We start from the raw sequence: 1153433 nt of genomic DNA, 5'->3' as shown, positions 1-1153433 counted from the left end.
GCAGGACTGAGATTAGCAGATGCAAATTATTATATATAGGATGGATACACAACAAGGTCCTACTGAATAACACAGGAAAGTATATCCAATCTCCTGTGATAAACCATAATAGAAAAGAATATGAAAAAAGAATACATATATATACATATATACAAACACGTGTATAAACGAATCACTTTGCTGTACAGCAGAAATTAACACAACATTGTAAATCAACTATACTTCAATAAAATTTTTTTTAAGTTATCCTATACCTAATGACTGCAAGCCAACAAGCCAACAAACCAACCAATTTGGTGTGGAAGATTGGAAATTGCGCAGATATGTCACTTTAAGATCCAAGTGGATCTCAAAGGTCCTCTCTGACCCTGGACCACTCTCCTTTCTAAGCTCAGTTTCCTTAGGTGTAATCTGAGAAGAATAATCCTTATGTCACAGGGCTTTTTAGAGGATTGAATCCCATATGAAGCAGCAAAGCACACCAGAATCATTCAATAAATGTTCCTTTTCATCCTTCATCTGGAGGCCTCGTGAGCCTAATGAGGGTGCAGAAAGGATGCTTACTTAACAATCTGGAGTGAAGCAGTTCTGGGGAGCGGATGTGCATCCTTGATTTCATCATGTGCCAGAGGATGGAAATGAACAGCCTGGCGGATTGCACCCCAGCCCTCGCAGCTGCCTCTCTACTGAAGGATTTACGTTCTGCGTGATTAGGCCTGAAATGGACAGGAAGCTTTATTGTGCCCGGCTGGCAGGGCGTGGAGGAGCAAATTGATAAAGACACCTGGGTCAGTGGCAAGCAGGGTGTTTCCTAATTTATAGAAACACGTCGAGTTCTATTACTCAGCCCCTTCCTTTCCTCTCCCATCTCACCACCCTTCCTACCAGACCCTTCTCTGCCCCTCCTTGACAAATGGTGACTTATTTACGGGCAGGGATAGGATTTACTGATAAAGATGAGGCATTGGCCAGACCCACAGCAAGTAAATTCCTAGAGAAGCAACATCTGGTCATTTGACTTCATACAGCAAACCTTTGCTGGACTCTCTCTGCCAGGTGCTGGGACATCAGTCATGTGGGAACACATAGGTCAGATCTTGTCTCAGCTTCTTGGGCAGGTAATCTCTGAGTCTTGTTACCTCCTTGGAATAAAATGAAGATAATGCTGGCTCCTGCCCCATAGATAGTAAACGGTCAGTGGAAAGTAGCATGAATTATCAAGGTTGTCCACCCACATTTCCAGACTCCAAACCCTGGCATCTTACATTACTCAGCCATAAAAGGAATGAAATTGAGTCATATGCAGAGATGTGGATGGACCCAGAGTCTGTCACATAGACTGAAGTAAGTCAGAAAGAGAAAAACAAATATTGTATATCAATACATATATGTGGTATCTAGAAAAATGGTACAGATGAACCTATTTGTGAGGCAGGAATAGAGACACAGACATAGAGAATGAACTTTTGGCAGTAGGGAGGAGAAGTTGGGATGAACTTGGAGAGTAGTACTGATATACGTACACTACCATGTGTAAATTACATCGCTAGTGGGAAGCTGCTGTATAGCACAGGGAGCTCAGCTCAGTGCTCTGTGACGACCTAGAGGGTGGGAAGAGGCTCAAGACAGAGGGGATATACGTATACATATGACTCACTCACTGTGTTGTACAGCAGAAACTAACACAACATTGTAAAGCAATTATGCTCCAACAGGACTTCCCTGGTGGTCCAGTGGGTAAGAATCTGCCTGATTGTTCAGGGGACACATGTTCAATTCTGGTCTGGGAGGATCCTATATGCCATGGGGCAACTAAGACCATGCACCACAACTACTGAGCCTGCGCTCTAGAGGAGAAGCCACCACAATGGGAAGCCCACATACCGCAACTAGAGAGTAGCCCCCATTCGCTACAACTAAAGAAAGCCTTGAAGAATTGAAGATCCAGTGAAGCCAAAGGTAAAGAAAAATTTTTAAATACATTTCAGCAAAAAAGAAAGAAAAGAAACCTTTCCCCGTTGACCATACATAGGCTCTAGATGTCAGATTTGCAGAGAGTATCCTTTCCCTCTCAGATCAACTATACTTAGTTCATTTCTTCTTTGGAATTTTGCTACAGGGAAGGATGAGGACATGCGAGTCAAGAGCCGGGCATGAAAGTTTACTGAGAAACTCCTTTGGCCCAGGCAAGATGGCAATCATTCCAGACAATTCCATTAAGCAGCCTTCTAGTGGGTCCCCTGCCTTCGGTCTCTCCCTGTCTCTCATCCTCCATTAGAGCCAATATATATTCCTCAAACACAATTCTGATCTTACTGGGGCCTAAAATCTTCAAGAGCTTCTTATGAGCTGCCATGTGAAGGTCATTGTCCTTGGTCTGGCAGACCAGAATTTTCATGCTATGGTTCCCGTTGGACATCTAGCCACTATTCACTACCACCTCAATAGTCCACCTGGATTGTTTACATTCCAAGTAATCAACTTTCACATCATCCATGCTTTTGTGATTGCAGACTTTTATTGATATTGCATTCAGTGTACATATTAATTTGGGAAGGACTGGCATCTGTAAGCCATTGATTGACTCTTCCCATCCAGGACCATAATACAGCTCCATTGATTATGGCTATCCTTCATGGTTTTCAGTAAGTTTTACAACCACCTTCTTATAAATCCAGATATTTCCAGTTAATCCCAAAGAGTTTTATCTTTTTTGTCTTTGCTGCTCTTATGAGTGGGGTCATTTTTTACCTTAAATTTCCTAATTACATGTTTCTGATCAATAGGAATACTGTTTTTTTCATGTTTAACTTGTATCCAGTTACCTTATTGAGTTCTTTTATTAGCATCAACCCCTTTTAGCTGAATCTCTTGAATTTTCCATTAAAAAATTCTAGCAGTATCCTCTATAAATTATGACTTTTTTTAAACAGAATGGTAAAACTTATCATAAGGATATTGAAAGTGTGTTAGTCTCTCAATCATATTCAACTCTTTTGTGACACCAGGGACTGTAGCCCTGCCAGGCTCCTCTGTCTGTGGGATTTTCCAGGCTAGAATATTGGAGCAGGCAGCCATTCCTTCTCCAGGGAATCTTCCTGACCCAGGGATCAAACCCAGGTCTCCCGCACTGCAGGCAGATTCTTTATCATTTGAGCCACCATATTGAAGCAACTCACAAAGCCCAAAGGCTCAGCAACAAGCAGAATCAGATTCTCAAATACCATGAGAATTCTGTCTCTCCATCTGCCCCATTGAACCTAAATCAGCAGTCCAATGTCCACTTATTTTTGTATGCATTAAATTTTGTATGCATTAAAGTGTACAGTTCTTTCCTTGTTTGTTTACTTCAGTTAGTTTATACATTAATTCAAAAGCTCTTCATGTTATAAAAATCTTATATATAATACTTAACTAAGGATTACTTTTGAAAGACATGTTTTTCAAGAGTCTGAAAATTCAAACAATATAAAATGAATCTGTTTTTTCACTCAACACTTTGAGACAGATAAATGTTGATACATGTTAACTGCAGTCTTTTCTTTTTAAAAATAACATACAGGAAAATTAGATCATTTTTGGTGTATTGTTCTGAGTTTCAACACATATATGGATTTGCATTGTTGTTGTTTAGTTGCTATGTCATGTCTGACTCTTTTGCAACCCTATGGACTGTAGCCTGCCAGGCTCCCCTCTCCATGGGATTTCCCAAGCAAGAATATTGGAGTGGGTTGCCATTTTCTTCACCAAGGATCTTCCTGACCCAGGGATTGAATCCACATCTCCTGCATTAGCAGGTGGATTCTTTACCACTGAACCACCTGGGAAGCCCATATAGATTTATAAAACCACCACCAAAATCAGGACACAGGATAATTTCAAGCAATTTATTTGTGCTGCCCCTTTTCTAGTCAATGCTTCCTTCTATCCCCAAATCTGGGCAAACCCTGATCTATTCTTCATCACTACAATTCTGCCTTCTTCAAAATGTCATATAAATTGATTCATACAAATCATGACATTTTGGATCATCCTTTCCTATATTTGTATCTGTGTGTGTCTTTATTTTTTCTTGTCTTACTGCTTTGGTTAGGATGCCATTGGATTCTGTTGGTTTGTTTGCACCTCCCCAACTAGACTTTAGGATTCTAGAGAGTGGGAATGGTGTCTCCTTCAGCACCTAGGCCAGTTCTGAGCCAATGTAGGCGTTCACTCCATATTTGTGGAATACATAAAGGCATTGGTAAGGAATGGGCTTCCTGTGGGCCACCACGCAAGTTTCTCAAAATACCAAAATCTTTTTCCAAGAAAGGGGCATCTTCTAGTGCCTAACTAGCTCATAGGCCTGGGAAGAAGTCCCCAACCCCATTTTCATTAATTAACTTGTCAAGACACAAAAGGAAAATCCCGCCTATTACATGCTCACTGTGCCACATGGAACTGTCAGCCTCTAATTAGAATTAATTAGCTAATGCGCATTTCAAATTTGGAAGACAAGAAGCTCTGCTTGTGTACTCATTTGGTGTTAATTATCATGGAAACCTGTTTCAACTCAGTGACATACTCAAAGCACTGAGACACTTCTTCCCACAGGCCCCAGGAGGTAACCAGTGTGATGCTGGCTGCCAATCAACAGAGCTCTCTTGTTATGTCAAGATCTTGGGGAGAAGTGAACTCACAGCTCGCCAGGAGTTTTATTAATGCTTCCCTCTCAAGAGGACTTTAGTGGAGAATTCAGGATATTCTGGCAATCTCAGACCAAGAGTTCCAAGTTCAACAGACAAATGGAAATAAAATTAGGTAGAGTTAGATCTGGATCCAGATGCCCACATTAAGTGACGCAGCAGGAAGGGTACCCCAAACCACTGTCCATTGGAGGGACTCCATCCAAAAGATATATCCTCCCTCCTAGACCATGGTGGCTCAGATGGTAAAGAATCCGCCTACAATGCAGGAGACCTGGGTTCAATTCCTGGGTTGGAAAGATTCCCTGGAGAAAGGCATGGCAACCCACTCCAGTATTCTTGCCTGGAGAATTCCCATGGAGAGAGGAGTGTCCAGAGGAGATCAGATGGACTGGCGGGCACAGTCCATATGGTCGCAAAGAGTCAGACATGTCTGAGAAACTAAGCACAGCGCACAACAGACCATGTGGGAGGACTGTTTTTTGTACTTGCCCCAAAAATGAATGTAACAACCTTCTTGTCTTGAGAGGAGATTTATTTCATTTCACACAGAAGGATGCACTGTGAGAGCATATGTAATAGGGATTCATCTCCTAACACCAATGCTTATTTGGTGCTGATGACCCATAATGTGTGGGTCTCTCTCCCTTGCTTTATAGCCATTGACATATCTGGATCCATCTATTTATCCAGGCCATGGTCAGAGTAGGGATCAGAGTTCACATTGGTGCCAGCTGAGCATCCTGCAGATCTAATTTCCACAGCAATGGCAAGTGCTGCTTTATCATTCCTGTAAAATGCCCCTGCCTATTGATCGTTGGTTAGTCAGAGCTGGTCATGGCAAATATGATGAGGAGAGATCAATGATTGAGTGGTGGAAACTATTTCAGTATCAAGGATTTACTTCTACCCTAACCTCAGCACCATGGGAAAAAAAAAAAAAATAAGACATTGAAAAGGTAAATAGAATTTTAAAAATAATCTTTAAAGATCAGGTTCTCTATTTGCCAACAGTTTAATAAAAGTGAGCTCCACAATAAGAAAGATGGAGGGGAGGGCTTATTTTTCCACTGTTTCGCAGTGAACTTTTTTCTTCCCTTGGGCGGGGTCCTTCCTAATCTGGATTGATTCAAATTGTAGCTAAAGCCACAGGTAAGGGCCTCGGGGGAATATGAAAGCATACACATTAATGTACATAAAAATCACCTGGATTTGGTGTTAAAATGCAAATCTTGATTCAGTAGTCCTTGAGTGGAATCTGAGGCTCCTTGTTTCTAAAGAGCTCCCAGCTGATGGCAATGCTCTACAACCACATTTGAGTGGCAACGTGTTTTAGTTTCTTCTTGTTGCTGTAACAAATTGCCACCAACCTACTGACTTACAACAACACAAATTTATTCTCCTAAAGTTATGGAGGTCAGAAGTCTGAAGATGGTCTTATGGGGCTAGAATCAAGCTGCTGGTCAGACCGTTTCTTCTGAAGTTTCCAGGAGACTTTTCAGCTTCTAGAAGCTTCCCACACCCTTGACTCACAGCCCCCCTCCCACAATGGCAGCACACCAACTTTTGCTTCCAATATCACATTGCCTTCTCTGAATCTGATCCCCTTGCCTCCCTCTTAAAGAGACCCTTATGTTTACACTGGGCTTCCCTGGTAGCTCAGATGGTAAAAATCTGCCTGCAGTGCAGGAGACCCAGGTTCAATTCCTGGGTCAGGAAAATCCCCTGAAGAACGAAACAGCAACTCACTCCAGTACTCTTGCCTGGAAAATCCATGATGGAGGAAGCTGGCAGGCTACAGTCCATGGGGTCGCAAAGAGTCAGACACAACTGAGTGACTTCACTTTCTTTCTTATGTTTACACTGGGCTTCCTGGGTGGCACTAGTAAAGAATTTGCCTGCCAATACAGGAGATGCAAGAGACTTTGGTTTGATCCCTGGGTTGGGAAGATCCCCTGGGTGTGGAAGATCCCCTGGATTAGGAAATGGCAACCCACTCCAGTATTCTCACTTGGAAAATCCCATGGGCAGAGGAACTTGGTGGGGTACAGTAAATGTGGCCTCAAAGAATTGGACACAACTGATTATATTGGCCCCATATGGATAATTCAAGATAACTTTCACATCTCAAGATCATTATTCTGTCCACCACACAAAGGATTAAATAAGCAGAAGAAAATAGCAAAGGATATGAGTTGTAATCCAGGCAGATAGACAGTTAGTATCTGGAGGTGGATTGGGTTGACAAATGACTAGAGGCTGCAAAGAGGCAATATTTGTAGGTCCTATTATATGGGTACAAGGGTGGGCAAGCCATGGTGGCCATAAGGGAGTCTGAGAGGAGGTACTGGGCTCCTGGGCTGAAATGAAGGCAGGATTTCGGAGACTGCAAGAGAGCTCAGATAGGAGCCTGGTAGGGACTGACTCTAGAAGCGATGGGAGACTAAACTTGCCTGCTCCAAGTCTCATTTGACTAAGGACAGAGAATCAAAAAGTTCTGGCTTCTCTCCCTTACGACCTCAACTCCCAGTGGGACCTGCATTTCTGGCCCCAATTATGACCAGAAAAGAAGAACTGGCAGGCAAAGTGTTAGTGACAGAAGCCTTGAGGGAAAGTGACCATATCATCTCAGAGTTCCTAATGGCCAAGAAAAGGTCGAACCCTTAAAACTTAACCCTTGAAACTTAAAGGAGCTTTCAGAACATCCAGATAAAGATTGGCATAGGCTGTGACAGAGAAGATTGGCAGGTCTCAAAGCCCTAGTTCTGACCATTTGTGACCCCACGGAGACAGGCAGAGTATACGCATAAGGATCTTCCCAGGGGGCTTGGGTTTTTAAAGGTCAAGGAAAGATGGGAACTTGGCATATCCCCAAGGGATGCTTGGTATGAGGATGACACAGACGCTAAAAATGGATGGGGACGCTAAAGCCCCAAAGAGCGGGAGCTGCAAAAATCATTCAAGGACTTCCTTGGTGGCGCAGTGGATAAGAATCCACCTGCCAATGCAAGGCACATAGGTTTGATCCCTGGTCCAGGAAGGTTCCAAATGCTGTGGAGCAATTAAGCCCGAGAGCCACAGCTACCAAGCCCACGTGCTACAACTACTAAAGCCCTCGTGCCTAAAGCCTGTGCTCTGCAACAAGTCTGAGTACTACAACAAAGAGTATCCCCTGCTCACCATAACTAGAGGAAGCCCGTGTACAGCAATGAAGACCCAGTGCAACCAAAATCAATAAATTAATTTTTTAAAGTCTTATTTAAAAAAAAAGTCATTCAAAACAAGATAAGCATTCATGGTTCAGTTTAGAAGAGCAAAACTCTCTCCTGTTTCAGCCTTGTCCAGCCACTGCCTCTACCCATTTCAGGCCCTTATCATTGCTCTCTTAGATTATTGGAACTGTCTCCTTTCTGATTTCCTGTCTCTAGTTGTTACACACACCCTCCAATACCAGCTGCTATAGTTAAATTCCCCAAAATACACCACATATGTTCAACACCCTCCTCCTACTCAAGAACATTCAGTGACTCCCTAGTATCTAGAAAATAAGACTCAAACTTGGACCATGCCCTTTGAGGCTCCGTGTAATCCTGAAACCAGGTCCCCCTAAGACCAAGTTCCTCTGCTGAATTTACGATTAACCTCTCCATCCAAAACTTTATTCCCTTTCTTGTCCTGTCCCTGTCATCTACAGGATGGAGAAGTACCAAAGACAAGGGGGAGATGAAACCAAGCAGGACCCTGCGGGGCCCTCCCAGGTACAAGAGTCTCTCCAAGTCCCCTGATTCTTGTTTGTAGAAAAAGGCTTTAGTCTCCTAGATCTTCCTTGAGTTCCAAAGAGCAGACTCACTAAGCAGTCGCTAATTAGGGAAGGGAGGGACTGCAGAAACAAAGGAAACGCAGTTAGGGGAGAAACTACTGGTATCTTAAACAACAGTTCAATCATAAAACAAACCTAGCTCCTCCTCAAGGAATATAGATAACAACCTGGTGCATATCTTTGCGTTGTTCTGCACAGACTAAGACCCTCACTCAGGTGGAGGTTGGAGACTACATGCTGACCATCAGCACGTTGGAACCAGAAGGTTGATGGTTAAGATTTCTGCCATGCCCTGTACAAGGATATTACGTGGAAGATATCAAGTCTCAGCTCCGGGAAGTCATCCTGGCCACAGATGTCTCTAATCACGCCTTGGATTCTAAAACCTTGCGATATTTTGAATGCTGATGTGAATTCTCAGTTCTATAGTTCACGCATCCCCAAATTCAAATGTGAAATGTTATTTAATTGACAGAGAAAAATCCTTTCAAGAGGACCATGAAAATGCAGAAATCACGTGGGGGCAGGTGTCCTGAAGCAATTAGCTAAGAACAAAGACAAACCATTATGTAAACACACAACCACTTAGTTTCATGCAGACTGTGGTCAGGATACTGAAAACTAGGGAAGGGAATCCAAAAAAAAATTTTTTCTGCCTCTTCTCCCAGTTCATTCTCATTCTCTTTGAAAATCAGGCTTCCATATGGTTAATATGAGGTCTCTGTAGCATTAGGGATCTGCAGGCTTAGCTCATTAATACTCATTAATAAGAAAGGCTCATAATAATAACCCCTCACATCTGTGCAGCCCTTTATGGTTTTAAAGTGATGCCATATGCATTATCTCATTTAATCGCCTTCAATCTGTGGGATGCAGAGACCGGCTAGAGGAGTTCATCAATTGAGAAGAAGGATACCCCCACTCAGGGACCAGAGGGGAAGTTGAGAAGACCAAGGGGGGCCTGAGATGTAATGAGGAGATGAGATGGGTAAATCAGTTTAGTGTAAAGCTCTGAATTACAGGAAACTCTTTAAAAGGAAACACTGCCAATGCTACTTGCAAGCAAATAAAGCAATGGATTTAACAGGGCTGCCTAGAACGGGTCTGGCTTTACTGGGCAGATAAAAGAGTTAATTAATATTTAGTGTAACTGAATGTGGCCCATCAAAGACTAGACTTGGCTTCTTTTGCAGCAATGTGTGTGAAAAACCATGCATTCACTGACTGAATAAGGATCGTTCTTGCCTGTGGCCTTTGTTTTCTCCATAAACCAAAAGTGATGTTCCTGCTTATGCAACGTGGACACTCACACTTACACACCTGTGATACAATGTAATAAGGAGGGTCAAAGTATGAGCTCTGGAGTCACAATGACTTCTGCTCCATTACCTTGAAATCCTTCCTATTTGCAAGTTACATCAGCTCTCTAAATTTGAGTTTCCTCCTCTGTCAAAAACAATAGTTGTACAACAGAAACTAACACAACTTTGTAAAGCAATTATCCTCCAATTAAAAAAAAAATCCTATGATAAACCATAATGAAAAAGAATATTTTTAAAGAATGTATATATTAACACATGTATAACCAAATAACTTGGCCGTACAATAGGAATTAAGAACATTGTAAATCAACTATACTTCAATAAAAATAAATAAGAAAAAAGAACAAAACTTCTTATTTCATAAAGTGGCTGTTAAAAATCAAGTCAGATCATCAAAACAATGATAATAATGGTTTCTTGTCTCCTCCACTAGTCTTTGAGGCTCCAAAAGTGCAGAGCCCACAGTGGATCTCTGCATTCATCTGGGAGTCCAGTGTAGGACAACACTCTTAGCATTGCTGCCAGGCTTAGATGGTCAATCCAAGTTCCAGGATTAAAGAGTGTCCTGCATATAGTAAGTACATGATCATTGTCGCATCTTATCACTATGTATTGTGCTTAGTAACTCAGTTGTGTCCAACTCTTTGCGACCCCATGGACTGTAGCCCACCAGGCTCCTCTATTCATTGGGATTCTCCAGGCAAGAATACTGGAGTGAATTGCCATTCCCTTCTCCAGGGGATCTTCTCAACCCAGATCTCCCCCACTGCAGGCAGATTGTTTACTGTCTGAGCCACCAGGGACTATTTTTCTTATTGTTATAGTCTATTAATTAATACGTGTTACCTTGAATTTTGTCTGGAACTCTTAAGAGAGTCTCCTTTATGACTATTTGGGGAGCCCAAGGTTCAGGGAGGTCCTCCTACAGTAGCTCATGTAGTAGATAATGACTGGTCTGGAGAAAGGGTTCTCCAGTTGCTTCTGCCTCCCCACAGTGGAACTCCAAGCAGCTCACTTTGGCTTTCTCCAGGTCTCAAACCCACCAGCGTTCAGACTAGAATTACATCATCAGCTCTCCTGGGTCTCCATCTTGTCAACTGCAAATCTTGGAACTTTTCAGCCTCCAAAATCATGTGAGCCAATTCCTGCTAATAAATCTATATGTCCTCTTGGTTCTACTTCTCTGGAGAACTCTAATCTACTGAGGCATTGCCTGGAGCTATAAGTAGAGTGGAATAATCATCCCATTAATGGTGCCCATTCTGATTACTGGCTGCAGATATCACTGTTAATCAATGCCTCCTGAGAGGCAGCCTGCTGGCCCAGGCTCAGGACTGGAATCCTCTGCAAGGGAGGTCCTGGCTGAGTCCATGCAGCAGGAAGTTCTCTGAGCCAGAAGTTTTCACAGTATGGCCCCCAGATCAGTAGTATCAGCATCACCTGGGAACTTAGGGGTGCAAATGCTCAGACTTCACCTGAGATCCTCTGAATCCGAAACCCTGGAGGTGGAGCCTAGAAATCTGTGTTTTAACCAGCCCTCTGGGTAATTCTGATGCACATTCTAGTTTGAGAACCACAGCTCTATAAAGCTTGGTGATAGGGAGAAGGGGTCTACCCATGGAACTGAGGCAGCTGGAGCAAGGAAATTTAGGAGTCTGCGTTCAGATTCTGATCCTACTACTCACTATTCTTGAGACTTTGAACAGACCTTTGTAAGCCTCTGTCTTCTCATCTTCAAACAGACAAGACAATGAATGTCTTTTCAGATACCCGCAGGTCCTCAGGATTTATAATACCTCCTCGGGTGGAGAACATGCACAAAGCAATAACCTGGACCTTACACAGAGTTCCAGCTCTCAAAATTTTACTTTCCTTTCCCCCCTGGCCAATGAATTTTCTTCATGTTTCCCTGAAAATACCCAATTCTTTCTCATCTTTGCAGTTGCTCAAACTGTTCACTTTATGTTTGTGATTCCAAAACTTTAATATGGCATATGAATTTCCTGGATATCATATTAAAAGGTAGAGTCTGACCCCTTAGGTCTGTGGTAGGACCTGAGATCTTGCCTTTCCCACAAGCTTCCAAGTGTCGCCAATGTTTCCAGTCCATAGGCCAGACTTTGAGTTAGTAAGGGTCCAGACAACACAGCCAGCTCCCAAGTTCCACCTGATAGAGTTCTACTCACCTTCCACTGCCCAGTTCTAGTGCTATAACTTCCACAAAGACACTGAGAATAGATTAGCTATGGGTTGGAGAGCAGAGAAGCTGAAGGCCAAAAGAGCCCCTGGGGAGAGGAAAAGTCAATAATCCTGGCATGAAGTGGTCACTGCTCCATCTGGGGAAGATGGCAGGAGGAAGGATTTGGGGGGGAAGATGGCAGGAGGAAGCATTTGGGGGGAAGACATGACCGAGAACTTGGAACAAAGGTCTTGGGCTTGTTGTCAAAGAATTATCAGGAATTCTTACAGTGAACAAGCCTGAGCATATGATACTTGTTGAGTCAGAGAATAAAGGAAGAGGAGCAGCTTCCTTCCTTCCCTAAGGAAGCATGTCATCAATATCAGCGTGGACACACAGAGTCTGCAGTGCCTGTAGATCATTCAACTGCAAATGACCAGTTAGGCACTCAGATACTTGGGCCTGGAGCTCAGCAGAGAGGTCTACACTAAATGCTGAAATGTGGATGTCACTTTTGGGCAGAAGTAGTCATTAATGTATCAACAACCTCAGATATGCAGATGATACCACTTTAATGGCAGAAAGTGAAGGCAATTGATGGTGCTGGAGAAGACTCTGGAGAATCCCTTGGATGCAAGGAGATCAAACCAGTCAATCCTAAAGGAAATCAATATTCCATTTCCTAAAAATTTCCTTCCTGAATATTCATTGCAAGAACAAGCTAAAGCTGACATTTAATACTTTGGCTACCTGAGGCAAAGAGTTGACTCATTGGAAAAGACCCTGATTCTGGGAAAGATTGAATGCAAAATGGTGGCAGAGGATGATATGATTAGATAGCATCACTAACTAAAAGAGCATGAGTTTGAGCCAACTCTAGGAGATAGTGAAGGACAGGGAAGCTTGGTGTGCTGCAGTCCACAGGGTCACAAACAGTCGGACACAACTTAGCAACTGAACATTGACAACAATTAATAGCTGAGATTGTCCAGTGGTGGATGGAGAAGGCAGCAGAGCTACACAGGCAGTGGGGTGCATGCACCCACCCATCCATGCCCTTCCTATCTTAACCCCCACAACAGACCATTCTTTATGCCATATATCCTTAACTCAGGGGCTTGGAGGGGCTGGAGATCTCAAGAGGGGCTTAGATATCTCCTTGGTGGAAAAAAGTATGTGCAAATACTATGTTACCAGAGCTATTCCAGGTGTTTGCTCAAAATCCATCAACCTCCACTGTCAGCAGGAATGTGCTTGCTCAAACCCCTATTCCCTACTTTTACCAGGAGTGAACAGAAATCTTTAAGTTAAAGGGTCCAGAGATAAGAAAGGAAGCTACACACACACAAAGAATTAACAACCCAATAGAACCCGTTGGGACCAAGATAACAATGAATTTGACCTACAACAGACCCTGAGTCTCATATTATATGCAGATTTTACTATATTAACATGTTAAATGACACACCTACCAGTGGTGGGACTGGAGATTAAGAACCAAAAAAGGGTAAAAAGAGGGTGGTACCCCACTCCCTCAAAACAGCCCTGCCTGTTCCCTGGTAGTTGAGTGCACACACTTCCTGATCAATAGCCTCACTCCTCCTCCCGTTGTCTTTACTCTTTCAAAATTAAATCCCTCTTGCAGGGTTGGGGAGAAGTTGATTTGTGAATTTATTTCTCACGTCTCCATTCTTTGGCCACTGAATAAAGTCTGTGCAGGGTGGACCTCATCTTTGATTTCCTTATTCATCTACTCAACCTGGAAGGGAAAGAGAACCCTCCCCTGCAGAGGCAGAAAGCCTTGGCCAAGATAGGGCTCCATCAAGGTCCATATGTCTTAATTCAGTAACAGAAGCAGTTAAATCTGAGTTGAACACTCAACTCTGCCACCCACTAGCTGTAAGACTTCAAGCATGTTGATTCAACTCTCAGAGTCTCCATTTTGTTATTTAAATCAGAGCAATCATATTGTTGACTGAAAAAAAAGATGTACAACCTTAAAATTAGTAGGAATTATGTTTTGGGACTTCCCTGGTGGTTAAGACTCTGTGGTTCCAATGCAGGGGCAAAGGTTCAATTCCTGGTCAGGGAACTAAGATCCCCCATGCCACAAAGCATAGCCAAAAAAAAAAAAAATTTTTTTTAAGAATTGTTTTATTTGGCGGACAAAACTGAGGGCTTAATCCTGGGACACAGCATCTCAGATAACTCCGAGGGACTGCTCTGAAGAGGCAAGGGAGGAGCCAGGATCTGCAGGAGTTTTTGCAAAACAAAAACAAAAAACAAGCGGTGAGAACATCAAAAGATTACTGTTAATTAAAGAAAACCAGATATCTCAAGTTAAGGAATTTAGTGCTTTTCTATGTTTGGGAAGATGCAAGAGCCTGGGCTCACTGAAATCATTCCTTTGTTATGCATCTCAGCAATCTGGGGCCAGAATCTTGTGCTTTCTCATCCTGAGACTCCTCAGGGGGTGACTCATCAGGGAGTGGCTGCAGCAGCTGCTGGTAGATGGTGTGCATCCTGTTTCCATCCCAAGTTCCCTCAGGGAGGCTGTAATGTGATGCCTTGATGGCCACAGCACCCTTTGTTGACTGCTAAGGCAGTCAGTGTTTTTCGTTCCTGATATCTACCCAGCAGGATAGCTGGGGACTCGTTACAACTAATGTATGTTTATGATGTGCTTCCTGGCACCCAGTGGGTGTTCAGGAAACATGAGCTCTCCTCTCCCTTCCCTCCCCATGGGCGTCCCATGAATTAAATGACTCTTAGTGGTGACCATCTTGAGTAGTGGTGCTTTCAAATCTGCCTTTTCCAACCTCTACTCCATGGGGCTCAGGATGTTTGACTGACCTGAAGCCAGGGTTTCTATCACCATCTTTCTATGTCTCACCAAGAGGCAGAGTCCCATGCACTTCTCTTCTGGAGCAACCCCATCTCTATGCCTAAACCTTAAAACTAGAGCTGCTCACATTCCCAAATGCTATATCCCATCTTAAATATTTGTTGAAGAAATGCATTTACACATGCAAAATCCGATCCAAGCTCTGAGATGTCAAGCAACTTGCCCAAGAGCCCAATGCTGCCTTAAATCCAAGGTCACACAGTTGAGTGTAAAATATATGCAATTTTCACATTTCAATGGTATCTGAACTTGGCTTCAGTTCAGTAAGACTTATGATTTATTTTTATTTTTAATTCTCCTTCTCTCCAGCCAAAGTTTGGGGTCTGCAAATGGAGCCGAGTAGCTTCTGCATTTGCCAAGGTCATTCTCTATCTGTCCCAAGAGGACAGCTCTGCCCTGTGTGTCACTGCATGTCCTGCTGCCCCGGTGATGTTGTTGTGGACACGTTTTCCCCGGGGCATAATGGACTTTCGGGGTCAATGCTATTGTTCCTGGCTTTACACTGCTTCTTCTTAATGTGCTTATTGCCTCAAAAGGAGAATGTTGTAGTCAAAAGTGGTTGATATTGCATTAGGCTCTTGAGAAGAAGAAAGCAATTCACAGTGACAAGAAAAAGAAAACAGATGATGGGGAACAAGTGGAGCAGCTCCATCCCTCATGTTTTCAACTGGGCTTCCTAGGAGGGGGGCAAACAGCATGGTCCTTATCTCCTCCCCATCCCTCTGGTGGTCCTCATCCACTCTGGAGCTGAGCTGGGCCTCCACATGCCCATCAGACTCCATTATCACAAGCTAGCATCTTCCTAAAATCTACCAGGCTCTCTGGATTTTAGAAACAATTGCATGCCCTTGGCAGCGGGTCTCCATTTCCTAAAACCTTTCATTAAACAAGAAGGCAAAGCATCCCATTCAGGGCTCAGGATTCAAGCTTAACAGCACCCAGCCCAAACTGCAGTTCATAACATGGAGGGAGGGATGGAATGTTTGCTTATTAATAATGCACTGGCTATTAATAGAATTGCCAGGCCACCACAAGGCCAGTGTGCTCACTGGGCTCCTGGGCTCTCTACCATACACAGCTTTTTACCCTGAAACTTACACAGAAGAATTTGCAAAGGCCTAAGCAATCTTTCCCAAAATATTGAGAAGCAAGCAGTCTACAGAATCCCCACTCAGCTTTGCACAGAACTTGTAATGACATAGATGTGTGGTTATTTGAGTAAGTCTGTCTTCCCCATAAGGCTGTGAACTGCATGAAGAGAGGGCTGATGCCTGTTTTGTTCAGATTTGTTTCACAGTAGGGGAGAGGGGGCTTCAACATTTTGAACTTTGCAATGAATGAAAAATGCACACAGAAAGAGTGGAACCTCTTTTTAACCTCTTTATTCTACTACTTGGCCACAAGGCACGCTGGGAGCCAATTGGGAGGAAGCTGGAAGACTGAGTCTCATTTCAATCTGTCATAATAATCTGGCTTCAAGAGAGTCGGTAGGCAGAATCATAGGATTTTCAGGGGGTTGTAAACCATCTCTCCCTATGGATTCCATCGATGGTCCCAGAGCTGGAAGATTTATTTCACATCAGCAGTGGATGGGATCGGGTGGTTCAATGCTCAGAGAGGAGGGCATGTGCACACTCAGGCTCTCTTGGGTTATCAGTGTCCATCACTGGACATACAACCTCTCTTTGCCTGAATGAGTGAACCGCATATATTTCCCAGGACCAGCAATGAGGGCTCTCCACCCATATGAACCCAACCAAAGTCTCATCTGACTCTCAGCTAGAGCCAGCCAGTGCTTGACTCATCACATCCATCAGTACCAGGGGCTATTTCCAGAGAGCAGCCTGTGTGACCACGGAGCAGAATTAAAATCAGAGAGGAGTTCTAAGGAGAAGGAAGCTTTGGCCCATGTTTTTGGGAGCTCTGCTCACTGGCCTTTGCCCTAAACAACATTAGAGTGGACTTCTAACTACCAGCACCTGAGGTTCTTAGCCTGGGGGCCTTTGTCCTCTAACAAAGCCCACTTTTGCCCATCTAAGTGGCAGGCCAGGAGATGCTAGGAAATTACCACATCCTCACCCTACTCCCCCACTGCATCCTCTGAAGTTATTGTTGTTGTTCAGTTGCTAAGTCACATGTCCAGTTCTTTGCAATCCCATGGACTGCAGGCTCCTCTGTCCTTCACTATCTCCCCAAGTTTGCTCAGATTTATGTCCACTGAATCCGTGATGCTACCTAACCATCTCATCCTCTGCCACCCCTTCTCCTTTAGCCTTCAATCTTTCCCAGCATCAGGGTGTTTTCCAATGAGTCAGCTCTTCACATTAGGTAGCCAAAGTATTCGAGCTTCAACTTCAGCCTCAGCCCTCCTAATGAATATTAAGTAGACTTCAACAAACTCTTCATAGGGGTTAGTGTGTAAATACCCCAGTTCTCTCACCCCTCAGGTGGGATAACACTGAGGTGTGTTCAACACTGGCTCCTAAGAAATTCCCAATGGATGAAGCTCCAGTCACCATAGGTTTGATTACACACTTGCAATTGGTTTTATGGGATCAATTCTCAAATAAACTATCCATACTTGCACCTGAATCTTAGCCTTAGACTCTTCTTCTGGGGAACCTAAACTAATACAGGATTTATGTATAAAAGCAGATGGTGAACTGGGGAAAGACCAAGTGGTGTTTGGTGGAGGTGGAACAGAATACAGGTGTGAATGGGGCAACCCTAAAGGGCCTTTTGTACCAGGCTGAAGAGTCTGCTTTCATCTGAAGGACTATCACCACCTGTTTCTGAAAAACAGTGCATACATCAGTGTGAGGATGGCTCTTGAGACCAGAAGGGACCCAACACCATGGAGTCCCATGCCATCCAATATTTGAATCCCTTCCACAGCATCCCCACATCTACTCAAATAATTCCAGCAGATTGACAGCTCAGTCTCTACCTGGCTGTTCCTATTAGCCAGGTCTGAATCTGACTACTATCAATAAACTTCTAGAAAGTTCTAGAAATATCCCTTTTGTTTCTTCGAAAAACCTAATTGTTGTCCCATAAGCAAGTCCTTCAACAAACAGACTATGTCTCCAAACTTCCTCTTCTCCTCTCCAGGCTCAGTCCAGTTCATTCCACCATTTTCCGTGTGGCAAGGTCACTTCTCCCTGCTCCATCCCCAGCCCTGTCTTCTTCATATACTCTGGACTCCCACCTTCGGGAATGATATTCCAGCTGTGATCCAACCATCCAGGGCAAAGGAGGTGTCCAGCATCTGCTCCCTTCCTAATCCATAGGGAACTGTTGACTAAAACCACGTCCAGTCCCTCATTCATTCCATTTGTTCAATATACCTTTAATACATACTTACCAGTGCTAGGCACTGTTCTAGATGCTAGGTATGCTGCTGCTGCTGCTGCTGCTAAGTTGCTTCAGTCGTGTCCGACTCTGTGCAACCCCATAGATGGCAGCCCACCAGGCTCCCCCGTCCCTGGGATTCTCCAGGCAAGAGTACTGGAGTGGATGGCCATTGCCTTCTCCGAGATGCTAGGTATAGATCCATGGATTTTTTTTTTTTTTCAATTTCTGCCAGCATGGAGCTTATATTCTAGAGCAGGAGTCAGCAAACTACTCTAAAACAGGTCTGCTGCTTGTTCTTTTAAATACAATTTTATGGGAACAGAGCTAGGCCCGTTTGTTTATTTACAAATGGTCTGTATTCACACTAGAACAGCAAAGTTGAATAGTTGTGACTGAGACTGCATGGCCCACAATGCTGGAAATGTATACCATCTGTCACTTTACAGAAAACGTCTCCTGACCCCCATTCTAGAGCATCCACTCGAATGCTCGATACTAAAGATACAGCAATGAAGAGACAAGGTCCTTCCCTGCTCTCTGAGCTTATGTTCTAGAAGCTCAGCTATGTATCAGGCAATGTTTGGGATTCTGCAATGAGTAGTCAAAGATTCTTTCCACTCTAAATAGAAAAGATACAGGCACCCCAATGTTCATAGTAGCACTGTTTACAATTACCAAGACTTGGAAGTAACCTATATGTCCATCAACAGGTGACTGGATAAAGAAGACGTGATATATATACACAATGGAATATTTCTCAGCCATAAAAAAGAATGAAATGTTGCCATTTGTGGCAACATGGATGGACCTAGGGATTATCATACTAAGTGACATAAGCCTGACAGGGAAAGACAAATACCACTTAACATGTGGAATCTAAAAAATAATACAAATGAACTTATTTACAAAACAGAAATACACACACAGACATAGAAAGCAAACTGGTTATCAAAGGAAAAAGGGTGGGGCAGGGATAAATTAGAACTATCAGATCAACAGATACATACTACTATATCAGTTCAGTTCAGTTCAGTTGCTCAGTCGTGTCCGACTCTTTGCGACCCCATGAACCGCAGCACACCAGGCCTCCCTGTCCATCACCAACTCCCGGAGTTTACCCAAACTCATGTCCATTGAGTCAGTGATGCCATCCAACCATCTCATCCTCTGTCATCCCCTTCTCCTCCTGCCTTCAATCTTTCCCAGAATCAGGGTCTTTTCAAATGAGTCAGCTCTTCGCATCAAAGTATTGGAGTTTCAGCTTCAATATCAGTCCTTCCAATGAACACTCAGGACTGATCTCCTTTAGGATGGACAGGTTGGATCTCCTTACAGTCCAAGGGACTCTCAAGAGTCTTCTCCAACACCACAGTTCAAAAGCATCAGTTCTTCGGCTCTCAGCTTTCTTTATGGTCCAACTCTCACATCTATACATGACTACTGGAAAAACCATAGCCTTGACTAGACGGACCTTTGTTGGCAAAGTAATGTCTCTGCTTTTTAATATGTTGTCTAGGTTGTATATAAAAAATATATAAAGAACAAAGATTTACTGTATAGCATGGGGAACTATATTCAATATCTTATAATAACTTTTAATGAAAAAATTGGAAAAATACAGGTATACGAATAACCAAATCACTCTGCTGTATACCTGAGGCTAACACAATATTGTAAATCAGCTATACTTCAACAACAACAAAAATTTTTAAGCTAGGTAGTCCTTTAATAGTCCTTTAAAAAGGACTATTTCTATACATTTGAATCAGTTCTATTGAGATGGATGAAACTGGAGCCCATTATACAGAGTGAAGTAAGCCAGAAAGAAAAACACCAATACAGTATACTAATGCATATATATGGAATTTGAAAGATGGTAACGATACCCCTATATGCGAGACAGAATAAGAGACACAGATGCATAGAACAGTCTTATGGACTCTGAGGGAGAAGGTGAGGGTGGGACGTTCTGAGAGAATAGCATTGAAACATGTATATTATCATATGTGAAACAGAACACCATTCCATGTTCGATGCATGAGACAAATGCTCAGGGCTGGGGCAATGGGATGACCCAGAGGGATGGGATGGGGAGGGAGGTGGGAGGGGGGTTCAGGATGGGGAACACAAGTAAACCCATGGCTGATTCATGTCAATGTATGGCAAAAACCACTACAATATTGTAAAGTAATTAGCCCCCAACTAAAATAAATAAATTTATTAAAAAAAAAAAGGACTATTTCTTCATTGAATATTCTAGACATCCCGTTATATGCCCAATTCTGTGCATGGTTCTGGTGCAGAGGTGAACAGATGGGATGAAATCCTTACCCCATGGACCTCCTAGTCCAGTTGGGGATAAGGCAACAAACAATCAAAAACACAGCTTTGGATGATAATATCAGTTAAAGCTTTGCATGGGGCCTCCTTTGTGGTCCAGTGGTTGGGACTCCATGTTTCCAATGCAGGGGGCCCAGGTTCAATCCCTGGTCAGGGAACTAAGATCTCACATGCTGAGAGGCCAAAAAACAAAATTTGTTAATAAGATAATAAAAATAAATAAAACTTAAAAAAATAAAAGTTCTGTGTGAACGTAAAGTAAGCAGGAGCTGGAACTTCCCTGCACGGACTGCCATCCTGTGTTCCCCAGTCTTCTCCTGTGCACTTACTCTGGATACAAAGAGGGGCCCCGAGGGCTTCCCCGGTGGTGCTAGTAAACAACCTGCCTACCCGTGCAGGAGACCTAAGAGATGTGGGTTTGATCTCTGGATTGGGAAGACCCCCTGGAGACGGGCTCAGCAACCCACTCCTGTATTCATACTGGGAAATCCTATGGACGTAGGGGTCTAGCAGGCTACAGTCCATAGGGTCACAAGGAGTCAGAAACAGCTGAAGTGACTTGGCACATACGCGCATTGAAGTGTAATGTGGACATTCCACTCCAGCCAGTGGGGCTGGGCCTTTGGCCCCAGGCTGTTGAAGTGTGAAGGGACACAGATCCAGTACTGTCGGTATCACTAACCACTCAGACATGGCCCCCAGTGGACAAACCTGACCCCCAGACCCGAAGGAGGCAGTTCCCACAGATGCACAGCATTCTCTGTGTATCTTTTTGTCTCCTCCTTTGAGAAGGAGGACGGCTCGATGGGCATGTGAGTCTAACACTTTAAAGCAATCTTTACCGCTTCGTTTAACTAAAGTATTTTTACACTCAAGTTCCCCTGCTCAAGCATTCCTTCTAATTACCACTTCCTTTGTACAGTATGTTGTGTAGAGCTCACAGGAGTAAGCTCGTGGGGAACAAGCGCCCCTGGGGTGGCCAGGAAAATAAGGTCTGGCGCTTAGGGGGCTCGGTGAAGCAGCAGCTCTTACATCTTCCTGGCAGCGGGAGAAATGACCTAGAAACCGCATCACCAGACCAGATGCAGCGCCATAGGACCTGGCTCTGAGATGACTTCGAAAGCTCAGGAAGAACCATCAATTTTTGCAGGGGGTGTGGAAGCTCTATCCGGAAACCTGGAATGTACTAGAAAGTTTCAGTTACTCTGTGGTTTGAGGCGCATTCAGTGCTCTACCACGACCTGATTTCTTCATGCATGTATTGAGTTCACTCCACAAATATGCAGTGAAGAACTTCCCTGGTGGTCTAGTGATTAATACTCCACACTCCCTCTGCAGGGGTCGTGGGTTCCATCCCCAAGCATGGCTTCGATACCTGGTCAGGGAACTATGATCTTACATGCTGTGCAGTGCAGCCAAAACACAAAAAGGAGGGGGGAATGCAGGGAATGCCTAGTACAGGAATTGGAGGAATTAATACATGTCAGGTAGTTATAAACATGCCTGGAACATAATGTATATTGAATCAATACTTTGCTGTTATGATTATTATGATATCCAGGCATTGGTCTTCATTTATTTATTTGTTCATCCATTCAGTCCCCCATCAAACACTGGCTGAGGGGCAATGGTGTCCCAAGCTGCTGGAGATACAGAGAACAAGGTGAGGATGAACACAGCTTGTCAAGAAAGAAAGCAGGGCAGGGGAGATGGAGAGGTAAAGGGTTGCTGGCTTGCATTCTTGGAAGGATGGTGTCACTGTTCACAGAGACAGGAACACAAGGGAGGCATGGTCTTGCTTTGGGAGGGGAGGATCATGAGCTGGGTTGGTGGCATGAGTAAGGTTACCTGGGATCTCCCAGTACAGACATTCATTAAGCCGTTGGGACATGAGACTGAGGCTTGGAGAGAAGCCTGGAGAGCAAGCCAGGTCAGTGCCAGGCTATGGTGTGGAGTTGCCTGAAGGTCTCTGCCCACAGACCTGGCCTAATGCTCAGAGATTTCTCAGAGATCAGAGAGATGCTGGTGGATCCTGGGGGTGTCAGCACAGGCTAGTTTTCAGAATGTTTTATCTCATTGAAAACTAATGGCAGTGACTAGCCTTGAGCCTCAGCCCAAGAAGCAGAAGGGACCCATCTGATGGGCCACATTTTATTTATATAGAAATGAACAGACTATGTGTGTGCAGTCACTCAGTCATGTCAGACTCTGTGACCCTATGGACTGTAGCCTGCCAGGCTCCTCTGTCCATGGAATTCTCCAGGCAAGAATACTGGAGTGGGTTGCTATTTCCTCCTCCAGGGGATCTTCCTGACCCAGGGATCGAACCCATGTCTCTTGCGTCTCGTGCATTGGCAGGCAGGTTCTTGGCCACTAGCACCATCTGGGAAATATTGAATACACTATAGGTAGAGAGAGAGAGAGAGAAATAGAGGTAGACATCACAGTAGGCTTGGCCATCACTGACCCTTGACCGATGTTTGCTAGGAGACTGAATGGATGAATCAATAAATAAATGAAATCCTGTGCCTGAGTATAATAATAACCACCAAAGCACTAACTGAATACGTACTATGTTCCAGCGACTGTTCTAACTTGACATACATTGACATTTTTTCTTTCTTTCTCTCTCTCTCTCTGCCCCCCACCTCACCCTGGCTCTGTTTCAAGTGCGTTACAAATCTGAACTCATATCCTCACTATGATCAGCTAATCTTTTTCCATCTTGCAGATGGGGAAACTGAGACACAGAGAAGTGGCTTCAGTTTCTCGAGGTCTCGCAGTTACTAAGCGACAGAGCTGGAATCAAACGCGGGCAGTCTGGCTCTAGGGTCCCTGCTCTCAAGTGCTTCCTGGCACCAGCCTAAAAATGCTCCCGACGGACCCCATCCCTCAAGCCAGCTGGGCTCACTGGAGGGGTGCAGTCCTCTGCTGCTCATGAGCCCCTCTCCATGGACAGAAACCGGTCCCCACGCCCAGCCTCTGCTCCCCTCCTCTCTGCTCAGGGCCCTGGGCTCTGCAGCAGCGCTGGAGTCTTGGCGGCAGGATGCTGGCTCCGTGTCTCTCCACAGACCGCCTCCTCCTGCTTTATTAGCCGTCTTTTAAAATAGACTTTTCTATTTCAAACACCTCCACTTACCACTTGCTGCTCGTCTTCCAGCGCATCCAGCCTGCCTCTCTGTCATCATAATATGCTGCTCAGAATATCACAGACAGGCTGACTTTTTGTGAAATAGCAGCCTCCTGAGAGAGAGTTTTCTTTCCCTCTTTTAATTGTGCCATTTTCTAGCTGGCCTTTTTCTTTTTAAAAGGTGAGCCTCAGACTTCTGATTGTTCAACCGCTAATTTCAACGTTTTGATCACACCCATTGGATGCAGGCGGGAAGAGCCCTTAGAGGATCAGGCAGTTCCGTCCTCTTACTGTACAAAGGAAAAAAACGTGTCTCAGAGAGGGCACTTGGCTCATCTGAGATCACACAGCGAGGTAGTGGCCGACCTGAGTGAAACGTGAGAGTTAACAGTGTGGGGGCTTTAATAAAAGGAGTAGTCATAACTCATTTCCATCACAACATTTAAATTTACAAAGAACAAAATTTATAATCTCTGGACCCTCTGTCCTCTAGTGGCTGGAGAGTTTGGTCATCCCATCTAAGGAGAGAGCAGCCTTTTCTCCCAAAGCCAGCTGTCTACTCTACCCACACTTGGAATTCCAAGTGCCCACATCCAGTAAAAATCAGGATGATTCTTGTTGACATCTGAGATTCATCGAAAGACAACAAACAGCTATTTGAGAGCCTTGAGTCAATTCTAGAGTCACCCTAGGGCTAACTCTGCAGCCCAGACTCTTCTGTGACCCCAGACACTTCCTCTCCCCTCTCTTACTGATAACATTTTCTCTTAGGGTGGCTGCAGAGGACAGGGCTTCCCCCACGAAACAGTGAGAAGTCCCCCAGCAGATACTCAGCAGTGGTCAGTGTCAACCATGGAAAACCCATAGAAAAGATTTCATTCCACCCTCCCACTTTACAGATTGAGAAGTTGAGGCCCAGAGAAGGAAAGTGACTTCCCCAAGATCACACCTCCTTGAAACAAGTAACAGGGTTCCCGAACCAGCTGTCTCCTGTCCCCTACAGTCTAGATACCAATGTCAGCTACTTGCTAAAGCTGCCTTGAGTGTCATTTGCCTTACTATCTTGTTAAGGAGAAATTATTCCATGGGGAATAGTAACAAAATAGTGAGGCAATAGTGACTCGTACCTCCAAAGTCCACCTCCATGGTCCTAAATCTTGGCTATAGTCAGAATCTGCTGTGGATTCAGATTCCCAGCCCAGGAATGGATAAAAGTCCCAGGAAGCGGGGCCCCAACCTCTATGGTTTTCTAAAGCTGGAGGTGATTTTAACGGGGCTTCCCTGGTGACTCAGTGGTAAAGAACCCGCCTGCCAATGCAGGACACACAGGTTTGATCCCTGGATCAGGAAGATCCCCTGGAGAAGGAAATAACAACCCACTCCAGGATTCTTGCCTGGGAAATCCCACGGACAGAGAAGTCTGGCAGGCTACAGTCCACGGGGTCGAAAAAGAGTTGGGACACGACCTAATGTCTAAACAATGACAAGGTGACTTTAATGGGCAGCCAAAGATGGGCAAGACTCATCCACCTGATGACCAAGGATCCTATCAGCATCTTTGAATCATTGTGATTGAAACAGAATGTAACTAATTATATTTTTGAGTTTTAAACACTTAATTTGAATACAATTAAAACATGAAGCTGACAGACTGTGACAGATGCTGATCAGAGGAGCGCTTTCTGAGTCACACCTCAACTGCAGGGCAAGCTCAGAACGTCTCTACCCATCCCTGTTTGCAAAAAAGAACACGTCAGACCACATACCCATCAAGTAGTCATGTGCATCGCTATTGAAAACTGTAAATGCTCAGGTGCATAAAGGACCATTTTCTGTTCATATTGCAAATTAAGGAAAATAAGTTGTCATTGATGAAAGTCATAGGTAAAAATCCATCTTAGCCTTCTCATGTGGGCTTTCCCTTTGTTACCACTAGTTCTCCTCCTAAAACCAGACCTGTCCTCAGATCAAGTGGGAAGTCTGAGTCCCAAGTCAGAGCCTTTGTGAAAGACAGTTTTCCTACAAAAAGTAGAAGGAAATGCATAAAATAAAACAGGTGTCCCGAGAGGGCAAAGAATAACCGTACTCTGAACCTCACCCCCCTTCATTCAGGCGTTTACTCTGGATGCTTGGCTGGGTGGGGAGAAGGCGGTCAGGAATCAGAGAACATCCTCGAAAGTGACAGTTCCACAGAAAATGCAGTGCTGATGAAAGAAGAGATGGGGTGGGGGACATTTCATCCTCAAACTGAAGGAGGATAAAAATAATCAAGGGTTTTTTCATGTGTTTTAAGAAATATAAGATAGAAAATGTTCCGAGTTCCTCTGAAATGAAAAGGGACACCTGTTCTGCTGCGGTAAGAAACCACCAGAGGTTCAGAGATAGATGTTGCAGGCATAGTGTTATGCTTGTATCGTTCACATTCCTCACCTGCTCCTGATTCCATCAGGAGCACAACCACGTTCATGAGTAGCTATAATTATCCCCATTTTGAGAATGAGGGAAGTGATGTTCTGAGTGACCAAGACCCTCCCAATATCCCATGAGCTGGGGATCGGCAAAATTTTAATCCACTCCACTCCAAACTTCAAGTGGGGAGAAGAGTCTTTCCACTGTGGGGACAGAGCTCTGCTGGAGACAGTAAAAGGCTGAGAGGGAGGTGGCAGATGGGAAGCTTCCTTTATTCATTTTAGTGGAATCCACCAACATCTGACCATTGGACCAGGATATTACACTCGAACTTTCTCTAGCTGGGAATATCAGAAATACTGGACTGTAGCATTTCTGGCTGATAAAAGAGAGCTGTAAATTTAAGAAAAAAAAAAAAGGCCATGAGCTGGAAGGAGACTCATCTGCAAAGTTCTTGAGTTTCTGCTAAATGCCCACGTAGGGATGCACCAGTGACTCTGGCCAGACATAAGATGGTGGAATGGGCAAGCATATGGTACCTCTGAATAGAGACTCAAAGACTCCGGCCATAAATCAAAAGGAAACTGGAGGCTGAGAATAGAAAGTTAAAGGCAGCAATTACAAAGAGCAGCTCAAACCTCTGTGAACTTGGAGGAGTCAAATAGCAAAGGATGGATCCCTAGCCTCCCTCCACAGCTGCGGGTGAGGAATATTGATTGAACACAGGCAGCAACCATGGAGTTCAGCCAACACTCCACCTAGAAATTTTTTAGTTTTTTACACCCTAGAGCCAAACAGTCCTTCCCAGAGCAGTGAGACAAAGCATTCCGGGCATTTCACAGAGACATCTTTGCACACAGTATTAGCAGAGTCCATTTGCATAGAAGTTGCTGCATTTGCATGAATCACTACAGGAGCAAATGGGAACAGAATGAGCTAAAAACAAACAAAAAAAGTTGGCAAAGTCTTTGCAGAGACTAAACTGTAAGGATTGTTATCACATAGGTAGGCAGATCGCTGCAATCGGTGTATCCGTGGTCTTGCTGTCAGGAAGGAGATTGTCTGTCAATATCCCCACCAGACAAGCAAGGTGGGCAGAGGTGGTCCAGGCCTGAAACTGAACAAGATAGAGTCCAGGGGTCCAGATGGAGAGCAGGTTCCAGACCCAAGCTGGGTCTCCGACTGGAGCAGTTTCTGAGTCAAAGAATGGGCCTCCTGGTCAATGTCTTCTAGTTTCCTGCAACCATGGACCAGGACATGCTAGGAGAAGGCAAAGGGGCAAGGAGTAAACAGTGACTAGGCTGACATGCTATAAATGGGTCATTGCCTTCTTTCATTCAGCAAACACTTATTGATCACCTACCCTGTGTCAGCTACTATTTCAGGCAATGGGTATACAACCCTGAAAGAACAAATCAGGTTGCTGCCTTCATGAGTTCATGGAGCTCATATTCTAGTGATGGAAGATGGATACAAGCAAATAAACTAATAAATATATTATGTCAGGTAAAGACAAGTACTATGCTAAATAAAGTGTGTTATGGAGAAAGAGTGATGAGGAAGGGGAGTAAACATACTGCAGCCCCACCATTCCCTTCTCCTCCCTGACTCCATCTCACCTGCAGGGAAGGCTATCCCAACACATGGGCTGCATTCTAAGGCACTGACCTCAGGGTCACACTTTCTAGTACAGGAGTCACCTCACTTTTAAAGAAGTGGTGTTTTTTTTTCTCCTTTCTCTCTTCTACCAGAACAGCCGGGATAGCAAAAGCAAACCAGAGCCCATTCATGCAGAGCAGACCCAGCTGGTCCACTCTTCTCTCTTTCCTTCACATGTCTTGAGCAGCCAGGTTCTCTGCTAGGTGGGACCTGCTCCAACAGAACCTGTCTAACCATCTCCTGGTCTCTTCTTCTGATTTCCTATAGGCAACCCTGGTGCAGAGAGACTAGAGGCTCAGATTTGGACCTGGACCAAGGTTAAGACTAAGGAGCAACTGGCAGCAGTCATAGCCTATTTCAATCCGACTCAACTAGTTGAGGGCAAATGGGTGCTCCACTAGGTCCAGACCAGCTCACAGCGATTCCCTGCTCTTGGTTTGTGAGCCCAAGCCTAGTCAACAATAACAGGGCAACTTCCCATCACTCACAGGTGTATCTGTAAGCTATTGCCACCTTACAAACAACCACAAATCTTGGTAATGTACAAGCATAAGCATTTTTTTGCTAATGCATCTGTGGATTGTCTGGGCCTTTGGCTGATCTTGACCTGGCTCAGCTGGGCTAGGACTTGCATAAAAGGCAACTGCAGGGTGAGGGTTAGAATCAGGTCTGTCCTACACCGCCTCCAGTGTCTCTCATCTTCCTTGGACCAGCTGGTGAACCAGGGTGGGTTCTTTTCATGATGATGGCAGATGCACAAGAGAGCAAGCAAAAACACCACAGGGTCCTTATGTAGGACCAGCCCATGTTGGGCCTATCTTGTTTCTAACAAGATACTGAGTTTTTTTTGAGAGACAACAGAACAAAACCACAAGTCATGACATCAAATAATCTCCAGAGGGACTTCCCTGGTAGTTCAGTGGCTATGACTCCATGGTTCTAATGCAGGGGATTCTAGTTGGATCCCTGGTCAGGGTAACAGATCCCATATGCCGCAACTAAAGATTCCACATGTCACAACAAAGATCGAAGATCTCAAGTGCAACAACCAAGACCTGGTGCATCCAAAGTAAATAAATTTTAAAAATATCCCCAGAACCAAAATTTCTCCCCCATCTGGAACCAAAGAACCTGGACATGGTCCAAACCTGAATACCAGAGCCCATTCAGAATCACTGTCCAGGAAGGTCTGGTGCTGAAATCCCTTTACCACATCTTACCATAAATGACTGCATTCCAAAGCCCTCCAACAAAAACCTGCCCCACTGCACACTAACTCTCTTCCCTTAACTCATAAAAGCTTGACCAAACTACAGATCAGGTAGACAGGTTTGAGCTGCACCTCTTGTCTCCTTGCCAGTCGACTTCACACTAAAGCCTTTTCTTTCTCAAAATCTGGTGCCATAGTATTGGGTTCTGTGCACACTGGGCAGTGAGCCCTTGTTCAGTAACCCTGACAGCACAATATGAAGTGGTCCATGTCTGCCTGTACTGCCTTGGGCTAAAACAAGTCATCCAACTGAGCCTCAACCCAGAGGGCAGGGACCTGCATCTGCCTTTAGGGGAGCAACTGCACAACTGCTTGGCAAAGAACATGGCAACAGGAAGGGGGAAAGAATTAGGGCCAGAAACTCCTCATACACACACTCTGTGTGGGAATGTTCTAGCGGCAGACTTGGTCTAGGGAGAAAGGACGTTACCTGAGGAACCATTTCAAATTTGAGGTCCCCTTTGACTGAAATTTGCCAATATGGGAGCAGTTGACTCCTTATTAATGATGATAAAAAAAAAAAAAAGAAGAAGAAAGGAAAAAAGCCAACATTCACTGGATACTAACTCTCTGCTAGGTATCATTTTAGATGCTTTAACATGAATAAATCCATTTTAATCATAAAAACCTTTGAGGTGGGTTCAATGATTATCTTTATTTTGCAGATGAATCAGCAGAGGCACAAGGTGAGAAGGAAACTTGTTCAAAGTCACAGCAACTGAGCCAGATTGGGACCCAGGCAGTCAGGAGCTGGAACACACCCTCTCAAGCTCATGTAATATTGCCTTCGCCAGAGAAAGCACGGCCTGAGTGTGCATGTCCCTAGTCTGTCCTGCACCCATCCATAGTCTCAGTGGATGCTCAAGCATGGAAGAGGCTTTAGATGTGGGGAGGTCAGGTGGAAGCTTAGGGATGGGACCCAGTATGATTAGAGAAGCTGTTGGCTTTTGGGGTGGCATGCAGGAGCCCAGGCCGAGGCAGTTAAGCTTGGACCAAGGTATCAAGGGGAAGGAGGAATGAAATGGAATTCAAGCTTCTCAGGGATTCAGGAAGGGATAACGTGGGCAAGAGAAAGGCCAGATGGGCTCCGGTGCCTAGAAAGAGACTGAAGAAAGACTTGATTTTGAGACTTTATACAAAACTCATCTCCGCATCTCTTGTCTCCCTAAACTGGTCGGACCTGGGGCTCCCCATCAAAGCCATACTAAGAGTGAGGGCAGAGGGGCAGGACCGGAGCTGAGGCAGAAGATCCCAGAGATGTCCTGGGGATCATATCTCAGGCAGCCCAGGATTTGAGCCGTGATGGAGCAAGACGGGGGAATGAGGATTCCCCTCAGGCACATTTCTGGTTTATATTCAACTTGTCACTCACTTCAGTCACTCCTCTTATTTTCTGTTATGATAAACACCAATAACAGCTTACTCAAGGAGCAATTTCTGAGAGACAAGCATTTTCAGACACGGAGATTACATTTGACACTCACAACCATCTCACATGGGAAGCAGCACATTTTAAAAATAAGGACACGGGGGTTCAGAGAGGGTAAATGTCATGTACAGGATCACAGCTAATTAGAGGACGGAGAATCAGCACCATCACCTGTTAGCCCTGCAGCATCCTCACATCTTTCCTTGTAAGGAGGGGGAGTGAAAATGAAGTCAGGTTTGATCTCTTGAGAGAAGGCTGTACTTTGCCTGTATCAATCATTCACACTTCAGTATGATGTATTTCCAGTCTGGTCCTGAGAGTAAAAGAACAGGACAGGCTCATTGGAAAGTTGCAACAAAGGCTCCACCAAGGGGTAGCATGGAAGGAGTGCAGCAAACATCAAGAAACAATGTCACCCAGTCTCAGTGGCTCCTTCCTGGGGTGCTCAGTTGCTGCAACCAAGCTGACAGAGGCTCAGGACGAGGCAGAAACTGTCTAATGAAGACAGTCAACAAAGAGTAATAATTATGGAGACAATCTGGGTGCAGGGTGCTGTGCTGAGTACCTGGGAGGCTGGAGTAAAGAAGGTAAGGGTGCTTGCCTTCCAGAATGGGGAGAGGCAACAAATAAGCCCATGAATAAGAACATGAAGCAGGACCGTGTATAAAGATGGCGCACCATGATGGGATGGAGGGCTTTGAGAGTGGCCAGGCAGGATTACTATTTTGGATCTGGGAGTCAGGAAGGCCTCTCCAAGAAGGCAACACTGGGGTAAAACTTAAACAAAGGGAAGGTACCAGGCTGGCCAAGATCTGGTTGATTTCAAGGACAAGGTCAGGATCCAATGTAAAAATAAAAGTTTAAATGACAACAGCAATAATAATAGTGGAATAGTAGCTAACTAATGCCACTAAATAGTGACATTGCTAACCCTCATGGAGCATGGATTATGTGATAGACAGGGCTTTAAGTAATCTCCATATGTTACATCAGGTCCTACTTACCACAATGCTGTGTGGTAAGTATTATTACAGTCCCCATTTGACAGATGAGAAAAATGAGGCAGCAAGCGGTTAAGTGACTTAACCAAAAAGAGATAAGAACCAGAAGGAGAGAAACTTGCTGAGTGGTCAGATCTCTATGGTCCCAGCACTGAATCCCAAGAGTTAAGACGGCGCCAGGGGTGTTTGGTGGCCTTTTTTAGGCTATGCGCAGGACCCCAACTTCCATCACCAAGCTCAAGGCCGAAAGTCTAACGAGCTGCAGCACTGAAGTGATCACATCCTCAGATGAGCGGGTGCAGCACTCAGTCCCTGCCCACCCACCCCCACTCAGATCCCCCACTCAGATCCCCCACTCGGAAAGCGTTTGCAGCAGAGGACTGAGTGGGAGGCCAGCTGCACACCGCCCACTGTTCCTCTCGTTCCCACTATAAATAACATAGTTAAGAAAAAGAAACCCACACACAGGGACACTTTTATCGCTACACCCACTTTTGGGTCTTCTCGCTCCATACAAGTGATGTGATGATCTGAATTCAAAAGTCAGGCATGGTGAACTGCAGTGGGTCAGGAAATCAAGCAGTTGGGGTCAAGAGATCCAGGTGGAAGGGCTCACCTCACCAAATCCAGGAAGGGGTGCTGGCTCTATTAAAAGACTTCATGCTCCTCTGCCTGCAAGACCTGATCTCAGCTAAAAAAAAGTCCTTCTCCAAGTCAGAGGCCACCTCCTCTGCTCCCCTGTCCTCTCGGTCTCTCTTTGTTGTTGTTCTGATAATGAATAGAGCATGTGTCACATTATAGTATCATAGGAGTTGGATAGATTTGGGGGCAGGAAAAGGAAGAAAGGGGAGGGGGGGATAGATCCAGGATGAAGGAGAGAAAAAAAACATTGCCAAGCTTGCTCCCAAAGAACTCATGGCCGATGGTACAAATGGGCACATAAACATGTGATGACAACCCATTTTAGCACACGATTTAGAAAAGATCTGACCAAAATGTGGTGGCAGCATGAGTTGGCAACAACATCTGCAGAAAAGTCCTTTGATCTGAGTAGGATTTTTCCAGTAGAAACAGGCAGGGAAGGGAATTGCAGGCAGAGGGAAGAAATGTGCACAAGCAAGATACATTAAGGAGCCCATCAGGGCTTCCCTGGTGGCTCAGTGGTAAAGAACCCGCCTGCCAAATCAGGGGGCACAGGTTCGAGCCCTGCCCTGGGTTGGGAAGATCCCACCCACCATGGAGCAACCAAGCCCATGAGCCACAACTACTGAGCCTGTGCTTTAGAGCCTGGGAACTGCAGCTACTGAAGCCCATGCACCCTGGAGCCCGTGCTCTGCAGCAAGAGAAGCCACAGCAATGAGAAGCCCATGCACTGCAACTAGAGAGGAGGCCCTGCTCGCCACAACTAGAGAAAAGCCTGAGCAGCAACGGAGACCCGGAACAGACAAAAATAAATAAATAAAATTATATAGAAAAAAGCCCATCATATGCCTGGAGATAAGAGTGGGACGCCCATAATGCTGTAGATATGGCCACACTGCATTCTTCTTCCAAAATTGACATCTTAGAGCAACTGATGTCACCCCACACCCACCCAGACACCCGGCCCAGCCGTTTCTGCCTTAGAACATCCCACACCCACCCAGACACCCGGCCCAGCCCTTTCTGCCTTAGAAAATTCTTAACTTTGTTGCTGACTCTGGTCTCCAGTGCCACTATGAGTGCTGAGGGTCACCCATCCATGGCCTCTTTGTCAGGCCCTTCTTAGGACAACAGTCTAGTCTCCTTACCCCCAACTTGTCCATTCTCAACAACCCCATTTCCAATCCAGTTTTGGAGCAGTTTTAGAGTCTACCTAGATAACAGTGATAATCCACGCAAGCAGGATGATGTCACTTGCCTCAGCTAGAGCCCAGAGAGCCCACCAAAAGATGAGCTAGAAAGGAAGCTGACCTACAAAGACCGGAGAAGCAAGGAGCAGTACTATATCACGGTTAATGATCCATCCAACAATATAGTAGACCTCAGACTCTGAGCCTCACCGCTCTGGGTGCCAGGCATAAGAGAGTACACAAAGAAGACAGAGTGCTTGCAGTCCCCACCCTTGTGGAGCATGGAGACGATAGCCAATAACCCAATAGCTACACAAATAAATGCAAAAGCACAAATTGTGATAAATAGTATTAAGAATATTTAAAAGGAGTTCTGTATGCCTATAATGGTGGTGAAGGCAGTCAAGGAAGACTTCCAAGCGCAGGACATCTGAGATGAGATTTGAAGAGATGGTTAACTAGAAAAGGGTGGGAGAGAAGGAGCAGTTCACCTACTAGCTAAAAAAGTTGTTACTGTTGTTTAGTCTCTAAATTATGTCTGACTTTTGCAACCCCAGGGACTATAGCCTAACAGGCTCCTCTGTCCATGGGATTTCCGAGACAAGAATACTGGAATGGGTGGCCATTTCCTTCTCTTAGCTAAGAAAGTTAGCACAGGAGTAATATTATCTGTATTTCAATCATATCCCCATTAATGGCTAATCTGGGGCAAATTATTTCGCCCTTGCATGTCTTGTTTGCCTTGTCTGTAAAATGAAGACAGTAATTGTATTTACCTTGGAGATTCATTATAAAGATTTAATAAGACAAAGCATTTATAGCAGATAGTACAGAACAGAGTAAGGACATAGTTATTGGTGAGACTACCACTAATAGTCACTGTAGTTGTAGTGATGATAGTTTAAATGATGCTGTTAGATTGATGGTGATGGTGACGGTGTTGACAATGGTCATTATGAGAATGATGATGGTGATCATGATGGTGATGGCATTGGTGAGGATAATGATGAATTCTGCACACAGAGCAATAGGAACAACATATGCAAATACCCTCAGACTGAAGGAGGCATGAGGATAGGCGGTGCTAAGGAGAGGAGACAGTTACATCTCTTAAGGCAGATACAGGCAGACTCTGCAAATGCCAATTTATAGGCTCTAGACCCCAAGCTTCCACAAAATGTAATCAAAGACCTTTAAAAGTGCTCAGATTCAGTTGAAGTTTCTTGAGCTCCCTGCCTTGAAAGGTCTTGCCTTTATGCCAACAGTACCACCAGGGAAGTCAGAGTTATCTGAGTCCCTACTATTCACTGGACAATTACTCATGTGTTACTGTTTGATCCTCATGACATTTACTAGGTGGCTGGCACCATGCCGAGCACTGAGAATATGTTGAGAAGCAGGATACAGATATGATGTTCATTTTACATTAAGGAGAATAAACAAGGCATAGAAAATTTAATTAATTATCCAGGTCACATAGCTAATAAATGATAAATGCTGTGTTTCAACCCAGGCTCAAATGTCTCCTAGTTTAAACCCTTTCTTCTCTTTGCCTTTCAGTGCTTTGTCAGAGCACATGTACACTTATAGAGGCAGAGGTGCAGGAGGTGCCCAGCTGACAAAGGCATTCTCTCATGCTTCATCCCTGCTGGGGGCAACTCCCCTGATGCCAGCACAGTTCACAGTAAGTCCCACGATCCACAATTTGTTAAGTCACTATTTATAAGGGATGACAAGAGGGAAAAGGGGTGCCTATGTTCACTGAGCCCCTAGAAGACGGTAGGTGCTTTATATTCATTATTTCATGGAGGCTGATCCTATTCCTTACTCAAATATTACTGCCTCCTACCTGTAAGACAAAGGAATTAAGACTCAGAGTGGTTGCAAAACTTATCTGAGTTCACACAACAGAGGGCGTTATTTTAAATTCAGTTCAGTTCAGTCACTCAGCCGTGTCCGACTCTTTGCGACCCCATGGACTGCAGCATGCCAGGCTTCCCTGTCCATCACCAACTCCCAGAGTTTGCTCAAACTTATGTCCATCAAGTCGGTGATGCCATCCAACCATCTTATCCTCTGTCATCCCCTTCTCCTGCCTTCAATCTTTCTCCACATCAGGGCCTTTTTCAATGAGTAATTCTTTGCATCAGATAGCTGAAGTATTTAAGCTTCAGCTTCAGCATCAGCCCTTCCAATGAATATTCAGGACTTTAGGATTGACTGGTTGGATCTCCTTGCAGTCCAAGGGACTTTCAAGAGTCTTCTCCAACACCACAGTTCAAAAGTATCAATTCTTCGGCGCTCAGCTTTCTTTATGGTCCAACTCTCACATCCATACATGACTACTGGAAAAACCATAGCTTTGACTAGACAGACCTTTGTCGGTAAAATAATATCTCTGCTTTTTAATATGCTGTCTAGGTTGGTCATAGCTTTTCTTCCAAGGAGCAAATGTCTTTTAATTTCATGGCTACAGTCACCATCTGCAGTGATTTTGGAGCCCAAGAAAATAAAACTTTAAATTCAGGACTCACTGATTCCAAAGTCCCGTCTCTTTAGCCATTTTCCTCCCAATTGTTCTTTCGTGGTGCAACACACACACACACACACACACACACAGCCAAACACAGCCATGGACACAAATAGATCTTACCCCAATTCTGAACGCATCAGAATGTGTATAAATTCACAGTGCTTTTAAAGAAGCCCTACTTATGCAGTCAGAGGAGGAAGAATGAAAGAGGTTGCTTCCTGCTTTCCTTATGTGTTTAAGCTGCTGCACAGTGTTTGTGTATTTCCAAGCACCTGGCCACCTCCTCTGTGCTCGGGGAAGGATAATGGATGGTCCAGCTAAGGTTTCAAGGTTGAAGCTTTAGACACTGGAAAACAGGATTTCAGTGGCTATTTATCTCACCTATACTGTCCTTGGCTTCTCCGGGAACTGAAATTACCACAGACGCCCAGGCAGGAGCTGAGCAGGGATGCTGGATATACATTTGGGTTTGTGAGTGACATATTCATGTATGTTACTTTCCAGAGATGATGGTTAAAAGTGAGTTACAGTGCAGACTCTGTTCCTTCTTAGCTACGCCCTGAATGATTCATTTGATCTTTTTATGCTTTGTCTTACAAGGAATGGGAAATAACAGCATTACAAGAAAATGGGAATAACAGCATCATCACCAATCTTGTCTTAGTCAGCTATAGCTGCGATGATGCAGGGTAACAAAATATCTCCAAATCTCAGAGGTTTACCTTGACAAGTATTTATTTCTCACTCATAGCCCTGTGGGTCACCTGGGGCAGCTCTACTTCAGACTGAAGGTTGAGTTCAGGTCTTTTTGGTTTTAGGACAGAAGGAAGCAGGTATCTGGGGCATGATTTCCCCATGATCAGTCACAAAAGTGCAAGAGGACTAGGCAAATCACATGAGCACACTTCATATTTTTGCTTGGTTGTGGAGTATGTCACATTCACTCACATCCCAACAGCCAAAATCAATCACAAGGCCAGGTCTAAAGTTAGTCTGAGCCATGGAAAGAGAGGGGAGGGGTTCCATCCATTTTTATACACCATCAGTGTATAAAAATTTATTCCAAAACTTAGCAGCCCAAGTGAAGAGAAAGTCACTCAGTCGTGTCCGACTTTTTGTGACCCCATGGACTATACAGTCCATGGAATTCTCCAGGCCAGAATACTGGAGTGGGTAGCCTTTCCCTTCTCCAGGGGATCATCCCAACCCAGGGATCAAACCCAGGTCTTCTGCACTGCAGGCGGACTCTTTACCAGTTGAGCCACAAGGGAAGCCCTAGCAGCCCAAACTAGCCACTTTGTTTCACTCGAGACTTCATTGGTCAGGAGTGTGGGGAGGGCTTAGCCGGACTCTCTCCAGAGGTTGTAGTCAGGTGGCAGCTGAGGCTGGACTCATCTGAAGGCTCAGCTGGGCTGGACATCCAGGAGGGCTCCTTCACATGGCTGGCACTTAATGCTGGTAGTCAGCTGGGCTGGACCAAAGTGCCCATGTGCAGCACCCCCAGCACGGACATCTCAGGGTGGTTGGATTCCTCCCCTGATACCTGGCTTCCCCCAGCTACATGTTCCAAGAGACAAGGCAGAAGTTGCATGGTTTTCTGTGACTTAGCCTCTAAAGTTATGCAGCATCAATTCTACTGCACTGTACTGGTTACAAATCAATCACAAAGAACAGCCCAGGTTCATGGACAGCGGGCACAGATTCCATCCCCCACTGGGAAGAGTGTCAAAGAATTTGCAGGCATGGTTTTAAACCAACACCAGAGGCAAAAGAGGAAGAAAAATGAAAAAGTAACATTATCCACATATTCCCCACCACAAAAGTTGTGATAACAAGTGTAAAGTGTTTAGCACGGTGTGTGGCACAGATCAAGTACTTAATAAATAAATGGTAACCACACAAATCACACAGTCCCTGGGCCGACATTCGGGATGATAGCCTACCTTGCTTGTTAGCACGGTTGACCTAACTGGACTACCCTGATGAGGCCAATAGGCTAAAAGACAGTGATGGGGCTACCGTTTGCAGCTCATCTGCAATGTGCCAAGTACTATGCTAGGCAGTTTCCATCCAAGATCTTATTTAATCTCCACAAGAAGCTTGTGAGGTTGTGTCATTGCTGTTACCCATTTAGTCTGAGAACTCTCACATCCTCCCATAATCTTTTAAAAAATGTTATAAGTGTGCCATTGTAGGTATATTTGGAAGAGCAGTCAAGCATCCCTTGTCTCTACCCTCTCCCCTCCCAGTTTAATGGTCCACACAACCAGAAAGCCCGTGCGGTTAGTTCATTCCTCTATCTACAGCACTAATCCTACTGGATGTCACTGAGAGGCCCTTAGAGACAAGGACAGTGTCTGATCTATTTCTGGACCCTGTGCCCAGGGCAGGACCACCCCCAGAAGAACATGGACATCTCCCATTTTTCCTCCAGGTCCACTCACCATCCTTCCTCTTCCTGTATGGACCACATTCAACAGGCTCCCTCGACCTCTGGTCAGGCTTGACCATCGGGGAGTCCTGACAGGGATCAGAGAAAGGAAGGACCATGAAGTCAGGGTATTGATTCCCCCAGCTCCCTCTCTGCAAGGTTGTCTGGGTCTGGCCCTGTCTCTCAAGCCAAGGGATTCTGATCCCCAGCTTTCTCTCCATGACTCCCTCCATCCACCTCCAGTATCTGATCCTTCCTCCTGCCCTCTCCCTTTGTACCTGGAGAAAGGAACACTATTACTGGCTCCAGATACTACCCTGAAAAAAAAGAAAGTGAAAGTGTTAGTCACTCAGTCGTGTCCAACTCCTTGTGACCCTGTGGACTGTAGCCCACCAGGCTCCTCTATCCATGGAATTCTCCAGGCAAGAATACTGCAGTGGGTTGCCATTCCCTTCTCCAGGGGATCTTCCTGACCCAGGGATTGAACCTGTGTCTCCTGCATGTGGATTCTTTCCTGTCCGAGCCACCAGGAAAGCCCAATATTTTCCTACCCCTTATGATTTCCCTGCCCTTGGCCCACACATCTATAAACAGCCCTTTTATTAATCCTGCTTGGAGTTAACCTAGCTGAAGTACACTGTCTGCTTCCCACTGACCCTGGCTGATACAGACGTGCTTGGGGGACAGTTACCAGGCACACATTTTGGCTGTCAGGCCTGTGACCACTGACTCTCCTGGATGCACAGGCCAGGCCAGAGGACCCAGGATGCCATGGAGTTCTGCCTGTCCTGGGATGATGAAACAGCAGGATCACCTTCCACCTGGAGCTGTCAAGCCTCTAGCCAGGGCTTCATTTAGGGACAGAGCTGTCTCTCAACTGACATCTCAGTGACAGAGAGGATTTCAGTTAGAGCCATCAGGGGCCTCAAATTCCTGATACATCTCAGGGATGAAGGTGAGGCACGCAGGTCCTGCCAGGCCCTGAGGCTTACCAGCCTGGCTCCCACCCTCTCCTCCTTCTATAAAGGCTGGACAAGTACAGTGAGCCCTCTCCAGGCCCACAGCCAGTGGAATGCCTCCAGTGCCTCACTAGAGGAAAACTCCCAGCGATCCTTTGGCAGGGAGTATTACCAGCATCGCATCTATCATCACTTAGAGTCACCTCCAAACTCCCAGAGCCTCCTGTTTTACATCCCAAAGCACCTGGACCCTCCTCCCTAGCTCGTATCATACTTGTAATTAATCAGTCATTCGTATTGGGTTGGTACAAAAGTAATTGCAGTTTCTGACCATGAATTTGTAATCATTATAACGAAGCTCAAACACATCTTTATTAATCAAAATAGGAACCGTTACAATCAACACATTTTTTCCAACGAGACGTAAGTCCGTTTATTCCTGTAGCGTAAAAATCTGTGCTTCAGGATTCAACAGACTCTTAGAAAGCATTTTCTGCCTCCTGCTGGTTGTGGAAGCGTTTTCCCTGCAAAAAGCTGTCAAGATGCTTGAAGAAGTGGTAGTCAGTTGGAGAGAGGTCAGGTGAATATGGTGATGGGGCAAAACTTCATAGCCCAATTTGTTCAACTTTTAAAGCATTGGTTGTCCAACATGTGTTCAGCTGTTGTTGTGGAGAAGAATTGTGCCCTTTCTGTTGACCAATACTGGCTGCAGGTGTTGCAGTTTTTGGTGCATCTTATCAATGTGCTGAACAGTACGAAAAGGCAAAAAGATAGGACACAGAAAGATGAACTCCCCAGGTCAGTAGGTGCCCAACATGCTACTGGAGATCAGTGGAGAACTAATTCCAGAAAGAATGAAGAAACGGAGCCAAAGCAAAAACAACACCCAGTTGTGGATGTGACTGGTGATGGAAGCAAAGTCCAATGCTGTAAAGGGCAACATTGCATAGGAACCTGGAATGTCCCTGAATCAAGGCAAATTGGAAGTGGTCAAACAGGAGACGGCAAGAGTGAACGTGGACATTTTAGGAATCAGCGAACTAAAATGCACCGGAATGGGTGAATTTAACTTGAAAGTGAAAGTGAAGTCACTAAGTCATGTCCAACTCTTTGCGACCCCATGGACTTGTAGCCCACCAAGGTCCTCCATCCATGGAATTTTCTAGGCAAGAGTACTGGAGTGAGTTATTATTTCCTTTACCAGGGGATCTTCCCAACCCGGGGATCGAACCCGGGTCTCCCACATTGCAGGCAGACACTTTACCGTCTGAGTCACCAGGGAATTTAACTTAGATGACCATTATATCTACTACTGTGGGCAAGAATCCCTTAGAAGAAATGGAGTAGCCATCATAGTCAACAAAAGAGTCGGAAATGCAGAACTTGGATGCAGTCTCAAAAATGACAGAATGATCTCTGTTCATTTCCAAGGCAAAGCATTCAATATCACAGTAATCCAAGCCTATGCCCCAACCAATAATGCTGAAGATGCTGAAGTTGAATGGTTTTATGAAGACCTACAAGACTTTCTAGAACTAACACCAAAAATATATGTCCTTTTCATTATAGGGGACTGGAATGCAAAAGTAGGAAGTCAAGAAACACCTGGAGTAACAGGCAAATTTGGCCTTGGAGTACAGAATGAAGCAGAGCAAAGGCTAATAGAGTTTTGCCAAGAGAACGCACTGGTCATAGAAAACAGCCTCTTCCAACAACACAAGAGAAGACTCCACACATGGACATCACCAGATGGTCAACACTGAAATCAGATTAATTATATTCTTCGCAGCGAAAGATGGAAAGTTCTATACAGTCAGCAAAAACAAGACTGGGAGTTGACTGTGGCTCAGATCATGAACTCCTCATTGCAAAATTCAGACTTAAATTGAAGAAAGTAGGGAAAACTACTACACCATTCAGGTATGACCTAAATCAAATCCCTTATGATTATACAGTAGAAGGGAGAAATAGATTTAAGGGGCTAGATCTGAGAGACAGAGTGCCTGATGAACTATGGATGGAGGTTCGTGACATTGTACAGGAGACAGGGAGCAAGACCATCCCCAAGAAAAAGAAATGCAAAAAAGCAAAATGGCTGTCTGAGGAGGCCTTACAAATAGCTGTGAAAAGAAGAGAAGAGAAAAGCAAAAGAGAAAAGGAAAGATATACCCATTTGAACGCAGAGTTCCAAAGAATAGCAAGGAGAGATAAGAAAGCCTTCCTCAGTGATCAATGCAAAGAAATAGAGGAAAATAATAGAATGGGAAAGACTAGAGATCTCTTCAAGAGAATTAGAGACACCAAAGGAACATTTCATGCAAAGATGGGCTCAATAAAGGACAGAAATGGTAGGAACCTAACAGAAGCAGAAGATATTAAGAAAAGGTGGCAAGAATACACAGAAGAACTGTACAAAAAAGATCTTCATGACCCAGATAATCACGATGGTGTGATCACTCACCTAGAGCCAGACATCCTGGAATGTGAAGTCAAGTGAGCCTTAGGAAGCATCACTACGAACAAAGCTAGTGGAGGTGATGGAATGCCAGTTGAGCTATTTCAAATCCTAAAAGATGATGCTGTGAAAGTGCTGCACTCAATATGCCAGCAAATTTGGAAAACTCAGCAGTGGCCACAGGACTGGAAAAGGTCAGTTTTCATTCTAATCCCAAAGAAAGGCAATGCCAAAGAATGCTCAAACTACCGCACAATTGCACTCATCTCACACGCTAGTAAAGTAACGCTTAAAATTCTCCAAGCCAGGCTTCAACAATAGGTGAACCATGAACTTCCAGATGTTCAAGCTGGTTTGAGAAAGGCAGAGGAACCAGAGATCAAATTGCCAATATGTGTTGGATCATTGAAAAAGCAAGAGAGTTCCAGTAAAACATCTGTTTCTGCTTTATTCTGCTTTGACTGTGTGGATCACAACAAACTGTGGGAAGTTCTTCAAGAGATGGGAATACCAGACCACCTCACCTGCCTCTTAAGAAATCTGTATGCAGGTCAAGAAGCAACATTTAGAACTGGACATGGAACAACAGACTGGTTCCAAATAGGAAAAGAAGTACGTCAAGGCTGTATATTGTCACCCTGCTTATTTAACTTATATGCAGAGTACATCATGAGAAACGCTGAGCTGGATGAAGCACAAGCTGGAATCAAGATTGCCGGGAGAAATATCAATAATCTCAGATATGCAGATGACACCTCCCTCATGGCAGAAAGTGAAGAGGAACTGAAGAGCCTCTTGATGAAAGTGAGAGAAGAGAGTGAAAAAGTTGGCTTAAAGCTCAACATTCAGAAAACTAAGATCATGGCATCTGGTCCCATTACTTCATGGCAAATAGATTGGGAAACAGTAAGAGACTTTACTTTCTTGGGCTCCAAAATCACTGCAGATGGTGACTACAGCCATGAAATTAAAAGACATTTGCTCCTTGGAACAAAAGCTATGACCAACCTAGTTCAGTTCAGTTCAGTTGAGTCACTCAGTCATGTCCAACTCTTTGCGACCCCATGAATCGCAGCACGCCAGGCCTCCCTATCCATCACCAACTCCCAGAGTTTACCCAAACCCATGTCCATCAAGTCAGTGATGCCATTCAACCATCTCATCCTCTGTTGTCCCCTTCTCCTCTTGCCCCCAATCCTTCCCAGCATTAGGGTCTTTTCCAATGAGTCAACACTTCACATGAGGTGGCCAAAGTATTGGAGTTTCAGCTTCAACATCAGTCCTTCCAATGAACACCCAGGACTGATCTCTTTTAGGACGGATTGATTGGATCTCCTTGCAGTCCAAGGGACTCTCAAGAGTCTTCTCCAACACCACAGCTCAAAAGCATCAATTCTTGGGCACTCAGCCAACCTAGACAGCATGTTAAAAAGCAGAGACATTACTTTGCCACCAAAGTCTGTCTAGTTAAAGCTACAGTTTTTCCAGTAGTCATGTATGGATGTGAGAGTTGGACTATAAAGAAAGCTGAGCACCGAAGAATTGATGCTTTTGAACTGTGGTGTTGGAGAAGACTCTTGAGAGTCCCTTGGACTGCAAGGAGATCCAACCAGTCAATCCTAAAGGAAATCAGCCCTGAATATTCATTGGAAGGACTGATGTTGAAGCTGAAACTCCAATACTTTGGCCACCTGATGTGAAGAACTGATTCACTGGAAAAGACTCTGATGCTGGGAAGGATTGAAGGCAGGAGGAGAAGGGGATGACAGAGGATGAGATGGTTGGATGGCATCACCAACTCAATGGACATGAGTTTGAGTAAACTTTGGGAGCTGGTGATGGACAGGGAGGCTTGGCACGCTGCAGTCCATGGGGTCACAAAGAGTCAGACACAACTGTGCGACTGAACTGAACTGAACTGAACGGATCAATTTGCTGAGCATGCTTCTCAGATGTAATGGTTTCACCAGAATTTAGAAAGCTGTAGTGGATCAGACCAGCGGCAGAGCATCAAATAGTGACCATGACCTTTTTGGTGCAAGTTTGATATTGGGAAGTGCTTTGGGGCTTCTTCTCAGTCCAACCACTGAGCTGGTCATCGGTGGTTATCACATAAGATCCACTTTTTGTCACACACCACAATCGAGAAATGATTTATCATTGTTGCGTGGAATAAGAGAAGATGACACTTGAAAACAATGATTTTTTTTTTTTCAGTCAGCTCATGAGGCACCCGCTTATAGAGCTTCACCTTCCAATTTGCTTCAAATGCCGAATGACTGTAGTTCGGTCGACGACGTTGAGTTCTTCAGCAACTTCTTATGTAATTGTAAGAGGATCAGGTTTGATGATTGCTCTCAGTTTGTCACTGTCAACTTCCCATGGCTGGCCACTGCACTCCTTATCTTCAAGGCTCTTATTTCCTTTGCAAAACTTCTTGAACCATCACTGCACTGTCCATTCGTTAGTAGTTCCTGCGCCAAATGTGGTGTTGATGTTGTGAGTTGTCTCCGCTGCTTTATGATCCATCTTGAACTTGAATAAGTAAATCATTTGGGCTTGCTTTTTGTCTAACGTCATTTCCCTAGTCTTAAATAAATATAAAATAACCAGCAAGTAGTAAGTCATTAGCAAAAAAGAACATAAAGCTAGAAACGTGCATTAAAATGATGTATAACATAAGCACATTTATTTAAGAATGTATTCTAATATCAAACAGCAAATTTCAACAACACAAAACTGCAATTACTTTTGTACGAACCTAATATAATCATCTACATTCTATTCTCCGTCACAAAAGTCCTGTTAAAAATAAAGTGAGATTATGAAGTCACATCATGTCATTCTTCAGTTCAATCCCTGGGCTGGTTTTCCTTTTCACTAAGTAACCGCTGGTCTTCACAGTGGCCCACAAGGCCCTGTTTGATCAGGATACCATCCCATCATCCTTCCCCATCCCTCTGCTGCAGCCACCGTGGCCTCCCTTTGGTACCTCCAATACACCAAAAATACCCCTGCCTCAGGGCCTTCACATGTGCTCTGGTTCCTTTGCCTAGAATAGAGCTGTCCAGATAGCTTAAGGGTTTCCTCCAACCCCAGCTCCTCTTTAACTCCCTTAAAAGATTTGGGACTTCCCGGGTGGTCCAGTGGCTAAGACTCCATGCTCCCAATGCAGGGAGCCCAGGTTCAGTCCCTGGTCAGAGAACTGGATCCCACATGCTGCAATATAGATAGAAGATCCCGAGTGCCACAACTAAGACCCAGTGCAGCCAAATAAATTTAATAAATTTATTTATCAAAATTTATTTAATAAATAAATATTTTTTTAAAGATTCCCTATGGCCAGGGCATATACAAAAATGCAGGATACATGAGCATAATTTTTTTTTCCAAAGTAAATATATAGTGACTTGATATCAGGAAACAGCAGGCTGAAGTCAAGACCATTGTGAGAACTAGTTTTCTGCTGCCAGGTCACCTCAAGTGTGCTGCCCAATTTTCTGGTTCTTTCCTGGGTCATGTGACCAGTGTTCTAGAACTGAGGAGTTCAAGGTTAGAATCAGTTCCAGTGTATGAGGGTCCTTTTTATGCCAGATCACAAACCACACACTGCATTTTCTTTTTAAAAATAATTTATTGGGGTAAAATGCACATAATATAATAATTTTGTTTTTTATTTATTTTTGGCAGAGCCACTTGGCATGTGTGATCTTGGTTCCTTGGCCAGGGATGCATTCTTGTCCCCTGAAGTGGAAGCGAGGAATCTTAACCACTGGACCACCAGGGAAGTCCTAACCATTTTGGACTAACCAAGTGGAAAATTCAGTGGCATTTAGAACATTCACTACGTTGTGCAGCTATCACCTCTGTCTCGTTCCAGAGCATTTCCCTCACTCCAGAGTAAAACCTCATACTCACTAAACAGTTTCTCCTCATTCTCCTCTCTCCCCATTCTTATATTTAGGTCATTGACCCATTTGGAGTTAATTTCTTTATATGGTATGCATTTGTGGTCCAGCTTCATTCTTCTGCATGTGAATAACAGCTGTCTCAGCACCATTTGTTAAAGATGGTGATTTTCTTCATTGATGGACCTCAGTACCCTTGTAAAAAAAAAAAAAAAAAAAAAAAACTGGCCATAGATGTATGGTCTTACTTCTGAACTCTCAATTGTATTCCATTGATCCTTTTGTCTGTCCTTATATCAGTATGGGGCTTCCCTGGTGGCTCAGTGGTAAAAAATCTGCCTGCCAGTGCAGGACACGCGGTTTCAATCCCTGGGTCAGAAAGATCTCCTGGAGGCAAAAATGGCAACCCACTCCAGTATTCTTGCCTGGGAGATCCCACGGACAGAGGAGCCTGGGGCCCTATAGTCCATGGGGTCACAAAAGAGTTTGACACGACTTAGCAACTAAATGACAACAAAAAATACCAGTATCACACTGTTTTGATTACTTTATCTTTGTAATAAGTTTTGAAATCAGAAAGTCTGAGTCTTCCAGCTCTTTTTTCAAGAGTGTTTTGGCTTTTGGGGGTGCCTTGCAATTCCATATGAATGTGAGAGGTGGCTTTTCCAGTTCTGAAAAAAAAAAAAAAAACGGCCATTAGAAAAGGCCATTTGATAGAGTTTGCAATGAATCTATAGATTGTGTGAAGTTTTCCAATCCATGAACACAGAAAGAACGTCCTTCCATTTATTTAGATCTTCTTTTATTTCTTTCAGCAATATTTTGTATTCAATGCAGAAGTGTTTCACCTCCTTTGTTAAATTTATTGCTAGGATTTTATTCTTTTGGATGCTACTGTAAATGGAATTGTTTTCCTAATTTCCTTTTTGGATTTACATAAGCATTCTTTTTAAAAAAATTATTGTTATTTATTTATTTGGCTGCAGCAGATCTTAGCTGTGGCACATGGGATCTTTGATCTTCATTGTGGCATGCACTCTTAGTTGCAGCATGTTGAATCTAGTGACCTGACCAGGGATCAAACTCAGACCCCTGCATTGGGAGCACAGAGTCTTAACCACTGGACCACCAGGGAAGTCCCTACATGAGCATTCTTAAATAGTGTCAGTTCAGTTCAGTCGCTCAGTCGTGTCCGACTCTTTGCGACCCCATGAACTTCAGCACGCCAGGCCTCTCTGTCCATCACCAACTCCCGGAGTCTACCCAAACCCATGTTCATCGAGTCGGTGATGCCATCCAACCATCTCATCCTCTGTCGTCCCCTTCTCCTCCCGCCCTCAATCCTACCCAGCATTAGGGTCTTTTCCAATGAGTCAACACTTCGCATGAGGTGGCCAAAGTATTGGAGTTTCAGCTTCAACATCAGACCTTCCAATGAACACCCAGGATTGATCTCTTTTAGGATGGATTGATTGGATCTCCTTGCAGTCCAAAGGACTCTCAAGAGTCTTCTCCAACGCCACAGTTCAAAAGCATCAATTCTTCGGCGCTCAGCTTTCTTCACCGTCCAACTCTCACATCCATACATGACCACTGGAAAAACCATAGCCTTGACTAGACGGACTTTTGTTGGCAAAGTAATGTCTCTGCTTTTAAATATGCTATCTAGGTTGGCCATAACCTTCCTTCCAAGAAGTAAGTGTCTTTTAATTTCATGGCTGCAGTCACCATCAGCAGTGATTCTGGAGCCCAAAAAAATAAAGTCTGACACTGTTTGCACTGTTTCCCCATCTATTTCCCATGGAGTGATGGGACCAGATGCCATGATCTTAGTTTTCTGAACGTTGAGCTTTAAGCCAACTTTTTCACTCTCCTCCTTCACCTTCATCAAGAGGCTCTTTAGTTCTTCTTCACTCTCTGCCATAAGGGTGGTGTCATCCGCATATCTGAGGTTATTGATATTTCTCCCGGCAATTTTGATTCCAGCTTGTGTTTCTTCCAGCCCAGCGTTTCTCATGATGTACTCTGCATATAAGTTAAATAAGCAGGGTGACAATATACAACCTTGACGTACTCCTTTTCCTATTTGGAACCAGTCTGTTGTTCCATGTCCAGTTCTAACTGTTGCTTCCTGACCTGCATACAGGTTTCTCAAGAGACAGGTCAGATGGTCTGGTATTCCCATCTCTTTCAGAATTTTCCACAGTTTATTGTGATCCACACAGTCAAAGGCTTTGGCATAGTCAATAAAGCAGAAATAGATGTTTTTCTGGAACTCTCTTGCTTTTTCGATGATCCAGCGGATATTGGCAATTTGATCTCCTAAATAGTGTAGGTAGAAGATAATCTGACACAACCTTTTTGAAGTCTAGTTTGGTAATGTACCTAAAATACATGTATGACCCTTACGACTCAAACTTTCTAAATTCAGGAATTTATTCTAAAAAGATAACAAGAGATGAAGATATTTGTACAAAAATGTTCATTCACTTTGATTGTTTTGATTATTGAATTTGGAAACAACCTAAATGTCTATCAGCAAGAGACTGGTTAAATAATGATACATTCATACAACAGAATACTATTATAGCCATTTATAGAATGATGATGTAGAATTGTTTTATTAAAACAGAAATATGTTCATAGTATGTTACTGAGTTATTTTTAGTTTATAAAACAGCAAGTGCATCTCACAGAGATAAAATTATGTATTTATATCAATACATATGCCTCCGAAGATCTGATAAGATATCTGGCCAAATGTTAATGGTGTTTATCTTTGGGTGGTTATATTTGAGAATTTCTTTAAAAGACATTTTTAAAACTTGAAAGGAAAGCCATGTTGTGATTTTGAATGAAAGGACTCAATATGGTAAAGATTTATTTATTTTCAAATCTATAAATTCCATGCACTCTAAATCAGAATAATGATGGTGTTTTTTAAAGGTATTTGAGAAATAACTACTGTTTATACAGAAGAACAGATACAGGGTAACAGTCAGGAAGATTATCTAGAGGAAAAAAATAAGAGAAGTTTAGACCTACCATATTCTAAACATAGTGTTGAACTACAATGTGGTACTGACCCTAGAATATGTTCATTTTGTTAGTAACATGGGGTTGGCTGTTGATCAGCATCTGTAAAGTGAATGAACAAATAACACTAGTTATGACTATCAATGGCAAAAACATAATATTTATTATATAGTATTGAGGTGGGTGTAAAAAGATACTAAGCATTGTTGATGGATATATAAATAGGTAAAACCCTTTTGGTCAGGCAAATTGGTTACACATTTGCATGTCAGTTACAGTACATCTGAATGCAATACTTTGTCCAGCAACAAGAGATCAGTTAATTACAGTACAGCCATACAATGAAATACTATGATGCCATTAAAAATCATCATGTGGTGACCTAGATGGATGGGATGGCAGGAGGGGTGGAAGGGAGGTCCAAGAGGACGGGGATATATGTATACATACGGCTGACTCACTTCACTCTACAGCAGAAACTAACACAACATTGTAAAGCAACTATACCCCAATAAAAAATAATAAGAGTAATAATAATCTTCATATAGATGGATTAACAAAAAAATGATCATGTAGATGTACATTTCTTGATATGGAAAGAAGCTAACAATATACTGTTAAGTGATTTCTTTAAAAAAAAAATGCAGAATTGTAACTTTCTACTTAACAAACATTTACAAAGGGCTCCCTGATACTCTGCCACTGATGGGAACTGGAGGTGCAAGCTAGTCCGTCCAGGTCCCTATGTTTGTGAGGCTTACTGTCTAGCAGTAGGGGAAAGATACTAAAAAGCCCTGGGTATCCTGGCAGGAGAATGCAGGCTGCTGAGGGATGCCTGATATGGGACATAGAGGCATCCTGAGGAAGGACGGATGCGGAAGATGTGTCCAGGCACAATGGGTGCGGAGACACGGGGGTAGAAGGGAGAGTCGGTGAGGCTGGGCAGTGTTCTCAGAGAAGGCGGGAGAAGAAAGGATGCAGAGGCGGGTCGGAAAGGCACACTGGGCAGAGAAGATTAAGGGTTCTGCCTCCTTTGACCAGGGCACATCCTCAGCCCCACGACAGGGTCCATCTGCTAGAAAGATCCCTGGCGTGGGGGGAGTGCCTTCTGCCTCCAGACCCCTCCCCTGCCAGGCTGCTTAATGGAACCCCAGTGTTCCTAGAGAGAAGGTCCTCTACTGGCAGCCGTGCTCCCCCAGGGGACAGAGCAGCCCAGAGAGTCTCTAGAATGAATTAAGGCACACTACAGGGGCCCTCCATCCCTCCTGCAGGGACAGTGCAACTGTGAGCCAGAGAAGGGCTCTCCATGGAGACTGAGCCCAAGTCACAGTGTTAAACAGGGAGTTCAGGAGCCCCAGATCTAGAAGAGAGACCCGGACGCCCACCCTCCAAGCCCTTTAGAGAGCCAAGTTCTCACTCTTAGGCTTATAAATGGAGCCAGGAGGGTGAGCGACAGGTCCAGAGCAAGAAGGCAGCCCAGGGACAGCCCCAGCCCCTTTGGGTGCCTGGCAACCAGAAGCCCCAGGAAACAAAGAGATTCTGTCCAGGTCTGAGTGAAGCTGAATTTTATGTGCATATTTATTGCCCTCCTGGCAATTTCCAAATGCACTGTCAGTAGGAAACAGTTTTCCGGACACTAAGACAAATCAAAAGCCTGTTCAAAAGCGCATTATGCAGGTACATAACATAACCATATACATTAGTTTCTTATGGTTTTATATTCAAATCAACAAAAATTTATTGAGCACGGGCTCCATGCAAGACACCATATCAAGTGCCATGGGAGCACGCGGCAGATGATACACCATCCCTATCTGTCCCCAGTCCTCAGCTGCTCGTGTTCTGGGTGGGGGTGGGGAGTGACTCACACACTGCATGACTTTAATAGAAGAACCGCTGTGCTAAGTGCTATAAGAGAGGTACAGACAGCAAGGTAAGAAAATAGTAGGAAGTGATTACTTCTGGCTGGGGGAATCAGGGATGTCTGACTATAGATATAATTTTTCCTGAGTACCACCTCTAGTCTCTTGTTTCACCCTCCAAGTGACCATATGGGATAAGAATTATTATTGTCCCCATTTTACAGATGAGAAAACTGAAGCTCAGAGCAGCTCTGTAGATTGCCCAGCATCACACAGGTAGTTGAGGCAGTTTGACTCCATCACTTGGGCCCTATGGATGATACAAGTGGTATGTGTATCATCAAAAATGAGATGCTTTTTCAAAATATACAAGCCCACGCTCCATGACAAATCTATTCAATCAGTCTCTGGGGGAAAGTCCTAGCAATGTATGTTTTGAGAAAGCTCTCTGGGCGAATTTGCTATACGTTTTGATTTATGCACACTATGATAGCTTGAGTAGGATTTCAACAGATGGGGTTACGGAGGGAAAAATCATTACAAGTAGATGAAACTGGGCAATTAAAAGTGCAGAGCAAGGGAAAGGTAGGCCTTCTCTGGGAAAGAGTTAGTGGCCCCAATCAGAAGAGGAACAGAGGAACAAAGGAACAGAGAGGCGGGTGGACCAATGTGCTTGGGACGCCTGCCATACCACCAGTGCCCTTCCTGACTGCTCCAACCCCACTCAGGGCACCAATGGATGAAAGAATCCAGTCTCTATTCAGACAGAGAGGGAGGCCTGTCAGACTTTATTGAGTACCTACTAATTGCCAAGCGCTACACTGAGCTCTTTGCATACATTATCTCATTGATTCTTCCTGACAGTTCTGAAAGTGGTTATCATTACCTGCATTGTTTAAAAGGTTCACGAGGTCCAGAGAGTAATTTACCCAAGGTCACATTGACGATAAGTGACCTAGCTAGGATTCAACATCACATCTTTCTGACTTCAATGCTTGTGCTCTTAACTCTGGGCTTCCCAAGTGGTGTTAGTGGTAAAGAACTTGCCTGCCAATGCAGGAAACATAAGAGATGCAGGTTTGATTTCTGTGTCACGGAGATCTCCTGGAGGAGGTAATGGCTACCCACTCCAGCACTCTTGCCTGGAGAATCCCATGGACAGAGGAACCTGGCAGGCTAGAGTCCATAGGGTCACAAAGAGTCAGACACGACTGAAGCGACTTAGCATGCAGGCACTCACGGTCTTAACTCTGGGATTCAGTGCTTCTGATAGGCTGTCAAAAGGGACCTCAGATGAGAGGAAGGTGAGGCTGGGTCATATGATAAGCAAGAGAACAATGGAAACTGTTCCAGGGGAAAGACTTAAGGTGGCTGTGTAGCCTGGTGGTTTAGTCACTGAGTCATGTCCAACTCTTTGTGACACCATGGACTGTAGCCCGCCATCATCCTCTGTTCTTGGGATTCTCCAGGCAAGAATACTGGAGTGGGTTGCCATTTCCTTCTCCAGGGCATCTTTCTGACCCAGGGATTGAACCCCGGTCTCCTGCACTGCAGGCAGATTCTTACTGACTGAGCCACCAGGGAAAAGCAGAGCCTGAGAGAAGGGTTTGGGTGCAAGTAGTATTTGGGAGGTGATCTCAGGAAGCACCAGGAGGGAGCGGAGAAGAGAAGAAATGGAAGCTGATAAAGGGAATAGGTTACTCTTGTGGGCAATAGGAGCTCAGTCCCACTGGGGACCCTCCAGATCCTTGCAAAGACTTCGAGTCCCACCAGTCAGACCAGCCCTACTGCATGGTGAACATGTCTCAGCTTGGCATCCTCAAACATCAAGGACTGTCTCCCTCGGACTGAAAGCAGACCCTTCCAGGACATTCTCATGTAAACCTGGCCCCAGAGAGAAAACTCCTATACTGGTTTTTAATGCCAGGGTCATAGTTCAGTATCCTAGCCTCAGTTAATGTGAGTCTTCACGAGGGAGGGCCCTGCTCCTCACACTGGAGCAAACAGGCTCCAACTCTGTATGACTCACGTGCAGACTCCAGATCAAGTTTATTCTGAGTGGCCTCACCAGATACCATCACCAGCCTTCCCCAGGTAACACCCCAAATTTGAACAATTCTAACAATGCTGGCTTCCCCCTTCCCATTTAGCTTTCTACAGTAAGCTGTATGAGGAGGCTTCATTCAAGGATAAGGTGGGGACTTCCCTGGTGGTCCCCTCCTTCCCTTGTGGCTCAGCTGGTAAAGAATCTGCCAGCAATGTGGGAGACCTGGGTTCCATCCCTGGGTTGGGAAGATCCCCTGGAGAAGGGAAAGGCTACCCACTCCAGCATTCTGGCCTGGAGAATTCCATGGACTGTATAGTCCATGGAGTCACAAAGAGTCGGACATGACTGAGCGACTTTCACTTCCCTGATGGTCCAGTGGCTAAGACTCTGCACTCCCAATGCAGGGGGCCCAGGTTTGATCCCTGATCAGGGAACTAGATCCCACATGTGCAACTAAAGATCCCACATGATGCAAGGAAGATCGAAGATCCCGAGTGTCTCAATTAAGACCCAGCACAGGCAAATAAATAATTTTTTTTTTTTTAAAGATTAAGGGGGCTGGGAATCCAGGCTCTTGTTTTCAGTAACAGTCATAAGCCTCAGGACTTCCCTCATGGTCCAGTGGCTGAAATTCTGCCTTGCAATGCAGGAGACATGGGTTCAATCCCTGGTCAAAGAACTAAGAATCCACATGCTGTAGGGCAACTAGGCCCGTGTCACAGCTAGAGAGTCCACAAGCTGCAACTAGAACCTGAGGCAACCAAACAAATAAATAAAAATAAAATAAATATTAAAAAAAAATCATAAGCCTCAGCCATTCATTCTTTGCCGAACATTCTCCTCCCAACCGTATGTGTGTTTGTGTATGTGTCCATCTGAATGTTTATACACGTGTGTATCTGTATGTGAGTGAATTTGTGTAAATGAATGTTTGTGTAAACATGAGCATGGAAACAGCAAATGTGAGCTCTGTACTCTTGCACCAGGCACTGCCACTTACTGGCTCTGTGATCTTGGGCAAGTCAACGATGACCCACCCAAGGCACAGCTTCCTCAGTTGTAAAATAATTTTTACAGCTGACTTCACAGGATTATTTGAGGGTTAAAACGAAGTAATGCTTATAAGGCAGTTTAGTGTAAGCCTGAGTGAGTATTTAGTCAAGGCTAGCACTTGACATTTGAAGTTACTATTCCAGGTAATTCTTGTGTATGTGTGAGAACCGTGGCCCCTTTAGGATTCTGCTGATATTGATCTGTTTATGATTTCTGCTCTATATCATGGTGTGATCACCCATGGGAACAGCCAAGGCAAAGTCGAGCAAAAGACCACAAGCCAGCATGATGTAATCAGAAGGGAGGTTTGCCAGACACCAGTAGAAAGACAACTCGAGAGGACCCAAAAGCCTGATGGTGGACGGTGGGATGACCAAGCCAGAGAGAAGAGTGTCCCTGGATTCAGCACACAGGACAAAATGAGTCAGAATGGGATGCCAAATCTGCTTTTTGCACAACATCCCCAGAGAGACCGGAAAGCCTCGGGCCAGCAGGGTTTATGGGCACAAAATCCCAACCTGTATCTCATGTGAACACAGATGGATGCTTTTCACCAGATTGCCCTTTGAAAGCAACAGGCCTCCCACCCACCCCAGTCCAAGCAAAGCTAGGAAGAGAGACTTCAGAAAGATCTTTCTCCCTCTTACCACATCGTGGGGCTCCAGATTCAACTGTTTATCTCTAGTCTCAGAGCTGAAGATGATTATTCTGATAAACTGGAATGAATCTCACAGCAGAAGGGGAGTGCGCAATAGCCCTGCTGATTTATCACCCTTTTCAACCCAGTTGGGTTCCTAGAGAATAAATCTTGCTTGCCTCTGGCTAGGTACCCGCAATCACGCCATGGACCATGACTTTCATATCCCATTAACTCTGAATTACTCAGTCTGGGGCTGAGCTGAGAGGTAATTTAAAATGGCAGAAGGGGAAAAATGTTCTGATTTAGATCTGATAGAGACTGGATTAAGTCCTCCCATTTTTCAGGGCTTAAATGTGAGCTTTGTGGAGGGAGTGTCTTTGAGTTGGACTGGATTCCTGGGAAGGACCTGAGCCACAGATTAAATAAAATGACTCAAGCCAAACACATGTTCCAAAGGTCTGGAGGCTGCAAACCGGAATTTCTCGGGGGAATCAGTCCATTAAAAAATCACCATTCCCCAGAGTGGAAATTATTACAACCCTTTAGGGTAGCAGTTGGGCAGTTCTTATCAAAATGAAAAAGGCTTATACCCTCTGACCCAGACATTTCTCTACAGAAACATTTCGATGTGTTCACGGGGATGTGTACAAGGATGTTCGCTGTGGCCTTATTTGTATCACTGAAAATCAGAGACAAACAAAATGGCCCATCAACAGTGGAATGCCTCAAGAAGAGATGACACACAATTCTATAAGAGAATAACCATCCATTAAAGAGAATGAGGTAGAAGGAAGTCTATGCTATACAATAGAGTATTAATAAAAAAAAAAAAAAAAAGGTGCAGAATAGTTTTCTATCGAGTATGCTCTCGGTTTTTTGTTGTTGTTGTTTTCAGTGGAGATTAAATTAAAATCACTGTTTGCTCTTTTCAACCCATCCTCAGTGTCTTGGTATGTAAGGCATTCCTCTTTATCAGTAATTACACAGTCTCTGCAGTTTAAGCCAGTTTCTGTATTCCCTAAATAAATTTCACATCCAGCCAGGCTTGGTATTTTTGTCTCTCTGATCGGGCCTTCTTGCTAGGACCACTTCTGGTGCCCAACTAACATTCCTAGACAAAGACCACTGGGTCAGGGGAGAAGAAGAGAAGGCTTTTCTCAGCAGGAGCCTGTCTGGTTCCCACCTTTAGAGTGGACGTAGAGAGCTACGCTCTCTTGGCACTGAATCACCTACAATTGCAGGCATGAGCTCTCTGGCTTCCCAGCACCTGTGGACATAAGATGCGTGTGTGGGAGGCCTGCTGAGTATGTAGGCAGCAACAGGCATGGAACTTACTCTTTAAGAGCAGAAAGCCCTTATCCTGAAATTCAAGGCCTCTGGTCAGCTAATCTTACATAAGTCAGGACAGAATAAGATTTGCCACAGTATCAGATAACCCCACCCCCAAATCTCAGTGGCTTAATATAAAGATTTATTTGTTCCTCTCAAAAAGTCTGGTCCTAGCTAGGTGGCCCTCTTCCAGATGGTGACTCCGGGATGCAGGCTGCTATATTCTGACTTCGCCATCTTGGCTGGTGGTCTCCATTGCTGCTGAAATAGGAGAAGGGAGAACGGTGGGAGGCATATGTTTCTTCACTGGCCTTAAACCAGAAGTCACTCCCACTAGTCCCTGGGTCAGAACTGTCACATGGCACCTACCTAAGCCCAAGGGAGCCTGGAAACCAGAGCCTTCTGTGTCCCAGGAAAAAGAAACCATGCTCCATCACCTTCTCTCCTCTCTAGGTCCTACCATCCACTTCCCACTGTGTCTCTCGCACACACTCTTTCACCTGAGATGCCCTGCCTCCTCCACTCTGATATCCCCACCAGGGACAGGAGACCAGACTCCAGGCTCCAGAAAGATGGGATACAACACACATACCTAATTTCCTGCCTTTGTGCTTTTGCTAGTGCTACTTATTCATTCAACAAACATTTATTGTGCGTTGAGAACATCCTCACAGTCCTGAGGAAACTGTAATGAGAAGGATAGATTTTTAGTTCAGGGGCCCATCCCTACCACCTCTGCCTTCTAAGCCCTAGTGGGCTCTGCTCAGCTGCTAACCTGCCTCTCCTTACCTCTAGCAGGTGAGGAGGGCTCACTGAGATGACACAATGGAAAAGTCATAACCCATGCCTGGCACCAAGGCAAAGACTCAACAAATGTGAGCTGTCAGTCATGGCAGCCACCTTATTTCAACAGGATCACATAGAGTGGTTCTTCATTCCAGAATCTATTCTTACCTTTTTGCCACACCTGTCCCCAAAGCCTGTCCTCAAAATCCTCTTTCTCACTCGAAGGTGAGGACCTTGTCTGTGTCTGTAAATACAGCATAAGAAAACCAAAAGATTTAACAGACTGAAACACTTCCTGAAGTTCTTGAAATTTTTCTCTTTTGGGCCTTGAGAGAAAATTCGTCTCTTCTAGTATGGGAAGACCTGAGGCTCTTTGAGAGAGCTCAGGGACTTTATATATCATATCTGTTGACACAACAAACCAAGAATGAAGAATGAGGATCGTAAGACCTTCTGGACTCACTTCCTGCCCGTGTCTACTCAGGTGTCACCCCCCCAGAGAGACCTTTTCAGACCACCCTGCATAAAAACATCATCGCCATCATTCTGTAGTTCTTAACCCTGCCTTCGTTTTCCTCGAGCCATTTATCACAGCAATAAACAATAAGCTTGTTCAAGACTTCAGAACTCATACCAGCCAGGGAACTGACTCAAATTTTGTACTAGGTCCCTGGAGGACAGATAAGGTGTGGTGTTATCCTTTGCACCATCCCCAGCATCTAGTTCAGGGTCTGAAAAAGCATACACATTCCCTAAATATGCATGATGAGTGAAGGAATTTTACTAAACAGGGTGCCAGGGAGATCGTTAAGAAGGATGCTTCTGCACCTCAACTGTTTTAATCGTGTTATACTTCAGGATTTCTCTATGTGCTTGTTTATAAATAAAATTAGATTCATCCAAAATTGAGTTATTCTTCATGGTCGGTTAGTTATTATAGGAATTTAAAAGTGCTTATTTGAATAACAGCCAGGTCATTTGGAATCAGTCTCTTCTAAAAGTTGGACCCATTACACATAAATACCCATGCTGGGCTCCAGGCACAAAAAGCAGAAATATGGTTCATTTCTTAGAACATTTTGATGAAAGGATTCCATCCCCCATCCCCTAAATATAGCCTTTCTCTAAAAAAATATTCAGTACATAGCATGAGATTGCATTTGTGTCCCAACATGGATTTCTGTTAACATGCCTCATGCTGCTTTTAAAAATCAGATAAATTGGTTAAATCCTTTTAAAAAAATTAGGCAAGCAAAGATGCCTAATCATTAGTTCTAGAAACCCATCACATACATAATAGAAGCATAGTAATTATTTTTAAAGCCATTCTTTTTTTTTGTTTTTCATAATGCTTGTCATTTCTGGGTATTAACTCAAACAGCCAGAGCTTGGAAACTCTTTAGGAGATGCTCTTAATATCAAAGATAATATTACTCATCACAAAATTTGCTGGGGGTTTTTTATCTTCCATTCCATTCTATTGTCAGTTACATATAGAATGACTGTATGATTTACTGTCCAAAGAAGACACTTTAAGAGTGAAAAAGGTTCTATTAATATGAAAAATGATGCCGGCACAACAAAATGGGCATTCAGTCAACCTAGCTTTATATGTGATGAGCTTCCCTTATGAGCAAGGTACTGAATCAGACTCTGTAGTGTAACTGGGCTCAAGTCCTGTGACTGAAGCATGGCGAGAAAAGTTGGGGCTGGATCAGGAATCAGTAGACTTTTTCTTAAAGGGCCAGATAATACTTAAGCTCTGCATACCAACAGGCCAAACTGAAGCTATATTTTGGTAGTTACAGAATCATTTAAAATGTGATCATTTAAAAATGTAAAAACTGGGACTTCCCTGGTGGTCCAGTGGCTAAGACTCCATGCTCCCAATGCAGGGGTCTGGGTTCAATCCAGGGTCAAGAAACTAGATCCCACATCAAGTAACTAAGAGTCCACAAGCCATAACGAAGATTGATGATTCCATGTGCCACAACTAATACCCAGCACAGCCAATAAATAAAAATATTTTTAAAATCTTAAAAATGCATAAATAAAAACAAAAATGTAAAAACTATTCCTAGCGGTCAACTGGATTTGGCCTGTGAGCCGATGTTGGCACTTCTCTGAGCTGGAGCATCACTGATATTAAACACTGGGCTAATAAGTTTGAATGTAATTCTGCGGCCAGTAGCTTCCAGGAGCAGTTTTGTTTTAGGAATAGAAACAGATCTGCAAATCAAAGTTTACACAGAAGTCCAATATATATGCAAAACAAAGAAAAATGAGAACTTGCTATAGTTGAAACAGGGTTGAGATGCAGCCAACAACCTCGCTCACCCCCAGAGAGTCCCCGAGGGGGCTGCTGATTATGATTTGAAAACCACAGCCACAGTCAGTGGGGTGGAGGCCATTAATGATGTCCAGGGAGAAGGGTGAAGTGGTCACAGATGGGTTTTACAACAATCACTCTGGACTGGACGCTGGGTGATTGGAAGGCCAAATGCCCAGGGCAGACAGAAAGGAAACCAGAGACCTGGGAAAGCATGGGCTAGGGATGTTTTTGAAGCAGACATCAGGGATGTGGGTCTTGAAGGAGACTCAGGCATCCCTTCAAAAGGCTTTTATAGGATCTGTGCTTGAACATTCTGATCCTGTTGTTAAGTGGGATTTTTAACTTTTATAACATATAACATGACCCTCACCAACTGCTGGTGTGGCTGTAAACTAGCAGAGCCATTTTGGAAAACAGCATGGAAAAAGGTAAGCACAGAGTTACCACGTGACCCAGCAATTCCATTCCTAGGTGCTTGTGTGTGTACATATATAAATATATATGCACATGCACACACAAAAAATTATACATGAATGTTCAAGGAAACATTATTTATAATAGCCCTAAAGTGGACCCAACCCAAGTGTCTAACAACTAATGAATAAATAAACTGTGGTATATCCACACAGTGGATTATTATTTAGCAACAGAAAGGAATAAACTTCTGATACATGCTATAATGGGCTTCTCAGGAGGTGCTAGTGGTAAAGAATCCACCTGCCAGTGCAAGAGATGCAAGAGACTCAGGATTGATCCCTGGAAGGGGAAGATCACCTGGAGTGGGAAATGGCAACCCACTCCAGTATTCTTGCCTGGGAAATCTCATGGGCAGAGGAGCCTGGTGGCTATAGTCCATGGGGCTGCAAAGAATCAGACATGACTGATGACTGAGCACATGCTATAATATGGGTAAAGCCTGAAAATATTACACTAAATAAAAGAAGTCAAAAGACCATATTTTGTAAGATGCCATTCATATGAAATGTTCAGAGGAGATTAGTGGTTGTCTAGGGCTAGAGGTGGGCAGGGGGAGAGTGGTAAAGGGAATGAAGAATGACTGACAAAGTCTGCAGGTTTCTTTTCAGGGTGGTGAAAACATTTTAAAATTGATTGTGGTAATGGTTCCATAATTTTAAAATCATACTGAAAAACACTGAGTTGTACACTTTCAATATGTGAATTGTACATTTTCAATAGGTAAATTGTGTGTTATGTGACTTAGTTCTCAATAAGGCTGTTATTAAAAATATAGTCATGTATGGATGTGAGAGCTGAACCATAAAGAAGGCTGAGTGCCAAAGAATTGATGCTTTGGAACTGTGGTGCTAGAGAAGACTCTTGAGAGTCCCTTGGACTGCAAAGAGATCAAACCAGTCAATCCTAAAGGAAATCAACCCTGATTATTCATTGGAAGGACTGGTGCTGAAGCTGAAGCTCCAGTACTTTGGCCATCTGACGTGAAGAGCCAACTTGGGAAAGACCCTGATGCTGGGAAAGACTGAAGGCAAGAGGAGAAGGGGGAGACAGAGGATGAGATGATTGGATGGCATCAGCAACTCAATGGACACGAGCTTGAGCAAACTCCAGGAGACAGTGAAGGACAGGAAAGCCTGGCATGCTTCAGTCCATGGGGTTGCAAAGAATCGGGCTCAACTGAGCGACTGAACAAAACAACAAAAATAAAACACAAAATTCTAATATCAATAAACAAAATGACAATCACTGCCCTCCTGGAGTTTCCATTCTAGTGAGGAGGGAGGACAATGAACTGGCAACGTTATAATCAGAATATACGGTATTTTGTTGTTCAGGGTGATCAGTGCAAGAAACAAAGCAGAGTAGGAGATAAGACACCTGGGGTGATGGGGAGAGCCACAGTTTTAGAGACAGTAGTCAAGGCAGATATTACTGAGAAGGTGACGGGGTGACACTAGGGTGAAGGCTTGAAGAAGCTGGCCCCAAGGACATCTGGGTAAGAGCGTCCCAGGTTGAGAGCACACCCAGTGCAGAGACCTGGAGGCATGAGTGTGGGGGGTGTTACAGCTTCAGTCAAATCGCAGCAACAGGAGAGAGGAGGGCACAAGGGCAGAGGGAGAGTGATGAGGCCAGAGAGGAAATTAGGGTCCCTGAAGGCTTCCTGTAAGGCCAAGTAAGTGTGGAGCCTTGGGGTGGCTCAGATCAGATGCGAAGCTTCAAAGAGAAGAGGAGTAAGGGGATGGGATAAATTAGGGCTAGCTTCTCCTCCTCTTAATGGCTCACCCAGCTGGAAACCACTGTCCCCTGAGCAGTGGAACCAGGTAGCCCAAGCCCATCCAGGCAAAGGAGGGGTGTATATAGTGGGGATGTGCAGAGCTCCGACCCCGAAAAGCAAAAATGAGAAGTCGGAAAGCAGCAGGCTGACGGGAAACTGCAATTTCACCATCTAATAACCCAGCATGTTTGTGATTCTCAGGTTCCAATTTTTGTATCGTCACGGTCAATTACAGGTCACAAATGATTTCCAAAGTGGGCTGCCCAGGGAAGTGGTTGTGTAAATCCATTTTCCACAGCCTTCCCACTCCCGGACTGTTTAGAACATTCAGAACCAAAAAGAATGAGAAGGGACCCCCCGCCTCCACCCAAGCTGGGGGTGGGGGTGGGGAGTGAAATGAAACCAGCCTGGGACTCCAGATGGTGTTTCCATCCCAGTTTTGCTACGTATCCTCTGTGTGACCTTGGCCCAGTCACCTCACCTCTCTGAGTGCTGTCCTTATTTACAGAGATGCTGTGAGGCACCCCATTAAATAAGGGACAGTGGGAAATACCAGACGCCAAAGCCCACTATGTGCCTGTCCTGAGCAAGGACTTTCATCCCTTTTAACAGCTCTGTTGAGATATAAGTTATATACTATAAAATGCGTTCATTCTAAGCATACAATTTAAAGACTTCTGGTGAATTTAGAGTTGTGCAACCATCACCACGGTCCAATTTTTAAATATTTCCATCACCCCAAAAAAGATACTTCGGAGCTATCTTTTGAGGTTCAAGTTTCATACATAATGCCATTAATGCCATATAAAAGCAAAAGAGAAAAATAGCGACTTATTAGGTTGAATAACATGAAATTGCCATTTGTATAGGTTAAAGTGTTCAAATATTGGCAGTTTCACACTGTTTAAACTTTTTAAGAAAAGAACATTTACAAACACAGTACTATAAAATTACAGTTTGCATATTAACTCATATCCTGGATGTGATTGCCTATGAATTGCCTATGATATGAATGTCTACATTAAATTAAAAACAAAAGTATGTATGTTGGACTCTGTGGGTGATTGAAGGGACGTGGGATTTTTCAAGGGAGAAATTTTTACTCAACTCCCTTTTCACCTTAGGTACCGTCTTTAGAAACAAAACTTCATGAGAATTGCTCACTTTTGAACCAGCTCAATCTAGGATCTGCAGTTCATGGTTGAGAAAAATGAACTTAGAAAGCTTAGATCACCTAGTCTTGAACTGCCAGCTGCACTATACTGTTTTAAGAAATGTGAGTAAAACTTGATTAGTGATTTTTTTCTATGCACAATAATTATGAAAATCATATGCATCCATCTATTTGAGAAAATAGGAAGATTCTGAACTTCCTATATGTTGCTTCTAATTCAAATCATTGCCAAGTAACCCCTCCAGGCCTCAGTTTTCTCAACTGTAAAATGCACATAATAATGCTGGTCTCACAGATTTGTGAGCCTCCATGTGAAAACTCACAGCAAAGTGCTTCTAAGTCATAAAGCAACACAATGATGCCTTCCAGGGAGCATTTCTGGCCTTGTCTAGGAAACTGGCTGATTAAATCAGCCAGCTTGTATTGAAAAATCAACATGGTTATTAGCAAGAACTATTTATTGAAAAAATGAAGCACTTCTATAGACTGTCTACAGTGATATTTAAGGAGACCTATGTCACAGTATTCTCAAAAACCGGGACATAGCACAGCTCTGCACAGAGTAAGCCCCCCATATACATCTGTTGAATGAGCACTTATTACATAAGTGGCCATATAAGGGAAATTATCAGCATTTTCACAGATGGGAAACTGAGGCCCAAGAGAAGTGGAAAAACAGCTTTGCTGATGTTAAAGCCATTTTCAACAAACCTCTGCCCTATTTATGTGAATTAAAAAGAATAAGGTAGGAGACTTCCCTGGTGGTCCAGTGGTTAAGATCTCATCTTACAGTACAGAGGGTGCAAGATGGATCTCTGGTCAGGAAACTAAGATCCCATGTGACTTGTGGCCAAGGAAGCCAAAACATAAAGCGGAAACAATATTGTGACAAATTCAATATAAGACTTTAAAAATGGTCCACATCAAAAAGAAAGAGAAGGAGGGAGAATAGAAGAAGGATAGATAGGGAGTGAATAAAGGAAAAGAAGAAGGAACAAGCTACCAGAATCCTAGTGATTCATTTCTATTCGAATTAAGTTGCCAAAAAAAAAAAAAATGCCATTTAAGTGGATACATATGTGTGGTACCAGTTGTCAAGAAGTAAGCATTATATATTTTTTTGTTTCTTCATCTGCCATGGCAACCAGAAAACTTACAACTAGACTTATTGCTCAAAGAACAGTCAGCTCCAGAGTCTAGATGCACTGCCTCCTTCCCGGAGAAGCTGGTTTCTGATTTACAGGTCTCTCTGCTCCATGGAAATGCTCAGTCCCTGCCCTAAAGCCGAAGTAGCCTGGAGGAGTCTTCACACATGGCAGTAATGGTCTGTTCTCTTGTATTTCATTAGCATTGTACTGATCACGGGAGTCAAGTCTACTATAATTAGGCATCATAAGGATAACGATTTCATTCAAGCTCCTTTAATGGGCTCGTTCGCTTACAAGGAAAGGTGTTATACAGCATAGTCAGACACTTTATCACCTTGTGATAATTGGAGCGGCTGAATTACAGTAAGGGAGCAACTGAAGGTAATTTCCTATTTGGCCAAAGCCGGCTGGCCTCCCCCTGGCCTCCAATTATCATATTTCTTCTTAAAATCAGGTCTCCTTTCCACTCAGAAGCTGCTGTGAGTTCCAAGCTATTACAGGGGGCTCTAAGCTTGCAGGGTGCTGTGAAGTTCTAATTTTCTCATTACCCAACCTTAGGTGTCAGCTATTTACCGGTGAGCAAGCCCTGTTCTTTAGTTCAGGTGATAAATAGGCAGGAACAGCTTATCGAGCAGAGAGGCAAATAAACATTGGAAAATGATCAGGCCCTAAGAATCTTCTATCAGATAGCGTTATAGGTCATAGAAAAGCCGGAGCAAACCATGGAATGAAATGTGGAGAAGGTAAATCAAATGTACCCTCTTTCACTCAGAATCGAAACAGTAGCCATAGGAAATATCTTCTGCTGTACAGAGAGTCTCAGATATTTTTTTCGATGGTGCCATCAAACTCAACAAAATAAGTTGATATCAGGGACTTCCCCAGTGGTCCAGTGGTTAAAAACCCACCTTGCAATGCAGGTTGCTGTTGTTTACTCGCTAAGTCATGTCCGACTCTTGCAATGCAAGGGACACAGGTTCAATCCCTGGTTGGAGAACTAGGATTCCACAAGCAACAGAGCAACTAAGCCTACAAGCCACAACTAAGACCCAATACAGCCAAATAAATATTAAAAAAAATAAGTTGGTATTTTTATGGAACCCAATAAAGGGTTCCATTTATTGAGCAGGTATGCTACAGTGTGGGAAGGTTTTCAGATATATTGAGAAGAGTTTATACTGTGCACATTCACTCATTTAATGAGATTATAATGACCAGTGTGCCATAAGCACATGGTTAGCTACCAGCTTCTACTCATTCATTTGAATGACTCATGTGCCTACTTTGAACCAAGCACCATGACAAACATCAAAGGTGCAATTGTGAGTGAAATAGACACAATCATTGCATTGAAGTTGTTTCCTTTTAGGGACTAAATGTGTCTGTGTGTGTGTGTGTGTGTGTGTGTGTGTGTGTGTGTATGTTAGTCACTCAGTCGTGTCTGACTCTCTGCAACCCCATAGGCTATAACCTGCCAGGCTCCTCGTCCATGGGATTCTCCAGGCAAGAATACTGGAGTGGGTTGCCATTTCCTTCTCCAGAGGATCTTCCTGACCCAGGGATCGAACCCATGTCTCCTGCATTAAAGACAGATTTTTTTACCATCTAAGCTATAGGGAAGTCCCAAATCTGTGTATTCCCCCAAAAATGCATATGTTGAAACCTAATTCTCAATGTGACAGTACTTGGAGGTGGAGTCTTTGGGAGGTGATAAGGTCATGAAGGTGCAGCTTTCGTGAATGGGATTGGAGCTCTTATAAAGACACCAGAGCTCTCTCACACCTTAAGTCATATGAAGACACAACAAGAAAATAGCTGTCTATGACCTAGTAGTGGACTTAGAGTCAAAGGCCCATATGGTCAAAGCTATGGTTTTTCCAGTAGTCATGTACAGATGTGAGAGTTGGACCATAAAAATGGCTGAGTGCCAAAGAATTGATGCTTTGGAACTGTGGTGCTAGAGAAGGCTCTTGAGAATCCCTTGGTCAGCATGGAGATCAAACCAGTCAATCCTAGAGGAAATCAACCCTAAATATTCATTGGAAGGACTGATGCTGAAGCTGAAGCTCCAATACTCTGGCCACCTGATGGAAAGAGCCAACTCATTGGAAAAGACCCTGATACTGAGAAAGATTAAAGCCAAAAGGAGAAGAGGGCAGCAGAGGATGAGATGGTTAGATAGCATTACCAACTCAATGAACATGAATTAGAGCAAACTGTGGGGGATAGGGAAGAACAGGGAGGCCTGGCATGCTATAGTCCATGGCATCACAGATAGTTGGACATGACTTAGCAACTGAACAACAACAATGTGAAAAGCAGGAGAAACCTCTTACTCCTTGCTGAATTATTTTCAAAGAACAGGTGGGCAGAGGTTCAGCAGAGAACAAGAGGAGGAAGAAGTTAGACTTGCAACTTAAAATGCTAATATGTGCGTGTTAAATCGCTTCAATCATATCTGACTTTTTGTGACCCTGTGGAATGTAGCCCACCAGGCCCCTTTGTCCACGGGATTCTCTAGGCAAGGATACTGGAGTGGGTTGCCATTTCCTTCTCCAGGAGATCTTCCCAACCCAGGGATCAAACCCGCATCTCTTAGGTCTCCTGAATTGGCAGGCAGGTTCTTTACCCCTAGCACCCCCTGGGAACCCAAAATGCTAAGACAGGGGACCTAGATTTTTCTGTTAGAAAGGAGAAAAGAGGGGGAGAGGGCAGGGAGAAATGAACCTTCATTGATTGACTCTCATCTGGCAGGCACTGTGGTGAATATTTTATATACAGATGATCTCATCTGATAATCAAACTCTCTGAAATTAATTTAATTTAAGCTTCTCTGCTCAATCACCGTCATGTCATCAAACTTTTCCATTTTGAATGCAGGGGCAGAGATACTCAAGAAATTGCCCCAGGGACTTCCCTGGAGGTCCAGTGGCTAAGGCTCCGAGTTCCCAATGCAGGGCGCTTGGTTTTGATCCGGGATCAGGGAACTAGACCCTGCAGGCCACAACGAAGACTGAAGACCCCGCATGCTGCAACTAATACTCAGCACAACCAAATTAATAAACATATATTTAAAAAAAGAAAATAAATTGCCCAAGCTGAGTTCAGGATATCAAGCATTGCCTTCCCTTCCTCACCTTTTTCTAAGACATTCTATCCTTGCTCACATCCTTGTTACCCCATAGATACCTCCACCCCACACCTCTCCAGCCAGAGTTGGTCCAGGGAATCCAATCCTACAGAGAGGACGAGGTGATCAGCTTCATCTGATTAAGAGATGGTAGAAATTCAAAACCCAAGTCTGGACCATGCAAGTCAAAGTCTAAGGTGTGAAGAAGAGAACAGAATTAAGCAACAGAAAGCCCATGTGCAATACAGGATGAATAAACAAGGTCCTACTGCATAGCACAGGGGACTATATTCAATATCCAGTGATAAACCATAATGGAAAAGAACATGAAAAAAGAATTTATATGTATAATTGTCACTTCGCTGTATAGCAGAAATTAAATACATTAAACACAAATTTAAAATTAAACACAAATCAACTATACTTTAATAAAAAATTTTTTTAAAGTTAAAAAAAAACCCTGAGATGCAGGAGAAGGAGCACAGGACACAGAGTTACTGTGACAAAAGACAGTGGAAGCTCGTCAGACGCGTAAGCAGCACACTCAATTTTTTTAATTGTTAATGTGGTAAATTTTGTGCATATCTTACCACTATTAAAAATAAACAAGGATTTTTTTTTAATTTTTAAAGAGTAGGAATATTTATCTATTCATTCACTGATGGATCCCAAGTGCCTAAAACAGTGTCCAGAATTAACAGGTAATACTTATAACAAAGCATTATGTATAATTCTATGCTGATAGACTTGAAATCTTAATAAATTTATTTTGGTAATTTATATTTTCCTAAATATTTGTGAAGTTAGCAAATATTAGCAAACTGTTAAATCGTGTAAGAGATTAAAAAAAAATAAAAGAAAGAGCACCTATATTCATGATTAGAGATATCAGAAGTTCAATTCAAACTCACCTTGGTACAAAGGGATTTACTAGGAGAATAATGGTGCAACCATTTAACCATAGGAATAAGAGACACTCCTAGAGCTGTCAGCAGTAGGCAGAACCAGACAATATTTTCACAATCATTCTCACTGTTTTTCTCAGTGGTGGATTCATCCTGTCTCTCATATGCCAAGGATCCAGTTCAGCTGCAATTCCTGATTCCTCATCCCAAGGCTCCCAGAGGCAAAAAAGGACTCCTCCTAGTCTTCCACTTCCAAATTCAAAAGCCTGGGGAAAACTCAATCAGCTCTTTCCGGGGGAGCAGACTCCCACAGAACTTCCATAGCCAATGCAAGTCCACCAATGTACACTGGAGTCTTTCTGGAAAGGGGAAAGCTATTATACCATTAGAATGCATTATCTCCATGTAAGGAGCAAAGTCCAAGCAGTTTTACAGGCTGGTTCTTTTAAATTTTCAAATAGCAAGTAAATATCATAATAAATAAACTCTTCAAGGGTGCAGAAAAATAAAGTAAAAGACTATCTTCTGGATTTTTACAAGTTAACAGAGCTGTATACCAAAAATAGAAGAAAAAATGAAAACTTTTGGTAAATTTCACATATTACTATAGTTGCAAAACAACTAATGAATATTATCAAATATATTTTAAATTTAAAAATACAGAAAAATGTGAGAGCTATTTCTATTCAGGAACACAATACAGTGCTTATTATTATTTAACATTACCCTCAAAGTATTAGGAATGCAAGGAAGAAAAGAAAAGGAGAGAGAGATTGGGAAAGAGAGAAGGGGGAGAAAGAACAAAAAAGAATATTGAAAATTACACACAAATTTATAATTATTGAAACTGATGAAATACTATTTAGAAAACCCAAGAGAATCAACTTTAAATTATCAAAACCAATAAAAGTCCATTAAATTTGGTGGTTAAAAATAAATATAAAAAACAAGTAGCTTCTTACATATATGCAACCTTTAAGAAAAAAAGAAAGGAAGAAATCTCATTCACAATTGCAACAAAAATATGAAATACACAAGAAAAATTTTAATTAGGAACAAGTAAGACTTTCCATGGAGAAAACATCAAAATACCATATACAAAAATAAATTAAATGGATTAAAGATTCAAATGTTAAGACCTGAAACCATAAAACTCTTAGACAAAAACATAAGCAGTACACTCTCTGACATTGGTCTTAGAAATATTTTTTTGGATCTGTCTCCTCAGGCAAGAGCAACAAAGCAAAAATAAACAAATGGGACCTAACCAAACTAAAAAGATTTTGCACAGCAAAGGAAACCATCAACAAAACAAACAGGCAACCTACTGAATGAGAGAAGATATTTCAAATGGTATGTCCAATAAGGGATTAATGTTTAAAATACTTTAAGAACTCATAAAATTCAATATCAAAAAATCCAATTAAAAAGTGAGCAGAGGAATGAATACGCATTTTTTTCAAAGATGTACGGGTGGCCAACAGGCACATGAAAATATGCCAACATCACTAATTATCAGGCAAATGCAAATCCAAACCACAATGAGATACTACCTCATATCTGTCAGAATGGCTATTATCAAGAAGACAACAAACAGGCCTTGATGAAGATGTGGAGAAAAGGGAAACCTTACACACTGTTGGCATAAACATAAATTGGTGCAGCCACTATGGAAAACAGTTTGAAGACGCCTCAAGAAATTAAGACCAGAACTACCATATGGTCCAGCAATATTTATGTGAAGAAAACAAAAACACTAATTTGAAAAGCTATGTGTAGCCCAATGTTCAACGGAATATTATTCAGCCATAAAGAAGAATGAAATCTCTCCATTTTCAACAACGTGGTCGAACCTGGAGTTCTAAGTGAACTCTATGCTAGGGGAAATGTCAGACATAGAAAGACAAATGCTATATGTTTTCATTTACATGTGAAATCTAAAAAACAAGTGAACAAATATAACAAAACAGAAATAGATTCACAAATACAGAGAGCAAACTAGTGGTTGCCAGCGGGGGTTGGGAAAGAATGAGTGAAACAGGCAAAGGGGACCAAGAGGTAAAAAACGACTAGTTATAAAGTCACAGGGATGTAATGTACATCACAGGGAATATAATCAATATAATTGTAGTAACTTTCTATAATGCATAATATATAAAAATATCAAATCACTGTTGTACGTCCAAAACTAATATAATGTTGTCAGTCAACTATATTTCAATTAATTAATTAAAAACAATCTATTTCCCAAGAAAAGGAAAAATTATTTAAATTCATTCCTGCTCATAATGTTTCCAAACCCGCACATAATCAGTATAAGTAAGGTGCTTTGTAAAAAATAAATGGAGGTACACCAACTGAAAACAAAAAGTTCATATACTTTTACCTGAAAGTTGATCCAAAGAAAATAATAAAGGATAATAAAGGCTGTGTATGAAGATTTATGAAAACATTATAGATGATGACAATGATGTGATGATAGTGAAGATAATAAGAACTTGGGATGAGATGAGGTGCAACTTTTGTTTCAAACACAAGGAATTTCTTTCACTTCTTATATCCACATAATCTGTGACTCCAAATGACCAGATAGAAAATGAAAAATCCTGGCCAATTAACAGAGGCTCCCAAAATGTCCAAAACTAACATGATTTCAAGTTCTGTTTGCATAATAAAATCAATAGTTGACAAATTCATCCTCCTTTGAAAGTGAAAGTCACTCAGTTGTGTCCGACTCTTTGTGACCCCAATGGCTATACAGTCCGTGGAATACTCCAGGCCAGAAAACTGGAGTGGGTAGCCTTTCCCTTCTCCAGGGGATCTTCCCAACCCAGGGATTGAACCCAGGTCTCCCGCACTGCAGGCAGATTCTTTACCAGCTGAGCCACAAGGGAAGCCATCCTCCTTTAACATCTTGGAAATCTCTCTTAAAATTTAGCATCACAGAGAATTGAGAATTTGAATCAGTTCCTTGGAGAGGATAAGAATGATCTAGTGACTTCTTTCTCATGTGCATCCTTCTATCAAACCCTGTGTCTTGCTCTTTTACAGCTGAGAAATAAATAAATAAATAAACAAATAAACAATCCATCAACAACCAACCATCAGTGGGACCTTCTTGACAAGCTGGAGCCAAGTCCTCAGCTTTTAGTTCTGGTTTGATGTAAGCTGTAGCATTCACCTGTTTACCCAGCATTTACCTGGGTTGTTTTTCATTGAGAAAAAGATTTGAGATTAATAGCCTTGAGTGGGGCTTCCCAGGTGGTACCAGTGGTAAAGTGCCTGCCTGCCAATGCAGGGGACATAAGAGACACTGGTTCCATCACAGGGTTGGGAAGATCCCCTGGAGGAGGACATGGCAACCCACTCCAGTATTCTTGCCTGAAGAGTCCCATGGACAGAGGAGCCTGGTGGGCTACAGCCCATAAGGTTGCAAAGAGTCAAACACGACTGAAGCAACTTACACATGCACACACAACAGCCTTGAGTACCTGGGCCAATACACAGCAAAGAAAACTTGCTTATTCAAAGTGGCAAATGAAGCTTCTGAAACAGAATGAAAGTTTACCAACCGTAAAATAAAACGTGATTGGTTTAGCCAGACCAATGCACAGTGGAAATCTATGTGTTGAATATCATATCATGCGAAGGCTTTGTTCTTCTTCTAGGGAAGGTAAGAATTAGAACTTACCTTCTGAGAATGCTTTATGGGAGAAAACCTGTCCTGGAAAAAAAAAATTCTACCTTCTTCTGGGGTCCTTCCACCACGGCTCCTGTCCAGGAGCTTGGACTGACATTTCTGGGGTGGTCTTTGTGAAACCAAGTCCAGCACTGTGTAGGGGCTGCCTCTGGGTGTTTATCAGAATTTACTCCGCAGCAAAAACTGTGTGAGACTGTATGAGCAACCAGAACTATATGGGACTGTAAAATTAAACCCTCTCTGGCCGCTTCCAAAGATGGAGAGAAAAAAGTTTTAAGCAGCCCTTGATGGGTGCCATACTGGAGTCATTTTGAATTTTTCCCAAGAATACTTGGAGGGGAATGGCCAGTCAGAAGGAAGAGAGATTTGGTTACGGAGAGCAAGATTCATCTTTGAACACCTGCCAATCCTGCCCGATAGGCAGAGACACCCCTCCATAGTATCACCAGGTCACAACAGCACCAGCCAAGTAAGACATGTCCTGCACCAAACACCTTCTACTCTCCCCCGATCCCAGTCCAGAAGGAGCCAGAGGTGGCTACTGGTGAGGGGTTGGGAAGGAGGGAAGGAAGAAGCCAACCATGGACCATGTCCTTGTCTGTTTCATTCAGGTTTCTAGCCTGAAATGGAATAAGGTGGGAGAAAAAAGAAGCTTACACTTCTCTTTCCACTTCCTGGAACTAGGGAGGATGCTGTATGTGACTGAGTATCAGCTCAGCAGATTCTCTCACCTGGGATTCTGAACCTTGAAGGAGTGACGCAAAGATGCAGATACAGTGGAGAAAATATTCACAGTAACAGGGGTCTCATCAAGAGCCCAAAGCAGCAGGTACCAGCAACCATGTCTGAACTGAAACATAACTATGCTTCCTGCTACCCAGTTGCCTGACTGGTTCTCAGTCTCCCAAATTCTTTCTATCCCACAAATAATTCCCTTTCTGCTTAAATTAGCTTCCTATTGCTTGCCAACGAAACCACCTCCCTTACTGACCCAACTGGACTCTTTTTACTACTTATTTATTCCTCTCTCCCAGGTCCCACTCTCTTCCCAAAGAAGGAGAACAACTTGGGACTGTTAAGTCAGGCTTCCAGCAGGAAGCAGTAAACACTCAAAGCAGGGTAATTCCAGGAGGGTTTAATAAAGGGACCATTTACACAGATGGTGCTGGGTGGGGCAGGAGTGCCCACCTGACAGGTTTGGGTATGAGCAGATTGCAGGAAAACTACAAAGGATAGTGTTGTACCCAGCATGAGTCTGGGTGTTACCCTCCCTAGGCTCGAAACAATAAGGAGAGTGAACAGATGCCAGAACTTGAAGAAGGGCCACCTTGAGAGTGCAGCCAGCCTGTGGCTATTCCTCAGAAGAAATAAATACTCTGACCACACTCTCCTCCTTCCCTTCTTCCAATCTCTTGCCAAGAGGTCCTGGTTGACAAAGTTGATCTGGCTGACACCAAAAGGCACAGGAACCTGCTGATATGACCCATGAGGATCAGCCTTCTGGAAAAAGAACAGGAAGGTAGGAGGATGAAGAGGAGCTCTGAGGGGTGGGGAGGCATTTGGAAGGCAAAGGCACAAACACCAAATGTAAGAAGTGCTGCAGCTGATCCTTACATACTTACCTAACCTTATGTATTTACTCACATAACTTACTAACTTGGATTTCATCATGCCAGTCCTCTCCCAGGCAGCTCCAGGTTAAAAGTCTATCAGACCAAGAACATACTCCTAAGGCCTTGGGGCACTCTGCTTCAGCTCCCTTCATCTGACCCAGGACTGCTTTATAAACCACCTGTTTCATGACTTCTGTCTTCTCCAACCATCATGTGTCTATTACTCCTATGACAGCGTGAAGACTCTTGCACTGAGAAGCCAAGACTTTTTCATTCAAGGTCAAATCTAGATGCTAACTGTTTCTTCCCAAAAGCCAGGGGCCATAAAACTACAGTGGAACTCTGAGGCAGTCAAGAGTCATAAGCTTCAGATTACAGGACACTCAGAGCCAAGAGAGCCATCTGAACTGTATGCCATTGCTGTAAGCTATTGTCCACAGGTCATTTTCTGAGACTGTTAGAGGAACACAAGATCACTTTAAAACATAACTCAGTAAAAGGTCTGGGGTTTCCCTGGTGTCTCAGTGGTAAAGAATCTGCCTGCCAACACAGGAGACACAGGCTCGATCCCTGGTCCAGGAGGATCCCGCATGCCACAGAGCAACTGAGTCGTGCAACACAACTATTGAGCCTACGCTCTAGAGCCGGGGAACCGCAACTATTGAGCCCATATGCTGCAACTACTGAAGCCTGTGAGCCTAGAACATGTGCTCCACAACAAGAGAAGCCCAAGCAAGAGAAGCCTGCAACAACGGGACGCCCAAGCACCACAATAAATAGCCCCTGCTTGCCGAAACTAGAGAAAGGCTGCCACAGCAATGAAGACCCAGCACAGTCCAAAATAAATAAATAAATAAGAAAAAGTCTGTACTGAAAATATGAACACTGTAAGCAGTTGCAGATGGAGAGATGGAATTCTTTGAAACAACCGATGGACAAAAGATGTTGATATAAGAAACAAAGCTTATAATAGAGACCATCATATGCTACAGAGAGAGACCAGTGAAGAACACCAATCTATCCATTTACTCACTTCTTCAATTTTCCACATTTATTTATTTATTCAAAGATTCATTTATTCAATTCCCCACAATTATTTATCAAGCATTTTCTATGTTCTAGACACCGAGCTAGGTTTATAAAACAAGACCAGAAAAACTTTGACAGAATGTTTGCAGTTAGCTATATCTAACTGAGCTTTCACCATGTCCCAAGGGAAGAGGGACTGGAAAACAACAACCATAATAGCAAGGAGATCAAACCAGTCAATCCTAAAGGAACTCAACCCTGAATATTCATTGGAAGGACTGATGCTGACGCTGAAACTCCAATACTTTGGCCACCTGATGGGGAGAGCCAACTCACTGGAAAAGACCCTGATGCTGGGAAAGATTGAGGGCAAAAGGGCAAGGAGAAGCAGCCGGCAGAGGATGAGACAGTTAGATAGCATCAATGAGTCAAAGGACATGAATTTGAACAAACTCTGGGAGACAGTGGAGGACAGAGGAACTTACCATGCTGTAGTCCATGGGGTCACAAAGAGCTGGACACAACTTAGCGACTGAACAACCACAACAACACAGTGCCAGGTGTTATACTAATAATTTTCTGTTAACACCTATCTGCAGCCATAACAGGTACCATTCTCATCCCCACTGTACAGATAAGTCACACAAATTCAGTAATTTGCAACAAGTCACATAGAAATGAGGCAGAAAAATAATACCAGACCAGGATCACAGGGTAAAGAATGTCATCAGATATATAACACTTTACGTAATAAGAGATATGATAGCTCAGTTGGTAAAGAATCTGCCTGCAATGTGGGAGACCAGGGTTTGATTCCTGGATCGGGAAGATCCCCTGGAGAAGAGATAGGCTATCCACTCCAGTATTCTTGGGCTTCCCTGGTGGCTCAGCTGGTAAAGAATCTTCCTGTAATGCAGGAGACCTGGGTGCGATCCCTGGGTTGGGAAGATCCCCTGGAGAAGGGAAAAGCTACCCACTCCGGTATTGTGGCCTGGAGAATTCCATAGACTGTATAGTCCATGGGGTCGCAAAGAGTCCAACACAACTGAGCAACTTCCACTTTCATACTTTCACTTTCATGGGGTCTTTTGGGGACATGACTTGAGAAGAGAATACATGCCATCCAGGGACACTTTTTCAAGGGGTTCAATTAAAGGATCAGTCTAATTAATTCCCCTGTCTGCTATGATTTTCTCCGGTCCTCTGCCATGAGACAGAGCACTGACAGTGTTTTGTCGGAGAATACTGATGGTGTAGGGGAGCAAAATTTGCCACTCTAAAATATCTGCCTGGCAGGTGGATTATTTTGATCTGTAAACAATCAAGACCCAAAAGACTCAGGAAGAAATTTTACCTTTCCCCTAACTGCCTAAAAGAATGTAGTTAGAGGACCTGTTCAGGAATGGAGCCATCACCAGAGATAACTGTAGTAAGAACCAGGTGTACAGACAGGGAAGAACCTGGCCAAATCTGTTTGTCAAAATTCTTCTCTGCATTCCATTGTCTCTGCAGGACCCAGCAAACATTTGTTTACCACACATTTGCTTTTCCATCTTCATATGAATTCCTCCCCTTTGAAGTCCCAAACCACTACCCTCAAGCATCCTCTTTTTGTCTTTAGCTGAAGATGGTATTTAAGGCAAGTGTGGCCACCAAAATGGCCAAAACACTTGCCTTAAATACCATCTTCAGCTAAAGACAAAAAGAGGATGCTTGAGGGTAGTGGTTTTCTGGGTCTCTCCCATGTTATCAAACTTTGCTTGATTTTCTCCTGTTACTCTGTCTCATGTCAATTTAATTCTTCGACCAGCCAGAAGAACATAGATAGCTAGAGAAAAAATTTCTTCCTCTCGACAGCGCTTAGACATTTAAATCGGTTAATGCATCCTTTTCAATCGCCTGATCTCTCAGTAACACCGAGTTCTGCCAAAGTTAAGTACAGATTCAGGGACAGTGCAGGAAGAAGAGCGTATTTGAGGTATTTATAGTTTGTTGAGATAAAATGACTGATTATCTAATTTTTTTTAACCTAAAAAAAAAACAATCAAGGGAGTGCCATAAGGGCTCTCCAACTGCCTGAGTCTGCATCGTAGCTCCCAGCCATGCAACTTTGAGACAGGTCCCTGTCCAGGGGTGTACAGTGCTCTGTAACACACCCATTCACTTCTGCTCCTAATAGTTGAGTTGTTTATTTTGCATTGATTCTGAGCCAGCATATACCGGTTATACTTGTTGCTATAATTACAGACTTTATTACATATGTGAATATATCTATGAAAACTGAGTTTGAATACTTTGTATAAGAAAAATAACTTTTTAAAAAATTCTATAGAATTAGGAGTTTGAGAAAAATACAATTCTAAAAGAATTCTGCCCTAAGATTGCTTCACTCCCTAAGCTTTCCCATTCCAAAGAAAGCCAAACCAAATATCATAAAAGTTATGGAAACTTAAAGTCAGAAAGAAGAAAGACTGGCACTCAAGGAAAAGACAATGACTCCCACATCAATAGACTGATGAATGTACATAGATTTACATGTTTAAGTTAAAATTAAAGGTTTAGAGTATGTGTATTTTTTATAGTTTCCTGTCTTAGTTGACTTTTTCAATTATCTGGTTAGACAATCCTTCTGTGCTGTGCTTAGTAATTCAGTCGTGTCTGACTCTGTGCAACCCCAGGGACTGTAGCCTGCCAGGCTCCTCTGTCCATGGGGATTCTCCAGGCAAAAATACTGGAGTGGGTTGCCATGCCCTTTTCTAGGGAGAATCATTCTAAGTAAGGGGATTTCTCATGTATTTACCTCAAAGGAATATGGTGAAAATTAAATGATAAAATCCAGGGGGCAATTCAGGGACACAGAAAGCCCTCTTTAGAGCATATTAACAGTGAGGCCCAAAGATAGACACTAAAAGATAAAAATGGTAGAGACCTAGTAGATGCTGAAGAGATCAAGAAGAGATGGGAAGAATACATGGAAGAACTATGTAAAAAAGGTTTAATGAACAAGGTTACTACGATGGTGTGGTCAGTCATCCAGAGCAGACATTCTGGAGTGCAAAGTTGAGTGGGCCTTAAGAAGCACTGCTGTTAATAAAGCTGGTGGATGGGATGAAATTCCAGCAGAACTATTCAGATCCCTAAAGGGTGATGCCGTCAAGGTTTTGCATTCATTATGTCAGCAACTCTGGAAGACTCAGCAGTAGCCACAGGACTGGAAAAGGTTGATCCTCATCCCATTCCCCAAGAAGGGTAGTACTAAAGAATGTGCTAACCATCGGACAATCTCACTCATCTCCCATGTTAGTAAAGTTATGTTAATGCATGCTAGGCGTCAGCATCATGCAAACCAAGAACTTCCAGATGTCCAAGCTGAGTTTAGAAAAGGAAGAGGAACTAGAGATCAAATTGCCAACATTCGCTGGATTATAGAAAAAGCAAGAGAATTTCAGAAAAACACGTATCTCTGTTTCATCGACTATGCTAAAAGCCCTTGACTGTGTGGATCATGACAAACTGTGGAAAGCTCTTAGAGAGAAGGGAATACCAGACCATTTTACCTGTCTCCAGAGAAACCTGTATGTGGATCAAGAAGCAACAATTAGAACCCTGTATGGAACAACTGATTGGTTCAAGATCGAGAAAGGAGTATGAGAAGGCTACCTGCTGTCACTCTGTTTGTTTAACCTACACACTGAGCACGTCATAAGAAATGCTGGGCTGGATGAGTTACAAGCTGGAGTCAAGATAGGTAGGAGAAACATCAACAATCTCAGATATGTAGATGTATCTTGGTCCACTTTAATGGCAGAAAGCGAAGAGGAATTAAAGAGCATCAGATGAGGGTGAAGAAGGAAAGTGAAAATGCTGGCTTAAGACTAAATATTAAAAAAATTAATATCATGGCATCTGGCCTATTTACTGCATGGCAAATAGAAGGGGAAAAGTGGAAGGAGTGAGAGATTTCCTCTTCTTGAGCTCCAAAAATCACTGTGGATGGTGACTGCAGCCATGACATCAGAAGACAATTGCTTACCTGACAGTGTGTTGAAAAGCAGAGACGTTATTCTGCTGACAAAGGTCTGTATAGTCAAGGCTATGGTCTTCGCAGTGGTCACACATGATTGTGAGAGCTTGACCGTAAAGGGGGCAGAATGCCAAAGAATTGATGCTTTCGAACTGTGATGCTGAAGAAGACTCCTGAAAGTCCCTTGGACAGCAAGGAGATCAAACCAGTCAATCTTTAAGGGAGATCAACCCTGAATATTCACTGAATGCTGAAGCTGAAGCTTCAGTATTTTTGTCATCTGATGTGAACAGACAACTCATTGGAGAATCCCCTAATGCTGGGAAAGATCAAGGCCAGAAGAAGAGGGCGTCAGTGGATTAGGTGGCTGGACAGCATCACCAATGCAATGAACAGGAACTTGGACAAACTCCGGGAGATGGTGAGGGACAGGGAGGCCTGGCGTGCTGCAGTCCATGGGGTCGCAAAGAGTCGGACATGACTGGGCAACTGAACAACAACAACAAGAGTGAGGCAAATGATAGCAGCTCCGAAGGCATGACCACAGTAAGCACACAACATATGTTGGTTGTTAAAATGAGTAGGAATATGAATGTCAATCAGTGAACTTAGAACACATCCAAGGATTTCCCTGGTGGCCCAGTGGCTAAGACTTCAAGCTCCCAGTGCAGGGGACCAGGTTTGATTCCTAGTCAGGGAACTAGATCCCGGAAGCAGCAACTAAGAGTTAGCATGCTGCAACTAAGACCCCATACAGCCAAACAAATAAATGAATAATTTTTTCTAATTTATTTATTTTTAATTGGAATATAATTGCTTTACAATATTGTGCTGGTTTCTGCCAAACATCAACATGAGAAAACACTCTTACACCACATGTAAAAATAAACTCAAGATGATTTAAAGACTTAAATATAAAACATGACACCATAAAACTTTTAGAATAAAACATAGGCAAAATATTCTCTGACCAATCACACCAATGCTTTCTTAGGTCAGTCTCCCATAGCAATAGAAATAAAAGCAAAACATAAACAAATGGGACCTAAAAAAATTTACAAGTTGTTGCACAGCAAAGGAAACCATAAACAAAACGAAAAGATAACCTTATGAATGGGAGAAAATATTTGCAAACGAAGCAACCGACAAGGGTTTAAATTCCAAAACATGCAAACAGCTCAAGCAATTCAACAACAAAAAGACAACCCAAAATCAGTAAGAATAATGGGTTTCCCAGGTAGTGGAGTGGTAAAGAATCCACCCTGAGGGTTTCTCATGCAAGATGTCTGGGTTGGAGTGCTAAAATTTGCATTTTTAAAAATTTATTTTATTGAAGTACATTTGATTTACAATGTGTTAATTTCTGTTGTACAGCAAAGTGATTCAGTTATATACACACATGTATATAATACAATATAATATATAATGCATATATATATCTACACACGTATACTTTCTTTTTCGTCAGAATTTTCATTTTCCAACAAATACTCAGGTGATGCTAATACTGTTGGCCCAGAGACCACACTTTGAGAATTAATGTCTCAGATGATCTCTAAGTGTTCTCACGAGCTGAAGCAGAGACTGAAAATGGGACTCGACCAGTTCAAGCCAACCGAAGCCCTGTCACTGTGTTACTGAAACAGGAGACCAGGCAAGTTCTTGACTTTCCTAATTACCAGAGGCCATATGTGGAATCAGAAAGGTAAGGTGACAAATCTCAGTCATGACTGTCCCTGTGCCCCTCACTTCACCCCTGAACTATAATTTCCCCTTCAGTCAAATGCAGGTTCTCTTTCCTGCTTTCTTTTCACATGTTCCCCTTTCCTTTCTTATCATCATGAAGCCCACCAGAAAATCTTCTGACGGGGGTGGACTGGAACTTCAGCTCTCCTCCTAGTGCCATGACAAGCTCCAAGATGCAAACATCACTTAACGTGACAAGCAAACCATAACCGCTGTGCGAAAACACAGTTCGTCAGGTAAGGAGATAATGTGCACAGAACATGCTGAGCAAATAACAGCTCTTTGTGAATCAGCATTAGCATAATTACTGAACATCAGTAATTGCAGAAATTATGTTCACTAGGATCATTTATAATTCTAAGAGGCTTCTTCCCCAAAGTTCTCCCAGCAGGGAGGTGAAGATGGCTCACCCGTTAGTGACAGACACTCAAAAAAAGGCACTTGCTATGTCCCAAAAGCATCTCAAGCATCAACTTTGGATGGAATGCCATCACCAGCCAATTCTGCTTGAACCTTCCTGCCTCCACACCTTGCTTTCTGCTGTGTTTTCCCTCCAGAATCTCATTGCCTCTTAGTTCAACGTGTCTAAAGTCGTTTGGTCAGCAGGACATGGCTATAAAGTCAAATGGAGAAGGAAGTGTTCAGACTATAGCCTATGAAAGTGCCGTGGAAGTTGGATCACCTGTCCAGGTGGGACCTTTTTCAGATCAAATTCAACCTGGAACCTCCACATCCTATCCCCATAGGCACCTGCCCTTCCCTTGAATATACACAGGAACTGATCAGTTCCTAGTTGGCCCAAGATGGCAGAAGATTCGATTTCCATAGACTTTGAGCCTTACTATATGCTCATTGTAATATGAGTGAGTGGGTGAGTGAAAGTCACTCAGTCATGTCCGACTCTTTGTGACCTCATGGACTATACAGTCCATGGAATTCTCCAGGCCAGAATACTGGAGTGGGTAGCCTTTCCCTGCTCCAGGGGATCTTCCCAACCCAGGGATCGAACCCAGGTCTCCTGCATTGCAGGTGAATTCTTTATGAGCTGAGCCACAAAGGAAGCCCAAGAATGCAGGAGTGGGTAGCTTATCCCTTTCTCCAGGGGATCTTCCCAACCCAGGAATCGAACTGGGGTCTCTTGCATTGCAGGCAGATTCTTTACCAACTGAGTTATCAGGGAAGCCCTCACTGTAATATATTAGCATGTTAAGTGACACACCCACCAGCACCATTACAATTGATGGTTGCCGTGACAACAACCAGAAAAGCCCATACAAGGACTGAAAAGGAGAGTTGCTTCAGGTCCAAACCACACTCCTGTCCTCAGATAATTCATGAATATTCCTCCCTCTCTTTCCAATCCCCACCCCCCTTTTACCTCAACCCTCCTATGTATTTGGTGTCTCTGCCCAAATTGGGTTGAGAATTGATTTGTGAACTAGGCTCCCGCTTCTCTATTCTGTGGCCATTGAATAAACCTTGTGCTCACCCAGGCTCAGCATCAGTTTCATTATTGGCTGCATGAATCAGGTCGGAAAAAGAAACTTCCTGGCTGAAACAAGGGGTCTCGACCCAGGGCTAGGACCCCAGCCCAGTCCAATTGATCAATTTGGCAACAATACAAGCCCTCCTATGGCTGCAAAGGGGGAAGGAGGCAAGCTGGTCTTGAAGGGCACCTTGCAGAGTGTAATAGTGGAGCAGAGGACCTTCTGAAAGTTCCTGGATGTGTGTCAAAGATGGAGCTGTACTAGCTGAGTGGAGAGACAGTCTACAAAGAGTGATTTTTCGAGCCCATTAGCACAGACACAAGAAGTCACTTCTATTAGTCCCCCTAGGCCTCGGCATTAGGACATAGATACTGAAACGCAGAAAGCATGAGACACCTGGTAGAGGCTTCCAAGTCTCTTAAAGGAAAGGAGGAGGCTGTAGTCAAGGCAAGCCAGTGTGTCTTGGCAGTCTGTTACTAAGTTCCCCCAATTCACATTAGGAAGCAAATAGCTGCACATCATTCCCTGAGGCAGGAAACCTGGGTATCATCCTTCTGGCTTCTCCTTCCCCTGCATCACCTCCCACCAGTGCTTAAGCAATAAGCACATTTCTGCTTGTTTTGTATGCTGCTATATCCCTAGAGCCAAGAACACTTGAATTAGTGAACTGAATGACTAAATCAGCAAGTCCTGACAGCTCTACCTCCACAAAGACCTCGCCATCTGTCCACTTTTCTTCATTGCCAGCGCTAACACCTTGGCCCTGGTTGTCATTTCTCACCTCGCAACTGGATGAGCCCCTGCCTGGTGGTATCCCCGCCCCAACTCTTGTCCTATGTCAGCCATGTTCCCTACAGAAGCCAGGTAGTTACTGCCCACCCCACCCCACCCCACCCCGCCATCAGATGACACAGCTTAACTTAATCATCTAGATTCTTCCCAACATATAGAAAATCATTCCAGAAATCCCTGTGACTACATCAAGGCCTCTACTAAGCTTCTACTTGTGTTGCCGATAACTTAGGCCAGTGTGTGCCAGGCAGTCTTCTTTGGACTTGACCCAGCAAAACCCAGTTGAGTCCCACCCATTCTGTAAGACCCTTTATGACAATCTCTGCCCCAAATCTCTCTGTCGACACTGAACCTCTCTCTGCCCTACACATTTAGCATTTACCACTCAATGTCACGAAATGACCTTTTCATTTTCAGGACTATCAGAAAATCACAAACCCATGCACTGAATTGCTAGTCTCAACTAGAAACATATAACAAGCTTGCTTGTCAATCTCTGTGATGCTCATCCCCATTTTACAGGCTTAAGTGACTTCTAGGGAAACTGCTCAGAATCATGGAGCTAATGAGTGGCTGAAACTCAAACCCAGGACTTCAGACTCTAGGCTCTATCATCTTTCCATGGATCGTCTTTCCCATTTGCCTTGTGTATAATCTTATCTCCACCAACAAGCTGTATTTAAACTCCTCAGTGCCTAGCAAAGTGGCATAGAAACAATAAAAAGTGATTAATATTCATCATAAGCTTACAATATTCTCCACATTTTATAAGTGGTTTACACAGGTTATCATTTAATTCTCACAACCATGTGTGTGACGTATATCCAATTATCCTCAGGTGTAAGGTGAGATTTCTGAGCTTCAGGGAACTTAAATAATTTTCCCAATGTCACACAACTATTAAAGCAGTCTGGTTGCTGACTCTACCCATTTAGCCACTGTGCTATGCCACTTCCCTTTCTAATCGGCCCCCAGAGAATATCTGAGGGTTGATTTGTGGCTTGACACCCCAGACTGTCAGCCGAGAAAAGAGTCTTGGTGAAATCAAACATTTACACCATCCAGAAAATATCTGTCTTGGAGTGACAGTTGGCCGTTGATAAGGTTTGACATTTTCAAATCAATTTCTATCGATTTCTTTCTCCTGAAAAAAGGACACGAGTTTGATGGATAAAGCCAGCACTCTGTGTGCCTGGGAACGGCGGGGAAAGTGAGCCATGAGCTGCTCTGTGGAGGATGCTGGGGAAGGCAGGAGCAGCTGCTTGCTGTCTGCAAGAAAACCCTCTCTTGGCAGAGTCCAGCTCCGAGGCGTCCCAACACAGCATCGAATAAATAACGCAAACTCCATCACGTGATGTTTTCTGCTGACAACCTGGTGGGTGTGGGGGTGGGGGGACAGAAGCAATGGTATGTGCTGGGGCACAGCCATGAGGTAATGAATATTTATGTGGTCAACACACAAAATTTCATTTTAACAAATACTATTTTGAGGGATTTAACACATTAATCTTAGCCCTTTCCACATCCCCGGTTAATGCCTGCAAGAGATGAATGGATGGTGTTTTCTGTACGTTCTGATGAGTGAGGAAACCTCTAAAACAGATGTGTGCATCAGCATTTGTTCCTTTGGTACACATATGGCTTTGTGCTTTGGTGTTGTCAACACGTGTGCCCAGCATCGTGCTGTCGTTATTTAGTGCCGAATCCTCAGGGCCACACTGCGTGTCATGTGTCTGCTCTGGGTGACAGCCAGGACCTGAGACGGGGGTGGGCCCCTGGACATGGTAGAGCTCAGCAGTGTGTGGGGGGACATGTAATGAAGAGCTTGGCTCCAGACCTGCTGCGGATGGAGAAATTGACACCCCCTGGCCAGTTGGCTGGAGCGGGAGGCAGGCTCCTCCCTTCTTCGGCCACAGTCTTCTCTCACCTTTCCCGCCGCACTGACCCTAGGGACAGCTGCTCCCATTAGCTTCTTCCTTGACTTGGGCTCTTGACACAGGTCTCAGATTTCAGCTACCAAAGTGTTTTAACCTGTCTGATCACAATTTGTCCTCCCAATAAGTAACTGTAATTTTGTCTCTGTTTTGTAACTGTGGAAATGAAGTTCAGAGAGGTTAAGGGGTTTAAGCACAAACCCATGGAGAAGCAGTTCCAGCAGGGACTCCCTGTGATCTTGTAGGCAGTCAGGAGCCATGGAAGGGATGAGAGTGAGGGAGCACTCTGATGGGGTGGGGGTGTGTATGAGGAGATCAATATGGCAGACTGCTAGATGGAAGGACGGAGGGGTTCTAGACTGGGCCTGAGCACACCAGGTAAAAAGGCACTTGCAACGGTCCAATTTGGGAGGTCGAGTAACAGAGACGAGACCACTGGGCACACTAGTGACAACTCGGGGTCTGACTGAGCCCTTCAGACAGGGTTCAGCAGGAAGGTCCCGTTCACTCTGTTATACACCAGTCCCCTTTCCAGGCTCAGTTTCTCCACGTCCCTGAGTTATTCCTGTTCCTCTCCATGTAGTGAGTCTGCCAGGTTTCTCCTGCCACACATTCTATCACTCCAGCAAAGCATTAGCAAAAGCCATCCATCCATCTGCTGACTCCACAGAAACCGGTGAGCACCAGATCCAGGGACAGAGGAGGAGGAGGGAGGGAGGGGACACTCTCCTGATTACAATATCTTATACTCAAGTGTCTGCCACCATCCATCAAATCTGCTAACACGGCAAAAACTCAGGAACTGCACTGTGGAGAGAGGAGAGGAGGCTCATGTCTCCCTAACGACCTCCTGAAGCTCCCCCAGAGGCCTGGCATTTGAGGGGAGGTAGGCTTGCAGGGGCTGGAGGAGGCAGATTTAGGGTCTGGATTTCCAGGGTGCAGGGAGGGAATATGGGTAGAAAGGGAGACAGGAAGCCCATACACCCAGGAAGGATTCCAGCATCACTTTATTTTAATAAACACTCAAAGATATAATATATTAAGGAGACGATTTAGAACCAATCACACACAGGCGGGCGGCTCCAGTGAACTGCTCTCCTCACTCCAAGCAGGGGTAAGGCTTTGTCCTGTATGCCCTCCTTGGTCCTAGGAATCTGCTTCTCTCTCCTGCCCTCCCCCTCCAACCTTCCTTCCCTCTTTCCTTTTCTCCTCCCTCCTCCCCCACAGCACCCCTGATATCTCATTCCTCATATTTGTTTTCTGTAATGCCAGGAATTCCATATGATTTGTCTGAGTATCATCAGCACCTCACACAGGGTATACCAACTGCGCAAATGCTAAGAAATTCTTGTCGATGATGCCAACAAAGGCACACATCCCAAATTTCTTTCCCAGAGACTGGGCTTTCAGCCAGCTGAAACCAGCCACTTAGCTACGGGAAGGGAGATACCAGCATGCCCTTGCTGTGACCACCCATTATATAGATGTACACATACATAGACTAAACATGCCACATAGATATAACACACTATGCATACCATATCCCATACACATATGCTAAACACTGTTTACACATACCACACATGTATACACACAATGTATACCCCACACCTGTATACACACATGCATATGCATGCCATGTGCACACACATGCCTTGTGCACACACAACCCACACGTATGTACACACCATGCATATATACCACGTGTTTATATACCCTGTGTACACATGACACATCTCTGTGACACATATGTGTACACATCATATACACACACAGATTTACATGTCTTGTACACTACACACACGCAGACTTACACACACATGCACACACAGAGCATTCAGTGGGACTATAATTCCTTTTTTTAAGGTTTTTTTTAAAACTATTTATTTGGCTGCATCAGGTCTTAGTTGTGGCACATAGGATCTTATGGGATCTTTCATTGCAGTCCATGGACTCTCTAGTTGCAGCATCTGGACTCTCTAGTTGTTACACACAGGCTCCAGAGCACGGAAACTCAGCATTCAGCACATAGTCACCCTACAGCATGTGGGATCTTAGTTCCCTGACCAATGATTGAACTGGCATCCCTTGCATTGCAAGGCAGATTCTTAACCACTGGACCACCAGGGAAGTCTCTGCAGAGGGCAGTTCTGATCCAGCCCAACCAGAGGTGATTGTTTCCTTGGAAGGCCTCCAGAAGCATAATTTCTGTGGCTGTTTTTAAAATAAAACTCAAGACTTTATCCCTCTTAATTAAGGTATAATTGGCAAATAAAACTGTACTATATTTAAAGTATACAGTGTGAAGATGTGATATACATATACATACACATTGTATACATTGTGAAATGATATACACAGTCAAGTTAATTAACACATCCATCACGCAGTTGCTCTTTTTTTGGTGAGATAGTTGAGATCTACTCTTTTAGCAAATTGCAAGAACACAACCCAATATTATTAATGATAGTTACGATGCTGTACTGTAGATCCTCAGAATTTACTCCTCTTATAATCAAAAGTTTATACACTGGCCAACATCTCCTCATTTCCTGTTATCCAGCCCTGGCAACCACCATTTCACTTTCTGTTTCTATGACTTTTGCTTTTCTTTTAGATTCTACATGTATGTGATACCATGTATTAAATAGTATTTGTCTTTCTCTGTCTAGCTTATTTCACTTAGTGTGATACCTCCTGGTTCATCCATATGGTTGCCAATAGAAGGATTCCCTTATTTTTTGTGGCTGAATAATATTCTGTTGTATATAGAGACTCCATTTTCTTTATCCATTCATTCACCAACAAACATATTAGGGTGTTTCTATACCTTGGCTCGGAGAAGGCAATGGCACCCCACTCCAGTACTCTTGCCTGGAAAATCCCATGGACGGAGGAGCCTGGTAGGCTACAGTCCATGGGGTCGCTACGAGTCGGACGACTGAGCGACTTCACTTTCACTTTTCCCTTTCATGCACTGGAGAAGGAAATGGCAACCCACTCCAGTATTCTTGCCTGGAGAATCCCAGGGACGGCGGAGCCTGGTGGGCTGCCGTCTATGGGGTCGCACAGAGTCGGACACGACTGAAGCGACTTAGCAGCAGCAGCAGCATACCTTGGCTATTATGAATAATGCTGCAATGAACATGAGGGGTGCAGATATCTCTCCAAGATAGTGATTTCATTTCCTCTGGATATACACCCAGCCATGGAATTGCTGGATCATATGATAGTTCTTTTTTCAATTTGTTGAGGAACCTCCATACTATTTTCCACAGTGGCTTGCGCCAGTTTACATTACCACCAACAGTGCACAACTGTTTTCTTCACATCCTCACCAACTCTTGTTATCTCTTATCTTTTTGGTAACAGGCATCTTAACAAGTATGATATGATCTCTCATTGTGGTTTTCATTTGCATTTCCCTAATTATTAGTGATATTGAACATCTTTTCAAATACCTGTTTGTCATTTGTATGTCTTCTTTGGAAAATGTGTGTTTAGGTCCTATGCCCAAAATTCAGTTATTTGGTTTTTCACTGTTGAGTTGTAAAAGTTCCTTGTGTAGTTCAAACATTAATCTCTTTTCAAATATATGGTTTACAAATATTTACTTCCGTTCTGTAGGTTGCCTTTTCATTTGGTTGATTTTTTTTTTTTTTTGGTTGTTCAGAAACTTTTTTAGTTTGATGTAGCCTCACTTGCTTATTTTTTATTTTGTTGCTTTTGCTTTTGGTGTCAGATCTGAAAGATCACTGCCACAACCAATGTCAGAGAGCTTTTCCTACATGCTTACTTCTAGGAGATTTACAGTTTCAAGTCTCATGTTCATGTCTTCTGGGGGGGAGGGGCACGCCATGCAGCATATGGGATCCTTCCCTGATCAGGGATCGAACCCATGCCTTCTACATTGGGAGTGCAAAGTCTTAATCACTGGGGAAGTCCCATGTTTAAGTCTTTAACCCATTTTGAGTTGTTTTTTTTATGATGTAAGAGTCCAATTTCATTCTTTGCATATGCACCTAGTTTTCCCAGCACCATTTACTGAAGAGACTATTCCTTTCCCCATTGTGTGTTCTTAGAACTTTTGTCAAAAATTAGTTGCCCCATGTATGTTGGTATATTTCTAGGTTCTCTGTTTTGTTGTTTGATCTATGTGCCTGTTTTTATTCTAATATCATACTGAAAAATTCAATACTTATATAACTGTGGAACTTTTTAACCCCCAGATAAAAGGAAGGCCATATTGGGTCCCAGGGAAGCAGTGAGTCTGGGTCTGGCCCACTCTGATATCTTAAATGTGGTGGTGGGCCGTAGCCATAAATGGAAGGTATTCTGGGGAGGGGCACTGGGCTGGCCATTACAAGAGGACATGATCCTCTTCTCACCAGGGCTGGGGCTGAACTGCCCAAGGACCCACCAAGAAGCCCATAGGAATGACAGTTTCCACTGTGCTGTAGCCAGAATGATGTACTCTGGGAGCACAGGGGTAGACCAAGCCCATGGACATGAGCAAGCCAAGGTCTCAATGACAAGCAGCAGAGATATAAAACCCAGGATCTGGGACCAGAGGCAGGATCCAGGTCCTCACCCCAGAGGCAGACCAGAACCCCAGCATTTCTGGAAGAAACAAAGGCAGGGAAGATGGGGTGGACAGAAACTGGGGTTCGTTCTCCCACACCAGCGAGGTTATAGACAGCAGATAGACTTAAAGGATTGGGGTGGAGAATAGGAAAAGGAACTGTTAAAAGTAGAGGCAGGACTTCCCTGGTAGTCCAGTGGTTAAGAATCCACCTGCCAATGCATGGGACACAGGTTCAATCCCTGATCTGGAAAGATTCCACATGTCGAGAGGCAACTAAGGCCATGTGCCACAACTGCTGGAGCCCAAGAGCCCTAAAACCTGCACTCCAAACGAGAGAAGCCACCGCAATGAGAAGCCCATGCACTGCAGCTAGAGTGGAGCTCCTGCTTACCACAGCTAGAGAAAGCCCGCACACAGCAACAAAGACCCAGCACAGCAAAAAAATAAAATAAATAATAATAATTTTTTTAAAAGTAGAGGCAGAAAGCAGTTTTTACAGTGGTCATTTGTGTATAAAATATGTATTGAGTTGCTATATGCCAGGCGATAATGATAAAGTGGCAATAAACAAGTTCTTGCTGTTATAGATTGACCAAATTATTATACTTAAAAATTGAAAGAAGGGCTCTAAGAGAGTTTATTTCTGCCAAGTGGCCTCTCCAGCAAGAGTTAATTTCTGAACCCGAAGTCCTCTGACTTTAACTTTCAGCTGCACCATATCCACACCCTCACACTTCCTTCTCAAATGCACCCCTTCTCAGACTCACTCGTTTTCCCATCAGCATATCAATCCAGCTCTTAGAATAAGCCGGGTTGTCACTTTGCTATTCCCTAATCGGTTTTCATTGCAGCAATTGAAATCAATGCTTGCAATACAGCCGATTTCCGAGTTCTACAATCTGTTTTCCTCAGAGTGTGGGTAATCACCATCACACTCAGCTTATAGGAGCTGGCAGAGCCCACACCAAGTAGATAACACTCTCTCAAAAAGAAAAAAACACCCCCTTGTCCCCGCCCAGGGCGGGTCTGTTTCAACAAGCCCCTATGGAGCATTACTATAGGAAAGTAGATTCAGCCTCTGCTCCCTTCCCCCGCCCAGGGACTCAGTCCAGTGGGAAAGGCTGACCCTGCTGGGTTATCCAAACAGTATTGAAGGATGCAACCTAAAGTGGGTGGAGGGTAGGGGGCAAGCCAGAGCAGCTTCCTGGAGAAGGGGCTGGGCTAACTGAATCTCGAAATAAGGGCAGGAGGAAGTGAACTCATGAAGATACGAGAGGGGAGGCACCACAGACCATGAGAGACAGCGAGGTCACCGTGAGCCAGATGACACACCGATCGGGGCTGCTGGAGCCCAGGTCAAGTGCGGCAGGAGATGAGGTTGTAAGGGACTACGGCCAGCTTCTGGAGGACCTTGTCAGCCAGGTTAAAGATCCTGAGTTGATTCAGGAGATGATGGGAAGTCACAGAGGAAGTTTTGCAGGGAAGGAGGCCGTTACAGGACTGTTGCAATGGTTCCAGGAGAACTGAGGGAAGAGATTATTTAATGTAGGACACACTGAATCAGGGGACATGACAACATCTTATTACCTTTATAAAAAGCACTTAGCAGTGCCAGCCAATGTACCACCTGACTCATAAAACAGAGCTTTCTCTATCCCCATATCAATGTAACACTTTCAGTTCAGTTCAGTCGCTCAGTCGTGTCCGACTCTCTGCGACCCCATGAATTGCAGCACGCCAGGCCTCTCTGTCCATCACCAACTCCCGGAGTCTACCCAAACCCATGTTCATCAAGTCGGTGATGCCATCCAACCATCTCATCCTCTGTCGTCCCCTTCTCCTCCCGCCCCCAATCCTACCCAGCATTAGGGTCTTTTCCAATGAGTCAACCCTTCGCATGAGGTGGCCAAAGTATTGGAGCTTCAGCTTCAACATCAGACCTTCCAATGAACACCCAGGATTGATCTCTTTTAGGATGGATTGATTGGATCGCCTTGCAGTCCAAGAAACTCTCAAGAGTCTTCTCCAACACCACAGTTCAAAAGCATCAATTCTGCGGCGCTCAGCTTTCTTCACCGTCCAACTCTCACATCCATACATGACCACTGGAAAAACCATAGTCTTGACTAGACGGACTTTTGTTGGCAAAGTAATGTCTCTGCTTTTAAATATGCTATCTAGGTTGGCCATAACCTTCCTTCCAAGGAGTAAGCGTCTTTTAATTTCATGGCTGCAGTCACCATCAGCAGTGATTCTGGAGCCCAAAAAAGTAAAGTCTGACACTGTTTGCACTGTTTCCCCATCTATTTCCCACGGAGTGATGGGACCAGATGCCATGATCTTAGTTTTCTGAACGTTGAGCTTTAAGCCAACTTTTTCACTCTCCTCCTTCACCTTCATCAAGAGGCTCTTTAGTTCTTCTTCACTTTCTGCCATAAGGGTGGTGTCATCCACATATCTGAGGTTATTGATATTTCTCCCGGCAATCTTGATTCCAGCTTGTGTTTCTTCCAGCCCAGCGTTTCTCATGATGTACTCTGCATATAAGTTAAATAAGCAGGGTGACAATATACAGCCGTGACGTACTCCTTTTCCTATTTGGAACCAGTCTGTTGTTCCATGTCCAGTTCTAACTATTGCTTCCTGACCTGCATACAGGTTTCTCAAGAGGCAGGTCAGATGGTCTGGTATTCCCATCTCTTTCAGAATTTTCCACAGTTTATTGTGATCCACACAGTCAAAGGCTTTGGCATAGTCAATAAAGCAGAAATAGATGTTTTTCTGGAACTCTCTTGCTTTTTCGATGATCCAGCGGATATTGGCAATTTGATCTCTGGTTCCTCTGCCTTTTCTGAAACCAGCTTGAATATCTGGAAGTTCACGGTTCACGTATTGCTGAAGCCAGGCTTGGAGAATTTTGAGCATTACTTTACTAGCATGTGAGATGAGTGCAATTGTGCGGTAGTTTGAGCATTCTTTGGCATTGCCTTTCTTTGGGATTGGAACGAAGACTGACCTCTTCCAGTCCTGTGGCCACTGCTGAGTTTTCCAAATTTGCTGGCATATCGAGTGCAGCACTTTCATGTACTAAGATGTAACACTTAGGAAATTCATTAAAGAGAGAATCATCAAAGATTGAATCTCAAGCATCATAGCAAAGAACACACCTTTCATGCAGAGCCTTCAGTCTCTTGTTAAACCCCATTACAATGATTATTGGCATGTAATCCACTCATATGTACACATTTTGCCAACCCAGCTAGAGTTTATGCAAAAAAGAGGTGCAGGAAAGAACCTAAGAACTAGAGTCACTGACCTGCATTCTGCTATGTCCCTGTTACTGACCAGCCACAGAGGTTTGCGGAAGTTGCTCAGCCTTAAACTCCAATTTGGTGTGACACCTCATGTTGGTTTGCTTGAAGTTTTCCAAGGTCTGGCACTGAAAGTCCTGTGTCACAGGAAATCCCTCGACCTGGGCAAACAACCAGGATACTTGGCCATCCTACTGCAGTTTCCTTTTTTGTATGTAAGTGCAAACACCTGCCTGCAGAGATGCTATGAGGACTGGAGGAGGCTTTGTAGTCTTCTACAATATCAGAAACACAGTAAGTGGTCCAAAAACACCAGTTCCCTGTTGTGTCTTCTTTCTGTCACTCAGGTATCTTCCCCCAGGTTGCAAATAAAAACATCGTGTCCCATTTGGTTGGAGAAGACAATTCTGCTTACCAAGCACTTTCACAGAGGTGATTTCATTTTCTATTCTTACAACCAACCTGCCTGTAAGATTGGGTAGAAATTTTGTGCCCACTTGGTAGATGGAGAAATGGAAAGTCAGAGAAGTTAAATGGCTCGGTGGGAAACATCCTTTTCCACAGCTTCTCAAGTTTCTCCCCAGGCCTTAAGGAAGGAAATTGTCATCTATGGCTCTTCACTCCCTCAGGAGATACAACGGCTGATGGCATCGATCGGGCTGTGACTTTTACTGGGCCGTGTCTTACTAACGGGTGATGTGCCATATGCCCTCCCTCTGCCAAGCTGTTCACTCTCAGTTTGATGAAAACAAACTCAGTCACTTTGCTGAGTGACTAGGAAACAGGAAACCCAGCTAAGTCTAGTGCCCAGGCCAACCTTTTCCAACTCCACTCCTCCCAGAGGTCTTTGACTGGGGAATCTAGGCACTTGCTCTGACATCTTTAAAGCTGGGGCTTTGTTTCTCATCAAGCTATTGATCCTTTGCCAGAAGACCCAAAGGCGGGGCGGGGGGGGGGGAAGAGAGGGAGGAAGTGGTTGCATTCATTTTTTATAAAAACAAAAATTTATTTTCATTGAGTATTTGTTATTTTACATTCGTGCTAAGTCACTTCAGTCTTGCCCAGCTCTTTGCAACCCTATGAACTATAGCCCACCAGGCTCCTCTGTCCGTGGGATTCTCCAGGCAAGAATACTGGAGTGGGTTGCCATGCCCTCCTCCAGGGGATCTTCCCTACCCAGGGATCGAATCAATGTCTCTTATGTCTCCTGCATTGGCAGGCGGGTTCTTTACCACTACTGCCACCTGTGAAGCCCATTTTACATGCAAAGCATATTAAAAGTGAATCTATATCACATTGACTACCCTAGTGGGAGCCTATGCAATGGGAATTATGAAAGCTGTCTACACAATATTAATGTGATCAATAAATTTTCCAGGGACTTCCCTGGTGGTCCAGTGGCAAAGACTCTGTGCTCCCAAAGCAGAGGGACTGGGTTTGATCTCTGGTAGGGGAACTAGATCTCACATGCTGCAACTGAGAATTCGCATGCTGCAACAAAGATTGAAGATTCCACATGCCAAAACTAAGACTCATAACAGACAAATAAGTAAATAAATACACATTTTTTAAAATAAATAAATAAGTTATCCAGATGTTTCTCTACAAATATTTTGGATTACCTGAATGAGCTGATTTTTTCAACAAAACGGTATATTTTAGCTTTCATGTGGTTTTTATGGTAATAGCACACATCTGATACTTAAATTTAGAAGAAAAGCATAATGATAAAAACCCTAGATAGCATTGTCAAAGCTTTCATCAAGAGACTTTCAAGAACAAGTTCATCCTAAAAAAAAAAAAAAAAAAAAGAGGTAATATAGTAATACATCTATAGTAATACATTTATTAGGTATGCAGAGGAAGAAACAAAACACTACCACAAAGGCATGTATTAAATGCTCATCAAGCCACTGTCCTACAACTAGATCCCGAAGTATTAGTTGCTCAGTTGGTCCGACTCTTGTGACCCCATGGAATGTAGCCCACTAGGCTCCTCTGTCCATAGAATTCTTTCAGCAAGAATATTGGAGTGGGTAGCCATTCTCTTCTCCAGGGGATCTTCCCAACCCAGGGATCGAACCCAGGTCTCCTGCATTGTAAGCAGATTCTTTACCATCTGAGCCACCAGGGAAGCCCACAACCATTAACAACAGATGCAATGACTCAGCTACTAAACAGGACATGAACCCCATGGCAGTTGCTCCTCTGTACTCCATGTAGCAGCACTCTGGAAACCACGCTTCCTACAAACTCTATCAATTCCTGTTAACACTCTCCCCACAGAAAAGCTGCTTTGAAAAAAAGGCTGTTTTAGGCAAAACGATCAGCCTTTTGCTGTCGTTCATTAAGGGCTTAGTACCTCTGTATCGATTTCCTTGTCACTGCCTCTGAACACTAATTCTTGCAGCAGAAAAACAAGGCTTTGTCTGTGACATTTCCTGTCCACGTGGCGGGTAACAACCATCCCCGGGATGCTGATTTCCCCAGCGATGCTGCAAACCACAGGATGCCTGCAACTTGTCCTTCGTCTGCTCCAAAGAGTGATTTCTACAGCTGTAGGAGGTCACTTCAAGTGTGAGCTGCAGCTCCACCGCCATCCTGGGTCAGCTGTGCCTCCACATGCCTGCCTTTGGAAATCCAAGGACCACCCCCTTTTCCTCACACTGACTTGCAGCAACAGGCTTTAAGAAGGTACTGTCTGTGTTTATATCATGTTTCTTGCATCCAGGTTTCTCTTAAATGTTAATTCCCAGGGATTAGAAAGGTCCTTAACAATGTTCTCTTGTAAGTACTCTCTGATAGTTTATGTCCTCTACAACATCCCCACCATGTGGCCATTCTGGCTTTGTTTGAACACCTCTGAGGACAGAAAACTCACCCCCTTCCATAGGAAAGTCACAGCCCCACAGGAAAGCTCTGAGACTTCATTGCAGGATACAAATGAACTTACAAAACAGAAAGACTCACAGACTTAGAAAACGAACTCATGGTTGCCGAGGGAGAAGGGACAGTTACGGACTTTGGCAAGGTCATGTACACACTGTGATATTTAAAATAGATAACCAACAAAAACCTATCGTATAACACATGGAACTCTGCTCAATGTTATGTGGTAGCCTGGATGGGAGTCAGTTTTAGGGGAGAATGGATACATGTATATGTATGGCTGAGTCCCTTCCCCGTTCACCTGAAACTATCACAACATTGTTAATTGGCTATACTCTAATATAAAATGTTTTTGGTGTTAAAAATAATAATAATTTTTTTTTTTAAATCTGCCTTCCTGACCTGAAACATCAGTCTTTCAATTAGACTTTCAGCATCTCCCAGTCCCTAGAAATGATAGAGATCTCTTTATCCACAGCTGAATGTCACATTATCTGGCACATAGTAAATGTTAAATTAATTAACAAATTAAGTCTGCAGTCATTGAGGATCAAAGCAAGGCCATGCCTTATGGTGGAATAAATGCAGCACATTCAGATAGGATCAAGTCCTGTTGATATAGAATTTGGCAAGAAAGCAGCTTACTTGATTGTGTGTACTCTAAGTTATAGACTCTTGACTCTGTATAAAGAATGTGGGGACTTCTCTGGCAGTCCAGTGGCTAAGACTCCCTGCGGCCGCTGCAGGGGTTTGAGTTCAATCCCTGGTCAGGGAACTAAAAATCCCACATACTACGTTGTGCCATTAAAAAAAAAAAGAATGGTTCACCTTGTCCAGGTGGTACTGGAGGGACCATTTGACTTTATAAGGACAATGGATGGATTTGTTGCGTATCTAGGTAGATGATGATATAAGGGCTACCTGGGGTTAGCACTGCTGAGAAGCAGGGCTCTCTTGTGGTCAACATAGACTCTAGGGCCTCAACAGCTGAATGACAATGAGTAACTCACTGTGTTTCAGCTTCCTTACATGTCAAGTGGGATAAGAATAATATTTCTACCTCCTAGTGTTCTGTGAGGATTGAGTTAATCGGAGAAAGGTGCTTGAATAAACATCAGCTGTTATTCACAGCATGTGCTGCTCCAAAGACACCTGTGAAGAATAGAGAGTGGCTTTTCCTTCCAGATACCTGCTCTTCATCACTGAAGGCCTGGATCAGACCCAGAAGACTTGTGCAGGTGAAAAAAACACCTTCATGGTGGAACCCTCTGGAGTCATCTTTGGGATTTAACCCAAACAGTTTGGTCTGATTTCCTACTATCAGGGAGGCATTATGCTGTACATATTTGTATATATCTGTGACCATTTTCTTATCATATTTATTCAGGAGGAAAGCCTGGCTGTGCCCATTTTACAGGCCAATAAGTTGAGGCTCAGAGAGGTTAAGTAACATCCAAAGGATACAGCACAGCTAATCAGAGGCAGAGCCAGGATCCAGACTTAGAGTTACCTTGTCCAGAGCCTGTATTCTCTCCATTATTCTGTGCTTTAAAAAAAAATAGGGCAAGTCCTTTAAACTGTGAAGGCATAAATCTTATTTGGAAGAGATGCTCCTTTCTCATGCTACTAAAGAGGCTCTTGGGGAGTGCAGCTCGCAGTGTATACCTTCTTCTCCCTCTGCAGTTAGAAATCATGGAAGTGATGCTGAAACCAATGTCTCATGAGACAGAGTAAATCAAGTGGTTACTCAGTGGCCCCTGGCAGCCTGCCAGGATGCCCTGTCCTGGTTCCAGGACCACAACCACATGAATGGCATTCTGGAATGGAGCTTGGGGTCTCACATTCACTAACTTGAGTTCCTCCCCTACTCAGCAGCCATATTTAGAGCCCTACATTTTGTGTTTATTTGAAACAGAAGCCAGAGTCTCTAGGCTCCTCATGGAAAAGCTTGGACTCTTCTTGCTCCGACCAGTTCTCCCCTTTATCAGTCCAGAACCCACCTCTGGGCTCACCATTTCCCTGGACTGCAACCACTCTCAACATAAGTCAGGACTCCCTCTACCCTAATATATGGGTTTAAATCAAAATTCATTGCTCATCACTCCACCACCACCACCACCCATTCTTGCCTCATCAACAAGACCAGCAATACAACACAGATGGGAGAAGACAGTGGCAGGAAAACCAGCTGAGGGCCTGTGAACTGTCCAGGTGAAAGATTACAGTGAACCAGAAAGGCGGCAGCAGAGCTGAAGAGGAAGAAACAGCCACAATATTATGGCTGTGAGAATGGAACGCCATGACCAACAGCATGAAGGTCACAGTCCCTGTTGGGACATTGTTGCAAGCTGCTTCTAAGATGCACAGAAGGATCCTAGGTGCCTAGTGTACATGCATTTGGAATTCATGTGATCTCCGAACTTGAATGCAGTTTGGACCTATTGACTCATTTCTAAAAAATATACTGTACACCCAAAACTTACACAACATTGTAAATCAACTGTACTCCAATAAAAAAGTTTTTAAAATAAAAGTAAATAAATATTAATAAATAAATAGCAAAAGTGATGGAATGTCACTTCCAAGATTAGGTTATAAAGATTTCTTCCTCTTCCATCTTCCTTGCTTTCACTCACTACTCCGATGGGAGCAGGTGCCATAGTATTTGCTGCTCTAATGGAGAGATCTACATGGCAAGGATGGTCTCCAGCTAACATCCAGCAAGGAACTGAATGCCATCAACAACCATGGGAGTGAAACTGGAAGTGAATTTTCCTCCAGTGAAGAATAACAGCTGACTCTGACAGAGTGTTGTGGAAGACCCTGAGCTCGAGGACCCAGCTCAGCTGCTCTTGGACATCTCTCCCACGGAAAATGAGCTAAGTGTTCAGTGTTTTGAGCCGCTAAGTTTCAGAGTGAACTATTACACAGCCATAGATAATCAATACAGACAGAAATGAACAAGGTATGATTTTTCAACACACAAGGAGATGGGAGTGATCAATTATACATCCAGAGCGAAGGAGAGCAGAGTTCATGTCTTATCATGAGAAATTATGTCAATGTTGATGCCATTTACTGAGTCTGAAAACCCAAATAATGAAATAAGTTTTGAAGACAGGAAACCAGGTCAAGCTTTGGCCATGTTAAGTTTGAAATGCCTAGGAGACATGCAAATAGATGAGTCCAGAAAGTAGTTAGATTAATGACATTGGAGCTCAGAAGAAAAATTTAGGCAGGAGATCACAGTTTGAGAGTCATCAACCTCTTCCCTCTGAAGTCATTTGGAAAACTTTATTTCCTCACCCCATAACAGTTGCTGAAATATTTTAAAGGAGTTCTTACGTCTCCACGGGTCTGGCTTAAGCATGTCCACTTTCCTCTACTTTTTCTCAGATAATTTGGCTCTAAGCACCCAGCCTGCCTCTGATCTTCTTAGATATGCTCTGCTTACAATTGAACGACTATAAGTTAGGCAATTTTTAATTTCTTGTAAATTTCCTTACATTTTGGTAAAATAGGGTAATTTTGAGATATAAATAGTCCATGGAAAGAATACAACTATGTGCTAGGCACAAGATAAATACTCAATAATTGTTAGTTATCTCGCATATTTATATCATCTAGAATAGTGTTGTCCATATTGTGTAAGTAACATGTCATGTTTTTCTAGTAGCTGCATTTTAAAAAGTATAAGAGACTGAATCAACTGACTTTAATAATATATTTTATGTAACCCAATATATCTAAAATATTATCATTTCAACATATCACCAATATAAAAAATTGTTAACAAGATACCTTTACATCCATTTTCATTCTAAGTCTTTGTAACCCAGTGTGTAATGTTTAAAGAACGTCTCAATTTGGATACTAAATTTTCATCAAAAAGACTTGATCTGTGTTTTGAGTTCATAAAATGTATAGTTTAAAAAATACACACACCTGAATTGTTCCAAACATAGTTAAAAGTTTTCTGATAACTGAATTAAGTATCCATCTCCTGGAGAAGAAAATGGCAACCCACTCCAGTATTCTTGCCTGGAAAATCCCACGGACGGAGGAACCTGGTAAGCTACAGTCCATGGGGTCGCAAAGAGTCGGACACGACTGAGCGACTTCACTTTCACTTTGAAATTTAAATTAATTGGAATTAAAATTCATTTTCTTATTTTGCACACTTCAATAGCAATTTGTCATTAGCGGTTATCATATTGAACAGCGTAGATCTAGAACTTTAAGAGTTCATTGGCTTTCTTATCACTCCTGTTCGTTTGTGTCTTCAGAGAAGTAGATGCTAAAATGGTATCAAACACACAAGACATTTACTGGAGAAACATCCATAAAGGAAATTGGGCAAGGTGATGGAGGAGCCTGGGAGAGCTGCCCTGACCTTCCATGAAGGACAGAGGGAAGGAAAGAAGGCTGGATAAGTAGGAGGTGTGTGTTGAGTCACATTCGACTCTTACGACCCCATAGACTACAGCCTGCCAGGCTCCTCTGTCCATGAGATTCTCCAGGCAAGAAGTGGGTTGCCATTTCCTTCTCCAGGGGTAAGAAGAGAATTAAACTATGAAAAGTGAAAGTGTTAGTCACTCAGTCGTGTCCGACTCTTTGTGACCCCAAGAACCTAGCCTGCCAGGTTCCTCTGTCCATGAAATTCTCCAGGCAAAAGAACTGGAGTGGGTAGCCATTCCCTTCTCCAGGGATATTCCCGACCCAGGGATCGAACCCAGGTCTCCTGCATTGTGGGTAGATTCTTTACTGTCTGAGCCACCAGGGAAACTATAAGTACAGTTCAAAAGATTTTTGGCAAATCTGATGGGGAATTGATTTAGTTTTCCGTGCTGCTATTAACGCCACAAACTTAACACCTTAAAACAGCACAATTATTATGTTACAATTCTTTGGGTCCTAAGGCTGACATAAGTCTCACAGGGGTAAAGTCAAGGTGTCAACAGTGTTGTCTTCCTCTCTGCAGAGGAGAGTCTGGAGAATCTGTTTCTTTTCCTTGCCCAAATACTAGACACCACCTGCATTCCTTGGCTTGAGGTCTCTTCCTTCATCTTCAAAGTCAGCAGCGGAAGGTCATCTCATCTCTCTGATAACTTCTTCCACCTTTGCATCTCTCTGTTTGACCACAACTGGGAAAATTCTCCACTTCTAAGGAGCCATGGAACTCAACTGGACTCATCTGGATAGTCCCCCACTATGCCCCCATTTCAAGATCAGCTGATTAGCAACCATAATGTCAACTGTACTCTTAATTCCTTTTTCCCATGTGAGGTGACATATTCACAGGCTCCAGAGATTAGGATGTGGAGATCTTTGGGAGGTCATTATTCCACCTGCCACAGGAGTCCTTGAGCCAAACGTGCTCATTAGAGGAGTCCCACTTCTTTCAGGAATGGGCCTGCTTTGGGCCTGTTTTAAACCCCTGTGGGGCCTAGTCATCAACTGGCAGCAGCCCACAGGGAGGACAGGGTTGGCATATACACAGTGATGGACACAGATGGGGCAGGTGGAGCCTCTGGTTAGTCGCATTCCCTGAAGCTGGAGGTCTAAAAGATACATTCTCACGGCCACCACACTCCTCTACTTTTTTAAATTAGCAAAATAATAATGATGACCCCTTCCTTTTGTAGCTCCCTCAGAAAGCTTACAAAAATTAAAAAGAAAATTCTTAGAAAACTGGTAGAAGGGAGTAAGAAAATTTTATTAAAAACAGCTGGCAGAGAAGATTTGGAAACCCTGCCCAACCCTGAAATGACTGAGATGATGCCTCATTAAATCTGAGCAGCTGGTACAAGGCAACCTTTAACACAGGTGACCCACCCGCCCAAATACAGGAACTATGAATTTTCAAAGATCAATAAACCACATCAACGGCTGGCCATTGGACTTGGAAAAATGGAGGTCATTGGTGACCCTCACAAGAGTTGCATTGGTGGTGGAGTGATGGAAATGAAAGTGTGATTAAGATCAACTCTAAGAGAAGGAAAAAGGAGAGGAAGTGGGGAACACAAGGATATGCTTCAATCACAGGCATCCCTTACAGCCACAAATAGGTCCGCCAATGTAACTCTGGTGGGCAGAGGTCACTGACACCTCCACTGTGGGGGCAGATCCTAGGACAGAGGGGTAGCTTCTCATTAGCAGACACAGAGAGGATTTTCATAGTCAGCAAGAAGCCAAAGAGGAAAATGACATGAGTACCAGGCATAACTTTATGCCTGCCATGGCAGAGAGACCCACGGCAGAGACACAGAACCCATGCGACCATTCTTAGGAAGGGTCGTAGTATTTCATACAGACCAGGAGGGTAGGGTTTGAGCCAGGACTGAGCCAGAGACATGTCAGCTCTCAGTATACCAACTTCCCATGGCTGTGACCCAAGGAAAGGTTTATATGGGAGAATGTAGACAATTTAATTTAATCAGAAAAAAAAATCAGTATCATGATATATGTAGCATGATTGTTTTGTTGGACACTAAGGAAATTCAACAAATGTAAAACAATTTCAGTATTAAAGCAGGTGACTCATGGGTGAGGTCTTATTTTCTCTATTTTGTGACTTGTAGTAAAGTACTTAGACTGCTTTTTAAATACAAAAAAAAAAAAAAGATTTAAGGGTATAATAATCTAAGCCTTTCTCCTAGAGTTTTTATGAAGATTATAATAATGACTAACTTTGAATAGCTCACAGAGTGATTTTCATACATGTAACCTCATTTCATCTTCACAACCAACATGCCATTTTGCAAAAGCCTTTATTATTGCACTTAGCAAAGTGTGTTGCAATGATTTGTTTCTATATCTTTTTCCAGCTCTAGACTGAAGTACCCCCAAAAGTAAGAATCATGTCTTTTAATCCTTCTCCTTGACAAGTAATACAAACCGTGGCACATGACAGGCGATCCAAAAGTATTTGAGGATGAGTGGGTAATTGTTGGATGGATGGATGGGAGGATGGATGGATAGATAATGGCTGGATGGATGAATGGTTGGCAAGATGGATGAATGGATGGATGGCTCAATGGACAGGCATCAAGGGATCAATAGATTACCACCGTAGACATAAGCACTTAAATGTCCCAGAATAGGTAGCCTTTTGTTAGAGACTGAGCCAACCACCACTCCCTTCCCACAAACTAAATATTTTTAAAACCTCATGGCTAGTTAACCCTCCATATAGCTCAAACCTCTGGTGATCTTGCCTCTTCGCTGTTTTCTCTCATTTGTATTATTCCCCTGCTGTTCCATATTTCCTCTCCCCTGCCCTAGTCTCTGATTGCTCTTTTACCCAAATCTTTCCACCCAGTAAGTCAAAGCCCTCTAAACCACAAAATAATGTCTTTACATTCTCAAACCCTCGTGTTTTATTCCAAAGTAAACCTAATTCCCACCTGTGGACCCACTATCCCTTCTCTAGCTCGCCATTTTTCCCCATCTCTAGGACATCTCTGGGTTAGGTGTTCTATATGCAGTCATAGTATCATGGATTGGATTTGCAGGTATATTTATTATGCACAATACATTTAAGTTAGGTCTATATCAAGTCAACCACAAGTGGACGGGTTACATATATGCCAAATAATCGATCCTTCAACTTCTACATCACTTTCCAACTTGATTATAATTAGCAGCATCTAAATGCAACCTGGTAAAGAAGGATGGGGAATTTGTCCTTTAATACAGAAATTTTAAATTGTTAAACAAGGTTTCCTCCAGGGAGAAAAGTGGAATTGGGAGGGCTAGTGTTAGAAAACAATTTTTTTTTCTTGTGTATATTTTTATATATTGCTTAGTACTTACACAAGGAATATGAAGGAACTGAAAAGCTCCCTATAAAGGAAAAAGAATGAAGATGCAGGAGTTTCATTCAGTGTGACTGGAGAAAGCAAAGGAAGAAATGAATTTTCCTGGGAGGTGTGCTCAGAGCTGCAGGGCCTCACCCCCAGGCCCTTATTCTTGAAAAAGCTAATCCAGGCATGAAGCAAAGAATGGGGACATCTGTGGTCCCTTCACAAAGCTAAACAGCTGGCATAAGAGCTAAGGGAAAATTGTTATTTTTATTAGTGCTGTATTTGCCTACTGTTTACATCCACACTCTTGTATTAGGAACTAATTCAAACTTGGAAATTATATTCATTTCCTTTGAAACAGTATGCTAAATTAAAAGCTAAATTGGGTCTAAAATCTGTTCTATCTTTAAAAAAAAGTCACAGACAAATTTCAGAAAAACTGGCCAGGATTAAAATAGGAAATGACCAAGCTGGTAATTAATTTTTCCTCCAAATTTGATAATTACTGAATTCTTATGTGGATGTAAGTTCCAGTTGAATTATCAGCCCTGTCTGGACAGAATGAGAATGATTTTAAAAAATAGCCTATAAGTCAAGTTGGGTAAATGATGGCATACAGTGTTGGTATATTTTGGAATGGGGAAAAAGTGAGTGATATATTTGAGTGTCATTAAGTCTGTCATGGATGAAAGATGAGGTCACTAAATCTGACAGTGTGCTCATGATTTGGGAACCAAATCGCCACAGAATGTAAAATTAAGAGAGAGAGGCATGGCATACTTAATCCATGTGCAGGATCTGATCAGTGTCACCCAGAACGCAAAGGCATTTGCTAGCAATGACTATGTTTAAAAATCCTCAATATTGTATATAGTAGGATCATCTTTAGTTTGAAAAGATTATGGAGAAATTGGGAGAACATAGTTTTAGTGAGACCACCTGACATTATAAAGAATTTGACTTTAATCTGAGTGAATTTGATTTCCTAAAGCAGAGTATTTGTTCGTTTGTTGATCCCCCATGGATGTGGGGTATAGAGAGATAGATAAACAAGTATTTAGCATTCCTGACTAGACTAAGCCTTTGTGCATTATTCAGGATGCAGCTGCTTGGAGGGAAAATCACATACACCATCTTTCCAAACAAAAAGCAGGAACATGTGATCTTCTATCAGATACACTCAGAGACCCAGCCCTTTGTACTATGTTAACAATAAGCCTATCTAAGAGATGTTTATACTGGACTCATCTAAAGGACCAAGTTGGGCAGCAGATATCCCAGAATTAAAAGAATAGGGACTTCCCTGGTGGTCCAATGGCTATGATTCTGTGCTCCCAATGCAAGGGGCCCGGGTTCGATCCCTGGTCAGGGGACTAGATTCAACATGCCACAGTTAAAGATCAAAGATACTACATTCCCCAACTAAGACCTGGTGCAGTCAAATAAATACATATTTTTTTAAAGCCAGGAATAATGACATGAAAGTTGGTTGATGTGTTTAAAACAAGGATTATTTGGGGGCAGGACATGGGAATCATTTTTCCCAGCAGCCATATTTCCAAAAGGCCTTAAACATAGACTTTTGCTTTATCCTCCATTGACTGGTTATATATCCAGTTGCAGAACAAAAAGACTAACGTTTATCACACAGCTTTCATCTTTGGTCTCCATGAGTTAATCCAGTAATTAGGTTGTGAAAACGTAACTATATTTTACTCTTTACATGGTAAAGTGTCAATTTGTTTAATATAATCTTCGTTTAAAAGATACAGAGATGATTGCAAGAAACACTGGTAGTAGAGTGGAGAGATGAGGCAGAGAAAGGAAGAAGGACAGAAAAGGGTGTGCGATCAGAAGTGGTTACCACCATGTGCAAATGCATCTCAACACTACTGGGAGCTCTGGCATACTGTGTAGATTAATGCACTTTGGTTACCCATTCAAGGAGCCAAGGAGCTGAGAAATTCATAGGTAATTCACACAACAGTTCCCTTTAGAAACTGGCTGCTAAGCTTCTCCGGGAAGTTTCCAGCTGCCATGCTTGTGAGAACAGTCTCTGGCAGCATGGAAGAGCCCGAGAAAAAGAAATACAGGTCCTGGTAATAAAAAAAAGGTAGGACAACAGGCACAGAATTGGTGAGAGCCAAAGAGATATGGGTGGAACCCAAGGAGTGTCTGCTGAAGCCCTTTAGGGAGACCCTTCAGTGTTTCCCCTTTGGAAGCATGCCAGTCATGAGCAGGTAAACAAGAGTCCTTCAAGAAACGGGGCCGTGGAAGATGCAGGTTAGCAGCTGCTTTAACAGCCATGGGAGGAAGCACTGGGCATCTATCTATCGTCCCCAGGTTAAGCACCAGCAATGCATCAGCAGGCATCAACATACAGGACTCTGATGCAGTGATACCTGTGCTCTCTGGACATCATCAGAGGTGGCATACATCCCAACCAGCCGAGACAGGAACGAAGAAACATGACGAATACCTCATGGCATCCAAAAGGGCCATAAAGAAGGACTAGTGAAGTGAGCTACCCCCTGAAGACTTTTGATACTATCCTATGAAAAAGTGAGGGTGGAGATATTTCCCTATTTGTGACAGCTTAGAGTGACCCAACTTTTAGCCATGAGTGACAGAAATTCAACATTGAAGGTGCACTGGGCTCCCAGAAATCCTTTCCCTTTCTCCACTGAAGGTTGTACCAATAATTTAAGATGACACAGATCAATTACCAAACTATAAAATGTCAGTTAACATCTTTGGAAACTGAATACAAAATGAACCAACTAACATTCCCTTGTTATAACCCTATTGTGTATAAAAAATTAGGTTTATATGCTTAATGAATGTATGAAAATATAATTACCAAGTTATTGCTCTTGTAAAAGTGATTAACAATCATATCATTGACTTTTCCACTGTGCTCTTGAGTTATTAAACTGGAATATTTCTGCCCTTTTAAGAAGAGGAGGAGATACAGAATGCATCTCTCTCACATGCACGCGCCAAGGAAAGGCCACAGGAGCACACAGAGAGAAGGCAGCCATGTACGAACTGGTAAGAGAGCCCTCAGCAGGAACCAAATCAGCCAGCACCTTGACCTTAGACTTCCCAGCTTCCAGAACTGGGAGAAATAAATATCTGTTGTTTAAGCCACCTGTGGTATTTCGTTTTAGTAACCTAAGTGAATCAAGACACTCCCCTACTAGACTCTAAAAATGGTTGGGAATTGGGCATTACCATTATTCACTATTTCTACTACCTAAGGCAGAATCTGGCCAATAGTAGGTGTTTGTAAATGGATGAGGGATGTGCTTTTGTGGTTGTTTTGGTCTTTATTTTAGGACAGAACATAGCACTGAGTGTTCATATTCAGAAAAAAACAGATGAGTTCAAACCTTGGACCTAACATTTATTAATTAAACAACCATGATCAAGTCACTTGGCCTCTCTGAATATCAATTTTTTTACTATAAAATGGTGGTTATCTTAGCTTGAGCTCCTCAGAGTTGGACCCTGAGATAAGGACTTGGACATGGGTGATTTGCTGCGGTGGGTAAGTAGGTGGAGAAAGTGAGACAGGGAAGGGAAAAAAGCCAGTGAAGCATGTGCTAAATAGCAAATGCTGGAGAGGGTGTGGAGAAACAGGAACTCTCCTACACTATAGGAATGTAAATTACTGCAACCACTATGGAGAACAGTATGGAAGCACCTCAGAAAACTAAAAGTAGAGTTGCCAGCAGTTCCACTCCTGAGCATAAACCTAGACAAAATTATAATTCAAAGAGATGCATGCACCCCTATGTTCACAGAAGCATTATTCACAATAGCCAAGTCATGAAAATAAACTAAATGTCCATCGACAGATGAATGGACAAAGATGTGGTACATATATACAATGGAATACTACTCAGCCATAAAAAGGGTGAAATATTAATACCATTTGCCACAACATGAAGGGATCTAGAGATTATTGTACTAAGTCAAACGAAGACAAATACTGTATGATATCACTTACACGTGGAGTCTAAAATACGACACAAATGAACTTATCTATGAAACAGACTCACAGACACAGAGAACAGGTTTATGGCTGCCTAAGCCGAAGGGGTACAGGGGAGGGATGGATTGGGAGTCTGGGCTCAGCAGATGCAAACTATTATATATAGAATGGATCAACAGCAAAGTCCTACTGTATAGCACAGGAAATTATATTCAATATCCTGTGATAAATCATAATGGAAAAGAACATGAAAAAGGATGTATACAGATGTATAACTGAGTCACTTTGCTATACAGAGAAATTTACTGTACAGCAGAAATTAACATAATATTGTAAATTAATGATACATGAGCAAAATAAATTTTTTTCTAAAAAAGCATGTGTTAATGAGCAGGTTACTGCTATGAACCACTAAAGCTCAATCCCATGGCAGAGACAAGGGGGCTCTGAGAAATTGTGTTAGACATGGCTCAGGATCTTCACACAGGTAAGAGAAGATGCAGCAGATTTTGACTTCATTCTCTTACTGTTTGAAGGCTATATCCAAAATCTTTACTTCTATTAGGTTGCTGCAAACTTTGCTATTTGACACTGACATACATTCTTGAATAAATGTGGTTATGTTATACATCAATTTTAATGCACATTTCTTGCTTTATGATTTTTGCTAATGAATTATTACTTGCTGTTTATTTTATATTTATTTTAGACTATGGAAATGATGTTAGACATAAGCAAATTTGAGTGATTTTCTTATTTGAGTTCAAAATGGGTCATAAAGCAACAGAGACAACTCACAATATCAACATTCATTTGGCCCAGGAACTGCTAATGAACAGACAGTGCAGTGGTGGCTCAAGAAGTTTTGCAAAGAAGAGAAGAGCCTTGAAGATGAGGAGCACAGTGGCCAGCCATCAGAAGCTAATAATGACCAAGTCAGAGCATCATCAAAGCTGATCCTCTTACAACTACATGAGAAGTTGCCCAAGAACTCAATGGTTCCCATTTTGATTAATAAAGATGTGTTTGAGCCTAGTTATAATGATTTGAAATTCAGAGTCCAAAACCACTGTTACTTCTGCACCAATCTAATATTTCCAGGTTCTATCTTTGTGCAGTAGAGCAAGTTTCCATGGTGCCAGTTAAAGCCCTCAGGCACCTGAGGTAAAGAGCTGTTATACTGATGGAAATCCCAGCTGCAAGTGAATTTGGGTGGGCCGGGGAGAGTGAGAGTGTGCATCTGCCACAAGAGTAAAACTTACACCCTAGCTGTAGGTGCTTTCTGTAACCTCACAGAGCAGTTGGGACTATTAAATGAGAAAATGTATATATAGGGCTACAGTTCATGGGATCGCAGAGTCAGACATGACTGAGCGCGCACGCGCACACACACACACACACACACACACACACACACGCAAAACTAAGAGTATATGATCAGTCCAGTAGGCAACTAGATCTTGATCCTACAGGGGAATTCTGAGTCAGTATAGAACCCCCACCTCAGGATTATTTCCCCAGAAGGACTAAGGATCCTGAGTATTTAATATACCAATTCCCATCACGCACTAGTTGAGGGTTGCTTCCAACAGACGTTAAACCTCCGGCTCTTCTGCCCTGCTGAGTTTTACCCAGAGATGGGCTCTGGCAGGGAAGCCACAGGTAGTTGGAAGGTGGTTCACAGAGGAGGATCAATTAAAATTGCTTAAGTAAACTCGCGTCAAACAAAGCCACGAGAAGAGATTCACTCCATCACGTAAGTTCCTGAGGCCTCGGACTGTGTCTGTCTGCATCATGGATCCACAGTTCCTAGCACATTCCCTAATGCATAATAGTCACTCGATAAATACTTTGGGGTGGATGGATGGATGGATGACGTTTGCACTGTCTTTTTAATTGAAGTATAGTTGATTTACGATGTTGAGTTAGCTTCAGGTGTAAAACAGCGATTCAGTTATACATACATATATCTGTTCTCTTTCATATTCTTTTCCCTTATACCTTATTACAAATATTGAATATAATTCCCTGTGCTATACAGTAGGTCCTTGTTGGTTATCTATTTTATATATAGTAGTGTGTATCTGTTAATCCTCAATTCTTAATTTCTCTTTCCCCCCTCTTTCCCCTTTGGTATTCATACATTTGTTTTCTATGTCTGTGGGTCTATTTCTGTTTGTTAAGTTTATTTGTATCTCTTTTTTTAAGATTCCAAGTATAAGAATATCATGTGGAATTTGTCTTTGTCTATTGACTTACCTCACTTAGTATGATAATCTCTAGATCCTAAGACTCATACAGAGTCTTAAAGTGTAAGTAGGAACTCACTGAGCTCTCCAAGATAAAAGAACAGTATAATCAAAAGTACTGCTGCTGCTGCTAAGTCGCTTCAGTCGTGTCCAACTCTGTGTAACCCCATAGACGGCAGGCCACCAGGCTCCGCCATCCCTAGGATTCTCCAGGCAAGAACACTGGAGTGGGTTGCCATTTCCTTCTCCAGTGCATGAAAGGGAAAAGTGAAAGTGAAGTCGCCCAGTCGTGTTCGACTCTTAGCAACCCCATGGACTGTAGCCTACCAGGCTCCTCCGTCCATGGGAATTTCCAGGCAAGAGTACTGGAGTGGGGTGCCATTGCTTTCTCCAATCAAATGTACAGAGTTATACAAAAACATCTCCTCCTTGAGGAAGCTCTAAGGGCAATCCATTTATTTAAAACATACAGCTGCTTAGTTGATGTTTCATTCTAGGGATGTATGATCTGCCTTCTGGTAACATCCACTCTCTCATCCTAATGTTGCCCTTTAAACCAACAAAAAGATTTTGAACTTTTTCATTTCACAATCCTTCCAATATTTGATGACATGTCTTCTTTCCCCAAACGTATACATCCCTGGTTTCTTGTCAATGCCCCGGACTGAAGAGTTTCATCCAGGTATTAGTTGACCACATGACGTTAGAGTAGAGGTCCTCGGGTCAAGGCTGTAGGATACAGTGCTGTGTACGAACTTTGCTGTCTTTCAGATCTGGGTTCACATTTTAACACTACCAGCTGTGTGATTTGGGGTAAGTAACTTAGCTTCCCTAAGCCACACCCTCCATCTACAGAATGAAAGTCATCATGCTTATCTCACTGGAAGCTACAGTGGGCATTTAATAAAGTTCATTCTCTTCCTTTGAACTTCCTGACTTTCCCCCACCATGCTGCTGCTAAGTCACATGGCTCTGCTCCATGTCCCCACCCCAGACATGTGAGGTTTCAGTCTAGAACAAGAATGAGCAATTTCACCTTTTTCTCAAGTGCACACAGCACTGTTTGCAATAGCCAGGACATGGAAGCAACCTAGATGTCCATCAGCAGATGAATGGATAAGGAAGCTGTGGTACATACATACAATGAAATATTACTCAGCCATTAAAAAGAATACATTTGAATCAGTTCTACTGAGATGGATGAAACTGGAACCCATTATACAGAGTGAAGTAAGCCAGAAAGAAAAACAACAATACAGTATACTAATGCATATATATGGAATTTGAAAGATGGTAACGATAACCCTATATGCAAGACAGAATAAGAGACACAGATGCATAGAACAGTCTTATGGACTCTGAGGGAGAAGGTGAGGGTGGGACGTTCTGGGAGAATAGCATTGAAACATGTATATTATCATATGTGAAACAGAACACCATTCCAGGTTCAATGCATGAGACAAATGCTCAGGGCTGGGGCAATGGGATGACCCAGAGGGATGGGATGGGGAGGGAGGTGGGAGGGGGGTTCAGGATGGGGAACACAAGTAAACCCATGGCTGATTCATGTCAATGTATGGCAAAAACCACTACAATATTGTAAAGTAATTAGCCCCCAACTAAAATAAATAAATTTCTTAAAATAAATAAATAAATAATTAAAAAAAAAAAAAAAAAGAATGAGGCCAAAAGAAATATCCAGGTCATCCAGGCCACTGCACAGAGAAGGTAGCCCAGAGGGCTACCTCTGGGCCTCCCTCTCTCCCCTTTCAGCAGCTTAGAGTTAAACAGGCATCCCTGCTCCTACAAAGCAGGAATAAGACTGCTCACTTGTTCACTTGCTGAGCAAAGGGACTGATTACCCAAGAAAGGGAAGTGTCGCCCACAGAAATCAATACATATGAGGCTTTGAAAAGAGCTGGCTGGCTGCACAGGATTAGGTATTGATCCCACTTGTTTTCCCAGTTACTGCTCTGCTCCCCACCTGCGGAGGACACTTCTAATCTCTTCCTAACACCAAACAAGACAAGGAAGCTCAGCCCAGGACAGAGTCGGTGTGTGACGAATGCAGGACATGAAGGAATTGCCAGTACTATATCCAGAAAACCATGAACGCAGGGAACAGAGATCCCCACCCCACTCCTAACACTGTGAAAACTCAGGATTGAGTGGAGGATTCAAACAGAACTGACTGCCCTGGTGTGAAGCCCAGCCTCATGGAACTCTGAGACACCCAGAAAAAAAATTAGGAAGAGGGGACAAGGCTTTTACGTCACTCTCTATTGGTCCTCTATGAAAGAAAATCAGCACCAGGACTTCCCTGGTGGTCCAGTGGTTAAGAATCCACCTTCCAATGCAGGGGGCAGGGATTCGATCCCTGGTCTGGGAACTAAGATCCCACATGCCATGAGGCAAATAAGCCCATGTGCTCCAATGAGGATCCCACATGCCACAACTAAGACAAGATGTAGCCAAATAAATAAATACATATTAAAAAACTAATAATTTATTTAAAAAAAAAGAAAATTAGCACATAAAAATAAGACTAGATTAAAACCTATACAGATATAGTAAGGAAATAACAAAAGAACATTGTTTTGCTTGCCAAATCAGAAAAGTTTTTTTGAATATATTATTGAGTGATAGCAAGTGTTCAAAGAAAAGGAAGCAGTGAATAGATTTTCCAGAGGATAATTTGACAATTCATTTCAAAAGCTGTAAAAGTAATCACATCTTTGGACCAATAATCCCACTTCTAGGAACTGATCTGAAAATGTAATTAAGAATGTGTGCGGCAGTCCAGAGGTTAGGACTCCACGCTCTCACTGCCAAGGACCTGGGGTTCGATCCCTGGTTGGGGAACTAAAATCCATTAAGCTGCACAGCATGGCACAAAAAATAAAAATAAAAATAAAAGATGAGTGTGTATGGCTTTTGTTTCAAGTTAAAAGGAACATGCCCTTTCTTGAGATACAGAGTCAGGGCAAAAGGAAGACTGGTTGTGAAGCCCAGCCTGGTAGGGGCACTACCATGACCAGCTCCAGGATGCTGGGTCATGGAAGGTGCAGACCTGCCACAGAGGAAAACCATACCAAGGTCATGAGATCTTTGGCTACTCAATAAGCATGAGGCCATCCCTGTGTTAGGAATGTGGAGAAGACCCCATGCTTGCCCAAGAGATGGTCACTTTATTAAAGCACCCATCCTAACCTCCAGGTGTTCTGAGTGCCATCTTTGAGTTAGGCCACACCATCAGAGAATGGAAGGACCCTGCTGCTTCAGCCCTCAAAGAACTGCTTCTAAGGAACTTCTCTTGGGCATCCAGCTACTTTCCTATCCTATAGGACTTAAGAAAAAGCCCATGAAACCCAGTATTAACTTTGATCAGATGATTGGGCTGGGAGCCTTATCTGCGATGTGACTCTCCTGAGTGGCTGGTTTGTGTTTTCTCTGTGGTCCCCGTGGTTCATGTCACTGACAGCTAAGAGCCACAATAAGTAGCTGAGACTCTTGTAGAACAGTGTGTGCCCAGATACAGGCATCGCCAGACTCCCTTCTCACCTGTCTTTCACCCCAGAGCTGAGCTGACAGCCTGGATCATGGGGGTCATTTCAATGGCCCTGGAGCCAGGGAAAGTTATGAGGAATCACATGGGTCTAAGCTTATAAATTCAGCCTTGCTCACCTGATGAGTTAATCACCAAGCAAAGCAGCCATGGGCTTCCAGACATGGAGGAAATGGAGGAGGGAAGAGAAATATGCCATTGTTAAGCCCCTCAACAGAACGGACAAGTGGACACAAGAGGGGAAGGGGACGGGGGGATGAATTGGGAGAGTAGGACTGACATAGGTACACTACCATGTGTAAAGCACATAGCGGGTGGGAAGCTGCTGTATCACAGGGAGCTCAGCCCAGTGCTCTGTGATGACCGAGAGGGCTGGGATGGGGGTGCTGGGAGGGAGGTTCTAGAGGGAAGGGATATATGAATACATATAGCAGACTCTCTGTGTTGTACAGCAGAAAATAACACAACAATGTAAAATAACTATTGGTTGTTAAGTCGCTTCAGCCGTATCCAACTCTTTGCAACCCCACAGACTGTAGCCTGCCAGGCTCCTCTGTCCATAGAATTCTCCAGGCAAGAATACTGGAGTGGGTTGCCACTCTCTTCTCCAGAGGATCTTCCTGACCCAGGGATTGAACCCGCGTCTCTTACATCTCTTGCATTAGTAGGAGGGTTTTTTACCACTAGTGCCAAATAAATAAATAAAACAAAAGCCCCTCAACATATTAGGAATGATGTATATGGTATTTATCCTCAGGGTGAAATCTATAACTGGTCCTCATACATGGAGGGTAAGAGAGAGCACCCCAGATTGGCAGGTGCCAAAGAAACTTACACACAAGCCTTGTCTTGGGCACCACAAGATGGCAGATCTCCCCACCTGCTCATCAGAATCTTTTTTTAAAAAAACACCAAAAAACATTTTTGCATTGGGGTATAGCCAATTAATAATGTTGTGATAGTTTCAGGTGAACAGTGAAGGGAGTCAACCCCTACATCTACATGCATCCATTCTCCTCCAAACCCTCCTCCCATCCAGGCTGGCACATAACAGAATCTTAAAGCTTATGAAGAGGTCTTAACAGGGTTTAGTCATACACAGCCATCCAGATGATCTAAACACACACTTTTTCCTCTCAAGGCTGTGTTCTCACAACAACACTCACTGTGTGGGAACAGTGGGTAGAACGTACATCCCAAGCACAGAAGGTGGAGCCTCCAGTTGCCCTGGTCCCACTCAAGGGTCAGCCTGCAGGCACGTCCTCTCAATGACCTCTTCCAACACTGATGGGTGTTGAGATAAGTACCCCAGCTCCTTGTTCCTTGGGAGATGGGGGAGTAACAGTGAGACAAGTTCTGCATTGCCTCCCAGAGACCCCCAGCAGGGCTGAGCCCCAGCTACCCACAGTGTTGACTTTCTCCACGCTGCACCCTTTACTGCCTTCTTCCCTGACCCTGTCTCACCTGCCTCTCCCGCTACTGATGCTCCTGGAATTACCTCCTAAACACACTCCTTGCCCTTGAATCCTCTCAGGGTCTGATCCTGAGAGGCCCCCTCAAAACAGACGAGAGCCAGAGACATTGAGATAATTATAAATCTTGGTTAGATTTTAAAATGCTATAGATGCAAATAATAATCATTGCATTCCTTCCAGGTGAGACAGGCCTGGGACCTGAGACCCTATGCTGCAGTGCTTGCACCTGGACACACCTCACCTGGAGCTACAAAATACAGAGTAACTACCCGGGACTAAAAACAGCTGTGTGCATGTGCAGTTGGGGCAAATTCTAGACCAAAAGACACAAAGACCAAAAAACCCAGCTGCAGTTTCTGAAGTAGCGAGAGCAAAAAAAACTGAGTGTCTGGAGAAAAAGCAGGGTACTGCGCATGCCCCCTGCACACAACACTGTCTAAGCCATCCTTCCAGCACACTCCTACCCTCACCCCATATAAGGAATGAGCTCACCAACTAGGGGAGCAAGCAAGGGAACCTGTTACTTGTCTTTGCTCCCTCCCGCAGCCAGTGCAGGAGCCCTACCTAATAAAGCCTTGCCTGAATTTCCTGTCTGGGCTCTAGTCAATGTCTATTGACTGGGGAAGGCCAAGAACCCTACCTAGTTGGTATCCCAGGGATGAAGTTCTATGTTAGCCCCAGAAAGGGCACAGGGTACGAAAGAGGGCAGGAGGAGGAACCAAGCTGCAGAAATGAATGAGATACGGTCCCCACCTCGGACAGAGCTGACAATTTAGTTGGGGGCCGGGGAGCTGACTTATAACGACCCAGGAAAACAGAGAAGAAAAAGCAGGAAATGGAAGATGCATCAAGCCAGCTTTAAGTCTCCAGATTAGACCCTTATGTTTACAATAGAAACAGGACCCACTACCAACCACCGTTCCCTTAAGTGGAGATCCACCAAGCCTCCTGGGTCTGGGGCAGCAAAGATTATAAAATGTTTTCACAAGCCATTATTACTTTTCACCTTCAAAAGAGACTTCTAGGTAGATGGGAATTGTATTTTCATCATTCATGTCAGGTCCAAATGTGTACATGTCAGAGCAGAAGTCTTGCTTCTATTCTAGCTCACGAGTCACAAGCTGCTCTGTGTTGCTCTAGACTGACATGAGGACAGAAGTCAGTCAGGACCCCATTCTGCTAAGAGTTTTCTCAGCTAAGCTGAACTGCTGATTTCTGTTGAAGGAATACCCAGCCACCACCCTGCCCCCGGTCAGCTGTGAAGCCTGAGAAGGGGGACATCTCCAGAAGGAAGGCTTCCTGGGGGCTCAATTTGGAGCCAAGCTGAGAATGGAGACTCAGTCTCCATCTCAGAAAGTGAGATGCTCCCAGCTCTTCTCCTAACTTCACCTACCAAGCTCGTGTTTTCTACCTCCCGACCTCCTGCACCCACCTTCCCAGTCTGGCCAGGCCTCTCCACTCCCAGGGGACACTTCCTGCTGCCCCCTTGCCAACCCCCACCCTATTCTCCACCTCCCACCCCAGGGAACCAGAGAGATAGCAGAATTCTGGTTTCCATAGCAACGCTGCCAGGTTCACAAGGCCTGTGTTTGCACTCAGCTCGGTGTAACTGTCAGCGGCCAAGGTAACTTCAAGTCAGTCTTCGAGGTTAATTTGTCTGCAGCTTTCTCTGCATGGAAGCCCCCCGTTGGGAAGAAAGGTGAGTCATCAGCTCAAACCACCCCATTAAGCCAGGATCAAATCCAGTGGTCCCACGCATACCTGAGGAGGCCCACTAACTGGTCCATTATCTAATAATCAGCCCACAATCTCCGAGTAGCTCGTGGGCAGCATTGGAGGGTGCATGGAACTCCCAGCCTTAGCTAGCATGTGTTGATACTGCAGTAAGGGCTGGGGCTCCCCAAGTCCTCTCTCTCGGCCCTGCCCCCAAGTTAAAGGCTGGTGGACAGAAGGGGGAGACACAGGTACCAGCTCCAAGGAGGGACCTGGGGAGCTAGACCTGCATGGTTGGCTAGTTATCAGGAAACACTGGTCCTTGTGTCCAACTCCCAGTTCAGAGGGGATTTTGACAACCTCCTTAGTACCCATCAGAGCCAAGTCTTGACAGGCAAGAGCAGTCTTCCCAACAGGAGGACCCTGTCCTCCCCAAGCCCTCAAACACTTGCTCCACGGTCTGCACTATAATGAGGGCCTCTTCGCTGCCAGAGGCTCGATCATAAGAGACCTGATCTCTAGCGCTGGCTGTTCACGGGGCTCCAGAGACAATGGCTGCTCATGCTCTGCAGCTAAAGTCTGGGATGGCTGTAGGTGCAATGCTCAGAAAAGAAGGTGGCCTGGTGCAGATTCCTGCCTGTGTTCAGGTGGGTGTGTGCTCGTGGATGGACAGGTCAGTTACTGGCCGCCAGGGTTAGGGGAGGGCTTTCAGCGTAATTTTTAACCCACTGCAATTGGACAACATATTAAAACATTTACTTTGTGGACGGCACATTCCAATATCTTTACTAGAACAAGCGAAATGACAAAGGAGCAAGAGAGCAACTGTCAGCATCGAATTAAGTTGAGCACTCTCTACATATTATATTATCAAATACCTACCACCGCCCTATGACGGAGACTGTTTCTCACAGATAAGGAAATGAGGTTCAGAAGAGTGAAGTGACTCACCCAGGGTCACACAGCCAGGAAGCAGTGCTGCTGAAATTTGAACCGAGAACTCTGCCACTCCAAATCCCATCTTGCTGATACTGTTCCACGTCTTCTAAAACTGGAAGAGACAGTTAAAAGGCAATTTTAAATGCAGCAGAATGCGCACCACCATCTATCATGGGGGATTTGTTGGATTGAGGAGTCTCTCCCATTAAAGGAGACAGGGATAGGGAAAGGTGGGAAGTTTTCAGTGAAAAGCGAACCAGCGTCACCTGAAAACATCAGTGTCACCAAGGTGAAATTTCTCTAATCAGAATAAGGCTGTGGAGGACTTCCCTGGTGGTCAAGTGGATAAGAATCTGCCTGCCAATGGAGGGGACATTGGTTCCATCCCCTGGTCCAGGAAGATTCCACATATCGCAGGGCAACTAAACTGTGCACCACAACCATGGAACCCACGCCCTAGACCCCATGCCTCACAAGAAGAAAAGCCACTGCAATGAGAAGCCCACACACCGCAACTAGGGAGTAGTCCCCACTCTTCGCAACTAGAGAAAACCCACCCACAGCAATGAAGATCCAGTGCAACCAAAAAGAGAAAATAAAATTAATTAATTAGAAAAAAAAGAATAAGATGGCAGACTGGAAAGTCCAGGCTGAGGAATGAGAGTAGTAGGCTGAGAATTCAAGCTTCCTAATTTCTGCTGATTCACAACCTCGGGAGCTTCCCAGGTGAAATCTGAAACCAGCCGTCATACACGGAGAACCGGCTGAAGGAGGCAGACAGTCCAGGTTAACAGGTGGCAAGTTTTAAGCAAGTAATTCAGGAGGGTTGTCTTGGGCACCTTAAGATGAATAGACCTCCACACCTACCCATCAGTCTCTTAAATGTTTAGAAGCTTAGCGGGGTTCAGCCATGGACACAGTCCAGAGGCTCTCAACACCTTATCCTCTCTGGCTGAGTCCTTGAAAATGGTTCCCACTCTGGGGATGGAGGGCAGAACTTAGATCCCAAAAAAACAGACGGGGGAGGGGGGACGCCTCTGACTGCCCTGGTCCAGCTCGCAGGTCAATCAGAGATCATGTCCTCTCCTTGACCTCCTCCATCTGTCCACACTGTTATGTGAACGAAAAATAAACACCTGGCAGTACCATCGAGGGAGTCTGCGGAGTCAGAGTTGGTGCTCACTTAGTCTGTCTGGGCATTGAGAAATTGGAGTCCAGGCTCACCATGCCTGTTGGGATGGTGGAGGCTGTGGGGAGTGGGGTTTGTCCAGCAAAGCCACAATGAAATAAGGGACACGGCCCATGAGGTTGACATGTGTAGCAATCGAAGCAGAGGAGCTGGTCTGTGTAATCAGGAGATTGGTTGCACCCAGGACAGTTGGGAAAAATAAGTAACCAGACTTATTGGTTGCACCCAAGGCAAGCCAGGTTTCTCATCATCAGAGGAAGAACATGCAAATATGGAAAGGAGAGAGGCTAGAAGCTGGATTGAAATTGGAGACATCAACGTGAACTCACAATGTTTAATATCTACAAATGAATGTATGACAAGCGTTTAATCATGAAGAAACTTCAGACTAAGGAGATAATCTGAGAAACATTCTATAAAGTATCCGGCTAGTGCTCCTTAAAAATGTCAAAGATATGAAAGACATGAAAAAACTGAGAGACTGTTCCAGACTGGAGTGGACTAAAGAGATATGACAACTGAATATAAGGTAGGATCCTGGACCAGGAACACAAAGGTGCTTACAAAGGATGTTTATTGATGCAACTGGCAAGATTTGAATGAATCTGCGGATTGCATAGTATTACTGTATCAATGTTAATGTCATTGTTTTTCTATTTTTACTTGGATAATATAAAGGACTCTTTGGGGAAAATACACACTGAAATATTTAGAAGTAATTAGCCATGCTATCTGTAACTTACTCTCAAATGGTTCATAAAAGAGACACACACCGAAAGAGTAAATATGATAAAATAGTAACAACCGAAGAATTGGATTAAGAATATAAAGAAGTCCTTTGCTCAATTCTTGCAACTTTTCTATAGACTTTAAATTGTATATTAAAAAACTTAAAGCATTCTATTTTGTTCCATTACTACAGTCTGTGTGTGTGAGTTGCTCAATCGTGTCCAACTCTTTGCAACCCCATGGACCACAGCCACCAGGCTCCTCTGTCCATGGAATTCTCCAGGCAAGAATACTGGAGTGGGTAGCCATTCCCTTCTCCAGGGGATCTTCCCAACCCAGGGATAGAACCCAGTCTCCCAGATTCTTTACCATCTGAGCCACCAGGGAAGCTCCTTCTACAGCCTAGCCAACACTAACTAATATAGTATGTTCAACTATTTTTCCCTAGTAGGAGTTAGACTCTATCATTATAATAAATATGTATTGAGAGCCCTCTGTGTACCAAGCACTGTGCCAGGGAGATAGGACTAAAGAAGACAGGCATGGCCCCTGCCCACATGGAGCTTCCAGTGAAATATGGTAGATATTAAACAGATTATGTCATTTTTTATCACAATTATGGTTAAGTGTTGGGGGAGGTTTTACAATAGGGTAATCTAGTCTCATCTAGCGGGTGTCAGGGATGTTTTCTCCAAAGTAAATAGTGTTTAACAGTTAAAGGAAGCTACCCCAAGGAAAATCTATCAGCTGCAGTTGAAATAGATGTGCTAGGGCCTCCCTGGTGATCCAACAGTTAAGACTTCATCTTCCAATGCAGGAGATGCAGGTTCATTTCTCTGGTCGAGAAGCTAAGATCCCACATGCCACACAGCCAAAAAAATAAAAAACAGAGGGAATACTGTAACAAATCCAATAAAGACTTTAAAAATAGTCCACATCGAGTAAGAGTGCTTAAGTGTTGAATATTCTATCATGATATTTGCAAGGTCCTCGACCTCCCCTAATGAAACTATTATTATGAAAATGTTGAGAAAATGTCAGTGTGTACTGAGTCCACCCAAAGATTGCCACTGATATTTGAATAATTTTAGATTCCCTGATTCTATCCTTGTCATATTATGATGTATTATTTATACCGTAACCGGAGGATTCTTTTGAAAACACTGATAAGATGATACCCCTCTCAGCTTCAAAACTGCCAACGATTTTACATCTGTATCTGTTATCTATTGTCTCAATAATACTGTATAGCAAATAACCACAAAACCCCAGTGGAATATAATCACAAACATGAGCGGTTCTGCTGATTGGATTGGGCTCAGCTGATCTTGGTTAAGTTCATGCAATAAACCAAGGGGTGAGCTGCACATTGTTTGATCTCTCAACTGGATAATTGGATTGCCCCAGCCACTGTTCCACAGTTCTAGTCTCCAGCAGGCTGGCCAAGGCAAAGGAGCTAGGGTGAGGAAGCCCAATCGTGCAGTGTTTCTCAACCCTCCACTTGAATTGTTTGCTAATATCCCATTGGTGAAAGCAAGTGACACAGCCAAGCCCAGAATCACATGTTAAGTTACATAACAACAGTCATGCATATAAGGAGGAGTGAAGAACTGGAGTCACAGCATCTCACAAAGAATAAAATCCAGATGCCTCACCATAGCCTACATGACCTGGCCCTCCCGACCTCAAATGTCATCCTGTTTTCTTGATTGCTAGTTTTCAGTGTTTAGTATAGACTCTGGAACATAATAAGTGCTCAATAAATGTTTCTTCAGTGAATGAATGAATGAAAGTTGTGGTCTCCTCTTGGCAGGTGCTGATTAATTGGGCATGAATTTGTCTCTAAAAAAATTCAACATGGTTGTTTACTTTTTCATTTCAGTGTGTATCATAGAGATATCATTACAAATTGGGCTTTATTTCAGGTACGAATTTGATATTTACCCCATAAATTTCTGGAAGTGTGATAGCATGGTGGTGCCTCCTTTCAGTAAATACTCTGGGATTAGAGAAGAGGCCTCAGGCTGCAGACAAATCAGAAAAAGAGATTTCCCCAAATCATTGTTATTGCAATACCTCTGACAGAAGGGCTGATTTAGGCGCTTGTTATCTCCTGAGATGTTCTGAGCCTATGGTATGAATTTAGGGAGCCTTGTGCAGTTATACGGTTTTGGTAAATCCTATACTCCAACTTGTTTTTTCTGGGAGCATGTTAAAGAGTTACTATGGACTCTAAAGGCCAGACTGTCATTTCCACATCAGCGTTTGTTCACTCTGTGTCCCCAGCACATAGCTCAGGGGGCTAGAAACAAGTCTTTGTGGAGTGAATGGATGATCCAGGTAAAACGAAGTAAGATAATGAGAATGAAGAGAATATTAAGAGTGACAGGGACTTCCCTGGTGGCCCAGTGGCTAAGACTCTGCACTCCCAATGTGTGTGTGTTGGGGTGGGGGTGGGGGGCTGCGGGGGGTGTGTGCTGCGTTTAATCCCTGGTCAGGGAACTAGATCCCTCATGCCACAACAAAAATCAAAGATCCTGAGTGCCGCAAACAAGACCTGGCATAGCCAAAAAATAATTTTTTATAATGATGGAAGAGTAGAACTGACTTGATTTGGGATAGAGAGGTGGACAACAAAGTCAGTGAGGACCTCCGGGTCTTTGGAATCTAGAGGCCCAGGAGCCGAACTTGCAGAGTTCTCTAGGAGTCGGGAACAATGTAGCCAATTCTCTTCAACGTCCCAGCCGTAATCCCCAAGTCCCCTTAGTCTTTCTATGCACACCAGCCTCACTTCCAGCAGTGACACCTACAACTTTGCCAGTGGCCTGCCTTCAGGCTTTTTGCCGTGGTAAGCATCTACCTAGTGCTTGAGAGTTAACATCCTCCGATGGGTATGGGGGTACAACTATCCCAGCTCCCTCACCTTTTGAGATAAATCTGATGTATGTATTTTTTGAGGTCTCTCAAAGGTTTCCCCGCGGAGTTAACCTCCAGTGGCCTAGTGTGGTGGTAGTGGTGTTCGTCGCTCAGTCGTGTCCAACTCTTTATGACCCCAGAGTAGCTGGAATAATAACCCATTTCTATGTACTGCCTTTCCTTCCTTAGATTAATTCCCCACCTACTTGTACTCCTGGCAACTCCCAATAAAGTGCTTGCACCTGAATCCACAGCTTAGTGTCCACTCTGGGGGAAACCCACGCTAAGACAGATAGTTTGTGAGTAAAGCAATCGTAGTATGAGGGCTAAGCTCCAGGAAAACATCTTGCAACCCACACGGGAGAACTGGAAGGACCCCCTTTTGCACCCCCGCCTCCCTAATCCAGTGTTTCCCTTTCCCACTCATCCTCGGGCTCATCTCTGAGGATCCCAAAGCGCCTGGAATGAGAAGTTTTCGCTATTTATTTCGCAGGATGCAGAATCCATTTTTGTTTTATCTCTTTCCAGACAGTTGATTTGTTTTAATGGACCGCTCTTCCGCCTGTGCATAATTCTTCTCTAAATTAAATTCTCTTCTCAGCCCCACGTAATACACACTGGGCTGTTAGCTCATTACTTTTACATCCTCCCTTGTTCTGTTTATGTGAAGGTTTAATTAACTATGAATTGCTGTGTAGGCAACAGGAAAAAGCCCACTCCCCAGGTGGCTGTGTGGGACGCAACTCCACGAGGAAAGAGAAGCAATAGAGTCTGTGGGAAGTCTCTAGAAGTGAGGAGAGAGCGTGAAGATTTTCGTCCTCTCTCTACCACTTTCAGTGAGTCATTATTCACTAAAAATGTATTAAGTTGCTGTTGTGTGCTGGGCATCATTCTAGGTGTGAGAGTGGTGAATCAGAGAGACACGGGCCCTGCCCTCACAGCGTTTACAGTCTGCCAGGGAGACCAGACAGAGTGTCTTAAGTTATGTATTGAACAAATCGCTTCCAACAACAATAAACATTTATTATATATCACGTTTTCAATTCCAGTAGCTCAAATGTGATCACATGTGGGTCAGATACTTAGGAGCAGCTTGACTGGGAGGTTCTGGCTGAAGGTCTCTTGTGAGATGATTGTCTGCAGTTAAAGTCATCTCGGCTGCAGTCATCCAAAGGCTTCACTGGGTTGATGGATCACCTCCAAGATGTGTCATTCACGTGGCTGGCAAGTTTGTCCTGGTTTTTGGCAGGAGGTCCCAGTTACTCTTCATATGGGTCTCTCCCTGGGATGCTTGAGCGTCCCCATGGAAAGGGCTGCTGGATTCCTAAAGCAGGGCAGAACTCTACCCTTTATGATGTGACCTTGAAAGTCATGTCATCATTTCTTCTAGACTCTATCAGTCACATCAGCATGATTCAAAGTGGGAGGAGACTGTACAACGACATGAATACTAGGAGGTGAGGATCATGGGGTGCCACATTGGAGACTGTCTAACACAATAAGTACACAAAGACCGCAAAAAATTGCACACTGTGATCAGTGATGTTAAGAAAATAGAGTAATGTTGATGGCGACTGACAAAGGACAGCAGGCTACACAAGGAAGGTAGTCAAGAGAGGCACCTCTTTCTAGCTGTGTAAACCAGCAAAATTTCCTTAGCCTTTTTTAACCCTCAGCATACTCATTTATGAAAGAGGAACAATAATCATTCTTAGCTCACAGAGTGATGTGAGGCTCAAACGGACCGAAGCATGAACGTTCAATTGTTATTTTAGTTTCTGCACTTAAGTCGTTACATCTCTGCTTCCAAAGGACCAATAACCTTAACTGGGAGAGGTGGGTGGTCCCTTTGCTGCCAGCTTCTGCAAGGGAAGTCTTAAAAACATTTGGGCAGAGACCAGAGCTCCTAGGACCCAGCTGAGCTACACAGCCAGCAAAAGAGAAACTTGATTGTTCTCTGGCTTCCAGCTAAGAAAACGCATTTGGCTGAAACATATTTGTCAAGCTCTCGTGTCCTGGGATAAGGCATAGAGCCCAGCAGGTTTGGTTCATCCCTCCAGAGAAGGACACCTCTTTCACAGAATTTCAGCTCAGTCGGTGCTGGATGGAATAAACAAACTCTAGAATTCACAATTCTGGATGAAAAAGACAGGCACAGCTGGATTTTGTCATTTTTCCACCCCCTGTCCCGGGCAGGAAATGAGAGTCAGGATCCATTCCCGGAGCTCCTTCGGCTCGGCTTTATTTTGCCAGCTGCTGTACTGCTCAAGCTTCCCTCTCCTCATTAGCCAAAGGAGGTACTTTGGCCATCAGCAAAGATAAAATTATGATGATGTTTAATACACAGTGCTCGAGATGGTGTAAGAAATGGACAGTGTTCTCCACGATGGAAGGGAGTGAAAATTGGTTTGACCCCTCCTGCAGGCAAACTGACAACCACAGCAGTAATTTAGAATAAGCCTTTTTAAAAAGTGTACCTTTTGAATCAAACAGTATGTGTCTGTACCTACTATATATTGGAACGCATTTTTTCTTTTTTTTAATTTATTTTTAATTGGAGGACACTTGTTTTATAATGTTGTGCTCTTTTCTCCATACAACAACATGAATCAGCCCTAAGAAAACACATAGCCCCTCCCTCTTGAACCTCCCTCCCACCCTAGCCCCTATCCCATCCCTCTAGGTTGTCACAGAGCACCAGTTTGAGCTCCCTGGGTTACACAGCAACTTCCCACTAGCTATCTGTTTTACATATGGTAAGGATACGTTTCAGTGCCACGTGGGTTAACTTAATATATGTCCTACAAACAGATTGTTCCTCCCTTTCTCCCCCTCTATGCCAGACAGTAAGGTCTCATCAGTTATGTATTTTATAGATAGTAGTATATAGGTTTTTAGCATTTCACAGAGTGGTATCCAGGCAAGAATACTGGAGTGGGTAGCCATTTCCTTCTCCAGGGGATATTCCTGACCCAGGGATCAAACCCAGGTCTCCTGCATTGCAGCCGGATTCTTTACCGTCTGAGCCACTAGGGAAGCCAAAGTGAAAGTGTTAGCTGCTCATGTCCGACTCTTTGTGATCCTACGGACCGTGGCCAGCCAGGCGCCTATGTTCATGGAATGTTTCAGGTAAGAATACTGGAGTGGGCTGCCATTGCCTTCTCCAGGGGATCTTCCTGAACCCGAGGTTGAACCTGGGTCTCCTACATTGCAGGCAGATTCTTTACCATCTGAGCCACCATGGAAGTATAGGTGCCAATCCCCAATCTCCCAATTTATCCCCACCCCATTCCCCTGTTGGTGTCCATAAGTTTGTTCTCCACATCAGTGTCTCTATTTCCACTTTGAAGGTAGGTTCACCTGTACTATCTTTCCTAGATTCTATATATGTGTGTTAATATATGAGGTACTAGAAGAGTCAAATTCATAGAGTCAGAAAGTACAGTGGTAGATGCCAGGGGCCAGGGGATGGGGGGAGGGGCAAGGGGGACTTAGTGTTTAGAGGGTACAGACTTTCAATTTAGGAAGGTGAAAACTTCAGGAGATGGATAATGCTGAGACTTGCACAACAGTGTGAATGTACTTAGTGCCACTGAAATGTACAGTCAAATATAGTTAAAATAGTATGTTTTATGTGACTTTTATCACAATCAAAAAAAATTTTTTTTTAAAGCATACCCTTTGAAGGAGCAATTCCACATATGGAATTTATCCTACTGAAATAATTAAGGCTATGTACCAAGTCCTAGGGTTTCCCAGGTGGCACTAGTGGTAAAGAACTTGCCTGCTCATTCAGGAGACATAAGACATGTGGGTTAAATCCCTGGGTTGGGAAGATCCCCTGCAGGAGGGAATGGCGACCCACTCCAGTATTCTTGCCTGGAGAATCCCATGGACAGAGGAGCCTGGAGGGCTACTGTTCATAGGGTCACAAAGAGACACACACGACTAAGTGACTTAGCACACACACCAGGTCCTAAAGTATTTACATGTAAATATTTCTATAATATTACATTTTTAAAAGAACTTTGCATGATAATATGTATAATATGATCCTATATTTTTGGAAAAAGATACAGACTTGATCAACACAAGGGATAAAAGTTCATATTTTAATCTTGCATCAGACAATAGAGACTTTTTTCAGCTCATATCAAAAATTTACAAAAATTGATCATATAGTAAGACTGTTAAAGTGAGAGGGTAACAGGTAGGAAGGCCAGAGGTCCCCAAGCAGCAGGAGGAAATAAACCTCAAGTGGCAGACTTCCCCCCCACCCCACCCCCCGGTTCTGCCTGTTTTTTTTTCCCTTTCTCAAACCTTGGACTGATAATGGCTCAACAAACCAGTATTCACTTCAATTGTTTTATGGCCAGGGATGACACACCTCTTGCCATCTTATCTCAAAAATGCATATTGTGGGAGAGGGGCCTGGTAAAACTCCCTCAGCCTTGAGGTGTCTCTCTTATCTGATAAGCGGCTCACTAACAGACATAATCTTGTTGAGAAACCTGTATGCAGGTCAAGAAGCAACAGTTAGAACTGGAGATGGAACAACAGACTGGTTCCAAATTGGGAAAGGAATAGTCAAGGCTGTATATTGTCACCCTGCTTGTTTAACTTATATGCAGACTACATCATGAGAAATGGTGGGCTGGAAGAAGCACAAGCTGGAATCAAGATTGCTGGGAGAAATATCAGTAACCTCAGAGATGCAGGTGACACCACCCTTATGGCAGAAAGTGAAGAGGAACTAAAGAGCCTCTTGTTGAAAGTGAAAAGAGAGCGAAAAAGTTGGCTTAAAACTCTGCCATATGACCCAGCAATCCCACTGCTGGGCATATACACCAAGGAAACCAGAATTGAAAGAGACGCGTGTACCCCAATGTTCATTGCAGCACTGTTTACAATAGCCAGGACATGGAAGCAACCTAGATGTCCATCAGCAGACGAATGGATAAGGAAGCTGTGGTACATATACACAATGGAATATCACTCAGCCATTAAAAAAAATACATTTGAATCGGTTCTACTGAGGTGGATGAAACTGGAGCCCATTATACAGAGTGAAGTAAGCCAGAAAGAAAAACAACAATACAGTATACTAATGCATATATATGGAATTTGAAAGATGGTAACGATAACCCTATATGCGAGACAGAATAAGAGACACAGATGCATGGAACAATTTTATGGACTCTGAGGGAGAAGGTGAGGGTGGGACGTTCTGGGAGAATAGCATTGAAACATGTATATTATCATATGTGAAACAGAACACCATTCCATGTTCGATGCATGTGACAAGGGCTCAGGGCCGGGGCAATGGGATGATCCAGAAGGATGGGATGGGGAGGGAGGTGGGTGGGGGGTCCAGGAAGGGGAACACAAGTAAACCCATGGCTGATTCATGTCAATGTATGGCAAAAACTATTACAATATTGTAAAGTAATTAGCCCCCAACTAAAATAAATAAATTTGTTAAAAAAAAAAAAAAAAAACTCAACATTCAGAAAATTAAGATCATGGCATCCGGTCCCATCACTTCAGTTCAGTTGCTCAGTCGTGCCCGACTCTTTGTGACCCCATGAATCGCAGCACGCCAGGCCTCCCTGTCCATCACCAACTGCCGGAGTTTACCCAAACTCATGTCCATCGAGTCGGTGATGCCATCCAGCCATCTCATCCTCTGTCATCCCCTTCTCCTGCCCCCAATCCTTCCCAGCATTAGGGTCTTCTCCAATGAGTCAACTCTTTGCATGAGGTGGCCAAAGTATTGGAGTTTCAGCTTCAACATCAGTCCTTCCAATGAACACCCAGGACTGATCTCCTTTAGGATGGATTGGTTGGATCTCCTTCTAGTTCAAGGCACTCTCAACTGTTTTCTCCAACACTACAGTTCAAAAGCATCAATTGTTCTGCACTCAGCTTTCTTCACCATCCAACTCTCACATCCATACATGACTACTGGAAAAACAATAGCCTTGACTAGATGGACCTTTGTTGGCAAAGTAATGTTTCTGCTTTTTAATATGCTGTCTAAGTTGGTCAGAACTTTCCTTCCAAGGAGTAAGCGTCTTTTAATTTCATGGCTGCAATCACCATCTGCAGTGATTCTGGAGCCCAAAAAAATAAAGTCTGACACTGTTTCCCCATCTATTTCCCATGAAGTGATGAGACCGGATGCCATGATCTTAGTTTTCTGAATGTTGAGCTTTAAGCCACCTTTTTCACTCTCTTCTCTCACTTTCATCAAGCGGCTCTTTAGTTCTTCTTCACTTTCTGCCATAAGGGTGGCGTCATCTGCATATCTGAGGTTATTGATATTTCTCCCAGCAATCTTGATTCCAGCTTGTGCTTCTTCCAGCCCAGCATTTCTCATGATGTACTCTGCATATAAGTTAAACAAGCAGGGTGACAATATACAGCCTTGACATACTCCTTTTCCTATTTGGAACCAGTCTGTTGTCCCATGTCCAGTTCTAACTGTTGCTTCCTGATCTGCATACAGGTTTCTCAAGAGGCAGGTCAGGTGGTCTGGTATTCCCATCTCTTTCAGAATTTTCCTCAGTTTATTGTGATCCACACAGTCAAAGGCTTTGGCATAGTCAATAAAGCAGAAATAGATGTTTTTCTGAACTCTCTTGCTTTTTCGATGATCCAACAGATATTGGCAATTTGATCTCTGGTTCCTCTGCCTTTTCTAAAACCAGCTTGAAGATCTGGAAGTTCACAGTTCACGTATTGCTGAAGCCTGGCTTGGAGAATTTTGAGCATTACTTTACTAGTGTGTGAGATGAGTGCAATTGTGCGGTAGTTGGAGCATTCTTTGGCATTGCCTTTCTTTGGGATTGGAATGAAAACTGACCTTTTCCAGTCCTGTGGCCACTGCTGAGTTTTCCAAATTTGCTGGCATATTGAGTGCAGCACTTTCACAGCATCATCTTTCAGGATTTGAAATAGCTCAACTGGCATTCCATCACCTCCACTAGCTTTGTTCGTAGTGATGCTTTCTAAGGCCCACTTGACTTCACATTCCAGGATGTCTGGCTCTAGGTGAGTGATCACACCATCGTGATTATCTGGGTCATGAAGATCTTTTTTGTACAGTTCTTCTGTGTATTCTTGCCACCTCTTCTTAATATCTTCTGCTTCTGTTAGGTCCATACCATTTCTGTCCTTTATCAAGCCCATCTTTGCATGAAATGTTCCCTTGGTATCTCTAATTTTCTTGAAGAGATGTCTAGTCTTTCCCATTCTGTTGTTTTCCTCTATTTCTTTGCATTGATCACTGAGGAAGGCTTTCTTATCTCTCCCTGCTATTCTTTGGAACTGCTCATTCAAATGGGAATATCTTTCCTTTTCTCCTTTGCTTTTTGCTTCTCTTCTTTTCACAGCTATTTGTAAAGCCTCCTCAGACAGCCATTTTGCTTTTTTGCATTTCTTTTCCATGGGGATGGTCTTGATCCCTGTCTCCTGTACAATGTCACAAACCTCCATCCATAGTTCATTAGGCACTCTTATCTATCAGATCTAGTCCCTTAAATCTATTTCTCATTTCCACTGTATAATCATAAAGGATTTGATTTAGGTCATACCTGAATGGTATAGTAGTTTTCCCTACTTTCTTCAATTTAAGTCTGAATTTTGCAATAAGGAGTTCATGATCTGAGCCACAGTCAGCTCCCGGTCTTGTTGTTGCTGACTGTATAGAGCTTCTCCATCTTTGGCTGCAAAGAATATAATCAATTTGATTTTGGTGTTAACCATCTGGTGATGTCCACGTGTAGAGTCTTCTCTTGTGTTGTTGGAAGAGGGTGTTTGCTATGACCAGTGCATTCTCTTGGCAAAACTCTATTATCCTTTGCCCTGCTTCATTCTGTACTCCAAGGCCAAATTTGCCTGTTACGCCAGGTGTTTCTTGACTTCCTATTTTTGCATTCCAGTCCCCTATAATGAAAAGGACATCTTTTTTGGGTGTTAGTTCTAAAAGGTCTTGAAGGTCTTGATAGAACCATTCAACTTCAGCTTCTTCAGCATTACTGGTTGGGGCATAGGCTTGGATTACCGTGATATTGAATGGTCTGCCTTGGAAATGAACAGAGATCATTCTGTCATTTTTGAGATTGCATCCAAGTACTGCATTTCAGACTCTTTTGTTGACCATGATGGCTACTCCATTTCTTCTAAGGGATTCTTGCCCACAGTAGTAGATATAATGGTCATCTGAGTTAAATTCACCCATTCCAGTCCATCTTAGTTTGCTGATTCCTAGAATGTTGACATTCACTCTTGCCAGCTCCTGTTTGACCACTTCCAATTTGCCTTGATTCATGGACCTAACATTCCAGGTTCCTATGCAATATTGCTCTTAACAGCAGACTGGCTAGTTTTCTGTGATTCCGATCCCATCACTTCATGACAAATAGATTGGAAAACAATGGAAACAGTGACAAACTTTATTTTGGGGGACTCCAAAATCAATGCAGATGGTGACTGCAGCCATGAAATTAAAAAACGCTTACTCCTTGAAAGAAAAGTTATGACCAACTTAGACAGCATATTAAAAAGCAGAGATATTACTTTGACAACAAAGGTCCATCTAGTCAAAGCTATGGTTTTTCCAGTAGTCATGTATGGAGGTGAGTTGGACTATAAAGAAAGCTGAGTGCCAAAGAATTGATGCTTTTGAACTGTGGTGTCGGAGAAGACTCTTGAGAGTCCCTTGGACTGCAAGGAGATCCAACCAGTCCATCCTAAAGGAAATCAGTCCTGAATATTCATTGGAAGGACTGATGCTGAAGCTTTGGCCACCTAAATACTTTGGCCACCTGATGCGAAGAACTGACTCATTGGAAAAGACCCTGATCCTGGGAAAGATTGAAGGCAGGAGGAGAAGGGGATGACAGAGGATGAGATGGTTGGATGGCATCACCACCTCAATTGACGTGAGTTTGAGCAAACTCTGGGAGATGGTGATGAACAGGGAGGCCTGGCCTGCTGCAGTCCATGGGGTCACAAAGAGTTGAACACGACTGAGTGACTGTACTGAATTGAACTGAACAGACTTAAAACACCTTGCTAAAAACTAGCAAGGAGGCATTCTTTCTGTCCCCTTCTAGTGTCTATGTCAGAAGCTTTCCCTATCTCAATTATACTTTAGTAAAACTTTGCTACATAAAAATCTCCAAGCAGTCAAGCCTCGTCTCTGACCCCGGCTCTAAATCCTCTCCTCCGGAGGTCACGAATCCTGGTGTAACACATGGCTCGCAGCAGCAACCTTTCAAAAGACAGTTAATAAATTTCAAAGACTTGGTATCATTAGTTCATATTCTATGATAGCAATGGAATTAAATTTTAAATCACCAAACTGCCTACTAAAAAGGAAAATATTGTTTTGTGAAGTAAGAAACACTCTTTAAGTGGGATATAGAGGAAATCACAAGAGAATTACAAAATATTTACAACTGAGAAACAATGAAAATACTACATACCAATCTCATAGTGTGCTACAAGCTAAAACAGGACATCAAAGAAAATGTGTAGGCTTCATAAATTATCAAAGAAATAAATGTGGCTTAGACTGGGAACTCTAGCTCAGTGACCATCGTCCCTCTTTCTTGTAATAATAAGACCTCTGGTTTTTAGGTAGGCACATGGCTGCTCAGAATGAAGACCACGTTTCCCAGCCTTTCTCATAGTCTGAATGGCCAGTGTTGACATTCTGGCCAGTGGACTGTAAACCAAAGTAATATGTACAGTTTTCTGATCGTGTTCTCAAAGGGATTTCTTGACACTTTTCACCTTCCTGCTGGTGGAAATGTAAACATGGTGGTGGTAGGTTGGCTGTGATATAGTAAGTAATTTTTCTGGTCTTTGTCCCAGGTTCCTGGCATGAAGTTTCAAAAACCCTGGAGATTTCCTAAGTGGTGAGAGCATCTCTATTATGCTAATGAAATGACTGAGGATGGGACCCTAGAGCACATCAGGATAGGGGCTGGTCACTAGAAAGACCAAGCACACGATTAGAAGGCTGAGACTTGCAAGTGCCCAACCTCTGGAGAGGGGGCAGTGGGCTGGATATTGAATTTTATCAAGTGGTTCAATGATTCAATCAATCATGTCCATTTAATAAAAACTCTGGACACCAAAGCTCAGAGGAGCTTCCAGACTGGTACACACACTGATGTGCTGGGAGGGTGATGCACTCTGACTCCATGGGCATGGCCATGGAAGCTCTGTATCAGGATGCTCCTAGATCCCTTCCTATGTGTATCCTTTTGAATCCATAAATATCATACTTTCAGGGAGTGCTATGGATCATTCTAACAAGTTATCACCCCTGTGCGGAGTTGTGGGAACTTCCAAGACTAGTAGCCAATTGGTCAGAAGTTTGGGTAGCCTGGACCCTCTTGCAGCTGCTGTCTAAAAGAAGGGCAGTCTTGTGAAAGGATAAGCCCTTAACTTATGGGATTTGATGCTAACTCCGGATGGTTTGCATCAGAATTGTAATCACAATACTTCTAATTGGGGTGGATACAGAGTAGTGAACAACTGTACACGTTTTCCCAGCATGGAGGGGTTTCCTAGGACATAGGACTTCCAGTGCTAAAACCAAAAAAGTCCAGACAAACCATTATTCTATGCTGTGGCTCTTCTAAAGGAATAGGAGGGCTTCCCTGGTAGTCCAGTGGTTAAGAGCCTGTCTTCCAAGACAGAAGACACAGCTTCACTCCCTGGTCTGAGAAGATCCCACACGCCGCAGAGCAACCGAGTCGGTGTGCCACAACTACCGAAGCCTGTTTGCCCTAGGGCCGATGCCCCACAAGAGAAGCCACTGCAGAGACAAGCCCATGCACAACAACTAGAGGGTAGCCCCTGCTCACCGAAACTAGAGAAAGCCTGTGAACAGCAACAGAGACCCAGTGCAGCCAAAATAATAATAAATAAATTTTTAAAATAAAAAATAAAGGCCTAAGGACAAGGGCAACACCTTGAAGACTGCTATAGCAAAAAGACAAAAGATCCTGAGTCCCTAAGGATTTCATGGAGCAGAACCTCCTCCTCCTTTTAGACCTGGACTGGCTACTTCTAGCACTTTATGTGAGAAATAAATATTTGTCCTGTTAAAGCCACTATTTCCACAGACTTGCCTAATTTTGGTACCTTAAAGCAGAGTGCTGAACATAACAAATACCCAAGTGGCTACTGCTTAGGTGATAGCAGTGTTGACTCAGATACTGCATGTTGGAAAGTTAGTAATCCTTGTTACATAGAGACTAAATATTTGGCAAAACAGCCTTGCACTGCTTCAGAAGATAGAGCACAGATTCAGTGAGGCTGTAGTGCTAGAGGAATACATATATAATATATATAGTATGTTGGTCTGAATTATCACTTCTTGTGTCTTTCAACAAAATCCTAGAGAAGAGATATAAATCCAAAATAAAGCTAGCCGACTGGCATTGAAGCATACTCTGCCTATGGTTTACAGTCTGAGTTGACCAGGAGCTTATTTGCTTGGGGTTTTTCAGGGTTGAAAATTGCTTCCATACTGCCAAAATACAGCTATTAGGAGTGATAGCTCTGTAGTGTCAGACATAGCAGATAAAACCATGGCCCTCAAATTTATTCAACACCTTCTTTTAAAAGATGTTTTTGCCAGAAAATTGGAGCCACCTCAAAGAAATTATGAGATGAATGAAGTCTTTGTTTTTAAGTGTAACTAGTTAGCTGTCACTAAGTTGAAGAGTAATGAGCAAAGCCCAGAAGTAAATTCAAAACAGGGTTAAAAGTTTATTTCTTTATTGTTTTTTTTTTATAAATTTATTTATTTTAGTTGGGGCTAATTACTTTACAATATTGTAGTGGTTTTTGCCATACATTGACATGAATCAGCCATGGGTTTACATGTGTTCCCCATCCTGAACCCCCCTCCCACATCCCTCCCCATAAAAGTTTATTTCTAAGAGAAAGAGCTGGCTGTGGGTGTTTGACAAAGAATTGACTTGACATGTACCAACAAGAAGTGGGTTCCAAAGCTTTCTTATCCACAAGGAGAACCTGTTCTGAATGGCCCACCTCACAAGTGTCCAGGGAGGATCATGGGCAAGAAAGAACATCCAAAATGGTAATGCCAGAAGACATGAAAGATGATGAATTAAACAGTTCCTCCAAGACAGGGAATCCTTCTGGATGGGCAATGGAGTTTGATCAATTGTTAGAGAGCATTTGCTGTTCTGTGCTTCACCTTCCCCTATGTCCAATGGGACTTTTTATTATTGTTCTTCTGATCCTCCTTCATCACTGTATATTGACTATGTGAGAGGCAGATAATTTATCTTTTTAAACTTTTTATTTATTTATTTGGCCTCACCAGGTCTTAGTTGTTGCAGGCAGGATCTTCAATCTTCACTGCATCCTGCAGGATCTTTAGTTGTGGCATGCGAGATCAGTTCCCTAACCAAGGATTGAACCAAGCCCCCTGCATTGGGAGAATGGAGTCTTAGCCACTGAACCGCCAGAGAAGTCCCTGTCTTGTACTTTTTAAGTCACTGCACCATGAAGAGCCACACATGGACCTAATGGAGGAGACCAAAATCCAGAGATCCTAGATTTTGAGTTGGGTTCAATAACTGCAGGGGACCTTGGAGCTGTGTCCTTTGGTGTAGGGGTGGTTGGGAAGATGAGTACATATGGATGCTTGGGCAACAAAAGGGATGGACTGTGGCCAGGACTGCTAGTTGTTCTCAGTATCCATTGTCGTTTCTTCCAATAGTAACAGATCCCTTAATTTTTAGCTGGACATAGGGTTTCTCCGAATAAAAGCCAAATTTACCAGCATCTCTTGTGTGGCCATAAGAAGAATTCTTGCCAACGAGATATAAGCAGACAGGATGCATATAACTTCTAGGTCATATCTTCATGGGAGGGAATCCGTTTTTCCCCTCCTTTACGCTTGCTGGAACAGTCATAGAGATAAATTATCTTGCAATACCTTGGCAAGAACAAAACCCTACAAACAAGGAAACAGAAGGATCCTGAGTCCTTAAGGCTTTTGTGAAGCACAGTGCCTATGCCAGCCCCAGATCTCCTACCTCCTAAATTTTCATGTGTGAGAAAAATAAACGTTTGCCTTACTTAAGCTGTATTTTGGGTCTCTGCTATATGCAGTCAACTCTCTAATGCTAACTAGCGTAAGAAATATTGAGAATAAATGAATTATGCATTCACTTTCAAACCTAGAAATAAAACTCAAAAAAGTAGAAATAAGCAAGTGAAAATAAGAGCAGGATTAATGAAATGGGAAAAAATAGTTTTGACAAGAAGTTTCTGAAAAACCTTGACAAGAAGTTTTAACAAAGAACAAGCAAGTTCTCTGACAATAATAATTACGGAGATAAACTTTTTACAAAACTGATCACAAAAAAAGAAAAATGGTACAAATAATATTCTTATTAGATCATGATTCATATATAAGAAAAGTTTAATGATAATAGATTCTTACAAATCACTTTAGGTTGACATAAAATTGATACAAGGAGAATTTTTCTGTAAAAGTATAGAATACAAAAATTGACAGAGAAGAAAACAGAAAATCTGACGTCAATAATTATTTTTTAATTGAGTCATTTTTCAAAATTCTTCTCCCCCTCAAAAATATACTAGGCCCAGACAGTTTTCTTAAATATTTATTTGGCTTCCTTGGGTCTTGCAGCATGCTGGATCTTCATTGTGGTGCACACGCTCAGTAGTTGGGGCAGGGGCTCAGGTTTAGTTGCCCCATGGCATGTGGGATCTTAGTTCCCTGACTACGGATCGAACCTACATCCCCTGTGTGGCAAGACAGATTTTTAATCACTGGATCACCAGGGAAGTCCTCCAGACAGTTTTATAATCAAATTTTACCACACGTTCAAGGAACAGACTATTTCTGTATTATATAAATTCTTTCAGAGAAAAGAAAGGTACTGGACCATTTTATGAGACTATATTAACCTTGATTCTAAAACCAGATATGGATAATTAATTAGCTCTACTGCAGTGAAAACTCCAAAATCTCCATGGCTTACATACACAAAGATTATTTCTCATTCATATTACATGTGGACTACAGGTCAGCTGAGGTCACAGCCCAGGCTGCATCTGTGTTCCATCTGTTCTTGCATTCAGGGATCCAGGCTAAAGGAGCAATCCCTTTGTGGAACATGCTCATTTGTGGGGCAGAGAAAAAGTCACGGAGCTAGTAAAGAATTGTAATGCCTCTTAAAATCTCTTAGTTTAAGTTGGAGACTGACAGTCACTTCCACACACAGGTTCAAGACCAAACTTGACAAAAGGGAATGTAGCATTAAATCATTGTTAACAATGATGCAATCCTCCACAGATAGTATAAGAAAAAAGTTACAGACCAATTTCACTTATAAATATTAATATGAATAAAACAAAATAGTCCATTGAATTCAACTTTCTAAATATCATAATATCTGATCAAATACAATTTAGGTCAGGAATTTATACAAGAATGGGTAAAAGTTAGAAAATTTAACAATGTGATGCATCACATTGGCATTCTGAGAGATAAAATCATATATTATCTCCATACTTGCAGAAAACTATCCAATAAAATTCAACAGGCATTCCTACAATTTTTGCAAATGAAATATAGGTTTTTTAACCTAAATGTAATAAAAGCTATAATAAACATTTTTATTCATGGCTAAATTTCAAGGGAATTTCCATTGAAATTAGAAATAACACACAAAGGTCTGTTATTTCCCTTCCTGTTTTTTTGCCATTCCTAGTCAATTTCATAGGCAAAAGAAGAAGAAATATTTGCTATAAGGATTGGAAAAATAAAAGGTAAAAATGTCACTATCTGCCTATAATTTGATTGCCACCCTAAAAAATCTCAGAGAATCTAAAAATTACTAGAACAAATGAGATATTTTAGTTCAGTTGGTTTACTAAAGTCTGAATTTTTTTAAATTCCATCAGTAATTTTTATATACCAAATATAGCCTAACTAGAAAACGTATAAAGAATTTTTTTTAAAAGAGTATTCACATAGTCAAAAATCAAGGTACCTGGGAATAAATCTAACCCAAAAAAGTGTGAGATCTTATGAAAAAAATTACAAAGCATATTGAAACATTTTGGAGAGGTCTGAACAAACGGCAAGCTATACTATGGATGAAAAGGGAGACATATCATGAGGATGCCAATTCTCTATAAACTAATTTGTAAACTCCATGAGATTCTAATCAAAATCCAAATGGGGTTTTTCATGGAACTTGTGCTGATTCCAAATTTTCACATAAGAGCAAAAAATCTAAGAATAGCCAAGGCAATTCTGAAAAAAGAACAAGAAAAGATGTGGTTAAAAGATAGAAAAGAGGACTTCCCTGGTGGTACTGTGGATAATACTCTGCCTGCCAAATGTAGGGGACATGTGTTCTCTCCCTGGTCCAGAAAGATTCCACAGGCCTTGGAGCAACCAAGCTCAAGCACCGCAACTACTGAGCCTGAGTGCCGCAACTACTGAAGACTGTGCACCTAGAGCCTGTGCTCTGCAACAAGAGAAACCACAGCGAGAAGCCAGTGCACCGCAACAGAGTCACCCCAGCTCCCCACAACTAGAGGAAGACTACGCACGGCAATGAAGACCCAGAACAACCAACTAAATTAAGCGATTAATTAAAAATGGAACCATATAGCATATACTCTCTTTAAAAAAAAAATAGGAAAGATATGGCTAAACTGTAGTAACTGAAGCATATGGTATTGGTGCAGGAGTAAAACCGTGTTCCCCTAGAACAGAATAGAGAAGATAAAGGCAGATTCATCTATGTAGATGAATGAAGTATATGAGAGCATTACACATCTATACCACCTTTCAACTGTTTGGGAACAATTTGTCTTCTGTATGAAAAAAAAAATTGTACTTTTGTTTCAGGCCACACATAATTTTTAAAATTGTGGGAGGATTAAGATCTAAACATGAAAAATAAGTTTTAGAAGAAAACGTACACTTTCTTTCTGACCTCATAACTGGAAAGAATTTCTTAAGAGATGAAATAATCATAAAGGAAAGATTGACAAATTAAAATGAAAACCTTCTCTCTGAAAAAAAAAGGTACTATAAACAAAGTGAGAAGACTAAACCAAGTGATTTAAGCTGTTTGAGATATACAGCATCAACTCACAAATTAATTCCCAGAGTATGTAAAGGACATCTACAAATCAATAAGAAAATACAGAGTCTTCAAATACGGTGATCCTGAAATCAAAAGTTACAATACTAGGTGACCAAAATTGCAGGTGCTAATTTTTGACCAAGCTATTTCTTACCGCGGCACCTTCAGACTCCAGCACAATGAAGCTCAATTTGCTAGAAGCGATAAATGCCTGCATCAATCAGAAGCAGGCAAAAGTTTGCGATAAGATTTGAAATGGAGTAATTTGGTGTTGCTGGAGGACAGGGTGAGATAGAAAAAGCAGATATGAGAAATGAGAAAGCGGAGAGGAAAGCATGGCTCAAATAAACAAACAAGTAAACTCAGACTCCAGGGAAAGATGAGAGTGGACTTATTGACAGAGAGGCACATGAGGATCAATAAGTTCATCAGAGACATCTCTGCCCAAATCTGGGATGGGAAGATTGGTTTAGTAGTAGTGCCATAAAGAGAAATTCCAGAGTTTGAGTCAATAGTGAGGTCAACAAGAACCAACCGTGGGACGTGGGACTATTAATAGACTAAGGCAACCTTGAGCTACACATCAGAAACAGGTGTTCACAGGAAAGGAGGTGAGGGCTACTCTCTTCCCTTAACTAATCAGACAGACACTTGGAAATGGTGATTCATTCTAGGCCTCCCACTATGGGAAAGGCACCTAGGAAAATTGACTTTCCCATCAACAAAAGGTTGAAAGTCATTCCCATTGAGTGAGTATGTATTTTAAACCTACTGTTAGCTCATCCAAGTACTGGGTACTGGGTTTACAGTGATGGTCAAGACATGCATAGTTTCCACCTTTAGAGACTGGGCCGTGGCAGAAAGGGGCCAATGGAGAAAGTTCAACAATGCTTCATTGGAATGTGTACCATTTTATGGTGGCACTATATAAGGCACAAGGGGCTTCACAGGCAGTGCAGTGGTAAAGAATCCACCTGCCAATGCAGGAGACCCAAGAAATGGGTTCGATCCATCGGTCAGGAGGATCCCCTAGAGTAGGAAATGGAAACCCTCTCCAGTACTCTTGCCTGGAAAATCCCATGGACAGAGGAGCCTGGCATGCTATAGTCCATAAGGTCACCAAGAGTTGGACACAACTGAGCAACCAAGCACACTCATATAAGGCACAAAGGGAGCGAGGAGAGGCATTGCATCAGTCAACTTAGATTAACTTTTGCTGTCGTAACAAGCAATCCCTAGGCTTCAACAGTTTGTAACCATAAATGTTGAATTCTCAGTCTAATGATATCCACTGTGAGTCGATTGTGGCTCTCTTCTTTCCTGCTCTTCATTCTAGGATCCAGAATGGAGAACCAGGCTCTATGTCAATCTCATATCAGAGAGGAGAGCACAATGGCAGAAACACTTGTTCTTAAAGCTTCTGATCAGAAATTTTATACTTTTTTCTATCACAGTCTAGTGGACAAAGTATTAGTTACAAGGACAGCCCTTGTGCCAGTTTGGTGGAAATAAAATCCTCTTGCAAGGATGGGTCCAATGGGGAAGAGTTGGAATGGAAGAGTGAGCAAATATTTTGAAAAAATAAAATCTATCAGTAGAAAAATATAGTTGATTTATAATGTTGTGTTAAGTTTCTGCTGTACAGGAAAGAAAGTCAGTTATACATATATCTACTCTTTCTTACATTCTTTTCCCATATAGATCATTACAGAGTATTGAATAGAGTTCCCTGTGTCATACAGTAGGTTCTTATTAGTTATCTATTCTATATATAGTAGTGTGTATATTGGAGAAGGAAATGGCAACCCACTCCAGTATTGTTGCCTGGAGAATCCCACGGACAGGGGAGCCTGGTGGGCTGCTATCCACGGGGTTGCACAGAGTCAGACATGACTGTAGTGACTTAGCAGCAGCAGCAGCAGTGTGTATATATTAATCCCAATCTCCCAATTTATCCCTCCCCTTCCCTTTTCCCCCCAGTAAACATAAGTTTGTTTTCCACATCTGTGATTCTATTTCTGTTCTGTAAGTTTATTTGTGTCGTTTAATATATACTCATATTTTGTTGTTTTACAGTTGTTTAGTCACTAAGTTGTGTCTGATTCTTTCGTGACCCCATTGAATATAGCCCACCAGGCTCTTTTGTTCATGGGAAATCTAGGCAAGAATACTGGAGTGGGTTGCCATTTCCTTCTCCAGGGGATCTTCCTGACCCAGGGATCAAACCCATGTCTCTTGCATTGGCAGGCAGACTCTTTTTACCACTGAGCCACAAGGGAAGCCCATATATTCTTATATATAGTATAAGAAAAAAATGAATGCATATGTCCAGAAAAAAACACTAATGTTCATGTCAGAAATATTCATAGTAGACAAAATGGAAAATAACTGAAATGCCCACCAAGAACAGAATGGATCAAAAAATTATGGCATAGTCATACAATGGGGTAACACACAGGAAGGAGAGAGTGAGCTGCTGCCCCATGCCACAGCATAGATGAGTATAAAGAGCCAGATGCAAAAAGTGAACACAGTGTGATTCCATTTACATGAAGTTGAAAAGGAGGCAACACTGATCTATGGCGATAGAGGTCTGAATAGCAGTTACTTTTGAAAAAGTAAAGGAAATATGAGGGAGTCTTAGGAATGTGGCAGCTGTTTTATATCTTGACTTGAGCTTCTGTACACTGAAAATGGGTTCACTTAAGTGTACATAAGTTATCTTAATTACTAAAAAAGAGAAAAAAAAAGGACTTCCCTGGCAGTCCAGTAGCTTAGACTCTGAGCTCCCAGCGCAGGGAGCCTGGGTTTGATCCCTGGTCCAGGAACTGGATTCCACGTGCCACAACTAAGAGTTTACATGCTGCAACTACAAAAGATCCCGCATGCCTCAGCAAATACTGAAGATCCCACATCCAGCAATGAAAACCTAGCACCGCCAAATAAATAAATATATATTTTTTTATAAAAAAGAAGAAGAAGAAAAGAAAAAAATCTGTACCATAGACCCCTAACCTGAAAAGATGGGACCTCTCAGGGAAGGCTTGATAGAGGAAGTTACTTATAAACTCAGACCTGGGACTTCCCTGGTGGTCCAGTGGTTAAGACCACCACTGCAGGGGGCACAGGTTTGATCCCTGGTCAGGGAACGAAGATCTCATATGCTGCATGGCACAACCAAAATAAATGAACAAATAAACAAACTCAGACCAAAAGATGAGCAGAAGTTATCAGGTGGCTCAGAGGAACTTGCTGCAGGCAGAGGGACACATCTATGTGAGTCCTGGAGCATTGGAAAAGTCGTGGCACAATCAAGATGTAAAACACTTTTGAAAAAGGCCAGCAAGTCAGCTGCCAAGGGAAGTGCTGAGAGCCTTGATTGGAAAGGGCCAGATGTTGCAAAACTTGAGGGGAATATTAAGGATTTTGGTCTTTGAGTGAAGAGCATGGGGCATCCATCCACTGAATGGTTTTCAATAGGGAAATAGCACAGTGGTGTTTTTATTTTCGAATGAATCTCTGCCTACGGTAAAAATGGAGCTGAAAAGGCAAAATGGAAGCCAGCTAGGAGACTGCTGCATTTGTTTAAGCAGAAAAGGGGGGCGTCTGAAATAGAATAACTGACAGTAATGGCCACATGGGATTTTTGTCCTATTTTTCTGTGCTGACTGACTATGGAGGTGAAAAGAAGGAGCCAGAGTCACGAGATATTTAGAAGGAAGAATGAACAGTACTACCAGATGTCATTTGGTAAAGAGCAAACAGCTAAAAAAGCAAAAAAACAGAGTTTGTCCTTTCTGCAAGAGAATATGAAAAGTGCTGGCCCAGTAGGAAGGGTTACTGTGTGGAAGAAGCAGAAATACTTGGGCAAAACCAGAGTCAATGAGCAAAGTCACAAGGAATGGCTTCCTCGTGTCTGTGCTGTCCAGTCAGGCTGCAGATCACCATCAGATGAAGTGCCAGGAGGTGCGAAGTGAGGCTGGATGAATCCCTTGCAGGGATTCTATAGAGAAGGGCCAATTGAGGGTCAGACCAGCTGACATCCAAGGTCTTATAATGCAAAAAGTCTTGTGAAAAATGGGCAGTTTATTTGTCTCCTCTTCTCCTTAAAGGCTAAGTCTTTAAGTCTGATCAAAATGGACATGAGTTTGAGAAAACTCTGGGAGACAGTGAAGGACAGGGAAGCCTGGCGTGCTGCAGTTCACGGGGTCACAAAGAATCAGACATGACTTAGCGACTGAACAACAACTGAGGATATTTGGATATGGGGTCTCTGCCCAAAATACACCCATCATGCCAACCTTCCTTAATTCCTATATTTCCATGAAGTTTCCAGAGTATATTTCAATTACCTTTTTCCATCTTCATCAGCTCCCACGGGCCTCATGGAGGTGATCTCGTAAACCATACTGGATCAGGGATCATGTCTGACATTTTTTTTTCCAAGAACCCATCCCATGGCCAGGTGCTACTGAGTGGATGAGTAGTAGACCTACCCATGACTTTTTAAGTTGCCTAGTATTCCATTGTTTAGGTGTATCAACATGGAACCATCTACCCCAGAGATTCTGAAATCAAACAGGCTGGCCGGGGGGAGTAGCACAGAAAATCACAAGAAGCTACTACATTTATCATGTCTATTATTTTGGGGGCAGAGGTGTCAACTGAAAAGGACCATCGTGTGTATTTCGAATAACTCCTAGAAATCACACTAGTGAACAAAAACTCAGGACCTAAAAAAAAAGTGAAGTAGGACTCAGCTCTTGGTTAAAAATGCAGGTTTTTAATATTGAACACCTCGGAGGGCAACGCCAGTCTCAGCTCCTCTGACTGACAGCTCCTAATGACAGCAATAAACCAAGGTGCCCCCGTTGGCCAAGCAGATGTTCTGAGTTGACAAGGGGCCCAAACGCTGCCCTAGTTGCTATAGCATCTGTGTTTTCTAATTGCTGAATCCTGTTTAAGGGCCTGAGCTATAACATATATGTGCTTTATCACCAAAGAAATGGAGGTACATACAACAGGAACAGGTAGCCTCATAAAATCAGAAAAAGGACACGCTCAACATTCAAAGGAAGGTAGGTGGGAGTTCTGACTGCTTCACTAAAATACTTCAAAGCCAGTTCAGAATGAACTGGAGTGGAGGGAGGTGGTGAGAAAAAAAAAAAAAGAGAGAGAAAGAGATGTAGTAACTAAAATTAATTACTCTTGTTACTATGGCAGCAACCCAGAAGAAGCAACATTAGACATACATTCAAGGTGAATCCTAAACAGGGCCATGGGCTTGCTTTCCTTCCCTAAGTAGCTGGAAGCAGTTATTTAACAGGATTAAATCCCACTGATAACCCACTGAACTCCAAAGACAGTCTTCTTTGATTGGTTCAAGACTGTAATAGTACAAGTGCTGTTTGAATCCTAACATCTCTTACCCACGTTGACGCTGACCATTCTTTTAAGATGGCCAATTAGGTGGTGTCTTGGTTGGGGTCCCCCAGAAGCTGGCCCTCCGATAAGGATTCCAGAGCAAGTAGTTTAGGTAAAGCCCAGTAAGAAATGAAACTGGAATTCCCTGGTGGTCTAGTGGTTGAGAGTCTGCCTGCCAGTGTTGGGGGTTTGATCCCTGGTCTAGGAAGATTTCACATGATGCCAGGCAACTAAGCCTGTACACCATACTCAAGGAGCCCACATGTCTAGAGACCTTGCTCTGCAACAAGAGAAGCAACCTCTGCAATAAGTCCATACACTGCAACTAGAGAAAGCCTGCACACATCAGTGAAGATCCGGCACAGCCAAAAATAAAATAAATAAGTTTTTTAAGTTAAAAATATTTAGGAAAAAAGAGAAAGTAATAGAACCACGGAAGAGGAATGACCCCGTAATAAGGAGATGTGGAAGGGGGCTAAAGTTGGAGACACTGTATCTCCACAGAATGGGTGGGAATCAAGACCTTCATCACTTCTCTCCCACCTTCACCATGATGTCCTCTCACTGGCCAGACCCAAGCAGAAGCCAGAAGATGAGGGATCTCAGGTAGTGCAATCCACAGGTTCCATAGCCTAACATGACACAGAACAGAAAGGTAAGGTGCAGATTGAATTGGGGAAGGGTGCACGGTGATCGAAACGGAATAATCATTGCATCCAAGCTGACTGATGGGGCCGGGACAGTCTAGCCAAATTTTAGCCAGTTTCCCTCAAAAGCCAATAGATCCCTCCCCCTTTTAAAATTATTCACTTCTTTATTTGACTGTGCTGGGACTCTGTTGCTGTACATGGGCTTTCTCTAGTTGTGGAGAGCAGGGGCTACTCTCCAACTGTAACTGCACGGGCTTCTCACTGCAGTGGCTTCTCTTGCTGTGGAGCACGGGCTCTAGACACATGGGCTTCAGTATGTGTGGCTCCCAGGCTCCAGACCACGGGCTCAATAATTATGGCACACGGGCTTAGCTGCTCCAAGGCATGAGGGATCTTCCCAGACTGGGGATCGAACCTGTGTCCCCTGCATTGGCAGGCGGATTCCTAACCACTGGACCACCGGGGAAGTCCCAGTAGATTCCCTTTTAAAGTTTGTAAAGGAAGATGTGCTAAGAAGGAAACATTTCTGAAACCTGGCCAAGACTGAGAGTCCTAACAAGCTAGAGGACAGAATTCTTGAAGCTGACCTCTTAGCCACCACTGCGAAGCAGAGAGAGATTTAATTACAAGCCATTCGTTCTTCCTGAGCTGCTGCCCAGCTTCAAGCGGTGCTTTGGTCTCCAGCTGCCTCCCTGAGTCACGGAATACTTTCCTCCCACAGAGAAACAAAGCACAGCTTCCTGGTACCTGGAGGCCTCCTGTGACTCACCCTCCTGGCCCCTTTTGAAGGGAGAAAAAGAAATATCCATGAGCCACTCGAAATTGTACACATCACCCTTTAAGAGTCCCCAGATGCACTGATCGCTTTCTCACTGCCCTGACCTTCTGATTTCACCCCAAGAGGCATCATTAAAATAGGACCCTTTCCACACATGCTTACAAAATCAGCACCAGTTTGGCCCAGAAAAGTCTTGGTCTCTCTGGTCCACAACCCTGACAGCACACAGCCTCCCAGGGTATAGAAAGGGGCTGGTGGAACAGATGGCCAAGAGGCACATGAAAAGATGCTCGACATCACTGATTAACTGTTAGAGAAATGCACATCAAATCTACAGTGAGACATCACCTCGCACCAGTCAGAATGGCCTTCATCAAAAAATCTACAAACAAATGCTGGAGAGAGTGCAGAGAAAAGGGAAACCTCCTACACTGTTGGTAAAAAGGTAAATTGATACAGCCACTGTGGAGAACAATATGGAGTTTTCTCAACTGAAAATAGAATTATCACGTGATCAGGCAATCCCACTCCTGGGCATATATCTATAGTAAATCACGATTTGAAAGAATACATGCACCCCAATGTTCATTACAGCACTATTTACAAGAGCCAGGACACAGAAGCAGCCTAACTGTCCATCAGTGGAGGAATGGATAAAGATGTGGTACATATATGCAATGGAATATTACTCAGCCATAAAAATAATGAAATAATGCCATTCACAGCAACATAGATGGACCTAGAGATTGTCATACTGAGTGTAATAAATGAGACATGGACAAATATCATACTGTCTTGTTTACATGTAGAATCTAAAAAATGGTACAAATGAACCTACAAAATAAAAGTTGAGTCGTAGATGTAGAAAACAACCATGTGGTTACAGTGGGGAGGGAGGGCTAAACTGGGAGATTGGGATTAACATATACACACTACTATACATAAAATAGATAATAAGAACCTGCTGAATAGCACAGAGAACTCTACTCAATACTCTACAATGAACTATATGGGAAAAGAATCTAAAATAGTGGATCTATGTGTATGTATAATTCACTTTGCTGCACAGCAGAAACTAACATAACAACGTAAATCAATGATACGCCAGTAAAAAAAAAAAATTAATTTAAAACAGGAAAGCTGCTGGCAGAAGTGATATTGGGCTGCTGTGACTGTCACCACTGTGGACATTTAAAAGCACCCTCCCCAGGTGCCTCTCATGAGTAACTGTTCTGCTCTGCCGAGGGCCCGATCAAAAGGAACTGGAGGAGGTGATTTCCGGGATCATTGTTTCTCATTGGTTCTGAGTTACCAGGAAAACACAGAAAAATCACACTAATCAAGGGAAGGGAACTTTGGACTGCAATGTGGCAGGAGTCACAGCAAAGCAGGCCCCAAGGTAAAGGCTCCCCAAACCCCCAGCAAATGAAGTGGAACAGTATATAACCCAACACCCTACTACTGTCCCTTTAGATGGGTTTTCAATCTCAGGTTTAAAAGATGTGATTTATTAAAGTTTTAAAACTTTAACCTCATAGATGAATTTCTCAGCCAACACTGATAAATTTCTCTCATCCGTCATCATGCTGTAACACAACATGGCTCTTGCAAAGCACTTATGCTTCCAAGTTTGTCCAAAAATAGGTGGAAAGGAATGAAAGGGAAATCCTTAGAATTTTGTTTATCTTGAAAAAGACTAGAGGACTTCCCAGGTGGTGCCGGTGGTAAAGAACTTCCCACCCAATGTAAGAAAAAGACCAGAAACACACATACACACACATTTAATATCCTCTAAGGCCAGGCTCCTCCTATGAGGGGTGAGTAGAGAGAAATTCTAACAGAATTATAGAAATATGCTATCTTTCTCTGCTTGTTTCCCTCAGAAGAACTCTTTTATTCTTCAAAACCCTATTTCAGTTCAGTTCAGTAGCTCAGTCGAGTCCATCACTTTGCGAATTCATGGACTGCAGCACGCCAGGATTTCCTATCCATCACCAACTCCCGGAATTTACTCAAACTCATGTCCATCGAGTCAGTGATGCCATCCAACCATCTCATCCTCTATCATCCCCTTCTCCTCCTGCCTTCAATCTTTCCAAGCATCAGAATCTTTTCCAATCAATCTACTCTTCGCATCAGGTGGCCAAAGTACTGGAGTTTCAGCTTCGGCATCAGTCCTTCCAATGAATATTCAGGACTGATTTCCTTTAGGATTGACTGGTTGGATCTCCTTGCAGTCCAAGGGACTCTCAAGAGTCTTCTCCAACACCACAGTTCAAAAGCATCGATTCTTCAGCGCTCAGCCTTCTTCATGGTTCAACTCTCACATCTGTACATGATTACTGGAAAAACCATAGCTTTGACCATACGGGCCTTTGTTGGTAAAGTGATGTCTCTGCTTTTTAATATGCTATCTAGGTTTGTCATAGCTTTCCTTCCAAGGAGCAAGCGTCTTTTAATTTCATGGCTGCAGTCACCATCTGCAGTGATTTTGGAGCCCAAGAAAATCAAGTCTGTCACTGTTTCCATTGTTTCCCCAACTATTTGCCATGAAGTGATGAGACTGGATGCCATGATCTTAGTTTTTTTAATGTTGAGTTATAAGCCAGCTTTTTTACTCTCCTCTCCCACCTGCCTTAAGAGGCTCTTCAGTTCCTCTTTGCTTTCTGCCATAAGGGTGGTATCACCTGCATATCTGAGGTTATTGACATGTCAATGAGTTGTGTAGCTCAGATTCTCAGGAACAAGGCAAACAAGCCATTATCAGAGCTCAAACATAAGGTCAAGACCAGCTCAGCCATGAGAGGAAGTGGAGCTAAAACCTGCAAGGGAGACTGAAGCCGCGTCTCTCCTCTCTCATTCTCGTTGGTCTCAGGGAGACCTTGTTGAAGGATTGCACTGAGACTAGGCCCACAGCTGGAGTCAAGTGAACAGTAGTGGGCGCACGAAGTGTCAGAAACCAAGGGGGAACTGAAAGCTGACTCACACCTTTATGGTCTAGGGTACATACTCCTAACTGGCTTTAAAATGTGGCACTCTCTCCCCAGCAGTAATTTCCCCTAACTCTGTTGTACTTCAGTTCAGTTCAGTCGCTCAGTCGTGTCCGACTCTTTGCGACCCCATGAACCGCAGCAACCCAGGCCTCCCTCTCCATCACCAACTCCTGGAGTCCTGTGGGACATTTGGACAGCACTCTGGTCACAGGCAGAGAAGGCAATGGCACCCCACTCCAGTACTCTTGCCTGGAAAATCCCATGGACAGAAGAGCCTGGTAGGCTACAGTCCATGGGGTCGCTAAGAGTCGGACACAACTGAGCGACTTCACTTTTATTTTTCCGTTTCATGCACCGGAGAAGGAAATGGCAACCCACTCCAGTATTCTTGCCTGGAGAATCCTAGGGAAGGCAGAGCCTGGTGGGCTGCCGTCTATGGGGTCGCACAGAGTCGGACACGATTGAAGCGACTTAGCAGCAGCTGGTCACAGGACAATTCTTTGGTAGGTAAAACTGCCCTACCCACAGGGAGATGTCTAGTGTCCCTGACCCCACCCAATCAGTGCCAGTAGCAATCCCCTTTAGTTCAGTTCAGATCAGTCACTCAGTCGTGTCCACCTCTTTGCGGCCTCATGGAATGAAACACACCAGGCCTCCCTGTCCATCACCAGCTCCCAAAGTTTACTCAAACTCATGTCCATTGAGTTAGTGATGCCATCCAGCCATCTCATCCTCTGTCTTCCCCTTCTCCTCCTGCCTTCAATCTTTCCCAGCATCAGAGTCTTTTCAAATGAGTCAGTTCTTCACATCAGGTGGTCAAAGTATTAGAGTTTCAGCTTCAACATTAGTCCTTCCAATGAACACCCAGGACTGATCTCCTTTAGGATGGACTGGTTGGATCTCCTTGCAGTCCAAGGGACTCTCAAGAGTCTCCTCCAACACCACAGTTCAAAAGCATCAATTCTTTGGTGCTCAACTTTCTTTATAGTCCAACTCTCACATCCATACACAACTACTGGAAAATCCATAGCCTTGACTAGACGGACCTTTGCTAGCAAAGTAATGTCTCTGCTTTTAATATGCTGTCTAGGTTGGTCAGAACTTACCTTCCAAAGAGTAGGCGTCTTTTAATTTCATGGCTGCAGTGATTTTGGAGCCCAGAAAAATAAAGTCAGCCACTGTTTCCACTGTTTCCCCATCAATTTGCCATGAAGTGACGGGACTGGATGCCATGATCTTAGTTTTCTGAATGTTGAGCTTTAAGCCAACTTTTTCACTCTCCTCTTTCACTTTCATCAAGAAGCTCTTTAGTTCTTTTTCACTTTCTGCCATAAGGGTGGTGTCATCTGCATATCTGAGGTGATTGATATTTCTCCCGGCAATCTTGATTCCAGATTGTGCTTCTTCCAGCCTAGCATTTCTCATGATGTACTCTGCGTATAAGTTAAATCAGCAGGGTGACAATATAGTCTTGACGTACTCCTTTTCCTATTTGGAACCAGTCTGTTGTTCCATGTTCAGTTCTAACTGTTGCTTCCTGACCTGCATACAGGTTTCTCAAGAGACAGGTCAGGTGGTCTGGTATTGCCATCTCTTTCAGAATTTTTCACAGTTTATTGTGATCCACACAGTCAAAGGCTTTGGCATAGTCAATAAAGCAGAAATAGATGTTTTTCTGGAACTCTCTTGCTTTTTTGATGATCCAACAGATATTGGCAATTTGATCTCTGGTTCCTCTGCCTTTTCTAAAATCAGCTTGAACATCTGGAAGTTCACGGTTCACATATTGCTGAAGCCTGGTTTGGAGAATTTTAAGCATTACTTTACTAGCATGTGAGATGAGTGCAATTGTGCAGTAGTTTGGGCATTCTTTGGCATTGCCTTTCTTTGGGATTGGAAGGAAAACTGACCTTTTCCAGTCCTGTGGCCACTGCTGAGTTTTCCAAATTTGCTGGCATATTGAGTGCAGCACTTTCACAGCATCATCTTTCAGGATTTGAAATAGCTCAACTGCAATTCCATCACCTCCACTAGCTTTTTTGGAGTGATGCTTTCTAAGGCCCACTTGACTTCACATTCCAGGATGTCTGGCTCTACGTGAGTGATCACATCATCGTGATTATCTCGGTCATGAAGATCTTTTTTGTACAGTTCTTCTGTGTATTCTTGCCACCTCTTTTCAATATCTTCTGCTTCTGTTAGGTCCATACCATTTCTGTCCTTTATTGAGCCCATCTTTGCATGAAATGTTCCCTTGGTATCTCTAATTTGCCTCTGCATTATAGCTGTGAGAACTTGAGATCAAGTTTACGCATGAATTGATGATAGTTAATTTTGAGTCATGACCTAGATATGGTGACTTTGACAGTCCAGATAGAAAATCAGAAAGGCATTAAGCATTGGGATGGAGCATTAGACACTAAAAGAAAATGCCTTTGAATATGCTTATCATCTTTAATAGAGCAAAACATATCTACATGCAGTCCGTTGAAATCATTGGAAAAGACAGTATAGAAAATTTCAAGAGAGCTACAGTCAGTGGGAGTTAAATGATATAGTACCTATTTTTGCTGTTTTACTAATTCAAGATGGGAAAAAAAAAGTCATTGACATCTTTATTCAGGACTCTGTTATTGTCTTAATTTTGTAGGGGTAAAATTGTATTAATAGGGGTTTTCATAAGTTTGTAACTACCCTGGTCATTGGATTCTATTTTTCCCACATATTTATCTCTTTTTGTTTTTTGAATATTTATTTGGCTGCACTTAGTTGCAGCACGAGGAATCTTCGCTCTTCGTTGCAGAATCTGTAGCTGTGGCACGTGGGATCTTTTCAGTTGCAGCATGTGAGAACTTTAGTTACGGCTTGCGAACTCTTAGTTGTAGTACGTGGGATCTAGCTCCCTGATCAGGAATCAAACCCAGGGCCCCTGCATTGGGAGCATGGAGTCTCAGCCACTGGGCCACCAGGGAAGCTCCTCCCACATATTTCTCAGTTGTACAGTCTCCTATGATGAAGGTGTTTGGAACTATGATTTTTTGCAGTTGGAGACAAACTAGTTAAACCTTTCTTCATGAATGGAACCATCATCAAACCAATCATCCACATCATCAACCAGGGTCCTCCTAGGAATTGTCCTGTAATTCTGTCCCTCTCTCATCCCCAGGGTCAATCAGAACTAAAGGTTTACCTCCTTGACATCTGTTGACTCTGTCCCCGTGCTGCCATTTGCACCCCAAAGGTGTTAGTTTATCGCCCCCTTAGATCTTTTCTCCAGGTCCCAGCTGATCTCCTGCCCCCAAAGCAGATTTCTCAAAAGGGAAACCTGACCGTCACTCTCGCGCTTAAACCCATCAGGGCTCCCTTTTGCCCGCAAAAGCCTATTTTTGTGTCCCACGTAACTGGCCCCTGCTTGTTCCTTCCACTGCATCTCCCACCGCTCCCACACACACTCTAAATCTCCACTTAATGGAAATTCTTATAGCTGTATTTCCTTTAAGTACCTACTGCTCCCTCTTTCTAAGCCCCATTACCCTCTCCACATGTCCTAGGTGTGGTCTCCTTAAAGATCTAACTCATACTAAAATAAATAAATTTATTAAAAAAAAAAAGACCTAACTGATTAGCATCTAGATGCACCACTTCTGGAGAAGGCAACAGCAACCCACTCCATACTCTTGCCTGGAAAATCCCATGGACGGAGGAGCCTGGTAGGCTGCAGTCTATGGGGTCACTGGGAGTCGGACACGACTGAGCGACTTCACTTTCACTTTTTACTTTCATGCATTGGAGAAGGAAATGGCAACCCACTCCAGTGTTCTTGCTTGGAGAATCCCAGGGACGGGGGAGCCGGGTAGGCTGCCATCTGTGGGGTCGCACAGAGTTGTACACGACTGAAGCGACTTAGCAGCAGCAGCAGCACCACTTCTAGAACTCAGTCAGCTGTGTGGCTTTGGGACAGTCACTTAGCCTCACTGGTCCACTTGTCTCCCATTAGTAAATGAATATAAGACCTATTTCATGGGATTGTCATGAATAACTGAAGCCTCATTAGGCACTCAACATCTCACTAAGTTCTCCCTGAACCTGAGTTTCCATTGGACCCTGAGACAATCAGGATTGGAGAAAGGAAGGAGCTAGTTGGGCCTGCTTCCTTATTACACGGTTGAGGGGTAAAACTAGATAACTCCAAGGAGATAACTCATTTTCCGTCATAATATCCATGATTCCAAGTCCTTTGGTCTCCCTTTATCAGAAACTGTTAGTTAAGCCCCCAATATCCTTTTTCTCCTTTTTCTGTAGTAATGGAAACCCTGGACTCTCAGTTGGGCATTTGGCCAATCAAAGTAACTATTACATTTCCTAACCTCCCTTGTAGCTAGATGTGGTCCTACGGATGGTTAAGTTCTGGCCAATAGGATGTGAGCTGAAGTGATGCATGCAACTGCCAGTTCCTGCCCACAGAAGAAAGAAAGAGGCAGTCTCTGCTTTCTGCACCCCCCCCACCCCCACCCCTGACCTGTTTCCAAAGCAGATATACTGGTGGTGATCATGGTGGGCCACATCTGACAATATGGAGAAAGGCAATAGCCTAGGAATGGAAGAGCAACAAGTATAGAACAAGCCCAATCCTCGAGCACTAGCGAAGGACAAAGCAGCCACACCATCCTGGGCTTTTATATGAGATAGAAACAAACTTCTCATTTATTAAGCCACACTCATTTTGAGCTTCTCCAAGAGCAGCTACCTTCTATCTCAACTCACATAATTTCTAATACATTCCCATTTGGCTTTTGTGTCCATAGCCCCACCTGTGCAGGGAACAAAAAGGGAGGGCCCTTCCTGCCCAGCTCACCTCTCCCAAACCATGGCAGGTCAGAACCACGTGAGGTCAGCCCTGGCTTTCCATCAGTAAAGCTAAAAATGCTTACAATGTCTGCAAAATGATATGCCAAAGACTTCTATTATTACTGTCTCACTATGTCAAAGTTGAAAGGCATGTAAGATTTCTCCAGAGAGGCCATTCATAATGCACTGCAGAATTGTGTAGGTGTTTTATGAAATGTGTTTTATTCAAGCCAGGATATACAACACTAACATTATTGGAAAAAAATTGAGGGTCTGGTTGTCTCCTTCTAATATAGTCTTTTAACAAAAGAGTAGCATTGTATATGTATTCAATTAAATTTAAATTTTTATTTTGCCTGCTATTCATCTTGGGTGTTCAATGAAGAAGAAATATTCTCTTATTATTCTTATATTAGTTTCTGACAGTTCAATTTCTCTGACTGCTATGCCATAAACAACCTCCACTGAAAAAGCATAGAGGTAATTGCTTTGATCAAAATTTCATGCCAAATCTTTTAGATTCCATGTAGATCACAGCCTCTGAACAAAGATGCATGGTACCAGAGCCCATGCAGCCAGGCTCGAGCAAAGTTTCTCCATACAGATCATGGTGCACATTGGGAATTACCTGGGAGCTTTAAAATCTACTGTTTCCCAGATCCCACTCCAGACCTTCTAATGTAACTGATTGGGAATGCTGGGCAGCAGGATATCGGAGCAGAGCCTGGGGTGGGAGCCATGACTGAACAGGGTGTAGTAAGCAGAATGGGTGCATGACTAGACAGAAAATCCCGCATTCCCACTGTTGACTCTGCTGCATAGTTGTTTTGATTTCAGTTTGCGTTTTTTCTTTTTTTACGGTTTTACTGAGATATCCACTTGGCACAAACTCACTCACTCAAAGTACAGGACGTGGGAGGGAGGCTCAAGAGGGAGGGGACATATGTATACCTACGGCTGATTCATGTTGATACATGAAACGTGCAGAAACCAACACAGTAATGTAAAGCAACTATCCTCCAATTAAAAATAAATAAAATATAATTTTTATATATAGCTCAATGGCTTTTATTATATTCATGGAATCCTGCAACCATCACCACAATCAATTTCAGAACATTGCAGTGTCTAAAAACACCCTCCATTCCATTAGCTTTCACCCTCTTCACTCTCCCATCACTCCTCAAGCTCTAGGCATTTACTAATCTACTTTCTGTGTCAATGCATTTGCCTGTTCTGGGCACTTTCTATAAATGGAATCATACAATACGTGGTCCTTGGTGGTTGGCTTCTTTCACTTTTCTCACATAATGTTTGCAAGTTTCATCTATGTCATAGCATGAATCTGTAGCTTATTCCTTTTATTGCTCAATAATGTTCCTTTATATGGATATACCACAGCTTGTTTAGCCATTCATCTGTTGATGTATATTTCGATTGTTTCCCTCTTTTTGGCTACCATGAATAACCCTACTATGAGTGCTTGTGTACAAGTGTTTGTGTGGACGCTTGTTTTAATTTCCTGGGGTATATACCTAGGACTGGAATTGCTGGCAATGGATATGAACTTGGGAAAACTCCAGGAGGCGGTGGGGGACACGGAGGACTGGCATGCTGCAGTGTATGGGGTCACGAAGAGTCAGACACGACTTGGCAACTGAACAACAGCAACATGGTAACTCAATGTGTAACCACTGTAGGAAATGCCAGACTGTTTTCCATTTCTGACACTCTCAGTACTCCCCATCTGTAAAATGGAGTTACAAAAGCAGTGGTGCAGGGTTCCCATGAAGATTAAATGAAACATAGAAAGTATATTTTTAAGGTTTTTTTTATGTGGACCATTTTTTTTAAGTCTTTATTTAATTTGATACAATATTGCTCCTGTTTTTATGTTTTGGCTTTTTGTCCATGAAGCTTGTGAGAGCTTCCTGATCAAACCCCCAACCCAGCAGTAGAAGGCCAAGTCTTAACCACTGGACTGCCAGGGGAGTCTCAAACCGTGAACAGTATTTAGAAATATGCCCAAGCATTGCGGGCATGGACCAGATCACTCATGAAAGTCCAGTAGCTATAATCAGGTGGGAAGTTTAAAAAAAAAAAAAAAAGCCAAGACCAGAGGAAGGAAATGCTATTTGAGTCATTTATTTCTATCTAGTGGAGGAGAATTTTTCAAGGTTTACCATTCAAACAATTACTGTCTTCTCACTTAAGAACAATCTTTGGCTAGTTACTTAATTTTTTAATATGTATTTGTTTATTTAGCTGCATCGGATCTTAGCTGAAGCATGCAGGAGCTTTCCTGTGGACTTCTCTAGTTGCGGCTGAGGGTTTCTTTTTATTTGCGGCACGTGGGCTCAGTAGTCATAGCCTGTAGACTTAGTTGTCCCCCAACATGTGGGATTTTAGTTTCTCAACCAAGGATCAACCCTGCATGCCCTATATTGGAAGGCTGATTCTTAACCGCTGGACCACCAGGGAAGTCCCTAGTTACTTAATTTTTGAGTCTTGGGTTTGGTTTTGTTTTTTCAAGTCTGTAAAAGGAGTGTGATAAGGTGTACTTTACATAGTGGGAGGTAAAGCTTAAGTGAGAGCACATAAACTAAGCATCTGGTACTTGACACAAAACAGGTAACCATCAAATGTCTATCCTTTTCTTAAGCCTTAGAAAAGGAAAGGCTCAATCATAACAGCTTGATCGAGTCATGAATGACAAAGCAAACTGAAGACAATTTCTCCAGACTCTAAAGTCATATGAAGGGGAAAACTGTCACAGGCTGTTGGGATTCCTGCCTTCATTATCCATTCAAAGACTAAACTCCGAGATTAGTGGCACAAGGATGGGTCCCAAAGAGGGAATCCTTTATGTTTACATGCCCTGGGATCCATGAGGGAAGAGAGAGCTCAGATGGTAATCTAGGTCTACTGACCCTATGCCCCACTCCATAAGACTGGTCACAGCTCCTTGTGGCAAGGAGGTGTTTAGTGTAGGTATAGACATCAGTCTTATTTATTTTTGACTGCACTATGTGGCATGTAGGAAGTTAGTTTCCCAATCAGGGATGGAACCTGTGCTCCTTGCATTGGAAGCATGGAGTCTTAATCACTGGACTGCCAGGGAAGTCCAAGGAGGTGCTTAGCATTACAGGTAGATCTCCTTAGTGAGGCCCAAGGGACAGACGTATCTGGCTTAGAGATTGTCCAGTAACCTTTTACACCAGAACTTCTCAAACTTTAAAGGGCATCCAGATCACCCAGGGAGCTTGTTACAGTGCACATTCTGACTCAGTAGGCAGAATTCAAGATTCTGCTTTTTAAACAAGCTTTCTGAGGATGCCTACGTCACTGGTTAAAAACCAATTTTTCAGGAACAAGATATTAAACTCTCCTTGCTTTTTTCATTCTGCTCAAACAAGACTTAGCTGTGGAAGTGTTAGGAAGGGAAAAGATTGGAACAAATCTTAAAGAGAAGCAGGAAGCTGGCCAGAGTTCTGGTATCCGCTCTGGGCCCAATAATAGTGGAAGGCATACCCCTCCCTTCATATCCCAAACCATGCCATGGAATCTTAAATATTTGATTGAAAATTTTTAATATACTAGGATGTATCAATGTCAATATCTTTGTTTTGATACATACTAGAGTTTTACAAGATGTTACTGTATCTCTCTGTATTAATTTTTACATGTGAATGTGAATCTATATCTCAAAATTAAAAGTTTAATTTTAAAAGCCTATCAAGAAAGTGAATGACTCTAATGAGATGGTAACCAATATTTTGGTAACTCATAGCTTCCAATTCTGTGCTTTCAACACAATTGAAAAAGAACTCAGTTGAGTTGTTGGTTAACAGATCATTACAAGTAGTTTTTGACAATTAAAATAAAAAAAAAAAAAGAAGAAAAAAGTGAATCAGAGTTGTACTTAAGGAAAAATCAACTTTAGGTGTGATAGCAGAAAGAAAGGAATAGATTTGGGTTTCAATATTTACTTTTAAAAATGTCAATCTTATTTTACAATCAGACAATCTTATTTACAAACACAAAACTCTAATGTATAATCATAGCAAATACATTTGTTCTTAAACTGTATAACATGGTCACTTAAAGAAAAAGCTGACAAGAGGGAAAGTCAGAAAAAAAAAGACTAAAGGGAATGTAGAAGGAGGTAACATAAGAGAGACCCATAGTAATGGGATAGAAAAAATGAGCAAGAGAGACTTTGAGTTCTCTGTGGTGAGGCCTCACTGCCCTTTGAATCTGATTTATAGAAATAAAATGATAGATTTGGAGACTGTTAACACTGGAAGGTCTCTTAGACAGTGGTAAATGTTTAACCATCTGCTTTGGAGGAGATGGATGGAAAGTCTTGATTCATAGCATTGGCCAATTTCCGTGGTGTAAATACCACCATCACCATCACCCCCCAGAGCCAAATTCAGGCCATAACATCACTGAATACAGATTGAAAAGACACACTCCACTCTCATGATCAGTATGAACCAGTCCCAGGACACTGATGCCCTTAGACATCATTTTCTGATACAACTAAAGCCAAAAAGGAAATGTGCCTTGTCCACATTTGCCGAGTCTACAAGAGGTACAGCTGAAATTATAATCCTGGAAATTAAAAGTTCTAGTCTTCAGGCTAATGCTTCTCCAACATATTCTCCTCCTTCATTTTTATAATAACCTTGATTTGAAAAAGACACATAGTCACACTTTCAGTCTCCCTTGCAGCAAGGGGGTGGCCATGTAGACTCTGAAGCAATAAACTGGAAACAAATCTGTATTTTTCTAATAAAAAGAACATAACTAGCTTGTGTACAGCTTTAGCTCTTCCCCATCTTTTGGGCATCCTGCCACCCAGAAGATAAAAATCTTGTCACAAAGATGGTAGACCAACAAGTTAGATGGCAGTTAGATTCCTGGCAACCTCTGTACCAGCTCTGGACTTCTCGTTCTGTGAAAGAAATGAACCCCAGCTTGGTTAAAGCTCTGTAGTCAGGTTTCTGTTAGTTGCAACCAACTGCAATCCCAGCTGCTCTACAGCCTCCCTGTGGTCAGAGGGACAAAAGATTAGAAACATCTTCTGAGTTTTATGGCTAAAGTAAAGATTTGCTTCTGTGTGGAATTCTGTAGTTTTGTATATGTATAAGAAAGTGATTTACATTTTAACAATTTGGAATCTTAGAAGCATCAGTTCCTTTGATAGTCAGCAGCTGTGTGATTGCCTTATATTCATTCATTCCTAGAGAGACTGGACCTACTATATTTACTTGATATCCGTGTTTCCGTATCTTTTGAAAAAAACAATAAAATAATCAGATTCCAGTTTGAAAGGTCCATTTAACTATGCTACATACATCTCAAAAATCCAGAAACTAATTCTACTACAGTTTCGAAATTTCTACAACCCAAACTGATTCCATTACAATACAACCAGAAATTAGGGCCTGTTCTGAGTAAGACTGACCAGATATTTCAGTCAGGGTTCTAGACAAGGCGAATCTTCCAGGTTACTTCCTCAAAGCCCCTGAGATCTGGGAGCTGAAGTTTGAAATACTCATCATCACCAACTATCATCCCATGGTCTGAATGAGAAATGATACCAAATTCAGTTTCCAAAGGCCCCACAATCTTTTTTTTTTTTTAATTTTAAAGAAATAAACTTTCTTAACAGGGAAGCCTAAAGTAATAAGGATATTCTATAACAAAGTTTTTTAAAAAAGAAACACATATTTAAAGCAAGCATTTTAAGTTGGGCATTTAGTTCTGCTCTTGCTTTTTGGGATATAAAACTGTATGTTTAAAATCTCACAATCTTTCTAAAGTGCAACAAATATCCAAGGTTTTGTCTACCCACTGCCCTCAGCAAGTCTGTTTCTAGGAAGTTATCATGGATGAGTACAAGAACCTAGCAGCACAGTTCACAAGACGGAAAAACCAGAAAGCAACCTAGATGCCCAACAGTAGGGGATTAATTAAATTACAGTATGCCCATATAATGGGAATCATTAAAAATGGTCTTGTAGAAAACTACTTAACATGGAAAATGTTCATAGTAAGTAAAACAGCAAAAACATATGAACCCCTCATATAAATGTTTACAAACAGACACGCACAAAAATGGTTTAGGTCATTGTTATCTTCTTTGTGTTTATGTTTTAAATAAATATATATATGACTTTTAGAAGATGGGTTTTGTTTTTTTTTTTAAACTGCTGCTGTTGTTGCCACCTCTTGTTACCAAGTAAATTATCCTTAATGGCCTTTCTTATCTCATCAGAAAGACTGGCAGGAAGACAGCTCATCAAATGTGAGGATGGCAAGTCACTGAAAGGAGCAGCAAACACACAGGATGGCAGAGAATGATGACCAGAACAGACCAAACCAAATGTAACAGATCAAAGGACACACTCCTGCCTGGGAGACTGTCAAAGCCTATCCACACAGGCTCAGCTTCAAAGCTTCATGAATGAGTGATAATCTCCCTCCAAAACCAGGCTGCATTTAGAAAATTTACATTAACTTCATTTTAAGAAGGACACGGGGAATTCCCTGGCAGTCCAGTGGCTGAAGCTCTGCACTTCACTTCCACTCCAGGGAGGCATGTATTTGAGCCCTGGTCAACTCCAGTACTCTTGCCTAGAAAATCCCATGGACGGAGGAGCATGGTAGGCTACAGTCCATGGGGTCACAAAGAGTCGGACACAACTGAGCAACTTCACTTTCACTTTCAAGCAACTAAGATCCCACATGCCACACAATGCAGCCGAAAAAAAGAAAAGAAAAAAGAAAGAAAGATGTGAACAAACTGGAATATGTCCAAATGAAAAAACAGCAGGACCCAGAGACAGCTGGAAAACTCGTATTGAAGAGACAGCAGAAGGAATGATGGCTGTTTAACCCAGAGAGCAGACGACAAATGAGGGATGAAACAGGGCACTCGGGAGTCCCCCTCAAACATCTGAAGGACTGTCATTCAAAAGACACTTTATCTAGAATGCAGAGCTAGATAATGCTTTCACGGGTGAAAGTTTCAGGAAGACCAATTTTAGTGGAAAATAAGATGGAATTGTTTTAAATTAAAACTACTCAACAATGGGATGGGCTGTCTTATAATGTGGTGAGTTTTCCATCACTGATAACATTCGAGCCAAGCATGGGCAACTATTAAAGTATTTTGTAATGGAATTTCTTCATTCTATGAAAATGCAGACTAGATTAGAAAAATCTCCATGTTTCTTCCCAGCTCAAAAAATGTAGAAATTCTTAAGTAGGCAGTCCCCTGGGGAATGGCAGCAAGTCTCTACTCACCAGTTCATGCTTCAGATTCTGTAATTAGAGATGCATTCCTTTGGCTTTATCTTGACATTAAAATGTCATATGAGATTAAAAACTATAAATTGTTATCAGTTATGATCACCTCCACGTGAATGAGTCTATGTGGTCCTTTCATAATATGGTCCTGAGCTATGAAAGCATTCGTATTTGGGAACCACTGGGAAGAAGAGAAAAAAAGATGCTCCAAGGACCAAGTTCACAGTCTTGTATATCAACAAACTGACTTGAGTCTTGAAACTCTGTTTTAATTTTCACCCCATGGTCCAGTGCATGTTCTGGTTACTCTCACTGTTTCTTTGATCCAAGGGTGGTTAATGAGCGCCAGGCCAGGCCCTCTCCAACAACAGGCGAATTGGATAGCGCCTACTCCACAATCGCCAACCAGCTGTGCCGCTGAAATTAACTTGCTCAGCTGGCCCTCCAAATAAAGCCATTTAAAGAGTGCAATGTACCATAGAAAGCAATTTGTTTCCTTAAGATTTAGTACCCCACGTGAAGACTGATTTTGATTTGAAAGACAGAAGCTTCTGCAAGGTGAATAATTTTAAGTTTAACATATTCCTCTTCTCAAGGAGCCAAATGCATTAAAATTAGGTGCAAAGTGCTTCTAATTTGTCAATCACTCCTTGGATAATTCTGTTCCTACATTACCAGGGAAATTGCCCAAGAGACCTGGCTTTTGGCTCCTTTCATCACCACTATGCTTTCAGCTTGATCATGGCTGCAGTATGCAAATATGACTCTACAGCTGGGGACTGAAAAGTGGGGAATGCAGGATAAAGACAGCCCCAAACCTACATTAAATTTGTCAGGAGGTCAGAGGTGCAACAGGCCCCTAAGTTCTTTGACACATCAGGTTGTAGGACAGGGCACTCAATGAAACAGCTGACCTGGAAGGCACTCCGCCTCCTTCCAGGATCTGGCACACGCTTGTTCATTTTGTCCATTGGTGAGCACCCACCATTGAGAGCTTGCTCTTCTGTGCTTGCCCCTTGGCACACAGGTGACCAAGGACAGACTGGACCTTGAGGGGCTCAAACATCAGAGAAAAAAGAAAACCACAACTGCCCCAGGGAACATTGTGTTATGTTGTGCTGTAGGTAAGCACAGGATACTCTAAGATAACTAAGGAGGGTACCTCTTCCAGCTTGAGGGGGTCACAAAAGACCTCTAAGGGAAGGGAATAATGTTCCTGAAGAATGAGAAGTGAGCCAGATTGTCCAGCTGGCATAGAATCCTTCCAGAAGGAAGAATGGGTATAAAGAGCATGTAGACTACTATATATATAATTGATAACCAATAAGGACCTACTTTAAAGCACAGGGGACCATACTCAATATTTTGTAATAACCTATAAAAGAGAATCTGAAGAAGGACAGATAGATTTTGTTCATTGTTCAGTCACTAAGTCGTGTCTGACTCTTCAACCCCATGGACTGCAGCAGATCAGGCTTCCCTGTCCTTCACTATCTCCTGCAGTTTGCTCAAACTCATGTCCATTGAGTCAGTGATGTTATCCAACCATCTCATCCTCTGTTGCTCCCTTCTCCTCCAACCCTCAATCCTTCCCAGCATCAGGGTAGAAATATCTGTATCACTGAATAGCTATGTTGTACACCTGAAACTAACATGATATTGTAAATCAACTATGCGTGCCATGCCATACTAAGTCGCTTCAGTTATGTGTCCGACTCTTTGTGACCCTATAGACTGTAGCCCACCAGGCTCCTCTGTCCATGGGATTCTCCAGGCAAGAATACTAGAGTGGGCTGCCGTGCCCTCCTCCAGGGGATCTTCCTGACCCAGGGATTGAACCCACGTCTCTAAAGTCTGCTGCACTGGCAGATGGGTTCTTTACCACTAGCACCACCTGGGGAGCCCAAATCAACTATACTTCAATTTTAAAAAAGTATGTGGAATTACACCCAGCATTCTGGGGGCAATTCTGGTATTCTAGACCTTGTGCTAAGCACCTTGTTGGTAGTATGCATTGGGTTCTATTACAAGGTAGGGGCTATCACTACTCATATAGATGAGGAAACTGAGGCATTGAAAGGCTACATAATATGCACATGGTAACCCAGCTTCTAAGTGAAAAAGTCAGGCTTCAAATTCAGTAAGTCCAATACACAGTCTGTGTAAACGTATTGTTTTCCAAAAGACATGAATTGTAGGGGGAAACTCATAGCTGGAGAGGAGGGAAGTGGTTCCAGGTAGAAGTCAGAGCACAGGCAGACGTATAGATCAGGTGGTTCTTGGAGTCAGTGAAATCACATATGAATGTCTCCCAGCACAGGACCCAACACACAGTAAGTACTCAGTACATTTTAGTGGTGCTGTGGAGGGGAAGTGCTTGTGGCCGACTGCAGAGAGACAGAACCAGACAATTCTGCAACTCAGGAGGGTCTCATACAAGGTCTGGACATCACTCAGAAGGCAGCGAGGATTCATTCTGGAGGAGGAAAAGACACGCTTAAGGTTTGGGCACAGAAAGGTAACCACGTGAAAGGTAGATCTGCAAGAGAGAGAGAACAGAGTCAGAACGATCTTGTGCCGCAGGGGAGAGACACTAGAACTGGCAGCCATAGAGCAGAGAGGGAGGGAGATGGTTTTCAAAGGATATTGAGGAGGGATCGCAGACTTAGCAAGAGATGGCAAACGGCAAGGAGGTGACAAATTCCTGCCTGGGGGAGTAGGTGAATGGTAGAGCCACTCCCAGGAAAGGAAGTGCAAAGAAAGGAATACGGATTCTTTGGGGATGTAAGACTGAAGTGTCTGTGAGGTGTGCAGGTGGGAATCCCCTACAGATCTTTGGAAACATAATAGAATCAAACCTGACCGACTGCAGGGAATACAATGAAAGTGCCCATCCTTACGTGGCTCTGATGGCCATTCAAGGAGACCCAGACTCCTGCCCACAGAGCAGGAAAGGAAGCCTCCAACACAACCTTGTCGCCTTCACTGCTTTAGTCTGGATGGCTGTCCCCGACCCACTCTGCATGCAGCGTTGCAATCCGCTTTCAATCTTGACAAATTCTGGTCACTTGATCTGGGACCCCACGTCTCAGCCACAGGCTTTGCTTCCTCTCTTTCTAACCTTCAGATTCTCTCTCTGGTCTCCCCACCTCAGGACCCACCTGAAAAAGCCCCATAGCCTTCCCACCCAGCACCAACCTCCAACAATCAGTGCATCCAGGAGTCTTAACCTGGTATTTCCACAGAAGCACAAACAGGAATGGAGTAACATGGAGTAGAGTGGGGCATGAGGCCATCAGAGTTTTACCTGGAGGTAGTAAGCCCCCAGATAGCCCACCCATGTCCATAGTGTGTCTAGGGCACATCTTCCATGAAGCCAGTCTCTTCAGCCTCTTGGGATAATCTTGGCCCAAGCTTGAGCATCATTCTTGCTCGACCTAGATTTCAGAATTGTAATGCTTTTTGGAGGGAAGAGGTGCAGAGGGAGAAAGTGAACTGACCTTTGCTGATGGCCTCATCTGCTGCCTGTGCTGGGAATCAAGTGAGCTGCAGCTGCCAGAGTGACCCTTGCTATTCCACTCTCATGCCCACCTTCCATCCTGCCCACATCCCAGGATCCACAGTGTCTCACACCAGACCTGGCATGTGGCACTAAGGCCACTGTACTGGCTATAACTGTACTGAGGATTCACTGTCCCAAGCACCATCTAGGTGCTCTATTCAGCACCACAGTGTCATGGCCAAGCCAGTGGTGGCAACTGATTGCTTCCTATGAGGGGACATAGACAATATTCCTTCCTCTCTAAGAGTTGTCCATGTCTCTTGCATACCCGCTTTGTTAGCTCTGAAAGGGAAAGTTTAGTTTAGTTGGAGCAAAGAGAAGAAATGGGGAAAGGTGGGTTAGGTATGAGTCAGAGGTCCTCTGGAAAGAAGGATCACACAGAAGATAAATGAGATGCTCCCACTGAAGAGGTCGTGAGACTGTATACGGTCAGTGCATCTTTGTGACCCAAACAACCAAGCGCACCACAGAGATGGGAAGAGGATCACTCCCCCCATTTCCTAAATACAACCCTGTACTTGGATGTTTCAGGGAGGAGAGGGGAGGAGAGACGAGCGGAAGAGAGGGGAGAGGTCCTGCTGTACTTGCTCCAGTGGACCAGGACAAGGTTCCAGCCCCAACATCCACATTGGCCAGGTCTAATCTGTGGACATGTCACAGTCCTAGGAGGATTCCACAAGGACCTCCTTCCTGCAATGGACAAGAGGTGACTATTTATGTGCCCACAGGTTGAAGAACCTAGAGATGTGGTTACAGATACAGCCAACATCCAATGAAGGAAGGAATGCATGAATTCCGTTTTACGCTTGATATTCAGACTTTGGAGCTATTGAAGCAGGTTCCTCTCAAGAGGTAGTGAGTACTCCAGTCTTGGAAGCATCCAAGCAGAGAGAGGCTGAGCTGATGCAGAGACGTCAAGTCATAGATGAGCTGTTTCAACTCTAGGAATATGTCCTCCTGCAACTGGTCCAAAGTGGAGAGGCTATAAAATGGCAAAGCTGGGACTGGAACCCAGGTCTACTTCAACCAGGCCCAGATCCCTGGTATCTTGGTGACAGGGAACAGATTACTGCTAGAAGACAGGCATTCAGTGACAGCCCTTACCCACACACCCACCCACCCAAGGAAGGAACAGCTATGCACAGCTAGCACCCTACAGCCCCTAAGGCTCACTCCTCACCCTATAACACTGACGACCACTCCATGTTGAACGTCTGACTCATCAGTGTTAACTTTAGAGAAGCCCTCTGCTGCTTTTGTTCCAGAAATACTGCAAATTATTGCAGGTTGGTGAAGGAATGGAAACTGGTCAAAGTGAACTGGTTAATAAGCTGCTCTTTACTCTCGTTCTGTGTGAAAAGAAAAAGCAATTAAAACAAGGAACCTGGACCCACCAGCCCAGAGACTGCGGGGCTAGCCCACAGATGAGTCCAGCTTATGCTCTGGTAGACGCAATTGCACGTGGACACATTTGTTTCAGGAATAAAGCGCCTGCCATCACCCACCAACAGCCCAGCTCCCATCCCACCCCATAAGCAAGACTGAGAAGGCTGTGCGCCCACATGGAGCTCTTGTCCATGAGTCATTAGTGTGACTGCTGAGTCACACTAACTGCTGAGTCATTTTTTAATTTCTATAGTAATGGGCTGTCACTGGGGTCATCTTTCCAGCTATCAGTTCCGGTGGTGTTTTTGCAAGAAGAGATTTGATCATTCCTGGCAATAAAGTCAGTGCTCCAAGCAAGGCAAGAAATGACAAACAGGCACATTTGTAGCAAAGACGCCCGGGGGGATTCACTGGCAAAGATGATGCTCGGGCACATCCCCTGATAAACATCTCATCTCCCTTTAACCACCCAGGAAATAGCACCTTTAAAATCAGGAAGGCCCATTAGAGGAGAAGTTAGAGGGGACAGGAGAGGGGCTGCCTCAGTGCTCAGCTGTGTTCCAGCTGATGCCTGTGACAGAGACAGCTCTGCCGTGTCATAGAGGGATGTTTATAATCATCTAGATAGGCTCCTGCAATGGTGTGGGAGGGGGACTAGGGTGGGGACATCCAGAAGCAGAGACGATGGAAAGTGGAGATGGTGGGAAGTTTGAGTTGGGTTAGGGAGTCCTCAGCAAAGAGGCCAAAGGTGGTCTGCGCAAGTTGCTGAGAAGCCCACCTCTGGGGCTGGAACTGGCAGTCAGCCTCTCAAACAGGAAAAATATTCATGGTCAAAAAGGAGCAAATAGTGGGACTTCCCTGGTGGTCCAGTGGCTCAGAATCCTCCTTGCAATGCAGGAAACATGAGTTCAATCCCTAGATGGGGAACTAAGATCCCACATGCCACAGGGGAGGGGAACTAAGCTACCGAGCCCTGTGCTCCAGAACCCTCAAGCCACAGCTAGAGAGTCCAGGCACTGCAAGGAAAGATCTCACGTGATGCAATTAGATCCGAGACGCAACTAAGACACAGACAAATAAATAAATTGAAAAAAAAACTTGAAAAAAAAAGGAATGAACAGAGCAAGGGCCTCAGAATATGCTATGAAGCTACTTTCCCACATTTACTGCTGAATTCAATTTCTCTCTCAGGGCTTTAGAGAATTACAATAAGTGTCAGTTACGGGGGAAAGAAAAAAAAGGAGCAAACAGGATATCCATGCCAGTGGCTGGAGGCACAGAATCCAAGGCCCTCCCCCAGGAAGGGGCACTAGCAGGGCTGCACTCAGATCCAGCAAGGAACTAGGATGCATCAGGGAAACTGAGGCAGATAACCCGTGATAGAGATGAGGGAAGACTGCAGCTCAGGAGATGACAGCAGAGTCTGGCATTACAGTAAGTAGTTAACAGTGTTGCTCAAGTCAGAATCTGTCATGTATTATATACTTTGTTACGAAGACATAGATAAGGGGCACAAGTCTTAGGGGCCAGTGAATTTTTATCTCTGTGTACATCCATGTAGCCATCACTCTGATCAAGACATATACATTTCTTGGGAGTTCCCTGGATGTCCAGTGGTTAGGGCTCTGGGCTTTCACTGCCATGTCCTGCGTTCAGTCCCTTGATCGGGGAACTAAGATCCCACAAGCCACGCTGCACAGCCAAAAAAAAAAAAGATATATACATTTCCAGATATAGTAGGCTGCCCCAGAAAGTTCCTCACGCCCATTCCCAATCACAAAGGAACCACCACACTGACTTCTATACCATAGATTAATTTTCCCTCCTTGGGTTTGAACTTCATTTAAACGGCATCACACATTATCTGCTTGTTGGTACTTGCTTTTTTCATTCGACATAATACCTGATGTTCATCCAACTCACTACATGTAATGGTAGTCACTCTTTGTCTTTACTGTGTGATATTCCAACCCACGAATACTTTACAGTCTATATATCCATTCTACGTTGCTAGACGTTTGGGCTGTTTTCCAGTTTCTGGCTATCGTAAATCATGCTGCTTTGAACACACTCACATTTGTCTTTGCCACTGGTCTATGGTGGACATATGTACTTTCTCTCAGGTGTGTAGCCAGGGCTTGAATTGTTGGCTCAAGGGGTAACATGTTTAGATTTAGCAGATACAGTTTTGCTGTTGTACTTTGCCTCTTTATAACCATGTCTATACAACAGGATCATGTCTTCTGTTCTCTGTTCTCAGTGAATTGACCCTTTAATCATTCTATAATGTTCCTCTCTATCTCAGGTAATTTTCTTTATTCTAAAGTCTACTTTATCCTATATTAACAAAACATTTCTCAATCTGCCCCCCCCCGCAAAATGTAATTCTAATGGGCGACAGTTATTAAGAAAAGGCACTCTCACACATCGTGGTGGACTTGTATGATGACAAGGCTTTTTAGATGACAATTTTGTGTACTATCTACTGAAAAATGTACCATACATGCCCATTGACCCAGTGATTTTAATTACAGGAATCTATTCCTAAAAAAAAAAAAAATAATTACACACGTGCAAAAAAAACAAGCTGAATGTGCAAGGACGCTGATTGCAGGCATTGTTCATAATGGTGAAAAAATAGAAACAACCTAAACTGCCATCAATAAGGAAACAGCTCAATTGACTATGTTGTATCATATTATGGAAAAGCAAAGCAGTGAGTATAAGAATGAGGCCAATCTCTGTACATGACCATGAACAGACAGTCCAGGACCATTTGAGAGGAAAGCAAAAGTTGAAGAATGATAAGCATGGTACATTTTTAAGCTATAAAACTGTATTACACTTTCAATATCGTGTGTGTTTGTTTGTGTGTGTGTGTATGATAGTGTCTACTATAGAAAAGTCTTGAAAAATAAATAGCAAAGTAGGGGCAGGAACCCCTGGGGTAAGGGTCCTGAGATTAGGATGGAAGATCAAAGAGAACTTTAGTCTAATCTATACTGTTTTGGATGGTTGGATGGCATCACTGATGCAATGAACATGAACTTGGGCAAATTCTGGGAGATCGTGAGGAACATAGAAGCCTGGCATGCTACAGTCCATTAACGCACAAAGAGTAGGACTTGACTTGGTGACTGAACAACAGCAATACTGTTTTATTTTTACAAGGAGTGAGTTGATAAGAATTAGTGCTATAATTAAAAATTAATAAATAGTATTACTGTCAATTTCTCAGTAGACAAATACCCCACAGTCACATAAGCTCTTAATATTATGAGAAACTGGATGACCCTCTACAGGAATTCTCTGTATTATCTTTGCAACTTTTCCATAAATTGAAAATTATGCCAAAATGAAAAGTTTATTTAGAAAAACTCATGAAGATAATTGACTGAAATACAAAAAAGAGAGAGAGAAAGCATAAATAAATTACAAGGTATTTGTATTATAGATTACTACATAGTCATAAAATATAAATCAATAAAATTATATTCTGCCATGGAATGATCCCCAAGACATATAATCAAGAGAAAAAAAGGTCAGACCTCAGAACAAGGCATATGATACAATCTCAGTTATGTGCAAAATTCAACAGAATCTGTGAACATGCCTGGCATACAAATGAGTAGAAAAAGGCACGAGAGTCCATATTCTAAGCCACGGGTCGGTAAACTGCAGTAAGGGCCAGATAGCAAATATCTTCTGCTTTGCAGGCCATCCTGTCTTTGTCACAGCTATTCAGCTCTGCTGCTGTAGCATGAAAGCAGCCATAGACAATATGTAGCTGAGAGAATATGGCCTCAGTTCCCTCAATTTCCAATAAAATTTTATTCATATAAACAATCTGTAGAATAGATTTGGCCTGTGGGCCAAAGTTTTACCAACCCTTGTCCTAAACTGTTAGCAGAGTAAGGAGTGATTTTGTTAGTACTGGGGCTTCCCTGGTAGCTCACCTGGTAAAGAATTCTCCAGAAATGTAGGAGACCTCGGTTCAATTTCTGGGTCAGGAAGATTCCCTGGATTTTTAGGCCACCCACTCCAATATTCTTGCCTGGAGAATCCTCATGGACAGAGGAGCCTGGCAGGCTACATCCATGGGGTCACAAAGAGTCAGACACCACTGAGCAACTAAGCACAGCACAGCACCAAATAGTTTACAAGAAAAGTATTAATGTCTTATTTGTAGAAAAGATAATATTAATAAACAGAGTGTCCTGGTCCAGTGCCCAGCATAAACACATCTTCAATCAATTTTGCATCCTATTCCCTTCTCTACTCATCACCATCCTGCAGCTGAAATCCCAGGATGCCTGCGTGGTTAAGCTGCCAAGTTGTCATGATTACTTGATCCATGCAACCCAGGGTGCCTTTCAGTTTTGAGATTATGAACCAGATCCCCAGGGAGGAAACAAGAAAACAGCAGGTGCCACAGCTCGACGCTAAAATGACCTCTGGCTTCCTCACCTGCTCCCCTGGACAGAAGGCCCAGATAGGTACAGGAATCTTCCAGAAATCTCTGGGCCCTCTCAGGGAGAACGGCTGAGGAGTGAGCTAATTGGCAACCAGGCTGAGTGACAGTTATATTCGGGAGTGATTTGCAAATCGCATCCTCCTGGAGCTTATTAAGGGACTCATTAACAGTACAACAGTACATTACTTTCTGAAATTCTGATCTAAGCAGAAAATTAAAATTATTTGCTAAATGACCTAATAAAATTCAATAAAATGTGCTGAGCAAATGAGAACTGCAATAGATCATCCTGCAGAATTTGGCTAAAAAATAATCTCTCTTTCCTGTCATGGAGAGGCAGTGCCATGCTCTTTGTGCAGCCCTGGATGGACCTGGTGCACAAGTCAGAGCCCCAGTGACCCACCTGCAGAATGACTCACAGGCCAAGGGGACTGACCTGGGGGCCAACAAGGGGCTGAGGACACAGGAACCATATTCTAGGCTGAAAGCCCAGCACCACTCTTCCACCCCCTTAAACCCAGCAGGTTCAGGCCTCGCCCATCATCTGTTGCTTCAACTACTTCAGCCACCATCTAACTTTTTTTTTTTTTTTTATAAATTTATTTATTTTAGTTGGGGGCTAATTACTTTACAATATTGTAATAGTTTTTGCCATACATTGACATGAATCAGCCATGGGTTTACATGTGTTCCCCTTCCTGGGCCCCCCACCCACCTCCCTCCCCATCCCATCCCTCTGGGTCATCCCATTGCCCCGGCCCTGAGCCCTTGTCTCATGCATCGAACATGGAATGGTGTTCTGTTTCACATATGATAATATACATGTTTCAATGCTATTCTCCCAGAACGTCCCACCCTCACCTTCTCCCTCAGAGTCCATAAAATTGTTCCATGTATCTGTGTCTCTTATTCTGTCTCGCATATAGGGTTATCGTTACCATTTTTCAAATTCCATATATATGCATTAGTATACTGTATTGTTGTTTTTCTTTCTGGCTTACTTCACTCTGTATAATGGGCTCCAGTTTCATCCATCTCAGTAGAACCGATTCAAATGTATTTTTTTTAATGGCTGAGTAATATTCCATTATGTATATGTACCACAGCTTCCTTATCCATTCGTCTGCTGATGGACATCTAGGTTGCTTCCATGTCCTGGCTATTGTAAACAGTGCTGCGATGAACATTGGGGTACACGTGTCTCTTTCAATTCTGGTTTCCTCGGTGTATATGCCCAGCAGTGGGATTGCTGGGTCATATGGCAGTTCTATTCCCAGTTTTTTAAGGAATCTCCACACTGTTCTCCATAGTGGCTGTACTAGTTTGCATTCCCACCAACAGTGTAAGAGGGTTCCCTTTTCTCCACACCCTCTCCAGCATTTACTGCTTGTAGACTTTTGGATAGCAGCCATTCTGACTGGTGTGAAATGATACCTCATTGTGGTTTTGATTTGCATTTCTCTAATAATGAGTGATGTTGAGCATCTTTTCATGTGTTTGTTAGCCATCTGTATGTCTTCTTTGGAGAAATGTCTGTTTAGTTCTTTGGCCCATTTTTTGAGTGGGTCGTTTATTTTTCTGGAATACAGCTGCAGAAGTTGCTTGTATATTTTTGAGATTAATTGTTTGTCTGTTGCTTCATTTGCTATTATTTTCTCCCATTCTGAAGGCTGTCTTTTCACCTTGCTTATAGTTTCCTTTGTTGTGCAAAAGCTTTTAATTTTAATTAGGTCCCATTTGTTTATTTTTGCTTTTATTTCCAATATTCTGGGAGGTGGGTCATGGAGGATCCTGCTGTGATTTATGTCGGAGAGTGTTTTGCCTATGTTTTCCTCTAGGAGTTTTATAGTTTCTGGTCTTACGTTTAGATCTTTAATCCATTTTGAGTTTATTTTAGCCACCATCTAACTTATCTTGACTGACCACTCCAGCAAGGTCTCCACAATCCTTCAAAGAGCCAGTGTTAAAATGTCCATTTATTCCATCGTATATATGTACCACATCTTCTGCAGCAGAAACCAACACAACATTGTAAAGCAATTTCCCTTCGATTAAAAAAATCTCTTTAACAAGTGGTGCTGGGAAAACTGGTCAACCACTTGTAAAAGAAAGAAACTAGAACACTTCCTAACACCATACACAAAAATAAACTCAAAATGGATTAAAGATCTAAACGTAAGACCAGAAACTATAAAACTCCTAGAGGAAAACATAGGCAAAACACTCTCCGACATAAATCACAGCAGGATCCTCCATGACCCACCTCCCAGAATATTGGAAATAAAAGCAAAAATAAACAAATGGGACCTAGTTAAAATTAAAAGCTTTTGCACAACAAAGGAAACTATAAGCAAGGTGAAAAGACAGCCTTCAGAATGGGAGAAAATAATAGCAAACGAAGCAACAGACAAACAAACAATCTCAAAAATATACAAGCAACTCCTGCAGCTGAATTCCAGAAAAATAAACAACCCAATCAAAAAATGGGCCAAAGAACTAAACAGACATTTCTCCAAAGAAGACATACAAATGGCTAACAAACACATGAAAAGATGCTCAACATCATTCATTATTAGAGTAATGCAAATCAAAACCACAATGAGGTATCATTTCACACCAGTCAGAATGGCTGCTATCCAAAAGTCTACAAGCAATAAATGCTGGAGAGGGTGTGGAGAAAAGGGAACCCTCTTACACTGTTGGTGGGAATGCAAACTAGTACAGCCACTATGGAGAACAGTGTGGAGATTCCTTAAAAAACTGGGAATAGAACTGCCATATGACCCAGCAATCCCACTGCTGGGCATACACACCGAAGAAACCAGAATTGAAAGAGACGCGTGTACCCCAATGTTCATCACAGCACTGTTTACAATAGCCAGGACATGGAAGCAACCTAGATGTCCATCAGCAGACGAATGGATAAGGAAGCTGTGGTACATATACATAATGGAATATTACTCAGCCATTAAAAAAAATACATTTGAATCGGTTCTACTGAGGTGGATGAAACTGGAGCCCATTATACAGAGTGAAGTAAGCCAGAAAGAAAAACAACAATACAGTATACTAATGCATATATATGGAATTTGAAAGATGGTAACAATAACCCTATATGCGAGACAGAATAAGAGACACAGACGCATAGAACAATTTTATGGACTCTGAGGGAGAAGGTGAGGGTGGGACGTTCTGGGAGAATAGCATTGAAACATGTATATTATCATATGTGAAACAGAACACCATTCCATGTTCGATGCATGAGACAAAGGCTCAGGACCGGGGCAATGGGATGACCCAGAGGGATGGGATGGGGAGGGGTGGGTGGGGGGTCCAGGAAGGGGAACACATGTAAACCCATGGCTGATTCATGTCAATGTAAGGCAAAAACTATTACAATATTGTAAAGTAATTAGCCCCCAACTAAAATAAATAAATTTATTAAAAAATAAAAAAATAAAAATAAATAAATTTAGAAAAGTGTCCATTTAGTTCCCCCATGTGAAGGGCCGATCTTCTACCTTGCTTGCTCATTCTCTAAGTTAGCTGTTCAGCTGGTCGGAAGAGCCGCCTCTCCTGAGAGCCCGAGGGGGTCATTTTCATCAGTCTCCACTGAGCCTTCTGTTTCCTGAACATCTGTCTGGAGACTTGGCTGCCCTGCTCAACTGTGAGGAACTGGTTGCGGGTGGCGGAGGGGGCGGACAGGATCTCATAACTTGCGTGGAGCCCGGAAGGAAGTTTAGTGCTTAGAAAACACTTGCATGCAAAAGAATCTTATCAACTTGAGCCTGCAGAGAAAGCCTCTCAAAATCACTCCAATTCACAGACAGACTTGGTTCTACCTGCTCTCAGAGAGACAAAGATATTCAAAACAGCAAGCCCCCTCTTTCCTCCAACAGAAGGGCAGTAGTTCAGCTACAAGCACTGCATACAAATGATCAAGCTAACAATGTGTTTTTAGCACAAGCTAACAGTTCACTTAGCTCAAAAAATGTGGGTACAAAGGTGTTACCAAGCAGTACAGGCAGGATTTTCAGCAGCTGGCAGAGGCTCAAATGTTCGGCAGCCACCTCTTCTAGGTGAGTGAAGTGTAGGCGATATACTTATCAATGAAAGACACATCTGCACTGATTCAGCCTCAGTTCAGTTCAGTTCAGTTCAGTTGCTCAGTCGGGTCTGAATCTTTTCGACCCCATGAACCGCAGCACACCAGGCCTCCCTGTCCATCACCAACTCCCGGAGTCCACCCAAACCCATGTCCATTGAGTTGGTGATGCCATCCAACCATCTCATCCTCTGTCGTCCCCTTCTCCTCCTGCCCTCAATCTTTCCCAGCATCAGGGTCTTTTCCAATGACTCAGTTCTTTGCATCAGGCAGCCAAAGTATTGGAGTTTCAGCTTCAACATCAGTCCTACCAATGAACACCTAGGACTGGTCTCCTTTAGGATGGACTGGTTACATCTCCTTGCAGTCCAAGGGACTCTCAAGAGTCTTCTCCAACACCATAGTTCAAAAGCATCAATTCTTCGGTGCTCAGCTTTCTTTATAGTCTAACTCTCACATCCATACATGACTACTGGGAAAACCATAGCCTTGACTAGATGGACCTTTATTGGCAAAGTAATGTCTCTGCTTTTTAATATGCTATCTAGGTTGGTCATAACTTTCCTTCCAAGGAGTAAGCGTCTTTTAATTTCATGGCTGCAATCACCATCTGCAGTGATTTTGGAGCCCAGAAAAATAAAGTCAGCTACTGTTTCCACTGTTTCCCCATCTATTTCCCATGAAGTGATGGGACCAGATGCCATGATCTTAGTTTTCTGAATGTTGAGCTTTAAGCCAACTTTTTCACTCACCTCTTTCACTTTGAGAACCAAAATCATATCTAAGTGGAAATATCTAGAGATGTTAATCCTTTCATCTCTTTTAAAAACTAATGGTTCTCCTGAAGAACATATCTGGGTCATGAACCCCAAAATCTTTGAATCAGTACCAGCCCCAAACTCAAACGTAGTACCCTAAGAAATGACACCAGGGAAGCCGTGGGGACCTAACACCAGTCTGAGAACTGAGGAAGAAGCTTTCAAAGCCACCCACCTGAACTTCCCATTAATGCCAAGAGCTCCCTGACGACATCCTTAATAGGCTGTGGGAGCTGAGGCTCACTAGCCTCCAAAAAGTAACTCAAGGTTTGGCATTGGATCTTGAATATCCTAGAAGGTCACATCTTTAAGATATTTAAGGAGATACCTTAAATATCACTTGACTCAGTGGTTATAGATCCAGAGATCCCTGAGCAACTGTCCAACAAAGAAGAAAAAAGAAAGATATTTGCCAACAATATGGCTAAGCAGTGAAAATGTTAGTCTCAGTTGTGTCCAACTCTTTGCAACCCCCTGGACTGCAGCCCATGAGGCTCCTCTGTCCATGGAATTCTCCAGGAAAGAATACTGGAGTGAGTAGCCATTCCCTTCTCCAGGGGATCTTCCCAAACCAGGGATCGAACCCAGGTCTCCTGAATTGCGGGCAGATTCTTTACTGTCTGAGCCACTAGGGAAGCCAAGGCTAAGCAGGCTGTTATTTAATGACACATTATATATCTAGGGGAAACGTCTCTCTAAATAGGATGTCTACCAAAGAAAAAGGAAAGTTGAAGGAGACCCATTGCATTGAAAAGATGATCAGCAATGATCTAGTTTAACTTGTCTTCTTTTAGCAATGAGGATAGTGAGTTTCAGATAGAGTAGGTGACTTGCCTGATGTTCACAGCTACACAGAGTAGCAAGTAGCAAGAAATCAGGTCTCTATCTCCTAGCCTGGTGAGCCCCCAGGACAGCAGTTCTCAAAATATTGTCCTCAGGCCCACAGCATCAGCATTCCCTAGGAACCTGTCAGAAACAGATTTGGGGACTCATCCCAGACTTGCTGAATCAGAAATTCTGGGGTGGGGAGAGAGAGGCTCAGGAAGGAGGGGATTTATATACACAACTATGGCTGATTCTTGATGTTTAACAACAGAAACCAATACAACATTGTAAAGCAATGATCCTCCAATCAAAAAAAATTTTTAAGAAATTCTGGGGATGTGACCCAACAATTTGTGTTTTTATCAAGTCCTCCAGGCAATTCTAATGCGCCGAAGAGTTTGAGAACCACTGTCATAAGGAAATGATACTTTCATCCCTTGTTGTTTTTTCTCAGTTTAGCTTGAAGGGAATGCCTTATCTCAGTGTTAGATGGAGAGATCATAGACCATAGCCAGAAGCCATCTTGGAAGCTTAGTCCAAACTGCCTCCTGCACACAAGTCCCCTCTATTGCATTCCTGATAGATGGCTATCCTTCTTTGGCCAGATGCCCCCCAGGATTAGAAACTCATCAACCCTTTAAAAATGCCCTTGGGGGCCTTCCCTGATAGTCCAGTGGCTCACACTCCTGGGGAACTAGATCCCACATGCCACAACTAAAGATCCCTCATGCTGAAACTAAGATCCAGCATAGCCAAATAAATATTTTAATTTTTTTAAAATAAATAAATGGATAAAAAAGATGTGGTACATATATACAATGGAATGTTACTCAGCCACAAAAAAGAGCAAAATTGAGTCAGTTGTAGTGATATAGATGAACTTAGAGCCTGTCACAGAGTGAAGTCAGAAAGAGAAAAATAAGAATCAGATATTGATACGTATATATAGAATCTAGAAAAATGGTACTTATGAACTTATTTGCAGGGCAGGAATAGAGGCACAGACATAAACAACAGACTTATGGACACAGTGGGGGAAGTAGAGGGTGGGATGAGTTGAGAGAGAAGCATTGACACTGCCATGTGTAAACTAGGTAACCAGGGGGAAGCTGCAGTGTAGCACAGGGAGCTCAGCTCCGTGCTCTGTGATGACCTGGAGGGGTGGGATGGGGGTTGGGAATGGGAGGGAGGCTCAAGAAGGAGGGGACATATGTATACATATATGGCTGATTCATGTTATTGTACGGCAGAAATAAACACATTGCAAAGAAATTATATTCCAGTTTTAATTTTTTTAAGTAATAAATAATGCCCTTGGAATTCCCTGGTGATCCAGTGGTCAGGACTCCACGCTTCCAGAGTAGAGCCTTAATTGTTCAGGGAACTCAGATCCCACATGCCACATGGTGTGGCCATAAAAAAATAAAAATAAAAACACTCTTATCTTAGCATAAGGCTCTTGGGTAGAAGTTTCTTCCATATGGAAAAGATCTTTCAAAGATCTGCTCCCATAACCTCTACCCGCCACCTACGTCAGAACTGCACCCTCTGGGAGGCCACACCAGCCCCGCTTTCACTGAAGCCTCCAAGATGATTGTTCCATGGCTTCCCAGCCCCATGGAAGAGTGAGCGGTCACTGGTACAGGTTGTTGAGTCCATGCCCAAATAATTTCCATCTCTTTTGGGGTGGGAGAGGGTCTTAAAGGAAAGAGAGCAAGTAGAAGGAAAAAGAGAGGGAGGAAAGGAAGAAAGAAAAAGGGAAGAAGGGGATTTCTGGGCTGGTCCAGCGGTTAAGAATCCACCTGCCAATGCAGGGAACACAAGTTACCTCCCTGGTCCAGGAAGATCCCATGTGCTGGTGGTCCACAACAAGAGAAGCCACCACAATGAGAAGCCCACACGCTGCCAGGAAGGGTAGCCCACACTCGCGGCAACTAGAGAAAGTCTGCACTCGGCCGTATTAAATAGGGCTTCCCTGGTGGTCCAGTGGTTAAGAATCTGCCTTGCTCTGCAAAGGACACTGGTTGGACCCCCGGTCCAGGAAGATCCCACAGGCCAAGAAGCAACTAAGCCCCTGCACAACTTTACTGAGCCTGCACGCTAGAGCCTGAGCTCTGCAACAAGAGAAGCCACCTCAGTGAAAAGCCCACCCACCTCAACCAAGGATAGCCCCTCCTTGCTCGTGCATAGCAGCCAAGATCCAGCACAGCCAACATATTAAATAAATCAATCTTTTAAAAATAAATAACGAAGAAGCTATATTTTTTTTAAAAAAGGAAGGAAGGCAGGAGGTAAAGGAAGATGGAAATGCTTTTCAAATACTTCATATTTGGCATTTAATCCACAAAACAATACTGTGAGATAGGTATTAATATTATTCTCCATCACTTTACAGACTAAGGACACAAACGTTTCACAAGGTAAAGCAAATTGACAGAGGTCATCCTCCACGCTGCCTACCCTCTCAGGAGTGCACCAGCAGTTGCTTCCCATTTAGCAGCCTCCTCATTTAACCGCCCACTGAAGGAGAACACCAGGTAATGGGTCTGTTCACCAAACACCTGGGAAGGATCCTCATTGGTCACATGCCTAGGTCACATGCTTAGATTAGGTCACATGCTCAGCTTAGGTCACATGCTCATGCCTGAACCAGTCACTATGGCCAGGTGAGTGTAACGCATTGATAGACAAGGCCAGGATCATGTGCCCTTGCCTGCTCCAGGGGGATGGAGCCACCTCAGTTAAATGAGGGAAGAGGCGTGCTGCTAGCAGTGGGGGAGGGAAGGAAGAGTGGAGAAACAGAAAAAGATAAAAGATTTCCACTACCCTTGGGAACAGAAGGGAGTCCTGTAATGACACTGAATGTCTCCTTCTTCTGCCTGGTGAAGCTCATTGTGTTCAAAAAGTCCTATGTATGTATAAGCATTCTGCTGCTGCTGCTAAGTCGCTTCAGTTGTGTCCGACTCTGTGAGACCCCATAGACAGCAGCCCACCAGGCTCTGCCATCCCTGGGATTCTCCAGGCAAGAACACTGGAGTGGGCTGCCATTTCCTTCTCCAGTGCATGAAAGGGAAAAGTGAAAGAAGTCCATCAGTTGTGTCTGACTCTTAGCGACCCCATGGACTGTAGCCTACCAGGCTCCTCTGTCCATGGGATTTTCCAGGCAAGAGTACTGGAGTGGGGTGCCATTGCCTTCTCCATATAAGCATTCTACCCTGCATTATTAAAGTATAATAATAAAGGTTAAAAAGGCCCCAGAGGGACTTACGTGGTGGTCCAGTGGCTAAAACTCTGCACTCCCAATGCAGGGGGCCCGAGTTGGAACTTTGATCCCTGGTCAGGGAACGAGATCCCATATGCCACAACTAAGGGTTTACATGCTACAGCTAAGGGTTCTCATGCCTCAACTAAGACCCAATGCAACCAAATAAATACATATTCAAAGAAAAAAAAAAAAAGAATGAGCCAGAAAAGGAAGGCCTTGAGCAGTGGGACATTCTAACCAGCACAAATGTACAGTCAGCACCCACAACCCTGACTGCTTGTTCCCTTCATGTAGGTGAGTTGGGGCATACCTCTGCCAGGAGGAAGGTCAGTCTTTATGGCTGTTTCCCATTTATTCTTCCCATCCACATAATCACTCTTTTAAACTCACTTTTTTTTTTAATATCTCAAATATTTCCAAGATGCTTCCTTGGTCAAAGTTCATTCACTTGTTTCCAGGGTGCTCAACACTGAATTGCGGGCAGATGGCCCGCAGCCCAGTCAGTATTTCACAGGGGGGCGGGTGTCTGTCATGCATGTTTCCAGCTTGAATGCGCAGCCTAGAATATATATTACAGAAACTGCCAGTCCCAACCCAACACCAATTACTCCTATCTAGTTACCACATATTTCAAAAGTAATTCATGACTTAGAACATTTAAAACCACACAGTTCTTAGTATTATGAACACATTTTTACTAACTTTCAATGATGATCATGTTTAATCTAATCTTAAAACTCCCTCTGCACTTAAATAGGAAACAACATTATAATTCTGGATTCATTCTGAGATGTAAAAAAAAAAATTCTTGGCATGTTTTTGCTCTGGGTCTCATTTCAGAGCTTCATAACAGATTGACAACTAAAGCTCTATAGGAGACTGTTATTTAATATTTCCTTTCACTAAAATCAGAAACTTTTTAACTCCTACTTAAAATGTAGACAAGAGAAGGCACTGAATTCCTTATGACTCCCTTTTATCTCCTTTACCATAACTTTTCTTGCACAAATGCAGAGAAGAAACTAAGGAGAATGTATCATATTCATTTGTTCAACAGATTTTTTTTTCTTTTTGGAGTGGCCACTCTGTACCAGGCACATTGCTGGATTCTGAGTGAATGATAATGAGTGAAACAAATTTCCTCTGCCCTCGTGACATCTATGATATAGTACAGGAGTCAGCAAACAATAGCCTATAGCCCAAGTCTGGCCCACCACCTGATTCTGTACAGCCTGCAAGCTAAGAGTGCTATTCAAACTTTTAAATCATTGAAAACATTAAAAGAAGAATATTTCATAACACATCAAAATTATATGAAATTCAAATTTCAGTGTCTATAAAAGTTTTATTGGAACACAGCCATACCTGTTCATTTACATATTGCCTTGGCTGCTTTCACACAGTGGCAGAGTTGAAGAATTACAACAGAGATTATATGGATGGCAGACACTAAAATATCTACTGCCTGGCCCTTTGTGGAAAACATTTGCTGACCCCTGGTCTAGTGGCAAGTGGGAGAAGACATGAGAGAACCATGGCTACCTCCTCACTGTGGAATGAAATTAGTCTCCCAGCTAACAAGTGGAAATGCCATCCACGCTATTTTTGCAGTGACAGATCCAATAACATTCACTTTTCAGTCAAGGATTTATTGACTGCTACCTTTCAGCTTTAACCTTACTTTACCATTTGATTTTTTTTTTTTTTTTGGTATTGATTTGTATGAGTTATTTATATAACTTGGATATTATTTATTCCCTTATCAGATATATATTTTTGCAACTATTTTCTCCCATTTTGCAACGTCGCCTTTTCCTTTTGTTGATCATTCCTTTGGCTGTGCAGAAGCTTTCCAGTTTGATGTAGCGACCCTCATTAATTTTTGCTTTTGTTTCTGTACTTTTGGTGTCATCCAAAAAAAAATCGTTACCAAGACCAATGTCAGGGAGCTTTTCTCCTGTGTTTTCTTCTAGGAGTTTTACAGTTCCAAGTTTTATGCTTAAGTCTTTAATTTATTTTGAATTACTTTTTGCCTGACTTTACCATTTGAAAGCCACTCCCTTCTTGCCTATTTGTTAATCAGCCAGTGAATGCCTCCCTTTCCTCCTCCATTCACACATATCCTCTTTGTCCTTCCAGACCTAACTAAGGGCCACCTATTTCTGGAAACATTTGATCAGGATAGAGTTCCAAAGAATAGCAAGGAGAGATAAGAAAGCCTTCCTCAGCGATCAATGCAAAGAAATAGAGGAAAACAACAGAATGGGAAAGACTAGAGATCTCTTCAAGAAAATTAGAGATACCAAGGGAACATTTCATGCAAAGATGGGCTCAATAAAGGACAGAAATGGTAGGGACCTAACACAAGCAGAAGATATTAAGAAGAGGTGGCAAGAATACACAGAAGAACTGGACAAAAAAGATCTTCACGACCCAGATAATCACTATGGTGTGATCACTCTCCTAGAGCCAGACATCCTGGAATGTGAAGTCAGTGGGCCTTAGAAAGCATCACTACGAACAAAGCTAGTGGAAGTGACAGAATTGCAGTTGAGCTATTTCAAATCCTGAAAGATGATGCTGTGAAAGTGCTGCACTCAATATGCCAGCAAATTTGGAAAACTCAGCAGTGGCCACAGGACTGGAAAAGGTCAGTTTTCATTCCAATCCCAAAGAAAGGCAATGCCAAAGAATGCTCAAACTACCACACAATTGCACTCATCTCACATGCTAGTAAAGTAATGCTCATAATTCTCCAAGCCAGGCTTCAGCAATACATGAACCGTGAACTTCCAAATGTTCAAGCTGGTTTTAGAAAAGGCAGAGGAACCAGAGATCAAATTGCCAACATCTGCTGGATCATCAAAAAAGCAAGAGAGTTCCAGAAAAACATCTATTTCTGCTTTATTGACTATTCCAAAGCCTTTGACTGTGTGGATCACAAGAAACTGAGGAAAATTCTGAAAGAGATGGGAATACCAGACCATCTGACCTGCCTCTTGAGAAACCTGTATGCAGGTCAGGAAGCAACAGTTAGAACTGGACATGGAACAACAGACTGGTTCCAAATAGGAAAAGAAGTACGTCATTGTACATTGTCACCTTGCTTATTTAATTTATATGCAGAGTACATCATGAGAAACACTAGGCTGGAAAAAGCACAAGCTGGAATCAAGATTGCCAGGAGAAATATCAGTAACCTCAGATATGCAGATGACACCACCCTTATGGCAGAAAGTGAAGAGGAACTAAAAAGCCTCTTGATGAAAGTGAAAGAGGAGAGTGAAAAAGTTGGCTTAAAGCTCAACGTTCAGAAAACTAAGATCATGGCATCTGGTCCCATCACTTCACGGGAAATAGATGGGGAAACGGTGGAAACAGTGTCAGACTTGATTTTTGGGGGCTCCAAAATCACTGCAGATGGTGATTGCAGCCATGAAATTAAAAGACGCTTACTCCTTGGAAGGAAAGTTATGACCAACCTAGACAGAATATTAAAAAGCAGAGACATTACTTTGTCACCAAAGGTCCATTTAGTCAAGGCTATGGTTTTTCCAGTAGTCATGTATGGATGTGAGAGGTGGACTATAAAGAAAACTGAGCGCCAAAGAATTGATGCTTTTGAACTGTGGTGTTGGAGAAGACTCTTGAGAGTCCCTTGGACTGCAAGGAGATCCAACCAGTCCATCCTAAAGGAGATCAGCCCTGGGTGCTCATTGGAAGGACTGATGTTGAAGCTGAAACTCCAATACTTTGGCCACCTCATCCGAAGAGTTGACTCATTGGAAAAGACCCTGATGCTGGGAAGGATTGGGGGCAGGAGGAGAAGGGGACGACAGAGGATAAGATGGCTAGATTGCATCACTGACTCGATGGACATGGGTTTGGGTAAACTCCGGGAGTTGGTGATGGACAGGGAGGCCTGGCGTGCTGCGATTCATGGGATCGCAAAGAGCTGGACGTGACTGAGCGACTGAAGTGAACTGAACTTAGGAACCTGGGCACAGTTTGAGAACCACCAGCATAGTGCAGCTATACCAGGCCAGCACTGCAGGTTGAGCTCTGTGGACACGGCACCTCGGCAAGGCCACTATCGTGTCGGCTCAATCCACAGCCCTGTAGGATGAGAAATGTAACAGAGACTGGATTCTGGAGGATTCAACCATATATGTGGAAATCACAGAGGCCAGATGCTATTTTATTAATTTCCACTGGGAAATGCAACTGCCAAAGAAAAGAATACCTTTAGGTTGACTGGCCCATATTTCTCTTCTCTGTTGGAAAGATTTTACATGAAAACTGGGCCCCACTGTGCATACAATAGACAAAGTGGCTTTAATGTATTTTCTCACTTCTTCATGATAACTCTACCACGTGTTGGCTATAGGGTCCATGTTGAAGAAAGAGAATAATAAAACCTACTTGGGAAGGCTGATGACAGATTAGATGAAAGAATGCATGATAGGTGCTTAACTCAGCAGTGCACACAGCAAAGTTCTTGATAAATACTCACTGTGGTTCTAATGGATTCCACTATTTTGAGAAGGACTTTTTATATTTGTATAAACAAGAGCAACTTGGGTCTTCCCTGATGATCCAGTGGCTAAGACTCCATGCTGTCAATGAAGGGGGCCCATGTTCTATCTCTGGTCAGGAAACTAGATCCAACATACTGCAACTAAGAAAGAGTTCACAGGCCTCAACTAGAGATCCTGCATGATATAACAAAGATCAAAGATTCCACTTGCTGCAACTAAGACCTGGTACAGCCAAATAAATTTTTAAAAAATTTTTTTTAAAGAGCAGTTTCCAATTTTGCCCTATAATAGCACATATCAGACTGCTCCTATGTGCCCCTCAAGGCTAGTCTCCACCTTCTGCCACCTCCTTCTGTGATTTCTATGGTGCCTTTGTCCTTTGGCTACTGGTTGGTTGTGGCCAGTGGGGAGCACTCGCAGGAAGTGGGAGGGAGGGGTATCAGTGAGGAAAGAGCATTTCTTTTCCCAGGTCCCTCCATGCAGAGGACTTCCCTGGTGGCTCAGATGGTAAAGCGTCTGTCTACAATGCGGGAGACCTGGGTTCGATCCCTGGGTCGGAATCCTCTGGAGAAGGAAATGGCAACCCACTCCAGTACTCTTGCCTGGAAAATCCCATGGACCAAGGACCAGGGTAGGCTACAGTCCATGGGGTTGCAAAGAGCAGGACGTGACTGAGCGACTTCACTTTCACTTTTCACTTCCATGTAGAGAGCTGAAACTGATCATGTCCTTTGTCAAGCATGCCTCTCCCGACAACCCTCTCTGTCTGCAGCTGTGATAACCAGTCCCTCCCTCCTTCCTCTCAATTTCCCCATCCCCCTCTCTCTCTCTCTCTTTTTTTTTTTTTTTGGCCATACTGCACAGCTTGTGAGATATTCGTTCCCAGACTAGGAATTGACCCACGCCCACAGCAGTGAAAGCACAGAGTCCTAACAACTGGACCGCCAGGGAATGATCCTCCTCTCCCTTTATAACCCCAGAACACTGCCTATTCCTTCTGATTTCTCTATACTTTGCCCACACCTCTGGAATGAACTCTTTTCTTACATTCTCTTCAGATTAACCAGTTAGAATGTGCCATTGGCTTCCCACTAAGACTTGATCAATTAACACAGAATTTCCCAAAATTTTTGTTGCCAACAGAATCCTTAGTGTGTCTGTAATTTTTTCATGGGAGTACTAGGCTAATAGAAATACCTAACAATTATTTAATTGTTAGGGCCAAACTTAATAAGATTTTATGTCCTAAATTAGTAACTAATTTTTTATTGTACATAAATTGATAGAAAAAAATACATTTTTTTATACTTCATACTCAAGTAACTTTACATAGTAACAGAACATGTGTACCTGTTGAGCACAACTTCTGCTCAACTTCTCAAATTTTTGAATCTGACTGGAAGCCACAGTCCTCACTGCTCGCTACACACCATATTTGATTTTTAATCACAGCATCTGAAAACCCAGCTTTGCAAAGATACGATGTCACGAAAAGGAATGTAGCACGAACTAACATTGAAACTGTGGATCTCCTTGAGTTGGTCATTAGCGTGATGTCCAGAGGATGTCAAGTTTCCCTCAAAACATTTAAAATATCCCAAGGTACGCCCTCTCTTGAGTTTGTTGTGGTGCTCTGTAGCACCCTGGCACACAGCTGAGGTACCATGGACATAGCATCATTCTCACTCTTCTGGATTATAGCTTGCCTTTTGAGTAGGAAAGAAAGAGGAATAGTTGTGGCCAGTTTTTCAGGAACTGAATCTGGGAATCTATCTCAGCAAGAAAAAAAAAAAGGAAGGGGTTGCAAATAGCTGGATTAGAGCCGTGAGTATAAAGGAGCAACCCTATGATCCCCTCCATTGAATCTGGCTTTGCATAATCCTCCTGCATCTGACCTTGGCTCTGATCCAGGGAGTAACCCTCCCCTACATCTGAGACCAGTAAGGTCCTCTCCCCTATCTGCAGAGAAACCTGAAATGGCTGCGCCTTCCTCTGCATCTTGTGTCCCAGTAAGAAAAACCAAGCAACGATTTGGCTCTCATATTCACTGTTCTGAACTTTTTCTCTTGGTCTCTTATCTCCTCTGCTCAACGTCAATGTCTATTACCTCTTTGCAGCCAACATGGTCAGAGATGAAAGATTCTGTCACTGTTTTCCCTACGTAACAAATCACAGAGCTGCTTCATCCCGTTCTCTGATTGCCTCTGTTTCAAGACTCATTGTTTCTAACTAGCAGAGGCACACATACGAATTTCCTCTTTATGTCTTTTCTCTTTCATTCCCTGCAAACACTCAGCCATTTACTCATTTTTATCAACACAAACATCGGTAACACTTTGGAATAATCGGCTCCGCTATGATAGCTCATTTATTATTCATTGCAATAACCTTCAACTCACTCCGCATCAATAAAGAGGAAAGAGAACCAGCTCAGCCCTCCCACAAGTGGGCGGGGTGTTTGTGCTCAGGGAAGCCTTCTATCCACGCTTGGGGCATGATGCCTGGACCCTACCTTGGTGCAGCCCCAGGTGCTTCTGGAAAGCCAAATGCAATCAGTCAGGTGATTTGAGGCTCACAACAAACCTCTCCTTAGATTCCCTGATGTTTCCTCTAACATGAGGCTGGAAAGAGAGAGGGGTTTTATGTCAAACAGCCTGAATATGAACCCCAGCTGTACATTAGTGGGCTACTATGACCAAATGACCTGAACTTTCTGAGTTTTAGTTTCTTTATCTGCAAAAGGCAACTATTGCTAACTACCTCAAGCCTTGTTAATGATTAAATGAACTATGTGAACTGCACAATGCTGGCACATAGTAGGTGTATCACTACCATTCAAACCATGAGTCTACCCACACACTGCTTCCAGCTGTCAGTCTTCCTGGGGATGGATAGATAGCGGCCAAGCAGTTATGCACATGGACTTTCAAGTCAGATATCGGGTTTACTGGGACATGTTCTCACTTCCTGGGTCAGTGACCTTGTACAAGTTACTTTAACCTCTCTAAACCTCTATGAAAGGAGATTGAGAATAACCCTCCTGTGTAAAGTTTGTTATGAAGATTAAATCTCTTAGTGCCAAGCAGTAACACATTGCCTGATCACACTACACTCATAGCAAATGCTCAATGAGCTGTCTTTACAAACACTTAATATTTGCCAAAACTCGAGGCCACACCAGTCTGGTTGTAAAAGTGGGTCACAGTCTCACTACCTGGGGTATTTCTCTTTCTTTGACTGTATGCACTACCAAAGGATATTTAAGCTCTCAAAATCTCCTCTGTATTGGGGGTGTCCCTGAGAATTATATACAGTCATCACAGCTACCTCCTGCTTTAGCTGTGTCTCTAGCTGCTGAGCAGGGTCTGCTATAGAGATGTCCAAGCCTGGCAAAGCCACTGACACTGACCTCTGCCCTTGGCTTAGAAAGCCACACTGCAGCAGAGCCAGGGGTATGGACGCTGCTTTACAAGGCTAAAGTCACCAGCATAGCACTTTCCTCACATAGCACAGGGGCCACCAGTGCCGTGACCACCCAGCCACATGCAAATGCACAGGCTCCTGAGAGACCCAGCGGAGGCCGCCAGCATCTCCCAGGGTTTCGGTGAGGCTGCCCCTTTAGGGGAGCTCGCCCATGCTGTTTACTCCTCCACCGCTACCTCTGTTGGGTTCTGCTAACTCCCTAATGTACCTCACCCCCAACAACAACAACCACAAAATGGGTATCTGTATGAGCAGGACAGACTGCCAGGGTGAGGCAGTGGAGAATGCAGAGGGGAAGGACTTGAGGCCAGGACTAGCTGGATCACCACAGAAGGACAGGTGTTGAGTCCCTCTGCCATACCCCCTGGCCACTCTGGCCAGCCTTGTGGGCGAGGCAGCAGACACCCCGCACAGTGCCAGGCCACCGCCATGATAAGAGAGTCCAAACTTAGCCGGTGTTTAAAAAAAAACAACAACACAGAAGGACTTCCCTGACAGTCCAGTAGTTAAGACTTCACCCTCCAATGCAGGGAGTATAGGTTCAATCCCTGGTCAGGGAGCTAAGATTCCATATGCCTCAAAGCCAGAAAACCAAAACATAAAACAGAAGCAATACAGTAACAAATGCAGTAAAGACAAAAACAAAAAAACCTCTTAAAAGTAAGAAAAAAATAAAGAACTGCACCTTCTTGAGTCCTATTAGGAGATGTGAAGGAAGGGGTATATACTTGTTAACTATTGTTGCAACAACAGGCAGCAGCTCAAAACAACAAAAACATACTATGTTACAATCACTGTGGGGCAGGAGACAGGATGTGGCATAGCGGGTCTCTTCAGGTCCTCTCACAAGGTTGCGATGAAAATGCCTCCCCCGGTCGTCACCTCACCTGAAGGCTCCAGTGCAGGAGGAACCATTTCCACGCTCCCTCACCTGCCCACTGGCTGGAGGCCTCCCTCAGCTCCTTGAACGTGGGTCTCTCCTTGGGACAGGACGTGGTAGCTGGCTTCCCTCGGAGCAAGCAAGAGAAAGCAAGCGCCCAAAAGTCACAGCCCTTAAAAAAAAAAAAAAAAACACGTATCGCTTACTGGGATTTCTTCCTTTATCCTTCACACCTGTAATAGGTGGTAATACTGCACAGAGTTATGCATGAGAAATAAACAAGGTAACCTAAGTGAAAAGTTTAGTACATCATAGATGCTCAGCAACAGTTACCTCACTCTTTTTATTTTATTTTTATTTTTTGACCACTCCACACGGCATGTGGGATCTTAGTTCCCCGGCCAGGGATCAAACCCATTCTCCCGTGAATTGGAACTTGGAGTCCTAACCACTGGACCGCCAGGGAAGTCCCTGGCACAGTGGTTTTATATCATGATCTCAGAAGTGACAGGCCATCTCTTTTGCTACGTGCTGTTTGGTATATGACGTGAGTCAGTAGGTTATAGGTCTGGCCCACACTCAGCAGACGGGAGGGAACCACGCAAGGGCATGAACACCTGGAGGCAGAGATCCTCTGGCACCATCTTAAAGGCTGCCTCCCATAAGGATGGGTCTTCCCTGGTGGCTCAGTCGGTAAAGAGACTGCCTACAATGCAGGAGACCTGGCTTCAATCCCTGAGTCAGGAAGATCCCCCGGAGAAGGAAATGGCAACTCACTTCAGTGTTCTTGCCCGGAGAACACCATGGACAGAGGAGCTTGGCTCCTCTGTCCAAGAGTTGGACTCGACTGAGTGACTATCAGTTTCACTTTCACTTCCCATAAGGATGGTCTACAAAGAGACCAGAGCATTAGAGCCAATAAGTGGCCCTTTCTCTTGGTGGCCCCAGGAAATAAAAGTAAAATTAACACAGACAGGACACCCAAAGGGAGTTATTTTTGTGGAGAGCAGGAGTGACCTCTAAGACCTCTCGAAGTCCCAATAACATAGTCCCTGATCAGCCAGGACTCTGGCCTCAGACAAACCTGGGTTCAATACCAGCCCTGTACTCCCTAGTTACGAGCTCTCCAGCATCTTAACCTCTTTTCCTCCTTTGAGGAGCTTTAATTTCCTCCTAAAAAAAAAAAAAAACAAGACTCGAGGGACTTCCCTGGTGGTCTACTGGTTAAGAGTTCATTCCCCTTCCAATGCAGGGGACTCAGGTTCGATCCCTGGGCAGGAAACTAAGATCCTACATGTCACAGGGCAACTAAGCTCAAGCACTGCAATGAAGATCCCACGTGCCGCAACTAAGGCCTGACACAGACAAAAATAAAATAAAGAAATATTTTTGAAATGCTCAAGAAATGGGACTCGGAATAAAGTCTGCCTCACTGGATTGCTGTTAAGACAAAATAGACAATGGTCATGAAGAGATGGGCACAGCACCCTGCACAGAGAAAAATAAGTTGCTGTTGTTGTTCAGTCACTGAGTCATGTCCGACTCTTTGCAACCCCGTGGACTGCAATATGCCAGGGTCCCCTGTCCTTCACTATCTCCCAGAATTTGTTCAGATTCATGTCCAAGAAAATATGTGCTGCTGCTAAGTCACTTCAGTCGTGTCCAACTCTGTGCAATCCCATGGACAGCAGCCCACCAGGCTCCGCCGTCCCTAGGATTCTCCAGGCAAGAATACTGGAGTGGGTTGCCATTTCCTTCTCCAGTGCATGAAAGGGGAAAGTGAAAGTGAAGTCGCTCAGTCGTGTCCGACTCTTAGCGACCCCACAGACTGTAGCCTACCAGGCTTGTCCGTCCATGGGATTTTCCAGGCAAGAGTACTGGAGTGGGGTGCCATTGCCTTCTCCGCCAAGAAAATATGTAGTGAATAATAATTACTAACCAGCAGCACAAGCAAGAAATGGCTCATTTTGCCTCCCAGATACCCTCCATCATGAGAGGGCACCTAGTAGGGTTGGGGTATTGCAGCCACTGGAAAAATCTCTCCTCAACCAAAACTTAAATCCCATGGCCCCTTGGCTCCTAAATGAGCATCTTGAGAGGCTAACTGATATGGGTTCCCCACCTGCCCTCAGAGAAATAAAGGATCGGGATCTGGGCTGCCGTAATAAAGTACCACAGACTGGGTGGCTTCAACTATAGAAATTTATTTTCGACTATTTTTGGACATTAGAACTCTGAGACCAAGGTGTTGGCATGTTTGATCTCTTCTGAGGTCTCACTCCTTGCCTTGCAGGTGTGTCTTCACCTGTTCTTCCCTCTGGGCATATCTGTGTCCTGATCTCCTCTTATAAAGACAACAGCCTTTGCATTAGGACCCACCCTTGTGAACCACATTTTAACACAATCACCTCTTAAAAGGCCCTCATCTCCACACATAACCACATTCAGAAGTACTAGCAATCAAGACTTCAACATATGAATTTGGAATGGTGGGGACACGGTTCAACGGGCAAAGCATTTCAAGGTGTGAAGCCCCTGGAGATCCGAGCCTGGCTGCAGAATCCCGTGCAAGGTTGGCCTGCCTGACTGTGGCATGAACGCAGAACTTGTTCACCTGCCATGAGAATCTCACCTCCACCCTGCCACCGGGGAGACCCTGGCTGTCAATGGTCCCGTGTGGGGTTCCCTCCCTTACACGGTCCACACTCTCTTCAGGAACAGCGGGAGACAGAGCCTCACAGGAGGACGCGAGAAAAACTGTCATCCCTGCCTGGTGTGACACTGGTTGACTTTCCTCTACCGGGCCCACCCAGGGGCAGAGAGCGCCCTAGGGACAGTGGGTTTCAGACAGAGGTGGCTTGAATAAAAAGGGTGTCTCAGGGGGTGCAGGGCCAGGCCTCCTGGCCACCACCATCTCTGTGTGTGTGTGTGGAGTCGGGGGTGGTCAGGGAGTGGCCTTGCTGTGCCCAGAGGGAGAGGTAGGACCGGCAGGCCCCGCAGAACCAGACCTCTTAGGCCATGATGGTGCTCTCGTCGGTGGGGGGTGAGAAATTGGACCTGATTGCTGCAGTGATTATAATTATGCTGACCTTTGGACAGAGAACTGGGAGAGGGTTTTATAATGAAGCACTGATGAGGCTGAACAAGGAGTGAAGAGCTTGGAGAGAGCCTTGAAGAGGGTGGGCAGGCCTCTGTGCATGTGTGTGTGGGGGGGGGATGGAGTTAACAGGCCTGCTTCTTGCCCAAGGACATTTCTCCTGCAGAGCCAGCCCTTCCAAGAACAGAGACAGGAGCTCACTGAGACTAGCCTAGAACTGCCCGGCACTCCCCGACAAGGAGCAACACACCCAGCCCGGTTAGGTGTGCTGGGACTGTTAGCCGCACGCCAGGGCCCCAGGCCAGCCACTCTCCAGAGGAAGAAGAAAAACACTGTCGTCATACTTACTGAGTTGTTGTTCAAGTCGCTAAGTCGTGTCCAACTCTTTTTGACCCTATGGACTGTAGCACACCAGGCTTCCCTGTCCTTCAGGTGGCCAAAGTATTGGAGCTTCAGCTTCATCATCAGTCCCTCCAATGAATATTCAGGATTGATTTCCTTTAGGATGGACTGGTTTGATCTCCTTGCAGTCCAAGGGACTCTCAAAAGTCTTCTCCAGCACCATGGTTCAAAAGTATCAATTCTTCGGCACTCAGCCTTCTTTATAGTCCAACTCTCACATCTGTACACAACTACTGGAAAAACTGTACTTACCAAGTAGCACTGTTCTTGTGCTTTAACACATTCCAGCTTGGTTGGAGCCTCATAACAACCTATGATGTAGGGACAAGCCCTTTTTACAGGTAGGAAGATGAAGCACAGAAAGGTTTAATTATTTGCTCAAAGGTATATTACTAAGAAGAGGCAGTGCTGGGATTTGAACCCAGGTGGCATGGCTTGGAGGTTTGAAGTTTCCACCATCTTAGCCAGCAACCCAGGGCCTCATGTGTCAGACTGATCAGCTCAAATTCTGCCCTGTGTGACTGAGCAGGGAGAAGATATCATCACTGGATTCAACTTATTTAACAAACAGTCATTCAGTCAGCACTGTGTGTCAGGCAGCATCCTGAGCGTTAACTCATTTAATCACGGCAATGACCCTATGAGGTAGGTGCATCTAGCAGACGAGGAAATGGGGCACAGAGTGGGTAAGTGGCTTGTTCAAGTTGTCACCGTTATTAAGTAAGATACAGGACTTTTCTAGTAGTCATGTATGAATGTGAGAGTTGAACCATAAAGAAGGCTGAGTGCTGAAGAATTGATGCCTCTGAACTGTGGTGCTGGAGAAGACTCTTGAGAGTCCCTTGGACAGCAAGGAGATCAACCAGTCCATCCTAAAGGAAATAAACCCTGAATATTCATTGGAAGGACTGGTGCTGAAGCTCCAATACTTTGGCCACCTGATTCGAAGAGCCAACTCACTGGAAAAGACCCCGATTCTGGGAAAGATTGAGGGCAGGAGAAGGGGCGACAGAGGATGACACGGTTGGATGGCATCATCAACACACTGGACATGAGTCTGAGCAAACTCTAGGAGATAGTGAAGGACAGGGAAGCCTGGCGTGCTGCAGTTCATGGGGTTGCAAAGAATCAGACACAACTTAGCGATTAAACAACAGTAACAACAACAGGATTTCAACCCAGACAGCCTGTCTCTAGAGTCCCCATTCTTTACCACTACACTTCACTATTTCTCTACCCACTCCTATATTAGAGATGGTGCTTTGGCCAATGTATGGATGAACAGGAAGACAGAAACTGAGGGGGTTGACAGAAGAAATACAGGAGGAGACTGGTGAAGAAGCAGTTTCTGTTGTCCTGGAGCAAGATATAAGGGACCTGAACTAGGCAGAAACATCAGTGCAAGAACTCTAGGTGCATCAACCTCATAGACAAGAAGAGGCCCCAGGGTGATGCTCAGAGCACAGGGGAGACTGGGAGCCAGTCTTCGGAGGATGGAGCTTGGGTGAGGTTGGGGGAGGATGGTGAATGGTGCATGAAGGAGTGTCGTCTCAGCAAAGGGGATGTCAGATGGGCACAGCAAGGGCTTCAAAGCAAAGGGGCATTTTGGTTCGAAAGGAAGAGCCTGGTTTGCAAGTGACAGTGGGAAACCAGGATACCACTGATGCTGCCTCCTGCGGCCATGAAACGTATGGTCTGTGGGGAAAAGAGCCCACTGTCCCCCATCCTACCCCCCGTAGCCCACTTAAGCAGGGAGCAGGAGTTGCTGTGCCCTGGGGAAAAGCCAGGGTCATGAAGGTCAGGAGACAACAGAGCAGCCTGCAAAGCAAAGAGGGTTTTGCTGTGGAAACGGAAAGAGGAGGAGCTAGTAACGGGTCATCAGGCTCCATAGGGGGGTGCAGGGGAAATGCAAACGCCCTTTAGCCACCCCCAGACTCAACCAGACAACAAACGTGCTGACCCAGTGCCAGGCAGGACTGTAGGCACAGGTGACAAAAAGTAGAAGGGTCTTAAATCTTCTCTAGTCAACACTGCTCACCGTAGAGATGGGGTCTTTAGCTCACCTCTGCTGGCCAAGGGATGCCGATCACAAACACAAAACTCTGCCCAAAGGCTTTTTTCTGGCTGCAGAAGAGTCAATGCTCCCAGAAAGAGCCCTCTACCAATGATGGCCTGGAAGTTGGGAATAAATACCCCAGCTGCCTCATCCCTTCGAGGGAGATAAACAGATGTGTCTCCCCCAGTGTTTTTCAGCAGAATTGTTCCCCAGTTGCTCTGAGGATAACCCACTTGATATTACACACTTTATTAAATTCCTACCTTTTCCTGGTTTACGTTCCCAATTCTTATTAGGGCTTCCAGGGATCACCTCCCAAATAAACTATCTGCACTCACATCTTTGTCTCTGGGTCTGCTTCAAGGTGTAACTAAGGTGGGGATGCTAGGGCCCAGAGAGGGGAAGAGATTTGCCCTGGGTCACACAGCTTCTCAGTGTAGAGCCATGACCCAAACTTAGGGGTGGGGGTGGGTGGGGGTGCTGCACTGGGCCTTTGTTGCTGTGCGCAGGCTTTTCTCTAGTTGTGGCGAGCGGGAGCCACTCTTTAGTTGTGGCGCACAGCCTTCTCATTGCAGTGGCTTCTCTTGTTGCAGAGGACAGGCTCGAGGCACCTGGACTTCAGTAGCTGTGGCGCATGGGCTTAGTTGCTCTGTGGCATGTGGGATCTCCCCAGACCAGGGATTAAACCCATGTCCCCTGCATTGGCAGGTGGATTCTTAGCACCTGGACCACCAGGGAAGTCCAAAGCCAGAGATTACACGCACAAAACATAGAATCACAGAGGTCTGGGTTCAATCACTGTGTAGATTATATTACCGTCCTTTCTCTACCGTGCCTGTAAGAGAATCAAATCTCTCTCCCCATTGTCACTAACTGCAGTAGTTCTCTGTAGGAGAAGTAAAATTCCCTGTCCCACTGAAAGAAGGCTTGACCATGGACCTCTCTGGCCAATAAAATCTGAGCAGAAGTGACATATGCCAATGCTGAACAGAAACCTTAACAGCCGTGGAGGGTTACACCAGCCTTCTTGCTTTTTTCTTCTTCTGCCATGGTAATAACGTGTCTCAGACAGGACTACTCCTTCAGTCTGGATCCTGGAATAAAGCTAGAGTAGGGCAGCTGGTCTATGAGTGGCATGAGATAGGAGTGAATAAGAAAACCTTAATTATTTTAAACCAGAGATTTCAGGCTCATTTGTTACCGCAACGTAACAAAAGCTGACAAATACATTCACTGCATATTGGCTACATTAACTCAAAACAAGTAACAAAATCTCCGTGAGCCTTAGTTTCTTCCTCTATTAAAAATAAGACTAATAATGACTTCCCTGGTGGTCCAGTGGTTAAGACTCTGCACTCCCGATGCAGAGGGCCCAGGTATGATCCCCAGTCAGGGAACTAGATCCCATGTATGCTGCCACTAAAACCCAGAGCAGCCCAATAAATAAATAAACAAATAAGATTAATAATAACAGTATCTACTTAATGGGATTTTTGTGGGAATTACATGAGATAATCTATGAAAAGACTAAAAGTATGGTGTCTGGCACAGAGCAAGCACCCAACAAATGTTAGCTATTAGTATTATCATTATCATTATTTTTTTTTTTCTCTCTACCCCACAGAGAGACTTCCTCAAAAAGCAAGTTCTCCAGAGAAAATATATTGTTCCTGCAGAGCGCATCCCGGCTTGTTTGTAAGAGGTATTTACTTTTCCCTCCAAGGCCCTGCTCAGAGTGTTGCCCCCACCACAATGCAGAAAGAAGTGCCAAGTGAAGTGCCCACGTCCCAGCAGGCCTGCACACAGGAAACCCATAGCACTTAATGAATCCCCACAGAGAGGTCCAGATTAGCCATGGTTTACTACTCCAAAATGGCAGGGAGTCATTTATCCATGAGCTATGGCCTCTCCCTGCTGCCTGTGCATTACAACTTATTTATAAGGCAATTTGCACAGTGTCACACCAGCTGGCCATTATGCTGCTGTCTGCTACCCACTAGGAGGGTTGCTGAACCCAGAGACAAAAGGGTCCTCCCCCTGCCTCTGCTTCGCTAGTGACAAAGAGCCAGTGGTTCTCCCCCAGTGTGGCACGTTTGCTCTTCGGGGAAGAGAACTCCTCCTCCATCGCCAGCCCAGCAACTCAGAACACACCTGGGGGTGGGTGATGAAAGGCCAGGCTAGAAAAGGCTGCTAGGAAAGCAGCAGAGAAGTTGGGTTGCCGAGAACTTATTTTAATAAGCACGATGGAAAGAGGGTTTGCAGCTGCCATGGCACAGACACCTCTTTGACTACTGTCATGGGAAAACGACATCATCTTGTGATGGGTTTTGCACATGGCTTGGCACATAGAAAACCCTCAACAAATGTTACTTGTTGTTGTCATGGTTACAACCTGCTTCCCAGCTGGTTCCCATCACCTTGGGCATCAGGCTCTATGGTACACTGGTCATTTGCTGCTACTGCAATTTCAGCTTGTGGATGAAGAAGCTTTTGATTCTAGGTACATGGGCATCATCAACTGTACAGAAGTTCCTCCTAACAGACAGGTTAGGATCTAAGAGACAGCTTCAGAGTCCCCGTGTTTATACCAAAGGGACACCACATCCACAATGCTGTCTGTGGCTGACAAACTGTTAGCTTTGAAGTTTAACCTCATTATCTTTGAAGTTCTTGAGTAGAATGGCTTCTGTGTTCCAATGGCTACTGCAAATTCTGTCTCTAATTTCGCCATGGCTCCATGCAGTGGGACTCCACACTCCCTGTCACCAGAAGGGGCTTTATAGAGCTCCATATTTTAATCAGAAAAAGGAATCTGTTTGAACTGAATGTGGCCTGACTCCAGCGTCTTTTTTTCCGTGGCTACTTCTTGTCTGCCATTCTCAAAACATCCCACCGCCACAAGGACTGGCCTCCTAGGGCTTCATTTATGAATTATTTCATTCTACATCACGCAGCTATAGGTCATAACCTTGGGTCACTACTTCATGTCCCTTTTCCCCCATAATGTCTTCATGTCTGAATGTCTCCCATTCAGTTTCAGTAGAATAAATATACTAGTTATTAACAAGAATAGCTAAAATCGATTGAATGTTTGCCTAGTGCCAAGTATGCTAAAAGTATCTTGCATGCCTCTCTTTTTAATACATATGTATTTATTATTGGCGGCACTGGGTCTTCATTGCTGTGCATGGGCACTTGCTGGTGGTGGTGAGTGGGGGGCTCCTCTCCAGTTGCGGTGCTCTGGCTCCTCGTGGCAGTGGTTTCTCTTGCTGTGGAGCACAGGCTCTAGAGCTCAGGCTCAGCAGTTGTGACATGCGGGCTTAGTTGCTCCACGGCATGTAGGATCTTCTCAGACTAGGAACTGAACTGGTGTCCCCTGCATTGGCAGGTGAATTCTTAACCACTGGCCCACAAGGAAAGTCCCGCCTCTCTTTTAATCTTCATGATCACCTAGTAGGGTCTGTACCATCATATTTCTTATCCAACTGGTAAGACTAGAGTAGTTAAGTAACTTGCCCAAGATCACACAGCAAATAGAAAGAATCTCAAATCTGAGGCCAAATCCTGGTAGTCTGATTTCAGAGTGGGAGCTTGTAGCAGATTTTGTAGGTGCCCCACCCATATTTCCTTGAACCTCACCATTTTAGGACACATCAGTCAACTTCTGTCTTTGGCTTCCACCAGCAAAGCAAACTAAAGAATGCTGGATACCCCTAGGGACAAGTGGGTGCTGTGATGCAGTGTGTATGATGTCATGTCCAATTCTTTGCCACCCCGTGGACTGTAGTGTAGCCCAACAGGCTCCTCTGTCCATGGGATTTTTCAGGCAAGAATACTGGAGCAGGTTGCCATTTCCTACTCCAGGAGATCTTCCTGATCCAGGGATGGAACCCAAATCTCTTGCATCACCTTCATTAGCAGGTGGATTCTTTACCACTAGCGCCACCTGGTGGGAGCTGGTGTTTATGTAGCTTGGCTCCCTCTTCCTATTGAAGAGCAGGACTCGCTCGGCATGTGTTTGTGTCCTGGCTCCCAGGGTTCCCCAGTGGAATTAATTTTCATTTGCCCACAGTGATTATCGGCTTCAAAATGCATCCTGTATAGTCTTCCTGCCCTTTTGTGACTCAACAATTTCCAGTGTTTCCTACCAGTGTCTCCTGGAATCCCATCCCAAACGGAGCACTTGCTTTTCAGTCTGTGTCTCAGTAAGCTTCCAGGGAAACCCAAACTAAGCCAGTGATTTTCTCCCAAATCAACTCCATCCATTCATTTCCCTTTTCATAGAACTGAAATTCTTTCCTCATGGAAGCTATAAGATTCCTAAGCAGTTTTCAGGAATTCTGTCATTCCATCCCTACTTGTCCACATAGTGAAGGGGCAGCTGGTGGGTACAGGTGGTTTTATCTGCCCCGTGCGGGCAGAGTGACCACTCCACATCTTGCATGACTCAAATCACCTGTGCCACAGTTAGAAAGATTTTCAAACATGCTGTCTGGCTCCTGTATGGCCGAATCTCATTCAAGTGAACCCAAGCTACAAGTGATTCCCATAATTATGACTCCCAAGTGTTCACTTTTCTGAAGCAGCTGATCTTTTACGAATGCGCATCAACAAGAAGATGACAGGTGTGCGGACAATCCCAGTCACTAGATCACGCAGGGGAGACTGAAGAGGATAGAACAGAGCCTGATTCATCTGTGGGATTTCCAAGGAGAAGAAGCTGAGAGGAAGCAGTCTTTGCCACCTCCAGAAGAAACCAGTCCCAAACACCACAAGTCTTCCCAGAAGGAGACAAGCTCTGTTCTCAGCAGGAAAACACTACCCTTCATAACCCTTCCCACCTTCTGCCTGTCCCAAACCCAACAGCTTCTACCATCACAGGCAGCCAAGCCCTGAGTAAGTTACTTTCCTTTTCGGAGCCTCAATTTTCTCATGCAAGAAGTGAGAGTAACACTACCTACCTCATTCATTCAACAACTACTGAATGTCTACCACGAGCCAGACATTTGTAAGGACCAAAAAGAGATTATGTACATACACACAAACTTAGCACATAGGAAGCACTCAGGCTCAGTAGGTGTGGTTCATAGGTTTAGCTGCCCAACAGCATGAGGGATCTAAGTTCCCTGACCAAGGACAGAATACGCGTCCCTTGAACTGGAAGGTGAATTCTTAACTACTACTAGACCACTGGGGAAGTCCTTATGTCCATTCTACAGGTGAGTAAGCCAAGGCTAAGGGAGGGTCCATGAACTTGTCTAGAGTTGCATGGCCAGAATTTGTACCCAGATCTTCTGATGTTAAGGCCAGGTATTTTTCTAACCCTCAATGTCTTGGGGTCCCTGAACTATAAAAAGAACACTCCTTAATGAAGTAGGGTGTATACCAGAAGTCAGAAAACGGCTTCTGTAATGGTCCAGGTAGCAAATACTTCAGGCTTTGGAGCCATTCAGTCTCTATTGTACCTACTCAGCTCTGTCACTGTAGCACATGAGCAGTCATAGCATAACACAAGCAGATGAGCATAACTGTGTTCTAATAAAACTTTATTCACAAAAACTGGCAGTGGGCAGGAAATCACCTGCAGCTTGTCAACCTCTGGTGTGGACGAAAAAGACTAAGCTTTGGAGCCAGACAATCCAAGGTTCAAATCCCAGTTCAGAAAACACTGACACATTCTTGGGCTATCTGAACATCCTCAGCTTTGCTTAGTCGGGCTTTCTAGCCATCAGTCAAAGGGGAATCGTGATATTTAGTTTGCAGGGCTCGGTGCTCATCCTCTCCCACTCATTCTCTTCCCCTCTGGGCTTGCGCTGAGGAGTCAGTCACTTAAATATCCAAGGAGAGAAAAGGAACAGAGACCCAGCTTTATAAGGACTTCCCTGGTGGCTCCGTGGTAAAGAATCTGCTTGCCAAGCAAGAGACACGAGTTTGATCCCCAGGTTGGAAAGATCCCCTGGAGAAGGAAATGACAACCCACTCCAGTATTCTTGCCTGGGAAATCTCATGGGCAGAGGAGCCTGGTGGGCTATAGTCCATGGGGTTGCAAAAGATTCGGACGTGACTTAGCAACTAAACAACAACAACCCGGCTTTACTAATGGCCGAGCACGTGCACAATGGATGAAAGCAAGGTATCAAGGAAAGCACAGGCAAGCCCCGAGGTCTGAGTGAGGCCTCCTATTTCTCACCTCTAAATCTAAATCTTGGGACGGGCATGCTCTCCTACAGAAAGAAAGCCATGTGGCAAGGTTGTCAGAGCAGACCCGGAGCCCAGGGACCACACCGAGATGTGAACCAAGATGGCCTTCTCAGTGGCAGAAGGAGCAGAGATCTGGCTCGCAAATAGGCAGTGACATCACTCACTGGCAAGATGTGGATCCAGGCACATTAAGCTCTGGTCAACCAGGTTTCCAACCATAGAAAGGGTGCAGAGGAGTCTGAAAGCACCCTCACGGGCCAGGGGAGCAGTGTAGGGCATTCCCTCCTTGGGGCATGGTTATGAGGACCTGCCGTGGCACCTGGCACAGAGAAGGCACCTTGGGTGAGTCCCCTGAAAATGGAGCCTGAGACAGGGATCCAGATGCACGATGCATTGAAGAAAAGCTCTCAGGAGAAACCAGCAAGAGAGGGAGGGAAGGTGCAGGGCCCAGGAAGGATGTGATAAAGTCTAGCCTTAGCTTTGACCTGAACCATGGGGACCTCAGGAGCATAAATTACACTGCAGTGTTGACATTGCTTGGGACGCGGGGCTGACCCTTTGTAAACCTGGGACCTTTTACGGACAGAAGTTCTCACCAAATAAGCACTTTCTCTTCTTCCTCCCCACCTTCCTGTAACAGATTCCCCAGGGAATGATGACAGAATGACCTTTCTCATAAACTGAAGATTTCTCAAATATGGTTTTATCTTCACCCATGTATCACTGGTTGCCAGTCCAATGAGGGTCTGAAGAAGGGAGATCAAAGTCTAGGCTTTCAGGAGTTCCCTGATGGTCTAGTAGTTAGGATTCTAGGCTTTCACTGACCTGTCCTGGGTTCAGTCCCTGATTGGGGAACTGAGATCTTGAAAGCCATGGGCGTAGTCAAAAACAAAATAAGTCTAGGCTTTCACAGGTAGAAACTGGTCTCATCTGACCCTTACCCCAAACCCCATCCCCCTCCTTATAGAGCATCTAGTGAAACATTTCATCAACCTGAGGAAGGGTTGTCAGGTTCACCAGGAGCTAGAAAAGATGTGTTTTGCAACCAGGGGGGAGAAAAGGAAAGAAACAAGAAAACAAAGATTCTGCCTTGTGCTTGAGAAATATGAGTATTTGCGTACATTTTAATTGAAATTGGCTCAGTCGCCATATGCACACAGTTAAAAGAGTCTGGTCTAGACACCAAGACTAAACAAAAGCCTCCTTCAAAACATGATACATTATGCAGGCTCCCAACACAGTAATTTAAGTATGATGATTAAATAATCATTTCTGGGTGGTTTTATATTCCAGTCAATTCCACAAATATTCATCAAGCCCCCGCCATGTGCCCAGCACCGTGCAAGAGTCTAGAATACAAAGATGAATAAGAGGTCACAGGCTGCTGGGGGAAACTGATGTGTAAAAAGCACATAGAATACAACATGGCTGCTATTGCAGAGGCAGGCTCACAGAGAAGGAGCTGCTGTCTCTGCCAGAGCATTTCACCTCCTTGGGGGCTCCCGATGGGGCCCTGGGCCTATAAGGAGAAGCGGCTCACAGGACAAGAAAGGTGCTCCAACAGCAGGAGGCCAGAAGGTGCACGGCCTAGAAGAGTGAGTAATCTGACATGGCTGAAGCCTCACCCAAGTGGCAAGTGGGGAAGGAAATGATTATTATCACCAGCCAGACCCCAGCTTGAACATCACCTCCAAGAGGCCTTGCCTGACCATTCCTACTAAAAATACTGTCATTTCCTATGGCCTCACCCTGTTTTGCTTTTTTTCTGTGACATTTGACATTCTCTAAAGTTAAACTTCAATTACTGGGTTTTTGTTTGCCTTCTCCCCAGCCAGAACATAAATCCCTTATAAGAGCCAGGCCTTTGTCTGTCTTATTCATCATCGTGTCTCCAACTCTTATAACAGAGCCGAGCAGGTGCTCAAGAAATAAAGTTTTAAAATGACCACACGGGGACTTTTTGGTGGTCCACTGGATAAGGCTTCAGCTTCCAATGCAGGGGTTGCCGGTTCAATCCCTGGTTGGGGAGCTAAGAAGATTCCACATGCCTCATGGCCAAAAAACCAGAATGCAAGATGGAAGTAATATTGTAACAGGTTCAATAACGACTTTAAATGATCCATATCAACAAAAAAATCTTAAATAAATAAACAGATGAATAAATCAACAGATAGGGGATTTGCAACCTGAGTTTGTGGAACCCTTCAAACCAGTAGACTCACTTTATCTATGTTAGTTACAGTGACACTAGCTGCTATAACAATAAACTCCACATTTGTCACTACCTTTACCCAACAGAAAAGTGTTCCCGGTTGCAAGTGGCCTTCTCCTACTTGCTGATCAGGGACCCAGGTGCCTTGTGCCCCTGCCATCTCCCAGGGACTTGAAGTCCTTTGTTTCAGGCCAGTGGAAGCAGAGAGCACCTCTGCTCAGAAGTGACATACATCGCTATCAGTTATATCCTTTGGGAAGAACGAGTCCTCGGGCCCCACTTGGGCGCCAGGGCAGCTGGGCTGAGGATGCTCTGGCTGGACAGACCTCTCTCAGTGGCCGTGCCACACTGGGGTGGGGTGGGGTCGGAGAATGAGCTGGTGGTGGACACATAGTGGCGTCGGCCTCAACAGCCCTGGGCTCAGAAAGGCAAAGTCATTTATCCAGGAGCAAGCCACTCAAAAATGATGTGACTGTCCCTCAGTTTAAGTAGCCAAATCCCTCCCCTTCCCTCCCTTGCTTTCACTTATGCTAATTTTCCAAACACTGAGATCAAAAGGTGACATTTCTTGACTTCGTCCTAAGATGCTAAAGAAACTTCCTATCAGAATCCTGTAGCTCCTGTAAGCAAAGATGCATGTCCTGTTCCTGGGCCAAATACAGGTCAAGTTTTTGAGCTAAAGGGCTAAGAAACCAATGTGCTAGAATTTTGCCAAGAATGGAAAGACGAAGCCGACAGGTACAGAGGATAGGATGCCAGAGGAGAAGAGGGGTTTGCTTCCATCCATCGCAATCCTCTAATAATAATAACAACAACGACAACTGACATTGATTTAGCATTTTCTGTAGGCCAGGCACCGAGCCAAGTGATTTATAATCATTCTTTCATTTAATCTTCGGAAAACCTAATATGATAGCTATTGTCATTCCCTTTTTTTTTTTTGCAGATAAAGAAACAAAGGCCCAGGGACTTCCCTTGTAGTCCCGTAGTTACGAATCCTCGCTTTCACTGCAGGAGGCGCAAGTTCGATCCCTGGTTAGGGAACTAGGATCCCACATGTGACATGGTGTGGTCAAAAAAAAAGAAAGAAATCGAAGCTCAGAGAGGCTAAGCAACTAGCCAAGGCTGACCCAGCCAGTCAAGATAAGAGGTGGGATTTGAGGAGTTTTGGGCCAGAGCCTAAACTCCAGCATCTCCAGTGGCCTCTGCAGTTAGCCGGGCTAGTGGCCAAGGCTGGAAGGTAGACCATGGGAGAGGTGTGGTCCAGCAACGGTCATCATCTTCAGTGATGGCCTAGTATCTTGTCTCCAGAAGGCATCTGATGTAGGTGGAACTCTGCTGGCACTGAGGAGTCAGGGTAGCTTCTTTGTTCTACCCAGAGAATGAGGCATCTTTAAGCCTAGGATGCCTTCTGAATCATAGCAGGGTTTGCTCTGCTTGCTCTAACATTCCTGCTTTGCCTCTTTCACAGGAGCATTTTTTCTTTGCCTTGCTTGCCACAAACTCCGCTGTACTTCTAAACCAAACAGTGTGACGTACATTCAAATTACAGTCCTCACTTATGATTATTTGGTCCTCTTAAGTAACCAATCATCGTGACTTTGAATGGGTTTAATTATCAGGATACTTCAGCACATAAATAACCATGCATCTACTGTTAGCCAGGCTGACAGCTCTAATTGAATCCAGCAGTCTGGGTAGGAACAACTGGAATCAGGTCCTGACACTTTACACTGCATTGTCAGGATGATTGGAAGGGTTCACCTGGTAGAACTGCTAATCGCCAAGCCTGGACCCTTTCTGGGAAGACTTGAGTTGCTTCTCTTTAAAAGGCAATTTGACTAAAAGCAAAAAGAGATGGATACTCCTTTTTTTTAATCTTCAAAGAGATTTTCAAGTACTTTCAGACATATCATCTCAATCCACTCAATGACTGTAGGAGTATCATCCTCTTACTCGGTGCTTGAAGCATGATCAATATTACTGAATAAACGGTGATTCATAGATGAGGAAACTGAGGCTCAGAAGCTAGTCCAAGGTGACACAGTCAGTCTGGGGCAAAACTTGGCTCTTAATCTCAGATGTGCCTACTCAATTATCAATCTGGGACCAATGAGGCAGCCAGCATCACTACCCCAGTTCATCCTCTCAGACCTACATGCACCCAGGTCCTTCCGGCTCCATCTTCCACCCTGGGAGCAGGGCAAACCTGAGGGCCGCCCAGGAACAGACTGCAGCAGCAATGGGTGATCAGAGGTCAGACACAGGTCCTAGCACATCCCAGAGCATCTTCTGACTTTTCTCTTTGACCAAGACTCAAACAGGGGCTCTGTATCAATCGAGAGGGGCAGGATGGGGCAGGAGATGGGACGGAGGTTCAAGAGGGAGGGGATATATGTATCCCTATGGCTGATTCATGTTGAGGTTTGACAGGAGACAACAAAATTCTGTAAAGCAATTATCCTTCAATAAAAAATAAATTAAAAAAAAAAAAAAGCCTCGTCCCTCTAGGCTCAGAGGGTTTAGAGTTTCTCCAGATATCTGCCACCTTCCACACCATCTAACCCAGAGGTTTTGTTGTTCTTTGTAGTTTTTTTGTTTGTTTGTTTGTTTGTTTTTTGCCGCGCAGGGTCTTCATTACTGCGAGAGGGCTTTCTTTAGTTGTGCCAAGTGAGGGCTACTCTCTAGTTGCAGCATGCAGCCTTCTCACTGCAGTGGCTTCTTCTGTTGCGGAGCACAGGCTCCAGAGTGTATGGGCTCAGTAGCTGCGGCTCATGGATCAGCTGCCCTGTAACATGTGGGATCTTAGTTCCCAGATCAGGGATCGAACTTGTGTCCCTTGCCCTGGCAGGTGGATTCCCAACCACTGGGTCACCAGGGAATTCCCACAACCCAGAGTTTCTTGACCTTTATTGTCCAGGGATTGCTTTGGGAATCTGTTGAAATCTATGAATTGCTTCTCAGAATATTTTCAAATGTTTTTATCAATATGCTTTTAAAATGTGATGTGGGGATATACTAATGCTTTAAACAGAAGATTTATCAGAGGATCCAATAACTTTCATAACTTCAAAGTAGTGATGAACACAAATGATGTTTGAGATCTCTGCAATAACTACAATGTGAAATAAAATAAAAAATATCTGATTTTCATCAGTAACAAAGTCACGGGTACTGCTAATACTAATATAGTTTGTTGCCTACATTTAATAATTGAAGGAAGTAGTAAATTTCAATTAGATGTTCATGAAAACAGAAATATAATTTTTCCCATCTAAGTGCACAGACTCCCAGAATTCTAAGACCCTTCAATGGACCCCACATTAAGAATCCCTGCTCTGGGGCTTCCCTGGTGGCCCAGTGGCTGAGACTCAAGACTCCCAATGCAGGGGGCCTGGGTTCCATCCTTAGTCAGGGACTCTAGATCCCACATACCATAACTAAAGATTCCACAAGCTGCAGCTAAAGACCCCGCATGCTTCAACTAAGACCCAATGCAGCCAAATAAATAATAATTAAAAGCAAGCAAACAAATAAAAGAAAGAAGCCCTGCTCTAGTCCCAGATTGAATCATCTTCTTGGAAAAGGAAGGAAAGAAGAGCTTTCTAAGTCAGCCCCCTTGACCCAGGCTGGTCCGTACCTGCCTCCATCCACATGGGCTCGTTGAGACTCATCATTTCAATATCACTTGTCCACCTCGGCTATTTCCTGGAGCCATGACTTTCTACCTGCCATTAGATTTATTCTTTCTTTTATCATGTCCCTACTTACTAACTTTTCATTTGTACAAAACCACACCCCACAGTTCTTTCCAGCCTCCAACTCACATCACCCCTCTTTATGGCATCTTCGATTGTATAAAGTACATATCACACTTTACACAATCATAATACCCACTGGCAAGAGGACACCAGACCCCACTCATCTACAACAAGCACCTCGAGTCCCACACTGGCCTCTACTGCATGATACCTGTCACTCCCCGACCTGGGGAGAGCCCGTTACTGCCTTGGAATTACCCTGTCATATGCCTGTAATATGCTATGAAGGGGCTTCCTCGGTGGCTCAGCGGTAAAGAGTCTGCCTGCAGTGCAGGAGACATGGGTTTGATTCCTGGGTTGGGAAGATCCCCTGGAAGAGGGCACGGTAACCCACTCCAGTATTTTTGCCTTGGAGAATCCTACAGACAGAGGAGCCCAGGAGGCTACAGTCCATAGTGTCACACAGAGTTGGACACGACTGAAGCGACTTAGCACACACACATGCATGCACCCAAGCAGAGAGCTAGGGTGGTGTGGTCTTCTGGTGCACATCAATGTATGTATGGCGTGGGTCCTCGGGTAGCAGGATGTAAGAAGGAGGACCCAGAAATGGGCTGAAGCTGCTACTATCTATCATATGACCAAGATGCAGGGAAAGATGAAGGAAAACAGCCCTGCTAGATCTCTCCCAACTGACTAGTCCTCCAGGGGAAAAAATAAACTGGATGCCTATCTCACTGCAAACACCAAAATAGAATCCAGACACATCAAAATGTAAACATAAAAAGGATGTGCAGGAGAATACCATAAGGACATTTAGGTAAATAGTTTTATAGTTCCAGAATGACGAGGGCAATTTTTTAAACATGAAGTCAAGAATAGAAACCAAACAGGAAAGACTGACAGATTGTACTACATAAAAATATAAACCTTCTGTCTGACCAATAAATAAACTGGGAAAAATATTTTCAACATATGTTACAGACAAAAGGTTACCGTTACTCATAGAGACAGAGAACTTTACCAAAAAAAGTAAGCAAAAAAAATGAACATCATCACCTAAAGAAAAATGAGTTAGCATATGACCTAGAAATGCCATTCATGAGTATATTTCCAAAAGAAATGAAAACATATGTCCATACAAAAACTTGTACATGAATGCTCATAGCAGGATTATTTATCATAGCCAAAAAGTGGAAACAACCCAAATGTCCATAAATAAAATGTGATCTATGCATGCAATGGATATTGTTCAACAACAAAATGAAATGAAGTATTGTTTCCTCATGGCAACAACATAGATGAACCTTAAAAACATCCTAAGCAAAAAAGCCAATCACAAAAGACCACATCTTATATCATGCCATTTACATGAAATACCCAGAATAAGCAAATCAATAGAGACAGAAAGTAGATTAGTGATTGCATGAGCTTTAGAGGACTGGGGAAAATGGAGAGTGACTGCTAATTGCAGTGTAGGATTTCTTTATGAGATGAGAAATATATTCTAAAATTGATTGTGGTGATGGTTACACAATTCTCTGAATATACTAAAACTCATCAAGTTGTATTTTTTAAATGGGTGGACAGTAGAGTATGTGAATTACATCTCTATAAAGCTGCTCATATAAATATATATAATGACTTTATTGAACCTGTGACAATATTGCTTCTGTTTTATGTTTTGATTTTTTGGCCAGGAGGCATATGGGCTCTTATCTCCCTGACCAGGGATCAAACCTATATCCCCTGTATTAGAAGGTGAAGTCTTAACCACTGGACTGCCAGGGAAGTCCCGAAGCTATTGTATTTTTTAAAAATCAGTGTTCTTGATAATAGGATCAAATTTTGATTCCAAGTAAAAAGATATTAAACTGGAAGAATGGAGCCACTTATAGTGAACGTTTTATTCCATAATGAAAATACAGACATCTTGAAATATTAAGTACCCAATAGCATGTCATCAAAATATATAATACAAAAACTGTTGTAAATATAAGAACTTAAAAAAAGAAGACTCAGTTCTTATCCACTGACAGATCAAAGGCACTAAGGATAAGCCGCTCTATACTCAATCAAACTGATACGATAGAACCAGTAGATAAATTTCAAACTCAACACCCTCAAAAAAGGCATATTCTTTTTAAGGTCCCATGGAGTACTTAGAAAAGTTAACTCTAAAGAAAACCTTAGTAAATTCACCAAGATGGAAAGAGTACATAGCATGTTTTTCAAATATAAGACATAAAACTGAATGATAAAAACATAGCACAAAAGTTGACACAAACAAAAAACAAAATTAAGAAAGAAACCCAACTCTCTGAGAAATGAACTGCCTCTTGAAAAAGTTGTTTCAAACAGAAATCAAAACTGAAATTACATGTGACTGTATCCTCTACCAATTCAAATTACTCCTTTCAAGTGTTTTGCAAACCATACTTTTGCAAAGAAGCATAACCAGATAGATGCTAAATTTCTTCCCCACTGTATGTTGTTGGCTTCAATTGGTGTTAAAACTAACGTATGTTCTTTTATTTATCCTTGTACATCTGATTGTGCTTTTTTAATTACTTTCTTACTTAAGTCCAGTTATTTTTAAACCACCATGAAACTTAGTTTTATAAATATTTATTTATCTCAAAGTTTATTTTCATTCTTTCTGTTTAGTAATTCTAGCAATGCAATGACTTGTCCACTGATGGTAGCTTTGGTTGCTTCCCATAAGAAACATTTAAAACTTTTTTCCTGATTATAAAAGTAATATTTTTACAAATAAAAAAGTATGGCTTAGATGAGAAAGTACTCTGCTTTGTATAATTTCATCACCTACCACAACACCCACTCCCCTAACTAATGTTACAATCTGAGTATTCCTTCAAATTTGTTCTAGACTACTAGTAAGAAAATACATGTATATAATAATAATCTCTCTTTAACTGAAATGGAATCACACTTGACATAAAATTATTTTTACTTAACAATATAAATGGCAATTTTCCATATTAGCACATACAAGCTTCTCTCAGTGATGATGTATGGATGAAATAATATGTATTTAATAGGTCTGCTGTTGACTGATGTTTTGGTTGCTTCCAATTTTTGGATGTTAAAATTCTGCTGCAATAAACATTCTTACTCATACATCTTTGCACAATTATACAGGTATTGCTACTACAAGATACATAGCTTTCTCATTATAATTTCACAGATACCAAGCAAGGTTGCCTAGAACCACAAACAATGTTGTCTAGGACCACAAAACCCATTTTAAAATAACACGATAAAAGAAACAAGTGACAGCCTAAAATGGTGTCAGATTAAGTGGCAATAAGAAGACCCCCTCTTTCAAATTCCATATATATGCATTAGTATACTGTATTGGTGTTTTTCTTTCTGGCTTACTTTACTCTGTATAATGGGCTCCAGTTTCATCCATCTCAATAGAATTGATTCAAATGTATTCTTTTTAATGGCTGAGTAATATTCCATTGTGTATATGTACCACAGCTTCCATACCCATTCGTCTGCTGATGGACATCTAGGTTGCTTCCATGTCCTGGCTATTGTAAACAGTGCTGCGATGAACATTGGGGTACACGTGTCTCTTTCAATTCTGGTTTCCTCGGTGTGTATGCCCAGCAGGTTCAATGCATGAGACAAATGCTCAGGGCTGGGGCGGTGGGATGGCCCAGAGGGATGGGATGGGGAGGGAGGTGGGAGGGGGGCTCAGGATGGGGAACACATGTAAACCCATGGCTGATTCATGTCAATGTACGGCAAAAAACACTACAATATTATAAAGTAATTAGCCCCCAACTAAAATAAATGAATTTATTAAAAAAAAAAAAAGACCCCCTCAAGAGAGCTACAAATGGAGACCTGAACAAAGGAAAAAGTAGGCAGATTCCAGTTTCATAAATGCGTGAAACCAAAGTGGTGTGTTTCAAAACGCTGGGGGCACCACGGACTGACTTCTCCCTATTGACTCTTGGCAGTCGGAGCAGGTAACAATTCACAAGCATGCTGCTTTGACCGTTCTACCAGTCGATGTGGCTGCACAGAAGTAACCATGCACTGGAGAGGCAAATTCTAAGATCAAAACAAGCATGGGAGACTTCTGCTGGGATGTGGTCCCCCCTGCTCACTGTTGCCAAGGGAGACCGAGCCCACCTGGAATGGAGAGCAGAGAAATCCTCACAAGAGGGGACAACAGGAATGAATTCACTTGAAAACAGAAAACACTGAGCTATTTTTTTTAAAAAGCTCCCAGAGCTCAAATTTCTCCCCAAAATATTAATAATGAAATAGATAAACCAGTATACAATATGGAGAAGGAAATGGCAACCCACTCCAGTACTCTTGCCTGGAAAATCCCATGGACAGAGTAGCCTGATGGGCTACAGTCCATGGAGTCACAAAGGGTTGGACAAGAGTATACTATCAGACTGAGAGAAGTCTACACTGGCTTGGAAGAAGGAATACTCGTGGGGTGCAAAGCAAGGTGTGATGAGAGAGAATACGGGTAAAGGAAGGCGGATGCTAGATCGCGGAGAGTCCTGGGCTTCACTAACAAATGTGGACTCTCCCCAGGGAGGAGGTTGGGACTAATTTGCATCTTTCTAAACAGAGGGGTAGTTTGATTATTTTTTTACTCTAAGAGCAATTGCTACAGCATTAGGGTGGAGGGAGGGAAATTTGAGGCAGAAAGAACAGAGACATGAGCCATGTTCCAAATGAGAAGTAAGGAGGACTGACCCAGCAACAGCAGTAGAAGTAAAGAACCTGGTTCTCAGTGAAAGAAACAGAGAGAGGGGAAGTACAAGATCACATCCAGTTTTATGGTTGGGTAAATGATTTATCTATAAAATGAGGATAAAAAAATCAAATCAGGTTAGTGTCCAGATTATATAGATTGGGTTTGCTTTAAAGTTAACCAGTGGGACGTCCCTGGAGGTCCAGTGGTTAAGAATCCGCCTTGCAATGCAGGGGACCTGGGTTCGATCCCTGGTCGGTGAAATAAGCTCCTACATGCAGAAGGGGAACTAAGCCTGAGTGCTGTAGCCTGAGAGCCCGTGAGCCACAATGAAAGATTCCTCATGCCACAACTGAGACCCGACACAGCTAAATAAATAAATTTTTTTTTTAATAAAGTTAACCTACACCTCACCTTTGTTTCAGAAAAGATTTAATGCCATTTAAATCAATGTCACAGTTGTGGAAACACTGTAAAAGGCCCTCACAAATGTGAACTCTGACTACTGATTGCTAGTATTGACACCTTCGTGAATATCTGGCTGTTTGGTGACCAAATTTGCAGTGCTGTGCAGGGCAGGCAGAGAGGTTAACACAACTCAGCAGGTGATGACAAGTGTGACCTTGTGGCTCGGAAGAAAGGCCAAGCGAGGTTTAGGAAACAAGTCTGGGGAGCCGTGAGCTCGGTGTCTCTGGAATCCAGGCACGCACCATGATCTAGACACTATGCCAGACCTATCGTACCTGTTTAGCTCATTTAATCCTGGGAGCAAACTTGCCAGAAAATTGTTATTTTTTTTTAAAAGAAGAGTCTTTAAAGATGAGAAACTGTGAGGCTTTCAGAGGTTAATTAGCCTCCTCAGTGGGAATCCGAGGGACTCACGCTGACTTCCCTGTCCTCTTCCGACAGTGTATGACACTCTGCATAGGCAAGGGCAGAGCTGTGGTTCTGCAGAAACACGACCCCAGCAGCTCTGCAGCCCACGCAGGGGTGGAGGGCTGCCTGGTGGGGGAGGGCCTGACTAGCAGGCAGTGCTTCTGGGGTAAGAGCAAGCCCCGTCTCCTCTCTTGGTGGTTATTCATTCTCTTTCTTCCAGCAACAAGTGGCCCCTGGATGCCTGTCTTCCCCTGGCAGGAGTGCTGGCCACTCTCATGCTCTCCTCGGGGGTCACCCCTGGCATCATCTCTCAGTGATGCTGACCCCACTGTCCCTCCCAGGGGCCTCGCTTGGCTGCAGATGAGAGCTCAGGTCTGAGGTTGCAGGGGGACCTCTCTCTGCTGAGGCTACGGCCCTCTCACTAGGCCTGCAAAACAAGGGGTTGTTGTTGTTCAGTCGCTACATTGTGTCCGACTCATTGTGACCCCAGGGACTGCAGCACACCAGGCTTCCCTGTCCTTCACTATCTCTCAGAGTTTGCGCAAACTCATGTTCATTGAGTCAATGATGTCATCCAACCCATCTCATCCTCTGTCACCCCCTTCTCCTCCTGCCCTCAATCTTTCCCAACACCAGGGTCTTTTCCAGTGAGTCAGCTCTTCACATCAGGTGGCCAAAGTATCCGAGATCAGCTTAGCATCAGTCCTTCCAAAACAAGGAGACTGCATTGTTAATCCCTTGCAAGTGGTTTAAGAAGGACTTTGGGGTTGGCATGACTAACCCTTCCAACAACATCTCAAAGGGAAACAGATGCCGTGTTGAACTAATAAAACATTTGACAAAGTTCCTTAGCGTCACTTTTTAAAAAAATTTCATTTGTTTGTTTATTTTTTGCTGTGCTGGGTCTTCACTGCTCCGCGGGCTTTTCTCTAGTTCCAGCAAGCAGGGGCTGCTCTCTAGCTTCCCACTGCGGTGGCTTCCCTTGTTTTGGAGCACAGGCTCTAGGACACGCAGGCTTCAATGATTGCAGTGCAAGGGCTCAGTAGTTGCACTTTCCAGGTTCTAGAGCACAGGCTCAGTAGTTGTAGCACATGTGCTTTGGTGCTCCACCGCATGTGGGATCTTCCAGGACCAGGGATTGAACCCATGTCTCCTGCACTGGCAGGTGGATTCGTAACCACTGAACCACCAGGGAATCCCCTCTAGTGTCACTTTTTAACTAGTCACTTACTCTCACCCTTTGACAACCAGCCACCTCTCTGGTTCCCAATTCTGCTTAATTCTAAAATTGACGTTTCTGGCTGCCCTGGGAGTGGTCCTGTTGGCGAAATACTGCTAGGGCCCCTCCACCCCTGATCACCCCTGAGCTACTCTCGGAGGTCAGTCATGGCTTGGTTCTACGCCAGGACCCCTCATACTAACCTGGCCCACCGTTGATTCTCCTTCTACAGCCAGACAACCAGGGTTTTTGTTATGCAATCATTTCTAGGTTGTAAAGTTCTTTCAACTTCGCTCAAAATTCTCCAAGCCAGGCTTCAGCAATACATGAACCGTGAACTTCCAGATGTTCAAGCTGGTTTTAGAAAAGGCAGAGGAACCAGAGATCAAATTGCCAACATCCGCTGGATCATCAAAAAAGCAAGAGAGTCCCAGAAAAACATCTACTTCTGCTTTGTTGACTATGGCAAAGCTTTTGACTGTGTGGATCACAATAAACTGTGGAAAATTCTTCAAGAGATGGGAATACCAGACCACCCGACCTGCCTCTTGAGAAACCTGTATGCAGGTCAGGAAGCAACAGTTAGAACTGGACATGGAACAACAGACTGGTTCCAAATAGGAAAAGGAGCACGTCAGGGGTGTATTATTGTCAGCCTGCTTATTTAACATATATGAAGAGTACATCATGAGAAACGCTGGGCTGGAAGAAGCACAGGCTGGAATCAAGATTGCCAGGAGAAATATCAATAACCTCAGATATGCAGATGACACCACCCTTATGGCAGAAAGTGAAAAAGAACTAAAGAGCCTCTTGATGAAAGTGAAAGAGGAGAGTGAAAAAGTTGGCTTGAAGCTCAATGTTCAGAAAACTAAGATCATGGCATCCAGTCCCATTACTTCATGGCAAATAGATGGGGAAACAATGGAAACAGTGTCAGACTTGATTTTCTTGGGCTCTAAAATCACCGCAGATGGTGACTGCAGCCATGAAATTTAAAGACGCTTCTCCTTGGAAGGAAAGTTATGGCCAACCTAGATAGCATATTAAAAAGCAGAGACATTACTTTACCAACAAAGGTCCATCTAGTCAAGGCTATGGTGTTTCCAGTAGTCATGTATGGATGTGAGAGTTGGACGGTGAAGAAAGCTGAGCGCCGAAGAATTGATGCTTTTGAACTGTGGTGTTGGAGAAGACTCTTGAGAGTCCCTTGGACTGCAAGGAGATCCAACCAGTCCATCCTAAAGGAGATCAGCCCTGGGTGCTCATTGGAAGGACTGATGTTGAAGCTGAAACTCCAATACTTTGGCCACCTCATGCGAAGAGTTGACTCATTGGAAAAGACCCTGATGCTGGGAAGGATTGGGGGCAGGAGGAGAAGGGGACGACAGAGGATGAGATGGCTGGATGGCATCACCGACTCGATGGACATGAGTTTGGGTAAACGCCGGGAGTTGGTGATGGACAGGGAGGCCTGGCGTGCTGCGATTCATGAGGTCGCAAAGAGTCGGACCCGACTGAGTGACTGAACTGAACTGAAAGTTCTTTCAACAGTCATTACAGCAGCCGCGACTTGCCTGGGCTGGAAAGCGGCAGCAGCGCCATCTGGTGGTTCTTCGGAGAACATCACAGGGTTGTTTCAGCTCCTTCATCCATTTGGGTGTGTACCGCATACACTGAGAATTCACAACTTCCGATATCTTAATAAGGCCCTCTGTCCTGCTATTTAACAATCTAGTCCACTGCTCACCCCTTATAAAGATCAAAAGACAAAATCCATCTCCAAATTCAGTGTGGATCCAATGACCTTTGTGTTTTCAGAAAGCTCAGAGCTTTCCACAGTAAATCTGCCTTTGCTGAGCTAACTGGGATGCAATACCCAGGGGCAAACTACAGGAAGACTACACTTCTCAAGTCTTCATTCCCTCCCTATGGAGGCACTCCTTTCTCCGTCCTAAAAGGAAACATGGTAATTGTCTGCCATGCTGCATATAGTCCAGTTAGGATGTCAGGCATAAATTAAAAGATTCCTGAAATAATAATGCCCCAGAGAAAGTGCTATGAAGGAGGACATGGTGCCTGAACCAGTGTGATGGGCCAGCAAGTGTGATGTAGTCCAAGGACTTATATAAGGCTTCCCCTGCGTTGCTTAACCAAACCTAAAAGTCCAAATTGTCTTCCAGGAAACTCAGAGAGGACAAGAACTTTCAGTGCATTTCATCTACAAGCCTGAGGGAGATGACAGCTGGGAACAATGGGATTTGTTCTTTGTTTTTGTTTGGGGGGGCTACTTTTTTGTTTGTTTGAGTTAGCCACAGTGTGTGGCACATGTATCGAACCCAGGTCCCCTGCATTGGAAGCAGCCAGTCTTAACCAGGCAGTCTTGACCACTGGATCACCAGGGAAGTCTTAAGAACAATGGGATTTGAATTGGTCACCAATTTGGAGGGTGTTTCGTCTGGTTCCCTCTCACAACCCCACCACCATCAGAAACACACACATGCACACATACATGCACACGCACAATTGATTTGTCATTTCTTTGTGCTGAAGAATTAAATTATGTGCAGATGAGAACTGCAGTCAGATAGAGTCCTGCTCAGCTGGGGAAGAGCTGAAAGACTCTATAAAAGGAAACCTTATCTCCAAGGCTAGACAAGGCGAGTCTGTAGAACAGCAGCTGCGACTGCCCCTGAGCCATGAGTCTCCAGCGTGAGTCTCCCAAGGAAGGGAAAATGGGGTTATGGCTCAGTATAGTTGGGGACCTCATAGGTATATAACTTCAGGGACCTTCAAACTTAGCTCCTTCCATTATCTGACTGATAGTGGAATGCATGTGAGTCTTAGACAGATGTGGGTTCTAACGCTTTGGCTTCAGCATGATTTCAAAAATTAAGTTCTCCAAGGCATTTCATCATTTGAAAAATGAAATGAAGAATCTCTATGCTGCAAGGAGGCCCTCACTCTGTTCTGGTCCCCAAGGCTAGGCTCTCTCCCCTGAAAGTCCCTGCTTCTCTTGCCCTGCATGATAGGGAATTGTTTCACCAAATATTACAGTTCTTTTTTTTCTGGAAAGAATAAACCCTCAGAATTCAAGATTTTTAATTTGTATGAGTGTCATAAAAAGCAGATTTTTAAAACATGTTTTCCATACTGATATAAATAAATCATTGAATAAACTAGGGGAAAGATACAGCATTCCCTTGCAGAAGAATATCATTTAATAAATGTAGAAGGAATGATGGAAATAGAAAATCACCAGCAGGCAAACTCCAAGGTAATAATTGTCACAAGTTAAATACTGCTGAAAGTACAAAGAGAAAGAAGATATTTGCATAAATTCAAAGTATCTCCCCTAAGATATTTATTAAATACAAACAGGAAAATAGTAACTTCATGGTGAAGAAACCTAGCAAAGACACTGGTTTGAAAGACGTTTCAACATCTGTGATATGATGTCCTGAGAAGGTCACATATGACCTTCGGGTATGCATACTAAGTCACTTCAGTCGTGTCCAATTCTGGGACCCTGTGGACTGTAGCCCACCAGGCTCCTCGGTCCATGGCATTCTCCAGGCAAGAATACTAGAGTGAGTTTCCATGCCCTACTCCAAGGTATCTTCCCAACCCAGAAATCAAACCTGCATCTCTTATATCTCCTGCATTGGAAGGCAGGTTCTTTACTAGTTCTTCCCACTTGGGAAGCCCCTGACCTCTGTGACCTCTTTGATATCTTGCCAAAAATGCATAAACTCAACTGAATCACGAGAAAACACCAGACAAACCCAAACTGAGAGTCATTTACAGAAGAATTGGCCAGTACTGTTCAAAAGCAATCAAGGTTATGAGGACTCCTCCCCCCCCCAAAAAAAAACCCCCGAGAAGCTCTCATAGATTAGAGAAAATTCAGAAAACACTACAACTAGATGCACTGTAGAGTCCTGGATCGGATCCTGCACACAAAAAAGGACATTAGTGGAAAAACTGATGAAATTTGAATAAGGTCTATAGCGTCGTTAATAATATTGTATTGATTGCTCAACACTGCTAATTATTAGAGAAATGCAAATCAAAACTACAATGAGGAATCACCTCACGCCAGTCAGAATGGTCCCCACTGAAAAGTCAATAAATAATAAATGCTAGAGAGAGTGTGGAGAAAGGAAACCCTCCTACACCGTTAGTGGGAACGTAAATTGGTATAGCCGATATGAAGAACAATATGCAGATTCCTTTAAAAACTAAACATAGAGTTACCATACAACCCAGCAATCCCACTTCTGGGAACATATCCCAAAAAGATGAAAACTCTAATTCAAAAAGATACACGTACCCCAATGTTCACAGCAGCATTATTTACAATAGCCAAGACACGGAATCAACCCAAGTGTCCATTCACAGATGAATGGATAAAGAAAATGTGATATATCTGTAAAATGGAATATTACTCCACCATGAAAAAATGAAATATTGCCATGTGCAGCAACATGGAGGAACCTAGAGATGATCATACTAAGTGAAGTAAGTCAAAGAAAGACAAATATGATATCACTTATATGTGGAATCTAAAAAACAATACAAATGAATCTATACACAAAACAGAGACAGACTCCCAGACATAGAAAATAAACTTATGTTTACCAAAGGGGAAAGTGGGGAGGAAGAAATAAATTAGGAGTATGGGATTAACAGATGAAAACTGCTACATAAAATAGATAAGCAGCAAGGATTTACTGTATAGCACAGGGAACTATTTTCAACATCTTGTAATAATGGAAACTAATCTGAAAAAAAATATATATATACATGTATGTATATAATATATGCATATTTACAACATTGTAAATCAACTATACTCCAATATAAAATACAAATCTAAAAAAACAAAGATGATATAATATATAAAACAAATACAGATATCTATATGTTTTATGTACAATACATAAATGGAATTCTAATATATATATATACATATATACACACACATATATATATATATATACACATATATACACACTACATATATGGTCTTATGACACACTACAGCCATTCAACAATATATCCTGGCTTATATGTTTGTCTATTTCATGACTCCATTATAATAATTAAACACGTACTTAACGAACCTCAGATTTGTCTCCAATTTTTCCCTATTATAAATGATACTGCTACAAACCCTTGTGCATGTCTTGTATGTGTTTCAGTGCGTGTGAATATATATAGAATATAGATAATTATATACAAATACTATATATTATATATCATTATGTATTGTATATATAAATAATAGAGTCTCAGAATGAGGATAGTTGATTCAAGATGTAAGAAAAGTTTAAACTTTGATCATATTTCCACTTACAGTGAATGGAAGTGACAGTTTTTCCCATACACTGACAAATAATAATGATCAGTATTTTTCCAGTTTTTCGACAGAATGGGCAAAAGATGAATGACTGAATGTGTAGCCTATCTGAATGTCACTCCACGGCCTCTGCCCATACTGCGAGGGAGCCGTGGGCTCCTGAGTGAAGTCCCATCTCTCCGCTTGATGGCCAAGTTACAGCCTCTGTGGTGGCCCGTCTCCGGGAAAAGCCCCAGTGATCCCTGTCCTCTGAGTACACGTGTGTTCCCCTCCCTCACTGTGTCAGGGCGGGTCTGTGTGCCCAATAGAAGGCAGAAGTGATGGTTTATGGGGCTTCCCAGGTGGCTCAGTGGGTAAAGAATCGGCCTGCAATGCAAGAGATGCAGGCAGATACGCGTTCAGTCCCCGGTTGGGAAGATCCCAGAGGAGGGCATCGCAACCCACTCCAGTATTCTTGCCTGGAGCATCCCATGGACAGAGGAGCCTGGCGGGCTACGGTCCAAGGGGTCACAAAGAGTCAGACATGACTGAAGCAACTGAGCACGCACCCATGATGGTATACGATTTCTGAGGCTAGTTCATAAAAAGGCATGTGGCTTCCCCTTATTCTCCCTTGGGTCACAGCCCTAGTGGAAACTAACTGACCCTCAGGTCCCCTGTGGAGGAGGCCTCATCAGTATTGCACAGTGAAAAACTGAGGCCTCCTGCCAACAGCCATGTGAGAACGCCATCCTGAAAGCAGTTTACCCAGCCACAGTTACCTGTTCAGATGATCACAGCCTAGGCGGACATCCTGATAGCAACCTCATGAAAAACCCTAAATTGGAACTATGCAACTAAGCCACCACCCCCAGATTCCAGGGCTCAGAAACCACATGGGATAATAAATGGTTGTTATTTTAAGCCTCTAAGTTCTGGGGGAATTCGTTACGCAGCTATAGATAACATACATTCTCCCGGCCTCACTTTCCTCATCTGTAAGCTAGGAATTGCTCATCATAACAACGCCCACTTCACAGAGAGAAAGTAGCTGATATCACCTGCCACCTGCCTGGCCCACGAGTACTAGTGTCTATTCACCTCCCTCATTGGGAGGCTCTTGTCACAGGCTGTCAGGCCTGACTGAACAGGGAGGAATGTTTTGAGTTGCAATGCCTTTGACCTTTTTATTTAAAATCCATGTCAAATCAGCTTCTAATTCATTTCCAGACACATTATTCTGAGAATGAAGCAGGGAGTGAACTTTTTTGCAATGTAGTCCCTGCCCTTTTATTTGATGAAATTACAAAAGCAAATGGTCCAGTTGCTCTGGTCTTCGGAGAGCTGCCAAACTCCTCTCTGAGTGATCAGGGAGGAAGCTGCTGGGGACCCCGGCCAGGGAAGAGCTGGGGTGAAGGGCTGAGGAGGGAAGAGCCTGGCCGTAGTGTAGATGCCAGTACAGGGTATACATCTTAATTCCCAAGCAATGTGGACACACATACAAAAGATGACTTGCTCGTCCTTTTTCATCTGACGGTGTTCCCAGCGAACAGACTGAGCCCATTGGTAGTGGAAGTGGGCAGAGGGAAGCCAGGAGTCATGAAAACCCCAAGGATGCTGGTCTCCAAGCATTCAGCCCGTGGACTGATAGGGGCATAAGAACAACTGAGTGCTCCTCTCCCTTCAAGCAGCCCACACTGCCAAGCTAGGCCAGCTGGGGCCTCACTGGAGCAACCTTGGAAGCCCAAGCGCCTTCTGTTTCCCGCCACAGGTCAAGTTCTGCCTAGGCTGTAACTTCCAATGAATATTCAGGACTGATTTCCTTTAGGATTGACTGGTTGGATCTCCTTGCAGTCCAAGGGACTCTCATGAGTCTTCTCCAACACCACAGTTCAAAAGTATAATTCTTCCACTCTCAGCTTTCTTTATAGTTCAACTCTCACATCCATACATGACTACTGTAAAAACCGTAGCTTTCACTAGATGGACCTTTGTCAACAAAGTAATGTCTCTGCTTTTTAATATATTGTGTACATTGGTCATAGCTTTTCTTCTAAGGAGCAAGCATCTTTCAATTTCATGGCTGCAGTCACCATCTGCAGTGATTTTGGAACCCAAGAAAATAAAGTTTCTCACCGTTTCCATTGTTTCCCCATCTATTTGCCATGAAGTAATGGGACCAAAAGCCATGATCTTAGTTTTTTGAATGTTGAGTTTTAAGCCAGCTTTTTCACTCTCCTCTTTCACTTTCATCAAGAGGCTCTTCAGTTCCTCTTCACCTTCTGCCATAAGGGTGGTGTCATCTGCGTATCTGAGGTTATTGATATTTCTCCCAGCAATCTTGATTCCACCGTGTGCTTCATCCAGCCCTACATTTCGCATGATATACTCTGCATGTAAGTTAAATAAGCAGGGTGACAATATACAGCCTTGACGTACTCCTTTCCCAATTTGGAACCAGTCTGTTGTTACATATCCGGTTCTAACTGTTGCTTCTTGACCTGCATACAGATTTCTCAGGAGGCAGGTCAGGTGGTCGGTCTGGTATTCCCATCTCTTGAAGAATTTTCCACAGTTTGTTGTGACCTACACACTCCAAGGCTTTGGTGTAATCAATAAAGCAGAAGTAGATGTTTTTCTGGAATTCTCTTGTTTTTTCTATGATCTGAAGCTGAAACTCCAATACTTTGGCCACCTGATGTGAAGAACTGACTCATTGGAAAAGACCCTGATGCTGGGAAAGATTGGAGGCAGGAGGAGAAGGGGACGACAGAAGATGAGATGGTTGGATGGCATCAGCGACTCGAGGGACATGAGTCTGAGCAAGCTCCAGGAGTTGGTGATGGACAGGGAGGCCTGGCGTGCTGCAGTCCATGAGGTCGCAAAGAGTCGGACAGGACGGAGGGACTGAACTGAACAGAACGGAGGCTGTAAATAGCGTTGCTCTCCACTCTGCCATCTGGTGGCCATAGTCAGCAATTGCAGCTTTCCCACAGCCACCTTCAAAGCCACGGGGATATCACTCTAGCTCTCCAGCCATGTCAGCAACTGTTTTCCCTCCTCCAAAAGAAGGCAAGGGCTCTTTCTGCTTAGTCTTGCATGCCAAAGAACTTAGGTGTATTTCCAGGGGAAGAGTCAGAATTTTTTAAACTGACACCATTCTGAGTCTTACCCAAAATAATTCCTCAGCCCAGCAGACACCCAGAGTCTAGGTTGGAGGCTTTGTCTTGCCTCCAGCCAAGCTCCGTCCTCTCCCAGGACATGTTTCCTGGAAAGTGCAGTGGCCTCTGTCCCTGTCTTTGTCCAGAGCCATTAATCCCAACAATCTCTCCATCTCTCCCTTAAAAGAATTGTGAGCTCTATCCACCCACCCCAGATGCCAAAGGCCGGAGACCACCTCTCTGAGACCATCCAATTTCTCAAGAAAAGACTACCATGGGACTTCCCTGGTGGTCCAGTGGTTACAATTTCATCTTCCAATGCAGGAGGTGTGGGTTCGATCCCCACCATCTTTAACCAGAAATACCTTCACATTTTATCATTTAGAATGCTTTCAGCTGCAGGTAACAGAAAAACTAACTCAGCTTGGACTATTTGATAAGGAAAGATATAATATAATCCTGTGTAAAAGGAAGGTAAGACTGAGGTAGGAGATAGACGGGCTCCTGGTTAGACATTTACAATCAACCCGTCTTCTTTTTGCATTTCTTAAGAGATAGGTGGGCTACAGTTGAGGAATTTACAACCAGCCCCCCATTTGCATTTATATTTGGAAGTAACAACAAAATCAGGGTAAACAGCCAGTCTTTGTCTCTTGTTAACACCTCAAGGGAATAATCATAGCAAGGACAAAGAGAAGGAAAAAACACTGAGTAAAAGATGAGGGAGACGCTACGCATGTGCAGAAAGGCCCTTGGAGCTAAAAGTCAAAGGATAATTCCAGCCCATAATGAGTCTTGCTCCTCCCAGAAGCCTTCACTTTGAGGTCCATCTTGGCTAAGGTGTGTGTGTGCACCACTGGCTCCTGTGGTCCAGTGGTTAGGACTCCCAGTCTGGGAACTAAGACCTTGCTTCCTGCTTGTGTCCAAAATCAAGATGGGCTCCAGAGTGAGCTTGATTTACAATAGTACTGCAGCTCCAGCCTCCCGAATCCCCTGGGGCTGCTGCTCTCATGGGAGAGAGGGGGAGGGGAGAGGGGGAGGGGGTTGTAGCGATTCCTAACTATACACCCACACCATGTATCCAAAGGATGACACCCAGTCATTCAATAGTGCCAAAGCCTCAAAGCAGCCAAAGTGGGGACTGCCCTGGTGGTCCAGTGGTTAAGACTCTGCTTTCCCAATGCAGGGGGCCCCGGTTCAACCCCTGGTCAGGGAACTAGATTCCACAAAACTCAACTAAGAGTTCAGATGCCTCAACTAAAGATCCGGAATGCTGCAACTAAGAACATCCCACATGTGGCAATGAAGATGGCGTGTGCCGAAACTAAGACCCAGCACAGCAAAAGGAAGGAAGGAAGAAAAGAAAGAAAAAGAACAAAAGAAAGAAATAATTAGCGAAAGTGGCAGCCAGCTCTACGAGGAAAATCTTAGCTCTGAAGGGGACAGGGTCAGCCTCACAAGCTAAGGCAGAGTGGGACGTATGTTTCCCAGGCCCCTGGAGAATGTCATTTAATGAGCTGCTCTCCTCAGATGAGGGCCATTTGGGAAGAAGCAGGATCCCAAAAGACCTCCATCCACTCGAGCAGATACAAGTAAGTGTTGGTGAGACAAGTCAACTACCAGACAGCCAGCTGATGGGAAAGAGTAACAGGACCTGGAGAGTAAGGCAGGATCCTTGGCCTCAATGACCCACATAACAGATCAGTCAGGTGCCCGGACAAGACCTTGCGGTGGGTAGATCCTACCACACTGAATACCACTGTCCTCCTCATTTAATAGAAGATGAAACTGAAACTCAGAGTAACTGGCTTGCCCGAGATCATAGAGCTGGAAACTTCATTTGCTGAGAGTAGCCCTGGAAATGGCTCATCCACATCTGAAAAAAAAGGAGGAAGGGGAGGGAGGAGGGGAGAAGAGGGCCACTGGAATTTAAGATGGAAAGAAACATTCTTATTTAGGGAATGTGTTGGCTTTAAGGTCGGGGGTCTGGGAGTCTGGGTCTCACAGAATCCCATATGTGGGGGACTTCCCAGGTGGTCCAGTGGCCAAGACTCTGCACTCCCAATGCAGGAGGCCCAGGTTCGATCCCTGGTCAGGGAACTAGATCCCACATGCCCCGACTAAGAGTTTGAATGCTGCAACTAAGATCTGGCACAGCCTAATAAGTAGCTAAATATTTTTTTAATGGAATACAATGTGTGGGGCACACTAGTTTCACAAGCCTGTTATTCCACTATAACTTGCAGCGCCCTAACTAAAGTTACTCACTAGGTCTTAGCTGCAGTTTTTGTGTCATGTTTGCTTCTTAAATCTGATTAACAGAACATTTCTCTTATCCCTTTTTTAATATATGGTGTCACTTGACCTAATTTATGTGTAGAAGCACTACACATTGGTTTCCAAACCCTACACGTTTGGTGAAGGAAATGGCTCCACTATTCTTGCCTGGGAAATCCCATGGGCAGAGGAGCCTGGTGGGCTATAGTCCACGGGGTGGAAAAGAGTCGGACAGGACTGAGCAACTTTCACTTCACACCCTACACGTAAGATACACACAATGTGTGCAAAAGACTCTCCCTTCAGGCTTGTAATGCCCTTTGTGTGGAAGATCAACGAGGGAAATCTTTATATTCTGCATAAAAACAAAATTGAATTTATATACTAAACTCATTTGCTGAAAAACTTAACTTGCTTTCAAGTAAAAAATGCATTTCTGACATGCAAAAAAAAAAAAGTATCCAGTGTGTGACCATGAGTGATGGCTGTTGCCTTCTGAGACTCAGTTCTTTCCCTGAAATTCAAGGAGACAAACATACCTCAGTGCACGCAAACAGTAAGTGCTGGAATCAGGACCCAACTCCACAATATCTGACCAACTACAGAAGATCTGACTCCTGAATCCTCTGGTCTGGGGAGGAGGTGGGGGATGGGGAACCCCAGGTGGAAGTGGGGTATGTAGCCAGCACAGAGGCTAGAAGTCATGTCCTGAAGAAAAGCTGGGTGAGATCAAGCCAAGCTCCAGGAGACTGGCTATAGTTAAGGGTGGGAACTAGGTGTGGAGTCAAAATGTGAATGTAGGGGCCTGAGAGCACCTAAAACCGAGGACCAGAGGTTCAGGCAAAGGGTTGCAGCCTGGAGGAACCTGGAGGCGATGTGAATTGAGAGCAGCTATTTACACAGCCCCAGCACACAGGCTGGCCAAGGGGAGCAGCCCACTCTACCCTACACAGGACACAGGACCCCTCAGCAAACCCAGCCAGTTCCATGCACCAAGGCTATGGGACCCTAGTCATGCTGGAAAGTGAGGAAACTCCCCTTGGGCTCCAAGACCTGGGAAGCACGCCTTCCTACCTTCATTCATTCCTTGGTCCGGCTGTTTTTAGGTCAGCCAGTACAGAAGCCTTTTGTTGGATGTGGAGGCATCAGAATGGTCCTCAAGAGTTCAGATGCCACGCTCCAAGGAAGGCAAAGAGGAAAGAATCACGGGGCCTGCAGCGGGTGTGGCGATGCCCAGCTGTGGCTCTGCATTCACTATTGTCCTGGGAACAACCCGGCAGGTGCAGGTTTGCAATGTGACATGAAACAGCGAGCGCCGTGCTCGCCCTGCTGGGGCTTTTGGAACCACATAATATGTTTGATTGAAAGACTCTTTCAGAAGCTTAATGTTTTTAACATTAAAGAATTAAATCAATAATGTCCCCATTTCAGCTTCTCTGTGATTATGTCCTTTGTGTCCTGTTTGCTATTTAGTCACAAGCTTTAGCTTTCTAAAAATCACAATCTATGTCATTTGTCAAAGAAAATCAAGAGAAGAGGGAAAGGGGACAAGAAAGGAATTACCCTCAGATGAATCCCTACTACGCGCCAGGCACTGTTCCAGTGGTATTATATCCATTGACTTAGGTCAGCCTCCTCGAAACCCCTAAAACAACATGCGGCTATAATCCTCATTTGATAAATTAGCAATCTGAAGCTCAGAGAGGAAAAGAGACTTCTCCAGTCTCTCCAAAGAGCAGAGCCTGGATTGGAACTTTCTGGTGTGTTGGATTCCAAACACATCCTCCTCCACGGTGTTCTTTACTAATTTCCTCCACTCAGCGCTCCCATCCAGCAATAGAACCACTTGGTGCCAAGGACCTTCCTCTGGCATGAGGCTCCCCTGTCTTCAGGCCTAGTTCACGGAGCTAATGTGAAAGATCTTCCTGTCTACCTGGCTGGGCCCCTCAGGTGATGCTGTGCTGTGCTGAGTTGCTCATAGAGCAACTCGGACACGCTCATAGAGTTGTGTCCGACTCTATGCGACCCCATGGACTGCAGCCCACCAGGTTCCTCTGTCCACGGGGATTCTCCAGGCAAGAATGCTGGAGTGGGTTGCAATGCCCTCCTCAAGGGCATCTTCCTGGCCCAGGAAACAAACTGGGGTCTCCCGCACTGCAGGCAGATTCTTTACCAGCGGAGCTACCAAGGAAGCCCCCAGGAGGTGATGTCAGATATCCTGAATAGTCCCTGGGATGGGAAGGGGAAGCCAGATTGCCTGTCTACAGAGGGTCAGGGAATTCACTTGAGAGGCAGAATTTTAAAGTTCAGGGTCCTCGATTTGGGACCAAGAGTGGGGTGAGTATGACAGGGTTTAAATCCTAGAAAGAAACAAGTGTGTCCTAGGACTGAGTGGCTAGTCATGCACTTGGAGGAAGCAGTCTCGGTTTCTAGGGGAAACTCTGCTTCTCTCTAGCTGGGAGACTTTGAGGAAGCTACTTTTCTGAGCCAGAATTTCATCAGTGAAATGAGACCAGTGCTACCTTCCATGAGAGCTGGAATGATTAAATCATAGGCTGCACAAGAGAGTTTCTGAGGGGGGTTCCTACACCGTGTGCACAGAAGGGCCACAGTTGCCATGCTCTATGCTGAGGCCACTGGTAGGCGTGAGCATGCACAGGAACAAAATGGTCAGGGTCCTGGGAGAGGTTTTCCTGTGTCCTGCTCGACAACGTATGCTTGACTCATGGTTCAGTTGTGTGGCCATGGATACTCAAACTTAAGATACAATAACAGGCACTTCCCTGGTGGTCCAGTGACTAAGATTCCCCACTCCCAAAGCAGGTGGCCCAGGTTCAATCCCTGGTTGGGGAACTAGACCCCACATGCCACAGCTAAGAGTTCAAGTGCCACCACTAAGACCTGGCACAGTCAGATAAAGTTTTTTTAAAAACTTGTAAAGATATAATAACAACTTAGATCAATTAACACAGAGTCGGACATGACTGAAGCGACTTAGCAGCAGCAGCAACAGCAGATCAATTAAATCAGCGTTCCTGAGGGTAGGATCCAGGCATAAGTAATTTTTTAAAGCTCCCCAGGTAATTGCCACATGCGTCCAAGGTTAAGCTGCCCCCTGAACACCCTCCCCCAGGATGCCTACCTGAAAGAAGCAGGCTCCTGAGCACACCCAGCTGAGCCCAGCCAGGCTCAGCGATGCACTCGTCTGCACTGATTGGGAAACCTAATTGCCTTAAGGTTCTGTGCAAAGCCAGCCGGGGCTTAATCATTCCACTCACATCAAAATATTTATTCCAAATAGTCATTACCACCTGGAAGGGGCTTGCAGGTAGCGAGGGCAGAGTGGGTAGGGGAGGCAGTGGGATTTGGCATGCTGTAAGGGAAGTGGGCCTGCTTGCAGGGGTTGCTTTCCCATCACCCACCGCTCAGCTATGTCTTGAGTTAAGTGTTTGCGCTTTAATGCTCCAAGGCCTGAGTCATCCGATTCTGCACAGCGCAGGTGCTGGGGCTTAGGAACATACGGTAGATGATTTGCATAAAGTGAGCGATTTGCATGGAGTGGAAAATTTGCATGCAGTAAATAGCTAAGGGGAGGATGAAATGATGCCTCAGAAATGGCCTAAAATAATGTGTTAATTTGTAGCCCCAGTGTGATCCGAATGCTTCTCAGAAAAGTGAACATCTACCTATAATGAGAGAGAGAGAGTTACCTAGTTCCTGGCAATCATGTCTTACCTCCAGAGAGTCTGATGGGACTAAGAATGAGGGGACAGGGGACATGTGAGACTTTGGGTGTCCCAGGGGCCAGGCATCTGACCCTTCCTTACCACCACCTGCTCTCGGCTCATTATTATCAACTGCATTTCGTTCAAGCCCAGATTCGACTCCAAAAAGGAGTTCCTCCACCTGACTGTGAGCTCACAGAGGGCAGAAGATGTATCCGACTCAGTGTCACACCCCAGCATCCAGTACAGGGCACAGCACTGCACCAGCTGGGAATGTTTGCAGCTGCAGTAATAGAAATCTCAACTAACAACAGCTTAAACCATAAGAACATTTGTTGTTGGAACTTCCCCAGTGGTTAAGAATCCACCTTGCAATGCAGGGGACATGGATTCAATCCCTAATTTGGGAACTAAGATCTCACACGCCGTGGAGCAACTTAAGCCCACATTGCAACTACTGAGCGCCTGTGCTCTGGAGCCCTTGGGCCACACTAGAGAGCCAAAGCACTGCAGCAAAAGATACAGCATGGTACAACGAAGATCTCACGTACGGCAGCTAAGACCCAACACAGCCAAATAAATAAGTACTTTTTTTAAAGAAAAGAACATTCGTTGTACTTAAGAATTTCACAAGTAGATTGAGGGAGAGACAACTCAACAGTCGTGACAAGAACCTAAGCTCTTGGAATCCTCCCATCTGCCATCCTCCAGCCTTTTGTCCTGTCACTCAGATTTGAGGACTGATTTGTTACAGCAGCATAACCTAGCCTATTGTGATTAGTATAGCTGTAGATGCAGATTCTCATAGGATCTTGAGCAAAGAAACTGGAACCCTTTCTAATATCAATAAGTCTAAAGTCCTAGAAGATTCAGGTTTTGATATGCTTTGCAGTCTCCACAGTGCTCAGCAGAGTTCATTTTAATTCTATTTCCACCAGTAATTGTGCAAATTTTAGCCTCCCTGTATTTCTGTTTCCCTATATACTGGAAATTATAACAGTGCCTGCTTCACAGGATTGCTGTGAGGACTAAAGAGATAAGACCTAGCAACTTTATTTTTATTTTGGAAAAGGAAATGGCAACCCACTCCAGTATTCTTGCCTGGAAAATCCTATGGACGGAGGAGCCTGGCAGGCTACAGTCCATGGGGTCGCAAAGAGTCGGACACGACTGAAGTGACTCAACTTTCACTTCAACTTTATTTTTAGGAAATTATTCTACAGATAAACTCATACCTGTATGCACAGGAATACATAGGAAGTTTTTCACTGCCTTGTTTTCTGTAAGAAGAAAGGACTGTGAACAACCTAAATACCTCTTCAAAGGAAAATGGTTAATAAGTTATGACACATCCACAAAATGGAATACCGTGAAGCTTTAAAAATAAATAAAATAGATCTCCTTGGTCTAAAATGAAAAAAACTGCTGAGATATAGTGTTACATGTAAAAATCAAGGAGCCATACAAAATACATGAAATGCAATCGTTTGTTCTTATCTAAAGGACATGCCCATATATAGTGGTTCATGAATTTTAAACATTCCGAACTGACACCCAAGAAACAATATTTGCTTCTTAAGGAGGGAAACTGTGAGCCTGGAGTGGGAGGGGGACTTATATATAACTTCATATTACACTATTAACATTTTAATTTTACATTCATGATTTTAATAAGTGATCATGTAAAGTGCTTAGAACTCTGTGCCAGTGAGTATTAAATATTGTTGTTGTAGATGATGTTATTGTAATGGATGCATATTTATTTCTTTTGGCTAACACGGCATCTGAGGGCCTCCTGCCTCTAGCTTCCTGGAAAGGTCTGGCTCCTATCTCCTTGCCTTCCTCCCTTTTCTCCAAGAAGGATGAGAAACAGGAAACTATGGAGACTAAATGCCTATTTTCAGTCTTCTCTGGAAGGAACAATTCCACCTGGACACGTGTGCATGCCAACACAGTCCCAGCTGCCTCTCAGATAAGATACGAGGTTCAGCTAGAGGTGCTGAGAATGCGGCAAGATTACTCCAGCAGATGGAATCCTGCTGCTGCACCCCAGGAGATGGTTCCCGAAGAAATGCTTGTCCTTGAACCGTAGCCATGACTCCAGAGTTTGCAGTTGAAGGTGACTTTCATTGCTGCTGCTCTACGTTCTGCCACCTGGGACTGGCAAAAGTGGGGAAACTGGCTGAGAATATCTCCTCCCCAGTGTGGCCACCCTGCCAGCCTGGCAGGATCCAGAGGGGAGGCTGTCAGTATGGTAGGCTGAATAATGTTTGCCCAAATATGTCCATATCCTAATCTCTGGAACCTATGCATGTTAACTTATAGGGCAAGTGGGACTTTTCATGTTTAATTAAAGGAAGACTCGAGATGGGGAGATTATGCTGGGTTATCTGGGTGGGTATGATGTAATCACAAGAGTCCTTATAAGAGGGACATAGGAGGCTCAGAGTCAGAGGAGAAAGCCACGTGAGAATGGAAGCAGAGATTTAAATGCTATGCCACTGGCTTTGATAATGAAGGAGCCCTGAGTCAAGGAATGGAACTCTAGAAGTTGAAAAAAGTGAGGACATGCATTCTCCCCAGAGCCTCCTAATAAAATATAATCCTGGTAACAACTTGGTTTCAGCCCAGTGAAATCCAGTTCAGATTTCTTACCTCCACAACGATCAGGTAATAAATATGTGTTGTTTAAAGCCCCGAAGTTATGGAAATTGGTTACAGCAGCCATAGGAAACTAATAGTCATTATCAACTCTTCTCATTATCTCTCTGTTCAGCTCTCTTCACTGGCCCCTTTCAACTGCCTTCCCAGGCAAACCTACCCCACATCACTCCAAGATGGCTACTGCAGCTCCAGACCTTACAGCCTCTCAGCTTCAATCCCACGGAAAATTGACTAATTGACACCACCTGCCACTCTCTGGCTCTACTGAGATGTGAGAGGAAGGATTTCTCTCAAACTGTAAGGATCCTTGACTTTGTGGTGGGAAGACCAGCACATGTCTCTATACCATGGCAGTAAAGTAATGGTAAGGAGCATGGATTCAGAAGCCAGACTGCCTGTTATTGCTGCAAGACCCTGAAAGGTTATTTTACCTCCCTGTGCTACACTTTAAAATAGGGGTAATGATAACACTCAGCTCTAGCGTTGTTCCTAGGTTTAAACAAATTAATAAACATAAAGCACAAAACCAACACAACACTGTAAAGCAATTATCCTCCAATTTAAAAAAAATTTTTTAAAACATAAAGCACTTAGAACATGACCTGTGGCATAGAAGGAGCTATAAAAGGATTTTATTGTGATCTTCCCAGAGGTGTTCTGAAGAAGAGGAACTAGATGCTGAATGTCCAAAAATTGATGTCTATCTACCATGGGGGCAGAGATTCTAGGCAAGACAACGTGTATTTGTCTATTTCCAAAGCTCACTTTCCAAGACTCAAAGCTTGGTACTAACAGTGCAATGAAGAGTTAGAGCTCCTGGCCCAGCATGGCTGCAAATAACATGAGGAGAAGCAGGTACATAGAAGAAGGAGGAGGAAGTAGTAAGGAAGACTGATTTTGGAGAGAGTCTCTCAATTAGAGCCTTCACTGCACATTCATACTGCTGATGTTGACTGGGTGTTGGATGCAGAACATGGAGTCATACACTGGCCCTGCTTGAAGGAGCAGAGAGTGATGGAAGACAGACCCAGAAATATAAAGTGATGATACACTGCAAACATAAGTGTATTTACAAAGGTTTGAGACACCACAGAAGAGGGGCTGGCTCGCTGACCACTTTATCCTGAAAGGCTTTGGAGAGCAGGAGCTATGTGTGCTGGGTATTAAAGGATGGGGTGGGGTGGGAGGGCTTAGGTTGCTTAATTGGATGAAAAAAAAAATTTAAAAAGGATACCTGAGCAATCTTTGGACAGAGAAGGTGAAGAGGGTATCGCAGCCAGAGAGAACAGCTTGTATTAATACAGAGGCATGGAGGTGTGAGCATTGTTACCATGAGAGATAGGATACTTAGATCCTGGTCTGACATTAGAAAATCCCTAGCCAAGGGCTACACTAAGTCAGCATGCTGAACAAATAACATAACAGTTTCCTTCCCCAGCCCCAAGGTTGTGCAGTATCTGACCTCTGATTCTCTGATCCACTCTAAGACCCTTCTCCCTCTCGTTGGCCTTCTGTCCTCAGGTTCTCCAAGTTCAGTACTGCCTGGTAACTATCTCTGCCTGGAACAGCAACCCCCATACCCAACATCTTCTCATGACTGGCTCCTTCTTGTCATTTATATGTTCGAGTGTCATCTCCTCAGAGAAGCCTTCCTTGATCACCCAACTAAAACAGTAACCCTCTATCATAAGCAGCCTATGTGGGAGGTTGGGAGCAAACCCAGACAGGCTTCACATGGGCCAACTCCCCCCACTTTCCCATGTTTTGTAAATTTCCACTTCCCTGACTCTACTGAGCTCCACTCACCCCCACCCTGTCCCCTCATTCTCCCCTTAAAATGCCCAGTCACCTGTGTAAACACCCCAACAAATCAGACTTGGGTTCAGTACATGCTAGATCCTTTCTATGTTACTGATTAAAATCTGTCCTTACCTCCTTTAACCAGTGCCCAGATTTGTTTATCTTTGACACCAGGCACCAAGCTAAAACATTCCCATTAAAGCATCTCATTTGATTCTCATTGAAACCTATGAGATGAGGTCTCTATTCACAGATAGGGAAACTGAGAGTCAGGGAAGTCATCTGCTGAAGACCACAGAGCAGGTGTGCAGCATAGTCCCACCCACTGCATACTTCCTACCATGGCCCAGTTGCAGAGAAGAAAGAAATCATTTGAATCAGAAAACGACATCCTAATCCCAAAGGTGACACGACTGCTGGTTCCAAGCAGAAGTTGGAACTGTCCACAGGTGCGTGAGTTGCTGGCCCATTATCCATCAGCCGTAGGAGACAGCACTGGCCACCAGGACCGAGGTTTGCAGGGAGCCAGGCTCTGGACTTCAGCAGTCACATCCCATTTTTCTGAGATCATCACAGAAGCTCTGCTCCTCTGCTTCTCAAGTCATCAATTCTGACCCTGGCATCCAGCCACTAATGTGATTTTATGGCACCTTAGGGCTTTGTGTGAAACCAAGTTCAGGCAGCGGGATGAAGGGCTTCTACCCTCTTGCTGTTACCTAGAGGAAATTTGCTTTGCCTCTTTTCTGTGAGATTAGAAATACATTCCAAAACTCCTGTGAAATCTACTGGGCCAAGAGCGGGCATGAACAAACGTTGGTGAGTCTGGTCTCTGCTCTAAATAGAATCACAGCCCTTTGGATGATCTGTTTAAAAACAGTGTTGAGAATGGAGCTCTGTCCTTGAAATCCAGAGGCTCTGGTTTGAGTCTTGAATATATCATGTGATCCCTCTGGGTCTCAGTTTCCATGACTTGAAAATGGTAGCAGCATCTCCAGCAGTACCTGCCCTGATTGCCCCATGGAAATGATACTGAGCCTGGCCCTGTGAGGCTCCTGGGCACAAAAGCCTTCCTGTGCCCCTCATTTCTTGGTTACAGGAAACAAGCTTCATTCAGCCTCCAGGACGCTCAGTTCCAAGAGGCAGGTTCAAACAGAAGCTCTTTAGGGAAGGGTTATGGAGACAAGGGTAGGAACAGTCCAGAGAAACAATAATGCAGCCTTGGGGCAAGGTCTTGGTTTCCCATCAAGGAATATGCATAACCATATCTTTGAGCTGTTTTGCAGACCCAGCTAGGTGGAAGAAATTAACGGTATACAAGCACATAGATTCCGGATCACTTGGAACCAGAAGGTTGATGATGCTGACTTCCACTTACCTCACCAGAAGAATGTCCACAAGCTGATCACGCCCTCTTTGAACCATTACTACAAAATTTCTCACTACCAGCTGTCTGAGCAAGGTCAAGAGTGTCTGTCCTTAACAACTCAGTAGCCCTTTCACAGGCCAAACTGAATCTAATTGTTGAAGATCAGATTGCTCTCTCTCCAAGAAATGGCAATGTGTTGTACTGAAAGCTCCAGTTTCTGAATAGTTTAATTTCTATGCATTTTAGCTTTGGAGAATAAATCCAAGTTTGGGAGATTCATTTTTTTAATGCAAATTGACTCTGACTTGCAAAGGACTGAGACAGAGTTCTGGGGTGGGGCCTCTCATCTTAATGACCACATTTGCATATCAATGGCCTCTCACTTCATTTACTGCCTTGGCCACCCCCTGAGCTTAGATGGCTCAAGACATAATGGAAAGATGGGAGAAATGTTAGTCCCTTTTCCTCTTCAAAAAGTTTAAATATAGGAACCACTTTGAAATAAAAATTTCCCTATGGACTTTTGAAGTCAGACTGAGCAGATAAAATAGATAATATTTTATCAAACCTGCCAAGACTGGAGGAGAGTGTGGAATGAATCCTTTTACATTTGCATGGGCATGCAGACTCTTTGGAATTCTCATTGGGCTCCATAGAGGCCAGTCATGCATCCCCAGATATTTATTGAGAGCTTAGTGCCAGGGTAGAGGAGCAGAATGTGTCTCCCCAAAATATGTCTCCTTGGTATATTAACTATTTCAAGCTGGTTATTTTCTATGAAATAGCAGATATAGGAGAAACTCTGAAAACTAAGTAGGAGTGCCCTGTGCTGTGTTCAGTCATGTCCAACTCTTTGCAACCCCATGGGCTGTATGTAGCCTCTGTCCATGGGGATTCTCCAGGCAAGAATACTGCAGTGGGTTGCCATGCCCTCCTCCAGGGGATCTTCCTGACCCAGGAATCGAACTAGGATCTCCTGCATTACATGCAGATTCTTTACCAGCTGACCTACCAGGGAAGGCCCGTGTGTGTGTCTCTGTGTTAAGTCGCTTCAATCATGTCCGACTCTGCAACCCTATGGACTGTCTCTTGCCAGGCTTCCCTGCCCATGGGATTCTCCAGGCAAGAATACTGCAGTGGGTTGCCATTTCCTCCTCCAAGAGATCTTCCCAACCCAGGGATCGAACCTGCGTCTCTTATATCTCCTGCATTGGCAGGGAGGCTCTTTACCACTAGTGCCACCTGGGAAGTCCCAGGGAAGACCCGTGTTTCTCTCTAAATAAATCCATTTCTTACCTATCACTTTGTCTCTCACTGAATTCTTTCTGTGATGAGACATCAAGAATCAGAGCTTAGGTCCTGAAACCTAGTGCATGATCTCAGTTAAAAAAAAACAATGGGTTTTGACCAGGTTCAAGTCTCAGCCGCATGGGTTCAAGCCACAGAGTTACGTGGTTTCAAAGACAGGTTACAGTCCAGAGAGGTCTCTGTGGTCTCAAACTTTGTTCCTTTGTTAGTGCTGTCCCCACACCATCCTTAGCACCTGTGCAACAAAGAAATTTGGTGCCTTAGAAGTTTCTGGATCTTGTGAGGGCAGCATCATTTGTACTCTCTTGTGGGGCTCCCCTTTCACCCACAGCTAAGTTATAAAAAGGCTTATGGGCTTGAGTTGCTTTCAAGATGCTACTCATCAATGACCACATTTTGAATCCTTGAATTGAAAAAACTTCGAAATTGTTAAGTTTTTAGAGAGCTCTCATCATAAATAGCTGTTTAACTGGTGCCTATGAAAAGACTAGACTAAAAGGTGGATTGCTGCTGTTGTTTAGTCACTAAGTCATGTCTGACTCTTTTCCACCCCATGGACTCCTTCTTCTGTCCATGGGATTTCCCAGGCAAGAATACTAAAGTGGGTTGCCATTTCCTTCTCTAGGGAATCTTCCTGACCCAGGGATTGAATCCACGTCTCCTGCATTGGCAGGTGGATTCTTTACTGCTGAGCCACCAGGGAAGCCTATTTCAACAGTAAGGCATGCTTTTAAAAGGTGAATACAAAGAGATATTGTTGCTTTCGAATTGTGGTGCTGGAGAAGATTCTTGAGAGTCCCTTGGACAGCAAGAATATCAAACCAGTCAACCCAGAAGGAAATCAACCCTGACTATTCATTGGAAGGACTGATGATGAAACTGAAGCTCCAATACTTTGGCCACCTTATGCAAAGAGCCAACTCATTGGAAAAGACCCTTATGCTAGGAAAGGTTGAGGGTAGGAGGAGAAGGGGACAACAGAGGATGAGATGGTTGGATAGCATCAACGACTCAGTGGACGCGAGTGTGAGCAAACTCTCAGGGAAGGACAGGGAAGCCTGGCATGCTGCAGTCCTTGGGGTTGCAAAGAGCCGGACATGACTTAGCAACTGAACAACAACAACAACAACAAAGAGATAAAACAGCTAACGTTAAAAACTCCCTTAATTTTTAAAAAAAGTTTGGGAAGACTTAGTGAAATTTTGGTCTCATCTTCCCCTCATGGGTCTTACAGATGCTAATAAAAACATTATGCTGAGACTTCCCTGGTGATCCAGTGGCTAAGAATCCATGCTCCCCATGCAGGGGGCCCTGCTCCAATCCCTGGTCCGGGAACTAGATCCCACATGCTACAACTAAAGATCCTGCATGCCTGATGCAATGAAGAGTTTGAATGCCACAACAAATGATCAAAGATCCCAAGCCACAACTAAGACCCAGCATAGGCAAATAAATAAATCTTTTTTAAAATAAAGATAAATGTTCCATTGTGCTGTGTTTAGTTGCTCGGTCATGTCCTACTCTTTGTGATCCTGTGGACTGTAGCCCACCAGGCTCCTCTGTCCATGGGGATTCTCCAGGCAAGAATGTTGGCATAGGTTGCCATGCCCTCCTCCAGGGGATCTTCTCAACCCAGGGATAGAACCCAGGTCTCCTGCATTGCAGGCAGATTGTTTACCACTGCACCACCTGGGAAATATTCCACATGTTGTAACTAAAAGATCCCACATGCTGCAACAAAAACAATAAAAAAAAAACCCCACATGCCACAATTAAAGATCCTACATGCAGCAACTAAGACCCAGCACAGCTCAATAAATTAATTAATAAATATTTACAGAGAAAAAAACATTTTGTTAATTAACAGGAGAATGGGAAGAAGCAAAGGGAAAGTCAAGGGACTCTTCCTAATAAGGTGGAAACTTTTAAAGGGATATTAAGAAATGAGGTAAATAAAGAAAATATCGAAAGAGGAAGAACAAAGAAGAATGAGAAAGAAAAGAGTCACAACTCATCCCAGCAGGCTGGAAATCTTTAGATTTCTATTAAGAAATGGAATGAAATAGGGTTTTCCCTGGCGATCCAGTGGTTAAGACTCTGTGCTTCCAATGCAGGGGACTTGGGTTCAATCCCTGATCGGGGAACTGAGATCCTGAATGCTGTGTGGTGTGGCTAAAAAATAAAATAAGACATATTTACAATATATTACCCATTAAAAAAGAATTTTTAAAGAAATGGAATGAGTAAAATAGGCATTAATGGGGTTAGATAAAGGTCATTTTTTTTCCCTTCTCTTTTTTGCTTCTTTTTAAACAAAGGTCTTAATACAGCATTACCTAAGGTTGGGTGGCCCAAACAAACTCCCAGTTGGTCCCCCAATATTAAAGGACCCCAAACAAGCCCCTCTATTTGCTCCAGTTTGGAGAAATTTTAAAAGCCAAGAGGTAAAATTTACAATGAGAAACTTTACCAGCAATTGCTGAAAGGCAAAAGTTAGGCTGGTTAACCAAGTTAAAGATTGACAAAAGGGTCTCCTGGGAGTATCCCATGGACCAAGGTGCCTGGTGGTCTACAGTCCATAGGGTCGCAAAGAGTCAGACATGACTGAAGCAACTTAGCACGCATGCACGCACACACATAGGAACAGGTATGGCAAGACAAGAAAAACTTAAAAATTCTTCTCTGCCCTTTGGCCTCCCTTCTCCCCTCATTTGTGTTGTGTATCCACATTACGCATTGACCAAAATTCCATCATCAGGAATACCTGCTCAACCATAAACAGCATCATTCTCCCAGCATCAATAAGACATCTCTTTAAAAGATAACATTTCTTTGGAACTTTGTGAGGGTTGACATAACCCACCATAATGGTTCTTAAATCTGGATTATGCAAACTGTCAATACATCATTTAATGGACAGCCCTCTGTCTCAAAAAACCTACACAAACTGTATCTTGACTTCTAATGGGTAGAAAAGTTCTCAGAGCTTTCTAAGATGCTCTTCAGTTAGTCAGTTCAGTCGCTCAGTTGTGTCTGACTCTGCAACCCCATGGACTGCAGCACGACAGGCTTCCTTGTCCATCACCAACTCCTGGAGCTTACTCAAACTCATGTCCATCAAGGCCGTGATGCCATCCAACCATCTCATCCTCTGTTGTCCCCTTCTCCTCCTGCCTTCAATCTTTCCCAGATCAGGATCTTTTCAAATGAGTCAGTTCTTCACATCAGGTGGCCAAAATATTGCAGTTTCAGCTTCAGCATCAGTCCTCCAATGAATATACAGGACTGATTTCCTTTAGGATTGACTGGCTGGATCTCCTTGCAGTCCAAGGGACTTTAAAGAGTCTTCTTCAACACCACAGTTCAAAAGCATCAATTCTTTGGTGCTTTCTTTATAGTCCAACTCTCATATTCATACATGACTAGTGGAAAAACCATAGCTTTGACTAGATGGACCTCTGTTGGTAAAGTAATATTTCTGCTTTTTAATATGCTATCTAGGTTGGTTGTAGCTTTTCTTCCAAGGAGTAAGTGTCTTTTAATTTCATGGCTGCACTCACCATCTGCAGTGATTTTGGAGCCCCCAACAATAAAGTCTGACACTGTTTCCACTGTTTCTCCATCTATTTGCCATGAAGTGATGGGACCGGATGCCATGATCTTAGTTTTCTGAATGTTGAGTTTTAAGTCAGCTTTTTCACTCTCCTCTTTCACTTTCATCAAGAGGCTCTTTAGTTCTTCTTCACTTTCTGTGGTGTCATCTGCATATCTGCGGTTATTGATATTTCTCCCGGCAATCTTGATTCCACCTTGTGCTTCATCCAGCCCAGCGTTTCTCATGATATACTCTGCATATAAGTTACATAAGCAGGGTGACAATACACAGCCTTTATGTACTCCTTTCCTGAGCTGGAACCAGTCTGTTGTTTCATGTCTAGTTCTAACTGTTGTTTCTTGACCTGCATACAGATTTCTCAGGAGGCAAGTCAGGTGGTCTGGTATTCCCATCTCTTACAGAATTTTCCACAGTTCATTGTGATCCACACAGTCAAAGGCTTTGCCATAGCCAATAAAGCAAAAGCAGATGTTTTTCTGGAACTCTCTTGCTTTTTCGATGATCCAGTGGATGTTGGCAATTTGATCTCTGGTTCCTAGTTCTAATCCTCAAATTTGGCTCAAATAAAATTCAAATGCTGAAGCTGAAATTCCAATGCTTTGGCTACCTGATGAGAAGAAATGACTCATTGGAAAAGACCCTGATGCTAGGAAAGACTGAAGGCAGGAGAAGAAGGGGACAACAGAGGATGAGATGGTTGGATGGCATCACCAACTTGATGGACATGAGTCTGAGTAAGCTCCAGGAGTTGGTGATGGATGGGGAAGCCTGGCCATCAGGCCAGGGTGTTGCAGTCCATGTGACCATGTGCCACAGTCCATGGGGTCACAAAGAGTCAGACATGACTGAGCGACTGAACTGAACTGAAAATTTTCCAATCCTTTCTTAGATCCATTGATTAATTCTTTGTTGATAATAAAATGGCCAGAGGAATGGAAAGACGTTTCTGGGATTCGTTGATTCAGGAATCCCATGAGCTGTGGTACCAAAACCCACTGCGGAACCCTGACTCAAGCTACAACTAGATTGAGAAACATAGAAGTGCAAGAGTTGATAGGATTATAAAGGCTGGAATGTTTGAACATATGTTACATGAACAGGTTCTACAATATTGCCTGTGTTTTATAGAAATGGATGTTATTTCTTCCCAGTAACTCTTCCCCTATCCAGTACTGTAAGATGGAGACTTGTTGATGGAGTCCTAATGGAGGCTATGGTTAGACATTAAGATTTGATGGAACTGAGCTAAAAGTACAGTAGGAAAATTGGTGTATCTGAATGGTGGTTATGTCTCTTGATTCTATTGTAGAGATGAACATTATGTCTCACTGGTGAATGGTCCCCTGCCTGGTATTGCAAACCATGGCATATACATCTGCCCCTCAGAAATGTTAATTGAACATACTAAAGGGAGTCAGGAGAGTTGCCTGAGCCCACACAGTGTGCAAAAGAAGCTGGGGATTGATATTCCGGGGTTGACAGGAGTAATAGTGGAGCTTTTTAACCCTAAGGTGAATTGATTTGGGGTTGAATTATGTGCCCCGAAAGAGGACCCTTGTTAAACACCTTTGTGTTCAACTTTTTGAAGGCACGATGCATTGAACCCTGAAGTTCTAGAACAGAGAAATCTTTGAATTTCCATTTCAGTTGGAAATCTTCTCTCTGTATAAAGAAGCAAACTGAAGAAAATGTAGTTGGATGGGCAGATCAGCCTTTTGCTATCATTTAGACAGCAGTTCAGTTATTTAAGGAATCGAAAACAACTATCTTTGTCTTACAAATCTTTATGAAATCACAGACACTTTAATTAAGACTATTTATCAAAGACAAATACAGTTACCCTTGAACAACACAGGGATTAGAGGACTGAGGCCCCCACACAGTCAAAAATCAGCATGTAGGGGACTTCCTTGGCACTCCAGTGGCTAAGATTCTGCCCTTCCACTGTGGGGGTCTTGGGTTCAATCCTTGGTCAAGGAACTAAAGATCCTGCATCCCATGTGGCACAGCCAAAAAAAAAAAATCCACATGTAACTTCTGACTCCCCTCCAAAACTTAACTACTTTAGCCCACTGTTGACCAGAAGCCTTACTGATAACATAAATAGTCAATCAACACATATTTTGTATATGTTATTGTAAGAATACAATAAAGCAAGCTAGAGAAAAGAAAATATTATTAAGAAAATCATAAGGGGGGCTTCCTTAGTGACCCAGTGGTTGAGAGTCTGCCTGCCAATGCAAGGGACATGGGTTCAATCCCTGGTCTGGGAAGATCTCACATACCTCGGGGCAATTAAGCCCATGTGCCACAACTACTGACCCCATGTTCTACAGTCTGAGAGCTTCTGAAGCCTGCTTACCCTAGAGCCCATGCTCCTCAACAAGAGAAGCCACCACAATGAAGAGCTGCCCCTGCTCGCTGCAACTAGAGAAAGCCCGAGCACAGCAATGAAGAGCCAGCACATCCAAAAATAAACAAATACATCTTTTTAAAAAAAATTTTTGAAGAAAATTACAAGGAAGAGAAAATACAGCTATCAATACTGTACGTTTATGTTTATAAGATGAATTGTCACTACTTGCATCAATATTGCCTTATATGATACAAAACACCATAATGTTATATGTATTACTAACACTAACCATTAAAAAAAATGAAAAGATAATATGAAAAGCAATTCACATTTATTTACAGGTATAACGATTCACACATTGATAATGATGAAGCAGCAATGTGATTGGTTTACAGCAGCTTGGTGTATGACTGCTTCAGAGTAGCTTAGCCTATACATTAATAAGTGAATCATTATAAAAATTTTATGGCATACAATATTACAGTCATATTCATAATACAGCATGGGAACCATTATTACATTTTTTTTTAAGAAACCACTTACCTGTGATGATAGGTTGATATGTAGTTTCTCCAATTATGAGACAGAGAGAGAGAGAGAGATACTGTATGGTAATGTAATTCTTTGAAAGCAAAAGTTGGTAGTTTATTCATAAGTCATGTCTGACTCTTTTCAATCCCATGGACTGTAACCTGCCGAGCTCCTCTGTCCATGGGATTTCTTAGGCAAGAATACTGGAGTGGAATGCCACTTCCTTCTCCAGGGGATCTTCCCCACCCAGGAATTGAACCCAGGTCTCCTACATTGCAGGCAAATTCTTTACTGACTGCGCCACCAGGGAAGCCTGGAAAGCAAAGTTGTAAAACAGTAAACAAAGAACTAAACACATCATTAACTTTATATTAAATATAATTCACTTATGCCTATGTAAGAACAAGCTGTCCTCTTCAATACAGGTTTTGCACATGATGTTCTACATGATGAACACACATGTGCTAAGTCGCTTTAGCTGAGTCTGACTCTTTGCAACACTATGGATTGTAGCCCGCCAGGCTCCTCTGTCCATGGGACTCTCCGGGAAAGAATACTACTAGAGTGGGCTGCCGTGCCCTCCTCCAGGGGATACTCAGGTGTTGATGAAAATGATGATAATACAAAAGAGTCTCATACAGTTCTCAATATACAATTATTAAATTTTCACACAAAGATATACACATACACAACAGTGAAGTTTATCAACTGGGCAGCACAATGATTGTTTACTATTCATTAAGTGGAAGTGTATCATCATGAAGATCTTCATCCTGGCCGTCTTCACGTTGAGTAGGCTGACAAAGAGGACTTGGTCTTACTGTCTCAGGGGAGACACAGGAGGAGGAAGTGGAGGATGTGGAAGGGGAGGCAGGAGAAGCAGGCAGTCTGGGTGTAACGAATGCATCTACAGGGTACCAGTCCATCTTCCACCGTGTGCTTTCACTTCAGGGCCCATATCACAGAATGGTCCACGTTGTAAAAGAAGTCAAAAGCAGTCCTGAACCGTTGGAACACTTCTGCCTGATTGCCTAATACCAATTTGTTTTCTGGCACTGATTCTTTTTTTTTTATTCTTTTTTTGTTTGACTGATTGATTTGCCTGCGTTGGGTCTTAGTTGCAGCACCTGGGACTTTTGTTGCATCATGAGGGATCTTTCGTTGAAGCAATCGAACTCTCTAGTTGCAATGTGCAAGCTTAGTTGCTCCATGGCATGTGGGATCCTAGTTCCCCAACCAGGGATCGAACCCACATCCCCTGCATTGCAAGGCAGATTCTTAACCACTGGGCCACCAGGGTAGCCCCCTGGCACTGCTTCTTCAGCTTCTTCCTCATTGTATGGCACTAGTACAGAAGCATTCATCTCCATCAAGTTGTCTTCTATTAACTCCTCTGGTGTGGTGTCCATTGTTATTGTTTAGTCACTAAGTCATGTCCCACTCTTTATGACCCCATGGACTGTAGCCTGCCAGGCTCCTCTGTCCATTGGATTTCCCAGGCAAGAATACCGAAGTGGGTAGCCCTTTCCTTCTCCAGAGGATCTATTAGCTTTTGAATTCATATCTTGAAAAGCTCAGTCCCTACCTTTTAGGCCATATCCACAATCTCATTCATGTTTTCCTTGATTGGCTCTATCACAGATCCTCTGAAGTCATGCACAACATCTGAACTCAGCTTTCTTCAGCAAGATTTTATTATTCCCGGTTAGATGGCTTTCCTGGCTTTTTCTAAAATAATGATGGCATCTTCGATGGTATAATCCTTCCAGACTTTCATCATGTTCTATTGGGACTCTCATCCACAGCACTGATGACCCTTTCCATAGAGTATTGTGTGTACTGAGCCTGAAGGGGCCTTGTGATCCCCTGATCAAGAGGCTGAATAAGAAGCCTTGTGTTTGTGAGCAAATAAACTACTTCGACACCATACACACTGAATTCATCTATGTTTCATTCATGGGGTTCTGGATGACCAGGACATTGTCCTATATCAAAAGAACTTTAAAAAGACAGTTTCTTACTGGCAAGGTACTTCCTCACTTTAGGGACAAAGAAATTCAGAAAAACGATTCTTGTTAACCAGGCCTTCTTATTGTATGACTAAAAGACTGGAACCTGGTGTTTATCGTTCCCCTTCAAGGCCCAGGAGTTAGCAGTTTTATAGTTGAGAGCAGTCCTGATCATAAACTCAACAGCCTTTGTACGAACCAGCAGAGTCAGCCTATCCCTTCTTGCCTTAAATCCTGTACTCACTTCTCCCTTACTAACAAATGTCCTTTTTGTCCCCAGGCATTTTCCCCAGAATTAGGCACTTTTACCTGTGATAAAAACCTGCTCAGTGGACTTGTGGACACCGTGGAGTAAGAACAGAGTGGGACAAAGTGAGAGAGTAGTGTTGACATATATACACTGCTGCTGCTTAGTCACTTCAGTCGTGTCCAACTCTGTGCAGCCCTATGGACTGTAGCCTGCCAGGCTCCTCTGTCCATGGAATTCTCCAGGCAAGAATACTGGAGTGGGTTGCCATGCCTTCCTGCAGGGGATCTTCCCAACCCAGGTCTCCTGCCTTGCAGGCAGATTGTTTACCACTAAGCCCATATATACACTACCAGGTGTAAAATAGATAGCTGTGTGAAGCTGCTGTATAACATGGGGAGCCCAGCCTGGTGCTCTGTGATGACCTAGAGGGGTGGGATTGGAGGGGGAGGGAAGGAAGGTTCAAGAGGGAAGGGATATATATATATTTATATATATTCAAACCAGTCAATCCTAAAGGAAATCAACCCTGAATATTCATTGGAAGGACTGGTGCTGAAGCTGAAGCTCCAATACTTTGGCCACCTGATGCAAAGAGCTGACTCATTGGAAAAGACCCTGATGCTGGGAAAGTTTGAAGGCAAGAAGAGAAGGGAATGACAGAGAATGAGATGGTTGGATGGTATCACTGACTCAACGGACATGAATTTGAGCAAACTCAGGGAGATAGAGAAGGACAGGGAAGCCTGGCGTGCTGCAGTTCATGGGTCGCAAAGAGGCACGACTTAGCAACTGAACAACAACAACAAAGGCTGATTCACATTGTTGTACAGCTGAAACCAACACAATATTGTAAATCAATTATCCTCCAACTAAAAAAAAAAAAAAAAAACTGTTCGGCAGACAGTCTTTCTCCTCAAAGATTTTCTTAATGGCTTCAGGAACTCATCTGCTGTCTCTAGTTGTCTTGCCATTTTTTTAAAGCCAAACCTCTTTCTAAAATTATCAAACCATCCTTTGCTGGCATTGAATTCTCCAGGTTTAGATCCCTCACCTTCTTTTTTGCTCTAAGTTGTCATACAATGACTTTCCTTTCTCTTGAATCATTAAAATATATAGGCATTCCTTTCCTATAGCAATCCTGCATCCATGTAAAAGCTGCATTTTTGATGCCAGATGGAAAGGTATTTTGCAAAAAGTGCAAGGTTTTTGTCTCTCATGGAGTAGCTGTAGTGATAGGTTCACCAATTTCTCTTGCTGTTTTTACAATGGTCCTTACACTGGATTTGTTTATCTTGAGATGGCAGGCAACTATAGCTGCAGACCTCAATCTATCATACATAACAAAAATTCAACTTTTTCTTGTAATGTCATGATTTTTCTCTGCATCTTGAAAGCACTTTTAGCATCACTAGTGGCACTTCCTATGGGTCCCATGGTGTTATTCAAGGTTTATGGTATTACACTAAACACGATGAAAAATATGTGAGAACCATGAGAAACCACTTTTTACTGGGATCTGCCACTTACTGGAGAAACAAACTGCTCACGTGGAGATGATTAGCATCACACAGTGTTTTAAGCAGATATACACAATACTTACGCTCACTGCAACATCAACAGGAGGTGACTACAAAATTATTATGACAGTAAACAGTACGTACTAGAGTTACTTTTATGCAGTTATGATTTAATACTGCATCTTTTAAAAATTATTTATCTGTTTATTTTTGGTTGTGCTGGGTCTTCATTGTTGCACAGGGGCTTTCTCTAGTTGCAGTGCACAGGCTTCTCATTGAAGGGGCTTCTCTTGTTTCAGAGCACAATCTCCAGGGTATGAGGACTTCAGTAGTTAGGGCAAGGTCTTCAGTAGTTGTGGCTCACTGGCTCTAGAACACAGGCTCAACAGTTGTGGCACACAGGCTTAGCTGGAAGCCACAGCATTGGAATCTTCCTGGACCAGGCACCGAACCCATGTCCCCTACACTGGCAGGCAGATTCTTAACCGATGGACCACCAGGGAAGTTCGAATATTGCATCTTTATCTTTGTTTACATTTCTCGTGACTGTGAATGACACCATGCACAACCTGTAAGTGCTTGTGTGCATAAGTTTTGATAAATTCTAGACTTGAGCATATTTATGATAGTAAATAATAAAATAGCATGTACATATATCTTAAGCATTGATAACATACCTAACTTTTTCCTAGGTCTTTTTAATACTTCTAGACAATGCAGTTCATCTGCGAGTTTGCTCAAACTGCCATAAATCTACAAAATATTTTCTAATAAACTTGTTGAAAAAAATCCACATACAAGTGGACAAAGTTCCAACCTATGTTGCTCAAGGGTCAATCTCACAAATCTTAAACGTCTTTTCAAAAATAACAAAAAGCCTTGACCCTCTGAGCAGATAAACTTAATTTATTTCAGTTATTTATAAATTAAAAGCTAGTTATAAACTAGAGTTTTATATTGTACCTAATTCATGACTAGTTTTTAAATAAAAACTATGAGATCTCTGTCTGTATCTACATGTATTGATGTCGATGTATGTACATTGTAGATAGAGTATTTTTCTACCTATGGATGCTATTCTCAAAATTAATTTATAAAAATGAGCTCTATTTAATTGGTTTTAAAACAAACAAGTGCTTATGAAAATTCTCAAAAATATAGTAGAAACTAATTCAAATATTTTTCAAGTTCACATGATTTAGAATTAATCTTCAGTAAACAGAAGCAAAATTCAACTTATTTGTTTACTTAAAATAGACATGTCTATAGAGTTATCAGCATTAAAAATAAAACTTTAATTCTACTTGGCTGTACTAAACTTCAAATAGGTTTATATTACTGCTGTTATAAAACTTATCAGCAAGAAAAATAGCCTGGATGGCTAACTTTAGTCTCATGAAGGTTTCATGGGTAATTTAAACATAATTGTTGAGGACAAATGATTTAAATGATGTAAATGGGATAAAAGTTTATAGGTGAACTCTATAGCAATAATTACAGTACATGGACTTGAAAAGAGCTTCTTCAAATCTTTTTGGTAACTTGAAAGTGTAGAGTTTTGCTAAGTTAAGGTCAGTAATAGGAATCCATTGGATGTCTAGATCATTTCTAAATCATTTCACACCAGTCAGAATGGCTGCTATCCAAAAGTCTACAAGCAATAAATGCTGGAGAGGGTGTGGAGAAAAGGGAACCCTCTTACACTGTTGGTGGGAATGCAAACTAGTACAGCCACTATGGAGAACAGTGTGGAGATTCCTTAAAAAACTGGGAATAGAACTGCCATATGACCCAGCAATCCCACTGCTGGGCATATACACCGAGGAAACCAGAATTGAAAGAGACACGTGTACCCCAATGTTCATCGCAGCACTGTTTACAATAGCCAGGACATGGAAGCAACCTAGATGTCCATCAGCAGACGAATGGATAAGGAAGCTGTGGTACATATACACAATGGAATATTACTCAGCCATTAAAAAAAATACATTTGAATCGGTTCTACTGAGATGGATGAAACTGGAGCCCATTATACAGAGTGAAGTAAGCCAGAAAGAAAAACACCAATACAGTATACTAATGCATATATATGGAATTTGAAAGATGGTAATGATAACCCTATATGCGAGACAGAATAAGAGACACAGATGCATGGAACAATTTTATGGACTCTGAGGGAGAAGGTGAGGGTGGGACGTTCTGGGAGAATAGCATTGAAACATGTATATTATCATATGTGAAACAGAACACCATTCCATGTTCGATGCATGAGACAAGGGCTCAGGGCCGGGGCAATGGGATGACCCAGAGGGATGAGATGGGGAGGGAGGTGGGTGAGGGGTCCAGGAAGGGGAACACATGTAAACCCATGGCTGATTCATGTCAATGTATGGCAAAAACTAATACAATATTGTAAAGTAATTAGCCCCCAACTAAAATAAATAAATTTATAAAAAAAAAAAAAACAACACCAAGACATTAATTACTAAAAAAGTCTAAGTTTGCCTATTCTAGTCTTATTACAGAAGGATGCTGGATTTATCAGTAAACATTACTTGTACCACATTGGAAAAAAATTGTGCTATGAGGAAATGTATTTTTCTAGAAATTATGAAGTGTATCTATAAGTTTGCCAATCAAAAAGTACTGATAGAGGGCTTCCCCAGTGGCTCAGTGGTAAACAATCTGCCTGCCAATGCAGGAGACACCGGTTCAATCCCTGGTCCAGGAAGAGCAGAGCAACTAAGCCCCTGAGCCACAACTATTGAGCCTGTGCTCTAGAACCCAGGAGCTGCAACTACTGAGCAAGTGCCTCAACTCCTGAAGCCTGCACACCCTAGACCCGTGCTCTGCAACAAAAGAAGCCACTGCAGTGAGAAGCCCATGCACCAACTAGAGAGTAGCCCCTGCTCGCTGCAACTGGAGAAAAGTCTGTGCAGCAACAAAGACCCAGGAGAGCCAAAAATAGTTTTTTTTATTATTATTATTTAAAAAGCACTGGCAGAACAAATAGCTCACAACTTCTTAGTTTTCACTAGAAATTAAGGTTTCTGAGGGTTAAGAATTCTAATTAATCAGTTCAGTTCCGTAGCTTAGTCGTGTACGACTCTTTGTGACCCCATGGACTGCAGCGCACCAGGCTTCCTTGTCCATCACCAACTCCTGGAGTGTGCGCAAACTCAAATTCATAATTAATCAAATTCTAATTAATACATGTAATTAAAACAACTAAAATTAATAAAGAAAACATCTTCATAGACAAGGAAAATTTTTAAATATATATTAAAAATGGAAACACATTTTGTTAGGGAAAAAGAAAGTAATTTTGTCCTAAAAAGGGGCTCTACAAAATGAAAAGCATAGGACAAAATCTGAATGCAAAAGAGGGAGTTATAGAAGGTTTATGGAAAGGAATCCTGAGAAGAGTATTGTGCCTGATCAAGACAGGGTAAGATTAGAACGAACTTAATAGAGTAGATGAATTTTAATATCAAAAGTAAGCTCTTGAAATTAGCACAACAGTTCAGTTCAGTTCAGTTCAGTTCAGTCGTTCAGTCGTGTCCGACTCTTTGCAATCCCATGGACCACAGCACCCCAGGCCTCCCTGTCCATCACCAACTCCCAGAGTTTACCCAAACTCATGTCCATCGAGTCAGTGATGCCATCCAACCATCTCATCCTCTGTCGTCCCCTTCTCCTCCTGCCCTCAATCTTTCCCAGCATCAGGGTCTTTTCAAATGAGTCAGCTCTTCGCATCACATGGCCAAAGTATTGGAGTTTCAGCTTCAACATCAGTCCTTCCAATGAATAGTCAGGACTGATCTCCTCTTGGATGGACTGGATGGATCTCCTTGCAGTCCAAGGGACTCTCAAGAGTCTTCTCCAACACCACAGTTCAAAAGCATCAATTCTTCGGCTCTCAGCTTTCTTTATAGTCCAACTCTCACATCCATACATGACTACTGGAAACACCATAGCCTTGACTAGACAGACCTTTGTTGGCAAAGTAATGTCTCTGCTTTTTAATATGCTGTCTAGGTGGGTCATAACTTTTCTTCCAAGAATTAAGCATCTTTTTAATTTCATGGCTGCAGTCACCATCTGCAGTCATTTTGGAGCCCAAAAAAAAAAAGTCACCACTGTTTCCACTGTTTACCCATCTATTTGCCATGAAGTGACAGGACCGGATGCCATGATCTTAGTTTTCTGAATGTTGAGTTTTAAGCCAACTTTTTTACTCTCCTCTTTCACTTTCATCAAGAGGCTCTTTAGTTCTTCTTCATTTTCTGCCATAAGAGTGGTGTCATCTGCATATCTGAGGTTACTGATATTTCTCCCAGCAATCTTGATTCCAGCTTGTGCTTCATCCAGCCCAGCGTTTCTCATGATGTACTCTGCATATAAGTTAAATAAGCAGGGTGACGATATACAGCCTTGATGCACTCCTTTCCTGATTTGGAACCAGTCTGTTGTTCCATGTCCAGTTCTAACTGTTGCTTCCTGACCTGCATACAGGTTTCTCAAGAGGCAGGTCAGGTGTCTGGTATTTCCATCTCTTGAAGAATTTTCCACAGTTTGTTGTGATCCACACAGTCAAAAGCCTTGGCATAGTCAATAAAGCAGAAATAGATGTTTTTCTGGAACTCTCTTGCATTTTCGATGATCCAGCAGATGTTGGCAATTTGATCTCTGGTTCCTCTGCCTTTTCTAAAACCAGCTTGAACATCTGGAAGTTCACGGTTCACGTATTGCTGAAGCCTGGCTTGGAGAATTTTGAGCATTACTTTACTAGTGTGTGAGATGAGTGCAATTGTGTGGTAGTTTGAGCATTCTTTGGCATTGCCTTTCTTTGGGATTGGAATGAAAACTGACCTTTTCCAGTCCTGTGGCCACTGCTGAGTTTTCCAGATTTGCTGGCATATTGAGTGCAGCACTTTCACAGCATCATCTTTCAGGATTTGAAATAGCTCAAGTGGAATTCCATCACCTCCACTAGCTTTGTTCGTAGTGATGCTTTCTAATGCCCACTTGACTTCACATTCCAGGATGTCTGGCTCTAGGTGAGTGATCACACCATCGTGATTACCTGGGTCATGAAGATCTTTTGTGTACAGTTCTTCTGTGTATTCTTGCCACCTCTTCTTAATATCTTCTGCTTCTGTTAGGTCCATACCATTTCTGTCCTTTATTGAGCCTATCTTTGCATGAAATGTTCCCTTGGTATCTCTAATTTTCTTGAAGAGATCTCTAGTCTTTCCCATTCTGTTGTTTTCCTCTATTTCTTTGCATTGATCGCTGAGGAAGGCTTTCTTATCTCTCCTTGCTATTCTTTGAAACTCTGCATTCAAATGGGAGTATCTTTCCTTTTCTCCTTCGCTTTTCGCTTCTCTTCTCTTCCCAGCTATTTGTAAGGCCTCCTCAGACAGCCATTTTGCCTTTTTGCATTTCTTTTCCATGGGGATGGTCTTGATCCCTGTCTCCTGTACAATGTCACAAACCTCTGTCCATAGTTCATCAGGCACTCTATCTATCAGATCTAGTCCCTTAAATCTATTTGTCACTTCCACTGTATAATCATAAGTGATTTGATTTAGGTCATACCTGAACGGTCTAATGGACATTGTAAAGTGATTCTACTCCAATTAAAAAATAAATTTTAAAAAATAAAAACTTTGCTAACAAGACAAAGTTTTCATGGACTATGGATCTGCTTTTGATAACATACTGTAAAAGTTTCTTTAAGTAATCTGTTGTAATCTTCTATATTTGCCTTTGAAATGTTTTATTGTCACTTTGGTTAAATGGATAGCTAAGTATTACTTCAGAGTGACCTATGATCCTACTTGAGCAAGTGTTTAAAAACCTTTTAATATCTTTGACAAACTTCCCAAATCAAATTATAAATGAAATCCTTTTGACCTCTAGCTAACTTGGAGATTATTCAGAGGGTCCTTGAAATATCTCAAAGAGAAAAATTAAACTAATTAGGCTTATTTAACATGATAAGTTATATGGGAAGCATTGTTAAATAAGTGTTGATAAATCTTCTTAGGTTATTGAATAGAAGAATGTTATTAAAATTTGTTCTAAAAATTATATGAAATTACTAAAACCTGATGTCTCGGTATAATGTTATCAGTTATAATTCTAGTTATTATCCTAAAATGTTATGCATCACAGAAATAACCAAGTTCCCCTGTCAACTGCATTATAATGAATCCAATCTTTAACCATGACAATTTGTCTTGTCATTTTTAGACAATTATTGTTTTACTCAGATGCTTTTACAAAAACGCTTCATATTCAAGAAGATTCATAGAAAGAACTTTTTGACAAATACATGTTTCTGATAACTTTCACCTCATACCACTGAACTGGGTAAGAAATTATAGAACTTTAATGTAAAATCTGATGGCTTCATAACACTGCTAACAAAAGATCAAGATCAACGAGAACAAATTACATGGGACTGAATGAACTGATGAATATGATTATAATTTTTATGACTTTGTGTGAAATATTACTGGCTTTTTTATCTTTGTTTTTCAGTTATAAGGCAACCTTTTCTCTTATGCTAACTATTACTTACAGCAATTTGGTAAATTATGCCTTTGTAAGCAGAATTGAAACATTTATCTTTTTTCTCCCTACCTAATCCCTCCAGAATTCAGAAACTCTTAGTGAATGAAAAGAAAACTCTTACTTTTATTTTTATGGCAATATAGTGACTTACATAAGTTCACTAAGAATTATGGGATGGCATTTAAGCCAAGGGCTTTGGTCACTTTGGTGAGTTACTCTGTTTTCCTCAGTCTCCTCCACGCATGCTCAGGGGCTCAGTCAGGTCCGACTCTTTGCTACCCCACGGACTGCAGCCCACCAGGCTCCACTCCCACGTATACATGTTATTAAAATTCACTGGATTCTCTCCTGTCTCATGCCAATGTAATTTTTAGACCAGCCAGAAGAAGCCAGAGTGGTAGGAACATTTCTTCCTCCCCTACACCAGGCACTGTGCTACATGTATTACCAACAAGAAAACAGATACGATCATTGTCCTTCAGAGCTTGGTAATCTAAGAAATAAATCTTAAGGAAACATTGAACAACTGCAGAAACATAATATGTAGTGAGAGATACGAGGATCAAATCGAGTGCTCTAAGATTGTCGGGGCTTCCCTGGTGGCTCAGACAGTAAAGAATCTGCCTGCAATGCTGGAGACCCGGGTTCAATTCCTGGGTTGGGAAGACCCCCTGGAGAAGGGAATGGCAACCTACAGCTGTATTCTTGCCTGGAGAATTCCATGAACAGAGGAGACTGTCAAGCTACAGTCCGTGGGGTCGCAAAGAGTCGGACACGACTGAGCGACTAACACGTATGACACACACAAGACTGTGTAATGGGGTGGGGTGGAGGCTTCCCTGAGGGAAGGGACTAAGGAGCAAAGATGTAAAGGAGAAACAGACATACGGAAAACACATGTCCGTGCGTCTTAGGGAGCAGGAGAAGATGGGAGTTGTTTGAAGTTTAAGGCATTGAAAGGGGAGCAGTGCAGCTGCAGAGCTGAGAGAAAGGGGAAGAATGGTGCACAAAAATGAGGCGGATTGAGGCCAGGGGCCTTTGTAAAGATTTTGGCCTTTTTTGAAAGAGCAATGAATATCCATTAAAAGATTCCGAGTGGGAGAATGGTATGATCAAATTTACATATTTAAAAAATATTTTGTCTGCTCCTATAATGGACCAGGACCCCGTCCTTGGACAGGCCTCCCCTCGTATCTTCTTCTTTAGCTCCTCTCTCAAGTACCTAGATATAGTATTTGATGCACATTTCCTGAGTTGTTTTGCAGATGTGAAAGCCCCCCACCAAATGGAAGAACTACTTGATGACCGTGAGCACATAACACTGGGCCTCCTGGAGCCTAAGGACTGACCATGTTAACCCACATGGCACTATGCTGCTGCCTCACCATGAGCCAAAGGGAACTGTGCACAAGCTGATCATGGTACCTTTCCACCCTCCCCTGCCATCTGCACTTTAAAAATGCTTTGCCAAAACCCAACGTTTCTGTTTGTTTGGCCTCACTGTGTGTCGGTCACACAAACTTGCCTTAACACTTCATGGAGAGCAGATTCAAAAGGGAGCTTGTGTGGAAGTCTAAAGGCCAGCTGTGAGGCTACAGTGGACTAAGCTGGTGGTGGAGAACATGGAGAAAACAGGTGGGTTTGACAGCTACTTAGGAGGTCAAAGCAACAGGAGGTGATGGGCTGGCTACAGGAGGAGGGGAAAGAAAAGCCAGTATGAAGGATAATGTCCAAGTTCCTGGCTCATGTAACTGAATGGGTGGTGGCACCATTCATGGAGACAAGGGACACCAGAGGAGGACCACACTTGGGGAGGGGGCTGGTGCGGAGATTCACAAGGTCAGTGTTGAACATGTTGAATATGTGGGACTCCAGAGATACCTTTGAGATGAAATAAAGACTGTCTGGGGAAGGAGTCTGGACTGGATGGAGATGGACAAGGGAGAGCCCTCTAAGCCTTGACTTGGGCTCGGATGAGATGATGTCAGGAGAATGAGAAGACAAGAGAATCTTTGGGCGACTCCAACAATCCTGTTCTGTAAAACTGTCTCCATCATGCCCTTGGGCCACTGGCCCAGGAGGCTCTTCCGTGTGCTGTGTGTAGCATATTCGTACCTCACTGCTGGTGCACTTTTCCCCTTTTCCAATCCAAACCTACCATCAAAACACCATCTCCAAAGTTGGCATTCTTGCCAAGGATGTCTGACCTGAATGTAATCACGAAGAAATAATCAGACAAATCCAGATACAAGACACGACAAGTAGCCTGGCCTCTTCAAAATTGTCAGTGTCGTGAAAGACCAAAAAAAACAATCAGATAAAATAAATCAAGGGGATAGTTCTAGAATTTAGATTAAAGATGATGAGAAAAACATGACAATCAAATGCAATGCATGCCCCTTTATTAGATCACAAGTCAAAAGGTAAAAAAATTATAAAGGATATTTTGGGCAAGTTAAGAAGGAAGAAATTTTCCTCTACTTTTCTAGGTTCTTCTGGTTGGCCTAAGAATTAAATTGACATGAGACAGATTAACAGGAGAAAATCAAACCAAGTTTAATAACATGTAGACATAGGAGAGACCCAGGGAAACAGAGTAATTCACCAAAATGGCCAAAGCCCTCACCTTAAAAACCATCTTCAGCTAAAGACAAAAGAGGATACTGGGGGTGTGGTTTGGAACTTCAAAGGAGTGGAAGATAACTCACTTGGAGATATAAAAGTTAGCATCTCAGGGCTCTGCAGAGATGAAGGGACACAGAATGGACTCTGATCTCTAAGCCCTGCCCAGTTTCCCACCACCACGTCATAAACCATATTCTTTGCAAGTATCTCTGGTGATAGCTCTAGTGAGGAAGAGAACTTTTATCTAAATTCTCTGGGCTGCTAAGAGGGAGATAAAAAGAAAAATCTCCTGAGTCTTATATTTCTTAAAAATGACTATCCTAGGGACTTCCCTGGCTGTCCAGTGGTTAAGACTCCAAGCTGCCAATGCAGGGGACATAAGTTTGAACCCTGGTCGGGCAACTAAGATCCCACATGTTGCATGGCCAAAAAATAAACAAACAACTAGCCTGAATTAATTCTTACACCAAAGAGACACACTTTGGGATGGCAAAACTTGCTCCCTTATAGGGACAACAGGGGAAACTTAAATATGGTGTGTTAGAGAAAATGTATTGTATCAATGCTACACACCTTGGGTGTGATCATGATATTGGGGTCATGTAGGAGAATGCCCTGGTTCTCAGGAAGTATACACTGAAGTGTTTTAGGATACTATGTTGGCAACTTTCAACTAGTTCAAGAAAGAAAATTTAATATATAGAAAGACAGAAATAAACCAAATACTGAAATATGTTAACAAATTGAAGACTAGAAGTAAACGGTACGTGAATATTGTATTCCTCTTGGGAATTTTTTAAGTTTTAAATTTCTTAAATAGGGAAACTGCAATGACTTCTGAGACCAGCTACCCAGACTTGGGTCAAACTTCACAAGTTAAAGGTCCAGCCCTCCAGAAGACTGCCTTCACTTCAGACACCAGCTACAAGTTTGGGCATACTCAGGCCACTCTCATGTCTGATCAGCTGGCTGCAAATCACGACCCCCTCAGAATCAGTCATTCACCAGAACAACCGACAGAATCAGGAAAGTACTATACTTTTGTGATCAGCCTTTATATATTTATTTATTTATTTGGCTGCTCTGGGTCTTCACCGCAGCACACAGGGTCTTTGATCTTCGCTATGGTATGCAGTATATTTAGCTGCGGCACGTGGGATCTAGTCCCCCGACCAGGAATGGAAACCGGGCCCCCTGCTTTGAGAGCACAGAGTCTTAGCCACTGGACCACCAGGGAAGTCTCTGATTAGTTTTATATAGCAAAACAATAAGCGGAACTAGCCAAATAGTACAAGGTCTGGGAGTGTCCTAAATGCAGAATTTTCATTGTTCTCTGCCTCTGGAGTCAGGACGTGCTACCCTCTCATAATTGTAAAAAAACACAGAGTATGGCCAACCAGGAAAATTCACAATTCAAAATTCTTGGCGTCAAGAGTTTTATTGGAGTTTCATTACATGACCATGATCAACTGAATCCTTGGCAATACCCCTCTCCCTTCCCAAGAGCTCAAGCCGATAGCACACAGCTCAAAGCTCCAACCCTATAAACACACCATTGGTCTTTCTGATATGGCGTTTCTCCATCCTGAGTCATCTCATTATATAAACTCTCCTTGGCCCACCATGATAACAAAGACATTCTTGTCACTCAGGAAATTCCAAGGATTTAGAAGTTATCCCTAGGAATGAAGGACGAGGGCCAGCCAACTTCTTTATTACACAGAAATAAAACAAAATATACTTCACAGCAAAAATTAAAGAAAAAAAAAAAGACGACATCAAAGCACAAGTAGTAGACAGACAACCTAAACAGACATTTCTCCATAGAAGACCTACAGATGACCAAGAAGCACATGAAAAAATGCTCAATATCTCTGCTTATTAGAGAAATGAAAATCAAAACCACAATGAGGTATCACCTCACTCTGATCAGAATGGCCATCATCAAGAGTCTCCAAATAATAAATGCTGGAAAGGGCATGGAGAAAAGGGAACCCTCCTGCGCTATTGGTGGAAATGTAAATAAATTGGTATAGCCACTGGAGAACAGTAGAGTGGTTCCTTAAAAAACTAAAAACGGAGTCATCATATGATCCTGCAACTCTACTCCTGGGCATACAGCCAGAGAAAACTAAACTATAATTTGAAAACATACATGCACCCCAATGTTCACTGCAACACTATTTACAATAGCCAAGATGTGGAAACAACCTACATGTCTGTCAACAGATGAATGGATAAAGAAGATGTGGTACATATATACAGTGGAATAATACTCAGCCATGAAAAGGAATGAAATAATACCATTTGCAGCAACATGGATGAACCTAGAGATTATCATGCTAAGTGAAATAAGTCACACAGAGACCAATTCATATAATGGGGTCATGTAGGAGAATTCCCCACAAGATTCTCATATGGAATCTTGAAAAAAAATGAATTTATTTACAAAACAGAAATAGACCTGCAAACATGGAAAACAAACTTCTGGTTACCAAAGGGGAATGGGGAGTTGGGGAAGGGATAAATTAGGAGATTGGGGTTAACATATACACACTACTATTATATAAAATAGATAACCAACAAGGACCTACTATATAGCACAAGGAACTATACCTAGTATTTTGTAATAACCTATAAGGGAAAAGAGTCTGAAATAGAATGTGTGTGTGTCTGTATACACATATATATACATGTTGTTGTAGTTTAGTCACTACGTTGTGTCTGACTATGTGAGGCCCCGTGGGTTGTATGTAGCCTCTCAGGCTCCTCTGTCCATGGGATTTCCCGGGCAAGAATATTGGAGTGGGTTGCCATTTCTCTCTCCCGGGGATCTTTCCAACCCAGGGATTGAACCCATGTCTTCTTCATTGTAGGCAGATTTTTTACCATTTTACCACCCCATATACATATATATATATATATACACATATTTATGTATATATATATGCACATATATGTATATATACATATATATATACATATGAATCAGTGTGCTGCACACCTGAACACAAGACAACATTGTGAATCAACTATACTTACTTATGTTGAACACACATACACACAGAGTGGACCTAGAGCATTTGAACCAAAAAATACCAGATTCCAGCAACTGTCTTAGGTTCATGCAGCCTCCAACAGCACAGTCTGTCTGCATCTTGTTTAAAGAGGCCACTTAGATGTCACAACAGTTCTTAATTTAAAGGCATCAGGATAAGTCATTTCACTTTTCCGTGCAGGGTGAGCTGCAAACAGTATATGTGTAGTTGTGTAGGAGTAAAGGAATAGAAGAAAATCATTTACATTTGTTGTCCAATACTTCTGAATTCAGTTTCATATGCCAAGTTCTTATGGTAAGCACAGCCTATACTACTTCAGCCAAATCAGAACACTGTAACTCTCCAACTCAATCAGGAAGTCAGAATTTCAAGAGCAATGTGAAAAATCACTGTATAATTGTAAATTAGAACTGTAATCAACACTGTGGCCCCTGGGCCGTCTTCATCACTAGGCTGTGAACCAAAAGGCCTCAGGGTGAATGGATCTGCAGGAGGCGAGCTGCCAGCCACAGGACAAAGGGAACGGACTCATTCACAGAGAATAGAAGGAAGCGATGTTTGTGGAAAAGGAGGCTTGTTATCCAGCAGTAAAGGTTCTAGAAGCATTAGTATTCTCTAACTAGTTTGTTTTAAAATATGGAAATGAGGAAATTCCCTGGCAGTCCAGAAGTTAGGACTCCATGCTCTCACCGCCGAGGGCCTGAGTTCGATCCGTGGTTGTGGAACTAAGACTCTGAAAGTCACACAGTTAAAATAAAAAAAACAAAGTTGGAAACATCTCTTTGATTCCAGTGCCTAAATATGAAAGTGATACATGCCCATAGTTGTTATTTTTTAAAGTTCAGTCATCAAAAGGATATAACAGGAATTGCATTCAAAACATTTTACAATTGCAAGAAGAGTGCAGACCCATCAGAACAGATTCCAGCCACTGTACAGAGTAGGACCCACTGAAGAGCAGGCTAGATGTACAAAAGAAGAGTCTGGATATCCAGCACCCCAGAACCCCACATGCATTCCCCACAGGAAACCCCTGTCCATTTCTTAGGACTTGTCCCAGAAATGTTTTGTGCCTCTATGAGCATATCTGTGTGCCTTGTTGTTGATGTTCAAGTCGCTAAGTTGTGTCCAACTCTTTGTGACCCAATGGACTGCAGCACACCAGGGTTCCCTGTCCTTCACTATGTCCCAGAGTTTGCTCAAATTCATGTCCATTGAGTCAAGAGTCATTCAATGGATGAGAAAGCTGACTGGGATGGTGGCCATGGTTAGAGGTGAATCCAACTCTTGCATTTCATTGGGAAGAAAATCAAAACTGCAAAGGAAAAAGCCAGCTCCAAAGTCAGACAGGTCAGTGGCAGAAGGAGGAATGGCCCCGACTCCTCTGAAAGGCTCTGGGTATCAGTGGAGCAATAAACTTGACATGAGGCCTTAGCATCTGAGCTAAGAGAATGGATGGGAAACATACCCTGAGGAGTGACTGTCTCTGATACCTGTATAACGTGAGACAGTGAAGGGTGTCTCAGAGTCCCGCTGGGGCCTGATTGACAGGAAACCCAGGTCCTGTTTTTATGAGTGTTGCTAGGCCTCTTAGGAACACCAGAGAAGACAACTTTGGAGCATGCTGCTTGGGCCTGATTGAAGTCGTCTCATGGAGGGATGAAGGAAGACATTCAGGATTCCCTAAGAAGGCAGATCATTCACCTGTGATGATGGGTTCTGGTCAGGGGAAGGAAAGGAACAGTGAAAAGGAATTCGAGGCAAATGAAAGATTCAAAGGGCAGAGAACAAAGCTGTGTAAGACAAGGATACAAGGAGAGTTTCAGCAAAGGCTAGAGGAAGTGATCACAGATTTAGAAAAAGCAAAAGAGCCATGGAGTCTTGGAAGCCAAGAGAGCCAAGTTGCTGGAAGGAATAAGGAGACAGCTAGGACAACTGCTGCAGGGGTTCAAGGCAGGTGAAGACTTAAAATAACTGGTGAAGGGTGTTACGGTTCACAGGGGGCTCATAGCATATAGTTAAAATATGGCCCATTGTGGCGACATGACAAACGAGGGATGAAGTCACAGTGGCCACATTGCCATAGTGGGCATCCTGTTTTTTTTTTCCTTAAGGCAATATCCTGTTTTTCCCCTGCTGGTGCCAATTTCTCAAGACTACGTGACCACCTGACCATGAGACCCCTTCGACTATGTGACCACAAGACCCCGGCTGCGGGTTAAAGATAAACTAAGGCCCCCTCCCTTTAGGGCACAATTTCCCACCGATAAGAGTATAAGAAGGGTTGGCTGTAAAGGGAGGGCACTGGTTTTTCTCTAAAGCCAGCCACTTTCTTTCTTTCTTCCTCTAATAAATCTTTTCTCTGCCTGAATGCCCAGATCGCTCTCTTTTTCTCCACGCTCACCTTACAGAGGGGACTTCCCTGGTGGGTCAGTGGCTAAGACTCTACATTTCCAATGCAGAGGAGCTGGGTTCGATCCCAGGTCAGAGAACTAGATCCTGTGTGTGTGTGTGTGTGTGTGTGCACACGTGCGCACATGTGCTCAGTCACTCAGTTGTGTCTGACTTTTTGTGACCCCATGGCCTGTAGCCACCAGGCTCCTGTGTTCATGGAATTCTCCAGGCAAGAATACTGGAGTGGGTTGCCATTCCCTCCTCCAGGGGATCTTCCTGACCCAGGGATCAAACCCGTGTTTCCTACATTGCAGGCGGACTCTTTATTGTCTGAGCCACAGGGAAGCCCTAGATCCTATATGCTGCAACAAAAATCGAAGATTATGTATGCTGCAACTAAGACCTGGTGCAGTCAAATAAATAAATCAAAATAACTGTTGGATGTGACAGTCTAGAAGCCACTGGTGACCTACCTGAGAGTCACTTCAGTAAAGCAGTGACAGCAGAATCCAGATTGCAGTGATTCCAAGAGGGAATGGGAAGTGAGAAAATAGAGCCATTGAGTGTAGATGTGTCGACGGCTGGCAGACTGGTTGGAAAGGGGAAGGTGGGGAAGTGGCCTCTGAAGGAACCTAGGAGCAGGGCTCAGAGGACCTTCGCTCCACTTCTGCCTCTGCACAGGCAGTTCACTCATGCTCAAGGCCAGAAGAGAGAGAAAGCGGGAGTCCAGCTTCCCATACCAGCCTCAGCAGAATCACGGTTCCCTAGGGATTTGTATAAATTATCCATAGTGACAGAACTCTGTGCTCATCCTGTTTGCAAGACCTATGCATGAAGTATGATAATAACAACAGTCACCATTTACCGAGAGCTTATTTATGCAGAGCTAAGAGCTTTACATAAATTACCTTGTTTAATCCTCACAGCAACTCTGTGAGGTAGGCCTTATTATGTTCTCCAGTTTGAAAATGATGAAACCTGAGACGCACAGAGCTTCATCAACCTGTTACAGGGCATCCAGCCAGTAAATAGCAGCGTCGGGATTCGAACCCAGGTCTGCCCTCTCCTGGCAGTGCTCCAAACCGTGAAGCCGGGGTCCCTCATGCTGGACTCCGTGAATCACAGGCATCAGTGTGACCTGGGAGCATTTGAAACATGCAAATCCCCAGGTTCCACAGAAAATCTATTGACTCCAAATCTATGAAAGTGGAGCCTAGAATCTGTGCTTCTATCCAGCTCCCCTCACGACTCTCATGCTCACATAAGTGTTCTTTAAAAAAAAATAAAAATATTTATTTATTTATTTTTGGTTGCACTGGGTTTTCATTGCTGCACTTAGGCTTTCTGTAGTTGCAGCGAGCGGGGGCAGCTCTCTTGTTTTGGAACACAGACTCTAGGGTGCGTGGGCTTCAGTAGTTGTGGCACACAGGCTTAGTTGCCTCGAAGCATGTGGAATCTTCCCAGACCAGGGATCCAACCTGTGTCTTCTGCATTGACTGGCTGATTCTTTGACCTCTGGACCACCAAGGAAGTCCAGGAATCTTATGTGAAGAACTTCATCTTCTTCCTGGTCGAGGTGCCTATCATTGGTCATCACCCACATTGAGATTTATGATCTTCCTCAAGGATAAAGGCACACTGGACTGCTTGTTTGAGATAAAACAACTTCTCAGGCCTTAACATGAGCCTACTGAGTGAGGATTTCCAGGGAAGAGGACTGTGGCCATCTGTGTATTTAGCAAGTTTCCCAAGCAATTTGTTTGTTATTTGCAGCTGAAAGTATTGTAAGCACCATCCTGGACTCTAATTTAGGTTCTAACACTTACTTAATCATGCTACGATTCCTCTTCCTTGACTGTAAAGTGAGCAGAAGTAGGCCCACCTGGTAGAGTTGTAGTGACGATGAGAAACTGTACCAATTAAGATTTGATTTACCTGTTTATAACACAAAGTAATAATGGCTTATACAAAATGGGTTTATTTTCCTCTCAGGTTGAAGTTGGAGCTAAGAAATCCAGAACTGGTATGAAGTCTCTAATCATTAGGGACACAGACTCTTGCGTCTGTCTTTTAGTATGCCGTGTCATCATTATCATATTGCCTCCTGGCACAAAATGGCTGCTAAGGCTACAGTCATTTTGTCTATAGTCCCTGCAAGAAGGAAGGGAAAAAGGGATGCACCTGCTAGTCAAGTCAGATCCCCTTAAAAAGCATTTCTGGCAGGTCTTCATAACATTCCTGTTTATGCTGCATGACCAGGAGTCTTGCAACATAGTCACAGAGCCACACCTAGGTGCAAGGAAAACCAGGAACTAAAATCCTTTCATTCAGAATCAGGTCTTTGCCACCCCCAAATAAATCAGGCTTCTGCTACACGAAAAGAAAGAAGATTAACAAAAACTGGCTGCCACAAAAAATGTTCTTTCTGTTGCAGGGAGCTGAGGACACGAGCTCCCGTGCTTTGAAATCCATTGGCCATGCCAATGGCCAGGGGCTGCCTCAACCCATGGCTGAGTTCAATGGCGTACAAAGTCAGAACCAGTCCTGAGACAAGGGACTTCTTTATTGGCTAACTTTGGCTCAAGGAGGCCCTACAGCTTTGCCAAACCTTTGTTAGACTGAATCTTCCTGAAACTGCAGGGCAGTCTGGGACACTTGCCCCACCTTCTCTTCTTCCCTTGGGGTCTGATGGCCCTTCTGGCCTTCTCTAGCTCCCACCCAGGCGCTTCCCCCAGTAAAACCATTGCACAGCTAACTCCAGCTTGGTGTCTGCTTCTGATGGACCTGGACTAACAAAATTAGCAAGGCAATTCTCAGGCTGTCGCATAGATTTAAATAATGCATGTAGCAGCTGCATAACTCAGGGATGAGCATGTAGTAGGCACTCAGTAAATAATGGCTGTGTGGTGATAACGCTGGTGTAGGTGGAGGAGGGGGAAGAAGTCGGGGAGGAGGAAGAGGAGCACTACGGGAGCTAATTATGGAGAAAGGAGTGTTTACAAATTGGTGGGACAAGAATCTGAAGCAAATCACTCTGTTTCAATCTTCTCCACCTCCAGAAAGTTTCTATTATAGTACAACCTGGTTAAAATCAGCACCAAACAGACTTCCCTGGTGGCTCAGTGGTTAAGGATCCGTCTTACAATGTGGGGACACAGGTTCAATCCCTGGTCCGGGAAGATCCCACATGCCATGGGGCAACTAAGCCGGTGCATCACAACTACTGACCCCACGAACTCTAGAGCCCGTCTTCCACAAAAAGAGAAGCCACCACAACAAAAAGCCTGTGCACCACAACTGGAGAGTAGCCCTGGCTCACCGAAACTAGAGAAAGACCTTGAGCGGCAACAAAGACCCAGCACAGCCAAAAAAAAAAAAGATCAGCACCAAAGTCAGTATGAAAGGGACAAAATAGATCCTAGATAGTGGTCATCTTAGGGGGACTGAACTGTTTTTACTGAGCATTGGCCAATTTGAGACATTTTCCTACCAAAAAAAAAGGGTGGGGGGAGAAATAGGGCAGGCCCTAAGACAAAATTGCACAAAATAAACCCAATGCCCTGAGCAACTCTGGTTCTCATGGAGAAACTGTGACCAGAAATTACTTCGTGTAATGACCTAAGAGGGCTTCCCAGGTGGCGATAGTGGTAAAGAACCCGCTTGCCAATGCAGTAGTTAAGAGACAAGGGTTCAATCCCTGGGCTGGAGAGACCCCTTGGAAGAGGGCATGGCAACCCACTTCAGTATTTTTATACCGGGGGAATCTTATGGACAGAGGAGCCTGGCAGGCTACAGTCTATAAGGTCGCAAAGAGTCAGACACAACTGAAGCAACTTAACACAGCACACCACTAGGACCTAGGAACTCTATTCCCGTGAGAATGTTTTCAGCATAAAAGTTAAAGCACATGCAAGTCTCTACAAAAATAATAAAGAATTCCAAGGTGATAAGATAGTGAGGAGGGACTTCCCCGGAGGTCCAGCGGTTAAGAATCTGCCTGCCAATTCCCAGGAGAGAGATTCCATATGCCACGGAGCAACTATGGCTGTGCGCCACTACTACTGAGCCTGAGTTCTAGAGCCCTGGAGCTACAACAAGAGAAGCAACAATGAGAAGCCTGTGCACAACTAGAGAGCAGCCCTCGAACAGCAATGAAGACCCTGCACAACCAAAAATAAAATTAATTAATTAAAAAGAAGTGGAAAAAAAAAAAATAAAAGACAGGGAAAGCACAATGAAGGGGAAAGGTGGAGGTAACCTGTACAGGACACAAAAGTTCCAGGGACCTTAATCAACATTGTATACTTGGCATATGATAGAACCTCAGTTAATGATGGTTGCCCAGATAACTGAATGGCTCACCCAAGGTTATAGTTCATCATTCATTCATACATCGAAGAAAGATGTGTAGAAAGCCTACTATGTGCCAGGCCCTGTGCTAGGCCCTGAGGGTGCCACAGTGAACAGGACAGTTGAGGGCCTTATCTTTACCATCCTCTTGCAGAGAAATCTCCTTTGTAGACATTTTATGCGAGTTCTTCTACCTCTGTCTTTCCACAAACACAGCTTGAATTGGTGCCCATGTCTATCAGATTTAAAGCCTATTCATTTCTCCTAAAATATTTTCTTTGTCTCTGAAACCAAGTTGAACCACCCATGTAAAAGGATCCATGATGCCACCCTGGGTGTCCATTAAACAACTCTGTATTAGTTATCTACTGCTGTGTAACCTGTTACCCTCCCCCTCCGAAATTAGCAGCTTAAAATAACATTCATTTTCTCACAGAGCTAAGGACTGGCTTAGCTTGCTGGTCTGACTCTCCTCAAACTCCACCCAAATCCCAGTGGGGGAGAGGGAATGCGTGCAAATTCCACAGTTTGAAAATACAAAGGCACACAGAAATAAATTCACTCTGTCCTGGAAACCCAGTGTTTGAACCCCAGAGAACTAATTGCCTGTCCTCAAATCCTACTTCAGCATCACACCATAGGACCGCAAAGAAGGACATCACAGAAGTGCAGGGGGTCCACTGACCAAAACCACCTGCCCTGGCTCGGCACCACTGTAACTTGCATGAGTTATAATACGTTACAACAGGAGGTCCTCGTAAGGAATGCGGAACAAGCTACCACCAACCAGAAGAATCTGGGAAAGGGCAAAAGGAGAGAGGAGATGGCACTTCTTATGTTCTACCAACTTCCCAGAATCCTTCTCACTGGAATCCATCTTGGCTGAGCGATATGAGCACCATCAGGAAGGACCATGAGTCAGATGATTGGCCAGAGACAACCCAAAACTAACCCCGTCACCATAAAACCTGAAACTTTGAGTCACGTGGTAGAGCAGTTCTGGGCTCCCTTACCCTGTTGCTCTCCAGCCGGGAGTCTCTTCCCAATAAAGTCTCTTGCTTTGTCATTACGTGCATCTCCTTGGACAATTCATTTCCGAGTGTCAGACAAGAGCCCACTCTTGGGACCTGGAAGCGGGTTCCCTTTCCTGCAACAGAAGCAGCTCCAATTAAGTCGTAAGTGTTTGTTCCACTGTTAATCAGTGTCTTCTATACTTTAGTCAGTCAGTGTCTTCTCTTCCATAACTACTTTATTCTTCTCATGTAAAATTCGGGATTTTATTACCACTCATGTTTCCCTCTTTACTTTGGCTATGGGGAAGCTCAGAGTCAACTGCATAAACCTCAGCTGGCATCCACCTCCTTGAGCTGATGTCACCCTGAAGTTATCGCTTCTACTTATTCTATATACCCTCCAATTTTCATTTTATTCTTTTATGTATTTTGTGCTTTTATAATTTCTCTCAAAGCTTTTGTGAATTGGAGCATAAATACATAAAATGAAAAGTTCGTGTCTCTAAAGGCTGATTCCTTGCACACATGCGCCATCTAGTGGCGAGAGTGATAACTGCCAGACTAGAAACCTCCCTGTTTTTTCAGGGAAGTGCGAAGGGCTGGCAGGCAGGATGGGACAAGATGGAGACTAGAACCACTCTCTGTGCTTTGTCAGGGAAGTGAGACTGCTGGGGATTAAAGAGACTCCAGGCAGGGTACAGGAGCAGGTGCTTCACTGGCTGGTATCCGACACGATTTACTTGCATATGAAGAAGCCAAAAAACTGCGAAGATCTAGCAAATGAGGAAGGCACTGGAAGTGGAAGGGTTAAGTGAAAGGTGTTAGAAAAACTAAACCATGAAAAAAATACCTGATTCAGAGAGAATATCACTTGGAAGGTACTTAATGTGAGTTGACCGCAAATGTGACCAGCCATTTTTTAAGCATTCACATTAACCATAGGAAGAAGCTTAGAGTCTATAATGTTTTTGTTTTACTCAGGAGCAAACTGGGGCCCAGAGACACTGAACACCACCTTGTCCAAAGTCACACAGCTTTTCACTCACAGGTCCAGGATGACTCCAAGACCAGTCCTCTTTCTCCAGAATGACACCACTGCCCTTAATCATATGTAGCAGATGCTCATTTGGGCTTTTATTTTGCACACAGGGTCTCAAAATAGAAAATCAGATTCTCACCCCAAATTGCTGGATCCAGCATGTTTCCAAGGAATTATTACTCACTGGTTTTGCAGTTGCCCCTTGACACACCCACAAAGGGTCAGGATGGAAGAGGTGGTTTATAAAACACTGGTGTCACTAACCTTCACTGGATGGCAAAGGCCATTAGTCCACGATGATAGGGAGGGATCCTAGAAGCCAATCGCAGTAGCTGAGAGAGCTCCAGCCTGGCGAAGAGAAGATAAGTTCATCCATCCACAGTGTTGACCAGCATCTGCTCTGAGCAGGATGCTGAAGTGGCAAGATCGCAAGGCACTGGCCATCTCCGAATGCTGTATACATTCCACCTGTCTGTACCCTTTATGCGTTTCTGCACATGGCTCAAGCTGCCCACTAAGGAATAGCATAGTTACAGCTAAGGATCTGGAGAGCCCCATGAAGACTTAGCTCAAGGGTCTGTAGTCTGAGGCTGAACCGTTTTTGAAATAGCCTAGAGTCAAGGCCCACCAGGGAAAACTGGAACTACTGTCTGAGTAGAATTTGAGACATGATTTTATCAGACAGGGCTTATAGAGAAGAATTTAATCATCGCAGAGAGTTCTACTAGACAGTACCAGCCCTTTCCTGGATTTTCTTCATCTTGCCAGTTCTTCCGGGCCCTTCAGATACTGACATAAGCAGAGAGTGATATGAGTCACTGGTTTCTGGAAGGCGCAGAACCCCACTGGCTGTGCCGTACCTGATATTGCAAAGGTACAAATGACTCACCTGAGACAGACGGCACTTAAGAGGTCAGCTCCTTAAACTTTGCAGAAGTCTATACCAGTAAAAGGTGCCAGAATAGGGGCATGAAGGGAGTATTAGGGGACCCTTTTTTTTTTAATGTGAACCACTTTTTAAGTCTTTATTGAATTTGTTACAATAGTGCTTCTGCTTTATATTTGGGGGGTTTTTTTGTTTGGGTTTTTTTCTTTTTGGGGGGTGGGGGGTTGGGGTGGGGAATTGCTTGTTTGGTTTTGGCCGTGAGGCATCTCAGCTCCCCAGACCAGGGATTGAACCCACACCCCCTACATTAGAAGATGACGTCTTAACCACTGGACCATCAGGGAAGTCCCCCTGCCTCAACTATTAAGGTCAGAGAGATGTAGGTTCCATTCCTCTCACGTTTGAGACAAGAATCAGAATTAGTTCCAACCGTACTGAGTTCTGACTGCACTACAGAACGAACTCAGCTGTGTAGTCTGGTCAAGTCAACAACCTTTATCCACCACACCCTCAGTTCGCCTCTCCACTAAGATGAGAACAGTACCCCTGCAAGCTGGGCAGCAGGAACATTCTCCAAGGCAGAAACAAGAAGGCTCGGGGAGGGTCGTGGTCACCCAGAACAGGGGCAGCTATCCGCTGAGGAAGCCCCGCGGGCGCCCCCTGAGGGCGAAAACCCAGTGCTCGCGGCAAGTCCCAACATAAAATAGATCCCCCTCACGCCGGACGCCATGACTCTTTGCACCACTTAAAAGTGTCCGATGAGAAGCAAGAGCTGGGGCAATAATGTAGGGCCGTTATCATGTTTCTTTTGAAATAGCGCCCCCAACTTCTCAGATCTCTCAAAAGATTTGCTTAATAGAAACCTAAGCGTGGAAAACTCGCAGGACGACACTGTAGAAGGGACATTCCCGCTGAGGGATAACCCGGAGGTAGAAGCTTTGATGCTCGGGCGCAGCGCCGCCTGGAGGTGGGGCGGGGCCAGTGTGGAAGGCCCACCCGGTCCCTCCGCTTCCCTCCGGAGTTTCCACCGCACCCGCGACTCCCAAAGGCCGGGGAGGCTCGATCTCCCGCCACTTGAACGTGGAGGGGCTCGACTTCAAGTTACTACACTCCCCAGGGGCCTCTGTGCAAAGAGGGCGGCCGGGAGGCGGCTCGTTGCCCCCGCCTCCACAGTGCGGGATGTTTTCATCCCTGGAGGGCTCGCCCTCCCGGGGCCGCGCCTGCCGGGGTCCCCCAAGGACAGAGAGCGAGCTCAGTACCTCCCCCACCACCACCCCCACGTAGAAATAAAGCAGAAAGAAATGAGCGTCGCAAGACCCTCTGGGAAACGTAGTTTGCAAAATATTTCTGGGAAACAGTCGGAGGGAGGCCGCGAGGCTTTGGCAGCCAGTTAGCGCCGGGCTTGGGGCTTGTCACGTGGCCCGCGTGGTCAGCTGCTCTGGGGTCTGGGTTTGGATGCCGGAGGGGGCGTCTCGAGCTGTGGGCAGAGCTGCTGCGGCCGTCTGCACTTCGGGACTGGCGTCCTCAGCACTCCCCGAGTCGCCCCTGCTGACCAGTGACAGCGCTGACGGCTTATTTGCATATATTCGAATTTGGCTCTAGGAGACCTTGCAGTGTTCATCTCCTACCTTGGCCTCTGCAGCTGCCAAACTGAGACACTGGAGTTGCTGCTTCAAAGCTTTCCTAAATAAATCATTCATCAGTGATTGGATGATGAATCAGTTACCGCCTCATCTTTTCTACGCGCTGGTCTCATCCGGCCACTTTTGTCTTCACCCATGACCTTGTCTCCTCGGAAACTTAAGTCCCAGGACCTGTCTGTTTCTCATTATCGGGCCCCCTCCCATTTAATTTCTTTCCCTACCCAGCCTAGATGCTGCCCAGCGGTTGCGTGTTTCTGTAACAACCCCAGACCGTCAGTTACTATAATCGCCCGGTTCGGGTTTGCTAGGTGCTCCTGGAGTGGGGAAAAGATGCATCACAAACTTCGCAGGTTGGTGCGGCTGGAATCAAGATCTCAGACGTCATCTAAGGCCTAAACCTAGTGCATTGGGACCGCGGGGGGAGGCCAGAAAAAACAGAGGCCGATAATTTGCTGCTGAAACCTCTGGTGGGAGTACAAGGTTTTAGAACGGCTAGCTTTGTTGCATCCACCTCGTGTTTGTCCTACTCAGTTCAGTTCAGTTCAGTTGCTCAGTCGTGTCCGACTCTCTGCAACCCCATGAATCGCAGCACGCCAGTCCTCTCTGTCCATCACCAACTCCCGGAGTCTACCCAAACCCATGTCCATCGAGTCAGTGATGCCATCCAACCATCTCCTCCTCTGTCGTCCCCTTCTCCTCCCGCCCCCAATCCTTCCCAGCATTAGGGTCTTTTCCAGTGAGTCAACTCTTCGCATGAGGTGGCCAAAGTATTGGAATTTCGGCTTCATCATCAGTCCTTCCAATGAACACCCAGGACTGATCCCCTTTAGGATGGACTGGTTGGATCTCCTTGCAGTCCAAGGGACTCTCAAGAGTCTTCTCCAACACCACAGTTCAAAAGCAGCAATTCTTCAGTGCTCAGCTTTCTTCACCGTCCAACTCTCACATCCATACATGACCACTGGAAAAACCATAGCCTTCACTAGACGGACCTTTGTTGGCAAAGTAATGTCTCTGCTTTTAAATATATTATCTAGGTTGGTCATAACCTTCCTTCCAAGGAGTAAGCATCTTTGAATTTCATGGCTGCAATCACCATCTGCAGTGATTTTGAGCCCCCAAAAATAAAGTCTGACACTGTTTCCATTGTTTCCCCATCTATTTCCCATGAAGTGATGGGACCAGATGCCATGATTTTAGTTATCTGAACATTGAGCTTTAAGCCAACTTTTTCATTCTCCTTTTTCACGTTCATCAAGAGGCTCTTTAGTTCTTTTTCACTTTCTGCCATAAGGGTGGTGTCATCTGCATATCTGAGGTTATTGATATTTCTCCCGGCAATCTTGATTCCAGCTTGTGTTTCTTCCAGCCCAGCGTTTCTCATGATGTACTCTGCATATAAGTTAAATAAGCAGGGTGACAATATACAGCCTTGACGTACTCCTTTTCCTATTTGGAACCAGTCTGTTGTTCCGTGTCCAGTTCTAACTGTTGCTTCCTGACCTGCATACAGGTTTCTCAAGAGACATGTCAGGTGGTCTGGTATTCCCATCTCTTGAAGAATTTTCCACAGTTTATTGTGATCCACACAGTCAAAGTCTTTAGCATAGTCAATAAAGCAGAAATAGATGTTTTTCTGGAACTCTTGCTTTTTCGATGATCCAGTGGATGTTGGGAATTTGATCTCTGGTTCCTCTGCCTTTTCTAAAACCAGCTTGAACATCTGGAAGTTCACGGTTCACATATTGCTGAAGGCTGGCTTGGAGAATTTTGAGCATTATTTTACTAGTGTGTGAGATGAGTGCAATTGTGCGGTAGTTTGAGCATTCTTTGGCATTGCCTTTCTTTGGTATTGGAACGAAAACTGACCTTTTCCAGTCCTGTGGCCACTGCTGAGTTTTCCAGATTTGCTGGCATGTTGAGTGCAGTACTTTCACAGCATCATCTTTCAGGATTTGAAATAGCTCAACTGGAATTCCATCACCTCCACTAGCTTTGTTCGTAGTGATGCTTTCTAAGGCCCCCTTGACTTCACATTCCAGGATGTCTGGCTCTAGGTGAGTAATCACACCATCGTGATTATCTGGGACGTGAAGATCTTTTGTGTACAGTTCTTCTGTGTATTCTTGCCACCTCTTCTTAATATCTTCTGCTTCTGTTAGGTCCCTACAATTTCTGTCCTTTATCGAGCCTATCTTTGCATGAAATGTTCCCTTGGTATCTCTAATTTTCTGGAAGAGATCTCTAGTCTTTCCCATTCTATTTTTTTCCTCTATTTCTTTGCATTGATCGCTGAGGAAGGCTTTCTTATTTCTCCCTGCTATTCTTTGGAACTCTGCATTCAGATGGGAATATCTTTCCTTTTCTCCTTTGCTTTTTGCTTCTCTTCTTTTCCCAGCTATTTGTAAGGCCTCCTCAGACAGCCATTTTGGTTTTTTGCATTTCTTTTCCATGGGGATGGTCTTGATTCCTGTCTCCTGTACAATGTCACGAACCTCTGTCCATAGTTCATCAGGCACTCTGTCTATCAGATCTAGTCCCTTAAATCTATTTGTCACTTCCACTGTGTAATCATAAGGGATTTGATTTAGGTCATACCTGAATGGTCTAGTGGTTTTCCCTACTTTCTTCAATTTAAGTCTGAATTTGGCAATAAGCAGTTCATGATCTGAGCCACAGTCTGCTCCCGGTCTTGTTTTTGCCGACTGTATAGAGCTTCTCCATCTTTGGCTGCAAAGAATATAATCAATCTGATTTCGGTGTTGACTGTCTGATGATGTCCATGTGTAGAGTCTTCTCTTGTGTTGTTGGAATAGGGTGTTTGCTATGACCAGTGCGTTCTCTTAGCAAAACTCTATTAGCCTTTGCCCTTTCTGTATTCCAAGGCCAAATTTGCCTGTTACACCAGGTGTTTCCTGACTTCCTACTTTTGCATTCCAGTCCCCTATAATGAAAAGGACATCTTTTTTGGGTGTTAGTTCTAAAAGGTCTTGTAGGTCTTCATAGAACCATTCAACTTCAGCTTCTTCAGGATTACTGGTTGGAGCATAGACTTGGATTACCGTGATATTGAATGGTTTGCCTTGGAAACAAACAGAGATCATTCTGTCATTTTTGAGATTGCCTCCAAGTACTGCATTTTGGACTCTTTCGTTGACCATGATGGCTACTCCATTTCTTCTAAGGGATTCCTGCCCACAGTAGTAGATATAATGGTCATCTGAGTTAAATTCATGCATTCCAGTCCATCTTAGTTCGCTGATTCCTAGAATGTCTACGTTCACTCTTGCCATCTCCTGTTTGACCACTTCTAATTTGCCTTGATTCATGGACCTAACATTCCAGGTTCCTATGCAATATTGCTCTTTACAGCATCGGACTTTGCTTCTATCACCAATCACATCCACAGCTGGGTATTGTTTTTGCTTTGGCTCCATCCCATCATTCTTTCTGGAGTTGTTTCTCCACTGATCTCCAGTAGCATATTGGGCACCTACCGACCTGGGGAGTTCATCTTTCAGTGTCCTATCTTTTTGCCTTTTCATACTGTTCATGGGGTCCTATTACAACCTGAGAATGAAGTGTAGGGCAACGCAACATATTAGTGATGAGAATATTCTAGAATAGTGCATTGGTGAAAAAGTAGAAGATACTAAAAGTCTCCAGCAAATGTTAAGTAACGTAAGGAATGAAATGAGAAATGGCAGGAAAGCATGGCCAAGATGCTAAGTTGGTATAAATCAGAAATTTTAAATGAACCCAGAGAGCAAGACAAAGTTCTTTAGAAACTGTGATGATGGAAAAAGATTGCATGTTTCTGATGGGAAAGCAGGCGTTGGCCCTGTTTTTGCCAGTCTTCCAGAAAGATTAAAAGATTATACCCAAAAATATTCCCTTGAGAAGTGGCAGGTGTAAGAGGATCCTCAAAATCAGTAATTAGGCTTCAAAAATACAAATTTTAAAAAGGAGGATTTTTTTCCTGAGGGGAAGGGAGCTCCAAAGCAGGTATGTTTGGACTTATTAGAGGCCCCTATCATGTTGTTTCTTAGAGGCAGAATCCCAAGTAGCCTGGGTCCCTGCTGTCACAAAGGCCATTAAGCAGGCTTTGAAGCCCCAGGTGAAGACCACACACAGCCTGAAACTTCTCAGGAAGTGTGCTACCAAAGCCCTGGAGAGGCGATTTGGTTTGGTTTTGTTCTCTTACAACGATTATATTTTATTAATTTGCATCTTTCCATTCCTCTATAGCATATGGTCCATCTGTTATATAAAAAATCTGTGAAATACTTTAAACCCTATCTAGTGTTTTCACATACTACACGATAATTTGATTAAGAACAGCAGCAAACTTGTCGGTTAACTGGAAAGGATATTGCTTTGAAAGCAACACAATGTCTTACACATCTATATATCAACCTTGCCACCTGATTCTAAATTTAAAGACTTGCTGTTTACCAACAGGATATTACAAGTATGTTTACATGTGTCTCTGGGGGAAATGCCTGCAGAAAATAACCACATTTTTATATGCAAGACAAATATCCGGAACCAAACAAAACAATTCTAGAATCCCAGGCTGGACATTAATATTTTACGAGTAAAGCATAAGCTCGCCAATGAACAAGGAAACCCACACACTGTAGAGTAAGAAATCACATAGGTATCAATTTTCTTAAAGGTAAAGCAGTGCAGCTCAGACTATCCGTTCAGGAGCAGGTTGATTGGTTGGTTGGTTGGTTGTTTTCAATTCATTATACACCAATACTTTTGTAAGTAAGAGTTTATTTCTAGAAAAAAATGAAATTAAAATGAATTATAAAATACAAAACACTAGTCCTATTTTTTAAATGGTTAGCATTAGCACACATAAAATCACCTTCAAATTGCTATAAAAGTCTCCAAACACTCAGACTCAATTCTATACTTCACTCATGGAATACCAGATAATCAACCCACCTTGTCCAAGGACTATATTTTTATATAGCACTGAGATAAAGCATCTAAAATGGAGCTCTTTCAAAAGTAAATCACTCCCTGGCTCAAAATCTCATTGTTTTTATAGTACTGACTTTTATTGTCAATATATGAATATACCACAATTTATTTACCCACTGTCCTGTTGACAGACATTTGGATTGTTTCCTGCTTTTTATTAGTACAAAACAATGTTGCAATGAACATTCTTGTAAATGTTTCCTCATGCAAAAGTCCAAGAACCTAGGGTATGTACTCATGCCATTCTATGTGATTCATTTACCCATGAGCGAAATTGCTGTGTTGAAGAATGTATGCGTTTTCACTTTTAGATATTGCCTGCTTGGTCTCCAAAGTGCCTGTACCAATTTACACTTAACTTCAGCAGCGTGGAAGAGTTCTCAATTCTCCATTTGATCACAAACATTCAAAATTGTCAGACTTTTTAATTTTCCCAAACTGCTGGATATGAAATGGTACTTCATTATGGTCTAGTTTGCATTTCCCTAGTTGATAATGAGATTGAACATCTTCTCATACATTAATTAGCCATTTTGGCTTCTTATTCTGTGATTTGCCTCTTTATCTTTTGCTCATTTTTCTATTGAGTGCATTTAATTTTTGATTTATAAGTGATTTATATCAATATAGTCTAGATTTGGTCAATGATGCATGTTACAAATATTGCTTCCCAGTTTGCAATTTGTCCTTTCATTTTTTAGTGATGTCTTTTGATATTTGGGCATTTTTAATTTTCATGATGTTGACTTATCAGCTTTTTTCTTTATGGATCATGCTTTTTGTCATTTATTAAATCTTTGCTCTAAACAGAGATCGTAAGACATGCTCTCATATTTTCCTCTAAAAGTTTCCTTCCTGCATTCTTGAATTCCTCTTGGATTTTTGTATTTGGTCCAAGAAAGAGTTTCAGTTTTATTTTATTATATTCTGCCTATATGAATAACGAATTACTCATCATCAGTTTTGGAAAAATCTGTCCTTTCTCCACTGATCTGCAACGCCACTTTGTCGAAGATATCAGACGTTCAGCTACGGCTGTGTCTCTAGGCTTTGTACTGTTCCAGTGGTGTAGCTGTCTAACCCTGTTCAATGTTAACAATGCCTTGACTACCATACTTTATAACAAGTTTTGTTGTGAGCTAGGATGAGTCCCCCATCCTCTTCTTCTTTCTCATGCGTGTCTTACATGTTCTTGTACATTAACATTTTCATTTTAGAATCAGCTTGTTGAGCTGCCAAAGAACCATGTCAGGATTTTTATCATAATTGTGATAAAATTGGGGAACTGACATCTTTATGACACTTAAGTTTTTCTGTATGTGTTCATAATGTTCTTCTCTTTATTTAGGTCATCTTTAAGATTTTTCGTTTTTAAAATAATTCTTCATAAAGATTAAACATCTTTTGTTAGATTTATTGAAAAGTACCTTACTGCTTCTTAATGCCATAAATAACATCTTTTAAAAAATCGTATTTTCTAACTCACTGTGTCTGAACTATAGGAAAACAATTGAATCACTTTGCCAAACTCTCATATTGTTTCTAATAATCTGTTTGTAAATTATCTTGTCTTTTTCTATGTAGACAATCAGTATTCTTGCCTGGAGAATTCCATGGACAGAGCCTGGCTGGCTACAGTCTATGGGGTAGCAAAGAGTCGGACACAACTGAGTGACTAACACACACACACAGTTAGACAATCATAACCTTTCTCTTCATTTAAGTCATCTTTCTTTTTAAAAACTCTTCATAAAGGCTTTAAACAACTTTGGTTAGATTTATTGAAAAGTACCTTACCATTTCTTGATGCCATAAATAACATCTTTTTTAAAATTATATTTTCCACCTCTGTGTATCTGAACTGTAGGAAAACAGTTGAATCATTTTGCCAAGCTCATGTTATTTCTAATAATCTGCTTGTAAAATTGTCTTGTCTTTTTCTATGTAGACAGTCATATAACCTGTGAAAGATTGCGTGGGAATGATGTGCAGCAGACTGAATATCCACATCCCAGTCCCCTAAACCTGTGAATGTGTTACCTGACATGACAAAAGGGGCTTTGTAGATGTGATAAAATTAAGGGTCTTGAGATGGAGAGGTTTCTCTGGATTATCCAGGATGGGCCCAATGTAATCACAAGGGTCCTTTTAAGAAGCAGATGGAAGTGTCATACACAGTGAAGGCTATGTGATGACAGAGGCAGAGGGAGATGGTGTGATGATGGAAACAAAGGTTGGAGTGATATGCTTTGTTGATGGCAGAAGGGGCCACAAGCCAAGGAATGTGGATCTCTTTAGAAGCTGGAAAAGGCAAAAACACAAATCCTTCCCTAGAGCCTTTTCAGTTCAGTTCAGTTCAGTCACTCAGTTGTGTCCCATGGAAAAAAAATAAAACCCAGCATCAGGGTCTTTTCCAGTGAGTCAGTTCTTCGCATCAGGTAGCCAAAGTATTGGAGTTTCAGCTTCAGCATCAGTCCTTCCAATGAATATTTAGGACTGATTTCCTTTAGGATAGACTGGTTTGATCTCCTTGCAGTCCAAGGGACTCTCAAGAGTCTTCTCCAAGACCACAGTTCAAAAGCATCAATTCTTCAGCGCTCAGCTTTCTTTATAGGCCAACTCTCACATCCATAAATGACTACTGGAAAAACCATAACCTTGACTAGACGGACCTTTGTTGGCAATTTTTAATATGCTGTCTAGGTTTGTCATAGCTTTTCTTCCCAGGAGCAAGCATCTTTAAATTTCATGGCTGCAGTCACCATCTGCAGTGATTTTGGAGCCCAAGAAAATGAAGTCTCTCACTGTTTCCATTGTTTCCCCATCTATTTGCCATAAAGTAATGGGACCAGATGCCATGATCCTTGTTTTCTGAATGTTGAGCTTTAAGCCAACTTTTTCACTCTCCTCTTTCACTTTCATCAAGAGTTCTTCTTCACTTTCTGCCATAAGGGTGGTGTCATCTGCATATCTGAGGTTATTGATATTTCTCCCAGCAATCTAGATTCCAGCTTGTGCTTCATCCAGCCTGGCATTTTGCATGATGTACTCTACATGTAAGTTAAATAAGCAGGAAGACAATACAGAGCCTTGACGTACTCCTTTCCCAGTTTGGAACCAGTCCTTTGCTTCATATCCAGTTCTAATTGTTGCTTCTTGCCTGCATACAGATTTCTCAGGAGGAAGGTCAGGTGGTCTGGTATTCCCATCTCTTGAAGAATTTTCCACAGTTTGTTGTGATCCACACTGTCAAAGGCTTTGGCATAGTCAATAAAGCAGAAATAGATGTTTTTCTGGAACTCTCTTGCTTTTTCTATAATCCAACAGATGTTGGCAAGTTGATCTCTGGTTCCTCTGCCTTTTCTAAATCCAGCTTGAATATCTGGAAGTTCTCGGTTCACATACTGTTGAAGCCTTGCTTGGAATATTTTGAGCATTACTTTGCCAGTGTGTGAGATGAGTGCAACTGTGCAGTAGTTTGAGCATTCTTTGGCATTGCCTTTCTTTGGGATTGGAATGAAAACTGACCTTTTCCAGTCCTGTGGTCACTGCTGAGTTTTCCAAGTTTGCTGGCATGTTGAGTGCAGTACTTTAACAGCATCATCTTTTAGGATTTGATTAGGATTAGAGCCTCTAGAACACCTTAATCCTTTGTCTTAATTCTTCTCTCAAATTTGAGAGTTTGGCTCCAGAATTCTAGACTGGAAAGTTGTTCCCTCAGAACAAGGTTTTTCCCTGGGATATAAATGATATAAATCTTTATATCATTTCTTTCAACTATCTTACTGTACTGACCAGACTGTCCAAATATGATGTTTAATAGAAAGATTTTAGAGGATATGCTTGTTATCTTCCTGATTTTTTTTAAAAATTACATGCTGATTTTTTCAATTGAAATGTATTTGACATATAGCATTGTGTAAGTTTAAGACGTACACCATGTTGATTTGATGATCTGTCACTTTCCTGATTTTCAAGGGAATGTGTCTAATACTTCACCACTTAAGTATTCTATAGGCTATAAATTATCGGTAGAAAGTTTTCATCAAGTTAAGACATGTTTTCCTTCTCTTAGGGGGGAGCTTCCCTGGTAGCTCAGCTGGCAAAGAACTTGCCTGCAATACAGGAGACCCTGCAATACAGGATACAGTTCAACTCCTGGGTCGGGAAGATCCCCTGGGGAAGGGAATGGCTACTGAATGACTTTCACTAGTTGGTTAAGATTATTTTGAGCATAAATGGGTGCTGAATTTTATAAAAAAATCTTTTCTGTGCCTATCAAAATAATCATGTAGATTTTTCTCCTTTAAGCTATTATTGTGATGATTTATAATGATATTTTTTACAAGTTGGACAAGCTTTGCATTAATGAGATAAAAACCAGCTTGCTTCTCCTGCTTTCACTTTGCTAAATACTAATGAAACTTTCATCTATGTTCACGATCAACTGGCTGTAAATTCCTGTGTTCCTCTGTCCTAGTCTGGTTCGGGTTCAGGGTTTGACAGCCTCACAAAATGAGTTGGGAAGTGTTCTCTCCCGTGCTATTTTGGTTGATTCTTTTCGAAAATAAGCATTTACTTACAACTACTGAAGGTACAGATTTGACCCTCTTAAATTCCACACACTGTCACCCACGACATACTTTCACTGCCTGCATTCTTCTTATGCAGTTATGCTGTAATTCTTGGTTCCATCAATATTCAGCATGTTCAGGGTTATATAAATTTTATATACTCATGAGCTACATTGTATATTATATTTACCTATCCTTTCCTGTACAGCCTTTGGTTTTCCCTGGGGTAAATAAATGGAAACTTGGTTGGTTGGTTGGTTGATTGGCTGGTTTGAGCTTAGTTTTCTGCGTGCCAATCAGTAATTCTTCTTGAAACTGTTACACAGAACTCTAAATCTCATCTCCATTCACTTAACTATTAGGCAATGGTTAGTTTTATGTTTTTCATGGAGAAATCTCTCCTGGAGCTTTCTTGTTCTCCCGCTCCATACTGGATTGTGCAGTGCCTGCTTCCTGCTGTTTGAGGGAATTTGCTTCAACTAGCATCATTTTTATTCCTTTTGTCTCTTTTATGTTTTGGAATCCCTGTATCCTGGTTTCCATGGTTCCCTCTTTCTTGATTTACTGGCTCATTTTTGGTGGAGCACAATTCTCTCATTTTGAGAAGGGATGCAGAGAAGATAAATTTTTTGAGGCCTGGCTTGTTTGAGTTTGTCTTAATTCTACTCTCTCATTTGCTACTTTATTGGGCCTTAAATTCTAGATAGGAATCTTGTTCCTTTAGAATCTAGAAGGTTTCTTGTCCTCTAATTTCAGTCTTGCCAATGAAAGGACCAACAACTTTCTGATTCTCAGTTTTTGAATATGAGTTGTTTCTCCTCTCTTATTGCTTTTATGATATTCTCTTTATCACTGATGTTCTGAAGTTTCATGAAGATGTACTTTGGTATAGGGTTTGTCTTTTTTTTCCCCTCATTGCCCTGGACACTAATCTCATATCCCTAGTTTAGGGAAATTTTCTTATAGTGTTTGTGTGTGTGACAGAGAGACAGACAGACAGAGAAAGAGAAAGAGAGAGATTTTATATATACATATATATGTATATATATATGAATATAAGTAATACAAGTTATGAAGTATCATAGTAAAGTAAACACCCATGAACCCACCACCCAATTTAGGAAATAGGATATTGTCAATACCTAGAACTTCCCTATACACTCTTTTCTGATCCCATAACCTGCCTTCTGGGGCCATGCCACATGCACTCACTGTCCATCAACCACATAACCACCCTCATAACTTTTCTCCTAATTCCCTTGCTTCTCTTTATGGTTTTACTATTCATTATTCATTGTTCAGTCGCTCATTCGTGTCTGGCTCTTTGCAACCCCACAGACCACAGCACACCAGGCTTCCCTGTCCTTCACCATCATTACTATTCATTATGTGTAGCTAAACTATACTTTGTTTACTTTTGCTTGCTTCTGAACACCATTGAAATGGCATCACAGGGACTTCCCTGATGGTCCAGTGGTAAAGAATCTGCCTTCCAGTGCAGGGGATGTGGGTTTGATCCCTGATCAGGAAACTATGCCCGTCAAAGCAACTAGAGAAAGCCCACATGCCACAACAAGGATGCAGCGCGGGCAAAAGTAAGAAATAAATGTCATCACACACAGAAATGGCATTCTTCTGTGGCTTGAATCTCATTCCACATTGTTCCTAGGAGTCATCTATGCATGTAGCTAGAGTTTATTAACGCTGCATTATAGTGTAGCATTCTGTTGTATGGAGATACTAAAATTTATTTATCTATTCTTCCAGGGACAGGCATTAAGTCCTAATGCGGTCATTTCTTTCCTCATTTCTTTCCCTTATTTCCTCTCTTCTTTGAAACTTAACATCAGTCAATTGTCGAATCTTCTTGGCTGAGCCTTGAATTTTCTTACCTCTTCTCTCTTGTTTGCTGTTTCTTTGTAGTTTTCTTCCACTCTGAGAATGTCTCAAATTATGCTCTAAATCTATTGATGTTTTTTATTTCTGCTATCATGTTTTGAATTTCTCAAAGCTCTTATTCTCTGGATGTGCCTTTTCACAGTTCACTGTTCTATTTTCATAATTTTCATAGAGACAAACAGGGAAGGGGAATTTCCCCCTTTCACCTCTTGAGTTCTTTTGGCTGCTCTAATAGTTAAACTGATATAAGACAGATTAACAGGAGAAAAAAAATTAATTCTTGAGAACAGAGGTCTCATAGAAATAGGACCGCCCCAACAAGGGACCAAAGCAAATTGTGAAAACTTCAGAAATTAGAGGGGCTTGTGCTTTTGAAGGTAACAGGCTAAAGAACAAGTAACAAAGTGTGTTTATAGCTTTCTTAGCCTTGAATACCCTAATTCTGGTGATAAGGATGCTTTCTTTCCTTCTTGTACAGAAAGGGTACTTTCACATGGAAAATTTATTTCCTGTGTTCACAAGGAAAGAGGGAGTCAGAGTGGATTATATATATCTATATATAATTTTTTTACCAGCTGTTTCTCAAGAAACCTCAATTCAAAATAATAAATATGCCATGAAGGCATATTTTGGGGCAGCATGCCCTGGGCCCCAACAGAAACAAGGTTTAGGATGTTCTTGCAATTTTCTTTTGCTTGCTGCATTCCCTGTTTCCCCCTAGGATACTTGGTTGGGTAATTGATGGATTTATAGCTCTATATTTTGTGTTGGAAACTCCCCTTTCAGGACTTGCCTGGCAGTCCAGTGGCTAAGATTCTGCACTCTCAATGCAGGGGGCCTGGGTTCAAATCCCTGGTCAGGGAATTAGCTCCTGCATGCTGTAACTAAGACCTAGTGCAGCCAAATATATATACAAACATAAAGAATATATATATATACATACATATATATATATACACATACATACATATATATATACATACATACATACATATATATATATATATATATATATATATATATATACACTCTCCTCTCATGTCAAGGGATGCTTAGCTGTAGGCTCTGACATAACAGTAAAGGCACCAAAATGCTAATTTTGAGTCCTAGGTGCATGGGTGGGGCTTGTCTACAGGAGGGATTCACAGTAGGGTGATCAGGTGGGGATGCAGCTGTTTCATGGAGGGAAATACCAAATACTAGCAGGTCATTTCTCTTGGCCTAGTCAGTTTCCCTAGAGAGGAATCTTCCAATCTTCCTCCCAGAGGGTATAAGCTGGTCTACCATCGTTCTGGCTGCCGGGCCAGAAACACGAGCGAGGCATTTGCCACTTCCAGGTAGACGTTCACTTAATGCCCATTTTCAGTACAGTCCCCTGTTCTCAGCTGTGCTTGGTGTCTCTAAATCCAGAGCCTCTTGGTTTGACCTCCCCACCATCTTCCACTGTGTGGGAGTGGAGGTCTTGGGGGGCTCTCACCGCCCCTCAAACAGAGGCACAGCCAAGAACATCTCCTATTTTCAGTCCCACTCCTCATCTCCATCTTCAGGCATACTCCAGTTGGGGTCCTGCAACCAAGATCCACCTGCTGCTGCTTATTCTGCCGACCTCCCTTCTCAGTTTAAATCTCAGCCTTCTCAACTCTTCTAAATCAGTTACCACTAACTTTTTACAGATTCCAAAATTTTCTTGGCATCTGTCCTCTGTTCCTGCCTCCTCTCCAGTTCTCTTTGTCCTTGTGGATGTTTGCATTTTCTGTTGTAACGTCTCTATCATTTTGAGACTTTGGGGACAAGGTGGAAATAAATGCACGTGTTTGCAGTATCACCACCCCCATGACACAGAGGTGCTGGAGCGTGGAAGGTACCCGAGGGGAGGAGCAGAGGAAACTGCAGGAAGTCTGCAGGGCCTTGCCTGGATGTCTGCAGCAGGCTGGGGTTTCAGAGCCTCCCTGAGGCTGGCCGGATGCCTAACATGGTATCCAGTTCTGTGATGAGAAGAGAGGAGTTCTCTGCGTGTGTGTTCAGACCAGTGATGCTTGTGGAAAGAGCAACAGAGGAAGGTACTGTTAATGAAGAGAGAGACTCAGGGTCTGCTGGAACAAGCAAAAGTCTATGAGAAAATCATCGATGGCCAAGATCCAGCTGCATCTCACTCACCCCACACCACCCCTCCCCCCGTTAGGAGAGTTAATCCCAGGGGAGGCAACATTGGAACATTGGATGTTCTTGAGAAATCATTCAGAGTTGCAGAGGTCACCAGTTGCCTCTCAGACTTGGGGGTCGGTGGGGGGAGGTTGTTGTGGCTGATTCCAAACCCCGAGGGTGACTTCATGAAGTGGGGAAAACAGAAAATTTCTCATCCTCTGTCGGAGGGCCATCACCACATGCCAGGACTTGGATAACAGCAATACCAAGTATCTTGCTTGCATTCTTGGGAAGATAGCCACAAACAGGAGAGCTGTGCCTCAAACACAAGGCTAGCTTTCCCTTGACATCTAGCAAAACAAAGTCAGGTGGGGCGTATCTGGAAGAGAACGGAGCCCTAGCCACCTGTGCAGCCAGGGCTCCGTGGCTAGGTGGGAACTTTATTCCCTCATCTAGAAGGGGAGCTGAGTAGTTCCATGTGTGGGTTCTGAGGGGCTGATCCCAGACTTGGGGATCTGTACCAACTCTTCCCAGACTTGGTGTGAATGCTCATCCTTCCTTTATGACGATGAGCACCCTGAAGTCCTCCTGAGAAGCTACCATGTACCTGAGAGGGGCCAGAAAATGGGAAAAGGAAGTATGCTCCAGGGTATTTTCAACACCACTAAGCAAGTCTCCAACTCTCAGCAGACACTGACTGGGTGTCCTACAGCTGAATTCTCACACTGTCTACCTAGACATAGCAACAGATCTCATAGACTAAGAGCTCAGTCCCTCAAGACTGCCTCCAATTCAGATGTAAGTTCAGGTTGTGACATCTGCTTCTGACCAACCAGCTGTAGAACAGCTCTCAAAGCTCAGGGAAACATTACTTACACTTACCACTTTTCTTTATTAAAAAGAACTTCATAGGGACCTCCCTGATGGTCCAGTGGTTAGGACTCCTTTCTTCCAATACAGAGGGCGCAGGTTCCATCCCTGGTCAGGGAACTAATATCCCACGTGCCTCGAGGGACGACCAGAAATAAATAAATAAAAATAAAAAGGATATAACACAGGATACAGATGAGCAGACCAATGAAGGGTTCCATGGGATGAAGTCAAGACGAGTTCTGAGTTCAAGAGCTTCTATTCCCATGGGTCTAGGGCACACTGCCCTCCTGACAAGTGGAATGTTCACCAGCTCATCAAATCTTTTCTGAGAGTTTTTATGAAACTTATTCTGCAGCCCCCAATCCCTTCCCTTAAATTGGGGGATGGAGATAGAAGTTCCAATCCTATAAATCACCTGGCCTTTCTTTTTTTCAATATTTATTCATTTGGCTACGTTGGGTCTTAGTTATGTCATGCAGGGTCTTCTTTGTGGTGGGGACTTCGCTCTAGTTGCAGTGCGCCAGCTTAGTTGCTCAGCAACATGTGGGATCCTAGTCCCCCGATGAGGGGTCAAGCCTGCATCTCAACCACTGGACCACCAGGGCAGTCCCCACCTGGTCTTTCTAGTGACCAGCCCCCTCCTGAGGCTGTGCAGGGGCCCCCTCTCTAAGTCATCTCATTAAAGGAAACTCAGATGTAAATAGAAAGGGCTTGTGTAAAACAAAAGATACTCCCATCACTCAGCAAAGTATAGGGGTTTTAGGAGCTCAGCACCAGGAACCAGGGATGGAAACCAAATACGTTTCCCATCATATCACACATGCTGACATCACATCCTCAGTGACAGCTGCTTCTGCTTTCTAAGGGGTGGCATGGCTCCTACCAGAGAGGACATTATCCTCCATGAGGCAGCCTTTCCCTCGCAGCGATGGGGAAGGGCGGAGAAGGGAAGGCTCAGAGCAGATACTGTTGGTGCTGTGCCCAGAGCCCCCAGGACCCCTGGACTGCTTGTATGCACATCAGGTCTCCTTGAGACATCGTTCTCAGCAGCCTGCCCCTGCATCTCTTGATAGAGAGCCTAGGAACACACGTCCCTCTAGGGTGTGTGTATTAGTTGCTCAGTTGTGTCTGACACTTTATAATCCCATGGACTCTAGCCCACCAGCCTCCTCTGTCCACAGACTTCTCCAGGCAAGAATACTGGAGTGAGTAGCCATTTCTTTCTCCAGGGGATCTTCCTAACTCAGGCATTGAACTGGGGTCTGCTGCACTGCAGGCAGATTCTTTACTGTCTGAACCACCAGGGAAACCCATGTCCCCCTAGGACCGATGCCAAATCTGGCCTCTGTACCCTGACACGTACTTAAATCTCAGAGCCACAGTTTTAGGTGAAGTAGGAAAGAACAACTTTATTGCTTTGCCAGGCAAAGGGGGCTAATGCCCTCATACTTGTGTGTCCCAACAGGGTGTGGGGCAGGCATGAGGAGTTTTATAGTCAAGGGGTGGGGTTGCTGATGAGGATTAGGGTGTGTGCAGGGCCTACATTCCTTCAATCTAGAGTCCCTTTCCAGTGTCAGGAGGTCTCAAAATCTGTAGTTCTCAAGGTTATTGATCTGTAACCCTCTCTCTGGAACGTCCTTCATTTGGTAACGGTTTTAGTTTGGCAGAAGAGTTCAAATATATTATGTCTATCCCTTAAGAGGGGACCGGGACCCTGCCCCAAGACCGCACTATTGTTTCATTTTTAAAATTGTATTTATTTATTTTTGGCCGTGCTTGATCTCATTGCTGCATGCGGGCTTTCTCTAGTTGAGCTGGGGCTACTCTTCACTGCAGCGCAGCTCTAGAGCGTTCTGGGTCAGTACTTGAGATGCGTAGGTTGCCCCACAAAATGTGGGCTCTTCCAGGACCAGGGATCAAACCCGTGTCCCCGGCATTGTCTGGAGGATTCTTAACCACCAGACCACCAGGGCAGTCCTGCACTATTGTTTCTTGACTGCTCCTCCCTTGTCTCTGCATCCCCTCCTTTCCCTGATTAACAATGGTTTGAACCTGAACTTTGGAACTCAGCAAAGGAGACACGGAAAGGCTTTTGTGCCCAGGAACCCCGCAGGGTCCTGATGAGTTTCAGGACTGGCCCTTAACAAATGACTGAAAACAGGGAGTATTGCCCTCCAGCTCTCTTGCTCCTTTGTGGGGGCAATTTTAAGGTGTCTCCATTGTTGCCATGAGAGACTGCACCAGAGCTGCCCATCTTAGGACACTGCTGGCTCCCATGTGTTTCCTTGGCCTTCTTTCTTTCCAACTCTCACTTTCCTACTCACCACCCACCAACCAGTTTTGTTTTGTTTTTTCTGGGACCACTTCTTAAATAAATAATTTTTACATGAATCCTCTTCTTCTCGTCTCTGTTTCTGGGAACTCAATCTAAGACACCCTCATCTTTCAGAGTCCTTGCTTGTTCTTTGCTACTACAAACTGGAAAGAGCTACTACAGCCTTTTGTTTATAAAGCACAGTAAGGATGCTGCAGGCATGAAAGCTGGACCCTGAGATGAGGAAAGGATGGAGACTTAAATTGTTTCTTCAGATCAAAGGGAGAAGAAGTGGGCTTCTGAAGGGAACCTGGAGGGGGCTAAGAAGAGGCAGAAGGTGGAAGTTTGAGGCAGAGAAGGTGTTGAGCAGTAAGAAACGTCTCTATTGCACAAAACCTTCAATAAGGACTGATACTCACACAGACACTGTGTAGGCATGGGGTGTTTGGGGTAAGGCTGCTTGGAATGCGATGCTTCAGTGCGGACCAGAAGGTCAGGATGAGAAGGCAAGACAGTCCTGAAAATGAGCTCGTTCAGTGGAAGCAGGAATTCTGAGCCAGAGAAGACTAGAGAAAACATAATCCGCCACACAGGCACCACACACACACACACACACACACACACACACACACACACACACACACACACACACACACACACACACCAGTCTACCAAGAGGTGGAGGGAAATAAGATTCTCCTAAGATCTGAGTTATACGTGAAAGGACAAACTTGAAATAAACGAAGGATAAGTTCTAAAATCATCCCTAAATATACAAAGGCAGCTAGAGCATTGCAACAGCATCTCCCAATTAAAATCAATAAGTTGACCCCCACAACAAACAGGAGCTCATGGAAGGTGGAGGAGGCAATGCCATCCAAACCCACATTGAGGGTCTTACCACACGGCACCCCCACCCCTTATGACCTGAGCTCCTTCCCTACAACCCCAACCCAAGACAGAGCCAGGCAGCCCGCCTCCTCCTCCCTCTGCCCTGTGTGCCCAGGGGCTCAGCTGCTGGCTGGCAGCACTGCCTCTCCCCTGCCTCCCTCTCCTCCACCCTGCTGCCAGCTTCCCTCCCTTTGTGCCAAAGTCTCAGTTGTGGGTGTTCTAGAGTGAACGAGATCTACTGTGGTCAAGGAACTGGAGACCCGCCTTTCAATCCACTCCCATTTCTGACTCTTAAACCCCTTTAAAGTCTTTATTCCACAAACATTTATTCACCACATGCCACTCACCAGGAACTGCTATCTTTATTCTGTCTCCACCCCTGTTTCTTTCTCTTTTTCTCTCTCTCTCGGACTCCATCTCTGCCTCTTTTTCCTTCCCCCTCTTTCTCTCTCCACTTTTCTCTCTTTCCCTTTCTCTCCCTCCTCCCTGTTCTGGTCTGTTTGAATTAAACTGGCCTGTATCTATGAAGACAGATAATATAGCAAATTTGACAGTGCCCACAGTAAAGAATCTGCCTGCAATGTGGGAGACCCAGGTTCAATCCCTGGGTCAGGAAGATCCCCTGGAGATGGGAATGACAATCCACTCCAGTACTCTTGCCTGGAGAATTCCTTGGACAGAGGAGCCTGGCGGGTTGCATTCCATGGGGTCACAAAGAGTCGGACACGACTGAGCGACTAACACTTTCACTTTCACAGTTAACTGACAAATCACAAAGCAGTTTTTGCTAGCAAGTCTTTTATTTTCTATTAGAAATAACCATGTACTGGGTGTGATTTTAGATTTTATCTGTATCTCTGAGTAATTCCTTCAAAAGTGCTCTCTAGAGTATTTTCAAGTCAAAGGGATAGTCATTTTTAAGATTTGTGATATAATTGGAAAATTGCTTTTTCAGCACTATTGCACATGTAACCGGACTTCCTTAACCTCATACCAACCTCAGATTTAAGATAAGATCACACATGTTTCTCCAGGGTCTCTGAAGACTCTCATATTCTGGAATATCTCTGTAGATTGGTTGGTTTGTAAAGGACATGCTTAATCTCCTTTCCACACACATAGATATTTGTTTGTTGGTTTGTTCAACACACATTTATATCAAGTATGTGCCAAGTGCTAGTAATGACCTTGAACTAGACTTCGGTGGTTTAAAGCTTTTCCAAAATTATAGGTGACTCCTTCCTTCAGACTAGACTTAATTCTGGCATTTGGTATTTTAAAAATCAGCAATGGGAATTTTCTCACAATATGAGACAGAGAGTGATCCAAGATCATTTGACCACCCATTATTTCCCTACCCAAACTCTCACTCACACTGCCTTCAGACTCTGTTCGCTGAGACTTCCTTTTTCAAACAGCTTTGGATGTCCTATATTTTAATCACTGCTTGCTAAAGACTGAATGTGTCCCTCCCCAGATTCATTTGTTGAAACCCAATCCCCAGTACGATGGTATGAGGAGGTGGGGGTTTTTAGGGGGTGACTATGTCAGGAAGGTGGAGCCCTTATCAATGTGATTAGTGCCCTTATGAAAGAGACCCCAGGGTATTCCCCAGTGATCCAGTGATGAGGACTCCACACTCCCTCTGCAGAGGGCCTGGGTTCAATCCCTGGTCAGGGAACTAAGGTCCTGCAATCTGTGCAGCATGGCCAAAATAAATAAATAATGAGTGAATAACTAAATAAATATAAAAGAGACCCCAGAGAGCTCCCTCAACCCTTCTTCCCTGTGAGGACACTATGAAAAGAAGATCATCTATGAACCTGGAAACAGGCCCTCACTGAACACCAAATCTGCCAAGTGCCTTATCTTGGACTTCCCAGCCTTCAGGACTGTGAGAAATAAATTTACATTGTTTGTAAGCCACGTCCTTTATGGCAATTTCTTTTGGCAGCCTGAACAGAGTAAGGCACTGCTTCAAAGAAGGGAGGTAGGGCTTCCCTGGTGACTTGGTGGTAAAGAATCCACCTGCCGAGACAGGAGACATGAATTCAATCCCTAATCCAGGCAGATACCACAGGCCTTGGAGAAACTAAGCCTGGGCACCACAACTATTGAGCCATTGCTCTAGAGTCCGGGAGCCATTAACTACTGAGCTCTAGTGCCTCAGCTACAGAAGCCCTCATGCCCTACAGGGCTCCCCAACAAAAGAAGCCACTGCAATGGGAAGACAAGCACCGCAACTAGACAGTAGCCCCCGATAGCTGCAGCTAGAGAAAAGCCCTCACAGCAACGAAGACCCGGCACAGCCAAAAATAATAAATAAATACATTTTTTTAAAGAAGAAGAAGGAAGGTGTTTCAACCCCTTTTATTTCCTCTCTTAGGGCAGAATGCATGGGCCATGAATTCATAGGATTATTCTTTTCTTTTATGCAAAGCAGGTCTAATGGTTGGCCTCTCTCTGTTATCCAGTGGGTACATGAGAATAACAAACATTGCATGTTCAACTTGTTGCAGTATATGCTTACAGATTCACAGATCTTGGTACAGCTTTCTCACTAAACACAATTTTTAGCTATTAGGTGAGTGTCAAGGGGTGTTTTCAGGTCCCCAAATGCAAGTTTGACTGAAGGTCTCCCAGAACATTTGGATGCATTTAGAAGCTTACCAATACACTTACCATGCATTTAGAAGAGTAGCAGTACATGTTAAGCAGATAATCACAATGTGTGTGTGTATCTTCAATTGCTCAGTCGTGTCTGACTCTTTTATGACCCCCTGGACTGTAGCCCATCAGTTTCTCTGTCCATGGAATTTTCCAGGCAAGAATACTGGAGTGGGTCGCCATTTCCTGCTCCAAGGGGATCTTCCAGACCCAGGGGTCAAACCTGAGTCTCTCGCGTCTCCTGCCTTGGCAGGCAGATTCTTTACCACTGCACCATCTGGAAAGCTCCAATAATCACAATACAGCATAATAAAGGCTTTTCCAGAGTTGTACTATAGGGGACATAGGATTTGAGGGCATACTTAGAGGATAAGTCCAAAATACAACAAGCAAGGGCAAAGACCTTATTAACTGTGTAGCAGTCAACCACTGCTGCAACACAAACACTGTAATAATCTCAGGGTCAAACAACAATACATAGAACATTTGTAAATTTCTCATGCAGATGACTGGAAGTTTGCTGGGCATTGATCTTGATCTAGTCTGGGTTTACATGGGCTTCACTCCAAGCTATGGATTTGATTTGTCTTTTCCATGCATTTTGGCCCTTCTTCACTAGTGGCTACCTGGTTATCATGGCAAGATAGAGGCATTCAAGAGACTAAGCTGAACATGGAAGCACATTTTAAGCCTCTGCTCACACCACTAATATCCCACTGGACAAAATAGATCATATGGCAAAGCTGAGAATCAAAGTGCAAGGAAATACATTCCTTCCATGGTGATGTGGTGAGAAGCAATGAATATTTGCTGAATAATCATCCACCACAAGTGGGATGTTATAGAACCAAAGGATGTTTTCCTAGGGAAAAGTAGCAGGAAAAAGTGTTCCAAAGAGAGCAACATCAGGAAAGGCAGGAAGACACAAGGATGTGTGAGACAGTAGGGAAATTGTGGGTGTTTTGACAAACAGAAGCCCAAGACACTTGAGTGAGATGTTGAGTATGTGTAGGAAGCTGAGTTAGGAGAGGAAGACAGGAGCCAATATTTCAAAGTTGGAGAAAACCCAAAAGATCTGGATAGATTGGGGCGAAGTATTGAGGCCAACCCTCCATTTTGGATTTTCAGGGCCTCCTGCCCTGCCTCCTGAACTCTCTTTTTCCTGGGTCCGGGGAAACCTTCCATCAGTCTTCTGTGCTCTCTAAGCAACAAAATTACCTTCTCTTCACCATCCAAGTGAAGAACTGCACTAATTCTTTTCTTGATCACCTCCCATGTTCAGCATGGCATCCAGTGAACGTCTATTGTGTATACTCCAGAATGTGTAAACAACTGGGAATTCTTCTTTAAAAAAATTTTTTTTTCTGATAAGGCATATTTATTGAGAGAATGGCACAAAATGGTGAACAGGAAAGATACACAGCCTGTCGGCAGAAATATCCACCCTTCACGTTTTGACCAATGGCCTTCCAGAGTATATGCAAAGCAATTACATATATACCATCATATGTTCTGCTATTGTTAACCAGTTTCTTTATTTAAATTTTTTTTAGTATTTATTTAAATGGCTGTGCCAGGTCTTAGTTGCAGTACACAGAATCTTCGATCTTTGTTGCTGCATGCGAAATCTTTAGTTACAGCATGCGGGATCTTTAGTTGTGGCATTCCAACTCTTAGCTGCAGCATATGGGATCTAGTTCCCAGACCAAGAATTGAACCCAGATCCCCTGCATTGGTAGTGCAGAATCTTAGGCACTGGACCACCAAGGAAGTCCCTACTGAGCTTTCTTATATCAACTCAAAACATAACCTATCACAACCTTTTTAATGGCTGCAGTGTATTTTATTGTATGACTATATCATCATTTATCCAATCTCTTTAATTTTTACTGCTAGAAATGATACTCTGAACAATATCCTTTTAAATATTTATCTACCTACTGGTCTAGTTATTTGTCTAAGCATAAAATGCCAGAAGTGGAATAGTTTGTTCAAATACATACTGACTTAAACTTTTCATACATATTGCCAAGTTGCCTGCCAGAATGGTTGTATCAATATGCATTTCTATCGGTGATGTCTGAAAGTGGCCTTTCCCCACACACTTGATGTCATTGGGTATTATACACATTGCTAGTGTGAACAGTTTTATCTAATTTTTATTATAATGAAACAGTGGCTTTTTTGTGACTTTGTGAATTTTTTAAAATTAATTCATTCATTTAATTTGACTCCTCCAGGTCTTAGTTGCAGCATGTGGGATCTAGTTCCCAGGGATTGGACTCAGGCCCCTGCATTGGGAGCATGGAGTCTTAGCCTCTGATCCACCCTGAAAGTCCCTGAAAAAAAATACATTTTGAACTGAAATTCTCCTATCAGGGCTGTCAACAAATGTTAAAGTAGACACAGATATTTCAGGAGGATGAATTATTAAAGATAGAAACAGAAATTAATAAATTAGAAAGCAAAAAATGTAGACAATAAATAAAATAAAGAGCTGGTTCTTTAAAAAAGGAGGAGGTTAAATAGAAGAGGAAAATTTTAAAGTATCAAGCAAGGGAAAAAAATAAGAGGTAAAACACAATGCCAAGTATAAGGAATAGGGTCTTTATCTCCACATATAAAGAACTAAAAATTATTAGAAAATTCTATGTTAATATACCTAAAAACTCATCTGAAATGATTTTCCTTGAAAATGTTAAGTTCTTGAAATTGATTCTAGAGAAGCAAAAACCATTGCTAAAATGGAAAAAGTTGTAAATAATCTACACCCACCAGCAACAGCATCCTAGATGGTTTTATGAATGAGTTCTAGGAAGTCTTATTTTGAAATATAATTTCTATGTTATTTTAACTACATCCTTAAACTAGCATAGGAAAATATGTAATTTATAATACAAAAGTGAAGTGTGTTTTATAATACAAAAGTCTAATGAGGCATTTATAGACTTGAAAGTCTTAAATAAAATATTTGTAAGTTATACCCAGCAGTATATTAAAAGAATTGTGCACCAGGATCATGTAGTATTTATTCCAGGAAGAATGATTTGTTCAGCATTAAGTAATGTGTGTTGAATCAAGAATTCTGTAATACATCAGATGGTGAAAGGAAAAGAGCATATGATCATCTCAATATATGCCAGAAATGCATTAATTAAAATGTGATATCTATTTCAGAGAATGATGAAAATGACAGTAATGACAACAATGATGGTAAATACCTTAGTAAGAAAGAAAAGGAGGGTCAAGGATACTGTTTTAAAATCAGAAGCCACAGCAGCAATCTTAATAGTAAAACATTAAACATATTTCCATTAAATGAGATGCTCACTATTATTGCTACTAGTCAAAATGTTTTTGAAGTCTCAGAACAATGCCATTACTTAAGAAAAAGAAATCAGTTCAGTTCAGTCTCTCAGTGGTGTCCAACTCTTTGTGACCCCATGCACTGCAGCATGCCAGGCTTCCCTGTCCATCACCAACTCCCAGAGCTTTCTCAAACTCATGTCCACCAAGCTGGTGATGCCATCCAACCATCTCATCCTCTGTCATCTCCTTCTCCTCCTGCCTTCAATCTTTCCCAGCATCAGGGTCTTTTCAAATGAGTCAGTTCTTCTCATCAGGTGGCTAAAGTATTGCAGTTTCAGCTTCAGCATCAGTCCTTCCCATGAATATTCAGGACTAATTTCCTTTAGGATTGACTGGTTGGATCTCCTTGCAGTTCAAGAGACTCTCAAGAGTATTCTCCAACACCACAGTTCAAAAGCATCAATTCTTCAGGGCTCAGCCTTCTTTATAGTCCAATTCTCACATCCATACATGACTACTGGAAAAACCATAGCCTTGACTAGATGGACTTTTGTTAGCAAAGTAGTATCTCTGCTTTTTAATATGCTGTCTAGGTTGGTCATAGCTTTTCTCCCAAGGAGCAAGCATCTTTTAATTTCATGAAAAAAATTTTTTTAATAAATTTAAAAAAATTTTTTAAGAAATTAATTTAAAGAAATTTAATTTTAAAAAAGAAATAAAGAAATCAATATTAAAATAATAGTAAATTACCTTTATATCCAGACTATATTCTTTTCTTTCTAGAAAATCCATGAAAACCAACTGAAAATATTATTGAAACTAATAAGAGAAGTCAATAAAGTGCTTCAGTATAAGAAACACACACAAAAAAGAAATACATGGAGAAATTTATGACTTTCTTCTATACTACCAATAACCAGTGAATAAATGGAATGAAAAAAATCCATTAATAATTGCAATAATAACTGTAGAGTACCTGTACATAGGACTATGACCAAAAGTATATGGTTTATGTGAGAAAAATGACAAAATATTTCTGAAGAAAAAAAACTAAAAAGGTTTGAAATACCATATTTCATTATAAAAAGATACTAGCTTTCACTGAATTACTTTATGAGGATCCAGTGACCATTCTTTGAGGTTTTGAGTGTGAAGATCTTCTCAAAAACTATTTATTCTTCCCTCCCAGAGCCAGTTCAAATTGTGCTAAAAGCTGTTAATTGTGCTTATCCCTTTCCTCTACTGACTGTTTCTTTTAAGAGATCTTGATGCCTTTATGTCTGCCGGGATGGGAGAATGAGTTTTCTGAAAACACTCTGGTCTATAGATCTGTGTCTGAAGAGAGAACCAAGAAGATTTCGACAGGTTTTGGGAAAGAGTTCTTGGAAGAATCCACAATCGAAGCCGTTCAAGGCTATGATTCAGCAATAGATGACGCTGACAGTGATGTGGCAAGACTATTTCCCTTCTCATCAAAGCTTGGCACCTCCTGAGGCCAAGATAGAGCAGGTGGTGAAACAGATTCTGAATATATTTTGAAGATATAGTTGATAGGATTTGCTGACAAATTGAACATAAGGTGAGAGAAAAAGAGACGGATCCAAGATGACTCCAAGGTTTTTGGCCTGAGCCATTGGAACCATGGAGTTGCTGTTTCCTAACATGACAGAAAGGATGAGCAAGATTCGAAGAGTTATGAAATCTGATTTTGGACATGTTATATCTGACATGCTACTGGATAACTAAAAGAGGATATCAAGCAGGTAGTTAGATATGTAAGCCAAGACTTCTTGGGAGAATCCAGGGTCAGAAATATAAATTTGGGGTTGTTTAGAGCCATGAGAGGGATGCCCAGGTGTCTCAGTTGTCAAGAATCCACCTACCATTGCAGGAGATTCGGGTTCAATCCCTGGGTCAGGAAGATCTCCAGGAGTAGGAAATGGCACCAACTCCAGTACTCTTGCCTTGCCTGGTTAATCCCATGGAGAGAGGAGCCTGGCGGGCTACAGTCCGTGGGATCACAAAAGAACTGGACACAACTTAGTGACTGAACAACAACAGAGCCATGAGGGTGGATGAGGTCACCAGAAAGTAAATGGAGATAAAGAAGAGGATCCAGGACTGAGTCTGGAAAAACCCAACATTTAGACTAGGGAGAGGAGGAAGAAGCAACAGAGAAGACTAAGAACAGTTATTGAAGTAGAAGGAAAACTATTAATAGAAGAATGCAACGTCATGGAAGGTAAGCACAGGAAGTGTTTCCAGGAGCAGAGAACCGTCGGCTGTGCCAAACACTGCAGGTCGGTTGTATGAGTCCCAGAGGAACCAGCTGCTGTGACAGAGATATTTCTCATATCTCCGTGGTATAGGCAATATGTTTATTTCTTGCTCATGTATAGTATTTTCAGCAGCAGAGGGGAAGAACAAAAGGAAAAGAGAAGCAGTTCTCCACTCCACGATGATAATCAGGGTCTCATGCTGATGGAGTCTGAGTCGTCCTCAACGTGTGGTTTTCAAGGTCGGTTAGGGTGTGATGTCAGCCAGTAAATGGGGGTGGGAGATGAGGCTGGCACACGGGAAGTGAATTGGTAAGAGTCTGGTAGGAACAGAGGGCACATTCCAGTTGGGTAACTGGAGAAAAGTGTAACAAAGAGACTATGTATAAAGATGTGAGCAGGTGCAGGAATACTTTTATGGGATTCCTGTAACTCTGTATGGTTGATCGTGGGAGCTATTACCACCCCATGTCTGATGAGAGAGGAGAAAGTAATGGTCAGAGAAAGAACTATGTGGGGAGAGATGCTGGACTGAAGCTTTGGTAGAGGAAAACAGCCAACCCAACCCCACAGGAGGGAACCAGGGGAACAAATTCCCTGACCTGATTCTCATCCTGCCCTCCAGTCTCCTCCAGCTTTCTTCCATTGACTCAACCCAACCAGAAACCAGAAGGCTCATTGATAAAGTCCCTAGTGGTTATGCTCCCGAGGTACACAACAGCATGGAGGACGGTGAGGAGGTGGATCTGGAGGAGTAAATATCCCACACAAGATCTTTCAATAAGTCAGGTTTGAAAGTCACAGAACTTCCTTCCACTCACCTTCCATCGGCTGGAACCCAGTCATATGGCCCCATATAACCACCAAGAAATTTAGGAAGTATGGTCCAGCTGGTGCCTAGGAGGAAGAAAGAGAGGTGTGGTGACCAGATAACCTGTCTCCAACTCATGGTCAAGCAAGATGATAACCATCCATTGACCATCGGATTTAACAACATGGAGGCCGTTGGTGATTACTGTAGTCCAGTTTTGGTAGAGTGGTGGGTGTGAAAGCCTAAGTAGAGTGGATTCAAGAGAGAGTTGGAGGAGAAAGTACAGCAGTTATTAGCAACAACAACAACTTCTTTCAACAAGTTCTGCTATACAGGGAAGCAAAGCAATAAGATGATAGCTGGAAGCATTGTGGGATCAAGAGAGTTTTGCTGTATTTTTTTTTGCCATGCCAAGAAGCTGGCAGGATCTCAGTTCCCTGACCAGGGATTGAATCTGGGCCTCGGCAATGACAGTGCCAGATCCTAACACTAGTTGTTGTTGTTTGTTGTTGTTTGTCGCTAAGTCCTTTCTGACTCTTTTGCGACCCCACAGACTGTAGCCCACTAGGCTACATGGGATGGGATTTCCATGGGATTTCCCGGGCAAGGAAACTGGAGTGGATTTCCATTTCCTTCTTCAGGGGATCTTCCTGACCCGGAAATCAAACTCACATCTCCTGCATTGCAGGCGAGTTCTTTACCGCTGAGCCACTGGGGAAGCCCCCTGACCATTAGACTGCCAGGGAACTCCCTTGCTTTGTTTTTTACAATGAAGAACTAAAAGTTTATTTTTATGCTGATAGGAGTTTTCCAGTAGAGAAAGAAAAAATATGTTGCAGGAAGCAGGCGGTAAATGGCTGTAGGGATGTCCTTGAGTAAAAAAGCAAGGATGGGGGCTAGTGATAAGGCAAAAGTTGGCCTTGGAAAGAACATAAGCAGTTCATCTCTAGTGACAGTGATATATGGACAAAGTCCAGGTGGGGAGTAAAAGTGTGCTTGTTGAAATTCTTTTTCCAATCATTTGTATGGTCTCAACAAAATGAAAAGCAAAATTAGGGCACATCCCTGGTGGTCCAGTGGCTAAGACTTCGCTCCCAATGCAGGGCGTCCAGGTTCCATCCCTGGTTAGGGAACTAGATCCCACGTGCCACAACTGAAGATTCTACATGCCACAGTGAAGGTCAAAGACCCGGGTCTGCCAAGTAAACAAATAAATTAAAATTTTTTAAAAGAAGTAAAATTATTAAAGTCCGATGAGAGTGAGTCTGGAGGACAAACTATCAGGGGCTTGAGCAGAAAAGACACAGGATGACATAGTCACCTAAGAGGATGGGAGTAATTATCCCAGGAGTTAATCATCCCAGTGGACATGATCCAACTGTCTCTAAGATATTCAGCTCTGAGTCCATGCCCCGGTGAAGGCGTCTGGCCCACTCTGTCTGTAGACCTCTGCTTGCCCTAATGCAGTGTAAGAACTAGATGATAAGAACAGCACATTTCGAGCACTTACAAGTTCCAAGCTCTGTTCTAATCACTGCAGATCTGTTTAGTCATCATAAGTACATAACATGGGTACTACTGTTATCAATCCCATCTTAGAAGGGCACAAAGTAAGTAATACAAAAAGTGAAGTAAAGTGAAAGTGTTTAACGCTCAGTCGTGCCCGACTCTTTGCAACCCCGTGGACTGTAGCCTGCCAGGCTCCTCTGTCCGTGGGATTTCCCAGGCAAGAAATTGGAGTGGGTAGCCATTCCCTTCTCCAGGGGATCTTCCCGACCAACAGATGCCCAAATTGAATTCAATCTCAGGCCGTCTTCCTTCAGGTCCCTTGCTATTGACTTCTACGTGTAGATCTATACATACTGGCAGTGTCAGAGACTGATCAACACCAGAGGAGGCTGGGCTTGAGAGAAGTAAATAAAATTTTACAATTTTAAAAAAAATTAATCTGGCTGCGTTGACTCTTAGTTGCAACATATATGATCTAGTTCCCCAACCAGGGATGGAACCTGGGACCCCTGCATGGGGGGCATGGAATCGTAACCATTGGACCACCAGGGAAATCCCAAGAGGAGTAAATGAAACTTTAAAAGGTCAAGGGGCTGGTGCTTGTAGGTGGGGATGAGATGCTCTGCGTAGGAGGGAGTTTCTGGGGACTTGCTGTGAGAGATGATTGACCAGGTGGTGACTCAGACAGCCTAGCACCAAAAAGAAGAGCCAATATCAGGAGGACAGGAACGAGCTGACTAGATTCAAAGAGACCCACCCATCTTCCTCAACTTGTGCCGGTTCTGCATCTATTACCCTTGACAGGGAGGCCTGGCATGCTGCAGTCCATGGGGTTGCAAAGAGTTGGACACGACTTAGCGACTGAACAACGACAACAACATTCCATGGTTTCCATGTGTATTTCACTGGCTGAGATTCTGTTCTGTTTCCAGGGTAGGGAGTCATGGTGCTGTGGTGGTAACCGTAATGACGATACTGTGGTAAAAACAGCTCCCAGTCAATGAACACTTCATCAACAACGATGAACTTTGTGAAGAACTTTATCAATGAAAGATTCATCAATCCAGGGAAAAGGGGATATGCGTATGCATACTGCTGACTCACTTTGCTGTACAGCAGAAACATAACATTGCAAAGCAACTATACTTCAATAAAAATAAATAAATTCATCCATGAGTGAAGAGACTTCCCGGATAGCTCAGTGGTGAAGAATCCACCTGCCAATGCAGGAGACTGGGTTTGAACCCTGGATTGGCAAGATCCCTTGGAGGAGGAAATGGCAACCCACTCCAGAATTCTTGCCTGTAAAATCCCATGGACAGAGGAGCCTGGCAGGCTACAGTCCACGGGGTCACAAAGAGTTGGACACAACTTACTGACGAAACAACAACAAGTAAATGAAGAACAAAGAATTTTTCTTACATTTTATCATTCGATGCTTATAATACCACTGTGAGGTACACACCACTCTTCCCATTTTCAGATGAGGAAAGTGAGCCTCAGAGAGGTTGTATCACTTGTCCAACATCACACAGGTAGAGAGTGGCAGAGCTGTGACTTCAACCCCAGCCTGTTAGAGTCAGAAACCTACACTTGCTGCATGGTACCATCTGCCTCTCTATTTGGGGGATGAAAAACCAGGAGCCCTACAGGGCCTCAGTGGGGCAGGGCCCCTGTGTGAAAAGGACTCCCTTTAATGAAGGCAATTGAGAAACAAGCCTCCTCTTTATTTGCCTGTAACAGGGGCTCGGCAAAGCTAATTATCTTCCTGTGAACCGGTTAACTATTCAATTTTCTCCATTTGGATAATTCATTATCAGAGTCAAATGCAGGATCCAGCTAATTTTAGAAAGATGCAGCTGTAGGGTCAGCTGGGGAACAAGCCCAGCTGAGAAAGAAGGAAAAGCAGCCAACCAGCCTCCGCTTTGAAGGGAGAGGGGAGACCTGAGGGGCCCCACGGCTGGCTGGGGGAGAGCACAGGCTGCGGTGAGTGGGCTGGGATTCCCCCAGCACCAGAAAGCGGGGAAGTCAGAGAGGGTCTGGAGCCCCAGGACCGCAAAGCTGCAATCAAAGCTGCCAGCACCTACTCAAGTAGACATGGGGCACTTCAACCACTAGCTGCTGTAACTGTCTCCTCCCTCCGTTTTAAGGATCTGCGGGAATCAGTCATCCCTTCATTCTTACGGTTTCACTGGGAGTCAGCTCATAAAGGTGTCAGGCCACAGGAAGAGAGAGACCTTAGGTCCTGCCTCTGACTATCAACCAGGGTCAACACTGCTAACATTTATCAAAAGTCCGTCCTGTCTCATACCGAGGAGGTTACGTGCTGTCATTTCCTGTACTATAGATGGGAACGCTGAGGCGCGGAGAGGTAATGTCACTTGCTCAAAAATCTAAGAACTATGGCAGAAGTTGGGATTTGAGCTTAACTCCCAACTTCATGCTCTCATTGTCCTTTTTTTTTTTACATACTATTTATCATTTTTTCCCCGGATTCTTTCCCCTTATAGGTTATTACAAAGTATTGAGTATGGTTCCCTGTGCTTTATAAGTAGGTCCTTGTTGGTTATCTATTTTATATGTAACTGTGTGTACATGTTAACCTCAAATTCCTAATTTCTCTCTCCCTGCCTTTCCCCTTTGGTAACCATAAGTTTGGGTTTCTCAGGTGGCTCAGTGTTAAAGGTTCTCCTGCTAATGAAGGAGATACAGGAGACAAGGGTTTGATCCCTGAGTTAGGAAGATTCCCTGGAGAAGGAAATGGCAACCCACTCCATTATTCTTGCTTGTAAAATCCCATTGACAGAGGAGCCTGGAGGGCCATGGTCCATGGGATTTCAAAGAATCAGACATGCCTGAGTGCCTGAGCACAGCACAACAACTATAAATTTATTTTCCATGTCCGTGGGCATATTTCTGTTTTGTATTAGTATATAAGTTCATTTGTACCTTTTTTTTTTTTTAGATTCTACATATAAGCGGTATCATGATATTTGTCATTGTCTGTCTGGCTTACTTTACTTAGTATGTTAACCTCTCTATGTCCACCCATGTTGCTGCAATGGCATTATTCCATTCTTTTTTATGGCTGAGTAGTATTCCATTTTGTATATGTACCACATCTTCTTTATCCATTTATCTGTTGATGGACATTTAGGTGGCTTCCAGTCTTGGCTGTTGTAAATAGTGCTACTGTGAACATAAGGGTGTATGTATATTTTTGAATTATGGTTTTGTGCAGATATATGCCTAGGAGTAGGATTGCTGCATCATATGGAATTTGGAAAACTCGTCAGTGGCCACAGGACTGGAAAAGGTCAGTTTTCATTCCAATCCCAAAGAAAGGCAATGCCAAAGAATGTTCAAAGTGAAGTGAAGTGTAGTGAAAGTTGCTCACTCATGTCTGACTCTGTGACCCCATGGACTATACAGTCCATGGAATTCTCTAGGCCAGAATACTGGAGTGGGTAGCGTTTCCCTTCTCCAGGGGATCTTCCCAACCCAGGGATCGAACTGAGGTCTCCCTCATTGTAGGCAGATTCTTTACCAGCTGAACTACAGGGAAGCAATGTTCAAACATTTGAAAGAATGTTCAAACTACTGCACAATTGCACTCATCTCACACGCTAGCAAAGTAATGCTCAAAACTCTCCAAGCAAGGCTTCAACAGTACATGAACAGAGAACTTCCAGATGTTCAAGCTGGATTTAGAAAAGGCAGAGGAGCCAGAGATCAAATTGCCAATATCTGCTGGATCATAGAAAAAGCAAGAGAGTTCCAGAAAAACATCTACTTCTGCTTTATTGACTATACCAAAGCCTTTGACAGTGTGGATAACAACAGACTGTGGAAAATTCTTCAAGAGATGGGAATACCAGGCCACCTTACCTTTCCCCTGAGAAACCTGTATGTGGGTCAAGAAGCAACAATAAGAACCAGACATGAAACAATGGACTAGTTCCAAACTGGGAAAAGAGTACATCAAGGCTGTATACTGTCACCCTATTTATTTTACTTACATGCAGAGTATATCATACAAAATGCTGGGCTAGATGAAGCACAAGCTGGAATCAAGATTACAGGGAGAAATATCAATAACCTCAGATATGCAGATGACACCACCCTTATAGCAGAAAGCAAAGAGGAACTGAAGAGCCTCTTGATGAAAGTGAAAGAGGAGAGTAAAAAAATTGGCTTAAAACTCAGCATTCAAAAAACAAAGATCATGGCATTCGGTCCCATCACTTCTTGGCAAATAAATGGGGAAACAATGGAAACAGTGACAGACTTTATTTTCTTGGGCTCCAAAATCACTGCAGATGGTGACTGCAGCCAGGAAATTAAAAGACACTTGCTCCTTGAAAGAAAAACTATGACCAGCCTAGACAGCATATTAAAAAGCAGAGACATTACTTTGCCAACAAAAGTCTGTCTAGTCAAGGCTATGGTTTTTCCAGTAGTCATGTATGGATATGAGAGTTGGACTATAAAGAAAGCTGAGTGCTGAAGAATTGATGCTTTTGAACTGTGGTGTTGGAGAAGACTCCTGAGAGTCCCTTGGACTGCAAGGAGATCAAACCATTCAATTCTAAAGGAAATCAGTCCTGAGTATTCATTGGAAGGACTGATGCTGAAGCTGCAACGGCAATACTTTGGCCACCTGATGAGGAGAACTGACTCATTGGAAAAGACCCTGATGCTGGGAAAGATTGAAGGCGGGAGGAGAAGGGGACAACAGAGGATCGGATGGATGGATGGCATCACCGACTCAATGGACATGAGTTTGAGCAAGCTTGAGGAGTTGGCAATGGACAGGGAAGCCTGGCATGCTGCAGTCCATGGGATAACAAAGAGTCAGATATGACTGAGCGATTGAACTGAACTGACTGATGGTAGTTCTATTGTAGTTTTTTTTTGAGGAACCTCCATACTATTTTCTATTCTGGCTGAAGCAATTTACATACCCATGTATAGTGTAGAAGATTAACCTTCTCTCCACATCCTCTCCTCTCCAGCATTTGTTATTTGTAGACTGTTTGATGATGGCCATTGTGACCAGTGTGAGGTGATACCTCATTGTAGTTTTGATCCACATTTCTCTAACAATTAGCACTTAAAGCCACATGCTATGCATGCAATTTCTAGAAGCAGCAGGATAAAGAAAGGGAGTGTTGGGACTTCCCTGGTGATCCAGTGGTTAAGAATCCGCCTTGAAAGGCAGGGCACTCAGATTCAATCCCTGGTCAGGAAAATAAGATCCCTCATGCCTCAGAGCAACTAAGCTCATGTGCTGCAATTACTGAGCCTGTGCACTCTGGAGGCCACATGCCACAACCAGAGTCTCTGTGCCACAATTGCTGGAGCCCACATACTCTGGAGTCCACGTGCTGCAAATAGAGAGTCTGAGCATTGTAACGAAAGATCCCACATGCCGCAACTAAGACCCAATGCAGCCAAATAAATAAATATATAGTTTTTTTTTAAGGAAAAAAAAAAAGAATGGGGGTGTTTGGGCAGTAAGGTTTGGAGGAGCACTTGGTTCAGTAAATAAAGTCAACTGATCAAGGATATTCAAACTCTCAGCAAGCTCCTCAGGGGAAAGGGGCACATTCCTTCTGTCTGCAAAAAGCAAAGAGTCTAGAATTTTTGCCAGTATCTATTCCCATCTGCTTGGGGATCATCAAGAGAAATCAGAAAAAAACCTGGCCAGTCTGTCTCCTGGGCCAGTTGCTGGGAGGTAGGGTTGGGGTGGGAGTATACTGATGATAGTTTTACTGAGCACTTACTCTATGCCAGCAAGTATGATAATAACTTTTTGCAAGGTTTAACTCATTTAATCCTCACAATGCTCCCTGAAGCTGCCATTCATATCATTGGTGTTATAGATAGAAAAACTGAAACACCAAACATAGTTCCTCGCCCTTGGGAGAGGAAGCTGAATTCAAAATCTGAGCAGTTTTACTCCACAGCCTCCCTCCAGCCAACTGGGCCCTGGCAGAGGGTCAGAGGGCTTCCCTGGTGGCTCAGATGGTAAAAAATCCTTCTGCAATGCAGGAGTCCTGGGTTTGATCCCTGAGTCAGGAAGATCCCCTGGAGAAGGAAATGACAATCCACTCCATTATTCTTGCCTGGAGGATTCCATGAACAGAGAAGCCTGGCAGGCTACAGGGCACGGGGTTGCAGAGAGTTGGACACGACTGAGCAACTAACACTAGAGGGTCAGAAAGAGAGCAGGTGGGAAGACCATCCAAACCACGGAGAGCTTCCTGAGGCCCTGTGCTTGAATAGCCAGGTTCCTGATGCTGGTTCTTTGTGGCTCCTGAACACCACCAATGTCCTTCCTTTGTGAAGAGCTCTGATTTCTTGCAGAGGGAAATTCTCCTTGGGGTGATGCTGAGGGCCCAGATGCTCTGACTTGATTCAACTTCTGAAAAGTCCTGCAGAGTTGAGTCCTGAGCCAGACACATTTGTCCTCGGGGTTCTGGAGACCCATCCTATGAGATGTCAGAGTTTTTTCCAGGGTGAGCAGACAGAGAATTGCTCCCCACATCAGCCCAACAGTCATTTCCCCTGTCAAGCCCTGCTCTTTCCACATCTGCCACTACTTCCCATATCCCATTACTATGGGAAAGCCAAGCCCCTCTGTCTCAGCTTCTCCATTTTTACCTCTGTCATTTCTGCAAAAGCCCAGGGCCAAAACTGGATCTGTCCAAATTAGGTCTTCCACCTTTTGCCAGCCCTGATGGGAGTTTCCAAGTTCAAAGCCAAGCTCCTGGGCCCAAGCTGTCGGCCCAGAGCCCCAGCAGGTGCAGCCTAGTTGCTAAGCAACATCTTTGGAGCTCTGTGTTTTCCTGTCACATGATTATTGTTGCTAAGGAAACAAGTCCTCTGGCATCCCGGGACACAGCAAGGCTTAGGCAGCGGTGTGTTACCTGAGGTCTAACAAAAACCTTCCTGTCCCTGGTTCGTGATGAGTTGTGAGTCCCTAAACTGCTCTAGGGGACTATCAGATTGATCCTGTCTTTTACTCAGGCATTGACTTTTCAGAGGGAGTACCTAAACTGGAGTCTTGGGCACTCATAGCATCCAGTTCTTTGGGGCGGTCAGTAGCAAGAATGGCTTTCAAGAGATGTAGTAATATGCCAGGGTTCAGAAGATGATCTTGCAGTCCCAGTTCCGCACTTCTATCAATAGATTCTGCTGTAGGGGCAGAATGAAAATGATTTGGATTGGAGAGTGGGAAAACTGAGGAGAGGCTATGGACAAGAGGGTTATAGAGGGGTCTCAGTAATACAATGGCAAGGGAGCCAGACAGGGGTCTGCTCCCAGTACCACCCCCGACACCTACAGCTCAAACAGCAGGAAGACAGATGCCACATTGAGGATGTCACAGTCTCCCTGAGGGCTTGCTCCCTGGATTCTCCAGTCCAGACTTCCTGGGGTTCCCTAGGCAAGACTGGCCCAGAAATGAGGTAGAAATGAGGAAATCTCTCTAAAAGACAAAATGATATAGAGATGGACAATAAGAAAGGAAATATGAGGGACTTCCCTGGTAGTCCAGTGAAGAAAGCTTTACACTTCTGATGCAGGGGGCACCAGTTCGAGCCTTGGCCGGGGAACTAAGATTCCAACATGCTGCGAGGCATGGCCATGAAAATAAGTAAATAAACATTAAAAATAAATAAATATAATTCATCCATTAAAAAATTTTTTTTCTTAAAAAAGTGAAAGAAAAAAAAAGAAATATGAGAGAACTGGGGTATCAATGAGTTGCAACAATTGAATAACATATAGAAATTAGAAAAGTAAAAAACAGAGAATAGATGGGAGGAGATTATTCAATCAATAGTAGAAAAATATTGAAAATATTGAAATATCCCAGAAAATATGAGTTTTCAGATACAAAGATTCTAAGGAATAGATCCAAACCAAACACTGCAAATATTTCTATCTCCAAGTCACATCTTTGAGGAATATCAGATCACTGGTGACAGAAGATCTTAAAAGCTTCTAGAGAATTAAAACAATTTTCATAAAAAATATCAAAATCATAATGGCACCAGACTTCACGAGTAGAAGATGGAATATCACAGAGTCATATCTTCTAAATGTCCAAGGAAAACGAGTTCACCCTTCCCATGATAGCTGCTTTGATTTCCAAGACTTCTTTTTTCAAAAAATATTTATTTATTTGGCTTTGTCAGATCTCATTTGAGGCATATGGGATCTTTGAGTTGCAGCATATGGGATCAAATTCCCCGATCAAGGATCGAATTCAGCCTCCCTGCTTTGGAACACAAAATCTTAGCCACTGGATCACCAGGGAAGTCCCAAGACTTCTTTCTTTATGTGATTGATAGCCCCCTCTTTTTTTTTTTTTTTAAAGAGAAAGGGAGATCTCCTCTTCTCCAACTTTTTAAAAACAGCTTTATTTATTTATGCCTGTGCTGGGTCCTTTGTTGCTGTGCAGGCTTTTCTCTAGTTGCAGGGAGTGGGGGCTCTTCTCTAGTTGCAGTGTGTGGGCTTCAAGCAGTGGCCTCTCGCTGCAGACCACAGTCTAGAGCACAGGCTCAGCAGTTGTGATGCACCGGCTTTAGTTGCTCTGAAGCACATGGGGTCTTCCTGCATCAGGGATCAAACCCGCATCTCCTGCGTTGGCAGGCAGGTTCTTTGCCACTGAGCCGCCAGGGGAGACTTGATCCCCCTTTTATAATACTCTGTTCGTTTTTCATGGATGCACTGTCTAATCTTATCTCCTGTCTATTGTCTTGAATTCCTTCAAATTGAACCTCTTTGGGTCTCTACCTTTCACACTGGAGTTTTCCTCAAATGTTTGGGGATGTTTAGTGGGTTGTTTGGATGACTGGATTAAGCTTAGAAGTTTAGGTTACCTGATCATATATAAGAGGAAAGCACCAAAAAACGAATCAGCATCTCTTTGCACTTGGCGGGGACATGTGATTTGAGGACTGCATGGTGAGGTGATCCCCCAGGATCCATTTGTTAGATCCTTCTTAGCCTGGGCAGATTCCCCAGAGAGACCAGTTGGCCGCACTCCTGCCTAGAGGATATGATCTGGCATTCTAGCAACTTTGAGAGAAGAAATGTGTGGGAGTTTTAACATTCAGTCTTCAGTTTCTGTACTCAGAAAATAGTGTTTTCAGCAGGGGACACCCCTGGCCTCAATTGTACCTGGCACCCCCAAATCTAGAAGCCCAATTTTACCTCTTCCAGAAAATAATCTGCTGGGGAAGAGAACTGGGAATTTAAGACTTTAATCTTCCTGGTTTTGTTTCTTTTTTTTTTTTAATATTTATTTATTTGGCTGTGCTGGATCTCTGTTGAGGCATGTGGGATCTCGATCTTCATTGTAGCATGCAGGATCTTTTTTGTTAATGGTTGAGACATTAGAGATCTAGTTGCCTGACCAAGAATCAAACCTGCTCCCCCTGCATTGGGAGCTCGGAGTCTTAACCACTGGACTGTGGGGAAGTCCTTTAATCAATCTTCAAGTTTTAGCCCCATCGAGCGGTGCTACCAATCCCTGAGCTTTTTTTTTTTTTGCTGTGGGGGGAGGGGCAAGGGAGGCTCTACTGTAAAAGCAGGTTGCATTTCTTGGCTTTTCCCGTGGCCAGTTTAGGATCAGGTTTCTGGGTCTCCTAAATGAGCCCCCATTCATTCATGTGCTTTCCAGCTTCTAAAATTTTATTCCTGCTTGGGGAGATTCGTCTTTGAAGATGTAAACCTTTTTAAAACCCCTGCAGTATTATATGAGTAGGATTCCGGGGAAGAAGGTTTGTTATCAGTTGCGCTAGTTCAGTCTGCCATCTTGCACCCAAAGTCTTGAATAACAATCAGAAGTAAAACGAGCATCACCTGGATTCAAATGTTGGCTTTAGCATCCTCGCCGTAGTGTATATTGGCTACTTAACCATAGGCAAGTTTCAGAAACTCTGTCTCAGTTGTCTCTTCTGTAAAATGGGGATGATAATGGTACTGAGACAGGCCTGGGACCTGGGACCCTTTACTGCAGCGTTGCAAAACTCGCACCTGGACAAATATCTCCCTGAGCTACAAAATACAAACTGTAAGGGACTAAGGGATTACGTGCATGGCTGCAGTTGGGGCAAATTATGAGCAAAAAAGATACAAAATGATCAAAAAGCCCAACTGCCACTCCTGAAGACCCAAGAGCCAAAAGAGAGTGCCAGCAGCAAAAGCACACACACCCCTACCCTCACCTCAGATAAGGAACTGAAGGAGTGAGCAAGGGAACCTGTCACTTGTTTTTGCTAAAGCCTTGCCTAAATTTTTTGTCTGACCTCTGGTCATTGTCTATGGATTGGAGAAGGCCAAGAACCCTGGCTGGTAACGGTACATACTTCCTTTGAATGTTGTGAGCTCTTAGACCAGTGCCTAGCACACAGTCAACCATTCTATCAGAGATGATGAGAGGATGGTGGTGGTGATGACACAGTTTACCACGTGGCAGCCCCTGTGGCAAAGTGGGTGAGTCTGGGGAAACCGAGATGAACATTTCATTTCACTTTTTCCAGTCCCAAACTGGTATGACTAGTTTTCCCACTCTAATCTATACCATGTAAATACAGTATGTGCCCTAGGTAAACTGTAAGCAGGTGGAAGTTCTCCTTGTGCAAATATGACTGGTGACTGGTAATAATGTAAACAGAGTATTCAAATGAACTGGAGGCTAGCGTTGCAGGCAGTTGTTTTCAAATAGGGTTGAATCTCTTCTCTCTTGTGTTTAAGTACAATGGCCACAGGCATCATTTCCCAAATGACTTACACATTTATTTCTGAGAGAGCATCCAAGTCTTGTTGTCTGGTTACTTGTTTCGCAGCGCAAATGACATCATCTGGACAAGGGAAACAGCATATGCTTGGGGGCAGTGTCCCCCTCTTACCCCAGTGGCTTAAGCAAAGTCTCCTCCCCCTTTCAAGAGCTTTCTTCATGTTTTCCTTTCTTCTGGTCGGCTTGGCTTTCATCTTTCAAGCTCTGCTCTCTTTATCCTGCTGAGCAGGCAGCAAATCTGCAGGTTCTGTGATCCTGCTGCTCAGCTTTAAAAAAAAAGAAGGAAAACAAAACCAAAACCAAAAAAAAAAAAAAAGCCACTCTGTTGCAATTTGTGAACTTCCCCTCCTGGAAGGCGTAAGCCATCAGGTTTTACGAAAGCCACTTTCCCAAGGTCTTGAAATTGATGAGGAAAAGATGGAAGAGGGAAAGAAAGAAAGAGACAGAGGGAAAGAGGCATGGAGAGAGGGAGAGAAAGGAGAGAGGTAGGCGGGAAAGCAAGAAGAGGGGAGAGAGACAGGGAGGGTATCCCCCACCCCCAGCTCCCAGGCTGAACCCTGCTTTTAGAAACAAGGCTTCTTTTATCATGAATGCCAGGCAAGTTTTTTCCACTGAAGATTTACTACCAAGCTGAAGATGACTAGACATATTTTTTTAAAAGATAGCAACTGGGCTAGTCTTGGAAGATGCAGCTATTCATGTTATCAGCGTCATCGTGCCCTGTTGGGAGTGTTCTTCAACCAGTAACCTGTATTTGGATGGCTCTTCCTCCTAACTTCAAACACAAAACCTCCACTTCCAGGCAAGAATCTCAGACCAGATCATTCAGGGGCCCAGGGGTGTCTCACATATGTTCACAAGTCTGGGCGGTTACCCCGAGACATCTGCAGATGTATTCTTTGGTTCCAGCCACCCTCCAGTGGGGACACCTACATCTCTGGGCAATGCTTTCTTCCTCCAGACATTGCCGCACGCCGAGATACACGGGGAGAGCAAGGAGTTCTGTCCTTGGGACCAACAGAAGACCAGCAGCTGGGCTGTGACTGGGGACAGAGCTGTACAAAGTCTTCAGGTTAGCACCTCTTTTAGTTTTCCCATTTACAGTCTGTTTTCAGTTCAGTCTCTCTCTCCCTCCCAAGTCCAACTTAAGATTCAGATGTGATACCTATGGGACACAAATCTAAGTGGAACCCCCTTCTCTGAGCTCAGTATTGCCTGGGATGAAGGCCTCACTCACTAGGTCTTGTTCTCTGGCTCCCTCTTTGTTTAGGGTGAATTTTCTCCCACAAGACCCCTGATAGCCCAATGCCAAAAGACATCTGGTTGGCAAGCTCATCAGTTCTACAGAGACATAACCAGACAGATTACACCCCATATGTGGACACAGCTTAAACTACGTTGGCGAGCCTGCTACCCTCTTGACCCTTGTAAATCTTTCCCAGACTCTTTCATGAGCCTCTGCCTTCGCTCAATGGTTCTACCTTAAAGAGTGAAGATATGATTCTTCCATTAATCCTTTTCAGAGCTTGGCTTCCAGGAACATGGATTTGACATGCTGAATAATTCTGTCTTAATGAGTTCTCAGCACAAACAAAAACTGTTCTCACATACCCCAGGAACAAAGTAAGTAAGACTATTGCTGCCCTATGCTTTGAACTTTGATCTGGGAATCTATCCCCCAACCCCTCAATCTCACTCACCGCCCCCCGCCCCCTCCACTGCCGAATTGATTGGTTTGAGGATTCCCTAGTCAGGCCCCAAGTTACATGGACACAGGCAGCTGTCTTGACCTCAAAGTTGGAAGCAAGTCCATATGGATCATCTGATCCCTGAGACAGTGTCTCCAGCCGCAGTCAGGTCTTCCTCAGATTGGCCTTCATTTTGGTTCTTGGTCAGCTTCTTGAAGGTTACCCATGTGGTGCTAGTGGTAAAGAACCTGCAGGTTTGATCCCTGGCTCAGGAAGATCCCCTGGAGGAGGGCATGGCAACCCACTCCAGTATTCTTGCCTGGAGAATCCCATGAACACAGGGGCCTGGCAGGCTAAAGCTCATAGGGCCACAAAGAGTCAGACACGACTGAAGCGACTTAGCAGACTCACGCAGTTTCTTGACAGGAGAGGAGAACATTCCAGTTTACTTTTGTGACCACTTCTTCCTGTCTTACTCTTTATTTTTACTGTGGAGCCATGATGCAAACAATACAGCTCTCCACTCGCTCTCTCTCTTTTTTGGGGGGCTGGGGGGAGCCTCACTGTGAGGCATCTAGGATCTTAGTTACCCAACCAGGGGTCAAACCTGTTCCCTCTGCAGTGGAAGATTGGAGTCTTAACCACTAGACCACCAGGGAAGTCCCTTGACCTCCTCTCTTTGGTGGGGAAGGGAAATTCCCTGCCTACATTGCACTTGGCCTTGGGATCCTGCTCTCCCTGGACCATCATAAGCCCTTGTTATTTAGTCACTCAGTTGTGTCCAACTCTTTGAGACCCCATGGACTGTAGCCTGCCAGGCTCCTCTGTCCACTGAATTTTCCAGGAAAGAATTCTAGAGTGGGTTGCCCTTTCCTTCTCCAGGGGATCTTCCTAAACCAGGGATCAAACCCACATTTCCTGCATTGGCAGGCAGATTCTTTACCACTGAGCCACCAGGGAAGCCCAATCATAAGCGTTTGCCTGATGCTAAATGGACGCTTTCCCTTCCCACCTGGAATTTGAATCTGGAGCAGAATGTTGTTGTTTAGTTGCTAAGTTGTGTCTGACTCTTTGTGACTCCATGGACTGCAGAACGCCAGGCTTCCCTATTCTTCACTATCTCCCTGAGTTTGCTCAAACTCGTCCATTGAGTTGGTGATGCCATCCAATCATCTCATCCTCTATTTTTCCCTTCTCTTCCCGCCCTCAATCTTTCCCAGTATCAGGGTCTTTTCCAATGAGTCAGCTCTTCGCATCAGGTGGACAAAGTATTGGAGCTTCACTTTTAGTATCAGTCCTTCCAATGACTATTCAGGGTTGATTTCCTTTAGGATTAACTGGTTTGATCTCCTTGAAGTCCAAGGAACACTCAGGAGTCTTCTCCAGCCCCACAATTTGAAAGCATCAGTTCTTTGGCACTCAGTCTTCTTTATGGTCCAGCTCTCATATCTGTACGTGACTACTGGAAAAATCACAACTTTCACTATACAGACCTTTGTCAGCCAAGTGATGTATCTGCTTGGAACAGAATGATTCAAGGACACAAGTGATTTCTATGTAGTAGAGCTACTCCAACCAAACTTCCTAAAGAGACTGCTAATTCTGGCTCCCTAGATCCTGGAGCTAACCTTATTCCTGATTTTCTAAAAGCTGACTATTCAGCTTTCCTTACAATCCTGTGACTTTTCCTATAGTCTACAAGTATGTCTCTTTTACCCCTAAATTAGCCCAAGTCCATATCTGTTGCTTGCCACTAAGAGCCTTACCTGATTTCACAAGGGTGGTCTATTCTCCAACACCCTCTGTCACCTGGGTTCATTTTAGAACCAGGAAAGTTCAGGCTCGTCACTCGCCATATGCCCACAATTCCCAGGCAAACTACAGCTTCAGATTCTTTGTTATTATCTTTTAGAAAGTGGCCATCTTCAGTTTAAAAAACAAAGTTTTCATCTATAATCCCTCTCCGCTGATATTATACATATCGCACAGGGCTTAACCAGGAAAAGAGGACCACTTTAAGTACCTAAGGGAGAGGGAATTTGGGGCTTCCCTGGTGGTCCAGTGGTTAAGAATCCCGCCTGCCAATGCAGGGGACCCAGGTCTGATCTCTGGTCCCACGTGCCTTGAGGCAAACTGAACCTGTGTGCCACTACTAAACCCGTGTGCCCTCGAGCCCGTGCTCTGCAACGAGAGAAGCCGCTGCAATGAGAAGCCTGCGCACCGCAACTAGAGCAAGCCCGGGCATAGTGACCCAGCATGATCAAAAATAAATAAACAAAATTTTATAAAATAAAGGAGAGGAAACTCAAGGCAGAGATTTGGTTATGTAAGTGATGGAGGCACTGATAAGCTAACCTGAGGACGGTGAAGCAACTCAGAGCTTAACAATGACAGGGAGCCACTGCTACACCTAGGAGGGAGGGACAAGGACGACAGCCGCTCCTGAGGACGCCTCTCACGACAGAGCTGGGGGAAAAACACCCTGGGTATTCCTTTCCTCCTGTTTGCCAGTCTTCTGCCAGTGCCTCCCAACTGTCACCCAGCTGACAGATAGCCTGGGAAAGGAAATCCGGGGTCAGACCAGCTGTGACAGAGCAAAGCAAGGGGGAGACAGTGATGGGATCTGAGAGCAAGCCGACCTTGGACAGCACACGCTTCATTATTTCAGTGACTTTTTTGAGAGTATGATTTAATTTCCGAATGAAATGAATGTAGCATTTAAATAGTACTTAATAAGTGTTTGTCAAGGTTCAAACTGCATGCCTTATTTTCATTCCTTCTTAAGTACAGATCTTATCACACCAATAAAAGTAGAAAAGTGTTCTCTACTGGCAGCAGCTCTGTCTCTTGATCACCGGCTCAACGTAATTCACAAACCCATTCCTTTCTTTCCTGTTCTCTTTGACTCACACACTTATAGGGTCAAGGGATGCAGGAGCAAACCCACCACCACCACCAAGAGCAGTTTCTGGTGAGGCATCCTTACACCTCTAGACCCCAGAGAAGCCAACGAACAGGGCAGTTACTATTTGGCAGCTTAGTAACACAAATTACTCAGTAACTCCCCCACCCTCCTGCCTTCTCCTGGCTGATTTCCCCGGCTGCCAACTACAAGGCAGGGCTGGCCTCACATCAGAGGACAAGAAATGGGAGTGACCCACAGCCCGATGACAAAACAGGGCTCGCTTTCCTTACATCAGGAGTTGTTAAAATGTGTATGAGTAAACATTTGGTTGAGCGATTTATTTTGTTTAACAATTTTTAACTCTAAGAGCAACACAAGCATGTGATCCGAGCCCTCAGTTTTATCAGTCTGTGTTGTATTACACTGAGGCTCCAGCATTCTGTCCGAGCTTACATAACTCTGAGAAAGAAGTCGTGCTGCAGTGTTTGGGCTCAGTCTCCCAACAAAAGCCGGCTGCCTGTCCTCTCTGCAGCTGTAAGAGGATGGTAAGCCTGGGAATGACAGAGGGAAGAGAAGGCATCAGGATCAAGCACCAGAGTAAGCCCTCAGTATTTATTTAAGCATACATAAATGTTTAATGGCGGAGTCAAGGGCAGAGACAATGCTGGGGTCTGAGATGTAGAACTTCCCAGGGTCTCTGTCCTGGGCTCACGTGTCGCAGCTGGAACAAACCCTAGCCCTGCCCTCCAAACCAATTGCTACATCTCCACCGGTAGTCTATCTGGCTGTAGGTGTGCTTTCCCAGGGACCTCTGTTGTAATGAACTTCCCAAGGGAAGTCACCACCTGGAAGTCCCATAGACACCTAAAACAATGTGCTGACCCATGAAGTTGTTCATCTCTACCCTAGTCTTTCATATCTTAGGGAATGGTACCCCCGCCATTCCTGTATCTAAGTTAGAAGCAAGGATATCATCCTGGATAACTTGTCCCCCCTACCAGCATTATTACACCGCTCCCAGCATCTAATGTACTCTATCTCCCAAACATTGCCTGAATCTGACTACTTCTCTCCATCACTATAGCTCAGAATACCTGTTATTTCATATTTCTACTCCATGTCACCTTTTCATTGATGATCTGGATACCTTTTCCACAACATAGTTATTCATTCATTCATTGCACAATTGTTTATTGAGCACCTACTGCGTGTTAGGTGTTAGTGATATGTGCGTGCGTGCTCAGTCGCTCAGTTGTGTCCGACTCTTTGCAATCCCATGGGCTGTAGCCCTCCAGACTCCTCTGTCCTTGAGATTTTCCGGGCAAGAATACTAGAGTGGGTTGCCATTTCCTTCTCCAGGGGATCTTCCCGACCCAAGGATCAAACCCATGTCTCCTGCGTCTCCTGAATTGGCAGGTGGATTCTCTACCACTGAACCACTTGGGAAGCCTTTGGTGATACAGTGGTAAGCAAAACAGAGTCCTTGTCCTTATGAAACTAACATCCTTATAGGAATCAGCTGCCTTTCCTAAAGCACGAATATCATCACATCTGCCCCCGCAACTTCAAATATATCAATGGTGTCCCATTGCCATCAGCATAAAATCCAAATTCTCTACTATGCTCTTCTTATATAACTCATCTCATTCCCCCCAACCCCTTTGCTTATCTTCCCAGTCATATGGAATGAATTTCAATGACTTAAATACACCAAGCCTAGGGACCTCACAGGTAGTCCAGTGGTTAAGACTTCACCTTCCAAATGCAGGGCTTCCCTGATAGCTCAATTGGTAAAGAATCTGCCTGCAATGCAGGAACCCTGGTTCGATTTCTGGGTCGGGAAGATCCTCTGGAGAAGGGATAGGATACCCACTCCAGTATTCTTGGGCTTCCCTTGTAACTCAGCTGGTAAAGAATCCACCTGCAATGCAGGAGATCTGGATCCCTTCCAATGCAGGAGGTTCAGGTTCGATCCCTGATCAGGGAGCTTGGCCAAAAAACCAAAGCATAGAACAGAGGCAATATTGTAACAAATTCAATAAAGATTTTAAAAATGGTCTGCATCAAAAAGAATCTTTAAAAAGATCACACCAAGTCTTTACATATCTTGGAAGATCTCTCCCTGCTTCTCTTTGCCTTGCTAACAGCTACTCACTGCTCAGGCCTCAGATTAGAGCTCTCTTGGTTAGAATTGCCAACTATGTTGTTATGTTGGCGATAATGAAATTTGGAGAAGGTGAAGGATTCTTCGAGACCTGACGCTCATCCTGTTCCAACCACTTCTGCTCATTCCTTCTCCCCAAGTCTTTGAAAGAAATATGCATCCAGAGAACAAGGCCAGGTAAATGTACAATTTTGTGTTCATTTTTCTGAGGTTCTGGCCTCTTGTGCTGGATTGACCCATGTGGAGGGTTTCTTTGATCTGAGCTAGAGAGAGACCTAACTGACCTCAGAGGAGTGCATTCACCTTTGGAGCACCTGAGCACCCATTGTAAGAAGTCAGAGCCTAGCACATTGGAGGTATTTGTCTAGTGGCAGCAGCTCTGGCAGAAATGACTTAACCAAACTGTCTCTGGAGTAGGATCCTAGCTTGCTTTTCTGAGGCCAGTTTTCAAGCCCTTTTTGTCAGTTCTATGAACTACTTCCAATAAATCACTTTCTCTCTTTAGGATCACCATGTCAACAGAAATAATCTATAAACAAATTGATGTGGAAAAGCTTTAGTTGAGTCAAACTGGAGACTAGAGCCCGGGAGACTCAGACTCAAGAAGGGCTTCAATTGTGTTCCTCCACACTCCACAATGAAAGCGGCTTATACAGGCAAAACCTGCAAAGTCACGTACAGTTGTCAGTCAAGAATTTAGGATGGGAGGGACTTCCCTGATGGTCCAGTGGTTAAGAATCTACCCACCAATGCAAGGGACACAGGTTCGATTCCTTGTCCAGGAAGATCCCATGTGCCATGGGGTAGCTAGGCTGGTGCTGAGCCCATGCTCCACAACGAGAGAAACCACCAAAATGAGAAGCCTGCAGACCACAACAAAGAGTAGCCCCCGCCCGCTGCAACTGGAGAGAGCTCGCACACAGCAGTGAAGATCCAGCACAGCCCAAAACAAACAAACAAATTAAAAAAAATTTTTTTAAGAATTAGGATTAGAACTGGCAAGAAGTAAGGATGCTTGTTAAACAAGGATTGGATGGGAGCCAAAATGATTACATAGTTAAGAGGGGGGAAGACTTGGAGACCTGAATTTGGAGCTGGAGGCTGCTAGTACATTGTTTTGAGAATGGGTGGTGGTGTCCTTGAGCTTGATACAGGTCAGAAACCTCAGGTTCTCAGTGATGCAGGAATGTGTCTGAGATCACATCTGCAATGGCCACCCAGCTCCATTTTGGATGCCTGAACCATGGCCATTTTTATTTTTAAATGCCTTCCTTAATTGTTAAAGCAGATGTACAGTGCATATTTGACAAGCCATAAGACTGGCTGTTCAAGTCAGCGTAAAGTTCAAGCCAAATCATGTATAAGCCAGAATGACTTCCCCCTACCTCATATGGGAAAATGTCTTCCATCAACTGGATGTGGTTTCTATTGTTGCAAACCAGAAACCCTGAATGGTTTCATATCCTTTCTATCTTATCCCCACCATGGAGCCAATGCCCACTCCCCACCCCAATGGTACAAAATGGCAACCCTAGGGATGAATATACTGAGCAGGATAATTGCCCAGCAGGTCTTGACTTACCCACCCACCCCAGGCTTTCATTGATGGGTTGGAAACACAGATCTTAAATGGAAACAAATCCAGGCCATTTATCTTCTCAGCCACCTTGCAGGATCAGAGGTAGTATTTCAAAAAAGAGCTAATTATAAAGGAGGGAGATTCACCCTTGGCCCTGTGGCCCAGTTAGTATCCTGGCCTGTGGCCCATGCACGTTGGCATGCCTCCTATTTGGAGGCAAAGCCAGGGAGAGAGAGAGGAGCTGGACCTCTCCCTGGAGTCCAGTAGCTGTGGATGAACAGAAAATGTTTGTTGTCTTTCCAGATATTCCGTGGTTCCGTGATAAATGGGCACCATTGCTACCTGCCTTTGTTACTTCACCATGCTCGTGATCTATTGCCTTTCTGTCTCCAGCTCCATCTCTTGGCTTCTCCCTCTGGTGCGTATTGATTTCTCTTACCCCTACTATTTGCTCTCACTGTGTCTTTGCTTCTCTCCAGGCTCCTTCTGTCTACACCACAGCCTCTTCTGCCTAGAAACTTTGCTGCCTCATGGCTTCTGCAGCCCATGCTGCTACTTAAGTTGATCCCTCAGATCCAAACTTCCCCAATGAGAGTGTGATTATATCTGTGGTCCCTATTCATCCAGAGAGTCCTGCACAAGTCCTACGGCTTATGGCCACATCGCTCATAAAGTCTAAAGAAATGTCAAACACATGGAGTTAATGGATTTCATTCTGATCCAGTATTTCAGACTCAACATGTACAAACATAAGCCTGTCATCTTCACTCCCAGATCTGTTCTTCCTCCTGTGCTCCTGAACATAGTGAATGTTCTTCTGTAGAGATCTGGTCGTCAGAATGAAGTCCTCGCCTACACCTTACCTCTCCAGCACCATATCTCTTTGCTCCCTCTGTCCCACAGCCATCGGAACTTCTCATGTGCTGTGCTGTGAAGTTGCTCAGTCATGTCCAACTCTTTGAGACCCCATGGCCTGTAGCCTACAAGGCTCCTCCATCCACGGGATTTTCCAGGCAATAGTACTGGAGTGGGTTGCCATTTCGTTCTCCAAGGGATCTTCCCTACCCAGGGATCGAACCTAGATCTCCCTCATTGTAGGCAGACGCTTTACCATCTGAGACACCAGGGAAGTCCTTTAGTCATTCAGTTGTGTCCAACTCTTTGAGACCCCATGGCCTGTAACTCACCAGGCTCCTCTGTCCATGGGATTCTCCGGGCAAGAATACTGGAGGGGGTTAGCCATGCCCTTCTCCAGGAGATCTTCCCAACCCAGGAATCGAACCGGTGTCTCCTGCATTGCAGGTGGGTTCTTTACCAGTTGAGCTACCTGGGAAGCCTGAACTTTTCATATGTAATTTTTACTATGAAATCAGCTCTTGCCACCCTCTAACCAATGCTTTCCTTTTAACCACACTCCACACAAGGGGTTTGTTTGCGTTTCTCCATCTCAACTTGTATTTCCCTTTCTCTACACAAGAGCCCAGTCCGGAGTGTTCAAACATCTCCATCTGCTGAACCACAAACCCTTCAGGGCAAGAATGATGATTTAGTGACCTTTGGAGCTGATCCAGAGGGGATGCCAGCTGCTAAAGGCTAACTTGGCAGTGACCCTCAAAGATTCTTCCCTTAGAGTTCAGTATAACTGACCACCACCCCCATCCCCTGGTTCAACAGCTCGTCTTGAAGAGGTGTGGAAAAACGAGGGTCCTGGAGATAGCCGAGTGGGATTGCACAGTCCTTCCCTTGTGCCGGAGATGACTCAGGTGTGAACGGGTTTGCAGGCTCAGTCCCGAGAGCACCTCTCTCCGTAGAGGGGCAACAGCCAAGAGGACGCAGTTACAATCTAGGTGGTCCTTTGCTTGACCTGCCTGAGGCCGTGGGGCTGCCTGGCTGCTCTAAGCACCTCTCTGTGGAACGAGCCAATTTTTCTTGCTCTGTTGATTTCACTTGTGATGTTGCAGGACTTCTGGCTCAGGAGTGACTCAGCTGATTTGCCTTCTGACATGCTTCAAGTGGAGTAGGAGGAGGGAAGAATGGTAGGGGATCAAGTTGCAACCAAAGTTTGAGTCTTATGATCATGAAGAGGCCTGGTCTCACACCCATAAGACCGTGGAGAAGGCCAAAAGGGTTAGGGTCTGGTCCCGAATTTAACCCCAGGGAGGATGGCAGGGCCTGGGGGATCTCTGCCGGCTCAGGAAGGATTTAAAGGGCTGCAGGATTCATGGGAGAGCCCGGACTCTAGGACTCTCCCAACGAGCCGCCAGACTTAGTGGTGGGAGTCCAGCTGATAGGTGATACCAAACAATAGGTATATCAGGGTTGAGACAGAAAACAGTCTTCCTGAAAGTTGGAGAAGGAAGTAAATTATTTAAAGAAACAAATCATAGTGAGATCTATTATCAGGTACAGAAACAGTGGGACGTCCCTGGCCGTTCAGTGGTCAAGACTCTGCGCTTCAAATGCAGGGGGCCCAGGTTTCATCCCTGGTCAGAGAACTAAGATTTCATATGCCGGGCAGCATGGCCAAAATCAAAAAAAACCTCTCCTCTGAAAACAGAAGCCAGCCTCGTGAGTCTAGGCACAGACTGGGTGGGGAGGACAGACCTCAGAAGAACCATCCTCTATTTATCACTCTGTGCTGGGCGCTGGGGGCGCAGAGATGAGTGATGCCCTGGGGGGAATCCCTGTTTGAGTTTAGTGGTGAACACAGACACAGTAAAACTTGGTCAGGGCTAGGACAGAGGTAGCACCAGGGCTGTAGAGCACAGAAGATGAGGCTCTGACTCTGACTTTTTGGAAAGAGGGACTAGAGGTCCTTCTTCTTGGGGGGACTTGGGGGTCCCTTATAGTGGAAGGGAAGGTCTGAGGGTCCTTTACAGTAGAGGCAAGTTGGTAATTAAAGGATATAAGAGCAATTACTAGGCGGAAAAGTGAAGCTTGGGTACTGGCATAGAGGTATGTTACAGCAAAGCATGCTTGGGGCCCTGCCAATACTGAGATGAGGCTGATGCGCTGGGTGCCTATGAAAATTAGCAGCAAAAAAAAAAAAAAAAAAGAAAATTAGCAGCAAATGCTGCAGATGTAGATGGAGAAAGAGGAAAGGGATGTACTCCTGGTTATGATTTTGGTAGTCTTACCTACTAATAAGGGCTTCCCAGGTGGCCCAGCAGTAATGAATCTGCCTGCCAATGCAGGACACACAGGTTCGATCCCTGGGTCGGGAAGATCCCCAGGAGAAGGAAATGGCTACCCACTCCAATATTCTTGCCTGGGAAATCCCATGGACAGAGGAGCCTGGTGGGCTACAGTCCATGGGGTCACAAAAGAGTTGGACAGGACCTAGTGACTGAACAACAACAAAAAGTAGACCTGCTAATAAATACGGATTTTCATGCCACAACCCTAACATCTGACACAATCAAATTACAACTCTTCCTCTAAAGGAGGGAAGATGAATGTTAGCGTTCTCCTCTTTAGTCTGAGTTCCTTTTTTCCTCTAAATGTAGGAGTCTGACTTGGCCTGGCCTCAAGGCAAAAGGGAAACTGAGGCAAGAAGGGAAGGGGGGGTGGAAATTGCAACTCGGTGTGCACTCAGGTGCTCACACCTCACAATGTGCTGCAACAAGGATGCTCTGTTAGCCTGCCCACTACATCTTCCCGGGTGGTATTGGTTCAGGAATGAGCTGGGTCTGCCCCTGCCCCTGGGTCCCTGGGTGTTGTAGCAGGGTAGAGATTGGGTGATGGTCAGAAATGCTGGGAGCCTCCCAGGAAGGCACTTGCATGACTGAGAAGGAAGGGCATAGCTTTCAGTTTGGGATTCAGGTAGTCTTTGCTAGCTGTGTGTCCTTGAGCAAGTTACCCAGCCTCTCTGAGCCACCAGCTGTGAAATGGAGATTACAGCACCTGTTTCCTAGGATTGTTTTGAGGATAAATGAGATAATTTTATGTGAAAGAATCTGGCACACAATGGATGTTTGGTTAAAGGAGATTCTCTTCTGCTTTTTCCTCATGATTTTATTCAATGTGTATAAAGGGTTAATTCCTAAATATATATATATAAAGAGTTTTTTAAATCAATAAGAGAAAGAACACCTCAATAGAAAAATAGGCAAAAGTTAGAAGCAGTTAGTAGAAGAATACATTTTAGTGGCTATTAATCATATATAAATATAATATCAGATACATAAAATATAAATCTATATATACATATGTACTTCATAACCAAAAGGCAGCAGAGGATGAGATGTTTAGATAGCTCACCAACTCAATGGATATGAATTTGAGCAAACTCTGGGAGATAGTGAAGAACAGGAAAGCCTGGCATACTGCAGTCCATGGGGCTGCACAGAGTTGGGCAAAAACTTAGCAACTGAACAGCAACAACAAAAAGGCAAGTTACAACAATAATCAAAATCAACTTGACGAAATTTAAAAAACATTTACTCATAAGCATAGTGTGTTTCCTCTCCCAATTCATAAATGATTCGTAGTCTTTTTCTGTGTACTACCTATCCATACCTTTTGCCCATTTTAGTGATGCAATGTTGCTCTTTTCCTTATTGATTCATAAGAACACTTTATATGGGTAAGATTTTAGCATTTCTCTTCTCCAGGGGATCTTCCCAATACAGGTAACCATATGTGTTAGCCATATGTGTTATAATTCTTTTTCCAGTTTATCATTTGTCTTTTGACTTCATTTCTGGTATTTTCATTGTGCTGCTGCTGCTGCTAAGGCGTTTCAATTCAGTTCAGTCGCTCAGTTGTGTCCGACTCTTTGTGGCCCCATGAATTGCAGCACGCCAGGCCTCTCTGTCCATCACCAACTCCCGGAGTCTACCCAAACCCATGTCCATCGAGTTGGTGATGCCATCCAACCATCTCATCCTCTGTCATCCCCTTCTCCTCCTGCCGCCAATCCTACCCAGCATTAGGGTCTTTTCTAATGAGTCAACCCTTCGCATGGGGTGGCCAAAGTATTGGAGTTTCAGCTTCAACATCAGTCCTTCCAATGAACACCCAGGATTGATCTCCTTTAGGATGGACTGATTGGATCTCCTTGCAGTCCAAGGGACTCTCAAGAGTCTTCTCCAACACCACAGTTCAAAAGCATCAATTCTTCGGCGCTCAGCTTTCTTCACCGTCCAACTCTCACATCCATACATGACCACTGGAAAAACCATAGCCTTGACTAGACGAACTTTTGTTGGCAAAGTAATGTCTCTGCTTTTAAATATGCTATCTAGGTTGGCCATAACCTTCCTTCCAAGGAGTCGTTTCAGTCGTGTGCAACTCTGTGCGACTCCATAGACGTCTGGCAGCCCACCAGGCTCCCCCGTCCCTGGGATTCTCCAGGCAAGAACACTGGAGTGGGTTGCCATTTCCTTCTCCAATGCATGAAAGTGAAAAGTGAAAGTGAAGTCGCTCAGTCGTGTCCGACTCTTAGCGACCCCATGGACTGCAGCCTACCAGGCTCCTCCATCCATGAGATTTTCCAGGCAAGAGTACTGGAGTGGGTTGCCATTGTCTTCTCCATTTTCGTTGTACAGAAGTTTAAAATTTTTTTATGCAGTCCAAGTCACCAGTGAATGTTTACCCTTTGGGCTTCACAAGAGGATGAAGTTTCACAGTACACAGCAGAGGAAAGGTTCTCCTTAATGTGAGATTGCTGGCTTGGGGTAGCATGGGTTGAGATTATTTGTATAGCTCTTCCTAGTCTCTCTCCTAGTCTCTGACTATAAATGTTTCTTATGATGTAATCTTCTTATGAAGACTTGGCTTCCCATGTAAGTGTGAACCCGGGGCTAGTCCCCTCAAAAGCTGTGTTTTTCATTGAAAATTAATTTGACTATGATCTGGTTTATACATTGGTCTAAAGAGTTTGGTTACTGCGAGTCTGCCCTAGAGGTGAAGCTGTTCTCCACACTGACAAATCAGGTTCTTGAGCTGTACATCTGAGAATCAGAGTCCGAGTTGAGTTAATTCATCCAGACCTTTTTGAGAAAGGTCAGTCTTACCACGTTTTCTTGGAGATAATCCCCAACATTTCCAGTGGTATGCAAATACCTTTCTTAATAGTAGGTACCTTTCTTAATAGTAGAAGGCAAATCTGCCAGAAACCTGCTCATAACTAATAATAAATAATAATCACACTTACCCCCTTATTAAGCACTTTTTAGCTGCCTGGCACTGTTCTTGGCACATTTAATGGACTAGTTAATAGCCAGAACATTTCTATCATGTCAACAATATTAGTTTCTAATTTACAGATGAAGAAAATGGGACCTAGAGAAATGTAGTAACTTGACCAAAGCTACTAAGTCAAAAAGTGGTGCTGTCCGTATTTGAACCCTGGACCATCTGCTTTCCTTTGTGCTTATGTTGGCTGTAGTTGATTACGACCCTGTCTTGAATTCTCCCTTTAGCTTGAAAGTGAAAAGTGAAAGTCCTCAGTTGTATTGTCCGACTGTTTGTGACCTCATGGACTATATGGTCCATGAAATTCTCCAGGCCAGAATACTGGAGTGGGTAGCCTTTCCCTTCTCCAGATCCAACCCAGGGATCAAACCCAGGTCTACTGCATGGCAGGCAGATTCTTTACCAGCTGAGCCACAAGGGAAGCCCAAGAAAACTAGGGTGGGTAGCCTATCCTTTCTCCAGGGGGTCTTCCCGACCCAGGAATCGAACCAGGATCTCCTGCATTGCAGGCAGATTCCTTACCAACTGAGCTATCAGGGAAACAGCTTAGGGATCTTTACTATAATCTATGGTCTATATTTACTATAATCTTTACTATATTCCAAACATAAATTGATAACCCCTCCCCCACTAATTTCATACTTTCTTTCTGAATTTTCAACTCTCCAGCACTAAATCACATATGTGTGATTTAGGGACTATCAGCAAAATTATTCTTTTCTAAAAATATATTTATTTATTTGTTTATTTATTTATTTGGCTGCGCTGGGTCTTAGTTGCGGCATGCGGGATCTTTAGTTGTGGCACGTGGGATCTAGTTCCCTGACCAGGGATCAAACCCAGACCACCCTGCATTGGGAGTATGGAATCTTAGCCACTGGACCACTAGGAAGAGGGGAGTGCGTCTGTACTCAGTAGTGCCCAACTCTTTGTGACCCCATGGACTGTAGTCTGCCAAGTTCCTTGGCCCGCAGATTTTTTTCTAGGCAAGAATACTGGAGTGGGTTGCCATTTCCTACTTCAGGGGATCTTCCCCACCTGGGAATCGAACCCCCATCTCCTACATCTCCTGCATTGGCAGGTATACTCTTTTACCACTGAGCCACCTGAGAAGAACCACCAGGGAAGTCCCTGCCAAATCCTTCTTCCCAGAAAACGTGGACTTCCATTCTTCCACTAGCTTTGTGGCTGCTGTGTCAAATTTAAAATACAGAGTTTCTTGTGCATTGCCTCTGAGCCAGAAGACGCATCAAAAGGCTGACACATTCCATATGAGATCTTAGGCCTCAAGGAAAGTGTCTGTCCCTTACTGTTTTCCCAAGTACTGCTTTAGCTCTTTATTTTCTGAATGTGAATATAGACCTTTATTTACCAGCTTCAGATGGTTTTTCGTAATGCTCAAACAACTAAAATTGACCAGTCTATAATTGAATTGAGTTATTTGGAGGATATAAAAATACTTTGCAATTTTGTTTTATGTAGTGCTATTTTTATGAAGTCTAAAAAACATTTTGTAGACAGAAAAGTGGAAAATAGAAAAGGAGAGCACATTGTGCTGCGGGAAGAAACAAGAGAGAAAAAGCTGGGGAAAAAGAAGGGAAATTAATAATTGATCATCACTTACAGTTGCCAGTCATTGTGCTAGATGCTCCATTTATATCATCTTATTTAACCTCCACAACCACCCCAGAACACAGATTCATTGCATCCATTTTGTGGATTTGGAAATAGGCTCAGAAAAGTTAAGTAACTTGTCCAGTTCATGCAGCATGGGGATTCAAGCGCCCTGGACACAGAAAGGAAGTAAAGATGACAAAATTCAAACTGATGCCTAGCAGATACCTGAAAAGATCAAAGTGCAACTAACTAGAGGTGAAGTAAAGGATGAACAGAGGTTCTTCTAGTCACTAGAAGAGGTATGGCTTCTGCCTCTGCCAGCCTGAAGCAGGACAGGGGTAGATGGCTGGAACTGCTGCCGATGGAGGTTGAGATGGAAGATGGCTAGAGGGCCTCAGCAAGTCAGAGAGGTTGCTGTTTCCAGGAAAACTGAGTGAGGAGGACCTGAGTTAAGGCAAAGATGTGTTAGACCTGGCACAGAGAAAGGGGCCCTATTCCTCTCTAGGACAGAAGACTTGAACTCAGCGTGTGGCTCCTCCCTTTTGGAGGAACATTCTTTGTCGAAATCTTCCATCAGCAAAGCCAGACGTGGGATTTCCCTGTGGTCTAGTGGTTAAGAATCTGCCTTCCAACACAGGGGGCTTGAGTTCATCCCTGGTCAGGGAACTAAAATCCTACATGCCACGAGGCAGCTAAGCCCACGCCACAACTACTGAGCTCACTCACACTCTAGAGACTCTGCTCCACAATTAAGAGAAGCCTGCACGCCACAAGTAGAGAAGCCTCCGAATGTCGCAACCAGAGAAAGCCCATGAATTGCAATGAAGACCCAATATAGCCAAAAAATTAAAAAAAAAAAAAGGAAAGCCAGACTTTGCCACTATGTTATCAGTAATGCTTCAGCAAACCAACAAGATTTTCTCTGGTCATATGAGTAAGAATGATGCAAGAAGGTTTCAGACCATTCAAAAAGGTACTTACAAAAAAAGCCCCACATTTTCTATGTGCCAGGCATGACTTAAGAGGTGGAGATAAAATGATAAGTTCAAATACCATTTGATCCTTGCCCTTTGGAACTGCAGTTTAGTGGAGGAGACAGATACTAATCACATGATCATACAAATAAATGTAAAATTAAAATTTTAAAAGTACTCCAAAGGAAAGATATACAATACTATAAGAGTTTATAATCAGTAAGTCATCCTTGAGAAAGTGATGCTTGTGCTGTGATGCAGGGAAGAGTAGGAGTTAATTACCTGAAGGAAGAATATGTGTGCTTGTGCTAAGTCACTTCAGTCATGTCCAACTCTACAACTTTATGGACCGTAGCCCACCAGGCTCCTCTGTCCATGGGGATTCTCCAGGCAAGAATACTGAAGTGGGTTGCCACGCCCTCCTCCAGGACTCAAAACCACATCTCTTACATCTCCTGTATTGATAGGCAGGTTCTTTACCACTGCCCTACCTGGGAAGCCCCAAAGGAAGAATATTAAGAATATTACATCCCAAATGGAGAAACCATCAAGTGCAAAAGTCTCTTGTTTTAAATGATTCATTCTGAAGAATGGAGGGTTAGTGCAAGATCAGGACTTTGTACACTTTTTACAGGCTATCTAGATTGCTCCTCTTCCAACTGGAAACTTCCCTAATGGCCACAAAGTCCATGTTTCAGGTCAATGATAGTACTTCTGTTTTTAAGCATAAGATGCTTTCAATTTATGCATGCATCACACACACAAGTCCTCACCCATCCAATCAGATCTCCAACCAAGTATCTCTTCATTTATTACCCATTCATATATCTATTAAATCACCCAACATACCGATCATCAGTCCATGCATCATCTACCCATTCACCAGACAACCATCCGTCTATCCAAGTATCTACACACCCACCCACATTTTATCTTGCCTTTTATTTGTATATCCACTATCTGTTCACCCACCCACCCACCTATTCTCCATTCATTTTCCCATATGTCCATCAATTCATTTATCCATTCATGTAGCTATATATTTATTTATCTCTCTGTAACATAATAAATATGTTTGATCTCTACCCCTGATTCCTGACACAGAGCTTCTAAATCCCTTAGAATTTCCTGGGTGATTGAAAAATCTTTTGTTCTCATAGGCAATCCTGAATAGCTTTGAAATGGGGCTTCTTACCAGGAAGATCAAGCCATGATTAGAAGCTTGGAACTTTCAGCCCGACCCTCCATCCTCTGGGGAGTAGAGAAGGACTGGAGATTGAGTAATCAATCATGCCTGTGTGCTAAGTAGCTTCATTCATGTCCAACTCTTTGTAATCCTGCAGACTGTAGCCTGCCAGGCTCCTCTGTCCATGAGATTGTCAGGCAAGAATACTGGAGTGGGTTGCCATGCCCTCGTCCAGGGAATCTTCCCGACTCAAGGATAAAATCCATGTCTTCTGCATCTGACTGTGTGGATCACAATAAACTGTGGACAATTCTGAAAGAGATGGGAATACCAGACCATCTGACCTGTCTCTTGAGAAACCTGTATGCAGGTCAGGAAGCAACAGTTAGAACTGGACATGGAACAACAGACTGGTTCCAAATAGGAAAAGGAGTACGTCAAGGCTGTATACTGTCACCCTGCTTATTTAACTTATATGCAGAGTACATCATGAGAAACGCTGGGCTGGAAGAAACACAAGCTGGAATCAAGATTGCTGGGAGAAATATCAATAACCTCAGATATGCGGATGACATCACCCTTATGGCAGAAAGTGAAGAAGAACTAAAGAGCCTCTTGATGAAAGTGAAAGAAGAGAGTGAAAAACTTGGCTTAAAGCTCAACGTTCAGAAAACTAAGATCACGGCATCTTGTCCTATCACTTCATGGGAAATAGATGGGGAAACAGTGGAAATAGTGTCAGACTTTATTTTTTTGGGCTCCAAAATCACTGCTGATGGTGATTGCAGCCATGAAATTAAAAGACGCTTACTCCTTGGAAGGAAGGTTATGGCCAACCTAGATAGCATATTTAAAAGCAGAGACATTACTTTGCCAACAAAAGTTCGTCTAGTCAAGGCTATGGTTTTTCCAGTGGTCATGTATGGATGTGAGAGTTGGACGGTGAAGAAAGCTGAGCGCTGAAGAATTGATGCTTTTGAACTGTGGTGTTGGAGAAGACGCTTGAGAGTCCCTTGGACTGCAAGGAGATCCAATCAATCCATCCTAAAAGAGATCAATCCTGGGTGTTCATTGGAAGGACTGATGTTGAAGCTGAAACTCCAATACTTTGGCCACCTCATGCGAAGAGTTGACTCATTGGAAAAGACCCTAATTCTGGGTAGGATTGGCGGCAGGAGGAGAAGGGGACGACAGAGGATGAGATGGTTGGATGGCATCACCAACTCAATGAACATGGGTTTGGGTAGACTCCGGGAGTTGGTGATGGACAGAGAGGCCTGGCGTGCTGCAATTCATGGGGTCGCAAAGAGTCGGACACGACTGAGCGACTGAACTGAACTGAACTTCTGCATCTCCTGCATTGGCAGGCAGATTCTTTACCACTGAGCCACGTGGGAAGCCCATGCCTACAGTGATGAAATTTTCATAAAAATCCATAAGGTATGGGGTTCAGAGAGATTCCAAGTTGGTGAATGTCTGTGTTCTGGGAGGGTGGCACACCCAAAACTTCACCTAGACAGAAAATCCTGTGCTTAGGACCCTTCCAAACCTTTCCCTATATACCTCTTCATTTGGTTGTTCATTTTATCCTTTACAATATCCTTATAATAAACTGGTAAACAGAACGAAAGCATTTCCCTGAGTTCTGTGATCCATTATAGCCAATTATCAAACCTGAGGAGAGAGTCTTGGGAAACCATGATTTATAGCCAAGTTGGGTAAAAGTGTGAGTAACCTGGTTCCCCTCTATTCATGATTAGCATTAAAGGTGAGGGGAGTAGTCTTGTGGGGATGAGTCTTTAACCTGTGGGGGATCCAAGCAGTTAGTGTCAGAACTGATTAATGTGAGGGGAAAATCCACATGCTTGATGTCAGAAGTGTTGTGAACGGAGAGACAAGTTTCCTTTCATCCTCTTCTCCAACAAACCAACCAACCATTTATTCGTGTATGTATTCACTGATGGTTCAGATTATAGAGAATCTGCTTGCAATGCAAGAGACTTGGGTTTGATCCCTGGGTTGGGAAGATCCCTTGGAGAAGGGAATGGCTATCCACTCCAGTAGTCTTGCCTGGAGAATTCCATGGACAGGAGAGCCTGGTGGGCTACAGTCCATGGAGTTGCAAAGAGTCAGACATGACTGAGCACCTAACACTATGCATTCACCCATCCTTCCATCTATTCATTCATCCACCCATCTATTTGTATACTCATCCATTTTTATTGGTGCTGTGACAAACTGCCACATAGTTAGTGACTTAAAACAACACAGAAGGATTTCCCTGGTGGTCCAGTGGCTAAGACTCAGTGCTCCCAATGCAGGGTGCCCTAGGTTCAATCCCTGGTCAGGGAACTAAATCTAATATGCCACAATGAAGATTCCACATGCCACGACTAAGATCTGATGCAGCCAAATAAATAAATATTTTAAAACAATAATATCAACACAGATTGATTGTTTTATAGTTTTAGAGTTCAACAGTCCAAAATGGGCCTTAAGGGGTTAAAATCAAAATGTGGGTTGGAACTTCCCTGGAAGTCCAGTGGTTAAGACTCTGTGCTTCCAATGCAGTGGGCACAGGTTCCACTCTGGTCGGGGCATTAAGATCCCACATGTTTCACGGTCCAGCCAAAGAAAAATGTGGGTAAAATAGCAGTACTTCTGGAGGCCCTAGGGAAGAATGTGTTTCCTTGCCTTTTCCAGCTCCTAGAGCCTACCCGCATTCCTGGTCTTGTGTCTCCTTCCTTAAACTTTAAAACCAGAAGCCTACCATCTTGAAATCTGCAACTCTATCCCTTCTGCCTTCTTCTATGGGTACTTGTGATTACATTGGGCCCACCCAGATAACCCAGGATAATCTCTCCATCTCAAGGTCAGTTGATTAGTAAGCTTAATTTCCCTTTGCCATGTAATCTAACATATTCACAAATTTCAGGAATGTTAAAATATCTTTGGGAGCCATCACTTTGCCTACCACATAATCTGTTCACTTATGCATTCATTCATGCATGTGTTTGCTAGCCCATCTTTGTGTTCATCCACCAATCCATCAGTTTGGTTACCCATTCAATCATCTAGTATCTATGCACCCACATGCCTATCTGTCTATCTATTCATCCATCCATTGTACATTTATTTATCCATTTATCCAACTAAATCACTCACTTGCCCACCACCCATTCATCTGTCATATCAGTCATCCATCCTAATTTCATTATATCCATTTATCCATTCAATCATCCATTCCTCCACCAATCATTCATGCATCATTTTTTTCATTTTATCATGCCTTGCTTTATTGTGCTTCACAGATATTTCATTTTTTCACGCATCATTTTAACTATCCAACCACCCATCTAATCATTCATGAACTACCCCTATCTACCTTGTCTTTTCAAATTAATTAAACACTACCCTTCCAAGACCACATACACTCTCTCTCTCAAACACACACACACACACACACCACTATTTGAACCTACTTACCAAAACAGACCATCCTACCTGAATCTTTGCCATTTGCTTTCAACCACTCATTTTTTTCTGATCCTAATTCCCAATGACTTGGAGCCCCAGCTCCTAGTCCTGACTCAGTTTTGCTTGTCCTTTGTGCTTGCTCGACGTCAATGGGTCTTTCAGGAATTTTACTTTGTTTACAGAGCCCTGCCTGTGTTGACTCTGATCTGCCCTTGTCCTTGTTACACCCAGGAGTAAAGAAAATAAGTGATCTTGCAATACGTGAACATTTGTGCAGGGAAGGTGTTGGATCAAAGCTGTGTCTCAGTGTTTTCTCTGCTGCACTCCCCTGTGACCCCGATGAGGAGGTTTGGATGGAACCTATACTTCTCACCATCTAGGTTGATTTTTTTCCCCTAGGGAAGTAAGACAAATAGTATTGAAAATATTTATGGTGTAATGGTTATAAAAGTGTTTTGAAAAAAAAAAGGCCATTTAAAAATTTCAAGAATTGCTATTATATAAGGAAAAACTAAATAAATCCGGCTAACTTTATGTTTTAATATTTATTTTTAAAATAATTTTTGACAAGTACACACTACTCTATTTATTTATTTATATTTAATTTACTTAATTAATTTATGGCTCTCCTGGGTCTTCATTGCTGCATGCATATTTTCTCTAGTTGCAGAAAGCTGGGGCTACTCTCTAGTTTCTGTGTGTGGGCTTCTCATTAAAGTGTCTTCTCTTGTTGCAGAACACAGACTATAGGCACACAGGCTTCAGTAGTTGCAGCAAGGCTCAGTAGTTGTGACTTGCTGGGTCTAGGGCACATGGGCTTCAGTAGTTGTGGCACAGGGGCTCAATAGTTACAGTTCACGTGCTCTAGAACATGGGTTCAATAGTTGTGGTGCATGGGTTTAGTTGCTCCGAGGCAGGTGGGATCTTCCTGGACCAGGGATCGAACACGTGTCCCCTGCACTGGCAGGCCATTCTTATCCACTGCGCCATCAGGAAAGTCCTGGCTAACTTTATTTTTAATGTTTTGCTTTCCCCCCAGACTTTTGCCCCATAAATACTAGTAACAAGTTGAGAAAGCTTATGCTACTGAAGCAAAAGCATTAATAGCAGTGATAACTGTAAATCATCATTCCTTTACCAACACCATCATGATTTATAGTTGTCAGAACTGGTAATGGTCTTGCACCTCAAGTGAAACCATAGATGAAGTACCCCAGTGCTCAGCTAAAATGCCACCCCTGCTCTACTGTTCAGGACAGCACATCAGAATACAAATGAATATGAATGACATTATTATAAGAATATATGCTCCCATTTATTTATTTTTTAAAAGGTAAATCATTTAGACTGTGTTCCTTTATATATGAGCAGTGACAGATTACTTGCCATATACTGCATAACTGGCCATGTCAAGACATGACACTGAGAACCATGGCTAAATGAATGCTAGATTCATGCATAGTTTTAAGTTCAATAGTCCATCATGGGTACATGTTTAAACTGGAATGAAATTATTTGGGCAAGACTTGGTAGCCCTTTGGAAAAGTTATGACCAACCTAGACAGCATATTGAAAAGCAGACACATTACTTTGTCAACAAAGGTCCATCTAGTCAAAGATATGGTTTTTCCAGTGGTCATGTATGGATGTGAGAGTTGGACTATAAAGAAATCTGAGTGCCGAAGAATTGATGCTTTTGAACTGTGGTGTCGGAGAAGACACTTGAGAGTCCCTTGGACTGCAAGGAGATCCAACCAGTCCATCCTAAAGGAGATCAGTCCTGAATATTCATTGGAAGGACTGATGCTGAAGCTGAAACTCCAATACTTTGGCCACCTGATGCGAAGAGCTGACTCATTTGAAAAGACCCTGATGCTAGGAAAGATTGAGGGCGGGAGGATGAGGGGATGACAGAGGATGAGATGGTTGGATGGCATCACCGACTCAATGGACATGGGTTTGGGTGGACTCCGGCAGTTGGTGATGGACAGGGAGGCCTGGCGTGCTGCGGTTCATGGGGTCACAAAGAGTCGGACACGACTGAACTGAACTGGTAGCCCAGCTCTTCTCATGCAAATGTTATTTACTTATTGGGTAAGCAGAAGGCAGAAGACCAGGTACTTCTTCGTGGAACTCAACAGTAGCTCTTAAAAGGGCAATTGTTTACACTTCTTCAAAACTGTTCAAGAAAAATTTAATGAAAAATGTGCTGCTATCCAAGAGTGTTTCAGAAATGCATGAAGAGAGGCAGTGTCCTGCCAATTCTCTATGACCAATGGGCAGTCTGGTCTGGGAAGATGTCACACCCCAGCAGTTGGAAGAGTGTATGGCCCTAACTCAAAAGACTTTTGAGGCACTGATATTTCAACAACGTGAGGACACTGGTTTATAAATATGGGCTCTGATCATTGCTAAGACACATGCAAATTATATATAATGGGTTTATACTTGATGTCTTGTTTAGAAAATGCTACACCTGGAATCTTCAACAATGATTCTTGGTTTTATGCCAAAGCTCTTTCAGATGCCGCATCTCATTTGACCATGATGACACCTTGAGAGATTGCCTAGACAGGGCATTATCCCCATTTTACAGATGAAATGACTACCTCATTGTGATCACTGTCAAAGTCAATGTCTGGAGTTGGCAAACAGGTTTCACACTGCAAATCCTTCCTACTTTCGTGCTTGTCAAGTCACTTCAGTCATGTTCGACTCTTTGCAACCCTGAGGACTGTAGCCTGCCAGGCTCCTCTGTCTATGGGATTCTCCAGGCAAGAATACTGGAGTGGGTTGCCACGTCCTTCTCCAGGGGATCTTCCTGATCCAGGGATTAAACCCTTGACTCTTATTCTCCTGCATTGGCAAGTGAGTTCTTTACCACTAGCACCACCTGGGAAGCCCATCCTTCTTCCTACTTCGCCCTACCAAGTAGCAGGGACAGTATAAGGGTTCGAATCCTTGCATGTAGGGATCTTTGAAGGACATCTTGGAGGATGTCTACCATGCAACATGGAAACTAATTAATTTTAAAAAACTGTAGTGCTTTATTCCCAGGGTGAAAACAGTAATTTGTTTATTGTCAGTTTGCAAATAGTCCTCTCTCTAAATTAGTCAATAATGCTTATGGTAGAATTTCTTACATAAGGGAAAGGATTCTGAATCAACTTGAGGCTTGGTAAAAAGCTTCAGCTTGAGCATGTTTTTATGGCTAAAATGGTCTAACTGTCTCTGCAGGAAAGTACACTGCTGAGCGAGAATGAAGGATTTATGGAACTATTTCAGGGTAGGGTGACCAGTGTTTTCAAAAATCCTGCCCAAGAACATTTGAGGTGTGACTTTCCATAAATCATGGTTACTGAAAGTGAGCACAGTCATTTATATGTATAAACTCAGATTAAAAAAAATAGTAGCAGTGTCATACCTGGGTGAAAGAGCTCTACAGAGCTTTAAGAGTTAAATCAGCCCAATTAATACATGAGGGATGGAGGCCATATATCAGCAGAAGTCACTCGAAAAGACAGAGAGTCCCTTAGGCCAAAAGCAAGAAGGACAGAGACTGACTTGGGTCCAGTCAATAGAATTAATATGTTTCAAAAAAAAAACAAGTCAACAGAACGGGGAAGGTCTATACAGAACTTAGGAAAATGGGGGTCAGAGGAAGGGATGTAATTAATAATTAGTTGAGCAGTTACCATGTGCTGAGTAGTTTGTATGAATAATTTAATTCATGCATACATGTGTGCTCAGTCGCTTCAGTTGTGTGGGACTCTCTGTGACCCCATGGACTGTACCCCACTAGGCTCCTCTGCCCATGGGATTTTCCAGGCAAGTATACTGGAGTGGGTTGCCATGCCCTCCTCCAGGGAATCTTCCCAACCCAGGGATCAAACCCATGTCTCCTGTATTGGCAGGCGGATTCTTCACCACTGAGCCATTGGGGAAGCCCAGTTTAATTTACACAACCTATTATTTATACAACAACCCTATAATCGAAATCAAAAAACTCGAAGCAACTTTCCTAAGGTCACCAGTGGTAGAGCTAGAATTAGAATCAGATCTTTTGGTCTCCAAATCCTGTGGACTTAACTATTCTTACCCAGTTTTGTCCTGGGGAAAGTGCTTTTGCCAGGCCAGGACACTGCCACTGGCTATACATTTTTTTTTAATATTTACTTTTATTTATTTACTTGGCTGCACCGGGTCTTAGTTGCGGCATGTGAAACTGTTAGTTGCAGCATGTGGGATCTAGTTCTCCAACCAGAGATGGAATCTGAGCCCCCTGCGTGGGGAGTGTGGAGTCTTAGCCACTGGACCACCGGGGAAGTTCCTATATGTGTATGTGATGTATGCTTAGTCGCTCAGTTGTTGACTCTTTATAGTCTTTTAATTCTTCTTTGGGCATTACCTCCACACACCATGGGTCACTGGCATTTTCTCAGTGGCAGATCATAGGCACATGATTTTGAGCTATAAGGAAGAACAGAGCTGATGCTGCCCACTCTCCTCCCTTAATAGATGATATCTGTGAGTTTATTTTTGCAAACTGCCACAAACCCCTCTCCACCAGCTCTGGGGAATAAGAGCCATGATTTAGCAGGGGAATTCCATTTTTGGCAATTGGTGAGAGTGACTCTAAAGAGATGCTGTTGATTTTCTTAGGTGGTTTGTTTTATTCGTCATGGTCTAATCAGAAAACAAAACATTCTGAGAGGTTAACACACAAGGACTTCATCAGAGGACAAAGAGGTCTGGGACCAGCATTGCTTATAAATTGGCTTAGAATTTTTGCAAGGGCAGCACTATTGGAAATAAGTGTATGGCCTCATAAGATATTACTTTGAAGGACAAAATTCACTGGGAGTGATCACCCTGGTACACTTTGTGTGTTAGTAGCTCAGTTGTGTCCGACTCGTCATCACCCCATGGACTGTAGTCCGCTAGGCTCCTCTGTCCACGGGATTCTCCAGGCAAGAATACTGGAGTGGGTTGCCATGCCCTCCTCCAGGGGATCTTCCAGATCCAGGGGTCAAATCTTGGTCTCCTGCATTGCAGGCATATTCTTAACCATCTAAACTACCAGGGAAGCCCAGTAGTATACTTTAGATCTCAGCTAATGGGCAGCTTTACTGACCTCCTTAGTCAAGGCATATCCTTCCAGCACGGGCTCTCATGGCACCATGTGCCCCTACTTTATGGCACTTACTACTGCTGCTATGTTTTACATTTGTTTGCACAATTAGTTGACTAACAACTGTCTGCAAGCTCCACAAAGGCTGAGTTTTTGCTGCATTTTTAAAAATTAATTTTATTATTTATTTATGTTTGGCTGTGCTAGGTCTTTGTTGCGGTCTTCGGGTTTTCTCCAGCTATGGCAAGAGGGGGCTTCTCTTCATTGGGGTGCATGGGCTTCTCATTGGCTTCTCCTGTTGTGGAGCACCGGCCCTAGCACATACGGGCCCAGTAGTTGAAGTGCTAGGTCTTTGTCGCTTTGCATGGGCTTTCTTTAGTTGCAGTGAGCAGGGGCTACTCTTCGTTGGGGTGCATAGGCTTCTCACTGCAGTGGCTTCTCCTGTTGCAGCTTGTGAGTTCTAGAGCATGGACTCAGTCATTGTGATACAGAGGCTTAGTTGCTCTGAGGCATGTGAGATCCTCCCGGACTAGGAATCAAACCTGTGTCCCCTGCACTGGCAGGACGATTCTGAAACACTGGACCTTCAGGGAAGTCCCTGTGCTGCATTTTATTCACCAGTGTATCCCCAGCACCTATGTACAGTGCTTGTCAGTTGCAGACAATCAGTGAATGTCCTTTCAATGTATGTGTTCAATTGTAAGCATCGATCTCCTTAGATATCTATCCAAGATAAATGAAAACATATGTCCACACAAAGATGTGTAGGTAATGTTCATAGCAGTGTTATTCATAATAGCTCCAAAATGGAAACCATCCAGCTATCTATTAGCTCGTGAGTGGGTAAGTAAAAGACGGCATATCCATACAAAGGAAGACTCTGCAGCAATAAAAAGGAGGAAACTGACAATATATTCTACAACATGGATGAACCACAAAGATACTGTGTTAAGGGAAATCAGCCAGGCACAAATGACAGCATAGTGCACTATTCCATAAATATGAAATTCTAGAAAAGGCGTGACTGTAGAGACGAAAGCAGATCCATGGTTGCCGGGGCCTGGGAGTGGGAGTGGGGAGTGACTGCAAACAGGAAGAAGGGAACTCCTGGGGGTGATGGAAATGTTCTAAAACTGGATTGTGGTAAAGGTTGCACAACTGTATACATTTACTAAAAATCATTAAACTGTACACCTACAGTAGGTGAGTTATATGGTATGAGAATTATCCTAAATAAAGCTGTTAAAAATATTTAAAAACAGTCTCCTTATTTAGTCATTTTATCCTAACTTACGTTCTGGGAAAATTATTTCTGTGGGACATTGTGCCAGAGACTGCTAATTGAGTCAACTGTTTAATGACAGAACCTCAATTTTTTATTAAATTATAGTTGATTTACAATATTGTGTTTGTTTCAGGTGTACAGAAAAGTGATTCAGTCATATATATGTATGCATATATACATACTTTTCAGATTCTTTCCCATTATAGGTTATTACAATATGTTGAATATAGTTCCATGTACTATATGGCAGGTCCTTGTTGTTTATCTATTTTACATATAGTAGTGTGTATCTGTTAGTTTCATACTGCTAATGTATCCCTTTCCCCCTCCCCCTTTCCTCTTTGGTTTGTTTTCTATGTCTGTGAGTCTATTTCTGTTTTGTAAATAAGTTCTCTTGTGCTATGTTTTAGATTCCACATAAGTGATACTATATGATGTTTGTCTTTCTCTGTCTTACTTCACTTAGTATGATAAGCTCTAGGTCCATCAATGTTGTTACAAATGACAATAATTTGTTCTTTTTTTTTATTGCTGAGTAATAGTCTATTATATATATAGTGTACATCTTTTTTATCCATTTGTCTGTTGATGAACATTTAAGGACCTCAATTTTTAACATGACATATGGCCATGTGAATTAAAAAAAAAATACCATATTTCCCAGCCTCTTCTGCAGCTTCATGTTGCCATGTGACTGAGTTCTGGCCAATGAGATGTAAGCATAAGTGATGTGCAGTGTTTCCAGGAAGGCTGTTTAAGGGCCATGACTCAGCTTTAATTTTTTCCAATTTGTCTTTCCTTTTTCCATCCCCCAAAATATACGGACTGGTGTTCCAGCAGCTATGGACCATGAAGTTGCCTGAGGAATGAAAGCTAAGATGGTGGAGCAAAAATACTGAATCCTGGGTTGCTGATGATACCATAGAGCTCCAGGCCTCTCTTGATATGGCTGCTTCCTAGATTTCTTATAAGAAATACAAAAATAAACTTCAATATTTAAAAAAACAAACAAACATTTATTTATTTGGGTGCCCTGGGTCTTAGTTGCAGCATGCGGATTCTTGGTTGAGGCATGTGGGATCTAGTTCCCTGCTGCTGCTGCTGCTGCTAAATCGCTTCAGTCGTGTCCGACTCTGTGCGACCCCATAGATGGCAGCCCACCAGGCTCCGCCGTCCCTGAGATTCTCCAGGCAAGAACACTGGAGTGGGTTGCCATTTCCTTCTCCAATGTATGAAAGTGAAAAGGGAAAGTGAAGTTGCTCAGTCGTTTCTGACTCTTAGCGACCCCATGGTCTGCAGCCTACCAGGCTCCTCCATCTATGGGATTTTCCAGGCAAGAGTACTGGAGTGGGGTGCCATTGCCTTCTCTAGTTCCCTGACCAGGGATCAAACCCATGCCCCCTGCATTGGGAATATGGAGTCTTAGTCCCTGGACTGGCAGGGAAGTCCGCTCCACTGGATAGTTTTGCACCTGGCCAGTAGATGAGGATCACATAGGAAGTTTTAGAGGATGCTTATAAATGAGATATACTTTTATTACTTCTATCCTGATTCTATTAGAGCTCAGTCACAAGGACCTATCTGATTACTAAGAAATGTAGTTTTGCTGTGAGCCTAGGAGGAAAATGAACCTGGCTGGGGAAAGCAGCCATTTCACAAATATACAAGCAAGAACAATAGAGAAGCTCACCATCCAGAAGACTTCCCTGAAGATCCAGTGGTTAAGAATCTGCCTGCCAATGCAGGGGACATGGGTTCGATCCTTGGTTTGGGAAGATTTCACATGCCGCAGGGGAACTAAGCCCACAGGCCACAACTACTGAGCCTACGAGCTGCAACTACCGAAGCTCTTGCACCTAAAGCCTGTGTCCTGCAACAAGAGAAGCCACCACATTGAGAAGCCCTCGTGCTGCAACTAGAGAGTAGTCTGCGTGCAGCAATGAAGACCCGGCACAGCCAAAAATAAATAAACAAAATTTTTAAAAAAGAAGCTCACAGTCTAAAAACAGAGAAGTGAACGGAGGCGGAAAGACAAGAGAGAACGTGGTCAGGCAGGATGCAGCTCATGTTCGTGGAGCTGCTGTCACAATGTTCTAGAACTGTCGGAAGCCCTTATTTGGCTCCCCTTCAGAGCTCCTAAGGATTGCTTTCTTTGTAAACAAGGATGTACTATATGGTACAGAAAGTCATGCATCACTGGTGTCACCCCGGCATCAGAACTCCAGGGCCTCTTAGTGGCAACCACGTCTGTCCCTGCCAGCTGCTGTAGCATCCAGCTCTGCAAGGGCTACACCTGACTCCACGTAACTGCACCCCAATAATTCTTTGCCCTATGGCCCTGCTGCACACACCTTGATACCGAGTTTCGGGGCCACCCCAGAACCCCACTTGACACCTAAGCACTAACAACTGGAGTAAATAAGAAATCATTCAAGATGAACTGGTAGATAAGTTTCCTTCCATTCCACCTCCCACAGGCTGTACTGAGTCTCATTTTATATGGCCTCTGAGAGGACGGTCCCTTGAGTGGGAGCCAGCAGCAGCACTTAGAGGAGGAGATGGATAATTATCCTGGCACTGGCCCTTCCCTTTCCCTGCCTTCCTCCTTTTGCCTCTCATTCCTGCCCTACAGAGTCAGGCTCCACATTCTGGAAAACCCAAGCTAAGACGTCCCCATGGGTGGATACAGCCAGAAGACACTTAGCTGTCTGGGTTTCCTCGCCAGCCTCTGGTTACTGTGGAAGTGTTTTAAGGGTCTGATTCCACTCACCTCGCTCAGTTCCACAGACCAGATTCTTCTGCTGCCTCTCCTGAGTACACCGACCAGATCTTTTGTTCGCTTGTACCTGTACCATTCATTTGTGAATCAATCATGCACTCCTATTGATTTCTTGTTTAGTGATATAACATTCGTGTCTTTGCGTGTGTTTAATTTCTTACGTGCTGCTGACTCTTCTCGAATTTAAGAAGAGGAATTACTGACACATCTACCTCCCCCCTCCCTCTCCCTCCCACACCTCCCAATACTGTCTGTGCTTCTCTGCTTAGGCAGATACACTCTCTTCCCTTTACCTTGAGTCCCATTCCTCCCCCACCTCCTTTATGCTGTCATCTTTCGTGGGCAAGAGATCTGAGTGTGTGAAAGGAGGGCTGTTTGACTCCCACGTTGGACTCACCAATTCTGCCTCTGATACAATTCTGCTCCCAGCCCCTTTCCAGAAGTTAAAAATTCATAGACCCAAGTCCCATGAGCAGTTTTAAACCCTTGATCCTGGAGTCAGACTGCAGAGGCTGTGGCTACCAGCTGCCTGGTCCTGCTTCAGCCCCTGAAGCAGCTGGTTCAGGGGAGCAAGTCCACTGTCCAGCTGGGCAGGATTGGAGCTCTTCAGGATCCATGTATCAACCTTCCCCTTGTCCTTAGCTAGACTATAAGCTCCCTGAGGACACAGGTATCATCTGCCCTGTTTAATGCTGTCTTTTGTGTCTAGAGCAATACCTGGAACATAGCTGGTGCTTAATAAATAGTTAAGGAAGGAAGAAAGAGGAGGGAGGAGGGAAGAACCATGATACATTGTGGCCGGTCTTGAGTCAAAAGAGAGAAATGTGCACAGGTGAGGTCGACAAGTGGCAGGGGGGCTGCTATCTGTATTTTCAAACTGATGAAATCTCTGGGTCTGCCAAGAAGTTGAAGAATTGGTCCTCAAAAGAGAGTTGGGGCCACAGGCTGAACACCATAGGAATGTGGGGGTTTCAAAGACACTAAAAATATCCTCTCTCTAGGGGTGCAGTAAGACTCTTCTAATTCATTACAGCTACCTCTGACAAAGTCAACCGTGTTCATCTTGAATGTATCAGACAAACGGCTCTTGGAATCATTGAGACTCAGATCATTCCTACTTTAAATAAGGTGAAATAAACCTCTACAGTGAGAATCCAACCTTATTTATTTATTTTTTTTGTGGATGCTAAGGAAACACCTATGACGGAGGCAAACGGGGTAAAGTGGTGAGGTGACTTGCATCTGGGAGGCGGCAGTAACTGGATGGCATACAGAGTAATCAGACTGACAGGGCCAACTCTCCATTCTTCTCTGCCTCCATCTATTTTCTTCATAGCATTTATCCCTACTTCTCCCCTTGTATTTACTTACTGTCTTTCTCCTTAGCATGTCCATCCCACCAGAGCAAGGCTGTTGTCTTACTGACTCCTGTATCTCCTGTCTTAGATCAATGCCTGGCATTTAGCGGGCATTCAAAAACTAACTACTAACGAATGAATGGAAGAATATCAAACAATTAGTTGAATCCCTGCCATATGCTGGGCCCTGTCCTTGAGGATGCTACAAGGATAGTGAGGGAGACAGGGCTGAACATAAACCTACCATAGCTCGACCCCTGATTTTTGAGAGGTATATATCTAAGGCGTAGCAATACTCCCCCGAAGCGGAAACCTCCCGGGGTGTGCGGGGCGGGGGTGGGGGCAAGGGGGTGGTCCTTGGGAAGAAGCCCGTGTGCCAGGAGTGCCAGGGAGCCAGGGGGACTGGCAGGGATGCAGCTGGAGACAGAGCTCCAGGCTCCTTTAACTCTTCGCCTGGCTCCTCGGCATCTTTTCCTGACCTACGGAACCTCGGCCCCAGAGGAATCTCTCTGTCGCGCGGGACCCCAGTCACATCTTCTCCCGGCCCCGGAGACGCCAGCCCCGGGTGTTCCAGTTATCCAGCCCAATACCTAAGAGACCTCCACCGGCGGGAGGAACCCCCCTCCCCGCCCCGCCGGAGCGCGCTCCAGGTCCCCGCCCCCTGCCTGCCGTCTGCGGCGGGCAGGACCCCGCCCCGCCCTCTCGGCCCGCAGGACCCCGGCCCCGCCCCGCCCCCGTAGCCCCGCCGCTCCGTCCCGGGGGGCGGGGCCGCGCGCCGCGGCGTCTCCGAGGCGGGGGGCGCGAGGCAGGGGGCGGGGCGGCCCCCGGCGCCGGCCAATCAGCGCCGCTATCACATCCATGCAAATACGAGCACAATGGAGCGAGCCCATCACTCGCCCCTGCAAGCAAGCTTGAAATGGGCTTCTGCTTGAGCGGCAGCCGGGCTGGCCAATGACTCTGTATTTTGGGCCGACGAAGCCCAATGGCATGGCAGGGAAGGCGGGCCCGAGCCGGGTTAGGGTGTCCTTGCAGGGTGTCTGAGCTAAACTTCACCAAATAATAGCTGTTTGTATTTTGGCTGCTGCAGGAGCCATTTTAGGTAAGTTCTTCTCTTAAACTTTTTATTTTCCTCCCCGGCCTCGGCGGACCGGCCTTTTCCGCGGGCCCCCGGCCCCGCCCCGCCGGCCCGGCTGGGGTGCCCCTATGAATGAAGCCAGGATGAGGGGCTGCGGCGGCGCCGCCGAGGCCCGGCCGGGGTCCGAGCTGGGGCCGGCGGCGGGCGGCCTGGCGGAGGGCAGGCGGCGGCCTGAGGCCTGAGGCGAGGGGCCGGCCTCCGCCTGCGCTCCGCTCCGGGCTCGTGCTCAGGCCGCGCTCCGGCCGGGTGGCCGTCCTTGGGAGTGCGCCGCTGCGGGCCGCGCGGAGGGGCGGGGGTCCGGGCAGCCCCCCGGCCGCGGGCCAGGCGGGCGGAGGCGGGGCGTGCGAAGGGCTCCCCCATTCCCCCCGCCTCCTCGGAACCCGGCCGAGGAGGGACCCCGGTCGTGCCGCGGCGGGGCAGGGGTGACCGCTACTCCCCCCCGCCGCCCCCGCGGAGAAGTTGCTCTATTGGCGTCCTGCGTCTGTTTGCAGGGGTGGAGGAGGGTGGGCTGGTGCCAGGCTGCTGCTCCGGGAGGGGGCGGGGGCCCCCGGCGCGTCCCCGGAGCGCGCACCCCCTCCGCCCCCTTCTTACGCACTAGCGCGCACTCGCCCCGAGAATTGGAACCCTGGAGGTGTCCTGCAACCCCGCAGCCAAGTTTTGTGCATTATTAGATTGCATGTTGGAGCGTAAAGGAAAAAAAAAAAAAGGAATCGCTCCCTTTCAGGGTATTTCTTTCCTTGGCTGTTGAGAAGTAACGGAGTCTGTTGCTCCCAAATTTCCAGGGACGTGCCTGTCAGATGTGCAGAGGGTTGGCAGCTACTTGGTTTTTAAAAAGACGCTATTAGGAAATCCCCTCACTAGTGAGATAATTGAAATTTGAGTTTGTTTGCAGCTTCAGTTTTATTTGATCCGATTAAAAATGCATAAGCAGACACTTATATTTGTGTACGGAAAGTGTTCCTAGTTCCAGTTATGACTGCTGTGACTGTGGTTTCGGTAGTGTGTGATCTAATAAGGCACTGTAATTCGATTTTGAACCTGTAGGCCCGTATTCTCCAAATGAGGGTTTATGGACCATTAGTAGTCTGGCCAAGGTTTCTAGTGAATCCTTAACATCTTCAGGCATCTTTGGAGCTGTGTATGCGCCTCATTTCCCACCCCCTCTACACTGCTCCTTTCTGGTGTGGCAGATCCATAACAGAGAAGATACCCATTTAAACATTTTTACAGTTTTTAGAGTGTCTGCAGTATTGCCTGAAATTCGATTGTTGTTTCTCAAATGGCTTATAGGAATACCATCCCAGTAGGCTCCAAATTTAGATGTACTTTGAGGGGATACTCTTGGGACCCTTAGAAAAGTCCAGACAGAGACTACCGCTGTGTTCCTGAGACTGATCACGAGCTGTCTTTCTTACTGGGGATTTGTCCCTATCAGCTGCATAGCACAGGAGAATCTGCTGGTATTCCAAATGGGAAGATCAGGCTGGCAACCTCAGGGAGATAGTTTTTCTAAACTTTGTGGCTCTCTGGGGATAGAGAGAAGGTTTGAGATCCATGTGTGATAAAAATGATTAGGCGTGAATCATCAAGTGGAAGGATGTATGCCAACCAGAACAGGTGGTTTCATATAAGCCATGCATGACTGTAACTAAAGGCCTGGGAAAATGTGGAGTGGTGAAATGATTAATTTTGGACTTCTTTCTGTCCCAGGGCAGAATTCCTAGATGAATTATGATGAATTATTTAAGCTTTTTTTCTTGATTAATAGACTATTAAAAACTAATCTTTACAACTCCCCCTCGCCCTTTTTTTCTTTGGTAGCTTTGAAATCTCCCTTACCAGATTAGGACACTGTTCTCGGCTATCGTCTGGCCTTGGGCAAAGTAAACCTAGATCTGTTGTGAAATTAGCTGTGTCTCATTGTGCTACCACAGTCTGCTTGGAGTCACATTTTTTTTTTTTTTTTAATGTTAATTTATCTTTGGCTGCCCACTGGGTCTTCATTGCTGTGTGTGGGCTCTCTCCAGTTGCAGCCAGTGGAGGCTCCTCTCTAGTTGCGTTTGGTGGGCTTCCCATTGCAGTGGCTTCTGCTGCATTTGTGGCGTGGGGGCCCCTCGGCATGTGGGATCTTCCCAGACCAGGGATCGAACCCCTGTCCCCTGCACTGGCAGGCAGATTCTCAACCCCTGGACCACTAGGGAAGTCTGAGTCACATCTTTCATACAGCAATTATTTTTTTGCTTTTTATATTTAGTTGTTATCGCACTGTAAAGTCTTGGAATAGGATCACCTTTCCCACAACTTTTTAATGTTCTATGGCTTTCCCATTATTTTTATAATTTATTATCAGTATAGTCGGAAGTTCTTTGAACTCATCAGAGTTATTTCAGACAAATCAAGTGAAACATTGAATGGCCAGTTGAAAGTGAAGTGAGAGGCCATAAGTAACAAGTAACATTACTGCATTTCTGGAAGATCCTTTGGCAGTTTGTTTTTTGTATTTATTGCTTTACTTATAACTATTACAAGTACCAAAGAAAATCTGAAGCAGAATCTTATCTCTTTAGAAACCACTGTCTCATTTGTAAGTTGTTTTGCCATTATATTATAGAAAACCTATCAGGAACAGCAGGCCCTGGGGCTACTGTGTCTTGGAGCTCTCTAATTTAGAGAAGTTGCCAAGAAGTTTTCAAGTTTTCTTGGATATATGACTTTGCCCCAAGCAGAGTTTGTGGTTATGTCTTCCCGTGTTAAGCCATGAGGGAACAGGCTTGCAACTGTTGGTGCCTTATGTTTTTCAGCTTTCACGGAAGACTTGGTGATAACCACACGGAGTCACACATGGATTCATGTTCTGAATGCTTTTGAACAGGTTTTAGGATTTGAGGATTCTACCTGCATAAATATCTATGGTACTATGACACAATGACAGTATCTAAACCAATTGAGAAGCCTGTGTTCTCACCCTCTTCTCTCATCCTTCCTGGTATAGCAAGGTTTGAAATTTGTTTTTTAAATTGAAGTATAGTTGATTTACAGTGATGTGTTAGATTCAGGTGTACAAGCAAAGTGACTCAGTTTTATATGTATATATATATACACACACGTATACTTTTACAGATTCAGTTATACATACATATATATACTTTTTCCAGATTCTTTACTATTATAGGTTGTTATGAGATATTCAACATAGTTCCATGTGCTATATACAGTAGGTCCTTGTTGTTTTATTTATATATAGTAATGTGTATTTGTTAATCCCAAACTCCTAGTTTATCCCTCCCCCCACCATTGTTTTATTTTTAGTAAATATTTAGTAGTTCTCTTTATACTCCCATCCCTCACAGAAACTTTAGTCAAATTTAGGTGAAAAGCTACAGTGGATCCCATGCAACAGCCTGCATTTCCCCTACCAGGTTATTACTATACGGAAAACTCTGAAATACCTAAAAAACATCTAGAGCTTAGATATCTTGTTTCCTAGAGAAAAGTTTTGTTTGCCATAGACTAGGGCACCCTTGTGAGGGAAGCAAAAAGAACTAGCAGTGAATGAATGAATACCTGGTCTGGGTCGGGCACTTAGCCAGGGGCTGGGACTACAAGAGATGAGGGAAAAAAACAAAACAAAACTCTGTTTCCTTAGCCAATCCAGGAGCTCCATGGACTGCAGCTCAGAGAAATGAAGTAACTTGTTCAAGGCCATGAAGCTGGTTCAGGTTAGAGCCAGAATTTGAACCTACATCATCTCCATCCAAAGCACACATATCCTTTTTTACCACCAGTACTCTCTAAAAAGATTTCTTAAAAAGCTGGAGTGTGCTGTCATGCTTTCGTGGTATGGTGCTAGATTAACTAGCACACTTTGCCTGAGTTTTGTACACCCATCCCTTTTCACTTCTCCATTTCAAGAATTTGTCACTGAAAAGGCAAGTTGGAATACAGTGAGGGCTGTTCCCCCACCCCACCCCCCATAGTGCAAAAGAGGTCTTTTTAGGGCACTTAGGAGTTCAGGGTTAGCCCAGTACAGTAATAACCGTGAAGTGCAGAAGGGGAATGCAGCTGATTTTTCCTTGCCAAAATGTTCTTCTCTTCCGTTCATTTCATGGAGGCCTTTGATACCCTTGTGAGAAATTCTGTTAACTTCCATAAAAGTCCTGAAGGTAGTAAACTGGAGTTGTTTTAAAGTATCTACCCCTTTTCCAACTTCTGAACCAAATTATTTGCATAAAATCTGGAGAAAAACGTTTAGTTTTGCTTGTGGTACCTGCATTAGTTGGTTTTTCTAGTTTGTAATAGTGACTTTTCAATAGACTTCCATGGTGCTTTTTATCCACTGACAATTTCAGAAGAACTTAACAACTGAATAGTGTTTGAAAATTTCAGGAAAACTGGGAAGTAGAATTTTAAGTTAACTTCAGGACATGAATCCAGACATTTACTAAGTGACAGATGCATGTTTGAATTTTGTAAAAGAGTAAAGGGAGATTTCTATTTTTATACTTTTCTACTCCTTTATTAAAGATTCTTCTAGGGAGTTTTTTGTTGATCTAATTTTATGGATCAAATATATTATTGATAAAATTTTAATATATGTTTTGGATTTTCTTGTACACTGTGTGACCAAAGCATTTTATTTGTGGAATATCTACATTTTTAAATTCTAAGATTGTCTTTTCATAACAGGTCAGGCTTCAGGTTAAATGAAGGTCTAGCTTCCCAAGTGGCGCAGTGGTAAAGAATGAATCTGCCTGCCATTGTGGGATATGCAAGAGACAAGGTTCAGTCCCTGGGTCGGGAAGATCCTCTGGAGTAGAAATGGCAACCCACTCCTATATTCTTTCCTGGAGAATTCCATGGACAGAGGAGCATGGTGGGCTACAGTCTTTGGGGTGCCAAGAGTTGGACATGACTGAGCGACTGAGCAGCTACTGTAACATTGACCTTTGGGTCCTACCTATTTAGGTTGCTGCTTTGTATCCTTGGATTCATGGACATCAAGGGAGTGTTTAGCTCATCTGTAGACTCCCCAAAATAGTATTTGAAATATTGCTTGTGTGTGCATTTTTATGGGAAGCAAATCCGTTGCTTTTTATGATTCTCAAAGAGATCTGTGACTCCCCCCTTCCCTTCTCCTCTCCCTCATCTCTTCCCACCCAGGTGCAAAAATAATATTAAGGATCATTGCTTTAGGTCATTACAAAGGAGTTGTTTTGTCTGAGCAAAATCTTTTGCCTAAAGGCTGACGTCTTTGGGTATTTTTTTGTGCAGTCTCAGTTTCGATCAGTTGACCTGGGTTTGGGGACGCCCTTCTGCATCCCTGAGGATGACTTCTAGGCAAGGGTTACCCCCAGAATTCTTCCCTATCTTATAATTGGGAAGTTGTTCCATGCCTTTGCCCGTTGTCTGTGCAGCCTGATACAGTGAAGGTTGCAGCAGGTGACAAGACAGTCTCGAGAGTCCAGGGTCTCTTGGTCTTAGCCATCTGCCTCTGCAGATGGAACTGGAGGGGCTGGCTGTGGCAAAAGCTCCTGATATTTTCTTGCTTTGAATTTTACTCCTTACTCATTCTGTTAGTGCTTCATTCAATATGTTAGGAGGAAAAGGATTTTCTTTCTGACACTATAAGCAGAACAATTAGAATCTCCTCTCATTTTTGTATTCCCCAGACTTTTTAATGAGATATACCTTGTAACTTTTCTGTTAATATTGTTAGTTTTAAGTGGAATTTTTCCTAAAATAAGAACTAGTTGAGCATGTAACCTTATTTTGTACAGAACATCATATATGTCAAGTTCTATTGGACCAGATATTATTATAGGAAAAAGGGTCATGTATTAAAGTTCTCAGAGCCTTATTTTGCAATTTATTTAAGTAATAATCAAACAGATTGGTAAAACAAAATGATTGAGCAGTCAGAAAATTCTCAGAGTAGTCTCTAGGAACTAGCCAAACTTGAAGTTATCCTGGAGATTTTCTCTTAGAAGTCCATTTGTTGGGCCAGACTGTAAGTTGAGTAGAAGGAAAATCTGTTTGGTTTGATATATGGAATGAGGAAAACACCTAAGCTTTAGGTAGTTGGTGAGGGGCATTGAGTCCCATGCAGGGATTCTGTTTGATATGTTCCTTTCCTAAGAGTACAGGGGTGAAGAGATACACCTGGGCTAGTCACTTTGGGTTCAGGGAAACCATCAGTATTCTTAAGAAGTCCTTTGAAGGATTGTGTCTGGTAAGGAAGGTCCCAAATCATCGATTTTATTTAGTGAAGAAATTTTATGGAATTTAATGCAGAGACTTTAGTAATGTTCATTGTGTATCTTGGCTGACAGACTTTTGCAGTGTTAGCACTCTAAATTCAACCTTGGGTTAGCATGAAAAAGTCAAGCCATCATCTTTGTTTACCATGTGACCGTGTGACCATTTTGGATCACATTATACATGAAGATCGCCAGTCAGGTCATTTTTTTGAGCAGACCCCATATATTACCGTTTTAAGGAGCTGGTGGAGGGTGGTTTCTGCTTCATGGAAATAACATTTATGCCTCAAGTTGTAAAAATACATTGAAGAAATAAATGGTAGAGGATCTGAAAGAGATCATTAATGACCAGCTCCAGAAAGATAATCATAAAAACGTAAAATAAGCCTTCTAGATCGGGGCTACTCAAACTTAGTCTGGATCCTTGCAAGTCTGTGGACTGTTTGTTACCTGTCTACGATGAGGTAAGTTCAAAACTTGCAAGAATTGACTGCTTTTAAACTTTTTTTTGGCTTCCCTGGTGGCTCAGCGGTAAAGAATCTGCCTACAATGCAGGAGACTTGGGTTTGATTCCTGGGTTGGGAAGATCCCCTGGAGAGGGAAATGGCAACCCACTCCAGTATTCTTGGGAAATCCCATGCACCCCTGGCAGGCTACAGACCATGGGGTCACGTAAGAGTCAGACATGACTTAGCGACTAAACAGCAACAATATTTTTAAGAAAAATGATTTGTCTATTGAATCTGATAATAGAAAATGTAAGTTTATGGTATAGTCCTTGTTTAAAATATTTTGTCCTGGTAATTAGCTTTTCTAGCATTTTATCAAAGTGTTGGTTAAAGGTGGATTAAGAAGAAACACAAACTAATCCTTTATTATAGAGTACTGTACTACTTGAGGTGATGGGCAGCATCAGCATCCTGCTGGGGCATTGTTAGAAATGTAGGTTTTTGGCCCCATCCCTGGTGGCGCAGACTGTAAAGCATCTCCCCTGCAATGCAGGTTTGATCTCTGGGTTGGAAAAATCCCCTGGGGAAGCAAATGGCTACCCACTCCAGTATTCTTGGGGCTTCCCTGGTGGCTCAGATGGTAAAGAATCGGCCTGCAATGCAGGAGACCTGGGTTTGATCCTCGGTTTTGAAGATCCCCTGGAAAAGGAAATGGCATCCCACTCCAGTATTCTTGCCTGGAGAATCCCATGGACAGAGGAGCCTGGAGGGCTACAGTCCATGGGGTCACAGAGAGTCGAATTTGACTGAGTGACCAACACCTTCACTTTCAGACTCCTGAGATAAACTCCTGGGTTAGGGACCCAGTAACCTGTGTTATAATGTGTTACAACATGCTGTCTTAATGATTTTGTGTACCTTTAAATTTGAGAAACGTCCTAGGTCAGCACTGTCCAGTAGAACTTTGTGCTGTGATGGGAATGTCCTGTGTCTGTGTAGGACCTACTAGTCACATGTGCCTTTTGAAGCTCCTAAAAGGTGGCTGGTATGATTGAGGAACAGAATTAAAATTTTTATTTAAAATCTTAGTTAGCTTGAGTTTAAATAGCCTCATATGGCTGGTGGCCCTGGCATTTGCCAGCACAGCTCTAGACCCTTTAACAACCCCCCCCCCCAATTTTTGGGGGGAAATAGTGGATTTTTTTTTCCTCTCTTTGTTTAGAGAGGAAAATACAATATGGGACAAGACTGTTCTTTAGCCTAAAATGAGAATAAAGAAGTCATATAATAAAGTTTGACACTATTTTTTCCATTTATATTTACCTATTTATTTTTATCTAAAAGTTGATTTGCTGTTAAGAAAATAGTAGGATCAGAAAATAAATTTAGATCTGTGTCTTGTAAGGTTTTGTAAACAGCAAGGTAGGTTTTCATGCAAGGCCTTATAACCTTTCATGTCTTTCAGAATGACTGCTGAAGCTTTTTTCTTCTTACAGAGATTTATTACAGGCAGCTTTTAAGTGCAATGCTTAATTCTCAATATGAAAAGCTGGTATTGAGGGTTCTCATAACTTTAGACTAATTAATGGAGATTTTTCCTATGTAAAGTATTTATGGTTTACCAGCTTTCTCAGAGGATGGTTTTTCAGTTTTTAAAGGTATAATCTTTGTTTTTAATAATATTCACCAAACCTCCCTTGAAGGATTGAGCCTTATCTTCTGTCCTCTTCCAATATATTTAAAAGTTGATTTGTTAAAGGAAAGGATTTCTTTTACTCATTCAGGGTTTGTGTATGCTTCCCTGCCTCCAGCCCCATCTACTTATACTTCGAATTTTAAATTCCTTAAAATCAAGCATTGAGGCAAAATATGTTTATTGGTTAACATCCATTGTAGAATCGTAAAGTATTTTGTGATTGACAAGGTGGAAGGAAACATGGCTATAGAAGTAAGTGAAGGGACTTCCCTGGTGGTCAAGTGGCTAAGACTCTGTGCTCCCAGTGCAGGGGGCCCGGGTTCGATCCCTGGTCAAGGAACTAGATCCCACATGCTGCAACTAAAGATCCTGCATGCTGCAGCAAAAATCCACAATCCCCAGTTCTATAGCTAAGACCAGGGGCAGCCAAATAAGTAAGTATTTTAAAAAAAAGTAAATGAAGATTCTCAGGTAGAATTATAGCTTTTTAAAATGTTGTCTAGACATAATAAAATGGATCTTCCTAGGGATATTGTAATTTTCTTAAATTAATTTGCCAGGTTTTAAGTTTTCAAGCAGGAGATTGTTATTCATTCAGTGGTGACTCTTGAAGCATGAGAGACAATAGGAGTGTTCCATACACTTTTTACACTCATAGATATTAGACTCAGAAGACTTCTTAAAGATTGTAGGTAGAGCTGCAGGCAGAGCAAAGTTGCTGATGCAGCAGTGGCCCTTGCTTTGTTTATGGCATGAACTAATGTGTTTTTTCATGAGTTTTCCTTAAAAAGCAGCACTGTTTTCCCTTTAATTCTGTTGTAGGAGACAGTCTTATTCTCTCAAAGTGACTTGAGATTTATGGTAGGTTGTCAGGGCAGGGGCTTCTGTTGAGCTGAGACACAAGTTATCACTGATTGGGAGAGCTTAACATTTTGTAACTTGCAGCTTTGAGCTCTTTTGTTGGACTTTCTCCAAAGGATTTCAAGTTCTTGATCCCTAGGCACATATTTGGATTACTGCTTTGGGGTCTTAAGGAATTGGAAAACCCAAACTGTTGGAATTGAGATCTGGTAGCTGACAGATCCCTAGCCTTGAAGTTTCAGAGGTTCATTGCTTCAGATTTGTCTCCATCACCATCACTGATTTGCAGAGCTATGACTGGAATGTTGCATGAGATGTTACTAAAAACACTGATTTCATAAGCTGTGCTGAAACACCAGACTCCTCATTTACACATGATAGTCATACTGTGTCCATCCTCATCTGCTCTTCCTTCGACATTTCTTGCTCGCAGGGCTCTCCGTGGGTGCTCTTGACTTTTCTTCCATTGTTCACTCTTGAACTAAGCATTGTTCCTACCATCATAGCTGTGATTATGGCAGTTATTTCTAGTTTAAAGTTTAAGTGTTATCAAGTCTTACATAATTCAGCATCTTCACTGGATTCTTCTAAACCAAAGCTTCTTTCTGGTTTCTCAGGATTGCAGAAGAGTAGAGTTGAAAGGGACTTCAAGGCCATCTAGTGAGTATTGTTGTCTTGTGGATGATGAAGGGGCTTCCCAGGTGGCACTAGTGGTAAGGAATCCACCTGCCGATGCAGGAGACCCAAGAGATGCAGGTTCGATCTCCAGGTAGGGAAGATCCCCCGGAGGAGGAGATGGCAACTTGCTCCAGCATTCTTGCTTGGAAAATCCCATGGACAGAGGAGCCTGGCAGACTACAGTCCACAGGGCCGCAAAGAGTTGGGCACAACTCCAGCGACTGAACACGCACATGGATGATGGAACAGAGTCCTAGTTGTGTCCTAGTCAAAAAATTTGTTAGGTCATAGCACTGGGTTACAGTCAAGTTAGGATTAGAATTCAGTTCTCATATCACTAAATAGGACTCTGGCCCTAACTCTGACGGTTAGGGTCCTAAAAATGCGCATAGGAGGATTTCCCTTAAGAACTTGTGGAGAAAGATGGGGAAGGAGTGCTCGGAGATTAGAAGTGAATTTATGAAAGGCTGCATAATTTTTCTTATGTTCTCTAAAATAAAATAAAGATATTATCAATGAAATTTCACATGTCCTAAAGGAGTCAGAATGACTGGTACTATTTTGGTAACTCTTGTTTACTATGTCTTGTTTACTAGAAACATCCTGGCATGTTCTTCCCTGATATCATGGTAAAAGGCTTGTCGTGCTATTTTGGTAACTCGTGTTTACTATTCTTTGCTTACTAGAAACTTTTTGGCATGTCCTTCCATTATATCCTGGTGAGATGCTTGTAAATTCACCTTTGCTTTATTGCAAATAACGTGTTTGAGAGGTGGTTCTCACATCTGCATATTCCTTCAGCTTTATGCCTTAGGGTTCTTAGAGTAAGTTTTTCCCGGAGCCCTCAATAATCATGATAATAGTAACAGCAGCTACTCGGTCATTGGCGGCTTACTGAACACCTGGTATGGTGCGAGTTTCCTTCTTGGTTTGCTGGTAGTTAGGGCTGTTCTCCTGTTTCTTTTGGGTACATGGTAGAATTGCACTCCATCACCTTGAAGTTGAGCATGGTCCTGTGACTTGCTTTGGATACTGAAATTTGACTGGAAGTCATGTGAGACACTCCTAGGCAGATACTTTTTTTTTTCCCCAAAAGAAATCTGCAGCGGTTACACAGTATAAGCCAGTTAGCCCATACTTTAGACCACTGCATTTTTAAACAGGAATTTTAACTGCAGCATGACCAAGCTCATCCCGAAGACTATACATGGACTTGTCCTTCATCCTCCTGGCTAAGGGCTGATATTAGCCCATGTTACAGTTGAGACAGCGGAGGTAAAGGAGTTAACTTGTCAGTAATTTCTGAACTAGTCACCTAGGCAGTTTGACCCCGACATTCTTTTTATTTATTTATTTTATTATTATTATTATTTTTTTGGCTGTGCTGGGTCTTGGTTGCTGCGCAGGTTTTTCTCTCTTTGCGGTGAGTGGGGGCTGCTCTCTGGTTGCAGAGCACTGGCTTCTCATTGCGGTGGCATCTTTTCTCGCCGAGCACAGCACGTGCGAGCTTCAGTAGTTGCACGTGGGCTCCGTACTTGAGGCTCTGAGGCTTTGGAGCACAGGCTCAATAAATGGGCTTAGTTGCTCTGTGGCATGGGGGATCTTCCCCGATCAGGGATTGAACCCCTGTCTCCTGCATTGGCTGGCGGATTCTTTACCACTGAGCCACCAGGGAAGCCCCCTTTAGTTTTTTTAATGTTTGCTTATTTATTTTTGGCTGTGCTGGGTCTTCGTTGCTATGTGTGGGCTTTCTCTAGTTGTGGCGGCGAGTGGGGACTACTCTCTGGTTGAGGTGCTCAGGCTTCTCATGATGGTTTCTCTTGTTGCTGAGCATGGGCCCTAGGGTGCTCAGGTGTAGCTGCCCTTCCTGGAGCAGGGATCAAACCTGTGTCCACTGGCAGGCAGATTCTTAACCGCCTGGCCACCAGGGAGGTCCTGAGCCCGACATTCTTGAGCAGTTACGGTTTGCTGCCATTCTGCGTGCTGTGCCATCTCAGTACCGAATGTGTCTAGAATATGGGCTCTGCCTGTGATAACTTCATGTCAAAACTTCTGCTTACCTCTCTGTTTCATCCCTTCTTACAGGTAGATGCTCCTACTGTCTTAGGTCCAAGGCTGACTATCTCCAGCCAGCATTTATCCCTCCCAGGGTTGTGCTGCACACCCACCATTCCTTCTCTGTCATCTGTTCTCTGCTCTTATTGCCTTCTGAAATTGCATCTTTCAACGTGATGAGAATAGCTCCTTGCCGTAAATATCTTTGCATTTCTAATATTTTTGAAGCAAATTTCTCAGAAGGCCACATTTAGCTTACAAATAGGAGACTGCCCGATAGTGATGATTAAAGTGCATGGCCTCTGCAGCCAGCCATTGGATTTGAATCCTCTCTCTGTTACTCACTCTCCGTGCCTCAGTTTCCTCATCTGTAAGGAGATAATACCTGTCTCTCATGGCTCTTTCGAGGGTTAAATGAGTTAATTTATGTAATGCCTTGGAACAATACCTGGCACACTGTAAGCATGATTTAAGCATTAGATATTATAATTTTATGAAGAGTCAGGTATCTGAGGGCTAAGATGGAGATAAGTCACTACTGATTTTAATCTTTCTGAGGTTAATATTAAGATATCAAAGATTTAATACCACCTTTAATTTTTCCTTTTGTTCAGTAGGAATTACTGAGCAACTTTATAAGGCAGGATGCTCTGGGAAGGAAATGACCTAGAGCTTGCCCCTAAAGAATTTACAGTATAGAGGGGAGATAAGATATATGTATACATGTACAACAGATACCTGTACACAGATAATTGTGCTATTATGAAGCTAGCTCACAAAAAGTGTCCAAGACAGGAAAGATAAAGGGCTTTGGAAGTTCAGCAAAGGGAGGGATGGGGAGTCAGAGAAGGCTTTGAGTCAGACTGGGCATTTATTTGGGTAGGAAAGATGCAGTATTTGGATATGTGGAGACTGGGTTAGGAAGGGAGCCAATCTCTGCATGAAAGGAAAGATCAGATCCGAGGCCATAATAAATGTATTCATTCATCTATTCAGCAAATATGTGTTGAACCTTGACTTTGTGCTCAGCGCTGATATAAGCCCTGGGGCTGCAGTGGTAAATAGAATCAAGTTCCTGCTCTCATGGAGCTTACGTTCTAATCTTATTTGAATATTCAGAACCATGATGTATCAGGAGGCTGTAAGGACTAAGAAGAAAAATAAGGCAGGATAAGGAGACAGAATAGATTTACATAACTAAGAAAAGCATGATTAATTTCTAAAGGTTGGGTTTTTTGGGGGGGTGGGGGTATCTCTTGAGGATACCCTGTGTGTTAGTTGCTCAGTTGTCTCCCATTTTTTGTGACCCCATGGACTGTGTAGCCCACCAGGCTCCTTTGTCCCTGGAACTCTCCAGGCAAGAATACTGGAGTGGGTAGCCATTACCTTCTCCAGTGTATCTTCCCAACCCAGGGATCAAACCCAGGTTTCCTGCCTTGCAGGCAAATTCTTTACTGTCTGAGCCACCAGGGAAGCCCCAAGAATACTGGAGTGGGTTGCACTTCCTTCTTCAGGGGTTCTTCCCAACTCAGGGATAGAACCTGGGTCTCATGCCTTGCAGGCAGATTCTTGGTTACTGTCTGAGCCACCAGGGAAGCCCAGGACAGAGCTAAATGGCTTTTCCTATGCCATGGACTGTATCTGCTGTTTTCTGTGCTCCTAGTTCTCTGTCCCTTGCTCTTGACAAATATCTAGATATTTTCCTTTCTGTGAGAAAGTGTCTTCATGGGGCCTTCCCCCTCTGTATCTGCTAGAAGCACTCTCTTTCCCCACTTCAGTTCTGGAGTCAGAGTTTGCCTATGTAACTGACTTGTCTTTTCTCATACTGTTTCTCCTTTATTCCACAAGTATGTGGTGCCTAAATACTTAGTAAACAGTTATTGAACTTTCATTTTGTTTCAGCCATTACTGGGCTTTAGGAACTTGAAGATAAATGCACTTGGCCTCTGCCCTTGAGGAATGCACAGTCTTACTAGAGATAGAAATAAAAACTGCTGCTACCAACATCGTGGTATATGTCAAATTAGAGCCGTGTCCAGTTTGTTAGAACTCCCCATGTACCCAGGGAAGTTGGTGAAGGCTTTTGAAAGGAAGGAACTTTTAAATTGGTTCCTGAAAATTGATTTGGAGTGAATGATCAGACTGAGACTGGTGTCTGATTTGAAGAAGCCTTTTATGCATAGGAAGTGTCCTGTGAGGGAACAGCCGGAGTCTGGTGGAAAGCTGTGGAGCTGGGTGGGAGGTCGGGTTGGAGGAGTAGTAGGTTTGAGACATTGAAAGGCTTTGGAGATTGCAGTAAGGAGTTTAGATTTGTATTGGTAGTGAGGAGCCATCAGAGACCCAAATGCAGGAGAGTAAATTGTATTCCATCCTTGGTAGAAGCGGTTGGTTTAAAACAGTGGCACTCAAATTTGACTGTGTCTTAGAATCGCCTGGAAAGCTTTAAAAGAGCCAGTGCCCAGTCTGCACACTGGAAAAGCAGATTTCCCTGGAAGAGAAACCCAGGCATTGGAATTTTGATCACTTCTCAGGTGATTCCAGTGTGCATTCAAGTTAAGCACCAGTGATTGGGAGAGGCTTGACCAACAGGTTAATGAATGAGTGAGGCCATTGCAATGGCCTCGCTAGGAGATAAGTCTCTGAATTGAGGCATTGGGAGCAGGGATCAGGGAAGACAGAGTCAGCCATTATTATTGTTCTTCAGTTTGCTGCATGTTTGTCTTCTCCAATAGAGTTGTGGCCCCATGAGTGCAAAGTACAGTTGCTGTACTTTGAATTCCTCATAGAGGGGAATTCAAATAAATATTTGCCATGATTAAAGCCAGTTTTCTTTTGTTCAGGTACTCAAAGTTGAGTTCTTAGGGCATTTTTATTTCAATTGCTTTTCTCCTTTTTGTTATTAAACAAATTCCTTTAGGAATGAGAATGGATGGGAGATGAAACTTTTTGGTCAGTTTTACTTCCTCGTAATTCTGATGAAAGATTCAGGAAGTTAAAACCCAGTGATTAAAACAATGTCTGCATATGGACTTGATTTATCTGTACTGTCTCTCATTAGCCCAGATAATTAAATTTGCCTTTAACTCTTGGTATTTGTATAAAACCAACTAGTATTAATATACCCTTTAAAATAAAGACTCTACATAGAGTACCTAGATTCTTAAAGTATTCCTAAGGTTTACCTTCCCCAACAGCACATGAAAGGTAAACCTCAAAAATAATACCCAGATTCTGTTAATCTGTGTAGTGACTCAGGACTTGATTGCTGTGATATAGAAACAGATATGGTTTGTGCATGTGAAATAATTCCTCTTTGCCAAATAAATTTATCTGTGTGTGTGGATAGTATTTTAAAGTGTTGCGAAGCATTTTCATGGGAACCTTTCATTCTCTGTTCTAATGGAGGGGAATTGGAACATAAGGAAATTAAGAACTTTTAAAATATTTGACAGCATTTATACCCCTTGGCACTTTGTATTTCGAAAAATAGCAAACCTGCAGAAAGTTAAGAGAATTGTACCTTAACACCCATCTCCCCTCTACCTGGATTCACCAATGATTAATGCTTTGCCAAATTCGCTTTATATCTTTCTCCCTGTCTGTATGTGTGAAGTGTGAGAGGTGAGTCGCTCAGTTGTGTCTGATTCTTTGCAACCCCATGGACTATAGCCCACCAGGCTCCTCTGTCCATGGGATTCTCCAGGCAAGAATACTGGAGTGGGTTGCCATTCCCTTCTTCAGGGGATGTTCCCAACCTAGGGAATTGAACCTGGGTCTCCTGCATTGCAGGCAGATTCTTCACCGTCTGAGCCACCAGGGAAGCTATATGTCTAGTTGTTTCTAAAGCCATCCCCTTTGAGAGTTTCTTGCAGACATGGTGACACTTCACTCCTAGAGAAAGGGTGTATAACTATAATACAGTCGTTTCACTTGGGATACTTGACATAAAACCAATATGTAGTCCATATGTAAATTTTACCATTTCCTTGTTCTCTGGCTTTTTTACTTTTCCTGATCTAGTATTCTGTCAAGGATCATGCATTGTATTAAGTGTGTCCTTACCTTTCAGTGTGGATGAGTGTGATCTGGTAGTCACAGGGTTTCTGAAATGTGAATGAATACCCCCTTTAAAGGACGTCATGGCCCTGTTTCCCATCCTTCTTACCTGTTTACCGCCGTCCATGGCCCCCGTCACTGGCTTGGGATGGACCTTCTTAGACCGATGGCAACATCCTAAAGTAGAACCTAGCACTCAGGGCCGACCTGCTTGTGCACATCGTCCTGATGCTTGGAGAGGCTTTGTCCCGTGCAGAGAGTTGCTGTCCATTTTAGGATTAGAGCCATTCAGGTTGCTCAGGTGCCTAAGAGAATGTGGCAGCACAGGGAACTATATTCAGTATCTTGTAATAACTTATGATGGAAAGAACCTGAAAAAGAATATATATATTTACACACACATACATAACTGAGTTACTTTGCTGTATACTTGAAGCTAACACAAAATTCTAACTTTACTACACTTTAAAAAATGGTAAAAGAAATTGAATGTGGTAGTGTTAATGAGACTTTGGGAAGAGCTTTGCATAGTTATCTCTAAATCACATGAAACATTAAGAGTTAGGAGTTGTCTTCTGAGGACATTTCTTGAGGACCGCTGGTTATGATGACCTTGTCTTTGTATAGTTCATATTAATTAATAGTTTTAATTTTTTAAGAAAACGATTAAGGACCTCCCTACCCCCACCCCCACTTTAAATATTCTAGTGGTCGTGGCCTTTTGCCCCCTTGCCCTTCTTGCTTTACACTCCTTCCTGGGCAGACTTCCTTCTTGTTTTAGCTCTTGATGACCCTGAAATCTTTTTGTTTCCATCCCCATTCTCTTCTGAGCTCCAGACCCTCATTTCCAACCACATAACTCCTTGCAGCTTCACCTGCATGTTCCACATGCAAAACTGAAGTTGCTATCTTTCTGTGTAAACCTGAGCATTGATTTGAATATTGGGTGGGTGGGGGTGAGAGTGACATGGTATTTGACCAGGGGACTAAGAACACTAGGCTCAGGTCCCTAACCAGCTCCTGCCCTCCCTAACACCCCTCCCTTCCCTTAGCCCTGTCCCCGCACTGCACCCCTCACCCCCCACCCCGCCCCAACACACACACTTAGTGGGAAAGAGGCAACCAAAGGCAGGGCTTTGCTCACAACATCTTTTCTAGCTGAATGTGGAGTCTTGGAAGTTAGACTTTATGAAATGGTTCTCAATCTTTTTTTTTTTTTTTTCATTATCACTCCCCTAAGGAGCCTTTCTTTGGCAGGTGTTTTTTTTTTTTTTTTTTGTATTATCCTCCCATCCATGAAGATTTAATACCACGAATATGTAGTGTATCTGTTTATGTACTGTGCCTGCTTAATAACAAGTAAGGTATTTTAACCCCCAAGAACCAGTTTTTGCCCCCTTGGGAAGGTACTGCCCCCTTGAGAATGCATGCTTTAAGCTGGAGGCAGTCTGTAAAGTCTAGAAACAGCACAAGCCAAAGTGTCTGTTTGCCATCTCTCCTACCCACAGAGAATTTACCTTAGGCTCACAGCTGATGGCTGCAACCAGAGTTTGGTCATCTTTTGTGACCGTGGCTCACAGTAATAACACTATACTGTGCCCAGTGTACACGCAAATATGTTATTCAGATGTTTTAATACTCAATCTTTATTCTTCCTGCTTCTCATGTACTTTTATTTTTAGTCTGTATTCTTTTAAAAATAGTTTTATTGAGGTAGTTTGCATACTGTAAAATTCACCTGTCTTCTGTATATTTTTTATTTTAAAAGAAATGCAGGTGGTGACCCACTGGTTGGCAACATCCTGACAGCCAGCCCGAAGAGCAGTGCCACGGCCTCGCTGGTCTAGAGGCCACCCATAGTCCACCAAAGGAGAGAGGGAAGGAGTGGCAGGGTCCTAACCCTGAACCCCTGGTTCTCACTGTAGTCACGGGACTTTATGTTAATAACCTTGGCCTTGAACAAACTGGTCGTTTTACTCCTTGGTAGGGGATGAATGCTGGAGAGCTCATGGGTGGCTCAAACAGTAAAGAATTTCCCGCAACGCGGGAGACCAGTGTTCAGTCCCTGGGTTGGGAAGATCTCCTGAAGAAGGAATGGCTACCCACTCCAGTATTCTTGCCTGGAGAATTCCATGGACAGAGGAGCCTGGCGGGCTATGGTCCATGGGATCACAGAGAGTCAAACTCGACTGAACGACTAACACTTTCACAGGGGATGAATGCTGGAGAGCTCCTGGCAGGGGCGGTGAGCATTTCAAACCCACAGGTGAAAACTGCTTTGGTGGCAGCCGAAGGGTTTGCCTCGCCAGGAAGGTGAAACGGGCATCTTCATTCTGTGATTCGTGGTGCCTGCACACATACCCCTCCCCCCACCAAAAGGAAGTGGAATGGGGACCTGGAGAGGGGAAGATTGGGCTTATCCATAAGAATATTGGAGAGAGCGACTGTAGCAATCTGTATATTTGATTAATTTGCTGTCATTAATCTCTTAAAAGGGGATAAAGCACTGAGGAAATGAAATAAGAAACTACTGAGTTTTCATTAGGAGAACAGAAGAGGTCTAAAAAATGAGGTCTGTTGGGGTGCATGCGTGGTCAGAGGGAGGCCATGCCTGTAGCCAGAAGGAATCGTCTGTGCAGACAGGGAAATGAGTGATCGAAAGGTCCAGAGAGTAGATTTTGCCCCTGCTTACCTTTCTGTTTTTTCATCGTGCTGTGCAGCATATGGGGATCTTAGTTTCCCCACCAAGGATCGAACCCAAGCATCCTGCTTTGGAAGGCTGGAGTCTTAACCTCTGGACCAGCAAGGAAGTCCCTGCCCCTGCTTGCTTTTGTCCCCAGAGCCAGGCAGGGCAGGAATATGATAGGAGCAAAGAAAACTGGCTAAGAAAAAAGGGCTTTCCCGATAGCTCAGCTGGTAGACAATCCACCTGCAATGCAATGCAGGAGAACCCTGGTTCGATCCCTGGGTCGGGAAGATCCCCTGGAGAAGGGATAGGCTACTGACCTCAATATTCTTGGGCTTCCCTTGTGGCTCAACTGGTAAAGAATCCACCTGCAGTGGAGGAGACCTGGATTGGATCCCTGGGTTGGGAACATCCCCTGGAGAAGGGAACAGCTACCCACTCCAGTATTCTGGCCTGGAGAATTCCATGGACTGCATAGTCCATGGGGTCGCAAAGAGTCGGGCATGACTCAGCAACTTTCACTTTCAAAGAAAACTGAGACATCCCATCCCAGAGCAGCAGAATAATTAGAGCAGATATTCATGGAATGCTTAACTGTATGCTGGGAGCTAAACATTGTGTATTCTCACTTTATATTTTATATTTTTCATTTTATATTTAATCTTTTAAAACTATGAGGTTGTAGATTATGTTAGTGCCTGCCTCCCCAACTCCCCATATTATGATGAGGAAAACTGAGGTATAAGAAGGTAAAGAAACTTGTTCAGAGTCACACAGTTATTTGTTCTTACATGTAATGTAGGACACTGGAGACCCAGCCTTGACCAGGTGAGCCTGCTGCCTCTGGGACCACATCTGCTGCGCCAGCCTTCCGAGGAGTACCACTTACCTGGCAGACCCCGTGATCATCATTTAAGTCACTTAGTCTCCAGGTTGCTACTCTGAAGCTCACTGTTAGAGGCTGGTGACCACAACACTAAAAATAACACTGTCCTAGAGAATATTTATAGTTTTTTCACTCCCTCTTCTTGAGTACAGACTGTGCCTTATCTGGGAAATACCACTTATTTTAGGGCTCTTGAGTTGGGCATTTAAATGGTAGGGCTTGTTAAGTGGTAGTCATATTTCAAATTAGTTCTGCAGACATTTGCATGCTTCCTAAGTTCCGTGTGACGTATCTGGTGCCAGGGTAACAAATGTTACCACAGGTCTAGTAGGGGAAATAGACACGAGCAATATTTAAACTGCAGTGAAACAAAATAAGTAGAACAGTAAAAGGAACATTAAGGCATATGGGAGGTTAGGAAGAACTTCCCAGAGGAGTTAACATTTGAGTTGGGTTTTGATGGTTGAATAGAAGTTAGCCTGGTAGGTAAATAGTTGGAGAATAATTAAGTGAAAATTGCCAGAGAGATGAACAGAGGCTTCCTTCTGATATTATTGCCAGTGTGTTTATAGATTCTTAATGATATAGTAGAAAGAGCTTCCAGTTGTAAAATCTCCCCCTTTTCCCCTAGTGTCCTGAAATGCCATTTGGATCCTATGCCTCAGGAGTAGGGCAACTGGATGCCCGGGGATATTGCTGTGGGCCAGTTACAGGAGGGAAAAAATTGCTACCCATGTAACACCCACAGGCACACTGCAACTCCGGCAGTTTCCTACTTGTGTGAGGAGATGGGGGTATTCCTTGTAGCCTAGCTCCAAGCTAAGACTTTTTTTTGGCCGCAGTATGTGGCATGTGGGATCTTAGTTTCCTGACCAGGGATTGAACCCACACTCCCTGTGTTGGAAGCGTGGAGTCTTAACCACTGGACAACCAGGAAGTCCAGAGATTGGGTTTTTGAAGTATAATGTGCATTCGGTGAAGTGTGCAGATATCAAGGGTACTGCTTACTGGGTTTTTACATGTGTATATTCCTTTGTAGGGCTTCCCCTGTGGCTCTCTGGGTAAAGAATCCACCAGCAATGCAGGAGCCGCAGGAGACACAGGTTTGATCCCAGAAAGATCCCCTGGAGAAGGGCATGGCAACCCATTCCAGTATTCTTGCCTGCGAAATCCCATGGACAGAGAAGCCTGGTGGGCTGCAGTACATAGGGTTGCAAAGAGTCGGACATGACTGAAGCAACTGAGCACACACACACGCATACAGAATGTCTTGTTTTGTATCTGGTTTCTCTTACTCAGCTTTATGATTGTGAGATTCATATAGATTGCTGGAGAGCACTGATAACCCATCATACTGTCAGGAAGCGATCCAGAATAATCATATGTGACTTATGCCATTGAGAATAGGTATCAATTTATTGGTGGCATTTGTTTATGCGGAATTCATTTGCAAGTGCCACATACCAGGTGCTTTGAGCAGGCCTGGCGAGCACGGATGAGTAAGTTCCTTATATCAAGGAGCTTTCTGTCTAGCGAAGGAGATATACACACACACATAATTACACATAATACACATAATTAAAATGAAGATTTGGTCAACTTTTATAGTTTTTGCAATGACTTTTGAAAGACTTTATGGTTTTTGAAAGACTTTCTATTAGAGGTGAAATGTCTTCTCATTGTCAAAGGATTAGAATTCTTCCAGGTGGGCAAGTTCAAGTGTGGAGATGGGAAGCATCATGGTATCTTTGGAAACTTGCGTTAGTAATGCTTTTAGATTGATTAAGATGTGTAAGAAGGCCAAAAATACTACTTTGGGAAGAAATTTTGAGGAAATCCTTAGTGTGCAAGTTTGGCTTCTTAGTTGGAGCTTGGGGTGGGAGATGACCACTCTAGTGACCAGTTGTAAATGCATCATTATAGAGAAGGCAGAGAACGGAAGTCAAATTTGGTAACTGCTGTAGCCAAAGGAAAACTCCCCTCAGTGCTTTTCTGTGGTTGTTGTGGAAGATTTTTTTGAGGTTAGATAAAACTACGGAGATGCTTATTATGAATATGGTATTTTTTTTTTTAATAATTGAGAGATGACTTGAGATGTCCTGTAAGCCATCAAAAATTTCCTAAGGGTGGATTTTGATGTAGCATCTCTCCCTTAATCATGCGATTTTGTAGCAGAACGTGTTCCCTCTTCTCTCAGTTTGTTGGAGCTACCATAACAAAATACCACCAGCTTGGTAGCTTACCCAGAGATGTATTTTCTCATAATTCTGGAGGCTTGAAGTCCAAGGTCAGGGTGGCAGGCTTGATTTCTCTTTGACTTGCAGTGCTCCTTCTCACCCTATCCTCACCTAGTCTTCTGTGTTCTGTTTCCTGATCTCCTCTTAAAAGCACACCTGCCATATTGGATTAGGGCCCACTCCAGAGACCCCTATTTTGACTTCTTTACCTCTGTAAAGACTTGCTGTCCACATACAGTCACATTCTTAAGTACTGGGGATCAGGGCTTCAACCTGCAAGTTTTGGGGTGTGGGAGGACACAGTTCAGCTCATTTACACCCGTGTTTCAGAACCTGCCCTGACATTGTTGGGCTGTGTGAGGGCTGTCACCTGGGAAACGCAGGGGTCAGACCCCTCCAAGAGGAGCAGGGAGCTGTGAGGTAGGCCGGAGTCTGCTCTGACCCCTCTAGGGGCTGGGCTTGGTCTTAAAGCACCACCTCTGACTTCCTCATGACTTGTCTGTGCGCACACAAACCTGCGAGTCTTGGATGATGTGTCTAAAACTTCAGACCAGTATTCTATCAATTAATAGAGATTGAAAATGGGGACTAGGAGGAAAAGAATCCAAACTGCAGAGGCCAGGTGACTGTCATGAGAAAAGTGATGTCATAACTTTCATAACTCTTGATAATCTGTTCCAGTGTTGAGCAAACCATATCCCTCTCCTGCCGTTTCACCCTTTTCATTAGCTGAAGTTAAACAGCCTTGGCATTCTCCTTATCAGAACATTTGAACACCAAAGAGCTGTTCCTAAGTCAGATCACCTTAACCTTCCTCCTGCTTGTGGGCAGACAGTTTTCTGTAGAAAGATTTTTACTTTGAATTTTCTGTTGTGATGGCCACTGAGAGGGGATTTTTCTTTTAAGGAAGTGCTTTTAGATAGTCATCTCTTAAACTTGTTTTAATGGAGACAGAGAGAAGTCTTGTTGGGATGAATTTTGCAGGGGCTGCTTTTGTTTCTGTCCACGTTGGCATTCTGTGGTGCATATGAGGCTTATTATAGGTACCTGGGAGCTGGAAATTGGTTTTCAGTGAAATAGTGTGTATTATTATGGTGTGTGTCCCAGAGTTGCTATGCTAAGACCCATTTTCAGAATTAGAACTTTGAAGCTTCTAGGCCATGAAGAACTCATGCAGAGTTGAATGAGATATGTTAGCTCACATCATATTGTGTGTGTGTGCTCAGCCGTGTCTGACTCTTTGCGACCCCATGGGCTGTAGCCCTCTGTCCGAGGGATTTCCCAGGCAAGAATACTGGAGTGAGTTGCCATTTCCTCCTCCAGGGGATCTTTCTGACCCAGGGATCAAACCCACTTCTCCTGCATTGGCAGGCAGATTCTTTACCGCTGAGGCACCTGGGAAGCCATCACATCATATTAAACCCCGCCTAATGTGAAGCAGGGGATTTGGGAAAGGCACGGCATGCCCAGGCGTGTTCATGTTGCATCCCTGTTACTGCCAACATGATTCTGTTGTCTTTTCTATTCTTTCACTTAGCTGTGGGCTGATTGACCATGGGTTTAATTTTTGCCAGTATGGTGTGGGTCACAGCATTTAAAAATCTTTGAACAGCATTCAAAGGTATTGTGCATTGTGACTCTAATTTCTGCTTATATTAATATACTCCTGTTCTCTTTGACTTGCTTGGCTGTTTACTGATGAATGAGGTTTGGTTGTTTTTTTTTTTAACAGGTATTACTGAGTTTACTGTTAATTCTTTTACAGGGAGTAAATTCATTGTTTAAAATGGGTCATAGTTCCATGCCATATGACCCAGCAATCCCACTGCTGGGCATACACAGATGAAACCAGAATTGAAAGAGACATGTGTACCCCAGTGTTCATCGCAGCACTGTTTATAATAGCCAGGACATGGAAGCAGCCTAGATGCCCATCAGCAGACGAATAGATAAGGAAGCTGTTGTACATATACACAATGGAATATTACTCAGCCATTAAAAAGAATACATTCAAATCAGTTCTAATGAGGTGGATGAAACTGGAGCCTATTATACAGAGTGAAGTAAGCCAGAAAGAAAAACACCAATACAGTATACTAACACATATATATGGAATTTAGTAAATCAGTAAGATAACCCTGTATGCAAGACAGCAAAAGAGACACAGATATATAGAACAGTATTATGGACTCTATGGGAGAGGGCGAGGGCAGGATGATATGGGACAATGGCATTGAAGCATGTAAATTATCATATGTGAAACGAATCGCCAGTCCAGGTTCGATGCATGATACAGGGTGCTCAGGGCTGGTGCACTGGGATGACCTGGAGGGATGGGATGGGGAGGGAGGTGGGAGGGGGGTTCTGGAAGGGGAACACATGTACACCCATGGTGGATTCATGTCAGTGTACGGCAAAACCAATACAATATTGTAAAGTTAAAAAACAGATAAATAAACTAATTTAAAAAAAAAAAAAAGGTAAAAAAATAAATAAATAAAAATAAGATGGGTCATAGTTCCAAAGTATACCCAGAATTTTACTTACTTTTTGAAGAAACAAAACTCTTTCAAATCTGTTGAAAACAAAATTCAGCTGAAGGAATTTTAAAGATCTTATTAACTTTATTAGATGATTCATGAATTGGGCAGCGTCCCATCCAGCAAACAGAAGGGAACTCTAAAGAGCTGTGTCAGATGAAAGATTTATATGCAGAAGTGAATGGGATGAAGAAGTTACTTGCAAAGTGTGGATTATTTGTGGCAAGGTCACCTTCCTTTAGGGGACTACAGAAGTCTGTCAAGCAGATTACCTCACTAGTGCTGACCAGGTAACTCCAGATTGACTGGTTTAAGATTCCCCTCCTGGGAGAAGTTGAAACTGTAAATTGGGTATTAAGTTGCTGTTTGGTGACCTGGGCTTAGCACAAGTGACTCCATTTTGGTTTGGTTGTGTCTTTAAAAAAAAAAAACAAAAACCTTTCTCTGTTTAGTCAACAGTATTTCTTGTACCTTCAACAAATCAAATGTTTTAATTTTCTACATTTGTCTATTTTGTTTCCTGCCATTTTGTTCTTCTATACTCTTAGATTTGACTCTACTGACTTTTTTTTTTGGTCTGTGATTTTTTTTTTTTTTCTCTTTTACAAAGTAGGTAGATAATACTATTCTTGAAAAGTATTTTTTAGCCACAGAGGTGCTAACAATAATCATTTGCTCTGGCTTTTGGGAGCCTGTGACTGTCGAACCCAGAGCAGACTGATTTGAGATTCAGAGTAGCTTGGTAGAGTGGTGTGTTTTATCGGAACCTTCCATCTATAGAAATCCTTGAGCATTTGCTACCATATTTTCTAGATACGTCTCCTGACTTTTAAAGTCCCCTCACCCTTTTAAAATTAGAAATATTTCAACAAAATAATTCAGATGCTATCTTACCTGTTAAGAGAAGGAGAAGGAGATAGGGTCCATAGGTAACATTGCATTGGGAGTGGATGCTCCCAGTGTTTTTTATCTCTGAGTCTTTGACCCCAATTCTTCAGGTCTTTGTAGCAGTATTTTACATTCATTCTCTTGCCATAACCTCGTGGTGGATGAGATTATGTCCCTATCCCTTGATTTGGGGCTTGTCTGTATGACTTGCTTTAGGTCAGCAGGATGTTAGTAAACATGATGGAAGTAGAAGTCCGCACTGTGCTTGTGCTGCTGGGCTTGTGTCCTTCTGTGCCTTTTCATCACCGTGAGAAGACCCCTGAGTAGCTGCAGCCTCTTCAGCTTGGGCCTCAGAGTGAGACCATAGAGCAGAGCCCCCGCAGCTTATCTGTAACTTGAAGCAGAGCCAACACCGCTCAGACACCTGAGGGAAAAGTAAATGCTTATGCCAGTGAGATTTTGTGGTTCGTTGTACGCATTATTGTAGCAATAGATGACTAATACGGTCATCCTGCTGCTTCCAGGCCAGGCAGGCTTCCTTGGGTGGTCTCTCTTCCTACCTGGCCATTTACAGGATTCTCAGTTGGCCCACTCCACACTCGACCCTTTTCTTTCCACCCAGTGTTTTCCTCATTCCTCCTTACTGTTCTCCTCTACCTTATCGCTTCTACTTACTTGTATGTTACATTCTCTCCTAACTTTTCCACGTCCAAAGCCCTCTATGACTCCTCTAGTGTCTCTTAAACTCATGACTTCTCAGCTCCCACTCCTGTTGCCTATGCCTTGTTTGGTACCTTCCATTTCAGATTTCTGAGAGACAGTCAACTTCGCCCAGCAGGTTTTCTCCCACCCCAGAAATGTCATGTCCTCAATTGTTGGCCTATTTGGTCATTGACTAGTGCTAGGTCAGGGGCCCACCTCTGGTCCAGTTAAATGTGTCAGGGATGTGTCGGGAAGGGGACATGTCTTGAAATACATGAGTGCCTAATACTGCCTTGTTTAATAGAGGCTGTGAATGTTTGGAAATCACACTGACAAGACAGGTCTTCTGCACAGGGTTGTACGTCACCTGGGGGTTTTAGTGAGTACTCAAGCTTTTCAGTTTCTGGACTCATCACTTCCCCAGAGGGGAAGCTTTTAATTGGCTTTTGCAAGTTTAAAATGTTCTGGGGCTGCATTCCGGTTTTAAGTTTCCTAGTTCTAAGATAACCAACCTTACAGCATGAGTTCTCAGGATGAACCTCTTTCAAGGAAAAATGTGAGAGAAGAGACCATCTACTGGAAGGAATGCTACTCGGCAAAACCTTCCAAAGAGTTGAGAGGTAAATAAGTTGGCCTGTTTTAAAGTTCTAGGCTATTTAGGCGGTTCCATAGCTTTTCTGTATAGGGGAAGAGATTGATCAAATTAAAGCTGGTTTATAGCATTTAAAAGGTTGTGCTTTTAATTTTGATTTATCTCTTATGTTTTGGGATACTCTTGTAAATGATACTTTAAAAATGTTATTTTACAGTTGTTCCTTGCTAGTATATAGAAATACAGTTGGCTTTTGTATATCAATCTTATATCCTATGAACTTAGCAAACCAATTTACTGATTTTAGAAATGTTATTGTAGATTCTTTGGGATTTACTATATTAATAGTTACGTTGAGTGCAAGTAAAGACAGTTGTATTTCTTCCTGTTTAATCTGTATGCTTTCTGTTTCTTTTTCTTGTCTTATTGCACTGGCTAGGACCCCAGTATGATGTTGAAGTGATATGATGATAACATTAGACACTCTTGCCTTGTTCTTGAGTTTAGGGAAAATTTATGCAGTCCCATTAATGGTAGGTTTTTCGTCAATGCTTTTTATCAGATTGAGGAAGTTTGCTTATATTTCTAGTTTCTGGAGAGTTTTTATCACAAATGAATGTTGGATTTTGTTAGATACTTATATCTGCTGAGATGATCATGTGGGTTTTTTCTTTAGTCTGTTGATACAGTGAATTACATTAATTGATTTTTGATGTTGAATGCCTCTTGCATACCCAGGATAAATCCCACTTGGTCTTGATGTATAACACTTTTTATATATTGCCATATTCAATATGATAGTATTCTGTTAAGGATTTTAGTGTCTTTGTTTTGATCTTTGTCTTAAATGTGTGGCTTCTTATATTGCTGTTGCAGGACTTGTTGGCTTAATGCTGGCCAACATTAGATGGAAGTGTCCCCTCTTCTGTTTTCTGAAAGAGTATATATAATATATTGATATACAGGCGATATTGCAGATTCAGTTCCAGACCACTGTAATAAAGCGAATATTGTAATAAAGTGAGTTGCATGAATTTTTTGGTTTCCTAGTGCATATAAAAATTATGTTTATACTATAGTCTGTTAAGTATGCAACCACTAGCATTATGTCTAAAAAGCAATTTATATAACTTAATTAAAAATTAGTTTTATTGCTAAAACGTGCTGACCATCATCTGATAAAACAGGGTTGCTACAAACGTTCAATTTGTAAAAAATGTAGTGTCTGTAAAGCACATAAAATGAAGTACAGTAACTATTTGGTGAGATTCTCCCCTGAAGCTACCTGGGCCTGCAGTTTTCTTTGTTGAAAGGTTATTATCTACAAATTGACCATCTTTAATAGTTGAAGGGCTGTTCAGGTTCTTTTGTGTCTTCTTTCGTGAGCTTGTCTAGTTTGTATCTTTTGAGGAACTCATCCATTCATCTAAGCTGTCCAAATTTAAAGGGACATTCTACCTTCACATAATATGCTATTTCACATCTCACGTGCAGTGTAAGATGCTAACAGTACAGTATGCTTCTAGTTTCTCCCTCCCATGCTCTGTGGTTATTGGTGTCACACATTTTCCTTTTAGATATTTTATAAATTCCCCAATATACTGTTACTATTTTTGCTTTAGATTGTTCTTTTGGAATAATTAAAAATTTGTGGGAAAAGATTTTTTATACTTACATTTTGATAATTTCTGGAACTATTAATTTCTGGAACTATTTTGTGTGGATCCTCATTTTTTGTCTGGTTATCATATGCCTTTTACTTGAAGGACTTCTTTACCTTTTCTTGTAGGGCAGGTGTGCTGATATTGAATTACCTCATCTTTTGTTTGTCTGAAAAGCCATTATTTTGCCTCCATTTTTGAAAGATATTTTTGCTGACTAGAATTCTGGGTCATGAAGTCTTTTTTTTCTGTCTGTCTTCCCCTTTTCAGTGGTTAAGAGGTGCCACACCATTATCTTCTGGATTGCAAGTAGTCTGCTGATTTTTTTTTCCCCCTCAGAAGATAATGTCTTTTTCTTCCAGCCATATTTCAGATTTTCTCTCTAACTTTGATTTTTAGCAGTTAAACTGTGAAGTGTCCAGGTATGTGTTCTTTGTTGTATTTATTTGTTTGTTTACTTGTTTATATTCATTCTGTAGGATTTTCTCAGCTTCTTAGATCTATGGTTTGATGACTTTATTTTTGGAAAATCTCAAGCCATTTTTCTTTCAAATGTTATTTCTGCCTGTTCCCCCCGCTCCAGGTACATGCCTGTGGTATCATTTGATCAGATCTGGCAGCTCTTGCATGTTCTGTCTATATTGTGTCTTCCCTACCCCTCTCTCCCTTTTGTGTTTCAGTTTAGGTGATCTGTCTTCAAATTCGTTGATTCCTTCCTTGGTTTTATTGAGTGTTTGGTGGGCTCGTCAAAGCAACTTTTTCATCTCTGATACCATTACAAAAAAAACATTTCTCTGGCTCTTTCTTACATATTCTAGCTTTCTGTTGAAATTTGCCATCTATTCATGCCTATGGTCTACTAAATTGTTTAACATGTTAAGCATTGTTTTTTTTATGGTTTTAAAAATTTATTTGTTATCTATTTATTTACTGGCTGCTCCGGGTTTTATTGCTGCACACGGGCTTTCTCTAGTTGTGGCGAGCAGGGGCTGCTCTTGAGCTGCCGTGCGAGGGCTTCTCATTGCAGTGGCTTCTCTTGTGTGGAGCGTGGGCTCTAGAGTGAGTGGACTTCAGTAGTTTGGTGCATGGGCTTAGTTGCCCCTTGGCATGTGGAATCTCCCCACTCTGGGGATTGAACCCGTGTTCCCTGCATTGGCAGGTGAATTCTTAACCACTGTACCACATTATAACGGTCTTAAGCACTGTTATTTTAAATTCCCTATCTGGGTCATCTCCCAGTCTGATTGATTCTCTTAAAGCTTTGTCTCCATTTCATACCCACTTTGCTTTTTTGTACACCTTGTAATTTTTGATCAACTGCTAGACTTTGTTATATAAACATAGAGACTGAGTTGGACATTAAATATTGATATTGAGATATTAGGGGTAGGTTTTTGGGGGGAGGAAAAATGTCACATTTGTGTATACAGAATATTCAGGACCTGTTATAGGACTGGGAACATAATTTTCTTTGTTCAGTTGTAAAATTTTACAGTTCTCTAACTTGCTTTTCTTTTTATAGCATTCCTAAGAGTCACCTTATCAGAACTTAACCCTTGTAGTTGCTTTTTCCTTTCTTTCTGCTCCCCCTGGACCTAAAACTCTCCGTTAGTTCTGTTGGCATGCACTCCAAATACATTTGCTAGAAGATTTGTCTTCTCTTGCTGGACTAAAGTAGGTAGTGTCTTATTCATATATTTGGATCTCTATGATCTTTATATATATATATACATATAAAACCTTTTAGCTGCATTTTGAAAGTGAAGTCTCTCAGTCATGTCCGACTCTTTGTGACCGCATGGACTGTAGCCTACCAAGCTTCTCTGTTCATGGGATTTTCCAGGCAAGAGTACTGGAGTGGGTTGCCATTTCCTTCTCCAGGGGATCTTCCCAACCCGGGGATCGAGCCCAGGTCTCACGCATTGCAGGCAGACGCTTTACCCTCTGAGCCACCAGGGAAATACACACATACACACACACACTCCAGTATTCTTGCCTGGAGAATCCCCATGCACAGAGGAGTCTGGTGGGCTATATGTAATCAATGGGATCGCAAAGAGTTGGATACGACTGAGTGACTAAGCACAGCACATACATGTATGTACACACACACACACACACACACACACGCACACACACACACACACACACACGCAGATGGGCACACTGTGTTAAGCTGAATTGAGATTATGAAATAATTTTTATTCCTTAGCCAAAAATCCACACTGCTGCTCCCACTTGTGCCCACCACCAGTTAGTGGGAATATTGTCTCAGATTTTCCACAGTCAACCGTGATGTATCTAAAACAATGCACTGAGCTGAAAAGTGAGGTCTAGTAGCATGGTTGAATTTATGAAAAGGTAGCTCTTTCTTTATATTTTCTTTACTAGTTTTATGTGTGTATTTTGCCTCCCTACCTTGGCAGTATGATTTTGAGAGGAAATAACTGTCTTCTGCTTCCCCTCCAGTGTCTTGTTAGTAAGCAGCAGAATGTTGAGCACACAGTAGATGCTCCACAAATTATTAAAAATTTCTGAGACTTAATGATACTAATGAGTTTTGAAATGAGTTGCCAGTAGCTTTTCTTTTTCTGTTTATCCCAGAAGACTTTGAGTAATGGCGAGGATGATATTACTCCATTCCTTACTGGCTCTGTTTTCTTTGGCAAGTGGCTTAACATCCTGTGTTTTGGTTTCTTTATCTATACAATGGGAATAATAACAGTACCTAACTCATAAGATTATTATGATGACTCAGAAAAATAATGTAATAAATGTTGCTTGCTGCATTCTAGCTCCTCAGTTATTATCAACAGTGCATGTGAGAAGGGCAAGTTTTAACAGTAAGGTTTTAGATGCTAAGGTCTTTCAGTAGGAAGGCGTTTACTATCTGAAAACCATCCATCTGAGGATGGATAAATATAACTACTTCTATATTAAATAAGGAAGTAACCTTTACTCAGAAGATTAACAACAGAACGGGAACAGAGCTAATTAATTTCTACCTTGTTGGCAGTAATGCAATGTTGGATGTTTGCTCTATTCCCGGGGGCATAGTGATCAATACAGAAATAGATTTCCCCGATCAGCCTTCCCTAGGACCGAAGGTACTTCATCTTACAGATCATTGTTAGTTACAGTTGACCCTTGAACAACATGGCTTTCAACAGCACAGGTCTACTTACATGCGGTATGGTTTTTTTTTTTTTGGCTGAATATGTGCTACAGTAGTACGATCCATGGGTGCAGAACCTTGGATATGGAAGGTCAACTGTAAAGTTATACATAATTTTCGACTGCACATGGAACAGCAACACCCCTCACCCCCACATTGTTCAAAGGTAAACTGCATGTTTGAAAACTATATTCATCCTACCTTTCGGCATAGGCATCATTTATTGTTATTTTTACAGTGTCTTCCTTTTTACCACTGTTATTGACCAAATCATGTTCAATAGAGAAATAAAGCCCAGAGAGAATTGTGGAAAGGGGCAATAGCCTGATGAGAGTTATTAAAAATTTTTGGCAGACAGCTGTTAGGAAAATATTGTGAAAACTGGTCAGGTGCAATTTTCTAGATTCACTGTTTTATTTACCTAACAAGAAGGGGGATGGAACACACGGTTACAGATGAAAGAGAATTCTCCTTTGCATAGCCTTGGTGCTTGCATTACTGAACCCTGTATTAAATTAGTGGTTTTGATATTTGAACAGTACTCTCTCCTCTCAACGCGGTACACTACCATTATATGTGGAATAATGATAATTATTCGTATACTTTTCTAAGTTTTGGAAGGAAATAGGTGATATATTTGACCTGCAAATCTGTGGCATAATCAAGTTTTAACTGCTGTGATACCACATATAAGGTGATAATAGCATAGCACGAACTATGTTAGGAGCAGTGGGAATGGATGAGGGATTGAAATGCGGGAAGTTTATTTAACTTTTTTTTTTTTAACACCAGCAGGATTTTTTATTACACTAAATAGTATTTCTTCAGCTTGTACAAAAATATTTATTTTATATGAATGTTGGAAAAAACTGAAAAGTGCAGATAAACTGCTGAAGACTTAGAAATAGAGACATGCCATTAAAAAATGCATATTTTGGTAGTCCGTTTCCTCAGATAACTTTTCTCAGGGTAAAAAGGCGTGAAGAGTTCAGCTTGGTATCAGGACACCCTGTCTGCACCTTGGTAACAGTACATGGCCTGATGGAAAACACACCTCCAGAGGAATGTTGTAGAGAGAATTTCTGCTGACAAAAGAAAAGCTGCCCGGAGTCTCTCACATACAATCTTCAGAGGCCACTACCATCAGCTTTTTTCATGTTTGTTTTACATAAAGGCTTTCTGCAGTTTTTCATGCCTTGTGGATAGTGGCCAAACTTAGGTTTGGTTGTGAATTCCTGTCCCTTCATTCCCTTAACCTTAAAAAACAAGTTTTTATTTCGGGACATTTCAAACATACACATAACTAGAGAGAATAGTACAGCAAATCCTCATGCCATTTTTGTTTTATGTGTCTCTTCTCACTTTCTTTGCAACCTAGAGTATTTTGAAGAAAGTCCTGACAGCCTGTCCTTTCACCTGTAAATATTGTAGTGTGTGTATCTGTTGGATAGAAAAGTGCATTATCAGACACGTTAACACATTCCCTACAACCCAGTTCCTTAATTTACCTGATTCTGAATCTCTTCCCTTGATTTTTCTCAAAAATGGCTTTTTTACAATTAACTCTTTGAATCAAGTCCAAATAAGGTCCACTTAGTACATTTGATTGGTGCATATCTTTAATTTCTTTTAATCTAAAATAAATCTCTGTTGTTGTTGTTGTTGTTACTGCTACACCATTTTTTTGTGGAAGAAACTAGGTTGATCCCCTTCCCCACGTTATGGAGTTTGCTGACTGTATCTTTGTATCATATAACATGTTACTCTTTTTCCATATTACCTGTAAGCTGGTAGTTAGATTTGGAGGCTTAACAATTTTGGTAGTCATTCAGATTTTTTTTTTATTATTCATAGGTAGTATATCGTACTTCCTGTTCACATTTGGAAAGATGTTTGATTTTCCTACTGTGTATTCCTACAATGTTTGATTGTCCTGTGTATACTCAGAGTACTTGATGGGGTCATGTTGGCATAGCCCTTTGTTGTCAAGTTGTGTTCCCCAATTTGGCCAATAGAAATCCATGGGGTGACTTCAGACATCCTGCAGATTGCCAGTTCTATCCACCTTTCATCTAATGGTCCTAATTTAACCCTAACTGATGATTGTTGCCTGAATCATTTATTTCACTATTTTTAACACTTTAAGAAGACTGAGAGACTTGTAGAAAATGAAAAATTTTTATTAAGAACTTAAAAAATAAACAGTAAAATGAGGTGTCTGAAAAATTTGTTTATGCAAAGTACTTTTTTTGGTCTGATTATGTTTAGTGAAAGAAGTGCTGTGTAGAAAGGAATGTTTAAAAGTTGTATGTTTAGGAATTCCCTGGCTGCCCAATGGTTAGGACTCATTGCTTCCACTGAACGGTTGCTTGTTTTGTCTTAGTCTGTTAAGTTAATCTGTATGGATCAGAAAATGACTAGATTCTCAAGAATCTGAACATTGTTGTAACAGTGTGATGTTTTAAACAGTTGGGTATCACTGATAGGGGTGAGTTAATACAGAACTATGAGGAAGCATCCTCAGGTCATTCTTTCCTTTGTATTAAGTTTCTCTTGAAGGAAAAAATGAATTTATTGTTACCCTTCTGTATTTTAAAAAATCCAGCTTTCTTATTCACCTGGAGAGCAGAGAACTTGGTAAAACAGCAGATATGTTAGTGTTTTTGCAGGATTCTTTTCCCATAGTTTGTTTTTTTCTCTCTCTCTCCCTTTCTGTCTTGGTGTGTGATTTTTATATATACTGGGTCATAGAGAATTTTAAGACATAGGATCCTTGGGAAAGGGTTTTTCAACATCTGAGGTCAAACACCCTCATTTTAAAGTTGAAGAAGCGGAGTCGACTCCTTTGTTTCATTGGTGACTTCCCTGCGCGTCTGCTCTCGTTTGTGGCTGGGTGAGGTGGCTAGGTCCTCAGAGATGCGATAAACCGTAAAATGAGAGGGAGAAGCATGAGAAATGTTGAATCTGGTGAAATGTAAATTCAACAGTTCTTGGCGAGAACGGAGTTAATAAAGACAGGCCACGCGTGAGTTGCCCTCGTGTGACTGGCTGAGTAGTTCCAGTCTGGCACCAGACTCCACGGTGGGAGGTTGGCCTCTCGCAGGCGGCCTCTGAAGGGGGCCTCTGCCTTGGCACTGGTCCCTTGAGTGGGTGATGGCAGGCGGAGCCGTGGGGGTGGTCTCGCTCGGTGTGTGTGATGTGAGCAGCACCAACTGTGCTCTAGAGGAGAACTTTAGGTTTCTTTCAACAAAGTTAGTGATGTTTGTACAGATTTTTTTTTTTTTTTTTTTTTACTGACCATCTTATAAACTCTTTCTTGGTTCTTATAGTTTTGAAGTTGCTTCTTCAGGGCTTACAAGAACAGTGACATCATATATAAATAATAATTTTGTATCTTTCTTCCTAGGGGCTTCCCTGGTGACTCCGTGGTAGTAAAGGATCTGCCTGCCCATGCAGGAGATGTGGGTTCAATCCCTGGGTCGAGAAGATCCCCTGGAGAAGGAAATGGCAAGCCACTCCAGTATTCTTGTCTGGGAAATCCCATGCACGGAGGAGTGTGGCTGGGTACCATCCATGGGGTCAGTCAGGCACGACTTACCTACTCAACAACAATCTTTCTTCCTAGTTTGTACATCTCATAATTTTTCCATATATTCTCTAGAATGTCCAGTGCAATACTTGATGGATGGTGTCGTCGTCTTTTTCCAGACTTAGTAAGGGTGCCTTTAGCATTTCGTCATGAGAGTTGATTTCGTTTCGGATAGATGTTTATGAGGGTCAGTACTGCTCTAACTAGATAAAGTATCTAAATTCAGCTTTTGATTTTGCAAATTAAGGAAGAAGCAACATAGAAAGTTCAGGAGCAAGCTGAAAATATGTGGAGTATTAAATTATAACATTAAAGTGAAAGTCGCTCAGTCGTGTCTGAGTCTTTGCGACCCCGTGGACTGTACAGTCCATGAAATTCTCCAGGCCAGAATGCTGGAGGGGGTAGCCATTCCCTTCTGCAGGGTATCTTTCCAATCCAGGGGTCGAACCCAGGTCTCCTGCTTTGTAGGCTGATTCTTCACCAGCTGAGCCACCAGGAAAGCCCATATAATGTTAAATTCATGGGAATATTTATCCTAGAAAAGAAAAAAACTATGGGATAATTTCATTATCCTCAAGTGTAGGTAGGACCTGTGCTGGTAGATTAAAGCTTCCAGATGATGTTTGAGTATGGGAGAATAGCCTAATGCTCCGGGGATGCTGTCAGGGCAGAGTACCACCAGATGTCCCTACATACCTTTCACTGGGCAAAGGCGCTACTACACTCTTGAACCCAAAAGACAAGCTTCCTTCCTCCTGCAGTGCCCCTCGAGCGCCCTCTACTGACCAAGCGTAACATCACACTTTCTGTAAAGGGAAAATTCTTCGAGTCCAGTGCATTATCACAGAGCAGGTACTGAAGGGTGAATTTGGAGTTGAGAGGCAATAAACTGATAACTGACACTGAAGCCAGACCCAAGAATACATAGTCTGTAATTCCACTTTTATAAGATACGGAAACAAGCAAAACTAATCTGTACTGTTGGAAGTCAGGCTAGTGGTTACCCTTGGAAAAAGGTAGTAGTGACCAAAAAGGAGCGTGGAGGGGGCTTTTTTTTTTTTTTTTAAATGTTTATTTGGCTGCTCCATGTATTAGTTGCAATATGCAGAATCTAGTTCTGTGACCAGAGAGTGAACCCAGGTCCTCTGCACTGGGAGCATGGAGTCTTAGCTGCTGGATCACCGGGAAAGTCACTGGCTGAGGCTCCTGTAAGTGCTAGGAGGGTTCTGTTTCTGCTAGCCGATGCTGGTTGCATGTGTGTTCTGCGTGTGAAGTGTGTTCCGTAAGTGAAGAGCTATACTTTTTTTAATGTATATTATACTTCAGTAAAAGTTAAGGGGTGGTACAGTCTGATTTCATAAAAATAAGATCCAGTCTCGAATGGGAGAAATACAAAATAATCCAGGGTATCTCAGCCTTTTTTTATTTTTGAAAGCCTGTTTGAGGGCTGTTTAACTTAATGTCAAACAACAGTATCTAATTCATTCATCAAAAAATATTAACTGCCAGACCACTTTTTTTTTTTTCTTTTTAAATTTGGGACCAAAGTGTTAATACTGAAGTCTTCTGTAGAGCAGTATACTTCTCATGTTGTTGACCTTCTTCTTACCAAGTCTTAGAACAACAGCTTCTGAGTTTTTTTCTTAATGGCTTTTCAGATACCTCTTTGTTCTTAGTCGAAATATCACTGCTCTCCTCTGTTAGCATTATCTTTGTTTTTATCTTTGTCATCACATTCCTTTCTTTCAGAGCAGGTAAATCACCAGATCCCTTTTGGCCTGACTAAGAAATTTGGGGGCCCCCAGTGCAACTCATGTAAAGGTTAGTGGGCGTGGGAATTATAGATCTTTGATTCAGGAATTTGTGGTTCAGGAGAGGCTCATTGTGTGGCTTTGCTACAAACAGAAGCAGGTCAGTGCTACGGTTTGTTTAGGAGTAGATAATTTTGGGTGCAAAATCCTAAGGAATTCACCAAGTTGGAAGTTGGCCTTGGATCTGAGAGATGAATATGGAATCTCAAGGGGGGTCATATTTCCCAGAAAGCATAGGTTGCTAGGAAAGTCTGACCTTATACTGTGGATAGGATTTAGGGTGAATTTTAAAGAAGAGTTGGCTGTGTAAAGCCCAGTTGTTACTAAATCAAAGTGAATAACAATAATAGGTTTTGTGTACAGAGCTTGGTATCTGCACATTTGGTTATGGTTGTGTTCATGCTTTGAATTGCTGGTGGCAACACTTTGGCCAGGCAGAGAGTTACCACAAACATACAACCCAGCAGGCTGAAAACCAAGAATGATTGCCTTGCAAAAATAGTTTCCTTGTATTTTTTAACCCTTAAGTCATTTGAGGGAAGAGGGAAGAAAATAGTGTGGGTGGTGAAACTAGCCAGTGAGCCTTTCATTTATAAATTCAACCCGGAAAATCAAGCGTTTCCTGACTTTTATTTATTTCATTTTCTTACTGGCCTGATCTTATACTTTGTTGTTGTTTAGCCGCTAGGTCATGTCTGACTCTTTTGCAGCGCCATTGACTGTAGCCCACCAGGCTCCTCTGTCCATGGGATTTCCCAGACAAGAATACTGGAGTGGGTTGCCATTTCCTTCTCTAGGGGATCGTCCTGATCAGGGATTGAACTCGCATCTACTGCATTGGCAGGCAGATTCTCTACCATTGCTTATACTACAGGGATTGTATGGGTACCGACTATGTCACAGGCCCTGTCCTAGGCATCGGGGACTGATGCAGTCGCTCAGCCCTTTGCAGAGTTACTGTTTTGTATTCTTCTGTTTGAAGGTGGCCTTTAGTATACTTGGCTGTGACATGCAACTTTGTCACCAACTCCTTTAGGATCTATGGAGCCTTTAAAAACTGTTACTTGGATTTCATCTCCAGGCTAATGAGAATTTCCCGACTTGTATTTATTTCATTTTCTTACTGGCCTGAGCTTATACTTTGTTGTTTTTTAGCCCCTAGGTCATGTCTGACTCTTTTGTGACCCCATGGACTGTAGCCCGCCAGGCTCCTCTGTCCATGGGATCTCCCAGGCAGGAATACTGGAGTGGGTTGCCATTTCCTTCTCCAGGGGATCCTCCTGATCAGGGGTCGAACTCGCATCTCCTGCATGGGCAGGCAGATTCTCTACCGCTGCTTATATTGTGCCGCCAACAAAGGGGCTTCATTTGCAAATATAGCGTCTTAGGGAAAGGGTGCGGGTGATGGAAGGTATGATTCTCATTCTGCACTCGTACTCCAGAGCGGCAGTTTGGAAATTTGCGGTCCTCCAAAACTGCTCGTCTGCATCTAGAACAGTCTTGAGTCACATCCCTACGTCTGGTTCTCAGTTCTCATGCTGATGATGGATGGGAGCATTGGAATGGGTGGTATAAATACATGGTAGGAATAGCGGGAGATTATGGGTATTAAGGAGATAAATTTGTATTTCAAAATGGTTGTCTTTTGATCTGCGAATGGATGCTATTTATCAGGTAAACTAACAGGCCCCTCTCTGTGGTTCTCTCAACTCATCCTGGGCATGAATTCTGTCATCTCCCAGACCAGTCCTTCTTAAATAGTACCTCGTGCCAATCTGAAAACTTGCTGAGTTTTACTTCTGGTTAAGCGATTATCTAGGTATTAGAAGTCAGTACTTGTAACTCTATGTTGTTTGCTCATATATTAATTTAAAGTAGGTTATGAAATCTATACCAGCGATTAGGCAGATTAGATGGATCACACATAACATTAGACAATGTTAACAGCTTTTCGTCAGTTGGCTTACATTTGCCTCGGGTGGTCTCTTGAGTATTCTGCTTATTGCTTGCAGTTTCTGCGTCGTCGCACAACCAGATTTGGATCACCAGGGCGTTTTACTGGCAGGAGATTCTGGTTGCCAGCCACCCGCCTCACGCTTCAGCCAGTGCTTGTCAGAGCTTGCTTTTGCAAGGAGAGCTCTCTCCCTCGTCAGTCACATCAGGCAGTGCCTTGTTACATGTATTCCCCCACAGCCTGGTTCTGCATTTATCACAATACTTTTCTTCTTTTTAGATTTCAGGGAAGGGGGACTTGAGGGTGGGAGAGGATTAAGAACAATTTAATCTTCTAAAATTCCATAGCTTTAAAAAAAACAAAATCCTCCTCAGATTCTGTTAAAGAAAAAATTTTAGCCCCTTAAGAAAGGGCAAGAGGTACCAGAGTTGAGCAGCTTTTAGGAGGTGAAACGACTGTGGAATCCATCAGGGCGCAGCATCCTCCTGGGTTTGCAGCGGGTGATTTAATGTACGATGTGGAAGTTCAGTTTCAGGGTTTCACCTTAAAACTGGAACAGAAGGAAATCTGTGTGAGATTCAGAATCCATTTTTTGTCTTGTTTTTAAACAATAGAAGAAAAAAGTCCACATGGAAAAATCTTGGGTTTTTATTTTATTTGAACACAGCAGAGTTGTAGAAGTCGGGGAAAGAGCCTGTCTTTTTAGTACAAAGAATCCCACAAATTTATTTGATGTCTTCAGATTGTAGACTGGTTTGCACTTGGACTGGCTCTTCTGTTTCCTGTAGAATGAAGAGTGCTGAGCCTGGATGGCCATAAGTACATGATTTTTCTTGTATTATTTACCCCAAAGGAAGAGCTCTGCTGAGTGTTGTCTGTGTTATGATTTTGTTAATGTATGTTTACTGTGTTTCCTGCTGTCTTGGATAGCCATCAGATAGAGTTTGTTCCTTACTGTAAATTGCTCCAAAACAGTTTTGTTGAACAATTTCAGGATTCAAATGGGAGGTTTTAGGAAAGTAGATAAAGAATTTAAACAATCACTTGGCAGTTACATCCCTAAAGATTTTTTATCTCTGTTTATCTTATGAATTATTTGTATGAGTTGTTTTTTTTTTCCTTATGTATAATATAATATTATCTGAAGGGTCCATCTTACGTTAAATGTGCTTAAAAGGTCTTTTTGAATGATAGTTTTATCAAGCTGTTTTAATTGCTTCCTCTTCACCCCAAGGATGGATCAAAACCATTTACTATAGCCTGCTTTCTTTCTTTCTATTTTTCCTCTTGAATGTAGTGATTTATCTATAGGATATCTTTCTATTCTCTGTCCGCTCTCCAGTAGAACATCTCCAGTCCTAACCTCCTGGTGGCTCAGACGGTAAAGAGTCTGCTTGCAATGTTAGGAGACTGAGGTTCCATCCCTGGGTCGGGAACATCCCCTGAAGAAGGAAATGGCAACCCACTCCAGTATTCTTGCATGAAAAGTCTCATGGACGGAGGAGCCTGGCAGGCTACATACAGTCCATGGGGCTGCAAAGAGTCGGACACAGTGATTTCACTTTCCTCACTTTCCTTTCTTTTCGGGGAGGGCATGGCCTTCCTGCATTTCCAATCTCAGGTTTGCATGCCTCAGTTTCCCTTAGTCACTCCTTCAGCCCTTCTAACAACTGACAACAATCCTCACCTCTCCTGCTATTTTCATACAAGGCAGTTTGGTGTAGTGCTCAGATGTCTGAATTGGAACCTGGGAAATCGAATCCTCGTACTTTTGCATAATTGTGTCCTTTGGGCACTTAGGCTACTCTGACCCTTAAGTTTCATTATCTTAAGATAAAAGGATTGCATTGGCAGACCTTAAAGTTCTCTCCCTTCACTTTGCATATCTTTACTGTTTCTTCAAATTTAGCCTGTCCAAAAGAGAACTCATTCATCTCCTCTCCAAAAGATAGTTTTTGTCCCTATTCTATTAATGAGAGACTAAGACCTAGGGAGACTGAATGAATTGTACAACTTATGTTGCTGCTACTGCTGCTAAGTCGCTTCAGTCGTGTCCGACTCTGTGCGACCCCATAGACCGCAGCCCACCAGGCTCCCCCGTCCCTGGGATTCTCCAGGCAAGAACACTGGAGTGGGTTGCCAAACACTGGAGTGGGTTGCCATTTCCTTCTCCAGTGCGTGAAAGTGAAGTCTCTCAGTCGTGTCTGACTTGTAGCGACCCCATGGACTGCAGCCTACCAGGCTTCTCCGTCTGTGGGATTTTCCAGGCAAGAGGACTGGAGTGGGCTGCCATTGCCTTCTCCAACTCATATTGCAGTTGTGTCCAGAACCTAGATATCTTCGCTCTAAAAGTGAAAGTAGTCGCTCAGTCGTGTCCAACTCTTTGCAACCCCATGGACTCTAGCCTGCCAGGCTCCTCTGTCCATGGAATTCTCTAGGCAATAATACTGGCGTGGATTGCCATGCCCTTCTCCAGGGGAATCTTCCTGACCCAGGGATCGAACCTAGGTCTCCCACATTGCAGGCAGATTCTCTACCATTCGAGCTTCAAGGGAAGCTCCTACAGGTATGACTCTTCCTCCACAAACGGCATTAAAGTGCCACGAGTCAAAAAGATCTTACATTACTAGTGAAGTCTCTTGAGACCGAATATGGAAAGTCATCTGTAAAAACCCCGTCTTCTCACATAAGGTTATAGCTTGAATCTTTAGAACTCTAAACTCTAAATGGGCTTGGCTGTTAGGAGATTGGTTTCTTCGGTCCTGTGTTCACAGATGAGATCATTCCTCATCTGGGTCCGTTGACATTATAGTGTAGCGTCTAATGACAGAAAGGAAGGGCAGTCAGGTTTTACTTTACAACGTGTTATTTAATAACCCTGGTAATGCCTGGCCACTTGCTTCTACTGCTACCCTTAATAGTGATTCTTATCAAGCAAATTGATTTTTATCACTAGATTAGGAGTTGACATGATTGAAGAGATGAACTGGGATTTGGAGTTGATTTTTCTCCTTTTGTATTACAAAAATATGTCTCATTCATCATGAAGATCAGAGTGTTTGGCTTTGTAATCTCAGAGGTCCCATTCAGTTCTGATTTGGTGAATGCAGCTTTGTTGAAATGTTGCTAGTCACTTCTAGAGAGCTTCCTTAGTTTGCACCTTTATACCATCTAGAAGGCTTGTTTATACCTTTATACACCTTTATACCATTAGGGCTTCCCAGTGCTTACACTTTTATACCGTTGGGGCTTCCCAGGTGGCTCTAGTGGTAAAGAACCCACCTGCCAATGCTAAGAGGCATGGGTTTGATCCCTGGAGGAGGGCATGACAAACCACTCCAGTATTCCTGCCTGGAGAATCCCAGACAGAGAAGCCTGGTGCACTGCAGTCCACAGGGTCCGCAGAGTTGGACGTGACTGAAGTGGCTTAGCACACTTGGCACATACCATCTAGATGGGCTTCCCTAGTGGCTCAGCGGTGAAGAATCTGCCTGCAGCGTAGGAGACTGGGGTTCGATCCCTGGGTTGGGGAAGATCCCCTGGAGAAGGAAATGGCAACCCACTCTAGTATTCTTACCTGGGAAATCCCACAGACAGAGGAGCCTGGTGGGCTACAGTCCACGGGGTCGCAAAAGAGTCGGACATGACTTAGTGACTAAACAACAGCAACCATCTGTTAGATACAACAGATTATAATAAGGAATTATGGCAGTGGTAGATGTTGGTTGAAGTCAATAGTAATGAGTTTAAAGCCTTGTTATTTTGTAGTTGACCAACAGGAAGCCTCTCAAAATGGACATTTCTAATACTCTTTATTCAATAACAAGAATTTTCTAGAAGATTATTGCTCTTACTGCTGATTATGCCTTCTCTCACAGACAAAGATTAAAGTCAGTGCTCTTCATTTGCTTTTTGGCTTGCATCACCCACATGGAAGGTAACAAAGCTTTTAGTATAATGCATTGAGTGTTTAAAACAAGTTTTGAGGGGCAAAGCATCTTAAGTTAATATTGGAGGCGGTAATTGTACTTTCAAGCCAGCAAAACAAAGAGCTACCTCAGTTTGGAAGTTGTGACAGTGCTAAGTAAGGCCTTCTCCCTAGTATTGTGGACAGATGTTTCAAGCTAGGCATCTGCATTTTTGGAGAGAAGGTTTTTTTAGTCTCTGCCTGGTTTATTTCCCTTACATAGGTATGATCCTTCTTTTTTGACCCACCATTGATAAAGCCTGTGTAATAGTCACTTATTCACTCATTCACAAAATACTGTACTAGGAAAGTCATAAACTATATACAGAAGGTAACAGAAATAAATCTAATTTGTAAATTTTGTATGTTCCCCCAAAAAAGATCTAATTTACAGATTCTCTATGTTAAAAAAAAAAAACCAACTTTTAGGTATCAAAAAAATCTCTATATATATGAATCAAAATCCTAATTTTTTTTGTGTGTGTGCTGTGCCATCTTTGATGGAGAAAAAAACTCATTCAGAGCCTTGAAAATATAGAAAATACTTTAAGTTGGTACAGAAGCATTTTCTCACTCCAGGTTGAGTTTTCTGGTTGTGTGGAAGTCTTCTACTAAATCATAGGGTCTCTTTGAAAGGAAAGTGCCACTGTTTGTCATTTGAATGGCCTTCCATTGTGGGTTACCAAAAAAAAAAGAATTATTGAATGGTAAACTTGTTAGCTATTAAAAATAAGAAGAAGAAGAAGAAGAAAGGTGGGGAAAGCTCCCAGAAAGCAGATCACAAAGAGACAAAAAAATTTTTTAATGAGAAAATTAGAGGTATAGCCCAGAAGGTCTATCATTCAAATACAATAATAGGAGTTCTATTACAAGAAAACAATAGGGAGGAAATTATGAGGAAGTAATACAAGAGTATTTCTCAGAACTGAGACAGGAGTTTCTAGCATGTGAAAGAATTTACCAGGTTCCCAACCTCATGGATAAAAATAGCCCCAGGGTACATCATTATGAAAAGATGCTCCCTTGGGCTAAAAGCTTTCTGTGAAGGAACAGAGGTTCCAGATAAGGGATTAGCCATCTCAGTGGTTCAGATTCCTTAACAGGCGTTGGAAGGAACAGGACTGTGGTGAAATGTTCTTGAAATTCTGAGAAGAATTCCATCTCCAACTTGTGATTTGCTGCCCTCCAAGCCATCAAGGTGGACTGCGAGCATAGTCAGACACGAAGATCTCAGAACTTATATTTCCTAGTGAGTCAGTGGACATTGTGTTTCACTAGAATGAGAGTAAACCCTCAGAGAGAAGAAAGAAACTTGGGCGTCCACGCTTAAGAGCGACACAGAGAAGGGAGGATGGAGGGGGGAGGCCCCAGTAGGGTGAGGTGGCGTTGAAGCCGACTGAAGAGAGCTCTGAGACGTCAGATAGAGCGGTACGGGGGGAAGAGATGAACCTAGGTTGAGAGGAATCCTACTTTTAAAGTTTTAGGGGAGCATTTTTAGGTAAGTTAGTGACTCACAGAAAACAAAGCACATTTTTAAATGTAAAGGTACTTGCTGTCTTTAGGGGGAAAAATTACACACAAAAAGAAAACTTTAGCACAGTATAGTTCATATCTTAGCTGTGAAATGAATATTGATTTAATAATAGCTATACCGGGAAGATACGGTTCATCTTCTGTAGCAGAGGGGCTACGTGCTTTTGTTGTTTCTTTAAAATACAGACAAACCCATACGTTTGCATGTTGTCTGTGGCTGTTTTCAGTGACTGCTACAGTGGCAAAATTGAATAGTTGCAACAGAGACTATGTAGTCTGCAAAGCCTAAAATATTTATTATCTGGTATTTATAAAAATATTTGCCAACTCTTGTTTTATAGGAAGAAACTGATAGAATATTTAAAATCAGAAAAAGGTCTGATAGCAGTACTAGTATGTTTTTTAGAAATCTTATTTGTTTGTTTGTTGACACTGAAGTATAGTTGGTGGACAATATTGTGTCAGTTTCAGGTGTGTGCTTCAAAATCAGGGAGCATGATACTTTCATCTTCTTTCTCAGGATAGCTTTGGATATTTGGGGTCTTCTTTGGTTCCACACAAATTTTAGGATTATTTGTTCTATTTAGCTCTGTGAAAAATGCCATTGGTATTTTGATAGGGATTGCATTGAATCTGTAGGTTGCTTTGGGTAGTATGATCATTTTAACAGTGTTAATTCTTCCAACCTGTGAGCACAGTGTATCTTTCCATCTATTTGTGTTGTTTTCAGTTTCTTTTATCAGTGTCTCATAGCCTCAAACTACAGGTCTTTCAGCTTCTTTGTTCAGCTTATTCCTCGGTATTTTACTCTTTTTGATGGGGGTTGCAAATGTTTTCTTAATTTCTTTTTCTGAGAGATCATTATTAGTGTATAGAAATGCTACACATTTCTATTACTAATTTTATATCCTGCAACTTCACTGAATTCATTTACTAGTTCTGATGGGTTTTTGTTGGAGTCGATAGTGTCTTCTCGATAAAGCATCATGTCATCTTCAGATGGAGAAGGCAATGACACCTCACTCCAGTACTCTTGCCTGGAAAATCCCACGGACAGAGGAGCCTGGTAGGCTGCAGACCATGGGGTCGCTAAGAGTCGGAAACGACTGAGCAACTTCACTTTCCCTTTTCACTTTCATACATTGGTGAAGGAAATGGCAACCCCCTCCAGTGTGCTTACCTGGAGAATCCCAGGGACGGGGGAGCCTGGTGGGCTGCCGTCTATGGGGTCGCACAGAGTCGGACACGACTGAAGCGATTTAGCAGCATCTTCAGATAGCGATGGTTTTACTTTCCAGTTTGGATGCCTTTTATTTCTTTTTCTAGTCTGATTGCCCTGGCTAAGACTTCCAATACTATATTGAATAAAAGTGGTGGGAGTGGGCATTCTTGTCTTGTTCATGATCTAAGAGGAAATGCTTTCAGCTTTTCGCTGTTGAGTATGGTATTAACTGTGGATTTGTCATTGCGCTCAGTTGATCAGTCTTGTCTGGCTCTTTGTGACCCTTTGAACTGCAGCCTGCCAGATTCCTCTCTCCATGGGATTTTTTCAGGTAAGAATACTGGAGTGGATTGCCATTTACTCTTCCTCCAAGGGATCTTCCCAACTCAGGGACTGAACCTGCATCTCCTGTGTCTCCTGCAATGCAGTCGGATTCTTTACCACTGAGCCATTGAGGAAGCCCCATGGGTTGTCATATATGACCTTTATTATGTTGAGGTATGTTCCCTCTGGGTCCACTTTGTTGAGAGTTTTTTTTATCATGAATGGATGTTGAATTTCATCGAAAGCTTTCTCTGCCTCTATTGAGATTACCCTAATGATTTTTATCCTTAATTTTGTAATCACTGTTTTTAAGAAATATTTTGAAATGTAGCAGAAGGAAGAGCTGTAGATCAAAAGATTACCTCTGGGAAGAGTGAGTCAGGAATGGGGAAGAGTAGAGTCAGAATATTTTTTGTTTTAAGCTGCATATTATTGAATTCTTAAGCTAAGTGAAAAAGTATGAATGATGAATGCTAAGAAATTTGGTTGGATGTGAAAGAACAGTAAACAGGAAAGGAAAAAGAAAGGCCACCAGTTATGATAAAGAAGGTAGGAGCTCAAAGCCTTTTCTGTAAACATCGCTTTCCCATTTATTCACTCCCTTACTCCACAGGTAATCCTTTATGAGCCCAGATGTCAGGCACTGAGCCTGGTGCTGCAGGACACAGTCCCTTCCTGGAGGGCTCAGAGGCATAGAGCTGATGGCACGCAGATACGGGGAAAAGATGATATACCATGGTAATATAGCTGCTATGGCTTAGCACTCCTCAGAGGTGCTTTCAGGGCTTAGGGAAGTCAGGTAAAACATCCCGGAGAACATGACACACAGCGTTGAATTTTGAAGCATAAGAGAATGAAGTGGAAGGAGGCATAGCCTGAACTTCAAGTGTTCAGAACAGTTGGCTGAATGGTGGAAGGTAATGTCAGAGCAGCAGACACGGACTAGAGGCTGGATCCCTTACGCAGGGCTCTGTGCTGTGAAGAGTGTTTTCTTTTCTGAAGACACTGCAGAGATAATGATCTGATTTGGCAGATACTTTAGGAAAACACACGCTTAGTGCAATGAGGGTAATGGTATGAGGGTGGAAGGCACTCGAGAAGAGAGACACTTAGGAGGCTGAATCAGGTGAAAAACAACCCCCACCCAAAGTGGACTGGGGAGGATCCTCGGGATTCAGGAATGAGGAAGGAGTTAAGGGAAGGGGAAGGAGTTGAGGACAGCTGGACTCTCGGCTGGGTGGCAGGCTGTGGGACTCTGACCTCCAGTGGGGGACACAGGAGCGGGTGTGTGTGGGTGTGTGTGTGTGATGGCAGCATTGAGTTTGATTTTGGAAGAGTTGTGGGATTTGAGGGGTATCAGTGGAATCCCGGATTGGAACTGGCCAGGATATGGATGGATAACTTAGAAGTCAGGAGGACTTGGATTTGGGAAATGGCACCCCACTCCAGTATTCTTGCCTGGAGAATCCCATGAACAGAGAAGCCTGGTGGTCTGTAGGCCATGAGGTTGCAGAGTCCGACGCGGCTGGGTGACTGAGCCCACACACCTGTTGTAGAGGTGAAGTCTGGGGGTTGAGTGGGGAACTCAGAGCCCGTGTGGAATTCATTAACACATCATCTACTCTGTCCTGTTTTAGAGTGATGTGATTAACATTGCCACGTGAAGTTTAGAACTTAAGAGTATTTAGCCATGGAGACACTGACATTTAAGAGTTGGGCCTTATAATGAGAGGAGCCTATGGAGGAAGCTAAGCTTTGGAAGCCTGCAGTCAGAGGGAAAGCTGGAGGGAATGGCCTCCAGGAAACCAGTGAGATGGGGATTTTAAGAGGAGAAAATGGTCTGTAGCTACAGTGCTGCAAGAAACTCAGGATAAGGCCTTGGACTTGTTAACTAGGGAGTCATTGCAAAGAGGATCTTTAGGGAAGTAATAGGGAAGGAAGTGATGATTCAGGTGTGGGATTTGTTAGTACGGTTACTGTTCTGAGATAGAGTTGAGCCTGTTTGTCTGCGGAGGGAAGGAAGTGATTCTTCATGGAACACGTGTTTGTTGAGTCCCCGTTAGGAGCCCATTGCTTTTTCAGACTCAGGAAGTACAGCATGAACAAAACAGAGCTTACACTCGCGTGTGCACATCTCACAGGTAATAAGTTTGTAATCAACTAGACATAATACGGCGTCAGGCAGTAACAAGTGCCAGGAAAAAAAGCTAAATTAGGGTGAGAGAAGAGAGAGTGGGGACAGGGGTTGGGGGGAGTAGGGGGTGAAGGAAGACTTTGGTGGCAGGTGACATCTGAGGAGAAACTGGAACGAGACGAGGAGAGACTAGCTGCAAAGTGATCCAGAGCCTGAGGTGGCTGAGAAGCAGGAGAGGATGGACCCCAGTGCTGATGGAAGGTTAGTTGTCCTCTGGAGAGGGGGGCCACTTTCCTTCCCCTGCCCTGGAGGGAAGCCCAGGACAGGTGACACCCAAGGCTGCCAGAAAGCTTGTGTACGTCCTGTGTCCTGAGACTCTCTGAGGTTGGCGCTGTCGGCCTTTTCGTAGGTGAGGAGACAAAGGCTGACAGCACGGAGGAGCTTGGAGATGGCGCTGGGGCAGAATTGTCGAACTGGAGAGAGAAAAAGTCATACATTTCAGAACGTTCTTAATGAACCTGCACCCATTTTTCTTAATATAAGCTTCGCTGTGAGTGTCAAGAAGGAATGGGAATATTTATATTGTTTACTTTTATATTATTAACAGCTAACCTTCTTGTGAAGGTAATTAAATACTGCTTTCATACATGAGCAGTGAAATGCATTGAGGAGTTCTTCCAGTTTTCACGTCATTCAGAAGTTACACACTTTTTAATTTTTATTGTGTTTTGGCTGCACTGCAAGGCATGTGGAATCTAGGCCCCTAGCCAGAGAATGAACCCCTGCCCTTCAACAATGGAAGCGCGAAGTCTCAACCAGTGGGCCACCAGGGAAGCCCCGGTTATACACTTTTTTTTAAATATACTTTTTTAATACACTCTCTTGACAGGTTTCCTGGTTTGTCCACACAGGAGTTTCAGAATATATTTGTATTATGCTTCTAATTAAATTGTGGGACTCTGAAATTACTGTTTTAATTTGCACTTTATTGAACCTAAAGGATCTATCTAATCACAACTTTTGGGTGATGTCAGCACAGGAGCAGAGGCTGTGAAACCATTTCCAGGGTTGTGCAGAAGTACCTGCTTTAGCGTATATCGGTTCGCTATTTCTGCTGCATAAAATTTAGCCTCACAAAAAGATTAGGTAGTTTTGTGTCTTTTAAACACGTGCCATCAAAGAGGTAAAAAGGTAGAGATAACTTCAGAGAGAATGCCTTGTAAACTACTAGATGGTATTTGGAGAAATAAAAGTCAATACACACTTATTGAACACCAAATTGATGCTGTTGATAACAGCTGCTATCTTGTGAAGTACCCACATGCTGGTGTGTGGCAGCCCATCCAGGTACTAGAAATGATTTCACAATCACAACGCAAGGTTGGCCAAAGATCTACTTTCAGTGAACGAGAGCAATTCTTCTTTCCTTGGTGTGTGGGATCTTAGTTCCCTGACCAGGGATCCCAGGGATCCAGCCTGCACCCCTGCATTGGAAGGTGAAGTCTTAACCCCTGGACCACCAGGGAGGTCCCTGCAGCAGTTACTCTCACAGCAGCATCACTGGGACGCACTTGGATTTCACACACATTGTCTCTCTCAGAGAACGGAGTGGGTTTATCTGCATGGTGTGAAAATCTCTGAGGGTGCAGATGGCAGTATCTCACATGTGAACACCTGGTGAGGGATGGTGGTGAGATTTGGTTTAGGATCTTTCACCCAGCTTTTCCTCCAAGCCTTCTCTCTGCTGAGTGACCACATTTAAACCTTACTTGGGTCAGCCCCCCACCTTCCCAGCTTTTCTAGCGTGTGCTCACCGGCCACCTCTAACCTTCCCAGGCCATGTGATGACCGGGACCCGGGGAACAGTGACCCTCTGCAGTGGCTGAGCTCTGCTGTGACAGCGTTTCCACACTGTCTCCCGCCTCATCCCTGAGCTTCCTCTCAGCTTGATTTCCTACTGGCTGATTGCCCCGGGGTGGGTTCCTGAAAGCGGAACTGACACAGTCCATAGATCTAGGTGGTGCGTTGCCTGAGTGCTTTCAGAAAGCTGGAGACAATGAACGTGCCAACAGTGATGATCAGTTGGACCTGTTTTCCCCATATTGCAGGCAGTGTTGGGGCCCTGTTTGTTTGCATGCTGGTTTGTGGACCTTAATCAGAAACTGTATTTTTTGATGTCTCTACTGCATTATACTTGATTTTTTTTTTTGGGAGGGGGGGTATATTAAAAGGTGGCACTAGATTTTTTCTGCATTTTGTAAGCAATTGATTTCATTTTGTTGGGTAGAATTTTATTTGAGTTATGTGTGTGGTTATTGATAATATCCCTTTTTATTAGCCAGAGTTTACTCCCCAAACTTCCTTCTTCATTTCAGAATTTGTGGCAATTTGTGATGGTTGAGAATGTTGGTTTTCTGGGGTCTGATAACTCAAAATTGAAAGATAAAGGAGATGGACTTTTGTGCCAACATAGTTGACCTAGAGTCGACTCCGCTGTATTGAAGTCCAGAGGGTAAGATTCTCTGAACTGCTCTGATTTCAGAGCCCTTACCTTGCCATTTCTCAGGAATTTATGGTTTTCTTGAGGTAAGTTCATTGTTTCATAAAATGTTAGTCCTCACACTGATCCTTGAAAGCACTATTTACTGACTTGGTTTTCCCTTGTCCTGGCTTGGCCAGTTCTTCTCTGCTGCCCTGTCTTTCCCCCTTGGTCTAGGGCCTGCCTGTGCCCACTTTGCCACTTGTCGCTTCCATGGATGCTGTGCTCTTTGCAAGCAGCAGTATCCTGGTAACAAGTTATGCTCCTTTGAATAGAAAATGCTTCTAACTCTTGGAGGAAAAGAAAACCCTAAATTGACAGACTTTAAACTGTAATTGTGGTTCCCATGGATGATTGAAATCCCAAGTCCTTCATTTTTCTTAGTTGCATCAAACACACCATGAGCCCACTTAGGTGAGACTGCCTTGGTTTAGTCTACAACTTCTCTTTTGATGCCTGCGCATACCGCATTCACTTGCATGTGAGAAATAAGTATAACATAAGGATAATCGTGCATCTCTGGGATGGGTTCCTAGCTACGTGGGATGTCCAGGAAATCAAGGTAAACAATGAATATGAAGTGATGTCTACATCCAGACTAGAACCGGAAGCCGAGATGTATATATTATGATCTTTCCGTTGTTTGTCTATGGGGGAGGTGAGAGTGGGTGATTCAGGCAGCCCTACATCCTGGGTGTCCTAGAACAGAGTTCCTTCTGTCCCCTGGATGCCCCAGAGCACTTCAAGGCTTCTCAAGCCACTTGCTGGGCTCTTGTTGCCGTGCTGCTCAAAAGCCATTTATGAGAAGTTCAGTGTCATCATGGGCTTTATGATTGGAGCCTGGGAATGGGACTTAAGTCCTGGGTATAAGAAAATCATTAGGAAAAAATGGAATATTGAAGTAGACTTTATTTTGTCAGTTTAAAATGCACATGGTTTGAAACATCAAGTAATGTAGGACAGCATATGATGAAATGCAAGAGTGGCCTGTTCTGTCTCATACCAGCTTCTCTCTCCTTCAGAAGAACCACTTTAACTCTTTCAGCTTTTTCTTTTTAAAAAATATTTGTTTATTTATTTAGCTGCACTGGTTGTTAATTGTGGAGTCTAGTTCCCTGACTAGGAATTGAACCCGGGCCCCCTGCACTGGAAGCATGGAGTCTTAGCCTTTGGACCACCAGAGAAGTCCTTTAACTCTCTTTTTTATTGTGCATATTTCTATTTCCTGATACATCAGTTATAGATATTATTTACTAATTTTCTTCCCCCCCTAAAATGAGGGCTTTGCTTATTAGTTCTAGCCCCTCTCCACCCCTCCACACCCCCCCCCCCGATATACTCATGGCATCATTTTCGGTTCCTCTTTTAGTTCCCTTTGTGATTTAATGTGCCAGCATCCAGCATCTTTTATAACTTGTTTCATCTATGAAGACAGTATCTTTTTGACTCTACTGCATCTAGAGCAAAAAATGAGGGCTCAGGATAGGAGTAGGTAGGCTTAGGCCAGTGCACAGGGCTCTCAGGGGTGTCAGGCTAGAAGATTGCTAATCGTAAATGTTCTGGGGAAGTAATCCTCCATTCTCTGTTTTCCTCACGGGCCACAGCTAATGTTGAGATAATCTGAAATGTTTTATCGTGGATTTTAACATAATTTTCGCCTTTTTTATGTTTTACAGAAATAAAATAATTGCCTTTAATAGATGATAATGAAAATACAGAAGAAAGAGAAGCAGGTAAGAGATCACCTATCTTTTGAGTGAGTGAATCCAGCGCACACAGTGCTTTTTTTTTTTTTAAACAAGAGGAGTTGCTGGCAGTTCTGGCTTCTCTCTCAGCCTCTGGTGGTTACCCTGATTTCTGTGTTTTCCATTCTTCACGTGGTAACTGAGAACTCTGTCCTGAAGGACTTAATATATAGATTTGTACTGTGCTCAGGTCAGCTCCATATAGGAATAAATGTAATGAAGACTGTAAATCAGAATATGACTCAAAATTAGCTATGTGAAACATCTAGAGAGATGTTTCCTCTCCCCGCCCCCGCCGGGAACAGCTTACCAAGTTTTTATAAAGAGAGAAGTGCTTACTTTTTTATGGTTTACATATTTATTATTTTCGATGTTCAGTTAAACTAAAAGCATTGTCTCACAGACCTCCTATTTATCAGGATCTGAAGAAGTTTTCTTCTGCAGAAAATAGTGAACTTCTCAACTGTTCAGTTTCCTGAAGGGGGGGAGTTGATAAAACATTTGGCCCGTGTGACCCATCCTGCTAAGATCTTTTTCCTCAGTTGGTATTATAGTTCTGTGTTCCAGGTGCTTCCCTATTCAGAGCAACCCAGAGACCTAAGCCAGTGAGGCCCAGGGAGGTGAGAGGAGGGGACCGTCCTCGAACTCCTGGAATTGGGCTGGTTTTCCTTGTACAGAATTGATGACAACCTGGTAACAGGGAGGTCTGAGTCTCTGCTCTTCAGCTGGAACCCATGCACGGAGGTTGGGTGGGACCAGCCACTTTGCTCTCTGCTTCTGTGGAGCACTCAGTAGGTTGAATACAGGGTGGTCTAGGGATACGGTTCCAAGGACTACCCTCTGTTCTGTCTCCAGCAGATAGGTCCTTGTGAAACCAAACTAAAACAGCCTGTTCTAGGAAATAATTGACTCATCTGCTGCCTGAAGGCTGTCTGCACTCCCGATTTCTTCCTGTCCTGACTCTTTCGAGTCAAAAGTTAGCAGACAAAGACTGCAGAGCATGCAGTTCCATCTGCCAGAATTTTCTGCTATGGATATACTTAGACAAGTATGCCAAACTGGGTATACAGGCTTCGTGGCTTCTTTGTTTATAAGAGCAAAAATGGAAAAGAACTTACGTGTCCATCAAAAAGGGGACTACGGGAAGGCTTCATTTTACTGTGCTTCACAGGAACTACCTTTTTTTTTTCTTTTTACAAATGGAAGGTTTATGGCACCCCTGCCTTGAACAAGTCTAACAGAGCCATTTTTCTGATAGCATTTGCTCACTTCATGTCTCGGTGTCACGTTTTGGTAATTCTCTCAATATTTCAGACCTTTTCATTGTTACTATATTTGTTATGGTGATCTGAGATCCATAATCTTCGGTGTTACTATTGTAATTGTTTTGGGGTGCCAGGAACTGCACCCATGTGAGACAGCAAACTTCATGGACAAATGTGTGTGTTCTCACTGCTCCACTGACTGGCTGTTCCTCCACCGATCACCTTCTCCTCTGGCTTCTGAGCCCAAGAAACAACCATTCCTCGAGACACAGCAATATGGAAATTAGGCCACTTAATAACCCTACAACGGCCTCTAGGTCCGAGTGAAAGGAAGGGTTGCTTGGCTTTCATTTTCAATCAAAAGCTAAAGGTGATTAAGTTTAGTTGAAGAAGGCACATGGGAAGTAGAGACAGGCTAAAATCGAGGCCTCTTGTGCCTAACAGTTAGCCAAGTTGCGAATGTAAAGGAAAAGTTCTTGAAGGAAATTCAAGGTCCCACTCCAGTGAACACATCAATGATGAGAGCACACAGCAGGCTTATAGATGATGTGGAGGAAGTTTTAGTGGTCTGGGTGGAAGGTCAAGCAAATCACAACATTCCCCTGAGTCAGAGCCTCATCCACAGCAAGGCCCTAACTCTCTTCAATTCTGTTAAGGCTGAGAGAGGTGAGCCAAGTGCCCAAGAAAAGTTTAAAGCTAGCAGAGGTTGGCTCATGAGGTTTCAGGAGAGAAGCCATCTCCATAACATAAAAATGCAAGGTGAAGCAGCAAGTGCCGATGTAGAAGCTACAGCAAGTTATGCAGAAGATCTAGCTCATGTAATCGTGAAGGTGACTACGCTAAACAATAGGTTCTCAATTTAGACAAAACAGCCTTCATTGAAAGAAGATGCCATTTAGGACTTTCATAGCTAGAGAGGAGAAGTCAGTGCCTGTCTTCAAAGCTTCAAAAGACAGGCTGACTCTCTTGTTAGGGGCTAGTGCAGCTGGTTACTTGAAGTTGAAGCCAGTGCTCATGTGCCATCCTGAAACTACTAGGGCCCTTAAAAACTGAGCTAAATGTACCCTGCCTATAGTCTCTAAATGGAAATTACATAGCCTGGATGATAGCACATGTGTTTACAGCATAGCTTACTGTTGAGTCCTACTGCTCAGAAAAAAAATGACTGCTCATTGACAATGCCCATGATCACTCAAGAGCTCTGATGGAGTTGTACACCGAGATTAGTAGTGTTTTCATGTCTGCTAACACAGCATCTGTTCTGCAGCCTTTGGATCAAGGAGTAATTTGACTTTCAAATCTTACTATTTAGGACATGTATTTTATAAGGCTGTAGCTGCCATTGATAGTGATTCCTCTGATGGATCTGGACAAAGCAAATTGAAAGCCTTCTGGAAAGGATTCACCATTCCATATGCCGTGACGAACATTTGTGATTCACAGGAAGAGGTCAAAATGTCAACATTAACAGGGATTTAGGAGAGTTGATTCAAAACCCTCAAGGGTGACTTTGAGGAGTTCAAGACTTTAGTGGAGGAAATAACTGTAACTGTGGTGAGAACTAGAAGTGGAGCCTGAAGATGGGACTGAATTGCTGCAATCTCATGATAAAACCTGAACAAATGGATGAGCAAAGAAAGTGGTTTCTTGAGATGGAAACTGCTCCTGGTGAAGAAGGTTTGACGATTGTTGAAATGGCAAGAAAGGATTTAGAATATTACACAAACTTAGTTGATGAAACAGCAGCAGGGCTTGAGAGGATTGATTCCAGTTTTAAAAGTTGTACAGTGGGTACAACTGTACACTGTCAAGATAGCACTGCATGCTACAGAAAACTGTGAAAGGAAGACTCCATCAATGTGGTAAACTTGATTGTTGTTTTATGTTAATAAATTGCCACAGCCACCCCAGCCTTCAGCAGCCAGCACCCTGTTCAATCAGTAGCTATCAACATCAAGGCAAGACCCTTTATCAGCAAAAAGCATATGACTTGCTGAAGGCTCAGATGATGGTTAGCATTTTTTTTTTAACAATAAAGTGTTTTTAAATTAAGGTATGTAGATTGTTCTTTTTTAGAAATTATGCTATTGCACATTATTTTTAATAGACTTCAGTATAATGTAAACATAACTTGTATATGCACTAGGAAACCAAAAACTCTGTGTGATTCACTTCACTATGATACTTGTTTTATGTGGTGGTCTGGAACTGATCCTGCAGTATCTATGAGATAGGTCTCTGTTTACATCATAGTCAGTGCCAATGGAATATTATGCTGCTGTTCAAAAGAATATATTACTTGAAGAGAACCCCAAACCCTCAAACTATTGTCATTTATGATACATGGGCAGATTTATAAATCTTTAAACAATCTGCATATTTAATTTTTTAAACACTATTTAAGGTAAGCTTTCATTTCAGTAAAAAATAGTTCAGTTCAGTCACTCAGTCTTTGCAACCCTGTGGACTGCAGCACGCCAGGTTTCCCTGCCCATCACCAACTCCCGGAGCTTGCTCAGCCTCATGTCCGTCAAGTTGGTGATGCCATCCAACTATCTCATCCTCTGTCGTCCCCTTCTCCTCCTGCCTTCAATCTTTCCCAGCGTCAGGGTCTTTTCCAGTGAGTCAGTTCTTCACATCAGGTGGCCAAAATAAACCAAAAAAAAGCGTTCTTTATCAAAATTATTCCAGCATGAACTTAGTTTTCTTTCTTTTCAAAGTCATATTAAGACCTTTGATATGTCAGCTAGCAATTATGTAGCCTCAGTGAGATGGGTTTTCATTTAGATCTCATAGTCAATGTTGATGGATAGTGCAGGGTTCTTACTTAAAAGTTAGGAGGGATGGAGAACCAAGTTGATTAAGTGGAGCAGTTGCTCCTGCTTCTCTTCCAGGTACTAGTGATAGGCCATACAGATGCCTGAACTGCAAGATGCTGCCAAGCGTGAAAATAAAAAAAACCTTCCCGCCAAAGCGATCCACAGGCTCTCAAACCGATCTTTGGACATACCTTAGCATATTTTTATTTTTGTTACTGCCCTAATTCATTTTGTGCTCTGAAACATATACTTGAGAGGTCCGAGCAAAGTGACCGTACAGGAACACTGACTCCGTGAGGTGTGATAGGTGAAACTAATATGATGGAGCCTGAAAAATGAAAGATTTAGAAGGATCTTGTGGAGAAGAGGTTAACTCTCTATCTGTCTCATCTGTGGATGAGTATGGACACATGTGGAGAGTTACAGGTGGGCAGGGTATAGGTCCAGCTGAAGAAGACAGTCCTGAGAAGTTGAGCGGCTCAGCTGTGGCCTGTGCCTTGTGGGCAGTAAGCTCCCCACCCCTGGAGAGGCTGGAGAGCTGTTTGCTTGGGTGTCAGAGGCCAGGAGATGGGAACCAGGGCTAGATGGCCTCCGAGGTCCATCCTCACTAGAATCCTAGGGTTTGCCGTGTATGGTATTTATCTGTTGGTAGCAAAATAAAAGAATTTTAAGCAAGTACAATTTTTAATTAAAATATATAATTATATATGACATAGTGGTTCTTTCAGTTCATGTTACTGATGTCACTCAGTATGTCACTAGCTGCGACAGACACAAAGCAACTTTTAAAAACAGAAATAAGCCGCTGAGTTTTAAATTCTATGAATAAAGTGACGCTGAGTCTTATTTACATGTAGGAAACACTGGAATAAAGACTACCACGTTTCAACAGTGGATAGCATGCCTCGTCTCCTTTCCTGCCCAAAGGAGTCTGGGAAGCTCTGGTGACGAGGCCTTGGGCCAGCATCAAAGTGGTGACAAAGATCTAGGATCTGTGACATTTGACAAGTGCCGATATGACTGCACAGAATTGCCTTCCTCTATTTAACTGGGATTCACTCTTGGGAAAACTAGCCCAAAGCTGGTATTCTGAGCGTTATGAAAAGAAACAGAAGTAACAGCAGTGAACATCTTTCCACTGTTGACACAGTTTATAGTCTTCTCATTAACTCACTGTGTGGTTTCTTAGTTGGCTCATCCTTTTACCACTGATACGGTTTTGGAGAAATTTTGCAAGTTTGGAGAAACTATATAACACTCAGTGACCAAGGATCAAAAGTTCTCATTTGGGGAGGGAAAGGGAAATACAGTACCCAGTGCTAACAAGATACTTCCTTAGGATAGTGGTTGTAGGTCTTCTGGTAGCTGCCAAGTGCATATTAGATTTTCTTTAACCCTTACCTTGGGGTCCTTCTGGGTACTGTTGAAAAGTCCGAGGTCACTTATTTAATCTTCAACCTTCTGCTAGATTGATTGATTCTTCATGTATTCTCCCATTCTGTTCTGGGAAACAAATGGATTTGTAAAGAGATGTATAGAAGAGGAAAGAGTTAACTGTTTTCTGGGGAATGGTTAGGGAGATACAGTGATGCTGGGGAGTGGATGATGGAGATAAAGTAGAGGTGCTTAGAGATTCTTGTTAATTCTGATTCTAAGTTTGGTGTATCCATAGCATGAGACAGCATCGTGAAGGAGTCAAGAGCAGTGGCTCTTAAAACCAAGCATCAAACCTGGTCTCAAACTGCAGCTCTGCTGCTCACTAGCTGTGTGACTTTGGGCGAGTTATTTAACCTCTCTGAGCTTCTCTAGAAAATGAAGTTGTAGTTGCAACCATAATATACTTCCTCTTAGAGCTGTTTTGAGACATAATGTGTTTAAGAATACTCAGTCCTTAGTAAAGTGAGATATTACTATGATTATTGCTGGCATCTATTTTATCCTTCAGATATAAAAACAGTGCTGAATACTCAGAGTACCTATGACTAAGATATATGAAAAGCACCATTCCCTGTCCACACATAGTATTCCTGACTCTAGGCCCTGGTCTTTCTGGACTTTGGTATGTGGCAGTGCTGTTGGCCAGGGTTCACTGAAGTTCTGGGCTCAGAGGCCCTGGTAGCCCAAGCCTACAGTGAAATTCCAGGTGGGCCAGGAAGGAAGAGAAAGGAAATTAGTCTTATTTTTCTGTATTTGTTGACCTACTTGGTTTAGAAGATGCCACAAAAACATTCTAGAAGAGGCCTTCCCTAGCCTCGGATGAAGCAAACATCATTCCACTTTGACAGATTTAGAGAATTGAATCACTTTGAGCTTTTGGTTTGTCCATAAAGGCCGTAGTTGTTTGGAAATAAAACTCGTAGTTTTCAGAAACAACACTTGTTAACAAACAGGCACTTAGCAAATATTATTTTCCCTCTCTCCCTCTTTTCCTGTTGGCACCTAAATTTGATAATCTGCCTGCCCCCTACCCCATTTTTGTTACTGCCTGGAATTGACAAGGTTTAAGGTTGATTTTGCCTAAAGATATATTTAGAGAAGTCGACTTTATAAGATTCCTGGAACATTGTAAGATAAAAACCCAGCACCACCCTGTACCCTGTTTTAAATGCAAAAATGTGGAAATAGAGGCGGGGATCAGGAATGGCAGGTTCAAGGGCCTTGGAGTTGGAGGGGTTTTGTAGAAATGACATCACCAGATGTGTTGATCACTCTTCAGTTCTTAACTTACCTGCTCCTCAGCAGCATTTGACACCTGTGATCATTTTGTCCTAAAATGCGCTCATCCTCAGGTGTCTGTGAAGCCGCACTTTCTTGCCCTTTTCCCTCCTACATCACTGACCTGAAGCTCCTTCTCACCCGGTGTGAACCTTCTTTCCTCTCTGGGAACTGAAGCATTAGTGTTCCTCAGGTTAGGTCCTGTTCCCTCTTCTCTCTTTACCCATTCTTCCTGGGCAGTCCAGTGTACTCTTCTGGACATTTCCCTTGGAAAGTATATCCGAGAGCCTCCTGGACACCTCTACCTGCATCTGCCTTACATACCTAAGGTTTCTGCTTTAGATCCCTGAAACTGAACTCTTCCCCTGGTGCTAACCAGCTGTGACTGGGGGAGGAGCTACACAGTATTGAAATAGCTGCTTTACCGCCCAGAGCACAGGACCTTTAGGTACAGAAGGATCGAATATGCTGAATGCAGGGGGAAAACTCAAGGAACACAGAGGGGACACACACACTCTCTCTCTCTTACTCTCGCTCCTCAGATGAATATGCTGAACGCAGGGAAAAAACTCAACACAGAGGGGACACACACACACACACACACACACTCACTCACTCTCTCTCTCTCTCTCTCTCTCAGAATTATCTTATATTTTTGCCTTCTCTTTTCTTCTGAAAGAGTATTTCTCATAGTTACCTGACTGTGAAATACAGTAAAGACAGAAAACCCCACATAACCTTGGCTTTTTACACTGCAGTTGCACTGCGACGCTCATTCATTTAGCACAAAGATTTGTGCTGAGATAGCAAGACTCATCTGAGGAGGGAGAGTGTCAGTGTGTGTGTGTGTCCGTCCCCTCTGTGTTGAGTTTTTTCCCTGCATTCAGCATATTCATCTGAGGAGTGAGAGTATGAGAGAGAGAGAGAGAGAGTGTGTGTGTGTGTGTGTGTGTGTGTGTGTGTTTGTGTGTGTGTGCTCACTGCTCACCGCCGGGTTGAAGCTGGAGGAAGCGCTTCTGGGCGAAGGGTGTGCGGGAGCCTGCCCAGCCCCAGTGCAGAGTGCACTGTGCCCTGTGCCCAGTCAGATGTCATCGTTAGCTGGCACCTCTTGTAGTCTGCCTTCGATTCCTGAAGCCTGATGACTTGGAGGGGCATGAATTGTCTGGCAGTTTTTGCTGTTTATCATTCAAGTCTTTACGATTTTTCTGCTGAACATCCATGTGAAAAGTTTGTCTGTGACAAATACCATGAAAGTATTATTCTAATTATTGAAAATCTAGATGTCTATTTATTTAAAAAGAAAAAAAAAAACCCACCAAGTTTGCACAGCCTCAAATGACTGTTAACATTTTGTTTATTTTCTTATGTTCTTTCTTCTGTACACAGGTATTGTCATTTTTGCTTTTATGTACAATTTTGTAGACTTTTTTCTTTTTCTCAAATTGAAAATATTTCATTTCACCCAATAACAACATGACTGAGTTTTACTATAAGCCACAAAAATGTTGGGGAACACCACAAAGTCACTGTCTTATAAAGTTTACCTTCTAATCATGGGAAACAGTTAAAGACAAGTAGGTAATAACTTTGAGAAACTTTTAGGAAAAAGAAGTGAAACTTGCCCACAATCTTATCTCCCAGACATAATGATGGTGTGTGTCCTAAAATTTATTTTAAAAAGCTAGTGTTGATGTTGCATTTTTAAAAAATGAGATTATATATATATATTTTTTATTTTCCCACATGTTGTGGACACTTAAAATGTCAGCTAGAACTTTGTTTAATAATGGCTGTGTAGTATTATTCTATGTGGATGTGCTATTAATTTAAGCATTTTCCTAAAGATTGATAAATAAGGTATTTATATTCTATTTATTTATTTGGCCATGCTGCGTGGTTTGTGAGGTCTTGGTTCCCCTACCAGGGACTGAACCCGAGCAGTCCAGCAGTGAAAGTGCTGCGTTCCTAACCACTGGACTACCAGGGAATTCCCTGTGTTTACTTTTAAATAGGATATTTATTTTTACTCTACTAAAAATCAATTCTGTATCAGATGTTCTTACGTATAAACTTTGGAGTTTCTAAATGTTTCCCTTAGTTTATGTTCTCAAAGAGAAATTGCTCACTTAAAAACATATCCATGATTAAAATTTTAGTATTTCTGCTACTCTCCCCTGCAAAAAGGCTTTCAGTAGTTAACACTGGGGACCTCCTTGGTGGTCCAGTGTTTAAGACTCCATGCTTCCACTGTAGGGAGCATGGGTTCAATCCCTGGTCGGGAAACTAAGATCCCACATGCTGTGTGTTGCAGCCAAAAAAAAAAAAAAAAGCTGATACTCCAGTTTGCAACATAAGAGAGGACTGTTGTCAGTATATTCTTATATTGAATTTTTTAAAAATGAGATATAATTAACATTCTATAAATTCTATATTTAAAAAATGCAGTTCCGTGGTTTTAGTAAGTTCACAGGATTGTGTAAAGATCACCACTATCTGATTCCAGAACATTTTCATCACCCCCAAAAGAACCTTATGCCTATTGCAGACACTACTTTTTTCTTTCCTCAACCCCTGACAACCCCATATACCTTCCTTTATGTTTCTATGGATTTGCCTATGTTGGGCGTTTGATGTAAGTGGAATTAGACAATATATGGTCTTCTGTGCCTGGCTTCTTTCACTTAGCACAGTTTTTTCAGGGTCTCTCCATTTTGTAGCATGGATGATTTTCTTAGAGTCTGTTTTGACTTTCAAGGACTTGAGTGATTCTTAAGGGGAACAACCTAGGTTTGTCCTTGGACCTCTGTCTGGGAACCTATTTTTCTAGATTCAGATCTTTTAAGTGTCTTTTCCAAGAATATTGTAGATTGATAATTTTGAGTCCAAGAAATATGTTTTATTACTATCAGTGTGGTTTAGGAGTTAACATTGATGTGTTTTATCCATCTCTGTCAGCTTCATCCTGGTGTCCCTAGATGCATGATTCTGGTTAAACTGTCAGTGTAATATGAAATGTTACTGTTCTGTGGTCGGTCATCTGCTGTCTGTCCCTTTTAAGGCCAGTTTCAAAAGGGGTAATTTAGTGCCCTTCTTGGTGGAAGCTGAAACAGAGACTTCATTTATACTCTTTTGCCTCCCTACTCCCCCCTCCCCGCCCCCCGCTGACCTTGAGATACATGGAAGAAATATTTTTTGTCTTATATTTTTTAATCCTCAGCAGATATCTTTTCCAGGCTCCCAACAAGGTCTCTTGAAAATTAAAAAAAAAAACATTCCTGAGGGATTATTGACTTGGAAGATTATAATTTTATATTTTTGCTTACTAATTCCTGCCTTTTGGGATAATTCCCCCTTTTAAACACTGGTTGATTGTGCTCATGTCTTGGGTTTCCCTTCTCCCTGCAGGATGTCCCAGCTGTGCCACTTCCTAGGGATATATCTTGACAAACTGCCTTTTCTCTCTAAACCTCTGGACTTCCCTGGTGGCTCGGCGGTAAAGAATTAGTAAGAATTCGCCTGCCAGTGCAGGAGACACGGGTTCGATTCCTGGGTTGGGAAGATCCCCTGGAGGAGGAAATGGCAACCCACTCCAGTATTCTTGCCTGCGAAATCCCATGCACAGAGGAGCCTGGAGGGCCATAGTCCACAGGGTGACAAAAGAGTCGGACACAGACTTAGCAACTAAACAACAACTCTAAATCTCAAGACAGATTATTTTATCTGTAAAGTGAGAGGTGGACAAGACAACTCTCTAGGATTCCCGGGAATGGGATTGCTAGGACATCAGGTAAGTATGTGTTTAGTTTTATAAAGAGCCTGATCTTCTCCCAAAGCGATTGAGTACACCACCACATTTAGGGTTTCTGACCAAGTGTAGTTAATGCTTGTCTGGTGGCCTGCTTCCCTGGGGTGTCGTCAAATGCTCCACAAAACCAACATTGGCTTTTGGCTGGAGGGTTCCAGTCCGGGCTCCTCTGGCCATTAGTTGTATGGCCTTGGACACATTACTTAGCATCAATTAGTAATCTTCCCTTTCCCCTTATACAAAATAGACATCGTTGTGCTAATAAGCCTGCAGGGTTGTTGAAAAAGATTGGAGATGTCATGAAACATGTTTTGCATAGTTCTGAGTATCTCCATTTGATGTGTGTTCAGTAGCTCTGGCTGCTGTTACTCTTACTGCCTAATGATTGAATACCTAGGTACCACCACACCTGCCTGAGCTACCTGCTCAGCTTTCTGGAGAGCCCCCAAAAGAGGGACCTTAACATGAGGTATGAACTGAGGAGAGGCTCTCACTTTGAGCTCCAGAGAACTGCCTTAGTAGAATTAGGTCTTCAGTGTGTGGTCTTTTAAAGCCTCTTTGAATAAACACCTGTATGTCTCTTCCTTTTTCAGTGTCTCCTCCCTTGCATGCTAAGCAAAAAGGGAGGGCCCTGAGGGCCAAGTGTCCCGGGCACAGAATTTAGTAACATCCCAGAGATGGTAAGGTGCTCACAGGAGCCCAGCCTTAACTGGGTACCCGTTACCATACCGTTGAGTTTCTTGCTGTCTTTTCTTTCTTGCTCTTTCTCCCTTTTCTTTTCTTTCTTCCTCCCTCCCTACTTTTTTTTGTCTTTTTATTATGGTGGAAAACACATAAGATTTACCATCTAAATCACTTTCTTATATTTGATTGATTTAAATTTCTTTTAAGTTTACTTAGCTCTTCTTTTTCCTAAACCATCTTAAGTACTGATTCAGCAGTGAGGTAGTCACACTGAATTGTCCCCCCACCCTCACCCCCGCAAGTAGTGAGTCCTGCCAGAATGACCAGTTCCCTCTGGATTTAGGCTTGTTTATGACGCTGAACTGTGTTTATGATAAAAATCCAGAGGAATCCTCCTTTGCTTTCATCATCTTCTCCTGGGATTCTCAGTGTTATGTTTGGGAATATCGGGCTATGAAAGGGAACTGGGCAGAACGAAAGGGAAATAAGCAGCTGGGCTTTGCACCCCATCACTCCCAGGGTGGGCCAGGAAGTCTGAGCAGAGATGGGGTGACCAGAAGGCCAGAGGGAAACCACACCACCTGGCAAGTGTCTGTGCCCTTCAGCACAGGCCAGGCCTCCTGTTAAGAGAGCAGGCGACTCACAAATGGGGCTGATGCTAAGCCATCATCCAAAGGTGATTGTAACCATCCTCCTTAGAAAGTCTGCTTGTCTCTTCCAGGTGCTCCGTAAGTTATATCATTTCCTGAAACTAGCACCCATGTTATTGTCAGATTACTGGCAACCTTAGCTTGGTTATGAAATGACAGATGTTCTCTGTGACACCACACCTGAAAATATGAGACATAACTTCTGCTTCCAAAGGGATGTTTCCTTAAAAGCGGTGTTAGGTGTTAGGAGGCTGCACGTTTATTTGGCAGTGCTCCAAATCAGCTTTGAAATGTCCTTTTTAGGGCTGCCTTCAGCACCTGCGACACTTATTTTCTAAAGGCATCTGTTACAGTAAAGCATGCTCCTGTACAGTTACTGGGTTTTTTATAAGTGGCCAAGGTTATCTTTGGCGGGCTTCCCTGGTGGCTCAGCTAGTAAAGAATCCGCCTGCAATGTGGGAGACCTGGGTTCTGTTCCTGGGTCTGGAAGATCCCCTAGAGAAGGGGATGGGCTACCCACTCCAGTATTCTTGGGCTTCCCTTGTGGCTCAGCTGGTAAAGAATCCGCCTGCAATGCTGGAGGCGTGGATTTGATCCCTGGGTTGGGAAGATTGTCTGGAGAAAGGAAAGGTTACCCACTCCAGTATTCTGGCCTGGAGAATTCCATGGACTGTATAGTCCATGGGGTCACAAAGAGTCGGACATGACTGCGACTTTCACTTTCAAAGGTTATCTGGTGCTGAGTCTGGTGACAAAGTTAGATGATCATACAAAACACTATTTTTAGTTAAAAAGAAAAGGTGCAGTTTTGAGTGACCAGATGTTCTTGTTCAAAAATCAAACCAGCTGAATGTTGATGCTGCTTGATGATATGTGAGAGCGAAGATTGGGGGAAATAAATAAATCTCACACATTGAGCTAGACCCTACATCCTTATCACCCTGCTGACATCAGCTTTACCCAGGAGCACACTTGAGCAGTAACTTTGTATATCAGCATGATAAACGCCACTCTGGGTCAGCATGCCCAGGATTCGTGTCTGCTAGTGGCCTCTATGGCTTCCCTGGTGGCTCAGATGGTAAAGAATCTGCCTGCAATGCGGGAGACCTGGGTTTGATCCCTGGGTTGGGAAGATCCCCTTTAGGAGGACATGACAACCCACTCCAGTATTCTGGCCTGGAGAATCCCCATGGATAGAGGAGCCTGGCAGGTTACAGTCCACGGGGTCACGGAGAGTCGGACACGACTGAGCAACTAAGCACAGTGGCTTCTACAGGCATTTTGTAGGAGACCATTGCTATTGCCGGTTCTAGACATGTAGCTGAAAAAAGTGTTGCAGGTTTCTGCACAGAACATGGAAAGCCTTCAGATCTTTGCATACAGATTTCCTACATAATATGCTAACAACAACTTAGTCCACCAGGACCCTGCTCCACACAGGCAGGGGCAAATATTTTCAATAAAGCGTCCTGTTTGCCGCTCAATGCCCGTGGCCAAGCAGAGGGACTGCCACGTTTTAGGCACTCGGGAGACGCCAAACAGATCCATGCATTCACAGTTGACATCACTGTTTGTGTGAAGCTTGCAGTGGAAGAATAACACACTTGTCTCTCTCTCTCTTGCAGTTGTCAAGTCTAAAAGTTCCGAATCACTCCCCAATGTCTGATGCCTCTGTCAATTTTGACTACACATCCCCCTCCCCGTTTGACCACAGCACTGACCAGGAGGAGAAAATCGAAGATGTCACCAGTCACTGTCCACCCCAGAAGGACCTGTACGCCGTTGAAGAGGAGGCCGGGCCCCTTTTCCCCAGGAAAATGGCGTCCCATAACGGAATGGAGGACAGTGGCGGAGGAGGCACGGGCGTGAAGAAGAAACGCAAGAAAAAGGATCCAGGAGAGCACGAAGGGGCAGCAAAGGGAAGCAAGGACAGGGAGCCCAAGCCAAAGAGGAAGCGCGAGCCCAGAGAGCTGAAGGAGCCCAGGAAGGCCAAGGAGCCCAGGAAGGCCAAGGAGCCCAGGGAGCCCAAGCAGAAGGACGGCGCCAAGAAGGCACGGAAGCCCCGCGAGGCCTCGGGCACCAAGGAGGCCAAAGAGAAGAGGGGCGGCCCCGACTCTGTGGCCAGGACGAAGTCCAGGAAGGCCAGGTGCGTCCCCTTCTTCCCGCCCCCAGCCCTGGGCTCTGTGTCCATAGCTCGGCTGGTCTTGGCCTGGCTCCAGCCCCTGGACATAGCTTCCCCACTTTGAGCCAAAGTAAGCCACCTCCTCACCTCCTGAGGAGAGAAAGATAGCCTTAATTAATACCATGCCTGCCATTTCTTGCCATTCCCTTTGGATTAAGAAGAATTAAAATTTGTGAGCACATGCAGGGTGTCGGGGAAGGGACGTCACAGGAGTGTAGGGGGTGGGTGGTGATTTGGGGAGCAGCAGCCATGTAGGCAGCAGAGGGGCAGCTGTCGGGGATGAGGGGTGCACAGTCCCGGGGTCAGTGCTGGGGGTCTGGGAGAGCCAGGGGTGTGTGCAGAGTTCCAGACAGAGAAGGACTCCCTAGGCTGCAAGCTGTCTAGTGCTGGCACGTCCCTGGTCTGTGTCTTTCATTTGGCATCTCATGCGGTGCCTGACGTGTCAGCAGGTGCTCAGGAAATGGTGAGTTAGGGAGGCCAGAGGAGACAGACCACAGTGACCCCTGTAGAGACCCATCTAGAGAAAAGAGGGCGTGGGGACACATTGGCTGTAGGAGGTTACTGCGAGGGCCCTCGCTAGAGATCCTCTCAGGATCCAAACATACTCTATTCAGGGAGCTAAATATTTGTCATCGCTGTACAAAAGTGGGCTTCCCAGGTGGCTCACTGGGTAAAGAACCCTCCTGCAGTGCAGGAGACATGACTTTGATTCCTGGGTTGGGAAGATCCCCTGGAGGAGGGCATGGCAACCCATTCCAGTATTCTTGCCTGGAGAATCCCATGGGCAGAGGAGCCTGGTGGGCCGCAGTCCCTGGGGTCGCAAAGAGTCGGACATGATTGAGGGACTGAGCACACAGGCATACAAATGTGAAATCTTTTGTTCTGTCTCTTTCTAAATTCTTGGTGGAAGATACTTAAACTTTCTGAAGTCATACAAAACTCCTCTGTATTTAAGGGGAATTTTAAGTTCTAAGTGCCGAGGCAGAGTAGAGACCAGGAGCACCCATTAAAGGTGCAGAAATTGATTCAGTTGCTAACAGGGTGTAAACTAATGGGGGCATCAGTCTTGTACAGGGTCAGGCATAGCAGAGGTCAGTTTTAAAGAGAAAAAGCATTTTAGAATGCCTTGTACCACAACTCAGAATTTATTTTATGGTTCGGTTCATTTTCAGAAGGACAGTCTGTTGGGACCAGATGGGTAATTGTCTAATCCAAGTTAAAGCTGCCTTATAATAGTCACTCCCTTCTGCCTGGCAGGGGATTTTACCTTTTGTTTATCACAGAGGCTTGGGTGGGATCCCAGGAATGTAGTTCACAGCAAATGGACATAAACTAACCTCCCCAGAAGGTCAAGAGAAGTCAGTAAAATCAGGAGTCTGACTAATGAGCAACTTGTGTGTGTGCGCAGTTATGTCTGACTCTTTGCAAGCTCGTGGACTGTGGCCCACCAGGCTCCTCTGTCCATGGGATTTCCCAGGCAACAATACTAGAGTGGGTTGCCAATTCCTCCTCCAAGGAATCTTCCCAATCCTGGGATCAAACCTGAGTCTCCTGCATCTCCTGCATTGGCAGGCGGATTTTTTTTTACTGCTGAGCCACCTCAGAAGCCCATTGAACCACTTTCTCAGTGAACCTAGTGCACACAGGCTCATCTCTGATGTGGGTGGGGTGGCTTGTGTGAGGGTTGTCCGAGTTGAGTTTCTATCTCCCACCAGTAACTTCCACATTATTTTGGAGAAACTGAAGTGGTTCTGCAGGGTAGGTGCTTGTGAAAAGGGAGACTCAGACATGAGCTAGTGGTGTGACTGAGTTTGGTTATTACAGGAAACAACAAAGAATCCTCCAGGGTGATGTTTTTAGAATTAAGGCCATCAGGGGAGGGTCTGAGAGGTCTAATAAGGAGTTTGGTTTATGTCTAGAAGGTAATAGAAAGAGGTATCTGGGCTCACTTTAGTCACTGGTCTCTGGTGCTTGTAATTTTATCAACTTCTTCTTAGAGGAATTCATGTTTACTTTTTGTGAGACAAGGCGACAAGTACATAGACATTGTCATAGATTCCATTTGGGGCAATGAGGGGGAGGCATTTCACAAAGCAAGTTGTGTGCTAAGTTGTGTCCGACTCTTTGGGACTCTTTGATCTATAAGTCTGCCAGGCTCTTCTGTCTATGGAATTTCCCAAGCCAGAATACTGGAGTGGGTTGCCATTTCCTCCTCCAGGGAATCTTCCCGACCCAGGGATCAAAGCTGCATCTCCTATATTGCAGAAAGATTCTTTACCACTGAGCCATCAGGGAAGACAAAGCAAGGTTGGGTGTCAGGTGTATGCATTGCATTGTTAAGGGAATTGATTTTTATCTAATGAGGCTGTATAAAATATACGTGAGTTGGATAAGTGCTTCTGAGTCTGCTAACTTAGAAGACAGCAGACGCTCTGGAGGTTTAGAAATCCAGGAGACACCCTCTGAGAAGATGCTGACGAGTTGGGCTGGTTATCCCTTTAGAAATGTGCACAAGATCCATGAGGCTTTCCACCTGCCTTGGTGTGGGAGCAGTGGAAGATTGACCAGTGGATATCACGGAATTCCTCCATGTAGCCCAGGTCCGGTTCTGGACCGTTGAGCCTTTCTGTCGTTTTTATATTTATAAAGCTGCTTCGGCTCCTTTAACTTACGACGCCACTAGTCATCAGAGGCAGCTCTAGTTCTGAAAGGACATTAATTGATAAAAAAAAAAATGTTGATAATTAAGTCATATGTTTTGTGTTCTTTGATTTACTCTCTGGCAGATTGGCTTAAGTACATGTTTTGATTTGAGCCTTTATTGATTAGCCCCTGGATCACACTCCGCGGTTACAGATGATTCAAGGGACGCTTGGATTGTTGGAGGAGCTTCACAGCTGATATAAGGGCTTCCGATCTTTTCTTCCTTCAGTCCATCTTGCCAGCTGCCGCCTGGCTCATCTTTCTGAAGCCCCACTGTTACCTCATTTTTTGTGTTTGTAGTTGGCGGTGGTGGTCAGTCAAATCCCCTCTTCCCTCTCTCCATTCCAGATCAGCTGGGAACCCGTCCACAGAGATGGAGATGGAGTGAGCAGCTCTATTACTGATGGGCCGACTTGAAACACTTGCAATGGCTTGCGGCCAGAATCGGGCTTCCTGTTACGCCCTCGGTCGAGTTCACCCACCAGCACTGCAGGCGCGGCCTTGCAGAGGGAGGACTCTGGGCCGTGGTGCTTTATTCCTCCTCTCAGTCTCTCCAGTCCCTTAGGTCCCCTCAGAGAAGGTCAGGCAAGTGAGTGGAATATAAGAAGGGATAAAGTGTCTCCAGTATTGCTCCCTCCTTGGGAACAGGGAAGCCTGAAGACATGAGGACAGGGAAGTGGGGTTCCCTCTAACAATTATACCTATTCAGACACTTCTGATTGTTCCCTCTGCTTCCAGCATAAAATCCAGGCTCCTTTTTCTGTTCCCTACACCCTTTGGGGTCTGACCTCTCCTTGCTGCCTGGTCTCTGACAGCAGACCTTTTCCAGCTAGATTGACCTCATTAGGCCTTTATGAAATTTTTTAAAAATGTTATTTATTTTTTACTGTGCTGGATCTTGATTGCTCTGTGCGCTGGCTTTCTCTAATTTTGGTGAGTGGGGGCTACTCTCTGTTGCGGTTTGGGGTTTCTCATCGCAGTGGCTTTAGTAGCTGCAACACGCCAGCTCGGTAGTTGTACATGGGCTTTGTTACTCTGAGGCATTTGTAGTTTTCTCAGACCAGGGATGAAACCTATGTCCCCTGCAGTGGCAGGTGGATTCTTAACCACTGGACCACCAAGGAAGTCCTCATCAGGCCTTAAATGAGGGACTTGATTCCTTCCCCCTCTGGATCACTCTTCAACATTATGCCCTTGGTCCTGCTCTCAATATCATCCCTCTCAGTATACCCTCTCAGTATCCCAAAGTCCTTCCCATTCTTCAGCTCTGAGCTTACATCCCCCCCAGTTCCTGCACAGAGCTCTCACACCCGGTGCTAGCGCATCCCATCCCACAGTTCTCCGGGCCTCACTGGCATCACAAATCAAGACTTTTGGACCTTGAATAAAAGACATCTAGTGCAGCCCTGCCGCGCTGCCACCAGGGAAACAGAGACCCGCAGAGAAGTGACTTGTTTGCAAGGATGTGTCATAAACTCGGACGTCCTGACTCCCAGTCCTGTACACTAACCTCTGCCGTAGGCTGTCTCTTTGTCGTAACCCAGAATTTTCATGTATGTATTTTCTCCTCAACAGAAGTGAAGTGCCCAAGGTCAGGACCACCATGCTTTGTGTCCTGTGTCCCCGAGGTTGTCAGTTCAGTTCGGTCACTCAGTCATGTCCGACTCTCTGCAACCCCATGGACCGCAGCACGCCAGGCCTCCCTGTCCATCACCAACTCCTGGAGTCTACTCAAACTCATGTCCATTGAGTCAGTGATGACATCCAACCATCTCATCCTCTGTCATCCCCTTGTCCTCCTGCCTTCAATCTTTCCCAGCATCAGTGTCATTTCCCATGAGTCGGTTCTTCACGTCAGGTGGCCAAGGTATTGGAATTTCAGCTTCAGCATCAGTCCTTCCAATTAATATTCAGGACTGATTTCCTTTAGGGTGGTCTGGTTGGATCTCCTTGCTGTCCAAGGGATTCTCAAGAGTCTTCTCCAACACCACAGTTCAAAAGCATCAATTCTTCAGCTCTCAGCTTTCTTTATAGTCCAACTCTCGCATCCATACATGACCACTGGAAAAAGTGTAGCTTTGACTAGACGGATCTTTGTTGGCAAAGTAATGTCTCTGCTTTTTAATATGCTGTCTAGGTTGGTCATAACTTTTCTTCCAAGGGATAAGCATCTTTTAATTTCATGGCTGCAGTCACCATCTGCAGTGATTTTGGAGCCCCAAAAAATAAAGTCTGTCACTGTTTCCCCATCTATTTGCCATGAAGTGATGGGACCAGATGTCATGATCTTAGTTTTTGAATGTTGAGTTTTAAGCCAACTTTTTCACTTTCCTCTTTCACTTTCATCAAGAGGCTCTTCAGTTCTTCGCATTCTGCCATAAGGGTGGTGTCATCTGCAAATCTGAGGTTATTGATATTTCTCCCGGCAGTCTAGATTCCAGCTTGTGCTTCTTCCAGCCCAGCGTTTCTCATGATGTACTCTGCATATAAGTTAAATAAGCAGGGTGACAAAATATAGCCTTGACGTACAGCCAAGGTTGTCAGCAGAGAGGTTTATCAGGTTGTTGGACACCTAGAAGGGGGTGTGTGTGTGTTTGTGTAGTTTATATATTATTTTAAAGTATTACATATATATATATAATTGTTTTCTTAGAACAAATGGTTAGAGCTCTTCTCCCAAAAACAGGAGCCATATAAGTTACTGTACAGTCACTCCCATTTGTTAAATAACAGTAGGTAGTTATAGTTAAATATTTTAATCCCATAAATGTTATTATTTTAGGAATGAAAACTTCAAGGTAACTTGTCCAAGACGCCAAACTAATGAGCAGCACTGTCAGGATCTGACACCAGGCTCCCTTGACCACAAAACCCACTTTGTTCTCTGCAGCCTTGCGCCTCTTTTTGCCTTGCTAGGGAAGATTGCAATGGATGATAGTGGGGAGATCCCAGTGTCAGAGTAACTGGTTTTTATTTGTAGGAGACAGCCCCTCTTCTACAGAATTTTAGTTTGCACACTTGATAGAATCCTCTCAGGGACAAAGATGGCCCCAACCTTTTCCTGTGCTACTTCTCTTTGCATTTGAGACAGCAACTAATTGAACACAGTTCCTCTCCTTAACAGATGATAGAGTCTAGCGAATTTTCCTTTTCAAGGATAATAATTAATAGTGATGAATATTCACTTATTGCTTAGGGGATAAAAACAACTCAGGTAGCAGGAGCCTTTAAAAAAACAAAAACTACCCTCTCTTCCTTTACCTACAAGCTACCTTGGAGCTTGAGCCTAGTTCACTCCTTTATTATATAAAACTTAAGCAGGAAAGCTCCTCCAGGAAGCTGATTTATGTTCTCTGTCATTTCCCTGACTCTGAAATTTAAATTTCACCAGTACAGTTTGCTTTTTTTAAATTATAGTACCTTTCCTAAGGAGAATGGGGCCACTGGCATGAGAAGACACACAGAGATACAGATACTCTTATAAACATACACAGACCTGTGCATACGTGGACACCCATGGCCTGCACAGCTGCAGTGAGGGACTCAGAGGTAGGCAGGTTTGCAGGGTCAGGTAATATTGATAAGGGCTTTGGGAAAATGCTTTGAGATTAGAAAAGCACCAGGCCAGCTTATTAGGCAGGTCAGATTTTCACCAGTTGAGAAAGAAATTTCTCACTGGGCAACATCACGTGATGTAATGGATACTGTCCTCAATGGTTTTTTGCATCAAACACTTCTGCGTGCCTATGAATTTTGTATTTCTTTCTTGAAAATGGCCTTTAGTAAAAGTCAGCTTCGTGGCATTAAAGTGCGGCTTGGTAAGCAGGAAAGACGAGCAGTTCCAGTGTGTACGAAGCCGTTGGGCCCTACTCACTATCCAGGGGAAATCTGAGGGGTAGGTTTATGGCCCTTTGAGTTGCCTTCGCAAACCGGGAGCCAAGCACTTTGACAGACAGGGAGGTTGCATTTGTAAGCCAGGGTCTTGCGTGTTGGTGTCCATGTTGCTGGTTGAGGGCAGAGCATATACGTTTTGGAATTTCTACACATGTCAGAGCTGGGATTGGTTTATATTCTCTCTCAAAAGTCAAGAAATGAATCTGTGTGCTAGCGTAAGTGAAGGGCAGTGTGATATCTGCTAGGAGTGAAAAAGCCAAAAGGATGAAAAGAAATGAATACTCTGACTAGCCCCAATTTCTGTACTCAGCTTTTTACCCCCATTTGTTTGGACTTGCCAACCCACAGCAGATTTTTATCCCAAATCCAATAAGTTTGCTAACATCCTGGGAGAAAGGTTTTACGTTTTCTGATTTTTCTCTTTGATACTTGCTTCAAAAAAGGTAAGCCCCAAACCTTCTGATTATGTAACTGTGTGAGTTGTGAGTCAGCTAAGAACTATGATGCAGGACGGGTAAAAACATTCAACCAGGTCAGCTCTGCCTCACTGCTTGAAAGTCAGTCACCTGTCTTTGTTTACAGAGTGCAGATCTTTATTGAGGCTGAAATTAGGTTCAAGAGAGTCCATTGACAGGATTCTTTTGTTGGGAGACTTGTTTTTACATTCTGGTCAGTTATTAGGAGAAAGAAGACAAATATAAAGACATAAATGAGTTCTGAGTAGAGACCCTCTGCTTAGAACCTACTAGGCTTTCTGTTAAGTAGGGAAGAAAACTAAATGATAATGTCAGAGACCCACCTCTGAAGCTCTGGACTTAAGTCTCTGTTCCTATCTTTGTAAGAGCTCCTGGAGTGCTTATTCTGTAATTCTTAGGACTTTCTTTATATATATAATTTTTTAAATTAATTAATTAGGCTGCACTGGGTCTTAGTTTTGCACATGGGCTTTCTCTAGTTGTGACAAGCAGGGACTACTCTCCAGCTGCAGTGCACGGGCTTCTCACTGCGGTGGCTTCTCTTGTTGCAGAGCATGGGCTCCAGGGTGTGTGGGCTCACTAGTTGTAGCACATGGGCTCAGATGTTGTGGGGCATGGGCTTAGTGGCTCCACAGCACGTGACATGTTAGTTCCTGGACCAGGGATCGAACCCATGTCCCCTGCGTTAACAGGTGGGTTCTTAACCACTGGACCACCAGAGAAGTCCCCTCAGGGCTTTCTGAATTAGGGTCTGGGGTATAGGAAGCCTTTACTCGGTGCATAAGGAAACAGTTCCTACATAGTAATGTAGATGAATACCTGTTCCTTTATTGATCCAGTGTGTATGTATTACCTCCTGTGTGCCTTGTTTCGTTAGTGAGCACTTCTGTCGGGAATGGGACAGTGGAGGAAGGAAGATGCTTCAGAGGTATCTCTGAGCCTTGCCATCGAGGGACTTTCACAAGTTGGAGAAACAGCCTTGCAGATGTTCCCAGAACAGGCAAAAATATAAACAAATAGAAGAACCTAATATACAGAATAGCCAAAAGGATTTAGAGAATTGAGAGTATTTCAGGGAGTTCCCTGGTGGCATGGTGGTTAGAATTCTGTGCTTTCACTTCTGTGGCCTGGGTTCAGTCCCCAGTCAGGGAACTGAGATCCCACAAGCCAAAAAAAAAAATGTTTCAGTTCTGGTCTAGGGAGTCCCTTGAAAGAGTACTGCGTTATTAAAGCAATTGAGCCAGTTATTAAAGGAATTAATAGATGAGAAAAGACTTAAAGCAGCGTGATGTTTAAATAAGCGTTCTTTGGGGGATTTCCAGTTTTAAAATGGTAGACTGAGCATGCTGTTATTTTCCCTTCTTCACCAGATTTTCACTTAATGAAATGACAGGAAGAACATAAGGGAATAAATTCTTCAAAGATGGGAGGTGTCACAAAGTTCTGGATGTGGGGGGCCCCTGGTCGCATATTGATGGGTGAATGCCATGGAGGATGTCCCCACTCAGAGCACATGCAGGAGGCGTGTCTGCAGCAGAGGTGGAAGTACTTCCCCCTCACCGTGGCCCCGGCAGCCCTGGAGAGGGACCGGGGCTGGAGGTGGCAGGTTGGGGACTGTCTGCAGAGCAGCTGTGTGATCTGTCAGCTCCAGGCTGAAGTCAGACAGTTATTCTAAAGATGCTGAGCAGCTTGCTCTGGAAGAGGGTCTAGGCTCCAGCTGGGGAGACTGACATCCACAAGAAGGGGGCACAGGAGCCCAGGCTTCTCTGCCTTTCCCTGCCCAAGCCCCTAAAAGGGGGAGAGAGGGGCAGCCCCTGTGTATGCAAAGTCCCAGGTCAGGCCTCCCATTCAGGGGGGAGGCTTGCTGGAGAAAGTGACTTAACTCAGCAGCAGGGAGCCTCACCAGCCCGTGTTACCAGCCTCCTTCACGCTAAATATTTATCGGCCCTCAGAGATCCCCGGACCGTAAGGAGAAGCAGCAGGAAAAAGAGGAATGACCAGGACAGCTGTCCTCAGAAAAAAATAGTTCAAGGCAAAGGTCATAAAGATTTTAAATTAGTGTCCTCAGATCCAAGATGATCAATTTCATGTCTACAAAACAAGAAATGTGTAATCAGGAAAAAGGAATAGTCAGAAAACAAAAAGAACGAATGAAAATTTAAAACATGGCTGCCCACACTCATTCATCAAAAATTTTGAGCAGAGAAAGGAATAGGGGAGATATGTAAGATCTAAGTTGATCAACTTTAGGATGTGGGTAGCGGTTGCTTAATGTTGATGAATAAAGAACTAGAGGCGGGAATGTATTTGGAGTGAGTGAGGTATCCATCAAGAGCAGATCTCTCTGGCAAGTGGGATTTGGTGCAAGTAGAGATGGCTTATATGTTTCATTTGAAGCCCTTCTATGTTTTAAAAAAATTTTTTTTTCATTTGCTGTGATCACTTCTAGTAAGTTTGTTAAAACTCTGCCTTGTCATCTTATAAGTATGTAATTTTTTTAAAAAAAATATTTATTTGGCAGCATCGGGTCTTAGTTGTGGCACGTGGGGCTCTTCAAGGTGGCGCTCATTTACCCTCTACTTGTGGTGTTCAGGTTCCAGGGCGCTTGGACTCTGTTAGTTTGCGGCACTCAGGCTTAGCTGCTCCACAGCATGTGGGATCCTAGTTCTTGGACCAGGGATTGAACTCAGGTCCCCTTCATTGAAAGGCAGATTCTTAACCACTGAACCACCAGGGAAGTACCTGTAATGTTTTTGTTTCATTTTTTTTTTTTTTAGCTAGGATATCACAAACTTGCATAATCTTTTTTTTTTGATGATGCTAATGATGTGATTGGAGGTTCCAAGAACAGGGAGATACGGTTCACATCATGTCTGCAGATGACTCCATCCACACCAAAACCATTAGTTTTGGGGGTGTGTTTTTCTTTGAACCAATATCTTGAAAAATCCGTGCTTAAGTCAGCTCTGCATGTATAGATGGAACGAATACGGGTAGCAAGTAAAAGTTGGATTAAGTGTGCAAATCTGCTCCCTGGAGTAACGTCCAGGATATCACTACTGTCCTTCCTGGAAGAGGCTCCAAGCCTGTGGTGAGGCCTGAATTAGAAGCTTTTCTGGAAAGTCGTTCCCCGAGTGGGGCAGTGGCTCCCAGGCTGGGCTCCCAGGTGCGTGCACGTTTGTGGAAGCAATGATTGGCCTCATGTGCTGTTTTCAGTCGTCCTGAATTTGGGGATTATGGCAGCTCACTGTGGAAGTAACTGACTGTTACCTGCTGAGACTTTGATGAGCATTATGCCAAATTCAATGTTAAAATGAGGAGATGAGTCATTTTGAAATAATGCAGTTTGTTCGGTAGATACAAATTTTTCAATACCTGGACTCCATGGGGAAAAGTTAATAAAAGACTCATAGCCATGAATCTCGGACAGTGTTCTGACACGCACCCAGACTTTTCTCCTAGTACTCAGACCCAGCATTCAGTTTCTGACTCTCAATTCAGGCAAAGAAAGGTGAAGGTAGGGAACTGGAGATGAAGCTGGGAGGAGAGTTTGAGGAAGTCTGTCTTGTGATTAATACTATAATTTTCTATGTGGAAGGCAAAAAAAGGTACTTATTTTTCTTTTCTTTTTTAAAACTTTTTATTTTGTATTGCAGGGTAGCTGATTAACAATGTTGTGATAGTTTCAGATGAATATCAAATATATGTATGCATTCTCCCCAGACTCATGTCCCATCCAGGCTGCCACAGAACACTGAACAGACTTACACTTTGGTTATCCATTTTAAATACAGCAGTGTGCACATGTCCTTTCCAGACTCCCTAAACTATCCCTTACCCTCAAAAAAGCATGCCTGTTTTTCTAATGCAAACTGCGGAGAGTCAAGATGTATAAAATCTTGGCTGATGAGATTGTGTAGTAGACAGGGTGTGAGAGCGTTTGAGGGCTGAGGGCTGCTAATGAACTGCTGTTGGTCATACCTGATCCTTGTTCTGCATGGATGGTACAGTTTATATGTTGGAAGTTTCTTGCATGTCATAAATACATGATAGATGCTTTCTTTAAAGTGGATATATGGAAATCTCCTCCCCCGAAATGCCCCGGAAGCGCGGCGCGGCCGAGACGAGCGCCGCGATGTGAGGGGAGGTGGTCGGCGGCTCCCTCCTCAGGAAGGGCATGTTTGGAGGGGCGGCTCTGGTGCCCCCGCACCGCCATAAAAGGGGCGGCCGCACTTCCTGACGGGAGACCCGCGCTCGACGCCGCCCGCTCTGGAGCCCGCGCTGGAGCCGATGACACGGCGCACGTGGCGGCCCCGAGGCGCTGGGTTGGCTGTTTACTCGCCAGCGTATCCGCGGCACTGCCGCCATAATGGGTTGCGCCCCTAGCATCCACATTTCCGAGAGCCGGGGGGTGTACCCCGGCGGCAAGGAGGCCGAGGACGTGCCGGGTGCCGCCGCTCCCGCCTGGCGGGCCGAGCCTCCCACCCGGCCAGCAGATGGCCGCCTCGACCCGGGCCCCTGGCTCCAGCCTCGCGCAGTCCGAGCCTCGCGGCTGCAGCGGCAGCAAATTTAATTTTAAAAGAGAAGTCACTTTGAGTAGTGTTCCAGAGTGAGTGAGTGCACCTTCTATGATGTGGAAAAGATCCAATTGCCATTAGCTGTTCTGGAGTGCTGAACACAATGGAGAGAAACCGCAACAAGAAGACATTCTCTGTCGCCGGCAGAAACTCCGTCAGCGTCCTTGGCTGGGACTCCCAAGCTCGAGTTGGGACAGACGGACGCTGATGCCCCGGCAGCAGGCTGGCGCAGTGAGTGGACGAAGCCTCACTCTACGGCAGTGGCATCAGGTGGTAGTTAGGGACTGTGACCGCGTCCCTGGGTGCTCTCGCAGGCTCTGTGCGTCGGGGGGCTGATCGGCTAATACGGAGAGGAGCTCTGGCCGCCCTCAGAAATCCCCAGTGACCACGGGGGCACCGCGCTATTAGGGAGGCGGGCACAGGCATTGCAGCTTCATGTTTCAGTATTTACAGTTTTCGTCAAGTTGCTGCAGTAACTCCGGCAGGTGTACAAAGGCTGCAAGAAAGACGGAAGTGTGATAAGATTGCACCTTCCCGGGGTGCACATGGAGGCTTTCTAAGGAGAGGGACGGACAGGAGGGGACAGTGCTCCGTGCTCGGCAGACATGGCACGGCCCGCGGCCTGGATAAGCTGAAACCCCACCTGTGCTCAGTGCCCGCGGTGCCTCTGTCATCAGCTGACAGCTCCAGCGGATGCAGCGAAGGGGGCTCGCCGGTTTTATCACCATTAATCAGCACCCTGGGGCCTGGGCTGCCTGATCCCGGCCCTGACCGGCTCTCCTGAGCGTCCCATCCCCCTTCCTTGATCGCGTCCTCGTGCACCTGCAGCACGTGGTGCGAGCAGCGAGCTAGTGAAGAAAACTTGGGCCAGGAGTGGCCACGTCTGGTCTCAGCCCAGAAGCAGTGAGCAGAGCCTGCGATCCGGCCCGAGGCCCCAGTGCCTTCCGTCACCTCAGTCCTCCGTCCCCCGCCTCTCAGCACCGAGACACGGGCTCATCTCCTGATGGGATCCGGACTGGATGTGGGTCCGCCTCCCGGCAGGGGCCCTTCCCTAAAAGCCCTCTACGAGGAGGGTCGTGCCCCCGTCAGAGACCAGCCTGCCCTCAGGTCGGCTACTGGGGGAGGCAGGCGGAGAAGCTGGGGGAGCGGACAGCGGAAGAGCTCCCTCAGAAGGAATTGTGCGGGCAGAATATTCGATATAAGACATGCAGCAGTCATGACTGCCCTCTGGATGCAGAAGACTTCTGAGCCCAGCAGTGTTCAGCCTACAGTGATGTTCAGTTCCAGGGATGTTATTATGAATGGCTTCCACAGTACAACGACCCTTCCACCCCCTGCACGCTCAGGTGTCAGGCACAGGGACAAAACTTGGTCCTGGATGGGACTCAGTGCACCGCTGACTCCTTGGACATGTGTATCATTGGCATCTGCCAGGAACCAGTGAGGTAGGAGATAGATGGGTTCCAGGTTGGAAATTCACAGCCAGCCTCCTCTCTACATTTCCTGAGGCAACAGATAGGTGGATTCCAGTTGAGAAATTGACAACCAGTCCCCTGTTTGCTCTCAGAAATTGAAGTAACAACAGAAACAAATCATGTATGGATGTGAGAGTTGGACGGAGAAGAAAGCTGAGCGCAGAGGAATTGATGCTTTTGAACTGTGGTGTTGGAGAAGACTCGTGAGAGTCCCTTGGACTGGAAGAAGATCCAACCAGTCCATCCTAAAAGAGATCAGTTCTGGGTGTTCATTGGAAGGACTGATGTTGAAGCTGAAACTCCAATACTTTGGCCACCTCATGAGAAGAGTTGACTCATTGGAAAAGACCCTGATGCTGGGAAGGATTGAGGGCAGGAGGAGAAAGGGACAGCAGAGGATGAGATGGCTGGGTGGCATCACCGACTTGATGGACATGGGTTCGGATAGACTCCGGGAGTTGGTGATAGACAGGGAGGGCTGGCCGCTGCGATTCATGGGGTCGCAAAGAGTCGGACACGACTGAGCGACTGAACTGAACTGATTGTTATTTTATTTTGGAGTAGAATTGATTTCTAATTTTGTGTTTGTTTTAGGTATATGGGAGCTTGATTTCACTTATACATAGATGTTTGTCAGTTCTTTTTGGAGTTTCCCATATGGATGATTAAAATGTGTTCCGTAGACTACCCAGTACTATTCAATGGATTTATTTTGATCAACTGTTTGATATATGAGCATATATTACTAGCAAAGTCTTAATTTATTTCTCAACCCTAAGTTTGGTTTTTTTGGTAATCATAATCATAAGTTTGTGAGTCTGTTTCTATTATGTAATATTTAACATTAGCATTCATTTGAAAAATATACCTGTCAATGATACCCTGTGGGGAAAAAAAAACAAAAAAAATAATAAAAAGATAAAGTGGATATATGGATATATGTTATAAACTCAAGTTGAGTTTTATTACTAAAAGTAGGCACATTGAGCCTCTAAAATCTTGTCTGCCATTTTTTTTTTCCTGTAATTTGTTCTAACTCTTGAGAGCTGGAAAAGTGAGGATTATAAAAATTAGATTGCTTTGATGTGGCCTCAAGCGTCATTCAACGGTGAGAGCATTAGGCCTTTGTATTAGGAGAACTGCACTGGCTGCAAGTGACATAAACCCAACTTGAATTAACTTAAGAAAAAGAGTAACAAGTGGGTTCACTGGTTTAGGGAGTCAGAACCCAGGGCTCAGTCAAGAGCTCCACAGAAGTCTTTGTCCTCCACCCTTCCTGAGCCTCTCTGGGTGTTGGCTCCATCCTTGACGACTGCTTTCCTTCTCCAGGTTGAACTGTGTCTGCCCATATCTCTGGGCTCATAGCTTAACGGACCTAGGAGGAAAGAGATGATTCATTTTCCTGCCCACTCCTGCCAGAAATTAGTCCTTTTTTTAAGGGAAGGAGTCCCACCTTTGCCCTTGCTAGGTCACGTGTCTAGCCCTGGACCAATCCCTGTGGTAGAAGGAATAGGACCCCATAGCCCAGCCTGACTTTCTGCTTACTCTTGTGGTTTGGGGGGTCAATATTGCTTATCAGCAAAAAAGTGCTGGGCACTCAGTGTCCACTTCAGCCGTGGTATAGGTATATATCAGAATAGTTTGTGTGTGTGTGTGTATAACTTATATGCTTTTTCTTCAACCATTGTGAGAATGAGTTGCAAATATCATGCCTTTTTATCCCTAAATGCTCCAGTGTATCTTTTTTAAGAGTAATACCATTTTCATAACCATTTGTTTAGTTACTGCTTTTGTTTCTCTACAGTCTGTGGAGAGACACGCTTAAGATCATGCAAATATCCTGTGTCTCTTCAAGTTGTTCTCCTCCAGATTGAGCATTCCTTGATGGTTCTGGATTATACTTATCTTGACTACAGTGGTTACAAAATGATTTTCCAACTCAGCCACTGCTTCTACATTTACTGTTTGGATTGTATAATAAGCAGGAGCTTTCCTTTCCCCCTCATTTATTCATTATTTGTCTGTCTATCATTGGTACAGATTCTTACCATTTTCAATGGCTTGTAATTCAGTACTGACCTTAATTACTTTCGTGCTCACATAGCCTCAGTTTTGACCAACAAGAGTTCTTCCAGCCAACTCCTGTGCCCTTGTGACATGCTGCCTTCGCTTCTTTCGGCACTCCCTTTACTTTACGACACAACAAGATGTTTCAGGCTGATCTTATAACTTCCTTCTCTTGGAACCAGCCATTTTTGTGAGGAACTTTGGAATTCAAAACCAAAATCTGAGAGCTGTGTGTGCAGATTGCGCTTGGAGCATCTTTGCTTGTTGGCTTTCTCAGTTGTCAAAGCTAGGGGGAAATACACAAGATAAACACGTGTACATATATGTACATGCACATGGATACACATCTACGTGCACACACAATATACTCATAATGCACGTGTACACGTTTATATGCATGTGTTCATACAGATACTTATCTTAGAAAGCATGTGTCACACTGAGGCCTCCAGTTAAGATTCATCCCACAGTCTCTTCCTTGCCTTACAACATTTCATATTTACGTCTTCCTGGGTGAGAACCACAGCTCCTAACATCGGCACATTTACTAATTTGTTTAATCCTATTACCACAGCTAAAATGGCTTCAGAACTTTTCCCTTGTATGCCCATCAAAGAGAGTTCACCTTTTGTTTGCTGTTTTCCTCACTTCTCCCCAAAACTGAAAGTATATAGTCAGATACTGTGTTTATAAATTAATGAGATTTTTTTTCCATCTGTTGAGTGTGTTTATGTTTTTCATTTGAAAAACACCTAGATTTATTTATTTCAACTTGTTTTCATCTTTCATTAAAAATTTTTTTTTGTATATGTAACATGCTTCCAAAAGTCAAATCTGTATAAAAAGATACTTACCCCTTGTTTATTTGGTTTATCCTCTTTGTATCTCTTTTTGTAAAATAAAATAGATATATGCAAGGTTTCTTATTTTCTCTTTATTCTTTCATAAAAGGAGCATGTTAGTATACTCTTGCACTTTGCTTTTTTCACTTAACAATATATCTTAGAAATCATTCCATGGTAGTTTATAGAATTCTTTCTTAATTGTTTTTACAGCTGCATAGTACTCCTTTCTATGTATCCTCATTTATTCATCACTTATGTTTGGACATTTAGGTTGTTTTTTGTTATTTTGAAATTATCAAACAATGTTGAATAACCACATGCATATGTGTTTCCATATTGATGGAGGTGTATCTTTAGAATATATTACTATAAATGGAATTGTTAGATCAAAGGGTATATACATACATAATTTTGTTACATATTATTTGACTAATATGTTCGAAGAACCTAGAACTCCAAGGAGACAACAGTACATTCATGGTCCAAATCCATCTGTAACAAAGTGGGGGTTAAAATGTCTTCATTTGGTAAAACTCTCAAGTGTAAGTTTTTCAAAACTCATTCTGAAGATGGGGAAAACACATTTCACCTAGTCTTCCTGGAGGATGAATTCAGGTGATATTTTCTTGATATCCTATTTGAAAGTCCCATTTATAAGCTCACAAGGAATCTTTGCTTCCTGATCCTTGTCTTTATCGAAGAGCTCCAGCAAAAAGTTTTGAAAATCAAAATTGATTCTTTTGTCAAAGGTAACATTGAGAAAATCACTATGAAAATTGCTCAGGTAGAGTGTCTTCTTATTTATCCCCAAATAGGTAAGCAGGTATCACTAGACTTATTCCTCTTTTACTTATGTATATTTAAGAAGGTGTTCCCTCCGCCCCCACCCCACACCCAGCCTCTGGCTAGGAAACCTGTGGTGCCCCAGGCTTGACTTTGGAGGGGCCTCACTACAGCTCCTCCTTGTCATCATTTAATGTGTTTCTGAAAACATGGAAGGCAAATATACATGTCTTATAGAAGGTTTAGTATTTTGAGAAGGTTCTATTCCTTAATTCTGTCTTAAGCTTAGTTTAGTTTTGAGCAGGATATTTTCACAATGAAGCACATGTTCTAACCCATTTATATATGAATATTTAAAATGGAGATTAAACATACATGGATAAAGTTTTCCAAAGTGAAGCTATATTTCATAGAAAGAAAATTGATTTCAAATGTTGAAAGGATTTAAGATTTTACAGAAGATTAAATGGGATTCCAAGCATGTGATTATTATGGTGACTATATTATATCTATATTACTGTCTCTAAATATGTTTCCAAAAAACGAAGCACACACCTTCTTCTGTTGAGAGAATCAACTATGGAGTTGTGATTTGTTGTTGTTTTTTTTTGGTATATCTGAGTTATTGGAGTGTTTTGTAACCAATTCTTTTGGTGATTATTTTGAAATTCCAAGAAGATTAAGAGAAATTTGAAGTTTTTGCATTTGTTGAAAAGGAGACTGGGGATTTAAAAAGAAAAAAGGAGACAGGAAACATGATATGATGTAAACAGCGAGGGGATTGTGAGTCAGCTGAGCTGAGCACCGGCTTCTGCTCGGCTGGTGGCTTTGGGGCCTTTGTGCTTTTTAACCTGTTTGTACATCTGGAACATGAGGCTCACCTGCCCTGGCCCCCTCGCAGAATCACAGTTGCTACAGTTAAACGAGACGGGAAACACTGAAGTGCTTTGTAGAATATAAAGTGCTATGTAATTTTCTTAGTGAGAAGCCATGTAACATGAGATAAGTATTCCAGTGAAAATTTAGCATCTTTTAAAACTCTTTTCACCGGAGTCTTCTGTCCTGAAACTGGTAAGAAGTGGTCTTTCTCCCCCGACCCCCACCCCTACCCCCCGAGTTTCATTTCTCAGTTTGGATCAAAATAATCTCATAAAGAAATTTGCTGATAGGTAGGCAAGCCAGTCTTCAGCCTACGGAATCAAGGGTAAGACTAGGTTTTTGCCCACCTGATGAGTGATCCACATGAGAAAAGGTGAAGGTTGTTGGGAGAAGCAGGCTGAGCCCACAGTCCATGCCCGGTCTGTCCCACCAAGGGTTCATCCCACTGGATCTTCTGTCTCTCTGCCCCTGTCTTCCCCCACACCTCGCAGTGACTCACCTGGTGGGAAGTACCAGTAACTGTGGCTCTTTCCTCATCTTCCACCTTCTGCCAAGACTTATCGACACTACTTCTGCCAAGGCTGACTGGTTCTGCTTCTGTCGGATCTTTCACATCATTTATACCCTTGCGTTTTCACTGATCACATCTCGCTTGAGTCTTCTTTCTCCCTTGCCCGGTCTTAACATTGTGCCCTTTTCATGCAGAATGAGTCTAAGCTCTCCAGCCTCACGTACCCCTGGGTTCTTTGCAGCTGCATCAGCTTAGTGCTTCTTCTCACTTGCCCTGTCATCCAGCCACACAGACTGTCTTTTATTAAAAGAGTCTTTAACACTCTTCCATTCCCCAAGAATGTCATGGTGGTTACGCGTGTGCCTGGTTTAAATACTTTCTCTTCCGTTTACTAGCGTGTTACCCTGGAAATCTTAACCTCACTGTTTTTCTTGATAAAATAAGGATAATAATACTGTCTGCCTTAAATGGCTGTTTTGAGGAGTAAAAGAGATAATCCGTGTAAAAGTTTAGAGAACTGTGCCTGCATGTAGTAGGTGTTATATACAAATTAGCTGTAATTATTATTATTATTGTCTTCTATCAAAATTCTGTGTGTATCTTGGCTCAAGTGTGTTTTTGCCAAATCTCCCCAGTTGTATCCATCCATTAGTGCATCCATCTATCCAATGAATATTTTATCAAATACTTGGTATCCTTTAGGCATAAGACTACTACTCACTGTGAGGAATACAGAACTTAAGCGCATACTCTCCTCTAGGAACTTAGTGTCTGATGGGAGAGCACAGAGAAGTGTAAATTGTTCATCCATTCAGCACATGTTGATCAAGTCAATGCAGAGGATCCAAGGTCCTATTTAGTTCTGAGCCTGGTATCACATGTAATGACTAACTCTGGTAAAAGATCAAAGTGTGAATGCCTTAAGCAAAGCAGAGTTGAGGTGCTTGAAAGAAAGTGAAAGTTGCTCAGTCGTGTCCGACTCCTTGGGACCCCATGGACTATACAGTCCATGGACTCCTCCTGGCCAGAATGCTAGAGTGGGTAGCCTTTCCCTTCTCCAGGGGATCTTCCCAACCCAGGGACTGAACCCAGATCTCCTGCATTGCAGGTGGATTCTTTACCAGCTGAGCCACAGGGGAAGCCGTTGTGGTGCTTGGGAGTGTAGAAAAGAGATTTTATCAGCCAGGAGGGGCCAAAAAGGTTTATTAGAGATGTTGTCATCTTAGCAGGGCCTTGCAGAGTGAATTTTGCCCATCTCCACCTCTCTCAAGGAGCATCTATCTCCTGCCGTGAGTGATGGCTCTGGGTGGTCGGAATTTTATTCCTGTGATCTCCTCAAGGGCTGTGGCAGTGTTTTGTTCAGTTTTGAACTCCTAGCACTCATTCTGAGTCTTACATAGATGATTCTCAATAGAGGATGGTGATGGCTTAGGGAGATGTTCCCATGTAACTTAAAGGGAGCTTGAAAGTGGGTGATTCTCAATATCTGTGAAGCAATTCAACTGTCTAGAGAAGATGTTTATTTGAAAGTGGGGTTTTTTTGGAGGGTAGGGAGATGTTTGTATCGTTTTACTTTGTATCACATTAATCATATCTATAGTAATCGTGATAGGGGTGTAAAAAAAAGTGAATTTTACATCAACCCATGTAGATGTTTCTTCCCTTTTTTCTGCAAATTTCTGGCAGGAAACTCTTGTCACTTTCCCATTAAAGCCTCTCCTGGCCCCAGAATTCCAGGATGTACCCTCGTAACTTTAATCACATGAGAAATCTTAGTTTTAAGAACTGCCCAACAGTTTTAATTCTGAATTTCTCCTTGTAGCAAGGAGCAAGGACCAACCCCAGTGGAAAAAAAGAAGAAAGGAAAAAGGAAAAGTGAAACCACAGTGGAGAGTTTAGAGCTGGATCAGGGCCTGCCGAGTGCATCCCTGCGGAGCCCTGAGGACCCCACCGAGTCTGCAGACAGCCAGGTACCGCTGTGCCGGGAGCCTGGGCGGGCGCTGCGGCTGCGGGGCGGGGTCTCGCTGACACTGATCCTGGTGTTCCTCTCTCCCTGTCTCCAGCCCGCTCCCCTCACACCCACACCTGGGCTGGGCTTTCCCTGTGTCAGTGGGCGACCACAAGACTCTTTCTCTAGCATCCTGGTCCTTAGACTAACAATCTCCCAGCTGTTTAGCGGTGTTGGCTTCCTTCCAGGGGAGTCACATGGTATCAGGCTGCAGTGAGAGGGAACGTGGAGAGGGGAAGTGTGATCCAAACTAGGTGAGGCTTTGAGGGCCTCTCTCGCCGTTTAGGTGATGCACTGATGGCTTGGGGTGCTAATAAGCCAGTCTGCATGAGGACACGTTCATCATCCCAGATGCTGGGAAAGTCAGGGATGGATTCCTTTTGCCAAGATGGGAAGGAAAATTTGGCAAAACATGGAAACAAGGAGTGGCCCACCTAAATGAGATTTCTGAAGACACCAAAATGGGCGCAAGACATTGGTAGGAATTTTGTCTCCTGAGTTGAGGCAGCCTCTCTTGGACTTGAATTCTTATCCTTCAAAGTGCTGTTTCCTCTGACAACTGCAGCAGTTTATCTGGGCTCTGCTTCCACAAGGGGGCCATTCAGGATAAGAGCAACTTACTGTACCTTAAGTCCTGTGATCTTCATTGTAGGAAGCTGTCAGCTCCTAACATCACAGTGATGGATAAGTCGTGGTGTCTAGGGTGTCAGATCTGAGACCCCCTTTCACTGCCTGTATGCTTGGGTTAGTGGCTCCTGCGTGTCCTGACTGGCAGAGGAGCGAGTACATCGGGTCCATGAGAGTCGGCAGGTAGTTCAGTGTTTCTAGGATGGTGATCTGCACGTGGGATTGAGGGAGAGCTTTTCATGTGGAATTCCTCCTGTAAAATTGAATGTCACTGAGGTGACACAGTAAAGAAATGAACACAGAGAGAGGCCCGGGAGGTGTCTTTTAGTCGATAAGGGCTGGGGGTGGGGTGGGGTAGGGGTGAGGTTTGGCTTTTCATTTTGTTTTGTAAGGTTTAAGTGTTGAAGACTCAGCTGGCGAGTGAATGGTTCCCGGAAGTGTTTCTGCTGCTTGGACGTGATGGGTAGAGATGAACCATGTGTTTTTCTGCTTGAGGAAAGACACTGGGTTGCTTTGCTGTAGAATGTTATCTCTCTTAAAGGTCATAAGCTATTTAATTATAGTCAAGTCCTTACATGGTGAGTCACAAATCTCATTTTGTCACACTCAAGACGTCAGCTTGAATTTCAAAGGGTGGTGTTAGGAGAGTCTCAAAGTAAGTCTGAATAAAATTGGTATTATTTAGTTGTTTGGAAGTACATGGTAAATCTGGTGAACTTGGAAAATTGAAAATACACAAACAAACAAAAAAACCTGTTAAATCATCGTCATAAACCTGGAGCTTCAGGCTATGCTTGGAAGAGACCTCAGAGATGATGAAGTTACTTCCCATCCCTGTTTCAAACATATCTCCCTAGATCCTGAGACTACACCTTCTACTCTGTGGATCCGGGGGATGTGGCTCCTTCTTCTCAGCTGGGTCCCGTTTTGAGTGAATTTAGTTCTGAACAGAGTTGTGTTTAGGGCAGATCTTTCTTGGAAAGTTGGAGAGGGCTGCTTTGAGTGTGAGCGAGTGTAGTATAGGTGAGGGTGTCCTCGTGTACGCTTTTCCCTCCAACTCACTGAGCATCTCTGGCGGGTGTGTTTGTCCTGCAGAAACGACGCTCAGGACGGCAAGTAAAGCGCAGAAAATATAACGAGGACTTGGACTTCAAGGTGGTGGACGATGACGGGGAAACCATCGCCGTGCTTGGGGCCGGCCGGACATCCGCCCTTTCAGCTTCTACCCTGGCCTGGCAGGCGGAGGTAAGGCCTTTAGACTGGGCTGCTGGCCTCAGCTGGACAGTCACTTCAACTGCCTGATGGACTGCGGTTGTACTGTGGCTCTTTTTCAAACCATAAGTTCGATCACTTTAACTGTTGGTTCTGTCCTTCAGGTGGCTTCCTGCTGAACTAAAAGTTCGGACTCTTGTCTGTGCCTAGCAGATCCCTCTGTCATCACACTCTCCCGAATTCACTTGAGTTCATTTTTCAGATACACGACTTTGCGCCATCTCTCTCATTACTCTCCAGCTAAAAGACTTGCTTCTTTTAAAGCCATGTATCAGCCATTCTTTCGCACCTATTGCCCTTTGCCTGTGTGGTCCCTTTTGGTTGGAATGCTCTTTGCCACATGCTTCACATGACTCTTATTTAAAGTAGACCCTTGCCCCTCATCCTAATGATTCTTTTTTTTTTTTCCCGATTAATTATTATTTATCTGGCTGCACTGGGTCTTTAGTTATGGCACACGGGATGTTTAGTTGAGGCCCGTGGGAGCTAGTTCTCTGACCAGGAATCGAACCTGGGCCTTCTGCATTGGAAGCACAGAGTCTTAACCACTAGACCACCAGGGAAATCCTCTAATGATTCTTTATTTCACTCCTGTTTGTTTCTTTCATAGCACTTAATTACAATTTATAATGGTGTTCTGATTTCTGATTTCATTTTATTTGTCTCTCCCATTAGAATGTAGAAGTGTGATATGGAGTAAATAGCCACTCAATGAACAGAATCACGTAAAGCAATCATTACAGTTGGGACTGGGGTTACAAATGTGTATGGAGAGTCCACGGCAGGGCCAGGTCCTAGGACACAAGGATGAGTATCATGGCTTGGTCCCTGCCTCCAGGGAGTTTTATCTGGGAGAAGGAGCGTATGGCTACACTGGTACTGTGAGTTAAGTGCGGTCTTGGATGTGCTGGATACGGCGACTGAAGGAGGAGTGGGCAGGAGAGGGAGGTCAGGGTTTTAGGAGAGGCGTTTCCAACGTGACCCACAGCCCCATAGCCTGCTGGTACCAGAGGTGGTGATACGACAGTTTAATGAGCTTGGTCAGACGTTGGGGTCTGATTTGAGGAGTAATGGGAGATGATCCCAGGGTGGTAGGGAGAGCCACATTATGCAAGGCCTTGGCTCTCAGCTAAAGTATTCCGCCTTCCTCCCGTAGATTGTACAAGGGGCCTGGGGCAGTGATGATTTCAGGCACAGAAGCAGGATGCCCATCTGTGCAGTTTAGGAATTTCCACTGGCAGCAGTGTCAGGGAAGATGAGGACAGCATTTAGTCCTGGTACCCCCATATGCTACCAAGGAAGAGGGGGTGGGGATACATGTTGAAAAGGAGGAGGTCTGAGCCAAGGAGCTTGCAGAGAAGAAAGCAGAAGCAAAAGAAGCAGCAGGCTGTGCACGTGGGATGCGCCTGACGGCCAGCAGCACATTCTGGGACACAGGCTGTCTGTCGTTATGGAGTCCCTGTTGCTGACTTGGCAGGATTCACGTTCTGCCTGTGCAGCAACAGCACAAATACCTGTCCTTCCTCCTGGATGTCAGTGTGGCTCCTGGAGCTGAGGATGCTTTTATCTGTGCCATCCACCTTGACTCCCGCATCAAGCACTTTCACGTAATTTCTCACAGCCTTTTGTTCTGTGTCTGCATAGAGAGTAGCTAGGAGCAGGGGCCCTTGTGCCTATGTTAACAATCAGGAAACAAGCACAGAACAGTCCAGGTCATAGCATTACATAGCAGCAGTGGATCAGTGATGAGCATGTAAGAGCTGATTTCGTGTCTCTCTCTCTGGATCAGGGTTATCCAGCTAATAGGAATAATAATTTGATGTAGTGTATTGCAGTACTTTTCAAGCAAATAGTTAAAAGTAGTCCTTGCAACACTTCTTTGACATGATAGGATCATATTGCTTTACAGTGGGTTTCCTGGGACTTCCCTGTGGTCCAGTAGCTAAGACTTCACGCTCCCAATGCAGGTGGTGCAGGTTCGATCCCTGGTCAGGGAACTAAATCCCACATGTTGCAACTAGAAAGCCCACATTTTACAATGAAAATCGAAGATCCCATATGCTGCAACTAAGACCCAGTGTGGCCAAATAAATATTTACAGTGGGTTTCCCTTCCTTGGTGATTTTATGGTTGATTTGGTAGTTAAAACACTATAAGGGATTTTATTTATTCCTAGTAGCCATTTAGCCCAAGTCATTAACTGTATTTCAATTGTTGTTCTGACTTCTACCCTGGTACCTAAAGGGCAGTGTTAGCTGATCAGACAGAAATAACCTGAGAAGTTTTTATCTTTGCAAGGCTCTTTTTATTCTCCTGAAGGGTGCATCCAAGAGAAAGTTTATATGTGGTGAAACATAAGCTAGAATATGAATCTGCATTAATTACACCTCAAAAATTGTGACTAAATTTAAAAAGAAAGAGGCCGGCCCAAAATGTGGTTTTGTTGTTGATGTTCAGAAAAGGTAGCCATGTGGCTCTGGCCTCCACGCCACAGGACAGACCAGACCACCTGCCAGGGACTGAGTGACTGACCTGAGTCAGTGCTCCATGGAGCCCTCTATTCATGTCTGTTTTACAGAGTGGACTCTCTGGGGAAGTCTGAACAAAGATTTCCCAGACTAACACAAAGCCCAAAAGTCATGGATCTCATGTAGGATTCCAGGCAATCCTCAGAGTGTCCAGAGGCACAGAAAACCAGTAGAAGATGAGACTTTTCTTCCATCCTTCTCCCAAGGCCCTTTGGAAGGGTGTCCACCTTCTTGCAGGCTTTAACTTGGGGCAGAGAAGGGTGTGCAGTCAGCACCAAAACGGCCCCGCTGCTCCCTCCCTGCTTTCTTTGCAGTGTCTTATCGGCATGCTCAGCCCACTTGTGTGGCTCCTGGCCCCTGGCCCAGCCCCAAATCGCAACCTCAGCAGTGCTTACCTAGTGGTGAGTTGCTGCAAACCTCTTTATGCATGATTCATTCTAGCTCAGGCCTGGCAGATCAGCAGAGACCCTACTTCGGAGTCTAAGGGACAGTCCCCTGGCTGGGGTGTGGGATTAGGGTGGAAATATGTTCCCATCCTCACTGTGACTCCCTGCTTTCTTATTCTTTGTCAAACTGATGGCAGTGCCTGGAATAGAGACAAACTTGCTCGGTTATGGCCCATTTACAATGTATAGATTCTTACAAGGCGGTCTCAGTTTTTGCCTCCTGCAATTGGTGTGGTTTGTGTGATTTTTGCCTCTGAGACAGAAGGACTTGAATTTGAACGAGGCATCACCTCCTAGTGCCTGCCTGTGCCCACTGTTGCATCTTTGCAGGCAGTACCCTCTGCTTTGTCTGGTCTTTGCCTGCGCCTGGCAGGTGAGCGCAGTGGTTCCCTCACCCGGGAAGCTCCCTGCTTCCCCTCAAGCTGGAGGTAAGTGCCCATCCTCTGTCTCCCATGGCACTCTAGTATGGCTAACTTTGTCACTGTCCTTTAAACACCTGCCAGTTTTTGTTTTCCTTTGTCAAAGCCATGAACCTTCTTAGGGTAGGGCTTGTAATCTTTTTCTTTCTTTCTTTTTCTAACTTATCTCTCCAGCATGAAAGGGCTTCAATAAAGTAAAATGTACCTTAAGCCCCAGGAACTATTTAGAGAAAAGTATGGCACATCCCTCCTCTGTTTTGTGGTGTATTCATTATGCCCAGTGTCCCCGGAACCCACACAGCACTTGTTCACAGCCCGTGACTGCACTCATGGGTCAGCGCCCCTGCAGTATTGCTCTGAATATCACTCCTGATTGTTCGCGCCATCACACTGTAAACTTTTGCAAAAACAAGTGTCACTTTTTAGTTGATCATAATTTTCATTTAACATAGGTAGTACTTGACATTGGGTAGTAAGTAACATAAAGACGTGCATTCAGTTGTACTTATCATGTATTTATATGTGCAAGTAATGAATAAATATGCTTAAAACATTATAGAAACAGGTACGATTCTTAACTCCTAGATTAGAAAGATGGGAATGAGATGTTTTTCTTTGTTTCTCAGGCTCTTGTTCCCTCCACTTGTTTGTGCTGGCCTGTTTTCCTGCTGGCATTTGCCTTCCTCTCACTCCAGCCCTGACCGCCGTGGGCAGGCCCCGGGGCAGAGTGACTGCAGCTCTGCACCAGCCTGGGTGATTCAGGACTTAGGCTGCCGTCCCACTCGGCCCGGGAGGATGGTTTTCATTCTTTCCATTTCTTCGTCGGCCACACCACCGTTGCCCACCCTGGGTCTTTCCTCCGAGTGTCTCCTGTCTTTGTTTCCTCTTGGCTGCTACTTGCCACCAGTCCTGCTGAGGCTTTTAGTGGTCAAACAACTGCAGTTTGCACCTTTGTCATTCCCTGCCCCAGTCCTCTGTCCTTCCGCTCCATTGCTAGGCTCATTTTCCCATAAACCAGGGCAGTTTTTGGCTTTCCTCAGTGTCCCGCTCAAGAATCTAAGGTGATTTTTGCTTCTTAACTCCTGTTTTAGATCAAACTTCCTGCCTGATTTTCTTCTTTCTATGAAAACTGTTCCTTGGCATCCCAAGTAGGCACCCTGCTTCCCTGCACTGGCCCTTTCATCCCGTGGATGTGTTTCAGCTTCCCTTCGTGTTTGCAGTCCTCTTAGGAGCCAGCATCCTTTAGGACCCAACTGAAAACACACTACTTGAAATTCAGGCTGTTCATGCTTTCTGCTCTCTTGCTGACTTAGGGTTACTGTTACACTGATTAGGATTTACCCCTGGCACATTTCTAAGAAAAATATGTTTTATTTTGCTTCCACTGAGAGCTAAGCCCCTGAGACTGGGCACCTTGTTTGATGTGACTTTGGACGTTCCATGGCACTTGGTAAATACTTAGTGTTTTGAAAAGTGAGTTGTTTCACTAGAGGCTCTCCTTATTCTAGCTGAATAGAGTGAATCAGGTGATTGGTTGAGGTTGGAAGTGATGTGAGTTGAAATTTTTTTCCCTAAGGGAAAAAATTAACTTCATGAGTTTCTGACATGAAATTGAATGAATTAAAATGGTCTTCTTTGAAGGATAATTTGAGAAAATTCCAAGAAGTTGAGAACAGATGGCTGTTATGGAAGTGTGTTCAGCAAGCAGATTTAGTTTATATCTGTGTGTATCTGTATACACTGAGTGTTTATACACACATGATCATGCTTATGCACGGTCTCTGTTTAGGAAAAAGAAATCCTGATTTTCCAGTCTTCTTCCTACTTTGATGTGTATTTTTGGTAACACTAGCCTCTTTTTTCCCTTTTATTAGGATACAGTAAAAAAAAAAATCTGTTGTCAGATTTTGATGATAACTACTGATTTTTATTTAAAATTCCAGTGTTATCCTCTATTGTTTAGTGCCAAAAAGCAAACTGAAGTTTTATTTCAAATTCCTTAATTTTTACTTAAAATTTTTCTATAACAAAGAATGCTTTAAGCCCTCCATCCTTTTAACCCTCAGAGTAAAGTTCTGAGCCTTCTTTATCCACATGTTAATGTTTCTGTGGCTTGTGTCATGGTTAAAAACTGAAGAGAAATTAACATCTTGCCATCAAAAGCCATCTTTTTCTGCTCTTCATGGTAGGTGAAAATAAGAGACTATTTGAAGGGACTTCCCTGGTGGTCCAGTGGTTAAGAATCCACCTGCCAATGCAGAGGACATGGATTTGATCCCTGGTCCAGGAATTAAAATCCCGCATGCCATCAGGCAACCAAGCCCGTGGGCCACAATTTCTGAGCCCACTCACTCTAGAGCGCATGCTCTGCAACAAGAGAAGCCACTGCAATGAGAAGCCCTCACATCACAACCAGAAAGTAGCCCCTGGTCACTACAGCTAGAAAAAGCCCATGCACTGCAACTAAGACCCAGTGCAGCCCCCCACCAGATATATAATCAAATAAATAAAATTCTTTTAAAGAGAGAGAGCCTATTTGAAGTCACCTGCTGGTGAGGAGAGACCGTGGTTCTTTCAGCATGGGTGCACTCGTGTGAAGGCTTGCTTGCTAGTCTGGTTCAAACAGACTTGGAAGTAGGTAGGAAAGGTAGTTGGCAGTGATGAAAGTCTAAGGCTAACAGACCTCTAGCTTGCTTCCAAAGCCTCTTCTAATTGGGCCAGCTGCTCTGGCTCTGTGTGCCCGTAGCACTTGCTCTGTACTGCTGTTCCCATGTTGTGCTGTAAAATCTTTTAACATTATTTATTCAGAAATATTTATTGAGCGCCTACTACTATTGGGTACCAAGGACTGTTCTGAGCGCTGGAGATAACATCAGGGAACAAAAGAGCCGGAAGTCCCTGCCCTTGTGGAGGAGCCTATAGCAAAGTAAGAGGAGCCTGTGGCATGCACACAGCCCATCTCCTCCTCCAGATGTTTGCCAGGTTTTCAGCCTACATGGGATGTCAGGCCAAAGGGCTAATAAGCTCAGAACTTCCAAAGGGTAGAAATAACTCGGGAGAGGCTGGTTATCAACCTGGAAATAGTAAAATTGTGTAGTGTGTCCATGGTGGTAAGTGCTATGGAAAAAAAACATCAGAACCAGGAGTGTTATGAAATTCAAAAATGAAGGTTGCAGTTTTAGATAGAGTGATCAATGTTGGCCTCACAAAGGTAATATATGATCCAAGAACTGAAGGAAGTAAAAGAGTGAAGGAGTCATGTGGGGAGAAGAACATTTCCAGCAGACGGAATAGCACAGTCCTGAGGGTGGGAATGTGCCTGGTGTGTATGAGGGACAGACAAGGAGACCTGAAAGGTGACAGAGGAGATGAGAGGCTGGGTATGCATTCCGTGGGTTTCTGAAGACCTCTGGGAGACTTTCAGTTTTATTCCCAAGTTGAAAGAAAAGCAGTTTAAGCAAAAGGATGACTTAAATGAAGGGGCCATTCTGATAGTTGTGTTGAGAACAGACCAGTAGGACAGGAGGGGAAACAAAGTGACTACTTAACAGATGATTGGGAATAATCTGGGTGAGAGATGAAAGTGGTTTAGACCAGGGTAGAAGCAGTGGAGTTGGTGAGAAATGGCTGGGTTCTGAATGTACTTTGAAGGTAAACTCAACAGGATTTCTTGGCTGATGAGGTAGGGTGTGTGGAGCAAAAAGAGAGGAGTTGGGAATTACAGAATTTTGAGATTGAACATCCAGAGGGATAGAGTTCTTTTTAATTCAGTTGTAAGAAAACTGTAGTTTGAAGGGGTAGGGTTGGGGGCTTGACTAAGAGACTAGGAGTTTGGCTTGTGGACATCTGAAGTGTGAAATATTTCTAAGATAGTCATGTGGAGATGACAAGTAACAATTAGATAAAGGAGTTTGTAATTATGGGGTTCTAAGCTGGATTAAATAAATATGGCAGTCCGGACAGCATGCATGCCTGTGTGTTAAGTTGCTTCCGTCGTGTCTGACTCTTTGCGACCATATGGACTGGAGTCTGTCAAGCTCTTCTGTCCATGGGATTCTCTAGGCAAGAACACTGGAGGAGGTTGCCATGCTTTCCTCCAGGAGATCTTCCTGACCCAGGGATCCAACCTGCATCTCTTGCATCTCCTACATTGACAGGCAGATTGTTTATCATTGGCACCACCTGGGAAGCCCAGGATAAATAAATATGGCAGGAAAACACATATAGCCAGTATTTAAAACCATGAGACCAGATGGGATCACCTAAAGAATGAATATAAATAGGAAAGAAAGCCCCAAAACTAGGCCCTAGGAAACTGCAGAAATAAGAGTTAGTGTTGGAGGATTCTATTTTCAGGTAAGAAATAGTTGGGCATGGCAGGCCAACACTTGCTGCAAGGGGGAGGAAAAAGGTAACTTAACAAAGAACATATTTTTAAAGACATCAGATAGCTGTGGAAGCAGCAAGAATGAGATGCACTAAAATTCCAGACAGAGATTAGCTATTCCTAGATGAGCTGACCATTGCTGACTATTTTCTTCTCTGGAAGCATTCTGTAGTTCTGGGCAGGGGCTGAGCACCAGGCTGGGCCCAAACAGAGACCTACTCTGGGTTGATGAGAAACCATCTGACCCTGCTGGTGATTGATTATGCATGGCTGATGAAATGACTGGAAACTAGAGAAATCCCCAAAGCAAAGAGCCTTCCCCAGGAGACGTTTGCTGAATTCTGGGGTAGTGCAAGAAGTTGGTGGCTGAACCAGAAGGCAGATTGAAATCTCACAGTCTTGCGTTACTTAGGAGATAAAATCTCACTGAAAGGATGGGTCTACTGCAAAACAAAACTAACTGTCCCTTAAGAGAGATTGTTAACCTGCTTGGGATTGGAAAACTCAGGGCCGAGGAGTAAAAAGACCTGCCGAGCTTACAGTCAAGTGACCTTGGGCATTTGTTCTCAAGGAATAGATAAAACCAGAGATGGACTGAGTCTTAACAGAACAGTAACCCGGTCCTGACCCAGCAGAGCCTGATTGGACTGGACCAGTGGACCCATTCCATGTCCCTGTTCATCGAGGAGAAACTAGGAAGCATGTGGAGCTGCTGTGATTCTTCTGTTCACAATATTCACCATGCAATAAAAAATTATTAGACTTCGAAAAGACTGGGAAATTGACTAAAAGTCAAAAATATTAATGGAAGCAAACCCCAAATGATCCAGATAATGGAGTTAGCAGAAAAAAACGTTTAAATTACTATGATTAATGAGTTAAAGAAAATAGAGGAAAAGATGGACAAAATAAGTTTTAAAGAATTCCAACAGAGAATTGAAGCTATAAAGAGAATCATATCAACACTGTAAAACTGAAAATTTGTAAAATTCAAAGCACAATAGGTAAGTTTAAAAGCAGGTTAGGTATAATAGAAGATAAGGTTAGTGACTTTGAAGACAGATCAGTAGAAAATTTCTAAACGGACACACAGAAAAATGAATGGAAAGAACAGAGCAAAGCATAAATGCATAGAGACCATTGGGATGCAGTGAAAAGGTCTGATGCTCTGATTAGCATCCTAGACGTGGAAAAGGAAAGGTCAGTCACTTAGTCATGTCCAACTCTTTGCAACCCCATGGACTGTAGCCTGCCAGTCTCCTCTGTCCAAGGGATTCTCCAGAATACTGGAGCAGGTTCCCATTTCCTCCTCCCCAAGATCTTCTCGACCCTGGGATCAAACCCGGGTCAGTGGAGAGCCAAAAAGTCCCCCAAACTGATGGAAGATATCAATCAGTAGATTCAATGTTAGGTAACCCCCAAGCAGGAAAAACGCACAAAAGAAAACCATGCCCAGGCATATCTTAAACTGTATAAACCAGATACTAAAAGAATATCTTATAAATCACTAGATAAAAACTGACAGCTAATATTATATTAAATGGTACCGTATTGAATGCTTTCCCTCTGAATCAGCAAGTAAGAAAAAGATTCCACTATTCTCATTTATATTCAGAAATACACTGGAGGTCCTGGCTGTTGTGCTAAGGAAAAGGAAGAAATACAGGCATGCTGTGTTTTATTGTTCTTTGCTGTATTGCACTTTACAGATACTGCTTTTTTTTTTTTATTTAAAGTTTGAAAGTTTGTGGTAACCTTGGATCAAACAAATGTATTGGCACCATTTACAATATACTAATATTACAATATATCTTTTATAATATACTTATTTTATAAACTAGCAACATCAAATCAGGAACGGAAAATTGTAAAATGCCACTGATGATAGTATCAAGGTATTAGATACCCTAAAGTAACTCTGAAAAGATATATAAGCCCTCTGTATGAAAAACATGGCTGAAACAAATTAAAGAAGTAAAGAAGTAAACAAATTAAAGAAGTAAATGGAGTGATATATGACATACATGTATTCAAAATTAAGCTATCTGTAATTCAGTCCCTGACTGAAAAAGCCAACTTTTTCACTCTCCTTTTTCACTTTCATCAAGAGGCTCTTCAGTTCTTTTTCACTTTCTGCCATAAGGGTGGTGTCATTGAAAGCAACCCAAATGTTCCTTAACAATAGCATGGATAATAAGTGGTGGGTAAATAAATAATTTATACAATAAAATACTTCACAGTGATACAGGAGAATGAACCACTTGCTATATGATTCCATTTTCATGAAACTTAATAATAGGCAAAACTAATCAATGGTGGTAGAAATCTGAAGAGTGGTTATGTCTAGAGGGGGCATGAGGATCTTCCAGAATGTTGAAAATTTAATATAACTTTATCTCGGTGGGACTTAACTGTATATGTGTGTGTACATGTAAAACGTCGATAATTGTATGCTTGAGATCTCTGCGTGCTGTATGTGTGCCATACCTCAGTCACTTACAGCATTATGTGGGCATGCCTGGCCGTTCCTTGATGAAGACTGTAGCTCATTTATTTCTATAAGACTCAAAAGACATGCAGTAAATAACGGGGGGGAAATTTAGGAAGGAAATGAAGTTGTAAGGAAGGAAGTTGGGTCATTAATCTAGTTTCCTTTAACCCAGCCCCTGTTCCTTTGCTTGCTGTCCACTTGTCATAATCTGAGCTCTGTTTGTTGGCTGCAAGATTGGGGTCGTGATTTTACTGCTCCGTAAAGGACATCTAGTTTGGGCCCTTCACTGGTAGCCATCTGGACAAGAGAAGTTAAGTCCAGGTATATGGAAAAAGAGGGAGGGTTTAATTACATGATATAGATCAAGAATAACCCTTTATCTTTCCTTTGTATTCCATCTGTCTTCCCTGTTATTTAGCATTCAACCAGTATTCATTGATCGCCCACTGTTGTCTGGCTTTCTCAAGGTATCTAGCTACACCAGTAAGTAAAACAAATAAGGATCCCTGCCATTACAGGCTAGTGTCGTGATGGGGGAAGACGGGCAACCCTCTGTGAACTGCCGCCGCCTCCTTTTCTTGTGCATAAGAATCAAGCAGAGCAAATATACTTAGAGGAAATCAAAAGCTGAGTCTGTATCCAGCCCCAGTTCACTGATCTTCCGGTTGAGCAGTGGGAAAAGACTCGTCGTTTTGGATTAACTTCACAATGCCACGTGTCCAGGGGGATATAATGAATATGCGTAGCCTTTGGGAGCATCTGTCAGCGCCTGCTGATTTCCATACTTCTCTTCCACCATCTGCCCTGCTCGTCGTTTTTTAGTATCAATTTTCTGGAAAAAGCTTGATTTAAGTTCTTAGAAAATATGTTTTCTGTGACGGTATGACTTTGGGATAGTTGAGCCCTAGAATGGGTAGACTGAAGGCAATGATATGCAGCGCAAACCATCCTCTTGGAAAGTTCTGAGAAGGAACCCAACTAGTTATTCTGAGGGTTAGGGTTGTGGTGAGTGTTCTTTTCATACACTGTTCTAAGTCTCATATTGTGATAAATGTTGGATCTGGAAAGGTTAGTGCAGATGAAACTACTGAAATAAAACTGCTAAACTAAAATCCTAGGAAGAATGTTTAACAGGAGTATTCTGACCCAGTGCATCCTTTTGTAAGTTTATTGGTTTTTTAATTTTATTTTTATTTTTTAATTTCTGTTGTTTAATTTTATTTATCTTTAGTTTTAGCATGTGAAGTCTTATCTGCAGCCTGTGGGATCTAGATGCCAGTGTAAAAAAAAAAAGTGAAAGTCACTCAGTCATGTCCAACTCTTTGCGATCCCATGGACTGTAGCCCACGCGGCTCTTCTATCCATGGAATTCTTCAGGCCAGAATACTGGAGTTGGTACCATTCCCATCTCCAGGGGATCTTCCTGACTCAGGGATTGAGCCTGGGTCTCTCACATTGCAGGCATATTCTTTACCATCTGAGCCACCAGGGAAGCCCCAGTTCCCAGACCAGGGATCAAACCTGAGTCCCTGCTTCGGGAGTACAGACTCTTAGCCATTGGACTACCAGAGAAGTCCCAAGTTTGTTGTTTTTTAAATGCAGATTTTTTTTTTAATCAAGTACTCCTCTGTAGAAAAAGATTTCATGGAGATTAGAAAATGTTGATGTGTATCTAGGGTAGAAAAGAAGGTATTAAATTGTTTCCAGTTGGGATTTGTAGTCAAAAGATGATCAGTAAAACAGAAAGCCATTTCCAGGTACAGAGGGGAACAGTGGTACCATTTAGTAGAGAATAGTTATGCCTTGCATTTGCCTAACGCTTACTGTCCAAAAAATGTTTTCACATCCCATCTTATCCTCCCAGTAACCTAGTGAGATATATATTTTTAATTCTTATTTTAATAGATTTGAAACTAAGAGGTGTTAATTGACTTGCCCAAAGTCAACAACTGGAAGGTGTTAGAATTGGGGCCCTCTGCTTCTGAAGCCCCCAGACTCTTTTATATTATGCCTTTCTGAAAACTTGATGCAGTAACATGTAAGCAGTTTGGACAGAGAAGGGAGGTGCCAGGACCAATTTTAGTGATGCTAAAGGCAGATCTGAAGTCAAGAATCTGCAAAGCAGAGTAACTTCCCTGCTCATGTGGGAGGGGAAGGGGGGAGGGTTGTGCGCAGAGGTTAGACTGTGTACCATCTTTGGCTCACTCTGACTGACACGATGGAGGCCTCTGTACTCAAAGGTGAACCTTTGGACCAAGTAGTATCTATTGTAGCATTTCTTGTAGAACTGTTTCATGGCTTCTGTGGTGCCAGTAATACACTCTCTCTCTCTCTCACCTCCATCTTCAGGAGCCTCCAGAAGATGACGCAAACATCATTGAGAAGATCCTGGCATCTAAGACTGTCCAGGAGGTTGGTGGCTGATGTTTCTGGCTTGTATGTCTCTAACGCACATGACACCCTCTGTTAAAAGATGTCTCTGGAGGGTCCTTCTCAGCTGGACCGAGAACTAGGCAGGAGCACTGTTGGGCTAGTTGACACTTAGGTTTACCTCCGTAGAAGATTTTAGGACATGAAATTCTTAAATATTTGAGTATGACCCAAATTGATGTTTTTCTTCCCTATGATCCTAGCAATAGGTATTGACCTCTTATGTTGGCATAGCTCACTGAAAGTGATCAAGGAGCCAAGAAGAAGAGATGGGAAAAGACTCCCAGTGAAAACACCTTTTCCTTTCTATGTCTTCAGGGCTGTCATAGGGAACTTCTAGAGAAAATCCCTGGTGTGAAATAGCATGAGAACATAGTGTCAGTGAGAGCATGGTTTCATTTTTACCTTGAGTATTTATGAAAGAAGACTTCCTCGCTTTGAGAGTGAACCCCTCTGGAGGGTGTGGGGAACAAACGGGGAGCGGGGGGTAGGACAGGTTGGCAGGGACACTGGAAATGCATGTTCTCACTTTCGCAGCAGCTCTCAGAGCCCTGGGCCAGTTTGACTCTTTCAGCTGAGTGCTCTCCCAGCCGAGATCTTAGAGTGACACCAGGAGGATTTTTTTTCCTTACGTTGTAGCTTAGCTGTATGTTCAGCCTTTAGAAAGTCTGCTCCAGAGCTGCCCCAAAAAAACGACCTGGGAAAATGCAAATGTCCTCAAGAAATATGTTCTAAACCAAGAAGGAGCACTTGATTTACCTTTTTCATTTGGTATGTAAGAGTGATCCACAGGGAGGTTGATAACTGCTTGCTTTGGGTTACAGGTCCACCCGGGAGAACCCCCATTCGACCTGGAGCTGTTCTATGTCAAGTATAGAAATTTGTACGTCTGTTTAATGTATTCTTTGTATTTGGATTTTATATGAATAAAACGTCTGTCCTTCATCCCATCATTATCTTCTATATTTTCCAAGAATGGCCCCTAAGGCATGACTCACAGACCTCAATTGGCTCAAGTTCACCTTAGGGGGCAGTGCTCAACTTTGTGTATAGAATCACTTGGAGAACTTGTTTTAAAACTACTGAACCCCTTGCTGCCCTCAAGGCCAGTTGACTCCAAGGCCATAGTTCCCAAGGGTTGATGCGTTTTAGAAACTCTCTATGCAGTTCCTGTTTGCACACAATGTGGAGAATCGCAGTCCTGTGGCCTATACTTTTCTGCTCTCTTGCATTTTCCTTTTTTCCTCTGCTGTGTGCCCACTTCCATTGATGTGCATGAGTGCCAGCCTCCCTATACCTGCCCCGCCTCCGCTGTGAGCCAGTTTCTCTAGAAGCCACAGAGTGACCAGTTGCTTGGAATTGCTGCCTTGTCCTATGTTCTGTTTTTGTCCTAAAGGGCAAGGCCCTTCTAAGTCCAGTCTCCAGCAGTTCCACAGCAAGCCACTCTGCTGCTGCTATGTTAGATGGTCACCCTGGTTACTGAAACTTTAAAGTCTGATTATTTGCCAGTTCTACACTCGTCTCACAATCTGTGTGTCTTTGGATAGTTCCTACTTACACTGTAAATGGGCCACAATGGAAGAACTCGAAAAGGACCCTCGCATCGCACAGAAGATCAAGCGATTTAGGAATAAACAAGCCCAGATGAAGCACATTTTTACTGAGGTGAAGCGTTACTTATTAATTTGATCACTACTTTTCCTGCAGTATTAGATCCCAGGTTTAAGTTTCTTTAAGTTGAAGTCCCGTGCAGATCTATTACTCAGGCGTGCCCTGATTTGAGACACGAGTTGTCCAGATTTAAATCAAAGAAAATGGAATAAGGCTCAAACCTTACAACTGATAACTCCTAAGAATCTGCATCTTGGTTACGTTCTATGGCAAAAGGAATGTGTGCACAGTTTTTTCATTTCCTTCCTCCCCCTCCCCCAAAGGGCAATTCCAAGAAGACTTAATGTTTGGGTGTAAAATAGAAACAAAGCCAGAATGTTAGAAAATAAGTAAATAAATATATCAACTTGGGGATTTCTAAGTGTAGTACCTACAGTCAGAGGAAGGATTGATGGATATCAGAGCATCTTTAGTGTCTATAAATTGGAAAATACCACAAATCTTAAAGTAAATACATATGTACATATATGTATTTCCTAATTGTGTACATGCATACCTACATACGACTGGGCTTCCCTGGTGGCTCAGACAGTAAAGAATCTGCCTGCAATGCAGGAAACTGGGTTTGATCCCTGGGTCAGGAAGATCCCCTAGAGAAGGGAATGGCAACACACTCCAGTATTCTTGCCTGGGAAATCCCATGAACAAAGAAGCCCGATGGGCTACAGGAGTCCATGGGGTCGCAAAGAGTCAGATGTGACTAACACTTTCACTTTGGACTTCCCAGGTGGCACTAGTAGTAAAGAACTCCTCTGCCAGTGCGGGAGGCACTGGTTCACTGGTTAGAGATGCGGGTTCAATCCCTGGGTTGGGAAGATCCCCTGGAGGAGGGCATAGCAACCCACTCCAGTACTCTTGCCTGGAGAATTCCATGGACAGAGGGGCCTGGCAGGCTACAGTCCATAGGGTCACGAAGAGTCGAACATGACTGAAGCAACTTCACATGCGTCTACATACAAGGCATGCATTCTTATCCAGTATGGAAACCTTATTTATATTTGCATGGACATGGACATGATACACACTCATATACATATGACAAATAGCTGTAATGATAAAAAATGCTCTTATAATTCAAAAAGGAAAATACATAGAGACATAGACATAAAAAACAGATATATATGGATACAGGGAGGTGGGATGGATTGGGAGACAGACTGACATACATACGCTGCTGTATATTAAGTAGGTAGCTAATGAGGTCCTGTGGTATAGCACAGGGTACTCTACTCTGCTCTATGGTGACCTAACTGAGAAGGAAATCCAAAAAAGAGGGGATTTATGTATATGTGTAGCTGGTTCACTTTGCTGTACAGTAGAAACTAAAAATTGTAAAGCAACCATATTCCAATAAAAATTAAGAAAAAAGAAAAATACAAAATCCTAAATAGAAAAAAATGGACAGATTATTGGGGAATTCAGGAAAGAGGGGGAAATTATTTACTAATCATACAAAAAAAGTAATTTCACTAGCAGCCAAAGAAATACAGATTAAGATGAGAATCTTCTAGTTTTCACTTACCAAATTCTAGAAGGTTTTAGAAATAAGTATTATCCATTGCTGGTGAAGGTGTATGGAAGGGACCCTCTTTGTCGTCACAGCATGGGAGCATAACTTAGGATGCCCTCTCAGGAGAGCAGGTTGACAACAGATGTCAAATGCCTCAATATTTGCATAGCCCTTGTCCCAGCAGTTCTAATTCCATCATTTATTTTAAGGAAACGATCAGATCTTGGAGCAAAGACTTAGCTATGATAAACAGTTTATGTTGGTGGAAAATTGAAAACAAGCATAACGTTAGGTAATAAATACTGTTAAATTATGATACATTCCACGGAGTGTAGTACTGTGCAACTAGTAAAAGTGATAGTGGAGGACGGTTATTAATGTCAATAGGAAGGGGCTTAATGTTGTAAACTATCGTTAATTGAAAATGTTAGGCTCCTACAGCGTACGCGAGTTCTGTTTTGGGGGTGGTGGTTGTTCAGTCACTCAGTTGTGTCCAACTCTTTGGGAACCCATGGACTGCAGCACGCCAGGCCTCTCTTGTCCTTCACCATCTCTTGGAGCTTGCTCAGACTCATGTCCATCGAATCAGTGATGCCATCCATCTCATCCTCTGTCATCCCCTTCTCCTCCTGCCTTCAATCTTTCCCAGCATTGGGGGTGGGAGTGGGGGGTGGGTGTGCAGGGGAAAAGAATCACCATAATAATGCATAGAAAATGTCTGATTTATGTGAAAACACTGACCTAATTTTCTCTATTCAGTAGGATCGTGGTGATTTCTATTCTCTTTAACATGTAATTTTTCAATTTTATACAGATAACTTACGAAGAAAAAACAATATAAATTATTTTTTAAATGTAGTCACAAATACGCAACCTTAAGAGTACACTCAGATGCCATCAAATTATAGCAAACTGCCACACATAACTTACCAGTTCATTGTTCACATGGTGCTCCTTTTCTCGCAGATGCCAAAAACCTATTTTAGGACGGTGTCAGTAAGTGTTCTTTTTGTCCCAATATGGAGTCCTTTCTCTTTAGCCTCAACGTTTGGCCCCAGGCCTCTCCAGGCTCGTTGTAAAGCCTGTGAGAACTGTTTTTTATGGCATCATTCCTCTGATAGAGAATCAGGGAAAGGAAGGGCTAGAATTAGAAAAGCCATCCTGAAGCCCTGTTGGACGCTCTCCCTGGGTTCCCAGAACATCACATTCACACCTCTATTTTAGCGAGGATTTGCAGCATAGCGACTTGTTTACATGTCTGGGTCTGCCATTCTGAGCCCTGCGAGACAGGCAGGGCCTCGCCTTCCTTGTGTTTCTCTCCAGGACACCAGGCGCAGGCTCTGTGCTCAGACACCACTTGGCTGTGCCCGGGCCGGTGAGGAGGGTTGCCTGACACCACTCCTGTTTAGACCCTGTAGCACTTCCTGCCTCGGAATAAAGTCCAGACTCCTCAGTGCAGTCTACGAAGCCCCATGAATCTAGTTTCTGATTTATGCCCAAGGGAGTGGTTTGTTTTTTTTTTTTTTCCCTTGGTTGGGTATTGAGAGAGAAAACTGTGTTAGGATGTGTAGAAATACCGTAGTGGGAGTCCCTGGTGAGATCCTGGTGAAAACAGACAGTTACGGGAGGAGATTGGAGGCCACTATGAGAGGGAGGAAAATTGGGAAGTAGTTGCTGTAACGCTGTCTTCGGTCTTGACCTGGTCGACAGTTTTACTCATAACTTGGCATAAATGATATTCTGGTAAATAATAACCTCGTTCTGAATAGAGCTTCTTCATACACATTACTTCCAGCCGCTTTATGAGGTAGCCAGGGGCGCGTGTGAAGGCGAGTCAGGCTAGCAGGCTGCGTTTCTCACGCCCCACAGGCCGGAGGCCTGTTAGCCCCTGACTCCAGCACTGCGAGAATGAATGACAGAATCCAAGTTCAGGTTCACCTGGACAGGCAGGGATGAATTAAATCATGCAAATGGCAATAAGTAAATGTAATGTCTCACATTAGTATTTTAAAGATCTTTACAACTTTGGAGTGGGGAAGATGACCAGATAGCAGCTCAAGGGACAAAGTTAACTGTGAACCAAGAGCTGGTGGCTCAGTGGGAAACAGTCCGCCTGCCAATGCAGGAAACCGCGAATTCGATCCCTGGGTTGGGAGGATCCCTTGGAGAAGGAAATGGCACCCCACTCCAGTATTCTTGCCTGGGAAATCCCATGGTCAGAGAAGCCTGGTGGGCTACAGTCCATGGGGTCACAAAAGAGTCGGACGTGACTGAGCTACTGAACAACAACAGCAAGAGTAGGGTGGGGCTTAAAAAGTGCCAGTAATCCTAGATGGCACCCTGCTTGCCATGCTCTATTCTTTCCTGAGTATTATGCTGATGTGGGTACCGGGATTCAGTGAGAGACTTTGTGAAGCCTGAGGGCAACTGGGGGAGGACTGTTAACAGTGGGCATGTCTAAGTGATCAAGAGCAAAGGTGGACGGGATGCCCAGTGCTGGCGCCACCTAGCACCCACACCCACAGGTGCCCACGCACTGCTGAATGTCCTTGGGCCAACTGAATAGCTCCTCTGTACTCAGCATCCTTTGTTTTGTCAATCAGAACTCCTTGTAGCATCACCCTCATGATACCCAGGAGGATTAAATGACACAGTGTTGGTGAAAGTGCTTAGCGTGGTGCCTGGCCCACAGTCACTGCCCCACAAAGGTAGGCTCTCTGCATCACCAAGGGATCTGGAAGCATGGCATCCGAAGAACATTGAACACCTGGGGTTGGGAGGTATTCAGATAGAGAGAAGAGAATCACTTGGTTACCGCTGCTGTAGAGAAAGCAGTTCACTCCAGTGAGTCACAATTCCAGGAGGAAAATTAGGCAGTAATTTGATAGTGATAATGATAAAGGTTGTGATGCTACTACTGAACAGGCAGAGGTAAAGCTGTCTTGGCAGTGGGTCCGGTCTCAGAGGGCAATAAATTCCTGAACACAGGAATAATTGAATCCGAGGGTGGATTTGCCAGGGTTGCTGTAAGAAGTGTTCCTGTGTAGATTGGAAGATGAAACTATACAGCTCCTAAAGTGCCTTCCAGCATAAGGGGCAGTGAGAACACCCCTGCAGTTCAGGAGGAGGGCTTCTGGGCAAGAAAGACCTGGGTAAGCATTCTGGTCCACGCGGCTTTGTGACCCTGGCCACGGGACGTATTTAACCTCTCTGAGTCAGTTCTCTCATCTTTAAAGTATTTACAGCACTTATTACTCCACAAAGTAGTTTAGAGGCTTACATAAAAGCGCTGGACACGCCTTAAATATTTCTAAACCTTGCCTATTACTGTTGTTATAAGTATACTTTTAGGGGGGAAGCATGGTCTATTTAACAGTCCTAAGAGTACAGCTCGATGCACTTTTACAAAATAAACACTCCTATGTAACCACCACCTAGATCAAGGAATAGAACATTATCAGTATCCCCGGAAGCTCCCCTCATGCATCCATCCAGTGTTAACCATTATTGGTGTGAAGAAGAAAAAGAAACTAACTTTCCAGATTTCCGTGGGTTATCTCTGGAGATCCTCTTTGTGCTAATTTTTGCTCAGTACTTAATAACCTGGAGGAGGGCACGACAACCCATTCCAATGTTCTTGCCTGGAGAATTCCATGGACAGAGGAACCTGGCAGGCTATAGTCCAAAGAGTCAGACACGACTGAGTGACTTAGCATGCACACGCTGAAATGACCAGAAGGAAATCCTTACCCTGGCCGTGGTGCAACCTGGAAGGGGTGGGTGTGCCTTTAAATGTAGTCCTGAAGAGCAGAATTTGGGGACAGTGAGAAGAGCTGGTGAGTTGACTTATTTAAGCAAACCTCCTTTTTTTTGTTGTTTTTTAATTTATTGGAATGTAGTTGCTTTACAGTGTTCTGTTAGTAAGACAGCCTCTTCAATAAGTAGTGCTTGGGAAACTGGGCAGCTTTATATAAAAGAATGAAATTAGATTACCTTCTAATACCATACACAAAAATAAATTCAAAATAGATTAAAGACCTCAAAGTAAGGCCAGAAACTACAACACTCTTAGAGGACAACTTAGAATAGTCTTTGACATAAATTGCACCTAGATCCTCTTTGACCCACCTCCTAGAGTCATGGAAATAAAAATAAGCAAATGGGACCTAATTAAACTCAAGCAGACCTTTTCATTCTGCATTCCCCGATAGAGCCCAGAGTGGGGGGGGGGTCACATAAAACACTGGATGCTGGGTTGGCAGGAAGGGAGTCACTTCTTAGCTCTTCTTTCCTGTTTGCCTTAGCCTGACGAAGACTTGTTCAACCCAGACTATGTGGAGGTCGATCGCATCTTAGAGGTGGCCCACACCAAGGATGCAGAAACGGGAGAGGTGGGTTTTTCTCAGTTTTAACTCTTCGAAAGTGTCTTCCTTGCTTGTCTCGTGTTCTGCTTGTTTTGTCAACACATGGCCTCTGTTTTAATGGCCTTTGTGTGCTGTATCATCGGGAGGTTTTCCTAGGTCATCAGTATAGGATCAATTCCTCTAACGTAGTAGAAAGAGCCTAAGCGCCTCTCCCGTGTGCCACCAGGAAGTGACGCATTACCTGGTGAAGTGGTGCTCACTGCCTTACGAAGAGAGCACGTGGGAACTGGAGGAGGACGTGGATCCTGCCAAAGTTAAAGAATTCGAATCTCTGCAAGTGCTCCCCGAAATCAAGCACGTGGTAATGTACACATGTCACTATCTGGCGCCTCTTGTAGCGCGATGACCTGGGGCGCCCCCAGGCGGTTCTCCCGAGTGGTTTCTGTGTCACCTTACTGTTGGTCGCACCCAGTGAAACTGGGGTTCAGAGTATGTTTCTCCCCACATCGCACTTTGCTAGCACTGGGTCAGCTTTAGGTCTGGGCTCTGGTTTGATGGATGTGACATTTAAGAAGCTTGGTTATGAGCTTAGTTTTCTCGGTGTATGGCTGTCACGTGGGGTCAGTAAGATAGAACATGTAAGAAATACCTGGCTTGGGAAAGAAGCTCCATAAGTTGTTGGTATCTTTCTTGTTTCCTATTTCTTATCTCTTGCTCCATCAGTGATCTCTCTTCTTTGATTTTATCCTTTGCTTTTACTCAGAATATTCTTAAAGGGAAGAACTGTCCTTTATCAAAAGATTCCTAGGACTTAGCAGAGAAAACATAAGTTTTCCATATGTGTTGAATTGGTTAGTTTTTCTGCTTCTGGTTTATTACCACTAAGCTGCAGAAATGTCCTGGGGTACCTGGTAATTAAAAGGAGGCAGAATTGGGATAGAGCTCAGTTAAGGTGTACTGACTTGAGAAGAGAATCAGAGTTGCTAATGAATATGGCTAAAGACTGGAATGATCAATTTCTGTTTTTTTCCTAAGTCACTTTTTTTTTTCTGGCCACACTGTATGGTGTGCAAGATCTTAGTTCCCCAACCAGGGATCAAATCTGTGCCCCTTGCAGTAGGGGTGCATAGTCGTAACTACTGGGCCTCCAGGAAATCCTGCCCCCCCAAAAAAAAATCACATTTTTATATGAAAAACTGTTCCAGTTCCTTATTATTGTTTTTATATCACTTGTCTTGATGACTAAGACATTCTATCCCTAAAAGTTTTTTGGTTAAAAATTGGTTGCTTATAGGTAAAATAACAGACTTTTGGGAGAGCAAGACATGAGTGTCAGTAACGACTGTGCAAAGAGAGTAGCAGTCATTTAATAGTCAAGACCCACCTCAGAGACTCCAAATATCAATTCTCTTTTGAATTTAATAATAGCCACTGAAGGTTATAGAGCCCTGGGGTAGGTGCTTGCCTGTCATCTGTGATACCACGGAGGAGCCAGCCAAACTAGGCATCGGAAACTTCTAGCTGATTTCATGTCTCATCCTTAGATGGCTGAAATTTCTGGGCAGTAGGTGACGTAAAGCTAAAACCTGGAGAAAGCAGGAAAACCCAGAGGAGGGACTGGTTTAGTGAGTGAGGCCTCTGTATCTGGAGTGCGACCAAGGCAGCAAAGTAGAAACCTGCAGTGAAAGTCTATTCTACAGTATCTGTGATGCTAAAAGTGAGCCCCTTCGGTCGCTAGAGATGAGGAATACTCCAGAAAGTTTCCCCATACTGTCAGATAGAGTGCCATTAAAATGAGTTACATGAACTTCAGGGAGCCAGGCTGAATGATTCCTAGGGGTTAAGAATGTAGTTTCTTTAAGGGAACAGAACAAGAGAGTTCATATGAGAAGATCTTGGCTTAAAAGCTTTCTCTTTAAAATTAATTTTTTGACATAATAGATTATTTTCCCTTATATTTGTAAAAGCACCTTGTACCTGTGTGCTGATAGTAATATTCAACAGAGTTCTATTTCAAGGAGCTTAGTCTAACTACAGCTATCAAATTTTGTAGGTTAAGTTGTGGTATGTAAGTTTCTGAAAGTTTCCACACTTTCAGTAGTCTGGACAGATTGAACCATTAAACTTACCTCCAAATATCAATGATACAATATGATTGGGGATATTTTATTAAATCTCACATGCAAATGGCTTAGTTTTAGATAATAACATATTTTAGGAGTAAACTTTCTGTAATACCCCAAAGTAAAACTCTCCAAGACTAAAATTACTGTGAGAAAAGCTGCAGTCTCAAAATTCTCTATGTAACTACAGGCATAGCTAAGAATTTTTTTTTTTAAGACCTTAAAAGTGTCAGTCTAGGGGCTCAATTTGTCTAGCAGCAAATAATCAAGTCTGCGTCTAAATAATATAAAACCTAAATAAACAAAAATTTTAGATGGTTAGATTTAATACCTAAAAATTAAAAATTTCTCCAGATTAGAAATTCCAATAGAATTTTAAGGGAATTTGACATTGATTCTATAGTTGCACAGAATACTGAATTAAAAAATAGCCAAGACACTTTTGAAAAATAATTCCCCATCAGATGTAGAGCCATAGTAATTCAAAAGTGTGATTTTACTGCAGTAAGAGACAGTTTAGTGAAACAGAATGAAGACTCTGGATATAGCTCCCTGGATATATTAGAACTTAATATATGATTAAAAATAGCATTTCATATAAACAGAGATCAATTACATTTAGAAATTGGTGTTTCATATTGAAAAGTAAAGCAGTAAGATTGCTCTTACATTTATGGCGAATTTAAGGAATTTATAGTTTCAATTATACAGGCTTTTAGCTTTAGAAACCATCAACAAAATATTTGACCCACTGTACTTTTGCTAAGCTGATACCACAGGGATAAATAACAAAAATTGTATCTATAGAAAACTAAAAATTTGGTACTGGCTTGTAGGGAAATTAAAATGTAAGTGGGAGTGATTCTAAGGGTTTCAGTAAAGCAGTATAACACCAAGATTTTAGGTGAATCTGATTCTCTTCTTCATTAATTGCTTACAAATTTTATGGAGGTGTTCTTAGTATAATCTGCTAAAATCTAGAAAATACAGGGCCTGCACATCAGGCAGAAGATAGCAGCTGCAGTTTGCAGGTAGCTCTAGGACGGCGTTGTGAGATTCACCACCTTCCCCATCGCCCCGCTGCGTCCCTCTCCATACCGTGCTCCTGAAACATCACTCTGTGTGTCCTGTGTTCTCTGCCCTCCCTCCCCTAGGAGCGACCCGCTTCAGACTCCTGGCAGAAACTTGAGAAGTCGCGAGAGTATAAGAACAGTAACCAGCTCCGGGAGTACCAGCTGGAGGGGATGAACTGGCTTCTTTTTAACTGGTATAACAGGTGTGGAACCAGAACCAGTCCTGTCTTCAGGGCTGATCTTTCTACCAAATGTTTGTGCCAGGAGGGAGATGGTGGGCTTAGCCTGCATAGAGGGGCAAGAGCAGAGTGGTGGAGGAGTGCAGTGGAGCCATCAGTGGGTGATCTCTGTACATCAGGCGTGCCAGGGCTTCTGTTTTTCATGTCAGATTTGGTTTGGTTTCTTCGACCAGAGAGGAATGATCTTTAGACCTCCTCAACGTTGTGCTTTTTTTCCTTTGTCAGTCTAACCAAAAGTTTGGGCTCAACCTAAATGAAACAAAACCCCAAAGATCCTTTAAAACTGTGTTTTTATCTCCCAAATCTTTAGCACAAATTGGCTCTAAAGGAGAATGAATCTGGATTCTAGTCCCATCTGTTTGTGAGCCATGGATGGCCTCGACTTGTTGTTTTCAACTCTGTGCTTTAGTCTCTTATCAGAATCTAGGTGAATCAGATGACGTCTGAGAAAGATGGGTTAAGATTTTATTAACATTCTAGGGTGCTCCCCAGCATTGATTTTAAAGACCACATGGAGTGGAACGCATACCAAGCTGCACTCTGTAGACCTGTGTTCCAGCCTTGTCTCTGTCACTCACAGTGGGACTCAGGGCATAGCTCACTGAACCACAGCAGGTCTGGGGTCGCCCACCTGTGCAGTGATGAGCAGGACTGGACAGGGGCCGCACCTTCAGAGATGACCCTGTGTGCAGTCCGTGATTCTGGGTCACCGCAAGAGACCGGTGTTTTCACTCTGACACAGAAGTTAGGATAGGGGTTAAAAGTCTGTCCTTTGATAACACAATAGACAATGAGATAGACAATGAGAATCAGGTAGCTTCTGTTTCTATTTTTGCCTTAGTGTCCATGAAGTTTGTCAGGTAGAGAAACTGGTGTAGGTTTGAGGCATTTTATAATTTTTCCTTGCCACACTAGTATTTTAATTTTTAGTATCTTTAGTTTCCATTTGAATGGACGCGTCTCATGTATTTTCTCACAAGTTGCAATAGTTCCTTTCTGGAAGTAGGCAGGGTGTAAATAACAATAATGGAAACTTGCCTCAGTTACATCTCTGGAAATGCTGATAAAACCTCTGCCGATGACCTTACAGGTCAAAGTATGCTTGTATGTAGTATGCTTGTATGCAAGGTATGTAGTATCTTTTTAGTTGTAACCAACCTCCGCCTCTTTCCGATGTTGACGATGAATGGTCTGTTCCTTACTCTGCAGAAAAAACTGCATTTTGGCCGATGAGATGGGCCTAGGGAAAACCATCCAGTCCATCACGTTCCTTTCAGAAATATTCCTCAGAGGCATCCACGGCCCTTTCCTCATCATCGCCCCACTCTCCACCATCACCAACTGGGAGCGGGAGTTCCGAACGTGGACAGAGATGAATGCCATCGTGTACCACGGCAGCCAGATCAGCAGGCAGATGATCCAGCAGTACGAGATGGTGTACAGAGATGCACAGGTGAGCCCTCCGCCCATGGCAGAGATCCAGGGATAGCTCGCCATTGTGGTTCACAACAGCCTCTCTACCCCTTGTCTTCCAGGGTTCAATGCCCTGCACGAAATTACTGTTGACTTACTCTGTAGAGTCACATACTTATTGAGGCAGACGTCTCACCCCTCCCTGGTAGCTTCACCTGTGATAAAACACAGAACTGTAAGGCACACTTTCCACTCTGACATACACCAGAGGCTCTTTTTAGGACACCGAAAGCTTAGCTTCTTGGTTGGCTTACGAAGTTGCTTTACATGCAGAAAAGTTTTATCTGAATTGTGATGTGCTCAGTAAAGAAAGTGAGCAGAGGGATTAGTGAACAAAGGTAAAATCCTTGGCCAGTGAGTTTGGAGCGAGAGGAGGGTAACGGATTTGAGGTTAAAGGATAAAGAGAAAACAAATAGTTAAAAGCACAACAGGATTTTGTAAGAAGTTTTTGTTAAGTATTGGAGAAGGAAATGGCAACCCACTCCAGTATCCTTGCCTGGAAAATCTCCTGGACAGAGGAGCCTGATGGGCTGCAGTCTGTGGGGTCGCAAAGAGTCGGGCACAACTGAGCAACTGACACTTAACTTACTTTTTGTCAAGTATAAGCACTTTGCTCAGTATCCTTGTAGGCTTGTCCTGAGTGTTGGTTTTTATAAAGAAGGTAAAAATTAAATGAATTCAGTCACAGGAGAGGCAGGGCTCATACCACAGTTTTCACAGGCAGCAGGAGACACCCAGGAGAAATTAAAGATGTATTCTAATGTGACGCAACTCTGCTTTTTAAATGTGATGGTAGCACTAAGACAAACGAAAAGACAAAAGTGTGTCCTGCCTGGTAGCACTTGTCCCAGGTAAATCAGGATCATGACATTGAATCTGTTCTAGAACCCAAGTTATAAAGTTAAATTAATTCTACCTGAAAACTAGCAAAAAGGGTTTCCTTCGGGCATTCAAGCTCTGTGTGGTTTAGACCAACTGCTGGCTAGAAACATGTGGATCAACCCCCATCAGCTTTCCTTATCATGGCAAGTAATGAACAAAAAGCTCCCTCGCTTGGCCTTCCATACTCTATCTCACTTTTGTGGGGGTACATGCTGTCTTGCTTTTGTTTCTTTGAATTAACGGGGTCTCTCTCTTGTCTAAACAGCTGGTTTGATTCTCCTATTCTTTCTCTTCTCCGAGAGGAAGACTGTGCTTATTGGCCTCTCACCTAGGTCCGATGATCTATCTTGCCACCTTCTCCAATCCATCTTGTAACCCAGTAGCTGCATTCTCCAGCCATGTGTAAAGCTCTGCCTTTGCTTGTGTCATCCTCAGGGAAACCCCCTGTCAGGCATCTTCAAGTTCCATGTTGTCATTACAACATTTGAGATGATCCTGGCAGACTGCCCAGAGCTGAAGAAGATTCGCTGGAGCTGTGTGATCATCGATGAAGCCCACAGGTTGAAGAACAGGAACTGCAAGCTTCTGGAGGGCCTGAAGCTCATGGCCCTGGTGAGAGTTGGCGAGCTCTTTCTGTAAACACAGGCCCCTCCTGTTTGTGGTGGAGGAAGCGCTCTTTAGCCATCTGCATGCAGCTTGCTTGTGCACAGTCTGTTTACCCTAGATTTTCTTCTTGCCCTTTGTAGCTCTGATGGTGCAGGAATCAAATTTTTTGTTGTTGTTATGAACTGGGTCAGCAATTTGACCTTTGCCACAGATTGACTCCCAGAGGGACCCAGGGGCATCTTAAATACCATGGCATTTGTGACCTGGAAATGTAAGTTGTTTTGGCTTGTTTCCAGGTGCCTGAATGATCTGGTACCAAAGATCATAACCTTGAACATTACTGCCTTGGTGCAGTGCCCAGTCTGTGGCTAGCAGGCCCTCCAGAATGTGAATGAGTGAATGGGTGCTTTAACTAACATGGAATTGCTGCTGGACTCAGGGATGTGAAAGGAAGGTTGATCTGTTTATTGTTGTCACTCGATGTTGTCATAAAAGCAAAAACAAAATTGCCCCCAAATTGAGCCCAGGAGGCCGTGGCATCCCTTTGCCACCCAAACCTGCTGTCTTGGTGACTCAGACCTGTTCCCCGTGCTGTGAATCTGTGCAGGAGCATAAGGTGCTGCTCACGGGGACGCCCTTGCAGAACTCTGTGGAGGAGCTCTTCAGTCTGCTCAACTTCCTGGAGCCATCACAGTTCCCTTCGGAGACTGCTTTCTTAGAGGAGTTTGGAGATCTGAAGACAGAGGAGCAGGTAAATAGGGGCCTGAAGGATTGGAGGAGACAAGGTGATCGCTACCTTCACCATCAAGGGAAAAACAAAGTCACCGTGGGGACAGGAGTTAGCCAGTTCTCACATCCCTGGTAAACGAGCATCGCCTCCTTTATTTAATTTATGTGGAGGAGGATCAACTGATCATTAGCAGTTTCTATCCAAACAATAAATGAATCAGCATCCAAAATACCTAATCTCCAGCCTCTTGCTTTCACTAATCTCATGTATAAATAACTTCAGTGATTTTGTTCATCGTCTGCCCTCAGGGCCATGCTTCCCTCCTCCTCTGCTTCCTTCATCCTTCGCCCTTCATCCTCCACCACCTGCAACATGTTTCCAGGCTCATTTTCTTGAGTACAACCAAATACACAGATAGTGAGGAACAGAAGGCAGGCGTACATTAGAGTAGTTGGTAAGTCCAGTTTTGTCCAAATCAACTCAATTTCCTGTTTTCAAAGATGTCCTGAGTCTAGCTTATTGGACTCCAAGCTGTTTCGAAACAAACCAACATTAATAAATATCTATCTACAGTGGGTAGGAATCTCGACTGGACGTTACAGAAATAAGGCAGACAGGTGTAAGACAAGAGGAACAATGAACAGAGCTGAGGACTTTAAAGGTGAGAAAGGTCACATATGTTTAGGACTTAGGAACAACTGCATGAAGAGAGTACAGTTTGAGAATAAACTTTAAAGGGTGGGTAAGTTTTCATTAGGCAGAGAGAGAGGTGATAATGACTACTTTGCATGGAAAAAAAAAGCAATCAGCAGCAGCCATGGAATTTATTCAGTGGTAGGGGATCATCTGGCTGAGCTGGGGATGAACTGTGGAGTATGAAAGCTGGAGGAGTTTAGCATTATATAGTGGGAACATCTTGAAAGACAGGTTGAAGGATTTGATGGGCATTAGAGAAGCAACGCAAGGCTTTGATCGCAGGAACGACGCAATTAGTTCTGCTAAATTAATCTAGCAATGGTGCGAGAGTGGGTTGGGGCAGAGAATTTGGGAACGGAGAAGGTTTGGGAATTTCACTAACAGATGTCTAGAGTACATGCTGTGGTTCCAATCTGTTTGTTTCTACTTCCACAACGAGTCAGACTTTGAGAGCAGTGAGTAATCAAACTTCATTCCCCTTCTCAACGTTTGCAGTATCTATTGATCTTTGCAAAGCCAACTCCAGCCCTCTCTCCGTTTTTGGACCATTAGAAATGCTTCCTCTTCTCCCATTGCACTTATTCTGTGGTATGCATTTTCTCTTCTTCCTAGACAATGACCTCCTTGAGGACAAGGCCCACATCTCCTCCCAAGTTGTGTTTGTTGTATTGACCAGCACAGTGTCTGGCATATAGTATACTCTAAATGATTCAAGGTACGAACCAAGTGAAGGGCGAACGCTGAACCCAGCATGTGGCAGACTTGGCATTTGTCCCTGTCTTTTAACAAGTCCCTAGCTGTGTCTTTCCTCTTTGGATTCTTACGTAGTAATTCCTTATCCCTGTGGGGGATTACGTACCTAAGTTCCGTGGTTGCTAAAATAAAGCATTCATTAAATGGATTAGATTGAAGATTGGGGTTTGTTAGGAAAGAGCCACAAAAATGGCCCTAAATGTCTATATATTTTAAATCCCAGTAAATAGAAGTTTTAGAAAGCATCTGGTTACAAAGTAAAGCCCACTCCTTGTTGTTTAAAACCTGCTCCAGTAACTCCTTTAGGTCAGACTCTCTAGAAATCACTTTATTTCAGCAGGAAGCATTGGCACAACCCACAGCTTATTTGTGCAGAATCTACTACTGTTTTGAAATTTTTGAACAGCTCTTTATCTTTATCTTTAACTTAATCTTTTGTACTTTCCTCTTACTTTCCCACCAGCATTAATCTTACTGGTATCAGGTTTTGGCTCAGGGTTAACGCAGGCACCTTGACTTTGAATCTCGTCTTTGCCCTCTTCTTGGGAGAGTGAGCAAGTCATCTTGCCAGTGCAGTCAAGTGCATAGAGATCTGCTGTCCAGGCCCAGTCTATTAGGGCAAGAACACACAAATCATAGCAAAGAAGAGTATCAGGCTCAAAGTGCCCGAGATGACAGCTTGCCTGATGGAGTGGAAGGTGTCACCTTACCACATTCCCTGTATATGTCACTACCCCCAAACTCGTTGGCTGCTTTTGTTTAGATATGAGAGGATATCTCATATCTATTTAGATATTTCCAGATTGCCTCTGCTTTTTTTTTAATTGAGATATAAATGACATACAACACTATATTAGTTTCGGATGTGTTTTGTAACAATTCAATATATGTAGTGTAGTAAAGTGATCACAGCAATAAATCTAGTTCACATGCCTCCCCATACATGTGTAAATTTTATTCTAGTGATGAGAAGTCTTAAGATTTACTCCTAGCAACTTTCAAATATACAATATGGTATTACTAACTGTAGTCACCTTGCTGTCTGTTACGTCCCCGGGACTTACTCATTTTATAGCTGGCAGTGTGTACCTTTTGACCACCTTCATCCATTTTACCCACCCCAGATTCCCTCTGCTTCTTACTCTGTTCTTTGAGCATATACATCTTCCTCTTGTAATATATCACTTGTGCCTCCTAACATGGCTGAAAATATTCCTCAGGCAATTGCTCCATACAAGTGCATGTCAGAGAGAGAGGTTTGTTTTCTCCATGCTGGAGAAGAGGTCCTATCTTTTGTATCTTTCTCCCTTTATATCTTATAAGGTTCCCACATGAGTTCTCAGTAATTGCTTGCAAATCAAAACCAGATCCCTTTTTTCCTTTCAGTCCTCCTGTAAGCGCCTCCTGTTCAGGCATCGGGCTTGACCTTACATTTAGTCAGCTGCCGCAGTTCTGTGATGAGATGCTCAAGAGACTGTAGCGAAGGTTGGAATTACCCCAGTAACCATTACTGAATGGGGACCTGGGCAGGTAAACAGGTCTTGTTTCCCTGGCCAGGTGAAGAAACTGCAGTCTATCCTCAAACCGATGATGCTTCGGCGGCTGAAAGATGACGTGGAAAAGAACCTCGCTCCCAAGCAAGAGACGATCATCGAAGTAGAGCTGACCAATATCCAGAAAAAGTACTACCGTGCCATCCTGGAGAAGAACTTCTCCTTCCTGACCAAGGGTGCCAACCAGCACAACATGCCCAATCTCATCAACACCATGATGGAGCTGAGGAAGTGCTGCAACCACCCCTACCTGATCAACGGTGAGCTGGGGGCACGGGGAGGCCTTCCCGTCTTACGTGTCAAGCCCCCATGGGCTACTCGGGTGTGGGTTCTGACCTTTTTACCAAGTATTAAACTGAGGTTCAAATTGGTCAGTGGATCTGCGTCAGTGATCTGGCCAGTGAGTACACAGAGCGCCGTTTTGAACCAGTTCCCTGCCCATCAGAAGACAGCTCATGAGTCTGCCTGCTGTCCTCTGTGGACCTGCAGTCTGGCCCACACCTCCCACTTGGGAGCAGGGAGATGTCTTACTTCGTTGAAAAAGCGATCATGGCGCAGTGAGATTAAAACTCTCTGCAGATAAATTAACAATTAACTGTACTGGATAGAGAACATGTTGGAAGCTTTTTTTTCTTAAATAAAACTTTTTGATGAAATTTTAAATCCAAACGTGGCTTGCCAATCGCTAGTGTTTATGTCCAAGAGGTATGTCTTTTTGTCCGCTTTTAAAATTTTTCTTTGTTTATTTAGGCTGTGCTGAGTCTTTCTTGCAGCACACAGACTTTCTCTAGTTGGGGTACTCAGGGGCTTCTCTTATTGTGGGGCATGGGCTCAGTAGTTGCAGCACTGGGCCTGTCTAGTTGTGTTGTGCGAGCTTAGTTGCCCAACAACATGTAGGGTCAGGGATCAAACCCACGTCCCCTGCACTGGAATGTGGATTCTCAACCACTGGACCACCAGGGAAGTTCCTTTTTGTCAACTTTCTGTGAAGGTTAATTTACTTGCCTGAGTCAGCTTGGTATTTCAGATCCTTTCTCTACCTGGTCAGACTCCCAGGAGAGCAAGTCACCTGTGTTTTCTGCAGGACAGTCGTGTCCCAACCGTAGAGCCCTCGGTTGAGGGCGTGGACCAGGGACACACACACCGCACTGCCTTACCAGGCTGTTGGTTTGGGACCTAAGAGTTCATTCCATTTCTTCTAGGCTCTGTCAAACAGAAAGTTGCTTTTGCCCATATAGATTGTTCAAAGAATACTTTTGTTGCATCCTTTTTCAGGGGCAGAGGAGAAAATTCTGGAAGACTTCCGGAAAACCCACAGCCCCGATGCCCCGGACTTTCAGCTGCAGGCCATGATCCAGGCCGCAGGGAAGTTGGTGCTGATTGATAAACTGCTCCCTAAGCTGATCGCTGGCGGCCACAAAGTGCTCATCTTCTCACAGATGGTGCGATGTCTCGACATCCTGGAAGATTATCTCATCCAGAGAAGGTGAGCCTGGTGTCAAAGCTGGGCATCAGGTGCTGCAGGCAGTTCCTTTTCTTTGATGCCTTTTTGATTCATTCAGAAGTTATGTTTTAACAACAAAAAAGCATTAGAAAATAGAGAAAAGGAATCTTCTCTTAAAAGATCGGCTGAAATTCCGAGTTGAATCTTATGACCATGTTTAAGTGTCTTGAGAGTGAATTTCCTATGATAGGAGCCCTTGCTTTGCTGAAAAAATAAATTTTGCATATTTATTTATATTTTCTTAAGAAACAGTTCAAATAGCATTACAGAAGGTTAAGAAAATAATGTATTTACTCCCCCCCAGTCCCCCTCCTGCTCCATGATGAGAAAAAATAAACCCTGGAAAGCATCACTATATCAAGGTGCTAAAAGAGCACAAGCTGACAGTTGAACCTGGGGATGCTTTTATGTTTTTTCTCAGCAAACCCTCTAAGGTTTTATGATACACTAGCTATGGCATCCAGGTTTATTTTCTTGTTTGTATTCCTGTAATTCCTTGAACCTAAGTTCCATTACTCATGCAGGTGAAAAGCCTAGGGTATCATGTGGATTGCTTGGGCTCTGTGAGGGTACTACATTTGTTACATTACACCATACCAGTCCATTTCCAGTCATTGGGATCCACCAACGATCTGAAGATGGCAAATGGATTTTTAAAATTTATTCTTAATGTTAAAAGACTTCTCAAGATCTTAGAAACTATTAGCCAAGGCATTGGTAGGTTTAGGGTACCTCTTTGTTTTTATATAGTCATCATGGCAAATCCCTGGAGAAGGCAATGGCACCCCACTCCAGTACTCTTGCCTGGAAAATCCCATGGACGGAGGAGCCTGATAGGCTACAGTCCATGGGGTCGCACAGAGTCGGACACGACTGAAGCGACTTAGCAACAGCAGCAGCATGGCAAATCCCAATTGTATTACATGTTCTGATCTTTGAAGATTCTGTTTCTCCTTATAACATAGGAGAATATATAGGAAAAGTATTAAAGGAAACGACCAACTTAACTATGGGTTATGCTCACATTTAACATTACATAAATAATTCTCTGAAATCAGATTAGGCACTAAAACAATTTTTCAGACTCCTGTATTGGAGATCTTTAGGTAACGAATTCTTGAGACTTGCATTTTTTTTTTCCTTTGAGGAATGTATCAAAACTAGAAAGCAGTTTTGTATTTAATAATTCACTCTAGATGAATTGCCAGAATACTTGCTTCTTATATAGTTATCTTTTCAAAATATATACAGCTACTAGTTTGAAGATTTTTTAAAGAGATTCCCCCTAAATGAGTAACAGTGTAATTAACAGACTTTTGCCAAGTACAGATGTCTTTATTTAGCTCCTTTATCACTTATTGCCCATTTTGTTTTATTTACTTATTTTTTATTAATTATTTATTTTAGTTGGGGGCTAATTACTTTACAATATTGTAGTGGTTTTTGCCATACATTGACATGAATCAGCCATGGGTTTATACCTAAGTATTATAGTTGCTCTTAAAAATAGGGACACTTCTTAATACCACCACCAGCTCAAAACTCCATTCATACTTGGGCATTTATCTTCTTAGTCTTTTTTCTTTGTGCCTACATATGCTTAGTTTTGTGGTTGATTTGCTTGAATTGGGATCATATGCTACATTCTGCTTTGTAACTCACCTTTTTATTTGATATATTATGGAGTTTTTTGCTTTATTTTTCTACAACATAGTTCTGATGATTTGAATGATATTCTGTTAAATAGGTTGTTTCTAATTTTTCAACATTTTTAGGAACTCTGAATATCATTTTGCGGTCACTGTGAATGTTGCCAGTTATTTCCTTGGGATAAATTCTGATGTACATTTTTAAAAGCATTTCATACATATTTCCAAAACACCCTCTAGAAAGACACTTTTATCTCCCTTTATATAGTGTATGAGAATGCTCTTTTTTCCCTCATACTCTGATCAATCCTGTTTTTGCCTTTTAGTCTCTGCTACTTCAATAAGCCAAAATTATGGCCTCTTGTTTTAATTTGTACATATTATTATGAACAAAAGTGAATATGCTTTATGTTTATCAGCTGTTTATATTTCTTTTCTGTGCATTGCTTACTCATGCTCTCCCATTTTCTGTTACTCTTTGCCTTTTTGTTTGTTAATTAATTTATAAGAATTGCTTGTTAAGAATATGGTGCAAATGCTTCCCCAGTGTTGCTTTTGACTTTTTCTTCATGGCTGTGGTGTTTTGTTTATTTATTTTATTCTTAGAAGTTTTAAATTGTATAATAAATCTCCCAGTCTTAAAACAGCTTTAAATAAACTTCAGTGCTTATTTGTGCTTAAATTAACGTGCTTACAAAGACTTCCCCCACCTCTCAACTGTATCATATAAATAGTCTGAACTTTTTTTCTTTTCATTTTTTTATTGTTTTTTTCTTTTCACTCTTTTATGGCTTTTTCATCCCAACTCTGTACCCAGCAGGGACTTCTGGCCTTAATACCACCATTACTTTTCTCTTCTTAATTTAGTTTTTTGTTTTCATCAAAGTTACACATGCACATAATTTGACAAGGCAAATTATTGTTTTAGACCTATGAAAATAGCATTTCCTGATACCACTATATACCCCCAGCTTCCCCCCACCTGAAGCTTTTAAACTCCTTATGTGCTTTCTTTTGGTATTTATAGCTGTGGCTTTAAAGAATGTTAGTAGTTTTAATTTTTTCTTTTCAGTTTTAAATATTATCTATTCTCATTATGGAAGATGACTATTTCCTTTCTTTCACTGCCCCTCATAATTGCCACCTCTGTGCCTCCTGTCCTCCCATCTTCCCAACCTGCCATGCAGTACTTTGGGTTGAATTAATATTTAGAGTTTGTTGCGACTTATGTTAATAATGCATTACAGCTCAGCCATGTAGTATGCTGTTTACTGTTTCTTTCTTGCATGATTTTTATTTTTCCTGAAGCTATAAATTATTTTTTTTTATTCAGTGTGAAATTTTAAATATACACATTATAATTCAGCTCCAAAATTTACTGTGGCCATCTGAATCTCCCTTTGTTACGTGCAGCCACATCAGCTTCATGTCTGAGCCATCTCTCCCAAGACCTTTGGTCTCTTCCTCTCCACCCAGTTACCCCTCCTGCCTGGTACTCAGTCACCATCTGTGATCTCCCTTCCTTCAGCACGCTGACAGCTTTCTTTTCCTTTCCTCTTGAATCTAATCTTGCTGGTGGATCCTGTGTACCTCTTCTGAGAGCTTCTGCAAAGGGGTGAATGATATGTGGGTTTTGAGACTTTGTCAGAATGTTTACTCCCACAGTTGAGCAATCGTTTGGCTGAGTTTGAGACAGCAGATTAGAAATAATTTTCCCACCAAGTTTTGAAGGTGTTGTTAGTCCATTGTCTTCTAGTTTCCAGGATTGGCTAGAAGTTCAAAGCCTTTCCAATTCCTGGTCTGTGTATGTGACATGATTTTTCTGTTCAGAAGCTTTGATCTGTCCTCTGTCCCAGTACCGTGACATTTGACAGTGAACTGGGTTTTTTATGGCATCTGTTGAATTGGATGCGTAGGTCTTTCCCATGGCAAATTATACTTTGTCAGTTCTAGGGGGTGTTTTCTTGTATTTTATCTTTCATTATTTCTTTCTGGCTTGCTTTCAATTTGTGGAACTTTTGTTATTCACATGTCAGACCTTCTGGACTGATCACCTAATTTTCTGTTTTCTCTACTTTTCCACCCATTTTATTTTGCTGTACCTCTGGTTTTGTTGTTCAGTCACTCAGGCATATCTGACTTTTTGTGACCCCATGGACTGCAGCACACCAGGCTTCCCTGTCCTTCACCATCTCCCTCTGGTAGAATACCTTTAATTTCTGAGCTTTCTTCTGTAATTTTTCAGTTTTTATAGCACTCAGCTGGTTATTGCATAGGCTCAGTGTCTTGTCTTTCTGAGATTAATGATGATAGATTTTTATTTTTTCATTCTTCCTATAGTGTCTGTTTCCTCAAGTCAAATTTTTTTCTTTTAGTTTGTTGATTTCTCTGTCCTTCATACTAGAATTCTGGGTGGGCTTTTTTTCCCTCCCTCTTTTCAGTGCTTTGAAGTACTATTCCACTGTGTTCTCACCCCCATGGTTTCTGATGAGAAGTTTTGCAGTCATTTAAGTAGCTGTTCCCCTGTATATAATGTGTTTTTTTACTCTACTAAGATTTTCTTTTTAATTTTCAGTTTGTGGCAGCTTAACTATAGTGTGTGGATTTCATCCTGTGCAGGGTTCACTGACCTCCTTAAATCCATAAACAGATCTTTCACAAAATTTAGGAAACTTTTGGTCAGTATTTCTTTGATTTCTCTTTTTTTTTCCCTTTTGCCCTACTTTTATGTTTCTCTGTGAGATTCCAATTACCTGTATATTTGACCTTTTAAGTCCCTAGGCTCTGTTTTTGTTTTTTCTTTTTTCTTTTTCTAGTCCTTTTTCTGTCTCTCTCCTTTTGTTTTGAATTGTCTGTCTTCAAGTTCACTGACTCTTTTCGTCAGTCTTTTCCATCGTGCTTATTATGCCATTGCTTTCGTTACATTAGAGATTGTATTTTAGTTCTGAGATTTCTGTTTGTTCTTAGTGTGATGTTTTGTTTCTCTGCTCTCATTTCCTATCTTTCCACTCATCATGTACACGTCTTTACTTCACTGAACATGATTGTAAGAGCTGCTTTGAAGTTCTTGTCTGAGCATCAGAACATCTCAGGTTTGACATCTGTCATCTGTTCCTTTGAGAATGGGTCGCATTTCCCCTAGACATTGTGAACAGTTTTGTTATGGAGATACAGGGTTGTTTTACATTGCTGTGAGGTGTTGATGGTTTCTGTTTGGAGGCAGTTAAGTAGGTGAGTCTCAGAGTGCAAAGGCTGTTGGCATCTGGCAGGTCTAGTCTCAGCTCAGACTGCTTTCAGTTTGCCCCAAGCGTGTGTGCATCAGAGGTCAGCCAGAGCCTTAGGCAGAGTTTATACCCAGAGTTTGGGGTTCACCATATTTGTCCTTTCTAGAGTTCCCCTCTCACCCTCTGATGGTCCTAGCTGCCCCAGACTGCTTTCCTTGGTGCCTCTGGCCAGAAAGACAGTGGCTTCTCATCAAGATTTGTAGCTGTCCTGCACCTTTGCCATAACTCCTGCTTCCCCCCCATGGCCAAAACCACAGATTCCTGTTGTTTCCCCAAATCTGCTTGCTTTTCTTAACTCTCAGGTAGGATTTTCCATTCACTTGTTTTGTTTCTGTATTTTGCCAGGGTCTTGTGGTTGTTTACTGGAGGGTTAGTGTGTTAGGACCTTGCCCCTCCACACCAGAAGCAAAGCCTTCATATTTCAGGTCAGAGGCTTTCCTCAGATGTCTGGTTTGGCTGCCAGATGGTAGGCACCATCCAGAGATTAGAAGCTCTGGACACGTGGGCCAGCGTGTTGGCTACCTTACTCTCCATCTGTGAACACTGTCCATCTAGCTGGACCGTTTCATCGAGGAGTCTCCAGTATCAGTGCTCTGGGATGCTTTTCTTCCTCTCTCCTGCCCAAAGCGTGGGAACTTAATTGGACTTGGAGCTGACTTGTGGGGAAGGGATGGAGAGAGGTAGGGAAGTCTCAGTATCTCTTTCTTTCTTTCTTCCCTTTTTTAGTATAACACCTCTGCCTTTTACTGTGTGGTGTTTCCTAGGTAGAGAAAACTACAGGTCTTTTTTCACTCTCAAGGCTGAGGTGGGTGATCTGTAGGCTAATAGATAACTTCAGCAAAGATTCAACTAGTTAGTTCCCTTATGTTTAGACTCTTTGTATCCCCACTTTCAGGGGTACCTTGTGCCACCAATGCCTGATCCCTTTGGATACTCTACCATGTTGAATTAGGTTATTTCTCACCTGGGATTCTGCTTTCTTTGAATCAGGTATCACTTGATTTATTTTCCAACTTCCAGAATTTTATTATAGCTTCTTGTGTTCTGTTTGTAGGTTTATTTGGGGGAGAATATTATTATGCATTAAAAAAAAAATCCTTTTACTTATCATTTTAAACATTTGAGGAGATAAAAGAGTTAAATGTGTATGTTAATTCATAATCTTTAATTGGATTTCTTTGGTTTATTTTATTTTTTTACACTTCAGTCTTCAGTTCTTCTCCAGTTTTGGTAAATGACATTAATGGGAGGGTCTAATTTAATTTATTTCCAAATATGTCTGATTTTCTGTTTATTAAGTAGTTCATCTTTTCCCCATTTATATAAGACACTATCCATAAAATGTACTGAGATATTATATATATTGGGTGTAATATATAACCTTTCTATTCAATATTTCTATTGCTTTGCAATATTATTTGCAATATTAATATTTGCAAATTAATATTTTCAATATTATTGCAGGTGAACTTCAGACTTATTCTTTTTTATTGTATTTACTACTCCAGTCCTCAGTGCCAAAAAAAGATTATACATTTACATATCTGTATTTATCTAAGTATAGCTATATCCATTTGTTGAGATTTTGATCAGCTCTTGCACATGTTGTAGGACTGACATCTTTGCATCCTTGAAGAACATGATATTCACTGCAGTCACTCAGGTCTTTTGTATACACCGTTGATTCGGTAAATATTTATAAGGTACCAGCCTTGTGCTGGGACCTCTGTAGGTGTTAGGGACTTGGAGACCAAACCAACATGACCCCTAGTGTCATGTTGCCATATTTCTTAGTTAGATTAGTTGTAAGAATTTTATATGTTTACAGCAATCGTGAATGGTTGTGTGTGTCGTCCCCCCCACCCCCAGTCTTTATTTTTTCCAGCTGGCTTATTGCTGGGAGACAAGATTGTTCATTTCCCTTCAGGCCTTCTGAGGTCAGCATTTCCCATTGTGCCAAAAACGAGTCTTTTCCCCCCTCCCTCCCAAGCACACAGAGGTTTTCCAGAGTGCCACCTGCTTCTCGTTGATGTTTGACAGCGACTCAGAATTACTGTTTGATGAACCACATCAACTCCTAGGGATTTCATTCAGAATGCAGTTGACACAGAGGGTTAACTGCTATACCGGTGTTTGGTGTGGAAAATTTGTGATGTGTATAATTCCTCATTCAGATTTACTAGCCCTCAAGATTTTCTTTGTTCCTGAGCCTCGTTGCCACGCCAGCTGTCAGTTTGGTTTTGTTCTCGTTTAATTCTGTGCCATACTTGTACAGGGGTGCGGGCAAGAGCCAAAGGATCTGGCTCAGAAGTCAGGGGAGTGAGGAACGATTTAATTGAACTCTCAAATCACTGGATTTTTACTGCAGTTTTGTGTTCTTTGAGCACACTCCCTCAAAACCGAATAAGTGATAGAAATGGGAAGTAATGTTCCACTCATCCTGGACAATTTCTAAAACTATGTTCTATCATCTCTGGCCAAAACCCTATCTAATTTTATGGGAATGTTTCCCCTAGGTGATTGCCGAGCCATATCATCACTATTTGTTGGTTTCTCCGCCTCCTTAATATGATGCTCGTTCCCTGCCTCACTCAGATCCTCGGGCATCTGGCTCCTCTCTGATGCTTTAGGGGTGTCTTGTCAAAGAACATCGAGTCCTCTGTGCCTGCAGCACTGATTGTTCACATGTGTGACGGTAGGGCGCTGGCAGCCGTTGTTTAATTGAATCTCAATCCTGTCTTCTGACTCTGAATGCTGTGCTTCTTCCACTGCCCAGTGCATCACATATGCAGCCAAACGTAGGAGTAACTCAGTGCAGGTCTTCAGGGCATCGGTTCATCAGAGTCAGTTTGATGTCTGTAGCTTCTATTCTCACCTTCTACTAGAATTAACTGGTTTCCAGTCGCTTCTTTGTCTTTAATTTTCTCTTCTAAGTTTTTAGGGAAATCTTTCTGCTGCACTGACATGTAGGGTACATTATGAAGGCCATATAGCAAACTGACTAAGAGGGTGGGCTCTGAGTTAGATGGATCTCACTTACCAGCTAGGTGACTGAGCAAGTTATTTTGTTTGTGAGGGTCATTTTGTCTTTTGGGGTTTTTTTGTTTGTTTGTTTGTTTTTGATGTTTTCTCAAATGTAAAATGGAAACTACCTCATGGGATTATTATAAGAAGTGAATATAAAGATGCATAGAATGCATGTATCACAGCTCCTGGCACCGAGCTTGACACTTCAGAGCTTGCTGTGAATATTGTTGCTGTGGCTGTTGTAAATAACAATGATAATATATCTAATTGCTTCATAGTTTTGTAGAATTCAACTTATGACCCTTAGCTTTTCGTGTAAAACAGAATCTCCTTAGTCTACCTTCATGACAGTCCTGTACTGTGTTTTATTTATTTATTTGCTTCTATCGCCTCATGTATTCTTAAATTAATTGCATTAAAAAAGAAGAAGAAAGGAAAAATCTGCACCTGTAATTCCAGATAGGGTTGCACTAAGCTTTGTGAAAGGAAGGCAGTTTTTTTGGACTTGCTCTTTGCCTTGTACATTTCCCTTCTGAGCCTGAGTTGGTCTGGTTTCTCTCCCTGTATTTCCTTGGGTGATTTCTCACGTGGATTTTCTTCTTCCCTGGTGGCTCAGATGGTAAAGATTCTGCCTCTAATGCAGGAGACCCAGGTCCCATCCCTGGGTTGGGAAGATCCCCTGGAGAAGGAAATGGCTACCCACTCCAGTATTCTTACCTGGAGAATCCTGTGGACGGAGGGGCCTGGCAGGCTATAGTCCATGGGGTTGCAGAGTCAGATATGACTGGGTGACTGACACTTTCACTTTCAAAGACGGCAGGATTATATCGCCAAATTTAGTTATCTAGAGCCACCCCCACCCAGAGCTGTCTACCCCTAGAGGATCTATCCTTAGTCTCTTACCAGTCATTTATCTCAATTTTTAGCAATCCAGTTTCCCTGATTCTGAGCTACTGAGATTTTCATCAGGATTCATGTTCTTGGCTATGGTGGAGTCTAGGGTAACTTGATTCTTTTCTCACTTGGTTCCTATTACTTATACTTTACCAACCAGTTCTTACTTGTTGGTCAAAATTGGGCCCAGGGTAGCATCCTCATATTAATTTGTCCATTGTCAAGGGGTAAATAAGAAAAGATAAGACTCAGCAGCTACCCAGATTGGCACTGTTTTAATTCTGTGCTAATTACATGGTCTCCATCCTAAAGGTACCTTCTGTGTTTTTTGAAGGTGGTACTAGGCTCCCAAAGCAATTACTCTCTTACCTTCTCCTACACAATGCTGTCCACCTTTATTTCTTAACTTTCCACACAGGTATGTGCCTTCTTAATAACTTTCAGTTTTACTTCTTCACTTTGTTTTCCTCTAAAAATTCTTCTGGCTTCTTTCCAACCTGACTCAGCTCAGAAATCTTTCTTGCGATTTCTCCCTATGTGCTTGGCAACATACTGCCCAGAAGACCTTGGTTTCAGCTATAAACTTGGGGGCATCGCTTTCTGCTTCTAGAGCCTCAAGGAACTGTTAGGATAGAAATGACCAACCGAGGCATAGCAAGACAGCCTGTCCATACTGTCTTCTTCCCATTCTCAGTCCATCCAAAAGGAGGTTGAGCCTGATCCGAACTCTGATTCCATGGTACATGCTCAGCTAAAAGATGGTTGAGGCTTTTATTTTTCTTTCCCAGTCTCATTAGATTCAGTGCAAGAAAACTGGGAAACACTGAGAGTAAATTTGCCCAGGCGGTGGGGATTGATATTTTGTTTACAGCTCCTCTAGTGCTCCGTAGTCTGTGGCTGGTTTTTTGTTTTGGTTTAGTTTCTGTTTGTTTTGAGAGGGGGGACATTTTGCAGCGCAGCTTCAGGTGTCTGCCCTGCTGCATTCAGAGCGGGGGGGATTCCTTCTAGACTGCTGACACTGGGTCCATATGTAGAAGTGAGGGGTGTAAGGCCGTTAGTCACCAGCTTCCTGCGTTGTTGCCTGTTCTCCACTGAAGTCATGATTAACGCCTGGGCTTTCGTTCGTTTGGGTCCCCTCAGATACACCTATGAGCGAATTGATGGGCGAGTACGGGGAAACCTGCGCCAGGCAGCCATCGACCGGTTCTGTAAGCCAGACTCAGACCGCTTTGTCTTTCTTCTGTGCACCCGAGCGGGAGGCCTGGGGATCAATCTCACAGCTGCCGATACCTGCATCATATTTGATTCAGACTGGAACCCACAAAATGACTTGCAGGTAACCATAGGATGATTGCTGTTTGCCTTAGCTGTCCCTGAATCTAAGAACCTGACGACAGGGCCTGGCTTGGCTACAGAGAGAGTCTGCCATGCTCCATGCTACTGCTGCAGCATTGGCCGGATGGCAGGCTCAGGGCCTCGGTCAGGGGCACAACTAAGGAAGAAGTAAATGTCGAGCCTTCCCACTAACCAGAGTGGTTTTTTTCTTTTACAATAAATCAAACGGTATTTCACAGTGGTAGCCTCCGAAATGTAGATTAGAACTACTCTTCATTGTTATTGTCAGACATAAAGAAAGATACTAAGCTTGAGTGATTTTCTAATTCTTGACATATGGGTTGATTCTGGCATTTTCACTCACTTCGGTTGTGAGGTAGTTGTATGTCGTTTACAGTACATGAAGATGACCCAGAGGTGTGAGAAGGTTCCCTGGTGTGGCTGGGGTGACTGAGGCATCCTCATTAGTTCCTTTGCTCCCCACTTAATGTAGCACATTAGAGTCAGTGTGTGCCAGTTAAGTATGAGTCCCCTACTACATATGAACGAGTTCATTTCCAAGAGCGCGTTTGTAAGTCCGATTTGTTTGTAAGTCCAACAAAGTTGCCACAGGTACCCAACTAACACATTCGGCTATATAGTACTGTGGTGCGATAGGTTTATAATAAGTTTTCACACAAATAATAGCTAATAAAGACAAGCAAGCGCAAAAAATAGAAGAAATATTTTTAATCTTATAGTGCAGTGCCTTGAAAAGTACAGTCATGCAGTATAACAACTGGCTTACAGGGGTTGGCATCAAGTGACCAGGCAAGAAGAATTACTGACTGGAGGAAGCAGAGGAGGTGGGAGATGGTAGAGCTGAAGGGTCGTCAACAATAGGAGATGGAGGGCAAGCTGCAGTTTCACTCACGCCTGATGTCGATGGCACAGGTTCTGGTTCCTTGCTGGAACCAGATGCATGTTCGCATCTTTGAAAGTTCACCACCTGAAGGTTCACCTGTAGGGGACTTACCTGAATTTGCAGATTAAGTTTGTTAGTTTTAACCAAACTGAATAATGTTTGGTTTTAAAAAATGACTGGCTTTAAAAGATTATTGCAAGGATTGGAGTTAATGCATTTTAAAAGCAAACGTAAACAAACAAGAAAATGACAGAGCTGATCCTTCTGGTTCAGAATTCCTTATCAACCCCATTTGAAAGTAAAAAAAAAAAAAAAATGAGATTTTAATCAGATTGCACAATAAGTCAGTCTAAAAGATTCTGACTTGTCCAGAAGACCATTTTAGATCCCAGAGTTACTTCCATTACCATTAATGACATGCTTCATACCATGTGTGTATTGGCTCCTGGGATATCTGCTGATACTCAGAGTGTGAGTGTGTGCGGAGAGCAGTGGGACCTCAGAGCCTTTTTCATGATACTGATAAGAGTGACTGATAGGAGAAGTTTGAAGGCTGCTGTTTCACAAAACTGAGGAGGTGCCTTAGGGGGTACTGCTAGGGAAGGGATGCAGGGATAGGGAGCTAAGGTGATGGGTGTTTGGCTTCTTCCCTACCCACCACGTCATACAGAGTCACTCTGCTCTGTCTTTTTCATTTAACGAATTTCCAGATAACATTTTATTGGACGGAAACAGTCTCCTAGTTAAAATAGCAGTGCTCTGAATTATTATGTTGGTGACAACTGGATAAAACTCAGGGGAAAAAAATCATTGTAAAACAAATTTTGTGGCACTATGTTCAGCATCCAACTTAAAAAATCAGTGGCTATGACCAGCTCACCATGAGGCCTTTCTGCTGGTGATGGGATATTTGGGTCCAGGATGAGTTCCTGAACTTTCCTGGCAGGTCCATTGATTACAACTTTGTGCTTCCAACGCAGGGGGTGCAGGTTCCATCCCTGGTTGGAAAACAAAGATCCCACAAGCCACGAGGCCACCAAAAAGAAAAAAAAGATGCGTTGCTAGATATAATGAATAACCAATTTTTAAAGTAGTTAACATACTCAACACCAAGGTGCTAATAATCAGTAGGAAGTAGTATTTGACAAGGCCAGCAGCAGGAACCTAATAGGGGGCGGGAGACTACTGCCTGTGGGCTAGCTGCCTGTTTTTAAAAATAGTTTTATTGGAATATAACCACACCCATTTGTGTCTGTATTATCTCTGGTTGCTTTCATGTTACAGTGGCAGAGTTGAGTATTGCAACAGGGCCCTTGTAGCCCAAAGCATCTGAAATATTCACTCTTATAGAAGATGTTTGCCAACCCTGAAGCAGATGGTTCCTTAAGTCGTAAGTTCTCAACAGCTGTAAAGTTCTGTGCTCCTTCACAGCGCTCACCTGACGATGAGGCTCAGTACCTGGGCCAGTGATGGGTGGCCATTTGAAGGCTCTGTTACCTGGGTGTGCCTGAAGGACTTTCAGGAGGAAAATTAAAAGCATAGGGCTGGCATTTAGAGGTGAGTCACAGCCAGAGGCATCTAGACATTGGTGGTGCAGTGCCAAAAAATGGAATGAGCGAGAGTGAGAATGTCTAGGCCTGAAGGAGGTGGGTCAGTCACCTCTGAGGTGATGGATTTGTCTGGTCAGATGGGGTGGGCAGGGCTCTCAGGGAGAAGGGTCTAGGGAGAAGGGAGCAGCTTTGGAATGGCTGTTGTTAGTGTCCGCTGCTGGGGGAGTTGCAAGAGATGAGTCAGGGAATTAGTGGGGATGTCCAGACTGAAGTTGGATTGTGTGAGGGTTTTGTATGCTGAGTCAGCTTCTGAACTTCCTCTAACACTCACCTTAGTGGAGAAACAAAGACCGTGAGCGCTCGGGTGATTCAGGCAGGCGCTTGTCCAAGAACATGCAGAAGATCATGAGTGACTGTGTCAATGAACAGCCCCAGGTCCACGTCAGAGTTAAAATTCCTCAACTTGTGGTCTCCCAGACTGGCTGCCTTTGGGATTATTTTTATTTACAGTTTGGTAACCAAAGGGGAGCTCTCCTTTATTTTTGAGACATCTGACCAGACTGGGTAGAAATGAAAGAATTGGGATGCATAGAGTAATTTTAGGGCAGGGAACTGGGTCTGTGGTTATTGGTGGGCTGTTCTGAGTTGCCCCCCAGAGATGGAGCAGGGTGTTTTCAGTTTGCCTGGCGTGGGGAGGGGAGTACGGGGGCTGAGACAACCCCCCCCAAAAAACAATGCGCACTCAGCACAGTCTCCCTGGTGTTTACCCGTCACCCACATGCTGGGAATGTGATGTAGAAGACAGAGTCTGGAGACTGGGGTGCCGAGACCAGCGTGTGTTTCGCAGGACTGCAGCTAGATCAGCTGAGAACATCGGTGAAATGCATTCCTGTCCCTGACAGAGCAGAAAACTCAACCTGACCGTTCCCTGGTACTGTCCTTGCTAGCCAGTTAGGTCACATCAACACACACAGTCGTTCACACATATGCCCATATTCTGATATTTTCTGTATGTGAGTGAAAGCTTTCAGTCATCTTTAGTTCTTCATGGTTACTGAAGAGCCACAATTCCTACCCTGATTGAAGATGATCGTATTCTTCTTGGAAAATGGGTGTGGCATAGAACATTCCTTTACGAGTGGACTGAAGCATGTTCTATCCGATAAAAATGTCAAGACCACGAAAAGAGAGTCCCACTATGAACATGGTCTTACCTTCTGTGCTAGTGAAATTTTAGCATAGCTCCAGAGGTCAAGTTCAAATGGTGAACTTGAGTGTTCACTGTGGTCTCAAACATCCTGGACAGATCTGGTGCGGTCCGTGCTTGTCCGGAGTTGGGGCAGCGTGGGGAGGCAGGGACTGTGCTAGGACACTGCTTCTCAACTGATCCTAGGCAGACCCCCTATAGGCCCCGACAAGGAAGCCGACCAGGTTAGAAGGGGCTAGGCTTAGCTGAAGTCAGCCCAAGTCCCCGAGGCAGGGCTGCAGACAATCCAGCGTCCAGGGCCGTGAAACAGAGCATCACTGTCTGAAAACTCAGCCCAAGTCAGAAAGCAATGTTGCCTTTTCTGGTGCTTTTTCATTAACGATCATTGAAAGTTCATTCATTCAGCCTTCTGATCTTTTTGCTGGGGCTTTCTGTGCTTTGGGGATTGAACTAGAGGCTTAGGACTTGCTGGAGAAATATATATGTTTTAAAAAGCCAGTGCCACTCCGGCTCTGAGGGCACGTGCCACCCTCACAGATGCCGCATGGTAACAGTGGTAAGGTGGCCTGGGTCCCGTCCTTCCTGTGGATAAGGCCCCAAAAGGGGGAATTCAGGAAGCCTGGGTGCAGGCATCCTGGCCGAGAGCACAACCATGGGTGATGTGGCCTGTGCAGAGGGTTTGGAAGGGAGGAGGGAACCCAGCCAGAGGAGCGGGGACCTGACAGTCTGCTCTGAGAGGGGAGAGGGGCTCGTCCCTGTGGCCGTTGCCTCTGCTGGCACCGCCTCTTGATACTGATAGTGTGCATGCCCATGACTCAGAGGACTAAACTCCATCGAGTTTACTTTTCTTTGCTAGAAGAAAGGAAGACTTTGTGACTGCTCTGTTATGTGGTCCAGGCGCTCAGTGACTGTTTGTTGAATGCTGGAATGGCCAGGCATGTTTAAATTGCCAAAGACACAGCAGTGAGCGAGACGCGTGGTGTGTGCTCTCATGGAGCCTTCGTCGTAGTGGAGAAGGCAGACAGTAAACAAGGAAAAATAAGTCATATAGTCCCAGACAGCAATACACAGAAACAACACAGGATAAGAGGACAAGAATGATGGGGGTTGGGTGCCCTGATTTAGAGGGTAGCCTAGAAAGGCTGCTTCAAGAAGGTGACATCTTAGGGGAGATCCGAATGGTGGGAGTGGGAATCTTAGGATACAAAGTCAATAGGAAGAATGTTCCAGACAGAGGGGACAAGATGTGTGGCCACTGAGAGTGGGAGGCGCGCCGGTGGCACATCTGACACAGGTGGGCCAGGTGCTCACAGTTGAGCGTGAGTCCCCGATAAAGTGAGTCAAGCTCCTTTGAGGTCTCTCCTGCCTCTCTCTTCAGTGTCTCTCCATCTCACTCCCTGCTCCTCTTGTCTGCTGCCCCAAAGCTCCCTTTTCTCAGGCTGTTCGCTCGCCTCTCCTTCCTTCCTGTCCTCAGCCAGCTCATGCCTGACCTAGGGACACGTTTAGGAGCGCTCCACACCAGGCCAGGCCCTGGGGAAGCAGAAGTGCGCAGGGCTTTGGAACCACACAGTGGAAACAGCGTGGTGAGCAGATACCTGCACTCTTCCCCAGAGATGTTTCCATTGTCAGAGGGAACATGCCTTTCCCCCAGGAATAAGTCTCGAGCTGGAAATTTCAGATTCCAAAGTAGACCTGCAGAGGAAATGGCTGAAGGGAGACAGCTTCCTGGAGCCCTGGTTCATACTGCACTGAGAGCCCCTGAGTCCTCCTCGGAAGAGTAGGTGGCCCAGAGACACAAGACTACAGAGTGCCAGGAGAAACGTCAAACTGCTGGGTTTGAGATGTAACACTTGTGTGTAGAACATGAACTGGCAGAGTATCCCAGCATGCTCACAGTGCTTGAGTTAGAGGGCACTCTGGGAGATTCTTTTAACCTCTCTGATGATGTAAATTTTCTTTAAGGTACAAGTAGTATTTTAAAGTATTTTTTTTAAAACGTGCCTTTAAAATGTCATAGAGTTAATCATTTGAAGAAGTGGTATAAGGGTCAAGAGAGGAATGAACAGCATGCCTGGTTCTTCATACCAACCTTGGAATTTTCATGTGATTATAGAGACGTGATATAGGTTCTGGACTGGGACCTAACTACCATGAATTGAGGGCTGGAATCAGTTGGAAATCTGAGGCTCCCTCTGTCTTCCCATCACAGTCATTGGGATCTGTACCCGTTTAAAATTTTTCTGAACATGACTACTTGTATCTTGTATGTTTTTCGGAGGCTCTTATATTATAAAGTAGAGAACAACCTACGAGCTCTCAAATCATGCGGAGAGCACTGGAGCTCTGATTTCCCCCGGATGGAGGTTGTGGGGTGAAGGCGTAGCACCACTACCTGGGACAGGGGGCCTGACTCCAGCAGAGGTTCTGTGTTTATACCTTTGCTAATGTGTTTTGTTTGGACTTCATCTCAGTGGCTGCCTTAGTTCTGAATGTTTCTCTCTCTACCACGTTTTGTGTGTGTGTGAGTTCTGATAAGGAAAAGGAGTATATGAGATTGGATTGTGAAATAACGATGTCTTAAATGGGACAGAACTCACCCTGTTACCTTCAGTAAGTCATCTTGGTAGAGCCTCTGTCTCCTGGTACCATCGAGCTACTTGTGACATCGCCCCCTGCCCGCCCCGCCCCCTCGTGCTCCCAGCAGAGGTGTGTTTTTCTCAATTGGCAAGAAGTCCAGAGATAGATATCCCAGGACTAGTCGTGGCTTCATGCTGACTGGAGAGTCCCAGGTTCCTCTGTCTTGCTGCTCCACCAGCCTCCATGAATGTGGTTTACATACTCTTGGTTCCAGGATGGACACTTCAAATCCCAGGTAGGGAAAATAAGGAAGGAAGGTGTGATGCTTTTTTCAGGAGAGCAGAACTTCCAGCTAGTCCGGGTTGACTGCTGTTACATGTCCTTGTCCAGAACCATATGACCTGGCCGACTCTGGGAGGCTGGAAATGGTCTCAGCCAAAGACGTGGCTGCCCTTGTGTAAGAGTCAGGATGCTGGTAGCAAGGACCAACGGGGATGTCGATTCTAAGCAGGTCATAAATTGGTGATGTCTGTAGCTCTGTTTAGACCTTTGCTCAGAACATTTCTGAAACCCCTCCCTTGTAATTTTCCTTCTACACCAGATGAGCCAAAAAAATAAGAAAATCAATGCCAGTACTTAATGACCACATATTGGTATTGTTGTTTAGTTGCTAAGTCATGTCTGACTCTTTGCAACCCCACGGACTGTAGCCCGCCAGGCTCCTCTGTCCATGGAATTCTCTAGGCAAGACACTGGAGGGGGTTTCCATTTCCTCCTCCAAAAGATATTCCCAACCCAGGGATTGAACCTGCATCTCCTGCATTGGCAGGAACCACTTACTACTGCTTTATAGCCCCCATAAAAGCATATGACTTACCTTGATCATGTCCTTTATTTACCAGAGCTGGCCATCAGATTCCCTCCTAATAATAAAGATTTACTGCCACTAAAGATAGTAAAAGAAGGTGTGACAACTAATTGTAATAGCCAAAAACTAAACAACTTAGTTGTCCATCCGTAGGAGACTTATTGACTAAGATAATATATTCAGCTCTAATAAAAGAATGAGAAGTATCTCTACACACTGCTTTGGAGTCATCTCCTGAAGATATTGTTGGCTGAGAAAAAAGTAAGGTGGAAAAAGTATGTATAGTATGCCAGCCTTTATCTAAAAAGGCTGGATGTCTGTCTATCTGTCATGCCTCCCCTGCCATGGAAAGGTAAACAGAAACCTTCATTTTAAATGGTTACCTATTGGGGGAGGGGTTAAGGGTGAGGGAACAGAGAAGTGATGGATAGAAACTAGTTTTTCTGAAAATGCCTTTTTGTATATTCAACTTTGGAACCATCCTAAATATAGCATTATAAAACAAAATCTCTTAAAAACTTTTTATTCTGAAATCATTTAAAATAAAAAGTGCAAGATAGTGCAGCGTTCTAAGATCCTTTGCCCGGCTTCCCTTAATGTTATCATTTTGTATAACCATACACGTTTCCCAGGTGGGTCAGTGGTAAAGAATCCGCTTGCCAAGCAGGAGATGCAGGTTTGATCCCAGGGTTGGGAAGATCCCCTGGAGAAGGAAATGGCAGCCCACTCCAGCATTCTTACCCGGGAAATCCCATGGACAGAGGAGCCTGGCAGTCTACAATCATGGGGTTGCAAAAAGTCAGACTCGACTGAGTGACTAAGCACGCAGCATGCATAACCGTAGTGTAATTATTAAAACCAGGAAATTAGCATCGGTACAGTACTCTGATCTATAGACCCTATTCAGATTCCTTCATTTTTCTGCAAATGTTCCTTTTTCTGGTCTGGGATCCAGTTCAAGATCTCACGTTTCCTTTAGAAGTTACAACTCCTTAACCGCCTGTAATCTGTGACAGCTCCTGTCTTGCTTCATCTTTCATGACCTTGACATTTTTGAAGGCTACTGACCAGCTGTTTTGTAGAATTGTTTCTCACTTTGGGTTTGCCTGATGTTTCTCTCATAATCAGATTTGAGGTTATGCATTTTTGGCAAGAATGTCATAGAAGTGATATTATGTCCTTCTCAGGAGGTACATGATGTCAATATGTCTTGCTACTTATGATTGTTAAGCTTGGTTACTTGGTTGAGGTGGTGTCTGCCAGGTTTCTCCACAGTAAAGTTACTATTTTTACCTTGAAACATAGTCAGTTTCTTAGGAGGAAATATTTTGAGATGCTATAAATATTCTGTTTTCTTATCATACTTTTGCCTATTAATTTTAGCATCCACCAGTGGTTCTTGCCTTCAGTAATTAATACCATGGTGTGTTTGGGTAATGTTAATTTTCTATTTTAGTCATTACTCCTTCCGTCAGAATTGGACTCTTACTATAAAAAACAGCTGTTGTTTGTCCCTCACTTACTCTTTTATATCGGTATGGATTCCTGAATATTTATTTTATCTTACAGGTTAGAATCCATTACTCTCATTATTTATTTTGCTATTTGGGTTTGGTCTTTTGGGAGGCCCTTCAGATTGGCTCCTATCCTTTAGACATGGTCCCGTCAGCTTGTGGGGCTTCCCTTGTAGCTCAGTTGGTAAAGAATCTACCTGCAATGTAGGAGACTCGGGTTCGATCCCTGGGTCTGAAACATCCGCTGGAGAAGGAAATGGCAACCCACTCTAGTATTCTTGCCTGGAGAATCCCGTGGACAGAGGAGCCTGGTGGGCTACAGTCCACGGGGTTGCAAGAGTCAGACACAACTGAGTGACTAAACCACCATGACCAGCACCGTCAGTTTGTGAGTACTTCCCTACTTCTTGGCATCACGAGATGCTCAGGTTCAGGTTATGTTTTTCCTGCCACATCCACAGAACTGCCTTTCTCAAAGGCTCCCTGGTTCCTGTTTAGTTGAGAACGGCTTGTAGAAATCAAGGTCTGGCTTCTAAGTGTGCCCACTGCTACTGGACGGAGGAGGCTGGTAGGCTACAGTCCGTGGGGTCGCAAAGAGTCAGACACGACTGAGCAACTTCACTTCACTCACTGCATACTTTATCACTGGAGAAGGAAATGGCAACCCAATCCAGTATTCTTGCCTGGAGAATCCCATGGATAGAGGAACCTGGCGAGCCATGGTCTGTGGGGTCGCAGAGAGTCGGACATGACTGAAGTGACTGAGCACGCACTGCTACTGTTGTGTTACTGCTTCTAGACTCCCCGGGCAGACAGCTAGGAAACACAGGTGTGCATGCCGACACAAGCATGTGTACCACACACCTGTTTTCCTTCTGTATCTGTTCATCTGTCGTGAGATTTCTGATTCCAGTCCCACCACCACAGGATTCCTCGTAGCCTTCTGCACTCTTCCATATTTGTAACTCCTTTCTCAGGCTGTGAGAAGCCTGGTCTCATTATCATAATACGATGCATTTACTCATTTGTTCAGTCTTAGTATATGCATAGATCAAGTAGTTTCAGAATTACTAACCCATATTCTATGAAAGCTTCTCCAGTGGCTCAGCAGTAGAGTCCGCCTGCAATGCAGGAGATGCCCTGGAGACACAGGTTCGATCCCTGAATCAGGAAGATCCCCTGCAGAAGGAGATGACAACCCACTCCAGTATCCTACCCTGGGAAAATCCCATGGACAGAGGAGCCGGGAGGACTACAGTCCATGCACGAGGTCACAAAAGAGACACGACTTAGCGACTAAACAACAGCAGTGTCAGACTAAAGTGTTCTGGTTTGTTTTAATTATTTCTTATTAGAATATAGTTGCTTCACAGTGTTGTGTTAGTTTCTCCTGTACACAGAGTAGATCAGCTGTACATACACACATGTCCCCTCTTTTTTGGATTTCCTTCCCATTGGACCAAAGTGTTTTTTAGGTCATTAGTCTTAAAGTATGTTATCAAAATACCATTTTCCAAAGTTACTTGGTTTAATTTTTTTCTTTCCCACATGGTTAAATTAATGTAGAGACACTATCCTTATTTTTTGATCCTGAGAACTCAACTGTGGTTGTATAAGAGAATGTCCTTACACTTAAGAAATGCACACTAAAGTACCCAGGACAGCTTACTCTCAAATGCTTCAGACAAAAAATGGCCTGTGTGTGTGCACACGTGTGTTTATGTCTTTGTGTGTACTCAGAGAGACAGGAGAGAGTTAGGGCAGAAATGATACGGTAAGTGAGGCAAAATGGTGAATCTGGATAAAGGGCATATTGGAGTTGTAAACTGAAATTATATCACAATGAAGGTATTGAAAAATTAAATACAAACACTGGAAGTAATCTCCCTCTTGGGGTTATGCTGTCCACGTCATATACAGCTAGATTCAACTGTTTGATTTTGCTTTTGATATTTAAGGTTTCATTTCTCCCCACATTAATCCATGAGGTCACAAAGAGTCAGACACAACTTAATGACTAAACAGCAGCAACTCCGACCCACCGTCCATATTCAGATTTTATCATTTCTTTCAACATCATTTCTAGCTATTAGGTTGGCCAAAAAGTTTGTTCAGGGTTTTTTTTGTTTGTTTGTTTTGTTTTTTGCACAATTGCATGAGCATTTTGGCCAACTCAGCGTTCCTCCCCCAGGATCCAAACCAGGATCACCCATTACAGTTAGTTCTCTTACCTCTTTAGTCTCTTTTAGTGGATCAATTGCTTGATATTTCTTGTTCTCCCAGCACATTGATGTCTTTGACGAGTGCAGGCTGTATGTTTTTTTAGATGGTCCCTTATTCTGTGTTTGCATTTCCTCAGGACTGGGCTCGGGTTCAGTGACACCTCTCAGTGATAGGTCGTTCTCAGGGTGTTGCGTCTACAGAAACACGACATTCATTCGTTGATAATAAGCACTATGAGCTCAGTTAGTGGCATCTGCTGGATTTCTCCACTATGAAGTTGCTCATTTCCCTCTGAAATTAATAAGGAATTTTGGAGAGACGCTTTGAGAGTATGTAAATATACTGTTCCTCATCCAGGTTTCACCCAATGGCTTTAGTTTCCATTGATCCTTTTTGCCTGGATCAGTCATCACTGTGATGGTTGCAAAGTGGTGATTTTCTAACAATCATTCTACATTTGTTAATGACTTTCTACTCCATGGAAGAGTCTTCCCTTTTCTCCCATTAGCTTATTTATATCAGTATGTACTCATGAATTCTTCTTCTGTTCAGTGGGTTATATTCCATCATTGTATTTATTTTGATGTTGAGTTAATTCTAGACCCAGCCAGTGGAAGCCTCTTCAAGTTTCAGGTATTATTTTGATGTGTCTCCATCATCCTTTGAGTTCCTCCTCACATTCTAGCATAGTGATCTATTTCAGACTGACTACCCTGGCCCTAGAATTACTCACTTCTCTGGCAGGCCTTGTTCTTCTTATGGAGAATGGTATTTAGAAACCAAGATCTGAGAGTTAGTTATGTTCTTTGCTACTAGCATGCCATTGCATCTAGGCCCTCTCAGTGGACAGAGCCAGAATACACACACACAGAGGTAATCCAGATATGCATATATACATACGATGCCTTCATACGTGTATTTGTGTATATACATGCATATGTCTACCTAAACATAAAAACATAAATACACATTCATGTCTGTTTCTATATCTGTATATGTGTGGTTGTATACACACACGTGCACACCTAACCATGACAATACTGATAACCTCCAAATCCAGTCTGACACCACAGAGTTTTTTTCTAGTTTTTCTTCTTTCCATATTTGTAACTTCCTTTTTCAACAGTGAAAAGCCTGATTGCTCTTACCCTCAGTATATTCACTAATTCGCTCAATGCTAGATTACACAAAAAGTATTCTAGAATTGCCGATCCTAACACTGTTAAAAAGAAACCTATTTGCAAGTGTGTGTATAAAACACTGCAGTTTGACTGTACATACTTAATGAGATATAGCCTAGGGTGGGAGGGCAATACATTGTTTTCAATAATTACGTTTTTTGGGGAAGGGATCATAATGATACTGTTTTTCTGTTATTTTATATATTGTGGGATGAATCAAATGGGTAATGATACTGGCATGGTTGACAACTGAGCTTTTAAAGTGGTTAAAAAGAGATACAGATGTGTGGTTATGGAAGTTAAAATCCCATAGTCCCAAATTGGAATTAAAAGTTATCAGTATGATTTCATGATGTGTTTGGTCTTATATGTGCACATGATCATACACACTGCACACACACAAACACTTGTACTTTTGCACACTGAGTAGACCCAGGACCAATGGCCAAACTAGTGGCAGCGAGCATCCAGAGTGTTGTCTTACTGCCACTAAGCAGTGAAAGAGACTCTTGGACTCCTTGAAAAGATGGCTGAATCTGGGTTTAGGCAAGAAATATGCAGTGGGAGCATGGAACCTGTTATCATCCCAGAAAGCAAGGGAGCTGTCAGAGACTGGTCTTTGACGTAGCATATGAAAATAAGTATAGACATATCCATATCTTTTTCTTTACACACAGCATACCCCAACTGTGTGAGTTTATACTGATACCTCCAAATACAACACCAGAATTTTTTCTAGTCTTCCTCAGAAAGCCAGGAGCCAACGAAGAGGTTCCCACAGGCGATATTTGAACAGCATTAAGAATAATAACAGCAGTAAGTGCAGTAAAAAAAAAAAAAGTACATGTATTATTTAAATGAATATTTTCATTGTATTACTTAAAAAACTAATTACAAAGATCTTTGTTAGTCACTTCTGGAGGGTGTTCATTTGTAAACTGATTAACTATAAAGAGAAAGAGCCAGACATTTAGCTTGTCTCTCCTTTATGAGCTGTACATCAGGGTCACCAAAAAATCAGAGAGGGGAATTGTAACCCCTAATGATATAGTGAGTCTAGGCAGTGATCATCAGCTTCAAAAGAAAGACAAACCAGACATCATATACCTTTTGATGGAAATTTATACACCACCTGTGAAATACAGTTGCCAAAGGTAACTTCTTAACCTCATCAAGTCTCAGGGTATAACTCCAGTTTAGAGGAAGTAAAGGTAACAGAGAAATCTATTCAATAATGCAGCCAAAGTACAGGCGGCAGAATACAGACTGTGAGAAACTACAGGAGAGATGTTTGGTCTCTTCAGCAAAGAAGTTGCATTTTAAAAAAGGAGGGAACACAGGATTAAGAGACTTGAAATATATCAACCAATTATAATACATGGACTTCATTTGGATCTTGATCCAAACAAGTGAACTTAAAAAAATATATATGAGATAAGCAGGGAAATAGGAACACTGGCTAGATAGTACTCAGTAATGATTTTCTGAAGTATAGCCATGGTAACATATCTTACAAGAGTCCTTATATTTAGAGATACGTATTGGAATATGTGAAGATGAAACGATATCCATAATAATCTTAGAGGATCGAGGCATAGCAGAGATGTGAAATAAGAATGACCACAAGAGGTCCTTATACTTTTCTCTGCTTTTGTCTATGTATGAAAATTTCTATGGTAAAACGAAAAAAACGTAACAAGCGGGGCTGCTGGCTCTGAATGGGACATTTCCCCAGAGAGCAGGGCAGCCTCCTGGGACCACGTGCCTGCATGCGGACCACAGGCTGGGGAGGGAGGAAGCCAGGTCCCTCTCAGCACTGTATCCCAGCACACGGGGGTCACCCCATAAATAACGGGAGGTGAAAGGAGCGCTCTGGAAGGGACGGCTGGCACCGGGGTGAGTTCTGCTCCAGAATCAGTCCCATGACTCCCACCTCTGAGAGCCAGCCACTCACACCCCATGGAACATAAGCATCATTTCCCCATCCCTTGGGCTGCCACCATCCTGTCTGGTGACCTGACGCGTGTGCTCCTCCTTCCTCCCCAGGCTCAGGCCCGGTGTCACCGGATAGGCCAGAGTAAAGCCGTGAAGGTGTATCGCCTCATCACGCGAAACTCCTATGAGCGGGAAATGTTTGACAAGGCCAGCCTGAAGCTGGGCCTGGACAAGGCCGTCCTTCAGGACATCAACCGGAAAGGCAGCACGAATGGGGTGAGTATGCCGGGATTGCTCTTAGGCCTGGAGAGGGGGTTTCACGCAGCCCAGATCCCCCCCAACCCTCACCTGCCAGAAGCCTTCGCTCCTACGGCTGTTTTAAGCTTCCCTTTCACTACATTGAGTCAGGTCACACATCTTTGGGGGCTTTTCGGGTGGCATAGTGGTAAAGAATCCACCTGCCAGTGCAGAACATGCAAGAGACACGAGTTCAATCCCTGGGTCGGGAATATCCCCTGGAGAAGGAAATGGCAACCCACTCCAGTATTCTTGCTTGGAGAGTTCCATGGACAGAGGAGCCTGGCGGGCTACAGTCGATGGGGTCACAAAGAGTTGGACATGACTGAGCACGAGCCCCCACTCACACGCATCTTTGATGGTTAATCCCCTGGAATAGAGGGTTACTGAGGGTGCGTCTCTGCATCTTATAGATGGATAAGGGAATCCATAGGAGTAGTTAGGTGGTAGGATTGCCCAACATTCGGTAACATTTCAGTAAATAAACTTTTTCTTTAATTTATATTTTTATTTATTTTTAATTGAAGGATGATTGCTTTACAATGCTGTGTTGGTTTCTGCTGTGTAACAACACGAATCAACTATATGTATACATATATGCCCTCCCCATTGAGCCTCCCTCCCACCCACTTCATGAATAGACTTTTAACATTGCCCTTTGGAAATGAGTAGATCTTAACCCTCTCGGCTCTATAAATTATCTACTGTCACCATGCTTTATCTGATACTGCAAACTTGGAGCTCCCTGAAGGTGAGCTATTCCATACCCAGCACCCCTAAGAGTGCTTGGCATATTAAAAACGTTCAGTGCATCATGGTCATGAAGAAATGAATGAATAAATTATCAATCAGCTTGAAACATGGCAGTGAATAGAATCTTTTTTCCCACTTCTGGAGGGGATAGAAATTATTGCTAAGATTCTTGAATTGCAGTAAAGTCCAGGCAAACAAAGCAGAATATCTCTCCTTAATCTCTGGCCCTCTAAATGAGCTGTCCTTTCGTCCAGATGTTCTGTATCCTCTCAGCTATGCATATGCTGCTAAGTGTAATACTTCATGGTACAGTGCTGGGAGTCATGGAATTCCCTCCTGTGACTGATATAAAGAGAACCAGATTCTTAATTAGAACCAGGAAAGGATGTTTTGAACTCCCATTTCCTGTTTTCAGCAAGCAATTGAGCAGATCACACTTGGCATGGGATCCTCTCTTTAGTTAAGAAATGACATCATTTCCAATACTATTGTTTTTATTTAATAATGAATAAATCATTATTCTTTAGCTCAGTTTGGTCCATCTGGAGGTTTTTAAAGATACAGACTCAAACTAAAACATAAAATAAACCTTAAACATATTCTCTCCGGTGGTGCATAGTTTTAACAGTTTGTGACATTTGATAATAACCAACATCCTGAGGAATGTTAGGGCCGTTGGGTCCTGGGCTGGGTTTTATTCCAGGGCTCCCTGTAGAGGATTGTCTGCCCGCCCTCCCCATCATTCTCCTGCATGTCTTTATCTGGGTTTTCATTTTCTAAAGTTCGTTGTACATGTCTTTATTCTTCTGACATGCGCGATGAGTGGAGGAACTGGGTGCTGAGTCCTGAAGGTTAGAGTTGAGGCTGTTTTCCTCCTGTGCATTTCCCTCTTTGTGAGTCGCCTTTGGTGACCCATCCAGGTACAGCAGCTCTCAAAGATGGAGGTAGAGGACTTGCTCCGGAAAGGTGCCTACGGTGCCTTGATGGATGAAGAGGACGAAGGCTCCAAGTTCTGTGAAGAAGACATAGACCAGATCCTGCAGAGGAGGACACATACCATCACCATCCAGTCTGAGGGGAAAGGATCCACTTTCGCCAAGGTATAGGGCCTTCTCTGCAGTGCCCACATGGGGTGGGGGGGGTGGGGGGCGGCAGTGACAAGGAAAGTCTTTATTCTTTGACCCTCATCGCCGGGCTCCTACTTCTCTAAATGCAAATTGTTGAGATTTTCTGGCTATATGCCTATTCTGTGTGCCACTCTGAAGATGCAGGTTCTTAGAAGAGTTTTGAATGATGGGTCAGAAGCTATAAAAGAACTCACCCCTTTAAATCCTTAGCTGATATTCAGTGGGCAGGGAAGATGCTTGGGTTTGCGTAAGACACTCATTATGCACAGAGATTGCTCCAGAATCCTCGATTGGTCATCTCAGTTCCCTTGTAGGGTACTCCTTGGTCAATGTCAGAGAGTTGAAATTCCAGTGAACACTCCATTCCTCAAACTCAAGCAAATATTCTGTTCATTTCATTGAGATTTGAGAGAGTGTTTATCCAAGATTCCCAGCTTCTAGCCTAGCTGCCTCTTTCCTCTGCCCTTCAGGTCACTGGGTTTAGAATTCAGCTTAACCAAACCACTTACAGATCTCTCTGGGGTTCCCTCCCCACAGGCTCTGTGAGCCTTGTGACCTGTCTGTAAATCACTGGTTTGGTGACTTACAGGGGGAGGGCTTTTCCAGAGACGTTTTTCACTTTAGAGGCATAACTCATCTCTGCAGACCTCATACTACCCAGCCAGGGCCTGTCCTAGCATGGATACTTGGGACCTGGTGAACTGAAAGAGAAACCACGTCAATGGAAGTTGTAAGAATCAACCCTTTCACGGGCAGCTGAACATATGTTGCCATTGTCTCCCACGGGCTTGTCCTCCTGCTTCTGAGTTTACGTTATAAAAAAAAATGATCCTGTAGGTTGAAATTGTAATTTCCTCGCCCAGTATTTGAAATAAAATTTAAAAAGAATAGCTTTGAGATTTTCACTTAACATTTTGGCAGCTCTGTTAGAGGTTTTGATTTTGTACACAGATGGAGCATATACTTGTGTCTCTGGTGCATTGGAGATCACAAGGGTGTTTTATTGATTGTGTTCAAGTATGGTTTATTGGCTCTTTTTTCTTCACAGGCTAGCTTTGTGGCTTCAGGAAACAGAACGGATATTTCCTTAGATGACCCAAACTTTTGGCAGAAGTGGGCTAAAATAGCTGAACTGGACACTGAAGCAAAGAGTGAGAAGGTACAGCATTGAAAATGTTTTATTTCATTGAACGTTTCACAGATATCTCATAGGGCCATAAACTCCTACAAGCTCAAACCATGATTCACTCCTGAGCCTTAGTTCTTAAATGAGATGCTACATGTAATCTACTTAAAACATTCTTGCCACATAGACAGAGCTTGAGAAACGTTAACTGTATTTAAAATGACCTTATGGGTACAGTTTTAATAAAAATTCACTTAGAACTGGAACTAACCAAACAGATCAAGATCAGCCCCCTGACCCAAGCCAATATCCTGTCCTTGGCATGTGACTATTTTCCTCTATTTCAGCACTTCCTATGCAAGGAATTTTACCTCTGACAAACATTAGTGGAAAAAAGCATGATGTGGAAAAGTTTATTAGGTTCCCCTCCATTCTTTCAGTATCTTGAATTTTTCTATTTCTGAACATGAGGAAGAGAATGGCCTTGGAATAAAACCAGGGTTTGAATACTGGCTCTGCCATTGACTCGCTGTGTGTCTTTGGGCAAGGTACTTGACCTCACTGAAAAAGTGAAAAAAAAAAAGAGACATGTGAACAAAGGAGGTGGTGGCGCCCAGTTTGCAGAATTGGAGGTAACACTGCGAAGACAGCTGCCCCTAGCCCGTTGTGAGGCCCCCAGAAGTGTTAGCTGCCCTACCCTCCATCTCTGACCCCATCACCTCCCTTGGGATTGAGCACACGTCACTGTCTGCCCATCTCCTTGGATGAGTGTTGAACTCTGGTGGGCTCACAGGCCCAGCAGACAGTCCCTGCTTACACTCTGCTGATTGAGTAACCAGCATCCAGCCTTGCCAGTTCTTCTGTAGGATTGCCAGAGGTTACTTAGTCCGGCCTCTTCTCCTAACAGGATTCTGCTGTCCCCTTAGTAACCTCTTTCTAGTGTTGTCCAGTGCCACAGTCAGGAAGTGATTCTGTGTGCAGGACAGTGGGCAAGAGGAGGAAGAAAAGGCCTTGCCCTGAGACAGTCAGAAGCAGTTGGAGCATCCAGGTGGGAGGGAAGATGGTTGCAGCAGGGAGGACATCCAGGCCTCCTAGATGAGCATGCAGGAGCTTAGCCGAGCTTTGGGAGGAGGCGTAGGCGGAGGGGGTGAGAAGCATGAAGTGATGGAAACCAGAGAAGTGGTCATGGTTGTGGCCAAGGGAGCCACCGAATGGGTGCGTTTCTTCCATGAAAGACAAAAGGTTAGTGGCGCCAGTGGAAGGCACAAAATGAGGCAGCACTAATATGTGTTCCTCTTCAGAAAGTTGCCTAGCAGATGGAATTCTGCGACTCTTATCTCCAGAGCTGCCTCCACGTGCTGGCAGAACAGCCAGGGTGTCCCACTCCCGTGGTTCTTGGCAAAAGCTGGCAGCCACTCCAGCGCTGGGGGGCCTCGCCCTTGTTAGAAAGACTGCAGGGCCAGCGGATGGTGGCGGCCAGCCCCGGAGGGAGGCGGGGGGGGGGGGACAGGCCAGCTTCAGCAAGGCCCAGAGTGTCCCCTCTGCTTGCCGTGGACCCAGCAGGTGTGCTGGAAAGGGCCTTTCCTGCTGGCGGACGAGACAGGGGTGTGGTTCTCTCCTTCGCGTGTCCTGAGGGGCGGCAGCAGGGTCCGCCATGATGGCGGAGGGAGCCCAAGGGCGTTCTCCCCAGCAGTCCCCTCTGCCCCCAGGAGAGCCTGGTGCTCGACCGCCCGCGCGTGCGGAAGCAGACCAAACACTACAACTCTTTCGAGGAGGACGAGCTCATGGAGTTTTCGGAGCTGGACAGCGACTCTGACGAGAGGCCCACAAGGTCCCGGCGCCTCAATGACAAAACCAGGCGCTACCTCCGGGCCGAGTGCTTCCGGGTGGAGAAGAACCTGCTCATCTTCGGGTGAGTGTTGGCTTCGCCTCTTCGGCCTCGTCGTTTTCCCCTCTTCTGTTCAGCCGAGATGTGTCCAGCGTGTCTCTCCCCTCCCCTCTGGGGCCTGGGCGGAGGGAGGGTCTGAAGAGAGAACTGAGCTTTCTGCCCGAGGGCCCCTCAGTCAGTACGCTCTGCTGCCATTTTACAGACGTGCCATGATTCTCTCTTGTGTTTGTCACAGCAGATCTCTGGGACTCATTTGCTGCCTGGTACTGATTTCCGGCCTCCCCCCCCCCCCAAGGACGTACAGGAATCAGTGCAGCAGATGTTAGCGTTGCCACATGATGCCTGCCGGGCTCTGGCGCTGGTAGAAGCAGAGGGTTTAGCTTCTGGGAGCTCCCCATCACTTTCCAACACTGCAGCTGGACTCGGTCTTAATTCCAAATTTATTCCTCACTCCAGATACTGTCATCCCTCCCTTCCTAACATTCTAGCGGCCGTACAAAGCTCTCTGTGTCCAGTGTCCAGGTCCCCTCAGTGGCATTTGGTAGGCTGCAGTGTGCAGGCCTCTGAGGTTTTTCAGGAGACAAAGCCCTCAGGGAGGTTAATAGGCCCACCAGGGGTCAAGACACGCTCTTGGCTCCTGTGTGTCGCGCTGTGTCGAGGGCACGGCTGGCCCTTCCTCCCTCTAACGCCCTTCTGGGGGTCCACTCCAGCTGGGGCCGGTGGAAGGACATCCTGACACATGGGCGGTTCAAGTGGCATCTGAACGAGAAGGACATGGAGATGATCTGCCGGGCCCTGCTGGTGTACTGCGTCAAGCACTACAAAGGGGACGAGAAGATCAAGAGCTTCATCTGGGAGCTGATCACACCCACCAAAGACGGGCAGGCCCAAACGCTCCAGAACCACTCAGGTGCGGGGCGGCGGGGTGTCCTTCCCTCCCTCTTCCCGTGCTGGTCCATGTCGCTGTGCTTCGAGGACTTCTCTCTCTTCTCAGGTGCATTTCAGAAAGCCACCGTTGGGAAAGGATGCTGGGTTTTGTTCATTCCCATTCTCCTTCCCACTCTTCTATGTTCCCTGGGATGTGTGAAGTGTGGCTGGGCCCTCTTGAAGTTCCCCGCTCCTGCCCGCTGCCCTCGGGGTCACAGCATCTCCTCCTGTGACCTGAGGACTCGCGAGGCATGCTCTGCCCCAGTTCCACCTCTGTCTGTGTGTTTCCTGGGACTGCTCCTTCCCTGTGCTGAGCCGCAGCTCACTCACCTTCTCATCTTCAGGTTCAGTGTTCCTTTTCCCCAGCTGGGTGGTGGGGTCCCCAAGGACACAGGTTCGGCTGCACCTTTCTTGATCCTACAGGGCACTTGGTAGATTCTTCCTAACTGACTAAATGGACCAGGGGTCACTGAGTAGGGGACTGGGTGATCCCTGCCTGGGGGCTGAGGAGCGGGTTCCTTCATCCAGGGTCACCACGTCCAGCCGCCCTGCCGCCCTAGCCCAGCTCTGTCTCAACAACCACATTGAAAGCACCCTGGCTTACCTCTCTGCCTTTCTGTCTCAGGCTTGTCCGCTCCAGTCCCTAGAGGGAGGAAGGGGAAGAAGACGAAGAACCAGCTGCTGCTCCCCGAGTTAAAGAACGCAGACTGGCTGGCCACCTGCAACCCCGAGGTGGTCTTACATGACGACGGCTACAAGAAGCACCTCAAACAGCACTGCAACAAGTGAGTGCCCCACACCCCTGGTGGGAGGCCACTGGGTGCCTCTGGACCACTGTGCAAGATCAGAAAGGCAGGTGGTTCTATGCTAGAAGCTGGGCCAGGGTTCATTCACGCTGAAGCCTCTCTTTTTTTCTTGTGTTTGAAAAAAATATTTATCTGTTTAGCTGCACCAGGATCTTTGATCTTCAGTGTGGACACGTGGGATACTTAGTTGCTTAGCTGTGGCATGTGGGATCGAGTTTCCCAACCAGGGATCAACGTCAGGCCACAGGAATCTTAGCCACTGAACCACCGGGAAAGTCCCCTCTCTACCTCTTGTAACAATCTCCTCCTCCAGAACCTGGCCTCTCTTACCAACGGAGTTCATACAGAATCTTCTGACCTGACCCTCAAGATCCACTGAAGACACTGGTGATTTCACTGCTTTCCCTCCCTCCATCCCCAAGGGCATGTTAGCAAGAACTGAGACTGGCCTTGGCGGCCACCATGCTCAGCTGCCCCCTCGCCATGCCAAGTTCTTCTTCTTCTCATTTGCTTTGACATCCATGATCTCCTGGTGTTTGATGGACACACATCTGAGATAGTATTCTTTATATCCCAAGGCTAACAGCTGGGGTGGGGCAGGCAGATGTAAAGGAAACAAGTGGTAGAAAATGAAACCGTCCTTGTGAAGTTTAGTTTTGGGGAGTGAGGGCACCAGCCGCAAACAGTGATAGGTTTGCCACGTGGATACACAGAAGGGAGGCTGACAGGGACGAGGACTCCTTGATGGATGGGAGACCCGGTGCGGCAGGCTCCTGAGGAGTCCGTTGTCAGTATTAATATTAAGCAGCCATGTTTCTTGAACAAGTCAGGCATGATTGAAAAAATGGTATTTGGGGAGAAAAATAATGTGGTAACAGTTTGCAAGATGGAGTAGGTGCTTACCTGAAGCTGAATGGCCAACTCAGAGTTTTGTCATCATAAATGTTGATCGTGATGACCTAGATTAAGATGCTGACTGTAGAACTGGGGAGAAAGTGTCAACTATGAGAGGTGTGACTAAAGAAGAAACCATCATGTGTGACGAGGGACATGAAAAGCTGGTAACTCCACTGTTGTGAGCCTTGTGGGCTGGGAGAACAGTGGCGCTTGTCTCCATAACAGAATTGTTACATTCATTAAATGATGAAGAGCAAAGCAAAGGACCGACTCCAGTTTTGCCTTATTAAGTTACAGCAGCAACACTTGGCTGCCCCCGTCCCCAGCTGCAGATGGGGGTCTGGAGTGTTGGAAACAGGATGAGCTGGAGAGGTTGACATACAACTTCCCCCATACCTGCACGGGTCATCACAGATGCTGAGCAGAACTAATTGAAACCTCTGAGAAATTCTCAACATTTCTACCACCAGCCCCAACTATCTCCTGAGTGCAAGCCTTACCCCAGGAATCAAAGAATAAGACAATAAAGCAGTTCTCTGGGTTTGAAGAAGCTGAATGCTGTTTATTCTTCTGAATCTGGTGGAGACCACTGTCCTCTTGGTTCTGGCTCAGTGAGACCTGGAGACTTGGAGCTGATGGGGCCTTCAGTGCCCCGCCATGCAGCCTGGGAGTTTACCACTGAATTACCAGATGATTCTAACTCATTGTGTTCTGTGTATTGAATCTACAACCTGCCTCCTTGAATTGTCCACCCTTTGCTCTTGGATTCTGGTTCTCTCCTGAGGTCCTGGTCTCTGCAGAAGAGACCAGGCAGGATTGGTTCAGCATAGCTGGCCTGTGAGCTTCTAGAATTATGGGCTCTTTCACTAGTAAATTTACTGCCACCCCTATATCAGATGAGCCTCCTGTGTGGCTCAGCAGTAAAGAATCCTCCTGTCAATTCAGGAAACCCAGGTTCAGTTCCTGGATCAGGAAGATGCCCTGGAGAAGGAAATGGCAACTCACTCCCGTACTCTTGCCTGGGAAATCTCATGGATAGAGAAGCCTGGCGGGCTATAGTCCATGGGGTCGTAAGAGTTGGACATGACTTGGTGCCTAAACTACCACACCATCAATATCAGATGAGGGTCAAGACAGGCTCTAGAGTCAGGACTGCCTGGATTTGAATCCTGGCCCCATTACTTACCTGCAGATGAATTATTTTAAAAATAAGGACAGTAGTTCCTTGTTGTTTAGTTGCTAAGTCATGTCCGAGTCTTTGCAACCCCATAAACTGCAGCACGCCAGGCCTCCCTGTCCTTCAGTAACTACTGGAGTTTGCTCAAACTCATGATCATTGAGTCGATGATGCCATCCAACCATCTCAACCTCTGCCACCCCTTTCTCCTCCTGCCTTCAATCTTTCCCAGCATCAGGGTCTTTTCCAGTGAGTCAGCTCTTCACATCAGGTGGCCACAGTATTGGAGCTTCAGCTTCAACATCAGTCCTTTAGTGAATATTCATGGTTGATTTCCTTTATAATAGTTCCTACCTCCTAGCACTGTTTTGAGGATCAAGTGAGCTAAGACATGCTGGCACATAGTGGGTACTCAGACTACTGTTTGCTGTTGTTAGTAGCATGATAGTACTGAGAGTACATGAAGTTGTTATCAAAAGAACTTCAAAAAGCTAAAAAACAGCTGCTTCAGATCTAAGCTCAAAAAGTCAAGACAGTGATGATGTGTTCAGGGGTGGATAAAGTGACCGGAAGGGAACACCAGGGGGGCTTTGTGGGGAGATGTTCTATTTCCTGATCTGGATCCTGGAGACACACATGTGCGGTCAGTATGTGAAGATTCATCAAGCTGTGCATTTGTGCAAAGCACACTTTCTGGAAATAGATTTCATATTGAGAGAACAGTCATTTTTAGAAAAAGAGAAGAAAGAAAAGGCAATACCGCCACCCAAATTATTACTAGGTTTTGTTTGGCTAAAGTTAAGGGTGTTACAGGCTTCCCAGGTGGCACAGTGATAAAGAATCCACCTGCCAATACAGGAGACACAAGAAACATGCAGGAGACACAAGAGACATGAGTTTGATCCCTGGGTGGGGAAGATCCCCTGGAGGAGGAAATGGCAACCCACTCCAGTATTCTTGCCTGGAGAATCCCATGGACAGAGGAGCCTGGCGGGCTACAGTTCATGGGGTCGCAAAGAGTTGGACACAACTGAAGCGACTGAGCATGCAGCAGGCACATGTACAAGTGAAACTATTTGAAAACATCATCATTCAACATACCCTACTTGTCACTTAACTAGGAACTGGTAACAAGCCTCTTGGAAGGCCGCTCTGCCCTAGAGGTCACGTGGCCACATGGACGGGGTGAGTCGTCTTAAGGGCCAGGGGAGATGCTGTTTTTCTGCTCCCCCAGTGGCACCCCACTCCAGTACTCTTGCCTGGAAAATCCCATGGATGGAGGAGCCTGGTAGGCTACAGTCCATGGGGTCGCTAAGAGTCAGACACGACTGAGCGACTTCACTTTCACTTTTCCCTTTCATGCACTGGAGAAGGAAATGGCAACCCACTCCAGTATTCTTGCCTGGAGAATCCCAGGGATGGCAGAGCCTGGTGGGCTGCCGTCTATGGGGTCGCACAGAGTCGGACATGACTGAAGCGACTTAGCAGCAGCAGCAGCAACCCCCATGGTTCACAGGGTGACCTTAACAGATAACTGGCAAGATAATGTTTTCGTGTGTGAAATGGAGATGACCACAGAAATATCTGCTGGTAACGTTCTCTTTTCCTAGTACTCTCACAGCCCTCATGACCTGGGAGCACCCAGAATTTCGCTGGATCACCCAGGGAATGGCAGTACACAGGCAGCTGATGGGTTCTGACGTGTTTCTTCACTGTGTCCACCTTTCCTAGGGTACTTCTGCGAGTCCGGATGCTATACTACCTGAAAGCTGAAATACTGGGAGAAGCAGCCGATAAAGCATTTGAAGGAACTCCAGCCAGGTAAAATAGGTCATCCTTAACGCCCAGTGTGAAAGAATTGCTGTCAAGTACCTATTAATGGAAACAGACAAACCTGCCTATGTTTCACGAGCCCCGTGTTCACCCCCTCCCAGGACCAGTCCCTGGTAAAGCAGGATGGTAGAGTGAGGATGATTCAGCCAGGTCATCTGTGAGTGAAATAAAGGAAAAAGTGGTTGTTTAAAACATAGCTCGTGGGCCTCTCTCATCTTCTGAGATGACCCACGCTCTGTCTGTGGAGAATCTCCCTGAAAAAAACCTTCTTTCTCTTAAAAAACAAAACAAAAATAACATGGCTCTTGGTGAGGTTCTTAGTTGTTTTCTTCCCTCCCTCCGGTAGTGTTGTAAAATTGCTTTTAAAGCATCATTTCTCTGCCTTAACTAATCATCACTCATGGATGGATATGAGTGACGTTTACGTTTAACGTAGCGGGTGTAGACTGAAAGCTTTACCCACTTTTGGCCTGAGTCCTCTTCCACCTTTGAGTGGTTCTCCTTTATTTGCTAGTTAATAATACTTAGTCGTGTTACTGATGCTTTGTCACCCGTGCCTTAGTTTTGTAAGCTAGCGTTTCCAAAGCTATAGAATCCTGGAGTATCCCAAGATTTGGGGGAAGAGACTGCTGAGCCCCCGGCTATCACTTGATTGGGCTGTCAGATAGTCACAGTGTGTGAGTGGAATACCAGTCGCCTCCTTCGCCATCCCTTCCCCCAGACCTGCAGTTTGCTCTGGCCCCATACAGTGCTAGTTGTCCCCAGGGGACCGCAAGTGTTGGTGTTTGAACTTTGCTTTGAGATTCCACAGGGCCGTGGTTCCTTCCCTCTCTTTCTTCCCTTTGGGCAGTGCTCATGGCCTTAGTGGTCACAGGAGCATGAAAGAAGGAGAGAGGTAAAGGGCAGTGACAGTCCTACCCTTGAGCATTTTGTAATCAGGAGCAGTCAGCATGTTGACTGTTATCACTGGCTATGAATTTCATAGTTACCGTGGGCATTTATAGTGAGAATAGCGCAGTTCTGGTAAAAAGGTCCAACTTGTGAGTCATGTAAAGGCAGCAGAATTCAACCTGATTATTTATATCCAGTGTTACCTGGCAGAAGTAATTTACCTGAGTTTACTTATTCCCATGTCCCCTGCTTCCCTAGACCTGCAGATGGAGGGAAGTGAGTAGAACATGACGAGACTAAGTCCACTGCCAACCTTCTTCCCCCTTTCCTTTGCTTTCCACAGTCTTAGTTCTCACTGGTCCTATTCAGGTTAAATACCTTACGGTGGAGAAATTGCCATGCGGAATGAAACACTGCACACCCCAAAAGAGTTGTTCAGCCCATGGCATCAACGCAGGCAGAGCAGTAGGCCCTGCAGTGAAGCCAGGTGGAGAGAGGTGGGGTCAGGGACCCCCACCCCTGCAAGGAGAGCTGGGCCTGGCAAGGGGCAGGCAGCCCTGCGTCCCAAGAAGAACCTGGTGGAAGAACCAGCTGGAGATGTTGCAGAGGCGGCGTTCCCGGCACCTGGGAGGTGGGAGAGAGGAGCCATCCAGGTGGATGTTCTCCCTCAAACCCCAAAGCCTTCCAAGAGTGAGGACGGTGTTCAAACAAATGAAGCCAGTTAGCTAAGGGTCCGTGTGAGCTCTCAGAACATGCACAGAAACTCAGAGAGGGACCGATCCCTGCAGGTCTGCTCCCTGGGGTGAGCCACGTTCATCCCTTCAGCCAGAAGTTTGACCCAGCAGACTGTTCGCAGACCCTGGCCAGGAAGTTCCTCCTGTTGTGGCCCCTGTCCCCTGAAAGGCTCTCTTCCTACCCTGTGTGCAGCAGTGCAGACTAGCTCGTTCAGAAATAGTGCTCACGATCTCTACGTGTCAGACCAGGATGCTTGGGCACTTTTCAGCCATTGATCATATGTGAATTCAAACACTTGGCAGGTGTTCTGCCTTTACCTAACAGACATATTGATGGCTTTTGCTGTGGTTGTCAACTGAAGGTGCACATTAGAATCGCCTGACACATGTAGAGCCCCCGGCCCCACCCCAACCCGACTGGCAACACATTCTCCACGAGGTGCTTTCAGATTCTGCATTATTCAGTCTGAGTGGAGCCTGGACATCAAATACACCTGCTGAAGTCACTCCCCATGTTAACCGAATGCAGGGCCCTGGTTAGGACACCTGGGCCCCCTGCTGTCTGAATCCTCCCAGTTTTGTTCCTTCAGCCTCTAAGCGTTCACCTAGGGATGTGGCTTAGCCCCGGGGCTCCAGCCAGGAGCTCCTGTGTTGTGTTCTGTCCATGTGGAAGGCACTGAGTCCATGCCCTTCCTTCCACAGGGAGCTGGACGTGCCCCTGCCCGACATTGACTACGTGGAGATCCCGGTGGACTGGTGGGACGCTGAGGCCGACAAGTCCCTCCTGATTGGAGTGTTCAAACACGGTGTGTATTTCAGCGCATGTTTTCTCTTTCCTGAAAAATCCCACAGGCCTGCTGCATGTCTCTCTTAGAAAGTAGAGCCTCCCCTCTGTCCTCTGAGGAATTTGCCCAGATGAGTGTGTGAGTCATGCAAATACAGCGAATGTGAGTATCACTGAGGCCCCTCGACAGGGTGGCATGTCTTCCTCACTAGTGTGTCTGCATGTCAGGGGCTGCCCCGCTCTCGTTCACTCTCCAGACCCAGCATCCGGCCAAGAGTCTGTCACATGGCAAGCCCCAGGATTTCTGGAGTGAAGCAATAAACAAATGGGGAAAATGTTAGGTTTTACCATTTCACTTGTATCCAGAATTCTAAGGTCATTTCAGCTGATCTACTTAATTCCTAGTACATATCTTCTGCCCTATTTGGTATAAAAATTTAAGAATAGAAGATAGCATAGAAATCCTTTTTTTTTTTTTCTTAATATAGTAATCTAGAGACCAAAGGGAACTGAGAGACGTTTTTTTAATAGCTTGGCAAAACTGACATCTCTGGCCCTGTTCTAAGTACCTGCCCTTGCTTTCAGCCGACTGTTAAAATGAATAAAGCAAGTCCTGGAAAATATTCCCTGTAATGTACCTGATACACACCTTCCCTGCTGGGTGAACTAGCCGGTATTTTGAGCTGGAGAGCAGGGCTTAAAAGTGGGCAGAGGTATATGTCCCTGGCCTTCACTGCCAGCTCTGCCACTTATAAATGTGTGACCTTGGGCAAGTCAGAAACTTCTCTGACCTATTTCCTCACCTGGACACTGGGGAGAGAACAAGACAGCCCACCTGGAGGGTTATAGGAAGATTAACTAAGACAGGGCATGTGGGCGGCCTGAGCAGTGCTTCGCACATGACAGGTGCTGGGTGCCATCCACCGTCACTGACTCCTCTGCCTTTGGAAGGTTCACTTTTTTTCTCACACATGCCCTATCAGTAGAATTCTTCAACACTTGCAGGCCAACCTACAGTATTTACATAACAACGATGCATATACCTATTTTAATGAGGAATCCCTTCAAAACATAGATTCTGGTATTTGCAGACTTTGGGAGGCCTGGTGTTGTTAGTGTCAGGATTGTCAGCCATACTTTCCTGGTGAGTGATACCTCCCGTCATTGTGTAATGACCCTCTGTATCCCATATTGTGCTTTTGGCTTCAAAGACTTCGTATGTGATGAGCTTAGCAGACACACTGTGAAGATGGGGAAGACCTAGCCTCTGTACCCAGTGCTGGGGGACTGGTGTTAAGCAACACGTGGTGCTGACTGGCTCACTCACGGATGTGACCAGACCCGTGTAGTTGGACAGGGGTGTTGGAATCAAACCTAGGCTGGGCTGGACAGAGGCCTGTGGTTGGCTCCATGGACCCATCCTCTTTGGTGTCTTGCAGAGTCCAAATCAGATTCCACTCCTGGTGGGGTGCCATCCAGCAGACAGTCCACGGGCCTCAGCTTAGACCTGTCCTCACCTGGGTAACATACCTCATCACCCCATGTAACAGCCCTCTCCGCAGAATAATCCAGCCCACACAATGTGTCTTACCAGGTGACAAACTCTCAGATACCCAGCAGCCGGTGGACATGTGACATTTTCAAAGAGCCATGCTGTCTGGTGTTTATTTTTCAAGGCTCCGTCAGGAGCTCTCTCTGCCTCACCTCCATGCCATGGAGACACAAGTATGAGCCGTCAGGCTGCAGCCATTTTCTTTGTTAAGAAACATGCAGCTGTTCATTGTCCGAGGTTTCGTGGCTCTTTTAGTCCACTCCAGACATAGTTTGTTACGACCCTGTTTAGATGAGAAGACTAAAGCCCCGGTTCCATCTCTGAGCCGACCACCATGGAAGAATTGGCTGCATCTTTGTTGGGGCTTCCGGTGTCAGCAAGAAGGACTCTGCAGCAAATCTGTTCTGAACGATGCTCTTGACAGCTCTTGATCGCAGGAAGATATGGCCACTGCCCCTCTAGGGCAGCCTGGACTTAGAAATAGTCATCAAGCTGTGGGGTTTAGTATCCTTGTTCACATTCTTACAGAGGAACTTTTAGACAAGTGGACAGGGGCAGGCAGCCTGTTGCTCTGCTGTTTATGTCTTTATGTTGCTATCACACAGCTCCCACTACTCTTCAGTAGTCAGGGTTTTCTAGGGAACTGGATCAGTCACTCTCACCCACCTCCAGCTCCAAAGCTGATTGAGAAAGAGAAGTGGAGAACCTGTCCAAATTTCATACATACGCACGACAGGAAGTCTGCAGAGGAGGAACCCACCCGGGTAGTAGGCGCCTCTTTTCCTGGGGAGCAGCAGGTGGAGATGGTGGCAGGCGCATCTTCAAGACAGTAGGAGAGTCAAGGACATCCCTGTCTTGATGTGAGCTGAGGCAGAACATGGGGAGAGGGTGAGAGTGGTTCTTCCTACAGTGACTGTTGGAAGAGGATCTGAGCCAAACTGACACATCCAGGCAGTTACTATGTTGAGTTTATACAGTGTCAGGCGCTGTGCAAGGAACTGAATGCATAATGATAAGCCAAAGCCAATACAAATTCTGTCTGTCCCTGGAAAGCCCTCAATCTCATGAGAGAAACTTTAAGTAATCACACTATCGCCCTGAGGAATGAATGAATAAAGAAGAACATAGGGGACCCGTTTCTCCCACCATATGCCTTGGGCTGGCAGCACCTGTCATGGAGAAGGCAGAAGAGATGCTTTGGATTAAAAGATGAAGTACCTAAAGCCCCTTAGAGAAAAAGTACCAGGTGCTGCCTCCATGCGAAGGCTAGACCAGCATCAGCAGTGATAGCAGAACAGAAACCAGTCTAGAAGGGAAATACCCAGCAGAGTAAAATCCAGTGTGTTTGATCAAGCCAGTTCTCATTTTCGGCACAGCATCTACCCTCACCTGAGATGGGCTTTCTGTACCTACTACAGAGCTAGAAATGGACTTCATTAGGAGCAGCAAGAAAAAGATTTTGAGGATCATAGAGGATTTCCCCCCAAATAGTTTGATGTGACAACAGCTATGACCAAATATCCGGTCTCATTATAGGATTACATTAGAGTCAATAAAATAGCATTCTCAAGCATGGTGTTACCAAATTAAAAGTGACATTGTTGCATTGTTTTGCCTTTCTTCTGGGGTCTCTTTTTCTGGGTCAAAACTCCTCCATCTGTTTTTGACTCAGGATAGAGTGAGAGGTCGTTCCAAAGCCCTGGTCAGTGGGTTAGGATTTTATACTGAGCCTGGACACAGAGGCAATGAGTCTGTTTTAATCCAGTCAACAATCCCAATCAGCCTCTTTATGTTTCATCCTTTACATCATCACTTTGCTCAGTTTCCTTTTCTAACACATGGGATAAATTTGGACCATAAGAAAATTATGACCCATTCAAGGCTTGCCAGGTGGTGTTAGTGGTAAAGAACCTGCCTGCCAATGCAGGTTAGACATAAGAGGTGAGGGTTTGATCCCTGGGTTGAGAAGATCTCCTGGCGCCTCGAGGGCATGGCAACTCATTCCAGTATTCTTGCCAGGAGAATCCCGTGGACAGCAGAGCCTGGCGGACTGCAGTCCGTGGGGTTGCACAGTCAGACATGACTGGAGCGACTTAACAAGCGTGCATGCAGGCAGGAGATGACAAGATAACAGAGTGTCCAGAGTTGGAGACGGGGGTAGGGGTTGCAGTGAGGGGAAGAAATTGTGAAACCAGCTTGCCTGATCCTCATGCTGTCCAAAAGAAACAACAAGTGGGAATGGAATCTGTATCTTGTGTGTCTTCAAGGACACACAGTACACCTCGGCTTTCATTTTTTGGTCAAGCACAAAGGAATCTGTTTAAGCTCAAGGATCTTCCCCCAACCGGAAGTCTTACAGGATCCAATTATTCTTAAATAAGTATTTTTGGTTGGCTTGTTTTGCTTTTTTACTTAACAAGGGAAACAAAATGCATGTCTAGGGCGCAAGGCAGATTTAATGAGTTCCGACATGATCCCCGTCATGACCTTGTTTCTCGCCACCCCCAATCAGGTTACGAGAGGTACAACGCCATGCGAGCCGACCCAGCACTTTGCTTCTTGGAGAAGGTGGGCATGCCAGACGAGAAGTCGCTGTCTGCAGAGCAGGGTGTCACAGACGGGGCCTCAGACATCCCTGAAAGGTGAGAAGCTGCACAGACCAAGCACAGTGTGACTTGTCGCGCCACGCATCTCTGACCACAGGCACCCAGCACTCTCATAGTCTCTTCCTCACAGCCTGGCCTCTCCCTTCAGCCTGAACCGCCTTCCAGAATCGCTTCAGTTACATCCTACAATGCCTCAGGCCTTTCTCTTGAACTCTGAACCCTTTGATCAGAATACCCATTTCCGGGGTACTCTTTCTGCCCCCTTCTGATGCCTATGTCAGAAGCTTTCTCTATCCCTTTTATACTTTAATAAACTCTAAAAAAAAAAAAAAAAAAGAATACCCATTTCCATCCTTCCTGGGTTCCCCAAGCTGCCCACCATCCTGCCCTGTTCCTTAACCAGCCTTGTCTGGTCAGAGGATTCTCAAAGAGGAGTTCAGACCTCTCTTAACCTCTCATACTTGGCGGAAAGTTAAGAAGAGGCACAGCAAGTTCAGGCTTCCTGACCTTGAAATGCCTGAGATGAAATTCCGGCGTTTTCTAAGGATTGCACGGTCCATGAATAGCCACTGCTTGACGGCCATGGCATTTAGGTCCTGTCCATGGGTTGTGTGTAAAAAAGTATGGAGGCGTCCCCTTTGTCTGAGTTTTATTTACTTTTGGCATAACCCCAAATGTATGAATTCATAGGAAAACTAAATAGCCAAAGCTGTGGTTTTCATATGTGTGTGTATGTGTGTGAGTATTTGAAAGACATAGCATAGAATCTTTTGGTTTGCATTTGGTGAGCTTTTGGCCTGATCTTCTCCCCCAAAGTTGTATTTCCTAGGGTCACGGGCAAGGCTGGACTCAAGGGTACACAATGCCAGCCCCCCTAACTATCTGCTAAGGCTGAGGAAAGGATGAAATGCATTTTTCCATCCATGCTTAGCCCCTGACAAACACTCTAGCTAGCTATCATAACATTCTCTGTCCCCAAAGGTAATAAGGATCCATCCAGAGAAATGTTAACAAATGCTCAGAGGACCAGTGGTATTAATGTTGGTTCATGGGCTTGAGAGAAACACCACCTGGGGCAGGTGCCTGAATGTGGCTGAAAGCTGGTTTCTCTGTGGGGAGGCTGCTTTTTCTCGGGTCAGGCAGTGAAAGTAGGAGACTAGGACCTGAGCGACGAAGAGAAGAACATTTGAGACAGGAATCCTTCAAAGTTGATTTTTCCAGGGATCATGAAAAACAAATAGGCATCCGCAGTAGTTAAGTTCACGAGAGAAGACATCAGGCAGTGGATTTAGAGGCGAGCTGCCGATGGTCCATCGGGCAGTGTCCTTCCCTGGAAATGACCACTGCCAAACATGAGCAGTTCTGCACTGAGACTCACCCTACCATGGGAGCTGGGGTCAGCCCATGAGGACTCTTGGTTTGTACGGCTGTCAGTGTCTAGAGTCTGTGCTTTTATCAAAGCTACATATTCAGCTAATTCTTGATGGGCAGTAATTACCTTTTCAAAGATGACATCATTGTGGAAGAGCAGGCCTCTGAACTTAACCTGAGTAGATCATGAGGCTCCTGGTGAAGTTCCACTTAAGTGGAGGTCACTGCTCGTAGAAGTTATGACACTGGAAAAATCAAGATTCTGAGGCCTGTGGAGAAAAGAGTCTACTAGTACTCTCTTTGGTCAGTGATTTAGGGGGAGTTGTGCCAGCATCCTGGTTGCAGAATAGCTCCTAGGTGGTGTGTGATGCTTTTTACTCTTTTTGTTTATTTATTTATTTATTTTTTAGAGGCAACACGGATAAAGAAGATAATACAGAAGAGAAAGTAGATGGCCTTCAGAAACAAATGGTGAGTCAAATGTGAGAAATCCCCGTCATGGTGTATTGGTCTTTGGTTGCATTGCTGCAGTTGCATTGCATTTTCCCCAACATTTTATTGTAAAAATTGTCAACTCACAGACTGCTTTGCAGCCTTACTCTAATGAAACTTCTGCTTTTGAGATAATGGTAGATTTTAGATGGAATCAGAAGATACAATGCAGGGTGATCCCATGTACCTTCTATCCAGTTTCCCACCACGGGGATAATCTTTTCCAGCATCAGGGTGTTTTCCAGTGAGTCAGCTCTTTGCATAAGGTAGCCAGAGTACTGGAGCTTCAGCTTCAATGTCAGTCCTTCCAGTGAATTTCCCTCTCAGGGTTACTTTGGCTATGCTCCATAATTTTTACCATTTACTGTAAGTGGTAAAATTTGTTGTGTTGTGTTTTCATTTTCATTCAGTACAATGTATTTTAAAAATTTTTCCCCAGAGACTTTTCCTTGGGCCCATAGATGATCGATCAGATGTGTGTTATTTAATTTCTAAGCATTTGGAGATTTTTCTGTAATCTTTCTGTTGTTTGTTTCTAGTTTGACTCCAACTATAATTTTGGATTTATGTATTTCTCCTTTCAGTCTTCTATCAGTTTTTGTCTCACGTGTTTTGCAACTCTGTTGGCTGGTGCATGCGCATTTAGGATGTCTTCTTGGTGGGTTGACTCTGCTGTCAATATAGAATGCCCCTCCTTGTCTGATAGTTGTTTTGGGGGGGGTGCTCTGAGGTATACTATATCTAATATTATGATAGCTACTGCTGGTTTCCTTTGACTGATGTTTACATGATAGTCACTTTTTCCATCCTTTAACTTTTAACCTGGCTATTTGAAGTGAGTTTCCTGTAGGCAGTATTTAGTTGGGTTATATATTTTAATGCACCCTGTCTTATAGTTGATATATTCAGCCATTTACATGTCATGTTATTATTGATGCGTTAAGGCTTAAGTCTGACATTTTATTGTTTTCTCGGTGTTTTGATTCTCTAGTTTCTTTTTCCTGCTTTCCTCTGGTTTACTGGAAATTTTTTTCTGATCCTTTTGACTTATCTATATTAGGTTTTTAAGCTTCTTAGTGGTTACTCTGTATGCATTACTGCATATACATAATATATCACAGTCCACTGGTATCATTTTACCAGTTTAGGTGAAGTATAGAATCCTTACTGGAATTTATCCTTACTTCTAGTTTTTTCTCTTTATAATGGTCTTAAATATTTCTCCTACATACACTGAGAATAATGATAATGTAATTTTTGCTGCAACTATGAAATATAATTGAGAAAATTCAAAAGGATAAGGAACGTTTACTGTTTTTACCCATACATTTACTTACTGTGTTCTTTCTTCTTCCTGATGTTCCAAGATTTCTTCTTTCTGTTGGGAGAAATTCCTTGAGCCATTCTTTTAGGATAGGTCTGCTGGTGATGGTTCTCTTAGTTTTCCTTCATCTGGGGATATCTTGATATCCTCTTCATTCCTGAAGGATATTTTCACTGGATATAGGATTCTGGGTGGACAGTTTTCTTTCAGCTCTTGAAAATGTTGTGCCACCTCCTTCTGGCTTCCATGGTTTGTGATGAGAAATCTTCTGTCACGTGAGTTGTTTTTCAATTAGGTGAGGTCTCTTTTCTCTTTTGCTGCTTTCAAGGCTTTTCTCCTTATCTTTAGTTCTCAGCAGTTTAACTCTTGAATTTTGTTTATGTGGATTCTTTGAGTTTATCCTATTTGGTGTTTTTTCAGCTTCTCAAATCTGTCGATTTGCCAAATCCGTGTCCTTTGCCAAATTTGGGAAGTTTTCGGTCATTATTTCTTGGAACCCTTTCTCCTTCCTTCTGGAACTCTGATGACATGCATGTCAAGTCTTTTGTTACAGTTCCTCTGGTCCCTGAGGCCCTGTTTTAATTGTTTTTAATCTGTTCCTCTCTGGTGGTCACACTGGGTACTTTATATTTTTCCCTCTTTGAGCTTGCTGATTCTTTCCTCTTTCTCCTCCCTTCTATGGTTGAGCCTATCCATTGTGTTTTTGTTCGGTTTGGTTTCATCATTGTATTTTTCAAATTTAAAATTTCCCTTTGGTTCTTCTTTGGGGCTTTGTTTCTTTGCTGACATCTTCTGGAGTGTGTTCAGAATTCCTCATTGATGACTGCTTTAAAATCTTATGTCAGATAATTCTTAAGATGTCTGTCATTTCGGCATTAGCATCTGTTGGCTGTCTTTCTTCATTCAGTTTGAGATCTTCCTGGTTCTTGGTATGATAAGTGATTTTTTACTGAAACCTGGACATTTGGGGTATTATAATATGAGACTTGGGATCTTATTTAAAACTTCTGTTGTGACTGACTGCCTCTGACATCTGTATCACAGAGGAAGGGGGCGGGGCAGGGGGAGGAGGGGGCTAGTGTACAGCATGTACCACCTTTTGACTGCCTGGCTGTAGTAGAGGTTAATGTTCCTAGTCAGCCCCCAAAGATACCTGAGGGCAGAATGGAAGTTCAGCTCTCCATGTGGTCTTTGCTGATACCATGGGTGGTTGGGCATCTCATTGCCAGCTGTCAGGGATGAAAATCCAAGCTCCCTACTTGACTTTTTGACACCACCCAGCAGGGGAACCAGGTGCCCTGGTACAGCCTGGCGAAGGCAAAAGTCTGGAGTCCCCACCAGCCTTTGCTGGCGTGGATGTGGTAAGCCGCTGTCTGCTCTTGTGTTGTTGGGCTGGAGTGTAGCACGTCTCGTCTTAACACTGTGTCTGTTCCTAGCCTGCCCTTTTCCTTGTCCTGGGCTAGAGAAAGCAGGCTTTTTTTGTCTGCACCCTTTTGTCATTTCCAGCTAGCCAGCTTCTTTACCTCCAAATCTAAGGCATATAAGGCAAAAAAGAAAACCCAAGGAACTCACCACTGTGTCATTCTATGGGTCCCAAAGTCCCTAGTTGGTCTACCTTCTCTTCACCTTTCAGTGTTTTCTTAGGTGTGTTTTACATATAGTGTCCAGGAGCTTTAGTTGTACTTATAGTAAGGAATAGGGAAATAATGCATCTTCCCAGAAGCAGAAATCTGTATTGCATGTTACAAATGAGCTTCAGGACTTTGCATAAGCAGACCGAAACTTTAATGGAGCCCTGGCACTATTCGACCATGTTTTCTCTGGCTTTGAGTGGAGAAAATAAATCTGATAGGATTTCATGCATTTCTAGATACCACAGGTTACTGTAGCATTGTCCTCATAATCTTTCCTCTTCTCCTGATCACCAACCGAAAATTTTCGGTTCTCTTCTTTTAGTTCTAGTTGAAAGAATGGGTATCTACTTTGGTTTCCATCAGCTCTGATTCTTATAACAGTAACAAAGACATCACTTTCCCAAAGTAAAAAAAAAAAAAAATTAATTTTTGAAGATATGTTTCCATATCTCCTCAAGATTTAAGCAGTGGATTGAAGCATATCACCCTCAAGCTTCAGACGGTGGACCTGGCAGGAGGAAGCTGGCTTTGATCTTGACAATTAAAATCTGAGCTCTGCCATTCAGTTCCCTAGCTTATACTGTTATTTCTTTTGTTTGGAAGGTGGGATGTATTTTCCCACGGTGGTGTTTAGTCACTACGTCATGTCCGCCTATTCTGAGACCCCATAGACTGTAGCCCACCAGGCTAGATGTTATGGCTTTCTTTTTTCCTGATCAAGTGTTCTTTTCGTAGTCAAAAGAGTTGTTGTTGTTGCTCAGTCATGTCCAACTCTTTGTGACCCCATGGACTGCAGCACTCCAGGTTTCCCTGTTTTTCACTGTCTCCTCAAGTTTGCTCAAACTCATGTCCATTGATTCAGTGATGCCATCCAACCATCTCATCCTCTGTCACCCCCTTCTCCTCCTGCCCTCAATCTTTCCCAGCATCAGGGTCTTTTTCCAGTGAGTCAGCTCTTCACATCAGGTGGCCAAAGTGTTGGAGCATCAGCTTCAGCAACAGTCCTTCCAGTGAATATTCAGGGTTGATTTTTATTCTAGCTGCAGGTATGCGCCCCTTCTCCCAGCAGCAGCCAGTGTGAAGAGGCAGACCAGCTGCATGCCAGGCCCAGCTCTGAAGGCCACTCATAGTAAAGTTCATGTGCCTAACTCCTGGGTCTTGTCCTCACTCTGCAGTGCTTCCTACAGCAGGTGCTCTCTGTAAAAGGAGGATATGTTATGTGCCAAGTGAGCTAGGAAAAAACTTCTGCAGGGAAACTTAATGCCTAACGTGGTCAGATCCTACTGTAAGAAAAGTTCAGTGAGGAGCTGAACAATGACTCTATTCTTAGGAGTTGAGAGTTTGAGGGGGTCTCTGAACTCAAATAGTGATGTTTGACTGTAGCTGGAGTACTTCCAGGCTTACCAAGCACATTTCCCTTTCAGTTGGGTGTTACTCTTATCCCCATTCTAGACGGGGGGAAGATCAAATAGTTTTAATGAGCTGCAAGAAAAGTCATACTAGCCAAGAGCAATGTCTCTCTGCTCACGTCTTTTTCTAAATCCTGCAGTCTTTCCGTTGTAAAATCCTTGAATTTTCTGTTAATGACATTTGATGTGTATCTACTTTCTACATGAAATTTTTGAAGGTTGTAGGATGCTTGATTTTTCCACAAATGAAAACTGCTGTGGGATCTTTTTAACTGCCTTTCTGCATCGTGTTACCTCTACACAGAGAGCTCCTATGTTCTCTTCCTCGTAAACTCTTGTGTCCTTCAATCTAAAGCTCAAAAGTTACCTGTCAGATGTCTTCCTCCTGCCTGATTTGGGTCTGGCAGAGTTGGTGACTCTTTCTGATTTTCCCACTGTGTTTAGGAGCACTTATCACACTGCCTGTTGTTTTTGTTTAGTCGCTAAGTCATGTCCAACTCTGCAATCCCATGGACCATAGCCCGCCAGGCTCCTGATAGGATTTCCCAGGCAAGAATACTAGAGTGGGTTGCCCTGTGCTTCTCCAGCGGATCTTCCTGACCCAGGGATCGAACCCACGTCTCCTGCATTGACAGGCAGATTCTTTACTGCTGAGCTACCAGGGAAGAAGCCCTATCACACTGCATGGCCAGTATTTATGTCTCTCATAACTGCCAGAACATGAGCTCTAGAGGGATAAGGACTCCATCTTTTGCACTGTTGGAATGCCTGAACCGAGCACAGTTCCTGACAAACAAATGTAGGAAGGCCGCTTGTGGCCTCTGCATTGGCCCTGGGTTTTGTGAGTGCTTGGAGGAAGTTCCCTGGGCCTGCAGGTCTGTGCTCCCACCACCCCCACCCACACCCCCATCCAGACCAAAGAGGGGAGGCAGCCAGGCCTGGAGGAGCAGCCACAAGCGTGGGGATGTACTCTTCTTGAATCAGGCAGCAGCCCTGCACCCGTGTGGAGAAGTGCACATGTGGAGCTGAGATAGTGTTAAGAGACTGACACTGCATTTGACTTAGCCAGGTGTGTCTCCACCCGCCTGAAGCCGTACTGCCCAGTGGTTAGAGCTCCTCATCTGGGGTCAGGCCTTCCAGGTTTGAATTCCATCTTCACCACTTAGTAACTATTTATGGTATTCAATAAGATTATCAAACTCCCATTCTGCAATTTCTGTCTGTCTAAAAAGGGTCATTTTGAATGAATAAATGAAAAACACATATGAAGTACTGAGTATGATATCTTACCCACTTGTTTACCTAGGTCTCCATAGACTTCTGTTGTTATTGCTGTTGTTTTCCACTGTGTCATGAAGCCATCCTTCGAGGACACATTTTAGTTGAATGAAAGACATGCTGGATGGTCCTCTAGCAGTTGGGTCCATGTGTGGGTCGCTTCTCAGTCCCAGCTGCCATGTGTCAGGCATTTGCCTTGTGCCAGCATTTATTTAGTTAAACAGTTCACATCATCAGCTTACCTGTGCCCCACAATCACCCTATAAAGTGCTATCATCTCTATTTTGCAAACAAAGAAATGAGCTTGACCACAACCACCCTATAAAGTACTATTGCCTCCATTTTGCAGACAAAGCTTGAGTGAGCTTGAAACAGCTTGCCCAAGGTCAGAGACTGATAGACAATTAGACTCCAAACACAGGCGGGCTCAGGATGGAGAAACTGCAGGTTAGAACCAATCCATTGCCTGCGCTTTGACGGTCTTATGGGGACCCTGTACTCTGCAGTGATGGATTCACACTTCTTCCGAGATGAATATTTCTTTCAGGTTGATTCATAGAGGCAGAAACCAGGAAATGTTCAGCCGCAGACCTAAGAGGCAGGACTTCCTGTGTGCTTTCCGTGATCCCACTAATAAACTGGTGATGTTGAAGGTTATAGCGTCTTTTGCACTTTGGCTGCTGCTCATCCAGATCTTCTCCTTTCTGTCATTGCCAGAGAGGGAACCTCCCATCATGAGAGGGCAGGAGACAGAGAGACATTTACCGATCCCAGAAGCTTTCTTGAATTGAGAGAGTTTGCCTGAGGCCAACAGAAAGCATTAGGGAGACTGGAAAGGAAGCCTGTGAGTCGTGTGTGTCTGCCACCTGCCGCCTGGAGCTACCCCTCTGGATTCGGGATGTGGTGGGGCTCACACCAGCCACCTGTATGGCATAGTAAGGAGCACGCGACTCCCACATTTCATAGGCTAGAACATTTTTCAGTCTAGAAGTGTCTATAATTACAGCTTTCAGCATTCAAAGGGTCTTCATAGATACTGTGAGGATACTCAAAAATGTTCTGTGTGGCAGCAAAGGATGTAAGGCATGGCTGGTTGGGTTTTGCTTATAACTCCCTAAACAGTGGGAAAGACTGTGATGGTACGTTTAAGTGATACTTCAGAATGGTGCAGTCAATCAGCCTGAGGCTTCCTCCCTTCACTGATGCCATATGACCAAAGGAGAGAGATTAAACTAGTGTTGTCCAGCTCTAAAGATGTTTCACTCTCTGAGTCACATTTTCAGCCGGGACTCTCTGTTTTGGACAGCTCAGTGGTTGCAGTGTAGGCCCTGCACAGACTCCTGTGCTCAAAACCCAGCTCTGCCCCTTGGTATCCACGTGACCTTGGCAATTTACAGAACTTCCTAGAACTTGTTTTTTGCATCTGTAAAATGAAGATACTAATAGTTTCTACCTGGGGAAGCAGTTCTGATGACTAAAGGAGAGAATCCATGTAAAGGGTTTTGCACAGTGACACATAATTCTCGGTAACGTCAGCAATTATCACTATTCCAGCAAGAAAATGAACCCCTGCTCCTCTGCCTTCTCAAGGTTTTCTCTTTCAGGTCCTTCCATGGTATTAAGGGCCCAGGAGAGTGGTTTGGATTTTAAGTATCACCGGTCGTTGGTATCTGTCCATCCCTCCTGACCCGAGGTTATGGCTCTCCTGGGCTGTGGGTCCCAGTTTTCTGTAAAGGACCAGACAGTAAATATCTTAGGCCTGGGGGCCAGCAGAGTCTTCTGTCACATCTTCTCCTTTGCCTCTTTCTTCTCCTCCTCCTCCCCCTCCCTTCCTCCTCCTCCAGTGTAAACCCCATTCTTAGCTTAAGGGCCACACAAAAACCATCGACAGGCTATGGATTGCTAAACCTTCTTCTGGTCTGGCCCTGTGCTCCCTCATGGCTGCAGTCATGAATCCTGGGGTGATTCTCACCTGTCAGTCAGGTCTTAAGATGCTCGTCAGAAGCACAGTACATTAGGTAGGGAAAATGGGTGAACTGTGTGAAGGAGATTAAGGCGTGCAAACTTCCATTTATAAAATAAATAAGTCACGAGGGTGTGAATAGGGGGAACGTACCGCATGGGGAACATAGTCAGGAATATTGGAATAGCTGTGTGTGGTGACAGAGACACTCACGGTTGGGATCATTTCGTAACGTATGAAGATATCAAATCACTGTGTTGTACAGCTGAAACTAATATACTCTTAAGTCCACTTTACTTCAGTAAGAAAATAAATAAATTTTCATGTTAAAAACGGAGTCTAGTTGAAGACTAGTGCTATATCTTTGCCCTTCCCCAAACTCCCCACGTGCCTTGTGTGTGAGGAGCCTTTGAAGTTCATTTCCTGAGACCAAGCAAGCCTTTGAAGAGGAATCCATTAGAGCCAGCTTGACATATACTCTGACTTGGATAAGCTCCGTGCCTGTGATATCACTTCAGCTTCTGAGCCTCAGATCGCAATTTTAATTTTAAATTCCTGAAGTTTTGCGCCATCAGGTCTCCCGTCTGGAGCAGTCATGTTTTAGGAAAATAGTGTCGATTGCTGTAAAGTACATGCAGCATAATGAACATGAGCCTGACACTTTCCCACAGCAAAAATCCAACGACGCAGGCACATGCTTTATGAAATGACAGTATTAGATTGCAAGCGATGACGGTAAAGCAAATATTTAAGTTCACAATTAAAATAGTGCGTGTAAAATGTAGTTGCCAGGGCGAGCATGCCAGTTCATCATTCTTCAAGCTCATTCTCTCTACAGGCAGAATCATTCCACACGATTCCAGGGGGAAAACAATGCTTTTTTAAATAAACTGCTTTCTGGCTCTTTGAAGACTGTGCATAAGTTAAGCTTTATTCATCAGGGACCATCTTGATCTTTGAGATGTTCCTGGGCAGGAGATGTTGCCTGTGCATCTTTACTCCTTCTATACAGGGACTGGGTGTCTGAGCCGCAGTTTTGCTGATGACTCGACTTCATTTATCCCTAGGAGAGTTCCAGTGACGGAGGTGATGGCCCTTTTGCTGAAAAGAAAGATGACACCCGGGCAGGTGAGACTGTGTCCTTCTGAAGGCAAAAAGAAGGTCTCCAGTTGTAGTTATCCTGGAGTTCATGTGTAATTTTTTTTTAAGTGCAGTTTTTTTAAGGAGGCTGTTTTTAAAAGCCAATAAAGTTGACCTTCACCAAACTGCTGGAGTCACACATGGAGCTTTAACGTGGCTCTGGCCAGCTTCCTCTTCCTGGCAGTGAAATGAAAGTCAGGATGGATTCTGAGGATGAAAAGGAATCATAGTTTTTCATTGATTTTCTTTTTTTTCTCTTTTGAGAATAGTTAGAAGTATTTGGTTTGTCCTTTTGATTATTTTTCTGAATCCAGACTTAATGGAGGCTTTGGTGTTTAGAAAGCCCAGCCACACAAAAACCTGTAGTTCTAAATAGAGACGGCCTCAGTGGGTCCACCTACTCCGATGCCTTACAGCGAGGCCCTCGAGTCCATTCTACCCCCACAGACAGGCCCACTTGTATCTGAGAGAGAACAGAGCCCACCACACCCAAAACTGTTTCTGAAGCACCATTGCAGCCCTTCCAGCTGTACCTAGCTCCCAAGCTGTTAGATATCGGCTATTTCCATTAAGTTACAGAGTCCGCTTTAGTTTTCTTTAAATGAAGGGAAAAAACAGCCACCACCAAAAAACCCAGTTGCCATAGTCTTAGTTCTGTCTATAAATACTAATATCCTCACTGATGTTTGAAGCCCAGGATGGCTCCGACCCAGACAGATCGCCCTGGCCGGTTTCATCCGCACTCACTGCTCGTCTCCGACGCCTGGTCACCATTTACCAGCGCTGTAACCGCAAGGAGCTCTGCCGGCCTGAAGTCCTGGGACTAGGAAACCAGGGCTACTGGGTCCAGGAAGAGATGTTCCGGAGGTCCTCAGAGATGGAGCTCATCAACAAGGAAGCCCAAAAGAGGTAAAAGCTAGCAGTCAAGAAAGAGGGCATGCAGAGCTACCCACTGGGTAAAGGTGACCAGGGAAACACTGATAGCTGGAGGGCAGGTGTGTCTGATGTTCTCATGTGGAGTCAGGCTGTCTCTAGAGTCTGTTGAATCCAACCTCAGTGGTGGTGTCATGCTGGCCCAGGAGTCCAGTGAGTTCTAGGACATCCTCTCGTCACAATTCCTAGACTTGCGTGAATAGGACCCCAGTCTCTGGGGATGTGATTTAAACATATCCATCAGGTCATATTCTTTTAGCAGAAAAATGAATAGCATGCGTTGAAGTGGTCTTATTGTAGCCAACAGTCCTTATCAAGCCTTTGAGAGCAATGACTACCATAAAATGCCAGCCCAGAAGGAAGGAAGGAGGTACTTGCCCATCTGAGAATTAAGCTAAAAATGGCAGCCGAAGGTCAGCACAGACTGAGGATGATGCCTCGAGAACTAATCAGTGAAGCTCATGTTCTTTGAGTCAGTTCAGTCCAGTCACTCAGTTGTGTCTAACTCTTTGTGACCCCATGGACTGCAGCACACCAGGCTTCCCTGTCTATCACCCACTCTTGGAGCTTGCTCAAACTCACGTCCATCGAGTCAGTGATGCCATCCAACCATCTCATCCTCTGTTGTCCAATTCTTCTCCTGCCTTCAATCTTTCCCAGCATCAGAGTCTTTACTAACGAGTTGGCTCTTCGCATCATGTGGACAATATATTGGAGTTTTAGCTTCAGCATAAGTCCTTCCAGTGAATATTCAGGACTGATTTCCTTTAGGATGGAGTCTTTATATCTCCATCCTTTTACTGTAACATCCAGTGAATTGAAATACCACATGGTGAGTTCAATTACTTCTCTATACTCCTGCCTTTATGAAATTTGGTAATTCAAGGAGAAGAGTTCTCTCATCTGGCTCCAAAGAGCCCTGTCCTCCCTTATTCTCACTCCTCCACTGACCCCTCACCCCACTCCTAGCTGAGTCCCTCTGAGGGCAGCAAATACGGTGCCCAAGAGCTCCTGGTAAGGACTGTGGTAGGATATAATAATCCATTTCCCTTAAGTCATTATTTTAGTCCTGCAGGGTATAAAATCTAGAGAGCCTTTGTGTCCTAGAAAAGATCACCCATCTACTTAAATTAAGACCAGGAAGAAAGCCTGTGTGAGATGAAAGTCAGGGAGGTGTGTGACCAAGGGAGACCCCGCCTCGCTCCAGACCAGCTTCTACATCTGTAAAATGAAGGAAGTGAATTTAATGGTCCAAAAGATTCCTCCAGGATTATATGATTATAATAGAATCCTCATATAATCCTCCAGGATTCTATGAGTCTCTGTTGTCATGGGCAAAATATTTAAGCCTTTAGAGTATTTTTATATTAAGATCTTCATCTCCCACAAGAGGAAATAAACTGGGCAATTTCTAAAACTGTTAAGTCAAAAGATATCAAGCACGCACATATGATTTGCAGGCGGTGGTAGGCTGGTGGGCTGATTTTATTACAAGTGACTTCTCCCAACTTAAATAAAAATAAACAATAAAATAGACACACTCTGCCTGCTCTGTGAACCTCACAGACTCTCCAACTAGGCACTCAGCAAGTAGTTGTTTTAAGCTTTTTTCGATAACAAAAAAAAGCGACAAGGGAAAACCGCTCCTTCTCCTTTCTGATTTTGTCTCTAGGTGGACGAGGAGGGAGCAAGCCGACTTCTACAGAACAGTGTCTTCCTTTGGTGTCGTTTACGATCAAGAGAAGAAAACCTTTGACTGGACACAGTTTCGCATCATTTCCCGTCTGGATAAGAAGTCGGACGAGAGCCTGGAGCACTATTTTTATAGCTTCGTGTCCATGTGCCGCAGTGTCTGTCGTCTGCCGGCCTGGAAGGACAGTGGTGAGGACGCGCTTGTCACTCTATCCCCAGGGGGACAAAGAGGGTAAAAGCTTATCTTCAAGGTATAGAGTTGCTTTAGTTATAGCTATAGATACGGAGACTACGTGAGAATTTAGATAAAGACAAGTGGGTTTTCCCAAACCCACAAACTTCTAATTGAGCCCACCCTCATATAATAAAATCTTTCTCCCAAAATGATGTAACTCCACTAAAAGTTAAAATCCAGATTAAAATGCCACAGAAATGTTTTCTTTTTTCAGCCTTATAGAGATTTATCCTGCTGTGAGCTCTGCACTTTGCTTAGACTAAATCTTAAATGTTTTCTCATGTGTTGACTTGTAGCCACGGAAAATATGGGACTGTCATTTAAACTTCCTCTGCTCCAGTAGAGGCCCCTTCTGAGAAATTTCTTCCTGGTGGGAATATGCGCCAGCTTTTCCCCTGGCTTCTCTTCAGTCTCGTCGTAATGGATTCACTCACTCTGGACCATAGTACTACATTCTAGAAAAGCGGAAACAAATGTCGAGCCTACTCAGCGTGGTTCTGGGCTGACGGCAGCATGTTCAGACACCCCACCTCTTGCCCCCCGGGTGGCACGGTCGGGCAGTTTTCAGTAAAAGCAGGGAGCTGCATAGACTGGATCTCAGAGTCACAGTGACAAGACCTAGATTGGCATTCTGGCTCGGACACCTTGGGCAGGTCGGCCTGTCTGAGCCTCTTTCCTCATCCTCACACAAGGATGATGGTGGTGTAGCATCGAGGTTTTATGAGACCTAAACAGCACCCATAAAGTATCTAGTGAGAGGGCACTTAGTACACGCTTACCAATCAGGAAGAGATATTTCTAGAACTGGAGTGTTCATGCTCCCCTTTTACCTTCAGTGGGTCTGTCCAGGTTTCATAAAATCTTTCCCTCCTGCTTTACCTTTGCATCTTTGAGGGGCCACTAAGGCCCCGCCTCGCTGAAGGCCAGGTGGTCAAACTGTAAGATCAAGGATGCAGGGGCTCAGGTGGGCAGGAGTATCCGAGGACATCCCCTTAAGTGACGGGCCCTGTGTTTTCCCTTGCAGGCCCCCCGGATCCCAGCATCTATGTGGAACCCATCACTGAAGAGCGGGCCGCGAGAACGCTGTACCGCATCGAGCTGTTGCGGAAGGTCCGGGAGCAGGTGCTCACGTGTCCTCAGCTGCATGAGCGCCTGCAGCTGTGCAGGCCCAGCCTCTACCTGCCCGTCTGGTGGGAGTGCGGGAAGCACGACCGCGACCTGCTGATCGGCACTGCCAAGCATGGCCTGAACCGCACCGACTACTACGTCATGACCGACCCCCAGCTGTCCTTCCTGGACGCCTACAGGAATTACGCCCAGCACAAAAGAGCCGACCCCCAGGCCCCAGAGAGTCTCTGTTGCCTCTACCAGACCAACTCCAAACTGTATGAGTCTCTGGCCTACACCCACATGAGCCGGACTTCCGAGTCCCTTGAAAACAAACCCGAGAACCTCGTGAAAATCGAAGGTAGAGACGATCACCTTGGTCCGCCCAGGGGTAGCTTATCTGACATGACCTGTGAAAGCTTCATCTCTAAAACTCAGGATGTCCTTTCCCTCACCCATGACCAGAATCTGCTGCCTGGGTCCTTGGAGAGCATGATATACGGGAAAAAGGCGCTAAGCCAGGAGCCAGGCCCTTTTCAGGGCAGCCCGGGTGCCGGTACTGAGTCCAGGCAAGACGCCACGGCCATCTCCGCAGGCAGAGACAGAAACTGCCAGTCCCGGGGCCACGAGGCAAAAACAGCCTCAGACCCTTCTTTTATGGAAACTTTAGAAGCAGGAGTAGCTCAGATGAACATTAAAAATGAGAAACACCTGTTGATGTCTCTTTCAAAGGAAGGGGAACTCAGCTGCAACGAGGCAGGGCTGAGACCTGAAAGCATTGGGCAGCTGGACTCCAACTGCTTCGCCTCCCCTTCCTTGGACCCAGGGAATGAGAGCGGGTTCATCGACATGTGCAACCTGAGTGTCTGCGACTCCAGAAGAAACGTGTCATCGGACCAGCAGCTAATCGACTTACTAGAAAGCAAAAGCTTAGAAAGCAGATTGGTTTTGGGTCCAAACCACAGCGATGAGGAGGAGGACGAGGACGAAAACGAGGAGGAAAGCCTTGAGCTGGCCGCAGGCAGGCGGGAAAGGCCCGTGGCATCGCCTCTCAGCGAGCCCACCACCCGCATGGCAGGGGAGCAGAGCCTGGCCAGCTTTCTCACGGAGGAAGCCAAGAAAGGGAGCACAGAGGCCAGAAGCCAGCCTCCTGGACCACAGGGCCCTTTCCTTCCTGCAGCCTGTCAGTGTCACTGCAAGCACGTGGGGAGGTGGGCACGCGGCCTCGAGAAGGACGAGTTTGAAGTAGAGAAGCCCCAGGCTTACCCCCCAGACCCCTTCACAAGCAAAGCCAATAATATCACAATGAGGGGCGAGCCCACTGCTGTCCCACCCAAGCTGTTCCAAGTGAAGCAGGAGCTTTTGAAGGAACCTTGGAAAGAGAGCACAGAAGGGAACCAAGGTCTCCCTCCGTATCCTGAAGGGAGTGAGCTCAAGCCAGAAGACATGGATTATGAGAGTAAAGAGGAGTATGATAAAGACGGGAACTGCCAGAGTCAAGGTACCGTGTGTGGGACCTTGTGTCTTGGATGAGCCAGTTCTCCCAGAACAGGGAAGGCGAGTGCATGGGGGCTGGTGAGAGTTCTACAGCTTCTAAAACGGACCCCTTACACCCACCGTGTGTTCAAAAGCGAAGGCTACAGGGCTTATTCTGAAAATGAGGCAGAGTAGCTTACGTCTGATCATTCCAGAAAGCTAAGCATGCCTGTAGCACCTTGGGTACATCACCTGCGTGGTCTGGGCAGGGGCTGTGTGCCGGTATACATGAGATGCCATATAGGATGTCAAGGGGAAAGAATTTGTTCTTCCACCAGGTAGGGTGCTGAAACTGGGTGATGGAGAACAACCAGGGAACGCCAGGAACCTGCAGTTTAACAGAGATGCAGGTCATTTTTAAGGAACTCCACAAAAATAACTGTGATCTTTAGTAAGGTTGGGCTTCCCCAGTAGCTCAGCTGATAAAGAATCTGCCTGCAATGCAGGAGACCCCGGTTGGATTCCTGGGTCAGGAAAATCCCCTGGAGAAGGGATAGGCTACCCATTCCAGTATTCTTGGGCTTCCCTGGTGGCTCAGCTCAGTAAAGAATCTGCCTGCAATGTGGGAGACCTGGGTTCCATCCCTGGGTTGGGAAGATCTCCTGGAGAAGGGAAAGGCAACCCACTCCAGTATTCTGGCCTGGAGAATTCCATGGACTGTATAGTCCATGGGGTCGCAAAGAGTCAGACACAACTGAGCAACTTTCACTTAACTTTTTAGTAAGGTTGGGCTTCCCTGGTGGCTCAGACAGGAAAGAATCTGCCCGCAGTGCAGGAGACCTGAGTTCAATCCCCAGGTCAGGAAGATCCCCTGGAGAAGGGAAAGGCAACCCACTCCAGTATTCTTACCTGCAGAATTCCATGGACAGAGGAGTCTGGCAGGCTACACAGCCCATTGGGTCCCAAGAGTCAGACGCAACTGAGTAACTAACACTTAGTAAGGTTAACAAAGATCCTGCCATTTATTTCCTTAATTGTCAAAACCCTGTGTTGTAATGTCAATGCGTTGGATTGAGATTCCTTTGAGTAACTCAACAGAAATAAGAATAACCAAATTAGGCAACTTCCCTGGTGGTCCAGTGGCCAAGACTCCATGCTCTAGATGCAGGGGGCTCTGGTTCAATCCCTGGTGAGGGAACTAGATCGCACATGCTGCAACTAAAGATCTCGTGTATCACAGCTAAGACCCAATGCAGCCAAATAAATAAATAGTTTTTTAAGTAAAAAAAAAAAAATAACCAATTACATGCAACTCAACAAAAATGCAAATAGGTTTGATCTTTTTAAATAGGGAAATCTTAGGTTAGGAAAGGATTTGAAAATGTTAAGAATCTAGGTGACCTGAGATTTGCATATGCTTTAGGAGGCTATGAATACAGTGATTAGAGATCTTGAGCAACAACAAACGGTTTTTAACTTTTTCACTGTTGTGTTTATGTCTTCAAACCCAAGAGGGCATATTAGGGTGAACAAAAAATAGTTCTTATTTATACTTGTCAGAAAAAAAAAAAACAAAGAACACCCTGTTGGTGGCTGATCTGGTACCAGGGCCCATGTATTACACAGGGATTCAGGCAGGCCAGCCCCTCCCACACAGGACAGTGACTCCTTCCAAAGCTGAGGTTCCGCAGGCCACACAGCCAGAGGCGCGCAGTGGGCGAGCAAAGCTTCATCTGTATTTTACAAGCGCCCCACCCCCACCCCCCCATCGCATGCGTTAACATCCTCCACCCCTCCCAACCACCAGGTCCATGGAGAAATTGTCCTCCACAAAACTGGTCCCCAGTGCCAAAAATGTTGGGGGCTGCTGCTCTAAAGTGGGAAAGAGAGAGGAACCCTACTCTGCCCCCTGGGTTGTCCCACTTCCTTTTTATTTCTGAGCTCCCACCTTCGGCTTCTGCCTTGGGATTGCTGACTCTCTCCGGAAGGGTTCTGAACCCAAATTAAAGTGCATCCACCAGCCAGACTGAGGCCAGAGATGCTGGACTGAAAGGAGCGGCATCACCCCTGTAGCCTCAGCTGCCCCAGGAGGAGCCAGCCCCAACCTGCCCACTCTCCTTGCCCCAGGCCACAAAGGGTCCCTGCCACATGCGGGGTTATATGTACATCTTGTTCTTTGAACTCTGTCGTGGCGGAAATCACCACCCATTCAGTCCTGGGATCCAGCAAGGACGGGTTAGAGGTGCTCGGTCCTCTACTGGCTGTGGGGCCGGGCTGTGCTGGGCTAGGAGGCAGCAGTGAACTTGATAAGCTCTAGTGAGCGTCTCACACGCTCAGCGGTGGGGAGTCCCTTGCACCGGTGCTTTTAAAGGGGCTTTGGCAGACCCCAGAAGCGCTCCTCCATACCTGGGGTGTGGGCTCGGGGCCGAGAGGGCCCTCCCTGTCTCTAAGGCTGGAACTCTCTGCGGCCAAAGGAGCAATCACCGGCCAAGCTGCGGGACCAGCTACTTCTCTCCTGACTCCTCACAGGGTGTTGTGCTCTTTTCTCAAAATTTAAATTCACCTTCTCTGTTTAAAACCTTGCAGGGGTGTGCCCCATTGGATCTAGAATACTTTGAATTTTTTGTCCCAGCCCAGCCCATAGAGCTCAGCATGATGGTGATGGTCCTGCCTACCCTTCCCCCACCTCATCTCTGTATATACTTGCTCCCCACACACACCTTGTCCCTCAGAAAGTCAAGCACACCCTTCCCCCGCTCCCCGCCCCCCCGCCGTGCCTCTTCCTGGGTGGTCTCTCCTCTCAGAGGCCCCCTCTACCAGCCTTCCCTTCTAGCAGCAGATTTTTTCCTTCTTCTTTGCTATCAGGGCACCTTGTTTCTTTCCCTTTATGGCCCTCACCCTGGTTTATAATTGAAACTGTTCGTTTATTATTAGTGTGTTTTTCCCGGCTGCCTTTCCCTCTCGAGCTTTAAGAGCCTAGAAGGCCAGAGGCGCCACACTGTCCTGTTTTTATCCTTGAATCCCCTGGCCTGGCGAGGCTCTGCTCCTGGGGAGGGGTCCCTGCGGCCCCCTGGGGGACTTGATGCGCAGTCAGCAGTGAGACCTGCACGTTGCAGAGGGTGGACGCTCCCTGTCATCTCACTGCGGAAAAGGCCCACAGCTGCTCCTACACTCAGTTCGTCCTGTCAGCACTGTGAAGCGGATGATGGTTGAAGATCCATTTCACAACTGATAATAAACATTCACCACTGAAGACTGAAAGAATGAGTCACATTTCCATTTCTTTCTGTCAGTGATGTTGAATGTCCTAGGTGTCTTTGCATCATTTTTTAGCGTGAATCAAGTCTGTTTACCTTTGTAAGTTTCAGGACTTTCCCTCCTTCATCATTAGTCTCAGCCTCTTGCCGTGTTCTGTTTCCCACACTGTCCCTGCCGCTAAATCGAAGCACAGTGTTCATGTCGCTCTTACCCCCAGCACCAAATGGGGAAGGCTTTGTGGTCATCCAGTGTGGTGGTTTGGTTACCGACGCAGACTCTTATCAGATGATTTACTTGGGTAGCCTTGGAGCAGGATGTGGCTTTATGGCTTAACTGATAGAACAATTCTGGAAATAGAAGACAAGGTAATTAATCAGTTTAAAATAAGCACACAATAGGCCAGTGTTTTAAGAAGACAGGGACTTCCCTGGCAGCCCAGTGGTTAAGACTCCACCCTTCCAATTCAGGGGGGTGGGCGTGGGTCCGATCCCTGGTTGGGAAACTCCGGTCCCCTGTCCAGTGCTGCCAAAAAAACAAAAAAAAAACCCTCAGATGTCCTCATCTTTCAGATCACTCCAGTCTTCCAACTGCCTGTCTCATTTTTTTTTAAAACCTCTTTTCCCAGATTATCCAGGGAAGTACTCTGAGGAGGAGAGCAAGAGCTCGACCTCGGGCATCGCAGGAGACCTCGGGGACGACCTGCAAGAGGCGAGGGCTCCCACCATTGCTCAGCTGCTCCAGGAGAAAACGCTGTATTCATTCTCCGAGTGGCCAAAGGTACCTCCCGGAGGTTGCATACCCCACCCAGAGCATCCTCAGCCTTTGAATTCTTTACATTAAACCTTTTAGAATCTTTCTGAGTCACCAACTCAGACAAATGTTTAATATCTTTAGAAGATATTAGTTACATGACTTTAAAGGTATCACGACCGTAATTAGACCATAAAACTAAAGTGTTCAGCGCATCTTCGTATTTACAGTACATTGTCCAGACTACACCGTTTCTTTTAAGACTCGAAAAGTGAGTCCCTTTGTGTGCGCCCTCTTCTAATCAACTCCTTCTGGTTAGAAGACGTGCCGCTTGATTTCAAGGGACTTTGTAAACTTGGATAACCTAGTGCTTCCTCCTCAGAGCTTGTGTGCTTTTTTATAGGATCGCGTGATAATCAACCGCCTAGATAACATCTGTCACGTGGTGTTAAAGGGGAAGTGGCCCTCCAGCCAGCAGTACGAGCCCTCTGGCGCACTGCCCACCCCCGTGTTAACCGGCAGCGCTGGTCCCCGAAGCGGCCTCTCAGAGCCAGAGGCATCAGAGCACAGCTTCAGCAATGGTGCAGCGCTGGTGGCCCAGATGCAGAAGGTGAGGCCCTAAGAAGACTGTTGACCTTGAAACAAAGGAGGGAGGACACTTTGCACTTGTTAATCGAGTGATTCATTCGAGTCTTGGAGCAGGGAAGTGCGTGATGAAAGTGGGTTTGCAGTTCAGTGGGAGTGGTGTGCTGGTTTGTGGGCGATGGGGGCAGAGAGGGGGCATACCCCTGGGGTGGGGAGGCAGATGGGCACTTGAGGACAAGGTAAGTTCTCAACCAGCTTAGAGGCAGGAGTGGATCCAAAGAAATGGAGGGAGTTAGCAGGCATGGCTTGATGACAGATGACTGTATGAGGAAAGGGAGGGGTGAATACTTGAGGACTGGGAACGGTAGCAGCCAGTAGAAATAAAGGAAGTCAGACACTTCCCTGGTGGTCCAGCAGTTAAGAATCTGCCTTGTAAACCAGAGGATTCAGGTTTGATCCCTCACCGGGGCATTAAGATCCCACATACTGTGGAGCAACTAAGCCCACGTGCCACGGCTGGAGAGCCCTTGCGCCACAAAAAAAGATCCTGAGAGCCACAGCTAAGACCCGACGCAGCCAAATAAATACATAAGTTTTTTAAATATTTTTTAAAAAGAAATGGGGGAAGTCAACAGAGGAATGAGTTTTTGAGGTTTGTAAATGCAAATGAAAACTAAAGGGCTCAAGTTTAAGGTAGGTAGTTAGCACACTAGCTCTTAGCTGCACATTGGACTCCACTGGGGACCTGGAGAAGCTCCAGGTTCTGGTTGGATTGGTCCAGGGTGTAAACTTGGTATTGGCTTTTTTTTTTTTAACTTCCCAGTTGATTCTGATGTACAGCTGAGGTAGAGATCACCTAAACTATGATGTTGGCAATTGCAAGTGTAGTTCATGGACTGGGAGCTTCCGCAACACCTGGGAACTTGTTAGAAATGCAGAACCCCAGGCCCACTGAAGCAGAATCTGCATTTTAACAAGCTATCCAGGTAGGTAGGTACTGAAGTTTGAGAAGGCTTGAGTTAAAAGAAGTTCCAAGAAGGTGATTACTAGTCCCAAGGAAATTGGGACCGAGACAGAGCCAGCATTGAGCCACAGAGGTGGCGTTCAAACCTCTCTTGCCACATCTGTGTGTTTGCAGGAGAGCTTCTTGGCTCCAGTTTTCACGAAGGATGAACAGAAGCACAGGCGTCCTTACGAGTTCGAGGTAGAGAGGGATGCGAAGACCCGGAGCCTGGAGCAATTCTCAGCCACCCATGGGCACCCCCCCATTGTCCTCAATGGCTGGCATGGAGAGTCAGCCATAGACCTCTCCTGCCCATCGGAGGGGTCCCCGGGGGCCACATCGCCTTTCCCAGTGAGCGCCAGCACCCCCAAGATTGGGGCTATTGGTTCACTGCAAGGAGCCCTTGGCATGGACTTGTCGGGGATCCTGCAAGCTGGCCTGATCCACCCAGTGACTGGACAGATTGTCAACGGAAGCCTCAGGAGAGATGACGCTGCCTCCAGGAGGCGGAGAGGAAGGCGGAAACATGTCGACGGAGGGGTGGACCTCATCTTCCTGAAGGAGCAGACCCTGCAGGCAGGCATCTTGGTGGGTATATGAGGCCATGAAGTACAAATTTGACCTCTGTACACTGAGCAGCAGGCCCTTCTTCCTGAGACACAACAATTTTTGATTTATGGATCTTTGTTGGGGAAGAAAATGGCAACCCACTCCAGTATTCTTGCCTGGAGAATCCCAGGAACAGAGGAGCCTGGTAGGCTGCCATCTATGGGGTCACACAGAGTCGGACACGACTGAAGCGACTTAGCAGCAGCAGCAGCAGTCCCTATTTCAGTTGTCCGGCTTGAAACAACTCTTGTCATCAGTTGTCCTCAGTCTTTTCTAGAAATAGATATTAGTCCATCGAGGGCCCTTAACCTGCCTGCATCCTGGAGACACAAGCCGGGAGGTCTCTCCATGTCACAGAGAAACAGCCCAGCCTCCAGGGCCTCAGAGCCCCTGGGGATCAAACGAGTGAAGCAGGAGTAGGGCTGGGTCTGCAGCAGCGGGCTTTCCAGGAGCAGGGACTTGGTGGTCAGGATGTCCTGAACATCAGTCCTGGCTCAGCTGCTGCTTGACCTGCTGGGCAACCTGGGGCTCATTATCGAGCCCTGCTCTACTTCTCTGAAAACTGGGGGCCGCAGCTTCTACCGCCAAGGGTCACTGCGAGGCTTTGCTGAGGTCACACTAAGGTGTTCTCAGCTCAGAAATCCTTGTCAGAAACAGAAAAGGGCAGACCCTGCACACGTGCCCAAGAGACCCCCCTCTGACTTTGCTTACTGTATCAGAGACCACTGACCTCTCTCTTTGTATTTTGATTTTTCCCATTTATTGAATTTCAGGCTCGGAAACAGGAACCAACATTACTTGCTTTCTTACTACATTAAAAGAAATGATAGTGACGAGTATTGAGTGCCTCTGGCAGGCACTGCATTGAGGGTTTTACATGATTGCCCTGTATGATGTTCACAACAACACTGGGAAGGTGTGGTTACTGTTCCCATTTTGGAAATGAGCAAACTGAGACTTACAAGCATTAAATGATTTGCCCAAGATTATCCAGGTAGTAAATGGCAAACCAGGAAACCAAACCAGCGACTTGGTCCTCTGCAGCCAGGGCGCTCCGCTGTATTGTTCAGTAGATGTCTCCCTCTTTGATTTTCTGTATAATTTGGGAGGCTGAAACGACAGGTTCTTTCCCTTCCCAGTTCCTCAACGTCTTTAAGAAGGTTGTCTTCGTTTTTCAGCGGCGCAAAGCCGTAGTTTTCCTGTCATGATCACAGAATTCCAATGGAATAAGTGAAGTGTTTTTTTCTTGGCTTCAGAGTATTTTGAAGATCTTACCATGCAGATATTTGTTATTAGTAGACCCCATGCAGGCACTGGGGACACAGGGGCGAGTGTATATGCAGAGGGAGAACCAGGTGAGTCGATTGCAGGGTGGCACTCTGTTACGGGAAAACATGTGGCAGGGGCCATGGGGGAGCAAAGTGCAGTGGCCAGTGTCTCCAGGACAGGGCATGCTGCTGACAAAGACAGCAGGAGGGAGCCTGAGCCGGTAGGATGGCACAGAGGTCACCGCGGAGACAAGGGGGGAGGAGAGCAGTTGGGTGGAGGGGTCTCCCCCCACGTCAGGAACTCGTGGCGGGGGTCGGCGGTCAGGCACGGGCAGTCCTGATGGAAAGAGTCCTTCAAGAAACCAGTTTTCATTCTGTCATGGTGAAGGGCACATACCTGTCTTCCCCCCCATCCAGGAAGTCCACGAAGACCCAGGACAGGCCCCCTTGAGCACCCCACACCCTCCCGAAGGGCCAGTGCCCACCACTTCGACCCCGGAGCCGACCCCGGCCGCTGGCAGCCCAGCGGAGAAGGCCATTCCCAGCAAGAGCCTGTTGGACTGGCTGCGGCAGCAGGCCGACTGCTCCCTTGAGGTCCCAGGCTTCGGCGCGGTGAGTGCGCGTCCCCTCTGACGCGGAGATGCAGAGGGGGCCCAGGGGACTGAGGAGCCCAAGGGAAGTCTGTGTCCCCTCTGACACAGAGACGCGGAGGGGGCCAGGGGACCCCAAGGGAAGTGTGTGTCCCCTCTGACACGGAGATGCGGAGGGGACCAGGGGACTGGGGAGCCCAAGGAAAGTCTGTGTCCTCCTCTGACGCGGAGGGGACCAGGGGACTGGGGAGCCCAAGGGAAGTCTGTGTCCCCTCTGACGCGGAGACGCGGAGGGGACCAGGGGGACCGGGGAGCCCAAGGATCTGTGTCCTCCTCTGACGCGGAGGGGACCAGGGGACTGGGGAGCCCAAGGGAAGTCTGTCTTCCAAGAACTTCATTGGAAAATCGGGGCGGGGGAGTTTAAACTCTGGTTACATCTTCTGGTAACAGAAATCCCAGCCCTCGTCAGAACTCCAGGCCAGCAAGTCGACTTGCACGACCTCTTACCAGGACAGCGAGCCTGCGCTCAGCCCTCCCTTCCCCACGAGTCACCACATTCAGGAGCTCACCCAGCCTTCTTTAGGTTGCGTAAGCGCTGCCCCTCACAGAAATGCTCCCGTGCATTGTTCTCAAGTCACCACTCTCCACTCTGAGGTGACGGGTTAGTTTCAGTCCCTGCCTGGGGGCTGCTCATCGAGTCCCCTTACTCCTCTGCCCTCGGTCCTTCAGAGCAGGGGTCCAGAGGAGAGGGTGCCCCAGCACCGATGCCCCACCACCACCCCCTCTGTCCTGGCTACGTCTCATTAGTAAGGGGAGGCTCTCAAAAGCTCACAGAGGAGGAGGATACATTCACAGACACACACCCTCCAGAGACACACGGCCGCCAGGCTGGGAGCGGCGAAGAGAGAACCTGAGAAAATGATCCGGGGAGGCAAGGGCAGGGGTGAAGCAGTGCCCTGGGAACCTGGAGGGCCTGCGGGCCCCCCACAGGAGGCCCACCTTGCAGCTTACTGCAGGAACACTGTGGCTTTGAGGAGAGCGCCTCAGTGGGGGCCCAGCGGCTGTTCCCTGCAGCCCTGACCCGACAGGTCCTGTGCAGAAGGCCGTGAGTGAGGAAACAGCACAACCATCTGAGCGGCACCACCCGCATCAGGAGACCTTGTGGCCAGAGCGTTTTGTAACGTTGGTTTCCATTTACCTCCTAGAATTTTTCAGACAAACCAAAGCAGAGGAGGCCACGCTGTAAGGAACCTGGAACGTTAGACGTCACCTCCCTGAGCGGGGAAGAGAGGGTTCCTGCTGTCTCCAAGGAGCCAGGCCTGAGGGTAAGGAACAGGATGTCCTGGTGGAGCCCAGCCTCACAGACCCAGAGAGGACGCTCCAATTGGGAAGGGGCAGCGGCCTTAGCAGGAGGACCAGGGTCCGCCCAGGGGCTTGATGAGCAGGGACAGGTGGTATTGGGGTGTTCTCACCAGCTGTGTGTCCTCCATGGTCATTTGTTTTCAACCTTTCCCTCCAAAACTTTGGGGTTGAGTTTTGTACTAAAATGAGTCCCAAGGCTCGATTCCCCCCGTTTTGGAGAGTTCAGAGAAAATACCTTTTAAGTCTTATCAGAAGTCTGTTATCCAGTGTTTTCACAGAACTTCTTTATTGGAAATTTTCATTTTCCAGCTTTAAGTTTTTCTGGCTACCATTTAAGACACCCCCTCCTCGTCCGTCCTCGCTGGCAATGAGAAACAGCTGACTCCATGCACTGCCCTTTTCCTATTATAGAATCATGAGCCTGGAAGAGACTTCAAAGACATCTGCAGATACTTGCAGTAGAACGAATCCCAGTTAATTATAGTTTACAGATGGGTACAAATTTGGGCTAGAAGACTCGCAACCTCTAGGGGGCGGTAGCATTTCAACCTGAAAGCGTGTTAAGCTTGGGCGGACGATACTCAAACGTGCTTCTAACCTCCTCAAAGTGAGTTCTGCCCGAATAGGGTGCTTCTGAGGGTCTGCTGAGCTCACGGGCGCTCCTGAATGCCTGCCTTTGGTGCTCGGTCATCTGTAGCTCTCCTCCTCCGAGGGATTTCCACGATACCATTTGTGAGCTTAGTTCCCAGAGACCACCCACCCTTGTCATTTCCTCCTCGTTAATGTTGTTAGGAAGCTCGTTTCTGATTTGGTGGCCCGGAGGGTCACTCCACTAGCAGATCGACAAACATGACTGCCTGCTGGACAGGCCAATCCCCCGCCCCTTCTCTCTCTGTTTCTCCAGACCCCGCCCTCAGCCTCCCCAAGCTCTCCTTTTGTCATGAGAGACCACCCTCAGCCCTGGCTTGGTGGGGTCTCCGAGCTCTTGGTTGAGAGACGTGGCCCCCTCCTTGGCCTCCTCACTTCTTTCTTCACGTCTCAGTTTCTCGGACGTTCTTTGGAAGTTAACGTTCATCACGGCCCGGCCGACACCGATCTCCTGCCAGAACACTCATTTCCGAGCTGTCCTCACAAGCCAGCCCGCCAGAGATGCGCTTTCCCTCCTTGGTTAAGTAAACACCAGCCCCGCCTCTGGGTCCCCTGCCTGCAGTAAGGCCCAGGCTGGAGGCGGGGTCCGCCTGGCCCCCGGGGCTGCTCCGCGGACCCCAGTGGGGCCAGAGCCTCTGGGTGTGTGGCACTCCTTTTCTGTGCCTTAGAGACCTTCCTGTTTCTTTTAGATACATCACATCCCACAAGGAGCTTCTCCCTGCCTTCAGCCCCTCCTGCCTTGTGTGTGCTGGGGCTCGGCGCCACACAGGCGGACTCAGCTTTAAGAGTGCCTGCCCAGCACATAGCAGTCGCTCATTATTACATGTGTATACGCACATACACATGCTAGTTTTTTGCTGAGCCATTTGACAGTAAATTGCAGAGACTACGTGCTTACTGAGTGTGCTGAGTGGCTTCATTTGAGTCTGACTCTTTGCTACCCCATGGACCATAGCCCCCCAAGCTCCCTTGTCCATGGGATTTCCCAGGCAAGAATACTGGAGTGGGTTGCCATTTCCTCCTCCAGGGGATCTTCCCGACACAGGGATCAAGCCCTCATCTCCTGAGTCTCCTACATTGCAAGAGAATTCTTTACCCACTGAGCCACCTGGGAAGCCCTGCGGAGACAACATGTCACCCCTAAATAAACACTTAACGTGTGTCTCCTGGGAATGTTTTCCTGTGTATCTGTCACCACTACCTCACATGTCAGTAACATCTCGTAGCTCGCCCATATTCAGATTTCCCCAGCTCTCCCAGAAGTCTTTCCAAGCTAGTTTTTGTTTTTTGTTTTTAGAATTTAAACCAGGATCCACCTGCTGCATCTGGGGGTAAGGTTTCTTACCGCTCAGGGCATGTTAGCTGAATCAACTCACCTTCCTGGGAGGAGCAAGGCAGTTTTGGCCACCACCTCCTCCTTTGCCTTTACCCAGGACTTGAGTGTTAGAGCCAGGACACACAGGCTGTGGGGTAAACACTGCCTTGTGTTGGTTTAGAGAGATGTCTTGGGGGCACATCATCGGGAGGAGCAGACCCATCGCCTGGCATCTGCCCCTCAGAGTTTCTCCTCGCCTCGCCCTCCCCCCAGCCTCCCCTGGAAGAGGAAGCAGGCTTGTTCCCAGGGTATAATTACCAGGAGGGAGAGCTGCCAAAGCCCGGCGGCCAAGCCGTGTGTGGTCCCCACGCTGCTGGGAGGGGCACGTGCCCCGGGTGGGCAGCCACGGGCCAGCCGGGGGCGGGGTGACGTGCCCTCCCGCAGGAAGAGGTGGATCTGCCTTCCTCTGCCAGCCTACCGTGAGCTCTGCAGGGTGGGGGATGAAGCCTTGTTCTCACCCTAGGGCCAGGGCCTTTCTGCTGCTCCTCCCCCGTCTAAAGGGCGCAGGCGGCCAGCCTGGCCTCCTGGGCAAGTTCCCCGTCCTGAGAGACCCCAGCGTGGTCCGCCCCAGTGGTTCCCAGCGAGGGCGGGGACATCCTGATGCCTGAGGAGTGTGACTTGAACTTGGGGGCTGGGCCAACAGGGCCCACAGGTCCTGCAGGGTGCAGGCTGCCCCAAGTCACCTCTCCAGTGCCCGATGGCCTCAAAGCATGTTACCGGGACACCTGCTGTGTAGATAGGTAGCAGATTGTTCAAAAGAAGCTGTAGGCCTTACTCAGCAAGCTCGGGGTTTCTTTTCTTCCTGACAGACTTGTGAGACAGCACAGGCCCTCCCACTGGAGAGTGATGGGGAGAGCGAGGGTGGGAGCGTTTGAGGACACAAAGGGAGGAGATACACCTGGGACCTTTTTCCTGGCTCTCGGCTGTGGCTGGGTAACAGCGAGGAGGGCTTGGGACGCCTCGTGGCCAAGCGCTGGTCCCCGTGGGCCAAGCCCTGGGCTGAAAGGAGGAGCCTGAGGCCATGGGCTCCAGAGTGAGGTGATCTGTGCTAGTGGGCTCCAGAGAGAGCAGTGAGAAACACTTCTTTCAGCCCGGCCCCGGCCCTCACGTCCGACCCTCTCGCTTTACAAATGGAAACCAGGCAGAACTGCTCCCCCAGGCCTCGTTCCCACTGCCGGCTCGCAGCGTGCAGGGGGCTGGTCCCGCTCGGGAAGCAGACAGGTGGGCCAGGGCCGCGGAGTCTGGGCCCTCTGTCCCTCCCCAGCTGCGCTCCAGGGCACATACCGCCCCTCCTCAGTTGGTGAGGAAGAAAGGGGACTGAACTGACTGGTTCCAGAGGTTTCTCCCTCGTCTGCTTTCCTAAGACAAGGCTGGCTGAGAGGTTTTCTCCTCACACAGAGGTGACCGTCATGAGCTCTTTGCCCATGACGACTTGTTTTTTTTATGATATTCTTAGGGAAATTGAAGGACAAATATAAAACCTCAGGAAAAACATTATTTCCGGGGACCTGGGAACATTCGAGTACACATTTTTCACACGTGTGTGAATCTCTGAACTTGTGAAATGGCTATGATGATAGCGCCGACTCGTAGGGTGGGTGTGATAAGCTGAGAGCGGCACACGGAGCCAGGGGTGCACAGCCTGACACGGGGCAGTAGCCCTGCTTGGCTCCTCTGTCATCGCCGTCCCCTTTGTCAGCCCCTCCGACAGCCAGTTTCCCAATCCTGAGGTCCCTCCTCTCTACCACTCCTCCTTTCGGTGGAACTGCCACACATGTGTGCTCGCTGAGAGCTTGACTGGTGTTGCCCACCGGCCTTTCCCCGTGGCCACCCGTTGAGCAGAGACCTCTGGCATCTTCTAAGGATTCGACTTGGGTACCCTTGTCCTTTCTCACCCACAGCCAGGGGGGCCTGCAGGTCAGGACAGACCTTCAGGTCTTCCTGCTCCCAAACCGCATCCTCCGGCTCGGTTCTGTGGCTTCAGTTAAAACCCTTCCTGTGTCAGGAGGGAGGTGAACGTGGGAGTCTGGCCGAGGGGGTCACAGCCACGGGTCTTGACCACTGGCCTCGGTGCACTCACACTAAGATCAGATGAAGCCTGGAAGTCAAGCACGGCCCTGCGCAGGGACGACGTGCAAACTCGTGAAGTCCTTTCTTGTTGGTTTTATATTTTACATGTGAAACTGCTATCATGTCGGTTATACCTCAGTAAAAACACCCTGGGCTAAGACCTGAGGTCGCTGGCTGGCCCCAGCCCCCAGGACTGCAACAGCCTTTCCGCAGGCCCCTGGGCGTGAGCGCGTTCGAAGCTGCTCCGTGCTTTCAGGCTGCCTGCCTCAAACGGGAGGTCCCTGGGGTGCAGAGCTGTGTAGCTCCTGATGGGCGGGCGGGCAGAAAAGACCACTGCGGAGCCCGGAGCCGCTCCCTACCGCCCCCCCCACCATCCATCACCTGAAGCATCTCGTGTCTCTTTGTCCTTTTTCAGGGGTTTCTCCCAGAAAACAAGTTCAATCACACCCTGCCCGAGCCCGTTCTCCGAGACGCGGGCCCCCGCCGCAGGGGCAGGCGGCCACGGAGCGAGCTGCTGAAGACCCCGGCCCTCGTGGCAGACGCCCCCTCCGGGATGGGGCCGCTGTTCATGAACGGCCTGATCGCCGGGATGGACCTGGTCGGGCTGCAGAACATGAGAAACGTGCCGGGCGTCCCCCTCGCGGGGCTGGTGGGGTTCCCGGCCGGCTTCGCCGCGATGCCCCCGGGCGAGGAGGTTAAGAGCTCGCTGAGCATGTTGCCCATGGTGCTGCCGGGCATGACCGCCGTGCCCCAGATGTTCGGGGTCGGGGGGCTCCTCAGTGCCCCCATGGCCACCACCTGCGCCTCGGCCATGCCAGCGCCCCTGTCAAGCACAACTAAGGGCGGCGCGTCGGCGGCCGAAAAGACTGTGGAAGACCAGCCCGGCAGCCATGACGTCAAAACGGACCCATCAGCCGAAGACAAGCCCGGCCCTAGTCCCTTTTCCTCCGACCAGCCCGAGCCCGCAATAACTACGAGCAGCCCCGTGGCGTTTAACCCGTTCCTCATCCCAGGCGTTTCCCCCGGACTCATCTACCCTTCCATGTTCCTCTCCCCCGGCATGGGCATGGCGCTGCCGGCCATGCAGCAGGCCAGACACTCCGAAGTAGCAGGTCTGGAGAGCCAGAAGCGGAAGCGGAAGAAAACCAAGGGGGACGCCCCGAACCCCAACCCAGAGCCTGTTCCCGGGCCGGAGAGGGAGCCGGGCAGCGAGCACAGCTGCCCAGAAGCCAGGGCCCCCGCACCCCCCGATAGAGAACACGCGGCACAGGCCCGGGAAGGGGGCCCCCAGGACTCTCACGGTGACACCAATTAGAACTTTTTCATCAAAGAAATTGATTGTGACTTGTAAGTTTCTTATCCCATAAAAGTTTGTTACTTCCCCTCACTTCACCGTCATAAGAACCTGTGTTTCCATGAGTACTATTACCTCCCTGATTTCCTGTCTGAGAACTATGGTAACAGATGTTAATAGTCAGTCACAGGGTCTTGCCACGTCATCAGCTCCTTGTCGTTGACCTAGTATAGGAGGTGCAGAACCCCTCACTCCGTTATCCAGTCGTCCATTCCAGCGATCGTAGTTAGTGCAGACGTGGGGACACGCCCTGCCCCCTTCTCTTCCAAGTTTCCCACTTATTCGAAGAGGAAAAAAAAAAAGGCAGAAGAAAGCCAGCTAGGGACTGACCAGTGCAGGGCCGAGGCAGAGAGCAGCTCTCTTTTTTTTTTTTTTTCCGTGAGCTGTGCCGAATGGGAAGAAGGGTAACAGGGAACCAAAAAAAAAAAAGCACAGAGAAAGGAAATGCTGGTGCGTATTTTTTAGTTAAAATATTTCCCACTTTTATCACGATTACTAAATGAGTAGGTTAGGCAGAAGTATCTAACTAATGGTTGAAACCGCACACATCCATTTCTTTCTAAAACAAATCTTACTGGCAGTAACATGACTTCCCCCCCTCTGTGGGTTTTCAGGCAACCTGCAGCAAGAAGACATGCCAACCAGGCATCATTTCTCACGCACGCGTCCCTCCTCTCCCGAGTTAAAAGGGGATTCTCAGTACGAGCAAGCTGTACACACCTCGGGCTGTTGCCAGCGGTGTGGGGGTGGGGGGGCACAACTGCACAGGGCGTAAAGCACACGACCAGCTCTGCTCCTACTCAGGCCTCTTAGGAACCCCCCTGGCCACTGCTGGAGCCTCCTGGACTCTGCGATTCCCTTTGCTAGGACCCAGGCTCTTTCCGGAGCCTGCGAGAAAAATAGTCCCCCCAACGCTCTTAACAATAGCCAGGGGTTCGAGGTTGTCAAACCTACGTGCGTTCCACCTCTTATAAAGAGTGCAACTGTGAGAAGTTTTTTTCCTTCTCCGGATTTTTCAGTTTATATTTTAAAGTCGGACCCAGATCTCGGATCATCAAGTTGGTGGAGACTGTGTTGGCAAGCTTAACATTCCCCCTTCTTTCTCAGCTGCCCAGCCGCCTGGGCGCCTGCCCACCACCCCGCCCCTTCTTCCTTCACTCCCGCACCCCCCCAACACGGTCCCTCCGGTCTGATGGTCTCACTCTCCATCCACAGTCCACACTCTGAGACTTGAAAGAAGCTCGTGGTTCAGTCCCCAGGGGGACACAGGGTTGTGCAGGACCGTTGGAAATGTTGGAAGCGTTACTAGTACCAGTTTCACATTTTGTTGTCAACAATTTTACTGTATTTTTTTTTTTTTACTTTTTCTGTAACAGTTTTGCTATAATTTATCAGAAGGTCCAAAAGTTCGACATAACTATTTCAGTTTGCATTATTTATTTATGATGCTTTTGTCATTGTCTTTTATACATTTGGGATTATAAATTATGTAAATGTTAAAATGAGCATCTCAAAGAAGTCTGTTAAATCATAGCCAGAAAAAAAAAATAATAACCAACTTTATTTTTAAAAAGTGGAGTCCCAGTTTTAATGAATCAGAGTTATAAATCAGAAATTCTGTAAACCGATTCCATACGAAGAAAGGATCCAGTAATTGAACAGATTCTATTTAATGACATCTTTGTTGCATAGGTGGTCTCTAATGCTGACAACAGATTTCTTAGAAATGCTGCTCTCTCTATTTAACTAACATTTTGTTCAGTTTTGCCTCCAGTGGAAGCAGAAAGGGTTTTTTCAGCTGTTAAATCCTAAAAATCAATATAATTTATTTATGTAAAAAAAAACACTCAATTGATATATTTTTGAACCTTTTAAGTACTAATTTTCTTTTTATCAAGTAGGAAAAAAAAAATGTATTTGCCCTAAATCCTTAAAATACAAATGCTATAAAAATTCATGTATCTTGAAAGCCTTACTGCAAATGAGTATTATAGACACCCAGCAGAGCCTGGGTTTTCTTTGCTGTCGTTGTTGTTGTTTTGTATGGAAAGGCTGCTTTCCCCAGGTTCCACTTAGAACCTCCAGTAGGTCACAGGGTTCAGTATGGATTTGATTTAACAACCCACCAGCATGCTAAAAATCCCTTGTTATATCTTATCGAACCTGTATGTTAACTCTCTGGGTGTTTAGGCTTCTCTTTGACTGCTATTGTTTCCCTGTTTGCAAAATGAAAATGACACTCTGTGGATTATTTGCTCTGTAAGGCATTAAGTGCTTCTTATGATTATTTTGACGTTTCCAAGAGCAAAAGCCAAATTTAAAACTCTCTTCAGCAAACTTGAGCCTTTTCATCTAATTCCATGTCACTCACAGCCATACTTTTCCTTGATCATTCTTCACCCCATGTCTTACATAATAAATTGTCTGTGGTCTCGATCCTGGATTTAAAAAAACAAAAAAGTTTAAAAGTCAAGTTTGTACTTGAGGACTTCAGTGGCACTCGGCTGTCTCTTGTTGCCCGGGCAGCTTATGCAGGCATCATATGCACACAAGAGTCCACTGTCTTTCCTAGGTGCCCAGCTTATGCTGGGGCACCATGTTGGGGGCTTGGTAAATACTCGTTCATGAGGGTTGGCCTGCCTTCTCTCTTGAGCTACCAGAACACCTGGTTAAGACAGATGCAGTAGAAGGGGGCACAGCACAGCCCCTGCTCCCCGAACTCGGAGCCTGAACGCCCACAGCTGATGCCTCCACTCGCTTAAGCCCCATTCCAGAGGCTCTCCCTCAGGTAACACACCTGGGATTTCAGGAGGTGGGGGCACCTCTGTGGGTTGGAAGAGGCCCCCAAACACTAAAGTGCCACTTGTGTCTGAAGTTAAGAACTTTGTGATCCCTAGCTTTGGGAAGCATGGCTTCTCAAGCCCCAGAAGGGCTATGTCTGAAGTTATCAACGAGGCTGGCGGAAATGTGCTGAAGTCTCCACAAGGAGGCAGATAGCAGGAGCCCCACCAGCCTCACCCTTGGCTGGGTCCCTACCTAGTTTCAATAGATGGTAGATAAACAGCCTGGAGCCTGGGTGGGCCATGCTTCCAGAAGCCCTTACAGACTTCTGCTACAAGTAAATATGTATTGCCGGCTTTGTAGACCTCTAGACTTGGGTAGCAATTCTGGGTAGAATGATAAGTTGTGAAGGTCAGGGTTTCACCCTTGACCTCCAAGCCTACCCCAGCAGATTCTACCTCCTTTATGAGGGTGGGCGAACACACCTAGTCACCTACAGTGAGCTAGTGTTTCAGTGTTTTTTGTGTGTTTGCTTAAGTGACCTCAGAGCGTGACCTTGTTTGTCTTCAGAGCATCTTGGTTGCCAGGTAGAGGATCCTGGCATCCGGTTGGCCTTATGAAAGCCAACAGAGAGGCTTCAAAGCTGTCTCATCCATCCTAGAGAACAGAGCTGGGACAGACACCACCCCCAGTCCCACCAACCTGAGGTCAGGACACTCCAGCCTTTGTGATGCTAGTCCGAGACCAAACCCCCCACCAGCACCAGCACCAAACGCAGAGACCAGCTCTAACTGAATTACACGTGGAAAAATTGGCACCAGGAAAAAGAGGGTTGTGTCACACCCTCCAGAAAACTTTATGCTTGATTTATTTACACCTTAAAACTGTTTCTTGCAAGAATTACTGTTCATTTGCCTGCTGTAGAAACCACAGGACCTCTTTCTTAGGTCGGCAGTGGGGTTCACCCAGCCCAGTGACTCGCACCTTGGTTCTAGGCTGCGGCTTCTCCAAACCCAGTCTCGGGGACAGGAGTGTGCAGGCAGGTGTTCAGGACACATGGCTTGTGCTGCCAAGTGGCCAGCCTTGTGACCGCCCTCATAACCCACGCACAGCAGGGTATCTGGGGGATAAGACAGGAAATAACAGGGGTGGATTAACTACTGGCTCCTACAAGGAAGGCCCTCCACATGATGGATTTAGAAATGACCAAAGTCGGCACTGTGGAGCCCTTCCTGGTGTCTGAGCACCAGCCCTCACCCAAGGCCGAGAGCATGAAGGGAGGAACTAGGATGGGAGGCACTGGGAGAGCTGTGGCTCCCCTGGGGAGACGGGAACAGCATGCCCGCCTTCCGAAAGCCTCAGTTTCCTCATCTGTAGAACAAGATGAAGTCGCTCAGTCGTGTCCGACTCTTTGCGACCCCGTGGACTGTAGCCTACCAGGCTCCTCCGTCCATGGGATTCTCCAGGCAAGAATACTGGAGTGGGTTGCCAAACAAGATGAGGAATTAGATAATTACAGCTTGAACCAGTAGGGTTGTTGATGGGGTTGATTGAAATGATCGAGGTCAAGTGCTTACAACTGCTCGTTATGTTCGAGTCATGTGTCCCTACTTCTTTTAAATAGCTGGTGAGGTGAGGATTGCCAGTCCTGGAAGGATGGGGTAGTTAAATCAGGGATACAGCAGGGGAATCAAGGGGGAGGAAGATCTTGCTCCAAACCTTGAGGCAAGTACAGAGTGGATCTGGGATTGGACTCAAAGTGTGGCAGAAAATGGGGTTTGGTTTTTTTTTTCTTTGTTTTTTTTTGTAAGTTTTTTTTTTTTAACGTGGACTTTTACAAAGTCTTTCTTGAATTTGTTACAATATTGTTTTTGTTTTATGTTTTGGTTTTTTGGCCTCCAAGCATATAGAATCTTAGCTCCCTAACCAGGGAATTGAACCCACACTCCCTACATTAGAAGGCGAAGTCTTAACCACTGGACTGCCAAGGAAGTCCCAGGAAATGGGGGTTCTGACTGACTCTGTCCCTATGACCCTAACTGCAGGAGAGAAGGGATCTTTCCATGCAAGCCTATTGGTCAGAGTGAACTAAAGGGTTGAGGAGATAGTGGGGCTGGGGGGCAGGGCAGCTCCCGGGTCTGTAATGCCTCCATCAGGGTAGGGTTGCCAGATTCAGGCAGAAAAAGACACCCAGTTACATTTTAATTTCAGATAAACCTAATGAAGTGAAGTGTCAGTCGCTCAGTCGTGTCCAACTCTTTGCCACCCCATGGACTGTAGCCCGTCAGGCTCCTCTCTCCATGGAATTCTCCAGGCAGGAATACTGGAGTAGGTAGCCATTTCCTTCTCTAGGGGACCTTCCTGACCCAGGGATTGAACCTGGACCTCCTGCATTGCAGGCGGATTCTTTACCATCTGAGCCAACTTAGTGAAAATGAAAGTCACTCAGTTGTGTGCAACTCTTTGCAACCCCATGGACTATACAATCCATGGAATTCTCCAGGCCAGAATACTGGAGTGGGTAGCCTTTATCCTCTGCAGGGGATCTTCCCAACCCAGGGATCAAACCCAGGTCTCCCACATTGCAGGTGGATTCTTTACCAGCTGAGCCACCAGGGAAGCCCAAGAATACTGGAGTGGGTAGCCTATCCCTTCTCTGGGGGATCTTCCCAACCTGGGAATCTAACCGGGGTCTCCTGTATTGCAGGCAGATTCTTAACCAGCTGAGCTACCAGGGAAGCCCCAAATTAAGCTACAGTGTTTTTGGTTTATCTAGATTTCAAACCTCGGCATCCCGTTGTGTCTGGCCCCTTAAGGTAATGACACACACTAGGAACTTCCTTGAGTAGGGCTTGATCTTTCTGTCCATAGTCCCAATCCACAATAACTCGGAGGTTCTCCCCGTTTTGCAGAGGAGAGAACTGAGGCCCGGAGAGGCTAAGTGACACCCAGTCACCCAGCTGACAAATGACAAGCCTGGGAGGGCCTTGAGGGCCTAGAGAGACTGATGATTCCAGAGCCATAAATTGACCAATAATGGAGTCCAAGTGGACACCTGAGGCCTGGAGCAGGCTGCCCGCCCCTCAGGTGCAGCTTTGTAAGATAGCAGTAAACGGATGATGAGCCAGGACAGAGGGACATTCTGTCCCCATGCTACCGCGGCCAGCCCTGAGGCCGGAGGAGCAGGGCCACCAGAGAAGAAGGCTCTTCCCTTCTGTCCTGCTCCACAAGCCTGGGGACAGTCTTGGTGTCTGATGCTTGGACTCCCAGCCTGAGTCCAACAGGAAGATCCAGGCTTAGAAGGCGGAAAAGAAGGGTGTGGCAGGAGATTGTGTAACAGCTCAGCTAGAAGGGCTGGAGGGCAGGAGAGAGCCTTCGGAGGCCGAGAAGAGAGAGGCAACTTAAATATTCGTTTTCTTTTTTTGGCGGAGTGGCTTGTGGGATCTTAGTTCCCTGGCCAGGGATCCAACCTGTGCCCTCAGCAGTGACAGCACAGAGACCTAACCACTGGTCTGCCAGGGAATTCCCAAACTGTATTTTGGTGGGAGTGGTGTGGAGGGGGGAGCTGAGAGGCTTGCAAACAGCAGATCACCTGCCAGACCCTCACTTCAGCCCAAGGACTGGAAGCAGGACTGGAAACTGGGAGAGCTTTGATCTGGTTTGTAGTATGAAAACTGCTCACCTCTCGCCCTCAGGTGCCATGGATTGCCCACCGTTGCCGCACCGGGCGCTGCCCGTCTCACCCACCAGGCCCCGGTGAACAGTGCAGGCCAGCCCCACATCCATGAACAGTCCCCAGAGCTGCCTCCTGGTGCCCACTCTGCAGCCCCCTGTGCCAGGCCTTGACGCCCGTGATCTCATCCCACACGTGTTCCCTGGACGAGGACGAGGCCCAGGTGGCTGTCACCTCCCTCAGTGGCACCGGAATGAGCGGAAAGACAAGGATCGAGGGGTGCATCTGATTCCAAAACCGCAGGTCCCACACAGTCTTCCTAGAGCACACAGCCCAGCACCCGGTTCTGTACAGCCCACAAGCCAAGAACGGGCTTTTATGTTTTTTTGATCATGGAAAAGTCAAAAGAATAGTATTTCACGACCTGTGAAAATCATACCAAATTCAAATTTCAGAGACACGAAGCAAGCTCCGTTAGAGCACAGTACAGCTCCTCTTTGCAGCCCACAGCAGAGGGCTCCAATGGTTGTTCCAGAGCCACATGGCCTGGAGAGCTGAAAATATTTGATGTCTGGCCCTTTACAGAAAAGTTTGCAGACCTCTGTTGTAGAGCAGCTATTGTATTCTTAGATTCAATGCAAAAACTAAGCCACTTAAAATGTTGTATGTTAATTCATACATAGTTTCGTATAAATAGGAACCAGACGCTGGGATAGAAGAGTGACGTTGACTTCAGAGATAAATCAGACCTCAAAGAAGTGCTGGATTTTGGGCTTGTCTCAAGGTTACGCCTCCAGGCCCCCAGGGCATCCTTCCATTTCAAAGTCAGAACCCCCTGTCCTGCCCTCTCCTTCACACCACTTCCCGTCTGGGGCAAAGAGTAAGGGAGCCAGTGGATAGATTTGAAGCTGGCAGAGAAGAGGCAATTTTTAGAGAAAGGACCCAAAAAAGGGCCAGTGGTGGTGGTTTAGTCACTAAGTCATGTCCGATCGTTGTGACACCATGGACTATAGTCTGCCAGGCTCCTCTGTCCATGGGATTCTCTAGGCAAGAGTACTGGAGTGGGTTGCCATTTCCTTCTCCAGGGGATCTTCCTGATCCAGGAATCAAACCCAGGCCTTCTGCATTGCAGGCAGATTCTTTACTGACTGAGCTACGAGGGAAACAAAACGGGGGCCGGAAGAGGAGCGTTTGGAAGGACAGGCAGAAGGAGACACAAGACAAGTTAAGGACCTAGAGGCATAACTGCCGTGCCTTAGGGAGGGGCCTTCAAGACATTTGGCCTCTGGGCTGGCTACCTGCAAGGTGAGTGGAAGATCGGCCTGGTGGATGAGCCAACCTGGGGCCTGGTCCCACTTGGAGCTCAGACAGCAGGAAGGCCCAAGGCGTGGAGAGCTGAATGCAAAGCAGCAGCGGCTGGAAGCCCCCGGCAGGTGCCCTGGCCGAGGCTGACTAGCAGCCACATCCTGGGAGCCAAGTTCAGAGGAAACAGGAAGGAGCAGCTGGTACCATGTCTATGCAGGGACAAGGGCATTCCCTTCACATGCCCTCCACATTGTGACTGAGGCCAGCTGGCACAGCTCACTGGGCCCCAACCCATGTCCAACTCAATACTTGTGCAACCGAGAGATGGTGAACCGGCCTCCCAAAGGCCCTGGGCCCTAGAATACTGCCTGCGGACTTCCGGCCCATCCTGCTGTGCACCAGGCTGGGCTGGGCTGGGCTCCGGGACAAGATCAGATCAGGCTGCACCCTGCTGTTGGAGGCCTCAGAGTCTGGTTGGGGGACAGGGCTGACCCCCAGAACTACTGAACTTGCTGGTCTTTGCCTTCTCCTTACTTAGCACCAGGCCAATAGACATGAGACACTGAATGGATTCCAGTCTCCTGCCGGCCAGAGTGGATTGTGTGTGGGGGGCAGCTACCATGGAGCAGACGTGGGTGATGAGGGTGGGCTGGGACCTGGGAGGGAAGAAGTGCTGCGGTTTTCAGAGGAGGAAGATGCGAGATTCAGCAAACAGCTTCCTAGTAAATTTGACATCAACACTCGACGGCAAAATTGTGTAGAAGGGAGTTTAAAGCTGTGCCAAGGGTTTACGTAAAACACATCAAGCCACACTGCATCCTTTTAGGGGAATGACTGTTGGGCGAAGAGAGCCAAGCTAAGTGTTTTTCACAGTGATGGACAAAATGGAGAGCTGTGGGCATTTATCCAAACCTGAACGGCCATACCCAAAGGGAACTAAGAAACAGGTATATGTCCCTCTGGGGAGGTGTCAGTGACTCATGGGCCCTTTTCAAAAATATTTATTTATCTGGGGTTTCCCAGGTGGCTCAGTGGTAAAGAATCCACCAGCCAAGCAGGAGATGTGGTTTTGGGAACCAAAACAGGAGATCTGGCTTGGGAAGATTCCCTGGAGAAGGAAATGGCAACCCACTCCAGTATTCTTGCCTGGGGTATATCCCATGGACAGAGGAGCTTGGCAGGCTACAGTCCATGGGGTCACAAACGAGCTGGACACGGCTTAGCAACTAAACAAATTACTTATTTATCTGGCTACCTTGGGTCTTAGCTGCAGCATGTGGTATCTTCATTGCCTCAGTTCAGTTCAGTTCAGTTGCTCAGTCATGTCGAACTCTGTGACCCCATGGACTGCAGCACTCCAGGCCTCCCTGTCCATCGCCAACTTCCGGAGTTTACTCAAACTCATGTCCATCGAGTCGGTGATGACATCCAACCATCTCATCCTCTGTCGTCCCCTGGTCCTCCCACCTTCAATCTTTCCCTGCATCAGGGTCTTTTCAAGTGAGTCAGTTCTTCGCATCAGGTGGCCAAAGTATTGGAGCTTCAGCTTCAGCATCAGTCCTTCCAATGCATATTCAGGACTGATTGCCTTTAGGACGGACTGGTTGGATCTCCTTGCAGTCCAAGGGACTCTCAAGAGTCTTCTCCAACACCACAGTTCAAAAGCATCAATTCTTCGGCGCTCAGCTTTCTTCACAGTCCAACTCTCACATCCATACATGACCACTGGGAAAACCATAGCCTTGACTAGACGGACCTTCGTTGCCTCACGCGGGGTCCCTCACTGCGGCGTCTCTCACTGCGGCACACAGACTCTCTAGTAGAGCTTGGGTCACTAGTTTCGGGCACCCTGCCGACGTGAGTTAAGTCAGGGAGGAAAGCAGGATGGGGGAGGGGTCCAGACTGAGGCGGGGAGGGAGGGGGGTGGGAGGCGGGCAGGCCATGATGGAGACGGGCGGGTGAGGTGTTAAGCCTCCTTCCCTGCTCTGACTGAGAGGCCAGACCTGGAGGACTAGACCCCGCACCCCCCCCATCCCCTCCTCAGCTCTGATCTAGGCGTTTCCATTCACAGACCCCCAAACATTCCAGGCCGGCCAAGAGCCAGGGGGATTGCCAGAGTCCCAGTGAATGCCTTTGGGGAGTCTGGGGGGATGTGCAGGCTTATCGGGTGGATTATTGGGGTCTGAGGAAAGCCTGCAGCCCCGTCCCCGGGCTCACATCTGGGAGACCCTCCAACTCACCGCAGTCCTTTGTCAGATCTCCCCATCAGGAAGCAAGCATGTGTCCATAGGAGTGGTCTTCTTGCTCCTATTCCCAAGATGGGCGATGCATCTGAGAGACAGGGCCTGAGGCGGGGTGGGGAGGGTGTGTGGGGGGGTGGACAGGGGAAGAGGGGGCGGTGGTTGGAGGGTGTGGGGGGATGGGCGGTGAGCCCCTGCTAGCTGAGCCCCTGGAGACACTTCCTTCCTCTCCCCAGGCCAGTTGGAGGCAGTTAGCATCCTCTTCAGGGAGAGGATGGAGAAGCACTCCCCTCCCATGGACTGGGGTCCAGGAGGGTTTAGAGCCCCCTCCAGCCCCACTCTCAACACAACCCAGCGTCCCAAACGGGCCCAAGGAGCAGCTGCGTTCCACTGCCCGACCCCCGACCTCACCGGCCCGCCACCCTGGGCCTCAGAAGGAGCAGGAGTTAAGCGGTTAAGCATCCATCCAAAGTGGACCTGTCTTGGACAGGGGGCAGGGGTTCAGTTCCTGGTCCGGGAAGATTCCACATGCCACGGAGCACCGAAAGCCTGGGCACCACAACTACTGCGCCTGCGCTCTGGAGCCTATGGGCCGCAATGACCGAAGCCCGAGTGCCTGTGTGCGGCAACGAGAGAAGCCTCCGCAAGGAGAAGCCCACACCCCGCAGCCCAGCGCAGCGCCCGCGCCTCTCAACCGGAGAAAGTCGGCACGCAGCAGTGAGGACCCAGCACAGTCAAAAATAAATAAATAAAAAACATTAAAAAAAAACCCCAAAACCCAAGGTGGTCCTGTCTCTGCCCGATCGACTGTGGGGGCACCAGGTTCTTCAAATCTGGCCTCGTGATTCTTGGTTCTCGGGTATTCCTTGTACCCTGCGGGTCCTCTTCGTTTCGTACTCAGCCCGTCAGCTGGTCTGTGCTCATTCTTCAGGGACTAGATATGACAACGAGCAGGAAAAAAGAAAGAAAGCAGAGTCTCGGCCTGGATTCTGAGTTTCAAAAGCAGCCCTTGGTCTGGACACAACATGCAGGTAGGAGCAAAGCTTTCGGATACCACCACCACCGCCTCCCCACCCCCCACCAGAGGAAGAGGAGCGGGTGGTTGGTGGGGACCGGAGGGGACTGGGCTGAAGGAGCCGGCCTGTCTGATTCCCGCCCAGGAGATCCTGCAGCCCAGTCTGCCCCTCCAACCTCCAGGCTCCTCCCTGGGGGGCCAAGGGCCTGCCCTCCCCCACCTCCACCCCCGCCCACCACCCGCGGCACCACCGTCAGCCACACACCCCTACCCCCCCACCCCCCGTGGACAGCCAGCCAGGAGGCCGCTCCCTGTGCCCAGGGCTTCCCTCGGGGTCAGGTCTTCTTCTTGCCCCAGGGGACAGCCCTCCTTCCAGCACCCAGGACACCCGCCGGAGGGCGTGCCGTTAGAGGGTGGGGCCAGGTCTTGGTGGGGGGGAGAGTAGGGCTGTAGGCCCCTCCCTGTGGTTGAGGGGGCTGGGAGAAAGGGCTCCACAGCCCGAGTCAGGTGGGTGCTGGGTAGACCCTGCCCTGGGATGTGGGTGCTGCTCTCACGCCCAGCGTCCGTGAGTGCTCTGAGGGCCTGGAAGCCCCCCTGCAAGGCGGTGAGAGGGAGGGAGCAGCACCCACCCCGTGAAGGTGGGCAGACTCGGGGTTTGTCCACAGGAGGGTCGCCGGGGGCAGCAGGATGCCCGAAGGGACGCAGTTTCTGAATGGTCTGGGGCACCACTCTGGGTCTCTCCTTCCCCGTGCTCGGTGGGGTTCCTGGGGTCCTCGCCAGCTCTGCTACCCTGAGATGCTGTGTCCCCCACTCCTCGAGGCTGAAGGGTCCTCAGACGAAGCTCAGCCTCAGGACTCGGGAGCCCCCTCTCTGGCTGAAGCTCAGTTGACTGATGCTTCATTTCCGCTTGGCGCGGGGGGTCCTGAGCCCCCTCGGCAGGGTCCCCACTTTCCTGTCAGACTATTCCCTAGGAGCCTTTGTATAAAGAATTCGGCTGGGATCCAGGGAACTTTGGGAAAGTATGTATGGCCTAAGCCAAGCTGTACTAACCTGTCTTCCTCCCGAGCTGAAAGGGGCCAGGTTGTTCCCAGACAAATGCAGAGGTGGGGGTGGGGGCTGCGAGGGGTAGGAAAGAGGCTTGTACACGCATCGCACACTGCAGAGTGGAAGCTGGGGTGGGGTACAGCTGCGGAGGCTTGGCTGGGGGCAGTGGAGGTGGGGGGCCTGCTACCAGGTGTCTGGTGTACACACACACACACACACACACACACACAAACACACACATCCGAAAGAGCCTGGGTACCAACTTAGTTATGCAACAACGTGGGCGTGCAAACACGGACAGGTGTGTGTTGTGTATACAGAAATACGCACAGGCACATATACAGAGCCTGCAGAGACGTGCTTAAACATGTTCACACACACACGGACCTGCACAAACACGTACGCACACACATGCATCCACATGCAAAGGATTCAGGTTCGGATGTGCCAGGCCAAACCCAGTAGGCAGAGAGAGGGTCTGACCACCCAGAGGACCCAGCTCCCTAGGACTCAGCACATGTGCGTGCATGCGCGCATACACACACACACACACTCACACACACGCCCTGGCAGGGAAGCACTTCCTTCATAGGAGCTTTCGGATTCAGGGGACACGCAATTGAGACCTCATGCTGGGAAAGAAAGCGCCTTTGTGTGCTGGGATGGGGGGGGCGGGGATGCGAGAGCAGCTGCAGTTCCTCCAGGATAAGGGCCAGGCCCGTTCCGCTCCTCCCCTGCCCTGGGGGAGGAAGGTCAGGCAGGGCCAGTGATGCAGGCAGGAGTGGGGGAGCCTGCCGGCCCTGAACCAACCCTGAGTGGGGGCGCCCGCCGGCCCTGAACCAACCCTGGGGCGCTGTCTCTGGTAGGCTGCCCAGAACCCAGAAAGCCTCGCTGACCCCCGGCCCTGGTCTGGCCCCGTCCCCAGAACGTCCCCACGGCCCTGCCCCCAGGCTTGCTTCAACCCTGACCCAGACTGAAACCTGGCTCTGGCCTAGGGCACCATGCCTGGTTTGTGCCTATGGCCTTGCCTTTTATTTTGTTTTTTTAACAAAGTGATAAAAGGTCAGTCTCCTGAATTAGAAAGATGTGAGCTTGAGTCCCAGCTCTGTCGCCTGTCAACAGGGTGACTTCGAGACAAGCCTAATTTTTTTTGATCCCATATTTGAGTTCCATTACAGTGCTCAGAAAGTGAAAGGGTTAGTCACTCAGTCGTGTCTGACTCTTTATGACCCCATGAACTGTAGCCCACCAGGCTCCTCTGTCCCTGGAATTCTCTAGGCAAGAATACTAGAGTGGGTAGCTGTATCCTTCTCCAGGGGATCTTCCTGACCCAGGAATCGAACCGGGGTCTCCCGCATTGCAGGCAGACTCTTTATGGACTGAACTACCAGGGAAGATGCAGTGCTCAGAGCCAGAAGGCAAATCGTCTTATCGACCCCTCGGAGCACGGCACCTTCTTGGTGTGTTTTATCAACAGGCTGGATTGGTCGGGCTGGATGAGCATTCTACCCACTCCTGTTGCCTCTAAGCTCCTTCCTCCCTTTGCCCTCCTGCCCTTGTGATGGTTCCCTCCACCTGCAGTTCCCCCAGGGAGTCCTCTCTGAGCCTCCTGCTCACACTCTGGAGGTGCCACCCCCTCCTCTCTGCTCTATAGCCCCAGGCCCGGCCTGCCCCCTGCTCCCTCCAAGTCCGGTCCTCTGCAGGCTCAGCCTGCAGCAAAAAGAGCCCTGTATTCTAACTCCAGAAGACTCGGCCGAGGGACACCCACCAGAGATAACCTCAGCAACCCCTCCAGTCACTCAGTCAACAAGTACTTATTGAAGGTCTTCTCTGCGCCAGATGCTGTTTCAGATGCTGGACATTCAGCAGTGAACAAACAGACAAAAACCTCTGCCCTTGTGGGCTCGTGTCCCAGTACTGTTACCATAGTAACAGGCCTTGAGCATCACTGGGTTCTCCCACATCTGTCCCGAGAGTTGGAAGCATCCTGAGGGCACAGACAGCACTTGCCTCCTGGGTCTCCACGAAGCTTGGGCCTGTCAGTAGCATAGCTCTTTCTCTCCCCTAGACCCCCGCTCCCCCGAGGCCATGGGTATCACAGGGGCAAGAGTGCGGCTGGCACAGCGCTGGTATGAGGCCACGATTGTCAGACTCAGCAGTGGCTTTCGGTAGTTCAAGCATGTTCAGCTACCACTGCCATTTGGTGTGTTTTTGTTTTGCTCGAACTGAAACTTAGTGCTTCTCTTTCAATGTATTTTCAGTCTGTTATGTAATTGCGTATCATTACATAATAGTAAAAAAAATTTTACGTCCCTATTGTTCATAAAATTGTCCTGTTTTAGAAAATAACTTACCTGGAAGCTTGACTCACCTAGAGTGGGGCGCGTCAGGTCAAGTGGTCTGTTCAGGTAGCGTTAGTTGAACATCTGCCCCCACGCAGAGTGGGAGTGGGAGACCCTTGTTTAAAGAGGCCTGTTTTCTAGCAGGGGGACCAGGACAGGTAAGCAGAAAAATGCAGTTAGGAGAATGGAATGATGGGCTGGTGCTGAGGGAGCCTGGATGGATCAAAAGGACTTTTTTTAGAACACAGGACATTGAGCTGAGCCCTCATGAAATAGTTGGGTGTACAGAGATGAGAGAGGGGTGAGCCCAACAGAGGGACCACATTTGCAAAAGTCATATACCGGAAAAGTGTGTGATGTGTGTGAGGCAATGGGGAAATGTTAGCTGTGCGGGCGGGGCGGGTGTGTATCAGGCTGGGCTGGAGAAGAAGCTGGCACCAGACCGAACTGTGGATGCCAGGGAGAGCGGGGAACCCCTGCCACATGGAGGGTGCCCAACCTGGCCCTGGAGTTGCCCCAGAGCTCTCCCTGCTCCTACTGGAACTCTGGCTCAGCTTTGTGGTCCCCACCTCCAGCCTGCCCTAGGAAACTCTAGTTTCACTGTGGTCAGATTCCCTCTATTCTTGGCTTAGATTAAAAAAAAAAAAAAAATTTATGGGCTAGAATTTTGTAAAAGCTCTTTACATATATTGACATTCTTGATTCTTTTTTTTTTTTTTTTGCAGTTTGACCTTTATTTGATTCTGTTTTGGTGGAAAGAAACCTTACGCATTTTTGTTGTCCAGTTCATTAATCTGTTCATTTGACGTTGTCTTAGAAAATTATTGCCTGTCCTAAAATTGTATACGGATTAGGATTCTTTCATGGTTTAACTTCCAACATTTAAATCTTTAAGCCATCTGAGGTTTATTTTGGTGTAAGGTAGGAATCTAACTTTATTTTTTCCAAATTGTGAGCCAGTTGTCCAGTCCCGTTTCGTGAGTAATCCATCATTTCTGCACTGGTTTATTTTGTTCAAAATTCATTTCCCCTCTTCTCAATTTTTAAAGTCACACTTACAATCTAAAAGTTGGGAATTTTTTTTTTTCAAATTTTAAAAGAAGAGGAGGAAGAGGAGGCCAAGGAGTCCAAATGTCATAGGAACATATGACATGGAAGATGAGAGCCTTCCCCTGGGCTCAACAGCTTGCTATGTATCATTTTATTATTAGCTTTATAACACTTATTAGATTTCCTTTTAGTACAAAGGAGAAAACCCAAGAGGAATCAAAATCTCTAGATAACATATATTGACATAAAATTATGTTGACATTTAAAAAAAAAAGAGGGACTTGCCTGGTGGCCCAGTGGGTGCAACTCTGTGCTTCCACTGCAAGGGGTGTGGGTTCAATCCTTGGTCAGGGAATTAGAATCCTGCATGCTGAGTGGTACAGCCAAAAAAAAATTCAATTTAATAAATTAAATAAGAAGAATACATATTAATATAGAAGGTTGGAAAAGTCAGGCAATTCTGAAAGATACAAAATGAAAAATTAGGGAATTCCCTGATGATCCAGGGGTTAGGCCTCTGCGCTCTCACTGCCAAGGGCCCAGGTTCTATGTCTGGTCTGGGAACTAAGATCTGTAAGCCTCGCAGCGCAGCCAAAAAAAGAAAGAAAAATCAATACTTCTGTCACTCACTATCCACCTACCTCAAGTCCTTTGCCCCAAAGGTAAGCAACTACATTTCCTCTTTGCTTTAGTTTGCGATGCGCTTCTTTTCCACATTCCAGTTCATTTGTGGATGAGTCTATTTTTGGACTTTCAATTTTCCCTGCTATTTATCTCTTTGCTCTTCTGGGGCTGGTACCATACCATTTAGGGCTTCCCAGGTGGCTCAGTGGGTAAAGAATCCACCTGCAGTGCAGGAGACACAGGAGGTATGTGTTCCATCCCTGGATCAGGAAGATCCCCTGGAAGAGAGCATGGTGACCCACTCCAGTATTCTTGCCTGGAGAATCCCGTGGACAGAGGAGCCTGGCGGGCTACAGTCTATAGGATCGCAAAGAGTCGGACACAACTGAAGCAACCTAGTATACAGGCATGCACTGTAATGTTTAAGGTATTAGAGTTTTACCATATGTTTTAACAGCAAGGTAGGTAAGGCCTTCCTTACTGATCTCCACATGCAGGAATGTCATGATTGTCTTGTCTGTTGGGGCTGCGCTAACAAAGTACCATAGATGGGACAGCTTAGACAGCAGACATTTATCTCTCGTGGGTCTGAAGGCTGGAAGTCTGAGAGCAGGGTGGTAGCAAGATCGCCTTCTAATGAGGACCCTCTTCCCAGCAGCCGTCTGCCAACTTCTCACTGTGTCCTCACAAAGCAGAAAAGGGGGAAAGGGGCTTGTGAGGGCATTAATCCCATTAACGAGGGCTCTGACCTCTGTTCCAAACACCTCCCAAAGACCCCGCCACCTCCTACCGTTACACTGGGGGTAGGATTTCAACTCGTGAATTTCTAGGATGAGGGGGACACAAACATTCAATCCATAACAATAGCTATTCTACACTCATTTTCCATGTCAACTTTGTATTGTAAGCCTCCCATTTGATTAAACATTTGTTGGCCTTGCATTACTTTGTGGGTTAATTTGGGGCTGGTTATCTTCTCTGCAGGACTGAATGTTCCCGTCGTGTGTAAGGGCATGACCGTCTCCCTGGACTGAGGTTCTCTGCTCTTTCTTGTTCAGCATCTTGAACATTCCTCTTCGGGGCACCTTACTCTTCATCCTTGGGTTGCTATAACTGCCGCCCCCGGAGAGTAATAAGAGGACGGGGGTGAGGGTGGGGGGGCTGGGTCCCTGTCCTCCCCCACCTGAGGACCCTCAGGTAGAAAAGGGAGTGCTCAACGGGGGCTCCAGGGACGGACCTCAGACTTCTGGGGGTCATGCAGAGGCCGCCTGTGGTTCCACAGAGGGAAGAATGTTCTGTCTGTTGGAGCGGCAGGGCCACGGAACAAGGAACAAGCCGCCGGGGAGTTGGAGAGTGCTCCACCGATGGTGCTTTTCCAGTGTTCCAGGGAGAGGTTCGCCTGCACTGCCCGAGGGCTTTCCGGCTTGGTGGGGGTGGTTGGGGGCGCTGGTCAGGGCCCGGCCCTTGCACTCTGAGCAAGCGGGAAGGTCAAGGCTTCCCAACACCCATTCTGTGCCTCTCACCTCGAAGGACACCTCGTAATGGGATGGTGTTAATCCACTTCATTTCTGAGGGCAGTGAGGCTCAGCACGGTTAAGAGATCTACCCAAGGTCACCCAGCAGCCCTGGTGCAACTCGGGTTCCCAAACACGTGATTCCCTGGGCCGCCTTTCTGGGACTGTCCCCTGGGGGCCACTGCTCCGTGTCAGCGCGGAACAGTAGAAAGCCGACCACCCTCGCCACCCACCCCCGGCCGGGGTACAGCTGCCAGGCAGGTGAGTGGTCCAGTGGGCAGCAGGAGGCGCTGCCAGCTCCTCTCCCGGGCCTGGTCCTGCACATCCGTCTGCCTGTCTCCCCCGGGCAGCCCTTGACTTGGCTCACGGTGTCCTCCGGGGGCCAATGGGCTTCTTGATTCCAGGCTGCACATCTGGAAGTTGATGCTATTAAAACAAACCCCATTATATAACAAACGGACATCTGGAACCCGTTAACGCCGAGTTTTTAGAAAAAGAAATTGTTTTGGATGTGCTTGCTCCTAAGAATGTGGCAAGGAGCCCTCAGCCTGGCTCTCCAGGAACCTCGAAGCCTGGCAGCCCCTCCCAGGCCCGGTTCTCAAGGTATCTCAGGCCAGGCCAGAGGTGGGCCGCAGGCAGAGGCAGGGACAGACGCCCCCACCAGACAGGCAGCTTTGCCATCTCCTGAGGGTCTTGGGAGGCCCTTTTCCAATTTTATTCAAATATTTATTCAGAATTGTGTGCCTACTATGTGCTGCTAACTCCGTATCATTCACATGCCCACTCCAACACGCCCTACCAAGCCTGATTTCTCCTTCATGGCTCACGAAAACAGATCATGGGGTCTTCCTGGTGGACTAGCGGTTAAGAATCCTCCTGCCAATGCAGGGAACATGGGTTCCATCCCTGGTCCAGGAAGATCCTACATGCCTAGGGGCAACTAAGCCCATGCTCCACAACTGCTGAGCCTGCATGATAGAGACCATGAGCCCTAGAGCCTGTGCTCGGCAACGAGAGAAGCTGGTTCAATGAGAAGCCCGTGCACCACAAGTAGAGAGTAACCCCTGCTCGCTGCAACTAGAGAAAGCCCGTGTGCAACAATGAAGACCCAGCACAGCCAAAAATAAATATTAAAAATTTTCAAAATAATAATAAGAAAACAGATTGTGGACTGCCCTGGGTGCTACGAAGCCCATACTTACAACTCTGTACCTCGGTTTCCTTGGACAAGGAGCCTAAACACCTAAGCTCGTCCCCAGAACTTCTTAGCATCCTCAAGCCTCTCTCTGCGTTGTCTTCCTCTCCTTTCTCCCTGGGCCAGGCAGAAAGGTGAAAGTGAAAGTTGCTCAGTCATGTTGTCCAACTCTTTGCGACCCCATGGACTATACAGTCCATGGAATTCTCCAGGCCAGAATACTGGAGTGGGTAGCCTATCCCTTCTCCAGGGGATCTTCCTGACCCAGGAATCGATCCGGGGTCTCCTGCACTGCAGGTGGATTCTTTACCAACTGAGCTATCAGGGAAGCCCCTGGACCAGGCAGACTGGGGCTGAAACACTGTGAGGCTTTCACCCACAAATGATTGGCATGGAGTCATGCTGGTTCCCTCTATGAGTGGACCTTGACCTAACAAATGAGGACACTTTATGAGCAATGTCTGGCTAACATTTTCAAGTGGAAATTTTAAATCTTCCCACCGCCCCCAGCCTTTTGTGATGAAAAATTTCAAATGTACAGAAAAGTTGAAAGAATTGTACAAGGAACACCCACGTGAAACCACAACCGAGATTCTGCAGTTGTTAACAAAACACTGGTGTATCTTTCCAGCTCTTCACTCAGTCAATTCACAAGCTATCTGCAGGCACTCCTACACTTCTTCCCTAAACACTATGCTTGCGTATCATTAACCAGAGATCAATATATGTTTTTTAAATTTTCTTTATTTTATTTTTACTTTCATTGACATACAATGAAATGAACAAGTCTTACGTGTAAGATTCTAGTAAGTTTGACAAACACAAATACCTGTGTAACCCAAACCCCTCTAACTGTGTACAAGTCACCTTCAACCCCAGAACATTCACCATGGCCCTTCCCAGTCAACCCCCACCAGCCATCTTCCCTGAGACAACCACTATATTCAGGTTATTTTCACCACAGATTAGATGTTATGGGCTGAACTGTGCTCTCCCCAAATTCACATGTTGAAGTCCTGGCCCCAGGACCTTGGCATGTGATTGTATTTGGAGGTAGGACCTTTAAAGAGGTGACGAAGGGGAAATGAGGTCATATGGGTGGGCCCTGATCCAGTATAACTGGTATCCTTATAAGAAGGGGTTAGGACACAGATATGCAGGAGAAAAGACCATCTGAGGACACATGCCATCTCCAAGCTGAGGAGAGAAGCCTCAGAAGAAACCAACCCTGCTCACACCTTGATCTTGTACTCCTAGTTTCCAGAACTGTAAGAAAATAAACTGTTGTCTAAGCCTCCTAGCCTGTAGCAGTCCTAGCAAGCTAATACACCAGGTTTACCTCTGCTAGAGTTTTATAGACTAAGTATGTGCTTGTGGTCTTCCTTACTTTACCCAGCATTAGGCCTCTGGGATTTATCTATGTTGCTTCATGAGTCAGTACTGGTTTTCCTTTTTCATAGCTGAATAGTATTCCATTACACATTCTACAGTCTAGCTAGGGCAATTTATTATTTAATGACAGAGAAATCGTTTCATAACATTTCATTCTAATGTATGTTCTGTTTGTCATCTCAGCAACAGAAAAAATGTTCCACAGCTAGCCTGCCTCAGCAGGGAGCTTTAGAACTGTATGCGGACATCTGATCATCCTGAAATGTATATAAAAGCATTATACTTCCTGAAGTGAAAAGTTCCTAGAGATTAAAGAAGAAGTACATAATTTTTATTTCAGTGAATGTAGACAAATCCATTCAGAATGCAGTTCATCTGTTTGGTTAATGATACAACTTTTGGTGTCAGGTTCTTCGGGTTTGAGTCCTACTTGCTGTGTGACTTTGGGCAAATCACTGAACCTCTCTGAGCCTCCTTTTATTCACCCAAAAATGAGGCTAATGATCCATCCCTAAGGGTTGCTTGAAGACTGAACAAACTAACGAGTTCAGGGTGTTCCCAGTGGCTGGAAGGCTTAAGGACTCAGGAAGTGTTCCTTCTTTGTCTCATTCAGCTGCCATCAGAGCCAGAACTCTCCCATGGTAAGGCAGCAGAAGTAGATTTCTAGGCCACAAAGGGTAGAAAATGAGCTTCCTGCAGTGCCATATATGATAGCTGAGACCCAGGAGCAGGGTGGTGAAGACCATGTCAAATCAGCAAGCTGCCAGGATCGATTCAGCTGATGCAATCAACCCAGGAGTGATGCTTTTGGAGTTTCATAAAACACACTCTGAATTATGGGATCAAAAGTGCTTCCAGTCCGCACAAGTCTTACACATGTTTGGCCATTTCTATTTCTTATTTTGTTCCCTCTGAATGGGGCAGTTCAAAAATGTGTTTCACTTGGTTACAATTCTTTCTAGGAATGTGTAAATTTAAATCTGATAATCTAGAAACTCATCATTTATAACAGATTTTAATTGAATATTTTCCTTCTGACCCAGCAGGAGACATGCATAATCCAAAAGGCCGTCATTTTCTTACATTTCAGAAGTTCTTTTTCCTCCTGAAAAAAATTATTTTTCAACTTTAAAATCCTCAGGAATTATTTTTTTGGCATAATTTATCCACTCTGTCCCAAGTGGTTTTGAAATGTTCATAATTCCTCTCAGATGATGATCTTTTTTTGGCTTTTAAAGACAAAGAACACATCCATGGTTTCACTTTGAAGCTCTTGAGAAAAAGTTCCTGGGACGCTTACCATGTGGTAAAGAAATTGGAAATAAGAAAGATAAATTCAGATTTGGAAACGGGGCTATCCGTTGGACCCACCGATCACCTGCAGGATGAAAAGGATCATTTACTGTAACTTCCCGTGGCTTAACGGCATCTCAGTGTTGTCTATTACGCAGCATCGCTGCAGGTGTGTTAAAGAAACCCCGTTCCTCCTGCATGTTTCACCGGTACCCTGCTTCCAAAGATTCGGAAAACTTCCGGTAGGCGTATCCTCCTGTGTCAAAAACAAGCCGGAGAACCTCTGTCAGCCTTTCCTTTCCTCACAAAACTTCACTATCACCAGACCCCCCCTAAATATACAGAACAACCAAACCTCTTTCCATATCACTCAATACCTACAGTCAGACGTGCTCTCAGAGACCTTGTAGTACATTTTACTCAAGTCAGTTCCACTCTGTTGTGTTTTTTTTTTCTGATATATTTTTATAACCCTGCACAAGATGATTGATCCCAGTCATCTCTTCAACAGCCTTGAAACCTGAGAACCTCTCTTTAATTAAACCTCTTGGATTATGACCTTCCTTCTCAACACCAAATGTGCCACTGCAGCAGAGCTCAAGGTCGGCCAGCAGCCAGACCTGGCCTGTTGGGCAGGCCCTCTGCCCTAAGAGGGCTGGCTCCCTCCGGATTGGATGGTAGGACCGTGGCAGAGGGAGCCTGGGGTGAGAGTCAGGTCTGCTCGGTTCCAGGAGAGGGCTTGGCTCAGGGATCCATCAGAGAACCGGGGCCAGCAGCCTTGGTGGTCCTGCAGAATCCCTCCCTGTCCCTGGCGGCACAGACCCCCGCTCCTGGGGCAACCACAAATCACAGTCCGGCTACCTATTGGACCCCAGCCCCGGGGGTGGTTAGATTGTTGGCAAGGGGATGAACTTCCTTCTTGGTACGCTTTAGCAACATCCCGTATGTTTTGGTATGTTGTGTTTTCATTTTTGTTAGTCTCAAGATATTTTTAAAAATTCCCTCTTGATTTCCTATTTGACCCAATAGTTGTTCAGGAATGTGTTGTTTAGTTTCCGCTTATTAGTGAATTTTTGTTTTCTTACTGTTACTGACTTCGAGTTTCATTTCACTGTGGTCGGAAAAGATGCTTAGGATCATTTCAGATGAATGGATAAAGGAAATGTGGTCTGTTCATACCATGGAATATTATGCAGTCTTTAAAAAAAGAAGGAAGTGTTGCCATTTGAGACTTGGCTGAACCTGGTGACACAAGCCAGACAGAGAAAGACAAATACAGTCTGATCTCACTTATATGCAGAATCTAAAAAAGTCGAACTTAGAAAATCAGAGAATAGAATGGTGGATGCCCTGGGCTTTGGGAAGATCCGCTGGAGAAGGGATAGGCTACCCGCTCCAGCATTCCTGGGCTTCCCTTGTGGCTCAGCTGGTAAAGAATCCGCCTGCCATGTGGGAGACCTGGGTTAGATCCCTGGGTCGGGAAGATCCCCTGGAGAAGGGATGGGCTACTCGCTCCAGTATTCTGGCCTAGAGAATTCCATGGACTGTATAGTCCATGGGGTCACAAAGAGTCGGACAGGACTGAGCGACTTTCACTTTCCCTGCCATGGGCTGGAGGGCAAGGGGAGGATGTCGGTGGAGGGGTGCACAGTTTCCGTTGTGCGGAACAACTGAATAAGTTCTGGAGACCAAATGACAGAAATATTAATATAATGAATAATACTGCATTATGTACTTGAAATTCACTGAGTTGCTCTTTTTTAAATAGTGTTATTTATTTAATTTTTGGCTGTGCTGGGTCTTCGCTGCTGTGCAGGCTTTTCTCTAGTTGTGGTGCGTGGGCTTCTCATTGCAGTAGCTTCTCCTGTATCAGAGCACAGTCTCAACAATTGTGGTGCACGGGCTTTGTTGCTCTGAAGCACATGGGATCCTGTATTGGCAGGCGGATTCTTTACCACTGAGCCACCAGGGAAGCCCACAGAGTCATCCTTTAGTGTTCTCGCCACCACCACCACCAAAAAAATATGTGAGGTGATGAATGTGTTAATTAGCTTGATTGTGATCATTGTTTCACAAGGAATCTATATATCAAAACATCACACTGTACACCTTAACTGTACATAGTTTTTATCTGTCAATTATATCTCAGTAAAGCTGAGGAAGATGTGGAGCTTAATAAAATGTATATTGAAATTCGAGGTCAGGGGGAGACAAATGGAAAACAATAAGCACTCGAAGGAAACCAACAGCCAGGAGTAAGAGCTTGCATTTCAATCAGAACCACGGGAGGGTCAAGCTGCAACCTGCACAGCAACAGGAAGAAGAAAAAACAACGCAAGCATTAAAAAAAAAAAAATCAAATGTGAAAGAAAATACTTTCCTGAAGTAGGAAACACGATTTTAAATTTCAAATGAATTGGAGGAGAGGATGGAGACCTGGGAAACCGCATGGAAGAGAGAAGGCAAAACGCAAAGCAAAAATAGCATCAGAAATCATGCAAGGAAAACCCAAGCCCCAGGCGGAGGAAGACCCAGGAGACATCATATGGGAATAATACAAAGCCTAGAAGGAAAAAAGCAACACATGGAGGAGAAGCCATAATTTTAAAACGAGAAAGAAATTTTTCCGTGGTTTGAAGAAAGACTTGGGTTTGAAAGGGCTCATGGAGTTCCAGGCAAGAATGATGGAAAAAATCAGACATCTAGGCATAGCCTGGGAAGATTCCTGAATTCCGTGATTAAAGGGAAAACTCTTATGAGCTTCCCAAGTGAGAGACCGAGTTAAGAGAGTCGGCCTGAAACCACACATATGTAAAGTTAGAGAGGAGAAAAGCGTCCTCTGCCAGTCGAGGTGCCCTTCACATACCCGGAATAGAAGAAGTTCAAAAGTCCAGAGACTCTCCCTGGGCCTCGTGGAAAATGTCCAAGAAAGGAATCTAATCAGGTAATAAAGGACTCAGTTTGGAGACAAGGGAAGTAGAGAAAAGAGGAAGCCATCCATGGTAGCCAAGAACCTGCAGTTTCTGTAGTTAGCTCCAATGGATCGTGATAGATAAGATGGTATTTGTAACATAAGCACTAAATAATTAAAAAAAAAATAACAGAAGAGAGATGCGATAAGACCCAATGCTAGTTTGCAAGTAAAACTACTAAATTATCTTGGCAAAAAGTAGGAGTTGAGGAGAGGGGAAAGGGCCAGCAAAAGCATTTCAAATATTTCCTATTGGGTGGAGGAGAAGGAAAGGAAAAAGAGACTCTGGATGGGAGGAATTGATTGATAGTTCGTTGACACATAATAGAAAGTGGTTTTGTTTGTTGTTTTTTTTTTTTTATGAAAACCAGAAAAGGAAAAGTCAGCTCCGTGGAAGGTAACATATAGTAAAGCTTCCAGATTGAGAAGGCAAAAGAGGAAAGACCAACATCTCTTGTCAATTGTTCCATCCTTTCCATTTTTTAAATTAAACAAATTTTTTATTATGGAAACTTCTAAACACACACTACAAGAGACAGAATAAGACAAGGACTCTCTGTGGACCTACTCCCGGGTTCAATACTCATTGTTTTTTAAGTTGGGGAAATATTGATTGTCACATACCCTGCAACATTTCAGTTTTTAATTTTCCCAGCAATTTACTTAGAATTTGCACACTTTTGTAGAAACTGGCACTCCTCTTTACTGATCAAAAGATTTTTTTTCTCCTTGAATTCTTATTCTGATCTTCAGTGATTCCAAAAATACACCATCAGAACAAGACAAGGCACAGTCTTTTCCTGGTAAACCTTTTAGCTTCTCCAAGGTTGACATTTTTTATGGCTGACAACTGGCAAATACAAAATGCTAAATCTTTCTGATTACCAAGACTCTTAAAAATATTGCAGTTTGCACAAAACTTGTTGGATTTTTTTTTTGGACAGGCTATATCAACCAGTGTTTACCTTCATGAACTAAATAAGTGTCACTGGGCTTCGAATGGTATTAATACCCTGATTTTGGTGCCAAGTGTTAATGATTTGGGAAAACTCTGTATCATCACTCAACTCCCTGGATAACCTCTAGATCCTCGGTGGAAAATGACAACAGAGTGTACATGGTTGTGTGTGCTTAGTCGCTCAGTCATGTCCAGCTCTTTGCAACACCATGGACTATAGCCGGGCACCTCTGTCCATGGGGGTTCTCCAGGCAAGAATACTGGACATAAATAATCACAATTACTAAGAAAGAAGGGGCTTCCATGTGGCGCTAGTGGTAAAGAATCTGCCTGCCAATGCAAGAGAGGCAGGAGACCCGGCTTCGATCCCTGGGTCGGGAAGATTCCCTGGAGGAGGACATGGCAACCCACTCCAGTATTCTTGCCTGGAGAAGCCCATGGACAGAGGAGTCTGGTGGGCTACAGTCCATGGGGTCTCAGAGTCAGACATGATGGAAGTGACTTAGCACACCCACACTAAGAAAGAAACCACAGCCAACTTTCGTCAAGATGTTGAAAGCTTAAGAAGAAGAAAAAACACTTGCAAGTGAAGAGATAGATGTCAGGCAGGTGGACAGGCTAGGAACCAGTCAGGTAGGGACCTGAATTCCATGATTCCTGAATTCCATGATTAAAGGGACCACTGAAAGGCCAGCACCAGCTGAGTTGTTCCTAAATGTTCATATTTTCCTTTGTTTTTTCCTTTCTTTTGAATTGAAAATGTGTGATTTTTTTTCTTTTTACATTGCCACAAATCAAATAGTAGAGCTTTTGATCACACCTGGTTTCAGATCATTTTTGAAAATGCTGTCAAGTTTCTGCTGATTCTAAAGTTGTTTTTCTCTGGGAGACTGGGTGAGGGAGCACCCAGTCCTGATGCCCTCAGGTCCCCTCCCACTGTCCTGCCCCCAGATCTGCACAAACAGCCTGGGCTAACCCCAATAAGCTGCGGTTTGACCCCTGCCCTCCAGCCCTCCTGGTAAAGAATCCACCTGCAATGCAGGAGGCTCGAGTTTGATCACTGAGTTGGAAGATCCCCTGGAGAAGGCAATGGCAACCCTCTCCAGTCTTCTTGCCTGGAGAATCCCATGGACAGAGGAACCTGGTGGGCTACAGTCCATGGGTTCGCCAGAGTAGGATATGACTGAGTGACTAACACTGTTACTGCTGCTCTGACCCTCCATGGAGGGCTGTGGTCAGTGGAGAGTCACGGGGGCCTGGCAGCCCCTGCACACCCTCTGCACTTCTCCTTGGCCCTGTCTGAACATCCCTCCGTCCTCGCCCCAAATCCCAGCAGACAAATCCCAAATGGCAACCTCACTTGCCATTTAGCACAAGAAGCCCCTTCTTGGCCCCCCTTCCATTGTACCTGTAGGTGCCTTGTTTCTTACATCTTCCCACCCATGTGGAAGGATGGAACAATTGACATCTTTCTCTCCCATCCTCCTCCCTTGGACCTGGGTCCTGTGCCTTCGGGGGTCTTGCTTTCCTCTCTCCGCACCTCCAAACTCTCCCTCTCCCTGGCTCCTGCCCCTTGTCTAGAAACATGCCCAGCTGTTTCTGTTCAGAACCCCCAGCCTTGTCGGGACCTTCTTTGGACTGAATTCCTCTGCTTATTTATTTATTTGCCTGCCTCAGGTCTTAGGTGCCTCTTTCGGGATCTTTTGCTGTGGCTCGTGGGCTCAGTTGTCCTGAGGCATGTGGGATCTTAGTTCCCCAGGGATCAAACCCACGTCCCTTACATTATCAGGCCGATTATTAACCACTGGACCACCAGGGAAGTCCCTGAATTCATCTGCTTTTCTGTGCCCCTCATTCTCCTTCTGCTTCCCAGGTGGCTCAGTGGTAAAGAATCCGCCTGCCAAGGTAGGAGCCTCAGGAGATGCAGGTTTGATCCCTGGGTCGGGAAGATCCCCTGGAGGAGGAAATGGCAACCCACTCCAGTGTTCTTACCAGGATAATCCCATGGACAGAGGAGCCTGGCAGGCTACAGTCCATGGGGTTGCAAAGAGTCAGACACGACTGAGCGACTGAGCACTCACACATACACCCTCCTTCCACCAAGTCACCCCTTCACCCTGTTTCAGCCCAACTCAGACCAGGCCAAGGGCCCCACCTGCTCCCTCACTTGGTCAGGAAATCCAGCTCCTCACTTGGACTTCTCTGAGTCTCCTTCTGGGAGGTGCCAGGCTCGTGGAACAAGGGGAGGCTGAGGGCCTCAGCCAGCTGCCTGGGTAGAACCCTCACGACCTCAGACCTGGTGCCCCCTCCCCCATATCTGGGAGGAATGAGGTCCCCAGGACTACAGATTGGCCATTTCTTGGTGGCTCCCACAGGAATCCTAGACACCAGTGGGCTGGTGGAGGGGGCTGGGCCTCTGACCTTGCCCTAGAGGCCCACACCGAGAACTCAACCCCCACCATAGCTGGGAAGGAGCAAGGCACAAACAGGACACCCAGCTCCTCCAGGGCACCTGCAGGCACCCCTGACTCAATGCGAATACCCTCTACACTTGCATCTCCCCTCTTTCCTTGTCACAGCACAAAGGACCCCAGAGCTGGAAACCTGGAGTCATCCTGGAGCCCCTTAAAAGTCACTGAGGCTCCCCAGTTCTTCTTCTCATCTTCCCAGATGCTTCCCACTCCCATCCGCCGTACTGGCTGCACCCTCGGCAGCAACACAGACCGCTGCCCTGCCCCCTCCCATCACCCACGGGTGGGAGGGGGACAGGAAGGACTCCATGGCCGGTAACTGAGGGGACAGAGGGCGGCAGGGGAGGAGGAGGAGGTGCAAGGGAAGGGGCCTGCCATTGCAGAGGCGCTCAGTGATGGTTGGATAACGCGGGCAGTGATGAGACTGCGGGTGGGGGAAGGGTGCCCTAATCCCAGCACAGCCCCCCCGGGGCGGGGGAGGGGACGACGGAAGGATAAAGTCCCACCGTGGGAGCCTCCTGCCTGGCCTTTCCCAAAGGAACTGGGGCTGCCGGCCAACACCAGTGCAGCCAGGAATGTGGGAACCCCTGTCTGCAGAGGCTCGACCTGGGGAAGGCCCCACTGATCCCATGGTGGGTGGCAAGAGCAGGTGGGTGGGCCACGCTGTCTGGGAGTCAGAGAGGTCAGACCCTGGCTGGAAGCCCTTTGAATAGATGCCAGATGCACTGTCTAGCACTGAGTGTTAAACGGACAGGAAGATAGAGCTTGGGACCTCGCCAGGGTGCAGACCCATGACTCTGACCTTGGCCCTGACCCATCTCTCCAGCCAGCTCTTGGAAGCCCGGCAACTCTCCCTTCAAATGCCTGTCCTCTCTCATCATCAGCATCTCTTGCCTGGGCCACCAGCTTCCCCAGGGCACCCTCCTCATGGCTACAGTGGGACCCGTGGTTCATCCATTTAGCACACCCAGGCAGGAGGTGGCCCTTGCATCAAGGACTGTCTCCTGGGAGGGGAGCTCCATGAAGAAAGACAATGACCATGGAAGTGGCCGTGGGGAGTGGACCCACAGCGTGAAGACTGAGCGACTCCCTGCACCACCCCAAAGTCCTCAGCCTGGACCTGGCCCTCCTCATTCCAGAAACATGCCCCTGCCCCGAGAGAGCTCCACTCTCATTGGAGCACACCCCCTAGCAGGGTTCCCTTGCCCCCTCTCCTCCCCCGGGTCCCTTTCCCAACCCCTTCTCGGGCTTCTCCCAGCTCCCAGCCACCTCTGCCTCCCAGTCCGGGTGCCTTGAGCACAGAGTTTGGGGCCCACCTGTCTGCTTCCAGCAGGAAGCGGGTGCCCAGCAGACGGCCCAGAGAATTAAGGAATTAAGGCAGAGCGGGTCTGAGATCAGGGCAGTGTCTGGGTAGAGGTCAGGTTCTGCCTATCCAAGCGTGAGTTTCCCATGGCAACGACCACCCCTCCCATCCCCCCGCCTGGTGAGGGTAGCCCCCTCCTCCCTGGCCTGGCTCTGCACCCGTCCACCCCACGCCTGCCTCCTCTGTCACCAGCGGTAATCCTGTGTGGTTTTTACTCTGGTGCCCCTGAAAAGAGGAGAGAGGAAAGCAGGCGAGGCCTTCCCAGGGCCTTGCACCCAACCCTCCAGTGGGAGCAGCTCCCAGGCTGCCGGCTGGAGCCGGGCCAGCTGGCCACCAACTCGCGTCAGCACCTGCCTTCACGGGGCCTCCTGCTCGGGCCGGGCCGGCTGTGGCTGCCTGGTGGCCAGCACGGGGAAGGCAGACCCTTGCCGGGGACAGCTCATTACATTCTTCACTCTCCCCACACTTGAACACACGTGGTCACCCATGTCCGGATGTGTTGGCTGACATTTTGTCTGCCTGGCACCTTCTAGAATCTTCCCCACACTCAGTCTGCACAGCAGCTACCAAAGCCGGTCAGCTCTCTGCCCTGAAGGCCTCTGGGAGTCACCCCCTGCCCCCACCCGATGCCCCTCTCTATCCTAGTCAACCTGGTGGCTGAATGTTGCAGGCACTGCCTCCCTGGCCCCCCGCCTGCTCCAAGCAGTGGCAGCAAAGGGATGTTTTTTTCTGGAGACAGATCTGTATGTGTCGTTCCCTGGGTGTAAAGTCCAGACTCCTCAGGGGACCTCCAAGGCCCCTCTGTCCTGGCCCCTGCCAATCTCTCTTGGGGCCTGGCCCCCCCCCCTGGAGCTCTGCAGGGCTCCCCAAACCCACAGGCTGTCTCCTGCCCCCACCCCTTGCACATGCTTCTCCCCACAGGTGAACTCTAGAGGCGCCTGCGTGGGGCGATATCTCTAAGGCTTTCTCCCAACTCTGGTCAGCTCTTCCTCTGTGACCCCCCTGCCTCCCTGTGATCCTTGATATGATGAGCGTCCTGTTCATTATCCCTCTCGGTTTGCAGGGCTCTCTCCCGGTCTCAGGTGGGGTTTCCCAGAAGCAGAACTGGAAGCAGGGATTCAGCAACATGCAGTTGATGGAGAAAGGGCTCTCAGGAGAAACGCATAGGAGAGGGAGGGAGGAAAGCAGGAAGGGACAGAACAAGAAAGGGGTCTCAGGAAGAGTCTAGATGTGGCCTGAGTGGACAGGAGGTGGGCTCTGGGATATAATAGCCTCACTGCTGGGCTATCCCCTTGAGGTGAGGAAGCCAGTGGCTGTATCCTTGTATCAGGCTGTCATTGGCTGTGGGATGTGGTTGACACTCCCCAGGGGACGCCCCTTTCATCAGGCAATAAACCGCAAGGAGGGGCAGCTGTGGACATTAGGCATTGGCAGCAGGGGTTGGGGGGTGGGGACTGGGTACCAGGGGTCTGGCAGGTACCACCAGCATCCACTGCATCCCCTGTCAAGTAGGGCCTCTGACAGACTGAATAAATGAGGAGTATGTGCATTCTCGGTCCATCTGGCTCTGACCTTCTCCAAGCCCACAGCTGCGGTGTTGTCCTTGAATGTCCCCACATTTCAGTGAGTGAAAGAAGCCCAGACGTCCACCGCCCAGGGAAGGACTCTGGGCTCAGCCCCAGGTGTCTCTTATGTGCTTGGCTGTGCAGACAGTATCTTTGGTCAGTGTTCTCAATGAGTCCTCGCAGTCAACCATGTTACAGATGGGAAGACAGAGGCTCAGAGGGGTGAAGTGACTCCGTGAAGGTTATGGAACTTGTGCTTGGAGGTCTGATCGACTCCCTGTTTGGTTCCTTCCCCCAGGTGTGTGCAGGGCCACGGAGCTGAGTCCCTCCCATCCACCACAAGAGACCAGCAAAGTCCTGGGTCACCTCTGAGCCCCACAGCCTAGCTCAGCTAAACTGAGGGCCCCCAAGGGCCACATTTGGCATTTGCAGTGGTTGGGAGGCCCATGCATGTATTTTGCACATGATTTACATAATAATTGCATCTGGTTTGCATGTGTCCCTGCTGAGGACCCATCAGCACTGCACAATTTTTAAGTTGCTTCTAGGCAATTCTCAGAAGTCCATCACCCGGGCTTTACAGAGTCCAGTTTCCCTTATCTCTGGACTCCCTCTCAGACCCTCACCTTGGGGCTGCACACCAACCCACCAACCCCAGGTCCTGGAGAGGCCACACTTCTGCCCAGCCAGAAGCGGTCACTCCCAACCCTTGCCCCTGAAACATGTGTGGATTTGACAGCAACCCCTACTGATGGTGTGGGAGCCATCAAAGTGCCACCTGGGCTTGGAGCGCATTGATGTTAACATTGACGAGAGGTCTGGACCCAGGCAGAACCTTGCTACAAAGGTACCCCATGTTCAAGGAAGCTGAGCTGGGCCAGGTGGCTAAAGGTGGGGGGGGGATGCACTTCTCCCAGTGTCAGGGGCTCATCTGTGATGGGAAGGGCTTGTACTAGACAGCCAGCAAGTTTCAGTCCTATTTCTGTCTCTTTCAGGCGAGCTATGCGGTTAGCCAAAAACTCATTCCGGTTTTTGTGTAGCACCTTATGGAAAACCCCGTACAAACTTTTTAGCCAACCCAACACATTCCAGAAAGCTTTATGAGGCTTTCAAGGAGCTTATTTGGTGGGGCCTCAATAAAAAAAAGTGGGGAGCACGTCCTGGGGCAGGTGGATGGAGCCCAAAAAGGAGAGAGGAACTGCCTCAGATTCTGAGACATGCGTGGAGGTAGGCAAGGGATGCCAAGCACCCGCGGAACTCCGTGTGAAGAGATGCCATCTGTCAGGCTGCAGCTTCCCGGGATCTGTTCTCTCGTCTTCTCTGCTCCCAGGAGCCAGTTCTTCCTTCTGCCTCAGGAAGCCCATGGAGGAAGGAGGGGAAACTCCAGAGTCTGGTAGAGGTGCCCACTCTTGATCACCCCCTGGACCCTCAGTGCAAGACTACACACATCCCTCTCCAGGTTTATCTTGTCATCCTGATGGCATCCTCATTCTTCTGAAGAGGTGACCTATCTGTCACCAGGAGCTAATGAAAGTTGGCAAAAATCTGCTTCCGTCCACGTGTCTGGAGGTGGACTGGGGTAGACAGGCTGCGTCTGGATATGGGCGAGCACGTCCCAGGCAACAGAAAGCCTGATCCTGTGTGGCCCCTCCGCCCGCCTCCACCCAGGTGTGGAAACTCCAGTCGGAGTGGGGGCGGACAAGACCAGACCGTCTGCCTTCCTCCCTGGCCTCTGGCCTCCCTAGGCTTCCTGTCTGGCAGATGTAAAGGGGCCCCCTCATCCGCGGGGGAGACCCCAGCCTCTGGCTGGGTACAGCCAAGACCCTGAACATCTCCCCCACCCATGTCCTCCTGGCCTTCCAGGATGCGGCCCCAGTGCTGGCTCCCGAAACCGGTCCAGTTCGTTAGAGAGGGAGCGTGGTGTTTGATATCAGCCACCTGGAGAAGGGGGAAGCGGGAGTTCCATCTGTCCTTTCAGCCCTGTGTTATGAAGGCTTTTCTGAGTTCAGACAAGGTCTACCTCCTCCCTGAGTTGTGGATCCCACATCTGGGCTGGGGGAGGGAGTGAGAGGAAGGGGGCGGGACCCCTTGGAAAAGGACCACAGCTTCGGGGCCAGGGAGGTGGGGAGTTTTTCCCAGAGCCAGATAGGCAGTGCTGCCAGGCGGTCAGAACCCAGCCTAGGATTCTGTTCATCTCCCACTCAGATGTCTCTCACTTTCTGAGAAGTGGACATTTAGTGGCTACAAGATCAAGACAGTATTGTGGATCCTGTGTATCTTGCCCAGTGGCATGGACATCTTTGCTAAAGGCTGGAGCACCTTCGGTGGATTTGTGGTGGAGGATGAAGGGCTGTCTCAGACAGGCATCATTTGCTCGGAGCAGAAACCCACTGGAGTGGGATCAAGTGAGGTGGGTTATTGGAAGCAGAGAGGGGAAGCCGGTCACAACGGCAGCTCACCTCACTTCTCCCTGAGTACACAGCCGCTCCACTCCACCCCCTTCTCCTCCTGCAAACTCTCCTCCTCAGCTTCCCCATAACTCCTGCCCAGATACGGCTACCGGAAGCCCTGGGCTGTGGTCTCACTCCCCCTCAGGGAATCCACAGTGGGTTGAATAGCATTCCCCCCTCCCCCAATTCATGTCCATTTAGAAGCTTAGAATGGGACCTTATTTGGAAATAGGGTCTTTGCAGATGTAAGTATTTAAGAAGAGGTCAGACTGGATGCCATTGGGCGCTAAATTCAATGACAGGTGTCCTCAGAAAAAAAGAGCCCCTAGAGACACAGAGAAACAAAGGCCATGTGAAGAAGGTCTTGCAGAGACACAAGAGAGAAGGCCATGGGAAGACAAGAACAGACACTGAGAGATGCGGCCACAAGCCAAAGGTGCCAAGGATGCCAGGAGCCATCAGAAGCTGCGAGAGGCAAGAAAGCACGCTTCCCTGTGGCCCTGCTGACGCCTTGACTTCCAACTTCTAGCCTCTAGGATGGTGGGAGAACAACTTTCTGTTGTTTGAAGACACTTAACCTCTGGTAATTCGTTACAGCAGCCCTGGGATACAAACAGAGCCTCCACTCAGAAGCCGGATCGCCCTCAGCCTCTGTGTTTCATTCAATCTCAAAGCCCAGGAGAGAGAACAGTTGGCCTGCCTGGCTCAGGTGTGAGCCATCCCCTCCCCAACCCACCCCACCCCACCCAGGACCCCCAAGCTGGTATGGCTGGAAGAGGGAAGGGGCACACATGTGGGCTTCAGAGCTGCCCTAGTCCAGCATCCTTGATTGCATCGCTTTCCCCAAAGGGTATGAATTCACATCTCAAAGGTGAATTCACCTCTCCAGGTGTGCCTTAGAGTTCTGCAGCTTCTGCACACCCAGCTTTGCTTGGGGAAAGGCAGAGATGGTGAGGGTCACCTGGGTGGATGAAACAAAGCCCAAAATAAGCGGCACTCTGTTGGAAGACAGAATCAGGACTCAAAAGGCTTCTTGCAGCTTATTAAGCCAACAGGATGATGCCGAATGAGGATGATTGTCAAGGTCAACTCCTGAGTTCCAAGAGTCAATTTCACAAGGGAAATTTGGAGGAAGCCTAACAACAGCTCCTTGTAAAAGAGACCTAAAGGTTTTCTTTGACTCTGACTCGTCACTGGAATGAGTCAGTGCTGCGGGCTAGAGGGCTAAGAGCACAAAGAGAAGCAGAGCATCTTTGGCTGGGCTGGAGGGGTGATGGGCATTTGGGACTTCTGCAGCCAGAGACCTGAGAGATAAGACCGACTCCACCAGGAAAGGAGCAGGACAGCCTGACCAGCGGGCTGGGTTGCGGAGGGTTAGGGAGCAGAGAGGAGTTAAGATGCCTGGGGAGGGGTCAGCAGAGATATCAGATGCCCTGGGCACCTCCGGACAATGAGGCTTCTGGGAAGCAGAGCAAGCTCACAGGGACGGTCTGGGGCCTATTCCAAGGAGGTGGCTGCAGAGGTGTTGCTGGCGCGTCCCCAAACACGGTCATCTCGGCTTTAGAGCCCTGGATCGCGGTCCCCGGGCGCGCACGGGCTTTCAAGACGAGTGTGTCCCGCGGGTGGACGGCTTTTAGCCCCGCGCCCAGGCCGGTCCCAGGGGTCTGGCTCGACTTCTCCCCGCCACCGGGTGCACGCGGACGACGACGGTGGCAGATGGGTGTGTTTGGGGGGGCTTCCCCGGGGCGTCGACGACCTGCGCCCCTGCCACCCCAGGGCTGCTCCCTGCTTAACCTCTCGCTCGCGGGCGTTAGCCGGGAGCTGGGGCGGGGGGCTGGCGGCTGAGAGGGGGCCGGCGGAGGAAAGCGACGCGGCCCCAAGTTTATGCTAATCCGCGCAGAGCCCGCCTCCCGCCTCCCCTCGGCGGCCCCAGGCGCGAGCAGCGCCGGCCACTCGGCGGGACGCAGCCGCCTCGAAGCGCCAGGCACCCGGGCCAGCGAGCTCCGGGGGCCGCGACCGGCGGCGGGACCCGGACGGGCGAGCGGCGGGGCGGCGGGCGGACACCCGGCGGGGGCCCCGCGCGGGGCCAGGTGGAGACCCCGGGGGCCGCGATGGGCCGCCGCCGCCTGCCGGTCTGGCTGTGCGCCGTGGCGGCGCTGCTCTCGGGGGCGCAGGCCAAGGGCACCCCGCTCCTCGCGCGGCCCGCGCCGCCGGGTGCTTCCCGCTACAGCCTCTACACGACGGGATGGCGCCCGCGTCTGCGCCCGGGGCCGCACAAGTAAGCGCGGGCCGCGCCGCGGGCGGGAAGCGGGAGGGCTGGGCCCCGGGCGGCGATCCCACCTGCCCCGGGTCGCGCGCGCGGGGCTGCGGGGCGCCCCAGGGTGAGCCTTCGCCCGGCCGGGCGCCCCACGCTCCGGGGGGCTGCGGGGCTGGTGAAGGAAAATAAGCCGAGGGGGCCTGGCGTGGCGGCTGGGGTCCTGGCAGTGCCCGCGGAAACCTTTCCAGCGAAGTAACATTTTCCAGCTGCGCTGTGTGCAGACTCCGGGCGCAGCGGACCAGGTGGAGGGAGGGCGGACGGTCCGCGCGCGCGGAGCACGCGGGGCCACCCCCATCCCGCGCCGGGGCCTCTTCTCTCTCCGGCTGCCCCGCCAGGTAGGAGATGGAGCCGTGCGCCCTGCGGCTCGCCCTCTCCCGCGGTCAGCCTGGATCCGGGCAGCCCTTGAGCCCACATGTGGCTGGGCCGCAGAGCTGGTCAGGGGGCCCCTGGGTCCTGGGCCCGTGTTGTGGCTCCAGAGCTCTATGGGGTCCAGTCTGCAGGTGGTTGGCGTCTGCCAGGCAGCGGCCTTCCCTACCACAGCGTCTGGTCTTGAGTAGTTTCAGGTGAGTTAGGGGCTCTGCCTGGGGATGCTAGCTGAATGTGAGCTCCCGCTGAGTTTGAGCGGTATTATAGGAGGAGCACAGCCAGCCAGCCCATGGCTGACACTCGGTAGGCCTGGGCGCATCAGTGCTGGCTTCCTGGAGGAAGTGGTGCGAAAAGTGATCTGAGAGCAGGGAACCAGGAGATAACATAGAGGCAGGAAAATTCCAAGGTGGGATGTATTTCCCCAGGAGTCAATCAGGGGAGGAAAGGTGCGAAGTGTGATCTCAAAGGCACCAAGTTGGGACCTCAGAAGCTTCAATGCCAAGATAAGGAGCGAAGAGCCAGTGAAGGAGTTGGAGAGGGGTGGGGAGTGTGGCATGGGAAACCCAGGGTGGGCCTCTTCCCCAGGCCAGAAGGGTGGCTGCACTGGGCGCCTGGTTCAATATTGTACTTACATAGCCCAATGACCAACCTGACGGGGAGGCTGGGATCGGAGAAACCAGCAGTGGGGCTGGACCCAGGCCCAGGGCTCTGGATCCCACGAACAAGGATGGGCACAGAAGGGAATTCCCTGGTGGTCCAGTGGTTAGGGCTCAGTGCTCTCACTGCCCTGGCCCAGGTTTGATCCCTGGTTGGGGAACTACGATCCTCCAAGATGCTCAGTGGGACAGGAAAAAAAAAGAGGCAGAGAGATGAGAGCCTGGTCTCTTGCCAAGGTCCACAGTGGGGGAAGGGAGGAGGAGCAGCCTCAGGGGGCCTGGCACAGACCAGGTATTCCAAGGGTGCCCTATCCCCCTGCAGGGCCCTCTGTGCCTACGTTGTCCACAGGAATGTGACCTGCGTCCTACAGGAGGGAGCGGAGAGCTACCTAAAGGCTGAATACCGGCAGTGCGGCTGGGGGCCCAAGTGCCCCGGGACAGTCACGTGAGTGCACCCCCGTCCCACTCACTCAGGATCCCTGGGCACAAGCTCCAGGCCTGCCTTCAGCAGAGGGCAGCAGTTGGCTCCACCAGGGCTGCAACTCCTGGGACTCCAAAGGGCCTTCCCCTGTGCCCACACAGGAGGGAAAGAGGAGGCCAGTGGGGAAGAGGGCAGGCTCAGGCTGGAGCCCACAGAGGGTCCCAGGGGTGCAGCAGCACAAGGCAGAGGAGGGTGGGGACAGAGGAGAGCAGAGAGTCACACTGGCAATGGGTGATCCCAGAGGTGCCCCTGGGCAGACCCAGGGAAGGTGGTGCTGACCGTGGAGAAGGCAGGCCAAGGGTAGGAGGCTGGGAGCCCGAGTTCTGGGGCTTCGGCCAGATGGGTGGGCCGAGGACGTGCTGCACGCAGGCGTGACATGCAGGTCTGTACTTGGAGATGTTCAAACGTGTGTCTGAAAACAAGCCTGTTTGCTCCCACGTTGTCAGCAGGAGTGAGTCCCCATGGGGAGAACTCCCTTGCATCCCTGGGCCTCTCCGCTGTCCTCAGCATCAGAGGTGCCCTTCCGCCAGCCTCCCGGGCCAGAGCCGAATTCTCGGAGCAGGCCAGGGGGGAGGGGAAGGAACTAAGAGGCCCCCCAGGTAGGGAGTGGCCCCCAGGCAGTGTGAAGGGTTGTCTGCCCCGGCCTCTCTGCCCTGCCTCTCACCTACCCAGAGGGTAGGGGCTGGGTTTTGTCAGAAGTTTTCATGGTGCCTCCAAAGCCAGAGCTGGAATTTCCGATGGCAGGGTGAGCCAGAGGGGGGTCCAAGTGGTCTGGGGAGTCTGGGGGCTAAATTCCCACTAGTCTTTGGCCCCAGCCAAACAGTGTGGGGCGGGGCTTTGACCTGCCCCTTCCCTAAGGCATCTCGGAGCCTCTGGAAGGCCTGCTGACACGCCTCTGCCCTGTTAGCACAGAAAAGGGGGAGATACTGGTGGGGCAGTGAAGCTGGAAGACTTCTAGCCCTTCTGCCAGTGTCTTGAGAGCGGCCCTGGGTCCCAACAGGGGGCAGGGTCCCCTGCCCACAGACACAGAGCTCTGCCCTCTCCCGCCTCTGGCCCAGGTACCGCTCGGTGCTCAGACCCAAATATAAGGTGGGCTACAAGACAGTGACGGACCTCGCCTGGCGTTGTTGCCCTGGCCTCGCTGGAGAAGGCTGTCCCGAACACCTCACGGACCATGGGGACACACCACCTCAGCCGGAGCCTGAGACCCAGAGTCCCTCGGGGCAGGTGGGCCCAGGTCCCAGGCCCCTTCCTTCCAGCAGAGTGGCCCCAAGCCCCCACGGTGAGTCTGCCCACGGAGACCCCCACCAAGGTGATCAGGCTTCTGGGGACTGACCCAGGCTGGCGGAGCCCGAGCCGGGCAGGGGAGGGTGCATCTCACTCTGAGCATGAAGGTGATCCCCCCAGAGCACCCCCCTCCCACAGCTGAGGGGGGAGCCATGCCCAGCAAGGTCGGCTTAGAACAGAAAATCTCTCGGGCGTCTGGGCCATAGGACAAGCTGAGTGAGCTAGGCTAGTGATACTCCTGGGGTTCTCGCCTCCTCTTTCCCAGGAAGGAAAGGCCCAGGGCTGTTTGGTGAACGGCTGGAACGCCTGGAGGGTGACGTCCAGCGCCTGGCACAAGCATATGGTACCCTCAGTGGGCTGGTGGCCAGGCGTGAAGACCCCAGTAGGATGACTGCTGGCCCCAGGGCTCCTGCCGCTCCCGTAGGCTTTGGGGTCATCCCCGAGGGCTTTGTGAGCCCCCGAGATAGAGCTGGAAGACCGCTCACCCCACCCCTGGATGAGATCCTGAGCAAGGTGACTGAAGTGAGCAATACACTCCGGACCAAGGTGCAGCTGTTGGACAAGGTGCACGGGCTGGCCCTCGGCCACGAGGCTCACCTGCAGCGGCTGCGGGAGGCGCCCCCGACCCCCCTCACCTCCCTGGCACTGCTGGATGAGTACGTGGACCGACGGCTACACCGGCTCTGGGGCAGCCTGCTGGACGGCTTCGAGCAGAAGCTGCAGGGCGTCCAGAGCGTGTGCGACCTGCGTGTGCAGGAGGTGCGGCAGCAGTGCGAGGAGGGCCAGGCGGCCAGCCGGAGGCTGCACCAGAGCCTCGATGGCCGAGACCTGGCCCTTCGCCGGGAACTCTCACAGCTGGGTACCCGGCTGCAGGGCCTGAGTGTGGCCGGCAGGGGCAGCTGCTGCGGGCAGCTGGCCTTCATCAGGGCCCGCGTGGACAGCCTCGAGAGGAACCTGCAGGCCGTGATTGAGGCCCACCGGGGCCGCGGCGCCCCCAATGGGGATGACCTCACGCAGCTGTCTGCTGCCATGCTCGAGGGGGGCATGGATGGGCTGCTGGAGGGCGTGGAGACCACCAACGGGACAGGGGGTGGAACCAGGAGCTGCTGTCTGGGGACGGAGGAGGGGGGCTGGGATGCACGCGGCTTCCACACCACACTGGAGGAGCGTGTGCAGAGGCTGGAGGAACGCCTGGTGACGCTGGCTGGGGAGCCGAGCCGTGACCGCGCCCCTCCAGGCAGGCCAGCCCGGCCCCTCGTGCAGACAGAGCTGGCTGTGCTGGAGCAGAGGCTGGTTTCGCTGGAGACCTCGTGTACCCCCGGCACCACCTCCGCCGTCCTGGACAAGCTTGGGGCCGAGGTGAAGGCCTGGCAGAGCCGGAGCGAAGCCCTCCTACGCCAGGTGGCCAGCCACGCAGTCCTCCTCCAGCAGCTCAATGGCACCGTGGCCGAGGTCCAGGGGCAGCTGGCGGAAGCGACAGGCAGCTCCCTCCAAGGCGAGATCACCCTGCTCAAGGTCAACCTGAACTCTGTGAGCAAGTCGCTCACGGGCCTCAGTGACTCTGTCAGCCAGTATTCCGATGCCGTCTTGGCCGCCAACACGTCCCTGGACGAGCGGGAACGCAAGGTGGAGGCTGAGGTCCATGCCATCCAGGAGCAGATCAGCAGCCAAGGCTCACGGCTTCAGGCTGATCACAGGCAGGTCCTGAGCCTGCGGGGGGAGCTGGAGCAGCTCAGGGCCAGCATGGCCGAGGTGGCTGGTGGGCTGAGCCGCTGCCAGGACACGGCCCAGGAGCTCCGGCATGCGGTGGGCCACTTCGATCAGAGGGTGGCCCAAGTGGAAGGTGCCTGCAGGAGACTGGGCCTGCTGGCTGCGGGCCTGGACAGCTTGCCAGCCGAGTCGCCGGGGCCCAGGGAGGGCCTGTGGGACCATGTGGACCAGCTGAATCGCACACTGGCCCAGCACACCAAGGACATTGCCCGCCTCCGGGATGACCTGCTGGACTGCCGCGCCCAGCTAGCTGAGCGGGTGCGGCCAGGGCAGGCCAATTAGGTGGGCTGGCCAGGACACAAAACCCCTCGGATCCCACCAACCCTGGGAGCAGACCCTTCCCGCCCACCCCCCCCACACACACCAGCGCCCAGCCTTGCCCAGCGGTGTCTCCCAGCTTACCCTGGCCAGCGCAGATGCCATTTTGGAAGGGCCTGAAGGACAGTCTTGGTCCAGCTTCACCTGACCGTCTAGGCACTAAAAACGCACACTTGGTGTTGTACCAGCTGGACAATTCGGGGTCACGGTCAAGGCTGGTACTTCATGCCTCAAGGCTGGGGTGGCCCTAAGAGACCTCACCACCTAGTCTGCAAAGTGTTGTTCTGCAGACACCCTGGCCGGCATCTGCACACAGACCTCCAGGTCCCTGCTCAGACCACAGTCTCTGCAGCTCCTTTGGCTCAGTGACGACAGCTCCAGGCCTGCGGAGGCTTCTGGCCACCCTGTCCCTTTGGCTTCTCTTCTCGGCCATCTGGGCTCAGTTTCTTCAGGAAGGCGGTGCCCATTGGCACAGTCCTCCTACCTGGCAGCTTCATGGATACTGTTTCTGAACCGAGGAGGAGAGGTTTCCACCGCCAGCCCCCTGGCTCCTTCAGGACAGAATGGAAACACAAGGACTCGGCTAGAGCACTCTTTATTCCTTCTGATCCTCCCCCAAGGTGAGGGCTTAGGCAGCTGTGTTTTCCTGGCGGAAAGGATGTTTGGAGGCCCCTCCCACTGTTATTTATCCTTTTTTTCCCTTCCCTTCCCCAAAGATGTTTCTAGCGTACTCACTTGGTCCCCTGCTTTCCATTTGGGGGAAAATCCACCACCCTCCCCAGGTTAGAGCCTTTCTCCGGAGGGCAGCCCTCATGTACGTCATGGCCCGAATGAGGCCAGACCCTGGGCAGGAGGCCACGGCTGGAGAGCAAGGGCTCCAGGCCTAGTTTCCAACATCCTTGGAAAACCCCAGCCCTGTGCGGATGTTCACAACGGGGTGAGAAATTCAGGTATGACAACATGAGAACACAAGCGTTCGTCTGGCTCACATACCCCACAGAGACCCATCCCTGCTGAGGCTTCCAGCCTCGGTTTCCCCATGGGGGCCTGGGCGTCCCTGTGTTAGCTCGCAGCCCTGCCTTCTGCATTCCTGACATTTGGTGTTCTGCCCTCCACTTTGGTGCTGGGGGTGGCTGGGGTGGGTGGGTAGGGCAGGCCTGGATTAAAGCTTTTAGCCCGTCTAAAGGTCCTTTCTTCCCCAAAGATGGTGGGAGGGATGGTGGCAGTGGGGTGTCGGCCCTGCTTCCCACAGCCCCTCGGACAGAAACTCCTGCCACGGCTGTGTGGGTGGTGAAATGACCAGCAAGGGCTAGGGGAGCCCAGGCAGGTCATCCCCTGCCTGCCCTGGCAGAGTCTGGGGCTGTGTCCTCAGTGGAGGTGGGAGGAGGGGCCGGGTGCGTGGCATCTCCCTCCCCAGAGGCTGGTGGGTCCTAGCGCCTCTGGGGTCTGGATGGGCTGAGACACCAGGGCACCAGTGGGGGACCGCGGTGACATCTGGCTGGCTCTAGAGCTGTGGGAAGGGGCTGGGGCTATGGAGGATCTGGCTTCAGAGGGCACAGTGCAGGCTCCCCAAAGAGGGTTGGAAGACAATTTCTTCCCCGGATGGTTGGCCGCCATCACCCCTGTCCTGGGCATACAGGCCTCAAGGCTCAGAGGGGCCTCTCTCTAATCTCTGTCCTGTCAGGAGTTGAGGCCGGGTCCCAGGTGAGAGGTATAGAGACATCAAGGGTGTAGAGAACCCCTGCAAGGACCCAATCATTTCCTGGCTACAGGGCAGGGCCACGCCGAGGCCTGGAGCAGCAGCCCCCTTGCCCTCTGACCGTAGCTCAGCTGGCCAAGACCCGGGGACAGGAGAGACCACGGCCAGCAGCCCCCTCCTCCCCTTCAGCGGGTTGGCCAAGCGGCACTCGGCTTTCCGACCGCCACACCCTGGGACACGGTCAGTTCTGGGCTGGGCCAGGGTCGGCGGGCAGCTGGAGGCAGGCTCAGGCCAAGGCATCGAGGTCCACCGGGGCCAGTGGCTCCCGCCAGTAGCAGAAGTTGCTGAATTCAGGGTGGGCCAGGTCTGTGCTGGGGCCACGGGCCACGGGCGGGAAGAGGAGTTCGACCACCTCGCTGAGCCGCTCGTACCTGCAGGCAGGGCAGAGATGCAGGCAGAGATGCAGGTCTCCATCACGGCAGGTGGAGACCTTGTGTTTTGCCTGGGAGCCCTGGACCTGGGGCTGGGGGGGACGGGGGGGTGGTCCCCAAGGGCGGGTAGGTAGGTGGCACTGGGCCCTGGGGAGAGGGCTGGGGCGTGGGGGCACGTGGCAGAGCCTCACGTGGACTTGTGGTTCTTTATCAGCTCCTGGCTGAGCTCTCCCCGAGGGTTGACTGTGAAGATGCGGCAGGCAGGCAGGCCGACCTGCCGGTAGGCAGTGACATCCTACGGGGGATGAGGAGGGGTCAGGGGGTCAGGGGGCCGGGAAAGGTAGAGTCGGTGGCTCAGGCCCCCCCAACCCCCGCATCCCGAGGAGGGACACTCACATTGGGCCTGTTCCCAAAGGCAGCATAGAAGGGCTGTTCCTGGGGCAGAAAGAGCTGCTGGACGTCACTCAGGCAGGCGATCTTGAACACCTCTGGCTTCCTCTCTATCACCTCCCTGTGGCAGCCGGGGCCATGGGCAAGGAGAGGGTTAGTGGGCGACCCCGATGAGCAGGGTCAGGGGACGGCTGCAGGGTCTGACCCAGCGGACGCCCGACCGAGGCCTGACGCTGGCCCAGCCTGGCCAGGCTGGTGGTGGTGGGCCCGCACAGCCTCCCTGCCCCGCCCCTGCGGTGGGCTCGCGTCCCGCGGGGCGGTTACCTGTGCAGGGCGGAGAAGAGGCTGCTGGGGGACAGCAGGATGGGGCCCTTGGGGAGGCCGCAGCCCCTCTCGCTCACCCACTGCAGGTACCCCTTGGTGAGGTTGGCCATGCCGATGGCCCGTGCCGAGCAGTACAGGAACTTGTACCCGTTTCTGGGGGTGAGACACGGAATCAAAAGACCGGCTGAACCCACCCCGTCTTCGTGGCTTTGACCAATTCAGTGCAACCCTGGCGCCTCTGCCGGGCGGGGCTGAGGACGGCAGCTGAGCCAGGCCCGGGAGGCAGAAGGGACATGCACAGAGTCCCGAGGCCCAGGTGGACCCAGGCCCGGTGAGGACTTAGGCCAGTCTGTAGGCTTCATCTGCAGCAGGAAGGCCAGCAGCTAGACTCAGGCCCCGACCCTGGCCCCACGGGACGAGCCTTTCACAGGACAACTGAGGGCCAGCAGGTCTCCCCACTCCAGGGACCTGCCTCAGGCTCCTCCGCTGTGGGCCCCCAAGCCTGGCCTCCAGGGGCCGAGGCCAGGGTGGCCTCAGACATCTTGTCACTCCGTCCCTGGGGCCCCGCCCAGCCCAGGTACTCACAGGTGGATTTTGTGGTAGAGACTGGTGATGCCCTGATGCGTCCAGTCTTTCCCCAGTTGGGGCAGAATGTGGCCCAGAGCGTCTGACCTAGACCCACAGAGTTAAGTACCCGGTTACTCGGAGACAGCCCCACATGGCCCTCCAGCTCTGTGGGTGTGGCCCAGTGGGCCCCCACCCCCCCAATAGCCCACTGGGAGGGCAGGCCTCTCTCTCTCGCCCCCTCCCCTAGCACAGAGGGAGGCGAGTCCCCAGGCCCTCCCGGCCCACAGCTGACCCCGCCTCACTTGGTGATGGTGCCGTCGATGTCGGAGATGACCACCTTGTCGTCCCACTTCCACAGGTAGATCGTGGCCCTGCACCGGCAGGTGCCCTGGTACTGGGTGGTCACACTGAAGACCACGTCGTTGGCACCTTCTTGCAGGTTCAGGCGCCGCTGGGGTTGGACGGGGGGGAAGGGGGCCGTGGCTCAGCCGGACACTGTCCTTCCACCACCCACCCCCACACCATGGCCTTGCCTCTCCACAGGCCTCTTTCTCCTGTTCCTCCCAACTCAAGAACCTTCCTGAATGCATCCGAGGCAGCCGTGTGGGCAGCAGGTGGCCACAAGGAGGATGCGAGGGGCTGTTGGTGGGGTCTGTACAGCGCCGGGCACAGGAGCTTTGAAATGAAGCTCATGGCCCGAGCTGGGCCTGTGACCCCCGTCCAGGTTTCTCAGGTCAGCCTTGGGGCCGACACTGCTCTGGGCAGAGACACCTCACTCTGCAGAGGGGGCTCTGAGGGGATCTTCACTGGCAGCCCCCTGCCTGAGGCTAGGGTACCTGTGACATCTCCCCCCGAAGAGAGACCTAGCCCTGCCCTTGGTCCAAAGAGAAGAATCAGGGTCACAGCTTGTGACCTGGCTGATCCCCAAGCTGGGTGTGCACCCCTGGGAACCACACAGATGGTAGCTACTCTGTACCAGGCTGGCCAGACCCTCCTGGGCACCTCCCTGGCCAGAGTCACACTGGGAAAGAAAACACTCTTGTTACAGGAGACACGGTGACTCCAGGGTGTGACTTGGGGGCCTGGGGTTGCGAGAATTGGAGAGGCTGTCATCAGTGTTTGATTTCCTGTAGCTTCCAAAGGCAGAACCGGAGCCAGCCAACCCACTACAGGGACATTTTTTTTTAAATTGCTTTTGGTCCCGCTGCAGGGTATGTGGGATGTTAGTTCCCCTACCAGGGATCAAACCCGTGCCTCCTGCATTGGAAGTGCAAAGCCTTAACCCCTGGACCACCACCAGGGAAGTCCCTGCAGGTAGATATTTTAAGATTCCATACATAAGAGGGGGCTTTTCTAGCCAGAGTGTCCACCCAAGAATGGGCTTGTCTTCTCCCCACCTTTGGCCAGGGGTGGGAAGCAGTCCCGGCTGAGATGCCCCTGCGAGGTGGCTGCCACAGAATGGTGTTGCTAACCCACCAGTTTCTTGTCCTTCTGGGGAGATCAAGGCCAGGTCCCCACTTGGCTTGAAAAGGGACATTTTCAGAGTTTTCTGTCACTTGGGGTGTCTTGACCTCTTATTTCCCTAATAAACTCAACTTAAAGAAAAAAAAAGGGCTGGCATGTGAAGAAGTGGCACCGAGAGGCGTCCCCGGAGGAGGTATGCAGGGGCCGGCAGGGTGGCAGCTGCTGGGTGGTGGATTCCGGGCTTCGGCCAACACAAGCTGTTTCAGTCAGACCCTGCGGGCCCTGGGAACACAGTTCTCGCAGCCCCACCACCCCCACACTTGCACACACTTACGAGCTGACTGGAGGAGAGGCGGAGGGACTTCTTGTAGGCAGGGGCGTGGGTGGGGGGCGAGGGGGGTGGGGAGGGGGCCTCCAGGATGACGGGGCTGTCCAGGGTGTCGTCCTCGCTGCTCAGGGCTTCTGTCTTCTCCCTGCAGGCAGACCAGCTCTCATGCCACTTCCCCCAGGCCAGGCCTTCCCTCCTGTGGGTGCCCACCCCTCACCCAGGTCACAGGGAGCCTGCCACGTGTCCCTGCACCTCTAGAGACCCCTCTGTCTAGGGGCCACCCATTTAGGGGGTGGTGGCAGGCAGCAGGATGCAGGCCAGGGGTGTCTCCACCCAGAAAGGTGACTCCAGAAGAGCCGGAGCGGAGGCGCAGCCCAGGCCCCAGGGTGCTCTCCACGGCCAGAATGCTGAACCTGCTTCGGAGATGGTGAACTGAGAACTCCATCCTGGCCAATCCCACCTGCCATGGGAGCAGTCAGCCCGTCCTCAATCACCACCCCGCCCCCCACCCAGCCTTGGACACTCTGGGCCGCTTCAGACATGAGAAAAGGAAGCAAGGTCAGCCGGCCCCTGGGGGAGAGGGGATGCCCCACTCCTTCATAAGGCAGCCCCTTGTCCGGGCCGGGAGTCTGGGTACCCCTTCCAGCTCTGCCACTTCCTGGCTGTGAGACCTTTGGTGTATGTAGGTTTTCCCATCTGTGAAATGGGGACATGTCCCAGGAAAAAGAATGGGTGTAGAAGTGATTCTGTAATGACAAAGACCCATGGCAGGGGAGGGGTGCTGGCTCCATCCGCCCCCAACGGCCATCCTCCCGAGCTCCTGCTCCAGCTGCAGAGTCCCAGCCACAATATCCGACTTACCCCTGCTGCTCCCGCGCTGTGGTTTTCTCCCTCTGGGCGCTGCCCTGTAGGGGGGATATCCATCTAGTGAACCCCTGCTCTTTGCCCATGAGGGCCCCACTCTGGGACCATGATCACCCACCTCCTTGGCTGGGAAATCCCTGCGTCGCCAGGAAAACCACCACCGGCCTCCCTTCCGGGGCATTTTCGCCTTCTCCAGCTTGTCCACGGTGCTCTGCAGGCAGAGGAAGGCCACTGGCGTTTTCTCCTGCCCCACACAAACCCACCTTACCTTGCCCTTGGGACCTCCATGAACCCGGAGTCTGGGGCTGACCCTAGAGCAAGGTGCTATCAACATGTGGAGGCTAAGGAGGCCTACTCACCCCCATCTTGGGATTTTGAGCAATGAGTCTAGGAGATAAGCGTGGGAGAACAAAGGCCACTTCTGCCTGCCTCCACCCCACCCCAGCTAGAGCTGATCCCCTAGCTCTAGCCCAGCCTTGGCCTGGCTTCCAGATCTCGTGAATCAAGATCTACTACTATCAGCTCCACTCTAGTGGCTGAAGGCAGTGCTTTGGGAGTTTCTCAAGATCTGGTTCTCCCTGCATGATGCCACCAAGTGGCGGCAGGGACAGTCTCTAGTCAGTACCACCCTCACCCGCCAAGACCAACATGGGCAATTCCTAAGGTCAGTGATCTATCCCCTGAGCAGCCTCCTTCTCTGCACACGTGACCATCATTGTCTGGTGGGGACAGGACGATCCTGTGAAAGACTCTGATTAGGTTTGTGCTAGGTAATCCCAGGGAGAGCTCAGCCCAGGCCCACCTAGGAGACTTATCAGCTTCCTGCAAATACAGAATGGAGAACCCAAGTCAGGAGGACAAGAGCCAGGGTGTCCACCAGGGCAGGGAAGAGGCTGGGGCTTCCCAGGTCACGCTAGTGGTAAAGAACCGGCCTGCCAACACAGGAGACGTAAGAGATGCGGGTTCGATCCCTGGGTTGGGGAGATCCCCTGGAGGAGGTCATGACAACCCACTCCAGTATTCTTGCCTGGAGAATCCCTTGGACAGAGAAGCCTGGCAGGTTATAGTCCATGGGGTTGTGCAGAGTCAGACACAAGTGAAGGGACTTAGCGCCCACCACTTGGGCTGGTGGAGTTTCTCCTAAGTGGTGAGTTTGTCCGGGTTAAGGTGAGGAGAGTCAAGCTGGGGGCTGGGGGAGACCCTCTCCCTTCCCACAGGCTCTGGGGTTCCAGCTTAGCCCTACAGCCAACCAGAGGACAGAGCTGAGTGGCACCAAAGGGAGGCACCAGCTGTCAACATCAGGTCATTTGGGCAAGCCTAACCAAGCCAATAAGGGCGGGCCAGACAGGGTGGGGCCCTGGACGGCTCCCAGAGGGGCAGAAGGAGTGGGTGCAGGTCAGCCTTGTGCGGGGTGGAGGTTCTGGGAGGGACTACAGAGGCTGGTCCTTCCACCTCTGAGCATCCGCACAGGCTGTTCCCCACCCCTCACTTACTCACCCTTCAGATCTCAGCAGACCCCCTACTGGAGGCTCTCAAAGAACCCCAGACCACTCCTTCCCTCTATTCACAGTTGAACTGTATTCTCATTTGACTGAGTCTCTGGTTAACTATCTCCCTATGAGGGTGTGACTCTCCCTGGTCCGGGCCTGGCACATAGTAGGTACTCAAAAACTGTGTGTGGATAAAGCAACACCCCAAGCCCAGCCTGGAGAGGGTCTCTGGGGAAGGTGAGGGGTGGGACCTCCACCTCCCAAGACTGTCTCTCAGATCCAAAAAGCTCCTGCTGAAGGCACGTCCCTGTTGCCTCTGGTTTGCCCTGAATTCATCTGAAGTCCAAATCCATTCCAAATGGACTTAGCCATGGCAGGAAGCCAGGGAGAGGGGGGTACTTCGCCCACACAGCCAGGTTTCTTGGGCAAGGCTTCAGGGAGCTTGGGTCTCTCCTCCTAGAGTGGGTCCTGCTGCCCGTCAGCCCCAGGCCCATCTCTGCCCACCCTACCCTTCCTTGCCAAGGGGCTCCTACCCCAAGGCTATGGCCACTTCCCCCAGGAGATCCAGGGGTGCTCTAACCATTACCTTGGGCAAGTTTTTCTGAAAGGCTTGCAGGGACAGGATCATGGGGGCAGCTACAGCCCAGTTATAATGTCTGCAGAGAGAGATGGGGTATCAGGGCCGTGGAGGAAGGGGCGACCCAGTGGCCCAGGCCCAGTACCCACTGCTTGTGGATCTTCACCACGAGGTTCGGGTCGTCCAGCAGGCCGGGGTTTTGGGCAAGGTCCTGGTAGGAGACCATGTGCTGGTTGAACTTCTCTGGGTGCAGAGGCAGAAAGCGAGAGGTGAGGCTGACGTCCCGTGTGACCCACTGTCCCTGCGCCTCCCGGCTGCCCCATCTCTGCCCCTGGGGCCTCCTGCAGCTTGACGAGAGCAGGGCTCCTGGCTCCCCAGGGCTCTGGCATCTGCTGGTGACACCCCAGGCCGTCCTGGAGTCACAGCTCAGCATCACTTAGCATTGGCTTCACGGGGTCTTGGGGATGCCCAGCACTTGCTGGCCGAGGGGGGGCTCCACGAAGCCTCATGCACACCTCCGCTGCCCACCTCAAGGGTCTTGCCTCCCTTCTCCCGTCCTCTGGGCTCAGTGACAGCCCTCGGGAAGGCAGGGGCCACCACCGAGCATACCCACGGAGACGTCCCTGCTGTCGGCCAGGCCCCCACAGAGGGACAGCGCCACTGTGTCTTCTGTGTCCGGAGTGGGCTCTGGCTCCTGCTCAGGGTTGCAGTCCCCCAGGGGCTTCAGGCTGTCAGGCGCACTCCACTTTCTGGCCCCCAGCCCGCCGTTGCTGGGGACGAAAGGACCAACAGGGACGTGAATAGAGGAAGAGGAGGCTGGGAGGAGGGCCTGGCCCCTGCTAGCCGACCCCTGGCCCCACGGGCCTCGATCCCAAGACACCCTGGAGTCCAGAACCCGGGCACCTCTGAGGGAAGTAAAGGGCTGCGTTCTCAGAGTCCAGGGAGGGCAGGTCATCCAGGTAGATGTCACTGGGGCCCAGGTGCTGGCTTCTCTTCAGGGAACCTGGCGGGAGAGGAGGGGGCATCTGTCGGCCTAACCCAGCGAAGTGGACTCTTGGGAGCATCCTGTGTCCCCTACCCCTGAGCACCACAAGGTGGCGCTGTCTGGTTCAGGCGTTAACCCTCTGCCAGGCTAGGACGGTCCCAGGTCAGCACTGGGCAGTAAGGTAGCTGCTGGCCATATGAGGCTATGGGATATACTAAAACGTGGCGTGATGAAGATATGGAATTTTAAGTCTTATTTAAATTTTTTTTTTTTGCCACGCCACAGAGCATGTGGGATCTTAGTTCCCCAACCAGGGACTGGATCCTCACCCCCTGCATTGGAAGTGGGGAGTCTGTACCACTGGGCCGCCAGGGAAGTCCTCCAAGTGTTACTTAATTTTAATTTGTGGCTTCCTGGGGGCTCAGACGGTAAAGAATCTGCCTGCAGTGCAGGAGACCAGGGTTCAATCCCTGGGTCGGGAAGATCCCCTAGAGAAGGGAATGGGTTACCCACTCCACTATTCTTGCCTAGAACCCCATGGACAGAGGAGCCTGGCGGGTTACAGTCCATGGGGTTGCAAAGAGTCGGACATGACTGAGCAACTAACACTTTCACTTTCATTTTTAATTTAATTTTAAATAGCCACATGTAGCCAGTGACTACCCATGTGGACAGCTCAGGAGCCAATTTCCTCTCTCAACACTCTCCCTGGCCTTGCTTAAGACACACCATCTGTCTCGGTTCCTAGACACGAAACCTCTCTCCCTCCTCATCGCCATGCTATCCCTCTGCCTAGAATTCTCTTCCCCTGGCCCTTACTTGGCTGGATCTTTATGGTCCACGTCTCAGCTCAGCCATCAACCGCTCAGAGAGGCCTTCCCTGGTCCCATGATTTAAACAGCCCCCGTCCCAACCAATGATTCTCTCTGGTATGTGCCACGTTACAGTCTCCCTGTTTTACGCCTGTGTCATCTGTCTGCCCCATGGGACTGTGAGTCCCACAAGGAGGGCTGGGCCAGACACAGTGCACACAGTAGGTGCTTAAATGTGCTTGAAGTCCCGGAGTCCACCCAGGGGATACCCTGAGGCCAGGGAAGCAGTGGGAAGGGTCCGGCCATCACTCACCTTTCCTCTGGGAGACCCCCTCCGGCTTGCGGGTGTGAGCAGGGTCTTCCAAAGCAGCCCAGCTCCACGATTTGGAGGGAGGACGGGGCCCCGTGTCCCCCGAACTCTGAGTCTTGGTTTCCTCCCTCTCAGGGGCAGAGAGAGGGGGCCCCGCCAGAGCAGGCACCTCCGTGTCAGGCTGAAGAAGGTCAGTGCCAGCCCCTGTCTGCAGGATTGAGGGTCCCGAAGGGTCCATGCCAATCACAGAGGCAGAGGGGGTGCTGGGCCCCTCCTTAGGCGGAGAGGCTGTCCTGGAGTTGGCATCAGCGACCACTGAGGACTCGGGCCACTCAGCTTTGCCCACCTTCAAGCAAACAGAGGGGGGACGATGGGGACGGGGCAGGGCCTGCTTCCCACACCTCGCAAGGCCTCAAGGAGGTTGGGCCAAGTCTCAGTCACTCGGGTCCTGACCTGCAGGGGCCATGGAGCCCCTAAGAGGTAAGGCTGGGGGGCTGACACAGGGGGGACTCACCTTCGGCAGCCTCCCCCAGGCCCACTGCATGTGGGACTCTGCTCTCAGGGGGCTGGGTTCAGGGGTCCGAAGTTCCAGCTCTGAGTCACTCTTGGGAGATGTTAGCTCACCCGGCGAGAGGCTGCAGGAAGCAAGAACTCAGGGGCCCCCAAGCCAGCCAGCCACCCCCTGCCACCCTCTCCAGCCTGGGAACTTTTTTTTTGCAATATGTATTTATACCTGTGTTAGATCTAGAATATATAAACAACATATAACTATATAAAGAACTCCTGTAAATCAACAATAAGAAGGCAATCCAGTTTAAAAAAAAAAAAAACAATGGGCAAAGTTGTGATTTCTTTTTTTTTTGGCTGTGTGCCGTGGGAGATCTTAGTTCCCCAACCAGGGATTGAACCCACACTCCCTGCACTGGATGTATAGAGTCTTAACCACTGGGGCACCAGGGAAGTCCCAGGTTGTGACTTCTTGATGGGTTTAGGGGTTCCATTAAGGGTGTGAAAAGGCTTTAGAACTCGAGGGGGGTGATGGTTCTACAACATCGTGAGTATACTAAATGCCACTGAATTGTGTCCCTTAAAATGGCTGATGATGAGTTAGTCGCTCAGTCGTGTCTGACACCATGGACTCTAGCCCACCAGGCTCCTCTGTCCACGGGATTTCCCAGGCAAGGAATACTAGGGTGGGTAGCCATTCCCTTCTCCAGGGGATCTTCCTGACCCAGGGATCGAATCCGGGTCTCCTGCATTGCAGACGGATTCTTTACCACCTAAGCCACCAGGGAGTTATTTAAAATGGTTAAAATGATAAATTTTATATGTTTTTTCTATTCAACTTTTTGGCTGCACCGTTCAGCATGTGGGATCCTAGTTCCCCAACCAGGGATCAAACCCGTGCCCCCAGCCTTGGAAGTGTGGAGTCTTAACTACTAGACCACCAGAGAAGTCCCATGTGTATTTTACTGCAATAAAAAAAAAAAAATGAGCAAGACAAGTGAATATCAACACTTTACACAAAAGATATACAGGCTGGTAAATGCAATAAGTATGTTCCGTGTCATTATTCATCAGCAAAATGTAAATGGAGACCTCACTGAGACCTTGGCTTTGAGTCTCTGCCTGTAGCCCACCTGGACACTCACCTGGCCTGGGGGTGCCACTCGCCGTCAGAGTAGGGGTAGATGTCTTTGGGCTCTGGTGAGGACTCCCCTTCTGGATGGATGCTGCTGAGGGGGCCACAGGAAAATAAATGGTCACTGACAGGACAGGTACCCTGGGCAGGGCATGGAAGCCTGGACATCACTGAGGAAGTAAAGCAACTAAAGCCCAGAGAGGTCAAGGACCTTGCCCAGGGTCACAGAGCATTGGCAGAGGAAATTGAACTTGAACCCCAGGTGGCGTGCCCACAGCCTCAGCCCCCTACATACCCTGGGGGCTCTGGCCTTGGCTTTCCCAGCAGGGAGGGCTCACTCTCAGCGCCTGCCTCCAGCTCCTCTGAACTGGAATCGGCTGCCACCGCGTCCTCCTTCCGCTTGGCTTTCCTCCTGCGCCGCTTCTTCTTCCGCCCGCTGGAGGCCGTGCCCGCGATGCTGGTGTCAGGCTCACTGGTGGTGCCCAGCTGGGAGTCCGAAGGGACCCCCGCCAGCCCCCCCCAAGGGATGGGTGACGTGCAGAGGCGGGGAGGCACGTCTTCCTGTGGACAAACCGGGAGCAGGGCTGAGGGGGCGGGAAAACAGGCCTGGAGGCTGGACAGGGGCGGCGGCAGCATGGCCTTGTGACCTGCTGGCCTCCGAGTCCCCTCATGGAGGTAGAGCAGCCCTAATCCCAGGGGTGCATGCTCTCCTGACAGCCCACCACAACCACACGGTCCAGAGAGGAACCTGGGCACGGCCTCTCATCTGCCCTGCCCATACCTACCACAGCAGACACCCACTTCTTCTCTGAGACTCATCCAGGTATCCCCTCCTCCAGGAAGCTTGCCCTGACTTTCCTCAGCCTCTGTTCCAACCCCCTTCGCCTCCTTGGCCAAATAGTTCCTTCATCTGTCGTTCACATGTCTGTCTCCCAGGCTAGCCTGGGAGCCTTCTTTTCAGGCAGGGGTCACCCTTCATCACTACAGTGTCTGGCACATAGTAGGGGCTCAATTGAAGTTTGTCAGACACTTTAAACACCTCCACTGGCTTCTGCTGGGCCCTGCCTCCCTTCTGCAAACACCCCTCTGCTCCTCCCTTGCCCCCTCACGCCCATGTCCCAGCTGCCCTCAGCTGGCACCAGACCCAGAACAAGCCATCATCTTATGCTGTGTAGCCCCGGCCACTGCTCAGCACCCTCCTCCTCTCCAAGGCTGCTCTGGGAGGGCCTCCTTCCCGCCCTTCAGGGGCCCAGCTCAAGTGTCCTCTTCTGAGAAAACTTCCCCGGAAGTAGCAGAGCCCTTCCTGCCCCTCACCCTCTTCCCTCCCCCATCCCTCCCCATCGCCCCACCCCATTCCCTCCCCCATCCCTTCCCATCACCCCACCCCCATCCCTCCCCCATCCCTCCCCACTACTACCTTCCCCCATCCCTCCCCCTCATCCCACCCCCTTCCCTCCCCCTCGTCCCACCCCCTTCCCTCCCCATCCCTCCCCCTCACCCCACCCCTTCCCTCCCCCATCCCTCCCCCACCCCCATCCCTCCCCAGGCTCCACCAGCACATTCTGATGCCCCTGCCTCAGACCCTCACGGAAGGTAGGGGAGTGTCCTCCACACAGGGGGGTCAGTGACAAATCCCCAGGCCCCGCCCAGAGGGGACCCCAGTGAAGACACACTCACCTCATCGCTCTCCAGCTCTTGGACAAAGAAGGCCTCCCCGCTGTCCCCCAGCTTCATGTGCAGGTCCACTGGCTCCCCATTGATCTCGATGTCCACCTGTAATGGGGCGTGGTGGGGCGGGGGGCCCCGCTGTTGTCCTCCACTCCCACCTCCGGTCCACAGGCCTCCCGGCTGGTCCTGGGGACACAGGCTGCCTGCTGCCCCAGCGCACTGCACTTTCTGGATCTCTCTCTTCCCTCCGTCACCTTGGGGCGCCCCCTGTTCCCCACTCCAAGGGTTGAGAGTCACTGCTCACCATCTCCATATTCTTGTTTATGCCTTGGTTTTTGTGTTCCTCTCTCTCCCACAGCCCATAAGCACTAGAACATGATGTGTTTTTTTTTTAATTTTTTGGCCACCCCATGTGGCATGTGGGATATTAGTTCCCTGACCAGGGATTGAACCCATGTCCCTGCGCTGGAAGGGTGGAGTCTTAACCGCTGGACCACCAGAGAAGTCCCAGAACATGATCCATCTTGTCACTGGTGGTCCCCAACTCCCAGGAGCGCACCTGAACAGTTGTGCATGACATGAACAGTGGTAGGAATGACCCTTTCCTGGGCACTCTCTAGAGTGTGTTATATAGACCATCTCGTTTAATCTTCACGACAACCCCTGGCCATAGCTCGCATCATCATCCCCACTTTACAGATGAGGAAAATGAGGCTCAGAGGGGTTAAGCAATTTTCTGGGAAGTAGCCAAGTGAGGCTATGAACCCAGAAAGTCTGAGTCCACAACCCAAGCCCTTAACCAGTCAGCTACACTATCTCCCGAAAGGCTACACTCTCCTATTAGGATTTGGGAAAGTCACCCCATTGTGAAGGGGGTTTGGGCTCACCAGACCAGAACTCGGTGTTAACAAAAATCTGTCATGTTCGCCTGAGCCCCGCGAAGGACGGAGCTGGTCTCCTGGGGGAAGGAACTAATTTGTGAGTAACTTCCCCCACCTCTCCTCAGTGAGCTCCGAGTTCATCATCAGGGAGATAAGAATGTACCCATTCACACAGGTGAAGTGACTTACCAGGAACACACAGGTAAGGTCTTAGGAAGCTGGAGCTGGGTCTGATGGCCCCAGTAGGGAAGCCTGCCCTGATATGCTGCTTCCAGGGGAAAACAGGGACCCTTCTGGACCTGAAGCTCCAATCCAACCCCAGGAAAATACAGGAAAAAGGGAAGCCTGTCTGAAGGACGCATCGCCACCCCAGGGAGGTCTGGGTCCTGTCCTGGGACCGCAGTGGCCGTCCTGGCTTCCAGAGCCCACCCTGCACCCCTCGGGGGCCCTTTTCCTGGCCAACACTCACCACCTTCTCCCGGGAGCGCAGGACGCCCAGCTTGCCAAAGCGCACGTGGAAGGGTGAGCATCGGAAGGAGCCATCCACCTGCCTCACCACCAGCACGTCGATGCCCCCGCTCAGCGTGGCCGGGTTCAGGCCCCGGTACAGGCCCTTCACCGTGCCGAACACGGTCTCCGCCAGCTGCCCCATGTAGTTCATGGCTGTGCTGGTGAAAAAAGTGGAGGTGCTGGGCCCACCGCCCTTCTGGGGAAGGCCCCGCAGCCTGACCCCCCGGGACCTACCTCAGGCTTCCGGCATGTGGTCCTCGGAATCCTCGGAGTGCCTCCGCAGATGGGCAGCCGTGATGGGCTGGGGGGTGTGCCTGAAGACGTGGGTTCTGATCCCAACCAGCCGTGGGGCCACCTCCCTTCTCCAAGTGCGATGCTCACTTCTGTCAAATCGGGGCACCAGGTAAGGCCATCCAGGGCGCCGTAAGCAAGCCTCTAAATGCCATGAGTAATCATGACCACAGTGCCCAGTGGCAGGGCTCCTGTCGTCTTTACGACAACCTGCCAGGCTGGCCGAGGGGGTCATTATCCCTGTTTACAGACCAGCCAGGCCGAGACTCAGAGAGGCGGAGTGACTTGCTCATGATCTCACTACTTGTCAGGAGAGGAGCCAGGATTCACTCCCAGGCCTGGGTGATTGCAGAGCCCTTGGTGTGAACCCCTGGGATGGCCTGACTGTGGGGGCAGGGAGAGGGCAGGCACCCCACATTAGGGTACAGTGAGGGGCCAGCCTCATGGTAGATCAGGCCCAGGGCCCCCATGGGTCACATGGGACAGTCCCAGGCAGAGGGGAGAACGGGGCCTCAGTTTTCCCATCTGAGAAATGGGTTCAGCTGTCTTGCTGCCTCCTGGTGCTAGGAGTTGAAAGGGACCTTGCTGGGCCATTGTGGCTAGTGTGGGGTGGACCAAGGGTGGAGGTAACCCTGGTACCCAAAGCTTTGCTCAGTTCTCAGAGGCTTGCAGTAAGGCATCCCCCACAGCTGGGCCCAAACTACAAAATTTAAAGCCCAAACTCCTAAATTCTTCCCAGTTTCCCTGGGACATGTGGGAAGCCTGTCCATAGCCACAACCTGATCCCAATGTCTCTAAGTCCTAGTTCTCAGCCCTGACCCCACTCCTCAGACCCACATTCAGGCCTTGGGCTGGCTCCTGGCCCATCACAGCTGTTCCTTCTTCTTCCAGCTAAACTGGTCCCTCAGGCTCTCACACCAGGCAGAGCTGTGTCAGCCAGAGGCAGGAGCCGTAGCAGCTGCGGAGAAGAGCCGGGGCTATAATGAGAGCCACCTCCACGTTGGCCTGATGCCCACTCCCGCCAGCTTCAGCTCATCACTCCTTCCCTGCTGGCCAATGGCAATGGGCGGTATACCCTTCTGGCTTCCAGGACCCAAACCATCCCACCTTCACAGGGCACTTCCCTCTGATTCCGCATCCTCCAGGCAGACCTGCCATGCAAGGTCACCAGTCAAACAAGTCAAGTGACTTATCTGAACCCTATGAAGCTAGCAGGCCGTAGATGGGGGGAGGGAGTGATGACTCATATCCTGGTTTCCTGATTCCATACCATGGTTCCTTCCCCTCTGTGGTCCCCAAACCACACCACAGTCATCTACAATGAGGGCCACCCTCTCTGCACAGCCCTATAATGCCTCACCAAAATCCAAAATGTGCTGCTCCAGGGCCCAGCATCACCTGGGAGCTGGTTAGAAACAAAGCTTCAAAAACATAACGTCCCATGAGAATTGCTAAAGTGAAAAATTGGGATAAAAACGAAACTCTCTGGACGCCTAAAATGTCACTCAAATTGAACACATCTTTTACCTGCAAGGCACGCCTGCTGTGTGGTAGGTGAAAACTACCTCTTTGGTTTCTCCATCCTTCACACTAAAGTACAAATATGGGAGACCCACTGACAAAGAGAGACATGTGGTGGGCAGGGCTCTAGATCACTGAGCCCAGGAAAAGCAGAGAAGACTCCAGAAGCTTCTAGAAATATAAAGGACCAAGCATCGGCTTCCCCGGTGGCAAAGAGTCCAGCAGTTAAGAATCCTCCATTGTCACCTGGCAATGTAGGGGACATGGGTTCGATCCCTGGTCCAGGAAGATTTCACATGCCGTGGAGCAACTAAGCCCATGCATCACAATGACTGAGTCAGCACTCTAGAGCCTGGGAGCTGCAACCACTGAAGGCTGCGCGCCCTAGAGCCCGGGCACTGCAACGAGAGAAGCCAGCGCTATGAGAAGCCCATGCACTGCAATGAAGAGTAGAGCCCACTCAAAACTAGGGAAAGCCTTCGCAGCAAGGAAGACCCAGCACAGCCAAAAATAAATAAATGAGTATATAATTTTTTTTTTTTTAAAAGGAGCAAGCAGGGGAGGGGCACCCAGGGAGTGGGGGCAACGTTCTGCCCTGCACAGAGCAGAAGAGCCGGGTGGTGGGTGGGCGGGTACGGGGCACAGGAGACAGGCTCAGCTCCACCTGCTACTGGGTTTCTCAATTTTACCACCACTGCTGTTTGAGGCTGGAATAATTCTTTGTTGTGGGGTTGGCGGGTGGCTTGTAAGACGTTTAGCAGCATTCTTGGTCTACCCACTAGATGCCAAGTGGCACCCTCCCTCCTGACAACCAAACTGTCTCCAAATTGTGTCAAATGTCCCCTGGGGGACAAAACTGCCCCCCGTTGAGAGCCACTGAGGGAGGAGAAAGCTGAGCGGCAGAGGGGGCACCCGGGTCCTACTCTGATCCACTCATGGGATGTGGTCCTGCAAGTAACTTGCTGGCCTGTTTCCCCTTCTATGATACTCGGCCTGGATTTCTCAGACTTTCTCAGCTCTAATGTCATGCGTGCCTAGAATTCATTCCTCTCCTTGCTCCTCCGCTCATGAGTGGGTGCCCCATCTCTGTCTGCTCAGTATTTTGGAGGGGAGGGGGAGAGTCCTGTGTGTCAAGCCCTGGGCTCCCTCCCTTCTACCTGCACCCATTCCTGAAGACACCTCCTGTCTCCGGGACCAGCTCTGCCTTCTTGTTCTGCTCTGGACGGAGGAGAGCTCTGCTCGGCTCCCCTATACTCCCCTTTACCCCCAAACTCACAGGTCTAAAACCAAACTTGTCCCCTTCCCCTGGGAACTTGGTCAGCTGAATTCCTCCAAAGACTCATGGCTACCCCTCCCTCCCAAGGCCTCTGAATCCTATTCCCCAATTTCCTGCTCATCTGGCCCCCTCTTTTCTGCTGTCCTAGAGCGAGGCTTTATGACCAATGCCCAGATCTTAGAGGGCAGCAGGCAGTGTGGTTAAGGCACCAGACTGTCTCTCTGACCCTTACTAGCTGTGACCCTGGGCAAGTCGCTTCACCTCTCTGAGCCTCAGCTGCAGCCTCCTAAATGGGAATAACACAGGGATGCCCAAGTAACTCATGACATAACTGGTATAAAGTAGCAGCAGGCACTGAAAGCCCACCCACACCACTTATCAGTTGCAGCATTGTTTTTGGAATCATGACAGTCCTCACTCACTCAGGCTGGTGCTGAGGGCAGGACAGGTCAGACTCCAATGCACTGCTCCTGCCCTGAGTTGACAGTTCAAACTTAACTTGGCATTCAAGGCCCTGCACAATGGTGGCCTCGCTGTTTGCTCCAGGCAGGCCTCCCAAGGTGCCCAGGCCTCAGAGTCCACAAACATCTACACGCCACGCCACCAGGCCTGCATACAACCCCACCACAGGGAAGCCAGGACAAACTGCCCTGGGTGTCAGCCCTCGGCCTTTCTGGGCTCCCAGATTCAGGGATGGTGGCGTGTAGTGCTTTGTCTAGGACCAAAGAGTGTCGGAGGGTCAGCCCTGCTCCAGCTGTGCAAGAGAGACAGTTCCACCCAGGATCCCTAGCTGCCTTCACAGCTGCTGCCTCTGACCTGCCCAGTCTCCGGGCCGGCGGGGCAAGGGTCAGACCCTGTCTTGCAACTGAGGACACTCAGTACTAGAGAAGGTGGGTGTCTTCCCCAGCGTCACACAGTCTGCCTGAGGGGTGAAGCTGGGGCGGGTGGTGGCGGTGGGTGGTGGCGGTGAAACTTTTCCCCAGAGAGGTTTTTATATCTCATTCTCTCCCGATCCCCCATTCTGGATGTCCGGGGACCCCGGAGGCGCTGAGTCGGGGAGAGGGATGAAGTGAGGCCCGGCTCCACCACCCTAGAGTTCCCTTCGGATATCTGGAGAGGGACTCCGGCCCGGGATCGGGAAGGAATGAGGGTCAGATGGCAGGGCAGATGGGCGGCGCCGGGTGGGGCGGGGGAGGGGGACGTCATCTCCGGCCCTAGTTGGGCCCTACCTGGGGAGCTGCCCACTGGACTCCGGGCTCCCGGAGCCGCCGCTTCTACCTGAGGGCACAGGGTCAGCAGGTAAGTGTCTCCGGCCCCGCACTCCCTAGGCACTTCCGGCTCCTCTACGACTGGGCGAGATCCCGGTTCCGCCCCTTCTACGAGCTAAGGGCGGCCTCTGCAGGTCCCAATCCGTCTAGACTCCACCCACCAGGGAGGCCCCGCCCCGCCCGGTCCCCACGCCCAAGGGCGCCCTTTCACCTACAGTGCCCGGGGCGGGGCCGAGCTCTAGGCCCCGCCCCCGGGCTCCAGCCCGCCCCGCCCCCGGGCTCCAGTCTGCCCCACCCCGCCACGAGCTCCAGGCCGCCCCGCCCCGCCTCGCGCGCTAGCGCTCCCCCAGGGACCATCCCAGTGGCCCGCCACCACCCCAGCCTCGGGAACGGCGGAAAAGCCAGGACTTTGGAATCGAGCCGACCTAAGCCTGCCTGGCTTTGCTCCTAGCTTGCTGTGTGACTTTGGTAAATTCTTTCCCCTATCTGACCCCACTTTCTGCTTTATGGGGATAGCGCCCCCACCTTGCAGGATTTTCGAGATGACCTGAAATGACTTTGTGAAGCATCAGGCGCTCGAAAGTCCCCTCTTAGGGGCAGCTTGGACTTCCTAATCCCACCCCCAACATCCCCCCCCCCCCTCCAAAGCTGGATCGGACCCTCGTATTATTCATTCACATGGCCCACAGCTATAATTTCATATTCTCTTGAATTTGATGATTATGGCCTGCCTCTTGGAATTCCGTGAGAGCAGGTCGCGTTCATGCTTACATCCCAGCGTCCAGTTCAGTCCTGATATACAGCAGGAACTCAATAAATGCCCGCTCTTGATTCCATCCCGCCGATGCAACCCTGGTGGAGCGGAAGTGGGGTCAATACCTCCGCCGGCCAGCAGAGGGCAGGCGATGACCAGCCTTCTCGACGGGCTGGCGCCGCGAGAACAGGGAAGTCCAGGTGCGCGAAGATTTGAAGGATCCATGGACCTGGCATGGAGAAGGAAATGGCAACCCATTCCAGTATTCTTGCCTGGAGAATCCTGTGGGCAGAGGAGCCTGGTGGGCTGCTGTCCATGGGGTCGCACAGAGTCGGACACGACTGAAACGACTTAGCATGCATGCGTGCACTGGAGAAGGAAACGGCAACCCACTCCAGTATTCTTGCCTGGAGAATCCCAGGGACAGAGGAGTCTGGTAGGCTGCCGTCTATGGGTTCGCACAGAGAACGTACACGACTGAAGCGACTTAGCAGCAGCAGCAGCATGGACCTGACAAGCCGCGGGCTGGGACTTGGGCATCTGTGGTTCGTGACTTGTCCTGGACCAAAGACGTCTCCGACAACCTGTGAGGATAGACGGCCCCTGAAGATGCTCTGAGAAAGGTCAGCAGGTGAGGGAGTTTGCTGTAAAGACAGAGGAAACCCAGGAAAAGCTGTGAGGAGTGGGACTCAATGGCAAAGAGTCAGGCTTAGAAAGTGCTCGGCGGTAGGGAGCGAGAGGTGGCTGCTGTTCTGTGACTCGAGATGGCAGGACCTGGCTGGAAGTGACTGGCCTCAGCTGTCCTAGATTTAGGACAGTGTCAGTCTTGAAACTGGGCTGTGTCTGCTGGTGTCACAGAAGAGCCCGGGTGGAGCAGAGCTATTTTGGGTGGCCAGAGGGCAGAGTCATGCCACTGACATGTCTGTGGAAGCATTGTATATAAACACTATATTCAGCAGGGAAACCCTGGAAACTTCAGAAATCCTTCAAGGGAGCCTGGGAGGGAAGAGAGGAGAGAGAGCAAGGGTTATGGCTACAGATAGTACAGTAATTCTACCTCTGGGAGCCTCCATCTGCAGGATGGAGATAAAAATCTACCTTGTAGGATTGCATTGGATTAACCAGGATGAACTGAATCAGTGGTTCTCAACCTTGGTCGCACATTGAAATCACTGTGCCCTTGGCAAATACTGATGTCTGGGGTGTGAGAATGAAAAAACAACTCTCCAGGTGATTGTAATGTGCTGCCAAGGCTGAGAACTACAGAGCTAAATAAAACACTGAACGCAGAGCAGGGCACATACTAGGGGTTCAACAGTATTTAGCACATTTTTTTAAAAATGGAGCGTACATTGTTTTCATTGTTCCTGTTAGAGAAAAAAGTTGATACAAAGGTTGTTGCAGAAATTGGATTTCCGACAGGCTTGTTTCCGAAACGATGAATCATCTGGGATTTGATGTTTCTGGAGGTGGGGGAAGACAGAGGCAGCCTTGGGTAGTATGACTTGTCCTAACACCCAACTGAGCTGAACAAGGCAGGGACCACCCTGTTCTAGCTTGTGGTTTGCATCGCCGTCTCTGAGGCATCCTTTGAGCGTGCAAGCAGCATGAATGCTTGTGTTTGCCCATTTCTGGGGCTAAGGAGAGAGGCAGTTTTCTCCTCTCCCTCAGTACCCTCGAGTGGTGGTGGTGGGTGTGGGTACACCACTGTTTGTTTTTTGAGTAACCCATCAGTTCAGGGGGGCACTTCCTTCTCTATGGATCTTGGTAGCCGTATGTGCTTTGTCACAGACCCAGTGATTATTCACTGCACCCCACTGCTTTCTTGCTGGGTGAACCCAGCCTGAAGTGCCATGAGGACCCACTCACCCAGGCCTGCATCTGTGACCCCTTGCCATGGGCAGTAAGACTGGCTGCAGGAGCGGGCTCCTCAGCCACTCCTGGTGGTCTGGCCCCGCTGAAGGTGGAAAGGGAGGCAGAGAAACCCGTCCTGACTCCCTCCAGATGTGGGCTTGTGAGTTGGGCAGCAGACAATTGGTGTCTGGCCAGGGTGATCAGGTTTAACAAATAAAAATACAGGATGACGAATTAAATTTGAGGGGCTTTCCTGGTGGCTCAGACGCTGAAGAATCGACCTGCAATGTGGGAGAACTGGGTTCAATCCCTGGGTCGGGAAGATCCTCTGGAGAAGGGAATGGCTACCCACTCCAGTATTCTTGCCTGGAGAATTCCATGGACAGGGGAGTCTGGCGGGGTACAGTCGGGGTCCCAAAGAGTCGGACATGACTGAGCAGTTAACACATTATACTAAAAAGTTATTCATTGGCATCTGAAATTCAAATTTAATGGTATCACCTTGATTTTTACTTGCTAAATCTGACTGGTCAAACAGCCAAGGAGTGCTCAGCACATGGAGCTTGCAATGGCCTCCTGCTCAGTGCTGCCACATGCAGCTTCCACCTGTCACTGCCCTGCTCCAGAACTCCAGAGACAAGCTTGGACTCCCGGGCTACTGTGCTGGGCCTGGTTCTCCTGCCAGGCCAGCTGCCCTGCTTGGGTTCTTTCCCATCTCTGCCCCTGCTCATGTTTTCCCTGCCTGGCATGTCTCCTGCCCATTCCCCATAGCAGTTGCAAACACTTATTGAGCACCTATTGGGTGCAGGCAACATGCTGAGTTTTTCATTTGCATTATCTCAATTTGATAGTCACAAAACCTAGTAGAGACAGTAGTTACCCTGTTTTACCAGTGAAGAAAGTGATGCTCTCAGATGTGACTCTTTTTCTTTAAACTGAAGTATAGTTGATTTACAATATTGTGTTTCAAGTGTACAGCAAAGTGATTTGGTTGTATATATATATATATATATATATATATATATATATACACACACACACTCTTCTTCAGGTTCTTTTCCATTATAGGTTATTACAAGATTTTGACTATAGTTCCCTGTGCTGTACAGTAAGTGTTGTTTATCTATTTATATATAGTAGTGTGTATCTGTTAATCCCAACCTCCTAATTTATCCCTTCCCTCCTTTTCCCCTTTGGTAACCATAAGTTTGTTTTCTATGTGAGTCTGTTTCTGTTTTATAAATAAGTTCATTTGTATTACCTTTTTAGATTCCACGTATAAGTGATATATAATATTAATATTTGTCTCTAACTGACTTCACTTAGCATGGTAATTTTGAGGTCCATCTATGTTGCTGCAATTGGCAATATTTCATTCTTTTCTATGGCTGAGTAATATTCCACTGTATGTGTGTGTGTGTGTGTGTGTGTGTGTGTATTTTTTACCACATATTTATCCATTCATCTGTTGATGAACACTTAGGTTGCTTCCATGTCTTGGCTAAAATAGGCTGCTATGAACACAGGGGTGTATGTTTCTTTTCAAATTAGAGTTTTCACCTTTTCTGAATATATGCCCAGGAATGGGATTGCTGGATAACTCTCTCCAACAATATCTGTTGCTGGATAGCTCTATCTAATGGAAACTCTATTTTTATTTTATAGAAGAAGCTCTATACTATTTTTAAGAGTGGCTACACTGGTTTAAATTCCCACCAGCAGTGTAGGAGGGGTCCCTTTTCTCCACACCCTCTCCAGCATTTATTATTTGTAGACTTTTTGATGATGGTGTGAGGTGATACCTTTTTGTAGTTTCGATTTGCATTTCTCTAATAATTAGCAATGTGAAGCATCTTTTCATGTACCTATTGGCTCTGCGTATGTCTTCTTTGGAGAAATGTCTATTTAGGTCTTCTGACCATTTTTTTATTTTTTATTTTTTTGTTGAGTTGTATGAGCTGTTTGTATATTTTGGAAATTAAGCCCTGCATCATTTGCAAATATTTTCTCCCAGTCTATAGGTTGTCAGACATGATTCTTAAACTGTGGTCCCTGGGCCAGCAGCTGCGATACCATGCACACTCTCAGACCCTACTCCAGACCTACTGAATCAGAAACTCTGAGGATGGGGCCCAGCAATCTGTATTTTAATCAGCTCCCTTCAGCCACACCAAAGTGTTTCTGATGCTTGTTCTAGTTTGCAACTTGCTGCTCTAAGAGTTGAAGTAACTGCAGGAACCTCTCATTCAGGCAGAGGTTGAGAGGATGGTAGAGGACCCCAAGGCAGGGCGTTTATGATCATTCTGAGAATTGTGCATGGGCTAGGCTCTGGAGATGCTGCAGCGACCCCGAAGTCCTGGTGGGGGTGGGGGGTGGGGTAGGGAAGAAGGGAAAGAAGCAGGACTGACAGGCAGTCAGGCAGTTATGATGGATGGCAGCAGGGTGGGAGGGTCAAGGAAAGCTTTCCTCAAGCAGACATCTAAGTCTCAAAAATCAGTTGAAATTAGTTAGATATAAAGGGTGGGAGGGCTTCTCAGGTGGCTCAGTGGTAAAGAATCCGCCTCCCAATGCAAGAGAGGAGGGTTCGATCCCTGCGTTGGGAAGATCCCCTGGAGAAGAAAATGGCAACCCACTCCAGTAATCTTGCCAGGGAAATCCCATGGACAGAGGAGCCTGGCAGGGCTATAGTCCATGGGGTCGCAAAGAGTGGGACATGACTTAGTGACTGCTGCTGCTGCTGCTAAATTGCTTCAGTCGTGTCCGACTCTGTGCGACCCCATAGACGGCAGCCCACCAGGCCCCCCCCCCCCCCCGCCGTCCCTGGGATTCTCCAGGCAAGAACACTGGAATGGGTTGCCATTTCCTTGTCCAATGTATGAAAATGAAAAGGGAAAGTGAAGTCTCTCAGTCGTTTCCAATTCTTAGCGACCCCCTGGTCTGCAGCCTACCAGGCCCCTCCGTCCGTGGGATTTTCCTTGCTGCAAACTAGTCAGTACACCTGGAATAGCATTCCCACCCTTTTGTTGTACACACACACACAACAACAACAAAGGGGTGGGAATGCTATTCCAAGTGTACTGACTAGTTTGTAGCAAGGCCATGTAGATGTACCTGGGGATAGTTCAGTCTTGATGATGGAAGGTGAAACAGCTGAGTAGGGGGCAGGGGAGGAATCAGATTGTGGGGGGGCGGGGGAGGGAAGGGGATGAAGTGGGAGGCGAAGTCCTCTGCCTTCAAAGCAAAGGAAGAAGCTTTAATGGCAGTTGAGAAAAAGCCCTCTGGCTTCCGTCTGGAGCGGGCACTCGAGAAGATAGTTGGGGAGGGGGCGAGCAGAGACCCAGGGGTGTCAGGCCTTCCCTCGCCCCTAGACCCAGCCTGCTTCTGACCTTCAAGGCAGCTACAGAGGTTCAGATCCCAATCACAGTTTTGGGCAGGTGACGGTTCCAAGGCCGGAGTTGCCGCAACCGAGGCCAAGGGGTGGGGCTGGGGAAGGAACCGCCCCCACCATCTTCCGCTACTGGCCCGCCCCGATGGTCCCGCCCCCGCCGCCGGCCCCGCCCCCGATGGTCTCGCCGCCGGCCCCGCCCCCGATGGTCCCACCGCCGGTCCCGCCCCGATGGCCCCGCCCCCAGCCCCGCCTCTCCCCCAGCTGCTCGCTGGAGGAAGCCAGGCTCTGGGCTACGATCCTGGGTTGCTCTTCCCTTCCTTGTTGCCTTTCCCTGCCGATGTGGCTGAGGCTGCTGGGCTCCTGGGGCCTCTCCTCCCAGCCTTTCAGGGACAGGCTCTGGATGTGGTCAGGGATCCCTAGGCTGGAGGGCAGGAGACTTTCGTTCCTGTCCCCTATTCCTGCCAACCAGTCTGTCGGTGGTAGCCGAGCACTGTCCCAGCCTGGCCAGGTTGCCTGGCAGTGTGGGCTGTGGCTGTGCAGTTTCCGGCTCCAGCTGTCCTTCCCAGAAAAACGTCAGTTTGACTGAACCCTTTTGAAACCTGTTTGGGATTTCTAGTCGAGGGAAGAACACTGAAAGATCATTAACCGCCTGTGAAGAGAAGCTTTCTGTGTGTTCTGAAACCTCCGCAGGACTTACCAGCTATCCTATGCGCTGAACCTTCAGCAAGGGTACCTCTTATTCTTCCTCTTTTTAGTTAGATGTACTTTCGGACCCCGTTCTCCTCCGTCTGGTATCCAGACTCACGTCTCACTATGCTTTGCAATTCAATTCGAAGGTCTCGAATGGATGGGCTTCCCAGGTGGCTCAGCGGTGGCATGATTCTTGGGTCAGGAAGATCCCCTGGAGGAGGGCATGGCAACCCACTCCAATATTCTTGCCTGGAGAATCCCAAGGACAGAGGAACCTGGCGGGCTACAGTCCGTAGGGTCACAAAGAGTCGGACACAACAGAAGTGACGAGCACACAATGCACGCTAGAATGGATGTTCAATATTTTTAAATTTTGTTCGGAAATAGAATAAGAGATGTTAAAAAATACTGTTTAGGGCTTCCCTGGTGGCTCAATGGTAAATAATCCACATCTGAATGCAGAGGACACAGGTTTGATCCCTGATCCGGGAAGATCCCACATGGTAGCAGAACAACTAAGCCCTTGTACCACAACTATTGAACCCACACTCTAGAGCCTGCAAGCTGCAACTACTGTTCCCATGTATCTCAAGTACTGAAGCCTGCACCCCAGAGCCCGTGCTCCACAAGAGAAGCCACAGCAACTGGAAGCCCATGCACCGCAACTAGAGAGTAGCTCCTGCTCGCAGCAACTAGACAAAGTCAGTGCAGCAAAGAAGACCCAGCTCAGCCAAAAATAAGTTAAAAATTTGTAAAAATATTGTTGAGAGATCAATTAATGCTAGACCTTGAATTATATAGGGATGGAGTATATACAGGAGGGTCAGGGACAGCGTAAGTGGGTGGAAGTGGTGAATGAAGCCATGGATAGTGGAGAAAGTTAGTACTAGGAGGTGGCCCATCTGGCCTTGAATATGGGGTAAAACCATGGGCACTGAGGAGCCACTGATGGTTGTTGAGCAGGAGAGTGACACAATATTGCTAGTCACTGTACCAGTGTAAATGTTATAGGCCCCGTAGGGTCCTGCGCAATAACATCAACAAATCATCATCATTGAGCTTCCTAAAAGAAAAGCAGTGTGTATTCCTGAGTTGAAAGCAATCACTTTTGCCTTATGCATAATTTTTTCTGCCTGTTTAGCATCTTTGGTGGGCCTTCCCAGGTGGTGCTAGTAAAATCCATCTGCCAAAGCAGGAGACACTAGAGACGCAGTTTCAACACCTGGATTGGGAAGATCCCCTGGAGGAGGGCATAGCAACCCTTTCCAGTATTCTTACCTGGAGAACCCCATGGACAGAGGAGCCTGGCGGGCTACAGTCCATACAGTCGCAAAGAGTGACATGACTGAGTACACACGCACATGTCTCTGCCAAGCTCCCTGCTGGTGTGAAATACTGAATTCCAGATTTTTAAAATTTGTCTCAGGGCAAGAGAATTAAAATTTAGTGCTTCCCTGGTGGCTTGGATGGTAAAGAATCTGCCTGCAATGCAGGAGACCCAGGTTTGATCCCTGGGTCGGTAAGGTCCCTAGAGAAGGGAATGGCCACCCACTCTAATATTCTTGGAGAATTCCGTGGACAGAGGAGCTTGGCTGGGTGACAGTCGATGGGTTCACAAAGAGTTGGATACGACTGAGTGAAAAACACTTTCTAATACAAAAGAACTAAAGAGGAAGGAGCAAGGAGAAAAGAGATGATACAGGTAGCAATAGGACAGGGTGGAAGAGAGAAGATTGTCATGGATTTTCCTTGCAGCTTGAGGAGTCAGTTTTCCAAGCAGCTTGAGGAGCAGCCGGGAGTGAATGAGGGCTGCGTGCCACATATTCTGAGCTTGGTGCCACATATTATGAGCTTGGTGCCACATATCATGAGCTGGGGGGCCATGTGGCAGGAACAGTTCCATTGAGTCACAGGACGCACAGCTACACTGCTTCCTAAAGCTTGGTGTGAGGATTATTTTTGTTTTTTACAGCCCAGCTGTCTATGTAATGACTTCCTTCCCTCGGCCTTGTTCACTGAGGTGTCCCTGGGCGACCAGCTGAGTCACCACATTCCTTGCAGCTTAAAACACTGGCCCAAGCACACGGGCCTGCCTTCTTCATGTAGGTGGGACCTTTGAAGTCTGCTGGGTAGTGCTGTGGAAAGACAGGCTACAGAGCTCCAATCTCTCACTTGTACCTCTCCCCCAAAACATGATTTAAAAAGCAAGTGAAAATAGAAAGTCCATCTGTTAAACACTACGGAATGGCCACAGCATGAAAAAAATTATTTATCAGCAACCATGAAGTCATATGGGACTTCCCCTATTGCCCAGCAGGTAAAGAATCTGCCTGGAACTCAGGAAACATAGGAGATGTGGGGTCGATCACTGGGTCGGGAAGATCCCTTGGAGGAGGAAATAGCAACCCACTCCAGTAGTCTTGCCTGGGAAATCCCATGGACAGAGGAGCCTGGTGGGCTGCAGTCCAAAGGGTCGCAAAGAGTCAAATGTGACTGAGTGACTAAGCACACAGCAAATGAAGTCAATGTCAAATAGAATGCAGGGAAGTGGGGAGATGAGGGGTGACCGAGAACTGACATCCCTGCCCTCTGTCCTGTTGCAGCGTGAAGGGTCCGAAATCCAAGTGAAGAGACTGGGAACTCTCATGCCCAACTGGAATGGGATGGAGACTTGCTCAACTCTTCCATAAAATAAACCATAAGCAGGCAGTTTTCAGTAAAAATAAGGATGCATTGGCAGAAAGTTGAGCAATCTTACTCCTTGAAATATGTTTTAAAGAAAGCTTGGTCAGGTATATAAGAAGACAAGGTGGAGATTATTTATGATAGCCTTGTTCATGGCATAGGTGAGCAGGAAGCAAAAATAAGTTAGTAAACTATGGTGGAGGCTGACCTTGGAATTCTACACAGCACTAAAAAACTATGTATTAGATGTACATACAACAGCATGGATGGAACTTATAGTGTTAAGTGGGGGAAATCAGTAAAAGAGATTTAAGGCATAATACTTTCCCAGTCTTATTGAGGTATGACTAATGTACAGTAAACCACATGTTTTAAAGAGTATGATTTGAGTTTTGACATGTGTAGATACCCATGAAACCATTACCACTATCAAGCTAATGAATATATCCATCTCTTGGCAAAGTGTGGAGTAGATCTATATGTATTAAAATGAACAGATGTTGAATACCTATTAAGATAGGGAAAAAGTTCAGCAGTGTGTGCAATATAATCCCATTGTTAAAACAAAAAATGTGTAGGTACCCTGAAAAATCTGGAATAATATATACCAAAAGAAGCTGTATTTGTTATTGTTGTTTAATCACTTAGTCGTGTTTGACTTTTTGCGACCCCCAAGGACTGTAGCCCACTAGGTTCCTCTGTCTACATAATTCTCCAGGCAAGAATATTGGAGTGGGTTGCCATTTCCTTCTCCAGGAGATCTTCCAACCTAGGGATCGAAAGTGAAGAAGAACTAAAGAGCCTCTTGATGAAAGTGAAAGAGGAGAGTGAAAAAGTTGGCTTCAAGCTCAACATTCAGAAAACTAAGATCATGGCATCTGGTCCCATCACTTCATGGCAAATATATGGGAAACAGTGGAAACAGTGGCTGACTTTATTTTTGGGGGCTCCCAAATCACTGCAGATGGTGACTGCAGCCATGAAATTAAAAGACGTTTACTCCTTGGAAGGAAAGTTATGACCAACATAGACAAAGTTATGACCAACATAGACAGCATATTAAAAAGCAGAGACATTACTTTGCCAACAAAGGTCCGTCTAGTCAAGGCTATGGTTTTTTCAGTAGTCAGGTATGGATGTGAGAGTTGGACTGTGAAGAAAGCTGAGCGCCGAAGAATTGATGCTTTTGAACTGTGGTGTTGGAGAAGACTCTTGAGAGCCCCTTGGACTGTAAGGAGATCCAACCAGTCCATCCTAAAGGAGATCAGTCCTGGGAGTTCATTGGAAGGACTGATGTTGAAGCTGAAACTCCAATACTTTGGCCATCTGATCTGAAGAGCTATCTCATTTGAAAAGACCCTGATGCTGGGAAAGATTAAGGGCAGGAGGAGAAGGGGACGACAGAGGATGAGATGGTTGGATGGCATCACTGACTTGATGGACATGGGTTTGGGTGGACTCCGGGAGTTGGTGATGGACAGGGAGGCCTGGCATGCTGCGGTTCATGGGGTCGCAAAGAGTCGGACATGACTGAGCAACTGAACTGAATTGAATATTCTTAGATCTATACAAATGTTGGTTGGTTTGTGAAGCTCATATTTCTCCCACCAGTACTATGACACTTGAAGAACATTTGTTGTGAAAGTTTCACACCAATTTTCACACCACTGTGCTTCCTGTCCCATTTTCCTCCTTTATTGTTCTTTTGCTCTTGTTTACCTGTCTGCTGCCTTCTGCTGCCTTCAAACTTCTTCGGTTGCCAGACTTGACATCTTCTTCTTGCCGTGCATTGGTATTTTCCTGCCGGGCATCTAAGTCACCTGATTCAGGAGACTGGTGAATAAAAGGCATATAGTGTGTAGCTGCTAATCTATTAGAGGAACCTGTGCTACCCACTGGGGTGCCAAAGTCTAACGGTTCTGTCTTCTTAATGATTTCCTGAGTTTTCCTTTTAGTTGATGTCATGTCCTTAAAATAGTCAGAGTCCAGTTGTTCTAAAGCTTTTTGCTGTGTTGTCACATTCCCATTTCCTCCCTCAGTCTTTACACCTGTGGGTGCATCTTCATCCCAGAACCCTTCCACATCTGTCTGCTGAGGAGCTGATGAATAATCAACTCTAGTTGGCAGAGTTATTTGATCTCTCCTTAATTTCTGTCCTCTGCCAGATCTGCATACTAATCTCTTTAGGAATGAGAATACTGTTGCTGGGCGGGTTTGTACTTTAAATAATCAAAACTGTGATAATGGCCCTGGTGGGGATCAAAACCGGCCCCTTCCTCTCCCCATCTTCCCAGTAGAGGCTTCGGTCAAATTACTCTTTAATTAATATATTAAACCAATTTGATATGTCTTTGGGTTTTTTATGGTTTCATTGTGATGCGTCTAGATGGAAATTGATTTTTATTTATCCTGATTTAAATTTTTTTAAATTTATTTATTTTAATTGGAGGAGAATTGCTTTACAATATTGTGTTGTTCTGATTTGAATTTATTTGACTTACCTATGACTAGATATCTTTCATAAGTTCTAGAGAATCCTCAGACACTATCTTTTCAAATATTGCTTCTATCTCATCCTTTCTCTTTTTCCTGTAGAAACAAACAAGGTTAGAATGATGTAAATTTTTTCCAGCGATTAAAAACAATTTTTTTTACTAGCCCCTTGAAGTGCTAACAGTTCAGGATCCCTTTAATCTGTATTCAGAGTTTCACATTATCTAGACAACTCAGATGACTTGAAGCCCGGCTGCATCTGTGAAAGGAATGGATCACTTCCAGTTCACATCTTAAAGGTCTTCAGGATCCTAGATTTAAGTGTAAAGAGTTTGCTGGCTGGGAACTTGCATATCACACTGAGGAATCTAAGAAGGGATGGGCAGTTATGGATTTGTCAAGTCTGATTGACAAATCAGAGGGCAGAATTTTGTTAATATTTTTTAATGGAAGTATAGCTGGTTTACAATGTGTTAGTTTCTGCTGTACAAGAAAGTGATTCAGTTGTACATATACATATGTATGTTCCTCTTTAAAAATATTCTTTTCCATTATGGTGTATCATAGGATATTGACTATCCTTTGATATACAGTAGGACCTTGTTGTTTATCCATTCTATATTTAAAAGCTTACATCTGCTAACCCAACTTCCCACTCCATCCCTCTCCTAAGTCCTCCCCCTTGGCAACCACCAGTCTGTTCTCTATGTCTGTGATTCTATTTCTATTTTCATGGGTTCATTTGTATCACATTTTAGATTCTACAGATAAGTGATATCATACATAGTATTTGTCTTTCTGACTTAACATCACTTAGTATGATAATCTCTAGTTGCATCCATGTTGCTGCAAATGGCATTATATCGTTCTTTTTTTATGGCCGAGTAGTATTCCATTGTACATATATACCATACCTTCTTTCTCCATTCCTCTGTTGATGGATATGTAGGTTGTTTCCATGTCTTGACTATTGTGAATAGTGCTTCTATGAACAGAGGGGTGCATGCATCTTTTCGAATAATAGTTTTGTCTGGAGGTATGCCCAGGAGTGGGATTGCTCAATCATATGGTAATTCTATTTTTAGTTTTCTGAGGAACTTCCATACTGTTCTCCACAGTGGCTGTACCCACTTACATTAAAGGGCAGCTTGTTGAATCCTAGTGCTGTGGCCCATTGTGGGAAAAGGAGGAAGGCAGGCTGGGCTAGACTAGGGCTAGGGAAACACAACCAGCCGCAGAGATGGGTGGTCATGGCTGAGGTTGACTAATGCACAGGGTCTACCAGGTGAGGAGGGGAGGTGAGAAGCCAGGACTGTAGAGAAGCTGTGGATGTGACTGGGGTGGCTCTGTAGTCTGAGGCCTCTGTTCACCGGGGCCAGAAGCAAGTTCTCTTCCCTGATTCTGGGCAGCTTGGCTGGCCAGTGTCTCCTCCAGGCCAACCAGCAGCCACCTGTATAGCTTTGGCTGGGTCTGGGCGCTCCAGACAGCTTCATTATTGTTCTGTCTACATCCATTGTGAGCCCTCCATTCTGAACTACACCCAGCAGGTTGTCCCTGCACCTTTATTGAAGGGTTCCTAGAGTACAGCTCAAATTATTACCACCACCTTCAAGGTCCTGCATGATCTGGCTGGCCCCTGTCCACCTCTCCAGCCTGACCTCCTCCCTCTATCCACCTCATTGTCCATGTGCCTTTCTCCTCTTTGTTTAAACCACCACGTACCCTGGACGGCTGCAGGGTCTACGCATGAGCAGTTCCCTCTACAGGGAGCACTCTTCTCCCATATTTTCCTATTGTGATGAGCTAAATGTGTATGTACCTGCAAAATTCATACGTTGAAGCCCTAACTCCCAGTGTGGCAATATTGGGAATAAGGAAATAATTAAAGTTGAATGAGATCATGAGAGTGGGATCCTGATCCAGGATGGTTAGTGTCCTTATAAGAAGAGATACCAGAAAGTTCACTCTTCTCTTTCCATACTCATATATGAGGACACAGCAAGAAAGCAGCCATGTGCTAGTCAGGAAGAGAGTCCTCACCAGAAACAGCATGTGCTGGAAACTTGATCTTGGAATTCCAGCCTCAAGAATTTGAAGAATATTACTTTCTGCTGTTTTAAGTCATCTGGTCAAAGGTATTTTGTTATGGCAGCCCAAGCACACCAATACGTCCAGTTTAATTAGATGTCACACCAACTATTTCCCTAAACATTTTTTTTTTTTTTTTTTTTTGCCATATTGGGTCTTAGTTGCTGGGCGCAGGCTTTAGGGGTTAGTTTGCGCTGGGCATGTGGGACCTTAGTTCTCCAACCAGAAATCGAACCCACATCTACTGCGTTGGCAGGTGGATTCTTAACCACTGGACCACCAGGAAACTCTCCCTCTAAGCATCTTTGATCCAAAGTCTCCTATTTCTGGGATCTTGTGGTACTAGGTACCATGTAAGATTTCTATTTTTGATTATTTGATCAACATCTGCCTGACATACTAGACTGTAAATTCCATGAAGGTTTTTATTCAAAGCTGGTTTTATTCAAAGCTACACACCCAGAACACAGTACACAGCCAGGTACGTAGTAGGTACACAATACATATTTACTGGGAAAGAGATTGGTGGGGGAACAGACAATCCCTCGGGCTGGAGGGTTCTATGGACATTCAAGTTCATCTCTGGTCCACCAGCACCCCTCTAGCCCTCTCTATTGACAAAGCCTCACATTGTGCCAGTGCCAAGAGACATGTTAGCAGAATTCAGCTCCAGCATCACAAAGCATGGCAAGGAAGGATAGATTGCAAGGAAGGATGGATTTAGAGCAGAGAGACAATAAATTGGCACAACTGGACGCAGAACTTTACTTAAAACGATGGATGGGACTTTCTTTTTAACCTTTGAGTTCTCATCATGCATCAGACACCATGTTAATAGCAACATGTGGATTATCTCATCCAATTCTCACAAAAATGTTAGGGGGTTATGTCAGTTACTCGAGCTCATACAGCAAATAAGTGGTGAAGACAGGATTCAAACTTAGGAGTTCTGGATTTAAATCCTATTTACTTACACACTACACTAACTGCCTCTGGGGGATGGGAATGCCTCTGGGATTTTTAAATTCCAGACTTTTTAAAGGCAACATAAGGATTAACTATGAAATGAACTATGGGGCTTCTCTGGTGGTCCAGTGGTTAAGAATCCTCTTTGCAATGCAGGGGACACTGGTTCAATTCCTGGTCCAGGAAGATCCCACCTGCCACAGGGCAAATAAGCCTGTGGGCCACAATTACTGAGCCTGCGCTCTAGAGCCCATGCTCCACAGTAAGAGGAACCGCTGCAATGAGAAGCCCGCGCACTGCGACTAAAGAGCAGCCTCTGCTCACACAGCTAAAGAAAGCCGGCATGCAGCAACGAAGACCCAGGACAACTGAAGATAAATAAATTGAATTTCTTTTAAAAAAAGAAATGAACCATGTACTGTTGATTAAGCTAAGGGGTCTGTCACTACCCTGGTTCTATAGAATTCTCTTCCTTCTAATCCTCGGTTCATGGCTAGTTACTGCCTTCTCTGTGCTCTGAGGCACTGTGATAACCTCATTCTTGACAAGGAGCCGGCATAGAAATCACGGAGAATGTTTTACCTTCTCTTCCTGCAATTGTTTACAGCTCAGACTCCCACTTGTGATTCTATGGCACTGGCTACTGCTCAGAGCTGTGCAGTGACCGTAGCATTTGAGTAGCCATTGTTAGAATGCTTTTGGTTTCAACTAATAAAAAAAATCCAGCTCAAGTTAGAATCGATAATAGAGGGAATGCATTGATTTGTGTGACTTGATTGGTAAATGGGATTCAGGTAAGCTTTGGTTGGCATGCCAACACTCTTTCTCTTCAGTTCTTTCCACTTTTCCTGATTTCATGGGTTGGCTTCGTCTTTAGGCTAGCTCTTCTCATTGTCACAGAATAGCTGAAATGGTTCCTTACTGACACCCAGGGAGGGAGTGAAGGCTTTTTACCCAATTGTTGTGAAGCAGTAAATATTGAATACTGATAGGTGTAATCCTGGGTAAAACGTCTCTCTTTGCAGCAATCAGTACAAGGTATATTGTGCAATGGACTGTAGTCTGTCAGGCTCCTCTGTCCATGGAGATCTTCCAGGCAAGATTACTGGAGTGGGTTGCCATTTCCTTCTCCAGGGAATCTTCTCAACCCAGGGATTGAACGCGTGTCTCTTGAATACTCCTATATTGGCAGGTGGGTTCTTTACCACTAACACCACCTGGGAAGACCAACAGTCAATTGAATTGAAGCTCTACACTTGCATGTGGGAGATGGGGGTCCAGCCCACCCAAACTGCCTCAGGGCTGTACAATGGGAAGTGGGGTAGACTGGATGTTAGGAAGATGCATCTGTCAGGATAGGCTAGGTTTTGCTTTGTTAACAAACAAGCCCTGGCCTTGCTTTTCAAACAGCAAAGGTTGGTTTCTTGCTCATACTACATGTCTGCTTGGGTCTATGCCACGTTTTTTCACTCCAGGACCCAGACTGATGGAGCTGTCACTTCCTCAAGCAGGGTCTATGGCTGTGGCTGAGGGAAAGAGAGCATAAAAAACTGCTTTCTAGCTCTTAAAGTTTGGGCTGAGAGTGATGTGCTTCTACTTGCAATGTATGGATCAAAACAAGTCCCATGGCCACTCCTGACTCCAAGCTGTGAGGTAGTATAATCCTATCATGTGCCTGGGAAACAAACCAGAATTATCTGGTGACGTAACATTAATGTCAACTATCACAAAGGGCTTACGGAGACCACCCCAGCTTTTCCCTACTTTTTACTGGGAAAAAAAAAAAACTTTGTTTTGATTGCTATATTTTAAAAAAAGAGACCTTCATACTGTGCAGAAATCAGGTGTTTTCCTGATTTCTGATCAAATGTCTCTCAGTTATTTTGCCATTATGCAGAATCAATGGATCTGTGAGGGACTTCTCTTAAGATACCTCCTCAACTCAAAATAATGCCCTTTTTGTGGTCTTGATCAACACAAGTGGATTCCTAGTGAAACTCGTGACTTGTAAGCCGACCCCCACTGTTCTGGGGGAGGGGGACACCTGACTCAAATTGGGCCAGTTAGGGCCTCTTTTCTGGGATTTTGGAATTGGAATGATCGGGGATTTTTCACGTCTCTCATGTCTCTCCGGGTCATTGGAAGTGGCTGGGAGATAGATTTCCCATTGGAAGCAGAGGAAACAACTTTGCAAGGAGAGTCTTACTGGCAACTCTTGCTATGCTTCCATGTCATCCAAAAGCCCAGCTGGGTTCTTGCTGCTGGCCTAAGAATCCACTCCCACCTCCCCGTCCCCACTTCCAAAAGCTTTAAGATCAGTTCCCCTCTTGTTTTCCTTAAACTGGGTTAATGGGTTACTGGTAACTTGCAGCCAGAAAACTCCTAATCGATACATGTTCTTTGCCTCTGGAACCGGACAAAAAGAAGTCACAGATGTAGCCCATTCCAGTAAAATAGAGGTCAGGTTGTAGTTCTATTGCATCAGCTGTATTTCTGGCAACTTTTCGGCTTGAGATAGTTCATCCGAATGTGAGTGAGTGCAGGTGACATTATTATATGGATCACCTGGAATTCACTTAAAACTTTTCGTTTTTTTTAAAGGAGAATGATTTGTCTCCCTGGGTAAACATTATTTGCCACATACCTCCCAACACAGATATTAAGTGCACACTATTTCCTCTGCCTGAGGTCCTCTCCTCTTCAACTCTTTAGACCCAGCCTCAGTGTCACCTCCTCTGGGAAGCCTTTCCATGCTCTCCTATATAGAAAAAATGATGTTCTTCTCTTTGCTTTCCAAAGCAGTTGACACATACATCTAGTGTTACATATTTTCTTCCAGAAGTATTTCTTTCCATATCTGGCTCCTCTGAAATATCAAGCTCCTCGATGGTTGGGAGAGTGCCTTGTTTATCTCTGCAGCCCATAGTGTTGAGTTGGAATAGATGCTCAGAAAAGTTTGTTGACTAAGTGGGAGTTTTAAACGAGAGGGCCATACCCAACGTACAGTCATCCCTCAGTATCTGTGGGGGGCTGGTTCCAGCATCTGTTGTGGATACCAATATCCATGGATGCTCAAGCCCCATAGTTGGCCCTCCATACCCCTGGTTCTGCATCCTGGAATTCAACCAGCCATGGATCGTGTAATATGGTGGTTTGTCTTTATTGAAAAAGATCCACGTCCTACACAGTTCAAATCCATGTTGTTCAAGGGTCAACTGTATATATATTTAACTCATTAAAGAAATATTTATTGAATATCTCAGCATGTCAGGCCATGTTCCAGATGCTGCAGATGGGTAACACAAAGTTCCTGCTCGCAGAACGTTACAGATATTATTTAGCTCATTAGAACATGAGGAAAAGTAAAAATGATGGGAGAGAGTGATGGAGGTTAGGACTTGCTGTTTCAGTAGACTATTCTGGGAAAGTTTCTGGGGAGGTGACTTCTGAGTAGAAGTTTGGATGAAGGGCACATGCCTTTCTGATATCTTGGGGGAAGAAACAAGTACAAAGGTCCTGAGGTAGAAGTGAGCCTGCATGTTTCAGGAGCAGGAAGGTTAGTATGGAGGGAAAGGATTGAGTGGGTGGAGTGGATAGAGATGCAACCAGATATGTGGGAGAATGTAAGGAGTGAGGGGAGGAGATCACTTAGGATCTTGGAAGCCCTCGAAAAAACAAATTTTAATTTTTGTTTTGAGTGAGATGGGAAGCCATTGAAGGCTTTAGAAGAGGGAAGTAGGTTTTGACTTAGGATTTAATATAATCTCTCTGGCTGTCTCTGATGGCAGAATGGAACCACCGAGAGTGGTTTGGAAGTTATTGCAACATTCCAGGAGAGAGAAGATGAGCGCTCAGATGAGGATATTTTAAAGGCAGAGCTGACAGAATTTGCTACTGGATTACATTTGGGATATGAGAGGCAGGGGCTTTCCAGGTGGCTCAGTGGTAAAGAATCTCCTGCCAATGCAGGAGACATGGGTTCAATTCCTGGGTGAGGAAGATCCCAAAATGGCCACCCACTTCAGTATTCTTGCCTGGAAAATCCCATGAACAGAGGAGCCTGGCGGGCTACAGTCCATGGGGTCACAAAAGAGTCAGACACCACTGAGCAGCTAAACAACAACATGATAAGAAGAAGAGTCAAGGATGATTTCAAAGTTTGGCCTAAGCCACCAGAAGGATGGACTTGACCTTAACAGAGGTGGGGAAGACTGTGAAAGGAGCAAGTTGAGGGGCGAGTTCCACAGTTTGACTTTGGACATATCACATTAGATATACTGCTCAGTGCTTATGGTTATGTTCACTAGTTTTCAGGATCTGAAGCTTATGATGCAACCTGAAGTTAAAGTCAGCTTTGTTTCCTGAATACCAGGCACTGTGCAGAAAGCTGCCTGTGTGCTGTCATTTAATCCTTTCAGTCATTTCTACTGGCTTGATTACTGATATGTTCATTGCTCTTTTATGGATGAGAGATTAAATAGCAAAGTCATTCAGCCAATTATTAATCTGCCGTATATGGCAGATGTGAGATTCCAACTCTGGTATGTCATACTGGAGAGTGCTCGCTGTTTACTGACCCCTAGATTCTAAAGGTGGGGACCACTTTCTGAGCATATTTGCTACAGACTTGGGACTCCATAAGAAAAAAGGTGCCTGGAACGTGGGCCAAAAACTCAGAAAAGGGATCACCTTTACCCCAGCTGTCACAGGTTACACAACAGAAGCTGTGAAAAAAGAGCTTTGCTGTACCCGAGGGGGCTAACTGATGTGCTTGAAAGTTCTCAAGTACCTGAAGACTTAACGGAAAGCAGTCATCAGAAGTCGTCCTTCTTGTTAAGAAACAGAAGAGAGAAAAAAAAAAACTGCGGTAAAGTTTTGGTGGGATAAAAGAAAAACCAACTCCCAGGCGATGCTGGTTGGGAAATACTGAACTGAGAAGAGAGGGGCGGGGCAAGGGTCAGGGTTCCCAATCCAGCTAGCATCCTTTTGAAAGTGCAGCCTGGCGTGGCCTTTCTTTGGTGGTTCTGTAGAAAGCCCAGGACACGGAGTACAAAAGCCGGGAACCTCCGGGGATGCAGCATCCGCCCCTGGTCCCCCCTCCTTCCCCGCCGGGTTCAGCCTCGGCGCTGAGAAAAGCGGGAGCGACGCCCGCGCATGCGCCCGAGGTAAGGTCCTCTCTGCGACGTCAGGGGGCTTGCGCCCGCACGAAAGCCCCGCCCCTCCAGGCGCCGAGGCGACCTGGGCGGGGGGCCTCGGGCCACGCCCCCAGCCGAGCCGAGAGCGGCCGAGCGGAGCCGAGCGCCTCCGAGTGCGGCCGGGCCGAGCCGAGCGGCCCGGAGTCGGTTGGTGCAGCTGCGTCCCCGCCGCCCAGCCGTCCGCGGCTCCGGCGTCGCCGCCGCCGCCGCCTCCGCGGGGTCTGCGCCGGCCAACCGGCCGCCCGCCCGGCAGCCGGGAGGGAGGCCTGGAGCGCGGGGAGAGCGGCCCAGCCGCGGGCGCCGCCGCCGCCACCGCTGCTAGGTGAGCGCCCGCCTCGGCCCGCCGACCCCGTGTGCCCCCGCGGCTGTCAGTCCCCGTGTGTGTGTGTGTCTCCCCGCCTGTCAGCGCCCCGTGTCTGCGCGCGCTCCTCCCGCCACGCCTGGCCCCCGGCCCGGCCCGCAGCGTCGCCACCCCCGCCCGCTGCCCCGGGTCTTTCTGTCAGCCGCCAGCACCCCCTGGCCGGGAGGCTCCGCCCCTTCCCCCCGAGGCCCCGCCCCCGCCCATCTGTCATCACCCGTCCCCCCCCCCCCCCCGGCTCGGGCGCCCTGCAGGCGTGAGGGTGCCGCTGCTCTCGAGGGGTCCGAGCAGCCCCCCGTGGCCACACGACTGCAGCTGGAGGATCGCGGCGGGGCGGTGTGGGTGTCCGCAGATGCCCGCCGGACCATGCGATGGTGCGTGTCGGTGTGAGCGCCGGGTGTGAGAGCCGCGTGTGCGCCCTGTAGCCGGGAGGGGAGCGCGGCAGGGTTAGGGGGGGCGGCCTGACCGACGTGGGGCGGGAGATGCCAGGCGACCGAGAGCCACTTGCCCCAGCGCCCGCGGGCCCGCTGCGTCCAGCGGGGACGGGGCAACCTCGGGCCTCTGGTCCGCTCTGCCGGAGAGGCAGCTGGACCGGGACTCGAGCCACTTGGGGTTTCAGAAGACTCCTCCCTCCTGGGACCCCCCCCCCCGCACCTGCCCTCGTGAAGGCAGCGGAGCTGGGCTCTGGCACCCCGGATGCCGCAAGGGGCACGTGAGCGGAGTTTGGGGGCTTGTGAAACCCTGCGGGTTTGGGATTTCCATTCAGAGACGCCTGTCGGAAGTGATTGAGGGGTGGGTGGGATGTGGAGCTTAGGTGGAAAGTGTTTTGAGAGCTTGAGTCATTTTGAGTTGCGTGGTTTGCATTTCTGAGCAGTGATTGCCCTGTGCTTGTGCCCTGTGAGAAACTGTTATGTGATGTAAGAGTTGGGGGGGGCGCTGGTGTAGACCAGGAGGGAGGGCACACTCCTTTCTGTTTTTATCTGTGTCATGTGGACATATAGTATATTTATTCATGAGACCTCTGTACAGCCTGTTTTAAAAAGGGTTACAATAGTTTCCATTTACCGATTCTCGTGTATGCTGTTATCTTCATGTGCTTTATTTGCAATAACTTTGTATTGCGATATTTCAAAACTAAGAGAAAACGCGTCCTAAAACAATTGATATTTTGCCGGATAATTCTCAACCACTGGGAAAGAGCCAAGAGCGCACTTCATTAGCTGGAACAACTTATTCGGGCTTAATTTGTTTCTAAGAGACACACAGTGGAAAAATCCAGAAGCGGCATAGTAGTAGAAGAGTGTTAGGAAATTAATGAAAAGGACCCTTCTACTGCTGCCTTGGAAAGATGGTATCAAAGTTGCTGTAGAGCACAGTGCTTCTATGTAATGATAAACATATTAACCAAGTTGGTTTTGTGACCTTGGTATGTGGCATGGTGCTTGATTTGTGTAGTGCTTTGTTATAGGAAAACATTGCATGGGAAGCAGGGTAATTTGGGGGAGAAAATGATCCTCTTTTTTTTTTTTTTGGTCATATTTAAGTAAGATTTCAAACCAGGGCATTCTGCTGGTGGAGGTGAGTTTTTAAATTTTCTATGATGACATCAAAAATTACAAAAGTAACTCACGTTTAAGGCAGAAAACTAGAAGAAAAAAAAAACTAAGGAAAGTTTAAGAAAAAAGCCATCATCCCACAAATCATAGTAAACCACCCTTTCGTATTTATCCCTTTAGTCTTTTGTTACCATATGTAAGTATGTTTTTCTTACAGAAATACTACTGTACTGTAAAATTGTGTTATGGTCCGCTTGTTAACACTTAACAAATAGATTGTGAGCAGTATGTCTTGTTTTTGTAAGAACTTGTTCCTTTTCTGATCCTTTTAAAAAAGAGATTAGAATCTTTGCTTAGAGTGCTCCAACAACTTCCCATCTTAAAGTAAAATCTGAAGTCCCTGCCATGGCCTTTGAGGCTGCCTCCCTGTCCTCACTTCCAGCCTTGCCCGACAGATCTCTTTGCTGTTGCCTAAAAACTTCAAGCAAACACTGGCCTTGGTGCCTTTGCATTTGCTCTTGTGTCGGCTTGGAACCTTGTTTCCTGGATACCGTGGTTCTTGCCTCAGGTCTCTGCTCCCGTATAACCTTTTAGTGCCTTTCCCTGACCACTCTGTGGAAGACCCACCTCATCTCCCTGTCCTCAGTCAACCTTACTTTTTTTCCATGGTACTTACAACTACTTGGTAAATACCAATTTATTTGTTGGTTTACTGTCTCTTTCCCCCCATTAATCTGTTAAGTGTGAGGTTTTTTTCACTGATGTATCTTTAGAGTCCAGAACCTGACACATAATAGGTACTTAATCAGTATTTGCTGAATGAACGAATGAATGGATGCTCGTTATCCATCCATTCATGAGACCTTCCTGGAAGCCTCCTAGGCTCTTAGATAGCCATATCATGAAGTGGGATAACAATCCTTTAAAAGTCAGAATAGGCCTCTCCTTTACATATCTGAGGTGAAGAATTTCACGGTGTGAGGCTTATGATCTTAAAAAGAATTACAGTCTTGATTTAACTTGCACAATTGAGGGAAGGAAGAGTTTTGGCCACTGTTACTGACTTTTCTTCTTATGCATTATCCCTTATGTTACACTGGAAATCTTTGAAACATTTCAAGTATTCCAGTGGTGTTGACAGCTATGATTTTGGTTTGGTGGTTCTTAGTGATAGTTTTAGCCTCAAGAGCATAATGAGTTTTTTGTGTCAACAGATACCCAGAGATTACAGCTTTGTTGCATTTTCATCTGAGGAGCAGCTGTTATATTTACTTATTTTCCTGGCAATTCTATCCTTTTCAGCTCCCTGCTTATCAGTTTTTGGATGGTCTAGCAGGTAACTTAAGGTTTTTTTTAAAAAACATTTAAAAATAAATCCTTGATCTCTTGAGCCTTTTACATTTCTCATTTGACTCCTGAACTGTTTGAAAATACCACTTTCATCTTTCAGGACAAAATCACATCTGTAGTAAAACATATAATTGCATTTCATTATAAGGAAGGGGAAATTTGTGTATTGAGGCAGAATTTTAACAGAGAGAATAGAGTGTGAGTGTAAGGTTTTTAAAGGCTTGAATTTCAAGCAGGCAATCTTTAATTTTAATGAGTTTTTGAAAAGAATCCTTGCTATTGCTCTAAAGGAAAAGAATTCCTTTGAACACAATCCAAACCGTCAAAAAGTTTTTTTTTCTAATGTTTCAGATATATTTGGGGGAAGAAATCGTAAATGAAAAATTTTGTTCTTTTAAAGGAAGGCCTAAAGGGAATGTGTTAAGAATTTATTTGTATTTGTTCCATTGGCGTTTATTAAGCACGTCGTTGGGGCAGCCATACAAGCACGTTGTATGGACTGCATTACCACGTTTAGTTTTAGATTACCTGCCTGATTTGTTATTATTTATTCCCTTCTCTCACTTGGCTACCTCCCTTCTCTCATCAGATTCTCTTCCTAAGAGATCTCATCCATTCCCAGGACTCTCTTACCCTCTGGATGCAGATGACTGCCTCAGTTACAGTTCCTGCCCGGACCTTTCTTTGGTTCTAGATTTACAGTTTTAACTCCTGCCTCCTTACTCTTCTCTCCTTGCAGGCTCACAACGATCTCAAACTTCACATGCCCACAGTTGATCTCTCAGTCTCTCCCTCTCAAGCTTCCAGATTTGTATTCTTCATTCTCCATCCCTCTGCCCTCTCTTCTCCTGCCTTCTCCTACCCCCAGCCTCCCTTTAGTCAGCACTGTCCGTGCATTCATTGTTTAGCTGGAGACCCGAAAGTCGACCTGGATTTCCCCCCATTCCTCAGCCGACATCTAGTCCATCGGTGTGGGCTGTCGGCCTGGGCTCCAGATACTTCAAGCTCTCCCTCCCCTTCGTCCTCCTCATCCAGCTACCATCCTCTCTCTGCTGGGTGACTGCCCCAGCCTGCCGCCTGGTCTCCCAGCTTCCACTCTTGCCTTCTCTAACCCATTCTCCTCCTGCAGCCAGCGAGCCTATCAGACCTTGTCCCCTCGAGCATCCTCTGCCCATTTCGAGGCCTGTCACCACCCTGAGATCCACGTCCACACTCGGGTGCCAACCTCTGCCTCTTCTCCACCCTGCACTCCTCACTCGCCATGCTCCTGTAAGGGGGAAGTACTGTCGGTTCTTCGCAGTGCCAAGTTCTTCTCTTCTGTACAGCACTTCCCTCTGCCTGGCACTGGTCCCTGGACTCTTCTAGGAGAAAGGCCTTCTCTGACATCCGGGCTCAGTGAAAATGTCCCTTCTCAGAGGGGATCCTTCCCTGATCACCTCTTTACAGCAGCTTCCTCCTCATTGTCCCCTCTCAGTACACATGCATTTCCTGCTTAGTATGTCACCAGAATTCCAGGTATTTCATTCAGATGTTTGTTTCCCTCTTTATGGTCCATTCCGCCAAGAGACTGCAAGACCGAGAGGGCAGGGACAGCCTTGGCCTATTTATGGTCCAGTCTGGGCCCCGTCTCTGTGTAGATTCCACTAGCTACAGGTCCCGGATACCTTTTGAATGATGAAATGATTGTAACAGCCAACCTTTTTTGAAATTTTGTGTCAGGTCCATGGTTAAGTGTGTTCACACATTATCTCTCAACCTCTGGGAGAAGCTACTAAGGTGGTGATGGTTATTACTTATCATTTTTTGTTGTTGTTTTGAGAAAATTGAGCTTAGAGAAGTAACTTTTGAAGTTACAAAGCTAAGAAAGTGGTGGAGCTAGAATTTGGATCTGTATGGTCTGACTGTAGAATCTTTCCTCTTATTCTTTGCTGCCCTCTGATAAGAATGTAGGAATGAATAAGTAAACATGGAACATTCTGTGAGATTAATATTGGGTGGTTCTTCATGTTTGTGTTTCTGAGCATACATTGTAGCATAAGAAACAATGCTTGTGTTAGGGTTGTGCATTTCCTGGAAACTTTCTGGTAACAAGCACTGTGCTAAAGCATATAGATTAGTTTGTGTTCAGGCTGTTTTTTTTTTTTTAATAAAGATTTAAAATATATTTATTTATTTATTTGGCCATGCTGGGTCTTAGTTGCAGCGTGCAGGATCTAATTCCCTGACCAGGGATCAGACCCAAGACCCCTGCACCGGGAGTGCGGAGTCTTAGCCACTAGACCACCTGGGAAGTCCCAGGCTCTGTTTTAATTTTACCTCTGCCACTTACTAGCTCCAAGCCCTTGGGCAAATTCCTGAACAGCCTAAGTCTGTTTTTTTGTTTTTCAGCTGTAAATGGAGAAAAATAATATTTCTTATCTCACAGGGTCATTATAAGTAGCATAATTATACACAAAGAGCAATTAATGTTAGCTATTAATATTATATGGAGAAAAAAAAGTTAGGACTTTTAGCCCCATTAACAAACTAGAGTTAGGTTAAGAGTGAAAGACAGACCATAATTAACAGTATTGTTTCACTGACTCTGGTTTTGAGTTTATAAAAATTATCAGGGAATTAACTCTTTGGCTTAGAATTTATAATCATTCTGTATGCAGCTTTTGTTTGTATTTAGTTAAATGCTTGTAGGTAAGAGAGTTTTGTTTTCTTCTTTTTCTTTTTAGACTCCTACCAGTCTTAAGATTCTCAGGGTGAAGGGATCTTTTGAGAGGGTGGATTTTTTTCTCCCCATTCACGACTGTTACAGCTTACTTCAGTAATGATTATCACCAGGGAGCTTGCTTTAAATAACCAAGCAAACAGTAGGCCCAGCACAGGCACGGATGGGCTTGGCAGCCCTTATGATGGAATAGCTGTGCATAGCTGTGTTTTCTGGTGGGACAGTTTATGAGCAAGTGCTAGTCTGATGACTTCCATCATTTCTGTGAAATAGAGGGTGAGGTACGCTAAGAGTAAGTGGGAAGAAGTCAGAGGAAAAGCAAGGAGACTTGACATAGAGCCAAAGTCAGGAAGAGGAAGAGTGAACTTGGGGCGATGCCCGTGATCTCTTGGCAGTGTGCAGGGCTCTGTTGAGGTAGGAGACTGTGGATTGATCAGGGCACCAGTAGCATACAGCTGGCTGGTGCAGGAGCAAATAAGATGTCTAGTTGGACTGAGCCAGGGTTGAGGCTGGCTGCAGTGAGCCGCAGCAGGACAGTGTAGCGGAGGAACTGCACTGTTCCTCCGAGCAGGGAGTGATTAACATAAGCAGGAAAGGGGATCCCAGCTGGACATGGAGGAGAAAAGGGCCAGAGGCCAGAGGTGCGGATGAAACCAAGCACTGGGTGTACTGGAGCACTGGAGTAGAGAGGGACATGTGAGTGGAAGATTTCAGAGTTGGAGCAATTAATTATCAGACAGAACAGGCGCCCAGGTTTTGCCATGGACATACATAGTCCAAGTGAAGTGAATTCAGTGAAGGAGGCCAAGTAACTGAGGCTCGAGAGTTGTTTGGATCATCCCTGTGGTTGTCCAAGCCATCAAAAGGATGGCAGGACCTTTGGGGTGCAGAGAAGGAAGGCATGCCAAGTCCTGGGTGAATGACATACCAGCAATGAGAAGAGGGTTGATGGCCACCCTGGATGAGCCTCAGAAGACGGCATTTTGCCTGAGAGCAGTGGCAGAGCAGTGACCTGGAAGCTTTGTTGGTTGCGGGGTCTCTCTGGAAGAAGTCAGCCTTGGCTCAGGTTCATTGTGCTTCTGAAGGCATCCCGATTCCAAGTGAGCAGCATGGGTGACATGTAGTACTGTGTTTCGATACCTGGTCGTGGAAATCATCTGAGGGTCTGCGTTAAAAATTCAGCTTCCAGGGCTCCACTCCAGGCCCACTGAATTAGAATTTCTAGGAGAGGGGACTGAGAATGTATATTTTAACACTCTACTCCCCACACACATACCTGGTAATTCTTTTTTTTTTTTAATTTAACTGGATAATTGCTTTACAGTGTTGTGTTGGTTTCTGCCATACATTGACATGAATCAGCCATAAGTATACATATGTCTCCTTCTTGAACCTGCCTCCTACTTCCCACCCCATCCCACCACTCTAGGTCGGCACAGAGCACCTGCTTGAGCTCCTTGTGCTGTACAGCTGCTTCCCACTAGCTGTGTATTTTACATATGGTAATGTATATAGTTTAGTGCTGCTTGCTCAATTTGTCCCGCCGTCCCCTGTGGCAATTCTTCATAATTAGGCAGAACTGGGAAAGGCGGCTGTAGTGGATGAGAACATGGGAGGCCAACTGCTTGGGTCTGAAGTGAGGCAGGTGAGGGTGAGCCTTAGCCCGTGACTCTTAATAGCTTGCCTTTCCAGGTTTAGCTGATGGCAAGGGCTCTGAATTAAGAGACCCTCCATTAGAGTCTGTCACTCTGGCTAAAGCAAGAAGAGATAGCTGGTGATAACAGAGACAAAATTCCCTCTACAAAGTCATCCCAAAGGATAGCAGCTTGGGGACACTCGGAGAGGAAACAGTCTTGTTTGCCTCCGTGGTCTCTGAATACATTAATCAATCATAATTGCTATCCTGTTCAGCAGGAATAGGTCAAATTATGGTTTGATTAGTTCAGAAAGGTTGAGAAGGAAGTAATGCAGTTTAATTTAGAAAGCTTCCATCCTAATCTTGCATGTTTTAGTACTTCAGTTATCAGTAATATTAACTTATGTGACACAGTTCTATCTCTGAGGACACTGGATTAAAAAACCCTTTACTCAGTGAAAAGCCAAAGACAAGACCAGTTATTATCCCCAAGGGGCTGCGTACACCACTAGATAGTATTATGATACCAGAAGGCCTGCCACCCCATGCTCCCAGCGTTTATGAAGAAAATTCTGTTTGTTTCCATGACAAGGACGGGGAATCCTACAGGAGACTAGCTGCTAGAGAGGGAACTTGGGGTTCACCATCCAAGATAATATTTCTTATCTCACAGGGTCACTGTGAGTAGCATAACTGCACTCAAAAAACCAATGTTAGCTATGAATATTATATGGAGGAAAAAAAAAAGGAGAAAACTTTTAGCCCCATCAACAAATTAGGGTTTGGTTAAGAGTGAAAGACCATAACTAACAGTGCTTGTTTCACTGACTCCTGTTTTGTTTATAAAAAATGATCAGGAAATTAACTCCTTGGCTTGGGATTTATAATCATTCTGTTGATTCTGACCATCCTGGGCTGACTGCTTAGAATCCCCTACTGCTGGTGAGGAGGGTGTGAGTTTGAGCTGCGTGTTTAGAATGTTAAACTATACTTAGCGCCCAGTTCGTCATAGCCAAACACTAAAAGCTTCGGGAAAACAATGTTGTTGGCCCTGCCAGACAGAAGTAGTTGCTTTGGACCTTGAGCTTGAAACTTAACTTGCCGGGTCGCATGCTCTGTTTCTTATTTCCTCGTAGCACTGTCGGTACGCAGGGGCCTGGCTTTCAAACTTGATGAACTGGGCACCAAACGTGGCAGTGGCTCGGCTATATTCCCGTCACTTTGCACGTCCTTCTGCACGCTGTCCCATCTCCCTGCTGAACTGCTGGCAGCCATCGGAATGCACATTTTGAGACCCAGAAAATGTGGCAATGGAGGCTTAACAATGCCAGCTCCACCAGAATTTTCTGTTGACAAGTTGAAATTTTTAAAAAGTAATTCCCTTTTAGGAAAAAAAAAAAAGAAAAACCAAACAGGAATTTAGAATATTTTTCCCTTGTAGAAAAACATTTTCTTCTAAAGCTGAGAAATACTGAGCAGAGGCCAAAGAGGGTTAATGACACTAAATGTGGTCTCTAATATCACACTTTTCCTGTCCTCCAGAGCTCAGGACCCCTGAAGGCTCTCCTGTGTTACGGTCCCCTTGACAGCACCTGAATCACTTAAAGAGTAATTCAGTTTGTGAAGTGTTTGTATGCCTGTTGAACTAGGCACTTTGGGGTTAAAAAAAAAAAGTCTCTGGTCTCCAGGAACTTTTTTTTTTTAAGTTAGACAAGGTGCGTTTAAGTCTCTAACCTAAAGCAGATCGTGCACTGTGCTGCAAAGGAGGTATAATCAAAATGTGGATTCCCAGACAAAAGAGAGGTTATTTCTGGTGGTGGGTGGAGGTGGCAAGAGGGGGTTGCAGGATACTTTCAGGGAATATTTGTCATCAGACTGGATCTTGAAGGTTGGGGAGAATTTTGAACTCTTCTTGATATTCTGTGTTTACTAAGGCATCGTTTATTTTAGCAAGACTATAGAAATATTTTGGTGCTTAATGAATTAGCTTTCAGTTATCTAAATGACTCACTCGTCCAGCATGCCTCACGCCTTAATTACTTTGCATAACTTGTCTCCTTAAGTAACATATGAAGTATTAAGGAATGTGTGATGGCGAAAGGCTTTTATGGAAGCCCTGAAAGATAATCTTGGGATCATAGTGGATATCTCAAATCCCTGAAGAAATGGAAACATTGTGCTGTGGTGGTGAGTAGGAAATCAGAATGGCACATGTTTGGGTGTGCCGTTTAGGACCTGGGGGAAGATGGCACTCTTGGGGACATTGGTGAAGACCTGATAGGGAAGGCATAGTCTGCCGGGTCAGGAGGCCTCTGTTTTAATGACTTTTTAAAGAGTCATTTATTTTTTCACTTTTGTCCTCACCGGGTCTTCACTGCTGTGTGTGGGTTTTCTCTGGTCGCAGAGAGCGAGGATTACTCTCCGTTGCGGTGCTCAGGCTTCTCGTCGCGGTGGCTTCTCTTGTTGCAGAGCACAGGCTCTAGAGTGTGCGGGCTTCAGCAGTTGTGGCGCATGGGCTTAGTCACCCCGCAGCCTGTTAGATCTTCCCGGATCAGGGATTGAATGCGTGTCCCCTGCATTGACAGGTGGACCCTTAGCTACTGGACCACCAGGGAAGCCGTCGAGGCCTCTTGAATACCATGATAAACTGAAGGTGGCCAGCTCCTTCTCGTTCTCACTTGCTCTAGTGGGACTGAGCACATGGGGTTTTATAGAAAGGCTGTGAAGCCATGCCCAGAATTTCTCTTCCTGCCGGAAGCCTCTGTGCTCCTTGTCGCTTGTCCTGCCTCAGACCTGCATCTTTGTGCTACAGATTCAGTCATATTGCTGTGCGTCCCTCTGAATGAATCCTTCTTCCTTTAGCAAGCCCATTTTTTGCCATGGTAAGTTAGTGACAGCTGGATCATTGTACCAGCCGTGCAAATGGTTTTACTATGCCAGAGACCTTGCAGTTTTTCCTTTCCCATGCGAAGGCTTTGTTTTCAATCTTCTGCTTGCTCCATCAGACCAACATTTAATTTTCTAGGAAGCTGAAAAACATACTCCTTGCTACTTTATGTGCTGAAATGGGGCCCTGGCTCAGAATTCTGATCCCCTTGGGAATCAACACATAGGGTTTTGAAAAGATACTATTTTCTTTTTCTTTTATTCCTGATGATGCCAGTAGCATTATAAAAGCCAAGAGATTTGGCAGTGCTCTATGCCCCATCCTACCATCAAGGTGACTAAAGCAACTCTGAGAGAATGAATTCAGTTGTTCACCAATGATGTACTTTTTGTCTACTGTGTGTCAGGTACTGTGCTAGACCCCGTGGGGGAGAAAGGCAGACGCGGTCTCCCTGTGGCCTGATGCCACTGAGAGTCTGGAGGCTCCATGGCCAGGAAGCCAGGAGAGGTTTGTAGCGTAACGATAGGTGGGGGCAGAAAGGCCTGGTATCTAGTCCCACTTTTGCCTTTTACCAGTTACATGTTCCTAGGCATTTGCCCCTCTTTCCTGTCAGATGGAATAAAACACATTTTAAAAAGGTTTATAAAAGTCTTATAAAACTTAAATGACAGTACAGAAATAAGAGTTTGAAAAGGTCAAGTTACATATATGCAAATATAGGTAGAGGAAATCAGCCTCTGTCTTGTTCAGTAGGAATAGCTGATGGAGAGTTTCCACAACTCCTTGGCTTCAGAAAATGACCAAATACAATATTTGGACTATGTATTATTAATATTTCTCTAATTCTAATGCTTATTAATAACAAATAAGACAACCAGCTATTTGTTGGTGCCTGAAGTTAACATGGACTACTTAGTCACCCCTGCACGTGTGCTCACTTAGTTATGTCCGACTCTTTGCAAACCCATGGACTGTAGCCTGCCAGGCTCCTCTGTCCATGGGATTATCCCGGCGAGAATACTGGAGTGAGTTGCCATTTCCCTGACTCCAGGGAGCCTGTTTGAGTCTAGGACTGCACATCCACTCAGGCTGCATTTCCAGCCTACTGGTCTTCCCTGCAGATTTAAGACTTGCTAGTCCCTTACCATCATGTGAGTCGGTTCCTTAAAGTAAATCTCTTAATTTGTATGTGTATGTACACACATACACACACGTTCTGTTTCTCTGGAGAACTCAGGCTGGTACAGTACTCAACAGATGTTGTCATCAGTGCAGAACGAGGAGGAACGAGTGTGGTAAGCAAGGTGTGTGCTAAGTGTGGTTTTAGCCATGTTGAATTTGAGGGACCCATGGAATCCATAGGGAGATGTGCATGCATGCGTTCTCAGTCATGTCCAGCTCTGTGGCCCTGTGGACTCTGACCTGCCAGCCTTGTCAGTCCATGGAATTCTCCAGGCAAGAATACTGGAGTCGGTTGCCATTTCCTCCTCCAGGGGATCTTCCCGATCTAGGGATCAAACCTGAGTCTCTTGAGTCTCCTGCATTGGCTGGCAGATTCTTTACCAACTGTGCCACCTGGGAAGCCTCCAGGGAGATGCCAGCAGGAAAATATGGCCAGGATGTGGAGAGCTCACACGAGAGGTCTGGACTGCAGAGATGTAAGATTGGAAGGTACTTCAGTACCAATTGGAAGTATATAGCTGTCAGTTGAAGCTGTGTTAGGGTGATTTCAGTGAGAGAGCAGAGTAAAGTAAGAGGAGGATCAAAGTGGAACCCTAGGAAACAAGGACATTTAGGGGAGAGGCAGAGGAAAAGAAGCCAGAACCAAGCAGGAGCAGACAAAGAGGAGGAAGATGAAGAGAGTGTGGGTTGTGGAAATCAAGGCAGGGAAATTTCAAGAGTGCAGCACTGTCAAGTGCCCTAAAAAGGTCGAAGGAAATGTTGCTGTCCGTCCGTTGAGCCCAGCTCTTAGGAGGTCTCGTTAGAGGTGACTATCAGTGTCATAATTCATTAGAGCCGGTGGAATAGAGCAGGGGTCCCCAACCTCCTGGATCTAATGCCTGGTGATCTGCCTGATGTAATAATAACAGAAATAAAGCACACAATAAAAGTAATGTGCTTGAATCATCCCGAAACTCTTCCCCTGCCCCAGTTGGTAGGAAGACTGTCTTCCACAAAACGGGTCCCTGATGCCAAAAAGGTGGGAGACTGATGGGATAGAGGACCGGGTGATGAAGTGGAGATCTGGGTCTGCCTGTTAAAGGAGATCAGTGATGAGGTATGAGGAGAAGAGGGGCTGTGGGCTTCCTGAGGAAGGGGTGATTTTAGGATGCGAGAGATTCTAGCACATTCAGAGGCTGAAGAGACAGAGCTCGAAGAAATGACAGAAGGCAGGGATTCAAGGGAGAGAAAGGACATGTGATTGATGAAGGTGTCCTCCGTCGATGGATGGACGTGCACCAGGGTGGTCAGCAACATTACTGGAGGAGGGCTGCCTCTGGCATTAGGTATGGGAAGGGGAAGGCCTTATGGGGATACAGGTGCATCTATGGGAGCTTGGGGCCAGAAGTTCTGCCCTCATAAAAGCTTCTAGTTTCTTTGTGAAGGGGACCCCTGGCAACACATGACAGCCAGGGGAGAGGATGTGCAGAAAGGTCTTCGTGAAAGTGGAGGCTGATTATTGTTCCCCCTTGTCTATTGTATGAAAGTTAAACTCCACAGCGTTCATGTTTATAAAGTCCTCCACAGTCTGCCTTTAGCCAATTCTGCCAGACTCCCTCCCTATCTTCCTTTGTTTTATTCCAGCATCCTTTTGTATTTCAGCTGAGAGTATCTCTGTTGTAGCCTGGAATGTGGCTCTGAGGCTGGATGCTGCAGGGGAAACGCCAGTGGACTGTGAGTCGGGAGTCCTGTGGTCCAATCCTGGCTCCTCCATTTACTAGCAATGGGACCTTGGACCCACCTTAACGTCTCTGTTTCTTTGTTTGCAAACTGTTAATTATAACAGCACTGATGATAAATGATGATGATGATGGTTGTGTCCGATGAGAAAGCATGTTTCAAAGTAATTTGAAGAGAATTGTTGTTGTTCAGTCACCAAGTTGTGTCCGACTCTTTGCAACCCCATGAATCGCAGCATGTCAGCTTCCCTGTCCTTCACCATGTCCTGGAGTTTCCTCAAACTCATGTCCATCGAGTCAGTGATGCCATCCAACCATCTCATCCTCTGTCGCCCCCTTCCTCTCCTGCCCTCAGTCTTTCCCAGCATCAGGGACTTTTCCAGTGAGTCAGCTCTTCACATCAGGTGGTCAAAGTATCAGAGCTTCAGCTTCAGCATCAGTCTTTCCAATGAATATTCAGTGTTGATTTCCTTTAGGATTGAGTGGTTTGATCTCTTTGCTGTTCAGGGGACTCTCAAGAGTCTTCTTCTCCAGTACCACATTCGAAGCATCAATTCTTCGGTGTTCAGCCTTCTTTATGGTCCAACTCTCACATCCGTACATGACTACTGGAAAAACCATAGCTTTGACTATAGGGACCTTTGTCAGTAAAGTGATGTCTCTGGTTTTTCATACGCTAAGTTTGTCATAGCTTTTCTTCAGAAGAGCAAGTGTCTTTTATTTATTTATTTATTTATTTTTTTGCAAGTGTCTTTTAACTTCATGGCTGCAGTCACGGTCTGCAGTGATTTTGGAGCCCAAGGAGAATGAGGAGTATGTAAATGAAGCTGGTTTTCTCAGACAGCGAGTGACCCTAGATTCAGGCTTTTGTATAAACTTCTTCTTTACCACTAAAATCTTCTCCCTTGTTCTCCAACTATCTAAATTCAGCTTGTATTATCTAGAGAAATGCTAGTTCCTATAGCAGATAAACCCTGCTGAAATCTCAGTGGCTTAAAACATTTTCATGTTCGTTTTAAATCCAGTCAGCCATGGGGATGGAGGGACCCAGACTGATACTCTGCCATCTTCAAACCAAATTTTCCACGTTTCCTAGGGGATGTCGACATCCAGGCAGCAAGGTGGAGAAAGAGAAAGTTGATGATCGGGAGGCTTTGATGCTTCAAGCCTCAGATGGGGGCTGGTGACTAAGGCCAGAGGAGAGATGGTTGAGAGGAGGCGTTTACTGGATGGGAGATGAATGTGGGGTGTGTGGGATTTAGCACGCACAGAAGGATGGCGGGGCCTGAGGAGAGGGAGGCAGGACCTGTGGAGCCCGGGACAGAACAGACAGGCCCCTCCTCTGGCCTTGAGGAACAGAGCCTGGGAAAGGGGAAGGGCCAAGGGGCCCAGGAAGGTAGGAGAGAAGCCCCTGGGTTAGGGGAGACAGGGAGGTGAGAACTAGGGTGTCTACACACCTTCTGAGATGAGCTTCCTAGAAGCTGGGGAGGCAGATCCTATTCATCTTTTTCAGGATGAGAAAGCTGGTGAGTTGATGCCTTGATCAGAGACACACAATCAATACGCAGGAGAGAAATGAGCTAGGACTTGAGGTTTTTGAGGTCCAAGCCCCTGGCGGTGAGAGCCAGGGAATATCCCACCTGGAGAACCAGAGAACTTGGACGCTGAAGATGGTTAGAGGTGTGAAGGGTGGGGAGGAGAGGGCCCTTGTGGTGGTGGTTCCTTCACAGGTGATTCACCCTTTGGCTGCTTGGGTTGGATCAGGGGGGGCAAGAAAGGAGCGATGCAGGCAGAGGGAGCACCCTGAGTAAAGCTCCCGAGGCAGAGAAGTGCTTAGAGGGTTTAGGGGCTGAAAGGAGGCCAGCACGAGGGCCAGGGTGTGGGAGGATGCTGGGGAGGGAAGCAGGACCCGGGCCACACAGCGTGGACAGGGAGGTGAGGGTTTCTTCTCAGGGCAGCATGAAATCGTTGTACACTTTGAGTGGGCATCACGGTGGTCTGATTTATAGTTTAAAAGACCACTCAGGCTGTTGTATGGAGAATGGGTGGAAGGGAGGTCACAGTGTATGCTGGATGCGGGGTGAGGGAAAAGGAGGACGTGAGGACGGAAGTGAGTCTGGAGCTCAGGACAGAGGTTCAGGCTGGCAAAGAAAATTTGATGCTGTATTTCCTGTTGGCTCCCTCCCTATTCTCAGCCAAACTTCCTCTGAGTAGCCTTATCCATAGTCTCCACTTCCTTACCTCCTCAGCTCAACCCTCTGCACTCTGGCCTCTGTCCCTGCCACTTCCCTGAAATGTCTCGGGCAAAGGGCACTCAAGGCCCTTTATGATTAGCAAAGTCCAGGCTTTTGACCCTTGCCTGGCTTGACTTGCATCCAGTCACACTGTGAGCCATTCCTGCCTTTAATGGCTCCTTAGCCCCTGTCTCTCTGGTCTCTCTGTGGTCCCCCAGTCCTTAGGCCAGTCCAGAAATGATAGCATTACCCAGGCTTCTGACCTTTGTCCTTCTGGGTTTCCTCTATGTCTCTTAGGAAAGGAGGAGGCCTCCCCTCTTTCATCAAGACAATGCCTACTTGCCTTTCTGCTTTATTTCAGGTACCCCCTCCTCCAGGAAGTCTTCCCTGACCCCTCAGACTGGGTTCTGCTTCTCCTCCATTTCTCCTGGAGCTTAATGTGGGTATGGTGGCACTTAGCACCCTGCTTATTTACTAGTCTCCTCAGCCTAATAGTACTGGAAGGATAGGGTTATGACAAAATACCCTGTGATCTAGGACAAAGATTGCTTTCTCCAGTTCAGGTGAAAGCCACATTCCATAATGAAGGTATCTCCACCTGATTGTGAGTCTTTTAGTAGATCATTCATTTCTCACTGGGTCAGAGGGCTGTGAAGTCTGGTATAGTGTCTTCTGTGAACAGAAGGAATTCATTTAACTGTAAAGAATCAGTAATTGTCTCCATCTTCTGAAAGGAAAAACATTTGAGAACTTAAGAACATGAATTGCTTCAGAAGAGCTTCTGAAGACCTGCATTGCTTAGTAACTTGGTTCTCCACTCCCTGTCCCCACCCCTAAACCTGTTCCCTGTGCCTCGTATTTTGTGATTCCACAATTCTGGGTTGGACATTATGACTGCCTCCATGATGAAGAGCACCAGTGGTCTCCTGGGCTCAACTGTGCTTGCCCTTGGAGGCAGCAAATGGGCTGAATGAAAGACAAGCCTCTGCCTTTATATGCTTTTCTCCTGCTGTTGTTATTTAGTTGCTAAGTCACGTACAACTCTTTTGTGACCCCATGGACTGTAGTCCCCCAGGCTCCTCTGTCCACGGGATTTTCCAGGCAAAAATACTGAAGTGGGCTGCCCTTTCCTTCTCTAGGGGATCTCCCAAGGATTGAACCCACGTCTCCTACATTGCAGGCAAGTTCTTTGCCACTGAGCCCTTTCTCCTGCTGACCTGGAGTGAAAAAGAAGAGGTCGGCAGAGACAGCAAAGCATACACAGCTTGCATCTAGAATTTCAGTAAGGTTTTGGGTGGTTAATGTCACTAAACTCTCATGCTTCGCTTTCTGATGTCTTTTTCTACCCTTTTGATTTCTTTCTTTTTGTCTTTTCTCTCAGTTCCAAATCCACTTTATCTTTTTTGGCAGGTGAAACAAAGACAAGAAAATGTTGAATCACTTTCTTCTCAGTGGCTTGATTTTTAGAATCTTTTTTGATCCTCCCCCCCTCCCCCAACTGTGTTTAGTTTTCTGAGCTTAACAGAGCAAAAAGCAGAGATGCCTTTGACTAGATGGAACTCTTAGCTTTGTTACTCAAAACAATGCTGCAGGTTTTACTTGGTCTTTTTGAATGTAGTGTTGGGCTGATTATTTTCTAAAAGAATAAAGAACTATGAGACTGTTACTTATGTTTAATTTTAAACACCTCTCAGATGAAGTAAGACTGCTTAAGTGTGTGTAATAATGGACTGAGTCTTGGCCCCCATTTTACTCTCTCGAGAATTTGTTGTTATCAGGATGAGAAATGCTTGCACACAGGAGCCCCACTCCATTGATTCCCACTTATGTTTATTTCTGGTGTCCAAAGAAGACAATAGGATTACGGACACTCAGATAGGAAAGGATGCAGAGTTTTCCAGTGTGCCCACTAGTGAGATGCCACGTCCCCTTCTTTTCTTTTTTTTTTTTTGGTACAATCTTATTTATTTATTTACGGCTGTGCTGGGTCTTTATTGCTCAGCAGACTTTCTTTAGTTGCGGCCAGCAGCCTTTATCATCACCTCTTCATTGAGGTGCATGGGCTTCTCATTGCAGTGGCTTCTCTGGCTGCACAGCACAGGCTCCAGGCGCACAGGCCAACTCCCCCTCTTATGTACGGGACCCCTCTGTTAGCTTGGGAACATTCTTCCTCACAGGAAGCTACGATCTCTGACCCTCTGGATTTACTTAGTCTTTTCCGCAACATATAGAATATTCAACCTTTTAAGTACTTGAACACAGCTATCTTCCCTCTTATTGCCCAAGGTTTTCTCTGTAGACTATGAATTCCTAGTTTCTTCAGATGTAACCTCCTTCCTTATTCTCCGTATTATGATCTTGATAGAGCATCCCAAGGTCTTGTTAGCTTTTTCTGGTGGCTCTATCTTTTATTGAGCTGACTCTTAGCTGAAACCCACCCTTGTGGAACCTATCTCTGAGTAGAGATTCTAAAATGTCTATTTAACAGAATATTTTTTATCTCAGTAGTCTTATGTAACAGTAAAGCTTTTTGTTACACTTGATAATGTTGTAGTATACTTTACTTTAAATGAAGACAAAGGCTTTTAAGTCCTAGGGTGCAGGTAAAATGCCAGCAAGCCCAGGGAATTTGATTTTTCGCCAGAGGAGGCTTAACTAGTTCAGTTGGGTCTGATGATAAAGGCTGGCATTGACTGTGCCCTCACAGCATGCCTGCCGCTGGGCCAGAGTTGTTACCCATATCATTTGGTTTAATACAATGACCCTAGTTAATAATGATATCATGAATAGCAGATACTGTTGTTGGCCTTATTTTAATGATGAAGAAATGGAGTCTTAGAAGGGGTAGGGACTTGCCACATGTTTTACATACTGTGCTTAGTTGCTCAGTCATGTTCAAAGCGTGACCCAGACCTTGAGCTCTTCCTGCTCTCTGCCACCTTTCTGCTGGGTGAGGCTTTGTGTACAACGCCCTTCTCTTGTGCTGCATGTTTAGCTCTCTTATCTTCTTAATTAAAAGGTAAATTTTAAAAAGAAAGAATTGAATGGTTCTTTGCAACTCACCAGGGCATCTGGAAGAGTGCTCTGTACATGGTGGGTGCTGACAGGTTAGTTCTGTGTCTCTAGGCCCAAGAAAGAGAGGCTAAACTCTATGAGGTGTTTAGTCTGAGGATGACTGGGACCACTTCAGTCCCCATAAGTCCATTTTGAACCAGGCCATCCTGGTGGGCGAGGCCTGACTGAACCTTTGTGTGCCTTTGGGCAGCTGGCTAGCACAGACCAGAGGCATGAGCGTGGCTGTCGTGGTTAAGGTTGGACCAGCAGCGAGGATTGAATACAAGGATCTGATGTCGGATCAGTCCTGGTTCTTCCTTGCACACTCACCCTCTGTGAGCCTCAGGGTCCTCCTTTCCTAGGAACCGGGAGGGAGAGAAATGTACGAGTGGGGAGTTGGTTACTCCACGTTTTTTCCCTGCTCTTTTGGAGGTTAAAAGAGCCCTTTTGGTGTTGGAGCGTCAGTGCTTAGGCCTCATTTCCCAACTGCTCACTTGCAACACTGACACAGTGGGAACTAGGGGACTTGGGGAGGCTGCTGTTTCTCCTCCTCCAGTCCCTAAGGAACTGGTGAGTTGTACACCATTATAATAAACTTGGGGTAAAACCAGAACTCTTTAACTGAGCTTGGACTGAGAAATTAAAATACAGGTCTACACAGGCCTGGACCCAAGGGTTTAGGAACTGATGTTAATTCCCCTGTAGTCTGAGGACAGTGGCTCAGCTGAAGGCCTACTTTAGGCCTGTGGGGGGAGCACAGGCTAGGCTTTGCCAGTCTGATTTTTTAGAATCATCAGGTCCTGCCTAGTGTGCCTCTCGGCCTCAGATGAACTCTGGAACTGCCCACTGCCCCTGTGATTCAAGGTATAAATGCTGTAGATGGAATGCTTTCGATAGGACTTTGTCAGTCAGAGTCCCAACAGGAAAAGCTGATATTCTCATTTTAGAATCATTATGGATCCTAACAAGGTTCACTTAAAGTGATGTGGATAGGATGTAGAGGAGATCTCCAGGGACAGAGCAGGAGCTCGGAGCTGGGGTAACGGTGAAATGACCACCCCGGCTGCAATGGGAGAAGCGGGTGGAGTGGTCTCCGAAGCCAGAGGGCTCGTCATTCAGAAGAGGCCACCTTGAGAGGAGCAGTGACCGCTGGTTGAGGAGCACAGCTGGCAGAAGTAGAATATTCAAATTGCTAACCTCACCCTTTCCTCGCGCCTGCCCGCTGCCGCCCCTCCCCCAGCCCCGCCAACTCTGTTTCCTTCCCTGACCTCTTTCTGGGACTCTGCCCTGGGAAAACGTGGGGGCCTGTTGATGGGATCCGCAGAGATCAGTCTGTAGGGGTGGGAGCAAGGCAGGGATGGGCAGAGAGTGCACCTGGAGAGCAACAGGAAAATGCGTGACAGAAGGGCCGTGTGGCTTCACACTAGACAGAATGTGTGGTGCTTAGTGGAAGGTGGGAAAAAAGGGTAAGGCCAGCATTTCTAGAGCATCCCCATTTACTGGGGGTTTTCTCCTGACCCAGTCACCTTGCGGGGTAAGTAGGAGTATTTCCATGTTACAGAAGTGGAAAACTTGAACCCAGGTCTCTTGGCCCTAAGTCAGTTCAGTCCTGGTGATGCCTGTGGTGACAGATGGTAGCCAGGTAGCCCTCACATCTGACTTTCTCTGAGCCCATTCCAGAAAGCCGCCCTTCATGGCGTCCCTGGGAGAACCGGGGGAACTGTAAAAGAGCTGCTGTGTGTTTTTTTCCCTTCACGTCTATGAACTTGAAGAGAAGGGGAAAGAGGAGGGAAAAAACTCAACTTGGCGTGAACGATGTTAACTGAGATCAAATAAGGTGAAAAGCAAAATAGAATCCAGAAATTTAGTTTTGCTTTTACCCAAAGTTTATGGGCGGCTGCTGTACAAAGTCCTTCTTACTTTCCACAAATGTTAAGCACTTTTCGTAACGTGAATCTCATTATATTTTACTTTTGGTGATTTATGAAAAATAGATTTATAAAAGACAAAGAACCAATTGAACATTAAGGTTCAACTATGTTTCACCTTTGTGTGATTTCATTTCTTGCTAATGTGCAAATTATTACACTTATAAGTTAAAATTATTTTGGTTCCTGGTACATTCATTGTAAAATTATTTATTGAACCGTCAACAATAAAGTAGAAATTTTAAATTAAAAAAAGAGGAATCCTAACAGCCAAAAAATAAACATTAAACTTTTTTCCCCTAATTTTTATTATATGCATGCATAAATTTTACATGGCTAAAATTGTGCAGGTTTATATTGTTGTCATTATGTATATGTTTACAGGTTGCTATATGACCTTCATGATTATTTAAATAGTTTATTAATTTACCTTAAACATTCTCCTGTTTGTTGGATATTGTTTACCCTGCTTTATGACAAAAAAGATTGGCACTTTCGTCGAACATATAAGTGGTTTATTTACTATTATTTCTCTTTATAAACATTGTTCATTTGAATCTTCCTGCATTTAGTTTCCCCACCCTCTCTTTTGTTCTTTCTGACAGAGGGAAAGGATTGTTATTTTTTTCAGAATAATTTCTCAGAAGTGGGATGGGCAACTCTGAATGTATATCGAGGAACATTAAATGTAGTAGTTTTAAGGGTCTCTGAGAGAAGCAAGAATACAATTAAAATGAGTCATTAAGCAGAGCTGTTGCTTAAAATGTTAATGTGGATTTTTATTAAGTCTTTGGTTTAAAAAACTACTGCTAAAAGAGAAATTATACACCATTTATGTTTAAATACAAAATTTAGCTGAAACCCTACACTGTGATTAAGTTTTAAAAAATTTGTTTTTGGCTAAATTGAATATAGTGTAGTTCTGAACAGATTTTTTTTATTTGATTAATGATATTGGCCCCAGTTATCCTGCAACTCTGGAATCGAGCACTGGCGTGGGAGTCCCCTAGGCTACTCCCTGGGAGGCGTGTGTCCCCTCCCTAACCCATTCTGCTCAGCCTGGGAGGCCCGGCCACTCCATCTGTGCACTCTTTACAAAACTGGAGCCCTCGGCCAGAGGGGCTTCCTTGTCTGGGGCCCTTGTCCTCCACTACCCTTCCATCGACCGCAGCTCTGCTTTTTGGGACAACAGACAAGTTTCTTCCACTAGTCAGGAAAATTCAGACAGTTCGAGAGCGATTCTGGTTTTCCCTCTGTCCTTAGTTCCTGGCACAGTGCCTGGCGCATTGCAGATGCTCAGAAACACATTTGCAGAATGAAATGTCTTGAGACAGCCCTTCAGATGTGTGAGTACAACCACGATGTCCCCACTTAGTTGCCTCTTCTTTGGGTTTAATGTCCTCCAGGTCAGCCATTCCTCAGGAAAGACTCCAGGTCCCTTTCCCTCCCACCCGGGTTCTCACCATCGTCTGTGGCCACAGTTTGTCATCAGTCACTCTGTTAGAACACATGGCCAGGTCTGCAGCCTGTTCTCCAGAAGTGGTCCCGTGTGCAGACATACAGTAAAGTGTGCATTACTTTTTTTTTTCTCGTTAGCAAATCGCTGGTCGCTTACATCTTTGCATGTGATCTGCTCTCAGGCCTGGCTTCTTCCAAGAGGTGCTTGTGCAATTGAGTGTTTCCTTCTAGATGAGTGTCACTTGGGACTTTCGGAAGGCTCTTCAGTATCTTCATGTGAGTCATCAGTAAAAGTGAGAGACGGGGAGGCCCACGAAGAGCTCTGTGGAAACCGCCCTCCACGTGGACAGTAATCCCCTAATCCTAGGCTTTTTTGAACTGTGGCATGCATACAGATGACCTGGGCTAAATGACTTGGGCTAAAATGCAGATTCTGATTCAGTAGTTCTGAGTGCAGCCTGAGACTCCATCTTTCTAACAAGTTGCCAGGTGATGCTGATGCTTGCACGTTTGATCAGGTGATACTTTGAATAGTGAGGCCCAGTTTTGGGGAGGAGTTGTTGATGAGAAAAAATCCTTCTGTGTTTGGATAGCTGTGCTGGGCCCATCAGATCCCCCGGAAGATACCCTCTGTTTCAGATTCTTGATCCCTTATTCAGAGGTTCCTCCCCTACCTCACTAAGTAAATGAAGAAAACAACAGTGGTGCTGTTTCACCCTCTTGCCAGTGTCATGTACCTCTCTGTGTATGTCTGGTTGGACCCTTTATTCCAGCCTGACAGGCTGTTATCCAACATATTTGGTGTGTTTCCAAGTTTCTCATCTTCAGGACATTTGATAAAGTGCTCATGGAAACTGAGCACTTTAAAAAAGTTTTTATTACTGTGGTATAGCTTCATATACCAGAAGGTTACCCAAAGAGAAATTAAGTGGATACTTAGTTTTTAAAACATTGGTTATAAGATACAGTGTTTCTGATAAAATTCTTTTATAAGAAATATTATAGAGCATCCAATTTTTTTTTTTTTTTACTCTACTGGAATTTGGAGAAAATGGATGCATTGTTGAAATCACATTCCTAAGCTGAAAGAGCCTCGTGTAGCTGGCGGCGTTTCAGTAACAGATTAGCAAGTGAGTATGGGGAACACCGGTCATGAGCACCTGACCCCCCTTTTCTCCAAGCTTTTCCTCTCAGCTCGTGGAACCGGTACTCTTTCTTTCACTCTTTATTCCAAGCAGGTAACACGGTGGCCAAGACTTTTTTGGTCATTTCAGGGGATGATTATTATGTCAGAATTTAGAGGAAAAAAACTATTTACACTTATTTTGTAGAGCTTACTGTGACCTGATCAATAAGGCGTGTCTTAGCGTTAGGGATTCTCTACCTCCTTGTGAGATGAACTGTTTCCTCAAAGCCAGAGGATTCGGCTAAAGTTCTTGACAGAGATGTTTTGCTTTGAAACATTCTGCATCCCTAAAAGGGTGGACGCTCCTAGCTCAGAGTTTGTGCTTAGGACATGCCTAGCTTTTTTCTTTCCTGAGCAGGCCTCTAGGATGTAGCATTCTTGATGTGGGTGCTTTTCAGAGTCACTTTCAGAATGCAGCCTACTCAGTGCCTTAGTTGTGGGCAGTGTAGAACCTGAGTGGTGCAGTTATTGCAACACACACGCATGCATTCAAATGTTCATGGAGTCCTGCAATCCCTTAAATTTTACCTGTGTAGGCACTATTTCCTTTTTTTTTCCCCCTAGTGGAACAGAAGGAATTTTTTTTACTTGAAAAATAGTTGATTTGCAGTTTCAAGTATACAGCAAAGTGATTCACTTATATAAATGCATCTGCATGTGTGTGTATATATGCATATGTACAGCACAGAGAACTATATTCAATATCTAGTAGTAACCTACAATGAGAATCTGAATATATATATATATATTCACACACACATATATATCTCCCTGTGCTTTACAGTAAGACCTTGTTGTTTATCTATTTTATATATAGTAGTGTGAATCTGTTAATCCCAGATTCCCAATTTATCCCTCCTCCACGTTTCCTTTTTTTTTAAAAATAGTGGGTATGTCCACCACCCTGGAAGGTGTGCATCCTCTGCAAAACCAAAACCCCTCCCTCCCTGGGTTCTTAAAGCCCCTAAGCCCTGAGTTCATCACTTGAGCCAGTGGGGGACAGATGTGGAGCGACATGTTGCTACTGTAGTTCACCCATTAATCTCCTCCTTGTCCGTGCTGGTTTTTTGAGATGAGTCAGTCGCCCTGTTCTTTCGGCAGCTCACATGCAAGCACAGGTACAGCAGTAACTATGCTTTCCCTTTAACACTTTTTTTTTATTACAGTGATTTTCTAATATGTATTACAAGCCTCCAGTAACCCATCATGCAGCCTCCACAATGTCAGCACCTTTCTAATCTTATTTCATTTCTTTCCCATCCCTTATTCATCCTCTTCCTTACCCACAACCATACACCGTCTTTCCCCTGGCCCGCCGTCTTTTTGTCTTTGAAAGCAAACGACAGATGCCCTGTCATTTCATCCGTAATACTTCAAGTATGGAACATGACAGAGAAAACTTTTTAATTGAAGTCTAATATACATAAAGACAAATGAACATAAGTGTAGAGGCTGGTGAATTTTCATAAACCGAATGGGCCTGTGTCACGAGCACCCAGGTCAAGCAGCAGCTCCATTATGGAGCTGTGGACTTTGGTCTTTTCTGGATAAATTCAGTGTTAAGCTCCAACTTGTCCTTCACTAAATATTCTGAACCTATTTTGGTGCATAATTGAAGCTTTTATGGTATGTCTACAGTTTGATTAAGTAAATGTAAATATTTTCTTTCCAATACATAAAATACAGTTTGACTAATTCTGGCTTAAAGAAAAAAAGTATTATTTGTCTCAATGAGTTGATTACCACTCTTGATGAATGTGTTTAGGTAATTTTGACTCCTAAATACTAAAAGCAGAGCCTTCCAAACATATCCTAACAGTTAAATCCTTTAACTAGACATTAAATTAGGAAATCCTAATCAAAGGAGAAAGATAACAGTAACAAAAGTAAAGCTTCGACATTGAAAATGACCAGACTGCTTTATTTTCAGTGAAAAATAAGCAATAATGCCCATATTCAGTCCAAGTTGAAAAGTCATGACTTAACTGTTTTAACAATGATTGAAAAATAGTACTGTAAAAAACCTATGACTATAGTGCCATTAACGTACCTAAAATTAGTAGTAAGTTCTTTAATATCTTTTAAATAGTATATTACATTTTTCCTTATTGCTCAAAAATGGTTCTTTTAGATACATGCTTTGGTTGATGGCCCATATAAAAATTACTATAGATTTGGAAGATATATTTCTTAATCTATCTTTTATCATTTTCAATAACCACTGCTTTTGTGGAGTGCTTATGATCTGTGCTTGCTAAGTTAATTACAAAGCCAAGTGTCATTTCTATTATAATTATTGAATCTTTGATTAGAGGAGAAGATATTTTAAAAATCAATCCAGCCATCTTTTCCAAACCTATACTCACTTGGTTTAGTGCAACAACCAACTTACAGACACTGCTATAGCTCTCCTTCTGCAACATTCTGGATTTGCCTCTTCTCTGGCAGTATTTCTCATCTTACTTCCATACATTCTCAAGTTTTATGTGAATTCTACTCTCTTATCTTCCCTTTATCATGTAGACAGCTTACCTTGAGGTTATGTGATTCTCCTTCCACTACTGAAAGGAGCCCTGCATGGTAGGGGGAAAAATGTCTGGGTTGAAATCTCAGTTCTCCCATATACTGTGTGACCTGAGGCTGTGTGTTTAACCTTCCTGATTATTTATAACATGTTTAATTCCTTTTCAGTGGCCTGCATGAAACAATACCACAAATTGTTTAAAATATCCAAAAGTTCCCAAAATTTGTAAGCAGGGAGGAAGGAAATTATTGGGTCACTGCTTGTCTTCCCGAATTACAACTTAGGGAGCCAGGGTGGGAGGCCCCCAGATGCAGAAGTTGGGAGAGGAGAACCAGGAAGGGAGATGGTGAGCAGTATTTACTGAGTGCCTGTAATCGCTTTTCCATGTGCTCACTTGGACCTCGCGACTGCCCTGGTGATTTTATGACCAGTGTAACACTGTCGCTGCCAAGGTAGCCAAGTGGTTAAAAGCAATAGTCTGGGTTGAAATTCTTGCCTTGCCCCTCTGTGACCTAAGGCAGGTCCCTGGGCCTCTCTTTGTCTGATTCCTTGTCAATAACAGAAAGGTAATGAGCATAGGTTTCATAGGGTGTTGGTGAAGGTTAGACGAAATTAGTGTGTAATGTGCCAAGTCCCTGTATGTAGTCAGCATTCAACAAAGCAAAGTGCTATTTATCCTTTACTTCTTTTTAGATTTAACTCTCTTTTTAAAGGAAGGCTGTGGAGTTTTTAATAGCTTAATGATTTTTAAATTGTGACCACAGATTTAGCAGATTTTTTAGCAATCACAACAGAACTTTGTCAAGCACTTTCCTTTCATATAAGTACTTTCCTTTCAAACTTGTCATCTTGAAACCCTCTTACTTTACTCCAATGTTTCCTGTGCTGCAAAATATATTTGGACTTCTTATTACTAATTTTTAGTGTATAGGTGTCTTTTTGCTAAAATTGCAGCTAGGATCAAGGTGAATTCTTACATAATTAAATCTATTCAACAAACTCTTATTGACCACCTACTCTGTGTCACCTACTGTTAGACACTAGGATAATCACAGTGAACAAGTAAGACAGAGTCATTTCCCTATGGCATTTGTCATCTAAGGGGAAAAAAGCTTTCCCCACCTTGGAAAACCCCACCTTGGGGTTTTGTTTAAAAAAAAAATATGACAGTACTAAATGACGTTGTTAAAACCACTGAAAGGAAAAATGCAAGCTTTATGTCCAATACTTTTTGGTACAAGGTCACATCCATGACATGCTACCCAAAGGATGACAGATGCCTTTTTTATGAATAAAATGAGATGTACTGAGGGAAATGCTGATCTGTATCCATGCAATGATGTAATCAGCCCTTTAAATTCAGATTTGAAGTAAAACAAGGAGCTCCTTTATTTCTTCTCCGTTTGTGACATTGGAGTCACTCATTCATGAACTTGAAATCGGAAGCACAGTTTCGTTAAACAACACAATTGAAGCTAAATTATCATTCCCCAGTGGCCTGGTGATGATTGAAAATAACTCTTGGTTATGCACTTGAGTATTGGCCTGGCTGTGGTCCGGATGGGAGTTGGAGAGTCCCAGGCCCTTGTCTCCTCAGAGGATGCCTCTTGGCCTCACCGCCCTAAGAACAGGGAGACAGGAGACCTCTAAGAACGTAGAAGAGTGGAGGGAAAAGATGTTTTTTCCTCCCCTGCAGTTTCTGGTGACCGTGAAGGGATGGCTGGGACACTCTAGCTCCAGAAGCTGCAGAGGGGGTCTTGTGAAAACTGACGAAAGTCAATGAAAAATGAGAATTCCTGCTAAAGTCAGCTCTCCCAGATCTCTTGTCTATAGTGCTTGGTCAGGAGAGGAAGACAGTTTCATTTTACCCCTCATTATCCCCTGGAAGTGTTCACAATCAGCTACAAGCAAGAATGCTCCAGTATACCATCACTTGAACAACTTCAAGACCAGGCCAGGGAACTGAAAGTACCTCTTATTAAATGCTCCGTTACTCACCTCACATTTACTCTACTGCCTCCTGAAGTGAGACACAACTCTTTGAATGGACAGACTGATTTTCAGGGCTGAGATGGATTCAGGTTAATGGAGGAGCCTAATCCCTAAAGAATAGTATGTAAGTTTATGAAGAACCTGCCTAAGGGCTTCCCTGGTGGCTCAGTAGTCAAGAATCCGCCTGCCAATGTGGGAGACACAGGTTCAATCCCTGGTCCAGGAATATCCCACATGCTGTGGAGCAGCTAAGCCTGTGCACCACAGCTATTGGGCCTGTGCTCTAGAGCCAGTGAGCTGCAGCTGCTGAAGCCTGCATGCCCTAGAGCCTATGCTCCGCAACAAGAGAAGCTACCGCAATGAGAAGCCCGCATACTACAACTAGGGAGTAGCCCTTGCTTGCTGCAGCTAGAGAGAGCTTGTGCATAGCAATGAAGACCCAGCACAGTCAAAAATAAATAACTAAATTAAATTATTTTTTTATAAAGAACCAGCCAAGCTTGTTGTGGTGACACACATGACTGATGGATCTTTTGGATTTAGATACCTGCAGTGGTTTCAATATACATTTAGTGTTACAGTTGTTCCTGGATCCTTTGCAAAAAAAAAAACAACAAACAGAGCATCTGTTAGGTTCCATTCATTAATATGTCTAAAAAGTGTGTTGATATCTTAAAACTTTCCAAATATTTGTGTTTATTCAGTTTTAACATCTTAATGTTGAATAATTGCAAATAAATACATTTTGTTGTTGTTGTTGTTCAGTTGCTAAATCTTGTCCGACTCTTTGCAACCTCATGGACTGCAGCCTGCCAGGCTTCCCTGTCCTTCATTGTCTCCCGGAGTTTGCTCAAACTCATGTTCATTGAGTGGATGATACCATCCAACCATCTCATCCTCTGTCGCCCCGTTCCCCTCCTGCCCTTAATCTTTCCCAGCATCAGGGTCTTTTCCAATGAGTTGGCTCTTTGCATCAGGGGACCAAAGTATTGGAGCTTCAGCATCAATCTTTCCAATGAACATTCAGGGTTGTTTTCCTTTAGGATTGACTGGCTTGATCTCCTTGCTGTCCAGGGGTCTCTCAAGAGTCTTCTCCAGCACCACAGTTCAAAAACATCAATTATTTGGTGCTCAGCCTTCTTTGTGGTCCAACTCTTACATCTGTACATGACTCTCGGAAAAACCATAGCTTTGACTAGATGGACCTTTGTTGGCTAAGTGATGTCTCTGGTTTTTCATACGCTGTCTAAGTTTGTCATAGCTTTTCTTCCAAGGTGCAGGCGTCTTTTAATTTCATGGCTGCAGTCACCATCTGCAGTAATTTTGGAGCCCAAGAAAATAAAATCTGTCACTGTTTCCATTTTTCCCCCACCTATTTGCCATGAAGTGATGGGACCAGATGCCATAATCTTAGTTTTTCTGAATGTTGAATTTTAAGCCAGCTTTTTCACTCTCCTCTTTCACCTTTATCAAGAGGCTCTTTAGTTCCTCTTTGCTTTAAATAACATATATAAATAAACATAATTATAGAGCCCCGAGATTCAAAAAAGCTTTAAAAATAATTCAGGATTGTCACCCTTATAGTGCAAAAATACTTTCAGCCTATGCCCAGCACCTCTGGTGATGGAGAATGTTTAACTATAGACTAGGGGCTGTGGGCATATAACAGAAACGTCAGAATTTGTTACAAGACAGGTATGGTAGTTATCTGTGGGAAACTTTTAGGCCCTATCTGTAAGTGCAGTTATTTTTAATGTTATTTTTCCCAAATAACATTCTGGCCACTTAAGACCTTTCCCACAGCCCAGTTTCTGCCTGTTTCTGGCTTCCAGTTTGTAGCCCTTCCACTAAACTCTGACATTGTGTTTGAGAAACATCCCAGGCTCTTTTTAGTTTTCTTAATTTGTAACTACCATGGTAGTACATCCTAAAGGAAATCAGTCCTGAATATTCATTGGAAAGACTTATGCTGAAGCTGAAACTCCAACACTTTGGCCACCTGATGCAAAGAACCAACTCACTGGAAAAGACCCTGATGCTGGGAAAGATTGAAGGCAGGAGGAAAAGGGGACGACAGAGGGTGAGATGGTTGGATGGCATCACCAACTCAGTGGACATGAGTTCAAGTAAACTCTGGGAGCTGGTGATGGACAGGGAGGCCTGCTGTGCTGCAGTCCATGGGGTCACAAAGAGACGGACACGACTGAGTGACTGAACTGAACTGATGGTAGTATATGGTTTTAACCATGTATTCAATTAGCTAATATTTACTGTGACTATTGTGCACCCATCACTATTCTAGGCAAAAGATATGATGGCACCAAGCCAAAAGCAGCTGCCTCCATGAAGATGGAGAGTTCCTGAATGAGTGGCCCTAAAGTTGCCATGGAATGTTAAATAAAGGAGATGGGTCAGGTCTGAGGGAGATGATTCTGGCTTGGGACATACTGAACACGGCAGGCAGTGGACCATCTGATAGCGGATACCTGGTAGCAGCTAGCTCTGTAGATGAGAGAAAGCTGGCCTTGGGGATTGTTGGCATGAAAGATGGGATTTGAAGCGATTCTCTTCTCAGAGCAGAGATTAGCAGGGAAAGTGAGTGGTCCGAGAGAAGAGAGTCTGGGATGGCAGGCTGCTTGGGGCCTTGCAAAGTATGATACAAAGTAGATGGTTATGATATTATTTATTTGGTCAACAGTTGTGTTCCTTTTGAAGTAACAATATAATATGCATTCATTATTTGGTAATTGTCACATTATGAAGCATGTACAGTTTTCTTGTTACTTTGGGGAAACTTCTGTTACAAAGGTTGGAGAAATGAAGGTTTTTGTGTAATAACCTTTCTTTCTTTTCTCTTTTTAGACTTGTGTAAATAATTCACAAACTTTTAACAACCAAAAATTACACAAGTATAGAGAATAACATTTGTCCCTTTTATCTCTCTCCTCTCCTCTTCCCATCCAAGACTTTTCAGTGACTTTCCATATACTGTTGCTGAGAGAAGTTGCGTTCTGAACAGTGTCTAGTTTGGAGATTGGAGGACGCGATTCCTTGCGTGTGTCTTTGACCCAGAGTGACTATGTGTGTGTGTTTTAGTTGCTCAGTTGTGTCTGACTCTTTTTGACCCCATTGAAGCCCTCCAGGCTCCTCTGTCCATGGGATTCTGTAGGTAAGAATACTGGAGTAGGTAGTCATTCCCTTCTCCAGGAGACCCTCCCAACTCAGGGATCGAACTTGGGTCTCCCACATTACAGGCAGATTCTTTACCATCTGAGCCACCAGGAAAGACCCACAGTGACCATAGATGAGTTATATTAATGTTCATTTGCTACCTTCCCAGGAGATGTACTTGCCTTTGCCCTTGGTGGTGGGCGACCTGATTCAACTGCGTGGTTAGTAGATAGCTAGAGCTCCATATTATAGACTTTAAGAAGCTCTGTTACAGCTGGACATATGCAGGTTAGGCGAAAATCTCATTTTCAAGATATAGAACATTCTTGGTGTGTGAACACATGCATATATGCACAAGTGCACACACTCATATACACACATGTACGTACCCAGATGGAATACTTGAAGAGTTGTGACTTATCTTTGGTGATGGACTGAATCATAGGTATTATTACTTGTACCAGTCTCTAGCTGATCAAAATAATCATCTTTAGGGAATGTTAGTGAGAAGTAGTCATGAGACCCTGTACATTTGATCAGGTTCCTTATTTGCCCAGTTTCTCTGCATGTAATGGACCTAGGTTTCTAGAGTTGGTGTTTGACTGTCATTAAAGGTGACTTTATTAGAGGCAGTTAAGAGCCTAAGTGTGTCTAATGGACCTGTGCAGCATTGTCTCCACAGTGTTAAACATGCATAAAAACAGGTGCTTGAGGAATACTGTTACTTGGTAGGGAGGATGAGAAGAGAAATTCTGTGATTGCCCTTAGTGTTTGCAGCATTATCACAGGATCTCACATTTAAATGAAAAATTAGTCTACAGCAAAACCACTGAAAGGGTGCTTAGTATTTTTTTGACAACTTGGTGATCTCTAGTCTTCCCCATTTTGGTGAAATAGTACCTTTGTGGATGCAGTTGGTAAAGTCAGAAACCTGGGAGAAACCCCCAAATATCTTCATCGTGCCTTCCTACTTAAATGATGGTTTTAGGGAGCTATAGGATTCTAAGTTTAAAATGATTTTTTTTTTCCTGCAAAACTTGGTAGAAAATGTTTCATTTGTGTTTTAGACTTCGGTGTTACAGATGTGAAGTCTGGTGCAAACCCACTTTTCCTTTTGTTATGGTTACACCCCTGCCATCCTCCCCCACCTTAGATTGCCAGGGTCTCTTTCTTGCAGTTAAAAAATCTTCAAGTTGTATTTAGGTGTTTCTTTTTCGAACATTGATATCAACCATTGGCAGACCCTTTCAACCTAGCACTCAAGTCCCTCTTCAGAACTTCAGAGAAATTTGGTGCTTTTCTTTCTTTGATAATTTTTCCCTCTCTATCCCTTCATCTTAAAAAAAAAAAAATAGATGTGTATTAGACGTACATTGGATCATTTAGATGTATCCCCCCTCCCCATGTTTCATATCCCTTGGTTTGGAAGAATTTGCCTGTTCAGTCGTCCAGATCACTACTTCTATCTTTGATCATGTTCCTTTTGCTATGCAGGCTTCCCTGATGGTTCAGTGCTAATCTACCTGCACTGCAGGAAATGCAAGAGATATGGGTTTGATCCCTGGGTAGGAAGATCGGAGGAAAAGCTAACTCACTCCAGTATTCTTTTGTGGAAAATCGCATGGACAGAGGAGCCTGACGGGCTGCAGTCCATGGGGCCACGAAGAGTCGGACACAGCTGAGCATCTGGAGCACAAGCACTTGTGCTGTACAGAGATTCGCTGTGGAGGACTTTAAAAAATAATTTTTTTTTAGTTCTGTTTCTTTATTCTCCAGTAGTAACTTTTAGTATTGCTTTTCTCCACCTTAGTATCCTTACAGATCTTTGAAATGGTGTCTTCACAGATCTTTCAGAGAATGCAAAACTGATTTTGTTTCCTTTGTTAATAACCCTGTTTCCTCTGGGCTTGGTTCCTCTATTCAATTTGGTGCCTGTTTTCAGGCATCTATTGTTTTTCCTACTGTTTTATTCTTAGTTGGTTTTCTGTTCATATTTCTAAATAAGGATCCAGGTCAGAGGTGCATTAAATTATCTGGAGAGAATTTAAAGCACTTTGGCAACATGAGTCTAAAAAAGTTCATACTCTTTGACCCAGGGATTAAAATACTGACAGTTTATCCCAAGGAAATAATCATAGGTTAAGGCAATAATTTATGTACAGAAATGTTTATCTCCACTTTATAAAGTAAAAAAAGCTCAAGTGTACATGTTCAAATGTCTGACACTGAGCAGTTATTAAATTTCATTACATCTATGCAGCTAACAAAATTCTACAGGCAAAATGAAACTAACAAAAATAAAAGTTTAGATAGACTTTAATGAGATAGGGAAAATGCTTATGTAGTTTTTAGTGATGCTAAGTGAAAAAAGACATACTCTGAAATGGACTTATCTAGAATATCAACTCTATAAGAAAAACATACATGCAAAGAAAAGTAAAATTAACAATAGTGATTTTTTTTTGTTTGAATTATGTGAGTTTTCCCCCTTATAGTCTTATACTCTTCTGTATTTTCCACATTTCAGCAGTAACTATATTATAATCAGGAAAAAGAATCAATATTATTTTTTAAATTGCCAAGCTATCTCACAAAGAAATAAGAATGGCCAATAATCACACGAAGCTGTTTAATTTTAGTAGTAACAAAAAATGCAAAGAATGCTCAATGACATGGAAAATGTTTGTTACATAAATTTAAGTGAAAAAATAGTAACAGTATGCACATTACAATTTCAATTTGGTTAAAATAGTGTATGTGTATAAAAATGTTGACAGTGCTTATTTTTGGATAGGGAATATTTTTCAGATGACTTTTAATTTTCTTCTTTATGCTTATGATCTTGGGAGTATGTGAGTTTTATTCCCCTATGGTCTTCTGTATTTTCCAATTTTCCTATACTGAATGTGTATTGCTCTTACAATCAGGGGAAATTTTTTCACACATTTTTAATGTATGTAATATCGAATTAGTCTTTCCAGCCTCTACACTAGACTTTGTGCTCTGAAAACATTCTTAAAATATTTAACTTGGATGTTGACTGAGAGAAATTTGAGGGAATTCTTTATCTAATTCAATCTTAAGACTTCAATGCTCTGACATAAATTTCATGATACTTTGAAGAGGTTTATCTTTGTTTTGTCTTTAGGAGTATATTTGAGTACTTTGAACATCTTGACTCTTCCTCAGAATGGTAGCCACATAGGTGCAACATGACAGAAATCTGTCTTTTGCTATTTTTAATAAAGACTTTGGATTTTTTTTTCTGAAAATTGAGATATAATTTACATACAGCAAAAATGTGCAGATTTCAACCATATAGTTTAATAAGTTTTGGCAAATGTTTACACCCATATAAATACCTCCTCAACAATCTATAGAACACTTTTGTTGCCACAGAGAAGTCCTGTCATGCCCCTACTTGTCAGGCTTCACATCTGAATGTAAGCTCTGCTAGGATTTTCACCACCATACATTAATCATGTTTCTTCTGGAACTCCACATAAATAGAATCATACTGTATATTTTATGTGTTGCTTCTTTTGCTCAATGTGACTTTGAGAGTCTTCTATATTGGAAACTTTTTTCTTTTATTGACCACACCATGCAGCATGTAAGATCTTAATTCCCTGACTGGGTATCGAACCTATGCTCCCTGCAGTGGAGTCATGGAGTCTTAACCATAGGACGGCCAGAGAGCCCTCTTCTTTTTAATCACTGAGTAGTATTCCATTGTATTAATCTCACAATTTGTCCATTCTCATGTTGACCGATATGTAGGATGTGTCCAGGTTCAGGCCATTTTAAAACCACGGATGCTGAGTTTGTAGCTGTGTCCTCACCGCCCCCTGCAACACCCCTCCCCTGCTTTTCTTTTCCTGACTAGTAGTGCTTGCAAATCAGGGCTGCTTTCCAGGAGCTTGTAACTAAGACCACCACAAAGAGATCAGAGAACGAAAGTGAAGTGGGCCCGCCAAGGCCAAGGCAGATGCCTCTGGGGTTTAGCTCCTGGGCACAGAATGGCAGGCCTGCAATTAACTGAAAGCTCCTTTTATAGAAAGAAAAAAGAGAAAGAGCTCAGCAGTGAAAGAGCCCAGGGCACCCGGTTGGGGACCATGGGAGCCATTACCACATTAAATCCAAATCACAGCCCTTGTTTGAGGTGACATAGGACGCTGAGTGTTAACTACACGAGCGTGGGGTGGGGCTTCCTCACCCTAGCTGGCCCCACAGCAGGTGTTGCCCAAGTGCCCATCTGGGCTCCCTTCTGCCGGGGTTTCTGGGGTCAGGGGAGCAAGGAAGCACTTGCTGTGTGGCCCCTGACTGCTCAGCCAAGAGAGCTACAGAAAAAGAAACCCCACAGCCTCTGGGGCGCACAATTTGATAATTGAGAAAAAACTCCCCCCAGACCCAAGTGGCTGTCACGCATTCAGCTTTATTACCCAAGAGCAGCAATTATGAGTCTAGGTTTGAGAGGCCCAGGATGTCTGTCTCTGGGATGGAAAAGGACCCAGCACCCCCTTCCCCCATTGCATCCTTTGTAGAATTCATTTCCGTCTGCTCTACCTCCCATCAAGGAGGCCCTGCCACTTTCTCCCGCCTTTCCCCTGCTTCTTGACCCAGAGTCAGATGAAGGCATGCAGACAGAGCTGAGGAAGTGTAGAGATAGAAGTGCAGTTCGGTCAGAGTGTGGAAACTGCTCTTAGAGGGTGGGAAATGGTGTGGGCCCTAAAGACAGGACCCCGTGAGGCAGTGGCAGGACCAAAGCAGAGGGTGCCCTCTCCGCCGGCCCTGTGATAAGGACTTTCCAGTTCCTGAAGAGTTGGTATGCAAAACTCATGCCTTGAGCGTGAGTCTGTGTGGATGTTATACTGACCAGCTTTGCTGTAACTGCTGAAAGTATCCTCTGATCTCGGCAGTACATGCAGCCAGCAAGCTGTCCATTCTGTGTACCCCCTTGGCCAGCTGTCCCTTCCCTGTCTGTTACCTCACTGCCTCAGGTTCTACCTGCTTATCTGGTCCCCATTTCTTGCCCAAGTCTACTTTTTTCCCCTTGTCTCCTTACTTTTTGCCCTTTTCAACTTAAACTTTCTGGTTAAAAGCGAAAATAAACCAAACAAACATCAGACTTTCTAACTTTGCCTTAGCTAACATTCCTTGCCAAGGCACTGACCCTGAGCACCTGCCAGAAGATATTTTTATTGCCTTTGGTTTCATTATAGATGACAAAATACGTGGAATTGGATTTCTTTTTCCCAGGATTTGGTTGCTCGTTGTTTATCTCAAGACCAGATGGTATTTTCTGATTGAAGTTATTTATAAGCAGTTTGATTCTTAAAGCCTTTTTTAAACTTTTTATTTTATTTTTGATTGGAGGATAATTACTTTACAATATTGTGTTGGTTTCTGCCATACATCGGCATGAATCAGCCACAGGTATACATATGTCCCCACTCCCTCTTGAACCTCCCTCCCATCTCCCTCCCCATCGTACCCCTCTAGGTTGATTCAGAACCCGTGTTTGAGTTCCCTGAGACATACAGCAAATTCCCATTGGCTATCTATTTTATATATGGCAATGTAAGTTTCCATGTTACTCTATCCATACATCTCACCCTCTCCTCCCCTCTCCCTGTGTCCATAAGTCTGTTTTCTATGTCTGTTTCTCCACTGCTGCCTTGCAAATAAATTCATCAGTACCATCTTTCTAGGTTCCATATATATGCATTAGTATACGATATTTATCTTTCTCTTTCTGACTTGTTTCATTCTGTATAATAGGCTCTAGGTTCATCCACCTCATTAGAACTGACTCAAACAGATTCCTTTTTATGGCTGAGTAATATTCCATTATGTGTATGTACCACAACTTCTTTATCCATTCATCTTTTGATGAACAACCAGGTTGCTTCCACGTTCTAGCTATTGTAAATAGTGCTGCAGTAAACATTAGGGTACATGTGTCTTTTTCAGTTTTGGTTTCCTCAGGGTATATGCCCAGTAGTGGGATTGCTAGGTCATATGGTAGTTTTATTCCTAGTTTTTGAAGGAATCTATACTGTTCTCCATAGTGGTAAAGCCTTTTTTGATATTACTGGACCACCTTGGACCATGAGTCCCAGGTGACCCATATGTTGAGATACACCAAAGCTTTGAAAAGTTGACACTGAACATGGGAAATGAAGCAGTCACTGCCCCTCAGACTAACAATCTACCGGTTTTAAGATGACTTTTCTTTTGGGGAATCTATAAATTCCTTGAAATCACTACTCCCAGAAAATCCACAGTTATTTTTTCTGGGTTACTATATTGTCTTCAGTTCTAATTTTGATGTGAGTGCAAGGAACAACAGATTGTGTCCAGCCCGTTACGTTTATAACTTCAAACAATTGTCCCTTCATAGTCTTTACCAAAAAGGTTTTAGATAAAAGACTTTTAAAGGTTTCCTCCTCTCCCTTATGATTATAGTTGATACTTTAAGCTGTAACTAACCAAGGGTGTTTTTTTTTTTTTATAAGAATTAATTCTTTTTTAAAAAAAGATAATTTTTTTTATTTTTGGCTGTGCTGGGTCTTCGTGGCTGTGCGGGCTTTTCTTGAGTTGCAGCAAATGGTGGGGGCTGCTCTCTAGCTGCGGTGTGCAGCGTCTCATCATGGCAGCTTCTCGTTGCAGAGCCTGGGCTGTAGAGCGTCTGGGCTCAGTAGTTGTGGCACACGGGCTTAGTGCTCTGCGGCATGTGGGATCTTGCCAAATCAGGGCTTGAACCCGTGTCCCTTGCGTTGGCAGGTAGATGCTTTACTACTAAGCCACCAGGGAAGCCCAACCAAGGGTGTTTGAGCACACGTTTGCACACGGTCTTTGGCAAAGTAGCTAATGTTTTCTCATCAATTTTTTAAAATTTGAACTATATGGAAAGAGAGTTCATGATTCCATTCTGTGAAGCCTGTTAAACAACTTACTCTTATCAGGGAACATATAAGATTCATGCATATCAATTCCTCTACTGGGAGCTGAAGATGAAAATTAAAACTAACTGTAAATCAAGGAAATGAAAATCCTTGAGTTGTAACCTTCCCCGTAAACGAAAGCAGATAGCTAGACCCTGAATAATTGGCCTTCTTTCTCTGGAATATGAATACTGAGCTCCCCATGGTAAATAAACTTCATATTTGTGACTAACTTCAGGACATACTTAGTAGATTACCTAGAGATACAGACAACTAAAGGAATTTACTTTATGACATTACCTTATCAAGGGTATTTTAAGGTAACTTAAAATTATTAATATGTTATAGAATGGAAAGATATCCCACGTCCATGGGTTGGAAGACTTGATATAAAAGGTGGCAGTGCTACCCAACGTGCTTTATAGATTTAGTGAAATCTCTGCCAAAATCCAGGCAGCCTTTTTTGCAGAAATGAAAATGTTGATGCTAAAATTCATATGAAATTGCCAGAGACTCCAAATAGTCGAAACAATCTTGAAAGAGAAGGATGGACTCATGCTTCCCAATTAAAAAAAAACAAAACTACGATTGGCCTCTTGCTTTCTGAGATGGCCCACACTCTGTCTATGGAGTGTGTTACTCCCAGGGCTATTCTCTTACCTTTTGAGATGGACTACATTCTGTCTATGGAATGTATATCTCTCTAAATCCACTTCTTAATTAAAAAAAAAAGCTACAGTCATTAAAACAATGTGGTACTGGCATAAGGATGGACAAAATAGATCAATGGAATGGAATTTAAAAGTCCAGAGATAAACCCATGTACCTATAGTCGATTGTTTTTTGACCAAGGTACCAAGTCCATTCAATGAGGGAAAGGACCGTCTCTTCAACAAATGATGCTGGGACAAATGGATATCCACATGCAAAAGAATGCAGTTAGATTCCAACCTCATGCCGTATACTAAAATTCACTCAAAATGAATCAATGACCTAATTGGAAGAGCCAAAACACTTAGAAAAACCATAAGGGTAAATCTTCATGACCTTGAATTTGGTAATGGATTCTTAGAAATGACTCTTAATGGTGTGAGCAACAAAAGAAGAAAAAATGGATATGTTGGACTTCACCAAAATTTACAGCTTTTGTGCATCAAAGGACATTATTAAGAAAGTAGAAAGACAGTCTACAGAATGGGAGAAAACATGCAAATCTGAGAAGGGCCTAGTATCCATAATATGTTTAAAAAAAAAAAAACTCGAACAACTTAGCAACAAAAAGATAAACAACCCGATTAAAATATGGAAAAAAGACTTGGTTGAACATTTATCCAAAGATGGTATACAAATGGCCAGCAATCATGTGAAAAGATGTTCAACATCATTGGTCATTAGGAAATGCAAATCAAAACCACCATGAGATACTACTTCACATCCACAAGGGTGGCTATAATTTAAAAACATACCGAACAGAAAATATGAAGTGTTGGTGAGGATGTTGGAACCCTTGTGCTTTTCTGGTGAGAATGTAAAATGGTGTAGCCACCATGGAAAACAGTTTGGCAGTTCCTCAAAAAGTTAAATATAGACTTAACATATGACCCAGCAGTTCTACTTCTAAGTATATACCCTAAATGATTGAAGACAGGTGTTCAGACAAGTACTTGTACCCAGATGTTCACAGTGGCACCAATCACAGCAGCCAAAAGACAGAAACAACGCAAATGTCCATCAGTGGATGAATGGATGAATGAAATGTGATATATCCATACAATGGCATATTTTTCAACCATAAAAAGAAAGTACTGATGCATGCTACAGTGTGGAAGCACCTCAAAACAGGATGTCAGGTGAAAGAAGGCACATGCAAAAGGTCACATATTGTGTGATTGCTTCTGTATAAAATATCCATAATAGATAAATTCATCAAAGCAGAAAGGATATTAATGGTTGCCAGGCTGGAACAGGGATAATGGTAGTGACTACTTAATGAATATAGATTTCATTTGGGGATAGATAGCTAAAATCTTTTGGAGCTAGATAGAGGTGATGGATGTATAACATAGTGAATATACTAGATGCCATTGAACTGTACACCTCAACATGGTTAATTTTATGTGGGTTTTACCTCAAATTTAAAAAATTACATCATCTAGTTTTTGTGATCTCATAAGTAACTGTGGCTTTGCTGTCATAGTTACCTCGTGACTGTCGGAATCCATGCGCTTCGTGGCGTTGGGATGTTGGGAAAGTTCTTTCCAGGCAAGAAAACTGGAAGACAGATGATCCCAAGTGGGTGTCCTCCTAGAATACTGATTAAGGAATAGAGTTCTGTTTTTTCTCTTTAACTTGTGGACACTGGTAAAACTTCTACCTTGAGAGGACCCTTGGTTGTTTTAAAGTGTGATCTGGACTTATTGGAGTTGGTTTCTTCATTTATTAATTTGAAAAAGCATGTTTAAGGTAACTTCATATTATTTGGAGATGAAGCAGATTTTGGTTTTATGAAAATTAGGAGTGATTTTTAAAGAAAGTAAGATAAACCTATGGGAGGGCAGTAAGATTTTTCTGATGGTTCGCTGTATTGCACTGCTAGAGATTTTTGTGGCACTTTCGAAAAGCTTCACAAGTGCTTTTTTGGTCATGGAATTGGTGTCAGGAATAAGACATTTCTGTTTTCAGATGGAGCACATGTTGTGAAAAAATTAAAAGCCTTAGTTTCTTATTTGATTCTTATACCTGTTTTGTTTTTTGAAGGAGGGACTTTAGGTTAGATTCTGGCAAAAGATCTGAGCTTGAGAAGAGCATCTGACCTAGAAAGGCAGAGGTGCTCTGCCATGATCATGAGGTTTTTCTTTGTGAATGGAGTTGATGGTTCTGCCCCAGAGTCCTGCTGCTGCCGCTGTATTGGACGTGGGCTTGTTTCTCTAGCAGATGTTATTTATGCTAGTGGTCTTGCACGCTCCCACCTGGTTCCTCTTGTTACCCAAAATATGCCATCCAGGCTAAGGGTTTGCAGACGTGAGGCAAACAAAGCGAAGTGGTTTGTCGTGAATTGAACCCACAGCTTTTGGCATCATTACCTTCAGGTCCCAATCAATTCAACCAGACAGCAGAAGAATAAATGCCTTGTTTGAGTGAGGGATTTGAAATTTTAAAGTTAGAAGGGATCTGGTAAGCAGGGCAGAATATCTGGAATAAGTGTAACAAGCTGAAGTCGTGGCTGAATGTTAAGTATTCAGCTGAAAATCCTGATTGCTTCTGCTTTCCACATAACTAGGGAGAGTTCCTTTGTGTGATGTTCACTGGATAATTTTTTAAATTAAGAGAAGGTCAGGTTTTTTTCATTTGTGGAGACTTTAAAGTTTTTAATAAATTATTCATTAGGACAGTTTTCCAGCAAGAGCTGGTTTAGCCATTGAACTACTACGATACCGTAAGAGCAGTGAAAAAAAAGTGAAATGGGTGGAGGAGGCGACAGCTTCCTGCAGGATCACGTGTGTCCAGGAGCCACTGCCTGTGAAGGGCAGTAAAGAGTGCATTTCCTTGCACAGTTTTCTTAACCTTTCTGTGCCTTAGTCTCCTCATCTGGGCAATTAGAATAATAGAATCCACCTCATTGAGTCATTATAAAAGATCGAGTGAGTTAATGTAGTTAAAGCTCTTAGGACAGTGCCTGACAGAGTAAAAGCTAGACAGGAACAATCACTCGGAGCCCCTCTGGCTGGGAGTGCTTTCCTGAGGGGGTAAACTTGTTTCCATCCAGATACCCATGGTCCCAACCCTCTCTTGTGTACCCAGGCACTGTTCAAAGTTCTGAGACCCTCTGGTATACTCACTTTAGGGCCATTTTACTGGGTGTCCCACCCAAAGAGAATGCTTTGGGATGGACAGAACTCAAAAGCAGTGGTTTTTCAGCTATTTCCCAAATAATCTTAAGATCATGTGACGCCTTTCTGGTTGTTTGTTGAAAACATAGTTACTGTCTCATTCATTCGCCAGGAATTACTGTGTGCACATCATTGCCACTGGGTAGAGTGGGATGACCTAGGGATAAGGGTCAGAGACAAAGAAGGAGGTCACATAACTCCTTAACCTGGAACTCACAATCTAGACCATTTTTGTGCCTCTAGAATCCATGTTAGAAAAACCCAGGCTTTGACTGAAAGAGCATCAGAAAATAGCACATCCTTAGTGGTATGCATCCTTGAAGCTGTAAGGCCACACCTCAGTTAATTTTATCATTTCTGCTAAGCCATCTCATATTTAGCTAGGAGAGAGAGCTGGAAACTCATTGGTGGAAAGAGATTTTAATGAATCATCTTGTTCTGATCTAAGGGAAGCGAAAAGCAAAGGAGAAAAGGAAAGATATTCCCATTTGAATGTAGAGTTCCAAAGAATAGCAAGGAGAGATAAGAAAGCCTTCCTCAGCGATCAACGCAAAGAAATAGAGGAAAACAATAGAATGGGAAAGACTAGAGATCTCTTCAAGAAAATTAGAGATACCAAGGGAACATTTCATGCAAAGATGGGCTCAATAAAGGACAGAAATGGTAGGCACTTAACAGAAGCAGAAGATATTAAGAAGAGGTGGCAAGAATACACAGAAGAACTGTACAAAAAATATCTTCACGACCCAGATAATCACGGTGATGTGATCACTCACCTAGAGCCAGACATCCTGGAATGTGAAGTCAAGTGGGCCTTAGGAAGCATCACTATGAACAAAGCTAGTGGAGGTGATGGATTCCAGTTGAGCTATTTCAAATCCTGAAAGATGATGCTGTGAAAGTGCTGCCCTCAATATGCCAGCAAATCAGGAAAACTCAGCAGTGGCTTCAGGACTGGAAAAGGTCAGTTTTCATTCCAATCCCAAAGAAAGGCAATGCCAAAGAATGCTCAAACTACCGCACAATTGCACTCATCTCACACGCTATTAAAGTAATGCTTAAAATTCTCCAAGCCAGGCTTCAGCAATACGTGAACCGTGAACTTCCAGATGTTCAAGCTGGTTTTAGAAAAGGCAGAGGAACCAGAAATCAAATTGCCAACATCCACTGGATCATCGAAAAAGCAAGAGAGTTCCAGAAAAACATCTATTTCTGCTTTATTGACTATGCCAAAGCCTTTGTGTGCATCACAATGTGGAAAATTCTGAAAGAGATGGGAATACCAGACCACCTGACCTGCCTCTTGAGAAACCTGTATGCAGGTCAGGAAGCAACAGTTAGAATTGGATGTGGAACAACAGACTGGTTCCAAATAGGAAAAGGAGTACGTCAAGGCTGTATATTGTCACCCTGCTTATTTAACTTATATGCAGAGTACATCATGAGAAACGCTGGGCTGGAGGAAGCACAAGCTGGAATCAAGATTGCTGGGAGAAATATCAATCACCTCAGATATGCAGATGACACCACCCTTATGGCAGAAAGTGAAGACGAACTAAAGAGCTTCTTGATGAAAGTGAAAGAGGAGAGTGAAAAAGTTGGCTTAAAGCTCAACATTCAGAAAACTAAGATCATGGCATCTGGTCCCATAACTTCATGGCAAATAGATGGGGAAACAGTGGAAACAGTGTCAGACTTTATTTTTCTGGGCTCCAAAATCCTGCAGATGGTGATTGCAGCAATGAAATTAAAAGACACTTACTCCTTGGAAGGAAAGTTATGACCAACCTAGACAGCATATTAAAAAGCAGAGACATTACTTTGCCAACAAAGATCCTTCTAGTCAAGGCTATGGTTTTTCCAGTGCTCATGTATGGATGTGAGAGCTGGACTATAAAGAAAGCTGAGTGCCAAAGAATTGATGCTTTTGAACTGTGGTGTTGGAGAAGACTCTTGAGAGTCCCTTGGACTGCAAGGAGATCCAACCAGTCCATCCTAAAGGAGATCAGTCCTGAGTGTTCACTGGAAGGACTGATGCTAAAGCTGAAACTCCAATACTTTGGCCACCTGATGCAAAGAGCTGACTCATTTGAAAAGACCCTGATGCTGGGAAAGATTGAGGGCAGGAGAAGAAGGGGACGACAGAGGATGAGATGGTTAGATGGCATCACCGACTCGATGGCCATGGGTTTGGGTGAACTCCGGGAGTTGGTGATGGACAGAGAAGCCTGGTGTGCTGCAGTTCATGGGGTCGCAAAGAGTCGGACACGACTGAGCGACTGAACTGAATTGATCTATTATCAGACACAAGTTTGCCTTTTTTCCATTAATATTTTTCAGTCACTACTAGCGTTTTAAATCATTTTAAATTGCTGGTTTGTACTTTAATGACCCCTTTTTATTCTCCCCACCCCCTTGGTGTTTCTGTTTGTGTATAGTTCTAGAGACTGATGAGGTTAGGTCAGTCAGTTTCCTAGAATCCACTTTGTCTCTTTTCTTTTGAAGTGAAGCTACGCCACTTCTTTTGCAGGACTGGATTGCAACTGCAGAGGCAACAACAACTGAACCTTTAAAGATGCATACGGGGCTGCACAAAGAGAAGAGAGAAACTGGAGAAACCAATGAAGTGAGGAAAATGTATGTTTCCTGGGTAAATAGTATAATTCTGAATGTTAAGTTTCTTGCCATATATCAGTTACCATCAATTTGTCATGCCTAAGTCTTTATAGCCATATTTATTGCTGCTAAACATTTTTTTCTCCTTCCTTGACTTTTATTGCTGAGCTCTTTGATCAAATGATTCTTTTATTGATTAATCTAAAAAATGTGTATTGAGTATACAGTTGAGGTGACTTCATAGGTCACTTGATAGGAGCCTGTTCTATTCTACCTTAGGTTGACCACTGGGTATTATAAAAGTAGAGTTGTGTGCTGTGTCTCTTGTAACATACAGGTTTAGTTCAAGGTCAGCTTTTCAGTCTGAGTGCAAGACTTACGCTTGCTTTATTAAATGACTGATTTGAAAAACACTGGTTTTAATACCAAGTTATCCAAGCCTTGTTCTTGGAACTGCCCTCTGCAATAGGAAACTTAATATTGAAGACAAAGCAGACTGGCAAATAATGAATGTAAATAGGCATAGCTTTCTCTTGATGAAATAGATGTGCCTTAGTAAAGTTATATGTATATGTGTGTGTGTGTGTGTGTGTGTGTGTGTGTGTATGTGTGAGTTGGGAACTCATTTTATTGTTACCATGCCCCTCACAAGCTTAGATATTGAGGGTTTTTATTGTTACAGTTTTTTTAAGTAAAGGAAATTTATTACATTATTTATGATTATAAAGAACCTTTCTTCAGTTTGCTGATTAGAGTGTTTTGGAAAGAAAGCAGAGGAAATGGAGTCAGAGTTATCACTGGTATATAACGGAGGCTCTGTGCACAGGAGCCGGGCTTGGACAACCCATGACAGCATCGCTGCGTCTCCACCAGCCTGGGCTGCCCAGCCCATGGGAATTTCCCCACAGTTGCTACTTGTGGAACTTCCTGCCTCATGGTGGATTGTGGCCAGGCTGTTGTTGGCTAGAAGATAGAGTCCTGTTTTCTCGTTCTTTAACTTTGAGTTGCAAGGTGGAGTAAAAACCGTTCAGTGGCCTTTGTATATCAGTCCTCTAAACTGAAAGTGGCATAAGGCAGGTTTGTTTGTTTGGCCACACCACAAAGCTGGTGGAAACTTAGTTCCCCAGCCAGGGATCGAACCTGGGCCTATAGCAGTGAAAGCGCCGAGTCCCAACAACTGGACTGCCAGGCCAGTCCCCAGGCCAAGTTGATCACGAGTGAACTCATGCACACATTTTCTAGTGCTCACACCTTCACCCGACTCTCTGTCAGTTACGCTGATCTCCTTACGGTTCTCCAGTCGGTCTGGAGTCCTCTCCTCCTGGACAGCTACATGGCTCCTGCCCGCCTTCTGCTTCAGGTTTCTGCTGGTGGGGGGAGGGGTGGGGTGGGGCAAAGTGAATGTGAAGGGCAGAGCCAGATGGAATGACCAGGAATCTTCCGTGATGCTGTCTCCGTACCTGCTCCCTGACCGCCCTGAGCGCTCTCGCCCAGCTCCAGCTCACCTCTTCTTTCTCTCACTCCACTCGTCCCGTCAGGTGTGGTGTCTTGTTGATTCTATACACCATGCTTGTTCTAGTTCACCTTTAAGATCTTTCAAAGCTGATCTTTCACTTCTAAAGGCACATACCATTTGACTCAGCAACTGGATTTCTAGGAATTTATCTCACAGGTAACCTCACACAGATATGCAAGTCATCTTGTACCTCTTCAGACTCTGTTAAATCTTCACGCGTGCTTCTGATCTCAGTAGCATCTGGACTGAGACTAATTAGCTGTTGTTGCCACCGTTCGTGGGTCATGTCCCCCTCCACTCACTTGGGCAGCTGCCTGCCTCTTTGCCTGAACTGCAGTGGACTGGAAACACTGGCCCTGCAGCTGACTTCTATTTTGTACTCCTGTTGCCTTACAGCAGTCTTTCCCTTCCCATTTGAGAATATCACAGATAGTTTTGCATTGCATTTCTTACGTATTTAGGTAATTCTATATAATGTAGTGGTATCTTGAGTTGGCTGTACATTAGAATTGCCTTAGAAGCATTATAAATTACAAATGTCTGGTCCCACCCCAGAGATGCTGAGGCATTTGTCTGGGGTGAGTTGTAGGCACTGGCATTTTTAAAAGCTGCCTGGGGTGATTTTCACTATGTCAAATATGAGGACCAGAAATAGTATTGTTTTTCTGTATCAATGATGACTTTGGTCACTTAAAGCTCATCGTAACCATTTAAGTAATTCCTTTGGGTTTGTAAGTTACAGCGATGTTATTTATTTAAAAAATTTTGCCTCTGCCTTTATTGTATTTGTATTTCTTCTTTTTTTTATGTTGCTTTTTATTGGAAAGAACTTCTGAGCCTGTATTAATTAGCGGCGATGATAAAATGCTGCTTCAGTTTGTGCCTGTTTTTACTGACTGCAGGTCTCATTTCTTCCTTGAAGTGTACTGTTGACGTTTGTTTTTATAGATACCCCCAGAAGGAGTATACCTTTATACTAAGAAAGTATACCTTTGTTATTAGTTTTAGGATTTTAAAATTAAGAATATCTGTTGGAATTTAACAAATTAATTTTTGGTATCAGATGACATGACACAATTTAAAGGTTTAACCTAGTCCTGCTTACTGTTATTTTCTTTTAAATTTTTGAGCATAAATTTTAAGTAAGCTTCATCTAGTTTTCTCTTTTCATTTTTCTTTAACCAGTTTTAGAATACGGTTAGTAGAATGAACTAGATAATCTATATCTTGACTTTTGTTAGGTATGATTTCTGTAATGTGTTGTGTTTGTTTCTTGAGAGCTTGAAATGATCCACTAATAAGCCATCAGGGACTAGTTGCTTTATGGGTGGGGGTATAGTTATTTTTAAAGATGTTGGCCAAGTTAAGTATTTTATAGGTATTTAGAATTTTACATTTTTAATGAAAAATCCACCTGTTTAGTTTTATCCAAATTTATTAACACATACCTAGTATTTCCCTACAATTTTATTGCTGCTTTTGTGTCCTGTGTTTCTAGTTTCATGCATTTCCTCTTTTTGTAATTAACTTTACTAGTAGTATCACTTTTAGTCTCTTTAGAGAAATTTTAGCTGAAATATAAAACTTTATAGTTTTATATATAGTTTTATATTTGAAGTACAAAATGCAGGAGTTCCATGGCAGTCAAGTGGTGAGGACTCTTGAGATTTCACCGTGAGCCTGGATTCAATCCCTGGTCAGGGAACTAAGATCCCACAAGCTTCATGGTGTGGCCAATAAATAGATAAATAAATAAATGCAAAATGAGATAGTGAAAAGTCAGTTTCTTCCTCACTCCAGATCCTCAAGCATTAAGTTCCCTACTTATAGGTGGCTTTTCTTACCAGTTTATTATGGGTCCTTCCCAAAGTGTTTTTTTGCTTTCAAAATATCTAATTCTTTTTAAGAATCAGGCTTTTTTGTTTGCTTGTTTCTCAAGATTATTAGTTTCATTTTTAGTTTTTTTTTTTGACAATGCTTAAAGCTATACTTATGTTCGATTCTTTTTTTAATTTTAATTTTTTTCTTTTTTAAAGTCTATAAATTTCTTGTGGAGTGATTTTGTTGCATTTTCTAATTTCATTATTGTATTTCAGAGCTTTGTAAGTAGAATATTGTTGGATTTTGTCTTCTGTTCATCCAGTCTTAAAGATTCTATAACTTACAGGTGAATTTAACCTCTTTAATTTGTAGTTGCTTTTGCATAAAAAACATTTATATGTTTTCTACATATAATTTGTTGTTTAATTTTTATATTACTTAGTTATCTCTTTGCTGTTACGCGTTCTGTTTTATGGAGTGTCCTTTTCTTCTTTTCAACTTTAAGACAAAATTTAAAGGTGAACAGTTCTTTTAGCACTGAAAATAACATTTGTTCCTGTATTTATTTACTATCATCAAAGCAAAAGCTAGAGTTTTCCTTCCATATAAGGAAGCTCAGCTTCTCCCTGTTTTGGCTTCCTCTCTTCCTGCTCCTCATCTACTTCCATTGTTTTTATCCTTCACATTTTACATGTGTTCTATGAAGCGCACCAATTCTTCTGGGCTTCAGCCTGATACTTATAAGTATTTTATTATTCTTGATTAAGTTAAGTAGCAACCACCAAGGCCTCACTCTGAGCTGGCCAGACACTGAGCTCGGTGCAGGAGATACAAAGGGAAAGGTAGTTCTATCCTTGGCTTTCAGGGTCCCCTTCTGGTCAAGGAGGTGGCATGTATACAAACAACCATGGCAAAAGATGTCATGTGTCAGGTGTCCTGGAGACACAGGAGGGAGGGAATGGTGTCCCGGTGAGTCAGCGAGGGCGTCTTGGGAGCTGGGTGTTACTGTGCCAGTAGGGCTCCTCGAGATACAGGATAAAGCGAATGGGCAAAAGCCCGAAGGTACCCAGATGGCTGGAGACAAGACTGGACAAAGGGATGTTGGGGCCAGACTGAGAAGCCTAGCCAAAAAGTTTCAGTTTGTATCCTGTGGCTGCACCAGAAAGATTTTAAAGCAGAGGCGTATTCTGTTCAAGCTTGTTTTTAGGAAAATAGCTCTGGCTGTCGTGTGAAGCACAGACTACAGGGAGGAAGTTAGTGAAGCGACTGTGGCTGTCATCCAGATAAGCGATGATGAGAAGCTGAACAAGGCGATAGCGGTGGTGATAGAGAAGGTGAGGTGTTTTGAGGTAGAATCTAAAAATACCTGCTCCTTACTCAGGTGCAATTGAGATTAGAGGATAATTTAGAGGGTTTTCTTATTTATTTATTTTAGGGAAGGCCATAATAGATGGTGGAAATATTGACTACCTTATGTTGTGGGGGTAGATTGTGGAGGGGGTTGCAGAGACTGATTTGGAGAAAGAGCATTTTAGGACTTTCTGAATTTTAAAAATCGTTGAGAGAGCCAAGAAAATGTATCTTTAAGAGCAATTGGAAATATGGGTTGTAAACTCAGTTGAGATATAGGGGCCAGAGATAAAGGTATATTTGCTCCAAGGAGGAGGTCCAAGCCATAGAACAGATGTAAAGCTCCCCCAGAAAGAGCCTACAGATAGAAGAAAGGGCTTAGGTTGGCCTCTTGGCCAAGACCAGTCTTTATGTGCAGGAAATCAAAATGTGCTGAGCACTGTAATACATGTCCTGCACGGGGTGCTGAAGGCTTTTTCAGATGGCTTACTTATCTTCTTAATAGCCCTGTGTATGGAAATTATTACCACCCTACTTTATGGGCCAGGAAACTAAGGCTCCAAGGCATTGTTACTAAGCTAGTAAGTGAGATTGCAAACCAGGCCTGAATGCCAAGCTGATGCTAGGGGAAGAGATAGAGGAGAAGCAGAAAAGAGTGGTGTGGAGGACATGATCTGCTATGGGGACAGTGGCTGGCAGTGGCCGTTCTCCCAGAGGTTCAGTAGGATAAGGAGACGCTTAGCCACAGGTTTTCTCAGTTAGAAAACTTATAGCGACCCCGCCATACTCAGTCCACAGAGTACGGAGGTCAGCTCACACTGGAGGAAGTGCAGACAGCGCTGTCGGCTGCAGCTCGTAGAGACATCTTGGTGGTGGAGGAATGACAAGAGTATGTGGCTAGGGGCTGGCATCACTGTGTTTATTTAGAGATGACAGCTCGAAGGATTCTGATTCACTCATCTCTTTTCCTTTGAGGTCTTATATCTTAGATTGCCTTGTCTCTGCACTTCTGTTACTTAAAAAAAAGTAACTGCTGGATTCCCTTTTCACATAACCTGCTTGTTTAACTTGTCAACTTGGAGTCCCTTCCTACCCATTGCTTTCAGATGTTTCCATGCTGTTGTCTTAGTGACCTGCTTTGATTGCTAGTTACGTATGCGATCCCCTTCTTGTTTCTTCTCTCAGGTCTTTCCATCCTGGAAGAGATTTTCTCCTGTCATTTGAATGTTTTATTCAGTTCAGCTTCCTCCAGAATTCAAATTCATGGACGGCCTCTGTCTTCCAGATGAGAGTGTGTTCGTGCCTTCTCTGACAATAGGAGAGCGTTGAGCTCAGAGCCTGCATTCAGGAACTAGGTTTGCCTGGGTTCAAATTCTGGCTCTGCCAGCTACTAACTGAGTGACCTTGAGCAAGTTGCTGTTTGTAACTTCTTTGTGCCTCATTTTCCTTATCTGTAAACTGTCATTGTTGTTGTTCAGTCACTAAGTCCTATCTGACTCTTTGTGACCCCATGGACTGTAGCCCACCAGGCTCCTCTGTCCATGGCGGTCTCCAGGCAAGCACACTGGAATGGGTTGCCATTTCCTTCCCCAAGGGATCTTCCTAACCCAGGGATTGAACTAGAATCGCCTACATTGGGAGGTGGATTCTTTACCACTGAGCCACCAGGGATGCCCCTCTGTAAACTGTTCAGTTCAGTCGGTCGGTTGTGTCTGACTCTTTGCGACCCAATGGACTGCAGCACACCAGGCCTCCCTGTCCATCACCAACTCCCGGAGCTTGCTCAAACTCACGTTCGTCGAGTTGGTGATGCCATCAAACCATCTCATCCTCTGTCGCCCCCTTCTCCTCCTGCCTCCAATCTTTCCCAGCATCAGGGTCTTTTCCAATGAGTCAGTTCTTTGCATCAGGTGGCCAAAGTATTGGAGTTTTGGCTTCAGCATCAGTCCTTTCAATGAATATTCAGGACTGATTTCCTTTAGGATGGACTGGTTTGATCTTGCAGTCCAGGGGACTCTCAAGAGTCTTCTCCAACACCACAGTTCAAAAGCATCATTTCTTTGGTTCTCAGCTTTCTTTATAGTCCAACTCTCACATCCATACACGACTACTGGAAAAACCATAGCTTTGACTAGATGGACCTTTATTGGCAAAGTAATGTCTCTGCTTTTTAATATGCTGTCTAGGTTTGTTATAGCTTTTCTTCCAAGGAGCAGGTGTCTTTTAACTTTATGGCTGCAGTCACCATCTGCAGTGATTTTGGAGCCCAAGAAAATAAAGTCTGTCACTGTTTTCACTGTTTCCCCATCTATTTCCCATGAAGTGATGGGACCAGATGCCATGATCTTAGTTTTCTGAATGTTGAGCTTTAAGCCAGTTTTTTCACTCTCCTCTTTCACTTTCATCAAGAGGCTTTTTAGTTCCTCTTCACTTTCTGCCATAAGGGTAGTAGCATCTGCATATCTGAGGTTATTGATATTTCTCCCAGCAATCTTGATTCCAGCTTGTGCTTCATTCAACCCAGCATTTCGCACGATGTACTCTGCGTATAAGTTAAATAAGCAGGGTGACAATATACAGCCTTGACGTACTCCTTTCCCAATTTGTAACTGTCAACTGTAGGCAATAATAATAACCTCCTAGCAAGAGCTGTGATGAGAGTTAAGTGAACTAGTGCTTGGAACCTACTTAGAAGGCACAGGGTCCAGTGCAAGCTGTCTGTTCCACCATTGTTAGGTCTTGTTGTTGTTGTTGTTCTGGGGGAAAATAGTGGGAGAGGTAATAATCTTTTCCCAATTGTCTTTTGGGCCACACATTTATCGCTTATTTGATAAATTTACACACTGTTGGAGCCTCACTTGATAAACTAGAAGTAGACAGATCCTGCAGACCAGGTAGCATTCCCTCCCATCTCTAAGGAGTTCTGCAGTGACACTTTGCACGGTGGTCCAGATGTGACGTCTATAGTTGCAGATGTCCACTGTGTGACCTTTCCTGCCCCACAGCCATGTTCAGTTGGTTTCCTTTAAATACAGGCCATAAAATGTTTACTTCTACCTTACTGAACAGTTCTTCCAAAAATGTTATTTAATTTTGCTCATCCCATCAACAAATAACAGATGCTGGCCAAATCTTAAGTTACAGAATTAAGTAACTTTCCTCAAGTCCATGGTGGGACTGGGACTTAATAAGCCTATGGTATCTGACTCTAGTGGTGTTAAAAGAGGAAAAAGAGTTCACTGGAATGAATACACACACACGCACGTGTTGTACATATACATATACATGCACAATACAATTAACTAAACCAAAGATCTTATTCAAATAGATATGTATATATGTGTTGTGTATGTGCGTGTAGCTCAAACTCTCTAGAGTGCTGTCTTAGTTAGGCTTCTGTAACAAAATAGGAGTGGCTTATAAACAACAAACATTTGTTTCTGACTATCCTGGTGGCTGGGTGCCAGCATGGTTGGGTTCTGGCGAGGGCCCTTTTCCAGGTTGCAGACGACCTTTTTCGTGCTGTAGTCTCATATGGAGGGGATGAGAGAGTCTATAGGGTCCCTTTTATAAGGGCACTGATGCTGTTCATGCAGTTCTACTGTGATGACCTAACTACCTCCTGAAGGCCCCGTGTCCTAATACCATCACATCAGGGCTTAGAATTTCAACATGAATTTGTGTGTGTGGTGGTGGGGACGCAAATGTTTAGTTCACAACAGGTACCAGTCTCTAAAGGCGTGGTTATGAACGCATCATATTTTTTTGACAATGAAGATGTGCTGTTTCTACAAGTAGAAGAAATAAATCTTGGGACTTCCTTGGTGGTCCAGTGGCTAAGACTCCATGCTCCCAATGCAAGAGGCCTGGGTTCCATCCCTGGTCAGGGCGCTAGATCCCACATGCCACAACTAAAGATCCTGCTTTCTGCAACTAAGACCCAGTGCAGCCAACTAAATAAATATATTTTTAAAAATAAATATATTGAATAAACAAATAAAAAACCAAAGTGCTTGCAGGGCAGGCATAATAAAGGGAAACACTATCAACTAAGGCAATGGCACCCCACTCCAGTGCTCTTGCCTGGAAAATCCCATGGATGGAGGAGCCTGGTGGGCTGCAGTCCATGGGGTCGCTAGGAGTCAGAGATGACTGAGCGACTTCACTTTCGCTTTTCACTTTCATGCATTGGAGAAGGAAATGGCAACCCACTCAAGTATTCTTGCCTAGAGAATCCCAGGGACGGGGGAGCCTGGTGGGCTGCCGTCTATGGGGTCGCGCAGAGTCATACACGACTGAAGCGACTTAGCAGCAGCAGCAACCTCTTAGAGCTTTTAAGAAAAAGCAAGCGGGTTTGTGAATGAGGGAGCCAGTAATCCACTAAGAAACCTTTCCCAGAAGTTGCATAGTCTCAGATCAACTCTTTCAACATATTTATTAACTATAAAGGAAAGAAAAGATAGTAACTTTGCAGTGGAGAAGACATCTTAGCCAAGAGGTCAAGGTCAGCATCACCAGTAATAAGACAAGCAACATCATGAACCCCGTGATATGATGCACTAAGGACAACACGACATCATTTCTGTGGCTTTTTGGCCAGAAATGCATAATCGCAGCATAATCATGAGAAAACCTCAGGCAAATCCAAATCAAGGACATTCAACAAAATAACTGATTAATACTTTCGAAAAGTGTCAAGGGCATAAATAACAAGACTGAGGAGCTATCACAGACTAGGGGAGGCTAAGGAAATAATGACAAAACGCATTGGGGATCTTGGATAGATCCTGGGACAGAAAAAGGACATAAATAGAAAAAAACTGGTGCAATTTGAACAAGATCTTTGGTTTAGTTAATAGCGTTGTGCCAGTGGTAACGCCCTGGCTCTGTTCAGTTACTGTGGTTATATAAGATTTGAGGACACTGTTGTTCAATTGCTAAATCATGTCTGACTCTTTTCAACCCCATGGACTGCAGCACGCCAGGCTTCCCTGTCCTTCACTGTCTCCTGCAGTTTGCTTAGATTCATGTCCCTTGAGTTGGTGATGCCATTTAACTATCTCATCCTCTGCTGCCCCTTTCTCCTCCTGCCCTCAATCTTTCCTAGCATCAGGGTCTTTTCCAGTGAGTTGTGGACACTGGGTCAGGGATATAAGGAGACTCTGTACTAATTTTTGCAGCTTTTCTGTAAGTCTAAAATTAGCTCAAAATTTAAATTTTTTGGGGTTTTTTTCCTCTGTCTTATTTTTCTTTTAAGTAAAAAGCCATCATGGGATAAACTGTCTGATCCTGGGTAGAAACTGGCTTCAGAAGAGGAAAGAAAGCTTAGAGTTAAGGTCCCTTCTCCAAGTGGGTGAATGTTAATGATGACCTTTCACTGTGTTGCCTCTAGGCTCATTCCTGATCTGTTGAATCTCCTAGACCTTTCTAAAGGGTATGGTAGTAAAAAGCTATGCTGATGGGAGATTTTCCTGAAAATTTTATGAGGCCAAGTGGATAGAACATTAGACAATACAAGATACTGCACTTAAGGGAAAAAAAAAAATCAAACTAGTCTTAAACAGAGCCATGGGTGGGTATCACTGGGTACTCTAGGGTTCTCTGAAGATACTGTCCAGCATTTGCTCCTGAGGCCAAAATGGCCTGAAAAATCGGTGCACATCCATGCAGAGATGACCAGACCGAGTGATCCTCTGGAGGCATATGGAGATGAAAGTCCCTCTTTGGTCATTAGAGGTCAAATTAAAGGCCTATAAACAGAAAAATCTTAAAAGCAAGGGGTTTATGGCTTGTTCAAGTAAAGAATGCTGCAAAAGGACACCAGATTGGGAGTCTGCATGGAGCCTGGGAAGGATCTGGAGGGTTGGATTTCATCAGAACACATTTCCCTTTATCCATGAGAGCAAGATGCCACAGTGGCCTGGGGTGAGCATTCTGCTTGCCATAAGCTGGTCTCGCTGCATATGTAGGTGGAAAACCTTCTTAGAAGGTCTAAATTTGTTCCTCAAGTGGCCACCTGATTAGGTCTTCTGTTTCCCAGGTGATCTCATGTTAGGAGATATGTATGCTCAGTCGCTCAGTTGTGTCCAACTCTTTGCAACCCCATGGACTGTAGCCTGTCAGGCTTCTCTGTCCGTGGGATTTTCCAGGCAGGAATACTGGAGTGGGTTTCCATTTCCTCCTCCAGGGGATCTTCCTGACCCAGGGATCAAACCCACGTCTCTTGTGAGTCCGGCTTTGGCAGGTGGATTCTTTACACTGAGCCACCTGGAAATAGACAATTCTAGGTAAATTTCAGAAATAGTGGGGCTCCTGGAAAGCTGTTGTTTTTGTTGTTTAGTCACTAAATTGTGTCTGACTCTTTGTGACCCCAAGGTCTATAGCCTGTTAGACTCCTCTGTCCATGGGATTTCCCAGGCAAGAATATTGGAGCAGGTTACTATTTCCTTCTGCAGAGATTCTTCCCGAGCTAGGATCAAACTTGTGTCTCCTGTATTGACAGGTGGGTTCTTTACCACGGAGCCCCCAGGGAGGCCCCCTGGAAAGCTATACCTCCTCTAAAATGGGGGCGGGGTGGACCTAATGTATCTCCATTGAGTTCAGTTGGGATTAAACCAGTTCTACCCCACTCAATTAGGAATTTAATAATTTCAGTGAATTTACAAAGCTGGGGACTAGATCGTGTACTTATTCAGTTAACAGATGTTTTGTGAGCACCCACTGTGGGCCAGGCACTGTATTAGGCCCTGAGAACACAGCAGTGAGCCAGACAGCAATGTTCCACTCTGAGCCTGCAGACCGGGAGTCTGTTCCTCTGAGCCTGAACCAGCCAGCCCACCCACTCACTCACAGCTGCCTACACTAAAAGGGCTTGGTTTACACCAAGATAGAAGTTTCCCGATAACTTTTAAACCTTTTTATGTTAGTTTAATTTCTTTCCAATAGTGCTTGAAAGGAAAGATGTTTTCATATGTAATTCATATATTTAATTTACATAATTTGGAAGCAGCATTTGCTACCTTTATTTGTAAAAGCTTTCCCATCTGTGGGCTGCTCCCCTCAGGGCTATGATATTGAAGCCACTTTGAGCTTCGTGGGTTTGCTCCGTGCCTACAGCCATCAGAAATGTGTTTACCGAGGCCAAGCGAGCTCTGAGAGGTGCAGCACGGCCAGCTGGCAGCATCCAAAGGGAGCCAGCCCTTCTCTTCTGTTGCCTGGACCTTTCTCCCTTCCCGAATTTGATCTCGGCTCAGATTCCAAACTAAACCTGAAAGCAATGAACCAGTGAATGGTGCTAACTAACTTGATTCCACAACACTGTTATTAGGATCTTCCCTGCCCCTGCTTCTGGAATCTCTGGGCCTTCTTATTGAGTAGCGATGCCTTGCATTGGTAAAATAGTAATTGTAATGAATTTTTAGTTATTCTATGTAAAGAGCGCAGTGGATAAATATTTCTTATTTATCAGAAAAATTAAGGCTTGTTTTTCTTTTCCTAAAAATAATTAAGGTTTTATTTTGAAGACCTACCTCTTCTACATTGCATATATGGAATATGTGAATGGATGGTCATTTTTTCCAAAGTACTTTTGCAGAACAAAGTCTGCATTCATCAAGAAAGCTTTCTGCCATCAGATCCCAGTCTCTTTCCAGCCTCAAATCTTCTAACCTGCCCCTGCCTATCTTTTATTAAGCTCTGGTAGGTTCTCTGTACCATGTACTTTCATGTTGCCAACCCTGTTCTTCCTTTTCTCTGCTTTCAAGTCCCAGATCACCCAGTGCCACTCACTCGAGGCCTCTTTTGTCTTCCTCAGTCGTTTTCATCAGTCCATTTTCTGGTATCCCAAACACAGAATAGCACATCTCTCCTACGGCACACATCACATGCCACTTTGTGATGCTTCTGTTGACATGGCTTTCCCCTCTCCTGGATAACCAAATCCTTGAGGTGTCAGGGACTTGCCCATTCCATGCTTCTTCTTATTCTCTAAATACCCAGCATAGTGAGTTTGCTAACATTGACGAGTGTTTATACTGCTCCAGCCACTGTCTAAGCACTTAGTATGTAATACCATGTTGAACTGTCACAATAATACCATAATAACCCCTGGTTACCACTTTTTTCCCAGAATAGGAAACTGAAGCACAGAAAGGTTAAGAGTTTTGCGCAGATTTACAAAGTGGTAGAGTTGAGATTTGAACCCTGGCAGTCAGTTAGGGGTCAGGGCTTCTATCCACTGCTCGATACTGAATACCCACGATACTATAATGCCTGTGCTCTTTATATAATAGTTCAGTTCAGTCGCTCAGTCGTGTCCGACTCTTTGCGACCCCATGAACCGCAGCATGCCAGGCCTCCCTGTCCATCACCAACTTCCGGAGTTTACCCAAACAAATGTCCATCAAGTCAGTGATGCCATCCAGCCATCTCATCCTCTGTCGTCCCCTTCTCCTCCTGCCCCCAATCCTTCCCAGAATCAGGGTCTTTTCCAATGAGTCAACTCTTCGCATGAGGTGGCCAAAGTTTTGGAGTTTCAGCTTCAACATCAGTCCTTCCAGTGAACACCCAGGACTGATCTCCTTTAGGATGGACTGGTTGGATCTCCTTGCAGTCCAAGGGACTCTCAAGAGTCTTCTCCAACACCACAGTTCAAAAGCATCAATTCTTCGGTGCTCAGCTTTCTTTATTATTATTTTTTTTGTGTGTGCACAAGGCGTTTTAATTACTTAGTGAAGATCAGAAAACAGGCAAAATAATTTTATAGAGAAAATGAGACAAGTTAGAAGTGGTGAGGATAATCTTCACAGGTACAAAATGAAAATAAGACATACTGAATAATAAAGCCTGTGGTATTTGGATTCAATGAAGGATGCAGCACAAGAAAATGATCCATTAGTGCTTACACCAACTAGCCTCTTGCCCCGCCCACCGGCATTACGTTTGGACAGAGTACCCGGGGCTGCAAATAGGGCTTCCATGGCCCGTTCACTGTCCTCTCATCTACCCCTCTGGTAACAGTCAGGCTCAGAAATGGAAACAAAAACAGCATGCAGGAACATGTTTCAAAGCACATTTTCTTCTTTCAAAAAATCAAAAAAGATTAGTTTGTGTCAAATGAAGGAAAGCTTTAACAAAAAATTCCTAATACACCGTCTAGAAAATATAAAAATACTATTTGAACATGATCAACTGTCCCTTAAGGGAAAGGCAGAATGCATTTATGTTGTTGGTTGAGGGAAAAAGCATTTGTGTTGTATTTTTGAGACTAGAAAATAACTATCTTAAAGATTTCTCGAAGTGAATCACAGTCCTTTTACTAAAGATTCAGTTCAGTTCAGTTCAGTTCAGCCACTCAGTCGTGTTCAACTCTTTGTGATCCCATGAATCACAGCACACCAGGCCTCCCTGTCCATCACCAACTCCCGGAGTTTACCAAAACTCATGTCCATTGAGTTGATGATGCCATTCAGCCATCTCATCCTCTGTCGTCCCCTTCTCCTCCTGGCCCCAATCCTTCAGGGTCTTTTCCAATGAGTCAACTCTTTCCATGAGGTGGCTAAAGTATTGGAGTTTCAGTTTCAACATCAGTCCTTCCAATGAACACCCAGGACTGATCTCCTTTAGGATGGACTGGTTGGGTCTCCTTGAAGTCCAAGAGACTCTCAAGAGTCTTCTCCATCACCACAGTTCAAAAGCATCAATTCTTCGGCACTCAGCTTTTTTCACAGTCCAACTCTCACATCCATACATGACTACTGGAAAAACCACAGCCTTGACTAGACAGACCTTTGTTGGCAAAGTAATGTCTCTGCTTTTTATTTTATTTTATTTTATTTTATTTTTTATCTTTTTTTTCAAGTTCTAACACATTTCTTTTATTGTCTTCTTAGTTATTCATAAAAAAGGAAATATCAGCCAAAATTCACTGCTGCTGCTGCTGCTGCTAAGTCGCTTCAGTCGTGTCCGACTCTGTGCGACCCCATAGACGGCAGCCCACCAGGCTCCCCCGTCCCTGAGATTCTCCAGGCAAGAATACTGGAGTGGGTTGCCATTTCCTTCTCCTCAGCTTTCTTTATAGTCCAACTTTCACATCCATACATGACCACTGGAAAAGCCATAGCCTTGACTAGACGGACCTTTGTTGGCAAAGTAATGTCTCTGCTTTTTAATATGCTATCTAGGTTGGTCATAACTTTCCTTCCAAGGAGTAAGTGTCTTTTAATTTCATTGCAGCAATCACCATCTGCAGTGATTTTGGAGCCCAGAAAAATAAAGTCTGACACTGTTTCCCCATCTATTTCCCATGAAGTGATGGAACCAGATGCCATGATCTTAGTTTTCTGAATGTTGAGCTTTAAGCCAACTTTTTCACTCTCTTCTTTCACTTTCATCAAGAGGCTCTTTAGTTTGTCTTCACTTTCTGCCATAAGGGTGGTGTCATCTGCATATCTGAGGTTATTCATATTTCTCCTAGCAGTCTTGATTCCAGCTTGTGCTTCCTCCAGCCCAGCGTTTCTCATGATGTACTCTGCATATAAGTTAAATAAGCAGGGTGACAGTATACAGCCTTGATGTACTCCTTTTCCTATCTGGAACCAGTCTGTTGTTCCATGTCCAGTTCTAACTGTTGCTTCCTGACCTGCATACAGGTTTCTCAAGAGGCAGGTCAGGTGGTCTGGTATTCCCGTCTCTTTCAGAATTTTCCACAGTTTATTGTGATCCAGTAGCTAACATTTATTGAGCACCAGCTCCATGTCAAGTACTGAACTTAAATGTTATACGTTTATCATCTCAATCCGCACAAAACCCCCATGAGGCACATGTAGTTATTATTCCATAGAGGAGGGGACAGATGCTGAGCCCTTGAAGTTAAGCAGTTTGTACTAGGCAATACTACAGTGTGTGCCTAGGAAGTGTTTGCAGGCAAATGGATGCATGAAAACAGGGAGAAGGTTCAGGAAGAGAACTAATGTATATTGAATGCCTTTCATTCTTTTCCATTGAATCTGTTTTTCCCAACACTTTACAATGAAAAATTTCAGACATAATGCAAAATTGAAAGGTTTTATACTGAGAAGCCATATACCCACCACCAGGTTTGAACATAGCATTTTATTCTGTGCTTCCTATTCCTCTGTCCATCCTGTTTTTTATGCATTCCCCCTCAGTGCTTCAGCATGCATATCACTAAGAAGAGGTCATTATTTGTTCATAGTTTTTTTTCTTCTGAGGTAAGATTGGTACATTTCATTATAGTTAAATTTTAACAGTACATTTGCTGAGTTTTGACACATGCATACACCTATGTAACCCAAACTCCTACAAAGATATCATTACCCAGAAAGTTGCCTCATATCCCTTCCCAGTCAGTGCCCACCCCTACTTCCCAGCAGAGTGTCTACTATTTTTATGTCATATTTTTATATCTTTTTTTTTGGTTCCAAAAGAATTTCAGGTGACTCATTTAGTTCCATAAAAACATAAAGCATAAATCATACATGAGAAGTAGTTTGAAAAAAGAAACTGAAGGAGGAATGTTAAATGGATCCAAGAGAGCACCTCTGATATGCCAGGCACTTTAATAAGTAATATATTACTTAATCCTCACAAGAGGTATGTGTACTTATTTCCATTTTATAGATGAAGAGTCTGCAAATTTATGTGGCTAATAAGTAATAGGGACACTCTTTTTTTTTTTTTCCAGGGAGCAAAAGTAATTTTATTCATTGCCATTAAATATAAATTGATATAGGGACACTCTTTAACTCCAGTGTTCATGCTTTTTCCACTCTAGCCCCCCAAAGCAAGAGAACAGGTAAAGGAAAAGTTTATTTAAAAAGTTAACAAGGTCTCCAGTACATGCTCATGTATTTGTAAAATTGTGTTACCTCATCGTGTATGTCAAAGTTTAGTTCCAGGAGATGGCAGGGGTAGGGGCATTAAGTAGTCCTACAGTATTTGCAAAAGTGCTGTAAAGTCAAGGTTGGCTTTGAGTTATCCTGTGGTCCTAGAGATGGGATTCCATGTCCTCAGTAAGAGGAAAAAGCAACTTTTCCAGAATTGATCATAACAGTGGGAAGTCTTAAAATGGTCTCATTGACTGTTAAATCAAGCCCTCTATCAACAAGGAAGCATCTTATACATGAAGGAGCCTTGGTCAGAGATTTCAGCTTTGACTTCAAGAGGGTCATTTATTCATTGTGTTAAGAAAGGGTAAAGGTGGGACTGCCCTGGCAGTCCAGTGGTTAAGACTCTGAGCTTCCAATGTAGGGGGTGTAGGTTCGATTCCTGGTCAGGGGATTAATATCCCCTGTGACACATGGTGTGGCTAAATAACTATCAGAGCTCAATAAAAAATTTAAAAAAATTAAGGGTAAAGGTAATCTTTGGTAAAAGAATAACAGATTTCTAATAGGGAATCTTAGAAGTCATTGTATCTGCTTCCTCCTGCATTTTGTGTTGAATCTTCCTTATGATAATAGGTTGGATATACACATTAAGGGTAAGGAAGAATTGAAGATTACTCTGAGTTTTCTTACTTGAAATGCCAGAAAAAGAGTTGGGTCTGTTACAGTAGGAAGCTTATCATTGGGATCCTGGATAAAGTTAGAGATTTTGAGAAAGAAAGGAAGATAAAGGTGTTAAATTGATATGGGCTTGATATGGGCTTGGCAATATCAAATAGAAGAATTTCCTTTTCTGTACTGTGGCCTCCAGCATGGTGGGATGATCCTTGTGTTAGGCTCTGTGGGGCTGTGAGAACTAAGACATGTTCATGTGGTCTTGGGTGATGGAATGAAGATTCATGGTTCCCAGCTCATTAGTCAGGCCTGTGGAGACCTGGAGCAGTGACTCTGGAGACCACTGGGAATGAGGCAGGTTTCCAGCAGACCGGCTCTGCTGTCCCCATCTGTCAGCTCCCTCCTCTCCCGACCTCCATCTCCTAGATCTCATGCATGAAGCTTGTAGAGAGAAAACTTTCTGAGTCTTTCAGGCCTTCTTCCTTGTACCTATGGTCCTCTGGGGAGCAGGAAAGGGAGAGAGCCAAATCGCCACATTAATGAAAGTAGAAAGAACCACATTAATGGTGGCTACTGATAATAAATATTAGGTCTTCCTTCCTGGGCAGCAGCAATTGTCTTTAACAGATTGCTTGAATTGAAGAGAATTTAAAAAATAATATTGTTTTCTGATTATAAAAGCCATTCATTCTTACGGTAGAAATCTGAAAAATATAAGAAAGCATTATGAAGATAATTGAGATTATTGTTAGTGGTGATACCCTAACATGAATTCTTTTTAGGCATTTATAAATTGTTTACATACAGTGTGAAGTCATGCTGTATATACATTTGGTATTTTATTTTTAAAATATTTGCTGATTTAATCTGAGCATCCTCCTATATCATTAAAAATTATTCATAAGCACAATTTAAAGGAGCTACTGATATTCTGTCTAGTGTATTTTCAGCCTAGTTCAGTTCAGTTCAGTCGCTCAGTCGTGTCCAGCTCTCTGCGACCCCATGGACTGCAGCACGCCAGGCCTCCCTGTCCATCACCACCTCCTGGAGTTTACTCAAACTCATGTCCATCGAGTCTGTGATGCCATCCAACCATCTCATCCTCTGTCGTCTCCTTCTCCTCCCACTTTCGATCTTTCCCAGCATCAGGGTCTTTTCCAATGAGTCAGTTCTTTGCATCAGGTGGCCAAAATATTGGAGTTTCAGCTTCAGCATCAGTGCTTTCAAATGAATATTCAGGACTGATTTCCTTTAGGATGGACTGGTTTGATCTCCTTGCAGTCCAGGGGACTCTCAAGAGTCTTCTCCAACACCACAGTTCAAAAGCATCAATTCTTCAGTGCTCAGCTTTCTTTATAGTCCAACTGTCACATCCATACATGACTACTGGAAAAACCATAGCTTTGACTAGACGGACCTTTGTCAACAAAGTAATGTCTCTGCTTTTTAATATGCTGTCTAGGTTGGTCAGAACTTTTCTTCCGAGGAGCAAGCGTCTTTTAATTTCACGGCAGCAGTCACCATCTGCAGTGATTTTGGAGCCCCCTGAAATAAAGTCTGTCACTGTCTCCATCGTTTCCCCATCTATTTGCCATGAAGTAATGGAACCGGATGCCATTATCTTTGTTTTCTGAATGTTGAGTTTTAAGCCAACTTTTTTGCTCTCCTCTTTCACTTTCATCAAGAGGTTCATCAGCCTACTTATCTCATTGAATTTGAAGTGAGTTTCATGTGAACAGCATATAGTTGGGTTGTGGTTTTATCCATTCTGACAATTTCTGCTTTTTAATTGGTGTGTTCAGACCATGTACATTTAAGGTAATTATTTATACATTAGGGCTTCCCTGGTGGCTCAGCAGTAAAGAATCTGCCTGCAGTGCAGGAGATGCATGCAGGAGACAGAGGTTTGATTCCTGGGTTGGGAAGGTCCCCTAGAGAAGAAAATGGTAGCTCACTCCACTATTCTTGCCTGGAAGATCCCATGGACAAAGGAGCCTGGTGGGCTACAGTCCCTGGGGTCACAAAAGAGTCAGATATGACTTAACAAAAACAAAAAATTTATGCATTAGAGTTTTAATCTGCCATTTTATTATTTGTTTTCCCTCCAGTATCTCTTTTCTTGCCTTTCTTGGGATACTTGAACATTTTAAAGGATTTAATAGTATTTGTAGTGTTTTTGAGTATATCTCCCTGTATCATTTTCTTTGTGGCTGCTTTAAGTATTACAGTGTACATATTTGACTTATAACGGTCTACTGGTATCAACAGGTCACCACTTTGAAATGTGAAAACCTTACTTCCATCCAGGTCTCTTTAATCCTGCCTTTTATATATAATCATATTGAACATCAGATGGTATTATAATATTTGTTTCAGTCACAAAATATGATATAGAATTCACAAGGAGAAGGATAGTCTATTGTATGTATTCATTTCCTTTTTCTGTTCTTTATTTCTAACTGATGCTCCAAGAAGATTTTTTCTTTTATCATTTCCTTTCTCTTTGAAGAACTTCCTTAGCCATTTTTTAAGGGTAGATCTTCTAGCTACACATTCTTTTAGTTTTCCTTACTCTGAGAACGTCTTTACCCTTCCGATCTTGAGGTGTAGTTTCCCCAGATACAGAATTCATGGTTGACAGTTTTTTTCTTTCAACACAGAAAATATTGTGCTGCTCCCTTTGGCTTCCATGGTTTCAGAAGAGAACTCTGTTGAATTGGTTTTCCCTTATAGACAATGTGTTGTTTTTCTCAGTTTTCAAGGGTTTTTCTTTGTCTTTGATTATCGGAAACTTAATCATGTGTCTTGTCATGAATTTCTTTGAATTTATTTGTTTGAGGCTTGCTCAGCTTCTTGAATCTGTAGATTTATGTCTTTCACCACATTTGGGAAATTCTCAGCCATTATCTTTTTGAATACTCTTTCAGCCAATCTCTTTATTCTCCTCCTGGGACCCTGGGGGTATGAACATTGGATCTTTTGTTTTTGTCTCACAAGTTCCTGAGGCTCTGTTCATTTGTTTTCAGTCTGCTCTTTTTTGTTCAAAATGGGTAAATTCTGTTGGCCTATCTTCATTTATTTTATCCTCTGTCATCTCTATTATTAAACCCATATAGAAAGTTTTTACTTCTATTATTATGTCTTTCAGGGCTATGATTTTTATTTGGTCCTTTTTGTAACTTCTGTTTCTTTGATGAGATTTTCTATGTTTTCATTTATTTCAAGAGAATTTGCAATTGCTAATTGCAGCATTTTTGTGAGGGCTGCTTTAATATCCTTTATAAGCTGATTCCAACATCAGATTTATTTTGATATTGGTGTCAGTTGATTGTCTTTTCTCATTCAAGTTGTGGTTTTCCTGGTTCTTGGTAAGGAGGTTTCCCATTCTGTTCTGGACATTTTGTCTATTGTGTTAGGAAACTCTTGGTCCTTTTTAAACCTTGTATTTTACCGGGAAGTCACTGTCTTTAGCACACAAATTGGGATCTACTTTTATGGGCCATGGTTCCATTGACAATTTACTTTTCAGAGCCTTTGCTGTTACAGTTTTGGTCTGCTTGATTTATCTGGTGCAGCAGGGGCTCCCACTGGACCCTGCTGGTGCTAGCTGATGGAAGGAAGAAGTTTTCCCAGGCCACACTGCCTGGTGCCTCACGTAGGCGACAGGAGCCTCCATCCCGCTGGGATAAAGGGTATTTCCTGGGGGCCCTGCAGGGAGGGAGAGTGTTTTCCCAGATTGTTTTCATATCAGTGGGCTCCTGACCTATCCTCCTTGTTGGTGCTTCCGGCTGGCCTGGTGTTGTCAGCAGAACTCCCATTCCATCATAGGAAGGATGCGCTTTCCTGGGTTGCCTTCTGTTGCTAGTCTGGGGCTTGGGAAATATTTGACCTGGGCGCCCTTCTGCAGTTGGGTAGGGGAGTCACGAGATGCCCTGCTGCTGCTGCATTGTTCCTTTAGTCTTGGGGTCCCTAACCTGTTCACCTTCCTTTCCCAACCTTTCAGACTTCTCTTTTGGTTGCCTCTTGTATTATTTACAGGATTTATAGTTGTGCTTAGCAAGGAGGCTGGGACAGAAATGGTTTACAGCATCTTGTCCAGGACCATGACAGTGTTCTGTTTAACTGTTCATCTTCCTCTCCAGTATTCTTCCTGGAAAATCCCATGGACAGAGGAGTCTGGTGGACTACAGTACATGGGGTTGCAAAAGAGATGGACACAACTTAGCAACTAAATAACAGCAACAACGCTTTTGAATGATTGTTGTTACTGTTCAGTCGCTCAGTCCTGTCCAACTCTTTGCAACCCCATGGACTGCAGCACGCCAGGCTTCCCTGTCCTTCACCATCTCCCAGAGCTTACTAAAACTCATATCCGTTGAGTCGGTGATGTCTTCCAACCATCTCACCCTCTATCGTCCCCTTCTCCTCCCACCTTCAATCTTTCCCAGCATCAGGGTCTTTTCTAATGAGTCAGCTTTTCACATCACGTGGCCAAAGTATTGGAGTTTCAGCTTCAGCATCAGTCCTTCCCATGAGTATTCAGGGTTGATTTCCTTTAGGTTGACTGGTTTGATCTCCTTGCAGTCCAAGGGACTCTCAAGAGTCTTCTCCAACACCACAGTTGGAAAGCAACAGTTCTTTGGTGTTCAGCCTTCTTTATGGTCCAACTCTCACATACATACATGACTACTGGAAAAACCATAGCTTTGACTAGATGGACCTTTGTCAACACAGTGATGCCTCTGCTTTTTAATATGCTGTCTAGATTGGTCAGAACTTTTCTTCCAAGGAGCAAACGTCTTTTAAGTTCATGGCTGCAATGATTTTGGATGATTAGGTTGTTTTAAATGTGACTGCTGTAGACATCGTGATGGTGGAGCGGGGGTGGAAAGTTCCAGCAGCCTTGAAATCTGAAAGGCTTCCTCACTCCCCAGACCCATGGGCCTGGGCCTGGTTGGCCGCCCAGCACAGGCTGTTACTCATCTGTCTTCCGTTTGCTTGCTTGTGATGTCAGCTCTTCGTGTCTGCTTTAAAGGCAGGCGTTTCTTGTTGTTCTTATGCTCGTTGAAAAATGCAGTAGTTTGTCACACTTCTAGCATGATTAAAACCGATAAACTGTGGCCTTTGTAGCACCTTTTTCTCCGCCTTGTCTTTTGGTTAATTTTGTTTTTCTTTTGGCAAAGATTTTGTATTGAATTCAGCCATGGAAATTGTATTTGTAATTTAACTGGGAAACATTTAATTTTTTTTTTATGTGACTATTTCTCTGTTTCAGAGCTGCAAAACAATGACCAAGTTTTTTCAAAATTAGTGTGAAAAAGTTTTTAACATTTTTCCACTTGAAAATGAAGAATTGGAGGTCATCACAGTAAATGTGTCTTTAAAAAACAAATCAGAGTGGGAAATCCTTTTTATTGGAAGCCATGGGTCCCTTTGTATAGTTTACAATAATAGTTTTGCACAAATAATTTCAAGTTAGAATTGCATACTATTTATTCCCACCCATTTCCTTTATTGGCTGTGACACACAGGAATTACGCCCATTGCTTGACTAACCTTTCTGACCTTTTGTTACTTGGCTATAAATTGACTTGGGTCTTTTGCAAAAACACTGTCAGGGGGGAAAAATCTTTTTGTTAGAACCCAGCCAATTCCTGCTTCAGTGCGGAACAGTTTGTTCTCCTGAAGAAATGAGCCAGTTCAGTGAACAGAAAAACATAGCCATGAACTGGCATCGCCAAAAACTGCAAACATAATTGCCCATGATCGTTCCTCAGAGCAGGGAACTTTATAAAATAATGAGGCTGGGGAGAAAATACAATTTGGAGTTCCACGGGCTTTAGGTAAATATAATTGACGTGTTAGAGTTGTAACCACATAAAAAGGGTTTCTTTTTCTGAACTCTGGCAGTCACCACCATTTTACCATTTTCAATGGGAATATTGTCGAATTCCCCCTCTGCCTGCTCTCCCAGTGGCTCACAGCCCCTGCTTTTCAGTGGCTCTTCCCACCAGCTTCTTTGGTTCAACACTGTAAACATTTCCTGAGTGACTACCCGGTGTAAGAGTGAGTCCTGGGTTCACCTCCCAGAGAAGATATTTACAGTGGTCTAGTGAATAAACATGAAAAATCATGACAGCATGGCAGTTGCAGTAACAGACAAAGGTACGAGACAGAGTTACTACTTGACAGACTGTCACACAAGTGGGGCCTTTGGAGTGAGTTTTGAAGACTGTCTAGGAGGAGGCAGAGGAGTGTGTATAAAGTTGAGGAGTGATGAGATAGCATCAGAGCTCCGGTACTGTAAGTAGAATTGCTTGGCTGCAGAGTGTGAGGACGGAAAGGAGTGGTGGCTGGTGAACTGGAGATGGCCGGGAACTGGATGACAGGACTCAGATGCCATGCGAAACAGTTTGGAGTTCAGAGTGTAGGCCGTGGGGGCTGTGTAAGGGCTTTGAATCAGGGGGATGGCCTGGGTAGAGTTAGAATGGGAAGACTTGGGTTTGCAAGGAGCTCAGAAAGGGCAGATTGGGCCAGACTAAGAAAGGACCATGACGCCAGGCACTGAAGACAGTGATTTGTGTGTCTGATGGCTAATAGGGGGAAGGGGGCATGTGTGTGTACAGACAGCAAAGGTCACTGAAGTCCCCACAGTTGGCTGCAGACGAGAGGAGAGGGTCAGTGCTCAGAAACTAGGCAGAGGGGCCACCTTTGTGATAGGGGAGTTCAGGGACAGAGGACGGAGGCAGGAAGCCTGAGAATTCTGCTTGACCGTCCACATGCCCATCAAGGATGCTTGCCCACAGACCAGTGGTCCCCAGCCTTTCTGGCATGGGGGATGGGTTTTGTGGAAGACAGTTTTTCCACAGACCGTGGTGTTGTTGTGTTGGGGGGGGGATGGTTTCAAGTACATTACATTTATTGTGTGCTTTTATTTCTGTTATATCAGCTCCACCTCATATCATCAAGCATTAGATCCTGGGGACTCCTGCTATAAACTTACTGTGTTTGATTTTTGTAGTGCAACTTACCCTGTATGCACTGATTCCATTCCCATTTTATAAAAGAAAACTGAGGCTTGGGAGGTTAAATACATCACCCAAGACCCAAGTGACCTGCCCTAGGAAATTGCTGAGTCAGGGTTGGGACTCAGGTTTATCTGACTCCCACCATAGTGACAGGCCACCTTGGAATTGAACCTGCTAGAACTGAGCTGCCCAGTGTCAGCAAGTCTCAAAACGTCTCCATGCTCTCTGTGAGAGCTATGCCTATAGATAACAGCTCTGCCGATACTAAGATTGCAGTATTAGCGTTAGTACAATTAATATTTTAAAAACCTAGTTTTCTTCTTGACTTGTCATCTCATGAAAACATCAGGTTCTTGATGTTATTTCTTAAAAGCTCACCATTTGGGAAGAACTGATCTTGAGGAAGGCCCAACCAAATTGACTGAGTATACTTAAAGAAATGTAATGTTTTAATGTTCAAGTGAGTATGTGTTATAACAGCTTGTATTAGAGTAACAAACTATGGCTTTCAGTAATTGGAGAACGTTTTAGGACTAACAGGAAGTTAATATGGTGAATTTTTGTAAATCTGTACTTCTAAAGATCTCAGAAAATGTTTTTCAGATGTGTACTACAGCTGAAGAAGGGGTTTACTAAGCAAAACTTATCTTCAGTGAAGTCCCAGGACAAATGAATGATTCAGTGATATTCATTCTATAGTCATGAGATCATAGATTCCAGGATAAGGGGTTAGGAGGCAGAAGAGAAAGAATAAAAAGCAAACTTGGCCTACTTTGTATCAAAAAACATACTCTTTGACTTCCCCGGAGGTCCAGTGGTTAGGACTCCACTCCCACTGTAGGAGGAATAGGGTCAATCCCTGATCGGGAACTAAGATCAGTCACACAGCCAAAAAAAAAAAAGTGAAGTTGCTTCAGTTTTTTCTGATTCTTTGCAATCCCATGGACTGTAGCCTGCCAGGCTCCTCCATCCATGGGATTTTCCAGGCAAGAATACTGGAGTGGGTCGCCATTTCCTTCTCCGGGGTATCTTCCTGACCCAGGGATGGAATCTGGTTCTCCTGCATTGCAGGCCAACTCTGTACCATCTGAGCCATCAGGTAATTGCTTAAAAAATTGCCCCCAAAAAAGGAGAGGGGCGTGTTCTTGGTTAATGGATCAGCCCCTGTTGAGTTAGTAAAGGGCAACCCTGTTCCATCTGGGATTGGAGCCTTGAGATTCCAGCATCAAAGGCTGTAATTATGGAATGTTTTGAGCTGTCTCTTCATCGTCTCGTTTTCACCCTTCCTCTGCTTCTTGAAGTGGAACCAGAAATAAAGATGGTTTTTGAGAGAGAAAAATGCTTGGAAATGTGGGGAAAGTATCTGAATCTTACGCCATAGTCTGTATTATTATTCTTTGGCACCACTAGTAAAAGAAAATTTGCTGAATTCTTAAGGGGAAAAAAAAAAAGCAAGTATCTCCTGTGATTGAGCAAGTATCTCCTGTGGAACTGTAGCAGACTCCTCTGCCAAAGTGGAGATTATATACAACACAGGGGAGGCGAGCGCCCCGCTTTTCTCCGGGGCCCGAGCGGGGCCAGAGCAGCACGTACGTAACTGGCGGGCTCAGGGCTTCTGCCCTCGGCTCACGGCTGGGCCGCGGTGGCCCTCTGTCTGCCTCCCATTAACTCTTGCTTCTTCCTCCGTGGACGTAAGGAAATGCTGGCCACAGAGAACCCAGAACACAGCCCCTGACGGTCTCAGTCTAGTGGAGCAGACAGCCTGGGAAAGAGAGCAGGAGGCCGTGGGCCCTGGAGCCCAGAGGAGGTGCAGCACCAGGGACTCACCAGCCATGCCTGGGGCCTCTGGTCATCTGAGGAGTTTCCTCCGACTGGGAACCAAGAGAAATTCCTTGTCTCCCGGTACCTTACTCTCCTCTGCCAGAAAAAGATGGTAATGCCCGCACCTTCACAGGTGTTGTATGAGGTATGAAACTTGAACGCGGTCCCTTACGTGGTGGGCCTCACCCAGACCTGGCCCCCGGTGGGCCTTGTGTCCTCGTGTTGCCCTTTCTCTGCCTCTCTCCTTTCCTCGCACCCCCCAGGCCCATTCTACTTTGTTGTCACTTTGCTGAAAAACATTGTCTCGTTTGTGAAATCTGTCAGTGCATCTTTCTTGAACTTCAAAATTCTTTCATCTTCTCCCCCCATCTCCTTTTTCCTTCTGCTCCCAGGATGAGTACCCGAGTCCCTTTCTGCTTTCCTAGGTGACTGTGGTCCTGGGGTGAGAGGTGTAGGGGTGGCAGGGGGCCTGGAAGGGCAGGACGACGTTGCTGTCCCAGGTGAATCGCAGCTCACCCCTCCTCCTGCCCCAGGTTCCCTCACGGCTCCCAGACAGGTTTGGGAATTCCAGGCTCCCATGGCTTCCCCGTGTCTTCCTCTCTTGCTGCAGATCTCTAACAGCAGAAAAGAGAGCAAGGAGTAAGGGTGCCCTTTGCCAGTTGCCTGGTCTAGAGTTCTTTCTCTCCTCCTGCAAGCATTCTTCTCCCAGCCAGGATCCCGCTGGGCATCCTTCAGAGGGACCTCCTCTTGGGGTCATGTTTGGCCCTGTTTGTCATCCCTGCCAAGGCTGATGAGAGGATGCTTGGGGCACACACCTGTTCCCTCTCCTGTCTGGTTTGTGGCCAACCCTTCTTTCTCTGCTCCTCCTCAGACTCCTAGCCAGCCAGGCCCCAGTTGCTGGCACATCACCATCTTAGTAGGCAGTACTTCCCAACAGGGGATGTTTGGCTGTGTCGGGAGACATTTTTGATTTTTGATTGTCACAAGAGGGCAGGGTGGGAAGTGCTTCTGGCACCTAGTGGGTAAAGGTCAGGGATATGGTTAAATGTCCTGCAGTGCAGCCCCCAGAACAGAGAATTACATGATCTACACTGTCAGTTCCCAGGTGGAGAAGCCCTGCTGGCAGGTGTTTCCTGCACGAGTCCCCTTCTCTGAGCTTTCCTTTCCATATCTGTGCTTGTAGGGGCTCTTGTTAGCCCCCGAAGGCCCTCCCCAGAGGGTGGCCTCACCTGTCTGAGGTCTTCCCATCCCTACTTCAGCGCAAGCTGATCCTCCCCCCAGGGTTTCCACATGGCTTTGTGCATTCCCTGCAACACTCACCGCCCTTGGCCTTCAAACAGCCCCCTTCACATGGTTTATTCTCCCGCTTTAAAAAGTAGAGTGAGGGCTTGAGGTCATAATGAGGATGACCATCCAGACCCCAGTTTATATGATAATATTCTAAGGCCCTAAACCTTGCACAACATGGAATGAACACTGGACTTGGCCTCAGGAGATTGGGTCTGGTCCCTACTCTAACACTCCAGATCTGTGACCATAGACCTGACTCATCTGAGCCCTGGCGTCCGCACAAGTAAGTAGAGATAAAAAGTCCATTTCCTGGGACTGTCTGTGGCCGTGAACAGATGTTAGCTCAGAGCCTGGTGCAGAGGGATTAGTCTAAATGTAGGTTGAAACTGAAAGTGATTCCAGATCCCAGACATGACCCTGAAGACAGAATCGTTTCCCATTGCCCTGATAGCAGCAGTCTTAATTCGAGATCACACCTCACCATTGCTCCTTACACGGGAACGAGGAGCCACCCTGCCAGCACATCCTGTTCACTGCAAAGGACTAGAGGATTGATACTCCCTGTGCACCCCCCTCCCCGATCCCATGAATGCAGAGGAGTCCCATAGGCTTCTGACTCCCTGCTGTATTAGGAGATACCGCTCTGTTGCTTGGAACACCGGGGCTCTTGAAACAAGGGTACTTACCCTGGGGATTGGGAGGTCCACCCTGCCCTGAGGTAAACAGAGCCGGCTGCCTTGCCTCGTACAGGGGCTGCTGAGGCGTGAGAGGGACACTGCCTCCATCCACTCCCATCACTTTCTGGTACACAGAGACCAGCACAGAGGAAGTAGTGTTACATTTTGTTCAGACCTTATGTTACATTTACTTTGCCACAGTGCTAAGAAGTTAGTGACAGTTGATCTTACGGGTTTTAAAGGTGGTTTTCACATATATCCTTCTGTACTTTGGATTCTTGTATCCTGTGTACTTGTTGCCCTATCCAAAGAAAAAAATAAAAGCAAAAAAAAAAATTTAAAGGCAGTTTTCACATACTCCTTGGGGCTAGGATTATAAAAATCATGTGACTATCCAGCAGTGGAAATAACATCTAGTATTTGCCCAAAGAGTTTGAGACTTAATTCCTCAATGTGCTAGTCTCTCAGTCGTGTCTGACTCTTTGCGATCCCACGGACTGGAGCCTGCCAGGCTCCTCTGTCCATGGAATTCTCCAGGCAAGAATACTGGAGTAAGTTGTCATGCCCTCCTCCAGGGGATCTTCCTAACCTAGAGATCGAACCCAGGTCTCCTGCATTGCAGGCAGATTCTTTACCGTCTGAGCCACCTGGGAAGCCCTAATTTCTCAATGTATGGTCTTATCTCTGGAACAGAGAGGAAATCTTTGCACAGCACGACAGAACTCATTCCATCCTTGGAGATAGCTGTGAAACGTCGTAAGGCCTGCACAGATGTCACTGGCCTTCCATTTTTATCAGTGGCTGACAGTGAAGAGACATCCCAGGAGTTGGCCATGGGTCCGAGGGCAGGGGACAGATGGTATATTAGCAGTTGGGCATCAGCTCACACGACTGATGGGCCCACGTGATGGCTCATCCTGACACCACATGCCTTCTTTGACTTCCTCAGAATCCTGGGGACTCAAATCTCCATCCCAGGACTGCGCTCTTCACTCTAGTGCACCATCTTGTACTGTCCACGCTTCCAGGATGTTTATGCTGTGGGTTAAGAGTGCAGTTGTGGAATCAGGAAGCCCTAGGTGTGAATCTCAGCTGTGGCCTGCTGCTTATGTGACCTGAATCAAGTTACTTAGCCGTTTAACTTTGATTTCCCAATTTGGAAAATGCGTTGATGAAACTTAGCTCCTGGGATTATTTTAAGGATTAAATTAAATGAGGAAATAAATGTAAAGCAGTTAGCACAGTGCCTGACAAATACTCAGCCAGTGGTGGGAGTAGTGGTTGTACTCCTTGAGGGCAGAGATGTGGCCTTCAATCCTTTCATTTCCACCCTGTCTCTTAGCACAGAACTGAGCACCTAGCAGCACACAAATGTTTTATTCAGAATAGGTGGCAGGTGCATACAGGTGCATACGAACATACTCGGAGAGGATAATCTGATAATGACAATCACTCAAAAAACTCTAGAGATCATGTTGTTAAAGAGAGTTAGGTAATTTTTTAGAAATGTAATATATAAGAAAGAGTCCAAAACTAGCCAGTCTCTGTTCTTTGAGTAAGTTAGGTCATTTGAAGAGAAGCATCTGGACCGTTCCACCGCAGCCCCCTGCTGAAATAACCTCACTTGGTTTCGATTTACTTCTGTCTTCTCTAGAATCAGTGTAATAATGGCCTATTTGATGCGGTTTCACCGTGTCTTTCTAAGCTTAGACTGCTCTCTCACTTTTGCCTGTTTTCCCTTACACGGAATTCGGAGACATGTTTCTTCATGAGTTTACCTCCAAGGGAATTAGTCTCTGTTTAGGAATAAATGTTCGTTTTTGTAAAGTATCACCCAGAATGTTCCTCCCCACTTCTTCTGCTCCCCCACTTCCCTCCATAGCAAACCACGTTGGTTTTTGTCCTCTGGTAGAGAGGGCTTGGCCCCCCTCAGCCCAGGGCTGGCCCTTGAGTGTTTAGGCTCACTCAGCCAAGCCCTCGCAGGTCACCACAGTGATTAACCCAGTGGCAGAGCCTGGTGCGGCTGAGGGGTTGGTTGGTCCAGTGCTAGGCTTGGGACCCAGGTCGGGAGGCCTTCCAAACGTTTGCTGAGGACTTCAGGAAGAAGGCTCTCCTCAGTGTTCTGAGAGGTCTTCCCAAAGCCAGCCCTGTCTCCGTTCTTTGGCTGGTGTGGAGACTCGAAACCGGGGACCGCGGTAACCATCTTGCCGTGACTAGGGAAGCTACCCCGAGGATGCGGCTGACACGTGCTCGTTAGAGAGCAGGCCCTGGTTTTCATCCCAGGGCCACCAAGTCAAACCCCCCTCCAGTCTGTCCACTTTGGTGTGCCAGTAAGCCCCCCTTATTATGACAGCCATTGTGAATCAGTTTTATTGCTTGTGCCGAAGACTCCGAACAGTACTTGGTAAATAAATTTCCTTCTATTCTGCATGTATTAGTGATTCTAATCTGTGAACCAAGACTCTACCTTGGAGGAGGGGGGCCAGGTTTAGAGGGCTCCATTTGGGTAAAGTGTGAGTTGCTTATGTATTTCTGCAAATTAAAGAAGTTCCTTGCCTATATATTAGTATTTTTCAAATTCATCAGAAGGTTTTGATTAATGAAATACAAATTTAGGTAGAGCTGTTGGATTGCTAGGTTTTTGTGACGTGTTTTCACATGAATAAATATTAAACGATCATGTAAATTTCTGTGGAAATGTTTTCTGGTAAAGAAGCCATTGCTTAGGTGTTTTCCTCCTTCCTTCTCTCCCTTTTCCTTCTTCTTTTCCTTCTCTGTCTCTTTACTCTTCCCCCCGTCACTCCCTCTCTCTCTCTCAGTTCTTTCTCTAAATCCTTTATCACTCAGTTTTCCTTCTGTTCAGTCTTGCTAGTTATCTCAGTGTGTGTTGGAAACAGTTGAGATGTAAGTTTGAATTCATGTTATTTAGATGTCAACATTAAGATTTAGCTTGACTTTTCAAGCCTACAGCTGTGAGTTCTCCATAGATCCAAGGGATGACTGGGTATTGAGTCCTTTAGTATCAAGGGACCCAAACTGAGGTTTGATACCAGGCAACAAGTTGGGTATCGAATGGGAACACTTGTAATTACAGTCCCCCATTTTTTGCTGGTAAAGCAGGACCCTGTAGGTGGACTCTCCTGTAACAGGTGTATTTAATAGATGCCACTGTGTGCACATCACCGTTCTGAAGCTGAGTGGTCTAGCGCTGAGCCCTTACCTCAGAGACCTTGATGTTCTTTAGTGAGAAAAGTCATGTACACTGGATACTCTCTGAGCCAGGGCTGTTTTTTTTTTTTTTTTTCTTCCAGGGCTGTTTTTATATGGAAACTCTTTTTTAAAATTATTCTACCAAGAGAGTCCTCTGAACCCATGTTTAATAAATGTCAGTCACTGATTTTTTGAAATATGCTGTTTGCTAATAAAATGTATTGCTTACATGCCCTTCTCCTTCTTTCTCTGTTCTTTTTTTGGGGGAGTGGTGCGGAGCTGTGTAGCTGGCAGGGTCTCAGTTCCCTGGCCAGGGATTGAGCCCAGCTCACAGCACTGAAAGCATTGCATCCTAACCACCAGGCACCAGGGAACTCCCATCTTTTCTGTTCTTCCTTTGATTCTTTTTTGTTTGTTTGTTTGTTTGTTTTTTCTTTTTTTTCTTCCTTTGATTCTTGATCAGTAATTCTCAACCTTTTGTTAAAAGCAGTCCACAGCAGTTTTTGTGGGGTTTTTTTTGGGGGGCATAGAACCAAAATGTTGACACCCCTCCCAGTCATGTACACCCATAGAATTTGCTGCAAATAAAGCATTACAATAATTCAAAATTGTGACTCTCTCATGGAAAAGAGGCTGCTGCTGGCTCCACATCGGCATAAGCAAGCTAGCCAAGTGCCCTCTCTTTCTTCCTGTTGAATGAAGTATGGCTGAAAACAGGGGAAAGAGACTTATCCTAAGGACAACCTTGAATTGTCTCCTAGTTTGTTCAGAACACAACTTACCATCTCTGGCCGTTCCACGTCAGCAGCGCCAGAGGCTTGCTGAGCTGCCCACAGTTCTAGAATGCCAGTGGGAAGGCCAGGCCGAGGCGGCCAGCTGGCCGCGGAGCCCTCATTCTGAGACGCTGCCGCCACTTTCCTGTGACACTGGAGTCAGAGGCAGAAGGGGCCCGGCTGCCAGTAACCCAAAGGGCTGTATTCAGGCAGTGACCTATTTTTACACTGTAATCGGGTTGGGTTTCTCTGTTTCCCCTGTGAGGAGGTAAGCTCACATTCTTCTGCATGTGTGGGAAGCCACTTCCCTGTCACCCCTGTGGCTTGGTGGCTTTTCCATGTGACATAGGTTGCTCTTAACGGGGGACACAGATATGTGCGCCTTTTCCTCAGCTGGAGGCTCAGGGTTGATTTGTGAGGATAAAATGAAAGAACAGGAGAGCCTGAACCAGGCCAGGATGGAGAACTTAGGAGGAAGAACAACGTAAGGTGAACTGTGTGGGGGAAGGTGTTGGAATTGTCGGTCCAGGGCTCTGCGCTTCTAACTCTTGTCATGCACACGAGCTGATGACCTAGTTTATTAACCAGTTTGTTCAAGCTCCAGATGTGCTGAGTAGTGGAGGCATAGTGGGAACACAATGACGGCTCTTGCCTCAGCCACAGTCTCAGGGGAGGCTTGTATCCATAGTCACAGTGTGTTGTCACCGTGCGGTCAGGGAGGGTCCCGGAGCAAGGCTGGGACTCACTGGGACCGAGGGGGGCCGAGGAGGGTGTTGGGAATCCCCGTTGGAACTCTCCAGCCAGATGCCATAACTCCTAGCGTTCTCCACTCCAGCCTGTCCACGCCTTCATCACACCAGTGCCTGGTCTGCATCAGTTTTGTTTGTTGCCACGTAGGTACACACCTTGCATAACGTACAGAGGTCAGGTTGTTCGGGTACAACCTTGAGGAGGTTCTCCCTCCTCACGGAGACCCTGGGACAGGGGGAGAAGTGTGTCACAAGGCTTGGTTCTCCCCGCGGTGACCGGTCTGGGGACCACGAGATCTTTACTCCTAGAGTGACACGTGCTCCTGCCTCGCCTGTGGTGGACAATGCCTCTTGGCCTCTGAGACCTTCTCCCACAGGATGTCAGTTCTTCTCTCCTGTCCTGAGGAACACCCAGATCATACTTCTCCAGTGTTTCCATTGCTTGTTTTCTTTGCTCCGTGAGCACTTACAGCTTTGAGCTTCAACGACTGACACCTGTATTGAGCCATCTCCCCACACTAGGCGATGGCTTTTGGATACAAGGCCTGTGTTGTATTTCTCTAGGATGCACCATTGTGAGTCATGTGAATGAAGTATATGTGTCGTGTAATGAGGTTCCACTGAGCGCAAGATAACTAGAGACATGGATAGGACCTCAAAACATCCCTGACTGATTCTCAGACTTTCTGAGCTTGTAGAATGTCTTTCATACTTAATAATAAAAGGAAGGGATATGGAGACAGTTCTGGAGCACATAGCCCAGGAAGGTGTAAAAAGTGGCCTGTTGGCATTCAGGAGACAGAGATTGGAAAGGAAGGGCCATGTACACCATGGCAGAGCAGGGGGACGTATCAGAAAAGCACCCCATTTGGGTGATCCCTAACTTTCGTGTTTAAAATATTCCTGGATGTAGGGCAGAACTCAAATGACGTGGTGGCAGACAGAATCGTCATGCATCAGCATAAGATGTTCATGTGCCAGTTGATGTCTCAGAGTCTGAGTTCGGCATTCAAGTGGGATTGGGATGCAGCCGTGTTCACTGTTCACAGAAGTCAGTTTGCCTGTGTAATAGCCTTCCTGGTGTGGAAGGGGGAAATGCAGAGAGGTGACTGATACGGCTGGATGTAGTGGTTAAAAGAACATTAGGACCAGCCTGGGAGAAGTTTCTCTGGATTCTACCATGGTTTGGACCCTATATTTTGAGAAATACATATGTCAAGAATCTTCCTTGATTGAAGGACAGTATGTACACCAGAGGGTGCTGTGTTTCAATTTTCACATCTTTCTTTTCTCTTCATGTGGTTGTGCATAACATGATTTGTTTGATGATCAGCCAGTTGAGAATTTGCCCTCAACAAAGGATTGTTTAAGGCCTGAACAAACCCTACCCACTTGCTGCTTTCTTAGCATAATAAAGACAATAGCACGCACTCACTGGTCTGCTCTACTGTGTGCTAGTTCTTAGCCATTACATTTTCTTTAAAACTAGACAACTTCTCATGCTTCCGCTTAAGTCCATTTCAGTATCCTTTTCTTTGGTGGAAATGGAGACCATCTGGTCACCATCATCTGTGTAGTAACTATGATTGAAGATGCTTATTAAGTCGCCCTTCGGCCTTTTCTCTTGTCTGGGCAAAATTGTCTCTGTTCCTGTGGCCATTCCCCATAAATCTCATTTTCCAACCCTTTAATCATCTTGGTGGCTTTCTTTGGAAACTACATCAAAGGCTCAGTTTCAGGGCCTCTATTCTGGTGGGATCTGGGCTCTCAGCTAATGGATATGGAATGTGGTTTTAACCATTCAGTTTCCATAGCTAGTCCCCCTCTTCCAGGCCAGTCAGAATCTGCTAACCATTCGGGACTGGTGTACCATCTCTTAATTGTGACACACTTTATAAATATTATGGTGTTGATTTGACTTTAGAAAAAAAAACAAATTTTAGTTTGTAAATAATTTTAGCTGTTGGTTGATACACTTTTGCACCCTGGTTTGTTGCATTTAAGTTGCTTTTCTGAGCTGAATGATGTTTAAGTGGATATGTTGTCTCTTACTGAAGGATAATCTGAATTTTGTTGTGTTTCCTTCTTTCGTTTATTCACTCAGCATCTGTGAGTGCCTACTGAGTGTCAGTTTCTGTGCTAGTTCTGTGCTACCCAAAGATGAACAAAATATGGTTCCTAGCTTCAAGGAGCTCAAATCTAAAAGGGAAGTCAGGCACATAACAATTTACAATATAAAGTAGAAAATGCTGTGAAAGGTGACTTCAGGTCCAGTGGAAATTTAGAAAGGCTTCACTGAACATGTCATGTTTGAACTGGGTCTGCACACGAATTAGTCTTCAGGGAAGACGACGGTAAAGAGAGTTTAGTACATGAAGGTAAGGAGGCTGACATGTCACGGGGTAGGAACAAGTGGTGGCCAGGCTTGAACCTGAGTGGCTCAAGAATCAGGAAGATGCCAGACTCTGAAAACTGCCCACTCCAAGCCAACAAGTGTCCAACAGAAATATCACGTGAGGTGCAAATGTCATTTTAAAATTATAGGAGCCGCATTCAAAAAAATAAACACGACATCAGCCATCAAGCCTCGAAAAGGCATGGAGGAACCTCGTAAATGCTTATTACTAGGTGAAAGAAGCTCATCTAAAAAGGCTGCACAGTATATGATTCTAACTTATGACTTTCTAGAAAAGACAAAACTATGGAGATAGTGAAAAGATCAGTGGTTGCCGGGGGCTGGGGGAAGTAGGATAAAAGGGTAGAGCATAGAGGATTTTTAGGGCAGCAGAACTATTCTGTAGGTTCCTATAATGGTAGATACATGTTGTTATAAATTTGTTCAAACCCATAGAATGTACAACATCAAGAGTGAACTGCAATGTAGACTGTGGACGTTGGGTAATAATGATATGTCCTTGTACGTTAATCAGTTGTAACAAAGGTACCATCTGGTGAGGGTGTTGACAATGGGCTAGCGGGAACAGGGGGATACAGAAATCTCTATACCTTCCTCTCAGTTTTTCTGTGAACCTGAAACTGCTCTTAAAAACAATTAAAAATTAATGAACCCACAACTTGAATTCATTTTAATAATATATTTTACTTAACCCACTCTATCAAAAACATTAATATTTTCAACATGTAGTTCATATAAAGGTCATTACTGAGATATTTTGTGTCACTTTTTTTGGTACCAAGTCTCTGAAACCTAGTCTGAGAGGTGTACTCCTGGTGCATCTCCGTTTTGCACCAAGCCACCTTTCAAGTGCTCAGTGGGCATACGCGGCTAGTAGCCGCTGTATTGGCAGAGCATGTACTGAAGATTGAAACCTGAGTGTCCCTGATTCAGAAACCTGACTTCTCAACCGCACTGCTCTCCTGCTCCCTAAGCACAGTAATGATAAACACAAAAGGAGTGGAGCTCGCAGGCTGTCTCTGAATCCCCAGTGTCAGCTGTTGTCTGGTGGCCTGAGTTCGAAGCATCCAGAGGTGCACTGTCTAAGAGAAAATGTAATGCAGGCCACATGTGTGATTTAAAATGTTTGAGGAACTACACAGAAAAAGTAAGAAGCAACAGATAAAATTAATTTCAAGACTGTATTTAACCCAATATATAAAAAATATTTCAACATTATTTCAAATATGTATTTAATATTAAAAATTATTAACAAAGACATAGAGACCAATGGCACAGAATAGAAAGCCCAGAAATAAACCCTCACACATGTGGTCAAATGATTCTGACAAGAATGCTAAGACCAAATATTCAATGGGAAAGGGCAGACTTTCCAAGATATGATGCTGGAAAAATTGGATTTTCACATGTAAAAGAGAGATGCTGGACCCTTGCTTTTTTACCATATAGAAAAATTAATTAATAATGCACTGAAGACCTAATTTTAAGACCTTAAACTATGGAACTCTTAGAAGAAAACATAGAGGAAAAGCTTCATGACATTGGATTTAGCAGTGATTTACTGAATATAACACCAAAAGCATAGGCAGCAAAATAAAAATAAATTGTACTACATCACAATTAAAAATTTCTGTGCTTCAAAGGACACATTCAATAGGGTGGAAGGCCAGCCTATGGAATGAAAGCAAATATTTGCAAGTCATGTATCTAATGAGGGGTTAATATCCAGAATATATAAAGAACTCCTGCAACTTAACAACAAAACACAACCTGATTTTTTTTTAAATGGGCAGAGGATCATTCTCTTAATTTTTGAGAGTTTGATATTGAAATTCCAACTAAAAATCTTAATTTAGCCACTTTAAAAAATAATTGTAATATATAGTGGAACTATATGTAACCTCATTCTGTATTTTCCAAGTCTCCTGTAAATGTGTTACCATACCTTCACAATTTAAGAATTAAAAAAATCTTTTTAATAAAATGGGCAGAGGCCTTGAATAGGCATTTCTCTGAAGAAGAAGTTATACAAATGGCTAATAAGCCTCTGAAAAGGTGTTCAGCATCACTAATCATTAGGGAAATGCAAATCAAAACTACAATAAGATACCGTCTCACACTTTCAGGACAGCCACTATCAAAAAACCCAGAAAATAACAAATGTTGGCATTGTTGTTGTGGTTGTTGGCATAGACTAGAATAATTAGAACTCTTGTCACTGTTGGTAGGAATGTAAAAATGGAGCAGGTACTATGGAAAACAATATGAGAGGTACTCAAATAGCTGAATGTATAATTACCATAAGATTTAGTGATTCTACTTCTGGGTATATACTCTCAAAATGTTGAAAACAAGGACCCAAAGAGATATTTGTACATTCAAGTTCATAGCAGCATTATTTACAATAGCCAAAAGTTGGAATCAACTCAAGTGTTCATTGAAGGCTAAATGGATAAATGAAATGTATTATGTACATACAAGGGCCTATTATTCAATCTTACAAAGGAAGGAAGTTCTGACACCTGATCCAACCATGGATAAACCTTGAAGACATGATGCTAAATGAAATAAGCCAGTCACAAAAGGACAAATACTATGTGGGTGAACTTATATGAGGTACCTAGAAAAGTCAAATTCATAGAGACATAAAGTAGAGTGGTGGTTTCTAGGGACTTAGGGGAGAGGAAATTAAGAGTTACTGTTTAGTGGGGACAGAATTTCTGTTTTGCAAGGTGAAAAGAATTCTGAAGATGGATGGTGGTGATGGCTGCATACCAGTGGGAATGTACTTGTTGTTCAGTCGCTAAGTCATGTCCGACTTTTCGCAACCCCATGGACTGGAGCATGCCAGGCTTCCCTGTCCTTCACTATCTCCTGGAGCTTGCTCAAACTCATGTCTGTTGAGTCGGTGATGCCATCCAACCACCCATCCTCTGTCACCCGCCTCCTCCTCTTGCCCTCAACCTTTCCCAGCATCAGGTTGTTTTCCAATGAGTCTGCTCTTTGCATCAGTTGGCCTAAGTATTGGAGCTTCAGCATCAGTCTTTCCAATGAATATTCAGGGTTGATTTCCTTTAGTATGGACTGGTTTGATCTCTTTGCTGTCCAAGGGACTCTCAAGAGTTTTCCTCAGCACCACAATTTGAAAGCATCAATTCTTTGGCACTCAGCCTTCTTTATGGCCCAACTATCACATCCATATGTGATGTACTTCAGTTCAGTTCAGTCGCTCAGTCATGTCCGACTCTTTGCTACCCCATGAACTGCAGCACGCCAGGCCTCCCTGTCCATCATCAACTCCCAGAGTCCACCCAAACCCATGTCCATTGAGTTGGTGATGCCATCCAACCATCTCATCCTCTGTCGTCCCCTTCTCCTCCTACTTAATGATGTAGGTATACTTAAAATGGTTAAGATTGTAAATTTTATATTATATGTAAACACATACTTTACCGTAATATTTTTTTTAAAATACTTCTTCTAAAAAAGATGTAATTACTTCTGAGACCATAGACATTTCAGATGGGAAAAGAGAACAAAAAAGGAGATATGAGTCAAGAGACTAAGGAAAATAAGAAACCAAAAAATATAAGCATGTTGATATGAAAAGGTAATTTAAAAGTGATTTAAAACATACTAAAGCAGCATTTATTCCATCTCTGCTTCAAATAAAGAACTCTGTTCTGTTAAAGAAAATTATTAATGAGTTATTTTACATTTCATTTTGTACAAAATCTTCAAATCTAGTGCATATTTTACCCTAACAATGCATCTCAATTTGAACACACCACAGTTGAAGTGCTGAATAGCCCCATGTGATTGGTAGCTAAAGTGTCAAATGGCATACGTGGAGAATCTTCTCATTGGAGGTGGGCTTCTAGCCCACAGAAATTTTCTAAACCAAGGAGTGACATGAACAGATTTGTGAGTTTTGATGATGAGCCTGGAGGCCGTGTTAGATGCAGATTTGAAGGGGAAAAGAGCTGAGGGCAGCTGCGGGACTCCAGGCCAGAGCAGACGGGGGCATCAGTGGGGTAAAAGACACGAGGATGATGCCAGCAGCATCACACATGGTGTCACACATGGTGTCGCACCCCTTCCACCCACACCTTCTTTTTGTAACAACTCTGAAAGCTGGAGACTGCTCTGTCCACTTGCAGAGGAGGGAGGGAGATGTTGAAGGTGCGAGCACCTTGTCCAGAGACCCAGAGCTCACAGGAGGCAGCAATGGGACATGACCAGGCCTGTCCTGCTCCAGAGTTCATGCACTTGACCCCCGGGCTGTGTCTCACAAGGGTGGTGACAGAGGTCAGCTTTGAAACATTCTTCCAATTATAAGATTTGATGGCAGCTGGATAAGGGGAGGATGGGAGAGGGCTGCGTGAAGGACACAAGAGTGACTTGGAGATCAGATCTGTTGCTTGGAAATCTGGGTGGATGATGAGACATGAGATGAAGATTGAGGCAGTAGCACATGGAGGCTGAATTTTTTGTTTTGCTTGTTTTGTTTTGAGGAACGAATGCAAGGTAAGGGGAGGTAGACACTATGTAGTTTTAAAGAACCTGCAAGCACCAGTGGCCTTGGACATGATAGATTTGGAGCTTGGCCAGTCATTTATGGGCTGGCAGGGGCAATCTGGAAGTCACCTGGGGGCAGGAGATTGCAGAGTGCTAGATAGGGGTGAGTGTCTTCCCTCTTGGGGCGCTTGAGGAGGTGTGGTGTTAACCTCCTTGAGGTCCTGAATGACTCTGAGACTCCCTGTGGGGGAGTCAGAAAGAGCCTTTTGACGGGTGACTTGCAGTTGGAGCAGAATCCAAGGGAGTGGGCCTGCCTGAGGGAGGGGGTGGGGTAAGTGCTGCAGTGGGGGTGGGGGCGGGGGTGGGGAGAGGGCCCGGCAAGGGAGTGACTGCTGTTCTCAGGAGAGTTACATGGTGTTTAAGTCAAGTCAGATGAGCGTTTGTTGTCCAAGATGATCATAGACATAGCACCACCATGTAATATTAAAGCAGCCTTTTGTTTAAAAACAGACAAACAAATACAGCTTTTACCAGATGTATGATGGCAGGCACATCACATTATTTCTCGTGTACACCATCAAGAGAAGTTCTTAGAAACTTTTGATTTAGGCTCCTGAAATCTCATGGAAGGAAAATGAATGAAACTAGTTCTCAACAGACGTTACGCCTCCCCAAACTCTCCTGATTATACCAGTAGTGAAGTGTGTTTGTGTGTGTGTGGCCACACTCGGATGTCATGGGAAGCGGACTGAGATGGAAATAGGGAGACGTGTATTGTATTCCTGGTTTGACAATGGTTGTGAATAAATAGTTGTAGGAATTTTATATTGTTCACTGTCCGAGCACTCTGACTTCCATTACTGCTTTATAGACTAAAGAAGGTACAGGTGCTGAGGCCTTTTGCTCCTCCTTACCCCAGGTGACCTTGGCACTCTAAGGTTCCTCACAACAGAGCCACGTGCCTGCCTCTAGAAGGCCCTTCCACCTGGCTCACAACACGTCTGTTCTGCTGCCCCTCAGGACAGAATTGTGAAAGTGACCTGAAGAGTTATGACAAAGTGTGGAACTTTGTTGATCACACCCAGTTGGTCCCTTTGATTGGGCATCATAAGATTGGAAGTGGGCTTGCATAGAATTACCCCAGCTCTGAGTCACAAGGCTGTTAAACCCAATGAATGCTATTTAGTCTTACCTGTCAAGGGACATGAAAAGCTTCCTGATGAGATAGTAACAGCATTCAAAACATCACTCATAGGGAACTCTTCAGCGGTCCAGTGGTTAGGACTAGGCACTTTCTTCACCAGGGCCTGAGTTCTATCCCTGGTCAGGGAACTAAGATCCCGCATGCAGTGCAGCAAAAAAACAAACAAACCCTCTTTAATCATAAAGTGGAACAGCTGAGGCTCCACTACAGCCCTGCCCTGGCCCTGGGATCCTGAGGCTCTGTCCTGCCAGGCCTGGGGTAGGACGTTTCTCCAGAGAGGGACCTGGAGATTTCCCAACAGAGGGGAGAAGCAGAAGCTTAATAGCGTCCTTGTCTTCTTGACAAAGATATAAATTCAAGTTTTGACCTCCTGAATTCACTTGAAAGTAGAGGAGCCTGAGGACGCTGGAAAGGCCTAGGGAGCGGCCTTGGGACACAGGTGATCTGGTGACAGGAGCTGAAACGCGGAGGCAGATATGACCACTGTGACTGGTGCTCTACTGGCATGATTGGATTGTGGAGAGCTTGGCTTTTTTGTTTTTGTTTTTTTTAAAGCAGTCTCTCTCCAAATCAATTGAAAACAAGGTCCCACAGAGAGACCTGCACATCCATGTTCATATGAAGCAGAATTTTCACAGTATTAGAAGGTGAAAGCAGTGCGAATGTCTGCCAACAGATAAATGGATAAAAATTGGTCTCCACACACAGTGGAGTATTATTCAGCCTTACAAAAGGAAAGGAATCCCGTCACATGGTACAACCTGGGTGAACCTTGAGAACACAATGCTAAGTGAAATAAGCCAGTCCCAGAAACACAGATACTGCGTAGGTCCACATCTGAAACAGTCAGACTCTTAGAAAACAAGGGTGGTTGCCAGGGACTGGGGAAGCAGAGAGGGGACTCACTGATGTTCAGTGGATATAGAGGTTCAGTTTTGCAAGATGAAAAGAGGGCTGGAGGTGTGATGTACAACCATGCGCATCTAGTTAATCCTCCTGTACACTTCAAAGTATTAAGCTGGTTTATTTTGTATTATGTGTTTTTTTTTTAACCACAACTCTTTTTAAAAAAAAAAAAGCAAGCAGGGTAAAGCAGCGGAGGTACCTTTTGCTGTTTCAGTTGTTGCCGGCCTCCAGGGGAAAGTGGTGGAATGAGGGCAGCCATATTGCTACAGTTATTGAGGGCTCATTGGGAACGAGGCGGCACGCTGAGTTGTCCTGTGCACTCCTTACCGGTTCCCCGAACGTCGTGTTGGCTCTGTGAGGTAGGCAGGATTGTCTCCATTTTACCAGCGAGGAATCCGGTCATTTGCCCAGGAATACACAGTCCACAATGGCAGGGCTGCGGGACACAAACCCGGCTCTGTCTGAATTAGAGTTGTTAACTCCATTCTCAGCGACTGGGTTTGCTGAGAATGACTTTGCAGTGAATCGATTTGTCCATTCATTCACTGAAAGTCATTATTGTGTGCCAGGCACTGTGCTGGGTGCTGAAGACACTGGGGGCTTAGGCGCTGACTTTGTCGAGCTTACTGCCAACTGGGATGAGACAGTAAGCAAGGAGAGATGCAAGTAAGGAGCTGATGACAAATTTTGGTAAGTGATACAAAAGAGCCAACAAAAGCACTGTGATAGAGGACTGATCATGGGGGAGACTGGGAGCTGACTTAGTTTTTAAAAACAGTGTTCAGAGATCTCACAAGGACTGTGATCATGGGTAAGGAGATGTCAGCAGCCGGGAGGGGCCCCAGGTGCCATTCCCACGCAGGCTCTCTGGAGCCTACAGGAGCCTCACAGGGCTGTGATCCACGTGGTATGGCTGTAATAAAGGACGAGAAACCAAAACATTCCCTCCTTAAGGGCGGGTGGGAGTGTGAGAGGAGGGGATCCAGGATTAAGGCGGTCAAAAGGGACAAGCTTCTAGTTACAGAAGGATTAGGGATGCAATGTATAGCATGATAAATATAATGAACACCGCTCTGTGTTATATATGAAGGTTGTTAAGAGAAAAAATCCTGAGTTCTCATCACAAGGAAAAAAAAATTTTTTTTTTCTTTAATGTTGCATCTGTATGAGATGATGAATATTCACTAAACTTCCTCTGGTCATCGTTTCATGCTGTAAGGAAGTCAGATCATTAGGCCGTGCACCTTAAAATTATGCAGTGCTGTATATCAATGACATCAATAAAACTGGAAGAAAAATAAACGGCGAGAAGGTAGAAGTCAAAGGGGAGGAAAGCCAAGAGCTGTTCCACCAGAACTGTAAAATATGTCCCCAGATGGCCTCGTGATGAAAGAATCCCAGGCCTGCCAAATTCCAGCAGTGTTCCCTTGTGCCCCGGGGTCACCTCACCTCTGCGCCTCGAATTTCTCATCTGTGTGGGGAGAAAAAGAAACCAGAACTTCTTCCTGGATCGACTTCTCGTAGTGTTAGCAGTGGGGGTAGGATGGTTAAAGCACTGCCTGGCTTAATTCTCCTCTGGTTGGGCTAACTCCTGACGCTCGTTTCGTTCTAATAGCCCCATTTTGAGAGAGACGTAGACGAAAGAGAGGATATTCAAAGAGCAGGTCACTAGAGAGAGTGGATTGAATTCAGGATGCTTACTTTACACTGCAGAGGTGAATACCAAAGGATGAAATGACGACCTTCAACCGTGTGAAAGGCTGATGTGCAGAGGAAGTTGACTGATCACATAGTGACGAGTGCTGACTTGTTCTGTGTCCATTCAAAAGACAGATCTAAAACCCGGGAACCAGGTCCAACTAAGAAAAGAGCTTTTAATAAATTGTTATAACTGATAATAAGCTCCCAGGTCGTGGAGGTACTCAAATGAGAGTGGATAACAGGTTGTTGTAGGGTTTTTGATTGAGAAAGAGTTTGCTCTGGATGCACTGACCCATCCCTCCATCCTGCATGTTTTGAAGTTACTTTAGGACCATGGCTTTAGGCTGGAGGCAGGTGGAATATGTTCAGAAGTAGGTATTATATTTAGTTGTGGATGATGTGTCCTTATCCACCACTATAGAACTGAAACCAAAAGACCATCTATATTTATTAGAAGTTTGAAGTGTAAAGGAGCTCTACATGGTGTTCGACCCTGGTCACACATTCTTTTTCTGTTTTTTGGCAGTTCTGGGTCTTTGTGGCGGCAAACGGGCTTCTCTGTAATTACTCTTGTGGACTCTCTAGTTGCATGTGCAGGCTTCATTGCCCTGTGGCATGTAGGATCTTAGTTTCCCGACCAGGGATCGAGCCTGCACCCCCTGCATTGGCAGGTAGGTTCTTAACCACTGGACCTCCAGGGAAGTCCCCCCAGTCACGTGATCTTCAAAGTCCTCTGGCCCAACTCCACCAGCCACTCACTCCTTCACCTGCTGCTCTTTGTAACAGCTCACATAGTTTAGGAAATGGGCTGCATTTTCCATTCATATACTTTTTGTCGTTGCTGTTGTTCAGTCGCTAACTTGTGTCTGACTCTGCAACCCCGTGAACTGCAGCACTCCAGGTTTCCTGTCCTTCACTATCTTCCAGAGTTTGTGCAAACTCATGTCCACTGAAATGGGACTGCTGAAGTCAGTCTGCAGTGTAGACTGAGCCTGGGAGAGGGGTAGGGAACAGCACCTCTCCAAGAAGAGAGTCAGAGAGTTCAGTTTTGAGGAGTGTTTAGTCCTGAGAGGCTCAGACATGCCCACTAGCCTGCAAGCTGTTTAGCCTGCAGAGTCTCTGACCCACACTGGAAAAATTCATTTAAAACAAAGCCAATGTAATTCAGAAGTAAAACCACATCCAGGGCAAATCATTTACTATTTTGCTTTCTGAATTTGCTATTTTGAATTTTTAGTTTTAAATTTAATAAAGTAATTTACTTTTTGAACTTGAAACAACATGCGGGATTCAAGTGCGTTTTCATGTAACGTGATTGACTTTGGATGGTGCAGGTTCTGACGAGTTGCCTTTCAAGGTAGCCTCTGTTGGTCCCCACCCTCCCTCTCTCCCCACCTCCTCATCCCCTGGACCCCTATGCAACTTTCCATAGTTTCTCTGTGGGTTCGAGCAGGTTTGGGTAGAGATCAGAGTCTTTTCACTGGGACACTGGCCTTGCACAGCCTCCCTGAAATGCTGATGACCAAACCAGCCCAATCCAGTCTTTCACCTAGAAAGGGACCTTCCAGTCTCAGCACACATTTGCTTTGGCTTTTGATAGGAAGCTTCCAGGTTCAAGCCTATCATGGTTGATGGCAACACCACCCTTCCAGCGGCTTAGGTCAAACACCCTGGAGTCAACCTTGAGTCCTGTGGATGCGATTCCTTCACGGGTTCCATCCAGTCCCCTAGGAAACCTTGTCAGCTCTACTGTCAGAGTGTCCCAGAGTCCAGACACTTCCCTGCACCTCCATCTCTGACCGTCCTGCCCCAGGCCATGGTCGTCTCCTGGATCACTGCTGTCCCCTCTTGACAGGTTCCCTGCTTCTCCTCTTATGTTTCCTGCAGGCTGTTCTCGACACAGCCAGCAGCTGCGTCCTATGGGACACATGTCAGACCTCGCCAGCCCTCTGCTCCTAGCCCCCACCACCCCGGGTGCTGCCCAGCTCAGGGAAACCCAGGTCGCCACCATGGCCCGCACCGGCTGCCTGCTCACCTCTTGGGCCCTGTCCTCTCCTGCTCACTCCCCACTGCTCCCGCTCAGCTGTCCTGAACAAACCAGGCACATTGCCACCTTCAGGTCCTTGCACCAGCTCATGCCTCTGCCTGGGACACTCTTCAATCCCAGGATGGCTCACTGCCTCACCTCTGAGTCCCTGCTCCAGTGTCACGTTCTTAGTAAAGCCATTCCCGCCGCCATATTTAAAACCGTAACCTTGCATCACCTCCCCACCCACCACGCTCCTTGTCCCCGTTCCTTGCTTTACTTTTCTCCGTTGCACTTACTACCCTCTCTCCCTTTTTCTCTCTCAGCACTGTAGACATGCCATCCCACTGCCTTCTGTCATCCATTAGGTTTTTTTTTTTGCTTTTTTTGGCTGTGTCGGGTCTTGGTTGTGGCGTGTGGGTTTTCTCGAGCTACGGCATGCTGGAGGCTTCTCGTTGTAGAGCGCAGGCTCTAGAGCATGCAGGCTCAGCAGTTGTTTCAGCAGGCTCTCTAGTTGCCACGTGGCATTATTTGCCCTGTGGCATGTGGGGTCTTAGTTCCCCAACCAGGGATTGAACTCACATTCCCCTGCACGGGAAGGCAGATTCTTAACCACTGGACCACTGGGGAAGTCCTGCACTTAATGTTCTTTAACACACAGTTTCACTTGTTTATTTTGTTTATTGTCTCTCCCCTAAATGAGAACGTAAACTCCAGGGTGTCAGAGAATTTTGTATCTCTTTTTTGTCTTTTGTTCTATTCTAGCATATTCCAGCATCTAGGACAGTGCCTGGCACAGGGTGTAGGGCTTCATAAACATTTCTTAAATGAATTAACTCTCTTTCTTTTCTGTATCAAACTTGTTCCTCTAAGTCTCCCAGACCTAAAGGGGAGAAGTCCGGTGTTGTATTCTGATACTGGTCCTGGGTGTGAATTAAATCCAAGAGCTCTTCTCCATACTGTTCTGGGGGATCTCACAGTGTAAATAATCTGGCTTTGCTGGGTCACAGCTTTTATGGAAGGATAAAGTATGATGCATGAAACTCCAGTAAGAAAAGTGATAAATATATCACGACTCCGTCTAGAGAAGTAGGTTTGGCTTCAGGTGCCACCCTTAAGAGAGCTCTAGACAAACAGGAGCACTTTCAGAGAAGAGCAGTTGAGCCGATGCCAGATGTTCCAGCCATGACCCCATGTGCAGGAATGAGAGTGCTTGGCTTGGGCGGGAAAAGACTCTTAGGGAACCGGGTTCCTTCTTTCAAATATGGGAGAAGGTGTCATGCAGACGATTAATAAGGCTTCAGGTCATCTCCTGCTCCCCTCCACCCCCTCAAAAGCAGACCAGCTTTGGTGGAACCTGAACATTAGGAGGGAGGGTCTCCTGAGGAGAGGAAAAGTATCAAGAATATAAGCATGGTGGTGGTGCGCAGTTGTGTCCAACTCTTGGCGACCCCATGGACTGTAGCCCCCCCAGGCTCCTCTGTCCATGGGATTCTCCAGGCAAGAATGCTGGGGTGGACTGCCATTTCCTCCTCCAGGGGATCTTCCCAACTCAGGGATTGAACTCGCATCTCTTTGTGTCTCCTGCATTGGCAGGTGGATTCTTTACCACTGGCGCCACCTGGGAAGCCCAACATAAGCATACATTTACAAAAATATAGATACATTCCTCAGAGGGAGCCCATCAAGTGAGGGTCCTAGAAACTTCATCTTCTTCATCCTCGTGGGAAATCCACCACATTCAATCTCCTACGCCAGCAAAACCAAGCTCCTTGGTCTCTCTCCAAACCACATCCTCTCTTCCCTCTGTGGCTTTTCATTAAGCGTTCCTCTGTCTAGAACCCCCTTTTCTCAACATATCTGCTTGGCAGTATCTACTCGTCCTCCAGCCCGTTTCAAAGGCTGCCCCTTCTTCGAGGCCTTACCCACGTCCTCCGGAAAGCTTAAGTGGTGGTAAACCTCCTGCACCCTCACCGAATCTGGCGCACACCTCCACTGTGACACTCGGCTTATTGTTTGATTTGTGTTGATTTGTTTGTCTGGCTTCCCTTATACTGTGTATCCATCAGGATGGGTCGGATTATGCTGTGGTAACAAGAAACTCCAAAAACCTCAGTGACTTAAGGCCACAAAAGTTATTTCTTGCTCACGTTTCATGTACATTACAGATCAACTTTTGTTCTCCCTTTAGGACCCAGGCTAACAGAGTAGCCACGATCTGAAACATTTCCAAGTTGCCAGGCCAGCCAGAGAGTAAACAGTGAAGCAAAGCATGTACTTTCTCTTAATGCTTTCCCCTGGAGATGACACATTTGCTTACATTTCACTGTTTACACCCAGCTGCAGGTGGGCAAGGGAAGCCAGTGTGTGCAGAAGGAAAGCACGCCCCAGATGGCTGGTGAAGAGCCTAAAGACTCCAATAACTGATTAGCTTCTGCAGTACAGCAATAACGTCTTTTCAAAAATCCTTTTATACCCAGTACCGAGCACGTAGTACTGAGCACATAGGAAGTCTTCAACTATTTTTGAGTGAAAAATTAAATCTAGTGAGTAAAACCCCAGGAATGTAATTTTGGGGGTGCTTGCTATAAGGAATCATTTCTAACATCTTTTCAAACCCAGTAGATGCTGAGCTCCCCGTCTCTGGAGACAGTCAAGCCTGGGCCAGCCTAACCACCTTGTAGAACTGGGTGGTTAGCCATCCTAACCACAGAAGTGACACTTTCAAGATGATTCATGCAAAGTTGAACGATTGAAATACGTGGTCTCTCAAGTCCAGTATTCTTGCCTGGTGAATCCCATGGATAGAGGAGCCTGGCAGGCTACAGTCCATAGGGTTGCAAAGAGTTGGACACAATTGTGCAACTGAGCACACAGCACAGGGTCCCTTTAATTCTGAGGCTGCTGTATTTTTATTCTCATCACTCTTCTGAGCTTGAGAAATAGTGAATTACTGTTCACTATAGAGGTGACAACATCTGACTGGAGCAGGCTATTTCTGTTGATGACTTGACAGAAACAAGAACTGTTTGAAGGGGAAAAATAAGTAGAGAGCGCTGGCCCCAAGCCCTCCGCTGGGTGGTGATTCCTAAGTGTAGAAAGTATTGTGACCCACAGGTATCCAGAGAGGCCAGCCCTGGGCTTGACATGGCTTTGACACTTGAGGCCTTGGCTCAGAGACAGACTCCAGTTCTTTGTAACTCCTTTGTTTCAGCAGAAATCTGACAGTTCCAGCCAGCAGATCTGCTGGGCTGCCAGGGTCCTGCCCACACACATTCCTGAGGCTAGACCGTCTCCCTTATGTCCTTTTTTTTTTTTTTTTAAATACTCTTTTTTTTTTTTTTTTATAAATTTATTTATTTTAGTTGGGGGCTAATTACTTTACAATATTGTAATAGTTTTTGCCATACATTGACATGAATCAGCCATGGGTTTACATGTGTTCCCCTTCCCGGACCCCCCACCCACCTCCCTCCCCATCCCATCCTTCTGGATCATCCCATTGCCCCGGCCCTGAGCCCTTGTCACATGCATCGAACATGGAATGGTGCTCTGTTTCACATATGACAATACACATGTCTCAATGCCATTCTCCGAGAATGTCCCACCCTCCTCCCTCAGAGTCCATAAAATTGTTCCATGCATCTGTGTCTCTTATTCTGTCTCGCATATAGGGTTATCGTTACCATCTTTCAGATTCCATATATATGCATTAGTATACTGTATTGTTGTTTTTCTTTCTGGCTTACTTCACTCTGTATAATGGGCTCCAGTTTCATCCATCTCAGTAGAACCGATTCAAATGTATTTTTTTTAATGGCTGAGTAATATTCCATTGTGTATATGTACCACAGCTTCCTTATCCATTCATCTGCTGATGGACATCTAGGTTGCTTCCATGTCCTGGCTATTGTAAACAGTGCTGCGATGAACATTGGGGTACACGCGTCTCTTTCAATTCTGGTTTCCTCGGTGTATATGCCCAGCAGTGGGATTGCTGGGTCATATGGCAGTTCTATTCCCAGTTTTTTAAGGAATCTCCACACTCTTCTCCATAGTGGCTGTACTAGTTTGCATTCCCACCAACAGTGTAAGAGGGTTCCCTTTTCTCCACACCCTCTCCAGCATTTATTGCTTGTAGACTTTTGGATAGCAGCCATTCTGACTGGTGTGAAATGATACCTCATTGTGGTTTTGATTTGCATTTCTCTAATAATGAGTGATGTTGAGCATCTTTTCATGTGTTTGTTAGCCATCTGTATGTCTTCTTTGGAGAAATGTCTGTTTAGTTCTTTGGCCCATTTTTTGATTGGGTCGTTTATTTTTCGGGAATTCAGCTGCAGAAGTTGCTTGTATATTTTTGAGATTAATTGTTTGTCTGTTGCTTCATTTGCTATTATTTTCTCCCATTCTGAAGGCTGTCTTTTCACCTTGCTTATAGTTTCCTTTGTTGTGCAAAAGCTTTTAATTTTAATTAGGTCCCATTTGTTTATTTTTGCTTTTATTTCCAATATTCTGGGAGGTGGGTCATGGAGGATCCTGCTGTGATTTATCCCAGGAATGCAAGGTTTTTTTAACATCCGCAAATCAATCAATGTAATACACCACATTAACAAATTGAAAGAAAAAAACCATATGGTTATCTCAATAGATGCAGAAAAAGCCTTTGACAAAATTCAGCATCCATTTATGATTAAAACCCTCCAGAAAGCAGGAATAGAAGGAACATATCTCAACATAATAAAAGCTATATATGACAAACCCACAGAAAACATTATCCTCAAAGGTGAAAAATTGAAAGCATTTCCCCTAAAGTCAGGAACAAGGCAAGGATGCCCACTTTCACCACCACTATTCAACATAGTTTTGGAAGTTTTGGCCACAGCAATCAGAGCTGAAAAAGAAATAAAAGGAATACAGATAGGAAAAGAAGAAGTAAAACTCTCACTGTTTGCAGATGACATGATCCTCTACATAGAAAACCCTAAAGACTCTACTAGAAAATTACTAGAGTTGATCAATGAATATAGTAAAGTTGCAGGATATAAAATTAACACACAGAAATCCCTTGCATTCCTATACTCCAATAATGAGAAAACAGAAAGAGAAATTAAGGAAACAATACCATTCACCATTGCATCAAAAAGAATAAAATACTTAGGAATATATCTACCTAAAGAAACAAAAGACTTATATATAGAAAACTATAAAACACTGATGAAAGAAATCAAAGAGGACACAAACAGATGGAGAAATATACCGTGTTCATGGATTGGAAGAATTAATATAGTGAAAATGAGTATTCTACCCAAAGCAATCTACAGATTCAATGCAATCCCTATCAAGCTACCAATGGTATTTTTCACAGAACTAGAACAAATCATCTCACAATTTGTATGGAAATATAAGAAACCTCGAATAGCCAAAGCAATCTTGAGGAAGAAGAATGGAACTGGAGGAATCAACCTGCCTGACTTCAGGCTCTACTACAAAGCCACAGTCATCAAGACAGTATGGTACTGGCACAAAGATAGAAATATAGATCAATGGAACAAAATAGAAAGCCCAGAGATAAACCCACGCACATATGGACACCTTATCTTCGACAAAGGAGGCAAGAATATACAATGGAGAAAAGACAATCTCTTTAACAAGTGGTGCTGGGAAAACTGGTCAACCACTTGTAAAAGAATGAAACTAGAACACTTCCTAACACCGTACACAAAAATAAACTCAAAATGGATTAAAGATCTAAACGTAAGACCAGAAACAATAAAACTCCTAGAGGAAAACATAGGCAAAACACTCTCCTTATGTCCTTTTTGTTGTAGATTCCTGTTAACTAACCTCGGTCTATTCACTTCACCTCTAGTCGTGCTCTGGAGGAAGCAATCCCTCCCCTCTTCTCACACTCTAAAAATGTCATACATGTGAAGGCTCATGATAGCCCTGTCAAGTCATTTTAATCTCGAAAAATAACACCATCCAACAAATTCTGCTTGTAAAAATCTTTGAGCCCTCTTTTAAGAAGGCTCAAAATTATGTAATTAATAATGTGGATAATGTAAAACTAATGAAAGGTAGTGAGTTTATCATTCAGTTAGTATTCAGAGTGAATGTGGCCTAAAAAAGAACAGAGTCAGAACATCGGGCTCATGTATGAATCTGTCCCCTCCCATTTCTTGCCCAATAGCTCTCCAGTGCTCTGGGTACAGGGATGATAATAACCGAGTTCGGAGGCCACTGGGATGGATTGAGAGCGGTGAATGCACCTTGCAGGCCATGAAGCACTTTGTGATAGAGAATTGACTTTCTTTCTAGCATAGCAGTAGCGCCATCCGTGCAAACTGATCCACTTGTGTGCAGTATTATCTTATACTTCAGAAGTCTCTGGCAATGGGGAAAGCCATTGATTTAACCCAGAGTTTATGGCAGCGGTTCACAGTTCCAGCCACTGCTGCTACTGGGATCACCTGATTCATGCCACACAGCGACTCTGGAAGGTCTGTCACTTACAGCCCAGACTAACTTCACAATGAGAACCTGGTGGGTGTTTTGTTTTACTTTGCTTGCACATCTGGCCCCAATACAACTTTTTGACACTTCCAGTATATGGGGTTCACTCAGTTTTTCAGCTATTCTGTGGGACTTCACACAAGTAGGTTATTTTTAGGATGCTTGTGATTAGGGTTAATTTCAAGGGTAAAAACTCTGCACTTCCAAGGATTCTGCCTCAATCAAATTGTGCCCTTATGGACTGCAGAGTGTCAAGGGTCCAATGAAATGATCACAGTCATTGATGACTGGAAATTGATATTTGATAACAATGAGTGATCAGATTCCCTCCATCTCTCTGACACAGGTAAATCCATGGCAGATGTAATTTATTGTTCCAGTTGGATGACTTCAGCAGGACAAGTTTGCCTAGTAAATGATAAGATAGTGACACAAATTAGGGGCTCCACTTTGACACGGCCTTGGCATCTGCAGGGGCATCAGGACGCCCTCCCCGAGCCCCTCTCTTGTGTACAGGATGGTCATGTGACAACGCAACCTCCCGGCCGTACGTGAGCCATTCATAACCATCCCGTGCGCTGGCTGCGCTATTTGCAGGGTTTGCTGCTTACTGGCACCATTAATTTTATTTATTTTCATCCTTACCACTACTTTTAAAATTAAAAGCAACACATGACTGTACAAATTCAAACAATAAAGGGGGCATAAAGTTAAAAAAAAAAAAGTAAATTCTCTTCTCTTTCCTGATAAAGTCATTATTGTTTAATAGATCAATATTTATCCTTTGTTCTTCTGAATTCTTTTCATATTCAAACAAATACAAGTCTAGATAGGTTATTATGTGATGAAATCATATATTTTATTATGCAGTATGTTACATATTATTTAAATGTCTTAAGAGATATATTTACATCAGTACACATAGGTCTTAATCCAATAGCAGAAGTAAAACCGAAAAATTCACAAATATGAAGAAATTAAACAACACATTCTTAAACAACCGGTGGGTCAAGGAAGAAATCACAAGGGAAACTAGAAAATACCTTGAAGCAAGTGAAAACAAAAACACAATGTAACAAAACTTTGATATACAGCAAAAGCAGTACTAGGAGGCACATTTATAGTGGTAAATACTTTCATTAAGAAAAAGAAGGAAGAGGGGATTCCCTGGTGGTCCAGTGGTTAGGGCTTTGTGGTCCATTGCAGGGGGCACGGATTCAATCCCTGGTTGGGGAGCTAAGATCCTCAAGTTGCATGGTGTGGTCAAAAAAAAAAAAAAAGATCTCAAATCAACAGCCTAACTTTATACCTCAAAGAACTAGAAAAAGAAGAACAAACTCAACCCAACCACCTTGAAACCAGGTTCAGTACAACCCTTATCAAAATCCCAATGACATTTTCTTGCAGAAGTAGAAAAAAATTCTAAAACCCATATGGAATCTCAAAGGACCCTGAATAGCCATGATAATCTCGAGAAAGAAAAACAGAACTAGAGACCTTGCACATCCTGATCTCAAACATATTACAAAGCAACAGTGATCCAAGCAGCATGGTTCTGGCGTGGAGATAGACAAAGACCTATGGAAAAGAATACAGAGCCTGGAAATAAACTCTGTCATATGTGGTCAGATGATTTTCAGCAAGGATGCCGAGGGGGCATCTGTCACATGGCACTGCATGGGTGAACCTGAGGACATTGAATGAAAGAAGCCAGTCTCAGAAACATGAGTTCTGCATAGTCCTGCTTACACGAGGTGTCTACAGTTGTTACACTCGTAGCAGCAGGAAGTAGAATGATGGTTCTCAGGGGCAGAGGAGGGGGCAAGGGGACCCACTGTTGTTCAGTGAGTCTAGAGTTGCAGTTCTGCAAGGTGAAAAGAGGTCTGGAGATCTGCTGAACAACAGTGACAGTGTGTTAACAATACTCTACACTTCAAAGTAGTTAAGACAGGAAATTTTATGTTATGTGTTTTTTACCAGAAGAATTGAGAGTATAACCCTATTAAAATGCTCTTTTTGTTTCATCCCTTTAATTTAGCAATGATGTTAATTATTTTTAGAAATTTCCCAGTATTAAAACATCCTTGCAATCTTGGTATAAACCACAGCTTCCTCTGTGATAGATGATGAAGAGCCAATTTCCTTAATCTACAAAAAAAACAGACCAAAGTAATTTATCACGAACTATCAACAACATGTGAAAAGATTTTCAGCCATCCCTGTACAGAAATGCAAGTTAAAACAATAGTGACCAGTTTTTCATGTATGTATGAGCAGAGACAAGAAGTAGTGATGCCATGTGGTGACACTGAGGTCACGTCATTCTCTGGTGATCAGAGTGAAAGTCAGTACCACCTATTTGGAGGGCAGTGTTGTATTTTACTGACAATATTTTAAATGCCACAGCAGGACTTCCCTGGTGGCCCACTGATTAAGAATCTCCCTGACGATACAGGGGACACACGTTCAGTCCCTGCTTCAGCAAGATCCCACATGCTGCAGGGCAACTAAGCCCCCTGAGCTAGAGCTAGAGCCTGTTCTTCACAGCAAGAGAAGCCACGGCAGTGAGAAGCCCACAACCACAACTCGAGAGTAGACCCCCACTCGCTGCAACTGGAGAAAACACGTGTGCAGCAACAAAGACTCAGCGCAGCCAAAAATAAAGAAAGAAAGAAAGAAAGAAAGACGTAATTAGTAAATGCCACAGCAATTCTACTTATAAGAACTTCAGAATTTCAGATACTTTCAAATGCACAATAGTATTCTCAGGGATAGCCATTGAGCCATTATTTGTAAGAATTTTAAAAATTGGAGAAATCTGCAAAAGTCTGTTAAGAGCTAGATTGGTTAAGTAAATTTTGGTGGATGCATAAATTAGAACACTGTTTAAAAGAGTGAGATAAACGGTAGGTTCTGACATTAAAAGATATTGAAACTACATTATTGTGGGGAAAAAAAAGAGGATCAGAACAAAATACAACTCCATTTTTGGTTTTTAAAAACACTGGTTATAGTTAACTTATGCCTGGAAAAGATGTCTGAGATAATGGATGATAGACTCAACAGTGGTTCTGTCTGGGGAAAACAGGGAGAATTTTCACTTTTCTTTATTATTTCTGAAACTTTGTCTCATAAATGTTCTTAAAAGAATATGAAGTGGATGACTGTAGAATATTCAAGACTACCCGTACCTGTCAAGCCATCCTCATTATGGAAGGCTTATTCTTCTCATCCTTTCTTGTTGTCTACTTGAGCTTTCCAGAACCATGAAGAGTATATTAAAATCGCTGATTATGTTTCTGCAGCTCTGTCAGCTTCTCCCATTACTCCTGTTTCTATCGATAAATTGTGTGTTGCATGTCAAGGAGGGCCGAAGCCCGGCCCCCGTAACACGAAAGCGTCTGCTGACAGTCGCCTTTTGTACATTCGAAATCTTTTGTTGAACTATCGTCCTTCCAGTTCCTTCCTCAGAGTTAAAACAACAATGGAAAGTTCCTGACTTATCTATAAAGCTAAACCTTTAAGAATTTGATCTACAAACATTTTTTTCCTCCAGTCCCACAAATGTGATTATTTGCAGTGTTGAAGTACAGTGACTTAGCTGCAGCTTTGTTAGTTTAGGGAACTGAGCAATTCCTGGTTTCCAAAGACAGATTTTGGGGGGAAAGTTATGTACTTTCTGTCTTATTTCCTCATTAAAGAAAAACAATGCATTTACAAGACAAACTTTCAAGACAGGGCAGAGAAAGGATTGTACGAAGAACGATGAGGAACTTGGGATTGTCATCTGGTCCTTGTCTGCGAATCTCTTTGGCAGCACAAAACCTCACATTTTTATCGGCTCACCTCACTCATGGCTTGACTTGGCTAACGGTCTGTTTCCTCAGGGTAATTACTGCCTCGCTTGTCTGGCAGGGTCCACGAGCCGCTTCTGGATGGGGTTTCTAGATAGAGCCTTACTCTTTCAATACCACTTTTATTGGATACCCTTGAAAAAAATGTATGACAAACAGACTCACCCCCTACTTAGCTAAATGGGTGGTATTACTGAAAATAGCCAGATGATGTCATCCAGGTGTAAGTACGTGGGAATTCACTGGAAAATTCTTTCAACTTTTTGTATGTTTGGCATTTTTCCTGATAAACACTAGGGGGAAGTACAGCTCGGGCAAGTCCTCCAGGCCTCCTCCTAGCAGTGTTGTGCTTGCTCGGAGGGCTCGGTGTGTGCACTGGTGAGGGCAGCCTCTGGAGCCCGCTTGCCAGCCTCCGCTGCCTGCCAGCTGTGTGCCCTGCAAGCGGTTACTGCACTGCTCTGAGCCTGGGAGTGATAATATTTCCTCCTCTGGGGTTCGCTGTGGGAGTGAAATGAGAGGTGCGGATTACAGCACTCCCTACCCATAGTAAACACTCAGGGACCTTTGGCAATTGCTGTCCCCCTCACCCCACCCCCGCTCCTGCTGTTCAATCAGCTTCCTTCGTAACAGGTGACCAAGCCACCCAGAATGGTTGGCGGTGGTGCTCTCCTGGACCGTTGATTTGAAAGACAGTTGGGGGGCTACCTTGAGACTGAATTGTGAATGACATTAGGACCATCTCCTAAAATCAATTCCATTTCATGTTGTCCCCTGCTCAGCCTTAGTAAATAAAACACAAGGGACATACTGTAACTCTGCTTTGCTGGAGCCCAGTCACCAACACAAAGGTCAGTTCGGCCTGAGTGTCCGGGGCTGGGCTGGGCAGGCGGGCCTCCCGGTGACCATGCTTGCTTCCTGAGCCGCCAGGTCTGCGGTTCTCATCCCTTTGGTTCTCCTCCCTTTCTTGCCTTGACCCTCATGTTCACAGCCACTGTTTTCACGTTCCCCAGGGCAATCGTGAGGAGGAAGGCAGGTCAGGAAGTACCATAAATCAGTGATGCCACCTCTACTAGATCCTGAGATGTGACAGTGATGGCCCTCTTCTACAGAACTGAGGGCTGTAACTTGCTATCCTCCACTTTCTTGGGTTTTTGAAGTCCTTTCAGTGGTTTTTAGCATATTCACAGTTTTATGCATCACCCCAAACAGAAACCTCATCTCCGTTAGCGGTCAGTCAGTCCCCATTTTCCCCTCCCCTCTCTGCCCTTGGCAAACACTAATCTACCTTCTGTCACTATGGAGGTACCTGTTCTGAGTGTTTCACACAGATGCAGTCATGTGATACGTGGCATCGTGTGTCTGCCTTCATGATGTTTCTATCCATGCTGCAGCCCGCGTCAGTACTTCATGCCTTTTTATGGCTGAACAATAGCGCGTTACATGGACAAAGCCTGTTGTGTTTATTTGTTCACCTGTTGATGGCCATTGAGGTTGCTTCTATTTCAGGGCTATTATTATGAATATTTGTGTGGACATAGTTTCATTTCTATTTGGTATACACCTAGGAGTGGAATTATTGGGCCTTATGGTAATTCTGTATTTAACTTTCTGAGAAACTGCCCAACTGTTTTCTCAAGTGCAGCAAAGGCTGCACCATTTCACCTTCCAGCCAGTGATGCTGGAGGGTTCTAGTCTCCCTACTTCCTCACCTGTCATTGTGATTATAGCCATCCTGGTGGGAGTAAATTGGCATCTCATTGTGGTTTTGATTTGTATTTTCCTAATGACTAATGATGTTGAGCCCTTTTTTAAAAAACGTATTTATTTTTGACTGTGCTGGGTTTTCGTTGCTGCAGGGGCTTTCTCTAGCTGCAGCAAGCAGGGGACTGCTCTCCAGCTGCAGGGCATGGGCTTCTCACTGAGGTGGCTTCTCTTGTTGTGGAGCATGGGCTCTAGGGTGTGGGCTTCAGTAGTTGCCATACGTGGGCTCAGCAGTTTTGGCTTCTGGGCTGTAGAGCGCGGGATCAATAGTTGTGGTGCGTGGGCTTAGCTGCCCCTGCGCATGTGGGATCTTCCCAGAGCAGGGATCAAAACCGTGTCTCCTGCAGCGGCAGGCGGATTCTTTACCACTGAGCCACCAGAGAAGCCCAGGTATTTTTTAAATATCCTTATTGGTCATTTGTAGGCCTGCTTTGGAGAAATGTCTATTCAAATTCTTTACCTGTTTCTTAATTGGATTTTTGTCTTTTTATTATTCAGTTATAAGCCCTTTTATCTGATATGATTTGCAAATGTTTTCTCCCATTCCGTGGCGTGTCTTTTTCACTTTGTTGATGACCACCTTTCCGGCGCAGAAAGTTTTTTTAATTTTGATGAAGTCAGTTTTTTCTTAGGTCACTTGCACATTCATCTATTCTTTTTGATGTCTTCAGTGACTTATCTGAAAATCTGATTTGTCTGCTGAAAACATAACTGTGTTATCCTTAGTTTTCCTGATTTGGAATTTAATCAGGTGGTAAAGCACTTGATTTAAAATGTTTGCTGGTACTATATAGAGGAACTTAGAAATGCTGATACTGGTAAATTACCCATTGATCTGGTAAACTACCCATTTCTGTGTGCTCAGCCTCAGGAAATAATTTGATAGAAGAAATACATCCTATATGTCCAGAGGTCATTTGATTGTCACCCATGAGAGGGGGACACTGAGGCCTGGGTGTAGCAGAGGAGGCTGAACTCTGTAGGGGTACATTATCAGGCGCTATTGAATATTATAATTATGAAGCTTATTTAATGACACTGTTTATGATGAAATGTTTAATAAAAAAACCCACATGTGTGCGCCCATTAATGATTAAAAATGTGTACAAAATATTTGCAGTAGACGGAAAACTATAGGTGGTTTTCTTAAATTTCACTTAATATTGGTATTTTATTTTTACTATTAAAAATTAAATTAAAAAAATACATAACATTTCAGTGGAGCAAATGGTGACAAGTGGGTCCACTGGGTGTATGTTTATCTTATCTCACGCCAGCTGTTTTTTACTAGCAAATATTTTTTTATCATCACGATCACCAAGTCTTAAAAGAAAAAAAAATAGTTTGCTATGTTTATTTATTAAGAATTTACGTGGAGATAGTTTACCTTTTTTTTACATTTTTATATCAAATCTAAACACTGATGATAATATGATTCTGGTATTAGAATAACCATTATTTTAGTCACTATCAGCATTGCAATTTGCTAAAAGAAATGTAATGATGATTGTGGTGGTACGTTAATATCAATAATAGACATCACAGAAAGTTTTCTCCTGGCATCTCATGAAAGAATTAGTAGTACTTTACATGTAAATAAATCATCTCAGCTTTTGAAATAAATTCAAATGGATCAAAGCTTTCAGGGTTGTTTTGTTTTTTTTTTTAAGAAACAATAAAGGCACCAGAAGAAATAAAAAGTAAGCCCAATACAAGGTCATGGGTTGCACACACACCCAAGCTGAAGCCACTCATAGGGCTGCTGCCCCAGGGAGAGAGGTACAGTTACAGGGCCACAAACCACGTCTGTGCACCCTCTGACCCTCCGACCTTGGGCTTTACCTGAGCACCAGGAGTCCGGGTACAGCCAGTAACTCTGAGGTGATCCCTCTCCTGCAGCCTGGAGCCAGGGTGACAGGGCAGGGCAGGCCGGTCCCCAGAGCTCTGCCCTGGGCAGCAGCGCCCTCTCCCCAGGACACTCGCCGCTGCGACTGGGCCTCTGGGCTTGGTGCCGGAGAGGCAGAGGCGGCGTCCTGCGCTCATGTGTGGGAAGGCTATGAAAAGAAAACCCTTGTTGGCCCAAACATTTAAACAAGAATTACACTAGGCTCTTTTGTTCTCGCTCTGACATGGCCAGAATTCACTTGGAGGTCCAGAAGAGGATTATTTTTGTTGTTGTCGTTTTCGAATCTGAGTTATTTTATGCGCGCAGACAGAGGGAAACACAAAACAGAAACACATGGCTGAAATCTGCCCCGTGGTGTTGGGAGGAACCACATCACCCTTTGGGGCACTGTTTTGTGCTTGAGGGGCTCCTGACTGGAACGTTCCTTCCTCGGGAGGAGGCCCGGGTGACCGGGTGACCGGAGGCAAGCAGCAGAGTGTGTCTGGGAATCGGGGATACACACAGCTCGGGAGAGCCTCACCTCTCTTTTTTCCTCCTCAGGTTTAACAGGGAAAACCTGTTTTCTGCCAACAACTGAAAAAGCCGTCGGAAGCTGTTCCTTTGGGCCTCATGGAGCAGCTGGAACCCGTGTTGTGAGGTCCCCAGCGGGAGGAGCTGTCGCCCACTGATCACCCAGCAGGACTGTCGTCATGGCCAGCAAGAGGAAGTCCACCACCCCATGCATGATCCCCGTGAAGACTGTGGTGCTGCCAGGCTCCAGTGCCGAGGCCCCGCCCGCAGAGCCCGTGTCCGAGGGGCCCCCCCAGGAGCCGCCCCCGGAAGCGCCCGCCACCAGCACTGAGGCCACCCCGAGCGCCAGTGGTCCCGATGTCCCCTCGCTGGCCAACGGGCACCGGAGCAGCTTGGACGGCTACGCGTACGCCTGTAAATACTGTGACTTCAGATCCCAGGACATAACCCAGTTTGTGGGACATCTGAGCTCAGAGCACACAGACTTTAACAAAGACCCAAGCTTTGTATGCACTGAATGCAGCTTTCTGGCAAAAACTCCCGAGGGGCTTTCTCTGCACAATGCCAAGTGTCACTCGGGGGAAGCCAGCTTTGTGTGGAATGTGGCCAAGCCAGACAATCATGTGGTCGTGGAGCAGAGTGTCCCCGAGGGCGCCAGCCCTCCCGACCCGTCGGGGGAGCCAAACGTGGAGGGGACGGATGGACAGGCGGAAATCATCATCACCAAGACACCAATCATGAAGATAATGAAAGGCAAAGCCGAGGCCAAAAAGATCCACACACTCAAGGAGAACGTGCCCAACCAGCCCACAGGGGAGGCTTTACCAAACCCTCCCGCTGGGGACACGGAGGTGAAAGAGGGGGACCACGCCTTTGTCAATGGGGCAGCCCCCGCCAGCCAGGCCTCAACCAACCCCGCCAAGCCCCCACACTCGGCCAATGGGCCCCTGCTGGGGACGGTGCCAGTGCTGCCTGCGGGCATCGCCCAGCTCCTCTCCCTGCAGCAGCCACCCCCGCAGGCCCAGCAGCCCCTGCCCACCGCCAGGTCCCTCCCCAAAGTGATGATCCCGCTGAGCAGCATTCCCACGTACAATGCGGCCATGGACTCCAACAGCTTTCTGAAGAACTCCTTCCACAAGTTCCCCTACCCAACCAAAGCCGAGCTCTGCTATTTGACTGTGGTCACCAAGTACCCGGAGGAACAGCTCAAGATCTGGTTCACCGCTCAGAGGCTGAAGCAGGGCATCAGCTGGTCCCCAGAGGAGATTGAGGACGCCCGGAAAAAGATGTTCAACACTGTCATCCAGTCAGTGCCCCAGCCCACCATCACGGTCCTCAACACCCCCCTGGTTGCCAGCAGCGGCAATGTCCAGCACCTTATCCAGGCTGCTCTGCCCGGCCATGTGGTGGGGCAGCCGGAGGGCACGGCGGGGGGACTTCTGGTCACTCAGCCTCTGATGGCCAATGGGTTGCAGGCCCCCAGCTCCTCTCTCCCCCTGGCAGTCACCTCTGTCCCCAAGCCGCCCACCGTCACACCCATTAACACCGTGTGTTCAAATACGACGTCGGCCGTGAAGGTGGTGAATGCCGCCCAGTCCCTCCTCACGGCCTGCCCCAGCATCACCTCCCAAGCCTTCCTTGATGCCAGCATCTACAAAAACAAGAAGTCTCACGAACAGCTGTCAGCTCTGAAAGGGAGCTTCTGTCGGAACCAGTTCCCAGGACAGAGCGAGGTGGAGCATCTGACCAAAGTGACCGGCCTCAGCACCCGTGAGGTGCGCAAGTGGTTCAGCGACCGCAGGTACCACTGCCGGAACCTCAAGGGCTCCAGGGCCGGGCTGCCTGGAGAGCACGGCACCCTGCTCGTCGACCCTGTGCCCGAGGCGCCCTTCTCCCCGTCGTGCAAGGCCCCCGAGGTGACCTGCCTCCCCACGGCGGCCACCCTGGCCACCCCCCCTTCTGCCAAGCGACAGTCCTGGCACCAGACCCCTGACTTCACACCAACCAAATACAAGGAGCGGGCCCCCGAGCAGCTCAGAGCCCTGGAGAGCAGTTTTGCACAAAACCCCCTTCCCCTGGATGAGGAGCTGGACCGCCTGAGGACCGAGACCAAAATGACCCGCAGGGAGATTGACGGCTGGTTTTCAGAGAGACGGAAAAAAGTGAGTGCCGAGGAGGCCAAGAAGGCCGAGGAGGGGGCTTCTCCAGGGGAGGAGGAGGCCGCTGAGGACGAGGGGGAGGAGGGCTTGGCTGGTGAAAACGGCTCCCCAGAAGCGCCTGGTGGCTACACGCTGGCCGAACGCAAAGTCAGCCCCATCAAAATCAACCTCAAGAACCTGCGGGTGACAGAGGCCAATGGCAAGGGCGAGCTCGTGGGGCTGGGCGCCTGTGAGCCTGAGGACGAGGTGCCCGGCAAGCTGGCGGAGCAGCCGCCGGGCAGGGCGGGCTACAAGAAGACGGCCCAGCAGCGGCACCTGCTGCGGCAGCTCTTCGTGCAGACGCAGTGGCCCAGCACCCAGGACTACGACTCCATCGTGGCCCAGACAGGCCTGCCACGGCCCGAGGTGGTGCGCTGGTTTGGGGACAGCCGGTACGCCCTGAAGAACGGCCAGCTCAAGTGGTACGAAGACTACAAGAGGGGCAACTTCCCCCCCGGGCTGCTAGTTATCGCCCCTGGCAACCGGGAGCTGCTGCAGGACTATTACGTGACCCACAAGATGCTGTACGAGCAGGACCTGCAGAGCCTCTGCGACAAGACCCAGATGAGCGCCCAGCAGGTCAAACAGTGGTTTGCCGAGAAGATGGGCGAGGAGACCCGGGCTGTGGCCGACACGGGCAGTGAGGGCCAGGGCCCCTGCGCCAGCGACCCGGTGGCCCTTCACAAAGGCCTGGGTGACGCCTATGTGGAGGTGTCGGAGAACAGCGAGTCGTGGGAGCCCAGTGCCCCTGAGGCAAGCGCAGAGCCCTTCGACACGCAGAGTCCCCAGGCCGGACCTCAGCTGGGTAAGGAGCCCCCCAGGACTGTGCCGTCCTCTGAGGGTGCTGAGGCACTGGGCGGGGGTGGGGTGGGGTGGGCGGCGCTGAGTCTAGGGCCGGGGCAGCTACTATTTCTCAGGCTGTCTGGCAGCAGGACCGCTTTGTCTGGCTGCTTCCAGGGGCACCAGGCAGCAGAAGCCATTTGGGCATCTGTGATGAAGGGTTGACTGTCGGGTCTTTGTTTCGTGTTTGTTAAGCATGCGCAGGGGAGGGAAGGAGGACAGTGAATCCACACTTCTCTAATCATTTCTTAGCCAAAGGAGCGTAAGTCAGAACATCACCTGAGCCAGACAAGCCACCGGGCAGGAGACAGAAGAGGCCTGTCTATTCCTGATGAGGAAATCCAACCCCAACTGGGGAACAAAAGCAGAGGGAGCCTTTCACTGAGCTCAGATACGCGAAGTGCTTTTTTTTTAAAAAAAAAGTGAAAAACCCTGTACCTTGCATTTCTGTACTTCTTCCTGATGTTGAGGACATGGAGACTCCTCTTCCGTCTTAGATGTACAGAATCCAAAGCTTGAATTTGTTTCTCAGTTTCTCTGGATCAGGACACTAGTACTTGAAAGAATGCTTTAGAAGGTTATTTATTGAAGACAGTTCAACGCCTCAGACACGTCACGTTACCCAGTGTTGGGTTTTCTCAGGTGTTGACCCCTGAGTTCCTGACCTCTCCCTCCCCTCCCCGCCCTCCTCACGGGTAGCCTTGTCACAGGCTGGCCAGGAGCAAGGTGTTGTACAGTCGCTCAGTCGTGTCCAACTCTTTGCGACCCCATGGACTGTAGCACCCCAGGCTTCCCTATCCTTCACCATCTCCCAGAGTTTGCTCAAACTCGTGTCCATTGAGTCAGTGATGCCATCCAACCATCTCATCCTCTGTCGTCCCCTTCTCCTCCTGCCTTCAGTCTTTCCCAGCATCAGGGTCTTTTCCAATGAGTTGGCTCTTTTCATGAGGTGGCCAAAGTATTGGAGCTTCAGCCCTTCCAGTGAATATTCAGGGTTGACTTCCTTTGGGATTGACTGGTTTGATCTCCTTGCTGTCCAAGGGACTCTCAAGAGTCTTCCCCAGCACAATTGGAAAGCATCAGTTCTTCAGTGCTCAGCCTTCTTTATGGTCCAGCTCTCACGCCCCTTTATGGGAGGCTGTGGAAACCAAGGAAGTATCTGAATTCTCAGCTTCTGTAATTTGTGGACTTTCAGAAGTTGGTTCCAGGCCTGGGTTTTTCTGGATGTGACCTTGTTTTCTTCAGGCCCCCATGAGTCAGTGGAGTCCCCACGGGGAGTGTCATGGGCCCCAGGGAACAGGTGTGGGCCCACAGGGCTGGTTGCCTCAGGCACCTTCTCCAGCACCAGGCCCGCCCACCCCGGCTTTGGCTCTGCCAACAAAATAGCAGACTACTGGAACGAGAACCCACTAATTTATTTAGGTTTTTTTTTTTTAATTGAAATTCTACTGAATTATATTCTTATAGCTGGAAATAGCGTGGTAGTTGTTGCACAATTATGAAATGTGCTCAATGCCACCTAACTGTACACTTAAAAATGGTTAAAACAGTAGATTTTACGGAATGTGTATTTGACTGCAATTAAAAATGCTAACCTCGATTTGGGATAAATGGGTTTGAATCACCAGCCCTGGCTCCCCTCAGCTGGTAACTCCAACTGTGAGTGAAGAGCTGGTGTCCCGGGTGGGACTCAGCAGGGGTGGCCAGGCTGGCCATGCCTTCGCAGCATCGTCCTCTTCTGGGCGAGACAGGTACCCAGGGGACAGGGAGGGCTTGGGTCTCTGTAGCTGGTTCCTCACCGCTTTCTGAGCCAGCCTCAACGCCGCTCCACCCCCCCAACCACGCATCCTGGGTGAGGGTCTCTCTGAACAGCCGCCCCCTCCCCCACAACAGATGGAGGCATCAGTGGGATTCACGTCAGGAAGCAGACCAGCTGTGTGAGCAGTGTGCTCTGAGGAGCTGGAAGGGGAGGTGGCACGTGGCAAGGGTTTAAGGCCTGGAAGTCAGGCTCCCACCCCCGCCTCAGGCAAACGTGGGTTTGCCGAGGGGAGTCTCCAGGCCCTGCTAGGTGCGGCCAGCATCCCGTCCTCTGCCCCCACAGCCTTCCCCACCTTCCCTCGGGCTGGAGGACAGGGAGGCTGGTGGGAAGGCCGAGCTCCTGGATGAAGTCCCCGACGTGGGAGGGCAGGCCATCCTGGTGATGCACGTGGAGGTGACAGGCCTGTGTTTTCTCCTCAGAAACAGACTGAAGGGGAACTGATGGCTGTGAAGGACCGGCCAGCCTTGGGAGGCCGCCACCGCTTGGAAGGGCCCAGCCCCTCTCTGCTGCCACAGGCCGAGGCTGCACCCGGCCCCCGGGCTCGCAAAGGCCTCCATGCGGCCAAGCCCGCCACCACCCAGCCCGCCACCGCCAGGGAGCGGGGAGACGCATCTGCCAGTTCTCCTGCCCACAATGTAGGACCTCTCCTTTGCCTTCCAGTGAATAAATAGTTCAGATTTCATATTCATAGACACAGAATCAAGTTTTTAACGTATAAATCTGCCTATACACGTTTAATAAAACGTCAGATTGCAGGCACTTTTATTAAATAGAAACTCTGGTTAGCAGTCCATGGTCTTTTACATCATCTCTGGAAATGCCCTATGTCTGTTTTCTGAAGATTGCTGGGCCGCGTGTGCCTACACCTTCCATGGTCAGGCTGGGGTCACCACACCTGCAACTGCAGGCTGCCTCTGCAGTCCTCGAGGAAGGCAGCGCCTTTGAAGAGACCTTGGCCCCTTCAGCGGTGACCAGCAAACTGCACAGTGGGCTCGCCTCACCTCCTGGGACAATCACTGCGGAACCCGTGTTCCTGGCGGTTTGAAAAACAGCGCGGGTATGTGGTTAGTGTCTGATGCTCACACTCTCGTAAGCTGTTACAGCAGTTCTGCTTTTTCATCGAGTTTGAATCATGGACCATAACTCTTCAGTGATCAGACTGACTAAAGAAACACCTGTAAAGCCTAATGTCCTGACCTATGTGCCGCTTTTCTTTTTTTCAGTCTAGACATGTTTAGAGAGGAAAATTGACAAGAGAAACAGGGATGGGAGATGGGAGTGGCCGCTGGGGGGCTTCCACAGCCCTCTGTCGACACTCTCTCCACAGCCGCCTCTGGTTTGGGAAGGAAGACCCAGGCTCAACGTGTCAGAGCAAGAACTGATGGGGCTCAGGGGCCTCTCGGAACCATCAGAGCCAGAGTGGTCCTCAGCACAGACTTGCGTGTGGGGTTCCCGACAAAGTCCGAGTCCTCCTGGCCCCATGCCTGGGGCCTGGCTGGCGTGCTGGACGTTGCTGGACAGGTCCTTTTGAGAAGGTTTTTAAAGTTCTGTATTTATATCCCCGAACTTGGAAACACGATCTCTATGTTAGCCGAACCGTCATATCCGTGTTTTTAATTGAGAAAAATCACAGGAAGAGGTGCCTTTGTAACACGGGGAAACTTGCTTACAAAGCTGTGCTCCGTGGTAAATCCCTGTCTCCCTAAGACCGGCCATTCTGCGAGCAGCAGGTAAAGAATGAAGCTCCCAGAGACCCCCCATTTTCCAGAGCACCAAGGCCTGGGTGCTCCTCCCGGTCCCAGGCCGGTGGGCGGCATCAGGAGACCCGAGAGAGGGCAGGGGCCGTGGTGAGAAATACCAGGGGTGGGGTAGGCACGGCCCCCCTCCCCAACCCCCCCGGAACCAGACCAGGCAGGCACCGCGGGGGCTTGGCTCCCAGAATGGAGGTGGTGGTCGCCCCTCCTGCCTCCGGGAGAGGCTTTTCTGTGGAAACCAGACGCCCCAGAGCCACTATTCCTCCCAAGTGTCTTTTCCCGCTCGCCCCGTCCCATGAGGGACCACCTCTCCTTTATCTCAAACAGGTGACATGTGAGGACTTGGTGCACTCCGCAACCTGTTTTTGTATCCTTTCCACGTTGGGTGTGAAGCTACTTAGCCCCAAAGCTTCTTTGGAGAATTGACAAGAATGGCAAGTGGTTGCCTCCTTTCAGAGAACAGACGCCTGGAACTTTTCCTGTAGTGTTTATGTACATGCAGATTAATTTATATATATCCATATGCAGCAGATACTCAGTTGATACTTTACTGGTGACATGTACACCTGACATGTACACTTGAGAACGTGGTGGCACATGGGTGCTGGGGGCGGGGCTGGGCCGCTGGGTGCAGCCAGGGTGGCCCTGCGCGAAGCCGTCTCTGATGGCGTCACTCCCAGAGCCCTGTGTGCCCCAGCCAAGGGCTGTCTCTTCAGAGAGGATTTTCTTGTTTGTTTTTTTTTTGTATTCACATGTCATTTACAACCCAAACAGCAAAGCAGAGAAATTACACGGTGGACGAGTTCATGCAGGACACAGTGACCTCGCCTCAGCACCAGCTGGTCCTTAAAAGGTGGGAAAGTCACAGTGCCACCTGCGGGCAGCTTTTCTCACAGATGTCGGCCCTGCCCAACAGCCAGGACGCGCCCCGCCCTCCCCAAGTGGCGAGACCCTCCTTCCTGTGCTCTTGGATCTGAGTGACTTAGGTGGGGCTCGGGCCGCATGCTTGAAGGAGACAGAGATGGTTGGGTCATCCAACGGGTGTCTAAAGATACCCAGGGCCATGGGGGCAAAAACAGGAACACAGCCAACAGGGCAGAGACGCACTCATGGCAGCCAGGGCTGGGGTGCAGCAGGGTGCAGTGGGAGGGCCCTGTGGCCAGGCGGGTCACCGCGGGTTTGCACCCGAGCTGAGGGCTAGACTGCGATGTCGCCTCTGGTAGGAGGCAGTCTGTGGGCTGCAAAGTTGAGGGAAGAAGGGTGGGGCTAGTCTCTCCTGAAGAAAAAGCCTGTTTTGTAAGGTGACCAGTCTCTCCCTTCTTCTCTGTATGCACTTGGACTTTTGTCCGAGATGGCAAACCATGTCAGCGCTTCTTGTTGCCTGTCTCGTACATGTTTGGTTGATTGTATTTTTTACACGGGGTTGCAGATCCAATTTGAATAGGTGAGACCAGATCACCATTCTGATACAGGAAAGCTGGATTTATGCTACATATACTTTCATACTTTGATTACGTATTTTAATTCTTGGCTATTGAGGAGCTTTTTGATTTGGAAAGTGGGCTCTCTTTGTCGGGAGCCCTGGCGTCCTGAAGTGGAAAGCCAGGCTGGGGGATTCGCGGCACCCGGGGAGGGCAGCCCTGTGTGACTCAAGCTCCTTTCAAGGCTGAGTGCCCACCCCTGCTGTCGGGAGCATGGGTGGGAGGTGGGCGAGGGTAGGTGGCTCCTGTAGGCACCCACAGGCCCAGGAGGCCTTCCCACCTGAAGTCCAGCATGTTCTCCAGGCTGAGACACAGATGCTGTGGGCTCTGCCCGGCTCAGTCTGTGGTCCCGTGGCAGGTCCTGTGTCCCCTCCCTGTGTGCCAGGCTGCCTTCCCCAGAGGCACAGCATCGACCATTCTGTGCACATCTTTGCTGACAGCTCCCTGCTTCTGCTGCCCTGTTCCGGGCCCTGCTGCCTCTTGCCCTCCTGTCCTCTTCTCGGACCAAAATCCTCCAGCTGGAGCGGCTTTTGTCCATTCAAAGGTTGCAGCCCAAGTGGATAAAGACACTTTGCAGGAGAGAAGAGCCAGCCAAGGAAAAAAAATCATAAAACCTGGAGTTTGGGTTCCTCCTAAAGCTTCCCCCCACCTTTCTATGCTTAGACTCTCCCAGGGGCGGGGTGCCGGTCTGACTCACCTTTTGTGTGACGACTAAACTGTTTGAGGCTTTTAGCTGTGTGCTGGAGAAAAGTCCTCTGGACGCGAAGAGCTCAGCATGGGCAGCCCTTCCAGGCCGAAACCAGCAGCTGCCCTGGTCAAGAGAGTCACGGGCTGTGTCCTCTCAGCCACTGGTCCCCCTCCAGTGCCCCAGCACCCACTGCCTTCACTCCCTTTCCCAGGAGCACAGACCCTCCCTGCCTGCCTGCCCGCCCAGGCCTGGGGGCTGGAGGGCATCCGCGTGCACAGAAGCGCCAACACCGGAAAACTTGGGGTGAATGGAGCCCCCTCTCTCAACAGTCCCCTCCCCGAGCAGGGCTTCAGCCTGGGGTTCCCACCATGCTGTGTCCCATGCTCCATTCATAACAGCGGGGCCAGGTGACACGGGCAGGGGAGGCTACAGGCGACCTCGCAACAGACAGAAGAGATGCAGAGTGGAGGATGGAAGTGGTGATCGTGGAGCACGGAGCTTGCTGCTCGGCTCTAGGTCTAGGTGAACCCACAGGCCTTGGGTGCAATTCGTTTCTGCTGGAATCTGTGTTCCCAGCACTGGTCACACTTGGGGGCAGAGGGGTGAGGGCAGACGCAGCTCCCCCTCAGGGCTGACCCGGCACCTGGGTGGAAGAGGAGCAGACGGAGCGCTTGCCTGGAGAGGATGGGCAGCCTGCTCTTTGGTTCTTCAACCAAAGAACCTGTGACTGGCGTGCAAACCTGGCCTCCTCTGCACGGAGCCCTTGGCCTGCACCAGACTGGAGCCCGACAGTGGGACTGAGATCAGAGCTGGTGGATGCCACTGGCTCTGCAGAGGAGGGTGGGGCCAGCTCCTGTTGCCTCCAGGTGCTGAAGTCCTATCTTGGTTTGCAGGACACTGGGGAAGTCAGTGCAGTTCCTGCCCTGCTGTCCTCAGCCCCCGCTTTCACAGCCTGAGCCCCTCTGGCTGTGTCTCCTGCGTCCTCTCGGGGCAGGCGGGGACCTGCAGGGAGTCTGGGCATTTACCTGGAGAGCGCGTCTTCCAGGAGTCCACTCTGCACCCTGGGTGGGGGTGTGAGGAGCATCTCAGCTGAAGCTAATTTACAACGTCTGTTCCTCCCCTTGGTGAGGGAACGGTCTGAATGTGAGTGGAGCGGGAGGTGGACCATCCAGGAGTCACGGAGTACAGGAAGCTGCAGGCCCACGGTCTGGTCCTTCCTGGTCAGGCCCCTCTCAGGGTGCCTGCTTGTCCTGCGGTCCGTGTTCAGGGACACTGTCACTCACCCTGGGTCCTGCTGCGCCAACTCTCCCGTCCGGTTTGCTGCCTGTGTGGCGTGGAGAGCCGGCGCTGCCCTGGGTGGATGCAGCCTGGTCGCAGACCGCGGGGTGACGCTGAGGGGTGAAGGGGTCGCCCCCAAGCAGTGGGTTCCCGCTCCACTCCCCAGCTCTGCTTCGTTCAGCGTGTCCAGGGGGCCGGACTGTGCCATCGTTGTTGTTGGAGACACAGAGGGCCCCCCGCACCCCCGCCTGTGCGGGTGACTCAAAGAGTACCGAGCGTGGCAGGTTCCGTCTGCCACCCTGGTGGCTGGTTTTCTGCCGCCCACTCCCGGGCTGGTCTTCAGCACAGACCTTTTGTTCCCCGCGGGCGGCTGCAGGAGGAAGGCGGGAGGGCAGGGGCAGCTGGCTGGTGGTGCGCTTCCTGCCCCGGAGCCGCCGCCGAAGCCATCGTCTTGGTGCTAAGAGGCCACTGCCCTGTTCTGTCTGTCCGGGGGCCGCTGCCTCCGGCGAGGGAGGCACAGGCGCATGCGGCTGTCACCAGGCCTGGTGGAAGTGGAGTCCTCACCCCGGGAAGGGGTTTTTAACAGAAAGTTGGAACTTGCCTTTGGACGGCAGCTGTGCCGGGCCAGGAGGAGGGGGCTGCCCTCTGGGCTGAGTCTCCAGGCCTCACAAGGTCCCCTGTGGGGATGCTGCTATTTCTAAAATGCAAATTGCACATTTCCTAGATTTTGTATCTGTGGATTTGGATAAGGGAGGGGAACAGGGCCAAACTGCTTGTACAATTTGAAATGGGCCGAAATGGTACTTTAAATCTTTGATTGCTCCTAAATAAAAATGTAAATACATTTCTCACCTGCGGCCTGTTTTGTGGGGGAATCGGAAAAAAAGCCGAGAACACTGACATCTCTGGACTTACTGTGTGGGTGAGACCGGCAACTCGGAGGGATGAGCAGGGCAGTTTCCCTCGGGCGCTCCGGTTAAGTTCCAGCTCGCCGTGTCCAGCTGGCTGGGTCACTAGATAAAGGACTGCAGCACCCACGGGCTGATGCTAAACAGAGGGAAACTGAGTCAGACCTACAGCTGTCAGGCATCCAGTGACAGGACACTTTTCCTGGAAGGAAAGTACTGAGAAGCTTGTCATTTGCTAAGGAGAGGTTGGCAAATATGCCTAAGGTCCTGGGGTCTTGAAGGAATAGGATTAAAGTCCAACTTCTAATGTTCATGGTGATTGAATCTCATGGGGGGGATCCTAAGGACCTGTGCCAAAGGAAAAAGGGACCCTTGAAAAAGCCCCAGGGGCAGAGAGATAGTAAGGAGGGACACCAGGTGGACCCCAGGCCCTGGTCCTGACCTGGCCCTTCCAGAGGTGAACTATGTCTTAGGGAAGGAACTTTGTGTGGAATCTAAAAAGCAAGTCTTCAGGAGGTAGACCAGCTGAGTGTAGAACCCTGAAGCCAGTCAGCCAACCCACGGTGGCTGCAGGCTTGGCCACTTGCGTGGATGGAGTGAACAGCAGGGGCGGCCAGGGGTCACTGCGGGTGTCCTGGGGCAGCTGCAGGGGCCTCTAGCAGGGAACAGAACCCCAGACCGACCCCGGAAGACCCACTGAGGGCCCTTAGGCTGAGACCAGACTTGATCAGTTTAACTGATGTGACCTTGTTTTGTTCCACGAGCTCCTTTGGTGGGGTGACCTGATGCCACTTAAGAGTTGTTTTTCCCCCAAGAACTGAAATGGTGGGAGGTGATGAGCTCAAGCTGAAAGGCCAGTTGAGTGTCCAGCCCCAGGCCCCAGCCTTGGGCAATGATGTTCAGGATGTGCCTGGTCAGGAGGGAGGCCCTGCCCTTAGCACGTAAGACCACAGATCCTTGTCAAGGGCGGTGTCCCTGGCTGAGGTCAGAAACCACTCAGGCCTACTCCCGGCAGGAAAGCTGGGGGCGGCGGGTTGGTGGGTGGGGTGCTCCGGATGCAGAAAGCCCCTGCCCTCGCAGTCGGTGCTATGTGCAAGCATGTGGAGAAGCAGGCCACCCCCCACCATGGGCCAGGACACTTCCACCCGAAGTGGGGGTCTCCCCAGCAGCCCCCACCCACATGCTGGGCCTCCTGGTCATTCAACGATTGTCAGGTCTGGAGGAATTTGGGTTAAACTCAATCTGTGAATCTGCTCGAATCTGCTGCCATGTTTTCTACTAGGAAGAAGGATCAAGAAACTTACAGGGAAGGGCGAAGGCAGTCACAGGTGAGTCCAGAGGAGGCGTGTCTCCTCCAGTCAGTGGGGCCACCCGACAGCAGAGCTGGTGAGGCAGCAGACCTGCTGGATGAAAGGAAAGCGGGGAGTCACGGGACAGCACACACGGCCCCAACCCTACGGCCACCGCCACACACCACCTGTCCCGTCACTGGTCAGCAATGCTTTCTCCTGCCTGCAGGAATCTGGGAGCACACGGGTCAGGAAAGACTGTGTTAATCCCCGCCTGCCACCTTCTTGTCTGAGGGGTAAGACGTCCTCCTCTGAGTCAGACCACGAAGCGCCAAGAAGAAAGCCAAGGCGACAGCAAGAACCTGAGCAGCGCGCTTGGCTAAATCTAGTTCAGGGACAACTGGAAGGATCTCAAACTGGGATCCCAGTTCCGCAAGTGGGTGGTGCTCAGAGGGGCCTGCAATGGACTGGGACTGGCCCCAAATCTGAGAACTTGGGAAATGCATGTCTTGGTCTGACTTGTCATACAGCAAAGGGATGCTCTGAACTAACTCTATAAAAAACCTGCCTTGAGCTTGTCTTCAAAAGCTTGGGTCTCTCCAAAGCCAGGGACCATACTTGCATACCTACATTGTCACACGGGGACCATATGTCACATGACGACCATTTTAAGAACTGATTACACTTACCTCTTCAATGATAGATCTCAGGCTTCCTGGGCTGGTGTATTATGCCCATCCCCACCATGCATCCAATAGGCAGGCGGCTCTCCTCTGTACAGCAGCATTTTTGATCCACACCAGCACAGACCACTACAAAAACAGCCACAGGAAGGGAAGGGCAGGGCCGTTTAAACCGTATTCTAGGCACAGAGATTTCGGCCCCAAGCTCTAGAGGCAACCAGGGTATAACCCAGAAACCTACTCTTGAATGCTACGTGGGTCTTGTTTTTAAAGGAGCGATTTCTGCGGAACTGGGAAGGGACTCGCTGCTTGCAGGCGGGAAGCACTCTACACCACCTCACCCTTGGCACATGAGCTGGGGGAGGGTGGCCTCACACTGCCTCGCAGCCCAGAGGGAAGGTCTGCTGGACCTGGGAAGTAAACAACCTCCGCACCTGCTTCTATTGCAGAATAATCACCAGGCAAGCGGCCCCAGTTAACACGTCTCCGGAGAGGAGCAGGTGTTTCTGCGCCTCAGCAAGAACTCACAAGTTAAGGGGTAAAGGACGTGAGGATAACGCTATGTGGTGGTTAGATCTTAAGAGGGCAGCAGCGCCAGCAAACGACCAGCCTCAAGCCCAGGTTCGAGCAGCGGGTTGGCGTGAGCTCAGGGCTGGCTGTGCTGAGGCACCTTCCTGCCCACGGGCTGGGACTCCGGCTCCCGTCCTAAGAAGTGGGGCTGTCCAGCTCCAGCCTTCCACGCCTTCCTTGGATCTTTCCACCAGCTGGGCAGAACCTGCTACGGGTGCAGTAGGGTCCATCAACAACCAGTGGCCTGTGCCCTGCAAGGCCAGAGGCTTCTTCATCCCTTCTTCCTTCCTGAGGGAAAGCATCCCGCGTCATCTTTGCCTTTAAAGAAACCTGCGTCACCGGCTGGCTTTGCTCCATCCTCTCCTCCCGCCCCTCGCCCACCGAGGCTGAGCAGCAGGAAGAGCAGAACATCATTCTGGTGCCATTGAGAAGTCATTCCACTTTTTACAGTCCTTTTCAGAAGGAAAGCTTTTTCAATAAAATTTAAAATTTTTATTACATTTAAATTATAAACCAAACGTTGGCAACCATATATAGACATGTTTGCTATGGACAGCTGACTGGGAGGTGGTACTCTGAAATACCATTTCAGAATTAGTTTAAATAAATCAATACGTTTTCTGAGAAATTGCGTGATTTCCTTCAGTTTACAGTCCATGATATGGAAAGTTTAATATAATGTTAAATAATTTATTGTCTATCCTAAAAGCTATAGAAAACGGAATCACTATTAGGATCGGATAATAACAAGGCTTGAACGGCTCAGTGGTTCTTCTGAAGAGTATATAGAAATCTTAAAAAGGTAACACTGTTAACTGAGCTGTAAAATCCGTAAAAATAACAGGTCTGCCACAGTGCGCAGATAAGTTCATTCATTTTGCTTCCCCAATCCCATCCCCCCACCAAGCAGCTTTCAGGTCAGAAGTGGAAGACATAGAAAATTATCCATCCTACGTGAAGGAATGAAGGTCGTGAGAAACAGAGTGTGCAAAAATAAACTTTCCAAGTCCACACTCCAACATCATGTCCGTCCATTGTCAGGATCTGATTGATTTCACAAACGCTTGAGATCACCCAGACAGCACCCTCTTGCAGGGTCGTCTGGCAGGCTCCGATCCAAGGTGTCTCGCTCGCTACGGCAGGGAAAGTGGTCTTCACTCTGATTCAGGACTCGTGGCTGGCCTGCTGAGCTGCTGCAGGAGGACGCGTTCCTTGTGTGAGGGCGTTTCCTGAACGCATGGCGGCCAGTGCCCAGCTGGACCTCTGCCATGGGGACTGGCCTTTCCACTCCGGGCCCACAGGTGCCCATCAGTCCTGACCCAGCTGACATCTTGCTCTGGCTCTCGGGGGGCCGTGGCGTAAACTCAAGCACGTCCTCACTGACAACGTGGGAGGAGCCGCCTGCCGCCCAGCGCACCCAGTGCCCACAAACACGTCCTCCCTGGTGAGCAGGTCCTTCAGGCTTGTGCCCAGGCTGCAGGCAGGGGGCACCGCGGCCCAGTGGATGCCCTGGGGGCCGCTGTCCTCCCATGGCCCCAAGGCACTGCAGCTGTGGCCCTGCGACACGCTGTCGCTCTCCCTGTTCCAGGTGGCACCCTGGGCCACCTCGGCCTCCTCTGCGGGCCCCTTACGGCTCGGCTGCCCAATACTGCTACCCTGCACACGAGGCCCTGTGTCGGTCAGGTGGGTGGTGCTCCTGGTTGTGGGCAGTGTGCCCTTGTGCTGTGCCCTCCTCTCCGGGCAGGCCCTGTGCTCCTCCGCCCGGGCTCCAGGACACCTCCCCTCCCTCCCTGCCTGGCTGGGGTTTAAAGCTGCAGGACTGTGTAAACGTTGACTCCTGAGCCCAGCAAGGCTGCTGCTGCTCCGCTCCTCTCAAGAATGTCAGCAGCCCTTCAGAGCCTCCTGTGCCGCCGGCTGAGGCAACCTCTCTCCCCGAGAGGCAGCGGCCGTGGTGGTCCTAAGATGAAAGGCTCCATCTCCAGAAGGCAGGGCCAGGTGTGTGTGCTTAAAGGCCAGACAGTACAGTTTTTTGCCTTCACCCAGAGCTGGGGCGTGGAGGCCCAAAATAGGAATACATCTCATTAATGGCGTGTTTTTCGTCTAGCGTCCACGGCTGGAATCTGGGCTCCAGGCAGCAAGGCCAGGAAGGGTGGCCCCGTAGGCCGCTTCCCTGGAACCCAGTCCATGGCCCTCCCTCCGTGCGCGGCACGGCACCTGCTGCTCTCCGCGAGGCTGGGGCACGGCTAGAGGCGGTTGTCTCCATTGACCCGAGTCCTGCGCGGGGCCCTAGACAGGAGGGAAGAGCGTCCTGACGGGCAGCGGGTCGAGGCCCAGGGGGACAGGCAAGGGGAACCGAGGGCGGCCAGCCACCCCCTCAGCCTCTCAGGACCCCTCCTCCAGGCCACCTCGCCCCCACCCCTCACCTTCGATCCCGACTGTCAAAATGGTCTGCGAGATGCTCCTGGGAGATGCGGAAGTCCTCAAAGGGCTGCTGATAGCGAGCTTCGAAGGAGCCCTCTCGGGCCCGGCCATGGAACAACGGGCCCGAGGCGTCGCAGCTCCGCTCCCGCAGGGACGCGCCCCCAAAGGGGCTGAGGTCGCCGTTCTCCTGCTTCGGCAGGACACAGGGCTCATCAGCTGCCTGGCCCCAGCGCCACCCTGCCTGCCTGCCCGCCCGCCTGCCCGCGGGTACCTTGGCAGGGAACACGTCGATCTTGACGAGCAGAGAGGCCAGCTCCAGGTCCTCACTGTAGTTGTTCTTCAGAGGCACCGCTCTGTATCCTGGGGGGGGAAAGCTCGGCCCTTAGCCCAGGGGATGGCCGGCAAGCCGCCCCACCACCGAGCCAGATCGCGGGGGGCACGGTGTGGAGGAAAGGCCTCACCTGTCTTCAGACCCTTCACCGGGAAAGTAGCTTGAGCCAGGAAGTTCTGGTCACTAAACATATCCTCCTCATAGACCACGAAGCGCAGGAAGGCAAACTCAGGGTTACTGATTTGGAAGTGGAAGGGCTTGGCCGGCCACATGGGGTTCAGTCCATTGTCCACTGTGAAAGCAAGGGCAGAAGGCCTCAGGCCATTGCTGGGAGGATGAAGGCACAGATGTAGGGGGTCTGACGTGCCCGGTGGGGTGAGGAGGGGCATGGGGAGGGGAGACATACCCACAAACTCCGTCTTCTGCTTGATGCTGTCATACTCGGCTCCGGCCACCTCGATCTCCACAAAAGGACACACGATGCCTCGGCCATTCTTCGGCAGGTGCCGGGCCCCCAGCACCTGTAAGGCAGGCGAGGATGGGCCTGGGCTGGTCCTTCCGACTCACACCCAGTCCCCACTGAGCGGTGGAGGCAGTGCGCCCTCTGCTGGGCCCCCAGGACACTGCCCAGAAGTCCCCCATCGTCGGGGCCTAAGAGCAGCTGCTGCAGCACAAGTTCACTTGGAGAAGTTTTTGCTTGCATCAAAACTACCGTGTGAGTTTTTGCAATCTAACCTACGTGAAATCCACGTCTGTTTTAACACGGAAATGTTTAAATTACTTCCCCCCTGAGACAAAAAAGTAGAACTCTCTGGGAAAAAAACATGGTCACCCCCACTCTGTCCTCACTTTTCCTTCAAGACCCACACCCCCTACAACCCCCAGCACTAAGTCACCTGCATCAGAGCTGCTCCCCGGGGCCTCGAGAGGAGGGGCATGGGGGCTCACTGCTGCTCAAGCCCCCATTCTAGCAAGCGCCATAGAGCTGGTTCCTGTGGTGGGGGCACCAGCTCCCTGCCTCTTTCTGCCCACTCCTGCCAGGCAGTGGCTATCCACGGCTTGGTCTTACTGGACAGCCTAACTCCTGAGCGCCAAGAACTGGCCACACTGAGCCCAGTCCCCTGGTGCAGGCCTGAAGCCCCACACCCACCTCAGAGGACGGCTTCATCTCCCTCGACTTCCAGGACAGTCCGGCACCCCTCCCATGGCACCCCTCCCATGTCGCGTTAGCCAGCCCCCCGGCCCTGACGCCTGGAGCCAGCCCGGCACAGCGCCCCCTTCCTACCTCGATGCAGATGGCGCACGGCTCCAGCCCGCGGAGGCTGCTCTTGTCAAAGGGGTCGAAGGCCTCGTCACGCATGACGCTCGGCTGCAGCACGTAGCCACAGTGTCCGCCAGCCAGGAACAGGGCCTGGTTCATCTGCATGGGCTTGTCTGCAAGAGCGGGTTACGGTGGGCTTCAGCCCCGGTGCCTGGCGGGACCCTACCCCTGGCCGCCACCTCACCTGGGGTCTGGAAGTTGAGGGCCACAAGCTGGCTGCCACAGATCCACATGGGCAAGGGGTCGTAATTGGAGGAGTCCAGCCGCTGGCCCTTGGGGTAGATGCGGGAGAGCTGCAGGCGGTTGTACTGGAGGAACTTCTTGCCTTTGGCCTTGTTCACGTACTTCTCGGCCTTAGTCTCCGGGAAGGACGACATGTCACGGTAGCAGGCGCGTTCGGTGCCGATCTCTGGGCCCAACAGGGAGCGCGCTTAAGAGTCTGTCCGCCCAGGTGCCGCGGGGGTCGGACCCCTCCCGCCCCAGGCCGGACCCCCCCCGCCCCAGGCCGGACCCTTACTCTCTTCGTCGAAGGGGACAGGCCGGCAGTAGACAACGAGCTCCGAGAGCTCCAAGGCGATCTTCTTCCTCCGCTCCATCATCTTCCCCTCGGTGAGCTGGGGACACATGGGCCCTGAGCCAGGTGAGAGCCCCCCAGGGAGAGAAGCCCCCGGCCACCTTGGGCACGCCCACCCACACCTTCCAGACCCCGTCTGTCCTCAGCCTCACCCCAGAAACCGTCCTGAGGACACACACCCTCCCAGACTTCAGAGGCTGGGATCCTCACACCACCTGTGCCCCAGTGACACTCCAGGGCACTGGCCTGGCTGCGCCCCAGGGACGCTCTGTCCTCACTCAGCACTGGGCCTGCCTTGGGCACTGACTGCACTGGGAGCGTGGGCACAGGCCTCTGGGTCCTCAGCACCACCCCTCCAGCCCCTGGCCCTGAAGCCTTACCCCTCACTCTGCAGTTCTCCTTTCTCAACACAACCACCTACCTGCCAAGGCCAGACTTCAGCCCCAGCACATCCCTCACTAGCGCCCTGTGTGGCCCTCTGACCCATGGAGGCCCGCTTCCTTCCAGAAGCAGCTCCTGTTCTTGAGCTCGTCCTTCCCTCCGCAGCCCAGACCCCGGGATCCACCCCTTCAACCACCGGATCCTTCTGGCCTGGTCCTTCCAGGCCCTGCCCAGCTCTGAGTCCTCTGCACCCAGCCCTCTCAGCTTGGCCTGCGGGCGTCCTTTCTCCAAAGCGGCCACGGTGCGTCCCGCAGACCCTCCACCCCACCGTGCACGAGCCAGGGTGGCATCCGGCAGGATTCCCACACCCCTGCCAGCACACACTCCTCTCTCCTCCAGAAGCTGGTCCTTCCACCATCCTGCCCTGCACAGGTGGCGCCCTTGCCTTCCACCTGCCCTGAGGCCCACTGCCATCCCACCCAGCCGCACCCTCCCGCGGCCATGGCCTACTCCGACTGGCACTTTGAGCTTCTGGCCCTGCTGTCTGCTCTGCAGCCCTTGGTGTCAGACACCCCTCCTCGCTGGCCTGCTTGGCCCAGCCTCTCTTACTCAACACCCACGTCCTCGGAGGTCACGCCCTGCTCCCAACCTGTACCACCTCGTCCTAAACCCTGGGCACCTACTCTTGCTTCCAGCCCAGGACCCAGCCTCTCTCCTCGACCCTTGATACCAACTGGTCACCATGCAGAGCCACTTGGACGTCCTGGGTGTACCTCAAACTCAACACACCCTTGATGTGCCACGCCTCCCTGCCAGGTGGCTGAGGCTGCCCTGTGGCTCGGGAGGACCAGTGCAGGCTCTCACCCTGGCGTCCGCAGTCTGTGCCACCTCCCGGATCTTCTTCACCCAGTCCTGCAGCTCCTCCTGAGAGTCAGCAGCCACGTCCAGGGACGAATGTGCCGCCGAGGCCATGCTGATGGAGAAGACGAACAGCCGGTTGTTCTTGCCCTCGGGACGGACGGCTGGAGGGAGAGAGGAGAGGAGAGCTGGGGACACGGAGTTGAGCCCCCGCCCCACCCGAGGCACGGCGGAGCTCACTCCCTTCCTCTTCAGGGTGGAGGACGTGGCAGCCCGGAGACAAGCCCCTGCCCCTCTGGGCCACACGCCCCTCCCCCGATCTCTAAGCCTGTCTCAGCCAAGGACCAGCCCACCAGGACCGTGGACTTCAGCTCGCCAGCAGCATCATTCCCAGCATCTGCACAGGGCGAGCACGCAGGCCTCAGAGCCGGGGGGCGGGGGATGAGGAGTTGGGAGAGCTCAGAATGAGGGCAGCCTGTGGGGGTCCAACCGTCAGCTTCCTCCCTCCGGGCATGGAGAGCCACCAGGGACAGCCCGGCCCTGAGGGGCAGAGAAAGGGCTGGGGGCTCACCTATCTGACAAGCCGGCACGTCCAGGACCCCCCGCAGCAAGTCCCCGAGGGGGCTGTTCTCGTCCAAGTGCTGTGGGAGGCAAAGCCCACCGAGTCAGCAAGTCTGCTGTGTGCACACGAGGGGACGGCTGTGTGCATGCGAGAAATACACCCGACAGACGAACACGAGACCACAAGCGTGCGGCCCATGTTCATGACTGCGGCCTGCACGTGGTGACGGGACCACACACGGGAGCACTGTGCACGTGCAGGCACGTGGACACTGTGTGGGGGGTGGACCCAGGAATCCTCTCCCACCAACGCCACCCTGGTCTCACCTCCCTCTCGGGCTCCAGGGCCGCCGGGCTGACCATCTCCTCCACGTAGTTTGAAGGGAACCATAGCTGCTTCTTCCCACCGTAGTCACCCCGCCACCTGTGGAAGCCACAGGGTGCTGACCCCCCAGGGACCACCCCAAACTCCCGAGAGGAGGCAGCCTTGCAGGTGCATCGGGGCCCACATGGGCCTGTGCCTCCCGCACTCCCCTCGCACTCCCCTCGCATGCAGCCGGCGCCCAGGACGCCTGGCCCGCACCAGGGGCTCTCGGGGGCTCACCAGCCTCCCTCCTGCTTCTCCACGTTCTGGATAATGGCGCTCTTGGTGAACGTCAGCTCATCCTCCCGCTGTGCCTTGTAGTCGAAGAGAGCTTTGACAGCGCACTGTGGGAGAGAAGCCCTGGTCCAGTGGACAGGCTGCCCACTCCTCCTCTCCCACCCACCCACGGCTGCACGTGCACCAGCCCTCGTGACCGCCCTCCCCAGGGCCTGCGGGAGGCGCCAGGGCAAAGGGGACGGGTGAGCCAGGGCTTCTGGAGGGAAGCTCCTTTGGGTTCGGGGGGACCTCGCAAGCCCCCACCCTGGGCCCCAGGAGTCAGACCGGGAAGCTGGGATGGGAGGTGCTGAGCGCCTCCTCTGGGACTAGGATGGCTCGGGGTATGGCTGGGACCCCATCATTCCGCATCCCCAAAGTAGGGGAAGGAATCTTGTCCCAGGCTCCCTGCTGCTCAGGAAAAATGAGGAGGAAAAGGGCCCAGCTCCGCACCCCTTAGAAACAAAGCCCCAAAGAGGAAGATCTGCCTGTCTGACGAAGCTCAGTGTAGCCAGTGTGCCCCACCCCCCACCTGCTGTCACCAGGGAGGAAACGGGGGTCACCCTGGGGAGGTGTCTGGAAGGGTCAGTGCTGACCCCTGGGACAGTGGCTGGGGTCAGCCCCGGGAGAGCTGTGGTCACATACCAACCACACATACACAACACCTCTTGGGCCTCGGAAAACCACAAATACCACTTCTGCACAAAGACCGCAGGCCGCCCTGCACCCCACAGCTGGGGACCCTCCCCAGCTTCCTGAGCCTAGAGCCCAAAGCTGTACCTTGAACGTGGGCATGGGGTTTGCTTCCACGTAGAAGCCAGGGTTGCGGCCCTCATATAGCGCGCCGTAGTCAGGCTCCTGGAAACGGGACAGGACGAGCCGTGTTAACACCCAGAGGTGAAAGCAGCTGCTGGCTTCCATGTCCCCTCCTCCCCAGGCCGCCCATCCGCCCTTTCACACACCTGGTCCGCCAGGGTCCCCATCCTCAGGGGCCTAGATCACCCCTCCTCTCTCCTCACTCTTATCTTGGCCACTCAGTCCACGACTCTGAGATCACGCCACTCCTGAAGCCGCCTCCACCCCCACCTCCTCTCAGACCCCAGCCCCAGTGGGCAGCCCTCGTCCAAGCCACCTGGGCCCACTGAGGACAAGAGTCTCGAGTGGACGTTCTGTCCGGGGCCCCACTGTCCTCGCTGCGGCCGTGATCCTGACCCAGGGTCCGGGTGGCCGCCGCACCACAGCCTGCCTTCACGCTGGCTTCCCCAGCGGCTCTGCCCTCCTCAAACACACCACTGTAGCCTACGAGCCCCTGCCTTGCTCCCAGCCCAGGGTGGACCCTCTACCTGAGTGAACTCTGGGACCTCCCCACCCCACCCCCCAGCCCATAGGGACAGTTCTGCTCAAACCCGTTCCCCACCTCCTTACCCACCCAACCGTCCCCGCCTTACAGACACAAACAGAGGCCCTCCCTCCGGGACGCCTCCCTGGCTCTCCGCTGGGCTGGCTGGCCCCCTAGCAGCAGGCGGGCTGCCTCTGTCCCTTGCATCCACCCCAGAACTGCTGGGTGCTGGCCTGCCTGGCGGTGAGCCTGGCAGTTTCAGGAGGGCCAGCGGGTCTCCTATGCCCTGCCCCTCGCCCTTAGGCGCTCACAGCTGTGCCAATCTTCTCCAAAGCCTCCTCATTGATGGGGTAGCGCAGCTTCATCTTGCGGTACAGTGGGTGCTTCTCGTAGTAGCTGACGAGGTCGACAAGGCTGTCAAACTCTGAGTTACCCAGCATCACAGTCTGGCCCTCCTGTTGGACGCGGCAGTGCTTGATCTTGCCCTCAGCCCTTGACGGAGACAGAGGAGCCACATGGGGTCAGTGGGCGGGGACCAGGGGTGCCCTGCACCGCCTCCAGCCCCCCAGGGCTACCTCCTCACCGGAAGGAGATGGCATAGGAGTTGGGCTCGTTCCGTTTCCGCACCAGGAAGGCCCCGTCCCGGGGGACACGCATCAGCATGTGCTCAGCCTGCGCTCTGGTCAGGCTGGCGTGGTACCACCTGAGGACGGACAATCTAAGTCAGCCCTGAGCCGCCCCTGGGCCCTTCCCGCAACCCCAGGTCCACGCCCCCGGCCCATCCCTCACTCTTTGCTCTCATGTGCATTGGTCTGCGGGACCGGCTCTGAAAGGCGCATCTCAAATTCGTTGCAGCGCAGGGGCACCTGCTGGTAGTGCGTGATGAGGTCATAGAGGGAGTCGAAGACGAGGTTGTCCGTGAGGAAGAACTTGGGGGTGCCCGCGTCCTGCCGGGAGTGGATCCGGCAGTGCTGGACTTTGCCGTTCCGCCTGAGGGGACGGGAAGGCCATGAGCAGCAGGCGGGGCGGCACCCCACGTGCCACCCACCGGAGGGCGCCAGGTCTCCAGGAGGAGGCGCTCAAGGATGGCTCAGGTCAGGGCGGCCCTGCAGGGGCCCCACACTGACCACACGCATCTGCACGTGTACACGTGTGCCTGCGTGTGCCCGGGACCCACGGCGCCCCTGGTGGTGCCGGATCCACGTGTGCATGTGCCGGGAGGGTTACCAGAAGGACAGAGTGTAGTCGCCCACGAAGGTCTCGCTCTCGCGCACAAGGAAGGAGCCATCGGGGGCCCCGGTCTCGATGCAGTACTCGGTGAGCAGGCGCTCTGCGATGTGCCGCCCGTCCCGGCCCGCCCCGAGCTTCCCGTGGAACCACTTCTCGTTGGAGTGCAGCTCTGTGCTGCCGCTGGCCTGCAAGGTGGAGAGCGACAGCAGAGACGCTCGGTGACCCTGACCCCAGCCCGGACCCCAGCCCTGGGCCAGCCCCTCACCTCCTTGGGCTCCTCCTCGTCCTCATTGCCCTGGTCGCTGCTGGTCTCCTCCGAGTAGTAGATCTTGCTGCTGGTCAGAACGAAGTAGTGGGGGTACCACTCCTAGAAGAGACAGGTGTGGGGCCTGTGACAGTGTCCTCTGCGTGGCCGCCCCACCAGCCTAGCCCGACCCAGTGCTCACATGGTTCACAGGGTCTTCCAGGTAGAGGATGCCGTTCTTGATGGAGTTGCTGATGTCATTCTCAGAGTACATCACCGATGTAGGCACTTCCTCATAGGCACTGCCCTCAGCCAACTTCTTGTGCTGTGGGCAATAGGCCAGGACTGCCATCTCAGGCCCCCACTTCCTCCCCCAGGTCTGGACCCACCACTGAAGCAAAGGCGTGGGGCTCCCCCGCAGATCTACCTTGATAAGGATCTTCCTCTTGAGCTGGTTGGGGGAGGGGAGCCCATCGGCCGCGATGTCCACGGGCTTGGTGAGGAGTGTGTCCCCGAGCACCTTCTTGAAATACTGGGCCATGTTCCTCTGCTGGGCAATGCTGCAGTGGTCCTCGATGGACAGGATGACCGGGTACCTGCAGGGCAGGGGAACAGCGTGTAACACAGGAGACATCGTGATTCCCAGGGGTCACAGTTCAGGCCCTCCCAGAGTGAGATGTCAGGGACCTAGGCCTGAGGTCCTCTCTAGAGGGCAGCCACCCCAGAGAAGAGGTGGAACTTATGGGTGCAGCAGAAACCCAGGCCAACTGGGACTGCCGCAGACAGGCATCCCCAAAGTTGGTCCCTTCAAGGAGCTGCCCCGGCAGTGAGGAGGGACATCCTACACCCAGGTCAGGAGCGGTGATGAGCAGCCTCCAAATTTAGCTACTGGGGGCCCCTGGAGATACCCTCAATGAGGTGGGAGAGGCTAGTGACCACAGTCTGGGGAAACAATAGGAACTGCAGAGTGACACACGCGGAGCACAGACAATTCTCTGGGTTGTGATAGCAAAGGGGCTGGCAGGACAACCTCGCAGGCCCAGGGCTACAGAAGTGATCTCTGAAGATGAAGAGCTTGAGTGTGTTCCACAGGCTGAGGACCAGGGCCCATGGAGCAGGCAGGCAGGCCAAGGGTGCAGGAAGTGAGCAGCTCGGGCAGCAAGGGCTCTAGCAGCTGGCAGGAGGTGGAAGGCAGGGCCAGGGGCTGGGGGGCTTTCACAGGGACCCAGGAGAGGTGGAGCTGAGCCCCGGCCACTCACTCTGAGGCCACAAAGGCGTGCTCCTTGATGGTGTGCAGGACGTCTGAGAACTTGATCTTGGTGGTCAGAGTGTGTCCGTGGTAAATGACCGGCATCCCGTCCGGGCCGTCCCAGCAGTCCACTGGGGAGCAAGGCGACAACAGTCAAGCGGGCAGCCTCCACCCCCCATCTCCCCACCCGCCCCGGCCCCACTGCCCCAGGCCCCCACGCACACTCGATGCAGCGGCAGCCCATCCGCAGGCAGCGAGCGTAGGCTTCCAGGGAGGACTCGCTGGAGAACTGGTCCCCGGTCAGGTACCTGGACAGGGAGGCGGGGGGTGGGGTGTCAGGCAAGCCCCACCTCCCGAGGTCGAGCCAGGGGCCCAGGGCACCACTCACGTGTTGTGTGAAGAAGAGATCCAGTAGTGGGACAGGGGGTTGTTCATGGTGTCGGGGCACACCGCATCCAGCTGCGAGTTCCATATGCTGTTCTCTTTGGAGAACAGGAAGGTGACAAACTGCCCGGGAACAAAGGCAGAGAGAAGAGAAGATGAGTCCCTGCCCTGCACCACAGCACCAGCTGGCACAGGAAGGGGGTCAGTCAAGGCGGGGGGCACGGCAGACCTCGTCCAGGAAGAAGTAAGGCTCCTCGATCTCTCGCAAGGGGTCTCGGAGGAAGCTGAGCATGAACTCCTGCACCTGGAGCCGGTCCACCGCCCACAGCTCCTGGTGGGGTAGGGGATGGGGGCACGTGAGAAGCCTCCAGCCGCTGGTGAGCCCAGACCCCCAGCCGGCACCCCGGCCCAAGCCCAGCCCAGTCCTACCCCCTGGTACTCGAGGAGGAACTGCTGGAACTCAGGAAGGGATACCCGGCACAGCTCCGGCCGCTCCCCCGCCCTGCAGGACAGAAGGGAAGTGCCTGGCGGCCAGCTGGCTCGCATGGACCACGGACAATGGGGGGCCTTTCGGAAGGTGGTGCCCAGCTCCTGGGCAGGTCCAGGAGGGCCCCCCACCCCCACTCTCCTCGGTCTCCCTCCGGCCCAGGGCATCAACCAAGGGAGGGACGGGGGGGGGTCTGGGGAGAAGCCCACCTCCCCACTTCAGACCAAACCTCAGGGCGCTGGCTTCCAGGAAGGGAAGGTCCATCTGCAGGAGATAGAACCGGGTCAGCATGAGAACCCGGGGAGACCCCTTCGGGAAGAAAGGCTGGGGCAACACAAAGGGACAGGCCTCACAGAGAGAAGCACCGGAGGCCTGGCACCCTGGAACCCCCAAGCAGGGCAGCAGGGCCAAGGCGAGCGGGGCGGGGGAGCGGGGCGGGGGGGGCTCACGCACCGTCTTCTGGGCGCTGTACATGAGGCTGCGGTACAGCTGCGCGAACTGCCCATAGGTGATGTCACTGGTGCGCTGCTCCAGGTCCTAGAGACAGAGCGGGACCGTCAGTCAGGGCCCACCAGAGCGGGGGGCGGCCACGCTCCCTGCCCGCCTGCAGCCAGCCTGCAGGCCCTCACCGTCAGCCGCTCCCGGAGGAAGCGCATGTTGGGGACCCGGTAGTTGACCTGGGACAGCATGTTCTTCAGGTCCTTGGCTGATATCCTGAGGAGACAGGGACACCGCCAGCGGTCTCAGCCCCACCTCTCACGACCTCTACCCGTGGGCTGAGTCCACCTGGGGCTGGGCAGGTAAACACCACCTCTGGGACCTGCAGCCCTGACAGTGAGGCTGGCTCAGAGCCAGGGGTGACCAAGGGAAGTCCCTTCCTCTCTTGGGGCCTCAGTCTCCTCAGCTGAGCAAAGGAAAGCCTACGTTTCTGGGGATGGGGTGGCAGGGCTCGGCCAAGCGAGCCAGGAACGGGGCGAGGGCAGCCCATCTTCACGCCACCCTTCCCACCAGCGCTGCTCAGGCCTGCAGGGCCGGCCCCTCGGCGCTCAGGCAGAGGGAGGCAGCCCTTGCTGTGGCTCCCCGGGGCTCCTTCGGCCTCACTCTCAAACCCTGGTGCCCTCACGGGCAGGCAGCTAGCAGGACTCCCCGCCCACTGCCCGGGGAGTTGCGGCCTCCTCAGGGAGAGGAAAGACCCGTCTCAGCCAAGCACCGGCGCTGGTGACAAGGCATGGTCCCAGGGTCTCACAGAAGTGCCCTGCCTTCCAAGGCGCCCTGCCTAAGAATGGGGCAGAGGACCATGCTCGGCCAGGCAACAGGAAGAAAAAGATGGGGACAGGGAGGCCTTCTCTCCTGGGAGGGGGCGACATGGAAAGGAAGACGGGCACGTCTCCTCCCGCCCTGGCCGTCCTGCCAGGAGGGATCCGGCAGGACCCTCCCGGGGTGGGTTAGGAAATCTGCCTCACCCAGCCTTCCTTCTGTGGGGTCCCTGCCATCAGCATCACACGCAGGTTGAAACTACTCCCTCCAAAACACCCGTCTGCCCTGCTTCCTCTCCAGCGGCTGTCCCTTCTCTGCTCCTCCTCACAGCACTGCTTTGAGGGAGCCACCCAGGCTCCTCTCGCTCCCGGGACCCCGCGTGTCCACTCGTCCACCATCAGCCTCGAGGTCACTGACACCTCTCGGGCGTCCCCACGTGACAGGCGTGGCACAGCTGACCAGCCCCTCCTCTCTGGGTTTCCAGAGCTCTGCCTCCTCTGGTTTTCCTCTTTCCTTGGCTCCTCACCGCCCCAGGCCCCAGTGGACAAGCAGCTCAGGCCTGGGACCGGCCACCAGCCCTCTTCCCTTTCCTTGCTGTGTTTACCTGCAGGAGCCTCCAGTCTCCCAAACGCCCTACGTGCTGTGCTGCTCAGGTCCCATCTCTGGCCAGCGTCTTTCCTGAGCTCGTTCTACCCACCTGCCTGCTCAACATCTCTACCCTACCATCTACGGGCATCACAGGACTCACCCCCTCGAATGCATCCCTCTCATAGTCTTCCCTATCTCAGTCAATGGCAACCCCGCCTTTCTAGATGCTCAGACCAAAAAGCTTAATATAAACCTCAACTCTCCTTCATGCTCCAGAACTGATGTGTTAGCAAATCCTGTTGAGCTCTAGCTTCAGAATATAGCCTCGCCGAAATCCGACCCCTTCCTAACACCCCATCCTGACCTAGCCCTGTCGTCTTCACTGGGAGCATCGGAGCCGCTTCCTAATAAGCGAGCTTTCCAGCCGCCTGCCGCCCTGTGCAACCAACCTCAGGTCAAGTCACACTTTTCAAAACCTTCCATGGTGCCCGCCTCTCCCCCAGTCGGTGGGCCTCACCACCCATGGCCTGGCCTTTGTCCCACACCCGCTGGCTATCATACCACAGCCTCAAAGCCGTGAGCTCCAAGGCACCCCCCAAACACACTATAGCACACCCAGAGCTGGTTCTGCACACCTGCCTCTGTCCACGGCGGTGGTGCACATGGCTTATCGTCGCCAGCCTCCCCATCAGCTGGCACAGGCCCTCGGACAGCTGACTGCAGGAAGTGCCTATACCAGACGGCCTGCCCACCCCTGGCCATGCGTGAGGCAGGTCCTCCGGTTCTCGAAGTGGGGCCACTGTTCTGGTCGCCCTAACCCACCCTGCCGGGATAGGGCCCCAGCTCAGCACCCACCGGTCCTCACGGTTCCGGTCCACTGAGTAGAACTGCTTCCGCAGCCACCTGGGGGGAGAGGAGCCTGAAGTGAGGCCAGGTCTGGGGAGGAGACTGGCAGGCAGGCTCGGGCACAGGGGCCTGCGAGTCCCTGCCCTGCTCCCGAGGGCCCGACGCCCCGACCTCACCCCGTCAGGAGGGGGTTCTCACCTCTCAATCTGCAGGGGTGTGGCCGCCTGCAACGTGTCCTCCATCAGCCAAGTCAAGCCCTTGATCCACATGTTCACTTCGTCCTCAGACGTGGCTGTGAGCAGGGGGTAAAGAGCTAAGCCTGGGGCTGGGCTGCGCCCCCCAGCCTCTCACCTCCTCCAGCCCCCTCAGCTCCACCTTGGAGACTCAGGGTCTTCAGGCGGAATTCCATTCCGTACAGGATGACGAAGCAGTGTGACTGGTCCGGTCGAAAAGCAGGATCCTCTTGGTAGCGATCGAAGTCGCGTGAGGTCTTCCCTGGGCGGATCTCCTTGATTTCTCGAATGTCAACTAGGAGGGCAGGGAAGAGGCCAAGGTCAGGCTCAGGCGTCCCAAGGTGAGCACGGCTGCCTGGGCTCCCCGCTCGTTCCCACACTCTCTTCAGAGAGGACCACGGAAAGAGACCGCCCCTCGGGGGCAGAGTCAAGACCACTCAGGCCCACTGCGGGAGGGAAGAGAGCTGCGCTGAATCTACGGGCAGAGCTCTGCTAAAAGCTGGGGGTCTGGGGGAACAGGAAGCTCTGTGCTGCACACGCTCCCTCCCTGACAACACAGGCGGGTCACTATGACCTGAAGAAAGCCAGACTCGAGAAAGAGAAATGGGGACCCATGGCCGAAAGTCTGTGAGGACCATTTCCTTACACAAAAGTGCCCCAACTGAACTGTGAAGTCCCAAGGTTCGGGCTGGGGAGGGGCAGGCCCAAATGGGTCTTAGAGTCCAAGGGAGGGAGCAGGCACTGGGCCAGCAGACCTGGTGCAGCCCCAATGACCCACTCCCTAAACATCCCCAAGCAAGTCCCAGCAAGAGCAGGGCTGCCCACGGACGGCTCCCACCCTGGCCGCCCAGCTCAGACCGGAGAAGCACCAGGTCGGAGCGGCAGACAAACTGCCTCAGCCACTAGCTCGGACCACGCCAAGTGACTCATTTAACTTCTCTCCATCTGGGTTTTACCATCTCTAGAGCAAAGAGCTTGACTGAATTCCTCCAGAAGAAACCTGCATGGACTCAGGGGTGGGCCTGCCAGGACTAGACTCCCAGCTCCAGCTCACCTTAGCTGTGTGACCTCGGCAGAGGGACAACCACTCTGACCCCACTGTGTCCCCCTGTGAAGGCAGGTGACAGACAGGCACTGGGAGGAGTTGCTGAGCTCTGAAGTCCAACAGCCTGGAGCGCCCCGCCCTGTAGGTGGCATGTGGTGGGCGCTCACTCAAGCCTCCCTCCAGCTCCCTGATGGGTCTTGGGGGTCTGCGGCTGGAGCAGATGCACAGGCTGTGGCCTCAGGCCTGGAGAGGGCATAGCTGCACAGTCCCCAGGCTGGGACCCTACACGGAGGACAGACTTTCCAAGCCAGGTGAAGACCCAGATTCAGGGAGGTCAAAAGAGGGCAGCCTGGCGTAGCCGCCAGAAACGACTGAGCGCTCCCTTGGCTCTGGAACCTCTTCAGATGCTCTCGACCCAGACTGGCCCGGAAGACCTGGAGACAGGAGCGGTGCCAGTACGCTGCCAGGCCCACCTCCCCCATGAGCCCTCTTGGCCCAAGCACACACCACCCTGGCTGGAATGTTCTGAGAGGCCCAGTACCTCTAGCCACAGCCGTGCCCCATCTATCCACCTCACCTCAGACAGTGGCATCACTTCTGGCCCCATGCCCAGCCCCCTGCCAAAGCACTGCTGGTCCTACCTGGGCCCTACTCCATGCCCTCAGCAACCCATTGGGCCTGGTCCTCCAGCTGGAAGCCCCTGCTTTCCTGCCGGCCTTCCAGTTCTCACCACTCAGCCATCCTTCTCAAGCCCCCGAATCTGTGTAAGACATTGTTCTGATCCTCCCAAGGTGGCTCACGAGGGAGAACCCACTCCTTTGGCCTTCAGGGGCTTTGTGATGGGGTTCAGTGCCCTACCGCTTGCCCATCTTCTCTGCTCCATCCCAACCCAGATGGACTGAGGCCAAGAACGGTCGTGTTTCCTGTCCATCACTTCACCTTGGTCCCCAGCCAGGGACGGACTACCTCCCAGACTCCATTCTCTGCCACCGGAGATCCAACCTGGAAACACCCCCTGCAGTAACCGCTAAGGGCGCTTGTGTGTGCTCTTCACCTCTCCCAGGGCAGGCAAGGCCACCCAGAGCTGAATGACTGAACAAACAAGGGGAAGAGCAGGCACCCAACGGGGGGAGGGGCAGCAGAACACGAGAGTGGAGTTCTTAAAAGGAAGAGTTATGCTCAGGTGAAAACAGAGGGGGCAGGGAGGGAGACTGGGTCACAGAGGCCCAGCCTGAGGAGACAGGGTTCCCAGGATGGGAGGAACAGCTGAACACGGGAAATGCCCAGATCAGAAACTACAGAATAACCACAAAGCCTGCCCTTTGAAACAGAACCCGGCGTGCCTTTCCGGTGCAGGGCTGCTGTCACGCCCTCCCACACTTCACACAGGCACACAACCGCACACACACAATGCACACAAGCCAACAGGGCCTCATTGCCCACAGCCTGGGTCCTTCTGCACAGCTGCCCACCAGTCGCTAGAGGCAGTTAGTCTACAACGTAGCTACCGCCCAGCGAGCAACGACAGAGTCGGTCCGAAACCTGCAGCCGGGCCGCCGCGGTGCCCCAACACGGGCACACGACATGCTGCCAGCGGGTCCTGGGTGACCCTGTGGCCTGCCCTGTGCTCCAGGATACATCCACTGTGACAGACTGGCAGCAGAGGAGGCTCCCGCCCGAGACGGGACCAGGCAGGCAGAGAGCAGCCCCAGGCCAGGTACCCGAGTCTTCCAGGCTCCTGCTGCCCACACCCGGCCCCGTGCACTTTCCCTCACTGGAGCTGTCGGCCTGAGCTCGATGCCCTTCAAGTCCATCAAGCCAACCACAGGCTGGAAGGATGAGACACTGGGGGAGAGGCTCTACCAGGTTCCTAAAAGCTGCATCCTGTGTGACCTCCGGCCTCACCCCCCACCCCCACCCTCCGCCTCACCCCTGCCCTCTGCCTCCCAAAATAAATACAGCAGGGTCCTCTTCCTGAGAGCCAGGGACGGCCATCAAGCCTGGAGGGTGGGGGGGTGGTGTGTGGACTCCCTGGGACATGCATGGCCTCTGCCCTAGTTTCAGGGAGGGGATGTGAGCCCCCCCAACACAGTTTGGATAAGACCTGAAGTAGGACAGGACGGCAGGAAGAGAGATGCTCCCAGGACTTGGGAGCTGGGGGAAGGGAGGGCAGGTTGGAGGGGCAGGAGACCCAGCAGCCAGCGCTCATCCCCTCACACAACCTTGGAGAACAACATTCAAGGACGTGGGGAGAAGAGAGGCCAGTGGTGCCAGGAGGTCCTGGCCAGGCTGGAGATGGGGACTCTCTCTGAGGACAAGGGCAGGCTCCCACCCCCAGGGCCTGAAGCCAGGCTGGGCTCGCACCCGGCAGGAGGGACGAAGGCCCACCCCCGAGAGGGGCCTGGAGGTTCACCGGCACAACCCAGCCACCTCAGCCCGTCAGAAGCCATGGCGAGCTCACTCCTCTGGGGACCAGGTGTCCGAGGCCCACGCAGAGGCTCCCAGGCTTCAGGAACAGCGTGGGCCTCACCATTCCAAGCACGGCCGTGGTAGACAGTGACAAGATTAGCTGCCTGGGCAGGGAGGGGGGCTCAGTCCCTGGCATTTAACTGCCCACAAACTCTCATGAAGAAATAAGACCAGCCCTCCTCAAGAGGCTCTGGGCTAATAATGGGGGACCACCCGTGCCTGGGCCAAGGACTGGCCTCACATGCCAGGCCTGAGGGCTGAGGACCCCCTCACAGGTCAGGCCACCTCCCTCGACTCCTTCAGCGAGCCTGCCCTGACCACCCCTCTCTGAAGGCTGCCCTGGCCCAGCAGAGGAGAACCATACAGAGCTTGTGTTCAAGCTGTGTGGCCCTGGGCAGTCCAATGCTCTTCTGGCCTTGGTTTCCTCATCGGTAAACTGGGGATTCCTCCCACCTCACAAGGTTGCACCAGGGCCCTGCCAGGAGCCACCCATCCTGGGAAGCCTGACGCCCCACTCCTGTGCGCCTAGGGTCACCGACATGGGGCCTACGTGAGCCAGCAGCAGGGGAGACAATGGTGGCCACTGCCAGCGCTTTCCTGCGGGCAAACCCGAACCTGGGCAGGGTGAAGCTGCCCCACCACGGCCTGGGCCCAAGGAACAGAATCTAACAGCCATTTCCCCAGCTCCGAATGTGGTCTCACAGGGATGGGGCACCATGAGGGAAGACTGGGGCTCTTGGAGCCTCCGAGTTCACATCCGGGCACATGTTCTAAGCCAGAGAATGCTTACCTGGCCCACTGCAGCCACAGCCCCCCACCCCCACCGTGCCTATGGTGAGGGACCAGAACAGGACACTAACAGGTCTGAAATCACAAAGGCCAAGTTTCAAATCCTGTTTCCAAGCATACAGCTCGGGCCTCGAGCAAGTCTGTTTCTGCTTGGGTGGCCTGGGGATAAACTGAAGGCCTCGGTGAGGGGTGGGCCTGCTGTACACCCTTCACATGCAGACGAGAACTACACAAACAGGAAGATGAGTTTGCTAGAAAGGGACATGAGGACATACTGAAAACTAAACCCCCAAACGATGAAGATCTGGTCAAGAAAACCACCACCACAAAACAAAAACGGAAATTTCTGGACATGAAAGATGCATTCGCTGAAATATTTCTCTTAAGAGCATTTCCCCTTTAAAAAGTACAAAGTAAATTGGTAGAAACTGCAAAAGTAACTGTATGAAAATGCACGTAGGACTTCCCTGGTGGTCCAGTGGTTAAGAAGTCGCCTGCTAATGCAGGGACACTGGTTCAATCACTGGTCTGGGAAGATACAGCATGGAGCAACCGGCCCGCGTGCTCTGCACCTGGAGAAACCGCTGCTCATCACAACTAGAGAAAGCCCGAGCCTCAATAAAGACCCAACACAATAAAGACCCACAAATGAATAAATAATACCAAGTTTTAAAAAACGCATGTGAATTTATTTTACAACTTAAAATAACAAAGTCATGATAAATATGAAAGGTTTTGTTTTTTTTTAATCTAGAAAACTTGACAGAGGTGAACATTACTGGGACAGGTCCCTTCCCGTGGGATTGGCACTGCCCCTGCCTGTGGGATGTGGATGCTCAGCCCCACAGAGCACCTGAGGAAGGTGCGCAAGGCCCAGCAGCACCCCTCAAAAGCGCCCAGGTCTGGTCAAGGTCACGAGACCCAGGGTCCCCCATCCCACCTCAGCTCCGAGCACGTGCCAGGCCCACCTTTTCACCTAAGTTTCCATCATGCCTGGTCCAGCGGCACACTTGGTGCTCCCCATTCTGGTCACACTGTCTGGTGCCTCCCTGGTGTCAAGGTCACTGATCTGTGAGTTCCACAAGGGAAAAAACCACACTTGCGTATTCCCAAGTCTCTGGGGAGGCCTCAAAATGCTGACCGAGTGCTTAGAATGGGAATGAACAAGAGAGTTAAGATGCCAGAGCTAATTATCTAAGAGGCCAGAGGTGCTCAAAGATGGTATCAGGGATGACTTCCTGGAAGAGGTGATGCAGTGGGGTAATAAAAGCTGAGGCGCTACAACAAATATGCAAGTGCAGTGGTCAGTGAGGTGACCACGCAGAGAGGAGAAAGAAGAACAGCCACAGTGGGGGTAGGACACTCCCCCTGGGGGCCAGAGCAATCTGCAAACACTGGGAGGTTCCTGTACAAAGGTTCCTGCGGTGGGAACCCTGGGAAGCTAATGGTGCTTTGGGGAAAACAAGAGAGAACAGGCAGGGCTCCCTGAGCACCATGCCCAGCTTGGTTCTATGCCAAGGCCACCAGGAGATTGAAAAGAGGGGGTCCCAGGTGCCAGGAGAGTCACACAGATCTTCCCAGAAATGACTTGTCATCACTCACGCCTTCTCCACATACACGGCCGGGTTGTTCCCAGCCCCTGCCCCCCAAGTCAGCCGCCTCCTGCACCCCCCTCCAAAGAGCAACACACGGGGGCCCAGGGGGTGCAAATGGAGTTGAGCTCTGCTCCCCAGAGGAAGAAAGGAAAGCGCCCTGCAAGCTAGCCGATTCCCAGCTCAGCACCTCTGCTGCCCACCCCAGGGAGCCAGTGGCAGAGGGGCTCTGCACCCCAGGGCGCCTGGACCAGCCATCCGTGTACAGCTCTGACAGAGCTTCACGCACGGCTCAGGAGAAGGACCGAGGTGGCCAAAGACAAGACAATCTGGGCGCAGGCGGGACAGGAATCTGCTGGGCCTGGGATGGCCAGCAGTTTTCACGCCAGTGGCCTGCTGCCCGAGGACCAGGGGTGAGGGTCCACGCCCTGCCCCCGACCCCACCCCCACTTTTCCAGCAGAAGTCAGGAGTAGCTCCCAAGGAGAAAGGTGAGAGCCGAGGGCTGGGTAGCTCTCAGCCTCTACTTTACAGAGGACGAGGATCCAGACTCGGAGACCCAGGGTCATAGGTCAGGCAGCAAAGGGAAGGTGAGGCTGGGCTTTATGCCCTTTCCTTTCTGGTAGAGCAGCACCTTCAGACCAGACAGCGGGGGAGAGAGGACTAGACCCTCCCAGGACACAGCAGGGAAGCCCCAGCGGAACCCTGCAGTGCAAGGTCCACCCCAGGCAGGGCTCGGCATCTGCTCCTGGCAGGGTTTTGTCCATTACCTTTCCCCAGACACTTGACAGAGAAGAGCAAGAAAAGACCATTCAGACGGCTGGATGGGGGGGTCTGTGGACCCTCCTACATGGGACTCTGCACCCCTCCAAACTAACTGCTTCAGTCACGGATGTAAAGGATCCTTGCCAGTTTGTGAATCGCCTGGAGTCTAGATTCTCAGTCAATCTCCTCTTTGGAGCAATGAGGAAACGGGAGGCTCCCAGGGGGCTTGTCACAGTCACCTGGCAGTTCACGGTAGAATGGGGACCCTCTACCCAGCACCAGCCACCCCTGACACTGGGATCGCAGAGGAGAAGCAGGGCTGCCCCAGCAAGCCCTCACACCGTCCAGGCGGGCAGCCCTCCTCCCTAGGATGCGAGATGAATCCCATTCATCTCAGAGGTGGGAACAGCATGCCCGGCTCCAAAGGAAGGAAGGGAAAGGGGCCCCACCCAGGGAACTCAAAGCCAGGAGAGCGATGAGCAGCTATCTACTGGGCTTATTCTCTCATTCCATCACCCAGATCAAACATGCACCAAACCTCCACCAACTCCAGGTCAGGTCCCAGGGTGGGTCCTGGGTAAACAGAGATCAATAAGGCACTGGAGTTCCTGCCCCTGAGAAAGTCAGAAAGCCCCTGCCCAGTGGAGGAAACAGATGGGAAAGCAGATAAGTAGGAGGGCCCACAAAGGGTAGAACAGGGAGGTGTTGGTGGTGCCAGGAGCCAGAGAAAGTGAGCAGCTGGACTCAGCAGTCTCGGACCACTCTGTCCACAGAAGGCAGGTCAGGAGGACCGGCCTGCCCAGGTTGGCCAGCGTAGGATCACAAAAGTTAAGGCATCGAATGTTTGGGGAAAAGGACATTCAGAGCCTGGTGGATGAAAGCGGAGGGAAGGTTGGCCTCCATCAGCCAGCAATGTCACAGTGGGGCAAATGCAGCAGGGGCTTGCCTCAACTTCTCTGCCCAGGCCCACAGGACTCCCCAGGCAGCCCCTTGCATGCTGCCCAAGTTCTTTCTAGATGGCCTGTGTCTGCCAGGCCCCCAGCTACAGGAGAGAAGCTGAGGGCCCAGTAGGGCCAGGTATAGAGAGTGTCCAGGATCTCAGGAGGCCCAGTGAAATGCTTCTCGCGGTCTGTTCAGATCACCTGGAGGAACAGAGTACAGTCCTGGGTGTAAGTCACTTGCCCAGCCTCCTCTTTCCTGACTCTCAGAGCAATTAACACAACTGATCAGACCCTCTCCTGCTGAACTTCTGCTCCTGACTTCTGATTTTCTGCTTCTTGGGCTCCATGACTATACCCACGACACGCTGGCCTTTGTCAAGGCCCAGGTCAAGGGCATTTCCTCTCCTGAAGCTCCACCTGCTCCCCAGTCAGTGTCACGCAGGCCCATAGCTTTCATTGCCAATCACAGATAACTCACAGACACAGCTCTACTCCAGTCCCTGACTGTAAGCTTCAGATCCTTCAAGCCAACTGCCTACTTGCCATCTCTGCCTGTTCACCTCCAAGCCACAGGTGTGTGTTCAGTCGCTCGGCTGTGTCCAACCCTGTGACCCCATGGGCTGTCTGTCCGTGGGATTCTCCAGGCAAGAATACTGGAGTGGGTTGCCGTTTCCTTCTCCAGGAGATCTTCCTGACTCAGGGATCGAACCCACGTCTCCTCTGTCTCCTGCATTGCAGATGGACCCTTTACCACTAACGCCACCTGGGAAGCGCACACCTCAAAGTCAGCCCCTCACCGAAACCAGGCCTCCTGCCACACCTCTTGTCAGTTAACAGCTTCACCTCCAAAGAGGTGCCTAAACTAGACTCTGCAGAATCATTCTTGACATCTTACCTCTCACCATTCTCCAATTTGATCCTAGAATGAGCCCTACTGGCTTTATTTATATTAACAACCATGTTTACCAAAGACCTAGATGAGTGGGAACCATGTGTATCTTCAAGTTCTTTCACTATCTTCTCCACTGGAGCATAAGGTCCTTGACACTGTGAACCAAATGCCCCAGTGCCGAGCAGCCTAGCAGGGAATGGACTGCATTAGAAGAAAGAAAAAATTTAGGGCCTGCCCCCCATCCCCGAAAGGAATCGAGAGGGGCCTCCGGCTAGGGGCTGAAGAGGGGCTATGGTGGGGGCGGGGAATGGCGGAGGCCTTCCCCCATGGAGCTCACTGACCAGTGCTGCTTCCCTGCCTTTCTGGTTTCTGTATTACTGCCAGCACCGGCCCTTCTCTCCATGGGGAGGAATGTGGGGCCAGCCCTTAAATGCCCAACAGGGTCAACCTTGAATGTCCCGGTTGGAGACACTCTGAACAATGGAAAGGGTCATTACGTCGCAGGCCTGCTCACTCAGACACCCACCTCTGCCCACTGACCTGCTCTCCCGGTTCAGACCCGCTGGCCCGGCCTCGCCTCAGGATCGGGCCACTCCCTCTGGGCCACACCAGCCCAAGCCCCGCCACTCGCCTGTCCTCCCTTTGCTTCCCTTTGCTTCCGGGGGAGCCAAGGCCCCTCAAGGTCACACCACACAGGACACTCCCCACTCCAAGGTGAGAGGGAACACCCGCTCCCTGTCTCCCAGGGAAGCCCAGCTCAGATTCTTCCAAATCAACTCCCCCGCTGAGAAGGGTGGCTACCCTGAGACTTCCCCTTCCTGGTTTTAATTCCCTACTTCCACCCTCTTAAGACAGCTCCCACCTCACCTCCCCAGCAGACAGCTGCCTCCCAGCCTCCTGCCCCGGCCTGTAGAGCCTCACCCCTCCAGTGGGGGCCGGCCCTCAGACCGCAGACCTGGACACAGTCAGAGGCAAGCTGGGCGTCCAGTGTTCCCACTGGAGGGGACCCTCTCTGTATCTCACTGCTGGCCTCAAGAGGCCCGAGTGATCCCTGAGAGCAACCTATGCAAGCTGTTCTAACCTCCCTCGTGGGCATGCTCAGAGCTCCAAGAGGGCCACAGTCTCAGCTGGGAGCTGATAGGCGAACACAGGCGTGTTACCCTGTTACTGTGTTAGGGTCAGCACAGGAGAGCTACCACCAAACAGCTGGATGACAAATGGGGGGATGTGGTCTGCAGAGCCCCACAGAGGGTCTTGTCAGCCCTTGCCCCTGGTGCTCCCCAACCTCCCAACCTCCCAGCTGACCTCCTGCCCTGGAGTAGGTGGAGAAGAAGCCTTGGGACCTGTGCCCAGCCCCTCCCCTCCTTCCTAGGGTTAGTCACTCAGGAACCCGGGCCCACACTCTCCGGGCCTGAGGCTGAAGTCACTCATCCCATGGCATTAGAATTCACCCACCACACACCCACAGCCAGAGGCCCAGGATGGTCAATGCCCTACTCCCCCCATGGGCAAGGCCACGCCAAGCACACTGTGAACTGGGGCAGGGGGAGAGGGGGACACCTCTTAAAGCACCACTTCCCTCAGGACATTTCAGCTCAGCCATATCTCCAGGTGTCCAGGAAAACAGGAAGCCAACCCCAACACGCACGGCCCGCCCCTGCTGAGTTAGAATTAGATCTCACACAAACAAGTGGTCAAACGCCGAGGCCCAAGCCCTCACCAGTCTGGTCGGTTGTCAGCCACCAGGGCCTGGAACTTCGGTCAGACCGCTGCTCCTCACTGAGCCCACGCCTTGACCCTCCAGCCAATGCCAGCCTGCCAGCCAGCAGGGGGAGCGACCCACATGGGCAGCCTGACACTGTCTGGAGCCCCAGGCTAAGCCGAGCACTTGGCACAACTGTCTCCTGCCGGCCCGGGGCTCTCATGGTTTTCTGCACGTTCCAGATTGCAAGCTTCCCAGGATCAAGGACTGGGTCACCTCTTTTCCTTGCCTCTCAACCCCAGGCTGCTCGGTGCCAGGCCTGGCTCGGCAAGGGAGATGCCAGTCCTGCAGGAGAAAGCCGTGTCCCGCTTACTCTGCATCCTGAGTCTTGCCGAAGCCAGGGCCACCGGCCAAGTACCCGGAAGGAAGCGCGGAGCCTATATACAAAGCCTACATGTGGGCTATAAAAAGGAGGCCTCCCTGCTTCCCCCAGGACGGCCAGGTTCCTAGGGGGTGACAAGGTGCACCGGGGAGAGCTAGGACTTGTGCTGGGCACTCAGCCACTGCAGCCTCTCAAAGGCGAGCCAAGCGCCGCCTCAAAAGGCACTGGTTGCATGAGGAGAGGGAGCCCATCTAGAGCGGAGACAGGAATGCAAGCGGAGACTCTGAGCCGCACTCCCCCCGAGGCCTCAGCCTCCCCCAAAGCAACCACCTGCAGCATCCGCAGGTCCCCTCCTACGTCCTTCCTGCCCTCCGGGGCCGAGGGCACCGTCTCCAGGCGGCCTTGGGCCCACTCCGTCTGGAGGCCCAGCACACTCAGCCGCGAAGGGCGGCCCTAAAACCCTGGGCCGAGGGCAGGAAGCTGTGGCGGCAGGAGCAGGGGCACGTGTGTTGGGGTGAAGGTGGAGATAAAATCAAGTGAGGGCACAGCTGCAACGCCTCGGAGCCTGAACCCCAAGTTCCCTGTTTCCGAGACCCCGGCGCAGGCTGCCTCTTGACCCCCACGGGCTGCAGTCTACCTGCCACAACTGTGGGGCCACCCTTCCTGCACCCCGTGCTCAGGTGTCAGGAGTTAACTCCTCCCTGGCCTCCTTCTTCAAACCCCCTCGGGCCTCATCTGCCAAGAGGTGTTCCGGCTCTGCACCCGAGGGCTGACCCGGCACCACCAAGAACCCTCTGCACAAATGGGTGCACACGGCCTACAAGGGGGACAGCCAGGCCCCGGCTGCTGTCAGCCACAGGGATGAACACGGCACACTTGCCCCTCCAGACCCACGGAGCCGCCCCGGCCTGTGTCCTCTTGGCGCCCTGACCTCATCGTCATTTTTCCTTCCTGGCCTTGAGAGCCTCAACCCCTGCGTTTACCGTCAGCCTCCAGGGAACCTGGCACATCAGCCAACACCAGCGTCCAGTCAAGGGGGCATAAGCCGTGTCTCACCTGCTCATGTGCTGCACAGGACCAAGAAAGCTTTCTTCGGGGCCTTTTTTTCTTTTAAGGAAAGAGTAATTATGGTGACACGGAAAGCACATGACGCTGGGGATACGGCCTCAGTGAACACATCAGAGGCGGGAGCGACCACGTCCAGCTGGGTGTGCTCCCAACCTGGGGGCTCAGTGTGGGATGAACGCGGGAACACGCGGACGAGGGCACACGCTTCAGCTTGTCGTCGGGTCCTGGAAAGGCCCTTCTCAGGGCACCTCGAGCACGAAGCCCCAGGCTCCCGCTTCCCTGGCAGAGGTTCAGGGAGGCTGTCGTCATAACCCAGGGAGAGCAAGTCAGAGCAAGGCTCTCCGGCTACCCCCACACACAGCAGGGAGAGATCAGACAGCCCCGTCCAGGTAAATAAAAACCCTGCTCCTATACAACACCCACCTGTCACCTGCCCCAGAGTGGAGGAACCAACTGAACACTGCAGAGGGAATCAGGAATTCCAGCTCTGGTCCCAGTACCACCACGAACTCGCTGGGTGACCTTCGCCTGGCGGCCTCGGGTTCCTCCTGTGCAAGGGGGAGCCTGGCATCCCCGCCTCTCTGCGGGAGCTGCAGTGGAGGTCTAACACCCCAGGGATGAGAAAATGCTCCATGAACCCATGCACTACTCAAATATCAATCTTTCTCCTGCCCGTGACCTCTGTGAACAGACTCAGGGAGAGGACAAAGTAGCAAGAAACAGACTCCCAGCCCCTGGCTGGCAGAGGAGCCTCGAGGCCAGTGTGGTGGCAGAAAGACCTGGAGCTCTGTAGTTAGCTATGGTGAAGGCAAAGGAAACCAAGAGCTGTTAAGCACCCACAAGGGCCCCGTGCTGTACTGAGCACTCTCACATACCACCTCTCGCTCTCAGATGGACCTCACCTGACCGTTGTAAACAGACAGCTCTGTGAGGGGGAAATTACTTTTAGAGCTGAAGATCAGTTTCAGGTGCCCTGTATCCAAAGGCACAGAAGAGCTGAGACTCTCACCCAAATCTGACTGATTCTGGACAGCTGCTGGGGCACTCCTCACCCTGGGCTCTGCCTGGAGTCTTATCACCTGTTACCAGGATGCTTTCAAAGACTTCCCCCTGGGGAAGCTCGAGCACTCTCCTCCCCCCAACTTCTCCTGGGACTCCCCTCAAAGTTCCCACCGACTTCTGCAGATCTAAGAGCAGGACTGGCAGTGGGGGAAGTCTCCTCTCCTCTAGGATCAAGCCTTTGCTACAGCAGGCCTCACTTCTTCCCTCCAGCTTTAGCTCTCACTGACCTCTTTGAAGCCACATCAGAGAAAAGGGCAGAGTAGGAAGAGACGCCATGACTTAATAGAAACCAACAAAGATAGTGACGGGACAGGCAAAAGCAGGCCCTAGCACAATGAGGTGCCAGCATTAAAGCCTTTCCTGGAAGTCAGGGGTCTCCCACCAATGGACTCAGATACCATTTATCAGGGCGAAGTTCCCAGAAACAGACCAATCTGATATCTTCATGTGATACCGAAACAGCTGCTCCTAGTCAACTGCCCTGATACCCTGCAAGTGTCAGGGGCGGGAAAGAGCCTTGATGACAAGAGACAAGGGCTAGGTGGCCTCCTGGTCCCCAAATTGAAGTACGTCGCAGCCAGCCCCCTCGATACCACATGCACATTTGCTCCCTTCCACTAAGCGGTCCTCCTGGGCCACTTAATCGTCACCTTCCTCCTCGTCAGGGTTCCCACATGTGAAGCACTTACACGCTACACTCGATGCCAAGCACCTTACACATTCTCACCGAACCCTCACAAAACCCTTATGAGAAAAATGTGGTTGTTACTATCCCTCTTTGAGAGCTGAGAGAAAAAGTCAGATGCTTAAGGTCACAGAGCAAGTGAGCTGCACAGCAGGATTTTAACCCAGGCAGTGAGCGCGCTCAGAGCCCTGGTGCTCGGCCGCTACGGCTCCTCTGCCTCCTGTCTCCAGACGCCGCCCTGCGCCTCCATCACCGCTCACCCGCCTGCCCGCTAAGAGGCGAGGTGTGCCGTGCTCATCGGCTCTCTCCCGCACCGGCCCCCGGCTCCCCTTCCTCAGCCTCTCCCAGACATCCCGCTTCGGCCTCTGGTGACAGCTCTGCTACAGGACAGAGCACAACCCACAAGGCTCAGCACACCACGGCCCTCCCTACGCTGCCCCCACTCCCACCCTGTGCAGCGGTCCTCAGGGCCTCACCCAGGGCACAGGCAAGGTCCTCAACTACCCAGGCCCGTTCACCAGCCACCTCCCCCGTGAAGCCCTCCTGGCTCTCTCCTCCAGACCCCCAGCTTGCTGGGCAGAGCTCTTTCCTCTGCACACAGGAAGCTCTGGGCGTGTTCCTGGACCTTTATTATGGTACGGAACACGCGGGGTTATAATTACACGTCCCCAAACCTGCCTCTTTCAAGAGTCTGGGAGTTCCTCAACGGCACAGTCCAGGTCTTGTTCATCTTTTGAATTCTCAGTGCCTAGCACTGCGCAAACAGGAGGTGTTCACACAATATCTATTGAGCAAGCAAATGCCCCTCGTTCCAAGGGGCGACCCAAAACAAGCCAGCGGCCAAGCTCTCTGATGACTCCAGCCTGTGTGTTTGTGTAGTATGTGTGGGCCCCGGCACACACACAGGGGAGAAGCTGGAGGTGCTGGGGGGTCCCTGGTGTGGTGTGCTCAGCTCTCCCAGGCACAGCAAACCCCGTCCCTACATTCACAGGAAAGACAAAGCCCCAGCTGCACAGGGGGCCTGGCCGGGCTGGCCTGGAAACCCACACATCAGGGCAAGCTGGGGGGAGCTGAGGAAACACTGAGAGCTCTGACTTCCCCTGGAAAAACTATAGTCAGACAGGAAATACACAGGCGAGGACGGTGAGCTGTGGAGATCCGGACACGTGCTCTTACCCCTCTCCCATGGGGACCAACCCGGCAGCACTAGGAAAATCCCCGACGACACAGGCCCGCCCGTCCTGGCCCAGCCTTCAGAGCTGGCCCTGGGGTCTGTCTCCTCCACCGTCTGGTCTGACAGCCACAGGGGTCAGGCCTCAGACTGCAGGTCCCAACGTCACCTCCCCCATGAGCCTGACTGCCTTGTCCGGGGAGTTTGCTTTCTTCTGCCACCCTCCTACCCCCGGCATCAAAGGGAGCAGGAACTGTCACCGTCATTGTCCTCTTCAGTTTCCCTGAAGGCAAGGGCCTATTTTGATTCACCACCTAAGGAAGCCTGGTGTCTACAAGGGTATCGATTGCAGAAACAAAGATGAAAACCTGGAGCTGCAATTCCCCAGACATGCTGGCCCCCTGTGCAGTCACCACCAGAGCCACTGTGCCCACAGCGACCCCTGACTGAACATGTCAACCCGGAAGGCACCAGAAGTGCGGAGCCATGGCTGAGAAAGGCCGGGGCCCTCCATCAGGTCCAGTCTGAACAGGAAGGTTTCCCTTCAGAGGAGCGATGAGGACCCCAGGGATGGGGCCTGAGGCCACTCAGAGCACAAGCCCAGGGCGCAGGGCGCCCTTGGGACTGGCCGGCCAGCACCTGCCGGGAGGGCTGGGTCCCACCAAGGCGGTCACATGGCCGCACAGTGCACTCCCTGCATTTCCATTTCCTCCTCTGTAAAGTGGGGCAGCACTCCAGACCACCCCCTGGGGCCCTTTAGCGGACCTGCCAAGAAAACATGATGACAAGTCTCTGTAGCACTCAGCAGGAAGTCTATAATTGCTTTGTACTCGTTTATGTCAGTATCTGTAACACAAAAAGCCAAACATCGACCTGGTTCCTGTCCCTGGTTCCTGTCGCACCACCGTGACAACCAGCACCAACCCCACCCCTTTTAAGCCAAACTCCCACCCGCGAAGTGAGCACCTGCCGGCCACACTTCACAAGTGGAGGATAAAGTGAGAGGGCACAGAGTCAGGCCAGAACGAGGCCCTCTCCGTGAGCGCCGTACACTTTCACCAAACCCCATCTCACTGCAGGGCCACGAATACCGAGAGTCCCACAAGTGTCTCTCTCTTTGGCCATGTTACAGACACTGCGTGGTACCCTGGCAGGGTCAGCAGGAAAAGGCCAGGCATCTGAGGCACCTGGGCAAGAGGCCAGGTGGCAAGGGGCCCTGCTGGCACTCCAAACTTCCTCAGAACCTACAGAGGCGGCTGCAGGGATCAGAACCCAACGAGGTGCACCCACAAACGGGCGGCAGTGGGGCAGCTTCAGCGGAAGGCTCCGTCAGCAAGTTCAGAACTGCACACGAACGTCCACCAGGCTTCTCACCCAGACTCCTTCACTCCTGGGCTCCAATTTATCAATGGGCCAGGGCCCCTTCTACATCCTCTGCCCAGGCTCCAGGCCTCTCAAATCCCAGCTCACTGATGAGGTCACTGAATCTGCAACACTCTGACGGACCCACCCGCAGGGGCTGGGGTTATCAGGTCCTTGGCATTCCTGCCTACAGCCCCCAAGACTTGAGGCCTGGTGGACTAGCCCCCTGCCTCTCCATGTCCCTTCCTTCTGTACAGGCCCCAACTTACAAACGAGAGAACCACCCACCCAGGGGACAGATGCGCAAGTCTCCTCCAGACAACGCCAGACCTTGCTCTACACGGTAGGGGGGTGACTAGTAGTCGGGTCGAGGCAAAACAAAACCATTTCCTCCCTTTTCCGGGTAGTGATCTCAGTGAAATGTGAGCTGGGTCCCCGTGCTCCTCCCTTCCTGCGCCCTCACCCTTTCGTGCAGCCATACAGTCCCAGTCCAAGGGGGGCCGTCATAGTCTTATTACCATTGTCATGAATAACAGCTTACATTTATTAAACATTTAGAATGTGTCAGGCGGCATAGCAGTTGAAGGCAAGGTTGGATTTAAAGCCCACGTATATTGTTTTACATTAATTTTGTCATTTAGCTCCCCTAGAATAACCTCATTTGGTGGAGATATTACTCCCACTTCATAGATGGTGACACTAAGGCTCAGAGAAGTAGCTGGCTTGGGGGTGATACACAACTAATACATACGGGCTTCAAACCCAACCCTGTTTTCAACCGCTGGGCTGCACTTCAACTGCCTGCTGGTCCCGTGCACGGTGTGAAACGCAGCCTCTTAGCCAGGAAAAGTCTACCTGGGAACCTCAGCCAGCCGCTACCAATTCAGGAGAGCCCCGGGAGCCCACAGACACATGGAAGGGCCCGTGCCTGGAGTCTGATGCCGGGGTGATGTCCCTCCAGCCCTCTGCAGGGTCTGTCCTTCCTCCACTCTGGAATCCAGTCTCTCAAATCATCTAACATTTTCTCCCGCTGGCTGCCAGGGCCCGAGGTGGGGTGGCCCACGGAGGAAGGCAGCTATCATGTGGAAGTTCAGCAGCTGTGTGAGATCTGGAGTGTGAGGCTGAGGGTGGCTGTCTCACCACAAGACCTTCCTTCCTCCCAGTCTCCTCAGTCATCTACACGCAGGTACGTGATACCCAAGGTCTGGAAGACCTTCTCTTGGGGGCTGTCACTTCCTGAACCCTCTTCCTCTACACAGTCCTAATTCTGAGCCTGGCTCTAACTCCAGTCTGGGGGCGGGGGGTGGGAGGGTTGCAGGAAGCAACCCACAGCCTGGGGTTGCAGACACATCATCTCACACTTGGAGGTGGGAGAATGGAGGGCAGAGCCGGGGGGCCCATCTGGCCACAGCACAGGCACGCACTCAGTGGAATCACTCTCTGAAGGATCTGGGGTTTTTCAAAATCCCCCAACTCTCTCTTTCACAGAAGCAGCCAAGGTCAGGTCTGGGACAGCAAAGAGGCAGGAAATAGTAGCCGCTCCTGACTCCCTCCAGCCACAGGACGCAGGACACAAAGGGCTGGACCCCAATTTGGCTGCGTCCTCTTTAAGAGTACCTGACACGAAGCAGTGAGGCTGGCCTTTCTGGGGCCAAGCTCTGGAGAATGTGCTTCCAAAGGACAGGGGAAGCCTGGCCCCTTTCCCTGCCCTGGCTTTGGGAGTCTGCCCACGCACACAGACCTCCAAAATTCAGCTTCAGGACAAAAGAAGCGGCGGGAAAAACATCCACTGCCTCCTCTCGGGCTTTTCCAAACCAAACAAGACCACCTTCCTCCCTGGTCCCAAGAGAGAGATGAGTAGGCCCGGCTCCGCTCCAAAACCAGCCCTACGCCAACATCTGCCTAAGTTCTACTTGGGGAACCCAAGGGTTCTTTTGTAAGTAGGAGCCCGGCCGGGAGGCCCAGAGGTGCACCAGACTGCTCTTTTTAGAAAAACGGTGCATCTGGCCTGGCCTCCGGTTCCGGGGCTGCGGGGCGGGGGAGGACGCTGCCTCGGCTCTCCTCGCCTCGGCCGACACCGCTCCCGGGGTGTGGGGGGACCCGACGCCGGCCCCGCCGGTCTCCAACTCGCTAGGATTTTTAGGCCTCTGGGCAAAGCGCCTAGAACACTCCCCCCCTTGCTGGGGGAGGGGGTGTCCTGTCTGGTGACTGAGGACCCGGATGCCCCCCGCCCCTGGTGACCACCATGGACGAGGCGGGGGCGGGGCCCGAAAGTTTGCCCGAGTCTCTTCAGCGGCGGCCCCCGGGCGCGCGCGAGCCTGGGCGCAGACCCCGCGCCGCCCTAGAGCGCGCGGGTGCGCGCGGCGGGCCCGAGGAGCCGGGGCTGTGAGGGGGGGCGCACTTACTGGCCCCCTCGATCTTGTCAGCGCCTCGGCTCCACGTGATCTGCCGCGTCTCCAGCTTGACCTGGAAGGTCTTCCGCTCGGGCCGCTGCGACTTCTTGGAGTAGAACAAAGTCATGACGGTGCCCACCTCGAGGCTGCGGCAGAGGTGCAGCACCTCGGCGTCCGAGGGCGCGCCGGGCCCGCAGCCGTTGGCGCAGGGGGACGCGGCGCCCGCCATGGCTTGGGTGCCGGGGGCGGCGGCGGCGCAGGCCCGGCGGGAGCGAGCTGGCGGCGGCGGCGGCGGCGGCGGCGCAGGCGGCGGGCGAGCGGACCCCGGCGGCGGCGGCTCCTGCGGGCGGAGACGGGGCGGAGCCTGAGCGGGGGCGGGGCGGCCCTGCAGGCCCCGCCCCGGCCCCGCGCCGGGAACAAAGGCGCCCGCGCGCCCGTGGGGAAGACCCCCGCCCGCCGCGCCTGCGCCCCGCGACCCCCCGGGCAGGCCCCGCGTCGGGGCGCGCGCACCCGCGCGCACCGCCCGCGGTCCGCCAGCCGGGCCCTCGGCCCCGCGCGGCCTCCTCGCGCCGCCCCGGACACAGCCCGGCTGCCACGGCCGGTCCCGTCACGCGCGGCAGCCTCGCGCCGGCCCGGCCGTCTGTCGCGCGTGCACAGGCGGCTGCCCAGCCCACCGTCCCGCACAGGCCCGGCCGCGGCGGCTCCTTCCAAAGCCCGCTCGCGGGGCGCCGCACGCGAGGCCACCGGGAGGAGAAGTGCAGGTCCGGGGCGCCCCCCGGGGCCCGCCGGCCAAACGCGGTACCTGGGAGGGCTGCCCGGCGGAGGGAACCAGGCCAGGCCGGGCCGCCTCACACCGGCGGCGGCGGCGGCGGCAGCGGTGGAGGAGGCGGGTCCTCCGCGCGCCCTCTCCGGGGCGGGGGCGCGGCCACCCGGTGATTGGTCGTCAGGCTCTGACGGACAGCCGCCTTGTCCCGCCTCTTCCCCCCCTCCCTTCCCCCGGCAGCCCGGGGACTGACCCGCCGGCAGCGCCTGCGACCGTCGGACCCACGATCTTCCCGGCCCTGCGGCCAAAGTGGCCTCGTGGATGTTGGGGGGGGGGAGGAGTCCCGTTATTCGGAGTAGTCCACAAGCCTGAGCATCCCCTGCGAGCCCTCCAGCGGTCTTCGCCTGGCCATGCCCTCCGCACCCCCACGCCGCGAGCCTCCACGCGACGAGGACGCGGGCTCAGGCCCTATGGCATCGCACCGTTCCTGCAGATGCTCTCCAGAGCTTTGGTTTCCCCGGGCCTACTCCATCCTTGTTTTCCTCCTCGGTCTCTGGCCGCTGCCATTCGACAGCAGCTTCTCGTCCTCTGGGGTGGGTCTTGAGTCAGTTCCCAAGGCGGCCTGACCCTTCCCTCGCCGTCACTGCCCCCCGCCCCCGGCCAAATTCAGGCACCCGAGCGTCGAGGCTGTATCCCCCCTGCATCCCGTTACCTGTTCCACGTCCTCACGTAGCACAGACATCTCACGTCTCTCCTCAAATTGCTTCTCCCATGGTCTTCAGTTTCTCAGAACATGTCTCTGGTAAGGTGCTCCGGCTAAAACCGTTGGAGACAGCCTTGGTTCCTCTCTCTGCCTCAACCCCATAGCACTCCATCAAGTCCCATTCCCTCTGCCTTCCCATCTCTCCACTCCGCCCACAACCTCAAGGCCCATCTTCTCTCATCCAGACTATTTACGCTCCTTGCTTTTGCCTGCATGTATTCTCTATGCTCTAGTTTTTTGTTTTTTAAATTTGGCTGTACCGGGTCCTAGTTGCAGCATGCAGGATCTTTTAGTTGGGGGTTGCAGGATCTAGTTCCCTGACCAGGGATCGAACCCAGGCCCCCTGTGTTGGGAGTGCAGTCTTATCCATTGGACCACCGGGGAAGCCCCTATGCTCTGGTCTTCAAAATGAAATTAAATCCCGACTCCCTACCTCCAGGCTCAAATCATCCAGAACTTCCCCATGGCACACAAAATCCCCTACCTGGCCCAGCAGGTCCGGCATGGTCTGGCCCCTTTCTTTCCCACTTCATCTCTCACCACCTCCCTTTCATTCCATTCTCCAGGCACAAGGTCTTTTGGTGGTTATTCGATTAATTTGTACTCTTTGTGTTGCTGCAGCCACTCCCTAGACGCACCTCTGGCAGTCTAATTGCCCGGTCACAGAACACCGCCCAAACTAAAGACACCTTCAGTCACAATAGAGCCTGTCTGACAGATGTTGAGCCAGACAAAGCAGGACAACGTACTGCATTTCAGAGGTAAGAGGCCCAGCAGGGCACCAGCTGATGCTCGAGAAAGATCCAAGGACGTCCATGGTGGTCCAGTGGTTAAGACGCCATGCTTCCAATGCAGGAGGCAGAGATTTGATCCCTGGTTCGGGGATCACATGCCACGTGCTGTTTTGTTTAATCACTAAGTCATATACAATTCTTTGCGACCCCCAAAAAATGATAAAAAAAAATTTAGGGAAAGATCCAAGCATCCAGGAATGTGTGAGTACGTATACAAGAGTATGTGCTCAGGCAGGCCACCCAGCTGGGTGATGACTAATGTCTGGGGACTGCCTTTGACTTGTCTTGCTGTAGTGACAGCGTGTGTGTGTGTGTGTGTGTGTGTGTGTTGCTCCCCTCAAGTGCAGCCCCCAAGGAGCTGAGAATTCAGCCTGAAGTTGAGGCAGCCGTTCGTGCTAGTTGGCTGTGGTCACCCAAAGGGAGGTGGAGTGGCTGAGATGGACTGCCACCTAGTGATGGACCTTTAAAGTAGGAGGGAGGGAGTGGAAGTTGACCTAATGCCCAGCCCAGCGTTACAAGGGTTACAACATGTGGTCACACCTGATCCTTCTAATTACTCTAGTCAGGGATTATTGTTCCCAGTTTACTGATGAGAAACTGAGATTCAGAGAAATTCTATGGCTCACCCCAAGGCCACATAATTAACCAGGGAGGATTTGAACCCAGTCTATCTGACACCATGCTTTTTCTTCCTTGCAGGAGAGCCCCTGGCTTCAGTAGGTGCCGGTGGACAGTGGGCACATAGGCTAGCTGTCTACTCAGCAAGGGTGGGGAGAGGCCCTTGGCATGGCTGGCCCTGGGCACAGGAAGCGTGAGTGCAGAACTTGAGTGCTCACAGTGTGTGGCTTGGGCTTGCTGGGGCTTGATATGGTGCTTGTCCCTGTCTGCAGCCTTGAGCTTCCCTGTGCTCAGGGTCAGTGCCATGAGTCAGGAGAACAAGAGAAACTCAGCACTAGGCCCCCAGGAATTCACAGATTTAAGACACGTAAGCACTGTGTTGTGTTGTGTTGTGTAGGGACAATTGTGATGGAGGTTATGGAGGGAAAAAACAGAGAGCTATGAGCCAAAACATTAGGGAGACCTGCTTCAGATCTCGTAGACAAGGAAGACCTCTGCAGGACTCAGCAGAGGCTGGAAGGATGTGAGGGGATGGCTGGCTGTATTATTAGGGGTGAATTGGAGGAAAGTCCTTTTTAGACAAGGTAACAGCATATACAAAAGCCCTGAGGCCAGAAAGAGCTTAGTTATGTTTAGGAATGGAAAGAAGGCTAGAATTTACTGAGAGGGAGCACGGAGAGGGGAGGGGGAGTGGGGGGGGTTGGTGAGGCCAGGAAGACAGGTGGGGGGCTCGCTGGGCCCCTCCCTGCTCATCTGATCTTATTCGTTTTCCCAGGAGGCCTCCTAAGTGCTGTCGCCCTCACAACTTGGTGGGCGGTGATGCTTTTTAAAAATCTCCATTTTCTGAGAGCTTCCCGACATGTAGCCTGGGCTTCCTGGCTTCTGCTTTTTGCCTCTGGGGCCGGGCCTCCAGGGGCTCCAGCAATCCCCGCCAACAGGAGCTCATGTTTGCAGCCTGCTGCCAGGCCCTCAATCAGGACACAGGGCCCCATTTCCTCCTGGGACTTCTGAGCCAGCACCCCAGGCCTCAGGTGCCTGCCTCCACCCAAGGAGACTCAGGAAAAGCAGGGCGAGCCGAGGGTGTGACTGGTATGGGCTTCCCCCAGCTCGGCATATATATATGGGGACGTGGGTGTTACTGGCAGTGCCTGCAGCTGCGCTGGCTGGGAGGCGCAGCCCAGCACCCACACCGGGCACACGCCCATGACATCACCCAGGCTCGCCTCGCTCGAGCCTATTTCTGTCAACACTCATGCTTCAGCATGCTCCGACGACATCAATACCTGTCCCTGGAGTAGGGGGGGAGGTGCAGCCCCAGCCCAGCTGCCCCTCTGGCTGTGAGCCTGACCCCACAGATGTTTACTTACCAAACACTTAGAGCATCACTTGACGTATAGTAAGCCCCGTAGAACTGCTTTACCCCCGGTGACTCATTTACTTTTCATGACAGCCCTGAGATAAGTACTTTTTTTTTTTTGAACAACTTATTTATTTATTTATGGCCGGGCTGGGTCTTCATTGTTGCACGCAAACTTTCTCTAGTTGCGGAGTACAGGGGTTACTCTCTAGCTGCAGTGCGCGGACTTCTCATCGCGGTGGCTTCTCTCATTGTCCTGCATCGGCTCTAGCACTTGCGCTCAGTAGGTGCAGCGCACGGGCTTAGTTGCCCTGCGGCATGTGGAATCTTCCTGGACCAGGGACTGAACCTGTGTTCCCTGCATTGGCAGGCGGGTTCTTAACCACTAGACCACCGGGGAAGTCGGAGATAAGTACTCTATTATCCTCATTTTACAGAAGGAAAAACTGAGGCCCAGAGAAATTAAGCTAAGAGGCGGCAGAGATGGGATTCAGGCCCATCCAGAGTCCACGCTACGTTGCCTTCCACCTAGGTATGAACATTTCACTATTTTCTTACCCCTTCTGTAACACCCATACCTGATGTGTTTTCTATTTTTAGTTGTTTGGTTACATCTTGTTCCAGGTTGGGTTCTCTGGGAAGCCTCTGTGACAGAGGTTAGTGTGCAGGGTGTTTTTTCAGGACGCATCCTTGGGATCAGCACTGTGGAAGGGAGGGAAGGAATCGGGAGAGGGCACTGGGAGAAGCTGAGCTGTGATGCAGGTCTGGTGGCAGCCTCAGCCTGCCTCCAGGGAGCTCTATTGCAGTCCCTCCACCAGCCACTGAATGTGGCCTGTCCTGGGCCGAGTGCAGCCTCAGATGTTTGCAACCCCGGTGGTCTTAGGGGGCTGATGGTCTCCTAGCAACAAGTGCTCCCTCAAAGGGGAATCTCAGTGGCACAGCCCTGTGCCTGCCACAGCTGTCTTCTTTCTCAGTCTTAAGTACTCCGAGCATTTCCTAAGAAATCAAAAATATGGTACCATAAAAATGGGATATGCTATTATCTGAAGGAGGAATGTAATTCGGTGAATATGGGTTAGCACGGCTGTGGTGATTGAAAATCAAATGTGGCTGTGCTTCCTGGTAGCCAAAGCAGAAACTTCATATTCTGATAACTGATTCCTTGGGGGAGAAAGATTTTCCTGGGGTTAAATGATAAGGGAAGTTTCTCAAGGGGACACTTACTTGATTGAAACAGTAGAGAATGTTCTCAGCAGATTAACAACCAATCCCCACCCAGTTTTCGTTTTTCCCTGTAATGACCTTGAGTGACTATAGAAGGTATAAAAGTAAAATGCAACTCCTACCACCACAGTTGAAGGTGTGTGTGTTAGTTGCTCAGTTGTGTCCGAATCTTTGCAACCCCATGGACTGTAGCCCACCAGGCTTTTCTGTCCATGGAATTCTTCAGGCAAGAATACTGGAGTGGATTGCCATTCCCTTCTCCAGAGGAACTTCCCAACCCAGGGTTCAAACCCTGGTCTCCTGCATCGCAGGCAGATTCTTTACTGTTTGAGCTACAGGGAAGTCTTACAGTTGAAGGTAGGCAGCTTTATATACTTGCAGTGTCTAATTTAATCCACATATGAAACTTTATCCTTCTTTTTTAAACTTTTCTCTAATTTTTACTTAGTAGTATCTTATGTTAGGTGGCTGACCAGCCCTTCTCATGGGTTTCAGTTAGCCAGCCTGCACCTGGTGCTTAGTAGGTACTCACCTTGGTGCACCTTGAACTCCATTCCACAACCTCTCGTCTTGGCTGTTAAGCTTTGGTCCCCAGTACCCATCCATGGGTCCACCTTGGTCACCTGGCCTCACACTTTTTAGGTCTCATCCTCCTGCACATCCGCGATATACTCTCAGCCCCTCAAGAGCCTCCTGTTTTCTGTTACTCAAGGGGAAACCAGGCCAGGACTCTGTGCTCTCTGCAGAGCCTGCTTCCCCCTACTGATAGCCCCTCCTGCGGGACCCAGATGTTGAGGCAGGAGAGCTGGACTCCAGGGACACTGTAATTGCCTCTCTGCAGGCAGAGAAGGGGAGCGCCCTTGCTAGCCGCTGTGGCCCTGGCCAGGTAGACCCACTATTTTTCCACCTTTTCTGCCCTTCTTCCAGTAAACATTCCTGATGCCACCTCTATAGCAGTGAGACAGCAGAAGGAATCAGACCAAGTTCCCACTCCAGGAGGGGAGAGAGAAATGCCAACAGACGTTTGTCAGCAGAAGACATTTCAGTGTGATAAGGGCCCCTGGAGCACTGGGGAGGGACAGCTGACCTTATTAGACCTGCTGGTGGCTGTGGGAACAGAGTCAAGTGAGAGGTATCCTAAAGATGTGGCAGCTCCAGATACAAGACTGTCAATCACTTGTTTTCAAAATAAGGTCGCCACAGGTGTTTTGTGGCCATTTTTGCAACTATAGCATAAAACTTTTAAAATTATCTTTATTTATTGTTTTTAGCTGCGTTTGGTCTTTGCTGCGTCAGGCTTTCTCGTTACGGAGAGTGGGGGCTACTCTTTGTTGTGGCATGTGGGCCTCTCATGACAGCATAAATATTTTTATGGATGCATGATTCAGATGTCCACATATAGCAGTTTATTTAGTTACATATTTTACATATATTAAAGGTCACATATTATTTAAAATGATATATTAATTTATGAGTATTGATTTTTTTCCCACACTTCAGTTCAGTCACTCAGTCGGGTCCGACTCTTTGTGACCCCATGAACCGCAGCATGCCAGGCCTCCCTGTCCATCACCAACTCCCAGAGTTTACCCAAACTCATATCCATCGAGTCGGTGATGCCATCCAGCCATCTCATCCTCTGTCATCGCCTTCTCCTCCTGCGCCCAGTCCTTCCCAGCATCAGGGTCTTTTCCAGTGAGGCAACTCTTCACATGAGGTGGCCAAAGTATTGGAGTTTCAGCTTCAGCATCAGTCCTTCCAATGAACACCTACGGCTCATCTCCTTTAGGATGGACTGGTTGGATCTCCTTGCAGTCCAAGGAACTCTCAAGAGTCTTCTCCAGCACCACAGTTCAAAAGCATCAATTCTTTGGCGCTCAGCTTTCTTTATAGTCCAACTCTCACAGCCATACATGACCACTGGAAAAACCATAGCCTTGACTAGATGGACCTTTGTTGGCCAAGTAATGTCTCTGCTTTTTAATATGCTATCTAGGTTGGTCATAACTTTCCTTCCAAGGAGTAAGTGTCTTTTAATTTCATGGCTGCAATCACCATCTGCAGTGATTTTGGAGCCCCCACAAAAATTAAGTCTGACACTGTTTCCACTATTTCCCCATTTATTTCCCATGAAGTGATGGGACCAGATGCCATGATCTTAGTTTTCTGAATGTTGAGCTTTAAGCCAACTTTTTCACTCTCCTCTCCAAGGTCAGGGGCAGCGGCTGGGAGGAGCAACCCCACGTCCAAGGAGCGGCGGCTGCGTGGGCGTAGAAGGGCCGAGAGGAGCTACTCCACATTCAAGGTCAGGAGGGGCGACCATGAGGAGATACCCCTTGTCCAAGGTAAGGAACAGCGGCTGCGCTTTGCTGGAGCAGCCGTGAAGAGATACCCAACGTCCAAGGTAAGAGAAACCCAAGTAAGACGGTAGGTGTTGTGAGAGGACATCAGAGGACAGACACACTGAAACCATAATCACAGAAAACTAGCCAATCTGATCACACGGACCACAGCCTTGTCTAACTCAATGAAACTAAGCCATGCCGTGTGGGGCCACCGAAGACAGACGGGTCATGGTGGAGAGGGCTGACAGAATGTGGTCCGCTGGAGAAGGGCATGGCAAACCACGTCAGTATTCTTGCCTTGAGAACCCCATGAACAGTGTGAAAAGGCAAAATGATAGGATACTGAAAGAGGAACTCCCCAGTTCGGTAGGTGCCCAATATGCTACTGGAGATCAGTGGAGAAATAACTCCAGAAAGAATGAAGGGATGGAGCCAAAGCAAAAACAATACCCAGTTGTGGATGTGACTGGTGGTAGAAGCAAGGTCTGATGCTGTAAAGAGCAATATGGCATAGGAACCTGGAATGTTAGGTCCACGAATCAAGGCAAATTGGAAGTGGTCAAACAGGAGATGGCAAGAGGGAACGTCGACATTCTAGGAATCAGCGAACTAAGATGGACTGGAATGGGTGAATTTAACTCAGATGACCATTATATCTACTACTGTGGGCAGGAATCCCTTAGAAGAAATGGAGTAGCCATCATAGTCAACAAGAGAGTCTGAAATGCAGTACTTGGATGCAGTCTCAAAAATGACAGAATGATCTCTGTTCATTTCCAAGGCAAACCATTCAGTATCACAGTAATCCAAGGCTATGCTCCAACCAATAATGCTGAAGATGCTGAAGTTGAATGGTGCTATGAAGATCTACAAGACTTTCTAGAACTAACACCAAAAATATATGTCCTTTTCATTATAGGGGACTGGAATGCAAAAGTCAGTCTCCCCTGTCCCCAGTGGGCAACCACAAAGTCTACTTTCTGTCACTACAGGTTAGTTTTGCCTGGTCTAAAATTTCATGTAAGTAGAATCACAGAGTGTGTACCCTTGGGTCTGTGTTCAGTATAATGTTCTTGAGATTCATCCATCTTGCTGCAGAGAAAATACTTTTTGAATCAGTATGTGATGCTGTCAACTAAAATTTTAACCTAAGCATAATTACTTTCCTGTGTAACATTAAATAGCTTTCTTTTTTTCTGTAGATACGTATCAATGATTGACATAATCCCTACTTAAACTGTATTTCTTTAAAAATATTACAGAAACTTTAAAATATATATAAATGGAGACAGGATAACATGGTGAAATGTACCCATCAGCCAGTTTAATTATGAACTTTTGGCCACTCTTGTTTCATGTCAAACTTGACCCACTAACCTAGTCCATGTAATTTTGACACTAATCTTAGCTTTATAATGTTATCTATAAATATTTCAGTGTTTTTCTAAATGACTCTTTAAAAACATATATATATATATATATAACTGCAGTGCCATTTTCAAACCTGAAAAAAATCAACACCGTATTGCTATTTAAAGTGATCTTGAAGAAACCTGTTCAAATGCAGTGCTTGGGATTGTGAGAAATAATTGCCCAGTCTGTGGTAAATTTCTTTGCTTCCTTGTTTACTGGTTTTGTCAGGGGACTACTTACAATCATCCAAAACTAGCTTGACTGAGGTCATTTCAGGATAATGTGTTTTCTCCAAAAAGTGCTTTTTGGTTCAAAACAAGTTGAGAGAACAACCTATTATATAAGGGATTTTGTAAGGACTGAAATGTAAGTAAACCTCCTTTTCTCAGGAAAAAAAACTTTTTTTTCCTTAAGTTTTCTATGGAAGAAATATCTGTATTTGATGTATGTGGTATTTAGAAGGTGATATCAGAGTTGGTTATTTACCGGATGTCAGAGCGAGAGAAAGGTGTGAAGGATAATGGCTGCCCTCGGTTCCAGTTGGGAGACAAGAGTGGATGGTGGTGCCTTTCCCTGAGATGCGAAACCAAGCCCAATGGGCTGGTTGTGGTAGGTTCTGAACATAGTTCTAGAGCCCGTGGACATCCCTGCCAAGGTGTAGTTGGCAGTGTGTGTCTGGATCTCAGGAGAGGAGTCTAGGCTGGAGGTAGAGATGTGGGGCTCGTCACGTTCAAGCGTGAGTGAAATCAGCTAGGCTGAGAAGGCAACTGCAGCAGCTGAGGACCTGACAGAGAAGGTAACAGAAGCCATAGCCTGAGACTGTGGGGATCAAATCAGGAGAGGGTGGCCCCATGGAAACCAGAGAGGAGAGCTTTAAGGGAATGATGCCGTTTATGTGACATGTCCAGGAAAGACAAACCTATAGAGAGCAGATTCGTGGAGGCTGGAGGTAGGAATGGGGATTAACTGTCCCTGGCATGAGGGATCTTACCGAGGGGATTAAGTTCTAAAACTGACGTACGCTGATGGCTGTGCCACTCAGTAGTTACTAGAAGTCACCGTACACTGGAATTGGGTGGATTTTATGACACGTGAAGTATCACTAGCGATTTTTAAAAAGTGTCTGGTGCCACAGCGAGTTTGAGATGCAGAAGCAGAGCTTGGTTAGTGGTTTGGTCGCTCATTCCTGGGTGCCTGTGGTCAGAGTGGAAGGGGGTACTGGAAGCAAGATGGGGCAAAAGCTAGTTGCAGTGGGTGGGGGGAGTGACCGGGTGGTAGAGGTGACTCATTCAGGTGCTTGTTTGTGAAATAGAAGGAGGGGGTGGTGGCTGAAAAGGGCTGGGAGTTGTGGTTTCTTTTTTTCATTAAAAAAAAAAAAAAAAAATGTGGCAGAGGCCTGAGGTAGACTTGACAGGGAGGACAGGACCTGCTGACAGGATGTGTGTGTGTTGGGGGGTGGTGGGTGAGGGAGGAAGGGGCCAAGGAAGCACCAGCTTTCTGGCTGAGGTGGCACATGGAAGCGGTCTCCTTCTGCCTACAGCTGGACTCCAGCATCACGGAAGGGCCTGACAGGAGACGGTGGGGCAGACCCTGCACATCCGACCTAAGGGCTGGAAGTGGGAGGAGGGAACCTACCTGCCAGATGACTAGATTGGTCCTCCTGACTTCATGCTCAAGCCTCCTCTGAGGCCCTGCATACCTGGCCCTCACGTCCCTGTCTAGCCTCTTCCCTTGTCACAGTAGTCGGGTCAGCTTCCCCCATTCTCTGGCTTGCTCTCCCAGGCCTGCTGCCACCACCCAGGAAGTCCTTCACAGCCGTTCTTGACCAGCATCTAGTTGCTCTGTACCTGCCCTCAGAAGAATGGTCCTTGCCAGGAAAGGTAGGCACAGGTTTCTGCTCACCAGTAAAATGTGCCCACAGGCCCTCCTGTTTCCAGTGGTGGCCCAAGGTTGTCCCCTGGTTGTGACAGGTCCTGCTCAAGTGCATTGATAGGGCTCATGGACAAGCCTCTCTGTTGCTATTCCTTACGTTCCATGGTGTAGCTTCCCCAGAACCACTTGAACTCAAAATACTTGGCTTTGGTCTCTTGCTCCAAAGCAAAAGTGGCTCCGTACCCTCCTTTATTCCCTGGGGTGAATGCTGCCTCCCTCACTGGCTGATGAAATAAGGGCTGCCAAGGACCCTGCAGGATTCTCTGCAGTTGGCCCAGCCCCGGCCCAGAAGTTCAGAGACCATCAGGGAGATGGCTATCCTCCCAGAATATACCCATTAAGCTGGCAGGCTAGAGGACTTAGGGCTAGCTAAATGACCGGTTCTGACCACTCTGGCCTTCCTGTCTCCTGCTCCTTTTGACCAGGAGGCTTAATCTTTCAACTTCATCACAGACTTAGCTGTAACCTAGAATGAAAGGAGGAACAATTTTTGTAGGGATCCTGACTGACTCGGGTACTAGAGCACCGGACCGCTCCCTCTCTGTCAGCAGGATTAGTCTGCATTCTGTCTGGAGAGAGCTTCTGGGATTCGGTGTTTTAATTGGCTTAGTATCCTTAATTCGCGCCATCCTGACAGTAACTTAGCCACGTAAGTAGGCCCAAAGAAGCTCCCCACTGCTTCTCACCAGCACACACAGAAGTGTTCTAAAATCTGCTTCCCGAATACACTTGTTCCACTTTGCTCAATAAACCTACCCTAGGCTCCAAATATAGTCCTTGCACCCCACCTGTTCTAGCTTTTCTGTACCCGCCCTCACTTCCTGGGCCTGCGTTCTTCTAAGGATGTGGACTTTGGCTCCCTCCTCTTCAGCCCACACCCACAGCGGCAAGACAGATGCAGCCCCAGCTCCTGGGGAGGGAGGTACGCTTGCAGCCTGGAGCAGGCAGACCACATCCCACACCAAGGCCCAGCCCTGGAGCCCCACTCTGGCCCAGGGCCCTGGGCTTACAGAGAGGCAGACACCAAGTTTCCGTTAAGTTGTAGGAATTTATTTTAAATAACCTACAGTTGATTAAAAGGGAATTCATGATAAAAATAGAAGATACTTGAGGAAAGATGTGGGAAATGGACTCTGCACACACGCTAAACTAACAATGCCTCTAAAACTAATGATTATAGCAAAAAATGTCTTCACATTAAAATTCTGCTTTTTATGTTTTTTTTTTCCCATTTTTTACACAATTACAAAAGAAAAAATAAAAGCCCTAAAATCTTGATTATTTTTCCTTTTTTTTTGGACCAAATACTCATTTTCCTCTAAATTTTTTACCTGTGGAACTTTTATACAATAAAATCTTTCAAGTGAAAGACTGGAGTTTTAAATGAAAATGATGGGTATCTGAAAGGGCATAGAGAATGCTCAGAACAAAGGATGATGGGAAAATGGTTTCAGTCACTGATTATTTATTATCCTTAGACTCGCTCACCCCTCATCCCTCCCCAGCCCCAATCTACACGATCTTTAAGATCAAGAAAAAGGTTTAAATATTTTAAAATAATTAAAAAGAAATAAAAATTCACATTTAAAAAGGAACACTCAAGTCAGGAAATATTTTCCCATCATGCTTTTCTGTGAACAGGTGTCTGAACCAAAACACTGCCGATGTCACGACTGCTTCAAGTTTAATGAAAATTGATTCCCATGACAATAGATAGTGACAACTCTAACAGGTGCGTTGGGTTTTTGTTCTACTTAATTTTATTCCTGAAATGGGGGAGAGGGGAGTTTAGGAATTCATTTCTATTAAAATATAGAAGTTATTGCAAAACCCTAACTGTAAAAACGCACCAATATAATCGGACTTCGTATACAGTAGCTAAGAGAATCCAAATGTTTCAGTGAAACAGTGAATTTGCCTCGCAGAACTCTGACAAATTCCCATCCACTTGACCCCTTGAAAATAAAAACAAAATTCAAAACAAATCATACAGCTAGAATTTTGATATCTGAAATATTTTTAAATAAGTTGTCCATAGGACAACTGGCTCAGCTCTCCCTTATAATATCTTTTCTCAAAGATGTTGGTTAAGACTTGCTGCCTCTTTCCCTCAGGTGTGAGGGCAAGCGAGGCTCACAGTTTATCCATCTTTCCCAAACCACACTGTTCCTTTTCACAGAACTCTTGCCCCTCAAGACTGGCTAGAACTCGTAGTCCTCATCAGCCATGTCGATGGCCCAGGCAAACTTCTCCCGCTGGGTTTTGTTGTAAATTTTCTCAATGGGGACCCCCCACTTCTTGCACCTGCAAATAAGGGAGAGAGAAGGGGGGTTAGTGTGTCTCAGGAGACGTGGGCCAGACCCAGTCTGGGGCTTGGATGTGCCGCCTTCTCCTGTTTTATCTGATGAGAAGGAGAATTAATAAGGTACCAGACGTGTTCCTTCGGAGAAGGCAATGGCACCCCACTCCAGTACTCTTGCCTGGAAACTCCCATGGACGGAGGAGCCTCGTAGGCTGCAGTCCATGGGGTCGCTAAGAGTCGGACGACTGAGCGACTTCACTTTCACTTTTCCCTTTCATGCACTGGAGAAGGAAATGGCAACCCACTCCAGTGTTCTTGCCTGGAGAATCCCAGGGACGGGGAAGCCTGGTGGGCTGCCGTCTATGGGGTCGCACAGAGTCGGACACGACTGAAGCGACTTAGCAGCAGCAGCAGACGTGTTCCTTAGGGCTTCATGTGCTTGACTCACTGAATCCTGACGTTCTAAAGTAGGTATAATTGCAGGCGTACAAATGAAAAAGGTACAGATGAAAAACTAAGAGAAGTTAGGTGATTTGGTTTCATTCTCATGTAGCTAGTGAGCATGGAGCTGAAAAGTGAATCCAAGCACGTTGACTTCAGAGTCCACGCTCTTCACCATTATACTCGATTGCCTCTCAAGCCAACCAAACCTCCAGCACCAGACAGGACATAAAGAAAAGAAAGGGGACAAGAGCTGGCTGGAACCCCTGCCCCACAGGGGACGGTTGCTCCTCTTAAGCCCAGAAACTAATAATTCAAGTTAACTAATAAGCATTTTCCAAAAAAAAGTCATTTATTTTGGATGTTATTTTATTGGGGGGGTGGTTTACAGGGAAACAAGCAAACAATGGCGGAAACTCTTTGCATAGGTTGCTTAGATCCGTATTCTCATTTTTTGTTTATCTTTTCTCCCTATTTGTACCTTTCTTCATTTATAAAAAAAAATTTTTTATTGAGAAGTTAAAGTGTAGGTAGATGGGCTCATTTTTATTTTTCCTTCAATAAGGACTAAGAGTCCCTAAAGTTCCACTAGGGGTGGGGACCATACCTGCCTTAGCAGACTTAATAAACACTCCAAGGCGGTGTAACAGTATTGACCATTTCAGACCATCCAGCATGTCCCTATGCATTTGCAGTGTGCACAGCGGAAGACAGAGGACTCTCTTAAGTGTGCAATGTAGGAACTCCCGTGTGAAAGCTGACAATGCTCCTGGAACCCCATCACCCTTCCCAAGCTAGCAGGTGGCCTTTAAGAAGGGTGTGGTGCTTACCAAGCCACGGTGATCCTTGGGTCCAAATAATTGAGTTTAGAGGTTCCCAAAGCAATCTGTTTATTCTCCTCTCGGTCTGTGGCCTGAACTTCAAGCTTCATCAGCTGCTCCTCCAGTCTCTGGACAGCCTTCTTCTTTGACTCTACAACCCTGGAAGAAAGGAAGTCATCAGGAACTGGGCCTGGCCTCTGGACAGGAGTACCGTATCCCCACACTGCCACCCAGGGGCAGTAAAAGCAGAAAAGCCACAGGCCCAGACATTTCTGGAAGACGTCACTCAGAAACCCTAGGAAAGCTAGGACCTCTGGTTGATGCTGGGACCCTTTTTCTCTCTCATCCAACCCCCAGCTTTGCATCACACCAGGCACGTACTTCTTGGTCTTTGCATCCTTCAGGACTTTAGCATCAGCCTTAGCACTTTTCAGGTCTCTCCGGGCATCTGCTAGCTGTTCCTTCTTTGCATCAATCTGGGTAGAGAAAAACAACAGTAAGATTTAGGAATAAAATAAGTCCAGAGAGAAAACATGGCTCCTCAAGAGAAGATGTCTTCACCAAGTAGGCTGTTCTTATTAAAACACCCAGGGGTGGCTTCATGAAGGCACAGAGTAGATATGCAGCGGGTGTTGAATTCCAATGCTACTTGACCATTTATATACTTCACTCACCCTTGAAGAAATGAAAGTTTTATGGCAATGGCTCGGGGAGACCCATTAATCCAGAAACTCAGGGAAAGAACCCACTGGGACTGGGAGTGTGGGTGCTAATCTTTCAATCAGAGAACACTTTGGTTTTAGATACTGGGAAGAGGATGACAGGTGAGAGCTGTTTATCAAATGGATCCTGTGCCAGGTTGTCGCCTCCGTCCCAAGAATCCTGCAGGAGATACTGCTTATGAAGCTGAGAAAAGAGAACTTACATCTACTGAGCTCAGCTCATTCCTCGGATTCTACCAGCACTCTGAGAAGAGCTGCTAACTCTTCCAGAAAAAAAAAAAAGATGCCCCGAAGAGAATACCCAAGGGACTAGGAAATGGCAATTAAAAGGCACCCAGGAAGCCAAAGCACTCAGCCTCGTCTGTTCCAAGCCAATACATGGCATGGCTTGGCTTTGGCATTCTGTTTTTAAAAGGCGAGAAAGCTGAGACAGGAAGGAAATTCAAACAGTTATCATTCAAAGCAGATCTGAAAACTTTTTAGCTGTGGAGCTTTCTCCAAATGACATCTCCTGGGGCCCCAGTCTTTCAAGGAAGAGAAAAGGACAGTTCCAGCCTCTCTCGCTTGAGAGCACCGGTTCTAAGTTCTCGATTCCCACTTGAGGACAGCAGCCGGCAACTCTGTGGGGCTGGGGTCCCAGAGTGGTGAGCTCACAGCTGGGGCAGGAGAACCCCAACCTGCTGTCACCGTGCTAACCCCTAAGGTCAAGGGAACCTCTGCAGAATAAATACATGCCTGACTCACATACACTGGGCTGTTGCTCTCAGCCTGGCATTGTCTGTTAGATTTACACACACAGCCCAAGACTGGAAACAGAGGTCATCATTGTGAGAGAATCATTAAATGCATTTTACTACGAATGGCTTACTTCCAACATCTATGTTGTCCAAAGTCAAACTGAAGGAACTGACTCTACACAAAAGCATCACAGACACCACTAGCCAGATTCTTCTTAGGCTAGAAATGCAACGAACCATAATCTTTTAACCATTTCTGTGAATACTAAATTGGCAGGCTATATCCAATTCTCTCAAAGCATTAAAGACCCCATTGATTCACGTGGCAAACAGGGGTGTGTGTTTGCTTTGTGGGCACACAGGAGAGGGTTCCTGGGCTTAGAGGGCTCGTCTGGCAGGCAGCCTGGACTGCCCAAACAGTGGTTCCAGAGTGAGACCAACAAAAGGCCTCCTCATGCTCCAGGGATGGGTCTCCTGAATTAGGTAAACAACAACTGAATATTCATGCTTTTATTTCTGGCTTGAAATGATAGCATGAGGAGAGTAAATGGTACCACATGACCACTGTTAACAGAGCTGCAAGGATGGGTGGTCTGGACAGGCTCTGTGCCTGCCAGTCACACGGTCTAAGGATCTGAGACGTCTGTGGACAGACACATCCTTAATGTACTGTGGATGTGTGCACTCCTTCAGGAAAGCCAGGTGGCATGTGAAGCATGAACTGCAGGTTGTATGTATCTTTTGACCCATATGCACTACACCTGGGTACTTATCTGGAAGAAATTTCAACAGAAGGAAAACACCCTAGGCCTGGAAACATGTATGAAGCCTCACTCTACAGCAGTTTTTGAACTCCAGCTGTCCAGGTATAGTATTTTGTGAACACAGATGGAAAAGAAGCAATCTGTAGTTTAATTAATCCCTAGCTGAAACTCATCATTTCTTCTTCAGTTATGCATGTGGGCAACTAAACATAGTATTATCAATAATACTTATGACTTTATCACCAAGACAGTATGTATATTTTCATATTGTAATTGTTGCAGAAATCAAAGTATCATTTATATTCATTACTACCTTGACATTTACAATTATTAGATCCACCTATTAGTAAAACCACATCTATTACTATATCAGACTTTTGGGTAAAGATATTTCAAGATAATTGGTTTACTTTGTAACCCATGTATCTATTTTGTAGTGAAATAGCTACAAATTCTCATGGTGGGTTAATACAGTAGAATGGATTATATATGTACCCATGGGTAACAAAAATGGTCATCATCAAATGCTAAGTGCCTTGCAGTTTAAAAGCTCAGTACCAGGCAGAGTTGGAGGAAGGAGAGAGGAACAGCATCTCGTTGTTTGCATGTCAGTCTCTCCCTCTAGGGCAGCAGCTCTGGCACACAGCCAGTATTCAACAGATGTTTGACGATGAGCTATATAAAAATATGATTCATGTGGAATGTGTAAAAATAAAAATAGTTGTGCTAGGATTAGGGGAAATTAAATATCATTGTTTCATCATCCTTTCAATTTAAAACAATCTAATTTGGAAACAGTTGTATTTCTGGGCTGTGGAAAGGAATTGTGAAGACTATCTTTGTATCCATTATCCTCATGTAGAAGGACAAAAATTAGCAGTATTTCAAAGAGGCTACATTAAATTTAGCTTTTCAACTCAAAATACTCACTGGACAATGAATACCCAATATTCAGTGTCTCGATCAGGAGTAACTCCTATCATATTTCCATATATCTTTAGTATGAACCTTTCTTCCAGAACAGACCCAAGACTGGCCACCTGCAAGCCCAGCCCAGAGGGTGGAGTGTAAATAGCCACAGCAGGTATGGTTCTTTCGTTTTGCTGCCCCCACCATCCAGATCCAAAATACCTTAGACTGCAAGTTCATCATGGACTTCTCAAAGGTTTTTGGTGGAGCCCTCTGATGGTTACAAAGAATTGCAACAGCTCGGTTGGCACGGTTATAAGACAGTATCTTTGCTGGGATGTTCTCATCAGCTGGAAAGAAAGAAAAATGGTGATGACGAGTCAGTTTGTGTAACAAGAGAGAACACACAGTGCGCCTTCCCCAGTGCTCCATCCTCAGGGTTTACCGGGCCTCATCTCATTCAGATGACCACTTCAGGTTCCCCCAAGGCACAAGGTCAAAATCTGAGAGTCAGCAGCATCACCTGCTTTTCCCAGTGCTCACCTCCCCCATCTAACCACCCAAAACAGCACAGAACTGGGACAAATAGCCTAGAGAGGAGGGTAAAATGAAGGGTCCATAAGTTTTACATTTTAAAACCACAAGGCACTGTATCTTCCAGAAAGGAAAATATAAAGTGCCAGCTGAGAAACGTTTTCACTTGTGTCACGTAGCATTCTTTACCACACCCTAAAATACTGACCCTCAACACACCCACCTTTGGCTTTTTGAACACCATTTTCTAATACCATTTGACATATTTCTAGAGGACAGTGGAAACTCATTAGAATTAGGCTCCAGATGAAAAAAGCTTGCGGATCTTGGTGATACTTTCAGCAGCCAGTTTTTAGGAGAATACTATCTACTCTTAAAGGGGGATAAAAAGAAGCCTCAGGGAAAGGATCTGCTCCTATGTTGTTTTAGTAACCATGACAATCTTACTCTCTCCAATTTAATAGAACATCACAGCACTTTATCTTCATTTGGTGAGCTCTTAAATAACATAGATACAATACACAAAATACAAGCACTTTCAGAGCAGATAGAAAGCCTCTGTCAGCATTCCTTAAAGCTTATCTAGAAGAATAGAAATGGGGGAGACAGAACTGATCTGTTTATCCATCTAAATAAAGCCTTAGCCCTCTCCTCGAGGTGTGGAGGGGAAAAGTTTCCAGCCACAATGTTGAGAAGGAAAAGTGGAACAGACCTAGGACTCAGCCGACTAAGGATAGTGGGCATCAGCAGTAAGACTGTGGTCCCTGTCTGGCCAGGCAGTACTTACGAGCTGTGAGTTCCTTTAGCTGCTGCTGTAGCGTGATGGAGGCGTTGTATGTACGGAACACCTTGGCTGTCAAGCCTTCCATGAGATCCTGAAGATGTTTATTTAGAATACCAGTCTGGAGGAGACAAAGCAACAAAAAGGATGGGATTTAGGTAGAAGCCATACCATCCAGGCCCTCCTGGCAAGCTCTAGGACATTTATGCAATTCCAAGTTTACTGTCCCTGCCAGTGGGAAGTGAGGAAAAGGGAGAAGTATTTCAGAATAGAGTTACATGTACCTCCCTAAGAAGCACTTTGATCTTAAGCAGACCAATAAAAGCATACATATCCTTCCCTATTAAGATCTTCCCCAGTAAGATTTCAGGGACAGGTCTTGGGTCTCTAGCATTGGTGACGGAGCTTCCAGCCAAGGCTGTGCAGAAGCCAGAGGAGGACAGAAAGCAGGGTTCATCCACCCAATCCCAGGGCTTCAGCCATGGATTTGTGTGTGTCTGAGGAAGGGAGGGCATACAGGATGCCCTGGGACAGGCTGAGGGCAAAGCCCCAGTCACTCCCAGGCAACCCTCTCCTTCGGGGGCTTGGGAGCCTCAGGCTGGGCCCCTCTTCAACCCAGTGGGCTTTGTCCACTCACATTGAGTCTATCAAAAAGATCATCCTCAGGCTGTTTGTTTTCCATAAATAGTTGTAAGTTCTTAAAAACCTAAAAGAAATAAGCAGAGTCTAATTATTATCTTTACTGTGAAAATAATTACAACATAAAGCTTGCAAAAAAAGAAAAACCCCACAAAGCAAAACAACAACAACAAAACCAAACCCATATCCTTTACCGAGATTCACCTACCATTAGTATTTTACCTCATTTCCTATTTGTGCAGTGTACATGTACACTCATTTCCTTTCTACATCTGTATGTGTACATGCACAATTATTTGTTCAGAGCCATTTCTGGGCACTTACATAATTATGCCCTTTACCCTTGAGTATTTCAGTGTACTTCCTAAGAATAGAGAGATTTTCTTATAGACACACAGAACTTCTCAGCTTTATCAATTAGACAGACACATTTTTATCCAATCTTTTGTTCATATTCCTATTTTGTCAGTTGACCCATTGATGTTCATCAGCTCCCCAGTATGGAATCCAACCTAAACTCAGGTATTACATTAACTGTCAGATTTCCTTAGCTTCATTTAATCTGGAACATTTCTGGAGACAGCAAGACCCAGTTGCTGATGAAACATCAGACTGCTGAAGGGATGCACTGCTGGGGTGCTGCACTCGGCAGGGTCAAGCCCCATCTTTCTGGGGGCCATGGCACTGCAGCACCTGCCTCAGCTCTGGGCTGAGAGATCCAGAGACTCAGGAGCTACCTTTCTGCTCAATCAGGAGCTGGGGGAAAGTTGAGCAAGGCTACAAAAGTGACAAATTTGCAATACACCAAGGGATACTAAAGTGTGGTTATATCATTAGAACAACATGATGGGATAAATATAATGTGCAAGTTGTGGTGAGGACCAACTCTTTACAGCATGCTCTGTAGCACAGGGTGAGGGGTAAAGGGCAGGGGCTAAAAGGAGGTACACAGGACACCAAACAGTACCTCTTCACTCTTTCAAACCATTTTTCCTAGTGTTCAGCAAAACACAGAGCACAGGAAAAGCACTAAACAAGTAATGAAAGCAAAAGCAGGCCAGGGAGCTCAGGCCACATTAACTCACTCTTTTCTCAACAGGGACTTTGTTATAGTATCTGATTGAGTCCTTTCCCAGGAAGTCAAACTCCACCACGTATTCCTGACCATCCAACTCTGGGTGCAGATTGATGTGCTCCACACGAAGCGAGCAGCAACCTACAGTGTCCGCTGTTTCTCCTTCCTCCTTCTCATTGCCTGCTCGCAGAGCAAGCTGTCCAGCGAGGAGATGGGGGAGGGAGGGGGGGTGCGGGGAGAAGATAAGCACAAATGAAGAAACTTCAATATCATAAGCTGTCTAGGAAACCCAAATCAGAAGCCTCCCAAGTCTCTCTGGGGCCAGGGCATCAGTCTGCAAGGCCCAGGAATTCTGGATCTGCACTGTTGCTTCTTCCCTTAGCAAATAGTGTGGAGAGAGAATCAAGGGCTATTAAACCTTTCCCAGAAAACTACATGTCCCTCTACTCTGTCCTCTCAAATGGGCATGGAGGAAAGAAGATATTTAAAACTGTGGGCAATCAGACTCAAAAAGCTAGTCTCTGAATTTTTCTTAATTTTTAATTCAGAACTTGTGTTAAACATATACAGTGCTAAAACCAAGGGAAAACATGAAATCTTTTTCTCCTGAAAGAGTGCGAGAAACTGATCTCGAAAGCACTGTCTTCCAAACTGTAGTTGTGATACACTGGCGATTATTTTAACTAATGTTCATGAATTTGTGTGTCATCCTTACGTAGGGGCCATGTTGATCTTCTCTGTATCATTCCAGTTTTACTCTGTGTGCTGCCGAAGCAAGCACCATTTAACCAGTTTTAAGGATTGTAACCATCCTTTTTAAAAATAAGGAACAGAGGAAAATCTATCAGAATTTGCTGCTCGTAGAAAGGCTGAGCATTGTTTTGTGCAACATTTGTTTCAGTTATACACAAACACAAATATACTTATATGTTGGGTTGTGATATAAAATATTTTAGGGGGTGGCACACGGTCAAAGAGTTTGAAGATGTCAGTCTTTCTGGCACATTCAGACTCGTGAAAGTCCTTCTATTAGATAGACTGGAGACAGCAGCAGTCAGTCTGACTGAACTACCTTCCTTACTAGGCTAGGGACTGGGTGAGCAGTACGGCAGATTACTGGGCTGTCACTGCCTCTCCAGCAGTACTTAAAGCACAGGGCCTGGAGGAATACATGCCTCCTCCATCTTCATGAAGATGAACATGGTAGGTAGTGTGACCGGAAGATGCCCTCACCTTATCGATGAAGTACAGGGCTACAGCTCTCTGCCGGACTTTCATCTCTTTGGACTTCCAGTCTTCCCGATATTGGTTCCGGATCTTGTCCACACACTTCTTCAGCCTCCGAGCAGTCTCATATTTCTGCCAGTCTTTCTCACCCTGCAAAGACCCAGACCCAAGGGGGACTGCTTAGGGATAGTGGAGTAAAGACAGACACTGAATATCCAAGTTCAGAGCTCTGAACCAAAGAGAAGGAACTTGAGCTTCAGTTAAGCAATGCATTTACCAGGTGACCATGCATGCTGTCCCATTTCCCTGACAGGCAGAACTAGCTCCTGTCTGATTGCTAAGAAAGCCTCTGGCTTTCATTTTGTGAAATGTTTTATGTTCTTAAGAAAAGCCCAGATGATATGCCCCTCAAATTAACTTCTGTCAATACAAAGGGTATAAACATCCCTATTCCCACATGAGCATCACAGTCTAGCTGCTGAATCTGTGACCCAAGAGCAGTTTTCTGCTAGGACTGAACTTCATTAAATTCAAGACAATCCTTCACAGTTTGATGGAACTGTCAAGGAAGCAGAACCAAAGATTACAGCTTATAATTGCTAAGGAACACAATGACTTCCAGGAACAGCTACAATTATTCACCATTTTCTAACTTCTGCATTTAGAAGTATTCTTGATGAGACTGAGGGAAACTTATTGTGAAGACAGTTTTTTTTAACATTAGAGCTTCTGGTGGCAGGTTTAAAAATTGATTCTAAAGCCAATGTAAGGTTTTTAAAAGGGTGTGAAAAGACAGTCTAATCAACAGCGAGGGAAGACTTCTGTGACCTTGTTAAATGGAAAAAGTCACAAACAAGGACTGATAATAATGTCAAGTGGGAAAGGAAAGGGGAAGAAAAAGAAAAGAAAATAAGAGGAATCCAAAAGGACCAGGGAGTATTACAAGGCCAGAAACAGACTGTATGACATGGACACAGAGATAGAACTGAAGAACTCAAGAATCTCTGCTCTTAATTCCCCCAGCCCACAACCAAGTAGAGCTACAGTGATTTCTACCTATGACACAGACATGTGGTCTCTGAGGCCTAAGAACTGTGGTCAAGGCATCTGGCCTTCTGAGCATGCAGGAGTGTGGGACACACACAAGCAAGAAATGTCCGCTACTTCTAGTTCCAAACATTCACAAATGAAAGCTTCCCCAGCTATTCTGATGAGTCATCAGCACTCTCCCCCAACTGTATGTGGTACAGTGCTGTGCACTTGTCGGGCTACAAAACAAGCGATTCCTTTAACTACCTGTTGTTGTGGGTGGGTGATTTAGTGGTTGAGTGATACAGGAGAAATATCCCAGTTCTATATTCTGACAATGGGAAGCTGGAAATTTCTCTCTGGTTCTTCTAAGTATATTTTGACACTGAAGAGGGCGAATAAGAAAAAGGTGCGACAGAAGTTTTCCTCTTGTAAGTAATAAATCTTAAGTCCGTAATAAATCTCCCTCACAACCCTTCCTACACACACGAAAGGCTCACCTTCAACAGCACAGTCTCCAGTTCAGAAGTGGGCTCTTTCCCATCATTCTGATGCACACAGGCCTACCAAAACCTGAGTCTGTGTCTTCATTTGCCCATTCCTTAGTCACACCACTGAAGCAAAGTTTGCAAACCTAACAAGTCAGTCATTCACAGGCCATAACCACCAGACCAACTTTTCTTCACAAGTTGACTAGGCTCCTAGCACAGGGATCCAGGATTCTCTCAAATAAGGACACAGAGATGGGAGTGATGGGAGAAGCCACCCGACTGAGCTGAACTGAACTGAACTAGGTCTAACAGGAGAAGCTGGCTTCTAGGAAGTATGCTTATCCCTGCAGCATTCAGCTTCCCTGAAGAGAATTCAGAGAGTGAATGGCAATCTGAACCCCAGACACACGTAATTTAAACAAAAGAATAAACTGGCCCTAGGTATTTATACCATATTTAAAAATAAAATCTAGTTCGATGCATGACACAGGGTGCTCAGGGCTGGTGCACCGGGATGACCTAGAGGGATGGGATGGGGAGGGAGGTGGGAGGGGGGTTCTGGAAGGGGAAAACATGTACACCCATGGTGGATTCCTGTCAATGTATGGCAAAACAAATACAATATTGTCAAGTTAAAAAATAGATAAACTACTTTTAAAAATAAATAAATAAATAAAAATAAAATCTAACCAGCTTTCTGTACATGTCCATTCTTAAATGTGTTGGTCTTATTATTGATTTATAGAGTTCTTTATAGATTCAAATCCTTTTCAGATATAGGTAGTATTTTTTCTTCTAATACTTCCTTTCAATCTTTCACTCTAAATCTTCTAAAAAGAGTTTATGTTACACATTTTTAAGTATACAGTTAGATCAGTTTTGACAATCCATAATCCATGTAACCTACACCCCCATCAAGTTAAGAGAATATTTCTGTCAATCCAGAAAGTTCCCTCATATGTATATATATGATATTTTCTATGATGACCTCTAATGTGTCTGACTATACTGTACTGTATTTATTCTGATGAGGGACTCCTGGGATGTTTCCAGTTTTGGACTCGCATAAATATAGCATTATGAAAATTGCTGTACAGTCTTTGTGGACATATGTTTTCGTTTTATTTGCAGCAGAAATACCTAGAACTGGAAACAGTAGCTTATTGTGGCTTAAATCTGCATTCCACTGATAGTGACGATGAGTAGTACTCTTTCATGTGCTTTTTTATTGGCCGTTCCTCTGTCTTCTAAAGCATCCAACTTTTGCTCTTTTATTATGAGGATGTTTATCTTTTTTATTATTGAACGATACGAATTCTCTGTATATCCAGGATACAAGCCTTCTGTCAGCTATACATGTCGCAAATGTTTTCTCCCTGTTACCTGTATGTTTGTTTTCTTAGTAGTGTCCTTTGTTGAACAAAAGTTTTTAAATGAAGTTCACTGTTTCAACTGTTTATTGTTTATTCTGTGCCTGCCCAAGGAATCTACTCCAAGGTCATGAAGATGTTCTGCCATGACATCATCTAGAAACTTTAATGTTCTCTTTTACGCTTTAAAATTTAGAACTGTATACTAAAAAGTCAGGTTCAGAATGTAATTTTTTAAAATAAGCATGTCTTGTTTTCTCCTTCTAATAAAACTCACCAAAATCAGAGCTCCCCAAGACTATAAAGTTTTATAAAGGCGTTTTTCTTTAATCCAGCCTGTAATCCCCAGGTTACATTTAAAAGGTTGTAGACACATACATCTTTGAAACCCCAGAATTATAGGTTCTAAAGAGAAAAAGCAGAGATGTGTATTTGGCACTGGGAATATTTTAGTATGACTGAATGCAACGTGATAGCAACAGTGATCCTGAAGGTTGTTGCTATACTTCATTTACAAGTAAAATTATAAATTTTATTTGTAAAGTTAAAACTGGTTTGAGGAGCCTTAATTTTACTAAGGCTGACTTCCTCAGGTTATAAGACCAGATAATGCTTGGAAGAGGTTGGACTTAGTGGTTGAATACCTACTATAAGCAGTCCTTTTGTAACCTCTATATCCATGGTTTATCTGGGATCAGAGAGTTTTGTTGAAAACACAGGTTCCAGAGAGCTATCATTTCCTCTGCCATTTCAGATTCTATGGGTACCAAGTACAGAGTGGAAGAAGAAAGGAATGGAAACACTTGCAAGAAGATGTCTGTTTAGTGGAAATCCTGGGAAAAAAAGCAGAACAAACCAAAATGAGCACACACAGATGTGAATGAGCTCAGGACAATCTTATCAGTAGCTGGACCATGTGTTACTGTGACTCTGAAAAGTCTCGATCCTTTCAATGACCTGTGAGACTGGAAGTACTGTAACCCTGCTTATGACCACAAGTAGACCAATCCAAGTTTCTGCTGCTGCCACTGCTGCTAAGTCGCTTTAGTCGTGTCCGACTCTGTGCGACCCCACAGACGGCAGCCCACCAGGCTCCCCCGTCCCTGGGATTCTCCAGGCAAGAACACTGGAGTGGGTTGCCATTTCCTTCTCCAATGCATGAAAGTGGAAAGTGAAATTGAAGTCACTCAGTCATGTCCGACTCTTAGTGACCCCATGGGCTGCAGCTCACCAGGCTCCTCCGTCCATGGGATTTTCCAGGCAAGAGTACTAGAGTGGGTTGCCATTGCCTTCGCCATCCAAGTTTCTAGAAACCGGCAAAGACAGGATACCTCAGAGGGACACATTTCGGCTGTGCTTTTTACCCTTCACAAACCAAAATTTTTCAATTATCAAAAATCCGTAAGTCACATCATACTTGAGTTAAATTCCTTGATGGAGCAGAGATGGAGTAGAAAGGTCTAGCAATATTACATGGGAGAAGTGAATGAACAAAATATAGATACAAAAACAAGCAAACAATCTTAGGAGAAATCTCAGGAGGCTGAGCAGCAAGGTGTGCCCCATGATGGTAGCCTCCTATAAACTGGACCCAAAGTCCTCCATGAAGTAAAACCACCAATTATCACCCTTCACCCTCTTTGACAAAAATGTACTCTTTATAGACCTCTGCGTCAGATCAGGTCAATGAATTCATGCTTTAATCATAACTTTCCTCCAAACACAGAGCAATGAAGTGCTTCATGCAAAAAGGGGCCTTATCGTTTTTTACACAACCTGAAGCCAGGGGCTGTGTCAACTTGGGCTGAGCTGGGCTAGACTCCCTCTGAGACAGGAGGAGTGAGCAGAGAAGTGCAGAGCAAAGAGAAAGAAAAGGAAATGATACAGAAACAAAAACTACTTCCCAGTCAAAAGGGCTTACAAACTAATTCCAAAAAATGTGAGAAAATGGGTTAGAAGAACTGTCAACAAAAATAATTAGTACATCAATTCACTTCAGGTAACATTTTTAAAGAACAAAGACTTTCAGGAGGAAAAAAAAAAAACTACTAAAAAGGACTCCAAAAATGATAAAATAGGCACATGCCTTAAATGAAATGAAATCAAGTAAATTTGAAATAAAAATAATTAGAAATCCTGAAAAAATATAATTGAAGCAAATTACAGGAGGGGTAAATTTTAGATTAGATATAATCAAATAGAGAATTAGTGACTAGAAGTAAGTCCTTGAGAACTCTCCCCAAATGAAGATCAGACCTAATGAGATAAAGAAATAAAATGCAAAGGAATGGTCTAGAAACTGTGGAAGAAATGATGGCTTAGAGTCTTCTAAAATAAATAAAGCTCTAGGATTGACAGTCTAGTCTGAGTATCTTTAAAAATATATCTGTACTTAAAAAATATATATATAGGAAATGAAGAATAAAAATTTGTCTCTATTTATAGATCACTTAACTGTCTGTATAGAAACTCCAAAAGACAGACACTTTTAGAATAAGAGTTCAGCAAAGTTCCTAGATAGAAGATCAATATTAACAACTCAACAGCATTACTACTCCAGTAATAACAAACAAAAATGTAGTAACAACAACAAATACTTGAAATTCAATAGCACAACAAACTATAAGGCCTCTTAGAAAGGATTTTAAACACGTGTAAAACCTCTATGGAAAAAATCAGGACACAATATTGAAGGATATATTCATGAATTAACGGAGAGGCATGTAACAGGTTCATGGATGGGAAGATTCAATAAAATAATCTTAATATTTCCCCCCGTTAACCTGTAATTTCAGGACTTTCCAGGTGGTCCACTGGCTAAGACTCTGTGCTCAGAATGCAGAGGATCCTGGGTCCGATCCTCAGTGAGGGAACTATATCCCACATGTTGCACCTAAGAGTTCACATGCCTCAACTAAAGATTCAGCGTGCTGCAACTAAGACCCAGTGCAGCCAAATAAATCAAGTATATATTTTTTAAAAAATCTGTAATTTCAATGCAATCCTATTAAAAAAATCTCAATAGCCTTCATTAGAACTTGACAAATTTATCTCAAAATTAATGTGAAAAAGCAGAGAGCCAAGACAATTTTGAAGAATGAGACAAAGAAAACTTGTCCTACTCAATAGTAAGACTTCATAAAGTACAGTAGGTCAGACAGTGTGCTACTGATGAAGAAACAGACAAACAGGACAGAGAGCCCGGAAACAATATGACATACATGTAAAAATGTGATGTAGGAGAGGGGGGTAAACACAACTAACTTGTTCTGGGACAACTGGTTATGTATTTGGAAAAAATATATTGTATCTCAACCTTAAACCATATACAAATATACATTCTAATGGATCATAGATCCAAACATCTTTTAAAGAGCAAAATTTTAGAAACAACGGCAGAGATACGGAACAAAGAGAAACTGGAGCACAATGTTGGGAGGATGGTGGTGAGGTCAACTGGTTCCAGTACTTCAGAGAACAATTTGGAAATACCTAATAAAGAATCTTTAAAGGAAATTTTCATCTATATACACAAGGAAAATGTGTTTATTCCAGCACTATTTATATTAGGAAATGACTGTAAACTCTAATTAAATGTTTGCTGACAAGAGAACAAATGACTTGTTATATAATAGAATACTATGTAGCAAATAAAAATGGGTAAATTAGAAATATATATCAAGAAACTCTCAAAACCAAAGGGTGGTGAAATAAGCTGTAAAATAATCTCAATAAATATCTAACTTTAAATCAAATCTTGTAAAACAATACTACATGGTGTTCATGGACACATAATGTACTAAAAATACACACAAGAATGAAAACATTAAATTCATTTTAGTATTCTCCAAGGAAAGAGATACATATTACCTAGTGAGCTTCAGCTATGTTTATCACAATACTTTTTATGAAATGAAGCAGTTGAAGAAATAGGACATGATGTTGAGGTTTGACACGGGCAGATGGGGGGGGCTATATGAATGATTGTTATATCTATTTTTGTATATTGGAAATATTTCATTGAAAATAAAATCCTTATTGCTTGTATCTTTCCACTTTTATCTAAAAAGAGACTCTATCTCCTGCTGGCAATGCACTTAAAAAAACTATTTAACACACTGTCAAAACCTCAACCTCTGAACATCTATTCTGAGTGGGAGATAACTGAGGACAGGCAGAAAGCTTAAGAAATCACATTTATTTTCCCCTCAACAGTACCACTCTCCAAGCCTTTAACAATTTTTCATGACTCAGGATCGCAACCCAGCTGCTGGAGTGAGCCACTCTGCACTGGATATAAGGTTCTAAGCAGGGCCTACAATCTATGTGACTTTCTAGGTTAACTACCATAACCATTACTCAGAAACCTGCATAAGTCCGTACAGCGCAAATGAGGTATCTGGATATTGTCTGAATGAATTGGTTGGCTCTCTGCCCTTGGGAACTCCACTCAGCTTATCTAACAAGGCTCTCAACTCCAGAGACTCTCCTACAATCCTGCCTATAAGAGTGCACAGTCCTCGTGTATTTGGCATCTGTACATCTCTCTTGACCCCTGCTGCCATCATCCTAAGTCATTGCCGCTTCTTGGCTGGAGTACTGCAACAGCCTCCTCTTGGTCTCCCTACTTCCTGGGTCCAATCCAGTCTCCACAGAGCAGCAGTCGGAATGATCAAATATATCACAGGTTTCGAAAACACAAATCTGGCATCATTCCCCTTTAAAACCCAGTGGCTTCCTACTGGATTTAGATAATATAAAAAAATTGAAGGAAGAGTCTTCTGGCCTGCATCCCTGTCTCCAGTCCCCTCCTCATCGTATCTTTCTTGATCATTATACTCAAACTACAGTCCTTGAGACCACCCAGTTCTTTGTTACTTCAGGGATTTCAAAAGGCTACTTTCTTTGTCTGAAATGCCCATTCCCCTATCCTTTCCATGGATAAATCCTACTCACCCTGTAAGTCTCATTTTAAACGTTACTTCCTCAAAAAGGCCTTTCCTAGGCCCTGGAAGCCAGATCAGGCACTCTGGTATACTCTCAAATGGTACCCTGTATCCTCTGCAGCACTGACAACAGTTTACATTCCCTAATGTGATTATGCATAATGCCTGCATAGCAGATCAAGACACTCCTCTGTTCCAAGTCAATGGTTCTCCATCAAATGCAGAACACGGTCTAGTCACTTTTGTGTGGCATTTAAGGTTGGCCACAATCTGGCCTCTCAGAGACTAAATTTATCTGTAAAATGGTGGCATGAGTACATGTCTGGTATGGTTATTAAAAGAATCAAATGTCAACTTACATGAAAATACTTTTAATAGTAATCCAGTACCCTTCATTTTGATATTTTTTTTTTTACTGTGTGAATAATATAAAATTCATCCCAACAGTAGCGACATTTAGCATATTTACAATGTTACCCAACCATCACTTGATAATTCCTTTTGTTACTTCTTTTCATACCCCTCCTCTCTGTCCATATGACATACTGCTCTTTGAAATACCTCTCTTTTGAGACCTAACTGCAACCAAATTTCCTTTAAAAAGTTGTCCCTATTCTCTAACTGCTGGGAATAACTGCTCCCTTTATCTAAAGCATTTAACATTTACCTTTCTATACAACTGAATTCTTACCCAATTTGCCCAGCAGGGCGTAAGTTCTTTGAGGGCTAAAACCACTTTTCATCTACCTTGGTCACCCTATAGCTCTGTGGTATTTCAGAACAGGAATATAACATGTTTCTTAAAGTGATTTGACTTTTACTTGCCACGGGGGTTCTCTTTCTGACTCTATGCTCACTCTAAACTAAGAACAGTGTCATTTTCCAATGACACTGAGGAACATATATACAAGGGCATTTTTCATTAGGACACAGGACTATAAGCTAGAAAATGTGCAGTCTGGTCTTGAAAAGACACATGGCCTTTTGAGCTGTGGCTTTCAAATCTTAACAAGTGTTTAATAAACTATAAACCAAGATTAAGAGGAGCTCTACTCTCAGTGCCCTGCATGTAAACAGTCAGTCTATACAGAGCTAATTCCCTGACTGGTTTTTTTCGCAGAACTCATCTCTTAAGTTGCCCTTCATATTTCCACAGTATATCTGAGGGACTCATTCAAGCAGGGTATGCCTAGCAGGCTAACAAGAACTGATAGTCCTTCCAAGAGAGTTTTCTCTTTTCAATAGCAGTATCAATAAACAGCAACACATGTGTACACAACAGTTTAAGAAATGCTTTCCCAAACATTATCCCATTAAGTCCTGGTGGAATCTACTCAGATGAAGCCTTAGGAAGACAAAGTATGTAAGACTCCAGATTTTACAACTCTTTCTGGATTCAGAGTAATTATACTCCTTTCTTCAGAGCCCAGAAAGGTGAGGAAGAGAACCAGCTGTAGATACCAATACACATTTACCACATTTTTCATCACAGTCTGACCAACTTGACAGTAAGCAATGTAAAAGCAAGGACTGTGTGTGTCCGTCTTGTTTACCAATGTAATTCCTAGCACCATGCCTACACTGTGCCAGGCTCGTACAGGGATTTCAATTAGTATTTGCAAATTAATAAATAAGATTACAATGTGATGTAGAAAATGGAAGCATCTTAGGGAGGTCACCAGATAATGCTAACTTGAAAAATACCCTTTTTTTGTGGGTGGGGATGGTTTTCAATTTGTCAAAGTGATTCTAGAGGCTGAGGACATTCGATTTCAAACAAAATGACAAGAGATTATCAGCCCCACTAACTGGTGCAGCTCTTGGCTACCACTCACCTTGATTCGTGAGCTGGGGTTCAGCATGATGTATTTAATAGAACCTTGGATGTTCTCTGTCCAGGAGACTAGCCAAGTAACCTTGTTATCGTGTCGGACCTCTTTCCACTTATGACCTGGAGGAGGAGAAGGAACCTTGGCATCTCTGTGGAAATAAAGCAGTAGAGCAGTGAGATGAGAAGTAATGACCGATTTCACTTTTTATCACTGCAAGTGGATGAATCTGTGAGTGTGTATTTCCAAGTTTCCTCCTCACCAGTCAACACATGATAAGCACCTGGAGAGCTATACATAGAAATACCATGCTGCTCCCAAACAGTCTTCTGTAGTGTGGGGGGAAAATCCAAACTACCAAGAACGAAGGAGGCCCCCCACTTCATTTCTGGCCAAAGGATGAACTGTGCTCACTTGCTACAGTTGATGATTATATCCTCAGGCATGATTCGTCTCTTCAGCATGCCCATCTTGGGGTGGTTGCCACGGCCACGGAAAAGCCCAGGAGGTTCTATCTTGAAGTTGGCGATCCTCTCTCTGTGGTTATCCATAACACAAAAGCCATATTCTTTCAGTAATTTTTCATTCTCCTCTTTGATTTTCTGGAAGACAGCCAAAAAGTACTCAAAGGGGATTCAATCTACTGTTCTCTACTTACACATTTCTTAGCTCTTGTAAGAGAACAGTCCAGGTAGAGAAAAGTCTAAAAATCACTAAGAAACAAATTCAGATAAAGGAAAACCTATGAAATTTTTCTTTTCTTTTTCACTGCATGGCTTGTGGGATCTTGTTCCCTGACTAGGGATTGAACCCAGGCACCTTGCAGTAGAAGCTCAGAGTCCTAACCATTGGACCACCAAGGAATTCCTGGAAAACCAGAGTTTTTTAAAAGCCTTAAATATAATAAAATTCTCATATGAATATTATCTCACACAGGGTTTCCAGCACAAAGAAACCTGCTATCGATTCTTTACTAGTACATGGGTACATGTATTTCACACTGCGATCCTTTCTCTTTCAAAAAACAGAAAGATTTGGAGCCTCCTTACCCTGTGCTAACCCTTCCCTCGTATTGATATTATACTCAGCAATTAGATTAAACTAAGTCCTGCTGCCTTGTGCATAGATAAACATTCATAACTTGCTGGTGACAGGTATCCTTGGCAGGGCTCTGACATGGTGATACTTATAAAGCCTCCTGACATGGATTTTAGTTTGAAAAACACCCCTGAAGTGAAAAATAAAATAAATTTCACTAATTTGGAATACTGAGATGACTAAACTGAGACTGAAAAGCATGATGCAGGTATCATTCTTACCATCTCTGTAGTAACTCCTAATTTTTTAAACTAAAGGTCAAATAGGTACTCTCAAACAGTGACTTATATAGAGACAATAGCCTAAATTATATAAACATGCAAGTCTAAGATACTGAAATTTAAGACTTCAAAGTGCCAAGAATTCCTTAAAATACTTAACTCCCAGACCTCTGCTAACCTGTTTTTTCGATTCCAGCCTTGAGCCAAAAAAGTCAAACTCCAGCCTTGAGCCTCTAGATCAGGGAATGGCAAGCTTTTTCTAGATAGCAAATGTTTTAGGCTTGAGGGCCATATGGTCTCTGTTGTAATTACTCAACTTTGCCACTGCTGAATGAAAGCGACCATAGATAATAGGTAAACAAGTTAGATGTGGCATGTTTCAATAAAACTTTTTTACAAAAACGATCAGCCTATCTATAGTTTGCCTACCAATATTCTAGAGGAAACTGACATCCCAGTCGGATACTAGAAAGATCCTTTAGAAATGAGGTTGGCCACAGCTAGAAGATGAAGTTGGATGAGTGTGGCTAAAAAACAGATCAAAGAAAGGGAGTGAGTGAGTGAGTGAGTGAGTGAGTGAGTGTGTGTGTGTGTGTGTGTGTGTGTGTGTGTATGTGTGTGTGTGTGTCTATGTAGCCGATATGCTTTTATCTGTCTTAAGTCTGTAATATCTAGGGGCCACTGTAGGTCAGACCTACTCTTCCTTAAACACTGTACTACTGGAGGCTACTGGCTGGTTTTTAGGTTAACAGAATACCAGCTAATATTGAGCCATTTAAACATAATACCTATTCACAATTTTTAGTCTATGTGAAACCCTTAAGAAAATCGAGACTTCACTAGGCCAAGAATCTTAAATCTTTAGTGTAGAAATCATTAAAGTCAAAACTGTTCTGTAAGAACCAAGAAGAAAATAAAACTAATCACTATATCAAAATTATCCAGAGGTTTAAGAAATTGTGCAGTACCAGTTTCTCTTCCTTGCTCATCTGTTTCCGAGCTTCTGTCTGGGCTTTGAAATACTGGCTCATCTGGGTAAAATCACATTTGCTGAGGTTGGTGATAATATTCTTCTCTTCATTGGTCATTTCCTAGTTAAAAGAAAAGGGAGAGATAGAAAAAGACAGTAAATAAATTAATAAGCCCTCAAGTTTCTCCACAATTACAGCAAAGTATCATGTTCTCAGTCCAAGAGTATCTAGTGAGGCAGTCAATCTAAACTTGAGAGTTTTGAGGGAAAAAAAGAAACAATTTTATTTCCTTATTCTTTTATAAAATATGCATGTGGTAGAAAAATATTTAGGATAACAACATTGAAAAGGGTAACCCTCGTGTCATTTCTTAAGATTCTTAGCACATTGCCACAATCTCCTAAGCATGAATACCACGGCTGGAGAAACACAAATATATGTATCATTTAGTGATGAGAGAAACATTCCCATACTCCTTCTCTCTTAGAAACATCCTTGCTCTATTTACTTCTTAAATCTTATTTTTACAGCTATTCAGAAAGTGAACTTCAGCTCAGCCTCTGTTCACATTCTCCAAATTAAGAATAAAGAAATTGTTTAAAATCACCTAGGCAGACAAAGGATATGTGGTTTTAAGAGCAGAAAGTACCTAAAGAGCATGAATCAAGAGGGAACAGGACACTGCTAATGCATGTCTCTTTGCAACAGCAGACAGAGGGCAGTCCCGAGACTGCTCAACTGGAGCTGAGGTTTCCGTTTGACCCAATCTGATAAACTCTCCCCGCTACAGCCGCAGGAGAGCCAAGAGGAAAAGAAACACAGCTATTCTTATTGGATAGAAAACCTATGTAATACAGTAAATCAACAGGGGGGAGAAAAAATCCCAACTTTCAATACAATAAAATGCATAAAACTCAAATTATACATCAGGGAATTCTTTTGGTAAAATTATCAGTTATTACTTAGTAGTAGAGATTGGTAATTTTGTAAGAGGCTATGATATTAATACATGGGCTACAATACCTTTCTCCAGTCTTTAAAGAAATTTTTCCTAAATATTTCCTTAGTAGTATATTCATGGTCGAGCATTTTTGCAAAGAACGTAGCTACTTCTTCCGCTTTGGGGCTCAGCTTCATGACTTTACCTAGAGACAAAAGTGGTTCCGAAAAATGAGGTGCTGTGTTCATGTTCTGAGGTTAAACACTGAGGTTCTGGAGACATCTTCTTTCATAATGGTTTATTTACCTTCTGAAGGTATATATATAAAGGTCTGGTGACGCGTGGTAACAACAACAACAAAAACAGTATCATCGATTAACATCTACTTGTATGAATTTTCCTTCTCTTTAGCAGATATTTACCTGGGTCATTCTCTGGAGACTATGCCAGTAAATTGTTCCCAGGAGCCTGCTCAGGACAGGGATGACCTGGGGGAGGCCCAGTCACTCTTCCTTTTCCTTTCAGCAAGCAGGGTCCTTTACACCTCTTCAATGGTTTTTAAAAATCAAATCCTCAGAGGGACTCCTGCCACTGCTAAGCTAAACAGCTTCTGTTCAAGAAGGGGAGGAAGGGATAGGACAGGGAGTGGAAGAAAGGAATTGTGGGGAAAAGAAATAGGCATCTTTCTTCTTCAAAGTTAGGTGGGTGGAATATGAATTAAAAATATATATATTCATAGCAGGCAAGCCCAGATATCCCATATGAAAAAATCTAAGTAAGACCTTCCTCTAGAACTTTGCTTCTCAATGTATGGTTCATGGACCAGCAGTACTGACATCACATGAGTTTGGCAGAAATGCAGAATCTCAGGCCCCACCCCAGACCGACTGAACCAGAAAGTACATTCTAATGAGACCCCCAGGTGGCTAGTGTACACACCAGAGTTTGAGATGCCCTGGAACACAGGCATTATTATAAAGTTGCCTCTTTCAGGGAAACAGAAATCATCCAGAATACAAGGATGACTGAGGTTCTTGGCATTATACACATTTTTCCACTGCCTTACCTGTTACATAGGTACTAGTAATTCACCAAGGATTTTCACACTTATTACAGAAAACTAAAACTAAACCCAAATTCCATTTATTTCAAAACTCAGAAGACATCTCATCTCATGATGGTTAGACAGTTTCATCCCTGATTGCAGGGACGGTACAGGGAACTGCAGCTCTAAACTGAAACTTTCAGGGTAGACAGAAAGAACCTGCTTGAAATCTATAACTTTAAAAGGCCAACAGGTGGCGCCACTTCCCCTCTAAACCTTCTAGCTCCTTCCAAAGACAACACACCTTGGGAAGGACAGGCTGGCTTTTCAAGAGGTTCCTGCACTTCAGAATTCACTCAAGTCTGAACCAGTGCTGCCAGTTAAGATGTAACATGCTTCCGATATAAAGGAAACCAGTAAGTCACTAACAATAATACAAATGAAATAAAATAAAATGTAAGAAAGAATGTAAGCTATTCTCGCATACGTTTGGTATACTCTGGGAAATTCTGCTGAATTCTGTCCCGATAGAGAAAGCAATTTTGATGCCTCCTGTTTTAGATGAGCTGCCAAAAGATGAAATGACAGCTCCCAGCAGTACAAGGGTAGGAGGATGACTTAGAGGTTCCTGGCAATGGTAGTGCTTTGTAGGAAAGGCTGAGTTCCAGGAATAAGAAACTGCTGAGTCAGAGCTGAAAACTGGAGGTTCTCAGAGGTCATTCACTGCTTCGGCCAGCCCGTGCCCCTCCTCCCTGGCAGGTGCTAAAGGAGTCTGAGAATTCTCTTCCCTAGAGAGTAGGCAGGACTGATGGTATCAACTTGGTAATAAGTCAAATACAACTTCTTGACTTACTGCAGTGTGGGAGTTTACCTAATCAAAAGGAAGAAATTTGAGAAAGACCAAATGAGAAAATGTGAGAGCCCTGGAGCTGGAGCTCCGATAGGGCAAGAATGTAGAAGGGACCAGGGTGACCTGTGATGATTAGTTCAAGCCTTGGCTTCCCATCTCTGAAAGTAAGGGAAACCCAAAGGCTAAAGGAAGGAACCCAGCTTTCCTTCAAATCACTTTGGACTTCAAAGTTAGGCTTCACCAATTGAGTCTCCTAAAGTTCAGCTCTAAAGGTAAATCTATACTAGGGCTATAGAATATCTGCACTTTTATGATTAGCTAAGGCTCTTTCTCATCATTGGAGTTTTGGCTTTGAGTCACATTGCAGAGTCTCCAGAATGACCACTATGAGGGCTGACGGTAGAATTCTGTCCCATGCTCTTCAGTCAACACAGGTCAGAATGAGGCTATAAAATCCTGCGAGATCACACATTCCATGAGATCAGAAATTCGTCAGTATTGTCCACTGCTGGGTCTTGGTGTCTGAATATAGCACACTGAATAAATACAGTTTAAAACAATGAATTCCAGTTTTACAAGTTTGACATGTTCTTCATTTGCAAGACCCAGCCTTTCAGTATAAATAAACTACTACCCCTTGACCTTTAAGCATCCATGGCCCGAGACCACTGCTGGTGGACAGAGACGTGCTTTTCAGCAGTTCTCCTGGCTCAGTTTCTCAAAGTTTGGTCAGCAGACCACTTGGTTCAGAAGCACTCATGATCATTCAATATCAATTAAATGAGCCCAGATCCACCTGGTAAATCTAACGCACATGAGAGTTTGAGGAATAATGCTCTGGTCATTTCTGGAGAAAACCCTTGGAATGAGGGAAATCAGTTGAGTATTTCTAGAGAAAACCCTTGGAATGAGGGAAATCAGTTGAGTATTATCATCTGCATACTGCTATACGCCAATAAGGGAGCATCAACGACTACTCTGAGAATTTTCAACCCAAGGACAAAGATCTAAGAGTGTTCTAAAAGAACTGGGCAGGATATTTCCTCAGAGCAGCTCATCAGACTTGACTGCACAAAGGACAACAGCATAGCATTGTACCATATACAGTGAGTGATAGACACCTACCAGCCCTACCTAGAGGTTGATGGCAGACTAATTAATTAGTCCCCAACCAAGCACTAACTCTGTTTCTAGCAGTGAGTAGCTTGTGAGCTTGCATTATATCCCTAAAATGAAATACTACCGTTCAGGTAAGTCTTTCCTAAGAACTCTTACAAAGAGTAGCTCCTTAGAAACATCATTCAGATAAAAACATTTAGCCTGTGGACCAAGCGCTGGCTGCGACCTATGTAGCTGGATCTTTTTGAGACCACGCCTCAAAAGGAAACGAGATTAGACAGCTCCTTGCTCATGGAACTTTCCCTGTACCAAATGGGCTTTTAAGAGTTAACGCCTGATGGCCCTTTCCCCAAACCATACGATGACATGAGAACAAAATGAAATAAACAAAAAGGACAATACAGAACAAGATCCTTCCCCACTTTCTATTCCTAAATAGAAGCACCCTCTTTGCTTGGCCAAGAACTGGACAATCTTGGAACAACTCACCATCATAGTAAAACTTGACATTCTCTGGAAGAGGTTCATATGGTGGAGCGAATACAGGACCTTTATGTTCTAGGAATTTCCATTTGATACCTTCAGGATAGCGTTCTTCTTCCCACCTTTAAAAGACAAAGTACAACCTCATTTAGTGATCACTTTACCTGATATTGAGATTATCACCGATTAAACACCAAAATAATTATCTGCTCAACTGATTGGTGCTCTGGAATGACTCTGGTCCCCGCATTCAAGATCTGTGTCAAAAAAACTAGCATCGTTCACTTTGAAAAAGCCAATGCTTACAACATTACTCAGGTAAATGGAGGAAAACACATTTCAACAGTTTAGTTCAAAGAAATTGAGTATATGAGCTCATTATTTAGCAGTGATCACAATAGTTTTATCACAATGGTGTAAAAGTAAGCCACAATCATGTACATGATGGAGGCACTATTTTATACACTGATACAAAGGAAAAGGCCTCTTGGGAATGGAGATGTTGGGTGAAGGTACAGGGAAAACCACTCTTTGAGAAAGTGGTGGCGGTGGTGATTTAGTCACTAAGTCGTGTCCGACCCGATGTGACCCCATGAACTATAACCCACCAGGTTCCTCTGCATGAGATTTCCCAGGCAGTGAAAGTTCGGAGTCCTAACTACTGGACTGCCAGGGAATTCCCAACTCCAGTGTTTTAAAATTAAGATTCCAACTTTTTATAATTCCTCCTAATTCCGTCATGTTCATCCTACGGGCTCATGATAACTTCTTAAACATTTAAGCAAATTAGGAGATTCACTCAACACTAAACCTCAGTTTAAAGAAAAAGAACATATCCTATGACACACGCTGATATCATTTGATCAACAACTACTAGTATAGAAATAAAAATAACAGTGTTGGCCTTTTAGGCCCCCCATCAACGGTTCATCAAAAAAGTTAGGAAAAACATGTACTTAATCACACTTAACCCCATCAACAAACTCCCCAGTTTCTAGATCTTTTCATGAAGAATCATCTGTTTAGAATAAATATGGGACTAATGTTCCAGCAGCTAAACCCTGACATGAAAGTACACTCAACTCAAAGCAGAGTTGAAACCCTCTAAAGCTATGATGGGTAACAGTTAAAAATGGGGTCATATTTCTCATTTTTTAGGGAATCTCCATACTGCCCTCCATAGTGGATACAGGAATATGGAATGCATATCTACTTGCATTCCCACCAACAGTGCAAGAGGGTTCCCTTTTCTCCACACCCTCTCCTGCATTTATTGTTTGTAGATTTTTTGATGATGGCCATTCTGACCAGTGTGAGGTGATACCTCACTGTAGTTCTGATTTGCATTTTTCTAATAATGAGCGACACTGAGCATCATTTCATGTTTGTTGGCCATTTATAAGTCTTCTTTAGAAAAATGTCTGTTTAAGTCTTCTGCCCATTTTCTGATTGGGTTGTTTATTTTTCTGGTATTGAGCTGCATGAGCTGCTTGTATATTCTGGAGGTTAATCCTTTGTCAGTTGTTTCATTTGTAATTATGCTCTCCCAATCTGAGGTGTCGTTTCATCTTGTTCATTGTTTTCTTTGCTGTGCAAAAGCTTTTAAGTATTACTCAGCCATAAAAAGGAACTCATCAGAACGTGGAAGCAACCTAGATGTCCACTGACAGATGAATGGGAAAAGAAGTTGTGGTACGTACACACAATGGAATATTACTCAGCCATAAAAAGGAAACGCATTTGAGTCAGTTCTAATGAGGTGGATGAACCTAGAGGTTATTATACAGAATGAAGTAAGTCAGAAAGAGAAAGATAAATATATACTAACACATATATATGGAATCTAGAAAGATGGTACTGAAGAATTTATTTGCAGGGCAGCAATGGAGAAACAAGACGTAGAGAACAGGTTTATGGCCATGGGGAGAGGGGATGAGAGGGTGAGATGCATGGAGAGAGTAACATGGAAACTTATATTACCCTATGTAAAACAGACAGACAATGGGAATTCACTGTATGTCTCAGGGAACTCAAACAGGGGTTCTGTTTCAACCTAGAGGGGTGGGATGGGATGGGAGATGGCAGCGAGGTTCAAGAGGGAGGGAATATATGTATATCTATAGCTGATTCATGTTTGACAGAAAACAACAAAATTCTATAAAGCAATTTTCCTTCAATTGAAAAATAAATTAAAAAAATATAAATTAAAAATTAAAAAAAAAAAAAGGGAACTCATTTGACTCTGTTCGAATAAAGTGGATGAACCTAGAGCCTATTATGCAGAGTGAAGTAAGTCAGGAAGAGAAAGACAAATATCGTTTCCTAGCACATATGTATGGAATCTAGAAAGATGGTGTTGCTGAACTTATCTGCAGGGCAACAATGGATTCACAGATGTAGAGAATAGACTTCTGGACACAGCAGGGTAAGGAGAGGGTGGAACGAATTGAGAGAGTAGCATTGAAACATATACACTGCCATATATAAAATCAGATAACCAGTGGAAATTTGCTGTATGGCACAGGGAGCTCAAATCTGGTGCTAGTGGGGTGGGATGGGGAGGGAGGTCCCAGGAAGGAGGGGATGTGTGTGTACCCATGGCTGATTCATGTTGATGTATGGCAGAAGCCAACACAATATTGTAAAGTAATTATCCTCCAATTAAAAATAAATTCTGAAAAAAAATGGGGGGCTGGGTTTAAGAAGTTTTTATTTGAGCCTCAGCATACTGCCACCACCTGTACCGCTGTTTCTAGAGAGAAAACATGACACAGTGAAGAAACCCACAGGGATCCTGACCATTTTCCCATCTCCACAATCACCAAGGGGGGGGGGGTGGGGAAGGCTCACAGTTGGCTTGTTTTTGGCAGGATGAACAAGTCTTCTTTGCCCTGAAGCAAAAGACCTGTACGTTTGCCAAACTGGTAAACAGTGTAACTGTTTTAGTGAGACAGCAAAAGGAGTAGTAAAAATGAGAGCATCTGCCATTTAAGTTCCCTGACTAGGCTGTCAGTGACAGTCACTGAGGACTGGACCACTGACTTCAGAGTCTAAGAAGCAAGCCTACAGTGGCAGCAAGAAAGCACAAGCAATCAGTAAGAGGCCGATCATTCCTGTTCTCCACCTTTAAAAACTTACAGTGGTACGTTCAAGCATTGTGCTTAAGAACGTGCATAAGTTTACAACCAGACCTGAGAAACACGTGCACTGGAGACTGCAGCAAACACTGCTCGGCCCCAAACCTCCCGTCTCCAGTGATTCCACTTAAACCAAAACAAGAATAAAAACCATAGGTCACAGTCTCTCAGAATAAACATGTGTTGATAAGAATTTCAACCACAGAGCCAAAATTAGGCTATTAGACCCTTCAAGGACACTTAATTTCACACACACAAGGCTGGACCAGAACAAAAGTATATCTGCCTCCAGGCCCAAAAAGAGCCAGGGCTCCAAAAGAAGAGGGAGAGAGCACGTGATGACAAAGAAATGAACTTGTTCACTCAACAAACTTGCTGAGCACCCAACCACAGAACCCAGGGAGACATAACAGATGACGAATTACTAACTCACCACTCCCAGTAACAGCCCCTGACTTATATAATCACCTCATCTCATCTTAAAAAGAATTTTTTTATTAGAGGTCATAAAAACCTTTCAATATCCTATCACTAAAAACTTTGATTAGTTTCAAAGGAAAAAGAAAGAAATAAAAATGAGAAAAATGAAAACACACATTCTTTAGTTTTCTGACCCCAGGGAAGCCCAGATTGCCTTTGCTCTGTATTTTCCTTTTCTACACTTCATTTCACCCATGTATGTCCACACCAGCAATGCTGATCATACAGCTGTGCTGAGCTTTCCTGCCACTGCAGCTCTGCTCCTCTCAGCCACCTCCCTGGTCATGGATGTTTCCTCATTCCTCAGAGGTACTGGCAAGATTACTGCTCTCTATTACAAAAGCCACAGAGTAAATGCATACCAGCGGGTCTGGAACTCTACATACCAAACTACAAACAGTGGTTCCCTCAAAGCTAGAAAGGAAAAATGGGAATGGGAGAAAGAAGGAAAGGGAACTGTCATTTTTTCTTAACTCGTATACCTCTGAATCATTGTAATATTTTCAACATAAATACAAATCATGTATGATATAGATGTAGTAGCTAACATTTTAAGAAAAGCCAGGATTAAAAATACAAATTTATTTCAAAACTCTAAACACCTAGAAGTAACCTGTTACTGCTAAACTGTCCTCGATTGAAGATAGTCTTCACTATCTGAATCTTCATTTCCCATACTGAACAAGAATGCCTGTTTTCTCATTTTGATACTTATTAATTGTTCTTAATCTGAGAGACGTTAAACAAAAGGATGTATTATTTATTATTTTTCTTTGCATCTTTCTTTGCTACTTTGTGAGGTTGATCATATTTTAAGATGCTTGCTAATCATGTATTTTCTTTAATGAATTCCCTTTTCCTCATTTTTCTATCAAACTGTTCCTTTCAGTACTTGTTTTAAAAGAGTAAACTATAGAAATCCTATGTGTGTATGGAAACATGCATATGAATAAAGCTGCATTTAAAATGAGAGGGAAAAGATGGATTATTCTATAAATCACGTTGGGGAAATTGCCTATTTGTTCAAAAAAAACTCCACAAGAAAACCTGGGTGGATATTTTTATAACTGTAGAATGAAGACCTTTTGAAACAAGATGTAAGGAAACAGAGCCATAAGGAAAATATTTGTAAATCTGATAAATCAAAATTAAAATCTTCTATATGGCAAATATACTCATATCATTAAAAAAAAAGAAAACAACCCTAAGGGAAAATGTTTGCAATACAATGGGCTAGGGTTCCTAAAAAAAATAGCTCTTCTACAGCTCACTCTGTTCAATAGAGTGGGACCCAGTTATGAGATCCAATAGGGAAAGAGCTAGTTAATGGTCTCACCAGGACTTGCAAGACTTATTTCAGAATGTTAGCCCACAGAGATTCGTTCAAGCACTTCCCTCCTCCCCACAATACCAGGCTATTAACTTTACTAACTCAACATTCTTGTTTCATTAGGTTGTGGAATCAAAGAGCTACCATTTTAACCAAGGGCTGAGATATTACCATTTCCATTTCTGCTCCTCTTCCTTCTTCGGCTTCTTTTTCTTGCTATCTGGCTCAGGAACTTTTTTATCTTTATCTTTATCCTTATTCTTGGGTTTTTTCAATTTACCATCCTACAAAGAAACATGGTGAGAAAGCACTTAACTAAGGACCAATCACACTTCTCAAAGTAGTTCTGGGGGCCCATTAGGAAGAAAAACTGGAATCATGGAATATTAAAACTAGAGAGGTTCTTAAGTCTAATACTCAATGAAGTAGATAAATAAAAATTTACTGGTACTTTTTTCTAAAGCAGTATTTCCTAAAACTCTCTGACATGATTATCTGAGGAAGCAGTTAAAAACACTCATTCTGCAAGGGAAGAAGAGCCTGGGAAATTGTTGTTGTTGTTTTCTTTTTTTTAGCCTCACTGGAGTTTGGAACAGCACTGCTAGAGGGAGAATAAGCCCAGTGTACTATCCTCACTTATTTTAAAATCTACTCATCTTTAAACCTCCTGTAATACCATCAAATAATGGGCACGGAGACTTTTTATGTATTAAGTACACAATTTGGAAGGAAATTTCTGACCAAGTCTGGAGGGGAATACTTTATTAATGCCGCTTACATACACAAAGTCAGGAAGTAGTAAGCAAGCAAGCACTTGGGAAGTACTACAACAATGACCAATTCCTACCATAGTACTTCTTTGAACTGTAACCTGAGATGAGCTGTCACAGTGGCATAGAAAAAGAACAAACATGCACCAATATAAAAATTTCAACACACACACACACACACACACAAATGAGCTATTCACCAGGTGAGGGGGTCCTGCTTATAGAATCTAAACTCTGCTGAAGAATATTTTCCTTTGTCCTAACTATTCAATATAATTTAAGCTTTTATTCAGCAAGATTTATATAGCTCTGAAAGGTGGTTTGAGTCATCTTAAAATCAGTTACAGAATGGCAGAACTTCAAAGAACTTTGTAGAGAGTTTGGTTTGACCTCTTCCAGTTATAGTCAAGGAAACTGTGAGACAGAGGTTTTGTCACTTGGTCAAGGTCAAAAAGCTGCTATTGACCATGATGAGAGACCAAGTTTACCAGAAAAATAACAGAATGTGACTCATGGGAATGACTGAAATATATAAACATTCTAGGAATATGTGGTAGGATGGCAGTCAAGATAAATTCAGGGAAAGAAAATGACCTTTGGTGTAGAAAGAAGGGGGAAAGACTACAGTACTACACATATTTTAAAACAGAATTGGAGAATATAAATGTGTAAGTATGTCTGGGAGGAGAAAATACTAGAGGATCGCATGAGTTCAGATAATGTTTGCTGTTTAAGCTGAAACACCCCACAGGAAAGGGTAATGTTTTTCAGTTAAGACATTCTCTGAACAGCTTCTGAACAGGCATACAGGTGGTTCCATCAGGAAACTACTGGCTCCATCGTATGTTCTCAAGCCTCAAAATGAGATTATCAGTCACTAAGAGACTACAGAACAATTCCCAGAAATGAAAAATTCCATGGCCAGCAGAGAGGTTTAATGACTTCTCTTGCCATCTGTGGTCCCTAGCACAGTAAGACTGGGTCTTAATTCAGTCTTTCAGGCTGCTTTTTTTTCCTGCCCCTATAGGGAGATGTTTGCTAAGATAATTAAATAAACGAAGTCAACCATTCTTTTCCCAGATGGCTTTAACAGTTATTACTAATCTCCTTGAAATGCAGAGAAAGGTATTATTATATAAATGCAACCTAAGCATAAAGGCAATAGAGAACACATAGAAAGCTGAAGTTTTACTGAATTTCTTATTGACTAGTCTGTACTGACAGTCTACATGAAAGTGGAGTGACTACCATACTCACTACTCAACATTTCATGCTCAGTTCCTTGAGGTGTCTCTCATAAACCTGAACTTGTGCCAAGAGCAGGTTAGTTGTCAGAAAAACTACAATTCCCTAAATGCAGGCCCTGATCTCTCACCTACTCATTCATATGTTTTGTATGATTTCATTAGACACTCCTCCTCTCTCCTTGTGAAATTAAAGGATCAGCAAAGTCCCACAGGAAAGAGGACATGGCATCTAGTGTGTCGGCTTTAGAATCAAACCACGTGGGATCAAATTCCAGTTTTACCACTTAGTACCTGTGTGGCCTCAGGCAAAAGATTTCACCTCTCCATACCTCAGTTTCTGCATGTGTAAAATGGAGATAATAATAACAATACTTCCTCTAAGGGGTGTTGTAAGGATTAAATGAAATGACAGCTATAAAGCACGAAGAACAGTGCCTGGCACACAGTAAGCACATTTAATTTGATTGGCAGTGGGTGGGGTGTGTGCAGTGCTCATGGAATCTCAGCTCCCTGACCAGGGATTGAACCCAGGCCATGGCAGTGAAAGTTCAGAATCCTAACCACAAGACCACCAGGGAACTCCCCTAATTTGAATTATCAATATTGCTACTACAACGATATAGATTACACTCTTAAGACTCACTGCCCCTTACGATCACTATCTTTACTGATGATACTTCCATGTGGACTTTACATTTGTGAATCCATTTTGCCCAAGACAATGGCTAACCTCAAAAGGATGAAAGCTAAGAACTTATTCAACCACTTCTTCCCTTAGGAGTGCAAGATGAAGTCCCCTGTGAATTTCTGACATCTTTTTCTGAATTACTTGCCCACAACTCTTTAGTACAAGTTATCGAAAGTGTCAAAAGAAGTAACCATATTACTATATGTTAAATCTACCACAAGCATCAAATAAAATGCTTAAAAAAGTATTTGAATTGAAACTGAGATTTTAAAAAGAAAGGCTATAAGATAGGAGACGAAAGAAAAGAGAAAGACTGCATGTGTTCCAGACAGAAGGAACACAGCACGTGTTACATAAAGCCTTGAAGCACAGAAGAATCTGGTGTGAAAAAGAAACAAAGGAGGTCTGTGAGGCTGGAACAAGGTAAATTAAAGAGGCACAAGACCCAGGGAGCAGCTGTGGTCCAGAACTGGGATTTCAAGCTATGTCTAAGCAACACCCATTAAAGGACTTTAAATAGAGAGAGTTACCCAAAATGAGTGATGGGCAAGCTTTGCTAGATTAAAAAAAAAAAATGCTAAAAAACATTCCTAGGGAAAACTCTTCCTGGTTTTAAGCCAAAATATGATTTCTTGCTAGTATTTCTTTCTGTATGTATGAAGATGGTGTAGTTTCTCTAAGAACATGTCAGCTGGCAGCATAGCTATGAGTGGACACCCAGGAAGTTAAGATCTTAAAATTAACAGTGCCATAGCCACTGTAACACACATAAGCGTTTTCTCACTGTTTCCTCTACAACAGAGCAATAAACTCCTAAAAGCCATTTACCTTTGAAAGTTATTTTATCAAAAAATTCCCTATTCCAAACTCAAGTCCCAAAGGGCCTAAGTCTCTTTACTAACCTCTTCTTCCTCTAGTTTTCGTTTCTTCTCTTTCTTGATATCTTCTGTTTTAATTTTCTTAGGTTTATAATCAGCACTAGAAAGGGGAACATGAATATGCAGTTAACACGACTGTGACTCAGTACTTCTCACCAGTAGGATTAGGACCTCCAAACTCTTCTTGGCGGCCTCCAAGGCAGGCGTGGTTGCTATTAGTCTTGGCTGGGCATTCTACAGTCAAGAACAGGAATGGAGAAAGTAAAGAAGGCCAGACCAAGGACCAATAGTTACAACTCTATGCAGAACAAAACAAGCAGCTTCACACTACATGCAGGCTTGGAAGGGAGGTGGAGTAGAGGTGTAAGTACAGAAACAGACAGCACTAGAAGGCGGAAATCTGGGAGGCAAACACACAGTGCAACAATGGCTACCACAAAGTAATAACTGGATGGGGAAGGGGAAGAAAGAAATTCTTTATGAATTCTAAACACATACAAATGAGCTAAGTATTTCCCTCCTCCCCTTCCAACTACTCCCAAAACATAATAAATTTCACAAGGCTGAAAATAATGAATAGGATTTAACCTCACTGACTGAACCTAAGAGGCACCTATAAGCCTCAAAATACGTGTTTTAAGTAAGAGCAATTTTATTACTTCTTCACTAAGAAGGTATTAACGGGCACAGATTCTAGGAAAAACTGCTTTAACAATGAAAACTTCTCTGTGGTAGGTGATGACACACTTAAAGTAACTTAAATAATTTAAATATTCTTCATGAATTCTAGATTATTTGAAATTCCAACAATAAACATGCATTACCTTTTTAATAAGAAAAAAATGTAAGAAAAGTGTAAATATACATTCAAAGAGAAATCAGTCACCCAATCTATGAATCACAAACTCCTAAACAGTAAAACTCAATTAATGCAGAAGGTTATGTGTACTATTCTCTTAACTCCTTGTTGTTTTCAAAACTCAAAAGTAGTAAGAAATACTCACTCATCCTCATCCCGAGGTCTCTTTAATGGCTTTATATCCTCTTTAGGAGGAGCAAAATAGCCATCATCTTCAGGTTCATCTTTAATCCGTGGTGGACTGAAGAGAAAAAAAAAATGTTCGCCAGTGAATGTTGGAAAATCTACATTACAAAAGTAATGCCAAGTTGGGAGAAGAAGCTAACAGGATAACAACATACATGTGTACATAGTAAAAGCTTCTCCATGAGCACTTTTTTCTCACTTAATTCTCACCACAACAGTGTCCTCATTTTACAGATGAAGAGGTGAGATCAAGGTCAGGGATCAGAACCCCTTATTTTCAGTTAGTATTCTTTCCATGACCTCTTGGTTGTCTTTGCCAACACAATCCACATCACAGTAGGAACAAACGTAAATTGTTTCTTCCCCTTATTTGAGGGATCTACTGTGTATGTGACCCCACAAGTGATCTGAGTTGATTATTCTAGTGCTCCAAAAGCTAAAATATAGCTTTCACTGAAAAAGGAATAAAAATATATTTCCCAAACTTGAGGCTCAGAACAAAAAGACTCTAGTCATTCTAAGCCAAATCTATTCACTGTTCAACTTCCTCCTTTGGTTTACTTTATACACAGAAGAGTACCTTGTCCTATTTTTGTTAGCATTTTGCCTTCTCAATATAACAAGATGATTCTGTTAGATGACTATGTTGAACCAAAAAAGAGGCGAGAACAAGTTAAAAAAACCAAAGGGGCCAGCCACCACCACAGCCTGGGGTGTTCCCAGCCCTGGCACATCTCGTCAGAACCTCACTGCTCACAGCCAGAAGCATCCACAAGGCTAACTCACTCAGCACAAGGAATGGCCTCCAGACACAAAGAAAGTCACCCCATCTCTAAGGGGGCCAAGGGATAAGCATCCAGATTTGGTTGCCAAATAAAGTCAGCATATTCATAGGGTTTCAATGCTGTTCCTGCCCCTCCCTTCCCCACAAGCATACTGGATGCCCTTGCTTGCAAATGAACTTGAGTATGTAAAAAGATTAACTTTCTCTCCTTATTTATGCACACTCCCCAAAGGCCAACCTCTATAGCTGCTTCTCCCCTCCACATAAACCACTGATACCGACCCAAAGGTTCAAAATCTCCAAAAGCTTTGCACCAGAAAGAAAGCAACATTGCCATTTACCCAACTAGTTAAGTAAATGCTAGATCCTACTGCTATCATAAGTGAGGTTAAAAGCACATGGGAAGGCTTACTAGGCCTGAAGAAAAAAATTTAAAAACCCTAGAAAACTGTTCAATTCAGTGAGGCATGTGGATTCTCTCCCAAGACAAAGATGCAAGGTGGCGAGCAGACCAGCAAAGTGAACAGAGCAACCACGGCCTCAAAGGGTGTGCTTCTGATCATCTAATCCAGAAAGTCTGAAATTAAACCCAGGACTCCACACTGAGTCCAGAGTCTAATCATATCTTACTCTTAGTTTAATAAAAGTCCAAGGCCATCTCCTGGCAGAAAATAGTTGCCCTGTGTTCAATCCCTGTTATCTAAGGAATCAGAATGCCTAGCTTACAGCTCTAACGCTTCTTGAATTTTATTATTCTGCATTCCTGAAACAGTTACAGAACATGCCTGAAGAGGGCACTTGCTTCTCCTGGTGTAAGGAACCCAGAGTACATGGCACAATTTTCAAAACTGTTCTCAAATGAAACTGAAAGTTCAAAATTTCAAGAAAGCAAAACTCTCAAAACATTTTGCTCTGGATAATAAGGCAAACACTCCCAACAACTCCTGGTAAATCCATTCTGCCATTCAGTGGAGCAGGTTAGAATGTTTTTTTTTTTTTTAAACTAGAGGAAAATTGGGGCTTATTTTAGGGAGCTGCAGCTGATGAGGAAAACAGAATCTAAACAGCCCCACAAAGGAAAGGAAAGGAAAGGAAAGGTGACCTCTGGATTGTGGTGACCTCTCTGGAAAAGTGACCTCTCCTTCTGTAAAAGAGATAAAATACTTCTGCTCAAATATACATCTGTCCCTAAAATGCAGATCAAATCAGTTTCTATATATGAGCCTCGGAATACCACCAAGGAATTCAGAGTAGGGGATTTTTAGGAAACTCCAAAATTACTATTGACTAAGAATAGAGTTTTTCTTTTAGGGGTGATGAAAATGTTTTGAAATTAGATAGAGGGTAGTGGGGAGGTTATATAACACCTTGTGACAAACTAAAAACCAATAAACTGTACACTTTAAAGGGGTATATTTTATGGAAGTGTTAAATTATATCTCAATTAAAAAAAAACTTCTTCCTGCCAACCTTCTCCACTCAAAATAGCCTTCTATAAAATGTGCTGGTCGGTCTTGCTAAATGGCACTCTAGAAATGCTCTCATTGGCTAAGACCAAGCCCTTTCACTGCCAACTTCCTTGAAAACCTGGAGATGGCCAGGTCAGTGCATTTTAGGTGAGCTCAAACAACACTGCAACATGGGCAGCTGGCCTGCTGGACACACACAGAGAAAGAGAAGCCAAGACAGCAGAGTCTTACCTAGAAAAGCCATTTTCCTTCTCCTTTTTTATTTTTGCATCCCCAGAAGCTTTAATCTGAAAGGTAAAACAGCAGTAATGGATTAGTACCTTAAAAGGACTAAAGTTGAAGAAGCCTCTACCTTACTTGAGATGATTTGGCCTCTACTCCTGGGGAATCTTGATCCCAGACTGACTCTTATTAGCAAAACTGAACAGGTGAACCAAAGATCTTGACATTTTTCTAAGACTCCTTTTTTATAGTTCTTTACTGGGAAGTGTTTCCCTTCAAAATGGTGGCTTTTTACCTTTAAATGATGGTAGGTTCCCTCCGTCAATAAATACACTCCACTTCTCAAAGATCTGCCCTTGGCAGTGCTGACAGAAAATAAAAAAACAAACCCAAACAAAAAGGAATACTTTATTTCCCATCTTCACTGACTTAGGCAAAGTATATTCATGTTCGCCCTCCTTCAACTTTCCAACAAAAATATACACATAGACACACGCGTAGGGTACCAATGGAAGAATTAAAAAAAAAAAAAATAGTACAGTGGCTGCCTCCACAAAGGGAAAGACAGAGGACAGTGAGTTGAGGGTTAAAGGGAGATTATTTTTCACTACTGTCCCTTATTCTATATTGTCTGAATTTACCAAGTCCATACAGCATTACTTCTTGAGAAACTAAAAAACTTTTTAAAAAAGTCTAGGCACAGTACTACTGCTCATTCACAGCCAGAGGAGCCTATTCTGAGACGGTTTGTGCTGGTTATACTGGAAGCAAAAGCCACAAAGAGCACCAGTGTCACTAAATTTTCACTCAGGAAGAAGTTTCATTCAACAGAGGACCAACGTGGTATTAGGCCTTCTCTCAAAAACAGAACTAATTTTCCCCATGAAAGAAAACCGACTTTTCCAGAAATCCTACATCCTTCAATTTACCATATAAAGTAAGGTAATGACATGGATAGATTTGGTACATGAAATACAGTGGTAAAGTTTGGTTTTCATCATTTAAGACTCTGGTAGGCTCTGACATCTCTTGACACAGACTTTTTCACTCAAAGGTCAGGGGACAACAAAATTCTGTAAAGCAATTATCCTTCAATAAAAAAATAAATTAAAAAAAAAAGGTCAGAGGATCTTACTACTCAATGAAGGTACTTTCATTACTTGCTTTCAAAGGTAAACAAAATGAAAAATACACCCCACACCTCTTCCTTCTCCACTGGGATGTTCTGTACCTTTTCTTCCTTTCGTTTTTCCTTGTCTCTGTCTTTGTGTTTGTCTTTATGCTTCTCTGAACTTCCATCTTTGTGTTTGGTTTTCTCCTTCTCTTTGTGTTTCTTTTCAGAATCTTTATGTTCACTGTGAAAATAAGCCACAAACAGTAAGCCCAGAGTAGGGACCACAGGATTCATTTCATAAGATTAACTCACAAGATACCCTGAGATAACATGAACCATGGAAACTCACAATGCTTTAAATAACCAGTCCTGACAGAAAGCTCAAGTAGAAGCTCTTCACGACATCAGACTTTATCTTGCTTAATGTCTTAAGTTTTTCAAAGAGCAAAGGAATTAAAGGGAGAAACACAGTTATTCTAAACATACCAGGACATTTTTTTTAAAGTGTCTATGATACAGCAAACCCATTGTATTTCTACAACATTCTACCAGCAAAAAACTATAATGAAAGCTCCAACTTGAGCACTCACATCTGATGTGAGGAGGTAAGAACAGCTCACCAAAAATCATTTAGTGGCTCAGTGCCAGACTGGAGACATACCACAAATGTAGCCATGCCCGGGCTTTGTGCAGTGAGCAGCCCAACAGAGTCAATGTTTCCTGCCAGCTAAGGAAAAGCTAGTCACTTCTACAAGGGGCTTATAAATCCTGCTTGGTCCTTTCCTCACAATAAGAAAAGCCCTATCTCAAAGCAAGGGCATGCTTTGAGGGCCTGTTTTTCAAAGCCTTGCTTTTAAAGGTGTTTGTGTACACACTGGTAATACTATTTAAAAAAAAAAAAAGTGCCACTCCTCAAGAAAACAAAATATGACATTATAAAACAAGAACCATTAAAATATTCACACCCTGGGGTCTAGCTCCTGGAGATTTCTCTCTGGGAAAAGCATTACAGAAAGATATTCACTTTGATGCTTCCCATGATGAAAAAACAAACAAGAACAAAGAAACAAATAAACAATCACCAAGAAACCAGATAGAGCCTTGGTAAATAATCAGAGGGGGAAACTGTGATATACCAAAGATATACATCACAGTTATCATTTTGTAGCCCTTATGCTACAACTTGTGAGTCCTGCAAATATACATGATAAATTTAAGACAAGCAAAAAAAAAAAGGAATATATAAAATAACTGAAGTTATATAAAAACTAAAGAGCAAAATTCAGGAGCTGTATTTTAAGGTGGCAGGACACTGGATGACTATTTTCTTCAGTGCACTGGGCAGGCGGCTTAGGAACCCTGCTCACTGCAGCAGCCAATATATTCCACAAGTTACCAAACGAGAACGTGACTTCAAGGGCTATGAATTGGGGGTCATCCCTAGAAACAGGATAGCTGACAACAACCCCGGCTGACAGAGAGCCAAACCTACAGGCAGCATAGGCTCTTGCCTTTCCTACCATAGACTGTATTTCCCATCTGTCATACTTACCACATTCAGCCCAGGAAAAAAAAAAACAAACAGATTTTACCAGCAATGAGGTCATTAGGGTACAACCATTCCATGAAGTCTGTCCTAAAGAGATCTGGCTAGCATTTTCAGCTACACCCAACACCAGAAAGGGAGAAACGGATGATGGTACCAGTCAGGTGAGAGCCCCAGAACCTGGATCAGTAAGCGCTATCAACCACATCTCTGGAGACAAAAGGAGTTCCAACTAATGATGGGGGTTTGGATAATAAATCAGCAGAAACTATGAAATCCAGCCAGGAGGGCAGGGGGATGAGTATAAACAGGACTACAGGTTTAGGGAAGACCCAGAACTATCAATAGAGGAAAAATAAAGCAATGTCCACTTTCCTTGGTTTATATATTCCTCCTTCTGTGTTGTTCTCATTAGGTTGTTATTTAGATGTGCCACACACTAGAAAATAACAGATTTCTATGTAAGTACACTTAAAAAAAAAAAAAAATTCTAGTCTGCTAGCCCATGATGATCAATTTTTCCCACCATGCTTTTTATTCTTAGCATTATTACAAAGTCACTCTCTACTCAATGTGCTCTCATAAGCTGTTTTCACCACAGCAGTGTTTTAGAAACAACTTATTCTTTATTTTGTACAAAAAGGCTCCCAATTACAATAATGCTCTTACTTTCAGTTCTCCTGAATTCTTTCAGCATTAGAATGGTGAAAAAGTAGTTGTCAAGATTGCAACTGATTCTTCAGGAGTTTACATATATGAAATCACAGGCCCATGGTTTTGATACTACCAGCAAAATGTGTGAGCTTACTATTTTATATACAAGCACTGAAGTTTCAGCTTTTGTTTGTTTTGAACATTAACTCTAAGAAGAATTAATGGTCATCTAAAGAAGTTCCTCCCTAAAAGCAAAAAATCTGGAACAATGACATCCATAATATTAATGGTTAGATATACTTTCCCCCCAGAATAAGAAAAAAGGACAAATTTAAGCAAGCAATATGTTCAGTGCTTTCACATACATTATTTCACTCAGTTCTCACAACACCCCTGGGAAGGAGTCTTTATTATTCCCTTACTGATTCAGAAACAGAGGAGCCAGTGGTTCAAAGTCTTATTCCAAGTTACAGTGTTAGAAAGAAGGGCAGCTGGGATTTAAACTCAGCCTTTCCATCTCTAAGTTCAGAGCACTTTCCACTAGATCAGTATCATTTCATTTCCATGAAGCTGACAGCCACCACTTAAGGGAAGCCTAGTGTTAAGAGACAAAGGCATGGGCAATCTAAGACTTGATGTAGAAAGTGAAAAGATTTTCCTCTACCATCAAGTGAAAACTTTCTAGACAAGACCTAGGATATCAGAAATGATAAAACTCTGGGACAGCTACCTCTCAGATTGTCTTCCCATGAAACTAAATGGCTGATTCAGGAATCTGAGTTTAGGAATGCTCTACAGTCCTTATTTCTTAATGTTCCACCTCCTTGCCTCCACCACCCCTACTTGCTTTGTTCTCTTTCTCAATGAAAGCAATTCTTAGAACATAATTCTGTTACACTAGAAAACTGGCTTTCTGGTCTCCTGGCAATCACAGCATGGGCACCAAGAGTATACACACAGGCCTCCAGTTTTCAGCTTTGCTATTCATTATCGAGCCACACAGAGATCAGGGAAAAGAAGTCAACAAATGACATGGCAGTGGCACTGATACTCAGGCCAACCCCAGGAAAGTGAAACAAGTCAGTACTTCCTCTGCCTGCTAACCAGAGGGAAATCTATTCAGGAAATTCAAAGTTTCTGCTAGTGTAGTAATCCCTTTGTAGGTCACAATTAATCACAAAGCCCAAGAGAGATGAAACTACCAACTTGACTTTTCAAAGGCATCTCACTCTCCTCTAGTCCCAATTGTTTAGATAGAAGAGAACAAGTTTGCATTTTTATACTGAGTTCAGAAGATTCAGAGCTAAGGAACATCTTGTGGTACAAGGCATTCCATTGGGGACTGTTAGAAATGTGGGTTTATGAAGCTGTATTAAGTCTCTGAACACAATGCTAATATCGTGTCTACTTGTCGTGTGCTGTTCCTGTCCCTGCCTCCAGAAACAGAGAACAGAGTACTGAGAGTCCTACCCCCTCGTCCATAACCTGACACCGACAGGAGTGCTGCCAAAGAGCAAACCCAGTGTCAGTCTTTCCTAGGCATCTACCGGAAGTGAGTAGCAGATGCTTTTGGAGGTCAAAGTCTTGTGACACAGAAGCATGTCGAAGGCCGTGCCATGCAAGTCAGAAGCAGGATTTGGCCAGTGGTAGAAGTGCAGCCAGTCTGGGATCAGTGAGGCTGACTCATCATCATTCAGGATTTCCTAACATGCACCTCTTTTTCCAAAAGACTTAAAACGGGCTTGACTTTCACAGTGGCTTAAAGGGCATTACCTTTCCACTGATGATAGTGAGATGATGGAAATTCTGATCACTGCAGAAGAGGAGTTCATATGCTGACTATCTGTTTTAAGAGATATTACCCATGTCTATGTACTGATCCACTACTTTTCCATACACAATACACACAATATGTAAAAGTCACAGAATGGGTTGTAAATATAACTGAGGACCCGAATACTGGCCAGTTTGGGGCAGCAGTACAGGTGACTCCAATACTGAAGAAACTTCAGTGTGGCTAAATAAGAAAAATAAACTAGAAAAGCTTAATAATGATCATTGTAAGGAAATCCAGAGATGTGAAGAACAAATACACTTTAAGAATGAGTTTAGTCAGGGGTACGGTGAACGTTAAAATACAGACAGTAGCTGGCATTCCTAGAATTTCTGAAATGGTCACACTTTTGGATAAAATATAAATTTCACCATCAGGAACTCAGAAAGCATCCAATTATTGGGTATATACAGAAGCTGACTCCTTGGCTCAGGGCTCATATCTGTTTGGGGATAAAATCTACCAAACATCAGAGTCTGGACAAGCAAAAGTCAATGCCAAAGAGAATAAATGGGAAGATTCAGCATAGCAAAAACAAAAAATTCAGGAAGAGAGACAGAAGTTAAATTATTTGTCCAACTGGCAACTAGTGGAGCCAGAGTTTGAACCCAGGCCATCTGAAGCCCATGCATCTAACCGCTCTACTATACTGCCCCTCTGGCTGCTTCCAAAAGAGATCTAGCTGATATTTCACTGTATCCATCACACCTCTTGTGTGACTCTTGTTGGACCTGCGCAGACAAAACAGAGAGTTGACCCAGGCTCCCCAGGCACTTACGAAGAAGGATGAGAGAGACAGTGGAAGTAGGGGGGTGGCAGCAGGAAGCCCAAGATAGAAAAATATTCTTCTGCCTCGAGAAGGCATTTGCTGCCTCTTTAGGAAAAAACCCCGGTCTGATCCTCTGGGAAGCTAGGATGTTGGCTATGGGAAACCATTTAAATCTGTTAAAGAAAACTAAAACAATGGTCTGTCCTCTATCACTAATAAAAATATTTAGCAGACACTTAAACAGTATAAAGTCCCAGGCACTCTTCTAAGCAATTTAATCCCTATAACAAAACTCTGAGATACGTATCTTCATTTTACACATATGGAAACTGAGACATGGGAAGGTTCAGTAACTCACCCAAGAAAATACATCTAATGAGCAATAACTAGGATTTAAACTCAGGAAGTCATGCCTTTGACCACTCTGGTGCCTTACTCCCCATATAAGGCAAAAAGGAAACACTGCTAGGAAGAGTAGGGGGAGCCTCTTTATCTTCTGAGAATAGGACCTAGCCACTAATGGCTAAGAGAACAAACTCATTCCAGCGACCTGCCCATTTCCTCAAGGCAACAGCCCCCCCCCCCCCCCCGCAGGCTGCAGTCAATGGAGTCATAGGGGATTCCTCTGGGAGAGCCTAGAAAGATTCTCAACTGTGGAAGGAAGAAATCCACGGCCCTTCAAAGGAAAATAGATAATTAAAGCTTAAGTAATGTTTGTTAAATCAAAAATTTTAGGTAGGTAAATTCTAAAGTTGCCTCTGAAAAAACACACAGGAGCTAGTTTCTGAAAGGCTTTACGAAGTGAAGATTTTTTTATTTACTTTTTTTGGGCATATGGGATCTTAGTCCCCTACCAGGGATCAAACCCAGGTCCCCTGCATTGGAAGTGCAGACTTGTATCACTGGACCACCAAGGAAGTTCCCAGATTTCTTAATGCTCATCCACCATTATAGGTTACTAGGCAAAATTCCAATAATTATTAAAACTTGGGAGTTGAGTGGAATCTTACAGAACTCCCATTTCCCCTCTAAGTTCTTTATCTCTATTAACAGGGTAAATAGTCACTCAGTTACTCAAGCTAGGAATCCTTTTCCTCAGACACCCCCCCTCATGTCACTTGTGGCTAAGTCTTTTTTTTTTTTTTTAAAGATATTTTTTGATGTGGACCATTTTTAAAGTCTTTATTGAATCTGTTACAAGATTGCTTCTGTTTTATGTTTTAGTTTTTTGGCCCGGAGGCATGTGGGGTTTAACTCCCTGCCAGGGATCGAACCCTCATCCCCTGCATTGGAAGGCGAAGTCTTAACCACTGGACCGCCAGGGAAGTCCCTGTGGCTAAGTCTTATACTTCCCTTTCTCAACTATTTTCTGTGGCTTCTTGCTCCCTTAAGAATCAAAGCTCAACTTCTTGAAATAGTATTTAATAGTTCTGCATCAAGCAACTTTTTGGAGGCCCCATTTTCTAATCCATCCTATTAACCCAGGCAACCACCTAACTGGATTTTCCCCAGAGCAAAGTACATGACAGCCCTTCCATATTTTGTTTATCTTATCTTTTTACACTGTCTGGAATGTCACTCTTTCTAGCCATCACCTTCCCTTGTCAAGATCTTAACCATCTTTCCATGGCTAGATCAAATACCCCTTTCCACCATGAAATCGCTAAAAAAAAAAAAAAGACTACAGGTCATTACAATAGGGCTAGGTATCACTGAAAACTAGAGCACCAAATTTGCTATTATCAATAAGTAACCACTAAATTAGATTCAACTACCAAAATCAACAGCTTCAATTTATTAGAATGGCAATTCTATCAGGCTTTATGGTACTCATCATAATCTCAATTACTGAGTATGTTAGTTTCCAAACAGCTTTTATATGCATACTTAAATTGAATTCTCCCCTACACACTTGAAAGCTTGACCAGGCTAGTGTTGCTATTAACATTCAACCGAAGTGGAAAAAGACTCAGAAGTTAAGCGGCTTGGATAAGGACACACAGCTAGTAAATGACAGAACCGGGCCTCTCCACGCTTCAGTGTGCTTTTCACTATATCACATGAATGGTGGTGATACTCAGTCTCATTTCTTAACTACCCAACCTCTTCCACTTACCTATGTTAACTGTCCACTTCCCCGAGACAGGCTGCTATGAGAACATGCAGATAAATGGAGGGCTTCAGCAATAGGTCCCCCCAACCCCCACCAAAAAAAGCAGTGAACACATCTTTTTAAATTTGATTACTTTCAGAAAAATTTCCCTAATCTGAGAACCAGTTGCTTAATTTCAGTGCATTTTCCTAAAAATCTATGTTCTCTCAACTTTAATTCAGGTAGGATTTGGAACTGAAGGGAAGGTGGAAACCAAAAGCATCCTTATTCTCACACTAACTGTATAATTAGCACTACCAACAGGGCTGAAAAAGCACTTCCCTTACTGTATTTCACAGCATTGCTTTTCTATCTTCCCTGGATTTCCACAAATTTTTCACTCCACTCTGAGGGTCAGGTTTAAAAATGACAAGAGATGCACACAGTCAAAAGTTGGCAGGAGAAACCTTATGTTTCACATGTGATAGTCCTTTATTTTCTAAAATAAGCCCCCCCCCAACTGCTTTTAATGATGCTGTATATATGACAGGTCTAGTATTAAAGATAATTTATGCTAAGAATGCAACCTTTCAAGAGAAGTATCTGGGTGAAATCCTACAAGCTCAGTGATTCTTTAGCATCTAGTCAGAGCATTCCTTTTGTTTCTTTAGAGAGGATTTATATATTGCTTTAAAGGACTAGAAGTGCTAAATATCAATGCTAACAGAAAAAAGCAGTATCAGAGACAAATAATAGAAGAAATTATTTTTATTTGACTTTGGTATAAATTTCCTATAGGCCAGATAGAGATGGGGTTTTCACAGGGTCAGAATTTAATGAGGTTAATACTTCTAGTGCCAAAACGTTTAGGGATCTGGGGCCCAAAGAAAGAGGCAGCATCTGAAATGATCTGGCATTGTAAAACCTAAGTTGCCTACCATATGCATGAGAAAGAGGTGCTTGTATTTAAACACACAGTTTAGCTACACAACTAACGTTTCTTAGGGAGACAGATTTGCTTTGCTTTTTAAGTTACATCAGGTCCTTTAAAGTCACACTAGGACTGAGAAGCCCTGGTCTTTCAGCCTCACTCTGTAACCACACTACTGTGTGACCTGGGGCCCGACGTCTCAGACTCATGTCCACACACAAAAGACATGAGATAGAATGACCTTTAAACACCCCCCTTCTCCTATGGAGCACCTTGGACGAGAATAATAAAAGGAGAAAGTAGATGAATAAAATGGGATCTCCTGAGAGGTAGGTCTAAATTCCATCTGTCTCAGAAAGGCTTGTTTCCCATCCTCTGACGCTCCAAGTATGCAGTACAATATTACAAGGAGAAAGAGGCCTCCTGCATTTGGGTCCTAAGTGTAATCTAATGAAAAATCACTGATGCTAGGATCTAGCAGAGAAGGAAGGAATACAGAAAACACATTACTGTAGAACTTAGTAGGCAGGGTTGATGAGCAAAGTTTTAAAATAAAGCATTTTGGAACAGAACATGCTAAATCTTAATTATTCTGGGCTTCAGAGGTGATTAAACAATCCTCAAGGATTCCTTAATGTGCTGAAGAAGAAACAGAAACCCCATACTACCAGAAAGATCAGAAGTCATTTAAAAAGGAACACAGTGTACGAGATTTTACTGGACCATAACCAATACACTTGCTTTGTTGCGAAGCAGCAGTGTGTCAATAGAGGTCAAAACAGGAAGTACTTAAAAGTCTGCTTACAACACATCATCTGGTTAAACTGTCTTAAACTTACTCACATGTGAATTAGAGATCCAGGGCTAGATTTAGTCCTGTGTAAACAAAACCTAGGGGCAGGTTCTTTCAATGCCTTTTGGCAAACAGGCTATTATTTCTCAAGTATTCTGATTAGAAAATAAAGAAAATATTAAAAGGCACAAAACTGCACAGAATAAACTCCTGAATTTGCCTATCCTATAATCTTGGAAAAGTATGCTTTTAAGGAAGACAAGAAAGTTCAGTTGAGGAAGGTTAAGTAAACTAGTCAACATCACAGACACTTAAGTGGAGAGACCAGAACCAGGAGAATTTCTTTTAGATAGACATAAGAAAGTCATTGTGGACTTCAAGAAAAATGATGTCAAAATTACATCCTTGGGTTTCCCTGGTGGCTCAGTGGTACAGAATCTGCCCGCCAAAGTAGGAGACACAGGTTCAATCCCTGATCTGGGAAGATCCCACATGCCACGGAGCAACTAAGCCTGTGCGTCCCTTGACTTCAGAAGCCCATTCACCCTAAAGCCTGTGCTCCGCAACAAGAGAAGCCACTGCTGTGAGAAGCCTGCGTACCGCAAACAGAGACAAGCCCACGCAGCAAAGACGACCCAGCACCGCCATAAATAAAAACTTTTAAAAAATAAGATGAGTAAAGCTTTTTTTAAAAATTACATCCTAAAATTTTTAAAAAGATTTTGGTAAAACAGGACAGGGATCAAACTTCTGTCCCAAAGCCTTTTGTGCCACTTCTACCTAATTCTTTTCTTCCATCACAAATGGCAAATTATGGTTGGTGAAATAAGATGTGTCAGACTAACAGGTCCATTTTTAAAAGCTTATGGTTTAAATATTAACTTCTGTCTTTTTAAAGTCTTTTTATGGACAGATTTCAGATAACATGAAAATTAGTTTTTCTTCATCTGATCCATGTGTAAGCATTTTCCTCAGATAATAAAGTTCTTCACAGTCAAACTATCTCATATATTTTTTGCCCTTCACATCAACTAGCACATCATAAATATGGCAAACAAGATAAAAATTCTTGTTTGACGTGATCAGCAATTCTACTCCTAAGTATATACCCAAAAGAATTGAAAGCAGGGACTCAAGCAGACACTTGTACACCCAGGTGCATAGTAGCGTTATTCACAATAGCCAAAAGGTGGAAACAATCCAAGTATCCATCAACAGAAGAAAGAATTTTTTTAAATGTAGTAGGTGTGCAATGAAATATTATTTAATTATAAATAAGAATGGAATTCTGATATTCAATAAAATGGATGAACCTTGAAAACATTATGCTAAGGAAAATAAGCCAGACACAAAAAGGACAAATACTTTATTATTCCCCTTATCTGAGGTAGCTAGAATGGAAAAGTTCACCAAGACAGAAAATAGATGCTGCTAAAGGATAGGAGGAAAGGGAAATAAGGAGGTATTATTTAAGAAGTACAGAGATTGTCTGGAATGATGAAGAAGTTCTAAAGATGGATACTAAGGATGGTTGTACAATATAGTGAATGCCACTTCCCCCAAATGACAAACTTTATGTTATACGTATTTCAGACAGAAACACACACAAAAAACCAGTGTCTGAAATGTGGAATGGCCAAAGGGAACTCTGCTACGGAATACTGCGAATATGTGAAAAGGAGAGAGACGATGGTAACTGATGTAACCACAGGTCAACCACTCACTGATTCAATAAATATATACGACTAAGTACCACCTATCTGTCAGGTACTATACTAAGCCTTGAGGACATAAATGAATACAACAGACCCCAATGTTGTTCCCAGGGACATCAAGAGTCCAATAGGTCACACAGAAAAGTAGAGAGACAATTACACCACCACAGCTTGCCAACGGCTGTGAGAGGGATATACTCCAGGTGTCAGAGAAGACATAAAAATGGTACTTTAATAAGGGGTGGGGGGTGCGGGGATGGGGAGACAGGCAGACAAGATACCTGAAAGAACTCTTAAGCTGCAACTAAAAGAATGTTATTAGGAGGGCAACAGAGTCTTCCAGAACCAGTAACAGCATATTTGAAAACCTAGAGGTATTCAGAAGACACTCTGTGTTTGAGGAACAGAAAAGCAGTCAAGGGAGACTGGAAATGGAACGTGAGAGAAGGGTGAATCACAAGAGATGCAGCAGAGAAAGACAGCCAGACTTAAGAGAATCATTCCGTGAACTGGAATGAGAAAATGAAAAAGTAGCCAGAAAAGTGGAAAGCCAGGGGAAGTTGGTTTCAAGAAGGCCTCAGCCCAGAATATGGTGTATCTTGGCGAATGTTCCATGTGTATTTTACTGCTGAGTGTAATATTCTATAAGTGTCAATTACAGCAGGTTCGTTGATGATGTTTAAAGTTTTCCATATCCTTAATGATTTTCCCATCAATTGAGAAAGAGGCAGTAAGTCTAACTATAAATATTATTTCTCTTTGCAATTCTAATAGTTTTCACTTCATCTATTTTGAGACTCTGATATCAGTTATGATTGATTATATTAACATTTAAAACTATTCATACTCTTTGCTACTGTTCAGTTGTGTCCAACTCTTTGCGAACCCATGGACTCTAGTCCGCCAGGCTCCTCTGTTCATGGAATTTTCCAGACAATAATACCAGAGTGGGTTGCCATTTCCTACTCCAAAGGATCTTCCTGACTCAAGGATTGAACCTGCCTCTCTTGCATTGGCAGGCAGATTCTTTACCACTGAGTCACCAGGGAAGCTTTGTAACTGTTACGTCCTCTTTATTAATTAGTCCCTTTTTTAATCGTTATGAAAGGAACTTCTTTATTCCTGGCAATAATCTTTGCTCTCAAATCTACATAGATATTAATATTAGGTAGATGACTACAAACTGAAGAAAAGATGCATGTGAACTGGATTCAACTATTAGTACTAAGACTAAATTTATTGGACTAATGGAAACTAGATAAGTGATAAGAAATGAGCAAGTTGTGGGGAAAGACCACAGGAGTGGTAGATGATTCCTGAAGAAACATCCTCACTACAGAAAATTAATCTGCTTATTTTAATGATTCATAAAGACTTCTTCCCTTAAAATTTTCATTTAAAAATTTTTAATGATTATAAAAAGACAAAGAATTCACTTTATCATGCCCTATCCATGATAAGCCTTATTTTTAATAATTTTAAAAAATAAAAGTAGCATATATAATGCAGAGTTCAAAGAGTTATCACAAAATAAAGCTACAATGTGATTACCACAAAAGTCAAGAAAAATACCACTGATACCACACCAGAAGTTCCCCTCATACTATTTTAGAGCTGCTACCTTTCCTTCCTCACCAAAGATAACCATGACCCTGGATTCTAAAGGTCTTGATTAATTTTTCTGTTTTTGAATTTCAAACAAATTGAAGCATACATTATGTATTTTTTGGCTAGTTTTCTTCATTCAACATAGGTTTGTGGAATTCACCTATGTTTATTACTTTCATATTTATTTATATATAGTATCCTAAGATATAATATGAATATACCATACTTTATCCATTTTACTACTAACGGGCATTTGGGAGATTGTCACTTTGGGGTTATTAAAAATAATGCAGCTCTAAATAGCTTTTTACCTGCCCTTTGGTGCCCATATACACACATTTCTGTTGCGAATATACTAGGGAATGGAATTCTTAGGTTACAGGGTATACATATGTTAATTTTAGAAGACACAGCTAAGTAGTTTCGCGAAATGATTCAACAATTTATAGTCCCATCAGACATGGGATTGCTCCACATCATTTGAAGGTCTTGGAATTAGCATTATTTTAATAATTAGTTATTATTACAATGCATAGGATATTATACTAAGGTTGCATTTCCCTGATGAATGTTTGTTTTTTTTTTACTTTGATATGTTGGTACATTTTATTCTTTCTTAAATTCTTAAACTGGTCTTGTGTTTGTACAACAGCACATATTCCTGTGAACCTATTTATATTTTGGAATTTTAGTAGAAAGAAATGCTATCAGTTAATACTTGGGTTGATAAGGCATAAAAATATGGAACGCTTCACAAATTTGCATGTCAACCTTGTACATGGGGCCGTGCTAATCTTCTCTGTATCGTTCCAGTTTTAGTATATGTGCTGCCCAAGTGTGCACTCCCTGATGAATGATGTTGAGCACCTTCTAGTGTTTTCACTGGCCATTTGGATATCTTCTTTTGTGAAGAGCTTGCTCCATCCTCTCATGAATTTTTCTGCTGGATTATCTGTCTCATTTTTATTTACTTGTAGATTTTTGTATAGACTGGACAAAAACTTTTGACCATCTATTTATGTTAAAAATATCTTGTCTATAGACAATAAGCCAACCTAATGAAGTAACTCTAAGAGACTTTAGGTTGAAGGCACTTGTGCTTTAAGTTCCCTCCCCCAAAATTTAGGCCATTATGGGAATACCATATGGCCTTCCCCCAACAACTGTCTTTAACTCAAAATGGAAGTTTAAGTCCTCATTTTCAGTAAGTAGTCCTATACCCAAAGATACCCTGTCTTTGGGCTTAACCACCTGCCACCTACACCAAAAAAAGGAGGCAAGATGAACAAGAAAACATCTTTCTGATCCCTCTTGGATCCCAGAGGGCAACACCTCTGAGTTTCATTTACATTGGTGGTCACTGGCTTTTGAACCCCTCTGGTAAACTGATGAAAGCTAGGAATGTTCTCTTCAGGAATATCTCATATACCCAACCTTTTGTATATGATTTCAGGGACTAATAGACCATGGAAGCCTAAGTTAAGAATTTTTAAACTTAAACCATTTAAAGTACAGAAAGAAGAAAAATATCAATCTATATCTATCAAGTTTCCAATTCCTTTATCAAGGCAAGTTCTCTGGACACTTGATAAAATGCCATCCTGTGTTAAGCATTTACCATACTTGCTTTGGACATTCTGATCTGAATGAACAATGGCATCCCCAGTAAGGCCTGAATTATCAAGGCCATCCTCTGAAAACTCTGGAATCAAAGTGTCTGATGAATATGCTATCCACGTATTTACCTGTGGTTCAAGTCAAGGCCTATTCCAAGCAAGCCAAGCCTACCTGAAGGATGATGGACCTGAATGATGGACCTGATGGTTCAACCCTTACCTGTTGCTGTGCTTGGACTTTTCTCGGTCTTTCTCCTTGTCCTTCTTGTGCTCTTTGTGCCGGTGCTCTCGATCTTTATGCTTATCTTTGTGTTTATGAGAATCTGCAACCATAAGAGATGAGTCAGGTTAAGAGGAGTCGTGAGCTATCTCCTGCCCATCTATCTTGATGAGCTGGTCAAGAAGCACAATGACAGGACTTAAATGGCATGGTAGCTATCTATAATAGCTTATTCCATTGAAGACAAAGATTTCACAAACCAGCCCAGACAAGGCATCCCATTACCCTACCTCTAAAACCAAGATATGTTACAAGTCAGCAGGAAGAGAAGGGGGAGACAATTCTACTGTAAAAGAAGGTAACAGTTTGGCGTTCTTCTCCCTAGATCTGGTACCAGGAAGACTAAGCCATAAAGGATTCAAAGGATAAATCTTCAACACCACCTCTCAAGATCAGATGGTTATCTATGTAACGTGTGGAAAATCCAAACCTTAAGGGATACGAGTTTTTAAATCAACTTGAATGAAGTATAATTTCTACAGAGTAAGATACATCCCAAAGATACAGAGTAGTAAGTTCAGCAGACATATGCACAGACATAATCCCCACTGCAATCAAAATTTAGAACATTTCCATCATCCCTGGAGGTCTCCCTTGTGCCCATTCCCAGTCAATCCCCATTTTTACCTCCAGCCTGAAGCAACCACTGATCTGCTAGCGCAATGGATTAGATTTGTCTAAATTTCTAGTTTCATATAAATGGAACTACAGGATATTTGGGACTGATTTCACTCAACATATTTTTGTCATTCAATCAATCGGTTAGATTTTACTGGAATGGTAATCCATTGTTGGGATACACTGCAATTTATTCACCTGCTGATGAACATTTGAGCTATTTTCAGGCACTGGCTTTTTTATGAATAAATCTGCTATGAACTTTCATATACAAGTCCTTGTGTAGACATGTTTTAATTTCTCTTGGGTATATACCTAATAATGAAGTTACAGGGTCACCTATTAAGTGTATGTTTTACTTTACAGGCAACTGCCAAACTGTACTGCAAAGTGATTATACCATTACAGTCCCACCAACAACGGATTAGGGTTCCAACTGCTACAAATTCTCACCAACATCTAATAAAATCAGTCTAATTTTAGCTATTCTAGCAGGTATGTAGTGGTATCTCACTGTTTTAATCCAGTTTACTGATTAAATGATGGGCATCTTTTCATATGCAGATTGGCCACTCACATCTTCTTTGGTAAAATATCTCTTTAAGTCTTTCCTCCACTTAAAAAAACTTGTTTGCCTTATTACTGTGTTCTTTATTTGAATCCCTGGTGGCTCAGCGGTAAAGAATCCCCCTGCAATGCAGGAGATGAGGGTTTGATCTTGGGTTGGGAAAATTCTCCTGGAAAAGGAAATGGTAATCCACTCCAGTATTCTCACCTGGGAAACACCATGGACAGAAGAGCCTGGTGGGCTACAGTCCGTGGGGTTGCAAAACAGTTGGACACAACTTATCAACTACACCACCACCACCACCACCACGAGTTCTTTATATTTCATGCATTACAATTTTTTGGTTAGATATGTGTATTGTGAATATTCTTTCTTCTAGGAGTTTTATACAGAGGTAAGAGACAGGGAATATTTTCTAAATCTATAACTATGTACAGCACCGTTTTGTTTGTTTGTTTTTTTAAAGACTGCCTTTACCCCATTGAACTGCCTTGGGCCTCTTAACTGGAAATGAAGTGACCACAAAATTGTAGATCTGTTACTAGACCCCAACACGGAGTATATTAACTCCTAAAGCTTCAGAGTAGAGGTTTTTTCCAATAGTAATTTTGAGATCAGATAATGTAAGTATTTTAACTTTGTACCTTTTCAAAATTGTTTTGGCTATTCTGTCTTCTATATTTCCATATAAATTTTAGATTTAGTTGGTTGATTTCCTAAAGAAAAAAAAAAAAAAGCCAGCTAGGAATTTGTGTTCATAGGACAATTTGCAGAGAGGTGACATCAAAACATTGTGTCCTTTGATCCATGAACATGGTATCTCTTTCTACTTTTTTAGGTCAGTGACTCTCAAATTTTAGTGTATCAGAATTAACCCAAGGGCATATTAAAAATGCAGCTCATTGGAGTCAAGTCACCTTAATGTTGACTGTGAATCAACTGGAAGTTTATGTATTCAACGCATGTGGTAGTTTTAAAATATGTCCAACAGATTCTTTGATACTTTTCCTTTCAAGTTGTGGCCTAACTTCCTTCTCCTTAAGTATGGGCTAGACTTAGTGACTCACCCCTAAACACAGGATATAGTGGAAATGTCAGTGGGCAGGCCATCAAAGGCATTGGCTCTTTCTCCTTGCCCTGGGTGAAGACAGCTGCCACACTGTTAGGACACTCAAGCAGCCTACGGAGAGGCCTATCTGGTGAGGAAGTGCAACTTCCTGCTAATAGTTTTGTGAATGAACCACCTTGGAAGTGGGTCCTCTAGTCTCAGGTAAGCCTTCAGGTGACTGCCAACTCAGACTCTGAGCCAAAACCACCCACCTAAGCTCTTCCTGGATTCCTGGTTCACATGAACTGTTTGAGAAAAGAAATGTTTGTTATTTAAGGTGCTAAATTTTGAGATAACATGTTTAATAACAGACAACTAACAATAATGTACAGACAACGTGTGTGTTCACACTACTCGCTCACAGCAAAACTAAATCACATTTGGCATAATCCATTAAGTATCTATTCTGTGCCAGGCCCTAGAGAAGCAGAATTTGCATGACCATTCCCCTAGCTATAAGAAACTCTCATCTCACAGAGATGGGAAAATAAAAGCATGTGGTATCAGAACCCAATCTTCCACATAACATAGAGAACCCATCAACTTCTGAAAACCTCAAGTCCAAAATTTTAAAATGCTGTCAATCTGATACAAAGCTGTTAGCCCCTGTTTACCTGACAATAATTAATACCCTGATTTCTTCTGCCCCCAACAAGTACTTATGGTTAAAATCATAATAACTGACAAACCATGCCACTAGCACTACAACCAGAATGAAGCCTGTGTTGTTTGACTTAGTTTACAGGCCAGATTTAACAGAACTCGAGCATCTGCTATGATGGCCCAAGGCTATGGCAGCGACATAATTAAAAAAAAAAATTACTCTGTGTATACAAACACATAAACATGTCTGAAAAAGACTAGAAGACAGACACCAAATGTTAAAAGTAGTCTGGGTGGTAAATTTATGAGTAACTTGAGTTCTTGTGTGTATATTTTGCCTTTTTTTCCAATTTTTTCCCCAAGATGAGTCACTTTCATAATAAAAAATAGAAGTTATTTAAAAAAAATTACCAGGCTTTAAAATTTTATTTTGACAAATACTGGTATACACAAGGAAAAAGTAGTACTATTAACTCACTAAAAAGCTTTAAAGAAAAAGAAAACTAAGTAAAAGATAAATTGAAAATAATTCCAGGTAGGTTTTAGATAACCAGTCTGCCAAAAACATCATTGTTTTAAGTGTGCAAAACCTCAAAGTTGATTTTTAAAGCCAAATCCCCAATTCTTTCAAAGCTATTGCTAATCTAAAAATGTAAAACCAAAATGTCTGGTAAGAAACTTAAAAGTTGTAGCTGAAAATTCCACCAGTGCAAATAAGACCTAGGTCAAAGATCTGAACCCCAAGTGTCCCTATTTAAAAGTTATCACATGTCTACTATATGTTCAAATTGTGCTATGTGTGCTGTGATGGGTACCAAAAATAACATATGCCAACGTCTTTAAATATCCTAAGAGCTATAGTATAGTTCTACAGGGGAGGCTGGACCTTCTGAGGAGAAATGACAGGGAGGCAGAATGGAGTGAGTTGATCTCCTGAACAACAAAAGTGTGTAAACAAGATAAATAACCAACGGACAGGGAAACCATCACAGAGCAGATCTGCACTAGGTAAACTGATAGATAGCTTTTATAGATGCATACAGAAATAGTTCCAGGTGAATGATGTCCACAGTTAGCTTTAAAATATTGTCAGCACCTCCCCCCCAAATGAGGGAATATGGGGATAGATAAAACAAGACTAGCAAGAGGTGGATATTAATAGTTATTGAAGAGGCAGATAAGACACATGGGAGTGCATTATATTACTCACTTAAATAGGCTTGAAACTGCAGAATAAAAAGTTTAACACTTATTTTTAAGCTTTGTCCCTTCCAATCCCCTGTTTTTTTCTTATTACATAAGGGTACGGCAAGGAGAAGACTAGCCTAGTCCAAGAGAGGATTTGTGTTAAGGAGCAGTAAGAGATAAAGCTTGATAAAATTAACCCAAGAGTCAGGGTGTCCTACTCTGAGGATGACAAGGAGCCACTTCAAGCAGAAAAGGAACAAAATGAAAGCCATACTTAAGGAAGATTAATTGAAGGGCAGTGTGGGTAGAAGGTAAAAGTAAAAGCAAAATAACTAGCTAGTGTTTTTGAAGCAATCTAGAAAAAAGTGATAGCAAAGAGGCTGAGAAAAAAATGTAAAAGCATGTTGAAAAAAATGGGAGTAGAATCCAGTTCTAGGAACTCATGGGATGTGTGATCAATAAATGCAGAAGAGTCAAAGAAGATTCAAAGACTAAGTCAAGGTGGCTAGAACAAGGTGCCTTAGAAGAAGACACAGGGAATCTGTGCAGAACAAAAATGAGGAAAACAAAAAGACTATGAAATGATGAAACTAACTCAAGTCCTACTGTATTTAAGGTAACAGTGGGACATTTAAAAATGTTGAACAGAAGAGAAGCCAGTAAGTAAATACTGAAGCCAATAAGGGCACAACGATGTATGTCCCCCATAGCAAAAATGTTTGTAGACAGCATACTAATGGATTTGAAGATTACTTTTAGTACATACTCTTTCCCTTAACTGGTGTTCATCTAAGAATAGATATTATTAAAAATGTTTTATAGAAAGGATCTTGCCACTTTATGCACCTGTTAAATGCAACAAGAATTGTGTTGATTTTGACTAACAGATTAGAAATGAAAGGCACAAACCATTTCATATTAAGTCATCAGAAAACCTCATTCACCCTCCTGATAACAAATGCTTCAAATCCTAGAATGCAAATATTTAAGATGAAGACCCAGGAGGAAGACCACTGAAATAAGGCATTCTTAAGAAGACAGAAGACATTAACAACTAAGTCCTTTCACTCTAACTTAAGGATAGATATGTAAATGAACAGAGCAAGAGAGAACAGCAATCAACATCTTTTGTTACAGTTATCTAAGGTGTTCCTAAGGTCAACAATGTTCTCAGGTAAAGAGACTTCCAAATGACAAAAGAGGTTAAGTATCTGTGTCTTCACCAGTTGCAGCAATAGTTGCCAGATATCACTACAAACTTTCAGGTGTTTAAGCTGGATTCAGAAAAGGCAGAGGAACCAGAGATCAAACTCCCAACATCCGTTGGATCATCGGAAAAAGCAAAAGTGTTCCAGAAAAACATCTATTTCTGCTTATTGACTATGCCAAAGCCTTTGACTGTGTGGATCACAACAAACCGTGGAAAATTCTTAAAGAGATGGGAATACCAGACCACCTGACCTGCCTCCTGAGAAATCTGTATGCAAGTCAAGAAGCAACAGGTAGAATTGGACAAGGAACAACAGACTGCTTCCAAATCAGAAAAGGAGTATGTCAAGGCTGTATAATAGTCACCCTGCTTATTTAACTTATATGCAGAGTACATCATGCAAAATACTGGGCTGGATGAAGCAAAAGCTGTAATCAAGATTGCTGGGAGAAATATCAATAATCTCAGATATGCAGATGACACCACCCTTATGGCAGAAAGCAAAGAACTAAAGAGCCTCTTGATGAAAGTGAAAGAGGAGAGTGAAAAAGTTGGCTTAAAACTCAACATTCAGAAAACTAAGATCACGGCATCTGGTCCCATCACTTCATGGCAAGTAGATGGGGAAAGAATCGAAATAGTGGTAGACTTTGTTTTTTTGGACTCCAAAATCACTGCAGATGGTGACTGTAGCCATGAAATTAAAAGACACTTACTCTTTGGAAGAAAAGTTCTGACCAACCTAGAGAGCATATTAAAAAGCAGAGACATTACTTTGCCAACAAAGGTCCATCTAATCAAAGCTATGGTTCTTCCAGTAGTCATGTATGGATGTGAGAGTTGGACTATAAAGAAAGCTGAACACTGAAGAATTGATGCTTTTGAACTGTGGTGTTGGAGGCGACTCCTGAGAGTCCCTTAGACTGCAAGGAGATCCAGCCAGTCCATCCTAAAGGAAACCAGTCCTGAATATTCACTGGAAGGACTGGCCACCTGATGCGAAGAAATGACTCATTGGAAAAGACCCTGATGCTGGGAAAGATTGAAGGCGGGAGCAGAAGGGGACGACAGAGGATGAGATGGTTGGATGCCATCACCAACTCAGTGGACATGAGTTTGAGTAGTCTCCGGGAGTTGGTAATGGACAGGGAAGCCTGGCGTGCTGCAGTCCGTGGGGTTCCAAAGAGTCAGACACGACTGAGCGACTGAACTGAACTGAACTGATCACTACAAAATGACTTGATGGTAATGTGCAAAATCAAACAGCAAAAAACCAACAACCTTCTACTACTAGATTCAGAATTAGACTCTGAGGGTTAATTCAGTTTACAACCATTTAAAATGTATTCTTAAATCCAAAGCATCCTCCTCTAGACTCATCAAGACACTCTGCCCTCAAGGGGTTTACAGTCCAGGAAGATAATCCAGATAGGAACCCAACACAGTCAACAGCAAACAAGCGAAAAAGGGGCACTACCAGCTGCTTGAGTACTCAAACTGTCTCATTCGATTTTCTTACTACTCTTATAACAAGAAAACATTCCCACTTCTCACAAGACCAATAGTTATCTCTTTCTAAGGGTGCATTCTGCACAAGGTAGTATGTTTATGTACTATCTCCAGTTTTTGAAACTCTGAGCAGTATTGATTTTATCAAATCTAATACACATTTTTGCTTAACATCTCTGAAAAAGTGCATATGGTTCATATAACTCCCATAGAGGGGGAATCTGGTAATATTCAGCAGAACTAGCTTATTAATACACTAACTTTTGACCCTGGGCTTCCCAGGTGGTGCCAGTGGTGAAGAACCCGCCTCCCAGTGCAGGAGACATAAAAGGCGTGGGTTCAATCCCTGGGTCAGAAAGATCTTCTGGAGGAGGATGGCAGCCCACTCCAGTATTCCTGCCTGGAGAATTCCATGGACAGAGGAGCCTGGTGGGGCTACAGTACTATATAGGGTCACAAAGAGTCAGACCTGCCTGACATGACTTAGCATGCACGCATACATCTTTTGACCCAGCAAGCCATACCTAGGAATGTAGCCTGAAGATATACTTTGAAGGTAGAAAATTTATGCTAGTCTATGTATACGTAAAGGCAGAGCAAATTAGGTCAGTAGAGAAGAAACTTTTAATTTTAGACTTGCTGGAATGGATTAAAATTCCTTTCCTACGCCCCAAAATCTCAAATGTCAAATGACCTTAAAGCAACAGTGTTTATATGACATCGTGATGTTCCTACATTTAAAAAGGTAATAGACATTTTCCTAAATGTCTGTATATCAGACATATGCCATTACCTCTGGCTCTTACATGATGGCAGAATTTTCAACTTTTCTGCCCTGCTGTTATTTCTCAGAAGAGTAGTTCAGTTCAGTTCAGTCGCTCAGTCGTGTCCGACTCTCTGAGACCCCATGAACTGCAGCACGCCAGGCCTCTCTGTCCATCACCAACTCCCGGAGTCTACCCAAACCCATGTTCATCGAGTCGGTGATGCCATCCAACCATCTCATCCTCTGTCGTCCCCTTCTCCTCCCGCCCCCAATCCTACCCAGCATTAGGGTCTTTTCCAATGAGTCAACCCTTCGCATGAGGTGGCCAAAGTATTGGAGCTTCAGCTTCAACATCAGACCTTCCAATGAACACCCAGGATTGATCTCTTTTAGGATGGATTGATTGGATCTCCTTGCGGTCCAAGGGACTCTCAAGAGTCTTCTCCAACACCACAGTTCAAAAGCATCAATTCTGCGGCGCTCAGCTTTCTTCACCGTCCAACTCTCACATCCATACATGACCACTGGAAAAACCATAGCCTTGACTAGATGGACTTTTGTTGGCAAACTAATGTCTCTGCTTTTAAACATGCTATCTAGGTTGGCCATAACCTTCCTTCCAAGGAGTAAGCGTCTTTAATTTTATGGCTGTAGTCACCATCAGCAGTGATTCTGGAGCCCAAAAAAGTAAAGTCTGACACTGTTTCCCCATCTATTTCCCATGGAGTGATGGGACCAGATGCTATGATCTTAGTTTTCTGAACGTTGAGCTTTAAGCCAACTTTTTCACTCTCCTCCTTCACCTTCATCAAGAGGCTCTTTAGTTCTTCTTCACTTTCTGCCATAAGGGTGGTGTCATCTGCATATCTGAGGTTATTGATATTTCTCCCAGCAATCTTGATTCCAGCTTGAGTTTCTTCCAGCCCAGCGTTTCTCATGATGTACTCTGCATATAAGTTAAATAAGCAGGGTGACAATATACAGCCTTGACGTACTCCTTTTCCTATTTGGAACCAGTCTGTTGTTCCATGTCCAGTCCAGAAGAGTAGTATGGCAGTACAATTATGGGCATTTTGAAAAATAGTATTAAGAGTAAAAATAATGAATCTGGGTAACCTGCCTCCTTTGTTTCCAAGAGAAAAGTTATATACTGAGGAGAAACAGTCTGATTCCACTAGAGAACAGAAATAAAAAGCTTAGGATCCAAGAGGGCAGAGAGGTGCGGGCTCAACCCCTGGGTTGGGAAGATCCCCTGGGGAAGGAAATGGCAACCCGCTCCAGCATTCTTGCCTCGAAAATTCCACGGACAAAGGAGCCTGGTGGGTACAGTCCATGGGGGTGGCAATGAGTTGAATACAACTAAGCAACTAAGCACACACGGAGGAGGCAGCGTTTGAGCTAAGTCTTACTAAAGGCTAAGAGGGAGTCAGCGTGGCAGAGAACAGACAAGGGGCACTCCTGGCAGATGAGCCATGATAGCATGCAACCTATTATTGTCATTATTATTGTTGTTGTTATTGAAAAACTGATCTCATGTTTGAGCAAAATTAAGTGAGATATACTTTCTGCCAGCTAGGAAATGCTAGAGTTGATTCTTATCCGTATATATAAGAAATTAAAATCCCAGAGTTAACATTTAATTTGCCTAAAGCCATGTGTCCCAAAAGCAGTTTCTTAAAAAAGATACAGAAACACTCCTACTGCTTGTAGCTTTACAGTCCCAATCCTCTGCTTAGAGAGAAGAGAAACAAAACACCTAGGAATAAGAAACTTCAGTATCAAATAAATCCAGCAAAATTTGATACAACTGTTATAATGTACCTGAAAGCTGGCCTAATACTAGGATAACAGTGAAACTGCAGGTTTGGAAACTAGGTACAGAACCAGCCCCAAGCAGCTAGAACAGCACCAAATGAAGTATCAGATGAAGAGTTCACTCTTCACAGGGAAACCAGACACATACACAAATTACATGAAAAGGAAGCCAAGCCTATAAAACACTTTGTTAAATATGTTCAAGAATGGGAATTCCCCAGCAGTCTAGTGGTTAGGACTTCACACTTCCCCTGCCAAGGACCTGGGTTTGATCCCTGGTCGGGAAACCAAGATCTCACAAATTGCTCAGCACGGCCAAAAAAAAAAAAAAAATTCAAGAATGATGCTGTTAGAACAAAGATCACGGTTAAACCCTAATGACAATCAGAGACATCACAGACAAGCACAGCACGTTGGAAACAATCCCTGAAGGAAGCAGACTGGTTCAACAGAGTGAAGAAGATCTGATTCAAATCCTTGTTCTACCGGTGACTGTATAACCTTGGGGGAAAGTCACTTAACTACGGGGTCTGTAAGAAGGCAGCATAAGTCAATGAGTAAGAGCTTCAAATATGTTCACTGACTTGAGACCTGTGATCTTGGTAAACTTACCTCTTTTACAGATGAAGAAACAGAGACATAGAAAATCTACGTGATCTTAAATAATTTCATTTCAAATTAAATCAAATTCTTTATGCATGGTTGTGACTTCCCTGGATGTCCAATGGTTAAGAATCTGTGCTTTCACTGCAGGGGTGCAGGTTCAATCCCTGGTTGGGGAACTAAGATTCTGCACGCTGCATATAAATTAATTAATTAATTTTAAAAATTCTTTGTGTGTGGTTGTAACAGAATTCTTGGCTAATCTCCACAAAATTCCAAGCACACTGACAACTGTCAATAAGGTACAATTATCACTGAATCTTCTGCATGATTAATTTATATAAAACTGAAATGAGCCTACCCAATCAGTCCAAATAACTTAAGGTTCAGGTTTGATACGTGCATTTCAGGCAGCAACCAGGCCCATTCACCTTGCCTGACCAGCCAATGATGAATAAAAGGCTATCTGCATCCAGGAAAGAGAAGCACTTAAGAAACATCAGTTAACACCCCCAGGTAGAGAGATTTGCATGAGTTCAGCAGCAATCAGCAGGCAGCTAACAGCATTGCCAAGTTTTTCCACCCAGGTTCTCTAGCACAACTACAATCCAATCCAAGCACCAACATTTACACTTTGTTGAGAGAGAAAAAAGGCTAAGAAATTGGCAAAATTTCCGACCCTTTTAGCAACTATTCCATGATCATGGGCTTCCCTGGTAGCTTAGACAGTAAAGAATCTGCCTGCAATACAGGACACCAGGGTTCAATCCCTGGGTTGGGAAGATTCCCTGAAGAAGGGAATGGCTACCCACTCCAGTATTCTTGCCTGGGTAATTCCACGGACAGAGGAGCCTGGTGAGCTACAGTCCATGAGGTTGCAAAGAGTCAGACGTGACTAACACCAACACAGTGATTTTAAGGATTTCACTTCTCCAGCATTCTTCTAAATGATTAGGGTAATCAGATCAGGGCAGGAGAGAGACTCCTTTGCTTTCTTATAAACAAAAGCAGAGGTTTCTCTGGTACAGAGAAGGGTTCTTTGCCATGTTTTGAGGCAGACCTCTTTATGTGGACTTTTGACAAAGGGTTTGAGACTTAAAGCAGTAACTGTATAATATGATGGGTTCTTCCTTCAAATATAGTCAAGTGTGGGGAGGACGGGAGTGGGGAATGCTTATTCAACCAAAAGATGCCTTCCCCAAAGAGGCCCTGAAACAACACTGTCAATGATAACCTTTGCTCAACTCTAACACAAAAATCTAGTCAGTGCATTAAGAAAAGACAGTGGAACGATTTGGGTGAAAATACTTGGTGAAAAAATTAATTTTCTAAAGGAGATATTTATCATATGCTCATTTAGCCATTTCTATTAGGATAAATCTTTGACCTTCTTCCTCCTTGACCTTCAAATCCGTGGATACCACATCCTCAGAACCTGGAGTTCAAACAAAATCTCTATTCTAAACACAGTCTACATCTAGTACATTCTAACATTTTAAGACTGTTTTTGCCTAGGACAGATAACAAGCTGGTTTCAATGATAAAGACTGACATCCGGAGTGTGGTCAGTATCAGGGGTGTGCGAGAATCTCCTCAGGAACTTAATGCAAAACTAAAAGGAGTCAGGAAGGCTGAAAGTCTGTCACTGATGAGGGGATGGATTGAGGGGTAAAAGAATTCTACCCTTCCCTCTCCCCCACACAGCTGTCTAAATTCAGACCTGACCAATGTTGATGCAGCTTCAGTCGAGGAAACCCAGTCTCTGATCCATCTTAATGGGTGGCTGATTCCAATTTGTAGTCCATGGAGTCTTTATTACTGTTTTTTGAAAACTTTTAATTTTATATTGGATGCAGCTGATTAACAATGTTGTGATAATTTCAAGTGGACAGCAAAGGGACTCAGCCATACAAATACATGTACCTTATCACTATTTTATAGTGACTCTCACTGAGAACATTTCCAAAATTCCAGTGCAGAGTTAATAGCCTTTCAAAGTATGCAGGACGGAGGCTGTTCTGGCTAAAAGTTCAAAGAGCTCCAAATTTAAAGAAAAATGTCAGGAGGATTCAGCTCTAAAGAAAATCCTTCAAAACTCAACAATGAGAGAAGGGACTAGTAACATTTTCAACTTTTAAAGTCCAAATTATCAATTGTTCTCCCCAGATGTATACTGTATGTAACAAGACCTTCTGTTATGAACAGACTTGTTCATTATTGAAATTAATGGGGTTTCCTCATTAGGGACCTCATACTCTTAAGCTAGTAACACACAAAAAAACACCAGCTGAGAAGACAGCAGATGGAAAAAAGTTTAAGTATTTCTTCTTCTCTCTTTTAAGAAACTGGAGTTAACAATATTCATCCATTCAAATATTTACTGAGTACCAACTCTGTGTCAGGCTTTGTTTTAGGCGTGGCAGTACAGCAGGAAATAGTACCAAGTCTCTGGTCTCATGAAGTTCCATAATAAGCATCATAACCACCCCAACCCTTCCCAACAGCAGCAGCTGTTAAATAAGTAACTTTGTAAAAGGGAAGTTGGAGGGGGGAGGTCTCCACAATCGCCCAAGTTTCCCAAGTTTTCCTTGGATGCAGCCCCATGAAGTTCCACAATCAGACTTTAATTCTGCAACCGGAAAAGACCTTCATAAGAAGTTATGAAGGGAACTGCCCTGGTGGTCCAGTGGCTAAGACTCTTAGACTCCCAATTCAGGGGGCCTAGGTTTGATTCCTGGCTAAGAAACTAGATGCCATATGCTGCAACTAAAAAGGTTCTGCATGCCACAACTAAGACCTGGTGCAAACAAACTGCTGTTGTCATCCAACTCTTTGCGAACCCAAGGACTGAACCACACCAGGCTTCCCTTTCCTTCACTATCTCCTGGAGTTCGCTCAAACTTATGTCCATTGAGTTGGTGATGCCATCCATCCAACAAGTTAAAAAAAAAACAAGAAAGTTATGGACACCAAGTCAAAGGAAGGGTCAAACAATCAGAAGAAGTTGCCAAGTATTTTGCATAGTGCTTAAGTTTTTGTCCTCAATATTCAATACTTCGCGAAAGTTCATCACCAGAAACTTAGTAGTCCATTGCATTAAAAGACTAAGAGTCTTTTAATTATAGCATTTTCCATTTGTTTTTATCAGCTCTGCAACACAATTTCAAATTCTAAAACTGATCATTTTCCCAAATGTCTACATAATTTAGAAGAAATGCCAGACACTAACTTAAAAACACTTAAGTGAACCTATCTTGGTTTTGGAACATCAGCAACCCTTAAGATTAGTGTTTAGCTGTTGTTTCATGTCCTTGCCACGGAAAAGACACAACATGAAGCAGCCAACTGGTTTGCTTTAGGCCTCAATCTCATACAAAAAAAGGGTTAAGGTCACAGGATGTTTTTTCTTCCAGTCCACTTCCGCATTGAAATTGGACTCCTTTTATGCTTTTACAACACTACAATTACCTTAATCTGTCTTTTCAGCCCCTTCCTGTCTATGTACCCTATTTTAACTTGTTTTATAACCTCCTCTCCCATCCTACTCCTTCTATTACGCTCCTTTAAGTTCATCTTCTTCTCTTCCTCTGGCTCCCATTCCCAGGGACCAATTAATTGATTACATTAAAAATAAAATGTGAGTACCATCTTTCTAGATTCCATATGCATGCGCTAATATACAATACCTGTCTTTTTCTTTCTGACTTACTTCACTCTGTATAACAGGCTCCAGGTTCATCCACCTCCTTAAGACTGACTCAAATACGTTTTTTTTTAATAGCGGAGTAATACTCCATTGTATATACGTACCACAATTTCTGTATCGGTTCATCTATGGATGAACATGGTTGCTTCCATGTCCTGCTGCTGCTACTGCTGCTAAGTCTCTTCAGTCGTGTCCGACTCTGTGCGACCCCATAGACGGCAGACAACCAGGCTCCGCCGTCCCTGGGATTCTCCAGGCAAGAATACTGGAGTGGGTTGCCATTTCCTTCTCCAGTGCATGAAACATGAAAGGGAAAAGTGAAAGTGAAGTCGCTTCCATGTCCTAGCTATTGTTAAAAAGTGCTGCAAGGAACACTGGGGTACATGCGTCTCTCAATTATGGTTTTCTCAGGGCATATGCCCTGTAGTGGGACTGTTGGGTCACACGGTAGTTTTAGTTTTTTAAGCAATCTCCATACTGTTCTCCATAGCAGTAGGGCAGCAATGGAGATGCAGACAGAGAGAACAGACTTGTGGACACAGCAGGAGGAGAGGGTGGGATGAATAGAGAGAACAGCATGGAAACATATACTCTACCGTATGTAAAAGAGATAGCAAGTGGGAATTTGCTGTGTGACACGGGGAGCTCAACCCAGTGCTAGACAAACCTAGAAGGGTGGGAGTAGGGAGGGAGCTGGAAGGGGGGTTCAGGAGGGAGGGGACATACGTGTATACCTGAGGCTGATTCATGTTGATATATGGCAGAAACCAACACAATATTGTAAAGGAATTATCTTCCAATAAAAAAAAAAATCCAATGTCATGACGGGGTTTTAGGTAACACTTATTTCTCTGCTCTGGTCTCAAAGTTGCTAATCTGTAAAATAACCTCTACTGATCTCTTACACTTCCAGTCCCAAAAATTTTATGACCTTTAAAATTTGTTTTGGTTTAAAGAGATTAGGATATTAAAAAAAAAAATCTAAATGCTTGAGAGCAGTAGTTCTCAAACATTCCTGTGTATGAGACCTGGAAATAAGATCATCCCCAGATATTTCTATTTTAACACAAGGTCTCTAGGTAACTATAATCTAGAAACATATTTTGAAAAACCCTGCGCTGTCGTTTCTTGGTCCTTTGAACAATGCCGCTGCTGCTGCTGCTAAGTCGCTTCAGTCGTGTCCGACCCTGTGCGACCCCATAGACGGCAGCCCACCAGGCTCCGCCGTCCCTGGGATTCTCCAGGCAAGAATACTGGAGTGGGTTGCCATTTCCTTCTCCAGTGCATGAAAGGGAAAAGGGAAAGGAAGTCGCTCAGTCGTGTCCGACTCGTAGCGACCCCATGGACTGTAGCCTACCAGGCTCCTCCATCCTTTGAACAATGATTCATGCCAAATACCAGCCACCTACAATAATGGACAGGCTACTGATTTTATTTTCAGTTTCTATTTTAATTAGATCTCTCTGTTTCTTTAAAGGGCAGGCACAAGGTGCTGAGTCAGTTGCTGGGGATTTTTTTTTAATTTACAGCTGAGACTATTGAGTCTCTACAGTTGAGGAAGAGAGAGATTTTCACCTGCTACTTTCCTAGCCCCTATCTGAGAGGAAGAAGGGAGAGCTACATAAGGGATGATATAGCTACTGCAACTTAGATAAGGAGTAGGGTAGCAAGGCTCTTTAGAATAGAAATTTTGTTGTTTGGACATCAGGGCAGAGTCATGCTTACAGACAGGTAACTCGAGTCCTGCCACTAGGACTCAGTTGTGAAGATGAATGACTACAAAAAAGATGACTTAAAGCAGCCACAGATTATATGTAAATGAATGAGCATGACTGCATTCCAATAAAATGTTATTTATGGACACTGGAATTTGCATTTCATATAATTTTTCTGTGTCATGAAATAGTAAATAATATTCTTTTTCTAAATTGAAGTATAACTGACATAACATTATATTAGCTTTAGGTGTTTTTAATAAATTTTCCCCAACTAGTTACGACAAATGTAAAAGCCATTCATAGTTCATGGGTCATACAACAGAGAGCACAGTTCGCAGAACTCCGCAGTGACTTAACAGGGACTAGTAACTATCTCCAGTGCCTGGGCAGAGACAGGGCTGTTGTTCTCAAGTTCTGTGTCTAAGTGAATAGAATCCTCTGAGCTTTACCTAAGGCTTTTTCCTAAATGATATCCACGCTCAGCCTGGCTCCCACTTCTTTCCTCCTTTCAAACAGCCCATGAATGGCTATTAATCAACTTGACTTAAAAGTGGTTAAAATCGACTTGCTCTTACAAACCTAGACAAAGTTAGTCACAAAAAGGAAAACTCTTGAAGAAGCCAAGACTTAGCCCACTGATAATTCTACTTCTTAAGCAGCAAGCTAGTTAAATTTGTTATTTATTCCCCTTGAAGTGAGAACAACATCACACTTGTTTACACACTCCTAACCACCTCCAATGAAATTCCTTAGTAAATAGGTAGACTTCAGAGAGCCTTCTTAAAATAAGGGGGTGGTAAATCTCTGGTTAACAAAAAGATCCTTTTCCTTGAGTACTCGGATAAACAGAGGTTTTACTGATTTCTGGGAGTAACTGGTTCCAAGCACAAGCTGAACTGCTAAAAAATAAATTATCCAGGGATCTTTGCTGCACAAGTAGGCAAGCTTTCTTTAATAGGAAAAGGATTATACATTAAAGTGCAACAGAGCCTTCTAGTCAGTGAAAGTAGGCTGGTAAGTCCACTGTCGATGAAGGTAAGTGCTCTAAATAATGCATTTCCTTGGCCTGGTACCACATGGGTCACTCCACTACAACCCAGAATTCCCAGGAGGCAACTGAGTCACCCAGGCTCCCCCTTACCTTGTTTTGTGTTACATTTAAGAACTCAAGCAGTGGCATCAGACAGGTTTCGGTGAGCCTCCCAGTTGCGTCGCTTACTAACTACACAGCCTTGAGCCTCAGTTTCTTCAAAAGTAAAGTGTTCAAAACTCAACTATTTATTTTATACCAATTTCATTTCATCATCCTACACCAAAAAATAACTTCATAATTTGAAGCAAAAGGTGAAGGAAACTGGATCTGTCCCTGGTCTTTAAGCAATTTACTCAAGTTATTTCCTAAGATCTCATATGTTCACTATATCGCAGTGGTCAAGGCTACAAAACCCCACTTTGTTCCATCAGGCTAAGGTTCTCTGGGTAACGGTGGGCCTACTTATAAGTAAGTCAACACTCACTCACTATGTTCACTGTGAGCATGCAAATAACGGGAAGACCCTAAATGGGGTGTAGAAATTGTTCTGATTTGCTTTTACTATAAGCAACATGTGGGGTGAGTTAACATCTTGAGTGTTATTTGCTTGCCTGGACAATCTTAGATTCTCTACCACTTAGAGTCAGATATTTACTTATTACTGACTACAACTGAACAAATATGAACTAACTTCTTGGTACTGCAACATGCTAAAAACTTGGAATTTCAAATGACGTTGTAGGCTGAAACTAACCATTTTAAAGTACAGTGATCCACAAAGATATATGTAAACACAAGTTGGGCTTATACTTTGGGCAACACTTTGACCACCTGATGTGAAGAGCTGACTCATATGAAAAGACCCTGATGCTGGGAAAGATTGAAGGCAGGAGGAGAAGGGGACGACAGAGGATGAGATGGTTGGATGGCATCACTGACTCGATGGACATGAGTTTGAGCAAGTTCTGGGAGTTGGTGATGGACAGGGAAGCATGGCGTGCTGCAGTGCATGGGGTCGCAGAATTGGACACGACTGAGCAACTCAACTGAACTGAAGTTGGGCTTCCCTCATGGCTCAGCAGGTAAAGAATCCATCTGCAATTCAGGACATGCAGGAGACTCGCATTCGATACCTGGATCGAGAAGATCTCTTGGAGAAGGAAATGGCAACCCACTCCAGTATTCTTGCCTGGAAAACTCCCATGGACAGCAGAGCCTGGCAGGCCACAGTCCATGGGGCTGCAAAGAGTCAAACATGACTGCGCACACATGCAAATGAAGTTAATCTGTTTTGTCAACTGCAAAATAGATGTGACTTATCTCACAGGGTTGCTGAGATAAAATGAAAATTTATTCAATCCAAAGCACCTTAAATGTTCATCTTTGTGTAACACTAAAGGGGCCAAGCGGAGAAGGCAATGGCACCCCACTCCAGTGCTCCTGCCTGGAAACTCCCATGGATGGAGGAGCCTGGTAGGCTGCAGTCCATGGGGTCGCTGAGAGTCGGACACGACTGAGCGACTTCACTGTCACGCATTGGAGAAGGAAATGGCAACCCACTCCAGTGTTCTTGCCTGGAGAATCCCAGGGATGGGGGAGCCTGGTGGGCTGCCGCCTACGGAGTCGCACAGAGTCGGACATGACTGAAGCGACTTAGCAGCAGTGGCAGCAAAGGGGCCAAGTAAAATGGAAAGCTGTCTGACCTTTGCAACTGCTCTGGTAAACTCTACTTACCAGTCATAAATTCCCTTAGCATGTCACCCAGGATAAAGTAATGCAGACATACAGAAGGAAGTTTGTTATTCAAACTCGTAACACAAATTCATACCTGTTTTGGATTTTAAAGTTTCAAGAGCCTCAACCTCCCATATTCCAAGCAAAATCTAAATTCAAATCTCTTTGCTCTTATCTAAATTTTACCTAGAGTCGTGCTGTCCTGTATGAAGCCACTAGTCACATGCAGCTACTTTACATTTAAATACAATTTGAAAATTAAGTTCTTCGGCCACATGAGCCACATTTCAAAGGCTCAACAGGTTCATATGGCCAGCAGCTACCATGTGGAACAGCACAGACTGAGAACAATTTCCTTCATGAGAGAAAATTCTACTAGACAGTGCTAACTGAAAATCCTGAATCCAGGTCAACACCTTCCTTTCACTAGTAGGGAGCATGAGGTACCATACTGTGTGATTTGCTCATCACAGCTGACAAAACCAGGATTGAGACTTTCTTTGTCCAGACTCCTTGCCTAGCACTCTACTCTCCACCAGCGACTCCTCTTGCTGGAGCCCTGTGGGGGGCCTTTGCCCTAAATGGCAAGACCCAATGCTATGTAGTTCCTTAAGGTCAGCCGAAGTTTGCCTGGCTAAACTGCCACCTCAAAAGTAGGCCACTTCTGTAGAGCTCCTGGAGAATCAGTCTCAGTGATGGTCACCCAGAGGACATTTCAATTGAGGTATTCGTCCACTAAGGCATCAGTCAAATCAGATAAAGCAGTGATTTTAAGTTTCAGGAGAATGGCAAGGAAGTCCCATTTTACTAACTTGTCTTTGTTCTCTAAATACAAGACAAAGTGGTCATTTTTATCTTTGCCTCTAAAGGTAATTAACCAGTACAAGATCCTCAGGATGGTGATTCCCATTTCACATACTCTTCAGTAGTGAGTAACATTTTCACAAGGACATCTCTGTAGTGAATATGCTTCTCCTTTCCCAGGGGGCAGAACTTCAAAAGAAAAAAGGACTTGTCTAACCTGAAAATGTGCCTTCTCGGGCTAGCTCAATTAGGACAGGCCCATTCCTGCAGCTCGTCCTCCTCTGCTTCTACTAAGTAGGCCTGAACGCCTGGGAGGTAGTGAAAGTGACTCCAAACCTCCTGACTACGCTACACTGGAACCCACCAGCTCAGCCTAAGCTGCCACTGTTTCCGAAGGGTATGGACCTCTAATGGCCCCAAGTCCACACCTTGCCTGACCACAAAGGTATTGAGTGTGTGGGAACATTTCACGCATCCTATTACTAATTCAAACGAGGGGCCTTTTTGTCTAGAATATCACTACTGACTGTGCTTGAAATGCACTGTCAAAGTGTAAGCCTGAACACATATATGCTCTTTAGAAGCCTTCCTGGTGCTAACTATGTAATTGGCTCCTTTTTTTGTCCCATTATGAATTACTCCAAATTCCTAGGTATATGAAAGTACAAAAATTGCGCAAGTATTAAGGTTCAGCTATGGGTGTTGTGGAAAAACAAGAACACTGTTTAAGAGGCTGAATTACTGCAAAACTAATTATAGACTTCATATGAATCAGAGTCGTCATTTGCTCAAGCCCACCCAACCACTGACAGCTGAAACCAAGTTTATCTAACTCCAAAGTCTGTATTTCACTGGTAAGCATGCGGACTTCGTCAACTGTCTTTCATTCCTTCTTAAAATGTGAGGCACAACGGGAGAAGGTGAACTTCAAATCTTACTCTATTCCATCGATTCTAAAACCTCAGTGTGTATCAATCACCTGGCTAACTTGTAAAACCTCGATGGCTGAGCCCTGGCTCCCGGGGTTTGAGGCACTAAGTCTGGATGAGGCCCAAGAATTTACATTTCCAACAAATTCTCAGACAATGCTGCTGCTGCTGCTGATCAAGAAACTGCACTTTAAGAACCACTGCTCTATTCAAATTCTGCTACTTCAATCAGTGCCATCAGTAACTGAAGAACCCTAGTTTAATCCAAAGATAGTGAACTTCATAGGTTAGATCCCCAGCATTCCACTGAACTATTCTCCACTTAACCTTCTAAAGCCTGCCTTAACCATTCTAGGAATGTTAGTCTGAAAACCACCCCTCCCTTTTTGTGCACCCCCTTAGTCACCCAATCTAAAAAGATGACATCAGGATCAAATCAGTCAGTCAGTTCAGTCGCTAAGTCGTGTCCAACTGTTTGCGACCCCATGAATTGCAGCACGCCAGGCCTCCTTGTCCATCACCAACTCCCAGAGTCTACCCAAACCCATGTCCATCGAGTCGGTGATGCCATCCAGCCATCTCATTCTCTGTCGTCCCCTTCTCCTCCTGCCCCCAATCCTTCCCAGCATTAGGGTCTTTTCCAATGAGTCAGCTCTTTGCATCAGGTGGCCAAAAGTATTGGAGTTTCAGCTTCAACATCAGTCCTTCCAATGAACACCCAGGACTGATCTCCTTTAGGATGGACTGGTTGGATCTCCTTGCAGTCCAAGGGACTCTCAAGAGTCTTCTCCAACACCACAGTTCAAAAGCATCAATTCTTTGGCACTCAGCTTTCTTCACAGTCCAACTCTCACATCCATACATGACCACTGGAAAAACCATGGCCTTGACTAGACGGACCTTTGTTGGCAGAGTAATGCCTCTGCTTTTCAATATGCTATCTAGGTTGGTCATAACCTTCCTTCCAAGGAGTAAGCGTCTTTTAATTTCATAGCTAAAATCACCATCAGCAGTGATTTTGGAGCCCCAAAAAACAAAATTTGACACTGTTGCAGGATCAAATAGTGGCTAGTTAAACATGGAAGCAGGAGGATCAGAAGTCTGATGAGACACATGGTTAAAACAGCTGCAAAGTCAGTTAACTATCTCCGCTATTTATTCAAACACTCATTGAAAGGTAGAAGATATTTAGAGTCGGGATAAGTAACAAGCTTTTATAAACACATGTGAAGACACTGTTCTGGTCCCTTTTTAAATATTCTGTAAATTTAATAGCTGGACCAATGGAGTAGTACTTCAATCAAATGAAACAAAGAAGACCTTAGCTAAATAAAACAGATCAGTTTCTCCAAAGGTGATTTATGGGTTACCTGTATTAAAATCATTTTGAACTGTTAAAGGTATATTAAAAATGCAGGTTTCTCAGTAGCACCACAACAGAATCAATTTCAAGGCAAAGGACCAGTATTCTGCAGTTTTACTAAGCACTCCAGGAGATTCTTATGCAAATTAGCTTGAGAACAATGAAAACAGTGTAAAGCTTTCAGTGTTCCTCAGGTGATCATCAACTAGCTGGTGAGCTAGGAGAGGAGGATCCCATTTCACAACTAAACATTTGTCAGAAGCATCTGTATTGACCATATAAAATGAGATAGCACTCTTGCCCACTTTCTAGTAAGTAATAAGCAAACCATGTAAACTTCTCCAGCCTATGTCTATTTCTCCAGAATGAAAGACTGGAAGAGAACAATAAAGGGCTCAGTGAAAGCCAGAGAAAAGTGGTTACTTCTGGCTTGGGTGTAAGTGTTGACTGCAGGCAGATTTCACTGGAAAGGAAACCGAGTATTAAGGCTATGCCTTGAACACTGAAACAGGCTCTGAGATGTTTCTAACCCCCAAGGAGTTTATAATACTTAATGCTTTCCTAAAAACAGGTAGGAAAACGGAGATGGAATAGCAAATTCTGGGTTTCTCAGGTGGCACAGTAGTAAAGAATCCATCTGCCAATGCAGGAGATGGATCCCCTGGAGGAAGAAATGGCAACTCACTCCAATATTTCTGCCTGGAAAATTCCACGGACAGAGGAGCCTGGTGGGCTACAGTCCGTGGGGTAGTGACTGAGCACGCACACACACCAAATTCTAAAGACTAAAGAAGTATTCCTGGGTAAAAAGGAATATTTTAACAGAACAAAACATGATTACAGACTTGTGGGAGAAGGACACACAATGAACTTTTTTCTGGGAAATATGGTTGCTGCAGAAGGCCTTTAAAAAAAAATCAAGTTTTCAATAAATACACTGAGCAGAAAATTTTTTAAACTTTACTATTTATTTCGTGTCTTAGGTCAGGCGGTGTGCAGCATGCATTCCCAACCAGGGATCGAACCAGAGCCCCCTGCATTAGAAGTGCAGAGTCTTAACCCACTGGACCACCAGGGAAGTCCATGAGCAAAATTATCTTTGTACAACACCACCTACAGGCGTGCATAGTTACACATGTGCAATCAGTATGGATTCTGTTTGACAGTCCCTAGTCTTTTTTATGCAAACACTCACTGTTTTCAATCACTTATAGACATATTTCATCATACTGTACTTTAAACTATTCTCCTAAAAACTTGAGCTCAACACAAACTACCTGACATCTAAATTCTAGGAGTTAGCTTCAGTCCTAAATAAGTTCTTTAGCATTTTCCAGACTATCCAAGGAAAATTTTAGCCTCTTGTTCACCCAGCCAGAGTCTCTTTCCCCATAGAGAAAACAAGCACATTTCTGCTAATAGACAACTTCCCTGACATTCTGAGATTAGGAGGATGCTAACATCTGTAAAAGATTATAAAGTTCTGTGGAAGCGCCAATTTTTATATCACACTGAATTCAAGGGAAGAAGGTGATTTGATTTTTAGGTGGAAAGAGAATTAATTACGGACAACCTATCCCCTGCAAGGAGATCAAACCAGTCAGTCCTAAAGGAAACCAGTCCTGAATATTCATTGGAAGGACTGAAGCTGAAGCTCCAATACTTTGGCCACCTGACGCAAAGAACTGACTCCCTGATGCTGGGAAAGATTGAAGGCAGGAGGAGAAGGGGACAACAGAGGATGAGATGGTTGGATGGCATCATCAACTCAATGGACATGAGTTTGAGCAAGTTCCGGGAGTTGCTGATGGACAGGGAAGCCTGGCATGCTGCGATCCATGGGGTCTCAAAGAGTTGGACACGACTGGGCGACTGAACTGAAACCACCACCAGGTAAATCTCTGATAAGGCCACTCCATCTGTCCTGGACTTCTGTACGTTAAGGGAGTTAACTGGGACTTTTCTTTTCAGAGCTGGGGTGTGTGGCCTCAGAGAGCTTTCAGTTTGAAAGTCAAGTGTAACAAGCCAGCAGTTAAGGACTAGCCAATTTGGGCTTCTCCTCCCTCTTTTTGTTTTCTTTCCTGGTTAACTAAAACTGAAAATTTTGATGTTAAATAACAAGAACTACTGTTGCTGCATCTATTCCTGCAAAAACACAGATTGTAAGAATAAGGCAAAGTAAATCTAACCTTTAGTCTCAATCATTTTTCTAGTGTTCAGATCACCATACATATAACACTACTATGTACTCTGAACCTTCCTCTAAGGAGTTGAATAGCTTTCGTGTGTTGCCCATGACACTTCATGGATTAACAAGGAGTAACAATAGTAATGGGCTTCCCAGGTGGTGCAGGGGTAAAGAATCCACCTGCCAATGCAGGTAGACACAAGAGAAGTGGATTTGATCCTTGGGTCAGGAAGAGCCCCTGGAAGAGGAAATGGCAACTCATTCCAGTTTCCAGGACTTTAAGTACCGAGTCTAACCTCTAAGAATTCAGTTCTCCAAATTTAAGAAGATGGTAATTTCACAGCCTTTATTTCAGGCAATGAAGCTCAAGGATTTAAACTATTTCAAGCAAATATATGATTAGCCATTGTCATATGAATCTCCTGCATGGAATGTGAACATTTCCAGTCACTGTGGCAAATCTACCTGTTCAGGGAAACCTGAAAACTAATCTTCTAAAATTCATGCAAAACAGGTGTCTGATACAAAAATATAATGGAAAATTCACAAAACTTAAAACTAGTTTATTCTTCTATTCCAGGTGAGAAAGGTATAATGAGTTTATCGGTATCCTAAGATTTTTTTTTTCTAGAACAGTTAAGAGTTTGGACATGTTTGGAAATCTAAGGCCCTAGTTTTCCTTTTTTTTTTTTTAGGAGAGGAAAAAAAATCTCCCAGGATTGGAAATATATGGAGACATCACTCTTTTTCAATGATAGTGAAGCATTAGCTGCCAGAAAGCACCTTCCATGCCCACTTACCCTGGTACAACAGGAGCCTTTGTACTGAGGCCCAGCGAAAAATATGGAATCCCAACAGAGGAAGTAAGTATACAGACGTACAATTTACTAACTTCAAAGTATTTCTTCTGAGAACTCTATGGGTTTGTCTAGTTCATCTGTATCTAGTCACTACAGGTATTTACTTTCTGAATGTTTGAATAAATGAATATGGAAAATTAAAACTTCCATTTGTAATTAAATATAAAACTTTGAGTTTCCTGGGTTGATCTCTAAATACTGCCCCACCCCAAGGGCAAAGGGGTGAAAGTTATTTGCTGCTGAAGATTCTCAAACTGTAATTTATCTTATGAGAAACAAAGTGGTTTGCACAGTCACAAAGTCAAGGCAAATCAGTACCCTCCTGAGTCTTACCTATCTCAGATTCACAGCAACAGTATCATATTCAAGGTGCCCAAGTGACTCTTCCCTTGGGTAAAATCTCACAATACCCAAAATTAAAGAAAGTGAAGATGTTCCCTTTGTTCAGAAGACTACTCAAGCAATCTCTGAAAAGGTGCTTCGGTGTTTTTTGTTACAAAAACAAAAGTTTTTAAGTTTTTAAGGACTGTCATGGAACTCAAAATCCTGTTCTAAGTTTTTACGTTTCCTAAAGTGAACCTCACATGCTATTTAATAGACCTAGTTTACAGGAAAAGGACTAAGACTCAGAGATTAACTTGTTCAAAGACCACACTATTGAGCAGAAGTGCAAGAGCTCAAACTGAAATGTCCTTTCCACTATATTACGGCTACCTGATTTGGCCAGGGGTGGGGGGGGACCCTCCTGACCCAAGACTATTCAAATTCTGAGTCAGAGAAAAATGATATAAAAGAAAGAGATGAAAGCTCTGAAGACTTTTAAACCCAATCCTATCTTTGACGTGTTAACATACTGAGGGCAACAGAGCCATGCAGTATTATATTCACTTTCTCACTGTTCTTTTTTTTTTCCTATGTACTTAAAGAACCACACATTCCTGAGACATTTATCTATGCAAGACTTTATCTCTGAGACTCTTTAAAATCAGACCCTATGTTATAATTTTGATCCTACAAAATTATTTTCTCTGGCCTATCTTTAACTGAACATTAATTTTGAAGACTGATCCTGTTGTGACAGTTCCCTGATAATCTTTTTGATCCATGGTATAAGATCTCTTAGCCCAAACCCAGATATGGATACACCAACTTTTATTTTACAGTGATTGCTTCATAGTCAGAAGAGAACCGCATATGCCATGCAGTTTGGTTAGGTAAAGACTCTATCTACCAACTCTAGTTATGTGCTACTTACTGTTCACTGTGCAAATGTCAGAAGATTTAAAATGTTAACAGTTAAAGAGAATATCAGTGAAGGAAGGAAGGAAAGAGCCACCAACTCACTATTTCAAACCTAACATTCAAAATAAAGCTCCATCTCAGAGCAGATGATGTCTGATCAAAGTTTAAACTTTAAAATGTGGGCACAGAGACACCATCATATACTCATTTAAATCTCAGAAGCCTGTGAAGCATAGAAATACCATCCTTGTTTATAGATGAGAAAACATGGTACAGTGGAGCAAGTTTCACAGTAAGAACAGGGACTTATCTAGATTTTTCTGATTTTTATCCCAACTTTTTATTTTACCACAGCTGCTCAAGGGCATAGTATTTCCCCACAGGTTCCCTCTTCATCACCTACACCCCTACTTCAGTAGCAATCTGGTTCTAGTCTTAATACCATAGCATCTCTTGAAGATGTAGGGGGTCTAAGCTATCTCTACCAGCATGTAATTAAGGGCCACAGGACTGGAAAAGGTCAGTTTTCGTTCCAATCCCAAAGAAAGGCAATGCCAAAGAATGCTCAAACTACCGCACAATTGCACTCATCTCACATACTAGTAAAGTAATGCTCAAAATTCTCCAAGCCAGGCTTCAGCAATAGATGGGGAAACAGTGGAAACAGTGTCAGACTTTATTTTTTTGGGTTCCAAAATCACTGCCGATGGTGACTGCAGCCATGAAATTAAAAGACGCTTGTGCTCGCTTCGGCAGCACATATACTAAAATTGGAACGATACAGAGAAGATTAGCATGGCCCCTGCGCAAGGATGACATGCAAATTCGTGAAGCGTTCCATATTTAAAAAAAAAAAAAAAAAAAGACGCTTACTCCTTGGAAGGAAGGTTATGGCCAACCTAGATAGCATGTTTAAAAGCAGAGACATTAGTTTGCCAACAAAAGTCCATCTAGTCAAGGCTATGGTTTTTCCAGTGGTCATGTATGGATGTGAGAGTTGGACGGTGAAGAAAGCTGAGCGCCGCAGAATTGATGCTTTTGAACTGTGGTGTTGGAGAAGACTCTTGAGAGTCCCTTGGACTGCAAGGAGATCCAATCAATCCATCCTAAAAGAGATCAATCCTGGGTGTTCATTGGAAGGTCTGATGTTGAAGCTGAAGCTCCAATACTTTGGCCACCTCATGCGAAGGGTTGACTCATTGGAAAAGACCCTAATGCTGGGTAGGATTGGGGGCGGGAGGAGAAGTGGACGACAGAGGATGAGATGGTTGGATGGCATCACCGACTCGATGAACATGGGTTTGGGTAGACTCCGGGAGTTGGTGATGGACAGAGAGGCCTGGCGTGCTGCAGTTCATGGGGTCACAAAGAGTCGGACACGACTGAGTGACTGAACTGAACTGAACGACACCTCATTAGAAGCTTACCAGCTACCACCTGACTGGGATTTCTGTAATCTGGACCAATGCAGTATGCTACCAAAAAGGGGAGATGAGAAGGTGTAAAAAGAAGAAAATTTCCTTTTTTGGTCTATGGTTCTCCCACAAACAAGTACTATTCCCACTAAATTCAGACTTAATGAATACAAAAAACAGTGTCTACCGAACTCTCAACATTAGTTCCCTTCCTACCACTTTCCTTCTGCTGCCCTCAGCTGACTGCAAAGAAATAACGGGGCTACCTTACAGGAGCTGGCTAGAGCAAGGGGTCTTAGTCAATGAGATTCCCTAATCCACGATCTTGAAATCTGCTAATCAGTTTTATGCCCAACCAGTATTTTGCCTACAAAGCTTTATAAATCTGAGCATTCACATCCAGTAGCAAGCTTAAAATCTGACTTTCACTAACTGGCAAAAGGGTATACTTCAGTGTATTCTAATGTAGGAATAACCTTAAACTTAAAAACTGTTTTTTTGTTTGTTTGTTTTGGTAAGCTCCAAATAGCCAGGGATATCTCCTCCAAGGAAGGTTCCTGGCCTCTATCTTTCCTAGGCTGTGCTGAGAAAAATACAAGAAAATGTCATCATGCCCAGGGATCTATTAAACTTGTTCTCAACAGCAAAGACAAATCCTCAATTATGCTGATTGCTTAAACACCTTTTGTTCAAGCTTATCTAGTGTCTCGGGAATGTTAATGAACTGAGTTCTTTGGTTCCTTAAATCCACAGAAACAAAGTTAATTTCAAAGGATCAGAAAGGAATTTTAACAGACAGACTGCTAGAGATGCACCTCTACTCAAATCTACTGGGGAGGGCAAAAGGGAGTTGTAAATAAAAATATTTACTATACATTTCAGAAAAATTCTCAAGAATATACAGAAAGGTAAAGTTGGCAGGGAGATAACTGAGTGGATCTAAAAATAAGATAACAAATTCAAAACGAAATTTACCAAATTACCAAAAAGAAATTCAAAACTTACGTTACCAAATTGCCTTAACTAAAACTTAGAAACATAAATGACATAAAGACACAATCCAAAAGCTGATAAAAGGTGGTCTTATCCCACCTGCTTGATGATATTACAATCTATGTACCCTAGACATACACTTGAGTCACTTCTCTGCCAGTGTGAAAAATATTTAGAATTTTTCTTGAACATACAAAATAAATATCATTTTAAATACTATCTACATGCTACTAAATCATTACAGCAAACTATTAGTCATTTCCCACAACACTACCAAAATGCCATTAATATCTAACAGATATTCCACTATAAGCTTCTTCTCACCTAATAAAACCAAGGCTACACCCACTGTCACAACACCACTCCCTCATCTTTATCCCCCTGCATGGTACCCAGGCCCTACGCTATCAACACAGCACACTGCACACTGCCCTCACCTAGATAGGCAGGTTGTAGGGGGAGGGCAAAGGTTGGCAAAATGTTAGTTCTTCCATACTGATGGCCTCTATTTTAGATTTCCTACTTCAGCTACTGGCCTGGAGCCATGGGGATGGAAAGCTGCTTCACAAACTTCAATTTACAAGGCATGGAAATATTAAAGACTTCTTCCAACTATTACTACTCAAGGTTTAAACACAATCTAAATAAAAGCTTCTTTTAAACACAGTATCTCATTCACTTCTAAAGGACCAGATTAGGAAATTCTCCCACCCCAAACTTTTTACCTTAAGAAGCCAAATTCTCAACTTCTTGCCCAAATGCCCTCATTTTGCAAAGTTAATGATTTCAGAAATAATTAAGGGGCAGTCAGATCATCTTAACCATGAGATACAAAAATGTTAGTGAACTGACTCTCTTCTATCTCCAAACTCAATGAATGGACCATATTCTACCTTTCCTTCAAAGACAGTTTTTCACTTCAGGATCCCACATCAAACACGCATTTCAAGCATTTCCATTGCATTTCCATTGCCTCATTCGAAAGTAAATTACAGTCGAATCTACTTCTCCAAGTGAACCAAGAACTTTATTGGAGTTCAACATAGTTTCATATGGAAAAGATGCAATCCCTCACAAAACACCTCCAGAGAAAGAGAATTTGAAAAAAATCAGTATTCGGCACTGAGTATGGCAAAAGTTGTTAAAGATCCGTAACATAACATATACACTCACACCCAACTACTAACATGCACAACTGCAGTATGTCTGAAAGAAATACATCCAAAAAGCACAACAGAATCATTTCCCATATAATTAGCAACAACAGATAACTGCTACTATAATTAATTAACAAACAACACAAACATATTTAGACTCAAGTCAGAGAATCCCAGGGACAGAGGAGCCTGGTGGGCTGCCGTCGATGGGGTCGCACAGAGTCGGACACAACTGAAGTGACTTAGTATGCAAGAATGCATGCATTGGAGAAGGAAATGGCAACCCACTCCAGTATTCTTGCCTGGAGAATCCCAGGGACAGAGGAGCCTGGTGGGCTGCTGTCTGTGGGATCGCACAGTCGGACACAACTGACGCAACTCAGCAGCAGCAGACTTTTTTGCACCACTCCTCCACACACATATGGAAAACAAACAAAAAACCCCAAAGGCCTAATTTTAAAATATAAGCTTTAAGACATGTTAAGGACCTCTAGCATCTGTATAAACGATTACTAACTCACTGAGATCCAGAATAAACTAATGGATTTCTCTTCAAATTCTCACAATTTCCCATTTTTACGCTGATGTTAAAGGTAAAGAGCAGATTCGATTATTGTTTTGCTACTATTGGTTAAAATGAGATTCTGGAACAGACTTTGAATTCCTATTTTCCATTTTACTTATCCACTGGTGGCTCAGTTGGTAAAGAATCTGCCTGCAACGCAGGAGAATCAGATTCAATCCCTGGGTCTAGAAGAGCCCCTGGAAAGGGAATGGCAACCCACTCCAGTATTCCTGCTTGGAGAATTAGATGGACAGAGGAGCCTGGTGGGCTACAGCCCATGGGGTCGCAAAGAGTCAGACACGACTGAGCAACTAACAAACACACACTTACCAAAAACAAGTATGGGTTGATTACAGTAAGCAATATCATCTAGTTTTTACTTTCCAAACCATGAGCTATTTCCGATTTAATAACTCCTGGATATTCTCATTTTACTGGTAACTTTGGAATTTAAAATGTTTGTGAGTTGTGACATGTTGGCAATCTAAACAGCACAGTGTTGACAAGCAATTTTGTTTCATCTATAAGATTCTACAGCAGCTCACTAATTCTGAAAAGGTGCCCCCAAGGAATCAGGCTGCAGTGGAAGGAAAGACAACATTTTGCTTAAGTATTCCCGGATAGAGTAGGAAGATGTGCCAGATTTCAGTTGACAGTGCCATCAGTTTGGTTTCAAAAATGTGATGGGAATTTTCAGATAGACCCATCATTAGCCTTTCCACCTGCCACCCCAACCAGTGCCCAACAGCACAGAAGTGTAACTATTAGCATCAAAAGTAATTTATATTTAATTCCACCAACCAGTTTGAATTCACTAAACTAACTAGAATCAACACAAGATAATGTCAAACAATGATCCCATATGACATTTCTGAAAATAATCGCTGATGTCTGATGAAATCAAACATTATACTTTACTTATGCCAAAGAGGGAAGAACCCTACAACTCCAGAGTAGATGGGCAAAAACTCAAGCCCTTGAAATGGCAAAAGGATCACTGACTCCCAATCTGATGTTACCATTATCAACTCTAAAGACAGTTCAGCAGTCTGCTCAGTACTGTAGTAATGACTCAGCCCCAATTCAATCAGAGCTAAAAACACCTAGAAACGAAGCCTTTTCTCTTAGGCAAAAAGTAGTCTTTTACGGTTTCTGCTCTCCAAACTCATAGTAATACTTGAAACATAAATATAAATATGTTTCAATAACAGATTTATTCCCAGCACTTGAGTATAGGCCAGAATGTTCTAAATTCTACACAACAGCAACAGTTTCAACTATTATAAAAAATGAACTCCAAAGGCAAAAATTCTTTAAATCTTAGGGGATGAGGGCAGGCAAATGATGGATTTTTGTTTCAACATATGAAACTGGCACAGTCAATCTGTAAGATGGGTTAGGTCCACTTAAAATCATGCTTAAGCAAACTCTTAATACAAAGATCAATAATAACTTCTCTGAGCATAATTAAACATTGATTTTTTAAAACTATCTTCTATATTTACATAAATCAATCACTAGTTACCAGTGTATACTTAACAAGCACACAGCTACTAATATCACATCTTCTAGACAGTATTTACAAAGATAATACTCTGTCAGACTCTCAGTGCGGTGGGGAAGCAGTTACACTGCTTTTTCTCATGAAGGAGCAGGCTGAGATAAAAAGCAAGCAAACTATCAAATCTTTCCCTCGCATTTTTCAGCTTTGCAAGAAAGCAGAGATGTGAAGCTTTTAATTTCTTCATGCTAGAATCATATATAGCATGGTAGCTAAGCTTGTGAGCTCTGTAATGCCCAACTCACTGCCCTTGGGAAAGCCAATAAATACACCTAAGTCTCAGTTTCCTCTTCTATGGAAATAGAGATAAGTACCTAACTCGTAAGGGTTCTTCCAGGGAAGAAATTAAACTAGATGATTCAACGGAAAGAACAGATGAGATTCATGCCTGCCTGGCAGACAGTAAACATTCAATAAATATTTAGCAATTATTGCTGTTACAAGTGAAAAAACACATTGTAGAAGTCAATAAAGCCAGTTTACTTTGGTCTCTACAAAAATGGCAAAAATCTACCCAGCCTACAATCATTCACATATTCCATAGTTCCCTTGTATAACCTCGGTGAGAACCATGGAGGTTAACTTTCTAAGGAGAAAGGACTAGACTCTGTTTCACTACTGGATAGATTACCCAGCCCAGTCTGAGAACAGTAGTCTGAGCAGTCTGAGTAGGTAGTCTCCTAGGTAGTCTGAGTCTACCCCACAAACACTTCTTATGTATTAAGATCCTACCTTCCTCCAGGAGAGGTCAAAAGGACTTCTTCCATCCTCACCTGCCACATCCTTTCTCTGCTCCTACATCCCAAAGAAACCTATCTCACACTGTGGTTTTCTGAACTGGAGGGGCCTCACCTCCCTCTTTTAAAACTCTAATAAGGTTGGCTAAACACAGTTAAGAAATACTCCAAGCCCTGACACTCAGCACCTAGTCTTGCACAACACCAAGCTCAAAAGCTCCCTCCTCTGAGAAATTTCCCCACTCCCAGACAAAGTTAAATTCCCTAGTCACTCGCGCAGCATTTGGGGTACAGGTTTGCCCCAGCACCTACCTTATAATTAACTAATTATGTCTCCCCAAACAGACTGAAGGCAGGAGAAGCACTGTGGGAGCCAAGGGGTTCAGCTCCAGCACTAAGCATAGTGCTTTAGCACATACTAGGTGCTACAAGAAATGCTACACTTTACCCAGATTCCCTCCTTGAAGATTCCATCTCTTGCTGGATGCCCCACTTGGAAATCTGACCAAAGGCTGCTCTCTGTAGAGTAGGCTAACACCATGGACTGCTGATTACAACATCAGAAAAGCTAGTCATCAGCTTCTCCCATTGGAGAGGTTCCCGGAACCCAAATTCAACTGAGCAGGATTATGTACCATCAGAATCAGTGGGAATTCCCAGCACATCACAGAAGTTACCTTCTCCTTCAGCAGGACTGCTGAAAAGCTCGCAGGGTGAGCTTTTTAGTGAGAGAATCTTCACAAGGTAACTGAAGTGGAAATACTCAAAGAATAAATGCCTCGATTTGGCTGAAAAGGGTTCAAAAACATAAAGATCTGGCAAAAGCCAGCTAGCTCTCAATTCCTGAAAAACAGCCACTTCTGAAAAAGAATGAACAGGAAGCAGGGGTGGGTACTGGCCACTCTTTGTTTCAATAAATAAAATCTTTTTTTTTTCTGCCCCACAGCCCACAAGAAAAGGCTAACACACCAGGCCAAATGAGATGTTCAACAACCTCTCCTCTTGACAACTACATTAAACTACATGTCTAAAAAAACACTGCCTTAGGAACCTCAGCTCCACTGAAAAGTTCTAGTCAGTAATACTTTAAATAAAAAAAAAAAAGGAAATCAATATGCCTGAGGCCAACATTGACAATGGATGGCCCATAGAAGACTTGCAAACTTTCTGAAGGGAGGTACCACTACCTTTGCAAGAACACAACTTGGGGAAAGCAACCTCAAAATACGAAGCACTCCACAAGGAGGGCTTTAGTTTTAGAGCCCTATTTCCTACCATAAACATCTTACCCAGGAAGGGGGAAAGGGAAAAAAAAAAAACCAACAGTTGCCGAAGGGCAGCTTTCATTCTGGAAGTAGAAAAGGAAACAAACAAGAGAAGCAGTAAGCAGGATAACCCCCCAAACAAAGTTCTCTTTGGGCAAAAATAGTAACAATTCACGCTCCCACCCTTCCCTCTGGTGAGGTCTGTGATTTATACGGCTTTGCTCCGCAGAAAGCTCTTTCTGGGCAGCTCAAGGAAGGAGCCGAGGGAGGGAGAGAAAGACACAGGCACAGAAAGGAGAGGAGAGAGAAAAAGAAAATGGCGCAGAGACTAAGTCCCGACTGTCGACAAGGCGACTTTCCCGGGAGGAATCTGGGCCCGGAAAGGCTGCCCGAGGCCCGGCGGCGGGCGACGCGGGGTCTCCGTAGCCCCCTCTTGGGATGGCCGCGATCTGGGGGGTCTGGGGTCCCCAGAAAGGGGGTCCAGAGGCGGCCCGAGGGGAACAATGGGGCCGGTGAGCGAGGAGCCGGGACTTAGTCTCTGGGACGCCATGTCTGTCCTCTGCCCGGCTCGGGCCGGGCGCGGGGCCGGCGGCCGCGGAGTCGGGGGTCGGGGAGGGGGGGCGCACTCACCATTCAGTCGGAAATCCGCCTCGATCTGGGGAGAGAAAAGGAGGGACCATGAAACAACAGGCACATTCACCCCGCGGGCGGCGGGCGAGAGCGCGCGGCCGGGAGCCGGGCCCACCCTGCGCCCCCCGGGAAAAGGGGGGCCCCCGGGAACGGCCTGAAGGGCCAGCCAGCACCCCCAAACTGTAAGTTGGCGGCTTCCGCCCAGGTCCCGGGGAGCCGACGTCCGCCGGCTGACCGCCCCTGGCCAGGGGCTCTGGCCTGTCAAAGCAGCCGGGCCGAGGCCGGGGCCTCTGAGTCGGGGGTCGTGGAGGGCCGAAGCACGGCTGGGGGCCCGGGCGGGCCTGGCAGGGCCGTACCTGGGAATCGTTGTGGAGATGGTCCCCACTCATGTCGGCCGGAGCGGCGAGGGGCGCCGAGAAGACGCAGATGGTCGCGGCCGGCCTGTGCGGGCGGACAGGAGACTCCCGGAGGCTCCGGGAGGCGCGCGTAAAAGGTGGTGGGGCGGGCTTAAGACTACCGGAACCGCTGAGGCGGCGACAGCGGCGGCGAGGCTGACTGACTGCCGGGCGGGCGGCGAGAGCAGACCCCAGCAGTTGTGTAACAGCCTAAGTTCGCATTTCGGCTCACTGCGCCTGCGCGGCCGCTTTTAAAAGGGACGTCGCTGACGTCAGAGACTCGCGGAAGGAGGCCGAGGGTGGCGGGGCCCGCCCCCTCGCGTTTCCTAAGGGGGGACCCGGCTTTGCATCGCAAGCCCCGCCCCTTTAGCCCTCGCGCGCGTCTGCGATTTGCATAAGAAACTGACTCCTCCCACAGCCGCCCACCCAAAGCAGCCTTCTCTTCCTCTCCCAGCGGCTTTTCCCGGAACCCAGATCCCTCCCCTGGCCAGTGCGCAGGCGCAGCCCGGACACCGCCTCCTGGCCTGGGCCGGCAGCTCGGCCACGTGGTGGGCCTTTAAAGGCCGCCGCGGGACAGCTTCAGGCCCCGGCCGAGCTGGTATCCCAGACGCTTCTGCATCTTCCCGGAGCTGCAAATACCTTGGCAGCCGGGGTCCCCAAGTTCTCACCAGCTATTCTTCGCTCGCTAACCAGAACCTGAGACTGCTTGGAGAGAGCCTTTGTCCAGGCCTTCTAACTTCTGGATGATAGCACGCCCACTTCTTAAAATGTGTTTAAGTTGTTCAACCCGCCAAAGGTCTGGTTTAGCCTCGGTTTTCTGCCCGTACGTGTAGTCCCGAGTAACAAGAGGCCTGATTTCGTTTGTGCATTCTTCAAATATCCCTGAGCCAGGAATTGTGCTAAGAAAAGGAGTGGGGTAGGAGCCGAATGGAACCGAATCTCGGGGTAAACACGACCTGTCTGTGTACCCCGCTGTGTCCTTAGCGCGCTGCGAAGCATAGCGGGGAGAAATTGGAGAAAGAACGGGGAGAAATTGGAGAAAGAACGGCGGCTTATGGCGTATCCACTGTGCACTCCGCTCTCGTTTCCCACAGTAGCTCTGTGAAGCCGTCTATTAGTTAAACTGTGTCAGAGTGTGTGTTAGTCGGTCCGTCCTGTCAGACTCTCAGCAACCGCATGGACTGTATCCCACCAGGTTCCTCTGTCCATGAAATTCTCCAGGCAAGAATACTGGAGTGGATAGCCTTTCTTTTCTCCAGGGGATATTCCTGACCCAGGGATCGAGCTTGGGTCTCCTGCATTGCAGGCAGATTCTTTACCATCTGAGCCACCAGGGAAGTCCAAGTGTCAGAGATAAGTAACCTACTAACCTGCTTGACATCTACATTTGGATACCTCACAGGTTTCTCCAAGGCTTATCTTACCTTCTTCCTCCACCATGCCTGCGAGCTGAATTGCTAAGTCCTGTTCCACTCTTTGCAACCCCAGGGACTGTAGCCTGCCAGGTGTTCTCCAAGCAAGAATATTTGAGTGAGTTGCCATTTCCTCCCCCAAGGGATCTTCCCCACCCAGGGAGCCAACCTGTATCTCCTGCGTTGGCAGGTGGATTCTTTACTTCTGAGCCACCTGGTAAGCCCCCCAGCTAGAAAAGCTCCACCCTGAACACCTTCCTCTCAGAAATCCAGCTGATTGCATCGCTTCAAGCCTCTCTTCCTCACCCGCACACCTGTGAAGTGTGCATTATCTCTTGCTTGAATTCTTACAATACATTCCTAACAGGAATCCCTACTTCCCTTCTGGCCCTCTCACAGCTACTCTGCAGCAGTAGACAAAGTGCTCTTTCAACACCAGGTCTGATCATTATCCTTTCCCACAACTTCTCTCATCTTAGGACAAAGTTCACAGTTCTTAAAGTAGCTGCCAAGATCCTGAATAACTGGCTTAATTCAAGCATGAGTGACCCTTGTGAATTTTTCTGTATCTATTACCGCTTCTTTTATTATTATTGCTACACATGAACCTTCAAGTTGTGAACTTTCAAAGATGCAAAGGTGCCCCTGTATGCCAGCTGTTGTACTGTATTACTGTACCTTTCAAGGTGCTATACTGTAAGATAAAGAACATTTTCTTGGATGTTTCTGTACCCTGGTGGCGCAGTGGATGGAAATCCACCTGCCAGTGCAGTGGACACAGGTTCATTCCCTAGTCAGGGAAGATCCCACATACTGCGGAGCCACTGGGCCTGTGTGCCACAACTACTGAAGGCCGAATGCCTGGAGCCTGTGCTGCGTGATAAGAGAAGCCATCACAATGAGAGTACCACTTCTGGAGAGTAGCCCCCACTCTCTGCATCTAGAGAAAACCTACACACAGCAACAAAGACCCAGTGCAATAAAAAATAACAAAATAAATAATTTGTTTTATTTTTTGTGTTTGTTTGTTAATGTGTTACCATGTGAAAAGTGTTATAAACCTGTTATAGGACAGTGCTATATAGCCAATGATGTTAGTTGGATACCTAGGCTAACTTTGTGGGACTCAGGAATGTGCTCTCAGAAAGGAAGTCATGCAAATGTAGGGGAATTACTGCACTTAATATTTTAATTCATCCCTCTTCTTTCTTTAGCTTTATCCTAAGTAATAATATCTATGAAATAATAATGTTTATGAAATCATTTACAAATAAACTACGAAAAGTGTTCATTCATGGACCATTGAAATCATATCTAGTGGTAAACACTTTAATTTGAATTCATTGAAAAAAATTAATGCTTGTGAATGCTTCAAAGCTCAACCTTAATATTATTTTCTCCCTTCCATACTCTCGGACTCCTCCTTCCTGACCAAGATCAAGTGCCCCCCTCATTGAGTGTCCTTTTCCTTTGTGACACTTGTCACAACTTTTATTAGGTTAGTAATCGTGGTAACTGGCGATTTTATATCTCTCTGCCCTACTGAATGCCAGGTCTGTGAGGGCTGGGACCTTGTCTGTCTTGCTTAGCACTTGATCCCCAGCACCCAGCCAGAGGTCCTACAGAAGAGGTGTGTGATCAATGAGGGGATGAAAGCAGGGTAGTACAGTGGTTAGGATCACACACGGAAGTCAAACCAATCTAGTTTTGAGTTCTGCTCTATAATATTGACATGTTTATAAATATATAGTTATATATTATTATATGCTTATATACAGTTTCAGAAGGAAGAATCTTGAGAGAATTTAGCAGAGATCCCATTATACACACACACACACACACACACACACACACACATATATAGTCATATATAATACTCCCTGTTTATTAACTCTGTGACATCAGGCAAGTTGCTTAACTCCTCTGAGTCCCAGTTTCCTCATCTGGACAATGATAATAAGGGTGGAATTTTTTAAGTTATTTACTTTTGGTTGTGCTGGGTCTTCATTGCAGCGCATGGGCTTTCTCTAGTCGTGGCAAGCAGGGGCTACTCTTCATTGTGGTGCATGGGCTTCTCATTGTGGTGGCTTCTCTTTTTGAGGAGTAGAAGCTCTAGGGCTCAGGAGCTTCAGTAATTGTGGCTCGTGGGCTCAGTGGTTGTGGCTTTCAGGCCCTAGATCACATGGGCTTAGTTGCTCCATGGCATGTGGAATCTTCCTGGAGCAAGGATGGAACCCATGTCCCCTGCATTGGCAGGTGGATTCTTATCCACTGTACCACCAGGGAAGAACCATAAGTGTGGAATTTTTTTTTTTTAAGCTGTTGCAGAACACAGCTAGTAAGTGGTGAGTTTTGAATTGACGCTCAGGTCCTCTTACCTCCAAAGCTACATTCTTTCTCTCAAGCAAGTTGCCAGAACCAGTTTCACCTTGCTTTTGGATTCTTTCATCGTAGTCTTTCCATCTTGGAATCAATTACAGGCCACCAGGTGAGGTATGTGACTCCTACTTGTTTGCTGCAGTAAGGCCAAAGTAATTTGAGGAGTGCTTTAAAGCAGACAGTGCCTCCTAACACTTCTCCACCACCACCCTCCAAAGCCAGGGAGAATCTCCATTTGTTTCCCAGGTACCTCCAAGGAAGATCGGAGCAGCCATGAAGACAGAACACACATGCCAAAAGGGCACACAAAGCATAGTCCCCGTGCACAAACATGCAGGTATCTGAGCGCCTTGTTATAGGCTGCACTTCCCTGCCAGAACGCGTGACGACAGGGTTCTGAGGCTGGCTGTCTTACTCAAGGCCACCTGGCCCCTCTCTGATTCCTGCTACTTCAATCTGGTGTCCCCACGATATGGTCCACCCACCCCTAGTACTTGAGGAGACTATAGATAATGCCTGTATAGACATCCTAATTTTAATATTATGTATATATTTCCATGTATATGAGAAAAAAATTTTAACCATCACATCAAATCCATGATTTTAAGGATATCTCTGTTTGGAATGAGGCTTTTTTAAAAGTTGGTTGATTGATTTAAATAAAAATGTGAAGAAATGGCACAGAGGGAACATATAAGACCAACTCCAGAAACGTTAGAGGGAAATAAATGAGGCTTGGGAAACATTACTTTTTAAATCAAGACTGCTCATTCATGGACCATCCCAGCCCCCATAAAAATAACTAGCAGATGACAGCTGATGTTGTAGGCCTGTTTCCAATGTGAAAGGTGGATGATTTATCAATATTCCACTAAAAGAAGGGCTCCATATACAAATACATACATTGTTATGATTTAAAGTTAAACAGGTCTTTTCCCACGAGACTTCCCAGAGTCGTCCATATGCTGATACACATGGCGGGAAGCATCTCCAAAATGTATGTAAGCCCAGAAATCTTTTTCTTTCCCAGAGTGTTTCTTAAGACTGGGTTCTTTGGAATGACCAGCCCTCAGGCTTCTTGTTCAACATGGTCACCCAAGACACAGCCCATAGTCATTTGCTTCTGACTTGCATGGGATTGTTCTTGTTGCCTTAACCCAAGTCTTGGCTCCCAGAACTGAACATGTCTAGGGCTGTCTGAACAACTTTTGCTTTTCAGGGAACCTGTGCTTCTGCATAGTGTACACAAATGTACAAATATGATGTTGTCCCTCTGGCTACAGTTGTGTGAACCAAGCTGAGCCACTCAGATCAACTTCCTTGAGACTTTGGAACCAGAAAAGAGAAAGTGGTTTGGTCTCTCTTCTTGCAGATGGATCTGTAGTATGTAAATCAGGAGGCGGCCCTGCTGGTATTTTCTGCCTAAAGGGCCAGAGAGGGCTGGGGGCAAGGAGGAGAGAAGGAAGAAAAGAGAAGGCCCTGATGGAGTTCAGGGTACTCAGTTCCTAGTATCCTTGAGGCTTTATTTCCCCGGATCCTGTGCCTTTAAATAAATTCTCCTTTTTGCTTCACAGAGGTCTGATGGGTCACTAAAGGCCAAGAACTCTACGTTATACTAAGTCCTAATCTACACTCGACGCCTGCGCAACTTCAAGGCCTCAGTTTTCTTTTGGTCCTGGACCTGGGCCCCTATTGTTATGGCACCTGGATGCCACCTAGAGTTTTGATCTTGGATGTTGACACAGCCTCGACTGGCAATTCTTGGGCCGCAGCATCTTCTAGTTCTCCTTTCCTATGTGTGCCTCGCCTAAGGACCTGCTACCCTTTCAAGACTTAGATGATGCTCAGAATAGAACCTGCTTGATACCCCAGAAAGGAGACCCAGGCTGGCCATCCCAGTAACAACTAGACACACCCTTTGCCTGTTGGTAATGGTCCAGCAAAGGTTAAATTTTGTGGAATAAAAAAGGAGAGCAACAACAGAAAAGCTGGCAACCCTGGAGTCGTGGAATGAGAAGTGAAAGTTGCTCAGTTGTGTCTGACTGTTTGTGACCCCATGGACTATATAGTCCATGGAATTCTCCAGGCCAGAATACTGGAGTGAGTAGCCTTTCCCTTCTCCAAGGGACCTTCCCAACCCAGGGATCTAACCCAGGTCTCCAACATTGCAGGTGGATTCTTTACCAGCTGAGCCACAGGAGGATGGACAATAAAGACATAGGAGTCTGGTCACATGGGGAGTCTACTTTCACATTCTTACTTTGTCTTCCTGCCAGAAGATATCTTTTCTGTGATGAGGACATGTATTCATTCCACACTATTCCCCAAGAAATGAGGGAGTATATGGGTTATATGCGGGGGCCTCCCAGGTGGCTCAGTGGTAAAGAATCTGCCTGCCAATACGGGAGATGCAGGAGATGCAGATTCAGTCTCTGGGTTGGGAAGATCCCCTGGAGGAGGAAATGGCAACCCACTCCAATATTTTTGCCTGGAGAATCCCATGAATAGAGGAGCCTAGCAGGCTATATAGTCCACGGGGTTGCACAGAGTCAGACACAACTGACGGACTGAGGACACACATGCGCGCGCGCACACACACACACACACACACACACACACACAGGCTATGTGATAGATAGGTACTATGCTACGCCCTGGGGACACAGATACTAATAAGACCAAATCCTTTTGTTGGAGAAGTTCCTAGTCTGATAACAAGACAAACATATTCCTCAACTGTTACCATAAGGTACGAAGAATAACATGGTGGAGGTGGTCAGCTCCCAGTTGCTATGGGAACACTGGGAAGGAGGTGTTCAACTCACCAGTGGTGGCAGAGTGGGCAATATGAGGAGAGACTTCTGGTCGGATGCCGTTCTCTAAAGATGTGGAGGTGGCCTGTGGAAGAGAAGGGAAGGTACTGCAGGAAGAAGAGCCACCTGGGCCAAGGCAGAGCATCCTGGGCAGGGACAGCTTTGGTCAGGATGGAGCAGAGGGTACCTGTGAAGATAAACCAGAGAAGGAGGCCAGGCGGGTAGGGATGCCTCCCTTGGTGACAGCGGAGCTCCCGCAGGATGAGCTGTGATGGGGTTTTGAGGAGGTGTGAGACAAACCATGGGCAGCACAGTAGGGGAGAGTTTGGCAGAGCTGATGCTGGAGACAGGCAGATAACCCAGGAGGCCCATGGAAGCCACTGCAAGTGTCTCAGAAGCATCAGTAAGCCCGGGATTGGGAGGTCGTTTGGAATAACTGTGAAGAGGCAGCCTTGAAGGGGACGGCAGGATATTGACCTGTGTCCAGGATAGTGCCCCAGGAGAACTTAGGACAGCAGCTGTCCCTGAATCTCCCTCTCACCAGGTATGCTGCTGGGACATTCTGCTGCCGCTCGGGTCCAGCTGCCTCCACATGGAGCACCAGCAGGCTGGGGGCGGCAAAGAGGCAGGAACTGGGGCTCCAGTAAACCCTGGATAATTCTGGGAGTGAGTGCAACCCCAAGCTGACTTAGCATGACTATCCCAAGAAAATGGAACAGAGATGACAGCCCTGCTCGATAACCAGCAGGGGTTATCAACACAAAGAAAAAGAAGCGGGACTCCCCTGGTGGTCCAGTGGTTAAGACTCTGAGCTCCCAGTGCAGGGGGCTTGGGTTCGATCCCTGGTGGGAGAACTAAGATCCTGCATACTACACAGTGTGGCCAAAATATTTAAAATAATAATAATAAAATAACCAGCAGGGAACAGCTTTGCCAAGATCAGGTTCAGAGAGATATAACTGCCCATGCCCCCAACAAGCTCTTTGACTCCTATATCCCATCTCTTCCACCTCCAGCATCTTCTCTCCCTCCTGCCTGGCAACTTCTCCACTTATTCCCCCCTCTCAGTTTTTCTCTTGACCTTGTTAAAAATAATCTCTCACATTAATCAATTATTTCCCATGTGCTCTCCCCTGGACTAACTGCTTCCCATACATTATCTTACTTAATCCTCACAATCACTTTTATCAAGCCGGAGAAATATCAATAATCTCAGATATGCGGACGACACCACCCTTATGGCAGAAAGTGAAGAACTAAAGAGCCTCTTGATGAAAGTGAAAGAGGAGAATGAAAAAGTTGGCTTAAAGCTCAACATTCAGAAAACTAACATCATGGCATCTGGTCCCATCACTTCATGGGAAATAGATGGGGAAACAGTGGAAACAGTGTCAGACTTTATTTTTGGGGGCTCCAAAATCACTGCAGATGGTGACTGCAGCCATGAAATTAAAAGACGCTTACTGCTTGGAAGGAAAGTTATGACCACCTAAACAGCATATTAAAAAGCAGAGACATTACTTCGCCAACAAAAGTCCGTCTAGTCAAGGCTATGGTTTTTCCAGTAGTCATGTATGGATGTGAGAGTTGGACGGTGAAGAAAGCTGAGCGCGGAAGAATTGATGCTTTTGAACTGTGGTGCTGGAGAAGACTCTTGAGAGTCCCTTGGACTGGAAGGAGATCCAACCAGTCCATCCTAAAGGAGATCAGTCCTGGGTGTTCATTGGAAGGACTGATGTTGAAGCTGAAACTCCAATACTTTGGCCATCTGATGCGAAGAGCTGACTCATTGGAAAAGACCCTGATGCTGGGAGGGGTTGGGGGCAGGAGGAGAAGGGGACGACAGAGGATGAGATGGCTGGATGGCATCACCGACTCAATGACATGAGTTTGGGTAAACTCCGGGAGTTGGTGATAAACAGGGAGGCCTGGTGTGCTGCAGTCCATGGGGTCACAAAGAGTCGGACACGACTGAGCGACTGAACTGAACTGAACTACTAATTTCATCATTTTACAAACCAGGAAACTGAGGCTTAGGAAGATTAAGTTAACTAAGTCACACAGTTATTAAGTCGTGGGGCAATGATTTGAACCCAAGCGGTGTTACTACAGAGCCCACAGTCTCTCAATTCCTGTGCTGCCTCTGAAGGTTCTTAGGCCACTGTTTGTCTTGGCATGCTTGAAATATTTGGAAAGGATAGTCCACACTTGCTGCCTTTTCTGCCTTATAATGCAACCCCTTAAATGGTGTAGATCTGACTTCCATTCTAATCAGAGACTTCCTAGTTTGCAAATAGATTAGCCTTATTCTCCTCCACCTTCCCACAGTACTCAGTGATGCTGGGTATATTCTTTGGGTCCTTTCCATTTGGCTCCAGTGACCATGAATTCTCTTGGTTTTCCTCCTACCTCTGCAAATGCCATTATTTCTGCCTCCTCCTCTTCTCCCAGAACAATGTCAGCATGCCGAAAACTTCTGTCCTCAATCTTCTTTTCTCTCTATCCACCCTCTTCCTGGAAGCTTTACAGACCCTATGCTGGCTCCTATAGAGAGCCTCTCAAATTGTTATCTTGAGGCTTGACTTCTTTTTGGAGCTACAGAAACATTTACCTATTTGCCCTTCCCTGGTGGCTCAGAGGGTAAAGAATCTGCCGGCAATGCAGGAGACTCGGGTTGGACTCCTGGGCCGAGAATATCCCCTGGTGAAGGGCATGGCAACCCACTTTAGTAATTTTGCCTGGAGAATCCCTTGGACAGAGGAGCTTGGCAGGCTACCATCCATGGGGGTCGCAAAGAGTTGGACACAACTGAGTGACTAACACACACAAACTACTGTGTGTGTCCCCTTGATGGTTCCCTCAGTCCTCTTCTCCTGGGTTCAACTTTTCCCCTGGATCTACCCTTCCCTTCTATGGTCTCTGCTGGGTGAGTAGCTCTATCCACCCCCTTCCCAGTCAAGCAGCTCAAATCTTCGGAGCCTCTTGAATTGATCCCTTCCACCCCGTCCCATTAGTGGCTATCTCTGTGGAGTCTGCTAAGTTCTACTTCTGTGATTATCTGTCCCTCTTCCTCCCAGGTACTGATGGCATCTGCCCCTTCCCTGGCTTTCTTGCATAACACACACATACACATAAATATCACAACACCTCTGAACCAGGTGCCTGGTGCCAAGGATTTAGCCACAAATTAGACAGACAACGCCCCTTTCCTCAAGGAGCTCAGGCCTGGTAGGTGGGACAGACAAGAGAACAAGTCGTCGCCACTTACTCTGTTAAATGCTTTGGGGATAATGCACAGTATGTTTGCTATAGGAGCCCTTTAGGGATGCTGTCATGTCGGAATTGAGGAGTCAGACAGAGGCTTCTGTAAATGACATTCAAACCTGAGGCCTGCCTTACAAGTGGGAGCAGAATCTAGCCCGTGGAAGTTAGGGAAGACAGAGAACACAAGTCAGGGAGATGACCACTAGCGGCCCAGAGAACAGATGAAATAAAGACTTGGGAATTCCAGAGTGGGGTTGTAAGACCCCTGAATTACACTAGTGTGGCTGAGGGGTAGACTGAGAGAAAGGGTAGTGAGAGGTGAGGCTGAAGGGGTAAGCAAGGCCCAACTCATGCAGGATGTTTTTTGTTGGTTAAGGAGTTTACAATTTATCCTGAGAGCAATGGGGAGCCACTGATGAGTTGTAAGCAATGGAAGAACATAATCATATGCATTAAAAAAAATTTTTTTTAAAATTTTTTGGGCCTGTGCCATGTAGCCTCTTGGATTTTACTTCCCTGACCAGGTACTCAACCCGAGCCCCCTGCAGTGGATGCACAGAATCTTAACTAGTGGACCACCAGGGGTCCAGTCATATTTATTTTAGTAAATGTTACCTACAATATAGAAAATGGATTTGAAAAAGTCAAGAGGAGAGGCTTGTTAGGCCACAGTTAAGAAGGCTGATGCCATCATCTAGGCAAAAATGACAGCGATGCTGGCCCTAATCAGCAGAAGAGCCATGAGGGTGGAAAGGAGTGGATATGCATTTGGAGGATATTCATGACAGAGGTTGATGTATCAGGTGTCAATTATATATGTCAGAGAAACGGAGAGGGGAGGAATCGAGGCTATGGATGGGTGTGCCATTCACAAAGGCTCGGGAACACTGGGGAATGACCTAGTTTGAGGGAAAGATGATGAATTCTGCCCTGTACATTCAAATTTGAAGTGCCCGTGGGGTAGGCTGGTCAAGATATCCAGTAGACAGTTGGATACATGGCTTTGGAGCTCAAGAGAGGGATTGGAAGTGGTACCTGAAGTGACTAGACTAGATGAGGTCATTTGGGAGGGTCTGGAAGGAACGTCTTATTTTAGGGATGGGCCTGAGAGAGGAAGTAAAGGATAACAAGTTTAGGCAAGTTGTTGAAGAGGTTTAGTTATACACAAGAGGAGGAATGCAGTGCAGGAACCAGAGTAACCTGAGGTTATGAGGGGTTTTGTGTGTGTGTTTGTTTCTCTGTTTTATGATGGAGAAGACACACTTATATCTAGTCTAGAAGAGGGCCTTTGGATCATTCCATTCCTTGGACAAAGTGATGGCACAATTGAGTTGATAAATCAGGAATTGTGGCTCAAATGGTAAAGAATCTGCCTGTAATGCAGGAGACCTGGGTTTGATCCCTGGGTTGGGAAGATCCCCTGGAGAAGGAAATGGCAACCCACTCCAGCATCCTTGCCTAGAGAATTCCACGGACAGAAGAGCCTGGCAGGTTATAGTCTGTGGGGTGACAAAGAATCGGACACAACTGAGCGGCTAACACTTTCACCAGGAATTCTGAATCAGGTAAAGAAGCAGGTCCCTTTGGAGCAGAGACCCCTCTTTGCTTCTCAGACACCACGGGCTGCTTTGACCTCCCCTCCAGGGCTCTGGGGACTTTCCCACCACAACTCACAGAGGATTGACTCAGAGAACTTGTTTTTCAGGATGGCTTATCCAGGCCCCCAGGGAATAGTCTCTTCCCAAAGGGTCAAGTCCAACCCTGCAGGATCTATCTCTACCTTTCCAGGACTCAGCTACAGGTGTCAGAGAAGGGGTTCGACAGAACAGACTCCGATTGGGGTGAAAGACTCCCAGAGCCTGGGAGCTGGATTATCCTCCTTGGTTTCTGCAATGTGGTTAGGGTCCTCTAACATTTCCTGATGCATGTTTAGTGCCAGGTTCTGGTAGTAGTCTTGGGATGAATGAGACAGGGCCTTCACCTGGAGGACTGCACATTCCGGAAGGGGAGCTAGACAAGCAAAGCATCGGTTACAAGACAATGGTCTAGGAACCTCATGAGAGAGCCCGCAGGGCTAGGAAGCCAGGCAGACTCTTCTTCAGAAGCCCGGCCTGAAGGGTTTGATGGCAGAAAGCTAAAGACTCCAGTGATGATGGGTAGCATCACTGACTCAATGGACATGAGTTTGAGCAAAAACTTGGGGAGATGGTGAAGGACAGGGAAGTCTGGCATGCTGCAGTCCATGGAGTCGCAAAGAGCCAGACACGACTTAGCAATGAACAACAGCAAAGACTCCAAATTTCCCATCAGACCCAGAGCTTGGCTCTTCTGTTATTTGGGGGAAAATGGCAAAACAATGTATTTTAAATTGACTTTTTGTTTCTCTGGGGGAATTTCCCCCTTCCTGTTGAGTGTGAGTATTCAGAACTGGGAGACAGAAAATATTTGTGCAAAACCTTACAGAATATCCAAGTTGAGCCTTGGAAACCCCAAATGAAAAGCAGGTGAGCCTGTCACTGCTGGATGTTAGAGAATTCCTGGACTCAGTCCTCAGACCTCCTCTCTTCCTATCTCATCCAACTTGTGGCTTTAAATACCAGTTACATACTGACAAGTCCTGAGTTCATAATGGTAGTCAGGACCTTGGCCAACCCACACCACTGCCCTGGCCTCACACTTATATATCCAGCTGCCTACCCACTATCCCTGATCAGAGATCAAATCCATACCCCTGGCAGTGAGAGTGCAGAGTCCTAACCACTGGCCTACTAGGGAATTCCTTCCAATGGGCTTCTTAAACACACCTCAAACCAAATTTCTTTCTCCCCCCAACCCTGAACCCACCGCTCCCTTGGTCTTCCTCATCACAGTCAATGGCTCAGGTCAAACCTCTGCGTCAACATTTGCTCTTGGCTTTCTACCTTTTTTTTTTTCTTTTGGGTTCCCTGGGTCTTCATTGCAGCCTGCTGGTTTTTGTAGCTGTGGCCCCTCGCGTGTAGTTGCCCCGCAGCATGTAGTATGTTATTTCCATGACCAGGGATCAAACCCAAGTACTTTGTATTGAAAGATGAATTCTTAATCACTGTTCCACTAGGGAAGTCCATGTCCTTGGCTCTTTCTCTTGTTCACCTACCACCCCCATACCACCCATATCCAACCTGTCAGCAAATCCCATGGACATGACCTTAAATATCCAGAGGCTAAACCTCTCTCCCCATTCCCTTGGCTTCCATTTTAGCTCAAGCCTCCATCATCTCCAGCTGGTTTAGCCTCCATCATCTCCCTGCTTCCGTGTTTGTCTTCCTGTAGGACATCCTCAGAACAAGGGATGTTTTAAAACAGTGATCCTTTGAAAAATGTGAAATTCTGTCACTTCTCTGCTCAAACCCCTCCAGTGGCTCCTATCTCACTCAGGATAAGAGTTAAAGTCCTTACAGTGGCCCCCAAGGTCTTCCCCTGCCTGCCCCCACCCCCTGCCTGGTCCCTTGACTTCATCTGCTGGTGCTCCCCACCTCCATCACCCCTCCCCAGCCTCACTGGTCTCCCTACCACTCACCCTCCAGCCTTAGCACTCTTACACTTGCAGATCTTTCTGCCTGGGACATCCTTTCCCCAAATATCTCCTTGGCCTACTTTCTCACTTCTTTCAGATCCTCACTAAAATATCTCCTTTTCAATGAGAGTTTTTTTGACTACTCTATTTATCTGTTTAGTTTAATGCCAAATTTCCAGCATCTACAGCAGTGCCTGGCACCTATGGATGCTCAATTAATATCTGTTGAATAAATTAATTAGTAATGGGCTGCAGTGAGCTCCTTTGTGTATCAAGTGGGGCACTGGGATATGCCAGAAAACTCTCTAGAGTGGTGACACGATTCCCATTTTGCAGATAAGGAGACTAAAGTTTGGAAACATATGAGCATCTTTCCTGTCCGTTCTCATAGCAACAGAGTCCCCAGCACCTATCATTTGCTACTGTCATTGTCCATTTCCTCAACTAGAGGTAAGGCTTTTGAGCCCAGGGGTCATCTCTTACTCCTTGTTGCTTACAAGCACCTGGTAGAAAGTTGGGCATGTAGAGAATGCTTAAGAGATATTTTTTGTGTGAATGAATGAATGAAATGGCCAAATCAGGATACAAAACCCCAGCTGTCGGATAGCAAAGTCTCAGCTCACCCTACTCTACGGGGGTGGGGGGGATCCCTAAAACAGCCATGGAGCCAATAGTTAAGAGTCCCTCCCCTTGGCAGAGTACTCTTCTTGAGAGCCAGAAGTATTTCGGATGGAGAACAGTGTCCACTGGCTGACAGTTTTTTCCCATCACACACCAGGCAAATGGAAAGAATTTCTCCACTCAGTCCTTTCACAGTTCCCAGACACACAGTCAAGGTTAATCTTCAGACCTCTCCTCTGTGTTCTCCCAACTCACTGTCTCATCTACTCTTGCGGCTTTAAACACCAATTACATACTTAAGAAGATCCAAGTTCATATCTGTGATCGGGATCTTGCCCCCATCTGCATTCTGCCCCACTAATTTTCCCAGTCTTCAGCTGCTGGGTTGGGCGGCTTGCCCATCACCCACTCACTCAGCCTTCAGCCAGCAGTCTCTGCTGCCTTCCCTGGGCCACACTGAAAACTGAGTTTCCCCTCCCTGCCTTTCCATAACCACTGTGACTTGGCTTGGTCCTCTGAGTCTTCATTCCAACAAACTCGCTCTCCTTTGCCTCTTCTTATTTATTTATTTATTTTAAAATTATTGTTAGTCCTTAATTTTAACATGCAGTGATCAGGAAAGGTGGCTTGTATAATCACTACTTTTTTTTGGCTATGTCTTCTGGCATGCGGAATTTCCCCAACCAGAGATTGAACCCATGCCCCCTGGCAGTGGAAGCTTGAGTCTTAACCAAAGAACCACACGGTAAATCCTGACTCTTCTTTTTAAACTCTCCTCCATCCCCTAAACCCCTGTCTTAGGTCATGGAGATGGCTCACCCCATCCTTGGATGATGGTGGCTCGCTGATTTCATGTGGTCTCTCTCCTGAGCCTTCAGTTCTCCAGATCAGTAATCCTTAAACTACTGGGAGAGGTCCTAGACCCCTTTGAGAATGTGGTCTATGGGCCCTCTCCCTCCAAAAAAACCCACATATACTCTTTTTTTAAAACTTTTTATATTTTTTTAATTGAAGTATAGTTGATTTATAATGTTCTAATTTCTGCTGTATAGCGAATAACTCAGTTATACACACATATACATTCTTTTTAAATATTCTTTTCTATTATGGTTTATCACAGGAGATTGGATATAATTCCCCATGCAATACCTTAGGACCTGGTTGTTTATCCATTCTAAATATAATAGTTCACATATACTCTTTTTTTTTTTTACAGTGTTTTATTTTTTATTTATCTAAAATTTCTTAAAATGTATAATTGCTATACAATATTAAGTTACAAATTTACGATATAGTGATTCATAATTTTTAAAGGCTATGCTCCATTTATAAGCAACAAATAACATACGAGAGATTCACAGATACTCTTAAATACAGCATTTTGCATAGAAGTTCAAATGCACCCCAGTTAAGAGCCCCTCTGCTAGAGGGTCTCTCTGCTTCTCCCCTCCCCTCTAGGTTTCTGATTGTTGTTGGCTCTCCTGTCAATCAGAAGTGTCTTTAGAATCAGAACTGATTTTAGAATCAGAAGTGTCTCCCTACCGTATTATCACCAATACCCTTATTGTTGTGCAGAGCAGCCACAAGATTTGCACAACCCCTTTTCATGCATCAACTGATTTTGTGCTCTTAACAACCCCAAGAGGAAGGAACTATTATTGTCCCATTTTCACAGCCGAGAGAACTCCATGGTTATGTGCTTTGCCAACACCAAGTTCAGGCTGTCTTACCTCTGTACCACATGGTGTTGCCCATTATAAACTGCTGTTTCCTTTGACCCTTTTATCTCCACCGCCTGAAACCTATCTCTGCCCCCTCCCCACACCCCATGGTGTGTTGCCTGTTATTCTCAACTGCTGCTTTTTTTCTTTTAACCTCCCCTCTCCCTGTCACCTGAAAGGCACATCACCTCCCCCACTTCTCTGACGCTCCCTCCTTCTCCCCCATCCATGCCTTCAACTGACCACAGGTGACTTTTTTGCAGTTGCTTGAGCACATGTGAGCCATGCAAGGGTTGGTTTCACTTCCCCTTCCACTCAGCCCAGCTGTGCCCGCCTCTGGGATCCTTGCTGGCACTCCAACCCCTTCTGGCAGCAGGCTTCGGCACTTCTACGGTTGCCATACCTGAAATCCAGGTAAGAGGAAGGAAAGGGACATGCTGTTGAGGACCTACTTTGGGTCAGGCCTCATGCATGGCCTGGGGGCCCAGACTCCAACCTTTAAAGGCTCCAGTTTCCAGGTTCTTCCAGGAATCCTACTGATGGGCACCTGGAGGCTCTAAGATGATTGGTCTGAATCCATCTGCTGCCTGTCTGCCTATGGCTAAGGGCCTCTCTGTAGCTTGGCTAACCTTTAACTGCCCCCTGAGCCAGCAAAACTACTGCTCAGCGCCTCCATGAGAAACACCTGGCGTTGGTTAACCTCTTCCTCTTCAGCTCAAATCTCAGACCGGCCTGATCATTTCAGTTAGGTTAATCACAATCACACTTTTGCTCCTAGTGTGATAAAATAGTCAGTCATTACAAAAGCAATTTATAAAACTGCTTACCAAAGTGTAACATAGACAGAAAAGTACGCATATCAAAAGTAGGCAACTTGAGGAACCCATCTGTATAACCTGCACCCAGTCAGGAAACAGAATTGGTCAGCACTCTGAAACACCACTGCCCTGGGTGCTTTCTTCCTCTCCTTGCCCTCAGCGCAATCACTATCCTGATGACTTTTACCAGCACAGATTGGTCCTGCTTGGTTTTGTACCACAAAAACAATTTTAGGAGAACTAGATCATTCTCTTATTCTCACCCCTAGACACATATGTTAATTGATTGATTGATTCAATTCATCATTGACCAGATGTTGACTGTGTATAAAATGGATCAAAAATCTGAATTAAAACAAAAAACTCTTGGACTTCCTTGGCGGTCCAATGGTTAAGACTCCATGCTTCCAAGGCAGAGGTTGCAGGTTCCATCCCTGGTCAGGGAACTAAGATCCCACATGCCGTAGGGGATGGCTGAAACCCCCTCAAAAAGCAAAACCAAGAACCTATGGTCTTAAAGGGTCTTTGGCTGTAAACTGACCCTTCACTGAGCCTCCAGAATCCCAAAGTGTGTCCTTCATAAAGTGCGCAGAACATGCAAGCCCATCTGGTCACTTCTTCTAAAGTTCAAGTGCTTATGTCTCTGGGCCTTTTTTTTTGCTTTCTTTCCTCTTGATTTTATTTTATCAGTTTAGCTCTGAAGGAGGGAAATTTGAGATGCTGAGGGGGATTCCACCTCCCCACAACTCCAGCTTTGATCACTCCTAGATGGAGAAATCATCTCATAAGTCTACCTACTGCATTTCCCAGGAAGATGTGGCAAGTTAGCTTTAAGCTGTTAAACACACACACAGACACACACTCAAAACCCCAAAAGCTGTCCTGTTTGTGCTCAGATATGCTGCAGCTTTTGCTTACTGATTCTAGCCCTGCCCTCTGCAATCTCCCTGAATTAATTAGTCAATTCAATATTCAGGTTTTGGGTGTTTTCCTGAGTGCCAGGCTCGGAGGCACATGAGGTGGGGCTTTCTGAGCTCTGAATTCTTCCCGTGGAGATCCTGGGATTGACTGATTTAGGGATGTGGCTAAACCAACATTTACTACAGAACATTCCACTGGACACTAATCCCCAGAAATGCTTTGTGAAAATAGAGCTTGGAGCTCAAAGGAGTTGAGCAAATGCTCCATGCTCTCTAGTCTATGTCTCATATCATATCTTATACTAGCACAGATAAGACTCTGGGAGATCCGGAAGCACAAAAACGGATTCACTTTGTCAGTGTTTTGAAGACTTACATGACTTAGAATTCCTTTTTCTACAGAAGGCCTGTGAGTACTTCTCAGAATTAGTGTCCTCAGGGCAGGATACAGACCAACTAGCTTTAAGCATCCTCCAAACTGCCCTATCCCATGGTGATACTGAGCCCTCGAAATATGGCCGTTCCAAACTGAGATGTGCTGTGTGCAAAGGGACGTCCGAGGTGTTGCAGTTGGTAAAGAACCTGTCTGCCAAGGCAGGAGATGCAAGAGATGCGGTTCAATCTCTGAGTTGGGAAGATTCCCTAGAGAAGGAAATGACAACCCATTCTAGTATTCTTGCCTGAGAAATTCCATGGGCCGTGGACAGAGGAGACTGGCAGGCTACAGTCCATGGGGTGGCAAAGAACCGGACATGAGTGAGCAACACACACACTGCACTGTGTGTGTAAAACACACGCAAGATTTCAAAATCTTAGAAGAAAATCAAAGGTTAAAAGTTTTTATCTGGCTTATATGCTGAAATAAGACAATTTTTGAAGTACTGGGTTAAAATGTACTATTACAATTAACTTCATCAAGGACTTCCCTGGTGGTCCAGTGGTAAAAGCTTCACCTTCCAACGCAGGCAATGCCGGTTTGATCCCCGGTTAGGGAGCTAAGATTCCCACATGCCTCGTGGCCAAAGAAACAAAACATAAAACAGAAACAGTACGGTAACAAATTCAATAAAGACTTTAAAAATGGTCCTCATCAAGAAAATAATCTTCAAAAAATTAATTTCTTCTATTTCTATGTTGCTTTTTAAAATGTGACTATTAGAAAACGCAGTTATGCATGTGGCACGCATTATGTTTCCATTGGAGGGTGCTACTTCAACACCCTGCCATGCTGTGCAGGCTCGGTGGGCTGAAACAGGGGCATGGGGCAGGGAGAGGGTTTGCAGCCCAGTGGAGGAAGTAGTGGGGGACCCTGGGAATTCACTGAAGGGGCAGCTCACAAAGCTTCAAGACAGGCTGGTCAGGAAGTGGTGACTAAACTGAGACGTGAAAGATGAGAAGGAGTTAGACAGGGGAAGGCAGAGAAAATAGCATGAGCCCAGCCCTGGAAGTGAAAGACAAACTGTGAGTATTCCAGAATGTCTGATGTGGGGGGTGGGGAACAGAGGGTGGGTAGTGACCCAACATGAGACCAGAGAGGGCAGTCAGGGTCAAGATTTTTGGGGGCTTGATAAGCCCTGAGTCGGGAAGATCCCCTGGAGGAGTAGAAGGACGTGGCAACCCACTCCAGTATTCTTGCCTGGAGAATCCCATGGACAGAGGAGCCTGGTGGACTACAGTCCATACGGTCGCAAAGAGTTGGACACAACTGAAGCGACTTAGCATGCAGGCATGTAAGCCCTGGTAAGGAGTTTCTCCTGAGGGCAATGAGACACCATTGAAGGGTTTTCAGCTAGGTGAGATTAGGAAGAATTGAATTTTTAGAAAGAAGTGATATATGGATAGGGCGTAGATGAGTGCAGAGATAAAATACAGGGAGAATGTCTACTCAGAAACTGTTGGAGTCATCGAGGAGTGAGAAGTCTGGAAACTATTCTACAAACCTCAGAATTAAGGAAATCCAGTACCTGGCAAGAGACAGAGATGGGACCTCTGGTCAGGACTGTCTACTTCGAGGTGGGACCAGGCAAGAGAGTGGTTGTTATTGTTGCTGTTTAGTTGCTAAGTCATGTTTGACTCTTTTGCAACCCCTTGAACTGTAGCCCACCAGGCACCTTCTGTCCATGGGGTTCTCTAGGCAAGAATACTGGAGTGGGTTGCCATTTCCTCCTCCAGGGAATCTTCCTGATCCAGGAATCGAACCTTGCATTGGCAGGCAGGTTCTTTACCACTGAGTCACCAGGGAAGGCCAGAGAGGGTGGAGCCAGGGTTGATATCCCATGTTGTTTTTAATTTTATTTATTTGTTTATTTCGTTGGCTGTGCCTCAAGGCATTCGGGATATTAGTTCCCCTACCTGGGACGGAACTCGTGTGTCCTGCAGTGGAAGTACAGAGTCTTAACCGCTGGACTACTGGGGAAGTCCCCCGGTTTTGAGTGGTGAGGCTGTGATGGGAAAACAGAAGTCCTCAGGAGGGGAAGAATGGTGAATTTAGGGTCGTTCAAATGGAGAGTGGAACGAAATGTGGTGCATACAGTGGGGACGCCCAAGATGAAGTGGACAGCCGGGTGTGGTTCTCAGAAGGGAGCTATGGGGTGGAGGTAGAGTCCACAGGAAACATCTCCCCTGTGAGCCTCAGTTGCCTCATCTGCACAATGGGGCCGTGAGCTACTTCCCAGTGTTAGTGTGATGATTGGATGATGTATCAAGTTGAATATGCCGGGCCCTGCACAGGCTCACAGTAGGTGCTTCAGGAGATTTGGTTCTTTGTTTCAGAAGGTCCATCATCTCCATTTCCTACACGGTCAAATGTACCAAGTGTTTTGCAGATACCACTTCCTTCTCTAGTACCCATGGGACCCACATCTTTGTTCTCAAAGTCCCCAGTGCACTGATGGGGAGATGTTGCTGGAAAAAGCTGTGGGGAGAGGGAGTGAAGGCAGCTTCCCCCTGCCTGGGTTATCCTCGAGCGGGAAGAGAGAGGGCAGTCAGTGCTCTGCAGTGGAGGAGATGCTGTCCTGGGCGACCGGAGCTGGGGCCACCTGCCCCAAACCTGCCACCAGCAGATTAAGAGACCTTGCCCTGTTCTAAGCCTCAATTTCTCCACTGGCTCAAGGAGGAAGTTTCCCTGGTTCAGTCCCTGCCTTCTCCTGGCTCCCAGAAAGCCTCTTCCCTTTTCTTGACCCACAGAAAACATCACTTCCTTGAAGACTTGGCTCGCTGTGGGCCTCCTGGCGTCTCCCTGCTGGGGCGGAGGGCCAAAATCTTGACAAGATTAAGAAGAGGTTTTGGGACTGGGCCAGGCTGGGAAAACAGGAAAGATGACGAACCAGACTTCCCCCCCTCTCCTCCTGGGGGTTGTTTATTCCAGTTTTCCCTCAGCCAAGTTTTCCGGATCCATCGTTAACCCTTGACATTTCATCTGGTGCCCGGCCTCTGGCCCCAGGGCACCTAACGCACCTCTCCATCACAGAGCTCATGGAATAGAGTCACTCCCATGCCCACTTGGCCAACTGCACCGAACTCCTGGAAAGCAGCAAGTACGCAGATATATCTAAACTGAGAGCCTCCCACAGTCCAGGGGAGGACTTGTCCTCTCCCACAAGCCTCTCCGGCTCCCGGGGATAAGCAACAATCTTGTCATTTTCAGACATGGAAAATGAGGTTCAGGGAAGCCACCCATATCACCCAGCGTGCTGGCAGTAGGTCCAGAAATGGGGAGGGCTGGAAGGGAGAAGGATACCTTATCAATGAGAGGCACATTTTTTTTGGAGGCTGCTGCTGAACCTCGCTTGGTTTCAATTCTGACTCTACAATTTCCTCCCTGTGGAATTCAAGCAGGTTCCTACGGGGAGGCAGTGCGGGGTGTAGCTGGTTAAGAGCACAGACTCTGGAATTGAAAGTCAGTTCCACCATCTGCTCATTCTGTGACCTTGGGCAAGTTCCTTCGCCTCTCAGTACTGCAGTTTCCACAGCTGTAAAACACGATAATAATAGCTCTGACCGCATAGACTTGTTGTGCGGATTAAATGTGATAATCCATGTGGAACACTTCGCACAGTGTCTGGCCCAGGGGCCGATTCCATCCGTGTCAGCTGCGTATGGATTTGGACCTCGTGGACTCCCACCCCACCTGTTCCCCAGCCTGTCACCCGTCACCCTGGAGGCTCACTCAGCCCTTGGCCTGTGGTAGGTACTCGCTGGCGTGCTGACTGCAGGAGTGGTTGGGGATTGACTCAGTGTTTCTGAAAATGAGTTTCTGATAATGTGTGGGAGGAGGATTCTGGAGGAAGATTTTCAGGAGTTTCCCAACCATCCTGCGAGGGATTGCTTTTTGCATGCTAGTATGAACTTGAAAATATTTCCAGACGCCTTTTGCCTCCCTGATGGCAGAAGCCACTTGTATGTTCACTGTGAACTGTTCAAACGTTACACACAGATATCAAGCTAAAGTCCTGAGTAATGCTGCTTTGAAAGAAGTGTTCACTGTTTATCTAAGACACACACAGTTTATCTGAGAAATGTCCTTCCAGATTTTTCCTGTGCCTGGTGTTTGAGCTCTGCTGGGTGTCCCACTCTGTGATATAAATCTAGATGACTGACTGTACCCCTAAGGGGGTGGGCATTGCTGGGCTAGGACGCAGGATTTCACGGAACACTTAATCAGCAGTTAAAGCCACCGATGACTCACACCGCCAGCATACAATTAGCCTTCAGGACTCTGAGACTCGGAAATGATGAATCAAGTTCCCACCTGGCTTCGGAGTGAGACCTGAGATTGAATTTCAGCAAGGAGATCCTCCAGTGTACTTGACCTCGATTATGTGCAAGTCAACCAAGCCTTCTTGAGGGGGCAGAATGGGAGCTGCGGCCCCGCTGCCCAGAGTATAGTGCCCAACCCCCCCCACCCCCCATCCCATCACTTACTGTGTGTAGGGAACTGAGCTGAAGGAGCCATCCAGGCTGGGCTGGACATGGGTGGTTTCTGTGACCTCAGGCAAGTTGCTTCTCTTTCCTCAGGTTTCTCAGCTGAAGAATGAGGAGAATCTTCTTGCCTTGAAAGGCACATTCCCCCATCCATCCATCCATCCATCCATCTATCCATCTACACTTCCATCCTTCCAACCGTCCATCTAGCCATAGAAGATGGTATTTCATAAGCATGTGGGAGGATTACTCAATAAACATAGCTATCTAGAAAAAAAAAAAAAAGAGTTGAGTCCAGTGGTGGATTGTATTATTGTTCAGCAAATATTTACTTCCCCCAGCCCTCCTCACTATGGGAGGAATACACTTCCTCACTGTGTTGACATTGGAATTAGCCATGTGACTTGCATTGGCCAAAAGAATGTGTGTGGAAGTGCCGATGTCTCCATTTCCCCTTCTTGAGCAGCTGTCCCTGGTCGTGAGAACCGTGAGTCCCAGACAGTGGGGGCTGTTTCAGCCTGGATTCAGAATGAGAAGATACTTGGGACACGCACCCCACGGCCGGGAGCCCAGCCTAGGGGAGCTGCGATGAACCCCAAACTGACTTGCAGACTCCTGGGTGAGAAATGAATGCTTACTTTTGTAAGCACTCAGTTTGTAGAAGCTGCTATTTCTCTTCTCCTTCCAGCTTTATTGAGATAAAATTGACAGGCAGCACTGTGTAAGTTTGGGCTTCGAAGGTGGCGCTAGTGGTGAAGTACTCGCCTGTAATGCAGGAGAAACAGGAGACTGTGGGTTCCATCTCTGGGTTGGGAACAGCTCCTGGAGGAATACTGGCAACCTACTCCAGTATTCTTGCCTGGAGAATTTCATGGACAGAGGAGCTTGGCTGGCTACAGTCCATAGCGTCGCACAGAGTCAGACATGACTGAAGAGACTTAGCACGCACGCACGCACGCACTGGATAGGTTTAAGGTAAACAGCATAATGATTTGATCTACATACTTCCAGGAAATGATGACCACTGCAAGTTTAGTGAATATCCATCGTCTCATGCAAAATTAAAGAAATAGAAAAAAAATTTTCTTTATGATGAGAACACTTAGGATTCATTCTCTTAACAACTTTCATACATAACATCCAGCTGTGTTAATTATTTTTATCATGTTGTACATCACATCCCTAGTACTTACTCATCTTATAACTAACTGTAAGTTTGTACCTTTTGCCTATCTCTATCCAATTCCCTCACTCCCTTCCTCTGGGTACCGCAAATCTGGCATCTTTTTCTAAGAGTCTGTTTCTGAAGTATAATTGACCTATAACACTATGTCAGCTCCGATTACACAATATACTGATTGGATATTTCTATACATTTCAAAATCATCACCATGGCAAGGAAGTTTTTCTTTTTCAATGCAGCATCGTTGTAGCAAAATCTGGTCCATGTGGATCTCTAACTCACTCCTTCTGACTGACTTAACTTGGGTTCAAGGAAGGATTGTTTGATTAGATGCTATTTAACCTGAGATCTGAGGGTTAAGAAGGACCCAGCTATATGGCCATCTCAGGGGAGATGTTCTGGGCAAAGGGAACAGCAATGCCGTGGTCCTGAGGCTGGAGGAAATGTGGCCTGTTTAGGAATAGAATTAAGGTCAGTGGGATGGATTGTTTGATAAGAAAGGGGAAACGGGTCTGAGGCACGTGTATTCAGTGGGTCACTTCACATTTCCACTTGGACATCTCTCAGACGCTTCAAAATATCAAATCCAAAGCTGAATTTGTGGTCTTCTCCTAATTCTATCCTTCCTTTTTCATTTCCTCATCTCAGTCAATGGCACCACCACCTACCTACCTAGTCCCCCAAGCCATGAGGCTGGATTTCATCCTTAACTCTTCCCTCTTCCAGAAACCCCACATCCAGTCTATCTTCAAATCCTGACAATTCCACCCTCTCGTGATCTCATACTAATATTTGTCCACTTCTTTCCACCTCCGCTGAGACCACCCAGTTGAAGCCACTATCCTCTCTTACTTGGACCACATCATTAGCCACCTCCCCAGCTTCTCTGCCTGCATTCTTAGTGCTTCTCCAATCAGTCCTCTACATGGAAGCCAGTGGTCTTATTTAAAAACAAATCATCTCTCTTCAAGTGAGTGGATAAACAAACCCTGGTTTATCTGTACAATGGAATATTATTGAGCAATAAAGAATGAGTTAAGCTTTGGGTTGAATAGTTGCACGACAATGTGAAAATACTTAATTCTGCTGAACTGCATACTTAGAAATGTTTAAAATGGTAAATTTTATGTTACGTATATTTTACCCCTCCCCCCACACACAAGAATGAGCTATCAAGCCATGAAAAAACGTGGAAGAACTGTAAATGCATATTGCTAACTGAAATAAGCCAATCTGAATAGGCTACATGTTATATGAGCCCACCTTCTGGAAAAGACAAAACTATAGGGACAATAAAAAGATTAATTGAGGTCAGGGAGGAACTGGAGAGAAAAGAAAGGTCAAGCACAGGGTATTTTTAGAGCAGTGAAACTTACTGTATGATACTGTAATGGCAAACTCTTGTCCTCAGACATTTGTGAAAACTCAGTGAACTATTAATATACAACACAAAGAGTGAACCCTGGTGTAAACTACGGACTTCAGTTAATAAAAAAGAAAAGCTCACAAAATCAAACAAGTCATGTTTCATGACCCCTCTGTTTAAGACTTCCAATGTCTACCCTCTGAACTGGCTAGGAATATCTGTCTGTCTTTCCTCTGCTGGTTCATCCCTAGTCATTCTATAGGGCTCAGTTTATCTATATTTTAAATATTTTCTTGGCCACGGCACACAGCTTGTGGGATCTTAGTTCCCTGACCAGGAACTGAACTCAGGCCCTCAGTAGTGAAAGTGCAGAGTCCTAACCACTGGACAGCCAGGGAATTCCTTAGGGCTCAGTTAAAATATCACCTCTTCAAAGAAGCCCTCCTTCATTCACCAGATCAGATCCTCACTGCCCACTCCTGTGTTTTACCTTCCCTGTAGATTCAGTTCTTCAATTCTGCAGCATTTGCACATTTGTAATTAGTTAATTGTATTTATCTGCACAATGGTCTCATGTCTCATGAAGGTTGGGGTCATGTATCCATCTTCATCAACCTATCTCTAGAGCTGAGCTGGTGCCTGGTACACAATAGGTGTCAGTACACGTGTGGTCGAACACAGTTTGAAATGAAACTGTTCTCTGATTCCATGTATATGAAATATCCAGAACAGGTGAATCCATGGAGACTGAAAGCAGACAGGTGGTTGCCAGGAGAGGGCCCGGGGGTGGGGGTGATCATTTTGGGCGAGTGTAAATGTTTTGGAACTTGACAAAGATGATGAGTGTTCAGCATAATGAAAGTACTGAGTGCCAGTGAACTGTACACTTTAAAGTAGCTCGTGTAATGTTGTGTGAACTTCACCCCAATTAAAAAAAAGTAGACTGAAGCATTAATCAGTGTATTTCTGTCCTTCTTCTGCTCCTCTCCCCTCCCCCTCCTTCCCTTCCTCCTCCTCCTCCTTCTTCACCTATTAGCACCTTATAACCCATTATCTTTCTCAGGTTCAGACAAGTACCTTTGGCCTCAGAGGTGGTTTTTGTAGCAGAAATGCAGAAACACTACAAAACAAGTAGTGTTAGCTTTTTCCCTTAAGATTTTTTATTATAGAAGTTTAAAAATATATATTTATTTATTAATTTGGCTGTGCTGGGTGTTAGTTGGAGGATCTTCATTGTGGCATGCAAGCTCTTTAGTTGCAGCTTGTGGGACCTGGTTCCCCGACCAAGGATCGAGCCCAGGCCCCCCGGCATTGGAAAAGTGGAGTATTAGCTACTGGACCACCAGGGAAGTCCCTATTATAGAAAGTTTTAAGTGTATGCAAAAATAGAATAATATAATAAACCTCCACATACCCATCACCCAGCTTCAGCTGTTATCAACTCATGGGTGAGCTTCCTATACGCCCACCTCTTCCCCTCCTCCGTTGTATGAGTTTATGCAAGTATCACATACTGTATATATCATTTCATCTGTAAACATTTCCTTGTGTCTCTCTTAAAGATTAGAACTTTCAGCAGGTAACTGCAATACCATTATTGCACCTACAAAATCAACAACACATTCTTAACACTGTCAAATATCCCTTCGGGGTTCAAATATGCCCAGTTGCTGTATTATTTGAAAACGGATGATGCGTTTGTTTGAATCAAGATCCAAACAAGGTCTATAGACTGCATTGAATGATATGTCTCTTAAGACTCTTTCACTGTATGGGCTCTTCCACTGTCTTTTTGTGTAAGTGTGGGAAGTGAAACAGAGAGGACTTGGAGAGAGAACCCATTTTTCTTCCACTTATTTATTGAAGAAATGAGGTATTTGTCTTGTAGAGTTTTCTATAGTGTGGATTTTGCTGATCACATCCCTGTGGTGTCACTTAATGTATCCCTTTATATCATGTGACTAGTATCTTAACAGAGTCAGGTTAGATGGTTTTTTAGCAGGAATACCTCGCAGGTGACGCTGCACACCTCCACTAGGAAGCACCTCATGAGTACATATTTATTTCTCTTTCAGTGACATTCCAAGCCATTGAAGATCACGGCTTCAACCTATTGTTTTGTTGAAGGCTGCAAAACCCCCAATGCAAAATTCTAATTAAAAAAAATTTTTTTTTAGTTACACCATGTGGCATTTGGGATCTTAGTTCCCCAACCAGGGGTTGAACCCATGCACCCTGAAATGGAAACACAGAGTGAATCACCGGACCACACGGGAAGTCTGAAATTCTAATTCTTAATTTTTTTCACCTATTAGCAGAAAAACGTCTATCAATAGAAACTTCCTCTAACGAATTAGTTGATTACAATGAGATTCAGTTCATATAGGAAAAGTAGAAAAAAAAAAAAATACTGGGTTCTTTCTTTTTATTTACCAGCTTCCAAAATGTTGACTTCCTTCCCTAACATGCTCAAAGAAAATCCAATGAGATTTTCTTTTTCTTCTTTTTTTTTTGGAGTATCATTATGAACTTAAGGACTTTAAATGTGTTGATTTTAAACCTTATTCATACTCAAATCAGCTCATCTTTAGCCAGATAGAATCTCTTAAAATTGATTCTCAGTCCTTTTGACATGACCTTAAGGCTTATTTGCTTTCTGGAATAGCAAGATGTTCTGGGATCATCTTGTACATTTTTTTTTTTTTTTTTAGCCGCAGACCTGGAATTGGCCATTTCTCCAAAGAGCCTTGATTCTTGGGAAATGATATTTAGATCTTTCACAATCTTTCCTCTAGGCGTGCTCATGGCTACTCCATTGGTAATTATTTCCAGGTCTTTTCAGTGGATAGAGATAAAAAAAATTTAAGAGGACTTGGGTTCACACTGATAAATTCAAATTTAATTTAGATTATAGAGTCTTTGCTTAACTTGTTTGGTTTTATATTTGTATTTCTTTTCCCTTATACTGAGCGTCTGGGTTTCTAATGGCAGTAACACTAAATTTATGTATAATCCAAGAATATATAGTCAAATTCACATATCAAAATTATTTGAAATGATTCTTCTGTGAGTGATTCCACTATCAATTTAATTCCTAGTTTGATACATCTGTTTCATTTTGATTTCAAGTTTTATGGATTACTTTATTTGAAATTCAGTTTTGCCTTAATAGTTATGTAGAACAGTGATATAGTTCTACAGCCAAATCTTCAAAATAAAGTATACTCAGGTAAGTCTAGATTCTATACCTGTTCCCTCCACTCTGGTCTTTCCCTCTGTCATAGGTAATCATTTTTTAAAAGTTTTATTTTTGTATTTTCTTCTTTAATTTTAAAGAGCGTAAGTGTATATGTGTACATATATCCCCTCTTTCTTACATAACTGGTAGCATACCATATATATCTCTTTTGAGAGGCAATTGTTTGTTAAAGTGTTTTTTTTTTGTTTTCTTCTTTAATTTTTAATTAATTAATTTTTTGACTGCACCACGAGCCTTGTGGGATCTTAGTTCCCTGACCAAGGACTAAAACTGGACCCACAGCAGTGTAAGCACGGAGTCCTTACCACCTGACTGCCAGGGAATTCCCTCCTCTTTAATTTTAAGAAATATACACATACGTATGTATATATATTTATATCCCCTCTTTCTTACATAACTGGTGGCATACTACATATACTTCTTTCAGTAAACATGTTCTGAAGTTCTCAGCCTGTCTTTAACAATATGTCTCTATGTCTTTAATGATATATGCTGAAATTTACCCTATTATAATGTGTAGAGACAACTCATTCCCTTTTCACAGCTGGATAGTACTGCATCAGGTAAATGTACCACGATTTATTCACTTAATCCCCTGTTGAGGGACATTTGGGGGGTTTCCAGCCGTCTGCTATTACAAAGAGTATAATAACACAAAGTCTTGTGCGTAGTTACTCTCAGGCTTTTGGCAGCGTATTTTGGGGATGGGTTCCTAGAAGTAGGATTGCTGGCGGATGCAATCCTATGCAACACTGATTTTTGAAGTTCTAGCCCAAGAATGCCTTCTGTGTGAGCTTTTTCAGAGGACCTCTCTGTGCCCCAGTTTCTCATCTGCAGAATGAGAATATTAAGGGCATTTCCCTCAGAGAGTTATTGGGAAGACTAAACAGGCTAAAGGTTTAAAGTGCTTAGAATATGCCTGGCCCACAGGAGGTGTTCCGTAAATGTTAAATAAGGGGTGGGAAGTGAAGGAATATGTGGGCGGGGAGGATGGTATGTAACACTAGATGCTGGAATGAGTCTTGGAGAAGAAATTCTATGCCTGCTTCCCTTGCCTCTGCAGGAGAGGTAGGAATAGTAGAATCCAGAGATGAAGTTTGGAGATCAAAGAAGAGATTCAATGAAAGGATATGGGCTTGCATGTATTCTGAGGGAAGAGAAGAAGGAAATTGTCACTTGACTGCATTGACTTCTTTATTTTTGGCTGCCCTGGGTCTTTGTTGCTGCACACAGGCTTTCTCTAGCTGCGGCGAGCGGAGGCTGCTCTTCATTGCAGTCGCTCCTCTCGTGGCGCGCGGCCTCTAGGCGCACGGGTTTCACAAGCCGTGCTGCTGGGGCTTAGCTGCTCCCAGGCATGTGGGATCTTCCCTGACCAGAGATTGAACCCTTGTCTCCTGCACTGGCAAATGAACTCTTAATCACAGGAGCACCAGGGAAGTGCCCACTTGATCGCATTTAACCTGAATTTATTGACAGTAAATCTCTACCAGAGGGTGGGTACTTGAGACATGTTCCACTCAACGACAGAAAAATCAATTATTTTGCGTATTTGTTTTGTATGAGTTTACGGCCTGTGAAATTTGTACCTGTTACAACATAATTTTGACTGATTAGCTTGAGGCATAAGAAAAGTAGGAGTCGAGAGAATGGGAATGATGGGGAGGGGTAAAAAGAAATAGCAGGAAGTGGCCTTGTTCACCTTACACAGGAGCCTGGAGCTGTGCTGTCCAGTATGGTAGCTACTGGCCTGTGTGGCTAGTGGCCGCCATATTGGAAAACCTGGCTATAGAACAAATAACTCATTGCAGAAAGTTCTATTGAACAGTATTGATCTACTCCATACTCCAGTGGAACAGCATATGTGGAGATGTTACCTGGATGGCCCTGGGCAGTAGACCCTGGTGCTGAAGGCCTCATCCTACTACCCCCATTTCGGATGCCCCCCGAAATGGGGCAAAACTGGCTCTCTGAACGTTCAGGCTAGCCGCCCAGAACCACGTGGCCATCCAAATCCATGTCTTAAGCTCCCCCACCCTCCTTCCTCCTCCAGGGAGCATCTGCTTGCAGCTCCTGCTCTTCATCCCTTTCCCTCCAGCCTGTCTCCCCAAAGTTATACCCTGTCTCATTCCCCAAGTCTCTTTCTCAGGGTCCTAGTAGGCCCAGACTCAGCTGACCTATTTGCCCTTCATCCTCTGCCAAAGCTGGATGGAGGTGGCTGGGGGACTGCCTGCAGGTGGAGGTGGGCAGGGCACACTCCCAGCTGGTTCCTACTTAATCTCTGCTGGCTCATATTTCCTGTTCCTGTCACCAGGTCCCTGGGCCTATCAAAGGGTGCTGTGGAAGCTGGCCCCTTCCTTCCTCCACCTTGTTTGCTTTTGAAAAAGGGGAAGTGGAACCGCCCCAGGGGCTGTGAACTGAGCTGACAGCCCAGCTCTGGTTCTCTGTTCCCCTGCTCCCCTGCAACGCTCCCGGCCCTAAAACCTCCAGCTCTTAGTCCTACTCATGTGATCAGGCCCACCCCACAAAAAGCCTCATCAGAGGCTTCTTGCAAAATTGCAAGGTCTAGGAGCCCAGTGCCCCAGACTCAGAGGAAGCCCCACTTCTCTGCTTGCTCCTGCAGGGATGATGTGACTACCTCATTGCTATCCCACTTCCATTCAACAAAGAGCAATTGATTATCTACTCTGAGCCAGGCCTGGAGAACACCGGGGTCGAGGAGATAAATGAGGCCCCTGCCCTGTGAATGTCCATCTGGTGGGGAAGACAGACAATGAACAAGAAGGGCGAGGAGTCCTGTCTGAGGACCTGGCTGGATTGTTATTGTTCAGTTGCTCAGTCATGTCTGACTCTGAAATCCCATGGGCTGCAGCCTTCCCTGCCCTTCATCATCTCCTGGAGTTTGCTCAAACTCATGTCCATTGAATCGGTGATGCCATCTAACCATCTCATCCTCTGTCGTCTCTTTCTCCTCCCTCCTTCAATCTTTTCCAGCATGAGGGTCTTCTCCAGTGAGTTGGCTCTTCTCATCAGGTGGCCAAAGTATTGAAACTTCAGCTTCAGCATCAGGCCTTCCAATGAATATTCAAGGTTGATTTCCTTTAGGATTGATTGGTTTGATCTCCTTGCTGTTTCATAGTGGATTCTAATATGGGTGGTTCTTCTGGGCTTAGAAGGAGCTGTGGATGCTAGGCAGGGAGAGAGGAGGTGTGAGGTTGACGTGAGCTCCGTGAAGACAGGGACTGTGGGCCATCTGCCCACCTTGGATCCTCAGTGTCTGGCTCAGGAGTTCATTAAACACTGTATGAATGAATGAGTGAAATAATACTGACTGAGATCGGGGACAAAGCTGGGGGCTTCTGAGCTGGCCTCACTTCTCTGGTCCCCTCTACTGCCCACTGTTCTGCAGGGCTTGGACCCCAGCCCCAAGTGGGCCAGCTCTGTTCCACTCAGATTCATCCTCTGACACTTCCCATTAGTCATTTCCAATCTAATTCCAGCTCAGGGATGTTATGAGTCTAGACGTCTCTGTTCTGCCTGCTACTCACTTAGCGATTTGTCAAGTGGAGACACCAAGTGGTCAGACCCTGGAATGGTAGTGGTCATGCTGAAGACGGATTCTTGACCAATCTGAAGGCTTGGGTCTTGACCCTGTGTCCACGCTGATGCTTATCCTGCCTTCCAGTCCTGTAATGAGCTCTAATCCTGGTCACAACCTAAATCCCTGTCCTCCCAAACAGTACCCCTAATTTAAATTCCATACTATAATGACTTGATACCACTTAAAAAAACCTTTTTATTGAAGTGTAACATATATTGGAAAAAGTGCCCATAGCATAAGGATTTTCACAGATGAAACACATCCAGTAGTCAACATTCTGACAGCATCTCTCACACCCTACCAGCCACAACTTCCCAAGGTTTACCACCATCCTGACTCCTGGCAATGTATTTCAGTTTTATTTGTAGTTATACTTCTATATACAGTTGACCCTTGAACAACACAGATCTGAACTGCTCGGGTCCACACATATGGATTTTTTTCAATAAATATAGCACCTGTATTGCTATAAATTAACAAAGAGTGGGGAAGAATTTGTATGCAACTAAAGATGCTGTGTGCTGCAACTATAGATCCCGCTGCTGCTGCTGCTGCTAGATCACTTCAGTCGTGTCTGACTCTGTGCGACCCCATAGTCGGCAGCCCACCAGGCTCCGCTGTCCCTGGGATTCTCCAGGCAAGAATACTGGAGTGGGTTGCCATTTCCTTCTCCCGCATGCTCCAACTGAAAAAAAGAATCCTGAGTGCTGCAACTAAGCCCCAGTGCAGTCAAATAAAGAAACAAAAGCAAAAAAGCCCCCAAACCAAACAAAAAACTAAGACTTGAGTTCTGATTCTGTCCAAACTCTTTCAGCTTCTTGCCCTTGGGTGAGTCCTTTATCAATTCCTTTGTCTTTGAGGCAGAGAGAGCGGTACAGGGACTTTTGACTGCCTGGGGGTTGGCACCCTTGTGTTGTTCAAGGGTCTCCTGTATTTGAAATCATACAGTGTATATATTTTGGTGTCTGGTTTTTTTTTGCTCAACGTCATGTTGATGAAATCATCCATATTTCTGTGTGTATTTGTTGATAGTTCATATTCATCAGCATGGAGAAGGAAACGGCAACCTACTCCAATATTCTTGCTTGGGAAAATCCCATGAACAAAGGAGCCTGGTGGGCTACCATCCATGGGGTCGCAAAGAGCTGGACACGACTGAGCACACACACACACATACTCATCAGTGTTTTGTGTTTCACAAACCCATCGAGAATCTTGGCAAAGGGATTGAATTCAAATCTGATTGAACCTCTGGATCCAGCTGCCAACTTGAAGGAAGCACAGAGGAAAAATTTGCTCATCTCCCAATCGCACACACTCATTATGGACCACTTCTACCACTTAACTGCTAATTCTTTGTAATCTCTACCTGAACAGGTATTTTGTAGCACTTAACCTTGGAGGATTCCCCAGGAATTCAGTGTTTTTATGGAACTGGTCTTAAGCCTTACACTCTGGGCCTTCATCAAGAAGGTTTAGACGGAGACTTCCCTGGTGGTCCAGGGGCTGAGTCTGCACTCCCAGTGCAGGGGCCCTACACTTCCATCCCTGGTCAGGGAACTAGATCCCACCAGATGTAACTAAGAGTTCACAGGCTGCAACTAAAGCTCCTGCATGCCTCAAGGAAGATCCAAGGTCCTGTGTGCTGCAACTAAGACCTGGTACAGCCAAACAAATTAATAAACTTTTTTTTAAAAGAAGAGTTATAAGAAACAGCCTTAGGAAACCGGTTGCTGGATTTACTGTCAGGATCTTCCTGAGGAACATGTTCATTCATTCTGTCCACAGCGGCCCCTCCGTGGGAACTCCAGAATAAATTTCTTCCTCATCGTTGTACTAGAAATAAGCTTTTTCTTTGGAGGGGGAAGGGAATGGTTTTGCTTTTAGCTGGCACAGGCCTTATGAATCACGTGATGGATCTTGTTTCCCTTTACACCATGGCTGCTAAGAAGCTGAATCATTTCTGCGGTCCACGATTTCCAGTTCCTTGGACTCTGAGCTGAGCTGTCTGCACTAACCTCACCCCTGGTTGCTCTCAGCTTTCCTTCTCTCGCTTCTCTTCTGACTCTATTTCTTTACCTTCTTATTTTTTTTTTTTAAACCATTTTACTCCTGAATTGTCAGTTCTTGAGGGATACAGGGAGATGGTCATTTCAGGAACATGGACATGAGAGTAACAGGTTGCCTTTGAGAATTAAATGCTGGGACCAGCCGAGTCTGTTTGGAGCAAAAAAGTGCAAAGGCTACAGTGGGGACAGGACAGCTCCTGGGCAGGATGCTTTGTGATGCTCTGGGTTTGTGAGATCCCGGCTGAGTCTCCAGTCCCCAGCATGACCTCCTCTCCACACTCCTGCCGGGGGATTAACAGACCAGATTCTGATCTGGCATTTGACTGACTTCCCCCCTTGTGACTGTAAAGGTTGACCACTTCCTATGTGTATGTCTCCCGAAAGCAAAGGCAACAATTAAGCTGTCACTAAAACAAGACGAGATTTATGACTTCCAGCTAAAAGAACCATTTTGACAGGAGGCATGCTTGATGGGTCCCAGCTGTGGCGGCTTGGGCAGACTGGGGGCTCGAAGGTCTCCGGCCCTCTCCTGCCTCCTCCTTCCTGCACTGTCTCTGTGACTTGCAATCTAGACCCAGAGCCAGCAACTCCAAGAAAGTGTGGGGTGGGGGACAGAGAAGACATGAATCTGGGACCCTGGACATCCAGGGCTTTTTTTTGTTTGTTTGGATCTGGTTTATACTTCCTGCAGAGCTGGAAGACAGCTTTCACAATGATCCCTGGGCCATGCTTCTTTGGGCCATTTCATCCGGAAAAGAAATAATTGTTTTAATTGTAAGTGAGCACAGAAGTGAAGTCTTTTCTGGCCTGGATTTCCCAGCAGGAGAAGCTTAATGCTGACCACTGTCCCTTACCCTTGGCTGTCCCCTTGGCTGGTATCACAGGTGTATGTTGGAACCCCAGGGAGATAAGCATAATTTCTTGTCCAAACTCTAGAAGGATCCCAAAGGATGCTTCACTTTTTTGTCTTCTTCTTCTTTTAAATATTTATTTATCTATTTGGCTGTGTCGGGTCTTAGTTGCGGCACACAGGATCTTTATTGTGGTGGGCAGGCTTCTTTCTAGTCGTGACTTGCACGCAACTTCATTGCATGTGGGAACTTAGTTCCCTGACCAGGGCTCTAACCCATGCCCCCTCCTTTGGAAGGAGGATTCTTAACCACTGGACCACCAGGGAAGCCCACTTTTCTTTGTCTTCTGATGGGACATTTTCCCAAGATTTCTTTGGACTGAGAAGAGGGGCTGTTTCCTTGGTTCCAAATCACCCCACCCCCCACCCCCCGCAGTATAGAGCCGAGAACAAGGAAGTCAGCATCCTAGGAGTACAACTCTAGGTCCCTGGGCGAGGCAGAATATTGCCCTCTGAGCCCCCACAAGATGTCCCTGTCCTAAACCCTGGAACCTGTTATCTCACATGCAAAAGAGATTTTGCTGGTGGGATTAAGGATCTTGAGATTGGGAGATTATATGGGATTATCCAGGTGAGCTCAGTAAAATCTGAGGTTCTGATAAGAGGAGGGCAGGGTCAAAGAGACGATGTGAGAACAGGAAGCAAAATTCTGTGATATAATTGCTGGCTTAAAGACAAGGGCTGTCTGGAATGCAGGCAGCTTCCAGAGGCTGGAAGAAGCAAGACTGGAAGAGTTTCTACCCAAGAGCCTCTAGGAGAAACAGAGGTCTGCCGACACCTTGGTTTCAGTCTAGCTCTGACATGCGGGACTATGATGCTATTGTCCCAGTGGTTAAGTTATTATAGTAGCAACACAAAATTAACACAGCCCCAAAATACACGGACGTGCACACACACGCGCAGCATTTGAAATATGCCCTGTGGATTTTTCCTCATCTGGCCACGTGAGAAAAGAGGTGGAACTTTCCTGGTAGTCCAGTGGTTAAGAATCTGCCTGGCAATGCAGGAGACACGGGTTCGATTCTTAGTCTGGGAACTAAAGATCCCATATACTTCTGGGCCACTAAGCCCGTGTGCTACCATTACTGAAACTCGCGTGACCTGGAGCCTGAGAGCTGCACCAGCTGAGTCCATGCATCTAGATCCTGAGCAACAGGAGAAGCCCAAGCACCGAAATGAGAGAGAAGCCCCTGCTCACCGCAACTAGAGAAACCGCACGGGCAGCAACCAAGGCCTTGCGCAGCCAAAAATAGATACTGGCCAATCCAACATTTATTAACTGGTTCACTCTCTCAATGACCCTAGGGGTAGGCATTATCATAACTTCCATTTTAGAGTGAAAGAGCATATAAACATATATATATATATATATATATTTAATTGAAGCATAGTTGACTTACAATGTTGTGATAATTTCAGGTGTACAGAGAAATGATTCAGTCATATATACATGATACATATACACATATATATATACACACACACACTCAGATATTTTTTTCCCTTACAGGCTATTACAAAACATTGAGTATAGTTCCCTCTGCTATACAGTAGGTCCTTATTGGCTATCTATTTTATAAATACTAGTGTGTTTATACGGAGAAGGCAATGGCACCCCAGTCCAATACTCTTGCCTGGAAAATCCCATGGATGGAAGAGCCTGGTAGGCTGCAGTCCATGGGGTCGCGAAGAGTCGGACACGACTGAGCGATTTCACTTTCACTTTTCGCTTTCATGCCTTGGAGAAGGAAATGGCAACCCACTCCAGTGTTCTTGCCTGGAGAATCCCAGGGATGGGGGAGCCTGGCGGGCTGCTGTCTATGGGGTCGCACAGAGTCGGACACGACTGAAGCGACTTAGCAGCAGCAGCAGCAGCAGCGTGTTTATATGTCCGTCCCAAATGCCTGATCTATCCCTCCCTCTCTCTCTCAGTAACTAGAGAGTTTGTCCTCTATGTTTGTGGGTCTATGGATGGTATTTTTTTTTTTAAGGTTTCAAGTATACTTTATTTCTTCAAACTGGATGGTATATTTTAAAAGTGTTGATGATTGGAGCCTTGGACTCTGTGAAATAGATAAAAAATGACACAGCAATTCCATTCATGTAGTCATTCAACAAACATAATGTGCTCCTGCTTTCCATGAGTGTGTGTGTGTTAGTCGCTCAGTCCTGTACGACTCTTTGCAACCCCATGGATTGTAGTCCATCTGGCTCCTCTGTCCATGGAGTTCCCCAGGTGAGGATACTGAAGTGGGTTGCCATTCCCTTCGCCAGAGGATCTTTCCGACACAGAGATTGAACCTGGGTCTCCTGCATTGCTGGCAGATTCTTGGCTGCCTGAGTCACCAGGGAAGCCCTGCTCTCTATGAGAATGAGTGTCAAATGCTGGAGTGATAGGTCCCAAGGCAGATAAGCAAGGGGCTCTAGCCTGCAGAGCTGATGGCGCTGGTTCATCATCACCCCTTTCGCCCCAAATCCTTGGTGCCTCCCCCAGGAGGGATAAGAAGGGAGGGTTGCAAGCTGACCTCTTAGTTTCAGGCCAGGACCCTTTCCCACATCCTCCTTCCTCTCCAGGGGACAGAACACCCTGGGAAGGTGATGAGAAACAGAAGTGAAACTTCATCAGGTGGTCAGGTGAGGTCATTTCCATGGCCAGAGTCTGGGGTGAGAAGAGCTGCGTGGGCACAGTTTCTCAGAGCACCACGTGGGTCCCGCAGAGGGGTGGGGCCCTGGGGGGAGCTGTGGCCACACCCAGCTGGGTACCGAGACCGCCGTGTGTCCCTTACACCCGTGCAGGACAGGTGGATCTGAAGCTAGACTGTTTTAACTCAGCTCTTTGCCCAACAAGCGGCTCAGCAGGTGTCAGCAACTGCTTTGTTGAAAGAACAGATGAATCTCACGTGGGTTTCTAGCCCAGCTGGACGGCTGAGCAGCTGCATGGCTTTAGGCAAACTTCATCCCTCTCTTGAGTTGTCCCTCTGTCACCCGTCAAAAGAGAACAGTGAGACCTCCTAGGGTGCTTCATTCATTCATTTATTTCGGTCTTTAAAAAACCTTTATTGTGAAGTGAACACAGGTACCGAAAACCACACAAAATAAACTTATGACTTAATGAGTCATCTTATGGCAAACATCTTTGTAACTAGTTAATAAAGAGAACTTTGCAAGCACTCCTCTCCCCCCAACTCTCTCCAGGTTTTCCTCTCCAATCTAAGCCCTCTCATTCCCCTGAAATGAACACGTAGCCTGACTTTTGTAGTAATCATTTTCTTTCTTTTGTAAAATATTTACTTATTTATTTTTGACCATGCTGGATCTTCACTGTGGCTCAGGCTTTTCTCTAGTTGCAGCGAGCGGGGGGCTACCCTCTAGGTGTGGTGTGCACACTTCCCATTGCGGTTCCTTCTCTTGTGCAATGCAGGCTCTCGGGCACAAGGGCTTCAGTAGCTGTGGTCCCCAGGCTCTAGAGCGCAGGCTCAGCAGTAGCCACTGGCTCACAGGGAAGTCCCAAGAGCTCTTTCTTGATGTGATTGATACCCTCCCTGCTGTTATTTTAAAGAGAAAGGGAGATCTTCCCTCCTCCAACTTTTTTTTGTGTGTGTGTAATTTTATTTATTTTTGGCTGAGCTGGGTCTTTGTCGCTGCTTGGGCTTGTCTCTGGTTGCAGCAAGTGGGGGCTCCTCTCTAGTTGCAGTGTGTGGGCTTTATTTCGGTGGCCTCTCTTGGTTTGGTCCACGGGCTACAGCACAGGCTCAGTGGTTGTGAGACACGGACTTTGTTGCTCTTCACCACATGGGATCCTCTCGGATCAGGGATTGAACCCCGATCTTCTGCACTGGCAGGCAAATGCTTTACCCTGAGCCACCAGGGAAGCCCCAGTAATCATCTTGCAATACTTTATCATGTAAGTGTGTATCCCTAGATATGATTGTTCAGACTTGCCTGTTAAAAGTCAAAGATACATCTTTAAAGCCTCCTTTAATCTCGAGGTGTCCCTGGACCCTTTCTTTTCCTTACAAGCTGTTGGGAAGGAACACCATTTGCCTCATAGAGTTTCCCGCAGGATGGACTTGGCTGACTTCATCTGCAAAACACCGTTCAGTGTTCTCCACTGTCCTCTGTGCTTCCTGGATGTTGGCAGCTGGATCCAAAGGCTTGGCCAGATCTGGGTTCGATCCCTTGGGCCAACTTCTCAGGGACTCTGTGTGCTTTCCTCTGGCAACACACATGTTGGATGTTCTTTCTATTTTAGTAGCAGTGGATGGTCTTGCCAGGTGGCACTAGTGGTAGGGGACCCGCCTGCCAATGCAGGAGATGTAAGAAGCATGGGTTTGATCCCTCGGTCCAGAAGATCCCCTGGAGGAGGGCATGGCAACCCACTCCAGTACTCTTGCCTGGTGGGCTAAAATCCATGCGGTCGCAAAGACTCGTACACGACTGAAATGATGTAACACGCGTGGTCTTATCATCACCCCTGAATTCATTGAGGCTGAATGTGGCAACATTCCAGTCCTAGTCTTTCTTTACCATTTATCAACTGGCAAGAGACTTTTATTTATTTTTAATTGCAGGATAATGGCTTTACAACATTGTGTTGGATTCTGCCATACATCAACATGAATCAGCCATAGGTATACATGCATCCCCTTCCTCTTGAACCTCCCTCCACCCCATTCCACCCCTCTAGGTCATCACCGAGTACCAGGCTCGAGGGAAAGAGACTTTTAGAAAGGGCTGCGTCCCCTCATTTATTCTTTGATGCTCAGGGATACAGGTCATTTAGGAGAGGCAGGACACAGGTTTACTTCTTTCCCTTTGTTCACCAGTTTACAAGAAAATGAATTGGTTCTTTATTATCCTCCAGAGGACAGGACCAATTAACTCCTTTTCAATGTCATTATGAACTCTAAGATTTTAACAGATCTGATGGGTGACAATCATTTACAAGTATTTTAAAGCAATTCTAAAAAAAGTCTTCATTGAATTTGTTACTGTTTTGCTTTATGTCTTTTTTTTTTTTTTGGCCATGAGGCATACGGGATCTTAGCTCCCCAATCAGAGATGGAACTTGCACCCTTTGCTCTGGAAGGATCCTTAAGGAGTTATCACTTCTTGAGGTTAAAGAGTGATTCTTAACCACTGGACCAATTAGGGAAGTCCCCAGCATTATTCTTGAAAAACCTGATTATAATTGAATATTTTTTCTTTATAAGTCAACTATTATTATTACCTAAGCTGAGCGCTGAAGAATTGATGCTTTTAAACTGTGGTGTTGGAGAAGACTTTTCAGAGTCCCCTGGACTGCAAGGTGATCCAACCAGTCCATCCTAAAGGAAATCAGTCCTGAATATTCATTGGAAGGACTGATGCTGAAGCTGAAACTCCAATATTTTGGCCACCTAATTCGAAGAACTGACTCATTGGAAAAACCCTGATGCTGGGAAAGATTGAAGGCAGGAGGAGAAGGGGACGATTGATAATGAGATGGTTGGATGGCATCACTGACTCAATGGGCATGAGTTTTAGCAAACTCTGGGAGATGGTGAAGGACAGGGAAGCTTGATGTGCTGCAGTCCATGGGGTCGCAAAGAGTCGGACTCGACTGAGCGACTGAACTGAACTGAGAAGCCTGAAGGACTTTTTTCTCTTTCCTTGAAGTCTAGTCATTTTATTAGAATGTCTTGAATATGTCTGATTATTCTGGGTTGATATTTTCAGGTATTCAGTATGCTCCTTCAATATGTAATTTCAATTAAAAAAATTTCAGTAGGTGTTCTTGATTAATTGTTTTCAGTATTTGTTCCTTGCTTTGGTTTTCTTCTTCAGGAACTTTTATTACTTGTATGTTGGAACTTCTTGGCCTAATTTCAATATTTGTCATTTTCTCTAGAATATTTAAAAAACCTCTGTCTCCATTTCTGGTTGATTTATAATATTCTTTCCTTTTCACCTTTTTCTATTCTGGCATTAGCTCAAAGTTGGGTTGATTTGCTCTTGTGTTTCTTCTGTTTTAGCGTTCATTTCTAAAATAAGTTCTTTCCCTTGTATGTCTAATTTGTTCCGGAGTTCTGTTTTCTAATGAAAACTCTCTAATGCTAGTTTATGTTCTTTCACATCTTGCATATTTAAAAATGTTTTTAAGGTCATTTTGAACTAGAAGGTTATGGTTTTGATCTATCCTGAAGAAATGTGTCACTGGCATGCTTTTATCCTATTTTTAGAAATGCTGTGGGCTCCTGATCATTCTTTTGCCTAAGTTAATTTTGTATGAGATCTGACCTCCAGATTCCCTATTGCTCATTTTTATGTGAAATTAAGTTTTCCTGAGGGCTTCTGGGGTGGTTCAGTGATAAAGAATCCATCCGCCAATGCAGGAGACTCAGGTTCAATCCTTGAGCCGGGGAAGATCCCCTGGACTCTTGCCTGGGAAATCCCATGGACAGAGGAGCCTGGTGGGCTATACTCCACGGGACTGCAGAGTTGGACATGACTTAGTGACTAGACAACGACATCACAGGTTTTCCTGAACTTGAAGGTGATGTTCAGGATGCATCTCTAACCTCAAAGTCACCCCCTCCTCTTGTCTGCATGTGGTGTACAGACATGGTGGCCTGCTTTCTGAGGTCTCCTGGCTCCATCTCCTCCCATCACTTCGATCTGAATATCCTTCCTTTCTCTTGATTGTCTTAGTCAATCTGCCTGTGTTGATCCCGCTCCAAGGCATTTCCTCTGCAGTGAGGAACCTTGTTGGGGAAGGGAACCAAGCAGTTTTGAGAGTTCACAGTCCTTCCTGAGGGCTCTCACCCTCACTAGGGGGTGGGCCAGGCCCCTCCCAGACTCAGTTGCTCTTCTCCAAATGTCCCTCCACACCCTCCACTGAATACGTGCTGGCTCTTTGGGGCTGGTCCTCTTGTCAGGTCCCTCAGACACCCCCTTGCTTCCCTCTGCTGGCAACAGGTGGGATGCCAAAGGCCAGAGGCTGAGCTAGAACAGCCCGGGGTGTGTGTGTGTGTTGGGGGGGGAACCTCAGGGCCTCTGATAACACGCGGGTAGCTACTGGGGGCTGTGCTCCCCTACTTAAATTTTTTCAGTGTTCAGGGGGATGCCTTTGGCACCTAATTCTGAAGTGGCTGTTGTCGGTGGGTTTTGTTTTTGCTGAGTTGCCTTGCTTATTTTTGTTGGAATTTGGAGAGATTCAAAAATGATGCAGGCATGGCTACTATCTCCCCAGCCAATCACCACATTGTTGTTGTTTTTGGCCTCACATGCTGTGCAGCTCACAAGATCTTAGTTCCTCCAGGACCGGGGATTGAACCTGCCCCAGGAAGTGAAAGCACAGAGTCCTAACCACTGGACCCTCAGGGAATTCCCAGCAAGTCACTAATTTTAATGCTCATTACCTTAAAGGGCAGCAGGAAAGATGAGATAAAATAATACATGTGCGTAAATGTATGTAAGGGGCCATCTTAAGGGCCCGGTAAACCAGCTGCTTCTTCCTTCTGCTATCTTTCAGCCAGGACTGACCCTCTCATTCAAGGCGTGCAGGTTTGAGATCGGAGCCTGCAACTGCCTGAGAGGATGGGGCACGCAGGCCCCCAAGCTGGCTGCCTTGAAGCTGGGTGAGTCCCTGAGCTTTGTGCTCTTGCCTTGCCCTGCTGGGACCCCCTGGGCATCTTCTCCTAGAAAGAGTTTTGGAGAAGAGAAGGGAGGACCTCTTTCACACCTCGGCAACCCCAGAAAAGGGATGGTCCGGGGGTGAGAAGCCGGCTGTGAGCCTGGCACGCCATCTGCTGGCCATTTGTTTAATTGCAGAGATAAACTCTATTAGCAAAAAGTGGAAGCGTCAGGCCCACTCCCCTAGTTCCTACCAGGAACATGCTGCTGCTGCTGCTAAGTCGCTTCAGTCGTGTCCGACTCTGTGCGACCCCATAGATGGCAGCCCACCAGGCTCCTGCGTCCCTGGGATTTTCCAGGCAAGAGTACTGGAGTGAGGTGCCATTGCCTTCTCCCACCAGTAACATGAGTTAATCCTTTTTGCCTCTGGTTGAAAACGATGCCTGGTTCATCCTTGAAAAACACGGGTTTGAACTGCGCAAGTCCACTCACATGCGGATTTTTTTCACTAAATACACACCACACGCGTCTCAATTGGTTGAATCCCCGGATGTGGAACTGCGACTGGAGGGTCAAAGTTAGGCGAAGATTTTCAGCTCTACTGGACCTACTTTGTTCAAGGAACAACTGTATTTATGTTAAAACAATGACAATAAAGAGAAATAAAGAGACAGTTTTCCCACGTGCTCCCACTGTCTAGACAAGCACTATTTTTTTTTTTTTTTTTTTTTTTTGAGTAAAGTGTGTCTTAAAGTGTTAGGTGCTCAGTCCTGTCCGACTCTTTTCGGCCCCATGGACTGTAGCCCGCCGGGCTCCTCTGTCCATGGGATTTTCCCAGGCAAGAATACTGGAGTAGGTAGCCATTCCCTTCTCCAGAGGATAGTCCCAACCGAGGAAACTGAAGCTGGGTCTCCTGCATTGCAGGCAGATTCTTTATTTACTCTAAAGGGGGCTGGGCTGGTATGTCCTACATTTCTGGCTCCTAAAAAGTCATCTGGAGACCCTGGGTATTTGCACTGGCAACAAGGGGCGAGAGAGCTCAGATTCCCCAGCCCCAAAGACTTGGTTTGGATCCATTTCATTAGTCAAAAGCTGGGAGGGGTAGGTAAGTTAATTCAGCTCTGATTTTGAATCTGTGTGTGCTAGGCTGGATAAAACCTGTGCCTTCCACCCCCAAGATATTCAAGTTCTAATCCTTGGAATCTGTGAATATGTTACCTCACATTGTTAAAAGGACTTTGCAGGTGTGATTAAGACTACAGACCTTGAGATGGGGAGATTACTCTGGATTATCCTGGATTATCCCGGTGGTCTCAATGTAATCACAGGAGTCCTTAAAGGCTGAGAACACTTGCTGGCTTCAGTCAGAGTAATGGAACATTGTCCACTTTGAAGATGGAGGCAGTGGACCATGAACCAAAGAATGCGGGCAGCTTCTAGACTCTGGAAAAGGCAAGGAAATGGGATTCACCCCAGAGCCTCCAGAAGGGATGCAGCCCAGCAGACACCTTGATTCTAGTGCCTGGGACCTGCATATGACTTCAGATCTTCAGAACAGTGAGAGTGTAAAGCTGTGTTGTTTTAGACACAGAGTTTGTAGTAATTTGTTACTGGAGTGTTAGGAAAGGAATACAGTGCAATGTGTGTAATAATAGTACCTACTCTGGCTGGTGGGGAGAATGAAATGTGTGTGTGCTCAGCTGCTCAGTCATGTCTGACTCTCTATGGCCCCATGGACTGTAGCCCATCGGGCTCTTCTGTCCATGGCATTTTCCAGGCAAGAATACTGGAGTGGACTGCCATTTCCTTCTCCAGGGATCTTCCCTACCCAGGGATCGAACATGCTTCTCTTGTGTCTCCTTCATTGGCAGGCGGATTCTTGACCACTGTGCCACTTGGGAAGCCCTGAGAATGAGATGGGATCACTGTAAGACATGCCTTGACAATTGTAAACCCATTTATAGGTGCTTTGCGTTCTCTTCTGGGAAGATATGCATTTATTCTTTTGCTTCCTCTACAGTTCTTTGCTGAGCACCTTATCGTGTGCAAGATGCTGTGCTCCGTACAGTGGTTACAGGGGTGAACTTGGCCCCTTTTATGGGGCTTATAGGTTAGGACAGTAGCAGAATAGTAAAAGGTCACACAAACACACATGTCATGGAATTACAATCACCATGTGGGCAATGAATAAACTATCTAGGAAGCTGTGAGTGTGGAGCTGGAAACCTGCCAGACCCCAAGCTTCAGACCTCAGGCTTTGGGCCAGGTCTCCAGGACATGGCTTGTCTTGCTCACCTTCCCATATAGGCTGGTCTGTCCTGACCAGGGATCAGGGTACCAAGGACCAGTATCCAGGCCAGAGACAGCATCTTGGGTGCCATCAGATGGATCCATGCTGGTCCAGAGATCTGGGACCTTGCATGGCGGCCCCTATTTGCTGAGGCAATGTGTAGGTGGCTCAGGCCAGTGAGCTCAGAGCTGCTGGAATGGTGGGCAGAGAGGGCAGGGCTTGGCATGTGGCCACAGACCACTGATCCTTGGTTCAGGGTCTTATGGGCACTGGATGAAGGAAGAGGCAGAAGCTGGGACAGGGACTCAGTTCAATTCAGTTGCTCAGTCGTGTCCGACTCTTTGCGACCCCATGGATTGCAGCACACCAGGCCTCCCTGTCCATCACCAACTCCTGGAGTTTACTCAAACTCATGTCCATCGAGTCAGTGATGCCATCCAACCATCTCATCCTCTGTCGTCCCCTTTTCCTCCCGCCTTCAATCTTTCCCAGCATCAGGGTCTTTTCCAGTGAGTCAGTTCTTCACATCAGATGGCCAAAGTATTGGAGTTTCAGCTTCAACCTCAGTCCTTCCAGTGAATATTCAGGACCGATTTCCTTTAGGACAGGGACTAGGGCTACTTTATTTGGCTCTGGAAGCCCTGTCTCTGCTGCACACTGGCCCGAGCCTCCTCCTGCCCCCTCTAGGTTTTCCGGGGCTGTCTGGTAACCCCACTCTGTCTCCAGTGTGACGGGATGAGCACAGACTATCAGGGACACGGGATTCCTTGTGCCTCAGTTGATTGCAGTATCTTAGCCAGCTGAGGGGGGTTCCTAATGGGGACATGGGGACTCGGAGTGAGTCACACAGCTGAGACAGTCAGAGGAACCGCAAGACAGGGTCTGGACACAGATCTGAGAGTCCCGGTGGACCCCCAAACTATTGAGAGACCAGGGCCAGAGCCTGGGCTGTGCTGCCACCTGGTGGCAGAGTTTGGAATTGCCGGTGGATCGGATGCCCCGTTTCCAGGGATGCGACTTTTCTGTTCAGCTCCATTCATCTGTTTATCTCCTGACAGAGTGGACCGAAGGAAGTGCCTGGTGCGTGAATCCGGTAGAGAAGGTGGTATGTCCTGGCTTTAGAGTCCCTTTTACCCTTCACTAGCCATAGTTCTGAGAATCAGAGGCAATTCTAGAAAAGGGGTTGATGAGAACTAGGCAGGCACCCCTGGTGACCCACACTCACCACGGGCCTCAAAGTCTGTGTCACGCCTGATGCTCTAAAACCTCTCCCGTGGAGTTTACACATACGCCTGGGACCAGGTGAAGGGCCCATAACACAGAAGGGGATCAGCAGGAAGCGGGGTGCGGGTTAACTTAGGGTTTCCCAAGAAGCTCCTCACAGACTGGCCAGGGTACACCCTGGTGTACCAATGTGCAGAAGCTTGAATAGAAACACGAGCCCCTCCTAGAGACAGGGACCACCTGTCTCTAGGTAATGTACATTTTCAGGTGACCCGGTGTAATTATAGGGATGCCACTTTCTTGAGCCCTGCCAGCCGGAAGGCTACGGAGTACTCAGCTGAAACCTCGAAATCAGGCTTGCAAAAGGTAGTCCTGTTTAGGCAATGAGTGAGTGAAAGGAAAAATAAACACATCAGGGGCTTCCCTGGTGGTCCAGTGATTAAGGGTCTGCCTGCCAATGCAGGGGACATGAGTTCGATCCCTGCTCCGGGAAGACCCCACATGCCGAGGAACAACTAAGCCCATGTGCCACAACTACTGAGCCCGTGTGCTGGAACCTGGGGGCCACAACTATGAGCCTGCACCCCAGAGCCTGTGCTCCGCAACAAGAGAAGCCACTGCAGAGAGAAGCCCATGTACTGCAACTAGAGAGTAGCCTCCACTCACGGCACCTAGAGAGAGCCCATGTGCAACAGTGAAGACCCAGTGCAGCAAACTTAAATAAATAAAATAAATCTTAAGCCTCCCCCCCCAAAACCCCCACATCATTTAAACCCCTTTGAGTATGTTTTCTAAAAGTTCTCCAACTTGGAAAAATTATACAAAAGAAGGGAAGAATGAACAAAGTCTACAGAAATATGACCTTCGGGTGGCTTCACCTAAGGTACATGAGCTAGTAAATGCATTTGTTTTTGTCTACATTTTTAGATTTTTGGATTTATTTTCTTCAGAGTGCTCTGAGGCATTTTATTTGCATGTATGTCAAAGCTATGGTTTTTCCAGTGGTCATGTACAGATGTGAGACCTGGACAATAAGAAAGGCTGAGCACTGAAGAATTGATGCTTTTGAACTGTGGTGTTGGAGAAGACTCTTGAGAGTCCCCTGGACTGCAAGGAGATCCAACCAGTCCATCCTAAAGGATATCAGTCCTGAATATTCATTGGAAGGACTGATGCTAAAGCTGAAACTCCAATACTTTGGCCACCTGATGCGAAGAACTGACTCATTGGAAAAGACCCTGATGCTGGGAAAGATTGAAGGCGGGAGGAGAAGGGGACGACAGAGGATGAGATGCTTGGATGGCATCACTGACTCAATGGACATGAGTTTTAACAAATTCTGGGAGATGGTGAAGGACAGAGAAGCCTGAAATGCTGCAGTCCATGGGGTCACAAAGAGTCGGACACGACTGAGTGGCTGAACAACAAAAACATTGCATCCCTAGAAGAAGAATTCAAGGGTTTTCCCTCCTGTGTGATTTCGTCTTGTTTCTTCAGCGTTCATGATACCTGCTGAGGTTGTCAATACAATGAAACCAAACTAACGGGATGGGAGCAGGTTTTTCTGCCATTTTTCTAGATCTTTGAATGGCACATTGAATCTGGGGCTGATCACTCCATGCTTATTTAGCTTGCCTGTGAGGTTCACAACAATTGCCCAGCCCCGTGGTCATCGATGATTTCAAATTCTTCAATGTAACCGTGCTTCATCATCATAGTTAGAAACAGGACGATGACTTTGGAGCACAGCCTGGTAAGAACCTGGCGTTTGCCTCTCTTTTTGGCATTGTTGGTATTCTTGAGAGCATCAGCCAGATCATTCACATGTACCATTGCGGCAGCACAGAAGGATGGCAGAAAGATACATTCTTTATTAATACAATAGAAATGTATCTTCTCCCCATTTCCACCAAAATGATGTTGAAAAGTACTTAAAGGCACATAGGTCCTCACCTCAGGGGAACTCTAACATACATGCGCCTTGTGCTCAGTCCTGTCTGACTCTGTGCAACCCCATGGACTGTAGCCCACTAGGCTCCTCTGCCTATGGAATTTTCCAGGCAAGAATCCTGGAGTGGGTACCATGTCCTACTCCAAGGTATCTTCCCAACCCAGGGATTGAATCTGAGTCTCTTGCCTCTTTTGCATTGACCGGCAGATTGTTTACCACTGAGCCACCTGGGAAGCCTCATTTTGAGATTCACTTTGAGGTGCATCCATTTGGAGGATATTGGCCATAGCATTGTCTGTAGGCAAGAAAATTTGGAAACAACCCAAATGAAATCAGCAGGGTCACAGATGGACAAATCTCAGTGCGTGGAGCAGGTATCAATGGCATGAGAGCCTCCTTAGTTGAAACAAATGGTTCTATGTGTTGACATGGGAAGATCCTAAGAACAGTGTGGACTGAAAAAGCAAGTTGCAAAAGCAAATACTCTGTGTATTATTTCTGGATTTTTGTTGTTGTTGTTCACACTATGCAGCTTGTGAGATCTTTGTTTCCTGACCAGGGATCGAACCTGGGCCCATGGCAGTGAAAGCGCTGAGTCCTAGCCACTGAGCACCAGGAAATTCCTCTATTTCTGGATTTTTATACATGAAACAAAAAACTTCAAACAGGATGGCTGCTACAATGCCTTCATGTGCTAATGAATAAATGAATGCCTTTTTGCCCAGGTAAGTCCCACTCATCTTCCAGATCTCAGCTCAAGGCATCACTTTTTCAGGGAAGATTTCCCTGCTTCCCGACCCCCACCCACCACCCCTGCTCCCTCCCCACCCCGGTCTGCCACCATCCCAGCGCAAGCAGGCACTCTGAAATCCAGTCTCAGAACCTATCTCAGACCTTTCCTTCAGGTCTTTTTTCGCTGTTGTATATTTATGGCAGAAAGCAAAGAGGAATTAAAGAGCTTCTTGATGAAGGTGAAAGAGAAGAGTGAAAAAGCTGACTTAAAACTCAACATTCGAAAAACGAAGATCATGGCATCCAGTCCCATCACTTCATGGTAAATAGATGGGGAAACAGTGGAAACAGTGACAGACTTTATTTTCTTGGGCTCCAAAATCACTGCAGATGGTGACTGCAGCCATGAAATTAAAAGATGCTTGCTCCTTGGAAGAAAAACTATGACAAACCTAGACAGTGTATTAGAAAGCAGAGACATTACTTTGCCTACAAAGGTTCATATAGTCAAAGCTATGGTTTTTCCAGTAGTCATTTACAGATGTGAGAGCTGGTCAATAAAAAAGGTTGAGCGCTGAAGAATTGATGCTTTCGAACTGTGGTGCTAGAGAAGGCCCTTGGACAGCAAGGAGATCAAATCAGTCAATCCTAAAGGAAATCAACGCTGAATATTCATTGGAAGGACTGATGCTGAAGTTGAAGTTCCAATACTTTGGCCACCTGATGCAAAGAGCTGACTCATTAGAAAAGACCCTGATGCTGGGAAAGACTGAAGGCAGGAGGAGAAGGGGACAACAGAAGATGAGCTGGTTGGATGGCATCACTGACTCAATGGACATGAGTTTGAACAGACTCTGGGAGATAGTGAAGGACAGGGAAGCCTGGCTTGCTGCAGTCCATGAGGTCGCAAAGAGACAGGCATAACTGAGTGACTGAGTGGCAACAATATTTATTTGTGTGATTGATTAATGTCCATCTTCCCCACAAGCTTGATTTGGGCAGGGACCCTGGCCACTTTCGTCATCCCCAGCACCTAATGCCCTGTTAGACTATAGTCCATGAGGCTCCTCTGCCCATGGGATTTTGCAAGCAAGAATACTGGAGTGGGTTGCTATTTCCTTTTCCAGGGGATCTTCCCGACCCAGGGATCTGACCTGGGTCTCCTGCCCTGTAGGCAGATTCTTTACCATCTGAGACACTAGGGAAGTCCCACCTAATGCAGAGTGGATGCTTAATAAATGAATTTGTGATTTCTGTGCCCCAACTAGGCTGTAAGCTCTGTGAGGCCAGGGGAAGTATCTATTTTCTTTCTCACTGGTTTCCCTGAGGCTTAGGGAAGGTTTTGGTGTCAGAAGATCTGAACTACAGTCCAGGCTTTGTACTTGCTGGCTGTGTGATCTTGGGCAATTCAGTTTGAGTCTCAGAGCCTCAATGTCCTCACCTGTAAAAAGGGTGACAATACCTTCTTTAGAGTGTTGTTAGAATTCAATGATGTATTGTACGAAAACAGTTCATCAACAGGGCTTGGTATCAGAAGGAGACGACAGTGGATGAGATGGTTGGATGGCATCATCGACTCGATCAGGACACGACTGAGCAACTGAAATGAACTGAACTGAAACGTCTAAACGCCCTCGTTGTGAAGGATGGGGGTGGGGAGCACCAGCTCCCACACACCACTAGGTGGCGCTGTGATCATTCACACCGGCGATGCTCACCCCATCAGCTCGCTCCTAGCTTCGAAGTCGCTTCCGGCTTCCTTGTAGTTACCCTGTCCCGTAGGCTCCAAGCGGCCATTTGGCCTTTGCTCTAATGTCTCTGTGATAGGGAGGTTACTGTCACCAGGCTGGAGACCCTTGCAGGACTGGTCTGAGAGTCCCTGTCCTCTGGGTGGAGGAAACAGAGGACCCCAGGAGAACGGGGGAGACTGGACAGAAACTAGTGGGCAGACAGACAGAGCTGGGACTAGGGTGAGGCCGTGGGGCGCCCAGGGTGCAAAACTGAAGGAGGTGGTCTTTCTTGGACTTGCGCATGCGTGGAATCTGACCGCCCTTGGTGGTCTCGTAAGAATACCGTGGGGCTGGGCTGAGAGCCCGTCCAAAGCTTCAGTGCTGCCTGCCTTCCGCTCATCCACAGAGCCCTCAGCAGGTGCCGGGCTGTGGAGGAATCCCCTTGTTGCTCTAAAGAATCCTCGCTGGTAAGAACTATTATTATTTTAAATACGCATTTATTTATTTATGGCTGTGCTGGGTCTCCGAGGCTGCAAGAGGGGCTTTCTCTAGTTGCGGTGAGCGGGCTTCTCCTTGCAGGGCCTTCTCCTGAGGCAGAGGACGGGCTTTAGGACACTCAGGCTTCTGTAGTCGCGGCTCCCGGGCTCCAGAGCACAGGCTCAGTAGTTGCGGTGCGCGGGCTTAGTTGCTCCAAGGCATGTGGAATTTTCCCGGACCAGAGATCGAACCTGGGTCCCTTTTATGGCAAGGCGGATTCTTAACCATCGGACCACCAGGGAAGCCCCAAGAGCTATTATTGTAGTCGTCTTTCAGATAAGAAAATGGACACGGAGACAGCTTAAGAAGCTTGCAGTTAAAAAGTGGCAGAGTGGGGATTTCAACCCTGGCTGTTTTGGCTCCAGACGGTCTCTCTTGACCAGCACCCTGTGCTAATCTGTTGTCCTTCCCTCTCACTGCTAATCCCTCCTTCTGTCCAATGTTTATTACGGACCAGCCAATCTGTTCTAAGCCCAGTGCCAGCGGGCCCAGTGGGAGGCAAGGCTGGACCCTGCCCATCCAGCGGAGTCCTGACTCTGCCATGTCCTTATCCCGTGACCTTGGACGAGTCATTGAACACCACTCTGCCTCCTTGTCTTCATTCTGAAATGGGAGGAGAGTCCTGGCCTTGCAGAGTTGTGGGGAGGAGGGAGTGACTCAGATCTGCAAGAGCTGTGGCCTGGTCCCAGTGGGGCTTGGGAAGTGTCAGCTGTAATTACCACTCGTGTCATCACCCCCCTTCTGGCTGCCAAGTGGAAAAGGGGAGGCGAGAGTCAGAATCCAGTGCTCCTGTTCTCCCCCCCTTTTTTTAATTAGTTTATTTTAATTGGAGGATAATTACAATATTGTGATGGTTTTTGCCATACATCCACATGAATTGGCCACAGTGTCCCCCCCATCCTAAAACCTCCTCCCACCTCCCGCCCCACCCCATCCCTCTGGGTTTGCATCTTGGCGTCCCAGACATGGCATCTTGTACAGGCTGAGTTTTTCCCTCTGTAAAACGGGAATGACTAATTCCGACCTTGTGGTGTCCTTGTGGTTGTTGGATGAAGTCACAAGGTTGAGTGCTTGGCACATAACAGGGGCTTTTGTAACACTGCATTTCCTGTCCTCAAGAGGCATCAGGCGGCCACTTCAACCCTGGGCTCAGCACTTCTGGAGTTTTGGCATCTCCCCTTCTCCCAAGGAAGGGCCAGACGTGATAGATTGCAGGATTCTGTTTTCTTCTTCTTTGGTGGGGCGAGGATCTTAGTTCCCTGACCAGAGATTGAACCCGTGCCCTCTGCTTGGGAAGCATGGAGTCTTAGCCAATGGACCTCCAGGGAAGTCCCTTCTTTTCTTTTGCTTCTTTTCTTTGTTCCTGTTTGAATTCTGTTCCTTGAGAGGTGGGTGCGTTTTGCGCCTTCCTCTACCACTCCTCCCCCACCCCGGATGTGTGTGGGACTCCAGGTTGTCCCCAGCAGAGGGTGGCCACATCTTGGACACTTGTCACCTGCGCAGTGGAGGGTCAGTGGGGTGTGGAGCGTGGCGGCCTTGGGCCTCCTCTCTGTACCTGAGACCTCCCGAGAAACCAAAGAGCAGGCGGGGGGCTGAGGTCCAGCCTCCTCCAAGGTCTCGGGGGCTCTGTGGCTGCCCGCTCTCCCCTCCCATGCTGCTCCTATACTCTGTCCCGGGGGTGCTGGGACTTCGTGATGGCGGGGGCTGGGGGTTCGGGGCCTGTGTGACCCAGGGACCAGAGTGAGCCCAGCTGGGTAGTGAGAGGCACTCTCAGAGGTCTGGCCTGGCAGGGAGCATCCCTCTCCCCTTCCACTATCTTCCCCAGGGTCCTGGTGCTGGGAGCCTCATCCTAGGGTCCCCCAAGACATATTCCCCCCAGTTGGGAGTTCCATGCGTGTTATCATTGACCTGGTAGTCATAGCAGCCCCTCCGTTTCAGAGATGGGGAAACTGAGCCTCGTGTCCTTGAAACTGAGGCCGAGGAGTGACTGACTCAAGGTCTTGCGGCAGGGGGGTGTCAGAGTCCCGGGGGATACTGCTGCCCAGCTCTGCTGCCCATCCCCCACCCTCCTCCCCCCTCCCCCTCCCCCCCACCACCATATTCCTCCAGCACTTAATTTTAATGGCCCTTTGATTGCGAGCGTCTTCTTGAGGAAGAGACTAATCATTATTAATGAATTTGGGCTGCTCCAGCATAAATGAGCCAATGGGGCTGGCTGGTGGGAAGCTGGACCAGCAGACAGCTGGCTGTGGTCATCTTGCTTTGGGCCCCGGAGGGTCCTGTTAAACCAGATGCTTGTCTGGAAGGGCTGCTGGAATCTTCCTGTCCATCCAGCTACCCATGGCCCTTGTCCTGGGGCAGGGGGGAGCTGACTGAAGACCAGGAGGCAGCCTGACAGCAGAGCCCCTGGAATGGCTGGGCTCCCCGGCCACTGCTCAGCCTGGGTGGATGGGGATGAGGACGGCTGCAGTGGGGGGTTTGAGGGTCCCCTGTGTGTGGGGTGAGGGTCCCACCTCTCACCCCACACACTGGCCTGTTTGTTCTCTTGGCAGCAGCCGATTTTGGGAAGGCTCACGGGACCGGTGTTAGATTTGCTTTCCAAATGGAAAGATGACAAATAATTCTCATGGGGAAACAAAAATAACAAAGGAAACCCAAAACCTCTCTGAAACTCTTTCAGTCCTGAGCCTTGGCATCGGCCCCCTGGGTAGTCAGAGCTGGAGTCTCCCCCCATCCCAGGATCTTGACCTAGCCCCAGCAGCTCTGAGCCTCGGGGTCCTCAGCCATGGAACAGAGCTTACACTATGCACCCGGGGTTGGGAGGGGAGGGAGTGAGCTGGGATGCATTTTGCAAATGAGGCCTTATGCGGGTAATTTTCTCACCGACAGGAGACAGACACCCTCACACGCCCCCAAATCACTCATGGGGCCTCCTCGGAAGGGACTCCTTATTTCTGGAGCCGGTGTGATTACTCAGTGGGTTCTGTGTAATTATTTAATCAAGCCTCCACCAAGTCCTCAGCATGGAGCTGGGCGGCTGACCAGACCCTGTCCTCCCCTCTCCCCCAGGAGGCTAATCAGTTCGAGCTGCTGGGAGGGGGAGAGCGCAGCCCCTAGCCCCCCTTCTCTCTGTGTGGCACAGCTGGGCTGCGTGGGGGGGCTGGCCGAAGGGAGGGGTAGGTCACCTTGGGGCTGGCTCGGGCTGAGTGCAGCACTGGAGGGACCAGTGGGTGCAGCCCTCTTATTTTGCTTTGAGGACAAGGCAGCAGAGGTCCCACAGGCCCTCTGCCCAGGCCTGGCTTCTGGGGTTCCCTCCCCGCTTCCTCTCCCTTCCATCTTCCCTCCCCTTTTCCTTCTTCTCTTCTTTCCCTCCTTCCTTTTCCTCCTGTCCCCTCTTTTTCCTTTTATACAAGTGACAGACGAACGTACACATTCTGTTTTCTAAGCTTTTTATTTTGTTTTGGGGTATAGCCCCATCTCATTGGAGGATGAGATGGTTGGATGGCATCACCGATGCAATGAACATAGCGAGTGAAGTTGCTTAGTTGTGTCCGACTCTTTGCGACCCCATGGACTGTAGCCCACCAGGCTCCTCCATCCATGGAATTTTCCAGGCAAGAGTACTGGAGCGGGTTGCCATTTCCTTTTCCAGGGGATCTTCCCAACCCAGGGATTAAACCCAGGTCTCCCGCATTGCTGGCCGACGCTTTACCGTCTGAGCCACCAGGGCAGCAATGAACATTAACTTGGGCAAACTCTGGGAGATGGTGAGGGACAGGGAAGCCTGGCGTGCTGCAGTCCATGGGGTCGAGAGGAGTCGGATGCGACTTGACGATGGAATAACAATAGCCGATTAACAATGTTGTGGTCGTTTCAGGTAAACAGTGAAGGGACTCAGTCATACATATACATGTATCCATTCTCCCCTAAACTCCCCTCCCATCCAGGCTGCCAAATAGCACTGAGGGGAGTTCCAAGTGTTATACCGTAGGTCCTTGTTGGTTATCCATTTTAAATATAGTAGTGTGTACCTGTCCACCCCAAACTCACTAACGATCCCTTCCCTCCATCCAATCCTGCCGCCCCCAACCCCGCGCCTGGAAACCGTGAAGTTTGTTCTCTAGACTGTGAGCCTCTTTCTCGAACGTGTACATTCTCACTGACGGCCGTGCGGGTGACTCTCATCTTTTTCCCCACCCACACTCCCACCCGCTCCCCAGAGGGGACCCCAGCTCTCATCCAGAACCTTGCCCTCTGGACTTTCTCTGTGCATTCACAAACTTAGCCAAGTCCCAGAGGAAAGGCTGATTCTGGTGTTTGCTTTTGCCCCCATAAACATTCCTGGTGACGCATAGACCACTGGTTCTCCCGGGGATGTGTGTGACTTTACTTCCTGGTGACATTTGGAAATCTCTGGAGACGTATTTGATCCTCACGGTTCATGGGGTCAGTGCTGCGGGCATCCAGTGGGTAGAGGTCAGGAAGCTGCTAAACACCCTTCAGTGCACAAGGCAGCCCCCATAACAAAGAATTATTGGGCCCAAGATGTCCGTAGTGCCGAGGTCGAGAAATCCTGGTCTAGAATGTTCTTCAACTCGCTCTTTTCTGAAAGCAGCATTTCTTGGAAGTCTTGACAGGTTGTTGTTGTTTAGTTGCTCAGTCACGTCTGACTCTTTGTGATCCTGTGGACTGTAGCCCTCCAGGATCCTCTATCCGTGGAATTCTCCAGGCAAGAATACTGGAGTGGGTTGCCCTTCCCTTCTCCAGGGGCTCTTCTTGGACCAGGGATTGAACCCACATCTCCTGCATTGGCAGGAGGATTCTTTACCACTGAACCACCAGGGAAGCCCCTTGATGGGTTAGTGAAGATCTTTTCCTCCTTCCTTTTACTTCAGCGTAGTTTGCTTGCATCACCATCCACTTATCTAGTTCTCTTTTTATAGATTACGGGCAGCTTCTAATCTTTTTGGGGGTTAACAGAAATGGCTCTTTGGTGGAAGCCCTTGTTCCTACAGCATGTGCAAGAGTCCAGTGTTTCCCTCCTTTGGTCACCTGGGAGCTCGATGGCTCATACGCTTACTTTGTTTCAATAGCTGCCTCACTGTGGGTGCATGCTAAGTTGCTTCAGTCGTGTCCAACTCTTTGTGACCCCCATGGACTGTAGCCCGCCAGGCTCTTCTGTCCATGGGATTCTCCAGGCAAGAATACTGGAGTGGGTTGCCATGCCCTCCTCCAGGGGATCTTCCCAACCCAGGGATCGAACCTGCAGCTCCTGCATTGCAGGCGGATTTGGATAGTGTGCCATGCCTTCCCACAAAGGTTGTGCCAGCTTACCTTCTGACTTTTCCTCCTATGAATCCCAGCTTTCAGGAAAGATGATTTTAAAAAAAAGTTTGGAGTGATAGCTGTTCTTTCTCCAAGAGGACTAAAGGGAACCTGACCTTCACAGAGGGGTGGGGACCCACTCATGATGACTCCAAGACAGCCCTCCGCCCTGATCCCTGTAGCTGGTGAAGAACAAACTTACCCACTCCCACCACACTGTGTGACCCTGGAGGGAAGGAAAGGGACAGGGTGGGGGCCCTCATTTTACAGACAAGGCTCAGGGAGTTTGAGAGTCTTTGCCTACCAGCTCCTAGAAGTCACACCCACCTGTTGGAAGCCCACAGGATCCAGAGGGGACCGGAAGGTGAACAGCAGGTGGGCAGAGTGAGGCTGGCCGTGGCTTTGGACCCTGGGAGTTCTGACAGCTCCAGTCTGCTGAACACCCTTCCAGATCTCTCACGGCCCTGCTAGATTTTACAGGACATCCACGCAATATTTGGGACATTCTTGCACTAAAAAGTGGTTCATTGTTTATCTGTGATTCAAACTTAACTGGGGGGTCTTGTGTTTTACCTGCAGCCCTACCTGGGGCAGCAAGGAAGCAGGAAGGGGCCCCTCTGGCAGCTTTCTGCTATCCTGGAATTTCCTTCTGGGGCTGTTGGCTTTTCATCTTTTTCCTTCCCCAACTATCTCCAGATCTTGTCTGAAGACCCCCTTTCCCTCCAGAGACCCGGGAGGAAGCTGGGGCAGCCACGTTGCTGGCTCCAGGGACAAGGAAGCGAGGAAGGAAGGGAGGAACAGCTGGGACAGGACAGCCCCTCCATTTCTCCCCTCTCCCCGTCTTCTCAGAGCCTCGATACCCATCTTGGAGAATTCATTCTTGCTTGGGTGTGAGGGGCTGGAAGAGTAGGGCGGTCGGGTGGGCGTGTCCTGGGCAGTACTGATGGCCACACAGACCCCACCTCCCCTCCATGATCCATCCTCAGAGCCCACGTCCGCTGCAACTGTAATTAGTCCATAAATCACTCCGAGTGATAAATAGAATGATAGATGCAGGTTTCACTTGATCACGTTTTTATTAAGGTGAAATAAATCAGCACCACATTGTTGCTATAAACCTTTCAAACTGGTCAGATCCTGGCTGGTAGAAGCTGATTAACATGGCCACATGGAGGCACCATTTGTAGCTGATCATTGAGATCAATCAAACCCTGTCATTTTCCCTCCTTGGAGGAGGTGGCAGAACAGGTGCTGGTCCATCATCCACTGCACCCCTGGCGTCTTGCTGCTTGGGCGCTGGGGCTGAGGGTGAAGTGTGTGAGCTATGGTGCCAGGCAGCTCGGATTCGAATCCTGGCTGTGCCATCAGCCTGCTGTGTGAGCCTGGGGAGCTGTAGTCCTGTCCTGTGTCTGAGTCTCAGGGTCTTCTGCCATAACTGGAGGTGGACAGCGTTACTTACAGTCAGTGTGGTTAGTATAGAGTTGTTCCGAGCATCCCATAGAGCAGTGGGTACCAAACGTCTACATCTTAGGGCCCCTATGTTGTTTGTTTAACCTAGCTCTTTATTTATTTAAAAAAGGGTCTGCTTTCAAGGTCTGTGTTTGTACTTAAAATCAAGATCAAGCGAGCTTTTGTCTTTTCTGCTCCACGGGAGGTTTCTGTCCTCCCCAACCTCAGTTTGGGACACCTGTGTTGCCGTTTGACGGGTGTACCGCCCTAGTCAAACTCCCCACCTGGCACTGTTCCTGGAGTGAGTTGCGCCCAGGTGGCACAAGGATCTTTCTTTCTTTCCTTTTTTAAAGAAAAGATCCTGTGACTAAGGATCCCGCATGCTGCAACTCAGACCTGGTGCCGCCAAAACCCCCCAAAACCAAAACCAATCAAATAAAAAAACTCCCCCCAAACAAATCTGCTCCTCCAACCAGCGTGTGAACCCTGGGAAGGCAGGGACCACATTCATTCGTTTACTGTCTTGCAGCCTTGGGGTCTAGCACTGTGTCTGGCTCAGGGCTCAAGACGCTCAGGGCTCAAGACACATTTGGGGAATGAATGATCTGGAGACACGCATGCATGCTGAGTCACTTCAGTCGTGTCTGACTCTCTGCGACCCCATGGACTGTAACCTACCAGGCTCCTCTGTCCATGGGATTCTCCAGGCAAGAATACTGGAGTGGGTTGCCGTGCTCTCCTGCAGGAGATTTTCCCGACCCAGGGATTGAACCTGTGTATCTCAAGTCTCCTGCATTGGCAGGTGGGAGTTGCTTAAAGCCAGGGATGATGGGAAATTCTGTAGCACCGTTGAGTTACAGAATTGTGATGTTATCGGCATCCTGATTCCTCCCTCGAGGGGACCTTTCCATGCCCTGGGGACCCTCCCACAGCCCACCGCCTCCACTTTGCTGAAGCCCTGAGCCCCAGGAATCTCCTTTTCCATTTGTGTCTTTGGCAGCTGCTTCCTTGGCAGGGCCCTGAGGACATTTCGACGATGCCGATTCCTGCCCGTGTTCCAGCCACCCCTGAGTGAGTGACCCAGCTAGGAGTGCAGTTTTCTCTCCCTCTCGCCCTCCTTTGATTTGATCAGGCCAAATCTGAAATGATGTGTGAAAGTAACGATATTTTGTAATTAAATCTCTGGTGACGGCCACCGCAATTTGTGCTACATGCATTGTTCATAAGGAAAAAATGCCATCAATTCATTTTCTGACCGGCGACTCCAGGGACTGGCAATTAGGAGAAGCTCATTTCTCGTTGCTTCGCATATTAAAGAGCTACTGAAACGCAGAGAGAATTTGGGAGGGTTTTTTTTTTTTCCCTAATAATGTTAGCTTAATTAGGGACGCTCGGTGATAAAGGGAAAGTTTTGGATGACAAGCATATTGTGGTGGAGGGAAAAGAAAGAGCAAATAAAGGGAAATGCAAGTGTCAGGCCCAGAGTGGGAGGGCTAGAGGATTAAGAGCATTCCATCCTAAGAGGTTTGACTTTGCTGAACCAGGGCTGGCGAAGGCTAAGGATGGGAGCCCAGGGCAGGTTGGGTCCATGGATCTAAATGCTAGTCCCTTTGTGTCCTGGCTGGACCCTTGTTATATTTATTTTTATTTATTTGTTTGGCCCTGCCGGATCGTTAGTTGCAGCATGTGGGATCTAGTTCTTTGACCAGGAATCAAACCCAGGCCCCCTGCATTGTGAGCATAGGGTCTTAGCCACTGGACCACCAGGGAAGTCCCTAAAGACATCTTTTTTAAAAAAAATATTTATATTTGATTGAAGGATAATTATAATATTGTGTAGGTTTCTGCCATACATCCACATGGTCACCCTAAAGCCATCTTTTAAGGGCATCTTTTTTTCAGGATCACCGCTTGGAGCCCAGGAAAGCCATTCTCCCTAATACTACTCACCCTGCCACATGTCTGAGCCTTTGGTTCTGACTGTGCACTTTCCAGGGATTGCTTGAAGGGGCAGAGAGGAAGGTGTGCGAGAGACAGAGATCACAGAGGATGAACTGGGGAGAGAGGGCAACCAAAGGAGGGCCCAAGGATCTAAGAGGAAGAAAAGCAGAAATAGTGGCTGAAGTAGATTTGGTCAACATTATTTGTGCTTTTGGTGTCTGCCAGACAAGGTGCTGGCCTAGGTGGTTTCACATAGAACTTTTTTTATTTTGAACTTTTAATTTTGTATGGGGTGTATAGCTGATTAACAGTGTTGTCATAGTTTCAGGTGAACAGCGAAGGGACTCAGCCTCACATAGAACTTTTAAATTGGCCCTTGGACTGAGGCTGCTGCCTGAGGTGAGATGGTTAGGACAGCTCATTTTACAGGAGAAGAAACTGAGGCTTGGGGAGTTTAGGTGCCCTGCCCAAATCTCAGCGAGCAGAGGCAAAGCCAGGTCTGAACCCAGGTGAGTCTGACTCTGTCTGGGCCAGAGCCGAACTTCTGTGATGATGGGAATGGTCTGTATTTGTGATGTCCAGTACAGTCATGGCTTAGTCTGTTCAGGCTGCCTGGTTTGTAAACACAGAAGTGTAATTCTCACAGTCCTTGGGCTGGAAGTCCAAGATCAAGGTGCTATCAGATTTGGTGTCTACTGAGAATCTGCTTCTTGGGTCATGGATGGATGTATTTTTGCTGTGTCCTCATAGGGCAGAAGGGCCAAAGGACTTCCCTGAGGTCTCTTTTATAAGGGCTATAATCCTATTGTGATTTAATAACCTCCCAAAGATCTCTTTTCTAACACCATCGCATTAGGGATTAGATTAAACTCGTGAATTTGGAGATTGTGGGGGACACCAGCACATAGTCTGGAGCAGGTAACCAGTACCCATGCAGGCTGTTGAGCTTTCGGAGTTTGGCTAGCGCAACTGAGGAACTGAACTTTAATTGTATCTGATTTAATTTAAATTTACGAAGCCATATACCATTGGTGGCTTCCATAATGGACAGCACAGCTCCAGACCCTAGGAGATCTAGACGGGACCCCAGCTGCCCCTGGTCCATTATTTTCCCAGCACTGTGAGTGGCAACATCACGGCTGAGTTGACGTCTTGACATCTTGCCTCCCTGGGAGACGAGGAGGCATAAGGGACACAAGGAGACTCCTTTGCTTACCCTGCTGTCACTCGGCAAGTCCTCTACCAACGCTTGTGGACTAGGTACCTGCTGGTGCCCAGTGCTTCACCTGCAGGGTATAAATGAGTCTTCCGCGTAGTGGATCACATTAATAGTCCCCCTTTATCATGAAGGAAATAGAGACGCAACAAGGCCGACCAACTTTTAAGTCACACAGCTGGTATACATTTGGGCCAGATATGGAGCCCAGGTATCTCTGCTCCAAACGCCCGTACTCTCTTCTGCAATGTGCTCAGAGGCCACTTTAGGATGGATCTCCATGACAGCTGCTGACCTGATGACTCCAAAGGTGTCTTTCTTACCCTCTGTCTTAGTAGACGTGGATTCAAATGCTAACTTGTTTATTTGGGACTTGGAAACAATACAAGCAGCCAATAAAGGGTGCATGATTCTAGTGATGATACTAGTTCCCACAGTGTGACTGAGGCTTAATTCTGCTGGGAGACTGTGAGACCCTGCATGGAACACCACAGGATTATTCTACCCCAGAGGCGAGGGAGCTGGGGTATTTATCCACCAACTCTCATGGGTCTTTGGTTGAGAGCCATGGGGGTGTGGATGGCATTTCTGACCTGCTATGATGGTGGAAATAGTAGACTGTACGCTCAGAGAAGGTCATCAGGCAGAGAAGTGGCAGTTGGCAGCAAAGCCAGAATGTTGTAGAAGGTTGCCCACACTTGCCAAGATCCTGGGGTCATCGTAAGCCCTGTTTCATCAGAAGACAAATGCTGAGCTTTTCTTCTCTTGGTTCCAAGGTTCTGTGTCACCCTTTGAGATCCTGGGGTTGCCTTTTAAGGGGTTTAACCATTAACAGAGCAGATGGGTGCTTTGCTGATGATCTTTGAAAACTGGAATCTATTTGCAGTTCAGAAAGGAAGGCTGGGAATCTTTGCATATGTATAAAGAAGGTGTTTTCTAAGAATCCTAATGGTGTAAATAAGGTTTAGGAGCATGTTTAAACCTACTTTGCAAGCTTTCCCAGGGTCTTTAGAAAGGCTTATGTAGTTAGTTGCTCAGTTGTCCAACTCTCTTCAACTCTATGGACAGGAGCCCACCAGGCTCCTCTGTCCATGAAATTCTCCAGGCACGAATACTGGAACGGGTTGCCATGCTCTTCTCCAGGGGATCTTCCCAACCCAGGGATCGAACCCAGGTCTCCTGCACTGCAGGTAGATTCTTTACCATTTGAGCTACGCAGGAAGCCCTTTAGAAATGCTTGTCAGCATACAAACAACTCATGGATTACAAATTATCCTTCTGTTTCATTAAAGCATTCCTCCTAACCACTGATCACAGGCAACCCTTGGCTTAGTTTGAATAACTATAAGCACTTAAAAAAAGTGTGGGTTTTGTGTATAGTCAGTAATATAGGTTTGGCTCTAAAGCCAGCATTACCTCCTCATTCTGAATTCACATTGGAACATAACTCCTTTTGGCCAGATCATCTTCACTGTTTAATCATTGATATTTAGTTTTCTTCTTAGGTTATAATGGAGTCAGAAGCTATAGTGAAGGCTCACTAGACGGTTCATCTTCTTACTTCTTGCTGCTCTCTATTTGGAAGTTAACATTTATTTAACCTCTGTTAAGTGCTTGACTCTGGGTTAGCCCATTTCATCCTTGCTGCAACCCTGCAAGGGAGTATTCATACTGCCATTTTGCCTTGAGGTCAAACTCCTTTCCTTTCTGTCGAAATGCTGGGAAGTAAGTGAGACACAGAATGGCAAGTATCATGTGATATTGCTTATATGTGGAAGCTAAAAAAAGGGTACTGATGAACTTACCTACAAAACAGAAACAGAGTTACACGTATAGAAAACAAACTTACCGTTATCAGGGGATAAGGGGTGGAGGAGGGATAAATGGGGAGATTGGGCTTGACATATACACACTACTATCTATAAAATAGATAACTAATAAGAACCTACTGTGGGCTTCCCTGGTGGCTCAGATGGTAAAGAATCTGCATGCAACGCGGAAGACTTGGTTTTGATCCCTGGGTTGGGTAGATCCTCTGGAGAAGGGAATGGTTACCCACTCCAGTATTCTTGCCTGGAGATTCCATAGACAGAGGAGCCTGGCAGGCTACAGTCCATGGGATCACAAAGAGTTGAACACAACTAAGTGACTAACAGGGAAGAAAGAACCTACTGTGTAGCACAGGGAGCTCTACTCTGTACTCTGTAATGGCCTATATGGGAAAAGAATCCAAACAAGTGTGGATGTATGTATATGTATAACTGATTCACTTTGCTGTACATCTGAAACTGACACAACATTGTAAATCAACTGTACTCCAATAAAAATTAAAATAAATTATTTATGTAAAAGAAAAAAAAACATTTCAGGGAATGTCCACTGGGTGAAGTGTGCCTGGTAACTGAGAGTTAGGCTAGTGGTTCTCAACACTGAGTCACATGGGCAGCTTTTGAAAATACTGGTGTCCAGGCTGCTCCCAGACCAATGAAGTCAGCGTGTCTGGAAGTGGATCCTGGGCAGGCTTTCCAAAGCTCCCGAGGTGGAGACTCAGCTGAGAACCACGGCATAAGCAAGCACAAGGCCTGTCTCCCAAAGCTGAGTCCTGATGTCCTGTGTACTGGGAGTGACATGAACACCAGAGCATGTGGATCTCAGTTCGCATCTTGACTCTGCTCCATATGAGCTGTGATTGTGGATAAGGTATCTTATCACCAGGAATCCCGTTTTTGAACTGATGATGATAATATTCATCATAATAATTTAAAAGACTTGTAGGGTTATTCTGAGGATTTAAAAAATATTTATTTATTTGATTGCATTGGGTCTTAGTTGAGGCATGCAGGATCTTTCGTTGGGGCATGTGGGATGTGGTTCCCCAGCTGGGAATTCAGCTAGGCCTCTTGCATTGGGTGTGGAGTCTAAGCCACTGGATCAACAGCTGTTGTTCTTTCCCTCAGTTGTGTCCGACTCTTTTTGACCCCATGGACTGCAGCATGCCAGGCTTCCCTGTCTTTCAGTATCTCCCAGAGTTTGCTCAAACTCATGTCCATTGAATCAGTGATGCCATCCAACCATCTCATCCTCTGTCGCCCCCTTCCCCTTTTGCCCTCAATCTTTCCCAGCATCAGGGTCTTTTCCAATGTCAGTCACCTGTTTGACATCAGGTGGCCAAAGTATTGGAGCTTCAGCTTCAGCATCAATCCTTCCAATGAATATCCAGGACTGATTTCCTTTAGGATGGACCGGTTTGATCTCCTTGCAGCCCAAGGGACTCTCAGGAGTCTTCTTCAGCACCACAGTTCTTCCGCACTCAGCCTTCTTTATGGTCCAACTCTCACATCCGTACGTGACTGCTGGAAAAACCAAAGCTTTGACTATATGGGCCTTTGTCAGCAAATTGATCTCTCTGCTTTTTAATGTCTCTGTCTAGGTTTGTCGTAGCTTTTCTTTCAAGGAGCAAGCATCTTTTAATTTCGTGGCTGCAGTTACCATCCTCAGTGATTTTGGAGACCAAGAGAATAAAATCTGCCCCTGTTTCTTTTTTTTTTTTCCCCCATCTATTTGCCGTGAAGTGATGGGACTGGATGCAGAAATCCCCATTCTGAGGATTTAATGGGACACTCAGACACTCATGATGCCTAAGAAGGAGCAACAGTGTCACAAACCTCTTCCAGCCTTGCCCACGGTGACCGGGTCCTCACCCCGCCTGGAAGCCCATGGCTGACCCCGAGTTCCAGTGCTGGCCACCTCTCTGGAGGCCGCCCCCTTGACCGATGCCCTCGGTGTGCTCAGCCGTGCCCATCTTCTCCTGAGGAGGATGGTATCGACATTTCAAAACAGTTTAATTATTCTGCGGCTGCCTGGCTATTAGCTGCGACAAGAGAGCTCAGGGCTATTTTTCAGCATTAATTTTCCATTTGAAATGAATTCCTTTTGGTTACACTTTTTAAATGTTTCTTTTAATTAGACGCAATTACTTCAGAAGAATTGCTTTTATTCCTCAGCCTGAGATCCCAGTGATAAAGTCGCTATCTGGCCCTACCGAACGGCCGGGATGGCTCATTTAGCTGCGGCACTAAAGTATATTGAACTAGGAAATTATACAGCGAATCAACTATTAATTCCTTTTATGATCGCTCCCTCTAACATCTTGAATGAGATCTTCAGGGGGAAATTTAGTCACAATAGGGATCATTGTTCTCCACCTCCAGCCGCAGGCCCAGGCTTTGAGGGGGTGGGGGGCGGTTGGCAGCTGGGGGCTGTCCTGGTGCTGGGTCTGACACAGGGGGCAGGATGGCACAGGGACTCCTGGCTGTCCTGGGGTTTGGGGGGCTGGGAATGGTGCAGCCAAACACCTTGGGCAGGCTGGAGAGTAGGCCCTTAAGCTCCGGGCAAGGGGGCTGCAGCTTTGCGAAGGGAGAAGGCAGGCAATTGACTCAAGTTGAAGGTTGCTGATTTTGGCGATTTCTTTGGTGGTTTGGTGAACTGGGCGTCAGTAGGTGGCGCTCTTGCCTCTGTGTTGGTCATTCTGCCTGGACTGAAGGGAGGCCCTGGAAGAGCTTCCGCAGCCAGACTTGGAAGTAGCCTTTCTTTGAGCTTCAGTCCCATCCACTCTTAGCAGATGGGGAAACTGAGGCACAGAAGGCTGCCCAGCCACAGACAGAGGCTGAACCCGATCACCTGAACTTGCCCAGGTCTCTGAACAGCACCCCTGGGATTTTCTTGGCTTGGAAAGCCACCCCTCCAATACGTCTGTCTGACGGCTTCTCCTCCAGGGGTTTTGTAGGTGAAATTCACAGTTCTACTCAATGAGGGCTGCTTTGTCATCGTGCACCAGAGATGCTGGATTCCCAGAGCACTGGATGGGGAAGGGGTGGGCAGGACCTGGGGATGTTCCTTGGTGCTGGAAATTGCAGGGCTCCGGGAGAGGGGCAGTGACCTCAGGAGTGTCATCGCCGCCTCTACAAACCCTGTTGGACCAGCCACTCTAAACCAGGCGTTGGAGGGATGTGACCAAGGAAACATGGCCCTGACCTCTTGGCAACATTTACTCAAAAATCACATCATGGGACTTCCCCCGGTGGTCCAGTGGTAAAGAATCCTCCTGCCAATGCAGGGGACACAGGTTCCACCCCTGGTCTGGGGAAGATTCCGCATGCCTTGGGGCAGCCAAGCTCACGCACCCTAGAGCCTGTGCTCTACAGTAAGAGAAGCCACAGCGCTGAGAACCCCGTGCACTGCAATGAAGGGCAGCCCCCACTCACTGCAGCTATAAAGATCCAGCCCAGCTTACAGTCACAGCATGATGAATGTGTGGAATTTCTTTTAGAGGAGCTGGTCTTTGAAGGATGGCTAGGAGTTTGCAGAGGAAAGGCATTCTGGGTAGAGGGCGCTTGCGTAGAGGGGCGAGAGCAGGAAGGTAGGGAGGTGCAGGAGGTCCACATGCAACTGCCCACTTAGGCCTTGTGTGCCATGCCTGAGAGTGTGGGCTTTGTCCCGAGGGCAGTGGGGAGCCATGGAAGGTTCTTAGCAGAGAGGAGAGACCTGCTCAGATTTGTGATTTTTGACAGGTTGTGTGGGCTGCTCTGTGGAGGATTTGAGACAATAAGCTGGGAAACCTTCTGGGAGCCTCACTCCACCATCCCGGGGAAAGGCAAACACGGCGTGAATTAGGACAGGGTCAGATGGTCAGAAAGTCAGGCACAGGTGGGACTTTGAGCAAGGCTGCCTCATAACTTCCATGGACCCTGGACACTTCTGCCTTTTTGGGCTCCTCCTAAAAGAATAGATTTTTGGGTGGGTTCCTAAAAATTTCGTTTGTTTCTGATGAGAGAAAAAGTAAAACATTTTGGTCTACTTTTTTTTTTTGAACTTTTTATTTTGTATTGGGGTATAGCTGATTAACAATGTGAACAACAAAGGGACTTAGTCATACATATATATACATGTATCCATTCTCCTCCAGACCCCGCTCTCATTCAGGCTGAATTTTGATCTACTCTTTTTTTTTTTGCCTGTGCTGTGTGGCCTGCAGGATCTTAGTTCCCTGACCAGGGATCGAACCCATGCCCTCTGCATTGGAATCGAAGAGTCTCAACCACTGGAACGTCAGGAAAGTCCCTGGTCTCTTAAAGGTAATTTTCTTTTCTGACTTTAAAAGAAATGTAAACTATTGTATATGCATACAGTGGATACTAGAGAGAAGGAAATTCTGCAATGTGCAACAAGGTGGAAAAATTTTGGGGTTATTTTGCTCCGTAAAATAAGCTAGTGACAGGAAGACAAGTATTAAGTGATTCCTCTTACAGGAGGTAACTAAAATGATCAAATTCGTGGAATCAATGGTTGCCAGGGGCTGGTGGCAAGGGGGAAATGAGTTACTCATCAATAGGCATAAAGTTTCAGGTGAGCACACTGTAAATTTACACAATGTTGTTTGTCCAATGTAATTCAATAAAAAAAGTTTCAGTTAAGTAAGATGGATAAGGTCTAGAGATCTGTTGTATGACGTTATACTGATAGTGGACAGTAATATATTGTACACTCAAAAATGTGCAGAGGGTAAATCAACTGATGGTGTTGGGTGTTCTTACTATGGCAAAAGAAGATGAAAAGATATTAAAATATTGTTGGGTGTTCGTAAAATATCATTGGCCTCAGGCATGTGCTTCTGAGCCTGATGACGAGGTCAGTACTGGTTTTGAGGGAGAGCAGATAGAATTGGGAACTTGGGTCTCTTGCTCTGTGATTGAGGGAGAATATGGGACCCTACCCCTCCCCTAATTCCTTCAGCACTGCTCCCCCGCTGCCACCACCTTGGTACCGTGGAGGATGAAAATGAAGACAGTGATGAACATTTACTGAGCATTTACTATGTCCAAAGCATTTTGTGGGTTGTTTCATTTACTGCTCCCTAAGATCCCCTGGAATCTTGGAAGAGAAAATGGCTACCTACTCCAGTATTCTTGCCTGGAGAATTCCATGGACCGGGGAGCCTGGTGGGCTCTAGTCCATGGGGTTGCAAAGAGTCAGACATGACTGAATGACTAACACACACACACACACACACACACACACACACACACACACACACACACACACACACACACACACACACACACACACACACGCTCCAGTATTCTTGCCTGGAGAATCCTCTGGACAGAGGAGCCTGGCAGGCTACAGTCCATGGGGTCGCAGAGTCGGACACGACTGAAGCGGCTGAGCACACACACAAGGGTTGTCCTGAAAATTAAACAAGATCATTAATGTAAACTGTAGTTCTTGGCACATAGTAAGGCCTGATGAGTAGAAGCCAATTATTTTTATTTTTAGGGAAAAAAAAATAAAGCCAAATGATCAGAGTGAGCAGGAACCTGAGGAATCCTGTTCCCCAAGATGTGCCACATTTACACATGGAAAACAGAGTAGCTAATATACATTCTTCGTGTTGAAACAAAGAATTGTGTCAGCACAGTTGGCTGGTCATACTCTGAAAAACCTCTGGGGCAAGAAACCCTGGGTGGCAGCATTTCAGATAGGGTCTCAATGCTACCTACCCATCCGTATCACCTGAAGGAATTAAAAAAAAATTACTGATGCTTGGGCCCTGCCCATAGAGATTCTGTTTTAATGTGTCTGGAGTAGGGCCTGGGCATTGTACCTAAAAGCTCCCCTGCTGATTCTAATGGGCTGAGAACCACTGCCCTGTGTAGTCATAGATCTGTTTAATGTCTGTCTGTCCCAAAGGGCTGGAGGCTTCCCCACAGCAGGGACTGTAAATATTTGTTGAATCGGAAATGGATGAATGAAGGAGGCTGTTGTAGGCAAGCCTTCTCCGAGGCACTGGGAAGGAACAACTGCCTGGCCTGCCTTAGACCCTGACTGATGCGAGCTGGCCTCCCTGGTGGAGGAGCACGCATGGTTAGCTGGTAGAAAATCAGTCAGCCCAGGCTGTAAACATGGGCCGAGGGCACAGGGCTGGAGAGGGGCCTTGAATGCCGGGTAAGGAGTCTGGACTTCATCCGCTGGTTACCTCTCCTGGAATCAGTACTTAGTTCCTGCCTCTCCTCTCACAGTGCTCAGCTTCAGGGTGGAGAAGTCTCAGGGGCAGATTCTTCTACTGATGCCTGCCCTGTAGTCCATGGAAGCCAGAGCCAGAGAGGAAATTCCTGTGCTCCACCCAGATGCCCAAGAACATATGGGCCTTGCAAATCATCATCAGAGGAAGCCATCTTCTTCATTAATTGATTAATGTAATTAAAGAAAGATAAGTACGTCGATACCGACCACATTAGAGTTAATTTGTACAGGCAATTAGCTGTGCTCCCTCCTTCACGCAAACTGCCTTAGACGTGTGCTTGTGCCCTGGGGGGCTTTAGTGGGTGCTGGGTTTAAACCTGGTGCCTGTGGGCTTTCTCCTGGGCACCTCAGTGTCTGAAAGGAGCACTTGAGCCCCCAGATGTGAGTTGGATACAAGCTCGGTGACCTAGGAGATGTCTCCTCTCTTCTGTGGCCCTCAGTTCTCTTGTCTGTCTAATGGGGATAATTACACTGATCTTAACATGGAAATTTAAGTGCCAGGTCCAGGGAAGAGTGGAATGCCCTCTTCCTTCCTGTGTCTTCCAATGACATCCCCCTTTTCAGGCCTACGGGGTCAGCCCTGGGCATAGCTCTGCTCTGGATCCTAAGCTTAAGATGCTCCTGTAAGGTCTCCGGGGACCTTATGGGTCCGGTTCTCAGCCCACTTTCCCCCTTTCCGACCCTGTTTGCATCCTCACTTGCCCTGGGGGCTGCCTCTCAGGTTTCCGCTTCTCTCTCCCTCTGGGCTAAGGCACACGTCCCCAGGGAAACCTTCTGCTTCTCTCTGCAGCCCCTTGCCACCCTCCCTCTTGAGTATTCCCACATCAGGGTACGGCACCTCCACCCCTCAGGGGCTTAAGCTGGGGACTTGGGGCAGGGGTCACACCTGATGTTTCTTTCCCCTGCCCTGCCCCCCCCCATCCATCCACAAGTCCCGTTAATTTTTTGTACAGTTTTGTTGAGGTTTACTTGATATGCAATTAACTGCTCATGTTTAAAGTATATAATTTGAGAAGATTTCACATACGTGTACATCTGGAGAACTAACATTACACTCAAGATAATGAACATATCTGTGACTCCCCCAAAGTTTCCTCGTGTCCCTTGGCAATCTTCCTTCCCGCTTTCCTAAATCTCTCCTCCCTCTCATCCCCAGGCAATTGCTGATCTGCTTTCTGTCCCTGCAGATTCCTTTGCTTTTCTAGAATTTTATACAAATGAAATCATACAGTATGCGTTTTTTCTGACTTCTTTCACTTGGCATAGCTATTTTGAAATTCACCTCTGTTGTTGCATGTGTTACTAGTTCATTTCTTTTTATCATTTATCAGTGGACTAGTATTCCACTGAATACCATGAATGTGCCATGAATATTGTTTATGTTTCTACCTGTTGATGGACATTTGGTTGATTTCCAGTTTTTGGCTATTAGTGCTAATGCTGTTACGCACATTCCTGTGCATGTGTTTGCATGGGCATATGCTTTTGTTTCTCTTGGGTAAACACCTAGGAGTGAAATATCTGGATCACATGTTGGTATATGTTTAACTTTTTAAGAAACTGCTAAAATTTTTCCAGCGTAGCAGTACCATTTTACACCAGCATTGTGTGAGAGTTCCAGTTGCTCCAAATTCTCGCCCTTAACTGATATGGTCAGTCTTTTAAATTTTAGCTATGCTGATACAAGTAGAGTGAAATCATATCTTGGTTTTAACTTGCATTCCTCTTGTGAATAATGATTTTGGGCACTTTTTCATGTTTTTATTTGCCATCCATAAATCTTCTTTGGTCAAGTGTTTGGTCACAGTGTTTACCATTTAGAAAAGTTAGATTGGACTTCCCTGGTGGTCCAGAGGTTAAGTATCTGCCTGCCAATGAGGGAGACACGGATTGGATCCCTGATCCGGGAAGATTCTACGTGCCTTGGAGCAGTTAACCCCATGAGCCATAGCTATTGAGCCTGTACTCTAGAGCCTGTGAGATGTAACTACTGAAGCCCAAGCACCCTAGAGCCTGTGCTCTGCAACAGGAGAAGCCACCCCAATGAGAAGCCTGCTCACTGCAACTAGAGAGTCACCCCCACTTTCTGCAATTAGAGAAAGCTGAAGGCAGCAATAGAGACCCAAAGCAGCCCCTCAAAAATTTTAAATAAATAAAAAGAACTTAAAAAAAGGTCACTCGTTTTCTTATTATTGAATTTTGGTAGTTTTATATACTTGGAATACAAATCCTTTAAGCAGAAATGTTATTTGCAAATAATTTCCTGAGCCTGTGGCTTGTCTTTTCTGCCTCTTAACACTACCTTTCAAAGAACATCTTTCACGCTTTTTGTGGCATGTATAAGGAATCTTTGACTTGAAGTTACACAGATTTCCTTTTGCTATGGTTTTCTGAAGTTTTATAGTTTTAGGTTTTATATTTAGTTCTCTGAATTTTTCTTTGGTTAACAGCATGATGGAAATAAAATTCATGCACCCTACAATTCACCCATTTCAATATATGATTTCGTGGTTTTTTGTATTTAGTTTTTAGAGTTGTACAATCATCACCACTCTCTAATTCCAGAATGTTCTCATCATCCCCCAAAGGTACCTCACATACATTAACAGTCACTTCCTATTCCTCACATCCTCTAAGCCTGGAAACCATTACTATAATCTCCTTTCTGTCTCCATGGATTTGCCCCTTCCAGGTATTTCATAGCAACGGAATTGTACATGACTGGCTTCTTTCACTTAGCATAATGTTTGCAAGGATATTCATGTTGTAGCCTGTATCAATACATCATTCCTTTTTATTGCTGAGTTATATTCCATTGCATATATTGAAATGGATTGTATACATGAGGTATAATATTCCATGTAACTATTTTGTTTATCCACTTATCAGTTGGTAGACATTTGTGTGGCTTCCAAGTTTTAGCCATTAGGACGGTACCAGTATAAACATTTGCATACAAGTTGTTATGACAACTTATTGCAGGGTCACATATTAACTCTATGTTTAACTTTCTGAGGAACTCCCAAACTGTTTTTCAAAGAAGCTTCACCAGCAACATATGCCATGCTCAGGGCCTGTAATGGAACAAATCTTCTACCAGGAATTGAACCCAGTCCCCCTGCATTGGGAGTGCAGTCTTAGTCACTGGACCACCAGGGAAGTCCATAGCATAATTATGTATTGAAGTGAAATTGTGGGGGGTGCTCCAAACTGTTTTTTTTTTTTCTTTTGGCTGTGCTGCATGTCATGTGGGATCCTTGTTTCCCTGCAAGGGATTGAACCTGTGCCCTCTGCAGTGGAAGTGCAGAGTCTTAACCACTGGACCACCAGGGAAGTCCTCACAAACCAAACTCTAAACAAGGTGAACAGAGAGTAATAAGCTTCCTTTCCAATATGTTCCCAGCTCCAGAGCCCCTTTTATCTCTATGGAACCAAATATTGCAAAAATTGTCATCCTTTTGGAAGGATCCTCTGCGTATGTCAGCGAGGATGTGTATGTGTCTATATCCTTAAAAAACCCTCATGGAGAGCAGCATTCTAATCACACTGTTCAGCACTTTGCTTTTTTTTTCACTTAACAATATATCTTGGAGATTGTTTCATATCCGTCCATAAAGAGCTGCCTCATTCTTTTTTAACAGCCATAAAGATTTCCATTGTATGGATGTACGGCAATTTGTTTAAGCAGTCCCTTGTTGATGGACATTCAGGCTGTCTCCAATCTTCTGTTATTATAAACCGTGCTGCAGTGAATAGCCTTGTACATCCAACTTTGCATACATATATGCAAGCATGTCTGTGGAATATATTCTAGAGCAGTGGGATTTATGGGTCAGTGGGTACGTGCCTCAAACAGCTTGATGCAGTGCTGAATTGTCACTCACAGAGACAGTGCCAGTATATACTCTCACCAGACTTTGAGAGCGATGCCTTCTCCATACGCTGGCCAGTTCAGTGTGTGATCAAACATTTTGACCTTTGCCCATCTGCTAGGTAAAAAAATGGTATCTCTTTGCAGTTTTATTTGAATTTCCTTTTAAAAAAATTTAAATCATGAAAGTACGATAACACATTTACAGGGGGCTTGGAAAATGCAGAATAAAGTTACATATAGTTCCACTGTAGGTTGCAATTATTTTTTAAGTGTATAAATTAAGATTCTTAGTTGGAGTTGCAATATCAAACTCTCAAACACTATTTGAATGAATAGACAGAAAAGTAGAACCTGAAAAGCACTGTGAACCAGTTCAACATAATTAAGATTTATACAATTTTCACACAACAGCAGGATACAAATTCTATTCAAGTTCCCATAGACTGTAAACCAGGAGACACTGGAACATGTCCAGGGTGCATATCCTTTTTATTAAGACTAGTGTTGAGCATCTTTTTGTATGCTCAACGTGGGGATCGAATTTGTGCCACCTACAATGGAAGCTCAGACGCTTATTCACTGGACTGCTAGAGAGTTCCCTCTTTTTGTATGTTTTGAGGCTGAGTTTCCTAATCAGAGAACTGCTTGTTCATATCCTTTGCCCATTTTTTATTGGATTGTTGGCCTTCTTTCTTATTGAATTGTTAGGATATTAGTATAATGGTGTAACTCTTGCCTGTTGGTAAATTTCCTTCAGCCTCTGACCCATCACAATGGTTACCGTGTGTGCATACAGATGTACTCCTTTGCTGAGTGGAGGTGGTGGGTTTGGAGAACAGAGATTCTTCTTTTGTGAAGATACGACTGATGGAATGAACAGTTCTACTCCTTGGCAGAGGAGCAAATGCCTCTGACTGTGGCAGAGACCCTCTCTCTGCTCCTCTGCAGTTCTCTCTTCTTTTCTCCCTGGTTCAATACTGAGCTTCCCCCGCCCCCCACGCCCCAGGAGTTCTCCTTGCTCAGCTTCCCCTTTCCTAATATTAGCACAGGCACAGCCCTGCCCCCCTGTCACAGGCAGTGATTATATAGCAAATTAACCACAAGCTGTTCGGTCCTCGTCCGGTGGCAGTTGGGGAGATGCTACTCTGAGTAATGACTTGTGTAGTCGATGCTCTCATCTGTAATTTGCGTGTGCAATAAATGCAGAAATAAAAACCCAATCCATATGAAAAAGGGACCAAGTAGAAGGAGCAGGGGTGGGGGAAGAAATCATGAATTTTGTGGACTGAATCTTACAGTCTGGCTTCAATTTCCTCTTGAGTAATGCAGTCATTGCTGACATGTGATTGATGGCTGTGTTTGCCTAAAAGATGGAGACAGGCAGAGGGAAAGTCAGGGAGCAGGGCTTGACTCCTGATACCTCAAAGTGTGACTTTGAGAGTGGGACAGTTATTCTCTAAGCCTCAGTCTCCTCATCTATAAAATGGGGACAATCATAATGATAATAGTGATCTCCAGTCAGGTGTTAAAGAGCCTGGATTTCAGAACATGGTAAATCCATAGTTAGTATTAATTTTATTCCCTCCCTTCCTCTCTTCCTTCCATCATATTAAGTAGGGGGCTTTAAAATGAAACTTTTAATTTTGAAATAATTGTTGATTCATATGCAGTTGTAAGAAGTAGTAGATTCTGCACACCCTTTACCCATAATTGTACAGTGATGACATCTTGTAAAATAATAGTATGGTGTCACCACAAGGATATTGACACTGATACAAATCACAGATCTTACTACTATTTCCCCATTTGTACTTGTGTGTGTGTAATTAGTTCTGTGCAATTTATCACATGTATAGGTTTGTGAATTCATCATGACATCAAGATAGATAACACTTTTATTACCATAAAGACCCTTCCTGTTGCCCTTGAATAACCACACCCACTTCCTTCCATCCCTCAGCCCCAGTCTCCAACTTCTGGCAACCAACAATCTGTTCATTTCTACGCTTTGTCTTTTCAAAAGTTTTATATAAATAGAATCATATAGCATATAACTTTCTGGGATTGGCTTTTTTTTTTTTTTAATACTCAGCATAATTCCTTGGAGATTCACAGAGCTTCTGTGTGTATAATTCATTCCTTTTTATTGCTAAGTAGTATTCCATGGTATGAATGTATCTGCTAAGTCGCCTCAGTCGTGCCCGACTCTGTGCGACCCCATAGACGGCAGCCCATCAGGCTCCGCCGTCCCTGGGATTCTCCAGGCAAGAACACTGGAGTGGTTTGCCATTTCCTTCTCCAATTTATGAAAGTGAAAAGTGAAAGTGAAGTCGCTCAATCGTGTCTGACTCTTCGCGACCCATGGACTACAGCCTACCAGGCTTCTCCATCCATGGGAGTTTCCAGGCAAGAGTACTGGAGTGGGGTGCCATTGCCTTCTCAGAGTTTAACAATTCATCCACTGAAGGATGTCTGAGTTGTTCCTAGTTTTTGGCTATTACTAATAAAACTGCTGTGAACATTCATGTACAAGTTTTCATACAGTTTCACTTATATTTGAACAAAAATTTTCATTTCTCTGGGACAAATACCCAAGAGTACAATCGTTAGTCATATAGTAATTGTGGGCCTCCCAGGTGGCTCAGTGGTAAAGAATCTGCCTGACAATGCAGGAGCTGCTGCTAAGTCACTTCAGTCGTGTCCAACTCTGCGACCCCATAGATGGCAGCCCACCAGGCTCCCCTGTCCCTGGGATTCTCCAGGCAAGAACACTGGAGTGGATTGCCGTTTCCTTCTCCAATGCATGAAACGAAAAGTAAAAGTGAAGTTGCTCAGTCGTGTCCAACTCTTAGACATGGGTTCAATTCCTGGGTCGGGAAGATCCCCCAGAGGAGGAAATGGCAACCCACTCCAGTATTCTTGCCTGAAAATTTTCATGGACAAAAGAGCCGGGCAGGCTCATAGGGTCGCAAAGAGTCGGACACGACTGAGCAACTGATCCACCATCACTTAGTAATTGTATTTTTAGTTTTTGTTAACCAACTGCTGAATTGTTTTCCAGTACAACTGCTGGATGTACTATTTTACATTCTCACGGGCAATGTGTGTGTGATTTGTTTCTCTGCATGCTTGCCAGCACTTGGTGTCGTTACTACTTTTTATTTTAGTCCTTCTTGAAGATGATATCCCATTGTGATGATATCCTAAATGTTTGTGTGAATATGTTTTTACCTCTCGTGTATTTATGTAGGGATGGAATTTCTGTTTATGGTCACTCTGTTTTGAGGATATGCTAAACTGCTTTCTAGAATGGCTGCATCATTTTTTATTCCCACTAACAATATGAGATCTACAGTTTCTCCACATCCTCACTAACACGTGTAACTCCATTTTTTTGGTCATAGCCATCCTAGTGGATATGAAGTGATATCTCTTTGTAACTTTGATCTCTGTTTCCCTAATAACTAATGATGTTGAGCATCTTTTCATGTGCTTCTTGGTCATTTGTATATATTACTTGGAGAAATGTCTGTCCAAAATCTTTGCCCATTTAAACATTGGGTTGTTTGTCTTTTTTGTTGTTATTTTCTTGTAAGAGTTCTTTATATAGTTTAGATAAAAGCCCTTCATCAGATATATGATTTGAAAATATTTTTCTCCCATTCTGTGGGTTGTTTTTTTACTTTCTTGACAATGCCCTTGATTGCACAAAAGTTTTTAATTTTAATGAAGTTCAGTTTATTTTTTATTTTGTTGTTTGTGCTTTTGGTGTTGTATCTAAGAAATGAATGCCTAATGCAAAGACATGAAGATTTATTCCTATGTTTTCTTCTAAGACTTATGGATTTAGCCCTAACTTTTGGTCTTTAATCAGTTTTGAGTTATTTTCCATATAGTGTGAGGTAGGGGCCCAATTTCATTCTTTTGCATGTAGCTATCTAGCTGTCCGAGTGCAACTTTTTGAAAATACTTTTCTTTCTTTATTGAATTGTCTCAGCACTCTTCTTGAAAATAAACTGACCATAAATGGAAAGGTTTATCTTCAGATTTTTGAATTCTATCTGCTTGATCTATATTTTTATTTTTATGCCAGTACCACAATGACTTGATTACTATAGCTGTATAGGTTTTGAAACTGGGAAGCATATGTTCTTCAGTTTTGTTCTTCTTTTCTGAGATAATTTAGTCTATTCTGTCTATTGTTTTTGTCTCTTTTTGCATTTCCATATATATTTATAAAATTATCTGATATGTAGAATAATTTTGTCCATTTCTGCAAGAAAGGAAGCTGAGATTTTTGGTAGGTCTGTGCTAAGTTGCTTCAGTTGTGTCTGACTCTGTATGATGTTATGGACAGTAGCCCGCCAAGCTCCTCTGTCTATGGGATTTTCTAGGCAAGAATACTGGAGTGGGTTGTCATTTCCTTCTCCGGGATTTTCCCAACCCAGGGATCAAACCCACGTCTCTTATGTCTCCTACGTTGGCAGGCAGGTTCTTTACCACTAGCGTCACCTGGGAAGCAGTAGGGATACTATAGATCAAGTTGAGGAATACTGCCATATTAATAATAGTAAAAGTCTTAAAATATGTGAACAACAGATATCTTTCCATTTGCTTAGGTCTTTAACTCTTTTCAATGATATCTTGTAGTTTTCAGCATATGAGTTTTGTATCTCTTTTTTAAAATTTATCCCCAAGTATTTTACTCTTTTTGGTGTTACCGTAAATGGAATTGTTTTCTTAATTTTATTTTTGGATTGTTCACTGCAAGTGTATAGAAATATAGTTTATTTTTGTGTATTGATCTTGTATCCTGCAAGATTGCTGAACTCTATTTTTCCGTAATAAGTTTTAGTAGACACCTTAGGATTGTCTATACAGAAGATAATATTTGTGAATACAGATAATTTTACTTCTTGTTTTCCAACCTGGAAAACCTTCCTCCTATTTTTGTTTGCCCTTCATTTCTTTTTCTTGTTTAATTGCCCAGTGACGAAGCCTCTATAAACTGTATGGTTGAGCAAACTGATGCACAGAAAGATCCGATTACTCATTCAGAATCTTACAGACTATAATACTGGCTCCAGGACTTAAACTTAGTTCAGTGGTTTCAAAGACCATCATCTCTACCATTATGAAATGCTGAACTCTTTCATGGTGTGTTTCTCAGAATGAGAAACTTTTTCCACTGGGCCGTCCCTGCCAAGTGTTTACTTTTGACCACAGCAATTCAATATTGCCTTGACAAACACTCAGCCCTCATCGGGTGCAGCATCTCCAGGCTGTCATTCAAGACATCCCACCCTTCCTGGTCACGTGATCCCGGCTAAGTCAACCATCCCAGGACGTTGAGCCTCCAACGCATGATGCGAGGACAGAAAGGGCAGGGGGCCCCTGATCCAACTGGTCTTTGCTTCCTGATAACTGGGAAACAACCATCCCCCAGTAGAGCCCAGACTTTGCATTTAATAAAGCCAGACCCTAAGCTCCACAGAGAGTCTAGGGCACTGGTCTCCAACCTTTTTGGCACCAGGGACCAGTTTCATGGAAGACTGTTTTTGCACAGACTGGGCAGGGGGTTGTGGTTTTGGGATGATTCAAGTGCATTACATTTATTGTGTACTTTATTTCTATTATTACTACATCAGTTCCACCTCAGATCAACAGGCATTAGATCCAGTAGGCTGGGAACACCTGGTCTAGGGAAATTAGTATCCATCTTAATGGGAGTTTATTTGTTTGTCACTTAACATTAGTTGGCCAATAGGAATTTTCTCTTTCTTCATACAAAATTTAATGCTTTGTATTATAAAATTAGTACCTCTTGATAGGAAATGTGGAATATATAGAAATTAACTGAAAATCAACAATCTAGAAAACATTTGGGAAATATTCTTTCTCTCTCATAAACATTTCTGTGTGTGTGTGTGTGTGTGTGTGTGTGTATGTGTTTGGAAAAATCCGGATCACACTGTACATATTATTTTTTATTTTTTTTCACTTACTATCATATGACCATTTTTTCATGTCCTAAGTCATACTTTATTAATGTGATTTTTAATGGCTATAAAATAGTCTACTGTATGGATATACTGCAATTCATTTAAATTCATCTTTTTTAAACAGTAAAAATTAATTTTTAAAAAAATTAATTTATTTTTAATTGAAGGATAATTGCTTTACCATATTGTGTTGGTTTCTGCTATATATCAGCATGAATCAGCCATCGGTATACATATGTCCCCTCCCTTCTGAACCTTCCTCCTACCTTTCACCCCATTAAACCAATCTTTCATTATTGGACATTGAAGTTGTTTCCAATTTTTCATTATTATAAACAATATTATAATAAATATTTTGGAACATAAATTTTAGCACCTGTTTCTGGTTAATTTCAAAAGATAAATTTCTTTAAGGGCAACTGGGCATTTTTTATTAACAATTTTTTAAAGTGTTTCATTTTGAAAATTTAATGCATACACATGATGAGAAATATCAAAACAGTTCAAAAGAGTATTCATTTAAAAAGGAAGCCTTGTTTTCATCTTTCATACCAAGTCCCTATATTCACTCCCCAGAAAAATTCAATATAACCAGTTTCTTGTGCATAGCTCCAGAAGAATACAGACATGGATATGAAAGGTATATTTGTACATATATCTCCTTTTTCTTGTCATTCGCTAAACATCTTTGGCACCTTCTCTTTATCACTTAACAATATATCTTGGAGATCATTCCTTATCACTACATGTTCTACAGCCATCTCATATTTTAAAATTCTGTTTCTTTTCATAGATGTATATATCATAATTCATTTAAGAAGTTTGTAATAGTGGGCATTTAGTTTATTCACAAACCTTTGTTATAAAGGAATGCTTTAATATATTATCTTGTACATACATCTTTGCACTCATATATGAGAACATTTGTGGAGTAAATACCGAAAGTATTTAAAGTATTATACATTTAAAATTTGAATGTATACAACCAAAATGCCTTCCAAGGGTGAGCACCATTGCATATATTCCCAAGAACACTGTCTTTGTTTCCTCATACTTTTACCAGCAGCATGTAATTAAACATTTTATCTTTGCCCATTTGATAGATAAAAAGAGGTTTAAAATTATGCTTTTAACGTATATCTGAGAGAGGTTGACCACTCTTTCATGTGTTTAAAGGTCATTTATATTTCTTTTTCTTGGAGCTCTCATTTTTTTCAAGCTTAGTTGTCTATTTTCCCTCTATTGATTTCTGAAAGCTTCTTCTTTTTTTTTTTGAAACTTCTTTATGTAATGGAAAAATTAGTTCTCTATTTTACGTTGCTTGTATTTTCCCCTTGAGTTTGTAACTTCTTTTTTTCCGTTTACCGTACAGTGAGTTAAAATTTTTTTAACGTAGTTAAATTTCTCAATCTTCTTTTTTATTCACTGGCTCCTGGATCTTGTGTACAGAAAGCAACACAAAGGATTTTTCTTGCTCTGAAATTCCAAAAATTATCCCATACTTTTTTCTAGTACTATTCTGATTTCATTTCCATGTTTAAGATTTTTGATACATCTGGATTTTATTTTGGAATGAAGAGAGAGGAAGACATTCAACTTGCTATTTTTCTAAATGCCTAATCAGTTTTTACAACTGAGTAATCCAAGAATGGATTATTTCTAAAGATGGCTTGAGTCTATTTGATAATCCCGTGGTCACAGGAAGCCAACATGGGGTCTTTCAGGGTCAGCAGGTGAAACTCACCTGTCTGCCTTTTTGCAAAAGGATTCTGGGCAGGTAGGTGAGGAGCAGGTTGTAGTGAAGTATCTCTAGGTTTTAACTTTATATCAAGCAGAAAATGGTGAGGAAGGATGATATTGTTTAGAACTCTGAAGAATTACTTTTTAAAAATTTTATTATAGAGTTATCTTCTTGAATCCTTGCATGGATGCTATAAGAAACAGCCTTCTGGAACCCCGCGACACTATTACCTGAAGGGCTAGTTTGTGGGCGTTGACACAGTGGTTATCAATCAAAGGTTTATTTTATTTTTTGGGAGGAGGTGAATAAATGTAACTTATTTGCAAGATATTTCACAATGGATTTTCAAAGGTAAGAAAGATATGAAACAGAAGATAAACTGCTAGATACAGGGACTTCCCTGATGGTCCAGTGGGGGACCATCAGGAGCCAGTGCAGGGGACACAGGTTTGATCCCTGATCTAAGAACGTCCCACATGCCACAGAGCAACTAAGCCCAGGCACCACAACTACTGAAGCCCGGGTGCCTAGAGCCGGTGCTCTGTAACAAGAGAAGCCACCACAACGAAAAGCCCTCACACCTCAACAAAGAGTAGCCCTTGCTCGTGGCCAGTAGAGAAAGCCTGTGCGCAGCAATGAAGATGCAGTGCCGTCAAAAATACATATTAAAAAAACCCCTGCTGATTACATGTAAATAAACAGAAGTGGTGGAAAAAATTCCCACATTTTCACTACTCAGTCAGTTCAGTCGCTTAGTCGTGTGCGACTCTTTGTGACCCCATGGACTGCAGCACACCAGGCTTCCCTGTTAATCACCAACTCCTGGAGTTTACTCAAACTCATGTCCATTGAGTCGGTGGTGCCATCCAACCGTCTCATCCTCTGTCGTCCCCTTCTCCTCCTGCCTTCAATCTTTCCCAGCATCAGGGTCTTTTCCAATGAGTCAGTTCTTCGCATCAGGTGGCCAAAGTATTGGAGTTTCAGCTTCAGCATCAGTCCTTCCAATGAATATTCAGGACTGATCTCCTTTAGGATGGGCTGATCAGATCTCCTTGCAGTCCAAGGGACTCTCAAGAGTCTTCTCCAACACCACAGTTCAAAAGCATCAATTTTCACTACTATAACACTAAAAACATCTAGGGTAGGGGACAGGCACCTTGCAGCGTGCCATGTCGGGAAGTTTCCTGAGGATCTTCTTCCCACTGAATGATGTTGCTCATCGGGGGATTACTTGGTGAAACACAAGATTCTCAGTTATATTTGAATTTCAGATAAAAATGAATAATTCTTTAGTATAAGTATGTTCCAAATATTGTATGGGACATACTTACACTTAAATATTTGTTGTTTATAAGAAGTTCAGATTTTAGTAGGCATGCTGAATTTCTATTTTACTAAATCTGGGTACTCTACCCCTGGGGACATTTGACAATGTCTGGAGACATTTTGCTTGTCTCAGCTGAGAAGGAGGTGCTACAGGCATCTAGTGGGTAGAGGCCACCACTCTATAATGTACAGGACAGACTGCTCCCCCCCCCGCCCCCGCTAACAAAAATGATCCATGCCAAAACATTAACAGTGCCAGGCTGAGGAACGTTTTAACTGGCTTAACACCGTTCTCACAAGATGCATGGAACAATTTTATGGACTCTGAGGGAGAAGGTGAGGGTGGGACGTTCTGGGAGAATGGCATTGAGACATGTGTATTGTCATATGTGAAACAGAGCACCATTCCATGTTCGATGCATGTGACAAGGGCTCAGGGCCGGGGCAATGGGATGATCCAGAAGGATGGGATGGGGAGGGAGGTGGGTGGGGGGTCCGGGAAGGGGAACACATGTAAACCCATGGCTGATTCATGTCAATGTATGGCAAAAACTATTACAATATTGTAAAGTAATTAGCCCCCAACTAAAATAAATAAATTTATAAAAAAAAAAAAAAAATCTCTAATTAAGAGCTCTCTAATATGAAATTTCCTTTTGAATCACAGCTGAAGAAACCCGAAGAGTCCCTTGAGGAACTGATTTGTTTTCATTCTTTCATTAATGACAGTAAGACCTAAGTAACTGGTTTTGTTTCCTTTTTTCCTTTTGACTATACAGAAATTCGGACCAAATTAAATGTCCAAGCATAAAGACTGGATTATTTATTTATTTGGCTGCCCTGGGTCTTAGTTGTGGCATGGAAGATCTAGTTCCCTGACCAAGGATTGAACCCAGGTCCCCTGCATTGGGAGCATGGAGTCTTAGCCACTGGACCACCTGGGAAGTCCCAAGATTGTGAGCTCTTACTTGATATATATAAGTCACTTCATTTGTCCTTATGGACCAATGTTATGGACCATAGCCCGCCAGGCTCCTCTGTCCATGGGATTCTCCAGGCAAGAACACTGGAGTGGGTTGCTGGGCCCTCCTCCAGGGGATCCTCCCAACCCAGGGATCAAACCCACATCTCTTACTTCTACCTGCACTGGCAGGTGGGTTCTTTACCTGGGAAGCCCCCCCCCCACGTATATATGTGTATATATGTACATATACACACACACACATATATATACCACACTTGATATATATATCAAACATATATCAAATATACATATATCAAAATATGTATATATATTTGATATATATCAAATATATATATTATTTTTTCCTTCCACTTTTATTGAAATACAGTCAACAAACAGCACCGTATAAGTTTAAGGTATACAGCACAATGATTTGACTTACATGCATCATAAAGTGATTGATTGCAATAAGTTTAGCATACATCTATCATCACATATAGGTACCAAATTAAAAAAATACATACATTGCTGCATACATATTTTGTTTTTTCCTATTAGTCTTAACATTTTTGGCTGATTTGCATTTCCCTGGTCCTAATTCTTATTCTTTATTCATTTTCCACCAGGTCCTGTACATCACTCAAATCTCTTGTGGGATAAGCTGTGATACACACACACACATACACACACACACACACACTATAAATATTTAAATATGGAGTTTACCAGACACTTGACAAGGCCGTGTGCTGTGTCCATGGGACCAGAGAGACAAGTAGGGGCTGCCCCGTTCCTTCCTCAATATCCTGTATGTCTCAGGAAACACCTCTGCTCTTGGGTTTCCTCTTTACCTTCCTTCAGGCCTTGGCCGCAGAACACCTGTGAGGTTTGCCCTGGGGAAGCAGAGCTGCCATGCCAGTGGACTTTGGCCTCAGGTGAGTGGCCACTGGCTTCCTCCAACTTGATCTTGGGAGGCAACGGAGGTCCTTTCTGTTGCCCAGCAAAGGAGAGGCTCCTCGGCAGATAGCAGGCAGACAGGGCCGTTTGAGGCCCTGTGAACGGCCCACGTAGACACACACTGGGAACAAGATTGCATCTTCCCCCGGACCAGCGAGATGCTATAAACATAATCAAAATGTAATAGAAACTTTTTGGAAATGCTGTTATGAGGAGAAAGCATCAATCTTGATGGAACTCCGCTCAACAGGCTTTGCGGAGCTAATCAATCATGGTCAGGACTCGGCCTCCCCATCTGTCTGCGCCGGGGACCGCGCCGAGCTTGCTGACTCCCAGGCTGGGGCTGCGTCCCCTCACCAGGCAATCCATCATGCTGCAGGGGGATGGCAGGAGGGGAATAATAGCACGCTAATAAACTAGGAGCTTTTTTCATTCCCAACTAATTTTTAGTAAATGAGCCCAATCCAGACAGAGCAGGAAAAAGAGCCCGAGGAGATGGTGCTTCCGAGATGCGCCTCGCTGGCTGGGGGCAATGGCTCATGGGCCCGAAGGGAAGCAAAGAGTCAGCCCATCTAAAGATAACTCTCAGTGTTCATCTAAGGCACGAACTGGTCTGCAGAAGCGCAGGGGAGAGTGAGGCCAGAACTACTTCCGGACTGGTGGTGTGGACTTCTGGGGGTGGGCTCATGGTACTGATGCTGAGGTCATGGCTGTAACACCTGGATTCGGTTTGGGGCTTGAGTTTACGAGGGAAGCCAGAAGTCAGAGAGTTAGAAGTCCAAGCAGTGGGCCAGATGACAAGAAATGGTACCGGGGCCAGAAGCCAGAGAGCAGAATGAAGAACAGGTTTAGACAGAGGCTGTGAAGAATCAAAGCTGCCTGGAGCCCACTTTCATCTGACTGTATCTACCTTAGGGGTGAACATTCCAGGTTACAGAGCAGGACTGGGTCTGTAGTTTGGGAGATTAGGTCTGTTTTCACTCATCGTTTTGTCTCTAGTACTTTGCTAAGTGCTTGACACCTGGTGGCTACTCATAAATATTGGTTAAATGAATACATGAATGAGAATTGTCCCTGTGATAGCAGCTTTTGAAGATATGGTCTGATAACTTCCTGAATTCTTTAAGTTCCTAGTCTGAAATACATCACAGTTTCAGTCCCTGCTTTGCTCCCACCAGAACCCAGTCTCGGATAGGACAGTTTAGAGAAAATGTATATGTTCTTAATTATTGCTGTGTAACAAATTATCCCCAAACTAAGTGACTTTAAGCAATAATAAACATATATTATCTCTCACTGTGGATCAAGGATTCAGGAGCTGTTTTTTTCTTTTTTTTTCTGGACGATTCCCAGTCTTTGTTTTTTTGGAGGTGTGATGATCAGTTCTACACTAGGATTTCATGGATACTTGTGAGTTTTTTGACACAGCCCTCATCAAGAGATGGAGTCTGTTTCTTATCCTCTTGAATCTGAGCTGGCTTGTGATTATTTTGATCAATAGAAGAGTATGGAAGAATTGATGCTATGCTAGTTCTGGGTCTAGTTTTTAAAAGGACTGGCAGCTTCCACCTTGGTCTCCTGGAGCCTGAGCTGCCATCTAAGAAATCTGACTACACTCAGGACATACTTTATGGACAGGCCCTGGGTCTACTTGAAGAAGGAGAGGCACCCAGCGGAGCCCAGCCCTCTAATCCGTGCCAAGGTCTAGACTTGTGACAGATGACATTTTGGGCCCTCTAGATCAGCCCAGCTGAATGAATACCACCAAGAGACTATGGCCGATGCCACGAAGAGCAGAAAAATAGCCCAGAGGAACCTTGCCATAAAATTATGAGACATAATAAAATGATTATCATTTTAGGGCACTAACTTTTGAGGTAGTTTTGCATCAAGAGATAATTGGAACACCCAGGGGTCAAAGGAAGATCAAGGATCCTTGATTGTAGATGATCCAACTGCACATTCTGTGTTTGAATCATTTCTTCAGTTGTTTTTCCCTGGACATCATTCAGTTTTTTGTTTAATTGCCTAGAGGGGCAGGACAATTATTATATCTGGAGTTAGCCCCTTGTATTGTGACTATAGCTGTCATCCTTTCTTTCTTCTCTCCCTTCACCTTCCGTTCCCTCCCTCTGCCTCTCTCCTTCCTTTCTTTCCTTCCCAAATATTTAGTGGGGAAAGAATAAAAAAAATGGTCCCCAGAGACTGTATATTAATCAGGGTTCTCCAGAGAAACAGAACCAATAGGATATATTTATATAGGTATATATAAGAGGAGATTTATCATAGGAGTTGGCTCATGTGGCTATGGAGGCTGAGAAGTCCTGCAGTCTGCTATGTGCAAACTGGAGAATCAGGAAAACCAGTGGTATAAATCAGATTGAGGCCTAAGGCCTGAACTGAAGGGTTGCTGGTGTAAATCCTGGAGTCCAAAGACCTGAGACCCAGAAGCTCTGATGTCCAGGAGAAGGTGGACATCCCAGCTCCAGAAGAGAGAGAGAATTCACTCTTCTTTTAACTTTTTGTTTCATTCAGGTCCTCTAGTGGGTTAGCTGGCTTCTGCCCATGTGGGTGAGGGCGGATCTGTTTACTGAATCTACTGAATCAAATGCTAATGTCTCCCAGATACACCCCTCCCGACACACCCAGAAGTGATGTTTTACCAGTTGTCTGTATCCCTTAACCCAGTCAAGTTGACACATACGACTAACCATGGGCTGGTTCTGGATTGGAGTGTAGGAGTTGAGCAGGTATGTGGAAAGGAGCTCCTTCTAGGCAGGACTGATGTTGAGAGTGCGTAATATTGGGAGGTGTTAATGGTGGGTCATGAAGTGAACAAAGGGATACATGTGGCTGCATCACAGTAGACCAAAGCCGCTTAGGAGTTTAGACTTTACGGCCCAGGTTAAGCAGGAAGATATTTCTCTTTCAGAAAAGCCACCCTCTGGTTCCTGTGTAGGTGGTCAGTGTGGCAGCAGGGAGATGCAATTAAGAGGCTGACTGGGTGAAAGATGGTGGTGGCTTGGACTAGTGTGTAGATGGTGGAGTTACAGGGAAGTGAGTGGTTTGAAAAGTATAATATGTACTTACTTGAGAGTATGTAATTCTTCTATAAAGGACAAGAAAAACAAATATGATGGATGAACTTCCTCAGGAATTTCCTGGCAGCTCAGTGGTTAGGACTCTGTGCTCCCACTGCAGAGGGCATGGGTTTGAAACCCTGCTCGAGGAATTAAGATCCTGCTTGCTGTGCTGTGGGGCAAAAAAAAAAAAAAAAAAAGATATATGAACGTTCTAAGAAGTATATGGCATAGATAGGACATAAACTAGAAGCTTATGCAACAGAGATAAAATGTAGAGGATATGAGTATATACCATGAATGAGCTTGTAAGACTAAGGCAAAATTTATAAGATGTGTTAAATACAGGTAGTAAGAATGTTAGTAACATGTTAGTTATGAATTAAATGACTTATGTGGTCAAATAAACAACAGTACCATAGATAGAAATGGGTAGAAAGACCAAATCATGAGTCGGCCACTTCTAGTCTGACAGCTAAGTCATCCCTAAATTAGCCATCCACTGGTGCTACCAATCCTGATCTCATTCTGCCGACACACATGGTTTGTCCAAGAAGTGCAGCTATAATCCATGGCTGTTCAGAGGTAAGCAGTCAAGCTGCAACAGCGTCGAGGCATATGTGTTTGACTTTGTCTGTTCAAAAGATCATGTGTGTGATTGACCCCAGGCACCTTCTGTTTGTTGGATTCCTTTGCTCAAACATCACCTCTGGTCCTTTGAACCACACATCAGCAGGGCAGGCTGACGTGACAGACAACATTGCATACCTCAGGGTTCCAGGGTCATTTGGTCCTTCCACCCACTGTACCCCATCTTAAATGTGCCAACCAATCTCACATCTTTTTGTTGTTTTTTGTTTTTGAGTTTTTGCTTTGTATCTTAATTGGTTCAATGAACAACATGATTTGAGCATCTCAGTTTAGTCTGTGAGCCTTCTTGTTCTGTGGTCTATGAGTTAGTTGCTGGCTGGTGCTCTTGTGACGGAAGAAGCCAGACATGTGGCCGGGACAATATGGGCTATCAAGAACTCTCTCTCTCTTTTAAAAAAATTAATTAATTAATTTTAATTGGAGGATAATTAGTTTAAAATATTGTGGTGGTTTTTGCCATACATTGAAATGAATCAGTCACGGGTGTACATGAGTCCCCCATCCTGAACCCTCCCCCACCTCCCTCCCCTCCCCATCCCTCTGAGTTGTCCCAGAGCACCAGCTTTGAGTGCCCTGCTTCATGCATCGAACTTGCACTGGTCATCTATTTTATATATGGTAATATACATGTTTCAATGCTATTCTCTCAAATCATCCCACCCTTGCCTTCTCCCACATAGTGCAAAAGTCTGTTCTTTACATCTGTGTCTCTCTTGCTGTCTTGCATATAGGGTCATTGTTATCATCTTTCTAAATTCGGTATATATGCATTAATATACTGTATTGGTGTTTCTCTTTTTGACTTACTTCACTCTGTATAATAGGCTCCAGTTTCATCCACCTCATTAGAACTGACTCAGATGAGCTCTCTTAAACTAAGAGGCTCCATCTCTATTCCAGAAGCACACATTTAATGCACCAGGGAGGGAGGTCTTTGGGCAGGGGTGGAGTTGCAGGGGAGTAGTCGTCAGGGGCCCCTGCCTCAGCTCTGTGGGTCTGTAACATCCTGAAACAAGTCCAAGATGAATTGCATCCCAAGCAGACCCTCCCTAGTTTGTGCCTCCTCCACATTTATTTAGATCATTGTCCCAGCTTCCTCCTCATCTTTCTGCCCATAGCCTGGCCTCTTCAGCCCACCCTCCACCCACAAGGGTTAGTCTGAAACACAGATCCGGGCTATGATATGAAGTCCATGTGCCTGGAGGTAGGGAGGTCTTAGAGTATGAATAGCATGAGGCAGGGATAGGGAATAACATGCTTTGCATTAGTTAGTTTTTGTTGCATAGCAAATAATCCCAAACATTTTTTTTTATGGTTACAGGTCACCTGACTTTTAGTTAAGCTTGACTGGGTTTGACTAGGTGGTTCAAGTGTGCTGTGTCTTCATTTCAGGATTCAAGGTGAAGAGCCAGCAACTGTCTGGAGCATGCTGTTCACATGGCATTTTAGGGTGTGATGGGAAGGATGGGAGGAAGGGATAGTTAGGGAGTTTGGGATGGACATGTATACACTGCTATATTTAAAATGGATAACCAACAAGGACCTATTGTATCGCACATGGAACCCTGCTCAGTATTATGTTCAGTTATGCCAATGTTATAGCAGCCTGGATGGAAGGTGGGGTGGTTTGGGGGAGAATGGATACATATATATGTATGGCTGAGCCCCTTTGCCGTCCACCTGAAACTATCACCACGTGGTTAATCAGCTATACCCCAATACAAAATAACAAGTTAAAAAAAAAACAGCAACTCAGTGGCTGAAGACAGCAACCATGTATTACTGCTCCTGGGAGTTATTGTGAAAGTATCTTACCAGGAGACTGTGCGCAGGAGAAGGGAAGTTAAAGAAACGTGATAAAGCAGATGAAGCAAGTTAAGTCCAAGTGTGGTGTTAGCTGGAGAGAAACTTCAACATAGTTCAATACAGAGGCAAAGAGAACAGCCCTTGGTTGGTCCCATCTTCAGGCCCTTTGATAGATCCCTCCCTTGTCAGTCACTGGCCACCAGCTGATGGGTTCAGTTTAGCCAACGGCAAGTCTCCAGAGAAGGGTGGAAGTGAAGGCTATTAGCAGCCAATATTGGTAACAGCTTGGAGAGGGAAAAGGGGGTAAATTTCATGTGTTGCTTGTTGTTTTAGCCACTAAGTCATGTCCAACTCTTTTTGCAACCCCATGAACGTCCTCTGTCCATGGGATTTCCCAGGCAAGAATACTGGAGTGAATTGCCATTTCCTTCTCCAGGAGATCTTCCCAACCCTGGGATAGAACCCTTGTCTCCTGCATTGGCAGGCGGACTTTTCACTGCTAAGCCAAAGCAAATTTTGTGTGTATTTTATCACAATTAAAAATACTTAACACAATCAGTGGCATGGGGAAGTACACTTCATCCACAGTGGGAGGCACTGCAAAGTTACAAGGCAAAAAATGTGGATGGCTTATCCTGAAAAGTGGAGTAAGAATTGGGACCAGTAATCCAACCCACCGTATGCTCAGATTTTCATGACGGTGGACGATGGTCTGACCCTTAGCGAAGGTGAGAGAGGGAGCGCCTTGAACCAGACGAGGGGCAGCACAGATGGAGATGGGGTAAAGAATGTAATAAGAGCCCTGTTTGTTGAGGACTTACTGTATTTGAAATACTCTGCCCATGGCTTTGCATCTTTCATCTCTTTTAAGCTTCCAGCAACCCGATGATAGTTCTTATATGAATCCCATGGAGTAGTTGGGAGGGAAGTGTTTTGCTTTAGGTCGCACAACTGGTAGAAATTCAAACTGGCCTTGAAACCCACATCTGTCTACCTTTAGGACCTAAGTCTTTAATCCCCATGCCCTACCATCCTGGGTGAGGGAGAGAGACATCTGATTTGACCTTCAAGTTTGAGTGACAAGTGTTTGGTGAGCCCATCAACCATGGCCAGGCACCACAACGTTGAGATCATATGGAGACAGTGAAGTGGGAGAAAAAAGTGGTGAGAAACTGATTTTACTGACTCTGAAATAGCAGCATTAGACTTCTCTAGTGGTCCAGTGGTTAAGAATCCACCTGCCAATGCAGGGGACATGGGTCTGATCCCTAGTCTGGGGAGACCCCCTATGCCGCGCAGCAACTAAGCCCATGCACACAACTACTGAAGCCCGCACACCCTAGAGCCTGTGCTCTGCAATAAGAGAAGTCACTGCAATGAGAAGTCCTCACACCGCAACTACAGTAGCCCCCTCTCCCACAACTAGAGAAAAGCCTGCTTGCAGCAATCAAGAGCCAGCAAACCCACCCCCCGCCACCCCCCCAAAAAGCAGCGTTTTCCTCCAGCCTTATTTCCCTCCACTTGTTTTCCTGTAACTTCTTCCAACTCCGACTGCTGGGGACAGAGAGGAGGGGAGGACGGGAATCCTCCAGGGGCCCACGCTGCTGTTCGGCTCGCAATGTAGCCTGACAAATCAAGTGGGTAAAACCCATTAATTAGCAGTTTTGGAAACAGTTGCAAAGTTAATTATTCAGTTTTCTGATGAAAGAAAGCTAATTTTTGGCATTTACACCGACAGTGACACGAACTAACATTTTTCGAGTTGACATCCCTCAAGATAAATGATGCCGTGAGGCGTTTGTGCAAACATCCTGACCCACAGCTCACTGACGAAGACTGTCTGCGGTGGGTGACTTCGCTGCAGTCTTTGCCTGGCAAGTTTGGGAGATGGAAGAGCCAAGAAAAGGGTTTTTTTCTGGAGGTGGGGAGAGGAGAGAGCCAGTGACATGCAGAGAAGACCCAGAGCTGGAGGAAACATTTGCATATTCAGAAGGTTTTGCTGTAAGTGAGAGAGCAGGGAAGTGTATTGACATTTCTGTCCATCTGTCTGTCTGTCTGTGGTGAGGTTCGTACCCAGAGGAGGGACCTAGTTTTTCCAAGTGGTTGCTTCCAAATTTAGATCTCCTCCCCAGACTTTGCTTCTGAGTAGCAGGCCTGGGCATCCAACTGTTGGCTTGACATTGCCATTTGGCATCTTACAAGCATCTCAAACTCACTTTGTCCCAAAGGAACATGCACCTCCCTGCCCCTCCCAGAAATGTTTTCCCTCCATTAAGTCATCCCCATTCGAGGCAATGACACCATCATCCATCCAAGTGCTCAAACCAGAACCAACACTATCATCTCCGATATTCCCCTTCCTCTCCCTCATCCCCAACATCCAATTTATCAGCAAGGTCGCCAGGACTCCCTCCAAAACACATCTCAGCCTTTTCCTTTTCCCATTAGCACCACTACCCCAGTCTCAAGAACCACTAGCCCTTCTCACTCAGTGCTTACCTGGAGAAACCTAGTGAGAGCCACACGGGAAAGCTGACCTTTTCTTTCTTCTTCTTCTTTGTTCTGTTTAGACCTGTTTTTTTTTTTGTATTTTATACTTCAAATTTATTTTTAATTGGAGTATAATCGCTTTACAATGTTGTGTTAGTTTCTGCTGTACAACAACGTGAATCAGCCATGTGTATACGGCTCTCCTAACTCTTGAGCCTCCCTCCCACCCCAGTCCCCTCATCCCACCCCTCTGAGTCATCACAGAGCACCGAGCTGAGCTCCCTGTGCTATACAGCAGCTTCCCACTAGCGATCTATTTCACACAAGGTAGTGTATATATGTCAAATCCTACTCTTTCAATTTATCCCCCTCCCCTTTCCCCCTCTGAGTCCACAAGTCTGTTCTCTATGTCTGCATCTCTATTCCTGCCCTGAAAATAGATTCATCAGTACCATTTTTTCTAGATTCCATGTATATGTGTTAGTTAACATATACTTGTTTTTCTCTTTCTGACTTACTTTACTCTTGTATTTTATTTTTAAGTTGTATTTAACTATTAGTAAATCAATCTTACAGGCACTCTACCAATGTAACAGATAATTAAATTTTGCCTAAGTAACCAAATTTGTCTGCCATGAGTGTGCCTTTTATATTTAAAATGAGATAGAGTTTAATTCTTTATCTTATCAGAATTGCTACTTGCTCGAGTTTACCTTTTCTGCTGGCCACATTTTAAAAAAGTGAACAGAAACAGGAGAATTTAATTTTTTAAATGAATGAAACTTAGGTTTCAGAGCAGTTTTAGGTTCACAGTGAAATTGAGTGCAAAGTTCAGAGACTTCCTGTACCCCCTGTCTCTCCCCCACCCATGGTACATTGGTTACAGTTAATGGACCTACATGGATATATATCACCACCCGAAGTCCATAGTTTCCATTGGGGTTCACTCGTGGTGGTGTACATTCTGCAGGTTTTGACAAATGTATAATGATTTGTACCTGCCATTATAGTATCCTGCAGAAGAGTTTCACCACTCTAAAACATCCTCTGTGCTCCACCTCTTCATCCTGTCCACCTCCCTAACCCATGGTACCTCTGATCTTTTTACTCTCTCCATAGTTCTGCCTTTTCCAGTGCAATTTGATGGGATGTCTCCCCCCACGCTTGCCTCTGTCCAACCCATCCCCACCGAGCAACCAGAGGCATCTCTCAAAGAAGCAAATTGAACCATGTCATTTCCCACGAGACCTAGAATAAAAACAAGACTCTTTCCTTCAGCCTACAAGTCCCGGCATGATCTGGTCCCTGCCGACTTGTTTATCCACTTCATGCTACTCTCCTCTGCTTAGTACGTCCAGTGACCTTGGATTTGCTTTACTTCTTCAAACACGTCAGGCTTGGTGTTGCTGAAGTGTAAATTGCAAAGGGGGAGTGGAGTAGGTCCCCAGGCACCTTGCAGGCCAGGTGGTCCTGAGGGTCCATGGGAACCCCACCACAGTATAACAGAGGTGAGTGCGTGGACCAGGGTCTGAACTACCCTTTCTGGTCGCCTCTCTCTGCCTCGCCAGAACTGAGCCTGCATCATATGCTCTGGGCAGCATCCCTCTTAACATAGGCAGATTAATTGGTAACAGATGTCAAGTGGTGGGAGTTAAATACAGACATCTCACCAAATGTCAGCCCTTCCCCTGGGCTATGATGGAGTCCTCACTTCTCATCCTCACCAGGGAATTGGGAAAATGCCTCTTAGATGGGCTGGTGGGAAGTTTGACCCCGAGAGTCTTTCTCAAAAGCTTAAGGCAAGTTACAACTCTGAAAATCAGAACCTGATCAATGAAGTTATTTTTCTCAGATGAGTACAAACAAAAGCTTCTCTCAGAACATCTGACTCTGCAAATAACCACAGAACCCTCAGACTGTAAGAACTGGAGGCGATAGTCTCATCTCCCCACTTCCAAAGCCCAGAACATGGAAGGGACTTGTCATTCAGGAGGTTGGTGTCAAAGCTGGGAGTGGACCCACAGTCAGAGACTATTTTCGAAAGTGCCTGTCTGATGCTGTCTCCTTCCATGCTTCCCTCTTACCTGGAGAATAAACCCAAACTCCTTGACAGGGCCCTTCCCTTTCACCTCAGCCTCATCTACCCAGCTCTGCCAAGGCAGGAACCTTCCTGTATTGCTAAAGGTATCACTCTGTAACCTTTGCCCATGATGTTTCCTCTCTCTCCTCACCTATCTAGTAAACTCCTATTTATCCTTCACAACCCAACTCAAATACTCCCTTCTCTCAGAAATCCCCTAAACTCTCTAGGTAGAGTTACTCTGCCCCTCTTCTGGGATCTCATAGCACTGAACACATGTTGTTGTGATTGTTTGTGTATTGTCATTGTTTATTTCACCCCTCTATTTTATTTTTTTCTTTGCTTCCCTGGAGCTTGGCATAAAGCCTGGCACACAGAAAGCACTTGGCGAATACTTGTGACTTTGACATTGCCAAAGCCAAGGGATTCCTTTCTTTGCTTGCTTTCTCTGCTTTTCTGTAGCATCTGATGCCACTGATTCTTCTTGAGATGCTTGCTGCCTTGCTGCCTATGGTTCCCTCTTACCTGGTTTTTCCCTCTCTTCTCTCTGACTGCTCTGCCTTGATCTCCTTTTTGGGTGTTCCCTCCTCTATCTCGTCTAGGCTGTGGTTGTTAGAGGATTTGGCCTGACCTTCTCCTGTCCTCCTCTGGAAAAACCTTCTCTGCCTGGATCAAGTGTCATGGGATTCAGGGCCTTTTATTATGTTGTTTTCTCCCCCTGAGACATTCTTCCCATAATTTCTGGAGTGATCAGCTTCTTCTCAACCTTCAGTTTCCAGGCCAAATGTCAGCCCCAAAGCAGAGACTAAGCATTTAGTGGAATCTTTTCTTTTTTTTTTCATAATTTTATTTATTTTTGGCTGTGCTGGGTCTTCACTGCTGCACGGGCTTTTCTCTAGTTGCAGCAAGCAGGGACTACTCTCTAGTTGCGGTGCATGGGCTTCTAATTGCGGTGGCTTCTCTTCTTGAGGAGCACAGGCCTGCAGGCTTCAGCAGTTGAAGCTCTCGGGCTCTAGAGCCCAGGCTCAACAGTTGTGGCGCACGAGCTTAGTTGCTCTGTGCTGTGTGGGATCTTCCCGGACCAGGGATCGAACCCGCGTCTCATGCATTGGCAGGCATCCGGATTCTTTACCAGTGAGCCACCAGGAAAGCCCTCAGTGGAATCTTTTAGGGCAGTTGTTGACAAACTACGCCACCTGAGCTCAGCCTGAGGTTGGGTGCTGAGCAACCGGTAGAACAGCTGAGTGAAAGGGAAGGATGGAGGAGTGGGCAGGACCTGGGCAGAGTGGAACCCAGGGAGGTGGAGGGGCAGGCATCTCTGGCACCAGTGAGAAGAGAATCACTGGCCGGGCAGTCCACCACTCCTCAATTCGGAGCCAGGTCGGCCCCAGTGTTTTTGGGTTATTAACTCCCCTCAGTAAACTTCCAGCGAGTGTGATAAAACACTCAGCAGAATGAGGCAAGAGCTCATAAAAGCAGGATTTAGTGCCATTTTATAGATGTCAGGGCTGACTTCCACACTCCAGCTAGTGTATATTTAAAATTCATGCCCGGCTCACTGCCTGCAGGGAGAAGGCCCGAGGCCTGGGGGAGCTGACACGGTTCTGTGCACCCCTCGCCGGTCTTGTGCACCCTGAGTGGGCACCAGCAGGAGCGTCCTCCCAGCAAGGATCAGGCCAACCCAGATGGGGCCTCCTGTGACCCCCTTCCTAATGAACTGTGAGAATGAGCTTTGGAGCCAGGCACACCTGTGCTGGAGTTCTGGCTCAATGATCCACTGGGCCTGTTTGTCTGGGGCAGAGGTGTTTTCCGGGTTGTGGGACTTTCAATGCTAAAACCAGGGAAATTCCGGCAAATCAGGGTGAGTTGGTCATTTCAGACCTGATTCTACTATTTCTTTATAACCTTGGAATGCTCATGTCCTTCTCTGAACCTTAGTTTTCTCAGGAATCAAAAGGAACAATTATCCAAGGCCAGTGGTTTGGAGCAGGCCACAGTGTTGTGTGTATGCAATGGCTGTTGTCTGGTTCAGGGATAATACATGGTCGCATCCATACACAGTGAGCTGTCGTTGAATCATAGCCTCCTCCAAAAGTGGGCAGAGCCAGTAACCTGGGCTAGAAAGGGCTAGACAATTCATCAGATGCTACAAAAAGGAGCAATTAAGTCTACTTTGTTAGGTGAATTAATGCAAGAGGTTATAACAGACAATTCCCAAATCTCTGTGGCTTAACACAGTATGCGTGATTTCTTGCTTTCATCATGGTACAACTCAAGTTAGGTGGATTTAAATCCCCTTACAGCAGTGACTTGGAGCCAGGCACTTCTGGGTTGTGGCTTTGCCATCTCTTAAGACCGCCTTCTCTGCTGGATCCTCTATATTAAGCCAGCAGAGACTGAGGTTTTTAGTGGGATCTTTTAGAGTGTGCAGTGTGCTTAGTCGCTTCGGTTGTGTCTGACTCTTTAACCCTGTGGACTGTAGCCCTCTAGGCTCCCCTGTCCATGGGATTCTCCAGGTAAGAATACTGGAGTGGGTTGCCATGCCTTCCTCCAGGAGATCTTCCTGACCCAGGGATCGAACCTGGGTCTCTTAAGTTTCCTGCCTTGGCAGGCAGGTTCTTTACCCCTAGCACCACTTAAGAAGCCCCATCTTTTAGGGGAGTTGTTGGCAAACTATACCCATAAGGTGAATTAGTCCCTGGTCAGTTTTTGTCAATAAAGTTTTATTGGAACAGGCATACTCATGTTTTTGCTTTTGGTTGCCTTTGCTCTTTGGGCCGGAGAAGGAAATGGCAACCCACTCCAGTATTCTTGCCTGGAGAATCCTGAGGACGGCGGAGCCTGGTAGGCTGCCGTCTATGGGATTGCACAGAGTCGGGATCGCACAGAGTCGGACACGACTGAAGCGACTTAGCAGCAGCAGCAGCTCTTTGGGCTTCCCTGGTGGCTCAGATGGTAAAGATTCCATCTGCAATGCGGGAGACCTGGGTTCAGTCTCTGTGTTGGTAAGATCCCCTGGAGAAAAGAACGCTTCAGATCGCCTGAAGTGGCTACCCACTTCAGTATTCTGACCTGGGGAATCCCATGGACAGAGGAGCCTGACAGGCTACAGTCCATGGGGTTGCAAAGAGTCAGACACGACTGAATGACTTTCACTTTGCTCTACAGTGGCAAAGTTGAGTAGTTGTGACCAAGACTATAGAGTCTGCAAAAGGTAACATATTTACTACCTTGCCCTTAACAGAAAGCATTTATTGACCTTGGTTTTAGGGGGTAGGCTTGGAAGTGGTATCTGTCATTTTTGCCCACAGTCCACTGGCTAAGATTCCATCTAATTATCCCAAACTAGCTGCAAGGGAGGCTGGGAAATGGAGAAGAATATTAACATGCATGAATATTAGCAGGCATTCATGGTCCTTGCTACACCAATCGCTCAGGGGCATTGCAAAGACACAATAAAACCATGCCTGAAAAATATTTCTGGAGGCTCTTGCACATGGTAACTCTTCCATAATGCCACCCAGGGCTCCCCAGGTCTCAGGGATATACCAAGGGGCTGGATGCAGGATTGTGTGGAGGATCCCCTCCACACTCCAGAGAATAAAGAATAACTGGTTGTTCAGGTTTTGGTAACTAGGATGTCAGCTGATATCTGGTTCCATTTGATTTGAATTTGGGGCTCTGGCTATTTCTATGTGGCTGACAGAAGCAGATATCAGAAAGAACTCAGGAATGCTATTTGAGCCCTAAACCTAACACCTCCCAGAGAGGTATCTTTTCTGCTGGACCAGCAGGGTCACTGCCATGCGTTCACCAGCCCTCAGGATGTTGTTCAGTCTTGGTGTGACCTGGCTGGATATTCAGCCCAGACTGACATAGTGATCCTAGCCTTGGCTTTGGGGGTAAAACCCCTTGGCTTAGGGCTCCATGACTCTGCTCTCTTCTCATTTACTTTTTGGGGTGCCGGTTTGCTGTTGCCTTCCTCCCCTTGAGGAGTACAATTCACAATGCCAGTGTCTGAGAAAGGGTGAGACACAGGGATGAGACACAGGGTGAGACATAGGGATGGCGAGTTCCTGCCTCTGTGACCCAGCATCCTGGAGGTTGACAACACGGATGACGGTGAGAGTGTGAGCTTCCCTGGTCCAGCGCCTAGGATGGGACACATCAGGGCCGGAGGAGGTGGGGTGTGAGGGAGGAGAGGAAAGAAAGGAAAGAGATGCGGAGGGAAGAGGAGAGAATTGGAGGAGGGGGAAGAGGGAAGAAGTAGAGGATGGAGGAGGGGAGGAAAAAGACCATAGAGGAAGGGGGAGGGGCGGGGCAGGTGGGAGGTGAGGGGCAGAGGGAGCAAGGGTCTCCGACTGGGGGGCATTCACAACAGGGTGACACGTGAGTGACGCCCGGTGACTTAAGAGAGAAGAAGTTGGCGACCTGAAAGGAAGGGAGACAGAAAGCAGGGCTTTTCAATATGAGCATTCATGTCGCAGTGACAGCGGTCATTTATCACACCCTGAATGGGAGAGCGGGCCCAGCGCTGCCGTCAAAGGACTCTGGTTAAAGTTTTACCTGAGTGTGAAAGGGGTCGGGCTGGCCCTAACAGCAGCTCTTGATGCTTCCGGGGGCTGCGGGGGTGGCCCCCGGGGGGCCTGTCTGTTTGGAGCAGAAAGACTCTGGCACCAGAAGAGGGGCCATGGGACAGGATGTATCCGGGTGGGGGACCCCTCTGGGCATCCCAGCCACTGGGGGAAGGAATCCCCTGCTCCAGGCACTGAATGAGGCCCCTGTCCCAAATCAATCTCCTGAGCCCGCCATGGGGTGTGGGAGAGGGCAAGGGTGTGTGTGGGGGCACATTTGGGCAAGCCATGTCACTGGCGCCCAGCTCAAGATTTTAGAAAAGGTATTATGTAGTACTTAGCATGTGTAGGTCATATATATTATTTATTTTTAGGAAAATATTTTATTTATTACTTACTTATTTGGCTGCCTGGGTCTTATTTGTGGCAGGAAGAATCTTTAGTTGTGGCATATGGTTTCTCGTTCCCTGACCAGGGATGGGACCCGGGCCCCTTGCATTGGGAGTGCGGAGTCTTAGCCACTGGACCACCAGGGAAGTCCCTATTTTTTGAATTAGTGTAACATCCCTGTTTGCTGTCTGGAACTCAGCAGTTTCCTGGGACGTGGGCTTCCAGTGTTAAATCTGCGATGTGTTGCTGTGCTTAGTTGCTCAGTCATGTCCGACTCTTTTCAACCTCATGGACTACAGCCCACCAGGCTTCTCTGTCCATGGGATTCTCCAGGCAAGAATACTGGAGTGGGTTGCCATGCCTTCCTCCAGGGGATCTTCCCAACCCAGGGATCGAATCCAGGTCTCCCACATTGCAGGCAGATTCTTTACCGTCTGGGCCACCAGGGAGGCCCCCAAATTTGGGATAGTCCTGGGCAATCAGGACAGTTGGTCACCCTCATATTAATTTGTTTGATTTCACAGTAGCTCTTGGAAAGAAGCACCAAATTTACCTCCACTCACAGGTGAGGAGGCAGTTGAGTCCAGGAATCAGGCGAGGACAGCAAAATGATATTTCTGAGGCCACAAAGCCAGGGATTGAGTGAGCCTGGGTCTGGAGTGAAGTAGTCAGATGTCCATGTAGTCAGGTGTCCATGCGTGAGCTCTCAGCCCGTACACTTTGCTGCCTGGAGCCTGGCAGTGACGCCAGGGTAATGACTGTGTTTTCTGAACGGAGAACCAGGATCATGGGGGCTGAAGGATTCTCTGGTCTTTAGGACAAAATGCTTGAGATGAGCTTGTTCCTCCCTGACTTCTTCATCTGGTCCACGGAGGTCAGCAGTGATAGAGCCTGACTGTCCTCAAGGTGTGCAGTCTGGGGCCCTGGTGCTTGTCCAGGAACATAGCTAACAACCCTTGAGGTCTTTGCCAAAACTCTCAGGCCTTCGAGGACCAGAGGAGGAGGTCATGGAGGATACACATGTTGGGACTTGCAGCCCAGAACAGCATATGAGTGAGGCCAGGAGAGGAAACAGGGTTCCTGGGTAGGGACCACTTAGGCCTGTTTTCCATCCTGGGATGTGGGACGGCTCTGTCATCCCTGTGCCAGGCTCCTTCCAGAGCAAGGATGCTAATCAGCTCTGTGAGTCACACCTGCTGCTGAGAGGCTATTTGGGAGCAAAGTAAAATTTCCCCTCATTCTCCCACTTGAAACATCTCTCGAGTGGACGGTAGTGATGGAGGCTTTCCATGCAAGTACTTTCTGGGTATCCTGTTCAGTCCTAGCATTGTGGGCCGAGGTCTCAGGCCTGGGAAAACAAAAGGAAGGTGTATGTATGGGGGGAGAGGGTGAGGTGCTGGAGCAGCTCTTACTTCTGCTGAGAGAGCAGCCCAGCCAGGAACATGGAACCTCTAGCAGTTTCTCCCAAAGCCCAGCCACCAAGGTCTGGCTGTCTCCAGCTTCCACCCCAAGCTGTGACTTCTGTTTCCTGTGACCCTCTCCCAGCTCCTGCTGGAAGACCTGGCTCCTTGGTCCCTTCCAGCCCCGGGCCAGGCCCCTCACCTCTCCTCAGGATGCTGGAACCTCACTGGGTTTGGAGAGTCAAGAAACCATATTGTTAACATCCCAGAGCTGACCCATGAGTATGCGTGATAGGAACACAGAGGTCTTTGGTGGCAGAGAGAAAGACCACCAGAGAGAAGTGGACTAGGAGGTGGGGGATTCAGATAAACGTGATGGAGGAGGCTGGAGGGGGAGGCCTCAATCAGGAACCCAAGGCCAGTGATGCTCCCCTCTTTTTTTTCTCTCCTATAACATCATCCACTCAGTATGTGCAAAGCATGTTCACTGGCATCTATTGTGGGGTTAGTTCTGTGTTGGGCTCAGGGTATCCAGGAGAAAATAAGACACGGTACCTGCCCCATGGAACTTATATTCCCTGGCAGAAGACAGACATGAATCAAGCAAGTTATATATTGTGGTTAGTATTATGAAGTAGATAAATGGGAGGCTGAGATAGTGAATGACAAGGGGTGGTCTGGGAAGGCCTCTCGGAGGAGGTGACATGTAAGTGGAGCCTGCCAGTGAGGTGTGGGGGCAGGGTCCAGGCAGAGGAAACAGTCTGTGCCAAAGCCCAGAGCTCACAGTGTTTGAGAAGTTAAAGCCCAGGGAGTGGCACGTGGCCTGAGATGGAAGGGCAGATGGAGACAATATCCTTTGGGGTCCCAAGGGCTGAGCTGAGCAGATGTGCTGTTGGATGGATTACTTTACCAGGGCGAGGCTTGTGAGTTTATGGCTAGATCTGTGTTAGGATAAAACAGTAGGTGCTCAATAAGTGTGTTAGGGAACGAGTGGAGGCAGGACTGAGGGACGAAATGGTGCTAGCATGGCCGTGTTGGTGGGTGGGGGCGGGGGGAGCACTTGCACCAGCTCAGTCCCCTGGGGTCAACCTCTGCTCTTCCCCCTCCCCTTACTCCATCCTTGTCCTTCTGCTTGTCTTCATTGTCATGGAGGAGCTGAACAGGGAGCCTGGGAGTGGTTTGCTTTTCTGCCTTGCACGGGGGGACATTAAGTGAACAGAGTCCCTCTCAGTTTTTCATGTCATTAATTGGTGATCTTCAGAGTCTGAAATAGCATTTTCCCTCGCCCATCCCTTATTTCATTATCCTCAGCTCAATACACTTCAGTGCCGCACAAGGCAGCCTGCTTGGATATATTAGGAATTATTTAAATGAGATGGGGATGTATGGGTAGTTAAAAGCGCAGTCTTCTATTCTGCCCTAATTATGTATCAAATTATGTTACAATTATTCCCAAATATAAACTTGCTGAGGACCTCAAAAGGGGGAGGTTCTGGGAGCATCAGGAGAGATGAAGTAGGGCCCAGTGGGGGTGATGACCCTGTGCCCCAAATGGGTTCTGTGTGTGCCTTCGTGTCTGTCTATGTCTCTGTGTCTCTGTATTTGCAACTGCTCTGCCATACGGTGTCCATTACCTGTTATCGGCTCAGGTCTCGGCAGCCATGAGACAGCAGAAAGAAGTCTTGTCCAGCCTCTGGGCTGAGTGATTTGCTAAGACTCTGCCATTCCCCAGCTGTGTGATGTAGGACAAATCTTGTAACTTCTTGGAGCCTCAGTCTCCTCCCCTGGAAAGTGGAGGTGATGCTAGTAGTTGTACAGTACAGGCCCCGGGATCTAGGAAGCTCTTGGCAAATGGTATGACTTACCACTGTTAGCTCACCCATTGAGTCTGTCATGGTCATCAGCTTCTCTAAGGGGTGGGAACCTCTGAGGCCGCCCTGCCTTCTGGCTCTCCCTCCCTGTGTCTGCTGGTCAGGCTGAGCTAAGCCTGTAGGTCCGTGACTCAGGCCTCAAGCTCCAGCCTACCCTGTCAGACCGGACAACACTGAGCATCTATTCTGCGTGGTCCTTTACAGATGCCTTTACACTTTTCTCACTCGATCTGGGGAAGAAGGCATGGACTTTCCCAAGTTGTCTCAACCAAAATGTGGCAGAGAGGAATTCAGACCTGGGTCTGTCTCAGCCTCCTGGAGGTGATGGGGAACCACTTGGTCTCCAGGCTAGCAGGTGGGTTTCCTCTGAGTTGTTTTCATTCATTTACTTTATGCAAGGAGAAAGCCTCCCCTGCAGCTCTTAGGGCCGGGATTCATCTTTATTAATAACTTATTAATAATTATTAAGCATCACGAGGCTACTGATGTTGCAGGGCTCCAAGCTGGGCTGTTTCCATTCCTCTTCTCCCAAGATGGTCACCTAAAGCTACTCCTATTTCCATCAGGGGGACCCGTTCTTCCCCATCTCTGGTTATTAGGTGGGTGACGTGGTTCAGGTCTGTCCAGACGTTTTTCAGCTAAGACCTCCAAGCATGCTGAGACCGTGTAATGGGTTGGATTTTAATCTCCCCAAAAGATGTTGGAGTCCTAATCTCCAGGACCTGGGAATGTGACCCTACTTGGAAATAGGGTCTTTGTAGATCATCAAGTTAAAAAGAGGTCACTGGGGGTCGACCCTCATTCAGTATGATGGTGCCTTCATATAAGAGGGAATTTGGAAACCGAGACAGTCATACACAGAAGGAGGATAAGAAATAGGGAGAAGGCTAAGTGCAGTGGAAGGCAGAGATGGAGGTGATGCGTCTCCAAGTCAAGGAACACCAGAGATTGTCAGCAGCCCAGCAGATGCAGGGGAGAAGCATCAAACAGATACTGCCTCACAGCCCTTGGAAGGAACGGGCCCCACCTAGACCTTGATTGTTGTTTAGTTGCTCAGTCGTGTCCAACTCTTTGCAACCCCCTGGACTGTAGCTCACCAGGCACCTCTGTCCATGGGATTTCCTAGGCAAGAATATTGGAGTGGGTTGCCATTTCCTTCTCCAGGGGATATTCCTGTTCCAGGGATCGAACCTGTGGATTGGCATGCAGATTCTTTACCATGGAGCCACCAGGGGCCCATACCTTGATTATGGAATTTAAAACCATGGAATTTCTGCTGTTTAAGCCACTCAGTTTGTGGCAGACTTAGGTTATGGACCCAGGGCTCACTAGTGGGATGCAGGCAGGACAGAGGGGTTGGAGAGCTGCCAGGGTGGTCACCAGGAGCCTCCCCCTGACAAATGTCCAAAGGATACTGGTGGCTAGGCAGGGATGGGGGTGGGGAGAGGAGTGGGGGCAGGTCTGGCCCATCTCTGTGAATGGGTGAATGCGGTCATGTGGCAACTGGTCCCGAAATAGAAATGAGATGCTTACCTGGCAAACAGCCACCTGAGGAGTTCTCTTTGAGTCTGGATCAAGAATTCAGCCTTTGGTTGAAGAGAAAGAGAGCAGACTCCACTCTCTGGGGGAGGGGGCTGGTAGGGCCTTCATCTTATGGTGGGTTTTGGAACAGAGACGTCTGGGACTCACCAGCATCTATTTCTTCTGCTTGTCAAGAAATTAGCAATGGTCTCTGGGAATGAGGTCTGACTCTGTGCCCTCTGCTCCTTGGTTCTGACTAGTTCTTGCCAATGAGATGTAAGGACAAGTGATGGGAACCACCTGTGGGCCAAGGTAGTTAAGAGGCAGTGTGCCCTCTCTACATGTCCTCTCCTGTCTGCTGCCTGAAGGAGGGGACTCTGAGGATGGAACCTGGACATAAAAGTCACCTGGGTCCTGGAGTCTTTGCTTGAAGGATGGCTGCCCCGGAGAAGATTCTGGAGTGGACTGCATCAGCCATGTGGAAAGGTCTAGACGATGCATGAGGCTCAGCATAAGGGACATGCCTGGTTACTCTTTATGTTTATTTTCTAGGGTCCAGCTCTCCAACACCAGAGGTGAGATCACCTCTCTTTCTTAAATAAGAAACCTTTTCCTGTTGAGATCTCTCCTCCAAGTGTTCCTGAATCCCCCAAGAGAAGCCAGGGACCTCAAGCTTGACCTTGGGGTCTCTTTGATTTGCAAGATTGCCTGTTTTCATTTTAATAGAAGTGTTTCTAATTAAGGTAACCCAAACCCATGAGCTGTTTTTAGATGCAACTGTTTTTTTTAGGGAGGGTAAGACAATTTGTGCTAATTAGATGTAAAAATCATTCCTGGGAAAATTATATAATTCGCATGCAATTTACAAAATAAACCTTTGCTGTTGTTTGTGCTGCTGCTTTGCTGTGAAATATGTAAGAAGCATAAACACGGGACCGGGGAGAAGGTGCTTCAAGGGAAGGAGGCCCGGTGGTTCCAGATTATAGGTGTGGCCTTCCAGGTGATACACCAGGTTCTCACTGCGGAGGCCCATTCTCCCCAGAAGCAGCCCAGGTAGGACCAGCTGACTCCAGTCAGGCCCCACTTGGGCTGGATTTCAGTTTCAGGATGATTCGAACATGGTTTTCTACCCGTCCCAGCCACGATGTGATTCGTGAGTACTCGGGTTTGAGGAAAGTCTCTTGGGAGATGCTTCACTGCTACCCAGAGGCCTCTGTCCTGGGTGGCGGCTTTCTTTTTTGTGGCTCTGCTGGGTTCTCGTTGCTGTGTGAGGGCTTTTCTTTAGTTGCAGCGAGCGTGGGCTTCTCTTTAGTTGTGCAAGGGCTCCTCATTGCGGTGGCTTCTCTTGTTGCTGAGCCAGACTCTGGTGCACAGCTTCAGTAGTTGCAGCATGTGGGCTCAGCAGTTGCAGTTCCTGGGCTCTAGGACACAAGCTCACTAGTTATGGTGCATGGGCTTAGCTGCTCCTTGGCATGTGGGCTCTGAGACCAGGGGTTGAACCCATGTCTCCTACATTGGTAGGTGGATTCTTTACCACTGAGCCACTAGGGAAGTCCCCAGGTGGTGTTTTGATTAGTGATGTGAATGAGGGTGCTCGATTGGTTGATCATCCTGGTAGATGGCATGAAACTGGGAGAGAGAGTGAATGGGTTGGAAGACAGGATTTGACAGTCTCTAGGCAGGTAGGAGCTATGTTCAAATCTTAACAGGAGGAAATGTAATAGTTGTATCTAGAAAACCACTCATTAGGTACACAGTGGGAGAAGATAAGATTTAGCAGAAGTCTACCTGTTGGGGTCCCATCAGGAGAAAGAAACCACACAATGTATTTTAACAGGAAGTATTTTGTATTAAAAAAAATCGGAAAACTGAAAGGGTCAGACTTCCCTGGCGGCCTAGTGGCTAAGACTCCCAAGGCAGGGGGCCCGGGTTTGATACCTGGTCGGGGAACTAGATCCCTCGCGCCACAACTAAGAGTTTGCGTGCCGCAACTAAGAGACCTTGCAAGCGGCAACTAAGATCCGGCGCAGCCAAATAAATAAGTAAAAATAAATAATAAAAACCAAGCAAACAAAACATGGGGAGGAGATTCAGAACCAAAGCCATACAAGGAACACATGATTGGAGGAACTAGAGCCCACAGAGGGATAAATGCTATCTTCATCCCTCAGGCTGCAAGCGGCAAGCAGAGCCAACTTGGTTTAGATGGTTCCAGATGGGTAACAATCAGCTCCAGAAAGGCAGGTTCCAGCTTGGCATTAAGAAGACTGTTTTCCTTAAAAAAGAAAGATAAAACATTTTTTTTCTTCTGATCGTAGAAGCAATGGCTGCACATTATGCAGGACTTAGAACATGCAGGTTACGGAGAGGTCAGTTAGGGTGCAGGGAGAGAGACATCATCTTTGAGAATTTGGGTTGAAATGAGCTGACCCCTTCATTCCATAAAAGGAGGGTATCCCAAGTACTTGCTAAAAGTTCTGTGCCTTCCCATTGTGTGTCTCTAGTCTCTAAGCCTCCCCTGTTTCTTAAATCCTTGACTGCACTGCCCTGAGACTCAGTTTCCCCCTTGGGTTAGGCCCTCCAGGCTTCAGCCTCTAGCCCTTGTGCTTTCAAGGCATTCCTCCAAAGCCAGATTCTTTCTTCAGAGGAATTTTGGCACCATCTCTTAAGATAATCATATTTTTCCACCTTGCTGCATGCAAAAGCATTTAAAGAAGCAAATAAAAATCATTTGTAATTATACCTCCCAAAGATGACCACTATTCACATTTTGCCCTTTTTCCCCCTGTGCAAATATATCTACATTTTAAGAAAACTGGGGCTTAGTAAATATATAATTTTATATCCTGCTTCTCCTTAACCCCCTCTCTTAATGCATGAGTATTTTCCAAAGACCAGTATGTGTTTTTAAAAATATCTTTTTACAATAGTGACCTAATATTCAGTTTGTTGTCTGAACAACATTAATCATAACTTATTATGGGCTATTTCACTTATAACTGATTTTTTTTCTCTCATGACCAGTTTTCTTGTTGATATCTCTGTTCACAAATCTTTGTGCACATCTTTGGTAGTTTCCTCAGGACAGAATCTCATAGAAGGATTGGCTCAAGTGACATATTAAACCACCTTTTATTATGGAAAAATTTCAAATTACTCAAGAGAGAATATATAGCTTCAACCATTACCAGCATTCTGATAATCTTGTTTTATCTATCCCTTCCCATTTTTTTTTTTGGTGGTTGGAATATTTTAAAACAAGTCCCAGATGTTATATCACTTCCCCTGTAAAAGTTGTTTTACTTCTCAAATAGGTCAAATAACTTCTTAAAGCATAACCAGAGTGCCTTTCGCACACCCAAAATAATGAACAAAAATTTCTAAGTAGCAACTAATATCTGGTGAGGTCCAAATTTCTCCAGTGATCTCAAAAATGTCTCTCACAGTCAAATTGCTTGAATCAGGATTCAAACAAAAGTCCATATTTTATATTTGGTTGATGCATCTTGTAAATTTCTCTGAATCGACACCACCACTTCCTCCTTTTGAAATTGTGCTCTTTGTTTACTTAAAGAATCTGCTATAAAGAATTTTATGGTTCTTGATACATAATAGAGACCGATTTCTTGGAGGGTGGTAATGACTTACGCCTCCGCCAGGGAAGAGAGACATGAGAAAGAACATTTCCCATTCTCAGCATTGAATATCATTAAAATTTTAAAAAATCGATTTGATAGGTGAAAGATGGCACCTTATGCCTGCTTTAACTTGCATTTCTATGATGATGAGCTTGACTGAACATTTTTCCGTATGCATATTAGCTGTTTGTATTTCTTCTTTTGTGAATTATCTCTTTTGACCTTTGCCCCTTTTAAAAAGGGGTATTGATTATCAAGCTTGAGTATATAGCATAGAGAAATTTAAGATTTTTATGTAGTCACATTCATTATCTTTTCCTTTGTGAATTCTTTAATTGTTTTAAAGCTTGGAAAATTCTTTCTCTACCCCCAAATTCCATTTGCTTACATTTTTTTTTTCCTCCTAGTGTTCTTATTTTACTTTTTACTGAGTTTTAAAATCCATCTGAGATCTCATATATAGACCATTGATCTAGTACCATAATCCTTCACCTAGTTTGTGATATGCTTTTACGATGCTCTAGCTTCATTTATGGGCTTCCCTGGTGGCTCAGTGGTAAAGATTTTGCCTGCTAATGCAGAAGATGTGGGTTTGATCCTTGGGTGGGGAAGATCCCCTGGAGAAAGAAATGACAACCCACTCCAGTATTTTTACCTGGAGAATCCTATGGACAGAGGAACCTGGCAGGCTACAGTCCATGAGGTTGCAGAGTCAGACATGACTTAGTGACGAAACACCACCACCACCCACAACAACAACAAAATTTCATTCGTACACACACACACGCACACACATGTTTGTCTGCTCAAGAACTTGTGCAGTCAGCAGTTTTCTGGCCGCTGAGTGGTAGTGAGTGCCCCAATTGTGGGAGGTATTCAAGCAGGGATCTGTCAAACACAAGACCAGGCTGAAATCTTCTGTGCCTGGCATTCTGAGGGTTTCTGGTTTCCCTCTCCTGGGAGGACCAGTGTGCCCTCATTCAGCTCTGGGAGGCAGTGGTGAGTTCCCTTCCTTGTCTTCTTTTTCCTGTTCTTCCTGCCTACAGGGTGGACCTTCAGACTCTGGTTCTGTTCATGCTCGTGGCTGGGGTGTGGAGCCCGGACCTCACCAGAGAGGCCTGGCCTGAAGGGCCTGAGGGTCCCTCAGCTGGATTATGCGCTGGTCACTCTGGGGACCCACAGGGTGACTGGGATCTGGGCTCAGCTCTGAGAAGAATCAAGATTTGTCCGCTTTCTCAGATGTACTTTGTCCTCATACCATTTCCTCCAATTTAACAATTACAGCCAATTTTATTGTTTGCCTCTTCACTAGCAAGTAAGCCCCAAGGACAGACGCCTTGTATTTCCATGTCTGGCACCTGGCAGGCACCTAGGAATTGAAGGGAAGAATGAATGAATGGTCCTTTGGAACCTGTGGGTCAGGGCTATGGTGCCTTCATAAGCTAAGCCCAAACCGGAGACAGTCATCTGAGCAGAACAAATACTCTTTTGGGGACAAAGGGACAGAACAGCCGAAATGGAGATCCATCCTGGAAAATCCAGTGCAGCTGGTTGTCACAGGCAGGGCTGGGTCTCCTGCGTCTCAGGTCCGTGTGGAGCAATGAAAGTCTCCCATTTTGACCCTGAGCTGACACCTGACCTCTAGAGCTGATTATTTCTCCTCTCCACCAGCAACATTCCCGACAAAATGGGGTCGGGAGACATTTGCATCCAAACCACCAGGCTCTTTAAATGCTGGGGCCCGGAGGCCCGATGGGTTTATTAGATTATCATTGCGGAAGTTAATAAAGAATTAATTTCTCTTCATGTGACATCCAAAGGCAGTTATTTCAGGAGCCTGTCCATTTACACAAAGCCAAGTATTTGTCAAGTGTCAGAGGCAATTCCCAGGTCCCAGCCCCCCCCTCAATAATTCTGGATTAGGGACAGCCTGAAATGACATTACACAAATTTTCTTTCGAGATGCATTGAGCTCTGGGGACCACTCAGGAATTTCAGGTTCCTGAAGGTTATACTGTCAGCAAAAGGGCGGGGGTTGGGGGGGGAGCTGGAGTCGCTGCGGCTTTGCAGCTGGACCAGCTTCGGAGTGGGGAGGGGAGGAATGAGGGAGGGAGCCCCGGATGGCCATTAGTCTGTGGGGGCCCATCTGCCTCCCGAAAACAACTTACTTACGGCCATTTGTAGCGCAAACCTCACGCCCAGCTTGATGGTTTTTCCTTGTTCTTTGACTCAGGCCCAGGGAGGGGCCGCGGCCTGGTGGGAACGGCGGGACTGGCCCGCGTCCCCCGTGGTAATATATTAAGGAAGGTCAGGGCACCATCAATCCCTGTCTGGGGGTTAAGTGCTGGGAAGTGGGGGGCACTACAGGAAAGGGCTCCCTCCTAGACCCTAAAAGCAAGTCGTGGAACTGTCACTTCAGGGTGGTTGGAGCACAGGTCTGGGGGGCTGGGCTGGTGGGAGGGCATCCTGAGCCAGGTCCAGGCTGGGCCCCTGGAGCGGAAAGAAGAGGCCAGTGAGGAATAGCCCAGCCCTCGCACTGGAACTCCAGACGTGGGCATTTGGCCGTGTCCTAGACACCATCCCACACGTGTCCCAAATTGAACCTCATGCCTTCAGCCGTCTCCCCTCATATACCCGACACTCCACCGGGTGGGGCTTCTTCCTTGTTCTCCAAGGGAACCAGCCCCTTTCAGACTTCCTTGCTGTCTTCTCTTTCCTTGGCGTGTCTGCCCCTTCCGGCCATGTTTGTCATTTAAGGTCCCAGATGTTGCTTCCTCTATGAAGCCCTTCCTGACTGCTTCGGGAAGAGTCAGTCTCCTGCCATGGTCACAGTTGCCTATACAGAACCTTTGTGCAAATAAAGGACCTCCACTCACCATGCCCCATCCGTGCTTATGTCTTTTGTTAAATGGAGAGTGTCTGTGTGTGAACTAGAAAAAGGTGCCCTTCGCCTGTCCCCACCCCTTACCACAGCCATAGTCCTCACAAGGGCTTGGTCAGAGGAATGTGGGCTGAATTTCGACCCCAAGATCTCCTTAGCTGGCTATTTTTGGGTAGGGCACAACCTGGACAACACACATGGCAGCCCTTCTCCTTCCGCTGAGATCCTACAACCCTCTGTGCAGAACTGTGTGACTGTGTCTATTTGTTTCCTATTGCAGCGGAACCAAATAACCAAACTGAGTAGCTTAAAATGACACGTGTCTATTATCTTACAATCCTGAAGGTCTGAAGTTTAAAATAGGTTTTACTAGGCTAAAAATCAAGGTGTTGGCAAGGACGTATTCCTTCCGGAGGATGTAGGAGAAAAAAATCAGTTTTCTGGCCTTTTTCCAGCTTCTGGAAGCCACTTGCATTCTTCAGCTCATGGTCCTCCATCCTCAAAGCCAGCAGCAAAGCATCTTCATCTCTCTCTCTGACTCTGCACTCTGCTTCCATCATTACATCTTTTTTTGGATGTGACTCTTGTCTCCCTCTTTGGCCCACTTGGATGATCAGGGGTAATATCCTCATTTTACGATCCTCCATTTAATCTCATTTGCAGCCCCCTTTGCCATGTCAGGTAATGTAGCCTCTGGTTCCAGGGCTTACGGCATGGACATCTTTGGGGGCCATTATCTGCCTATGATACCATGCAATCTCCTTATATCAAAATCATTTCTTCCTCTGTCAAGTCTCTGAGAGGAGAATCACAGTTGTGGTCACTGCTCTTTTTAGCGCCCAGCACAAGCTTGGTGCAGAATAAGTGTTTAGAGAATGTTTGTTGATTAAATGCATAAGGGTGTGGACACACAGGCCCTCCTCTGGGAGACGGAGGCAATAGATAGGTGACACCTGCCCACAGATTGTCTTAGAAGGTTGCTTGTAGCCCTGCATGGTTTACTTAACTGGGGCAGTTTTGCCTCCAGGGGACACTTCACAATATCTGAAGACATTTTTGGTTCCCAGAGATGCTGTTAAACATCCTTCAATGCATGAGGGCATTAACAACTCATCCAGCCCCAGTGTCTACAGGGCTGAATTTGGGACATCCAATGTATACCAGGACTGCATGGCTGGAAAGCCCAGAAGGTGGCTGTGGCTGGGGCCTATGGTAGATGTGTCAACGTGCCACGTACCTTATTCCTCAAAGGGTTGGATTTATCTGACTCCAATCAGAAGATGAGAAAGTAGATCACTGTAGGCCACTTGCTCAGGCTTTACAACTAGTCCCTGATGGGGTCAGGTTTTGAAATCAGGTCCCCCTGCCCCAGGCAGTGGACAGATGGAAAAAATGACATGGGCCAAGGTGGTGGCCCCCTCCACACACAATGGCCTGCTTGGCTTTCTTGCTCCCTCTCTGATCACTCCTTCTCTGCTTCCCTGATCATGCTGCCTCTACTGAACCCCTCTGCGTTGTACCATGTGTCCCCAGATTCCCGGTGATCCCACTCCTTCCTTTTCTGCTCTACCTTGGTTAATTACCTTCAATTACCTTCTCTGTGGGACAGCTCTTAAAACTTTGTGTTAGAAGAAAACTCTTCCCTGGGTGCTGGGCCCACCCTTTGGCTTGTCTTGTGGACCTACCAACTCTTGCTATCAGCACAGCCCCACTCTGATCTTACCACCATTCAAACACCTTCAACGGTACCTACAAGCATCACTAAGCCCAGCATTCAGGCCCTGCTCTGGCCAAGCTGAAAAGCTCAGTTTCCCAAACCCACCTTGCACTTCCTCACTCTCTTGTTTTTGCCCAAGCTCTGTCCCCCTACCCCGAACACCCCTCTTGTTCCTCATCTTCATTCTGGTGTCCTACGGAGTGGTATAGATTTGCATCAGATCTTCAGGTCATTTGTGGTTTGGGAGAAGTAGGAGGTTGATTTAATAACTCATTATTTTGTTTATTTACTCTGCCCATGTTTATAGAACACTACTAGGTCACAGGTACAGGGCTGGATTTGGGGCATGTGGAAGTAGATGAGAAAATTGTGTTAGTTGTCATAAAGCTTGCAGCCTCCAGGGCAGACAGACATGGAACAGCTAATTTTATAACCCGTTAAATAGTTTCAGTTGTGGTTGGGGTGCTGAGAAGACTTTCATGGGGAGGGGGTGCCAGGTCAGCAAAGTTGCCTCGAGGAGGTGACATTTGGGTACAGGATCTGCTGGTCATTGTCTAGACTGAGCAGCAACTTGAGTTGCCAGAGCCTAGACTGCTAAAGGAGGGATCGTGTTGCTGTGGAGGGCGACGTGGCTGGGGTAGGTATAAATCAAGCAGACCTCTGCCAGGCCCCCTGGGCTCTGCGGAAAGGTTACCCTGAGCTGTGGTTCCTGGCCAAGCTTGCTCAGATGTCATTAACCCAGCTTCCAGGAAAGGCATCAGGCTGGGTGGGGGCTGGGGGATGTGAAGGTGGGGGTCGACCAGATGGATGAAGAGCCCAGCGACACCATGATGCCCAATATTGCCATGCCTGTGTGACTTTTTACCACAGAATCACCTGGCGACATGGGTTTCTGATTGTTCATGCTTCAAAGCACCCACCACCGTTTGTAACTGAACATTTGCTTGTGTGATGCAGTAACACCTGCCCTCCTCACCACCTGTGAACTCACAGGGCTGACTCTAGAAGTTCCCTGGACCCCTGAACCTTGTGCTGAGCCTGGTGGGTGCTCCATACACACCTGCCAAGTGAATCCACATCACTGGGCTTGCCTCCCTCCTCAACGCAAAGGAAACTGTTACGGGCTGAATTATGTATCCCCTGAACTTTGTTTGTTGACGTTCTAACTCCAGTAGCTCAGAGGTGATTAAGTTAAAATAAAGTCATAAGGGTGGGGGCTTCTCTGGTGGCTCAGTGGTAAAGAATCTGCCTGCCGATGCAGGAGATGAGGGTTTGATCCCTGGGTTGGGAAGATCCCCTGCAGATGGAAATGGCAACCCATTCTAGTTTTCTTGCCTGGAAAATCCCATGGTCAGAGGAGCCTGGGGGGCTACAGTCCTTGGAGTTGCAAAGAGCTGGACACGACTGAGCACATACACACACACCCCCCAGCCTTCTTGGCACCAGCTACCAGTCTCGTAGAAGATAATTTTCCCGTTGCCTGGGGGGTAGGAATGTGGTTGGGATGATCCCAGCACATTACATTCATTATGCCCTGCATTTCTATTCTTATTGCATCAACTCCACCTCAGATCATCAGGTATGAGATCCTGGAGGTTGGGGACCCCTGGTTTAAGCCACTTCGTTTGCAGTGCTTCATGAGGGCAGCCCTGGCAAACTCATTCAGTGCCCCTCTGGGAATCCCATGTCCAGGGCTGGACCTCTGCCTGGAGCAGGATGGTGGGGGCCATCTGGGCAATAGAGGGAAGAAGGGAGGTCTTATTCCTTCTGCCAAGCTTACCCCTGGCCTGAGGCCTGGTGGCCCAGGTCAAGTAGAGAAAGGCAGGGCCACAGTTCTCGCCCACTCCTGGAGTCTTGATTTGCACATCAAAGGGCCTATTCCTGGCAGGTCCTTCACAGGGGCCCCAAGTGAAGATTCATTGTCCAGGCCCCTGTAGGCCTTGCTTGGCTGGATTTTGGGAGTCAGTGAGGTGGCCAGAAGGGAAGTTTGGTTAACAGACAGGAGCCAGGTGCATCTGAAAGGGGCTCCTTTACGCCCTGCATGGTGGCTGCAGCCCCCACAGACAGACATCCTGGTCTAGATTAACCTTTAACCAGGCAGCTCCAGGCCTCAGCTGCTGGGCCTGGGGCTCCTGCTGACCGGTGAGCAGGCCAGCTTTTCTGCTCTTGTCTCCGGGCAAACCGGAGTCCCTGATGAATGGTCCACACACACCCCCGCCTCTGGCCCTGCCACCATGTTGAGTGCTGGTGTCCCCAGCCAAGATGAATGGGCCCCACTAATGAGCTGGAGGCGGCGGCTCGGTGACCCCTGACCCCACGCACTCGGAGCTAGCGGCCTGGGGAATGGCTGCCCCCAGCCTGCTTAATGTGTCGGGCTGGCCTCTGAAAGGAAAACACATTTATTGCTACTTAGAGAAAATTGATCTAATTGGGCTGGAAGCATTCTGCTGATGGAACATGGAATTTTTATTAGGAGGGTGACTCAAGTTCAGCCAAGGTATCCTAGCTGGGAGGAGGCAAGACAGTGTTTCTAGGGATTTTACCCCCAAGTCTCTTTCCAGCTGATGTCCCATGTCTAGGGAGGTCTGGGTTTGAATTCAGACTGTGCTGTTTACAGCCTACATCCTAGAAAACTTTGGCAGCTTCTCCCAGGCCTGATGCCTTAATTGTAAAATGGAAAAAAAAAAATTATAGCATTCTTGCAGTCTTGTTGTGAGAGGGAAATGAGATTATGCATGCATCAGGGCCACGGGACTGCCCTTAGCAGGAGCCTGGATCCAGCAGGGCCTGTGTGAGCCAAGACTACATGTGGTTTCAGTCCCTTTGGCCAAATCTCTTGCAATTCAGTAATAAACCAGCCAAATCCTCGTTGGCTGCGATTGAGGTGACTCATTTGAGAGCTATTTTTAGATTGAGCTCTGGTCCCTGAAATGTGGGGAATACACCCCTGATAGCCTCAGCTATCACCCTCTAGCTTCTCTACCAGCTCTTACTGCAGTCAAGTCTGTTTAATATCTCCTAAATGCCCTTAAACTTCCCTTGACCCCCTTACTGATTTTCTGGCTTCAATGCAGGCTGTCAAGATCGCTGATCACATTGACCAAAGTACTATCCCCATCTCCTCCCTGGCCTCTCAGCTTGTTCCACGCTGGTCCATACTCACTCTCCAAACCAGCCCACCCTCCATATGAGCTCACCATGAACACCGGTAGCTTCTCTGCAAATGGATCTTTCTAGAATACATTTTGATCTGTTCACTCCCCAGCTTAAAACCTTTCTGTGGCTCCCCATTACTTAGAGTCAGGTCCAAATGCCTTACTTAGCTTGCACTCTGGGTTCATCCACAGGGTAACCATATCTAACTTAGCATCATGTAAATCAAGGCAATTTTATCCAGGGCAAATAGTAAATTTTATGGGATGCCTGGTACACAGGCATAAATCAAAACTGTCCTGGACAAACTAGGATGTATGGTCACTCTGTCTATCATGACCTGCCCCCACCCCCCTACCTCCTGCATCTCTAACCACTCACTGTGGGGCTTCCTGTGCTTCCGGCAAAGCCCCCAATACCTATGCCTTAGCACACAGTGTTCCATCCACCAGGAATGTACGCTCTCTCTCCCCATTTTGGCCTGTTTTCTTAAAGCCCTGGCTTTGACATCATTTCTATAGCTCTTCCTGACTCTTACTGACACTGAAAGCTGTTTCTTTGTGTATTCGTCATCTGCTGCTGCATAACAAATACCCCCCCAATCAATCATAGGAGTTTAAAACAACAAATACATTATGTGACAGTTTTGTAGATCTGGAATTTGGGATCACCTTAACTGGGTGATTGAGGCTTAGGATCCTTCAAGAGATTGTGTCAAGATGTTGGAAGGGACTGGGGTGGTGGTGGTCTGCTTTCAAGATGATTTCCTCACATGATGGTGCTGACTCTGGAGCTCTGGATCACACCCTCACCTAGGAGTTTCCCAGCAATTTGGTTCCTCCTCTGCTAGACCCTTGGAAATACTGATCTGATTCAGCTAGAGTTAGGGATAGGGGAGGAAAAAAAATTCCTAATTTTAATAAATCAATCTGATTTAATTTCCTAGCTTTGTGATTTCTAATGAATTTTATGGGTGCCCTTCATGGACTACATATCAGAAGGCACCTCATTAACAATTCTTCTGGAATAGATCCACTTTTAGCCACCAGGAGCCTGGACTTGGCTCTAAGGGATGGCCTAAAGCTTGGTATGTGGTGGCTGTGGCCACAGGTCCAGAAGGAAACCTTGCTTGGGATCTTGGGTCCCTGAGAAGCTTGAGCTTGTTTTCTTAGGATCCTCATCCTGATCCGTGATGCTGTGTTAATGGATGTAAAGGATGTGGAGAGTTGACTTCATCTGGTTTGCTAGTGGCCACTATTCTTGAGTGCTCGGGCTCCCTTTGGGCTTCCCAGGTGGCACAGTAATAAAAATCTGCCTGCCAATCCTGGAGATGCAGTTTCAATCTCTGGGTTGTGGAGATCCCTTGGAGTAGGAAATGGCTACCCACTCCAGAATTCTTTGCCTGGAAAATTCTGTGGAGAAAGGAGCTTGGAGGGCTACAGTCCATGGGATTTCAAAGAGTTGGATATGACTGAGCATGCACACAGGACTCCCTTTATTCTCAATTATTGACCTAATATATAGTCAGAGGATAGAGTTAGTACTTACCTTCGATTCCTAGATATGAACCATTCCTCCATTCTTCCTCTCTTCTCCTCTTCCCTTTATCCATTTGTACTACCCATATCCATCCATCCATTGATCCATGCATGCATCCATATCTGTCCATTCATCATCCATCCATCCATATCAATCCATCCATCCGTCCATATCAATCCATCTATCCATATCCAATGAGTTCTTTTTCAGCACCTAGTTCAATTTTGCAGATTGTATTCTTCCATCCCAATGCCCAATCTTCCTCACCCTGCCCTGCTTCTCCCCAAACATAATACTTTATCCCCTCTCAATATCCCATTTACTTATTTATTATGCTCCTTGTTGAGTGTAGAATATAAGCTCTGTAAAGAGAGGTCCCTTTATTTTGTTCACCTAGAGAAGTTCCAGTACAACATAGACATTTGTTAAATCTTTGTCAATAGGTGAACATTTATTTAGCACCTACTGTATCCCAGATACCATAGGCATTGGACTAGGTACCAGGAATATAGTTGAGAACAAGCAGGAGAGGCCTCTGCCTTCATAGGGCTCCCTATGAGTCTAATGAGTGAGATGGGAATGAACTTAACACAGAAATGAAGATAATTATTGATCACAATTACTAGTATAAAGGAGGAAAAAAGGAAGATGTGTGACGGTGAAAACAGGGGAGACCTATCTTAGTTAGGGGTGCATCAATTTCCTGGAGCTGTTATAACAAAGTGCCACAAACTATGTGACTGAAAACAACAGAGGTTTATTCTCTCGCAGTTCTAGAAGCTAGAAGTCTGAAGGCAAGGGTCCACGTGCTCTCTCTTCTAGCTTTTGGTTGCCTCGGGCCTTCTCTGCCTTGTGGCCATGTAACACCATCATCCTCGAATGGGATTCTCCTTTCTGGGGCCAGATTTCCCTCTTCTAATGATAAGAAGTCGTTGAAGGCCCACCCTAATCCAGTATGATCCATCCTAATGTGATTACATCTTCAAAGACCCTATTTCCAAATAAGGTCACATTCACGGATCCTGGGGCTTAAAACTTGAACTTATCTTTTGCAGGGGACATAATTCAACTCACAATAGGAGGTCAGAGAAGCTCTCTGACATTTCAGCTGATATTGAAACTGGAGAGTGGCTGGCCAAGGAAAAGGGGATTATGACTGGAGGAAGAGGTCAGGTGTATGTTACCAGAGGCGGCAAGTGAGGGACAGGGGATTGGATGAAAGTAGTTAAAAGGTATAAACTTCCAGCTCTGAGATTAATAAGTGCTGGGGATAGAATGCACAGCATGATAAATACGTTGAACACTGCTGAATGCTATGTAACGTTGGCAAGAGGGTAAATCCTGAATTCTAATCAGAAAGAAAAAAAATTCTATTTCTTTGATTTTGTATCCATACGAGATGATGGCTATTCACTTATTGTGGTTATCATTTTATGATGCGTGTAAGGCAAATCATCGGGCTTCACACCTCAAGCTTACCCAGTTTGTGTGTGTTCAGTTGCTCACTCGTGTCCGACTCTTGGGGACTCCATGGACTGTAGCCTGCCGGGCTCCTCTGTTCATGGAGTTTTCCAGACAAGAGTGCTAGAGTAGGTTGCCATTTCCTACTCCAGGGGACTTTCCTGACCCAGGGATCAAACCCGCATCTCTTGAGTCTCCTGCATTGGCAGGTGGGTTCTTTACCACTGAGCCACTTTTCTTCCTAATCTTATCCAGTGTTGTATGTCAATTATATCTCAATAAACCTGGAAGAGAAAAAAGAGCAAAAGGAAGAGTGCTCAGGTGGGAGTTCTTACAGAAGCCCAGCCCAGCCGGGGGAGGAGTGGAGCATTGCTGAGCTTCCCAGCGGAGAACTCAGCCTCTCAACCCAGGCCCCGGCCTGACCAGGGAAAGGGTGAGGGGTGGACGGGTCTAAATAGACCCCCAGCCTGGCACAGTACCGGCAGCAATGATGGGCTGAATCATCACAATGGATTCAAATGCATCTCTGCTCTTGTTCCTCCCCTGCTTCCTACTCCTCTATGACTCCCCAGTTCCCTCAGGACAAAACCCAAAGTGATCTTTTTTCCTTTTCCTCAGCCTGTAGAGGTGGGAAGAAGGAGTGCGAAGGGTCCCCACATCATGAGTAGCTTTGGACAAGTCACCTTATCCTTTGGTGACTCAGTTTCCTCATCTGTAAAATGGGAGGGAACAGCTTCTGCTCTAGGTTATTGTGAGAATTGAAGGAGACCCTGGAGGTAAAGTGCTGAGCCTGGCTGGCCTTTAGTGGGCTCCCCCTCCCTTTCCCCACCAGGTCCTGAGACTCCTGCAGCCCCCCTCCCCGGGTGGGCATTGCAACCCAAAGCAGAAGGCCTGACACCCAGGAGCACGTCTTTGGCCAATGTTCTGGGGATGGGAAATCCAGGTGCCTGTCCCCTCCTGCCCCCATCATGCCTTGATGCTTGGAAAATGCCTTTCATTTCTTTCAGGGCCCCTCCTCTCATGGGGATCACAGACACCCAAGTGCAACGCAGATAAGCAGAAATCACCAGGAAAAGAAACAGAGGAAGAAGGGATGCTGGGAAGTCAACACGAATGATTGACAAGCTATCATCCAAGGGTTGGACCCTAGTGGTCAGGATGAGCCTTGGTGAGGACCTCGATGTTTCCATGAAGGGGAGATCTGAGGCAAGTGCCACTTTCTCTTTGGGGTGGCATCACTCGGGCTGGTTTTCTGGGCTGGAGGCGATGAGAGTAAGAGCTGAATATCTTGCGCTGCCTTTAGTGTCTCGCCACTGTGCCCCCAACCAACCTGGAGCTCCTGGGGGTGCAGGAGTCAGATCTTGGGAGTCCTCACTGTGTCCCCAACCCCCAGCACGGGGCCTGGCCCTGAGCAGGTGGGTGCTCCCTGAATGAATACCCACGTGCCTGAGACTTGCACCCCACGGTCTGATTAGACCCCACATGGCCAAGGCATTGCAGTACTTCAAGTCCCTGTAGAAGCAGCCCTCGAAATGAGGATGTGAGTCTGTTTGGGAGGTGACCCCAGATGTGCTTGTCGGAGAGAGAGGATGCGAGAACAGAGAGGAGAAGGAAATGCATGTCTTCCTGGGCAGGTTACCTCTGTGGGTGGCGGGAGCCTAGTCCCACTGGAGACTTGGGGAGACAGTGCAGAACACGCACGTCGGCATAGCCCACCCAAGGAGCGAGACAGCTGGGGCTTTTGTGCACCTACTCATGCAGTTACCATTTAAGGTCTGCTTCGAGGGTGTTATATTTACTCCTCCAGCAGAGGGGCTGGTGGTTCGGGGAGAAGCTGCAGGTGGCTGAAGAATCAGGAGTGCACGTGGAGAGATGAGCAGGGGACCAGGAAGGATCGCAGGCTTCAGGAGCCCCTGACTCACTCACAAGTCTTTGGATGAAGGGCACTGAGTTTTGCCTGACCATGTCCCAACCCCCATCAGCCATCGAGAGTGGCTGATGAAGGAGAACCTCCCCGGGTCCACCTGGACCTCAGTTCCCAGAGTCCTGGCTCGGGTCCTCATCAGGATCCCATCCTAGCCTGTGTCTGGCCCCACACCCTGGCCAGAGGGGCAGGGGCAGGTAGGCACAAGAGCACCCGGGTGCCAGGCTGGCGGACTTCGGCTCTCCCCAGACCAGAGCTGACTTGAGGGCTGACATGGGGATGAAAAATGAGCAACCTTGCTTGCATTAAATATTTAATATTCTCTCCCTGGGAGGTGTCAGGAAAAGGACCCTATAATAAATACTGTATGGGACAATTCCATCTCAGTTAATGGCCTCGTTTGCTCTGACAGAAGCATTAATGATGTTGGGTCTATGGCCCGTTTCGGGTGTGTGTCTTCCTCCAGCTTCAGACCATGGAGGGCAAGGGACCGGCTGGAGAAGAGGGTCCTCCAAGTTGCTAGTTTTTATGCTAATACTTGCAGAATTAGTGGAATTATGGTTGGGCATGAGAAAGGTTCATGTAACAAACACACAATGCTTGGTATCAATCAGGCCCTGTTTTAAGTGTTCAGTTTAGTTCAGTTCAGTTGCTCAGTCGTGTCCAACTCTTTGCAACCCCATGGGCTGCAGCATGCCAGGCTTCCCTGTCCATCACCAACTCCTGGAGCTTGCTCAAACTCATGTCCATCAAGTTGGTGATGCCATCCAACCATCTCACCTTCTGCTATCCCCTTCTCCTCCTGCCTTCAATCTTTCTCAGCATCAGGGTCTTTAAATGTTCCATGGATATCAATTATTTAGACTTCACTACTACTGTACTGGGGCTTCCCAGGTGGTTCTTCAGTTCAGTTCAGTCGCTCAGTCATATCCGACTCTTTGCGATCCCATGGACTGCAGCACATCAGGCCTCCCTGTCCATCACCAACTCCCAGAGCTTACTCAGACTCATGTCCATCGAGTAGGTGATGCCATCCAACCATCTCATTCTCTGTCATCCCCTTCTCCTCTTGTCTTCAATTTTTCCCAGCATCAGGGTCTTTTCAAATGAGTCAGTTCTTTGCATCAAGTGGCCAAAGTATTGGAGTTTCAGATTCAGCATTAGTCCTTCCAGTGAATATTCAGGACTGATTTCCTTTCGGATGAATTGTTTGGATCTCCTTCCTGCCCAAAGGACTCTCAAGAGTCTTCTCCAACACCACAGTTCAAAAGCATTAATTCTTTGGTGCTGAGCTTCCTTTATAGTCCAACTCTCACAATCATATATGACTATTGGAAAAATCATAGCTTTGACTAGATGGACCTTTGTTGGCAAAGTAATATCTCTGCTTTTTAATATGCTGTCTAGGTTGGTCATAGCTTTTCTTCCAAGGAGCAAGCGTCTTTTAATTTCATGGCTGCAGTCGCCATCTGCATTGATTTTGGAGCCCCTCAAAATGAAGTCTCTCACTATTTCCATTGGTTCCCCATCTATTTGCCAAGAAGTGATGGGAACGGATGCCATGATCTTAGTTTTCTGAATGTTGAGTTTTAAGCCAACGTTTTCACTCTCCTGTTTCACTTTCATCAAGAAGCTCTTTAGTTCTTCTTCACTTTCTGCTATAAGGGTGGTGTCATCTGCATATCTGAGGTTATTGATATTTCTCCCAGCAGTCTTGATTCCAGCTTGTGCTTCATCCAGCTTGGCATTTCTCATGATGTGCTCTGCATATAAGTTAAATAAACAGGGTGACAATATACAGCCTTGACATACTCCTTTCCCAATTTGGAAGCAGTCTGTTGTTCCATGTCCAGTTCTACCTGTTGTTTCTTGACCTGCATACAGATTTCTCAGGAGGCAGGTCAGGTGGTCTGGTATTCCCATCTCTTTCAGAATTTTCCCCAGTTTGTTGTGATCCACACAGTCAAAAGCTTTGGCATAGTCAATAAAGCAGAAATAGATGTTTTTTCTGGAACTCTGTTACTTTTTCGATGATCCAATGTATGTTGGCAATTTAATCTGTTTCCTCTGCCTTTTTAAAATCTAGCTTGAATATCTGGAAGTTCATGGTTCACGTACTGTTGAAGCCTGGCTTGGAGAATTTTGAGCATTACTTTGCTAGCGTATGAGATGAATGCAATTGTGCTGTAGTTTGAACATTCTTTGGCATTGCCTTTCTTTGGGATTGGAATGAAAACTGACCTTTTCCACTTCACTACTACTGTATTGGGGCTTCCTAGGTGGTGCTAGTGGTAAAGAATCTGCCTGCCAATGCAGGAGTTGTAAGAGATGCAGGTTCGATCCCTGGATCGAGAAGATGCCCTGGAGGAGGGCATGGCAACCCAATCTAGGCTTCTTGCTTAGAGAATCCTATGGACAGAGGTGCCTGGTGGGGTTCAGTCCATAGGGTTGTACAGAGTTGGACACAACTTAGCGACGGAGCGTGCACACACGCACTACTGTATTATGATAATGATTTCTATTTTAAACGTTAGGAAACTGAGGCCCAGAGAGTCTGCTGAACAATTCATTCAAAGTCACATGGCTAATGAATTCCTCTACCCATGTGACTTTGAATGAACTGTGGTCCAGAGGTTGAGAGTCTGCCTGCCAATGCAAGGGATGTGGGTCCAATCCTTTGTCCGGGAAGATTCCACATGCTGAGGAGCAACTAAGCTCATGTGCTGCAACTACTGAAGCCTCCGCAACAAGAGAAGCCACCACAATGAGAAGCCCAAGCACCACAATGAAGAGGAGCCCCGCTTGCTACAACTAGAGAAAGCCCGTGTGCAGCAACGAAGACCCAGTGTAGCCAAAAAAAAAAGTCACAAGGCTCGTAAATGGAAAAGGTGGGATTTGAAATGGAAAAGACAGGCCTGTCTCCTGCCAGTGTCTGTGCTATGTTGCCAGGGCTCTGGAGGCAGACAGCTGTGGGTTGGGATCACAGCTCATCGATTTTGCTAGCTGTGTGACGGTGGGGAATCTGGCTCCCTGCTCTGAGCTTCACTTGCTGTGTACACAAAACTGGGGCAATCCTGTCCTGTCTCATGGAAGCTGGGAGAATGGTATGAGGAATCGCATGTAATGCTTTAATCACACTGATAAAAGTTCATTCTTACCACTGCTTGAAACCCAATTTTGTCATTTCCTGGAGGTGTGACCTCCTGGCAAGTGACTTAACCTCTCCCAGGGTCAGTTTCCATATCAGTAAATGGACTTAAAAATTCCTGTCTCCCAGGGATACTGGGAGTGCCCTTCAACCTCTAAGCCTTGGACTGAGCAGCCTGCATTCTGCTTCATCCTGGAAATGGCTCTGAGTGGTCCTGAGGGTCAGACCTGAGTCAGGTGGTCCCAATGTGCCTCAGTGGGTCACGCCTGTATCAGGAGACCCAGGTCACCTGCAGGTTCTCATCCCTGTGCCCCTGGCTGGGGCGAAGCCATCCTGTGCTACCCAGTGGATGGTTTGCTGCCCTGAATTATAGCTGAACTGCTGAGGATGAGAAAGGGGCGGCCTGATCTGAGCTCCTTTCAGGGAGAGAATTCAGAGCCCCACGTGTTCATACAAGCAAGCCGAAGCCCTGGGCAGCCCATGGTCCCAAAGCTCTGGGTGGCCTGGTGTTGCGAGGCCCTGGCACTGGGCATCTTTCTGCTTGTGACCTTGGCTCTCGGCACATGTGGCTGCTGAGTTCAGGGCACTCCCTGCTCCTAAGGGCAGAGTGGTTCTCAGGATGGCAATGTTCCAAAGGTCGCAGGCTCTGGGGGTGGGGGGGGGCCCACCCCTGGCCCCAGGGGTGCCATCACCAGCCAGCCAGCCAGCATATTTTGCATCTCTGGGGCCTGGAGCTGGGGGTTGGGGGTGGGAGTGGGGAGGGCTGGTGAAAGCAGGGAGGAGTGCTCGGTCAGCAGTGGCTTTATGGATGGCTGCCTGCTTGTGAGGGGAAAGGGACCCTTGGGCTGTTCCCTGGGAGCCCCAGGCTCTGCCTGACTGGGAGCAACTGAGATGTGCTTGGCTAATTTATATTAATTCAAGACCATTAATGATGAGCTATTGCCTCTCTTTCCTCTCTCCTCTCCCTCTTCTAGCGGGAGGACAGTGCTCAGATTCAAGTGCTGAGCTTTGCGGGCTCCCGACTCCTTGGGTAATGAGTTCAGACTAGGAGTTCAAATCAGGCGGCTCCAGCTCCTGACCCCCACCCAAGCCCTTCCCTCTACCCAAGAAACAAGCTCCCAGGGTTCTTTTCTGCACCAAGGTCAACCAACTAGTCTCCTAATGAAGAAGAGAGCCCTAAATCTGTTGTGAAAAGTCTAGGGGTGATGTGGGAGGGCAGGGCCTCCGAGGGCCTCAGGTGCATTTGCAACAACCACACAGTACAGCCTTCAAAACAACTTCCTCCCTTTTGCCTGTTTGTGCCTGAAACTGCTGGAGGAGCAAGAGGGCCTCAGATTGCCCTGTTTTGTGGACTCCCTGCTCACAGCTTTTCTTCCTGCAGTGGCATAGTTGCTTCAGTCATATCTGACTCTCTGACCCCCTGGACTGCAGCCCGCCAGGCTCCTCTGTCCGTGGGATTCTCCAGGCAACAATGCTGGACTGAGTTGCCATTTTAACCTAAGTGGAGTTTCCCAGTGGGCCTGTGAAGCAGAGACAGGGCTGATGGAATTAACCTTAACTGAGGAAGGAACTGAGGCTTCCCCCCAAACACCAAGCTGAGCCCAGGACCCAGGACTCCTGAGTGCAGGCACACAGCCTCCTGAAGCCACAAGCGGAGATTTCCAACTAATTATCTGGACATAACTGTTCAGTTCCCATGGGACTGGGGACAAGGCCAGGCCACAGAGATGCCTGTTCCCAGTGCCGAGTATGATAGGAGTCCCATTTTAGAGTGTCTCCAGAAGCTAGGAGAAGAGATATTAAACAGCTGCCCAGGTGTAGTCCTCATGGAGCAGAGTAGGTGCTGGAGTGCACAGAGGCTACGGGGAGAAGGCCTGTGGGCAGAGCCCAGCCAGAGTCCAGAGGAGTCCCTGGGGTGATGTCTTTCTCCTTTTGAACCTCAGTCTTCCCATCTGGATGTCGACTTTAAAAAATGCACAAAGTGGGAGTTGTAAGCTAACTTATACTGAGGGGCAAAGTGAGGACTGCAGCCCAGGAGACAGCACCTCAGATAGCTCTGAGAAACTGCTCCAAAAAGGTGGGCGGGTGGAGGGGAAGGTTGGTATATCTGAGATTTTGGTGAAGGGGGAATACATGCAATTAAGCATATTTTTTGAGAAGGTTTCTACTAGTCTCATGAAGCTTTCCTAGTCATGAGGAACAGTGGTCACCATGAAGGGTTTTAGTGCTTTTCTATATGGGGAGATACAAGAATTGGGCTCATAAAATCAGCTCCAGAGAATATCTAACTATCTGAAGTCCTGTCCTGTCTTTTCTGCCCCCAGCGCCCCACCCCAGTGCAGAGTGCCTCATTTCTGCTCTCCGCCCCGAACTCTTTCAGGGGGTATTGAAGGTTAGCAGCTGCAGCAGCACATGATTTAATCCCTGTGCAGGTAGATGGCAGGTACCCATTTGTAGTTGACATAGACAATGGAACCGTCCGGGGAGCCTCCATGAGCGTAATCAGCCTGCAGACCTCTCAGTGGGGCCTTGAGGGAAGGAAGGCCCTTTAGATACTGAGACCATGAGATTCCACTGGGGAGGGGGTACCCAGCTGCCTGACCCTTGGACCCTAGACCAGACCGGTGGCTCAGTCCCAGGGCAAGGCGGAGGCCCACTCTGGCTCCCTCAGGCCTCCCCTGGACAGCAGTGACTCAATTCCCTTGCTTTTGCTCCTGGTTGACGATGTTAAAACTTGGGGCATCTGAAACACTCCTGCACAAACCCACACAAATGATTTCTCCCAGCATTTACATATTTCCTTTTGAAACCCTGTGAGTCTTTTCTCCAAAGTAATGGATTTTCCTCCCCCCAACTCCCTTGTCTGGGCCAAATGTATTCAAATCTGGTCAGAAGATTCCTATCAGCTCAGCAGGGCTTCCCTCCTGTTTCCTGGCAAATCAGCATCCTTTTTATTCTCCCCCTCAGATCTCTTTGTAAAAAGGAGCCTTTCTATGCGAAAGTTTTACTGGGACAGACAGACGGACTCCATGTTGCCGAGGGGTCTTTGATAGCCCAGAACACAAGCTCTGACTTCAGGGGGCTCAGAAAACTTCATCAGCTGAGGAGGGGGATGAGGAAAACAGGATCCTGCTGAAACAGCCCTTTGAAATCCCCCCAAATGATGTTTGATGTGCCGGCGCCTTTTAGCCTAAGCCATACCTTTGGCATCAAAAGCACCTTTTGAAAAAAAAATTAGCTATTTTTTAAGGCACAGAAGGAGTAAATTTAATATTAAGTCCTAATGGCACAAGTCTTTGAAAAAGCATTTCTGGACTTCATTTAATACTCCCCCCCCAATCTAGCAGCACAAGCTTTTCCCCCCTTTTCTCCCCCTGCCCCTACTCTTTAATTCTTAATCCTCTTCTTTCCGAATCCTGGGCCTCTGATGGCAGGTCAGGGCCTGGCACCCCCAGGGCTGCAATGACATCCAGCAAATGGAGCTAGAGTTTCTTATCTTTTGACCACGCAGACCCCCTGGCTTTTAAAGCAGTGGCCAACCTCAGGGGTTTTTTTTGTTTGTTTTTTGGCCTGAAAGGGAGCTTCTGAAGGCGTTGCTAGCACTGAGAGCTGGAGCCTCAGCCTGGCTCCCTGTGGTGAGAGCACTGACCACCCAGGGTGGCCTCCAGCCTACAGGGACTGGAGTGGGAGTCCAGCCCTGAGGGGTCCTGGACCACTCCAGGGCTCAGAGGCTTACCCAGCTCAGACTGGTCCAGTCATCTGCCAAGTCCTGATCCTGGAGGGGAACTCCCCTGACACCACACAAGGGTTTCTGACCTAACTTGGGGAGAGTCTTTCCATTCTTCTTCCCTGGACCAAGGCAGCCAGGACCATGGACAGCTCTAGGTGTGTCCAGGTCTGGTTGGCTGGGCTCACTGTACATCCTGGCCTTCCTCTGAGAGTGGTAGGGACCCCTTGTTGGACTAAAGTGAGCTTACTTTTGGGGATAGGCCATCCTGTTCTTCCACACACAGGAGCCAGCATTCAAGTAGGAGGTTTCTGAGGGATCCTAGGAAGTGTGAGGGATGGAAGAGGAAAGTGTGCGGAAGGAATGCTAGATTTCTTGCCTGGAGGGAATGGGGTCACTTGCTGGGACCAAGGAGGTTGGGGTGGGTGTGTTCACTTGGGGAGAGGGGAGTTGGGGGGATTCCTGGAGGAACGGGGTTGTGTGATGAGCACATGGATCTCACCTAAATCCCAACTGTCCCATCCCCACCAACCTGTCCCTCTTACAGAAGGAACTTTCCTGAGTGCAGTTGTTGTCCTTAGCTCCATCCCTGGCTTAAGACCTTCTTTGGCTCCCTATTACCCTTACAATGTAGAACCAACTCCTCAGCCTGGCAAATGAGACTTTTGAGCATCTGGCTTAGCCAACCCATCCTGTTCCATTCCCTGGTTCTGTTTCAGCTATGCTGGGCATCTCACATGTGCCCTCCATGTCTCTGTCCCGCAGTCTTCTCAGCCCAGCCTCTCTCCCTTCTCTTCTCCATCTGGCAGATAGCTGCTCTTTGCTCAAGGGTCACCACCTTGGTGAAACCCTCTCATCTCAGGCAGTGTTTCCAGCACTGGGTTTGGACATGTCTAACAGCGTTAGCTTCTTGCGTTGTGGGTGTCTGTACCTATCTGTCCCAATGCCTCTGAGCTCTTTTATTAAAAAAAATTAATGAATTTATTTGGCTGTGCTGGATCTTAGTAGAGGCCTGCGGATCTTCAATTTTTAGTTGCAGCACGCAAACTCTTAGTTTTGGCATGTGTGATCTAGTTCTCTGGCCAGGGATCGAACCCAGCTACCTGCATTGGGAGCATGGAGTCTTAGCCCCTGGACCAATAGGAAAATCCCTGAACTCTTCAAAGATAGAGGCTGGGTCTTATTACTCTTTGCATCCTCATCGCCTACAAATCCAACCCGATCTCCTTCCCCCGAGCATAAACGCATTCTATCATCCTTGTTTTACAGATGAAGAAACCAAAGCTCAGAGACCTTAAGTAACTTGCTTAAGGTCACACAGTGAATAAGTTAAACATCCCCCTTGTCTCAAAAGAGGAGATGTAGTAGAAAAGAAGCCTTTTGCAGCTCAAAGACCATTGTTGAAGCCAGAGTTTACAGAGATGGTCAGGTAGAGCCTTCCAAGCAAAGTCCCCTTCCCTTGGAAGTTGTTTCCAATAGTATGGGCGGCCTCATATGCCCTGATTGTGATGGTCTGGTTCTAGGCTGTCCCAGGTGTCTGGCTGGTGAAGTTGGGCACCCGAGACCGTGGAAGGGAGAGGAACTCGCAGACCGAGCAGAAACGGAAAGTGCATTTTGTATTTTCTGAGTCCTGAAAACACTGCTCTTCCTGGTTCTGTGGAAGCTCCGGGCCATGGCTCCCGCTGATTCTTGCTCCCCCCTCCCTCCTACAAGGCATTAGCCCTTTATGACTTCATATTAATCTACAGGCACTTATTGCTCTGCAAGGCTGTTTTGACAAAAGTTCATTATCAAGACTGCTAAATGCTTTTAAAGCATTGATTGGGCAAATTATTACATCAGTGGGGGTAGACACTGGGTTTGAAGATGGATGGTGTTGCTCAGACCATCTGAAATTTTCCTTCTTTTAATTGGATCGATCCCCAGAATAAACGAAGTTTAATTGAATTTTGAGGAAAATTGAGCAGTTGTTTGTGAGTCTCTGTCGATAGGCATTATTTCAATTACACGGTGATAAGTGAGCGGGGGTGGGTGGTGGTAGTGGGTGGGATGGAGTGGGCAGGACGGAGCTCGCTGTACCTAGGGCTGGAGGCAAATTTCCCTGAAGTGTGTCCCTCTCCTTCAGTAAATGCTTACTGATCATCAACTTGGTGCCCCCGCCCATGTTGGGCCAGTTCCCTCCTGGGGGCCTGCAACACCCGTCTCTCAATATTGATGTTGTTTAGTCGCTAAGTCCCGTCTCACTCTTTTGCAACCCCGTGGACTGTAGCCCTGCTGGGTTTTTCTGTCCATGGGATTTCCCAGGCAGGCAAGAATACTGGGGTGGGCTGCCATTTCCTTTTCCAGGGGATCTTCCCGACCCAGGGATCGAGCCCCTGTCTCCCACGTGGCTGGTGGATTCTTTACCACTGAGCCACCTGGGAAGCCCCACTAGTGATGTAGCTCCCGGCAAGTTACATACGTTTGCTGAGCCTCAGGGTCCCAGCCGGTGAAATAGGCATATGATGGCTGCAGTCACTCGGGGTTGATAGAAACCAGAAATGTGATGATGTAGGTGCTGGTCCCTCAGTTAGTGCTGGAAGGTTGTGCAAGTCTAGACCCGTGCCGGGGGCGGGGGGCAGGGAAGCAGTTGTGGACGCACAGATGGCAGAGGATGAGGAAAAGCTACTGTGATCAAGGCTTCACCCTTTATTTACTGTGGCATTCTTTCCTTTCCTCTCTCCACGTCCCCTTGTTTCTCTGTGTCTCTTTCTGTCTTGGCCATGCTCTCTCAGGCTTACTTCTTTTTCTTTTTCTTTTTCTCCACCCGCCTCAGCCCTCCCCCCTACGCGCTTATTTAACCGTGAATAACACAGGCTTGCTGTACAGTGTACACCATGGAGCCTAAGGGTCCAGGGAGTCAGGGAAACAGCCTGTGGGGAAGCAGCCTTTAACCTGAGACCTGGAGAAAGAGAAGGTGGGTGAGCAAGCTGTGTATGTTTATGGGCGTGTGTATGTATTTATGAGTATGTGTGTGTTTCTGGGTATGTGTGTATATGTGTGTGTCTTTATGGGCATGTGTGTATATATTGGTTTGTGTGTATATGTATGTTTATGGGCATACATGTTTATGGGTCTGGAGGAGGCCATGACAACCCCCCTCCAGTATTCTTACCTAGAGAATCCCATGGACAGAGGAGCCTGGCGGGCTACAGTGCATGGGGTCGCAAAGAGTCAGACACGACTGAAGTGACTTAGCCCACATGCATGTGTTTATGACTATGTGTGTGTCTGTCTTTATGGACATATGTGTATATATGGGGGTGTATGTGTGTGTATATGTGTGTCTAGGGGTATGTGTGTGTGTGTGTGTGTTTGTGTGTGTGTGTGTAAACAGAACTCTAGGCAGAGGTAGCAGCCAGTGCAAAGGCCCTGAGGTTGAGTGTGAAGATGTTTGCCAGCAGACCAATGGGGCTTGAGCACAGTAAGAAAGGAAGGATCCAGGTCCCTGAAGGACAGACCACACATGACCAAGTGAGAAGCCTGGGCTCAAATCCAGCTCCATAGAATTCTAAATCAACACTCACCCTATAGCCCCATGACAGCTGATCAGTTCTTCTTCAGTTTTTTTTGAAGTCCCAGGCAGAGCAAAGCTGAGGGACTCTGTGAGCCAAGCTAACGGACTTCCCTGAAGTCCCTCACGGGAGGCAGTGGTGGTTAACTGAGAATTAACCACCAGAGGTTAACTGCAAATCTTTAGATTCTTCAGAATGGAGCTTTTTAAGCTATTAAACCTTTCTCTCATAAGTCCTGGACCCCTTCTTCCAAAATAACCAATACTCAGGACTGGTCATCAAAGTCTAGGTGAGAGTGTGTCTCAACTGGGGGCAATTTGTCCCCATGGGAACACTTGGCAAATTCTGGAGACATTCTGAAGGGGGTGCTACTGGCCTCTAGTGGGTAGGGAGCCAGGATGTGGATAAACATTTTTCAATACTATACTGTGCATGATCCAACCCAAAGTAATATCCAATTCATACTGCCAATGGCTTTGAGGTTGAAAAATTTTCCTGGGCAATTCTGGACAGTGGCCTCTGGGCCTTTCACCTTCCACCTCTCACACCTGGTGAGTGGACAAGTCAGAGGCTTCTCTTCTGTGGCCACAGGGCATTTCTTCCCAAAGCTTTCTGCTCAGCAGCTGTGCTGGGCTCCCTAGATCCCCAGCTCGTCCTGTCCTTGGAGAGAATTTCCTTCCCTGGTTTCCTCTGCATCCCAGAAGTCAGCTATACTTGTTGATTTTATTTTAAAAAATTTACTTATTTTAATTTTTGATTGTGTTGGGCCTTTGTTGCTGTGTGTGGGCTTTCTCTAGTTGCAAGGAGCAGGGGCTACTCTCTAGTTGTGGTGTGAGGGCTTCTCATTGTGGTGGCTTCTCTTGTGCAGCACAGGCTCTAGGCGTGTGGGCTTCTGTAGTCGTGGCACATGGGCCCAGCTGCCCTGAGGCATGTGGGATCTTCCCAGACCAGGGATCGAACCTGTGTTCCCTGCACCAGCAGGTGGATTCTTAACCACAGGACAGCCAGGGAAGTCCCTGTACTTCTTGGCTTTAAATAGCACCTCTACTTTTGTTAAGAGCTTGATGACACCGTGTCTTTTTGGCCCCTTTTCTGGGAGCTCACATTCTTCATGCCTGCATTCTTCAGTCACCATTCTCTCATCAGAGCTAAGTACTCAGATAGCATACACCCTGTGTGATATGGCGGGATTTGGATATTTTCCTCCCTTGTCACTAATTGCAAACAATAAAATAAAACATCAGATTGCCACCAAGACTGCATTGCCACTGAAATCAGGTCCATTTCCATTTAAACAAGTGTGTGAAACACGCTCATTGGAAACAAATGTGTTCCTTGTACATGAATTCAGATGACAAATGGCTTTTTTTATTTTCTAGAGTATGTCTTTCTCTGCATTGGGAACTGTGAACTTCTTGCAAGCGCCTTTGCAACCTCTGGAGTCAGCTCGAGGCCTGATTCCATTTCCCCTGCTTACGCTTTTGGGGACAGAGTCCAGGAGGGGGTGACTTGCTTTAGGGGCTGAGGCCATCCTGGCAAGAGGGTTGAGTGGATGTGACTCCACCGACGTGTCACTCCCACGCTCAAAATCACAGTTGTCTGTTGACCACAGGATAAAGGCTGAGCTTCTCCTAATGACATTCGAGGTCATTCATTTTTACCAGATGGTTCTTGTCTACTCAATGAGTTTTTGGCTACTTCTTCACCCCACTAGGGCTTCCTTGGTGGCTCAGATGGTAAAGAATCTGCCTTCAATGCAGGAGACCCAGGTTCCAACCCTGGGTCAGGAAGACCCCCTGGAGAAGGGAATGACTACCCACTCCAGTATTCTTGCCTAGAGAATTCCAGGGACAGAGGAGCCTGGCGGGCTACAGTCCATGAGGTCCCCGAAAGAGTCAGACATGACTGAGCAACTAACACTTTCACTTTCTTCATCCCACTAGACTTTTCACTTTTCCCTAAACACTCTATATCTTTGCAGTTATTATTTCCACAACCAGGAATGCTCTGCAGTTCATGCCTATAAGGTGAACATATCCTTCTGGATCCAACTCAAACATTTCTGCTCTGGGAAGCCTGGCTTCCTTTTCTGGAATGCTCCCTTCTCCATATTCTTTTTTCAAATTAAAAAAAAAATTGATTTATATTGGAGTATTATTGCTTTCTGAAGCGCCAACCAATACTTTGGCCACCTGATGCCAAGAGCCAGCTCATTGGAAAAGACCTGGATGCTGGTAAAGAGTGAAGGCAAAAGGAGAAGAGGGTGGCAGAGGATGAGATGGCTAGATAGCATTACCGACTCAATGGACATGAATTTGAGTAAGCTCCAGGAAACAGTGAAGGACAAGGAAGCCTGGCTTACTGCAGTCCAAGGGGTCACAAAGAGTTGGACATGACTTAGCGACTGAACAACAAAACAATAGTTGCTTTACAATGTTATGTTAGTTTCTACTGTACAGCAAAATGAATCAGCTATATATACACATGTATCCCCTCTTTTTTGGATTTCCTTCCCATTTAAGTCATCACAGAGCATTAAGTAGAGTCCCCTGTGCTACATAGTATATTCTCATCAGTTGTCTATTTTATACATGGTATCAATAGCGTATATGTGTCAATCTCAATCTCTTAATTCCTCCCACCTTCCTTCCCCCTTGATATCCATATATTTGTTCTCTACATCTGTGTCTCTATTTTTGCTTTGCAAATATCTATATTCTTAAAGTGCTGTATCCACACCTCTATTGGAACTTGCTCCACAGGGTATACGAAATGCATATGTACTCATAAAGGAAAGAAAAGTGAAGTCACTCAGTCGTGTCTGACTCTTTGTGACCCCATGGACTGCAGCCTGCCAGGCTCCTCTGTCCATGGGATTTTCCAGGCAAGAGTACTGGAGTGGGTTGCCATTTCCTTCTCCAGGGGATCTTCCCAACTCAGGGATTGAACCCGGGTCTCCCGCATTGCAGGCAGACGCTTTACCTTCTAAGCCACCAGGGAAGCATATGTACTCATAGAACCCAAATAAAACCAAGGCTCCACGTGGCCCAGTCTTAGCATGGAGTTGCATTTAAAGAATCACATAAAGTAGTCAAAGGAATTTAAGGCAACTTAAATCTTTTATTGTATCTCTCAATGTCAGAGAAGATCCAAATCCTAATTCACAACAACACTTAAAGTTCTCTTTCCTCATTCCTCTGACTTTCAACTGCTCCCTCCCTTCGTAGCTGTCCTCATAATTAACTCCCCACTAAAAGTCTCTAAGCCAAACCAATCATGGCTCTTGACTTCCTTGTTACTTCTCTTTCAAGTACTTTCCTCCTCCTAAGTGGGTTTTCCTTACATTTTCCTAAATGGGAGTTAAAAAGAAAAGAATCCAAGGGAAATTACTGGCAGACTCAGAATCTCCCTAAGATGGCAGAGGAGAAAGAGGGTCAGAATAGCTAAAGATAAGCATCTCTTTAGTAATCTGGGAGGTGGGGAGTTGGCAAACCCTTACAATTTAATATGTCTTTCCCCTGGTGCTTGTTTGTCTCTACTGCTGGACTTCAGGATTGGGTCTGCATCCCATTCACCTGTATCTTAGCCCCATGCCTAGGGCTTTTCACTAAATGTTCACTCGAGGTTTATTCCCACAATTCCTCTCATACTGAAAAACTCAAGCATCAGATTGGGTGAATTGAAATGTCTGCATGTTCAGCCCAGACACTTTGGGTTCCATATTGGGGGATGTGGGGCATGTGTATGCTAGGACCCTTATTCTAGTTACCATCCACTGGGGTTGCATTCTGATGGAGTTGGCTTTCTTCTACTTCCCAACCCCTCCATGGCTCACACTTATTTGTTTTTGTTTTTCATCTGTGAATGCCTAAAATTATTTTTACATGTTCCCTGAATTTTGAAGCAGATTTTTAATTATACATGTTTAACTGTTTTAATGTGAACATATGAGCAGCTACCAAAAGTGCAGATAAAAGCACCACATTTCCAATTGTTTGTCACAATATTTGCTTTTTGCGAAACATTTCGGGGATGTGGTCTCCCACATCCATATTTGTAGGCTGTTTTGGAATTACTGCCAACAGCATGGCCAGTGTTGTGAAAGCTGAGAAAGAGAGGGTCTGGAGCTTGTACAGTTATTGTTTGGGTGGGTGGATTCTGGAGCATATCCCTGGCCAAGCTGTGTATACAGCAGGAATGGTAGTGGGATTGAGCTTAAGTACACGGCATCCAACAGACCAGTCAACAGTGTTCAAAGCATGGGCTTGGGATCGATCTATCGATCCATTCATTCATTAATCCATTCAATAAATTATTCTTGCACATCTACTATGTGAAAGGGATCTCACCCAGCTCAGGCCTGGGTGTGATGACTATCTAAACCTGGAAACAAGTACTGACCAGAGGCTTTGGCACATGGCCAACTTGAATCATCATGGGACTCAGATAGTGTGCAGAGAGGCTAGTCTATACACAGAAAGTAGTCTGAGGCCTAGACTCTTGTGCATGGAATGAGGGGAAAGCCCTGAGAGGACCATTCTGGTATCCCCAGACAGAGTTTTAGGGTAGGTGATGGGTTTTATGGTGGTCAGGCAAATATTTTCTCCTTTTTCTCTTTCTACTTCCCTCCCATGTCCATGGGAGAAGTATACTTATCTGCTCTATTAAAATGGATTTTGTCAAACGCCTTGCCTTGGACTCTTTATGAGAATTCACTTCTTTATTCCTTGACTTTGGGCTTGACTTTGTTGTCTTCTTTGGTCAATGGAATGTCAGCAGAATCTAATCTCTGGCCTCAAAACCAGCCCAATATAGAGCAGCTCAGCCTAGAATAGCCAGATCTAAGATGATCTGAAGACCCATAAGTGAAACATAAATGGTTATTATTGTATATCTCTGAGATTTTTGAGGTTGTTGTTACACAGCAGCGGCTGATTGATACAAGGATCTGACAGATCAAAAGCTATACTGAAAGGTTGCACATGGTTAAATACCCATGTCTCCTTCAATAAAAGTACAAATCTCCTATGCTCCTCACCTCAGATCAGAGATTATGACACATCTTTGAGGGATTAAGTCCTCTTCTTCCTTGTTGAGCATTACTGTCTTCTAGACATCTTCACTAACCAGGGCATTTGATCAGGTTTACTTGTTCTAGTTTATGCTATGAAAGGAGTAGATGGGATTTTAAATTTCTGAGAGGACAAATCATATTAGGATATTGAGGATACTTTCCATAGCTAGGCAAGTCCCTTGACATGACCTCAGCTGAGCTGAGAGATGGGCTGAGCAGTGGCTCTATCCCAAGATGATTACGGCAGGCCTGGATGTTTGTGGTCCAGACTAGTGCCTTTACTACAAACAGGGTTGGGGCCTAGGGACAAAATCTGGCCTGATATGTAGAGTCCAATAGGGGTCTAGCATGATGGAGATGCTGGGAAAGATTGAAGGCAGGAGGAGAAGGGGACGACAGAGGATGAGATAGTTGGATGGCATCACCATCTCAATGGACATGAATTTGAGCAAACTCTGGGAGATGGTGAAGGACAGGGAAGCCTGGTGTGCTGCAGTCCATGGGGTTGCAAAGAGTCGGACATGACTGAAGCTACTTAGAATGCACAGGGGCCTTATTATTCTGCTGACCACAGACTCTGTTCTGCTGCCTTTATTTTGGATTCTTCTTTGAGTGTGTGTGTGTGTACTCAGTTGCTCATTCATGTCCAACTCTTTGCAATCCTATAGACTGTAGCCTTCCAGGCTCCTCTTATCCATGGGATTCTCCAGGCAAGAATACTGGAGGGGGTTGCCAGGGCATTGCTATGCCCTCCTCCAGGGGATCTTCCTGATCCAGGGATTGAACACATATCTCCTGCATCTCCTGCATTGCAAGGGGATTCTTTACCCACTGAGCTACCTGGGAAGCCATCTTCTTTGAGGGTCACATGCATATCCCAAAGGGCCCTACCATCTCTGAATCTCAGAAAAGAAGTCCTCAAACCTGCTGAGAGGTCACAGGGCAGTCCTCACCCTTTCCTTGGGAGTAGGGAGATGGGCAATGGGAACCAAAAGGCTGTGAACCTCTCCCTTCAATGTCAGCATAGCTCTGAGGTCCCAGCCCTGGGACCACAGAATCCTCTCTAGGCAAAGCTGGTCTTCAAGGTAATGTTTGATATTTGCTGGCTGGCCCTGCCAGGCTGTAAGTGTAATTTAGGATAATTAAAATGAAATGTTAGTGAGTAGTGTATCTCCCCACATTGATGAGACTCCAGTGTTGGGTATAGCTGAGCAGCTGGGTCCCTTGATCCATCAGAGGGGGATGATGCCAACCTCTAAGCTGCTGGCCGATCTCCCACGTGGAAGGAATTAACATGGCAGACATAATTTCCCCGGGGTCAACATGCTTCACCCTGCAGATCTGTCTCCTTTCAAGCTCGGGGAAGGCTGACGGCAGCCACCTGCTTGCCTGGCCTTGGAGACCTTGTCTGGTCCTGCTGACCACCCCCTGCATCCCCAGGTTTTGCTTCTAGCTGAAACCTCCCTCCCCCTTCCAGTCTAATCACCAGGGGGAGGGGAACACAATCAACTTGGGTGTAAAATTCTAAAGTCCTTTGGAAAATGCAATTGGAACATAATCCCGCCTGTGAACATTTCCCAGTTAATTATCATCGGCTGTATTTTTGGCATCAGGGCTGAGCGGGTGGGAGGGGGTGAGGGGGATGGGGGTGGCATCTTCATCACAATACCAGTTTTAGGAGTCGTTTATCTTGTCTTTTAGACTAATTATCCCAAACTCACCACTAGGCTGTCACACTTACATGCTCCAATAAATGTAGTTTTAAATCAGCCCCTGACTTGGCGGCAGGGTTACTAGCAGCGTCCCCGGCTCGTGTCTAACTAGGGCCATCCATCTGTGATCATGGTGCTGAGGGGAGGTGGCACTGTTCGGGCCTCCATGAATGATCATGCTTATTTATATGCAAATATGTCTGACAAATCAATAATGTATGATTTAGCTGTCCATGAGCTAGCAATCCCAGGTGGGGGCTCTACCGAAGGTCTGTGTTGGCTCCTGCCCCATCCCACCAGGACTTTGCTTGTAGCTTCCCTACCCCACTGCAACCAACCTTTAAGGTTTCCAAGTTCAAGGTGTCTTTGCCGAGATCAAGGAACGTAGCCTTGTGAGGATCTTCATCCCTATCTCAGGCTCTGCTCTAATTAGGACTTTGTCCCTTTCTTAAACTCAGCACATTATTAATTCATCAAATATTTATTGAGCATCTACTATTTATCTATCTCCATCTTTATCTCTATCTATCTATATCCATATAGAAACACATGCTTATATAGCACTTACCATATTCCCAAAGTGTTCTTGACCTGTCTATATATGCTATCATTTAATCCTCCTAACAAGATAGGAGGATACTGGTGGCTCAGATGGTAAAGAATCCGCCTTCAATGTGGGAGACCTGGGTTCGATCCCTGGGTTGGGACAATCCCCTGGAGAAGGGCATGGCAACCCACTCCAGCATTCTTGCCTGGAGAATCCCAAGGACAAGAGGAGCCTGGCAGGCTACATTCCATGGGGTTGCAAAGAGTCGGACATGACTGAGCGACTAAGCACATTATTGGCTCTACTTTGCAGAGGGAAAAACCATGTCACCATGTCACTCTGTTATCCAAAGCTATTCAGCCCGAGAGTATCAGTTCTGGAATTGAAGCCCAGGCAGTCCGGCCCAGACTCTCCACTTTGATCTGCTAGGCTTTGTTGTCAAGTGCTGTACCAGCACTGGGGCTACAGCAATGAACAAGGCAGACTGGTGCCTGACCTCATGAAGCTTTCATTCTTGTGGGTAGATAAAGAGCAAGAGCAAAATATAAAACAATGCAAAATGACAACAAAGCTCATACAAGTGAATAACTAGAAATTCACAAATTGTGTGGGCTTCCCAGAAGGCGCTAGTGGTATAGAACCTGCCTGCAAATGCAGGAGATGTAGAGATGCAGATTTGATCCCTGGGTTGGAAAGATCCCCTGGAGGAGGGCATGGCAACCCACCCTAGTATTCTTGCCTGGAGAATCCCATGGTCAGAGGAGCCTGGCAGTTTACAGTCCACAGGGTCACACAGAGTTGGACACAACTGAAGCGACTTAGCACACACACATGCACAAATTGTGTTGATTTCTCTGAAAGAAATTGGCAGAAGGAAGAGCATAAGGAGGTCAGAAAACTCACCTAACTGAGCACAGCACTGTTGGCATGTGGTCAGTCCAAAAGCAGGGCATTAGGCTGGCTTTGCTGACTCCTGGGGACTTTTAATCTAGTGGAGGGGCCTGGCAGCAAAATTCTTAGGTGCAAAATATTAGCTCATGTTTAAGCGCTGAGGAGGAGGTTGGTGGTAAAGAGAGATGGTGAGGGGTGGTCTAGGTGCTGGAGAGAAGAGCTTTGACATGTAATAGAGAAGAACAAATCTGATTCCGTATTAGATCTATTTCTTTTGCTTTAACATTTGTATTTCTTTTTTTTTTTTCACTCCAAAAAGTCCTTTATTAGAGATGAGTAAAATGAAAAATCTGAGATGACTAAAACCAGTCACTGGGGGCTCTGAAGATAACTCTGCTCCTGTGGGATCACAGACTGGCCAGGTCTCCAGGGTAAACAGCCCAGCCTCCCTGGCCACTCTGCCGCATTGGCCATTGGCATCTTCCAGCCTCTTCGCTTGTCCCGGTCCATCCCTGCCAGGACCCAGTGCCCAGTGCCCATAGAACTGATGTGTTAGACACTGATGATGGCTTGCTGCTGCTGCTGCTAAGTCATCGTAGTCATGTCCGACTCTCTGCGCCCCCATAGACAGCAGCCCACCAGGCTACCCCGTCCCTGGGATTCTCCAGGCAAGAACACTGGAGTGGGTTGCCATTTCCTCCTCCAATGCATGAAAGGAAAACTGAAAGTGAAGTCACTCAGTCGTGTCCTACTCTTTGCGACCCCATGGACTGCAGCCTACCAGGCTCCTCCATCCATGGGATTTTCCAGGCAAGAGTACTGGAGTGGGTTGCCATTGCCTTCTCCATAACATTTGTATTTCATTGCTTTTGCTTAGAGTTCAGAACGTTGCCTACAGCCCAAAATATACCAGATAGCCCATTCTCAAGGCTCTGACCTTGAAGAGTACCGCTTTTTCATTCATATATAGATAAAATGTTGCAGAACAGAGAAGAACATTTGTCTTGTTGAGGGTTTACAAGAGCATCAAACCTGACCTACATAGTATAGGTAAAAGATTCCTATACCAAGAAGTTTGCAAAATTGAACCATGCCCCTCCCTCACTTTGCCTTCCACCTTGCAATGCAGGGGACCCAGGCTTGACCCCTGGTTAGGGAACTAAGATCCCACATGCTGCAGAGGACCTTAGCCCATCAGATGCAACTGCTGAGCCTGCATGCCACAACTAGAGAGTCCATGTGTGGCAACAAAAAGATTACATGGTGCAGTGAAAACCCAACACAACCAAATAAATAAATAAACAAGCATTGTTAAAAACAGAAAAACAAACTGACAGACAAAACTTAAAAAGGGTATAACTGGCTCCTTTAAAAAAAAAAAGCTTTACTGAAGTCTTTCAGGGAGTTTGGAATTTTTTGGAGGGCATGAACCACTCATTTCCCTTGCATGCTCCTGCTATAAACCTTTGTCTGCTCCAGACTCCGATGTTTTGGTATTGTTTGGCTTCACTGTCCATTGGGCACTTGAACTTGTGTTTGGTGACAAACACACATAAAGGCCTAATTTGTTGTTGTTGTTCAGCCACTAAGTCATGTCCAACTCTTTGCAACCCCATGGACTGCAGCATGCCAGGCTTCCCTGTCCTTCACTATCTCCCAGAGTTTGCTCAAACTCATGTCCATTGAGTTAGTGATGCTATCTAACCATCTCATCCTCTAATTCACTCCTTAAGAATTTACTGAGTGGATACTATGTGCCAGATGCCTTATCTAAATCAATGTCCACGACAACTTATGAAGTTAAGAGATGAGAAAATTGAGGCCCAGGATCATGTAACCTGCAAGTGAATGGTGGGTGAGGGACTGGCATTTGAAACAGAACATGTGTCCAGTTCTCCAGTTCTAACCCGAACTCTAAGTTAACTCTGACCCTAAACTGGATCCTCTAGAGTAAGCTACATCTCAGGGCTGACTCAGGGTTCTGTCTCCATGTTTCCAGAGCATCTTTTCAAACCCACTCAGACTCACCACCATTGCTTGGATGCAGCAGACTTGGAGCCCACCACACCTAGAGGGGAGTCTTAAATCCATCGAAGTCTCCTCATGTTGCTCAAGATGAAACCTGGCATTGAATGTGCTGTCTGAGCTCCAGCCAGACTGAACTTTGTGTTTTGGTTCCTTGGGTTCTTCATTCTCCCACCTCTGGGTCACTGCATAGGCTGTTCCCTCTGCTGAATGCTTTTCCCTTTTCCTCTTTGTTGAGAGAACTTTGTCTTTTAAGTCTCTAACCACATGTCACTTCTTCCAGAAGCCTTACTGATTCCCTGATAGCAGACTAGCTTTCTATCCTTAGCTTTCACTTGCCCCAAATGGAAACCATCCTCCAAGATGGTCCCAATGATCCCTGTCTCCCGGTGCCCATGCCTTTGTGAAGTGCTCTCCCACATTGTATCAAGGTTTGTCTGTGTGACCAATAGAATATAGTAGAAAAATGGTTTTCAGCCTCTGAGTGTGTGTCATAAAAGACATTGCCATTTCTACCTAGCTTTCTTGAATTACTCACTCTGGGAAAACTCAGCTGCCTGGGCACTCAAACAGCCTTACAGAGAGATTTGGTGAGCAACCGAGGCCTCCTGCCAACAGTCAGCATCCTCCTTCTGCATGCATGAATCGCCTGAGAATTGTATCCTAGTCAAATCTTGACTGCAACCTCATGAGAAATCCTGAGCCAAAGCTACCCAGCTAAGCCACTCCCATATTTTGACGTATAGAAACTGTGATTGATAATATATGCTTATTGTTTTAGGCTATTAAGTTTTGACGGTCGTTTGTTAAGCTGTAATAGACAGCTCCTCTGTCTTCAACAACAATTAGCTAATACATTTCATCAATAGAATTTTCCATTTTGTTTCATCTTTCACACTTGACTGTGAACTCCATGAGGGCAGAGGCTGTGTCTTCTTCATGGCTGTATCCTCAGCGCTTAATGAGGAGCCTAGCACATGGTGGAAGATCATAAGGTAATTGGTAAAGGAATGATTGCCAGGATGGGGGTTCTCAGAGGCATTTCAGGGGGAGAAGAGGCTGGACAGGGTCTCCTGATTTATCTTCCAGTGTATTCTTAGAAAGGATGAGGGTCTTCCTGGGTGTGTCACTGAGCAGAACCCTATGGGGCCTTACCTGGACAGGCCTTCCCGCATATCCTCTGCCTTAGCTCCTCTCGGAAGTACTTAGATATATTAATAGTACTTGATGCAAATTTCCTGAGTTGTTTTGCAGATGTGAAACCCCCTCCTAATGACTTTGAGCACGTAGCCCTAGGCTTCCTGGAGCCCAAGGACTGATAAAGTTAACCCCTGTGACATCACTTTGTCCCCTCATCATTAGCCAATCAGAGAATTGTGCAGGAGCTGATCACATACCCTGCGACCCCTACCCCCACATGCTCTTTAAAAATGCCAAAATCTTTCAGTGAGCTCAGGACTTTTTAGGGCATAAGCCACTTTGTCTCCTTGCATGGCCTTGCAATAAACCTTTCTCTGCTTCAAACGCCTCTGTTTCAGATTGTTTGGCCTCACTGTGCATCAGGCACACGAAGTTGTGCTAACGGGTGGACCATGCCATTTCCCACCCTCTCCAGACTTCCATTCCATCCACGTGGCTTGGGAAGTCAGTCTGTGATGGCTTGAACAAGCTCCCTGCTTTATAGAAGTTTCCAGGAACCAGAAGGTAGAGGCAAAAAGCAGATATTCTGCTTGAAAAAGCAGGAAAAAAAAAAAGGCAGCGGCGGGCCATGCCCAGATAGGAGGGCTCATCAGTTCCAGTTAGCAGCTCTCCTTCTGGCTGGGGAGATTGTTCCTGCCTCATCTCCTGGACTGTTAATGCCGCCGCTCCCTGGCACACACAGCCAGACCCAGCTCTGGGCTGGGGACCTTCACTTCCTGCGAGGCTCAGAGCCATGAGATATTCAGTGCCAGTGACTTTCTCTCTCATATTTCTTCATATTCGGAGTGGCCACTCAATTGATATGTAAATAAAGTGCACCCGCACTGAGCCTGTCCTGCACTGCATTATTTAAGCTGCAAAACGATGCATCATCCATCATGGGGCCCATTGGCGGGACCCCGCTGGGCGCCGGGCAATAAAGCCCGCAAGAGCCTCATCAGAAGCAGCGGGTGGCCTAGTGGAAGTTCATTTATGCATGAAATATTCAGCCAGCAACAGTGCCAGCCTTAAACATCAGTAATTGGGGGGTTTCTATTGCTCCTAACTAGCGCCTCTAAATTATTGCAAAAGACTGGCCAATTTTCAAATTACATATATTTGTCATGCTCTTGTACCTTTCCTGAACTAACTGCACTGGCCCTGTGTTGTGGCTGCATGCACACTCACCGTGATGAGCTGTGCCCAGTGGAGCCGGGCGCCTCTGCAGAGGAGAAAACAGTAGAGGCTGCATCAATCCAGCAAGCCCTGTGCTCCCCTTCTGTCTCATTCTCTTGATTTTTGGCAGTACCGCTCACTCTGGTTTCCTTAGTGGGGTCGTTTTCATGCCTACGTCAGGTGTTTGAGACCCTGGGGAGGGAAGGCAAAGATTCCTCAGGGTTCCCCTGAGAAGGATGGGGTCCCATATCTGCCCTTGTGTGGACTTGCCTAATTCTGTGAGGACGCAGTTCATTGATTGTGCACCTCTTCTGTCCCAGACCCTCCCTAGGTGAGATGTTGGGGATTCAGCAAAGAATTAAAAGGCAGGTTGCCCCAGTGTTTAAGGAGCTCACAATGCTAGTAGCTCACAGTCTCATTTAGATTTACTAAATCATCTTTGGGTAAAGTGTTATTATCTTGCCCTCCCCTTGAGGCAAATCCTAAGACAAGAATGTGAATGCAGATTGTTTATTTGGGAGGTGATTCAGCAAACCATGGTGGGAGTGGGGAGGTAAGACAGGGAAGTGAAGGGAAAGAGGCTCATATAGAAAGTGTTCATGAGCTAGGTAACTGAGGTTCCATCCCACTAGGCTGAGTTAGCATAGAATACACCTCAGACTTTCTCTATACATAGGGTGAGGGAGCTAAAGTATTTGTCCAATGGCCCCTGTCCGTCCCTTGGAGGACATTTCAGAGAGGTGCCCCTGCTTGTGGCGTGGGAGGGACAAGGATTAAGGCAGTATGCTTGGCATCCTCCCAGCGTCACCCTGGGAACTGGCAGAATCAGACAATTCTGGCACAGGTCCTGCGTGTATAGGGAGAGAGGGGGAGAAGTTCCCTGCAAAGGGCTCGCCCCAACCTGCCCAGGGGGGCTGCTGACCTTTGCACAAAGAGGTCTTGCCCCTCGGTTGAATAACCACCTGCACTGGGAGAGGATGAAAGGAAGGAGAAAGGAGGAAGGGAAGGTGCTAAAATCATCTCACGATCAATTCCGGATGATTGCTAATCATCTCAAGAATGCCTGTTCACCTTGGCTGCTACCTCTCAGCCTTCAATTCTCTGTGAAGAGTCACCTCCTCGGAGAAGCCTTCCCTGACCAAGTGGATGGTCATCCCTCTATTCTTTGTCACAGTCTGTTTCATCCACAGCACTTATCACAGTCTGTAAGGCTATCACTTACTTATCTGCTGTCTTGCTGTCAGTCACCTCCCACTGGGTAGTAAATTCCAGGAGGAAGTGATTGTGTCTACTCGATTCACTTTTCTGTTCCTAGGGTGTCTAACTCACAGGGGGTCCTCAGTAAATGCTGTTGAGCGAGTGAAGGAGTCAATGATGGCTGTGAGCAAGATAGCATGATCCCTCCTGTCACAGATGGGGAAAATGAGGCTGAGAGACTCCAAAGGAATTGTCCCTGTGGTGAAGTCAGGGCTGGAACCCGGCTTTCGGTCCTCAGGGCCCTCCAGCAATAACTCCTCCCCTTCTGTCCCCTTTCTAAATCCTTGGCATTCTGCCGTTTTCAGCACTAACACCCCCTCAAACCACACTTGGGAAACCTTGAGGCCAAATTCAGCCTTGAAATCCACAGGAGACAAGATTCCAAGGGCTGAGTTGCCCAGCCGTGGGGCAGGCAGGAAAGGGTGGGTTGCAATTCCATTCACCCATCCTGCCAGGCCACACCTGGCCTGCCCACCCGCTCTGTTTCCTGTCCCACCAGGGACGTGATGTCAGCTCTGATTCCCAAGGCTCAGCTACCAAAGGAATTTAAGATCCTGAGGAGAATAAAATATCCAAATATCCAAGAAACCCTTCAGGGCCAAGACTCTTTTCTGATAAGCTCCTCAAGAGGATGTCGAATATAGTTTCCTGTGCTATACAGTAGGATCTTGTTGTTTATCTATTTTATACATAGTAGTTTGTATCTGCTAATCCCAAACTCCTAATTTATCCCTTCCTACCCTGTTTCCCCTTTCATAACCATAAAGTGTTTTCTATGTCTGTGAATCTGTTTCATAAATAAGTTCACATGTGTCATATTTTAGATTCCTCATATAAGTAATATCACATGGTGTTTGTTGAGAAAGTCCCATTTTAAGTGCTCGTGGGGTCTTGCCAGCTCTCCTGTCTCAAGCTCTTCTCCAAAGCCTGGGGGAGTCTCCTACTCTTGCAGTATATCCAGGTGCAAAGACATCAAGCACAGGAGCGGGGATATCCCTGGGGGCAACTGAAAAGAGTCAGTGTGTTGATGCCCAACTTCCTGTCCTCTGGGGGGACAGGTCTGAGGTGTGTGAATGCTAAGTCCCTTCAGTCATATCCTACTCTTTGTGATCCTATGGACTGTAGCCCGCCAGGCCCGGCAAGAATACTTGAGTGGGTTGCCATGCCCTCCTCCAGGGGATCTTCCCAGCCCAGGGATCGAACCCGTGTCTCTTATGTCTCTTGCATTGGCAGGTGAGTTCTTTACCACTAGTGCCACCTGGGAAACCCCTGGTCTGAGGCACAATCTCACAATTCCCCAGAGGGTCCCCAGTGAGGATGAGACTCCTTTTCCCACAGTGGGAAGCAGCTTGTATTGGCTTTCCATCCTTCTGTATCTCACTTTCCCCCATCATCATTTCAGGGGTCACCTCCCAAGTAAACTGTCTGCATCTCAGATCCTCCTTTGTTCTGTTTTGCCTCATCGTCTGGATTCCTGGTGGTAAGAGAGCAGGTGCCAGGGCCCAGGTGGGGCCTGACTCTCAGATCTCCCTCCAGAATACCTTTGGGATTCATCCCCTCTTCTCTGATCATACACTTTCACTTTGGATTCCCTTGGTGGTTCAGATGGTAAAGAATCTGCCTCCAGTGCAGGAGACCTGGGTTCTATCCCTGGGTTGGCACGATGCCTTGGAGAAGGGAATGGCTACCCACTCCAGTACTCTTGCTTGGAAAATTCCATGGACAGAATAGCCTGATGGGCTACAGTCCATGGGGTCACAAAGAGTCAGACATGACTGAGTGACTAACACTTTCATTTCACTCTTATCTTACAGCCACTGTCCTAGCTCAGGTTTCATGATCTTCCAAGAAGAATATTGAGAGTGTCTCAACAGCCTCTTGTCCTGAATCTCTCTCCTTCTGTCTATTTTATAAAAAATAATATTTATTTGTTTATTTATTTTACTTTTTGGCTGAGACAGGTCTTAGTGGCAGCACTTGGGATCTTCACTGAGGCATGCTGGATCTTTTCACTGTGGCTAACGGACTGCTCTCTAGTCGCAGCACATAGGTTCAATAGTTGTGGTGTGAGGGCTTAGTTGTCCCAAGGCATTCAGGATCTTAGTTCCCCGAACAGGGATCAAACTCACATCCCCTGCATTGGAAGGCAAATTCTTAGCCACTGGACTACCAGGGAAATCCCTCCTTCCATCTATTTTGTACGAGGCTTCTCAACACACAGTTCTATCTTCATGTTTCTACTCTGCTTAAAGCGCTATTGGACCTACAGGATGAAGCCTTCACCCACAGCCTGGCATAAAATGTTCTGGCTGGCTTGTTCAGTTTCTCCCACTTTCTTGCCAGTTCTGTGTCTCCAAGGACACCCAAGGCCCCGCAGGTCCCAAACAACTCAGCCTGGCTCATAGTCCATGCCTTGCCCCACACTGTTTTCTCTGCCCAGAAAGTGCATCTGCCCTAGTTAGTCTTGGAAAATTCCCATTGACCTTCAAGTTTTATCTCAAACATCATGGCCTCTTGAATGACCCTGAGCGTGTCCTCCCTTGCCTCTTTCTTGAACAACATTTATTGCCCTGAACTGAAGCTGTTTCTTTCTCCATTTATCTAGACTGGAGCGCCTTAAGGGCCAGCCTGGTCTTGTTCACATCATAACCCTCAGGTCCAGCTCAGTGCTTGACTCAGATGAGCATTGGAGAAATATTTGCGGGATGAATTAGAATGAAAGATTTAAAAAATATGTTTATTCCCTTATTCATTTATTTGGCTGTGTTGGGTCTTAGTTGTGGCACACAGACTCTCTAGTTGTGGCACACCGGGTCTAGAGTGTGTGGGCTCAGTAGTTATGGAGCCAGGCTTGGTTGTTCTGCTGGTATGTGGGATCTTTGTTCCTGGACCAGGGAATCAAACCTGTTGCCTGCATTGAAAGGTAGTTTCTTAACCACTGGACCACCAGGGGAGTCCCAGAATGATGGGCTCCTGAGCTTCCAAAACAAACTTCCTGTTAACGCTTGCCTGATACCAACACTGAGTGGCCCTATGTGGATGCTATTAAAATAATGAATGCAGAAGGGGATAGATGAACAAGGCTGGGAATTGATCTTGGACCCCTGATGAGATCATTAAGAACTGGGGGAAGGGGTGGGAGCATCACTCTCACAAGTTGAGATTCCACTAGCCTCTCTCCCCTCTTCCATCAACTCCACCCCCCACCCCTTTGATTTATGAGCTGGAAGCCTTCCCCCTCCCCCATCCATTACCCTCATTGCAGCGCTAACTCATCATGGAAAATCTATTTGAGTCAAATAGAATTGTTATCTTTGCCTGGGAATTAATGCATTTTGTAAAAGATGTTTTAATAATGCTTTCCTTATGGCAAAAATCATTGCTTAAAAAATATCTACCCCAAAGACTCAGGCAGGTGTCCCATAGATGTACCTCGTCTCCTTGACAGGGGACACTTTGCAAGGAGTCTAGACTGGTCATACCTGAGGACCAGGTGTTGTCAGGGGAGGAGGAAGCTGCATGGAGGGGATTTTGCCTGGGTGATGGAGAGGGGCATGGAGAGCTCCTACAATTCTAAATAGCAATCATCTATTTTATTATTGTTAATAAATTCTTCTTGGAATCATGTTCTCTGCTGCTGCTGCTGCTGCTAAGTCGCTTCAGTCGTGTCCGACTCTGTGCGACCCCATAGACGGCAGCCCACCAGGCTCCGCCGTCCCAGGGATTCTCCAGGCAAGAATACTGGAGTGGGTTGCCATTTCCTTCTCCAGTGCATGAACAGGAAAAGTGAAGTGAAGTCGCTCAGTCATGTCTGACTCTTAGCGACCCCATGGACTACAGCCTACCAGGCTCCTCCGTCCATGGGATTTTCCAGGCAAGAGTACTGGAGTGGGGTGCCATTGCCTTCTCCGATCATGTTCTCACGTTCTGGTAAAAATGATTTTCATTCTGATGATTTGATTTAATTAAAAAGAGGCTGGGGAGGAAGCATGCTCTGGGGAAAAAAGCCACACCCCCCACCCCAGGTCCAAATTCTAGCTGTACCACTTTCTAAATGTATGGATAACTCCTGAGCTGTGGGAAGTTGGGAATTACCTTAGTCACCACCTCTCTGCTACCTTGTGAGGACTGAGTGAAAAAATATGCACAAAATCACACAGCTCTGACACATAGTAAGTCCTCAATAAATGCTAGCTTTCCTTTACTCTCTTTCTTCCTTCCTCATTTGGAATCAGATGATCTTAAGTCAAGTTTTAACATTGCCACTTCGTAGCAGCCAGGCACAGTGTAGGTGCTCTGTCAATATATGTTGAGCAAAAGCATAATTTCCTTTTGGGGTCATTGAGAAATTCTGCTCTCTCTTTGGCTTATGGAGATAAAAATTCTACCAAACAGACCTTTCCAAGTGGGTTGTGGATTTTTGCTATTGTCTCTGCAGTCAACCCGGATTTGCTTTTTCTATTCTGTCACTGTCTATTATGTTGCCTTATTTAAATTGAATTCTTTTATTATCTGATCAGTTCAGTTCAGTAGCTCAGTCGTGTCCGACTCTTTGCCCACCCATGGACTGCAGCACGCCAGGCCTCCCTGTCCATCACCAGCTCCTGGAGCTTGCTCAAACTCATGTCCATCAAGTCGGTGATGCCATCCAATCATCTCATCCTCTGTCGTCCTCTTCTCCTGCCTTTAATCTTTCCCAGCATCAGGGTCTTTTCCAGTGAGTCAGTTCTTCGAATTAGGTAGCCAAAGTGTTGGAGCTTCAGCTTCAGCATGAGTCCTTCCAATGAATATTCAGGACTGATTTCTTTTAGGATTGACTGGTTTGATCTCCTTGCAGTCCAAGGGACTCTCAAGAGTCTTCTCCAACACCACAGTTCAAAAGCATCAGTTTTTCGGTGCTCAGCTTTCTTTATGGTCCAACTCTCATATCCATACAAGACTACTGATATTTCTATTTAAAATTTACTTGTTTGTTGATTGCCTACCTCTTCTACTGGATTTCAAGCTTCATGGTGGCCCGTGTCTTTCTCACAAACGATTGTATCCCTAGAATGTGGAACATAGTAGGTGCTAAATAAAATAATTGTTGAATATATTCATAAATAAGAGTATAAGAAGAATAAGTGAAAATTTTTTTTTACTCTGCGTGATGGTACAGGTACCAAGAGAGCAATATAGGGCCAGTCTGTTTCCAGAATCGCTTGTGTAAAGACTTAAAAAACTGTAGGCACTAGAGTGGGGGTGGCTGTAAGGGACACTTGTGAAAAGAGGTGCCTTATCAATGTAAGATCTCTGAATGTTGCAAAAAAAGGTCTGGGATGGGGAGGAAGGTGGTTTGGATTGTGAAGACCAGTTTCTCAGTGGGTGTGGCAAGAGGGAAGGAGTTGACCTCTGATAACAAGGTAGGAGAAGGTATTACATGAATCTTCTCGAGAGGGGTACCCAATGTACCAGCTTTGAGAGGATGGGAAAGGAGGGCTTCTCTCCCATACCCCCCTGGTTTGATGGTTGAAGGGGAGGAAGTGTGTGCTGCTTGAGCTCCCCTCCCTCCACTCCTTGGAGCTGGTGGCATGGGGTGTCTGTCAAGTCTAAAATGAAGTGCTCCAGGGAGACCTCTTGGGCTTCCCCATGAGGGGAAGGATCTGCCTGTAATGCAGGAGATACAGGAGACATGAGTTCAATCCCTGGGTCAGGAAGATCCCCTGGAGGAGGGCATGGCAACCCACTCCAGTATTCTTGCTGGGAAAATCCCACGGACAGAGGAGCCTGGTGGGCTATAATCCATGGGGTTGCAAAGAGTCAGACATGACTAAAGTGACTGAGCATGCATGTACAGGTAACCTTCTCACTGACGGACATCACTTTCCGAATCTTAGAAGCTGTGTCAGAGGCTCTCATTGGCTCACAGGGATTCAGGTTCTCATGGCTCAGGGGTGAAGGGTCATCTGCTTTGACTTACCCCTCTGCTATGAGTTGCTTTGGAAAAGGGCTCTGATTTGGCTGTCAGAGAAGTGGGAGAAAAAGGTCTACAGGAAGAATGAACGGGGACATTCATTTAATTCCCTCAATCAATCACTCAGTTAATTAATTTACTTAATTAATTTTTTAAAGATAGTTTTTTCCCTGGTGGCTCAGATGGTAAAGCGTCTGCCTACAATGCGGGAGACCCGGGTTCAATCCCTGGGATAGGAAGATATCCTGGAGAAGGAAATGGCAACCCACTCCAGTATTCTTGCCTGGAAAATCCCATGGGCAGAGGAGTCTGGTGGGCTACAGTCCATGGGGTCGCAAAGAGTCAGACACGACTGAGCGACTTCACTTCACTTTGTTGTTGTTTTTGGACCATTTTTAAATGTCTTTATTGAATTTGTTACAATATTGCTTCTGTTTTATGTTTTGATTTTTTTGGCTATGAAGCATGTGGAATCCTAGTTCCCTGACTAGGGATCTCATGCTTTGGAAGATAAAGTCTTAACCATGGGGCCACCACAGAAGTCCCTACACAATGAATTTTTTTTTGGAACACTTCCTATGTGCCAAGTACTATGTCAGGCCAAGGAATTCAGTAATGTAAATGTAAATTCTAATGTAAAAGGCACGCTATCTCCCAACATGAGGCTTATAGTCTAATGGGAAAAAAAAAAACATTTAGAAGATAAATGCACAAAGAAATACATAATCACAACTGTAACTTGTTAGGAAGGGAAATTTTAGATATCAGTTTTCTGTATTGGTTTTCAACTGTCACAAAATTTTGGATAAAAAAAGTCGTCCCAAAATTTGGTGTCTTAAAACAATAAGCATTCATTCAGCTTATGAGTTGGCAGTTAACCCAGGGCTCAGTGTGACCTTTGGTCTTGGTTCAGACTCTCCTGTATCTGCTCTTTGGCTGTGGGCTGGCTGATCTGAATGGTTTTCAGTTGGGATGATAGGAGGGGCTCACGTCTGTTCACATATCTTTTTGGTTTTTAAAAACTAACTAATTTTGGCTGTGCTACGTCTTTGTTGCAGCACATGGGCTCCTCGTCACTGCACACAGGCTTTCTCTAGTTAGGGCACAAGCTCAGTAGTTGTGCTTCATTGCCCTGTGCCATGTGTGATCTTAGTTCCTGGAACAAGGATCGACCCTGTGTCCCTTGCATTGACAGGCGGATTCTTTACCACTGAGCCACCAGGGAAGTCCCATCGGTTCACATATCTTATCTCCAGGCTGGGTACATTCTCATGATGAAGGTAGATGAACAAGAGGGTAAGGGAAAAAACACAATGCCTCTTGATGTCTATGCATCACTTCTGTTTTATCCTATTGGCCAAAATAAGTCCCAAGGCCAGCCTAGATTTCAGTGGCGAGGAAACAAATGCCACCTCTTTAGTGAGAGCTGCGGCAGAGTCATAGGCAGAAGCTACGGATGAAGGGAGAGAGGATATGGTGAAGCATTGGGCCAATGGGGCAATCAATCTGTTGCAGTATATCCTGTTCATGTAAAATAGGGCACTTGATTTAAATCCAGTGGTCACAGAAGGCTCCTCTGAGGATGTGACATTTCAGCTGAGCTTGGCAGGATAAATAGGAGCTAGCCAAGTGAAGAGAGAGGCTTCCCTGGTGGCTCAGTGGTAAAGAATCTGCCTGCCAATGCAAGAGATGGCAGGTTTGATCCCTGGGTAGGGGAAGATCACAAGAACGAAATGGCAACCCACTCCAATATTCTTGCTTGGGAAATTCCATGGACAGAGGAACCTGGCAGGCTACTATCCATGGGGTTGTAAGAGAGTTGGACAAGACTTAGCGACTAAACAACAACAGCGACAAGTGAAAAGAGAGGCAGAACATTCCAGGTGGTGAGCATGTGCTCTCTGAACTCTGAAGTGGGAGCCAACTGGGTAGAGTCTAGAGACTAGAAGCAGATCAGCATGGCCAGAACATGAGGCTTTGGGGTGAGATGAGGCTGACGGGGATGGCAGAGGCCAGCCAGGCTTGCTCTGAAGTTGTCCTGCCAGGAGCAGAGGCTTTATTTGAAACAATCATCATAATAATGTCATGGAAGCTCTAATTGAGCATTTAATTACTCCTGGTGGGGGCGAATAGAGAAAAAGACACGGTCCTTATATGACTCAGCCATAAAATAACAAAATAATGCCTTTTGCAGCAACATGGATGGACCTACAGATTGTCATACTGAGAGAAGTAAGGCAGACAGAGAAAGACAGGCATCATATGATATCACTTACATGTGGAACCTAGAAAAACAGAACCTAGAAAATGAACTTATTTACGAAACAGAAATAGGGTCACAGATGCAGAAAACAAACTTATGGTCATCATGGGGGAAGGGAAGGAGGGACAAATTGGGAGATTAGAATTGACGTATACACATATACACACTACTATATATATATAATAGGTAACTAATAAGATCCTACTATATAGCACAGGGTAGGGCTTCCCAGGTGGCGCTAGTGGTAAAGAACCTGCCTGCCAATGCAGGTAGACATACGAAATGCAGGTTCAGTCCCTGGGTTGGGAAGATCCCCTGGAGGAAAGCATGACAACCCACTCCAGTATTCTTGCCTGGAGTATCCCATGGACAGAGGAGCCTGGTGGGCTACTGTCCATGGGGTCACAAAGTATTGAACACAACTGAAATGACTTAGCACACACCCATGCACATATAGCAGAGAGGACTCCACTCAATACTCTGTAATGACCTATATGGGAAAGGAATCTTGAAAAGAGTGGATATATGCATATTATAACTGATTCTCTTTGCAGTACAGCAGAAACTAACACAACATTGTAAATCAGCTCTACTCCAAAAAAATTAATTAAAAAAAAAAAGACACTGTCTTTGTCCTTGGAAGGCTCACAGAAAGGTGGGGAGGTGGTCATAGCAGTGATTGTGCACGTTGAGGGGTGTGATGAAGGGACACAAGAACTCAATGGGGAGTCCTGCAGAGGAAGCAGTGCCCTGGGAGGTGGGGGTCCAGGGGAAGGGAGCTGGGTCCAAAAGGTGAATAGGTACCGCAGGGGCTGAAGGCGAAGGGCCTTCTGAATGGAGGAGGGGGTCTGAATGGCCCACGTGGATATGAGCAGTGGTCAGTGCGGCTGGAGTGTGGTGAGATGTCAGGGTAGGAGCTGGGCTGGTGGGGGCAGGCCAGGTCTGCGAAGGATTTTGAGTTGGCTGAGAGGTTGGAGCTTTGAGTTGGAGTTGGGGGGAACCTCTGCTGTGTCAGGTTGGGTGGAATGGAGTTGGGGTTTTATGGAAGGATCACTTTTGTTGTGCACATATGGCGGTGGTCGGGATGGGGAAGCCATAGCTGCTGCTGGTGTCCAGACAAGTTGGGGAGCACGGAGCACAGCAGTGGTGAGAGATACCGGCCAGGAAGGGGAGGTTCAAGTTCCCTGGGACCCTGAGGGAGCCTCGGAGGAGGCTGTATCTGGGGCCAAGCAGGGGTCATGGAGGCTGGAGGAGTCCCTGGGGACCTGGAGAAATAGGAGTGGGCAAAACCTTCCTCCCTCTTGCTCTCTCCTCTGAGGCTGAGGTCCCTGAAGCTAACAGGTTCTCTATCCAGTCTATAATCCGTGATGGTGCTGGAGTGAGAAGGATGTGATCGGAGGACCAGAGTGGGTGGAGCGAGAAGGAGCCATGGATGTAATCCCTAAGGAGGGTCCCTTCTGCAAAGTGTCAGGGACAGAGAGGGACCCGAGGAGTTGAGTGGATCTGTGTTTAGATCCCACTGTGTGATCTTGAGCCAGTCAAGTCACCTCTCTGAGCTTGAACTCCCTCATCTACAAAGTGGGTATTGTGGGTACCCAAAGAGTATTGTGATTATCCAGAGGTTGTGGGAAGAGGTCAGCGGGATAGATGCTTAGCACAGAATGAGGATGCTTTCCAGAAATGTCAGCAGCACTGCTGTATCACAAACTCCAGGGGGTACCTTTTACATGGAAAACGAGGTGAATTATTTGATACAGACATTAAAGCCGAGAGACCTCAACAGTTGATGGTCTTCAGGGCTAGGTGACTTGGTGGTACTCAGCTTTATGGGTGTAGGGCCTGGAGGGAGGCTTGGCATTTGGAGAGATGCTGGCCTGTCCCCACACTGCTGTCCCATCCTCGTAGGAGGTGCCCATCTGTCAGGGGCTCAGGCAGTCAGGCGGGCTGTTGAAGGGGCCTGCAGGCAAGGGACGCTTCCCCTGACAGGGGCGTCCTTCACTGTCAGCAGCCTCGCCTCGGTGGGTTAATAAAGTCATCCATCACCCTTCTCCACGCCAGGTATCTAAATCCCTGCTTAATACCACCCTGGGGGGGGGGCAGGAACCTGCAACAGGGATGCTCACCTGGCATCCTCACCTGGGTTGAGGACAAGAGGAACCTGCCTAGTGGTTTGGAACCTTACTGCAGCCCCAGTGCAAACCCAGTCCAAGAACTCCCTCCACCTGGCTGGCCTGGGCCTCTCTGGATCACTTAGTGACAAATGGCATCAAGGCATCCTAGTTCCCGTTTGCTGTCTTCGGACTCGCAGGGGATACATGTTGGAGCGGGAACAGGTGTCTGGTGACCAGAGCCACACAGCTGATCTGTCCCACCCATCTGCCTCGGCACAGAGTCAGGAATGTGTGGGTTGTGTCTGGCTCTTCAGAGAAAGGCATTTGAGAGGCACGAGTTGTTGCTTTGATGCCTGTTCAGGCTCAGGGAGGGAAGGGGAGGGAACTTGAGTTGAGGACTATCAACCAAACGACAGGCTGCTGTTTACTGAGCACTTACTATGTGCACTTTGCCTGCATATGACCAAACCTGGGTGCAATTATCACCCCCATTGTGCAGATGGCAAATTGAGGTCCAGAGAAATGAATTGTGTATGATTAAAAAGCCAGAAGGTGCCGAGCTGGAATCTGAGTCCAGGTTCATTTGACTCTGAAGTCTTTCTCTCTTTTTTTTTTTTTGGAGTATAATTGCTTTACAATGTTGTGTTACTTCCTGCTGTACAACAATGTGAATCGCTCTATGTGTACATATATCCTCTCCTTCTTGAGCTTCCCTTCCCCCCATCCCACCCCTCTAGGTCACCACAGAGCACTGAGCTGAGCTCCTTGTGCTATATAATAGGTTTCCACTAGCTATTTTACACATGAAAGTGAACGTGAAGGTTGCTCAGTCATGTCCAAGTCTTTGCGACCCCATACAGTCCATGGAATTTCTCCAGGCCAGAATACTGGAGTGGGTAGCCATTCCCTTCTCCAGGGGATCTTCCCAACCCAGGGATCGAACCCAAGTCTCTCACATTGCAGGCGGATTCTTTCCCAGCTGAGCCACCAGGGAAGCCCTCTTTACACCCGGTGGTGTATCTCTGTCGGTGCCTTTCTCCCAGTTCATCCCACACTCTCTCCTTTCCCCTCTGTGTTCACGTGTCTGTTCTCTACGTCTTCATTTCCATTCTTGTCCTGCAAATAGGTTCCTCTGTGTCATTTTTGTAGATTCTGTGTATGTGCGTTAATATACCATATTTGTTTCTCTCTTTCTGACTTAGTTCACTCTGTACGGCAGACTGCAAGTCCATCCACGTCACCACAAAGGGCCCAGTTTCGCTCCTTTTTATTGGAGCCTCATTCTGAACTGGAACACTTTGCTGGCTTCAGGGCTGGCTGGTCTCAGTTCTCCTAAAATCCTCCCAATAACTCTGTGAATCAGTGTTACCCCCGCACTTTATCTGTGAAGAGAAGGAAGTTTGGAGAGGTGATAGGAGGATTGCAGGCTCACACAGCCCGAGACCTCAGAGCTGGGCTTCAACCCAGGTCTGCGGGACTCCAAACTAGTGGGTGTAAAAACTTTTTTTCCCCATCAGACCAGTGTGCTTTCAAACCTTTGTAGCCACAGATCCTCTTTTGCTCTCAAAGGGGAAATCTGATTTGGGACCCTGCCATAGAGAGCAGATGAAACAGGGTGCCACTCTGGTTAAGCGGGGACTTTTCCTAGTTGTCTCCCGCTGTGTAACAAATCATCCCAAAATGCAGTGGGCTTAATACACGATCGTTGTGTATTATGTCTCGTGGTTTTTGTGAGTCAGGAATTCGGGCAAGGCACAGTGGGGATAGATTGCTTCTTTTCCACTGTGTCTGTTGGAAGACTCGAAGGCTGGGGCTGGAGCCTGCAGGGTCATTGAGTTTCATGTCTTGTGGGCAACACTGGCTTTTGGTTGGGTGGGGGGCTCACTTCCTCCTCGTGTGGTCTCTCCCTGTGACCTAGTTTGGGCTTCCTCACAGCATGGACGTTGGGTTCAAACCACAGGCACCCAGAGAGAGAGAGAGAGAGAGAGAGAGGCAAACAGAAGCCATGATAGCTTTCATGACGTGGCTCAGAACATTCCCTTCTTGTCTGAGTTCAAGGAGAGGAGTCAGACTAGAAGAGCATGTGGGACTGGAAATATTGCTGGAGCTAGTTTTGGAAAATACCATTTGCCACAAGGAGCTGGCTAACCCCCTTCCTGCCTCCTTAGCCCCTGAGCAACCCGGGGGTTCCAAAGAGTAATTAGAAAACTGTCCCATAACATGTGGCCTAAACACACAGGTGACATTTTGAAGACCCATCAGTTCATTAATCAACAGTCAAATCACTACCTAACTTGCCAGGCCTCTGCCGAAGTGGAACTCAGCCTCATCACGAAACTTACCAGGCAAGTTCATTCTTTCTTCATTCATGTGTCAAGGTAGGCACTGCATCACAGCCTTTAGGGAACTTGTGGTCGGTGGAAGAGACACAGAGGCCAACAATTTTGCTAAGCAATATGCTGAATACCATACGGGTACCAGTCCAGTACACCTCAGCAGAAATGAATAGACCTGGGGTGGGACTTCCCTGGTGGTCCAGGGGCTAAGACTCCATGCTCCCAATGCAGGGGGCCTGGGGTTCCATATCTGGTCAGGGAACTGGATCCCACATGCCACAACTAAGAGATCTCCTGCCCCAACGAAGACAGAAGATCCCGTGTGCTGCAGCTAAGACCCGGCGCAGCCAACAAACAAACAAACACATCACAAAACAAACAAAAAATCTGGGGGCCCCAGGGATGCTTAGGATCTTCTCCTTTGGTTAACCCCTGCATTCTAGCCTTCCTGATTTTCCTCTCTGCGACCCCTGGGACCTTTCTACTGTCCCCTGCATTGTCCTGGGGGTGGGGGCTTCTGCTTTAGATGCCCCTCTTCCCCCTCTATTCCTGTCCCCTCCTGGCCAGGTCAAAAATATCCCCTGTCTCTAGCTCTCCTCAGGGACCCTGCAGGCTTAATCCATCCACCTCCAGCTCACTGGCTTTTTGACCAGCAGCTGTATTAGTTGAGATAATTCTGTCAACACATGCCTTTTGTACCCAGAACGTGCCTGGTTAAATTTGTTAAAGAATACCCCAGGCTAACACATCATTATACTCCCAGACTCATCTATCTTTGACTTCGGATTAATTCTTTTTTTTCCCCCCTCTCTCTTCACCTCCTCCATAAATCCTGGTGCACTTAATTAATTTCAGTTCCACTGTAAGGTCCATAATACAGAATTGTTCAAGCAAACACAAAATTAATTATTCTATTTACAGCCTTCTCATTGAGAGGAGCATTTCATCTTTCATAATTACATTTTGGAACGTCCAATTATGAATTCAGGAGCCTGCTGTTTTGCATACAGGGACAGTCCCTGACTTGTCCTCGAGGTAGGGGAGTCGGGCTGGTGGCCTCTTGTGCCTTCTGCTATGGCTCAGTCCCCAGAGGACCTTTTAAGGAGACACTGAGGCAGGGCAGGATGACAGGATCTGGAAGGGAGTGGAGCCCAGGGATGGGGGATGGAGGGCAGCAGGAGGAGGGCAGAGGGGAGGAGGAAGGTGGGGGATGTGCCGGTTTAATTGGTTTCTCATCATATGAGCAAGAGCCTTCAAATGAGAGAAAACAGACCTCTTCATCTTGCCAGGTTGGCAGGGAGATCCTTGGCTTTTCTGCAAATCTGTGAGCCAGGCGCATGAGAGCCATCTGATGCCTGGCTTTTGCCCTGATCTCAGTCATGAACCCCGGAAGTCCAGCTTTTCCTCCTTTTCTCTCCGGACCACGTTGTGACATGAGTCTTAACAAGCCATCAGGCTCTCGGTCAGGACCCTTCCAGCAGAGGAGGAGAACCCCTGTTTTCCCCAAGAGCTGCGCTTGGCCTCTCCAAGGTCATGGGCCAGCATCACCTCTCAGATCAGGGTGGGAGGGACCTCAGAGGGCATTTCCTTGGCCTCAGAGGGCATTTCCTTGGCTGCACCTTGATGCTTAGCCTCTTGGAGTTTTAAGATACAAAAGAAACCCTGTTTATTTAAAAAGAGAAAAAATTAAGAATTTTTTTTTTTATGTGGACCACTTTTTTAAAGTCTTTATTGAATTTGTTACAATACTGCTTCTTCTACATTTTGGTTTTTTGATCTCAAGGCATGAGGGATCTTAGCTCCTTGAGCAGGGATCGAACCTTTATCCCCCAGCATTGGAAAGTGAAGTCTTAACCTCTGGATTGCCAGGGAAGTCCTGAGACCCTGTTTAAAGGTTTTAAAAAATATCATTTTCCAACAGACTCATATTTTGATGAGCCTGATGCAAAGAGCTGACTCATTTGAAAAGACCTTGATGCTGGGAAAGATTGAGGGCAGGAGGAGAAGGGGACGACAGAGAATGAGATGGTTGGATTGCATCACCGACTCAATGGACATGGGTTTGGGTGGACTCCGGGAGTTGGTGATGGACAGGGAGGCCTGGTGTGCTGCGGTTCATGGGGTTGCAGAGAGTCAGACACGACTGGATGACTGAACTGAACTGAACTGATGTATATATGTTTAAAGACGAGTGTTTAAAACATTTGTTAAAAGTAAGGTCCAGTTTTTGGAATGGGTATGCTCTGCTAGTCTACAGTAGGTAATAGGCTCCCTTCCTCCCAGCCTAGTCTGCTGTGTTTCTCTTCAGAGGCAATGTGGCTTCGCTTTAACATAAGTAGAAGTGTTTTTCTCTTCTTAAAAAAAAAAATCTATGAAGTTCCTGTTAAATGCTAGGCATCGTGTCAGGCCCTGTGCTGGCTTCTTTGAATGTGTTCCTTATTTAACCCTCACAACCACCCTATGACATTCAGAGGTGAGTTCTTGACACACAGGAGGATTATCTCAGGCAGGTACATGCAGGTGACCAAGAGGAGACTTGAGTTCCAGGCCTGAGTGGGCTCTGAAATCCCAAAGAAATGATTTACTCCATGAAGGCTGTAAGGTGTAGTGTCAGAACTAGACTCTCTTTCTGTGTTTGAATCCCAGCTCCAGTACATTCTAATGTCTTGGGTAATTAACGTAACTTCTCTGTGCCTCAGTTTCCTCGTGTGTTAAACTGAGACAATACTACCTACCTCATTGCACTGTTGCAAGTTTTCTAGGAGACTCTACACATAAAGCCCTGGCTCATATTGGGAAGGTACTCACTAAGAGGCTGGGTCTGTTTCTCCATCTGTGGAATGAGTAAATTTTGAGTAAGAGGGACAACAATGCCTAGTGGAAATGAAGGCTCTGTCATAGTTCATGAAGCCCTGGGGCGCACTAGGAGTTTAAGGGTGGGACGGGAATTAATGTGGAGGGATGTGAAAGGCCTGGAAGTGTGCTGAACCTTGCGCTTTTATTTCTGCCTATCATGTTGCTCTCTGAGTAAACCCTTCTCAGTTTCCCCATTCATTCAGAATAAAAATATACCCTTGATGGTGGCCTATATGGCCCAGCCAGATTCTGCCTCTCCAAACTTACGTACTTCCCACTTTTCTCTTTACTTTCCCTGTCTAGTCATAATGACCTTCTCTTTGTTCCCCCCCGTGACATCTTTCCAACCGTCAGGACTTTTGCACTAGCCAGATCTCCTGCCACACATATTCTTCCCTCTGCTCTTAGTATGGCTGGTTTGGTTCAGTGTCGTCTCTTTGGAGAACCTTCTCTGACCATCCTACCTGTGAAGTAGCCCTTAGCTCAATACTCTTAATCACATTACCTCTTAACTGTCTTCATAGCTCTTACCACTCTCTGAAAGATCTTGCTTGTTTCCTTGTTTATTGTCTGTCTCCAAACCACTAGAGTATAAAGATGTGAGAACAGGGATCATGTCTGTCTTGCTTCATTCTCTAACCCAGGTTTCATGATATGTGTGTGTTCTCAGTCACTTCAGTTGTGTCCAACTCTTTACAACCCTATGGACTGTAGCCTGCCAGGCTTCTCTGTCCATGGGATTCTCCAGGCAAGAATACTGGAGTGGGTTGCCATGCCCTCTTCCAGGGGGTCTTTCCCACCCAGGGATCAAACCTGCATCTCCTGCATTGACAGGCAGACTCTACCCACTAAGGCACCTGGGAAGCCTGGTTTCATGATAGGTGCACAATAAATGTTGTTTACCTTCATCCCTAGAGTGACAACAGCAAGCCTGGGAAAGCAAAGACTTTGTAAAATCTCGGTTTATGATTAACTGTAGAGGAAATGGGCAAGGCTTCATTTTTGCTTTAAATCAGTTTCCTGATCTTGAAGAGCCTTCCTCCACTCTAACAGACCCTCAAGATTGGGGAGAGCCATTGATTTATCTCATAAGTGATTTTTTCCGGACCTGCCCACACTGAATAATGACTTGCTTTTGTGGGCTGAGAATGTCTTTCTGTTGTTCCACCTGGTAGGTTTGTTTTGTTTGTTAATTAGCTATTAATTGCAAGGGCTCCTGGGGACTGGGGTTTGGAAGGGAGGCCCCAAAGGAGTGCCAGGGGATCTGGGGTAAGTGAAGACCCCAGATTGGATTGAGGATGACCTCACTGGGTACTGGGCTAATTTATTTCAAATGCTGTCATGTCCAGATAGTCAGTGAGTTCGTGGGATGATGAGTGATTTTGTTAATTAAGTCCTGTAAACACTATGGCTTAATTTCCAGCAGTGGGACTGCAGCTGGTGGGTGGGAGCTGCCAGCAGCTGTGACAGAGGCTGTCCTTGAAGGAACAGGCCATGGGTGGTTGGAAGTGGGGCAGGGCAGGGCAGGGAGGGGGTTCAAAGACAGGAAACTCATTCTGGTGCATTCTTTTCTCCCGCCCCATTTTATCCCTTCTCTGTCCCTCTAAGACAGGCCTTGCCCATGGGAATACCCTAGATTAATGAAATGGTAATAATGGCTCAGTGGTAAAGAATTTGCCTCCCAATGCAGGAGACACGGGTTCAATCCCTGGATCGGGAAGATCCCCTGGAGAAGGAAACGGCAACTCATTCCAGTATTGTTGCCTGGGAAAACTCATGGACCGAGGACCCTGATGGGCTACAGTCTCTGGGGTCACAAAAAATTGAAGAAGACTTAGTGATTAAACAACAGCAACAATGCTCATAAATTCTTTGGAGGGAATTTCAGGGAGAGCACTTATCTCCTTTAAAGCCCAAGCTGGAAACTTCCATCATTTTTTTCATCTTCCTCCACTTCACCTCCCCCAGACCTCACATCCATCATCTCTTGTATCTTTCAGTTTGCCTCTGAAGCACCGTATGCCTTGCCTTTGCCCAGGTCTCCCCATCTCCTCCAGCAGCCCTGCTTTAGCCCACCTCCATCTCTCTCTGGAAAGACCCTGATCACCATCGTGTGGGTCTCCTTACTGGCACCCTTGGCTCTATAATTCTCTTTCCACACAGCACCCAGTATGATCGCTTTGAAACATGCCTCTGACTATGTCGCTCGGTTGCTTAAAATTCTCTAGTGACTGTCTGTTTCCTTTAGATATAGGCAAAAGTCCTTTCCAAGGTCTATGAGTCCCCATGGTACTGAGTCCCATAGCTCTGTTTGCCATCACTCTCAACTGCATACTTGGGAACCAATTGCTTTTATTTTTTTGAAACCAGATTAAATAAAACAACAACAAAAAACTTCAGGTCTTTGAACAAGATGTTCCTTCCACTTGGAACCCTTTCTTCTTTTCCTTGATGCCTTTGCTTGTCTCACTCCCCACTATATGGGTCTCAGAAGTCCCTTCATTAAATCAGGGGATTCTTCCTGATCCCTGTAGCCACTTAGGATTCCCTCGGGTGGCTGACACCATGGACGACTTGATGGTATAATAATATGTTTATTGTCAGAGTCTGTCCTTATAGGGATGGGACCATGACTAGTTCACTGCTCCCCTCCCTGTACCCAACATGGAGCCTGCCACCTACATATTCTTTGAATTGCATGAATTTAACACTGCATTTCTATGATGGACAGAGAGCAGTGAGGTGCAAAGCGATTGCTTCCATGGGGACTAAGAGGAAGGGCTTCAGAGAGGAGGCCATTTGGAGTCAAGTCCTGAAAGAAATGGCTGCAGAGATGACAAAGTTTAAATGACCAGGGTGCTTCTAAATAGATTTACCAATTTCCCAGCAGAGTTAGAGGAGTTGGGAGCATGAGGCAACAAGGTCAGCACTGAAGGTAAGGGGCAGGCGAGGATGGGGTCTTGGGAATGGGGAAGAGCCATATGAGGGTGATCCCATCTGAGATCCAGGGCTGGCCAGGGCTTGGGGAGCTGCTGCAGTCCCCTGTGACTTGATGCCATAATGCCTGGTGCCCTCACTTGGGTCACCCTCTTAAGGGATGCTCTAGAGTTGTCTACATCAAAGGGAATTCACTGGGAATTCACTTCCAAGAGAGCTGGCTTCCTGAGACAGCTAGCCCATCCCCCTGATGAGGACAGAGGCACAGCACAGGGCTCCTCAGCCTCTTGAGCTTCTGTGGCCCTGATTTTATATGGAAGACAGATCAGATCCTCACAGCCACATAGACCCAGGAGGATCTCAAATGGTTTCTTTTGGCTTTGACTGGTCCCTCTGCTTGTGATGCCGCTTGTGCTTTCTACTGCTGTGTCCTCCCGCAAACTTACTGATGTCAAGCACCCAGCTGGTTCAGCTCACAGGTTCTGTGGTTCAGGAATTCTGGAAGGGCACAGTGGGGACAGCTCTTCTCTGCTTCACAATATCGGGAGCTTCAGCTAGGATGACTTGCCTGGGGATGGGGGGGTACCACTTCCAATGTGCTTTCTTCACTTGCATACCTGGTACCCCAGGCTGGGATGGCTGGAGCCTGGGCTCAGGTGGGACTGTCACGGGGGACTTACAAATGGTCTCCATTACTAGAGTCTAGGGTAGTAAGAACTCTTACTTGGATACCTCCTACCATGTTGTGATTGTTACAAACTCCTTCCCTGCCTCTAAATTATTGCATGGACTTAGTCAAGTTGCTTAATCTCCTCTGAGGCCTCAGTTCCTCATCTGTGAAATGGGGATAATGATGGTGGCAATCCCATAGGGTCTTGGTGAGCATTAAGTGAGAAGATGTATACAAAATACACAGAATAAAACCTCAGTGCTTGTTAATATTACCATTGCTTCCTCACATTTAATGTGTGGAAGTAAACGACTCCATATTTCTTCAGTATCTAAGGATCTCCTTTTTTACACTGAATGTGTATGGAGAGAGAAAGAATAATCTCTCTAGGATCTCTTCTTATGAAGACATTAATCCTACTGGATCAAGGCCCCACCTTTATGATCTCATTTAATCTTAACTACCTCCTGAAAGTCCTACCTCCAAATACAGTTGACCATGAACAACTTCTGGGGTTAGGAAGTTCAAACTGGACAGTTGAAAATCTGAGTATAACTTATATATATATATATAGTTATACATGCTGCTACTGCTGCTGCTAGGTCACTTCAGTCATGTGCGACTCTGCGCAACGCCATAGACGGCAGCCCACCAGGCTCCGCCATCCCTGGGATTCTCCAGGCAAGAATACTGGAGTGGGTTGCCATTTCCTTCTCCAGCGCATGCACGGGAAAAGTGAAAGTGAAGTCACTCAGTCGTGTCCAACTCTTAGCGAGCCCATGGACTGTAGCCTACCATGCTCCTCCGTCCATGGGATTTTCCAGGCAAGAGTACTGTAGTGGGGTGCCATTGCCTTCTCCGATCGTTATACATAGTGTATGTTTATATAGAGAGTATATTTCTATATATTTGTTTTATTTGATCTCTCTGTATATATAATATATACATAATATATATATTCTTGTATTTGGGCAGTCTATTTTAATACATGTTTTTCCTTTATACATATAAAATATATGTTTATTTATTTCTCTCTGTGCATTGTGCATGCATGCCTAATTGTGTCCAACTCTTTGCAACCCCATAGCACACCAGGTTCCTCTGTCCATGGAATTTTCCAGGCAAGAGTACTGGAGCAGGTTGCCATTTCCTTTTCCAGGGTATCTTCCAAACCCAGGGATGGAACCCGCGTTTCCTGTACCTCCTGCACTGGCAGGCAGATTGTTTATCCCTGTGCTACCTGGGAAGTCCCATATGTCTCTCTCTATATAAAGAAAAAATGTGTATTAAGAAAATAGGACTGAACTACCCAAACCCAAGAATACACAAATACACGGCCAGTTAGTGGTCAAGCCAAGCTATGAATCCCAGTCTGTCTTACTCCAAAGTAAATTTGGAGGGGGAAGTGAGGAACTATTGTGGGATGGGTATAGGGAGAGGAAATGTCCATGAACAAGTTTCACTTTCTTGTCACAATTTGTTATGATGTGGTTTGTTATTATTTTTTTCTGAAGGCTATTACAATTTTCTCTTTAATTTTCATCTTTTGGACCCAAGCTTTGCCCGTCCTTGAAGAGTCAGGAAATTCTATAAGATGTGTTGCAAACCTCTCTAGTAGTTTCTCTGCCATTTCCCCTCTCTTGGAGGCAACCACCTTCCCTTCTTGTAACAGACTGAGATATTCACCTCTGTGTCTCTACACAACATGTTTGCATCAGTACTTCTTGCTTCTTCAGGTGCAGGTATTTTGTCTTGATTTCTCATCATGGAAATTGAGGATTTAACTTTCTTCTACCTGTTCCTTCCACACTTGTACATTCTTGTCACCTGCTCCTATCCCCCAGCACAGATATATCTTAGTTGTGTTAAGATTGATGTTTACTCTTTATATTACTGTGGCTATGTAAGCACTCTTCATGACTGAGGCAGATAGCAAGCTATTATTACTTCTCTTTCTCCACAGAACTTCTAATTTTCCAAGAGTTACTATTTGCCTTGATTTTTTTTTTTTTTTTTGCAGTTTGACTTGCTATATATTCATCATCAGTTCAATCCCAACTCCTTGCTAATTACCTAAATCACCTATCAAGACACTCAAATACCAGATATTCTATTGGTCTCCTTCTGAAAGATGTCTCTCCCAGTGGCTCTAAATTGATCCCATCCGTCCTGGATGCCTTCTAAGCTTGACACACAGCTGTCATCTTGAGCTCTCTCTTCCTCATCCTACTGAGGAGTCCTTGTTGCTCACTCCTTGGTTGGATTTCTCATTTTCTGAATCTTGTCTCCCTCTTTCTTGGTTTATATATACATTTTGGGGGAGCTCCTTCTCTAGTTGTGTCTTAAAAAGAGATACATGAAAGGTCAAAAACCAAAAGCTTCTCACATCTGAAAAATAGCCTTATTTTATTCTCACATTTGATGAATATTTGCCTGGGAGTAAATTTTTTGCTTAGAATTCATTTTCTTTGGTAGTTTTGAAGCAAGTCTTTGGTAACTAGCTTCTAAAACATAGTTCTTGTTTCTTGGTAACCATGTCCCCCATAGTCCCTTCCCACATTTAATAAGGATGACATTCATAACCAATGGGATAGTATAGAAATCTCAGTCATAAAACACACGTGGCCTCTGAGCCTAAGCTCACTCTTTCTGAGAGAAGCCAGCTACTGTATTATGAAGACACTCAAGCAGCCTTTTGAAGAGGTTTACATGGTGAGAAACTGAGATGTCCTGCCAAGGATCAATATCAACTGGCCAGACATGTGAGTGAGGCATCTTAGACGTGGACCCACCAGCCCCAGCCAAGTCTTCAGATGATTATAACTCTGGCCAACATTTTGACCATCACCCCATGAAAGACCCTGAGCCAGAACCACCCACCTAACTCACTCCTGAGTTCCTGATTCCAGAAACTATGTGAGATATAAATATTCATTGTTTGAAGCTTCTAAGTTTTGTGTTAATGTATTATGTGCAATAGATAACTAATACTTACTATTCCATTGTCTTCTAGCTGTTGAGACATCTGAAGCATTTCTGACTTGTGATCCTTTCTTGGATCTATTTGTTTTTTCCCTCTAGAAGCTGGTTGGATCATCTCTTTGTATCCAGGGTCCTGATATTTTCTTAACATTTCATTATAATACGCCTTGTGTGAGACTATTTTCATCCTTTCTATAAATGTTTTCAATGGAAACTCATATTCTTCAGAGCTCAGAAATTCTCTTGAATAATTTTAGTAACTTTCTTTCTCTATTGTTTCTGCCTTCCTTTTCCAGAATGCTCATCAGTTGGAGTCTGGACATCTTTGGCTGATTCTTTAATTTTCTCAACTTTTCTCTCTTATTTTTTGCTTTGTCTTTTTGCTCTATTTTCTGAGGAGTATCCCCCTTATATTCAAACTCTTCTTTGAGTCTTTTATTTAAACTGCTGCATTTTAAATTTCTAACACCCTTTTGTATGTGTTCAGAATGTTCCTTTTTATATCATTCTACATTTGTTTGATGTAGAATGTCTTTTTTCTTCTCTCTCTGAAATATATATAAGATAGCACATATATATATATGTATATATGTATTTTTTTTGGTAACAGCTTTACTGAGATATAATTCAGACAACAGACAATTCACCCATATCAGTATACGATTTAAGGGTTTTTAGTGTTCCACAGAGTTGCACAATCATCCCCACAATCCATTTTAGAACATTTTCCTCACCCTCTAGAGGAACTTTGCACTTTTTAGTTATGACTTCTCAACCCCTCATTCCTACTCTAGCCTAGGCAATCACTAATCTGCTTTCTGTCTATCTATATTTTCTGTTCTGGCTGCTGCTGCTGCTAGGTCGTTTCAGTCGTGTCTGACTCTGTGCGACCCCATAGACGGCAGCCCACCAGGCTCCCCTGTCCCTGGGATTCTCCAGGCAAGAACACTGGGGTGGGTTGCCATTTCCTTCTCCAATGCATAAAAGTGAAAGTGAAGTCGCTCAGTCGTGTCCGACTCTTAGTGACCCCATGGACTGCGGCCTACCAGACTCCTCCGTCCATGGGATTTTCCAGGCAAGAGTATTGGAGTGGGGTGCCATTTTCTGTTCTGGACACTTCTTATAAATAGGATAACATTTATAACATCTTATAAATAGGAATTGATGCTTTTGAACTGTGGTGTTGGAGAAGACTCTTGAGAGTCCCTTGGACTGCAAGAAGATCAAACCAGTCAATCCTAAAGGAAATCAACCCTGAATATTCTTAGAAGGACTGATGCTGAAGCTCCAATACTTTGGCCACATGATGCAAAGAGTCGACTCATTGGAAAAGACTCTGATGCTGGGATAGATTGAGGGCAAAAGGAGAAGGGGGTGGCAGAGGATGAGATGGTAGGATAGCATCGCCGACTCAATGGACATGAGTTTGAGCAAACTCTGGGAGATAGTGAAGGACAGGTAAGCCTGGCATGCTGCAGTCCATGGGGTTGCAAAGAGTTGGACATGACTGAGCAACTAAACAACAATAACAAGGAAGTTGATTTTTTTTTGGAATAGGATTGTTTCTGTTTTTTCCTAGTTGCTTCTCATTCTGCATTTATTTGCCTTTATTTCCATCTTCTATTTAGAAGCCTTTCTCAGGTGTCTGTTGATCCTTAGCTGCTTATTCTTATTAAAGAAGGAGGCCCTAGCCAGCTGATTGGACACCTTGAGTGTGTGATTAAGACTTGTCATCTCTGAGCTTCTGCATTGGGTAATCTGTGGCTTATTTGGTAGAGAACTGCAGAGAGCATCACTTTTAGGTCTGTGTTTCTGGGATGAGCAGACTCCTAGAGGAGATTTTCTCGGTCTCCCACGTGGAAGCAGGGTTTTGGCTGTCAACATCCTGAGAGTCAAATGGGAGAACAGTATGGGGAGGTCTAAACATCTAACGTTAGAAGTTCGCTTTTTTCCCCTATTTTTAGTAACGAACCCTGCTCTCAACAGTGCCTGCTATCATTTTATTTTATTTTTGGCCACATAGCATGGCATGTGGGACCTTAGTTCTCCAGCCGGGAATCGACCCCTGCAGTGGAAGTGTGGAGTCTTAACCACTGGACTGCCTGAGAAGTCCTCCAGTGTTCTTATTTTAGAGATTTTTTTGGGTCTAATACTCTCCAGAGAAAAATTCTCCATTCATCTGCTGAGACAGAACAGGGGCAATTGCTTCTCTGTGAATGAGTAGAGAAGAAGCTTTAGGGATCTCACTGCTTCTTAAAGATATTTTAAACCAATTTTATTTATATTTGTTCAACAAACATATAACCACTACTAGGTTCCAGGTACCCTTAAAAATTTTTAAATGGTAATTTTTTATTGCAGTGAGAACACTTCACATGAGATCTACCCTCTTAATAGATTTGGGGGGACAATACAGTATGGTTATTTGCAGGCACAATGTTGGACAGCAGATCTCTAGAACTTACTCATCTGGCACAACTGAAATTTTATACCCATTTGTTAGCAACTCCTCATTTCCCTCTTCCCAAGCCTCTGGCAACCACAGTTCTATTCTTTGCTTCAATGAATTGGACAAATTTTTTATACTACATATAAATGGAATTATGCAATATTTGTCCTGTGGCTAGCTTATTTCACTTAACATACTGTTGTCAAGGTTCATTCATGTTGCTGCATATGGTAGGTCCTTCTTCTCTTTTTAAGGTTGAATAATATTCCATTGTATGTAATAAATCACATTAAAAACTCCATCCATCCATTGATGAACATTTAGGTTGTTTCCATATCTTGACTGTGGTGAAAGGTGAATCCGGTTGATTCTCAATCTTCTCTACTGCTGGCTTAGGATCCAGTTTTCTCAAGTGTGTTAGTTTGGTTCTCTTAGAAGTAGGCACTATGATTGGATTAAAGGTAGGAGAGGTTTATTGGTGAGAATACCTATGAGGGAGCAGGCTGGGAGGGCTGTCAAGCCAGGATGCAGTTCTAACCTTTTTGGAAGAGAGAGGGAAGGAAGCATGGTTGGGTAGTGTCGACTAAAAAAAGTGTACAACGTGAGAGTTTGAGTTAAATTTTATTTGGGGCAATATGAGGACTGCAGCCTGGGAGATAGCACTTCAGATAGCTCTGAGGCAACTGTTCCAAAGAGGTCGGGAGGAAGCACAGTATATATGTGATTTTGGTAAAGGGGGAATACATGCAATCAAGAATACATTTTTTGTAGAAAGTCTCTATTGGTCTCATGAAGCTTCTGCTAGTCATGAGAAACATTCGTCACCATGAAGGATTTTAGTGTTTTTCTAGATATGAGGAGATACAAGAATTGGGCTCATAAAATCAGCTCCTGAGAATATTTTACTATCTAAAGACCTGTCCTGCCAATTTTCCTGGAGTACAGAGTGCCTTATTTCTGCTCTCTACCCTGAACTCCGATGTGTGTGTGTGTTTGTGTGCTCCGATGCTCAGTCTTGTCTGACTCATTGTGACCCCATGGACTGCAGCCCACCAAGCTCCAAGCTACTCTGTCCATGAGATTTTCTGGGAGAGAATACTGGAATGGATTGCCATGTCCTCCTCCAGGGGAATCTCCCCAACCCGGGGATCAAACCCGACAATGAAGGTAGCACAGGACACTGTGGCAGAATAAATGATGGGCTCCCAACTCAGTCTCTGGGGTTCATGGAAGTCTTCTTGGAGGGGAATTTGAGCCTCAGTGGACCGCAGATGCGGGGAAGGGTATTTCAAATAGAGGAAACAACGTGTGAAGAAGGATAGTGTGAAATGCAAGAGTGCATTCTGGAAGTCCTGAGCAGCTCAGTGTTACTGGGGCATAGAGTACAAGGAACAGAAGTGAGAGATGTGACAGACCTGATCCTGAGGATTGTGGATGTAATCAGGAGCTGGGGGTTTGTTCTGAAGGTGCTGGCTTGTCCATCCATTCCTGCTAGTTTGGGCAGTTCCCTGAGTCTGTCATTATCCAGCTCCTCCTCACCCCATCCCCCAATGCCTTTCTGGAGATCTTGCAGATGCCCAGGGTTTTGGCTGGCTGTGGACATCCTCCCACGATGGTGGGTCCTAATACTCTCTCCTGTTAGATGAAGCTGGGGCCATCTTGCCCTGCCTTCCCTCCCTAACTAGATAGACCAGAAATGTTATCCTTGTGCCGGCATCCTCTCTTTGAGAAATCACATTCCACACTCTTTACCTTGCAGGAAGCAGGAGGCTGGGACCCCCTGCAGACCCTGCTCTGCTATCTGGCTTTGGGGAGAGAATGCCAGCTCAGATTTCCCCAAGAACCCCAGGAGTCACCTGCTTAAAGGAGGGGTGTTGAGAAGGAAGGTGTGATGGGAGTCAGACAGATCTGGTGCTAATCCTGGCTGAGGCGCTCACCTGCTGGGTGACCTTGGGCAAATTCTTTCTTTAGTGAGCAGGCACTGGCTGGTGCCCTCTCCATGCACAGCTATATGCTGGGTTCTGGGGAAACAAGACACTCTAGGGGAGATAGACGGACAGAAAAGGGGAGGCCCAAGATGCTGTGTGAGCCCTGGAAGACTCAAGAAGGTGAGAAAAAGCTGGAGCTTGAAGAGGTCATGTGACTCACCCAAAGTCCCTGTAGCTCTCCTCTCTGACACCACAACCACTGTTCCCAAGATTTGCCCAGTCATGCCATAGCAAGAGTGCAGCAGCCCACAGTCTCACTCTCCACACCACTGGCTGCTTCCTCCTGCCTGTGAAAGGACTGGAAGTTATCAGTGAAACTGGAGGGATGGTGGATGCCCCAGACCTCCAGGTGGACCCACCTGGAATGGGCAGGGAGGCTGTGTTGATGGCCTGAGATGCTTCCAGCCCCTTTTCTTTCTTCCCCTGTGGGACCGTGGCTCCCATGCACCCCAGACCCTGGGCAGGTGGTACCCACAGTTACGGTCTTTGAGGGGGACCACTGAGGCTTCTCTCCTTGGCACACCTGATCAGCGGGGCTGGGCGTGTGTGCTGGGCTGACAGGAAGAGTTATCTGCAGACAGCCCCTCAGCCTGCCGGCTTTCTCCTCTGCAGTCCCCTCCTAATTCATTTTCCGCCTTTAATGTACTGTTGTGGAGCTTCCTCTCCCATTAGGGCCTGTAATGCGCACCGATTCCCTTCAGCTTGACTGCCCTTAATAGGCAGCGTAAATAGAATTTAGTGTGGCGTGCACTAACATCTCTATCCATTGTCCAGAGATTAAATACTTGCCACCGATGGTTCATGCATCATCAGCCTCAGGCCCCGTTTCATAGCTCCCAACCAAAGGAGGATATTAAATTAATTTGCAGGTTGCTTTAGCAAAACCTAACAGAAAAACCTCCGTAGGAGAAGGAGGGGGCTTGAGGTGTCTGCCTACCATCAATCACGGGTGGGGGTGGGAGTTATTAGAAACCAGGGATGGGGTCCTGTCTGTCCAAGAGTGGGTCCATGTGAGGGCTGCACTGCTTGGCTATCTGCTTCAGTCATGGTCCCCAAGCCTTGGTCCATGGCCAGCCCTTCTTTCAGCTTTGGAATCTGTCTGAGGAGTGGAGAGAGGGATGGAGAAAGGGATGTAGGAACTGGGGGTCTGAGTGCAGGATGCAGGGGCTACTTCCTCCTTCTTAGTGTGTGAAATGCCCTTGTTGTCCTGGTAAGGGAGATCCTAGAACCATTTTCTTAACCTTTTGAGATCCCTTGGCATTTTTCTTATTGGGAGCGCTGCTGGCTGGCTGTGGAGGTCTGGGATATGAAATCCAGACCATGAGATAACAGGGCTGAGGGTCAGCATACACCCTGCTTCTGGGGTCCAATCGAGGCACGCACCGGCCTTTTTGTACTGGATGCTAGTCTGTGTCATGAGTCAGTCTAGGGTCCAATCGGGGCACTTGTGGACTTTTTTGCATTAGATGCTAGTCTGGGTCATGAGTCAGTCTGTGTCATGAGTCAGGAGAGACAGATCTGCAAACAGACAATGTTGATCCAGAATCCCTGTCTCGTGGGCTCTGCCTACCCGGAATCAAGGCACGAAGTGAGAGGAGGCAGGTCAGAGGGGTTTGGCACACTTGAGCATGGCTGGAAGGGAAGATGCCCCCCAGCTGGTGAATGGACCAAAGGGGACAGTCACTCTCCCAACAGGAATGGTGGATACACGACTAGCATGCCTCCAGCCTCCACATCGGTGCCCTGGCAGATGTCCCTAACCAATTAAGCCACCTTTCCCAGGATGCCTTAGTCAGCACAGTGCACAAAGGCAGCCACCACTACTGGCCTGGAGTTAGCACAGGAGAGTACTGTGTGGATGCTTGAGCTGCAAATAATCGTGTGTAGTCTGTGGTATCCCTGGCAGACTGGGTTGGACCACTCAGGATGACCGAGTTTGGCCCGTAAGCCCATTTTTCCTTAAGGGAACTGATGTGTGCACATGTGCTCAGTCGCTCAGATGTGTTTGACTCTTTCCAGCCCCATGGACTGTAGCCCGCCAGGCTCCTCTGTCCATGGGGTTTTCCAGGCAAGAATACTGGAGTGTGGAGCCATTTCCTCCTCTAGGGGATCTTCCTGACTCAGGAGTCGAACCTGCGTCTCCTGCTTTGGCAGACAGATTCTTCACCACTGAGCCACCTGGGAAGCCCACGCGAATGGATAGGAACTGGCCAATTATTTGTTGAATTCCCAGCCAGGCTCTCATTTCTTCCCAGGTTAGAGCAGCATGGTGGGTGTGGGGAGCCTTTCCTTTTCTCAGATCTTAGCAGATACTTCTAGTCCCTCACCCTACCCTTCCCTGCATCACAGGAACGTGGGTCCCTGCGGCTTTGTAGGCGAGGTGAGGTGAGGGCGGGGTCCTCAGCAGTGGCGGCAGACTCCACCGTGGGCTGCCAATTGCTCCCTGATGGCCCCCTGCACCAGTGGCCTCTGCTCGTGGTGGTTTATTAATAGCTTTTAACACAATCATTTGGACTAATTGAAAACGGGAGCGATGCTAATATGCCCCTTGCATTTCATTCCTCTTTTATTTCAAAAAGATGCTAAAAGCATTTATCGAGTCGTTTCTGGGGAAAAGAAAGGAAAAGGTCTCCCTTCTGGCCATTGCAATGGTGTGGTCTCCTGCCAGCACCCCACATGGGAGTTCTTGCGGTTTATTAGTGTGATTTAAGGTGTCCAGGTGACCCCGTTACAAAGCCATCAGCGGGAGCTGCTTGGATACAGCCTTGGCTCATTGGTAAGCTCTGCCTGGTCTTGATGGTGGAGAGTGGGTGGGACAGGGTGAGGGCTTCACTCTGGCCCCTCTGTGTGGTTTGGGTGTGATGGTGGTACAGGCCCCATTATGGGAATGAATGTTTTTTTTTCTTGCTTTTTTATCTTTCCGGTTTGGAATTTAAAGTCCTGGGAGAGTACCGTCTTAGGTTAGTGCCCATCTCTTGGTCAAAGCAGACAGGTTGTTTTCCATTTGCCTTCCCTCTTCCCCTGGTTCCTATCTCTACCCTTCTCTGAGCCCCAAAAGGTGACCTCCAGATTTGCATGTAAGCATCCCACTGGACTTGGCCAATGGGAGGCAATGGAGGAGATCAGAGGGTGGAAGAAGACTGAGGTTGGGGATCTCTCTTCCACACCCCCTTCCCTCTCTGGGCTATACTGGCTCTGGCGGTCACTGTCTCTGTCGGACTTTATCTCCTGCCAGACAGTCTCTCTCCATAGCGCCAGCTGTTCAAGCAGGGGAACAGCGTCCCCTGTGTCATCAGCCTCTGTTTCCTTATACCATCTGTACTTTTGACAACCGTCCGTTTATTAAAGACTCCTCATTTGTGCTGGGGCTTTGATTTCAGTTATCACGGTGGAAGATGATCACACTTCCTTGAAAAGAGATACTGATGTTATCCCAGTTAAGGAGAATGGATGTAGGATGGCCCTCAAAGCTTCAACCATCCTTCATATTCTGGCCTTACTCTTGGCCATAAACTGAGCCCTAGGTCTGACTTCTTTCTCATGAGTGTGTGGTTTTGAGGCTGAGGCTGAGGCTGGGCCTGGGCTTACTCTGCCCCTGGCCGTCTGGGGACTGATTCTCCTCAACCAAGTCTTCATCCCGCTCGTGGTTCTCCAGCCCTGTTCCCAGCATGGGGACTGTGTGCTTGTGGTCCCAGCTGGGGACAGCTCTGGCTCCATCTCCAGAACTACTCCACAAGAGCTTTACCTCCATCTATAGTTCCTTCTTAGACTCCTCCTAAGAGGGCCTATTCCAGTCTGAGCTCCTCAGAATAAATACTGGGTTGGCCAAACATTTTGTTCAGGTTTTCCGTCTTACGGAAAAACCTGAATGAACTTTTTGGTCAACCCAATACTACGGCCTGGGAGCTGTTTCCAAAATCACTTCTACCCTCAGAGGATCAACGTTTGCCTTTGACAAGGCTTTCTGGCTGCAGAATAAGAGCAGGGCTTTCCAAGGAGATCCCTTTGATACCAACACAGGGATGTGGATGAGCTGCTGGCTATTGACAATGTAGCCATAGCTCAGGCTGTGGGTTGTGTGCACATGTGCCTGAAGGCGTGTGTGTGTGCATGAGTGTATGTTCTTGACAAGAGCTGCTGTAGGAAGGAGAGAACTCACCAAAGGAAAGCTCTCTAGACTCATCTTCCAGGGAGAGGAGGTTCCCTAGGACCCACCATCCTAGATCTCACCTCATCCTGGTCTGGGGAGGCGGCTGAGGCTAAGCTGGGAGCCCTCTTGGACCAGAGAGAGACTGGGTCCAGGTGCCAGGTGCTGTGTTAAGCTCTAGAGGTAAAAGGATGGACTTGGGTACTGGCTAGTGTCTACTCTAATATTTACCCCTGAGGTGAAACTGGAGTTGAATACTGGGTACTTCTAACTTGACAGTGACTTTCAGGTCTTCTTGGGTTCTCAGTATCTTTATCTGTAATGGTATCAACATCCTCAGACAGTCTTGAGATTCTGTGGTCCTCTCACTGGGGGAACCTGGGTTTCTCAACCTTGGTGCCATTGGCATTTTGGGCTGGATAATTCTTTGTCATGGAGGACTGTCTTGTGCACTGTAGAATATTTAACAGCATTGCTGGCTTCTACCTGTGGATGCCAGAGCACCTTGATCATCAAAAATATCTCTAGGCCTTGTCAAGTGTCTCCTAGGGGGCAACATTACCCTGACTGAGAATCACTGGTCTAGAACGATGATTGAAGCTCACCAAATGACTTGGCCAGGGGTTTTCCCAGGGCTGTGTTAGTGAACAGACTTGGACTTGGTTATGGGTCTTATAAGCCTGATTCTGAGGCCTGGGGCCTCGGCCCGCCTTGTCATAGCAGTGGAATCACAACCTCAAGCCTTTCCAGCTGTAGGGACTGAGGGCTCGTTTATTCTATGATCAGATAAGGTCTGAACCTGACAGCTGGACTCCCAGCCCTGCCGTAGAGGACAGTGAGGTCACATGGGCTAGCAAGAGCAGAAAACCATTTCCTTTCCTCTTTCCCAGGGTGAAGGGGCGAGGGGAGGAATGGTGTTTTCAGAGGCCTGTGAGGGTCAGAGTCTTGGAACCCCTCCTCCATCCCCCACCTAAATCCATGGCTGGAGAGGAACGCAGTCATGGCTAGAATCCCTAAGGGCCCCTGGTCTTGTGCAGTGCTTTCCATTGCTGGAAACCAGCTCCCAGCTGGAGGGCAAGGGAGCTCCTCAAGCATCAAGGGCAAGGGAAGGCATCAAGCATCTCAGGGAAGGTTGGAGATTAGATGAGGACAGTGGATGGGGTGGGAAGGACAGCTGTTAGGAAAATGAAATCATGGATATTTGTCCAATGCTTAGAATAGCCCTTAGCACATAGTAAGCATTTGCTAAATGAAACCTTGTGCTAGACTCTGGGTACAACACACATTAAATAAACCTCTGCAGCCTCTCTTAGGCCCAGGGCAGGGCTCCCCTCTGGAAAAGTCCCAGGCTCTTCCTTTTGGAGTTGTGAGAACAGCCTGGGTTGGCCGTGGTTGGCCCCCACAGGGAGACTTTAGTTCAGGCTGTACCCTCTCCTCCCTTACAGACGTAGCCATGGAAGCTCAGCTTGGGCCTCTCCACTCATGCCTGACACAGTCATTTGGATTCACCCACACTTCCCTTGGCCCTGCTCCATCTCCTCCACCTCTCCTGGTTTCTTTTGGCTTTGACCCCACAAGTGGGCCAGGACCTGGGAGGCCTGAAAGGCCCTGTCTGGGGAGAAAGGTGGCCCAGCCTCCGTTGTGCCCTCAGTATCCTTGGCACTGACATTTTCATGATGCACAGAAGGGATTGTCCTCTGCTTTTGTGAGTCCCTTTTGTGCAGCCCTGCAGATACGGGATGGGGAGCCACGTGATGGCTCCTGTGGGGCTTGAGCTCCTTAGCTGCCTACAGGGGTGCCCTCTCGAAGGACCTAGGGTCAGAGGGAGTGAGGAGGCAGAATCTCATGAGCTTTCATGCTTCATCCATCATGGCTCCGACCATAGGTTGCCTTGTAGGTGGAAGGCAGGCTTCTCCTGCTCCTGGGGCCTATTACCAGGAAGAGACCTGGAGATGCTGTGAGCTGGAACCGGAGGCCCTTTCTGTTCAGATCCGACAGAGGCATCGGAGATGGAGGCTGGGCTCAGAGAAGGGAAGGTTCCTGGTCCTTTCATCTCCCCACCCTACCCCTCATCCATCAATGGCTTGTTTCCTATGTCTAGTGGGCTCCTGGGAGCCCTGGATACTCTCGCAGATCCAGCTTGTCCTGACTTTCCACCTAGTGTTGCTGGATATAATAAAGAATGCTGGGACTTCCCTGATGGTCCAGTGGTTAAGTCTTCCCGTTCCAATGCAGGGAGTGTGGGTTTGATCCCTGGTTGGGGAGCTAGGATCCCATATGCCTCGTGGCCAAAATATAAAACAGAAGTAATATTATAACAAATTCAATAATGACTTTAAAAAATGGTCTACATCAATCAATCAATCCATAAAGGATGCCAAGTTAGAACTGATTTCAGATAAAAAATGAATCATTGTTTAGCATAAGTATATCCCAAATGTTGCATGGGACATATTTATGCTTGATAATGTCTTGTTATTTATCTGATATCCACATGTAACTGGGTGTTGTGTTTTTTTTCTTAATCTGTTTTGCTAAATCTGATAATCTTGCCCCCAAACTCTCTGGCCTACTTCCCCTCCCCATACTGGCCGCCAGAAGTAGGGATTTCATGACATCCTCCTCTTCCTCCATGGTTCCCTTACAAGTGAAGTCCAGGATCCAAGCCCAAAGAGCTCTGAAGGGGGGCCATTTCAGATCCAGGACTGGTAGGCTGAGACTTTGGTCTTTGTTGCTATGCAGGCTTTTCTCCAGTTGCAGTGAGTGGAGGCTACTCTCTAGTTGTGGTACCCAGGCTTCTCATTGTGGTGGCTTCTCTTGTTGCAGAGCATGGTCTCTAGGGCCCGGGCTTCAGTAGCTGCAGCACATGAGCGGCTACTGGGCTCCAGAGCGCAGGCTCAATAGCTGTGGTGCGTGGGCTTAGTTGCTCTGTTGCATGTGGGATCTTCCCAGATCAGGGATTGAACCCATGTCTCCCACACTGGCGGGCAGATCCTTTACCACTGAGCCACCAGGGAAGCCCTCTGCTTGGTATTTGTCAGGTTGGGTTTGTGGAAACATGTGGAATGGGGCTGGATACTGCACAGACTCTTGAGCTCCAACAGCACAATGACCCTTCGAGCTGCAACCAGTATGGGAGGTCTGAGCTTATGCAGACTTTGTGTTCAGCACTGGACTTGCCTTACTTCATTTGCCCTCCCACAGTTCTGTGAGGCTGGCACCAAAAGTATCTGTGTAATATAGGAAATCAAGGCACAGAGAGGTTAAGTGCGAACTCAAGGTCACACAGCTGATATATAGCGGAGCTGGAGTTTAAATTCAGGGCTGGTTTCTCAGCTGCTGGAGCACACTGCCTCCCCTTCCAGGTCCTGGGCTTCTTGTTTTCCCAGGGTATCATCAGGCCTGGGGTCGCTGCAGGGCGGGGGCCGCAGCTCAGGAAAGAGGCTGTCTGGGGAACATTTTCTGCACGCCCCCCCGCCCCGTGCAGCTGTGTAATGAGCCCACATCTGTTCCCACCACATGTTGCTCAGTGCTACGCAGATGTAAAGTCTCAATTTTTCTAATTAGCAGCAACACGAAGTCTATCTTCATTTTCTCCTCCCTCCCTCTAATAAACGTGATATTAACAAGGTTGCACGTCTGCGTTTTTGCTGGTGTAATTGAATCAGGTCGCAGATTTGATTAGTGGGTGTGGGGCGCTGGGGTCTGGTCAGGCTGAGGGGCTGGGGGAAGGAAGGGGCTGAGTCCCAGCCATGGACGGACCTCTGGATGGAGAGAAAGAGGGAGAGAGAAGAAAATGAGGGAGAGAGAAAGGAGGGAGAGAGGGAGGAAGAGAAGAAGAGGAAAGAGTGGGAGAGCCAAAGACAGACAAAGATGGGTAGTAGATGGAGAAAGAGATAGAGAATAATAGAGGAAGTGGGGAGAGAGACAAAGATACAATGAGATGGAGGGGCAGACAGAGAGAGAAAGATACATACAGACACTCATACACACAGCACCTGAGCAAGCAAGAGACAAAGAGGGAAAGGAAGACAGAGATACTAAAGGCCAAGGAGGACAAAGCCGAGAGGCAGGTACCACCGGTCCCTGCTCAGAACTTTCTGCAGAGGTACCTGGGCAGAACCCACCTCTGGAGGGCCTGGATTGAGGTGGGATAGGCAGCCGGAGCACCCCCCAGCCCCCGATACCCCGCTGAGCCTGAGAGCTGCAGGCAGGAGTCATGGGCCTGGCTCTGGGCACCTGAGGGCCAGTCAACTCCCTGAACTGGGCCTCACTTTGTCCATCAGTTAAAAGTGGTCTGCATCAGGACTTCCCTGGCAGTCCAGTAGTTGAGACTCTGTGCTCCCAATACAGGGGATACGGGTTCGATCCCCAGTTAGGGAACTAAGATCCTGCATGCCGCAAGGCCAAAAAACAAACAAACAAACAAACAAAAAGAAAGAAAACAAATGGTCTGGATCACAGACTCAGAGAATGAACTTACAATTTCCAGGGGGGAAGGATGATGGGTAGGGATAGTTATGGAGTTTGGGACCAACATGTATACACTAGTATATTTAAAATGGATAACAACAAGGTCTTACAGTATAGTACAGTGAACTCTGCTCAGTGTTATGTGGCAGCCTGGATGGGAGGGAAGTTTGAGGGAGAATGGATACCTGTATATATATATATGGCTGAGTCCCTTTGCAGTCCCCCTGAAACCATCACAACCTTGTTAATTGACTATATTCCAATACAAAATAAAAAATATATATATAAAATACAATAAAATAGATAACCAACAAGGACCTACTGTAGGGCTCAGGGAACTTTGCTCAATATTCTGTAATAACCTAAATGGGAAAAGAATTTGAAAAAGAATAGATACATACATTTGTATGTATTTTTAAAAAGTGATCTGCAGGTCCCACTCCTTGCTCTAAAAATCTAAGGTTCTCTGGAGCTGCCCCCCACCCTGCTTTGACTGGGTCCCACTCCTTGCTCTAAAAATCTAAGGTTCTCTGGAGCTGCCCCCCACCCTGCTTTGACTGGGAAACCTCACTTACAAGAGCTTCTTGGTTCATGACTCCAGCCCGGATGATCTCTACAAGCATCTCTCACGTAGGGATCCCCTGGACGGAACTGAGGTGGGGGAGTTGGTAAACCAGTGTCTGGAATGGAACCCCCTTGCCTCCAGTGGGCCTCCCAACCCTCCAAATTGCACCCCTCTAGGCACCGCCGCACTTTCAGTGGCTTCACATAGGATAGTCCGACGCTCGGGGTCACGCAGTCTCTGCCCCACCTGTCCACCATCCTCACAGTCCTCCACCCTGGACCACCGACTGTTCCCAGAGCATCCCATGTTCTTTCACACCCCCAAGCCTTCGCTCCTGCAGTTCCCTCTGCCTGGAATGTCCTTCCCCACCTCCTTGCCTTGTACTCGTACTCTGTCAACTCAACTCGAATGTCCTTTCCTACCTGGGCCCTGCTCTGATGGACCCAGGAACTGGCTTCTTCTTCTGTGTGATCGCATGTTCTTTGCTTTTTATCACAGCATCAGATTTATTTATGTGACTGCTTCTACTCACCGTTTTTCCCAGTTGCACCTGGCTGGCGTCTAGTAGGCACTTTGTGTGTGTGTGTGTGTGAAAGTGTGATCAGGTGTGTGGATGTACAAGTGATGGTGTGTGTGGGAGGAGGGCCATGGCAGGGCTGTGTTCCTGCTGTGACAATTTCTCCTGCTGATGACTCAGTCCCCAGGGCCTTGGGAGGCGCTGAGAAGCTTCTGTCAAGGGGCAGTGGCTTTTCCCCCTTCGCTTAAATGAGATATGAATAATTGATTCGGCTCCTGAATAATTAATCAGATATTCAATAAAGAAAGTAATTGTTTGCCACATCCCCCATGGATGGTCGGGCTCAGCAGCCACCCCACTCAGGGTGGGTGGGTGGGGGCTATGGGCCCATGAGGAGTCCAGTGCCAGCTGGGGGAGGTCACCTTGTCCAGCCCTTCTGTCACTCCTGTCTGGCTCACTGTCACCCAGGAGGCCACTGCCTGCCTCCACGTGCCAGCCAAGACCTGGGTCTTACGTCCTCTCACCCAAGTGTCTGATGGTCCCTGTGCCTCCCAGCTCTGCAGGGGGCCCCCTCATTGGATGCTCTTCCCTCTGGATGCCATGCCCTCCAATGGATGATCTGGCCCAGGGACTGGCCAAGGGAACTGTGGGAAGGTCTCGTGTTCCCACTGCTATCCCTCCTTCACCTTCATACCACTGCAAGCCTGGATGGCATTGCCCACTTTCTGTGCCATGGAGCCAGGTGTGGATACACTGGTGGTGAACTAAGTATGGCTCTGTGCCATGGAGAAGCCAGGAGGAGGATCTCTGAGTGGGGGTCTCATGCGCCTCCTTGGGCTTGCCCTTCTTCCAGAGAGCCGTCTTCTTCTAGGTCCCCTGTGGGACCCTTGTACGCGCCTCTTAGGGACCCTGACCTGCCGACCCCCTGCCAGGAGTGTATTTCCCTCTGTTTCGAGGAATGGCTCCCTTTGTGGCTCCAGCCAATGGTGATGGCCTTGGACACTCCAAGGCTCACCGAACAATTTAGGGGTGCCCTGGGGCCCCAGGTCTGCCCTCAGCTGGGTGAGTCCCCTTGGGATTTTATGAGTTGCAGGTAGTTATACATACTTCTGTGTGTCAGACCAAATGCACTTATGCATGCCACACAGACCACCCAACCCACTCAAATACACATACCAGACACATACACCTTACACAACACACAAACATACACATCGCACACACACAAATCCACCCACACACAGAAACATATACTGTACACACCACCCGCATCACACAAACCACACAAAGACACATCAGATACACGTGTAGATACACAGTGCATACATGTTATACAATAATACACATGCCACACACACCATGTAGGCAAACGTAAACACACACCACATACACAAGACCTACCTGGGGGTGAAAATGGGCTCATTTTCTGGGCCTCCAACTCTTCGCAGCCACTTCCCCAGGCAGACAAGGCCAAGTGCTCTGGGAGGGGCCTGAGAATTCTTGTTCTCTGAGCCCAAGGCAGGGAGGGCTCGGGGCTATAGACAGATAAAACCAGTGTGTGGGATTGACATTTACATGCATTGATAGTAGGCATAGAATAGATAATTTGTAAGAATCAACTATAGCACCAGGGACTCCATACAATGATCAGCGGTGACCTAAATGGGAAGGAAATCCAAAAAGAAGGGATATATGTATAATTGTGGCTGATTCTCTTTGTTGTATAGCAGAAACTAATACAACATTGTAAAGTAACTATACTCTAACTAAAAAAAACCCAGTGTGTGGAGTGGAGCCCAGCTCAGCTAAGAAGAGAAGGGTACTTAGGTGAGCGGAGAGAAAGAACCTGAGGAGTTTCGGTGTCTATACGTGTGTGTGTGTGTGTGTAGAGCTGTGTGTATGTGCACACGTGTGCACACTGGGTCCCTCGGGTGGGGGAGCAGCTCAGCAGCCCCCCCGTTCACCTCCCAGAGGCCTCGCCTCTCCCATTGTTCTCTGATCTGTGTGTCTCCTTCAGGGCAGGGTTGCAAAGCCGACACCCTGGGAGACCCCTGGGTGTCCCCCTATAAGTACCTGGTTTGTGCCTGCTCACCCAGCCTTGCCAGGCGCACACACAGATGGCTGTGTTGGGAGGCTCCTGGTGGGTGGGTGGCTGGTGCTGGGCATCAGATGCTGGCTGGAGGTGGAGGGGCAGCTGGCTGGGCAGCTGCGGATTTGCATGGATGCTGCTGCCCAAAGGCCCCTGGGCTGTGCCCTGTCCAAATCACTCAATGTCTGTATTAGATTATGTTGGGGACCTCATAAGGTGACTGTCAATTGAAAACGGCACAATTTGACCAATGACAAAACTCAGCATATGTAATCAGGGATTTGTCCTCTCAACCAGCCACCAGGAGTGTCCCAGAATAAAAGAAAAATTAACTTTCAGGGTACCTTCTAGCCCCAGTTTAGGTATAGCAGGTGTCTCCCAGCCTCCCCCTAAACCTGCCACTATGGGAAAGTCCTGGACAAAGAATCTTTCTCGGCAGAAGTTCCGTGGAAATCCTCAATGACAGCTCTGATCCCAGTCACCTGGCTCTTTTAATGGGAGATGGTAGTCTGTCCAGCTGAACAGAGCAGTGGATATTGAGGCACTTGGTTTATCTATGAAACAAGAATGGAGGCAGGTGGTCAAGTAGGCCTGGTGGATGCTGAGGTCCGATTCTATAGAGGATGCTATTGACGTCTTGCTCTGTATCCCCTGGGCCGACCAGAGTCCACCTGTGGTTGCAGGTAGTTCCTTGGTGCCTTAAGCCCTATGTCTCTCCTTTTCTAGGTTTGGGGCTCTCCCTGGTTCCCCACGAACCTGCCCAGCATTGAACAGAAGGTTCCAGAGATGTGCTCAATGACATGTTGGGGGCATGGTTTTTCTTTATCACTTCTGCTTTCTTGGTTCACCTAATAAACCACCTCATGGTGTATCCTTGACTTGGGGATTCCATTTATGGAAACCCAATCTAAGACAGGCCTTACGTGCTCCAGGGCTGAGGGGAGGAGAGAGGGGCTCCTGAGCCTATCCCTCATGCCTCCTTGACTCCCCCTCTTTGTGTTACTTCTGAGAGTTCAAATTCTAGGTGTCCTGCTTCTGACCCCAGGAATAATATCAATACCCAGAGAGTAGAATGCTTTTGCATCTGAGCTTCTGTCCCCATTAGTAGAGCAAAAACCTTTTGCTAGACTTTGAGTCTCCAATTTTGTTTGAAAGAAGACAGCCAGTGGAGCTAAAACAGTATGCATTCCCCAAGGTGAGCAGTTCTCCCAGGCTTGTTCTCATCCAAGTGTCAACAGTAACATATCTCAATGGTCCAAGTTCTTAGGGGGCTTTTAAAACCCTTTCAACTATTTTGACTACCCGTGTCTGGCTGTCCCCTCTGATTCCAGCTGAAATCTACTGGAAAGTCTCACTGTTCACTTGTGTGGATGGCTGGTACCTTTCACTGCCCACGGTGGTGCTGCCCCTTTGTTAGGACTGTTGCACATGCCTATGAAGCTTGCATGCTGCTCAACTCCAGAGAGGGCCACTTACACAGAATGTGACATGAATGACAGCCCCTGGACTTGCACAGTGTACACCCTGAACAGCTGTACACAACACCCCTGCTCTGGAAAACAGCAGGCTGCTTGACTGTGCTCTCTGGCTTCTGTCTGTACTCTACTTATGCCGGGATTCCTGTTCTGACGTGGCTCCTGCCAAGAGGAGAAGACAGCAACTTACATTCTGATGTTTGGACTTGGTCAAAATCCTCCCCCAAGGCTTGGAGTCTGAAGCATTTGCTGTTGCTAAGTACAGGAGGTTAGAGGATCAGAGGAAGCAGGGACTAGAGAGTGATTAGAAGGGGACATCAAAGAGGCATCCCCAGAGCCTCAACCCTGAGCTCAGGGGACATTTTTTAGCACTGACCTTTCAGAGGCCTCTCACCTGCCCAGAGCAGCTTCAGACCCTTGGTCCCATTTCTGAAGCCTGGGGTTGTCCCTGGCTCTCTGACTCTCCTTGGATCCTGCCTGGACTTTTTCAGACTTGCCAAGACCAGGAGGCCCTTGGAAACATTTAGCAGAAAACCCGGATGCTGAAACATTCCAGAAGTGAAGGATGCAGAAAAAGGCGGATGGCAGCATTGAAATCAGCCAGAGGAACTGCCACCCAGGACCTAAGCTCTGGGTTATTTATGCACGTTCAGAAATGGCTTCTTGCATCCGGGCGCAATCCAATGATGTGTCAATGAAGCCTCCCTATGCCCCCTGGCCCTGCCCTGCCTCTGATAACATTTACAGTAAATCTACTGCACTGACCATTAAATCCGAGGCCGCCCGGAGCGATCGCTTCAATGGGGCGCTGACGGGCCGCGAGTTAATAATAACACAGACGCTAACCTGTTTATTGATTTGCTTTTTGTTCCCTTCATCCTCGCTCACTCCTTCTCCCTCTCCGAGGAGAAATCTTGGAATCAGTAATCAGGTGACAGCCTCGCCCCCTCCGGTTCCCAGCCATGTCATCCTGCTTAAACTCTCTGAGATAAATGAGCCCTACCTCCCTGGCCCCTGCCAGCCACTCACTCTCCAGTTACTCAGCACAAGATGCCGCATCTGTCACTGGAGCCAGCAGACAGAAAAAAACATTAACACAGACATGAAAAGCTTTTAACTTGGACAAGAGGAGCACAGCAAAGTTTTATATTTAGCCCCTCCAGCAAAGGCCATGGTTCATCCATTAGGGTGGCTTGTCAGGCCTGGGGACCGCGGACCGCACGTTGGCCCAGGATGACCACCACCTTGTCCTTGGGGGCTGAGGAAAGGATCCACATTGCGGGGGGGGGGGCTCTGTTTCTGGGTTAAAATAGAGATTTTTAACTTCCGTTTAAAGATTTTAAGATGTGGCCTCACATAAAACTGACCCGTTTTGTGGCCACGGTGTTGCCAATATCCACAAATAAGATGAATCTTTTTATGGAAGCCTGAAAAACTAACAGAGAAAAGGTTGCTTCTCACGAGGTGAAACGTAAGCCTTCCCAATAAAAGGGGGGGGGTATTGTTTATTTTCTGCTCAAGAGTCGATCATTTCAGGCTGCGGGTTCCTGACCTCCCTTCCCCTCCTCCCTCTTCTCCCCTCCCCTCTTTTCTCCTCCTCCTCCTTCTTCTCTGTCTCTGTCTCTCTCTCTTCACAAACCACCTCCCAACTCTCTGAAACTGAGCCCTTGCTGGCTCTTGCCACTTCTCACCTTCTCCTGAATTTATCTTCTTTTTCCTCAAGAAAGGATTTTTAGAAATAAAGAGAGAATGTGTTTCTCAGCATTTTTGGATCCCCCACCCCTCATGCTTTTCCTCAGTTGGCACAGGCTGAGTTCCCCTCCGCAAGCTGGGATGGAAAGGCAGTGAGTGTGCATCTATGAATACATAAGCGCGTGCACACACACACACACACACACACACACACACACACACACACACACACAATGCATTATGGCTTCAGGACAAGAGCAGCTGCAATGACTTCATGGAAGAGACACCTCGAATATGTCGTGGAGGAAACAAAGCCATCTTTTGAGCGGCATTTGGGAGGCGCACAGGGAAAGGTTGGGGTGGAGGCTGCAGGCTGGGCCCACAGCCAGGCCCAAGGTCAGGGCAGTGATCTTGGTGTATCTGAGGGGCAGGAGGTCGCCACCTTGGGAAGAGGACTCCTAGGGAACCAAGCAGGCACTGGCGGGTGGGGGAAGCCTCTGAATGTTGCTTTAGCCTGGGGTTCTCCCAAAGCAGGACTTGAAAGAAGGCATCAGGGGCAAGTGGTTACCTTGGGAGGTGAGCCCAAGGGTCCTGGCCAGTAGTTGAGCCTGAGCTAGGGAAGGAAAGGAGGTCTACACAGGGTGCGTTACTGAGCAGTGTGTTGCTTTGGGCAGCAGAGGCACCCTCCTGCTCGGAACCTCTGGAAGATCACATGGGACATCACCCCAGTTGCCCTGTCCCCCACCCCCACCACCGGGCGGGAGGAAGCTGGAGCATTTAGCCACAAGTCTCCTTCATCACTGTGGAGGGCTACCCTGGGGTGGGAGGAGCTGTGTCTGGTCTGCCCTACCTGGGACTGGGGTCCTCAGGGTCCTCAGGGGCCAGAGAAGGTATTCCAGAGGAATGTCTCTAGTCCCACAGTAAGAAACCTCCAGTGTTTACAGACGTGGGTAATGTACCAACAATACCTGCTACAGACTCCCAACCATCAGCATATGTGTCCTTCATTCATCCTCCAGGTGGACTCCTGAAGAATCTGGAGCAGGGATAGTTTCTGGGATGAACTTGTAACTGAGTGAGAGATTGTGTTAATATTTCTTTTTCTCTCCTAGGGATGAGATCATAGTCATCTTTGTTTTTTAGTTCTTTTTATGATTATGGTTATTTTTTTGGCTGCACTGTGTGGCATGCAGGATCATAGTTCCCTGACCAGGGATTGAGCCATTGCCCCCTGCACTGGGAGTAACCAGTCTTAACCATTGGACCACCAGGGAAGTTCCTCATCTTTGTGTCATATTACAGGGTCTAGGTCCTTAAAAAAATGTTGCATGCTACTTTGTCATTGTCATTATTTTTGCACTGATCTCCTTTCTCTAGGAGTTTTAGAGCTTGTGGAGGGCAGAGAGGGAGTACTGGTCACTTCTTGCCTCCAGAGCCGAGCATGGGACTGTGTAGAGATCAGGTGTTCTGGGAGAGTTTATCAGAGGAAGGAAAAGCATCCAGGACTTTCCTGGGACTCGGCGAGTGGGTTGAACAGACAGACCCTGTGGATCCTCGCCTGCGGGTATAGGAAGGAGGCTATCTCAGCCCCGGTGAGCTGAGGGTCTTATCTCAGGCTGTGGGGAAAGGATACTGGGCAGGGTGGAAGGGCAGATTGTGGGTGTGCAGAGGGGCCAGGGCAAAGGTGAGTTGGACACACTTGGAAGCACTGTTCATGGAGCCCCAACAGAATGAACCAGAAGCCCGGCTGCAGGTGGAGATGGAGTTCCTGGGTGCAGGAGGTCAGCCGTGGTCAGCAGCAGCTCCTTTCTGTTCATCTCTCTGGTTTCCCCTCCTCCTTTCATCCAGCCTCAGGGTCCCAACCAGGGCTGGGAGGATTTGAGAGCTTCTGGGTCAGCTCTGACTGGAGCCTGGCGTTTTTAACACTGGCACAAAGACTCCAAGTTTGGAGATGGGACCTCCGTCCCCAACGCAGCATTCTTTTCTGGTGTGCTCAGCCATTCCTTTTCAGCAGCTGCGCAAACTCCCCAGGCCCCTCTGCTACCCCCTAGCCCCCACCCCATGAGAAGAAGGAGCAAGAGTCTAAGGAAAAGGCTCCCCCTTTTTCACAGCTCAGGTAAGACAGAGAGAAGCCATAGTCTCCAGAACCCCTTGGGCCCTGTGACAGCCTTTCCTACGGAGTCCAAACTTGGTTCAGTTTTTCCAAGGGACTTGATTTTTCAGGATGGCTGGGACGAGGTCTGTGGTGGCTGGGAACCGTTTCCAGGGGCAGGGCAGGGCAGATTCCTAGCGGTATGAGTGTTGGGGGCAGGAGGCATCTGCCCACCCTGGAGGCCAGGGTATCAGGTCACCCCTGCCAGACGAGGTGAGTCCTTGGCTGCCGAACAGGACCTGAGAGCTCTTGCTCTCTGTGTGGCGATAAAGGCCCAGAGAAACCCAGCGGCTGCAGACTGGCGTCTCCTGTAGCAGCCACAGCTGCTGAATCTGCTGTTTCTGAGAAAGTGAAATTCCAGTCCCTTCACCCTCCCCTCACCCGCCGGGCTGGCAGGGCCCGTGGAGAGGGCGTCAGCCAACCTCCCAGCCCTCTTAGGAGAAAATGAACGTTCTTGTGGAGGCAGAGACCGGATCTCTGCTGACAGGGCCCATGTGGTGACGTAGTCTAGGCCCGTCTGGACCTTGGGGTGAGGGAAGCTGTGGACCGCTTCTCCGTGTGCCCAGCTCCTGGCCTGATGGCATGGGGGCGGCAGGTGGAGAGGCCAGAGCAGGCACGGTCAGTGCCATGCCCTCCAAGGACAGTGACGTCACCACCCTTCCCTCTCCTCCCACTTTTATTCTAAAGAGAAGACCAGTGTCACACAGGGGAGGGTCAAGACGCAGAAGAAAGGGGCCAGAGGCCTGAAGGAAGGCCTGGGGAGGGAGGAAAAGAGTCCACGCAGGTGACAAGTTGAGGGGGCTTCTGGTGAATTTCAGTGTTAGGTGTTGGTGGGAAACTCTGGGGTCTTGCCAGGGTCTGCCATGTGCCTCTTCAAACCTGTTTCCTTTCTCCTCTAGACTCACAGCTTTCTTTGCCATCAGGTGGGCTGTTGTCAGCTTCCCCAGTGGCTCAGCTGGTAAAGAACCTGCCTGCCAATGCAGAAGACTCAAGAGACGCAGGTTCAATCCCTGGGTTGGAAAGATCCCTTGAAGAAGGAAATGGCAACCCACTCCAGTATTTTTGCCTGGAAAATCACATAGACAGAGGAGCCTGTCGGCCTACACACTGTGGGGTCTCAAAGAGTCGGACACCACTGAGCATACACGCACACCCATGTTGTTTGGTTCTGGCTGATAAAATACAGGTGGCAGGGCAGCTATCTCTTTGAGATTTCCTTCAAACATACATCCAGAGGTGGGATTGCTGGATTATATGGTAGTTCTATTTTTCAGTTTTTGAGGACCCTCTATACTATTTTCCATAGCGGCCACACAAGATGAAATGAAAGAGCATGCTTGAAATTGCCCAACACAAGATTTGGCACCTAGCAGGACTCCATATATATTTTTTCCATAGCAGCAGACTCTTCTTTTCTCCAGGGAGGGAGAGAATGAGGAGATGCTCTGAGCAGAGAAAGCCACAGCCAGACGGAGGAAGGAAGACCCCAGGGTGCTCTGGAACTCCTGCCTGTGGGCTGTGTGTGTGGGTACTCAGTCGCTTCAGTGGTCTGACTCTTTGCAACCCTGCGGACTGTAGCCCGCCAGGCTCCTCTGTCCATGGGATTCTTCAGGCAAGAATACTGGAGTGGGTTGCCATGCCCTCCCCAGGGGTCTTCCCAACCCAGGAATTGAACCTGCATCTCTTTTGTCTACCGCATCACAGGCAGATTCTTTACCGATGAGCCACTGGGGAAGCCTGCCTGTTGACTGGGGAGGTAGAAAAGCAGCCTTGCATACCTGGCATCCCCAGATGGTTCTCTTTCTTGATCTCAAAGATTTTAGAGAAAACCTCCCCTCCCCTGTGCTCTGGGTAGAACACTTGTCTTTGGAAGAGAAGATATAAGTGGTATACTGTTAGATTCCATCGTTAGTATTCATCTCTTAATTCTCTCTATCTTGTTTCAGCAGCTGGAAATAGAATTTAAAAACTAGCTTTGTAAGATAAGCTTTCCTCTCACTCAGTTAGGGGTCCAGAGCCGCCAGTGGTGCATGTAAAGATGTTTGTCTATTCATTCTTGTAAGCCCTGGGATGATGGGTATGAAGTGGCCACTGGGAAGAAATCAAGGGTCCCCATGTGTCCCTGCTGTTCCCACGCACCTTCCAAGGGTGTCAACAGTGATGGGCTGAATTACCTCTGCCCTTGCCTTTTAAAATATCAAGTTTTTGGCATGGAGTCTTAAAGTTGTTCCTAATATTTTGGATTTCACAGACTAGGAAATGTTAAAAAGAATAGTTTGGAGAACTATTCTTTTTAACAGCACAAGGCTGACAAATTTTTATTTTGCCAAGTAAAGACATAGAGAAAAGAGAAGGCAAACCATCTTTCTGAAAAATCATTTTAACATCCTTTGCCCATAGGAGGGGCATGATTTTTTTTGTTGTTTAAAATTTGTTTTATTTTGTATTGAGTTATAACTGGTTAACAATGTTGTGATAGTTTCAAGTGAACAGCAAAGGGACTTAGCCATCCATAAACAGGTATCCATTCTCCACCAAACTTCTTTCAGGAAGGGCATGATTTTGAAATAATCAAGAACAGTCCATCCTAAGAAAGGCAGTTGACAATTATGTCTGGATATAAAATATGAGGCACATTTGATTGTGGAAAAGTGACAATGTCATCACATGCTAGCAGTAGTTTGTCACAGACATTTAGATGCCACGATGTCTCAGCTAAGGCTTTGGCACTAGGAAGAAGTCGTGCCTTCAAAACGTATTTGAGTATCTCATTTGCTTTGTGGCCTTAGGGAAGCTAAGTGACTTTGTTGAGACTTACACTTCTCTCCTGTAAAATGGAGAAAATAAGACTACTTGCGGTTAAAAGGACTGAATGTATTAACACAGGGAAGTGCCCAGGATGGTCCCCCACATAAGATTGTTGTTGCTCAGTCACTCAGTCGTGTCCAACTCTTTGTGACCCCATGGACTGCAGCATACCAGACTTCCCTGTCCTTCACCATCTCCTGGAGCTTGCTCAAACTCTTGTCCATTGAGTCGGTGATACCATCCAGCCATCTAGTCCCCTGTCATCCCCTCCTCCTCCTGCTCTCTATCTTTCCCAGCATCAGGGTCTTTTCTAATGAGTCAGTTCTTCGCTTCAGATCACCAAAGTATTGGAGCTTCAGGTTTAGCATCAGTCCTTCCAATGAATATTCAGGATTGATTTCCTTTAGGATGGACTGGTTTCATCTCCTTGTAGTCCAAGGGACTCTCGAGAGTCTTCTCCAACACCACGATTTAAAAGCGTCAGCCCTTTGGTGCTCAGCCTTCTTTATGGCCCAGCTCTTGGCTTCCCTGTGGCTCAGCTGGTAAAGAATCCGCCTGCAATGTGGGAGACCTCGGTTCGATCCCTGGGTTGGGAAGATCCCCTGGAGAAAGGAAAGGCTACCCACTTCAGTATTCTGGCCTGGAGAATTCCAAGGAATGTATAATCCATGGGGTCGCCAAGAGTTGCACACAACTGAGTGACATTCATACATTCTCACTTCATTCACATTCATAGATGACTACTGGAAAAACCCTAGCTTTGACTATGCAGAAGATAATTGCTGAATTAATCCCCTTTATTTATTTATTTAGGGAAAAGAAATTAATAGAAATGTGTGTGAGGATGCAAGGAAAGGAAGATACCACAGATGTGGCCTCTGGGATTCTGGGTTCCTTCACATTTCTTAGTAAGACCTTGGGGCTTCAGGGAATGTACACCATTCTCCGTAAGGCATCTGGGAAGAGGCGAGAATCTGGTGGTAGGAGCAGAGGTTCCTGGGCTTCTGCTTGTCATTTCATGGAGGGGCATTTATAAGTGGGATACAGGAGTGCACCACTCAAATGTCCCCGGGGATCTTGTCCTAGGTAGCTGCTTTCAGTTCCACCCTCTCTCCTGCGCTTTTATGCTCTATCCAATTGCCTATTGAACACATCCACTTAGGTACCTCACAGATACCTCAAAGCAGTGTTACCTCCCTCTAAGCCTGCTTCTCTTCCTCTGTTCATCCAATAGCAAATGATACCAGCACCCACTTGCTCTCTTAAGCCAGGAACTCTCTTCTTCTCCACATCCGGCTTTTCCATCATCCCTATCTTTCCTCTCCCAAGTTCACTCAGACATAACGCTTGACCCATTGACTTCCTCAGTCTCTAGGAAAAAAAAACCAGCCTGATTTGTAGCATTTTTCCAATTTCATAGTGTGAACACGGTCAGTCTCAAGCTACCAAAATGGTAGCCAAAATGGTGCCTGAAGTGGTGTTGGGAAGAGATACACATAATTGGCTCCATGGCACTTGTGGTCCCAGTTCACCACTGTTTTGTCTACTTGAAATGCTTGTGTTCATCCTACAGGAGCAGTATCTTTATCATCTGCTCTGGGAAACCTTCCTGAATCAGCACGCGCCCCCATGTCCTCCAGTGGTGGGTTTCTGCTGTTTCCCACCCCAGCCACTCCAGCCTCCACTGTGAGCTCTTCAAGGGCAGCTCTGAGCACAGCACTGAACACAGAGTATACGTCTGCTGTATTTACTGAATGAACACACAAACCAGGGATTTGAATCCAAGTCTCTGCTCTGACCTGCCTCCTAGGCAGCGTCTTGAATCAAAGTTGCCAACAATTCTGCTCTGGATTTTACTGTATTTCTCACTGAATATTGAGTAGATGGAATTTCTTTCACTTTTTCCCCTTAGGAGCCATCTTTCCTCTTCCCCTCTGCACCCTATTAAAGCTACGTCTTGGGGTTGTTCCCAGAATTAAAGGAGACAGTAATTGTGAAAGCACCTAGTGACTAGTAGATGCTCCCCCAAACCAGCTCTTCCCTCCCTTCCTTTGGCAGAAATGCTAGCTGTGCTTTCAGCAAAGAAAGCCTGTTCAATGTGCACAGGGAGAAACGCCTCTTTGCTCCTGGCTTTGAAATCCCCGGTGCCTACAACTTAATAGACTTACAATTGGTTAATTTTCTCTTGACATTGATCAGCAACGGGTCACATCTGGCACTCGCTGGTCCAGCCCTGGATTGGGGGAGCTGCGAGATGCCTGGCCTGGCCTCGCTAACCAGAAATTCAATAACTTTTTCATATAAATTGTCCGTAAGAGAAAACTTCTTGTTTTCGGCAGTTGCCGCTGTTTCAGCATTTTTCTGTACAAGATGAAAAACTTTTGCATTGAGCAAAATACAGATTTATGGTCAATAAAGTGAAGTTTAACAGTTTATAGGGGCCATACTTTCTTTCTTAAAAACTGATATTAAAAGCCATTTTTCCCAGTCTTTGTAAAGATGGCTCTTCTATCAATCAGGATCCTGGTTTGTTTAAATGATGGGAGAATTAGGAAAAACTCTCTCATCAGAGGGCCTCCGAATATACTCCTGTCATCCCTGCTGGTCCTGGAGCTTTGAAGACAAAAAGGGGTTATTTCTTGAAACTGGAGATGGTTGAGCTCGAGATAGAAAGTTGTTTGGAGCCAGTAGCGAGTGTGCAGATGGGGCTTGAAGAGCAGGCGAGTGTAGAATATTCTTCTTGTACCCAAGATCTGTTTAGTACTTTTCATTTATTCAGTAAACGTTCACCAAGTATCTACTGTGTATTAGAGTCAGAGCTAGGTACTCACATGACAAAGATAAATCACATCAGCTTCTTGCCTGCAGGGTACCCACTGTTGAGGAATTGAGTCAAGCAAACAGACAGCGACAATGAAGTCAGGAATGGTATTATGGGAATGCTGAGGAACCACACTTTGCCCAGACTGAGGGCATCTGTGAAGACTTCCTGGAGGAGGTGACGCCTGAACTCAGTTCTGAAGATGAGGGAGTGAGGAAGTGGCCAGGAAGGGAGGCACAGACTGGGAAGAATGGGTGGCAGGGTGGGATAAGAGCAAGTCCCCTTCCTAGGATTGTCTTTCTCCAGGGTGGATTGGGAAAACAGGTGTTTGTCTCCCAGCTGCTCTTTTTTAAAAGTATTTTATTTATTTATTTGGTTGTGCTGGGTCTCAGTTGTGGAATAAGGGCTCTTTGATCTTTGTTGTTGTATGCAGGATCTTTAGAACTGTTTGGTGGCACCATGCGGGATCCTTAGTTGTGGCATGCAAACTCTTAGTTGTGGTATGTGATATATAGTTCCCTGACTAGGAATCGAACCCAGGCCCCCTGCATTGGGAGCCCAGAGTCTTAGGCACTGGACCACCAGGGAAGTCCCATCCCAGCTGCTCTTGAGCCTCTCATCAGTTTCCAGCTCCCTGACCAGTGCTCTTCCTGGCTGTTCCCAGTGCCACCATGGACCCCTGCCCATCCCACAGTCCTGGGAGGTCTGGCCCCTTTGACATGAGGCTGCTTCTTGGAAGTATCATGATGGGTAGACCATGCTTCCCTTCCCCTCCTCCACCTCCCCATCCCCACCATGCAAGGTGGTTAGAATGTGACAGACATGATTTCAGTGTGGATGGCACCTGATAGAAATGACAATGCAGGAGGAAATATTCAGAACTCCATAAGTTATGACTGTTCTTCGAGTCCCAGAAAGAATAACCACACAAAAGATACTCTGAAGGGATTTTGGAGCCTTGCCCCCTTTCTTCAGCTCTGTTCTTCCTTCTCTCTTGGAGAAAGGGCTGTTCTCTTTAGTCTTCCCTGGAGCCCAGTATCAGCTACGCTCCATGTACAGGTGACCCCATTCCTATGACCTGTAGGGGTTGATTGCTTTTTCCTCCATTGCAATTGGAATCCCCACCCACCAAACACTCATTTACCTGAATACATCATTCTCAGAGCCACAACCAGTTAGTTTTCCCCTTGTTGTAGCCCATTCTGCTTAGCTTGCCTGACTCACAAGGGGGACAGTCCTTGAAATTTAAATGCACAAGTCTACACCCTCTCTTGGTTCTTCTGCTCTTAATCTACCCAGGGCTTATCAGGACCCCCCAGAATGGAGGCCCTGTTGGTGGCTACCTCTTAACTGCACAAAGACAGAGGCCAAAACTCTGAAATGATCGTTTATTTTTTAGGTCAGTGAAAATTCTTAGACAAGACCTGAACTCTGACCACAAGCTGAAAAAACTCATAGGTGTTGGTGGGATGGGAGGAAGGTTTTCCTATCCCAAAGGGGCTAGAGCAGGGCTGTCTAACGGATACAGAATCAGAGCCACCTGTATAATGAAATTTTTTCTTGCAGCCACATTTAAAAAGTAAAAAGGAAGAGATGAAACAAATTAATTGAGCCCAAATTATAGGAATGAACCAAAATATTATAATTTGAACATGGGATCAGTTCCAACTTATCATTGAGATATTTTACATCCTTTCTTTTCATTCTAGGTGTTCAAAATCTGGTGTATGTGTATTTACACATATAGCACCTCTCAAGTTGGATTAGGCACATTCCTAAGTGGTCGACACCCAATGTGTGACTAAATGAATGTAGAGTGCAAATGTGTGTGTAGGTGTGTTTGTGTAGGTGGAGAGAGAGAGAGAGAAACATCTAGAGATGAGGGTTTAGAGCGATATAGGAACCAGAGGAAGAGCAAGAACACAAGAAGAGTTTTTGGTGTGGGAAGGCACGCACACTGTATCCTGAAGACAGGGGGGCACACACGGAAGGGGCTTTAAGTAGAGGAGAGTTGTGATCAGATTTATGTTTTAGAAAGATCCTCTGGATGGGCAGAGAGAAGTTATTCGAGTGAGCAAGAAAGTTTGGAGAAAGACTTAATTAGAATTGCTTCCTGGTGATAAAGTAGGGTTTAAAACTGGGAGAGGGGGTGATGGACATGGAGGGAGGTGGATGGATTCTAGACTGATGAAGCAGGTACGGCCCACAGGACTTGTAGGATGTGGGGATGAGAAGGAGCCAGGGGTCAAGGATGCTGTGTCTCGCCCTGTCCAAATGGGTAGATGCCCTGCCATTTACTGAAACGCAGAGCAGAGAGGATGCCCAGGTTTGAGGATGGTTTAGGATATGTGAGTTTGAGTGTCCTGTGGACATTTGAGCAGAGGTGATCATCAGAGGAATGGATGGGTGGGTCTGGCACTCAGGAGAGAGGCGTGGGCTGGAGGTGGAGGTTGGGGACACATTGATGAGTAATGGAGGAGCCCAGTGACGCCTCTGGCTGCAGTAGACCTGTCTCAGGTTTCTAACTCCTAAGCCTGTCTTGAAGATCGGTAGGGAGGGTACACGTGCATTGTATAGCACAGAGCTCTGTGCATGTGGGCTGTCAGAGGATCATGCTGGTTGGGTGGAATCCCATCTGTTCAGGCATGTGCCTTCTAGACTTTGCTTTCACCCAGCCTGGCCATTTTGCAAAGGTTTAAGACAGGTGGTCATTTGGGGGAAACTGAAACTTGAAATCGAGGGACCAAACCTGACTCTGCCACTGTCTTTGAAGCCAGCTCAGTGGCTCATCCATCACCAACCCTTACCTCTTGGGCTATCTCTAACTTCCCACCTACTTTTAGGTCTTATTACTTCTAAATTCTTGGTGTTGGCTATAGTCTGCCGCACTGCCCAGACCCCCTACTCAGGACCAAAGGACTGATTTCTGTCCCCCCAAACTCCACTGGGGAGGTTGTCAGCTAATAGTTGGCTGAAAGTTGTAAGTTGTCTGCAGGAATGACCTGGCTGAGGAGTGTTGCCTAATTCAAGGTCACACATCCCCTGCCCATGCCCTCTTGCCCCACCTGGGGTAGCCCACATCCAGTGACTGTTCAGTGAGGGGATAAAGGAGTGGTCCCTTTGCCCCAACTCGAAACAACTCTTAAGAGTAATCCTAGCTTCAGAGGCCCTCTTAAGGTCAACTGAGAGTGTGTTGTTGGGACTGCATTGCAGCCAATTTCTCCCTCTGCCCACTCCAGCCGCCTTCCCTTCCCCATGGGCACTGGCCCCACTGGCTGCAAGAGTCCTCACTAATAAATCTCCTGCACGCTAGTCCCCACCCCACCCCAGTGTCTGCCTCCCGGGGACTCAGCCCGTGGCCCTTGACTTTGTCATTAGTTCCAGCCATGAAATCACAGCCCCGGACAGATAAAATCAGTTGTGTGTCTCTCTCTCAATCTCTCTAACACACACATGCACACACGCACACACACACTCTAAAGCATTCACTCATTTGGCTGCTAGGTTTTATTTCCTGACATCCCACCATAGTGCTTTATTCTTAAATATATCTCTTTGTGCCCTGCCTCCCACCACATCTCCTTCTTCCCATCCCTCCCTCCTTCCACATGAGTAAGCTCTGACCCCATAACAAAACAACTCCTAACCTCCAGGCTTTTCCCCTTCTCCGAGTTCTCTGCCCCCTGGGCTTGGCACCAGCAGATAGAGATGATACCTCATCCCCAACACTTGTCTCCCCACTCATCACGGCTCCCTCCAGGCCCCCAGAGCCAGTGAGGTGGAGAGGGCATTTGAGGGCTGTGTCCCTGTAGTCCCTCGAGCCAGGCCTCGGGGGCTGGGCTAAGATTTCTGCAAGGATCTCGGAATCGGAAGAGCCTAAGTCGTAGCTCACGTCCCCACCGAACAATGAGGCTTGATGAACGGGGTGTGCTGTGCAATTGCTGATGAATATCAAACTGATTCCTAGGACTCTCCGAGCTGTGCATATGTGACAGCCAAGCTGTGTTGTCCCGGGAGGGCTCCAGAGGGGTCCAAGTTTCCCAACTTCCTGCCCTCAAAATTGATGTGTACCAAGGCAAAAAGAGAAGAAGCAAAACCCACAAAACCCTGTTTCCTGAGGCGAAGCCTGACATTACAACTGTCTCTTTAAGAACTTGTATTGCGCACACACACACACACTCACACACACACATATTTTTCAACTGCATCTTCTGACTGACAAAGCTCTTTCTTGCCACAAGCGACTGTTATAAAATTATGACTTGCGCATATATAATGTTTGTGTTCAACAAGAAAACAGAAATGCCACCTTATTTTGTGGTTACAGCTGCACAATTCACATCCGGCAAGATTGATCATATTAAGGTTATGCAATCATCTAATTGCACAGACAAGCCTTGGGTAATAACTCCGAATGCTTGCACTTCAATCCGCACGGCAGAGTCATTGCCGAGTCCTGATTAGCGCCTGGCAGCGTTTGGGCACCATTATTCGCTCCGGCATTGTCTAAATCTCCATTTTCAGCCAAAGCAATCTACCCACTAACTGATCTATGACAAACAGGCCCATAACAGCAAAGCTGTTTGGGTTGCAGATTCGTACGTAACCCAGTGCGGCTCTTTGGGCTGTTTCCAGCTCTTTGCTGCAAAGTTTCTCCATTTTTCCCAGGAGGAAACAGCCCTCACTCACTTCCCTTCCCTCTTCAGGTTGTCAGGAGGCTGAGGACCACTGGACAAGGAATTTGCAAAAATCTTCACCAAATCAACTCCTACTCAGATCTCAGATCTTGGCCCCAAGGTGACTTTCAGAGAGAGGCCAGTGAATTTTTTGAGATTCACGAGTGACACACGACACTCCATGCTTTTTCTTTGTAGCATTTAGAATAGTTGCACCTGTACCTGCATCCTCTGTGGGCTCCAGCTTCATGCTTTCTCCAGAATGCAATCACTTTCATCACCGCAATCACTTGGGCTGCAGCCTCCAAGTCTAATTTTAATTGGTTTAAATGTAAGTGATCACATATGGCCAATGGCTGTCATATTAAACAACACAGGCTTGGACTATCTGCTTCATGAGAGCGGGAGTCTTCTGGAGCGTGATTTTGAAAGATGCATCTTAAGCCTTAGATCTATGCATACCCTTGGACCCCATGATCTGACCTTGCTTTCTGAAATTTGTCCTAAGGCATAGCTGTTTGTAGAAGAACGTTCATTGCATTGTCATGGATGGTGCGGTGTGTGTGTGCTCAGTCGTGTCTGACTCTTTGCGACCCCCTGGACTGTATCCCACCAGGCTCCTCTGTCCATGGAGTTTTCCAGGCAAGAATCCTGGAGTGGGTTGCCATTTCATCCTCCAGGGGATCTTCCTGACACAGGGATCATGGATAATAATGAAAATTACAAATAATCTAAATGTCCAGAAATAGGGGATTGAACAAATCAAAGTGTCCATGTGATGGAAACTGGGCAACTATTATGATTTTTAAAAGTTTTGTTTATTTATTTTTGATTGTGGTGGGTCTTTGTTTCACAGTGCGTGCTTTCTCTGGTTGCAACGAGTGGGAGCTACTCTTTGCTGTGATGCGCGGGCTTCTTATTGCGCTGACTTCACCTGTTGCCGAGCACAGGCTCTAGGGCGTGGATTCAGAAGGTGTGGCACACAGGCTGAGTTGCTCCACGGCATGTGGAATATTCCTGAATCAGGGGTCGAACCTGTGTCCCCTGCCTTGGCAGACCGATTCTTAACTACTGGACCATGAGGGAAGCCTCTAACTATTAAATTAATAAGTAAAGACAAGAGTAAATGTTTGTGATATACTGTTAAATGGCAAAAGAAGCCAATGAAACTGTGTCTATATTATAATTCTCATTTTAGAGAAAATTGTATATGTTATCTATAATGATGAGGAAAAGAATAGAAGAAAATCTACTGGTGGAATTACATGTGATTTTTATATTCTTTGATGTGTTTTTGGTACATTCCAAATCTTCTACAATCAATATGCATCATTTAATTGTCAGAAAAACAAAGTGAATATATTTTTTAAAAAGTTAGCTTCTCCCTGTTCTAATCTGATTTTTTTTTTAGCCATTTATAGATCTAGAATCTGGGGACAAAGTTGATTCAGGCCCTTTATCTCCAATTTCATTGAATTAAAATCTTCCCTGGGTGGCTGCTGAGGGCTGGTTTCTGCCTTTAAGAGATTCTGTTTCATTGGTCCTTAAGCTTCATTAATCTTGGTTCCTTTTTTGAGCATTGGGTGACCATGAAGTGGTTTGAATTCTTTTCCTCCCCTCCTAGAATGGGGCACCCTGGGCAGCTTATCCGCCCCCTGTAATGGTCAGTGATCACCGAACCTTCTGGCTTTATTCTTGTCATCTGCTCAGGACTCTAGTGCTGAGTCTCTTCTTCTGAACTTCGGTGACTTCTTCCTGGCCAGAAGCATTCTCTCCCACTCAAAGTCCTAAAGACTCATAAGAAAATATGAGGAAATATAGGAAAATCCTTCTCTGTGTGCATTGTGGCAATGGCATTCCTCAGCCTGGAAACCTACACGGTCTGTCCCCTGCTCACCTCTCCAGCTTCACCTGTCACGTCTCTCCACTTGTACATACAGTACCTTGAGAGTCCCTCAAAACCTACCTTCAGGCCTTTGCACAACCAGTTCCCTCTCCTAGGAGTGCTCTTTCTGAGTCAATTTACTGCCTCTTTCCCCCTCATGCATTAAGGTCAAGACTAATTTTTTTTCACCCCTGGTATGAACACTGTTGTTGTTCAGTCACTTAAGTCATGTCTGACTCTTTGTGACCCCGTGGACTGCAGCACACCAGGCTTCCCTGTCCATCACCAACTCCTGGAGCATGCTCGAACTCACGTCCATTGAGTCAGTGATGCCATCCAACCATCTCATCCTCTGTTGTCCCCTTCTCCTCCTGCCCTCAATCTTTCCCAGCATTAGATGAATGCTGAAGACTGTTCTATTGTTTGAGTTACTTTGTTGTTCGGTGCAATTCAATAAAGCATTGGCGTGTCTCATGCACAGAGCTAGTTTTTGGTGAAACAAGTTTGGAGGGATTGTGGAGGAGAGAGAACAGCATTTGCTAGATTCCTGCTATGGGCTGGCCACTCTCCATGCATCCCTCAGTGTATCAGAGGAGATAGACAGACAAACGATCAGTACGATGCAGTGTGACACATGTCCTAGCTGCCGTGTAGACACGATGGTATGGGAAAGGTGATTTCTGCTGGGATGGGGCAAGCTTCAGGGAGAAGTTTGACTCAAGTTGGGTCTTAGAAGATAAATGGCTTTCATTTACACCAGTTGCCTGGCTATATGACAGTGGACCCAGCTCTTTGCCTCACCTAGCCTCAGGGATCTTCTCTCTAAGATGATGACAGTAACTGGTGTCCTGGCCTCCCCTCCAGGCTGTTTTAAGATTGTTTGAGGGTGGGTCAGGGGTGCTATGGAGTTAGTACCTTAAGAGGGCCCTTCAACCAGTGATGGATTGTTCAGAAGTGGGGTAACTTAGAGGTGTGTTGTCTATACTGGCTCCCCCAGTTCCCATGGTGGCAGCTTTCTTGACCACATGCTCTTTACTGCCCTCTTCCTCTCCCTGACTCACCTCCCTCTCCATTACTGATGCTTCTGAGATCACCTTCTAAACATACTACTTGCCCTCAAATCCTTGCCTCCCTGTCTGCTCCTGGGGACCCAAGCCACGACCTCTGGTTTCTCTTGGAGACGCCAGGCGTGTCGCTCCCCACTGTCTCTCTGTGACATCTCCTGCCCCCCACCACGCAGTGTTTTTTCATTCAGGCTTTGGTTCATGGTTATGACACAAAAACCTTCTGGAGCATAAAGCCCACAGACAATAGGAACCCAGAGAACACCTAGGCTCAGCAAAACGCAGAGAAAGGCTGGATTTTATTTTACAGTGCGTGTGGGAGCCATTCTCAAGGGGCTGCCACCTAATGCCAATCCATCACCTCCGAGAGGTCTCCAGCCGAGGCATTTAAAAGTGATAAGGGTGGGGCGGGAAGGCTGGGGGGGTGCATTGGGAGCCAGCTCTATGGGTCCTTTGTCAATTTCTCCCTTCACTTCAGGCTTCAATGAAAGGAAGGTCTGAGCTCCTGGTTCTGTTCCTCCTGGTACCCTCCTCCCTCCGAGGCCGGCATACCCCTCCTGGGTGGGGCCTTCAGGAGAAGGGGTCCAATCTGTGGCCGTCACTCTCACTCACGGGAAAATTGTCTGCTCAGCCACCCACTTCGGCTCCTCCCATGCAGCCATTCATTTCCACCTGATCCTGGGCCTGGATCTTTAGAATCAATTAGCATCAGCAGAGAGGCACGGAAAGTCTCGATAGCGCCCAGCCCCCAGCCGGGAATGTTGGTGTACACTGTCTTCAGACTAGGAAACTGAGATAGGCGAATAAGAGGCTTTTGAGGTCCTGACCAGCTGGCAAAGCCAGTCCCAGGAAACAGCATCCCTGAGCCAGGGAGGGAGCTGGCAGGCCAAACCCAGCCTCACCTTCTAGAGCCTGCTGATCCAAAGCTCATTAACTAGGCAGCAGCGGGAAGTTGCGGTGTTCCCACAAGCACCAACATCTGGGGCAGGAGTGGGGGCGGGGTGGGGTCTTCATTAAAATGCACTGACTCCATTGGCACCAAAATAAACGTGACATTCATCAGAAGCTGCTAAATCTATTCAGCGCCTGCTTCCTTCGGAAGTGCAGGGTTCGTGCCGTGGGCCTGGAGAGAAAAGGTCTTTGCTTGTGCGAAAAATGAGGCGGCAGCAGGAAGATGAAGAAGAGAGGGGAGGCTGGAGAAAAGGGCAGACGAAGGTTGGGTGAGCCACGGCCCGACGTGAGACCTCCAATGTCTGTGACTCCCCAGCCGAGGGGAGGTATCTATCTGAAGGCAAAAATCAATCATGTTATGATGCTTCTCCACGAAGGAGTGGGGCGTCTGTCACCCGATAAGGAAATAAAACAAAAGTAATCCCCCCCTCCAATCTACTTAGATTACACTAAGTTTTAAGGAGTTCTTAGAATATTGCTGGCATGTTTACATATATTACCTTATTTTTCACAATAACTTGGCAAGTCACTTTTCATCCCCACTCTACAGATGGGAAAACTGAGGTACAGAGAGGCTCAGTAGGCCACTCAACTCTTCTAGGGGGTGGCAGCTCATGACCCAAGGTCTGCCAAACCTTTTGGTGGAGCCACAGTGGTCTCACTGGTGTGGTTTAGAGGTGAGAGCTTGGAAGAAAGGTGATGGAGTTCTGAGTCTATATTTACCATTTGGTTTTGGAAAGTCTCTGCCCTTTCTCGGGCCTCGTTTCTCCATTTGTAAAACCTGGTTCCCCTGTGCCTGTATTTGTGTGCCCTGGGTCATCAACTAAGAAAAAAAATCCCGAGTCACCATTGCCAGACCTCTTGCCTGGGTTCAGGTCTCTGGAGTGTAATAGCAGCTGATCACTGGGCACTTATCAGGTGGAAGCAGGATAGGGTGGTGGCACCCTGGCTGCCTGAATTCTAATCTTACCTTTGCTGTTTACCAGCGGTGTGTCCTTGGGCAAGTTACTTAGCCTCTCTGAGCCCTTTCATATCATTTTTGTTGTGAGAATTATGAATTGTAATGACAGCACATATTTATCAAGTGATTATTAAGCATCAGGCACTGTGTTAAGGACATGGGCTCATTTAATTTTTACAACTGCTCTATGAAAAAGTTCCTTTCATTCTCCCCACTTTAGAGATGAGGAAACTGAGGCATAGAAGGTATGATGTTAGGTGTGATATATCATGATTCCTGGAAAACAGAAGAAACTCAGAAAAGATTTTATCCCATGTTCCTTCCTGGTAATTGGTAATTCCTAGGGACCTCCCCACTGTGGGTCTTCCCTGGAGGCTCAGTTGGTAAAGACTCTGCCTGCAATGTGGGAGATCTGGGTTCAATCCCTGTGTTGGGAAGATCCCCTGGAGAAGGAAATGGCAACCCACTCCAGTATTCTGGCCTGGAGAATTCCATGAACAGAGGAGCCTGGTGGCCTACAGTCCATACAGTAACAAAGAGTCGGATATGAATGAGTGTTGAACATTTTCACTTTCCTCCATCCTAAAACTGAACCAAGAGAATCAAATAAGAATAGAGAAAATAAAGTAACTTTATCTCAGGGAGAAAGGTACTTATTTTTCTTTTTAAAGAACAGAAACACTGCCAGACCCAGAGTCACCAAACACTGTCATTTTGGAGGGACTCTTTTGAGATTACACCCTTTGGGGAAACTCTCTTGCTGAGGCCCACTTGAGGCCTTGGGTGGCAGATGAGCCCACCATTTGCCTGAAGTTACGTGGTCCTGTGAGCCTTATTGTAAAAGCATCTGAGAGGCAGATAGCTCTTGGAGAGGAGTTTGGGATTCCTGCTAGAACCTGAATCACCAACATCTGCAGGCTACTCTGTGCCTGGCCCTCTGCTAGGAGCATTTGCTTAGGAGATTGCTTCTGAGCGGTGGGTGTTCCTGACCCCATTTTTCAGAGGAGGAGACTGAGGCCCCTCCATGTGCCATCATCAGCAAGGAGCTGAAAGGCAAGAATTTACTCAGTGACCTTGTCCTCCGTATCCTGCTTGCTTTCCTCCCAGACTTGTTTCCTTTTTGACTCTAAATGGTTAACAGTGAGGCGATGAAAACAAGTGCTCAGTGCAATGATCATCAAATAGTACATAATTGCGTATTTTTGTAAACAAGTTTAGAGGCTTTTTCAGTGACCTCTCTGTGGCTTTGTGGTTTTGCAGATAAATTGTCTTCCCTTTTACACTCTGACTTTAATTGGGAGCCATGGCTCTGCCGCCATGGCTCTCAAAGCCCTCAGCACTGCTGCTGTTGTGTGTGTGTGTGTGTGTGTGTGTCCTGCACAGGCACATGTGCATTCAGTCATATTGAGTGTGTGTCCCCGTGTGCCTCTCTGTGGCCATGGCAGAGTTAATGACACTGAAAACTCATGGCAGATTTTGTGAAGAACTCCTAGGCAAGGAGCAAGGATCCCCTTAAGTGTAAGGAAGAATTCATCTTGGCAGAAGCAAAGAAATCTGGAGTTTCCAGACCCTGAGATGACTATAGGATCGTCATAGGGATCATTCATTCATTCACTGCACAAATATTTATTGAGGCCCTGCATGTGCCAGGTTCCCTGGAGACATAGCCCTAAACGAGTCAGATCCGGTCACAGACCAGTCAGGAAGTGTTCTCAAACTATATTTAATATTTCAACAAGCTGCCATCAGGCCACCCAAGTTACCTAAAACACTCAGCTTTGCCTTGGGCAGAAATTATACAGTTTGATGGGGTCACCCAGCTGGCCAGAGAACTCTGGATGGCTGTGACTAGTCAAGACTGGAAATGAATGAATTATTACTTAAAATATTTAGGGTGTTGTTAGACATAACGCTTTTGAAATGTGGGTACCTTGGTAGAAGGTTGCAATGGGCCCAGTTGTCACCATAAAGGATCCTGGTATCCTCCTCCCCCATCTTCCTAGTATCTGCTCCCCTGCAGGCCTTGGGGTGGGGGGTGCTAGGTCTCCCCATATGTTTCTACTGCAGTTGTTAGCAGTGGACAGTGAGGGGCAGGGCCCCAAACTGCCCGCACTCAGAAGCCTGTGCCACCATCAAACTGCCCTGCAGGCTCTGGCCCCCTGCTTCCTATACTCCTACTGCCCTGCCTATGGGGCCCTGCCCTCCCAGGCTGAGGATTCTGGATCTAGGACAAGCTGAAGTCACTGCAATTCCTCCTGCATTTATATTTGGGGCCTTTGCTATGTTGTGAAAGAGATCCTTTAACCTGTCTTTAACCTGCTGCATGAAGCAGAAACCAGCTCCAGGAGACCAAGGAGGCAGTGTGCTGGGTACCCATTGGGGCCGACCAATGAAAAAGTCCTGGGGATGGGGGCTTGGGCCAGGTGTCTCTAGTATGAAGAGATCAGGACAGTCTGGGCTCTGTGGCTGCCACCTGCATCCTTCAAAACTCAGGAGATTCCTGGACTTGACACAAGATCCATCCCAGGGTACGGGACAGCAAAGCTCAGGCACAGTTCTGGCTCTGAGATCTACTGGCCGGTGTTACAAATCCCAGCTCTGACACCCGCAGGTCCTTGCATCTCCATTTGCCCTTCTGTAGAGAGGGAGTTATCTCACACCTACCTCCCAGGGTCATGGATGTCAATTTTGAGGAGTAAATTGTAAAGGACTGTTGTGTGTATGTGTGAGGGAGTGTAATTATGAGGATGTGGTAAAATAGGAGAGCTCTGGAGTCAGAATGCTTGAGTTCAAATCCTGGCTCTACCATTAGCCTGCTGTGTGACTATGGGCAAGTGACTTAACCTCTCTGTTTCTTATCTGTACCCTAGGGATGATGACAGTTTCTAATTCATAGGGTAGCTGAGGAGACTTGAACTAATTAATATAAACAGCATAACAAATTTTCTGACACCTACTAAGTGCATAATAAATGATGATGGTGAAAGGTGCTGGTGGTGGTAATGGTGACGATGGTGGGGATGGGGGTGATATGAGGAGGGGGTGTGGACACCAATATTATCCTCATTCATGGTGAGCGGCACTTAACCATTTCAAATCTCCTCCTGGACTCTGTGATCTTGACCTGGCTCTGACTGGGTGGGAACTCATGGTGAAGTGGATGCCAAGCCTCAACCCATTGTGGGTGGGGTCGGGGGGTGCGAGGCTGGCCCCAGCTGGAGGAAGTGTGGATAAGCATGCTCCTTGGGGTCTGTTTTTCCTGGATTCTCTCACAGGGTCAGCGGTGGAGGCTGAGCCTATGACCTGCTCCTGGACCCTCAGGTGGGTCCCTTTACCTTTCAGGGCAGGCACGAAGCCCCTGGCATGCTGACCAAGCTGGGATCAATGGGATGCTGCAGAGAAAAAGAGAAGAAATAGGCTCAACAGATAAATTCTTCTGCCTCAGTTCAGTTCAGTTGCTCAGTCGTGTCCAACTCTTTGTGACCCCATGGACTGCAGCATGCCAGACCTCCCTGTCCATCACCAACTCCCAGAGCTTACTCAAACTCTTGTCCATTGAGTCGATGATGCCATCCAACCATCTCATCCTCTGTCATCCCCTTCTCATCTCGCCTTCAATCTTTCCCATCATCAGGGTCTTTTCAAATGAGTCAGTTCTTTGTATCAGGTGGCCAAAGTATTGGAGTTTCAGCTTCAGCATCAGTCCTTCCAGTGAATATTCAGGACTGATTTCCTTTAGGATGGACTGGTTGGATCTCCTTGAAGTCCAAGGGACTCCCAAGAATCTTCTCCAACACCACAGTTCAAAAGCATCAATTCTTCGGCACTACTTGACAATAAAGAGCCGAGTTGAGCTGACATCTGGGGAAGCATTCAGAGTGCCTTTGATTATGAAGTGTTTTCAGTGGCAGTGAATAAAAAGCTTCTCGGAACCAAGAAGGCAGCACTTCATAGTGTGCCCCATTTCCCAAGGGACCTCATTTCCTGAGGAAGTGCCCCCAAGCTTCATTTCTGGCCAAAGAGCAGCAGCCAGAATCCCAGGCTTGGGGGGTGTGGACCAGGAAGAAGGAAGGGTCTGGGTGAGGGGCCTGGAGGGAGGACCACTGGACCCCTCCCTTGAGAGCTGATCTGCTCTGCTCCGGCCAGCTGGCTCTTGTTCCGGGAAGGCTGATCAGGGGAACTTACCATTCCCTTGGGTGCAGCCTCCACTTCCTGAAAACAAGGACAGTGATGACAGCCACTGCCCACCTGCCCTGAGGGCTTCATAGGTGCTTAGTAGGCATTTAGTAGGAACTTAGTAGGCACTGTGTCCAGGTTCTACAGATATTATTGTATTATTGACATGTGGCTTGTCCATCAGCCACTGGCCAGTTTGGCTTGAGTTGTCAGAAGGTACTGATTGCCCTGGTGTGCGGAGGTCAGGGCTTCTGCACCTGCAGAGATGTGGGCGGGGCTGGAACTAAACCCCGCCCCCCAGCCTATGAGCCCTTCTGTTTCCCATCCTCGTGGGCCTGTAATTCTCCATCCTGACTTCTCTTCCCCATGGAGTCTCTCACCCAATGTGTCTCTCGCCTTCTGATGTCTCTCCCTGTCGGAGGCTCTCTGTCCTCCACTATCTCTCACTTCAGCCCTGCACCTCCCTCTCTCCAGGAGTTGGTTGTTTCCTACCAACTCCTGCTCCCAAGTCCTCTGGAGAAACAGGAGGTTCTTGGTCTGCTGGGATCAGCAAAAGCCTCCTATTCTGTCCAAAAAACACCAACCCTGGTTCCTGTCCCTCCCCAGCACCCGCGGAAGCCTCCGATCGTCTCTCACACCAATTCCTGAGCCCTCAGCCCATCCAGGTTTCCTGAGAAAAGTGGGCATGGGGGTGGTCCTGGCTGGTAGGTTGGGCGGTGGCTGGGTTGGGTTCCCATGGGAAAGCATGTGCCTGTGTGTGTTTGTGTGTTCTCAGCCTGCGGTGACACGGGCCCCCACCTCTGCTGGCTCAGCCTCCCTGGTCGTGGACCACCTGGGTTGCCAGGAGAAGAGAAGTTGGGACCTCAGAGCCAAGGGAAAGGAGGGATGTGGTCCATGGCAGGACACGGGGGCGAAAACCACGCGCTTCCTGGGGTGTCTTTTCCCGGGCTCCTGGCTTGGCCCCAGACACCGGGAGGGATGAGAATCAGCAAACCCCGGCTCCTCCACGGGGCAGGAGGGCAGGACGTGGGGTTGGATGGGTGCCCTGGTTATGTGTCCTCTGGCCAGTCACCTCACCGCCTCCTGGCTTGGACTGAAACCGTGGTAGTGAAGATACTGGCTATGGGAGTCTTTTTTAGTCATAGTGAAAGTACTAGAAATGTGAGGATGCAGGTGTGGCACCAGGGAGGTGGGCAAGAAGGGGCAGCATCCATTTCTCACCTTGTTCTTCTTCCTTCCTTCTTTCTTGTCCTCCTTTCCCATCAAGTCATTATTAAGAACCTCCTAGGCTTGGAAGGGCTTCCAGATGGCTCTAGTGGTAAAGAGCCTGCTTGCCAATACAGGAGACAATAAGAGATGCAGGTTCGATCCCTGGGTGGGGAAGATCCCCTGGAGGAGGGCATGGCATCCCACTCCAGTATTCTTGCCTGGAGAATCCCATGGACAGAGGGGTCTGGTGGGCTATAGTTCATAGGGTGGCACAGAGTTGGAAACAACTGAAGCCACTTAGCACACATGCACAATTAATATAATGCAACAACAGAAATAATAATAATAACAATAACTAATCAAATGCAGAATCTCAGGCCTTACCCGGATCTTCTGAACCAGAAGCTGCATTTAATCAAGACCCCTGGATGATTCAAATGCATGACACAAACATGCTAGTCTCGGGAACTCACTCCAGTCTGAGGTTCAACCTGGCTCCACGACTTACCAGCCAGGTTGGGTAATTTTGGGCAAATTGATTAACTTCTCTGGGTCTCAATTTCCTCATCTACAAAATAAAGAGAATAATCAAAGTTTACCCCTGGGGTCATTGTGAGAATTCAATAAGATAATGTGACCCGCGAGCACAAGCTGGGCCATCAGGAAGGACTCCGTCAGCATGAATGTGACTGAGCTGTGTCACTCTGGTCCTCTGGCTTGTGGATTAATTCTGACATTAAGTAAGAAAGGTTGAGTGTCCAGCTCACACACAGCGGAAATCCCAGAGGAGTGAAGTTCATGGGCCCTGGAGCCAGACATCCAGAGCTCAAATCCAGCCTCTGCCTTTTGTTAACTGGGTGAGCTTAGATGGACAATTTCTGCAAGCCCTCGTTTGTCCACCTGTGAAATGGGGCTGTTGTAAAGTTTAACTGAGCCAGTACCCTGAGAATGCTGACACCTAGCCAGCGCTAGGGAATAGTTTTCTAACTCAGAACTGGCACTCTGTCACTCCTGCCACATTGCATTGATGGAAACAAGTCCCAAGATCAGCTCAGATTCAAGAGGAGGACAAGTAGACTCTGTCTTGATGGGAGGAGTATGTACAGGGATGGAAGGATTGTTGGTGGTCACATTGGCAGACAAAATACCTACCCATAGGAATTGTGCCGCCAACTTTTGAACTAAAAAAATCTCTCCTTTTTTTTGATTAAAAAATTTTAAAAATATTTTGGCATGTGGGATCTTACCTAGTTGCCTGCTATGCTATGCTATGCTAAGTCACTTCAGTCGTGTCCGACTCTGTGCGACCCCATAGACGGCGGCTCACCAGGCTCCGCCGTCCCTAGGATTCTCCAGGCAAGAATACTGGAGTGGGTTGCCATTTCTTTCTCCAGTGCATGAAAGGGAAAAGTGAAAGTAAAGTCGCTCAGTCGTGTCCGACTCTTAGCGACCCCATGGACTGTAGCCTACCAGGCTCCTCCGTCCATGGGATTTTCCAGGCAAGAGTACTGGAGTGGGGTGCCATTGCCTTCTCCACCTAGTTCCCTGACCAGGGATCAAACCTGTACCGACTGTATCAGAAATGCAAAGTCTTAACCACTGGACCACCAGGGAAGTTCCAAAAGTCTTTCACTTTTTTTTTAATTAGAGTGACTATTATTATTAGTTGTAGCCAGGCTCTCACAGAGGGGCCTGTACTAGAAAGCTGAACTAGTTAACTCTACCTGGAGAAGGTAAAGAAGACTCCATGGATAAAATGAGAAAAGAACATGGGAGGGATGGAATCCAGGCCGAGGGACCAGAGCAAAGCTGGAGACAGGAGATTTTCTAACATACAAAGGGGATAAAAAGAGGCCACCCCAAGGAGGCCTGTGGGCTTCCCGTATCCGCAGGTCTGAGGTTACAAGGATAACCAGACAGGACATGGATCTACAGGAGTGTACCAGCATCCGCCATCCCCCAGCACAGGCAGGGAGAGAGACCTGAACTCCCCCAGGGTGTCCAGTGGAGGGGGCGGGGCTTAGGCATGGGGGGTGGGGAGACCAGCTGGCTCTGGGGAGCAGTCTGAGCCATCACTCTTGCGCTGTTCAAGGCCAAGTCAGCTTCATTTCCAACAGCGTTCTCCCCGCTTTCATTTGAGAGACCAATTACAGAGCGTTTTGCACCACAATTACCGACGTTAAAACCTCTCAGTTCCATTTGATGAATTTTAGTAGTAATTGAACAGAGGAAGCCATTACACAGGAGATGGTCCAATTGAATCTGCTCACGCACTGAACTGTGAATTCCAGCCCTTCCTCGGGCGGCCATGGGGACCCAGGCAGGGGATGCCACTTGCCTTCCACTGGAGACTGGGCCCAGGCCCAGGTAAGCGGCTGTCTGTGCATGGAGAGAGGTGATAAGAGATGTCTCCAGTCAGGGACGGCCAGCTCTTAAGGTCTGGTATGGAGAAAAGGCTGGAGAGGAGGCTTAGAAGTTCTGAGAACTTACAAACTTCGATGTTTCAGGCCTGGGAGCCAGATTGGATTCATGCCTTCATTGCTTATTTATTGAACAAACACTGCTGTAGCCTTTACGGTGTGCTGGCCACTATTCTAAGTACATTACAAATATTAACTTGTTTAAAACCCAAAGTAACTCCAGAGTTAGGCATATCATTATTATCATTCCCATCTGATGGGTGGAGGAAACTGAAGCTCAGAGAGGTTAATTAAATTGCTCAAGGTCACACAGCTAGTAGGTGGCTGAGCAGTCTCCAGAGCTCCTCTTCTTGTTTTCTCATTCTTTTGTGGCATCCTCTCTTAGTGGTTGGGAAAGCCTTATCAGGATTCCTAAGTGTGCTGGAGGAGGGCAAGGAAGGGGTTTGGCCTTTCCTAACCTGGAGCGACAAAGGAGCCCGGGAGCCTGCTTAGCAGATGGGGAGGGATGCAAGTGAAATCCCTAAGTGGAGAGGGAGGGTGAGGAGGGTGATGGGGGAGACTCAGAGCCCAGAGTCAGGACTGGGTGGTTTAGGCACTTCTCCTTATCTGCGGCTCAGTCCACACCTGAGTCACAGAGTTCCAGTTCTGTGCTGAGCAGAGGTGGCCATATCACCCTGGGACATATGTGGTTGCCTCCATTCTTTATGACTTCCCTCGTGGCTCAGCTGGTAAGGAGTCTGCAATGCAGGAGACCCGGGTTCAATCCCTGGGTTGGGAAGACCCCCTGGAGAAGGAAATGGCAACCCACTCCAGTCTTCTTGCCTGGAGAATCCCATGGACAGAGGAGCCTGGCGGGGCTACAGTTCACGGGGTCGCAGAGTCGGACACGACTGAGCGACTCCACTTCTTCACTTCTTCCATCCTTTCAGCTGAAGCTGAAGCTCCAATACTTGGGCCACCTGATGCAAAGAGCTGACTCACTGAAAAAGATGCTGATGCTGGGAAAGATTGAGGGCAGGAGAAAAGGGGGCGACAGAGGATGAGATGGTTGGATGGCATCACCGACTCAACGGACATGAGTTTGAGCCAACTCCAGGAGCTAGTGAAGGACAGGGAAGCCTGACGTGCTGCAGTCCATGGGGTTGCAAAGAGTCAGACGTGACTCAGCAGACTAAACAACAATCAGGGCTCTACCGTCGGAAATTCTCATTCTGAAGATCTTGGAGGAGGTGGAAGAAGGTAGCAGGGAGGGGCTGAGAATCTGGCTGACTCAGGTATTAGGTGCAGTCGTGGGCTCAGTAGTTCCGAGGCCTGTGGGATCTAACTTCCCTGACCAGAGATGGAACCTGTGTCCCCTCCATTGCAAGGTGAATTCTTAACCACTGGACCACCAGGGAGGAGAAGGCAATGGCACCCCACTCCAGTACTCTTGCCTGGAAAATCCCATAAACGGAGGATCCTGGCGGGCTGCAGTCCATGGGGTCACTGAGTCGGACACGACTGAGCGACTCCACTTTCACTTTTCACTTTCATGCCCTGGAGAAGGAAATGGCAACCCACTCCAGTACTCTTGCCTGGAGAATCCCAGGGACAGGGGAGCCTGGTGGGCTGCCGTCTATGGGGTCGCACACAGTCGGACACGACTGACGCGACTTAGCAGCAGCAGCAGGACCACCAGGGAAGTCTCAGAGAATCTGCATTTCTAACAAGCCCCCAGGTGATGTTGAGACTTATGGTCTGGGAACCAGACTTTTCACTTGGATCAGAATGCTGCCTTTGGACATTTCTCCTTTGAGGCCTCCCTTGGAGGTTGCTCCTGCTGACACTGGGCTGGGTTCCTACCGAGCACAGCCCCCAGCTTGGTGTCGGAGGGGTGCAGGTGACAGCCAGGGCCAGGGCAGCTCAGGCAAGAGCATCAAGCTGAAGGGGGCTCGGTGGATAGGACCCTGGCACAGAGCACATGTGGCCACAGGAGGCAGTTGCAGTGGTTTCCCCCGAGAAGTGACTGAGTCGGAGATGGGGGCCCCATAGAGAGCTCTAGAAAACCCTTCTGATGCAAAGTTAGGAGGCTGAGAGGAGGAGTAGTACAGAGATTACATAGGGAAGACTCTGCCAGAAGTCTCTGGCTCTGTGAGAGAGAGAGAGAGAGAGAAGGAGGGAGATTTTGAGCAAATTACCTCCCTTTCTGCCTCAGTTTCTCTGTCAATAAATGGAGCTAATAATACTTTCTATGCTTGGTGTCAGGATATAATTGGGATTATCAGTGAGATTGCTCCTAGCATGAGACTGCCACTACATGTAGACTTCCCAGCCCAGAGACTTCATATGCTGACCGAGCTGGGGCTCCTCTCTCCCCACCAGTTTCTGCCCATCCTCTCCAGCCACTGGACCATCAGTCTCCATTATTATAAAAAAAAAAGAGGCTGGATTTTAATTTGTGGAATGTTTCTTTCTTCTTCTTCTTTTTTTTTTTTCAAAAAGAAAAGCCTAATTAGGAAGCCCGTTAAATGCCTGCAATTCCAATATAATTCTATTAAATTCTCCCTGTAAAGTTAATGTTACAGACTTTTTAACAGATGTTTTAATTAGGCATTGTTATTAAAGAGAATACTGTAGAAATTAAAACCAGACCCTAAATGGGGGAAGAAAGGCAGTTTTCTTGTGCTGGGTAAATGGTGGCAGCCGCCCAGCAAAAAGCTGTTGGCAGCAGGTCATGAAAAACACACACAAAAGGAGAGGAAATGCTTGGTGCGATTCGCAGTGCTCAGCAAGAAGGGAAAAATGCCCGTGCCTGGTCCACTCAGCCAGCACAACCTCTGGCCCAGTCGATGCAGAAAACAGGGAGAGAAGCCAGGGTGGAGGTAAGGGATGGGGTGGGGGGCAGGCAGAGGCTCACTGGCCAGGATGGACAGGTTTGAGGGTGTCTCTGACTACTGGGGTTGTTCCACGTAGGTTCACGTTATCTGCCCCTCATGGCAACCATGACTCTTACCCATTTTACAGATAAGGCAACTGGGGCTCAGAGATGTCTGATCATCTATCCAGGTGGACACAGGAGGGGCTTGAATTTCTTGCTGGGTTGGGTTTCCAGAAGTGAAACTTGGGTTTTCTGCCGTATGGTGCTGGTTACTTTCTCCACCAGCAATAGAACCAGTGGTTCTATACAGTGTGAGCTTAGGAGACAGAAAGACCTGGGTTGAAGTCCAGGCTTTGCTGCACACTGGCCATGTGTCCTTAGGTTATTTGCTTCATCTCTCTGAGCCTCGATTTCCTCATCTGTAAAATGGGAGCAATAATATGATGATTGGTTTGTAGGTTACAATGAAACATTGCGAATAAGAGACTAAGCCCAGGGCCTGGCTCAGTGCTGAGGGAGTGGACTTGGACATGATAAGGACTCTAATCTAGATGGCCTTCAGCCCTATGCTGTCCTGCTGTCCTGAACCATTGGCTGCCACTGCTGAGCCCTGTGGCATGGGGAGTGACCTCACCTTTGACGCCAGTGAAACAAAGGATCGGCCAGAGAGTGTGGTTGGGTTCAGGTAAACCATCCTGCCACTGGGGGTAGAGTCACTGGTTGCCGTGGAGACCCCCAGTGACCCATCCAGTTCTCTCAGAGTTGGGTCACCCAGCACTCCATGGCTGCTGGAAGGCGGGGAGAGAAGAGTGAGGTTGGAGAGAACTGGATTCAAGTCCTGGCCCTGCTCCTCTGAGTCTGCATCTTGCTATCGCCTTCTCCTGGGCATCAAGCCAAGGGCCTGGGTGGGAGCAAACACTTCCAGAAGCCATTGAGGCTGCAGGCACACCCTCTGGGTGCATCCAGTGGCATCCTCAGATTTATCTTTTCCAGGGGGTAATTTTCCTGTCCGTTCTAAGGCTGTCAGCCTGAGATTATTCAAATAATGTTTATTTCAGTCCTGTGACCGAGATAGAACTGCCATGAGCACTTTCTCAGGAGCTTGAGAGGAACAAATAGTGAAAGGGGAGCCACCATGTGGGTCTCATCCATTGGGCCCCTCATCCTTCTTGGTCACCTCTCTTTGTAGGTTGGAGGGAACTGGGAAACACCTGACCTCTGAAATCAGCAGACCTGGGTTTGCATTCCTGTCCTGTCCCTTACTAGCTGTGTGAGCCTGAGCAAGTGGTTTAGCCTCTCTGGGCCTCAATTTCCTTGTTTGTAAAGTGGGGATGGTAATAATGTGTCCAGGTCCTAGGACAAGGATGATGTGAGACAATGTTCTTAAAAGCATCTGATGCATAGGGGATGGTTATAAAAGGGGTGGGAAGAGCAGTTATAATGTGTGCACACATACACACACACATGCACCAAACAATGCATGGGAAATGTCCATAATAACCCCCAAACTGGTCATGTGAGTTACCTATAGAGAGTAGACCTGAGGGTTTCTACTCTTCTCTCCAGTCTGAATCATTTTTAAACCACGGGCTTGTATTATTTTTTCATTAATAGGAGAAAATCAGCAAGAAACCCAATGTGGAAATCCATGGTGGTTTGGGAAATGCTGATGGGTGGGAATCAGCTAATTTGCCAGCAGCATCATTTAGCCTGAAAGGGGCTGCTGGGCCACCCTCTAGCTCTGGGTTCCGAGCACCTGGGTTTGAACCCTGGCACTGTGAGTTCTCAGCCATGTCTCTGAGCCTCAGTTTCCTTGCCTCTATAATGGGAATAACAAAACCTACCTGCAGGGCTGTTTTAGGGGAGATGAGCAAGGGTGTGAAACATAAGGACACATGTACCCACCAAATAAGCAGCAGTCTGGCTGGCTCTGCATTTTCTGTTGCTGCCTCTATCTCAGGAAGCTGGACTCCCCTCCCCCATTCTGAGGTCAGGTGAGGGACTTGGAAGTAACTCTGGGTCACTATACCCAGTGGGCATCGGCCAGTCTTCACTTACTTAACATCTCAGCAGCATCCACTCTGCTCTTGGGGACACTCTCTGCTTCCCTTAGCTTCTGCACCCCATCCTCTTCCAGTGACAAAAGAAGGTGGTGGGGGTTGCAGTGACCTGTGTGGGCCCCACAGGGCTGGATTGAGAGTATGGGAACTCCCCTGTCCTTTAGAACCTGGAAGTGAAAACCATCTGGAACATTCTGGATGTCCATCAGGAAGGATCCTGTTCCATCCCTGGAACCTCAGGCAGCCGTTACAAGTGAGTTGGATGCTGTTACAAGCCGTTACAATGCATTCCAGGTGGACAGTTGTCCAGGTGGACAATTCCACAGCAGGCTAAGTAGAAAATAAACAATGAGAAAATGAAGTGTATAGTATGATCTCATTTTTATGAAAAAATAAGTTAAAAAAAAATCCTTGGAGTAGCAGAGATTAAGAAGCTTTTTTCTTACTTAATCTGCACTGTTCAACTTACATGAACAACAATAATAAAGGTTTTAAAAAATATGAAAGGAGCCTTCCTTGGTGGTCCAGTGGTTAAGACTTCGAGCTTCCAATGCAGAAGGCCTGAGTTTGATCCCTGGTCAGGGAACTAGATCCCACATGCCACAACTAAGACTCAAATTTTAAAAATTTAATAAATAAATAAAATATGTGAAGGGACATTGTGCAGTTTGGTGCTAAGTGGGGTGAATCAGGATGGATGGGAGGCTGGTCAAGCTGAGGGGTGGTTTGGGGGTGAGTCAGGATTCAGATGCTGAGTAAGTGGTAAGCCTGGGAGGTTGGACCTCAAGGCCAAGCTTGGGGTGACCGGGGATTCTTCTAGTGGCCCCAAAGACAAGCTTTTGATGGTAAGCCCAGTTATTCCCACAGCCTATTCCCTGCCTTCCCCAACCCAGCATATTGGGGAGGTAAGTGGGGTCTTCCAGGTGTGGCAGAGGGAATAAGGCTGCCCACCCTTCAAGATGTCCACCTTCTAATGTCAATAATTTGTGATGGTAGGTTACATAGAAAGGGGGAATTAAGATTGCAGATGGGATTAAAGTTGCTAATCAAAAGCCCATAAAATCGAGAGTTCACCCTGAATTATCAGGGTGCTCAGTCATTCAGTCATGTCCAACTCTTTGCGACCTCATGGACTGTAGCCCCCCAGGCTCCTTCTGTCCATGGCATTATCCCGGCAAGAATACTGGAGTGGGTTGCCATTTCCTCCTCCACGGAGTCTTCCAGGGTGGGCCCATGTAATCTTAAGAGTCCTTAAAAGATGAAAGAGGGAGGCAGAAGAGGAGTCAGTGTTGGAGTGATTCCATGTAAGGACTCGCTGGACCACTGCTGGCTTTGAAGATGGAAAGGGATCATGAATCTAGGAATGGAGGTGACCTCTGATGGCTGGAAAAAGCCAGGAATGATTCTTCCCTGCAGCCTTCAAAAATGATCGAAGCCCTGCTGGCACATTGATTTTGCTCCATGAGAGCCGTTTTGGACTTCCCACCTCCAGTGCTGTAAAATAATAAATTCATGTTGCTTTAAATCACTAAGTTATGTGGTGATCTGTTACAGCAGCTGTAGAAAATAATACAGGAGGGATCTTGGTTTAAAGGGTCAAGGTTTTTAAGGGTCAGGAGTGAGTTGCATCCAGCCTTGTCTTTGTATGGCACAGCCTCAGCTCCACCCAAGGCCAGGAATGGATGTGGGTCTGCGTGACCCCCGAACAAGCCTGGAGTCCAGAGATGAAAGAGCCAGCTGCCTAGTGGATGGAGATGCAGCTTTCTGGTCTGGGGAATGGGAGTGATGGTAGGTACCAGAGATGCATTGCTCTTCCTCTCCAGGTCCATGACTTGCAGCTGCCTGTGTAAAGAATGTGTCACTGAAGACCTGGACTTCATCCCCAGTTCCATCTACCTCTGCTGTGTGACTCAACGTGAGATCTCATCTCTCCGAGCCTTAACACTTCAATCTGTCAAATGGATATCATGCTGTCCTTTCGGAGTTGATGTGGATCAGGTGAGGTCCCATTTGTGAAGCACTCAAGACAGTCCTTGGTTCAAAGGGGAAGCTGAGAGAGGGAGATCCAGTGCAGTGAAGGTGGGTAGCCCTCACTTGGTCTGCCCTCCTGGGAGTTCCTACAAGGCTCCCCAGAATTTCTGCAGGTGTAATCTGTTGGTCTATTTGATGGACGTGTGTTCCACACTCTGCTTTGCCTTGTCATTATATTGACAGGCATGTCCAAGAAATCTATTTTGCATTCCTGAGCACCTTGACAAACTGTTTTCTCTGGCACACAGATCCTTGTTTCACAGGGAGGCACAATTAGACATTTGTCAGTGCTTTTGCCAGGAAGCTCCAGGGAAAACTGCCCATGACTCTCAGGGTGGGTGATTCTCATGGACTTGCCGGAAGTCATCCCCTTGCTTAGTCCAATTAAACCTCTTCCAAGGAATATGGGTAAATTTTTCCAGGTGAGTTTAAATCATCTAAGTCCTATGAATCAGCCAAAGCTAAATACCCTCAGTGGTTATGAACTTTAAGGTCAAAAGTCCAGTGTTGGCTTTTCTTTGAGTTACTAGCCTAGTCCCTTCATTCAACCAACACACATTTATTGAATATTTATTGGGAGCGAGGCAATGTTTTGGGCACTAGAAATACATCAGTGAACAAAATATAAATCTGTGCTCTCATGGAGCTTACATTCAAAATGGGGGAAGAGAGAGAGACCCAAACAGCAACAAAAAGCAACTGGAATGAATATTAGGGGAAACTGGGTTAAGCATATATGAGAACTCTTTACTATTTTTGCAGCTTTTCTGTAAGTCTAAAATTAAAACAAAAAATAAAAAGAATATATATATATATTTAGTTATTATGAGTGCTATAAAGAAAACTCAGTCAAGAAAGGAAATAGGCAATTAGGGGATCTTATGAGGTGGGAGAAAGAGCTGTAGTTTTGTCTGGTCTCTTTGAAAAAGTGACATTTGAGCAAAGATTTGAAGCAGAAAAAAAGAGCAAGCCATGGTCGATGGGATATTTGGGAAAAGAATATACCAGTTGGAGAAAATAACTGCAAAGTCTTAGTGGTAGCCAGCCTCCAAGGGGGACCCCAGGGGCCCCAGTATTCACACCATTGTCCAGTCCCCTCCTACAATGAATAGAGCTGACTTGTGTAATTAATAGGAGATGGGGGAAATGGGACTTCCATGGGTGAGACACCAAAGAGATTACACTTTCGGCCCTGCTTTCTCTTGGCTCACTGGCCCCAGCCGCCATGTTGTGAGGACACTCAAGCAGCCCTATGGAGAGATCCATGTGGGGAAGAACTGAGGACTCCTGTCAACAACCAGCATTAATTTGCAGGGCCATGAGTAAGCCACCTTGGAAGCAGAACCTATAGCCTTTAATTTTTATTATTTAAAATTTTTTTAAATAATTTTTTTGGCTGTACCTCACAGCATGTAGGATCTTTGTTCCCCAACCAGGGATTGAACCTGTGCCCCCTGCAGTGGCAGAGAGGAGTCTCAGCCACTGGACCAACAGGGAAGTCCCTCAGCCTTTAGATGATTGTGGCCTTACTGACACCTTGACTACTCTCTCATGAAACACTTCAAAGCGGAACCTCTTGGCTAAGTCGCTCCCAGACTCCTGTTCCACAGGAACTCTGTGAGATTAAACATTTTTTTTTAAGCAGCTAAAAACTGGGTTGATTCATTATACAGCAATAAATAACCACTACAGGTCTTGAAGTGGGAGCTGGCCTGGTTGCTTGAGGAACTGCAAAGAGGCTATGTGGTTGGAGTGGTGGGTATACGGTGGAGAACAGGAAGAGATGAGGGTAGAGGGCCTGAGTCAATCTTCCTCCTGAATGAAAGGCTTCCTCTCTGTGGGTATCATTATTATTTATTCAGCAAGTGGCCTCGCCTGAGTGTTTCTCAGGCCCAGACCTTGGGAACGAGTGTGTGATGCCCCTTTTCTTCACTCCTCTGGTCTTTTGAGATGCACTTAAATCTCCTCTTCCCAGGAAGTCTGTGGGGGTGTCCTCCTTCCTGAAGTGGTTTCCATGAGACCTCACGCTGAAACTGGGCCAAGCCCTCTCTGGGCATTTTTTTTAAAGGCCAGGTTTATTTTGGTAGAGAACTAACACAGATTTGAACAACAACAGAAAGAGAGAGAAAGTGAATTCGATTAATTAAGAAGTTGTTCAGAGAAAAGCTCACAGGGAAGGTGAGGTTTGAGGGAGGCTGAAAAGATGATTAACGGTTGTTGTTGTTCACTTGCTAAGTTGTGTCTGACTCTTTGGAATCCCATAGACTTCAGCACACCAGGCTTCCTTCCCTGTCCTTGACCAACTCCCGGAGCTTGCTCAAACCATGTCCATTGAGTCGGTGGTGCTATTCAACCATCTCATCCTTCTCATCCTCTGTCGTCCTGTTCACCTCCTGCCTTCAGTCTTTCCCAGCATCAGGTCTTTTCCAATGAGTCGGCTCTTCACATCAGGTGGCCAAAGTATAATATTTTGGCAAAGGTGGTGAGTGAGGGCAGTGGAAACAGAAATAGCGGAGATGAGCAGGTGTGAAGAGGCTGGCTGTTTTCTGGGAATTTGGCATTGTTGGTGTGAAGATGGGGAATGGAGATGGTGAAGGTGCTGGAAAGGGAGTTGGGTGTGGAGGACTCTGAGTCTAGTCTGCACCCTTCAGATCAGAGGTTCTCCCTGCAGTAGTCTCCAAATCTTCAGAGGTGGGTTCCCAAGGGTAGCCCATCTGAGACCCAGTTAGGATCATTCTGGTTAGAAAGGTCATAAGATCCATTTCAAGTTGGAGCTAGGGAAAAAAAGAATTGTTGATTTACATAAATAGACCATGGTCTGATGTAATCAAGACCCTCTTACTTTCTCTTTTGTCCTGCTTTTTCCATATTGGCACATCCCTTAGGCTCTCTCCTTGTGGTTGCAAGACGGTGGCCAGTCTGTTTCTAGGATTGAATCTAGAAGAAAAGAGTACCTATGTTTGTCCCAGCATCTCACACAATGTCTTGGTATTTACTTTGGTTGATTATTTGACTCATGTAGATCATGTGTCTACTCTTTAACCAATCATTGCCACCAGTGGACGTAAAAAACTTTGATTGGCTAGGCTTAGGTGCCACCTTGTAGAACCCATAGACTGAGAATAGATAGGGTAACTGATCAGATGAAAAGCAGTGGGTTGATGTGTCATGTGACAAGATGCAAAGAGACATATTTTGCAGCTAGTCAAGAATTTTCCTTTGTAAGTATATAAGAGAGTATGATCAGGGCACCAAATCTAGTCAAACTGATACATGGTACTGAAAAGTCTCCCATTAAGCTGTCAGATATTTGTCTTTATAGAATCTGTGAGATATTGTTGCATGGTAGCCATGATCACATTATCATTATTATTGATTTGTTTCCTGCTATTTTGAGTCTTTTAACCCCTTTGTATCAGTATTACTTAAAGTTTTATTAGTTGCTATAACAGATAAACCCTACAACCTCATTAGCTTAAAACAATTTTCCTTTGAGTAAAGTCTAAAAACGTGAATTCTTGATTGGTGGTGCTGGGGCTTTGTTATACAGAGTCATTCAGGGATCAAAGCTCCTTCCATTGTGTGGCTCCACCACATCTTCTTGTCTTAGCCTTTTCTTCCAGCTAGCAGATAGGAGATGAGACGGTAGTATGGGGGTGCCTGCTTCTTAAAGACCTCTGCCTGGAGGGGAGCTGTACATGTTCCATTCATGCTCCATTGGTGAAAAGTAGTCACCTGGCTCCATTCAGGTGTAGGAAGAATTTGTAAAATGTCACCCTGGCTGGGCAACCAGGCTCCAGCAACTCCATACTGTGGCATAGGAACAGGCATCTTTGGTGGATAGCTAGCTAACTTTGCCACACTTGCCAAGGATGGTACCCCAAATTCAAGATTTTCAAGTTACACACTAAAAAGGTGAGAATTAATGCCAAAAGGGATGTGGGATCTCTGAGGGGTTTTAGGCAGCAGTGGCGTTAGTGGTAAAGAACCCATCTGCCAATGCAGGAGACATAAGAGATGCAGGCTCGATCCCTGGGTTGGGAAGATCCCCAGGAGAAGGAGATGGCAACCCACTCCAGTATTGCCTGGAAAATTCCATGGACAGAGGAGCCTGGTGGGCTATAGTCCATGGGGTCACAAAGAGTCAGACACGAATGAGCAACTGAGCACGCAGACACATGAACTATCAAGTCAATCTGTGTTCCAGGGACATGAAGATAATGGAAAAAAGGGAGGAGGTTTCTTGAAAACCTCAGGCAGACCAAGTCCCTACCATCCTCATTTGTGCCCCAGTTTTGAATGGGACAATACCCTGAGGTGCCCCACACTTACACCCAACCATCATCCTACTGAGGACTCACCTCGGGAATCTCTTCTGACATTATAGCAATGCCAGTGAGGCAGGTACTCTTACCTGCAACTTAAAAATAAAAAACTGAAGTCTCTGGAAAGGAAGTGACTTGTCCAAGGTGCATTGGCCTTTCCGTGGGTTGTCACTGAGGTTGCTGATCTGGATTTGGATACTTTGGGGAAATCTGTGGTGCAATACTTTGGCCACCTGATGTGAAGGACTGATTCATTGGAAAAGACCCTGATGCTGGGAAAGATTGAAGGCAGGAGGAGAAAGGGGTGACCGAGTATGAGATGTTGGATGGCATCATTAACTCAGTGGACATGAGTGTGAGCAAACTCCAGCAGAGTGAAGGACAGGGAAGCCTGGTGTGCTGCAGTCTATGGGGTCGCATAGAGTCAGACACAACAGCTGAACAACAACAATGGTGTGAAGCATGTATTTACCCTGTCACATGATGTCTTCTCGGTGTCTTGGTGTCTGAGTATCCAGTGGGGACTAGGGGGCTGGCAGGTGGCTTAGATGGCCCCTTGTGCCTGTACCTCCCCCAGGAGCAAAGCTTCAAGCACTGCTCTCCCTGACCCCTGCCCATTCCACTGAATCCCCTCCCAAGTCCCTCACGATGCTCTGAACGTCCCCTCATCAGCTCCTAGGAGTCATCGCCGTGGCTCCTGGCCCGGTGGGGAGGGTGACCACAGACGTGCTCCCGGGGCTGCAGGAGCCTGTTCTGCTGACGGCGCAGATGGGGCCCACGCACGGGGACCTGGGGAGAGGGAGAGGAGAAAGTGGCTGAGCGCAGCTCTGCGAGGCCTGGTGATTTATGAGGAGCAGCTTACGCCGGCCATCTGGACCAGGAACTTCAGGAAGCACATCCTGTGTGGAGGCGCGGGCAGTGTGGGAGCCCTGCCAGCCAGGAGGCGGGTTTCCAGGGAGTGGAAGAAGGGAGGTGATGGGGAGGCAGGCCTGGGGCCGAAGCCACACAGAAGCGGCGGATTCAGACACTTCCGTTTTCTTCGGCTTGCAGAACCTTTGGCCACGGCTCTACCCTTGCTGGTAGAGTTGGTGATGGACAGGGAGCCCTGGCGTGCTGCGATTCATGGGGTCGCAAAGAGTCGGACACGACTGAGCGACTGAACTTACTTACTTACTACCCTTGCTGGGCCTTAGTCTTACTGACTTTAAAAATGGGGCTGTCGCTGCACCTGCTGCTCTGTTGAGAAGCTTAAGTGGACTGTTGCTTCTCAAAGTACCCAACCCAATACCTTGAAGGAAGAATGCTGATACCATCGAGGATCTTCCGTGTGCCAAGTATTCAGTTCGGTGCTGGGAATACAAAGATTCTCAGTTTGCCGGCTATTGGGAGAGGCGGGCTACTTCAAACCACTCGAGATATTTACAAGGAACCCTGTGAACGGAACGGTGGCCAGCTCTGCCTGAAGGTGAACTTTGGGCTGGACCTTAAAGGAGACATAGGAGCCCGGTGGCCAGTGAAGAGGGGGCAGAGGGAACAGTCTGGGCAAATGCATGCTGCACTGAGGTCAGATATTGGCTTGTTCGTTTACACTTCCAGCCCTGAGCAATCTGCTGAGCTCCAAACAGGAAAATCCATCCACCCCCTTACACCTTCATTTGGGCATCTAATGAACATCTCAGATATAGCATAGCCAGACCAGACCTACTGGTGTCATTCCCATGGCTTCCTTATCCCCCTGCATTAACCATTTTTCTTCTGTCTACCCAGTCACATAAGCCAAAAGATCTAGAAAATATTTATCTCCTATTTTCCTGTTTCCCTCATTCTGTCCAAGTGTGCCATGTTGCACCCCTGTAAAGTGGTGGTTCCTGCTAGAATGGTTCAATATTATCTTGACGTGACATCCCCAAATCCAGTCCATTAGCAAGTCCTGTCTGTTACGATCTCCGAAGTTCATCCAGAACCCTTTTAATTGTCTTTAACCCCACCACAACCATCAGTGCCTGACCTGCTGCAGAGTCTTACCCAAGAGAGTACAGGCTTCTAATAGGTTTTCCTGTTTCCACATCTATCTTCCACAAACTCATCTCTGCATAGTGACCAGAGTGATTTACAAAAGAGAAATCAAATAAAAACACTCCTCTGCTTAAAATCATTATCAGGCAGTTATTTTCACAGTAATTCTGCATAAGAGTCAACCTTAAAACTCAACACTACACAGCAACTACACAGACACATTTCCTCATGTGTCTGAAGGTTGGCTGAGTCTCGGCTGATCTAGGCCGAGTTTGGCTGTAGACTATAGATTGGGTCCAGGTCTACTGTGTGTGTCTCTCATCCTCTTTGGGACGTGGCCACTGAAGGCATGTTCTTCTGATGGTGAAAAACAAAGACATAAAGGTTCAAGAACATTTCAAGCCTTGCTCCCAATATATCCAACACCATCCCATTCTTCAAAGCAAGTCATGTGGCCAAGTCCAAGGTCAAAGAGACAGAAGTGGCCTTCATTACCATGAGGCCATGAGAATGGTGCAGATAGGTAATTTATTATAATGGAATAAAGAATTAGGACTAACCAATAACTCAGCCTTCAACAAAACCTTTCAATGGCTTTCCATTAAACTTAGAATACAGGCTAAACTCCACCTCCCCCTTAACCCCTGGATCTGGCTCCTGCTATACCTCCACCGTCAACCTGTATTGCTTTTGCCCTCACACCTTTCCCTCTAGCCATGCAGCTTTCTTGGCGTTTGGTCCAAATTCTGTTTCCATCTCAAGACCTTTGTACTGGTCACTCTTTGTGTCTGGAACACACTGTTCCCAGATCTTCACCTGGCAAGATCCTTCTGGCCATCAGGTCTCAGATGAAATGATACCTATACATATAGAGCCTGTTAAAGATGCAGAAGCCTGGGCTCTGCTCCGAGAGATTCTGAAAGAGCTGGTCTAGGGTTGGGTCTCAGGAGTCTGTTTCTAACAAGACACCCACCATTGACACCAGTGCTGACGTTCCATGGACATATTCTGAGAAACACCGTTATGTGAGAGAAGCATGTCCCAGGAAAGAAGTGGAAGGCTTCAGTCTGTTGGGGTTTGAGAAGACTTCCAGGTGGCACTAGTATAAAGAACCTGCCTGCTAATGCAGGAAATGTAAGAGATGTGGGTTCAATCCTTGGGTCGGGAAGATTCTCTGAAGAAGGGCATGGCAACCCACTCCAGTATTCTTGCCTGGAGAATCCCCTTGGACAGAGGAGCCTGGTGGGCTGCAGTCCATATGGCCGCAAAGAGTCAGACACGACTGAAGCGACTTAGCACACAGTACACACCAGAAGAAGTAGCAGCTGAGCTAGGGCTTGAAGAATGTGGGGAGGTCATCAGGCTGACAAGACTCTATGTTTGGGGGATTATCTCATGACTCTGTGAGCTGCCCAGGTCTGAAGTTCCATGTTATTCTCTCTGGGTCCCTCAGTCCATTCAGCCTGGATCTGGTTGGCGCTGCCTCCCACTGAGAGCCAGAACTGACCATATTATATATGACCACCATCCAAGCTTCTTGAGACAACCGATTCCACAGGAAGTCTTAGAAAGCTTTTTCTCTCTAAATGATCTTTTTTTTTTTTTTTTTTTTACTGTCTGTCACCCAGAGTTGTAGAGATTTTATATCATCTATGAAACCCTATTAAGATTTTATTTCCTTATTTTCCTTTTATGATGACTGGGATTTCCTTCCGGATACGAGGCCCTCAGGAAGTGGGTGTGCCTTGGCGGGAGTCAGGCCCTGGGGAGGGTGCGTTACTGGGGCAGCTTTGGCCTCAGTGACAGCACAGGCGTTCAGAGCTGGCAGCATCCTTCGTGGTACTGTGGCCCGTTTTCCACTGAAGGGTTCCTCTGTGGAGCATCCTGTGGCCCAGGAGAGACAGCCGTGGGACTGTAGAGTCAGAGAAATGATTTTAGAGTTAAGTTGAGTTAAGACCCAGTCCTTTTTAATGGACTGGGCTTTTGGGTTGCTATGTTTTTGGGTGAATTTAGCCAAGCCATTTGCCTTCTCTGACCCTTATTTGTATGTATGTACATGTGCTATGGTAAAGACAAGGTGTGATAAGTGCTCTGTAAACAGGGATTGTCTCAAACAGGTTCAGTGATGGGGAACCTGTTTGAGAGACTTACTGATTTGACAAGCAGAGTATTGCAATCTGGTTGGTTCTGGATGCAGTTAGCCAGCCCATTGGTGATCTCTCCCAATTTCAAGTCATTTAACTTGAACCTCAAACTTCAAGAGCCTCACTGAAGCCAGTGACTTAATATTGACCAGGAGAAGATTCAGGGATAGAGGTGTATGGACTAGGGACTTCACTTTAGGCTGTTGGTTTTCAACTGACTTCTTAAGAGAATGACCTGTGATGATAGCATAACCTACTCAAAGTGCAGACCTTTAGTTCAGCTCAGTTCAGTCGCTCAGCCATGTCTGACTCTTTGAGACCCCATGGACTGCAGCACGCCAGGCCTCCCTGCCCATCACCAACTCCTGGAATTTACTCAAACTCATGTCCATTGAATTGGTGATGCCATCCAACCATCTCATCCTCTGTCGTCCCCTTCTCCTCCTGCCTTCAATCGTTCCCAGCATCAGGGTCTTTTCACATGAGTCAGTTCTTTGCATCAGGTGGCCAAAATATTGGAGCTTCAGCTTCAGCATCAGTCCTTCCAGTGAATATTCAGGACTGATTTCCTTTAGGATGGACTGGTTGTATCTTCTTGCTGTCCAAGAGACTCTCAAGAGTCTTCTCCAACACAACAGTTCAAAAGCATTAAGCTCAGTCCTTATTCCAGAGTTATTAAGTAAAACTCATCAAAGGTATCAGTGTGGTTATTGAAGTTCTCCAGTTAATTCTAATTTTACAGCCAGGGTGACAGTCTCCTTTTAGGTACATTCAGTCAGTCATGGATCCACCCTGAAGCGCTGGCACAGCTCACATTTTCCCACTCGTTCACAAGGACATCATCTCGAAAGCATCTGTTGAATGGATGCCTGTTTCATTCCAGACACAGGATGTGGAGCCAGAATTTATTTAGGTCACCCCAGGTTGGGGTTAAACCTGGGGCCATATTAACAAAATTCACCCTTGTTTTATGGGTTCTGACCCTACTTCAATGGGCCTCTGAAAAGTCCTCCCAATTTTGTCAAGGACTCCCTTATATATTTAGGAAAAGTCTCATTCCCCATATGATGATGTGTGCTAAGTTCTTTCTCTCCTGTTCCTCCTTTCTTGGTGACACCCACTGCCTGTGAATCAGCAAGCGGTAGAGCATCCAGTGCTTCCACTTCTGCTGGTGCTCCCTGCTAGGATGCAAATGCCCATATCCAGGGTGCAGTATCCCAGACATTGATACCTTTCCTTGGCATCCCCATTGATTAAATTGCACTGGGTCTGGTGCAGAAGTGAAGGGAAGGCTTGCCTTGGGGTGTGGGGGTCACACTTTGCCATGTGGGTTTCACAATAGGGCTGTTTGTTGCAAGTCTCTTTTGAGTCCAGCCTTAGCAGCCTCTTCCTGAAACCTCTCCCTAGACGACCTGGTCCTGGACCTGAATAACTAACTCATCATGGCCTCTCTACCATATGTTTTGGCTCTTTTCCCTCCAAACTAAAAAGATGTAACTGATTGCAACCCAAATTGACTGGTACACATCACCTCCTGGCCGGTTTACTCCCAAATTTGCCTTATGAGCCCAGGGTACTCAGTAGTATGCCTTAGAAACCCAGGCCCAATTCAGACCACACTGTGGCCTCAGCTTAGGTCAAAGCTGAGACTTCCGAGTATGTTATAACCCCCTGGTCTCTTAATTTAGCCCTACCATCTGGAGGAAATAATTATATTAACAGCTGCTGTTTATTAAGTTCTTAGTCTGGACTGGCATGATGCTAAGTGCTGTACATATCTCATTTAATTCATGCAAAAGCATTAATGACTAGGTGCTATTATGATCCATTTTACAGATGGAAAAAAGGATCAGAATGGTAAATTTCCTGTTGTCACTTAGCATGGAGGTGGAGAAGCTGGGATCTGGATTCAGATCTGGGTAACTCAGATGCCCCAACTCATGAGCTCACTGGGTTTTTCCTACAAAAGTCATGTGGATTCCTGGTGCTCGCTTCCCAAGGGCTCATGGGTCATCCAGAAAATAAGCAGATCTTCAAACTTAGGAGTAGTCCAGGGTCCATGATCAGAGTTCCATGTTTTCTATTGTAAAATTGGATGGCATCTGCCCATCTCTTGTCTTCCAGAGCCTAAATTCTTCATACTCCCCAAAGGGTTTCCTTCATGGCTCAGATGGTGAAGAATCTGCCTGCAATGCAGGAGACCTGGGTTTGATCCTTGGGTTGGGAAGATCCCATAGAGAATGGAATGGCAACCCACTCTAGGATTCTTGCCTGGAGAATTCCATGGACAGAGAAGCCTGATGGGCTACAGTCCATGGGATCACAAAGAGTTGGGCATGACTGAGTAACTAACACACGCAAAGATTTCATTTAGACCCAAAGCACAGCACTGAATGTCAGAACATCAGAGCCAACAGTGCCCTTAGAGATAGACTGTGAAGTTCACTTCCTTCCTCACCCAGGTGACAGGGATTTATCTAAGGTCTCGCAAATTCACAGAAAGCTGGATTTAGGGCCTGGGGTCCTTCTCCCAAAGCCTTGGACTCACTATGTGAACTTGCATGTCACCCCTCTCTGCAGCATGGAACAGACAGATATATCCACAGAGGCAGTTCCAGCATTAAGCTAAGCTTTTAGGCAGTGGAACATTTTGACACAAGGGAAACTGAAGTGGAAATCTTCTCTAATTGCTCAAAGCCAATGTGGTCTATTGGAGAATCCCATAAACAGTGTAGCCTGGTGGATTGTCGTCCGTGGGGTTGCAAAGAGTTGGATACGACTGAAGCGACTTTAGCACAGCACAAGGTGGTATATTGACTCAGGGGTGTGAATCCGAAAGATCCATTCTTACCCTAATCCATTCTTACCCCCACCTCTTCCTTCGGCACTTCTGAGAATGCCAGGTACCTGCTAATGTAGAAAATCATGGCCATAAACATGTCAGGGGGATGGAAAGAGAACTTGATTGAACTAAATCAAGTCATCGTGTGGACTGATCTCAGAGAAAGAGTCCCCCAACCAATGGTGTTAATAAATGGTTAACAACCTGCTTTCTGGAGACAGACATTACACATTTCCAGGGTGTAAAATGATGGCCACTTTTAAACTGTCCACATGATATTAACCAACTTGCAGATTTCCTGAAAATTTAACATTTGGCTCTTGTGGGCTGGTATAAGTTGTCTCCTGCACACTGTTGCTTCTGTATCTTCAAATATATACTTTGCTAGATTCGGCTCATTAAACTTTGCAGCAGGCTTATATTGTCCTGGGTGTATGGTGAAGCAAATGGTGGGTAGGGCTGTGCCGATAACTCGGATGACTCATTGATAGGTCTTTTCCTGTGATATCTCTGTCTCTGTTTCATATCTTGGCAAAAATGTTGCCATTTCTACCCTGTTACAGAACAAATAGAAGTGTGACTTGTGGCTCACAATCTATGAAGCTGATTTCACATGATTTTGATAATTCTGTCACATTTCTCACAGATACAACTTTTTCCCCCCCTCCTGGGATGGTAGAATGTCGTGTTGGGATCCTTCTTTCCCACTGATCCTTTCTGTAAGGCTGCCTTCCTCTTTGTGCTTTTACACTTGTCCGAGCGCCAGGCTTTGCCACATTCACGTTATGAACGTTTCTTACCCCCAGCCTGGTGCATCTGGAGGAGGGGAGATGAGACTTCGTGGTTCTAAATCTCTCCTTGGCACACGTTCTCAGGCTTGAGCAAAGAATCAGTCATTTCATTTGAACAGAGAAACTGCAGACAGATGTGCTGTTTTCACATCTGGCTACTGGGAGGTACATAGCTGTGTTTGGCTACCTACCCACACTTTTTTGCATTTATAGGTGGGGGAAGGGACTCATTCCTTTGTTGTGCTTTTTTCCTGTGTTGGTGTTTTTATCTGCATGGGGGGAGGATGCATAGGTCATGTTCTCGGGAGATGCTAGGCAGACTCCCGGGGTGGGGAAGATATTTTCTTAAATCTGGATGAGCAGGCAATTGAGTAGAAAGATTGAGGGTGGAGGGAAGACATCGCTGTGTCCCTGGTCTGCTCCTCACTCCGCCGAGGGTTTGTGAGAGAAAGCACAAACCCATCTTTATCCAAACGACTCCTATCACACCTCTGGTTGGGGTTAGGTACACCCGTTCCTCAGATGGCACTGAGCCAGAAAATTAGCAGTGATCAATGAAAGGGGAAGGATGATGAAATAAAAGTGGAGTCTCAATTATGCTCTAAACAGGCAAGGCGATGTTAAGTCTTTAACAGAGGAGGGGCTGGGGACTGGAGGAAGGAAAAAACGATTACTTGGAAGAATTCAGCACCCCAGTCTGGACTTAGCCATTGATTTCCTATTCCAGTGCCATAGATGGACCATAAAGGCCTTGTAGAGTGCACGGCTCCCCCTGCTCTATTTCTCCACGATCTGCATCGAGGAAATACAAGTTTCTCTGCCTTGCTTTTCTGTCCACCAGCATCAGATCTGGGGTGGATCCAAGGGAAGAAATGTCTGTGGGCATGACGTTAGGGTTTCCAACTTACCAGCTGCTGGGAGGTCAGACTTGTGGTTTCGGAGCACAGGATGTTTCTGTGTGAACCGTGGTTAAAATTGTTTTGTCAAATTATAAGCGTCATTTGTTGTGTTTGTATGAAAAGGAAGCCTGCAGTGTTTTCATGAAATCTCAGTCATCTTTAAAAACAAAAACACACAACTTTCTTTTCCTGAAACTCTGCTAAAAGACAAAGTAATTGATGTTGAGTTTGGGGATTTGCCCTGAAAAATGCAATCATTAGGACAGCCTGTATTAGTCATTTAGAATGGAAACCAAATGTTTCCTTCCATATCTATCCATAACGTAAAAGTTATCCTCCATCTGGCAAAACCTCTTTCTGTTGAAATGTTCAGAGTGGTGTTGCATTAATAAGTAGACATCAAGTGAAATTTACTATTTATGTCCTTTCAATGGTCTCTGCATACCCAGTTGCACGTATGGCTTGTATCAATAAACATCTCTACCTGCGGGTTCTCAAGACAGATTAACTGGAAAGGGCCATTATGGGATAAAAGAAGAGGCCATGCTGGGAGAAAAATGCAATCAAACATTCACCCATGCAAACACTTCCTTCCTGGATACTATTCAGATTTTAATTTCTTTCTTTTTTAATATAAAATAAAATACAAGATGTTGGTGCAGCTTGGAGATAGCCCACATCTGTACTGTAATGAGACAATTCTGCAAAGTGGAACTCTCAGTGGGGTATGTATTTAATTCATATTGGTTTTGGACCACAGCCTATAATGAGGAAAGATACGGGTGGAGGCAGGAGACGGCAGTTGGAAGTCTGTACCCTTTTTGAACATGAAAGTACAAAAGGGTCACTCATGTATTTATGTTTTAGTGAAAATTCAATAACTTTAGCTGCAGACACTTTGCTCCGGAACACTAATAAAGATGGGAGACCTAATAAAGGACTTGAATTCAAGCTTCTTGGAGGGTAAGGCTGGAGCAGTGCCAGGTTCAGCTGCCCTGATGCTAAAGAATGTCCTGGTGTGTTTTTGCACGCGGGCCAGATGAGGACAAGGTTGATTTTTAAAGCATCTTCTAAAAGCATGTGAGCCCCAAGGTCCTACAAACATCAAACAGATTCTGCATAAAAAGGATTCAGTGAAGAGGGTTTCAGAAATGCTTAGGTTTCCTGCCAGCAAATGTCCTGACAAAGGGATGGATAGGCCAGATTTAAGACCTAGAGGGTGGTGGTGGTTTAGTTGTGAAATTGTGTCCTACTGTGACTGTAGCCTGCCAGGTTCTTCTGTCCATAGGATTTCCCAGGTAAGAATACTGGAATGGGTTGCCTTTTCCTACTCCAGGGAATCTTCCCGACCCAGGGATTGAACCCATGTCTCTGGCGCCTCCTGCATTGGCAGGCAGATCCTTTACACTGAGCCAATATGCTCCCCCAAGTCAAGACCATCCTCTGCCCCTGGATCTTTCCTTCACCTGCTGGGCGGTGGTCTGAGCATTGTGTCCATGAGCTTGAATTTGAGTCAAAAGGCCCAAAAGCTCAAAGAAAGATCCACCAAGTAGTAAGAAGAATGAGAAGCTATAGGTTTGGCCTCTTGAACATTCAGGACTCTCCCTGAACTATCTAATGTCATCCTCATCACCATTGGCCACTGTCATTTCCTCCCATTTCAGGACACTCACTTGTCCACTGTCATGCCTTGCAAGTGGCAGAATCAGGGCTTGAACTCAGGCCAAAGCATGGATGGCCTGGTTTTCACCCAACGAAGCCTTCTGGGGCTCAGATCCTGCAGGCTTAGGAAGAAGGAAATCAGGGTCTGGAAAGAGGAAGAGGAATCAGGGATGAGGTGCAATCTAGGGATCTGCCTTGTTCCTGGGCTTGACCACGTCTGCTGAGAGCTACTTGGGAACCATTTTGAAATCACCCCTCAGCCTTTTCCACTGCAGGCTGGATGCCCTCAGCTTACATTGGGGTCGATGCTTTGTGGGTGGGTTTGCCCACATTTGAGAAAGGCTGCCCGAGAACCATCTGCCTGAGAAGCTCAGCCTTCTTCCCACCAGGCACTAGCTCTGTCTGAGGTCTAGATGCTCGTTCGTGTGGCTGTAACCAGTACTGATGATTGCTGCAGTGCCAGGCATGGTCCACGGCACATAACACCCCCAGGTTACTGGTTGTGACAACTCTGGGAGGTTAGGCTCTCCTTATTTTTATTTTACAGATGAAGAGAGTGATTTGATGCCAGGACTATCGCAATGTAGTGCCAGGACTAGCTCATGTAGTTAATGCTGACCAGGGAGGCTGTGTGTTGGAATCTTCCTGAAGGAACGTGGAGGATGCTCTGGGCATTTCTGCCAGACTCATTGCTGTGAGCTGAGATACACATGGGCAGGGTCAGATAGCCTGCTCACAGGCGATACCCCCTGTACCTACTTCTTCCTCCTAGCAAATTCTTGCATCCCTGGGCATCTGCTCTGGGTCTTTTTTGTCTGCCTGAGTTGCTTTCCTCTTCCCTGTAGAGTTCTGGAGCCTCTTCCCCAGCAAAGCTGACCTGCCAGTGATAAATACCATTTAATTACAGAACAAGTTTTTCTGCCATTTTTCTCAGCATGGCTTCTATTGCCGAAGATTAAACTTCATTCCAATACCACTGAATTACCTTTTTAAACCTATTATTTCAATGTGATTAACTTCACTTCTTTCCATTTAGCTGTAAGCAAAATCTTGTTTACAAGGCAAAAAAAGTCTTTGCCTTAATATCGGCAATAATAATACAAACGAACATTGCAAGAAAATAATTTATGTGAAAAACAGGAAAAAATGGCATTGATACATGAGGCTCCTCTTCAATTAATAAAAAGGAGGAAATATTTAAAAACAATTTATCAAAGAAATATATACAGTTCATACATCATGCATTTGCAAAGAATGTACTAATATTCATTCCACAAATAGCCCCATGAGCAGGGATTCGAATTCTTTTGTGTGTGATGTGTGATGGGTTGTGGCTAAAATCCAGAGCTGGGTTTGGTTAATGAAGTGCCGGTCCATGCAAGGCTACTGATGGAGAAATAAGCTTATGTTGGCTAGATACTTGCCGTGCCTCACTATTATAGCATGTGCTCACCTTTGAAGGTGACCAAAAAGACACTTGAGAGTTTTAAACAAGGGGTTGTTACTGCAAGCCTGGGTGGGTAACCCAAAACCTGGGACAGATTTTCGGGCACACCTACAACCATTTTCTCTCGCTGGTGTCTCTTTGGGACTGAAACCCAAAGCACTAAAGAAAACCACGATTGTATTAAGAATTGCAAAAAGGTAGCACAGTATTACGAATGGCAAAAGGTAGTACAGGAAACTGTATTCGATATTCTATGATAAACCATAATGGAAAAGAAAATATAAAAAAAATGTGTGTATATATGTATGTATAACTGAATTACTTTGCTGTGAAAGTGAAAGCATTAGTCGCTCAGTGGTGTTTGACTCTTTGGGATCCCATGGACTATAACCGGCCAGGCTCCTCTGTCTGTGGGATTCTCCAGGCAAGAATACTGGAGTGGATTGCTATGCCCTCCCCCAGGGGATTTTCCTGAACTAGGGATCGAACTTGGGTCTCCTGCATTGCAGGCAGATTCTTTACCATCTGAGCCACCAGGGAAGTCCCCAGAAAAATATTTTTTAAAGAGTGAAAAAGAAAAAATTGGGAAAGGGAGAAATGCTTGGTGATTTAAAAAAAAAAAGAAAATTGTCTCTGAAGCAGATCCCAGCAGACTGTTTTCTGAAAGTTGTCAAGGCCGGGTGGCCGCTGGGAAGTGGTGGCATCTGTCACCGCAGTTATGCAAATCTTCTCCTGTTGGGGCCGGAGTGTGTAGAGAGGGGACCCACGGCTGCGGCTGCAAAGCAGACACCGTATGCTCCCACCTGCATTTCTCCCTAATTTATTTTGACCATTTTCTTTTATGGCCTTCCATGAGATGCACTTCATAGGAAGTTCCTTTATGGGGTGATGCAGAAAAATTAGCAATTACATTATATTTAACAGTTTACAAGGAGGAGTTTTGCTCACATATAAAACAACATGCTTTTATCTGGAAAACGTAGATATCAGAACACATATTTCCACATATGGTGTCCGCGTTTAGTGGACGTTTAGAATCAAATATGGTTCAAAAGGTAAGACAGAGTCGGCAAGTCTCTTCAGCTCAAGCCAGGGTGCCTTGTCCACCGTGCTATGCCACCAGGTTGGCAGAGAGAGAGAGAGGATGTGCGGATCCAGGACTGAGCAGTGGAGGGTCAGGGGTGAAGGGGGAGGGGGCAAGAGGGACAACTGTGTTCTCCCCGCTCAACACTCATTCTCCTTGTGACTCACCCTTCAGTTCAGTTGAGTTGCTCAGTCACGTCTGACTCTTAGCGACCCCATGAACTGCAGCACGCCAGGCCTCCCTGTCCATCACCAACTCCTGGAGCTTGCTCAGACTCATGTCTATCTCATCCTCTGTCGTCCCCTTCTCCTCCCACCTTCGATCTTTCCCAGCATCAGGGTCTTTTCAAATGAGTCAGCTCTTTGAATCAGGTGGCCAAAGTATTGGAGTTTCAGCTTCAGCATGAGTCCTTCCAATGAATATTCAGGACTGATTTCCTTAGGATGGACTGGTTGGATCTCCTTGCAGTCCAAGGGACTCTCAAGAGTCTTCTCCAACACCATAGTTCAAAAGCATCAATTCTTCGGCGCTCAGCTTTCTTTATAGTCCAACTCTCACATTTGTACATGACTACTGGAAAAGCCATAGCCTTGACTAGATGGACCTTTGTTGGCAAAGTCACGTCTCTGCTTTTTAATATGCTGTCTAGGTTGGTCATAACTTTTCTCCCAAGGAGTAAGCGTCTTTTAATTAACTCACCCTTGCCCCGAGCAAATTTTCTTGTCTTTTCCCCTCTATCCTGCCCTTCTTCCTCCCTCTGTTCATCCCCAGTTTGTTTAAGTCTATTACCTGAGCAACCACACAAGTCCAGGTTCTGACCTCGGGGTTGGCATGGCCAGCGAGAATCTGATGTGCCAAGATTGCCTAATCCATGCAGTTTTATTTTTCAGGCATAGAAAACACACCCAGACGTGCACAACCAGTCTGATCACCTTTTTCCCCCATGAAGTACATAATGTTGAAATCATGTAGAAACTTCTACGATGGTGACTCCTACCGGCCAGGAGAGGGGGTGATGGATCTGACTGGGGCCCTATTCTCACCCTGGCTAAACGCACCCTTCAGTTTTCCTTGTAAGCTCTCTGTCTTGTTCTACCCAGCAGCTGTTGGATATGCCTCTCCCTTCTCCAGGGGATCTTCCCAACCCAGGGATTGAACCCAGGTCTCTCGCATTGCAGGTGGATTCTTTACCAGCTGAGCCACAGAGGAAGCCCAAGAATACTGGAGTGGGTAGCCTATCCCTTCTCCAGTGGGTCTTCCCAACCCAGGAATCAAACCAGGGTCTCCTTGCAGGCGGATTCTTTACCCACTGAGCTATCAGGGAAGCTGATGATCAGGAAATGTGTTTATATATTCTCAGCTCTAAAACAACTTGTAGTTTAGAAGAGAAGACAGAGGCAGAAGCAGGTGTGGTGGCTGGCCACGCAAACACCAGTCTTCCTCTCTGCTAGGATTTGCTGGCCTGCAGCCAGTGTAGCACCATCGTGTTGGTGGTACCTCTGGGATCTACATCCCACTCGCTGTCTCAGAAGGGGGCTTGCTGGAGTGATGGACATCAACAAAAAAACAGAGCAGACTGAGCCACCAGTCCCTGAGACTGCGGCCCCGCCCTTGGGGGGCAGGCACCCCTCGAGAATGTCCCAGGACGCCCTCCAGCGGGAGTGCCAGGAACTGTTAAACTCTGAGAATGGGGCTGCTCCCAGGATGGAGGGAGGGGCGCGGGAAGAGAAGCTCCAAAAGTCTGGGGGAAGTGCCAGAAACCATCAGGGCAGGTTGACAGATGTGTTTCCAGCATCTGCCTCGCTCCCGGTGTCTGGCAGATGGGGCGCGGGGACCAGGCAGCTGAAAACCTGGATCTGTTTCAAATAGCTCCCTTTCCCAGGCTGAAAGCAGAGCGTTTCCAGAGGGCAGCCATGGAGCCAGTGGCCCCAGGGTGCTCCGAGCCGGAGAGAGTCCCGCTGCCACCTTGCATGAAGCGTGGTTTTGTCGATATAGGGAATTGTGGGTCCGAGTGAACGTCCTCTAGCTCGTGAAACTCCTTGCTCTGCGCTTGCTCCTGCCGCCCTGTGCTTCACTTTTCACCCTGTATTTCAGCCTTTAGAGGCCAGATGACCTTGAGATATGTCCCCTTGCCAGGTGGGAGTGTCAGTCCGAAGGCTGACTTGAGCTTCTAGAGCTGGTGCTGTCTAGTATGTAGTAGCCAATAGCCAGATGTGGTTACTGAACATTTAAAATGTGGCTAGTCCAAGTACATATAAAATAGTCAGTGCAGTGCAAAAAATGAGTGTAAAATGTCTCAGCAATCTTTTTATATTGTTATATGTTGAAATAATAGCACCTTGGATATATTGAGTTAAATAGACTATAATATATAAAATTCATTTCACCTGTTTATGTTTTTGTTTAAAAAAAATGTGGCTACTAGGAAATGTCAAAGGAAGTATGGGGCTTACATTCTGTGTTTTTTTTGAAAAAATGCCATCCTAGAGGGTGGACCATGTAATACGATTCTCAATGACATTGTACCTGTGTCCTTAGTCAAGTTTTCCCGGGAGCCCGTATTGCTGAGGATTGCCAGGTCCTGGAGGCATCAGCCCATCCCTTCCACTCTTGACCAGAATGTAAGTCAAATGGGGGTCCTTAGGGATCCAGCTGTTTCTCAAGAGTGGAGGCTGTGGTTACTGCTTCGTGATTCTGAGCAGTTTCTGCTGATCTGTCACTCCAATACTGAGACACAGGCCCTGTGCTGGGCCCCAAGCCTCATGTTTCTCCCTCTGGACCCAAAGGCAGGTTCCAAAGGGGCTTCTCTGGGCACCCAGTAACCTCTCTTCCTGCTCTCCACGTTGGCTAGGCTCTACCTTGGCTGACTCACAGGACCCTCTCTCCTGCCTTGTACCTTCTCTACCTTAATGGGCTGCCCAGTTCTAAGCAGGAACCCCTGTAAGCTGGAACAACCATGAGGAGCAGGTAGGAGGGGTCATCTTGCGGTGGCCACCTCCATCCTGACTCACCCTCACCCCCACTGAGCACTTTTCCAGCTGGGGGCAGTAGGAACCACTCATCCCTAAGAAGCAGGGGGCCGGTGGGGATGGGGTGCTACCTCTTGGCTCTATCTCAGCCACACCCACCCTAAAGCCCACTTAGCCAGGCCACCTCATTCCTTTGCTTAGAGGCACATCCTTGTTGGACTCCCCAAGGGCAGCCAGAATGCTCCATCTTCAGTGGCAGCCCCGGGGCTGGGTGGGGAAGAAGTGGTTTATCTGCTTCTCTTCCTGGGGGAGTAGCATCTGCCTCTTGACAGGCACCGCGCCAAGCGCTGGTGATGGAATAGCAAGCAGAAACACGCATCGCCTGGCCTCTCGGAACCTCACTCTCATGGGGAAGACACGTGCCAATCAAGAAATCACACTCCTGTCTCTCCACAACTATAAGAGCTCTTTGGCCAAGGATGCCAGAGATGGAGATGGTTGGAGTCGGGGAAGGCTGCTCTGGGGATGTGATGCTTGAGCTGAAATTGTTGTATTAATATTTTCAAAAGCTTTGCTCCTGTTCCCTTCCGTTTCAGGGCTGGGGTCAGACTCCCTAGGAGAAGGTCCTGAGGATCAGGTAAGACCCAGAAAACATTTACCAGCATGACCTGAGGCAGAATCGGCTGGAAGGGAAATTATGTAATGAGAACAGAGAAGTGATCCAGAAAATCAGTGTGTCCTGGGTTGAAATCTAAGAGTAGGGCCCAGGATGCACGTAGGAGGGGGACAGGCCTGGGACTCAGGAGGGGAGAGGCAAGAGGTTCAAGGTGAAGGTGGTGAAGGGTGACTGCGTGTGTCTCCGCTCTGCCCCAGGCCCCCACTCTTGTACACGGTACTTTACAGATCGGTGCTGGTTGCGTGTTTCCCACTTGGTGGCTTAATGGAGCTTGTGTTTTACTGGATCTCAGAAAAGCATCAAACAGTCGAGTCTGCCTGTCGAGGCACCCCATATTGGAAAAAGCCCTGAACCAGGAGGCTGGTTCCAGCCCTGATCTTGCCCCCGCTCGTCCGCTGTGTGACCTTGGGTGAGCCCCTTGCCCTCTCTGGAATGTAGCTTTCTCATCTGTAAAATGAGGGGGCTGGACTGGGTTGACCTCGAAGCCCGCATGCACATCTCAGGTTCCAGGACCCTGGGAGTCAATGACGTGCTTGACTGAGCCGTTCCCAGCTGTAGCCCAGAGGTCGAGGTTCAAGCCTGTTATGAAGCTGCCACTCAGATGCTGCCACTTCTGATATTAATTTCATTTCTTCCCATGAGGCACGGAGTCTTTACGAATGACTCCAAGAATTGCTTCCAGCCTTGGGGACAGAAGCTGGTCCTGAAAGCAAATGGAGCTAAAACCCCAGAGTACCCCTACCCTGGGCTCTTGGCGAACTGACCAGAATCAGCTTCTCAATGAGCAAGTTGTGGCTGAACTTCCGAGAACAGGGAGCTGGCGACAAAGTTTCATTCTGCTTGTCCTCAGAACGGTGCCCTGCTCCATTCTAGTCCTGAACAAGCCAGTTTCCAGACCAGAGGAAGCCCTGATTTTATCAGAAGTGCAAAGTCACAGATACGGGGTTCCTGAGTTGTGAGTTAAAATCTTTTTTTTTTTTTAACTTTTTGTTTTGTATTGGGGTATATATGGCCAATTAATGATGCTGTGATAGTTTCAGGTGGACAGCAAAGGGACTCAGTCATGCATAAACATACATAACCACTCCCCCCGCAAACTCCCCTTCCATCCAGGCTGCCAGATAACATTGAGCAGAGTTCCATGTGCTATACAGTAGATCCTTTTTGGATATTCATTTTAAATATAGCCATGTGTACATGTCCATCCCAAACTCCCTAATTATCCCTTCCCCTGGCAACCATAAGTTTGTTTTCAAAGTCTGTGAATCTCTTTCTGTTTTGTATGTAAGTTCATTTGTACCATTTTTTCTTAGATTCCACATGGAAGGGATGTGATATGATATTTCTCTTTCTCTGTCTGACTTCACTCAGTATGACACTCTCTAAATCCATCCATGTTGCTGCAAATGGCATTCTTTCATTGTGAGTTAGACTCTTGTAACTAGCTGAGTAACTCTGGGCCATGAGCCCTGGTTTTTTCATGCCTCAAATGGGGAAAATAAAGTCACCCACCTTCACCATATTACTAGGGAGATTAAAATGAGCTCACATTGCATCATATCATGTGTAAGTTCCTGGTAAAATTTAAAGTTGTATGTCGATTATTATAAAATAATGATAATAAAAGTATGTATCCCTTCCAGATGAAAAAAAATAGAGCTTCTGTTTAGAGCTTCTGTTGTTAACAAATGTAGCTTTCCTTTGCACAGGGCTTGCACTCTTAAAACATCTCCCTGTTCGTTTCCTCATTTTCTGCTCACCAGGACTCATGAGGCAGGTATCGTGTGTTTCAGATGGGGTGGGATCATGGCTTATTAAGCTATCCGAGGGCTGGGAACCCTCATCTGATTGCCTCCAAGTTGGGCAGTTTTTTTACCCTCTTGTTCTGTTTGGACTGGATGATTTGGGCCACGGTCCTCAGATCATTTTTTTGCTTGCACTTCTTTCGACAACCACTGTCTCTGTACTCTTAGGTGCTGGTCCCTCAGAGCTGTGATGGTTTTGCCAGAAGGGCCTTTGAAAGCAGGTGTATTCACTTTTCTGTGACAGAGGGAAGTGGGTTTAGAATAGCTCTGAAGGATGGGACTTCGCTTGTGGTACAGTGGCTGGGCCTCTGTGCTCCCAGGGCAGAGGGTCTGGGTTAGGTCCTTGGTTGGGGAACTGGATCCCACATGCTGTGACCAGGAGTTTGTCTTCCACAACTAAAAGATTTGCATGCTGCAATGAAGATGGGACATCTCAAGTGCCACAGTTGAGACCTGATACAGCCAAATAAATAAATTAGTTAAACAAAAAGAAGAATAGCTTTGAGGGTAGCTCCTTGGCCAGATGGGTCAGAGGCCCCAGCTTCAACCTCAGGTGAGTGGGGACTGGACATGTAGTGGACTTGCCTGTGTTCTTGGCTGGTAGGTGGGCCCAGAGTGTGGCAGACAGCCTGAAAAGGTGAAAAACTCTAGAACAGGAGATCCATCACTGGCCTCACTGCTTTCTCCAACAGGCCCAATTCCGCTCCTCAGATACTGGGCTTAGCTTCTGGCCACACCACAGGCCAGGACCCTACACTCATTTACATTCAAACAAACTTTCTTCCTGCCCTTGAGATGCTCACAATCACAGCCTGGACAAGCTGTTTAGGAGCCACCAGATAATAAGCCAAGAGCAAAGTTTCTGATTTCTTTCTAGCCAAAATGAAAATGTCTTTTCAGGAAAAAAAAAAAAAAAAAGTCCCTGGAAACAACACCTTATCAGAATAATAAAATTAAATTATAACAGGGCTGTCAGTGACACAATATCTGAGGGTGACAAGATGTAATCTCAGTAAAAACATCGGATCTGTCTGTTTATAGATCTAATAAATTATGGTGGAATTGTGCTCTTATAAATCCAGGCTGTCGAGGAAACCTAACAACTAATTCATCAGTTGCTCGTACAGAGGTCTGCTTCTCTGTTCCAATTGTTCACTGCGTAGATAACAAGGAGCCTTCCAGACCGGCTGGTTAAATGTCATTTGTTTCAGAGCTGTAACACGGCACGGATCATTGCTCACACATAGTCACCCAATTATATTAACCTGTGCAGCAATACGGTGTAATGACATGACATTAACGCAGCCGCTACAGAGGGGCGCCAGCTTCCCTCCTTGGAGAGAACCAGGAGCCACCGGCTTCTCCCTAGCAGCTCCCTTTTCATTTACATGCAAAACAAAAGCTCTAGAGTGGAAGGAGCAGAGAGTCACTTCTCTCTGGGAGCCTCTGAAATCTAAAATAGTCTAGGCTTTATCCACTGTCAGCTCCAGGGGGCTTGCCGGCTGAGTTTGTTTTTTTTTTTCCCAGCAGCTCAATTTTTTCCCAAGGATGGAATTCCTCTCCTTACCTCTTCCAACCTTTGAAATTCACAGTTCCTTGTCTCCCGGGTGGGGTAAGGGTGCAGTTCTGGGATTGTCCCAAAGATATGGAACAATGCGATGAACTGAACTCCGGAGAGACGCAGAGAACCCTGTTTACAGAAGTAAATGACAAGGTACAGAGTTCTTCTGGGGGATTATGGTACTTGGTGATATCTAGTTTCCTTTGTGTCGTCAGAGATAGAAGGGGAAGGTGAAGAGATCTAGTTGATTCTGAAGCCTGTGTTTCTCTGTCTCAGCTCTACTGACACGTGGGCTGGATCATTCTCTGCTGTGAGGGATGGTCCCTCTGCACTGATGGATGTTTAGCATCATTCCTATTCTCTGCCCTCTAGATGCCAGAAGCACCCCTCTGGCTCCCCACTACATGCTGACAACCGAAAATGTCTCCAGAAATTGCCTAAAGTCCTTGGGGGGCAAAATCACCTCCCCCCCCAAGATGAAAATCATTAATCATGGGCAAGACTTTCACTCTATAAACAGCTAGCACATATTTGTAGAACATCAGATCTGTGCTGGTTTGGGACTCTTTAAGTTGCCCTGGAGCCTTCTTAATAAAAGAGTGGCGTGTCTCTGAACTCCCCAAATCTCTTTCCTCTTCAAAGAGGTGGCTCTGCCTTTCAGCCTTCTCAGATTTGAAAACCAGCTCCTCCTCTTAATGGGCTTCCCAGGTGGCTCAGCTGGTAAAGAATCTGTCTGCAATGTGGGAGACCTGGGTTTGATCCCTGGGTTGGGAAGATCCCCTAGAGGAGGGAACGGCTATCCCCTCCAGTATTCTGGCCTGGAGAATTCCCTGGACTGTATAGTCCATGGAGTTGCAAAGAGTTGGACGCAACTGAGCGACTTCCACTTCACTCCTCTGCTTAATAGCAGTGAAACCTCCAAGCTTCCTTTGTACAATGGGGGAATCATAGCAGCGACCTCACAGGGCCGTTGTGAGGATTAAATGATTTATGCAGGTAAAGTACTGAGGGTCTGGCACATAAGAAATCCTTAGCACTTGAGGGGGAGTGTTATTTTCATTAAAGCCCCCTCATGAAGGATCTTGGAGATTAGTTGGCTCAGACCTCAGGGACCTCTGGATTACCAGTGCTGGCCACTTTAAATCAATCAATAAATCAGTCGTGTACATAGGATTTTGTCATGTGTAAGGTGCTAGTCTAAGTACTTTTCAAATATTATATCACTTGCTCCTCGAAATGACCCTATGAAAGTGAGAGGTTTTATCATTATCCCCATTTTTACAGGTGGGAAAGCTGAGGCACAGTTTTTTTTTTGTTTTGTTTTTAATCACTTGTCCAGTGTCATTCATTTAGTAAGTGATGGAGCTGGGATTTGCTCCAAGCAGATTCCAGAGTCCATTCTTTCAACCAGTTACTCTGCTGATAACTCCAGCACCTGTCTCTGGTGGGAATCCAAGACTCCTTGTCTTGCTCAGGGTTGAGGTGGGGAAAGGCAAGGCCAGGGGGGCTGAAGGAGGCCGGGGCTGCCCATCCCCCAGGGGGAAAGACATGACACAATGAGCTTGCATTCCCATTTCCGTCTGAGTTGGTTACACCTGTTTCATCTTCTCTACTTTTCCAGTGAAATGTTTATTAAAACACATTTTGCCATGTTTAACAGCACTAGAACACTGGAATGTTAATTGCATATAAAAATATAACATATATACTATATAATGTATGTATAATTTCCACCAACCAAAAGTCAGATAAAGTCTTTTTAAAATAATTAATTGATTAATTAACTTGGCTGTGCCAGGTCTTAATTGTGGCATGTGAACTCTGAGTTGCGGCGTGTGGGATCTAGTTCCCTGACCAGGGATTGAACCCTGGGCCCTCTGCATTGGGAGCGTGGAGTCTTAGCCTCTGGACCACCAGGGATGTTCCCAGATCAAGTCTTGAGGCAGAAAGTGGAGCCACATAAGGTGAAGGCAGTCTCAATCTCCCCATCCTCTTTCTGTGGGAATTTTATTCTAAGGAGGTCAGAGTTCTCAGTTCCTTCACTCCACCCCAGCTGTACTTCCCACCAGTCCAGCTCCCAGCACGATCATGCCACTGGGGTGGAAATGCATAAGGGCGACTGATGGATGTCCTGGGAGGTGACATTGGCTTTGGGAAAGGGTGGACCCTAGGACAGATGTGGGAGTTCAGGAGTGGGAGTTTGCATTTATACTTTGCTCAGATTCTTCAGGAGTATGTGACCTTCTCACGACCGGTTGGCCACTTCATGAGACTCTCACTGGCCGTGAGCTGAGTCATAGTAAATACAAGAGTGGAAACCACTGGAAAGTTGGAGAGAGGATGAGAGAATGCCATTTGAGCCAGCCCTCTGGTGTATGTACTGAGTCCAATGACTCAAACAGCAGCTGGATGGACTGTGAAGAGGGACCAGTGAAAAATCTCATTTTATTTACCAGAAAGATCTTATTTCTGGGTTGACTTCCCTTTTCTTTCTTCCTTCCTTCATTTCTTCCTTTCTTCATTTCTTCCTTCCTTTCTTTCTTTGGATCAAAGATGAGTAAACAGAGAAAAAAAAAGAAGCATATGAGGTCTGTGAGAAAATCTCCAACATAAAACAGGGAACACTGTGCACAAGGCAGGGAAAGAACTTACTCTGGAAAAACGCTGATTATAGTAACTGAAGATCATTTTAGAATACATCTAAATCTGTCTCTTCAGTGAAATTTGGGAAAACGTGAAGCTTATGATACAAGAAATTAAAAAATGAGCCAATGGCACACCACCATGAGATATGAAGGGAGCAAGTGGGGAGGAGTTAGAAATATAATTAAAGATAAGATAGTAAATAAAAGACATAAAGAAGCAAAGTTAACAGCAACATTAGATGCATCACAAACCAGAATTGGTGATGCAGAAAACAGAGCCAATAATCACTTAATCTCCATATGCCTCAGTGTTATTATCTGTTCAATGGAGATAATGCCAATGATTCAAGGAGTTGATCTGAGCAGTAAATGAAATAAAGCACCCCAAACTCTTAGCAGAATATCTGGAGTGAGTCATGCCTTTAATAAATATCAGCCATTATTTTTATAATTAAAAACCTAATATAAAAAACTAATAATCATCACAAAATAAATAATTTTAAACTTATTTTAACTGAGCTTTTGGAATAATAATAGATGAGGCAGACATTGGACTTGGAATCAGGAATCTTGGATAAACTTGAAAAACTCTAGCAAAAAGTGAGAAAAAAAGAGATTAAGTATTTAATACATAGGAGACAGAAAATGGTGCTTCAAGATACATATAATTGCTTTTCCTAAAGAAAAGAGTATGCTCTTTTCTATATATGAAATACCTTAAAATATTTCAAAAAAATTTTCAAACTGAAAATCGAATTAAAACAAAAAAGAACAGAATAACAATAAAATAAAAATTGAGGGTGAACTAGAAGAAAACTTTTTCGACCTTAAGAAAAGCCTAAGTGGGATTCCACAGACAAGTTAATTGGGAAATGACCACATCTCCCTCTTAGAGAGTAGCAATGCCCAGTGCATATTTTCACTGGACTCTAGCTTGACGAAGGCTGGCCTGTACATAACCAAGTTAAATAGACCCTATAGGATCTGACCTCCACGACAACTCTGATCTCATCAGCCTCCACTCACCCTCTGCTCATTCTCCTCCAGCCACAGTGGCCTTCCTATTATCTCTTGGATAATGTATGCTTTTGGTTTCAGTTCAGGGTCTCTCCACATGCTGCTCCTTCAATCTGGAATGCTCTTCACAAGATAGTCACACACTGTGACTAGCTCCCCATTTCCTTCAAGTTTTTCTTGAATGTCACCCTACTGAAGGTGGCCCTATTAAAATCGCCATGTGTCCAATTCCCTAAGCCCTTCCTCAAGGGTATTCTTCTTCTAGCATGTGTCACTCTCAAAAATGCTGTATGTTTGATTCATTCATTTTGTTTATCATCTGTCTCCCTCCACTAGAATGTCAATGCCATAAAGGCAGAGATTTTGGTCTATTGCATTCACTGCTGTGTCTGGATCAATGTTTCACACACAATAGGTACTCAACAAATATTTGTTGAATATATGAATTAATAAACAAATAAACCCCAGAGGCATCAGAAAGAAAAGAGTTTCCTGTAAAGGACAAAGATCAGACTGCTTTCAGATTTTGCTGTAACTTTGAAAATTATAAGACAGTAAGACAATGTCTATGGAATTCTGAGAGGAAAAGATTATGATTCAGAGCCACGCTAGTCTCAGACATGTTATTTATTTGTGAAGACAACAAAAAGATGTATGTGCAAAGGTTATAGTTTATGAGCTCACCCTAAAATACAAGAACAAAGCAAATAGAATCCTTGAAGATATTCTCCTTTGATGGGGACACAGGAATGGGTAAATCCAGATATTAAGTCAGAGTAGTAAATATTAAAATCAGTTAAACATAGAGCTGAATCTATTATGTTATTTTAAGGACCATAAATATAGTTACTTAGTAATGCAATTATCTAAAAACAATTCTTGGAAAAGATGAACATAATATAAACAAACATAAAATTAAACATTAATAACCTGAGTCTAAAGATTCTAGATTATACCAATGAAAACGTGAAAGTGGGTTAGAGAGGAATTGGGGGCAAATTTTAAAATGCTTACTCTTTTTATAGAGGAAGAGTCAACAAAAATGACTTAATTCATTACACTGATGAACAGACAAGTTGAGGGTTCAAGTACAGTTGTTACAAAGGAAGCATAATCACTTAGAGGAATATAAGGAAGTGGTATACTCTTTAATTAACCAGAGGTGAAAAGAAAAGCAAAGAGAACAGAGTTTATGGTATATCTTGATATATTATTATTGATTAGTGCTTTTTTATATTTCAAAAGTTTTTCAAAATTTAGAAGTTGGGCCAATGGTAAATATAACTAATGCAGGAAAAGTACAAACCCCAGAAAATATAAAATAGAAATACAAGAAGAATTGTAATACTAGAATCCTGACTCTTTAAATAGAATAATATAAAATTCAGGCTTCAGATTGAGTTAAAGCAAGAAAGAAAATAAACAGAAATCGCCTATGAATTTTGTACAAAATTTACACCTGTGTCAAAATGACACATAAAGACAAGATCGAATCCAATGTAAAAAGCATTAAACCAAAATAATTTTATTTAATATGGAAGCATTTTACAATAAAAAATAGGCATGAATCTTGATGTACCAAATAGTGTAACATTAAAATTTATAAATAAGAACTGTTAGCAAGACAAAGGAAAGTGAGGAAACACAGCAGCGGCAGAGGCATTTCATACGCTTCTCTTCACAAATCATTTAGATAAAAATGTAAGGATATTGACGAGTAGAAAAATGTGTATATATCATGGTATCTGTATTTAGTCATTATGAACCAGAGGAAACAAATAGTGGCTTCACATGAGTCCCCACTGCGAGCCACAAAGCCTGACACTCCAAATTACTGACATTAATTTGTAACTGAGCTAATTCTCGCATGGTCATTGCCTTATAGTGTGCTACAGGGGAGAAGCAGTGGGGGTTTGCTTATTTAACAATGGTCAATGATCTTCTAAAGTAATGTCAATAGAACCAAAGAGTCTATTATTATAATTGTAAGAACAGGTCAAATGTAAAAGTGCTATTATCTTGATGAAGACTGTAAAAGGATTTGATAAGACTCAATATCTACTTCTGACTTTAAAAATCTAGTTAACATAGTTTCAAAGACTCACTGCTCAACAAAATTTTGGCCTTTAACAGTCAATCCATACATAATGGTGAAACACAGTGAAGTTTCATTTTCACTGAGATCAAGACTAAGACAAGAATGGCCCTCTACTTACTAGAAACATCTCTCTAATTGTGGTAACCAAAAATGTCTCCAGACAGATTGCCAAATGTCCCCCAGGGGAAGAAATCATCCCCAGTTGAGAATCACTGTTCTAGAAGTTTCAGTAAATGCAGTAAGATAAGGGGAAAATTTCACAATGCAAGTAATAGTCATAGCAATCATTGTTTTAGAAGTTCTAGTAAATGCAAGGAGACAATTTAATTTAGTAAATACAATGGAGTAACGTAACTTTTTAAATTACAAATTGTAAATATTGAGAGAATAGTTATTACTTGCAGATGTTTTTACCACCCTAGAAAACCTAAAAGAATCAACAAGAGTATCTACTGGAAGTAATACAATGAGTTCATTAAGGTGGCTGTATATGGAATCAATGCACAAAAAGAGTCCAAAATCCCAGCAGAAAAAATAATGGACAAAAAGATTTTATCCCCATAGCAACAATAATGGGATAGCTTGAGTAAACTCACTAAGATATATGAAATACTGGAATACATGTGAAGAAAACATACAATTTTATTGAATAAGATGTTCTTGGATCCATATCTAGAGTGATCTGCTAAAACTGAAAATATGTTACTATTTGTTTAACACTATCAGTGGCTTTCCATTGCCTTCAGGATAAAGGCCCAAGTCTCTAACATGCCCACTTTGGCTCTTGCTGGTCCATCAGAAGTTTTTTCCTGCTCATTCCCTGGACTCCAAGAGGACCCAGGATATTTGAGTAAAGGGTCAAATGCCATTCAGCTGTGCTCTTCTTCAGCTCGTACACCCTCAGAACTTTGATCTTATACGGCATAGTTTGCAGCCCCTTGACCACTCACATCACTCTTCCTTGTATATATTCCATTAGCCAAGCAGTCTCCCTTTCAAGTGTGCATCTAGAATTAAATGGGATACCCTGAGTGTAGGCTGATCAGAGTGAAATATGGTCCCCTCCCTTGTCTTAATATTTCACTCATTTATTCATTAAAATTTCTAGAATGCATATGGAAATGCATTTAATTCCTGGCTCTACCATTTATTAGCAAGAAATGTAACCTCCTTGAGCCTCGTGATCTCCTTCAGCAAGATGGGGATAACAATATCTCCTTCTAGTGTTGTGATGACAAGTATACAGCACTTGTTCTTTTTCTCTTTCTGTTTTCTGATTAGTCATGTCCCAGTCTCCTCCATCCTTTTCCCTTCATCATCATCACGCTGTCCATACCAGCATGATGACTTTGCTGGGCTATTGTTGAAGCTGAGTTGTTGGACCCCCTGCCTCTATTTGCATCCCCTCCAGTCCTCTTTGCAGAACCATCTTCTTAAAACACAGGTGACATATATAACTCCTCTTCGGGTGTCTTTGATGCCTCTCCACTGCCTCCTCAAAGTTAAAATGTTTTATCTGCAGCTGGGCTGTATCTACCTTTCTGGCCTACTCCCTCCTCCTGAGTACCCCACACCCCAATCTGGCTCAGAAAGTCCTTGACTTGCCAAGCTCTGGTCTGAGAGAGAAGATATTCCATGTGGAATATCTCTATACTCCATGCTCCAACTTCCCTCCTCTAGAAGAATTCTGAACCAAGAGAGTAAAGATTACAATAGAATGTCACCCTTTGGAGCTAAATATCAAACTGCTTCTTACCAGATTAAGGACCACGGTCAGGCTGGGGACTGGCTGGGAGCCATGAGGATTCCAGCGGGATTCCTGTCCCTGAGCTAGAGAACCAGCCCTCGGGCTCCGGAGGCCCCGTTTCTGAGTAGAACAGCTTCCCCAACCCAACACCTCATTGGTCACGGACACTTCCATTTCACGGTCAATTGGTCATAATTTCAATTATGTAGGAAGCCTTTTATTTTACATGCAAATTCCAAAACGACTCAGAAATCTGTGGAGAAGCCTAGGTATAAAGGACCAGTTTTAAGCCTGAGAGGTGAGAATAACCTACATATTCTACATAATTATTCCTACTGGCCCTGGCATATTCAGAGGATGTTGTGAGCAACTATTTTTGAGGGAACTTGGGAGGATGGGAGGTATATAGCGGATACTAAATAGGATTTAGTCTAATGATCTTTTTCCTTTAGCAAAATCCATTTGCTAAATTTATATCTAAGACGTCATGTTTATATCTTACAACACTTTGTAAATCCATAGAGTCACACACAAAAAGTTTCTATTGTTAAGCGACTTGAGTTTTGATTTGGAAATCCAGATCTCAATTCAAGGGAGAAGGTTTTTAGCCCTGGATAGATGAACTTCCTCCTCCTCCCCTCTGCCTTGGCTTACCAGACAGACTGGTGACAAAGCCCACGAGGCGTTTAATGAATGGCAGAGAAACCCTATGGATAAGAGAGTCTCAACTTTGGATGCCTGTTAGGATCACCCAGGCAGCTTCTAAAAGCCTTGATTCTCAGGCCACTGCCCAGTGAATCAAAGCCTCTTGGAATGGGACCCAGGTTTCAGGGACTCCATTGTTCAGCTGAGTTTGAGAACCATCATCTTTCCTCTACTGTCCCCTACTATCACGGCTTTGATGCTGTCTGCAAGGAGGCAAAAAGGAACCTTATACATGCTGAGTGCCTGATATGCATGATACCCTGTGCTCGGAATTTTCCTTATATGCCATTTTTGTCACAATGCTGAGAAGTACATATGATCATCTTCATTTCCAGGTGAGGGATCCAGCAGCTCAGAAGAGCAAAGTGATGTGCTTGAGGTCACTTAAACCCAAGTAAGTGGTGGGTTTGGGAGATGATGCAGGTTTTTCTGGCTCCAAGTCTTATGATCTTTAAGTTTCATCAAGGTGCATGCACTAAGAAAAGGGACCCAACCTTGTTATGCCCAGGGTGGGTGTTAGCTATTACTTCCTTGTCCTAAACTAATTTGAACAGTGTTTAGGCTCTCCCCTGTCCCTTGAGGGAGAAGCAGGAGATAAAACAAGAGCTGAGATGTACGAAGTAGCATGCATCCTCATTCCTGATCTTTCTGCATCTCCTGCAATAACTCTAGGACCTCTGCCTTATGTGCAATTCTAACCATCTGCATTATTTGCCATCCAGCTTGCACACTTGCATACACAAACACTTTCATTCACACACAAACACAGACACACATTTTCACCCATTCATTAAACCAATATTAAGGGAAATCTACTCTGTGCCAAGCACTGGATGTGTGTGTGTTACACCTGATTATATAGGGAGGCGGTTCACTGAAGAGAATGTTAAATGCATAACCTCTGCAGATAGATGACTTGAATTTTGAGCCCACTCTCCCAGTTGTATGAACTTAGCCGAGTTAGTTAAGCTGAATTTTTTTCTTCTTCTGCCGTTACTGTTCTGTATAAGAATTTATACACACATCTCCTTGGGTTTGGAGCTAAAATAAAAGCGGGAGCTGGCGGAGGTGGTGGTGGACAGCTCGCAGACCAGTGTCCTCGGAGTTTGTCCCTCAAGTCGGCTGCGGCTCTGCAGCTGCTGTGTCTGCCCTGATTCCTCTCCAGCTGAGGTGTCAGCTTCCAGCTTCCAGGGGGATCAGGTATCAAGCCAGGACCGGCCAAGGCCAGCCAGAGGAGACTTGGAGGCTGGGGGCGTGCGTGCTGAGCATAGCACGGTGTGAGCATAAGATGGAACTTCCCCCTACCTTGATGCCTCCCGATTCCCTGAGCAGTGGGGGCAGGTGTGAGAATCCTTTCTCCCTCCTGGAATTTCCCTGGCTGCTCTGAGGGCTCAGACAGACAGACAGAGGGACATTCCTTGGGATGTTAACCTGTGCTGTGGTTAAGAACATGGGGCTCTAGCCTTGGACCCTCTCAGTAACTCTCAGCCTCTATCTATCTTCAGCTCACAGCCGGTGCACGATTACAGATTTCTGATGTTGAGTGATAAGTTCGAACCTACTCCCCTTGTTTTAATACTCGGGTTTGGTCAGTTTTCCTGGCATTAGTCCTTAAAAGAAAACAAAAACAAAAAACACAACAACTTTGATTTAGAGAATGTTTGGACCTCATGGAAAATCAGTTCTTCCTTGCTGTGACTTAACAGGATTCCTGCAGAATCACAGTGAAGACAAAGTTTACCAAGTTGGACAGATGGACACAGGCCCTTTGTCCAGAATCCCCGAGATCCTGTGGAAACTGCTTTGGCAGGACAGCTGCACAACATGGAGGGCGGGGAAGTCACTAGACCTGCATTTGAATATGCATTGTGTTACTGTTCAGCCCTGGGTAAGTTACTTAACCAAGCTGAGTCTCAGCACCCTCTTCTTGACTCTGAGTAAGGGCATCAGATAAAAGTGTGTTGTAATCCATTGATTTTAACTTGACTGCTTCTCTCTGACGCTTGAAACAAGGTCAAAGTCCTCTGTTAGAGATGTTCACAATATAATGATCCCTCCCTCAGAGTCCGCGTCCCCGCGTCATCGGCTATTTACCTGTAGACGACTCGTTTGCTAGCTACAGCAGTCAAATACGAATTCTGTGAAAAAGGCATCTTGTCTAACTTGCTCATTGCTGTACCTCCAGTCTAGCCCGGAGCCTGGCACATAGCAGATGCTCAGCAAATATTTGTTGAATCATGAACTTGGGCGTGGCCCAACACATGCAGTCAGACTCACTGATTTACAAAGAGGCCTGTGCCAAGAGTTCCTGGGGGCCTGATGTCAATGATGTCCCCATAGACTGACCTGGTTCACAAGTTAGGTAACAGGCCTCCTATCTCCTCTGAAAGAGGATGAGAGCTAAGCTGAGCTGCCTCGGAAACAGAGAGTGTGGGGCGGGGGAGTCACTGCCTTTGACCCTGAATGCCTGTTCACATGGGGCTTGGAAGGGAGTTTGGAGAATCAGGGCTTGGCGAAGCTGTGTGTGGTCTCCTGTCTCCCCAGCAAAGACACTGAACAGATAGGGTGCTACCGAGACAGCAAGGTTTCCAGGGACAGAGCCTGGTGCTGGGAGTAAGGAAGCAGAGTCCTGCAGATACAGCTATAAGGCCTAACTAAGGTGACAATATGGGCATCTCTGATAACATCACCCACTTGCCATGAAAATCAAGAGAGATCATGCAATTCAAGCATCAAATAATGATAGCAGTGGATTATAATACATTGAATAAAAGAAGAACCTCTGTGTCCATATAGTCAGAAATTTAAAAATGAATTCATAGGCTTTCCTGGTGGTGCAGGGTGTGGGAATCCACCTGCCAATGCAGGGGATACAGGTTTGATCCCTGGTCCGGGAAGATTCCACATGCTGAGGACCAACTCAGCCTGTGGCCACAAATACTGAGCCCATGCGCTAGAGCCTGAGAGCTGCAACTACTGAGCCAAAATGCTGCAACTACTGGAGACTGTGTGCCTAGAACCAGCACTGCTCAAAAAGAGGAGCCACCGCAATGAGGAGCCTGAGTACTGCAACGCAGATCCAGCGCAGCCAAAAATAAAAATAAATGAAGTTATTAAAAAATGAATTCATAAATAGAGGGGAAAAGGGAGAACTCTCTTGTATTCTTACAGGAGAATGCCAAGTGGGAAAAGTGGAAGAGGTTTAGAAAAATCTATCATTTTGCACCCATCACAATAATAACTGATTCAGGCAAGAATCATCAATAGAGACTAAAACAAATGTGTACAAGGATGTTTATGTATCTCAAAGTGTCGCTCCACAAATTACCCATGGATGGCAAAGGGAAAATAATAACTTTACTGTGGAGGAAACTAGGATCACCACATTATCTAGGTGATGGGGGTCAGCATCACCAAGAATGGGACAGAATGCCCTGAGAAGAACACATCACTTCTGTGGTGTTTCAGCCCTTAATTCATCACCCGAATGGTGGCTCAGATGGTAAAGAATCTGCCCGCAATGCAGGAGGCCTGAGTGGCATCCCTGGGTCGGGAAGATCCCCTGGAGAAGGAAATGGCTACCGACTCCAGTATTCTTGCCTGGGATATCCCACGGCCAGAGGAGCCTGGTGGGCTACATACAGCCATGGGGTCACAGAAGAGTTGGACACGACTGAGCCACTAACACTTTCAATCACAAGGCAGCCAACCGAGGGACCTTCTACAACAAAAGTGAGCAGAGCTCTTCAAAAAATGTTCCAGGTCACGAAAGACAAAGAAGGGAACTGTCTGCAGTGGAAGGAGTCTGAAGAGACACGACCAGTAAATGTCACACGTGGTCCTGAACCAGACTCTGACATAAGAAACTAAATGGCTATAAAGAGCCCTAGTGGGGACTTTCCCGGTGGTCTGGTGGTTAAGAATCTGCCTTGCAAGGCAGGAGATGTGAGTGCAATGTCCGGTTGGGGAACTAAGATCCCACACGCCCAGGGGCATAAGTCTATGTGCCATAACTACTGAGCCAACATGCCACAACTAGAGACATGACGCAACAAAGATCCTGGGTGCTGCAGCTAAGACCCAATACAGCCAAATAAGTAAATAAATAAACATTTAAAAGAGAGCGTTAGTGGGAGGGCTGACAACGTTTGACTGTGGACCACGAACTAAATAATAGCATGGCATCTATGTAAATTTCCTGATTTTGACTATTATAATGTTATGTGAGAGAATGTCCTTGTTCTTAGGAAATAGGCCCTGATGTCTTTAGGGTTTAAAAGGGGAAGTGGGACAAGGCACTGGAGGCCTTGGCTGGATACAGAGACTGGATACAAGGCTACTTTGTTGAGTGTTGCCAGGAAATCTGCTCCCGGCTAGAGGAACTCAGCCACTGGCTGGTGCTTCTGTGTCCTGCAGGCTACCTGTAAATAAGCCCTTCAGGCTAGGTCACCCACCAGCCATGGCTGGGAAGTGGGGGTTCTTGTCCTTTACAATCTCCAGATCTTCCCTCCCCCACGCCGTCAGCTCCCCATTACCCAGAAGATGAGCCAAAGACATAATGTTCTTCTGTTTATGTACTATCTCTGCTCCCAGTCAAAACCCACTGGAAAATACATCGAAACAAAATTAACTTGACAGGGAAATGGATATTTGAATGAAGCTTCTGCTTAAAACAATAATTCATCATGTTCCGTCGTACATCTCTGCAAAACCAGGATCACGGGTGGTTTCGTTGAAATGAGGGAATTCATTACTCCCCGAAACATCTCCAGGACTCATTTCACAGGGACTGGGGGGTATGGGGAATGAGGGGGGAAACAGACCTCACCAAGCTCCCCAAACCTGCACAACCTTTGTATGCATGACACCGCTAAACCCTCACCGTACTCTGGAGACAACGATCAGGACCAGTTTCGCAAACAAGGACACTGGGACTCTTAATGACAGCCAAGCCCGAGGTCACCCAGCTGGGAAGTGATGGGCCAGCTTGTTTTTGTTCTGTTATGGAGAATTTTGCAACTCTATTTTTTAAAAAAGAAATTATTTTTAAATTGGAGTATATAATTGCTTTACAATGTTTTGTTAGTTTCTTCTGTACAACAAAGTGAATCAGCCATATGTATACATGTATCTCCTCCCTCTGCCCGCCCCCCCCACCCCATTCCACCCCTTTAGTTCATCAGAGAGCACCGGGCTGAGCTCCCTGTGCTGTACAATGACTTCCCAGTAGCTATCTATTTTACACATGGTGGTGTGGATATATGCCAATGCTACTCTAAGTTCGTCCCTCCCTCTCCTTCCCCTGCTGTGTTCACAGGTCCATTCTCGACATTTGTGTCTCTATTCCTGATGGACCAGTTCTTCAAGGCTGCGAGAATCACTGTTACTCTCATCAAGGCTGGGGTGGACTGCCTTACCCCTGTCATAGCTTCCTGACTACCTAGGAGAGTCAGCCTGTTCCTGTCCGGGAGGGAAGCCACAAACCCTGTCATGCAGTTAAGAGCCTTCAGCCCTGTCCCAGGACACATATTCCTCTTGGGTGCTCTTATAGATGTCTGATAGATGTTGGGTAACCCAGACAAAGTGTAGTGGTGTATGGAGTCCCGGTTAGAGGGCTCACAAAGGCAGTTCGTATCATTTATTCAATCAGTTACATATTCATTCATTCATTCTGCAAACACAGGTTGCATCCCTACTGTGTACTGGGCCCTGGGGATGTGAACATGGAGCTTAGAGTCTAGCGTCTCAAAATTCTGCCCTGGAATCAGCACTATTACCTGGGAACTTGCTAGAAATGCACATTTTGAGGCCCTACCCCATGCCTTCTGAGTCAGAAGCTCAGGGAGGGCGCCCAGCTGTCTGTGTCTTAGCAAGCACCACCCCCTGCCCCCCACCCTGGTGATTCTGATGTGTACTAAGATGTGAGAACTCTGCACAAGGGCCCGTAAAATAATGGCAGGTTGTGAAAATAACAGCTAGGGAAAGAAGCACTCGAGAACTATGGGGCTCTGACCGTGATGAACAGTGCCCAGGACTGCATGGAGGATAGTTGTCCTTCCCAATTCCACTGTGTCTGGAAGTCTGGACTCTCCTTGCCCCAGACAGAGCAGCTTTAAATCCAGGATAATGGAATAACAGCAGAATAAATCCAGCAGGTGACCCACGGCCCAGCTCAGCCTGGACACATCAGTCCTGCTGGGAGCCCAGGGATGCCCTGAGGGACCTAAGATGGGAAGTCAGCTGGACCTAAACATAGTGAGCTCTTTTTACGTTGTGTCTCCCCTAGGGTGTCAGGGAGTTAACCAACATTTTCAGGAAAATCAGTGATTCAACCAGATGGCATCAAAAAGCTGAACTAGGGGACTTCCCTGGTGGTCCAGTGGTTAAGCGTCCTCCTTGCAATGCAGGGGACACAGGCTCAACCCCTGACTGGGGAACTAAGTTACTGCAGACCAACTAAGCCACGTACCTCAACTACTGAGGCTGAGCGCCACAACTAGAGAGTCTGTGCCTAGCAATGAAAGATCCTGCATGATGCAATGAGGATCCTGGGTGCCACAACTAAGGCCCAACACAGCCAAATAAACTAAAAAAACTGAGCAGAGAGTTTGGGAAGTATTTGGGACAGCAGTTCACAAAAGAAATCATACAATTTATCCAATATTCAGACTTCCAGCCCACACCCCCCAGATGCTTCTGAGGCAGATCTAGGGGAAGCCCAGAATTTGCATCTCCTACACGATTTAGGATAGTCTCAGCGCAAATGGTTTGAGGGATACCCATTGAGAAACACTGTCTTGTGAAATGCAAATATGGGGCAGGCTCATAGCTCTAGCCACATACAGAGGCTTATAACCCAACCACCTCTGGCTCCTGGGCACCTGGAGACAGGTCTGTGGTTTGGGGCAGTTTTCTCGGAAGAGAATGAGTAACTACGGTCATCTGATGAGTGATAACAGGGATGAGAAGAGCCTGTAAAGCGGCTGGAAAGTGGCTCATGGCTCTATAAGCAACAGAGATGTGATGAAGCCTTTCTCATTTTATAAAAGTTGCTTTGAAATCTAATTGGACTATGAAAGTCGAGATCTCAGACTATTTTTAAGCAAAGCATGAGTTCAGCAGGAATAATCAATGCCAGAGCTCTGCCCGTCAGGCTTCACTGGGGCAAGTCCTGCGCTTCCTTTGGGAAGGGTCCTTGAGGGTGGGACAAGTGGATGGAGGAGAAGGGACCAGACTTACACGCACACTGAGCTCTATGATGCGGGTGGCTGTTCGGGGAGGAGATGGGGAGGTGGTGAAATCTCCAGACCTTCTCAAATGTCCCAGCTGGGCCCTCAGGGGAAAGAGTGGGCACCTGCCGTGTGGATGGTGGGTGACCTCCTCTGTTAGAACTGTTGCTTTTTAGTCGCTGAGTCGTGTCTGACTGTTTGCGACCCCATGGACTGTAGCCTGCCAGGCTCCTCTGTCCATGGGATTTCCAGACAAGAACACTGGAGCGGGTTGTCATTTATTTTTCTGGAGGACCTTCCCAACCCAGGGATCGAACGTGCGTCTCCTGTATTGCAGGTGGATTCTTTCCACCGCGCCACCAGGGCAGATTAGAGGAAGCAAATGCAGTATATTTCCACTCTCCAGTGGGGAGAGCTGTGGGGATGGTTTAGTGAGAAGGAGCATGAATTTTTGGAGCCAGATTCTAAATTGAAGCTCAGCCCTGCTCACTTATTCACTGTGTGATTTGACACATTTTGCAACCATTCTAACTCTCAAGTTTCCCCATCTGTAAAATATTGATACTAATACTAACCTTGAGAGTAATGAAATGAAATCAGAATAGCAATCACAGTTAAGCTGTGTGTGCTTTATGTACACGTGTTATTCCAGTTTGTCTTTACAGCAACTGTATGAAGTTCAGGGACATGGAGGGCTTTGCCTTATTAAGTGCAAACAAAGCATTCTGGATAGCCTTTGGTACAGAGTTGCTGCTGCTGCTAGGTCGCTTCAGTCGTGTCCGACTCTGTGCGACCCCATAGACGGCAGCCCACCAGGCTCCCCTGTCCCTGGGATTCTCCAGGCAAGAATACTGGAGTGGGTTGCCATTTCCTTCTCCAGTGCATGAAAGGGAAAAGTGAAAGTGAAGTCTCTCAGTCATGTCCGACTCCTAGCGACCCCATGGGTCTGCAGCCCACCAGGCTCCTCCACCCATGGGATTCTCCAGGCAAGAGTACTGGAGTGGGGTGCCATTGCCTTCTCCGTGGTACAGAGTAGGTGCTCAATTAATATTTGTTTCCTTCCTGAGGCAAGTGGGAGGGGCAGTAAGGAGGCTTGTTTCAGAGAACAGAGTTCTCCCATCGGCTGCACTTCCCCAGGCAGTAGTGACAGCCGATGACTAAAGTCTTCTGAACCAGAGCAAGACTTCCAGAACCAACCGGTGGGATATTTCTGATCCTGCGGCTGACACCCAGCTGAGCAGGCAGGTTTGGTAGCGCCTGGGTGAGCCAGGATGCGTGGACTCCAGAGAGGCTCACGTGACCACTGCCGGTCCGCTTTGCAGGAACATCCCACCCAGATGTGCCTTCCTTGAAGAGGAGGAAGGCAAAAGGCCATTTTTCACTTTTAAATAGCTTTCATTCTATGTCTTAATAAATGCACGTTTGTTGATTTGTGTAAGCATGATGTGGGAAGTCTGCAAATGGATGCAATCTGCACCGAGGCCACATGTAAGCACCAGTGAGCACTTTTGAATAATGAATCCCTCCCGTAAAAGACGGACGCTATTCATAATAATTCCTTGCTTTTCTCATTTTGCCGCGTACAGTAGCGATTAATCAATTTGCAATGTTATGTCACCCGCAACAAATTGCTAGCACCAAGACAAATTTATTGCTTTATGATAAAAGAACTTGTTTAGGTAGAAATAAATTAAATTTGGGGGGCTTGTTCTTTGGGTTTGGTGTTCACATAGGTGACCCATAGAGAGTGGGCTGGGGGAGGGTGAGAGGTCTAGATGATCCAGCTAAGGACCTGGCGCCCTGGAGGAGTATAACGGTGTTTGCTCAGTTACTGACCCTAAGACAGAGCAGATCTGTTGGGAGGTAGTAACATCGAGAGCTTCTGGTGGTTCTTGGCCTGGCTCTCCATGTTAGGAAGTGTAATTAATTTAGAGTTCTGCACAGAGTTTTGGATAATCAGAAAGACTCCAGGAAAACACACTCTCTTCCCCTTCTATATTTCACGTGAGTGATAAGATCTCAATTTCTTTCAAACTGGGAGAAAGGGACCTCTATTCTAGAAGAAAGGAGAGAAGGAAACCTTCATTATAGGAATTGGAAACAGAGTTCAGAGATCAGAGTGTGACAGAGTCTCCGAGGCATCCCTTGATCAAGGCTGCTGATGTATTAAAATACTGGGGGAGAAAAGGCCAAAATGAGTTACCAAAATTTTGGTGTAGTAAATGTTACCTTTGGCAAACGAACGCTTTTCATCCGTGTAACATTTAATTCTCTATAATGGTGTCACGAACACAGACAGTGTCAAAAGCTCTCACTTGAAGTCTTTCATAGTATAAAGGCCAGCTTGGCTGGGTTGCCACCGTGGCAAGAGTGACCCGGGGACATATAGCCCTGTTCTCCGTATCACATTTGTAGAAAAGACACTCAGGGATGGGAACGCATTTTGCCCCAGGGGGTGAGAGAAGCTTCTGACTTGCAGGATAGCGCACACGTTTGTCATTAATTTCTACTCCATTAATTTGGAATCTGGAGAGGAATCAGAGCCAGATGCATTAATTCTGACCCCTCCCCCAACACACACACACACACGTGGGAGAGTTTTTTCTTAAGCAATCTGATAGTCTAACATGATTTATGAAAAACAGGTTTCAATTAGAAAAGACGTCAGATCCACCACCTCTGTGAGTGGATGTTTCTGCCCCAGCTCGCCAAAATCTATTCTTTTCAGCTCTTAAAGCAGGTGCTGGGACCACCTCCTGCATCACCTTGATACCCACGGTCCACCTGCCTGGGAAAGTGCCCCAGGGACTTTCTTGGGTTATAGTCTTTGTCACCCTCCTTTCATTTCAGCCTTGGCAGAGGCGGGGGCCTTGGAGGCCCGCTTGCAGACGCTTCTGCAGCTTCTCTGCAGGATCTGAGCGGCCTCTTGGCTGCCCCCCAGCCCCAATGCCCACATCCAGAGCCCTGTGAACAAAAGCCTGCACAGAACCCAAACCTTTTGCTGGGACACTTTCTATAGCCTTGTGGCTGAAGGGGCCCGAGGGGGCACATGGCAGCCCCAGGGGGTGCCAGACTCACCTGGCACCGGCTTCTTTGTCTTCCACTGTGCCTGCTCACTGGACTCCAGTCGGCCCAGGTCCTGGCTGGGGGAGCCAGCAGCCCCCGTGTGCCTGGACATGCCTGCCCATGCCTGCCCACTCCCTGTACACCTCCTTAGCGGGGATCCTGCAGGGTTTCCCAGCCCTCGATGGGGCTCTCTTACCCTTGCTCCCGCTGCCCGCCTGCTGGCTAATTCTGATTATTTCTCTTTCTCCTTGCTCTCTTGGGCGCCTTTATTCCTGACCGTGCATTTTCTCTGGACTCAGAATGAAAAAAAAAAACCCACACTGCTAATATCCTTGTCAGCCTTTCCTGAATCATTGCTGTGCAGTGTCGGGAGCCACAGGCCACTGCCTTCTGGCCAGCAGACTCTGTCCCTGAGCCTTCCTGTCCCTCGGGTCCGGCAGCCCTGTCTGGCTCTCTTTACCTCCTGAAGACAACACTCAGAGGCCCAGATCCTTTGAGAAATGTCCAGGCAGGGGAGGCAGATGGTGGGGGTTGGTGGGGGGTGAAGAACTGAGAATCTCGCTGAGGTTTTCCATCTCACAGGTGACTTCTTGCAAATGCTGTTAAAAAAAATTTTTTGTAAAGTGTTTTCCTCTACATTCTCTCATTTGCTATTATCATCCCTGTTTTACAGATGAGGAATCCAGACCTCAGAGGACTTAGTGATGTCCTTGAAGTCTCACAGCTGCTAAGGGTTGGGACTCCAGTCTCTGCTCAGGTACGGAAGGGAAAATCATCCCCATTAGACAGGTGAGGAGACTGAGGGTCATGTTGCTGAAAGATCTCAAATCATGCAGCTGTAGAGGTGGCCCTAGAAGTGAAATTTAGGCACTGTGGGGTCCAGGCCAGTGCCGGCGCTGGGCAGAGTTCTCTCCTTGTGTGTTGTCCATGAAAAGCCAGGTCAGGCCAGGCTAGGAAACACCCACCAGAAGATACTTGAAAGCCTCAGTTCAAGAGTTCGAGGTGACTGGTGGGCTGTCCTGGGTACACCGGTCTCATCGCAGGTACACAGGACCTACTGGGGAGCCCACTTTTGTATTTCTGGGAAGAAGGCTGTGTGACCTGGGCAATGTCCCCCCTCTGCACTAAGGTACGTGTGTGCGTGCTAAGTCGCTTCAGTTGTGTCCAACTCTTTGCAACCCTATGGATTGTAGCTCATCAGGCTCCTCTGTCCATGGGATTCTCCAGGCAAGAATACTAGAGTGGGTTGTCATGCCCTCCTCCAGGAGGTCTTCCCAACCCAGGGATCGAACCCCCATCTCTTACAACTCCTGCATTGGCAGACGAGCTGTTTATCGTTAGCGCCACCTGGGAAGCTCCTGCACTGAGGATAATAGACTAAATATGCTTCTGGTTGGTAACTGAGGTTTCCAAAATCCTGGTTCATGCCATCAATCTCGTCAGAGACTCAGAAAGTATCACTTAGCAAATGCACCCTCCTCCAGGCAGTCCTCCCTGATTCCCCACTCAAGACAGAAGAGATCCTCTCCCTCCTTGGTCCTGCAGCCCATACTTGTCTGAAGGGTCACCTTTCTACCTGAATGGGCCAACTGTTCCCCCACCATCCCTCACTTCGGCAGAGCTGTGGCCATTAAATTTCTCATGGAGGCTTAACACCTATATAGATGCACAGCCAGTCGCGTGGACATCCATTTGCCCAGTTACAGTCAGTTATACACATGCCTACCACCCTCATCCTCTCCTGGAGACACAGCTACACACAGAAACACTGCCCCACACATCACACTCAGACAGTGTCACTTTCCCGCACACTCACATATACACACACAGCCCTGCAGGCAAACCCACACCCTCTTAGAGTCTGTCCATGTCTATCTAGGCCAGTTTGTGCAGGACAAGCACCTCCCCATTCTGGTATTCTGTGTGTCCTTCCTAGAACAGAGCTTGCGGCTGATTCTCCGGTCTGTAGGGAATGGGAAATTGGCCTGCTCTGGCCCAAAATTTCAGAGCACCAAGCTCTGACACAGGAACTTTCTGGACAAGAAGCCCATTCCAGCTGGAGCCTGCCTTCTTTGTCCTCTCTGCCAGATACATCAGCCTCAGCTATCTCCAGGGAGCATCTGCCCGCATCACACCCCTCATCAGATAAGCCCCCTTGCTAAGGGCTCCCGGGGCCCTGTTACCACCCTGCTTTGCCGCCTCGGCACTTTCTCAATAACTCGCCAAGGTGAACTGTTGCTCACTCAGTCGTTTTCTTTTCCCATCACAACTGAAGCTTTGTTTTTCCCTGGGACAAACAACCTGTCCAGGGGCTGCTGGCTTAATGGAATAGTAGACAAGAAAGAGAAGGAAAAGCCAGCGTCTCTGGCGAACTCTGGTTTGTCCCCACCCCCAAAATACTGCAAGTCCTAAGAGGGGGGCACAGTGACAGACCACGGACCATGGGTCTGGTGGGCATGGGCGTAAACCTCAGCTTGGCCCCTTCCCAGCTGTGTCATTGAGGACAGTCCCTGGGTCTCTGTAAGCCTCGGTTTCTGCATTTGTAAAATGAGCATAACCATTTGACACTTACAGTGTTGTTGGGAGGATTCAATGAGATTAAATGCATATTAGAAGCACTTGGTAAATGATAGAAGGCTCTAAAAATGTTAGTGACTAAGACTGTTGTTTTAACTATGAACGTATCCCTCTGAAACTCAGGCAGGGCCTGAGTGGTCGTTCATATAAGGCTGGACCTCCAGCTTCTGGCAGGGGAAAAAGGTGAGAGTCTGGGCAGGGGGTGTGGGTCTTTCTTATAAAGCAGGAGAAAACTTGGTTGGTAAGCTGTTTTCTTTGCTGATGTGAGCTGCCCCTAGCTACTTGTCATTGATCAGTTATTGCCTGTAAGGCTTAGGATATTACCCTTTTCCTATGAAACTCAGAGGGAGGGAGCTTATGGATAAGGAGCCCGAGATGGATTAAGACCACATTTGTGTTGGTCATTTTTAAACGTATTATCCCATTTTATCTCAAAACAAATTGGCAAGGGAACGATTATTACAAATGAGGACATCATGGCTCAGACAGATAACATAGCCCCTAAGTGGCTGAGCTTGGAAGTGAACCCCTGATTCCTGACTTCAGATGATGGTCTGTTCTTCATCCTCTTTGCCACCTTTGGAATGTGAACGGCAGAAAAAGCAAGCTGATTTGCAATGATGAAAGCAGCTTCCTTGTCCTTGGAGGTAAGACGCTGAACAAATCCGTATTGTAAGCAGTACTTACAGTGAATCTTCCTCCGCAGAACAGTTCAGACAAAGACCTAGTTTATACAGCTGAATATGAAATATGGCTGGTGTCTTCAGACATTTGTATAAAAAGACTATTTCTTTACTATCACAGCCTCAAAACCACCTCTTACCAGAGGCTGATCTAGAAGGCAGAAGACTGGGGAGATTTTTCCATGAACTTCTTGGGGAACCTCAAGTCAGTTTCACTCTCTCTCTGGGTCTCTGTTTTTCCATCTGTAAAAAGAATGTGGCTTTCTGGGGTGATTTCTCTGGATTACTTTTAATCTCCCCAAACCCATAACTATGGTAGCACTAGTGGTAAAGAACCTGCCTGCCAATTCAGGAGAGACAAGAGACATGAGCTCGATCTTTGGGTCAGGAAAAGCCCCTGGAGAAGGAAATGGCACCCACTCCAGGCAAGTATTTTTGCCTAGAAAATCCTATGGACAGAGGAGCCTGGCGAGCTATAGTCTATAGGGTCGCAAAGGGTTGGATATGACTTAGCAACTGAACATACACAAATGTAGAGCTCATGTTAGATCAACAAAGTAGGTTTTTCCAACTTGCAGATTCACTGATTGGCAAATCCTTACGAGGGTGGACTACTTCAAGGGTGTTTGGTCAATACATTTAGAAAAACCAAAAATAATTCACGTTGGGTATAGAAACCCAGATAGAAATGGCTGCTCCTGCTGACTCCATTGTGTTCACAAAAGAAGAATTTTTGGCCCCTGAAGCCTGTGTCCTTGTCACTGCTTTGAGTTGTGACTCTCCTTTCTGTAGAAGGAGCGGCCAGATTCTGGGTTCCAGGTGAACTGCCCACCTTTGTCCCTGTCATAGGTGATAGGAAACCTTCGCAGGACTCTTCCTTCTTCCAGAAATACGAGTCCCCGGAGTGGGCAGTGGGGCTGGCCTCCTGGGTGTGATGGGGGCTTCTGCCAAGATAGATGCAGCAGCCCTGGACGTGTATTCTTCTGGCACGTTCTTTTGGCGGGGGGTGCTCTTAGGAAGGGCCTCAACGTCTGCTAACTGCTACCAACAGATCAATCTGTTGACAGAGCCGCTCTCCTTGCGTTTCCATTGAAACACTGATCCCCTTGTGGGGATTCAGGCTGGCCGACTCCGTTTGCCAAATGCAAATGCATTAACCTTACAATTGGGTAATCTAATAAAAAGGATCAATGGTCTGATACGGTGCTTATGGAGTCATTTACTGCAAGCGAGAGCAATTTAGCCGGGACCCAGAGGAGCGGCTGGGGGATGCGATGCAGGAGAAAGGCTTGAGACGGCCGGTGGTCCTCCCTGACTTCCTGGGTGAAGCCCCTGCTCCCCACCTCCCTGCCACTACCTGGAGATGCTGGGCTGAGTGGGCGAGGGAATGGGCCGGGTGTGAGCCATTCATTCCTGCCACTGTAATCACTTAGAGGTTCAATTAAGTATAAATCATTAGTGGTATTTCAAGTTACTTTATCCAGGCCCGTGCGTAACACACTTGACTGGCGGTGGGGAGCTTTCTGCGACTAGATTTAGCGAGCGAGCGAACAAGGCAGTCATATGGGTTTTTCTGCTATGAAATTGATAAATGAAGCGGGCATTGGAGGTGCAGCAGTAATTTCTGTGGTGCAGCCAAGTGCTCTCTCCCTTGTCTCCTCCAGCGATGAGGGCATGGGCCCCTTTAATGCGGCAGCTTTCCCCTGGGGGCCCCAAAGCCAGGCTGCATTGCCGGCTTTGGTTTTATTTCCTTGTGGAGAACTTCCCAGAGCAAGCCCTGGTTCATTAGCGAGAATATACCTGGGGAGGAGAAAAGAAAAAAAAGAGAGGGAGAGAGAAATGGAAAAAAAAAATAGGATTACTTCACCCTTGCTCATTCTGATGAACACTGATTTTTTTCCTCATTTCTTCGGATTAGGAAGTAACACAAAGAGGACAAAAATCAGGCTGTCTAGGCAGCTGAATGCCTTCTTCCCATGGATGCAGTGGTCCCTGGTGGCCCGCATCCCTGTCTGAAAAGCATATTTTCTCCTAATCGGTTTTACAGCTCTTTTAAAGTAATATGTCAGATCATTTTCCCCATATACATAGTTAATGAAAGTAACCCTACAAATTCATTTTAAATAGATGGAAGTTGTTATAACCCTGATCCAGAATTTATTACGTTCATTACAATCTTGCTGAAGTAGGTAATGTAATGGACTATTACTTTTATTATCTTTTTAATCCCTCAAAATTATTAGAAACTGACTAATATTTGGCATCACCCTGTTAATGTTTAAACAGAAATTGATACTTTAATTCTTCTAATAAATGATGGGGCACTCTGAGTGGAAACAAAAGCCTGATGGGGTTTATCTCGATCAGACCCAGAGACTTTTAAGTGGGACTCAGGGGTTTGAGAGCAATTATTTCCAGGCAGGGTATCTTCATCAAGTACTCAGGAAGGACAGAAGAGCAGAGATGGAGACAGTGACAGAGAAACCCAGACGGATGGCGACAGAAACAAGGCAGAAAAGTGAGAGGAAGAAAAATTCCACTCACACGTCCAAGTTCTAATTGTGATTCATAAAAAGCTCCCATTTGGGCTGATAACCACGCTAGCGGACGCTTTGTCTTTTCCTTCTTTCTTTCATCCTCCCCTCCCCTCCTTCTCAGATTAAAAAGATTTTTCTTTCCAACCATCCCTGTGTTAGTAATCAGCTTTACGGCTAAGAATTCTCAAGTGCTCTAGAGTCCGCGCATTGCCAGTACAAATGATTGGGTCGCATTCTCCTAGAGAGGAGAAGAGGAGATCCTGCTTGCTCCTTGGAAAGTAGGACTGGTTGCTTGTTTGCAAATTACCAAATCTCACTGTGAGATGGGAGGGGTGGGACAGGGGAGCAACTGATATATCTCTTCATGAAGTGGCTGGGTGATGTGCGTACCGTCTGGAGCTCCCCTGACCATTTTCTGCCAGGAAGGGTGACAGATGGGATTTAGGAGGAATTGATCTTTTGCACTTTCTAGTTTTTACAAGGTACAATCACATAAATTTTTTTTTTTTTAAATCTGTTCATTTCAACAGGGCCGAGAGGCCCAAAGTACTTCCCTTTCTGGTTTGGTAATAAAAGATGAAGGGAGATAAAGTCTGGGAGAGGAAAAGCTGGCATTTTGCGTCACTCCAAGGCAAGGGTGTGCTTTCTGACAAAGAAAGCTTCTCGTTAGCAAAGTCTCTAATTAGCACAGAGAAGCTCATTAGAATTTAAAGCTGCTTTGCTGTGTATCATGGCCTTGCTGTCTCTAAATGCCCCGAGTTTCCAGAGCAAGCGAAGTATCAATGAAATTGACTCAGCATGAAATGTGTCTGGTTTGTGCCAACCGGTGAGGAAGTGGCTTCCCAGCTCTCCTGGCAGCCGAGGTTACCAGGTGGCCCATGAGCTGGGCCCAGACAGGTGGGCTGGAGACAGCATCTTGCCTGCTTGCCCACTGTAGCTGAGTCCAGGGACTGGCTGCTTATCATTGGGCTAAAACCCGTTTTAATCAGCAGAGGGGAAACTGGCCTTTAACTAAGTTTGCTCCTGACGCCTTATAAATCGTGTTGGCTGCTTTCGTCAACACTGAGCTGACAAGGGCTACACATCGTTTAGGGCTTGATGAAGAGACAAAGAGACAGCTTCTCAGCATGTTTATTTTTAATAGACATAAAAAATGAAAACAGAGGCTTCTTGCTCTTCTGAATCCTCGTTGACAGAAAAATTCTGGAGTAGGAGGGGTATCTTTGTTTACTTGTTTTGTTTAACCAAAATATTCTTGTGGACATGAGGACAGCTTCAGAACTAAGCACAGCTGAGCTCCAGAAAGCTGCATGGTTTCCCTCCTCGACATGAAGTGCCAGGTGCCGTGTTTAGGTGTCAACATGTCACAGCTGTGGCAACAGTCTCTGGGCACTCAGCTCTGGCTCTGTCTCGTGGGCACCATAAACCCCCTCTATTCCTACCTCATCTATTAAAAGTACAGCGTTGAGAATTGGAGTTATGTCTTCTGAGATTCATCACTGGAAATCAACCTCCCTTCTTATTTCTAAACCTTTTAATAGAAATGACTTCTCCCTGCTGTTTTACTAGATATGGGTGGTGCTAAGGTCATTTCAGAGAACATCAGCAAGGATGTTTAAGAGCCAATTAAAATATAGCCACGATAAATATGACAATTTTACATGTCCTTCATATAAAAAGAGCTCTTTCAAATTGATAAGATGCTGGGAGAAAAATGAAAGTGTATGAGAAAGAATTTACAAAAGAAAAACTCAAGTAGCTTTTATTTAATGAATATCTACCAGGTGTAATTTACACGGGATCTCTCATTCAGTGTTTATAAAGACCCCATGAAGTAGGTGTTACTGTGCTCATCTCGATTAAAAAAATGGAGAACAGGGACTTCCCTGGTGGTCCAGTAGTTAAGACTTCACCTTCTATTGCAGAGGGTGTGGGTTTGATCCCTGGTCTTTCACTTTTCACTTTCATGCATTGGAGAAGGAAATGGCAACCCACTCCAGTGTTCTTGCCTGGAGAATCCCAGGGACGGGGGAGCCTGGTGGGCTGCTGCCTATGGGGTTGCACAGAGTCGGACACGACTAAAGCGACTTAGCAGCAGCAGCAGCAGCAGGGAACTAAGATCCCACATGCCTGGTGGCCCAAAGAACAAAAAGCATGACGCAGAAACAGTGCTAACAAATTCAATAAAGACTTTTAAAAAAATGAACAATAAAGGTTTGAAAAGTTAGTCAGCCCCAAATCATACAGATTATGGGTGGGCATCCAGAATTCAACAGCAGGCAGCTTGACCTAGCACGGGCTCTTAACTGCCCTTCTATAATCCCATAAATTCACAGATATAATGATGTAATAAAGTTGAAAAAAAAGTTCACATTTACCAGTAAACACAATATGCTAATTTAAAGCAATTAAATTATCAGATTAACAATTAATTAATTTTTAACAATTTTAATTATCAAATTAATTAAATTATCAATTTTATTTATAAGATTAACAGAGAATTTTAAAATGTTAATAGTCAATGCTGGCAAGGATGGGTTGAAACAGTCATTTTAAAATATGAACTGCAATTTGACAATCTCTATTAAAAAAAACTCAAAAATTTATAAGTCATCTGACCCTGCAAAGCCATTGTAAGTAAAATATCCCAAGGAAATTAAAATGTAAGCAAAATTTTAGACACGTAAGTCTGCACTAGAGCACTGAAAACTGGCTAACTCTCCCACATGAGGGGTAAGTAGATAATGGTCCATTCATTCAATAAAATATTGGAAGCAACAAAAATGATGTTGTGAAAGAGTTTCTAAGAATATGGGAAAATGCTTAAGCAGAGTGAAAAAAAAGCAGGGCATAAAATTGCAGATATAATATCAGTCATGTAAAAATACATGATTCAGGGAGTGTTCTCCTTATAATGGGATTCTGTATGGTCATATCTTTTTGTTATAAAGTATTGTCCAAGTTTTCTAAATTAAACATGTTTTACTTGTCATCAGGAATGGGGACACCATTTATTGCTTTAAAAAAATCAACTTCTTCACTTAAATCGCAGACCTAATGAACTGCTGAGTCCCAGCACGAAGTTAAGATCTGGGTGTGATGCTCCCTGCATAGACCTGGGGCAGCTGAAAGCAACCCTGTGGGTGTTCCTCAGCTCTCTGAGTCTCCCCATCATTGATAACATACCCACTCATGGGGTTACTGTGAAGATAAAAATATGTGTAAAGGTGTTAGAACAGTGCTGGCACTGTTCTCAAAAAATATAAACAGTAATAATGATAGTAATACATTACTGATGTGGTTCTTGGTTTGTGAGTAGGAGGGACAAATTGAGCATCTAACAGGTCTTAGATGTGTATATAGACTGACTTGTCTGGGGATACAGCTAAAAGCATCTTTTACTGGTGCCCACCGTCCCAGTCCTAGATCTGGGCTTCTGGTGCAGCCCATGCCTTTTGTCAGCTGCTGCAGAATTGAAGGGGACGCCTCTGGATTTTCCATAGACTTGTATGCAGAACCTCATTCAATCCCCAATTCTTGGGGCCAAGTACTATGCTTTTCATCTAAAGAAAATTTTCCCCTACAACTAGGAGAAGCAGGTTTCATCATCATCTCTGTATGATGGCTCAAACACAAGAAATCATTCTTCTGGGTCACGAAGCCACTAAGTGACAAAGCTGGAATTTGAACCTGTGTTGGTCTGGCTCTGGAGATGGCTGAGACGTGTAGCAATTGTGGCTGACAACACAGGCTCTGAAATCAGGACAATATGGGGTTTTGACTCTCTATGTGGCTTTGAGCAAGTCATAAAAGTGCCTGCACCTCAGTTTGTTCATCTGTAAGATGGGACGATACTGTATCTCTCTTAGTCCAAGTAGTCAGTAATTGTATGTTGCACTATTGCTTTATGTCACGCCTGGAAAAACAGAATCATTGCTAATTAAACTATGATATAATAAGTCTCTTATCCCTTAGAATTGTAATTTTATACTTAGGGGAAAAGCTCTTGGGTTTATTTAGACATAGATTTTTGTAAGGCCATTGTACATACATAAAAAGGAAAATACAAATGAAAAGGTTGTTTAAGGTATTCCTAAAGCTTCTTCATATTCTAAAAATTGACTCAGAATCGTTGTGGTCCATGTTTTTCTCCACACTAGCATCTTCTGTAATATCACAAACATCACTGGTAACATTTCTTTAGAAACCACTCATCTATTTTCTGCAGGATTTTGAACCACAGAAACCCATGCTGGAAGTTTTGATGTGTGTTCCTAGATATGACAGTGACATCAAGACTGCTGCCAGGCTGACAGTGATTGTAAGAAGCATCTCAATTTCATAGATGCTAAAACAGGGGAAAGAAGGTGTCCATCTTAGAACTGATGGTATGTAGAAGCTACCTTATAGAGTTGTTAGGAGAATTAAATGAGGCTGTGTTTGTAAAGAACGTAAACCAAAGGCGGGACACAGTGAATGCTCAATGGCATCACCAGCACCAGTAACATCAGTATCATCAGCATCAGCATGGCTATTGTATTCTATTCTAATCTCTAAGAAGTACCACATATACACACAGCTCCGCTGAATCTTCCTCCAGACTCTGAGCCAAGGTGCGGCGCTGATGAACGATGTGCTTGCATAAGGCCTGCCCATATCCTTCTCTATCTCTTTCTCTCCCTACATGCTTTCTGAACCTTTTCTCTCTCCCCCTTACCTCTCCCTCTCCCATCTCTCCTTTTTTCTCTCTTCCTTCTTCTCCTCTCTGCTTCTCCTTTCCACCCCTACCCAGCTCTTCTGCAAATAAATGGCTCCGTCACTCCATCTCTCTTGTAGGTTTAGAGTGAAAGGAAGTGTCTTTTTGGAAAGCTTGTTTTAACATCCCTGACTGGCCCAGCAGCAGGTCCTGCGCTCCCCTCCCTTCTGCTAGAAGATCGGCTCCTGTGGTTAATGATTTCCAGGACTGCCCTGGGCCTTGAGCGCACCACTAACAGCAAAGGCTCCTCAGCTGTGCTGTGCCCTGCCCTTCAGAGGAGGCTGCTGGCTGTCTCGGAGGCCGCATCGGTCCTGACTCTGGTGGCCATAGGCAGACTGGCGCAGGGTCTGCCTAGAAAGAAACCATTTATTCTCCTTTATGATTCTTTAAAACAGAAGTTCACAGCTTTTATGATGAGCCTTATACGTGCATTTAATGACATTACAGTATTTGATTATGTGCATTAAGAAGAGGTCTGAGAGCTCTCTGGTGTCCTTAGTTTTAAGTGTATTTTAACTGCCTACAATGAAAGGAACAAGACAAAAAACGAGATGTGGCAGCATCTTCATAAATTCTGAGCTGTAACTGACACACCTTTGCTGGCACCAGGAACAGTCTAGGCAGGTGGGAACAAGGAAGAGAATCAGTGGGATCTCTATTTTCTCATGGGTCTGGGGCCAGAGGAAAGCAAGATCAGCCATCCCTGTGATGCTTTCTCTCTGGCCAGCATCCAACTCAGGAATGTGCATGGGCTGAGACTAACATCACCCTGGACCCAGCACTCTGCTAGGTTCTTGACACACATTGCTGTGTTCAATCTCAGCAGACAAGTGCCATTTGCCCCATTTTCCAGACGAAGACACTGAGCTTTAGTCAAGTGAGATGACTTGCTGCAAATTTGCACATGTCTGAGCCATTATCTGAAGTCAAATCTTTCCAAGTCTTTGCATGGCTACTGAGGGCAGAGCTCAGACTGGCTCTCATCTGGAGAAGTTACCGGAGAAAGAGGAAGGAGTAGGTGTTGAGGCCACAGTAGCAGAGGCCTTCAGAGAGAAGCTTCTTCCTCCCATCCATGGAGGCACGCACGCATCGAGATGGAAACACAATCAGGACAGAAAAAGCCACTTGAAATGAACTGCTCCCAGACAGGCCGCCATGGTGGCGTGATTGATACTGGAGCATGTAGGTGTAATGAAAGTGATGCTGGCTCCTCTGCACCTGTGATTTATTGAGGACAAATTTAAGATGAGAAAGGGCCCCATACCAGGAGCTGCATCTTCCCCTCGAAGGGAGGGTGGTCATCCATCACCAGCCATTACAAGGGCCCATTGCTAGCGGCTCATCAGATGAGCCAATAGTCTCTTTGTTGGGGTTCCTAACAAGTGTTGGATCAGCAAAAGTCTATTTATGCTGGTGGACCTTTCAGGACCAATTTGTAGTGGGTCACTGATTCTGCTGGGGTATTATCTTCTTTACTACTCGGGCCAGTTGGGGAACGCGGCAAAGATTAATGGTTTTGGCTGCCGAGTTGCCGCCGCCATCTACTGCTTCTGGACCAAAGATTAAGTTTTTTTGTGTTTTACCAGAAAGGGCCCACCTTGCGTGCTTTGATTTACTGACTTGCTTGTGGGGAAAGGAGTCGTGGAAATGTACTTGGTTGTGGTGAGGTTTGGCAGATGGCTCTGAGAGCTGGCATCTACATCCTCCATCCCGAGGCCCTGGGGAGGGAACCCTGAGCTTCTGGTCCCATGGCTTGGGTCCTGCTGGTACAAGGGGGAACTCTTTCTTGAGCTCCCAGGGTATCAAAGCTGTGTCCGGCACTCAGCTGCTGACTCTGGGTTCAGAGAGGCAGCCAGTGCCCTAAACTTTATCATTTAAAACTACAGTACTAAAAAATATATATATATATATTAGTATGGCTTTTCCTTATTATTTGGAAAATTGCCCATGATCCTTTAATACATATAGGAAAAAAAATTAAAAGCAAATAGAACCAGCTCTGAATCAGATGCGCAGTGGTGTGACTATTACTATTTTGGTTTGCATTTTCATCCAGGGTTTTTGCTATGTGCAAAAATAACATGTGTGTTATTTTACACGAGCAGAATTGCACTGGATTTATGTGGGCTTTTTCAAAAATTTATATGGCTTTGTATTCTGCTTTTTATAACGAACAGTTTACCATAAGCATTTCCCCCATCTCTTCGTCATTCTCAAAAGCCCTATTTTTTTTTTTCTTTCTCAGGTTTTGGGTTTGTTGCAATGTCTCCAGGGCCAAAGGTCCATTCTTTGATGAAGTGAACGTTTGTTGTGGGCTTTCTCTGGGTCAGATCATGTTGTGCTGGGATCGTATTGTGGATCAGATACAGCACTCCTGAAGCAGAGGTGCTAGGGTCAGCTCACAGGGCTGTGCTTGTGCCCTCCAGGGGGCTGGCTGTAGCACTCATATCTCGTGCAATGGACCAGAGCACCACAGGTGGTTTGGAGGCAGGGGACTGTTACTCCCAGGTCCTTGTAGAATCAGAGCTCCAAAGGAGCACTGCTTCTGCAGGAGAGAAGGCTGCTGTTGGCTTTGGATAGCCCAGCTTGGCTTTTTTTTTTTAGGGTGAATTGGGAGCTGGGAGCCAAAACCTCCTGCCTGAGTAATAGCAGCCCAATCTCAGAAAAATGGAAAAAAAGCCCTGTAGCCCTCAAGGGAGCGGCCACCCTAGGCAGCTGCAGAAACTGCCAGGGAGGCAGTAAGATATGACAAAAAGAAGTGTGGCCTTCAGTGGGACTCCGGGGGCCTGAATTTGGGTCTCCTAGCTGGTGACCTTGAGCAAGTCATCTTTCCCAGCATCATTTTCCTCATCTGAAAAATGAGAGTCACATCCTTCAGCTCCTAGGCTTTTGTGCCGGTTCACTATGTTGAAAGTTCTGGGTGAAGAGCTGGCGCTCAGTCCATGCCAACCCTGCCCCAGGCCCGTTTTCCGATACTGTGCTGACTCAATAGATGGATGGGCGCTAATTGTTCCAACAACACGTCTGAGGTTCACAGAGCCTTTCTTTGGGAGCCTTTGTCTCAGGACCATAAATCACCAAACGACTGTCCCCATGGTTGCCTTGGCTGGGACTTCCTTCCCCTGGTGTGGTGGCTGAAGGAGGGGCTGGAGGGAGGCGTGGCCACCTCGTCACCGCTGGTTTTTAAATCTCTGATTGGGAGTCTTACTTACTCAGCGATTCTAACATTCCCTTTGTAGAGGCCTCTTCTCCGCCCCAGGGCAGGCTCCCTCCCTTCCTCACCACCCTGCTTCTAGATTAGCATTCTTGAAGTAGCAGAGCATTTTTTTTTTGCTGGATGACGCTTACACAAACTTTCCCAAAGCTTGTCTTGATAACTTGCAGGAGGCTTTGTCTGATAGCTCAAGGCCTATGTCTCTACAGGACTTGTTCTGTTTCTGGGGGAGAAATTTCTCTTGGTTCAAGAGCAGCAGTGAATACCCCAGACATTCCCAGCCTCCAGGCTCTCCTCTGGTCCAAGCTTCTTGTTCCGGCCTTCAGTTCCAGCCACTCTCACATTCCTGACCATCCCTCCTACCCCAGGACATTTGCTCTTGCTGTTCTCTTGGCCTGAACATCCAAGAGATGTTCACATGGCCATTCCCTCTCAGTCTTCAAGTCTCAGCTGAAATGTTACAGAAGCTCCTTCCCTGACTCTCCCTCAGCCCAGACCACATCACGTCCCCCCCAATGTTAAGCTCCCTGAAGGCACACTTTGTTCCTCAGACTTTCCATGGTTTGTGATATATATATATATGGATATATTTGTGTGATGGCAGATTTAACAAGTTGAATCCCTTCCTTGCTTTCAAATAACCACCTTTGTTTCAATGTTGATTTCAGTGTCTGACACATTATAGACTTGACAAATAGGGGTGTTGACTGAAGAAATGAATGAATAAATAGATGGATGGATAGATGGAGGCATGAATTAGACAGTGAATGAATGAATGAATGAATGAACTGTGGAGTGAATGAGGTAGTGAATGAATGAGTGAGTGAATGAATGAATGAATTCCAGGGCAGCATACAAAGGCTCATTTTAAGGGACATGCTACTTCCTTGAAGTCCGAGAGGCTAAGGAGTCTGTCTTCTCCCTCTTGTATTTACAATGCCAAGCCTCACTTAAAACCAATGTTTCTGATGCCTGTATGTGCATTTCTTCTTGTGTGGTGATCTGACTTAATCCTCTGCTCTTCTTTTTCTTTTAAATATTTCATTATGAAAATTCCCAAACAGACACAAAAGTAGAGAGAATTATAATAAAACTTCCTGTGCTCCTTATCCCACAAGTCACTGGAATACTTAAAATAAATCCAGTTATCATCTTGTTTTATGCATATGTATTTTAGGGTGCATTGCTAATAGACATGATTTAAAGAAATAGCCATAATACTATGATTACATCTAATTAAAAAAATTTCTAAAACACCCATCTCCTTTAATATCTTGTATTTGTATGATGTTCAGATATTCCTAGTTGTCTCAAAAATATCTTTTTTACATTCAGGTTGTTCAAATTCGGCCTACCAAACACTGCTTTTGGTGGATAAATCTCTTAAGTTCCTTTTCATTGATAACATTTTCCCTCTTCTCCCCGTATTAAAAAATGTCATTTATTTCTTTTTTAAAATGCCATTTGTTTTTTGATGAACCTGGGCCATTCATCCTGCAGAATGTTTCACGTTCTGGCTGATTGCCTCCTGGTGGTGTGATCTAACGTGTTCTTCTGTCCCCCGTGTTTCCTGGAAACTCAGATCCAGAGGCCGGATCAGAGTCACATTCGATTTTTGGCCAGAAGTCTTTGTGGATGGTGTTTTGCAACCTCTGTTGTGTCAGATTCTAATGTCTACTCGTCTCTCCCTTAAAGATGTTACGATTGATCAGTGGCTCGCCCTGCCCTTCTTAATGAACTCCCTACTCCCATCTCTATTTCTGTGGCATGAGAACTTGTTTTGCAAAACAAGTCAGTAGAGAACATTGATCCTATCGAGCAGATGAGGGAGCAGCAAGGTCTGATGACAAACGCACTGACTTACAGCAGCCGGCCCAGAGAAGTTTAATTTCTCTGCGTCTCGATTTCCTTGACTGTAAAATGGGGCTAAGAATAGCTTTGAGAACTAACAGATGGGGGATAATGGTAGGTAATGTCAACACACAATATTAAGTGCTAACTGTGGATTAACCTGCTTAATCTTCCCAACAATTCTATTCTATGAGTTCTGTTATACGTATGGAGGAGAGGAGACAGAGTGTTTAGGTAACTTGCCCAAGGACAACACAGCTCATAAGTGGCAGAGCTGGGATTTGAACCCAGGCGGTCGGGCTCCAGAGCCTGGGTTTCCAAGCTGGATGCTTGTTGAGCCATTGCAGGGAATGGGCAGCTGTTAGTTTCTACACTGCGAGGTATGCAGGGGTGGAGTAAGGCAGCCCTCCATGGTCAAAGGAGGGTTGCTCTTTGAGTTACACAAGTTTATTATTTCTGTCCCTCACAGCTTTAAGGTGGGCCAGAACCAGCTTGATAAAGCCACCCCGTAGAGAGGGGACCGGAGGTATAAGGTCCCGCTGTCATTTGAATGAGATTTGACTTTCCCAGAAAATTTTTTTCTGAAGCTCAGAGAGGTTAAGTGGCTTTCCCAAGATCACACAGCAAGTTTGCCCCGAGCTAGGATTAGAACCTCAGACTCTCTCCAGCCTGGGGTCACTGTGTCTGGACCTTCCATGCCCATGTAGAGGGGCTCTCTTTCTTTACTCCCCACCTCCATACCCACGAGTCATGTTCATGTGGAGCAGAACTCCTTTGGGAAAATGGTCAAACATGCCTGCCAAAGTCACTGTAGCCATTTAACACTTTACCGGCACGTCACAGACCTTCCCTTCTCGGTCACTATTGTAGAAGTCTAGGCCTGCTAACCTTGTCCTCCCAAAAGCATTCTGAGAACCGACCTTCCCTCTCCCTTGACCTCCATCGTGAAGCAAAAGCAAATAAAAATGCTGAGACAGGGTTTGAACCCGGTCCTCTTGGCTCAAAGTTCACGGAGGGCTGGAAGTGATGCCAGCATATCCGCCATGACTGAAACCCTATCTTCCAGATAAAGGAAGAGAGGCTCAGAGAGGGGTGGTAACCCAAGGCGCTCACACAGCATTGCCTACAGCTTGGGCTGCAACACAGGCTGGATCTGTTCCTCTTGCAACCTGAGAGGAGGTCCCCAGAGTGGTCTCCTGTTGGGCTGATAACAAAGGCCAAGACAATGATGAAAGGTGCTTTCGGGGTCCGTGAGCAGGACCTGGCACCAGTGTTGGTGGCTCCCCTGCTGCCTTGAGCCCTGGGCACTCACTCAGTAATGGACTATGGCTGATCCCAGGATTGACTGGCAGCCAGCCTGGAGATCCTCAGGGGAAACCTGGAAATTATGGCCTCCAGTCTGGAGACAGTGTCCCTTTGGGGCACCTGTGGGGGAGAGGGGGCTTCTGGTTGCCCCAAGGTCGGAGTGCCTCTGAACTCATGGGATGAGGGGAGATGAACTATGTCCCCTCTACCCCCCACCCCAACCACTGGAATAGAACACTAGATGAGCCTTCCAGACTGCAAAATACAGAAAACTGTCAAAATGCCAGCTTCTCATTTCCTTTCCTTGCTGTCTCCCTGTCCTGCGCTCCTGGCTGGCCAGCATGATAATCTGCACCCTTGCCAGTGTGGTATTGAGACCAATAAAAGGGTTCAAGGGTGTCCTCAAATACCAGGCTGTGATCCCAAGGTGAGCCAGGCCACCGTCACTCCCAAGACAGAAGAGATGTCTCTGAAAGCAGGCTGAGCGCAGCACAGGCAAAGGCTCAGAGGCACAAGCCAGCAGAGAGCTGCTCAGGGGAGAGGACGGGAGAGCTTTAGGGCAGTGAGGCTGGGAGGGCAGACCTTGAAAGTAAGGCACAAAGCTCAGACTTTACCTGGTTGGCCATAGAGATCCACTGATGGCCTCCAAGGGGAGGCAGAAGAGAGAAACCTGGGGACCACCCAGAGTCCTGGATCTTTCTTAAACACGCCAAGCCAGGTGACAGGAAAATACAAAATGGGAGCATCTGACCTTTTTCTAGGACATCCAATATTTATGCGCTTTGCTCATCACCCAAATTTTATTCGTTTACCCAAAGAGTGAAAAAAAGGCGCTTGAGGAAACTGCTATAAATCTAGTGCAAGTCACCATGGTAACCTGATTAGCAGCTAAATTAAGTTCATGATTAAGAAGAAATAAATAAAAATAACTCTCCTCCTTGGCTGGGGCTACCCACTGGGCTACTGGGAGCTGAGCAGATGCTGAGGTCTTGGAGGGCCAGGGCCTGGGCCCTCAGAGATGATTGGGCCTCGGTGGGAGGGATGGATTTACCGCAGAGAAGAAGCTGGAAGCTGACATGAGGGTTGATGAGGCCCCTGGCGGCCAGGCTGGGAAGTGCAGACTGTACCCCTAAAGGCTAAAGCTATGGGTCTCAGGAAAAGGGGCCTATATCCTCCAGGACAGTCTTCTTGATGCCCTGGACCAGTCTTCATGTATCAGAGCATCCTTTCCATGTGTTGTCACCTCTCCAGTTTCTGGTCTCCTTGTGCTGGTTGCTAGGGACCCCAACATGACTTAGACCTGGTTTGGGTCCTGGGCAAGCCCAGTTTAGTGGTAGAAACAGATAAAACAGAAACTTTGGACACAGTGTGATAAATGCAAGGATGGAGGTCAATATAAGGTACTATGGAATAATGGACCAGTTGGGAGGCTTCCTGGAGGAGGTGATGCTGGAGAAAAAGACATATGCAGCTGCTGGAGAGTGCCTACTTCAGGTGAGTATTCTGGGTTTTCTGTTTGGAGCTGATTGGCAGGATGTTGGTACCCCAGCACCAACCTGGAATGGGCTGGTATTGTCCCTGATGAGAGACATGAGGGGTTTTCTTGGGAGCTGGTGTGGTTAACACAGCTCAGGCATCAGCAGAAAGAGAGATAGGGGCTTCCCTCTTACCCTTTCCAAGTCTCCTTCTGGCCAAAGCAGTCTAGCGCAGTGGTTAGAGTCAAATTGACTTTGAATCTTCTTTCTGTCCCTTGCTAGCTATAGCCACTGGCGAATGATTTTGTTTACTTGAGCTTCAGTCTCATGGTCTATAAAATGGATGGGAAGTGAAAGTCGCTCAGTTGTGTCCAACTCTTTGTGACCCCCTGGACTATACAGTCCATGGAATTCTCTCTAGGCCAGAATACTGGAGTGGGTAGCCGTTCCCTTCTCCAGGGGATCTTCCCAACCCAGGGATTGAACCCAGGTCTCCCGCATTGCAGGTTGATTCTTTACCAGCTGAGCCACCAGGGAAGCCCAAGAATACTGGAGTGGGGGTGATAATAGTTACTATCTCATAAGGTTACCTTGACTTACTGAGATGATGCAAGCTAGATGTGGTGTGGCCCCTCACAGGTAGAAAACAGCAAGATGCTTGCTGCTGTTAGTTTCCCTCCCTGGGGAGGTCTTGCCCTGATTGGGAGGGAGAAGGACGGTGTGGTGGCCATAGAAATGCTCCCCTTAAGCCTCCTTCAGAAGAAATTGCTGCAGGGAGCAGGGGGCAGAGGTGACTGCCAGCCCCAGCCTCTGCCCCTCCGGCTACCCGAGTGTGTTCAAGCTGAGGTTACATTTCCTCGCCATTGCTCTCAGCCAGTGATGGGGCACAGGGGTGATGCCGAGGCTGGCCCTTTCCTACAAGATGTGAGGTACTGTCCCAGGGATGCCCCACCAGCCTGGCTGAACCTTTTCTAGAATAGGGCTGTGGTCTGCGCACCTCTCCCCTCCTGCCCTCCTTCCTCGCCCCTCCCCTCTCCTGGGTGTCAGGTCTGCCTCCGTGTCGGAAGCTCCCCCTGCCTCCTCCTGCCCCCTCATCCCTCATCCTTCACAGGTGTGTCCCCAGTAAACCTCTTGCATGTCTAATCTGACAGGTGTCCCTCAAGAGAGCCCCAAAGGACATAGAGGGTCAGGGGACATGTCCCTCCCAGAAGTGGGTGCAGTGGAATTAAATAGGAGACCCAACAACAGGTCACAGGGATGCCTACAGGTGGGAGGTCGGGGCCTTCAGGGACTCCAGTCTCTCTCCATGTCCTGTTTTCAAGCCTGTGTGTGTGTGTATGTGTGTGTGAATGTGTGTATGTGTGTATATGTGTGTGCACAGTCCATGCTTCCATCACTGCATCAACCATAGTGTAGTGTAAAAAGCTGTTTCCACCAGAAGAAGATGAGTTCCCATCTGTCCCTCGACTTAGTCCTGCAGAAGGCATTGTGCATGGTAGATGCTCAGTTAAAATAACATGAGTTTCTATGGGAGCTCTATCTAGCCTAAAATTTCTCTTTGAACCAATATTATTTTCATTTTCAGGTATTTTGAATCCCATCACATTAGCTTATTTAAGCTGTTTTATCCCTATGTTTTTGTGACAAAGTATGTATGTATTTGTTGTTTAGTCGCTAAGTCATGTCCAACTCCTTGTGATCCCATGGACTGTAGCCCACAGGGCTCCTCTGTCTATGGGATTTCCCAAGCAACAATACTGGAGTGGGTTGTCATTTTATTTTCCAGGGCATCTTCCAGACCCAGGGATTGAACCCACGTCTCCTGCATTGGCAGGTGGATTCTTTACCACTGAGCCACCGGAGAAGCCGGTGTGTGTGTGTGTGTGTGAGTGTGTGTGTGTGTGTGTATTAGTCCCTCCGTAGTGTCTGACTCTTTGTGACCCCATGGACTGTAGCCTGCCAGGCTCCTCTGTTCATGTGATTCTCCAGGCAAGAATATTGGAGTGGGTTGCCATTCCATTCTCCAGGGTATCTTTCCAACCCAGGGATCAACCCTGGGTCTCCTGCATTGAAGGCAGATTCTTTACCTCTGAGCCACTGGGGAAGTCCAGGACATCCAAACAGAAAGGTGACAGCAGCCTTGCCAGCAGACCCTTTAACCCGCCCCTCTGTCTCTGCTGAGCCCTCGGCCATCCCCCTTTCTAGAAAGGAGCTAAAGGAGCTTGGTGTCTCTCAGCTCAGCCAGACGGGATGAATCTTCTTTGGGTCCCCTCCTCTCCTCCCACCTCCGGCTCCCAGCCTCAGCGCCCATCTCTCCCTCCCTGCTCAGCAAGATCAGGGAAGCTGCAAACCGAACCCTTACATCAAAAGGGAACTTGAAAAATACTTGGAGCAAAAACTGCTAACTGTGCATCCTTGCTCCGTGCTGCCTCTGATATTAAATCAGGAAATGGCACTGAACAGTTGCTCCAAACACAGAAACAGGGTTGTCATCACAGAAACCAAAAGTAATCTCTAATGGGCAGAGGTGAAAGGGACCTGGCATGAGGCTGGGATGAGGGGCTGAGACCGAGGAAGGGATCCCTGAGCCCGGCTTGTCTGTGCCGTTTCTCCAGCGTCTAGAATGGAGCCAGACTTCCGGTCCTGGGCACGGAGAGCACCTTGTCTCCATGAGAGACAAATGAGAAATTGAGCCTGTTGTTTAAACCTTTGGGATGCTCCTTTTAATTTCTACAGATATTTACTGAGTGTGTATGATGTGTCCAACAGTGAAACCAACGAACAAAAAGTGCCTGCCCATTTGGATGATCTTCCAGCTATGACTGGGGTCTGACTCTGGCATGACATTCAAGGCCTTTCAAGTGTTGGCTCCTGAAATAGCTTCTTTGAAATAGCCCACCAAATGCCTGAGATGGTACCTCTGCTCTGTGTCTTTGTTTGGGCTAGGCCTACTCCTGGATCTTCCTGTTTTCTGCTCAGCCTTCAAAGCCTTAGTTAAGTGCAGCTTTATCAGCCAACCCTTCCCCTAACCCCCTCCAATAGAACCAAGGGCTCATTTGTTGAGGATCTGCCTGCATTATAGATGCATCGTCACCACATTTCTCCATCTGCAATGGCAGGGATTGCAGTTCCTGGAGGGGAAGAAAGAAGCCATGCCCCTTCTCTTGCCTCATCTCCCAGTACTAGTCACAGAATGGACATGAACAGAACTGAGATAAAAAAATGAGAAACTGTGATAAAATCCACTGATGGTGTGGCTATGGGGAAACAGGTTACTTTCATATATTACTGGTGGAAAATTCAAATGGTCTGATCTTCTTAGAGGCGAATTTGAGTGTTAACATTACAAACATGGTCATCTTTCTTTCTATCCAGCAATTTCATTCCTTACTATCTCTTGCAGAGTAACACCTGCACACATGCAAAGAGGAGCATGTAAAAAGCAATTTGTTGCAGCATTGTTTGCAACTGTGAAAGATGGAAAAGAGCTTAAATGTCCATAAATACAAGACTGGATAAAAAACTACAGAGCATCCATTGGACAAATTGTTGTGCATTAGTTAAAAAGAAAGAAGTAGATCTCGATGTATTGACACAGAAATTGCTGAGTAAAAATAAAAAGTGAGCGGTAGCTCTAGACATAGATGTTGAAACTACATTGTTGCATTTTTTACAATGAGAAAGTAGGCTTGTATATCTTGTATAATTCATTTTTGAAAGGAGAAAGGGAAGAAAGAGATGGAGCAACTACTGTCACTCCTGGCTGAAATAAGCATGGGCTCTGGATGCAGTCAAACAATATTATTCCTTCCATCAGCCCTCGGCAGCAGTTTCCAGCTGTAAGAAGGTGCCACCCACTTCCCCAGTGCCCAGAAGCTTACTCTCCAAGCTGTGATGAGAATGTGGTGGGAAGCTGGAGTCCTGGACCCCTGAAGAACATCCAGGCAGAGGAGAAGGGAAGAGGGGAGGTTGGTGGGATGGAATCACTCAGATCAACCAGATTTCTCCTGACTTGGTCCTTGCTCTAAAGAGGAAGGATAAGGATTGGTTTAGGAATGATTGTGAACTATGGGAGAGGAGAAGGGCCTTCAGGAAAAGCCTGAGGGTTCTGAGATATCATATTGCAAGGAAGCATCTGTGTTTGTCTACTTGTTAATTCCCTCCTTCTTCCTTTCCTCCCTACCTCCTTCCCTAATTCTTCCTTGCTTCCTTTCTTTCTTTCTTTTTCTCTCTCTCTTCCTTCTTTCTTTTCTTCCTTCCTTTCTTCCACAACTGTAATCCTGTCCCTCCTGGTGTGAGACACAGAGATAACTCCATCACAGCATTTTCTTCTAGGATCTCATAGTCCAGTTCTACACAATTTCTCAAAGCTTGTTTCTTGGACCCCAAACATCAGAATCACCTAGGGAACTTATGAAAATGCACATGCCTGGATTTCATGTAGACCCATAAAGCCGGACTGTGGTCGGGAATCTGGGTTTGCAACATGTTTTCTCAAGCAAAAGACATTGGGTTGAGTTGACTGAAGCCTCTCCTTGACCCTCCTGGTGTTATCGCCTAAGATCTAGCTCAAACCTCACAACCAGGTCGTGAGGTCAACCCCATTTCAGCTAGGAGGGGGAAAGAATGGAGGGGGCCCCTGCCATGTGACTCTAGTGTGTCTATTTCTCCCAGAGTGACCACAGTCTTGCCCTGGCTCCTGGACTCGTCTCTCCACTTCCATTCCCAGCTGCATCGCAAGTCCCTCTAAGGCTTGAGAAGAGCCACAACAGACCACCTCATCTAAGGTCTTCAGAACCAAGGGACTGGCTCTTTCTAGGCAAGGGAATGGCAGGGGCAAACACCTGGTAGAAGATAGAGCTTGGGCTATGGAAGGACTTACAGAAGTGGTGTACTTGGAGCATTTGCAAGGCAGACAGGTCCAGTAAGGGATGAGGTGGGAGAAGTTAGCAAGAGCAGATAAATCATTCAAGGCTTGAAGCCCATGCTGAGGAGTTTAGTTCTTTGTCCAAGTGTCGAAGGAATCTGTAATTAAACCCGGGGGAGGGGTGAAGTTAGAATAATCAGATTCATATGAAAACTGGTTCTACGACACTGTGGAGAAGATGCAAGTCTGAGCCAAGACTTCTAGTTATCTAAGCAAAAGATGAAGGTGGCTTGGATGAGGGTGAAGGCATTGGACAGAGAAACTGAGGTCTTAAGCGATGGTTGGGAAGTAAGGAATGAAAGAATGGAAGACTCAGCCCTGGAGAGTAATGATGAGGCTCTAGAGTCTCTAATGCTGTCCTTCAGGGTCTTGGGGAGGGAGTGGTCAGGGAGGAGCTCTGCTGGTCCTCCTCACTGTCCTTGAGTGACAGTGAACTTCTCATCAGCTTTGAGCCATCTCCCCCCATGCCGCCATCACCATAGGGATGGATGGGGGCTGAAGGTCAAACAGGCTGCCGGTACAACTCAGTACAGAGGTAGGATGAAGGATCAAGGCCATGATTAGAGGTCAGGCTGTCCTTTACCAAAGGACAGGACCTTGGAGAAGACTCTGCAAACCCTTTCTCCTTTGGCTTGCATCCTGCCCCAGTTTCTAACTTCCATCCTCCAGCCCCATCCCTTGGAAGAGGAAAAAGAGCAAGAGTGAGCTCAAGGATGTTTGAGTGCCATTGACCAGAGGACGGACACGTTCATCACTGCCTGGATAATTGAGCCCTTGGCAGAGAATTGGCAAGGTCTAGAGGCTCCGCCGTGACCTGAAAGGTCTCCGGAGAGCTGGAAATCCTGACCCAGAGAGCATCTGAGGAACTGTGCTGATACTGGGTCTCCGGGTTGCCACCCAGTCGAGGTCAAGACCACGTGCTTCATAGTATTCAGGGTACTGGACTTAGGGGATGAAGCTCCAGCTGGTCACTGCTGTGTTGCTAAAGAAACCACTTACCTCTCTGAGCCTCCTTCTTTGTGTAGGGTGGTGATAATCCTCCCCATCTCCAAGGGCAGTTGTGGGGACTGAATGAGTTGATAAAAACTCTTTGGACACTGCTATACACCTTTATTTACCTACCTGCCTACCTACCTCATAGAGTTATGAGGACTGAAGGAAAAAGTGAAAGATAAAGGCTTTCAGAATCTCTGTACAGATGGGCGTGGATATTATTATTAAATATCCCATCTATATTGGAAACTAGCGGGGCTTCCCCGATGGCTCAGCGGGTAAAAAATCTGCCTGCAATGCAGGAGACACAGGAGACGTTGGTTTGATCCCTGGGTTGGGAAAATCCCCTGGGGGAGAAAATGACAACCCATTCCAATGTTCTTGCCTGAAAAATCCCATGGACAGAAGAGCCTGGTGGGCTACAGTCCATGGATTTGCAAAGAGTCAGACATCACTGAGCAACTAAGCACATACTGGAAGCTATACTGCCCAGTGGTTGTCTAACACAGTGCTGTCCAACAAGAATAGAATATAAGCCACATATGTAATTTAAAATTTTGTAGAATTCACATTAAAACGAAGTAAAAAGAAGCAGGTAAAATAGTTTAAATGATAAATTTCCATTCCCAGCATGAGTCTGGGTCATGGGGGAGTGGGGGAGTCCCTGCCCCTAGGCAAGGAAGCTGGGAAAAGGCTCTGCAGAGTTGGGGTAACTCTGGCTTCTTATTGGAACCCACTGAGTCCTTTGGATGCATAAGGCCACCAAGACCCAGAAACCCAAGAATGCCTTTTAGGAAGCATTGGGTTGGAATTCGATGGCCATTGTGTGCAGCAGGGAACAGTGGAACTGACAGCTGCCTTTGGGAAAGAGGGAGAGAAAGGGAGAATTATCTGCCGCCTCTTTTTGGAAGCCAAAGACCTCAAGTAACTCAGATGGAGTGCCAGCGAAGGAATCTTCTCTTCCCAATGGGCCTCGCAAAAAGTAGGGGAGATTTCAAGGCTCCTTGGAGGAAACAGGTAATCCGACATCAGGGTGATGCAAACGCAGAAGGCAGACTCCTGAGGGATCCCCTGACTCAGGTACCTCCCGGCACAACGCACCCTGGGGCCTTGTAAACACTGGCTTCCAATTGGCGACCAGGGATAGTACAATCTTGGAACCTACTTCGCACCGAAGCGGGGAGTTGCCGGTTCCGTGATTCGAAGCATTCCCTGTGTCGGGTTTCCCTACTCAACACACACACACACACACACACACACACACACACACACACACACACACACACACACACACACACCCTCACACACACACACACACACACACACACACACCCTCCCACACACACACACACACACACACACACACACACACACACACACACACACACACACACACACACACACACCCTCCCGCACCGCCTCCCACTGCACCCAAGCACGCACAGAGACGCCCACTCCCACACTAAACACCTGCAGCCCTCTGGAAACGAGTGTACGGTGCACGTTGGGGCTGAACGCGGCGGCGGGGAGTGCCGCACTGGGTTGGAGGCGCACGGGAGAGCGCGCGGGCCACTCTCGGGTAGCGGGTGGGCTGGGGAGGGGCGGAGGGAGCCGCGCTGAGAACCTGGGACCCGGCAGAAGGCGATGGACTTGCAGTTCCCTTAAGGAATAACTTTTTCGCCCATCCCCACTCCAGTGCCCGGAGGCTCCGCTGTGGCTCGGACGCGCACAGCCTTCTTGATCACCATCTGTAAACTGAAGAATCCCAAGGTGGTGCGGTCAGAACGCGTTGCTCCTGACCCTACCTGGGGTGGATAAGGAGAAGGGGTGAAAACTTCAAGTTAGAGTTCGCGGGGTTAGAGACAGCAAACTGTTCAGAAGAGGTCTCTGGCCGCCACCAGTCCTGCTTAGCTTTCCTTCAAAAGAGGCTTGGGCTCGGCGGGCGCACTGCTCCTGTGTCTCCTGGCCTCCTTCCCTTCACGTCTCCTCTTGGACTCTCCACTAGTCCCACCAGCCCTTCTCTTTTATTCCTTTCTTCCCCCCACTCCCTATCCCACACATCTTTCAGGGATGGGGTGTAGCCTCCGGGTACTCGTTGATGGGTATCCCCGAGCGCTGATCCCTACAGCCAACTCCCTCTCCCGCCACCCCACCCACCGCCCCGCACCCCGGGTTCCGAGAGGAGGCACCCGCGGTGGCTGGCAGCGGAGGGACGCCGCCGGGGTTTGGAGCACCGCGACCCCGCGGCAGAGTGCAGCAGGAGCCAGGGTGGGGAGGCCGGGCCGCCCCGTGAGGTCGGCTGCTCTTCATTGGCTTTCACTTCACTCCGGAGTAACACGCCGCCAGTCGGCTTCACTTTTATCCAATTTCCAAGTTTTTGGTGGAGGTGGTTGGGTGCAGGGTGGATAGAGGAGGGACTGGCTCTTAGGGAAGGTGGATCTTAAACTGGGCAGAGGTACCTAAGCCAGAGCCCAGGGGAAGGGAGGGACCGAAACGGGAGACAGAGGCTCAGGGACAAAGAGGAACGCGGCCGCCCGGACAAAGCCCGAGTTCTAGACGCTTGGAGAGCGCGGCGGGATGCCCGCAAGCGAGCAGGAGGCTAGAACCCAGACGGCTGGGGCGGAAGGAATCCTCGGGCCTCTACGTGGTACACTCCTGAAACTCAGGTTGGGTCCTCGACAATAAAGGTCAGACAGACCCGAGGGTCCACCAGGAGGACCCAGGTGGACCCAGACCGGCCCGGCAGCTTCAGTGCTCTCGCAGAAGGCCAGAGTGTCTGCGCGAAGGAGGGCGCTGACGGATAGGATTCAGTGGTATCGGGAGAGCCCAGTGAGTGTGTCCGGCTCTGGCCGCCAGGAGCCTGAGCCATAGTCTGCCTCGATCCGAGAAGACCGACCCAGTGTAGCCTCGAACAGTCCCCCTGCGGAGCCGCGATCTGAGTGCGCTCTGGCTGCAGGAGAACGAGGCAGGGACCCGCAGGGTGCGCGTCCGGAGCGCCCAACTTCGTGCAGGGGCGGGGCGGCGGCACGGCCCGGACTCTCCTGGGAGACGGCCTAATCGTTTCTGCGGAGAGCACGCTTCGCGCAGAGGACTGAAGACCGGCTCTTGCAGCATTACAGCTGCTGATCCAAACCTTTCAGTCCCAGTTTTAGTTCAAATGTATTAATTTTATTAAAAATAGGCGGCCCAAGGTCACACCTCATTCCAGTCTTACCGTGGGCGCAAGAGAACAGAGTTTTCAAAATTGACTGGAGGCAAATATTTTACCTTCTTACACTTAAAAAACCACATCTGGCCGCCGCCTCATGAGCGTGCCCATCTGATCCCTACGCGTGGGGTCGGTCTTGCGGGGGTCCTGCATAGGCGGCGGCCGGGACGCACTCACCCGGTGCGCGCTTCTCCTGCCTTTCGCTGCGCTCGCGCAAAGCTGAAGAGCAGAAGGCGACGCCGGAGGCGGGTCGTGTCTCCGGTTACAGCGAATTTGCGATTTATCCGGCTTCTGCGCCCGGGCCCGGGTCTCCGGAGCTCATATTTCGGGCCACCGTGTATCCGACAGAGAAGGTGCGCAGCGCCCAGGCACTGTATAGATGTTTCAGTGCGGTGCGCTCAGGGGTCTCCGCCTGCGCTCGGGGTTGGTTTCTCATCGGACAACCCTGGGGCCCCTCGCAGTGGCGTCTCCGCTTTCGGCCATCTGTCTAGGGCCTAGGACCTTCCAGTGCAAGGAGCTGCTTCCAGGCATCCCTCCCTGCTCCTCCGACCCCCGACCCCCGGAGCCGGAGCGCGGAGTTTCATGGGGGGAGATCAGCGCGGAACTCGGGGCTGAGTCCGAGGACCGAACTGAGAACCTGTGCGTGGCTCCAGAAGAAACTGTCTTGGGCTTCAGTGCACACACAGACTACGTTCCGGCCCGTCTTGGGTTGGGCCGATTGGGAAGACCCAGCTGTGTCCGAGTGGTCAGCCGAGCCTTCCCTCTGCGGGCCCCGCGATTCGGCGCGTCTTTGCGCACAGTGGCCACTTGGAGTCGCACTTTATGCCTGTTTGAGTCTCTCTTCCGCCGGCTGACGCCGGGATCTGCTTAATCGTTACAAAACGTTCAAACAAAAACAGGGCCGGTTTCCCAGCAGCCGGGAGCAACCCGGAGCACCGTCCTGCACTGGCCTCAGTGCCCAGCCACAGAGAACTCAGTGGAGTCTCCGCATTTGGCTGGGGAGAGGGCTTCGGAACCTTTGGACCGGTTCTTCCCCGGCTCCCTTCATCTCGTGCATTTGTGGGTGGGGTGTGCGGGGTACCGAGGCCGATCTCAGGACTCGGCCACCGCACCCGCCAGGAGAGGGACGGCTCCCGCTTGGCCTCGAGGAGGGTCCCCTGAGACTAAGAGTTGAATTTGAACACAACTCTTGGAGTCTCGACCCCGCCCCCCCAACACACAAATATGCGCAGACCTGCAGAAACACAGCCACGCACTGCACACACGCGGCCGCGCGGCACACGGAGCATCTCCCACCGAGCAGGGGACGCTTGGGAACAATGGACTCGAGAGGTGTCGTCCCGGCGCTCATTCTGAGCCTCTGGGGCTTGGGGAACACGGGTTGGGGGAACCAAGGGTAAAGAGGGAGGAGAGCGCGCGAAGCAAGGGGTGGAGGCGGCGGCCTGGCCTGGGGCGGGGCGGGGGGGCGCACCGAAGGCAAGCGGGCGGGGGCCGGGACACCGAGGGGTTGGGGTGGGGGCTGGGCCCGGGCCGGCGGTCCGTCTCGGCTTCAGCCCTCCGCCAGGCCTCGGCGGCTCTCCGGCTGCTTGCGCCGCCAGTCAGCTGACTCGTGGGGCGGAGGAGCTGTCAGGCGCGCCCCGCCCTGCGCCGCCCGGCCGCGGGGCCCGTGCAGCCATTGGCCAGCGCGCCGGGCTGCCCGGGCCCCCGCGCCCCGGTGACATCAGGGAGGCGATAAAAGGCAGCAGCGGCGCCGGATCCCGCACAGCTGCACCGCCGGGCTGCGAGCGGCTGCGATCCAGAGAGCCCAAGAGCAAGAGAGCTAGAGACAGAGCGGCGGGCGCTTGCCCGGCGCCTCCCCTCCGCCCGGCCGCGCGCCCCGCTCGCTTCTCCACCCACTCCCGGCCCAGCCCGGCCCCGTCGCGGCCACAGCCCCGAGCTCTGGGGCGGCGCAGGCAGGCTCGGGACTCTCCGGCGCGCCGCCGCGTCCCCAGACAAAGGCTTGGCCGGCGGCCCCGGCCCGCTGCGCCCTCGGCTCCTCGCCTCGGGCTCGCCGCTCTTCGCCCCGGCTCCCGGCTTGGCGTGTCCCAGCCGGCCGCAAAGTTTCCCGGGCGGCGGCGGCTGCGCCTCGCGTCAGCGATGGCCGCGGAGCTGAGCATGGGGCCCGAGCTGCCCACCAGCCCGCTGGCCATGGAGTACGTCAACGACTTCGACCTGCTCAAGTTCGACGTAAAGAAGGAGCCGCTGGGGCGCGCGGAGCGCCCGGGCCGGCCCTGCACGCGCCTGCAGCCAGCTGGCTCGGTGTCGTCCACACCGCTCAGCACACCGTGCAGCTCGGTGCCCTCGTCGCCCAGCTTCAGCCCCACCGAACAGAAGACTCACCTTGAGGACCTGTATTGGATGGCGAGCAACTACCAGCAGATGAACCCCGAGG

The 1153433-nt window shown here is 45.8% G+C and overlaps 8 protein-coding genes, 9 long non-coding RNA genes, 7 other non-coding genes and 2 pseudogenes across 67 annotated transcripts in view; 13 read left to right on the top strand and 13 right to left on the bottom strand.

Moving 5' to 3' along the window:
* Nucleotides 1–52927: 52927 nt before the first annotated feature.
* TRNAG-CCC (transfer RNA glycine (anticodon CCC)) lies at nt 52928–53000 on the top strand. Its single transcript has one exon. It is a non-coding gene; the product is annotated as a tRNA-Gly (tRNA).
* A 2713-nt stretch (nt 53001–55713) lies between these two features.
* On the bottom strand, nt 55714–115037 carry LOC145532284 (uncharacterized). The gene is made up of 7 exons (XR_014073126.1): nt 114948–115037; nt 113207–113362; nt 67321–67688; nt 66417–66545; nt 56543–56779; nt 56181–56273; nt 55714–55846 (listed from the first exon to the last, which is right to left on the bottom strand). It is a non-coding gene; the product is annotated as an uncharacterized LOC145532284 (long non-coding RNA).
* Nucleotides 115038–141838: 26801 nt separating this feature from the next.
* Nucleotides 141839–142553, top strand: LOC145532288 (uncharacterized). The gene is made up of 2 exons (XR_014073130.1): nt 141839–142272; nt 142418–142553. It is a non-coding gene; the product is annotated as an uncharacterized LOC145532288 (long non-coding RNA).
* Nucleotides 142554–221649: 79096 nt separating this feature from the next.
* Nucleotides 221650–221722, top strand: TRNAG-CCC (transfer RNA glycine (anticodon CCC)). The gene has a single exon. It is a non-coding gene; the product is annotated as a tRNA-Gly (tRNA).
* A 49471-nt stretch (nt 221723–271193) lies between these two features.
* LOC145532287 (uncharacterized) lies at nt 271194–301705 on the bottom strand. The gene is made up of 3 exons (XR_014073129.1): nt 301562–301705; nt 293397–293472; nt 271194–271419 (listed from the first exon to the last, which is right to left on the bottom strand). It is a non-coding gene; the product is annotated as an uncharacterized LOC145532287 (long non-coding RNA).
* A 66-nt stretch (nt 301706–301771) lies between these two features.
* Nucleotides 301772–334925, top strand: LOC145532282 (uncharacterized). Of its 5 annotated transcripts, XR_014073125.1 has the most exons (6): nt 301786–301872; nt 306306–306510; nt 306670–306780; nt 307232–307331; nt 314348–314462; nt 334753–334925. XR_014073125.1 is itself a non-coding variant. In XM_081556960.1 (4 exons), the coding sequence occupies exons 1-4, from the start codon at nt 301866–301868 to the stop codon at nt 312558–312560; spliced, it is 330 nt and encodes a 109-aa protein (XP_081413086.1). In that variant the 5' UTR covers nt 301772–301865; the 3' UTR covers nt 312561–312642. The 5 variants fall into 5 exon arrangements, 1 of the variants encoding a protein (XP_081413086.1); XR_014073122.1 differs by lacking the exon at nt 306306–306510 and having other exon boundaries at nt 301772–301872; XR_014073123.1 differs by lacking the exons at nt 306306–306510; nt 314348–314462 and having other exon boundaries at nt 301772–301872.
* A 4116-nt stretch (nt 334926–339041) lies between these two features.
* Nucleotides 339042–534032, top strand: CHD6 (chromodomain helicase DNA binding protein 6). Of its 10 annotated transcripts, XM_081556950.1 has the most exons (41): nt 339042–339148; nt 385011–385177; nt 385617–385741; nt 387288–387398; nt 389513–389723; nt 391353–391409; nt 404985–405505; nt 425574–425721; nt 427482–427631; nt 440279–440341; nt 441184–441242; nt 441907–442024; nt 447845–447931; nt 448131–448265; nt 451182–451303; nt 452549–452792; nt 454131–454307; nt 454909–455052; nt 458038–458293; nt 459309–459519; nt 469532–469727; nt 483797–483961; nt 485656–485835; nt 486911–487021; nt 488698–488900; nt 489587–489786; nt 490429–490588; nt 494415–494504; nt 496844–496947; nt 500990–501119; nt 502865–502925; nt 511622–511682; nt 512387–512603; nt 514300–514508; nt 515579–517162; nt 521021–521172; nt 521549–521755; nt 522869–523321; nt 525028–525222; nt 526406–526525; nt 531071–534032. In XM_081556950.1, exons 6-41 carry the CDS (start codon nt 391377–391379, stop codon nt 531968–531970), a joined length of 8166 nt encoding a protein of 2721 aa, XP_081413076.1. In that variant the 5' UTR covers nt 339042–339148; nt 385011–385177; nt 385617–385741; nt 387288–387398; nt 389513–389723; nt 391353–391376; the 3' UTR covers nt 531971–534032. The 10 variants fall into 10 exon arrangements, with proteins under 10 accessions (XP_081413076.1, XP_081413081.1, XP_081413080.1 ...); XM_081556955.1 differs by lacking the exons at nt 385011–385177; nt 385617–385741; nt 387288–387398; nt 389513–389723; nt 531071–534032 and adding exons at nt 527605–527729; nt 527900–528383 and having other exon boundaries at nt 514300–514505; XM_081556954.1 differs by lacking the exons at nt 385011–385177; nt 385617–385741; nt 387288–387398; nt 389513–389723; nt 531071–534032 and adding exons at nt 527605–527729; nt 527900–528383.
* Nucleotides 428149–428221, bottom strand: TRNAG-UCC (transfer RNA glycine (anticodon UCC)). The gene has a single exon. It is a non-coding gene; the product is annotated as a tRNA-Gly (tRNA).
* On the top strand, nt 434426–436326 carry LOC145532281 (uncharacterized). Its single transcript, XR_014073121.1, has 2 exons — nt 434426–434565; nt 434847–436326. It is a non-coding gene; the product is annotated as an uncharacterized LOC145532281 (long non-coding RNA).
* A 6958-nt stretch (nt 534033–540990) lies between the features above and the next one.
* On the bottom strand, nt 540991–543409 carry LOC145532278 (uncharacterized). The gene is made up of 3 exons (XR_014073119.1): nt 542420–543409; nt 542009–542113; nt 540991–541617 (listed from the first exon to the last, which is right to left on the bottom strand). It is a non-coding gene; the product is annotated as an uncharacterized LOC145532278 (long non-coding RNA).
* Nucleotides 542945–562797, top strand: LOC145532279 (uncharacterized). The gene is made up of 3 exons (XR_014073120.1): nt 542945–543039; nt 559986–560192; nt 560704–562797. It is a non-coding gene; the product is annotated as an uncharacterized LOC145532279 (long non-coding RNA).
* A 4422-nt stretch (nt 562798–567219) lies between these two features.
* On the top strand, nt 567220–573635 carry EMILIN3 (elastin microfibril interfacer 3). Of its 2 annotated transcripts, none has more exons than XM_081556946.1 (4): nt 567220–567533; nt 568917–569039; nt 570134–570357; nt 570628–573635. In XM_081556946.1, exons 1-4 carry the CDS (start codon nt 567367–567369, stop codon nt 572412–572414), a joined length of 2301 nt encoding a protein of 766 aa, XP_081413072.1. In that variant the 5' UTR covers nt 567220–567366; the 3' UTR covers nt 572415–573635. The 2 variants fall into 2 exon arrangements, with proteins under 2 accessions (XP_081413072.1, XP_081413073.1); XM_081556947.1 differs by lacking the exon at nt 567220–567533 and adding an exon at nt 567916–568135.
* Nucleotides 573030–597900, bottom strand: LPIN3 (lipin 3). 22 transcript variants are annotated; one of them, XM_081556931.1, is made up of 25 exons: nt 597743–597900; nt 592976–593146; nt 592628–592784; nt 588791–588834; nt 588521–588641; nt 587627–587827; nt 587352–587545; nt 586011–586106; nt 584629–584894; nt 584344–584427; nt 583206–583326; nt 582695–583037; nt 581488–581587; nt 581194–581354; nt 580734–580827; nt 580594–580663; nt 578636–578728; nt 578515–578558; nt 577660–577798; nt 576164–576312; nt 575880–575966; nt 575295–575447; nt 574977–575091; nt 574772–574875; nt 573030–574580 (listed from the first exon to the last, which is right to left on the bottom strand). In XM_081556931.1, exons 7-25 carry the CDS (start codon nt 587541–587543, stop codon nt 574436–574438), a joined length of 2556 nt encoding a protein of 851 aa, XP_081413057.1. In that variant the 5' UTR covers nt 587544–587545; nt 587627–587827; nt 588521–588641; nt 588791–588834; nt 592628–592784; nt 592976–593146; nt 597743–597900; the 3' UTR covers nt 573030–574435. The 22 variants fall into 22 exon arrangements, with proteins under 22 accessions (XP_081413057.1, XP_081413053.1, XP_081413052.1 ...); XM_081556927.1 differs by lacking the exon at nt 588791–588834 and having other exon boundaries at nt 587352–587550; nt 587627–587775; nt 592910–593146; nt 597743–597880; XM_081556926.1 differs by lacking the exons at nt 588791–588834; nt 592628–592784; nt 592976–593146; nt 597743–597900 and adding an exon at nt 591710–591827 and having other exon boundaries at nt 587352–587550; nt 587627–587775.
* LOC145530989 (receptor-binding cancer antigen expressed on SiSo cells pseudogene) lies at nt 597871–605444 on the bottom strand (annotated as a pseudogene).
* A 6534-nt stretch (nt 605445–611978) lies between these two features.
* On the top strand, nt 611979–722794 carry ZHX3 (zinc fingers and homeoboxes 3). 7 transcript variants are annotated; one of them, XR_014073115.1, is made up of 5 exons: nt 611979–612183; nt 656182–656288; nt 716372–719344; nt 721618–722255; nt 722422–722794. XR_014073115.1 is itself a non-coding variant. In XM_081556916.1 (4 exons), exons 3-4 carry the CDS (start codon nt 716521–716523, stop codon nt 721626–721628), a joined length of 2835 nt encoding a protein of 944 aa, XP_081413042.1. In that variant the 5' UTR covers nt 611979–612183; nt 656182–656288; nt 716372–716520; the 3' UTR covers nt 721629–722794. The 7 variants fall into 7 exon arrangements, 5 of the variants coding, with proteins under 5 accessions (XP_081413042.1, XP_081413044.1, XP_081413041.1 ...); XR_014073114.1 differs by lacking the exon at nt 611979–612183 and adding an exon at nt 652022–652053; XM_081556916.1 differs by having other exon boundaries at nt 721618–722794.
* Nucleotides 721903–764010, bottom strand: PLCG1 (phospholipase C gamma 1). The gene is made up of 38 exons (XM_081556914.1): nt 763909–764010; nt 763119–763446; nt 744933–745085; nt 744756–744849; nt 744567–744614; nt 742496–742580; nt 742320–742403; nt 742096–742130; nt 741809–741881; nt 741609–741710; nt 741384–741502; nt 741218–741303; nt 741006–741126; nt 740174–740342; nt 739949–740071; nt 739768–739869; nt 739500–739687; nt 739062–739262; nt 738856–738975; nt 738584–738764; nt 737714–737791; nt 736901–737004; nt 736624–736720; nt 736307–736376; nt 735742–735899; nt 734440–734536; nt 734107–734331; nt 733887–734035; nt 733008–733122; nt 732732–732893; nt 732542–732630; nt 732273–732457; nt 729950–732135; nt 729286–729408; nt 728612–728710; nt 726147–727446; nt 725131–725244; nt 721903–722231 (listed from the first exon to the last, which is right to left on the bottom strand). Exons 2-33 carry the CDS (start codon nt 763333–763335, stop codon nt 732093–732095), a joined length of 3873 nt encoding a protein of 1290 aa, XP_081413040.1. The 5' UTR covers nt 763336–763446; nt 763909–764010; the 3' UTR covers nt 721903–722231; nt 725131–725244; nt 726147–727446; nt 728612–728710; nt 729286–729408; nt 729950–732092.
* An 11333-nt stretch (nt 764011–775343) lies between these two features.
* Nucleotides 775344–863174, bottom strand: TOP1 (DNA topoisomerase I). Of its 2 annotated transcripts, XM_081556920.1 has the most exons (21): nt 862906–863174; nt 862550–862574; nt 828602–828704; nt 814941–815064; nt 813719–813774; nt 811194–811289; nt 810214–810289; nt 806778–806890; nt 801666–801781; nt 798246–798367; nt 797220–797342; nt 795347–795534; nt 794939–795083; nt 785274–785417; nt 784051–784236; nt 782964–783032; nt 782333–782447; nt 781234–781361; nt 778261–778355; nt 777889–778038; nt 775344–776619 (listed from the first exon to the last, which is right to left on the bottom strand). In XM_081556920.1, exons 1-21 carry the CDS (start codon nt 862936–862938, stop codon nt 776517–776519), a joined length of 2310 nt encoding a protein of 769 aa, XP_081413046.1. In that variant the 5' UTR covers nt 862939–863174; the 3' UTR covers nt 775344–776516. The 2 variants fall into 2 exon arrangements, with proteins under 2 accessions (XP_081413046.1, XP_081413047.1); XM_081556921.1 differs by lacking the exon at nt 862550–862574 and having other exon boundaries at nt 862891–863174.
* LOC145532273 (uncharacterized) lies at nt 778687–786180 on the top strand. Its single transcript, XR_014073117.1, has 2 exons — nt 778687–781186; nt 784065–786180. It is a non-coding gene; the product is annotated as an uncharacterized LOC145532273 (long non-coding RNA).
* On the bottom strand, nt 784715–784821 carry LOC145533560 (U6 spliceosomal RNA). Its single transcript, XR_014074162.1, has one exon. It is a non-coding gene; the product is annotated as a U6 spliceosomal RNA (small nuclear RNA).
* LOC145533664 (U6 spliceosomal RNA) lies at nt 827501–827608 on the bottom strand. Its single transcript, XR_014074244.1, has one exon. It is a non-coding gene; the product is annotated as a U6 spliceosomal RNA (small nuclear RNA).
* On the bottom strand, nt 843785–852235 carry LOC145532274 (uncharacterized). The gene is made up of 2 exons (XR_014073118.1): nt 851627–852235; nt 843785–845970 (listed from the first exon to the last, which is right to left on the bottom strand). It is a non-coding gene; the product is annotated as an uncharacterized LOC145532274 (long non-coding RNA).
* Nucleotides 854967–855073, top strand: LOC145533650 (U6 spliceosomal RNA). Its single transcript, XR_014074230.1, has one exon. It is a non-coding gene; the product is annotated as a U6 spliceosomal RNA (small nuclear RNA).
* Nucleotides 863175–910322: 47148 nt separating the features above from the next.
* On the bottom strand, nt 910323–910714 carry LOC145531473 (small ribosomal subunit protein uS8 pseudogene; annotated as a pseudogene).
* A 2594-nt stretch (nt 910715–913308) lies between these two features.
* LOC145532019 (uncharacterized) lies at nt 913309–934016 on the top strand. The gene is made up of 2 exons (XR_014072917.1): nt 913309–913761; nt 929797–934016. It is a non-coding gene; the product is annotated as an uncharacterized LOC145532019 (long non-coding RNA).
* Nucleotides 934017–935105: 1089 nt separating this feature from the next.
* Nucleotides 935106–935177, bottom strand: TRNAG-UCC (transfer RNA glycine (anticodon UCC)). Its single transcript has one exon. It is a non-coding gene; the product is annotated as a tRNA-Gly (tRNA).
* Nucleotides 935178–1152738: 217561 nt separating this feature from the next.
* MAFB (MAF bZIP transcription factor B) overlaps nt 1152739–1153433 on the top strand; it is a 3387-nt gene continuing 2692 nt past the window's right edge. The window contains exon 1 of one of the 2 annotated variants that reach the window (XM_081552248.1): nt 1152739–1153433. This exon is cut by the window's right edge and continues 2692 nt beyond it. In XM_081552248.1, coding sequence (XP_081408374.1) covers nt 1153139–1153433 — 295 coding nt within the window. In that variant the 5' untranslated portion in view covers nt 1152739–1153138. The other variant, XM_081552249.1, reaches the window with a different exon arrangement.

Source organism: Giraffa tippelskirchi, chromosome 13, assembly GCF_054371585.1.
Source record: "Giraffa tippelskirchi isolate mGirTip1 chromosome 13, T2T-mGirTip1v1.2.pri, whole genome shotgun sequence".
Lineage (NCBI taxonomy): Eukaryota > Metazoa > Chordata > Mammalia > Artiodactyla > Giraffidae > Giraffa > Giraffa tippelskirchi.
This window is presented reverse-complemented; position numbering and strand designations above follow the sequence as displayed.

Bases quoted from the DNA above. Each gene is read 5' to 3' on its own strand.
- LOC145532282 (XM_081556960.1), top strand. The intron at 306,781-307,231 runs GTTAGCACCTCT...AATCCTTTTCAG, and splicing joins GAGCTGTACAAAGTCTTCAG to AGCTTGGCTTCCAGGAACAT. The intron at 307,332-312,448 runs GTAAGTAAGACT...CCTTGCTAACAG, and splicing joins TCACATACCCCAGGAACAAA to CTACTCACTGCTCAGGCCTC.
- CHD6 (XM_081556949.1), top strand. From the start codon at position 391,377: ATGATAATGAAAATACAGAAGAAAGAGAAGCAG. The intron at 483,962-485,655 runs GTGAGTATGCCG...TGACCCATCCAG, and splicing joins GGAAAGGCAGCACGAATGGG to GTACAGCAGCTCTCAAAGAT. The intron at 512,604-514,299 runs GTAAAAGCTAGC...TTTTGTCTCTAG, and splicing joins AACAAGGAAGCCCAAAAGAG to GTGGACGAGGAGGGAGCAAG.
- EMILIN3 (XM_081556946.1), top strand. From the start codon at position 567,367: ATGGGCCGCCGCCGCCTGCCGGTCTGGCTGTGCGCCGTGGCGGCGCTG. The intron at 569,040-570,133 runs GTGAGTGCACCC...CCTCTGGCCCAG, and splicing joins AAGTGCCCCGGGACAGTCAC to GTACCGCTCGGTGCTCAGAC. The intron at 570,358-570,627 runs GTGAGTCTGCCC...CCTCTTTCCCAG, and splicing joins AGTGGCCCCAAGCCCCCACG to GAAGGAAAGGCCCAGGGCTG.
- LPIN3 (XM_081556931.1), bottom strand. From the start codon at position 587,543: ATGAACTACATGGGGCAGCTGGCGGAGACCGTGTTCGGCACGGTGAAG. The intron at 581,588-582,694 runs GTGAGTGATGGC...CTCTCCCGCCAG, and splicing joins GGGGGTCTCCCAGAGGAAAG to GTTCCCTGAAGAGAAGCCAG. The intron at 581,355-581,487 runs GTGCCCGGGTTC...TTTCGTCCCCAG, and splicing joins GCCCTTTACTTCCCTCAGAG to CAACGGCGGGCTGGGGGCCA.
- ZHX3 (XM_081556916.1), top strand. From the start codon at position 716,521: ATGGCCAGCAAGAGGAAGTCCACCACCCCATGCATGATCCCCGTGAAG.
- PLCG1 (XM_081556914.1), bottom strand. From the start codon at position 763,335: ATGGCGGGCGCCGCGTCCCCCTGCGCCAACGGCTGCGGGCCCGGCGCG. The intron at 738,976-739,061 runs GTGAGGGATGGG...GTCCGTCCTCAG, and splicing joins AATGCACATGAGAGCAAAGA to GTGGTACCACGCCAGCCTGA. The intron at 737,005-737,713 runs GTACAGCTTTGG...TCTCTCCCACAG, and splicing joins ACCCCATGCCCACGTTCAAG to TGCGCTGTCAAAGCTCTCTT.
- TOP1 (XM_081556920.1), bottom strand. From the start codon at position 862,938: ATGAGTGGGGACCATCTCCACAACGATTCCCAG. The intron at 785,418-794,938 runs GTGAGTGGTAGC...GGGTCTTTGCAG, and splicing joins ACCCCAGCTCACGAATCAAG to GGTGAGAAAGACTGGCAGAA. The intron at 781,362-782,332 runs GTAAGTACTGCC...CTTTCTTTCCAG, and splicing joins GCTAAAGGAACTCACAGCTC to CTGATGAGAACATCCCAGCA.